Source organism: Passer domesticus, chromosome 1, assembly GCF_036417665.1.
Source record: "Passer domesticus isolate bPasDom1 chromosome 1, bPasDom1.hap1, whole genome shotgun sequence".
Taxonomy (NCBI): Eukaryota; Metazoa; Chordata; class Aves; order Passeriformes; family Passeridae; genus Passer; species Passer domesticus.
Window position 1 is genome coordinate 148,247,553 of NC_087474.1, and position 1,153,433 is coordinate 149,400,985.

At 40.5% G+C, this 1,153,433-nt stretch overlaps 12 protein-coding genes and 15 long non-coding RNA genes across 53 annotated transcripts; 14 read left to right on the plus strand and 13 right to left on the minus strand.

The window, feature by feature from the left end:
* Window positions 1–11,522: 11,522 nt before the first annotated feature.
* COLEC10 (collectin subfamily member 10) lies at window positions 11,523–34,180 on the plus strand. 2 transcript variants are annotated; one of them, XM_064395338.1, is made up of 6 exons: window positions 11,523–11,958; window positions 24,556–24,627; window positions 25,992–26,063; window positions 28,150–28,203; window positions 29,170–29,265; window positions 30,728–34,180. In XM_064395338.1, the coding sequence occupies exons 1-6, from the start codon at window positions 11,811–11,813 to the stop codon at window positions 31,117–31,119; spliced, it is 834 nt and encodes a 277-aa protein (XP_064251408.1). In that variant the 5' UTR covers window positions 11,523–11,810; the 3' UTR covers window positions 31,120–34,180. The 2 variants fall into 2 exon arrangements, with proteins under 2 accessions (XP_064251408.1, XP_064251417.1); XM_064395347.1 differs by lacking the exon at window positions 24,556–24,627 and having other exon boundaries at window positions 11,633–11,958.
* LOC135284106 (uncharacterized) lies at window positions 18,187–46,968 on the minus strand. 3 transcript variants are annotated; one of them, XR_010349613.1, is made up of 8 exons: window positions 46,627–46,966; window positions 39,796–39,924; window positions 38,893–39,091; window positions 36,459–36,605; window positions 35,868–36,136; window positions 35,554–35,747; window positions 18,992–19,092; window positions 18,187–18,361 (listed from the first exon to the last, which is right to left on the minus strand). It is a non-coding gene; the product is annotated as an uncharacterized LOC135284106 (long non-coding RNA). The 3 variants fall into 3 exon arrangements; XR_010349615.1 differs by having other exon boundaries at window positions 35,554–36,136; window positions 46,700–46,968; XR_010349612.1 differs by having other exon boundaries at window positions 35,554–36,136; window positions 46,627–46,968.
* On the minus strand, window positions 44,120–46,375 carry LOC135284144 (uncharacterized). Its single transcript, XR_010349630.1, has 2 exons — window positions 46,228–46,375; window positions 44,120–45,926 (listed from the first exon to the last, which is right to left on the minus strand). It is a non-coding gene; the product is annotated as an uncharacterized LOC135284144 (long non-coding RNA).
* Window positions 46,416–57,117, plus strand: MAL2 (mal, T cell differentiation protein 2). The gene is made up of 4 exons (XM_064395361.1): window positions 46,416–46,657; window positions 48,652–48,822; window positions 52,786–52,944; window positions 55,273–57,117. Exons 1-4 carry the CDS (start codon window positions 46,523–46,525, stop codon window positions 55,351–55,353), a joined length of 546 nt encoding a protein of 181 aa, XP_064251431.1. The 5' UTR covers window positions 46,416–46,522; the 3' UTR covers window positions 55,354–57,117.
* A 46,646-nt stretch (window positions 57,118–103,763) lies between these two features.
* CCN3 (cellular communication network factor 3) lies at window positions 103,764–109,840 on the plus strand. The gene is made up of 4 exons (XM_064395505.1): window positions 103,764–104,195; window positions 104,396–104,647; window positions 106,470–106,675; window positions 108,659–109,840. The coding sequence occupies exons 1-4, from the start codon at window positions 103,820–103,822 to the stop codon at window positions 108,953–108,955; spliced, it is 1,131 nt and encodes a 376-aa protein (XP_064251575.1). The 5' UTR covers window positions 103,764–103,819; the 3' UTR covers window positions 108,956–109,840.
* Window positions 109,841–146,649: 36,809 nt separating this feature from the next.
* ENPP2 (ectonucleotide pyrophosphatase/phosphodiesterase 2) lies at window positions 146,650–218,439 on the minus strand. 8 transcript variants are annotated; one of them, XM_064395551.1, is made up of 25 exons: window positions 218,155–218,439; window positions 202,613–202,715; window positions 196,895–197,050; window positions 194,769–194,894; window positions 192,669–192,729; window positions 191,350–191,447; window positions 190,265–190,344; window positions 188,916–189,035; window positions 180,383–180,438; window positions 178,167–178,232; window positions 177,329–177,401; window positions 169,237–169,348; window positions 167,769–167,894; window positions 164,164–164,195; window positions 163,244–163,371; window positions 161,193–161,280; window positions 160,991–161,078; window positions 159,885–160,057; window positions 159,561–159,609; window positions 157,025–157,161; window positions 156,399–156,534; window positions 155,538–155,615; window positions 152,756–152,888; window positions 152,049–152,205; window positions 146,650–147,262 (listed from the first exon to the last, which is right to left on the minus strand). In XM_064395551.1, the coding sequence occupies exons 1-25, from the start codon at window positions 218,422–218,424 to the stop codon at window positions 147,092–147,094; spliced, it is 2,817 nt and encodes a 938-aa protein (XP_064251621.1). In that variant the 5' UTR covers window positions 218,425–218,439; the 3' UTR covers window positions 146,650–147,091. The 8 variants fall into 8 exon arrangements, with proteins under 8 accessions (XP_064251621.1, XP_064251613.1, XP_064251669.1 ...); XM_064395543.1 differs by having other exon boundaries at window positions 159,561–159,612; XM_064395599.1 differs by having other exon boundaries at window positions 159,561–159,612; window positions 218,160–218,312.
* LOC135284210 (uncharacterized) lies at window positions 203,795–215,298 on the minus strand. 2 transcript variants are annotated; one of them, XR_010349655.1, is made up of 4 exons: window positions 215,179–215,298; window positions 214,481–214,575; window positions 213,039–213,172; window positions 203,795–204,434 (listed from the first exon to the last, which is right to left on the minus strand). It is a non-coding gene; the product is annotated as an uncharacterized LOC135284210 (long non-coding RNA). The 2 variants fall into 2 exon arrangements; XR_010349654.1 differs by lacking the exon at window positions 203,795–204,434 and adding an exon at window positions 204,441–204,918.
* Window positions 214,748–238,605, plus strand: LOC135284220 (uncharacterized). Of its 2 annotated transcripts, none has more exons than XR_010349671.1 (4): window positions 214,748–215,067; window positions 227,178–227,262; window positions 229,991–236,323; window positions 238,223–238,605. It is a non-coding gene; the product is annotated as an uncharacterized LOC135284220 (long non-coding RNA). The 2 variants fall into 2 exon arrangements; XR_010349666.1 differs by lacking the exon at window positions 238,223–238,605 and having other exon boundaries at window positions 229,991–232,264; window positions 234,795–237,548.
* A 1,347-nt stretch (window positions 238,606–239,952) lies between these two features.
* On the plus strand, window positions 239,953–250,918 carry LOC135284236 (uncharacterized). Its single transcript, XR_010349679.1, has 3 exons — window positions 239,953–240,336; window positions 245,810–245,928; window positions 247,851–250,918. It is a non-coding gene; the product is annotated as an uncharacterized LOC135284236 (long non-coding RNA).
* On the minus strand, window positions 240,455–300,324 carry TAF2 (TATA-box binding protein associated factor 2). 3 transcript variants are annotated; one of them, XM_064395526.1, is made up of 26 exons: window positions 299,618–300,324; window positions 298,117–298,170; window positions 297,196–297,356; window positions 288,160–288,275; window positions 286,677–286,818; window positions 286,055–286,286; window positions 285,498–285,682; window positions 284,818–284,931; window positions 283,439–283,538; window positions 281,724–281,809; window positions 278,029–278,164; window positions 276,855–277,009; window positions 274,551–274,665; window positions 274,341–274,450; window positions 273,618–273,683; window positions 271,457–271,709; window positions 267,958–268,098; window positions 266,503–266,613; window positions 265,047–265,240; window positions 264,355–264,494; window positions 259,637–259,706; window positions 258,044–258,153; window positions 255,579–255,808; window positions 252,829–252,981; window positions 252,308–252,413; window positions 240,455–242,341 (listed from the first exon to the last, which is right to left on the minus strand). In XM_064395526.1, exons 1-26 carry the CDS (start codon window positions 299,669–299,671, stop codon window positions 242,076–242,078), a joined length of 3,600 nt encoding a protein of 1,199 aa, XP_064251596.1. In that variant the 5' UTR covers window positions 299,672–300,324; the 3' UTR covers window positions 240,455–242,075. The 3 variants fall into 3 exon arrangements, with proteins under 3 accessions (XP_064251596.1, XP_064251589.1, XP_064251605.1); XM_064395519.1 differs by having other exon boundaries at window positions 288,160–288,278; window positions 299,618–300,323; XM_064395535.1 differs by lacking the exon at window positions 252,829–252,981 and having other exon boundaries at window positions 288,160–288,278; window positions 299,618–300,321.
* LOC135284230 (uncharacterized) lies at window positions 269,932–275,968 on the plus strand. The gene is made up of 3 exons (XR_010349673.1): window positions 269,932–270,041; window positions 272,479–272,643; window positions 275,893–275,968. It is a non-coding gene; the product is annotated as an uncharacterized LOC135284230 (long non-coding RNA).
* Window positions 289,192–290,795, plus strand: LOC135284242 (uncharacterized). The gene is made up of 3 exons (XR_010349684.1): window positions 289,192–289,453; window positions 289,874–289,983; window positions 290,346–290,795. It is a non-coding gene; the product is annotated as an uncharacterized LOC135284242 (long non-coding RNA).
* Window positions 300,325–301,017: 693 nt separating the features above from the next.
* On the minus strand, window positions 301,018–325,397 carry DSCC1 (DNA replication and sister chromatid cohesion 1). Of its 2 annotated transcripts, XM_064395650.1 has the most exons (11): window positions 325,256–325,397; window positions 324,443–324,568; window positions 318,225–318,377; window positions 312,051–312,216; window positions 309,703–309,837; window positions 306,806–306,896; window positions 305,728–305,866; window positions 304,985–305,037; window positions 303,792–303,946; window positions 303,096–303,244; window positions 301,018–302,307 (listed from the first exon to the last, which is right to left on the minus strand). In XM_064395650.1, the coding sequence occupies exons 3-11, from the start codon at window positions 318,242–318,244 to the stop codon at window positions 302,199–302,201; spliced, it is 1,017 nt and encodes a 338-aa protein (XP_064251720.1). In that variant the 5' UTR covers window positions 318,245–318,377; window positions 324,443–324,568; window positions 325,256–325,397; the 3' UTR covers window positions 301,018–302,198. The 2 variants fall into 2 exon arrangements, with proteins under 2 accessions (XP_064251720.1, XP_064251713.1); XM_064395643.1 differs by lacking the exons at window positions 318,225–318,377; window positions 324,443–324,568; window positions 325,256–325,397 and adding an exon at window positions 313,757–313,998.
* Window positions 325,398–327,274: 1,877 nt separating this feature from the next.
* DEPTOR (DEP domain containing MTOR interacting protein) lies at window positions 327,275–403,043 on the plus strand. Its single transcript, XM_064395664.1, has 9 exons — window positions 327,275–328,031; window positions 353,170–353,348; window positions 355,382–355,505; window positions 361,084–361,262; window positions 375,945–376,130; window positions 376,871–377,005; window positions 380,120–380,190; window positions 380,820–380,924; window positions 401,872–403,043. The coding sequence occupies exons 1-9, from the start codon at window positions 327,946–327,948 to the stop codon at window positions 401,998–402,000; spliced, it is 1,194 nt and encodes a 397-aa protein (XP_064251734.1). The 5' UTR covers window positions 327,275–327,945; the 3' UTR covers window positions 402,001–403,043.
* Window positions 383,752–401,876, minus strand: LOC135284268 (uncharacterized). 5 transcript variants are annotated; one of them, XR_010349704.1, is made up of 5 exons: window positions 395,089–399,989; window positions 392,426–392,642; window positions 391,376–391,568; window positions 387,345–387,495; window positions 383,752–384,684 (listed from the first exon to the last, which is right to left on the minus strand). It is a non-coding gene; the product is annotated as an uncharacterized LOC135284268 (long non-coding RNA). The 5 variants fall into 5 exon arrangements; XR_010349706.1 differs by adding an exon at window positions 401,395–401,876 and having other exon boundaries at window positions 383,778–384,684; window positions 391,376–392,642; window positions 395,089–395,199; XR_010349702.1 differs by adding an exon at window positions 401,395–401,876 and having other exon boundaries at window positions 383,778–384,684; window positions 391,376–392,642; window positions 395,089–399,039.
* Window positions 403,044–407,742: 4,699 nt separating the features above from the next.
* On the minus strand, window positions 407,743–411,349 carry LOC135284283 (uncharacterized). Its single transcript, XR_010349719.1, has 2 exons — window positions 410,933–411,349; window positions 407,743–409,747 (listed from the first exon to the last, which is right to left on the minus strand). It is a non-coding gene; the product is annotated as an uncharacterized LOC135284283 (long non-coding RNA).
* Window positions 411,350–411,613: 264 nt separating this feature from the next.
* On the plus strand, window positions 411,614–415,854 carry LOC135289932 (uncharacterized). Of its 2 annotated transcripts, XR_010352665.1 has the most exons (3): window positions 411,614–411,821; window positions 412,985–413,092; window positions 414,672–415,854. It is a non-coding gene; the product is annotated as an uncharacterized LOC135289932 (long non-coding RNA). The 2 variants fall into 2 exon arrangements; XR_010352664.1 differs by lacking the exon at window positions 414,672–415,854 and having other exon boundaries at window positions 412,985–413,134.
* Window positions 415,855–420,370: 4,516 nt separating this feature from the next.
* COL14A1 (collagen type XIV alpha 1 chain) lies at window positions 420,371–535,429 on the plus strand. Of its 6 annotated transcripts, XM_064395700.1 has the most exons (49): window positions 422,718–422,875; window positions 426,078–426,199; window positions 431,754–431,870; window positions 432,968–433,111; window positions 436,174–436,260; window positions 456,571–456,726; window positions 457,416–457,535; window positions 458,873–459,037; window positions 459,439–459,600; window positions 460,972–461,120; window positions 462,074–462,203; window positions 466,461–466,606; window positions 467,926–468,055; window positions 471,223–471,362; window positions 472,969–473,095; window positions 474,089–474,228; window positions 477,215–477,347; window positions 478,499–478,570; window positions 479,259–479,410; window positions 483,190–483,319; window positions 484,380–484,502; window positions 485,857–486,006; window positions 486,642–486,758; window positions 488,543–488,689; window positions 490,886–490,960; window positions 492,294–492,433; window positions 493,638–493,761; window positions 495,012–495,155; window positions 497,102–497,266; window positions 498,775–498,813; window positions 499,014–499,152; window positions 501,424–501,566; window positions 502,406–502,515; window positions 503,659–503,817; window positions 507,817–507,894; window positions 508,152–508,238; window positions 512,932–512,985; window positions 513,383–513,478; window positions 514,327–514,380; window positions 514,830–514,883; window positions 520,597–520,650; window positions 521,529–521,600; window positions 523,586–523,621; window positions 524,054–524,120; window positions 524,639–524,827; window positions 531,975–532,052; window positions 532,985–533,140; window positions 534,510–534,602; window positions 534,693–535,429. In XM_064395700.1, the coding sequence occupies exons 2-49, from the start codon at window positions 426,112–426,114 to the stop codon at window positions 534,830–534,832; spliced, it is 5,571 nt and encodes a 1,856-aa protein (XP_064251770.1). In that variant the 5' UTR covers window positions 422,718–422,875; window positions 426,078–426,111; the 3' UTR covers window positions 534,833–535,429. The 6 variants fall into 6 exon arrangements, 5 of the variants coding, with proteins under 5 accessions (XP_064251792.1, XP_064251770.1, XP_064251763.1 ...); XM_064395722.1 differs by lacking the exon at window positions 422,718–422,875 and adding an exon at window positions 420,371–420,539 and having other exon boundaries at window positions 534,510–535,429; XM_064395693.1 differs by having other exon boundaries at window positions 534,510–535,429.
* A 2,875-nt stretch (window positions 535,430–538,304) lies between these two features.
* Window positions 538,305–566,965, minus strand: MRPL13 (mitochondrial ribosomal protein L13). Its single transcript, XM_064395763.1, has 7 exons — window positions 566,815–566,965; window positions 566,139–566,262; window positions 563,298–563,391; window positions 561,672–561,732; window positions 553,309–553,395; window positions 552,865–552,986; window positions 538,305–538,608 (listed from the first exon to the last, which is right to left on the minus strand). The coding sequence occupies exons 1-7, from the start codon at window positions 566,839–566,841 to the stop codon at window positions 538,584–538,586; spliced, it is 540 nt and encodes a 179-aa protein (XP_064251833.1). The 5' UTR covers window positions 566,842–566,965; the 3' UTR covers window positions 538,305–538,583.
* On the plus strand, window positions 566,852–595,507 carry MTBP (MDM2 binding protein). 2 transcript variants are annotated; one of them, XM_064395742.1, is made up of 22 exons: window positions 566,852–567,069; window positions 567,472–567,552; window positions 568,503–568,576; window positions 568,693–568,835; window positions 569,307–569,365; window positions 570,223–570,367; window positions 571,892–572,006; window positions 572,559–572,693; window positions 573,406–573,500; window positions 574,285–574,357; window positions 575,946–576,063; window positions 578,661–578,834; window positions 579,937–580,050; window positions 581,241–581,405; window positions 581,772–581,865; window positions 583,502–583,657; window positions 585,792–585,887; window positions 589,008–589,274; window positions 590,473–590,704; window positions 591,811–591,924; window positions 593,591–593,656; window positions 595,125–595,507. In XM_064395742.1, the coding sequence occupies exons 1-22, from the start codon at window positions 566,988–566,990 to the stop codon at window positions 595,158–595,160; spliced, it is 2,634 nt and encodes an 877-aa protein (XP_064251812.1). In that variant the 5' UTR covers window positions 566,852–566,987; the 3' UTR covers window positions 595,161–595,507. The 2 variants fall into 2 exon arrangements, with proteins under 2 accessions (XP_064251812.1, XP_064251805.1); XM_064395735.1 differs by having other exon boundaries at window positions 566,891–567,069; window positions 571,889–572,006.
* A 3,284-nt stretch (window positions 595,508–598,791) lies between these two features.
* On the minus strand, window positions 598,792–710,697 carry SNTB1 (syntrophin beta 1). The gene is made up of 7 exons (XM_064395753.1): window positions 710,062–710,697; window positions 656,368–656,584; window positions 640,617–640,824; window positions 613,260–613,399; window positions 606,476–606,672; window positions 604,764–604,954; window positions 598,792–602,227 (listed from the first exon to the last, which is right to left on the minus strand). The coding sequence occupies exons 1-7, from the start codon at window positions 710,582–710,584 to the stop codon at window positions 602,135–602,137; spliced, it is 1,569 nt and encodes a 522-aa protein (XP_064251823.1). The 5' UTR covers window positions 710,585–710,697; the 3' UTR covers window positions 598,792–602,134.
* Window positions 710,698–747,189: 36,492 nt separating this feature from the next.
* On the minus strand, window positions 747,190–749,730 carry LOC135284343 (uncharacterized). Its single transcript, XR_010349765.1, has 2 exons — window positions 749,181–749,730; window positions 747,190–747,411 (listed from the first exon to the last, which is right to left on the minus strand). It is a non-coding gene; the product is annotated as an uncharacterized LOC135284343 (long non-coding RNA).
* LOC135284351 (uncharacterized) lies at window positions 748,861–768,498 on the plus strand. The gene is made up of 4 exons (XR_010349770.1): window positions 748,861–749,914; window positions 751,778–751,898; window positions 756,759–756,813; window positions 757,160–768,498. It is a non-coding gene; the product is annotated as an uncharacterized LOC135284351 (long non-coding RNA).
* Window positions 768,499–867,682: 99,184 nt separating this feature from the next.
* Window positions 867,683–871,007, plus strand: LOC135289933 (uncharacterized). Its single transcript, XR_010352666.1, has 3 exons — window positions 867,683–867,735; window positions 868,725–868,862; window positions 869,313–871,007. It is a non-coding gene; the product is annotated as an uncharacterized LOC135289933 (long non-coding RNA).
* Window positions 871,008–898,349: 27,342 nt separating this feature from the next.
* On the plus strand, window positions 898,350–995,703 carry LOC135284366 (uncharacterized). Its single transcript, XR_010349775.1, has 7 exons — window positions 898,350–898,627; window positions 898,757–898,836; window positions 969,095–969,176; window positions 969,956–970,123; window positions 979,698–987,125; window positions 990,661–990,750; window positions 994,628–995,703. It is a non-coding gene; the product is annotated as an uncharacterized LOC135284366 (long non-coding RNA).
* Window positions 979,840–997,365, minus strand: HAS2 (hyaluronan synthase 2). The gene is made up of 4 exons (XM_064395786.1): window positions 996,749–997,365; window positions 987,367–987,993; window positions 982,756–982,857; window positions 979,840–980,772 (listed from the first exon to the last, which is right to left on the minus strand). The coding sequence occupies exons 2-4, from the start codon at window positions 987,991–987,993 to the stop codon at window positions 979,840–979,842; spliced, it is 1,662 nt and encodes a 553-aa protein (XP_064251856.1). The 5' UTR covers window positions 996,749–997,365.
* A 68,851-nt stretch (window positions 997,366–1,066,216) lies between these two features.
* LOC135284371 (uncharacterized) lies at window positions 1,066,217–1,073,992 on the minus strand. Its single transcript, XR_010349777.1, has 2 exons — window positions 1,073,770–1,073,992; window positions 1,066,217–1,068,028 (listed from the first exon to the last, which is right to left on the minus strand). It is a non-coding gene; the product is annotated as an uncharacterized LOC135284371 (long non-coding RNA).
* Window positions 1,073,993–1,153,433: the final 79,441 nt, after the last annotated feature.

Genomic DNA, 1,153,433 nt, shown 5'->3' on the forward strand with positions numbered 1-1,153,433 from the left:
AAAGCAAGTGCAAACCAGTCACTTTTAATGGAAGCACCTTTGATATGTCCATTCTTACGTTCTTCTACATATACCCGTTCCCAGTGTGAATTTACATCATTCTACTGAAATGAACTGGTGAAGAGGTGAAATGGGCTCTTCATATTTAAACACTTCTTTTTCCATTCTGCATTTACGAAGGATTTGGTACAAAACTCGGGGAAGTTGATGGAAGTTTTTCATTCATTTGCATTGAAAGACGTGCTGGAGAATCTCATTCCAGTTCTGTAGCTTCCCTTTATTTTTTCTATTTACCCTATTTCTTCTTTCCACACCAAAAAAAAAAACAAAAGAAAAAAAAAAAAAGGAATTGTCTTGGTTGCTCCCATGTCTTTTCCATTTGCATCATGCATCCTTCCCAACCCTCATCACACACCTAGCAGGTGTAACAAGGTGTGTCTGAAAAAGCTACCTGGCTTTCTTATTCTCATTCATAGTGAAATTTGTTTCTCCCAAAAGCAAGACAAAGACGAATGATTTGTGGAAATCTAATAGAATCAACTCTCCACTCTGGAGTTATGAGATACAGCCAAAGGAAAAATACAGTCACAACTTCTGGAGCTGAACTGTTCTTGGGAACAACTGCATAAGCAATACTGTGGCACTGTGCCAAAACTTCTTAGCTTTGCTGGATGTAGGCTGACTCACAGGATCATCTTAGCCCTCTCTGTAACCACTGCACTGGCTGATCTGCAAACCAAATTGCCTTCCCCTGCGTAATGGGTGATCACTCTTCCTTTTATCAAGCAAATTTTCTGTGTCATCTAAAAGGTCATTTAGGCAAAATGTTGAAGCTTTAACCTCAGATAAAGATACTTGCAAATATCTTAACTCTGTCCTGGTTTGAGACTCTCTTTTTTTCAAGAGATATAAAACAGAGCGTCATGTGAGAACAACCAAAGTCACTGGGAAAGCAAGACACCCCCCAGTTTCCTCACCACTGTGGCAATATGAAAATCAGAAAAAGCCTTGGCTCTGTGCAAGCTGTGCTCATCAAAAATGAAAACATCTCTGTATTATCAACCCTATGTTGATAAGAACATCTCAGCCACCTGTCTAAATGAAAGACAGAGGTAGGACAAGGCTCTAACTTAAATAGCTGTGGAGCTGTCAAGAAGGCTATACGCTGCAGAAAGTTAAGGCAGTGGGTCTTGGGACTATTATCCAATGGAAACAGACCCAGCACTGCTGTAGGCTGTAGGCTGGAAAACTTCACTGCTAAGTGTTACACTTCAGGAAGAAAGCTGCTCTCTAACTGTAATATATCATGAGATAAATCTGTATTTAGGAAAATGGATGCGGAACTAGTTGGCATTTGGGCCTAAAATTGATAGAAGGTTATAAATTAGTCAAATACAATTGTTTATTTAAACAGGTAAATATATTAAATATACTCTATTAAATATGCATTTCGGAAGATCCAGTAGGTTACAAAACAATGGTAACCAGGCATTAGAAGAGGGTACTTGTATTTTAATTCACTTTAATAATATAGAGGTGACATATCTTCTAATCACCACCAGCAGCTTTGAGCAGGAATCATGTGGATTCCCAGGATTATGTTAGGTACATGTGCTGGTTTTGGCTGGGGTTGAGATAATTTTCTTAACAGTGGCTGCTGTGGAGCTCTGTTTTGGATTTGTGAGAGCACAAAAGTTCTCATAATATAGAGATGTTTTTGTTATTGCTGAGCAGAGCTTGCACAGAGCCAGGGCCTTTTCTGCTTCTCATACGGTCACGGTGGTGAGGAAATTGGGGGTGCCTGGGAGGCTGGGAGGAGACACAGCCAGCACAGGTGACCCAAACTGGCCTGAGGGAAATTCCAGACCAAATGACATCATGCTCAGGATACAAAGCTGCAAGAAGCAGGAGAGGGGGGGACTCTGATGGTGTTTGTTGTCCCACGTCACCATTGCACATGAGGGAGCCCTGCTCTCCTGGAGAAGCCTTAACACCTCCCTGCCCAGAGGAAGCAGTGAATTGATCCTTGTTTTGCTTCACATTTGCACAAAGCTTTGTCTTTCCCTATTAAACTGTCTTTATCTCAACCCATGAGTGTTCTGGCCTTTACTCTGCTGATTCTCTCCCCACTCCTGCTGGTGGGAGAGTGAGTTAGGAGCTGCCTGAAGCTTAGTTGCTGGCTGGGGTGAGCCACAATAATAGGTGTGCTGGTTTTGACTGAGATAGAGGTAATTTTCTTCGCAGTAGCTGATATGAGGTTGTGTTTTGGATTTGTGGTGGAAACAATGTTGATAAAACAGAGATGTTTTAGTTATTGCTAGGCAGTGCTTACACAATATCAAGGCGTTCTCTGCCTCTCACATCACCCCCACCACAACAGTAGGAAGCCAGCCTGTATCACCGTAATGATCCCTTCTGTTTTAAAAGCTCTGAATACTGTACATAATCCCTGTAATTAATCTAGCTCCATAGGCTTCTGTTTACGTGTCAGTTATTTTGGCTGTGTGTATCAGAAGAAATAACTGGTTGCACCCAGTCAGGGTTTATTGAAAGCAGGGAATTACTATTTGGAGCAAAGTCTGTTTCTAAAAAGCCTGCTGTGCAGCCTATGCTCATTGGAAACACCGAAGTTGATCTTGGTGACACATCCTATTTGCTGAAAGTTTACGGTAGATTGACTCATGCAGTTTTATGTTGTGCTCAGTTCAAAACACTTTTTTTTTTTTTGGTTGAGTGGTAGCTGTTTCAGTGGTTACCTTTTGGTTTGATGGTTTGTTTTTAGAGGGCAGAGAAAGTTTACCCAAATTACGAGCAGTTGCCAGTATTGCCTGAAGAAAAATGTCATCCTGACATTGATTTCTTTGGGGAATGAATCATGCAGCTATATAACTTTTAGCAGAGCTGTCTGTCTAGATTTGTGATCTTTTTCTTTCTTTTAGTACAAAGTTTGTCACTTGAAACAATGTGTGATGTCTCGTCTTAAGCATATTTATAGTTTTCCCCCTGTTTACCAACAGTTCTGTTCTGTGTGTCATTCGTGTCTGGCATATGCATCATCGCTAGTTCCATTTCAGTATAGAAACCCATAATTTCACTTTATATTTTGTGCATATGCATCATTTTTGTGGCTATGTTTTATCCATGATGGGGAATTACAAGGAGGCCTTCTTAATGATAGAAACCATAACATGTCCCGAATATAGCACAGGATGGATAATTGCAGACAGGAGTTATGGGGTATTTTTGGTTTTGACAATTAATGACTGCCTACATGGAAGTTTTATTGAATTGCATCACATGAAAAACCACAAAGAGAAAACCAATGACACATTCCTTTGGAGAGCTCCCTTGAGCTCATCTAATCCAAAGAAAATCAAAATGGCCAAATCTTTAAATCAGCACAAAGAGAAAACCTAAGTAATGAATACAGCTTGATGGATTTCTTCAGGCCAGATCCTATTCACTTGAAATCTTCACAAGGAAAGGACTGAGGAATTCCAGGAGCAGCAAAATCAAAGCAGCAGATGTTTCTAGTCTGGTTCTAATCTCATGTAATTAGAAAAACAGATAAATCATAACTTCTCACTGTCTCATCCCTGCTTTATTTTTGAGATCAATAACTCCCCTCTTTCCTTGTTCTATTATTGTGGGTCCCTGCTACTTACTATTTATTAAGTGCTGATTGATGCAAATCTTCAGAGGTAAAAAGCCATAATGTTTGCTCTGATGTTCAGGGGCTCTAGTCAACAAATCTCATCTCTTGCCCTTTGTTTCCTTGAAAAAGGGCAGCTCAGCATTCATCTTCTGACTCCACTGCCTGCCTGCCCCTCCATGGAGCAGCACTCACTGGACATGTGCCTGTCTGCATGGCAGAGCATGGCAGCAGGTACACTCATCACATCTGAGGAAGTTGTCACTAAGCATTCATTCCCCACCACAAATTCTTCTTAAAGTAAAGCATGTGAATATCTTCCTAGTGCTAATTGGCAGTAATTCACTTTCAGATTGATTAAGCCTAGAAATAATTTTTTTTAGAAAGTTTCAATTGAAAATTAGCCAGTTCCAGCTGGGGAACTGGCAGAGGCAGCACTGAGCAGAATGCAAGTCAAAATCTATTTCCAGTGCTCATCTGTACCCTTGTGAAATTGGCTTCCCACCTCTGTGAGCAGGAGCTGTGCCATCCTGCTGCATGGGTACAAGGGTGGGCAGCCAAGCCATGGCATGCACACACTGACTGTGGGCAGGAAGGGCAGCAATCCAAGCCCAGGAATGTGGATGCAACACCATGGCTGGAGCATAAGCACAGATTCAACAGTAAATGGACCGTGTCAACAGCATGAAGCTGGAATCACCTCTGATATCAGCCAAACAGCCTCCTTCTCTGAGTGAAATAATTTTCATTGCCAAGGGATCAAGATATATACTGCACCAGAAGAGAAAAGAGGTGAAGAAGGAGAAGGGCAGTCAGATCTTTGTGATGTGCTGTACATTCATGCTCTCCCTGCCTTTTGCACAAACTTTTTGCTTTTAAGTTGTTTTATTTTTAAGTCTTTGCAAAAAGAGCAACTGATCTGTGATGCAGCACTGTGGATACTTTGCATGGCAAACTTCTTCTGTGCTGTAAAGCCAAGGTCCTGTTAATGAGAGGTAATCTCTTACCATTAACCCAGCTGCTCATAAGTTCAGGTTTATTCTTAACTAGCTCTGGTAAGAACTTAAGGATGTGCTTTTGACTGCCCGAGGAGTAAGACCTCTTTACCACAGAACAGTACAAAAACCTGCCAGGATCTACTCTTTGCTCCCAACTCGTGCTGCTCTGACCAAATTGCAAGCACCTAGCAGATTGTGGCAATTTCCTGTCCCTTAGACTGAAAGTGACCTTGAAACTCATAAGAATAAAGCTGGAATCTCCAAAACACTTGGAAAAATGACAGTGCTACATAATGTTTTACTGATACTGTTGGACGCAGTCCGACACTGTCTTTGGAACTGATTTAATCTTACTTGTAAACTCATAAATTCTTTTGAATGCTGTCATAAAATTCTATACATTAAACAAAACCATGCCCCAGTTTTTGGTGATGAGAATTACTGTGCTGATTTATGAATCTTTCTTCTATATCTGTACTTATATTGCTGAAGCCAGGAGCAGGTAGATTAAAAAGCGAAGCATCCAAGTAGGCATCACTTCCCATGTGGGGTTGAGGCAAACAAAAATGTGAAGTCTAGGAGAATCCTGCCTCAGGGAAAAATGCAGAAAGCTCTGTGGTTGTCAACAGTTTCCATCAATGACAAAGTCATTGCTACTCAGAAATCTTCTTATAAGCCCTGTAACTGTTTGTTTTTTCCTTGCCCTAGGTGGCTCAGCAGTTATTCCAAGTGATGTGAATTACTCCAAATTGGTAGGAGTCACAGCAGGCCTTGTATCCACTCTGTGCTAGTACTGTAAACGTTAAAGCACTATTAAACTAAAACCCATCCATAATGACATCACATTGTATACCTAAGCAAGTGTCCACAATTCAGAGCCTGCATATGAATTGGGGAGTGGAATCCAGCCTTCCAGTTTTCAAATCATGTCAAAATCCCCAGAGGTACCAGCAGTAATCATCACCGAGTAGGAAAACCTTACAATTTTAAAATCTTTCTTCGTTACACAAATCTTGAACTTGTAAAAAGACTTATTTCATTAGCAGGTTAAAAACAACAACAACAAACCAAAACAATAAAAGACCCAAAACAAAACAAAGGGCTTTCTGAATATGAACTGAGTGAAGGAGTTTTTTTTTCCTTTAGTTTTGTTCTGCTTCAAGTGGAAAATAAACCACCACCATCACCCTTCCTCCTTTACACCAGCAAACAGAAAATAACTAGGAAGATGGGAGAATGAGGCTCAAAACTTTCTTTTTCTTGCCAGAAAGACACCCACACAGACATAAAACCAGTGTTACAACACATTACACAACACTGTGAGTCCCCAAACAGCAGGGAAACAACTTAGGACATAAGATAGAGTTCACTGGGCAGGACAGACATCTTGAGACACATTTGGTAGCAGAGTTCAGGCAATGACCAAGGCCAGAAGCCTCTGGGCTTTCTCTGTTTTCTTTTTCCTCTCATCCTTGCCCTCCCTTTTAGCTGGATCTTGCTGGGCAGGTAACTGCGTCCTGGTTTGTTGGAGTTTATTTTGCAAGCTGCCAAAGGAAGACCTAAAAGCTATTTGGCTCTAGCTCTCTTCAGAAGGTATGCAGCAGAGTTTGAGCTGAAAAGGAAGAAAAAAAAGAGAAATTAAATAATTATAAATCTAGATGATCTGTACAATAAGAACCTATAAGGTTAACCTATAACATGGGTAATGCAAGACACATCAGCTGAATTCTAGGACCAGGAGAATACAATCAGGACTGGTAGAGTTTGAGGTTTGAAGTTTTGTTGTTGCTCTGCATGATAAACAGGTTTCATATAAAATCCACAGATCAGCACATCACCTATGTACCACTTAGTCATTTTAGGGTTTTCTCCTGGACACAAGCCTGACATCTCCATCTCCTGTGACTGTGTCTGTCCCATCACATCGCTTCTTCCAGAGCACTCCACACTGTTCATCACTTCATGGAAGGCTTTCAGAGCATGCTGGAAAGCAAAGCTCAGCTTTGCCCTAATCCAAGGCTTTGTACAAGCTTCTGCCAGTTTGTGTTGCAATGCCAGCCACTTTTCTGTTCTCTTAAGTGTTAAAGAGAGCAGAATCAACCTTTTTCAGTTTGTCATGCTGGGGAGTATATCTATTCTCTTGGGGCAACTTGTGCACTACTTTGCCACTAATCCACACTATAAACTTAGAAAGCAAACACAAAAGACTGCACACCAGTGCTATTCCAATTCACAGCTGTGTGTCCAGGTCTGTTTCTAAATAGAAATACTTTTATTAGCCATGCAATCCTCTGTTTAATTGCTTGCATAAATTTTATTTATTGAAGAAAGGAGCCTCAAACGAGGACGGGAAGGTTATAACTAAGCAGCAAAGAAGTGTGATTCCAGGCAGAACATTGTATTTGGTTGCTATTTCTGCAGCCCAAAATAACAACTCTCCAAAGAGCATCAGGGATGTTCAAATTCCAGAGCCAGAAATGAGCTCCATAGCTCAAGACGTGATGTGATCTCTAGGAGGAGAGCAAAGAACTCTAAAAGACAGAAATGCCTGAGATAAGAATGTAAAAATCTGAGGCTGGGTACATGCCCATAATCTCTCATGTGTAAACAAACAGTTAAATTTATGTCAGGGAGCAGCATGTTTAGTTTTCTGAAGAAGACATATTTCCCAGAAGGAATTACATAAATATTTATGAAAATGAAGCAGGAAATATTTTCCCAGGGTAGGACACTGTTCAGCACTGCATCAGGTCAGTAGAAGCTGGGGTTTATTTTGTCAGTCTTCCCCTGGAACTGAATCATTGCCCTCTTGTTTGCAAAAATCTGTTCTGACACAGGAAGAGGCTGCACTTAGATAAACACTGTTACAAGCCACACTGAGTATTTCATTTCTATCACATCTCTGACTACATATATGAATGCCTTACATTTTTGCATAGCTTCTCTGAGTTGATTGTATGAAAACAATAGCATTGAGTGTCTCTTAGGCCTCTCTGAAACCCTGGTGCCATTATGTCAAAGGTGTCTTCAGTAGAACTGAAAGCCTGCAGGCTAACAGAGAGAGAAGCATTCTCAATCCAAGTGTTCACAATAAAAGTGCTTATATATAAAACATTCACTGTGAGCAAGGATATTCTTGCCAAGTGCAATAATTAGAAGCAAAAGGTTGTAATGCAGTGCTACCTGAGTGAGCAGAAGTTACACACAATTGAGGTCTCTTTACCAGATGAGGTACAGGGGTCAGTACTGCACCTCCTAAAGCATCCAGCAGCTCTCTGAATCTGTGGTCTGCAAGCTGAGCTCCTTGTGAGAGTTCAGTGCTGACCAGCTGTTCTGTTCTCCTGCCTCACAGCAGATACACACAGCTGGAACCTCTGTCAGCTTTTCTGTTTAGAGCTAAAAGCTGAAGGGAACAGGAGTGAGAAAGGGGAGGTAGGAGCATCCCAAGAAGGGGTTGTAAGCTCTAGTGCAGACCTGAGGTTCTCCAAGAGTGCCATCCCTGTGTCAGACCAGAAAAGCTCACACCCATCCCTCAGGGTACCCAACTCAACAGAGAGCCAAACTCATCAGCAGGAAACCAGAGATCATAGCTGATTGTGGAGCAGAAATTTCCACACAGCTGAAGCTGATGAAGCCTCTCAAACATCCAACAAGATGTTGGATGATATCTGTAATAATTAGAGTCTTACAAGCTCTGTTTAGTAATCATATAAGCCATAAGATTTTGGACAATTTTGTCCTTAGGTTGGTTGCTTTTGTTGATTGTATTTTCAGGCATATCAGAATCTAGTCATTGCTTATATCTTAATCAGAATAAAAACAAGTGGTGGAGACTGTGTTTACAGGCTCAAGTAGCCATTGCATGGTGTCTAAACCAGAAATGGAACTTTACAAAATAGCCCTAGGATTACTTTCCTCCCTACACATGGCAAACCAAATACTCTGCCCGTCCTTTTCCACTTTCTCTAAGCTTTGCCACCTTGATTGGTGTATCCAGCATGACAGAATGAAACACCCCAAATCATCGTGACCCCTGACACGAGAAGAGAAACCATCTAGGATCCCAAAACAAAGAAATAGTCCACCTTTCTTTTTTTTTTCCTTCAGGTGCTCCCAAGTTTATTCAGTACAGTAAGGTACAGAAGGGGAATGTTCTCCTTAATGCTGAATTTGGGTCAGAAAGGATGCCAGCAGACTCTCAACACTTATGGCTGAATCAGCCCATGGTTACAAGCAGGATGCATTAACCTGCAGTCCAGCCACAGGATCTGTGACTCTGCAAATGATGAAAATTGGCTGTAGACCTGGCCACCTTTTGATGAACAATATTTCAGCATGTTGTCTGTGCTCCTTACAGTCTGTTTACATATAACCACTAACATCTGAGGAGCAAGCAAATGAAGGTTATGCAAATCTCCAAGGAAGTTACTTGGACTCCAAATAGACAATGCACCTGAGTAGTGCTCATCTCAAAGAACAGAATCTTTCTGGATTTTTTTTTTTTGTGGCTTTTCAGGGTTTCCTTGTAAAACATTCATGCCCTTGGAAGCATTTGTTTTGTGACTTTTATGTCTGGATGATGTGGCCTACCTTGCCTTCAGTAATTTCTTTAAGCCTGATTCAATGAGAATTAACATGCACAATAGGCACTCTGCTTCATTAAATCTCCATCAGCAATGGAGCTGCTTGAAGATTTGTCAGTGAAACTGGTTTGATAAATATTGATTTGCCAAAACCCAAGCTTTTTGTGGTAGTACATCAGTTTTGATGGACTGCCTGTTAAGGCAGGTTTTCTAGCTCCAGGACAGCATTCCTGGTCCAACACATAGGAAGACATAACTGATTAGCACACACCCTTGTAATAAAGCAATATAACCTTAAGGCTCTACTGCAAGCACTGGTTTGAACTAGGCAGAGAAATAATTAAAATCTGGATCTACTACATTTTGAGTAAGTGTATTTATTTTCCAAGTTTTCACATCCATTAAATCTAATTTCTCACAGTATTTTCAGGGGGCTTGTGACTGTCAGGGAAGGTGGGAAGGGCGTGGGAGGTGGGGGTAGGGGAAGAGTCTTGATTTATTTTCTAAAGGGGACTGAAAACATTTGTAAATGATCACACCACTGTCAGAAAAATGTTCTCTGCTTAGTCCCGGATAGTAACTGAAGTAGTTAAACAAATTATTTCCTCTCTCACTTACACTTTACCCTTCTTTATTCCTGATAAATAACAAACAAGTCACTGTAAGTCTCTCAGTACCATGGAACAGATAGCATCATTCATGTCAGTTTGGCAACATTTCCCAAAATGCCTCCTCCAACCCTAAGTACACTAGCTTCCCACTCCTACGCTCTCTATTCTTGCTCTTACATTGACCTTCTGCTCACAAAATGGAAAGTGAAGAAAAAGTTAAATAAAACAGATTAGCAGTGTACAAGTCAGAGGCACAGTGCCCAATGCAAATCACAGAGGAACAAGTTTATTTCTGGTATGACTCTGCTCAGCTATGATCCTGGCTTTGTCTTTCCTCCCCCTCTAGCTGTGTGCACCCGTTATCAAGGCCACATTTGAGGGGGGATGTTAGATGGCATTCTTTAGGACAGAGACCACTATTTATTTCTGAAGAGCACTGTTTAACAAGAAAAAAAAAGTGTTTTGGAAAGGAGGACAGTCTGTGAGCAGGCTAGAAAGAAAAAGGGAGAGGAGTATCTTGACCCTTCTTGGGACTTTGGCCAACATTTTATCACAGATGAAAGCCTGAAGTCAGAGCCTTCCTTCAGACTTTAAGTAAAGGTGTTCGCTGTTACATCAGTACTGCTGCTTATTCTGTATGCCCAAAGGCAGAAACATATGACTAGGGAAACAAATACTTTCTTGAATAATGAGGAAAGCCTTTCAAAAGCTATTAACATAGGAAACATGTTTTTTCCTAAGATGGAAAGCAAACACCCTCTCACACACTACATAGCTCAAAAGCCTAGTTCAGCTTTTTTAGTAGCTGTCTCATTGTGTGAGAAACCAGAACTCAACAAAATTCCTGGAAATCTCCCTTTTCTTTTCTGCTGGGATACCTTGAACATTCTCGTATCCCTGGTTAGTGTACTCTCCTTAAGAGAAAGCTAGAGTTTTTTTCTAGAAGGGATTGCACACAGGTAGGTACTTCCAAAAGGAAGGATGTGTGCAGCTGTTCCTCCACCCAAGAGGCCTCCTACACTGCTTTCAGGGTCCCAGCACCCAGCTGAACACCTGAAGGTTACCTCAGGATTGGAACCAGCTGGAGTTTCCTCTGGACAAGCCACAGATAACATTCTGTTGGGATCTATGCTACGCCACTGTCCCGACATATGGCCTCTCCCGGTGCATGGGTAGAGTGATATGGGAGAAGGTGATGCAGTTATCCAAGCTCATCTTGTTCTGTATCTTCTGTCCTGAAGTTTGTCACTTCTGTTCTGTCTACCAACATGATCTGGGCTTGGGGCTAGCACTGTGGAGCTATCTGTAAGCATAAACCCATCATTTGTGGGTTTCAGGCTAAAACACCCATGGATAATGTCAACTTTTCATTTGCCACTCTGGGGGCTGGGGGTACCTGGCACCCCAAAGGTGAGATGTAGCACGGGGATTTCCACCCACAGTGGACTGGCAGCTCGTCTGCTGTCACTAACAGTCTCCTTGGTAGAAAGCTTTTATGGAAAAGTATCTCCACATGTTATATTCAGTCTGCATTACTCTTCCCACACAACCAGCCAAATGTATCCTATAACTAATTAGTACACACTAGGATACAATACCAAAGTCTTTTGTCCCTTGAGTAAGCGAAATGCTGGGCATGAAGAATCAGTGCTGAGAGGCAAAAAAGTTGCAAGACAGATATTCCCACATGTTGGAGAAATTTTCCATGGCAAAAGCAGCTAAATGTCTCATTCAGATAAGAGATAAATTGGAATAAACAGCTGTCAGTGTTAAATAAATATCCTGGATAATGTGCAGGACAGAAATAACTACAGCATTGTCAAACTCCTTTCTTCACTTTATTTAGCTGCTCTTGCATGTAGCTCCCAAGCTTTCCACTGCTCCAGTTAGTGAAGCATTTATTTTTGAGTCAGCTGCATTTCTTAAGACTCTAACAACGAAAGGCATTTCCTGAGAAACTGCAAGGATGAGCAGCAAGAAAGAACAACAGCTAACGAAATATGGGACCCTTGTAGTGTTTTTTATCTTGCAAGTTCAGATTTTTGGTTTTGATGTTGATAATCGACCTACAACAGATGTCTGCTCAACACACACAATTTTACCTGGACCAAAAGGTGAGGAATTATCAGGTTGCTAATGCTGAGACCAGTACTGATAAAGGCTGGTTTTTTATCGATAGAGACTTGGAGGGCTTGTGGCATGGGCTGGGCAAGATGCGGAATATTGCAGACTGTACAAACATCTAGTAAACTGTAACTGTAATGGGGGAAAATGAAGAAGCAAGGAGATTTAAATTTTCATTTCTTTAGTTTCTGGAACAGTGTCACATATTTTCATATAAGTTAGAGGTGTCTTTTTGCATCTTCCTTCAGCTGCACAAATCTTCTGTTATTTCTTGTGCTCAGCACACAATGAAAACAGCTAACAGATACAAGCTGAGGGACTTGTTTAAAAGTGGGCATGTATTGTGAACTGTTAATGGTCTGCTTTGCATCTACAGATAGGGAGGGATATGCAACATTTAAAATGACCAAACTGTCATTATTTCCAAATGTTTATCTGTAAATACATCTCTGCGACATTCATCAGACCTGATCCAGCAGCTCTTGTTGAATTAAACAGGACCTTTGCTAGAGATTTAACAATAGCTAGATCAACTCTGACATGTACAGGTCTTCTATCTTCAAAACACTTTGCAAATATCTGAAACCAAATTTTCTGCATTAACTTACTTTTTCTGTAAGACAACTAATGTCAGTGGAATTGCCTGAAGGGTATCTTTTTAGGTCCATGACATACAAATCTATCTTTCAGTAACAGATCTAAAATATATATATTCCACACCATGGCTATTGCAGTTTCAAACTATTGCTTTCTTTTTAGTAATTCATTGTATTTTTCTATAGGCTACAGACTGAGAAGGAAAAAATGCAGCTGATTTAAATTTAAAACAGAAAAATATTATCAAGTCAAGAGCATTGCTACAGACTCATTTGTTTTTATGATGGATTATTCAAATGCATGTTGCTTAAAGGACCATTTTTAATCAGGAAATTAATTTCTTTATGATTACAATCCAAGCTTAATTTTTTGCTGCCACAGCATATATGCAGAGAGATGTAATGATCCCCAAGGGAGCTAGTGGGTGTTGGTTTAGTTAGTATCTAAGTAATGGCAGGCTGGAGAACAAAGTTTGACAGAATTGTGTTTAACGAGTCACAAGGCTAATGAGGGGGTCTCATGACAACACAGAGTAGCTGGGACTCCAGCTGGCTTCTGTGGCCTACCTTCTATAGGGAGCATTTGAAGGGTAGATATTATTATTCTTTGTAAGTGCAGTACTGAGAAAATCAGGATTTAGTCATTACCAGTCCTATTTTTCCTGGCTGACATCAAGACACAAGATGAGACCAGCAGTTTATTGGCACAGCTCAATCTGCTGCTTTAGATCACCATCCCCTAGATCCATGATTGGTAGAAGGAGTATTGAGTACAAATCACCTCAAAATTACTATCTTATATCCACTGCAAGTCATCAAATACATTTTGGAGACTATGTGATATGATCCTATAAGATTAATTTCAGCTCCTACCAGAGCTGAGCTCATCCAGGACAGTTACAAGTAGTCCTTAATAGCACTAGTTGTTTTAACTTCCAGTCATGTGGGCAAAGAAAGACCAAGCAGGCTGAGTGTATGAACTGCCCTGTTACTACTCAGGCATCCCTTGCAGCCAAGGATGAAGCATGCTTACCTAATATGCCAGAAGAAATGTCCTGCTGTCAGTTTTCCTTCATCCATCTTATGTCTGTGACTCAGAGCACATGATCCCAAGTTTATGACCACAGCCACAGGCAGAACTTTGCTGTTTAAACTCAAAGCTTGATAATGGACAAGCCTCTGACTTTTGCTGCTGTAGTTTTTTCTCCCTGTGCTACACCTCTTGTGTCCCTTTGCCCTCTCTTCTCTTAAAAATGGTTTTTGACTCATCCTAAACAAGTTTTACCCCCTCACCTCCACCTGCTCAGCACCTCAGCTGTGCTAAAACATGGTGGTGCTCCCAGAAGACAGAGGTGCTGATCTCACACACTATTTGACCAGCTGTTTCTACCACCACAGGTTACATTCCTGTTGTGGCAACTTCCTCCTTCCATGAGAACGTGGAAGTGTCCAATGGGCCAAAGCAACCAGAAATGCAAGGAATGAAAAGGTATTCAATAGCTGTAAGGCTTCCCACTCTGTCCCACCTGGCCCATCCCAGTGCAAGGCATAAATTGTCTACAGGCTAGATCCAGTCTGTGTGCTCCAGGTGGGATGGACCCCGGTGCTGTGCAGCAGAGATAGATGCTGCTGTTTCCATCCCACAGTACAGTGGAGAGGAGAGCACTGAGGGAGAAATGGGGGGTTTGGAGAATTCAGAATTTATAACTCTTTGTTGCCTGCACTATTGGAGGCTTCATGACTTAATCCTCTAGGCATTCACAGTTGCTACAGGGACAAGCTCTCAACCTCTTCACATGCTCACCCTGAAAATCACCTGTTCAAGAAGGGTTGTGAAGATAGGCCACTTACACAATCCACATGTAACTTGTCCAAGTTACTTTGTGTGTGCCATATTCTTCCTCTTCAAAAACATCTCTATGTTGTGCTCACACCTGAGATGTCACAAGAGCAGTATGACATGAGCAGTGGGATAAAAAAAGGAAAGGGTAATTGCAGGCTGATTATCAGAAAAGTCTGCAAATCACCTGTGATAGCCCCACCAACTCCCAGAAAGCATGAAGCAAAACCAGAGGCCATTGTGTACAACAGTAAGAGCTAGAAAATACTCTGGAAGACTGCAGCCTGCCAGGAAGAGAAGGAATGCAGTGGATGTCCTGCCAGGTTTGCAGGTTGTGCTGCAAGGACTGCAGTGTGTCTGAGCTCCAGTGCCCAGTGCAGTGAACCCTGCAGGCTCCAGCCCCACCTCTGGGGCTCACACGGTGCTCTCCAGGTGCTGCTGTCCCCCCCAGCTGCTGGTTCCCCTCACTGGGGCAAGCAAATGAAACCTGAAGCCTGTTTGCCAGGAATTCTGCAAAGAAATTTGCCAAATGGGCACTCCAGAAAAGCGGAAAATTAAAAAGAAGAGAGAGGCAAAAGTTGTCACTCTTCTCCATTTCCTTTTCTAGGCAACACCCAGGTCTCTTCTCAAAAAGAGGGGATTATTTTCAATGAAAAGAATCCACTGCAATGCCTGTCTTGTACTGCCTTCCTGAAAAAAGATTTGAGGTACACAGCCAGCTGGCTTATATGGCAGTAAAGAACAGAAATGTGTGAAGCATTTTCTAGGATTCTTATTGAAATACCCTAGGAACACCCCTGCCCCTCTTATCCCCTGCCCCCCCCCCCCCAAAAAAAAAAAAAAAAAAAAAAAAATAAAGTGGAGATTTTCAGTGTTCATAATTAGCGATTATTGATGTTTGACCCAAGATATTAGGGACAACCTGGGTCTAGCTGGGCAGTTGTGGCACAGAAACTCTGAAAACTTACATCTTACATCAGTTGACACTGATTCACAGCTGAGTAACTGAGGCAATAATGACCATGTTCTGTACTTCATTGACTTCTTGAGTCCAAAGAGAACCAAGAAGTGAAGCATAAATGAAACAATGAATTTTCCAGGGCAGCCTGGAAAAAGTAGTCATGGCCCTATTGCTTACTTTCTACCCTTCCAAGCCTGGAAGCAAAGCAGGCTGGCTGCTGAGAAAGGGTCTGGGAGGCAGCAAAGGCACCAGCTGTGTGGTCCTGGCAGCATCAGGAGGCTCAGGCTCTGCTCCCCTGCACTCTGCCTTTGAGGGGTGTCCCAGCTCAGCCCTTTCTTCCAGCCTGCTCTCCCCTGGAGACTGCAAGCTCTGATCTGCAAAGGAACTTTTAAGTGGGCTGTTGACATAGATGAGACAGGAACTGACCTGCTGTGATCAATAACATGAGGGTAGAAACAAGCAGAGGACAACCCAAAACTCTGACTTCTGAACCTTATTAAATATGTGAGCAGGGGCTGGCCCTGCAGAAGCTGGTTTCACATGGGTTCATGGGCTCTCAGCTCTTCAGAAGACTGGCTCTAGATCTTGCTATCTGTCCCTGATCCCAGGTCATTTTCTTTGAAGTCCAAACACAAGAACTTTAAAAGTCTTGAATCAGATCCAGGCTGAGAAACTGGAATAAGATGAAATCTGAAGAGCACCGGGAGTTTCCCATAGCAGTTTGGATGTAAAATGTTTCTTTATCATTATTTTTGACAAATGATGCTTTTAAACTCTGTGACATTGGCTGGTACCTCAAAATAGCATTTACTGTGGTCACCAGTATAGCTGTCCATCTCTCAGCTTTAATTGTGCTTACGCAGTTCCACTCCTGGAAAATCTCAAACTCTTTCAGAAACCAGATACGCTGCTATGCACGTTGCCTTCCAAAAATATAAAACGCCTTACCACATCCTATAGCTGTTCAAATCTATAAGTAAATTTCCCTCTTAGTGCCTCATTTTTGATCTGAAGAGTCCTTTAATTTCAACACATAATTCTATTTTTCATGGATTCCAGAATTCCTTGTTTTAGCACACAGTAAATTTCTGGAAATTATCAGCCTGAGCTACAAAGCTATGGGGACTTAAACACATAAATTCAAGAGATAGAGGGTCTGTATTTCTCACCAATGGCAGTCTGATTCCTCACTGAAGCCCCCATAATTCATGGGTCTCTGAGATCATGTCAGAATGGCAACGCAAGAGGCTGGGAAAATCAAATCAGGCAGACCAAGTAAAAGGAGAATCAAGAATGATTGAAATTATTTCTGTGTTATTGAAGAAATAATGTAGATTACATTCATGCACAAAGGTCCACACTTTCAAATAATACAAGTCAGCAGAGGTTCACTGAGCCTACTGAAGGCTTGGGTATGCCTCATACAATGAAATATGAGAGGAGGGTATTTCTAATGAAGTCAAATCTATAAGTAGAAAAGCAATCACAGAATACATTTTTTTCCCCTTGAAGATTATTTTTCTTTTACAAGAGAAGGGCTTGTATTGTCTAATTTGAACCTGGGTGAAGAAAGATAATCTGTGTAAGAATGGTGGATATGTAGGAACCCTGCATGTTCCTACAGGGCACCTGGGAAGGGGACCATGGGTACAGTTTCACACTACAGCTGAACATACGACTCAGCTCTCAGGTTTTCTGACAAAAAAGGAGGCCAAATATCTTCTTTTTCTTCTACTCTGACCATGGGGTCCATGCTTTACCTTGTGCTGGCTCAGGTATTTCACAGACTCCCAAAATATTCTGAGTTGGAAGGGATCATTGAATCCAACTCTTATGTGAATGGCCCACCTAGGGACTGAACCCAAAAATCTCAGCATTGTCAGCACCAGGCTCTGGCCAAACCAGGCTCTTCACTGAGCTGCTTCAGCTCGCTCATTAAAAATGTGTATCTGCCTTACTGATATTCCTCTGTTTAAGGAGATTAATTTTTTCGAAATAGAGAGAAAAGAGTGCTCAGCATCAGGCAGGGGGAAGGGAGGCGTGCAGGACAGTGCTGGGAACTGAGGGGAGGAAGGACAAGGAAGGGAACATCACGTCAGATAGGCAGCTGATGTCAAGAAATCCTATCCTCACTAGCCAAATGCAGCATGAAAGCAAGAATGCACACTGTTATGGGAAATTTGTTAAGCATCTAAAAGACACTGAAAGTGAAATCAGAGGAAATTTTGAGCCTTTCCATTGACGTAACTGTGACGCGCTCGTACATTGGAAATACAAACAGGGCTGTTTGCTTATTCCTTAAAGTCTGTGACTCCCTCTAGTGACAAACCCTCTCGGTAGATACTGTGCACGCCCAAGTGCTGCAAAGGTTCTTCCTGCTCAGGTCACTCAGTGTCCCAAGCTACACAGCTGATCCTGTGAGGCTCTTCCAGGAGGGCAGGCATTCAGTTGCTCCTGTAGGGTTCTCAAGGCTTCAGAATTATGTTTACTTCCTTATCCTTCCAGTTTGGATAAGGAGAAACAGAAGTCACCTGTACTCTTCACATTCAGTCTCTGGAAGTAGGGAGGGTCCGTCTGCCACCCACAAATTCCCACCTGGAGGTGGGACTAAGCGCATGAAGCATGGAGCTCAGCAGAACTGTGCCACACTTGTAACAAATTCCATACCAAGCCTTTGTGCCAGGGCACTGGCTGTGCCTAGGAATGATAAATGTGTCTCAGGCAAGCAGTGCAAAGCCGCTCGCCTTGCTTGAGAATATCACCATGTGGTACTCTCGTCAAGATTAAAATAAAGCAAAGCAAATCAGTCATTAGACCTTCCTCAAAGCAAATCAGTCATTAGACCCAGGGCTTTTCAAAGACTCTTTGGCTGGTAGAGGGATTTTTTCAGTTTAGAGTATTTGGTGCAGGAGGACAACTGTGCTGTAGCCCAGCATGAGTGATATTTCCATCATTTGAAAGGGTGGGCATGTCCTGGATTCTGGAGGGAGACATACCTGCAAAAGAGAGGATGAGAGAGCATTAACATTTCTGCAGTATTTAGCTGACCTGAGGCCACAGCACACCTGACAAAGTGATCCCAGGGAATCTCTTAGGACAGCTCCAAATGTGCTGAGAGGTACTCATGCATAAGCCCAGTTCAGAGTCTCCTCTCAGCTTTAGCCTTCAGACAGCCTGCAGAAATGCTCTCAGCCTGATGCAGATAAACGTGGGCTCTGAAACCCCCAGGAACTACACCCCGGTTCTCCAAGAGCCATGGTCAGCCCTTGATTACAAGACTTGGAGAGTCACTAAATATCTGTGAACAAGATCTATGCACTAGAAAACGTCCTAAAGCTCATGAATACAAACCAGATGAATTGCCTACAAAAGATTCAGCAGGGAAATCTAAGTCACTTGAAGGTCAGTAAATTCTCACTAATTAAATTCTTACCAAAGGCAACCTCTCAACATTTAGTTATTTAGTCTTATTTAGTCAAACTCCAAAAAGACAGAGCCCCTTTCAACAGCCTAAAAATCCTGCTGGTAATTGGACCTTCAGCATTTTCCTGAGCTTGTTTACAGAAGATCTGTGGTTCCCTCTCAATTGCAATTAAAATTTTCTAATGGCTGCAAAATTTACTTACTTCCTATGATTTCTGTTCTTCTGCCTTGCAAAGTCCCAAGCTGGAAGAGGCCAGTGACTCACTGCTTCAGGTGTTTCTTCTAGCAATCTGGTATTTCATACCTGTGACACACAAGAAACCAATCAGCTTGAGGAAATACTGACAAGGCTGAGAAATAATCTTACTTCAGTTAATCACTCCAAGTGCTTCTTCACCCATGCTTCAAATGCCGGTGCAGTATAATATCTGACATCTCTGCAACCACAGTTTAAAGTGACAGTCTGCTAATTGGGTTAAAATTTAACCTGACACTGCCCCAAGTGCAAAGCAGCACAAAGGAGAGGTTAGCCTCTAGGTATAGATAACAAGCATTGGAGGTCAGGGATCAGAAAATTTGTGTTGCACAAAGCACACAGTACTACAGAACTCAAAAAACCAGCCCAGAGTACTAGCAGGACAGATATTTTTTTCCTAGAAGATTAAAACAAAACCCAAAATAAAAGGTGGCTAATGCAGTGGGATGGCTTGTCCACATGAAGTCTCAGAGGAAAGGGAGGGATACTTATGGTAAACTAGAAATAAAGCCAACTCAACCTCTGCCCTAAACAGTCAGACAACCTCCCACACTCTTGGCTGCAAATCATAGCAAGACCACAAGAGGGAAGCACAGCCCCAGAGTTCACATTTCGTGCCAGAATTTGAGATCACAGCCCACAGCAGCTCAAGATCACAACACGTACCATATCAGAAGGCACTGGGCTTAATCTAGTCTTAAATTAACAGTAAAAATTAATACTGTTTCTTTCTACCCTTGTTTTGTAATGGTTTACCTATTCTCAGATGACAGATGGGGAGAAAAGCAGGATTACCCTCTTTACAAATTATTGTTCTTCCCATTTGCCTGGATATGAAAAGTAAGACAGAGTGTGGCAGGCTTCTTTACACCAAGGTGAAACAGGTGATGGAACTTATTTCCCTGTCCCTTAGGCTTTTAGAGGTCTTAAGCAAAAATTTGGATCACATAAGGTGATAATAAAAGTTGAGGCACTCCCTGACCTCTGGAAATCTCCAGAACAAACTTGGTCACACTTTTCAATCCTCTCTCCTGTCAGCTCTCAGGCTGATGGTCCATACAGGACAACGTAGCATCAACTCCAGCAGCCCTAGCTGTGAAAATCTTGTTCCAGAGTCCCTCAGGAAAAGTCACTGGATCTTACAGTGGCTCAAAATATTGAAACTGAGACAGGAATAAAACACCTTTAGAAAATAATCACAGCTTCTCCACTTGTATATTGACTTTCTTTCCTGGGTTCTATTTTTAGGATTAACTGTTTCACAAATGAGAAAGGGAGGGAGGGAGGGAGGGAGGGAGGGAGGAAGGGAGGAAGGGAGGAAGGAAGGAAGGAAGGAAGGAAGGAAGGAAGGAAGGAAGGAAGGAAGGAAGGAAGGAAGGAAGGAAGGAAGGAAGGAAGGAAGGAAGGAAGGAAGGAAGGAAGGAAGGAAGGAAGGAAGGAAGGAAGGAAGGAAGGAAGGAAGGAAGGAAGGAAGGAAGGAAGGAAGGAAGGAAGGAAGGAAGGAAGGAAGGAAGGAAGGAAGGAAGGAAGGAAGGAAGGAAGGAAGGAAGGAAGGAAGGAAGGAAGGAAGGAAGGAAGGAAGGAAGGAAGGAAGGAAGGAAGGAAGGAAGGAAGGAAGGAAGGAAGGAAGGAAGGAAGGAAGGAGATTTTTTTCTCCCCCCAGCAGAGGTGGGGAGGAGTCACACAACTGGCCTGCCCCAAGGAGTGATCACAGAACATGGGCAGCCTTCCAGAGCCTCTCCCATTGTTCCCTGCCCGTGCTGGCAGTGAGCCTTGCTCTGCAGTGGGAAGCAGTGCCACAGCCTCTTGGCTCAGCCAGGACCTCACGTGGCAGTGGCAGCCAGTTGTGTCTGTGCCTGCTGCCCAGAAGGGGAGAAGGCTGTCGTTCAGTGTATGGAGGGCCAGGGGAGGGAAGTGTGTCTGGATGTCAGCCAGAGAGGTGAGGACAGAACAGCAGTATGTGACAAGACCAATAGCCTGTCTCACCAAGGGTGCTCCTGCAGCCCCAGCAGAAAGCGTGCAGGGCACTCAGGTGTACTGAGGGTCACTGTGGCCCAGGCAGCCACTTCCTGGGCTCGCATTCCACTCACAGCAATGGTTTCAGTGCTTACCTGAGCCAAGCACTGCCCCCTCCCCTCATGAACAATCACTAGTGATTCTTCCCTCCACCAATTAACCTTGTGCCTTTTAAACCCATTTATACCTTTGGCCCTTATAATAAATATCCTGTAGCAAATAGCTCAATGATTTTTTTAGTGTGCTGGGGAGAAAGTACCTTCCCATGGTTGCTTTAAGACTGATCATTATATTGGTCTTAATTTTTTTCTGAAAAATACTGCCCACTCATTCCTGATTTGCCTTCTACTTCTGTAGTTAGAGTTAGCATGTCATGGGCTGTTCTGCAGAGTGATAGCAGATGAGAAGTGCTGCACATCAATTGCAGCACATAAAATTTAGTTTTAGCTGTTTGGCCCCTTTCCATTCCAGTTACATGGACTGAGCTGAGCCTGTCCCTTTATGCTGAAAAAACCCTTCCATGCTGGGACTCTCTTGTGAAGGGCAGACTCACCCTGCTGGTCAGGATGCCCTGTGGGGACAAGGTCAGTGGGCCAAGCTGAGGAAGATAAAGGGCTGAACTTCAGTTCACATTGAAGGAAGGAAGCAGTTGCTGAAGGGGTGGACAAGGAGGAAACAATTTGGTGTGTGCTGGCTCACTCAGGTTGTTTTTGGTGTTTTTGTTTTGTTGTTTTTTTTGGTTTTTTTTTTTAACACCAGCTTCCAAAGGTAAAGTAGGAAAAGAAAAGTCCAAAAGCAGTCAGCAATATAAATTTTAAACACCTCTCTTTTCACTAGGTCTTAAAAATACTGTAAAAGCTAGTGTATATTTCTAAAAGCCAAGCTCCTTAAATATTCAGCTGAAGCTGTGGGGCTGAGCTGAGAGCTGATCAAAGGATGCCTGCTTTTACTGGGTTCCAGTCCTGCCAAGAAGGACTTGGGGGTGCAGGTGAATGGGAGGCTGGATGTGAGCCAGCAATGCACACTCACAGGCCAGAAAGCCAAACCTGTTCTGGACTCCACCAAAAGCAGAGTGGGCAGCAGGTCAAGGAGGTGATTTTGCCCCTTCACTCTGTTCTGGTGAGACTCCACCTGCATCCACCTCTGGGGTCCTCAACAGAGGAGGGACATGGACCTGTTGGAGCAAGTCCAGAGGAGTTGCTCTGGACTCCACCAAGTTGATCAGAGGGATGGAAAACCTCTCCTATGAGGAGAGGCTGGGAGATTTGTTTTTGTTCAGCCTGGGGAAAAAAAAGGCTTTGGGGTGACCTAAATGCAGCCTTCCAGTACCTGAAGGGAGCCTACAAGAAAGATCGAGAGAGACTTTTTACAAGGACATGTAGTGACAGGACACGAGGGAATGAGTTTAACTGAAGAAGAGTAAATTTAGGTTAGATATTAAAAAGAAATTCCATATTGTGAGGGTGATTAACCCAGGGAAGTTGCAGATGCCCCATGCCTGGAAGTGTTCAAGGCAAGGCAGAATGGGGCTCTGAGCAACCTGGTCTCATGGAAAGGTGTCTCTGTTCATGGTAGGGGGATTGGAACTAGATGATTTTTAAGGTTCTTTCCGACCCAACACATTCTGTGGTTTTATAATTCTACTGACCATCAAACAGCAGAGCTAGAGAATGCATGGTCTAATTTTGCTGTTGACTTCAGCGCTAACAAGAGGAGATTGTTCTTTCCAAATCCATGTATGAAGGTGCAAGGTGAAGGTGTAAAAGTCACTTTTTAGTAGTTCAGAAATTCAGAAAAGTTTCCAGAGGGTCATAAAGGGCTTGTGAAAGGACAGTTTGGGAGCAGGTTAAGAGCTGATCTTATTATTGTCTGCAAACCCATACTGGAGGAAATATGTGTGATAATAGAAAGGAGACAATGCATGATCCAAAAACTAGAAAGGCTGGATAAATCTTGACTAGAAATGCAACATGGCAATATTTCACAAACGGACCATGTTCCATAAGGAAAGGAGATGGGGAAGGTTTTCATGTCCAGGCTTTCCCTGTGCAATAAATTCCCTTGTGTAAAATAGGCTGTAATTCTGGGTCTGGTATAAAAGCTGCTGAGGGAGATTCCTTGGCCTGTGGAAAACAAACCATATTCCTGCTGACCTTCCAGACTAGGGCTTGTCATCCTGGCAGTCCTCCTCACCTTTCTCAGATCAGCCAGTTCCATTCTCTGCAGGCTGCTCTGTAGAGTTAAAGTCTGTGGAAGTACTCTTGTTTGCAGAAGGAAGATCTCTGTGCAAGATCCATCCTTCCTTCCTTCCTTCCTTCCTTCCTTCCTTCCTTCCTTCCTTCCTTCCTTCCTTCCTTCCTTCCTTCCTTCCTTCCTTCCTTCCTTCCTTCCTTCCTTCCTTCCTTCCTTCCTTCCTTCCTTCCTTCCTTCCTTCCTTCCTTCCTTCCTTCCTTCCTTCCTTCCTTCCTTCCTTCCTTCCTTCCTTCCTTCCTTCCTTCCTTCCTTCCTTCCTTCCTTCCTTCCTTCCTTCCTTCCTTCCTTCCTTCCTTCCTTCCTTCCTTCCTTCCTTCCTTCCTTCCTTCCTTCCTTCCTTCCTTCCTTCCTTCCTTCCTTCCTTCCTCCCTCCCTCCCTCCCTCCCTCCCTCCCTTCCTCCCTTCCTCCCTTCCTCCCTTCCTCCCTTCCATGCAAAGCACCATTGTATGCTACTTGTGGAAGGAAATAACATTTCTTCCTGACTACTTGCTGCCTTGTAGCTTTACCCTGTACGCTGCACAGTGAGAGACTGTCTTCCAGCAGTGCTTATACAGAACTATAGAGGAACCTGTGTAAAAGAGTCTCAATCTCATTTAGAGAAATCTCTACCATAATACATGCAATGATTTTGCCTCTTACAGATACTCTGTGTATGACCTTTCAAAATAAAGCTTTGGAGCAATTGCAAAACAAGTTTCTTGTATCAACATACAAATGCCATCTGTCAAAAAATGAAGGCAAGAATTGTGTCATATTAAGTGCCAGGGTCTATGTCAAGATCTATTTCAACATATTTACATTCCTCTCATTCCAAAAGCATCTGCATACCCTGAACACAGTCACTAGGAATGGAATCACTAGGAACAATTAACAAACACCTGTTGCCTCCCTTGGCAGTTTGCCCGTGTGTGCTCAAGTTTCCCAATGCCAAAAGATTGGTTTATTTATCTGCTTTATAGCTAATAATGCTTAAAGTGTAGGAGTAGGAATTGCTGTTGTATAATTTGTATGTTGTAACAGCCTCTCTGAAAGGGAAAGTCTTTAGCTTTTCCTAATGATGGTCAGATTCCTCATCTCTTTTCTGAAAATCTATCCCATGGCTGCTGTTCCTTCAATGTGAAATAAAAAGAAATCAGTCGGGAAAAAAAAACCATGAACTTTTCTTTCTGAATGTGTTTAGTTGTACTTACTGCACTGAGAGAAATGTACCATGATGTTTTAATTTCTGGTTTTTTTGGAAGGGGAAGAAGGTGAAAAGGGAGACAGAGGAGAAATAGGCAAACAAGGAAAGGTTGGACCAAAAGGACCAAAAGGTATTTATCATGGTTTGTTGGCTACTGCTGGCATATGAATATCATTATACACAACTGTACTGATGCATATGATTGGTGTTTAATGCTTTTCATTTCTGTTTCACCAGTGGATTTCACAATCTTGTCAAACATTAATTGGTAAACATAACAATACTTAGCTTGGTTCAATTCCTACTGATACTTAAGACAAATATATATGGCTGCCATGAGTCTGATTCATAAAACCTAGATCATATACATAATCAGAAAGATTACTCTTACTGAAATTAGCCTTTAGTTGAAATTGAATTTTGAGCATTATTGCCTAGCAATATGTCAGGGTGCTCAATAAAATTTGGTTTCTGTTGCCTGTATTCTGCAGACAAAGCAAACAAAGCCACACACACACAAATAAAAAGTTCCTCTGATCAAACAGCATCCAAGATGAGAACAAGGAGTTGCAGATGTTTCAGGACTTGGCTCAATTAAATATGTCCTATATGCCCAGTGTGACCTGGGCATATCATTTGGAGGCACCAGATGTGACCGTGTCAGCCTTGTTTGCATACTCTAATTAGAAAGCTTAGTTTGTCTTTAGAGTTTAATGATAATGCATATCCAAAATCTTCCTTCCTTGACTGAGGCTTAAGAATAGTCAGGAAAGCTTTTACTTTTATAGAAACTTTAAAATCACTCTGTTATTATTTTTATAATAAAAACCTCTTCCATTTTTAAATGCATTCTCATTATTTCACTTCTTACCTTAAAATGAACATTAGGTAAGATACAAGGAATTCAGGGAATCAGCCATTTACAAAGCACCTTATTGATCTTAAAGTCCTTTTGCAAACTGAGATTCCCTAGATTGGCCTGTCATCATTAGACAGCTATTTCAGAACTTACACTATTTATTAATCAATTAAAAAGGACACCTGTTATTTTGGTGTTCTGAAGACTGAGAAAACAAATACAGCAAAATTAGTAGCTCCCTACTTGCAGTCCTCATTTAAGAAGGACTCCCAGCAAAGCCACAAGGACTTAGGAAAGTGTTCTGCCTGGGGTGGAGAAAAATAAAAGGTGTCAGATTGATTTGACTATGAAGTAAATCACTAGCAGTTTTAGTTTCTATTTTCTCTAAGACAATATGGTGTTTGAACAGGCAATTCTATTAAGGTTCCATGCCATGTCCCACTGTCGTACCCTACAGGAGAAGAGATCTGGCTGCACTCTCCCAAATATCCTCAGGGCTGTGCTTACTTCACTTTACCACACAGACAGACTGGCCACACTCAGGAAAAACAGCAGCAGTAGGCACCTAAACAGTACCTCAGAAAAGAAATTACAGCAGCCATCCATACTCATTTCCTCTTCATTTCTTCTCTTAGGAAACAAAGGACCGGTGGGCGATGTTGGTGACCAGGGAATGCTTGGTAAAATTGGTCCAATTGGTGGAAAGGGTAAGCTCTGGTCTGGGAATTTTCTTGGGTTTTTTTCCCTCAAGGTAAATATGTGCTTTATGAGAGCTCCAGATATGGAGCAATATTAGATAATGGTACAACCAATGCTCTCCAAATAAAGTTATGCATAAAGATTGGTATGAGAGTGAACTGAAATACCCTAGTTTTATTTCTTCATGCAATATATCCAACTAACTTGGCTAAAATAATTTCTTTTATGAGTTAACACATCAATTCTCTTTTATGGATCTAGTTGAAGGTGTTTCTGCTCACTGCATGGGGGTTAGACTAGATGACCTTTAAAGGTCACTTCCACCCCAAACTATTCTACAATTCTGTGGTGAAAGAAGAGGAAGAAATCCAGTTCCTGTGAAATAAATCCTCTGAACACTCTAAGAGACAAATTTATGCCTTTGATTTGGATGCTGAAGACCTAAGTTAATGTCCTGCTGCTGCAGAGGATAGCACACCTTGTCACCTGCACTGCTGTGAGTCACATGAGCAAGCAATGCACAGGACATCCCCGCCCTGTTAAGGAATGAATTCAGGAATTTTAAGAAGTCGCTCACCTAAGCAGGGATGGCAACTACTTGCAAATCAAGGTAGACTCCAAATCTGCCTGGACAATAAATTCATTAAATTGTGCTCTATTTATCTCAAGAAGAAGCTCAGACATTCCTTTCTGATATTCCTAAAGAGCTACTTAAGAAGGAATATTACTTCTGCCACAAGGAGACCTGTCTTGAAAGCTGATCAGGGACACCACCAGTGCCAGGAGAACTCTGGGGTCTCAAACCAGCACATCAACTTGATCACTTGATCACAGCACATCAACACATACTGTTGAGTGGGTGGAACAGCCTCTCTGGAGAGCTTCTCAAACCAGTTTTTAATAAACCTTTCATGGCCTCCATCCAGCCTCAGTATCAGGCAAGAAGAAAATATTTTGACCTGAGGGATTAATTTTCAGGAGTAACTAGAAAACTGAAAACTCAGAGAGTTATCTCCTAAAATGTCTTCAATCCCCAAAGGAAAAAAAAATGAACAATCTCACAAGTTGCTTTTCTTTATCTGAAAGTAAATGAATATTCTGAGCCTTTAAATCAAGTTCTTCTTTAATCTGAATGCACAGTTTATTGTTCCCATACAGTTTTTTCTCATTTTCTTTATTTGCGGAAGCAAAGGTCACTGTTTAAATCTATGACTAAACATTGGAGTTCTTAATGAAGCAAGCCTGAAATTCCAGCTTGCAAGTGTGCAGTGTCAAGCACTGCTAATTAAAATGACAGCCCACATCTGAATTCTTTAAAAAAACACAACCATATAAAGTAAAAAGTACATAAAAACATGGTCATCAATGAGGCAGAATAAGTATTAATACATTTTGACCTCTGAAGGTTTTATTCATAAAAGAGCTGACATGAATTCCAGATAAAGTCCAGCTGTTCCTGACCCAACTGAGATTTTTTAAAGAACAGGTCACCTCCAGTTATACAGTTGCAGAGCATTTGGAGAAGTATTTATATAATTTTTATAATTTATAAAAGAGAGGGAAAGAAGTTGGACACAAATAAATCACATTTCCATAAACTGAACTGAAGTTCTGCTCCTCAATGACCTCCCTCCCTGCAGGTGCCAACTGCTGCCTGCACACACAATCCCTTGCATGCATGAATTCAGTGGCTCAGGGCACACCTGCTGCCTCATCTCACCATGGAGCTACTGAACCTGGGGAAGGGCTCTGCCCTGCAGCCCCTGACAGAACCCAGATCTCACCTTTTCAAGATTTCCTAAGTGCTTTGAGCCTCTCAGGATCATTTTGCAGTTTACATTTAAAGTAAGTGGTACCAGGAACCAGCAGCACACAAGATGCCTGTGTTATCAGTGAGTTAGCTATTAAAGGGCTCTCATTTCCATGCACCAGAATTAATCTTGGTTTGTTTAACTTGGCACGTCTTCCAGTACAGTCCATCAGAGCTTCCTAGCAAAACCACATTGTTAATATATTATTAAACGGGTTTTGGGATATGCTTCCCTGACACATGCACTGTCTGAGATCTGAGAATATATTTTCCTCTTTGTTCAGGTGACAAAGGAGCCAAAGGCTTACCAGGGGTTTCAGGAAAAAAAGGAAAAGCAGGTATGCTATGCATCCTTTTGTGCACAATGGTCAAATCTGCTGGAACTTTGATTTCAGGGTTGGTTTGTATGGAATTCCATGAAATTTTGAGGTCCAAGGAAAATAAATTGAAATGCCCAAGGAGAATAGATGAAGTGTAATTGAGGCCCAAGGAGAATAGATGAAATGTAATTCATCATCAAAATGTTTTGTTGAACAAAATAAAGGATAGTGTAGAGACATGATTGATTCCTATGAATACATCAGTATACACAAATATGAAGTCACCCAAATTCATGGGCAATATTGGGTATCATAAAAACTAACACACAGGCCAGCAGCATGCATTTTAACTGGATGCTAGAAGAAAGTTTCTTAGTATCAAAGGAATTAAGGCCTTTAACAGTTTCCTAATAGGAGCATGGGGATGAAAAAGTAAGTGATTTTAAACAGAAACATAATCTGCTGTTAAATTAATGCAATGCATTTGCTTACAGGAGGAGAATTTGACTCTGATGAACAAGAAACCTAGTAACCTAATAACCTTGAATGGTTACCCACCTTGAACATATACCAGTGTTTATTTTTTCAGAGATTGCATATAAAATAACCATTTGGTGCTTAATGGAAAACTATCAGCAACTTATTTTCTTTCTGAGAAAAACAAAAGAACAAACAAAACCTCTAGCAACCCAAATTCCAGTTAAAAAAAAAAAAGAATTAACTGAGACTTCAGTGCTTGAAAGCTATTGATTATTTGGGTTGGTATTAACTTGCTTGAGCCAGTTAGCAGGGGAGTGTACAGAGCCAAAACATTAAACACTTTGATCAACAGAAGTGTAGCCAGTGGGGTAAGGCGAGATTGGCTCTCCATAAGTGGAGTCCAGGTCTTCAGAAGCTTTGGAAGTGGGCTACAGGCAACTCTCCATGCACACACACCCAAATGCTTCTAAATAGGTAAATGCTGTATCCTTTGTATTGCATCAGGCACGGTCTGTGACTGTGGAAGGTACCGCAGATTTGTTGGACAACTGAATATCAATGTTGCTCGTCTTAACACATCCATCAAGTTTGTGAAGAATGGTAAGGATCCTTATGTATTTGAGGGGATTTATTTGACTCCAATGACAGATATCACTGCTATTCTTCTACCATTGTTGCTCTCTGTATGTGTCCACAGATGACCCAGAGAGAGGGTCCTCTGTTTCAGGCACTCTGAAAACCCATAAGGATAAAAGGACCAGATGACTAAAGCAAAAAAAAAAAAAAAAAACAAAAACCAAAAGTTATCAACAGCACAAGAGAATACACCATGAAAAGCACAAGGAATGATTTGCTAACCACCTCTGCACTGTCATTGTCCTCAGGTTTGGTGGCCAGTCAGGCAATACAAGGGAGAAGTTTGTGCCAGTCTGCTCCAGAGGCAGGAAGAGCAATAAGAACCTCTTGATCTTTCTGCTGCCCGGGAAGGCTGCAGACTCAGTACTCCTAATGCTCCCGTCAGTGCACACACAATTTTCCTGTAACAAGGGACCAACACTCAAGGCTATGGGTTATAAGAAGGCACATTTTCAGGCAGTGCTGTTGGGTGGGCAGTGCAAACTTCCCCACTGAAAGGGAGTTTCCTGACATAAAAGTGATTTTTGAGACAGCTTTACCACTGCTTCCAGGACTAGGGTTGTATCAGTAAATCAAATGAATTTGAGACTGTTCTTTGTCACTGTGGGCATCCAGCACAGAACAATACCCATCTATTTTAAAAATTCTACAAAACTGAATGATGTATTATCAACAAGTGTCCCTCTACTAAATTCTAAGCTGTGCCTGGGGTAACTCCTGAATTATTTGGGAGAGTGTTAATTTTCTGAGGCCAAACTCTGATCAGGAGCACTCCAGCAATCCATTAGCAGAGACAATCAATTTCCAGCAACTCAGGCATGCTCCTTGTCACTGCTAAATTCACTAGGCTGTAAACTCACAGGTTGAGAGTCTGCCTTTTAAAGCTGCTGAGCAACCACAGTCTTCTTCCAAGTCAATGCCACAGTGCTACAGCAGCTCTGAGTATCAGGCCGTATCTAAACTGTCTTATCTTAGCAGTCACATTCATTTTCCTCTACATGGAAAGGGCCTGAAAAGCTTTTTATACCACTGTGTTTCTACCCCTGGGCACTGTTTCATAATCTATATTCAAGAACATACAAAGGAACAGGGTGGTCCAGAATTAGACATTGCCATTTGACAATTTAGCATGCCTTAAGTTGATTCCTGGACTAGACATCCAGGAAATAAAACTGAAGTGTCACAGGAGACAATCAGGATTGAGTAGTTCTTGTCCTAATGTGTGCTAAGTGCTTGATAATCCCATTAGTCACATCAATCTCTGATTATGTCCTCATCATTCATCATAAATGAATGGTGGTGGGAATACTTTTCCTCCTTCTCTTTTATCAATTCTAAATGTAAAAATCATCTTATTGTCATATTGGAAAAGAATAATCTTCAGCATCCGTTGACATGTTATTAAGCAATTTTTTTTTCTTCAAAGTTATAGCAGGTATCAGGGAGACAGATGAGAAATTCTATTACATTGTGAAAGAAGAGAAGAATTACAGAGAAGCCTTGATGCACTGCAGGGACAGAGGAGGATCACTGGCCATGCCTAAAGATGAGGCAACCAATGCTCTAATTGCTGACTACATCTCCAGCAGCGGCCTGTTCCGAGCCTTCATTGGGCTGAATGACATGGAAAGAGAAGGACAGTTTGTGTATGCAGACAACAGCCCACTGCAGAACTACAGTAACTGGAAGCAAGGGGAGCCTCATGACCCAGCTGGTCACGAGGACTGTGTGGAAATGCTCAGCACAGGAGAGTGGAACGACTCTGAGTGCCAAGTCACCATCTACTTCGTCTGTGAATTCCTCAAGAAGAGGAAATAAAAGAGCCAGAGAATGTGCCTGGCACCTGCTGTACATACAATAACCCATCCTCATTCATTTACGGTAGGGAGAGTAAATCAGGGGCAGGAAACCAGGGACAGGGCTCAACCCAGCCTTCACATCACTGGGCTAAGCAAGAGTAACTACTGTTTAGTCATCAGTGACTGTAAAGTCAGTACGGGTCTGCAGGGGGCATCCAGCCAGTTGTAAATTTTTATTTCATTTCTACATGCATTTTAGGGTTGGTATTTCTATGGGTAATTTAGGGGTTAATTTAGAGCATGCAGAAGTGAATATAATTTCACCAGTTCCAGAAATAGTAAGATCATTGGTATATGAAGTACGGATGTGGTTTGTGAAGTCCACAGATGGAAAGAGCATGACCTTCATTAATCTCTGATTTGCATAGGGAGTCCCAGTAATTTCCCTTATGACTTCAGAGCTCAAAGTAAAGGTTTAAGTATCTCTTGAAAAAATCCTTCTTTTGTTAGAATCATAATTTGAGGTGGAAGGTATCTCTGGAGGTCATTTGGTTAAATCTTGCATGCAAATTAGGAACAACTTCAAACTTAGAAGTTGTTATACTCTTGTTAATTTGGCTGCGCAATTATATTGCCTAATAGGCATTTATCTCGTCTTCTGTAAAGCCTTTGACATGGTCCCCTACAATAACATTCTCTTTAAATTGGAGAGATATATTCATTAGGTGGATTGTAAGGTGGATTAACAATTAGATGGTCACATCCAAAGGGTGTTGGTCAATGGCTCAGAGTCCCAAAGGACATCAGTGGCAAGGGATGTCCCTCAGAGACCTGTAGTGGGATCAGCACTATTTAATATCTTAATTAATGACATAGACAAAGGCATGAAGTGCACCCTCAGCACACTTGCAGATGGCACCAAGCTGGGTGGTGCAGTTGACACACCTGAAGGATGGGATGCCATTCAGAGGGATCTGGATGCCATGAAGGAAGTGGCCCATGGGAACACTCTGAGGTTTAACAAGACCAAGTACAATGTGCTACACTTGAGTTGGGGCAACCCCTGGAATCAGCCCAGGTGAGGGATGAACAGATTGAGAGCAGCCCTGCCCAGCAGGATTGGGGGTGCTGGTGGATGGGAGGCTGGATGTGAGCCAGCAATGTGCACTCACAGCCAGAAAGCCAAATGGGTCCTGGGCTGCATCCAAAGCCCTGTGATTCTGCCCCTCTGCTTTACTCTGGTGAGGCCCCACCTGCAGGGCTGTGTCAGCTCTGGGTCCCCAGCACAGAAAGGCTATGGACCTGTTGGGGCAAATCCAGAGGAGGCTGCCAAGATGATCAGCAGGACGAAGCAGCTCTCCTGTAAGCAAAAGCTGAGAGATTTGGTTTTGTTCAGCCTGGGAAAAAAAAATCAGGGTGACCTTATTGCAGCCTTCCAGTACTTGAAGGGAGCCTACAAGAAAGATCGAGAGAGACTTTTTACAAGGACATGTAGTGACAGGACAAGAGGGAATGAGTTTAACTGCAAGAGAGTAGATTTAGGTTAGATATTAGAAAGAAATTCGATACTGTGAGGATGGTTAGCCCAGAGAAATTGGGAATGCCCCATCCCTGGAAGTGTTCAAGGCCAGGCGGATGGAGCAGTGAGCAACCTGATCTAGTGAAAAGAGGTCTTGCTCACAGTATGGGGATTGGAACTAGATAACCTTTAAGGTTCTTTCCAACCCAAACCATTCTATGGTTCTACGCAGAAGACATCTCACTTATCTCTGTTTTCAACTCTATCATCCATCAGGCTGGCCTGAAATGTGAGGAATTAATTGTACATAGGCTTGCAAGACTACACAGCTTGTAGGTAACCTAAAAACAGATGGAGTAGTTCTAGTGTCTGAAGTCCCCAAAATCTGTGACCAGCATACAGAAGTCTAGGACAAAGAGAACAGTGTAAAGGAAGCAACACCATTCCTGTAGGCTGTAAACAGCCACATGCAATATAAGCTACACCATGTGCATTGCTGGTTTAACAAGTGATTCTAGGAACATATTAACTCCCTAATCCAGAAGCCAGTGACGTTTGATGTTTAATGTTAAAATCACCCGTGCCTTTGTAACACAGGAAGAAGCTATAGAACTGGTTTTATGCCCCAGGAACCCAGATTCAGGTGTGGTTGAACAAGTTAGTCACGCAGTTCAGAGGGACTCACTAAAAATTATGAGCACTGAACATGAAGGCTCTGCTGTCACTGCCTGGCTACTTAGATCTCCATGTCAGAATGCCCACAAGAATCACATTTTCATATCTTTGAGAAGACTGACAGAGCTTTTTTTCTTCAGACACACCAAGTGCTTAGTCATGGTTTGCCTTTCCTCACAGCAGGAGATGCCAAGAGAAACCTCAGGGTCATTACAATGCAAGTCTGTAGGCTTTCCTTCCTACCTAACACTAAAAATAAAGGAAAGATATCTGGAAGCTAAGGAGAATGCTAGATGGTTGGCACCACACAGCAACATTCCCTGCAGGTCACTGAGCAGCAGGTGCACACAGTCTTCCTCATACAAAGAGCTGGACATGCCATCAGCTGGAAATGCAGAGGGTCAGCTCGAGTCTCCCTTCTCCTGCTGAGTACAGCACTGCAAAGGCAACCAAACAATCATATGTCCTCAACCTCACCCTGAACAGGAAAATTCTCCGAACCATTTGCCTGGTTGTTTGACTGCAAGTTCACCTCTGAGCATTGACCAACACAGGAGCATCCCAGGTGACTTTGTGACTCAGATCCACTCTTGTAATCTGGTTTCTCTGACATTTGTTCCTCCAGAAAACCTCTTGTTGCTACCAGCAGTAAATTATCTGTGTTGCTACACATCCTCCAGGAAACTATTCAGACCTGTGAATAAAGGGGTGGGACCAATTTCTTGTCATTGCTCCCCTTCTATGCTATGAGACTATTTGGGCAAACAAGTTCACTTTGCATGATGTAACTCAGCCTGAATTGTTCCCTCTCTGGGAATTTATATTCCTCAAAACTAGGCAGAATTACACTTTTTAGGATCTATTGTAATAAACTCATTTAGCTAAACACTTTGGTTTTACAAGCATTAATGGATAATGATAAATAATTAATTATTAATTCAAGAAAAAGCTTATTGAGGAAAAATACCTTTTAGAAGTTCAAGTCCAAGGCTGCTGGCCTCGCTCACAGCAAGTCATTTCCTACCAGTCATGCAGAAGTGCCATAGTAATATCCCTGGGGGTAGGCACAACCACTTCTCCACACTTCATCTTAACTTCTGACCCAAGAAGCCACCAAAACATGCTTACCAGACTGGAGGTCCATATTCTGAAACCTTCTGGCCATACTGAAACCACTGGCTGACAAAATTTAGATGTGTCCTTAATGCTACATCCATCACAGATAGACCATTTTCCTGTTCTTTAGGCAAAAACTCAGAGCTGGGAAGAAGTGAAAGTGGGGCAATACTTGGCTGCAGGATCAAGCTCTGCCTGAGATTAGACCAGCTGCTCTCGAAGTCATTCAAAATCAGGAAATACATGTCTAAATTGAAACTTTAGGGGTTTTTTTTTGGTGACTGTGAGTTATGAGTAATCCTGGACCATGCTCCATGTACAGGAAGGAATGACTATCACAGCCTCTGGCTCCATGGCGGAGTGATGAAGTGAGTGAGGAACCTGTGCTGGATTTCTGCAATAGAAAGGCTGGGACTGCCCTGTTCTTCCATCCTCATCCTCTACTACTACACCAACTTCATCCTTTCTTAAATAGAAAAAAAAATAAACAAAGCCAACCCTTTTACCCACTATGTATTATTGGAACATTGGGCAGAGCTATGCCAGCTGAAACAAGCAGATGGCAGTTCCTTTGCTAACTAGAGAAGAGGGACAGCAGAGGAGCACAGGAAGGAGATGTCCAATGTTCCAGCCAGCCAGGCATAAGTGTGAGCAGGTGCTTGTGCAGCTCATTCCTGCAGCACTAGTCCCAGTTAATAAATTCTGCCAATAAGCTGAACTTATAGGCTAGGCCAAATAAAAAAGTCTATACCACAGAGGAAACCTGGCAGGCAGGTGCCTGCCCCATGCCTTGTGGACACAGGCTTGAGACTAAACTAACTGAAATATAGCCACATTTTGCAGAAAAAAATATGCTTGCTATAACTAAGAATTTAGGTTACATCAAAGGTTTCCACTGCTAGCCAATGGAAATTCACTGTGGTGCGTAAAGTATATTTTATACATTAGGTGGATGGAGCCAGGAGCACAGGAAATGGTGCCTGACTATTTATGATTTATGGTCTGTTAATGTGTGGCACCTAAACCATTTTACCCAATCCCAATATTACTTTTTCACATGTTTTTCTTTCCATTATTCCCAGGCCTAATGTTCTTGTTTCAATTTATGCTTGCTGTTTCTTGTCCTTCCACCACTTAACTTACCACTGAGAAGAGCCTGGATTTGTCTTCTTGAAGACACCCTCACAGGTGCTGGCAGCTGCTATTGGGTTCACCTGAAGCCGCCTCTTCTCCAGGCTGCATAAATCCAGTTCCTTTACATCCTCCTCACCTGGCTCTGACTCCAGCCATTCTGGGGAGTCTCAGCTAAACTTGGCTCCAATTTCTCACTGCATTTCCTGGAGGGGCTCAAAAGGACACAGTGCCTGGATGTGGTCTGACAGGTGCTGAGCAGGAGCATAATCCCTTCCCACAAGCTCCTGGCTGTGCTCTCTCCAGCACAGTCAGGAGGCCATTGCCTTCTTTGCTGCCAGGGCACGCTCCTGATGCACAGGCTGTGTGCTGTCTGCCATGACTCTCCAGAGCCCTTGCAGGAAAACCAATCACCCCCAGCATGTATTGGTGCAAGGGCTCAGCATTCCCAGGTGACAGGAACCTTGCACTTGTCCTTGCTGAATTTCATAAGGTTCCTCTTGGCCCATTCCTCCAGCCTGCCTAGGTTCTTCTGTATGATAGCACTGCCCACAGCATATTCACTGTTCCCTCCAATTTGGTATCATCTGCAAATCTGAGGAAAGTGGATTTTATGAACTCTTCAAAGCACCTGGTAAAGATATTAAACAGAACTGTTCCAGTCTCTAGATCCCTGTGGCACTCTACTAGGTAAACAGGGAAATGTTGTCTGGGTAGAGAGCAACTCATTTAACCATTCTCCTCTGGGCCAATTCAATGAATTTTTGGCCATACAGACCATAACATCCAGCTGGGGTATAAGAATGTTGCTGGAGACAATGTCAAAAGCCTTGCTAAATTTGAGGTAGATGATAGCCACTTCTCCCCAAATCCAGTCATGGAACATAAATACAATCAGGCAGTCAGATATGACTTACATTTGGTAGATCCATGCTGATTGTTTTTGATCACTTTCTCCTTCATATGCCCAGACATGTGCTCCAAGGAGATCCAATCCTTTATGTTTCACAGGGACCAAAGCAATGCTGATCAGTTTATAGCTTCTCAGATTGTCTTTGGCCTTCCTGAAGAAATGTGCAACATTTACCTATTACCAGTTATTAAGGAACCTTCCATGATCTCCATAACCCTTCTCAGGTGATAGAGTGGCCCTGCAGAGCCACCTAATCTTGGGTTTTTTGGCACCTTGGATGTGGTCTGTCTGCTCCCATGGTGTTTTGTTGTCAAACTGTCTCAAGTAACCCCCAGCTAAACACTCATCCACTGCTGGTGGTTCTCTTTGGACCCTTTCCCTAAGCACAGATGCATGGGATAGTTTGGTGATAGAGACAGCAAATAAACCCTTAGAATGCCTCCATTTTATCAGGGTCTGCTGTCACTACATCACTTCCTCCATTCGGCAGTGGCTCCACATATTCCCTCCTCAGCCTTTTCATACTAACAAAGCATTGGAAGTTAGTATGAACTCTTGTTGTGCTTCTCACGTAAGTCTCAACTGCATTTAGGCTTTGTATCTCCCAAGGCTACTCCTACTAACTCAGGTAATGTTTCTAAATTATTCCACTGTAGCCAGTCCCTGCTTTCATCTCCTCTATATCACCTTTTCATATTGGAGCTCCACCAATCTCCCTGTTCAGCCACACCAACCTGACAAAGATAGTTGTAGATGTGCAGTGAAAACAAGAACACTGACTAAGATAGCAAGAATACTTCAGTATGCTTCCTGGACAACCTGGAATTTCTCATCTTCTGTATTCTGAGGAATGCCACTCAGTACAAGCATTATCATCCTGTTCTCCCAAGGCTCATAACATAAATAAGGCACAGATATCTATGGTAAATATAATGTTTTAGAAACTAACTCTAATAAAAATGATCACAGAATCAATACATCCCATTAGAATATATTTTCCTCAAGCATTTCAAACAGTCTCACATGGGCATTCAGCTGATCCATTTCTTTCTTTATACTTCTCTCACTGCTTTTAATAACTTTTTTTTTAATAAAAAAGCACCTAGAGTAATAGATTGGCACATTCTTGACCACAGCCACAAGAATATATAGGCATCTCTATGTAGTTTTACATACAGTCTTAAAAAGTACCTTGCAATTGTAGTTCAGCTGGCTGAAATGGTTATTGAGATACAATTTGGCACCATGTGTGATGACAAAAATAGTAAATGTGTCACAGAGAGAGGGATTAACATGGTTATTTGGAAAGCATTGCTCTAGATTGTCTTGATTTAATAGGTTTTCATGGGTATAGAAGCCATAAACTGCTATTTCTTTTTTTTTCCCTCCTTCTTATTTGTTAAAATCATCCATAAACTCCTCAACATGGGGAAAAAATAATGAGCAAGATCAAAGTAGTGGCTTAATCCGTGTTTCTTTTATGCTTTTGTGGCAAGAGAGAACAGCAAATTGTAAAAGAATTTCTGCCTACCTGCTGTGTGGAGTGCACCCAGCTAAAGCTCTGGGCCCTACCCACTCCTGGCCTGGAAAGGTTGCTCCATGCTGATCTTTCAACATAGGGAGGAAAAGTTTCAATTGATTTTGGGGTGGGTGGGACCAGGAAGTCACATCACTGCATTCTGCAGACAGCAGCAGCAGCCTGGCTGAGCACAGATCTGGGTGTGCTGGGCAGGGACGTGAACGTGTGCATTTTGAGTGCCTAAAACCCTTGTGAGTGCTGTACCTCAGCATCCCCAGTGCCAGAGCTGTGCTTAAATCCCACCCAGGTCCTGTGCTTCATCAAGTGCAGACCTGCAGATGCTGGGGGAGTCAAGAACTGTAGCTTCTCATTGGTATGAGGCAGTACATCATGGATGTATCTGCCGAGCCACGACCTCAAATGATGCAATTTCATTACATGTCCTCTTTTTTGTCATATTTTTCTTTACTTATGTGTTTTGCAAAACAAACAGCTTTTAAAAAGTGGCCGGATGTCTATCATTACTTTGGTTTTATTGATATAGTCCATATTGATATGGACTATATCTTTAGCTTTGATATAGTTCAAAGCTAAAGAGTCCTAAAAAGTATAAGTAATATCTTTTTGAAAGCAGATTTCAGCGATGAATCCCCTGTTCATTTTTTTTTTCTCTTACTAGATGCTGCAAGTTTTACTGTCTTCTTAACTTCTGAGCAGTAAATTGTCTAGTAAGAGATGCTAATTTTCCCAACTTCATACAATAGAAGTCTTTGTATCAGTTTCCCACAACATTCATGGAGTGCATGGAACACTCTACTGTGTGGAGTGTGGAAGGAGTCACAATGATGATCGGTCAGTCAGTAGAAGATTAAGTAAAACTTTGTAGAAAAATGTGAATACAGAGTTGGCAGATGCTTACCATGTGAACTGATGGATTTATTTCTCACTAATTTCTAGGTCTTGAAAAGACTTTAAAGTTTGTCAGAGAAAATCTAAAATGTTGTCAGTAAGTCCAACAAGAAACTTCAATAGCTCAGGAATACCAGAGCTTTCTGCAAGTCCATGTTAGCAGGAGAGACACAACTTTCTCAGGACCTGAAGAAGCAGAAATACATTTTCTGCAAAACCAAGGACAAAGCAGACACAAGTGATTCCTATGATCTATATCCAGATACCTACTAAAGTACAAAACAAATTGTTCATCAAATGATGTTATTGCATTATTGTTTGTAGTGGAGGGTCTAGCCAGCTAACTGGAGATACACACAGGCACTTGATCAGCTGAATCCCAGCCTGGTTTCTTTCACTGTGCACCAGAAACCCCAAAAGACTTCACGTGAGGTTAAGCATTTCTTTTTGAGTATAGCTAGATGTAGAGATGTATGAACACATTAGTCCTGTACAAAAAATTACATCTTGAAATACCCCATAAACACTAACTACACAGCAATTACACTATCCTATTAGTAATGCACAGAATACTGACCTATTTATTCTTTTGCTATTATGTAAAAATAATGAGCTGTGCTTTTGACCACTGATTTATCCTTCTTCCAAACACCTGTGGATTAAAATTTAAGCTACTTAAATAGCTCCACAAAACTCCTGGTAGGCAGCAAAAGGCAAGGCTATTCAAGTATTTGAAATGCACTGCTACAGACTGTAAACACTCTGAAGGATATGTGAACATAAGGTCCCATTCCAAATCAAATTGCAGGGTAGAAAAATAATTTTGTTTAAAGGTGTAGGTAGTGTACTGTTTAAAGTTTGTTTGATTTTATTTTTTTAATTACTGCCTTGTAAATCAATTTCCAAAACTTACTTGGTAGACAATTCACCATCCCTTTCTCTCCCTTCATCCAGCACATCTGAGAACTCCTCACTCCACTGTCAGGAGTTATTCACTGTAGTGGATGAAAACACTCTCTACATGTGCACAAATATGTCCATCCTGAAAGATGTCAGGAAACAAAGCACAAAGCCAGACACTAATGAATACAAGAAATCATCAGCAACTGTGAATGAAATAAAATATTATTGTGGTTATCATGTTAAAAATCATGGAGGGAAAGTGACATAGTTTTTAACTTATTTTTTATAGTCTAAACCATATCTTAGCAGAGTTTGACTCAACACGAGGATAGCACAAACCACCTCACCTTCCTTGAGGATGTGTAAGCTAAACCTGCCAGCAGAACCACAGATTGTTTTCTATGCATTCACACTGCATGTAACACTTATTTCTTCATGAAGGACGTCAGGCCAACAGGAATGCAGCTTAACTGGTTTAGGATTTATGAAAGAAAGAAAAGAAAAAAAAAAAACCTGCAAACCTGTATGCTTTCCTGTGAATCAAAACCTACTTGATCAAATACTTATACTTACAAAAACATTGTGAAAGAATCTGAGGTGAGGTTCAATAGGAACCAAATAGCTGAGATAGTCCTGCAGAAATATATTCACAGTAATTCCCTGAAATAAAGGTATTGTTTTCATGTGTCATGTTAATTTCTGATGTAGCTTCAGGACTTGATAGCTCAGAAAGAGTTACTGTGTGGAACTTGGCATCACTATCAGGACTGGCTTTTGGAGGATCTGAGCACATAAGCAGGCAGCATTTCTCAAAAATAAGAAAATCAAGCATTGAAGGAAGGTTCATGTTCTGTAAGGGGCATCCAGCTCCTGAAAATACCTGACTGTCCCTTGAGAGTTTATCATCGCAGAGGACAGGCAAACTCAAAATGTAAAGTTCAGTGTTAGAGAGCATTTATTTCTGCTTACTCAAATTAAAAAAAAAAAAAAAACAAACCAAAAACAAGAGAGAGAAATGCTGATATATCATGAATCATTCATGTCAATTGAGACCCTTAGAGTCCTCCAGGATATAAAATGTTGTAAACTTCACTCAAGAAAATTACACTGCAGGTACCAATATCCCTAAAATCACCTATACATAAGAACAATAAAACAACTCTCTATGAACAATTTCAATTTTATAATTAAATAAACATTCTTTCAGTACAAAAAATAACTGTGATAATTTCATTTTTCCTTTTAATTAATATGGGAACAGAAACAGAGTGTCTAAAGATGAAGAAGTATGGCTCAGACCACCTGAAGGTTTCTAGAAGCTCTATGAGCATTTCTTATCTAAAAGAAAAACCCCAATAATAGCTTTCCATTTATCATTTAAAAGAGTAAAAATGTCCATGTACTGTACATTCCATAAAGAAGCTAGAATGTGGCAGTGTATCTGACTCATAAGTTTTGTGTTTATTTTTAAAATGTTCTGTTAGTACTGAAATTAAATTAATTTGTGAACACCAGAGGCACTTGGATGCCTGGAGACAGTTTTGGAATGATACACAGTCAGTAAAAGGATTATAGGTCTGCCAGTGATTCGTAGCTGAAGAGCTCCCTCTCAGCCTTATAACTCCAGTAGTTACTGTAAGTAACAACAGAAGTCATTAGAATAAGACCCTGCTATTTTAAGGAAACTGAAACTAACTAAAAATACACAAGTTACTTCTGATTCCCATAATGATGCCTATACTTACATACAAAGAGTCTTCACCATCCTACTAACAGTCATTAGGTAAGTCCTAATTATGTAGGACTAAAGTAGTAACATTGTAACACTGATAAATCCTTTTTGTTACAAATAAATAAACTCAGAGTGCTTATAAAATCTATAAACTCAGTCCTTTTGCAGCAGCATTTTTATGCCATTTCACACCACTACAGTGGTTTTTTATACAATCATATTTTAATGTCTCCATGCTTCTGCTTCCTGAATTTAGTCATCACAAAATAAAGCCACCATTGTCTTTTGCCTAATTATCCTTTGCCTTCTATTGGATTTTTAGCCAGGATTTTGCTCAATAAAACAAACAGTCCCCAAAAGGCAAACAAACTGCAACTGAGGGAAAAAGTGACTTCCTGAAAGCACAGATAGTTCATGAAACAATGGATACCTACTGCTGCCCAGTGAGAGATAAGATGAGAGGCCAACACGTTATGAGCAAAGGTTACTGCACCAAGTCCTGAGTGCTGACAGAGTGAGAAGAGGCCTGTGGTACCAGCAGTACCAATGGCACAGGTCTGTGTGCACCCTGCAGTGGCAGCACTTGGCACATCCTTCTCCTGCCCTCTGCAACCAGCTGAGCTGGTCCTCTTCTATGCCATGAAGCTGGAAGGGCACAGGGGAAAAGTATTGTTGTGCAGTTTATTAACTGCTTTCCCTGGGCAATTCTGTCATAAACAACCAGTGATATTTACTCATCCCTCATCTCCAACAATATCATGTTCCTAGTTTGTACCTCTGAGACTTTCACACTCTCTTCTGAGGACAATCCATGCAACCCATTTTTCCTGCTGGTTCACCTATGCCAAGAGCAGAACATTGACTTCTGGAGGCATTTTCCCATTGGGTAACCTGGCTTTGCTCTGCCATGCCTCTCTCTACCCACCTCGCCTCCTGCACCATCTCAGGTAAGGATCTTCCTCTATGCTATGCTGAGATTCTGCATTTTTACCTTTGCTGCACCCTCACACGTCTAAAAGGAATGTCTCAAAGTAAATAAAATGAAAATTGGCCCTTGGCACCTTATACTGTATTGCTAGAGAACAGCAGTGCCACCAAGTCAAAAATGAAGTGCTGGTGAGCTTAGGAACATGGAAACAATGTTAGGAGAACAGGTGAGAAGCCTCAGCCTGACCTCCCTAACATCAGTTTACTCCAGGAAGGTCCCTGGCTCCACGCCTCCAGCTGTGTGGTGCCTGTGTGAAGGGACCCTCAAACACCCCTGAGCAGCCAGCAAAGGATTCCCTGCTTTAAAGGGTACCCTGAGAGCCAAAGCAGACAGGTCAATGCCTTTCATCCCACAGCTCTGGGCACAGAAGACACTTCTGCAGGAAGAGGCCATGTCCAGGGTACCACCACAGCATTATGAGCCAGCCAGAAAACACTGCTGAGAGCAGCTCTGAGCTGCTCCAGGGACTGGTTTGGTAACCAGTCCTAGGTGGAGTAAACAGGTGGCACATTTATCTTCACTTCCTCTCCTCAGCACACATCCCAAGCTCAGTTTAACTGGATGAAGTGAGAAATTTCAATTTGTTTTTCCCTTAGTGTAATGATGCAAGAAGGGGCAGCATGCATTCACAAGCCTGGCCCTGCTTGTTAAAAGAACTACAACTGTTGCACTGCCTCCCAAGAAACCTCAACAATGTGGTGGTATTTGCCCACTAATTCATAATATGCATAGGTCCCTGAAGTTCTGTTACCACTGAGTAAATACACTACACAAATGATGCTAAAGGCTTTCCTTATCGCTCATCTTATGCAAAGCAGTTTTATGCCTATTTAATTTCACTGGTTAAAGGGGAATGACTCCAGAGTTTGTATCAGTATGAGATCAGAATCCTGCATGCAATTTCCAGGAGCATGTTAAATTATTTCATCCATAAACAAAAAGCCTGTGTTGCATGATCAGCTCCAGGCTTTCTATTTTTGATGTGTAACTAACTATAGGATCAGGAGAGTTGTATTCCATCTTAAGAAATAGCAGCTTTGCAAATCTAAAAGAAACACAGATGACTAATGGGGGAAACTTCATCCAGAACAAGAAAGTAACTGGAAGAAAAAAGCAGATCCTGTCCGGAAAACCTTGCTTAGCTCCACTCTGGCTTGGGAAAATCTGCTTGTGCATAAACAGAGCTACAGGAGAATAGGGCTACTATCATTTATTTGGTTTGTATTTTCCATCTCTTTGACCACTTTGGCAGACCACCCTTGTGCACACTGTAACACAGGACATGAGATTCCATCTCTTCCTGAAGTGCTTCTGATAACATACTCAGATAAGGTGTTAAGGACCATGAATTCTGAACTGACATTACTTTCACCTATTATTCTAGTATCCTTACTAATATTCAGCTCTTCCAGAAGTATCATGACATGTCTCACAAAAGGCAGTCTGAACCTTGCTGCATAGGACCACCGTGTAATTTTCATAGCCACTATGATGTATACATTTTTTCAAAATACTGATTTATCTTTTATTAGAGTTGACTGACAGATGAGTGACAGATTTTCATAACTTACTTCATTTTTCTAATGGTTGGTCACCTGGAGAAGAATTACAGCATTTCAGAAAATATATTTTAATTTCTATATATAATATGCAAATCACTATATGTGGAACTAAAACATCAACTATTTTTCATAATCTCAAATTGATAGCAACTGGTTTCGTAGTTCTGTGACAATGCCTCTTTACATTAGACTGCCATAAGCATAAGAACATGAAGGGGAAAGAGCTTTTTACAGCCATTTAAGAGCAGTTTTTAGTCCTTGTGGTTGTATAGACAGACTTTCCTACACACAGTGAATCAATATACTTCTGTCTACTTGTGGACTTTGGTGGACTGGAAGCTGCATCATTAGTTTACCTTGTAACATGCCAAGATGCAATTACTTACACAAAAAATGCTGTTAAAAAGCAGTTCAACACAAACATAAATTCCATGCTTTTGCGTGGAAACTTGAAAATGCAATCCTGACTCTAATCTTTTAAAAAATCCAGTTCTTTAAAGATTCAAACAGTACATGAATGAACAGTACAAAAGCAATCCCGCATGGCACTGGAGCACATCTTGCCTGAACACAGCAAAAATAATTTAAACAGCCATTTTAATTTAAATAATTAGGATTTAGGAAAAGGCACACAAAAAATCTACTCAGTGGATCTATACCCAGTTGTGAAAGCTAAATTTGGATTTTTTTGTCAAAACTGACTAAATTTCAATAAAATGTTATAAGGAATGTGCAGGTGAAAAGAAATGGGATTTACAAGCAAGAAACAGTGACTGCACATGGTATGTAATCATTAGTAAAATCCAGTACTGCTGGAGTTCACACAGATTAACTATGCAGCTGGATAATAACTCCGAAAATGTTTATGACCAAGTATTATTTGTACTTCCTTTCTGTAAGATAAGGACAATCACATTTCTTGTTCTGAATCATAAACCAACCCTGTTTTCCACCCACTCAGACTTCTCCCTCTGCAGGGTAGTCTTAACAGATTTAGGGCCAGACTGTGACATGAATTTGACATATGATCTCCAGCAGGCAACCCCAAGAAGAAAGCCTCTACACTTAGACACAAGTATGAACCCCATTCCTTTCCAAAACACACCCAAACCGGGTCCTGTCGGCAGCACTTCCAGAAATGTCTTTTCCTGAAAATAAAAGGATGGGATACAAGGTTCATTTTTAAAATAGGTCTAGAGGAAACAATATATCATTGGATAAGTGATGGGGTAATGCACTCAGAAGAGAGGGGAGGCTAGGCTTAGTGCCTTCTTCAGCCTAATGGGGATTCAATCCCACATCTCCTACTTAAGAGTTCAAGATGCATCCAGCTACAAGAGGCATAGGGATGAAGACAGAGCACAAGAAAGAATGCAAACTTTTGCTTCTTCTTCCTTTAGAAGCCATGACTTCAAAGCCAAGCAGCTATTAATGCATATTGAAAGCGTCACAAACCTATTTATGTACAGAATGGTATTGCAGAAACACAGATGAGTCCTGTTTTATGGAGCCAACTGCTCTCCACCTAGGGCTTGGATTGGGGTGGGGAAGACATCTCAGGATGTGGCATTTCTTTGTCATCACAAAAGCATATCCCAGAAACTTCATGCATCCAAAAATAAAGGAATATGCCCAAGCTAGTTCAGCTTCCAGAGCAGCTACACACACTTGCACAAAACTTCAAAATGTAATCTCTAAAGTCACAGCTCTGTGTGTAGAGGATAAACACTGCATGGGACAACACTGGGTGAACTCAGTCTTGGTCATTCCGGAGGCAGGACATCTCAGCCTACGTCCCGAAGGGAGAAATAAGTGAAGTGCTGCCGGATGGATGGCATGTCCTTCATCTGGAGAAGATGCTTATACAAAGAAACATAAGAAAAAAAAAAAAACAAAAACAAAAACAAAAACAAAAAAACCCCACAGATTATAAGTGGTCTGGTGAATGTGCACTTTTCTCTACCCTGAAATTGTACAAAGATTTTCTACTACTTTTAAGCAGTGGTGCACAGTTGAGCCAGACTGAACAAAAAGAAGATACAAATGAAATGTTTTCAATATTTTGAATGGGTAACCTAGTAGGCTCCTTTAAAAAACACAAAAAGCGCAACCACGCCATTTCCAAGCCCGAATATCCGTAACCAGAAGGTAAATAACAACCTTTTGCGAACCGGCACTAGGAAATCCCGCCCGAGCGCGGCCGGCCTGATTCAGGGCTCGTGAATGCGGAGCCGCGCTGCCGGGCAAGCCGAGAGGCAGCGGCCGGGCCGGGCCCGGCTCCGCCGCGCTGCCCGGCCCCGGGCGAGGCGCGGCGGCCGCGGGGCGGTGCCGGCCGGGCCGGGCCGGGCCGGGCAGGGGGAGGCGCGGCCCGGCCCGCCCGCACCTGCGCCCGCCCTCGCCGCCGCCTCCTCGCCCACCTGGCCGCGCTCGGCACCGCCGCCGCCGCCGCAGCAACATGTTGCCCAGGGGAGCCTCGTCCATGCCGCCGCCTCCCAACCCCGCTCCCTACTTCCCGCCTCCGCGGGTCACGCTGCCCTCCGGCCTGGAGATCCTGCGCACCTTCTCGGGAGCCGTCATCTTCCTGGAGATCGTGAGTGCGAGGGGCCGGGGCGGGGGCGGCCGCGCTGCTCACCTGCCATTTTGTGAGCGGGGCAGGTGTGGGGCCGGGCTGGGCCGGGCTCGGCGCCTCGGGCCGGGGCCGCGGCCCGCGCACAGGTGGGTTCGCGGGGCTGTTTGGGCTGTCCGGGGCTTGGAGCCACGCTCTCCCCCGCCCCAGAAGGCACCACGGAGAGTTACAGCAGGTTCTGTCTGCGCGCGTGTACGCGTCCTCTGCAGACTCCTACAAGTGTGCTCAAAGTCATGTGTGTGTTAGAGCTCGCTGGTGTACGCAGGGCTGAGGACCTTTGAGCTGAGGTTGGATGTGACTCTGGCTCTGTAGTGTCACTGATTAGTAGGAGATAAAAACCAAAAAAGCTCGGTAGAACTCATCATTCATTAATTTTTTTTTTGTTATGATCAGAGCAGAATACTGCTTGGGTCCCAGCCTGTGAGCTGGATCCCACCTCACAAGCTGTAAAATTGTACCTGAGCAAGGCACAAATCAAAACTCGAAACACAAGTCCGGGCACTAAATCAGGCCCAGAGGCAGCAGGGACAAAAGGTTAATTTGGTTGGCCAACCAATTGTACATCTGACAGCCAAGCTGTAGTGGACAGGTGTAGAGTGAGGGAAATAGCACAACAGCGAATGCTGAGATTAGCAGTCTCTACACTACCGTTCTAAATTTATTTTTAAGGAGCCCTACAAGTTTGCACATTGAAAATACTGAAAACATTTCATGTGTCTCTGTTTTTTGTTTAACAGACACTTTCTGCTATCCCTTTTGCTTCCTCACTGCCCATCACTCTCTGGTCACCAAGTAACAGACTTGCACCTGCAGTCTTGTGAAACTAGAGAAAGTTTGGTTCTTCACAGCTAAAAAAGGAACCCTAGAGAACAACTTGAACAGTAATACATAAACCCATGGGAGCTTTGAACTGAGACTAGCAATGCATCTTTACATATGTGCTGCTGCAGTGTAATGCCAGAGAGGACCAACTAATTTTATAGCAGGCATCTTTTGAAAGGTATCTCTTATCCAACTGTGATACAAAAGAAAGCTCTCTGAATCTGAAAATGTAACCTCTGACTTCCTGGTTTGTAAATCTGTAGAATTTTAACAGGAAAGAAGTAACTTGCACTTTGAAATAGATTTTAGTTGACACTATTCAACAGGTTGGATTATGAAGTTTAATCTTTCTGTAATAAACAAACATACCTGGAGTGAGTAATAATTGTCGTCTATTTATCCTTTTTTATTAAGATGCAGGATTTGCAGGAAGAAATAGTAGTGTTCCTTTGGCCAAGAGGGTTAAACCAGGGAAGCCTTAGAAGTACATAAATTGTCCATCAGGCCATGCCTGGCACAGCATCCCTACCAGTCATTTGCTGTGAGGAGTCTGCTGAAATGAAAATTGGCATTACTGAATTATTCTCCATGTTATGATGATTCTGGAAAGCTCTATATTTTTCTAGTCTTTACAGCATAGTTTACAACTCACTTTATTCTGTATTGTAGTTTTTTTTTTCTTTTTGCTTTAATGCTTTCTGTCCTCTGCAAAGCAAAACAGTTTGAGATTGAATCCAAAGTAGTAGAAATACATCCTTTTCGTGCTAATTTGTGTATATAGAGAGAGATGTGTGTGTGTGGTGTGTGTGAACTGTGTTTTCACATTTCTTATATTTTGCTCAAAATTACAATAAGGGTAAAATTTTCAGCAGCTGCACACAAGTCACCTGGGTTTCTAAATCCAATTTTCAAGACTATTTTAAGAGTTTTTAGGAATTTCGGAGTGGCTTTGTCTTTTCACCACTTACTGCCTATCATTTCTGAGAGGAGGACTTGGGTTCTCTGAGTACTTTTGAAGTGTTTCCTCTTGGTTCCTAAGAGTCATCTGATGATATGTACTGTGTGATATCAGTTCTTAGGCAGAAAGGACTGAGTAAAACTTGTCCAGTTCATTCTCTGTATTCCTTTCCTTGCAGGTGTTTGGAACAATAGTCTGGATTTTGGTCGCCTCTACCCAAATTCCACTGCCGCTGCTGCAGGGATGGGTAATGTTTGTGGCAGTGACAGCGTGGTTCCTCTCCATTGTCTTCCTCTCCGTGTTCCTCTTTGGTTATGCAAATAGAATTGCTGTCAACTGGAACCAGGCGGTAAGATTTTTTCTTTATTTAAGGATTCCCTTTGTTTATAAACTGAAAATTATTTAATGAGAAGTGTTGATCCTAAAATTAACACCTGGCTTTCTGCTTTAGGACAGAGTTTTTCGAACAGGAATTCAAAACCAGAAAAAGAAAGAATAGGGTTACAAAGGTGGCAGAGGAAACTGTTTTATGATGGAGGCTGAAGGAGCTTTTTCAGCTGTTTGAAAAGTACACTTGTGCTCTCTGAGCACATAAAATGTATGAGCAGCAGGAAGAGGAATAATTTACCAAGGTGCAACAAGAAATTGGTTTGAATGCCTGGAATTATTGTGCATTGGAAATCAGAAAATACTTTCTGACTATTAGAGAAGTGGTAGTAACACCTTGTGAATATTATAAAGGAAAGGATGCATTTGTGAACATACTGTATGATGTGGTTGTCTGAGATAGCACAGACTGGACTTCAGCACCCAGAAGGTTCCCTCCAGTTCCTAAGAAAGTCTACTGGTGACTTTTGGGTCAGTTCCTCAAAGCTAAGGCAGCAATGGTGAGTGGCTGTTAGACCTTAGGTGGTAAAAGACATCCTAACCTGCACTGTGATATATCTTAACATCTTATCAGGAGACTTAATGTCTTCATCTTTCTTAGACAGAGCTTGGTGTGACTACAGATATAAGTATTCTTTGCTGAGATTTTAGTTTTGAAGACAGATCCTGAATCTTGCTGTAATTGCTTGTTATGGTTTGTGCCAGTAGTTCTCAAAGACTATAGCTTCCTCTTAAAAAAGGGAAGTTTTTTGTATTAGTTTTTGCCAACCACATGGATGCCTCAGGTTATTGACTGGTAATTTACATGCTCCTTTGTTGTCATTAACTGTTTTTTACTTTGAGTTTTTAGTACTCAAGTAGTTAAGCATGAGATTATATCACACTCTGTTATATTACTGGAAGTGAATAGTAAGAGGCAGTATAACTGTGATCAGAACTTTTAATTTTCAAAAAAAATTCTTCCAAAAGGACTGCAACTTCTAAACCACTGAAGTGTGTCTGCCTGTAAATGCTGATCACTTTCACTTTGCTCCTGGGCAGCTTAGTTTTCCTATTGACACTTTCCTTGATCATAGCTGGAATTGCATCCTTCAGTATCAATAGCTATGGATATTTATCTGCTCAGGCAATTTATGGATAGGCCCTTAAAGCAAAAGTTCTTTAAAGCAAATCATAAAGCTTATGAGTTTGGAGCTCTGATGAATCAAAGCCCATCAGTGCTAACAGACTGGATTCTATTAAAAAGCAAACTTTGGCACTTCGATAGTGAATAAACACACATACAGCATCAGCTTTCCAGCACTATGCAGGCAGTAATTAGGCTAATAATCAGTTACAATCACAGAGACCTTTACAGGGATTTATGCTGCAACATCCTCACAAATTATGATGCAACAAAGCCCTTGAGCATAACTAAAGTAAATTAATAGTGTCCTGGGTTTCATTGAAACTGTTTGCCAGTTTACAATCATGTATCTATTTAAGAGTTGCTGGGTAAGGACAAAGCCTTAGATTGAAAATGCTATACAAATTTCATCTTTTAACAATTGTGTGTGTGTTATGCATTGGCTACTTGATGCTGGCAGTTTGCTGTACAGTTAATTTTGTCCCTTGTATATAACAAATTGCTGGAAAATTTTCTATATCAGGAAATGGACTTGTATAAAAACTGCATCTGTAACTTCAAAAAAAGCTGACAGAACTCAGTCAACCTCTTCAATAAATGCAGAGGGAATCATTTTATCTTTAACTTGTAGCTGAAACCCAGCCCCTCCACCTGTCAACAAAAATAAGAGAAGATATTTCACTACTATTTTCAGGTGCCCAAATGTTTTGTAACTTGTTGACACTCAACTCTTTAGTTTTTTTCTGTGATGAGTAGGGTTTTTTTTTACTTTCTGTTGCAAATAGATAATTAAATACTGGAAACACTAAAACTGTTTTTGTTACTATAAATGCAGTCCTGGATTTAGTAATACCTTACACTGTAAATATATCTGCTCATACTAATAGAGATATTTAAAATATAAGATGATACACACTGGAAAAGATGAACCTTATGGAGCTCCATTGCTCAGTACATCAGTGTATTAAACCAGATGGTATGACAAGTACTGCCCTTTACAGCCTGACTCACAACACACTCATTTACAAAATTAGACATGAGCTAAATTATCGTGCTGCTCTCATAGTGTTTTGCATGCACTTTGTATGAGGTTTCAATGATTATACGTGTGGGAGCAAGGGAGAGTTAGGCACTATGATAAGAATTAATAAAACCCAAAAAAGATCCCTCATAAGGTCTTGGGGATTTTGGTCACAGAAACCATAACCATGTAAATGTGAAACCTTACTGGTGCTACAGAGCTTCACTATAATTGCTGCCAGGAGAAGGAAATTGGAGGGTTAGGCAGGAGAATGAAGGAGATGAAAGAGGATGTCCTGAAAATATCTCTCCTGTATGCAGTCAGTCCTGATCTAAGTGGAATGGGGAACTGTAGTAGCAGCTTATATCATAACTTATCAAAACTGACTAGGGTGTGATTTAGGTGGCTTTAGCTGCAATCAAAGATGGAACAAGTAATGAGTTTGAAAAGAAGATTCTTTCATTTAAAAGAAAATCTCATCTCTATGAAGAACATGCATTTCTCTGGACAGGGTAGTGCAGCACATTCTCACTGCTCTCAGGCAGGCAGCAGGCAGGTAAGGATGTCTCACAGTGATTTCCAGCGCAGGCGAGCGTTGTCTGCTGGACACACACAAAGTATCCTGGGTTCTCACTCTAGGCATGCTGACAGTCCATTGCACTCACTTGAAGTTAAAGTTCATAAAGAGCTCATTAGTACTGGAGTTAGACTGCATATCATAGGTATCATAAAGCATACATATACTTGCATATATTTTAAAAATTGTCTCTGTGGTTTTTGCAGACCTTCACAGGTATATGCGCAAAGTATATGTTGTATGGATCAAAACTTGAGTGCAGTGCAAATGTCAGCTTTTCAGACTGAATAACTGAGGAGAGGTTGGAAGAATGCTTTAGACATTTTAAACTGTACTGGAACATGCCTTAGATCTTGCTGCTGGAACACTGGGCTCTGAACTAGGGCCTGCAAAGGCACCAGACTTTTTAATGTGTGTCAGTAATGGAACCCAGAAATGAAAGTTAGGGTTTAAACCTTACATTCAGTTAGCATTCATCATAGAGGACAGAATTGCCTGGAGAGGGCCAGGAGAGAAGCATATTTGAAGTAAATCCTTAAACCTGTCTGCACAAGTCTTGGACGTTTTATTCCACAATATCATGAAGAGCTGTCAGGTTGCTGACTGTTGGGTAGAGCCAAGTCAGAAAGAGTTGTGGAAATACCTCAATTCTTGAATCTCATTGTTTTGGGACATTGGACATTTCAGTTGTGTCAAAGCTGAGTTGTTTCTGGGCATTTAGAGAAGAAAAATTTAAGCACGGAGGGAAGATTTTTGAAGCTTTGATTATAGCTGAGAAGGGACTTACAGGACTGCAAGGTTGTATTGTACTGCTTGAATGGTGATCAAGTTGTCCTGTATATGTCTTCTTTTTTGTCTGTCTGAAGGGAGATTTCTGTAAATTCCACTAAATTTAAGGTGGTCTAAAAGGTCAGCATGTGTATATAAAGATGAGCATGTGCCTCGTAATTTGAAAGAATATAAGATTTGGGGAGAGGGAAAGCTGCCCTTTATCACTAACCATGTTAATGAGTTGCTTATAATTGCAAGAAGCTGTGAAAACATGTGCAGGTTAAGCTGTCAGATGGATTTAACACTGCTTATCTCAACTTAGTGTTATCAGTTCTTGTTTCATGTTTCAGTGTGGGATTTCATTTGTACTGAGATGAGAAGAATTCAATATGTTTTGGAGCCCAGACTGATTCTGTTATTTGCTTTTTAGGATTTTATTTTCCATGGGGCTACTTTTGTCTTCTATTTTGGAGCATTTCTACTGCAAGCAGCAACTACATCTCTGCATTACTTCCCCCGCAAATTCAACTCCACCACACAAGAGACGATTCTAAATGGTCGTGAATATAACATAAGCATAGCAGCCTCGGTATGTGTTTTCTTTATTTGTAGCAGGGGAACAGAAGTCTGTAGCAAGCACTTGTAGCCAGTCATTCAACTTGGGAATTTGACAGCAAACTGTCATAGAAGAGGAGCTGTGAGAGAAAGAATTGCCTTTGACAGCAGCAAGTAGTGTCTAACCAGAAACATGCAAAAATATTGGTGTAAACTAATGCTTATGGATAGCTACTTACTCTTCAGTATAGTGTAGAGTTCATACTCTTCACTGTAGTGTTTTAAATATATGATCACTACAGCTTATAATTTTTAGACAAGGTGTTTTGTAAAAACAGTTTTGGTTATTAGAATAAAAAGTACAACTGAGCCTTTATCAGAGTATAAGGTATAAAATGTGCTCAAAATTGCTTTTTTATACCATTTAGATAGTCCTGAGCATGCCATAGAGATAAAATTTTGGACTAGATCTTTGTGAAGCTCACATATGTGCTTACTACATCAGGGCCCTGCTGTCTCTTACTGCAGTTATTAGAATGCTTTTCTTGATAGCCTAAGCCCAGAATGCATTTTTCTCACTGTAGTTGCATCATCACTGAATCAATGTGTTTGGTGATGTGGGTGTCCATAGCTGAATCAGAAAATATATCGGGCTTTATTTTTTATCCTGGCTGGACTCTTCAGGGATGAGTAGAGGTATTTCAGTCTTAACTTATAGACCTGAAACCACTGCTCTTAATTTTTTATCCAGAGACTTTCAGGGAACTGTATATATTTATTAAGCTTCTAAACCCTCTGTTCTTATCTGTTGTCCTTAAAACTCTGTGCACCATAACTTTAGCACAGTAAGCACTTTCAGTTCATTGTAAGATAAAAAGAGATGAACTGAAGGTGTAAGGGTCACACTGTCTGCAGGAGCAGCATAGAAAGGAGAAGCCTTTAGCTTTGGCAAGGCAGGCCCTGAAGAGGTGAGGTGGGTGTGTCAGTGTCCCCAGGCCAGAGTTCCTCACATCACTCACCTGCCTGGAACACACTCGAGGGCATCTGATCCCTGGTGGCCATGTGGCACAAGGGCAAAGATGGTGTTCCAGCTGTGCCTAAGCTAAGGGAGCCTCTTTATACTAAGCAAGTATCTTAAATTCTACCCTTAAGTGTACCTCTTCAGTCCTAGTTTAATGTGCTCATGTCCCACTGAATGTATGGTCACTGCAGTCATTTTGTCTGACAACAATACTGGGCACTCCAAGAAACCATTCCCTGTTTCCATGCTAATTTTTTTAAGGGAGAATTCAGTTCTTCAGGCCAATCAAATCCCTGTCAAGATAAGAGAAGGAGAAGATTATTTTGTAACTTGCCTCAGTATCTTAATTAAGAATGGCTGGTAAACAGTAAATTTAGTCTTTGCATTTTTTGTAGAAGTGTATATTTAGGAAGTCAAAACATACAGAAAAAGATTTTGAATCTTTAAAATATTTCATTGAAACAGTCTTGTCAGCCACATGGCAAAAAGAAAAAAGATTACTAACATTCTGTCTTTTAAGGTGACATTTATATACTGTGATTAGAAATACATAAATGTTCATTTTAACAGGTGATGGTTCTATGGTGTAGCATTTATTCAAAACTTTAATTAGTCAAAGTAACACTTGTATGTAAAGGATGATTGAATTGGTATATTAAAAGAGACAGAATTCAGCTGTTATCACTGGACAGTATGAGAAATGTTTTTTTCAGAAATTCAGTTTCTCCTATCTTCTGTCGAGTGTACATTATATACTCACTTTCATTGTGGCGTGACCTTCAGTTCAAATCTGTCCAATTCAGTTCTTGAGCAGGAGCAACTTCCCTGGCATTGCCTGGGAAGTTGTTCTGATGGCTGGGTATCTGGTCAAGGAGGGCAGACGGGAGTTGTTTCTGTGTTTCTTCAAGTAAAAGAGTTCTGCTGTTTAGAGGGTTTTCTGCTTTGATGTTTTCTGGGGTAAAGGCATTTAGTTGGAAACATCTGAGATTGATGTTTGACCAGTCTAGATAAGAGAACTGAAATACACAGTGTACATACACATATTTACTTTCACCATAACTTATACGGAAATTCTATTTCATGTTCTATTTCTAAATGTCTGCTGAAGCAAGCAAGTGAAAAGCAGTAACATGAGGCAGTAGTAAAATTGGGGTTATTGCAAAGAAGTTCCTGAGAAGACTTCAGAAGATCCCAAACCTATCCTACCTTATTAAGCGTTTTGATTGGGGGAGGTACCTTTTGAATCACTTGTGTTCCTGTATTCATTTAGAATAGAAAAATATTGTAGAACAATGTGTGATTCACTTTTTTCTTCCTTGTTTTTCTCTGCTCCTCCTCTAGATTTTTGCCTTTGCAACAGCTATTTGTTATGGTTGCAGCACAGCCCTGGCATTAAGGAGATGGAGGCTAAATAACAGCTGAAGAGAGGTTAATGCCCACGTGTTCCACTTCAGATCAAATTAAGTGCTACTTGTCTGTTTTACTGTAATTTAATTCTAAAAAGACTTTTTTTTTTTCTGCTTAAAATCTGTTTTAAATGCAAGTAACCCCTAATCAGGATTTCTTCAACAGAAAAAAAAATTCCATCTCTTCCCTTTCTCATAATTACTTTTACTGTGTACTCATTGTAAGTTTTTAGAAGTTTAGGGATAAAGAGATGTGTCATTAGCAGACAACAGAACTCCAGCGCTACACCAGAAGAGGAATAAAATGGAAAATAAGCCAAGATGTTGACTGCACAGGCAGCTAAAAAGCTGCCCCTTGTAAAGCCTTGGCTTTAAGCGCTTCGTTACAGTGCACTCCACACAGGTAGAGCCATGGGTGTTCTGTGTGCTGCCCTTTGCATGATCAGAGCCCAAGCTGACTTTGAAATTCCAACTTAGTATATATATATATTATTAACTTTGCTGTACAGAGACAATATTTTAAAAAACCATCCAGTGAAATCTTTTTATACTGTCTTTTAGCCATGTCTGGTTAGGGTCACCTGAGCCTTAAAGCTTACTGTGTTCTATACTAGATGAAAACTGGGACTTTCAATCAGTTGTTTATTAGTTTTAGGAATTTAGCTTAATCAGATCTATTTATACTACAAAACAAAGCAGTGCATTTGTGTTGTGTGTGTATATACATGGTATTTTTTTGTTTAACAGGAATTTTTGCACTGTTTAACTTTGTTGCAGTACAGCTTTGTTCTTGCTACTTCAAGTGCTGCATTTGTTAGGTATTATGTGAGTCAGTATCATTTGAATGGAATGTTACCAAATAGTGAATAATCTCTGACCTCAATTCTTGCAGTGTGTTATTTGTTGCATTCTAAAGCTGCAGTGTTGTAAAGGTGTTCTTATTTGGACAGATGCCTATGCAACATCTTGCTGAAAGCAGTGGGGTGCAAAGCGGTCCGCCCACTATGGAGTTTGCTTTTCACATGAATGACGTTTAATTGAGCCTCTCTTGAATATCCTGGTGTATGATGACATGCATTATTATATACAGAAAATTGATTTAGCAAAACTAAACTATAGCATTGTGCTCTGCTCCCTGACACTCATGTTGTTTTGTACATGGTGAAACTTTTTGTTATTTTGCTAGTAAATAATTATTGCTTTTGTGAATAGTGCCAAAAAAGATAAGCTGGGACAATAAAGGCTCCCTGTCATTTGTAAAACAACTGTTCACTACATCTTGCCAGTGCACCTGATTATTCTGCAGAGACCAGCAGTGGTTGCGTAAGGGAAGACAAGATTTCCTTCATTCCCAGGCCTACTCACTCTCCCTGAGCCAACAAGGGTGTTTGCCTTGGAGGTTACTTTATCAAACTTGTCAGCTACAAGGATCTCTGAGGGGCAGCCACCCTCAGCAGTGCCCTGCTGATCCAGGGCATGTTCTTGTGGGTGGCACAGCAGTGAGTGGCAACCTTCTGACTGTGGAACCACTTGGTCATCCTGAATTACTACAATGGGACGTTGTCATTTATCTATTTCCTAAGATTTTGTACTCTGCCTGATTTTTTCCCTTAATTCTCTCATTGCATTTAAAATTTTTGTGAACATTTTATCTAGAGTCCTATACTTTTAAAAATACTTCATGTTGTACAAAATACATTTACGCTGGAGTATATGGATGAAAATATATAACAAAGACTTATGCTAAGCAGCATTAAAGTTACTTCATATATTTATGGCAGTAGTCTGGTTATTAATTTTGTCTTTAGAAAACTACCTTGGTACTCTGATTCACCTGATGTTAGAGATGCAAAATTCAGGCTAAGATTCCATGAGAAGGCACAGTTGCACTGGGGCTACTTGCACATATGCTTAATTAGTGTCACAGCTACTTTGCCATGTGGCACTGTGTGGATATTGGTGAGAAAAGTCAACGTTTCAACATTACAATGTTTCAAACAGATGCTGACCTTCAGTTTGGTTTCTCCTGTGTCCTGCACCCTCTCTGTGCCCTGCACACCACAGACTGTGCATGCCACAGCTGCAGTCTGCAGCCAGCTGAGATCGTGGAGGGCAGATCTTAATGTTTTGCATATTTAAACCTACAGAGTTTGAATCCTTCACATGGAGTCAATTAAAGAGCTATCCAAGCTTAGTTGGAATTTGTATCTAACCTCCAAGTTCAAACCTGAGGTGTGAAACCCTTGATTGGTGAGTGCTGTTCAAGTCTCTTAATCTACTCGTGGAAGTGCAGATAGCAGAGTGCGGTTAGCGTAGCATGGAAACTGTTTGCATAGTGAGGAAAGACTGAACTTTCCCTCTTAAGTATCAAAGACAAACAAAGGACAGAGAAGAGATAAAGGTAAAAACTACAGTAATGAAGAACAACTTTCACAGCTAAAATGGAGTGAAAGAATAGAATTTTTGTGTTAGTAAGATTGGAGTTTTGCTGTACTTTGAGGAAGATCTGTGGACAGTCAAACTGGAATATGCAGTTACGTTCTTTCAAAAAAAAAAACAAACAGTAGTTAATTTTTTATTGCTTTACACTGGGAACTAAAAAAGTAGGTGTGACCGAAATGGTATGTGCATGCTGGATGTGTGCAAATACTGATATGGGTGTAATATGTAATCCTTGTGATAGGTATTCCAGGGAAAATGTGCAAGCTGATTCTGAAAAATCTTTCTTCCTTGTAAGAAAATTCCTCCAAGCCTATGATCTTCAAGGACACAGGCTTAGACCTCACCAAAGAATGGAAGGCATGGGTGGGAGGGACATAGGGAGATAATTTATCTCAATTCATTTAAGGTGAAAGGAACAAGACCACAGATGCCTAACAGTGTTTTCACCAAATATCTCTTTTTGATGTGAAGCTGCACTGCAGCACTATATAGGGTATCATACAGGTCCCTATTCTTAGAAAACATTTCATGGTGTTTTGGATAGCACTGTGTGGTAGCTGCTGGTAAATAAGGAGAAGGAGCTTCAAAGGAGACTTTTCTTCAAAGGGTGCAGAGACAAGCAACAGTTAATGCAGTTACTGTCTTTCTAAAGAGAAGTGAAAGTGCACATGTTAGAAAGCTAATATTTTGTTAGAATTTTGGCAGAAAATATGCACAGCACGTGCTTCACCGAAGTCCTGACTCTGCTTCTGCCTTGCTAAATGTCTGGAAATAATCCAAAGTGACACAGGTCCTGCAGGATTATTGATCTGCACGGGATCAGTCTGTTCAGAGTCTCATGATTTCTCTGGCTGCATATATTGGTTATAACTCCTGATGTGAGTCAAGTTGTGCTACTGTGAAGTGTTTCCTTAAAACACAGCTATAAAGCACAGCTTTTAAAAGATAGTGGCAGAACCAGTGACTAAACAAACCTGTGCCCTTCATAAATATAAAAGAAAAACCACTGGATAATCACTAAAACTGTGTTGTCTCTCACTTCCAAAACCAGTGCTGACTCCTGCTGCACTTTCTCTAATTGTTGTAGATTTGCATTTGCCTTATAACTTTAAAGAATTTTGACATTTATAATTTCGCTATCTGAGTTTCAAAAAATAAGAGAGCTTAAAACTCTAAAAACTTGTTTGTCCATTTTTATCTAGGCACTGTGAAATTGAACAAAAGCATTCTGATGCATTTCATGCTCCTCTGCCAGGCTGCCCAAGTTGCACAGAAAGGCTTCCCAGGTTTTTGTCCAAAGATAACAGGAACCATTAGTTCTGAGACTGAGATGCAAATAGAATATTGCTCTTTCCAGTCTTACAAAAAGAAAAACCTGAAAGTGAGAGCATGTTGTCTTTCTTTCTGAGCCGTATTTGTACAATTGGTCATGACACAGTATTCTTTGTTGAGACATAAAGAAAACCAGAAAGAAAGAAAGAAAGAAAAACAAAACAGAAGAAAAAGCAAATCTTATGTACTAAAATTAGTAAACAGAAATGGAAAGGATTTATTTTTTTTTACAAAGCTGAATTCAGCATGATTGTTCTCTTTTCTCCCACCTTCTTTTGCTCAGTTTTGGTGTTTGTCTCAACATCCTTATAACCTGACCAGCTCAGAATTTACTGTATTTATCCTCAAGGTGCTCCTGTAAAGAAGAAAAGTGCTGTTCCCATTTCACAGGTGGAAACTTGGATGCAGAGACACTGAAGAGCAACTTGTTTGCCAGGGGCCTCTCTCAGGAGACCTGTGGAGCAGGGAGAGGAAACCTTTCATTCTCAAATGAAAGTTTCTTGATGCCTTGCCCAGCAGCCTCTACTGCTGCCCACTGGGGGCTGGAAGGAAGCACTGTAGTGTGGGTTGTGTGTGACCTGACCTCACTCCTGTCTGTCATGGTGGTGTTACTCTGGCAGTTAGTTACATGGGGTTAAAAGGTACAATGACTGTTAGTGGAGGATTATGAGTCAAAGGGAGGTTTAAAGTGCCAAATCAGCATTCCTAGATCAAACATCATAGTTTCCAGGTGTTCTAACAAATTTTGGTTATCCAATTGTAAGTAGACATGGAGTTCATAGAGTGAAGTGTTGATCTACCCTCTGCATCTTAAGAGAGGATAAAGGTGCTCAGGAATCTGTAGTTTTCTGATGCTTCCTGCTATGTGACACGTTTGAGCCTTAAATTCTTGGTGCTAGCAAAACACTGCCTGCCCTGAGCCTGCCAGGACACAGCACCTTTCAGTTCAGTAACCTGAGCTAAGTTTTGGCAACTAACCTGTCACGTTACCTTTCAAGGGAACACAATGATCAAACTAGGTTATGTCTAGGTGTGGTTTTAACATCTTTCTTGCCATGGGATAATTGCAAATGTTGGTAAAGATTCTGGAGATTGTAGATGTATATTCATACACTTATGTCCAGAGTTACTGTGCTTGCATTCAGAGAGGCTCTTAAGCAAAAACTGAACCCTGTGGATCCATACAGGGTTTGATTATGGTTGCAACATTATTAGTAATCTTAAAAGAATTACTGCAGATTTTAATCTCATACAAACACCATTTCCTGGTCATCTCAGCAAGGTGTGGTTTCTGTCACTGGACCAGTGCTGTGACACAAGAAACAGCAGAGAAAACACCTGAGAAAAGCTCTGCATAGCTTGAAAAGCATCATAGAATAGTTTGGCTTTGGAAGAGATCTTAAAGGTTCTGCACTCCTCCTGCTGCAGAGCTGGGGCCTCCCACAGCTGTGTTGCCCTGTGCAGAGGTGCTGGGATTTGCCAGTGTTCTGATTGCCTCCTTGAGCAATTCTGCTTGCAGTGACCAGCAATGATTGGCTTCTAACATCACTTTGTAACAAGTGGTTTTGGTTCAATAAACTTTACCAAACAAACAATGAGGCAAAAGGTGTTTTATTTGCATATAAAACAGAAGTGTGGAAGATTTTCTGGAAGATTTGCTGACTCATGTTTTGTCCCACACAGAGATCACAGCCATTTTTTTTCATTATTTTGAAAGTGCAAAACACATTTTAGCATAACTTAATAATGTAATTAATGATATCACAGGTCTTACTCCTCACAAGCTTCATGTCCTGGAAGTATTTCCAGACTCCTGGGTCCAGATGAACATCCCAGCTAGGTTGCATCCCTATGCCTCTGTAAGACCTAAAACAGCATCTTCCCTTTTCCCTGCCTCTATCCCATTTTTGGAAAGCAAAAAAAGAGCAGCAGCACAATCTAGACAGGCTGGACAACTCAAAAAATTAATGTGGTGTATTGGAGTATGATTCATTCTTCAGTAACACCCATGGGCATAGACAGTCTTGAGGTGTTTCCACCAAGATAAAATACAAAGCTATGGCAAAAGAGGAAATGGGGAGGCCTATCGGATAGAAAAGGTGCCTAAGAGCTCAGTATTTGGCTACAGTTACTTCCTGTAAAAAGTCTGGCATCAAATCCAGCACTTAGCTCCTGAATATATCTGCTTTTCAAACTGTTAATACCTTGGCCTGGGATCTAAAGCCCTGGGGAACCTGTAGGGCCAGCTTAGAGCTTTGGGTTATTGGAATAAGAAGCAAGGTGAATCATCACCAGATACTTTAACTCAAAATTCAGGAGCAGAGGAGAAAGAGTTGGTGGCAGGTCCCTTTTCCAACTTGCTACCAGCTCTAGGAGCTGGGAGAAAGGCAGGAATAGTTTTCTTCTACCTTCATTCCTTGGCTGCAATCACCATGGACCTACAGTGAGCTGCAGGACTGAAAAGATGAGGACTTGTACAGAATAATCTGAGATACACCTGACATATCCGCAGCAGTGACAGCTGTTCCTGGGCCAAGTCCAAGATCCATCCCCCAACCTAAAATAAAAATCAATCAAATAAACTTATAAAAATAATGACATTTTCAAACAACATGCCTGAGTCTTAGCTGGAGCAAATGTTCTTAGAAAAAGAGTTACCTCAGAGAGAAATTTAATGGTGAACAAGAAGCCAAATTGTTCTTTTAGTTATATAAATGCAACTTCTTCTGAGGTCTAGTTGCATTTATATAACTAAAGAAATTTCACTAATGGAAGTAAGAGCAGAATTTCCCCTCAGCACTAAGTAGAGCTGACCTTTGAAACAAATGGAATTACGAATTCCTTGGCCTTGTGTCATTTGCTGTTTCTACTAGGGATCCTGCTGCTAGGGTGAATTGCTGCTGGGTTATGTTTCTGCTGCCCTTAAGGGACCAATAGCCTTTGTGGCCATGGCAGGCTTAGAAAGTGTGAAGATTTCAAGATAAAAATCCAGCACTTGTAGAATCTCATCATTTTGGAGCCTGTGAATGGTTTAGGGTCAGCAATTCTGGACAGTGTATATGAGGTACAATATCACATAAATCTCCAGAGATGAAAAGCTTCTACCTTATCATCAAGTTACAGGCCGGCTGAAGGGATAGCAGGAGGGGAGATCCATTCGGAGTTTCCAGTATCTCTTTTGCTAAGAGGAGACCCCCGGAGGGCAGGAGCCGCTGCCGGCAGATGGAGCCGCCGCGCCGGGAGCCGCGCAGCGCGGAGCCGGCCGCCCCCATCCCGGGCAAACACCGCTCCCAGCACTGCAGCCAGGTACAGACTCATCTGAAAGAACCAGGCTTGCTTTTTCAGCTTTTATTATAAGGAGACATAGCAACAACTTAGCATTGTTCATGACTTCTGTTGTTATGGTTGCATTACAAACTTCATATTTATCAAGAACAATCCCAGGATACAAATACAATGCAAAGTCCCTTTTTGTTATGGTAAGAAGTAGCTGCAGACACTATTCTTCACTCTTCTCTCTGCAGGACACAATTGGCTTTTCTGCCTTCTATAAATCATTTGCGGTTGAAATCCATGCAGCTCCACTGGGTTAGAGAAATAGAAACTATCCTTCAAGCCTTAAGGAGGTTTTGGAGGGTTTTCTTTTTCCTAGGGAGTTATAGAAGTTAAACAGGTCAACTAATATAAAATGACAACCGAATGAGCTCATACCATGGAGTTGCATTGTTTGGGGCTGATTCTTTTTAGACAGTCAAGTTCTGGGCAGACCATGAAGACATCACCAAACTGAGTTGGCTCAAAGGTGGCAGATGAGCTTTAATATAGATAAATCTGGGGCAATGCATCTAGGAAAAAATTATCCACATTAGACCTGGAACTGAGAGTTATTAGGAAAAAGACCTCTGAGCCATTACTGATGGTTCTCTGAAATCATAAGCTCAGTATGCAATGGCAAACAAATTCCAATAAAATGTTGGAACTCATAAGAAGGTTGTTAGGAACAGGACAGAGGGTGTAATATTACTGCTACATAAAAACCAACCAAACAAAACTCCAAAAGCCCTGTGGTGCATTCTTATAAAAAGCAGCAAAAATAGCTTAGGTGTTGAAGCTGCTGCCTAATGAAGACTGAAAACACTGGACTCCACTCAGGAGTGAAAGAGACTATGGAGTGAGGTAATGATGATTTACCAAATGAAGAACATGTTGGTTAAACCAAACATGTAACTTGTTTACAAGGATCTTGTATGGGATTTAGGGGACACTTGAGGTAACTACCAGAAGATCAGTTTAAAAGAAATAAAAGAAAGTATTCGCTGACACAGTGAGCAGTGAAGCTCTGGAGCTTGCCAACACAGGAGCTTGTGGAGGCAGACAGTGTTAGCATGTTCAAAAAGGGATTAGACAAATAAATCTGTCTTTATGCTAAAGGGATAAGGCAGGAGCATACCCTCTACTATGCCTAATACAACAGTTATGAATGCTGCTTATTAGGGAAAAGGACATAACCAGCTTCACATGGTCTTCCTAAACAGCATTTCTTTTTGCCACCACTGGAAGCAGAGCAGTGGGTGAGGAGCTCATTTTGTGCTCAGCAGACTGTCTCTTATATGCAGTTTGGGACTTCTTCCCCTTGGCAAGGTTCCTCTGTGAGATACAGCCTCTCCTGCACACTCAGTCCTTGCTCCATCACCTTGCTCCATCACCAAAATGCAGAGTTCATTGGCCAGCTGATAGTTGAAAATCAAGAAATCAAGGCAGGTAAATTAAGATTTCTTGGAAAAGATGGGACTTGTATAAGTATATATATATATATATATATATATATATATATATATATAAAAATACTATATATTTATATAGTATAAGTAATAAGTATATTATCCTAGCATAAACAGATCTACTTGATTTGGTACAAATTAACAACAGTTTTGGCTCCTGGTCCTTAACAAGGCAATGGGAGAACAAGAGGTAAAATCAGGTCATGCTCTTACACACAGTTTTGGGAGCAGTAAATAGATACAATAAAGATGCCCAAGTCAGCTGAGAAAATTCTCCCTTAGTCTTCAGTTCTGCTCCTCAGATTCTCTCCAAAAGCATTTTTAAGCAGTGACAAGCTGAAGGCTAATTGTCAAAACTAATTATATGTACAAAGTAACTGAAAAAAGATTAATGAAATTTCCATGTTATCTCCTACATACTTCCTGGCCTCTTTTTTTTCTCCCCAGTTCATTACCTTTTCTTCTATGATTCTGCGAGGGCTGGGCTGTCTTTACATGCATGCTCATGCATGCAAACACACACACTCATGCTTCCTCATCCCACTTGGTTCAGCCATCCCCTCTCCTCCATCTCTTTTTTTTTTTTATTATTTTAATACAGTCTCAGTCTCCTCTGTGTAGTGTTTTGTGTCCCATATGCCTTGCTGATGTTCCAGCCCCACCTCTTCTCACAGTCCTTGTGTCAGGCTTTAACTGACTCATCACTTGTGTTAAGACAAAGACAGGGATTTCATGCTCCAAATGACTTGAGCAGGGCTGTGGGACTGCAGGTAACCAAGGAGTTACACTCTGCTGCTGCCACAGTTCTGTGTGTTGGGTGAGGGGCCTCAGACGTGGTCGGGTACCTGCCTTTCCCTTGTTAACATGCAGCTGCTTGGCAATATGGATACAGGATTATTTTTTCACTATAGGCAAAGCAGTTTTTCCCAGTTATTCTTTTTAAAAGGATTGAAAGACTTTTGATGAAACCTTTCCTGGACAGTGCAGCAGAAAATAAGCAACCAGCATGGAGAATTGATTTAAAATCTGGGAAGTCATAAGCAATTGAAAAAGCCTTTCAAAGGAAAGTGTTGCGTTTCTTTAATGATAGGCAATGCTTGCTACTCTGGCCATAGCATCTTTAAAGCCTTCACACCAAGAAGTCCTCTTGACACTGAAGAAACACTGCCTTTTTTTTGACAAAATTCCAGCTGTATGGTCATCACTGGAAAATGCTTATATTGATATGACCAAATGTTCTCAATTGCAATCTATATGCCATTTTTCTCAAGTGAGACTGAGGTTTGCTTTTCAGACTGAGGGAAGTATTTGCCACTTTAAAGTACCCCCTTTCCCTGAGCATATGTGTCACTTTCCTGGAGGGCTGAAGCTGGGGAACTCTCCTGTTGCTGTGGAGCAGCTGTCTTGGCTTGTTCAGCTGTGCCAGCTCACTTCAGCTGGGCATCCAACCTGGTCTTTAATAAAGTTCTTTTGAACTTTATTATTTATGCTTTGTTTTTCTTTACCTGGCAATCACCAGGATGGTGAGGGAAACTGGCAATAAGACCAATGGCTCTCTCAGAGAGATGTGATCATATAGGGGCAGGTGGAGAGGACAAACTTCAGAGGTTCACAATAACACACTTGCCTCAGAAAGTATTCTTTATTCAAATATCTGTTAAAGGGCAGCAAGTAACCACAGGATGCCATATATCTCTGGGTTATAACTCTCAGCAGAGAGGCTGCACAGCTTCCTGGATTGTCTTTAACAGGAGGCGAGGCAGACCTGGAAAGTTTTCCATTTTCCAGCCTGCTGGCTTCAGCAATAATGTCATGTAAGTCCAAAGGGAGACAAGTGACCTTCAGCTCATGCTATTGTGCTGGTAACACACATAAACAAAGCCTGTAGCTAGAAGGGGAAGAATTTCACCAAAAACCAGGTCTAAGAAGAAGTCCTTTCCTTTGCACCTTTTTATATAACCCTCCTGTGATGAAAGCTCCCCTAAGTGACTGCTCTTTTTATTGTCCATTCACCTTAAGGGTTTAAACTCACCTCTCCCACTGTCAAAAGAGATCCTTAAACACCACACTCTCATCAAACACACACACACACACACGTGCTGAGTTTGTATCAGAGTGAATAAAGGGTGTTGTGTTCACATGGTGACAGCCATCAGTAAACTTCAGGTGACAATCATTTTCCCATCATATCCTTGTCATCCATTACCAAAGGGCTACAGAATATCCCTGACAGGCTACAGGTTAAAATCTTAATAGCTGTAGAAGATGGTCAAATCTTTGTTCTCTCATGTCATTACTAGTACCCATAGCCACTATCAGCCTGGATGGATTTTCCACTCTTCTGACAGCCCACAGTGTGCTGACATCTGTCCCAAATGCAGTCTCACGTGAGCCTGCTTCCAATGGCAACTTTGGACATCCCTGCCCTGCTTGCTGCTGCCAGCCCAGGGATGCTTCTGCATGTCCCATCCTGGGCTGCTGGCCTCGTGAAGAGTACCTGTCCTGAAAGGAGCTGGCAACTCTCTCTCTCCAGACATGGGCAGGGTGTACTGAGCAGCACATCCAGCAGAAAGGGGAAAAAGGATTTAAAGTATTTCCTATCTTTAACATTTGAAAAAATCTAGACTGTTCCAGTGTACCAGTGTGTCCCTTGTGGCTCACTCTACAGCTCAGTCCAGCACTCCCCTTTGATGTTCTGCCCACAGCATAATAAAATTCACCAAAGAATAGAAAAACAGCTCTCTCTGTGAAAGCCACAAGCAAATGAGCTGGAAATATGAACTGAAGCTGCACCATATTTTTTTTTTCAGGAGCAGATTCTTTTCTATTCAGTCACCTAAAATGATATGGAAGAATTCAGCCAAACTGAATGATGGTCAACATTGCTAGAATTTGCTGGGGTAAAAGATGTTGTATTTATAGCAGGTTTGGTAAATTACTAAATTTTGCTAAGTGTAGAAAGGGGAAAAGGCCTTTCTTTAGAGATAAGTGTCTTAGTTTTTTTCTCCTCTTCAGACTTCTGGTTTCATCTTGTTCAGTATCAAAGAAACCAAGCAAAAATATGCAAACTATCACTTCTGGGAAATAATAAGTCATGGGAAAAGCAGAATTCAGGTATGAGAATTTTAATTGGAAAATAATATTTTCTTTAAGATCAAATCCCTAGTGCTCCATAAGTTTAAAAGGAAAATACTCTGTCTAATCTATCCTGAACAGTGGGAGATTTTTTCCTCTCACTGTATTCATTTCTGTTTGTCTCATTCCTGGAAAGGGACCTCTTTTTTAGATATCTCCTAATTTTGTGGTAGGGATTGTGGATTTTGGTGAAAGGCCAAAGTCTAAAGACTTTCAACGCTGAAAGTTTCTAAGAAAGAAATTATGTCAGATAGATTCTCTTACCTCATGTGACGCTTGGCCTGAGATTTTCTGCTGCTTTTTTTTAGGATGCTGGAAGAAAGCTGTGCTGCCACTTGGTGAGCAGACTGTAGTTCAGCTTTCAACTAGTCCTTCACAACTTTTATCCACAGAGAAACAGAAAAGAAAATGTCTTTGACAAGAAGATGTAGTGAATCAACTGTAGCAACACGCCACATGAGATAATTTTTAAAACCATGTATAGGATATGAAAGGCTAAAAATCCCATTGTCTTTTTAAGTCATGAAGGGCCAACTCCATAGAGGCCATAACTGTGACCACTCTTGTCATACATAAATATTGATGGTCAATACCTAAACTGGAGTCTCCTAACTGGATTCAGAATGAGTGAAAAGTCCCAGTGCATGGCCAGGAGACACTGTGGTGTCCATACCTAATTGTCTCTTTGTTTTAAAAGTACCATGTGACAGAATACAGTGGAAAGGGGTTCAAGAGATGAGGAAGCCCCCATCAAATGTCTAAAATGCAGTACCTGCTGCCTGTGCTTCCCTTTCTGTTCCTAATTTGAACAGTCCTGTGCAGAATTTCACTTTAAGGGGAGTTCCCTCAGCACAGGGTGCTGCAGCCACCACAGTGCCTCCCCTCATCACCCCGTGCCTGCAGGCGAGGGCTCTGCATGGATTGCTCTGTACAGGGCACTGCTCCCCTCACCCACACCCAGCAGTGGTGCTGAGGTGCAGCTTAGTAGGAAATACCCTATTTTGCTCTTCCTTTTGGCATCTGGTCTAGCTTTTGAATTTCATGTGGTTTTGTGCTACACTGGAAGACCTGGAGCAGAGGCCAGTGCTAAATAAGGTGAATTATTCCCTCAAGCTGTTGCAGAACTCACTGTCAGAGCATTACATCACCACGTGGGACAATCTGTGGGGTGTGTCTGCACACAGCCATTACTGGGAACAATTCTTCCAAGGCAAACAAGACCACAACTCAGAAGCTGACTGCAGTTGAGTTGGAAGATTTGCCGTGAGAAATCCTGCACTATTAAACAAGGCACAAACTATTAATTCACCTTACTGTATTAGTAAAGACCTATGTCTTATGTTCTACATACTGACCTCACACATGCCTTTTGCTCTGCAGAAGGACTCTATTTGTTGTCTCACTAGGAGTCAGACATGAAATCCCAAAGGATTATCTTGGAGGATGTCTACATGTTCTCTTACAGCTGCAGCCCCTCATGGGGATGAGAAGAAGCTCTCTTCGTAGAATACTGTGCTCTAAACCCTGAAATCTAATTGCTCTTTTGCAGACCCCAGCAGCAATCCTTTTGAGATTTTTATTTGAGCAAAATGCACATTGTACAGTCAGCCTTTAGATATTTCAGGGGAAAATTTTCATTATTAGGGACAGAAATGAGGCATACAAATCATTAATACATTCTGGCTTTTCCAACACATCTCTTCATCTAGCTTAATCAGAAGCCATGAGAAGAAAAGAGGATTAAAAATATATTTCCACAGGGAGTTTCTTAACTTTATTTCTGCTCTAAGGCTTAGCACCTATGTGCTGGTTTGGGCTGGGGTAGTTAATTTTCCTCACAGTTTTTTCCTATGGGGCTGTGTTTTGGATTTGTGCAGAACACTGGGTTGATAATGATGGTTTTGTTATTGCTGAGCAGGGCTCACACACATCCAGGCCCTTTTGTGCTCCTCACTCCACCAGAGGGGAGGCTGGGGGTGCACAAGCACGGCTGGGAGGGGACACAGCCAGGACAGCTGATCCCAACTGAGCCAAGGGCTATTCCATCATTTATGGCACTGTGCTTAACACATAAACCTGAGCAAGAAGAGGAAGGGGGGATTTTCAGGGTGATGGCATTTGTCTTCTCAAGTCACTGTTATGTGGGATGGAGCCCTGCTTCCCTGGGGATGGCTGAACACCTGCCTGCCCATGGGAAGGGGTGAATGAATTCCTTCTTTTGCTTTCCTTGTGTATGTGATTTTTGCTCTCCCTATTATATTTTACTTAGGTCAACCCACGAATGTTCTGGCTTTTACTCTTGCAATGCTTCACCCACTCCTGCTGGTGGGTGAGGAGCAGCTGCCTCGGGCTTGGCTGCTGCCTGGGGTTAAACCACAACATTTGCTACGATGGAAACCCATGCAAAACCACATTGCTGTAAAATACCAAGAAGACATTTTTGGTTATGAATTTGCCTCTGGGATGCTCCAAGGCACTGAGTGTCCCAGAATGAAAAGCAGAACTGGGATGCCAGTGGAAAAGGCTCCAGCACTGGAGTCTCAGGAGGGCTACAGGCACGCCTTTGTGAGTTTTGCCATGAAGTGCCAAGTACAGGTTGGCTTGGCCAGCAGGTGTGAAATTTCACCACAGAAATGTATACAGGCATAAACTGCAAGCCTCTGGCAAGTAATTTTTGTACAATTTCCTTGCCAAATGCTCATGCTGGGGCTTAGACCAACAGCACACAAGTCAGAACAAAACCAACTCCCAGTTCCAGTGTTATTCCATCCCCATCTGGCTTTTGCTGAGATCACCTTGTGTTTCATGGCTCCTTAGCTCGGCTGACAAGACTTAAGACTTACAGAGGCCATATGCTCACACACCAGAGCAGCTTCACAGAAACTGAGCCCATTCTGCAGAGGAGCAGTGACTCTCCCAACAGTGAGGAACAGCATCATCACAGCACACGTGGGTGTCCCCCTTCCTGGCTGAGTCTGACCTGGAACTGGAACAGGGCCAGGATTTGCTGTTTGGTCAAGAGCAATGTTCTAGAGGGAGGGTGAAAAAGGTGCCAGGTGTGTTACACATGGATAATGTGGCAGAGAAGCCACATCAAGTGGCTTCCAAGACAAACGACAGCAGGACACAGTGTCCAATAACCTCAGATGAAGTCCTTGGCATTTCCTAATGCCTTTAGTGGATCCTATGAAGAAAATCATCTAGGAAAATAGATTAATGACAAGAGGTTATAATTTGCAGTTTATTTTTTAGTACGATTTTCATCCTCTATCCTATGCATGTTCCTGAGCAGTTCACACTTTTTTTTTTTAATCTAAGTTCTTAGCCAATATTTGAACCCACCAAGGGTCATTTCCCTTAGAATGAGAAACAGCTAATAAGGTTCAAGTATGCACTCAGAAAAAAAAAAAAAGTATTTATTTGTAATAGGGTTTTTCAAAAAATCTTCCTTTCACTAAACTCACAACCTAAATAAAGAACAGCAGGAAACTATCCCCCATCAAAATTTGCCCTCCAGCAAGCTCTGGTCTCAAAAGCCTTCACCTCCTCCTCCTCTTCTTCCCTTTACTTTCAGTGTCCCAGTGACTGTCCCAGTGGCTGCCTGTCTCCAACACACCAATTATATTTCTACTGCCCTAAAATGAATCACAGTAGGTTTCTCCCTGCAGAGTCCAGGGACTGTTGGATGCACCTTTGGGTGTGGATGGTAATGGAAATCACCCACCCCTAAGTGCTGCTGTCTCCTGTAGAGTGCTTTGCAACTCACCTCATTTTCAACTTATTTTCAACTTCAAATACTTCTTTGAGTAATTTTTGGAGGAGTAGTTCTCAAAGGGTATTTCTCTCAGTTTTTCCAAATCTACACAATTGAGGGATTTTCCTCCATTTTTCTGGTCAAGTTCAGATTGTGTCACTGATAATTAATATTTCTTTCTCCTGAATTTTGGTCAGATGATTTTTTTTCAGGTGTAAGCATTTAATCTCTTGCAGTAACCACAACACTTAGAAGCTTTGTGTTAGATGTCCAATGAAGAACTGAAATTTACCAAAGACAATCACTCAGACATTCTCTATATTGCTGACATCCACTGGGTTAGGGCAACAGAAATGTTTAATCCATTTCTTCAATCATATAGAGCCTGATCCAATTTCCCCCAAGGAACAACACAGTCTTTCCATAGGCCTGGAACTTTCCATGACTTTCATAGGTCTGGAGAACATGCACAATGCATGCAGTGTATCTCCACCACACCAATAACTCATAGAAGGTTCTCCTGACCTTTAAAGAGGATATGGTATTTTCTATGTGTGTTTGTATATATATATATACACACACATATAGAAAAGGAGCATGATTTTATTGCCATGGCTAGGCATAAAAGCAATCATTAGGAAGCCTTACCTTGTACCTTGTGCCCACTCTAATACCAAAGTCTACAGCAAAATCCAAATCTGGAGGAATGACAGGAAGCCATTATTAGTTTTTCTGTGAAAATGGTATTTTTATTAAAAGCAGAAGGTGAGCTGAAGGCACCAATCCTCTTTAAAATATCTTGGGGTTTAGCATCAATAATGGAAATATACATACTGCGGCTGGGATATGTCTAACACCTCTCCCATCTTTTCTGACTGTCCATAAATAAGTGGTTTAAGGCCAATGAATATAATAAAAGAGTGATCTTAATATTTTGCTCTCAAATTGTTTCCATTTCACAGGAAGTTCAAGTTTCCTTCAGTAAATGGCTTATACTTTTCCAAGAACACTTGCATTCTAGTAAAATCTATTGTATATGCATTAAGGCTTACTTTATTTATTGGGGAAGAACAGGAACACCACAGAAAAATCAAGATTATGATATTTTTATGGTTACTTTTCTTTAAAATAGTTAAGAAATAGTTTTCCCTGACATTTTGAATAGGATGTATGAATAGGGTGTACCTGTACCTATGTATGTATAGGTATAAAACTGTTTTCTGTTTCTTTGGAGATAACGCTGATTTCTTAAACAACAGTCTGATACAGGTTTAGATTATGTGAAATGCAAGTCTAAGATCAGAAGTGATGACAAACCTTTACAACCACAGAGTTTCCTACTGCTTTCCAAGGAGTGCTGGAAGGGGCAGCAACTCCCAGTGCAAGGATCAGACCCTTGGACTGGAGCCTCTCAGCTGCTCCAGGCACAGGGACTTTACCCGCTGGTGTCCTTAGCAGTGGAAGTTTGGCACATTTTCCTGCCCTTTGATAGTCAAAACCTGGAGTCTAAAGAACTGAAAAATATGGTGGGAAAAATAGGTAATGTCAACTGCTTCCTATGAATCTGGTTTGCTACATGTAAAGAACATGTTTTTCATAAAACCACATAGTTATTTTCCTGACAACATCTTTATACAAAAAATTCAACACCTTCTTACAAGGAATACAAACCTCTGTTCATTGCACATACAGTATATCCTGCTAAAATACTGAAGGAGATAAAACTAAGCATTCCTGCAGGAGTTAACTCTAAAAAAATTGCAACACTGGAATCTACCACATTAATTTTTTTTAATGTCTTCAGCATCTATAATGAATTCTTTATTACTAATTTCTGTCAAACACTTGCTGGCTTTGTGATACCAGCTCTAGGAAAATCTTCCTCTTGCTCTTGCCCTTTTGTTTCCACTAGTCTAAAGGAAGGTTTGCTAACAGTCCTTCTTTGCCTATGTTTATATTCATTCTCTACATATCACAAATATTTAACACTTTATCCTGGATGCTGGTTAAGCACTAGGTGCACAAGCCCCACACTGTAAGCCAGATGCTTGATGAGGCTGGAAGAGGAAATAAGTTGTGGTGGAGCCCTTGCCAGCTGTCCCTGGGGTCCTGCCCCAGAGGAAGGATCTGCTGAATGGTCAGAGCTGGCTAAAAGCCACTGGGGGAGCTGCCTACAAAAAAGTGCTTAAATTCAGGCATTGAACACATTCCCTGACCATTAACTTGCAGAGGAGACAGGGAAATGGAAGTAGTTATGTGAAGAGCTTTAAAAATGCAGCAGGTGTAGCACTCATATCTATAGCTATAGCTAAATCTGTATAAATCCTCAAGTCTGCAGAAGCCTAGTGCCAACATCTTAAGCAAGTGAATTTCCAGTAACAACCATCTGCTTTTAGCCAGGATGTTTGGGAGACTGGGGAGTCAATTCAGCCTTCCACATCACCTGAAAGCTCTCCCAGTTCTGTCCCAAACAGGGTGATGATTTTACCTGCACAATGCACATCACTTCATGTTTTGTTCCTAGAAAACAGACCATGGATACAGGTAAAGCAAGCCATGCTTGTCTTGCACCCCTGAAACCTGGGGAAGATGAGATTTTGGAGCAAAAGGGAGAGTATTTTGGCATCCACTTATGTGAATTTTCTTTAAAATTTCTCCCATTTCTTGTGACCTGGTCTAGGCCAAGAATAAGAAAGAAATAAATGTGCTCCTTGGGAGCATTTCAGTAATACCTAGCGATAAGTTGTCTCTGGCAGAGATTATTTCAGCAGGATCCAGAGAGGATTTAAAATCCAAACAGAGACAGGAAAGCAGCCCAGCACTCCAATTGAATTGGTGGTAGAATTAAATCAAGTGACACAGCAGCACGTGAGAACTCTCAACAAATATCTCTAAGATGGCATTTTAACAGGGGATTATATCAGGGCTGCTCCCTTTGAAAGTCTGCAGGGACATAAAGGAGCATAAATTACACAGACACTCGCCTGCACTGTGTCTCCAGATTCCAGCAGTACCCAAAGAATGAGAGTGCAGGGGAGGTACAAGCTGTCCTCTCAGCTCCTGTTTTGGTGATAAAGGTCTGTGACAGCAGGTATGGTCTCAATCCTGTTTCCATGGGTTTGGGCCATGAAGGAAGGTCAGCACAGCAGCTGCAAAAGGTTGCTATGTAACCCTAAGAGCTTGAGGAAATGGCTCCTGGTTTGGGATCCTCAGGGAAAGAGAAGGTATGGGCCATGTCACAGCCTGCCTTAAGACAGAACCTGGATTTGCCGAGTTTTCTCTCTTCATCTCAGCAGAATCTGCCTCCCATTTTTGTGTCTGGCCTCTGAAGACAGCAGGTAACGTGTTGGGCAATTCCATCCCGTGTGCAGTGAACAGCAGACGTAGGTGTGGCCGTGCACGGGGGTTTCTGCAGGTGCAGCTGAAGTCATGCTCTCCCCTCTGACGTGACCTCAGCACTGGGAGAGCTCCTCCCAGCTGCAGCTCATCTAATTGGAGGCATGAAAAACTGACTCTGTAATTAAGAAAGCACTGAAAGCACAGGTTTCTAGACTGGATGCTTATCAGCTATACGTCAGACTCCCTCTACCAGCAGAATCATGTTGTGGATCTATTTGTGGAACTTGATTTATGAAGACTAATAGGACAAACAAATTATGTCAACTTATGGCAAAATCCATGTATTTTTCTTTCAGTTCAGATTCCAAAATGCTGTTTTCTTTCTCATAGGGCTATTTTTAATGGCAGAGCCCATGTGTACCCTACCCAGGCCTGTAAGGAATGCCAGGACAGCTAAAAGCAATGCAATTACGTGGCCCACCAGAAGGTCAAGCAAAAAAATATATTGTGCTCACTGATATTTATCAGCCATTTCTAAATCTGGACAGAGCCAGGGTTTCTTTTCCTTCTTAGCACTTTGGGTAGAAATCATTTCCTATTCAATCTGTGTCTTCCTATCTGACCCAGTGTTAGCTGGAAGATCCTGGTGTCATCTGCTAGTAAACCAAATTTTGTTAAAACTCTACAAATATCAGACACCATCTTATCAGTCTACATTCTCACTATTTCTGTACCATTTCCTTAAATATGAAGCACTTAAGGTTGTGAGTAGCCACAGACCCACTGGTTACATCTATTCTGTTGTGCAAAAGAGGCCTTAAGGCCACATTAATTGCCCTCAGGAGTTTTTCAGAGTTCTTTCAGAGATAAGTCATTTGGTTTGGAAAAGTGGAACAGTCCTGGCTGTTTGCTCAGCTTTCAGCCTTTGGTACACTCTTCCTGCATTTGTCCCTGCAGTGATACCACATGGCTGACAGCAAAGTCACCCACAGAAGAGAATAAGTGGGGAAATGTTTCTTAGGAAAACTCCTTGACACTCATTCTACCAGTGGATTACTGGAGGAAGGTTCTTGTGGTCAGTTGCAGTCCTATCTGAGCACCACTTTGCTCCTGTCTTTGCTCTGGGCATTTTTTATTCTATGTTTGGCATAGAGTTGCAGTCCTCTTGCTTTAAACTTCTCCAAGTAGCACAACCTGGCACTGGCTCTACTTTGTGGTTGCTGGTACAATGCAGAACTTCTCTTTCTTCCTTCTGAGGATGGAGATCCCAAGAGTGACCCATTTGCAGAAGCAATGTCTAGATTTGTAGAAGAATGTGATAACAGAAACAAATTAATTTAGCAAAGTTACTACTTTGACTAGCAAAAGCAATGTACATATTCAGATAAAGTAACAAATGCACAGGTGCCATTGCCAGTCTTGTTTCTTTACTTTTGGAGAGTGTTCTGGGATTTTGAACTAGCAGACATTACACAGCTTAGAGTTCCTCCCTTTCCCAATGTCTCCTATAAATGGATTTTCTGGTAACATCTACCTAGGTCCAAAAGGTCAGGTGAGGGTTATTTTGGAACAGTTCTTCTCATGCCTATGTTAACATTATACCTAAGCTGTCCTGTCTTGAAACAAGTCTGTGCTTCCAGGAGCTACAAATGCTTGCATATGTGTATGTACACATACTTACATATGTACATATATTTGCACATATATTTATTTACATTGCTTTTGTTTAGTCTGGATTAATGAGACAGAGAAAACATTAATAGAGTTTATAGATTGCTGAAGCCTCTATATTTCTCCATATTAAAATAGTTTTTCATATTCCTGCTTCCCCTGTTGCCAGAAGTATTGGCTAACAGACTGTGTACACAGAAAAATACAGTAGCTAGCTATAAACCTCCAGGTGTTTATAGTTTTAACATTTAAATATCTCTGTATCATTCAAATTTCAATATGAGTTTTATTTCAATTTCTTTCTTACTTTGATTTTTGATACCTGATCCTACTGAAGTGACTTTGAAAGATATTGCATTGACATTTTTGACTCATTGGCATAATAGAAGAAAGAGAAATGAAAGTCTATTGTTTTGTGCAGGAAGAAGTAAAAATACTGATTTTGGGTTTTTTTATATTGCAGCAAATAGCTAGAGGGGGATAGACACAATTCATCAGCACTTGATTTAAATTGCTGTATCTTCATTTTCTATGTGAACCAGTACATGCTTATTCCTGTAGTATGCAGACTGTGTGCTTATCACCAAAAGCTTCAGAAATATGTGGGTGTAGTCAACATCTGTGATTGCTTTCCTGAATGTTCTGGGCTGTCGCAATCTTCTCATAACAGAGGCAAAGGGAAACACCTTTCACTGTGCATGTAAGGCAAGAAATGCACATTTATAATAAACTCAATTTCTGCCTGTCTCATATTTTCTATTTTTAAAATCCTAAATAAATATTTTTATCCTACCAGGGCTTCCTTGAAGAAAGAAAGTAGATAGCTTTACTTCCACTGCACAATGGGAAGACTGAGGCAGAAATATAATACACATTGCATATAATAAAATAATACAATGCAATTACATATAATATTATTACAGAATATACCTCTAATTCAGCAGTTAGAAACCTGTATCACCTAATCCTAAGTACTCAGCTGAGTGGTCAAAATGGACCAGTATCCATCAGGAATGCCACAGTGACTCTTCACAGAGATATATCTGCATTTTTCATACTCAGAAAATAAAAAGGAACAGCAGTACATCATGGCTTCTTACCAACATGTATTCACATTTCTGAGCATTAAATATATTATATGCTGCTTCTGAAGTCCATACCAGCTCTGGCTTACACAGTCAGTACCCATTTCTAATTGAATCATCCTGCAGTCCAATTTTATTTATTACTTGACATAGAAATATTTTTCCTCCATTTGTGAACTACTTGTGGATTATTATTTCAGCTAGTTTGGCCTAGATGACATATTTTCCACCAAAGAACAAAGCCTTAGAATGAGTTATGCCCAGCCTTGGGCTACTCCTTATCTCTCACTTTTTAGAATTTTTTTGACATTGATACAGAAGTGAGGCACGGATTATCTTGCCCTCTATAGCCCTATTCAATACTGCTCAATATTATTTGAGATGTGGACTTCTAAGAAAGAAGGAATTGGCTGTGTAGGACAGAGGAGTCCCTTCTGCTCTTCACTCATGCCCAAGCTCTTCTGTGGTTTGTGCATCCCTGGCTGGTGATGGCACCACTCTGAACTGAATAATTTATGGGCCGGGAGAGTGCTGCCTGTTCCAGCTGCTCTGCAGCTAGTTTTGAACAGAACTCATGCACAGATGCTCCTCTACCAGCTGCAGAGGTCTTTTTAATGCAGGGAAGCATTTGTGAACTCATAAATTCATAAAGGCCAGAAAGGAGGGTTACAACCTCTGTCTAACCCAGTCTCCTGTATGGTGCAAGGGAAGTTAACCCTTTTCCCCACCATCTTCATTTGGCCAAGATCCACCATCCCCAGAGGACACCACAAACCTCTCAGAGTGAGAGGTGTCCCTGGGCCTCCATGAATCTTTCTGCTCCACTCAGGAATGAGCCAGAGCTGGGCTTTTGCTTGGGTCTCAGGCAAACTGGAGATGCTGTCCCTGCAGTCCCTGTAGCCTGAGTCTGTTCCCAGCCTGATTCAGGAAACCACCATGGTTACACACCCATGAACCACACATGGCAGAGATGCTGCTGGCCAGCAAGCCCTGGCTTTGAAAGACGTGGCCCAGGTCTAGCCTTAAATTCTCATCACCTCTCTCATTGTCTCCTGGCCTCCTTCACCTTCCTTTAACTCTTGTCCATTTCCCTGCTGGCTTCACTGCAGAGTCAGGAACTGGACTGACAAACAATTAATTGATCATTTACTTCTTGCAACACAAGTATTTTTCCTTAGAAATTGAACAGTGTGGGAAGGGAGGCTGATCTACTAAAATTCCTGGATGAAGTTTGATAAGAGTCAAATATGCTGAGACACATCAGATTTCACCCTGGAAAAGAGAAAAATACCTCAAAGGCTTTGAAGTCTAGTGCTACAAATATGGTCAGAGTGGGATTTTGAAATTCTGTCACCTTCATTTCAAGCAATTACATCTACTGTGATTGCAATTTAAAGGTAAACTTCATGGTGAACATCTTTAAATTAGTTTGGATATCAATTTAGACATACAGTTACACACACCTATTTTTAAGGACAAGGATATTGATCTTGGCAAGGCAATAAATTCCAGTAATATCTCTCTGTAGAATAAAGCCAAGACAATTCAAACACGATTATTTTTTGTCTTTGCAACATTTTGCCAAAACTATGATATTGTTGGACAAATAATTCTGATTTATATTCAACAAGAGTAGTAAAAAGATTTTATAGAGGAGACAGCCAGAGTGATATTTTCCTATAAATCACAATGATTTTTACTGCCACAAGATCCCACAGCTCAACTTCAAATACAACTGAGCTGTAAACTACATGGCTGAAGCTGCATTCCTTCTGGATGAGAAGCATGTTTCCCTTTCTCAGTGAGTGACTCCACATTCCTATCAGTGTCTAGCAGATAATAACAAAATCCAAACAAAAGCAGTTTTTAGAGCTGGTAGAGCAGTGATGGGAAAACATGTTCAAAGTGGTGTCACTCCATAGCATATCATTCTTCTGAAAGGGAAAAAAAATGAGATAAGCAAGGTGCATACCAAACGTAAGTTCTTTCTTTCATGTTTCTGTTTGTTCTCTTCTGGGATAAATTTTCCAGCTGATAGAATATGGAAGGATATAACTATAACCAGAGCAGTTTTTAACTGACCTGGAACATAGTACCCCTGATCTTTTATAAATCCCAGAAGGCACTTACCTGAATCAGGTAAAGGGAACTAGGAAATACCTATATTCACTTCTTAACCTAACAAATGGAAATCCATCAAGCACTGTTGAAATACAAATAACACTAACCTCTTATATACTATTAGGCATGTATTTCCCAAGGAATGCTGACATTTCTTCCACAGTTCTTTCATTTTCTCACTTGAAAACCATACTCACCAAAGCCAGGTGCATGAAGCAGGGCCAAGAGTGCAGTTCTGATCTGCCTCTGGATTAGATTTAGGCAAAGTTCCATCTCCTAGGCTCAGGATATGCTCTTGCTCCTCCAATGCCTCACTGAGAGCTGAGATGAGCACACGCCCAAAACAGAACCTGAAAATTATTTTACTGCAGACCATCACATACCCTTTATTTCCTAACTCTGGACATCAAGTCAGGTCAGGTGGCAAGGGTTCCTGCTCACAGATTCTCAGGACTCCAACTCACATGTGAGGCCTGATGTCCAAGCTGGCCATGACTGTTCTGAGCCAGGATGAGGCCTGGGTACATGTTCTTACCTCCACCTCATCATAGGATGTGGAACCAAAGGTGCCCACGCTCTCCCTGCACACCAGGAGTGCAGGGCAGCCTCACCCCAGAGCTGCAGGCAAACACAGTTTTGTCACTGAGCTCCCTCTCTTGCTTCTTTTCTTCAAGCCACAACTTTGGGGACAGCTGGGTTCATGGATCATTTGTTAAGTGGCATGGTCAAGTGAAAATGTGAATATGAAAACCACAAGTATAAGAATAAGAAGGCACAGAATCATCATATTTTCTAGTGAGGATACAAAAGCCACTTACATGGTTGATGGTGTGTGGATTGTGATTATTCATAATTTAAATGCAGGAATGGCAGTCCTGAATCTCCTCTTCACAGCACACATTTCATCTCAGCCTCTCTCCAGAGCAGTGGCAGATAAAAATGGGATTTGTGTGGGAGTGCAAGACCAGGATCCTCTGAAAACCTATGTGTGAATGGAAGAAAGTTCAGATTTAAATCTCTAGTCACAGACAATCTTGGGGTGGGGAGGAAATGTACTTTTACTAGTATGCTAATAAAAATATATCAGCTGTAAACTTCTGGCATATGCAGAAAGTTGTTCTTCCACAGCTCTTTAAAAGAAATAACCATTTCCCTTGCTCATGCCACAATGATTATTACTAAATTTTAGCAGGGATAAAAGGTTTTTTTTATAATTTGCTCTTCAGTATGAAATAATACTTCCCTTTCTCTTTTAAAAGAATTTATTTTCCACTTCTATGACTATAAATGCATCCCAATCAGGAAAACCTTGCAGATTAAGCTACCCTTTGTGGGGCCCAAGAACAAGAATCTTCTTTACCCTAGAGCTATGGACAGTGGGCTTGCAGCTACCTCAGTCAGCTGTGGGACGTGCACCAAGTTTCCTTGCAGCCATGATATTGCTGGTGTGCTTTGAAAAAAAAGCAAGTTATAAATTATTAATGATGGTGGCCATAGAGGAATGTGAAAAGGTTCAGGTTCAGCTTGCCAGCGAGTGGTGAGCTCTCACCCCTCAGACCAGCACCACACTGTTCTCAGCCAGCTTTCCCTCCACGTGGCTATTTGGGAAATAAGATCAGTAGAAAATAATGGCCCTGTGCAGCTTAAAAAGGCCACAATGAAATCAGTGGACTAGACTATATTGCCTTCATCTCCACTTGCCAAAGCCAACCTTTCCTGAGGGTCTTTGCAATCCAGAGGGGCAAATTTAGATGGTTGCAAATGGCCTGGAGGAGCCAGTGCTGTGACAGAGCCTTGTGGTGTACCCAGCACCTTCCCCCAGAGGTGAAACCGTGGGTTCCCTCAAGTCCCATTGATTTCAGAGATTTCCATTCCCCCAATGCACATCACAATCTGCTTGCCCTTTCCTGATGAGAGGCTGGGATTTTGAAGGCATGTCCTTCTTTCCATGGGCTGTGCAATGCAAGTCTGGGCAGCGTGTGCCCAGCAGCTTCAGCAGGTCAGGGGCAGGCTTGGCCTGGACAGCTGCTGAAACTCAGTGTGCTCTTCAAGGCATGGAGCAGCCAATGCAATTTGCAGCTTTACACTTGTTTTGGGGTTTTTTCAGAGGTAAAGGATGTGCTCTGAAGTCAGCACATTTTGGAGGCACTGCACCTAAGAAGTGAAAAAACTGGAATTGCTCTTATGTTGAAACTGCCATGATTTTGTTACATCTACTGATTTTTTCTTAACATCCTCAAGTGGTTCTGATTAAATACATTTTGATCAAATTAATTTTCTTTCCTTCTACCCTCCACCACCTATAAAGGCAGCAAAAGTCAGGCCAGCATTAGGATACTGAACAGTGAGTTCTGGCAGCAGGATAAAGGTCCTATTAGTCCTCAGATCATCTGGAAGCAAAGCAGTGTGGTTTGGCCATTGCTGTGTTTGCCATTCTCTAGGTTAATTGATGCAGAGCAAGACTTCTATTTGGATCAGCAAACAGAAGTGTGGGTTAAAGAAAAGAAAAATGAAAATGCACATTTGCACTTCTGGTAGATGGCAATCTGAACTGATTTGTCATAAAAATCCAAAGAATGGGAAACAGTGTGAGTATAAAGCTGGAAAAGAAACATCAGTAACAAACAAGAGAAAGTCATTAGACCAAGAATCAAGACCTGTTTTATTCCACCTGGGACTGATTTGCCTTTTGAAAAGTTTCACATTGTCACCTCATGAGCTGCTCTTCTACAGTGGGGAAGATGGAGACAGAAGTAATTTTATGAGTTTGAGATGTATTGTATATTTTGGCAGCCCCAACACGAGAGATTGGCACACTGGAGTGAGTGCAGCTGAAGACAGAGATGGTGAATGCAGGAGCACATCCTTGCAGAGGGGCTGAGGGAGCTGGGCTGGTGCAGCCTGCAGAGGCACAGGGAGCCAGGCTTTGCACTGCTCTGCCTGGTGGGTGGATGAGACTGGGCAGAAGCTGAACGAGAAGAGGTTCAGCCCTCTGGAATTTCCCCCTGAGGGCAGTCAGGCACTGGAGCAGATGACCCAGAGGCTGTGTGACTCCATCCTGGGAATCAGCCCCAGCCAGGCTTACTCAGAGCCTTCAGCAATCTGGCCTGACCCTCCTGCTTGGAGCAGGAGATTAGCACAGAGACATCCTAAATTCCCTTCTAACATCAGTTTTTCTATGATCCAATGATTTATTATATTTTTCCCAAACTGTACATATAAGAAAGCATATAATAATTTTGCCTAATCTTTTTAAACTCTATTTCATCTAATGTGTCCAGCAAATTCCTTCCTCTGACTGTGAAGTTTGCTGATAAGCATGTCATTTACTACGGTGATTTTTTATGATTTGGCACCACTTTCCCAAAAACCCTTCAGAAGTCATTTTATATCGAAGCAGGCAATCATACACAGTCTTTTCAAATGGAAACCACAGGTCATGATGAACTGGACAATTCTCTGATTTTTTGTGAATGAGAAATGAAGATTTAAATAGTCACCACCAAGAATTTTGTCTCCACATTCAATTAATCAGCACTTCTGTTTTTCTCTTTTATTGAGTATAGCTTACTTGTCTGTCTTAAAGAGTCTAACTTTTTTAAGACTAGTGGACAATTTATGACTAGAAATATGGGCAAGGACACTGATGCCAAGAAATGCTCTCAAAGTATTAAGCTGTTCTGAATAATATTTCAGTACAAGTGAAGCTGCTGTTTTCATGTCCCTGAGACAGCAAAACCAGAAATATTTGGAAGCTATTTTGACATTCTTGAACATACCATTAAGCAACAATAAAAGAGGTTGTCATAGCTGCTGTGTCATAATGGAATGAGTTTGTCTCTCTTCAAACTGGTAGTGGCATTTTTCTAGTCAGAACATCAGGAAAAAATGTTAAAATCAGAGCTGGGAAAGAAGTATTCACAGGACAGTATAAATCACTATTATTTTATATTAATTCAAGACTTAGTCCATTTTTCTTTCAATCTTCTGATCCTTCTTTGAAATAAAAAGCAGGGATGTCAAGTCTAAACCAACCAAGATTAGTCACATAGATATAAGAAAATATTTGTAATTATTATTTCTATGCTTTGGACAGCTTGTGAAGAGAAAGTTGGTAAAGCAAAGTTTGGTTTCAGTACTTTGCAATTGAGTTTGCATTCTGTGCATTACCTGCTGTTTCCAGGCCCCACCAGAAGCACCTCTCATGCATTGTCCTTAAATTGCATGTACCATGTCCTGCTCTCTTTACAGATTAAGCATATCTAGATATTAAATACCAGAACTAAAATATAAACATATAGTAGGGAGTGATTTGATTAAATTATAGATGTAATGTTATTTAGCAGTGGGATTTTCATTAGGACTGGCTAAAAATGATAAATTTTAAAATATGAAAAGCTAATGCCAAGAACAAAATTATGTCTGATATTTAAGAAGTCGTTATATGGAAGCAGCTACAAATATGCATCCTTAGCACCTTTGACTAAGTGTAATCTTTGATTACTCTTATCTACAACACTAAGATGTTTATTTCACTGCCATGATTTCTTTGTCATCATCCTATAACCAAAGTGGAATGAAACACTTTTGCAGAAGTTACTGTGCACTGAAAGCTGCACCTTTCCAGAAATGGGTTTTTCAGGAAAACAACATCTGCTACCCATAATATTCATGCCCACCTATAAGTACAGCCGTTACTAGAGAGGTGTCTGACAGACAGGACAGAGATGGGCACAAGATTTATCAGTTAAGACAGGTTTTAATACATTCTATATAAAACAAGTGAGAAAACCCTATCTTAGAGATCAACTTGAGGCATTAGGCTTTTCAAATTCTTAGTAATGTATAATATATAATCTCTGCACTCTCAGAGTTGTACAAACACAGACAAAACAGTCCCTGTCCTGATCACTCCTGCTTGTGGATGGATGATAGGAAGCAGAGAGCAGAAACATCCTTTGGATTCAGTTAGCCTGTTGATGTGGTGAGAATTCTCATAAATATGCCCTCAAATGGGCATTGGCTCTGTCATCTGTCACAATACAGAGTACAGACAAGCCTAGCATGAAATTCTTCAAAAGAATTTGGGGTTTGATCTTTGCTTTCATCCAACACTGAGTAAGATCTACAGCATTTACAGCACTGAGGAGGAAGTTATTCAACAGGCAACAACAAAGTTATTCAATTTTGGCCAAGACTGGGGAGAGAAGCAGAGACTGCAGAAGCTGAGAGCATGGGCTTGAGAGGCAGCCATAGCAACTGCAGGTGTGACAGCTGGAGGCTTTGTGTTGGAGGTAGAGTTATGTCGTCTTGAGAAAAAGCACAAAATTACAATATTTAATAATTTCATCTTATGTTTTCAGGTGTCTCTGCCACAGAGCATATTTGCAGACAAATATCAGTTGTTTACACCTCAGTCCCAATGAAAAAAATCTCTCTCAACTTCTCTTTTCTTGGACTCTCACTGCAGTGATGTAACAGATCCTCTCCACTTTGGACTTTGGGCATTAAAAGTGTTAGAAAAATATGCAACAACCTAATTTTTATCCTCATTTGGTTTCTCTGTATGTCCCCGCTTTGCTTTCTCTTGTATTTCTGCATCTAACCAGCCACAACTGTTACAGAATTTATTGCAGAGAATTTCTTTCTGTAGTTACAACTTTAAAAATATGATCAAGCTGGAAGGCAGGGTTTGTCTGGGCACACAAATGAAAAGAGAAGAAAAATACCTGTTATGACTTGTTTCTAAACACCACCACGACTGCAGTTTCACAGTTTATTCAGGCAATCTGCCCAAATACTTCATAATCATTCCTGTTAAAAAGTTTATATCAATGTTAAGCCAGAGCCTTTCATGCTGATTTAGGTTGATCATTTCTTGCCCTATTCACCACAGATTCTACCTTATCCTTGGAACTAACTCTTACATACTAGGCAGGCTGTTAACCTGCCTCCATGCTCAGCCTTGCCTGTCTCCAGTTAATGAATCCCAAATAAGATTTCCTATCCCCATACATCTTTGTTTGTAGCCCTCTGATAAATCCTTGCTCCTGTAAACTTCTTCCAGTTACCCATCCATTGCTTCAAAGGCCAGCCCAGACACAAAGCCAGTACCAGACACTGTCTGCCCTTGTGAGCAGAGTACTTGGATTATTGTATCTTGGAGGCCACACTCTTATTTGTACGTCTCAGTTGAAGTTGCTTTCTCCCAACACTGTGGGTCATGTTTTTTTAAAATCTCTATTATTTTTTCTTTTTTTTAACACCAGCCACCTATCCAGTTTTTCCTATCCTAGATTCAGACCATTTGTTGTTCCTGGTACTGTTTACAGTACAATTTTGAACAATAACTTGGATGATTACTCCAGTCTTTCACAATTTCTTTGAATCTTTACCTGAAACCAATTTTTTTCTTCCTGAAGTCTCTTCCAGCTGCTTATCTATGGCAAGCTAAATACTACAGTTCTCTGCTTTATCACTGTAATTTATTCTGGTATTAAAGATTTCACTCCACATATTGATACCTTCTCTTTGTTTTCCAATGCTGTTCTATATGTGGGCATAACAGTTTCAGCAAGATTACATCTTCCTAGCTTGCTTGTCACTAATCCAATCCAAACTGTCTCAAAGTTAACCTATGTTATCTTTTGCTTCACTCATCTAGAATGAGTTTTTCATTGTACAAGGAAATTTGATGAGCTTGATATGAACCTTCCTTGGAAAAACACATTGCTCATACTTGTGTTATCTTCCAATGCTTGCAGATGGTTTCTTTAATTATTGCTTTGGTCTAGAACACTTTAGCTTAACTAGAATTTCCCAGCTCTTTACTTTCCAAGGTAAGTGCTGTATTTGCTGTTTTCATACACTCAGTATTAAACTTGATCCCTTCTCAGGGAGTACTTAATTTTTTCTGAGCTTTCTTCATCAAATTCTTTAGGCACTTAGGTATGACTTTTCTCAAGTTCAAATGATTTAAAACACCCAGCTCGCCTAAGGCTTCTCTAATTTATTTCACTTTTGTTCTAGACTACTTACCTAGTATTGGATTAGTGGCCAACTAGTTACTCTTAAATTATTGTGAATGCAGAAAACACCTGTATCTTCTGGATAACATATTTTGCTGGCTCTCCTCCCCAAGGAACAGCCAACTGGAAATTACATTGTGCTTCCTATTAGTTTACTCATATCTAGATTAATATCAATGATTTAATAAAAACATTAATAATTAATAATAAAAGAATAATTTAAAATTTAATAATATTAACTTAGAAGAAATAGAGTATCAGCTAGTTACTCTGCTGTCCCTAGCCAAGTGCTAGTGCTATTGATTTACAATTAATTTACAGCAAATCCAATTTCTATCTGATTTTCTATGTGCTTCCTTCTAGAGTTAAATGCCAGTGTAAAGCTAAACATGTGACCAGAACTCCTTTAAACTTCTTACCCTTTCACTATTCTTGGACTGATTATGCCTGTTCCTTTGGAGTATTTTCTTTCAAGACCTCTTTTATGTCCTTAAGTCTCTTTACTTTGGATTACATATTTATGAAGTCTTACCAACAAATCCTGAGTTTACTGATTCCTGCTCTCAGGAAGCCTCTCCTTTTCCCAAGGACAGGGAAGGCACCAGCTCCTTGACATGCTTGGTACCTTTCTCCTTCACATTCATTACCAGCTTCTCCCTTTTTGTTTAGAATCAAAACCAGAACAGCATCTCCTATTAAATAACTAATTTATTTTATTGAATTCAGTATTTAAGCAAACACTTAAATTCATTCTGTCATGAAAACCTATTTTTTGAAACAGTTGTTAACTCTGGATATCATAATGTTAAAGTTCCTTTTAACTTTTTTTATAGGACTGTTAGAGGGAATGTCTAGTCTGGTTATCTATGCACTCCACATTATGTACTAAAATGTCAGATTTTTGCTATGGTTCTATTTTAAAGATTTCCATTAAAATTGTATAATCTAGTAATAATAATAGTTCTTCAGGCATGAGAAAGGGTTTTATTTCTGCAGTGTTTGACTTTCAGAGGCCTTTTAAACATTTTGGCAATTGGAACAATCATTACAGATTGGAAGTCTGTTGAAAAGATACCTTGGAGACTTTTGGCTTTACTTTGCATTCTTACAGAAAGAAATCATTCGGAAGGAAAAAAGGAAAGAAAAAAGGAACTTTACTGTCCTGCTGAGAGTCACTTCACCTATTTTCCCCTGACCAGGCCTCCTGTTGGAAGAGCATTGCAATGGATACCTGGACTTCAATGTCATCTCTAGCACAAAATGGATTTTGACATTTCTTGTCAAACTCTTGCTTTTTTTCTTTTGCCACCTTCTGATAATATCACGATAGAAAGATCCCTTGCTCAGAACAGTTGGACACACAAAGGTCTATGAAGGGCTTTCTCATTTCATTGAGCTCATTCTGCTAGGGAAAACATGGAATTGGTGCTAGGTTAATATGGAAGTCCCAGCAGATTGAAATGATCCAGAGCTCAAATCCTTGAAGCTCCAGAGGTACCTTGGAGAGGCACAGGTCTGTGCAGCCCTGTGATCTGTGGTGTCACACCTCTGTACCACCATCCCCTCCACAGGGAAAAGAGTAACTGCTTGATTTCTTACCTGAAGTTACTGAGTAACTTCTCCACGAGCAACCACTGTCTCCATGTTTTGCTTAATTTGCTATTTCATATTACCCTGGGATCTCTGCCAGCTTTACCCCTCTCTCCCTTTCCTTCACTGACACCAGACACCTTTGGAAGGCCACCAACTTGGACTAACAATTGCATAATGACTAATCTGAAAAGCAATGGGGAGCAGCAAACTTCCAGTTTCCTGTGCCATGCTATGGGACTGTCCTCAGGAGGAGTAATATTGTCCACAAGTGTTATACCTTTTTATCTGTAAGATCTTAATTGTTTTCTTTTGGTAAGTATCATCATTAGTATGAGAATTGTAGGACCTCAGAATGCCAAGTTTTTAAGTGATTTGCTTAAAAAGAAATCTGGAAAAGTATTAGAACAGGATTTTTCCCTGTTCTAATAGTTGTGCTTCATACACGTGCCTCCTACCTGCTGTTATTTAATACCCTAGAGAACAAGCCTGCCTCAAATCTGCTGATTTTGATGGAATTTTTCTCTATTAACATCACTGGGTATTGGATAAGACTCAGAGTGGGTGTGGAGACAGGACTGCTAAAGCAGAAAAAGTAAAGCTAAAGAATTTGAGAATGCATTGTTTTTGAATGAAATATGAAATGTATAAAATGCCAGTTAAGAAAGAGAAAGAAAAAGCAAAGAGAGAAGGAAACATGAAGAGATGTCCTGAAGTTTATCAAAGAATTACAAAATTACTGAATTCTGAGAAGTAAAAACTAATGAAGAGATTTATAGTCCTAATTGCCTTAAATTATTTAATTAAGAAATATAGCTACAGACTATGAACTCTCCATTGTTGCTGGGAGGAGAGGCTGATTTTCCCCAGATGAACAGATGAACAAGGCTTGCCATCAGGTAAGAATGAGCATCAAAGCCCAATCCAGTCATTATTTGAAAATGTTTTGGGATGTTTTTGCTTTAATTCTATGACCTTCCTACGGAAAATGGATTGAGTTTTGCAAAATATGTAGGTCTCTATTTTGCTGACTTTTATATGGAAAACTCAGAGAGCTGCATCCCAGTATTTGGCATCTCCATCTCTTTCCCTCATCTACACTTCAGTGGTTTGGCTCACATGGAAGCAAGTCAGCCAAGGATATGCTCGATGGAGCCCTGAGCTGGAGTTAGTTTTCATGCTGACTCTAAGAAAGGATTTCCCAACTGCACCCACAAGTAAAACAACTGATGAACTAGGTTAATTCCCCTCACTCCCTTCTTTTTTGTCCTCCCTTATTTTTAAGCTCCTTACTTTCCTGCTTTGCCTTCCTCTAGGCGCGAGTATTTAATTCTTTTATTTTCAAAAAGGCTTTTCTCTCCCCCAAGTGCAGAGATGTCCTTGCTACTGTGGGTGATCAGGATGTTAAGTTCCACAGGTCAGGGTAATTCTGGATCTATTGGCTGAGGCACTCACACTGAGGCTGGGAACAGGACCAGTACTGACTTCACTGGGAGAAGCATTAAATCCTAGGGACAGCTATAGAGGATTTCCATATCTAACATTTTCCGGTTACTTTGAAACTTAAAATGAGGTTTGGATAACCAAAACATTCACAGTAAGATATAAAAATACTTTATCCTTTCCACCCTCCCCCCCCCCCAAAATTACTTGAGTAGAAGTGCTCTGAAAAAAAAGTCAGCTGGGGTAAAGTTAAAATCTGAAAAGGACAAAGAACAAAATAGTTTGTGAAAAACTTTTCTTGAGAACCTTGCAACCTGAGCAGCTTAAAACCACTGTCTTTAAAGCAGATTCTTCTGGGTTTTGGAAATCATATGGGAAAAAATTGGAAATTAATATTATTAAAAATATAATATTTTTCCCAATCACTGCATATTACTGAAACAATGTTAATCATGGTTTTGATATTGGAACTGTTAAAAATTAGCAGCTGTTATAAAATGGGATACTTTAAAGTTAATTCCATTTTAAGTCATAAAATAATATTGTAGAATCACATAATGGTTTGGGTTGGAAGGGATCTTAAAAATCATCTATTTCCAATCCTACTACAACAGCTTCATCAAGGTCATGCTACTTGAAATGCAGGTTCTTTAATTTCACAGAAAAAATTTCTCTTGTATGAAATCAAGCACTGGCATTTTAAAAAGCTACCAAATATTCAAGCCATCACATATTTTGTGTGAGAAAAAAGCATATTTTTGCTTGGAGAAAAAAACCCAAACCACAATGGTTTTGGGCTCTGCTCAATGCAGAATCAAAACTGAGCTGAGAGAATAGAGCCAAGCCAATGATCAAAGTGCACAACAATATAATAAAAAAAAATCCCTTCAATAAAAGAATATTTATGGGAAATCATTTCTCTTGTTCCTGGGATTCCTAGGTAGCTGAGCAGCCAGGGCACTATCCCCTCTGGGGCAGTGGAAATGCTCAGGAGGATCTTGTTCTGGATCATTGTGTATGTGTAAACAATTCCACACAACATTGGTGTCTTAACCCATTCTCCCAGATTTGGGGAGATACAGACAGGTTACCAGTGTTTCTGCCCTAAAACCTAGCCCACATTTACCACTCTGGGCCTCATCTTTCATCGTATTATAACAAAGACAAGCAAAATATGATGTGGGTTTTTTTATATTACATTTAAATGCAGAGAAATTATCTAAAGTCCAAGAGATATGAGTACATTTTGAAGTAGAATTATGACACCTATCTCAAGTAGGGAGGGCTTTTATTCAATAAATTTAAATAAACCTTACATACAAACCTCATATTATTACATTGAGTGTATGTCCTAGGATTAGAAATGTATATTCTCAAGTGTCTTCTCTTTGTCTCCAAGGGCAAGTTTGTCTTGTTCCAGTGACGAAACATGGTGTGTTTACTAAACAAAAGGCATCTTTCCAGTATAGTGAACTGTTGAAATCTGGACAGGTATTTCAGGCTTTGCCTGCACTGCTTCCTTCCCTGACAGTTTTGTCTCCTCTGATTGTTTCTTTGACACATTCAAAGCTTCCTTTGTAGGTACTACAGACCAAGATGAACCAAGAAGGGCTATAATTGGCAAAATCTGACAGTAAGAAAAATCTACCTAAGTTGATCAAGAGGTGTTATAGCAGATTAACACTCCTGCTAGTGGTTGCTCAATTAAGCTGTGGACCTTTGAAGCCTGTGAACCTTGTCAACTTTTCACCCACACCACAGTACAGAAATATCTGGATGAAATGGCATTGAGCTTACTCACTATGAAAATACACAGTTGAACACTCATATACCTTCTTAACCTCTCAGGGAAACTGTTTTTCATTCCTTCTGCTAGACAGATTCCTTACTGATTGATGGTATGTTTCTCCATCCATATTTAACACGTTCATAAATATTTTGACACCTTGTTTCCAAAGATATTATTTCAATAAAAAGAATATGCAGAGAAGTCATGAGATGAGCTTCTCCACCTTCCTTAAGTATAAATCATAACTGGAATGTTCCCGAAAAATCCCTGTATCAAAGCAGCACAGGACTTCCCCTGCTGCTCAGCCTGTGTGCTCAGCTTTGAGCTGCCCCCCACTCCTCTGATCCCTGCTCTGGCACTGCTGGTCATGACACCATTTATTGCAACAGCAGCTGTGATATCCTGACTTGTTCCATGGATGATGAACTGAAGATTTTTCTATTTCATAAAATAATGTATTTCCTTGTAATTATTATTATTATCAACTAAGATAGATCACCAAACAACCAAAGTTTAATTTTGATTTACATTTGCTAACCGTACATAAAAAGTTAAATCATATATTTTTTCTCACACATTAAGAACATAAAAATGACTACACACTTTCCTTATAAATTGTTGCTCCATTAAGACTTTTTAGAAGTTATCCATTTAATTACCAATAGAATCCTTATTTACTAAAGAAGACATTTTAGTTATTAATTTGCTTGTTACTTTTTAAATGTAAAATTTACATAATTGAGGCTACCAATTTTTAAACAACCTAGCATTTTCCCACTTATTTACTGGAATTAGTGCTATCTCTGTGGTAAAAGTTTTAGAGTCTAGTTGACCATTTTTGACCAATTTGGATGTTTTAAGAAAAATAATTGTCTTATAATGCTACCAGTTTCTTCTGTTCACAAGAAAGGTTTTGTAGGTTTAATTGGATTTGCCTTTAAAACTGTCACTCTTACATGTATGCTAAATGTCCTGAATTATTCTAACAGGAAATGTAATTAAATTACTCAAATGAAAACATTTTAATTTATAGAAATTGAATCAGAGTAGAAAAGCAGGAAAACATGTTATACAGGAAAGAGGGAATATTTTCTCAAAAAAATGAAAAGAAAATAGATAATCTACTCAGTAAAGAACTCACATTTGTTTATAAGGTGATATTGCTGAGACAATCTTTGGATGAACAGTATTTGGATGATGAAGTAAACACATTTGTTAATCTTATGCTGTGAAACCCAGAGTGATGAACAGAACAGTTTAAAAATGCTTTGCCAAAAGTATTTAGCATTAGGAACTTCTGGTTTCATCTCCCACTAATGTGATGAAATAAGCTTCTTAATTTTATTTGGATCAAAGCTATCAGGATCAGGGATTGGATCTTCTTCTGTATCTGTATTGTGCCTACCACAAAGTATTCTAGGAAGCTACAATATTATCTATTATAAAACTATAATTATTAGTTAATAATTTTGATATATACCATATCACTGAATTACTTCTGCCAAGGACTAAGATTTAAAATCAGATTTATTGAAATTATTAAGATCCCTGCATTAACCTCCAGTTTCATCATTGCTGGTTTGGGAGATAGGGTTAGAATTCCATAGCAACTAATTAAAAAGTTGCATTATTAATATAATACATGTCTCTTTTTCTGCTTGTATTTCTCTAGCTTTTCTTTTCCTTTCTCTGGTTTGTTCCTGACCTCCTTTCATTTCTTTTTCCAGCTTATAAATTTTTCCTCTCTTGGCAAGAGGAACAAACTTGTGGCCTGGAGACTTTAAAACATAGTCCTGTAGCCATGGATTTCACATACCTACCCTCTGTCTGCACTGCATTTCAACTGAAAAACTACACTGAAGGAAATATTTCTGGAAATTTTTATGAACTAAAAGAACTTTACAGCCATTTCTAATTGCCTGGCACTGGTACTGAAGGATGAATGGGTGTCAGCAGGCAGGACACACCAACAAGCCTTTGCCAGCCCTGTTAACACCTGTATGAGCCACTGCAGAGGTTCAGGAGCAGAGCAATCAGACAAAAAGAAACAGATCAGAGCACAGCTCTGCTTTGCTTTACTATCCACCCTTTTTTTATAAGACTGTGGAACAGAGGGAAGGCAGCTTGAAAGAAAGTGCTTTCCCTTTCATTAAACAAACCAGTGAATGGCCATTTGTTGACCAAAAGTTGCAGTCTTTCTCACCAGACACAGCTAGCTTCCTTCCTTCCTTCCTTCCTTCCTTCCTTCCTTCCTTCCTTCCTTCCTTCCTTCCTTCCTTCCTTCCTTCCTTCCTTCCTTCCTTCCTTCCTTCCTTCCTTCCTTCCTTCCTTCCTTCCTTCCTTCCTTCCTTCCTTCCTTCCTTCCTTCCTTCCTTCCTTCCTTCCTTCCTTCCCTTCCCTTCCCTTCCCTTCCCTTCCCTTCCCTTCCCTTCCCTTCCCTTCCCTTCCCTTCCCTTCCCTTCCCTTCCCTTCCCTTCCCTTCCCTTCCCTTCCCTTCCCTTCCCTTCCCTTCCCTTCCCTTCCCTTCCCTTCCCTTCCCTTCCCTTCCCTTCCCTTCCCTTCCCTTCCCTTCCCTTCCCTTCCCTTCCCTTCCCTTCCCTTCCCTTCCCTTCCCTTCCCTTCCCTTCCCTTCCCTTCCCTTCCCTTCCCTTCCCTTCCCTTCCCTTCCCTTCCCTTCCCTTCCCTTCCCTTCCCTTCCCTTCCCTTCCCTTCCCTTCCCTTCCCTTCCCTTCCCTTCCCTTCCCTTCCCTTCCCTTCCCTTCCCTTCCCTTCCCTTCCCTTCCCTGCCCTTCCCTGCCCTTCCCTGCCCTGCCCTGCCCTGCCCTGCCCTGCCCTGCCCTGCCCTTCCCTTCCCCTGCCCTTCCCAACATGCTGCTGCTGCAGCACAGGAGCACTCAGCAGTAGGATCTGCAGTTGCTCCACATCATCCATTAGTGGATCTGAAGTTCCACATTTCTCTAAAAGAAATCTAGTCTCAGGTGGATGGCTACATCCCTATGGATTGAGTAATTAATTACTATTTCATTGTGGCAGTGCAGTGGTAAGAAAAGCAGTCCTTGACAATTTGATTTGATATATAGGGTATGATTTTCCATTTTTAGATTTTATGACTCCCATCTACACTTTAGAATTCCTAATTTCTTCCAGCAAAACTGCCACAGGATGTCCAGTACAGTTGTCATGGACCAAAGATCTTCAACCCAATCCTGTCTATTAGAGATGTATGAAGACATCAAATTACTGTCTTGCTAATATTTATTTGAACATTTCCTCCTTTCTTTGGCTTTCATATTAGATTTCATTAAAATCTAGGCACTAAACAGCCAGTCACTGAAATTCACAGTGAGACCCCTGTTCTGCAGATTTTGAAGCATTGTTCACACATCACCACAGAAGTTGCAAATTTTTGTATTTTGCAGGAGTAGTCAAGACACCTGTACAATGTGGCGGAAGGATACAATTATATTGCAAGTGTCCATGAGTACAGATGTATATGAATACTAATGCAGGGTGCTCCAGAAGCAGGAGGTAATGTTAATGTCTGTAATCAAGTCATTTACTACACAATCAGGGATACTTTTCAATCTACTTCCTCAGCTGTGTGGACTCAGAAGACAAAGGCTGATCACACTTCCTGCACGTTACAAAATTTACCTCTATATCCACTAATAATCTAGAAAATTTAACATTGATATTTGCTTTAATTTACAGCTTTGTGCTAACTAACTCATTAAACAAATGGGATGATGCCTAAATTCAGAAGAATCTTACTGCTTGTTCCTTTGCAAAAATGTAGAGGTTGTGTTGTTCCAAGTGAGATTGTCAGTCTGTTGGGATATCAGTTTCTTTCAAGGCTAGAAGAAGTAGTTTAATTTCACAGGCCCAGCATAATGCACCAGATCAGGGGGCTACCACCTCTCCAGTCCTTTCACCTTGGTAAATTCCTCCAGTGCTCTCTCCAGCTTTGTCAGAAGCAGCAATCTGAGGTCAGAAACATTGCCCTGGAGTTTCTCGTCACACCACCTCTACAACTGAACTAATAAAACAAGCAGCTGGGTTGAATTTTTTCCCTGGTAGCCACGCCATCCTCTTTGCATCTGCTCCCCAGCTGAGCAAGCTGCAGTGGTGTAGGGTACACACTGTCAGGCTGAGCCCTGCCCAGGAACAGTTCCCTTCCCAATGGGGCAGGACCACTTTTATTCCGGGACATCCTGCAACCCTCCTAAATATCTTCTTTGAAAGAAGGCTAAAAACTCATCTCAAATTTTACCCACAGGTTTCTCTACCTTCTTTCCATTCCTGGTAACTTCCACAGAGCAAGTGACTGCCATGCTACCTTCAGTGAATAGTTGCACTTAGTCTATTTTCAACTTAGAAGTACATGTATCATAAGTTATCAAGGAAAAGGTATGACAGGGGAAAAAACATTAGTAGAATTCATATTTATGTTCCATTTCCACAGAAGAGAAAACAGGAGTCTGCCCTGGAAGCCTTTTAGAAGGACCAAAACCGAAACATGGGAAGAGGGCATGAACTGTGTTAAAGCACTCTCCATAAACAAGACCCTGAATTTGATTTAGAAAAAATGGTATGCTAATCTAAATAGACTTTTTCTTCTATAGGAATGTCAGCAGGAAAACCTGGATAGAATTTAGAGAAACACAGAAAAAGGCCTGAAGATAATTTACAAGGAATATTGAAAGTATTAAATTATTCGAGTTTGGCTAAAGAACGACACAATAATATTTTCAGTTCACAAGCATATTTAAACTTTATTTTTAAATGCTGCTTTCACAATGAAGTGAAGCTAATATGTGGACCACTCCTTTTAATACAGTATCTCCCTGGCAACCAGAGCAGCAAAAACAGAAAAGATATTAAATGACCAATCATTCCTTCCATCTCTCATGTCTTCGATTTCTTTGCTGGATGGCTGATAAAGTGCTCGGACTCTGTGGCTCCTGTGGGTGAAGCCCAATGCAGTGTTTCCTTTGGCAAGGCTCGGTGGGTGCAGTTAGATGTTGTGCTGTGCTGGTATCACATGGCTGTCTGAAGGAGAAAAACCTCTCTGGAAAGCCAGCAATAAAGGCTTGGCTATCACAGGGCCAACATTGCAGTATTTCCCTACAAGTATTTTTAAGCCCTAACTTACAGAAACATCAAGGAGATTTTGGGAAGATCAGACAACTGGTCCAGAAACTATTGAAGGGAACAGTTCCCTGGAAGGGCATCTAGCTTGCCAGCCCAAAATTAGTTACTCACAGCGATGCAGGAACTCAGAACAGATGATGGAGAATATGCAAATGTGTTACTGACTGAGAAAAATTATAGCTCCTCAAAATCATAAATCTGAACAGAAATGTATAGTCTTCATTATTCCAGCTAAAAGAAGGAACACCTTCTGCCAGACACGTCCCTGATGCAACCCTCTGTGTGTTTACTCAGAGTCCCTTCTCAGTCTGAGACAGGGGGGCTGTCATACACTCCCCAGATCCCTCACAGTGTAAAGCTGCCTCTGCAGGGAATGTGTTGCTCTTGCTCTTCTCTGTCTTTTCTGACTACTCACTTGCCCTATGGGCAGAAGCTAGTTTTAACCTTAAAAACTGAAATTATAGGAATTACTTCTGAGACTGCCTTCATACCCATGGTGTAAAGGAACAACAGAGACTATAAAAACTGCTCAGTCTAAAAGGGTCCAGTTTATTTGTATCTCATTTGTTTCCCTCAACTCACGTTCTCAGAAGTTTAGTGTTTTTAATTCAGAGCTCTCCTAGTTCAAAAGCCTCTGGAGCTGCTAGTTCCCAGGACAAGTTCTTTCTTATTCAGTTATGACCAAAAAACAAATAACTAAAGCGTGCTGGAAAATGAAATGAAAACTATAAAATATGTTCTCAGTACTTATGGTTGGATTATTCAGCACCTGCAGAGACCAATGAGGATATGGGAAATAGGCACAAAGAACACCCCTAAATCTGGTAACAATACTTACTTGAAAATGTTTGGAACTCTGAGTTAGCTGAATTAGGATCTCATCAGCCATATCCCTTTATGTCACACATGCTCTGCAAAATGGCTATTCTTTAGTGAAGGAAAAAAAGATAGGGAAATCCCACTCAGTTGAACTCATTTTCTGATTGCAGAACACCCATTTTAGTACCATTAGGTTCTTCAGTCTGTCAGCATTTTTTTTCTGCCTCTGCTCACACAGATAAGTCTTATTCTCAAAAGCAATCCGTGAGGGAACTCTTTAACAGCTGTTTCATCCAGGAAACCCCACATGTTCCACATGTATCTCTTACTGAAGCTCTTGAAGGGGAAATTAGGTGACACATTCCTCAAGGACCTTGTTGGCCCTCTGAAATTGGTTTCACACAGTGAATAAAGAAAGGAAAACTTCCGTGATTCTGTTTATCCATTAGTATCTCACCTGGTAAAATGGGCCCATCTTTAATGTTAATCTGGTAATTTCAGATCAAAACATATTTAGGGTTAATAAATTTTAAAATAAAAAGAAATAAATAAACAAATAAAAACTATTAAATTTCTTTTGCAAACAACTATTAATGACCTTTTTCTGGCATAAATGTCATCCCCTTGGTTCCCAACAGAGTAGAAACTGTCACTACAGAAAGGGAGTACCTGTTTCTGAATATAAACACCTACTGCCATGCTGAACAGGAGCAGGCATTCATACCAAAGCAGCACCTACCCTCAGGCTCCTTGTACAAAAACACCATTTTGGAGGGCTGTACCATAGCCCTTAAGTGACTTCAAGCATTTTGTTCAGTCATCCCATTCTTACCCAAATAAAAATGGTTTATGGCCATAAGGAGACAGAGAATCCAGGAGCTAAAAATCAAAAGCTGGTTAGTGTGTACAGAGTATCTGCTCTAGAGAAGGACACCTCTAACCACTGGGGACACGAGCCATTCCTACCCTGCTGTTCACACTATTTGTGCTGTCTCTAACAGGACAGATGCCATGTTTCTGCTTCTTGTCTTTCTTCTAAAAATCTCAGCCTGCACAAAATAACAGCACCTGCCATCTTCTGATCAAAAAGGGGAAAATTTCTTGCCATGCACCATAACATTTTGATGTTAGAACCAATTATAAATGAGCAAATAATAATAGCTTTTTAAAAACATCTATGTCTCCTCCTATATCCCTCAAAATAACAAAGCCATAGCAAAGCCATGTGTAAGAATATCACCTGCTGATTGTGCTGTAAATATTCCCAGCAGGCTTTACAAATGAAAGAGGTGTGGAGGAAAGAAACTTTTTTGGTGGAACATGCATTTAAGAAGAGACTGGAACTTTTCTACTGAATTTATTTTGAGCACATAGATCTCTCTGACTCAGTGATGCAACTCCCCATCCCCACATAAATAACTCTGACATTTTCAAAACAATGTTTTGATTTTTAATATTATTTCATTCCAAAATTTTCTTAATTTGTATGTAAGATATTTAAAAATAATTCTCTAAAGTGTTTTACTTTCAACATTTTCCCTCAAATTTTTTATTTGTTAAAGCCATTCTTTTTTATATAGATGACACAGAAGACATATCTCAAAAAAGTAAACTCCAAATCACTATCATTTGCACAACTCTTACTATTGCAAAACTCACAGTATCATAGCATAACTTCAGTGGAATTCTAGACTACCACAGAAAATACTGCAAAAAATAAAAAGTAGTAGAATTCTTCCATTGGCAAAAGGATAATACATTTTTAATCTCATCTCAAAAGCACAACCATGACTAAGTCTGTGGGAATAATTATGATAATGACATTAAAAATAATTAGAACTTAAATCCTACTTTAAATAATGTTAGGGTTAGCAGAGGTAGTCACTGAATAAACCAGTTGCTTTCCTGGAATATCTGTCTCTCAGGTGAAGCAGGATGTCATTTGGAGAGGGCAGACACTGGGTCTGGTGCATGCACCACGGGGAAAATTCACAGGCCTGGTTTATTGGGTGAGGACACCCATGTCCGCGTTGATCCCAGTGCCTGCAGTGCCCTTGGTGTCCCTGTCACAGCACACACGACAGGATCAGCCACAGGATCACCTGTGCCTTTCTCAGAGCCGTGTCCGGGCCCATCGCCGCTGTCCTTCAGCACCAGGAGCTGCGGGCGCGGCCGCGGGGAGCGGGGCAGGGAGCGGGGCAGGGAGCGGGGCTGGGAGCAGGGAACGGGGCTGGGAGCGGGGCTGGGAGCGGGGCTGGGAGCAGGGAACGGGGCTGGGAGCGGGGCTGGGAGCGGGGCTGGGAGCGGGGCTGGGAGCGGGGAACGGGGCTGGGAGCGGGGCTGGGAGCGGGGCTGGGAGCGGGGCAGGGAGCAGGGAGCAGGGAGCGGGGCTGGGAGCGGGGCTGGGAGCGGGGCTGGGAGCGGGGCAGGGAGCGGGGAGCGGGGCAGGGAGCAGGGAGCGGGGCTGGGAGCGGGGCAGGGAGCGGGGCTGGGAGCGGGGCAGGGAGCAGGGAGCGGGGCTGGGAGCAGGGAGCAGGGAGCGGAGCTGGGAGCGGGGCAGGGAGCGGGGCTGGGAGCGGGGCAGGGAGCAGGGAGCGGGGCAGGGAGCGGGGCAGGGAGCGGGGCTGGGAGCGGGGCAGGGAGCGGGGCAGGGAGCAGGGAGCGGGGCAGGGAGCAGGGAGCGGGGCTGGGAGCAGGGAGCAGGGAGCGGAGCTGGGAGCGGGGCAGGGAGCGGGGCTGGGAGCGGGGCAGGGAGCAGGGAGCGGGGCAGGGAGCGGGGCAGGGAGCGGGGCTGGGAGCGGGGCAGGGAGCGGGGCAGGGAGCAGGGAGCGGGGCAGGGAGCAGGGAGCGGGGATGGGAGCGGGGCAGAGAGCGGGGCTGGGAGCGGGGCAGGGAGCGGAGCTGGGAGCGGGGCAGGGAGCGGGGCTGGGAGCGGGGCAGGGAGCAGGGAGCGGGGCAGGGAGCGGGGCTGGGAGCGGGGCTGGGAGCGGGGCTGGGAGCAGGGAGCAGGGCAGGGAGCAGGGAGCGGGGCTGGGAGCGGGGCTGGGAGGGGGGCTGGGAGCGGGGCTGGGAGCGGGGCAGGGAGCGGGGCTGGGAGCGGGGCTGGGAGCGGGGCTGGGAGCAGGGAGCGGGGCAGGGAGCGGGGCTGGGAGCGGGGCAGGGAGCGGGGCAGGGAGCGGGGCAGGGAGCAGGGAGCGGGGCAGGGAGCGGGGCTGGGAGCGGGGCAGGGAGCGGGGCAGGGAGCGGGAGCAGGGAGCGGGGCAGGGAGCGGGGCTGGGAGCGGGGCTGGGAGCGGGGCTGGGAGCGGGGAGCAGGGAGCGGGGCAGGGAGCGGGGCAGGGAGCGGGGCAGGGAGCGGGGCTGGGAGCTGAGCAGGGAGCGGGGCTGGGAGCGGGGCAGGGAGCGGGGCTGGGAGAGGGGCAGGGAGCAGGGAGCGGGGCTGGGAGCGGGGCTGGGAGCGGGGCAGGGAGCAGGGAGCAGGGAGCAGGGAGCAGGGAGCAGGGAGCAGGGAGCGGGAGCAGGGAGCGGGGCTGGGAGCGGGGCAGGGAGCGGGGCTGGGAGCAGGGAGCGGGGCTGGGAGCGGGGCAGGGAGCGGGGAGCGGGGATGGGAGCGGGGCTGGGAGCGGGGCAGGGAGCGGGGCTGGGAGCAGGGAGCGGGGCAGGGAGCAGGGAGCGGGGCAGGGAGCAGGGAGCGGGGCTGGGAGCAGGGAGCGGGGCTGGGAGCAGGGAGCGGGGCAGGGAGCGGGGCTGGGAGCGGGGCAGGGAGCAGGGAGCAGGGAGCAGGGAGCAGGGAGCGGGGCTGGGAGCGGGGCTGAGCCCGACCCCTTCCCGCAGGAGCCAGGCCGGGCAGAGCAATTCCCGTTCTAGCCTTGGCTTCTCCTGCCAAAACCACACCATCACCACGACGGGGTGCTGCGGAATAAAGAACTTAGTCACGTCCACACTGTGATAAGACTCCCTTTCTCAGTGGCAGTTCCACGTGTAGCTCCTGTGCAATATTAATAACGCCAAGAGATGTCAGGAATTTGCAGATGTCAACTGTGGCTGAAAAGGGATTGCTAAAAATCAAAACCTGCAACATTTTCTAGAAGAATACTGCCATTTATGAGGTAGGCTACCAGAGAGGGCATAATTTATGAAACAAGTGCTGAATTATCCATCTTATATTTGTGTCAGTAAAACACGGTAGGACAAAAGAGCAGAAGGAGAAAGAGAAGGATATGATGTTTATGACAATTTTACTCTAAAAACAGCATTGCTTGCCATACACAAAGAATGGAAGATAATTTTGTGGATCTACATGTTGTGAAGCAGTGACTTTCACAGGCAGCTGGCTTTAAAAAGAGGGATAGCACTATGAATGCTTGAATTTTTGTAATGCTTGATATTTTTTATGACATTTCCTGACACCATGGAAAATTATAGGATCAACCATGGAAACCCTCTAATATTTGAACCAGTTTTATTTGTAACTCTGTTTCCAGTCTTTTAGATACAGCTTTTTCCAGCGTTTTGCCAGTGCAGAAAAACCTTTAAGTATATTCTTAATCCTGAGATTCTGCTGCTGGGCTCTGTTCCTGAACTTACACCTCTCAACAGTGTTCTCCAACTGTGTTTCCCTGCAGAGTGAAGAACAGAAGTTAATTTCTCTACATCTGAGGAGGGATTACTCTTTGCAACAGCTACAGCCAAGGTGGCAACCCAAATATTAACTCACTTAAGTACAGGTCTTTTAAAAAAGCAAACACACAGAAACTAAAATATTTATTTGAACTTACTAATTTTGTATCATGAATAAATGCTATTCATTGCCATCTGGGCCACATGAAACCCCTCCACTGATCATTATTTTGCTCTGTGAGAAGCAACAAAGGCTACTTTCATATGATAAGAGCTGTATGGCACACTTTAAAAAGTTGTAAGAGAAGTACAAACAAAAAGATTCACAGTTAGGAAAATAAATTAGCATCTGAGAAGTGGTAGTTCAATGGGCTCCAAATTATGCATGGAGGAAGTGAAATACCCAGAAAAATATATTTCGTCCTATTGTACTAAAATGTAGCATAATCTCATTTTCATACCTGATATTTAATAAACAAATAGACTGTTATAAACAAATCCAGCTTTAATAAATCTATTAAACACATGTAAAAGAGGAGGGTTTTTTCCAAATTAAGTGTGCTGGCAAATAATTTTTTTCATTTATTTGACTTTTTCTGCAGTCTTATGTGGTGAAACGTTTTTTTAGACACCAGAAGATATTTAAGAGTGGTGTGAAGTAATTTCATTGAAAGCTGAGGAAACTTTCAGTGACTGTCAGTGATTACAGACACTGAAAACCTCTGCAGATTCACAAACAGAAATGGGCAAAACCAAGTTCTGTATGTGCCCTCTGGCTTACTGGCTTGCTTCTGGGAAAACTACAGAAACAGCCTTGCTTCTTTTCAGCAAATCTTCATGCCTGGCCAAGAGCACTGGTTATTCTGTTCACAAGCAAGGTGCTGTAAAAAGTGGCTGCACTGACTGCCTAAAAGTCAGAGATGAAGAAAAGAACCAATGGGGGAAAAAATGAGACAAGGAAGGCAAAATGACCAGTTAGGCAGTGGATGACTTAAATAACCTCCAACTCACACCCAAGCTGCTAATAATGTTTGAACAATCCAATTTTCCCCTTGGCTGGTCATGCTGTTTGTGCCTGAGAAAATGAAGGGCCAGTACATGTCCGGAGATTACATGTTCCTGCACCAGTGAAGTCTGCTTTCCCCAGAATGCCAGGCTTTCCCAGAAACCCTGCTCAGCATGGAGAAAGCAATGGCCACTTTCATCCAAACCAAAACTTCTGCCTTGCCATTTCTGGTGTTGTGTTTTGCTTTGGTATAGAGCCACAGTAGCCTTGTAAATTCATGAGTATTGCTTGTGTCATGTCTTAAACTTAAAAGACATCTTGTTTTCACTAGAGTGTCGACAAGTTTTGTTTACCTTTCAAATATTTTCTCTTTAACAAGCCATAACAGAATCTAGTGTATATTATCTGTCTCAGACAACTAAGGATAAAGAATATCTGTATTCCCAACAAGACCCAAGAAGGCCTGCCTCAGGCCGAAGGCAATTCCTGGTGAGTAAAACGCGTTAACAGATTTAGTCTCCCTGACACTTGGCCTTAAATCTGTCCTGCACATGCTAAAATAACAGCACAGAGCACTGGAGTTACTTCTACAAAGCATTCCTGAGGCCAGGCCTGTTGGCTCTGCATCCCTGCGGTTGCACACACCATGTAGGCACTGAACAGTCTGTGACCACTCCAACGCACCGAGCTGCACACAGCGGGGAGGACTCCCTGGGCAACATCTGCTTCCCATCAGCTGCTACACCTGCACCTCTCGAGTACAGAACAGCGCCCGCGGCTTGAAACTGAAGAGTTCAGTGCCCACCAAGCTCAAAACACTCCAGTGCCGGGGCCAGGAGCAGGATGGCCCCGAGAGGCGTTTGGCCTTGGGGCGGCTGGTCCCCAGCGCCAAGCGCTGCCCAGCCAGGCTGGCGGTGCCAGGGACCGCGGGGCAGCCGCTCCGAGGCATCACCGAGCCCCCGCGGCCCGGGATGGGCACACGGGACGGGAAGGGGCCCGTAGGGACCGGCTGAGGGCGGCAGCCCCCGAGGGCAGCACTGGGCCAGCCCTACCGCGGGCTCTGCCCCCGGGCTCTGTCCCCGCTCCGAGCGCGGCCCCGGCAGAGGGGTGGCCCGGCGCCGGGCAGGGCAGGGCAGGGCAGCGGCTCGGCTCGGCTCGGCTCGGCTCGGCTCGGCGCCGCCGGGGCAGGTGGCGGAGCGAGCGGGGGGAGCGGGGGCTCGGCCGGGCTCCAGCTCCCCGCTCCAGCTCCCCGCCTCCGGGCCGCGGTGCCCGCCGTGCGGGGGCGGCGGCGGAGGGGGGTCCCCGAGCCCTCTATAAAAGCGGCCGCAATGGCTCTGCCGGCAGAGCCGGGCCGAACGGGCAGGCGGCGGCGGGACCATGGCGACGGGCGGCGGGCACCCCCTGCCCGCCCCGCTGCTGCTGCTGCTGCTGCTGCTGCTCCGGCCCTGCGAGGCGAGTGCGGGGCGCCCGGCGGGGCCGGCGGCCGCGGGGATCCCGGCCCCCGGGGCCGCTGTGTCCCCGCAGGCGAGCGGCCCGGAGCCGGCGTGTCCCCGTCCGTGCGGCGGGCGCTGCCCGGCCGAGCCGCCGCGCTGCGCCCCGGGCGTGCCCGCCGTGCTGGACGGCTGCTCCTGCTGCCTGGTGTGCGCCCGGCAGCGCGGCGAGCGCTGCTCCGCGCTGCTGCCCTGCGACGAGAGCAGCGGCCTCTACTGCGACCGCGGGCCCGGGGACGGCGCGGCCGCCGGCATCTGCATGGGTAGGTGGCGGCGGGACGGCCCCGGGGGCGGCGGGGAGACCCTGCCCGGGCCGGCCCGCCGCGGGTGTCGCTGCCCCGCGGGTGTCGCTGCCCCCGATGCTGCGGGAGGTGCCGGTGCGGCCGCCGCGGGGCTGCGAGGGCCGGGGAGTGCCCGAGCGCCCTCCTCTGCCTCTGCGAAATGCCTCCCCTTTTCCCACCAGTGCTGGAGGGGGACAACTGCGTGTTCGATGGGATGATTTACCGCAATGGGGAGAGCTTCCAGCCCAGCTGCAAGTACCAGTGCACCTGCCGCGACGGCCAGATCGGCTGCCTGCCCCGCTGCAACCTGGACCTGCTGCTCCCCGGCCCCGACTGCCCCTTCCCCAGAAAAGTCGAAGTCCCTGGAGAGTGCTGTGAGAAGTGGGTCTGCGACCCGGACGATGAAGTGATTTTGGGAGGTTTTGCCATGGCTGGTGAGGAAACTAAAATTGGTTATTATAGTCATTGTGAGCAGGAGGTGATATCATCGTGAAAATATCCATAGGATTGCAAGGTCTAAGGCACATTGCTTGTATGGTCGGGGTTTTTTCTGACATAGAGTGATCAGTGGTTATGAATAAAGGCAGAGCTCATCAGGTAAAAGAAAGATTCAGAGGATGAATATGCATGGCAGTTTTAAAAGTCAATTAGTGTAGTTGCCATTTTTAAATTTCTGTTTATCTGGTACACATTAGTTCTGTGACCAGAAGAAAACAAGGACAAGATCCTAGTACTCCAAACATTCCCACACCAAGGGGAAAAAAAAAAAAATCTGCAGTCGTGCTAGTTGCTCTGCAAGAATATGTTGCAACTTATATTGTTACAGCTTATATCAGGTTGACTATGACAGTTTAGTCTACCAGAGACTTTCTCCCCATTGAATTCTGTGGCTCTTACAAGTGATCAGCATGGTAGCTAAAATGCCAGTGAATTCCTCATGTTTATTGATGGCATTAAAAACATTACAGAGTACTTGTACAGGCAGTGGTTATAAACACAGTGAATGGATTTGTAAGAAAACCCAATCCATTCCAAAGTGCATAACTCAGACTTTTAAAAAAGCTAGATAATATTTTCCCCTTTTTCAGTTTTTTCCCTATTTTCATTTTTTTTCTACTGAATTATGTCTCCATCCCCTTTAAATTAAACTATTAGTTCAACATGAATTTTCGTAACTTTCTTCTGAGAGTGGAGGGCACTGCATTCTCTTCCAGTCACTGCTCTTTGTGATCTTGGGCAGCTAGTTATGCCAAAACTCAGCTAATCCATTTTAAAAACAAGTGAGAAAGGATTGAGGAAGAAAGGCTTTTCAGTGTGCTCTGAAGTGTTAGTTGTAAAGCACATAAGGTATAAACAAAAAGTTCGACACTTTTCGATTACCTTTCCTTTTCTTTGATTTGTCTGATGGTGACAGGCTAATCCATAAGATACCTGCAGATGAATTGTCTGCATTCTTTCAGCAATGGCCATCCCTCTTGGGAGGGCACCTTTTTTGGACCTTTGCCATTCAAAAGGCAGGAAGGCTGTTGTAGAGGAGCTTAACAGCAAGAGCTGTGACTGACAGCTCAGTTGTATTGCCTGCTCCTCTTTGCTCCTCTGCTAATCAGTGAATCAAAGTGTTCAGCAATATTTGCACAGTGCCAGGAGGGCAGGATGGTGGTCAGGCTGACCATGGCTTTGAGTACCATGACAGCTCCTGGAAATGCCTCCCCTCTGCCTCCTCACCATCACCCTGGCTGTAGGCTGTCAATAATTGACAAGATGAGGTGACTTTATGACTCTAAGGAGTAAAAGGACTTTCATTACATGCTGTTTATTAGCTTAGATTAAAAAAATCAGCATCTCTCAAGTCATACCTAATATAAATATTTTTATGACGTAGCTTCAGAACAGATTTGTGACATATTTCCATTAGAAAGAATGAAGAATAAAAATTTGTTAGGGTTCTAAACTGGTTTAAAAGTTGGCAGTAATTCTTCCAGCTGTGGACTGGAGTGAACAGAATCTAAATGCTTTGTTGATTACACTGATATGCATCTTTCTGGTTTGGGGCTTTTTTTTTTTTTTAGATATAGGAAGTTGCTACTCGGGATTCCTAAAACGACAGCTTTTAAAATTTCTAAATCCTGTCAAAAGCATGGATTTTGAACCTTGTTTTGTCTCACATGTTCCTTCCCAGATATGACAGAGCTCAATTAGATAGTGAGGTTTCATGTGAGTTTCTTGTAATAAACCTCTGTGGGGTTTTGTCTCCAGCCTACAGGCAAGAGGCCACACTTGGGATCGTGTCAGATTCAAGTGCCAACTGTATTGAGCAGACAACAGAATGGAGTGCTTGTTCCACGAGCTGTGGAATGGGCTTTTCCACCCGTGTTACCAACAGGAATCAACAGTGTGAGATGGTGAAGCAGACACGGCTTTGCATGATAAGGCCCTGTGAAAATGAAGAACCATCTGACAAGGTATGCTGCAGAGAGTGAGCCAGGGCAGCTCTTCAGCTCTAATTCCAGGGTTGCAATATTGGGGTCTGCAATGATCCAGATGCAGCTGTACATAAGTACACCTTTTAGCACAAGTGCAGCAAGCTGAGTGGTTTTGGTAAAGCATTGGACTTGTGTTTGCTCAGTATCTTTGTGCTGCTCCTCCAATGGGTCAAGGGAGGTGATTCTGCCCCTCTGCTCCACTCTGGTGACACCTTCCAGAGCACTGTGTCCAGCTCTGGAGCCCTCAGGAAGACATGGACTTACTGGAGTTAATCCAGAGGAGGGCCACCAAGGACTTTACCCATGTGGTAAAGCTGAGAGAGTTGGAGGTGTTTAGTTTGGAGGAGAGGAGGCTTTGGGAAGACCCCACAGCCCCTTGCAGTACTTAAAGGGGGCCTATGAGAAAGGTAGGAACAGACTTCTAGTAGGGCCTGTTATGGTAGGACAAGGGCTAATGGTTTTAAACTAAAACAGGTAGAATCAGACTAGATATGAGGAAGAAATTGTGTACGGTGAGGGTGGAGAGGCACTGCAACAGGTTGTCCAGGGAGCTGGTCAGTGCTGCATTCCCAAAAATGTTCAAGGCCAGATTGGGCAGTGCTCTCAACAACCTGATCTAGTGGAAGCTATCCCTGCTCATTGCAGAGGGGTTGGATGGGAAAACCTTTAAAGGTCCTTTTCAACCCAAACTGGTCTATGATTCTATGATAATTTAAGTCATCCCAAACAGATCACATGTATTGCATGTGCAGCTTGGCAGTTCACACAGTCTAACTTCTCCCACAAAGGCAACTGTACTACCTGTGCCTGTACATCAGAGTTGCTTCAGTGATACAGAATAGATATATCAGATTTCTAGTCTGTGAGCATCTGGAACAGTAGAGAAATGAGTGAAATGTCTGCTTGATAAATTAAACATTATCTTAATCCTTATGATGTTTTTTTCCCCCCCAAAGCAGACCCAATACTGACATTTCTGATGTAAAAAAAAAAATTGTATCTAGGAGAGAAGACTTATACTTCTGCACATTATGCAAGTGTTTCTATCAGGGAGAATAACATGTAGCTAGGTAAGAGGCCCAATTTATGTAATGTTGTGAGTGTTGGAAAGCATTTCTAATGCTTTCTATGCTTTCCTATTTGCTGAACAGTCTCTGCAGTTTTAAATACCATGTTTTGCAAAAGAAGATTAAACATGTGGGAGGAGTTGAGAAGATTAACAAGAATGGTCAGAGGTCTAGAAAACATATTCATCTAGGGAAAAACAGATAGAACTGAACTTCTGAATGCAAGGGAAGAGAGATATGTTCTCATAACTGTATTCAGATATTACAGCCTGTTTTGAGTACATGGAGGATATAACAAGAAATTGAGAGTTTAGACTGCATAAAATTAAGACATGAGTGAAAAAGTACTAGGCAGTAAGAATAGTAAACTCTCGGGGTTGTCTGGGGCAGATGTGGAGTCTCTGTCATTGAAGACTTCCAAGGACAAGTTAGTCAATCATTTGTTAAAAATAACATATCTAGAGCTGGTTGTGCCTTGAGTCACAGGAATGGGTGATGACTTTTGCAGTTCATTTCACCCCTTTTTTTCCCCCTGAATCTAATTCTGTAACTTGGTCATTTCACTTGCTGATTCTCTGATGAAGCTACACTAGCCTGAGAAGCTTTTCAATATAGTTTTTTAATGAATGTAGACTGGGCATTTCCTGGATGACAGGAGTGGGTTTTAATTATTTGTCTTTCATTACTGCTCCAGTAAAATGCTGGTGTCAAAGAGCAGATCTTGCAGGTGTCACCTGTAGGTAACCACTGAAGCAGTTTCAGAGTCATCTTGCTGTTTAATGACTTAAGACAACAAATTTAAATTTTCACAGTCGGCCTGTATCTTCGCATGTCACTTGTTAAATGCTGTCTGTGCTGTGCAATGATACATCTGCTGTCCCCTCATCTCTCTTAGAAAGGGAAGAAGTGTGTCCGAACGAGGAGGGCGGCGAGAGCCGTTCGCTACGAGTACCAGAACTGCACGAGCGTGCAGGCGTACCGGCCGCGCTTCTGCGGGCTCTGCGGCGACGGCCGCTGCTGCACCCCGCACGGCACCAAAACCATCCAGGTGCAGTTCCGCTGCCCCCAGGGCAAGGCCCTGAGAAAGCCAGTGATGCTCATCAACACCTGTGTCTGCCACAACAACTGTCCTCAGAGCAACGTGGTTTTCTTCCAGCCGTTGGACCCCACGTCTGGTGAAGCAAAATTATGAAAAGCATGAATTAGATAGAGCAGAAAGTATAAGCAGTTTATACAAAAGTTGACCCACAATCAGGTGAATGTAACAATTGCATATATGAGACTTCTAAAATATTTTTCAGAATGGTCTTTCAAACTAGGTGCTTTTTTTCCCCCATAGTTTATTAAATACCTCATTTTCCATTTGCCCCCTCCAAATGTCTTTTATTCACTTGAAGGAAATTTTGTACCTTGGACAGAGCCCTCTTTTTTCCTTGATGGTGGCATAAAGATTACAAAGCCAACAGCCAGACTTTCCCCTTGAGTTAAGGGAATCATGCAGCAAGTTTCAGTGGGTGTAAGACTGGGCTTCTTGAGAGTAAATGTATTCCTTGAGGAATACATGATATTGCATCATATAAGCTTCCAGGCTCTTAACTTCACTTTCCATACCGCAGTGTTCTTTTTTCCTTTTAATGAAACTCTGGTTTTTGATGACAGTAAAAATCTTACTGATACAAGTGTTACATTCTTGTGGCTTATAAAGTACCTTCTGTCAATACCTCTGACTCTGAGGATTAAGATTGCACGTAGCCCTGGAAATGACATAGGGTAAGATCTCTTATCCTGAAGCACAGCAGGTTGATAGCTGACAGCAATTAAATTTCTGTTTGGTACCTTCACTAGCAGTCTAATCCAAAACCAACTGAAGTCAGTGTTGTATAAGAATTTACTCTAATCCACATGTGTCTGTAGATATAACTATTTGGATGCAAAAATAATATATCTGTAAATTCCTCTAAAATACTAACTGTATCATTTGGTGCTTCATTTCTTAGAAAGATGTATATGTAAATAGAAACTGTACATACTGTAATATAACTTTACAAAGTAAATAAACTTTATGTGATTCAAAATATTTTTTCCTAAAGTTGCCTTTCTTAAACTACCAGCCCTTAACAGCTAAAAGCAATGGAAAGAAAAAAGGGTCTGCAGACTCCTAAAAGCAAAAGATGATTTATTGTGTTCATGTACCTCATCCTAATCACTGCCTTAAAAGTCATGCAGTGCCTTGCTACAGGGAAGGATGAATAATTTGTGGAGTACATACTAGAAAGGAGGTTTTTTTCAGAGTAAGTTAGCCTGGGACAGGATGGTGTAACTAAGGTTTGTGTGCCTTGGAATATAGTGGTGGTGGTGAGGAATAATGACATGCATGATTCAGGAGTTCACATTTGGGTCTGAACAACTAACAGATTATTTTATTGGGTCGTGCAACCCTTCAGCCTCACAAAATCAGCCTGTGACCACGTTTGTGTTAGGTACTCTATAGCAATACCCTCAAGAAATAAGAGCCTGAGGGTGGCAGTCTCATGTGTATTAAACCATGTGTGTAGCAGGATTGTGCCAATCAGGCATAAGTACAATTGTGGAGACATTCAGCTGCTTCAGCTGTGAGACCCGGTTTAGCCCAGTGTGTGTCTGCCAGCGACAGCAGAGTGTACTTGTGCCACAACTGCTCTATAACCTTGTGGTAGGAAACAACTCTGTCTTGAGAAAAAAAGGCAGAAAGCCAAATCTTAGCATATTTGGCCTAGTGTTGTACTCCCCTAAAGGAGCTATCACCTCTGGTTTGGCAATTCCTGAGACACAGGGTGGAATTCAGTTGAAGGTTAAGACTCCTCATTTTAGCCAGTGAAGCTAAGGTAAAGATAACTATAGGCAAGCATCAACAGCTGATAGGTTTTTAGTAACTTTTAGGTTATCCTTGAAATTATGAGACCGTGGTGCTGATTCAGTTAAGCTTTAGATACATCAGGTCCTCACCTGGGCTCTTGCATGTCTTTCTCCACTAACTGCACCAATGATAAATTTTTCTGTAGTCATTGCTATTGTTATCAACACATTCCTGCCTGCCTTATGTATTTCAAGAAGCTGGAACCAGACTGTGTTTGTGCACACATACAACACTCCCTGCCCTTGCACAATTTGATTACTAATCAGTTTGGGTTGGAGGGAACCTTTAAGGGTCATCTGGTCCAACCCCTCTCAAAGTGAGCAGGGACATCTTCCAGTGCTTCAGGTTGCTCAGAGTCCTGTAAACTGACATTGAATGTTTCTAGGGACAGGGATCTCCACTTCCCTGGGCAACCTGTTCCACTGTCTCAGTACCCTCATTAAACAACATTTCTTCCTTATATCTAGTTTGAATCTATCTCTTTTAGCTTAAAATTCCTCTCTCTCAGCCTTTCCTCAGAGGACAAAGACTCCATCCTTCTGCCCAGTTTTGTGGCTGTCCTCTGGACCTGGTCCAAAAGGTCCATATCTTCTAATGTAAGAATCTTCTAATGTAATGTTCTTCATTTCTGTGCTAGGAAATGCCAGGACCCAGGCAGGACATGGCTAGGACTCCTCAAAGCAGCTGAGAAGTCATTAAGGAGTAGATCAGAATCCAGGAGAAATGGAAAAAGGGTTTTTTAAAACCACTTTCAACCCACATCTCCTCCCACTTCCCCCCTCCACCCCAAAAATTAGGCTGGTTTGTGCAGTGCTTCTCTAATATAATGCAAGCTATCAAGTATTTCTCAGGGTCATCGTGCAAATTACAGGCACCTTGGTTTGCAAGAGATGCATCAACTACTGAGCAATGTAGCAATAATGTCTGGACAAATTTAAACAAATTTTGGATTAATAAAACCTAGCTAATCCTGAGCCAGATATAATTAGAGAGGAATGCAGTCAACTACTGACTTCCTATGAAGTAAAATTGTTCACTCACTTCATTTTGACAGTTCCTCTATTCCATCCACACCCAAAGTTATTTATACTTGTGCATCAGCTGATCACTGCTGCATTGCTTCTCCTCTATCCTTCTGTTTTCTTTTAATGTTATCCAGATTTTAATGTCATTCCTTAAGTTTTACTTTTATTAGATCATAAAAACAAAGCACAGGCATCAGGGAGAAGCAGTTCAATAAGCAGCTTCCACTTTGTAGACAAGTTAAAAAGCTTGTCAGGGATATGAACCCACCACCCTTTGTACATTAAGGTCATCCACTACTCTTAAGTTTGTGCGTTTTTTTCCCACTACAAAGACAGGAGTTTTATTTCTGATATTTTTGAAGAGACATAAATGCAGCTTCCTGCTGGGGCTCCTCTTGTGGATGGTCCATCACTTCCCTTGGAAAGGGAATGTGTGCACTATGGTGTATGAGTTCAAGAGCAACTTGGGTAACTCCTTTTGCCCATATTGTTTTCCCAGCACTTTAAACTGCAGTCTGCACTTCAGTAAACCAGTGCCAAAATGCCCTCACAACCTTTCTTTAAACTTTCTATGTCTTTAACACATTTTGTGAAAAGGCAATTTGATTGTTACGAGCACTGCAACCTCCACAAAAGAGAAGTGCTATGGTGTTCAAATCCTTGTTAGTCATCTTTACAAACACCAGAACAACAGCAGTCTCAATGTCTTCTTATGTTACTATAGGAGTTCAGCATGAAAAATTATCTTTTGAAAGGAACCACAAATGTTTCCTTTGGACAAAATGAGACAAAGATCTGATCCAGTTTTAGTCTCTTTTAGACCATATACAAATATCAATTCAGTGGCTATTTTTACCTCAGCTCAATTGATACAGTTTTCATCTGCTCTCAGTTTGGTTATATGCATTCAGATTTGTTTTACTTTAATATGGACAGTTACTACTTCAATCTTTGGGCTAATTTCAGCCTGTTTCTGAAAAAGGTTTTAACACTGAATTAATTAAAACACAACAGTGGTGTGTGAAACCTGTGAAATTGATATAAGGAAAGTACAATGATAAAATCCTGAACCCTTCCGGTCTGGAACTGTCAATTTCCTAGAGAAGCAAAATTAAATTACTCAGATTGAGAAAAATCAAAGCAGTTCATTTTCATATCTCCAAGGATTTCTATCTGAGCATTTCAGAGAACATCACACAGAGTTCTGAGGATGGGCCCATACAGCAGTATGTACTGAGTATGTGTTGGTGAAACAAACACAAAATATGCTGGTCAACTCATTCATCACAAGTTCTCTGAACAGTGAAGGACTGCCCCAAAAATAAGTCACTTAACAGTTTTTGCTGTTAACAACTGGTAGGCTTCAACAACAAATGCTGATGACACCCAGTGTTACACCCCACAGCACAGGTACCCTGAGATGTTTGTAGCCACTGCCAGGACTCTTTCATCTCTAGGACTTCATCAAAGCAGCATAATTCTTGCATTTAATCGGCTTTGAGTTTCGCTAGGGCAGCAATCAAAGACATTGAGAATTTTTTTTTTTTTTTGCCTTCACTGACTATGTAAGGAGACCAGCTGCTCACTGACATTACAGTGAAAACCTCAAAATTAGTAGAATTCTACAACTGATTTCACTAAGATCATGGCCTTTCTGTTTTCCAGTATAACTCCAGGAGTAGGATAATATATAAGAAAATCTTTTGGAAAAATAGAATATAGCTATTTTTTTTATTTCTAGTCCAAGCTATACTTTTCCTTCACCCTGTTTTCAATAATTTCTCAGTGGATGGGAAGATGGATGGAAAAATATGTATTTACTGTTTCTAGTCCTACTATTTACATATTATGACAAATGTGAACTTCATGAAATAACTTTTTATTTCCTCTGAGAACTTACTACATTGGAATTTATTTTCCTTTTTTTAAAAATAATAAAATAATTCTTTTGTACCAAAGTTTATTGTATTGACCCTTATTTCAATAAATCATTCTAGTTATATCCACCATGCTATATTTTGTAATATGAGCTGTCTATTGAAGGCACACGCAATTTAGTGTAACTTGAGGGAAAATTGTGCTCTGGTTTTTCCTTTATCAATCCAAGTTTGTGCATTACACCCATTCTATGACCAGAGATACTACACTGATATCAGTCAAGAGACTTACCATGCAACTGCAACAGGAAGAGTTGAGTTGCAACTATCTCGTAAATATTTTAATAGTAGTTTAAATCCCTGATGTTAACATTTTTATTTCTGTAAATATGTAAGTTAGAGCTAAGTCTGTTTCTTTAGCATTAAACAAGTGTTTAAAATCTCGTATTCTCCATGGACTGTGGAGGGAGCCCAGCAGATTGCCCCAGTGAGCTTGAGTAATTAATCTCACACTAAATTTCTCCACTCAGAGAAACAGTACTGAGTAGCCATTGCTGGTCAATTGACTTAATTGAATGATTTAGCAAGCAGGCAAAAAACTCCCCTATTTATATCCCAAGATATAGATTTATTCTGCTTTGGACATGCAAATCGTCACACTAAAATAATGAAGAAAAGTACCCCACTGACCTAAAACTCCTCCATGTCCATGGATGTTAATTTGTTTGTTGTTATTCTCAGTGTCAGAATAAAGTATTTTCCCCAAAGTACTGCATTTCAGTCCATACAGGGACTCCTGGATCTCTGGTCTTGTGTTGTTTCTTCTCTTCTGTAGCCTCTCATGCTATCACCACCTGCTGAGACTGTTCTCCACCTTTTTCCATATTTTTTCTTTGCTTTCCTTACCCTGCTCCTTATTATTCCCTTCCACTGTGCCCTCAAGTGGTAAATTAAGCATGTACATGCATATCCATTGCCAGGGCCTTCCCTATGCACCCCATGCACCCACCCATCCTGCCTTCTCTCTTTCTCCATGAGACTTGCAGCCTTCAGGACACACACTGTGTCCATTGCAGCCCATTTGTTGGAGCTGATTAGAGCTTAAGCAAGTCAACTTTTTTTTTTTTTTTTTTTTCTGCTGGTAAAGATAAAGGATATTTAGAAGGATATAAGAAATTGTTTTTAAAAAGATAATAAAATGTGTTAACTGAGGGAGATTTGCTCTTCTATGCCTCTGGGTCTGGCTCAGTTAAGACCCAGCTCGGCACTTCATGTTGCTTGATTCATAGAAATTCAGAAAGAATCCATCCATTAGGCCAAACAGAGGCTTGAGGCTACACACACCCGGGATTGTGCTCTGATCATCAGGACAGAAGAGTAAGAATGTTAGGCCCTATGGGAGGATTGCTAGTTTGGGTTGTTTTGGCTTTTTTTCCTTCTCTGTTTTTAATTAAAGAATTGCACTTTAATATAAAGTTGGAAGTTTGTGCAAAGAGGCAAAACCCAGAAATCCTTACATAGATTGAGGCAGAATTAAATTCTTTGAACTGCCTTTGTATACAAGTATGATCATTGAAATGCTTGAAAAGTTGCACTGCTCCACCTGGAACATCAGGGACATCTCTGCCCAAGAAGACCCAGCGCCGACGCTGCAGCATCCTCAACAGGAACGCTCCTGCTTGGCCCATGGGCCCCCTTGCTTTAGGCCTTTCCTTTTACTGGAATAAATGCTGAAATCACTTTTAGTACCAGCAGTCTAGTCCTGTTTTAACACTTACCACTTTGGAAAAACTGTGTTTTCAGCCTGTAACATGTTAGACTGCCTACCTCAGAAAGAAAATGCACCTCTTTGGGGAAAAGAATACAAATTTTAATATAATGAAAGTATTCTGCATAAAGTATTTTGCTTTCTACAGCTTATGTTCTCACTCCATGGCTGTGAGTTTGCATTGTACATGAAACACTGTCATTCTTATAACAGGACCATGTTAAAGGCTGCCTTGGACACCGCTACATTGCTTAGAGGAAAGGTAGAAGAGCCCATCACTTGGGGCCAGGATTACAAGCAGTATTTCACTTCAAATGTGCAATGAAAGATGTGTTTCAGCGGCCTGGCTCGGTTCTGCAAACCCTGGAGAAGGGGGACACCTGGTGGCTACGGGTCTCTTGGATTTGTCAAGGAAAACCCTCGGGTCTGCTGCTGAAAGCAGGGATGCATCCCCAAAGGATGAGGCCAGCTGGTGCTGCCAATGAAAACTGCCGCTGCTTAGGGAGTCAACAACAGCGAAGGAGGCCAGAAGCCCAATTTTGAAATGTATCTGGATTTTTATTAGCATATGGCAGGGCCTAGCCTCCTCCAGGACCTTGTCTGCTTTGTGTAGATTTGAAAGTTTCTCATCCCAGACTTGCCAGTGAAGTGGGAAAGACACAAAGGATGAAGGGGGGGCCCTTTTCTCTAGTCAGCACACAAGGCACTAAAAGCTCAGACTGTATGAGCAGCTTCATCCCCACCACACACAATTAGTGGTAAGCCCAGGAAATGAGCCATTTCTTTTAAGTCACCCTCTGCAACCTTAACCACAAAGGCTCTCCTCCTGCTCCTCCTCCTGCTCCTCTCAGCTTTACCCTTTGAAGTCCGATCACTTCAGAACATCATGTTGGGAGGAAATGGAGCAAAATGCTTTTCAGAGAATGGGAGGGGTCTCAGGCTCCACAAAAGAGAGGCCTTTAGAGAACAAAAGGACAATGAGTCCAGGGAAAATGACGGTCTCAGAATGGTGATTTTTTGCTCCACAGAGAAGAATTTGCTCTCTGTGTATGATGCAGATGTACTTAGGACAGCCCTGCTTCACCTGATACAAACCACCTTGGTTTGGGTTACGGAGTGCCTGGTGGAATATGGCTTTGCATCTCATCCTTCACCTGCATTAACCATTATTCAGTGTTGCTGTCAGATCTTTCCTCTTCCAAGCTGTAGTGAACATTTTATTTTCCATATCAGAGTGAAAAAAACCATAAAGGGCTCAGTGTTTGCAGCCCATGCAAAGTGACAGAATTCCAACTCCATCAAGAGACAAGGAAGACCAGGAGCCCCAGGGCTTGGCAGGGAGTCTATGCCCTGCCTCCCAGGCACTTGGCACAGGCACACATACACAAAAAAAAAGAAAAAAATAAAAAGAGAGAGAAGTTTCTGCTGCAACCTTCAGAAGTGGAAAGGTGGGGAGAAAGGGAGAGGGAAGGGCAAGTGAATTGTTTTGAGAAATAGGAAAAGCCTCAAGGCAGCTGTGCAGCTGTTACATAAAGTTCTTTGAGGTTATCTGTTTTCTTCTATTAAAGTTTATTTGGACTTTTGGTTCATGGAAAGAACTGATATGTTCTTGCTTTAATTCACATTTATTCAGCATTTTAAACCCTTTTCCCAACTAAAAAAGAGAAAAATCTCTTGAAATGCAAGTGCTGAACTTTACCCAGCTTTTCACCATTTCTATGAAAAGAGCTTTTCCAGAGGTTTCCAGATTTACCACGAGGGGGAGGCAGCTGAAAAATTACGAGTCATCTGTTCTTAGAACTCATTTTTAATGAAAAAACATAGGGACATCCACAAAGAGTGCAAGCAAATCTGTTTTCAGCCTTAAGGAAAACATTAACTTTTTAATGTCTATTATCAATTCATATACTACTAAGTAATGTGGGGGTTTTTTAAATCTTATTAGCTGCAGTTAGGATAAAATTCAGCATTTTCCAGAGGAACAATATGTGCTAATGGAAATTATGCTTTTGCTTTTATATAGAAAGTGAAATAATAGAAATTACTTCTCCAGAACTTAAATGATCCCACAAACACATGATTGGTGGTTCATATGATGCAGATACAAAATTCTTTCTAAATTTCACATCTTACACTTCACATTGAATTCATACTTGTGCTGAAAAAGCAGCTGTTTTCTCTTTCTAATAGAATATTCTACACACTTCAAATCCTTTCCTCAAACTAATTAATTTCCTGTGTTTTTTAAACAGGATTTTAAAGGACATATTTATCAAAACCTAAGAACATGAAAAGTTTTAAAGTGATAACTAAGGTCATCAAAAGGCTTCCACTGCCCACAGCATGACCAGACAAGGCAGAGAAGAAAGCCAGATGAGGCAAAGATCAGGTCTCCAGCAGATCAGTGGCAAATCCAAATACAAGGAACTAGTAATGTGTCTCTTGGATGACTTTTCTTGTTGAAGTGTTGAAAATAAAAGGAGGTGTCTCTCAGTTGCTCTGATGACTGTACTTCAACAGCCGTGAAGAATTTGAAGTCCAAGGTCAATGTGAGCAAAGAGCTATGAAAAGCAGCTGGGGAACCCTTTGGGAACACTAATTATGAGCCTGTGAGAAATGGGTCTTTTCCCCAGTGTGAGTCATGAATCCATCAATGATTGGTATTTAATAGCAAGCCTTCAGAATAGGCCACCTTTGAAAGCTATAATGAGTAACCTCGAAAGAAGCCCTTATAAAATCTTAAACATGCACAAGATACTAGCCAAGGGCTTAATAAAATACACAAGCCCCACATGCAAAAAAACAGGCAAAACAAACAGAAAGCTATGGCAACTCCAAACATAACAAGATGGACCTCATAAGGAGGAATTAACAGCAAATCTCTCAATAACTTGCCTTTTGTGGCCAGAGGTCTGCTATCTCCCCAGGGTACAGAGCACAGAGAAACCAAATTAAACTGTGGTTATCTGATGTCTCTGGTGAGATTCACTCCGTCGCACGTCAGAGCTCAGTGGGTAGCTGAAGTCCAGGACTGGGAGTCAGAAAGTCTGTGTTTGGTTCCCAGCTCTGCCACAGGCTTGCTGTGTAGCACTGCTCGACTTACTCAGCCTTTGTTTGCCTCAGTTTCCATGGCAGAAAGAGCCAGGGATTGCAACAGGGCTGCTGCACAGGGCAGTGCTGCAAAGCCCAGAGCAGGGCTGCTTGCATACCACCAGCCAAGGGGGGTAACCACTGTCAAAATGATAGTTTCTACATCTTCAGCATCACATATTTTTGAGTTGCTAGGATTCCTGGCAAGGAAGGATGACTTTCAGACCAGCCTCACTCTATGGACAGTGGATTAAGTGATTGCTGGAAGATGTGGCATTTCTTAATTGCAGGAGGTTAGTGTGCCCAGATGCCGAGCAGTGTGGTGAGGGGAGACCACACAGCAGCACCAAGTCCCAGGAGCCCGAGGCCACATTGCTCAGCACAGCACTAGCAGGGCTGCAGAGGGGCTGTGGTCCCTCAGAGCCCTGCTGAGCTGCTGGACTCTGTTTTTCCAGCTATTAGTGACCATGAGTTGCTCAAGATGCAGCTGTAGGAGCAGTCTGCTGAGCCACAGAGACCTGGGACCACAGCACATGGCAGTGATGATAGAGAACAACTGTGCAACCTTTGTGGAATGCCAGCACTGAAAAGGTGTCCTTGTCCCCACGGTCACAGGCAGAGCCAACTGCAGCAGAGCCACCCTCAGACAATGCACATTTTTGGCCTCCTGTGATCCTGCAGTTTACACATGGTGTCTTATGGCCTGGGGCAAACTCAGTTTCATAGAAAACAAACCTTGGAAGAAATTCTGAGACCCTGGTGCAGATCTACAGTGCCATTTGTGAGGGCTCATCCCATCATGAACAATCATCTCCCATACTCCCATGAAACAAGCCTTCTGCATCTACCTTGGGTTCTTGTCACCCTGTTTTTCTAAGTTTTTTTAAGCTTTTTGATGTTTACATTTCCGTAACAGACTTTCTTATGCACTTTATGTAAATAATTAATTATTTTCCATTCTTCTCTGGAAGAGGAGAAACTTCATAGACTGTTAGTTTGTCTAGTGTCATTGGAGAGGTGGCACTGTCATCCTCCAATCCACTGTCACTTTTGGAAATCTGTAAATGTTGGAGTCAAAAATTAAACTTCCCTTCTTTTTACCTTGGAGATTCCAGTGTCACGTAGTTTTATTTTGTGTCCTATAATGACAGGTTCTGATGGAGGTGTACCTAACCACAGAGAGAGGAATTTGCAGGAAGCCTGTGGGAAAAGAGGGCTGCAGCCAAAGGCAATGGGAGTGCACTTGGAAAGCACAGTGAGTTAGATCCTAGCACAACACTGGGATTTAGCCCAATGCATATTCACTACACATGGAAGAAAGTCAACAGAGCCTCTCCAATGCCAGCCTGCAAAAATAACTGCCACAAAAGGAAATATCTGAGTTAAAAACTAAATCCATTTAAAAGAGAAAAATTAACATTATTGCAAATTCAATCCTTCCCAGCCTAGAAATGTCAGCAGAAAGCTGCCTGTGTGAGGTGTGATTCAAACATGTTCCCTTATCAGACTCACTCTTTATCTGCTTAAGAATTGAATCATTATCATCATAAAAAAGGTTTGTGTTAAGATCAGCAGCCTTCCATTAGAAGGTGTCTTGATGTCATGAAATATGAATTATATTATTAATCTCGTTGTTCCAATCTCCACAGAAGTAACCAGGACATCCCATCTTACCTGGGATCAGTGGTCAAAGCAAGGACTGTGTAACCCAAGAGCCCACTCTGGAGAGGCTGGGTGCACTGGGTACAGCAGCTGGAGGAGTCTCCATGGCAAACCAAAAGGAGAGGGGCCAAGGCAGTGGGAGCTGATTTTCTCTTGCAGACAGACAGGGAGATGAAATGTATGAGCCAAACAATCTGTGTTTACTCTGAAATAAGATGAAATCAGCCAGGCAGGAGTGGAATGGCTGCAGTGGAGATGTGCTTCTTGACTTCAGACCAAATATGGAAAGGTCAGTGGATGCTACAGCTGCCTTGGAGCATCACAGGAACACCAACCTCTAGGCATTTCTCTCTGCCAGATCCACAGTTTGCACCTCCAACATCTTGACTAACCCTTGAAGGAAGGGTTAAAGGAAGCCAGTGAGTAACTAACTCATTTACAAAGTTAATTTCTGATAATTCTTTCCATCATCCTCAACACAACATCCTTGAACAGAGACCTTACCTGGTTCAAAGCACTTCCAGTTTCTACAGCTTTGTGTCTTGTGTTCTCTTGTGGGAGTATAAATTAAGGTTTGAATTTGTTCCTTTGGGAAAAAAATGAATGAGTGAAGTAACTTCAGGCAGTCTTCTTAGATTTAAATAGCCAAAATTACTTTCAATGATTAATAATCATTAAAATAGGCAGTGGTTATATGGACTGTAATCCACCAACTTGTGTCACAGTAACTGCTTTCTTTTTACTTGTAACATCAGCCATGTATTAGCTTCTATGGTCCCTCAGACCCTCTTTTTACCCTCTTGTGTTTTGACATGAGCTGTCACAGAAGCTGCCTGGGGCCTTTGCTTTCACAAGTCGTTTTTACCTGTTTCTATATTTCAGATGAAAATGTCATTTGCGTTTCACTTCTAGGAATAAAATAAGTATTGGAGTACAATAAAACAAGACAATACAATAAGACAATAGAAATACAATAATACTAGATAAGGAGACTGGGAAGCCAGAAGTGACAGAAATTTATTAATAAGTTATCTGTGTCATGACACAGCAGAAAAGATCCCAAAGATCACGGAAATCTTCATAAATTGTTCTGTATGCATAATGGAGCTCTGCACAAGGGACAATTCTCATAAATTACTTTGGCAGCTGAGATACAGGCAGTGAGGACCAGTCCTCCAGCCTCCAGGGTTTTCTCTGTTGTGTGCCATTTGCAGGTCTCTGTTCTGCTGTTTGAAGGTTTTGAAGTTGTTTCAAATTTGCATCCAGAATGTCATTACAAGAGAATTGTATCAAGATGTGTTTTAATAGACTTTATTTTTCCAGGCAGCCCTTCTACCCACCTCCCAAGTCCCAGAATTGTACTGAATACACAAATAGGAAACAGGATTGTGAAATCACCTCCACTGTGATGCAGCCCAGGCCAAGGCTAAGAAGCCTGTGCTGTTCAGCCTGACCTACATCAGAAGGAAATGTAAAACCTGGTTCCTGATGCCCTCACTGTGCTGTGGCAATGAGCCAGTCTGAGCACAATCCTGTGCTTACAATCTTACATCTCTGTGCACCTTACACTCTCTCTGCAGAGTGGTACTGCTTTTGATCTGTTTCCTCTGGGTCTTGAGAGCTCTGAATAAAAGCCAATTTAGGTCTTGAGAGCTCTGAATAAAAGCCAATTTTACAAAAGAAAAAAAAAAATCATGTGAAAATCTCAGTATTTTAATTGTGGTAAAGATAAAGACAACATGAAAAAAAAACTCTATGTTCTCTTAAATTATACCTGTAATACATAGCTAAAAAAGTTGCACAGCATCTCACAGCTGCAATGACATTGCCACCAGAAGAAAATTGCCCCTAACAAGACCATGTTGCAGACACTTCTGAAGTTTGAACAATTTTGGCTCTGAGTTCTTCAGTTTCAGTTCTGAATTTTACTGTTTCAGATAGAGAGTTAAGGAGTATCAGATGGCACACACAAAGCAGGTGCTTACCTAAAACAGAAATTGCAAGACTTAAAGCAAATTGTTTCTGACTCAGAGAAAGGTTAAAATCTCAGCATGAACTTTTTCCAGGTGTTTATAAAATCCTTATATCACCACTTGGAAAGCAACCTAATTCCATGTGCGTAGCATGATGGTGCTTGTACTTACAGCTCTGATACAATATAGACCATGATGAAATATAATAATAATAATAATAGATCCAATGTGGAATTAGCCTCCACACAAACACCTAGCTCTCTTGTAATTGGAACAGCGCTCATGCCTAGCAAACAGCAGCTGACACTGTCCAGTGTCTGGGAGTTTGAAAGTTGCAAAGCCATTCAGATCCAGCAAGAAAACCACTGTGTTTGGGCCAACCAAAGAGCATTCTGTTTCGGGGCAAATTAAAACAAGATCTTGGTCAACATGGGGAGTCCATTCAAAGTGGTTTTCATACAGCCTTGCTTCACTGTCCCTAAATGCTAGGACATGCCACTGTTTTTCTTGCAGGAAGGTGCAGATGCTCAGTGAGCCTGGCCCTGGCTTACATAGCACAGGGAAAGCCTCAGACATAGATCATAGATCTTCTGGTTTTAATCAGTACAGGTAAAGGATTTTTGTTTGGAGGAACAGTATTTTATATGCATTTTTTTCTTACATATCTACTTTCATTAAGGTTGATTTTACAGCTAGAGGAGCTAAGAAGGAAACAGGCAGCAGGAATGCCCGCCTTACAAGACAATATTAGAAGCATCTGTCCTAGCCTGGAGCAAACATTCATGGAGAAAAAGCTGTGATTACTCTCTATAAACACAAAGTAGAAAAGCTCGTTCAAGAGCATGTGGGCACAGGCTGGCAATGAAGTTTAGGCTGAAAGTTTACAAAAGGGCTCCTAATGGAGAAAGCAGTATATTCCAGTAGGAAGGGAAAAAGTGCCAAACCAAACTTATTTCTAGGACAGTGCTTGTTAAGGACCTCTGAACCTTCTGTTTTACTGCAGTAGCAAAGGACTTGAATTTAAAGTTGGGTTACTTTACAGACCTAGCCTTTGGAGAGTCCTGGCTGTGCACAGTCTTATCAAAGGAAGCAGGTGGAGACTGCACTGACACTTAAAATCAACTAGGATGCCAAAATTGGGATTTGCACGTGCTAAACTGTTTCAGAGGTGCCAGTTTTGGTGTGGGACCACCAGACAGCAGATTCTGGCACCTCTACACACACAGTAACAATTCTGCTTTCCTTCAGGTGGCAAGGGTAGGGGTGCTGCTCTCTCATGTGTTTTATCTTAGCAAGGGAACATTTGTCTGGGGAGCACAACATCAGCACCTGTTGGGAACTCACCCTGTTCCATGTTCAGTGGGGAATAAGTAAAGCAAGAGGAGCTCAGAAGTCTCTGGACAGATGGGAGCATCCCTTCTGCTCCTGCTCCTGTCCCTGCTCTGTCATGTTAGCAGGCATTGGATAAAATAAGAGGACAGCTCTGGAAGAAGAGAGGAGAGTCCAGGCCACTTTCTTGCCAGCTAGATGCCCTCTGCCCTGAGCTGAAAGGTCGTGTTTGTGTTCTTTCTCTCCTGCAGAGAATGCTGCAGTTTTCCTGCAGTTTTCCAAAGAACAATGCAGTTTGCACAGTCCAGAGCAGTGTAGAGCTGGTCCCTAAAAATCTGCCGTCTGAGGGGAGCCATGGTTTTGAAATTCAGATGCTGTTGTAATGGTATAGGAGGTATGGGAGGAGAGCCAGCCCTGTACCAGCATCTGCCCAACTCCCATTTAACCCAACAAAACGTGAAAAACATCCCTCTTCCTCTCCTCCCAAAATACTACAGGGTTTTGGACAAATATATCTGATATGTGAACACAGTAGTGCATATGAAATGATGAGCTAAATAAATCATAAACTGGGAAGACAAGACCACGAAAAAACATTTGTAATACTTCATAATGCATTTGTAATACTTCATAATTCTTATTTTTAAAACTGGCGAGCAGAGCAGGCAACACAGCCCCCAGCACATGAAAGGAAGGGACATGCTGTAACATTTAACTTCAAACAACATAACACAAATGGACTGTTGATCTTCATAATTGTTTAAGCCAGTGTTTCCAAACTTTTAGAGTAATGGGACCACCATTAATGCTAAGACCCTCTTGTGGACCACCATGTACCCTGCATCATCAAACTTTTAATTGAAAACACAACTGAAAGCTGTTCAGCTTGGTTCTGCAGCCCATCTGTGGATTACTTACCATAAGATTGTGGACCACCAGTGGTCTGCAAACCACAATTTTGTAATTGTCAGTCCAACTGACTCAAGACCAGGCATGTGCCAGAAAAAGCAATGGAGGGGTACTAATGTCATTACAAAGATATTATGCATGACTAACCATATGGATACAGAGCTCTTTATACCACCCGCAGCTTTCCATGTGGGAACACTATTCCAGTTCCTGATTGTCTTCTTGCTAATGTCTCCCATACAGTGTATTTTTTGCAGCATATCCTGGGATTTGTTTATGTGTATGAGCTTTGTGCCACAGCCAGTAGCTACAATTAAGGAATAATTATAAGTGGTAGGGAAGGGAGGAGAACTTGGCTACCAGTAAATTTCACAATCAATGGTTCTCCTGCTACTCATAAAAAAGTTTAATTGCTCCTCTTCTTGTTTGCTTCATTATTTAACTAGTTATGGGCCAGGCTGGTTTTTTAAAGTCTCTGAGTCTTGTGAGTCTGTATTTAAAGTCCTGGTTCTCCTCTTCACTTACAGGAGGTGGAGCAGTGCAAACCAGAGATCTCTAGCCACAAATGACTACTCCGAGTCTTGCCCAAATACAGTTTTCTTATATGTTTTGGGCATCCTTGAATTCTTGGTTTATGTTTTCAGGTTCATCCAAGCTCTAATTACACACTGAATAGCAGATACTTGTTTAACCTGCTGTAATACATGTACACACACGTACTCACATACACAGAGGGTTTATCTACAGGACAGTGAGGTGCTGTGCAGAAATGCCTTAACTATCTATAGATGACCTTGCTGAGGACTACACAGCACTGCACAGAGCCATGCTCAGAAGCCCAGTGCACCTTTGAAAGCTAACATTTTTGTTAGATGGATACCACAAGGTAGAGAAGCCCAAGTTGTCTCTAAACAAGTTTACTCAGTTAGTACAAATAGTGTAGCCATGACCCCATGAAGCAGTGTTGGCATATTGTAAGGGACATATTCTTTAGTACTAACACACTCGAGGTTTCCATGGTGCCCTTGCAAAGGAAAACTCTCATTCTGTCCTTACTCTCTAGTGGACGGGTAAATAAATGCCAGGAAAGTCCCTGAGGCGGCAACAGGCTTAGATCATGCAAAGACCAAAGCAGCAAGAAAGCAGGATTCTAGCTGCCAGAAGGAGTAAGTGGGCTCCTTTGGGGCTTCTTGACCATCCCTAAGGCAAACCCTTGCAAATACATTTAAAAGCTCAGAAGAAATTGCTTGTGAAATTAATCTTTGGCACTTTCCAATTTGGACTAGGTAAGGCCCTTTGGACAGCATTTGTAGCTGCTTGGGAAGCAAACAGCATGTTGTTGTTTGGATACAGAAAGGTTGGGTCAGTTGCTCTAAATTGCACAGAAAATCAGTGGCAGGGCCAAAAACCAAGGCAAGGAGTGATGATTACATGTTCTGTTCTCTTGACCCTACGCCTCCATCCCAGTGCTGCAAAAGGCAGCACACTTAGGCAAATGCTGAGAGGGAGGGAGCAAGGAAGAGTAAGATTAAAAACTCTGGAAAAGAGATTGCAGAGAGGAAGATGTTGCATACCACCCCTAAAAACTGACACATGGAAGCAGCAGCAGTACTCCCAGGCCAAGCCTGTGGAGAAAAATGTATCTCTTGTGCAACATTGGGAAAAGATTAAGTTATTTCAAAAATGGATTTGAGCCAATAAACCAACGCAAATTTGCTGTGTTGTAGCAGAAAATTTTCTTATTCTTATCTTTGACCTTTTATTGGGAAAAAAAATAGAGCTGAGCAAAGCTGTACTCTGGTAAGAAAAATATATCAGTAGCGCGTGGCTTCATGAAATAGAAGAGCCATGGATGTGTTTTATTCAAGGAAGATCATGTAGATATACTTGGTTTACACAAACACTAAGCTGATGCTAATGCTTGCCTGTGGTACCCCCCACAATGTGCTGTTCCAACACTGCTCAGTCTCCTGCCTGAGAAATCAGTGTGACATCTGATTAAACAGTCCTAAGTCCCTCCAGGGGAAAAGAAAAAAAACTCTTCTTTTGTTTCCAGCGTTTCAAAGCTTGTGTGAGCCCAGCGATGCCCAGAGGTTTCACAGCAGCCCCCGTGCTGGGGCCAGCCTGCAGGCAGAGGCTGGGCAGACCCTGAGCTGCCTTCCACACGTGGCAGGCACAGGAGAGTGCTCCTCACCACCAGCAGGGCTGGCACATCTCCACCGGGCTGCTGAAGGCAAGGCAGCTCAGCTTCCAGGGGGCAATGGCTCCCTGTCCTTCTGCAGCTCCCTGAGAGGAGAGAGCCAGCTCTTGTGCTCTCGACAGGGTTGTGTGTGTGAACAAGCATTTATACAGTTTTCAAAAATCTTTTCCACAGATTGGTTTTGGAATCTGGGAGCTTATGGGTCTGAAATAACACAAAGTCTGTTTTACTCATGATACTTCAGGTCCTGCTTGGAGAACGTGCAGAAAGAAGACCAGACCTAATCTCATTTTATTTCATCTTGGAAGCTCCTTGAGGAATTCAGAAAGCCTGTGGAAACCCAAAAGCAGAGAAAGAAATGAGAAAAACCTGGAAACAAAGAAATCCAGCTTTATTTGGGTTGCCCCTAAACACATTTGTTAACTACACAAAACTGTTTACTGATGATATTTCCTCAGACACCTTATGACTCACTGAGTTACATAAATCAGTCTCCAGGACCATAAGTGGCTCATACTTAGTTCGCCTCTATCCCATTTCATTCTTCTCCTTATTTACTCTTCCCAACTTTCTTCCATCTCTGGCTATGCCCATCGTGACCCCTCAGATAAGCAGACTTACAAACTAGTTTTTGTGCTGTTCCAGGGCAGGTTTTGGGTGCATGTTTCTTCCAACTTGTCCCAGCAGCTGATTTGGTGTATGGTGGGATCTCCCCACACTTTCTCTCCCACAAGCAGTTCCTCTGAGGCCTGCCACAAATTTTCACAGTAGAAGCAATGGAATGAACTCCCAAGCTCCATTTAGTTTTCACTCCACCAGAGATCTTAAAAGGAGTTCTTATTTTAAAATCCCTCTGAGGGACTTGCTGTCCACATCAATGTAGGCAGGATCTGCAGGAACATCTCCTGTCCCTAACACTAGAAGGTTAAAATTTTGCTGATGTATTGCCATGCTTACACTGAAACCCTCCTGTGTCTTAAATTGCATAAATAACCTTGAACCCCAAGAGGTGCTGCAGCTGAAGGGCCACCTCAGGGAGCCAACATCTCTTGGACTGAGCCCACCAGGCCCCCCCATCCCTTTGTGCTTGTCCTCCCCGTGAGTGTGTGGCAGTCCAAGGCAGCAGGGAGGACCCTGACCCAGCATTCCATGTCTTTCCCAGAAATGGCAATGGTGGCCTGCCTCTCCATGCCAGGCAGCCCCTGATACTGCCAAGGTGGCTTGGTCAGCAGTCAGGGACTCAAGAGCCACAATCCAACCCCTGCAGCTGCTGTGGTTAAACCATCTTCTTAATTACACAAGAAAATGTGCATGAAATCATGGGTTTCACTGGCTCAGCTCACCCTGCTGAAACCAGAGTAAATGGGCAAAAGAAAATCATAGTTCAGAGCCAATTTTGCCTATCTGCACCAGCCCTATCAGGATGTGGGGATTTTGGAGACTGGGAACCAAGGGTTTTTCCTGAAATGGAGAGAGTCATAACCAAGATATTTCTTAAACCACACAGATTTTTTTTCACAGTTTGTTGTGGTTCATTTTAGTTGTTTATTTGGTTTTTTACCCCACTCTCTAAGAAGCTACTGCCATTTATACCAGCATTTAGCAAGCACTGAAGACTTCTCTATCATATGCACAAACAATTTTTATTAAATTTGTCATAGGTAGCTATGTCCAGAAATTTGGAGCCAAGAACAAACTCCGAGAGAGATCAGCTTGAAACTATAACAATTGCCCTTGCAGTGCAATGATGTTTAAACCATACAAAATAAACTTTGCAAATGTAGGATACATTGTTTCAGCAGCTGTGCTTTTGAAGATATTGTAGACTTCTTACTGCAAGAAGACTGAAAATTACTTTCATCATACTGGAAAAAGTAGAAAAACCTCAGGGATTACTAATAATGTGTAAATAAACCAAAGTGAGCATTCTATGGAAGAAGTAAACAGGAGCAGAGATCCAAAATTGTGACAAAGGTGATGATACTGATCAATGCCTTCCCAGAGGAGGAAAAATTAGAGAGTGTAGAACTAGAGGCACCACACAGTTTAAAATTAGTAGAGCCTTAAGCTAAACAGAAGGAAAAAACCTCATGAGGTTGTAAAGGGGCTTTTTGCTCACCCTGTGCCATGCCCCCTTTCATTGTGCAAGGCTGCAATGAACTTTCATTAGTAACTCTTTTGGAATAACATTTTTCTGCCATGAAACACGAAGATTTTTATGGACCAAATTAAGGTTATTAAATTAAAATCTTGGATGCTTGGCAGTGAAATATGGCTGAGGAAAAAAGTCTGAAAGCACACAAGAAACAATTAAGTCCCTTGGAAAAAGAATAAGCAAATACATACTTTGTAGCTGGATAAATGTTATGTTGTGCTAGCTTTTGGGAATATCAGGGGCATAAGCTCAAAACAGACAGAGGAGAGCAAATTTCAATTCTGTTCTAACTCAGAGGTAACCACATGGAGCTCTAGACTGGGGTCTCTTCTTTAAAAACATGTCAATTTATTTTACTGAAGCATTCACTACATCTGGAACCCAAGACATAGCCACAATTACTAAGCTGTGGAATGCTTATTGCTTCCTCTCCCTGCAGGAATCCTGGAGGATTCCTGCAGAGGGTACCAGCATCATCAGGAGCACAGGAGATGTGCCAGACTGGTCTGCTCATACCATGAGAGCAGTTGTACGTGCCTGGAGAGAGGCACAGAGGAGTAAGAGACCTCCCCAAATGGAAGAGTGAACTGCATGTGGGTCTTCTCGACGTCTGCAGTTGTCTCCACCACCAGTTCACAGGGAAAAGCTCCCATCCTGACCCTTTCCTGCCTCCTGTTGGGTCTGTCCTTCCAGACCACATATCCTGTGTTCTTCTCGATGATAGATGATCATGAAGGGGTAGGAAGAAAATCAAAATCAAACCAGGTTAATGCACTAAAGCACAATGACCACCTTGGTGAGTCTCAAGGCAGGCTCTGCTCTCCTGCACCAAGAGGCTGTGCAAAGCTGGAGCTCTCTTATGAAAAGCCACAAGTCACTGTTTCACAATTTTTCTTCTACTTGTCCACAATTAGGCAAGGAGAAACATTGACTTTATGATGCTTGTATCTGCTCTGTTTATGCTGGATGTTAAATTCTGCACCTTTAAGACTGGTTCTGAGAGCAAAGAGGGGAGAAGAAGTGCAGAGTTTTGGTTTTTCTTTTCAGAAACTGCACTGACTCCCCTGCATCCTCCTCCCAGAGTGTGTTTTCTGCAGCATGGACAGACAGCAGCAGAGAGCTCTCCTCTGCTTTTTAGATAGTTTGTTTTTTAGCTAGCTGAGGCAGAGAGGTTCCCCAGACTGTAGCTTTTCTTTTTCTTGGAGCTGATTGGCCCTGCTGTGGACTGAAAACCCAGAAAACCACCAGGATCTCACAGCTATGGCCCACTGGGACCTGGGCCAAGGCATTTCCAGCACAGGAGGGATTGGTAAGAAACTGAGTGAGACAAGCTACACCCGATGAAAAGGACTTTCTGAGTTTGCCATCTCTTCAAAACAGCAAGAGGTTTTATTGATTAATATTATTCTTTCTTTTTATGCTTGTGAATACTTTGCTTCTTAAATAAACAGTTTGTTCCCACTTTTCTGCAAGGAAATCTTTTCCCACACCAGTAGGGGGAGGAACCACTGGAATCTGCTTTCTGGAGGGACCCCTTTGGAAATTTGTCCCCAAATTTGCCCTAAACCAGGATAAATATTAATTTTAACACAAATCTTCCACTATTCTCTCAGTACTCTTTACTAATAATGGAAAAAAGGCAGGCCACTTTATCATGGTAGAGAGCATCAAGAAACACCTTCAGCTGAGAAGCAAGAAAGGGAATCCCCACAGAGAAGAAGGAAAATACAACATGGAGAAATAGAGAGAACATAATTCCTACAGGAACAGACATGTAACAACACCTGCAGAATCTCTCACATAAGAAGTGCAGACCCACTGGAGGCAGTGCCAGCACTGGGTTTGTCTTGACAGTTACAAAGGAAGGAATTGGAGAAGCTTTTTTGCTTTAATTGCATGCAGACAGAATGAAATCCACACCAGCAATTCTATGTACTTAGTGCTTTCAAGAAGTCAAATTACACAAAGCTGAAAACAATTATGAGCCAAATTATTGTAGGGAAAGAATTTAAACAGGAAAAATGTGAGTGATAATTGGGAACTATTTAAACACAATTTACTAAGTGCCCCAAAAGGAACATTCTCACATTGCACAAAAGAGGTCAAGTGGAGTTAAAAACAAAAGCAAAACACAACAAAACAAAAACATAAGCTGGCTTTGAGAGGAAATTAAATCAGCTTTTGTGAAAAATTTAACAAACAATCCCCCTTCACAATTCACCCAGCAACAAATTATTAAACAAACAAACCCCACATATATCATCATTAGTAAGGAAGGAACTGCTGATAAAAACTGTGTATCAGATACCAGCAAAGGCAGATGAAAGGAAACAATGGAATACAAAGAGGGTGGGGGATGTTGGTCATTGAAATGATAGCAGGGAGGATAATTTTTTTTTCTAGGCATATCAGAAGAAAAATGCCTCCTAAGAGTTGTAATTATTCACTGTCAGATGGAGAATCATAGAACCATAGTTCTAGGAAGTTTTGGTTTTGATAAAAGTAATAATATTTTCACTGTGTTCTTAAATTTCCATAAGGAGATTTTGACTTAGAATTGGAGAATGGGGAGAAAGTAATGCAACAACAGAAATTCAATTTGTTGTATGTTAAACCTATTTAGAAATGCTGACCCAAAGGAACACTGCAGTGCCTCTGAGGCAGGCAGCAGAGTCCAGGGGACAGTGCAGGTCAGGGAAGGCCTTAAACTGGACTTTTCCTGGCTGCCACAGACCCCAAGTCTGGGATAGAGTGCTCCCAGGGTCTCAGAGCATGAATGTGAGGAGGAAAAGGCCACATTGTCAGCTGTGCAAGGTGATGGAGATGCTCTGTAGGAGATCCTTCTCCCATGTCACAGGTTTGCCAGCCTCTATGCACCATAGACACAGCAGCACAGAATTAGTTATAAAGCCCCTCTGGGCACCTCAGGAGCCCAAAAATCAACCCAAATATGACCTAACCAAGGCCATATGTGCTGAACAATGAGCCCAGGCCTCTGGACTGCAGTGGATCAGACAGAGATGGACAGCATACATGGGGCCAGCACGGAGTGGCTTTCACCCTTCATGTCTGTCTCCCCAGCTTGGCAGGACCTGGGACCTTACACAGGCACCCTTGGGTTTTGTAGGCTTTCTGACAGCTCATTTCACCTCTAGTGCAGCCTGATACCCCACCCTTGAAAGACTATTGCCAACAGTGCTGGTGCCCTAGGAGAGGCATCTTTAAAATGACTCGAAGCCCAGACTCCTGTGGTAACCTGATCAGTGGCATTTGTGATGATTTCCAAGAAGTCAGGCCATGAGAACAGTGGTTTTCAATTGCTGAGACAGATGCTATGAGCTTGGCTCACAGCTGGTTGAATGTGAATATGTTACATCCAATTGAAAGGACCTGGCTGAACAACAGAGAGCAATGCTACCAGTTAGCCTTGTCCTGCCAAACATCTCTGCTGTGCTGTCATTTGTGGGGAAGGCAGATGGCAGGTGACATTTTCTCTGAAAATCCTGGGAAGGGGAAAAAACTCTAGGCAGATATGTGGTGAGCAAAGGGAACATCCTCTGGCAAAGCAGGAACCCTTCAAGAGAGCACAAGGTGGAAGATGCAGCCAGGAAGATGCCAAGAGGGGACTGGCAAGGCTGGATGCACCTGAATAAGCTGGTATAACATGGCAGGACTAAACCTAGGCTTGAAGAAAAGGATCTATCCATAAGGACACAATGAGCAGAAGTGAGATTAGTTTACAGACTTTGTAAATTTAATCCAAAATTTCCTTGAAACTTTCTTGTCATGATTTATCTTCCAGTAAAGCTTGGCCATGGAGTTCACAAGCTCCTCTGGCCTCTGGATGCACTTATTTTCAGAAAAAATCACAGATCTTCCAAGAGCACTGCATGTCACCCACTCTTCTGACAGCCAACATCACCTCAAGACAAGGCTCAAAACCAGACCAAGGCCTTTTCACTCATTCCTGCAATTCCACCCTCTCCAGACAAGTTTTTTTTTTTGCATTGAATATTACTCATAGATAAAGAAAAAAGAAATTCCATCTGCGAGAAGCCTTAAAATAATATTTTCCTGGCACATCCTCCTCAGGATCAAAAAAACCCCCCAAAATTAACGACCGAAGGACATTAAGATAATTGCTGGCTAGAAAAGGAAGAAATGCAACCGTAGAAGCATTTCTGCAAAACAGAGTTGTGCTGCCTGCTTCTGCCACACTTAAAGGACAGCCCAGAGGGAAAATAGGGGAAATGACCATTATGTTCAACACACTGATCTTAAAGGTCTTTTCCAAGCTAAATAATTCTATGGTTGCATGACCCCACAGCCTAAATAATTCTCTGACTGTATGACCCCACAAAGCAAAACTGAGGCTGTGGTTGAGGCTGTATCTGGCTGAAGTTCTTCCTTCATTGCCCTTGGCCAATAGTGGCCTGGAACTGTGGATTTCCTACAGGCTGGGTGCAAGGTCCGTTTTTCCCTTTATGTTTTCCAAATTTTGGTAGAGTATCTGTAGAGACAATTGGCAAACATGTACCCAAGCTTGGCTTGATCCAGCTCCTCGCTGCCTTTCTGCCCCCCTGGCCCAGGAGCTGCTCCTGCTGCTGCCTCCCCAGCAGCTCCCAGGGGGACCCTTGGAAGGCAGTCGGGCAAACTTCCCAGAGGGGTGTGCAAGCCCTGCAAACAAGAGGGTCTGGGTATATGGCCCTATTTTTATACATTTCTACACAGAAATGGAGACTGGAGAGCAAGCTCACTGAGCTTTTATCTGCAGCCACTGTGTGGCCCAAGGAGAGATGCTTCTGGTGGGCTCCACAGCAGGGGCTTCCCTGGCCTCGTGGGATTTTCTTCCCTTCTTATGCCTGGTCTCTTCTGTGAGCTCTTTCATCTCAGCCCTGTAGTCTGCCAAGGTGGCTGCAACAACATTTTCCAGAGAAAGACAGAGATATGCGGGAGCAAAATAGTTGGACACCTCTTTGGAAACTGCTCAGACTTGCTTCCAGGTTTAAATTCTATCTAGGCCTACAGTTATTTCTCACTCTAAGAATTATTTCAAGGAACATTTAGTAATGAAAACTTATTACTTTAAAATATACCTTGTATTGCTTAATAAAATTTTAGCTGTAAGACTTTTTCTACTAAAATTTTTAGAAAAAAAATAAAGATTTTAATGTCCTCAATTAATTTTCTAAAGTGAGGAACAAAAGGGACTTGATTTGAGCCTCTGCACTAAGAAAAAAAATCCCATGAGCTGCCGCTTGACTTTTCATATTGTGAGGTCTTCTTGTTTTCCCAGCACATTATGTTTACTGGTACATTTCAACACAACAGGTCAAAAACAGGCTGAGCTGTATATGTAAAACAGATTAACAGGTATATGACAAGATGTCAGCTTAATATTTATATTTTTGGCCGAGATGCTACTTAACATTTTACAACTTTAATACCTCTTACACATATATTTTAACTTTTGTCTCATTGAAAAGAGAGATTTTAACTCAACTTTTAAAGATTATTTAAGAACTGTTTTAAGTGTTAAGTGCTTAAAAATCTTCCAAGGTTCAACACGTAAAGTTTCATTTATACTAAGAAATCCATTGAGATGAGGGTGCCACTTAAAATACAGGGTAAAACCATATTTTATAAAGCACTTGCCAGTTAAGTGTGTGGGTTTAGAAGAGATAAAGTGGTTCTCTAACAAGCTTTGAAACTGGTGAGTTAAACCAGCACCAGCAAAAATACTACAGGGCAGTCAATGTCCCATATGAAGATAGGAATTAAAATTCCAAAATCTATTTTGCCCTTTCCCCCTCCCTCCTTACTTTGCAGAAACATTTTTTCAACCTCTTTGGTCTGAGACCTCAGATCAAAGCACTTTATCTAACCAAAATAAAAGTCAATTTTTATATTGTTCAATAATTTGTAACACCAAAGATCCCACCAAGAGACAAAGATTGCTTGCTTTGTTTGTTTTTTACTGAAAGCTTACTACCTAGTAGGTCACGAACTACCAAGTTCACGGGACATTAATCACTACTACTTTGCTGGCACCCCCAGAGATCTATCTTTGTGTTCTCACTTCCTTTTATATGCTGTTTTGGATCATCAGTGAATATAAGAACTTGTTGCAGGTGAGCATACTTAAAGAACAAAATAAACAAACAAGAAACCCCCTAAACTCATGCATTTTGAAATAAACTTAGAGTTAATGGAGCAAAGAATTACTATTCCAGCAAGCAGAAGTTGTACAGAAATGCAATGAGCAAGTACCTTTATACATATAATTAATAGATGACAGACATAATACTGAAGTACAGAGATCAAGGTTATATCCAACTATGCATTACCATTCCTGGAAAATCAATCTACATTATTTTTAGCACAGGTTAGGAACTGGAGTAGTGATTAAGTGATTTGCCAAGGACATGGTTAGACAGGCTTGGAAAATGGGAAACAGTGATTTCTTTCCAAAGGGAACATGTAGTTTATAGTCACAGCTGGTGTCGCTCTGCAGAAGAGCTCAGTCTTATAATCCATGGTGTAAGAGATCAAACAGATTTTAATACAAAGCCTCCTATTACCAGAGTAACAGGAATTATCTTAGACTTCAGTCAGGTCTGGGACCTACTCTAAGGCTGCAGTAGGACAGAGCAGGAACCCAAAAGATATGAAAGGATTCACAGTGTGTAAATAGTTTTTCCAACACCCCAGTGTACTTCTCCCCAAAGGAAAACCCAATGTTGAAAAATACTTTGCAGCTTTAAACACGTGATCAAGTGCCCTCAAAAATCAAAGGGATTTAAGTATAGAGATGTGAGCTAAACACATATTTAAGTATCCTGTTGGATTACACACACACACAAATTTGATATGACTGATTGAACCCACATTCCAATTACTGGAATATGTTTAAAGCCAAGGGTGTTGGTACAACATATCCATTGTGCAATACCCCAGTATTTTGCCAAGGAGTATACGTGTCTATAAAAAAAATTTAGGAAAGAGCAGAAATTATGAGAACTGTTTTCTCCTTTTCTCGTGTCCGGCTTATCTAGAAAAACAATTTTTAATTTCACTATAATTAGAGCTATTTAAGGTCATGTTTCCTCCTCTATTTTCAGCAGAGAAATTTGTCCAGGCAGCTTTCGTACTACAGACTAGTTCTCTGCTGCCCCTCAGTTCTGGCTTTTAGAGGCTCTGGGGGCAGCTCAGGTCCCAGCAGATGGCAGATGTGCCGAGCTCATCCCGTGGCCTGGGATGTACCAGGAGCTGTGCTCATCCCGTGGCCTGGGATGTACCAGGAGCTGTGCTCATTCCATGGCCGGGGATGTACCAGGAACTGTGCTCATCCCTATGACCTGGGATGTACCAGGAGCTGTGCTCATTCCATGGCCAGGGATGTACCAGGAGCTGTGCTCATCCTGTGGCCTGGGATGTACCAGGAGCTGTGCTCATCCCGTGGCCTGGGATGTACCAGGAGCTGTGCTCATCCCTATGACCTGGGATGTACCAGGAGCTGTGCTCATTCCATGGCCGGGGATGTACCAGGAGCTGTGCTCATCCCTCACCTGGGGATGTACCAGGAGCTGTGCTCATCCAATGGCCTGGGATGTACCGGGAGCTGTGCTCATCCCGTGACCTGGAATCTACCAGGTGCTGCACGTTCCGAGCATCCGAGAGTCACTGGTGTGCCACAGCCAGTCTATCCCTCACTGCACCCGTTTTCTCAAATGCCAGGCTAATTCCAGGAGATTTTCCTGAAAATCAGAAGTATCAGATGAATAACATTACTGGTTCTTCCTCTTGACTCAACCAGCCTTGGAGGCTCTAGAGTTTGAATAACTGGCCAGGCCAGAAAGAACAAACTGTTATTTAATATGATTCAATTTGTTTTGCTGTCGCAGTCAGAGATCATCTATCCTTGCAAAAAAAGTATACTGTGTGACATTAAATACTCATCTTTCCTAGAAAGGTCTGGAGCACTGCAATTCCTTTTGGTTTGAAAAAAACTTCTTGGGACTGTTTTACACTTATAAATGTATTAATTTGTACAGCTTGGATAACCAGGACAATGCCAAGTTTAAACCACAAGTAGGACACAATGTAAAACTAATCTTTTCCCCTCAATCAATTTGTTCATAAATGGTTTGATAATATTCTACCTAGACAGGAAGGACAAAAAACAATTCACAGTGGAAAGTCATGATCTAAAGATGATTCAGCATAAGACCAGGATGAAAGGCAGGAAGAGATTAAGCACCATTCAGAGGGAAATACTGTGTTTTACATTGCAAATAGAGGGCATCAAAGAAAACACAGATGAATCAGATAATACCAAGAGCTTTTTCATTCAAATGTTGAAAACATTTTGAAGAAGATATCCTACATACACTGACACTTGCTATGAAGTGCTGCAAAAATGGCTTCTGTTCTTTCAGCCTTTAAAATATACCCACTGAAAAAGCAAAACAAGTAAACAGAAAAAATGGCATTGACTAAAATGGCCTTATGAGGATTCAGTGAGAGACTCTTCAGTTGGAAGCGAGGTGTGAAGCAGCAAAGAAAATGTTTGATGCAGAAACAAAAGCTCCAAGAAGGAGGCCTTTGGGAAAGGGGAGCAAACTGCCAGTGAAGTGGTTAAACCAGCTCTTGGCTCACTTAAAGTGAAGTGAGAACAGGGGACATTTGCAGAGGCAAGAATAAGATCTAACAATGATTTTCCATTAATAGTGTGTGGTGTGATGGGAGACACAGAAACTGCGTTTCTATCAGGCCCACGTCTCCTCCAGGCTGGTTGTTTCCTTTCACAAAAGTGGCATATACAGGACTTACAAAAGTAGAGATGTCAAAACATACATCCACCATTTGCATCTTCTGCTTTCTCCTGACTGGCAGGTCTATTGATGCATCTGTGCAGGTTACTGCAAAAGAGAACACTCCTTTTTATTTATTTATTTAAAAGACCATCACTTCTATTTATTGCACCTGTTGGGCCCAGATTTTTACCCAATGATCACACGAGTTGAAATAAGTCCATGGAGACAAAGGTTGTTGAAGGTAGGAGATAGCACAAATGATGCAATCACATCATTGGGTCAGAGATATGTGTCATTCCTGAGAAGAGTGTATTTTTCACACACAGAGCACTCCCAGCAGTTGCATTAAACAAATATCTGGATTTAAGAAGCTGCTGAAATGCTTTGCTGAACAGAGATGTGCCGTGTCAGGATGTTATTTTCAGGCCTACGAGCCAGTAAGGAATCTTACTGGAGTCCAGAGAAACAGTCAGCACCATTAAAATCAAGTCATGTGGCTAAGTGAGCAATTAGGTATTTAGACCACTGCCTTAAAATGATTATTAAAAAAGTCCTCATGCTTTGGACTGAAGCTTTCTTAAGCAAGAGAGAGTTAGAATCATAGAAACATAGAATGGTTTGGGTTGGAAGGGAACTTTCCAGATCATCCCCCAGCAATGAGCAGGAACAGAGCTAGTTAGAAGAAAGCACAGCAAAACCAGAAAGTTTCTTAGCTCTGGTCCACTGCAACTGGTAACATATCTGTAAATAAATCCTCTACAGACACCCTCGTTTCTACTTTTCATGATCATCAGCAGCAGTTCACTTTGTTAACACCTCAGCTGAGCCCCCTCACCGCTCCTGGGAGCAGCCCCAGGATGAAGTGCCAGGGGATGGGCTGAACTGAGAAGCCACACGTGCCTAAGTGGTAAAGATGCACTTTTGGGTGGCAATGCATTGCTTAACAGACCCAGCTGCCTCACAGCACCACAGGGCAAGCCTGCACCAATATGGGTAACTTTGAAGCATTAGTAAAGGTGATCTAAACCAATCAGGCTTCTTTGTGACTTAAACAGATAAGGGTTGTGAAGGATCACCTCAGCTAATTCCATCTGTCTTAAATGAAAATATCTTTAGTCCCCTCTAGATCATCTCAGTCACTCTATCATTAATTGCCACTATTTTTTGTTTTCTAACTAGGCATATTCTGTGTTACTTCCTAGCCCATTTCCATGCAAAATGAGCCACAGGAGTAGAACTCTAGCTTTTTAACCCTTTAATGAAATAAACTGTTCCTCCTCTTCCTGGAGTGGATTAGAGGGAAGCAATTCTGCAGGCACTGAGGAAACAATAATCCTTGCCAGGAGAGGAGACAATGCCTTCTACAGCCAGTTCAGTGCAGCTGAGAGTCTGTGTCCAAAGCCCAGGAATATCACATCATCTGCCTCTGCCACACCAAGAAATTTAACCTTGGGCTGGAAATGGTGGCTTGTTAAACCACCCTAGGAAGTCCCACAAGACTGTATCCTTAGGGAAAAACTAACACTAAATTATGTGGGGGGATGGACTGAGTAGCTGCTGAAGAATTATTATCTTTGTGCACACTTTATTTGCTAGTGTGCATTTAATTATGAGAGTTGAAAATACAGTCCTTTCTATGGCATCCAAGTTATGAAACTAGAATTAAGCAAGGGTACCCGGGACATAAACGTAACTCACATAAATCTAAATCCGTAAGATAAATACAAATATTAATTGAGCCTCTTTTTCAGGAATCAATTACAACAGCTTATTTTCTTATTCAGAGGAGATGCGCTTGCAGGTTAAAGAAAAAAACCGAAACAATCCAAAAATAAAAAAAAAAACCCTCCAACCAACTAAAAAAATATTTTGGAAAGGAGTGGGTGGATTATTTAAGTACCAGTGAGGAAGGCGAGCTTGTTAGGATAAGAATGATGTTGACACAAAAGGGATAAGAAGGATAAGAAGATATAATCTGACCATGAATACATTTAAGACTTGCCATTTTTTATCATTACAGTTCTGGATTTAGCTTTCACTTAGAGCAGAGAGGCCAACAGCTTAACCCCAATCGCTTGCTGCAATTCTTACTAGAGTTTTCCCAGACCTGCTGTGATCTCAAAATCTCACTACTGAAAGTATTTGTACACTCTTTTGAGTGAAATTCAGAAACTCCTCTAAGACTATGGAGTTCTCTTTCTGTCAGGTAAAAAGAAAGCTCAAAAAGCCCCATCCTTTGGGAGAATGACACAGTGCACACTTGATGCTGAAATTTGGGGTGGAATTTTCCATGAACCTCTGTATCTTCAAATGTTGTAACAGTAGTGCAGCCTAAAAACTTCAAATCCTTTTCAAGCCCTTGTGGTATGTGCTATCTTACAAATGACAAGCCTTGAAGTATTTACCCTCATGAATATCCAAGTGCCTTTACAAATTCCTGGCCAGAGAGGGAAGAGCTGAGGCTGTCAGTCACTCTGGGTAGCAAATCCAGCGTCTGCAATGGAGCACGCTGGGATCTTCAATGCAGGTGAATGAGGGTGAGATAGCACAGCTGGGGGTGCTCTGCCCTTTAGTCATACAGCAGGAAAGAAACACTCAGCATTTGCCCCATTACAGGCAAAAGCAAAGGGACTACTTCTCCTCCTCCCCTTCCTTATTCTTTCCTCACCCTTTCCTGCTCCCTCATAAACCTGCTCAAGATTGCTGACACCTCTGCTTCTCATGCACAATGAAACCTGTTGAAAAAGAAGCAATTGCCCTTGTGGCAACAGAATTTTCCTGAGGGGCTCTACAAGGGCCACCAAATGAAGGAAATGTGAAACCTTTTCTACAACTTCAGCACAATGTTAAAAATGGGCACACCAAAGCCCTCAGAATCACATTCTCCTCCAGCAAGGAAGACAGTAAACTTGGAATTTGTGTTGATGACATTATTTAATGCACAGCTGGAGGGTTCTGAGGCAGACTGATGATGAGAGCCTGACTAGATCAGAGCAGAAATGGATAAGCCCACAAAGGACAGCAAACAGGGAGAAGGAATGTGGAGGCAAGAAAGATTAAGTAATGGGGAGATTGTCAGGCAATACCCCAGCCTTGGAAAAGAGATGTGGACAGCATCAGATAATGGCCAAGAGGAGAGAGATATAATGAGACTGACCCATGCAAAAGCTCACTAAAAACTATCTAAACTTTTTTCTTCCTTAACTGATTGAGGCTTTCTTAATGAATATGCCAAAGATAAAGTTTAAAATGGAATTGACTGCATCAGATTTTGGGTTACAACTGAAAGAATAGCTCAGATTTTGACCACAGGAGGGCTCCAAGGTTTCATGAATGCATATGGAAACCTTTTGAGAAAGGCTAGAATTAGATGATGAGGGACAGAAACTGAAAGCCATGGAGGTGCACTCTTAGTTCAACCAGAGATCTACAAGCCCAGCTGAGCATGCTGCATATAATGGCTTTTTTCTTAAACAAAGAAGAGAAAAAACAAGAACAATTTTTCTGCAAACATCTTTTTTCTCTACTGTCTTAAAAGGATCATAAAAATGTCAGTAGTTAGGTCATCAAACATTAGTGTTTATTCTGGTGTTACCAATAAGGAGAATATTAGAAAATTTTTCTTCTTTTTTTTTTTTTTTTTTTTTTTTTTTCTCCTAACAAAGAATGTTTGGGGATTCAATGTTGATCACATGGGAAAAGACTGATCACATCTGCCCCAGCTGTAGCTCACATGGGTTAGATACATCCCAGGAGAAGATAACACATCATCTGTCACCTGCTTCCTACTGTCTTTTTCTCTAGACTCTGCAGAGGTGTTCAGTAAGTGCACTACAATCCTGAGTACAGCAAGGGGCCTGTGGCCATGGGACAACTGTTCATGTGGCACTACCATGGAGAAGGAAGAGGATGTAGTTACTGTCAGTCAACCCAAAACACCATGTCCATGCACCCAAAACACATCCCAAAAGCCAACTAGAAACATGGAAAAGACTACAAGTACAAATGACAACGTGCATCCAGCAGAGAGCAGGTGAAACTACAGCCATCAACAGTGTCCTAGAGATGGTGTTGGGTGGAAATGGGCCAATGAGCAGAGGTGATCTGTCACAGTCAGTGCTGAGATAGAACCTGAACTCTGGATTGGCTCTGAACTTTCTAGTCCCAGAAATGCAATATGACATCAGGGATAGCTAATTTTCTCTGTTGTTAGCAATGGTCTAGCTGGTCATGGCATGCATGGAGATTCGTCAGAGTTTTGGCATTCTACCTTCAGGGACATTAAATGCTTTAGACAAAGACATGTACCTGGGTAAAGGCCACCAAATTAAATACTCTGAAGAGGCTTTTTATCTGCAAAACTGGCCCTGGGTTTTAACTGCACTGGAAAAGAAAACGGGGATATATCAGGATCTTCCGCATCCTCTTCAGATTAAGTGTGTAAGACTTAACAGAGCTAAGAGCTGGTAGGCTAACACTAAAGCTATTTGCAGATGATTAACAGATCAAAGCTGAAATAAAACAGGGAGGTCAGCAGAAAAAAAAATTGCTGTGTAAGAAGATAAGAGAAGTTTCCCATTTCAGGAGACAGAAGAGGTTGAACAGGTTGAAGGTCCAGGAGATGCTGCCAGAAAGGGGCTGGAGCTAGAGATTTATCTGGGGGTGTGCAAAGTTCCTGTTCCCTCTTCATCCAGCCTCTTCTGATATATCAGTCCTCCCTGTAGAAAAGAAGAAATAATTCCCTACTTGCTGCACACAGACAGGAAAAAAATATATCTCCTGGAAAGGATTTAATCCTTTTCTGTTGATGGTTTATGATGTCAAATAATCCCACCTCTTTTCTAGTAAATTCCAGTTTTAAGGTCAATCAGTTACAGCTGTGTTAATCCACAGTTATTAACTTGATGATGTCTCCATGGTGAAACCTGCAGATGAAACCTGGGTGACCTCCCTCTGCCTGTCCCTACCATGTTTAGAAAATGCCAGACAAGGTAAGGCAGTAAGGTAAGGCTCCACAACAACTGCACACATACCATGGATGCTGTAAGCAGGGCAGGGATTTTCCTTTGTGAGGGCAGGTCTGGATAAGTTACGTCCCAAACTTTTATAAAGGGAAAGAAACCTGTGGGTTTTTTTACTGCAGCTGACTGCTAAAGCAATGCTGCTTTTTATGTCAACACACATTTTAGTAAATGTTAGTTTGTACTCTGTAGTGACAGGCTGTTTGCAGTAACCTTGGGAATACTGCTCTTATCTTGTATTTACACAACAAGTGCAAAGAAACGAGATTAGATATTTTTCCACAATGTTTAAAAAAACCTTTTTTCTCCTCTCTTGAACAAGGGCTGAACTTTAAACATTTCAAACACATTTCCCTCATTTGGAAGACGTACAGTTAACGGGGTATTAATCATTTACTGGCAGGTCTGTCCTGGTCAGGTTATACTTATATTTTCATGACTATACCATGTCTCTTAGGTCAAGTGCAACAGTGGTCTGAGACTGCAGTAAGGGAAATTGAAACTAGTCAAAAACCGACCTTGACTAGGACCACATACAGGATAGACAGACAAGTACTGTGGCATTTCTCTGGGATACAGAAGGACTCTGGTAAGGAACCAGGCCTCCAAAAGCATTTTGATGCATGGGATTTGATAAAAAAACCAATTCAGCATTATGTACTGCCTCCAAAGGAAGGAAATTTTGCTTCCCTTGCCCTCCATTCAAATTTTATTTCAGCCACATGATTCTGAAGCTTTTGCTTTACAGAACTTACCTTGTGCTCTCCTGTCAGTGATAGCACTACCAGAAATTATTTCAAAATGTCACATACTAAGCCTGGCACAGGAGTGCCGTGACCAGCTTTACAGGCCATACTATATGCATGCCCTTAAACAGAATATCCAACCTCTCCAGTTTCATCCATGCCTGTGGTAACAGCAGCCTCCCAGATGTGTTGTGAAGTTTCATTTGTCTCTCTGTGCCAAACCAGCTGCATAAACCCAGTTGCCCTAAGTGCCAAATTCTTTGGAAGAGCACTGTACTGGAGCAGAGAGGAAGTGGCAGCTCTGCAACACCCACACCCTCCCCTGCTCTGGGAAAGCCCAACTGTATCCCTCTCTCACAAGGGAGAACAAGTGAATTTGCCCCTCTGTTGGTAGAGGTTTGCATGTTTTCTAAAAAAAATATATAAAGGGGGAATTTTCTCAATTGCACTGCAAACAGTATCTCTTCTGTCTCCTGCAGAAAAGAGCCAAGGTGATCTGCACAGAAGTGTCATACAAATTTAGAGGTAGTTAAAAATGTTTGATGGGGATGCGAGACTGAAGGGAAGGATTGCTGCAACATCAGTTCCTGCCGCTACAATTTTTTTTTCTTTCAGTCAGGTCCTGCACTCTGTCCTCACTGTCCAAGATGGAAACTGCCCAAATTCCTTTTCTCTCCTGCAGCTAGAAACACCTTCACAGGGAACCCCCTTCAGCTTTCCTGAAAAGGTTTTTGCTTCCTGGCTGTGTGCAGGAATTAGAGAGCTATTTCACCTGTTGTACCTGACAGACAGATGTACAGGAAGAAACCAAATGCAAGGGAAACAGGGACTTCATAAACCTGCCATGCGTGTGTATTTTCATTTGTAAAGTCTAAAAATCTTCACACGTTCAGCTGACCAACTGTTTACATGTAAAGCACTGAGAGATAAGGGATCATGCTGTGGAGCAGCCTCCAGGGACACAGCAAGATTGGCCTAATTACACATGGTTATTACTCACACTAAATCCATGTGAATTCTGGAGAAACCTTCACAAGATGGTACAGACCTGACAATTAAATATTTTCATTTTCTAGTTCATCTAGACATGAAATTGCTTTATAACACAATGCAAACTGATCCGCTGTTACCAAACCAGAACCAACATTCAAAAAAGTGCAGAAACTGTTGAATATTGTACCTAACTCCATAATGAGGCTAAAGGCTGGACATGGAAAAGAGGGAAACAGCAAGTAGAAAGTCTCTAACCAAGCTGTTAGCTGACCAGGACAGAACATGATCATAAGTCATTAAGTACCCTGGTACTGTCAGAACAGGATGGGGACTTTTGCTGTAATTTCACCATCATGACCATTGATGCTGGTCAGGATACTTGACCTGCTTTCAGTGCTTATCTGTTAAGGATATGTGACTGTGGAAAAGGGGTTAAAAAAAGCAACAGTTTCCTGTAGCAGGGTTATTCTAGTTGCATAACTACATCTGAAGGATTCTTCCCAGAGCAAAAGGACTTTGCCAGGTGTGCAGGACACCACAGCTTTTGTCATTGTGGCAGTTGCTCAACTGAACTGCCTCTAATCCACTGAACATGCCTCAAATTTACATCACCAAGTGCAAACAGTAATTACCCAAATCCTCAAAAATAGTGTTTGCTTGACAGAAAAATTCAGCACTTGTTCTCCTCAATGTACCTCTTGCTGAAGCCAGAGAAATAGCAAGAAAAGGCAACATGTAACAGAAACAAGTGGTATTTCATCTTTTCAAAATGGTCTAACAGCACTGGAAGGCAGAAGGCTTCCTTCTCTCTGGCCTAAGCTAATATTCACCCTGAAAACTACCAGAGGCAAATTACAAGTTTCCTTTAACATACCTGTTGTTCCTGCAGAGCTCATGTTCCTCAGAGAGATTTACAAGGCTTTAGCTTTTGTGTTGATAAGGCATCTTTCAATGGGAAAAGAACCCATGTCACGCGCAGAAGTCACCACAAATATTTCTCAGCACAATTATTTCTGATAATGCAGTAAATAAAACAGCAACACCATGCAAGAACATGGAACCAAAGGCTGAAGAGAAGTAAATTATTAGTATTTACTGTCACAGTAAGAAACTCAGTCAAAAAATTGATGTTTCCCTATACACTAATCACCACTGTGTAATGAAACCAAGAGTTAAATTGTCCCTCCCAGCCATTTTCAATCACTAATTACATTTCAGAAGCAAACTTCTCTGAACACAGTATTATTTTTCAGAGCTTAAATGTTCCTTTGGTATAAATTTAATGTTATTTTGGGAGAAAATAAAGTAATTACATAATTTGCTCAATTTGATTAAAAACCCAAACAAACAGAGCAACAGATTAATGTCAAAGCAAAACAGCAGTGGTGGTCTTTAGTTTATTTTATGAACCACCACATTAAATCACCACTAAAGTTCATGTTGAAGGAATTAGGTCTTAAGAGAAAGTTCTTCTAAATCCAAAGGAAATACCCTTTGTAGTACATGTAAGAACATAAAGTTTATCATGGCAAAAAGCCCTGCTGAAAGCTTACAGGAAAATATTTCTGTGCTACCAGACAACCACAAGAGACAATTTTTAAGTTGCAAGAATAGGATGTTTCCCGTAGCTTTGTGCAGTTATTAGAATTTCCATCCTAATATTTTGGAGGTATTACAAAGTATTCAAGTTTTGTGCTTTATTAAATTAAACAGAATTAGGCAGACAGAATAATAAATTTTTGTCTGATTACAAGAACTTCATTATCTATGTCAACATGATTAATTCCAGTTTACTGCTTTCTCTTAGATGGATGCTACTGGGATGCAAGTTGCTGTTGCACTAGATTAATTTTATTTAGGAGATCCTGGGTACTCATCTGTGTACATGGCTGAGATGCTTTCCAGCCCTTCCCTCTTCCCTTCAGCAGCTGCAGTCCTCAAGGAGAAAAATGACACAACTTCATAGAGAGAGGGAAATGTGTAAGCCCAAATGAAGGCTTTACAATAATGTCATTAGTGGGTTCAGCCTCAAAGGCATTCTAAACAATAATTTCTCTTTTACATCATCTAGGTACACTAACTAATGCTCCATAACATATGTATTCTATAAAAAATCCTTTCCACAGTTCGGAAGCAGAGCCAAGTGATGTCAGGCATGGGGTACCCCTGCTAGCTCATGACAGCAAGCATCCTCCCATTCCAGCTCTCCCCCTATAGCAAAGCCTAACCAGTAATGACTGCTGTGGGTGTCTATTTTTTGGTGTCATTGCAGAGTACTAGGGCAGGGCACCTGGGCCCCTGGCACTCCTCTTACCAGCAAACCTAAGCTCTTGAGAAGGGCTCTACCCAGTAAGAGATCTGTCAGCACTCAGCTGCCCGCAAGCCCCTCTGAACATCCCTGTGAAAGGAAATCAAAACACATTAAAAAAACTGAATGTGTGGTTTATTATATTTAAGATGCTATTTGCCTATAGTGTTTAAATATCTCTGTCACACAGTTATCAGTAAATGAGTGTAATTTTACATGTTCAGTATTTTGATACACAGTACAGGACTACAAGTGTGATAAAGGAGCATGAGAAATTAATATTTCCTTGATGCACTCATCAAACCTTGCAGCACCACTTAAAAGCTCAGAGTAAGGACTCAAAATGCAGTATTACAAGCACTACTAAATCAACCAAGAGACATACCTATATTAAACATTAAGAGAAACAAAACAAATGACACAAAGGTTTAACATTTAAGATTTGATACAGGATTAAAATACTAATATTTTTAATGTCCTGGCTTCAAATTAATAAATATAAAAACAATATAAAAATATACACCAGTTGATAAAAGGATGCACTGAGTAAGGTTAGAAAGCTAAATTTCACTTTCAAACGTATGCAGGTATGTCTTTAGGGAGAGGATTTCTGTGTAGCTGCGGCTGGTCTTTCGGAAGAAGTCCAAGCTAGTGAGCTGTTCAATGTCACGGACACGCGCAGTGTGCATCTTAAGGAGATCTTCAACCCACTTTGACTCATCCTCTGAGCTCTGGAGAAAAAAAAACCACAAACATTTATCACAAGTCTTGTCAAAAATCATCTCCAAAAGCAAATGCAACTTGTCTACACATTTGTTCCAGATCTGAAGAATCTCTGTGCCTTATTCAAAAATTAATAAGGTAAATTAATTCCAAGAAAATAAATTTGACACCGTAACATGTAAGATGAATCCTGCAGTTTTATTTCATTACCCATTTTAGGATGGGGTTGACACAGACCATAATCATCTGGAAAAAGCTAGCCTCAAGCTGCAGGTGTTTCAGAAGAACAGCTATAGGTTTTTAGATGATCCACTGGTCGCTCCATGTTTTTCTATCTCACAGAAGGAACTCCATATTAATCACTTTTGATTTACCAAAGCCCAAACTCTAGGCTGTTTGACTTTGAATTCTACGCCTACACATTATTCTCAATTGACCATCACAATATCTAACACAGTAATATTTTAGTATTTCCATTTTACTTTTAGGGGACCTTTACAACTCATTACACAGCTGAGACAATGGTTTATGTAGGTACCTAAAAACTCCTGTGATTGGAACATACATATTATTCACTGATAGGAAAATGAATTTCACCAAGCGCTTCCTGATACAAAGAAAAAAAAAATCAGGAAGGTCATGCTGCCAGAGTGTTTGGGGTCAGGTTGTGTTCTCTTAGGGGACAGCTGCTGCCTCATGCCTTGTGCCAGTACCAGCACATGTTGGAGTCATCCACAAACTAAAGCAACTTGCAAACACACCAGAAAATCAGCCCTGCAAAACACTGCAGTGACTGGCTGTTTGTGTGCCTTAACCAACATGTGCCACGAGCATTGCACCCAGGCCTGGGGAAGGCACAACAGGGCCCAGACATGGGAAAAGGACAAAGCAAACAGGACTTTTCCCCCTTTGACCCCTCTGGCTGGTACCTGTACACCACTGCTGGGGAAGAAAGGAATGGTGGGCTGTATCTCAGGTATTTAGACTTCATGTGTGTGACTATTCCTGAAATGAACCCTTTTCCTGACTGTCTCAGCAATGTCCCCCTACCAAATGGTCCTCTCATAGATCAAGACTAAACTCCAGCAATGCCAGAACCTATCCAGTGCAGTAGCTGAGCCACAGAGCAAGAAGTGGGTCACTGACAAAAGGCAGGGGGATGAGGTGATCGTTTGCACAGAGAGGACACGAAGTCCCAGACAGATCACAGCTGGCTGCTCTAAAGCAAACGTCCGTGACCTAGTCAGAACCTGTTTGGTTCAAAGCTCTCAGCCCCAAACCAGCTTTCCTGTCCTACCACTAACAACCTGAGCACCAAAACCAGGTCTGGAACAAGAAAAGAGAGATGCAAATTAAGAGAGAAGAGGAGGGAGTGCGTCCGGCTCACTCCCTTTTGCCTGCAGTGCCGTGCTCTGGGGATGCCACCTGGCAGCCTGCAGCCACAGGAAGCCCCTGCTCAGCCTCCAGCCTGGCAACCAGGAGTTTGCAAACAGGCCTCAGCAGGGCTGCCAGCCCAAATGCAGCCACTGTGACATTTCTGCTTTCTTCAGGCCTTTCTTCTGAGCAGGAAATCTGCAGAGCTCAAAAGAAAGTTATGAGCGAGCTACAAAGTTCACTTGAATACAAGCATTTTGCAAAAGATCTGCAAAATGAATAAATCACAGGATGGGGAGGCTTGTTTAACCTAGTTCAGCAAGATAGCACTTGCATGACTCCAGAAAATCAATCAACTGATCTATTTTATTTTTTCCAACACACAACCTGCCCATGAAGCCTCATGCCCGCCTACAAGGATTTTAAATATAGTGATCAACTAACATAGTTGATCACAAGTTGAACATTGTTATATTACCATATAACAATGAATGAAGTGTATACATTTTAAATGACAGCTTTCTCCAGCTTTAGTGCTTAGTCTCACCTCAAAAATAAGGAGAGTTTTAGAAGGAAAAGCAACAATTAAAAACATGGAGATAAATAGGAAGAGGTGATCAATTATGAGGCTAACACAAAATCCAGTGGAAAAAATACCACATATTCTGCACAAGAATCTCTCTGAATATCAACTGGAAAGCTGAACATGATGCGTGTAGACAGGTGGGAACTGACTAAGGAACTGACTTATGCAAAGAAACTTAAATGTTTTGCTGAAAGACAAACAGTGGCCTGGAGGAATTTTCTGGTAGTTTCTAGGGTTCCTTCAACTTTGGTCTTCGTTGACTTAGATTTTTTGTAATGTTTTCACACTTGCTTCTTGTGCCAAGGTCATTAGTTGCTAGCAAAACCCCCTACAGCTGGGAACTCCTGTCAGTGCAGAGGAAGACAGGAATAGCACAGTGGAGCGTGCAGATGCAGGAGCTCTCAGGACAGAATGGAATTGGGTTATCCAAATTGACAGGCAGAAGAGAAGGACCTGAGTGTACCAGTTGTGCATGAATGTGGGCCACTATTATAACACAGCTATGGAAAAAGCAAATTATAGGTAGTATCAGAGGAGTTGTGTCCAGTGGAAAGAAAACCATTTTCATTTTGAGATCTACGCTGCAGTACTTATCATTCATGAAAAAAAAGATTAGACTGGATGAAATGAGTAGGAATCTCTTCTACCAACAGTCTCATCCTCTCTTACAAGAGCAAAAAAGATCCTGGGTCTTCTATGAATAGAGGGAAGTTATTTGCCTTGAGATTCATCATAAATCATCTCTAGGGTAAATCCCAGAGAAGGGCTATTTAAGACACAGAAAAATGTTGACATAAGAATAAACGGGCATAACCTCACCATGAATAAACACCGCTTAGAAAAGGAACAAATTCAGATGAGAAGAGTGGTGGTGTTCTTCAACAGCTGTGTGAAGAGAATGTGTGTACAGCTAGAGCAGAGCACAGGGAAAGCTAATATTTCTTCAAATCTTAAAAGAAAACGGTGGAAAGGGTAAGGTAAAATCCCTATATTATCCCACACATTTCATCCATGAAGTATGGTGAGGTTTTACACAATCACTTCTTTGAACAAATAAGATGGAACACCATGTGCAAAAGCAAGGCTGATGATGGATTTCATTAGCAGAAATTTGCCTAACTGTATTTTCATTCAAGAGCAACATTTAAATATTTTGGAGTGGTTCTTTGCTATATAGAGGCATGGGCCAATATCTGCTAATGACATTGCAGAAGCACTGAAGATTCTCTCAAACTGTAAATACATACACTATATGTATTTGCAAGTAAGCATGACTTACAGAGAAAGGTGGTTTGAAATGAAAGAAATCAAATGGCTGGTTTGAAATATAAGAAATCAAAGACTAAAAGAGACCATTATTGTAAAGACATCATAAAAAATATTGCAGCTTTTTAAGAGAACTATGACACACAATATAAGGAGGAAAAAATAGATTACTTTGTCATAAAATTACATATGGGCAGAGTTGCAGCACAGAGACACTAATAACTACCAAAATAGTAATTTCCACATCACTAACTGGATCTTGATTCAGAGAAAAGCAGTCCAGGAAAAAGCCGCAATGCAATATATGTAGGACTTCCGAAGACTTCTGGTGAAAGACATCTCTGCCCAAAACAGTTGAGATCCAAACAGGGCCAGACCTGCTCAAGAGAGAGGGATACTTCTCTAAAAGCATGGGCCCTGAAAGCAAGCAATGTTTGATGAATGAAAAAGAATCAGTGTTCAAGGTCAATTGTGCTGGTTGGAATAGTTGGAATAACTATTTCTGCTTGTAGCTGGAACAGGAGTTTTAACTTTTTTTTGCCAATACAAAATTTATAACATTAATGCATTCATTCAGGAAACGGTTATTTGATGAGTGAGAAAGAAACAGTGTTCCAGGTGAATTGTGTACAGAGTTGAAATGACTATTTCTGCCTGTAGCTGGAATAGGAGTCTTAACTTTTTTGCCAATACAAAATTCATAACATTAATGTGTTCATTCAGGAAACAGTCTCCTGGCAGCCCATAGTGAAGTGTCTGTGTGCAGGAATCCACACAGCTGTGTAATGGGAGAACAAGTTCAGGCGGAAGGACAAGTCTAAATACAGCTGCCTGGGAGCTCTGCTGTCCTTGCAGAGTGCCAGAGCCCACGGGGGACCCAACACCCTCCTGCCACACCATCAGCTGCCAAGTGTGCACTTTCTGCAGTGCTGGCCAGACCAAAGCCTTCATTAAGATTCCTACAGTAGAGGATCTTGCATCCTAATGGAAGATAGAAAAGACCCCAGGAGGGTATTTGGCCATCTCTGTAATAAGAAGACAAACGTTTCCCTTGAATCAAGGTGTTCTGGAAGCAGCAAGAACTGGAACTCTACCCTTGACAGGTTATAGCATATACTTTCAATACTGTGTGGGTTGGATGTAATCATGCTGACTGATGCACCCAGACTGCTGTAGCAGACAGATTGCACTGTATCTGCAAATGGAAACTGACCTCCATAAAAGACATCAGGCTGGGTGCCAGCCCAGTATGTTTATACATTCAGCCTCCCCCCAGTCTGCTCTGAAGTTACACTGACAAAATGTAGAATCCTACAGGCAAAAAACAATACTGCCACCCTACTGTATGTCAGTTCTTCCAGACAATTTTAGGTGCAGTAATAATTCCATACTTTTGCTGCTATCATGGAGGACTGCTTTTGTCTAATGAGCTACTGCCACTTCAACAGAGGCACAACCCTGTGCTTCCCATTCCACACATTAGTGAATGCTTGCTCCTAATTGTAACGGGCTTCCACATGTCTCAGGGACATGTTTACCATGGGCTGCAGCAGTGCAGCTGAACTTACATTGCAGCTCTCATCGTTGTCAGGCCGGTGGGGAAGGATGTATGAGAGAACAGAGAGTGGTCCATCACACTTGTCAGCTGGCTGAGTGAAATCTAAGCAGCTGGTTATGATGGCATAGTAATGCGTCGGAACAGGGATTGCACTGCCTTCCACAAACCTGGGGGAATAAAGCAAATATTTATCCACAAGGGATGAACTTGTTTGGAAGAAGGTTACACAAATGACATGGTCTTTCCTCTCCTACGTGTGAGGACGCACATACATTGTTGAAATGTGTTTGATTCCTGAACATTACTGAAAGTGAGCATCCAATCAGCTCACACTGTTCTACTGAAATACCTCATGCAGTGCTGAAAGGCTTCTTCAGTTCAGAGACATAGAGAGAATGCATTACTGAATTAACAAAAGACTTGAGCATATAACTCAACAGCACAGCTCCTCCTCCTTCTTAAATTCTCCATTAGTAAGGAGAATTTTAGGGACAATAGACTATGTGGAACCAAATTCAACTTTGTCTTGAGGATGAAAACAATTTCAAAGTCAAGGTGAACAGTTAACTGTTGAATTGTCAAATCCTTATTTTAACCACTGTCCAGAAAATTATGTCTCCTCACAAAAAATTAAATAATGTGCAGGTAATTAATTGTTTAAGATAAAGTCATCACTAAGAGAAGCAACAGCAAAGCAATTTAAAGACAAATTCTTACTGTTTTATTTTGTCAGGTGTGTCATGTAAGCCATCATAGTCATAGTCAAAGATTGGTCCACTTATAACATTGACTCCATTTCGTTCAGTGGCATATCTCTTCACCAAAACCCTTTGGAAATAGTTCCATACCTCTGTGGGGGGAAAAAAAACAAAACCAAAAACAAACAAACCAACCAATCAACCAAAAGTAATAAAAAAAACCCCAAACCCAAAACAAACAAAAAATACCCAACCAAACAAAAACTCCACAATACACCAACATTTGGATAAGTCAAAACATGTCAAGATTATAAAGTTTTTTCTTCCTCAAGATAAAAATCCAGAGGATAGTATTCATATGACAGTAGGGGAAATGAAAGACTAAGCATTACAGAGTTACTGCAGCTTCATTCCGTTTTGTCAATAAAGCCTATTCAGACTTTGTTCTCTGTTGATTTTTTCCCCCAACCAGTGATAAAGGAAATACATGCTACTACTCCCAGGACAGCATTGCCATAGGCCTTGCACAGAGATTCTGCTGCTCCTTCTCAAGCTGTAAAAGCAGCTATTCACAGGTTTTTGATATCTCTTTAAACACTGCCTTTGTTTTTGTTTGCTTACAGGGAACTGTGCTGAGGTGGTGTGTTTAGGGGGTTTTTATTAATCTTAAAAAGCATACAGTACAGTAATTTAAGTCTAAACCCAAACATTTTAAAAGAAAGAGAAATACAAATTCATTCAGTTAAATTCTCCTTTGATATAAAATGTTTAACTTCTAAACTAGGTGCCATCAAGGATGACCACAGTCATGTCATTGCAGCAACCTTTGGGAAGAGCATGATAGACTCTCTCCCACCATGTCCTCATGAAAAAGTTAAGATTCTTGCAGAGATGGGAAACACACTAGAACCTCCAGTGCTATTCTTTTCCTTTCTATTTTAACTAACAGAAGTGTGGGTTAACCACCCTTCCTTTTCTTCTTTTCCTTTCTATTTTAACTAACAGAAGTGTGGGTTAACCACCCTTCTCAGACTTTCAAGAGTTCAACTCTTGTCTTGCCAGCTCAGACCATTAAGTCCATGGCTCCCTGCAGCTGGTGGCAGTGACAGCCTTAGAAAGCCCCCTTGAACTCCTTGTTCTAACACTGCTCAGTGGCACACGCAGTCCCAACTGGGGCTGATGCCCAGAGCCCCACCAGCAGTGGTTTAACAAGAACCCCAGCCTAATCACTCGGCAATCCCACTCCTCCAGCTGCTCACTCCTCCTTTGCACGTGCTTTATCAATAAACACAGTCCAAAAAAGAAAAACACCCTCCTGTCCCACTGACTCAAGTTTTGTATCTAAATCAGACTGCAGCTCCACTTCCCACTGCAACCACCTAGAGAGCAACACCAGGGCAATGAGGGGCCAGCCCAAGGATATAATTTTTGGAACTCCAGCAAAGCAGGAGCTGCTTAAGCCAGTCTCACTATAGAAAAAATGGACACAGAACTACTGCCAGCGGGGACAGAATGGGACAGTGAATTATAAACACAAAGCAGAGCAGGGGAGCTCTGCAGCCAGCACTGCCACCAGAGCATAGCACTGCCACCTCCTATTTTACCTGTCATGGAAAAAGATCCATATAATAAGCTTATACTTGGCTCTCGGCACTGCAACCTGTACACATGGAGTGGTTTGTAATTCCCCAGGAATGACATTAGTACCAGAATTTTTTGTAAGGAATCTTTCACCCACATGTGATGAAGAAGGCCACTAGACAAAATGAGCTGCTAGAGGTGGGTTGTTCTCCTGTGATTAGCATTTCAGCCAAATACTATGATTAACATTAACATTAAGAGCATTTTTATGAAGTGATTCAGGAGTGGGAAATTCCCAATAATTTTTCACTCTTTAATCAGTCAAGTGCTTTTGCTCAAATTTCCAGCAAACATCACCACTTGGTCCTACACAGAGGTTTTCCAGTTAAAAACACTCTTTTCTGGTTAAAAAGGAAAAGGCTCCCATAGGCTTTGATGTTTATCCAAACCTCTCTGGCCTAAAATCTGAATTGGAAATCTCACAACAGGCTCTTGAGATTCTTCCAAGTCTTGTCAATCCCTGCCAAGCCAAAAATGCCACCAGAATAGCCTGATGGTTTTCCTACCTCTTGGCAAGACCAGAGAGAAAAGGGATGTGCAGACAAAAGAAATGTTAGTAATATAACCCTGCAGCACTGAAAGTTTCAGTCAGGTTTAAATCATCCCTCATTTTCCATAAATTGGTTTTCTTGTCTTCTTCTTTTTTTTTTCTTTTTTTTTCTTTTTTTTTTTTTAATAGGTAATAAATATGTTCAGTCTCCCTTTAAGGGCATGGATAGAAAGATAAAATATAATCACTTGTCCCTGAACTACAAAATACCAAGGGCACACTCCCAGGCTTATGCACACTCCCAGGCTCCAGTTGTTGTCTAAGTATGTTCTGCACTAGCTTGGGCTACAGAGAAGAGAATCTGAATGGTCTTACAGAAAGTGAATTACTGTGGCATAAAGCACAACTGCAGACCCACAGCACAGCTGTGCCCTTACATTAACCCAGCACCAAGGAAAATAAATCTTTCTTAAAACTTAAGCCTCTCTTGTGCTAATCTGCCTGCCCATACCAAGGACTATACAAGTGCCCACAGGTACTAGCTGCCAGCTACAGGTAACAGAATTTAATGTTCTAAATTTCTCCTATCAATTCGTTCCATAATCCAACACAAAGTTAAAAAAGAGAGCTTCCTGGTAAAGAGAAGCATAGTCATGGAAAGAGCACTTACTTTTGAAGGCAGGATACATTGGAATGATATTTGTTATTAGAAAAGCATCATATTTTGCTTCTGCAGAGGAACTTAATTCTGAAAACAGAGAAACAGAAAAATATTAATAATATGAAAGAGGAGAATTTCAGAGAATACAAAAATGTTTTGAAAATGGCTTCAGAGATTAACCAAAGGGAATATTGTAATCTAAACAACAATCTGATTGTTATATTCAGAAGTGCACACTACATACACAAAATATGTCTTTAATGTCACAGCTGAAGATGGAAAGGAAGAATTTTATCTTTGCTTCAACTGTCAATCAGTTCAAAATATTTTCATATAGCTTATCTATTTTTGCTGTCTTAAAAGGCAGAAAGTTTTGCAGAGTTTTATAAAAGATGCCAACAATTTCTTGGGAGAGAATTCTTGGGATTATCTTCTAGCTCTGAGCGAGCCTCTGCACCAGTAAGTCCATTTCAGAAATCCACCATAAAACATTTCAGCCACTGAGTGAGGAAGACAGAGCAATGAAGTTCAAAACTGCGAGTCAGTTGTGCCCCTTCAACATTTACTAATCTCAGAAGATCACAGATATAATACTGAAGAAAAGCAAGTGAATGAGGAGAATTGAGGATGCCTTTTTTACACAGGTTTTCTACTATCACTATTCTATAGGGTCGTAGAAACTTTTACAGTATGCAAGAGTCTAATTTGGATTTATAAATTAAAAATATGTTTATCTTACTGGTGTTTGACATCAAAATTAGTCTGTTTATATCTGATGGGGTTTGCCTGAAATATGTTCACACCAAAGTTTTCCCTAACAACACAAGAAAATTACAAAATCCCTAGGTACAAAAAGCTATCTAAACTTACGAGGAGGAAAAAGGAATCCATAGGAGAGCTGCTTGTCGCCTCTGTAGGCAGCACAGCTCTGGCTGTTTCCTGGAGAAATGCGGAGGTCGGGCCTCACACAGCTGGCCAGGTGCTCCGGGACACCCGATACCTCTGCCTGCATTGAGGAACATGACACAACAAAAAATGTACTTTCAGCTTTGACAGATAAAAGGAAAGTAGGTCATACTGTGGACAGGCTACACAGAAGGCCTTGCATGCAGTAAAATAAACCACTTGGCTGTACCACCAAATCCTGCTCCTGCATTGCTGCACAGCTCCTTCTTCAGGGAGCAGAAATCCCCATGGGAGAAAATTCAAACCAACTCATCACTCACAATAAAACAAACCCCCATAGAAAAAAACTTAAAAATAACACAGGAGAAGACATACGCAACCCTTCCCCTTAAAACTATTCTCTCATGAAGGAAGTAACAGAATTTGGGCATGATTTACAATGTACTTTGACATAATTTCTCGTGGGAAGATTTCTCACCAGAAAAATTTCCTGGGGAAAGGAAATTTTAGGACTTCAAGAACACATATACAAAAGAAATTTTCCCAAAATTTTTTCCCAAGTGCATTTCAAGAGTAGAGAGAACACTAACCTGCTTGGAAATAGTGTAGGATGTCCACAGAGGCATCAGGAATGTTTCACTATAGCCACTTTCAAAGTCGTGGTGATGCAAGATATTGTATTTTGTGCGGTACAGTACTGCAGGGCGTCCATATAAAAGATGCTTGTCTAAAAATCAAAAGAAATTACATTTACATTTATTACTGAAAATCTTATAGATAAAAAAAAAAAAAAAGGGAGACTGGCTTTCCATCAGATGTTGATTTTTTCAGTGATAATTAATGGGATACTGACCCCGAATAACTACTAAGGAAATCTTTGGACAGAGAGAGAACAAGAAGTCTTCAACTGTTCTGGCTGTGATCCCTGTTCCAGGTTCACAAGCACCTTTAAGGATTAAAAGTCCCTTCTACACTTGAAAGCTTGTTTGTGTCACAGGATGGAAAGAGGGTGTTTTTTCAAAAAACTGCAGACTCTTCAACGACCTTTGTGTCCACATGTCATTCACACAAGAAGTGATAAGCACTTTCTTTTCATAGCTTTAAATCAGTCCCCAGTCTATCATTCCTGCCACTCTTCAGTGGACTTTCTCTCCTTTCTATGTTTTCTGTAATGACTGTCTCAGAAGGGAGTCAAAAGTGGTCACTCACTCAGAGTAGTTTTTTCCCACTTAACTGATATAGATTTGTTCTGAAGATTGATGTGCTATTTTTTGTCTGTAATATCAAAGAAACAAACTAATTAAAAAACCTTTTCCTAACTTTGACTACAAAATGACACCTCCAGCTCTGTAAAAACAGCCCTTCTGTCCTGTTGATAAGTTATGGTTAAATGTCCTTAGATAACTCTGACAAGCTTGCTTACAAAAAGACAAAAACATTGAAAGGGATAGAAGAAAAATAAATTTCCTGGATAATCTTGCATTGTCCCGTACAGTCCATTGAATTTGATAACCTTTTGGCAAACACACTTGGCTTGCTTTTGGAAATTAAAACATAGAAACAAGGAAAGTGGCCTAACACAGTTCCCAGGCAGGCATTTAACCTGAAAGAAAGGGCATGTTTTATTAGTGCTTGGGTACAAACAGAGGATGTTTTTATAGGGCGCAAGGAAAAAAGTAGGAAATGCCTAGTCTGAGGATAAAGATGATAAACTTGCTTATTCAAGAGAAGCTGAAGTAATCTTTTTCTTCTCCCTATGAATATCAACATGGTGCACCATGTTGTAAAGTGCACCATGAAGGAAAACAAAACTTGCATGAAGCACAACTGCTTGTTTAAATAAGGACATATCATGCTATTTAGCAGAGAACTGATAAATGAGCAAATGCAACTGGTTTAAATGCTTACATCTTAACATACACCAAAAATACTATTTTTATATTACTGCAGTGAAGAAGAATGAAAACCAGAAACCAAAATAAGTATGTTGAGATTTGAACTACAACAGTGAGGGTGTTTTTTCCTGATGCCATGAAGTGCCACAGTGAAGAGTAGCTCTTCATTAATTGGGAAAATCAGTATAACAAGATGAAAGCTGCACAAAGGCAATTTAACTCACAAAGAAGAGGACTGTGGTCACCTTTAGAAACTAAAGGATAGGCTGCATTGCCTGTTCACAACAGAGAAATTGAAAATACTTTCATAAGAGAATTAAAACAAATCTCCTTAATCATCTGAACAACGCAATTTGAGGCATCTCAAAAAAATCTATGCCTAAACTGAAAGCTTCAGAATTTGCTAATTTGGACGATTGTTATGGTAAGGGAAATGCTGTGAATTGTTATGCTGTACTCGATCACCACTGTGAGAAGGAAAACTCTGCTTTGGTGAGCGTTTCAGTCAGTAGTGCTGCTCAGAAAAGCAGCTCCCATCCCTTCTCCTCTGTTCTTATTGCCCCACTTAAACCTGGACCACGGCCCTGATGCAGCTGAGAGTGCAGCCACACAGAAGTCAGTGCTGGCACACTGCAGGAACTAGTGGCCAGGAGAGCTGGGAATGCTTTCTCCTGGGAGAGGAACAGAATTGCACTGAGCAGCCTGAACTAGCAGAGCAATTGTTTCACTGTGTAACCTGCACCCCAAGAGCCAAGCATTAAGACTCACTCATGGATTGTTAAAGCAGCTGTAGCATCCTTTCTAGGTGAAACCTAAGCCTGGATAACTATGGTAAAACCCAGCCTGCAAATGCAGTCTGGTTTCTTCCCCATTTACAGCCCGTAGCTGAACAGAGTACTGCCTCATGCACCCTCTCCTTTCCTCTTGTCTCTGCCTTCACATCTGTGCTTAAAACTTCTAGAAGTGATGGAATGGAAGAGCTAAAACTCAAATTACTTTGAACAATACTTTAGTCCTGGTTCAGCAAAAGGTACTGTGTACTTTCTCAAGGGAGCAGCACTTGCCCATGAATCTCATGTGTGTCTGTGGGCTACCTTGACAGATACTCAAAAAGACAGTTTACTACACATTAATTAAACCACACCACAAGTTGCCCTGGTATTAATGATGAAAAGTAATTTACAAAAGAAAATTAAATCAGCTTTCATTAACTGAGGCACCAGGCTCTTACCTTCTGTTCCTTTTACATGAAAGCGCTTGTTGAGTTCATCCAGCTTGTTCTTCTCAAGAACAGAAAAAAAGGAATGAGATTAGGACCACTGGATCTTGTTTTACTAGCATCTAACAAAACAAAACTAGTGCTATAAGACAGTGAGCATTTTCCTGTCTCCTCTTTCACAAAAACATGTAATTTTTTCCAAGGGGGCACAAAGACTTCACAGGAGGGACCTGGGAAATTCTTACAGATCAAACCCTCTCAAAACAAATAAAATGGCTACAAGTTTACCAAAAATACCACTAATAGTGGAGGCTTCCACAGATCCTACACACCTACCTTATCATCACATGTACATCCTATATCAAAGTCTGATGCAGAAGGTAGAGCTACAGGATACAGTGGTTTAGCAACTTCATCTGGCACAGTTGGTTTGTAAACATTGGCTCTCAGCAGGTGATTTAAACTTCCATGGGTGCCATTATTGGGAGCAGGCTTTAATCCAAGCAGATCTATGAAAGCACCAAGGAAAAATGAATGGTGGCTCCAAGCATATATTCAAGTGCAACTCTCTTGAGCCAACATGTTTCTTAGTAATACTGTTTACACTCAGCATGTTAGTAAAAGCTTTTAATGTAATAAAAACACTATTTTTTTTGTCCTAATCATAAAACTGTACATGTTGCATGAATACTGTCTTTGGCTTTATGACAAAACATTAATTTACATCAAGACAGTGGAAAAGTTTAAAACTGGACAAAGTTTTATTATAACTACTCCTTCAGCTTCCAGTGCAAACCTATGGTTCATGTGCTGACCTCACACCAAGCATCTGCAACACAGTGATTTCTAAATAAGGGCTAACTACTCTTTAGGTATTACATGTCTGGGGAAAAAAAAAGTCAATTACATCTTTGAAACACCTTAAAGTTTTATTGTGAATTACACCTTGAAAGTTTTATTGTTCTAGAAAATCAGTACTAAAGAAAGGACCCTAATGAATATCTGTATACATCATCAGATTCTTCTTCACAGCTTCACTACAAATTCAGGAAACAAAAGCAAGCAAGGAAATGCCATAGAAAACTAAGTGATCAACCTGAACTGTTGCATGAGAGCTGCAGATACAGAAGCAGTCTCTGAACAGAAATCTCCTTCCTAAACAACTGAGATGTGGACACCACACATTGTAGAGATATCCATTTGATCTCTGTCAAGCTGCAAACACCAAAACTATAGTAACCCCCTTCACTGGTCAGCTCCAGAGCAAGCTGAGACCCCTGAGAAGTGCCTTCAGCCTTCCTGGCAAGTGCTTGGGAAAGGGGGACTAGGGAAAAAAAAACACTGAGAGGAAGTCAGGGCATAAGCTCATGCTTAAATGTGCCTAAATGTAGCCCTGTTAAAATAAGTGGCTGCTTTTACAACTTCTTAAGCAGGCAGCTTACCACACATGACGTTGTAAAGTTCAATGTTTTCAAAAGGAGGCACTTTGGTCTTGTACTTGAAGGTAGGGCCATAACCTATAAAGACAGTCTTTAAAAAAAGAAAAAAAAAGAATATGAAAGAAGAGCATTAAAATTTAGGGGGTTTTCACTGAATATTTACATTTCAGAGACCTTCAATGACCCTCCCAGACATTGTTCATACCTGCATGCTGTTTATCTTGTTGTCATAGCCATGGTCTCCATGAAAGAAACATTTTCCTGTTGGTTTCTTGTAAACATCCATGGCTTTCCTAAATTGAAAAAGCATTAGAAATTCTCCTCAAAGGTGGCTGACCTGACAATATCCTTCTGGGCAGGGAGGATAAGGATACAGGGCAATGCATTGTAATAATTTATCTTTCATAAGGAGCAGTAGTAGGGACTTGCAGGCTTATTCAGCATCCTCAGGGTTTCTCCCTCTACTCCCACTCTAAGAAACAACTCTTATTATTGATAAAAACTTCAGTATCTATTATTTTCTCAGATTTTCTCATATTACAATCTCCTGCAGACTGGAGGTGTTGGACCTCCAGTCCAACAGAGGCTGCTCAGAAAGCACTTTTGTGATGTTACAATGATGCAAATGTCATACAATGCTATAAAGTGCTTTCACCTGTTTGCCTTCAGCCCAATAAACAAAAATGGATAGCAGAAAAAAAGCTGAAAAAAGAAAGATCTTCACGAAGACAAATAGCTGGGAAAATAAGTGCTGCACCATAGGAATGCTAATTATCAGCTTGTCATTGAGATGGGGTTTTTTACAAAATACGTGGAAAAATAAGTATTGTGTAATTGGAATTATAATCACCAGCTTATTTCAGAGTACTTCTATACAGTTTTATATGGCCATGTGCAGGGAATACATGCAGAGGACCAGATTATCCTACAAATTAATTTCTTCATCTGCAATAAAATAATGATCAGTCAAAGTTTGATTTTGGCCTTATAAATTACTAGAGTTACAGCAGCTAGAGCTGTAGCTACCATTTTCCTGTAACTACCAATTACATTTACACTACATTTAATGAATGAATTAGCGGTGAATAAAATCTGTGAAAATTAATAAATAAGCCAAAGAAAGACTGATGCAATTAATAAGAAATTACTAAATGTAAATCAACCTGGGCAATCCCATCCATTTCAGTACAATTCTTAACACTAAAGCTTTTATAGACCTAAAATTCAGAGTGTGATTCTTTGAAATATACATAACCCAACCACGGGGCAGCCTGCCAGCAGCCAGTGGAGTTATGCAAGAAAGCAAACGGGGTTTCTCATTCACTGCTTCGGCAGAGTGATCCTTGCATAATTCATGGAAAGATAAGCACAGATGTCAAAAGGGACTTACAACACACTGTGTGTTTGCCTGGCAGCTATATGGGCAAAAAATCCTACCATAATTTAAAGCCCATAACAGTCTACCATGAGCCAAAAGCTGTGTCATCTTCCAAGAAGCACTGAGCCAGATTCATGGAAAAAGAGCCCACCATTCTCATACTGTAACACACAGCATGTGTCAAAGTATATTCAAATAGAAAGCTGTGCATCATCCATAAACAAAGGCTACTCCTCTCCTGTTCACTCTATACATGTATGTGCCAACTGGCTTTTCCTCACTCAATTTTTAGCTAACTAATATACACTGCCCATATTCTATAACCAAAAATTTGGAGTCACATGGCTAAGAGCAACCAAAACCGGAGTTTTTACCGGAGCTAAACCACCCTAGCTTTCTGTGGATTTGTTTTGAAATGCAATACACTGCCAGCACAGCACTTTGATGGTCACCCTGTGACATCCTTCCACATGCTCTCAGACATTCATCCACTCTGGCAATATCTCCGTTTTCTTTCCATTTACCTACTGCATCCACTCAAACTCTTGTTTCCTAACATCCCCTCATCATATAAGCCTGCCCCTTCCTCCCATATTCCCTGCTCCCCTATTGGACTAAGCTTGTACCTCGTTAGAAAAATGTATCTACATTTGAGCTAATCAGTCAAAGCCACCAAGCTGCTTGAGCAAATCAATCTGCATTTCTACCTTTTATCTATCAACTGATTTTCCCACACTTGAAATTATTTTGTGTTCTCAAAACTCCTCTTTCTCACAGGACAGAAGAGCAGGATGTTATCAGACAGGGCAATCCTAATCATCCCATTTTCTCAGAAGAAAAGACTGGAAATCAGGATGGAAGCAAACACAAGGGTTTACCTTGCCACGTGCCATTTGCGATCCACCAGCAAATGGACATCCTCAATTCTTCGGTTGTTAGCATAGTGCAAGCGTTTAGGCAGGTGCTGTTTCAGGTAAGGCTTGAAGTGCTGGTCAGGCTTTCTACACTGAAAAATAAATGGTTACAAATAGCATGCTGTCAGTTAGCTTAAGATGCACACAAAACCTTTGGCTACAGACAAAGTTGTTAAGACAATCACTGATGATGTCTGGAAAACAAAGTGTACACCTACAGTATTTAGTCCAGTCATTTCTGTGCAGTATTTGCATACAGCCAAGGCCCAGGGAGCCATTCAAAGATATATTTGGAAAGTTTCATTTTCCTGACAGTCTTTATGAAACCATCAAACAAAATATTACATGTACTTACAGATGAATAATTTTATTCTAACTGGACCAAAGTTTAAGTTCCAGTGGAAACCTGAATGCTCAAAAATACAACTCATCTGCAGATATATTTAAAGCCATCTGGTTACAAAACTTGGGGAGTTTTGTTTTAATTTTAAACACTTTTCTTCCATTAATGGCAAGGTTAGAGTTGAAGGCTATCAAAAGCACTTTTTCAGCATCTTCAAAGTGCTAGTAAAATGTTTACCCTAAAAGATTACTTTCCAATTCTGAAGCAATGAATAAATAGACCCAATTCAGGCAGTAAAGTCCAGGAGATTCTGCCTCTGTACTGCCCAAAAAGGTTATAAAAGCTACTAGAGCAGCAAATAGCGGAAAACATGACTAACATTAATCTGTGCTCATGAAGGGCAGCATTTAACATTCTTTATTTATAATAATGGTTGGTTGATTTTCCTGTCTAAAGAGTGAGAAAAGAAAATGAATAATATCACAAATTAAGAAGTGAACAGTGAAGTATAGACAGATACCTCCCAGTCCTAAATACTTACTGTAAGGTTGGCAACAATCATTTTAGGGTCATCTGTTAAACAAAGGTAAAAGAAATAGAAAATATTAAAAATTTTCAAAAGAAAACACAAGGTTTACTTAAGCATACTTCCTAATACTTCCCTGACCTTTACTAAAAGTGCTTTGTATTTATCATAGAATCACAGAATCACTTAGGTTGGAAGAGACTTTTAAGATCAAGTCCAACCCTTAATCTAGCACTGCCAAGTCTATCACTAAGCCATGTCCACAAGTGCCCCATCTTTTAAATACCTCCAGGGATGGGGACTCCACCACTTCCCTGGGTGGCCTATTCCAGTGCTTTTTTATAAAGAAATTTTTCTTAATATCCAATCTGAACCTCCCCTGGTGCAACTGGAGGACTTCTCCTCTTGTCTTTTGTTACCTGGCAGAAGAGACTGACCCCACCTGACTACAGCCTCATTTCAGGGAGTTGGAGAGAGTGACAAGGTCTCCCCTGAACCTCCTTTTCTCCAGGATAAACACCCCCAGCTCCCTCAGCTGCTCCTCTCAGACTTGTGCTCCAGACCCTTCCCCAGCTCTGTTGCCCTTCTCTGGACAAACCCCACCCCCTCAATGTCCTTTTTTGAGTGAGGGGCCCAAACATGAACCCAAGATTTGAGGTGCGGCCTCACCAGTACCAAATACAGACAATTACAGGACCATGACAATCCCTGCCCTGGTCCTGCTGGCCACACTGTATCTGATCCAGGCCAGGATGCCTTTGGCCTTCTTGGCCACCTGGGCACACACTGGCTCATGTTCAGTCCCTGTTATCAGCATCCCCAGGTCCTTTCCCAAGGGCAGCTTTCCAGCCACTGTTCCCCAGCCTGTAGCACTGCCTGGGGTTGTTGTGACCCAAGTGCAGGACCCAGCACTTAGCCTTGTTGAACCTCACACCACGGGCCTTGGGCCATCACTCCGGACTGTCCAGATCCCTCTGCAGAATTCTCCTACCCTCCAGCAGATCAACACTCATGCCCAGCTTGGTGTTGTCTGCAAAGTGATTCAGGGTGTCCTTGATCCTCTCATTCAGATCATCAATAAAGATATTAAACAGAACTGGCCCTGATACTGAGCCTGGGGAACGCTCTGGGCCCAGCCATCCAGACAGTTTTTACCCACTGAAGGGTGTACCTGTCCAAGCCACAGGCTTTCAGTTTCTCCAAGAGAATGATGCAGGAGACAATATCAAAGACTTTACAAAAGTCCAGGTAAACATTATCCACAGAAGCAGATCACTTTGCCATAGGAGACCATGTTGGTCAAGGAGGATTTGACTTTCCCAGATCCATGCTGGATGGGCCTGATCCCCTGGCTGTCCTGCACGTGCCACGTGATGGCTTGGTGACATCTAGTTGCTTAGGTAGTGTTCTCACTGTTTTATAATCTGGGCCTTAGCTTAATACTTATTTTGTTTTCTGCAAACACATACTTTCAAAACTTTTGTCTGTTTTACTCTAAAATAAAAAATTATCCCCAAACACAATGACTTTCCTTCAAAAAATTTTGAAAGCATGCCTGAATGCAACAATGCACTCTGTTAGAAGGAGTAGCACTTTTTGGTGCAATAGATAGATAATAGATAGATAAATATCCAGCACTTTTTTGTCACTTTTAACATTTGACTGCTTCCCTAGGCTACTGGTCAGTAAGTGAAAAGCCACAGTAAAATATTCTGAATTTGTTTTTGAGTTATTAAAGGGACATGCAAGATGTAGAAAGCCTAAACCCAGTAACAGTCCATACTAACTGTGTTCTTCTGGGGGGGTGGGGGAAACATTTTTCAGCCATGAGAAGAAAAATAGGCTAAAAGAACATTTTGGGAAGTGAAAATCTCTTGTTCAAATACTATTGTTTTGGTTGTTTAAGGCATGATCTTGCTGAGCTTGAAATGGGCTCTATTGCATCTCAAAACACAAGCTGTAGGCTTTCGCATTGCAAGGGTATGTTTGCAGTATTGAGACAGTATTGTGGAACAATAAAGAATAAAGAATTTGGTAATTTGCCATTTAAGGAGGTAAACCCCAGTTCTAAAGGTAACAAACACGCTTCTTTCAAGTTCTACGTTCAAACTGCTGATTTATAAGCAATTGCAAATATTCAAACTAGGAAGCTGCACACAGAGGCCAAAAGAGGAAAACATTATTGTGGGAAACCAGTGGTATGACTCAGAGGTCACACAGGCAAGATGATCTTCTTGAAACATATTGCCATTCATTCTCTAAGGAAAACTTCTTTTTCTCAGCAATTTGGAAAGACAAAGATTGAAAGATTAAAAAAAAAAAAAACAAACAAAAAACTTCTCAGAACTGAAATTTGTTCTCAGTAGACTGTCTAGTGTAAGAATTCAGTCTCATGTTAGTCTACAAAATTTGACTAACATGTGCACTATTTTCAACAAATCTTTACAGACTCATCATATATTCCTTAAGCATAAATACCCAAATACTGATTTGTGTATGCATTTCTTTTACTACAAACATTTTTTACCAGGCAAAAAAAGTTTCTAGTAAAAAAATGCATACACAAATCAGTATTAAGGATGTTTTATTATATTCTTAAGATTTTTGCTATTATTCTGGAAGTACTTAATCTTCAAAGATGGATCTTTCTACGAAATTTGCCCTCACCCAGAGCATATCTGAAGTGTTGTGAGGGAATACTTGGCTATCCCAGCTGTCAGATCTTCCCCTCTATCAAAAGTTGTCACTCTTGGAAGCATATGGTGCAAAAAACACAGGTACCTATAGGTTATTTATGAGTTACACAGTTTGCATGGTAGCTTAATTGCTGGCAAAGCCAGGTTTGCCCTTGTACGCTGAACCAGAGCAGTCAGGGTGCTGGCACAAAGCCCTGTCCTGGTACTGCTGCCCTGGAGGCAAAGGAGGGCAGCTGGTCTGAAATTACAGTTAGTTTCACTAGAGGACTCCTGCCTGAACCCTGAGACCTGTTGTCAAAGATCAGTTAATCTCAAACACTAAGTCAGGGTAAATTTCTAAAAGCATGGTTGAAAACAGCAACAAGTTTTACTGACAACACTGGCCCTGGATGCATGTGCTAATCTTCCTTATATCCTTCAACATCTCCAGTCTGTTGTTATTTAGCAACCCACATGACTTCTCACCTGAGCCAAAAGTATGATAAAACTACTGAATTCAAAGTTAACAAGTCACTGGTTTCCTGTTAGGTCATAAAATGTACCACATAAGGGTTTCTTTACATCCAAGTTGTGCAGTGCTGAGACTGTCCAAATACAGTTTTTGTTGACAGAGGAGAAAAGTGCATGAATAAATTTACAATGAAACATAAGCTGGCATGTGAAACTGGCTTGGAGATTCCATTCCTCCATGATATAAAAAAGTGGTGTTTAATCCAGAACATTTAAGCCCTCCCCTAAACAGTTCTACCACTATGGGGTCTGTGAAGCACAAACTGGAAAGGGAGCAAGCAGCTGTCTTCAGTGGGATTCCCTCTGAAATTCCTGCCAACACCCTGCAAATTTACACTCTTTGGACAGCATAATTTCAAGGAAGGGATAGAGTCTAGATCTCTGGATATAAAAGGTACAATTAAATTAACTTACACTTTAGGTTATTGCTAGACCTAGGGCGAATTCGCCCTAAAGATCCAGGCAGCAAAATTATATCATCCACATTAGTCAGATAGTTGCTTAAAAATTCAGTTCTTTCACAAGTCGTGTCTTCCATCCCTGCAGAAAGAAAATTCAAAATTAATCCACCCTAAAAATAAACACATTTTCCAGAACAGCAAAAAAGGAGATCCCAAACACCCTATGTATTATTTCTTTTGGATGACTCATTTTGCCCTTTACAGCCATCTAATTCCAACATAATACACTGGTAGGATTCAAACTAGGAGTGTCTATGCAAGAGAAATAACAGTCTAGGCATCACAGAACAGTCACCACTATGTGACATATAACATGTGTGCACTGACTCAACTCCAAATTAAACTCATAGAAAAATCAAAGTCTGTTTCTAGTTTCATGTACTACTTTGGGGATTATTTCTTTTCAAACAAATGATTTTAAGAGGAATAGCACACAAAATGTGCTATTGTCTGTTGGTGGTCTGTTCTAAGGCAGCCGCAGATAAACAATTTTCTCTCATAGATATTTGTGGTGGGGAGGAATGTACTGCCAGCCACAGGAGGCTCTCAGCACAAAACTGCCAGCCCTGGAAATCCTTCCTGACCCTTACCCTCCTCTACCCACATCCAGAAACAAGGCATATGCCATATTATTGTTAAGGCAGCAGTTCATGTGAGACTGTCAGGAATAAAGACCTAAAAAGAAGAGGACCTTTGGTGGCATTGCTAAAAAATTATGCAAACCCAGATTTTTGTTCAATAAAACTTTCTTTTTATCTTTGCTAATATTTACTATTTCCTATATTGCAAAGTTTATTCGAATGTTTGAAGGAATAAGACCTACCAAATAATATCTGTGCTTCTAGGTGACTACATCTGACCACAAAATATCTTTTACCTCCTTCCTCCATTATTTTGATTACTTTTCCATCTAAGTGGGCACAGTCTTATATTCCATAGATATAAGAAAGATATTCCAGTCTTTCTTCTAATAGGATGACGTACTAATTGCCATGGAAATGCCTGAATCTAAAGTCCTATTCTTCTCATGTACAGGAAGATAAGGCTATTAAATTTTTTATTTAATGAAAACTGACAGGAAGGTTATTCTAGGCAAATTATAGCACTCCGATATAGGCAAGAAGAGCTACATTGGATGTGGCATCAAAAACACCAAGATTTGAAAAGCTCTGAGTAAAGAAGTAAACATCCAGATCACTATGAAAGAGTTATGAAAGAGAAATATCCCTCCATGACAATTAACAGGTGAGCTGAGTGGTCAGTCCACACCAAATGGCTTTTTTTGGAAGAGTTAAACTACCAGAAAAAAAAATCAGCTCAAAAATATCTTAAATGGAACTTTGATTTAGGTTACCTATTATATTTACAGCTACATTGCTTAAGCATTTATCTTCTGATAAATATTGTGGTATAAAATTTACCATGATCACCAACAAATATAACATTGACACATCGATGTAGTTTCAACTGTTTCAGTCCATCCATTAGTTGTCCTACTGTCTTGTCAATCTCTCTCAGGGGATTCACCATCATCTGTATAAATATTCAGAAGAAAAAAAATTCTGTCATTGCAATGTTTCTACTTCTACAAATGGGGGTCCTTTAGCAAAACTCTGATGGGAAAATCATCCAGGTCAAGATGCAAAGCCTTGGCTGAGCTGTTACTCCTACAATTATTATACCATTTCCTTTTCCATATCCACACCATGATTTCATTGTGAGACAGCCTTGCTGAGATGCTGACACAAGACAGCAAAAGGTCTTTATGGCTGGTCCCAGACCTCCCATGAACATGTGTACAGTTGGTAAAACAATGTGTAGAGAGTAGAAAAAGACATGTGACTTTGAGGTTCATTTTGTTTCTTATAGATAGAAAACAGTGCTTTTAAAAGAAAACAGTATTTCATGTGAATGGTTTAGTCAAAAAATGAGTGTGAAATGAAGCTTTAGACTTGGAATTCACATGTCAAAGCAGTTAATGAAATTGACTTCAAAGGACATCTGACACCAGGATGACAAGATGCACGTCACTTGAGTAGCACATGAGGCTCAGAGTGAGTGTTCTTCAGCTTCAAAGCCAAGAGTTTCCTACAGCTCAAATGACAGTTCTGGCAAAACTGCCAGCAGGCCCCAGAGGATACAGATACTGTACTGTGATTTCTTCATTAAAGTTTCTTTTTCATTAAAAAAAAAATAAACAAACCAAAACAGAACGCAAAAAAACCAAAAACTGAAAAAAAGCAAGACACAGGACTATGTTTTCAGCCTTAAGAAATGAAACACATTTTATCAGATGGCACAGAGAGAAGAAAAGTAAGATTTTATGCAGAAGACGGTTTTGAGAAGAAAACATTTGTTGTCACTATATGGCAACTTCCTCACTTGTCTGTTTAATTGGCTGATTCAAGTAGCCACAATAAAAAACCCTTCCAATGACAAAAAGAATGATAAATTCTGGATGAGAAAAAAATAGATTTCGGTAGAATTTTCTAAAATAAACACTATGTTAGTGTGACCCAGAAAGAGATGGTTCAGAAATTCTCCCTCTGCCTGAGTCATTAAGGGATAGATGTTAAATGAGTCTGCTAGGTTATGAGACAGGAAATGTCAACTCCCATGTGGCACCATAAATAAGAGAGAAGAGACTTACAGGAGAAGGAATCATGGTGGGGAAGAGGAGGAACAATTTCTGCAAATTACGGAAGTGGTTCAGACAAAGGGTGAAATTTTGACATAATTTAATTAAGGAAAGCCTAAGTAGTCATTTAAGTCAAAACTTTGAAACCTGCAAGTTCAGAAAAAAAAAAATAATTATCCATTTCAGCATTCTTTCACTCTCCAATACAAAGAGCTTCTTCTACAAATGGGAATTCCATTTTTATGAAGTCCACTTATGTTGTCCATATAAGTCCATATTATATATATGTCAATCATATAAAGAAATACAGCTTTTACCCAGAATCCAAAACATATTCAAGGAAGTTGGAAATACAGAGAAATTTCCTTTTAATGTTTACTTTTGTCAGCAAGGTTGAGTCTTCTTTTTAGAAATAATAGTGATGATAAAGAGCAACAATTCAAGGATTTAAAGAGATAGTTCTGTTTAGCTGCCCTCTTCAGCAATCTGACCTCCTCTTACAGTTCCTCCCAGATGTAACTTTCAAAAATTTACTGACAAACAAATAAATCTATTGCATAAACCTTTCTTCACCTATTATCAAGACTTTGAAAGACTGTACAGAACCACTTTAGCTTTCAAGATACATGGATTTCTAGGATGGTGCTACAATAAGGAGTTTTGTAGCATTGTGAAAGTGCTGGGTGTGGTACCTGAAAAAAAAACCAGCTGGATTCTCTCACAAGTTTTCTCACAGAGGAAGTCTTATTAGAAGGAAGGAAGAAAGAATCTTACTTTTAATTTTTATTAATAATTGGTAGAATCCATCTTGTACTGCATTTCATTGCTGTCAAACAGCATCAAAAGATTAACTTGCAGATATGATGGCAACTATGACATAATAGTAACAGTAATAGCAGGGGTTTTTTTCTGAAATAATGGTGTCAAATTTTCACAGCTGACTTACAAGGAAACGTTCTTTTGGGGTAAGTTTGGGTGACCTTTTCATTCAGTGAAAGAAAGGCAAAAAAAAAAGCAGCGTATGTTCACATCACCAGGAATATTATTTCTACTCTATTTCATGTCAGAAGGGTATCGCTTGGAATGGCAAATTAGTGAGTAATAGCAATATAATCCATAGTAGTTATTATTGTTCCTCTCAAATAAGTTTTAAAATGTTAAAAGTTCTCTGGAAAATTCCTGGGGTTCTATACGTGATTTTTTTTGCATGTCCCTGTCTGCCATGTTTTCATGCTGAAATTGTGTCTCAAAATAACTCTTTAAAGTTGAATTGTGCAACAAGTCAAAAAACATTCCCACAAAAAATCTCTTGAGAAGAATGCTTACATCCTCCATAGGATACTGTGGAGTGTAAAGGCTTTTGTTTATAGCTTAAAGGAGAAATACATAGATTGTTAATGCCAGGTGGACAGAGAGTACACTGAGGAATACTCCTTTCATCCACTTGCACTTTTTCCTAATAAAGCAATTTCTATTTGATGTTTTTCTTGTGAAAACAGACTTACACACCACCTCTTGCAAATACACCATTCAGAAATCCTGCAAGAAAATTTCCTTATCCTCCAAAGTCACAAAATGACTTTAAAATATGTATTTTAAAAACAAATGTTATTTTCCTTTTAGATTAGTCACATTTTCAGGGTATTTCCACAACCATGATGACTAGACACAAAACCTCAAATAATCACCATGCTCCCATGAGCTGGGAGTTACAGAGACTGCAACATATTGCAGAACTTGTAATAGTTCAGAAGGTTTACCAGCAGTGGTAGAGTCTTCCCAGAGATTTTTCTGACATTACCTCCAGCTGATGGCTGGATTTTAAAAAACAAAGATATTATAAAGATAACTTTCCCTAATGCAAACAGTCTGAAACAAGAAAAAGCCAGCCCCTAGAAGGCTTGGTCTGGTTTGGCTGCTCTCCTTTGGGTCCTTCAGCAAAATTTATAAAAGTTTTGGCTGCAAAATCCCAACCTGAAGCATGGAGTGAACTCCCAAATTGAAAAAAATAAAGACAGTGTAGCGCCTAAAAAGTGGCACTTCCATCATAAATTTTTGGAACTTACTTTCTTCCGACGAGTTTCCGTAGAATATTGATCCACTCTATGTACTTTTCTTCTTTTCTTTGGAGCTGCAACTGGTCTTTCCTGTCTCCTCTTAGGAGGAAGCTTTCTCTTAGGTCTCTTAGGCGGAGTAAGAGGGAAGCCATAACTACTCTCCTGTACTGGCAGGGAGAGATGTCTGGACTCAGAAAAAAAGCCTGTCTCAACTCACATCAGATAGTAAAGCTACCTATGCCAGATAATCCTGAAGCATAAATGCTATGGCCTTATCAAATATTTAGGCTTTTGGACAATTTAGGATCTACCCCTTTTTAAGGAGGAATTCACCAAATTGTACTGAAAGCGGAACAGCAGTTACAAGAGCAGACAGCATAAAAGCAAATTAAACTGGTGCTTCTAAAGATAGGTGGGGCTTCTGTGTTTGAAAAGACATAGTTATATAGGGGGTATTAGTTATCAAATATTAATCCATTAATATTACTGAGATTTAAGTTAATTTCAATTACAGCAGAATTCACTCATACAACTTAATGAGTGTCCAGGGTAGAGTACTGGTGGAAATGCAACATCTCACTTGAACAACAGTTCAGGTGTGAGTATTAGAGGCTGTCCAGTCTCAGTGACTTCTGCAAGGTTTCCCACATTAATGTTTTGGCTGAATTAGTGAAATCAAATACCCTCATCCATAGCACTAGCAGGTACCACTGTTGTGTGCCACACCCTGCACCTCACTGAAATCACCAGAACCCCATTTGCCACTATTTGGGGTCTGCAGATCAGTTACGCAGGTGAGACTCAGTTAACACGGAGCTTCAAATTAGCTGGGTGGGGGACATTAGTGGCACTGCATGAGAGATCTGTGCTGCTACCTGCCTTATTACCACCTTTATAGCAATTTTGAGAATTTAGCTTCCTAACAGCTTCAGAGTGGCATCTCATTGGGTAATGGTATTGTTCCTAAACGCACAACGACCTAGGATAGACTAATGGAAGGAAAAATAAAAAATGTAGAAGGAAAAAAACCCTAAGATCTCGCTAAAATAAACTACTCTCCCATTAATCAGCTTGCTTGTAATTTCAAACTGTCCCACTCCTGCTGACTGTCACACAACTCACAAGCTCCTGGCACTGTTCGAGATGACATGAGAAGAGCTGACAGGTGACACCTACCAGGAGATAAACCACAATCTGCAATGGAGCACACTGAGTGGGCTGGGGGAGAGTTGGAGATTTATGATGGTAATTAAGTTCTATGTACTTAGGCAGCTTCTCCCAGTTGTTGAGTTACAGAGCTCCATAAACAAGGAAGGGGAAGAAGGGGATGTTACCATCTGCCATGCTGTTTCATTGCTTCCAACGCAAGCAGCTGGAAAGGAGATTCTAGTCCAGTCTCATTCGTCTTTCTCCAGAAAGGCATTTTAATAAAAGCAGCACCAGAGTTTTCTGTTTCTAAACGCTTCAAGCTTTGTGCAGTCCTGATGAGAGGAGCGGCAGGGAAAGGAGGACTCTCATTTCACTGTCTGTGAATCGCTCAGACAGAGCTCCACAATGCCAGAAACGCGCGAGCGCGGGAGACCGCGGTCTGAACACTGAGGTGACTGTCTCAAGGCAGTGTGTTAGAGGAGCAGCAGAAATGGCTTAGCACTGCCAGATTTTGATGTATTTCAGAGCTCTTATGGTAGTATATTTCTAGAATATTTTATGTAAAAAAAAAAAAGTTAGGTAGGAAAAAAATGAAAAAAGCCAAGTTCTTATTAACCAGCCAATTCTTAGTCTTGCTTGAGAAGAGTCAGAACAGAGTTATGGAGGAGGGAACCGAATCCCTCCCCGCTTACAGAAGGAAACTGTAACATCACAAGGGTAACCAGCCAGCCAAAGCTTTGCTTCTTGACCTGGATGGACCAACCTACCAGAGTTCAACTGCAGAAGCACAGAGGGAAAGAAAAAAAAAAGGCAGAAGTAAATCAAAAGCAAGCATATTTTATAACTCCCACAACTGCTCCTGGAAACATAATATAACCCACTGAAATACCTCCTAAAACGTTTTTAAAGAAAAAAAACCAAACCATAAAACACCCCCACCCCAAAGCAAAAAAACCCACCAGACCCCAAAACCTAGACAACCAACCCATTTACACTGAAATTCATGTTAGTGGATATGCAAAGTTACACTTGTGGAGACTAGCTACAATATAAAAAACACTGGCAATTCACCAATAAATTTTAAGTCTGTCTAAGTCCCTTTGTTTCTTGCTTCAAGACACTGCACATAGGCTGCTGTGCATGTCCTGAGAAGATCTAAGAGCCACCTGGATGCCATTAAACCTCTAAGTGATACATTTAAAATAAATTTAGAACATTATTTGGTATAATAAGCTTACATAAAAATTCCCTTCATTCTAATAAAGATTTGGAGGTTTTCAAGGCAAATAACTATTCCTCAAACTACTAACTGCAGTAAGAAAAATCAGCATGAAATATTCACTCTTCAAAAGAAGAAATAAGAAGCCCATTGCAAATATAACACAGAGTTGTTACAAGCTTGTTTTCAAACTTTATTGTTTGGTTGATCTGCCTTTGCACGAAGAAAAATGGTCAGTAATACTCCAAATGTCTAACTGCTGCCAGAAATATACAAGAAAAAATTATTTCACAGGGAAGTCATGCTCTTGATATCATGGAATTAGCTAGAGGGAATCCTTTTGAGGACTTTCTTCCAGATGATGTAAATTTCATAGCTTCTAAATACTGAAACCAGTGTTAAGAGAAACAATATAAAATACTTCCTCTAGCTCTTCTATCCCGAAACCAGGCCCCTAGCAAACCTCAGCATCTGTGTACTTACACAGCTGTACTCATTTACTTAAGTTTCCATTCACAAAGTCTGGTCCACTGTTTGAACTGCAAACCCATACATGCTCTTCTGCTAACTCATCTGTTCTCAATTTGCTGAAATCAATTTCATGGTCTTCTTGTGTTTAATACAAATGATATGAAACTATCTATTTGCAAAACTCTCATAAGCTATTAATTCACACTTACTAAGAGCTGAAGTTTTGCTTTGCAATTAGAGATCAACCTTAAGATAATGATCCACAAGAACCCCCCTACAGGAAGAGCCTTTGGCGGCTTTTTGCTTTTATAATGACTTTTCCTCTCATGAACACTTTGCTTCACTTTTTACACTCCTATAATTAACCTGAAACTAGACTGCCACATTGGATGCTAGGCAGATTTGTTAAACACCACAATTGAAAGAACTTTTTCAATGCCATCATCTTAATATTCCCCATTTAAGTCCATGGAAAAAGCTCCATAATTCTGTTCAGGTATCCAGATAAATAAAATTAAAGTCTTCAATCATAAGGCACGTATAGTAATCGTAACATTTTACTAAGAGGAGCTATAAAGCACTATTAAGAACTACATCATCAAATCAGAGACCTCTCATTACCAGCACCTTGCCTGACTGAATCAGACAACTCCTGAGCCAAATGACAACATGGACATATATCCATATCTGTCAATTTAGCAAGCGTTGGCAGATCTTAACCTCTGCTTATCGAGAAAAAGGGCTGCTTCTCTCCATCCAACATGGTGCTTCAGTGCTGATTTGGAATAATTCCTCACACCCACTGCTCCAGGACCATGGCTCAAACTGCTCCAACAGGGCTGCTACCCACAGCAACTTCATAACCTCTGCAAACTGTTTAAACAGCTCAAATAACTCAACTATACTACAAAATATTAATGCTGCTTCTCTTTGCTCTCTTCTACTGTCAAGAACAGCCACCAGATGTACACCAAACAAATAAGAAGCTACTGCTGGGTACCTGGCTGCTCAAGGAAATTGGCATTGCCTTCTGGGAGTAGGCATCTGATACACTCCTCACTTTTTGAAGATTGCACACATTTGTTTACCCTTTGACAATCTTACATACAAACTCCTGCAGTCTTGTGATGGGAATCTGCAGGCAAGCATTTGCACTGAAACTAGGGGACCTTTGCAAGATGTCAGACATCACTGGAAATGCCAGATCCCAGCCACTCAAAGCAGGATATTTGGGTAGAGCATTCACCTTCCCCACATATCCCAGACAAGCGCATTACCTCTAAGTTCTTGCCACCTGGACAGTGTTGTCAGGGGAAACAATACCCATAAGTTTCAGCCGGCTACACAAAGTCAAACAAGGGGTTAAACAACTGCAGCATGTTGCACATAATTTTTCATTAAAATGCCTTATAGTGCTTTAAAAGTTTTTCCAAGCTCAACAGTATGGTCCTGAGGGAACATTATTGGAAAAGCTTTCTGAACCCCTGTGGGGCCTATATGAAACTGGAACTAGCAGCTTTTTACATTTCCTGACAGACTGGAATTATTACTTTGGCTACTGCTGGCTCTCAGCTTTAAAGAAAGCTTTTTTCTTCTCTACATTTTATCTCAATATTTTCTGTATTATACTTTAGTTACTTTTCAGAAGCATAAACTGTTAGAGGAAGGTTAAATTATGTTGTTGCACACAAATATACTCTTGTCTTCACCAAATAAATATTTCCATTTGCATTATCATATCACACCAAGAAATATCCTCCTGAAAGGCACAGGCAGTTCCTTCTCCCAGAAGTGAATTTCACATGATAAATCCTTTAGAAGACAACTTTGTTTTCTCTAGCAGAGGGGAAGCATACTGCAGAAACAGGTGAAAACAAAGTTGCTAAAAATGTTACTCCTGAGCAGCATCAATATTTTGGGGAAAAAAACCAAGTATTAGAGACACCTGCTTTTTCTGTAGAAAAAAAATCTGTGCTAACCTCTGAGTTGAAAGGACCATATCTGTGGCCAGCAGCATCTGGTTGCTCAGAGTAGAAGGCATAAACATATGGCCTGAAAGAAAGAAAGGTCTTGTTCAGGTTAGCTTTCCTTTGACAACACCACAAAAACACAGGCTAGCCAGATCAAGTCAAATCCAGTCAGCTTTCCAATGAGACTTAGCTCTATGGAAAAACAACTGTTTCTCAGTCATAGAATCCTATAATTATTTAGCAGTTCTCTGTTTCCATGGCATGATTAGTTGTTTTGCAGCTCTATTAAACCCAAGAACACATGCAAGGGGGCGCATGGGCTACCATCTGAGGACACAAGCTCATTCTAAATCTCGTAGGAGGAATCCCAACAGGAGCTTGCCTGAGCCTTGCAGCAGCATGTGGGGACTTGTGTAGTAAAACCCACTCATAATTAAAATCTGGACATTTTCCTAGAGCTCAGTGTCCAGTTCTACAACTGCCATTGCCTGTAAGGTTGTTAAACCATATTAGGCTCAGTAGGATAAGAACAATGCAAGTTAATCCATGTAATTACATGCTTCTTGATAAGAAATAAATTCATATAATACATTTATTTGGAAGAATCTGATGCTGACGGTTAAAAGCTGATATGAAAAAAACCCCAAAAACCCAAACCAACAAACCAAAAAAACCCCAATTCCCAAAGAACTCACACTAAACACAAAACCAAACAAATCCTTAAATCAGTGATGGCTTGCAGCAGACAAAAATAAATTTCAGAAATTAATTTTTGCTTGCTCTTCCAGCTACTTATAAAGAGAAGACAAACTAGCAGTTATCCAACAGCAGATAACAAGTGAATTACCTTTCATTGTCTGGAAGGGTTAACCACTGAAGTATTGTTAATATTCTGCGCTCATGGGGGATGACACTGGACCACAAAATACAAAGACATACCACGTTATCATAGAATACAAAAAAGCATCAACAAAATGCTTGCTATGAACTGAATTTAATATTAATACAATTTATCATAATAGCATAATTTGCTTTTAGCATGCTGTATGTTCTTTATTTGGAAACAGAATCACATCAGACCTCCTGAATGTCTACATACTCCAAATGAATGATTAAAAGTTCACAAATATAGTCAGAACTCAAAGCAATAAATCTACCTCTTCTAAGGAGGAGTGAATAAAAGAGCCATTCTGGTGGCTTTAACCCAGATGAACCTTTTTGTATGCTACCATTGGATAGCTGGCATGGGTAAAATCAGTATTGTATTGCTCACATCAATACAAGTTTAAAAAACATCCTGCTCTGGTAATACTCCTTTTCCCTGTTTCCAGGCACTGGAAAGATTTCATTGCCTTAGCAGTAGCCACTGAGGGCTGGGCTGATGTGAATCAGAAGAGAGCCATCTGAAACACCAGGCCAGCAGCACAGGACTTGAACCCTGACAGCTTCTCACTCTGCAGAACAGGCCCATTTGACTTTCCTGCTTGTACAGTGGTTGCCATTCTCAACTGGCTGCTGAGGTCAAGGCCATGCTATGAGAATTACTAACCCCAGAAACTGTTTAAGTTCCAAATATCTCATCTGAGGAAAGCTCTGCAGGCCAGTGACCACACAGTCATTTTAATACAATGGCACAGTCAGTCCAGAATCCACTAGCTCAATAGCAGAATCCCAAGGCAGGAATCAGACACCACCATCAGTCACCATAATGAACTGAATTCAGCACTCTTTGGAGACCTCTGGCAGAGAAATAGAAATGGCAGCAGCCAATTTGCAATATTTGCAAATACTTTTGTTTTTAATGCCTTGTAGACAAACAGTAGTCCTCAGTCTCCAACTACACAGAGAACTTTGAGTTGTAAAAAACCATAAAAATGAGAATTTATACTAAAATTTGCAAATAAGACAAAATTTTAAACTGGAAAAATAATTTTGGATACTGTCCAACTTTTATTATTTTATTACTTGTGCAATATAAAAAAAAAGAAAATCCACTAGTTCAATTAACTCATTTCTGACTAAAATATTTTGAAAATTCTGTTTTCCTAATAAAGTCTGCCTGAAAATTCTCCCAAAAATATCCTGTGTACCAGATGAAGTAATACAGGTATAAGACATATACATTTCATTCATACCTAACTGGCTGCCTCATTCCCTTAGTAGTACCATTCATAAAACCTTTCCTTTTTACATTTTGTATCCCCAAGCATGCATTGGCCAGGGTGTTTATGTAGACTATGTAGCTATAGTTTAGTCTGTAGAGCAGCAGAGTGGAGCTCTGTCAGATTTCATCTTGCAAGCCTAAACCTGTCATCAACTCGTGGTGTGTTTTATGATTCCCTCCATGTGCTTTATTATATTTAGAACAGTAAACCGTATTAGTTCTAAAGAAATCACAAAAGAAAAATAGTAAAATCCCCTTATTACTTCAGTCTTGTAGCTTAAACATTTTCTTTGCTCCTGCAATCCTGCCAGAAGCTGTAACAGAAAGACTGATCTACATGAATTCCTCAAAAATTATCAAAAATCATTAATTTTTGGTTGTAAAGATACATTTTAGTGGGAACAAGGGAAAATAAGTTGAAATAATTAAACAAGAGAACAAACAGCAGAGATCCTCAAGGCTGTCTCTTAGGAAAGGGAAATTGGGTATCTTGCTCAAAGGACAGACTGTATGGTAAAATTAATGAATCAGACCTTTAAGGAAATTAGACTGGTGATGTCAATTAACATAAGAGGACAATAAAAGGACACTCAGAGGACTAAGAAACATTGCTAGCAATACTAAGGAAGCAAAAAACCACACTTTGAAATGACAGTAATTTTTCACATAGGCACACATCTTCAGGCAACTGAAGATAAAGTCAGTGCATGAATCTAAAGCAGGAAACTGTAGCATCAGCTTTAGTTATCAGAAACATTGCACAAATGAAACAATAGAGAGTTACAGGTAGTTTCCAACCTACCGAATGATTGGAGAAAGGAAAACAACTTAATAAAAACTTATATTGAATTAATTCTGAATCATTACTTAAAAACCTCCAGAAAGCAGAAGGTACTTACATAGACCAGAAGAACGTGCCAGCTTTCACCCCTTGCTTAGCTGCAGTAATCCAAATCTAATGAGGAAAATATAAGAGGATTAGAATGTGTTCAGATCTCTAATGACTCTCTGAAATCAAAAGAAAATGTTTTCAGGACACATTCTTCTACCCTGAGCCTAGAATGAAAATTGCAGTTTTCAGCCTCGGCCCTAATTTGAAAACGAGGAGCGACAAGCCTATGTAAACTCTGTAGCAGTGGGTCAGCTGCTGGGCTGTAGACTTTCACCCCTAAATCTCTACGTTATTTTAATTAAAAGCACTAAGTTTCATGGCCAGGAATTCCTCCAGTATTTAATTTCATTTTCAAAACCCAGCCACTACTCACCTGACCCTTTTAGCGTTCAGGTTTTGGAGGATACTCAGTTAGAAAGGAGCATACCTCAACACTAATCAGTGACTGCATAAATGTCCCTCTTTTCAGTATCCTACAATCAGTAGCCATCAGTAGAAGATGTGTTAGGAGAGAGCACAGAAAAAAGGCCACAGAGAGAGACACAGAGGTGCTAAGACTGCAGGGAGGGACACCTGCCTACACAGATGTTTAAGAACTTCTTGAGCTCACCCGATGGAGTGATCGATGGGAATGACTGAAAAATCTCCATGAAATTTTCAAACCCTCTTTTTCAATCCTTCAAGTCCCTTGTATTTTTTCTATCTATAAAACACTTTGCAGCAGAAAGTTTGCAATGTAGTCACACACTCTGTATTTTTAATACTGCTTGGTTTGAAACCTGCTGTTTTTCAGTGGGGTTAGGATACCATTGTCATACTTCAAAACAGGTTATTAATACTTCTTCCTCCCACTTCTATACAACATTCATGATATTCCCCTCTATTCACTCCTTTTCAAGAACAGGTTTGTTTGATCTTTGTCTAATGAAAGCTACACCATACTTCTGGTTGTCCTTACCACCCTCTTTCTCTCTTCTATCCTATGACTACACAAGGCAAGGGAATGAGAATGTTGGAAAATCGGAAAGGTTCAAAATCAAGGAAAGTAAACAATGTTTGCAGCTCCACAGAACTAAATTTCTCTTGCAAGGAACTGTCCAAATTATCTTGAAACTCTTCAGAAGTGTCACTGTGTATAGAGCTAAATTATTTCCTCCCATTATTTATGCATAGTGCAATGTATACACATAATGAAATATTAGGACAAAATGTAGCTCACTTACGTAATAATTGCAGGTTTTTGTTTACTTTAAATCAACTCTTTAAAAATACAAAGTCCCAGTACCTTGCTCAAACAGGCACTTATAAACTGCCATCTGGACATGCATCATTCAAATGTCGTGGCTGAATTATTCACACATCAGTCTTAATTGAAATTGATTTGGCACAGGAATGAAAGATTGTTTGTACAATGAGGTTATAGTTAACAGCAATTAGATTTGAATATTGTAATGTTATTTATGGGAAAATTGGTCATATTGCATTTCCATTGCCCTGGACACAACCTTTACTTCTCACCTTCTACTCCACCAAATTTGACTGGAGTCAGTGCAATTAAATTAAAATTACAGCTATAAAAGCTCATTTGTTTTCATTTTATTCTAACTTTTTAATAATGCTAGAAACTGCTTTCCCAGTGAAAATCACATCCAGAGTAACGCTATAGAATGGATGTTTTACTAAATATATGCAGCAAGATCAGGAGTAGAATAGCCATGGGTTTGGAGCCCACTCTTTGTTTTCAGGTGCTTCTCCTGAAGAATCTGATTTCAGGTTTGGTTTACATTTACAAACACTCAAGCTGTCACCAAACAGGGAGTCCTCCAGACATCTCCCCCAGCCTCTGCAGCCCCAGCCTCCCACCAGCACATGTTGCATGGTGACAATGAGCATAAAATGATGTGGCTGCACAGTAACTGCCAAAAAAGAGGGGGAAAAAAAGCTTTAAATTTATATTGGAATTTGGGGGTTATAGTGAATAACAGCAATATTGTTTTCAGTATCTCAGGATAGTGAAATTTGAATATCACATTATACTAGCCCTGATGGGATGGGACAGAAGGCTGCAAGTGAACAGGAAAGGAAGCGCACCTACAACGCAGTGACCCTGTCACACTGCAGTCTGATTGCAATGCAAGGATGCTTGTTTGTGCCATACAAGTCAGCACAGTCAGGGTGTATAACCAGCCGAGATACTGTCTAATTAAGGCAGTTATTCATTACATATTCATTAGTGCCATCGTGGTATTCACAGGTGAAAACAGGGCCCACACTTAAAGCAATTTCCTTTGCATTGCAGATTTATTCATAGAGAAAAGCCCAGTTCTGGCAGAGAAAGGTGGTCAAAGACACATTCAGCATGAAATGTGTGTCAGCTTCCACTGTTATGCTCTGTCTTGCTCTACTTGGAGAACCATTTTCCCCACAGCAGATTTTTCTTTGAAAATATTTGTATTCCTGCAAATTCTAAATAATTTTGCAGATAATTTGTTGGCACCTTCCCAAAGATAAGTCCAGGGAATTCTGTGTTTGGATTTTACCATCTGCAAACTCTAGTTTGACTTCCTAGTACTTTGGTCCACACAGGCCCAAACTGTCCAGTCTGCCTGGCTGTCTAAATGAGACCAGCCAATTTCTACCCTCAGCAGCTGAAGACATCCCGTACTGCCCTGTACACAGCTGAATTCACCTCTGACCCTGCATATTTTAGGTGGTGATTTTAAACACGTGCCAAAAGACACTCCCTCCAGCCAGGCAGGTAAAACACTTGTCATCCTGACAGATGAATAACTGGATCATTGGTACATTGCCAAGTAGCCAGCACATCTGTGAGAAAGTGGTCACTATGTTTTCATTCTTGTTGAGCATAGAGTGTGCTTCATGAATGTCACCTGAAAACACCGACCGCTGGGGTAATGCACATAAGTGGAGATCATCCCCAGTTGTGCAGTCCTAAGAGCAGGAAGTGCAGCCTAAAGGCATTCAGCCTAAAGGCTTCAGAGAGGGAAAAGCTGCACCTGCCAGTATTCCACCTCAGGAATGCAGCCATTTACATTGGCATTAGCAGTTTAGATGAGTACATGTGTCTGCTGCACTTGAAATAAGATGAATAGCTAAGACAAGGATCTGTTGAAGTCAAAAATCAGCAAATCAAAGGACCCCTATCTGTCTACCAACATCTGAGTGAGTCTCAATGACTCCATCCTGACTTTGGCTGGCAGAGCCTGATTCAACTCAAGCTTACAACACATCACTACTGGACCTCTGCTCTCCTTTTCTAAGGGGAAGGAAAAAAAAAACAAAACCAAAAACAAAGCAGCCAGCCCTTTGATTTATTTAAATCCAAATTAAGAAAATTCAACACTATCACCATGGTACCTAAAACTGCTACTCAGCAATACATGTGTGGATGTCTTTCAGGTGCAGAGAAGCAGCCATATCGAGGTGGAAGAATTTCTATTTGCATTGATCAAGCTCTAAATAAAATACTCAGCATGTTTTAGAGTTGAGACACTGCTGATAAATTTAGCGGTAGCGGTTTCTACTTGGGATACCCTTTGTTACCCAGACCCCTTGGTGGATAGACAAAATTAGACAGCAGACTGGAGCAACTGATGGCAGCACACAAGTTTATTTAGTATTTTGGCTACAAGGATAGTAACTTCAGTAGAAATACTGGCAGCAAACTCTTACTGTGGTCTTATCACCAGTGACTGCCTCTCACTGTCTAAGTTAAATTCATTGTCTTTCAAGGCAGTCTACAAGCTGTGCAGGAGGGACAGAAAGAAGTTACCAGATGCCTTCCCAACCTTGTCCATTCAAACCAGTTGAGATTAAGAAGCAAATAAGGGTAATTGTTCTGCAAGGTCAGTACCATTTGTGAGCTTATGCAATCTATTTGTCATGCATAATTTTGTTGGGTTTAACTGTTAATATGTTAGAATTTTATAGTCAGCTGTTTAACCATGTCAAATGTCCACTCCTGGCTTGCATAGGGGACGAGACTAACTGTATTGCAAACTATATAAAGGACATATTTCTGAATTAATTTGCTTAAGCAGAGAGAAAGGGAATAAATACTTGAAAAATAATGAGAGATCAACCACTCTATCTTCCTACTATGCTATAGGAAACCAACAATATCTAGCTTTTCCAACACAGAAAGACCTATTAAATTATGCAATCACAGATTCACACCTAGTACACTGGCATGTGTCCTGAAAAATAGTATGAAAATAGTATGCATGCTTTCCCAGATATGTATTAAACATATCCTGCAAGTTAAATTACTTTTATTTTTATATACTCTGTGTTGAATACTACAATTCTCCTCCATTACTTATAGATAAAAGTAGACAAGGCTAAACAACAAGTTAGGTGTCAATGCCATATGGAACATGGAAGTCCCAGGTTCTCCCTTCTTACTGCTAGACAGGTGTGCAAGTACTTAATCCAGAGTTATTCAAGATAGCTGTGGAATTTTCTTTGAAAATCTGCACAGAAAGTGGGACACCGCCCTGGTTTTAATCTTCCATGAATAAACAAGAGCCCACAACTTCACAAAGGCTGACACATATTTAACATGCCACATGAATCAAAGGCTGCATCAAAGGCTCATGTAGCAACACGAGAAATCCCTTCCACATCTAGGCAAAGGTGGGAAAGAGGAAATCACAGCATTTCCTAGTAAAGAAAGGTGTACAATACTGGTGCAAGCACGTAGAATTAATACTACTCCTGCACCATTTGCAATTTGTTCTGCCAACAAGGTAAAATGTGGAGTAGCCCCTTCCACACTTCTTACAAAACAGAAATGCTCTCCCAGACTTGGAAACTAAACATTGCCTTCTTGCCCAGACAGAAGATTTGTGGTACAAGAAGTCTATTAAATAAATAGACAAAGTCCTGTTGCTTGTTCATGGCTCAAGCTGGATAAAAAGAAGTACTTTTAAAACAGAATCACAGACATCTCTCCTTCTGCTTCCCCTACCAATCAACAAAGTGATTGCAAGACCTGTTCAGGATGGAAAGGCAGACAACAGTGTTCTGAAGCTTCTTCTGTAATTATCAGACAGAGAAAATCAAAAAAATTCCAATAATGGTTTTAATCTAAATACTGATATATAAATTTGGATGAATCGGGAACATCATGTTAAGATGCAGGGTGATGATAGCTAATGTCCACAGGCATACCTTGAAAACTACAAAGACAGTTTCACAACATGCTGTCTGATACCTAGGAATGTCATGGCCATGTTTAAGGATTAGCACCTCAAGATAGTCCTTTTCTGAGGGTTGTAGTCTTTAAAAGGTTGATAGTGAATTTAAAGCTACATATAAGGCACCCTAAACATCCATAAATACTTTTATAATTATGATATTTCCAAAGTGAAAGATATCTTTGGTCCCAAACTCAGATGCAAGCCAGGTTACCTTGTGAAGGAGCCTCTCTGTGCCCCTTAACCAGCAGTTGTATACCTTGCCTCTTCTGACCTTGGAGAGGCCAATGGGTTATTTCTAAAGATCATGAAAGATCACTTAAAAAAAGCCCAATATATGTAGTGTAAGCTTAAACTCACTACATCAAACCAAGACATGGAAAGCTATGCTTAACAGAAGCCAAAGAAAGACAGCTGGGGCCTAAATTTAGTGCCTAAAGTTACTTGGGATGAAAACAAGAACGTCAATGTCATGAAAAATGAACAGTAAACTTAGTTTCCCCCATGGGCCCTGATGCTCACCATTTCTCTGAGACGCTGTTTCAGTATGAGGAGTGGTTTTATGGCTGTTTCCTATGAAACACTTTTGTTTTGAAAACAAGGCTGTTTTAAGCTTATATAATAAATCAACATTGTACACTAAATCAGGAAGTCCCATAACCAGTTACAGCACCCTGAAACACTTCCAAGCTACTTTCTCCCCTCTTCTCCCTTTCCTAATGCTATTAATTTCTCATAATTCGTGGAGTAAAAGCACTCAGATATTCTTCTGCCAAATCCCACTGATGTCTGGGGTAATCTGGCTGGTTTTCAGCAAAAGACTGAGTATTAGAACAACTAAAGAAAGAAAGAAGGAAGGAAAGACCACCAAACACCCCTACATTTTCGTAGAACCATATACAGTAGGCCAGCTTCCAGGAGCAGAAAGTATTTCAGAAATTATCAACATTAAATTACATTCTCTTCTAGGCGTTTTAGCCATAATACAAAGCTGGGAGTTTCAGACACTTTCTGCCTTCTTGCACAGAAAAACACTAATTTCCAATCCTGTGCAAACCATATCCCACTCTGCAGGTTTTGAGTACTTCAGTTTGAGACCCAGGACCTAAAAAGAGCCAGCTGAATATGTGATATGACAGACAGGATTCCTGTGATACACAGACTAGGTATCCCTTTCTACCCCCTTAATTGAACTGTCTCATCTTTCAAAACCCAGGTATTTTGGGCAGTCTATGTCAATGTCATATTTAAAGAAAATTATAAAAAGGTGTTAGAAACTGACTGCATCTAACCAATACATAGACAGAAATAACTTCTCTACTAAAAAACTGCAGCGCTCTTATTAAATGTGCAATTCTTGCACATGCAGAGAGAGTACAATTTATATCATATTTCTGCAAGAGATCTATCACCTCCTTATCCAGCTACTCTCTCAGGCCACTCTATCAGGTCTGCCCAATTTATGTGTTTCCCTCATATTATAGTGTACTGGAATTGAATTATAGTCCTTACTCTGTGCATTTGCTTCCAATTTTCCAAAGACATGTCCAATTTATTACATGATTTGTGTGTTTCCTTTTCAACAGTTCTTCAGAACAACTGGTTTATTTTATCATCCCTACTTGGATATGCAATCCCCCCCCCCCACACCCCATCCTTTGAGGATTTCATCCAGCACAAGGTCACCCACTATTGCATAACTTTCTCAAACTCTTCTCAGATGACATTTTTCATCCAGAAAATCTTTTATTCCCTGGCTTAGCATAGGTGTGGGAATTAACAATGTTCCCCACACAACATAGCAGGTGATGAAGCATTCATAGACTTATATTGTACTTCTAAAATGTCATAGTTTAAAAGTAGAGACATTTGTACAAGCCCCAACAATTAGTTCTCCACTAACTCCTAGCTAACCATGGTTAAGGTAAGATGCAGAATTAAATTTGCAATGCATAATTAAATTCCAGCTGCTTAATGAGTTGTCACACAGCAGCTGAGCCACAGAATTATCTGTAAGCTTGACTCGAGACTGGAGCAGGTTTTAACTGTGTGGTTCTGGCTGCAGCTGAGATAAAGAGATTCCACACTGCTGCTCTTTTGCTGCTCCTAGTTTTGATCCTGATTCCATCTGGAAAGGTAATAGCTATATTCCTCACCCTGTCTTCTCCTCACCACCCAGGCCAAAAGCTAACCCAGGGCACAGCTAGCCAAGTGAGTGCCTCACTGACACTTTTCAAAAGCACAAATACCTCATTCTGTCTCAGCTTCAGCCAGACACATCTGCCTGTTACACATCTGCCTGCACCTCTAAATTGTCTTGTCTCACATTTGTTGTGGACTAAAGGACTTGCAGAAAACACACACTTGCTAAGCCTACAATTGTCAGAGTAACTCCTTTAGCCTTTTGGGATATTTGTCTCAGGAGATTTGGGGAGTGATACAGATCAATTTAGCAAACAAATTACAGATTATGTTGTTCCCAAACCCCTTCTGATTTCCTCACCTCTACCATATCTCACTCTTTTGTGAGGTTGATTCATCACAGAGCATTTAAACCATAGTTCCCTAAGCAATCAGTGCAACAAAACGTGCAAGCACCTTGGCTTCCTGCACTTCAACCTTGCTGGTTTTACTTTTGTTGTCAAAGAAAGCCACTACAGCATGCACCAACAGGGAAAGTGCAGCAGAAGCAAAGGGACTGTCTTTGCTGTAGTAACACAGAATACTTGGAAGGACTCCATCTCCTTGCCTAGAATAAGGGTTCAGACCTAGTCCAACACTAATCCAAGAGACTGGACCAGCCTCTGCTGCTGTGCTCAAGGCAGAAATTAATTCTCAAGTTTCCACAGCCTCTGCAGTAAATCAGGTAACAGTGATTACTTGTGGACTTTAGTAATAATTATGAAATTATGCTGTGCTATGCTGACAAAATATTTATACTAGAACTTCTCAAGAACATTACTAGGACAAAAAACTAATAAACCCATAATGAAAAGGAAACATTATGCCATAGTAACAAAATCACTGTGTTACACTGCTGCCTCAAGTGAGGCTTTTATCCTAGCTGTGTCTAATTTATACTTATCAGTGCAAACACCTTTCCATAGTCAATGGATTTATTATTCTGAAAAGCAAAAGCCAGCTCAAAACATTACATTAAACTGATAGACGGAGGGGCAGCCAGGGGGAGGAGGGGGTAGGGATTAGGTACAAATTGTTAACATATGGTTTTTTTAATTATTATTATTGGCTATGTTCCACAGCACAGGGGGAGGGGAGAAGAGGGAGGAAGAAAAAAGTAGGAGGGAATTTGAAACTTACTGGTTGACCTCCCCACCATCTGTGATTGAATTTCTCTCGCCCTCGAAGACTGAAGCTGGCATCAAACACTGGGTCATACATCGAATTGCCAACAATCCCATGTGATTCAGGATAGAGTCCCTTTGTGCAGAAGTAGATTAATTAGTAAAACCCTAATGAACACAAATGCAGTGCTTCCTAGCTATCTGAAAGTACCACTAAATTATTTTAAAATAAGTATCTTTGTAACTACATACCAGAAAAGATTTTTACTTTCAGATAAGCACATTTAAATGTGGCTGTAGTAACGAAAGCAGTAAGAGATTATTGAATTATGCTAAAAAGAATAAAAAACTCCTGTTACTCAATACTTTCAAGTTTTTCACACTGTTTAAAAGTTAGTTTGAGGTCATCAAAGAAAAAGTATAAATGTATAAAAACAAGATCTGTTTGTGCTTACAGTTCTTATTTATGAATGCCCTTTCTGGACACAGTAATTCATTCTCTGGTTGCAAGAGTAACACTTAGCATTTCCATTTTATACTATTTTTATCTCCATGACAGCTTCTGTTAGATAAATTATTTCCAAGGGGGAAAAAAAATGAGGCAGGTCACTCAAAGCCATGGCTTAATACCACAATTTGTCCTGCCGTAAAAGCAATTCAGGGAGAAGACCAGAAAATTCCTTTCTCTGGGCCCTCTCTCCTCCCATCCTATTCTTTCTCCATATGCTCCACTCTCATCCATTTAAACATTTGTGCAGTAGCTGCACGAAAGAAAAAGAAGGGGAAAAAATTGCAGCTGCAGGTGGAGAGTCCCTCGTGGCAGCTTTGGGAGCACTATCAGTGTCACACAGGTGTGGGGACAGCCTGGCTGCCAGCCCTGCCACCGCAGCACAGCGCTGGCTCCTCTCTCTGCAGGGCCAGCACTCAGCAGCTGCTCACTGCCCCACTGACTCCGGCTGCTCCAGCAGAGAAACAACTGCTGGTTGTATTCAGGGCAGCATTTCAGGGGTGGTTTTTTTTCCCCTAGGAAAACTTTGACCTGTAATTATGCAGCAGTACAAATAACTGCAGAAGTAGGCATAAGAAAGCTTTGACAGTGTGTAATGGTGAGATACAATCCATTTCACCGTTTCAAAATAAAAGAAAATACTTAAATACTTTTTCTTCAAAATGAAGAAAATACTTAGCATAAATAAATACCAAAAAGGATGGACAATGAAGCAGTTATACATATATATATTGGGGGGGGGGGGTGTTTTTTTTGTTGTTTTTTTTTTTTTTAAACCTTGCTTCCCATAACACACACTTTACTCCAGTGCAACATTTTATCATTAAATCATTAAAAAATCCTTCCCAGGGACTTACGGTAGCAAGGGTGTACAAGTTGGGGAATGTTTTTGTAGGGTAAACAGGTCGCATGTAAGGAGAATGTGTTCCACAAGATCCTGAAAAATCAAATGCAAACGTGAGGAAGCAAAGCTCTTAGACATGGAAAACAAAACCAGAGAAAGCAATTTTTGTGACTCAAAATGATGCAGAAACTAGGTAAATTTTAACTAATTTAAATGAACTTTCTGCTGCTTAACAGCAGTCAGCAGTAAGGTCAGTAGTAAATCTACTAATGCACTCTTTGCATTTCACAACTGACAACTCAGATAATGCCTCCAGATGACTACAGAACCAGCTATATTCCCATAGACTGGTTTTTTTTTCCTGAGCTAGTCTCCATCTGGAGTCATTGGAAGTGTCTTGTTAAGTAAAACAACATGAGAAAACACAGGTTTATTTTAAGTAATAAATACACCAAAGCTGCAGTTTCACACTGGGCTTTGTGGCCTCAGCCCCCCATAATACAATCATTCAGGCTGGAAAAGACTTTCAAGATCATTGAACCCAACCATAGCTGGCTACACAAATATGAGGGCCAGCACACACCGGGGAAAAAACCCCAACACATTTCAAGGGTACAGGCAGACACAGACTACCATGCAATACAGAGAGGCTCAAGTATTCAGTGCACCCAGCCCTCCACAAGCCCAAGGGGATGCCCATTCCCAGGAGGGTCAGTGCAGGACATGTTTTCAGCCAGTTACCAGGCACCCAAGTACAGCTTCTGCAGCCACTTATCCATACCTCTGACATTTCTGAACCAAGTGGAAAATTTTGTGGGCACCTACCAACTAGCCTGTAAGCATGCATGATACATATAATGTACTAAAGACAAATTTCTTTGCTGACAAAAAAACAAGAAGGTCACTGATTCTGAGCAGCATTTCCCAAAGCAGCAGCTGTGTAATGCATTATTCAGGGTGCTTTGATATCACCTAATTTAACGGGGACTTCTGCCATTTCACCTCCATGCTGACCCTTCTGTTGCCCAACAAACAATGAAAGCAATTGAGCTGCAGGAGACTGTCTTTCATTTATTGACAGAAAATAGATGTACTCACTCAGTTTTTCAATATTGGGCATGACCTTGTTTCCTTTCTTCATATATGATGCACGGAAACCATCAACAGAAAAGATGATCAGAGGAGGACGAACAAAGCTGAAGGCAAAAGTGGCAGGAATATAATGCAGCACTTCAAAATTTTAGGGTTTTTTTATTTCCACTTGCTCACTGAGTCTCTAGGAAATCCAGAAGTTCAGTTACTGTATAAACTATGTACCTATAGTCTTTTACATACTTAACAGACCATGAGAAACTGATAATCCTCACACTTAGTAACAGCCAGTGCTCACTCACAGTCAGTGAAAGGGCTGATATCCAACATAAAGGACATCTTCCCTGAGCTAAAAAGATATAACCCATAAAGGCAAATGCTTGTAGAAGGCGATGGAGAAGGAGATTTACCATGCACAAGCACCCACTCCACCGCACAACCTCTAGTTAAAAACCACATGTCTCACAACCATTGGTCTTTCTCAGACAGAAGCGCATGGGGCATTTGGAGCATGCTCTGTGAGGCACAGTTCATTCTAACATACTAAAGATGACAGGATTTCCTGTTACTTTATTACTTTTTGAATTTAGTACTGCTACTGAAAGTCAAGTCCAAGCAGGCAAATACACGCCCCATGGATGGACACACCTGGGCTTTTAAGGTCATCTGCTGCAGGGGTTAGAGCTGTCACTGTCACCAGGAGAAGCATCTCCAAGCTATCCTACTAACAGCACAGGCTGAGCTGCAACCCACCACAGCACCTGAGCAGATGTTTTCCTTTAGGGATGATAATGAAACAAATGCTTTCAGAAGTTACTTTCTCCATGTTACTCATATGCTCAAATTCCTCACTAAGTAAGTCTGTACCCCACTTAGTTTAGAAATCCTTTCATTTAAGAGCATAATGCTGAAAGTACAAAATTCCATTAAAAAAACCCAAAAAACAGCCCGAACTGTGTTCATGTATGGCTTATCCTGAATTTTACTGAAAGCAGAACAACCTAGGCCTTCCCACTGACTTCAGAGGAGTCTGGCTACCTCCCCTATGCATGTAAGTGAAGCAGGCAAACCCAGCAGCAGGTGATTGAAGACCAAGAGTTCAAACCCAAATATTATACACCACTACTCATCCAGCAGCACAAATGCATGACAATATTATGAGCCTAACTTTAGAAATGGGGAAGCCCAGGAAAGAATCTAACCCACAGTTATTCAGCCTGCATGACAGAGCCAGTGCAGAAACGTGAGGGGCAGAGATCCAAGGCAGAGCTGGGGACCACTGGCTTTGCTGTATTTGCCTTTCCAGATGCAACCAAAGCACTTACCCTGCTGGACATTCAGGAGCCTTTATCTCCTCACAGTCATCATCCACCCAGTGGGTTTCTCCTACCAGAAAAGTCACATTGGAGTTTAAAAAACCAAAAAATACAAAATCTGTGGATACAGCTACAGGTTTCACAGAAAATATACATTAAAAAAAATAAAGTCTAGTTCCAGTTAATGGACTGAATTGTCATATTTCCCATGAATAATGAGAATGTGTTTCCACAAAGCTGAACAAGTGATCTGGTTATATTCTATTCAACAAAAACAGCCAAACTAGCACTTCTACAATAGCTCTTAAAACTGGAGTTAAAAGTGTCCTTTTGACCACAGGAGACAGTGGTAATACTTTAGACACAGTGGTCATCTATTTTAATTTTTTTTATTTTTGATCTGTCAAAAACAGGTAGCACTGCTTCTGGCTGTGAATTCCCACCCTCCTACCATCAGTGCTGATGGCTCCATGAGCTGATTCAGCTGGCTATGTGCACAAAACAAAATTCAGTCTGGGGAAGAAAAACAACTCTAAATAGTTTCCAGCTGGCTTAGAGAGGTGATCAGCTCATGGATCAGGTGAGACTCAAGCTAAAAAAAGGCATTAAATACTCTTTCAGAGCTACATTAGTTAAAATTATTTTGTGCAATCCACTGTTTTCTTAAGGTTTTCACTGCTGAATGCTGTCTATAGAGTGGCTCATGACTTGCATTTTTACAGATCAATTGAAAAAACCAAATTATTAACTAACAACCCTACTTTCTGAACCTGGCACTATTAAAGGAACTGCAATTCAATTAAAAGAACAAAACAAAAAACATCATAGAAAAGACCTGCAGGAAAAGTGTGCTGCAGCAATTCCAGCTGACCATGAGAGGAGGTGGATGGACAATTTCCAAGGCAAAAAAGAAACACAATGCACTATCCTCAGATAGGCAAAGGCACGAATAAAGAGGAGACACTGTTCTCACATAAAGGTTAGTCATGTCAGAGTTCCAGCGTTGTTGAGATAGCTTGTTATTATTCAATTAAATTAAGATTATATATATTGAAGCTAGAGACATACGAATTCCTCTGTCTTGACCGTTGTGAGAGGAAGCTCACAAAAAAGGCAGGAACTGAAAACTATACCATTATTTAAGTGGTCTCAGCTTCTGGTTTCTTTGGGAAGGGTAAGGACAATCTACAGGGATTTGTTGAAAAATACACACTCCATTTGGATTCCCAACAGCAAAACCCAAGTAAAAAAAAAAAAAGGCTCATTTTCAGTGTATGGATGTGTCTAGACTATTGTAATTTTGTGAACACATGCATTTGTCCAAAATGGTGAAACAATTTCAAACTGTAACCCTTGCCCCTGCAAAGTTAATGAATTAAAAAACCTAAGAACTAGGTGAGATACAAAAGCAGAAACCTGTAGAGCTCATTACCAAGGACCAGAAGACCTACTGTCAATGGCAGACACACTAGACAGGCATCCACGCTCTGAAAGAGCGGAGCAGTGGATGAAAATGAAGTCCTCAAAGCCCATGCACCCACCAGGCAGTAGGGGCTGTTCTGCAGCCAAGGTGTGTCACGGTCATCTGAAGCCCACGGCCACCCACCTGCCAGTAATAGCCCTGGAGTAATAGCCCTCGCATTCTTGCAACTCCTCTTCCACAAGAAACAAAGCTTACAGATGTTAGACCAAGTAGTTTGAGCAGGATCTTTTGTGGTGGGGGTGGAGAGAGGTCTTTAGGACAGAGATAACATATCTAGGAATGCTCCAGTCCTTCTGGGATCATTAGATAACCCTGCACTCACTGTGATGCAGAAAAACGCATCTGAACACTTTAGAGCTTTGCTTTAAACTCTTCTTCATCCACCTCCACCTCTTCTTCTTCCTACCATTACTTCTACAGGCAAAGATAACATCCTTCAACATATTATTTCCCTCTGCCCAGAAATTTACAAATGCAATTCCCCACTTCCCCCACCTCCTAAAAAAAATTAAAAAGAAAAAAAAAATCAAAGCAAAACAAGGAGAGGTCCTCTTTTAGATGAAAACTTTTTACCCTGTCTTCTATTGGGTTTGGAAAGATAAGAGGCAGAAAGACCAAAGACCTACCTTTGCAAACGACTTGGTAATTAGTACAACAATCTCCTCTACTTAAGCAGTCTTCAGAGCAGTGACAAGCATTGTCATCATTCCTGGTTTCTCCACAGCGATCTTTGGTACACTCCCAGCCCCGAGCTAAAATATTCACAATGTAAGCAAGAATGAGAGATTGCAATCAAAACAAAAACTATTCATTCACGCTATAATGAAAACACTCTAGTCGTTAAAGTAGGTATGTCAACCAGAAGAAAAAAGGACCCTTGTCACTTGCAAGTGCATAAGGGCACCTCCACAAACAGGTGTGTCAGTATTTCTGATACTCTCAGGTGTTGGTATTCCAGGCTTTATACAATCTCAATGCCAGAAAAAGTGTGGAAAGGAAAAGACAAAAAAGGATTTTCACAGATAAATGGTGGAACCTAAAGCACAAACTAAGATTTCCCGTGTTTCTTGGGTAATCTTTGTTTTTCCTCACAATTACTACAGTCCCCTGTTCAAAGTAAGAAAGTAGAAAAGAGACTACATCGATGCAAAGAGATGCCTTACTCCCCACCATCAGTTCCTCCCCTACAGGGCAGATCCATCACCAGCCTCAAAGATATGAAAATACAAGAGCTGTTCTTCAGAAAAAAGCATGGCATGGTCACTGTGAGAACTCCATCTTCTCTCATCTTGCAAGTAAATTTAAGATCTGGCCTGTCTAAATTAGGGGCTCGCTCAAGGGTAGTACAGTGCTTTGGAACAGGGCCAATGATTTTAAACATATGGTTTTCCACAATAAGGCCCACACAAGAAACTATAAAAATCACTTTAGACAACATGCACTCAGTAAAAAACCACACATCAGAGCAGTGTCTTTTATCCCCTTTTCTGCTTCATTTGGGGCTTTTTTCTGTAAGTGTGTAATATTTACAGATCACACATGTGGTAATTGCCTGAATAAATGCCTGTGGGAGTATATGACCACTCGCACAACAGCCCCAGGGGCTATAGAGGTATCCATATGCATATGTGAACATATGTGTCTGCTGTGGACAAGAGGGTGAGGAACTGAAATTCTGCCCTTTGGTAGCAGACATCATGCTGAAAGTCCTCAAAAAGAGCCTCTCATTCCGCAGCCATTTACAGCCAGGGCAGATTCAGAATTCAGCAATTTTTGGCCTGGAACCAAACTTGTTTTTCATACTAGATTAGCTCACTCTTTCTTGGTACCAATCTATGAAAACTACATAATCATAAACAGAACTGAGGAAGTCAGGACTTTCAAGCATGGCATATCCATGGGCACTGAAATTTTTAATCATTACACTTTTCTTCTGGCTGCTTATTAAGTATAATACTTCAATAAAGCAAGAACAAGTTCAATGGCAAAAATAAAAGGCACCTGTGTCAACTCTGACCACTGTGCAAACACTGAAGCAGATGAGTACAACTAATAATTTAAATGCACTATGCTAAGAAGTAAAACATAACTCATGTCTCTCTTTGAAGTTTTCCTTGCCTATGACTCATGGAAAAAAAAAAGCCAAAACCAGAAAGTGAACCTATTGCTATATTTCCATCCCCCAGGGTCCAACGAACTGAAGTCAAATATTTCTACCAGTGCATCCTAAAACCTGGAAATCAGGGTCGGGGGCATGGGTAGCAGGCCCTAGCTGTCCTCTGCTCCAAGAGGACCCATACCCCTTCAGTATCCCAGCTTCCAAGGCACCCTCTCAAGTGAGCTTGAATTGCTCCAACATTAAGTTAGCAGTTGTGATGAAGAAGGATGGCTGACAGAAAATGACTAATGTCCAGTTTTTACCACAGGTCTTGATTGTAAACTAGAGGTCAGGTGGGTGCCTGAACACTGATAATTGCTTTTAGTGTCAGAAGATCTGCTTTTCAATGTGGTATGAAGAGTACCCTGCTTTTTCTGCTTCCCACAGTAAGGAGCAATAGGTGTACATTCCTGCTGCTCCTTGCAAGGAAACATGGGCTGCATTTTGGGCTGAGCTCAGCCTGCCCAGCCAAGGAAAGGTGAAGAAGAGACGCAGGTTATGCCAAGGAGTGCTGGCTTATCAAGCAGGTCCTGACCACTGGCAGAACCCAGGTGTCAGCAGGGCCTGGCAGTGCAGGACAGGGACCCATCATACCTGTCTTTAAGCACAGCTCATCAAAGTCGAAGCAGCAGCTGTTGTAGCTCTTGCACAGGTTGTCACAGCGGCAGCCAGGAGGCTCTGCCTCTTGAAGTTCAAAGCATCTGTTTTTGCAGGAGCCAGAGGTATTGATCCAGGGGGAATCTGACAGGACTGTGTGGAACAAGAAACAGGGCAACATCTGTGAGGCTGGCAAGCAACGGGACAGGCAGCTCAGCCCTGAGCCACTCGAATGAGCAAGACCTTGGATGCTCACTCTGGGAAGGGGAAAGGAGAGCAGAAGAACTGCTTGAAGAAAGAGAACAAAAAAAAGAACAAATTCAAAAAAAATTGTTCTTTTGGGAAAAATAAAAGGAAGCTGCATGCTGTGATAACATCCTGCAAAGAAACAGCCTTGGCTCCACCTCTGCAACAATCAAGAGATCATTAGCAGAAATGTATTGAAGTCTCCAAGGCCCCATTCCAGGAGCTGCAGCTATTCCACAGAAGCAAGCCTTTGTTTTCAGAAACCAAGTGACATTTTCATGGCTGGCTGGACAGTTTACATAGGAAAGGACTCCAATTAATCTACATGCAGACAGCAGGACTTGGTCTGCTACACTGGAAGGTGTCAAATCAATGTGAAGTGTGAAAGAAAACTTTAAAATGCTCTATAAATTAATGGAGAAATAAAGCAAGGCTTTTTGAAGGGCTTCTGCAAAGCACTAAATTACAAAAACTTTTAAAAATATGGAAGTATTTAAGAAATCAATAATTATTATGTATATCATTAAAGTCTGTCAGTCTGCAAACCATGAATAATGTATTAGACTTCAATAATCTATTTATTAGTAAGTGACCTTAATATCAAAACTGATATATGTTTGCTCTTTTCTCAAAACTTACTATTTACACTTTGTATATTTTAAGTTTTTCTTGTAGGAGAATCCTACATATCAGCTTATATGAAGCGGGAAAACTGTGTGCTGTTCTCTAAGCTTAATTGTATTTTATTGAATAAACTAAGGAATGTATGTTATCCTGTAAATATAGAGGTGTTCCAAGGAAAATTTCACAATGCCTTCAGTTCCTTGAGAGACCTATTAAAATTAAGTATTTGAAATTGTCTTGTGTTTTGTTTTCTTTTAGGCCATGGTTTGGTTTGGGTTTGGCAAACCTCAACATGATTACCAGTATGACTTTTAGAGGACTGACGCAATGGCACTTTTGGGAAATAGTTGCTCTGATATTTTCTTATGTATTTTTCCCCCTACACTTCTACATAGCTGAGAGTTTAGTTTCCACATAAACTGAAGGGAAATCTCTTCCCAAATAAGATGTCATTAACTGAACACTGTGAGAATGGATGGCAAAGATGATGAAGGGGGAGTTTGGAGGTGACATTGTAGCAGCTGATGTCTCACCACCTCTCATCTCATGCACTACTGCTCCACCACTTCCCTTGGAGCGGCACTGACTGGACACCAGCACAAACCCCTTCAGGGAGTAAACCTGTCAGAAAAGCAGTGCTACAGCCAGATCATAGGGATGAAACCCAAGTGTACCATGGCTGCAGTTGTGCCTCATAGCAGGTTCAAAGCACACTCCTATAACTGCTGGAAAAGGTAGTAGCAGACAACTCCATCTTTCTGGCTTTGGGGGGTTTTATTTTGATCAAGTCAGCAGCGCTCAGGGTGAGTAACATCATACACACAGTGAAATTTCACTCTATAGGTGCGTACCCTGCAAGCATGCTCTTAGTGAGCCATTAGTATTTTGGCCATCTGAAATGATGGCAGCTCTTGATAGCAGCTCTTTCCTATCAAACGCTTCTGAAAATCTACTACCAAAAAATAATTTCGTGTTATTGAATCTCTTCCACTACTTTCTTTTTTGTAAGGTAGGTAATATATAACCACAGATCCAGTAAGCTGCAAATCAAAGGTATTAGAAACTCGAAGGTATTACATACCAGCATATAAACCTTATCCTGGACATTACCCTTTTCATTTCAAAGGGCTGAGAGGGAGACCTTTTCAGAAGGCCCGAAAGAACCCAAAACCAACACATCAACAGGTGTTTAGGAAAGAAGGTGTAAATCTGACTGCAGATTAGTAAGAGTCCGTTAACTGCAGCTCTAGGAATGCCTAGAGCTTCACCTGTTGTAAAGAGCAGCTCATTTGTACCAGGAAACCACCCACACAGAAGCTGTGCAATCTCAGAGCTTGAAGATTTTGAAGAAGGGCTAGGGATTTATAAGATGTCAGAAGTACTTCTGTAACAACTGACCAGGTCGTGGGATATGAAGGTCTACATGGCTGTTCAAAATCCCTTCTAGCTCCATCTTCTATAACTGCAAGTAGTGTTTCCATTTCATGTAAGAAAGGTTTAGCCCACCTACCTTGTCTAATATTTTCACATCTCTTGACAACCTCATTAGTGATGTACCAAATTATCCCAAATCACTTAGCAAATTCAAGTCACACATCCTGAGACAATGCAGGACACTTTCCATATCGCAGCACAAAAGAGAACTTGCTGAATTTCTCCAGTTACATTAAGATCACTCCTTTGTTTCTCATGCTTGACCTTGCCTTTGCAGCCAGACCATGATTTTCAGGTCATGCACAATGCCATGGCACAGGTACTGGTGCATGCAAAATAGTTTGAAAACTTGTCATCAGGAGCTCTCTCTCTGGTGAGCACTTTCAAATTAAAAGAAAGCCCTGTATAGAACAAACTCAGACAGTTTAAAATTCTTTTCAAAATTCCTGCATTCCTCCACAGCTCCTGCAGTCAGATGGCACAGCAGGCACAGGGACCTCAGCCTGAAGTATTTCACACTGTTTTCCATACATTCCTTTTATTGCCACTGAGTTCAAAACAGCCATCTAATTGTCTTCTATGTCATAGGTTAGAGAGCGAAGCTAAATAGGGCAATAGCGCCTTTGTGATTCAATTCAAGGAAGCTGTTACATTTCCATTTTAAAGGTGTTCTATTTATCTTAGAAAGTGCCACCTTGAACTATTTCTTTTGATTCTGTTTGATTAAAAGGTTTAAAAATAATGAAATCAATTTATTTACAGTAGTGTTTAAAACAGGACTACACAATATAGACATGCTTACAGAGTCATTGTAAGAAAGAGACTACCTAGTAAAAATTTGTCATTTTGGCTCCCATATGGAACAACCAAATACTTAAACAAAACATCTGGAGTGCTAGTTCTGCTAGATGATACTCCTATTATGAACTTGCTTTTCAGCTTTGCAATGAGTTAAATCCAAATGGAAAGTCAGAGAAGGGAAAAAATACAAGTGTTCCAACAGAAGAAAAGCATTACTCCATTTTTAATTGCATGCTTAAAACTGCAGTGAGAAATGAGAAAAACTACAATACTTCTCCTTCCAAATCATGACATTATCCTACTGTGATCAAGAACCATGCTTCAAGAGATTACTAAGGCCATTTTCTCTTGAAAGTGCTTTAAAAGATGGCTATGAAAATTCATAAAGTAAGTAATTTCCAAAGGCGAAGTTAAGGAAAAATGTAAGCTTTGGTTCTCTACTGTATCTTAAAATTTTGAGTAAAAAATTTATTTCAATTAAATAATTTGTTGGGTACAAATATTCAACATCTTACGTGTATAAAGACATACATCTGTACACTGCAAAAAGAGAACAAGAAGGGGTGTTTTAGCCACTGTGGTGGTACTTTGGAGTGTATTTGCAAGGGACTAGGAAAAAAACATTATATTTTTGGCTCACAGCAGAGTTCCATGCCTAGATGAAAATGAAAATTTGCTTACAATCATGGCATACCTCTGGAGAAATAACAAACTGGTTTCTACAATAATGCTTCGTAAAGAAAGTGTTTCGCCAATATAAAATAATTAATTCTCAATGTCAAGATGCTTGAGAGCAAAGAAGCTAAAGAATAGTGAAGCTGATAAAAAATTATACCAATCTTTTTTTTCTGGATATTTCATTGGACTTCTCTTCTAATGTAGTATAATTGGAAGTCATGCAATTAAGAGTGACTAAGGTTCTTTGATCATAGTGCTTTCAGTTTGCTAGAACCCCATACATCTCCAGTGTAATTTTTTACTGTCTAGACTTTACTGTGACTATACTCCTTTGTTTTGCTATCTTTTTTTTTTGCTGCAATAAAAGTAACCAAGCTGCATAAACACAGAACGGACAAAATTCTCCATTATCTTGTCTCTCCTTGACTGGATTACTTCAATGCCAGGTGTTGGGTCAGTTCCACCTGTAAACAAATTTTCAATAGATTTCCAAAAGTACCCCATCTCCTGCCCTGTTCAAGATATCCTGTGTTTCTTCCTACTTTTGTGAAATGCTGAGCTAATCGTCCTGCTGTTGGAAGGAGCACACAGGTACTGTTCCCAGCCTGGAGGTGGTGAACAGTGCTGGCTGGCTCAGCAGAGTTGGCACCGATCAGCTGCCATGGAACCCCAATATCAGACCTCTGGGTCTTCACTAAAAACCAGCTGAGCCCTGCCCTAGACAGTTACCAGTGAAAGCAAAGCAACTGGCTCTCAGGTATTGAACATTTGAAATGCAAATCCTTCCCATCCCTATTATACACACTACATACACATCTGTTCCACAGTTAACATCACAGAAGATTTTCAAAAGTTATTTTTCAAGCAATTTTTCTTTTACTGCTATAAAGACCAAAAGCAACAGCCAATATCTTCCTCATTACCAAAAATGCCTCTACTCAGTGACCAGCATTTCAGATAGTGGCTGTGATTAGACACCAATTCCTCAATGAGGGAGGACAGAAGAACACAGATACATAACCAGAAACACAAGAAACTCTGGCCATGGCAAACAATTTTATAATTAAACCTCACAGGCTATCATTACAGACAGGCACTGCAAATGAAACCCTTTCACTTCAGTTACGTTAACCAGCTCTAAGTCAATGACCACAAGTTTCCTTTCTCCTGCCAATGGAACAGAGACACAACTCAAGCCTGCCTTTTCTTGAATAAAAAAAGACTAGTCTGGTTTACACATTTTTCCATTTGGACTATGCTTGAGCTCACAGAACCCCTATACTGCCCCACAACACAAATAACAGTTCCTCCTGTGGCATGTTCTTGCTCTCTTCCAAAGAATAAAAGTAGTAGGTGTAAGAAAAGCAGAGGACTCGGTGACAGCACATCTGCACGGACACCTGCTCTCCTCTCCCAGCCCTCTCCGCCGTCAGATGTCTGCCGTCTACTGTTCACAAACCAGCATGACCTCAGGAGCCACAGAAATCCCAAAAGCTTTTCTCACCAGTGCCTCTTGAAAGCATTAATCAAGTTTCTAGAAACCGCTTCAATGCTACCAAAATAAATCCACCACCCTTAAAGCCATCAGGGAGTTTCCCTTAGTGCTAGAAGGAAGCCATGCAGAGTACAAAACACAGCAAACACTTCAAGAGCTGAGGAGACCAGTCTCTGTGAGACTGGCAGTGCTCAGTCCTAAAATAAGCTAGATTTTCCACAGTCACATGCACACAGAGCAAAAGTTTAAGTAAATAGAAGACCTATAGGTGAGTCCCAAAGGTCAACTGACTCGAGCTCAGCGAGTTATTTATTCTTTTCTATATCCTAGAGGGAAAAAGAACAAGCAAAGTACTGTTACAGAGTAGGAATGGTTTCTAACCGCAGTCTATAACATAAGGGTATATGGTGATGTAAAATTTATGTCTATTACTGTACCTGACATCGGGCCCTCATCCCATTCTTCAGATCTCCTAAACCGATTTGCTGTAAATCCCATGCAGACATTTACTCCAAAGGCAAAAGCAAATAAGGATATAACCTGCAAAAGTAAAACAGCAAAATAAGAAAACTGTGCAAGAAGCAGGACTTTTGCACTAAGAGCATAATGCATAAAGGGCAGAGATGGTCCTCAGTACATTGGAGCTCCCTAGCACAGCAGTTCCCATCACTGGAGCAGCAGCTGACAGCGTCACCGTTGGAGAGTAACACAAACCAGAAGGGGTTTATGAATAAAACATCTCTTTCTGGAGCTGAAACGCTCCTTTTTGTAGGAACTTATTCAGGAGAGACGGGCTACTCCTCCTCTAAAAGCAAACACACTCCTCTCCTCTCCTACCTGGTGCGAGTGGACGCAGCCCTGCTTAGCCATACCAGGGAATTCTTGAAAAGCCTGCGCCCCACTGTCGCCTTTTTTTATAGTGAGCGCAGAGCTCTGTTTGCTCGGGGAGTTCAGGCTATTAGCTACGAGTAATCCCACCTGGTGAGGTTGACAGGCTCGTGTGATTTGTCCAGGGGGTGATTTCATCATGTTTCACTCACAAATCGCAGCTCCGAGTGCAAGAAGCTCCAGGCATCATCGCTCGCTGCGCCCTCCCCCCAGACGCGCACCCGCGCGCTTTTATGTGGTTTCCTCTGGCAGAGCCGGGCTCGCTTGTGCCGCTGCGGCCAAGAGCTGTTCCTGCTCGTTTTATTCTCCTCACAAAAGTAACATGCTCAAAAGAGAAACCAAATGCGGCTCCATCTGGCCCCGGGAAGAAGCGGGGGGAAGCTCGCTGGGGGTGCGCAGTGCAGCTCTCCCGCTGCCGCCCCCGAAAGCCGCTGTCAGGTGTGGCGGCCCCGGGGGCTCGGCCCGGGCGGAGCGCCCGGCTCCTTCTCCGCCGGCTCCCCGAGCTCCTCACCGAGCAGGGGCCTCTCGAAACTGGAGACCCCTCCGAGCGGGGGGCAGGGGGACATTTTTCAGCCGTGTTCTCCCGTGCTGCTGTGGCAGGCAAAGCTCGTATCGATGGAAACACAAGCAGTTTCATCTGAATAGCTGGAAACCCCAGACTTCCAGAAAGGAAGGGAAATGACACGTCCCCTCTGCCCCACATTTCCCCATTTTCATCAACAACAAAAAACTTGGCTGTTTGGATAAGCACTTTTATTTACAAAGCAAATGATAATGCTGAACAGAATTACGGTTCAAATCAGTGACTTAAATGTTATTTGCCAAGGCAAATTATTTACCACTGTAGTTTGCCACTTTTTTTTCTCTGATGAAAGCTTCTTTCATGAAAGTGTTTACTAACAATTACATTTAAAGGGACAGAGTCAAGGTTTGTAAGCCCTCGGGTGGACTGAGCTTCCCTTGGGACCTGTCCCATATTCTATACTGGCATTGACAGACACAGTACAGTTTTCTTTAAAATATTTTGCAGTGTTAAACACATACAATTTTGAACTTTGTTTACAGGTAACTTTTACCTGCTGAAATAGCTCCCCCACCGTGTAGCTATATAGGACAGAGTCTCTAAAAATCCCTTTTCTTTGCAGCCCAAGTGTCAGCCTGCCAGCCTTTGGTAGGACCTGATCCTTTTTTATGCAGTTTCTTAACCGAAAGTGGCTCCATTGTGCAGCTGCAACTTTGCATTGCAAGGCTCAAGGCAATGTAATTAGCTTGAAAATTCCTACACGAGGACATTGTATTCGTTTTCCTTGCACAAACTGGGACTATGTATTCAAGACCCATCTTCTAACGTTCACTTTATCACTAGCTGGGCTGAAAAAAAAAAAAAGGTTGCAATAGCAAAAAGCTGTGTGTAAAGGTCTAAAGAAAAGTAATCATCAAAGGTTTTACCAGCTGTTCCTATAAAATTCTTTGCCCTTAGCCTCTTGTATATCCTGTGGTTAAACAACTTCATCCCCAAACACTAGGTAAGTACAGCAGCGTGTGACTGCAGAAGAAGGGAAACCTAAAGTGTCCCAAATGAAACTGCTCAACGGTGTTGCCTATGTATCTTAACTAATGGAGCTCATGGTTTCAGAGCAAAATATGGGAATCAGCAGCTCCAAGCTCTCCTACAGGCTAGGACCTTCAGATGACCAAGGGACTCAGGCAAAACACAGCGGACTTTTCAAATCAGGCGGCTAATTTTGTGTAGTCAAACCAATACATGAAGTCTCTGAGATGCTGTCAGTTTCAGAGTCTTTGATGTTCCTGCGTATCTTCCTAACACACAGGTCCTCAGTTTTTTTGAAAGTTCCTACAAATGTTAAAAATGGCTATTCAGAAAAAAAACCCTTAACAAAGAAAACAAAAAAATGTAGCATTATGAATGACTTCTACCAATTTAAACATACATACTTCATTCTTCCATTCATTTAATATCTCTAAAGCTTGTAAACTTCACAATTTCACATAAATGGAAGGACTTATTTTGTTTCCTAGTTCATGTTACAAGTATATTAAATTAATTAGGCTCATTTATAATGTCCTTTAGAACTATAGATGATGACTCTGAAATGGCTAATCTTTTTCATCTGTGTTATGTAAGACATTTTCTAGTAGCTCTGAACTGAACACAGTCAGATGCACAATGTTCTTTTTGTCTCAAGGATTGTGCCTGAAGCTATCCGACAGATTCAAAAGGAACTTATTAACATAAACAAGGTCTAATGATTTTGTTCAGGAAAAAATTCACTGTTGATCACAGGCAACTAATTTTTCAGCAACTAATTGCCATTTTACTAATCAGAAAAGAAAGGACTAAAGCTGAAATAATGTACTCCTGGCCCAAGAATTCAGCAATTCAGTGGAAGTTTTAAGGCTTAAATGAAACACGTTAAAAAGGAATTTTAACAAGATCATCAGAATATGAAATGCCTCTTCCTCAGTTTTGGTGAGTAAAAATTGTCCTTTGGCACTTCAGGCTTGTATGATTACAGTGATTGTTTAAATACGGGATGCAAAGCTTACAAGGAGGCACCAGATGGCGCCTCACGGGAGACGCTCGTGCTGTGCCATTTCCAGTAACAAACATTCACTGAGTCGCAGAATCGTTTAGGTTGGAAAAAAGCATTAAGATGACTGAGTCCAAATCCATGTCCACCACTAAACCACGTCCCTAAGTGCCACACCTAAACGTCTTTTAAATACCTCCAGGGATAGTGACTCCACCAGCTTCCCTGGGCAGTTTGACAACACTTTCTGTGAAGAAATTTTTCCTAATATGCAGTCTAAACCTCCCTTGGTACAACCTGAGGCCATTCTGTCTCATCCTGTTACGTGCTACTTGGAAGAAGAGAAAAAACTCCACCTGGCTGCAGCCTCCTTTCAGCCAGTTGTAAATAGTGATAAGGTCTTCTCTGAGCCTCCTTTTCTCCAGCCTAAACAGCCCCAGCTCCTTCAGTTTCTCCTCATCTGTGCTCCAGACCCTCCTCTATCTCTGTTTCCCTCCTCTGGACATGCTCCAGCTCCTCAATGTCCTTTTTGAAGTGAGGGGCTCAGAAGTGAACTCAGGATTCAAGGTGCAGCCTGCCCAGTGCCAGGTCACTGTCCTGGTCCTGCTGGCCACACTGTTTCTGATCCAGGCCAGGATGCCACTGGCTGCCTTGGCTACCTGGGCACACACTGGCTCATGTTCAGCCACTGCTGGTCAGCTCTCCCAGGTCCTTTTCTGCTGGGCAACAAACTGACTGGGGGTGCCCTCAACCCCCTTGTCCAGGTCATCATTAAAGGTATTAAACATAACTGACCCCACTACTGAGCCTTGGAGACTGGGTACCAGCTGGATTTAACTCTATCACCACTCTCTGGGCCCAGGCATCCAGACAGTTTTTTAATCCAGTGAAGAGGGCACCCATCCAGCTCGTGAATAACTAATTTCTCCAGAAGAATGCTATGGGAAGTGGTATCAAAGGCTATTCCATAGAGTCAGTATAAGCAAGGCAGTACTTACAGTCTTACATAAACTCGTTTTTCTTGAGCAGTTTTTCTAATGAGAAAAGGAATGCAGAGAAATCAAGTATACTGCTTGAGTTGAGGATGGAGTGGACTCCAATAAAATGAACCTTTTTAGCTACTCCTGTCAACTTTGCACTGGATGCTGAATGCATGGGATGACTGGGGAACCAGGGTGAAAGCCTCCAGTAGGGTTGACAGCAACATGAAAGACAGAAAGGTGAAGGACTTCTCTATAGTGCCTCAGAGCTCTCCTCCTCCCAAACACAGCATCCATGTATGGCTGTGGCCAAGAAAAAGAGTCAGTTGAGTGTACAAAATAGTAATTTCAAGGAACAAAACCTTTGGACAAAACATAGAAATTCAAGTTGTATCCACATCAATCATGCTCAGGTACAAGCACTGGGAAACCAAATGAACTTCCAACAGCCAGAGTGAGCATGGGAAGAGTTGAGTACCTTACTGAAGACACCCTGAGTCTTAACAAAGTCAAAGAGGCACAACTTATCAAGTAGAGCTGATTCTTGTGTATAAAGGACTTTAAACCACTCTTTTATTACAGACTGAGACTGGTTAAAGTTGGAAGGGACCCCTGGAGGTCATTTAGTCCAACATCCCTAATCAAACAGGATTCCCTAGAGCACATTTCTAAGGATGGTGAATATACCCAGAGAAGGAGACTCCACAGCCTCTCTGGGCAGCTTGTTCCAGCTTGCTCCAGTCACTCCCACAGTAAGTTCTTCCTCACATTCAGGTGGAACTTCAGAAGGCACAGGACTGACTGCCGAGGAGCTATGCCCTCTGCTACCCCATGAGCCTGGGGAGACCCACAAACCAGGCTGTGCTGACATGAAAGTACACCCTCCTCACCGCAGTTTCTCAAAACACCACCAGTCTTCAATTATCTGTCTGCTCATCACTGCCCTGAGGGGAATGGTATGCAAATCATAGTGCCTGGTGCCCTGGAGGGCTGTGCTGAGGATGACTTTCTTGGCCAGAAAGACCCATAAAGCAGTGCCAGACCCTCAGGGACAATCATGGACAAATTAAAGTCTTCAAAATTGCAGTTTGCTGCAGCCCAGCCCCTGAAGCACAAGTGCCTTAAGCACATATAGGCCCATCAACATTTCTGAGCATCCTATATAATGCTTGCAGGGTTCACAGGGCTGGAGGGAGAACACCCAGATACAGCCAAAACTCACTGAATACCACCAGCACAGCACGTTGCACCCCTCCTCACCTCACCTGACCTCACCCTCATGTATGTGTCCTGCTCAGAACACAGGGACACTGGGTTCACACCTGGCTGAACCTGAGTTCTGCCTACCCAGAGACAGAAGAGGAACCACTGGCCAGGGGGGAACCCAAGTCCCTGTCCCTGCTTTACTTATGTAAAACGTTTGTATACTCACTGGAATAACGACTAAAATGCTGGTGAGCAGCCTGGTGAGAAAAAGGAGGACATAATGCAGTAGAGAAATAAATTTTCTCACACCCAACAGCTTGAGCAGTTCAGTGAGGGGTGTGGATTTGGTGCTAGCACTGCAGCTCCAGAAGCTGCCTATGATGCCTGTGGGGGAGTCTTAGCCCGAGTGCACCCTCCACACACAATCACCATTTGTGGTGGTACAAGCAGAACAAGGTTTATAAGTGAGGTTATGTCTTTTAGCATGAGAGCTAGGTCAGCTGGAAAGAGGAGTTTTCAGTGACTGGAGAAAGCTGTGGGTGCCTGAATGCTAGTCTCTCACAGCTAATACACCACCCACTCCAACACACCACCCACTCACGCTGGCTCGCAGTGAGAGGTGAAATCTTTCACTGGGAGCCATACACCACAGCAGCAGCGTTCACAGCAGTTCCATAGCTATGCCTTCCTCATCTTCAAAGAAACTAACATATACCCAATTCCGTTTCTGGACAATATTACTATTATGAAGCAGCTGAAGCACTTCAATAAAATGCACTGAGAATTCTATTTCTTGAGATAGTCATATATAAAAATTCTAGCAACTGCAGAATATAAACTGTTTTGTGATGAAAAATCTTCAGGGAGAATATGAAGGAGTGAAACATGGAGCCACAGGGCCCGTATGTGTTTTTAGCACAGCCCATAAAAGCTGTGTATTCAAGTCCTCACTCTTGTTTTCCAGTGCTTGATACGGGTGCCACAGGTGCCCATTAACAGCTTTACATCGGTCTTTTTCAAAGAGCTGTAGATTTCAGTGGTGTGAAATCCACCCGCCTACCCCCCAGACAGCAGTCTGGAGGTTTCAAGGGCCTTGCATGGTACCTTGCATATGCCACACACAATCACTGTTAATTTATTTGAATTTTACAAGTGATATAACCTAATACATGCCACAAAAACCATAGCCTCTTTAAAATAATGAATTAAAGCTAAATGAGGGGAAAAAAACAACCAAAACAAAAACTAACAAACAACTGTGAAAAAAGCTAACCCCCCCCCCCGCCAAAAAAAAAAAAAAACAAACCCCCACAAGGATGGGAAAGCTACTTAAAGATGTAAAAAGCACGTTTTCTAGGCTTCAAATAATCTTTCCAGTTTCTTTTTCTAATTTCTATGTACATCCTTTCCCAGGTTCAAACCTTTCTCATTAGAATATTAGCTGTGAATCTCCTGGGTATATAAAACTTCTTGTGGGGACTTCTACAATAACCCTGTAACATATCTCTCTGACTTGATTACATTTACCCTCAGCTCAAACTCTGTTTTGGCACATTTTCAAGGTCAAGGTTTGGATATGATTAAAAAATTTCCAAGTGCTAGTCTCTCCCCTACAAGTAAAATGTGGATATAATTAATACTGTTTACTTTGTTTTCTTTGCAAACAAGAGTTTCTGTTTGTTTGAAATACTTTTTTTCATGTTTTCAGCACTTGGATCAAAAAAGAAATATTTTAATTAATATGTTTCTGCTAGCTAATCTAAAAAAAAAAAACCTTACTGGTATTTTCAAAACAGCAAAATCCTATTTGATTCCAGTTTAAAGAGATATGTCACTAGGAATATTGTTCTTAACTTGCCTGCAGCTGAGGCATTTTTTGCAGCATCAGTACTTCTGCAGAAAGACCAAAGTGGGGTCAGGCTGGAAACAGGATTCCCACACAAGTGGGGACATGCCTTCAGGTGGGCACATTTTCCTCCTGGTTCTATGTATAAGAGGCATCTAAGGATGAAGAATTGGCTGCTGTTGTAGTGATGTGTGTTTCTACCTAAGGCTTTTTTTTTTTTTTTTAATGGTAAATAAATGCGTGAACATAGAACAGACCTTGACAGTGTTGCAGTTAAGACAATTAAAAAAAAAAAAAAAAAAGCTGAGGGCCTTCTAGGGCTTGAACCCACTTCACATGAGCATGAGCCTGACTCAAGCAAATCTATTTTATTTGCATAAAACTACAGGTCTACACCACTAAATGCAATCAGTCCAACACAAAGAGAAAGAAAATCCTGAAGAAATTAGGACAGCCGATGAAGAAGAGATGTCCTCTTAAAGAGAAAAACAACAATTATTAAACACTGCCTAAACTGCCTGATCTGATTCACTGGCCACATGACCATTTATGTGGAAGAAGATACAACAGGAACTGTCCAGGTTTTTGTTCATAGAAAATTGCATAAAATGGGGACACAGATAACATGTTAATAAACTTAATCCCATCTGCATCCCTTTTTTGGGTGTACTGATTTATCTCATAGTTGAAAGACACATCTTTTTAAGTTATCCCTAGCTGTTGAGAGGGGTGAGATATTTCAATACCTTAGAAATAACTGGCTTTTCTGGCCTTTTCCTTCAGAACAGAAATAAACCCAGCAGGCAGAATCCAGATACCTAATGTATTTGCAGACTGGCAAATCCTTGCTATCTCTTCCATCCTCTCACCCCAACTATTTCTAGAGATACACTACAAATCAAAACAGATTAAAAACTTCCCTTCCTTTGACAGGTTTTACAGTTGGATGAGATTCCTGCCCAGGTCCTCAGCCCTGGCAGCAGTGAGACACAGTGAGCTGCAAACTGCTGCTGCTTCGGAGCCCCAAGCCACCCGGTAACTGAGAAGCATCCGCGGGCAGGGGAGTGGGGAGGGGGCAGGGACAAGCTCTGCTGTCCCCCCACTCCCTCTGCTCCCAGGGGAGTGCTGTCACCTCAGCAGTCACTGAACACCCTGCATTTTTAATAGGCATCTGCTGCTGCCTGTTGTAATGGCAAAGCACAAAAGCGTAAAACAATCACATCTTGCTTTTTGGGTCATTTCGGACAGATGGGCCACTTTCCAAGCATCACAAATTTTCCTAAGTTGAAACATGTCACCACGAGTTCAGTTGAAGGTCACTTTTTTTTCTGATTTCAGCCCAGTGCAAAGATGACAAATGTAAGTACAAAGGGAAAAACATCCTGTTGGAACAGTACTCCCTGTTTTCTACGGGTGAAAAAAGTATAGGCAACATTTCAACAACTAAACAACGTGATCCATTGCTGAATGATTGTTTTAAAAACCCATATCATAATGTGTAATTGAATAAATTTAAAAGTCTGGAGGAATGCAATATAATGAAGAAAAATGCTAGTAATCAAAAATATGCAACTCTGCATTGGTTTGCATAAGGATTATCAGGGGGTTTTAGGCAAATACTTTTTCACTTTCTCAGCATAAAACTTTGGAAAGGAATAAACTATGTTTTCTAATGGATTAAACAAGTGAACTGCAGGGAAACTAAGGTCACTTAAATATTAATAGATTGCTTCATTATTTTAAAGCAAATAATCTTACTGAGTTAAGCTTTGTTTAACTCATATTTTGTTTTTCTGTTTAGCAAAACAAGACTTTGAAAGAAACAATTCGTTGGTTTAGTGATTGCTGACTGCTGTAGACCAACAGCAGCTCTGCTCTGCTCTGCTCAGCCTTCAGAGAAGGCTCCCCACCCTGGTAAATGTCCTTTTCACAGCAGACAGGACTGAAACCAGCCTAAAATTATACTTGTCAAAGATTTCCATGGCAGAGACAGATGTTCCCGGGCATCCACAGAGAGCCTGCAAAACAATTTAATTTATTATCTTTTCACTGTCCATGGCTAACCCTTTTCCAAGACACTGAAACCAAACAACTTTGATGGCAACACATGATCTAACCCATGTAAAAAAGACTTGAGTAAACTACTGCTGTGGTGAAGAGAGCAGGGACATCTCCTTCACCAGCTGCAGGGAGGGCCTCCAGTGCCTGCTGTCCCTGCTTAGATGTGCAAGCTCAACATTTCAGTCTTTTGGGAGAGAAGGAACACTGTAATTAAATCACCTTCAAAACAACAACAACAACGAAAAACAACACACTCTGGGCAAAGAAGCCAGGATGGATGATGGAAAGAGGCAAGCAGCAGCAATATGTTCAGGTGCCAGCTGAGGTCATCAGAGAAAGAAGACCCCTACCCTGGTGTGAACTGAATTCCCTTTGCACAGAGACAGAGCAGGAGCACAAACTGCCTCTGTGCTAGCTTAAGCTGTGAAAACTGGTTTGAAAATGAGTATGGGACTATAACCTCATGTTCATACCCCTGCTTGCTGGGAGTCTAAGCCTGCTGAAGCATCTGCTCGATTCTGCAGATAATTCCAGCATGGTTTTGGAAGGTACTGAAGTAAAAAAATAACAACACTAGGAAAACTTTTGTTGCTTCCTACTCTGATGCATTATGAATAAAACAAATAAGCCAAACTCCAAAGCCCATTGTATAAGTGCAGGTAAAAGAACAGTCAGACTGCAGGACAGAAGGCACAGGGGAGAGGCAAGGGAAACTTTTGGAGAAGTGACAGATTCAACACACAAACCAGGCTTGATGCTGCCAACAACAACCGCCAGGACAGCCCAGTAAATGAAGGGTACCAATATCCCATGGTTGTCACAGCCATCTCCTGCCATCTGTGGGGCACACTGGCCTGGCTTGGTAGAGCAGTGGGAGGGCAGAAAAAGACATTTTAGTGTTGAGGGTGAAAAGAGACAAAATATAGTAGGAGAACAGAGCTTTGGAGACTCCAAAAGGGAATCTCCTTCTTGTTCCTGCTGTTGTGGGGATTGGAAGGATAAAAACATGCTTGTGATCTCTGCCCTATTGCTAATGCTCTTTCAGTTGTACTCTACTGCACAATTATACATTAGAGAATGTCAAAACAGTGGAGCATCTTTAGGTGCCCTGAATTTCTGTAGTCACCCACAAATGGCCTGGGTCAGTGCTTTTGGACTTGGCAGCCAGCTGAGACTGGGACCCTTCAGGTTGTTTGCTGTAAGCAAGGACTCAGATTCTCTGGTACAATCCTGTCATTTACAAGCAATATACAAAGAAATGCTGTTCCCCTGAGCGAGGAAAGGGATCCTGTTATTCTGGATATCCCAAAGGCACCTAAGGGCTTCTTACATTTCTCCCAGATGAAGGGTCATCAGCTCAAAGGGAATTTCAGCCCATCTTACAGCATTCACTCTGTCCAGGCTGGAGGGGTGACCTTTTCTGGGGTTTGCCTATTGTCTTCACTGCCATTTTAGCTGCTCAGCCTCAACATGGAAAGAAATAAAAACAGGCAGCTTAATTATTTACAAAATATTGTTTCATCAGTACCTTTTCTCCCAACCTCATAATGACCATATTTTCATCCACTGGATATCCAGTTTATGGACATGTTTATGCTCATATTCGTGTTTATGGATGTTTATGGTTGTCCCTGCCAAAATTCATTGTGGGTGTGCAAAGAGCCTTTGAGGAATGCCTGAAATGACTGAGGAAGCTGTTCCTCTCTTCTAGTGTCACCTGGTGCAGGTACCAGATTGCAGCCACAAACTCATATTCTTATTTTTCCAAAGATGGCTGAACCAAGCCATATTTTCTCTTTATACAGCCTCTGAAGTCTTTAAGTATTGCACTGCCCATCCTTCACTGGTCCTAATACAGATGAGTGCCAATTCCCACTATCCCACTCACATCTGAGACCAATGCTGACACACCAAACCATGGGCTGGTGCAGCTGGAGGGGCACTGATTTGTAACAGTCCTTGCAGCTGCAATCACAGTTTCCCTGTCTCCTTTGGTAGCTCCAGCATTGAATTGGGTGCAGGGCTGGTCCCCGTTTGCTGCTGCCATAACACAGGTTCCTCACGACCATCCTGTCGCAACTCCAAAAACCCTTGTCCCATTCCCCCTTTGTCCTGTCACTGGCCAGAAAAGGTTTTCAAGCTGTCACATGCATCAACAGCACAGGAACATACAGCTAATGCTACATAAAATATTTTTCAGCAGGGCAAGATACACAGCAATAGGCTCAAATCCACAAATGTCCTGTGGGTAGTAACTCCTACCTTGGAATTCACTTCAGTGTCTTTGCCCTTTTTACTGCTATTTGTCATGACTGCTGGTGCATCCTGCTGCACCAAAATCTCTTGCCTCAAGGACTAAATTAGGCAGTCTGGGGCAATTCTGCCTAATTCTGCAGAGCCCAATTCTGCAGTTGCTGTAGTCAACTAATTGAAAATTCAGGGTGTGGGATGAGGTGTCCCTGGCCTGTATTCCTCCCCTCTGCTTTGTGATGCTGTTTGCAAAACAGCTGAGGGAAGTGTTCCAATCCTATCCCAGGTTTGCACAGGGCTCTCTATGAAACCTGGAGTGATTTCCTGGATGGATGTGTCTGGGAACTAGTGGGTTGGTGCTGGCTGAGTGCATGTGTAGCCTGGCAGCCTCAGCAGCTCCTGAGGCAGCCTCAGCAGCATCCTGCCATGTCCCGGCAGCCACTGCCACATGTGGCAATGTAGAGCCAGAAGCTTGAAACTTGGTGTAGATCAAGAAGCCTGCATGAAACAAAGCATTATTACCCAGGACAATCCATATATCCCAAGTTCTTTGAGCACCACAGGTATGAGAGGCAGGACCTCAGCTGAAGATGCCATTTACAGCAGGGAACAGAAATCTGTGAAGGGAATAAAATGTGACATTTCAGTGAGAGGGATGAGAGGTGGGTGCTGCGGGAGGGAGGACTTCAGGAACAGCCCTGGCCATGTCCCAACAGTGGTGTTTCTGCAGGTTTCTACATCAGATGACATGGGAAGAAAAAAAAAAAAGGTTATGAACAACGATGGGTTTCCAAGTATTCTTTAAAATAAAAAAAGGAAGATAAAACTGGTGAAGAGCCATGTAACAGCAAAGCCAGAGCGGCCTTCAAAACTAGAATGCTTTCAGGTTAAAATCTTTAACTAACCAAAAAATACATGGAAACAGAAGAACAGAGGGTGAGAATGCAGAAACACGTGCATTATGTGGAGAGGCTGGGGCTGCCATGGACCAGACCCAGCCGGTCCCACCACAGGCCGGGCTCAGGCCCTCACGGGCCCCTCACGGGGCCAAGATGGCAGCACTCGGGTAGAACGAAACAGAAGAGGGTAAAAGCGCTGTGCAGGTTGTGGTGAGTGAGGGGGAAAGTAAGAGAAACAGCTCTGAAGGCACCAAGGTCACCGAGGAAGGAGGGGAGGAGGTGCTCCAGGCACCAGAGCAGGGATTCCCTTGCAGAAAATACCTCAGAGAAGCTGGTTTGTCCTGAAAGACCCTGGCCCACGGAAAGGCCCCAGAGCGGGGCAGGGAGGTGTGTGAGCAGGGGGGAGCAGCAGAGAGGGCTCTTATGGACCGGCCATCCCCTCCGTGCTGCCTGGGATGGTGGGGAGAGGTGGGGGAACCGGGAATGAAGGACTGGGAAAAGGGGAAAGGAAGGTGCTGTTTCAATTTTTTCATTTGTGTCCCACTAGCAACAAATTGAATTCATTTTTACGAAGTTGAGTCTGTTTTGCCCATTACACTAATTGGGTAAGTGATCTCCCTGTCTTTATCTCAGTCCATGAGCTTTTCCATCCTATTTTCTCCCCCTGCCCTGCTGAGGAAGGGGAATGAGAGAGGGCATCTGAGGGCCAGACAAAGCCAACCCAACACAGCTTCCTAGTAAAAAACTCTACAAGAAAATATGAAGTTAGATAAACAAAGGGGAAAACTTTGGGACTAGACTTCTGAGTTACTTCACAAGAAAATCAGCATGGAAGGAGGACATGAAGCACCACAAAGAAATAAAAATGTCTGGCTAAGAACTGGGTTAGAAGAGCAGGTATCTGAGGACACAGTCTCCCAGCCATGGATGGAATCCAGCTGCAACAGGAGAACAGTTCTGTCTGGCTTAGGGCAAGACGACAGGAGCTGAGCATACCTGCTATTATATTGTATTTTTAATCTCTTATCCAATTTTTCACATTCAGCACTATCAACTAGAACTTCTAAACAATTAATTACATCAGTGTTTTGAAACATGAAGCCTCCTAGGACAAAAGACCATTTACCATGAATCTCATGGAATTTAAATAACTGTACACAATAGGAAAATAGTTGCCTAAAAGTGAGAGAACCAATATGTATTTATTTCTATATTTATGGGGTTTTTTGTGTAACAAAGCAACAGTGACCCTGTTCTCTTTTATTCTAACTGTGTGGAGCACACAGAGTTTCCTGGGTTTTGAGACAAAGAAAGCCTGTGAGATCATTTGGTCTGGCTCCCTACAAACACAGTTGTCATCTCACCCGGTGATGAGCACGGGGGAGGGTGCATCCCAGCTGGGCTGTGTGGGTGGCATGGGGAGACCTGTGCTGGGGGGCTCAAAACCCCTCCTCCAGCAATGTGTGGCATGGGTCAGGCATGCTGTCAGATTTGTAAGCACCTGAAAATCAGTTTGTGTTGCTGGTGTGTCAGTAATATGAGGTTTGATGTGTTTCCATAAGTGCTCCATTAATCTGGGGAAGTGCCATAAATGAGCACTTCCAATAGCACACGGGCATTTGGACAAGCTGCTGCTAGCCTCAGCACTGCCAGGAGCAGTCTCATGCACCACTTCATCCATCTCTCACAAAAATATTCATTACCTCCACTTCCAGTTCAGCTAATGTCAAAGGATCCATTTGGCATCCTTTGGTAAAGGCTGCAGTGCAGGCACTGCTATGAACAGCTCCAGCTTTCAAGAATGATGCTAACATATCTTCAGCTGTCTGGCGTTCAAACTCAGCTGGCATATTTGATGAATAATTGGAAACCTCCTTGCTGCAGTGACATTAAACTTATAGTTTGACCTTCATATTACAACCTCTGAAATAAGCTAAGATTTTGTAGAATAAATATTACTACACAAATGGAGCACTATTTTGTTTTCTTAACATCTTAGACACGCCAGCCTCCAAGGAGGAAACATTTCCCCAGCCTTGCACTTCATGAGAAGCTCTTCATCTACAAATGTCTCTATCTGACCCTGAACAGGTACAGCAGGTCCTCTGTGGGCAGCCAATCTTAGGGCCACAGTCACCTTTGCTTGTTTTAGGTACAGGCAACCCCCCAGTATCTCTCCCCATCCACCAGGCACAGCCACGGCTCTCTGGCAGCCCCTGCCCACCTCTCCACAGGTCCAGTGGGGAGGGCTAGAGCACTCGTGTAAACCTCACCCTGAAATGCCCCAATTCCCTGTTTTGTTTTTCATGGACAAGTCAGTGTCCCAATTCCATTTGCAGAGCTCAGAGTTTCCATCACAGATGTGGTGGCAATAAGGAACAGTGTGCACAGCACTGACACATGCTGACAGGAAGCTTGCATAGATCAACAGAAATTAGAAGCAAATCACAATCAAAATCTAAGCAAATCAGAAGCAAAAGAAACTTGAAAAAAGGACCCAAGACTAATACTTAAAGATCAGAATAAGCAAAATCATCATGAGTCCATTATGAGTAGAGGAACAATGAGGCATGCAGTGTTTCATTGCTCCTTATACAACTTGTCTCTCAAATCAGCACTTTACAATTGTGGCATAGAGAGTTATGGGGAAAAATACAGATACTTGAAGTGCTACTACCCTGATTAAAGAGATTCGTATAGTTCCCCTGGAAAAAAAGGCTTAGGGAGAGGTACCTGTAACAGGAACTTTATTGACACAGATTGCCTTCAAGCCCAGAACTTTACCTGTGAAGCTCCAGACACTGGAAATTTGAATATAAATCAAAAGGCAAGTGATGTAGGAGGTCTAAACTCATATTTATGTACTTGCATAATATTAGTACTGTAGGAGGTAAATATAAACAAAACACAGGATACTTTGCTCATGTCTGTGCTGGATGCCAATTTTGATATTGCTGTAAGGTAAGAATATATATGAAAAGCAGTTTATATTAAATAGGTTAAGAGAGGAGATCTCTTCAGGAGGCAAAACAAGCTGTGCAAGAACTACTATGTTTTCTAAAATATATTTTCTTCCCTGTGCATTAAATAATATTTTCTCTTTTATTATGAATCAAGGGACTTTCAACATCACCCCTGAATGCATTTTGGAAGGACTTCCTACTTGCCAAATCCCAATCCGAGTTGCATTCTGCAAAACCACATTCATGCTACTCCATTAGCTGACTTTGCTTGTAATGATATTTATTTAAGGCTACTTTGGCAAGCAGGGCAGAAGGGGAGCGCAGATGCTCCTACCGTACCAGCGGGTCTTTTTTCCCCATGTCTGAAGCTCGGCGTGGAAGCTGCGCTGGCGCTGGAGCGGCTCGGGCGGCTGCGCAGGGCCGGGATGTCCCGGGAGGTCGCGGGCTGCCCCGGGCCCGGCCCGGCTCGGGGCTGCCCCGGCCCCGGCCCCGCGGCGGCGCGGCTGAAGTCAGGGTGCCAGCTGCCCGGCAGGACAATGGCTCCTTTGGGAGATCGCTGCGGGACAAAGGCGCTGCTTTCAGGAATGATTTTATATGCGTACATGTGACCTTTGCCTGAAATGGTTCTTTGGAAAGTGTCCCTGTCCTGAAGTTCTGCTTTCAAATGCAGAACTCCCCGGCCCTTGTTTAATCTGTCCTTCTTTTTTTCCTAATTTATTTTGTGCCACACATGCCTCAGGAGAGGTCATGTGCAGATAACAAGGTGGTGCTGAGCTTTTTCTCATCATTTAATAGAGCTGTTCAGTAATGGATAAGATTACATTCTTCACTTTGCAAAGCAAAGACCCTTCACCAGGATCTGCTATCTGGAGTGCTTTTTCTGCTTTTAGGATCTTAACTACAGAGTACCCCAAAAGCAGAGCACCCCGATTTCCAATCCCATGCCTTAAGCCAGCCTCTACTGACTAGCACTTCCAAACACATCCAAGCTTGGGCCACCTTTGCTAGAGTGCATATAGTTTTAAATTTGTGCATCCGGATAACAACAGCAGGGCCTTTGGATTTTTAATGTATTGGAGTGGCTTTTATTAAATTAAATTTATTAAATAAATTTATTATAAACAAATTTATTTTAAAATTGTTTATTTTAGCTGTGATTTTAAGTATTTTGAAAGCTTCTTACTTGAATGGGTATAAAATAGTGGCTGTCAATACACAGCATGCATGACATCCAAATATCGTGCTAGTTGGGCTGGAGGTGGAGGGGTGACAACAGAATTTATCACCTTTGCCTTGGGATATGGCAGTGAATGCTGCAGGTGAAGTGATGGGCCCTCAGAGTGATTATTTATTAGGTTACAGGGAAAGTTTAAAGCAGTGTGACTCTCAGGTTAGCAAATTTTCCTTTATAAGACCTTGATTTTTGCTATTTATTGCTCTGACAAACTTATATTTGCACTGACATTTTTGTGCTGAAAAGAGTTGGGAATTTTTAATCTATTTTTAGTTTGCAGCAAATTGCACTGAACATTTTTGAGATTAAAACAAAGAATGTGTTCCTTTCTATACAAATGTTAACTAAAATTATCTGTCCTTTCCATAAATACATCTCAGGCTTACATAGCCTGGAGCAACAGACCAGATTTTGGGGACCAGAGAAGAATGGTCTTTGTCAAATGAATACATTCATTCATTGCTACCAAATTCGATACAAATTTTCTCAAGTTATAAATCTTTAAGAGATCTATGTGTATGCTGAGCACTGTGTGCAATTTGCTCACACTTAATGCCTGAGCTCTCTGGAGAGCATCTTCTCTGGGTGTCTTTGAGGCCCTCTCTGACCATGGGTCACACTGCAGGTTTATTTCAAAGGAAAGGAGTTTTAAAAGGTGCTCACAGTCCTAGCCAGGTCCAGGAGTGTGGTCATGGCTGTCTGTCGTGCACCACTCCCTCAGCACAGTTGCACACACAGCCTGCATCTCTCCCATAAAAAGTGTGGTGTTGAGCATGCTGGGAAAGCACATTTCTTGTGCTGAAATAAATCTCAGCCCACCCCGCAAAAAACCCCAAACTCCATTGTGAAATCTCCCCAACCATCCTCCCTGTTCCCTCCAGCCCCTTCCTTCAACATCAGTCTTTCAAGAGAGGGAACATTGAAAAGGAGAATAAAATCAAAGCTTTGAGGAGCTATTGCATAGGTCCTGTCAGAAATGAAACAGGGCTTCTGTTGGAAAGACAGCACAGAGCACCTGATAATGCACAGAGAACAGAGAAGCAGAGAGATTTTAAGTGTTTGAGGAATATTAACATTTCAAAGAATTAGATACAAATCCAGTTAGAGTGCTACAAGTAGTGAATGCAAGGAAATTAAAATATACATATATTCTGCAATATCTAAACACAAAATATCTGAACAAAAGGAGCAAAAAAGTATCAGAGAAGAAGAAACAAACTAGCAAACGCACAGATCTCCACTATCAAGCTGTTCCCAGCATCGTGCTCCCTAATACTTGCTTGAATTCCATGTGAAAAAAGATGCATCTCACTTGCTTTAGAAGATAATGTGCAGCCTGCCATGCCACTGACAACATTTTAGCCCCATCTCACTTAAATATAATTTTTCTTTTTTTTTCTTCTTTGATTTTAACCTATCACTTTTAATTATTTGTTACACCATGAAAAAGAATCTATTCTACAACAGAGGTGTTCAAACTTACTGTTACAAGTGCTCTGCTGAATAAAGACATGTCTACATTATAAGTTAAATGATTTCTCCACATTTACAGAGTTAATATATACCTGTGTTTGGGGACAAGCACAAGCTTCCCTACTTAGTCTCACTTCAGCATGGTTTGCAGGAACTGGCAAGATTTAGCATTTCCCAATATATTCATTGCACTCTAAAAATATTTTGGTCAATCTTTACATCAGTTTAACACCACAACATTCTTGGTCATACAGCTACTCATTTTTGAGTCATACTCAATTAAAATAAATCTTAGGCAACTCTCACTCTGTATAAACACATTCAGGCTATTTAGCAAAACAGATGCTGCTGTCCCTAGGTGTCATGGGGAGCAGTGGGATTGCTTTAGGTAATGCTTCCTCAGAATTAACTACCTCAGTTCAAGCAGGAGCAGTGACCTGGGGCAGAGGGATACACAGTGATGGAAGTGGAAGCCAGTGCCACTCCTGAAGGGCTTTGGGAATGGATTTCTACCCAAACCCACATAGTTTTGAAACGTGTATGTATGTATAAGGAGTTTTTTAGGATCCCTAAAAGGTGATCTGTGCAGTGCCACCACCACTCTTTTACAGGCTGTGGCCATCACTGCTTTTTTACAGAATCATAGAATGGTTTAGGCCAGAAGGGACTTTAAAACTCATCTAGTGAGAAATTCCTTCCTAATATCCAATCTGCACCTGCCCTCTTTCAGTCTGAAGCCATTTCTCCTTGCCCTATCACTACATGCCCTTGTGAAAATATCAAAGAGCCTCTCCCTGCAGCATATCCTCAGTGAGCTGTGATCAGAGATGTTGGATCTGCTTTCTGGACTTGGCTTTAGGCAGCAGCAAGGCACAAATTGCTCAGATCAGGGCAGGGCTGCACTTACACAGGTATAGCTGCAAGTAAGATGTTTCAGGCACCAAGGTCCTATTTTGATCATGCAAAACATCAAAGTAATGAAAACAAAAGTGGTAACTTCCCCGGTACACTGGGTTCGGATATCAGTATTCAGGAATTTGGTTTTACAACAAATGCACTGAGGACAGTACTCACTGTAAGGGGCATAGGCTCATGCTTTCATGTGTAGCTAAAGTTTAATGAAAAGGATAAAAAATGTTGTTTCTTTTTCAATATTCAGAAGACATAGGAGAAAAGATTGTACAAGCTCGGCTTTAAAGCAGTTGTTCTCATCAGAATCAGAAATCTGAACATCTCTTGATCTCGTGCAATCAGAGGGAGTAGCTATTTAATTATACAATTAAATCAGACCACACATTGAGCAACTATATATGGATTTCTGGAGCTAACATTAATATCCTATTTTTAAAAGCTGTGTTTACAGATAAGCCAGACAGTTAGAAAGAAAGAAAGACCTTTTAAACACAACTACTTTTAATCCCTGCACTTACTGCACTCAGTTTAAACAGTATTGATGCAAATAAATTCATCAGAAAATTATACTGGCAGCTTGATATGCCATGGGTATTACAGCACTAAATCATAAAAACCAGTGCTTCAAAAAAATTGTGCTGCAGATAGTCGTGAATAAAAGAAGATTGTGATTTACAAGAAATATACAACCCCTCCTCCTGTTAATCTGTTCCATATTTGATCACTGAGCTTGCAGTTGAAAAATATCCCGGGGGACTACTTAGTGTGCTGCCTAATCCAGCCATCCACCCCCTGCAAAGCACAACCTCATGTGATTTAGTTTCATTATGAGTTTCTCTGCAGCTCCAGTGACCCAGCTCAATTTCACCTCCAGCAAACAGGTCTGAGCATGAAGAAATAGCTTCTGTGGCCAGAACTGCGCAGAAATTTGTAATTCTGTACCAGCATAATTGTGCGAGCTGAGCTAATGGAAAAAACATACTTTGTCCAGTTACCTTCTAGGCATGGCTGGAGTTACTCCGTCTGCAATCTGAATGGATTATGTGCTCTTGTATCTCTGACTCTGCTTTGGCATATTTTCTTGTTCTTAACCCTTCATTGGCAGTATTACACCTACGTAAAAGCTTTGTTCAAACTCCAAAGGTTTACCACTTCTGTTAAACAATGTTTTTCCATTAAATGTTTTTTATTTCCACTAGACTTTGCCCACCAGTGGGGATGTTACAGTATCCTTTATCCTCAGCTAAAACAAAAACATGTCTTCCCTCTGAAAAGTCATCAGACCCAGAGCTTCTAAAAATCATCTGACAAAATATTAATCCTCTTTTCCTGGGCTCTGTTAACCACAGTATACCAGGCTAGAAGCAGTTATAAAATATCACAGCTTTACAAACGTGCACCAGCAGGATCCACCTCTGTGAGGGTGTCTGCCATGGGGAGTTTAGGATGGCAAAGAAATGGCCATAAACTGTAGCCAGGGGTAAATGTGTGTGAGGAGATGAAGTTCAGATGTGTGAAAAATCATAAAGATTGTAAACTAAGGCTTAGCTCTCCCTGACCAACATGAGAAGACCCTGCATGGGCTGCAGCTTTCCTCTGAGAGAGCGAGCTAGAACTAGCTGAGATAGCTCACAGCTTTATCACTTGGGCCATCATGCAGAGCACTCCGAGCCCTGGCTAAGGCCAGCAAAGAGACACAGGGAAGAAGAGAGCATTACCAGCACCAGCCAAGTTCCTGTTCTGTAGCTTGAGGGCTGACACCATGGCTCCTTATCTACCTGCCTTATCACTAGGACATTGCTCTTTACATCTTCAGTCTTTCTCTTCTACTGGTTTTCTTGTCCCAAAGACAATCTCTTATGCCCTATCCCAAACAATATCTCTTTAATCTAACACAATTACAGCTCCACCTAATTTTGAAGTTCCTAGTCTTGCATCATATGTACAAGTGAAGTCAAAGTCTACATCCTGAACAAGATGTACAAATTTCTTAAATCAAACAGTAACTTACAAATTGTAACTAGGGACCAAGTTAGTAAAATCCCTAAAGAAGGTAACGCAATAAATTTGAAGGCTGCTCTTACCTGCTACAGAACATCCAGTTTTGAAACATGATTATGAAGGCCTGCATTAGGAATGAGGATTATGAAGGTTAAATAAAAAATAATATGTTGAGTACACACTCCCAGATGCTAACACCAATCCATAGGTGACAGTAGCCAACAAACACAAGCAACAAATACAGTCAACATACCCTAAAGAGCAGAGAAGTAAAGAAGCTCCAGACAAGGCTTACAGAGGAAGGACTGACGACTTCCACGGGTCCCACTACAGGGCAGGGGTAGAAAACACACGTGGATTTGCAGGTGATACACCAAGAGCAGCCTTTGAAGCACAGTCAGGAATTTTGACCACCCACCATCTACTGTGCCAGCAAGAAGTTGTTGGTCCAAGCTGTGACATGACCTGGGTTGTAGATGCAGCATTTGTAATTCAAGATCAGTGGGTTGGCCACCATTACTATGGTGCTTGGGTTTTCATGTTCCTAAAAAGAAAGTTGAATCTCCAGAGAACATAAACATCTCAGTCTTTTTAGGGCAGGGGAAATTGGATAAATTTTTAAGAAGAAAAAATAATAAAAATAAAAATAAAGTTTTCTTATTTCTTATCATCTCCAGTTGGGTTGTAAAATCTGTTTCAAATGATTGAACAACTCATCCTTGTTGTGTGAAAATCTATTGTGAGAGGAAGCTACAAGCCCAACTGCAACATGGATTAGGGCCTTACAAGTGCTAGTCTGAGCAGGTATCAATCACAGTGACAGCTGCTCCTGCACTGAAATGTACTCGATTCTGGGAAAAAAAAACAACAAACCCAAGAGTGAACTGGTTTATTTAGCATTGGATGCTGCAGAGAGGAATGACTGTGCAGTGAAGGTTTTGCGCTGCACAAATCAATTTTGCATACAACTACTTAAAAATTCTAAAAGGACTTGTTTGTTCACAAAGCTTAGTTTATATTTCTGCTTACAATTTATACTTCTGTTTTTGATTTCTCACAACATTTGTGTCCTTTTTCCAGACCCCCCTGCAAGTCTTTATTCACTAAAGCTTTCAGAGTTTTGTTTTTGTTCTAATGTTTTTGCCTTCTAAGTTGTTTTTATTATGATGTACCACACTGAGTGCTATAACAGCCTGTGAGGGATAGTTTCTAAGAAGAATAAATTATGGGCATTAATACAACAAAGCACAGAGCTTTTGAACATTTGGTTTCAACGTGGAAAGATTCTCTTTCATATGAGAATCATGTTGAGGATTTATTTGTAGGGGACGTTTTTCTGCTTTTAAGATCTAACGAAGGAGTATTCTGCTGAAGGCTTGATTTTTTCCTTGCACATTCAGTCATGGTTATTGCAGAGCTCTTCTGCTGTTTCTCATTTCACTGCAAGGTACCTATGTGCATATGAAAGGTACACTGTGCAGGGTTTGCTTTCAAGTTTTCCATTAAGTGGGGGAAGGAGGGTATGGGGGTTTTGTTTGAGCTTCTTTTGTGGAGAGAGATTAAGGGAAGTATACGGAAACCAGGGGCAAAGTAGTTCTTTAAATAAATCCAGATCTCCCCTCTGTAAACACATGCCAACCAAATATACAAATTACAGCAAATTGGTTGTCTGTGTTCACAACTGGGCTCATGCTAAAAACTAAGAACACTGTAAGCATGAGTTAGAACATTTATTTGGACCTCCTTGAAAAGTCTTCCTTTCAGTAAATTCAATCCTGCAACATAAGTAATTTAGCTCTCATGAGTAGTCCCATTGACTAAAAGCCGGGCCTGGATTTACAGGGTCACCTAAACCAACAGAGGAGTTTTGAATGCAACATTTTCCCATAAGTCACTTCCCATTATACACTTTTGCCACCTGGACTCCATCTCCTTAAATCTGCTTTATTGGTCCCATATGCCTTTATTCCATGAAGTGCTTGAGCTTTGATGGAATGGAAGGGACACAAGCGAGCACCAAGCAGCTTTCCTGAGCTGGTGCTGCAGCCGTGCTCTCAATTAATGCCTCCATTCATAGAGCTGTGTCCCCACACTGCACACAGGGAACAGCCTCCCACTTGTAGTGGCCAAACATGCTGGCTTTCCCTTCCAAATCTGCTCACAAAATCCACTGCATCATGGCTGCCTCCAGCTTGCAGCTCTGTGCCCGTGTCCTTTACACAATGGAATTGCCTTTTGCTGAGTTCTGCCAGCACTCCACACCAAGTGCTTCAACTGCCATGGGGTTTGTTCCCTCCTGGTGCCCAAGAGCAGGGTCTCACTTGCTGCCCTGCATGTGTGGAAGCTGGCAGCCCCCAGCTGGCACCACTACCTCCTTCTTGTACCATCTATGGCTCCCACTTGGCTCCCAGGGGATTTAATTTAGTTTTTAAAAAGGCACAAAATACTTATTTCCCCCTGATTTTGGTTGGATCTGGTTTCTGGCTGTTTAGCAAACTGACTCACCAGATCCAGCTGATCCTCTGGGCTGATTCTCAGGAATCCCCAGTAGGGGAATGGGAGGAGGACAGGACCACCACATTCAGAAGTCCTGTATTAACTAATTGTAGAATCATACGTGAATTAGGGAAGAGAAATACATGGCTCCATCTATCCTTCTGGCTGCATATCTTCATACACCTTCTCCTTTTTGTCTGCCTTTTACAATACAAAAGTGTAAGAATATATTTTAGTGCAGATTTCTTGAAAACAATGGCAGCTTTTGGACCTGGATAGATTTTTAGCAGCACCTAAATGCATTTCAAAGATGGCATTTTATCTATACACCTACTTTTAAGGTAAAGATGCCAACAGTTTGCTTATATCATTCTCCAGGTCAAAAAGTGGGGGGTGGGAACCACAAACTTCGCAATGTTTGACTAGAACTCAAGTGAAAACATCTGAATGCTTTTGTAGGTGTTTGAAGTTTTCAGTGACAGGAATCAAGGTAAAAGCAACTTGATTGTTTCTTTTTATCACTTTCCAGCCTTGGTAAAAAGCCAGAAATTCATTAATTACTTCGGACACCAGTGGCATTGGATTGGCAGCAGCAAGGAGCTCTGAGCTTTTTCCTTGTAACTGCTGTGCTGAAAAACTCCCATGTATTTCGTTCCTCACAATATGTCTCACAAAGAGATTTACAGCTGTGTTTTAACCACGTGTCAGCGAGCCAATGCATCAAGATTTACAGCAGAAAATTTGGAGACTCATCTTCCGCTGAGTTTCCCCAGCGATAGCAATTATAATTTATAAGCATATTTAATTAGCTGTATGGTGAGATTAAATACTGAGAAAAGTGGCCTAGATGAAGGAAGCTAGTCAATGGCACTGTATCCCTTCCCATCCCTGCAAAGGGTAAGCAGGACCTGAATAATGAGCTCAGATTTTTTATCTGCACCACGCTGCTCACAAGCAGCAGCAAGTCAGGGTATAGGAATACCAAGAAAAGGATATTTATTTGTGTGTCCTGAGGTTTTGCTTTAGTTCTTCCAGGATCTTTTACCATCAATGCTGCTAATTTGTTTTCAACTGGACTCCCAAACATCCCAGCAGAGACAAGGACAGTAAATTTAAGGACAGTAAATTTAAGGTGGTGAGCACTTGCTTAACCACCTTTCACTAAACAAAGAATTTAAAAGCCATTTCTCCAGAGTTGATTTGTTTTAGTTTAATTTTGATCCCTTTTTTGATTTTGGCAGTCCACATGCACGGGGCAGGGGTCTGTGAGACTGGAACAGAGAGAGGCAATGCACTTGTGAGGGGATGCCAAGGAAGAGGCCAGGGGTAGATGAGAGATGAACACCTCTATTTTCTTTACATCTCCTAGCACTGTATTTCTTGACAGCTCTCAGCTGCTTTCATGACATGGATGCCAGGGAATGAACAGCACAGCAAGGAGTCCCTGTAGGTGGCCTAAGCAACACAATTTGCTGTTATAGAGATGTACTTTTTTCTCAGACCTTTTTTCAGCCAACAAAAGCTCAAATCTAGCTAAGGTGATGTCAGCTACTCCCTCTCATTTTTTTGGCTCATGCTCAGAGCATAATCTTGCTCCACATTTCAAATATGAAACCTTTCATTAGGGCTTTGAGCATTTCCAGTTTAAGTTGTTGCAACCTCTTCCATGTAGCCTGAAGAGCATATAAAAGTCAGACACCTCAGCAACTTGCCAAGTTGTGTTCAGCTGAGTTTCTTGCTTCCATTTGGAGTTAGCTGTTATGGATCACAGTATTGAAATAAACATATGTCAGACTGCATTAATGAAGAGCTGTTGAGCATAGAAAACTCAAAAAAGCTCTTCATCACAGCCTAATTTCAGGTTTCAGATTTTTTTTGCTTCATCTCAAAGTCCCAGATCCATTATTCTCAGTACCACTGCTGATTCTTATCACCACTTTTGGCTTGAAAGGTGAAAACACCTCCAGAATCAGCCTGCTATGCCTCTTGCTATCACCCTACCCCTACATCCATTATCTCAGAGAAAGACATTTAATAGAACAGACCTAGAGAAGACTGGCAAAAATTAACAGGTGACAGTACCCGTCCTTCTTCCACTTTCTCTTCTTGCCTCACTGTCAGTAATTTCCGCATAATTTTTAGCGTATAAATGTCTTTCTGCAAAAAACATATTTTACCTTTTACAAGGTAGCACCTCCAGAAAACACATAATTACTACTGAAGTGGAATTTTGCTGTTTGAACTGTCAGTCTTCACACATCTTGCAGAGGACCAATAAGAATTTCAAAAGTAAAATTAAGCCCAAGTATACTTTTAGAGATTACTTTTTAAGGTATCTTCCTCCATTTTAAAGGATTTGTAGAGCACAATCCCATCTTGTTTCCTTCCCAAGTTACCTGCAAGACATGCAGGAAATCTTGATGCACAACAAAAAGCCAATTTAGGTACAAGTGCATAGTAGAAATAAAACAAGTAATCATTTTAAACATTTAATTATTGGAGCATGCACTCTCCAGCAGAGTTTCACCCATCTATTAATTCAGCTCATACTTTACCAGTAGGTAAAACCAGCAGGATTAATGTGGAACTATGCAAATAAATAACAGCAATAATACAACTTCAAGAGGGTTCCAAGAGTGCTGCCTCTCTCTTGCAAAGCAACAGTCTACTCTCTCTGATCCCTTATGCTTTTGCCATTCATCTCAGGTTGGATGTAAGATGAAATTGTTAAATCAGAGGCTGGGGAGGATGCCAGACTCCCAAACCCAGGCTGTGAAAGGCCCCCTCTGTCCATTGCAGAGTTTCACAGGCACTGCAGACAGCAGATCTAAGACAGCCTTTCAGGCCTGTCTTTATCAGTCAAATCTGCTCTTGTGCTCTGGAGGAACCCCTGGAGAGACTTCAGCCCCAGGTTGTGCTGGCGCAAGGGGGCTTGGCTGTGTGCACCCCCAGCCAGCCAGACCCCAGGCTGCCAAACTTTCCCTTTACACAGGCCAGCTCTCAAGCAGCACCAGCCTACCTCTGCTTGCAGGACTTCTGATTCTTGAAAAACTTTTTGATATACAGAAAAATAAGATACTTGTCAGGAGGAGAAATTAAGCCTCTTTCAGTTTTATTGCATTCCTTCTTTTTTGGGGTAGGCTTTTTCTTTTTTGTTTGCTTTGCAAAAGATATTAAAATATAATAATAATCAACCACCGGAAGGATTTTGCTTTTGATTGCTTTGGATGAACAGCCTTAGATAGACTGTGTCTGAAGCAGAAAAGATAAGTCTTGTATTTACTAACATGCCACAGGCTCAGGAAGAAAAGGAGGGAGTAATCCCTCAAAAAGGGCTGTTTGTTATAAAACCCACCACAAGTAATCAATATACCCCAAAAGAGCAAAGGCAGGGATGGAGCAAACCCTTAATGTGAACCAGACCGAGTAACACGCAACAATCAGCTTGATGGGTGAAGTAGTGATTTGGCAAATGTTCTGACATTTCTTGCCATGGGATTTCCGGACAGTCATGGTGAAAGTAAGTAAACATGCCTCATCAGAAATAACATTAGCAACAGGCCCAACAGTAACACACAGCTGGGCTGTGTTCATTCAGAGCAGGGATTCCTTCCTTTACCTGATACTAAACCTTACCCTCTACATGGGGCCACAAAGCAGCTTGGATATGAACTTTATATCAAAAATTCACTTCCGTCAAAATACTTCTGAGCTGGAGGTGCAACAACATGATTGCCAAATTCACCCTTCATGACAGAACCGAGAGGTTCCCTGAATTAATCCATATCCATTGCAAATGTTTGAGAAACAATCCAGGAGCTGGCACTTTCTGTCTCCCCAGCTCATGCACTTTCCATTACACAAAGAAATTGTATATTTCAGCAACAGGATTACCCAGACCTTTCTGAGGAATTTTAAGCCAAAACAATTTCCTCGCCTAGAAAACAAGAATGAGACGGTTAAAACATATTAAAAGTTTAAAACATTGAAAATACTAATTGCTATTCCCATGTAGCAACTGAATCTTGACTTTTTTGTTTGTATTTCATTGAAGGAACTCCTCCCATCCCTAGGGAGCATGAACTGTGCAGAATGGAGAGAAGCAGAAGAAGGATGTCTCATTTTGTCAAGAGCTGCATTCAGTCACTCGAAAAGGAATATAATATATAAAATCACTTAATAAATCTTCAGCTCAAGAGCTGCTAATCAACGGTTCTTTCAGTGTCTACAAACTCAGATGATCTCCTAATGCCCAGCCCTTCTTTCCGATTACCTGCAAAGAGATGTGAGCTTTTTTGGTGACCCCAAACTTAGGTGGGAATTTGAGACAGTCCCCTAGACTGGAAATCAACAGCAGCAATTGTATACAAAGTTTGGGACTCTTGGATAAAACATCAGGGCCCTGGGGAATATTCCTCCATTAAAATCAGTGTTTGATTCCAAAATTTGATATCTCCAAGATGGTAAGAGAGATTTAAAGAAAACAAGACCATCACTCAAAGTGTGACAGAGGCTATTACAACATCATCTCCAATAGGCATTAACAGTGAGTTTTAAACACTGAGTTGTGGGGTTGATGCAGCTCCAGGAAAGTGCTATGCTAAACTTTGGAGAAGATGTGCTAAATTTGGAATGTTGTCCAAAAAGAAAACCAATTATATTCACCAAAAGTCCATCTAATGTTTTACAATGACCCTAAAACAGGCAGGTTTAACGAGGGATGGCAAGTAGCCACTGTCTTGACTCGAAGGTCATCCGTCAAATACAAACAGTGATAAAGTACTGAGAAGCCACACAGTGTTCAACAAGCAGCACGAGGCTGAAGGGAACTTGAAGTGTGGCTGAGGGAAAACTTCCTGCCTAATACAGAAGGAGCTCCCAGCTGGTTTTGTGCTTCTCTGCTACCAAGGACATGATCAAGATGGTAGCCAATTCTGTGTTGTAGAAGACACCCAATGTAGGGCCAAAAATTCTCCTGCACTTTTTAGTATATTTATATCTCTGCAACAACCAGCTTTAACTTGCTCTTAGGGTATCAGCATTATCACCTATATTTGAAATACGTCACCCAAACTATACTCCAGGTCACTCAGAGTAGGACAGATTTCCACTGCCACTCAGTCTGTCCTATGGTCAGACACTGATCCATGACTGTTGCTCTGGCTCATATATGTCCTGTTCAGGTGTTTCTGTTCAGATCTTGGTGCTGTAGACCCTTGCTTAAAGCAACATCAACCACAGCAACAAACAGATGTTCTTACACCCTTGCTTCATCTGCTTCCCACGTGAACACCACTCAGCAAATCCAGGCAGAGAGCTGTTCCAGATCACAAATATTGAACCAGCTTGCTCTCAGACACATCCATTTAGCAATGCTAAATGCTGCAGAGAAGAAAGAGGCACAGAACCCACCCTTGCTGTTCAAATGCTACAGAGCTGCACATCAAGGCTGTAGGACCAGCTGAATCTTCCCAGTGCTGCCAGTGCTACTGACAGCAGCACAGCAGCTCAGCACAGTCACTGCATACAAATTCCTGACTTCTTTATTGTGAAGCACCATTCAAAGCTTCTCTGTAGACAAGATGATCAAGAAATGTCCTTGCAGTGTCCAAGCAGCTACCAAAATATCTTGACAGCACTCTTTTGAGGTAAAAGCAGCATCACTTGCAGATGAGAGACAGGGACATTAACAAACTATTTCTACATAGGCTACATTTAAGAGCCTATCTTAAGACTTCAAGAATGGCAGTTTCAAGAATGCACAGCTTTATAAAGCACTACTACCACAGTTTGCAATAGGCACTACCAGAGACTGGCCATACTGGATGTGTGCAGCACAGACTTGTTACTTTCACACAAACCCATCAAGACTCAGCAGTTCTCCCAGTCAGAGCTGGGCTCTGCTGTGTGCTGAACAGAGAAATTAAAAACCAACCTTTTCTAAAAATTATAGCTGAAAAGACCTGGCAGCATCTCATAATAATTCTGTCTGTGGAGACAGAAATAGGATCCAGCTCTCCAGAAAAAGATTGAGCTGATCTGAGCATGACCAGATTTCTCCTGCAGGTCCATTCCCCACTCCAGACACTATGTTGAGATTGTCTCATTGTACTTGAATGCCAAGGTACTGCGTAAAGTTGCCCAGATGGTCTTATGCCCATTCAAATGGACCTTATTCATATTCTCCAAAGAGAGTGCCTTGTGGCTTGTTTTTTTTAAATTATTTTAAAAGACTGAATTCAAAGAAGAGCAATTCCTAGTGTGCTGATGATGTGCTGCCTCCTTCATGGTTCAAGAGCAGTATTGGAACATGTCTGGCTCACATGAGGTAAGAGATTGGCAACCACAGCTGTTGGAGGCTGTCATCCTTTTGGTAACTCATACCTGCAGAGGAACAAAACATATGTTTTAAGCAAATGGATATGAAACTTGTTGGCCAGGAGCAGTGAGACTACTGAACCTCTGGCTACAACCCAGTGGATCGTGGCTCTAAATTATTCTGTCTAGTCATCTTTGCCCATTGTTCCTTGATGCCCAGCTTTTCTTCCTTGTTGCTATTGCCTCTCAGATTTTCCTTTGATTTTATGCCCTGTCACTGGTTCCCTTTCACAGTTCTTGATCCATTCACTTAACTCCCTCACTTCTGCTGCCTCTGCCCTTGTGGCAGTGATTATATGAACTGCTCCAGCCTTGTATCAAGGTGCTAACTCACAGAAATTCACAGGGCTTTGGTTTCACCATGCTGGAGTCTCTTCTGGAAATCAGGCAAGGACTTCTAAATCACGTGAACGGTTTGGCCAGTTTTACCTCTCACGTCCACTGAAAAATGTGAGTCTTTCAGTATTTCAGGCAGATGTTAGTGGATGATTCAGGGAGCAGATACACATGGTTGCCAGCCACTGAGTTGAAGAAGCCCCAGAGAGAATCAAGAGATTATAAAGTTGACCAAAACTGAGAGTTAATCCAAAGCTTGTAACTTGCTCTCAGCTCCCCTGGGAACACACAACACACACTGAGCAATGGATTCCAAAATATTAAGAAATAAGCTAGCATGTAAGAAAAATAAGGATCTCCTGTTGAATTAAAAAGTTAGGTCATTAATGCTTGTTCATATTACATTACTCACACTTGAGAGACAAATAACTATCTGTTGCCTCACTAACCCACATATTTATTTGAACAAATATTTCCCAAGAAGTAGGGAGAGAGAACCATTTCAACAGAAAAGTTCTATATTATGGTCTTATCATAACAAGCCACTTCACAGTACGCTGATGTGTACCGTATACAAGCATCCATTGTGAAAAGCTATTAAGTGTATCTCATTTTACAGTGCTGACATGTTGGTTCCTTCACAGAGGTCATTAGCTCACAATGGGGCCTCTCATTTCCCTATGCCTTTCTAAGGTTTGGCTATATTTCAGAAGGAAACCTTAGTATGAGCATTATTAACCCAGAGGGACATGATCGGTGCCATATAAAGTCAATTTATATAGAAATCCTGCAATTATTCAGAATAAATTTTATTTATTTACATATATAGAAGGAAATCTACAGTTTCTGAATGGAAAGGACATAGTACATGATTAGGTCAATTTCATATGCTTAAGATGTTTAACAGAGTAGCCTTCCAAAAAGGAAAAAATACCCAATCCTAAACAAAACTACCTATTTTCCTCTAGGCTGAAAATGCTGCTCAGTCACCTGTTCCCAGGCCAGCCTGTAAACAGTGCTGGACATGAGCAATGTGTGGAGGTGAATTGCTGCCTGTATTTTGATCAAACAGATCTCTGATTGCTGCTGGAGCACCAGCATGACCTCCAGTCCAGAAAGCAGAGACATGCCAGGCACTGGTGCTGCTCCCTGTCCCCAGGCACTCCAGCACCCCAGAGCTGTGCCCAGGGCAGAACACTGCATCCATCTGGGCTGTAGAAAACACTAGAGACAGTCAAAACTTCTGTAAAAGCAAAACAACACATCTGGGGAGTAGGCAGAGGCAAATGAGCAGAGTGCCCCCACCTGCACACTGCATACGCAGCTTTCACCACCTCTGTAAGGGCCTCAAGGCCACGAGGAACCATTTGGTGGCAGGTACTGATGGCCTATGCACAAACATACCTCCATCTTCTGGTTCAGCTCGTCATCTCAATGAGGTTTGAAATCATGTCTGAGCTGGGGATTTGTGAAACAACAGTAGAAGAAAAGAAGATTGAGTGAAGGAAGATGGGAGACAGAAGAGCAGGGGGATGGAGCTGGGGAGAAGAGGAGCTTGAGAGCTGATGAGATGTGAGGTGGCCTTGACTGTGCAGTGTATTCAGCCCATGAGAGGTACACAGTGGCTCACCTTCCAGCCCATCCCCTCCTCTGCCTGGCAAGGTGCTGGTACAGCACCTGCTGCCACACGAAATGTCCAAAACAGCTCATTTGTGTGGTTGATGAACATTTCAGTCACAATACCGAAGATGGGCTGGAGAAAAGTCCTGGCACTTGTGACTGCAGCTCGGGGGCCTGCAAATGCTTTTTTGCCCCCTGGAAGGGCAGAGAGGTAATTAGTATGTAGAGGACTTGAGCAGTAATTTGAAGGAAGAGGGAGACACTGCCTTCGCAGAGATGAATTCTGCAGATACAAAAAGAAAGAAAAAAATTCTGAATTATACTAGGATCCAAAAAGCTGGGATGATCATGTCCCTCCAATGAATGTGAAAGGCCTGAGAATATTAAGTATTACACATACCACCTGGACCTTCTTTTAACAGTAATAGCATTGTGGATTGGATGCCTTATACTAATTCATCTTTACATTAAATATCAGGTACCAAAAAACACTCTAGGATTTACAGCTTCCCTCTTTTCTGTAGCACAGAAGAACTGCCAGGAGTTGCTTCAGGAACCCAGCACACGGAGAAAGATCACCTCAGCCTGAAAATCTGCCCAGACTGAATCCTCCCATCATCCTTGGGTGAAACCTCCATCATATTCAAGTACAAGAAAGGCAGACGAATGAGAAAAACTGGCACTCAAACTGAAGAAGCTGGAAGGGGCTTTCAATGGCATTGTAATATCTGCTTTAAATGGTGGCACCGATTACCCAAAATCATCTCAGACTCTAGGGAAAGGTACAAGTCATTGCCTCAACTCACAGCCACAACCAGAAACACATACTGATAAAAATACAGCTCAAAGGCCAATTCCCAGCTGTGTTTCTGTGCAGCCCAAGTATACATTACATACATTACATACATTATTGCAGAACAGGTAAATCAGGTTCAAAGTATTTTTGATTTTTGTAAAACAGTTGTAAATTACATATTTAGAAGCTTTCTCTATTCCTGATAGCACAAATCACTAAAGGGAAATGAAAAGTGAACCTCCAAGCTGTTTGTTTCTGTTGGATGACAGATACTCAGTCATGATATGCTGCTCAACTCTGAAAAAGAAATGGGGCTCTTGCTAGGTTCTCAGTTAAGGAATACAGCACTCAAGGACAATGGTCAAAAATTAAGCAGCTGTTGTACATTATATACATTACCACTTTCTTGTTTTCATTTCACAAATGATTTTAACTCCAATTACATTTTAAAACTTTTTTTGCAAGAAGAGTACTGTTATCAGCTGCCCTCTCCACATTGTTTTACTCTGAGATTTTCATATCCCTTCCTCATAGCAGTAGTCAACAACCAATTCCTTGAAGTCCTTTTTTAGTTCTTCTACAGTGTAATTGTATTTCTCTTCTATGAAGAGAAGAGAAATTTTTGAAGCTTTTGTTCTCTCTCCTCCTTTGTGTCTTAATCCTGCTTAATCCTTACGTGCTGAGTGTTTCAGAGAGCACCTGGAAGATTTTCAGTTCTATAAAAAATATATCTCTGTAAAAATCTGACTCTCAAAATAAAAGCAACAGAAAGTGTTCAGTATTTTGAAATTAGTCAACTACTCAGTAACACACAAGAATTCCAACATTATAAAATGACATTTGAGATGGAAAAGCATTTTTATACATACTGCTCCAAACACAAGCAAGATGCTTGCACAGACTCTGGAATTGTAAAATGTCCACAAGGGACAAGGAATGTCTGTGTTCGGTTCTCAGGGAGGAGAAATAAGTTGTAGCAGCCTGCTGGCCACAGAGCTGGGAAGAGACCATGAAAAGCCATGACAAGACTCAAATCCCCAAGTGCAGGGTATCAACCTGCTCCTAAGCAGCTTAAACCCTCTGCTTTAGTGAATGTCTTTGAGTGATTTGTCTTTCTGGAAGCCTGGACATCCCTCTGACATCTATTACGTCTATGAACTGGAAGAAGACTTGAAGGCAAAGAAATAGTAGAGGAGAACATGTGATGACAGCAGCAGCTCTGTGATACCTAAAAGCAGCAGCAGCTGCCTTAGGAGGGTGAGTGACAGAGCTGATTGGAGACCTTTACACTCTCCAAGCCTCTCTTCCCTGAGGTAACAGACCATCCCAGACCCTTCTCTTCCTCCCTATCTCAAGTTTTTCACTCTACAGAAAAACTAGGAATTAAGTGACTAAAACTAGCAAGACAATAATGCATTGTGAAAAACGTCCATGACCTCCGCATCAGCTTGAAAAGTTGTAGTCAAATAATTTCAAAACTTCGAAGAAACCTTCTTCCCTCATATGCTATGATTCAGCTCCTGGGTGGGGAATGAGCTACAAAACATGCAAGTTTCAAAAGAGACCTTTTTTTCTCCAGAAATATGGTTTTGAAAAGGGGAAGAATCAATCAGGTCTTGCAATATACTTTCATTTGTACTCTGCTTTCAAACTCTGCCTTTTTAAAGGGAATTTTTAAATTTAGAGATTTAACCAGTTACTTACACTTTACAGTGTGCTTTATTTACAATATAGGAATATTTAGAAAATGAAAAGTGCATTTTCAGAGTGAATTGCTTCAGATTAACTCTTGTAAAATTCAATTCCGTGGATAAAAGAAAAATACATTATTATTATTATTATTATTAATAATAATAATAATCACCATCATCATAACAAAAGTAATTAATAAAATTCTATTTGACCTGAAATGACTTTTGGAGTAATTTCTGAAGTGAGTTTCCTTTCCACTCTATAGCTGAGACCAATTTTTTTTTTTTTTAACACAGCAAATGAAAAAAAGTAACTGAAAAAAATTAATAAGCTCATCTCACTCCAACCTTCCAAATTGTCCAAAATGAATCTGATTCAAAACAATCACTCAACCAATTCCCAACAAAATTAAGACTCCCAAAGAGGCGCAGATGTGAAAACTTGAATTCTCCCTATTGTATGATTTTCTCGGAGCAAAGTCCCAAGAAGCAGTGGAGCCAGATGAACTGGCTGCTGCTGCCAAAGAGGGTTTTGTTCCTGCTCACGCCTCCCTCCCTCCCTCCCTCTTCCCACTCCACCCTTGACTTCACAAGCCAGGCATGAGCCTTGCTGCCTACTCAGCCTGTGCCCAAAGGTTTCAGCTCACTAACAGTGCAAGAATAACCCCAATTTTATTCACTGGTTAGAGTTGTATCAGGCCACAGAAGAGCCTAGTTAACAAAAAAATCCTACATGCAACTGTGGGGTCAGGAGCTGTGGGGGAGAGAGCTGCTTGCTGCAGCAGGGACAAGCTGTTAAACCAGCCCAAAGCATGCCCACAGAGATTCGCTTTCATTCAGAGATTAAGGAAATCCAGCTAAATATGCTTTCATTAGCTCTGTCACTTTATGGTGGTTACCATGACCTAAGCACCACACTAACTGAAGGATTTTTCAGTAAAATGCAAAGTCTTTCAAATGAAATCCTGACTCTTCGACACATACATTGTAGATTTATCAGGACAAAAATAACAGTAAAACAAAGCCTTAGAAATGTGTTTAGAATATCTGTATTTATGGTATCAGATAACTATGGAATAATGTAAACTTTAAATATTAGCTGCTGTGACTTAATTCATATGCAAACACTCATATATGATTGTCATTTAAAATTATAACATCAGAAAGTAAATATATATTTTAGAATATGTATTTTAATGAATATATAAAAACTGAAACACACAAAAGTATTTAAATTTAATCTAAAACATTTTTACTTGCCTTGTCTATTTTAAGGCCTGCTGTTTAGTAACAATGCTCCATTAAAATCTGGGTTCTTAAGTTCTGAGAATAATCATAAAGAACTGAAAATAAGGACTCAAAATTTCTTGTATTAGAATTTGTAAAAATTTTCTTTCTATGAATATGAAATCAACTAAAACTAACCAAAAGGTGAACAGTGTAAGACACTAATTTTCATTGACAGGAGCCCTCGTGTCAGCCTGAGCACCTTATGGACAGCAGAGCTTATTGATACAGAGATCTACAGGCTCACCCAAGGACTCCACGAAGGTGCATCCTGCTGTCCCTCCCTCCACAGCACTGGGACACTCCTGAAACTCCTGCTTACTGGGACACCTAAGGGCAGGAGCTATGTCCTCATTGGATGCTTCAGCATGCCTACAAATTTAAGAGATGCAGTATTTACTTTGTGAACATTTTATTCTGTAATACTACTGAGAGATAAAGAAAAAAACCCATGAAAAGTCTGCATTAGAAACACATACAGGTATTTTAGCATTACATATTTGCCCTACACTTATGTGTATTCTAATGTTTATATTGAACAAAATAAAGGAATTAATGTTAAAAGCTGATATACTGAAATAAATTCTCCAGACTTTGACTGCTTTGCTTATTTTCAACACATTAATTTCTATTTATATGTGTAGTGTGCATTCTTGCAGCATTTGGTTAACACCCCACTCAAAACATTTTTTTTTGTTTTAAGAAGAGTGCACTATAAAGCAGGAGTTTTAACCAAAACTGAGAACCCAGATCAAAAGCAACTGCACAGGTTACAGGCAACCTATGAGGTCTGAAGGTGGAGAGAACAGAGAGATTAATCCACCGTCCAAATATCAAATATTAACTTGAATCAATGTCAGTTTATAACTTTGAAATAGTCACCAGTTTTTCAGCAGAAGAAAAACTCAAGCTAAACCACAACTGGTGAGATCTTTGGCAGGCAAAGACCTCAGTTCCCTAAACCTTCTGCAAGTGCTGCTCACATCCCGGGAGGCACCACAAGAACTTCACTGACAAAAACAGAAGATTAAAGAAACCACGAGAGCAGCCATAGCAGTGAGGTCCCTGCACTGTGGGAGGGTGAAGCATCCCATAAACATCCCCTCCAGATGTGTGCCAATCTGCTGCTTAAAAGCCTAAAAGAAATGAGTTTTCACATCATCATTGTGTGCCTGTTGGAATGCTTTTCATCTTAATATTCAACAAAAATATTTTTTCTTGTGGATAAAGCTAATACCTCCCTTCCCAAAGGAAATATAACAACTGATAAACATTTTTTGTTGTAGCAATATTTTAGGTATGTGAAGGGCAAGTTCCTCCCTCAGACTTCATTTATTCTAGACCAGGAACACTCAGTTCCATTTATATATTTTCTTATATGCAATGTTACCGCATTTCCATCTGCTCACTTATTTCTTAAAAATATTTTGCCCCAAATCACTGTCACTCAATAGAATAATTACTTTCACAACTTATATTGAAAAATTCCTGTTAATCCTTAAGTGACTTTTACTTTGCAATAGTATCAAACTGCTCACCTCTGTGCAAGCAGATGCTTTTTTCACTGCACCATACTAGATGGTGAGAATGGTTTGCTTTCATGCACTTCCTTTTCCCTGGAGCTCAGCATTTCACATTCATTCCTTCTGAATTTGTTTGCTTTTTTTGCATCACCTGTGCCATCTGCTGAATTATTCTGATTTCTGAGCACACTCACCAGTTTGTGAACATAGCCTGTCCATGTTGCACCACCTGCAGACCTCAAACTTTGTATTCCATCAAATACACTAATGGATATTCTGAACCAGGAACATGATGTAACCTCAGAAACTGCATTAGAGAAAGTTTTTTCAGATTCTCCCCCTCCCTCTCCTACCTTCCAATTTTCTGTTGGCAGTGTCTTCACCATATTGTCTCAGCATGTATTTAATAGTTCACTTAGTCATACAGCAAAACCTCTGATGGCAGAATTCCTGTGCTACAGCTCTGCCTCAGTCCTGTGCCTGTATCACTGAACAATACATTTTCTCTCAGCCTAAGAGTGTAAATCCACATCTCTGAAAGTAGAAACTACACCAGTCTAAATTATACATGACCTCATTTTTAAAACATAAATGCATCTGCCTTCAATCTCCCAAACAATGCCAGCTTTCATTGCTTATTAGCCCAGATCTCCCACAAACACCCCTGGCACTGTTACATCACTGCTTAGCCAAGGGAAAAACACCTCAGAGTATTTCCACTGAGCTATGACTGCTGTCTCAAGGAGTGCTGAGCTGAGCTGCACCCATGGTGAGTACCCAAAACATGCTCAGCACCTCATCCAGCCCATGCTTAGGTGTTTCTCTTGCACCTTTAGCTCACTTAAGTTCCAAGAGCTCCCAGTTACTGCTAAAAGGAAACCCAGGTGTTTGGTTTTTTTTTTTTTTTTTTTTTTTTTCCAAAGCAGCAGATCAGGAGAGGCTGCAGGGTTGCCCAGGGCTGTTGTGTCTGAATCCAGCCCAAACGGGTTCCAAGGGCAACGATTAGCACAACTATCCATGCAGTATTAAAAGGATGTGCTGTTTGAATAACCAAGTAAGAATATGCATATTACAAAACACCTGAGCCTATCATCTTTCTAGTCTGCAGATAACTTTTTATTCCAAGAACTACAGGATTCACCAGCAGGTATAGAATATAAAAGTATTTATTAACTTTCATGAAACAGAATATGGCTTAAAAAAAGTCTTATGAGGTCCCTCTTGAACTTTCTCCCTTTGCTCTAAGAAGGAGAATCACTCTCATGAAAATTTGTGAAAATTGATTAAAAAAATATTTAACTCAAATACAACTATCTTACAGAACGCTATGTGAACTCTGGGCAACAGAAGCTAACTAGTATATGGAAATAAAATACTGCCCCTACACATATAAAGAAAAGACATAAAAAGTGGCAGAGATTACTTATCTCTATTATTAAAACTTTTTAAAAATTATGTTTTTAAATAAAACACTTCCTAAGTGTAAATAGTACACTGCATAAAACACAGCTAAAGAAATTTAAATGCATCCATCATTTCAAGTCCCAGACCTAGTTTAATCCACTGATATATTTCTCCTGTGGACATGAGCTGATCTTGGTTTCAAACAAACCACCCGTCAGGAGGAAGAAATACGTATTTTTCAATATTTTAATTTTTAAACTTTTCAGAATTTTTTTAAATTTTAGCAAGCATCTTTCAAAAGCATATTCCAATGTAAGCTTGAAGAAAAAATTCTGCCTCTGTCAAAATAATTCGCAAACTTTATTGGATTTTTAAAAGCCTGATTACAGGACAAAACATGCATTACGCATTTTGCTAAAACTCCAAAAACAATTGCAGAATTTATTCATATTAAAAGGTTCATATCCATAATAAATACCACCAGCTTAAAAGCAGCCTGGAATTTTTCAAGAGTTTTAGTATCTGAAAAATGCAAATGCTCTACATACTGTTGTTCTTTTAGATGTCTGACATTATGTTGCAATGGTTAAAGCAAGAAACAGGTCAGCTGAAGGCTAAAGAAAATCCCTGTCTTTTGAGGAGCTCACACTTAGTTATACAATACTGCTCTGGAAACAGTCTGTCACCAAAGGCTTGGCAATTGGCTTCTGCTTAAAACATACTCTGCCTCTAATGTTCTTCAAAGGATTAAACCATAATTGATTCTGGCAATACACATGGTAAGCGTGATGTGCAGGGGGTTGCCAGTGGACATGGGGCCCTTACATAAAGGGCTGTTTTCTTTGTTTAAAATGGAAAAAAAGAGTGGGAGGTGTGGAGAACAGTGAAATACAAAATGAGTCAGAATCATAAACCATATTTTTTGAATCAGATTTCAACAACCACACATGCAAAAAGAAGGCTTCAAAGGTGGCAGAGCTTCTGAATTGCTAAGACAATTCACATATTCTTAGTTCCATAAAAAAAGATAGAAGCTATAGTTATGTACATCCTTCTAAGCACTCCAAGAGTAGTCCAAGTTGAACTCCAGAGAAGTCATCAGTATCAGTCTGAAAGTGATGGGGAACGGATTGATCGTGCACTGGCTGGACTGTTAGAGAAAACAAAGGGATCCTTTTCCTTTTCTTTAGTATCATGTTTATGTTTATGCTTATGCTTATGCTTGTGTTTCTTCTTCTTTTTCTTGTGCTCATGGTGGTGATGGTGATGGTGATCGCTGTGTTTTGAGGAGTTTGATTCTTTGCTAAACACAGAGAGTGGAGCTGCTGAGACAGGGTGCATGTTTATCTCTCCTGAAGATTGCTCCTTACCTGAAAGAAGGGATACAGTGGGATTAGCAAATGTTTAACTTGCATTGTTTCCAACATAAGGAATTCTGAAATATTAAATAAAACCTACATTATCATTTAAATGTAAAACCACGGAACCTGTTACAATGCTGTCACATTTAGCTTCAGAGAAGGCTTTGAACATGCCAATAAAGTTCCCACACTACTGACAATTTTTACAGATGGTCCTTCCTTCCTCAACAGCATAAAAGTGTCCCAGACAATCAGGAACTGTAAAGAGCCCTGAGAAACTTTAAGTCATACCAGCTTCATGAAATTCATTTTTAAATAGAGTAGAAAGGCCACTGTACCCTGAATAATGCAAATATAACTGCTTGTGAAAATTCTGATATAAAGTGCAAGACTGGCATAGTAAGGTGCATTTCTGGGATGTGAACTCTTTTGAGTTGGGAGGTAAAGCTCCCCACAAGAACATACAAACCTTTTGATAGTGGAAAACTAAACTGATTTTTTTTAAAAATTGCCTCTTGCAACCAATTTAGCCTATTTGAAAGATTATACAAGGGTTTTTTTTCCTTAAACAAAACCAAATCCCAATAAAGACAATTATACCATCTTTATCAGTATGCATTTCACAAGTACAATAGAACTGGTTACATACTGAGCAAGCAAGGTATCTGAACCTGAGGAAGGAGATATGATCCATGACATCAGAATTCAGGAATGACTTTCTCATTCTCTCTTTGGCTAATTTAATATTTCATTATTTCAGACAGACTGCAATAGCTTCAATAGTAGAGATTCTAGGGATATCTTTGTTGAAGAGTGGAAACACTTGGAAGGTAGGAACACTCAGATTCTTTTAGGCAGAAATTGAATCAAATCACTCACACTGCAAGGATGCTTTAACAACTACATAAATGTAGAAAACCACCAGGAGATTTTTGAAGGCAACAAATCTTCTAAGTATTATGTAAAATGGAGTTTCTTCATTGCTACTTTAAATATGGATGTTTCTCCCATTCAGTTTTTGGTGAAAATATCCTAATTTATTAACAAGAAATGATGTTATTTGATGTTCCTGTGCAATTATCTTTTTCTGTATATTTGAAAACACATTTATTTCCCAGTGCATCTTTTTGTTGGTTGCTTGTGTAAGTCTAAAGGCAAGAATGATTTGTCTATGGTAATGATCCTGGAAGTCTAAAGAGACAGCTCCCTGTACTATGACTATGACAAGCAAGTACTGAGGACAATTTCCATGCAATCTTTCCAGCCTCACCTGAAAGACTGAGGACTGATTTAATCATGCATATATATATATAGGAAAATTTCTAGATTTTCCTATATACATGCACACGTATACGAACAGCTGTTCTGGATTTGTTTGTTTACAAACTACAAAAATCTAGTTACTAAAATCTACATCTATGTGAAGTGTTCAGAAGTCATAATAGACACAGATTTTTTTTTTAGTGAGGATAGTCAATAACTTACTATGGCACATGGTGGAATTTCTACTGCTTGAAGTCTTAAGCAGCAAAATGATGTCTTTCTAGAAATATGTTTGGTCTTAACCACAAGACAGGAATATGGTGCAATATAAAATTCTGTTCAGGTTATAAAGGAGACTAGTCTGAAGTACAATAGCTTCCTATAAACTTGAAATATATATCTCTGATATAAAACTATTTTAAAAGGCTTTAATTTTTATTTAATCAGAACCAAGCAGCAGTAAGCTCATGTTACCAATGCAAAAATTAATTGTTAGAACTCAAAACTTTACTTTTTTATGAATCTTATGGCAGGTAGGAGATGCACACCAATTCCAATTTCCACCAATTCCATTTCAATGTGTACCTACTACCATTTTTTTACATTGTTGTCTGGAGCTATTCTCAACAATGAAGACAGTGTGCAAGTATATTGCATTTGATGCAAAAAGGTACAAGACTGCTTCACTATGTAACTATTTCCAATTATATTTTTAAAAGTAATTCTTACCATATCTAAATCTATCCCCATAACCTGAGCTCCTCCTCTAAAGCATTCACTGTTTGACAACTTTATTTAGCAGCTGCAAGGATACAAAACCAGCCATTAAACAGATGACACAATGGTGAAAAAGGAGCATATCTGGCTCAGGCCATTAGAAAAGGAAAGGGTGGAGGCTGTATCTCAAAAAACCAAAGCAGGCAGTATTTGATGCTGTTAAAATAGGCTGCAGTAGTTACAGGTGAACTGTGGCAGTGACACAAACAGCTCCTAGAAATACAGAAATAAAGGTCTTGGCAAAAAGCCTTAAGATCACTGGCTGGTTGTACAGAAACTGCACAAAAGATGACCTAAAGTACTGAAGACATTCTCATGTGTTCTCAAGCTACAGACACATGATACATTAAAATACATATGGCAAACTCAAGTCAACTTAAAATAGAAGAAAAAACCCACACAAAGATGACACAAACTCTTAAAACTTCTAAGCTCCATTAATCCCAAATTGTGGAGTTATTTTTATATGGAAACTAAACCTGTAAGTCTAGACACTACATCTGTAACAACCTCAAACTGAAACTAAGCCTCTGAACTTAAAAAAAATTAACCAGAACTGGTAAAAAACACTGGTTAAAGTCTGCAGGGATGATGTAGCAGTAGTGTCAAGTGAAGATGGAGGATGCAACCAAACAGACTCTGCTGACTCTGTTACATGACCTGCCACTTGTGCTGATTTCCTGCAGTTTACTGGACTACCAGCTCTGCTAAGGCAACAGTCTGTATTATCACCTCATTACTTATTTCAGGTGTGTTATTGAAAAAATCTGTTTGTTAAAGCACTTAAACACCATCGACTGGTGTAAGTTAGGGAGCAAATACAATAGTAGTTGAAACCAACAGGACCAAAGGGGTGGTGGTGACCACCTAGAAAGGCAGAAAGATCTTCAGGAAAGGGAGAAATGGGATCCAACTACAACTCAAGGGTTACTGACGCTCAAGGAGGCAGTAAACATTGGTAATATGGAGAAGACTTCAGTAAGAAATGAAATTACAATGAAAGAAATGAAATTACAAAAATCTGCTTCTACTGAGCCAGCAATAGCAGTACACACACCATTTCTTCATAGAGTCCCAACAGTGACTCTAGTCTCTTGGGTTTTTGAATGCAAAAATAAAAGCTATCCAGAAAATTTCCTCCTAAAGAGTGTTTTGAAATCAAGAATCAAATATATTGATCCTGGATGATGACTCCGAAAGATTGATCACAAACTCCTGAACTCAGTTGTGTGCCAAAATGGACAGGCCTACAAAAGCTCGATCAAAAATGTTACAGATGCATAAAATTCAGTGTTGAACTGACAGAACCTTTTTCTTCTTCCTTTTAATTAGTATCTACTTAAAGCCTATGCCAGGAACATGGCAAGTGTAGTTAAGGAAAATAAGGCCAAAAAGAAATTGCCTCACAGGGCAGTAAAATCATCCTTTTATTAACAGGGGAAGCAGGACTGATGCAAAGAGGCACAGAGCACTCCCTCTTCCTGCAGGGAACCCACTTCTTCCTGGCACAGAGAGCAGCACTGGAACCCGGGTTTCACAAAACACAGAAACACACAGTAAGTGGAGGTCCAGCCCAGGAGCTGCTTCTGAAGTGGTTTATAGCATTCCTTAGAAGAAAATGTGCATACATGTGTCTATCCACATGGATCTCCTCCTGTTTAGGATGTGGAGATTCCAATGTAATTGTTGGCTTTGTGGTGCTCCAGCTAGCTGGGTAGGTGCTTAAAATTAGACAGAATGGTCCCACAGGGGAAAGATCAGAATATGTGTGTACTGTTTGCCCAGGGATAAATAAAAATGCTGTAGGTGTCAGGAGAGAGAAGAAAATATGAAAACATAGATCTTGTAGCTTAGTTTTTAAATTAAAGGGATTTGGATCCTGATAAGCTTTAAATTAACATTTGCTGTCATAACAGAAATTGCTGTCAGATAATGCTAACACTCTGTTCACTTAAGTTTTAATGCTCATTGGTGCATTAATATTGAACTATATTGTTGGGTAGTGTTTCACCTATTTTTCTCATGTTTTGCTTTTGAACTTTTACAGTTTGAAAACCTGTACCATGAGACTTTAACATGCCAACAGGCTTTTGTGAGACCTTTCATATTGTCCCTCCTATGCTTCTGATTTTGTGTGAAAAGAGTGGGATGCCACAAACTTACAGGCTCTATTTCTTCACATGGCCAATGAATGCAAAACAGCCGGCTGATACAGGATTTTTACAAACTGACACTTCTTTGAAACTGCTCCATTTGCACCCAAATTCACTGACACATCAGAGAGGGAGAAGACAAGTTCACAAATCATAGCAAAGTCTGAAGGCCATGGGTCCTGAGGACAGGCTGGTGCTGCAGCACCTGACAGGAACAGGCTCTGGGAAGAGGGGATGAAGATAAAGTGCACAAGCACTTCACGTGTCTCTCCCAGAACCCAAAGAAAGCTCGCCAGTCAGAAAGTTAATGCACTCTCTTTGCAGAGCAGTTGACCTGCATCTCTGCCTAGCATTTTCTCTAAAGAGAAAACATCTAGAAAATGGAAAATACCATAAAAACAGTTTTTAAATTACCCTGTTTTGCCTTATTTTTTTCTTTTCTTTTTAGTGTTACTCTGGAAACGTCCAAGACACGCTATTTTTTAATTTAATGCTGTGTTTATGCATCTGTTGAACCACCAACAAAGTACACAGAAAAAGTTACCAAGCATAAATGATTTCAGGTTTCCAGAATGCAATGTCCTGTAATTAGTCTAAAGAACCAGAATTTTCAAATTATATATCTCTGAAAAAGGTTATCAATTTTCTCTCTAGAAGAGTGCTCTTTTAAGGTCCATGGGACAAAAATTAAAGTTTGAGGGTGAAAAACAAAGGTCTAGTTAAAAAAAATAAAACCAGCCAAAAGTTTTCTGAAGATATGCTAAGCAAATCAGTCAATTTGGAACCAACATAAACATTTGAATTAGTTCCAATTTACAGATTCATTTGACTTCAAGTTTTTACTGGGATTTAAAACCAGACAGACAATTTCTTATACCTATACCAAAGGTAAAACTAAAGTATTGTACAGACAAGTTGGTGTTTTAACTGAAATACAGTTTTTACTGGTAAAAAGTTTTATTTCCTCATCTAACTTTCATTTAACAACTATATTGCCTTATACTTACACTAAAATAATAACTGTAGTGTTATTTGTACTATATTTATTTTAGTATTCTGGAACATTCTAGTCAAATCCCTGTTTTTGTAAGAAAGAACATCTAAATCAGGAAGCCAATTCAGAATACTTTGTGTGCCTTCATCAGTTTCAGATAGTCCACTTGAAAACTTGCTAGCCTTATTCATCCCCTAGATTTGAATGTGATTAGTTGTTTTCTGAGAGACAGTCACAGCTACAATATTATGGTGTTTTTATTAAATCATGGAGTTGACATACTGCAGCCATACACTGATGCAATTCTCATTTCTGTTATCACTATCTGCAGGGTTTGTGTTTTTACTGAAGCTGCTTTCTTTACTTTAAAGAACTGGAAAACACCATTCCTTGTGAAGTGTACTATTAACCACATACTATTTCAGTGAGGAAAATTCATCTACCAACCTCAAAGCCTATGAGCTACCACTTTGGAAACAGTTGTATCTTCAGTAATAAAATATAACAGATACTAATATTATATGTAATTAAAAGGCATTCTATCAGAATAGTTGTAACAACTTTTACCTCCTTAGAAAGTAAAGCAAAAAGCCATCATTGTCAGTGGTGTCCTCAAATCCAAGAAATGTTCATTCACATATTTGTCTGTGTGCTGCTGTTTTCATAGCACTTTTTGGCAGAGAGCCACTAAAGAGTGGACTTTGAGGTACTGGTGAACTTTCAGCTAACTGCAGAGAACTGGGCTTCTCACACAGTTTGGACTGAAATTCCTCTTTACTTCTGCATCCAAACTCCATGATGCAATGACTTGCACCTCAGGATCTGCTGCTCTAAATGTACTGTTTAAACATAACAACTACAGTAGTTTACCTCTACACTTTACTGCAGCGCATGCACTATGTCCAGTTTCAAAATGTTTCAGAAAAAAGTCAATCCAGACAAACCATAATTTCCTGAAAGTGCAGTAACTGTGATAAACAAGACCACAATCTGATCAACATTATGACTGTGGTCTAGACCTCCAAAGTTTCATCTACACAGTAAACAGAGCAACCACAAAGTCAGCAGCGGCAATTTTTAATTTGACTGTCCTGGAAAACTGCAAAAGAATTAACAGAATGGCCAAGGAATCTGTTTGATCTGAGTCTGAGTGCTCAGGATGTCCTCAAAGCCCACTGACCCTGAATGCCATCAGAAAAATAACTGCCAGTGCACTAAGACAACATCACTGTATTTTATTTTAATTTCCTTTGCAGAAATAAAGACAGAATTGGATGCTGCTTTTTATCAACTTTCAAACCATCAAAACTACTCGGAAAAAGTTCAATTAAGTGTTCATCAGTGATGAGCTACAATGACATGTAACTTCACTGGCAGATCATCCAGCCTACAGCAGGCATTTATTTTGGAAGCAGAAAAGACCAGGCCAATCAATAACCACTGACAGATACAGCAGAACCTTTTAATGGTTACTTCTGACTTACTGTACTTTCAGCTGAGTGAAATATTACAGAAGTGTACCTTTATCTGATTTCACTGAAGTCTACAAAGCAAGACAAGTCACCTTACAGCCTGAGAGATCAAATCTGTTGCTTACAGAAAACCTCATCTTGAAAGTCTTTTATCTTAAGATTTAAGTGAAGGGAGCGTTCCTTATATCCTTGATGATTAATAGCAAATAAAATCTGTTCTCACATTAGAAATGTAACCTTGCACAGCCTTGGAGGTTCAAAGGAGGCTACCAAGATTCTAGCCCTAAGGGCAGATGAGTAATCATCACAACAGCACTCTTTAGACAATTCACAACTAATGTTTTGTAATTTCTTGATAAAATTATTAGATTCCCCTACAACTGCCAGAGTCCACAGTTTCACTATCATAGTCAGGATGCTTTTAATTAAACAAATAATTAAACAAATAATTTTGTGTATGAACTGGGACAGGTGCTGTAGTTATAACACTGAAAGCTGTAATCCAGCACGTGTAGCATTAGAAAGCTTTTTGTTATTGTCTCAGCCATAACTTTTCACATTCATGGGTAGAACCATGCAAAAACATTCTCACCCTCACTCCCCCACCCCCAACTTCTAAAGGAAAATAATATTTTCCTGGTGTTAGGGGGGTTACATCAACTTGACCAAATCTAAATGATCATTTGGGGTGGTCTGGGAAATGGAAAAAAAACAACAACCCAACAATCCAGAAAAAACCACAGATACTACAGGACCCAACGTGAACTTATTCCTGGCAGCTGCTTTTCACATGCTGCGTTCAGCTGATGACCTAACACTTCATGTGACACACGGGGACAGAGCCCACAGCTGGGAGAGGAAAACTGCGGGTGGACTAAGAGCTCACTCCTTCCAAGTAGGAGCCAGAACTGAGGCAGATTTACTAACAAGACACTGAGGCCATTTCAGAACCTCCAGTCAATCTATTTCACAATAATCACTCCCTGAAATGCACTCATCCTCCATCACTGTTGTAAAACCTCACAGGCCCTGGGATTCCTTTGTAAAACAGAGTGTGAACAATTTTATTTATGTATGCTTTTATCTTTCCTTGTCTGTTTCTTCTCAGCAGTATATACAATTTCCTAAAGATTGAACTATCTTTATTTACTTAGTCTGTAATTCATATATCTCTACTTCTAAGAAAAATGCCATGAATAAGAAACAGGTGAAATTTTAGAAGCCAAAAATATGTGAAGTGGAACTGTTTCTAACCACACAAATAAAAAACAAAGAATAAAATAATCTGAAGTGTTTCAAAATAATGCTTTTCAAAGGCTTACTATTTAAAATGAATTCTGGTGCAAAACCTGGCATTTGTCTCATTTATTACCTCGGAAAGAAAATGTATTACAGTGTGCTGAATGTCTAAACAACAGAGGTGAGAAGGTCATTCAGGACACAAGTGAGACTTGAAGCAGCTTGTGTCTGCTGTGGGTCTATAAAAGCAGCAGTTAAGTGGCCACTGCTCCACTCTTGGTCAGACTTTACCCTTCCTGACCCCCAGCACAAACTTCATCCGCAACAGTCCCGGAGCACAGAGCTGGCGCACACAGGGTCCCCACAGTCCGATCTGTGACGTACTTGGCAGGCTTTTGTTTATGACTTTATATTCCATAGAGTGTGTAAATCTAGTGAAAAAGTGTTGCAAAATATTATGTAAGAGTTATAAATACTAATCCTCAGCAGATCAGCTTTGCACTTGCATGCCCTGGATGCATCATTCTTTGCCATACAGAAAATGTGATGGTCGACCATAACATTGAGAACAAAATTCAAAGCAGCTCTGAGAAGTTTAAACTAAAGCTTTGCAGATATAGGCTCCTAAGTTCATGAGAGTAACCTATATGCAGCCTGCTCCTTTACCCTGTTGAAGTAAGTCAAAAAGCTGTGGGTTTTGCTACTCTAGATGCCTATCAGCAAAGCTGTCCTGGTGGAGTTGGCTGTAGACACACGTCATTAACTGAAGGCCATCTGGAATCCAGAAACTAGACCTCCCTGTGTTTTAATGTCCCCATACGACCTTAATTTCTTAGCTGACAAGAGACAGCAGTTACCTTTCATTAAAAAAAAATAAATCAAAAGAATAAACTGCCTTAGTGGATAGAGCATCTGGCAAGGAAGGAAAAATGTTACGTCCAAGGCTCATAATGGGGCATGAGCCTCCAGCTTCAGCACCACTGGCACAAGGCACCAGCCTCAGCAGGATCCTCAAGCAGCAGCATCCACCAGCCCTTCTCTTAAATGGGGCCACTAAACTGCCTGGTCACAGAGAAAGCAGATAAGGTCACCTGTCAGCATAGCTCAGGACCTAGGGCAACTCAAGATGGAACCAATATTCCAGGTTGGGCTGCTAAGGTCTATTTCTGTTTTACACTAGGCAGTCAATTGATAAAAACAGAAAAACAAGAAAGAAGGTAATTATCCTGAAATCTAAAGCAAAAAACGTCACTTTTACACAACACAGTACTGCAACCTTAAAATCTTGTTCTGAATCTGTATGGCAGATCCCTCAAAATGCTTGGTACATTGTCACATGACCTCAGCTTTGCTCCACTGGCACATTCTGGAAATGAACTTCAGACACGTTGTTAAAACATTTTGAGAAAACGAGATAAACTGCCAAATTTCTTGGCTAGTGACAGAGAAACAAAGAAGGTGGAAGTTCAACCTGTTTTAAAGTTTCTAAGAAACACTATGCCTTGAGTATAATTTTGTCCAGTATTATATAAAAAAAGATGCTAAGAGAAGTAGTAAAAGAAAGGAAGTGCATGAAATGAAACAATTTCACTCACAGATGCAATTCTTTCAACTTTAGAAAGCCCTTCTAACTATCTTTGAGGCTTTAACATTTGCTAATGTTAAGTTACAAATCATTAATATTTGAGGGTTTTTTTTAAACCTGAGGAGTCTTGCTATTTTTTTTAACCTTCAAAACTGTAATTTTTAAATGACACCAATGGCAAAACAAGTTTTACCTAATTACTTATGGGATTCTATTTAAACTTTGTGCTCTTCTATTCATTCCTCAGCTTTTCACTTTCATAAGCAGGATTTTACTTGTCTTATTTAGATATGTGTAAAAATACACATATCTATGCATCTACTGAAATCTAAAGAAATGTTCTTATGCACCCCTTCTGCAGCTCCTGGAATTCCAATAACATTTAACACTTACCAACACTGTATATATGGAAATAAGCAGTAGCAAAAACACACCTCACAGCTAAAGTAGTTAAAAAAAATACAACCACCTTGCCTGTAAAATTACTCATACCTGGTGTGGATGGTCTCTCCAGCATATTCAAATGATGGTAAATGAAGGCTTGGCTGTCATGAACTGTGTCCATATCAATTTCCTCTTCCTCTTGAGAGTTTGAGAACTAAGATATCGGGAAAAAAAAAAAAAAGCAGATGCTAATAACTCAAAAAACATTACTAAACAGAATTTAAAATATTTTCTTTTTGAGGTAGACTGGGGGTGAGAGGGAAAGGAAGTGATATCTACCACTGCAAATGAATAAAAATTCACTAAAATTAAAAAGGGTCAGTGTCTTTCCTTCTTTCTAATTTACTGTGAAGCTGTGTGAACAAGAGCATTATCTGTCAACTTTAGCCCTTGCCAGCCAATAAAGAATCTAATAGGAAATGATTTTGCCAAAGTAAGCATAACAACTGCTGTACATATATACACAGCATGCCTTTTGTTTCAACACAGCTTCAAGGGAAGCCAGCAGACGCCACTGCTGTTATTCCGAACACCCTACACATTGTGCAAGTTGAATTTCCATTTCTTACTCTGATTTTGAGTTTGACTTTACTGTCTTCATTCTTCTCTAGTATTTGCCCTGGCTCCAATGGAGACCCGAGTGGCATATCAGCCTTCCTCTTCACCCCCTGCTGATGACCAGAAATGCTGGATGCTGTTTCCTTAATAAGATGATCATCCTCCTGAAGCAGCATTAAAAGACCAAAATTAGAAGATAGCAAGATCCATGTTTCAGAGAAAGCGACCTGATACCTGAAAAATCTTCTGAGTAAAGTGGATGATTTGAACAAAGTTTTCTCTGTAGTTCTGGCAAGAAGCATTTTCTAAAACCCTGTATGGATTTGTGCCAACCACTCCTACAAACATAGTTTCTCTTTACTTCTATCCCTGCTCCCTCTGCATATCTAGCATTGGCATCTTTTCTGTCACTTCTCACAATCATGGTACTGTTGGTGTGCAACAACATTTGCTGCCTCTGAATAGCCTGTCTATAAATCTGTGCCTTGCAGACTCTCCTCAGGACAAATCTCAGTTGAAAAACTGTGATAGCCTCTGATCTACACATGGGATTTAGCTAAATCTTCTTTAGTTTGTTTTAAAAGCTAAAGCTTACTTAGTACAAATCATAATGAGTACTTATAATTTTTTTCTTTATTTTACAACAATATTTATTAAAAAAGAATAAAACTGTTTTGTAAATTACTGCTTAGATTATAAAAAGAACAAGGTCAAATAAATAGAAAAACAGGAGAGTCTCCTAAGTTACACATACAGTAATAAAAACAGGAGGTAGGTGTTTCAAAAAGTCCAACAGACAAAAATTAGAAGGGAAAATAAAGCATCCAGAGAAGCAAACATAATTAAAAGCTCACTAAAAACTATAAAAGGCATATATACAATATACTCTCAAGGGCATATACTGTTCCCCTGAAGTGCTCTTCTTCTATCCTACAAAGGGCACTTCAGCCCCACAAACTCTTGCCCTGAACAATTCAAGATACATTTCATGAAGTAATTTAATCATCCTCAGCAGCTTCAGTGGCACTACTCTATCAGTACTAATTTTAACATGTTTATGCTCTCAGTATATGTCTACTTTAAAGAATCTAGTTAATCTGATAAATTCTATCACCTGTTTACTCTTTTTTTCCCCTCATATATGCAGTACCCTTTTTCATCTCTATTATTTTGTCCAAGGCACTGCTATTGTGAAACACTTCTGGATTAAGTTTGTCTGACATAAGAGGCAGTCTTTGTTTTATACTACTAGAAAATCAGTTCCCCAAATTTTGGGGAAGTTACAGTGAAAATGGTAACCATAAGGTAAGGGGTAGGAGAATGAAGATGAGGAATAGGAGAAGATACAAGGGATGAAGTACAAACTGAGGCTTATACCAGTGCTGTATTTCCACACCAGTGCAAGCCAGTATGCTGCTAAAGGAAGCAGCCTCACCCACACATGGTTCTGTCTTGGGGTGCCACAAGCATTTTTACAACTATGTGACAAACTGGCTCAGGAAACTGAAATATCTGTTCAGAAAAAGGCACTGTTCAACCAGATCCTCCCTGATTCAGCTCACTATTGCAGCAACCACTACTGTGCTAGCACAAGGGAGAGGAAAGTTTAGAAAAAGAAGAGTTAAGAGGAAATCTTTTGGTAGTCTGCCTGCAAAAAATGTTTGGGTGTTCACTGAACTGCAGCCTAAAAATTTGCCAACAAAATGCCCCCTGCTATTTAATTCTAATGATTAGGTGCAGCAAATTAGGACTTACTACATGCTCTGTAAATATGCAGGACAGGTCTAACAATATCTGACTCTACCAGCATTTTCTCCCCCTGCTGGAAAGGGCCTGCAGGGTAGTTTTAATTAGTACTCTCAGCATACTTTTCAATACAAACTATTTAGACATTGACTATGGGACTGATAAAGTAAGAGTAAACCCTCCTATTCAAAAGGGTGGAAAGAGTTTCAAACATGCTAATCACACACTGGTTTTGAAACTGTTAAGAAAAAATCACTTCTTATTTCCATGTCTGTTGACTTATTTCCCCCTCTCACAATTAAATTTGTCCAACAAAAATACTTGGTCTTGCAGCAGTGGCAGTTATTCTTGAGGAAAGTATGACCTTAATAGTTTATAAAATTTTTTTTTCTAACTATGCAATGGAATGTGTGTTAGGACTGAAGCCTCCAAATCCAGAAAGATACCAAATGGAATGTATGCCATTCTTCAGAAGTTGTTACAAATCCTTCAGAGCACAATACCAAAATGTTAGATTCAAATGTTCAATGCAGATGTGTTAAAATTTCAACTTTCACATCACTTTAAGTTGTTTAAAATGAGGAGTATCTATGTATTTTAAGATGCAATAGGTTTACTGATAAAAGGTTTTGTTTTGGAAAATTGGATAACTTGCCGACAAGAAACAGTGTCATGAAAAAAGCTTTCACCACAGCATCAAACATTTCTGTGAATCACTTCATATCTCATAAGCAATATATAATGTTTCATAAAGAACAGAAATGATGAGACTAGAAAAAAAAAAAAACAAACAAACAAGTAACAAGCCTGCATATGCAATGCAAAACAGTTAAAAAATGTCCAGGAAGTCATGGTATAGGCCAGCTTTTCAAGTGGACAGAATAAAGAGCAATGAGGTCAGAAGGTAGCTTAGGTAAAGCATGAGAGGCTTGAACACAATACAAAATTAAATCAGCAACCCATGCAAGAACTGTGAGCCAGCTGAACAGGATGGATGCAGATGGTTTGTGCTTACGGTGTTCTGAAATCCCACTGGCTGCCCATGATTGTTAGAACTGTTCACAGGTTCCTGAATGTTTGCAACTGATTCAGGGATAATCGTTGGATTGAGTACAGCCTTCTTTTCTTTCAGGTTAAGAACAAGTCCAAGCTCTGGTAATGGTAAACAGGAAGGTCTGCTGAGGCCAAAGAGTGTGAAATAGAGGTCCACAGCACCACATCGTAATCTCCAGTCATGTGATGTTCCTAAAATACAAGAGAGATTGTTAATACAGAGATAAAATCTCCTACCAAAAATGTAACAGTTTAAGTAATCCAGGCCCACCAGAGTATGACATTTTCTGTGCTTAAGATACACTTCCTTCAATATTCCTGCCTCTTATTAGCTCTTACTCACTTGCTTTCTTTTTAAACTTTCCTGTTTAAAAGGAAGGCTTTAAGTTTCGTGGGTTGTAAGTTAGACATCTTTAGTAGAACAGGACTGGAAAAGTAAATGCTATAATAACATAATGAAAAATAGAAGAAAAATAACCACACCCATGTGCCTTTCTTTTTCAAGTTTTTCTACTGGACAAGTAAATAGAAGACTTTGTTACCAAACTGGCTTCCTGTATCAATCGATTTGTTGCATTTGCCTATGTATTCCACAAAATATTGTAAGAGCTTTAAGCATGACTAAGATTTTTACCCTCTGGAAAGTGCACTGATAAGAGAAAAGGCACAAGCATGCTTTTAACATCATTACTACATCATGAACTTCCCTGAATACTCAATACTTTAATTGGTATTTATACTCAAAATATGTATTCTTACTGCACAAAGCAATGCTTTATTTTTTTTATTATTTTTCACTACAAACTGTGCACTGCTTTACTATCTTTATACACAAATGGTCTAAGCACATTTGGCACCAATCACAACAGAAAGACATTTAACATCTGGTGCAATGCTGCAAATACAGCAGTTCTGGTGTTAACTCAGCCCAGCTCTTGACTGATTGCAAGTTTATTGAACATATTGTCCCCCAGCAGGAATTGAACTATATCTGGTAAACAAGACACAGATGTGCCAACTGCCATATTAATGTGGCTGTGCAAGACTTAGCACAAAATAAAATTTCAAGATCTATCCCTGTAAATAGTAGTTTTATGGGGCCAAAATAGTGTTTGGAGTAAGCTTAGCTTGCCCTTACCAGTTACAAATTACCAGCCACACATACCCAATTACAAATGAAAGCAACATGAATATTAATCTGGACATTTCTAACATTAAAATACTCCTCAGATAATGACAGATTCAAAAATACTAATTTTAGAACTATTATGATATTATCAATTTAATTCAGATGTACAAAGAAAAAACCCCATTACATATACCAATCAGAGTCTGTTCTCCATTACATGTGTTTATGTTAAATGAAAGTAAATAATGATTCTAGAATCATGCACCTTTAAACCTGGCTACTAGCTTGTCACACATCAACAATTTTTTTCAAGGCACCCTGGAATGCCATAGTTATCCCTTACAGAAAATTAAGTGAAACATTATGTCATCTTGAAGCATAGAAATTTAGGTGCTTAAAGACCCATGAACCTTAATAAGCATGTATACCCTATTTGTTACTTGCAAAAAGAAGTAATGCTTGTAACACTACACACACTCTTCTCTCATGAAAAAGCAAAAACAAATTCTCTGATGGGAACATCAAAATTGTTTATTTTCTGTGTCTGACCCTTGGCAATTCCTATGAAACTGAACTACTAGTAGTCTCCCCACTTCAACCCCTGGAGTGTAGCTGTAAACTTTTAAACACTGAATATAATGACACACAGAGAACAGAAAGCCTGCAATGACCTAAAAAAGCTATATAAATGTTTATTTGTAATCTATGTGGTAATGTGCCAGATGTTAAAGGGCACTTTGTCAGGACTGGATAAAACTGCTTCAGCAATGAAGAACAGGTCAATGGCAAAGATGCAAGCCCTTCTCTCACTAGGATCTTTCCTAATCTCACAAGGCAAACTGAGTTTTAGGTCTATAATGCACCTCTAAAAATCTCATTTAAATTATCTATATCAATGCTGTCTTCTCATAGTCCCTGAGAGTCTAGAAAAGGAGGACAAAAAGGGATCATCTAATGTAAAGCAAACTCCAAGTGTAACACAGACACCATTATTTGAGGAAACACTTGCTTTGAACAATTTTGAACATTCAAAGTATGATTCTGTGCAGGAGAACATCAAAGCACACTACATCAGTAACCAGAAGAATTAGAACCAAGGTTTGGTAGCCTATGTCACTAAGAGTGTTTTGGAAGCACAGAGATGATATTCAGCTTCTGAGACTGGATTTTCAATTTCTAACTACTGAAATTAAGAGAGCTCTTGGCATATTCTGAAGCAAGTTTTTAATACTTATTTCAAAAAACCTCACAATAAAACTCTAACACAACAAAACAACAAACAAATCAAAAAACTTAACCTGAATTCATCAGTTTCCAAAGCTGATCTACCAAAGCTTCATTACATAAGGGGGACTCCATATTCTTGGTGAAAGGTGGATTCTTAGTCAGCATATCCAAAATCTTGTGCCTGAAATAAACACAAAAATAATCTTTATTAAATGCAAAAGAAAAACCCTAAGGATACAAAGTCTGTTCAGTTTGCAATATTCTTACAAACTTATTAAACTTACAGGATTATGTCCCAATTTTTAACCAATGTTTTATGCCTTCTTTCTTCTTTCCACAACATGCATTAGACACACATTTACCATCAGCAGTATAACTTAGAGATAAAAAGTAAGGTGCAAAGCAGTAGGATGTTTTTAGACACAACTGTTGACAGTTGCAGGCTACATTAAGTTCTTCTGTTTAGTCATTATCTTTTTTTGCACACTGACTTGGAAATTTACTAAGATGTAATACTGGCAAATAAACTCCTTACATACTGATACCAAAGAATTTTTAAATAACTGTAAATGTTTATGACTGATACAAAATGGCAGGCCCAAAACCAGTGACTTGTACATTTTCCTGGAAGCAAACACTGCCACCTCTTATGTTACATTGGTTTCTGAAGATCCTGCACTTACCATGCTGCTTACAGTATTTACAGACAGAGCTGAGATACATTTTTGCTTCTTCAAACATGGCCTTGAAAACACTTAATGAATTCTTTGTTTTATTACTTATTATTTTAACAATTTTTCTCTGTACAGCCAGCTTTCACCTTGCTGTCTTACACATATGGGACAAAAAGACTCTTGCAGATACTTCTTTTTTTTTATTCTTCTTTTATAAGAGGCTAACATATCGCATTCAAAATTCAAACTCCTCTTTAAAAGGATACATATAAAATTAAATCTCCTTCTTAAATTGAAGCTAAACCTGTATTTATTTCCATTAACAAGAATGAGAGAAATGAAACAGAACAACCTTGGTATTTGTAAGAAATCATCTATATAGAGAGTAAAAGTAGTATTATTTAACTTTGAAACTCAGTACTTCAATGGTGGTCATAACAATAAAGTGTTGGGAAAAAACAATTATTATGAACCTTGGTGTTCACAGGTTTGTAATGAACATTCTAAAACACCCAACCATTCATGTGAAAATGAAGTTGAAACAAGAAATACTAGAAATTTCACCATATTTTCACATGATCCTTTCACCCCATCTACAGTCTGACAATTGCTTTACACCCTTTGGTGTCCAAATACTGTGTGTGCTGTCTCAGCCTCTGTCTTTTCTAAATATCACGAAGTCTTTTTTTGCCATATGCAACATCATATTTATACAATTTATTTATGGAAATAATGTCTAACTTCAGACTTCTGCCACAAGGTAGAACATAAAAGACAAAAATAACAATGCAGAGTAAAAACAGAATATACTAATTTTTGAGATGTGAACTGTTGAAACATCTAAACATGTTTCAATTAATGTAAAATAACAGGAAGGAAACAGTTTTGTGAAGAAGCAGTTAAGGAACTGATCTATTCTAGCGATCCCAGGTGAAGAATTTACTTAATAGCCTCAGCATTAGTAAAAAACCTGTCTCTTTATTAACTCACCTTATGTAGGGTACAGGATCACTTTGAACCATAGAGAGTAGCCACTGTAGTTCTTCATAACTCCTATCAACTGCAAAATAAAACAAAATGCCTACTAATATATAAACTGAAGGATTTTGATGAAGACAATCGTGAGTTCTTGAATAAGCACACAAAGAGCATGAAGCACTGCAACTAAAGAGGAATTCCACTAACTATGGAGCAAGTTCAAAGTAAGAAGTGTCTTGCTTTACATGGAAATAGAAACATTTACAAAACTCTTCCATGCTTCAATTGTTCAATAACAACCCATCTGACTATATGCATGAGCATTGATTGGGAAAATCAGAGTAAAGGCTCATCTTGATATTGTGTGCTTCCTAAAATGAACACATTCAAATATCCTTTCAACAATCAGAAGCATAACATCTTCTGTAGAGAAGATAAAATTCTCATACACAGGAATCTGTGAAAGATTACTATCTTTACATAGGACAGAAAGAGGACTACTACAGGGCTTATATAAAACTGCAGTCATGCTCCCCTCATTAGCCTTCATAGTTTTACAGATCATTATACTTTGCAGCTAAAATGGATTTTGAAACCTGTCAGCACATGCTTGCAGAAAACTGGAAACAAAGTCAGCTTGTTAGTTTGAAATATAACTTACATTACAAAATTCCTTTGATTATCAGAGTAATATTGCAATATAGGAAACTACATGGGAAATCATCACTCATTACACAAAACATGAAAGAATTTTTATTGTGATCTTTTTCTCAGGTGCATAACTGTAAGATTTTTACAGTAGTATTCTCTTCTAATGTCTTCAAAACAATGAAGACAGTGTATTAATCATTACTGAATAGAGAGGTCAAAAAACATTTATATTGCTTTCCATCTTGTGGTCCTAGCAATGGATTTCTTTGTTCCCCTAGCCAATTGTATTTTTAGCTCTAAATACCTCAATTCAACTTTTCTTCCTTATTTTGATTTGTTTTCAGTCAACAATTTTAAAATATAACTTCTTCAGTCCAATCAATTCTAATACCTATTTTTTTTTTGTTATTTCACTAGAGTAAGTTGCTTTTAACAGAAGAGGCATTTATTTATAATATAAGAACCAGCACTTCATTCTATTACAAGTTTTAAAAATGCTTTGGGTAACTGGAACATAAGACCCTTTCTGAGCTAGGAGAAGGCAATTACATTAAAATCCTGCTTAGAGGATGGCTGGGCAGCCCTGCTCTTCCCAAATCCAGTCAAAGCAAAGCTGGTTACACTGTGAGGCTTCACTAAGCCCTGTTTAGAGGCAGAATGTATTAGCTCCCACAGAGCACGGCTGAGACCATGGCTACACAGTTCTGGATGATGCCAGAGCAAACTTGTATCCATACAGATCAGAATTACAATCTCAGATTTGCCTTAAAAACCAGAAATCTTTGAAAAACTATGCAGGAACATACTTTTAAGGGATTAGTGACTTCCTGTGCTCAGCTCAATGCACAGCTGCTCTTCCTGGCTTGTGACAGAAGGCAGCTAGAACACTGCAAACAAAAGTTGTTTTGCATGTAACAAAAATAGTACTTTATTACCACACAGCAAAGAATTGCAACACTGCAGACAAGAAGTCACAATCATTAACAAATTGTAATTATTTTAACTAACAAAAGGGATTTTAAAGTGCTTTTAAATTTAAAAATGAAAAGTCTGGGAGATTAATCCTTTAGGATGATTGTACTGGAAAATAAAACCATGTAAAGGGTGTGCTGTCCCAGGTGCAGGACCTTGCACTTGTTTATCTTCATCCAGCTCTTGCTCTGCGGCTCTCCCAGGTTCTCTGTGAGATGTCTCTCCCTTCTGACACGTCCACCTTGCCACCAGCACTCTCACCAATAAACCTGGTGAGGCTGCTTTCAATGCTGCTCTCCACGTAACTTCTGAAGATGTTCCCTGGGGGACCCTTTTGTGACAGACTGCCAGCCTGAGTAAAAACCACTGATCACCACCCTCTGAGTGTGGCCCAGGACCTGAATTCTTACCCACTGCACTGACCACCCATCCTCTCTGCAGCTTGCCAGTTTGTCTATGAGAAGGCTGTGGGAAAAGCAACGTGCAGATTTTCATACTTCTGGTAGATATAAAGACATGTGATTGCTTTCTGAAACAAAATCCCCTTGCAATTTTGTTTCAAATTTCAAGGAGTGTTGTCTCAGTTCTCAATTGCAGCAGAGCATCTTTGACACTGAACATTAACATTCATCAAATTTGATAATGGTTATTTATTTAGAATAGTTTGTTACCTCTTCTATGTATGCAACTGCCTTGTTCCATACAAGTAACTATTAACAGTAATACAGCTCTCACAAGTTAACTTTAACAAGTTAATAAACTCTGTTCACTTCAATCCACTTTAGATAAACTGTCCAAGCCCTTGTATGCTGCCTCAAGCATTTTAAAAAGTTACCATTTCTCAAAAAACTCCTTGCTATTAATGGCAAAGAAAACAAGTTACTCAGTTCCATGGAGAAATTATTTCTTTTCAAGTAACTCAAAAAAAGGTAGTGTTATTCCTACTCTGAAAGTTCCACCCAGAAAACACAGACTTTCCTTTTTATGGAAATTGCAAAATCTGTCAGCTTCCTTTACAAGAAGTGTTAAAAGCCAGCTTTGGCACAAGCAACAGGCACTTGATAGCTGCTGGTTTGCATCCAGTGTGAACTGGAAACCAGGTAACTGGGAACACCGAGAATCAGATCTCTTGGCAACAGATGGCCAATCATTTCTCCTTCCAAAGCCAGGTTTAGGGCTCTGCAAGACAAGCACTGCTAACTTCTCTATGGCTAGAGGAAGAAGTCAGCTGGCACATTGAGTTTCTTGATCATCCCTCCACCAAAAACCCACCAGTCTTACAGCAGGAGCAGGAGCTCCTGTGCTCAGAGCTGGAAGCTTCTATTTGAGAAATGACTGATGACCAGCTAGATAGCAAGCTGTGTGGTGAATTGTAGTGACTTTATAGAAGATGGATATTTGCATCTGCTACCTCTGCATCAGAGAAAAAGCTGTTAGCAAGGGGCAAGGCAGTTAGGTACAGCAGTATTCTAGTCTGTCATTACCAGATCTCACAGTGAGCTCAGCCAAAAACTGTTAAGCTCAACCACTGATTTCAAGTAATCTACTACTTCTCACCATTCAAGTTTTAGCTTCCTGTAGGTTTCAAGCAACTTACTCTATTATCTTGCTTATACAACAGCCCGTTTGATCAGCTGTTTTAAAGATGTATTTTATTACTTTGTAATACAAACACTTTCTTATTTGAGCCAGATATTAACTATAAATACCATCCATAAAAGGTCAAGAATTTAATGAGAAAACATTATTTCTACCAGTTTTTCTTTCCACAGGGTGGGATGAATTAGTGAGGAGATTGTTCTAAAGGAAAAGAGCTGATGAGTAAGCTTTCTATTCTCCAGCAAATATTTCCACTAACATTCTATGAAGAGTGGAAAAAAGCAATTAGCCCACCAGAAAGAGATATACACAGCACTAGCACAGTTCTGAATTCCAGCAGTGTATCCCTCACAGGATCACCACGTGTTCTGTGTGCAGTGGATTAAGGATACAGAGTGTCTGGTAGATTACAGGAAGGAGCCCGCTGGGTGCACAGCCTCCCTCACAGTTATCAGCTGTTTGGAACGACAGCCTGCTTTCAGTCTGTGACTGGATGTCTGAGTTTCACCCAAGGTATCCACTCAAAGATTCCAACTGCCTTAAATCCTCCCACTGCTCATCTAGTTTGAGAAGTCTCTGGATACAGAGACAGAAGTAATGTTGAAGTAATACAGCCCTTAAAAAAATGGAGAAAACAATTATTTGTGTTATAAGCAAAGGAAACTCTCCTCTACCCTGAAAACAAAACAAACCCATGATATCTGAGACAGAATGATTAGAAATTCAGATCTACCCATCTTCCTACAGAGGAAGAACTGAAGGATTTGACCACTTTGAAAGGTATAAACAAAAGTACTACAAATCTAATGAACAAAGAAAGACTAACCCAAATAAATGAATAGGACAATATAATACTAAATTAACTTTATGTAATGCAAATCACTGATCCTGTAATTTTTAACTGCCATTAGTAATCTGTCAGGATTGAGTATCAACTACAGAGCATTTAAGAAACTGTCCAGGGATTTTTTTTTTCATGGACCTGCAATAGTCAACTAGAATAAAGGTAATATTAAAAGAAACTAAACATCTCACAAACATAAGCTATGCATAAGGAATGGCAAAACAGAATCAGCCAAAATATCTCCAGAATAACCTAAGTTTCTAAAATTTATAACCACAAGATACAAGCAAAAAGCACAATTAAGATATCAGGAGAAAAGTAAAGCAAAATCAATGACTTTGACTAGCAATTATGGCTGAAATCAACTAAATCCAAGTCACTGAAGTGTTAAAGACAAATTACCAAATCCCCTTACTGCCACTCTATTTCAAAACATTGGTATCTGATTCAATTTGCAAAGCACTGAGAAACAATTCTCAACAGATCTTCATAACACTTGTACTTGCTGGGACAAAACAATAATAGAAATCTCCGTTTCTTATTAATACACCTGTCACCATACAAGCTCTTCTGGTGGACACTATTTCAACCTAATACTAATGAGGTAAGCGTTACATTTGTATGAGAATTGTTACAAAATGTCAAAATACTTGGGAAAAAGTACCTTTGGTATAATCAACAACAGCCTCCAGCGCTGCTATCCGGACGTCTACGAAGTGCCCGTACTCTGCGTAGGACTTGAAGAGAGCAGGATCACTGGGGACATGACCATTCTTCTGAAGCACTCGAATAGCTTTTAAACAGCTAGAAATTATAGAAGAATAAAATACACATCAGCTTTATGGAATACCAGCCAAGAAAAATAAAATTACTTTCTTCCAAATCAAGTACTGCAAATCTTCTGAATTATGTTATCCGCATTAACATGTCTAATATGTTACAATTTCTTTCACAGCATTAACATACAGCTCTTATTATCTCTGAATTAGGCAGAAACACAAACAAAATTTTCCACCCTGTCAAATCCATTGCTTGGTGTCAGTACAGCCATAATAACTTAGAGAAATCACAGCTCAGATAATGTTGCATGCCCTACAGTTACTGTTACAAGGCAAAACTTTCATAAATGCTCCTCTTAAAGAGGCATGGGATGATCAAATTATGACTGCTACTAAAGGTCTACATTGACAAAAATTAAAGCTGAAAAGTAAAGCAATCAAGACAAACTTGCATTATCAGCTTTGGAAACTTGAAAGGAATTTGACATTTAAGATTAAGACATACAAGCTAAAATCTCAAAAGCTAACTATAGAAAGGTACATAAAACCCAAGAAAAGCAGTGTCATTAAACCACACCTGACTGTGATAGTATGTCTGTAACTGGGAAGAAGCTTCTCCATATTCAGAAAACGGGTAATTTCCTCAAGAATAAGTCGTACATCAGGATTTAAGTTATCCAGTGTTCGAACTTCATTGTTCACACTGACTGCAGGAGTCACAGAGTTGGCTAGGGCATCAATCAGCTCAGCACGGTAGTAGTTGTCTGAAAACTACATAAAACCAGTATTTAACACAAGAAAATACGACAATATACACCCTTTCAAAGCTAAGAAATGCTTAAGCCCTGTTACAGAATAGATCTTAAAACTAAGACCATGGGAAAAACTGCATAAGAAAGGAAAACAGGAAAAAAAAGTTTCTGAAAATCATACCATTAACCCAGCCAGCAACTTCATGAGCTTCTGAAGAGAATTAATAAGCTCACTGCTGCTTAGTGAAAAAAAATCTAACTTCTTCATCCACCCCTCTTACCTGGGCTCATAGTTTCACCCCTTCCATTATGCTGTCTTTTGCATCTGTTGGTTGTGTTAGTAAGCAGCAAAACATATAAAAAGAAAATTTACAAAGAGCAGGAAGAAGTACTGGATTTGATTATTAGTTACTCAAGAAGGGACACATGGAAAGGTGAGGCTGAGATGTCAGCACATGTCACCTCTTTCTGTGACTACTGATACTTGCATGCATGTGTCCAACTCTCTACCTCTCCCCCTCCATCATCCTTATTTCAGTAACAAGCAGCAGCTGTCTTGTTACTGTATGTGCTCTACACACAAGAAAAAATTAAGTTTAAGACACATTAGACTGGTTCCACTTCACTGTGGATACTTAATTGGGAAGATTATGCTAGGCTCCTAGCTATAGAGATGGAATTCTGTATCATCTCAGGATCTTAAAGGTCATTTAATCATCCTTCAAAAGTGGTCTGTTTGGGAAGGAACTTGGGGTGATGACATTTCCAACTCAGATGGTTCAGTTTAGTGATGGAACAACATAAACCCGTGGTTCACCTGTTATTTAACCAGATGAAGACAATCCAGTTCTGTGAGCTAGAACTCAGAACACAGAATAGAGTCCTGTATAGTGTTAAAAAAGATTATTTCCTTTCCTTGCTCTTTCAAATACTCCTCTCAAGGTGAAATAAACAGCAATAAAACAGTGCTGAACTTCTCATGCTACATTTTCTCCAAACATTCGGGTCTTTTGAAAGAAAAAGAGTAAAGCAAGGAAAGTATGTGCGCAAATGAAGACAAGATTAACAACAAGCACACAGAGCTTTGAAACATCCAAGAAGTGCTGCCATAGAAATGTCAGCTACAGAATATTCTCTAACATTTACCACATCGCCTTTTTATCAACTCTGAGCTAGGTATTTGAAGTAGTGGCATCAAACATCATGCAGTGTACTAACTAAAACTTTTTTCACCAAAAAAAAAAAAAATCAGTAAGAGATTAAAATAAACACTGTCTTTACCTTATTCTTCCTGTTATCGTTATACTTGATCAAATCCAAAATGAACATTAAAACCTCCTTAGGACAAAGGTTGTGAACATCTCTCAGAAGGGCCATAGCAACAGGCATAGTCTGTGTAATAAAATTAATTAATATCACTCTTTATATTATTGAAATGATAGTTACATCCTGAAAAGAGGTACATCCTGAAAATCAGCAATCAACAAATTTACAATAGCAGGTGTCTGAAAATATGTATTTACATAATTTTTGAAAGTCAGACCATGTACTGTATAATTTTGAGATCAAATAAAATATGTAGTTATTGCTCAGTAATTAGACACAATACAGACGTTTAAAAAAAAGTATATCCAAAAAACAGATTCTCAAGTCAAGACACTATCAAAAAGGTACCAAATGAAAAACAGTGAGACACAAAAAATGACGATGGAACTTATTTTGAGACAGACACCGAATTTGAGTGTTTTCATGTGAACACAATGTCTAAACTTCCATTTTCACTGAGACACACAGACCCAACAGCGTCAGTGAAGCCTGAAGAATTATTAGCCAGACAGCTGTTATTCTGATAAGGTATTTATTTCAGAATGAGCTAAAAGCAGATCTCTAGGCTCCACTCAACATAGATTTAAGAATCTTATTCTAGACCTACAAACTTGGCACACAAGATTAAAAAGGGAGAAAAATGTAAGATATAGTGGCAAAGAATGAACAATGACAAAAAAGCAGAAAAATAAAAAAGAAGGTCCAAGAATGACATGAAGAACGAAACAGTTTTGGACAGAGTGAAAAAAAACAAATATGAGTTTTCTATAAAATCAATAATATGAAATCTATGAAATAAGAACTCAATCACCCAGTCAAGTGAATCTTGAGAGAAAAACACTGTTATTAATCTTGTTATCCAATGAACAACCATAGGTTACAGTAAATAAACCTGTGCTAACACCAAAATAAACAGTGGCAGGCAATATGTGATGCTGACAATAGAAAGAAGAGGATAAGAAGGATTATGCAATGTCTTGAACCAAAAATGTCCACCAATTTAAGAGTTGTAAGATTTCACTTGCAGTACGGTGTAAGAGCTATTAAAGAATAAAGGCAGTTGCTGAATTCACCTAAAAGATAAAATTAGTATCCTCCTTACAGCACTGTTTAAGAAGGAGCTCACAAATAATTGCAAGTAATTATATAATAATATATAAGTCTCCATTCTTCTGAAGAAACTGCTAATTTAACTTCAGCTAATCAGAAAAAAATAGCTAAGAATTTGTTAATTGATTTTAATAAGATTGAACAAACTGAAGCCATATGAGAAAGAATCAGTTACTTTGATTTTTATTAAAGAGGAGATCAGGTTTGTGCTACCCACATTCCTGTAACTGCCAATTGTAGGAACATTTTTGTATTTTTGACAATTCTTTTAAAACATTCATTGAGAAAAATAAATTTTACCTTTTGAAGAAAGTAGCTCTGAAAGTTCATGAAGTTGTTGGTCTTCACAATGTTTGGACAAGTCTTACAACAAAACATTCGGGTAAAGAGTGACTTCATGGCTGGTGGTCCTGTCCACGTACTTACCATGGAATTTGCAATCTGAATAAGTAGGGGGAAGGGAAATCATATTAACATGACCACTGCAAGTTTAGTTTGGCTGTAGAAAAATACACATTTCCCATAATCAAAAAGGGCAATTGCCAAGAACATTCTCTCCTTTAAATAGATACTTACTTTCATGAGTGTATTATCTTATATTAGCTAAGTTTTCACTGTCATTCCCAATATATCTTATCTACATTAAAGGTAAGTTTTATGGAAATTGTTCCATTTGGAAGACATCTGCAACTAACTATCCTTCCATGATAAACTTCTGTTCTTAATTATTTTCTCTTTTATATATTTTAGATGAATATTCTTTGTTTACTAAGCCAAGTTCTCTGACTCTATGGAAGCCAGTGATGGAAGGGGATTTTGCAATATCAACTTCCCAAATTTACCCTGCCAGTAACCTCATCCCAGACTATACACAGGCCTCAGCCACCCTAAGAATAAAAGACCACCCCTAAAGTTAAAGACAAGGCAGCTCCCTCTAATTGTCATTTATTGAAGACTGTGCACTGAGAAAAATTTACTGCTATAGTCTGCTTTGGTGTAAGACAGTTAAGGTTCAACAAAGACAAAACTGCTTTTTGTGCCTTCCCAGTATCCTGGGTTTCATCTATTTGCTGTAAGAAGCACTGAAAGCCTGCAGACAAGAACACCTGTGCCTGCTGATGGTTAATCTGCCTGATGTGTGTGTATACAAACAAACGGGACCAATGCACCCTACAATGTAGCAGGAATTCCCATTGTTACAGACCCACCACAAACTAAGAAAAAATCTGTTCTTACAAAGAAAAACCTGAATTTGATGAATTCCTTCTAAATTAGGTAGCTTGTTTCAAAGGCTATTACATATGCAGTAAGTGAAGAAAAAGCAAGAGGCAATCTGAACATGTACAGTAATCCACCTGACCACTGCTTTTGGAGAAGTGTGGTGCTTTATTACTATAAACCATGTTTCCACCTAAGTAAGGCTTCAAAGGAAAGTTAGAGAGGGAAAATACTGCAAGTGATCTTCCCCTTGCAATAAGTGAAGTGTTTAAACTAAAGATGCAGGTACAGCTTTTTCTGAAAGCTACAGTAACTCTTCCTGCAGAGGAAGATTAATCCCAAAGACTGCTTAGAAACTATGATAAAGAACTTAAAACTATAAATTCAAATTTATGTAGCAGTCTCCAGTAAAACTCAATCCCCAAAATATCAAAGTGTACTATGTTTACAAGATATTCACTGTTCTATTAATAAGAGGGTGTACATTTTTAAATATTAACTTCATATTGTAAGCATTTAGTTTCACAAAGTCTGTAGATAAACAACTATTTTCAATTAAAATCAATAGTATTATTGATTATTATCTTTTCAGTATTTTTTTGGTCTTATCATGTGTTGTGACCCATTTCATTTTCTCTTTACTGACAGAATCTGATTTTTCTACTTAGTCTACTGAGACATTACACATTCTGAACTAAATGTGTAATGTGAACTAAATAACTGCACATTCCCCATACAGTAGCACAAATTACCTTGTTGCATTATTTCTACTTAAAAAGGCAAGAGGCACACTCCATTTCTACACCACTCAATTCAGTACAGCATAAAAATGTAGACTAAGTTTAACTGTCATGCACATCTATGAAACTCCTCAATGAAGTTTGTGAGAGTTTGTGAGAGTAGTGTTCCTACTGCAAAGTTTATAACACATCACCTACACTGCAATGGATCTGAACTGGGAAGTCAGCCTGTGTACCCTCAGGAATTAAGATTGTGACATCATCTGCTCCTGTCTCTGTATTTGTTATTTGTCCTGAAGGACTCAGGAGTGAGACTCACAGTGTGTGTGCACACATGTTGACACACATCCTTCATTTATCAATGGGGATTTAATATGTCACCTGGATACTTCACTGCTGAGAGACTGAAGTCCTTTTATCAATGAGGTATATACCAAGAAAGCACAGCAAATTCAGTTTGACAATTGCATTGTTACATATCATTTCTCTGTATCAACATGAGTACACTGAGAATATTTGGCAAAAGTAACTGCAACCCAGCTAGAAATTGTAAATCAACAAAAAAGAACCCTCCTCCTGAATAATCAAGAGGGACTTCACTTTTTTCAAAAAAGAATACAAATCCTGAATATTTACAACCTGAGAAAATTAAACTCAACAACAACAGGAAGTTATTCTTATTAATGTCCTGTTGAAATCAGTAATAGAATGTATTACACTTTCCTCCCAGGTAACTTACATAAACATATCTATAACTTTGTTCTGCCATGCTCCTTCACCTTGATTTAATGTCACAGCCACACTTTTCTTTCCATACAATTACAACTGAACAAAACCAGCCATGATTGTCTGCAGCCCAACTGCCTAAGAAGTTAAAGTAAAGATAGAAAAAACTATGGTATTTAAATGTTGCAACAACTGCTCTTTTACTATTTATCTGTGGAATATATACTATTAAATATTCCAAGTGAATTTGTTATAAAAAATGCATATTTTAAGTCAGATACTGGCAGCACCAATCCTAGAACTTACACTGGCAGTTTTACATCAATGTTTCATAATATTAAAATTCTTTGTCAAAAATACTGTGATTTTGATTTTCAAAATATGGTTGAAGGCTTTATTTCTGTACAGAAACTAAAATATTCCCAACAGGTACACAGCAGAAAACAAGCTATATGTTAATAATCTGAACTCTATAAATTGTCAATCAATATGTCTTCATGTGCATAAAAGTCACCAATATGCCACTTTAAAAATTTTTGTTCTTCTGTGTTTCCACCTACTTGTTGTAAAATTAGGGGTTTACTAATTTTCATTCTTAATGCTAATTTTATGTGTAAGAAAAAAAAAGATCTTCCCTTTTCAAGGCAATTATTTGACTTTTTAATATTTAACTGTATACCAACTTGATGTTTATTTTTTGACCCTATTCAATCTGAAGTTCAATTAGGAAAAGACGAATTTCAGCACTTCAGAGTTCTCAATAGACTGGCCAAGGAACTTCCCACTAAAATAATAAAAAATATACTTTGGTTCTGAAAAAAAAAGAAACAAAAGTCTTTTATTTCTGCTACTTAATGAAATCTGGAAAAATCCCTTGTGGTTTTCTTGTCTGACATCTCAATTTTGACAATTATGAAAGCCTTCTGCAGTCTCCATTTACAGACTAAAATAATACAACTTTCCTTTCAAATCAGTCATGTTAAAAATACTTGGCAAATACATTTAAGAAGCTAAATCTCAAGCCAGTTTAGGAACTGTGATGCATTTTGAGCGATTTTCAGCCATTTACAAAGTCTAGTGGATTTCCTCCCTTACTGCCATGCACACAACCTCACCTTGGCGAGGCAGAAGCAGGCCAGCATCCTGACCCGGTAGAAGCATTGCTCCTGCTCCAGGATGTCAGTCAGCGCAAGCCGGGATGCCGGGGTAGGGAACTTTTCCAGTGCCAGAATGGCTTCTTCTTGCGCCACCACATCTCTCTCATATCTCAGCTGATACTGCCACATGAAATCAGACTGTTCAAATTCCACCTTCCTCAGTACTGACATATCAGGATCTATTCTTATCCAGAGCAAGGGGGAATCAGCACTAAGACAGACATAAAAAACATTACCAGCTTACAAAACTTCAAGACTATAGAAATTCTAAAGATATTCTAACTTGTTGTGAGTTATTTGTAAAGTATTTAAATTCAAAGAACCATAACAAAATACAGATGGGAGAGAACTTTTGAAAGTCTCCTGCTCCAATCTCCTGCTTCTAGGATGACAATTCGACAGCCTCCCAGAGCAATGTGTCCAAACCTCTAATATATCAAAATGAATACAGAGGTTTAGTATTTTGTATATGGTAAACTACTGTATGATCCCAGTATATTTAATTCTATTTGCTTGGATGCTACAATTTTCCTATCTGATAAGCACTTTATTACCTTCTAAAGGTTAAGACTACCAAAACCAAATAATCCAAGAAAGAATATCTGGTGGTAAACACGCTTTTAAAAAATCAATAGATGTGAAACTCCTTTACAACCCCTCACACACTATGATGTTGAAAGCTGACAAGGGCAACCATGAAAATTATTATAAAAATCGGGATTAAAGTTATCCCCCAGATAAAATGACTGAGTTGGTATTCCATCCAAACACACATTTCATACTTGATTATTCACATGGCACCATGACTGCAGAAGTGATTTATAGGAGCAACAAGCACAAATTATGCAATACATTTTCTTACTCATTTTTCCATATAAAAATCACAAAACCAAAATACCAACAAGGCATTAGGAGAGAGTTTGGACTGATGAAAAGAGCATCATTATAAATATGATGTATATTTCTGTATATGTTTGTAGAAAATCCAGAATTCCTTCCAAGTTAGTAGCTAGAGAAGAAACAACAGTGAAAGAGTGTATACACAAGATTTAGAAAATAGAATGTGTATTATCCATCATACATGCTTGGAGCAGAGGAGCCCAAACTGGACAGCAGAATGACCACAGCACAGATCAGGTTCACAGGTAAAATGAAAGTGTCTCGTATAAAATCCTATCCCAATTCAAAGGTCATTCTAAGATCACTGAAGTCTCAGCTGAGGGTAACGCAGCAGGGACCTGATCATAACTGATCAAAAATAGTAACAAATATTTAGGGTAATTATCCTCCAATACAATTAAACTATTCATATGTCAACTCTCATATGGAAATTACAGCAATGACTTGCTCAATGTAAATATGTCTTACAAATTTTTTTCTCATCATGTATTAGATGAGGTTAAATTCATGAGAATCTGCAACACTTCTAAGATGACAAGCAAACTACCCTTCCTCAGAGAGACACCAGTGACTTTCAATTGCAGATTATTTACTTCCCTCAGCCAGAAAACCAGGTGCCAACACCTCCCCTGTCTCTGAGGGTACTGCTGGCTCCAAGTCAGGGAGGGTAAAGTAGGTATTTACATTGAGCAATACTTTGCTTCCAAAGAGCTTAACAGTTCCAACTGAAATTAATGTTAGTGTGGATTTCAGTATGAAGCACTTCATCATTACTTTAATCTGGAGGAATTTTTTTGTAATTACATATTTCAGGAACCTGTCTGTATTAGTGGCAGTTAAATGGTCTTCATCAAGATCCAATAAAAATTGCTCTCACTTTGTTTCAAACAAATTCTTGTTTACGTTTTACCTATGAAGTCAGCTGAAATGCATCATCAGAAACGTGTTAGAGTCAAGTAATTTATTATCACCATATCATGCCCAAGATTTTTTATAAAATCTGATTATATTGGTTAACACATCCTTTTTACACTTCACCAGCATTTCCCCAGGTACAGCAGAAAAGTTTCAGTAAAGACAGAGAAATGTGGGATAGTCTTGAAAGTTGTCAGTCATATAATAAAATACAACTTTATTATCCAATCTTCAAAACAGCATGCTTTAGACATGGGGAAGATGGCTCAGACTCACACTGAGAAACTCCAACAAGCCAACTTACTCCATAGCAGAAAGGTCCATGTCCACCTCTTCTCCATTCATCAGTGGAATCTTTTTCTTCTTATTTCTATAAAAAAAGGGGAAAAAAAGTGTTATTTACCAGACTAGCAAATATATGTTTATAAACAAAGTTTAAAACTGCAAAAGTATTCTGTGCATTTCACCACACAAAAGCATAATGCTCTCTCCAGCAAAAAATAATCACAAATTTGAGCTATGTATCCATTTCTATAATTTGTACTCCCACTATTTTTACAATTACACATAAACATAGACGTTTGAGAAGTAGAATTCAAAGTAACCATTAAATGCATTAGAAGATGGAGAGACTCTGTGTGGGAAGTATGTCACTCTTCTTATTCCTTAGGTTTACCTAACAGTCCCAGCACTCTCTTCACCTGAGGCACTCCTCTGGCTTACATTTGTCTTCCCTCTAATTTGTGATTCCCATTCAAAAGCATTTTGAATAATTTGATTAATTAGAGTCTTCATTCAACTTAATTCTACACAAATTAGGTCTTCATAAAACTTCTACAAAATTACATACAATTAAGAGCTGTGTAAGGCTTCTTGTTGTCCTTAAATAGTATGAAATTCTCCACTTACATCACAGGTAAATCTTATTTAGTAAGATTAAGAAGAAGCATATATTTATCATCAAATGCCCTGCATGTTTTCATAAATCCATAGTAAAAATACCTGCAGTTAGTATTTTAGCTCTTACCTTCTGCTTTTAGAATGGCAAGGTATATCATGCTTAAGACTGTTTTCTTCAATCTGCAATGTATGGTTGAATGAGCCATCAAGTTCTTGCACTGTCACTTTAAGAGGACCCTTCAAGTTCATAAGATTTTGTTATTAGCATTAAACTTATGCTTATTAATGTATACACCACACTTCTACAAGTAGGTAAAATATGGAAAATGGACCTTACCACGTATTTCTGAGTCCCAGGAGATGTGTAATCTTGTTTTATTTCCAATTCCAATACATTCCGTTTTCTATTAAATGCAAAGCTACCATAAAATTTTACCACTCCACTCTGATCCCTAATAAGCAGTATAGGAATTCTAGTGCACAATGCAATAGTTATAAAAAGCCATAATTCTCAATTCTTAACACTTGCTTTATGCTTCTTTATTCCTAGAATTTCCCATTCCAAGAAAATTTGGAAATGAAATCACTCATGTTCATTCACAAAATTCTTTAAATTTTTTTTTCTTTAAATAGCTCTTTCATGTCCAGTCATGTCTCTTATGGAGAAAAACCAAAATGAAATTAAAACTACCTAGTACAAAGAAATTAATTTGAAATGAAAAACTATTCTGGACTCCACCACATCCAATGTCCTTGGCATGCTCTCAGAAAAAGTAATTGTGTAAGACTTCAGTAGTTTCAATACGGTTTTACTATGTATTTTAGTTAAATAAAACTAAGGGGAAAATGTAGACATTAGTTTCTGTTTTCTACCCACACTACATTTAACTTCATTATTTTATTGCAGTTTTCCAAACTGGGTCGCGTGAGCATTCACATGTGTGTGTATATGAGTCCACATACACATCAAAGTATACAATATGAATGATAAAAAGTAACAATCTCACTGTAAATTTTTGCCTAGGCAATGATTTCTTCAAGACAACTTTTCCTGTGAATAATTTCATCATTCATTTCTGTATCACAGCCATTACTACACTTGACTGGTAGTAAACTAAAACACTAAACTGAAGCACTTTAGTTTAATGCACACTCTCACAAGTCTCTGACAATATGAGACAAAAGTAAAGGAGGAAAATCTGTTCTTTCATGTCCCAGCATTTAAGGGAAGAGCTTGCATATTCAAAAACACTTCTCATACAGGGGTTATTAACTTTCCTCCCAAAATTTGACTATTTGGCTAAGTACCTCAGACTGGTTCATGGATGCTACCTTCATGAAGCTCTGGGGCTTTGTCATCAGGCACAGTTTAAGACATTTTTAGTGTTTTTTCAGCACAAGGTTTACACTCAGCATCAACACAGCCCTTGCTAATGGCATAAGACAGCACTAGTTAACAGCAGTAAGATTTCCTCCCAAACAACATAAAGACCTTCTGTGATCCTACAAGGTGAGAAATCCATTGTCACAAGAACAGCAGTGTTTGAAGCAGGGTAGGGAGGTTGCAATCATAGGATTAAATACAAGTTATAGCTACCAGGATCAACCCTGGGGCCAAAGTATGGAGAAGATTAAAATAATCCCCAAATATGTGAAGTACAATTCTTTCTTCCTTACAGAACAGATGCAGTTAAGATTCACCCAGCTCAGACAGTAATGCTGACATTTAGGTGTCCCTGCACTGTGAATACAGAACTCCTATTTTTCTTAAGTGCTTGGCACAGCAAGGTATGTAAATTAGAATAATGTATATTTATACTTTATGAACACTTCTGATGTAAATAAAATACTAATCTCTCAAATTACTCTAAAAATACTATTTATACAGTGCTTTTTAGTTAAGATATTGAGATGCATGAACATTGTTAAGTCAACTCAAATAAATACCTTCTTTTGTTGTCTGTTACAACAGTAAGGTATCTTTTTGCTGCAGTCACGTACAATTCTAGCCTGGAGTCACATTAAATAAAACTAACAATGAAACATGTTAAATGGAGCCACTTCAAATTTCCCTCCATATCAATTTAAAACAAGAAACCCTATTTCTTGACTAATATCACTCAAATTTGAAAAATCAGCATACAGAGGTTTATTTTATCTGAAACTGTGCTATTAACACAAGCTACCAAGCTATTAAAGTATATTGTAAATGAATAGTCTGTGCTTTAGGTTACTTATTTCATGGTGATTTACTGGAAATCACATATTAAAATGCACCAGACTATAGCATTTTCCATGTCCCAGTTCAGCATATTTCTATGGGCAGTGTCCTCTGGAATCCTTTTAGTATAATTTGGCCTTAAATTGCAGCATAGTTCCTGTGCTTCTTTCAAAGGAAAACTTAAAATAATGAAATCCCTTTTAGCAAAGAACATGCTTAAAAAAGCCAGTATAGTTCAAAGGACTATGAAAAGATTGTGAACTTGTGGCTCACTTATCTAACTAATTCACAGAATAATGTACTTAACTGTTTTATGCAAAGATATTTCATACCCTTCTTCATGTTCTTTTGATAGTACCAATTAAAAAAACCAAATTAATTTTCCATATTAATAATCCAGACCAAGAATATAAAGGATACACCCACTGCTTTATTAAAGGTTGGATGTCTTTGCCTGAGACATTTGAGATAGATTTCAAAAACCCAGATGTGGAAACCAACATCTGACTCCACATGTGTGACTGGAACTTCTGAGATGAAGCAGTACTGGCCAGACTCAACAACTTGTTGAAAACCTAAAATGATAAAAAGTTATTATTTTCCCTAAATACTTATATATTAAATAAGCTTTTCTATTTATTAGTTGAATTGCAACTAAAGGCCAATAAACTCACTTTCTGATAACTGGCTTTAAAAAAAGGTTTTCAAAATAAAGATTTTATGGGAAATTATTTGCTTGACCATATCAGAAATTTTCAGTCCAAATGTATCTTCCTCCAAGTTACACATACATATGCACATACAAAATCCATTAAAAGATAATCAACTTTCAAAAATTATCTACTAGAAGAGACCACTGACTATATCTTCTTTTTCAGAAATTAAACATTCATGAGATTCTCTGCATTATTTTCAACCTGGCCACCACCTAAAATTGCTCTAGCACAAGAACATATGTTTTCCTTAAAAATAACCTCAAACCAAGGCAAAAAACCCCCATCCCCCCAAAACCTGAAGCTGATATGAAAATATCACTCATTTTTTAACTGTTTATTTGTAGCAACCTATTCTTTCTAAGAGGTATGTCACAAAAGAGAATTAGTGAAGAAGAGAAACTGCAGTTCTGCAGAATTTCAGTATTTCAGAATAAAATTACAATCTTCTATTCAAATGCTTCTTCTAATATAAGCATCTAAGTTTCATCTAGCACTGAAAGCTTTATATAATGAGAGAGCTGGAGCTGGATCCTCATTATTTATAATTTCATTAGATTAGCTCACAGCAACACCAGTCAGGGACAGGAAAACAGGCTCTCAGTGTTAACAACAAATCAGAGGAACCCAAACCAATTAAACACTTTAAGATTAAAGAGAATATGCAGCACATAAAAAGTATTCTAACTTATGCATAAGAATAATAGTTAACCTTATCCTAACACAAATGACCAAATGTTTGTGCAGTCCTGCTAAAACTGAAACTACAAATGGAATCCTATGATCACCTGTTCTCTTCTTCTCTGAGCTCTATTTCATGAACAGAAATGCAACTGAAGACAAGGAGTTTTTATATTCCACATAATCATCTAAATACCTACCTGTAACATGAACTCCATGCTAATTCTGTTCTCAATCAGTCTCATAACAAGATGTGCTTTGCACTGGAACATAGTGTAATATTCCCAGGACAGTGTATGAGGGTGCTTGATAGAAAAATGTAAATGTGAAGCAGGGCTGAAAAAAAATCAAAAAAACCATCTATTTAGCATTTTATTGAAAGAAACTTAAAATGTACCCCAGCAACCAAGCTCAGAGCTGCACCAACAATTACTTAGGTTTTCTTGTACTGCCTTAATTACAAACCAACACAAACCATCACATCACACACTTAAAATGACCACTCACTTGTCCAGAGAGGTGACAAGGGTCTATGCACCTGGCATACAGCAAGTACAGTACAGGGATTAATGGCACATGATAGCTGCTGTGTAGTGCTGTAGAGACAGTGGAAGCACCAGCACACTGAGCAAGGAACCTGTGACTGAGTCTGGAAATTACTCATCAATCAGCAATCTTCCTGTTCCACTTCCATTTAAGAATGACTGTATATAGTAAATATTTTGTATTTAAAGAAATAATTGTTGCAATTCAAGAAAAGTAGGAGTTTTACAATACACAGAACACTTTCATGTGATGGGCCTAAGGAATTTCTTTCCTTTTATTTTAGTTAGCAACTTTATCTTTCAACATTTTGGCAAACTTGGCATCTTCTAAATCAGATAACATGTCAAAGAAGACTCAGCAGGTAATATTTAATCCTTGAGAAGAATAAGACTTTTTTGCCTCCTTTTAAGGAGACTCTTACTTGAGAAGAAGAAATCATTAATAGTCTGGCTTCATTTTCTTGATGAACCAAGTCTGTGGCAACTGTATGTTGCTTTGCTATGTTTCTTCTTTTAGTATTTTTCACAGGACATCTGAGTTTTTCATGACTGAGTAACACACATGTGAAGAAACCAGGTTTGTTGAGGTTCACTAAAAAGTGCTCTACAAACACAGTACCAGCACTTAGCTCCTTGTCTGCAGCCCTTAATATTTCAGATGGCAAGAACCAAGGTAGCTGCAATACCTTAATAAATTTTCCATCCTTCTATTTACTGGGAGAACCCCTTGACTTTGCTCTTGGGTATCTGTTCAAACATCTTAAGAAGATATAAAAAGAGAAGTGTTTCTAAATTTAAGCAAGTATCACCCTTCTTAGGTACAGTAATTTTGTGAAAAAGAAGCATGCAGGTTAACTCCTTGTTTGTAGTTGATAAGCAGTTGCTGAAGCTCCCCCTATCACAATTCTCTTGTTATTCTGGATATTTCTCTGTTCTGAGGTAGGGAAGGATTAGCAACCATGAAAGAATTGAAATTCAAGGAGGAAAATGAGGTTGTGGCTCAGACATTATATAATAATTTGGTCTCAGAATAAGAACTATTTATCCAGCTTCAAATTATACAGTTGATTGATTTTTGTAAAATTCTTTTCTTGCAAATTACAACCAAGCCAGTACCCACAATCCCAAGATCCCTTTTTAAATTTACTAAGTGTTGATTGATTTTGGTACTGGTTACATTATTTAACTGCAAAACAAACTTAGACAAGTTTGCATTTGACAGTTACATCTTGTAGTTCACTCAATATTAATACATTTCTTCAGATTATATTTTCCTTCGATCACTATAATTCCACAGATTTTATTGAACTGCCACCAAAACAGTGTTAAAATTACCAGTATAGACCTAAAGCCTTTGTCGAAGTAGAAGTGAAGCAGCTTTTCCACAGAATTTTATAATGCTCATGCTCCTGAACACAGTCCAGCCATTCATTATAACCTCGTTAGTAAGTTTCTTCCCTACCAAATATAACTCTATATATTTCTACAAGTTTTACATTTTTACAGTAGGGTGGTACCAGCACAATCAAAGGCTGAAGAGAACCACAGTCTGAGAGAGGAGGACATGAAATGAAAAGGTTACACACAAAGCTTTGTTCTGAAGCTTTCATCCACATGGCAGTTAATCTGCAGTCTTCTTTCCTTCATTTTCCCAGGCTCCGGGATTTTGTCTTAAAATAAGCACTCTGGAGTGCAGTGTTTGTGCTACACCAGACATAAACAGGAAGAATCTGAGACCTCTGTTTTGCACACAAATTAATTTGTGTGAATGAAGTTGGGTTTTTGGGTTTTTTTTCCCTTTATGACTTATTATGACATTTTACTTCTAATTTAGCTGAAAAATGAGATTATTACTTAACACAAATTTTCTTCATATTATTAATTGGAACTGCTGTGCTGCAAATACATTTGCCAGGAAACTGTATCATAACAAGCAGAACAAAGGAATTAAATGCATAGAATATACTGGAGAACAATGTTCTAGGCCCCTTCATGAAAATACTTTCCTTCAATACAAATTATCTCTCAGAGTCAAGAACACATCCATAATTTACATACCAGGGAACTCTGCAATCTACAAAGAACAGCAAATTGCAATTCATACTTAAGTGATGTTGTGGTTATTATTAACAAGCTGTAATATAATGAAGTAGTAAAATAACTGTAGAAACAGTTTCCACCAATATATCACAGCAAGGAAACACACCTTTCAGAGCATTAGGACACAATTTTGTCAATTATTTGTGTTAAATTCTAGAATAAATATAGTGAAATTAGTAAAATTATCAGTTAGAAAGAGATTTTATTTTAGTGCATTTCTTTCTTTAAAAATGTGTTTATCTCCAGTTTCATCTGATCTTATTACTGTGAATTTAGTGATTTTCATAATTCATTCAGTTCTACATCCCGAGTTTTAACTTTAAATGAACAAAATCTGGATTTACACACAATCAAATGCAAAAGAACCACTGTTATAGGCAATTTTGGTTGTATTTTCATAAGACAGGGGCTTCTGCTGCAGTAAAGAACAGGAGTTGATGTAGTAGTCTACCTGCACAAGCTCAACCTTGCAGTTGTGCACATGCTGCTTGTGTTTCCAAAAAGCAACTCCTTGTGAGGCTGTGTTATATGGAGATTAATTTATGCAAGAAAAGAAAAACCCAGCAAAAGCTTGTCACTGAAACCCATATCAACCTACTGATCTGACATGCAGCAGTACTTTTCCACCTCCAGTGTTTATTACTTCTCAGTGGGTAGTACTGGAGTATTACAAGAGAGGGAAGGGGAACAATTCTAAGCTAGACACACTGAAGCTGCAATTATCGGGAAAATAAAAACCCAGCCAGTTCACACCAGTAACTAACAGTATTTCTCAGATGACTTATCTAATAATTTTCTACCCCCACTATACTAAGAAATCTCAGTCTAAGACTACAAGGTGGTATCTGAGAGCAGAAAGAAAAAAGAGCCAAGAAACAGAAAGCTGATGATACAATTAAAAAGACTGAGAATCACTAACCACTCCAGAAACAGCTCACATCAAAATTCTGGCTCTATGTTCTCTCCTATCCTCTTACTAAAAAGTAGTTTCGTAACAGCATTAAAAAACATTCATTCAAAAAACTTCAAAACTTCAAAACTTCATTTCCTTTGAGATTCAAATTGAAAGAAAGAAAAAACAACAGGTATTACAATATACTCAAGATGTACTTCATGAGACTGGTAATACATGCCTTGGGCAGCTTGAGATCTTCAGACTTTGGCCTTGTGCTACACAACACACCCAAGGCATATATTAATGGCCCCACAAAAACATACCCTGCAATGACTTGCAGCTTAAATAAACATACTTGTCTTTCTCTTTTCCTCCTCCAAATATTGGATGCAGTAAAACTCCTCCAGTCTTCAGTTCGTATGCCACAATTTGATCTAACTCCTAAGAACAAAATATGTAAGTAAGCATAATTTTGAAGAGCAGAGAAATTATTTAAAGAAGACAGAAAAGCTTTTAATATTGTTCAAGCCATACCTCCTAATAAGCTTGTTTACAAAGGGAGAAATATTTTAAAATCAGGGATGTTTCTCAAATGACAAACAATAATAAAACAGTAGAAATTAGTTGTTCATACTTGTTCAGAGGCTGAACATGGGGCTAATGCCCAATAGTGCTGAACTACGTTATAACCAGAGAATTATTATGCAATAAGTTATCTTTGACCAAAAGAAATAAATGTGATCAGCATTTAATGGAATGGAAAACAACTAATGCACACACACACATGCAAATAAATATAATATATTAAATATAGATATAAATAAATATTTATGCCTAGCCCAAGCTCTGCACTGGGTCTGAACTTGTGTGATGCCAGGTTAACAAGCACTTTTTAAGGCAGGATGTTTGTAAGGGCTCACTGTCACCCAGAAGTCAACATGAATCAAATTGTGTCAGCTTAAGGACAGGAAATGGAAACTGATGCCTGTCTGCAACGCATTGTTACAGAATTTTCAAATGTTTACATGTATTGAGATTTATTGATACATATCAACTTGCACACTTTCATATATTGGTAATACAATAGAAAAAGGACAGAACTGGAGCCTGTGACAGTAGCACCTCTCAATTCTATGTGGACACCTTTAGTGTGGACAGATGGGGAACAACATGAGCAACTTCTGCTGCAGACAGCAGTGAACTCTTCCAACACAGCTCCACCCAGTTCTGCTGCTCTCTGCAGCACCCACACCTTTAGCACAGACAACACCAGACTGGTGAACTGAATGAGCTTTAGGCAGAGTAGGAAGTGGTACTGGGTCCCCAGGTGAGTGAGGGATGTAAATGGAGCAAATGGGGTTAGGATTTACTTTTTGGAATAGGGGGAGTAAGAGAACATGATGAGAGAAATATATGTATGAGAAGATACATATCTTTTTGTGAATAAATGTTACTTGCAAAGAATGAGGAGTCATTGCTGCTACCACTAGAAAGTACCTGTCTCAAAGATTACATTTGGAAACATAAGCTATAGACAGAAATTTGTTTTCCATGAAAAGAAATCACTTCAAACAGGGATTTTTTTACTGTTTCATAATTTCATTTAGTACTTCAATGATACTAAAAGATACCTGAATCACCACTGATCCAAGCTAATACTGGAGCATTTCTGAGATATATGAATAGCCATCACAGCATAAGAAATTCACCAAATACAAATTCTTAAGAATCCTATATTCTATTCTAAGTATTCCAAAAGCAGTATCTTTTTTTTGATTCTTTTTTTGGTTCAGGAGTCCAAACAAAAAAAGAAAAACTAATTGCAAGGAAAGACAACAACAATTATTATTCATTATTCATATGGCAGTCACAAAAATCTATTTTGGTTTATATGCTTGGTGTTCTGCCTTGCAGCAAGTGGCAAAAATATTTTAGCTCTGAGGTTTGTCACTACTGAAAAGGTCTGTAGGTTGCAATACAAAGGTATATTATATTCAGGTTTTATATTGTATTTTCTTTGATGCAAAGGAATACATTTGATGAAATGTATAGAAAATGCTATGATGTTACCTGTTTAATCCAGTGGCGATACTCATTAACACCAAAGGTCTTTTTCATCCAAAGGCCATAAATGTAACCAGAGATTCCCTTTAGCACCCATTCATCTGACCTATTATAAGAAAGAAACATGAATTATATCACTTCAGAGGAAATTTTGTAAGGGATGGTATTTTTGACCAGCTCAAAAATAGCCACAAATTTCAAGAGGTTGTATAACTTCTCTAAGTCAACAGAAGTCTGATGAGCTGTGAACCAATTTATGGAACTTGGCACCTGGACAGAACCAATGAAACTGAAAAGTCAGTGAAAACTGAACTTTCACCACAGAAATCCAGATTAAAATATAAAACCTATTTTAGCTGAAACAATAATAATAAACAGGTGAAAATGGACATTAAAGTTAAACAACTGCTAATTGATATGATCTTAATTTCTTGATACACAAGTCAATGAAGTGCAAAAGACCTGGACAGCAAGTAGAGGAAATACCCATCTGACAATTTGGTGGACACCCTTTTAAACACACCTTCTGTGAGTTATGTTCTAAGAGAGAAAAAACAGACAAAAACTAAAACATGATCATGAACTAGAACCTTAAACAGAAAAATGACATTGTACACAGAATATGATGAAGTAAATATCAAGAACATATGAACATGGAGTCATCATGAAGAGTGCAAAAAATTGCCTTCATCACAGAAGTAGGCTAGAAATAAAGAAGAAAGCCACAGAAATTACAACAGTATAAACATCAATTTAAGAACATGTTGATTTCCCTTGTTTTTAAGACAAGTATGCTCTGGGACATAGACTTTTGCCATTAAAAAAAGTAATGGGTAACTTGTCCCCAATGAATAAAGTTTATGAAAAAGAATTTAAGAAAAATATTGATCAGAACTGCAGGAGCCATTTGGGGAGGTTTTCTGAGACATGGAGTTATAGCCACCTCAGCAGGAATTTTCGTACTTGACACTAATTTCTGCATTCTCCTCCCTGAAAAACTTAATTTATTAGTTCTGTGCTCTACAAATACTTTGCAGGTAGGCTATACTTCATCATCCAAAATATCAATCAGAAATTGACTGATAATGCAAAGAATTAGCTTTCTAAAATTTACAGATGCCAAAGCACACTATGGCATTCAGGAAGATATATTCAATCTATACAATCTTTGGAACTTTTATCTCTCACATTCTCCTTTCAAAACAACAAAAAATATGAATGGATTTTAATTTATTGAGCTTATTATTCTTACATTTCTCCCATTTTTGCTTTCTTCTACAATTACTGTTTTACTTATTTTTTCGATAAAAAGCAATTTGCAAATTAAAATTTGAGCTTCCAAGATCCTCCCAATTTTCTAGAGAATACTATGGTAAAATACTTACCAGGACATTCTGGATATGAAACATCCAAAGAATTGCTGGGCCAGAGCCTGTGCCAAGCATCTCCTTGTCAGTGGAGTTTCATCTATAATCATTGCACTGTGCAAGAGATTTGTGCTGGAACCCCAAAGAAAGAAAATAACACAACATGAGCACTGGCTCCAAAGAAACAAAAGAGACCCTGCCTTGAAATCCAAAACAAGTAAAATAATTTCTTCACTGTTTTTTCAGTGAGGTAGTAACATCTTTTTAAATTTTTAATAATCTTAATGCAGGTAGATCTCCTGCTATGATAATCTATACACAACTCTCTGTACAGAGTCTAAGTAGTTTAACTGGTGACACTCTCCTGCATTCCTATACCTTATTCCAGCTGGAGAAAAATAAAATACAATTAAACTTATGCACTTAATTTGAGATTAAATATTTCATGCACGGCATTTCTAACTCATAAGAAAAATCACTGCCATTTTTTTCTTAAAGTAAATCCAACATCTTTATAATAGATAAAAATGGAAATGGTGTTAAAAGCCCGTAATGTCAATAAAAACAAGCCTTTTCAAATAGAAAGCCCAACACTCAGGCTACAAAAATCACTAGGGTTTCACACATTTCTTAACAGTCTTGGATCTAGAGCTTCTAGGCCTGTGGATTTAGAAGGAGCAATTTTCTCAAATACTAACCTGAAAATACTCATGGATGCATAAGCAGCCACTTCAACATAAGCTTCATCTATAAAAACAGTTTTGAAGCAGGAGTAAGGATAGCGGCAGGTAAGAATCTCCTCATAAAATTCAAACACCTCATGAAGGTATGACGTGGTATGTTTCAGCAGTGGGAGAAGTTGTGGTAAGCAAAAGTGAGTGACCTACAAACAAAGGAAAATTTATTTTTATTATTTTAAAATTTTGATTATTATTCTTTTACTTAAAACAAGACCTACATATATATTTAAATACATAAATATCAAGTATATTATATATCTCAGGGAAGAAACCCAATTTCAACTAAATTTGCCCCATAAATTAAGACATAAATGGAATTGCTGCTTATTTAAAGGCATTTGTTTTTGGAGATAAATTTAAATACAGGCATTACTAGACAAGCTTTATCATATGACTGTACTGATGAAGATTGATCCAGAAATAACCATTATTGGACTAATATATACTGACTGCAACATGAAACACCAGTAATTCTTTAGGAAAAAAAAGGAGGCTTCTATGATGAAGATTATTACCTCATGCATGTATGGATCAACAAGAATTTCAAAAGGTCCAATTGCCAAGGAGATGTTAGAAGCTGCAGTTGGAATAGTCAACATGTAATGAAAAGTCTTCTTTCTCATATCATGGGTGTATACAGTTTCCACCAAATCTCCATTTGAAACAGCCACCATTGCAGCATCTACAGTATACTCAAGTTTCCAGGTACACAGCTCAGAATATGAATCCACACAAGGAAACCAAAACCTAGAAAAGTTAGGATTAGGGGGAAAATGGTTAACAATTATACTTAATAATTATACTCTTTTTCACAGGTGATTTTTCTTTCAAGTTCCAAACTATATCCCTAAGTACTTTAAGAATATATGAATGCTGACATACTGACTTCTACAATACATTAACTTTACAATGCTTTATAAGCTTTTTTTTTGTCTTTACCTCCTGCTGAGCTATAAAAACTAGACATTCTAATTACTAGTCATTAGATGCTACTTTACATTGATAAGCTCCTTTCAAGCACAAATTAAGTTTTAGAATTTTTTAAACTTGAAATAATTCAAAGAAATTATTTGTATGTCCTACACTTTGAAAATAAATAGGAAACACAAATCTAACATTCAAAGACAGTTTTCTTACCTTGTAGAATTTTGATAACCACATGAAAAGACATGAGCCCCTCTTTCTGCCATGTTGCCCTCCATGTTAGGCACCACAAAATGAAGGCCTCCTTTTGGCTGGTCCAGAGAAAAGTTTATATGCACCTTCAGGACTTTTAACTCTGCAGCACAAACACCAAAACTGGAATAAATATATACAACTTACATAAAACTTACTGTAGAATAATAACTCAGTTTTGGACTCTAGGTCTTTGAAGACTATGTGGTAACTTCATTCTCATGGACTTCCCAGTCCACTTACAAAGTACAGCTCAAAGCTTACAAAACTGAGGCCTCCCTAAGCACAACTTACAGCAGATGAATTTACAAGAACTTTTATTAATTAATAAAAACTGCAATTGGAGTCACATTTCATCTTCTAATTCCCCAACAGTAAAGCATATTTAGATAAACTGTATTCTAAACATGATCTCCTTGGCACCTTGCCAAAATACTTTTCTCCAAAAACTCTACGAAGCAGGCACATTCTTAAAAGACATATTATTGTTATTTGCAGTTGCTTAAAATCTCTTATTATAGTTAATACTTTTCCTGTAACTTAAGTGTCTTCATTTTGGTTTAGTTTCACAGAAATCTCACCTATTAATAGATTGGCAAGAAAAGAAATTCAAGCATATGCTGAAATTTATTCCTCAAGTATCACCACACTTTGGCACTCAAACTTTGAAAAGTGAAATTATACATGTTATTTTCCCTTCAGGACTTGCATGTAAGGCAACAGGAACTTACACAAAAATTAAAATAAACAAAAGCATCTTTCCCATTAAGGTGCATCTGACACTACTGCATGATTCAGCTTCATGATACAGTTGTTATTATTCTCTCAGAGGTCTCATAAATGCATGGGAAAAACCAATAAAACCATGAAAGATATAATACAAGAAACTAGTAAGATCCCTGTAAGAAAATAATCAACACTGGAAAGTAACTTATTAAAACAGTTACTTATTCCAGGATGCCAGCTTATAAAGGAGTCTACTTTCACTACCAAATCAGTTTTAAAATGACCATTCCTCAAAGTGAGGAATAAAATCAGTAGAGCTTTGTAAAAAGATGTATATAACTGTAAAAAGATGTATATAACTATATCCTTGTAAATTATTTTTTTGTTGGATCATATATATTGTAAACAGCTTCAAAATTACAATTTATCCCCCAGTATGCTTTATTATTCCCACTTCCCCAAGTATTCTCCTGGGGTCACAACCACCCAAGAGTATGTTTGTATATAGTGTCAAGAAACCTTGCAACACTCCTCCCTCTTACCAAAAAGTGCAAGTATTTTTCAGAATTCAAGTGGAGAGGAAAAAGGAAACAGTAATCATAAATTCATAAAACAACGCAACACTACTTCTATTTCTTCAAAGTTACTATCTTCCTAAGCAAACTGATAGCTGACAACTCTGGCATCTTAGATTAATTTTTCAGTCTGGTCTCTTTACCATCAACATGTTTCCACAGCTCCGAGGGAACCTTAATGCAGAGCTCTCCATTTCCAGCATCTGGGTCCACAGCACTGACAGCGGCAGCATAGGCATTGGAGAAATAGTTGAGATTCCTCCTGTCAGAAATAGCCAGTTAATTCTTAAAGTACAGTTGTGCTGAGCCACAAAAAACAATTTTGGAAGTTAAGATAATTTCTAAATTGAATTTCAAGGTGCATGCACAACCAATTGTTCTGTTTTGTTTTCAAAGGAGTGGAAGAGAAAAGGAGTACAGATTAGATTTCAACAACCAGAACTTAAAACATGGCTCTTGCAGAAGTGATCTATGATCAAAAAGACTTAAACAGTAGTAACTCCCAATAAATTGAGAAATGCTCAATGCTCTTTTCTTGCCAGTAAGAGTAATAACTACATTTATTGGACTAGAAATTAAAAATTCTGGGTTTTATTTTGGATGAAGTTTGTATCTTTATTCTGAAGTTCTGTCTTGAAGACCTGCTTCCTCATATACTGCAGTTTTACTCTTATTTTCCTTTTCTAAATGTAAAATTTTAGCTTGGCAATGGTATTTTCCCCTTTAGCTTGATGGATAGAAATAGGGGTTTTTCAATGCACTTGTACATAACACATAAAATATTACATGTTAAGAGTTTTGGTCTTAATACACAAACACAGAAACATGTACTATACTTTTTAGTTTCTAGTTATATTTGAAACCTTCTTCTTTTTTAAAGTGTACCATTATTTATTTAAGATGCAGAGTTTTTGTAATCATGTTTGAGCTACTATGTATCAGCATGGATTCCTTTGAACCCCTCAGGGAAATCCCCAGGGCCTCATCCTGGAAGAATTCACCTTAGAGTCTCCACCTAGGCTGAAAGAGAAGACTTCCCCAGGGAGCCCCACAGCACTGATCCACCCCAACTCTCATTCCCCATGTGTTCCTAATTTTTGTGGTTTCTCCTTTCCCTATTTCCTCATTGGTTGTGGTATCCCTGGTGGCCAGCCCTGCCTTCCCTGTAGGGCAATACTCTTTGTCCTACCACCCCTGTGTCCTCAGACCATTGGCCACTGACCCCTACTTAACCTTGGGCACATTACATGGCTTGGTCATTTTTTTTCCCTGATTTCCCCTCTGGTGTGCTGGAATAAACCTTGGCTGTAATTTAGCATACAAAAGACCTTTCTGCCTCTCTGCACTGAGCTAGTTGTGGTGAGTGTGGTGTGTGACTGCTTTGCCTGAATGCTTACCCAAGCTGCTTTTCCACAGGAGTTGCTTATTGGGAAATAGGTAGCAGCATCCACCATCTAAACCCCACACTACCTATCAGCTTGCTCATTAACTGCTCACTTCATTACAAAGTCAGATCATTACTTCAGTTATGACTTAGATTAATTGTTTTCTACTGAAATGAGCAGGAACAAGCATATGTCTTCTGTCAAAGAACTTATGAGCAGGATGTTACCTTATCACTCCATGTGATTATATTTAACTACTGGAGTATGACCAGTCAAGTTCAAAAATAACCCTGAATTTACAGCTTTATGCAATAGCTTTTATACTTTTTCTAAAAGGATTTCTAAACTGTTTAAAGCATGGGAGCAAAATCTTTCTTAATTCTAGCTCTCCAGTATACACAGTTTTCCAAAAGCTTGCACAACTCTGTACCTGAAGAGAAAGTGTGTGACTAACTTATCACCTTTTCCACAGAATTTAGGTACTGCTGATAAATCCAAGCACAAGCAGGACACAATCAAGCATACAGCAGTCATGGAATCACAGAGCCACAGAACACTCTGGGTTGGAAGGGACCTCCCAAGGTATCTTGTCCAACTTTTCTGGGGGAGGACAGGGACATCTTGAGGACTAGATAAGGTGGCTCAGAGTCCTGTCCAACCAGACCTTCAATGTTTCCAGGGATGGGGCATGTACCACCTCCCTGGTAAACCAGTTCCAGGGTTTCACTGCCCTCACAATAAGAGTTCTTCCTTGCTAGGTCTAAACCTACCTTCTTTTAGTTTAAAACCATTACCCTTTGTCCTGTAACAAGCCCTACTAAAAAGTCTGCCCCCTCCTTTTTATAAAGCCCCCTCTAAGTAGTGAAAGGCTGCAGTAAGATCTCCATGGAGCTGTTATCTTCTCCAGGCTGAACAACCCCAACTCTCTCAACCTTTCCCCACAGCCTGGTGCTCCATCCCTCTTACCATCCTGGTGGCCTCCTCTGGATCTGCTCCAACAGCTCCATGATCTTCTGTGCTGAGGAGCTCAGAGCTGGGTGCTGCACAGGTCTCACCAGAGTGGAGCAGAGGGGCAGAATCCCCTCCCTTGCCCAGCTGGTGATGTAGCCCAGGACACTGCTGGCTTTTTGGGGTGCAAATGCACATTGCCAGCTCATGCTGAGCCTCTCATCCATCAGCACCCTGAAGTCTTTCTCTGCAGGGCTGCCTGCAATCCCTCCATCCCCCAGCCTGTACTGATACTGGGGGATGTCCTGACCCAGGTGCAGGATTACTGCACCACAATGGAGTAAATTAACTTTTGGCTGGGGACTCCATCTTCCATGGAATCTGAAGTCTACACAAAGCAGACATGATCTCATTTCAGGATTTTGCTTTCATCTAACCATTCTCTATTCACCATCCCCTGAGAAAACAACCCAAATCACAGTACCTTACTTGGAAGAACAAAGTGTAATTAACCATGCCACCAGCAGCATTCTGTGCAGCATTCTGTAAGTCTAGGTATGTCAAACACCCTGCTTAATATTCCAAGTCCCCCACAACTATAAAAAATTTTGTTAAAACACTGAAATACATTTGAGAACATATTTTTATGTAGTTGTTCATCTTTGGCAATAATACACATTCCCTGGCACCACTACCAAGGCTGAGAATGTCAGGAGCAGTAAACCTTTCTGCTTTGCTTGAAAGCTTCTGAATAGTAAATGGGACCATTTCAGTAGAGAAACTCACAAACCCCAAGTTTAAACATATTTCTTTTCCTTTTTCACACTTAACTGTACCTAAAGGTAGGATATAATGCCAACAAGCTTTAAAAGGAAAAGGTTGAGTTTGTACCCTGGAATACAGTATAACTTCAGGTATGGCTCCAGAACAATTCCAAGCCACTTAAACTCCAGCTGAAGTGCTGTCTCCTAGTCTCACTCATGCATCACTTCTAGCTCACCCACTAAGGAGATTCCTGTTCATCTGATCCTGTAGGGACACAGCTAAAAGTGTCAAATGGGAAAGTAAGTCCATTTTTTATTAATCAGGCAGCTTTTAGTTGGCTTACTTCCTTGATCTGTCATATTGAGGGATCAAAGACCCTCCCCAAGCAAAGTTGCTTTAAGCTGTCCTTCAAATGCCACCCTAGAAAGGCAAACAAATACCAGTGGGAAAACACAATTTAAAAAGAGTCTGCATGACTAAGAACTATTAGTAATAAATAAAAAAAAAAGCTAGCAAAAGAAAACCACGGTAACATTCTGTTAGACTGCTTTTAATTTTACTCCAAACTGTTTTTGAAAATTGACTATTATTGATAGGGATCCCTTTCCTACACAATGAGATTTTGTTCAAACTTTGAGGCTTGTGATGAGCTTGTGGCTACGCTTTAAACGTCACTGGGTTCACAGACAGGAAAAGGTTATGATTTTACAGCAAAGTAGGGAGACTCCAGAGCTTAACATTTTATGAGAAACACATCTATTCCTTATATTTCTATTTTTGTGAAGTGTTCCAGTTCAAATGGGTGATTCATTGTTAAAGGAACCCATTAAAGGCGTAGTACCACAGATCAATCTTTTCATAGATTGAACTATTCTCAATAAACTGCATATGGCCATTTTAAGAAAAACAGAGCACATGCCAGAAGTTACAGTCCAAGGAACAATGATAAATTTTCCTAATGCTAAGTACAGATTGACAATGAGAAACATTCATGGTCTTTTCCCAGCAGAGATACATTCTGTTATCAGCATTCACCCCAAACACTGTTAATTACAGCCCAAGCACATGCAGCTTGAGTGACTGTAAAGAAGCAATACTACAGAGATTTATTTTTTAATATTACTATTTCAAACTTTCCACGGCATTTCACATTAGTAGCTGCACCAGTGCTATAAATGCATGTGCCAAACATCTAGTCTATAAACCACTGTTTTCCTACAGTACTTAACATCAACTTGGCAAAGTAAGTTATTTGCTCTGCCTGTAATTCATAACTCTTCATAACCAGCAATTCAATTACTATTTTACTTTGCTTTCCATATAGAATAAGCACTTGATATTGGAGTACATACATAATATACCATTTAAAAGATACAATACATGCACATATAGGTGATTGATTAATAGGGCAATGATTTGAACCTCTGTCAAGCTGAAAAACCTAATTTTTATTCCTGGTCAAATTTAAGGTCTTTGTCATCTCTTTTCAAAAGTGCTCTGAACCTTTGTGTCGTGGTCTAGGAATTCTCCTACTTAGTGTTTCCACTGAAACTACTCCAAACTACATACCACTCTGCTCTCCACCCTGCCCCTGTGGTGGGCTGCAGAGGAGAACTGGGGCCACAAAAGGTAAAAGATTATGGATTGACATAAGAATAATTTACCAGACAGCAATGAAACAAGACAACAAACAGTAACAGCAACAACACCAACAACAATGTGTATGAGAAAAGAGGTGAATGATGCATGTGGTATTGCTCACCCCAGGTAACTCATGAAAATACCTGACCCCTCTGCCATGCTATGGGATCTGGAAGCAAGCCTTTTTCCCATCCCTGGAAAATGAGATAAGGTGGTATAGAATAATCTCCAGCCTTTCCCTGCTCCTGACTACTGCAAAAATGAACCCTGTCCTGGCCAGGACATTTTCTTTATTTCTAACATCTATAATGAATTTTCAATTAGACAAGCATTGCATCAGTGTAAATAAAGGCTATTTATTGCAGCAAGGCAACACATGCTCAGTCCACCAGAAATTTTTCTATTTTGTACAAAGTCTAAAGGCTTGATCTTTGACTTCCCAGAACAAAAAATACTGCAAGACAGAGAAGCCCTGAAAGCTACCACATTGCTCTCACAGCTTACTGCTGCTTGTAACTAAAGCAACAGTGAAGTCAGAGGCTATCAGAACATCTCCATATCTGTAATGTTTAAATACTACAGGCTTCAAGGTAAAAAAAAAGACAAATGGAGCAGCACTGCACAGGAAAGCATTACGTTCACATTAGCTAGCTATACAAAAACATAGCTTCCTTTACACAATAGTAACAGTAAAATGCAGCAACTTCTCAGCCTGGCATCCTAATTATACCAAAAATGTGAAGCACGACAGGATCACTACAAACTTCACTTATCACAGATCAAACCCCTGCACCCAAAATTTTGCTGCACCTGTTTAACAGTTTACAATCTCAACCATAAGATTAAGGAAAAAAAAAATCTGCTTTGCCTGTTTTAAATAAATAGGGCTGAGATACAAGCAGTTTCCTCTGTATTCAGAATATGCACTGAGATCTCTACAGAGAATACAGATGTATAGCCCAGAAAAAGCAATCTCTGACAGAACTGAAAAACAAGAATTTACAAGAAAAGGAAAGATGAGGAGCATAGACAACTCTAACACTCAAAAACAGCAGCCCAAAAACATGACCCAAAATAGATACTCTCTCCAACACTATATGCAGTCTCCACAAGGTTTGAAACTCTTCTCAAAAACATGAGCAAAATGGGATTCTCTGCCACCTTGTGTACACAGAGTAAAGCACTGTGAATTATTTCATACCTTACACCCCTGCTCAGGTGTTTGCTCAGTCAGGAAGGGACTGCTTTATCTATGTTCATCCATCTGTTCTGATATGAAAATGGCATCAAAGCTAAAAATATGCTAATTAATGGATTCTAACTTTTCCTACAATTTCATTAATTTTTAATTACTTTTTTAGTAAGAGTTATTCTGATATTCAGGGGAACTGAAAAAATACATGACTGAAAAAAATGTTTCACCTTCTTGAACACTGAAAATGTGAAATGACAGAGACCACGTGTCAATGATATTTTTCCTCTAAGATGCTAAAATAGTACTATCTCAACTGAAAACAAGTTGAATATTTAAATTCGGAATACAAAGAGATGATCTCACAGATCTCACCAAGAAGTAGCAAAGAACATCATAGTGAAGCAGACAGAATTGTGTCATACATAAAGCTGAATTTCTCAACCCTCTTTTAACTGTTTTCTTGCATGCCAAAATTTGTACAACATAACAGTGAACCACTGCTCTTACTCTCCTATCAGCAAACACAACCTTTCAAGTCAGAGATGCTGTAGCAAGTTTTCTAATCTTTACTCCATAGAGAGTTTTCTATTTTAAACAGAAATCTGTTGCTAACAAGAGAGTAAGGAGTCTCAGATTACTTTAACTTTGATAAAAGGAAGGAAAGTGTCCATTAAATTAACAACATTTCTAACTTACACCCAAGATAACCTACTTGGAAAAAATTTCTTCACAGAAAAGACTGTAAAGGTTGGAACAGACTGCTCAGGGAAGTGGTGGAGTCACCATTCCTGAAAGTGTTCAAAAAACTTGTGGACATGGCACCTGAAGACATGATTTAATGGTCATGGTGGTGCTGGGTTGACTTATGATGGTGACTTGGACTTATGATGATGATCTTATGGGTCTTACCCAATTTCAATGCTTCTATGATTTTAAGTCTTCTTTTAGTAAACAACATCTAGGAAACTAAAAGCATTACCAAAACAAAAGAAAATGTTTGTATATACAATCTTACAACCTGAACTTATACTTGTTACACACCACAGAGAAAACTAAAGATTGAGAACAAAATATTTATATAGGTTGCCAAGAACCATCTTAATTTCCCACTTACTAGTTCAACAGACTACTTAAGAAAACTGCAAAGGTAATGATCCCTGTAAGATCAGAAATAAACCATCATGTCTCATCTGTGTCCCACTCAAAATAATTGCTGCAGCTAGTTCAGCTGCAAGGGTACAAAGGACATCATCACTAAATTTGCCATAACAAATGAGAACTTGGAAGAGATGACCAGATGATGAGATACAGACTACTACAAACCACTACTTTTAGAAGCAGTTCTTTGTAAAGAAGGGCAGAGAAAACACACTGATGATTTTTTTGAGGTACTAATTTTAGAGTTTTTAGACTTCTAGTAATTCTGCTTGCAATCCTGCCTAAAGAGCACAGATGCTGTATTTAACTACCCAACTGTGACCAGGTATTTCAATGGAAAAATACACCTAACTTCATCTAACATTTTGTAACTGTCATTGCCTTTAATTTCTGAGATACAGAAAGAGGCATACTAGGTTTTGGTTATGAATATTTAGTGACCTCTGTCTTTCAAAACTATGAATAACATAGGAGTTATGAAATAGAGAGATTTTCCATTAAGTTTGAATAGTTTGAACAAAAAACCCCTCACCTTCTCCACAAAATGATAGAGTGCTCTCTCCTCACCCCCTTTTTAACATAATGGGAGTGCTCACTCTGATCATTTGAAATGCTGTCCCTTTCTCACATCTTCCAGGAGTTACACAGGATTCCAGTTATTACACAATCACAGAATGGCTGAGGTTGGAAACAATTTCTGAAAGTCCTCTAGTCCAACCCCTCAGCTCCAACAGGGTCACCTACAACCACTTGCTCAGGAGTGTGTCCAGATAACTCGAATATTTCCAAGGATAGAGACTCCACAGTCTCTCTGAATAAACTGTCCCAGTGTTCAGTCACCCTCACAGTAAAAACTGTTTCTTGATGTTCAGAGGGAACCCCCTATGTCTGTTTGTGCCCACTGCTCCTGCCAGTGGACATAAGTTAAAATACATGAAATTCTATCAGAATATGAGAAAATACTTTTTACTGTGAGGATCATCAACACTGGAGAAGGTTGCCTGGAGAGACTGCAGAGCTTCCAGCCCCAAAGATACTCAAAACCCAAAGGGACACAGCCCTGTGCAACCTACTCAACCTGTCCCCATGTGAGGGGACCTGGACTAGATGATTTCAGCCACTCTTTTGCAGCCTAAAGGACTGATTTTTTATCAGCTGCTGTTGAACAACACTTTCACTAGAAGTTTTTTAACAATTCAGCAAATTGTAAATTCAACCAAGCCAGCCAAAAGAAGGTGTGAGAATATGAATGTTCCAGCAAATCAAAAGAGAATACCTAGGGAAAACATTTGCCCATGATGCTCTTACCAAAAATGAAATGACTACAAGATCTTTTGGTAAAGCCCCATCCCATGTCAGTTCCCTAGAACACACAGGATGCCACATGATTTTAAACATATTCTTCAATATGAGACACTGAAGAAATTTGAAACTTTTTCTTTCAAATTTGGAAGTGAGTTCAGGTTCTAGAACTTATACTGTTATGTATAAAAATAAATAATGAACGTTTGATTCCTTAGGAAAGGCCAAAAGCTGTACTTTCTAGCTCTTCACAATGATCTAGAATCCCTGCAATAAGGATTCTGAATTTTTGACATAATGAGCAATAGTGTCAACAACAAAAACATCAAAGCAAAACAGAATTACAGAATTAATATACTCAAACAGTTCAGTATCAAGAATCAAAGAAAATTCCATACCTCTGATAATAAAACCTGTGTCCTATAAAAATGAACACCATATTTGCAAACTGAATTATTGACGCTCTTGCGTAACTGATGAATAAAGGAATAGTGTCTATCTTGAGCACACAGACCAAATCCAAGGCCTTTTTTCCCCATGAAGTACTTCAGAAAATGTTTTGATACTTCCACAAAACAATACAAAGATATAATAGCACAAGAAATTCCAAAGAAGACCAGTGTAAGAGTCAAAATTATTGCCAAAATACTTCCCCAAAATTAGACCAGACCAAAAGTTACATTATGAAATTACCAGGTAAAACTTGACAGTAAAAAAGAATAGAGTGTACTTAAGAGCAACAGAAAACAACACTACATCTGCAGAGTCATAAACACACCACTTACTGCTTTGACTCATGGTGACAGACCTCCAGTGTGGGATCATTATAGATGAAAGCTGCTTCTAAATCATTGACTCTCACTCTGTAAATCCGGCACTGTTTACTGTTCAGCTTGATTCTGTTCAGGTTTGCAACTGTGGGAAATATTGTGAGTTCCACATAACCCTACAAAAACACAAATCAAAATCTTCTGTAAAATCTTTATCAACTCAAAAACTAGAAGATATAAAAAATTATTACTAATACAATTTAAAAAATCACTAGTATAAAGATGATATTTTCATATTTAAAAAGGAAAATTAATTGCCCTTTACATTTTCTTTCATACCATTTAACAGGTGCATTTTTGCAGCTGTAAATGAAACAGACAAAACAAAAAATTCAATGTGACTGACAATCATGCCTGTTTGACTGGAAAAAATCTGCCTCTATTGACTAGATTTCAAGTTATTAGCAGCATTGTGTTGTATGTTTTGGTACTTGAACTTGAGACAAGAATTCTTAAAACCTAAGCAGAATCTTTTTAAACAGATATGTAAATTTACAAAGATCCTTGAAGGCTTTAGGCCTGAAATGACAAAAGTCTCTTCAAAGCCCAAGTGAACTCACATACAAGGCAGAAACCTCTGTAAGTCTATCCCAAACATCAGCTAACTCTATGTGAGCATGAATTTTGAACTGCAAATTGCTCTGTAATATTTACAATGCAGCAGCCTTAATTCAGAAATCTTTTTTGAGAAGTGCTCACAATTAGAAGGAATTTTATCTCAAGCAATGACAGACTTATGAGAAGCATGAGATTAGAAAGTAACCTATGAAGTAGCTGAACAGCATAATTAGCTTGTGAGAGCAGTTTTTTCCTCTAAAAGCATGAGGAAAACCCAGACACTTAATTTCTACTTCACACTTTATTAGAAATACTTACTACAACAGACTTTCTCTGAAAATTTATGTTGTTGATACAAACTACCTGATGAGTTGTGCTGAAAGAAAAAAAAAATAAGGTAAGGTTTTGCACAAATGCCAGCATTTAAAATAATACTTTAACCCAGTTTAACACAGAGCCACGCAGCATATATGTACATAAAGATAAATATTGCAAATAGAATATACTTTTATAAAAATCATTAATGATTTGTTTCAATCTTTTATGTGGTCTAAACCAAATAATGAATAGAAGTTACCCGCAATGTCAGGAAAGTCCCCCAAGAAATCAAACACATTATCATACCAAGATGAACACTGCTGGTAATACAGGAAGATAACATGATGTTTGAACAACACTTATTTGTATGTAAAAATAAAGAATTACAGATGGCAGTGTCCAGGTCTAACACTGCAGTGATGAGCAGTATCAGCAGTGGCATAACCCATAACACCTGCAATCAGAGAGCTGTGGAAAGTTTACCAGGAGAGCTGACACTCATATATAATTTAGGTAAGCAGGCATTACACATTAAAAGACACAGTATGTGCTTTTACAATTAGCATGCCTTAAGAATTTGTAATTTAAAATAATGCTAATCCATTAAACAAGATAGGTATTTTATACTAGTCAAATGCATTTGCTTAAATTTTGAGTGACATATTAGAACTCCTGATAAATAAAACTGATTTAAAAGGTAGGAGATAATAAAATTACAACTTTTTAAAAACCCTGTAAGTTATTTCTATGTCATTTTCTGTAGTGGGTGTCATTTTTACAGCAGTGGATTTCATGACTCAAGACAAAACCTTGAAAGAATTCAACTTCTACGGCACATCATGCTTTATCTGCACATATCCTGTGGATTGAGAAGTGACATTGCTTCAGGTGAAAAAATAAAAAATTCTTACAAGAGAATTACATCTAAAAATGGATTCAGATGTTACTTACATTAAGTGTATATGAGAAGACTGATTCTACTTAGAAATACATTCATGTAAAAGATTTATAAAGGAATCAAAGAGGTATAACAAGAAATCTATTAAAATGCACTGAAATCCACCCTCACTGCTTTGTAGCTTGATTACAACCCAAACAGTTAATGTGTGAAAATGACAATTTGCTTAACAAAGCAGCTTGCTGCAAAGGCAAACATTTTTTAATACATAAAAAGCCCTTAAGTCAAAAGGGCTTTTGTTTTTGACACAGCAGTACATATGGAACAGTACGGTGTTTAGTACGGACACTGTGTGAAGAGATGTTCAAAGCTTGAAAAGTATAATGTAAATATCTTCGTGAGACTGCAAGGTTGACAGACCTGCTGCCCATGAGTAAGTCCATTTACACATTCAAACATACATCTGCAACACACATTTTCTGAATGCAGGCTACACCACAAGCAACAGCTCCTTCTTAAATAAATCACTATTAATCAGCCTTTGGCCTGATTCAGTGTGCATTGGTTTCAAGTATAGCAATTAAAAAAAAAAATGGATACTTATAATTTATAGGGCCTTGGGCTTTCAAATCCTTTGTCTCCTTTCTTCCTGTTCATCCTGAACCGTAGCACTGAGCACACTCTGCTGACCGTCAGACTGGCATCAACACCATCCTCACTCAGCGCCTCCTTCGGTTTTCCCCCGTGTCACGCCGCGCTCGATCTCTCATCTCCCCAGCGGCTGCGTGACCCCCGCAGTCAGGAATCCTCGGCCGGAGCGAGCGCCATCGCTACAGCAGCACCCAGCAGCGTTTGTACAAACCCTCCTGTGCTGCACACGCAGCCCCTCTCTCTGCTGGGCTTACGGAACCACTCCAGAGGCGCTTCCTCCCCACGGGAACTACGGAAAACAACCGGCTCAGCGGGCAGCCAAGGAATCAGGAGGGCCGCGCCAGGACGGCGGGGCAGGCACGGGGCTCGGCCGGCCGGGAAAGGCGCGGAGGGTCGCGCGGGCCGGGCGGTGGCCGCGGGTCTCCCTCAGCAGCGCGCCCGCCGCGGCGCTCCCGCAGCCGCCGCCATCTTGGCAGTCACCTCCGACCCCGCGGGTGAGAGGTCACGGCCCGGCTGACTGAGCGCTGTCACTCCAGCGGGAACGGCTGCTGGAGCTTTGCTTTTTACAGAAAGACAGACCGGAGAGAATAGGAAAATTTAAAAAAAAATTTAAAAAACGAAGAATAAAATAACCCGGCAGAACAACCCAAAAGCCGAGGGGCCGCGCCGTGTCCCCGTGCGCAGGCGCCGCAGATCGCGCAGGCGCGGGCGTGCGGAAGGCGGGAAGGGGCGGCGGGAGCAGCGCGCGCCGGGAGGGGCGCTGCCGTCCCACAGGGATCGCCAGCCTCCTGTGGGAGCAGGGCACGGGATACAGCTCCTCCATAACCGAGATTGTTATACGTGACTTCAGATTAGTGTATCCTAGGTTAAAATAAGTGGTTGCATCAAAGAAACTGATGGGGAGTTTGAAAACGTCATTTCAATGTGTGACAAAACCAACCAGGAGCACTGCACACATGGAATGATAACACACACAAAATTAATTTAAACAAACTCTTCCAATGGCTGCGATAAAGCTCTATTCATTAAATACTTAATTTTTTATTTGTTTTACAAAGAAACACCTATGTAAATACAAATTTGGAGCACAAATATAAAAGTATCAATTGTGCTGTGTATTTCAACTGAGGGGCCTTCTGTGATGCAATGGAAGGAATTTCCAAGGAATTTCCAAGGCTTTTCCATTCATATAACCATTGATCTCCAGCAGTGAACCTTCTGGTGCTGTTGGGGGAGCGGAGCTGTTGGAACCAGACAGCAAACAAGGCAGTCCCACCAGCAGAGCCATTCTGCATCTGCACACAGCTGGTCAAACACAGCAATGTGCAGCACTGGGCAGCAACAAACACAGCTCAGGAAGTAGCTTTTATTCAGCTTTTTTTTTTTTTCCAAGTACGCACACAGTGTGCATCTAAAGAGTTACATTTGATTTAAGAGGAGCTTCTCTACTCCCTCCATTCACTCTACAGCTGGAATGCTGGCAGTTCCAAGGTATTTCCCACCTCCCATCTGAGTGTGATAGAAAAAATTGTTTTTGTATCAAATAACCAAAAACTGTTAAGCTTAAAATATAAACCTGAAAACGATCTAATATTAAACTCTGGTTTACTGACATGCAAACAATCCTTTTTAATGATTACAAAATTACCATCTCAGGCACACCACTTCATGACAGTATCACAAAACCACTGTTTCATTGCTCTCCATAGAATAATATTATCATTACAAAACTGTAAGGTTTCAAGGCACAATTTCTATATGCTGTAATTTGCCCTAAAGAAGTTTTATAAAAATAATTGTACTACAAAGTTTTGTAGGTTATTTTTAAAAAAGCACAAGTAGTCTTCTGTAAAGCATTAGTTTTACCTCAGCTATATTTTAATGTCAGTGTATAGGAAATTTGTAACACAATGTCCAACTACTCTCTCTAATATTCACACTTCACTGCAATTAGGTTTTTTTGTATCATATATAAGGCCATTCTGCCAAGTATTAAAGTGTCAGGTGCTTGTACTGATGGTGTTAATAGACATGACCTTAAAAAGAACCACTTTTCAAAATCAAGACTGATGTAGTCTCAGTGGGGAATGATTTGTTCATGAGCTGATGAGCTCTGTGCTATTCAAAATGTGAACACTGCATTGAAACTTTAAGAATGTCCACTAATAGGGAGAAGACTAAAATTTCCATTTTGCTATTCAATTCAATGGCTTCAATTATTATCAAGGAGGTTTGAAATTTTCACTTCAGACTTAAACAGATAAACAGATTACATGTATTCAAGAAGTAGAAGTTGGGCAAAGGAAAGTTGGCAAAGAAGGCTGGCAAAGGAAGGTGAGCTGACTATCATTCCTTAGAGGCCACAAGTGTCCTCACACTCTCCTTAGCTTGGCAGAAGACAAGTTCAAGTAGCCTAGCTTAAACTCAAGTACACTGTATAATGATGGTTGGCCACTCTTTTCTCCAGAAGGCAGCAGCAAGTAACATTCACTGCTACTAGATTCAGTATCCTCAGTTCTTCAAACAATACTTGTTATGAGATGGGTCTTCTGGAATTATAAACTTTTACACCATTCAGCATTGAGGAGCGAGCATATTTTGTCAGAAGAGCACCAACAGTCTGCTTCTCTGCACACAAGTCTCTACAGAGGAAATAAAGCACAGGACATTGCCATGAAGAGATGCTCTCCCACAAAATGAATCTGTAAAATATTAGCAATTACAGCAATAAAATGGATTTGGATGTTACGAAAAAAACCCAGAACTACTGTAACTGTACATAATGCTTTCAATTACCTAAAGTTTAGAACTTACCTTGACATTTACACACTAGGCAAAACTACACTATTTACTTCAGAAAAAAGAATTTTGGGTTTTAGGCAGAGTTTTATTATTACTGTTCTCTAACAGTTTTCAATCTAGGAAAACAGCTAGCTCTGAACTATTCAGTTATATTACAGTAAATTTAGAGCCACTCATAAAAGGTTGATGCAGTTACTTCTTGGTTAGCATCAACATCTGCTCACATATCTCACAGCTGGACATTCCAGATAATGCAGTAGTGTAAGTCTTAAGTACCAAAGGAACAAAGTGTGCAGTACAGGAAGCACTACTTCTTTATAGTTCTAGTGTTGCAATATACAGACTCATTAAATGTCAGCAAGTTTAGCCTTTGAATTGTCTGCCTTAATCAAATGAGAGTTATCACCCATTTAAACCCAGTAGGATCAGCTTTTTACACATATTTAAATCCAAAAAAGAGAGATACAGATCCCAGAGGTGGGTATTCTATTCATATAGAATCCATTTAACTTAAAATGCAAAGTATAGTAGTATCACTAAGGCAGTGATAGCTCATCAGAAGCCAGCTATACAAATAAGGAAGAATATAGTACTAATTATGTTTTAATAAAAATAAATACATCCTTACTGTATATAAGGGGTAATATCCACTTCTGTCCACTTTTCCCGTATGCCAAATAAGCTGTTGAATCTTTCCTGATTGTCTTCAGGTAAGTCTTCCACTTTTAGCAGAAAGATGGTCTCTGGTCTGGAACTTTTATCCACAAGAGCCAAGCCCTGCAGAACAGCATCAGAAAGGAAATGTTAAGAACCAACAGAACAATTAAACTTCTTTCTTTCTGACAATGTAAGTTGCTCTTTGCAGATCCAAAGCCTTCCAGAAGTGCCCTACCAGAGGCAAAGTGAAGAGGCACTGCTTTACAGGCAGTATTTATCATTTCCTTTATGATAAGAAGGAAGTGAGAATCCATTGGGTTCCAACATCTCTCTGCCTGCTTTGAGCAAAAGGATTCCAGTAGTGTTTGCTACTCTACTGCCTGTCACTACCATCTGTTCAACAACAGCTTCAGCTTCTGTTCCACTCACATTTACAAGTAGTAAATTACAGCTGCAACCTTTCTTCTCAGTGAAACGTGCCTGAGTTACAGAAACCTGAATTATCATGATTTCAGACTACTGGTGCTCATGGAGGACATCATAAAGCATGCTTGAACTCAAAAGCTGACAGAAACAACACAATACCCAATAATGGATAAAATCTATATATGACACAAGTCGGTTACAGCCTACTCACAAAATAATCCACATTTCTTTACGTGTTTACCTGAAGCTGATCAAGCCTTGTTGTCATCCCCTCAGGGACACTCTGTTGCCAGACTTCTTCAAACTCTGACAGGTTGAATTTAACTGCATTCTGCAAAAGCATTTGTGCTATAGCTCTGCATATTTTATCTTCATGCATTGCAAAGAAAACCTCCCCTGCCGAGAAGCAAAAACTAGGTTATCTTGGGTTCATGCCTTATGATAAAACAACAGCCTTGTATTTCCATTCTGTTCTACAGTCTTCTATACACCAAGCATCCTTTCTTTTCTTTTCCTTGGAAAGTTATTTGACTTGGTATTAATTTGGATAAATTATGGTATCTTCTCATTCTCAAGAACAAATGATGCAGAATACAGCAGCACTGTCCCAACTACAGCTCTCATTCCTATTTCTGAATGGCTTGTAAACAAAACTTTCACTTCTTTAATCACTCTTATGAGATTATGAAGGGATGAGACTTCATATTCTCTCACACCAACTTGGCTAAAATTTTCTGAACCAAATCAGGTATAAACACTTCCTTCTATTGGTTCAGCCACCTGTCTGTAATTCAGACTTGTTCCTTGTGCAAATTGCCTAAATATATTAAGACAAGAGTCTGTTGTCACTCCAATGATTTTCTTATGTTCTTTAAGGTTGAGTGCAACTCCTACTTCAGCCAAAGTTGAGATGAAAGCCACTGTGGGGAAGAATTCAGACTGAATTAGGGCAGTGCAGTATTGTATCTGTGTATGAGATGAACAATGGAAATCTAATTCCTACAACCAGTGGATCTTGTGGTGCTTTTCAAGAGATGAAATGCAGAGACCTACTTCAGGCAAGCTGAATTCATGCCACTGAGTACTCATAATAGCACAATTAATTACTTAAATATCTGAGATTTGGCTATCCAAAGAGAGATGTCATCTAAATTTTACTAGTAAGCTCTCTTTAGTTATGAAATTATGGCTTGTACACACCTAAAAAAATCAGTTCCAGTACCTCTGTTTACAACTGTCTTGTACAGTTTAATAGCCTTTTTTTCCTATGAAACTTCCTTTAACAATTGTACTGATTTTTAGCCCAGTTTGCTCCCTCCTTACGCTGGCAGTGTAGCACAGTCATTTGGGCCATTCTTCACAAAACCTACATTTTCTCACTAATAACTATCTCTTTTATACAAAGTTAAACCATGCAAACTTTCCTAAACTTACCATCATCAACATATTTCCTGCCATAGCTTAAAAGAATGTGTTCTATCATCTCTCTGCAAAAAAAAAATCAGAAAACATGTTCTAACACTGTTTACTAGGACACTACTGAAACAGTTACCAAGAAGATTAAGAAATAGGTATGGAGAAAAAAATAAACTGAAGAGAATAGCTGATGAGACACATTTTTGTGGGTAAAATGCAGAAGCTGGTAAAAAAGTAAAAGAAGTAAAAGAGAGAAGGATCTCCCCCAAAGGTCTCTTCCACTTTCTAGTTATAACTAGCAAAGACTCAAATGCATAAGGGAAATAAGGAATAGACTCTTGCAATATCACTTTTTTTCCAATGAGAAAGAATTGTATCAGCAACAGTGTGGCCAGCAGGACCAGGGCAGGGATTGCCCCTCTCAACACTGGTGAGGCTGCACCTCAAATCCTGTGTCCAGTTCTGGGCCCCTCACTACAAGAAGGACATTGAGGGGCTGGAGTGTGTTCAAAGGAGGGCAACAGAGCTGGGGAAGGGTCTGGAGCAAAAATCAGATAAGGAGCAGCTGAGGGAGCTGGGGCTGTTTATCCTGGAGAAAAGGAGGCTCAGGGGAGATCTTATCACTCCCTACAACTCCCTGAAAGGAGGCTGTAGCCAGATTTGCAAGACTGTAATTTTAATAGACAGTTAACAAGTACTGTAATTACTCATAGTTAATAATGAAGGTAGGCAATTGTAAGTACTAAAAAATAATTGTTTACCTGGGTTCTAGAGATCCAAGTTCTTCAAGGCAGGCACAGAGAGGAACCTTACTCAAAGGCCAGGACTCTGAGTCTATTAGCTGAGTCACATGATTCAGGAGTTTCATCTCATAATCAAAGTCTAGAATTCTCCAATATCCTGCCAAACAGAGCACCACAAAACACTGTTAGAAGGAAAACACTAACACCTTAATTCTATTGCCACTAAGATACATTACTGCAGTCTGGACATCCAGGTCACACCTTTACAATATGCAGCAGCATCATGTTGTTTTCAGGATTAAAAGCTGAGAATAGGAGCTAAATAATGAGAGCATATGTAAAGAAGAATGAAACTTAATTATCTCAATTGTTTGGAATTCTTTAGTATTATTTAACTGCCATAAAACACTAAAAATATCACTCCAAGATGAATCAGATGTGGAAGAACTAATGCTCAGTTCAGGAACAGAACTGCATGAACAGAGCTGGCTGCATTGGCCCTATAAAGCAACAGCTCAGGTCCAGAGAAGTGCACAAAAATCCAGAAACCCAGATGACTCCAGGGCTGCCATCACCTTGTGTCCCAGTGAGGGTTTGGGCATGGCCAAGTAAAGGATGAACAGGACCTGTCCAAGGTGAGGCATTGCTCAAGCCTTTCCTCACATGGCACAAAGACACTGAGATAAACCAGGTCCAGGAGGAAGAAAGGACCATGAAAAGGATGGGGTTACCCAAGAATCAGCTATTTTTGCCTCTAGGACTACAGAAAGCAGCACCCACTCATTCATGAAGAGTGTGACCTGCTAAAATATATTCATGCTGTGGGTGGCATACTCTGACACCAGTGTTGGTAGCAGCAAAGAAGGAGTTATCCTGGAAAGAGAGAGACTGGCAGTGCCTGCTCAGCTTCATCTTTCTGATCAGATTTGTAGCAGCAGAGGACATGGATCTATGGAAACAAGTCTTAGAACTTTGAAGTAACTTGCACCTTGAAAGACGAGGATGTGGAACAGGCCTTAGAAAAAGGAAACATACATTTTGGGGAAAATAGAGAGTTATTTCCTCATAGGTAATAATATTTTTTAGATACAAATACCTTCGATTTTGCAGGCATCTATAACCTGCAATTGGTGGAGTATTTCTTCTTCACTTGCTTGAATGAGACTTAACAAATCTTCTGTTGTATACTGCAACAAGGGAAAAAAAAGGAAATAAAAGAGGTTATTCTTACTCCTTCTTTGCTTCAGCGACCATACTAAATGTATTATAAGCTATAATGAAGGAAAGACTGAAGATAGATGTTTTCCTTGAGACTGAATTTTCTAAGGTTTGCCACACTCTCTGAAACTCTTCTTGTAACTTAAAATGTTTTCTCAAAGGGTCATTCAATATAAAAGTCAGTCTAACTACAGCAAAGTCTGTACCAGATATAAGCAAAATACCCATATTCCCAGATTGCCAAACTAGCACAAGCAAACCTTGTAAGTGAAGTATCCCAGCAAGAATAAAAAGTCAATGTATTCTGGCTTTTCTGAAATCACATAGTATAGTCTGTGAGATTCAAAGAAAAGGCAAAGCAAAAATCACTTATCACTTTTGGATAGAAGTCAGAACCTGCACTTAGTACCTCCACTGAGGGAAAGCCTCCTCCACCATCACCTCAACAGTTACAGGTTGTGTTTTGGTGTCTGCTAATCAGTTGGCACACACACAGCACAGACCCAGCCAGAACAAACACCTCCCTGCAGAACAGTTACGTGGTGAGATGGGAAGGTGCTGTGGTGATGGGTCTATGAAGGTGTTGGTGGATCAGAAGTTACCATGAGGAGTGAAGTGAATGGAAGAAATACCAGACTTCAATGCACTGGAAATAGGACACCAATTCCTTTATTCACAGTAGAGCCTTTTTAATCAACTCCAATATTAAAGTTCTGCTGATTATAGCTCAAAAATATTTCCTATCAGAAAGAAAAACATTGGATTCAGTGTTGGATTGAGATCTATCAGACTATGAGAACACAAATGGAGCATACCAACACTAAGTTTGGAACATCCACATGTTAAAAAACATTTAATAAATACAGAAAGGCCTGCACTTCCTGCTATGCTATTTCTATCATGAGGTCAAGCTCCCATCAGTATGTCAACGAGGGATGACCCTATCATACAGTACTTAAAAAACACTGCTAGCAATTGAGAGTAAAAATATCCCCAAATCAGTATGTGTGTTTGAAGTTTATTGCTGCCATTCAGATGCCTTGCACAGAACTCCTTGGGATATGTTTCTGCTTTGAGGCCAGCCCAGCAATCCCAACAGCTTCTTTGAATACATCACTGCTCTCAGCTCTGATGCTTTTATCAGCTGCATTGTCCTTGCAAACATAAAATGGGTTGGCTTGCACCATGTCCACACCAGCAACTTCCAGATAATGTATTTAATATGTTTCTTACCCTTTTTCTTATCAGATGTCTATGATCATCTGAGTATGCCCTGTCATTTCACATAAAATTCAGTACTAGCCTACATATTTATAAGCTTTCCTCTCATTTGCTAAATCACAACACTATGCAACAGGTTCCCTACAGTGCCATGGATCTTTATGGCTCTTTTGCTAGGGTTCTCTGTGTATGATACAGTCCTGAAAATCATGAGACTCAGCTTACAGTAAACAACCAAAAGAGTAATTTGTTTTCAAATAGATTAAATGTGGCCCATTAATTCCCAGCACACAATAAATGTTAAGTGTAAGCAAACAAAACAGTGGAAATCAGGACTACATACACTGTTTGGGATTTCAGTGAAAATTAGTCCCATAGGAAAGAGTTTTCCCTTGGAGAGCTTTTAAATTCATTTAGGAGTTCCACCAGAGACAAGGTTAAGACTTGTCTACATTTATCAAATATATCTAGTTGTTACCCAGTGAGCTCATAGAGGAAATGCATTCTCCTTCAAAAATAAATGGTGATCAATCCTCAAACCAGTCATTAATGTTTGGGAGACACTGACATCTTTTTAATAATACCCAATACTATGAATAAACACTATTTCATATGACTTTTTCATGTTGCTAGCCTTTGGCAATGCTTACAATTTTCAGACAATTTAAGCCCTTTAACCTTTGCCATCCCTTATTTTGCTCTATGTCCTTCCATGCCTAGATCAGTACAGGTAGGCAATTCTGGGGGCAAGATTCTGTAACTAATCAGAAATCAGCCTGTTAATCATCCAAGAAGAGAGAAGCATCATGTCTCTCCAGAGAAAAGTAACATCTGTGTTTGCATATCCAAGCACATGCAGATGGTTTGGTAGTGTCAGCTTCAATCAAGCCTCAGCATAAAATATGTGGGAGCAACTACTTTTTGGTTTTAAAGTCAACAGGAAAACCAACCAAGCTAACAAAACCCCAGAATATTTATTCAGCCTTTTGGCTGAGACCATATGCTGCACAGTCCAGGTCTCCCTATTACTCTTTAGGTCCCAAATTCAATTTCCTGGAAACACCATAAAACAGCAGGACAGGATTTAATTTGTGTTTTCCCTTCTTTTTAGCATGTCCTATTCCATGCCTTATATAATCCCTGTTATTCTCTTCAACTCCCTACTTCTCCTTGTCATCACCAATTACTGACTGGCTCTAACCTCATGGCAGACCCGAAGAAGAAGGAAAGGCTGCATTATACCTTAGTCAACATGTAACTCTCAAGGAATTTAGAAAAAGATTCTGAAGGTTGTACTCCAAGAAACTTCCCATAGGAAAAGAGAAATGCCCAGTCTCCTTCCATGTCCTTCATTTTCCTCTTTTAACTAATAAAAGGTTGCTTACCTGTACTCACTGGAAGTGCTACCAACAATCAACTTGTTTAGAATAGAAGGGTTAAAAAGTTAACTCTAAGAAGCATTGTGAGGAAAGGGATTTTTCTACTTCAGGATGTTTCTTCACTTTAATTTGCTCATTACCAATTATAAGAAAGCAATTTACACAGCTGATTTACCTTTGAAAATGTTGAAGCCTGATCTTTCTGACTATCAGGCCCTTCATATGGATCTTCCATTAAAAGCTTCCTCAGTTTCTTCAGTTTTGGTCGACATCTCCTTAATTCCCAATAGTTCTTGGAGAAACCAGCAATCTACAAGAGAAAACAATGACTCTTTAAACATTTTAATGTAGCATCTGGATTCAAAGCTGCTTACCAAAAATTATCAGCAAGCAGTGTTAACCCTGTCACTGAAAACATGTAACCATTAATAGGGTAATTACTTTAAAGATAAAACAATCATTGCAACGTTTTCAATTTAAAAAATTTACTACAGACAATGAAGAATAAAAATCCAGTGTTGATTGATAAAAATATGTTTGTAGTGCATAAGACAAAGGTAACAACTCAACTCTGCATGCAAATAATTGGAAATCACCACGGGATATATTTCTGCACAGTTCACCTCAAAACTGCTTTTTGTCTTTACAATAAATTGTATTACTGCCATGAAAGCCCTCCTGTACTAACCTGTCTATCTTCCCCACTTCTTCCCACGCTTGGGATCTACTTCATGGTCTTTTTAATGAATCATCATAGTCCTAAGCTCAAGCAAAGCAGACGTTAAAAAGGACAGAAAGCTACACTTGCACACAACTGACAAGACATCTCTGTTCCTTGCTCTGAGCCAACACACAAATGAAGAGTGTGCAACAGGAACTCTGGCTGTTCTTGATTCAACAACACTGACTTACCAAAGCTTTACCTTCAGAGTAATCCTGAGGTGTTTCACGGGGTACAGCTTTGACTTACTGCAAGAGTCTTTGAAGAGGCCAGACTACTGGAGGCCTTTCAGCACCATTTCTATTATTTACCAAACTGACAGGAATAGGAACAGAATCACAGAGGAGAACAGGCTCCAGCTTAGTGACTCCTGACCCAATCACTAGTTCCATGTTAAAACAGCTTCCACAAAAAAGCCTCTAGGCAGTGCTTTAAAATACCCTAACTGCTTTACTGGAGTACTTGAGGTATTTTAGAAGCCCTTGATTAAAAAAAAACAAAACCAAAAAACCAAAAAAAAATCAACAAAAAAACCCCTAAAACTTTAAAATAATATTACATTTAAATCAACTATAAGCAAAATAAGCAAAACCACCCATATATAGAAGAAACTGTATGCAAATTCTAATACACAGAAATCCCTCAATTTTAATCTATTACATAATTGGCTTGGCAAAAAATTCAGCTAAACACCTATTTCCTGACAAACTTCCAAGCTTCATGTCAATTAGTATTCACTTAAGGGCTAGCCTTTTTTCCTGCCAAGCTGTTTTCTGATCATTTTGATAATAAGAAGATGCTCTGCATAGAAAAGAAAATAAATAATTCTAATTAATATTCCAAAGCTCATGAACTGAGATAAGCTGTATGAGGTGAATAAAACGGCAGATGCTTTGGCTGGATCATCCATGCAAGTGATACAAAGATCAGAAAGTGAAGGGCAAGACTGCAAGTGAAGGGCAATGAAGCCCCAAAGTACTGAGTACATATAGTACCTTTTGCTATGTTTCACAATTTGCAGTCTTAATGAACCATCTTACATTTTTTATATCATTTTGAAAGCTCTTAGAAATAAAACTTGTTAAATAGTTCCTAAGCAAATCACATTTCCATGATGTGTAATGTCACAGGAATAGTGAAATTATTAAATGTAGCAAAACAAAAGTATATGGAAGACTATTACTTTCTCATTAATTTACTTCAGCTTGAATTAACCTTTTACATTAGCTCATTAGACGTTATGGAAGAACTGATGTTGAAGTAGGATTATTCCTCAATGACTCCATTATGTCCATTACAGCAAATAATTAACTAATAGTATTTGCCCAGCTATTTTAAATAGAATTTTATTAACTATGCTTCAGGAGGGCAGAGAACAATGAATTCTTACACTGAGAACTCTATAATCATTCCCTTTGACAAATGCTGTGATATGCTAATTGAAAGAGCCACCTTTGAATACACCTCTGTATTTAAAAAATAGTATTCAGATGGTAAAATCTCCCTTTTGGGGAAAGCACTCCTAAAAATCAAGCTGTAAATAGCTTACTTTAAAAATAGTTGTTAACACTGAGAAATTATATTTTCTTTGCAAGCTTTTAATACCTTCCACAAGTAATTACTATGCAATGAAAATAAACCACAGTTTTAACTTCTCTGAAACAATAATAATCATACATTACAGAGAAAGTTCAGCTGCCTGAAGAAAAGCTCTAAAGCCATTTTGGACAAAATACCAGAAATTACAGAGAAAAAGAAAGCAGAGAATTAAAGCAAACATATAAAAACCCTGAAAGGCATACCTGTGAATGAATAATATTACATGTCTGATCTGCATTCAGCTCCTCTGGGGTTTTGCAGCCAGGAACAAACAGCAGCATATTTGAGGTATCTGCTATTTTCATGTCATAAGTTTTATCTTTGCTGCACAACACTGCGTGTTCATCCTTCTCACCACGAATTATTAGGCTGGGAAAAAAAAAAACAACATGGAAATAATGATGTATTTTTACCTCTGATTCAGATAATATTTTCTCACATTCATACATTTGTAAAGAATTACAAACTGCAGTTCTGTTTGGTAGCAACAGTCACAGTTCAACAGAATATAAAGATGCAAATGTCAATTAATCAAATTGACTATGTTTTTCCCTCTCCTTTTAGTAGGAAAACTCAAAAGACAAGCATTCCAAGTTTTCACGCAGAACACAGTTGAATGCCTATAGTCATACAACAATACTCTCAACCCCCCTAAAACAGGGATGAAGTGATGCTTAATGTGTGAACTAGTTCTCTAATCTTAGAAATTAGATTACAAACTAGAGTTGTTCTTTAATGAAGACTGAAGCTGGCCCACTGTGAAACAAGAAAGCAAACAGAAATTGTGTTTATTGTGCAGAGCCCTTCAGATAATTAATACCTACTTTCTTGCAAGTAATTCCAAGCAGGAAAAAAATAATCTTCTGGAACAACACTGGACAAAGAGACAATGCAAAGCACCCTCTTCAGCTCACATACTTGATGAAGTAAAGATTCTGCATTAGGATGTGATAACAGCAAAGCAGGACCACAACAGGAGAACATTGAGTTCCTCCCAGGCTACACTAACCTAAGTGCTCAGATTCAATTCAAATAAATGCTCCTCTCGTTTCCCAAAACCTGCGTGCATGAACAAAGCTCAGCTGTGCCCGAAGGTAACAACATGATGCAGGCCTCTAATTGATAATACTTCATCAGTATTGCACTAAATAGGAATGGGCTTACTAACATGCATCTCACAGAACCACCTTCTTTAGAGAGACTTCTCATTTTGCATCAAAGGTTTTCGTTATGTCACTGGCATTGCAGTAAAGGAAGAAATTTAAAACAGTATCAAAACCTTATCTAGAACCTGCTCTTGGTTCAGAGTTTGGTGTCACATAACCATCCAAAATCTTATGCCCATGCTAATGCTGCACATCATTCCCTGCTGATCTGTCTAATTTGTAGGCAACCTGCCATGAATCAGGCATCGAGAGTTGTAACAGGAACATCTCAAAGTCAGCAGGATTCTTTCAGAGACACAATCTCTTTTCTGAACCTGTACTTCTGATCACAGAATCACAGACAATCCCGAGCTGGATGTGACCCACAAGGATCGCCGAGTCCAGCTCCGGGGCTGGCACAGGACTGCCCGAAGAATCACACCCGAGAGCGCTGTGCCAGGCTTGGTGCTGTGACCACTTTTCGGGGAGCCTATTCCAGCATCTTCTGAGTTCTGTTTAGAAGTCTCCACAGCAGGAAGTTTTCCATTAAAAAAAACACAAAAACAACAATAACAAAAAACCCTAAAAAACTACACACACACAGAAAATAAACCAACAAAACCAAACCAAACACGCTTCTTATAAGTGCAAACAGTTTTCAGTTTCCAGTGTAACTGAGACAGGTTTGAGGGATTTGAGGGACAGTTATTCCATCAGAACACAAGCCCCGCGCCCCGCACAGCCCGGCCCCGCGCCCGCCGTACCTGCGCCCCGCCTCCAGCTCGGCGCACAGCCCCGGCTCCAGCTGCAGCAGGCAGCACTCGCCGCCGCCGGCCTGCGGGCCGAAGCTGAGGCAGTGCACGGCCGGCAGCAGCTCCGCCGGGTTCAGCTTGGCCGTCTGCAGCGTGGCGTCCACCTCGGCGCGGCTCCGCATGGCGGCCCCGGCCCGCTCCGAACTGCGCGCCGCGGCCTCCATGTCCCGCCCGCCCAGGCGGGGCCGGGCCTGCGGGGAGCGGGCGGCGCGCGCAGCCTGCCGTGCTTCCGCGGTTGGCGGGCGGACGGACGGACGGACAGCGGGGCGGGTGGGAACGGCTGGCAGTGGTACCGAGGGGAAGGAATCGCTTCCCTCTGCTCCTCCGCCGGGTCTAATCTGGGACAAACCTCCCGATTTCTGTCTGGCTGCACAGGAGCTGGGCTGTGCTGCAGTAAAATCTCTCGTTATGCCAAAAATGCAATAAAAATATACAAAGTGCGCTAAACTAAGTAAAATGACAAAACACTGCAAAAACAGGCTCAGTATGGTAGTCACTGCCCAGCTCTGAGGCAACATAAAATCATAGACGTGTTTAGGATGGAAAAGGCTTCCAAGAGCTAAAATCCAGCTCTTTATCCAGCACTGGCAAGTCCAGCACTAAGCCATGTCCCTGAGTGCCACACCTGCCTGTCTTTAAAGCACCTCCAGGGATGGTGACTCCACCACTTCCCTGGGCGAGCTTGCTCCACTGCCTGACCACCTTTCCTGTGAAGACATTTTTCCCACTGTCCAACCTAAAACTGCTGGTGCAACCTGAGCTCACTTCCCCTCATCCTGTTACTTCTTAGCTGGGAGAATTCCTGCTTGGCTACACCACATCCTTTCAGGGAATGGTCGTGAGCAATAAGGTCTCAACTGAAACTCCTTTTCCCCAGGCTAAACACCCCCAGCTCCCTCAGCTGCTCCTCACCTGAGCTGTGCTCCAGACCCTTCCCCAGCTCTGTTGCCCTTCCCTGGACACACTCCAGCCCCTCAATGTCCTTCTTGTAGTGAGGGGCCCAGAACTGGACACAGCTCTCGAGGTGTGGCCTCACCAGTGCTGAGAACAGGGGACAATCCCTGTCCTGGTCCTGCTGGCCACACTGTATCTGATCCAGGCCAGGATGCCATTGGCCTTCTTGGCCACCTGGGCACACACTGGCTCCTGTTCAGTCCCTGTTGACCAGCATCCCTTTTCCTCCTGACAGCTTTCCAGCCTCGCTGTCCCAAGCCTGGAGGTGTGCCAGTTTCAAAGTTTTTCCTTGACACCAAAGCATGACAGCAAGTGTGGAGAGAGGGAGATTGAGTGTGCAAGCCACCACAGTGGGTGGGAAAGCACTGCTGAGGTGGCTGCCACGCACTGGTGTCACTCACCCCAGCTCCTTCTGTCCCTCTGGGGACAGTCTGACCGAGGGTAGCTACACACAGGCTCTCATCCACGCATGACCCTTAGGAAAGGGCTTGCACAGCCTTCACACAGAGGTTTGTCTCCCCGTGACTCAGGGCTCAGCTCAGGCTCTTGCTGTGGCCTGATGTGGCTACGTCTGTCAGAGGAAGCCATGAGGAAGTTCTCGAGCTAAAGCCATGACACAAATGAGTGGAAGCCACAGGCATGCGCAATTATTGCAATGGAAATAGTCTGCAGCTCAGACATTCAGGGGGAAGTCTATCGACGTCCTTAAACTGTAAGAAGAGAACAGAAGCAGAGGCTCAGAGCTGCTCAGCTAAGCAGCAGTGAGAGTCAGACTTCTGCAAGGAGCAGCACAGGATGCCTCTTCTCTGTCTTGTCCAGGACAACTGGCTCCTCACTGATTTTTGCTGTAGGGCATATTTACACCCAGCCTGGTAGTGTGTTAGTCCTAGTTCCCTGCTGCGTGCATCAGCTAGCAAATAGTTACTCAGTGCTCCTGAGTTTTGTCTATCCACTTGCAGAGTACCTCTGTCTTGGTAAGAGTCTGAACCAAATGACCCAGATGAGGAGGTTGTAACCCCTGTTACGTGGGAACCAGAAGCAGGAGCTGGTGGGATGGAGCTGGCTTGGTTCAGTCCCAGCCTGGCAGAGATCAGCTGTTGTTGTTGTGACTGAGTCAGGCATCTTCTGTCTTCAGACGGTGATGCCTGAGTGGTGCCAGTGGGGCAATTGGCCTTGGAGAAAACTTTGGCTGAAGTTATTAAGCAGTTTCCTCTGTAACACACTTGTGCTGTGGCTTGTTCAAGAATTAGACATTAGTCATGTTTTCATGTTTTATTTCAGTTTTTGGCAGGTGGAAATACCGTCATTGTACACACAGGAAACCAGAGACACTCCAACTTGGGCTAGTTTCTACTAATGCGTAGGTGCAAACTGATATGTGTATAGCCTTGTTTGAGACTTACATTTTGATTTAATGTAAATTTCTTCATGCACACCTCAGGTAAACTAGAAAATCACTTTTTACCAAGTAAATGTTGAAATAGTTAATAAGCTCATTTGTGATGGCTTTAATTTATACCTTAATTTGTGCAATTTTCCAATGACCTTGCATACCTGCTTCTTCTTCTTTCTACTTTTCATTCTGTGAAATAAAAACAAGTTCTGGTACAGCCAAGAAACTGAATCCAAGGCATGGGTTCATGGAGTTTGTTCCTTAAGAGATCTTCTATGCAACAGAAACTCAACTGGAATTAAATCACTGGATGTTATTCAGCAGTTGGCGTTGATCTGTGGTCAGAACATGTGTAGTAGTTATTAACTTTTCTAATCAGTTTTGTTTATCCTGGTCGTTCTGGTTGAAGATGATTTTTATATATTATATAATACATATTATATATATTATATATGTATTTAAAATTATATATGTGTTGGAACTGACATGTATGTGCTTGTGCTGTCTGACATCTTTCTCTGTCTGTCCTTCATTTACCCCTGAAAGATGCTGTTCAAGGTCAAAGCAAATTTGGCACGTAAATTTCCTGGAATTTTGGTAGAAATCGGTGGCTGGGTGATATATTGAAACCCCTGCTTGGGGGAATGCAGCTCTGATCCATTCTAAGAGGCAGAGGCCAACTGGCCTATCACCAAACACATGGACATAAATCTATAGAGATGTCTCATTTCTCAGGAAACAGCTGGTATTATGCATCTGTTTTCACTGAGATTGCTTTAGAGCAGTGACCTGACAAAAACAGGTTTGTCTAGGAACTCATGAAGTTGGTTTCTTGAAACATGGATGAACCATTTAATGAATTTGAATTGCAGAGAAAATGAGATGATGAACTATCAATGTTGCTGTCAATTTATAAGCATGGCATGCTTATAAATGCATGCTATGGCAAAAGAGCTTGGTAAGATCCTGAAATTTTATACTGATGCTGCAGGGTTATTTATTTGCTTTGGAGTTACTATAGCATAAATTAGTTCTGTTTTCAGTTTGATCTGGTCTGGTGGACTGAAACTGTCAGGGGGCAGGAACGTGTAACATCATGGTACAAGCAGGGGTGAAACTCACCTGGAGGAGAATGGAAGCAAGAGTTGAGGAAGCAGTAAATTCAGCCATCCTGACTTAACTAATCACCAGCTGCTGTCAGTCCACCCAGGTGCCCGTTGGAGCCTTAAATGGACACTTAGACTGAACTGCCAAATAGCCTCTGCATCCTTATCTGGGCTGGGGACAGGGCAGGAATGAAGTCAAGCCTCAAGCAAGATGAGCTTTGACATAGTTTTTCAACTGACAAGTGTTAATGGAAATTACTGTTAATGTAATGAATGTGGTTGAGTGAAGTTAGCGAACAAAAAAAGGATCTTTGAAGGTTGTTATAGTCTTGCCTTTGAAGTCCTTGGCCCTGTTTAATCTTTCCCAGAACTCAAACATCAGGGATGCGAGCCATTAAATGAATGAAGGGCATCTGTGACAAATCAAATCAAAGAAATAACTCCAAAGCTCTACACTGAAACATGGAATGATGAAGCAGGAGATAACAGTGCACAGTACCACTGGCAGGCTCTAGTCATTAGGTAGCATGTTAGGGGGATGACTTCCCAGTGTGATTGCAATCCAAGTGCTTGGAGCTCTACAGTAAAATGTAGTGAGAAAATAGGGCTACATGAAATGGGGTGTTCAAATGACAAAGACATACACACTGGAAATTTACAGATGTCCTTCGAAGTACAACAGAGGTAGCTGAGGAAAAAAACAAAAAGATAAAGCCAGCACTGGAAAAACTGACACGGTGCCAAAGTTGAATATAGCAACACATTATCAGCTCAGTGATAATTACACAATTCACAGTTACTGTTCTTGGAAATTATTCCACAAGAGAGGCTCATTTTGATTAAAGCCTCATAAACCCTAGTTCAAGGATTTCTTTTTTCAGCTGGAATGCCATCTGCAACATGTAAAATTAGCATGTGTGTTATATTTTCACTCATTAAATGACAGTTTCTCGTTGTCTAGAAATACCTGCCATAGGATGTGCTCATTGTGTGTGAAGGTGACCACTGAAGCTCTAGGTGTGACTGGGGTTAGAGCTCTGAATGCTCTTTCAGCACATCACAGACTCCTGTGAGACACTGGGAGAATGACTGTCTACAATGACTGCGTTACATTTCCTTCCTAGGAAAACAAGAAAGAGAAAAGTCCAAACAGAAAATATCATTATGCCATTGAATAAATCCATGGTGCACATATCCCGAATAATGATTGTCTAGTCTGTCTTAAATATAAGAACTGGGGATTACTGATGAAAAGAACAGAAAGTAATGGATAACAGGAGAGAATAAATTTCTATGCAACACATTGAGAAACTTGGGAGATGTGGTAAAAGTCAAAATTACTTTGATTCACAGAAGACTTAAACAAGTTCATAAAGATGTGCTTGACTCTGTACAATCACAATATTCAGGTTTTAGTCATAACTCAGGATCCTAAATAAATTCAGACCCCCTAAGTTACTAGAGCACACACTCTTCTGCTCTCCATTGGAGTTGGTTATTGAGACATACTTTGATTTTTTTAAACTTTTTTTGTAGTGAAATGTAAAATAGCAGAGCAGTGGCTTGCTATGTTGCAGACCTTGGTTCATTTGTACTACTGTACCCCAATAAAACCATCATACCTGGTGATGTCAGCCAGAAAAGCACCACAAAGCAGGAGCTATTGAGTCCAAGACTCAAACAGAGAAAATTTCAGCCAGTTAGTAGAATAACCAGATAGCTCATTGCTACCTCAGCCAAGGCAGTCTTGTCAGTCTTAACAGGCCACCAGTGAGATGCAAAACACATATATTCAAATTAGGAGAAAATAAACAGCTGTAACCAAGCCTAAATATTCATGTAAACCATACAATAGCTTGGAGTGTTTTGGTGACATTTAATTTGTTCTGGCCTGGAAATACTGGAGAAGAAAACTCAACCACAAAGCTGGAAAGCATACACCAAATAGCTGGAGCTCAAACGTGGTCAAGACAATTTGGAAATGACTTTGAGAATGTCACTGCACACTGTTGTGACAAGCAAGAACCCAAATGCTCAATGCTTATGAGACAACCAGCAATTAGAGACCTGTTTCTTTGCTATGTTATTTCTTTGCAATGACTGCATGTGTAATTGCAAACAAAGGCAGAGGATCAGTCATGCAACACTGATTTGAAGATAAGGTGGGGTAAACCTGAGCAAGCTGGTACCCAGCCTACATTCAGAGCTTCTCCCAGTCTCAGCCAGTCAGCCAGGACATTCATTGCTGCACAGCATGTCCTCACAGTGTCAAAATGGTGCAATGGGGGGGAAGGTGCTGTGATCTTTGTTCACATTGACATGAAAGAGCAAACTGTTTTTTTTCCAATAATGTAGTAATTACAGAGACCCTTTTAAATTTAGAATATATGTCAGGCAGCCATGTTAGTTCATGCATGAGTACATCATTAAAATCTTTTACTCCCTGCACATAATTTTCTGGATAGATCTCCAGAGTGCTTCTACCACAGCAAAGCCTGTGATTCAGACTCAGATGATTTTGCTAGTTGGGAAAATTAGCAGCTATACTTTACTGCAGGCCCTAAAATTTAATCTCACAAACCACCTCCTGCTAGAGATGTTTAAAATGGTGTTATTATTAATATTGGGGAGTTACATGAGATAAATGAAAACAAATGTAGGGGTTTTTTTATGCTGTGTAGAGGATTTTGTTGCTATTTTCAGTCTGCAGACCTTATTAATACTGACAACCTAAATACCAGTATGTGTCATCTGGCAAGTTATCCCATCATCTCACTTCTTGACTAGATGCTATCTGCATAGCAGTAACCTCAGAAATTGGGTGGTTTTTAGTTTATTTTTAATTTTTAAGGCATTGCTGGGGATATATACTACAAATGTATCCCAGCAAACTACATACTTACACTTTCTGTATAAATCTAAAATAAAAAAATAGATTAATCAAATTAATGTGAAAACCATGGCAATTTTATGCAAAATATTTTATAAAACCCAAGCAGGAAAAGGCATCAAGTATTTTATTTGTAGGGAGAATACAATGGAGGAATAGAGTGGCACAAGAAAATGACAGTGAAAAATGGCAAGATGAAAACTTAAATGAGAAGAAGCCAATATGGGAAAAGCTCATGTAACAAAGGGAGCAGAACTCTTACATGGGAAAGAATAAAATGCAGCACAAATGAACATATCACAAAAATTATGTCCAACAAATCTAATGCTGGAATGAGCTGCAGAACAAATATCTGATTCTGTTACATTCTAGGTGTTTCTCATGCTTCTGCTTATAGGGCCTTCTAGTTTCACCCTCAGTCATGATGAATAATGCAGTCTTGGACTGTAACTGTTGAAGAATTACCATTTCACTCAATTTTGTCATTCTCAACTTTCTTCCCGATGCTGAAATGTTAGATGAGCAGGCTATACCCTTCCCATCCTGCTCCCCAATATACTTAGAAGCCCTTCTAATCCCATGCCCTTTTTAGCCCCAAACCATCAACCTGACATGAACATGGAAAAACTCTGAGACATCTCTGCAGGAAACATTTTATTCTGAAGATTTCCATCTACCCCCCTCCTCAGGTACTAGGGTCTATGCCTAAAGCATCCCATGTCTATTATATTTTTTTGATATTTTTCTGTGAAGATGCTAACCGTCTTTATTTTTTTTTCTCCTGCTGCCAAATACTGGATTTTGTTAAGGGGACAAACATTTTTCCATTGTAATCACTTTCTAAATGAGTATCTCATTTTTTTTTTACAACTCTGTGAGTAATGAATAGTAGTGAGTATATCAAAAGGGCTGTCAATGTCTTGAGATGTTGAAGAATTTGCCATAACATGGTAGGCTATAACCAGGATAGCACAAATAATTTTCCTGGATGTTTTGGCCTCTCAGATCCCCAGTCACTGTTGACTCAGAAAAGTTCACTGCCTGTACACTTAGAAGAGATTCTTGTCCTTTCACCTTCTCCTGCCTGCGTATTGGAGACTGGGTCATCAGTTCTAACCTAACAGAATTGCCTCAACCTGGGAAATTGCTTGGTAAGTGGATGGTGAGACTGCTGTCATCATGAACTGCTTCAGAAGAGATCCTGTGTGAGGCATGAGGCAAAATACTTCCCTTTGAGCCTGTCTTCAGAGAGCTAAATGAGCTTTCCTCCAAAATTTTATGGTTTGAATGAGAGGAACATCAAAGGCAATTAAAAAACTTCAAATGCTTTAATTAACAATTCTATGCAGGTTCCATTCCTGGGGGAGTGCACACTGGAGTCTGCCAAATTGTGTTACAGAAAAAAGACAGGTGTAGCTGATCCTGTTCCACAGTGGGGATGTGCAGTGGGCCTCCTGAGATGCTTCTGGGTGACTTTTCTGTATTGACATCTTTACCAGTGGCAATTCGGAGGGCTCCTCTCCAGAGAGAGCAGTCAGTGCAGATAGGGACAGAAGGTCTTGTCTCTCTGACAGTTGCTGTGAAGTGACTGTAATACAGGGAGAAAACTCCGAGGGACTTAACAAAGAAAATTTATTCTGTCCATCTCAACCCAGCAAGTCCCAGACAAATACTTGTAAAGTGCCTTCCTGAAAAAGAATATTGAATTATCCAGTGTTTTACTGACTTTTTCATTTTTACTAGATTGGGCATTCGTTCGATTTTTGGTGTTCATTGGGGAGGGAAATTAATGATGGAGTCAAATATGTTTGTGTTTTTAGTTCTGTGCAAAGAGTGTCTTGTCTAAAGATTATTCCTTTATAAAATTAGCTTAACAGTCTTTTTCTTTTGTGGAGTATCGATTCACTACAATTTTCTAATTGGCATTTTCATATTTAAATTCTTGAAAAGGCCACAGGGTGGCAGAGCGATTAAACAGTGACAACAGCTCTTTCTGCGGCCATGGACCCGAGCCAGGCGGGCTGTGCTGATTATCCATCCCAGTGGAGCGAGCCGTGCTTTGGAGTGTGGCGTTGCCGCTGTCCCACAGCAGCGGTGGCACTCTGTCACGGTGCCGTGCCGCTGCCCTGCCCCAGCGAGCTCTGCGAGCACAGAGCGGCTCCGCAGGCGGAGTTCCTCGGGATGATGTCTCTGTGTGCCCCGCAGCCTCACCTGAGGAGTTACAGGCTGGGATGTGGTGAGGGACAGAGAGGGCGCTGAAGCCTCAGCAGCCCGTGAGGAGGCCTGTGATTCTGTGCCTCACAGACGCAGCTGTTGGGGCTCTGTCAGTCCGTTTGCCCCCGTGGCTGCCATCAGAGCCACATGTCCCCTGAGACGCGCCCTGCACGCTCGCACCAGCGCCCAGCACCCACCCCAAGCCCTGCCGGTGATGCTCACCCCAGGAAACAAGGAGCCAGGTGCCCTAAGGCAGTGTGCTCCATCGTGTGGAAAGAGAAATGGTCAACAGAAACTCGTGCTGAGAAGCAGAAATAGACAGCAAAGGATACGAAGGTGTCTTAGACTGAATCTCTACTCTGAGGTGTTGTCTCCCAGCGAAGAAGAAAAGAAACCCATGCCTGAGTGTTCAGGGCTGATCACAACTCAGTGTCAAACCGCCAGTTCGAGCCACAGTGCTTTAAGTAAACATCTTAAATCTTGTGGCCAGACATCAGAGTGTTTAACGCAGAGGCAGCTGGGGCATGGCATAAGAAGCTGGCTTTTACCACAGAGCTAGAAGGTGGGAAGTGGTTTAGAAAGCAGCTCCTTTTCACCCCTTAGTCACACTTCCCAGCTGACTCACACCTCCCAGTCCATGCATTAGGCTGGATATTACACAAGTCTAGGACTATGATCTGGACTAAACATGATATAGATGCAACTCGAGTTGTACAAGTACATAATTGCCATTGGTCAAAATGCAGAATAAAATAAAGAGCAAACAAACAAACAAAATGAACTACTGGAAATACATATGAACTTCTTCAAAGATAAACCTGAGGTTTATAGATGCTTTTAGGCTAGTCATTGTTTTTAGGCATGATCATCACATCATTTTTGTGATAATCAAAATTTGAAATAATTGGAAAATGAATATACAAAATAAGAGGAATTAGAAAATATTCCAGGTATAATGAAATAGGGCTCTGCATACATTGGGTAGTGCAAAATGCTGGTTTAACAGAGCATACTGTCAGCTGGAATTATTTGGGTTACTGGTCTGATGCGAATTTCTGATCTTTTTATCTTATTGAAGCTGCTTGTTTCTATAAAATATTTACCTGCTCACTAGAGCAAGCACTAAAGCAGGTACCCATCTCTTGGTCATGTCTTAGCTGTTAGCCTGCACAGAAATCTCACTACCTCTATCTGGCCTAGTGAGTGTTTGAATATTTAATGCAAAATGGAAAAGCTGTGTAGGGACAGGCTTAGAAAACTCCTTTCAGATTGTCTCTGTATATCTCAGGATCAAAATGCCTTTTTCTCTGCACTTCAGCTCACTATTACAACAGCTACTAGGTCAGTAACACATGAAATATAAGAATATAAACAGATATGATTTTCACTCTAGTGCTGAAAAGTTGGACAGACTATGAAAAATTCCTTCTGTTATCTCACCATGGAGGCTCTTGAAGGAACTTGGATGCAATAATAGAAAAAGAGAAATTTAAATAATATTCTTGTTTTTTGGGTTTTTTGTTTGTTTGTTTGTGGGGTTTTTTTTGAAAACTTACTACTTACTAACTTTCCTGTGGTTTATCACAGGACTAAAATTAGCTTGGCCAGATGTATTCTTTGAATCACACAAGCACTGATTCTTACTTCCAGTTCCTAGCAGACAACTTGCATGGTTCAAACTTAGAGCAGCAATGAATGCAATCTGTGCACTTCCATGTGTGGGAAACACTATTGTACATAGCTTGAAAAGAGGAGGGGAGATTGGACAATACCTGGTAGTTCCTATGGTGCCCCTTCTAGTGCTAAGGAAGTCAACCAGTTGAAACACAAAGACAAGGGCGCTCTCTTTGCAAATAAGCATGGGAATATAGGAAAAAACCTTCACACTCATTTTCCATGAGTGTTGCAAGAGCTACTTAGATAAAAGGTCAACTTAAAAGCCAAAAAGCATTTTGTACTTGTCTTTCTCAGCAAAGAGAGTGACCTTTATAAAGGAATTTTTAAATTTTTTGTTTACATAATGATGTCTCTTATACAAAAGATGTTAGGGAAAAAGAACCCCAAACCATCCAGCAGCTTACCTGCTAATGCCTTTTGTCCCTGAAGTGCTTCACCATCTTTTTCATCCATGTCATTTTCCTGTTTAAAAATCTTATCATCCCAGCAAGGGAAAGCCAAACAGCTTTATATGGGACTCAAGAACAATGCTATAGAGAAATGAGAAGTATAGACATGAATACTTGTAATTATTTCATGAGGATGTCTTGTGTTAAAATAAGTTTGCAGAAAATTGACTAGTGAGACTAAAGGATTAATTTATCAAACTATCAGATTAATTTTTCGAGTCAAAATGAAGGCCACAGTCTTCAAGGCACTAAAAGAAATATTCATGTTTCATTATGTAAACATCTAGTGTTTCACCACTTGGGCATTTACTAAATGAGATAAGAAAGTTTATACAACTTACTAACATGTTTTCTAAACCCAGCACTCTAATACAATGTGCCTATTCATGCATGAGCTTCCACAGAGCGTTGTGACCTTGGTGGTTCAAGTGTTACCACCTTATACCTCCCTGCATGCCAGAGAGCCTCTAATGTCATCAAAAGTCACTTGAACTGCTCCTCACACCTGTGATACCAACCGTCTAGCAGACCTATGCAGCTTTTGTTACTCTCTTGATGTCATGGAGGATGAGTTTTGAAGTGTCCCTGGGCTCCAGCTCAAAGATCTGTCCTGCTTTTGGCTGAGGAGTGCCTGACTGGTGGCTAGCTATCTCCATCTCATTTAACTTCAGCCATGCTAAAGTAAAACTCGGGTATTCATATCTAAAATAGGCACCAACTTCTAAAACTGATCCTATATCTGAAAAAAATAATTTTTTTACTACTTACCAGAGGTTGTCTCAGAGGGATGCTTCTCTCTCTCGTGCTGTTAGGATTTCAAACTCTACGCATGCTGTTCCACCTCTTGGAGTGGCATTTTAGTCTTCATGACCTCTCCCTTGGGAGGAAGGGTCAACACAGCCTACTTTTTTGTTAGAAACCTTATGTTCTATAGCAGTCTGTAGATTAAAAACAAACATCCCACTAGGTTATTTTGTGTAGCTTTTTACTAGCTCTTGCCCACAACGTGACACTTCAAGGTTATGTCATTACCCTTTTCTGGGGGACAGCAGGCTTGGAGTGACTGATAGCCCATTCCCTCCTCTGAAGATAACTGTAACTGTAAGAAATTTCAGTGTGAACATGTGGAACAAATTACAAATGGGATATCAGTGTGCAAAGGCCAACATGAAATTCTATAATCATTAAATAATCCACTACAGGAATTTGTACTGGCTTGCATTTTGCAAGTTGCAAAACTGCACAGGGAAGGATATGGATTTCAGGCTGCAGTTTCCACCAGCACCCTCTCACGACACTTTGTCACTGCATGAGGACAGCTTCTTGTCCCTCTTCCTCTGCTTTTCTTCCTGTTTCCAGCTGCCAAGGCCCATTCTACCTTGCTGTCAGCTGGCACTCATTGCACCCTGCAGACATCTGCACAGCCCTGCTTACTAGCTCAGAAGAAAGCTTCCCACTTTCTGTTACTCTTTTGTCTGTTTAGTGAATTGAATTGCAACAAGCAGAGGACCTAGAAGTGGGATAACATAAGACACATTGTAGATTGTGTTGCCAGGGCCTGGAGGAACAGTGTATCTCCTTTTAGCAGCAGTGAATGGATGAAATCAGCCAAACCCAGGTGATAAGAGCCAAGGATTTACCCAGAAATGGTCTGCAATGTACATTCTCTTGAAATTGTCTTTCCTTCAGTCATGTGATAAAGCGCTTGATAAAAATTGCTTGTACATTCTTTGTCTTTAAAGATAAGGTCAGATGAGATGGTTGTTTCAATTCTCTTTTTGTTTCCAGCTCTGTGAATCTGTACTTTGTATGTTTTCAGTATGAGTGGAATTAGAGGCTGTTTGCAAGTATTAAGATTAAATGTGTGTCTTCCAAATTTACAGAAAATAATCTCAAACTGTAGTGCTTATAGTCTTAAGGTGTCCCTCTCTCTGGCCCGAATGAAACAAAGGCAGATTGTGTTTTTCTCCCTTTTTCTCCCTTTGCTATTCATGAACATCTCGTGCTCTTTGAGACCCACAAAGGTGCTCATTAAAAGGACTCTACTGGGTTGAACCAAAGGTCCATCTAGTCCTGTGTTCATCTCAGTGGCTATAAACAGATGCATAGGGAGCAGCAGGGAGAGCACATATGAAATGTCACACAAGTGCTTGCCTTGTGAGACCATTATTTTTAGAACAGAGAATTTCCTGAGCTGGATGTGGCTTCTGTCTGCTTAGTAACCCCATGTAGATTTCTTTTCCAAGTGTTTTTCTCTTTAGTTACAAGTCCATTCTTTTACATCCAGAGCCACCTTTGGTAATAAATGCCACAGTTCTACTATGGACAATGCAAACAACACCTTCTTCCCATTGTCTGCAGTCTCGTTACTACTAGGTTCACTTGATTCCTTCTTAGTTTTTCTTGTGGTTCTATCATTTTGGTTCTGAATCGATGACAGTATTGCAAGTACTTTAGCAGACACAATTTCCATGCACACAGAGTATGTGCAGACAGATATAAAGGCAATGAGTAGGCAATCAAGGTATTGCATGTGTTTGCAAATGAAAACCATGGTTGGACCACTGCAGATGATGCCTTCTCCTGGACTTTTTTTGAAGAAAAGGGCGATTTTTTCCCCCATAAAAATGTTGACAGTGTTCATGACCTTGCAATTTATTTCCCGTTTCCAAGACAAAATATTCCTCTGCCCTCAAGAATTCTGCATCCTCTGTCGCTTGGAGACAGAGTTGATGTAAGCAGGGGACCAGGGTTTGAAAATAACCCCTGTGTGGCAGATAAGCGGAAATGTGGAGAGCAGGAGGGCAGTAACAGTTTTTGAGGTTGAAACCCCAGATCAGCAGCTTCCTTTCTGCTAACCCGCCCCGCGCTGCATCTCCAAGGATCGCTTCCAAGGCGCAGCCCGCTCTACCTGAGCGGGCAGCAGTCGCGTCTCCTCCCGCGCAGTCGGATCGGCTTCTCCCGAGCTCAGCGCTCCTCCCGGCAGCGCTGAGGGGAGGGCGCGGGACTTCGCCCCCGCGGGAAGCGCTGCGCTCCCCCGTGCGCGGCCGCTTTCCGCCTCCCGGGCCGGGGCAGGCGGGGAGCGCAGAGCAGCGGGCGCTGGGCTCGCAGCCCCCGCCGGGGAGCGGCCCCTTCCCGCGGGGGCAGCGCCGACCCTGCCGTGCGACAGCCGGGGGGGGCCGCTGCTGCCTCGGCGAGCCCGGCTGCGGCGCGGCGGCTGCAGCCATGTGTTTCTCCGCCTGCCAGTGACACAATAACACGGGAAGCGGCGGGAGGGATCCGAGCCTGCCGAGGGGAAAAGTGACCTGAGGCGCTCAGGTGAGCCGGAGCGGCAGCAGGCGGCTGTCGCTGCCCGCCTCCCCGGCGCGGAGCTCCGGAGCTCGGGAGGCGCCCGGAGCCGCCGGGCGGCGAGTCCCGGTGCCCCTCACCGGAGGTGCTGAGCCCGCAGGCCGGCGGCGATGGAGGAGGGCATGAGCAGCATGCAGCAGAAAGCGGCGGAGCTGGAGCACATGGCCGAGGTCCTGCTCACCGGCGAGCAGCTCCGGTAAGCGCTGCCTTCCCCCCGCTTTGCCGGGGACGCGTACCCGCGGTCAGCAGCAGCCCCGCTGGCGGCGGGAGGGGGAGGCTTGGGGGGCGGAGGGCGAGGGTCTGTCCCCGCGGACTTTCTTTGCACCGGAGCACCTGCCCTGCTTCCATCGCGGGCCCGCGCTCCGGCTTTCAGCAGCGGTGAGGACGAGGGGCCTCAGGAGCGCTGCGAGCCCCGGAGGTGAAGCACAGCACGGGGCTTGTGCCGCGGCACCTCCGCTCCCCCGCGGGCTGCGGAGAGGCGGCTGCGGCACCAAAGGCATCCAACGCTGCAGGAGAGCCGCGTCTTTAAAGATAAAAACCCCCAAGAAACCAGAGATAAAGTGTCTCAGCACCCCACGGAGGGCAGCGCTCCGCGCAGCCCGGCCGGCACTGGGCACTGACCCCGCAGCGCTGCGCCTCGCTCCAAGGGACTGTTTTTATTCTGCATCAGCTGGTCCCAGCAGATGGAAGGGGATCCCTACTGTCAGTGCCAGCAGCAATTAACAGTGCTGTGTGACTGGAGTTGTGAGCAGCACAGGAGCCTTGAACAAAAATGCTTGACTCAGTTAATTTTTAATTCTGTGGTGTATGCTGGCTATATGTGCCAGCTGTACCTATAGAGCAGAGGAGAAAAAGTAATTTTAATAATGTCGATTTGGTGATGGATCATCTTGTGATTCAGGAAGAAAATCTCACTATAATGTGTTACATAAGTAACTAGAAGGGGATAGTAAAAATATTTTTTCAGTAGTTTTTCTTTAATTTTTTGAAACTTTTTTCTCAGATGCCAGACAAACACTAAAAAGTGTATCCTTGCTTTGGCAGATACCATCATTGCTGCTAGTACAGACACTGTTACTGTTTGCAGCCACGAAGTAAGGAGAAGTGCCACTTTGTGATGCACACCAGTGTTACTCCTGTTTGTCAAGTAAATGTTATTTTGGTGATCTGGCTGCAGTACACACCAGTGCCTCCTCCAAGTTGAGATTTTGCTTCACAGTAGCCTTTAGGGTGACAGAGTACACTGGCACAGGTCCTGCATAGTGGATTTGGTGCAGAGTTGAGCACCCAAGTGTCGGATAAGAATTCTGTTGTTCCTAATTTATTTTACTAGAAGTTGAAGATTTCAGGCTAATACAAAATGTCTATAAGGATCACATTAATCTTTCTGTATACCTCATAGTTAAATGTAAAAGCAAAAGCTTTGCAATCTTTCTCAAAGGTGAAACTGAGGAAATGTTGTCAAATCAGGCTCCTAGAATCAGCTCATCTGTGTTGTTATCAATAATTACATTTGTCATTTTATTTATTAAGGTATTGAAACACAGTCATCTTTTTGGGCAAGATGATTTGCAGATACAAAATAATTATTGCCCATCCTGTGAAGTCACCTGTGGGCATTCCTTTATGAATCTATAAGAAGTGACTTATATCTGCTTGGACTGGGAGTTCTTGAGCAAGTCAGTGTGCATAATGTCTGGCTGCTGCTGAGCAGGGAGATCTGCTCTTCTTCTGGCCCTTTTCCTGCTGCCCAGCAGTGTAGTCCCACCTCCTCTTTGTGCCTGCTCAGTAACTTCTTGGACTTCTTGAAAACACATCTAGTGTGGTGATTTGGTGTGTAGGTTGATTTTCTGATCTGCTGACTTCCATTGCTATTGGGTCAGCTGGAACTGTGTTGTGAAACTGCATCCAAAATTGTCTGCTTCCCCCAGTTTTTTCTTAACTTCTATTTCTGTGTTGGGATATTCTGTGCAAAGGATTTGTATTCTTCAGTTTTCCGGGCAGTAAAAACCACAAATAAGTGATAGAAGACTGGCTGGCAGACAAGTTGTAGCCAACCCTGCATTTAAAGTTTCCCTTTTCCTGTCCAAGATAAGCATATAATTGTTAATGTGAAATGAAAACGTGGAGTGTTTTCAGGATCAAAGACAGTTTATATCAGCAGCCTTTGGGGCAGGCAAACAGATGATAGAAAACCAGCACACACGTGCACTCAAGGCAGCAAACTGTACTCTATTCTTAGTGATGCTTACAACTGCAAGATTCCCCAGTGGGATTGATGTAGCCAGACAGGTGATTATGTGTGTATTTGGGTGAAAGTGCATGCAAGATGAGCACATAACTGAGGAGTAAAAGTGTAAAATGAAACTGTGAGCACGGTGTTACTTACACAAACCCAACCAAGTGGAGGTATTTAAAGCACTCTTGTACTAGACCAAACAGCACGTGTGTCTAAACTCAAATACTTACCAGAGCTGCTTGATTTAAATTCCTTGCAAAGTTCCTAGTGCCTGCCTCGCTCTGGCCTCATGCATTGCCTCACAGCTCTCATTCCCATCGGCTGTTGCATGTCCGTCCTTCTCTGGCAGGGATCTGAGGCCGTGAGGGTCAAAGTTGTCTGAGCAGCACCTTGGCAAGCCTGGCTTTGCACACTGGCAGTGCCTGTGGTGGCAATGGAAGCCCTGTGTCCTCTTCCACTCCCTAGACAAGTGCACAGTGGCGGGGGAGGGAAAGGAGTAGGACAAAGAGTTTTTTCCTTCTCCTTGTTCCTGTCTCTTGGCTGCCTGTGGTGTGTGTTTTGCCTTTGCAAGGTCAGGAGCCTCTGCCCTGATGTGTGCAATGTCAGCTGGCACCCAGCAACTTGGCTGCTGGCACAGGTTGTGATGTAAATCCTGGCCCATGGGTGGGGTGATTTATGGGAAAAGAAATGAGAGCTGTATGTTGAGCTATATGTTAGACAACATGGTAAATTTTTACATCCAGTTGTGTCCTTTGCCTCTATACCCAGTCTGAGCAAATACCTAACTCTTACTTTTGGTTAATAGAAACGTATCTTTTAAAGTGAGGACTTTGAAGTTTGGCTCTTGGCGAACCTTTAAATTATTAAGCTGACAGCTGTGAAGGAAAGCTGAAGATTTCAGCAGTGTGACACACCAGCACAGACCTTTGGCAGCTTCTGTTGCTATGCAAGAGATTCACAAGAGAGAAAGCTGGGCTGGGCATGACCCGGCTGTGAGCTTTGGCACCGATGGTCCTGCAGGGACAAACTGCAGGCTCTGGCTGCCTGACAACTCCAGCCACCCAAAATCTCAGCTTTTCCCTTTGTTCTGCTGCAGAGACCCTACAGCTGTTCAGTGGTGAGCTCTCTCTTCTCAGGAGGTTGGAACAGCACTGCCCTTAAAATGTTTGAGAGGATCATGGGGCCTTCGGATTCCTCAGGACTGGGAAAGCCCTTGGAGCCTCACCCTGCTACATCCCTGCCTGCAAATCCATGCCTGGTACAGGCCCAGGGAAGTGAATGTCCCTGAGCTTCCTTGGCCTTGCTGGGAGTGCCTGAAGGAAGGTGTCACATCCACAGTCACTGATGGAAGCTTAATAACAGCACTACTGAAGTAGTTAAGAATTTTTTCAGAAGCAGAGCAATTCCAAGCTCATTTCTCTCGTGGCTGAAGGCAACAGGTTGTGCCCATTTCAGCACTGTTTGGCAGAAGGATTAAAGTGTTATGTCTGGGTTTGAGCACTGACTTGGATAGAGCTGATCTTGCCCTCTGGCAACCAGTTTCAATGGGCATGTTTTGATATCCATTCTGGTTGCCTGTCTTCCAAGGTAAGGGTGTCTGAAATCTCCTCATCTGCTAATTGTTTCTTGATGCCAGATTGTCACCAAAATATTGTGTATCTCCCAAGAGTCCCTAATTTCTTGCAGAAAATGTGCCTAATAATTCAGGAATCCTCAGACTTCAGTCGACTGAGCAGCAATATTTAAACACCTCTTATTGCCTTTGGATATGGTGTGCAGTTCTCTGTAGTAGGTGTAACTTTAATGACACTTAATGTCTCTGCAGACTTTTGGATCCTTCTTTATCACCAGCTTTCACAAGAAACTACATCTTTCCCTATCCACATTTCTGTTAAAGAGTTGGGTAAATAAATATGTTTTATTTATACACACTTCTCTAGATGAGGCAGTGATTTTGATAGAATAGTTTTTATAATCAGCATCGTCTTTCTTTCTACTTAGAGAAATATGAAACATGTTTCTTAGAGATTTTTCTTTCTTTTGGAAGAGACAAAAGTTTCAACAGAAATTTATTTCTCTTTTTGTCAGAGTTGGTGTATGAATTTTGATTCACAGAGTTAAAGGTTTTACCTGAAACAGCTATACATTTTGAAGCTGTAAGAAAAAAACAGTTTCACTCATCTTCCAGAAGTTTTCCTTCAGGAGCCTTATCACTTTCAGAAGCCACATTTGAGTGCATAACTTTCAGAGTCATTAACTTGTGAAGGATAGCAGCACCTACAGGTCCATAACTGTTTTCTTATTCTAAGCAATAAACAGTCAACATTTTTTTCATGGTTGTAGGATTGAAATGTTCATTAGCACTCTAAGGTGCAGAAATCCCATGGCACAAAACAGTGATAGTTTCTAGAGCAATGGTGTCAAAAGACCCTTAGTATTAATGTATTGCTGTGATACAGGATTGTATAAACTGTAGAGTTACAGAACTGATTAAATGCTATCACTGGGTTTGAAAGCGTGTTAAGACGCTGGTGTAAGCTTAGACTGTAAAAGGATTTGAGATTCATAATTGCCTAGAGGTCAGTTATTCGCAAGTCACATCCCTACATGTTAAACTAACGTATATGCCATTTGAAGAACTGACAGATTTTCTTAAAATGAGATTTTGCAATCTGCCTAAGACAATCCAATTTTGTACTTCCTCCTCAGGGAATGATTGTTTTTCTACCCCCTGAACACTTTTCTTGCAACTTCCTTAGTTTTTCACCAGTGGTTGCATTTCCCAAGTGCTGATTGGGTTCAAAACTAACCTTGAAAAAAGTAGTTTTCAGTTGTCTCACTTGAGAAGACCCTTGTATGCTTACTTCCTCAGTGTGGATAGAACACAGAGATTATATAATGAAATCTCTATGGAACAGACTCCTCCAGAACTCTCTGTACAAATAATTTCACTTCCATCAATTTGTTTTCCAGAATCAAGCAACCAAAAAATTATCATTTTTCTCTGTGAGGTTTCACTAGAGTGATACATTGAAAGAAAAGATGTCAAAGTGAAGGCTGGTAAAGCTGCAAAATGAAGTGTTCTGAAATCGGGTTTCCCACTAACTCTTATCACAACAATTTCAATTACCTATTTTTTTTACTATAAATTATTTAATTTTTTTAAAAAAGTGTTTCTCAAATTTATATGTTCATTTTTCCTAGAGTCTTTTATTCTTCATAGTTTCATGTGTTTCATTCTTGCGTATTGGTACTAATTCTAATGACAAATTCCATCTTTATAAATATATATCTGTATGTGGGATTCCTAGGCCAGTAATTTCAATTTCTCAATTTCTCATGTCCTTCAGTAAAATCTGGGCTATTCAACATTTCTAGAAATGAAGATGTAAGGCATTGTTTCCTTATTTCTTTCCTCGTAGCTATGCCTTTTAATAATTCAGTTGTTGCCCTCAGTAACTTTCCTGAAGTGCAGCTCAGAGATCAAGTATTTAACAATGCATGTGCAAATAGTGATCGTTCTTTCACTGTGTACATAAGAAGGCAAATGTTGTATGAGTGGTTTGTGCTGTATATTTTATGTATTCCATTCCAGATGGAGTCAATCATTAACTTTTGTCTCAGGTTAGCAGAGATTGGCAGGCGACTTGATGTGTATAGCATGTGCAAGAATATTTTTTATTTATTTTATGTTAGAGGAGCTGCCTATGAAAAAGTGAAAGAAACTTGTTTCAATGTTTATGGTCATGCAGGGAAGGCAGAATGAATGTGCCAAAATCAGTCTAGGTTTGCATTTATTACATGAACCCTGCTTCTGTGGGAGCAGTGGCCGTAGGTTGGCACCATGACAGAGAAGTCCTCCTATCACTTGTCATTATAATTTACTGTTTGTGCAGTGGTAGTGCCCAGGAATTTGAGCTGTTTATCAGGTCCCAACAGGGGTAGCTGCTGTATGCTCTGAGGAAAAATAAAGCCCTTGCAACACAAATCTTGGCTGCAGTTGGTTGTAGTGTTTTGCAGCAGTGGTGGGTTCTGGACGGGGTGGGATAGTCTGTGTGAAGCCACCAAGGTGGGGTTCTGTCAGGAGTGGGATTTCTGGTTTGGGAGGTCAGACCTTGAGCTCCAGAGTGGCATCCTGAAAGCACAGAGAAAAATAACTCCCAAGTGTGGAGATGCAGAGAGTGTATACCAAAATAGGTAGGGGTTTCTGGGTACTCTCTTCAGGAAAGAATCTGCTCTTTTCACCCCCTAGAGTCACATCAGTGAAGAGACCAGACTGGAGCCAGGAGGGAGGTTAGAAAGCTTTTACTATTGGATAGATGAAAAAGGACAAGGGAGGAGTTAGTGCATCTCATTTTAATTGAGGTATCTGTAAACTCCAGTACTTTTTGAAGTGTAAAACTCACAGAATTTCAGTGCTTTCTATGATGTAGAGCTTAAGAGAGTGAAGGATAGTGTCACAGCAGAATATGTCAGCCTCTCTGTAGTCCAGCTAAGTTTCTGACATAGACTTCTTTGTCCCTGTCATTGTGTCCACATACTGTGTGACAGCTTGGTGGTAGCTCTGGGCTTGGGGTCTGCTCTCAGAAGCAGACATCACCTTCCAAGGCTCAGGGCCCTTCTAACTCTCATGCTATTTATTCTGCTTTTTATTTTCATAACCCTGGTATTGTTATTCTGTTAATTCTCTTGCTTCTACCATCCTGGCAGAGCAGACTTGTGTAAGTCTTACTTGTAAGTAAGACTTTTGCTAACTCAGAGATACTTTTTTCCTGTGTTCAAGGCCAGTCATCTCCTCAGAATAAATTTAAGTGAGAAGAGGTTAAACTGATAAAGAGCTGGCAAAGGGGATCAAAGGCTGGGGAAGAAGCAAGAGCTAATCAGGTTTGGTTTATGTATCTGGTCTTTGAAGAAGAGCTGTGTTGAGGCTCTGAAGGTTAATAAAGACAGAAAGTGTAAAGCTTGAAGTCTCAGCAGAACTGCTGGCATTTGTTGAGGGAAGGATGCATTTCATGTGTTTATCATGGATTGTTGGTTTTATTCTTAAACAAGATCAGGACATGTAACCATATATTTTAAACAATTTTAATACATAAACTGCTGGAGTTAAATGGGTGTTCTTGCCTTCTGGTTCACTCCTCTGTGTTTCCTCTCTTTCGGACTGGCTTAAGCACCTCTGGACCATCACCATATGGTGACCTGCACTGGGGGAGTGATCAGCAGAGCTTTTGGAAGGTTGGTATTTCAGTTGGGTCAGTTTTACAAACCAGTTTACCACATGACCACAAAAAAGCCTTCTCTGAAGAAGTTCAGGGGCAGAAACGGGTGCTGGCTTCCCCCATGTCACTGGAATACGCACGGTTTGAGGCTGTGGTTTACTGATAGAGCTGATCCAGCTTCAGGCTGCTGCTGCCCCGCTCTTATCACTTCCCTTGCACTTCGTACTGGTGTTTCTCTGGGATCAGAAGTTCGGGGAACTGAAGCAGCTGAAGCCAAATAAGAAAAATTTAACTTTCTAAACAGGTTCAGCATGAAGTCAGACCAGTGCCAACACTGGAGCAAAGGAGATAATGGAAACAAGTGGTCAAGTACAGGGAGAGGGAACTGTGGCAGCAGCCACTGCTGGGTTTGCTTGACCACCCCCTCAGGGTTTAATTTGCTGGATTCCCATTAAAAAAATTCAGACTCTGGTAGAAGACATTGTAAAAATGGTGTTGAGTTTAAAATGCCCAGTGTACATGCTGTTATTGGACAGAAACAGAGACTAAGTTTGACAATGTTTTTTTTCTTTCAAGGCTTTTACCTTTACTTCTATATTCAGTATTGTGCCTGAATGGACATTCAAATACTGACATTTCATGTGTTTTGGAATTCGTGCTGTGCAATTTGCATGACCAGGCTATCACCAGTGTGACAGCACTACTTCAGAAGGCAACCCTGACCTTCATTATCAGCCTTTTACAGTTTTCATTGTTTTCATCTTAGCAGTGCCTCAATCCAGTAAATGCGTTCAGACCTCGAAGGTGCAGTTGAGTATAATTAAAAATTGTTTCTGATTGCACTTGCTAATTCAGAGTGAATATAGAAGCATGTTTTCACATCACAAGGCTGTAATTCTCCATTTCCTTGCAATTGTGTGGTTGGGTCATGGGCTACCACAGCAGTGTCACAGGGATTTGCAGGCAGAGGAGAGTTTTCTGGTTTCTGTGAGGAACCAGGGCAAAGTCACACTGTGGGTTTTACAGGACTGTTGATTCAATGTGTCTGGCTACCGCTGCAGAAAGGAGCAGCCCAATTTCCTTGGACTGGGGCTTCTGCTGCATGGCTGGGGTACTGCATTAGTGTGTGTCTGAGCCCATGGTGAACAGTCTTGGGGGCTCAGCCAGGGTGTCATTTTGTCAAACTAGCGCCGATGATGGTGTAAGGGATAAGATCAGCTGGCCTGAGGTCAGCGCAGGGGACCCTACAGTGAGATTGTCTTCTCAGGGAATCAGTTCTTGAAGTTAAAAGTACAGCCCTGCCAGTCCAGGAGCCCCTTCTCACCCCGTTCTTGACCTTCTCAGCCCTTGTTTACACATCAGGTTTTTGGCAGAGGTCATAGCAATGCTAGACAAGATTTGGGTGACTCTATCCTAATGGGTTTGTAGCTGTTTGGATGGGGTTTCTGTATTAAGGCAGCAAGTACAGAGATGCTCACTTAAAGGTAAAAAATCAAATGACAAACTGGTACTAAATGGCTGATCAGAGCAAAAGCCAACACATCAAAGAGATGGTGCTAGCAAAAATGGGAGCTTGAAAGCCAAGTATTGTAATACTGTGTTTGGTGTGACAGAAGAGGAGAAGGCAGTGGAAGGAATCTGGGAGATGGACACTGTTATTCTTCTCAAGGGCTGTGGCAGCTATATTTCCAAGCTGTAATGCTAGATAATTTCAAACAAGATGATGTTTGTGGAGTACAGTGCACAGAAGACTTGAGGTAGACAATAATAGGGAAGGAGAGCTTGAAACAGAGCTTAAACTTTTTGGGGGAGTGGCGTAGCTGTCCTGAAAGGGACACAAGAAATCTGCACAAGGAATCTGCAGAGACCAAAGTTCTGCTGATGCAGCACTATGATATTTATCCTGTATGAATCTTATGTGCTGTAGCTGGTTTGGGAAGATTCTCCCACCCCCAGTAGTGCAGTGGCCATCCAGCACAGTAGCCTTTGACTTTGTGTTACAGGGGTTTGTGTGGGTTTGCTTCCTTGCTTCTCACATTAAGTACTGTGGGGTGTTTTTCTGTAGTGTTTCTGTTAGTGTCCAGCTGAACAGCTGTACAACCCACTGGCTCTGTGTCTGCACGCCTCACCTCCATATTGGGCCAAATGGGTTTGCTGGCACTTAAAAAGAAGTGTTTGTATGTTGTGTCTGTTGCTCTGTTGCATTGTGACTTGTGTCTTCAAGGCATTGTGGCTGCTTAAAGCAGGCCTGCCTGTGCCTTTGTGTTTGTATAAGCCAGTCTTGGCCCTGATTTAAGAGGCAAAACAAATGCAAGAAATAATTACAATATGGTTAGTAAAAACAATGATTTTTGATTTAATTCCAATGAGTATTGCAAAATATTCACAGGAAGCTGAATTTTTGAGGGTTTATCTGAGGAATCAGTCCAACATTTATGCTCATCCTCTCTGGAAGGAGAATCTGACAACACACAGCCAACACATCACTCAAAGTTAGGATTGCAAATAATGTAAATTACTTCTGAAATGATATTAGCTAGGCATTATTTATAGCACTGATTGTCAGCAGTGGAACAATTTCCTTTCATTTTTTTCTGAAAAGATCCTTGTCTTGATAATCATACATCCTTTTCTGCAGCAGCATATAATTGTATAGCTTAGAAATTAGGGCGATATAATAGAAAGCTGTTAATTGTTTCCTGATGCTCAGGATATAATTAACTTACACTTTCCTCTAGTTGAAATTAATTTATTTTTACTAAGATGTAGAAAAAGTAACTCAGCTTAAACTGCTATTTTGCTGGTTGTTCAGTGCAAACAGGGAAACTGTCACAGGAAGAAGCTCAAAGTAGCATTATCATGTATAAATCCCAAAAAAGATTGTACAAATGCCATTTTGAGAATGTCTAGAAGCTTAAAGACTTGCCTTGGACAGTTATTTTCAAAACTCTTAGCATGTTAGACAAACGCACACCTTTCAAGTCTTTTGGGAAATGGTAGAAATAGATGAGATTAAATGAAGTTAGTAAGTAGATCTCTGTGGCAAGAAAAATAGGTCCATAATAGGAGCCATTGGTATGATGTTACTACATGTCTAATTAGACAGGGGATGAAAATGGGCTCTTAAAAACACACTGAACAGAAGAAATAAAACAAAGTTTATGAAAAGCTTTATTTTATTTTAATAAAATTTATTTATTTAACTTTAATTTATGCAAAATTATGCAACTCTTAAATAGACTGCAAAATGTTTTCTTTCTACAAGACTCAAGCCCCAAGGAGAGCTGGTTCTCAGGTTGGGGTTTGGCCAGGGCATGTGATATACAAGGAGGTGCTGAGGGCTGTGTCTGCTCAGCCTAGAGAAGAAAGGGCCTGGGGAATTCTTCTGGTTGCAACTGCTAAAATGGGACAATGTAGGGAAAGGGGAAGAGAATTTTCCAAAGTGCACAGGGATGGTACGAGAGGCAGTAGTCAAAATTTGCAAGGGACTTTCTAATCAGATATTTAGAAAGAATTATTGTCTCTGAGCCTAAGTAAAAAACTGGAATAGGAGTCCAGAGAAGCTCTGAAATATTAAAATCTTGCCTGGACATGACCCTGAGCAACTTGTACTAACTGGTTATGCTTTCAGTATAGGTTGGACCAGATGACCTCCAGAGATCCCTTCCAACTGAATATTTTATGAAGGCATAATGTGTTGTCTTCTTTAAGCTGTGGTGGCTGATATCATCAGCTTTTTGTTATTGGCTGATAACCAGAGATAATTATCTGCTCAGTGACACTGGTGGGAAGGCTCCTAGGAATGCCTCTTAACCTAGTCCAGTGCAAAATCATCTGCGTTAGTTTGTACCACTGCTCTCACATTGTCCAGCTTTTCAAGCAAATTTAAGATGAGAAATGTATCCATTTCCAAATGAAACCCAAGAACTTTTGAAATCTCTCTGTTTCAAGGATTTTTAGGAAGATGTGAAGGTGACAGCCTGACTCCCTTGACCTCAATACCTTAGGTTAGGCTAGGATTTTACCTCAGATCACATGAGATTCATCAAACGCCAACATCACAACTCTTCCTGCCACCAAGATTTCTTTCCAATATGTTTGTGATCTGTAGATTCATGTCTCAAGAACTAGGGGTACAGAAACCAAAACCCACATATTTGGTACATGCTGGTTTTATAGCAACCCTTGAAGTGTGAGAATAGGAAAAAGGCTGGAGACAATGTGGAGAGTAATATGTGCTGTAAGGCCAGTAGGTCACGGTGCCAGAAATGCTGCTGGCTGTGCCATGTTGGCATTGCAGGAGGAACAGAAATCTCAGGGCCAGCCACCTGCTCCTCTTCTCACTGCCTGCATGATGCTCTCAGATCCCCTCATGCTGTGCACAAAGGAGGGACCAGTTTGGGAGCTCATTTGTGTGCACAGGATCCTGAGCATAGTCCTGCAGCTCCAGCTTTGCTTGTGGAAAGAGGATTTTCATTCACAAATTGAGGTAGGAAGGTATTTGAACTATTAAAATTTTCTTCCCTTGGAGGAGCACATCTCATCTGGTAGTCTGTCCTGCAATCAAAGACATGCTTATATCAAGCATGTGTCCTATCATTATCCCACCTATTTAAAAATAATAATATTTCTTTCAACACACACAAAACAATGAGATTTTTGCTTTCTCTATATGCCATTATGCTTTATCACATTGTTGCAAGGCCTAGGTTCTTTAAAAATATTTCCTCATGGGGGAAAATCCAATCTCCTTAGTTTTCTATAAAGTGGTGGTTTTTCCAAGTGCTATGCTTTGGGCCTCCTGTAATGAATCAGACACCAGTGGTTAAAAGATAATTGCTTGCATTCACTTTGTTGGGCTACAGAGGGGCTAGAGCTGCTCCAAACTAATGTATTAATAACTTCATATTACTTTTTTCATTGAATCTGTAGATCAACACCAGCTGAAACAGTATTTCCTACATAATTTCACACAAAATATGTTTGTACCCTGTGTTGCTTGCTTTTCTGATAAATATGGAACATCTGAGTTTAGATGGGGCCAGTAACAGTACTCTTGGGAAAGATATTTTAAGGCCAAAGGAGAAAGAAAGAAAGGATTGCATTAACTGTTCAGGAGAAGCACAATAAAAATGGAAAGAAGAATTTATTTAAACACATAGTGGCTAAGGAAAATTTCCAGTGGAGTGGAAATTGTGAAGTTGTGCTTGCAGACTGAAAATTACACAGCACATCTTTTTACATGAATATCAGTATTCCCTCTCAGAAAAAGAAAAATCTGAAGGAAAAGGCAAAGAAAGGCGTTGGCCACTTGATCAATGGTTTCATGTCTTCAGTGGCCACAAACCTTTTACAATTTCAGCAGTTCATATCTGCACAGCCTACTTACATGTGGACTGAAATGTTGTATATCTTTATCTACAATCTGGATGAGGGTATCAAGGGCACCCTCAGCAGCTTTGCAGATGACACCAAGTTGTGTGGGAGTGTTGATCTGCTGGAGGGCGGGAGGGCTTTACAAAGGTGCTTGGACTGGATGGATCAGTGGGCTGAGGCCAATTTAATGAGATACAGCAAGGCCAAGTGTCAGGTCCTGCATTCTGTTCATAACCCCATACAGTGCTCCAGCTGGAGTTGAGTGGCTGGAAAGGTGCCCCTTGGAAAAGGACCTGGGGATGCTGGTCAACAGCTGCTGAACATGAGCCAGTGTGTGTGTCTGAGAGGAGCAGCTGAGGGAGCTGGGGGTGTTTAGCCTGGAGAAAAGTAGGCTCTGGGGAGACCTTATCAATCCTTCCAACTCCCTGAAAGGAGGCTGTAGCTGGGGTCAGTTGGTCTCTTCTCCCAGATAACAAGCAATGAGACAAGTAATGGCCTCAGGTTGAGCCAGAGGAGGTTTAGAATGAACATTATGCAAAATTTCTTCACTGAAGTGATTGTCAAGCACTCCAACAGGCTGCTCAGGGAAGTGCTGGAGTTATCATCCCTGGAGGAGTTTAAAAGATATGGCACTTAGGGACCTGGTTTAGTGGTGGACTTGCCAGGCTTAAGGGTTGGACTTGATGATCTTAAAAGTATTTTCCAACATAAACATTTATATGATTCTGTGATTCTGTCATTCAACTGGTTTTGGTTACGTTCAAATTAAGACCTAATGAACACTGTAGTGGGCTTTGATAGCCAGCAGCAATAAGGGACTAAGCCTTGGCACATGCTCTAGCCATGCTCCATGTGCCTGGGTAGCTGCAACAAGAAGTGTCTTTGGTCTGTCTGCCCAAATGTGCTTGTTCAAACCATCTGAGGAGCAACCATAGCCAAGCTCCAACAGATCTTCCTTTCTTCAGACACGTGATGTCAGGGCTGGTCTCGAGGTGATGAATTGGATCAACACAGAGTGTTGAGCCATTTATACTGATGATAGGTGAATATCTGAGTTTGTGTAAAGGCAGTGTGCAGGCTCCGCTCGGCTCCTCTTGTCCTGTTGCCCATCTAAAGTCTATCTCTAACCATCTGTGAAACATGTGTTTTGGATTCTAGTTGAGGTCCAAGACTAAGTTTGGAGTATGCTGTAAACATAACCATGTTGTTATAATCTAAATCCAGCAGCATTCTACTGGGGCTGATGAGTGTGTAAAGCTGATGCTGTTACTTGGTGAATAAGGGTCAGGATGCATGGTCTGAGTTATTAAAGCAGTAAGAAGTCGATTTTGAATTTATTGTCAGATCACATAAATACCTGTTCACTGAGCTTTCTGCATGTGTGAAGAGAGAATATTGCTTACAAGGAGAAATGGCAAACACATGGCTCAGCAATGGAAGCAATCTGTTCAGTAGAGCAGCAGAACTTCTCTGGACTCCTTAGGGATTTATTTATTACTTTAAAGGAAAACTTCCATTTAATCTTAAGAGGAGAGAAAGAATGCCTCTGTAATATTACTCTTTTCAAAGCTTATATACTTGTGAGCTTTTGACAAGGCCTAATCAAACAAGACAACATCCTTGATAGCGTCCTGACAGAAGGAACTATTCATGAAGAGTGGTTGTGCCACAGCTGTGTATCTGTTCATATCATGATGTATGAGAGGTAGAAAAATGCTGAGCTAATCAAACAAAACAATCCCCTGGCTAGATTTTTACAAAAGGAAAATAGATAGATTCAGTATATAAGTATGATTTTTAATAATAGATTTTCCCTAATGATGAAGTTTTTCATTAGCCTACCAGAATTTAGGCAGTGAGCAACTTCATCCCATTAAATAATCCCCTTAAATTCACATACCATAATTCTTGCTGTTACGTGTTTGCCTGACCTAGATAGAGATTTAAAGCAGATAGGATGGTTTTTTGCCATTAAAACATTTGTGTCAGAGAGCAATCCTTTCTGTGTTTAAAAAATAAATGCAGTAGTGTTATGTTGCAAAATTGTTGATTAAGTCATTGTTACCATTGGCATGCATTCATTTAGAACTCAGTGTAGTCTGGGGCAGTCAGTAGATTTCTGAGACATTTTTCATTTTTTCATCTGCACATGGTGGTTTATTTTTTCTTTTTCTTTTGACAGTGAGATCTTATTGAATGTTACAGGATTTTCGGTAAGAAGAAAATGTATAAATGAGCAGAATGTTAATTAGGATTATGCTGCTTTGTTGCCTCCAGCTGACTGGAAAGGTCATACTGGCTTATATTTTACTCTCAAAGACAAGAAAATTAAAGGAACTCTAAAAGGCTGTAACACCATTTGATTTAGACTTCTAGCCTATTTTGATTTATCCACTTTAATAATTACATACTCTATATTATTTCAATAAATAAAATAAATATGTGCCACTATATAAAATTAGACAAATTCCAGGCTGAGAAGATGAAGCTGACTAGACCAAGCTGACTATGATTATATAGACGTGCTCTTTGCAGTAACTTTACAAGATCCCTGGTGAGAGGCTGGAGGTCCCTGCAGACCTGGTGCTCTGGATCTCAAGAGGATGAGTGAATGCATCTTCTATGCCTGCTGCTCCCCAGCTGATGGGTTTCCTCACAGCCGATCCCCAGCTCTGTCCTGACACAGTTGGATGCCACAAAGGTTGGATGGTGGTGGATGCCACTGTCTCCTTCAGATGCTGGAGGAGAACATGCCACTAATTTGGTGTTGGCTGGCCAGTTAAATCCCCACCCTTCCAATCAGCCAGATAAGGACTATTGGATGCTTGCACAGTAAAAAAGAAAACCAGGGAACACTGTGGCAAAAACAAGGAAGCATCTTCACAAAATGGGGACATCTCTCATACTTACAGCTCCTGAGCTTTGGCAGACACACCAAGAATGTCTGTATATCTGCATATACACTTGTAATAAAAGCTTTGATATAACCAGCAAGTGTCTGAATATAGGCAGCATTTGAACTTTCCTTTTTTGCTGCTGACATGAACCAGACTTTAAAAAGGCTGAATCCTGGTATAGTGCATTCTAAGGTCAGCCTCTGATATTCTTCCACCTTACACTATTCCCAAGGTTGTTTGGAGATAGCAGTGTAAATCATGCAATTATAAACCACACGACTGGAAGGTCATCTGAAGACTATTACAATACATAATCCTTTGATATATTTATTATTATTATTATTGCCTTAAGTAAGAATTAGAAATCTTTTCTCAAAAACTTTGTCTAATTCTTATGTTAGGATCTCTCAGCATTACTTAAATTGCTTTTCTTGCTCTCTGCTTTCAACACACCTGAAAGATTGCAATTCTGCTCTTCTCACTTTTTGTCTAGGTAAGGCCAGACTCCCAATCCAGTATCTTTTTCTCTCTGCTCATGAGACTGGTTCATCATTTCTCTTACCAGAGTAGAGCTACATTACATCTCTTTGAGCTGATCCTTCTTGAACGAGATGTCACGAATGAGATGTTCTGTAGTAACAGATACAATGACATAGGCAACTGGATTCCCCATAATTTCTGGAAACATCTCTGTTAGTAGGATATGAGGTTGCCCTTGGTTTTTGCATGGTCTCAGCCTGTACCCAGTAAAATCACTACCACATATTCAGCTATTTCTTACTCTGTTGCTTTTAGCCTCCGAGTTCCCAGTTTTCAGCAGAGCATTTTGTTGTTAGTGCACAGCCTTACATTTTATAGTTTTACCTGTTCCTCCATGTCTATTTATGAACTGTGAAGGTCATCCTCTAACAATTTAATTGCCTCTAGGCAATCCAGTCAAATGGATCATTACCTTCACTGTTTAAAAATCTGCATCAGTTTTCCAGCTTTGTTTTACAGTTTAGTGCTCAACCACTGACTTTCAATAGACTTCTGGAAGACAGGGAGAAGAACTCCCCTGGAATCATGTCTTTGGTCAGTGTAGCATCCTGCATATTGGGGTGTTGTGAGCTAGAGGAGGTAAAAAAGCATGTATCTGTCAAAACATGGCAGATTTTTCTTTTTAAATTTAAATAAATTCAATGCAAATTGCCCTTTTTAGTGAGTACTGTTGCACTTACTGCTATCACAGCTTCCTTTAAAATAAAAATAAATCCTAGAAATGCAGTTATAATAAACATGAAAGAAAGGAAGCTATTCATCTAGAATATGAACAGATAAACAAAGTTTGATTATTTTAATGCAACATATTGTATATTGAAATAATATTGCATCTTTATTAATTTTTAAGATGGACCTACATATTTGTTGGAAGTGCATTAAAAATTTTGAGTCATAGCCCCAGTACAAAATTAAGTGTTAACAATTGTACGTAACACAAAGAATTGTATTACTCACTATCTTACCTTTTAATTACTGGATATTTATGCTTAATGACAGTCATGATTCAGCACAGTATTTGGATAAGAGTTTTGTGTGGAGATGGAAAAACGACTGTGGAAAGCAATTGAGATATTACTGCAGTATGATACTTTATTAATGATGAAGGCAGGTTTTTTATTTGTGTGTTCAGCAGGGTTGCCAAGGACCACTGAAAGAAGTCCAAACAGTTGGTGCTCCTCTGAGAAGTGCAGAATACCAGGGAGAAAATCTCCTGCAGGTCTGTGGTTCTCAGGCTGAGAGCAGCCATTCCTGGAAAGACTTTGAGCTCAGAGTTACCCATATAATGTCCCAGCAAAACTATTTGTCACTTACTGACAGGGTGGGAGAAATACCAAACTGCGCTCAAGATTAGGCACTTGACTGATTTCAGTTCTCTCATGGATTTCTTGGGTTATCTCTGGCACATAGCAACCCCTTTTACTGTTTGCACTCCAGGCTGGTTCAGTACTGTGCTGCATTCTGGGCGTTACAGATTTGCTCTTCCCCAGATGTGCTGAGGGATGGGTGGTTCTTGTTTCTCAGGTGGTCTGAAACTTGCTGCAACACGGTGCAAGTACCAAGGCTAAAGTCAGCTTTGCCCTCTGGGTAAAATAGGTGTCAGCCTTGCTGCATAAGGGACCTCAGCCTGTAACTTTTTGGTTCCCCTGCCCCCATGGCATGTCAGGTGCATCCAGGAGAGGAGTTCTCACACAGCAGGGCTTTCTGGTACCCACAGCTGTTTGTGTCCTTGGAGCAGGCCCTCTTCTTGACTCCAGGGAGGCAGGCCTGTAGCTGAGCATCCTCTTTCCCAGCTACTGCTCTGTCTCTCCAGGTTCCTGAATGGCAGTGCTAGAAGGAATATCTGTTGCAGTAGGATTTGGGCCCTCTGACCTGTATTTTCCCTGTTTAGACCATTTAGCATTTCAAAGGAATATTCTCTTTTTCCAGCCGTGTTACTGAGATAACAGGCCTGCATTCCCTGACACAAATTTAATTGATTTTCACTGGCCTCCCTTGAGACCTCACTGCATCTACCTGAGTTTGCTATCCATAAAATAATTCATTTTTTGAGAGGTATTTCTGCATAAGTCAACGAGCTGGTGAGCTTATTATCATGTTAATCCAGTCATAGGATGTCTGAAATAACAGTTCTGCTATGGTTTCTGGTCTGTACTTCAAAATTTTGGTGGTCTTCAGTTTAGATTTGGGAAAATATCCTTGCAAAAATTAATCCTCACAGTACACATTGATTTAATAAGCCTAAGAATATCTCTGAAACGGAGACACAGAAAATCAATGTGGATATAAAACCTAGTTGGTGGATATTAGCAAAGATGGCTTGTTTTTGAGTGAGAAGTACATCAGTTCTTTTGGGTACCCACACAGTTGTATCCCATAGACTTTGACCTGCATACATTTGTCCTGTGGTGCATCCCAGCTCATCCATAACTGAGTGAGAAGCCCAATTATGTCTGACTTCCATTTAGAGAGGGAGGGCTGGGATTTGCTGAGTTCTGACAGCTTCAGCCCCAAAAGTGAGCAGCCTGACTGAGACAGGCAGTCTTCTGCTTTCCTTATAAGACTAAGGGCAAGTAAAATAAAAACTTGCCTGTATTCTGTGTTTTCCTATTTATAAACCCCAGTTTTATGCTTTCCAGCAAGACAGAATCTCTCAAGGTTCAAGTGCACAGGCAGTTCGATATATTATTCATGTTTGAACACATTTTACTTTAAAGTGAAATGCAATGAAATGGCTTGGCAGGCAGGGAGATTAGTCACTTCACAGCTTCTGCAGGTTTTACAAGGGATCTCTAGTTTTATGACAGATCAATACAAACACACAGATTTAATTTCTTCTGCAGTCTGGGGTACTCTGGAGGCTGTGGCTCTGAATTTCTGGCCTGAATTTGTGGGCTGAAAGAGAGTTTCTAAGAGACATCATGTTGATTTCATCCCAGACCCTGAGCAATGCCTGTGTCTGTTCCCCAGAGTTTGCTTTAGTCCCTGACAGTGTTATTATGAGTATTGGGGATGTCCTTGTGCACCTTTGGTTGCAAGCTTAGTGGCCTTAGTACTTTCTGAATGTATTAAAAAAGACTTCATAAAGAGGCAGCCACAACATTTTATTTAAAGCCACAAGGACACTGGTAAGCTGTTATTTCTTTGGAAGCTTTAGGATTTTCTCTGCAGTGCATCAAGAGATGGTTGATGGCTCTGTGTTCTGGCATCTCCTCACTTTGACTACATACATGGCTGTCGGCAAAAAAGGGGAGATTGTCACAGTGATGAGAACTGCTATTAGGAGCTGCTTTGAAAACACTCTTTCTAAATGTATTTAAAATGGCAGAATTCCTGCTCTGCTACAGCTACCAAAACAAAAATATCTTCATCCTATTTCCAGCATGACCCCATGTTTTAAAGGGTAATTTAGCTCCTGTGAATATCAAGTAACAGAAGTAAGTGATTGCGGAGCTGAAGCATAAATAGAAAGAGGAACAGGCAGCAGTGAAACGCTGACACTTCAGCTGAGACTTGGCAAGCCCAGCTGGAAATGCTTGTCCCAGCAACACACACTGCATTCACAGAGTACCTTCACGATTGCTTCTGTGTACAAAGTTCATATCCTCACTGACCTATTTTATTTTTTTGCTGACAGTGCAAAGACAAAAGTTTAGGATTAAGGACATTTTAAGTAGTTTTATCCTGGATATGTATATATACACAAATACGACCTTATACTAATTTATTTTGTAATGAATCAGGTGTGTAACTGACTTGTAAGTTTTAAATTTCAGTGGGACTTCTGTTTCAAAGTCGCTGAGATGCTTTGGAAAATGTGGTCTTTTAGTAAGATGCCCGTCTATCATCCTGTAGACAGGTAATATGTTTATGTTAGAAACACCAAATTTTGTGACCTCTGGGAGGATACCAAACTGTTCTATTTCAAACAGAAAGAGGCAATTCTACCTACCAGTGGAGGATGTAGGATGTCACTTGAGAAGAGGCGAAAAATCTGTGCTCTTTGGCCACCATGAATTGTCCTTATCTTTGGCAAGATGCTTCTTTTGTCCATGTATATTTCTCACAAAGGACATCATTACTAGTTTTCCTTGGAAATAAGTAAATCCTTCACTTATAGAGGTTCTGTAAATACAAGAAACTCGTGAAAGAATTTTAAGATGGTAGAAACCACCTGCAGGGCTTTGCCTCTGTGCATATAGCTACTAATTTTCAAGGGATCTAATACAGTTTTGTTCAGTTTACCCAAATTTGATAAAATTGTAGTAGTTTAATGAATGCTACCTGGCAGTGCTCAGTCTGGGATAGTCCCTGCCACCAAGGGTGTTATGCAAGGTGTAGCACATGAGCAGTAACCCAGGAGCATGCCAGAACTCCTCAGCAGCAGTTGAGCATGCTGAGGCAGGACGTGCATTGTGCTGTGACTAATTACATCATCAGTGTGTATTGTTCAATAATTAGCAAATTCTGATAGGGATTTCTATTTTAAGTGATCTCACTGGTATTTTGTTCTTCCATTGAAAACCACATTGTTTCATCCAAAGCATTGTGGTCAGCAGTTTGAGGGATTTGGTTCTGCCTCTCTTCTCCACTCTGGTGGGACCCCACCTGCAGTGCTGTGTCCAGCTGTGGAGTCCTCAGCACAGGAAGGACATGGGCCTGTTGGAGCAGGTCCAGAGAAGAGCCCTGAAGATGATTAGAGAGATAGAGCACCCCTTGTGAAAACAGAAACACAGACTGAGAGTGTTGGGGCTGTGCAGCCTGAGGAAGAGACCTCATTGTGGCCTTTCAATACTTAAAAGGGGCTTAAAAAAATCATGGGAACCAACTTTTTAGCAAGACCTGTTGCAATAGGACAGGGGTAATGGTTTAAATTAGAAGAGGTAAATTCAGACTAGATATAAGGAAGAAGTTTTGCACAGTAAGGGTTCCTGAAATACTGGAACAGGTTGCCCAGAGAGGTGATAGGTGCCCCAATCCCTGGAAACATTCAAGGTCAGCATGAAGGGACTCTGAGCAACTTGATATAATGGAAGATGTTCCTGCTCATGTTGGACTAGATGACCTTGAAAGGTCCTTTTGAACCCAAACTGTTTGTGTGTCTGCGATTCTATGGTTCTATTACATGTACATTTCATGTGTGTGTGATAGTCTCAGGAAGGCTAAAAGAGGTAAAAGGGTGGAGCACATTATGAAAGTCTTCATACCATGTTGTTTATTTAGTGTCAGGGACCAACCTGTTCCTTGCCCATTTTTTTGAGCCTTGCTAAGATAAGCATAGGGACTATATAGGATGAATGAATTGGCAGATTAATTATTCAGAAAATTACCAGGAAGAGCATGAAGTTTTTTTGTGTTTTTTTTTTTTTTTTTTTTGTTGTTTGTTTTGTTTTGTTTTTGTTTTTGGGTTTTTTTTTCGTTCATAGAACTCAAGATTGGATAATGCTTTGTAAGATCTATGTTAGCCAAGCATAAACTACTCGACTTAATAGAGGAAGGTAGCTGGGTGAGATATTTGGACTGTAGTTCAGTTAATGACATGTATTCATCCAGCATGCTGGCCTTTTCTGGGGTTGGAAAGGAAAGCTATTGTGCAGGCACTGTCTCATAAATCCTTACCCACTGGTTCAGAAAAGAGGCAAGGAACTTCAGAATGCATAATGTCCCTGGTGGAAATAAAAATGCCCCCATCCATGAAAACCAAAATGCAAGTTTCATGTAGCTGCAAGAACAATTTCATCCCAAGTTAGTGCCTGTTTCTTCATTTCTGGGCAAAAATTTAGATGTTTCCATTATCATAAAAGTGCCTAATGGCATCTCAACAAATAACATTGTTCCAGAAAGGTCTGAACACATTTGCTGCAAAGCAGGAGCAGTGTGTTCCAAGTTATCTTGTTCCATGCTATGTAGGAGGAAGACATTTCTGTTTGGAGCAAGAGTCCCTACATATTGTCAATTAGGAACAACTCCTGTTTAGACAAACCCCCAAGAAAACGATTCTACCATGCATGCTTGCAAATACAGCCTTTATTTGTTGTAAGCATGAGTAAGGGTCATGGATATAAATTTGTAAATATTAAAGGCTTGCATATGCCTGTTAACCTTCACAGGCAATTGCTCAAATGCTCTGGATCTCACTCACAATGTTTTCCTGAGGTAGGGCAGACTATGGCCTCACATGCAAAATCTGGCAGGTGATCTTGAAAAATATATGGAATTATATATGGGTGAGATAGTGGTACACACAAAATTGTTTTCTGGTGTTAAGCTATTAAGTTGAAGAAAGTGGGTCAGTATTTCAAAGGCTTGTTGAATCAAGGTGTCCCCCTATGACCCCTTGTTGTTTGCCTATCTTCTCCCCTTTCTCCTCTCAAACTGGTCAGGGTTTGTCAGTCAGCTAATTCCCTTGAACAGCTCTTGAGAAAAACTTCTTCTAGTGAGAAGAATGTGTTTGATGCTAAATTAGGTGTTTTCCAGTCATCATGCAGATTAGCAGACATAAAGTGATTAACATTACTTAAAGGGAAAACATCAAGGACTTTGGGTGAGAAACCTACTTCTCAAGCCAAGGGATAAAGAATTTACCACTTGAGTATTGGTTCCAGTGTATAATTGTATTCACTGGTATATTTTGTTCCTTTTTATTCCATTTGACCTGGCTTCTGATAAACACTTCTGAGCACAGACACATTTTTGAATTCCTGCCTGAACCTTTGATTAGCACACTGCAATATATACTCAATAACTTTACCTGAGGCTTCTACAATTGTAATGTAACCTACGTACAGTGTCAATTTATTGAGCTACTTCTCCTCCATAGTTTGATTTTTAGCAGATTGAGGGAGCCTTTACAAAGACAACAGTGTACACCACCAAAGAGAAGATCTGAATTCCTTTTGTGTTATTCCAAATAAATAAGCCTGGACATAATTCAGTGTGGACATAATTGGTGTAGACTGCAGGAGAAATTCACACATTCATGTGGAAATTCAGGTTTGTTAAGGGTTATGTTGTCATGTTTTCTTTGACTTAATGATTTTGTATCCTCTTAGCAAATTTGTATCCACTTTAGCAAGTGAGTGGAAATAATTCAGATTATGAATACCTATGAGTTTTCTAAATGTAGACAGAAAGATGTACAGAGGGACCCTTTTTCTGAGTAAGGCAAAAGATTGTAGTGGGAACTTGTGTCTTTTGACATGTCAGAGGAAAGCCTGCAGTTGGAATTTAAGTTAGAATGAGCATAAATACTCATTTCTGGGGCTCTTGACTACTGGCTTGTTTGTGAAATGTCAGACCAGTCCTGGTATGCTCCTGTGCAACATGTGGACAAAGAATTTTGTAGAAGGGGTTTTTCCTCTTGTGTCAGATGAACTCCATCCATTTAGACTCACACTGCTGACTGAAAGCTGGATTGAGTTGTCTGCCTTTGTGTGATACACTCCTTTTCTAGCTTTGTTCTTGCAGGTTATGTGTGACATAAGACCAGATAAACATTAACAGAACCTGGAATGTATTTTAATTTGTAAAGCTCCATCAGACATACTGATAATTGCATGCTTTATAATTAAAACTATGAATGCTTTTCTTTCTAAGCATAGCCACAGCTGTTAGAGCACATCTGGAAAAAATGCTTTAAGCAAAAGTATTTTAGCTCAGAGAATTTCACAATCTGTGGGATATTTATCAGCATTTCTTTCCAGAATACTAATCTGATTTATCAGTATTTTTAAAAAGTCTTGCTTGTTTTTTTATGATGTCTGCAATTCTGGTTTGAATTCACATCCCAGATTGGCAATTCCAGTGTACTTCAAGGCTAAATGCTGCAGAACAAAGCACTGCTTTATTAGTATTTTTAGGTAGAAGCCTACATAAGTCTTGTCTGATGCCCTGATAAATTTCCTTCATTGATTTCAGCAAAATATTTTCCCTTTTTTTGATTTTAAAGAGAAATTATTGTTTCATACTGGAATTTTGTTGAGAGGAAAATTTCTCATACTCCTTCTCTGTACTTCTTCAGGCTCATGTTAACACCCTTCTGTGCTATTACCCTTGTACTACCTACAATTATTATAGCATTACTCAGGGCTCTTTGCAGTCAGTGAGAGTGTTTTCAATGTAGGACCCTGGCCACTTGGAAATGAGCAGCAATGTTTCTGTTTTTGATAGGAGCCCAAGCATTGTTGTTTTTGCACTTTCCTCAGAACTGTCATATAGACATTACAAACCCAGCTTTTCTGATATGATTCATTAAAATGGAACAAAAAAGCATAAAACTTCAAACAACTTGAAAACCTTTATCTACCAATTTATTGCTAATGTTTCTTATTTTGTTTATTTGGAAAAAAATGAGTGAACATAAAGATGCAGAGCCTTAGAACCTCAAGGTATTACTTTAATCAGGATCTTGCATTCTGACCCAAACATCTCAACCAATTTGTTTTCAGAATGACGAGGGAGATTTTGCAGAGAGAATTTGTCAACAGACGCCTAAGCGAGAAATCAGTTTCCTTTATTTGGAGTAGGAGGCAACTTTTTAATGATAGATTACGCTGTGCTGGAGCAGCTTCACACCTGAATTTTAAATCATAAGTGCTATCCTTGTTGTGTAGTTGGAGGCAAAATGCAGTTACGCAACCAAGAGAGAAACTACAGCTGCAAAAACTAATGAGATTAAAAAAAATCTACAGCAGTGATACTATAAAATAATATGGAATGCATTAGTGGTAATGTGGGAAAATTAATTCCAAATTATTGACAGTTTAATTGACCTACGGGAAGTATTTTAATGGACTTTATATGCTGTGCTGTTCTTCAGTTTTTTAAACTTTTCCACTGAGCAGAAAACAAGTTTTTCCAATTATGGGATTTAAAGTTGTAACAGATGGTTGCTGTGGGTTCCTTGGTTGTGAGATGCCAGCTCTGGATGTGTGACTTTTCTGCCCCACACCTGCAAAGCCCATCCTGTGAGCAAGGCGTGGGTGCCACTGCTCTGCTGTCACCCCAATTTGCTGTCACAGGGGCTCTTTGCAAATGATGCTTACACAGTGATTTGACACCCAGGCTCCGACTGCACGAAGAAAAGGTCATTAAGGATCGGCGACACCACCTCAAAACATACCCGAACTGCTTCGTTGCCAAAGAGCTGATTGACTGGCTGATCGACCACAAAGAGGCCTCGGACAGGGAGACAGCCATTAAACTGGTGCAGAAATTACTGGATCACAGCATTATCCACCATGGTAAGTGCAGTATCACCTGCTAAAGTGTTCTAAGCTAAATTTATTAACTGCTGTGAGACAAAGGGAAATCTCACTCCTGCTCTTCAGCCAAGTATAGGACAGGTAGGATCCTTTCCCTGCCAGATATGGAGCATCTCTTGAGCTGTGCTGCTATGCAAGGTCACCTGTGTCCTGAAGGAGATGAGAGCCTGAGGAGGTGTGGACTGATGTTCCTCATGGCAGGGGGAAAACTTACTGGAGACTGTGGCGCTGCTTCTCTGTCTCCAGAGCAGCCCCAGCTGGATTGTGTCTCCCCTCTCCCTGCTGCCCTCATTTCCCTGCTCCTAAGAGCACAGTTCTCCAGCTGAAAAACCCATCTGAAAAATCAGCCAGAAAAAATAAATAAATAAATAAATAATTTTTCTCACGTGGATTAGTTCCCTGGCTCTGGCCCTCACAGCAGCTGCACAAACATTAGTGCTGGTACAGCTGCAAGAAAGTTAGTGGTCTGGCTGTGCCCTGATTAATTTTCTCCTAAACTTGTTGTCTATTTGAGATCTGTTCCTTTCAGCTTCTTGAATAACAATTCATGCTGATGAAAAGACTGCCAGTTCACTGGTAGCATTTAGTTGCCTTTTGGGGCACAAAGAGACTGGGAAGCACATGAGCAAAGAAGATCCTAGGCCTCAATTTCAAGCCTTTAGTATTACCCATTTCAAAATGGCAAATGTGCTATTTGTTTCTTTTTAAAGAGAAAACTGAGTGACTCTGAACAGTCGAATGTTGACTTTATGCAGAGGTCATTGTACGTGCAGCAATGCTGCTGCTGTCTGCAGTACATTAACAACACCTTAATTAAAGTCAGAAATACACATATTGAATGAGTGCCACTTCTACAGCTTCTGCTTGGCTATTAAATGAAAATTCTGGGTTGTTATGGAAACTGGGACTCACGGTAGATAGTTAAAGAATAAAGTAATTATAGGGTATTCAAATCTGTCTACTTAATCCTCTATTGAGAAAATGTCAGTGAAGAGTTGCGTGGATGCCTGAGCGACTTAATTTAATTGAGCAATAGATATTTTATTGCTGAATGCTTGTTGAAGCTCTAACAGCCTTCAAGCATTTTCTACCCTACGATCCAGTTGAAAACTGTAAAATAAATTTTATATATATATGTGTAGATATTAGAAATCGAACAGGTGTTTCTTGAAAATGTTCATGTGTTGCACTCTAATAAAATACTTTGTGAAGTGAGCTTGGGCAGGTAAATTCAGAGAGGTCCTGTCAAGTTCTGCAGGATGCTTAGAATATTCTTTCAAGTGCCATGTCAAGTGAAAGGAACACCAGTTCCTGTTTCTGTGGTGCAGAAGATCCCCCATGTACGTGGGTTGACAGCTGTGCTAGGAGCAGCTTGCTTGGGATATCTTTCCTATCCGTTTATGCCCTTGATGGGGCTCTGTTCTGCATTTACAGGAGCCCTGTTGCTGTTGCCCAGCTGCTGTTCTACAAACCTAATCTGCCATTTCTTGGTGTGCTCATTTTTGTACCTACCATTTGCTAGCTGGCATGGCAGAGCAATTGAGGCAGTTTTAAGAAGGCAGAAGGCTTTGGTTTTAACTGTTTCTTTAGGAGCTCTCAGGTTTCCTACAACACTGCTAACCAATATGAATAACTTTAGGAAGTTTGGCAAACCTTAAATTATTGGGCATTCTACTCTGATGTCCTTTTAAACAAACAAGCCAACAGGCTTTTTATCAAAAAGTTTTCTGGGTATGTAGTAGATGGATGGTTTTTTGGTCTTTATGTTTGCAGTAATACTCACAAAACTGATGGACACTTCTCCATCTCACCAAGAAATTTGGTTACCTCTCAATGTTTTCTCCAGCCTTTCATTAGAATGGAGTAAAGCTGTGTGCTGAGAAATTCACAGGGTTAGACTCTACACGTGCTTGCTTTGAAGCTCAGCAGTGCTACCTGCTAAATGTGTCCTCAGCCACTTAACATGTATGTGAAGATTTTTTTTTTGTTTGTTTAATTATTTTATGTTTCAGTCTGTGATGAGCATAAAGAATTCAAGGATGTCAAACTGTTCTACCGCTTCAGAAAAGATGACGGGACGTTTCCACTGGACAATGAGGTGAAGGTGTTCATGAGAGGACAAAGACTCTATGAAAAGTATGTTGCATTCAGTATTCGTAATATGTTAATAATAGTGCTATGTGAGGCAGATGATACCTGTTAATCTATTTTTGAATCATCAGAGGCTTTAAATTTTTGCAGGAATGGGTCTGGTCAATTCCATTACTTCAGCTGGGAGTCCTTCCCTCTCCTATTTTTCTTTTGCTTTTCTACCAATTCACTAGAGGCATTTTCTTTAAAATCTGATGCCCCAGATTGTAAATACATCCTATATGAGAATTCAGTGTGAATAGAAGCCCTTGAAATCTATTCTGTAAAAATAATTACAGAATTATTTGTCTAAATAATTCAAATAATTACAGAATTACTTTATATGTAAAAGCATAATTATAATTCCTAAAACATTATTGAACAAGCAGCTACATGTCTGTGGAGATTCCACATCTACAGCTTCAGAGGGAGGTACAATTTTAAATCATAGGTGAGATGCATCTTCAGTATCTGCAAAGTTTCAACATCAGAAGAGTTATGTTAAAAACAATTTCAAAAAAATCACCAACCCAACCAAGAGTATCTGATTATCTACTTTAAACAGAGAAATCATCTGTTTAAATTAGATAATACTGAGATACTAAATATCCTACTGGATTACTTCCATCAAGTAACTATCTTAATGATACCTCCTAATATTAAATTAAAGACATTTTTACTCAGGATATAGAGATTTTGACATGGTACTTTCAAGCAGAGAGAAGAAAATGCATATTGGCATATGATACAAATTAATGCAAAAGTTGTGATGTGTTATTTACCAAAAAGCTTGAAGTATTGCTCTAGACTGAATACCACCCACCCTCCTGCTTGTTTGGAGCAGAAGCGTGCAGCAGCCAGGAGAGATGCTGTGTTTTCTCCATGAAGGAAATTTGTTTCCTTCTGAGAAGAAAGAACTCAGGAAACTCACAAGTTTAAAAGCTGATAATAAATATTATTATCAAGGTTAGCTAGCTCTGAAGATCAGTTTGGTAAAAGAGCAGTTAATCCAAAATATAAACAAATCATTGTAAATGCCACTCCTTTTGTTACACCCATCATATAAAATTTCCCAAGACAAAGTGACTGTGACTATTTATTATAGTAAATTGTATAAGAAATAAGAAAATGCATCACTGGAGAAAATCCTCCATTCTATGCACTGGGGCAGGTGAAATGAATCAGTTACCTTCAAACTCTTCTAAGCACAGCATTTGCTCTTTAGACTCAGTAAACATGCAGTGTCTACAAGCCTGACCCATACTCTGAAAAGCAGATTAGTGTATCTACAGTGTTTTTTTAAGTCTATATTTCTATTTCAATTATGCATAAGAAAAATAAAATTTTGTTGGCAAAGCTGATGTCAGTCTCTGCATGAAAGGAGCCATAGTAGAAAGAACTCTGTTCTAATAGTGTCTGCTCCATCACCATTTCTCTGAATGGAGAAATCCCCAAACCAATGTCTGTGATCCAGTTTGTCTAACTCTGTAGTAGCAGAAAAACATTCCATAGCTGTAGAGAATGTTCCTGTATTGGCACAGGAGTTAATGCCAAAAGCAGCACCTGTATCTGAACATAACTGCATCCTTGAGAGGTACTTGCTCCTAGGCAACATATTTGAAGGGTTCAGAAATTTTTAAAAACAGCCCTGAGTGCTAAATATAGTATAAATTAAAAATATGTGTCATTTCAAAATCAGTATGTGACAGCCAAAGGTAGTCAAAATTCTCCATGGATCATCGGAAGTATTTTATATTCATGGGAGATAAGAAGGCATACCTGGGCTTCACTTTGTTTATTTTAGCAAATCCCCTGTGCAGAGATTTCAGATTTTGTTAGTTCCCTTGCCTATGCACCTTTATTAGCAACACCTTCACAATTTCATTGGATGCACTTTAAACTCAAAATCTAATGCTGAAAGTCAGGAAGAGCTCTACAGTGAGATGTGTGATTGTGTAATCTATCTGTTGTATCAGTTTGCTGATAGTCTTGAGAAAGAAAATATTAATTCAGTGCTATTAAAATAATTACTAAATGGCAGCAACCAGAGAAAAGTATTCATGTACAAACATTAAGTCATTTACCAGCATATTCAACTTGTTTATCAAAATGCCTGTGGGCCTGATTGCAAGAGAAATGCAGCTATGCCAAAGGAAATCTATCCAAATCCAACACATTTTGAAAATCTGTGTCTAATTTTGTAGAATTTGCTGATCTTCACTAGGCTTTGCTAATTTAAGATAGACATTATAATTATTTCCTGCTCTTTTCCACTCTCTGATTGGGGCTGGAGTACTACTAGGTTGAGAAGCCAAGGTAGTTTGTGCTTGCCAAAGTTGCAGACATTACCCAACACCAGTCCATGCAAATTTGTACCCTCAGTGGGTAAAATGAACAAAATGCTTTAGGAAGATGCAGAGATTGTTGCATGGATGTCTTAGGCGTGTTCCTTACATTCAGACAGCTGTTTTGGGTAAATGCCTTGTTCTCTGCCCTGGGACATGGGAACATCAGGACTGTCCCTCTGCTGAGAAGCTCCCTTTCTCATCTCTCTTCTGCATGACCACAAAGCTCCTCATAACCTGAACACTCCTTTCTTGTGCATTACCCCCTTCACCCACTGTGGGCATCTTCAGTGGCTGTACCTGTGGGATTAGGAGATTTAAAATCAGTCTCTGATTGTATTCTCCCTTCATTTGCACTGAAAATCATGAACCAGTTCAGATTCCCTGCACATCATTGCAAACTTTGGTAATCCTGTCTGTGAATATGCTTTGAGGTTCAGGTTTATAACTAGAGATGAAAACTACTGGATTTCCTACAGTCTTGTCTGAAATTGTTGAATAGTTTATAAAATCTAAGGTTGGTATCAGCTTTCAAGCTCTACTGGACTGTCCAGAGAGGTTGAATGAGATAAACATGTTTCCTGTTCAACAAAACTCTCCCTGCAAATCTTTTATAAATCCAGCACAGACCTTTTGTACCTTAAAAAAAAAATCAAGTTGTTGCAGGCATCTTATTTTTATGATGTTTGTAATTCTCAGTAGGGTTTGGTCAGACACACAAGACCGTTGTTTCTCGTGCAGTCATGTATAGGAGCTATAAGTCATTTCATGATGCTGACATCAACTGAGATTTTTGAACCAGATTTCACAGTGAAAGAAGTGCAGATTTATGGTTTTAATTTCAGGAAATCTTTCAGATAATTTTGAGACTGCATTCTTGGAATCACTTTCAGTTTAACTCATCAGTGGTTGAGTTGCTTTTATCCTCTGGTGCAGTTATTTTGATAAAAACAAGGCTAAAGATTTCTTTTGAAAAGGAGTTTGAATTTCAGTGTTTGGATAAATACATTCCTTTAATGCAGGACAACACCAGTTTTAGCAAATAATACATTTTGGCATTAACAGCCTCCTGCTTTTTTGGAACAAGGAAAAAATGGATGAGTAAAAGGAAGTTTCCAGTTCTGCCTAATGAAAGGCCAGGTTTTTGATTGATGTAAATTGGTACAGTTTTGTTGACAGCCATGGAATTACAGTGATTTACTTCAGTGAGTGACGTAAGTCCATGGATTGCTGTGTCTGGGCTTCTTAAACTGGCAATTTGTCGTGTCTGTTTGTTCACAAGTCCAAATCCTTTGCAGTGCTATTCTGGGCTTATGCAGAAGGGTGTGAAATGTCAAACTGAGTGTTTTTCCACTTGATATTTTTCCAGATTCCTTTTGTGTCTCTGTAAAAATCTAACCATTAGCACTGCCTTTTCAAGGACCTTTCTATCTGTGATTTCAATGAGGAGGTCAACTAATTATAGACTCATCAAAGAACAATTAACGTAATCCTAAGGATTTTTTATTTGGTGCCTGCAGAGCCTGGGTAACCAGTTCTGGGTAGCCATGCAGCAGATGGTACAAAAAGACACAAGCTTTGGGTTTGCATTTTTTTTCTGGGGTGGAAAAGTCTGGTGAATGAGACACATTTAAAGATAGCCCCTTGGAGCATAGTAGGTCTGTATTAGGGGTGGTGAGCGTGGGACAAAATGCAGTGGAACAAGATGCCTGTAAATTAAAATATTAAAAAATAATGAAGTCTGCAAGTATTCTGGAGTCGATACGTTGTCTTCAGCTAATTTGGCTTTCTCAGCTCTTACTCAGCTCAGAGGTGCTGGCAATGACACACCATCTAAACCAGCAGTTCTCTGTGCTACCACTGGCACACAGCTGTGGCTGAGCAGCCTTGGCCTGGTTTGATGATCTCCTACCTGGTGGTCAGATCCTGGAGGTTCAGGCCTCAGGTTAGTGCTCATTAAAGTCAAGAGAAGAGTCTTTTAGATGAAATAACAGAGGTTGGACCATGTCAAACCTCTTCACTGTAATTTCAAATGAAACTTCTCTCTGTGTTCCTATGGCACAGATGTTTCTGATGCTTCCCAAAGGAGATGAAGTTGTATTCTGTAATCTCTGGACATGCTGTCAGTTTAAGAAGTAGATGACTCCTGTATGGATTTACTTGAATTTCAATTCCTTTATCAGAAGGGCAAAGATTCAATACTTGCAGAATATGACTGTTGTAGTTCAGATGTGCCCTTATTTCAATATAGTTGGTGGAGGGAGGGGACTTGTTACTCTTACATGGGAAAAACAGTTCTTGAACTATTATTCTGAAAGTCTTATGCTAGTCCTATTATTAGCCTATAATAAATAAAATAGTTATGAAAAAAAAAATAGGTTAATAGGGATGCTCTGGGGCTCAGTCTCCCCCTAAAAAGCTGAATTCTGTATTACAAAGAAATGATTCTCATTTATTTTTTAAAACTGTCTTTTGCATTAACAAAATATTGAGACTATTTTTTTTAAGACTGTGTCATTTGCATAGGTATCTTGAATAGCAGAGTTTTATTAGTATCCTTCAGCTACTCACATGCCAGTTGCTAGGAGATTTTGGGACATCTCATGATGTTCATCTGACTGGTGTTACAGAGAGCCAGCTGAGGCACAGAGAATGTGAGCCTCAGATGTTAAAATGTGCTCAGGTTAATGTGCAACTCACTGACTGCAGCTGCATCATCAAATGTTGGATACACAATATTTATCCGCCCCCAAACCACAGAACTACCTTTTTTCCTTCTCTTGAATTTTTCTGCAACTGTTTTAGAGCTTATGGAGAGAATTTTCAAAATTACTTTGGGGCATTGTCCTGTTAACTGTTAATATTAATTAGGAATCTTTGAACACATTAGTCACATTCTGGTGCTTTTAGGCTAATTTTTTTTCAAAGCTGATTATACAGTAACTTTTAGAGAATGTTAAACACTAAATAGGGGAAATGCAAAACCTAAAAATCTGATTTTCTTTTAGGGGAAAAAACAAGAAAGCATTAACTTCACACAGGGATATAAAGCCTAAATTTTTTTACTAAGCAGTTTTCATTCACTTCCTAAGTAGATTGATAGCCTGAGGAAAGATTTAGTAAGTCAGTGAAAGCTCCATATGCATTTGCTTGATATAAATGAGATTTGCCAGAATAGATCTGGAACCGCTTTTCTGAAGAACCATTTTCCCTACCAATTTTCCCCCCCACCACACCAGGCTGATGAGTTCTGAGAACAGCCTTCTGCAAGCCAGGGAAGAGGAAGGCGTGAAGTACGAGCGGACCTTTGTCGCGTCGGAGTTCGTGGAGTGGCTGGTCCAGGAGGGAGAGGCCGCGACGCGCAGCGAAGCGGAGCAGCTCGGCCGCAGGCTTTTGGAGCACGGCATTATCCAGCACGGTGAGAAACCTTCTGCCAAGCAGTGAGAGCCACACCTACTGTAGCACTTTCTTCCACTCAAATCACGTGGAGGGGCCCTTGTCTTTCTGATCACAATATGGTTAGGTTCTAAATCATTTCAGATGGGAGTCTAAGTAACTTTATTTAGTAGAAGGGTGGCTTTTCCAAAAGTGCATTGTATTAGTTCTGAAAATGCTTCCTTAAATGCAGAATATGGCTGGAATTTGAAACTGTGTAATAACGACTTAAGGATGTGGATGAAAATCAGTACTCCTACACTCGTAGTAATTAACTTGTAGAACTTGCTATCTGCAATGTATATAATTGAGATAAATAGATTTGTAAGGATCAAATAGGGATTAGGACCATAAATAAGCTAAATTCTGTATGCAGGATAAAAATTTCAGGATCTGTGTATCTCTCTACTTGTAGGCAGAGCAGAGCATAGTCTGATGCTAGAAAAGCAGCTTTCTCTCTTGGGCATGTAGCAGAGTTGTTCTAGTATGTTTGGGCAGGAAGGAGGATGTCACTTTTGGTTGAAGTGTTATTGTATTTGTCCTGGTGGTATAAGTTCTTTGAGGCAGGAAACAAATATTTCTTCATGGTCCAGTATAATGTGTCTGGCAAATACACCTTCACTAAGAAGCTCCTTCTGTTAAGGGTGGAGGAGACAGTTCTGACATGAAGATGAAGAAATGAACACCCCTGGCCCCATTTTACATGTTGTCATTATCTGTTCTCAGGGCATGTTGCCCTTCTATGACCAGGCTTTGCCCACCATAGAAGTGGCAGTAGCTCTGGAGCAATGAAGGGGTGCCAGGAGATGACAACAGAATGGCAGAAGTTGTTACCTACATTATTTAGTGCACATTGGGAAAATAATCATATCCTGGTGGTCCAAGTGTTGTTGCACCAAACCTAATTCTGACAGAGAGTAAACAGATGATATCAGCAGGCTGTTAGTACACAAGGTGCTAGATTGACTCGGTTGCTTGTTACTTAATGAGAAAACCTAATTTTAATGAATAGAGAAAAATGGGCATGTAAGTGGCCTGCACAGTTCTGTCATGGTTCTAATCATGTGCACGTTAACTTGCAATTACTGGGAGCTACTTCTGAATGTTTACAGTGATCAGCTTCCAGTTCTATAATTACTTCTGTGCTTCCTATGATTTATAGGGTGCCAACTGCTCAGAGCTTGATGGACAGGAAAGGTATGCCACCCCTCCTCTTTACAGCAGCAATGATTTCATTCCTATTTTTACCTGAACATTTTCTGTGTGTTACATATGTGGTAGACTTTCCTTACTGTCCTGAGGTCCCAAACCAGGACACTAACAAAAAAACAATTTAAAAATATAAGTGGGATTTATGCTGATACAGATGTTTTTTGCAGAGAAAATAAAGTCAGGACTTAACATTTGGTGCAAAGCTGGTTTTCTTAGATGCTGAGATCTTTGCAGAGCTAAGAAAGCCAGGATGTGGCTTTTCTTGCAGATCAACCATTGTTTCATTAACTAAGACAAATGCTCAGCAGGGCACATTTGCAGGAAAATAATTTTGCCCCTGTCAAGCCAGGTTTCAGGGGTCATTCCTGAGTGGCACTGGCCCTGCTCCTCTAGGGACAGCCCTGGCCATTCTGCAGGTTTATCCCCTGTCCATCATTTTCTTGTAGTCAAGAGCGTGTGCAAAGCACCCTCTTAGAAAGAGATTTGAAACTCATGAAGTAAAGACAGGGTTCTGGGAATTAGTTGATTGCTAGGAAAGTGGTCTTCTCACTTGTCCACACCACGTCATTGCTGCAAGGTACTGTCATCTTCCTCACCCAGTTTTTAATAAAACAAACATAACTGAGTGGGGATTTCACAAGGATTTGATGGGGATGCTGGGAGTAAAGTAAAACTGAGTGGTGTCCTTGAGATTTGTCTTCTATGAGTGAACATGCTTTGTTCACACTTTCTCCTTTGTGAAAGGAGATTTCATTCATTTCACTACAACAATTTGTTCAGGTAGTGTTACGAATACTGATGAAAATACTGACAGAATTAACATGGAGCTGGTTTGGGGTTCATCTTAGCAACTGGATATGATCTGTGCACATTGAAGATTCTTGTAACGCTGGCTTCCTCTGAAAAGGGAGCTCGAAATGAGAACTTCCAGTACAGAATTAGGGATGTAAACTGTAAAACAGCAGGAAAGGCATTCTCTTCCCAACACTCTCCCACCCATCTTACAGAGTTCTAGATCCAATTAAAAAACAAAAGAAAACTATTTTTCTGTGTCTTAGTACTATAAATTCATTTCACCATTCTGTGCTTCCTTGTTTTGTCTCTCATGAGCAACACCAAAATGTTACTGGACACTAATTGGCATCCTTGTTGGCAGAACCAGCAGAAAGACTCTTGACTGAACAGCAGTGGAGAATAAAACATTTCCTGTCCTAAAGGCAATCTTTTTCTAGCAGTATTGTTTGATATCCACAATATGGAATAAAATAAAACTTGCTGTATTTTTCTTATGAAGTATTTCTTACCCCACCTAAAGTAATAGAAATAGTTGCATCAAGTTGCCAATCTCAGTAGTAATTTTCCAGCCACAACTGAGTTACGCAATGTCTTTTTGCTAATACTGACTTTCATTTCAATTACTCAGAGAAGCTGTATTCTGCAGCTGAGGCACTGTGTTCAAAATGGCTTCCTGACACATTTTTCTTCACTTTAATTGGTCAGCACCAACCAGGTTTCACACAGGAAACAAACACCCATGCTAATTTTAAAAAGGAAAACAGTGGTTTAAGAGGAATTGTATAAACACTGCAAGATCATCAAATTCTCATTTTTAAAATAATCTTCCTGATCTCTTTGGACACATGTAACTATACATATTTCCCCTGCCGTGCATGAAAATGATGAAATGTACTTAAGTGCTGGATTGCTTCCTGCCAATGGTTGGAGTGTGGTGCTAAAAATGCAAAGTTGTGGGTTTGATCCCCATATGGGCCATTCACTTAACAGTTGGACTCAGTGACTCTTGTGGGTCCCTTCCAACTCAGAATATTCTGTGATTCTGTGAAATCATAACCCACAAAACACCATTATCACAAATAGGACCCAGATTTCCTTTGCTGTGTATTGGTACCCCATGTAATATGGAATAAAGCCCCCATAAGTAGAAGGGAATTGTGCATTTTGCATTTCTTGAAGGCTGGTGTGGGGATTGTAGTTGCCAGTAGTTACTTGGCATTTGTGAACACTGATGGCCTTCATCCAGAATATAGAAATAAAGACTGTGGGAAGAGTTGTAAGTTTGGTGATGCACATAAAATAAAGGCAGGGACAAAAGGTGCACAGAACACATTTCTCAGCTGTAGAAAAGCCCATCCGGTGAGGTATGTAGAGCTTGATAATGTTAATAGATAAAACTTTCCTCCAGGAGGCTGGGTCTTTCTTAGTTCTTCTTCATATGGGCATGGAGGGGCAGATTAGATACCGTGGTCAGCAGGAGAAGAAGTTCTCTGCCAGCTGCCAGCTCCCAGGTAGATCAGGCCAAAGCAAGGATGGTCTGGGGCAGGCGGAGAACAGTGTGAGCATCCACACATAGTCACAGCCCTTTCTCAGTTTGGCAAACAGAGATACTGAGATGTCCAAGGACAAAAGAGGATATTCACAGAGCTCTTTATGGAGTAATTTTTGACTCATACTTGCTTATAGCCCTTTCTGAAGAACTTACCCTGCACCTGCAGCCACAACAGCAGAGCACTGCTGACATGACAGGCAGAGTCTTCCCGTCCTCCTCCAAGGACTCATTGGGTATGAAAGCTTGAGGGATGGAGAAACATCTGCCTGCCTTGCAGAAACTTTTAAAGTCTGGACTCTCCAGTGATAAATAAGTTAAATTTAAATTTGGTTAATTTGGTTGATACTGTTAAGAGAAACCAGTGCTGTCTTAGGATAGCACCTACAACTTGCAAGATGCATTTCTTCCGTGGCAGGAACCAAACCATAGCTCATTTATGAATACTTTTTAATATATTGTGGGATGTAAACACAGAGAAATTGCCTTGTGGTACTGTGTGTGCTGCCAGTTGAGCCTGTGAGAAATGGGGGCCTGAGCAGCCAAACTCATCTTCACATGCCACATCACATCCTGTCTCTTTTGTGGTTGTGGTTTCTCAAGCTGTTTCTGACCTTCAAGTCCATGTGCTTGGTGTGATTTCTTCCCTGACATGCCCCCAGCATCTTCCCTGAGCAGTGATCAGAGCATGGTTCAGCATGAAGCACTTTGCAATGACTGTCCACTCTGCTCCAGGGGGTTGGGATGTGGACTCCCAGACTCAGACCAGCAGCAGAAGAGGTCTGGTGAGGCTTTGCTCTGCTGAATGATTGAGGGGTGTATGAGTGCCTTTGGAGATGGCAGCCTAGCAGCTGTCTTTGGAACACGTGGTCTGCCTGGACTTCAGTAAGTCCTTTGATACTGTTTCCTGTGACATTCAGCAGAAACTGGATTCCCATGGTGTGGATGGGTGCAGTCTTCAGAGGGCAAAACATTGGCTGGATGGCCAGGCCTGGAGTATTCCCCAGGGCTCGGTATTGGGGCCAGGACTCATTATTGGGGCCAGCCCTCTTAATTATCTTTATTAAGAAGCCTTTATCAAGGGATCAGGGGAAGTAAAGGTGACTTTGTGCATGACAACAAGTTGGTTGGGAGTATTGATCTTCTGGAAGGTAGGAGAGCTCTACAGAGGGATCTGGGCAGTCTGGAGAGATGGCCTAAAGCCAGTGGTGTGAGGTTCAACAAGGCCAAGTGCTGGATTCTGCACTTGGGTCACAAGAACCCCAGGCAAGGAACCCCATCCAACACTCCAGGCTTGGAGATGAGTGGCTGGAAAGGTGCCCATTGGAAAAGAAGATGAGACCAGAGGGCCAAGAAGGCCAATGGCATCCTGGCCTGGATCAGATGCAGTGTGGCCAGCAGGACCAGGGCAGGGATTGTCCCCTGTACTCAGCACTGGTGAGGCCACACCTCGAGAGCTGTGTCCAGTTCTGGGCCCCTCACTACAAGAAGGACACTGAGGGGCTGGAGTGTGTCCAGGGAAGGGCAACAGAGCTGGGGAAGGGTCTGGAGCACAGCTCAGGTGAGGAGCAGCTGAGGGAGCTGGGGGTGTTTAGCCTGGGGAAAAGGAGGCCCAGGGGAGACCTTGTCACTCTCTACAACTCCCTGAGAGGAGGCTGCAGCCTGGTGGGGGTCAGTCTCTTCTCCCAGATAACAGTGACAGGGCAAGAAGAAAAGACCTCAGGTTGCACCAGGGCAAGTTTAGGTTGGGTGTTAGGAAAAATTTCTTCTCTGAAAGAGTTGTCTTGAATTGGAACTGCCCAGGGAAGGGATGGAGTCACCATCCCTACAGGAATTTAAAGATGTGTAGATGTGACACTTAAGGACATGGGTTAGTGGTGAACTTGGCAGTGTCAGGTTAATGGTTGAGCTTCATATCTTAGAGGTCTTTTTCAACCTAAATGATTATATGATTTTGTCAGTGCTAGGATTTTTAGATGGTAAGATGTCTTAGACATGATATCAGTATCTTTGGCCTCCACCCTCCTTTAAAATACCTTTCAATTTAAAAAAGTTTTATTGAGATAATTGCAGTAGATCAGACCTGTTGTGTTCAAGGTAGATGTGTTCTGCTGGCTTAGCACAGAAGCAGGTGCTTATTTCCTTCCAAGAGTTAATCTTTTATCTGCAAACTCCACTCTGCAAATTACTTTCTGAGATGAAAACCAACACTTTGTAGTGACTTAGTGAGAACAGTAAATGTTGACATGTGCTATATCCCTGTCTTTCCAGCAAAGTCTTACATCTATATTTAATTGTCCCTATTCTTTGCAAGGACTCTGTACCTTTATACAGCAGAGTTTCCTTTCTGAAGATGATCAGTGCATTTAATTTTAAGTATCAAGACACATGGTGCAACTGAAAGTTTGTTATAATTGTGGAAGTGGATTAAATATCTAACAAAGTATTATTTCTCTTGCTTTTGTTGAAAAGCTTTCCTTCTCTTCTAAAATTGCTGTGAATAATGAAGTATGTGCTTCTATATTTAGATGTCCAACTGCTTATGATTAGTTGATTATGATTCACTTGCAAAGTGAAAACTTGCCATGTATGTGAAATATACTCTTCCTTAATTCAAGATTTCTCTTTGGAACCCCTTTCTTGGAAATATCAACTGCAGATAGAAGTTTACAAGTATCATTGAACCATACCATAAATCCTTGACTTAATTTATCATAGGCTTTATTCTCCAAAATCATCACATATATTTTTAAAACAAATTTTCTAATTGATCTAAAACCTGAATCACATCAGCCCTTGGATATATCCAAGCTTTCATTATGCTAAAAATTATAAAACATTACATTTTTACGGATGATGCCTTGATTTATCTCAGTAAAACACAAGCCTTCAATTAGTCTATGATGTCCTGGAACACAACTTTGTGTTTTTAAGTCCTGTTGCCCCCATGCTGATGCCAGGGAGAAGCACTTACTTATTTGTGTAGCAGTTCCCATGTGTAGGGACAGTAACCTCATCCACAGTAATTTAGCTGCTTATGCTAAATCTGGAAACCACTTTGCATATTTTTCATGACTTTGCCCCTCTAACAAGTCAAAGAATAAGAACTTTTTTAATGTAATTGTATAAACCCCCAGCTCCTTAGTATGTCAGCTTCTCATTGTGCTCTTCTTGCAGTTTTCTTTATCTACAGCAAGAATGGATTTGGTTTTTGAAAGAGCCACGTGCTTTATGTAAATAACATATGAAAAATTCTTTTCATATTAACTATTGTATTTTATTTTTCTGACAGAGAATGGGTTTCAGTTTTTAACAGCTGCAACAAAAGAAAAAAAGATACCCAGATGGGCCTTTTCATCTTCTGCTTCCCTTGCCACAGACTGTACTTTCCATACTTTATTTGGAAGCAAAGAAAAGCAGTTGGCTATGTTCTGTAAACTTACTAAATTAAAGATGATAAATCCTCATATACAAACCAAAAAGACTGCTGAAATGTGTGTGATTCAACACTGGCTTTTCATGCTAGAGTAGGTAATGTGTATTTGAAAATATACTGCAAATAGATGTCAACTGGCTGGAAAGACAAAATGTATTTAGAAACATGTATCTGCATACTTAAGGCAACAGAAATAACATGTTAATGCACTGATCAGAACATACCACCTTAATAAGAACAGGATACTCTAAATTTCAGTTCCCAAGGAACTTTTTGGCAGTTTACTGTAATCCTGATTCTTTAAAGACAGTATAAAAGTTGCCTAGACTTTTTTTGGACTACATGAATATACTACAGTTAATTGAAAACCCTCCCTAGTTATAGCTCAGAGAGCTGCAGTTATAACACAGCTTTTTTTTCTGGACCTACTTACAGTTCCAGGACCTATTTATTTCTGGACATGCTTACTGACTTCACCCTTAGGATGAGCTGGAACAGCTCTCCAGATTTTGTATTGCAGTGCCAGAATCTGCCTTGTAGTTTTATACAAGGGGATCAGTGGAAACAAGAGCAGTTCAAGCTTAGCTCCATTGTCTGTTCAAAGTGAATTCCTTGTAATCCAAATAAGAAAAAAATACAATTTAGTACAGCTGCACTGCCAAGACTTTAATGTGATGGTTAAAAACATGCACAGGTGGGCTTATCTATGGTCTGTGTAGCATATAAACATTCATAAAAGGTGGAAATGCAAGTGTTGTGTTTATGCAGTGCAGGGAATCCAAGACCCAAGATCCAGGGCCCTGTGCTCACTGAACATCTGTAGTCTCTCTCCCAGGATTTGTGGGAGATCCAAGCAGGTGGAATTCATCAATGTGTAAAAGGAAACTAATCTGAATAGGTGCCATGATTAAAATGCATTTGCAGTGCCAGATTTGCAGAAAAACAGGAAGGCTTTGAGAGGAGTGGGAAAAGCATTGTCCAATGCTGAATAAAGTGCCAGTTACTCTCCTCCAGCCCCACGTGTGTCGGTGCAGGGCAGTGGGAGAGGGGCAGCGCGGGAGTGGCTGGGTGCTGTGGCAGAGGTGGGCATGGTGGGCTGCCTGAACTGAGGGCTGGGGTGGCACTGTGTGCTGGGGTCTGGCTGAACTGTGGGCAGGGGTGGCACTGTGTGCTGGGGTCTGGCTGAACTGTGGGCAGGGGTGGCACTGTGTGCTGGGGTCTGGCCGAACTGTGGGCTGCGGTGGCACTGTGGGCTGGGGCCTGGCTGAACACTGCGCAGCCACTCTGCAGCTCTCAGCAGCCTCACTCTTTGCCAAGCCCACGGACTCACCACTGCTTTGTGAAAGCCAAAGTGGACACACACTTCCACTGTTTCTCTGGCAAGGTACCAAAATTATGCTGGCCAAAGGCCTGAGGCACAGAGGAGGCTGGCTCAGCAAGCTCTGTGCTATCCATAGAGAGAGACATTTTTTTAAGGAACTTGTATTTTATGTGGTGATTTGTTTCCTTCCCTTTTAAACACTGGTTCTGCTTTGGAGAGGGGAGGGAGAAAACAAAATGACATGGAGTGAGGGCCAGACCCTTCCCTGGGCACACTTTGGGTGCAGGTGGAAGCAGCTGCAGCTGTGCTCTCCTTCAGATAACCCCGAGCCCCTGCTGGCCCCCGCAGCCTGTCAGGGTATGTCTCATCATCCTGCATTTGTTCTTGGCATGATGTTGCTCTTTTGGGGTAATATCCTGCCACTCTCGAGGTCAAAACTGATATGGTCATCTGTGACTGGCTGTATGAAGGCACAGATTATTGAAACCAGTAATAGTGAAAGTCTAGAATGATCTGCAACTTCAAACTGCATTTCACATCATTTTAATAGAGGAACTACCTCATTAAAAAGATAAAGTGTACTTTGAGTAGACTGGGGTTGCTGCCTTGTGCAAAGACTTGGAAATATGTTGTGCATTGCTGGAAAGAAATCAGTGCTGCTTTTGTGTTTAAGTGGAGAAAGATATGACATATCCACACTGAAAAATCCTTACACTCTGCTCATGTTTATAGCCTCTTCCTCTTAACCCTAGCACAGGCACACTCTCACACAAACAAGCACACACTTAAATGTGTCCTCTGCTCTCTTGAGAAAAGCTGCTCATCTGGCTCCTTGTAACTTTGATCTCCTTCCCACTGCTCCCTCAACATGGAGCAGCCGTTCCCTGGCTCCAGCCAGGAGCTCGCCTGGTGACAGTGTTGTTTGTGGGGACGTGCAGAGCAGCTGGAGTCCCTCACTGGATGTGTCCTACTGGGGACTGCAGCTTTCAGCTGGGAGAAAGCATTAATCACCACGGTGGAGATGCACACAGATTATCAGCGCTAAAAATCATGGGGAATTGAAGTGGTGGGAGGGATTTGGGGGAAAAGCCAGTTATGAAAATGGCCTGATTTCTCAGGCATGAGTCATACCATTTATTAAAATAGGCTTTTGTGCTTTCTAAAGCTTCCTTGGTCCCATGTAATCAGTGTAAAGCTAATATTTCTATCTCTGCTGTGCATCAGCCTCCTTGAAAAAGTGGAAAAGAAAAGGTTGTGAGTTCCATGCAGATCCTGGGATTTTATGTCAGAATCAGAAGCTGAAAGAAGATTTGCATGGATGTTGCTATTTATATTTTATGTATCTGAACAGAAACTGTGAAGCAGCCAGGAACAAGAAGCACCAAAGCTGAAACATTAAGTGCTCCCAAACAGAGAAAATCCAAAATAAATGTTCTGATTTTTCTCATCTTAACAGTAACATACATGGTGAATGAACAGCTAAAACCCTTGCCAATGAAATTTGCAAACTCTAGGGATAGATGAGACAGTAAACAAATAATTGAACTCAATTAAATGGTTATTACCCCAAAAGAAATGTGGGTTTTTTGAGAGCTAATGGTATAAATACAAAGCAATGCATCTAGGAAATGAGAATACAGGCTCCACTCCTTGCTGTGGAGCTGTGCTGTGCAGGGAAAGGAGGATGTGCAGGGCACAAATTATTCCCATTTTATGCTATTTGTGCAGTACAGTTCAGCAATAATGGTGGGTCTGGGATGTACAAAAAGAACAACACCCAGTAAGAAAAGGGGAGTGAGGCTGTAATTGTGGGCATGCAGTTCTGGTAAGTGGACTTTTTAGGAAAGATAGAGAAGTTCTGAAGAGGACTCCAGGAGGGCTAAAAAAGGTCAGAATTTAGGGGGTAGTATTTATTCAGTTGATAAAAGATGCATTTGAGATTGGCTTCATCTCTTCACAAATTTCTTTGCAAAGATTTTTGACCAGATCGTGTGTAACTTTCTAATGAAGGTGTGACAAAATCCAGGGATTAGTAGATAAAGTTAAGCAAAATCATCTTTGAGTTGAATCTTTATTTTCTGTTAGGGCAAGTGACTGAAGGCTTGAATAGCTTGTAAAAGGAAGAGTAAAGTGGTCAATAAGTGCTTTAAAGTATGAGTAAACTAAATTTTTTGTAAGATTAAAAGATAATTGTTAAATTCTGTTTCTGGGAGAAATTTTGTGGCCGTGTGTGTGTGTGAGATTAGACTAGTGGGTTATGACTCTACCTCCAAAGTTTGACATTGGTGAGTATGTGTTAGTGTTGGTGCCTTTCCTTCCAGGACAGTAAATGTTCTTGTATACTTTGATGGTTTTGGAGGTTTCCAGTTGCCATATTTTTACTTTACTCTCTTTGGTGCATTTCTTTCTGTTGCATAAGGTGCACATTGTAACATGAACATGTTGCCACCTGAACAGCCCTGAATTAAATTGGAGCAGGAAACATGAAGCCACCCCACCTTGCTCTTTGCATCACCCTCATAATGTACAAATGCAGGTCCTGACACTCATCAGCCATGGCTTGGCTGTTAAAGACAAAGTGAAATGGGTGCCAGTTTGCTCTTCTGTGCTGCACTATGAAGGGCAGTGAACTAAATCAGAAGCAGTAATGTTAATCCCTTTCTAGAATAGCAACTTTCAAGAGAGGTACCTGGAGCAAGAGCCTTGTCAGCTGCCACAAGCTTATCTGCTACTGCCTCTGAGTCAACACCCAGAGGTAACAACCTCTAAATTACGCTTAAAGAAACTGCTCCTGGGCAAGTCTGTGCAACCCTCTCAGCATTCTGCCATTGGTTTGGAAAAGCTTTTCACTCCCACTTTTCTCTGCTGCTCGCAGCAAAGTGTGGGCTGCTAAGTGGCTGGGCAGAGCACCCGTGACTGCACCTGTACCTCTCACCAGCAGCTGCCAGTGTAACAAACCCACCCTTCTGTGTGTGCTCTGCATCCAGCATTCCCAGAGCTGTGATTTACCAAGGACAGGGGCATGTGTCACTTCTGGCTCTTGCTTAAAGCCAGCCATGCACCTGGGAAGTGCTGTCAGAGGCAGTCATACATCTGCTTCCCCCTCCTCAACTTCTTCCTTCTGATCCGTGGTGCGCAAATTCCTTTTTCCACACATTTTCAGATACATTCATCCTTAGGCAGAGTCACAGCCTGGACATTTAATCACAAATCATAAATAACTCAGATGATTAAAAAAAAAAAAAAAAGAGGCACAGTAGTAATTTTGGTAAGAGACTTTATTTGATGATGTATGCACAAGGAGACAGTCTGAGCTATATTGCTCCTATTTAAATGTTTCATTTATTTTTAAATATGTAAAAAGTTACATGATGTTACAAGCACGTGTTATATGAACTGTCCTTAGAAATGAGGAGGTTAAAATATGAAAGTCAAGGAGCATGCCAAATTTTTTACTGGTGGTAGATGTCCTAAGCATTTTGGCTGCAAATCCTTTGTTGTGTAAATCATATACAAATATTCTCCAACACACAGTTATTGGACTTAGCTTTTCCACTTGCACTCATCTATTGTGTAAAAATTTACCCTTCTATGGACTGAAATAATTACAGCAGAGATTAATGACTTCAGTGGAAAACCTAAGCCTTGCTAGTTTAAGTGCATAAATATTACTATATTTAATTCAAAACAAGTATTGTTATTCTGAAATGTGTTCAGTATCATGGCATAAAAATGTTTATATTATCTAGTTTCATGGTCAGTAATTCTTGACTTTCAGAGTGCTTACAATGTCTGCAGCATGAGTGTGTGTTTATGTCTGATTATCATAATTTCTGAGTACTGTCAGAGCACTTCAGTTAATGACACAAACAACAGAATAATTTTCATTAAAAATGGTGGCATCATAATATTTAACTTGACTCAGAAATCCTTCTGATATTTCTTGCATTGCGGATGGTTGGCCACAGCAGCTCTATTTCCAAGGAAGCATTTGTGGAATCCTCTTTCGATTAAGATTATGAATTGCAATAGTGCCGAATAAGTAGAGCTTGCCTTTTTAAGACTGAGTTTGAGATGGCCTCAAAATTTTTTTTTGTTTTTAAATTAAGTTATTCTAATAATGTGGTAAGATATTGATAGATATTGCTACTTTTACTTATTATGTCAGTGATCTTAAAATGAAACTGGTAGCTGCAAGCACCTACGCACTAACTCTGCCTCTGATAGCAAATCCTTTGGGGGATGTAGGCAGATTGCCAAATCTCTCCTCCTCTACTTCCGTTCTTCAAAAATAGTGATTGTTAGTAGGTGCTGTTTAATAGTATTGCATATGATATGTATCCAAAATGGGAAGCACAGCAGCAGTGTGTGCCTGCAGTAATTAATGTGTCAGAACACAGTAACGAGATACTTGTGATGCTGAATTTGACTTAACAAAGCCATATTGCATCCCTGAGGACTCAACAGATTCAGCATCAAAAGGAAGCAGACAAAAGCCAAGTGGCACTGGCTCTTCCAGAGGTCTTTGACAGAGCCAGGCAATCTAAGGGATGCTTTACAGCCTATGCCATGTGGCTGGGGCAGATGGCCTCTGTGGCAGCTTGGGCACCAGCACGTGCACTTCAGAAAGTTCTTGTGTGCTGATTATTTCTTGTGTCCCAAAGGTAGAAGTCCACTTGTACAAGCAGTGGTCTCTCTGACAGTGATCCAGGCGGGCAAGGGGCGTGCTTCTTTGCAAGATGGTCTGACTTCATAAGGCAGTTTCTGCATCCTCTTAGAAGATGGTGCCCTGAGGATCATATCTAGGTCTGGCATCTTCCTTAGTGTCTGGGTGACTTGACCTCCCTGGAGGTGACTGGACTGGACTCTTTCTTCTTTGAGGTTATTTCTTCAGCTCACAAACATCAAATGACTTACTGGCAGTTTATGTGTAAATACAGCCTGTTTTGCAAGGTTGTCATGTGTGGTGTAGTCATGTTCTGTAGTTCCGTGAAGAGTAACCTGAGACACAGGGAGTGTTCAGAAGGGATGAGAGCAAGGAAGACTGTGTTAGGGATGAAAATGAAAAGAAAGCAGACAGCAGGGCTCCAGGCTCCTTGGACTCTACTGGTTTTTGGACCCCATGTACTGGGCAGAGCAAAGAGCAAGGCAAAAATTTTGTGTCTGCAGTAGGAGTCCAAGTGACTGAGACATGTAACCATAGACTTGATAGATCTCAGTGCATACCTGTGTTGTTCTTTACACTTTACACATAAATATCTATAGCCTACCAATTCTTACAATTCAGAATTGCAAGATATGCAATTTCTAAACTAGAAAAATCCAGAATTTGGATTCTTCATTGAAAAGGTCAACTGTGGGAAATTATTTCTGCAGAATGTGATCACAGAAGCTGGGTAAAAATGGCAAAAAATGCTGCCAAACACCTACTGCAGCTATTTTACATTCAGAGTACTCCAGAGAGATTTCCTGCAATCAAGACCTGCAGGAGTCAAAGCACTTTCAGGACCTGGCACAGTGCTCCATCCAACTACTGCATTTTTCATCACAGCTTTGGTGGCAGTGAAGAATGTAGATATTACAGTGATGCTGCACTCTGGGGGTAGGCTTGGTGCTCCTGCTCTGACACGAGCAGCCTAGGGTTTGCTCTCAGTGTCAATACAGGTTGCAATTAAGATTTTTCCTCATTATGTAAGAAATGATTTTTGGCCAGGTGCCTGTTCCCAAACCTTGTGTATCCGTGCGAAGCAGGGAAGTGGCCTGCAGGAAATGTCTGGGACACAGTGTCTGTGGTGAACAAGACAGAGGAAATACACAGGTCTTGATTCTTTGCTGCCCTGTAGCTCTGGATGAGGTAGTTGGACAGAGCTCCAGGGGCTGCCCTAGACTGATGAATTTACACAAAACTTGACGTAAATAAATTTACTGATAAATTTACACAAAACTTGTTGTAAGGAGCTAAGTCTGGTCCGTGGGGCCAGCAGCAGCAAGGCTTACAGAGGAATCGTGCATGGAGATGGACCATTGTGCAACCTGTCACAGAGAGGTAAAGTACTTCTATTTCCACTGGGCACTAACAAGTGCATATCATTAATCAAAATAATGTAAAAGATTCTTCTCAGCATTTGCCACTACAATTCCTGGTTTGCTATTTCTGCTATAAAGGGTGTATATTGAAGCCACCTGTGTGAAGCTGGCCACCTTCCTCCTCTTTCTGAGGCTTCACAGGGGAAGAGGAGATGCTCTGAGCATCCTTACAGCAAGGTCTGTAGTGCACAAGTTGCACATGGGTAGGCTTGGATTTCTTTCTATGCCTACCAGGCATAGATTTTGTATCCATCTCTTTTCCTAGTGTCCAACAAGCACCATTTTATGGACAGCAACTTGCTCTACCAGTGCAGAATGAATTTCCGCCGGCGGCGGCGATTAATGGAGCTCCTGACTGAGAAGTCTCGCTTGATGCCAGAAAGCCATGACAGCCCGTTTTGCCTGCGCAAGCAGAACCATGACAACAGGAAGCACACCAGTTTTCTCTCAGGTGACTCATTAATTATACTGCTGCCTGTAGAGTGACTCCATGGAGTATTAAAAAATTGGTTATGGACAAAGTGTTTCAGTGTTAGAAAAAAAAAAATGCAGGGCTGAGTATTATATGTCCCTGTTCATAGGGATTGTCCATTCATTCATTTTACCAAACCTGCAGCTCCCTTGGGGTGTATCTTATCAACAGCATTTCAGATGCTGATCAAAATTTGGGGTCCATGTTCAAACTGAACTGGTTAAAGTCCCCCAAACTCCAAGTAATTTGTCATACATTCTGTGGGGAGTTTTCAAGAAGATTAAAAGTGAGGGGAAGGGGCCCTGCAGCATTTGTGAACAGTAATATTTAGTAAGAACTGAAAGAAGGAGAGGAAAACTGGAAAAATATAGTTCCCTATATTGGAGTGCCTCTTAGAAGACACTGCAATGGGAACAGTTCAGCCATACTGTTAATTGCAGCATTACTCTCATGCAGTGACTCTTCTAACAATGTAGGACACACTAACCCATTCCCAGTGTTGTTAGTGAAAGCATGGCTTGTTGCTGTTTTTTTTTGTTTTGTTTTTATTTTATTTTATTTTATTTTATTTTATTTTATTTTATTTTATTTTATTTTATTTTATTTTATTTTATTTTATTTTATTTTATTTTATTTTATTTTATTTTATTTAAGGAAACAGGGAAATGGCCTAATAACCATACCATCTCCCTTTCTCTGTGTTTTCTCTCTGCTTGCAGTGAGTCCCACCAAGGAGATAAAGATCGTGTCGGCAGTGCGGAGGAGCAGCATGAGCAGCTGTGGCAGCAGTGGGTACTTCAGCAGTAGCCCCACTCTCAGCAGCAGTCCCCCCGTGCTCTGCAACCCCAAATCTGGTGAGCACCAGCATGGCTTGTGACGCACAGCAGCCAGGGTGCAGACATCTCTGTGGGAGAAGGCGACGTGAAAAATGCCTATTGTCACGCCTAAGCCTCTGTTTCCAAGAATACATTAAAAATTCACAGTGTCACCAGTTTTGTAGGCCAGAGGGAACTATTATCATCTTCTAGCCTGAAGTCCTGTTGAACACAAGCCAGATGTCTGCCTCCAGCAATCTCTGCATCAAGTCCATAATTGTGGTTTGAGCTGCAGTTTATCTCTTAGGACTACGTGCAGTCAGAGGCCTAGATTTGCCTTTCCACTGCCAGGCTCTGAACCAATTCAAATCTCCTCCTAGAGACATTCCTTTGGTGCAAGTCAGAGGAGAGTTTAACTATCCAGTGACTGCTTGAGCTGCAATGGAATAACACCCCTCAGAAAACAGCAGGCTCTAAAAAAAACGGAGGCAGCATTGTTTCAGCCTGTCAGAGACCATTTGAACATTTTAATTTGTTTTAAGTCTTACACTGGTCTGTTTCAGAAGGTGGAAGTAGTATTGAAACTTATTTTCCTTTTGAAAGGATTTCCTATCCCATGCCGGAAGGTTAAACACACCCATTCTTCCACAGTTCACTTAAAATTGTTTCTTACTGTACATCTGGGAAGGGGAAAACAGACCAAGATAGATATTGTTTCAGCCTCTCTGTTTCCCTCAGAAATAGCCCTGAATATCAAACAGGGCCCCTGCTGCCGTTCGAGTTCCTCATTATTTCAAATTCACCAAGTCCCTGCCAGTGGTGTGGGGAGTACTGTATAATGGGGTAAGGCTTCAGTGGATATGTGTAATCTTTGTTTTCAGAGGGATGCTGGCATTTGAAGTGATTACAGGAGAGTGCCTCAAGCACTAGGTGAATGCTGTTCAAACCATTGACCATTTACTCTGGAGATGAGTGAACTAAAGTGCGTTTCATCCCTGGTGTGCAGAGTGGCCATCAGAAAGGGAAGGATATTTTCCCTCTCTCTCCTTTTAGCACTTTTCCTTCCCTTTGCTTTAGCTCTGCTGGGAATTCAGTATGAAGCCCAGAACTCAAATAATTAGAAGGACTCAGTAGGATTACATGCTCAGAAGGCATAACCCCTCCAGCAGACCTGCTGCCCAGCAGAGGGAATGCTGTCAGTTCTAGTGGCCACTGCATCCTCGGAGTGTGTTACTGTTGGGTGCTCAGCACCACCTTCCACTGTGCTCACCCCTTCATGCAAGGGGCTTGCCCCTAGATAAAGGGTGCTACAGTGTCATGTTTTGGCAGAATATCTCTCAGGTATACTTTCTAGAAATGCTCTGGTAGCTTTTGTATGGGGAGCTCTTTGTCCCCAGTACATTAATTACATCCTGGAAAATTTTCTGGGACAGATAAAACAGCATTCATGTGCTATCCACAAATGTGTATGTTATCTAAAGTATGCCAACTATTCTGTTCATTTATGGTTCTGATTTTATATGAAGTGTCAGCCCATGAGTAGTGAGAACAAGTTTATTTTAATGCAGCTGATTACACAATAGTGGAAGAAAAAAAAAATAGGCTGACATTGCTCTTGCATAAATTTTTTAGAAGAAACTTTCCCTTAGGACTAGTTTTCAAACTGTGAATAGCTTTAACAGACTCATATTTGAAAGAAGACAGCAGTGGTCTTATAAACAGACTGGTTTTTAAGAATTATACAAGTACTGGCAATATAGGGTTATTTCTCCCAGAGCACAAGTACAGATCCACACGTCAGCTTGCATAGGTTAACACAAGGCTGTCAGATGTAAGTGTTACAAGGAATTCTTAATCCTCTGCTCACTATAAAGAGACTTTGCTCACAAATAGCTTCCTGCTATCCAGACCCAGAGCATGTTGCTGAACTACATGCTGATAAACACAAGACAGAGGTGTATTTGTTGTCAGACAAGCTTGCTTGCAGGCAAGCACTTAAAAAACACCCAGGTCATGACTTGACCAATCATGTACAAAAACAATCATCAAACAAAAAAAAAAAAATCTGGAGGTATAATGAAGAGAGGCACATAAGAGAACCCTGCATGGATGATTTACCTGATTCTGGCTTGTCAAATGAGCACAATGATTCAGTTTTTTCACATTGACCAGACATGCTCTGCAAAGTGCAACACTGGCTAAATGACAGTTCATCAAAATGCATGGAAAAGTTAAAAAAAAAAAAGGTATTGGTTTGTCTGCTAGAATTCTCCCTGCTCCCATGAATGTCATTAAGGAACTCAAGAACATCTTCAAATACCATCTGTGAGAAATTTTGTCTCCCACTTGTGACTGAAAAGACAGACACCGTCAAAATTATTTATCACTAAAAGAAAGCAGCCATAATATTAAGAGTGAAGCAGGCAAATGGGGTCAACAGCATATATCTTTATGTTGTCCTTTGTGTTTGAAAAATTTATGGACAGATAAAAAGTTGTACACAGGATGGTATTGATTTGATCTGGCAGAACTTCAAATTTAATTTGTTCAGAGGAAAATTATGCCATTACATGGGAAGGCAGTGGGGACCTGCAGAAACTTACTGTTATTTCTTTTCATTTAAAATCCCAGACACCTGTAGGTTGCCTCATCTGTCCCTGGATAAGATGGGAGTTGTAGGTCTACAGTTGCAGAAGTCTCTTGAGATAATTCCTCACCCAAGCAGGATTTTATTGCTATTCAGTTCTGTGATTAAAACCCAGCTCAGATGAAATAGCAGAGAGCACACAGTGAGCTGTGAAGGAGCTGTGAAGGAAAGCTGACTTGTGCCAGGAAGGTTGGTCACTTGTTTCAACACTGGACACAGGAAAAGCCTCTTCTGAGTTTTGTGATAGTGTTTAGGGGATCTTGATTGCAGACAGCAAAGTCTGTTGGCTAAATGACCCAGTTTTCCAAAGATCTCAGCATTTGTACTCAGTGTTATTCTGCAGGCTTTTCCTTGGTTCTCTTACTGCTCTTAAGCAAGCCTGCAAGAACTGAAAGCATGCATGAGAAGTGGGGCCAAAAAGATGTATCCCAACACTGAATCTTATGTATTAGGAGAAACTCAAGTAGAATGTTTTTTATTAAATATTTACTTCTGTACCTCCACAGTATTAAAGAGACCTGTGACTGCTGATGAGCTTTTGATGCCTGGAGCCCCATATGTTAGAAAAACTTTTACGGTATGTCTCCAGTGTTTTTCTTTATTTTCTGCATGTTATATGCATAGAGCAATCTAAATAGACATTTTCTGGTGGAATAATTAGAGCTTATTTGTATTTGCTGAGGTTTGTACTTCAAAATCCCAAACTCCATTATCAGTACTTCCACAAATTTCAGGTCTGATTCAGCACTTGTTTATTCTGTCTTTATGCCAGTGTGATACTTAAAAGGGTTATAAAATTACATAAAGCCAATGACATTTGCATTATACAAACTTATCTGGACTTGGTGCTCCTGCTCTGCAGGAGTGGATCACCCACCCAAACCGAAGTTTTCTAGCAGGTCTTTCTACATGATGAGACATAAAATTTGACTCACATACATTATTAGAGCCTTTCTTTAAAAGTATTTCCTGAGCCTAATCATTGAAAGCATTGCTTTTACAGCCTCCTAGTTCAACAAAGAAACTTAATTAAAAGCAAGAGGAATCACTTGGATAGAGCCTTTCCTTTGAGTGACGTAGCAGCCTGTACTCTACTATGTGTTGGAAGTACAGAGATGTTGAAATTATGTCTTGGACCACTTAGAAATTGCCTCCTTGAATTTCATGGAGCTGCTTGAAAGTGACCATGTCCTTTCTTCTTTCCAGATTGTTGGTGATGCTGTGGGCTGGGGCTTTGTGGTGAGAGGGAGCAAACCCTGCCACATCCAGGCTGTGGACCCCAGTGGGCCAGCGGCCGCGGCTGGGATGAAGGTGGGTTCTCAAAATTGGATGGTTTCCCAGGGAAATTTGTGCTGCTCAGTGAAGGTCTCAGTCTTGGGCTGCCTGTATTTGGGGAGGGAGAGGTGTTTTTGTTTCCAGTGTTGAGTGCCTTTGTCTCAGTTTCAGGCATTTGTGCATGGTGAGTTCTGTTGTCTTTAAACCCCCTCCTGTTTATTTTCTTCTGTCCTTTGAGATTTGTGGAGTGTCTTTCACATGAGACTCAATTGTGCTTTCCAAGTTGCTCTCTTGACCTTTTCCCTTTTTGAAGGATGGGTTTTTATTCGCATGGTTGGCTGGTTTTGGTGGTGGTGTTCTTAATTTTTGATGGATTTTTTTGTTTTAATTGAAATGTGGTTTTTTTCAACTCTGCACAATTTTAGCATCCCTCTTTACTTTCCAATTTCTGTGACTGCTGGTATGCACCTTCTGGACTTTGCCTTTATGGGAACAGGCAAAGTCAGACATACCTAGTGGGAGTGAAGCTAGCATAGCCCATTGTTCAGTGTAAAGCAGTTAAGATTCAAGATAATTTGGAAAGAACAACAGATGATACTTTCATAAAGAGCTGAAATAGCTTCATAAGTGATTTAAGAATCAATAAATATACATTCCTCTTTTAGCTTTTGCATTGCAATGCAGAGCCCATTGACTTACCTGTGGGCTTGGAACACATCCTGCATATGTCTGTGAATTAATCTCTGCCTTGTACAAAGAGAAAAATAATGACAAAGTATTATGTTCAGTACAGATAAAAACAAGAAAATTAAGTTGGCTACTATACCTGCTCCAATGGCCAGAAAAATTAAACTACCCATTTATGCCATGCTTTATTTTATAGCAGATGAAGGGTTCAGCTGTGTTCCACACGTACCCCAGTTTGCCATGAATTTTGTCCAGCCTTCTGATCAATCTCCCATTCCCATCACACTCACCCCAGTTGCCTCTCACCTGTCTATTCACACACACCAAGCTGGAGGCTCCAGGGATGCACATCCTGCCCACTGCACAATGCCAGACCTGCCATGGGACCCTCCTTAGCAAGTGTAGGACAGGGGTTTCTGCTCTCTGGCTGCTGATTCTTTTCTCAATGGAACTTTCAAGAACATACTGTCTTTGAAAGTTTTTATTTTTTTTTTAGAACAGGTAGGCAAAACCCCGGGGACAGGGAATGGCAGCTGCAGAGCTTGTTGGTGCATGCAGCACCCAGACACATCCTTCTGGCAAAGAAGCTTGAGTTCTGAGGGAGCTGGTAGTTTTTTAATATGTTTTATACAACACCTAAGTATAAAATACAGTTACAAATTTTATATGAAGAGTGTAATTTTCAAATCATGATTCTGCCTAAAATGTAAAGGGCCTAAATTTTAAAATAATTTATTAATTCATGTGTATATTCTAGATCCTGAACTTGGGAGTTTAGTATTTTACAGCAGCTTTTATTCTCTGAATATAGAAGCTAACAGTACAGTGGAGCAATTCTGAAACCTGACTTGTAAAAACAACACTGTGGTGTCATATGTGTAATATGTGTAATCCCATGGGGTTGCAGAGGTCTGCCTGAACCATTCAAGACTGAAGAATGCAAAATAGTTCACTGTCCTGAGACCAACAAGCAGTGTTGTAAAACTGGTATATATTGCCTTGATTTTACACAAGGACAGATCTGATTATTTTCAAAGCTGTTATCTTTACATGAAATGGTTTTTCAGAGCAGAATTGCACATAAAAATTTGTAGCTGTATATGAGATGAGCTCCTCTTTAGACACAAAAATTGTTGCCCCATTTTTGGAAATTCTGAATACCTTTAGCCTAGTGAAGAGATGGTGTTTTTCTTTGAAAATAAGGGCTTTTGTTAGATGTTCCCATGGCAATAAGTATGTAAATCATAGTGCAGTATCTGAAATTTTGAAAAAATCTATGTCACTTAATCCATCTGTTTACAGAGCTCCTCAATCTGTCAAATTTAAAGAAATCAAATGACAGGCTTTAGATGACAGCTCTTTGAAATGAAACATTCCCCTGTGTGGAAGCTGCGGGAAGGGCACTTTGAAAGCAGGCTGGGCATGGTAACTTCTGGTGGGCTGGTGCAAGAGGCTTTTGTCTGCAAAAGAGTTCTACACCAAAGAAGCACTAACAAGGAAAGTTGGCTATGATGAAAAGGGCAAGAATTTGAAGAAGAGCCAAGCCTTGGCTTTGCAGTTTGTAGAAAAGTTCTTGGCAGTAGCAGCAGGGATTTTCCTCCTAAGGAGATGCATCCACTGTAATTGTTTTTAGAATGTCTTCATTTCTAAAGCTTGTGATTTCGCACTTGCCTGCTTTCGAGAGCACTATTTTCCTGTCTTTGCATTACTGGACATACTGTTGAGAAAGGACTGCTGGCTACAATGCCGTTGTAGGACCTTGGTTTGTGCATTTAAAATTCTACCACGTATCACAGAAACCAGTAAACCTTCCAGGCTCAACCTACCTGCCGGACTTAGTGGTGGCTTGTTTCAGTTTGAGCTTGCCTGGGCTCTTGACCTGCTCTGAAGCGCTGTGAGTGGGGAGTCTGAGTAGAAAACTCAATGAGCTGGGACAGAGCTCTGGCTGCCTGCAGTGGCTGTGCCCGGGCACGGCGCGAGCGGCTGGGACACGTGGGCTCTGCCACACACGGGCACCTCAGCGTGGCAGCACTTGCCATCTCCTTGTGTGTGACATCCTCATCGGGGGGAATTTTTAGACAATTTATTTCTGACAAAATCCATACTAGCATGATCTGCTGGAGATGTGTGAGAGGCTATAAGCTTTAGGATTTGATACCTCTTCTGGGGCTGGTAAATAGGATTACCACTCACAGTCTGAAGTTTCAGGTGTGAAGCTGAGAAAATAATTCAGTAAATATCTAGTCAATTAGCTTTATTAAAGTATTTTTGGACCTGGTTTGCTGAAGGGTATTTGCCTGTGACAGTGTTGTGAGAAGAGTGGTTGCTGCAAGTGCATTAACAAGTGGGAGCTGGGGGCAACACGAGGCTGTGAAAGGAGTCAGTGTTGTGATGCCTTCTAAGTTATTTGCAGCTCTGTTTAGCTGTCTGCTGTCATCACCAGTGCAGGCAGCAACAGCAGGATTTTGAAGTTCCCAGGTTGCTTTAATATTCGTTATTGACTGGCTGAAAAATCTAGTTCTCTGCAGATGACACTGCTGAATATTTCCAGCTGTTGTCAGTAAAACTATTTTCCTCTTTTTTCAGTGATTTATTCTGTAAGTTTATTTCTGCTTTTAAGGTGCAAGTATTTTTTGAGAAGTTACAACTTGACTTCAAACTAGTGACTTAAATTATGCATCAGATTGTTATTTAATGTGACATAACTGCAACAGAGTGTGATGGAACAAGAAGACCTGGCTAAGTATGAGGCTTGTGAGAGAGACAAATTAATCACTCATTTTCCTGATCATCTGTTCTTCCCACTGGCTGGAGAGATCAGTGTCCTACTCAAACTGCTAAAAGAAAGCTATCTGATTCCTTAAACTGATTCTCACCAAATTAGTATTTATTGTTGTTATACCTTAGATCCTCAAATCATACAAATTGCCAGTGGCTGTTTAAGCTTTTCAAGCCTAGTTCTTCTTCATTTCAGAAGCAAGAGTCAGCAGCAGGGAGTTTGAAGGACCATGGGTTGTCACTGGTACCAACACCTTCTGTTTGGAGTTTGGGAACTGTAATTTCAGCCAGGACCCTTTCAGCATGGTTCTGCTCTCCTGATCTCTAAAAGCTGGAAGAGATCAGCTTTGTAAATTTTCTGCCTGTGCATTTGTCTTCTGCATTCACAAATGATTATTTCAAGTCCAGTTTCTCAAATGATTTCACTAGCAGAATAAGAACCAACTCTCAAGTGTAATTGAGATGCCACTGTGTCAAGAAGACAATGGATGTCACTTCATCGAGGTCATCAAGCCCATTTCATGCAGTCAAAGGAACATCTGTACTATCTGATTACTCCAGAGGATTCAAATACTGCCACAATCACATATTATGTATTACAGACTTGTAACATGGAAGACTAAAATGCACACATTATAAGAGTCCAGCAGGGTGAAAACCAACCCAAAACCATGTGATGTCAGAGGAATTGCCAATGCCTTATATTCCTGCAACTGGAAGAAATTTGAACTGTGAGATTCTTGTGAAGTTGAATGTACCTCAAGCTACAGAGAAACACAAAACCTATTTGATGGTCCTTGCCAATCTGACCTCAAATATGTGGATTGCATAACTGTTTGTCAAGCAATATAAATCAGTCTAAAAAAAATCCTTAAACAAAACCCTTCCCCCAGGAAAAACTATCCCAAGTCCAATTTCCAGTCTTTTACAGGATAGTGGGAAAGGTAGAGAAGCATTGAAATTGTAGGTGAGAAACTTCTTTGTAACTCCTAAAGGCACCCTAGTGGGAGCTTGAAAACTGGGATTTGTATTTTATCAATAAGGCACAAGGTACATGCCTCTATTTAACCCTCTCTGAGAAGATTAGGAAAGAGAAGATACCTCAGTGTTTGGTGCTGGGCCTCTAGCCCTTCAAAGCACTCCAAGGATGCCTCAGTGCTAATTGAAGCTATCTGAAGGATACTTTCATTTTTTCAAGGAATTGAGCTTTAAATGAGAAGATGGAGTAGGCTTGGATAAATATTTATGCTGTGCACTAGCATATGGTGTTGTTGAAGCAGATGCAATTCAGTCTTAGAATTCTTATCTTATGCCAACATGTTACTGATTGTAGAAGAGCATAAATTACATGAGTTGCCATCTGTTTTCAATTACAGCATGAAAACACTGAGGCAGGTTGGGATTTTCCTTTAGCTGTGTTATCAGCTCGCTGCCGAATTCGATAATTACATTAGAGTGAGTTGAGAATGGATGTATTTGGTAATGTGAACACTCAGAAAAAGTTGCTGACAAACTGCTTTCATAGCTTGTCCATAAATAGAGAAGCAGCAGAGCTAAACATGCACTAGCACTACCCACAATGAATGCCACTGCTGTAGGGCTTGAACATAAATGTATATATAAGTTTCAAACACGTCTCTGTAAGTGCTTCATTTTCTGATAGTATTTATATATAAACTATAATATAAAGGTCCATTCTCCTCTACAGAAATGTGGAAACTGTATTTAAGCATCTATGACTTTAGAAAAATCTAATTTTAAGAAAATCTAATTTTTTTACCACAAAATCAGTCTGGTTTTGCAAAACCAAAGAAAATTCAAAGATGTTCTGACTCTGTCTTTCACTTAATGCAGCAGTAACCAGGACCTCGGATTTGGTTATGTTTGATCAATATCTGCTATTGTCTATCATGGAGATTGGAGAATGAATCGAGTAGGGTAGCATTAGCCTCAAACATCATTGAGATCATGCTTGAGAAGAGTGGTTTTTACATTACAGGGTCAAAGAATAGGTCGTGTTGGAAGGGACCACAGAGGGTCATCTGGTGCAACCTCCCAGCTCAAGCAGGGTCATTCTGGAGCACATTGCACAGGACTGGGCCCGTTCAGTAGGGGGGATTCCACAGCCTCTGTGGTCAATCTGCTCCCGTGCATGATCACTACACAGTAAGGAAATCCTTCCTTGTGTTCAAGTGGACCTTCCTGTTCTTCAGTTTTTGCCTCTTGTCCTATTGCTTGGAACCACTGCTAAGAGCCTGGCCCATCTCTTGGTACCCTCCATTTAGCCAGACATTAATTAGGTTCTCTTTCAGTCATCTCTTCTTGAGGCTTAACAGGCCCAGCTCCTTCAACCTTTCATTGTAAGAGACATTCTCCAGACCTTTGACTAACTTTGTAGCCCTCCACGAGACCCACTCCATTTTTTTCCATGTCTCTTTTGTACTGAGGAGCCCAGAACTGGACACAGCACTCCAGATGTGCCTCACTGGGGCAGAGGAGAGAGGCAGAATCACCTCCCTTGACCTGCTGCCAATGCTTTTCCTAATGCACCCCGGGATACCACTGGCCTTCTTGGCCACAAGGACATGCTGCTGGCTCATGGACAGTTTGTTGTCCATGAGGACCCCCAGGTCCTTCCCTGCAGAGCTGCTTTCCAGCAGGTTGGCCCCCACCCTGTACTGCATGGGGTTGTTCCTCCCCAGGTGCAGGACCAGGACATTTAAGAGCATAGCCATGGTGAACATAATGTTGAACAATTTGATGAACAGTTTGGATGGCTTTTTCATTATTATTTATTTAATCCTTAGTGGAAATCTTTCTAAAAGACTCTAAAGAAAAAATAAGTAAGGCTGTGCTAGTCAGTAGCATAATGGTTCAACAGAAGTTGGAAGAGATCAAATATTTGTGAATGTGAAAATTCTCAGCTCTGCCATCAAAAATGAGTTCTTGATTGGTTGTGCTTAACAACTTTTTAACATGTGAAGCACTCACCATGCTTTCCTGATCAATGAATGAATCTGTGCCTAGGCGTTCCTGTTCTGTGTCTGCCTTCTCTTCTTGGTCTGTGGTCATCCTTTGTTCAAGTAGTTTGCTGGTGAGCTGTGGTGATGCCTCCCTAACTGTCCCAAGGTTTCCACTTTCCCTGTGTGTATTTAATTAAACTCAATGAGTAATTCCCAAATTTTTAGATTGAATCTTTTTACCACTTCTACATTGGTTGGACCTACCCTAAAACCACATTACTCTTACTATACTGGGATTAATGCCATGAAAATTATCACAGTAACATGGTTCTGTGAGGATTTGGTAGCAAACTGCATTGCACCCTTCTCCTCTTTTCTGGGAGTTCTGTGAATTCAGCCCTCTCACCAAACTAGAGGCTTCTCTAACTGAAGAAGAACACAGTTTTGAAAGCTGCATTGTGTGTCACTGCCAGAACTTTGTTTAGTTGCCAGAAGGAGACAAGGTTTGGCAAATTTCTCCTTTGCTTTCATTGGAGGCTACTACAAGTGCAACAACAGAGTCTTTATGTCCTTGACAGCACAGTGTCTTTAGGTTGATTGAAATAATGGAAATTTTTTCCTCAGTATTGGGAATCCCAGTGCAAAATTGGATATATGTCTTTTGCCCTTTCACTGCACCATCTACTCTGTCCATTTTATTCCTCCTCTGTGCTGGAAGCCCTGTCATTGTGGAACCTCTATGTCGGGAGACTTGGAGACTGTTCCACTGGGCTACTGTGAACCTGCCCCATGGTGGCCACAAGGAAGTCACAGTTTAGATTTGGATTCTCCTCTTTTTTCCTATCACAAACCCTCTGTGCAATACTGACCATTTCCCACCAGAATTCTTGTATAGTGGTTTGGGTTTAAATAGAGATGGAAAATTTCAGAAAATCTGACATATTCTCAAACATGACCAAAACATTTGATGAGTAGATCTGTTTTGGCACCTGTACAGATACGTTTGCTAAAGTTTCTTTGTTTCTTTGTGGGAGGTGTGGCTCACATTATAAGATCCAGGTTTTCCAGTCACAGAGCAGAGATTTTGCAGACTGGGCCCAGTGGCTCCCATGCAGAAATGTTACAGCTCCCCAGGTTTCAAACGTCAGTTTGTACAGCTCTGCTCTTCCTAAGCCACCCTTCTCCCCCTCATGAAATATGTGTTTGTATTAACTCCAGATACTTTCTTTGTGATATCGCACTCTGCCACCCCTGCCCAGGTTGTAACCACCCTGCAGACAGACACTTTCTATTTCCAGTGTTACCATATTCCAGTCTCTGCTGATCTTTACGAAAATTCTCCTGTTATGCTCCATTTTTCATTAATAAATAATTAGACTCTTAATTGTGAAATTTTAGTTCTTTTAAAGCCACAATAAAGCTCCTGTTATCTTCTGACATGCCAGAATTTCATCCTACATTTCTACATTTTTGATGGATCTCAATTTTTTTTCTGCTTGTTTTCTTGGTTTGCCTTGCTTCTTTGTCCCACAGACTTGTATAAGGAAAAGTTTGTCTTGAAGAAATCTCTTCCGAGGCTGCAGAACTTCTGAAACTGTTTTGTAAGGTTAAGTGAACCCACCCTTGTGCATGAGCCTCAGAGTGCACAGCCACCACCAGGTAGTTGGGTCTGGGACTGTGCTTGCTTCAGTGGATAGTGAGCCTCTCTTCTTATGAGACAGTGGACATAAAACAGACTGAAAAATCAGCCATCTTTATCTTGTACTAGAGACCAGGTGCTTGCTGTGACTATCTGGAACTGCTCTATGATGAAGAAATCAAAACTTGGCATGTAAAAATTCACACACTGAGATATGAGGGGAAAGACCCCCCACCATGCAGTCGGGAACATTGACGTAAATGTCACACCAGCAGGATGTGAGCTGCAAACTGCACACACACAAAAAAAAAACAGAGAAAAATTCTTTTCATGATTGTCAGACCTGGTTTTGAACAACAGGATCCATGTTGCTCTCTATAGAGAAAGGAATTAAGACAGTGTGAATTCCCAGGTGAAATATAAAAATAGTGAGTTCAACTTTTTGAGTCTAAATTTCTCCTTTAACATCTTTCCCCCTGCCAAACAGGACACCAGTTTAACAAGGTTTTCTTGCTTATCCCAGATCCAAATTTTGGCCTGCAGAGAAGTATTAGGTTTCCAATGCCTCTGTGTGATTTTTCCTAAAGACTCTTTTAACAGACAGAGTTTTACTGGGCAATAAAATAACTTTTTTTCTCTTTACAACAACTGAAACCTTATGTGAGTACAGCAAGTTTCATAATATCTCAGAGCTCCTTTTTCCGCATCACAGTGGTGTGGTTGACTTTAGAATTGAACTTGTTTGTAGGCCTGTCACCTAAAATCCTGTTGGGCAACAAGTGACCCACTGTATTTTTGTCCGTATGTTGGCTCCTTCTCATCAATAGGAAATACAAATACAAAAAAAAAAAAAACCCTGCAGCTTCATTATTGGAGATCAGTGGATTTTCTAAATTTAGCCACATTATTTTAATAAATTATAATTTAAAAAATTCTTTCCAAGTAAGCGGTGTTTTATGACAGGATAATCCAGATATCTGAACATCCTGCCTTTATGAAAGTGTTTTCTTGATTTTTTCTGGAGTCTTACAGCTGTAATCATTCAGAAAGAGAGACAGCAGCACCATAGAACGGGGCTGTGCTTGTGTTTTGATACAACTTCCAAGTTCCTGTGTGGTGTGTAGGCCATTGGATGGCGAGATGCAGTGCCTGATGGAGCAGCTGGGCTCTCCCCCATGCTGGAGCTCTCATAGGCTATTGCAGGTCACTCCCAGGTAGCCCAGGCTCTCTACAGAGACTGCTGTCAGCTGAAAAACTGATCTGCAGAATGCCTGATATCTTGAAAAGGTTATCCTAAGTGTCTGTAAAAAATACATAGAATTAGTGGCCAGCTCAGCAAAAAGCTATCATTTTGAACTACTTTTGTTCTCAGCTGAGGATGAAAACCATTTTGTAGTACTTGGTTTAGTTGCAATACTCATTTCACTTGATTCCTTGGAGAGTTCCTAGATGCTGTTGGTTTTACAAGTCCGTGGCTATCTCAGCTCTCTGCCCTGAGCCCTTCAAGGATGCTGCTGCTCCCCAGCTGCTGCTCTATACACTCTTGCCTGCACTTCTCCCTCCTTCTCTTTTCTTGTTGCTGCTCAAGACACAAAGTGGCTTCCTTTCATGGTATAAGCAAATGATTCGGGAAGCATGTTGCATTAAAGCCAAGGCTCTGTTTAGCTAGCCAAACACATGGAAAAACAATTGCACTTTTGTCTGTGCAAACAGAGAGCAGCTGTTTGTCTCAAACAGCGCAGGCTGTTCCTGCTCATGACACGCTGGATACCAGAGGGTGCAGAGGGTGCCTTTCATGAATCTGTCTGCCCCTGTAATTCCCTTGCTTGCACTTCATGACTGTTTTTAACCAATGTGGGACTTAAATGAACTGCAGTTCAGCATAATTATATTTGACCGTGTAAGTAAACTGATACATGTTTTTAAAGTTCTTTATTCATTTTGTGCAATTTTGTTTTAGCAAATATGGTTTAGCTACAGATATACCAGGGGAAAAAAAAGACCCCAAAAGGTCAATCCAAGCACTAAAAGACATTATTTCTAAGATTAGACTCTGTTCTTCTGACACTGATGCAGTATTTTACCCAGAGCCATCTTTAGCCTTTCGAGTTATTTAACATTTTCAGGACTGTTCTGTGGTGGGTATCAAATTGCACTATACAATAAAAATGCTTATAAAGTTAGACATGCAGTCACTGGTTTGCTTTCCTGATGTGGTCCAGCCTGGTCCAGCTTTACCTGTGGGTATTTCTCACTGGGACTGACATTAAGTCAGTGATTTTACACACCAATTCCCAATTAGGGCCGTGGAAAGCAGTGACCTATATTCCCCTACTCCATATTTATGGATGGCTTGTGTTTCAGGGTATTATGTTCTTATGTTATTACTCTCCAGATATGTACAGATAGCATTAATTTACCTTTGTGAATAATTCCTGCTCAGCTGATCTGTCAGCAAAACTCCACCACTTGCAGAGCTGGGACTTGTGCAGCCCAAGAGACTCGTCCTCCAAAGCAAGAGCTGTTCTCATAGGCTCTTAGGTCAGCTCTTTTTCTTCTCTAATTTGTCCACTCTGTTTGTGGAGTTTACTCAGCAATGGTTTAATTCTCTTCCTGGTAAAGAAAAAAGACTTGAATTCCCACAGATTCCCATCATTTGGAAGGCAGGAAGGGAGGGAGAGACTATCTGAACCAATGATGAAGCCCTTGAGAATCTATGACTTTTTATGCTATGTGACATACTGTACTATGTTATAAAATAGATATTACTTTATTAGATGGGGGGTTTTTTTGTATTATGCAGTTTATAGATTATGTTGTTTAATTCACATTGAGGTTTTTTTTCAGTTGGAGACAAATTTGTTTGGAATACTATAAAAAATTCAGCCTCTTTTTAAAAATGGAAAGAAATATGTAATATATATGTAATGAAAATGTGTAATGAAGCCTTGCTCAGGCAAACCATCCACACCACTCTGCAGTTACAGGCCAAGATGGAGCACAAGAATGATGAACTTATATTTTAAATCTGTAAATGGAGTTAATTTTCTCTGCTATGGGTTGTAGCGTGCTCTGCAGGTACCTAGTTTCTAGCCCCCCTGATGGAACAGTGGGTCAGCTTCACACTGCTGTAAAGAATTAACAAGAAACTCATCTCTCAAGAGACAAAATCTTTTTTATGCAAAGCCTGGATACTTGCCTACTCCCACACCACCCGCTGTACAGCCAATTACACTTTCACTAGAGATATTTACAGAACTGAACACACATCTGCAATTTATTCTGTTCCATCCAGTAACCTCAGTTGTGGAGGAAAGGCCATGGTATGATTTTTTTAACCTTCCAGCAACATGCGGTTGGTTGTGAATTGTGAGGTTCCAGCTTTACTTTACTAATCCTATCAAGACTGCATGAACTCTTAAAAAAAAACGACCAACAACCAAAGATAAAAATCTAACTGGAAACATAACTTTTAGGGCCTCTGATTTTTATCTCTTTTCCTCATTCCATTGTGACAGTGTAAAGCTTAGCAGAATGAGAGCAAAAACTTCAGTGCTGCCTGTGTGTGCTTTTAAGTAGAAGTTAGTCTTAGATCTTAGGCTCTTCTGTGGTACCACATCCAGCACCTCTGCAGCCTGGCTTGTCTGCTGAACATGGGGATTCCTTTGCTTTATGGCTATGGGTGACCTATTAAAACAGAAGAAATCCTGTATCAGCATAAATGCAGGCTGTGTGTGTAAGTGTGTAAAAGAAGCTGAGCTCTGTGCTCTCTCTCCTCCACTGTTGTTCTCCTGCCTCAGATTTTTCTGCACTTGTTCTTACATAACATCCATCTTGCCATTGATTTCACTGGGACTTTAAGTTATCTGAAAACTTAAGGCTGCAGTTTACTGGTCTGTGTATGGTCTGCCAGGAAGGTTGTTCCTATCTTCACCTCCTTTTCATCTCCCTCTTTCTCTTTGCCTTCAGCCAGATATGTGTCTATTGCCTCCTTCCTCCATCCGTGTCAGGCACATCAAGGAACTTACTTTGCCTGGAGACAAGCCCTTTGATTTATTTATTTTTGCTGGCACGGGATGAAAAGGATGAAAAGGGAGTGGTGCCTGGCTTTGGTGTGCTGCTCCCAGAGCCAGCACAAAGGGACAGGAGCATCTCTTGGGACTGCAGGCACCAAGTCCTGCTATGAACCTTCCTCCCCCTTGAAAGGGGTTTGACATCTGAATCCACAGACTCCTTGGCAACTCAGGTTGAGTGTATCCCTTTCTGTGAGTAGAAAGAGTCATGAGGTCCCAAATCAGATTACTGATCCAGCTTTAAATAAGCAAACTTTTTTTTTCCACATTTCTTTTAGAAGTAAAATTATGTTTTGCACTCTAAAGAGAGGGAAACCTCACTGTCACTAAGAGTGCTGTCACCAAGGGTTTTGTATACAAACCCATGATGTGGTATGTGAGGCAGAAGGTGATGATGTGGTAATTGGCTGGGAAGATTTATTCAAGAAATCGAACAACTGGCAAGGCAAACCTGTGTGGTTTTCCACTTGTAAATAACTCCTTTCTAGTTGGCAACAGCAATGAAAAGTACAAATAGTGTATTTTTTTTTCCTTTGTGACAAAATAATGGCCTTAAATGGAAGTTTTTACTTTCACTCATTTCTCAATTCCTTCACATTTCATATTTAAATTAGATTTAAAAAAATGACACCTTGATTTCCATCTGTTTGCTTGGAGGGCAGTGGTGCTTGGGAGGCAGGAGTGGGAGGAATGTTTCCCAGTATCTGCAGAGGAGCAAGGGACATGCAAGGGGAAAAGGATCCCATTGGAAAGATACCACTTCTTTTAAAATGTTGGAGGCTTGGATGTCCCCTTCCTCCTTGCAGAAAGCTGGAAAGCTGTGTTTCAGATGTTATGTTCTTGTAGCACCTAAGCCTTGCCCAAATTTTGCTGAAATCTGTCAGCAAGACAGGAAAAGCCAAAGCAGCTGTATTGACTCTTGAAACAAGCAATGGTAAAGGCTGTATTTTCTTTTTTTTTCTTTTCTTTGTGTTTTCCTTCTCAATTTCAGGAGTTTAGTAACCTTCCCAGGTGAGAGCTGTGGCCTTACCACAGGAATCAATCAGTATGTTTTCAATTTTAGAACTGGCTCAGAGCTTTCAAAAGTATCTGAAGTGTGAAGTTTGATTTGTTGTGTATCCTGCTGATGACATCTCCAGGTCACTGACAATTGCAAGATGTTAACCTTTCAGCCCTGATTTCATGGGTACCCATAAGGAAGGGTTCTTACTGAGAGCATGGCCTGATATTTAATAAAAATCAGGATCTTGTGGGTCTCTCATGCACACAGAAAACAGATGGGTTTGCTAACCACATATGGAGGACTTTGCTCTGGAAGATCACAGTGAATTTCAGAATACCGTAATGAAACAATTATGAGTTTGAGCTATTCAAACCTCCCAGCTGATCCTTGTCCCTGCTGGATTAGTAGGACATGAAAAAAGCATTTAATTATAATTATTGAGGGTATCTGTATAACAGAAATATAAGCAGGCTGTCTCTTAATGGATTTAATTTTAATTTTCATTACCAAAAAGAAAAGCAAAATTATTACCATTAGGATATAATTTTCTTTTTGAAATAGTTATATTGTCAATTATGGTATGAATTCTACTCTATAAAATAGTCAAAATACACTTTTGTTTGAACAGCTCTGAAAGAAGTTATACCTAGAACCTTTTATTTTTGTTCTTAGGAAAATTACTAAACAACTTTTCAAGGTTGAAAATAACTCCTACATTTGCCTAACTCATAATTTTTACTTGATGCTAATAAGTTGGGTTTTTTTTTAAAGTGACTAAAAAGAAAACAATACATTTTTTCATGCATCTTGGGAATGCTTTGTCTTTAAGTAAAAATTATCTGTGTGACTTGGCTTCACATCAGATGATAAGAAATAGGACTCAAGGAAGCATGTCCCAAAGAATCCAAGTGTATGTAAATCACTGGGGATAGAAATGATGAACAGAGCAAGGGGTTAAATCCAGTCTGTCTCATGCTGGATGACTGAGCCTGCCTCGTTCAGACACAGCTTTCCCAACCAGGATGGCTTGTTTCTGTGCTAATAACTTCTGAGCTACCTTGGTCTCAAAGGGATGTGCTTTGCTGCAGAACATGGGCCTGCTTTGTGCTGTCAGCTGCTAGAAATCTGTTCTGGATCCATACAGAGTCCAGGAGGGGAATCCTGGCTGCTGCGGAGTGAAAAGATTAGTGCAAGACTGGATTTCACACTCTTTCTAGCATTTTTAAATATTTTCCTTCATACAGTTGCCACATGTACAGCAATATTCACATTTTCAGTGGAAATTAATTGGTGGCAGTGTTTTCAACATCTCTTTATGCTGTTAATTGCTGATGCCAGAGCTGCTATCAGTACCAAACAGCCCATCAAACCTTTTTGTTTGGTTGACCTTGTTGCTGCTGAAGGAGAAAACTCGAGTGTACTGGCACAGACTTTGTGCTTTGCAGTTTTAGACCCTGAATATTCCCATTGCTGCCTAGATAATGGGGTGAAGTATCAGTACTGCTGAAAACCAGTATTTTTTACCACTATCTTTACTGTGTCACCGCATAATCTAGCCTTGAATTTGAGAACTTCAAGCCTGCATTATTTGGTAACATTGATTGCTTTGCTACCTATTGGATCTGCAATTTTAGTACCGTTTGTACTTTCCTAAAGAGTAGTTAATAAACTAAACACCAAAAAACCACTAAAACCCCACAGTCAATCAAACAAACAAACAATCAAAAAAAGCAGAGTGGATTCCAGGCACTGATACTGGTACTGAAATGTAAATGATAAATCCTTTGAGAATGAGCACCTCACCCCCAGCAGCTGCTGGAGTAAAGGACAGTCCCCCGCCATGCCCAGCCACGCTGCCTCCTGGCAGTTGTATTCCTCTTAATCTGGGTGGGTTTTTAAAAATTTATCTCAAATTAAGGTGGCCATGTAATCATGGTCTTATCCTACTGTTTTGAGATATATTATCTGCTGACTGTGCATGGCTGTTACTTGCTTTATACCAGAGATGAACAGTTGGACTCACTGCATCTATAAATTTAAATGTCATTTTAGGGCAGTTGCAAACAATGATCACTTAAGTCACAGTTTGCAGTAGGAATTTCCAGTTTATAAACTTTCACAACACACTTCTAAAAAGCGTGCCTAGAAAAAGAAAGAACATTTTAAAAGGATTTTAAAGTATATTGCATTCAAAAAAGTCCAACAAGCAAGGCTTGGCTCTGTAGAGAAAGCTAACTAAAACTCACAGTGCAAACAGCATCTGAATATCCAAGGGTCTAGGCTAGCTGCCTATCATGTAAGAACATTCCTGTAGCATTTATTTAAGGTCATCCTGAGGCAGAACTAACAAAGAACTACTGACAGGTATGCAATGTTTTTATTTCATGATTGGCTTTAAGGCAGCTGGGCAGTTCCACACCCATGCCTGCAGCCAGTCTCTGCCATCCCTTGGAAGGAACCCACTGTCATCCTGAGCCAGCTCAGCTCCTGATCAGTGCCAGCTCAGCTGTCCAGCCCTGCTGCAGCAGCCCCTGCGAGGGCAGGGGCCGTGGTTTGGCCAGCAGGCAGTTGTCCCAGCAGGAAAATCAGGGGGTGTGGATGTACATCTGCAGGGCAGCTTGGCAGGACCGAGGAGGGGCAGGCAGCCAAAGATTGCCGTGGAGGAAAGAGCAATTACCAGTGAGGGGGAGGAAGGGTTGGACGGCTCCAAGTACAGCACAATCTTGATTTTGGCCAGTAAATGTTACGAAAATGAATTATTCTCGCCTCTTCTTGCCATCTTCAGTCCAATGATAAATGACATGATGATTCTCTGCTAACTTCTTTAAACTACAGGCTCCCAGATCCTTTTTGTTCAAATGTAAGCCTGAACTTGAAGTTTATCTTTTTATGGGGACACCTGGATTTGGTTAAACCTTCTGTATGTATAATGGAAAACCCACAGAAAGAGAGAGGTGCTTTTTCTGCTATCCCTGCTTGTATGAGCTGCTGTTTCCAATGGCGGGAAATTGAAATTCTCAACAATAAATGCTTATTGCTCCTATACTTAAAGATTTGAAATCAGTTAGGGGAGGGTTTTTTTTTTTTTTTCATTTGAGTGTTGCTTTATTTAACTATTATTAGTTCTGTGGTTTTTAGATCACCACATCCTGACCAACAAAATGGTCGGAATTTATTCTGGGCTGTGTCATTTCTTGAAGTCTGAGGGATGAAAAGGGATGGTTATCTCTTGTCAAGCTCCTTGGAGAGCAATGAGGAAATGAACAATAAAAGGTTCTTTGAGGCTCTTTTAACTGTAGTTTATCATCTATTATAGTTACTGATGTGTGGAAACCAACAGAAATATTTTACATGTTTGTAGTTACAAAGCCCTTAACAGCTGCAGCTATGAGCTGAGCACTTACAGCTTTTTGAAATGTGTTTTTATAAATGTAATGTTAAATCATTGTGTTTTTGTAAACCAGTCTCCTGAAGAAAATTCCTGAGAAAATAATATGGATTGACTCACCAGTCAGGGCTGGTGAGTGGCTGCTCACTTGCTCTTGCTTGTTTTTTAACTTCAGTAGAACAATACACAATATGAGCATTTTTGGGGCAGGACTGATGGTGACTAACATGCACAAAGCAGCACTGCATTTCATTTCCCCTAGTTGGATGCAGTGCTGAATGGGAAATCAGGGTGGGGAGAGGAAAACTGAGTGAGTTGAGGGCAGTCAGCACAATAAGGGCTTGGGACTGTGCAAACCTCTTTCTCATCACCAGGACTGGGGGACACAGCAAAGGGCTCCACATTTCTTCATCCCTGAGAGAGCCAGGTCTGGAATTTGCAGAGACTGCCCTCAGGAGCACTGGTCAAGTAATTGCTATGGAGAGAGCTTTCTACCCCCAGGGTAGTTGCTCTTTATTACCATCTCCTGTTCCTCATGGGTCTTTTCCTGCACTTTTAGGATGGGACTGTGCTCTTCTGTGCATTGCCCTCCCCCCTGCATTTGTCTTCTCATCTGTCCTGGGTGGACTTCTTGCATCTAATCCTCTCCACTGGGAATGATTTAGCTAATAAGCCATGTGGATCTGCTGCAAAGGAGGGCACGAAGGGGGCTGTTCTCAGCTACGCATTGCTGGTTAATTGTACTGCTAAAGGCATGTGATAACACAAACACTGAGAATGCAGACGTGTCAGCTCTTGTCTTCCACAAGAAAGTCACTCTTTGGCATCCAGACTGCTGTTCATGTTGTGCCTGTACCATCTGCCTTTACACCATTGCAGCCCTGGTGTGGGTCACTGGCTGGTCTGAGTCTATTCCTCTGGCAGGGACATTCCCCAAAGGGCCCTGAATGCCCCTGCCATGATCCAGCATGCAGATTTATCCACTGAACCTGGCCAAGCATGAGTCCCATGCATTGGGATTCCAGTAAGTCAAGAAGTCTGAGAATATGCAACAGTAAAACAAAGATCAGCCATTCAACTTCCAAAAACTGCTTTAAGCCTGAAGAGACAATGTTGTTTCTGCTGGTCTGTTTTAAATCAACCCAAATATTGTTTTAGAGCCAGAGCTATAATTCAGTAAAACTTGATACAATCTTGGAAAGGCATAGAAAGTATTAGGAAATACCACTGGAAGTTGAAACCTACAGATACTGCAATAATCTGCATTTTAAACTAAATAGACATGCCAGTTAAATACTAATAATTGGACACACTACACAGGATGACGGGTTACCTTTTTAACAAAAATCCTTAAAATTTAGAAGGCTTTGTCTGCATGCAAAACCAGAACCATTTTCCCAATGCTACTTGCAGATGAAATATTTATATATAGGAAAGGTTACTGCCATGAGAATTTACTCAGTTGTGTCACTGATTGCCATACTTTGGGGATCATTCAGTCTACTGGTAAGGCTACTTCCAGGATCTTCAGCTCTGCAGAGGAGTTCTGAGGGTAAGGAGTAGGGTGCAAGGGTCTACCATCCCTTCAGGAGCTGCTGCCACTCTTCCTCTGCAGAGGCTCTAAGAAGCAGAGATTAAAGTAATTGGTGACATTTTTAATGAAATGTTACATTTTTGGATTGGGTTTGCTTCCTCTATAATTTTTCTTAAATTGATAGCTACATTCTGTCCATTTTGCAGAAATACAAATTGAGTTTCACCACACATTTTACTTGAGAGGGAAGTTACTGGCACACAAAAGTTAAGTGACTTGGCATGTGAGAAAGTCTGCTTTGGAGGACACCAGAGCTGCTTCCCACCTCTCCCACACCGTTTCTGTCTTGTGCTTCTGCCTAAATAGGAAAAGTGAAAAATCACAGACTGATAGAATTATTACTGCTGGGAAAGACTGGTTGCTCTAATAGCATCAAGTCCAGCCATTAACCTGACACTGACGTGTTCACCACTAAACCTTGTTCCCTGGTGCCTTGTCCGCAAGGGGTTTTTGGCACTTGCAAGGATGGTGGTTTTATCCCTTCCCTGGGCAGCCTGAAGCAATGTCTGACCACCTGTTCTGTGAAGAAATTTGTTCTCATATCACAGAATAAAATAGGTTGGAAAAGACCACTGAGATTGTGTCAAAGCTATGACCAAACACCATCCTGTAAACCAGACCTGGCACTAACCCTCCCCTGGTGCAGCCTGAGGTTGTTTGCTTTTGCCCTGTCATTGTTACCTGGGAGAAGAGACTGATCCCACCTGGCTACAGCCTCCTTTCAGGGAGCTGGAGAGAGTGACAAGGTCTCCCCTGAGCCTCCTTTTCTCCAGGCTAAACACCCCCAGCTCCCTCAGCTGCTCCTCACCTGAGCTGTGCTCCAGACCCTTCCCCAGCTCTGTTGCCCTTCCCTGGACACACTCCAGCCCCTCAATGTCCTTCTTGTAGTGAGGGGCCCAGAACTGGACACAGCTCTCGAGGTGTGGCCTCACCAGTGCTGAGTACAGGGGACAATCCCTGCCCTGGTCCTGCTGGCCACACTGTATCTGATCCAGGCCAGGGTGCCTTTGGCCTTCTTGGCCACCTGGGCACACACTGGCTCATGTTCAGTCCCTGTTATCAGCATCCCCAGGTCCTTTCCCAAGGGCAGCTTTCCAGCCACTGTTCCCCACCCAGCCTGTAGGACTGCCTGGGGTTGTTGTGACCCACACAACCCCCTGGTGTGCAGGACCTAGGACCTGGCCCTGTTGAACCTCATAAAACTGAGCCCACAACTGATCTGGAGTGTCCATATAAAATAAAGCATGAAAATTTCTGGTGATACTGTTTTGCAGCTTCTTTCTTACAGATTCAAGGTGACTTATGGGTAAGATAGCCTCCTAATGAATGTATTGTTTCCATCAAAACATCAGGATGATATTATTATTCAATTAGGCTCCATATTTTTATAATTAAAATTACAGATCTAGACACTGCACACACTTTTTACCAAACACTGTAATGTTATGATTATATACAGAGAAGTCTTAATGTTTTTGAGGAATCAGTATTATCTTTCTTTTCCTGCATTTTTTACCATGTTGATGTGATTTTCTCTATGTGTTTTAAGATGTACAGTGATGTTGGTCAGTATATTTCTATCAAGAATATTTTGCTTGAAAATATCCTATGATCAAAAAAAACCTCCAATGTTTGTATTTGTTATAGCTTTTACAACCAAAATACTAGCATATTTGAAATTAATTAATAAGCCATACTTGGTGAAGGAAATTAAAACCAATCACATGGCAGTGACATTTTAATCTGTCCTAGTACTGACTTCGTCTTCCATGATATTATTTCTTAAAATTTGGATCCATTTGGTTCATGTTACACCGTTGGAGGTTTTGGCACTGCATCTAATGAAGTCATCATCCAGACCTTGCCCTGAGCCTGGAAACATGATGCATGTTTTTACTGTGATTACCAAGAGCTGACTAAAGTGATTTCTAAGAAACGTTTAAGACAAACTAAAGGTAACAGACTGTAATAGCCAGAGCTGTCTTCATAGAAACATAAAATGGTTTGGGATGGAAGGGAACTTAAAGATCATCTTGTTCCAACCACCTGCTGTCAACAGAGACAGCTTTCACAAGGCCAGATTGCTCAAAGCTCCATCCAACCTGTCCTTAAACAGTTCCAAGGATGGGGCATCCACAGCTTCTCTGAGCAGCCTGTGCCAGTGCCCACCACACTCATAGCAGGGCATTTCTTCCTGGTATCTAATCCAAACCAAATCTATTTCAGCTTAAAGCCTTTCCCCCTTGACCTGTTATTCCTGGCCCTTGTGAAAATAGTCCCTCTCCATCTTCCTTGTTGGCTCCTTTTAGGTACTGGAAGGCCACAATAAGGTCACCCAGAAATCTCATCTTTTCCAGCCTGAACAAACCTAATTCCCTTACCTCAGTTCCTTACAGAAGAAGTGCTGCATCCTTCTAATCACCTTTGTAGCCTCCTTTGGACTTGCTCCAACAGTTGTCTTTCCTGTGCTGGGGACCCCTTATCTAGATGTCACATGGTTTGCAAAGCATCATTGATACCGTAAAATATCACTGATACAAGAAAAAATAACATTGCTGTGAGAAAAAAATTATTGACATTGATAAATGATTGATGCACTTCAAAAGTTCAAAGATGGGAAAGTTGAATTCCACTGATTTGAAAGTTGAATTGATGTTTCTAAAAAAAAGTAAAAGAAAAGAAAATTAACTTGCCTGATTAATTTTAAGAAACGTGAGGGCTTTCAAGAGTACCAAATGAGATGATGTCAAGAGTTCTGGAGGTATTACTTGCCCAGGAGTTGATAGTACATCTGTGTAATTGACCTAACAAAATAAAGTCTAATGCATAACTCATTTTGCTGCTTGCTTTCTCCTCAGGTTTGCCAATTTGTCGTGTCTGTCAATGGCCTCAATGTTCTCCATGTGGATTACAGGACAGTAAGCAACCTCATCCTGACCGGCCCTCGAACAATTGTGATGGAAGTGATGGAAGAAGTGGAGGCCTGAGAAGGCACAAAACACCTCTTGCTGCACATTTTTGTGAGACAAATAGCAACAGCCATGGAGTGTCATGACACAAGGCAGCAGAATGTTGCTGTGTCTAAAGAGATGATTTTGCTTTTAGGGGAGGGGGCTCTCTTTCCTTTAACAATAATAGCACTGGTGATTATGCTAAGATGTGAACAATAGATACCAGCTTATTTTCACTATGGACTTCTCTGTGCCCAACAGAGACAAGATCAGGGCCTTCAGGTGGCCTGTCCAGCCATGGCTGCATCGGTCAGAACGGTTTCCAGCCTAAGAGGCCGTGCATATTTCCTCACAGGCCACTGCTGGAGCAAAGCACTTCAGGAGGTGAAAGAGCCAGGCACTGTGGGGTCAGGGTGTCACAGATGGTTTCCATGAGACGCTGACATGGATAAACATTGTCCTGGTCTCCAGCTTTGTCCCTGGAGCACGTGCAGTCACAGCTGCTCTTTCCTTGGGCTGAGGGACAGCTGATGGAATTCTGGCTTGATTGCAGTGAAACACGAATGAACTGCAAATGCATGAGAAAAGGTGTCTGTGCTCTGTAGAGGATAGTCTGGTATGAATGCTTGGGCCTTACTGATTAAGTGGGTTAGTCTAGAAAGAAAATGGAAAAGCGTGTGGTCTTTTACAAAAACCGCCTTTGAAAATTGGTCTTTTGGTTTCAATGCTTGTGTGCTGGATTAGGTGCTTGAGCATAAAATATTGATTTTGAGGTTTTTTCCATACCTGTAAAGAAAAGGTGCCTCAGTCTTACTATCCATCATTTTGGAGAAATTTTGGACACCTTAATTCCCAGAGGAGGAATATTTGGCAGGTTGTAGTGGGAAATTCAGTGTTAGCATAAGGAATGATACATCCAGATTCTCCAGTAGCAAAAGCACACTTCAAATGGAAGCAATGTACTTGAATGTACATGAAGCTTATCAGCACTTTCCAATCATCTGATGTTTTGCAAAGAACCACCTTCCCTCATGAGCTGCATTTGACACTGTTACAAATAAAACATTGTATTTAAATGACTTGTATTGTTTCTCAAACAGTAGGATTTTTCATTGATGAATTAATGAAAGAAATATTTTTTAAAAACATATATAAAAATTCCGTATTCTGCAGTTAAGTGACTCTTCAACTCAATGTTAAGGGGACTGCATGGGTTTTCTTTGATCTTTGAACTGAATGAATACATCCCGCTCCACAAAATTATATATACATTTTGCAGACTTTCTCTGCTGTCTAAATTTTACAATTAAAGCTTGACTTTCTATATGCACATATCACAAATCATCCAATTCTGGGGTGGGGGAAGTATTTTTCCTCAAATAATTTTGAAACATGTTTTGTATTAAAAATTGTTCTCACTAAATAAATTGCTCCTTCAGTATGTTTTTCATTCACTCAAACACTTTTACTTCAGAGATACAGCAAGTCTTCAAACCATGTATTCCTGCATCTTTGTAGGAAGAAGTCCTTGTGTTCTTTGTTTATGGTTTGTATATCTGTGGTTGTATTTTCATCAAGAAAACTTTTCATATTCCACTAAAATGCAGCGCTGCAGGGAGGTACAAAACTGCAGCTGCTTACTTGATACTAACCAGGCGCCAGAGTGTTTGGAGGGTTTGTTCAAACTGTCATCAATGGCACTTCTGAATCCCAATTGTACTCCCCAAAATTTTGGTATTGTGGTATATATGCCACAGTGGGTTACATTTTACAGGTCATCCAAAATACATAGCTGGGCACACAGTGTTATATTAGATTGTAATAACTGTCCATGGTATCCACACAGAACAGTTGGAAACAATCTTGATGTTCCAGAAATGTTTCAGTATACTATAAGTATTTTGAGTTTGGGAATCTAGGAATCTTTCTCCAAATATTTCTCTTTATTTTTTTTTAAATTTTCTCTTTTTTTTTTTTAATTTTATTTTTTTCCCCCTGGGTTGTTTTGGCGGCTTAGCCCCTTCAAAATATAAATTCTGCATGTTAGGTTGTTTTGGTGGCTTAGCCCCTTTAAAATATAAATTCTGCATGTTAGGTTAAGTTAAATATTACAATTGAAGGATTTTCTTACCAAAATGCTAATGATTATCTTTAATGCCATCATGGGTTCATCTGTATTACATCTCTTGCCTTAGTTAATATTCTGCTAGAAGTTCTCTGTAGCTTACAGATAATTAAGAAACTGGGTCAGAATTTGGCTTAATAATGCATTACAGAGTGCACTTCAGACTGGAGCAAAAAGAGTGGGAATGGGGGCAGGGAAAAATCTGTGCATTTCATTATGTTACAGATTGGAGATGGCATCTTGATTCACAAGATACATTAGTCTCTATCACAATTTGAGCACAGCTACTTGCCTTCTGTTTAACAGGGATTTCCATATTGTGTTCTCAGCTTGACTGACAACCCGGGATTTAATGAATTCTTTCCCTCTTCAGAGTGACAAAGGTATTCAAATTGCGTCTGCAATGACATTGTATTTTGGAGGAAAGGATGGAAAGTAAACAATTAAGCTATGAAATGTATAATTTCCAGTTAAATTGCAGTTTGTCTGCACATAGTGCTGCATATGCTCCCAGACATCCACAGCAGTCAGAGTCAGACTCTCACGCACTTCAGAGGGCACAGGATTTCAAATATAACAGAGCACCTTGCTTCCTGCAAAGTGCCAGGGGAAATGTAAGATTATTCACAGAAGGGAGGCATTTCAAGAGATATCTTGAATGAATAGTGTGAATATCACAGTGTAGAATGAAGCAAGAAACCAGAAATTAAAAAATGAACCCTGGCATCAGCAGTAACAGCTTCATTTAAAAGACACGTGTTTTTGTAAGACTTACTCTCTTCTGTGATCTCATTTTGGTTACTGTAGATCTTGCAAGATCCTCTAATAAATCTTTAAGCCTTAATCACTCAAATTAGTGCCATTCCTCTGTACATGTACATTTGCAAATCATTCATGGACATCTTCAAGCAATGTAATATTTAATTAAATTCAAGTAGCAGTTAAGCTAATTGGAGCATTAAATCAGTGCAATATTTATCATATTTTTTCCTGTTATATTTCCCTCAAGATAAATGATTTTCATTATCTTTTTCAAGATGAAATACCATGTGTATGGTATTGAACACAGCTGGTTCCACAACTAGTCCCATGGAAGGCATTTAATTCACACAATGATGCAATAATCCACTTCAGGTGTATCAGAACTTAATTGTCTGTATTTTAGGTCCACATACAAACTGAAAATAAAACTTTCAGAATTAGAAAGATATTGTGTTATAGCAGCATCTGAAATATGAGTGGGTGTGGCCTGCTGTACGTTCTGTGAGATTACATTCAAGAAGAGGTTTGGAATGAAAAGGCCATGCAGTAGGACTGGTTTTCAAAGTGTTTTCCTAGGTATATGTCAAATGCTGTCTCAGAATTACTGGTTTAATGGTCAGCTTGTTCCCTTGGCATGGTCTGGATCTCTGAGAAAATTGCCCCAGGGTAGTTCAGAAAATAACATGAGACCTGAATTTGGTTCCTCTTGGCCTTCAGACCAGAGACAGTCTCTGCACTGATTAGATGTACTAACATAGACATAAACAAATGAGAATAGTCTGAGGTTTAGGAAGGTAAGCAATTGACTCCTTTCTTCTTCTGTGCTGGTATCTATAATGTATGTAATTTTCTTATCAAATTATAGAGTAATGCTTTAATAATTTCAGATAATTCTGGGAATCAAATACTAAATTTTAATGTTATTTTTTAAAATATTATTTTAGTTTTAAAGACAGGAGAAACTGAAACAATATGTCTTGCAAAAGTGTTTGTCTAATGCAAGACAGACTGAGAAATCAACTGTTGCAATTATGAGTATTTTCTTCCCAGTGTGTAATTGGAGCTAGACCGCTTGTGTAAGTGAAAAATCACATGTATGTCACATACATAAATACAGTTAGGCCACACCACTCTTCAAATAAAGTGAACTACTAACCTTTTACATTAAAATTGTCATTAAGGTTTTCATAGATCACCCTTTTTAAATGTCTTTATCTGGTGAGTGATGTGGCTTTCATTTTTCACTTATGTTACTCACAAAATTAGAGATAGTACCTATCAATTCAGAATTCCCTTTGTATATTCACAGTGCAGATAAAAATATCATTAATGTTCCAGAGAGGCTGAGTGATTTTAAACCATAGATTTCTCTACAAACTTGTACATAAGTAAATCTTTATACCTTAATTTTTAAAAGGAGCCATGCAAGAGACAATTTAAGAATGTCAAAGGATGTCACAGGAATCAATGATACAATTAATTTATACTATAAAGATGGTGTTTCATGTATAGCTACCTAAACTTTGTGCTTGCAATTCCTCAGGAAAATTCTGAAATATTCAGAAGGGAGGAGCTATAACTGTCAAACTGAATGTCCTCTAGGAAAATGCCTGTTGTTTTGCACTTAGGTATTCTCTCTTATATTGGCCATGGGAACTGTGAATTTCCAGTACTGTTGAAACTTGAGTTGTATCCACACACACCCAAAATGCAATGCTTAGCTTTAAGAGCAGGGGCTGAAGCAGACACTGTACTTCAGGTAGCACAAATTGTTGTAATGCCTCTTCTACAAAGATGCTGCCATGTATCCATAGGTTTCCCATCCTGTGTCACTGACACTCTCCTTGAACTTAGAGTACAACAGTCTCCTACTACCTTTTGTATGGCCTTGTCAAATAATAATCATAATTTCTTTCCAGAATTTCCAGGTGATTTGCAGAGGAAAACTCTCTTTTTATGTGCGACCTCTTGCTTCTCTTCCTAAGGTGCTTCTACATAGAGATGTCTACAAACTGCTCTCTAGATTCCAGTACACAGACAGCTAGTGGTATTCTGACCACTTCAAATAGTCATTTCCATCACACCTGAGCAGCTGAACTCCTCCTCTCCAGGGAAATGCTCCCATGCAGCAGCTCCTGCTGCTGCTGCATGCACCCGAGCAGGCCAGGCTGGGGCACACTGGTCAACAGGACAGCCCACACCCACCAGGCTGTTTTGCCAGTGGTTTATGGATACATTTCATTTTCTTCCCTATTCTACTTATTTTACTGCATAGTTGACATTGGTCCTACTTTATTCTTCAAGCTCAAAAATAATTTCTGGAAGATCTTGATGGTCCTGCTTCTTTGTATTTTTACCAGTCTGTTTCTGAGAGCCTCTTTACCATGATCACCATCACTAGCTTTTCATAAATTAGCAGTGATTATTTAGCAAGCCTAATATTTCAGGGAAATGGGTGAATTGGGTGCTACTTTACAATTAAATGTTATTTCACTATAAACAATGCTTCAAGACAAGAGAACAAAGTAAGAAAAATTACCATAAATTAAGGAATAAAATTAATTTTAATGTAAAATGACACCACATATACTCTTAACAAAGTTATGTATGATTCTTAACACAGATGGGCCACAACTTTCATGCATTTTCTCAGGTTATGGAGACAAAAGAGGAGACTTCCACAGAGTGGTGTTTCCTTTGGGCCTCTGGGTGAGCTACCCATGACTTCCCTCCCTCCTGTACCAGATGGAGCACAGCCTCCCAACCACAGCTGGGCTTGGAACCACAGAAACTCTCATCTTCCCTGCTAGCTGTAAATGGCTGCAGATTTTTGTAATTACATTTTATTCTCCACTTCAGGTTTTAGAGTTTCTCTTCTTAAACAGAAAAACAATTAATTTCTCCATCTACCTGATAAAGAAGTTCTGCATTTTCCCCCCTTATGTTTGCAGTGGGAATTGTGATGAACAGAAATACTTTTCAGTTTGTACTCAAGCCTGACTCAGGGAAGACTTGTTCTTACCTGCCCTTCTCAAGGCAAACGTCCTCTGGGAAAATCTCATGAAAATTTCATGAAAACCCTAGCAAAACCTGCAATATGATGCCTATTAGTAGATCATACCTGGAAAATACATAGTATGTTCAAATAATTATAAAAAAAGGAGAAAAATGAAGATAAGTTAATATGTTTTAAAATTCTTTTTGATGATTTTAAAATATAAGAAAAATGAATGTAGACCACAGAAAAGAATCTATCAGACAGGTGCAGTGAAAGGATGTAGTATGGAAAGGTTGTGTGATAGAATGATGGAATGGTTTGGGTGGGAAGGGACCTTAAAGATGATCTAGTTCCATTCCCCTGCCATGGGCAGGAACACCTTCCACTAGACCAGGTTGCTCAGAGCCCCATCAAACCCAGCCTTGAGCACTGCCAGGGATGAGTCCTATAATGTCCTATTAAGTGTCTTAATAACATCACAGAGAGAAAAAAATGTTGTTCCTCTATGGCTACAGTTACAATTTATATTCTTAACCCTGCCTTTTCATTAAGAACAAAGTTGTCATTAATGGTTTAAATTTATGAACATTCAACCCTAAAATACAGTACATAAGAATATAGTAAAGATACAGCTTTTTGGGAAATATCCCTCTTTCAAATATAACAAACTACCCAAACAAAACATATCCTTTAACAAAATAAGTTCCATTTACATTATAAAGTAATTTAAACTTTTTTCATATCTTCTATTTATAAAGTAGAATGCAAACACTGCGTGCATCAACTAAAAATAAAGACACATGCAGGCTTGACTGAACAACTGTTTTGTCAATGGAGCTATGGGGCTAAACTGAGTGCTTCAGGTTTATTAGCAAAAGTTTAATTAAGCATGATGTTGAGCAAAGCCTGGGAAATATTAAGTGATTACACTCAGAAGTGCTCAATAGTTTGCAGGATCAGGAACCCATTTAATTTCTCGAAGTGCCCTAACAGCCTTGCTTTGCCTGCAAAATATTTCCAGAACCATGATAAGATTTTCTTAAAGCTCATTTAAAAATTGTAGATGGGATGTACTGGCTTTTATGCCTTACCTTGGAAAGGAAGAAACATGAAAGTATTTAAGATCTTATTGTTACATTTTCTCAATGTCTGTTTTGTTTTATAAGCATTTTCAGCTCAAGTGCTTTCTGAAGATAATGTTATGCACCCTTTGTTTGTTACTGCAGCTGGGAAGTGCATGTGTTTAGTTTGTTTTGCCAGAATAAACAAAATCCTGTTGAATATTAAAATATTCAATATTTCATTTTCTATTACACTCCATCAGGCAAATTGTTTATTAAATGCTTAAAAGATGCATTTACAAAAGACTGCTGAGTTACCCTCCTAATATTTGACTTTCGTGATAAAACGTGTGTTATTGTGTGTTACAGTTTTGTTTCATTTCCCACTGTAAATGATTGTATCATTGTTCATTCTCCTAAGAAATTATTTTCCTGGGGGTTATTGATTTACATTCCTTATAATATTCAGCATTCCATTTAAATATAAATCCCCTGGACTACATCTACTTTCGTTAGAGAAAGAAAAATATCTCTTCTGGTTCAGAAATTTTAATTTGAAAGGTGAAGGCAAAAAAAACCATTTACCTTAACTCTTGATGATTACTGCTTCTTTCTCAGAAAACAGACAATGCTGTCTTAATGTGCAGAGCTCCAGGAAGTCATGTAATACAGGAATAAAAACTTCATGATTAGGATCAAATTGTCCACTTTTTAAAGGCTCTTTGATGATACCCTTTTCCAGTAGTTATCATGATTAACTCCTAACAATGGGCTTGTGATTGCAAAGATGACCTTTGGCAGGCAGGTTAATGCAGTGATCTTTTCCCAGCAGATAGTCTGAAAAACATCACAGCAGGGTGATGGCATCGACTTCTACTTACCTAATTGGAATCGGAGCTCAGAAATGAGGGGCTTAGTTTTGTTGCATACACATACATGTCAAGTGCCATTGAAGATGCTTTTAGGGTATTTGAGATATTCTTCTGTAGCAGAGAGCAGCTTCAAGGAAGGCTGTGACCCCTCAAAATCACATCTAGAGATTAAGTCCCAGAGGACGTCTTAAATACTGTAGGATATTTCAAAATGCATTAGACACCTATGTGTGAACAACTGAATGACATCCCTAATAACCACCACTTAACATCTGCTGATTCAATTGTCTCACTGCTGGTAATTTTTTTGGAGTTACCCAGCTGTATATTCAATTAGCACTGTTGATGGAAAAGAACATCCTGGCCATCCAGCCAATTCTCAGAGAAGCTGCTGCACACTTGTGTCATGCAGAACTGACTGTGATGATGTGATGTTATTAAATATCTCAAGAAACATGACTCCTTTTCTTTTCCTCATGCTTTTCAAGATACAAAGTGGCTTCTCACCCAAAGATCCCTTTGCTTCTGAATTGTCTATTGACAATCAAGGGAACCAGAGCCATTTGTCAGCTGAGCTGTAATCTGTGTATATAAATGATCATGTATTATTACTTCCTGCATGTTTCAACAGATACTTCTGCTTTTTGAGTGTTACTGTTTTTAAGTTGTCATGAAAAGTACTAATTTCACCCCAGGAGTCACAGCCATTAGAGAAATGGGATCATAAGAAGGAGTAGCAGCTACTGCAGACCCAGCAGATGAGAACACATGCAGCTGCAGCTGAGTGTTTCCACATAAACTCGAGTTTTATTGCACTGCTTACAATATGGCAGGTATTGTAGCTCCTGGGAGCCTCGAGGTATTTATATTCTACCCTGCACTTCAGTGATGGCTCTCTCTCTGCTATGTCCCTTGCACCACAGTCAGTCACATCTCAGTGTTTGACCTCTCAGCCTTCGCTACAAGAGGAATTTCTGCTCACCCCTGTAGCAGAAGGGACACAGGCAGCATCCAAACAAACGTGAGGAAATCAAAGTGAAATTTATAGACAACTTAGGTGCTGACATATTAAAAAATCAATTAAAAATGCCTATTAACTCACACAGGTGTTTAGAAGGCTACTGGGACTGAAGATTTCACCACTAGTTACCTAACATGCTGTGAGTGTTGCATTACTAGCTGGCTTTTACCTCTTCATCATGTTCATGTTCTTCATGGTTTTACAGGGCATCCTCAGAGTACCCCACTCCCACATCCACCACTCTCCAAGTGTTACCACATGAGCTCCTAGATCCAACATACGCGATGTAAAATCCATGTCCTGGATACCTAAGCCCACCAATGAAGCCTGCAGAGGAGCAGAGCTGAAATTCATTAAAACCTTGGCCAGTGTGCAGCCTGCAGGATGGCGTTCAGTGAGCAAGCAAGGCATGCAGTGCTGCAAAGACAGCAGTGCCCCATATTGACTGCACCCCACAGGCTCCATGGCTGTGGAAAAATATTTCCCTTTATGTATTTTGAACCTTTTGTAGCCATAAATGTGTTATTTGCAACTTTGTGTTTCGGTTTTGGCAGACTCTTGTCACCAGCGTGCCAGGTACCCGCCACGTGCCCTCAACCTACAACCTCCTCAGCTCCACAGCCGCCTTCCAGCTGCTCTCCAGGCTCCTGTTCCAGGCAGGCTGTCCCGGGGAGAGGCTCTGTGTGCAGCCAGCCCAGTGGCAGCCCCGCTGGCTGAGCTGCTGAGGGCTGGCCCAGGCCCTGCTGCGGCGCGTGGGAGGCCGAGCGTCCCTTGCGCGACCAAGGCCGCGCTCGCGCGGGCACGGCACAAGGACACACACGGGCTGCAGGAGCTGGGCCGAGCACAGAACACTCAGCAGCGTGTGCAGATCACGATTTGCCCAGCACATTCCTGCCTGTTGCCAAAAGCAAGCGTTGGGAAGCCCTCAGGATTTCCAAAGGAATAACTTCACAGCCAAATAATGAGCATTGCTATGCTTTGCACAGTATTTTCAGTAGAACAGCATAAGTGGGAATTTGTAAGTAAATATGACAGCTTGACATCTTTTGAACTATGGCAGCTGTAAAAGGTGGGTCTCATTCTTGCAAAAAGAGGGAGAATTGCGAAGAGTTCAGGTGTTTAATTTACCTCCATTAATAATTCTGATTTTGTTACTGACAATAATCACTCACTGAAAGCCCTATAAATCTTACACACTCACTAAGCAAGTGAAGAAAATTAATGCTAGTTAAACAAATAGTATTGAGAATTCTTCAAGAATGCAGCTAGGCAAATGACAATAGTGATTAAAAATATTTATGGTGACCTTCTGTTTTATTTACCTACTGGAAAATCAGAAATAATTCCATTAAGTGTATAAAAATGCCACCTGACTATAAGATTAGAAGAAAAATCACAGTCTGACTTCTTAATGACAGGCTGATTTTAACAGCAGAAAGATAAGACAGCTCATTTTAGGAAGTTATTTTTTTAAATTTGCACTGGACTTGACCACCAAATGCAGCCTTGGTTTAAAAACAAATGCTACTCAACATGAGAAGCACAGATTTCTCTAAACTAACATCTTAAAAAAAAAAAAAAGGCCAACAAAAAGGAGACTGGATGCTCCTTGTGCCAGTAAGGAATTGACCTGTTCCACTGATGTTCAGGGTATTGATTCAGCCTCACTAAAGCACTGGCTGTCATTCAGGTCTTGTTTTAATGGGTCACTGCCAGTGTGGCACACTGAACTCTCACCTAATCCTGTGAACACACAAACAAGACACAGCACTGCATTCCTACTGTGTTCCTCTGCTGAGGAAACTTCACATGCTCTAAGTTTTATGACTGAAAGTTTGGAATATTAACAGAATATACACAGCAATCTGAACTTGTCTTATAATTATACTTTCTGGACATGGCAAATGGCCATGTGGAAGTTTTTACAAAAAAATAACATAGTAAAAATGTACTACACTGGAGAAACAAAGCTGTTCTTCAATTCTTTCCAATTATTTCTTTTTTCATTAGTGTGCAGGCAATAAATACCCAAGTTTTAAAAATATCAGTAGATGTAATGCAACAAAAATGAAGTTCAGACTGTAGAGAAGGGCAGAAACATGACTTTCTTTATGCACTGACAGTAGATGTCAGTAACAAAATGCCTCATTACTGCCTGTTCCTTTCTCTGATACCATACAGAAGCAGCTAAAGGACAGACATTGGGATGGTTCTGCATCACCTGGAGGAGAACTGCTCAAGGAGGGCTTCTGGGTGTGAGCTGAGCCTGAAGATTACACAATTTCAAAGGTGGTTACAGCTTGCTTTGAAATAAACTGATCCTATCCTCCTTCTTCCCCTTCCAGTGAGTTTTGCTCTTCATTGTAATGGAACACAGTCAAACACCAACCAAGCTGCTTTTATCAGTGCACATATTCAAATCCCTACAGTTTGCATATTTTAGGTCCAGTGCATAATTATTTTACTGAGGTCTCATTGTCCAAATCCACATTCTCATGTTCAGCTTCCCAGACTTTCTAGGCTGGCAGCGTAAACAGTGACAGGGCACAGGGAGGACAAGAGGGGGAGTCCTCTAAGAGTCAATATCAGTCAGGTCACAATATGATTCCTCCCTGGAGAGCAACCTCTGCTCCATGGGAGACAGGAAGGTAAGTTATTCCTTTGGCTGGGTTTGGGAAAAAATAACTGATCAGGATGAAAGAGGATTGTGGTGCATCTCGATGTAGCTGAACTGCTGTCTAATTGCCTGTGTACTCAGTCCCTTACACAGGCTAATATTAGCTGCATCAAGGCAGCATATGCAAAAGCAATGTGAATATAGAGTCTGTTACTACAAGGACTCACACACTCACTTCTCAGTGCAAAAGCATTCAGAGTTTTCAGATTTTAAGGACTAATTTGTCAGGTTAAACCTTGCTATCTGAAGAGACAAGTTGGCTGATGGGTCGAACAGCAGTAACTCCTTTCCATGCGCTGGACAATAATAATAATAGATATATGATTAACTGCTATTTTTATTACTACAAAAAACAACATTGTGAAATTCCCAGTGGCCTAAAGTAGGTGTTTTGACTGTTCTGCCAAGACTGCAAACCTCAGGACAGAGATTTTGATTGTGTAAGACAGTGAAGAACATTTACTAACCCACCATTATCTCTGAAGATTATGGTGTAAGAAACACTGTGTAAGAAACAAGACATCATTTTGATTGTTATTTTGTAACCTGTCTGACTTCAAACACTGTGTTAAACAGGCCACATTCAAACTTTTTTCTGTGTATTGTAAGACAAAGTACCTTACTGTGGCTAGTGCCAATATTACAACACTTGAACTATCATTTATGAAACATGCTACCAATGAATTAAAGCTTACAAAAGGGTCTAAACAGTGATAATGAAAATGAAACAGGAAAAAAATGACTTGGTCCAAGAAGGCTGAGATGAGAAGTCAGTCACTACAGTTTAACAAACAAATACTAGAAAATTATATAGAGTCAAGGATGGAGTGCTGTCAAATATCTTACTTTTACCTATTTTTGTGGAGAATATGGATTGAGGTTACGTTCAAGGCAAGAACCATATACTCAAAAAAGTTTTTACAACAGCATAAAATACAGTCTCTAAGGGTTGAGAGTTAAGGAAAAAAAAAGGCTAACCCAAAAGCTTTTGAGATGCTATCTGCTTTTTGTGGTTGTAGACTATTACCTCTCCTTTTTTCTGCTTTCTCATTCTTTGTCACAATACCCTATAATTCTTTAAATTGTCAGGTCACTTTGAAGCCCAGTTTCTGCTGGCTCTTTGTTTAAGGCTAGAGTACACACTTGCTTTCCTCCTGTGTAATTTCCTGTTATTTTTTACTTTATATTTAGGTGCTTAATCATGTTCAGTGGGAAGCGTGTGCACTTCCTGGGTGCACACACAACACACAGCTGATTCTGCAACAGATGCAGAGCAGAAACAAAACAGCCTCCTCTTTATCACAGCAGTTCTTGGTAAACCAAATGCTCACCTCAGTCTCAGGGAGAGCTGAAAGACCACAGGCACAGGAACTCCTGCAGTGCAGGTGCACTGACCTCAGCCATCACCCCGCGCAGCTCCTCCTGCACCAGGAGCTCCAGCGGGCTGGCTTTGCCTCACTGGAACCTTCCTGCACAGCAGGGGAGTAATCCAGATCTCTACAACTGATAATCTCTTGACTGCTATAATACAGATCAAAGAGTAGCGTTCTAACAGACACAGTACTTGAATTTGGATCTGCAGAAGCACAAAAGACAGAGGTTTGTGAACACACAGAAGAGATGTTTATCCAAGACTGCCCCCCTCTGTTGTTGCTTCACAGCTAAAAAAAGAAAAATGTTTTAAACTGCTATGAATTCTTCTCACACTTGATAAAATGAGATTTGCAGTATACTGATTTTTAGTATCAGTATTTAATGGAAAAATAAAATCAAATAAAATAAAACATAAATAAAAACTTAAATACTCCTGGAATATAAACATGCAAATCATACTGAATTTCTTCAGAGAGTGTTTGAGTAGGGGTGATTTTATTGAGCTGTTTGCAGCAAAAAAAAATTAATATTTCTCTTAGTTTTTCTCTGTTCATATTTTTCTATAAAATCACTCTAAAATACAGGCTGCGATTTTAAAAAAAAAAAAATTACAAATTTTTTTTTGCCTTTTTTTTGGCAAAGACAAATCTCAGAACTATTTCTCTTTCATAAAGTTTCTGCTAAGGTCAATTCAGTATTTTATTAATGGAAAGATAACTTTGTATGTTTAACATATGCTTAAATAAATATTGGAAAACTAAGTCTATTCCTGAAAAATTCCAACTGTAATGCTTAAAAATGAGAAGGGGAACAAAGTACCCACATCTGATTCTCATAATCCACTGCACACCCCTTAAAACAAAAGCAGCAAAGAGAACAAGGCTGTTGAAAACTGTACAAATGAAACAATTTAATGAATAAAAATTTGAGAAATATAAAATACTATTTTAAAGGAGAGTTTGGCTTGTGTGTTTATTTAGTGGCATTAAAAATGCTATGTGATATTATTCTAGGAGACAACTATAATTATTTTTAGAGTCTAATGAACAGATAAAATTGCAAATTGGAAAAACTGAAAATTCAGTTTTTCAGTAATCTACAAAATGCAAAACCAGACCATCATGTGTACAACATTTAATAAATCTCGTTCCTCATGTAAAACTTGTCCTAGAAAAGTGCTTAGAGTGAGGCAGAGCAGAGGTGCATATTGTCAGTGTTCAAGGGTGTTCAGTGTAGGAACTCAGTGCAGAAGCTCAGTAGGAGAAAGACAAGAAGCTCTGTTTCTTTTAGTTCATAGCTTAAGATATGTGTTATTTGGAAAGGAATTATTTCTTGTTCCATACATCCTTTGCATTCATTACTTATGGTATTTATTACAGAGACCCCACAGTCTTGCTTCCAGCTCTTACTGGTTTAAATATACATTTCAGCCAGGATTTCATTCCAAAGAAAATTATTTCTTGCACAGACAGCCAGAATCTGAAACTCTTATGCTTTTTCAGTAAAATATGGGGGAATCCTTCCCTCACTGTGTTGAGCTGTATCATTGATGGGCTGTGAATTAATCCACACTGCAGCTTAATCCAGTGAAACATTTTGCCAGGCTAATGTATTTGTACCTACCCCTTTCTAGCTGCTGGTAGATCCAACTCCATGAAGTCTGGTTGTTCCTCTTTACTCAGGGCAGCCTTGCTCCATGCTGGCAGTGTCCCAGGACCTACCCACCAGATGCAGAGCTCTCTTGGAAGGGTTGATAAAGTCTCAGCATGTAGCCTGGGAGCAAATGGGAGCAGTGCTCACATGATGACTGCAGTGTATTTATCTTAACTTTAGTAATGCTTTCTCCCATAACTTCCTCATAGACACACTGATGAGGCATGGACCAGATGAGTGGACAGTGAGATGAATTGAAAATTGGCTGAATTTCTAGGCTCAGGGGTTCTGATTAGGAGTGTGAAGTCCAGTCACCAGAGATGTACCACAAGGTTTGGTACCAGAGCCAATACTGTTTTGACTCTTCATTACTGGACTGGTCAATGGTGGAAAGTGCACCTTGAACAAGTTCACAGCTAGCAAAAAAGCTGGGAGTAGTGACCATAAGATGGTTCTGCTACCATCTATAGCACCCTCACTAGGCTGGAGAAATGCAAAATAGGAACATTATAAAGTTCAGCAAAAGGATGTGCAAACCCCTGCCTTTCAGGAGGAATAACCCCAGACACCAGTACACACTCGTGGCTGGCTTTGCAGAAAAGGCCCTGGAGTGGTGGGCACTAATTTGATTCCATCTGAACATAAGAAAACATTTGTGTTATGGCAAGATTTTTTCCTTCATTGTGAAGGTGGTCAAACACTGGAGTAGGTCAGCCAGGCAGGATGTGGAGTCTCCATGTCTTGGAGACACTCATAACTCAGCTTGGCCCAGGGAATCCACTCTAGGTGCCCCTCATTTAACAGGGTGGAGTTGGACTTGATGTTCTCCACAGAGGCCTTCCAAAGCCTCTGTGATCCTGTATAATGCTGCTGAGTCCAGAACATTGCCACAACAGACAAGGAAACCCCTCCTTGTTGCAGCCTGAGGGAGAAAGAGCCCTCCCTGTCCAGTGAGGTTGTCAGATAGGACAACATCACTTCTCTGATGCTCTGCCCTTCACTGCAGCTGTGAGGAGACTGTGGGTGTAGGAATTTGCACCTTCAGGATCTCAGCAAGCTGAACTCAGCCTCCCTGCTGCTTGTGGACTTTAATAAGTGGTTGAGCTCCCTCTCTAAATCAATCTGACAAGCTGCACTTGTCAGAGGCTCAGAAGGATGAAAGTAGCTCCTGACCATGTTACCAGGCTCATACAGCTATATTTATTCCTCAGAGCTGGCCAGAGAAAGGCTCAGAAACTGGCTGAGATGTGGAAGTGTAAACACACAGCAGTTAACCTCGCCTCTGAAATATAAAGAGATCTAATTTGACTGCAGAATGAAAAGCCAACTTTACGAAACACTAATCTTGTCATTCTTGCCATTACCTTCTTCATACTGAGAAGAGAACAGAAAAATACATGATTGAATAATATTTGGAGTCTTTTTTTTTCCATCTCCCTATGGTCCTTTTGCCCAGTTTTGCTTTCCTTCCTGTGTGTTTGGAGGAGCAGGACCAACTCCAAACATGAACTTTTACACTTCCATGGCCATGGCGTCAGTTTGGTTTCCTCTGAATCCCTTTCACTTACCTCATTATGTGTAATAAACTTCAGATTAATAGAACTAGCAGCTCAATAAAGTGCTGACAGCACTGCAAGTATCAAGGAAAAAAAACTATCAAGGAAATGAAAACGACTCATCAGACATGTCAACAAATAAAGAAGGAAAGCTGGACTACTTTTACTGTTCCTGGCTAAAAACAGAGATGCGGAAAGCCACATTTGTGGTGTTGATATCAGAGAAATAGTTGTAACACAAAGAAAGCCACTAAAAAAAAAAATACTTCACAAAAGATAGCTGCCCTTCTCAAAAGTTATTTCACTGTACATTCATATCTCAAAACAATTGTCATAACTAATGAAGAGAAAAAATTAAAAGTAAGCATGCATGGCAAATATGTTAAAGAAGGTGCATCACAAATAAATTTTTTTTCTCTGTTTTAATTTGGGCAGAATACAGTCCTAAATCCTTCTCTACTCTCTCAGTGCATGGCTTAATTCATAGATCACCTAATTACTGCAAGTGTTGACAGACTGATCTTGGCAAACCATTTTTCAAAGAGTAGTGCATGTTCCATTATATTTAACAAAACGTAAAGCAAAAGTCAGTTATACTTCACCTCAAGTATCATCTTTGTCTCTGTGTTATGGAGTTCTTTTAATAGCAAAAAAAAAAGAAAAATTGATGAATTGCTGTTAGGCCTAGGGAATAGTTTGAGTCATTCAAATAGATGTGTCATAGTCAGGATCTTTGAATGCAACAGGAACTTTTGGATGCTGGAGGAGAAAAGGCATTTGAAATTGTAAATTTTTAAATATTGTAAATTGTAAAAAGGAAAGGAAAGGAAAGGAAAGGAAAGGAAAGGAAAGGAAAGGAAAGGAAAGGAAAGGAAAGGAAAGGAAAGGAAAGGAAAGGAAAGGAAAGGAAAGGAAAGGAAAGGAAAGGAAAGGAAAGGAAAGGAAAGGAAAGGAAAGGAAAGGAAAGGAAAGGATATTTTAGTTTAGGAGTTAAAAATGCTAGTCAGCTTAAAAAACATTTTAATAAAAGCATACAAAACCTAATTAGTTTTTGATTATTTGCCATTTGAAAATATGACTTGATATGCTCTTTTCTAAAATCTTGTGAAAAATTGTATACATTGCATTCATTAGTATATGAAAAAGGAGAAATACTCTAAGTATATCCTAAAAACCAGGAGATATGGGGGGAAAAAAAGAAAAGGATTGATAATTACAGTGCAATTCTGCCCTACAATGACCAAAACCATCCATTATTTTGGTTTCTGTTCAGTTTGCACAAGTACTGCTGCTCGTGATCCATTGCTTGGTTCAATCAGACCCTGAGATATTCAGCCAGCTCACTCTGAGGTCGTGAGCTTGCACTAATTCTGTTCTTGTGATGGATTAATTGTTTCCAGCTGTATTTCCAACATCATTGCCATGTAATCCTATTTATAGAAATTTTGTGTAATCTATACTAGCCAAGCAAAAGATGGTCCATATCTTGCTGATGTGAATACTTTTAAAATGTGGTGGCTTTAAATAGTTGTTCTTTTGAAATCACCGAGGCTTGGCCAATTCAAAATAGTGGAAAGAAAATTTATGGGGCAAATTCACAATCATTAAATTAATTCTTAAAATTCAAAGGTTTTTTGTTTGTTTGCTTGCTTGCTTTTAATGGAAGACAAGAAGGAAACATTGATAAATCATTTGTACATTAATACTAAGCTTAGTGTGTTACTCTATTTCCAAATGTGCACATTATACAAACTCTTTCAAGGAAACTTACCTTTTAATTTTTACCTTGAACTTGTCAGCAATAGTTCTTCCTTGGAATAGTGCAAAGAGATCTATTGTGCCTTCCAGAGAAAGCTGAGTAAACTCAATCATAATAAGCATTATTAGCTCTGAAAATGGTCAAATTATGTTAAAATAGAGTTATAAATGAGGAAAATAATATGATAATAATAAAATCAACAGAGTTACACTTGAAAGCACGCACTTTGCATAATCTTAAAATATTAATTTCAATTCTGATGCAAACAGACAAAAAATTAAATACAAGGACATTTGAAAGCTACAAGGAGCTACAGAATCTATTTACCCATCAGTGGGGCCCTCAAGATCTGTCTTGTTTGAATCAAAATACTCCAACAAGCTGCAGCCACAGGATGGTGCTCATGGGCTTTGGATACTACATTACAAATCTGAGAGGAGGGAAAAAAAAAAAGAGAAAGAGAGGGAGCCAGACTCTCCTCTTGGCAGGCCCTCCCTTGAACTACCCTGAAATATGTGAGCCAGCAAGCAATCCTGGATTGGGTTGATTTACCCCTCTACATTTACTGAATCTTCAGAGGCACTGCAAATACACTGATCCATCAAGGGAAGTCACTAAATGCAATCTTTTTGGACTTCATCAAAGCTTTGATACTGTCTCTCACAGAGTCCTTCTGGATTGCCCAGCCCACAGCTGGATAACTGAGTTATGTGATAGGTAAGTTACTGCCTCACAGGTCAGGCAAAAAGAGTTCTAGTGAGTGGGGTGACATCAGACTGGTGACTGCCACTGGTGGGATTCCAGGGCGTTCCATCCTTGACCCAGTTCTCTTCAACATCTTCATTAATGACCTGGATGCAGGACTCGAGGGAATACTAAATAAGTTTGCTGAAGACACTGAATTGGGAGGAGCTGTCAACTCCCTAGAGAGCAGAGAGGCCCTGCAGAGAGCCCTCCACAAATTAAAGGGTTGGGCAATCTCCAACAGTGTGAAGTTTAACAAGGGCAAGTGCCAGATTCTGCACCTGGGATGGGCAGCCCTGGCTGTGTATAGACTGGGGAATGAGAGGCTGGAGAGCAGAGCCATGGAAAGGGACCTGGGGATCCTGGTTGATGGCAAGTTGGACATGAGCCAGCAGTGCCCTGACAGCCAGGAGGGCCAACCCTGTCCTGGGGGGCATCAGGGGCAGCACTGCCAGCCAGGCAAGGCAGGGGATTGTCCTGCTCTGCACTCCACTGGGGCAGCCTTACCTCGAGTGCTGGGGGTGGTTTTGGTTGCCAAACATAAAAAAGATATTAAGCCATTAAAGTCCAATAAAGGAGGGCCATGAGGATGGTGAAGGGTCTGGAGGGGAAGCCATATGAGGAACAGCTGTCACTTGGTTTGTTCTGTCTGGAGAAAAGGAGACTAAGCGGGGACCTCATTGCATTTACAGCTTCCTTGTGAGGATAAGTACAAGATGCAGTAATGATGTTTTCATTCTTGTGACCCATGACAGGACCCAAGGGAATGGCCTGGAGTTGAGTTAGGAGAAGTTTAAGTTGAATATCAGGAAAAGGTTTTTTTTTTACCTGGAGGATGTTTGGGCACTGGAACAGGTCCCCCAGGGAAGTCATCACAGCATCCAGTCTGATAGAATTCAAGAAGTGTTTGGACAATGCTTTTGGGCACATGGTGTGAGACTTGAGGAGTCCTGCACAGGGCCAGGAGATGAACTTGATGATCCTATGGGCCCCTTCCAACTCAGCATATTCTATAATTCTATGATTCTATGAGCAGTTTTTTGTTATTCTGGGTATTACTGTTTAGCTAAATACACAGATTAGGGACTGAAAGAGGTACAAACGACATCATATTTAACATCAATGACCTGAACATCTTTTTCCTTCAGAGGAATTATCTTGCAAACTGCTCTTCTTGACTGGTACGTGTGTTTGCTGTTGCACACAGGTGGCAATGCAGTAGAATAACTGCAGGTGACAAGATCTAGGAATCTGGTAGAAGCTTTTTAGATCTAGGAATGCTTTTGAACTTTTGCTATAGAAAACAACTAAACTTAAAGAGTTCCTTTAAAACCCAAACATTTCTGCAGTTTAACTGGAAAGAAATCCATGGACTAGGAATTTGGACAAGAATCTGCAGTACTGGGAATCCTACTCAGCAACAGAAGGTCCTGCTTTACACTTAGTCACAGTCATCTCCCTGTGACTCATTGCCTTCTGCTTCCCTAGAACGGGCCCCAACTTACACTAAGAAAGTATGCACATCTCTGTATCACCTGTGACTGATTCTTAACTTCTTCAGTGATTTCATTTGTAATTTTATACAGATGACCAGGCATGTTGTAATGAATATTTTCATTCACCTCTTAAATTGTCGGGACTTACAGACTTTGTGAATAGTAGCCTTAATTGTAAATTCAGTAGGATATACCACAAGGCAACTCATATTTCTATGGAAATATAGAATATAGATTCTGCAATTCCACATACCACTGCCGTGTCTATCCATATGGCAAAAAATGTAGGTACGTACTACAACACTTCTAATCAAGATTTATACTAAGCCAGAAAAGTTGGAACACTTTTATATAAATATTTCCCCAATGAGTCACTAATCCACACATCTCAATAGCTGGCGTGGGGAACACTTGCATTCCAAGCCGTACTGCGGAGTAGGCAGCTTCGAAATAATTTATAAACGAAGTGAATAAGGAACTTTGGAGAGGGGAAAATGAGTTGACAGATAGCAAACCCAGAATACCGAGGACACTGGCAAGCCCAGCACCTGCCCGCGGAACGCTGCCTGCGCACCTGGCCGCGCCCCCGCCGCGGGGGTCGGGGGCGGAGGGTGGGATCTCAGGCATCGCTGATGCCTCTTCCCTCCCCCGCTTCTTTCCACCTTCTGCTCTATAATTGCCCGCCTCCTTTCTCTACCCCTTCGCCTTATCAGATGCGGAGCGGCCAGCGGGGAGGGAAGCGGCTCTCCCGCAGCCACGCGTGAAAAGCAGCGGCCGCTGCCCGCCGGCCGCTCCCGGCCGATGCCCGCACAGGTCGGTGTGCGCTGCGCTTCGTCCCCATCGAGGGCGGGGGCCAGGCGGGCGGGGGGTCCAGGCAGGACCGGAGAGCTTCCCATCAACCTGCCCGGCCATCCTCCCCGGCGGCAGGGCGGGAGCGCCGGAGGGAGAACGGGCGAGGGAGGAGGAGATGGAGCGAGCTCAGGCTAGGATGGGGAAACCCCTTTAGGAAACCCCCTGCCAAGGCCTTACTTTGATAGCTGATAGTAATTAAAACCCAGTCAGTCTCACTGTTGCTGTGGCGGAGGCTCTGGCTCCCTCGCTCCCTCCCTGGCCCCTCTCCGCTCTGTCGGGGCGGTCGCTCCGCCCCGGCCCCGCACGGCGCTTTCTCCGCGGAGCTCCCGGGCTGGCGAGGCGTCCCCGCCTCGTCCCCGCTCGCTGCCGGCAGCCCCCGGCTCTCTCGGGCTCCGCTCCCCGCCTCAGCTCGGCGGAGCCCCCGAGCTCCCCGCGGTTCCTCCCTTCACCCGCGGCGGGGGCACTCGCTTTCGCACGGGTGGGTGCGGGTGGTGGGGAGCTCCCTCAGAGGAGTCGGGGCTCAGGAGCGGAGCCTGGAGCCCCTGGCCAGGCTGCGGGGCTGTGGAAGGCGAGCGGGAGAGCGCGGTCCCGGCCCCCTCCGCCGCCTCCCTCTGCGGGGCCGGGGCGGCTCCGGCTTGGCCTGGCGGGCCGCGAACGTGAGCGAGTGCCCGGGCAGCGAGACGGGAAAACCCCGAGTGCCCTGCCCGAGTGACAGCGAGGGGAAACCCCGAGTGCCCTGCCCGCCCGGGGACTGTGCTCAGCCTCCTCCCCGGGCAGGTGCCCGGAGCCGGGGCAGGGCGGAGCGCGGAGCTGCGTGCCGCGTTTGTCCCGCTGCGGGCTCTCGGGGTGCGCCCTTCCCTCAGGAGAAGGCGCCCTGCGGCCAGGTCCGTGCCAGGAGTCCTGGAGCCCAACGGGGAGAGATGCTCCGGGGAGCGGGGCTCACCTCATGGCAGGGTTCTTGCCTTGCTTGGTGTCTGCTCCTAGCGCTAGTTTGGCAGATAACTCATTTACCACATACTTACTAAAAGGTGAAATATATGAAGAGCAGAAGGAATAGGATATTTGTTTTTAGTCCCACACAATGTGAGCCACAAGGTGGCTGCAGATGGAGGTTTCCTTTCCTGGTTAAGTGAACCTGACGTGCGGATCATTGCAGAGATGAACTCATGTGTAGTTGATCCAGCACCAGTTATGTCTATTCCAATAAACCTCATTTCTCTGGCTTTTCTATAAAAGCAGCAGTAGAGAATGTTTCTAACACAGGATTATCAGTCAGTTAGTATTTGTAGCTCTTGCTTTGGAGGAGGGTTTATATTAAGTATAGCAGATGGGGGATTCAGCCACCACTGTGAGTGAATATTTTAATGTCTGGGTTGTTATGGGAGGCAATCCACACATCATCAGTGGTAACTGCCTGGAAGAATGAGTTGCTTGGAGAGTCTGTATTTACTTGATCCAGGTTGTATTCCTGAGTGATGGGAGAAGCATCAGTACCCAACATGAGATGCACAAGAGGTGGATTTCAGCCTGTTTTGAGATGCTCTCAGTTCTTCGTATTGCCTGTCACTAGGCAGCTGTCTGCTGACTGTGGTTCTTGGGTGTTTGACACTTTGGTCCATGTAGTAGGAAACCTGGGAACTTTGCATGAGTTTCTGAATTCCATCTGGAGGATGGGTCTAAGAACTCTGCATAGCAATATATGAGTTCCTGGGGCAGAACTTTGATTTGGAATCTAGGTACTTTCTTCTGTCTTGAGAGATTTATACTATGAGAGATAGATTCAAAGTATATGTTTAAGTAATGTGAAGTTTGTTGATAATATGGTTAAAACGTTGATAACCTCCTTTGGAGATGGAATTTACAATGTATATATTTCTCCTAAATATTTCTAGGAGTTGTATCAAGCATTCATGACTGGTATTGGTGACAGCAGACCTACCAACTATAGAACTATAGTTGTCCCACTGGGACAGATATAGCAGGATGCAAATACTGAGAGAGAGAAGAGGATGTAGGACTTATCCTCTTCTGTTTAATAACGATTGAGGTACTTCAGTCTGCTTTTTATATTAGCTAGTGGATGAACCACTTTCCATGTGCCTTCAAGACAAGGAAAACATGGAAGGTAAATACAGTGATGGTATGTCAGGACTATTAGAGAAAATGACAGAGAAGGTAAATGTGAGAAACCTACAAAACAGAAATACATAAACCAAAATTTGCCCAAGTAAACCTTCAAATCCTCTTTGCTGCCTGCAAGAAATTTACTATTAATTATTTTGTTTCTCCTGTAGAATTTTAACAGGTGAGAACAGCAAAAAATCATCTTCTTGGCCCAGAAAATTGACTAAAACTAGTGCAGTAAAGTTGAGTGAAAGAGAAATCTTTATAAGTATGGTGCTAGGCATGTGTTGATGTGTCTTGAGATTGGTACTGTTTTTAAGCTGACTTCTGTGGTCAGGTAAATTGCTCATTCTGAAACTTGATCTTTGGAACCAGAATTGTTTCCTGTAACCCAGCTAGTTCACCTAGGACTACCTTAGGTGTTTATATACTGCTGCATTCTGAAGTGTTGATTTCTCCTAACTGGTTAAGTTAGTGTAAATGGTTTTGACCATGATACTACCTACTGTAGGTACAGACAGTACAACAGAGAGCACAGGATAAGTTGAATAAAGTAGAAAAAGGAAAATGGACAATGGGAAGAGGATGTGAGTTCCTTCAGAACAAAGTTCTGCCTTTTTTAAAAAGCTTCAGAGTTCTTTGCCACAGATATCTTGATAAGGCTCTTACAAAACTGGGTTGTATAGAAAGACATGTTGTACTTTGTTATTAACTGTAGCTTACTCTATTTCCAATGCTTGTGTATGTTTAGCAAAGAATATACAGTTCCTTTTTATGTGGGCCGAGTTTTCAAAACTGTTGAGAGGCCCAAGTGGAGTTCTTTGTCCTTTTCAGGTAAAATGTGCTTTGGTCATAAAACTGCTGCCAGGAAAATTTGTCTCCACTGATGTTTGTAGTAAATTCCTTGTTGTTTGTTTGTTTTGTTTGCTTGGGTTTTTTGTTTGATTTAGTCAAACCCAGATTTCTCCCACAATTTTCATTAAAGTGGATGCCTTCTCTTTGCCTTTGTAGTAAGTCTTTTTGTTCCATGTGTTTTCAGACCTGCTGACACTGTGTGTATTGAGGGGAGGAAGATGCTGTGTCGATACGAGATACAGAGCTGTTTTCTCTTGGCTTTCCTAGCTGTCACACCTTTTTTCATCAGTGATGTCCAGGGTCAAGGTAAGTCACAAATGAGAAGATGGAGTTTTTCACTCTGATGTGCAGAAATAGACTTTTTATTCCAAATGCAAGTGTTACTTCCTCCTTAGTAGGATGTGTGTCCAATAATACTGAAATGAAGCAGGAATTTTGCTGCTGAGCTCTGGGAGCAGGTGGGAGTAGAATTACATCTTCATGTGTGCTCTTTGAACCTAGTATCTCAAGTAGCATAAATATTTGTGCAAATTCATGTGTCTCAAAATGAATTCTATACAACATGCTTTTACTCCTTTTTACATGAAAGTACTTATCAGAAATTGCTCTTATTGTCCTCTACGTAATGAAGCAAGTTTGAAGGATCAGCTATGATGTGAAACTTGTATGGAATATGTATGGTTTTTGTCTTTTGGAACAGTGGCTTTTGTAGTGCTTGTATCATTCCATATTGCACAGATCTGTTAAATGTCACAGACTACTTCTGCAGCTTTTAAAATGAAAATCTCCTTTGTGAATATTAAAGGATACTGCTGGGATTGTTAGGCTTACATACTTGTTGGATTGTATTGACAGTGGCTTGATTGCTAGAGAAAATTTATCCTATTGCTTGGGGATGGAGGGAGGAAGAATACCAATGAGTTGTTATGATTTCTGAAGAAAGGCATTTCTCTCAACTTTAGATTTATGTAATCCCTTTGATATGAGATTGCATGGGCATGACCAGGAGCAGAATTGGATCCTGGGGTCTTTTAAAGAGATTTGTATAATGCATTATTCATGAGGACATTTGGAAACTATTGGCAACATGAGGCTTTCAAAATCCTGATAATGCAAGTAGCAGTGTTGTCCAGTCTGCGTGGCACTTGTGTGCTGGGGAAGCATACATTCTTGGATGTTTGGAAATCTGTGAGCATTTTACAAGCCTCTCCTAGAACTTTGGGACACGTGTAAGCTGTAATATATGACGTCGGCGATGTGAGGTGAATAAAGAAATGTATGTTCTCAATGTTCAGTCCATCATTCTGGTCAGAAATTAGGTCCAGAATGTTTGTGACTTAATGAGCCAATAAAGCAAAGCATATGGTTAGTCTTTTCTTTGTATTTCAGTCCTAATACATGTGGTTAAGATTTGCAAAACAGGTGTGGGGGTTGAGGTCCACCTCCAGAAATTTTGCAAAATTCCTTGATCTTGGAAAACTATTCTTCTCCACTTTTTTAAAACTTTGATTCCATCAGTTATAGTTGGAGAGTGTTCTCCCTTTAATACAAGTACAATGAAATGAAGGTCAGAGAGGTTTTTTTTCCACAGCAGTCACCCTAGCAGAAGCTAGGGTTGGTGTATTTGATGAATAAAGAACAATACTTCCCTTGTTCTTAGGCTCTTTCAGCAAGCATCAGCTATGGAATGCTGTCAGCAGTGTGATATTAAATTAAGTGGACCATTGCCTTAGCTCAACATGACTGTTATTCCATTAAATTAGGTGATATGAAGTCTCTCTTCCATGTTCACAGAAAAATAATCTCTTGGTACACTAAAAGTAATAAGATGTTTCTCAAATTCTTTTTGTCAAGGTTGCCACCTCTTGAAGTAAACTCTTCATGCAGCTGGCAAACTATTTACAATTTAATACCAATTGTCTGTGTGTTTTAATCAACTGTACACTCTGCCAACATGTAGGAAGAGCTGGCATTAGTTCCAGCTCGTGTTTCCTTCCTTTGGCAAAGATGCTCAGGTAAAGGTGTGTAATGTGACTTCTTGGAAAGGAGAATATGTTTGTGAGACTGAAGCCAGTATGCCTGAAGCTACAAATTATCCCTTCAGAGGAGCCATGTGGTTGTTTCTCTCTGTGCCACATAGCACAGTTTGGTTTTGAATCAACAACAATTATTTTTTCAGCACTGCTTTTTCTTCCCCATTCAATATAATGTATAAATAGCATATTTTGTCTACGTATGTTCTTATATAGTACATTAATAGTGCTGGGCAAGGAAAACAGTTGAGAATTTTTCACTTATTCTTAAAGTAACTTGCTTTGAGAGTTTTTCTGTATGGAAAGTTGGATTTTCTTTGTGTAGCAATAATTTTCATGCGTTACTACTGCAATTACTAAGTAACTGCAGTGCATATTAACTTATTCAATTCTTATGACAACAGTAAATTGAAAGCCACAATATTTAGTTAGTATCCAAACTTAGACTATTGGAAGTCTTGGAGAATTGTCTATAAGCAATTTATTGTATTTTTCCTTTCCAGTAAGAGTTGAAAGCATTCTTTCCCTAGTTGTCTGTAAGAGTTATGTGTTTGGAGTGCTGATTTACCTGGTGGTATAAACCAAAGCCTTGAATTTGTCCGTTTGCTTTTGGGTGACTTCTGTAATGTTGCTGACAGCCATTCTCTTTTGCATTCCTGTAAAACCACTTAATGAGATCTAGCTACTGATTTTTATCAGTTAACTGACTCAGCTTGGATTGATTTTTTTCCCTTTCTGCAAGAAGTGAGATTTTGTTCCACAGACAATAAAGGCCCAAAGAAATACAGATATCCTCTTCAGGTTGGTGAATGCGTAGTAATTCCCATCAGTATTTTGTTGTCTGTTTGAGTGCTAGATTTTTAACTTCCTTAGCTATATGTACTTTTCTATGCCAGAACATTAGTCTTTGCACAACTAAGACACAGTTGACTATTTGCCTAGTGAATAATTACTTTCTTTCTTATGGTTTTTTGCTGTGTGGGAATGTTTCTTCCACTGACCTGCTGCCTTTGGTACAAAAACAACCCAGTGAAAATTGACCAGTTATGTAAAGACTATTCTGGCACCACTTTTCTAGTCTTTCACATTGTAACTCTGTAGTATACGGAAAAACTGGTGATTGTGTCCTTCTTTGCTTGTAAGGTCTATGATTGTTTTATATGGGCTTGTATATTTGTGTTTTGGTGACGGCTAATAGCAGTTAGGCCAGAAATATGCTTCTTTGTTAGAAGGTGCTTTCATAAACTCTCAAGTTGAAAGTAGGATGGAAAGAAATGATGGGAAAGGAAGATGGCAGACAAAGTGAGCTCTGAAATTCTAAGACATGGTTGGGGTTTTTTTGGGTCAATCTTTGATGTTACTTTGTTGCTCTCTGCTCTGCTTCTTAATCCCCATACAAAATTACCACTTAATCCCAGTAAAATCTGCAGCATTTTCACACTTGCATGCAGCTATTATAAAAAAAAAATATTTTCTATTCCTGAGGCAAAATAATAAAAGGAATTGTATTTTTGCAAATATCTAGGTATGATTTGTCACTCTTGTTCATTTAGCCCCAATTTCTTGTGATTTATGTATAGCTCAAAGACACAATGAATCTTGAGAATGAATTAAAAGCTGTAATCCATAATTGCAGTCTGCTTGGCTTTAAAAGCTTTTTGCCATAGTCTCTGTCATGTTTTTACAATTATAGCATGCTGAATGTTCTTGCAGAAACCTGCCTAGCAAAACATTTTGCAGTATAAGGGCCAAATTTTCAAAGAACTGATGTTGTATTTGCAGTGATTTCTGCACACGATTTTGCTTGCAGCCTCTTTCTTTCTAAACTTCAGGGAGGGGACAGGCAGACTGAAGATGAGGTCTGACAAGACTGTGCCCAGCAGCTAAGGAAATGCTTGGGTTGGGTGTGAGCCCAGCGCTGCCAATCAGAAGAGCTTTGAGTGTGTGGAGCTCATGTGCTGCCTGCTGCTTCTGTCCCCTTGCCTCTCTTCTTGAGCTTGTTCTCTGAGGTCTTTGAGAATGCACAGGTGTTGATAAGCTGTTCTCGGTACTGATGCACTCCCTTTTCTGTGTTCTGGTGTTAAGTTCCTCAAGGAAGAGAACTGCAGAACCTGCCCTTGGTCTGACAAAACTTCCACTTGGTGAATGGAAGACTGGATACAAGGGAATATATCTCTTGTATTAAACCTCCAAATTCTTACTTATAAGATCCAAAATGTATTTAATAGTAGATGACATGAAAAAAACATGCACCCCTGAATCTCAAAAAACTACAACATGCCTTTTTCTTTCTTCCCCCAATCTCCTGGAAAAAGTAGCATGTAGGAAAAAGTTATTGGTTCAGAACAGGTCTTTGGCTGCTGCTGGTGCCAGAGCTGCATTGGCTGTAGCAGGTCAAATGGAGAGGCCAGAAATTGTTGGCCAGCACATTCTGCCTGTTGACTCAGACACTCCATGTACTGTAATCCCTGAATCTCAGAAATATCATGAGACTCTTGGTTTATTATATCAAAAGGACCAACAAACTGTGGGCATGAGCCTAGTCAATAAAAAGCAATCTTAGCCCTGGGAAAAGAAATTGCCACTTGCCTGCTTCAGATTAATTTTCCCGATTTCTTAGACTTATAACAGAAACCTTAAGATGTAGTGGCAAAGGAACCAAGGGTTTGGAAAATGAAGGAGACTGTTCAGGGGGCTGTGGAGACAATGGGAAAAGGAGGAGTAAGGTTGGAGGTGTTAAAGGTTTTCTAGCCCTTCTGTCGTTCAGCCTTTAAGTAGCTTCCCTGGCTGCCTTTCCCTGTAGATCAGTTTGTTCTCTGTGAGCCATATTCTATCCACATATATGAAGATTTCCCATTGCTGCACTGCCAGGTGCTCTGCTGCAGTTCTTCAGTGAAAAAGGGTTGTATACCTCCCCAAAGCAGGGTAGAAAGATTTTGTAGTGTGGTCCAGCATCAGTGGAGTTTGACTGAGCAATGGGATGTAAAACTGTAAAAAACTTGTTTATGTGCAGAGACACAAAGTTGCTGATAGTATGGCAACAGCATGGGGCAGTTTCTCCATTTGTTCCTGTGCTCATTGCTTCATTGATATATTGCCTCTTCTTCAATCATTTCATGCTTTTATTCATTTCACCTGCTGCTTCAGTTTGAAACCTGGGTGACGTCACAATATAAATAGAAGCAAAATTTTACTTACCATCCAGATTTCCCCTAAGTCTTGACTAGCCTGTGCATGCCTGCTAGTCTTGATTAGACTGCTTCAGTGTTTGCAGCTGCAAAGCTTTGTGCTGCTTTAGCCAGGTTTGCAAATTGGGCAGCTGATGTTCCCTTTGCCTTGTGCACACCTGTCTTTTCTCTTCGTTATTCTCTCCTCACAAGGATTTGAAAATTTGGCCCTGGGTGACATTAAATGTGGGGAAATGCCCACAGTAATGAGAGGTAAAAGAGTGTAGGTTATGCATATTGTCAGTGTAAGCAAGAAAGCAATTTTAATTCCCATATATTAACAAAGAGCATTTTTATTGCCAGCTTTGCCTGCCAAACTAGTGTCTTAACATCTAACATTGTTTGTCCTTCTGTCCACTGCTGTTAGGTTGTTTAGTTTGTTTTGTAAAGAGATAAATAAAAGGTCTGTCTGAGGGAAGTAGTGCACTTGGGGTTGTCATTTTACAAACTAATAAACTGATGTGTGTGACATTTTAAATAACTTGCATCCTTTACTATTAAAATTTTGTGTTGTCTTCCTATATGTGTTTATTTTTGTTTGTTTAAAATTGGTTGGTCTTTATTTGACTTTAAAATGTTGTTTTCTTTCTGAACTTGCAGTGTCCCCACCAACAAGACTAAGATATAATGTAGTGAGTCCTGACAGTGTACAGATCTCTTGGAAAGCCCCCAAAGGGCAATTCACTGGATATAAACTTCTTGTCACTCCAAGTTCAGGTAAAAGTCTGTATGTTCTCTTTAAGGTGAAAGAACTGTCTTCCTAAGTCATACAAAGTTTTTAGAGTTTAGTGTCATCCTCCACAATGAAGAAATTGTGAGCAAGCTTTGGGTAATGAAGTACTGGCTGGTCAACAGAAGAGAGATTGATTTCACTAGAGGGTGGTCAGGCTCAGAAAATGGGAGTCAAATGCCTGAGGTAGCAGAGGTGGGTCAATGCTAGCTATGCCTCATATGTAGTCTTTGGGAATTGTCACTGATCATCTGTCTTACCTTTCTTCCAGTGGGGTGTAAGGAATTCTAGGAATTGTTCAAGGGAAAGCATTGCAAACCTAATTCAGTCAACCTTCAAGGTGGATCTCCTTGTCTCTTCTCCCTTAGTGAGCTGTCCAGAAAAGAATTAAGAAAACAAGTAATCTTTAAAAGTCTTTTGACTGAAAACTTGAAAAGTTAGATAACAAAGTGGCTGTATAGAGCTGTATAAAGGTTCCTACTTCTGTGCAATTAAAATTAAATTTAGATACAGAAACAGTTTTAACATACAGCTAAAATACATCTTTGTATATATTGGCATGCGATCTTTATACGTAAATGGACATATTTGTATTTATTTGTTCAATAACAAGTATTTATTTGTATTTATTTGTTCAATATTTGTATTTATATATGAGAATTTCCTAGCCCAAAGAAAGTTGGCAAAGCGAGTATTCAGAGGTGATGTGGGTATGACAGGGTCTGAACTGGCAGCCAATCACAGAGGGAAAGCCTGTTGGTATGATGGTACCAAACTTGACAGATTTTGTCAATTGTTTCTCTTAATGATTTTGCTGGACACCATCTCTGTTTCGTGAGGCCCAGATATAAATGCTGATCTTAAGAGTGTTTCTGTTTAAGAAAACTGGTTGAACTGTCTATCTTGTTGCTTTCCTGGGATGTTCTGTGGCCTGGCTGTATGGATAGTCCCACAAGTGGGTAAAGTGGGAGTGCTTAGGTCATGGTAGAGCTTGAGGTATTTTTGAGTCATTACGTTTACTGTGCTATAAGAAAAGCAAACAATGTTATATATTTGTTGGATTTTTTTTTTCCTTTTCTCCTAGGTGGAAAAACAAATCAATTAATTCTTCAAAATACTGCAACAAAAGCAATTATTCAAGGTCTCATTCCAGATCAAAATTATGCCCTTCAGATCATTGCATTCAGTGAAGACAAGGAGAGTAAGCCAGCACAAGGCCAGTTCAGAAGTAAGTGTCTCTTTATGGCTGACATACAGAATGTATCAGATATTTAATGTAACTTCTGAAATGGTAACAAGCCTTACACAAAGGGGAATGATGGAAAGACAGTTTTTTCTGAGGTGGAAGGAAAATCAGAGTAATGTATTTTAACTGGTGTAAGTATAGGTGCAGGCCTGAATTAATTGCATTGTATATTCTTGCATTGGCCTCTGTTTCTATTGGATTTGCATCCCTTTCTTCCTCATTTCATTAGGAAATTAGCTGGTATTTCATGGAAAAAAATCTTCAGTGGGTAGAAATAAAGTGCTATATTCTGATACTTTAAAAATTTCCTTTTTATCTAAACAGTGTTATAGCTGTGCCAACTGGCAACTAGATGCTAGTTTAGTAGTATGAAAGGCTGATTTCTTAATGGTCTTCAGCGGTCAAATATGTTTACAAATTTAATTTTTATATGATCAAGACATGCTCTTAATGTCTATATCATAGTGGTATATACACTGATTTACCTGATTTATCTTGATCGTTATGTTAAATATGTTAAATATGATTAGTGGAGATTTGGTTAATAATGTGGCAGTGTAGGAGTACAGTTGGAAACCTAATGAATTCTCTGATGCTAAATTTTCCTCACTGTCTTTGCTAAGCTACCTTTCTCTTAAAACCAGCACAAGATAAAATATGCTGAGTACTTGATGTGGTGTGTATCCAAGTCCTTTTAGCTTTTCACCACTACAACTGTGTATTTACTACCTTAAGTTCTGCCCTGGTTAGGAAACCCACAAAACCACAGATTACTTTAGCATTAAAAAGAAGCCCACAGAAGGCAACAGCAAATTCTCTAATATTAGGTGTAGCTGTTTTTGAAATGGAATTTAGGAAAAGTAGAGCAGGCAACTCAATTTAAGAATATGGTGATTCTATTCTCTTTAGTATACTCTCTTTGCTGCACTTAAGGCTGGAGTTTCATTTAAAAGCATGATGCCTTTCATGAGTAAAGAATGCAGATGCAGCATATATACAAATCCTTTTTTTGCTCTCCTGTATTATAGACTTTTTTCCCCTTTGACATGTGGCCACTAATTCTTGAGGTGAAAAAAGGTCAAATATATAAAGAGATTTGGGAATATCATCAAGTTTAGTGCATTGGAAGTATGGGTTTAATGCTCTGGAGTTGTAACTGATGTACTAAGAATTCTCAAGCTTACAATAAAATTTTATTGTCAAAAGAGTATTTCTCTTTTTATAGTGAGGTATACATTCTTATTCTAATACACAGTGTTTAATGAAGTAAGATCAATGGGGATTTTTTTTCCTTTGAAAATGTAGATGTAAAATCATGTGCTAGATAAAATCTTTGTCTATGTAAATATTGGAGTAAAACTGCTGTCTTGCCTCTTTTTTTGTGGTTAGAATTTTGACAGTTCCCAAATCCAGAAATCTGTCAGGATGTGACCGACTTGTTTCCTTTGAACATTTTCAGACTTTTGTACCATTTTCTCTGGAGACTTGGCCTTCAATAGCACTAGCATTAAAGGAGGCCAGCTAGTTGGCCTTGCTCTTGGGCTTTTTTCAAAGGAATGCTCCTAGAAGGATAAGCAGCAGCATCCTTTATGGCCAATATTATTCTGGCATTTCACCTCTCGTTTTACTCAGAGCCTTGTTCAGTTAAGGATGAAGCACAGACTTCTGACTAAGACCTGGTGTTGTTGTAGCCTTCTGTAACCCAGCGAATAACCAAGATCTGCCTTGGTAAAAGCTGGCACCTCAGCAAGCTCGTGGACTTGAATTTGCTCCCAAACCAGTTACACAACTGTTTGCTGAAGGCAGAGGTGATACACAGTCACACGTGCTGTCTTAGTAAGGAGTCAGAATTTCAAGTTTTTTTTTGTTCTCACCTCTGTAGCTGGAGTGTGAGCATTGTAGGTTCTGGAAAGTGTTGTCATACTAAGACAATCACATTCAGATGTTTGTCAGCTCGTTGTCTTCCTTAGAACTTGGTCTTGTGATTATATTTTGGATTGGAACTTGGAACACTCCTGGTTGATTCAGATATTCCGCATACTATTGGGTAGATTAGTGAAGTCCATTTGACTTTGGTTCCACAAATGTACAAGAATATTTGCACTGTCTCTCTTACGTGGTCAAGAGACAGATAACCTCCTTTCATGCCCTCAGTGTTTTTTTGAATGATGTAGCACAGAGAGACTTTGATCCTGGCTGAGGAACAGTGCCTGCTTGAGTGAATGTCAGTCATAATCCATTTTTGCATAAACTAAGTGTAATTGGAGTAGAATTTTATTTTTCTGTGGAAGATATTCTCAGCTTCATTGTTTTAAGCTTTTCCTGGCTGTTGCAGACATCTGGAGTGTGGATACCAATGAGCATTCCAAGAAAATTCTGGAAGGAGTTTTTTTCCCCAATACGTGACTTTAGCTATGGCTTTGTCAGAACCTTTCAGACTACTAGTAGAGCACTACTGGCTACAAATGTAATATTAGGAATTGCTAATCATATTGGGTTCTGCTTGGCTGTTGAGAGAGATTTGAGATATAGTAAGGGAGATATCCCACCCACTTGTGGAATGGGAAACTATCCAAGTCTCCTTGCACTCCTGGAAGTATTTGGTGCCCTGACTGCAGATTTGGGCATGGGATCTAAGCTGATTCTGTAAAGAGGACAGTGTAACAGCTGGCTTATGTATTTTTGTGTTGACTGACTTGGAGGGGAACTTTGCAATGCTGGACTTTCCCCAGCTAACTTTGCCAATTTTCTGGACTATCTTTCCAGTGTGGGATCTTGTCTGCATGGGCTTAGGTGCTGATGTCACTTTTTGGACTCTCCTGTGTGAAGAGAGTCAGTTTTGAGAGCTTTAATGATGATAGAATGGGGAAAGAGCCATAAGAATAATAAATGCAAAAGGAGGGAGGGAAAACACAGACACAGTAACTCATTACCTAAACATATCTTCAGATGCACTGTGGACCTACTTTACCGGGAAGAAGAAAATTACATGCTTTTAACTGCCTTGTTTCTAGATTAATTGATTTTTCCCCCTTACTTTACAGTTAAAGACATAGAGAGAAGAAAAGACACAAGTAAATCCAAGGTGAAGGATCCAGAAAAAACAAATGCGAGTAAACCAGCTCCAGAAGGTCAGATCATAACACATGTGACTTATGTGATATTCTGAATATAATCAGCTTTTTTATTTAACTTGGCCACTGTAGAGATTTTCTGTAAGCCAGTTCATTAAATCTGGTTCCCAGGCTTAAATTAAATAGAGGGGGAAAACCTCAGTATTTTCAGAAATATTGGAGAGTTGCTACAGAAGTATTGCTTTTATTTCTGTGTTCGCTTTGCTTTTTTATAAAGTCCTAAATGCCATCATGAATAGATAAAAATTATTAAAAAAATTGTTTTTGATAATATTAAAATTATTAAAAGCTGCTTGAATTTCCCCACTGGGTGCATTTTGAGTAGTGGAAGAATCATGCAGGTGTGTGTGCATGTAATAACAACTTCTTGTCTTGGCTGTAAGACAGACTAGCAGTATTAATTCCCACCTAAACTCCAGTTAATACTATTGTGTAAATAGCCACATAATAACTTGATAAGTCTGTCCTAGTGTAGGTTGTGTATATGAAAATATTTGAAACATTTTGAGGGAAGGGAAAAAAAAGGAGTTAATTTTGTCCTGTTGCAAGGAGCAATCTTCTGGTGAAATGTGATACTGCTTGCCATGAGAAGTTTGTCTAGTATGGATGAAAATTTATTTCAAGCTTAATATGCATCTCTGTTTCCTGTTATTTTAAAATTCAAATAACATCTTCTTTATGGAGTAACCCCAACAGTAATTATTCCCTTCAGTGGTTATTTATGATATACAGAACAAGAAGAGCTTGGTATGACCTTAAATAGTCTCTCTGTGAATAAACTGGACAGTTTCAAGTATCCCATTTTCCCCTTCCATATAAATCTGTCTCCAGTAATGAAAGTGTCAAAGACCTCACCCAAAGCTCCTTGAAGCCCACGCAAATTTTTCTTTGGTGGGTTTTTATTCTTACCACACATTTTTATGTCATGTTTTATTTATTAACACTATGCAAGTTTTTTTCCATACAGCATTTCTCAAACCAAAGCACCCTTGAATTCCATTGGGTGCATTGCAAGAATTTTAGCTAGTGTTTGGAACACTGAAGACACAAGTTGTACCTGCTAGAGCATGACAGGGTAGTGGATAGGTGATCTTTCCTGCATCATGTCTACAGGAAGGCTGAGCTGGAAGAAATGACAGAACTGAGAAGGAAAATGTGATTTGCTTTCTTAATGAAGGACAATTGATAAAAGTTGAAGGAGGGAAAACTGGGCCTGTACTTGGAAAATGTTGATTAAATACAGACAGAGGAAAGTGTCTGCCAGACTGCAGGAGAGAATTTGTGCTTTTTTCATGGAGTAAGGGCAAAACTACAATTGGTGAGAGGAGCTTTGACCTGCAGTCTCTCCCTTTTTAGGATTCATGTTTACTTTTGAAGTCTTTAGTTTAGTCACCTTCCTCGTCCCTACACCACTTTTTACTCATCTGAATGTCTTCAGTTGTATCAGGGGAGTTTGTAACATGACAAAATACATCTCCATCCAGCACTTTTGGAAAGTTATTGCCTTATACTTACTGTAGCAGGTTTTACTAGAAAACTGGGGTGTGCATTTAAAACTAAAGCACAACTTAGAAACTTCTCAATCAGCAAACCTGATCATAAAGAAAAAAATATGCTAATTTTTATGAATTCTTGAATTTGTTTAGCCGTATGTCCAATTCAGCTATATATTATTGTAAAGTAACAGAACTTTTTCCTCTAGTCTAACTATTGCATATTTCTCTGCTTTGCACAGTATAATGATTATTCAAAATGATGAAGATTACAACTGAATTACTTCAGTGGGAGTAGGGTGAGATTCCAAGTGAAAACATTGGGCAAAAATAACAGCATCAGCAAAAAATGTGTAGCTGGGGTAGAAATGAATTCAGAACGGAAACACAGAAAGTAATGGTATCAAAACTTTCCTAGTTTAATATATAAAGACTGTTCCACGTCAAATTGAAATAAAATCAAAGAAATAAGGAAAAGTCTGAAAGAAATGGATTAAAGAAATAAGTGCAAAATTTTACAGCAAACCCATGAATAAACTTGATCCTCTGCAGATGTTTGACAGGAAATTATTTGAGTACAACCAAATGAATTCAAGCCAGAAGTTAATTGGTTTCATAACCGTTTAGTGTATGGCTAAATTTGATGGATTTAATACCAACCCTGATACATTCTCTGTGTGTGTTTGTATCTTTGGTCAAGTTGGCTAGACCTTGGGAGTTAACACTACAGAAGAAATTATTAGAATCATAATAAAATCAAGATTGGAAAAAATGTGCATCATCGACGTGACCTAATACCACCATGTCCACAAAAACATCTCATCAAGTGCCACATCCATTCAGTTGTTGAACGCTTCCATGGATGCTGATGGCACCAATTCCCTGGGCAGCTTGTTCCAATGTTTAACCTCTCTCACTGTGATGAAATTTTTTTATAATATCCAATCTGAATCTCCCCGGGTTCAACCTGAGGCTGTTTGCTCTTGCCCTGTCATTGTTACCTGGCAGAAGAGACTGATCCCACCTGGCTACAGCCTCCTCTCAGGGAGCTGGAGAGAGCGACAAGGTCTTCCCTGGGCCTCCTTTTCCCCAGGCTAAACACCCCCAGCTCCCTCAGCTGCTCCTCACCTGAGCTGTGCTCCAGACCCTTCCCCAGCTCTGTTGCCCTTCCCTGGACACACTCCAGCCCCTCAATGTCCTTCTTGTAGTGAGGGGCCCAGAATTGGACACAGCTCTCGAGGTGTGGCCTCGCCAGTGCTGAGTACAGGGGACAATCCCTGTCCTGGTCCTGCTGGCCACACTGTATCTGATCCAGGCCAGGATGCCTTTGGCCTTCTTGGCCACCTGGGCACACACTGGCTCATGTTCAGTCCCTGTTATCAGCATCCCCAGGTCCCTTCCCAAGGGCAGCTTTCCAGCCACTGTTCCCCAGCCTGTAGGACTGCCTGGGGTTGTTGTGACCCAAGTGCAGGACCCAGCACTTGGCCTTTTGAACCTCACACCACGGGTCTTGGGTCACTGACCCAGCCTGTCCAGATCCCTCTGCAGAATTCTCCTACCCTCCAGCAGATCAACATTCATGCCCAGCTTGGTGTTGTCTGTGAACTTATTGAAGGTGTTATTAATCTGTTTATACAAACTTCTAAAAGTCTTTTATCATGACAGCTAGGTTGATTTAGGTAGAATAATATCTTGCCTGAGAACAAGATCAATCTTTGCCCTTAACACAAATTGAAAACAACCATTGTCCAAGCTACTATTGTCACTGGTTGTGATTTCTGCTGTTCTCTTGAGTGAAGGAGGAGCATATTTCCCCAGCTATTAGTGTCAAGTTTTGATATAAAGAGGTGTCTCCTGTGACATCTGCACCGCTTGTTACAGAATGATGCTTACTGGTATTAGTAAACCAGAAAATCTAAAATTATTGTTTTGGGGCAAAACTAATAAAGCACATCAATGTACTTGTCAGTGAGTATGAAAAATTACTAAGAACTCTTTCAGTATTACAAGCTCCAGTTTGTGCATTATGATAAGTCATATATCCTGTAGAATTTTCTGAAAGGCACTACATAATCATATAAACTTCTTTGTAAATACTTAGCTAACATACCTTCATCAGGGTTGCACAATGAACCCCAGAAGTTTCTCTTTCCATTTCAATGGGTCAAAGATTTCACTATAACCCTTCTGCTCCTAGAAGCCAGCTCTTTGCTAAGAAATGCAACATGTAAATACCTGTACTCATGATTCTAGGTAGTTCCAGAGCATTTCACTCTTATTTTCATCTGTGGTTTGGAGGACTGTTTATGTAGTACTGTCCACTCTTTAATTACCAACTGTCTAAGCGCTGAGCAGTTCTGAGCAGTGCTGGGAGGTCTAAATGCCTTTTCTGAACTCCCAAATCTGCTTTCTTCTTCTGTCCTTAAATTAAATTCTTGTGAGGGTTTTCCTCTGTCTTTATGGAAGTCTGTCAACAGTTTGTATGTCTTGCCAGTAAAGCAGCTTCAGCAACCTAGATTAAAATGTTCCATCTATTCTGTCCTGTTCATTCAAGTAGTTTAGAAAGATTACTCCTTTTCTGCTCTAAGTACTGTGCTCTTATCACAAGCAAACCTCCAGTGTATATCCAGTAATGTCATGTGCCAAATTAATTCAGGCTTAATGTCTAGCAGTCCTCCATCAAATGTTCATTTTATATTTGATTTCCAGAAACTTTCTGTAATTATTCTGCATGACCACTTTCAAGTTTTGAATCTCCTTTCTATATTTTTGAGAACCTGTCATTTTTCAGCTTAGTGATTTATCACTGCTGTGCACACTCATAATAATAATGTCAGAAGCCTTTTCTCTTTCTGTCTGTTGAGAAAAAGCTCACAGATGCAGCTTCTTTCAGCACGCACTGATATTTGAGTGCTTGTACCCTGGCTCCTCTCCAGCTCCCTCATGTACAAAGCTCTTTTCTGTGCAGTGACAGGGGTTAATACATTCTGTGCCTTCTCAGATGTTTTACAGTTTCTCAGAGAGCTTTTATGACTGATTCTCTAATCAAATCCCTTTGGGGAGGGGAGAATCAGTGCTTTGACTATATCCTCTGGCAAATATATGACTATATCTTTTTCTGCAGAATATTTCTCCTTATATCTGAACTGGGTTTAACTACCCATTTCAATATAAACAACAAAACACTGAGGCCAGTTTTATCTGCATTCCTGTTGATTTGATTGGGGATTTTTAGTTGAGAGGTGTGGTGCCTCAGTGTAGGCTTGCAGCCAAACTCCCACCTAGCTGGTTTCTCATTCCTCTCCCCCGCAGGATGGGAGAGAAAAAAGGAAGAACAGGAATGAAAGAGTTCATAGGCTGAGATAAAGACAGGGAGACTGCTTACCAGTTACCATGGTAGGCAAACAGAGTCAAGTGGGGGATGATTTACTTAATTTATTGCCAGTTTTAAAATTTGCTAATGTGGGTAGTGGGAAACAAAAGAGACAAACATTAAAACAACAGCTCTCCTTTCCATTTTCCCAGGCTCAGCTTGACCTTCTCTCAGACTCCTCTCCTCCTCCCTTGTTATCACTGCAAGTTACACTCAGTCCAAGTCCCTTCAGAGAGGAAGCAAGTGGTGCAAAAGGGGTGTTGAGAGATTGTGATCAGGGTGTAGTGGTCTCCCTTTTCCATTCCTTTCTTTTCATAGCTTTCTTCTCCATGTACGTCATCCGCAGGCTGCAGAGAATATCTGCTCTGCCATGGAGCACACTCTCCTCTGACCTTGGGGTTCTCTCTGTTTCTCACTCTTTCTAACTTTCCTTCACTCTTTGCTGGGCATTTTTTTTCCTTTCTTAAATATGTTTTCCCAGAAGTGCCACCATCTGTCCATGGACACTTGGTCTCTTTTCAAAACGGCCACCCCTGCAGCCTCCTTGCTGCCAAACCTGGCCACAAACATCCAATACCAAAGGTGCTCCATTAGTGCTTTACTAGAGTAAAGAATGTGCACAGTCTTTAACCTGTCCTGTTTGGAAATTCCCTTATGCAGGTCTCACATCAAGATGATTTAGCTAGAGCATGTATGGGTCAGATTTCTCTTCCGAATCAGGTATCTTAGGATAAGCCTTACACAGTCTGTAGACACTCAAACAATGAGAAATAAGCTCCCATACAAGGCTGTGATTTGTGTATCACAATATTAGTTACTTTCTCATTGCAAAGTGCATGTAATGGAGTCATACAGTAAGTATGACTAGTTAAGGAGGTCAAGGATCTTCACTGCACAGCACAGAACACAGAGGTTTGTTCAGCCTTCCAGAATCAAAATTGTGTTTCACCCCAGAGCAAGTCCACTAGGGGCAGGAGTGGTTTTTCAATGATTTCTATGAAAATCCAGTGATGTGGTGCTGAGTTAAAATACCTGCGGGAACTGCAGCTTTTTCCATCCCTGAAGTGCCTCTTTCTGATGGGAGTCACCTTTACCCTACGCTAGGAGTGAAACTGGAACTGGAACATTAGCTGAGCTCTCTGGGCTGGCAGGGAGCCAACTGAAAGCTCTGAGAAAATCAGTGATGCCACCCAGTTCCCTGCCCCAATGAAAAACAGGGGAAGCTGTAGGAGAAATTGGTTGACAATAAAAGCTAGATCTGAGTTCCACATTGTGGAAGACTGGGACAAGCAGGTAGAAATTTAGGACAGAGAACTTATAACTAATCTATTGTCAATGATGTAGAGAATGGACAACTTGGAATGGAAGATTTAGGTAGTGGGTGAGTGAAAAACAGCATAGAAATCATAGTGGGCTCTAGAGATAGAAAAGCAGAAGCTCTGTATAATAAGCAGTGTAATGCCATACCTTGGCATTAGGTGCAGATGTCAGGTTACATTATCTGTATGTAAGTAATATAACCTGAACTGATGTTAAAACCAGCAAATAGTGACTTCATGTGTCTTGATCAATAGTCCTGCAATGTATATTAATTTAAATTAAAAAGTTTTTGAGGAAGAGGTAAAAATTACCTGTAGGGAGAAACAAAGGTGTCTTTTGAAAGACTTTAATATTATTAGTGATCTTTCATTAATTTAACTTTGTTACTGATACTATTATTATGATTGTGATTATTTATACAGGTATATACATATACAAGTTACAAATACAATGAAGAATAGCTGCTCATTTAGTCACAGCTACCTCTGACACATGCTGTTTCCACTCTCCCTTTCTTTTTTCCCCTTCACTACTCAGTGATGCACAGAGATGTTAGTTATATTGTACTAAATTTTGAGTTTTTAGTACTTTCAGGGTTTAGTATCATAAAGTGTTCTGGAAAGAGGCCTGAAGCCATCTGACATGTGATACCTACCTGCTAAGTAGTAATAAGTATGCCTGCAGTTTCTTTTGGGTGAATGTGAACTGCCAGTGCTCAGTTGTCTGTAAAAACTGTGTAGACATATCCAAAGTTATTATGTTTTGTGGTGAGATAGTTTTTGATAATTTTTTTAACTTCCTAATGTGTTGTACATTATTAGTGATATTATTATTTACATTACTTCTACAATCTTTCAGTGTAAAGGTGTCTGAATGATTTTTTTTTTAAATAATGTGTTTTTTATTCTATCAGACAATGCAAAAGGCATATCCTTCCTCAAAATGCTATGGTATACTTGTCTGAGGTTTCTATTTTAATAGCTCTTGGAGTGAGGTGGAATCAGTCTTCCGACAGTGATAGAAATGAGAGGTTTGGTAAGCTTAGAAAATATACTGATTTGCATTCTTCTTTCAACATTCCTATACATTTGATGCAAATGAGCTTTGACACATGTAGTTTATAGCTGTTGAATGGCACTATTTAAGTAGAGTAGGAAAAATCCACAGGAGGCATATTAAGGTACTATTCAGAAGACACTAATTATCTAATTTATTAACTTGTCTGTTTAGTTAATGTCAGATGCTTCAGTAAGTATTACTAGACAGTGTGAAATGAGTGCTGTGAGGTATTTGACTAAGCCACAGGAATGAATACCTTCTGAACTTCTCCTTCATTGGCAGAATTTCATAGTTTTACTCACTTCATCCTGGCTAATGTAACTGCAAATGTTGGTTTTAGTCATGACTTTTTTTATTACTTACTGAACTCCTGGGCTATGGAACTCATTAACTATGTCTTTACACAAACGATAATTTGATTTACTGGCAGGGTTTCCTTGAGCTTTCTGGAGGACACTTTAGGTTTGATTATGAGCAGCAGAAGAAAGAAATTATAACTGTGCTGTGTGGGCATTTCCCCCCAGTGCCATTATGTTCTTCCTAAGCAATCTTTGTCTCTTCTCAGCTCTTGCAGATTTTTCTGCTTCTGCAATCTGAGGGTAAAAGCAAAGTTTTTTGGAAAGTACTTGGCTTTTCCACTTTAAATACTATTTTTTGTCTTGCTTTGGGGACAACTGAACCCTTTAGCCCAGTGCCCCAGCTCCAGCCAGTATCAGAACTGAGCATGTAGTCCCAGTAGGTCTGGGGTGATCGAGCACAGGGCTTGGCCAAGCGAGGAGTAATCAGCCATTTGTGCAGATGCAACAGGTCCCCTTGATGCCTTCATTGTTCTATTTTCCCATATATGTTCTTTCCCAAACTACCTTTCAATGTTTTTGTTCCTCTCCTAAACTTATCCTGTTAGATTTTGCACAGTCCCCAGGTACTCATTCCTGCATCCCCTGTCTCATTGCCCCCTAAGCTGTGACCCACCAGTCTGAGCCACGCAGACCATGCTATGAAGTAAGAACAAGTTATCCAGAGGTGTTGCTGATCTCAGAAGATGCAAGCAGGATGAAACCTCTGTACTTATTGTTTAGTTTCCAAGTCTGTGCTGGAATTACACGAGAGGCAAATACAAAGTTTCTGCACACCTTCTGTTTTCTTTGTTCCAGTGCAGTGCAATATAATATTGAAGGATTGCTTGAACTAGATGCAACCAATTTCACTCCAAAACTAATAGCAAAGCAGCAATCCTATTCAGTACAGCACACTCCCTGGTGAATGCACTTCCCTGCTCAGAGCTAACCAGCTCAATATCTTCTACCTTATCCTCCATTCCAAAGTGTAGAGATAACCCTGGCCATTAGTCTTAAGCATCAGTTTCTTGATGCTGCAAAAGGGGAACATTGCCTACTTCAGAGATACGTTAGGTTATTTAAACATTGTGGAGTACTTCTATATAATAAGTTTCATTTTTGGACATTTGTAAATGAAAGTCTTAATCAGAAAATATAGTGAAGTTCAGAACTATTGATTGCATTTGTCTAAATTCCAGGCTACTATTTACATGTCTGTAAAAGATGTCTGTGCATAATACTGAGGCTAATATTCCACCTTTGCAGTGTCTGTAGGGAGTATGGGGATGCATTACCTTGTCGTGGATGCAAGGGGATGCACATTTTCTGTCATTAGCTGCCTCCCTGAGGACATGTGCTCTGTGTAGACTGTTTCTTCAGGATTTTTTTTTGTTTACCTTTCAGTTCTGTGCTTGCCATCTTGACAAATATGTTTGTAGTCTTTAGCAAAAGCTGCCTTTTGGCACTGAGTGGCATGCAGTGACATTTGCAGTGACATGCAGTCCTTTGACCTGATTATCAATAACTCCTGCATGTGTGGTGTATACCTGCTTGTTCTAGCATTTACTAATCAACTAAAAATAATATGAACATAGAAATGAATCTATTTTCTATGCTTCTTCAAGGGGAGTGGCCCCAGATCACTACACCTCCCTTAAGTAGTCTGGGTAATGCTTGGACCATGCTTCAGCATTACAACATTTTGTACCACCAAAAAGCATTTATTATTATGTTGCCCTCACCATGCTCTTCTGATCACTCTGAGGTTGCTTAGCTCAGACATTATTTTGTAGACCTGATTTTGGTTTCTGACTCAGCCACCTTGGCTTTGGACTCAGTTGGCTCTGTTCTGCCCAACCTTAGCCCAAACAGAGAATCCATGAGGTCTCCTATCTCAGCTTTCTCTGGTGAAAGCAGCACCTGACCATCTGAACTTTGCCAATAGGGCTCTGATTAAAATGTCTACAGCCAGTGGTCTCAGTGGTTTCAGTGTGGTTAGATCACCATCCTGATGTGTGCTAAAAGATGTCTGCACTGGACCCCACGTAGAACCTGCCCAGTGATCCTGTGCCCATCCGTGTAAGGTCATCAGAGCATGGCTTTTTCTGACAGTGATTGTTTTTTAACTTGTGCCAAATGTCATGGCCTTCCATTCTTCTCTGGAACTCCTCATTTTCTCTCTCAACTTTAGGTGATGAAAATATTTGTTATAATAATGAGATGAAGTAGACTTGTCAGAATATACCATTGCTCTCTTTGATATGTGAACTTTGGATGCTGCACCCAGGCCATCTTGGTTTCTGTACTTTTCAGAGGGTAGAATTTGATGAGAGGCATCCATTAGGTTTCCAAGCTAGACTATAAACCTGTGAGCTGCCATGCAGATCTTTGTATATTAGAAAGTCCTTGTTAAACACTGGAGGACTTACAGGAGGACTCCTCTGATGCAAGGAAACTCTTGGGTAAACTTCTCTTTACTGTCCAGAAAGTTAACTCACTGTGCTGTGGATGATCAATGCTTATTCCAGGAATTCATCCTAAGGATTTCTCTGGAGGAAATAACTTTTGCATCCTTTGAGTACTACTTGCAGCTTGGATTTAATTCTGCAATGGCAGTACTGCTATGGACCTGGCTAGGGTAATTTGAAAGACTCCTTCCTAGCTTTCATGACTGAAAAACATGATGGGAAGTATCAGCGATGACATGGACAGAATTCTTAAGTGCTTTTCCTTTGCAATGATTTGGTAGTTGCTTTGGAGAAAACAAAGCAAGCTACATTTAGAGCTTGGAGCATTTACATTTGCTATCTGGCCAAATTAAATAGTACACAAGTGTGTTCACATAATCTGAATATGAGAAAAATATACTTTTGAGAGACAGCAAGCTTGAAATTGAACACCTGGAAATTACTGTGAAGCCTGGAACTGGGAAAGAGTTCATTTTGAGTTGTACACTTTGATCCTGACAGAAGCAATCCCAGGGAAGAGAGAGAAAGAGAGATTGGGAGCAAGAGGTTGACTTAGCCTATCTTGGACCTAAATGGAAGTTTCATTTTTTTTCATAAAGTGATCCAGCTCCTGATATTAGAACTGCTCAGACTGACAATCTGGGTTAAAAGATGTTTATCCTCATATCCATAACCCTTGAGTTATGTTTCTCTTCATATCTCTGCACAGTAAATATGTATAAGGCTTCATAAATCTGAACTATTACCAACTGAAAACTTGTCTGGCCCCTTTTTTTCTTTGGTAGCTTTCCCCTAAGGCGTTGACCTTTTTTTGTACAATTTATTCTTAGTTGAAGTGGGATTCTGCTATTCACATTCTTGAATGATGGATTAATAGAAGCTCAGCTGAATGAATGGTCTTTCATTATTTTCAGACTGATTTTCATCTCTTCAAGTCATTAGCTCTTGAATATCCATCCAATCAACAGTGCACTGGCATGGCTGGATTCTGCTGGCAGCAAGAGATGTTCCCATAAATCAGATTCAGGGTCCGTGTAACATGTTTCATAATTGAAACACTTTCATTACTACCCTGCTGAGACATTCCTTAACGGTTCTTCATCCTCTGGCAGCATGAATTCACACAGTCTGAAGTCTCTGGGCTCACTCAGGACTATGTGTATTCTAGGTAAACATCTTGGTATGTCATGAGTGATGCTTGTCTTTGGTATAACATGGAAGCCACATAGTAACTAGCTGAATCTCGGGGCCACTTTTTTAAACTTGTGTGGCAACCTTGAAAGAAGAATCAGAAAAATCTTTGTGGAGTTGGTAGCAGACAGATATATCATTAAAGATTGGATGCAAGACCAAGAACCTCTTGTAGGAATGTGTAATCATAAAGGATTGATGCATTCATCAGCAAGCTCATCATAGATTTGCATACCCTGATGAAGAATCTTCTTTGCTTTGTGCTATGATCAGCAAAATGAGAGAGAAAGGTTAAAGTTTTGGTATCCATTTCAGGGACTGTGAGATGGCCTTGTCTTGAATACAGCTATAAGATACCCAGTTTTTGGGCTTTGTCTGCCATACAAGTTCTCTTTCAAGGCTCCTCTTTACTGTTCCCCATCTGAAGAGAGTCTTGTTTCATAGCTTGTCTTATTCATCTGTTGTTAAAATGCAAGCATGAGCTTGTACTGAGGAGAGATGATTTCAGGGTAATTTCCACCCTCTCTGTGTGATCTGAGGTCTTCATGTCCATTCTGGATCTGTTGGTGCAGGACTCTGGTTCTGGCCTCTCATGGTCAGCACCCTTTTCCTGGTGCCCTGTGCTGACCAAGCCTTGCTCTTACAGCTGAGATATGTCCCTTGGTTAAAAGGTGCCAGGTTGTAGCTCAAATTGAACTTACCTGGCTGTTGGGACCACATTTTCTGCCTCAAAAGTGTTCTCCCCTGTCTGGCTGGCTGTACTGATAATACTACGCATGGAATGAGGGAGTCCTGTTTCCTTATCTGACTGCTGAGTTTGGTGTGTGTGTCTTTGGCTCATTATTCTCCAGAGCTGTGGTATTCTTGTACTCTGCCCTTCTGGAATACTCAAAGGAACTTCTGTGGAACACCAGCACCAGCTTGAGTATATTTAGTTTCCTGAGTATATTTAGTTTCCATTTATGTAGGAAAGTTAGCAGAATTAGGGCTGCGTAGTGGTGCAGACAACTATTTCAGAAATAAAATTCATGTCAGCAGGGTCCTGCCTTGGTTTTGATTTATTTATGTGGTTAGAAATGTGGGCTAAAATTTCTGGTCTTTTGCGTTGATCTTTCTAGTATGATAAAGGAAGGGAAAATTGTAAATGATGAGCACAGGGATGGTGGCTCCTGTGGCCTGTGAAACACCTCTCATATCTCATCTTTTCTCTGTACCCTCAAGACCTTTCAAATTCAACATCCAGATTTCACAGTGCCTAGGCAGGGTGGTGGTGTCAAACAGTGCCAGATCAGCAAGTGGCAGCAGAGTCCTGCCTCAGACAGGAATAACCCCAGGCAGCAGCACGTGCTGGTGGCCAACCGTGCTGGTGGAGCTTGGCAGAAAAACCCTGGGAATTGGGTGACCCTGGGCCAGCACAGACACGTCACAAAGGAGGCAAACACAGACACATGTCACAAACCAGGCAAACACAGACACATGTCTCAAATGAGGCAAGCACCGAGACACGTCACAAAGGAGGCAAGCACACACGTCACAAACAAGGCAAGCACAGACACACATCACAAAGGAGGCAAGCACAGACATATGTCACAAACCAGGCAAACACAGACACACGTCACAAAGGAGGCAAGCACAGATACATGTCACAAACCAGGCAAACACAGACACATGTCACAAAGGAGGCAAGCACAGACACACGTCACAAAGGAGCCTCATGGACTATGCTGGGAAGGAAGCTGTTAGCAGATTGATGGAGGTGATTTTCCCCCTCAGCCCAGCTTTGGTGAAGCCACATGTGAATTTTTGTGTCTGTTGCTGGGCTGCCTCTCCAGCAGAAGACATGGACTTACTGAAAAAGTCCATGGAAAGTCCATGGAGATGATTGAAGGTTTGGAGCATCTTTCATAAATGGAGAGGCTGAGACAGTTGGAATGCTCAGCTTGGAGGACAGCAGGTTTGAGAGATGTCTTTCCACTGTGTAAAAATACACTCTGGAATGAGTAAAGGTGGCAGGCATTCTTCTCAGTGGTGTCCAGACAAAGGACAAATGGCCCTGGACACAAACTAAAGTAACTGTAAATTATGTTTAATCAAAGAAAACAATTATTTTGCTATGAGGATGGTAAAACACTGGAGGAGGTTACTTAGGTTGTGGAGTCTTGGAGACTCTTTAACCTGACTGGACACGGCCCAGAGAAATCTTCTGTTGTTGCCCCTGCTTTGATTAGGGCAGTTTGACTAAACCCAAGAGGTCCATTCCCACTTCCAGTACTCTGTGATTCTGGGAGTTGAGATTTTTCAGAGTTCGCTATTTAATTCTAAAGATCTTTTCTTCTAAAGATCACTGCATATTTGTATTTATACAAGCATATACACTGGTTGCATCATAAAAATATTATTTCAGGAACTGCATGAAGTTAATAAAGCTCCTTGAATTTGGAAGCCTTTTGCACTGTAATTGTGTTGCACCATCCTTTTTGTTTCTAGACACAATGTCCATAATATCATATGTACTTAGATCTGTAATGCTGAGCTGTAATTTAACTGTGCTATAGCAGTTTGTTTCAACTAGTTTTTAATGGTTTCTGTGTTAACTACTTTCATAAGTATGCAGAGTGCTCTCTCAGCAGGCTCTTCTCCATTACTTTACCTGTTGTGTTACGAGCTCAGGCACAGACCTGTTCTCTATCCTGGTTTAGAGGGATTTATACATACACCTTAATTAATGTTGAGGATTTCTGAGTACCACTTTTGTCTGAAGTGCCCTGATTAACTCTCTTTTAGACAGCCAAAGAAAACTGTCAGGGTTTTCATACCCTACTAAAGAAATAGGAGAAATAAGCCTTTTAAATCCTGGCATATTTGTTACATAGGAATGGTAGATAAGTATGACCATATTAATAAAATATACAGTTTTCTGTCTTGCAAAGTAATTTAGACCTTGAGACAGCTGTTTCATTTAAAACATTCATGCACTCAGATGCAGAACTGAGAGGAAAGAGAAGTAGAGAGTTATCACTATAATCTGCAGAAGAGTTTCTTAGGTTTCATGTACTTTACAGGAGGATTACAGATCATCTTCAGTGTAAATTGTGGCTAAATGGACACAGTGTATTGTCAGGCTGGGCTTCAGGTTCAGGAAAGACTTCAGCAGCATGCTTTGTTCTGTGTTGACATGGTGTCCATTGGAAGAGAAATTATGACAAGTGTTTTAAACTCTCAATTTAAATTCAGGGGGATTTAAAACCATATTTTTCTGTCTAGGTACACAGACCAGGAGTGTTTAGTATTGCTGTTTGGTAAGCTGCTGCAGATATTGTGTTCTTCAGTGCTGTCAATCAACAATGGTCTGTAAGGAAACATCAGCACTTCTCTCACAGTTACTTTTTTTGTCTTTCAAAATAAAAAGTTCAGAAGTTTTTATAGACTAGTGACTACTTACTGCAGAAGTACAACTGTCATTGAGTATGTATGGAACAGTGCATAGAAAATGGCTCTATGCTTCCTTTTCTCACACTTGAGAATTATCACCAGTGTATATAGGCAATTAATGTGTTATCATCAAGTGCTATGATTAGTTTTGTGGCCTTAAATTCAGAAGGTATGCTCTATGTAGTATTTAGTAACTGCTGTGTTTTGGAAGCAGAAAATTTTGAAACTACAGTATTCACAGTCAAATGTGATGTGATTAGACACAACACATTCAGTAAATCTTAATATTCCAACTCCACCAAATAACAAATTTGTAGGCTTGCCAGTTGGGCTATATTAGTTTCCTAATATAGAGGAATATATTAGGAATGGAGAGGAATAAGGCACATGGAAAAGGGCTGGCTGCTTTTTCTTTTTTTTTCCTAGGGACCAGGGACAAACTTCTAACCTTGTTGGGCTGCTTGCTAAACCTAATGTTCCAACATTTGAGTTCTTCAAATTCAAGCTGTGGTTGGACCTAGTTTAAAGAACAGGCAAATGTTATATGCATTTGTCTGGTCCATAGGCCTGACATATGGGATGTGTTAAACTGAGATCCAAGTGCAAGGATGATATCACCAGCACAGAAGAATAATATCAATGTCAGAAGCATGGACTAGTGAGTTGCTGAATTTTGGAGCTGGACATTGCCTCACGTCCCTTATTTTTTTTAACCCTTTAAAATAAAAGATGTGACATTTTGCTAATGTAGATTTACACTGCCCTTGTCCTCAGTGGTGCTTCTGCCCAGCATGGTGCTGTCAGTCGCTGTGGAGGACTTGCTGTTCTCTGTCATTCATGCCTTATTCACAAGGTATTTTTCACTCACTGCTGGCACCAAGCTTCTTGCTTTTTGTGCTTTGTTACCCCATGAACGAGTCTTCTGTTCATACTGTATTATTATTATTATTCACCTCTACTTGAACTGTCTTCCTCTCCTTCCACATATATTATTTGACTTTCCACTGTGACAGGGAGTAAGAAAGGAAACGACATATTGCAGACTCAGGAAGAATTATAGTCTTAACTTCTAGCAGAAGAAGTGTGTGTTTTGGCTCTTGGAAATGAGAACAGAGTTTCATACTAAGGGGAGGCAAAATATCAAATGTGTTTCTGTAAAACATATCATAACTGCATGCAAATTGCACTGGTTTGTCTAAAGCATGGAGTCCTCCCATGTGAAGTGCCTGTATTTGCAGCTTCTCCCTTTGCCTTTCAAGGAACTTTCAAAGAGTAGTAGTATTAACTCCAGGAGTCAAAATTCCCTTCTCTAGATTAAAAATTATAGTTTTGTATTTCTGTGTGGGTAAGGCTTGCAGGTTTTTTGGTCGAACTTCTGTTTTTACCATTGCTCACTTGCTCACAACGTGTGTGTGGAAGAGTAGCCACAGCAGGGAATGCAGCCCTGGAGGGGTGGTCAGTGTTTCCAGGAGCTGTCAAGGCTGCTGTGCTCTGTGCAGCCCCCACACTGTCAGAGCTTCTCTCAGGTCTCTCTCTGGCCTCCATTCCCTTCAGCGGGATGACTCAAGGGTCCTGTCTTGCAGGCTCCAATAACACTCCCTCTATCCCAGAAAAATCTATCTGGATCTTTCTTTCAGCGTTGCCATCACTGGCTTCACTCTCAGACAGTTTTGGCATGGTTTTGAGAGTGGTGTAACACTTGCATATTGGAAGTGCCAGCAAACCACCTTCTGTGTCTAGGGGCTTGAGGAATCAAAATCAGAAAAATTCATTTGGCAGATACAAAGCTCTTTCAATGCTGGCTCTTTGAAAAATTTCCCTGAAACCAAGGAACCAAAATTCTTCATGGTGATTTGATTTGTAGTGATAATGAAGCAGTTTTGTGCAAATATCTTACCCTAAAACATGGTTGGTGGTCCTTTACTGTATATTGGTGCCTTTGAAAGCGAAATTTTGAGGCTGTGCCTTCTCTGAAAAGCAGAAATAAGAAGACAGGGTCCCTTCCTCCTCAGCTTTCTGGCAGAGTGGCAAGTTCCTTCTGCCAAGTAGTGCTCGGAATATTGTAAATTTGTTACAGAAAGTGCATTAATATTTTACTTTCTCCCCCATAAAAATTCTCCTCCAACTGTAAGTGAAGCAACTGAAGACAGTTGCTGGTACAAAATATACAGGTTGTTATTCTGACTTTACAATTTGTGCAATTCTGTTATTTTTGCTTACCTAAAGATCACAGGCTCTGTTATTGTTTGTTGTGGAATGCAGCACTTGAATCAGAATTATGGATTCTATATAACATTAGGAAACATGATATAAAATTTGGTAACAAGTCTCTACTGTCCTACGTTTGAAATTGGTGAGTATTGTATAATTCAGAGGGAAGTGGGAACTTCTCTCTCACTACTCTTTTCTTGATGACCAAATGAAAGGCAAATAAGCACACTATTGAACCTTGTAGTAGACTAAAACACTGAGTGTTTAAAGCTTTATTCTATGGAATGACATGCTGTCATCCTCCTTTAAGAAAAGTTGTTGGGAAAATTGCCTATTAAAGTTGTGTATGTACTTGACATGTTCAAAATTACCCTCAAACCATACAGGAATTCATGACCATGTATGACTGTATGGAAAGATTATTGAAAAAGACATTTGCAAGAACTGGCAATGGAAACTGGCTAAGCACAGTGGGGTGCAGAAATTATTTGCTACACACAGTGTCTTTCAGACTAAATTTATTAACTAGGATGTCATGGTGTTTGTATTCCTATCAGGTTTTAAAGATTCTATCACCGTATTGTTCTGTTTAATATCTCACTGTTGTTTATTCCCTTTTAGGGAACTTTCTACAATTCTATTAAGTACAACAAGGAGAAAGCATAAGCAAAATAGTGGGTGTACAGAAGTAACAAAACCTAAATGTTTTATGCAGAAAAGATGCAACAAGTATCTGCTACCTACGAAGAATGAAACAAATTTTCACACTGTGACCTTGCAGTACAATCTTGGATCAAACCACACAAGTTTCTTTAACAAAAAATAATTGGATTATACTATTTGCATTGATCTGATGATGTGGAAATAAAACATTGAAAGGAATGTTGTTATTGTTTTCTTTATTCTTTGGATTTTGCTTCACTGAATGGATTTACTAAAACTGATAAAATCTTTCACTACAAAGTCATCACTACAGGATTAAAGAAGCCTTATAGGCAAAAGTTGTTGACATGAAATGATATGAAATATTACCAAGGATAATAACTGGGTTTCATACTCAGCAAAAGATTTTAGAAGTAGAGAAGGAAAATAGAACCACACAAATCCTGTTATCCTCATTGGGCTGTATGACTGAACTGCTGGGATAGCACTGAAAGGTACATCTGTGCTATTGTACAGCTGCTTGGATGTGAATCAGGGGTCCTGGGCTTTCATTCTTACTGGTGTCAAGTAGCATTTTACTTTGCCAGTAGTTCTTTTGAAGCTTGCAGTGCTAGTCATGGCCAGGGTGAGAATGGCACAATTGAACTTGTTAATGGAAGACAGATACTGCAAGCGATGCAGACTGATGAACAGGAAGTTTATTTGGCAAAGATATTTGAAACATTAATTTTGCCATGACTAGTAGATTCCTATTAAATCACAAAACAGATTCCAGTCCAACTGAAATCAAGGGAAGTTTTTCTGTTGACTTCAGTGACATAAAGATTTGGACCTCTTTTGGAATTGTGTTCCAATTTAAGATCATTTTTCTGATGCTTACTAAACGTCCCTCAGTGTCAATACATTAAAACCTGTTGCCAATTCAAATAGTGTTGTCTTGTACTGTAAAAGCTAAAATAAAATATTTGCTTTGGCATCGTTGTAAGTGGAATTTTTGTCATGTGCTTAGAACTTATTTTGCACTGCTAGCTGCACGTAGGAAATGTTCCCTGTTCTTCTAAAAATATTTGTAGTACACGTTTAAGACATTAACTGTAACTTTATGGATTGGGTTTAATGCTCAGTGGATTTACACTACAGTATGAATCTAACCCTTAATTATTACCAATGGAATTCCTTCTGCACATCAGATTGGTTTTGCCTGTGAGATTATAGTTTTGTATTTAATGAAAAGAGTGTCATTAATAATATATTGTGAAAGTTTAAAGTTGCTAACCATGTGTTTTATTTTCTCTGTGTATCAGGAGAATTTCTTGGGAGCTAATGCAAACACCTTTTGGATAATTTCTCACTGACTTACTTCTTTTATTTGCTGAACATCTCTGCTCAAATCAGTTTATTTCTGGCAGTGTACTTGGTGATTCCTGTTAGCACCATGTTGAACTGTTGGTATTCTTTGTGAAATAACTTGTACAGTGAATCCTGACAAAAATGATGATAAAAACTGGGCTGCAGTTTAATTCACTAATCTGTATTTGTTTTTTACTGTATTGAGGGTCATGATTTTCATCCCTAAATAGTTTGTGATGCATCACATCTGTTCTACTAAACCTGCTTTGCTTTGTCTTTCCTACTTCTCTCCTTATTCTATAGCCAGTCTGGTAGGGAGTTTGTACTTTGAACAGAAGCTCTCATTTCTTATACCTGTGTAACATCATTCCTTTGTTTCCCTCCCTACAATATGAGCCCGCTGTTTCAGCAACTTTAATTTTACAGTCACACATCCACTTCTGTGGACTATGGCAGTTCTGTCTGAGGTTCTGAAAATCTTTTCCATTCCCTTTCTTCTCTTCTTGGCATTTTCTGAAACTGACTGTGGCACTTCTGTTTAGGCTTCTCAGTAGCTCATAGTGCAATTTGTGTCAAATCTCTACTTCCCTTCCTTTGACTTTCCCACTGGTTAGTTCAGCCTTAGAGATCACTAATATGTACTTCTGCTAATTCTCATCAGATCTTTTCTGTTGTTTAGTTTGGTTTTCTTTTAACGGTCTCATATTTTTCTGTATATCTGTATGACTAAAGCTTCATTCTCATGCCTGTCTCATAGAGACTGAATCTAAGGTCTTTGCAATTTACCTCTGCTGTATTGAGTGTCTCCTACTTAGGTTTAATACAGCATATTCAATTGGCCTTCAGTTTTCCTCAGCTCCCAGGAGCAGGAGTGAGATTCACTTCTGCATTTACAAGTCTACAGTGGTGCCTAGTGGTTTTCTATGGGGCTTTTGAGATGTATAGAAACACCTGGTTTTTTCCACTGACTGTGAAAAGAGCCTTGATAATTGTTTTATATGTCTGCATCTCTAGGTAGCTCTCTCTGCACTGTCTGTGCCTAAGGCTACATGTCATGCACTTTGTATGGGAACTGAAATTGTATATGTGCATTGGGAATGAAAACCAACTCTTGGTTTGGTTGTGCTATATGACAGCTAATTTTTTCTTTCTCAAGTATTTTTAGAAGAAAGGTTTCTTTTCATAGGCCTCCAAAAAGTAATTTTGAACACTTTAATGAGAGAACTGAAGTAGATAATGGCCAGACTATTCTATAACTGAAGTTAGAACAGGCATGTTTAGTCATTTTGCTTTTTCTATGGAAGAAAGCTTTAATTACCAAGCTTGGTGTGAGGAGGAAGGCATATATTTATTGGATTACAATTTTATTGTTGAATTAATAATATTGATTTAATTTTAATGATTTACAGGAAGCCTGTTTACCTGTAAAACTCCAGCCATTGCAGATATTGTGATCCTAGTAGATGGTTCTTGGAGTATTGGCAGATTCAATTTCAGGCTCGTTCGACTGTTCCTGGAAAACCTGGTTTCTGCTTTCAATGTGGGATCTGAGAAAACAAGAGTAGGTAAGATGCCACACTTTTACACAATATTTCTCCAGCAACATAAAGATGTTATCATTTCAGGCTAGTTAACAGCTTAATGCTACTCTTTTTTGCAAGACTCATCCTCATCTAGCACTAGCACTTCTATCATCACAGTAATGCTGCTGGAATGTTTATAGTATTAATTCTTCAGGGTTTACTGTGATCCTCAACTTAGTTAACTCTAATGCAATGTCAGTGAAAAAATAAAAACTGTGGAAATAGTCTCACTGAATTCAGTCAGCATTAGCCTCAAACACTTGCAGTTTAATTTTTGCAGGCAGAATGTGCCAATGGATGGCTTTTCTTGTGCTTTAAACTGGCTGAAATGTTATATTTTTGATCTGATACTGTTCAACAGTACATTAAGTAAAATTGTTCTTCTAAATAATTTTTGCAATGTTAATAACTCTGAAAAAAATTTGTATTTCTTTGCTTTTCATTTAATTAGCACTTGAGTAAAAGGCTTTGAAAGTTAATTGAAGAGTTATCACCCAGAACAACTTCATGCTACTTTTTGTTGTCAACCAATGCAGTTTTTCTAGTCTGGTAGTAAAGCAACTTGCAGTAAGCTAATTGGTAAGGTACTGGAAACCAAGTACATAAAGTCTATGTACTTGAAAAAAACCCCACTTTATTGTCTGATGGTTTGCCTTCATTTGTTTCTTTAGGTCTTGCACAGTACAGTGGGGATCCCCGAATTGAGTGGCACTTGAATGCCTACGGCACAAAGGATGCTGTTTTGGATGCGGTCCGTAACCTGCCGTACAAGGGAGGGAATACATTGACAGGTACTGTCTCTGCTTTGGCTTTTGCCTTGTATTAAAAAGCATATTCTGCTGCACAGCCCAAGAAGTGTCAGTGCTTCATAGGGAGGGTGGAAAGGATAGGGGTTCTGCAGCTTGCCAAGGGCTTTATCCAGTGTCAGTCAAGCCTTTTCTGAAGTGCTTGTCCATTGGATTCAGGGGGAATCAGGACAGGGTCTCATAAAACAAAGTTACCTCTGTGCTGGAAGTAAAACCTTTTACCTGCCGGGAAGAAAATGCAAAATCCATTTATAATGTTCATGCACAGAGCTTTATTCTGGAGAAGGAAAGAATGTTGTTTCAATATTTGACAACTGGTAATACTAACTTTACAAATGACCACCCAGGGCTTTTAGATTTTCATTGACCTTTTAGCAGTCAGAGCACTGAAGCCCCAGAGACACTTAGTGATGGATAAAGGGGGGATGCCTGACAATCTGGGAAAAATATAGTCTCTGAATACAATTCCAGTGTAATCACAGCAGCAGTTAGTAATGTTGGAATGATATACCCAAAGACCCAGACATGGCTTTAAGTAAATTACTGCCTTTTTTATTTTTTTTTTCTGGCGGGTAAGGAATAGGAAAAACAATAAGCAACAGTCTTTATTTTGGTAGAAGGAGTGATTGCAGTGGGACTAAGGACAGAAAACTCTAGTATGATTCTAGGAGTGGGAGTACTGGGTGGTAGGAAGCAGTAAATTATCCTGATTATTTTATAGAAATGTTACATGAAAATGAGTTAGAAATGTTAGTTGTGGGAGATTTAAAAGAGTTTTCAGATACAATCTCATTGTGATGTGTAAGTTTGTCCTGGAGCTGTTGTTCTAATTTCCTTTTAAATAATTAACATTTATTAAAATCAGATTTCCCCTTAGAGTAAATGAAGCTTTTTTTGGCTTGTAAGTTGGAAAAAAAAAAAAAAGACAAACAAAAGTAAGATTATCTGTAGCATGAGGATTTACTAACCTAGCCAGAGCATGTGTGTTCATATAAGCAATATAGGGAGAGGGAACTTCCTGTTCTAACTTGGTAGAGCTTGGTAGACCAGGAAAAAAAAGATGCCATATTTGCAGAAATATCAATTTAGGTTTTCATAGCCAGCTTAGAATACACTGATTGATCAAAGGCTGCTAAAAATAATTTTCAGCTTTGTGTACTTTAGGCCGCTGTTGGAATTTAATTTTTCGGTAAATAAATTCTTCTTTTATGCTTATTCTTCATCAGAATTTTTACACTGAGTAGAAAAACAAACACTGTGTTATTGCCAAAACGAATTGATGTTTTCATCTGTAAAGTCTTTTAAAATGTTTTCTTTTTTAGGTCTCGCCTTAACTTACATTTTGGAAAACAGCTTTAAGCCTGAAGCAGGTGCAAGACCTGGGGTATCTAAAATTGGGATATTGATTACTGATGGGAAGTCCCAAGATGATGTTATCCCTCCTGCTAAAAACCTACGAGATGCTGGCATTGAGCTGTTTGCTATTGGTGTGTATTCTGCCATATCCATGTACATGTCCCATTGTACTCTGGTCTATTTGTGTCTGTTGCTGGCTGTACTAAGGAAGTGTTCTTTTCTGCCTGTATTCATCATTAATCATATAATCACTAATTTGTATATTTTACAAGAATTGCTTATAGCATTGCTGTTATAACTGGAATTTAGCAGTATACATGGATGCTACATTTTCATGAGACAGCTGAAAGGATGCCACTTACACTGGCAGAAATTAATATCTTGCATTGACATCTTAAAAGCAGAGCAATTTGTAGTTGGTCATTGAAAAAAATAGAATTTTATGTTAGTAATTTTTTATCAATCCCTGTGTATGCAAGATTTTTTTCTTTTTCATTGCAAATATTGTCTTTATTTTCCTTTCCAATAAAAGGTGTAAAGAATGCAGATATAAATGAACTCAAAGAGATTGCCTCTGAGCCTGACAGCACCCATGTCTACAATGTGGCTGACTTTAACTTCATGCATACCATTGTGGAAGGTCTTACCAGAACAGTGTGCTCACGAGTAGAGGAGCAGGAAAAGGAAATCAAAGGTAATCAGAAATAAAATTTAATGTAATTTATGATGAACTTAGAGCTGCAAATCAAATACCTGCAGTTCTAGGCTGGCTTCTGGCACTAGACTCACGCTATATATTCTTTTGCTTCAGCTCTCAGGGAAGTTATCTTCCTAGCTATGTTTTATTCTTGTTAGATATCTCTGATCTTTTGCTCTCTGTTTATAGTAGAGGTAAATATTATGGTATTCGGTAGTACAAAAAAAAAAAAAAGTACATTCATTCTGCTGTAAGTATTTCCAAGTGGCGGGTAAGGAAATATTTTCGTAATACAGTTTTGGGGATGAATTAGTTTAACAGCTGCACATGGAATTGTTATTATCGTGCTGTGCTTTCCATCTCCTAACTTAATGTTTTTACTGTCTCATCAGTACTCAGGAGTTTCAACTATTTAGATTACTTTGTCCCTCCTCTTGATGGATTTTTTTCTCATTTTTAATTTAATACACAAAAAAATATATTTTGGTTTGCAAGAAAAGATGGCAGCAAAGAAAATTGTTCTTATATGAAAAAACCTCCTCTGACTACAATTATTTATATTTTAGCTTTTCTGAAGAAAATGGCTATGAAAAAGTGTTGCAATTTGCCAGAAATACAGTTCTACCTGAGGCCTTTCTTTCTGAAAGTTTTCAGTGGATTTTCTTTCTATTTATTGGTTTGTGATTCCTTAATAGCACAGAAATGCTGAGTTATTCTCTCTCTCTCTCTCATAATATATATGGATATATGGAATATAATATATATGTATACATTGAATATAATATATATTCAATATGATATATATATTTTCAATATATATATATAACATAGATATATTATCTATATATCAATAAGGAAGGCTCTCTTGAGCAGAAGACAATGGAAAAACCATGGATAGATGAGACATCTTTGTGGAAAATGATTGCCAGATAAGATCACTGTTCACTGTGTCTCTCCAGCAGGCTGACAGGCAGTATCAGTTTCCAACCTGCTGAGGAGCACAGGAGATCACAGCTGTATATGTACTTGTAGGTTTTTCATGACTGGCGGGAAAGCCACCTGAAAAAACCTCCAGGAGAATGGTCTGGAAATAGTGATGGGAAGAAGGTCAGGAAGGCTTAGTGTTGTATTTTTGTATTTTTCATATAAAGGTCTATTAAAGACCAGGGAGGTTTGGTCCCAGAGAAACTCCTTGTGCACTACTCATTATTATTCCTTTTTTTCCATTGAAAATAACCTAAATAAGTGTGCAATAGCCAATTATTTGATTTTCTGATGAGGAACAATATTTAGAGCTTCAGGATATATAACAAACCAAGCAATTATAATGCAAGAAGGGAATAAAAATGTGTGTTGTCTCCAACCTAGGAACAATTGCTTCTCTTGGGACTCCTTCGGATTTGGTCACATCGGAGGTGACAGCGAGAGGCTTCCGGGTCAGCTGGAGCCATGCACCAGGCAAAGTGGAAAAGTACAGGGTGGTGTACTACCCCACTCGAGGAGGACAGCCAGAAGAGGTAATAGGAGGAAAAGGTGCCCAGAAGTTTTTAAAGCAGCAGGGGCAACTAACCAGACAGGAAATCTGTGGTCCTCTTTTAAATGGACCCTGAAATTCCCCCTGAGGGCTCCAGAAAGGAGGTTGGTCACACTGGACGGTGACAAAGGTTAGGCAGTAGCCAGGCTACATGTCTCTTACACAATTTAAAGTAAATTAAGTGCTATGATAATAATCATCACTTTCAGGGGATGGGGTGAAATGCATGCATTTTTTCTTACACATATGTTTACTTTATGGAACAATTCTACTGACATCCTCTGCACCACTCTGTTTGCAAGAGCAGAAGAGGTAGGAGGTCATGGTAAGCCACATTTTCAGTTCTAAGAAAAAAGATATTCATAAAGGGAAGATTGCACATTTTGGGACATCTACAATTGGTCATTGAAAATTTGGAGGGAATTGTTTATTTGAATGGGACTTCAACATTTTGGAGATGGAAAAAATGCAGTGGAACAAGCTTTTGACTCCAGCTGACAACTTATCAAATTGAATGGAAATGTAGAAGAGCAAAAGGATTTAAGGTTATATTTTGTTTCCTTTTGCACTAGAAACCAGCTTAGGATGGATATGTATTGTTGGAATTTTGAAGTACTCTCTGTGTGTGTATATATGTAGTACTAAAGGAATATTTATGATGATAATATATCAAAAAGTGCCACGTACACTTCTTTAAACTGTATCCCATACACTTTATTCAGCTAAGCTTTACCTTTGTTCTGAATTGCTATTTATAGCAGATAAACATTTTGACTATGTATATGGTTACTGTTCCTTTCAGACACTTTACTGTGAATAAATGCAGCATGAACCGAACTTCAGTACAGTGCAAAAATTGCCTGAAAGAGAGATTGATTTGATGGTAATATAGTTTGTTTGCTTTATGCATATTTAGTTAAATTTTCTTTTAAACAGGTTGTGGTAGATGGAAGTGAATCAACAGCAGTTCTGAAAAACCTGATGTCTTTGACTGAGTACCAGGTAGCTGTGTTTGCCATCTACTCCAACGCTGCCAGTGAGGGCCTCCGTGGGACGGAAACCACACGTGAGTATCCATGGTGTGCTTGCTGCAGATTTGACTCTCTGCATTTAGTCAGACTGTGGAGGCATTAGTCTTTGTGAGAAATAAACACAGAAGGGAGAGGGAGTCTTTTTCAATTTACCTTATTGTAGAGTGTTTGCCTTAAATTAAATTTTGTTTTAATAATTCTGGGCTAAGCTCCTAAGTCCGAATGCTCTGTGGGTATTTAAATACTGAGAAAGGTTTTATCTCTGGGCTGAACTTGGAAGTCAGTTGTATTGAACCCTAAATTAGAACATTCCTATGTTTTGGGTGTGGAACCAAGTTTTACAAACTAGATTTGTAGCTGGAGATGATCTAATGAGTGGAAATTTAGGTGGGACCTGAAATACCTCCATGTGATTCCTGCCAGTGCCAAAGATTGCAAGGTAAGTTTCTTTCTCAATGATTTAATTATTTTCTGTCTGTAAAATGATGCCTTGGGATATTGTAAGACTTAATACATTTGCCGTTTAATGTATTTGTATACAAAGTGCAGGGATTTTTTTTTTTGTAAATATGAAAATATTAGGAATGGAAGTAAAGAGTAACTTCATAGTTCAGATTAGGAGACAAGAAGTCCATTTGTGGTATGTCAGTAACTGATATCTGCTGAAAGAACAGAGCAGCAGGGAACAAGGAATCTATAGGATTTCTATAGTGCTTTGCCACCTTCCTGACCCAAGTGATCAAGGAGTCAGCAAGAGAAGGTGCTTTGCTGCAGCTCATACATAGAAACAAAGAACTGATGGTGGAGAGGAAATCACATCCTACAAGCTCAGGAAAGGTCCCTGTGGCCAGTTGGTGACCAGCTGGCTGGAGGCTCGTGTGGATAATCAAGAAGTTGTAACAGAACTCAGACATCAAAAAGAAGTGTATAAGTGATGTATAAGAAGAGGCAAATGACCCAGGAGAAGTATTAAAGCTGCTGTCTGATCTTGCAGGGGTAAGTTTAGAAAAGCCAAGACCAGCCTGGAGCTGAATCTGGCAAGCAATGTGAAGAGGAAAACAAGTTTAACCTTATGCATTTCAAAAAAGGGAAGTGCAAAGTCCTGACCCTCATGAGTGACAGCCCCATGTGTCACTGCACCCTGAGGGGTGTCCAGCTGGAAGGGAGCTCTGCAGAGAAGGACCTGGGGGTCCTGGGAAACAACAAACTGACTGTGAACCAGCAGAGCACCCTGGTCACAAAGGAGGCCAAGAGCCTTCTGGATCGCATTAGAAAATGATTGCCAGCAGATTTAGGGATCTGATGATTCTTGCCCTGTGCTCTGCACTGATGAGGCCACACCTGGATGCCTGGGCTGGGTTCTCCCAACACAAGAGAGATGTGAACCTACTATAGTGACTTCAGTGAAGGGATGTAAAGATGATTAAGGGCTTGGCACATCTTTCATAAGAGTCTGGGACATCTGGACTGCCCAGCCTGGGGAAAAGAAGGCTCAGGTGATCTTGTCAATGTGTCAAAATCCCTGATGTGAGGAAGTGAAGAAGAGGAGTGAGCCACTTTTCTCAGTGGTGCTTATTATCAGAACAAGAGCCAATAGGCACAAATTAAAAGACCATGAAATGAAATTAAAACAGAAGAAAAGACAGTTTTATTGTAATGGTGGTAAAACACTAGAGTAAGTTGTCCAGAGAGGTTGTGAAGTCTGCATCTCTGGAGATATTTCAAGCCCAGCTGGACAAGGTTCTGAGCAACCTGCTTTATCTGAACCTGACTGAACAGGGAAGTTCATTAGACCAGATGACCTCAAGAGGTGCCTTTTATCTTTTGTGGTTCTTTGATTCTATGTCAGTGCTAATCTCCTCAATCTGAAAACAAAATAGAATCATATAAAATTATTTTAGACTTTTCTTTTAGTCTTAGTCCCCCAAAAAGTCATCTCCTGCCATGTTATACCCCATGAGGCAGTGTTAGGACCTGTTTGATTTATTGAAGCTTAGAGAACAGTCACAAACTGAGCCAACAGGATTGTTTTGTATTGCACCTGGTATTCCTTTGAAGTCACCCAGTCAAGTTCTGACAGAGCCCAGCCCTGCTGGCTTTCAGAGATTTGATCAGATCACACCCCAAGGTCATGCAGCATCAAGTATTTTATACAGCTGTCTTTGATAGTGTGTTGGAAGCAATAGTGTCAATCACTCCACATGCTAAAAATACCTGCAGTTTTAAAGTGGTTTTTTACTATTCTTATGGAGAATTATGGAAAATTGTAGTTTACATTCCTGCCTGTGTGAGAGATACTTACAGATTAAAATAGTCACTAATTGCATTTGTTTATAAAGAACATTGGAAATAGTTTACAGGTATGTGAAATCTAAACAGATGCATAATGTACAGATAAGTAAAAAGTTTTGTGATTTCATAGTCACTTCTAAATTGAAATAAATATGAAATTCATTCACATATTAATTTGCCAAAAAGATGTTTTTACCTGGTTTAGTCTATTCCAGCTGGTTTAGTTTATTTCAGCTGGTTTTAGTTGGTTTAATTTATCCCTATGTTACCTGAGTATTAGGATAGTCTGGTAACTGTCCAAGATTCAAACCAGCATTATCTACTCAATATTTATATTTGAGATTCTGAGCTCTTTGGCTGAAAATTCCACTAGAAAACACCATTTTATTTCCAGTCTTCTCTTTGTCAGGTTTTATATGTATTGTCAGAGTATCTGCAGGTTCCTGTTGAGAGTGAAAATACAAGCCATAAGTTATAGTCGGAGGACACTTTTCCTATAGGTTTTTTAGAATCAAAATAAGGGGAAGAACAGGTGATGGGTACTCTCACTGTGACTCTGGGCAGTTGGAATAGGAATGAGACAATGTGGTGCAAGGTGACTTCAGGATATCTCAACATGTAATTCCTTGCTGTGGGTATCAGAAGTGTCAGTGGAGCTCTGAGTAAGGAGAATGAAGTACATTTGAACATGTTCATGGGTAGTTTCTCCCTGTAATTAGAGAAATTGTGAGAATTCATGGGAATGAAAATCAATACAAGAACAAGGGTTTAAATTGGATGGAGGTAGATTGAAAAAGGTTTGGAGGGTAGGGGGGTAACCTGGAAGTGGAAACCTCAAGAGAAGCCTGGGTTGAAGTTTTGGCACTGTTTACAGACATGAATGACAAACTGAGTGAACAGCCTCAATGAATGAGAAAGGATGAGGCTGCCTGGGTTCTGTTAGAGCTCTGTTAGATCTTGCTGAACATAATGTAGAGATGTACTTGGAGATTACCAGCTTGACAAGGTGCAGCTTCTGCTTGGACCAGGAGTCCAGACAAGCTCTGTGACTGAAATTAGAATTCGTGCCTGAAAATTTGTGTGCAGGTCAGATTCTTCAGAATTTCAAATAGGAAAGATTTTGTATCAGTTAGCAATTGCCTTCTCTTTTTTTCAGGCCATTCCAGTAATTTTGGGGATTATTGTCAATGTATAAATTTCAAAGGAGAAGTTCCTTCATATCTCTCTATATTCATGCCTGAATATTTCTCCATATTAATGCCTGAATATTTTGGTGGGATTTTTCAGTGGTGTACCAGCAGTGGAGAGGCCATGAGATATTATTCTGTGAGAGGAATAAAGTGAGGACAACCAGGAAAGTGCAAAATACTACTCTAAAGAGTTACAGAAATGGAAATAAACATTTGGAAACGCAGACTGGTACTGTGTTCTGGTATCAGAGCTTTAAATTTCCAAATAAATTTCCTAATATTGTTTGAATTTTACTCAACCTACTCTCACTCTCCAGGGTAGCATTTGCCATGGTTTGCAATGGATGACCTTACCCATATTTGCATAATCCCACTGATACAGGCCTTGGTGCCAGTTTGGAGAGTCCAGGCTTTAAACAGGCAATTGTTTACAGCCAAAATATTTTGATCTGTGCAGTGTGCTCACCAAGGGTTTTCTAGGGCCTGTCACAGCCACATTCTGGTTTGGGAACTACTCCCTGAAAGAGCCACCCCTTAAAACTGCTACTGGTTCCTAATAGCAGCCATGCTGAAATGCTTTGTGAGGCATAAATCTACCCTGGCATTGAAATTGGTTTGGGTTAACATTTCCTTGTTTCTCTGATTTTGAGTTCTTTTATGTATCAATTAGATCCTATTTGTAGGATACAGACAGCACTTCCATGGCTGGAGACAGCTATATTCCTGTGTGTTTCCTGGGGTAACCAAACTGAAGAATAGCTGGTTGTTCAAGTGAGGGAACCGAAGTGTCTGTCTCTTGTTGCACTGCAGTTGCCTTGCCCATGGCCTCGGACCTGCAGCTGTACGACGTGTCCCAGAGCAGCATGAGGGTGAGGTGGAACGGGGTGCAGGGTGCCACAGGCTACATGATCCTCTACGCTCCCCTCACAGAAGGATTGGCAGCGGATGAGAAGGAGGTGATGTATTGTGCTTTCATTTGAATAGCAGTTAATAAAAAAAAATCAGTCTTTTAAAGAACAAACTAGTACATATTTTTTAACATCCAGTATGATCAGCAAATACTGGGGTTTTTTTCCCATGATTTAAGTATTGTATGTGTCACAGGCTATGAAAAAAGTGCAAGTGCCAGATGGTTATTTCTATGTCATTGACATAAAAATACAACAAATTTAACTGAATGTGACTGTTTTGAAATTTTATATAAAGTGATATTGTATCGTCATATAGAACTAACACTCAAAGGAAAAAAATCTAGTATAACTAAGATATCTCCTAAGTGTGCCAGCAGGAAAATATGAAGTTTAGTCTTTGTTCTTATCGGGACCTTTAAATGTAAGTAAAATTTGTTGGTCTGAAACAAAAGTGTCATTGGTTTTCTTTTCATTCTCTTCAACCTTTTCTTTAAATGTCTTTAAAATCACTTTTTATCAAAAGTGATTTTAGAAGGCATTCTTTCAAAGGAAAAGAAGTGGGGAAAAGGTAAAGATCAGTGTTCTGTCACTAACATAATAAAACCAATGGAACTTCTGGTCTAGGATTTAAAAATTTCTACACTGAAGTTTATATATGTATAATTAAGGTTATGTACAATATCTGTGTTCAAGCAAGAGCACTATAAAGCATGCAGGGGCATGTGAGATTGTGGAGGGGGCATGAAGCTGCTGAAAGCCAGCACAGACTTGTGCTCACTGCCAAAGCAGTGCCTGTGAGCACGTAATTCTGTTAAAAGTGGGGCCTCCCTGGGAAGTGGCTGCTGCAGGAGGACTGAGCTTTACCCCAAAGAAATAAGTTCAGTCCATGCTAATGTGAGTATATTATTCCATAAAGAGGTGGAAAAGGAAAATTATACAAATAGCAACAAATCTGAGCCTCAGTGTACACAGAAATCAATTCCTCCAATGAGTTCATGTGATTTTCAGATTTGCGACTGAAGATGAACCAAAGTGTAGATGGGAGCGGGAATAAGAAAAGGTAGATAGAAAAAGGCCTTAGTAGCTGCTCATTCTGGAGAGGCATATTTTATAATTGCTAATGTGATTAGTCACTTTTCAAGTCCTTTTAAATGTGTGTTGGCTTACGGCTTTTGAAAGTTTTAACCTTTTAATTATTGTGCAAAATCCCAAAACCTTGGGCAAAGCACTGCAGGCACAGTGTCAGACAAATGCTCAGCAGAAAATTTGATAATATATCTAATTTCAAGTATTTAACTGGTATTATTCCTCATTATAAGCTAATTCAGAAATAATGTATCTTTTTTGATTCATGGTGTTTTTAGATAAAAATTGGGGAGACGTCAACAGATCTTGAACTGGACGGACTATTGCCAAATACAGAATATACAGTCACAGTTTATGCCATGTTTGGAGAAGAAGCTAGTGATCCCCTCACAGGACAAGAAACTACATGTAGGTATCTTGAATCCATATTCACTTCAGTGTCAACAAAACTTCAGAATGGTCTTTGCACATATTAGAGGAAACAGCTGATTATCTGATTTGAACAATTGGGCAAGGTCTTTACATAAGTTTCTCGCTGTGGATACTCAATTTACAACGACTGAGGATTTGTACAAAGCAGCTTGGTTTTGCAACAGGATTGTGAACTTGTCTCTCTCGTTGGTAGTGGCGCTATGGATGCCCCCACTGATCTTGGTTAAATTCCTGACAGTTTTCTGAACTTGCTGAAAGCGAATGAAGGTCACCACGTAGACCTTCATGGTGAAAACAGAAACATGCTCTGTTTAGGCTCCTCTAGCTAGAAAACCAGGTGTGTGTGTGAGCCTGCTCATACAGAGAAAGTAATTCCTCTGGCTCAGTAGTAGTACAGACAGAAAAGAAGCAAAGAGAAGATTTCTGTCCAACCCTGCTGCCTAACGTCTGGTAAACGGAGGGTTGGAAAGTGCCTGTGCACTCATGATAGATGGTGTGTTTTTAATAAGCAGCAAGAGTTTTGCCAGTTAAATTCTGTCCTCTGCAAACTACACAGACTGTATGTCAGCTCTCTAAATAGCTCCAGCCTTTGGAAGACAAAAGAATTGAAAATAAGTAATTGTGCTTCTGGGACATTTCTGGGACTGCATTCAGTGACATCTCTATTGCTCCCAGCAGGGGAGTGAGTGAATCCTCTTATTTTGTGCTCCTGGCATGAGTAACCCGGTCAGGGTGAAAGTGACTTGCATTTAATAAGTGAGAGGAGTTCAGGCATGTGAGTGCTAGGGAAAATAAACCCCAGAGCAATTCCTTGTAAGGTCAGCAAGCAATTGTGGAAGAAGCTCTAGGAATGGTGTTTGCTGGGTCTCCTCTAGGAGGACAGTGGTGAACAGACAAGTTCCAATAGCAAACTACTGCAACTTGGGCATGTTTGTCAATTTGAAATGAGCGTAGAAGATTCCCAACAAAGAGAATCAAATCTTTGGCTCCTTATCCCTCCCTACCTTTCTCTGTCTATGTCTCACTCCTCATCTTGCACAGCCCCCCTGCCTGTATCTCCCACCCTGGCCTTTGGCCAATATCTACCCAGTATCAGATTTTCATTTCTCCTAAACAGGAGTTTATGTAGTTTTGGACTATGCCAGCTTCTATTCACTTCATACCATATGGAGAATCTTGGAGAATACAGAGCTCTAAACCTGGCTAACACATTGGATGGAAGATCACATACAAATTCCAGACACATTGGTACAAGCTGAGCTTTCATGACCACTGTCTGATCACAGAACCTTGCAACATGTGTCAGTCAGCCCATCATCACTACTGCTGCTACTAGACCAGTAAAAAAAAACAACAACTCACTTCTCTGAAACCTTCATTTCTTTTTAGGATGACACAATGCAGCCATCTCTGGTCTATAGGACTGAAAGAAGATGGATTCTGTCATGCAGCTATTCAAATAAGCCCCTCTGCTAGCAGGCTTAGATGAATCAGGTAGTGGGGCAATCTGGGAGGGAGAAAGCTCCTGGTGATCATGCCTGTCCCACATTTTTGGTGTTTAACAGTAATGCCTTACCTGTCCAGAATCTGATTTAAGCTTCTTTTTTCTTTTTTTTTTCCCCCTCTTTTTTCTTTCAGTGTGATTATTTCTGGCTTACAATTAAGGAATAGGCTATCTGGTATTTTGTTTCAGGAGCACATATCTGCCTGAAGAGTCATCTGCCAAATATGCTGTAGTATTAAGTGTATTATCTAATAATCTGTGTTTAGTAAATAATATTCTATTCATTGTATCATCTTGGTTACTGTAGCAAAACCTTCCCTATGCCAAACAGAGACATGCTCAGCAAGCTCATTCTAGGGTGTAGTTTCATTTTGGGGCCAGGATTCATCCAAGACTGGCTGTAAATATCACGGAAGTCTGGCACCAGGACTGTGGTGGAGAGCAATGCTGTCAGGAGGTGGCTCCAAGAGGAAGGAGCTGAGACTGACGTGTTCTCTTGTATGACCTGGATGATGGAATGGAGTGAATTTCATGACTGACAGAAAGTAGAAAGGAAAGCCAGCACGTGATACTCCCTTCACCAGACTCAGAGGAATATGTTGAATGCCAGAATGTGTGGCAAACCCATCTGCTACAGTTCCAGTGTGTTCCCGTCCTCTCTTTTCTCAGAGCCAAGCTGACTTCACTGTTCCTAAGCTGGTTGCAGATTCTGGATTGATAAATGTCCTGGCTAGAGATCTCACAGAAAATATGAGGCCTTCAAAATCTTTGCTTTTTCCCAGGTGCTATTGTGTGAGGGAAGCAGCTTCTGAAGTGCTGATATTTATCTGTCCACGTGGACTGGTGAGGAGTGTGTGTGTGAAGGCAGGATGGATGGAGAAAGGTTTTATAATTCAGAGGAAAGTAGCAGATGTTGGACTAATACAGAACCTACTGCTGAGAGTAACAGACAGCACAAATTGCTTTCTGTGGTGTGACAGAGAAGTGGGTGTAATCTGAGACTGTCTCTTGCATGACCTCATTTTCCTTCAGCTCGTGACAGTCAAGGAATATATAGAATAAAAGTAAGGCTTTAACTGGGATTGTTGTTGAGAAACAGCTAAGGTTTCCTAACAGAAAGAGTGGGCAGAAGTAAAAAGTAGCATCTGTGGAGATCTCAGCTGGTTATACTTTTTGGACAGACTTACCCTTATATCAAGATCTTTTAGGATTCAGAAAAGTTTTTGCCCAAATTCTGCTGTCATGAAGTATTTTTGCTGGAATACACATAACAACTGAATGTGTATAGGCTAAAGATCTAGCTGGATTAAGCTAATTCACAAATACAACCCCAAATCTATTGCAAGTGTTCTGTAGGCTAAATCTTGCTGTGATATCTGCAGTGAACAACATAACTGAATTTATTTATCAGTATCAGTTGAGATACATTTAGGAAATCTGGAGGTTCTGTTTCAGTAAAGAGCTAAGTCCTTTTACCTGCCTTTAAGTACTTTTGTAGCTTCATTAATGTAGGCCTTTGAATAGAAATACTGGTGATATAAATTTTTGAATGGAAAACATACTATTTATTATTGTCATGAAAAATTTCATAGCTAAAACCTGGGATCACTTTCATGGTTTTACTTCCTTTCTTTTCAAGTGCCTCTAAGTCCACCAGCAAACTTGAAATTTTCTGATGTTGGACACAATAGTGCCAAGCTATCCTGGGATCCTGCTTCCAAAAACATAAATGGCTATCGCATCATGTATGTCAAAACAGACGGGACAGAAACCAATGAGGTAAATTTTAGCAACACTTTTCCCTTAACCAGTCTCAAACCTTCCCAAACTTCTGTAATTATTAGTGATAATGTTTATAAACAAAAGCTACCATGCAAGCTCTAAAAAAAGATTTCAAGAGAATTCTGAAACTTGGTGTAAATTAGATTTTACTTGAAGTTGGATGTACGTATGCTGGGGAGAGTGCTCTGAGCAGTCGGGGGCACATAAACTGAGGGAGACATGGGGACAGTGGTTTGCTAGGAGCAGGGTCTTGACTAAATGTATAGCATGGAAATATTTACTCATGATTCACTTCAGACAATAAGACTTTTGATGTATCACATATCATGGGCTCAAGCTCATTCAAAAAGACCATCTGAAGGCTTTGCCACATTTTCTCAATATTTATTGCTTTAATTATAAGTTGAGAATCTCTAGAAACAGGATTTGGCTTGAACAGAGTGCTAAGGCAATACCAAGATGTTCTAACTTAGACTCTTATATTTAATAATTTGCAGTATTTATTTCTGCCTTGTTACCAAGGGTGCTTTATAATAGCAGCATGAATTCTGTGATAGAATGCATAATGGGATGGAATGATTCATACTGAAATATTAATACATTTTAAAAAAAATACAGATTAAAAAAAATACAGTAAGTGTGTTTGATTATTAAAACAGTCCAGGTCCCTTAGGAAATAAGTTGTCACAGATAACTTGGCCCTCAAGAAAAAGAAGTCTTCAATGGTAGTTTTCTGTAGTTATGTTTCTTCTGGGACATATCTGGCATTTCATATGTATAAAATGGAATATTTGTATTGAACCTGAAGAAATGGCTCTCAGCTTTAGAAAGGAGCATACCTATGCAATGTTTTGTTTCTTTTCTTTCTGCTAGATCCCTTAAAATTTAAATTAGAAATCATTTGACCTTTTGCTATTGATTACCCTTAATATCGATAGTATGCCTGAGTGTCCTGGGCACAGTGGTATTTGAATATGTCAGGCTCATTGTCGTATACTTCGTAATGTGAGTGAATGTTCAGTTCACTTATCCTTTGTTCAAAGAACAGGTGGCATGTTCTTGTTTGCTCTGCACTGGTAGCATTTTCCCTGTGGTGCTGAGCTGATGTGGCACTGAATAGCTGCACTGATAAACTGTTTATACAGCTTTGAGTTTTATGTCCCTGGCAAAGTCACTTAACTGCAGCCTGGAGAGAGACCAGACAAAACTCTCATCTGTCTCTTGACAAACGTTAAAGATAAGGGTTTTATGCAGTGATTGGCCATGATAAGAGGTTAGATCTAGTAGCCCAAAAAGCTCCTTCCCCTTCTGGATTCCTGAACATGCAGTGCTGATGTTAGCTGAACAGCTGGGCTTACCAAGGCTGAATTCTCCTTTTCCATGGTTTGCCATAAATGCAAAATTCTCATTTTTTTGTAATTTTTCTGTTATAACTGGTTTTGTCAGCTTTGATGGACCTGCGTTTATACTTGTTCATAGTTTCACTGAATTTCTCTACTAATTGCATGATATACTCCTTCTGTATCATTATTACCCAGAAGAATGTCACACACTGATAATGTATTGTATAGTCAATATCTACTGAAAATTATGCTTTCTCTAGGTGGAAGTTGGTCGTGTTTCAACCCATACCCTGAAAAGTTTGGCACCCCTTACAGAGTATACTGTTGCTCTTTTCTCCCAGTACGATGAGGGACAATCTGAACCACTTACTGGCAGCTTTACCACAAGTGAGTATTGCTGAACTTCTGAGGGCTTTCCAAGAAGAAATTTTATACTTTCTTATGTTACTGGAAAGTAAGATTAGTTACAGCAAAGGTCTCTGGCTGTGAACTCAAATATATGGAATGCTTTCTGTTATTTTCATTGCTGCTCTTGGCGTCTTTGCTCCCTTACTATGGGGCCAGTTGCCTCTTTACTCACATGAGTAATCTCTTGACATCATGAAAACATCTCCACAGCTTTCTGAGGCATTATTCAGTGTGATGGCATTTGTATCTCCAGATGAAGTGTGATGAGTTTTGAATCATACATTTAACCACTGAACTGTCCAGGCACTAGGGGGTAGAACCTTACATACATACGGAGGAACTACATCAAAAGGAGAAAATATAAGAGATTCAAAGTTCCTGCAGTTTGTTTAACACAGTTGTAGTCTCTGTAACTGTAGTTCTGCATTAAACAAATGGCTGATGACACATATCAATGCTTTCCAACAACAATGGGAAGAGAAAGGAGGAAAGAGAGGAAAGAGAAAGATGGGGTGGAAGAGGAAGGGAGAACTTGCATGTATGGAGCAAGGTGTTGACACATGCAAAGTGCAAATGGAAATGTACACAGAGTCTGGAAAGGGCAGAGACTGGGACTTGGCTTTGAGTACAAGAAAAGAGCCTTGTGCACAGAGCTCTGAGCAAAGGAGATGGACTTAGGGCTGCATGCAGTTCCTTCAATGGAGAGAGGGCAAGGAGTCCTGTCCTTGAGTCATAAATAAAGAGTCTATTGACTCTTGAGAATAAAGAGTCTATTCCCTTCCTTGAACTACAGAATTACTTCTCTAAGAACAAATAAGTGGGCAAAGAGTTCTGTGGTGCCTTTGGTGTCTGCTTCCCATGTTATACTCTTTTAAGAAACTCCAAGTAAAATGGTGTGTGCCTGATGTTGCCATCTGTGGAAGTGTCAAAGCATAATTCACTCTCAATTTTCTTGTGTGTAATATTTTCCAGAAAGAGTTCCAGCTCCCCAGCATTTGGAAATTGATGAAGTATCAACAGATAGCTTCAGGGTCAGCTGGAAGCCCACCTCATCAGATATTGCCTTTTACAGATTGGCATGGATTCCTTTGGATGGAGGGGAGGCTGAGGAGGTAAGTTGCCCTGACATCCGGAGGGGTGAAATGAAGGGAGAATTCTATTCTGTGGACAATTCTGCAGCAACGTTTGCTAATTAAATATGGCCAATTAACTTACAGAAAAATCTACCCCATTGCAAAACTCTCTAAACAAAAATCAAACCAATATTCCAGATTTTTTCTGAAGAGGAAATAGGGAAAAAAGGGATATTTTGTGAATAGTCAAAATCTAATCTGTAATGTCTCAACAGCCTTAGAACTAGCATTGTTGTTTGGGTCCACTTCAGTTTTTAGTGGTTCATGTTCTCTTTGATGTGAAGATGGTGATGGTAGCTGAGTCAGAGTAGTGATATCCTCACATAAAGCTCCAAGTTTGTCTAATGTGCTGGCCACAGTAAAATTGCCTCTGAAGCCTTATTAAGTGACATTACAAAGGGAAAAGTGTACACATATTTAATTTATTAAATTGTTCATCTATTCCTCTTTATGTTTTCTCTTTTTCCCCTCTCATGCTGTATCTTTTGCATTAAGCCCTTGTACACCTTTTCCATAGTACCCTTTCCATCAGTCTCAATTTTTTAATTATTTTCATTTCTTTAGCTTATCCTTTTTAATTTTCTTTTTTGAAGTAGAAAGACAGAGACTTTCTCTGCTTTCCCAAATTTTCATGGAGTGTCTTATTTCCTCTTTTTCTTTATTTATTAACTCATTATTTGGCTTCTTTTGTAATTCTCAGTCTTTAGTGACTCTCAAGCATCTTCCTCTCTTGGCATCAGCAGTGTGTGGAGAGGCCACATCTGCAAACTGTTTATCTGGGTACAGAACTCAGGAGGAAAAATGACATTTCCCACCTGGCCCTCGGTTTCATGCATTATTTTGTCATCCATTAGGGCAGAAAGCAGTCATTATAGCTTAGGTTATGTGTCATTTTTTTCTGTAAATTTAGCTTAGCCTAATTCTTTTCCTCTCACCTAGTGAGAGGTAGTCATGCAAGAAAGAGAGAAATTAGAGGAGTGAGCAGGGAAAGAAGGAGTTGGCAGATGGGTGAGTGGACATAGGTCATCCACTAGCAGTTTCTTCTGCAGTAGATGAACTCATTTGTTTCTATTTCAGTTCCAGTGAGTAGCTGCCAGTGAAAGCCCTCCAGTCACATTTTTAAGTGAGATTTGAGGTATCTGTATTCTCTCAGTGTGAGAATGAATTATTAAGAAATATTTGAACTGCTAAGGTTCTACTTGTTCACTGTATTCACAGAGAACTGCTGGAGGCTCCAATATTTTAGAATGCTGAAACATTAAAGATGCCTGAGGTGCTTTCTCCTTCTCCTTGCATGACCTCTCTAATGGGGTCAGGCCCAGGATAGCACAATTCCTCCAGGCTGCTGCCTCTTTAAGCTTCTTTACCCGCTAAGTGATCAGTCATGCAGACAAAGGACATGCACTCCCTCCTTCTTTCTCCCAAGACCCAACTTGCCAGAGAGCTGAGAGGGGTCAGGGGACAGTGGTTAATCACACAGCTCTCATCCCACCCTGCTGAAGGGCGAGGAGCCTGCAGTCAGGTGTTAGCACTAAAAAGCCAGAATAAATTTAAGGGGGACCTTTTATTTCTAGTTTACAGTAGAGAATGTTGTACTTGTGTGCTTGTTGCTGCTATTTGTCCTGCCCACTTGAAAGTTCAGCACTTTGTGTTGTTTTTTCTAGCTAAGAGGGGAGGGTGAAGGAAGTGATGCTTCAGAAAGTATGCCAAAGTTACTTGTGAGAGAGTAATTATGTATAAATATTTTATAATTATTTGATACACAACCAGAGGCACTGGGGAGTTGAAAAGAAAGGCATTACATGCACCTACTTAGTATACAGCTAGATTCACTCAAAGTTTATTCCTGAAATTTTTCCAAGGATATCTGTGCCAAAAGTGTGCAGCATGGGATGCCTGATTCATTACTTGGTAGTTGTAGAAGGCATGGCCCCAATCAATTTTTTTCTGTTTTTCTTTTTGTATTTGAGTTCAGAAGATCTGCAATTGTGTTATGGGTCCTTTTTCTCCAGGACCAGCTCAGGAAATCTCCTGTGGTAGTTAAATAGGGAAGTGTGATTCACTGTTTCTGCAAACCTCAGTGGCAGATTTTACACAGGACATGTCTATTGTTTGATTTCCATTATAAGTCTAAGTTTGATGTTGAGTAAACTGTAACCACCTTTAAAAACTTGTCAGTGTTAACCCAGAGAAAGGTTGTTTTGTTGTACTGTCTGTGTAACCTGAAAACTGTTCCCAAAACTGGCCAGCCCATTTCACCAGAATTACTGCTCAGGTTCCTGTATCTTCTGTTGCGTAGTCCCTTTTGTTCCAGCTCCTCCCCTTCTGGTGATCCCTTCCAATAAAATAAATGAAACACACGAAAATCTGAAATGAAACCTGCTTACAGTTTACATTGCTCACCAATCTTCTGCTGCTGTCATAGCTAGAAACAAGGAAAATTACTATTTAAAACTTCACACCATATATCAAACTAATCATCAGCACATCTCTCCTAGCCCTCAAATCTGAAGCACAATGTTCTTTCAAGTTCCATTCAGAAGTGTGGAACCATAACTGAGATTACAGTTCTGCTATTGAAACAGCCTTTTTTAAGGCAGGGCAGATACTGAATGCATTTGTCGTAACAATGGTTGAATAGAAGAAATATGAATTGAAGTTAATCCATCCTGCTATGTTGTTTTTATTGATAAATGTTTTGAATTGTAGTGATTAAAAAAAAAAAAGCATATAGTCAACTTGAGCAATTAAATAGCGGTTGGTGAAAGCATAATACTATACATTTTAAATATTCTTAAGTGTTTTTTCCAGATGTACTCTGTGGTAGTAGTAAATTTTTGGGCAGATCTGAGTGTAGATTTCATTTATTTTAAAGGAAAATCTATTTTCATTCTTCATTTCAGTCAATTAATGTAAAATAATCAGATGCTGAACTGATACTCTTCAATCTTGCTGTGTAACTTAGGTGGTCATAAATGGAGATGCAGACAGTCATGTTATAGAGGGTCTGTTGCCTGACACAGAATATGAAGTTTCTCTGCTGGCAGTTTTTGATGACAAAAGTGAAAGCGAAGTTGTTGCTATTCTTGGAGCTACATGTAAGACAAACTCTTGATTGCAATTAAAAAAATATTTTAGCTATTTAAATTTGTGGTATATATCTTATATATAGAACATATTTCTCGTCTTGGGTAGCTTTAATATTGAAGAATGTAGTGGTTTAGCATCAGGGTTTTGCTGACTAGTTTTTGCTTTTCCTATTTAATATTATGTGAAAGGTGGCATTGAATCAAAATAGTGGTTTGGCTCTTTTTCTGAGCTGTGGTATTAATAACCTTTGGATGTGGGTAGATATTCTTCCATCCTACGTTTTAATACTTAGTCTTTGAACGGGGTTCCTTGTGAGAAGGTACATCAGATTTTGGAAGGGATGTGTGTTAAATGTTTTAAAGTAAATAATTTACAGGAATTTCATTTAAGATGTTTGGCATTTTCAGTATACTCTTTTCCTATTTATGTAATTTATAGTCACTAGAGGTGAATTCACTCTTGGCTGAAAAAATGGTCCAAAAAGCTTACACGGGCCTCCTGTGGCATTGACATGAAATAACAAAGATAAAACTTGAGAATCATGTCCAGCTTATTTTATACTTTATTATCAGAACGGTGGCCTGTATTTCAGGAAGAATCCTCTATTCTCTTTTTATTGATAATTACTTGGATAAGTAAATGACTTTATTTCTTAGGTGTAAATTCTAAAATTTATTTGTTTTTAGTAATTTAACTGCAGGCTTAATTCTAAATCTTCTGTTAAAACAAGCCTACACCCATCTAAATGATGCTGCTACTTCCCAGTGTTGCTGAGTGTACTTTCTGTTTTTTACTTGGACAGAAGTAAAACACCCTTAAAAAACTTTCCGTTTAATTAATTTGACAACCTTAACAAATGGTCAGAGTGGAAGTGTATTGTGCATAGTTCAGCCAGAAATTTGTAAAAATATATGCATTCTTATTTGATTATACAGTTTATGGTTATGTCTTATCTTCAGATCTAAATGCTAATTCTGCAAATATATGTGCCTAAAGTAAATTAAATGAATAATTCTCTTGTAGTCTCTGAAATGTCTGAAGTGTGTGGGGTACTTGTAGGTGTGAGCACACAGTTCCATTGTCACAGTCAGACATACGAGAAGAATGCTGTGACTTCCATGTTTTGTTGAGCTGTTAGTGACAGAATCCTGTTTTTCAGCTGCAAGTGCTACCACAGTGCCCAGCAGGGTGACCACCACCAGCGCCCCGAGCCCTGAGCCCAGCACAGCAGGTGAGCACAGCAAATGCCAGCAGTTCAAAAGCTGAGTGCAAAGCTCTGAGGCTGCCCACAGGCACCCCCAGGGCTGTGTAGAGAGCTGGGATACTCCTGAGGATGCTCCTGAAGGGAAGGCAGGTCACTGTGCTGCTCTGCACCCCCTTCTGCATGGCCAACCTCCTGCCCAGGCCGTGTTTGGACAAGGAGTGAACCCCCTACTCAGAGTGGGGATTCTGAGTACAGAGACTGGTTTGGAAAATTCACCTGGAATTTCTCTTTCCCTTTATAAATATGAGCTTGGGAACTCTTCAGAATTTTGTTTCGTTTTGGGTGTTCTCTTTCTTTTCCCTGTAATTAGACAACTGATTTTAAGGAACAACATTTCTGGGTTATTTCTCTTCTGCAGCATTCTAGCTTGGATTATTTTAAAGCTCTGTGAACTGAGTAAGATAAACAAAGCAGATGGGATATTATATGTTAATAGAAGTATAGGATAGCTATTAGTTTAGTAATTGCCTACTGTTTCTATGTTATTAAGCCCAAATATGACTGAGGTATAAGGTTTTGCCCCACTGTGGATCTTCAGAGCCACGTGACTTCAGGAGAGCTTGCAGCTACTTGGTGATAATCACCACAATATAAAAATGGTATTAAATATAAAAATATAATTGAAAAAATAATAATTAAATATTTCTGGATTTAGTTTTTCGAACAGGAGTCAGAAACCTTGTTATAGATGATGAAACAACCTCAAGCCTGAGGGTGACATGGGACATTTCTGACTACAGCGTTCAGCAGTTCAGAGTGACCTACCTCACTGCAGAAGGGGACCGTGCTGAGGAAGCAGTAAGAATGGTCTGTATGAGTTTTGCTGTTGGCTTCACAAGCTTCTTTAATAATTGCTAAGAAATGATATCTTCTTATATGACACTTTTGTTGCCATTAATAAAGGACCTGTGTTTGATATTACTGTGGGCTTGAACCTCAAAGTTCTAATTGTGCAGCACATGCTGCACTGCAGGCAGCAGCAGTCGAGTGTCAGATCAAGGCTCAGTCACACAAAAGTTTAATGAGCTCACAGTTAAAAAAGGAGCTGGCTGTCTTTTTTTTTTCCTGTATTTTTTTAATTCATCCAAGTTGATTTTTTTGTTTTTAATTTTGTTTTTACTCCTAGGCATTCTTCTATCCTGAGATTGTGTTTTAATGACACTTAAATGTTTGTACAGTCTGAGAGCAATTTTTGTTTTCTTTCAGCAATTTTACTTCTCTCTTCTCTTCTCTTCTCTTCTCTTCTCTTCTCTTCTCTTCTCTTCTCTTCTCTTCTCTTCTCTTCTCTTCTCTTCTCTCTGTTATGCTAAAGCAATGAAATTAAAGTTCAAATGCAGAGTTTTCATATTTCTCATTAACCCAAACATGTCACAATAAGGACAGCACTTTTTAATCTAAGTTCCTGAGAATATTTGGTTTTTTTCCAATGCCATGTGTTGATCAAGATTAAACTTATCCTATACTGAAAAATTTCAGGTTAAGATTTGGAAAATATTTGAGAGAATGAAGAGCACTGCATGTACTCTTTTGACCATATAGCAAACAAACCAAAACTCACCCTCCCCAACAAAAAAAGAAGCCTGAGCTCCATTATTTTAACATTGCACAATTTTTGAGATACCTTCAGAATTCAGCTAGGCAAAGTGCCTTTTTAGAAAATAATTTTTAATTTGGGGAAAATGTAGTATTGTAGTGCAGTATCATTAGTGTTCCACAAAATCTGTTTAAAATTTTGGGATGGCTCCAAGTAAGTAAATTTAAAAGGTTAAGTTGTGTATTTCAAGGTTATTTCCTTAGCTTAGAATGCAAAAAATATTCCTTATAATTCTTCCTCTGTGTCACTTCTTTTCATAGGGCAGTTAAAAAATGTGGGTTATTCTTTTTGATATTTAGCAGCTGACATTTGTAGCCCTATATCAGGATATTTCAATAAAAATATTAAAAGGCGCAGAATATATTTTTTTTCTAGGAAAATATGAATCTGTCTTTTTCCATTTCAGTTTTATTCATTTATTCATCTTTTGTGAGATCCTACTGCAAATGTACTTTTTAACCACCTATTTCAACTATGACCTGAAAATTAATTTTCAGTGTAGTGACATCCTTTTGGACTAGGAAACATGCTCTATGATCTTACCTCAACTAAATGTTAGTATACTATATAATAAAGTGAAGGACTTGCACAGTATAATGACACAAATTGTACTGTTCTGAGAATAACCCAGATTTTCTGAAATTCAGATCCCAGATTTACTGTTTCACCTTTCTAGTTCAGTTGGATAGTATAAATGTCATTCTGCTTTAGTATTCAATATGAAAATGAAATTAAAACTGTAGGAAAGGTATTAAAATTGTGGCTATCAAAATGACATTATAGCAGAATTAAAAGTTCATTAAATAAAATTATAAAACTGTATGATTAGTTAGGTATCTTGATTCTATTCTCACAATTTTTTAAATTTTAAGTACACTCTCAAGCCTTATCTTTGGTCACAATTCAGCAAACAGATTAACCACATTTTGTCTTTGAAATGAATCACGTGCATAAATACTTCACTGAAAAAGGATTTATGTAATATTATACTTAGAATTAGGCACATTTTAATTGAAGGAGAATATTTTACCATGTGACTTCAAGCACCTGAGAGGTGCACAACAGATGTCAATAAAACACCACAGATGTTCAATTTTAGAGGAGTGTTTATATGCTTAGTACATTTTTTAGGCAGAAACCAACCAAAAGTTTTGTGGAATTTGGGCTTACATGTACTATAGCGTGACAGTTCTGTGCTGAGTACTTAAGATTTTTGGCTCTGATTTCAGTGATATAAGTTTCAGTTACTCCTCCCTTTCCATAAAATTATTAATAAGCTTTATAATTCTTGATGCAATTGGCTGAAAATCAGGGACTAGGAAATGTAATAGAATGCAGTGAGGTCAAGCTATAAATTGCATGTGTGTTCTTGGGTGTGCTGTACACACTGGAGAGATCAAATTTTTTCTCTTCTTTAAAGCCAACAATGTTTCTCACTGCTGAAAGCTATATTGATCTGTGGAAGATTATGCACATGTGGAGAGGAGAGTTCTCAATGCTTGCATCCACTGTTCTAAAAACTCAAAAAATTCATTGGGTTGGATTTTTTCAGAAACTTATTTTGTGTGTTTTGAATGGATGTGTATGGAAGAGGAATGTGGAAATCTTTCAAGAACATTTATTAATGATTGAAGTTCAGTTTTGATCAAAGAATGGAGCACTTTGACAAGTCTCAACACCTGGGTGCACTAGATAAATTTCCTTCTTTGTATCACTTGCCAAAACTAGAAGTAGTTTGAATGTATCCTGGAGTGTTAAATGGGTGAGACCTTTCTTGAGCATATGCTTCAAACCTTTGCCATCATCACATGCATCAGTCTTCTTTGAAACAACAAAAAGCTTTTATAGACGTGCTTTCTGCTTTTCTCCCATGAGTTTAAAGGGCTTATGCTTCTCTCAACTTCTTGCCAAACCCGTGTAGTTGCTGGCTCAGGTGACAGATTCACACAATGGACATGGGCCAGGGAATGTCCAAAATGTGACGTTGGACTCTGGGGTTTGCTTCCAACAGCATCACTTCAGAGCACAGATCTCTGCCCAGGAAAAAGCAATAGTTTCTCTTTTTTACTGTGCCCATACCATGTGGTGGAAGTGGCTCCCATACAGGCTTTGGAGGTTCTCTGAGATTGAATTTTACTGGCAACTTAAGAAATTGCAAGGTTTTTCTTGGCACTCCTGCCACCACTATTGTGATACTGCTTTTTGAGGCTCTGGCTAAAATACAATAATCTATTGAAGAGTTTTAGAACTAGCTGCTTGTAGGGAAACCTTTCACTGTGCTTAGTTCAGCAGGCTGAAACATGTACTCTAGAACCAAAAACTGCCCAGAGGAATTTCTACAGCTGCTCTACTGCCAGGTTGCCTGGTTGGATTCTTCTGGCAGATCTTCTATGTTTCATGGCAATTTGGGATCCTGTGGTATTTGTGGGTTGCCATCCTACTTCCTCTCCCAAATTGCAACCTTCATTTGCTTGTCTCCAGACTAGATGCAGACAAGAAAAACATCTTTTATTCGTGTCTGCTCAGTTCAATGCTTCCAGATCTCATAACCTGATTTTCCTTCCTCCCAGGGAAGGAGGATTTTTTGTCTCCAGAGAACAAAACAATCAGCCTTTATTGCTGAGCTTCAGAAAATCTAAATATGTCCAGAGTAAATACATCAAGAGGATGTATTTTGTCTACACAGTAAAATAGTTTAAGTATTTATGATCCAAACAGCACCAGTGGGTTATGGACCTGTAGTGGCTCATAGGTTTAGTATAAAACTGTTATCTCATAGGAACATTTCCTTTGTTTTGTTTTGGTATAACAGTAGATCTGTTAAAAGGGTGGGTAGAGCAGTGATTTTATTTTACTGTAGAGCATCAATAATATATGAAAATGCAAGCTATATAGCAATGCTAGTGGAATGTGGTGTCAGAAACTATGTAAGATAAAGTGGTTTGGCTATAGTCATGAAGCTTGATTGTTTCTGCATTTTCTGACCCTCCAGGTGATGGTGCCCGGCAGACAAAACACTCTTCTGCTTCACCCTCTGCTGTCTGATACAGAATACAAAATTACTGTAACCCCTGTCTATTCTGATGGGGAGGGAGTCAGTGTCTCAGCTCCTGGCAAAACTTGTGAGTACAAACTTTCCGCCTGTCTTTGGCCAGGATGTGCATGAATAATTACTCTTCATGTTTTACTCTTTGGCCAGGATGTGCATTACTCTTTGTAGCCTTTTTTCTTTGGCTGTAGGAATGTATTTTAGTATAAATGTGGGCTTATTTTGCATGATTTACATGACTTGAACTTTAAATTAATCTCAGTTGATTGATTTATAAACAATAGGTTTCTTCTAAAAGACAAGCTCTATTTTATATTCAAATACTCTGAGTTTGCAGAAACTTGTTCAGTAATAGAACTGGTAAATCCTTGATAACCAGCCCACCAAGGGCAAGCCAACTAATACAGAAAAAAAAGTAAACAAAGCCTGCTGAGATGGTATCAAACCAACCATTGTACTGTTAGGTTTTCTTTTGTGTGAGATCATTGCTTTCTAAGGGTCATTAGAAATGCTGCTGAACTTTTTATAAAAAGTGATTGCGTTATCTCCAGAGTTCTGACCAAGCACCAAAAGATTACTCAGCTGTAGCTTAAACTTCCTCTCTACTGTATATTGTAAAAAATCCTTTCATTGTGCACTTGTAGTCATGATAGTATAATTTTATTGAAGTGTTCTCCTAATTTACATAATTTGTCTTAATTGAAGTGCTATTTATGCAGAGACTTAAATCACTTGTAAATAAGTCCTTTGATTCCATTCTACAGAATTAATTGTTCAAAAGAGCATGATTTATACATTACTGCACTTGGATTGGAAGAAACTATACAATGTATAATTATCTCTAAATTACCTTACATTTTTAGGAAACAAAAGTAAGAATTTTTTTAAAAGAAATGTAGGGACAAATTTTGGAACTAATTCAAAAATTCAACAAAATTGTTTGTTGATCAAAGTTTGTGGTTAATCCAGTGAGTAATACAAAGGATGAATTTGATTAAGAGTTTCATCCTGATAATTTTACATGTAAATCTGAGAGTAATGGGTATCACACTCTTTTTATTTGCATATCTTGGTTTTGCTGTATAAGCTCATATGAGATAAACTTGTAAAATCCCAGTTTGGTTTCTTTTCAGTGCCCCTGTCTGCTCCTAGGAATTTACGTGTCTCGGATGAGTGGTACAACAGATTACGTATCAGCTGGGATGCCCCACCTTCAACAACAATGGGTTACAGAGTTGTCTACAAACCTGTCAACAGTGAGTTTTTAAACTGATTTTTTTGGGGTTATTTCTGACTGAACATCATCTTTCTCTCAATTTTGTTCTTAGATCTATCAGTTGCAGCTACAGCCTTGAAAGTGTTATTAACTTTGGTGCCTCATATTTTTGAATATGAAAGTTTAATAGTCACAGAATGATGCAGGTTGGAGAGGATCTCTGGAGATCATTTGGTCTTCCTCCCTGAACAAAACAGGGCCAGCTTGGAAAAGGTTTCAGTGGACCCTGGCCAGCTGAATTTATAATATCTCCAAGGATGGAGATTTTGAAACTACTCTAAGCATCTCTCCCAGTTTTTGACTACTGCCACTGGCAGTGTCTTTGCTAAGACATGGTAAAAATCTCCCATGCTGCAAAATTTGTCTTTTTTCTCCTACATTTTCCTGTTTGCCTCTGAAGACATTCTCTCTGTATCTTCTCTACCACCTTGCATAAGGTAGGTGTTGGCAGCAGTAGATTTCCTCTTAGACTTCCCATCCTAAGGCTGATTAATCCCAGCTCTTTCAGTCTGTGCTTTTTGATTTTATCATGACTCTGTTTCAGATACTATGTTTGCTTTTTCCTGTTTCTCCCTTCTGTATTCTCCTGTTCTTCAACTTCCCTCCCTTCACAATAAAAGGTTTTAATTTCTTCTCAGACACTTAACATTTTATTCATTGTTCATTTTGCGTGTGCTGCATCCTTTGCCCTCCTGTACCTTGCAGCTTGACAAGACTTCCAAAATCCTTCAGATTTCTTTAGAAAAACAGGGAGCTCTATTGACAGCAAATCACAGATGTGTGACCATTAAGGGACTAAAATGATGTCCAGAGACAATACTGCTGCCTGGTTTCTGAAATGTACCCAGAACAACTAGGGGAGGTGGTGAAGGAGCTGTTTGTGATTCTGATTTGGAAAGTTTCATTCTTTTCTACTTTCATTATCATTTTTGCACAGTATTAAATGATGCTGTTGTATAAGAAGCCCTGAGTGACTGTAGTGCTGGCTGGCATCTGCTGTCCCCCCTGTTGGTCCTGGCTCAAAATCAAACTGGGGAGATATTTGGCTGCCTCTTTAGAGCAGTAGTAAGTCCCTGAAGCAGAACAAAAGAGTTTTAACAGATGCCAGTGTCTAGCTCTGCCTTAATGAATCCCACTGCTGAATTTCCCAAGTGTGTTTGTTGTGTCTTCTTTCCATGCAAGGATTGAGGAGAATGCCTTTGTGTATGCCTTGAATGTATTTGTGTATGGTTTAAAAAAAAAAGGCAAAAACCAGTAACTTTATGAACACTAGTAATTTTTTCTAATTTAGTGGATGAGCAAATTATTTTCTAATTTATTTCATTTTTTTGCAGCTCCTGGTCCTGCACTGGAGACCTTTGTAGGGGATGATATTAATACTATTCTCATTCTAAATCTCTTCAGTGGAACGGAGTACAGTGTTAAAGTATTTGCTTCATACTCAACAGGCTTCAGTGATGCCCTAACAGGCGTGGCCAAAACCTGTAAGAATGATTTCATGCTGCTCAGATCTCTACAATCTGGTTTTCCTTACAACTATGGCTTTCTGTAATTCCCTGAATAAATTTTCACGTGGAAGACTTTACTTTGTTTTCCTGAAAAGAAAATATCTCTTTCTATGAGATTATACCAGGTTTTTAAGTGCTCTGTTGGATGTAAGCAAGACAGGAATCATAAAGCAGATATCATTTATCATCCAAAAATATATTTTCCTAGTAGTAGATATAAATTTCCTGAATGAAAACTCTATTTAGTGTATTTTTTCTAGATCCATATATAAGATTATTGGCTTTTTATATAGCTAAAGCTCAATTTAAAATCAGATTTTGACAGAAATTTTGCTGTTAATTATGATACTTTTATACTTATTTGAAATAATGAAACTTTTTAGCAGTGCTCATTATTTAGTTTAAAGTAAATTGCCTTAAGTTCTAAACTTTTGTTTTTAAGATTCACTGCTTTTTAAAATTATTCTCTTAGATTTTCTTGATTTTTTTAAAGCAACTATGGACATTATTTGTTAAAAAATAATTGGCACTTGTTTCACTAATAATTTTGTCTTTTTTTCTTGTATGTCTTATTACAGGTATAAACCTGTTTTTTTATGTTTAATTTTCAGTGCATTTGGGTGTGACGAATTTGGATTCCTACCAAGTCCGCATGACAAGTCTGTGTGCTCAGTGGCAGCTCCACAGACATGCCACTGCTTACAGGGTTGTTATAGAGTCACTGGAGGGTAAGTTACAAATAATTTGATATGCAGCCACAGCCCAATCCAGAGAATTGTAGTGCATAGAAATTGCATGCAGGTGGACCTGTAGGCTGGCTCCTGGAATACTGGAAATGATGGACAGAAGAGAGGTGTGTACACACTGCCAGTTTCAGAGTGGAATAGCATCCCTATGTCAAACACATTGATAGCTTGTGCATTTTATGTCAGGGACTTGGATCTCTCAGCAGAAGAAAGGTGATTACCTGAGATTTTTACTGCTGTGGGAACAGAAGATGGATAAGGATGAACTGAATACATCAAAGTTTGTAAATATACCACAGGCAGTAGCTCTGTATGATTAGGATAGACAGGAGAAGAGGGCAGAAAGGTAGAAAAGCTCTGAATGAATCCAGACCATGCCCACAGAATCAGATCAATGTCCACTTTTGTTTGTTCTCGTTCTATTGATGCTTCTTTTTAGCTTATAGTAGTAATGTTACTCATATGGATAAATATGACACAGTTCTATGCAGTCACACAAGGAGCCTTGATGCTTTTAGCAGAGCATATATAGAAGGTAATTTACAGCCTCTCCAGGCTCACTGATTCTCAGGTGTGGCCAGAAAACATTTTGTCACTGTTTGTGCAGACCAACTCTCTTATCCCAAGCAGACATCTGTAGTCTTCTGAGTGGCAGCAAATTAAAACCTTGGATAACTTGAGAGAAGTGCAGTTAATGGGCTGTGTTAAAGGTGTCATGGACAGTAACACTGATCATGTGACAAAAAAGTCGTGACCTTTCTGTGGAATGGCAAGTGATGGTGATAAGGTTTGTTTGAAGCCCTGAAATACAGACAAGCTATTCAGATAGCAGAGATCTTGGCTCACATGAGACTGCACAGACATCTCTCTCATCTGGGAACTAGCCAACATCGTACTTTCTTCATATAGAACTGCCAGAATTGTTTTAGCTGAGCTGAAAGCACCTAAATGTGAGCAGAACAACCCAGAGTGTGAAAAAATGTTTCTTATTAATATTTATCCTGAAGGGACTTGATTGTCAAATTGGGCATATGTCTGGTTCAGGCAGTGATCAAATATTTTTAGACTAGTGTAACACTTGATAAGCATTGAGTGACTGTTTGTAATTTTTTATGCACTCTGTAAAATGTGAGATCAGTTGCTTGTATTTCACTTCTTCCTGATGCAGATTTTAAATGGTGATAAGGTTTTTCTTGTTATTAAAACATGCCTTATGCTATTCCTGCCTTTTTCTATTGTCAGTGTATCTTCCAATTCAGAATTTAGCAGAATCAGTAAATGCTATTCTTTAATGATCTTGCAAAGTGGCTGCTAGTGAAAGCTGGAATATGATATCTAGTTCAGTCTGTTTTGTTGTGACCAGGCACATTACGTATACTGAGAACCAGAGGCATAGACAAAGGATGCCATAGAATTACATAATGCAACAATTCCCAGTTAGACTCTGATAATTTAGGGCTAGATCCAAAGCCCATTCATGACAGTGCTAGCGATTTTTATTGCCCTCAGTGCATGGGAAAAATGAATCTTTTTTTCCTAAAGATATTTGACACATTCCTCACCCCCTACTTAGTATGAATAATGAAATGTTACAGAGACCTCTGCACAGGGGTCAGTTTTCAAAAGTAAGGGAGCATGTAGTTTATTAACTTACGCCAACCTCTTACCCTTCATGTGCTGTCATGTACTCTTCTTATTTATGATCTAAATCACATTATTCAATAAAACAGTAAAAAAACTTCTCATGATTTCTTTTGTAATTCCAGATGGGAAAAAGCAAGAAGTAAATCTTGGTGGAGGGACACCTAGGCATTGTTTCTTTGAGCTGGTGCCTGGAACCAAATATAAAATCAGTGTTCATACACAGCTTCAGGAGCTGGAGGGTCCTGCTGTGAGCATCGTGGAGACAACGTGTGAGTAAAACAGAGGAGACAGAGTTCAGCCAGCAGCAATAATACTCAGCTGCTTCTTGTGTTCTGCCCTTTGCCCACACATGTCCTATTTCTACACAGTTTCCTTTAGCTGAGCTATTGATTTTTCAAGTACATTGTGACTCCTCCACAAATGTGCAGGATTCTTACACCACTGCTGTGAAGGAATTGTTAAGTCATGTTCAACAGCTCTATTGGACTTCTAATGAGAAAGACACAGGGATGATGGTTTAGTTTTCTTCATACAAAGTCCCACTATGGGATACTCTGAATATCTATGAATTTTGGGGAAAAATGCAGCAAAATGAACAAAATTTTGTTCCTGCAGCTCTTGTTATTTAGTAAGATTAACTAGTGTTTGAATAATGTACAGTTGAATGGGACCTCAAAACGCAATTTGTTTAAGTATTTTGAAACAAACCAACCAACTGGACTTTTTAATTATTATTAGTAGTAATACAAGACAAAAAAAACCCCAAAAATAATCTCACAACTGTTTATGAAGTCAAGGTCCTGTTGTCATGAATTCAAAATACTGCAAAATTAAACATGAGACTACTAGAATGAATATTTTATCTTTCTTTGAGTCCATTTCCAATCTCAGCATTACCTGTGTTCTCATAGTATATTGCTATACACCACAATACTGTTCCCTTTTTCTCAGGGTAGAAAGTGTTTCTAATTTTCTATTTTTCCTCCCACATTTATGGTTTCACATAGGAAAAACAGGTGCATGACTCCAATTCTTCCTAGTCCAGGGCTCATTTTCTGAGCGGTTGGCATAAAGCCAAAGTTCTTCTGCTTTTTGGGGAATTGTGTTTAGTGTGCTCTGCAGGTCAGGGAGCTAGGAGCCATGAGGAAAGCACACCTTGGCCTGTATGTCCATTTGAGAACGATGGTTTGTGATAATTTGTCTAAACTATTGTCTACCTTGAAGGGAAACAGTCTCCAGGGTGAGCTGCATCTCTTTGGTGCTGAGAGCAGCCTTTCAAGTCACCTTACAGCAGCTGTGATCCCTTCTTAAGGGGTCTGGTCCTGGGTTGCTGTGGCCATGGAGGTCCTGGGCACTACTTCTCTGTAGGGTTTCAGAATCCTCACCCTTTCAGTTGCTGAATCCACTGTGAAAACCCCCATCAGCTAGAGTGGGATGTGGACGTGTAATGAATCCTGTTTGCACTGATCTTTCCCAAATGTAGGCTCCTTTTCTCAGGTTGCCATATCTAACACTCTCCATTGCCTATAAATATAACTGGGGCATTACAGAAAATAAGTTTAGTCTTACTTGGAGGACTGATGTTCTGTCACCTGTGGCTTCTTATGCTAAATGCATTCAATAAAAATGGGGGAAAAATCCCTTGAACAAATGTGGAAGCTTTTCCTCCCATAGAGTTGTGGAAGTCAATGCATGTGCATTTTATCTCTGAGAGGTCAGCTGGGCTGTATTGAAAGGTGCTAAATAAAGCTGTTGCATTCAGAAAAGCTGTCAATCAGTAATTGGATATTCACCTAGGTCTCTGCAAGATTGAAATACCAATATCAATTTTCAGGAGAAGAGTGAGAGACTTTCAGAAACTGTGAAGCAACTTTAGTAGAAGTTGCTGCAGGCAGCAGAGCCACAGTCCTGTTGGAGCTGGGGTCAGAGCTGTGTTTCTGTCTGGAAGCATAGCAAGGTCTTTGGCCAAGTTCAGAAAAGTCTTCATCAGGACAGACTGTGATCTGCTTTGAGTGCAGGCACTGGCTTGCTTTTCCTCTCTGTCTTTGCATTTTGGACTAAGATATTCTTCCTTCCAGGTTGAATAAAGACCTACATTCTGTTACTGAGGTCTTTTATTGAGAAAAGAAAAGGACACAGACCTTTTTTAAAATGAATTCTTGGTCAAGAATAGTGCTGGCACATGGTCTGCTACTCTGGAGGGTCTCAAAAAGAGGCAGTTCCAGTAGTAGTTCAGTTGTATTCTTGTATCATTCATACTGCATATGCAGCCATTAATTGTTTTGCATTAGTAATATTCTCTTTCAGGTGACATTTCTTGCGTGCACTCACCTACATTTATCTCCAATTGCATAACTAGATTAGGGATAATGAATTTTTTTCATGTGGAGATGAGTAAAAAATGCTGTTTATTAAAAATACTGGGCTTTTAAGCATGTTTGAATATTCCTTCTTTTATTCTCCAGTGCCATTTCCTACTCAACCACCAACAACACCTTCAACACCACCTCCACCACCTACAATCCCACCTGCAAAAGAGGGTAAGTGCTCCATCTCTGAGTTTCTAGTAATTTTAAAGTGTTGGTGCAATGTTTTTTTGCTTCTGATGGTATTTTAGACCTGTGGGGAGCAGATCTCACAAGGCATTTGCTGTAGAAACACTGTTAAGGCAGCTGGCTTAAATTTAATGAGCCAAAAATCTGACCTCATTGTTGTACTATTAAAATTTGCTGAAAGGGTGGTTAATATATGTAACACTTCCATTTTCCACAACTCCTAAACCATACACATTTTGCAACTGAAGCAGACATCCTAGAATAATTAAACTTCAAAAGCAGCATTATTTTTAAATATGTCTACTTTAGGTAATGTGAAAAGTATGGGCCATATTCAGACTCTTTAAATGCAGACTTCCCTTTATAATTATTTGAACGTGTCATTTTTTGTACAGAGGCTTATAATATTTCTGTGAGAGGAGTATTATTGGTGGAGACTGAGGATCAAATACATCAGCTTGAAGTCTGTGGACCAAACTGACATGTATAAATTGAGAATTTAACCCACAAGCACAGGGAAAAAAGACCTTATATGTGGGTGTGTTTAGAACTGCATAGGAGCAGATAATGAGGGGTTTCTGTTATCCAAGGAGTAATCAAGAGAAAATGAGAAATGCAGGTTGTTATCTTCTTGTCCTATTCTCTGGGTTTAGATGAAGTATGAAGATGAAATATATTGAAAAACATGACTTTGGTTTGAGACAGTTTGCTTCTGACCCCAAGCAATAGACTTGGATTTCTGTGAATTGTTGACGGTTCCTATGAAAGAGTGAGCAACCTGTGTGAGCAAATGTACAGCTCTTGCAGTACATTTTGCACAAGAATGTGCTGTAATCAGATGGGCTGGGTGAAACCTGCATTGCTCCTGCACAATGCGATTGAAGTGCATTACACACTGCAGTCCTTAGGGTAACTTTATGAGTGGAATATTTTCCAGTGGGAACCTCCACAGTTGAAATTCTGTCATCTTGCTTACTGTGTCATGCTAGGGGTCTGGCATTGTATTAGTTCATGTGTGACTTTACTTAAAAACCTAAATAAAAATAGAAATGATAGGCCAGACTTTAAAGAACCATTGAAGTGTGCTCTGTGATTGGATTTGTTGGTGCAGACAATTCTCCCTTGCAGAGCTCAGCTGGTTCTGCACCTGCAGTGAGGTCAATGCCAGCAGGTCTGTTGACTGAAGCTAACATTCAGCTAACATGCATTAGCTAACATTAAACTTTTCATGATGGTTGCATTTTCTTAAGTAATTTTTGAGGTTTCATGAGGAGTTGAAGCATTGCTCTAATTCCCAAATTCTTGCTTTCTTCCTCAGTGTGCAAAGCAGCCAAAGCTGATCTGGCATTCCTGGTGGATGGGTCATGGAGTATTGGAGATGACAATTTCAATAAGATAATTAACTTCCTTTATAGCACTGTTGGAGCTTTGGATAAGATTGGTCCTGAGGGAACACAGGTAATCAACATGTACAGAGATGGAGGGTGCATGGACTTGACAGGGTATTTTAGACTAGACCAGAAGTGCATTGAATCAAGAAGTAACTGACATCATTTCACAGTTCAGTGAAAATATAAACTGCTCTAGGTCAGTATATTTTTTCAATATCTTTTTATGCACACCATATGTTAAAATTCACAATATAAATTTTGGTAGCATGAGGGCTCAGTATAATTTCAGTCTCCTCTAATTATAATGACATTTAAGTTTGTTAATGCTTTTGGTATTCACTGTAGTGTTTATTTATAAATAAGATAAAAATGGCATTGATAAGGAAAATCAAAGGTTCTGTTATTTTGAATCACACTCTACAGAATCTACAGTGCTTGAAATAAAATTTGCAATGATTATTCAATTTATGTATTTGTTTAGAGAGGTGCTCCAGAACATATTAGTGGCAAATATGTTACTGGTTTAAGTGTTACCTGTATAATATGTGGTTTCGGATCTCATTGGGAATTAATTTTGACTAGTCCAAGCCCTGAAGAATACTTAGCTTTTTCTGTTTCTTGCTATACAGCTATTTTTCCAGAATATAGTTTATGGTGCTTCAGAAACTTTGTCACAAGTTTAAACACAATAGCTCCTTTTGAATCAGGGGCACCACTTATGGAATATGAAGATCAATATATGCTTTGTGGGTTGTAGGGGCTTAGTGTACAGTATTGTAATACAGGGTCTTAACTCAGTAGTGTCATATTTGACAGAGACAATATTTCAAAATATATTCCCGAATCTTTCTATTTCTTGCTTCTTTCTTGCTCCCTAGCTTAAGTTACTTATGTGCAGTTATTAATTCATGGAGACTGAATTAAGTCCCAGCAGCCCCGAGTATGAATAACTGTACACATGTGAGCAGCTGTGGCCAGGATTTTGCTTTTGGGCTCGACTGAGAGTGCTTCTGCCAAAGTGGGTATTACTGCTCTCATCCTGTTTGCTGCAAAATGAAACCAGAAAGTGTTAGATGGTTGCCAAGGTTGCACAGAGTAAAATTGATCTTTATTTACTGAAAGCTGTCTTAAAGAGAAAAAAGTCTGGCTTCAATTTAAAGATGAAGCAAAGTTACAAGATAAATTCTTGTTTCAAGTGGTCAGATTTACTTTTTACTTCCACAGTGGGTGGTGCTTTTGTAATTAATATTTGTAATCTTCTATGTGCACAGGTGGCAATAATTCAGTTTAGCGATGATCCCAGGACAGAATTTAAATTGAATGCATACAAAACAAAAGAGACTCTTCTTGAAGCTATTCAGCAAATAGCCTACAAAGGAGGAAATACAAAAACAGGTGAGAAAGGGTGAGATTGTAATGCAGATTTTTTCCCTGCTTCTCTAAGCAGTATTTCTTTCCCATTTGCTAAATGGTTTAATTAATCACTGCAAAACCAGTAATAACATGCTGTCTCCACACAGGAGATGAAGGGTTGGGCTCTGAAATTAGAAAGTCTTTGTAGTTTACACACTTCAGCCCCTACTGCTGCATATTCACCCCACTGACCAACAGTGATAACGAGGATCAGGGAGAGGGGCAGGAGGGCTAAAGCAAATTAATTTGGGGGTAGTGGAAGGTGGAATGGAGACTGATATGAAATCAGTTTGGCAAGTGAGCAGAAAGCTGATAAAGGGGAGAGGGTGGGAGGGAGCTTGCAGAGCATGTAGAAAACTGGAGAGAGTGGATTGTCTGTTTAGGTATAAGCCAGGACAGTTAAGCCTCTGTGGGATGTTTAAGATTGGGATGGGGGAAGATGTTTGTTAAGGTTGCATTTCAATTAATCCCTTAAAATAGCTGTCTGATCTAAAGAAATTATAGATGAGGGTTGAAAGGGTTAAAATCTGTTTTAGTTGGAAACTGTATGTTTTATTATTTGCAGACTTCACAGAAATTTCTTGCAGCTGTTGCATTGCATCCAGTTTCAGCATTATCAAAATAATTTTCCATTTGCTACAATGACATTCTCAGTTGTTAGTGTAGACAGTGCCCTACAATCCAGAAAGGAAAGTTTTGTTATCTTTAACCCAGCCAGCATCTAAATACCACATGCTCCTCACTGCTCACCCCTAGCCCTGGTGGGATGGGGAGGAGAACCAGAAAAGGGTAAAGCCTGTGAGCTCAGACAACAGTTTCATGATTGAAATAAAGTAAAATACAATGAAAAGTCCTTGACTCAGGGTAAGCACAGCTTAGCAACAACCAAAACATCATCATCAACATTAGCTTCATATGGAGTCCCAAACTCAGCACTGTACCAGCAATAAAGAGGGAAATTAATTGTCCCAGCTGAACCCAGGACACCCACACAAATCATGTTCGTGATCTTCCCCTTCTGGATTGAAAAATGGAGGGCTGAAGCCATCAGAACTTGAAACATTACAGTAAAAACTTTTCTAAATCTTGATTGTAACAAATACAGAATGAACAAATTGACAGACTGCTCAGGACACAACAGATTTCTCTTTTTATATATGTGTAACATGTTATATGAGAAGCCAATAGAAATCGGATTTATATCACAGTAATTGTCAATTTTTGTGTTACAGGCAAAGCCATTAAACATGCACGAGAAGCCTTATTTACAGGAGAGGCAGGCATGAGAAGGGGCATCCCAAAGGTTTTGGTTGTCATCACTGATGGGCGATCACAGGATGATGTGAACAAAGTCTCCAGAGAAATGCAACTAGATGGTAAATTGTGTGGCTTTAAAAAAAAAAAACCTCACATGTCCTTTTTCTCATTAATTGCATCTAAGTAAGTGTGGGCATGAAGTAAGGATAGCCTTTGCTCCAGATTTTCAGTTTTAAAGAAAACAGCAATTGCTGAGAAACACAGGCTATCACTAGGATATGATTAGATATTTCTGGATATTTTTGGTGATTAATGAAATTATTTTTTATTTTGGCAGCAGTGCTAAAATACTATAGTAGTTAATGGAATTGTTCCCAGAATGAAGAAGTTGGGGAATATGATCCTGAGAATCTGGATTATCATCTATAAAGTGTAGTCTTGTGGTTGTGAGCAAATTGAGCTATTTTGTTTTCTACACAAAAGGTCCATTGAAAATTCTTATACTGTTTCTGACCTGCTCTCATGATGCACTAATTACCTCTAGGAATTTTTTTAAAGCTTCAGTTTTAGAGCTTTAAGCAGCCAAACCATGTTGTGAGTCTGAGCGTAAGAAGTGGATTAATTGTTGTAGAAATTTGTACCAAAACTGAAAGGGCACAATGTGCTGCCAAAGGATGGAAGAAAAAAACTATCTTCCTTTTAATGTGACCTGAAGAGAAATTACATGTGTGCCTTTTATTTGCTTTTAGCTTTGACAGCTATGAAGTCCCCAGTGTAGATCACTGATTTCTGAAACCAAATGTAATTGTCCAGCTTGGCTGCTTCCTTGTTTTGTTGCTAGATGCTGAGTGTAGGAACTTCATCAATAAAGCATATGACAAAATAGTGGGCTTGCATGACCTGTTTTAAGTAGCAGTTAAGAAAACTGCGTGTTTGTGAATAAATTGGAGTTCGTGTCTAAGCTGAGCAGAAAATATGAATCTCTCAGGTAAGTTTTGCAGCTGCATTATGAGCTCCTGGCCTGGGAAGTGCCTCCACAGAGGACGGCACTCTGTGAGGGTTCAGCTGCTGGGACGTGGCACACGACCTCCCCTCTCCCATTTCCCCTGGAGTGTGCTGCACAGTGAGGGGCAGATAGGCTGGAGCAGGCACTGATGGGCATCTGTGGTGGAGGCTGGCACAAAGAAGTGCTGAGCTTGGATGAGACAAGAAGATATTGGTATCATGTATTAAGTCAAAGTTTGGTTATGCTTACAGCTCCGCAGAAGGTGATGAATGCCCCCAGTCCTCATTTAAACTTAAAGATAATATTGCTTGACTGGAATAAATTTGTGACTGAGCCATGCTAGAACAGTATATCCATTAACTATATTCAGCCTGATGTAGAGAGGTTTTTTCCTTCATCTCTTATGAAACGGAAAATGTTGAAAAACTTATGGCTCTTTTGTTACTCCTGAAACATGTAGGGTACAGTTTCCATTTGATTTAAATTTGAGTCCTTTAAGTCAGGCTCATATTTTGAAAAATATTCATGCTAAATATATAGAACAGATGCAGCCAGTGCAGTTAAATTGCTGATGAAATGAGGATGCATTTATTTCAGTGTTCACTCATGAGGCAGCAGTGCCTTGAAATAATATATGTACTAACACATGGCACAGAAAAAATCTGTAAAGAACCTGCAGGAAATTAATTTCTCTACTTTGTATTTATTCTGTACTTGATACATGGATATTTTTGTGTAATACAGTATAGCATTAAATTTAAAAAGTATTTAAACATATGCTAAAACTTTAAACTACTGAGTAGTCATATATCTTCAAGAAAACGCTTAAGGTTTAACTTCAACTAATTAAGCATAAATAGCTGGAAGAAATATTTCACAGAGAATATTTTACTTTTATTTTAGATTACATAAGTTAATTTTCTCATGCTATAGGGTAATAAATAACTATCCGAGTTGGTGTTTAATCAGGAAAGGAGTCAGTGCAAATACAGTTGTGTTCATATTGTATTTCCACTCTCAAAATGAATGACTCACAGGAGTGTTGTTTTTGTTTTACAGGTTTTACCTTTTTTGCTATTGGAGTGGCTGATGCTGACTATTCAGAGTTAGTTAATATTGGCAGCAAACCCAGTGAAAGACATGTCTTCTTTGTGGATGACTTTGATGCCTTTACAAAGATTGAAGATGAGCTGATCACTTTTGTTTGTGAAACTGCATCAGCAAGTTAGTAATTTTGATTTATGTTTGTTTCTAAAATAACTGCTGAATATTGGGGAGATTGTAACTGTTAATTTTCTATTAAGACAAATTCTTGATCTTTTTAATATAATTTACTGTTGGCTTTATAATTCTAATGTTATTTCTACAGAAGATTATGGAAATGAAGTTTTTGTGACTTCAAAATAATTAATGATTGTTTCTATAAAGCCAAAATACAGCCACAGGTTGTCAAAAACTAATTTCAGATGTTGTTGACATTTTAGAATCATAAAAGATAATTATATTTTATTTTCTAGGCTACTTTAACCCTCTGTAAGAGTACTGCTAGCTACATTCATTATTATTCAAGTCACATGGTTAATGTATTAATAGAGATCCAATCATTGATGCTTTTGTTATGAAAGTAAACGAGTTGTAGCCTAAGCAAAAGCATAAAACATACTCAAATTCTGAAATCTGTGAGAAAGCCACACTTCTCTTTATGAAAATTAAGGAATAGACATTCCGAGCAACACTTAATGATTATTGATCAATAATTCACATGCTTTTAGGTGTGTGCCCATAATATATTTCCTTGTGTATAAGCCAGGAAGCAGGCACTGTGTAGCTGATGAGATCTGTTTGTGATTGGAAGGAGTCCTTGTGCACAGGGCTGTGAGTTATCAGGAGACTGAATTGTCAGAGCTGGTAAGCTGAAATTATATTGCTTGTGAGCCACCAGTTCTGAGATTGTGCCCATGAGCTCTACTTTCAATGGTAGAGAGAATGTTAAACGTTGACAATTCTCAACAGTACCATTTATTGGTCACTTGTGCTTGTTTTCTAAAAGTGGCCTTCAAATGTGAGTATCCTGGGGTGCCATTTTTGGTTGATATGCTGCTTTAGGCTTGTTGGTTTCCCAGGGCCCCTTTCCTGAAATAGATCAGTGACCTTTCTTCTCTGCCTAAAGAAATGTATCAAGGAGATTTGCAGTTATTTAAAACGTGAGCACACATCTCAAGGTTTATTTTGGTCTCTCTTGCTCATGGAAATGATTGTGGAATTTGAAAAGGTACAGAGAATGTCAGCTGCAGTACTTGAACTTGAATGGGTTAGGCTGGAGAAGCTAACAAAGAATTAGGGAACACTTGGTTAAATCCCAATATGAGACACGCTTTATTTTATGCAACAGGCAATGAATTTGTTGCTGTTTTTCAACAAATTTGAAATTGCTGAAGAGGTAGTGAAGGCAGGTTTATAGGGAGGATTAGACAAATTAATGGACAAGAAATCCATAAAAATATATTATATGGAGCACACAGGGAGCAACCCTTAATATCTTTGCTACAATCCTTGGGGATCCTGAGAAGCATTGACAGAATGGAGCAGAAAGTGCCCACGTTTGCCTGTCCTTCCTACCCAACCTCTCCTTTTGCTGCTTTTGGGGGTAGAGTGCTAAGTTTAAGTGCATGATTGTTCTGACTCAGTGGGACATCTCTTGTATTCTTAAATATATCTTTTTTCCTTTACAGCCTGCCCACTGGTAGTTAAAGATGGCAATAATTTTGCAGGTACAGTATTTTTGTGTTCATTTTTGTTTCCAATTTATGGAATATTTTCATTACATTATTTTCACAGTACTAGGCAATATATTTCCCTTCATGTTAACAGGCAATGAAACTCTTAAGATACAATTGGCATTTTCTTTTTATGTATCCTCTGATGCAGTATTAATTTAAATTAATAAAATATGCCTTTTGATATCTTCCAGGATTTAAAATGATGGAAATGTTTGGTTTGGTTGAAAAGGAGTTTTCAGCTGTGGAAGGGGTTTCCATGGAACCTGGTACATTTAATGTTTTCCCATGTTACAGACTGCACAAGGATGCTCTGGTTTCCCAGCCTACCAAGTATGTATTCACATATAAATACTCAAAAAACACATGAAAATAATTTCTAGTGCAGGCAATTATTCATTTCAGGAACTAGTATTTTTAAGTCAGAAAAGCAGAGGTGCTAGTGTATATCTGATATATATACTGATGAGTAAGAAAACTGTTTGGTGCTCTGACCCTTCAGTCAGTTTAATTCAAAAATAATAATTGTAGGTAAAAGTAGGTAAGCCCACTGGCTATTTTGGTTTTCCCACAAGCTTGTTTCAGGTTTGTGCCTGTGTAACACCTGGCAATTTCATGCAGGCCCATGTCTGGGCAGATTCCAGTCTGCAGCACTTTGTGAAGGGTGCATCTGGAATGCAGGTTGAAGTCTCAGAGTTCAGCATGTCCTTGAAGCAAGGGTCAGAATGAGAACCTGCTCCAGCAGTCCTGTCACTTCTACGGCAGTCTGTGTCCAGGCATTGGTTACAAAGGAAGATTAAAACCTTGTGTTGAAGTGACTTTGTGTGAACCCCATCCAGTGCCTTCCTGGGAGGCAGGGCATCTTCCAGTCACAAGGACTGTGTCTTGGGAGGGCTATGAGGAGGCTATGGAGAATCCCCTGACTGAACTTTACAGTCATTCCTCAGAGAGGAAGTGATGGAAACCCTGTTTCTTGTATAAGCAGTGTCTGTGTTGTCTTGGGTTCCTCTCAGTCCTGACCCCCACTCCATTTTAAGTAGCACCAGAGAGAAGCAGTGGCTCTGATGGATTACACGTGGGAAGGTTAATGAAAAATATTCTTTAGCTAAGATAAATAAGAAAAAAAAAAAACAGTGGGAAATGGAAGGTTTATATTAGGTATCATCAGAGTGTGTGATTGTCCTGTTGTGTCCCAGTTGGAGCTGTGCTTCTTGGTGCTGCTTCACATTCTCCTTGTTTTGTTTCTTCTTGGGCTGTGATGAACTGAAATGTTGAGGCATTAACATTTCTCACTTTTTTCCTTTTCTGCTTCTTTCTAATTTGATCTGCTGCCTTTATATGCTGTCCTCTAGCTACCACCCCAGCCCAGTCTTACTGCTTCATTAGACTTTTACTCCTTTTCATGGTTCAGAGAGCATCTTTCTCTTGATGATCCACAGGTATGTCTGAAAAATACCACTTGGCTTTGTCACTTCATCTGTGCACTGAATGCCATTAATTTTATTCTCCTTTTTGAGTTCTGAATCCCCAAATCTTGCATTTAACCCACCCTGCTTATTGAATTGGCTTTCATTCTGTGCAATGGACACACTGTAAAGGCTTTTTTCTTTTATCTCTTGAGTTCCCCCTCTTTCTCTATGGGAAATGGGCAGTGTAACATCACATCTGATAATCTACTGACACTGTGCAGAATATATTGATGATATATTGTGTTAAATCTCTTTTCAGCATGATTCATACTATGTGCCAGAAACACTTAAAAAGGAATGGTTCATATTTGGGAAAAATAAATTGTTTGAATAACTGAATAACTCTTGAGACTTCTTTCAGATCCTATTACTATGGTTTTAAAGAATCAGACTAATTAACATTTAACATACAGTCAGTTGTCTCAAACACTTTTGTCCAAAAGCTTCACCTTGGGATTTGACAACAAAACATTAAATTCAACTTGAAGTAAGAAATAAGGAATTTTTGGGAATTATATAACATAAAGTACTTCTTTTATATCATAAACTTCCTCTCTCTTTTGCATAAATTCTAGGAAGCCAGTTTGTTTTTCAGTATGTGACCTGTTCTGACTTCACTTTGTTTTATATTGGCTTTAAAATGTATAAACTTTATTCCCTATATTTTATTAAGCTTCCTATAACAGTCTGCCACTCCTAATTTTAATCAATTTCTAATGGTTTAATGACAAAAGACATATCTATTGAGACTGGTCTTCCAAGCAATTTCCATTGTCTCCTAAATCAGACAATTTCTAAGGTCTTGAGACTGGCTATTGTTTTTTAAAAACTTTTAATAGAATTAATTTCAGCTTTACTTCCTGACCTCTGATTTGATCTTCAAATAAATAAAAAGAAAAAGTTAAATTTTAAGGTCAATTTTGTAAATTTCAAGGGAGACAATAACTTCTACTTTCTTCACAAGCATACTTTCAGAGTTATCAAGTTGAGTAGATTTTATAGACTCATATCGCTTCTCAGTCTTGATTTATCAGTAAATATACAGAGTAACAGAAAGCATGTTGAGTGAAATTCTGATGAGTAAATCAGCAGATTTAATGTTGTTTCAGTTTCAAAGACGTTATTTCTCGTACAGGTATTTGCATCCTGAAGGTCTCCCTTCTGATTACACCATCACGTTTCTCTTTCGGATACTGCCGGACACTCCGCAGGAGCCCTTTGCTCTGTGGGAGATTTTAAACGAAGCATATGAACCACTGGTTGGAGTTATTTTAGACAGTATGTGCTTTGTGTTTTATCAGTGATTTTAACTGTACAAATGATTAATTCTGTGTCTGGTTTTATTATTGCCAGTGCTTCAATCTGCTACCAGAACAACCACCTGAATCTGGCAGGGAGTAATCTCTAATGCATGGTTTTTAGATTGAGTTTAACTGAGTTTAATTTGGAGTTAGAGTCAAATTTTGAGTCAACTGCTTTAAACTGGATTCCAAGAAGCTATACTAGATGCAATTTAATGTGATGTGAGGTACTCATCTGCTTTTAAGATTTCCAGTGCTTTGAATCTGATGCTGATCAAATCTGTCTTGATATAAGCCAGTGGTTCTGGGAGCACGTGTAGAGGAAATGCAGTCTGGTGAAAAGCAGAGTTAGAACCACAGACATGAGCTCTTGATGGCTTTTCATTTCTGCTTGGTTTTACTTTCACAGTTGTGAAACAGGGATTATAATTTATGAGGTTTTACTGTTGAGAAGATGAAGCTACTGTGATACCTGTTCTTGATAGCTGCCAAATTGTCACCTTGAAGTAGGTGGGAATTAGGTATTTAGCCAGCTTGAGGAAGGGTTTTTCTTGTCCAGCTCTCACAGAGAGCAAATGAAACAGTAGAACCAGGTAGGCATGGGTGAGGTAGAGCTGCTGGTCCATCTTTCCTGTCAATCTGATATATATATTTCTCTGATATAACTTGCTACTTCCAGGTCAGTGTGTTGTTTATGAATGTGTTTTACTAACATTTGAGGTGTCATCTTTGGTCTGCTTTGTTAAATGCAAACTGACTCTTTCAAATATTGTATCAGGACTTTAACACAGAGCCCTTAATTTTGATCTCACACAGATGGTGGAAAAACTCTGACTTTCTTTAACTATGACTACAAAGGAGATTTTCAAACTGTAACTTTTGAAGGTCCTGAAATAAGGAAGATATTTTATGGGAGTTTTCATAAGGTTAGTAATGACAATAGGGAAAAAAAAGCACTCTGAATAAAACTTGTGAGTTTTTTGTGTTTCAAAATCATGTTTCATGAGGTCAACTACTGACAAAAAAAGTGTATTTTGCATCACCTACCTTACTGTCATACATCTCTTTGCAGTATTAGATTAACATTAAACAAATCATATTTTTTATCATGAAGCTGACGTGTTAAATTTTCATCTCGTACTTTTTGCCTGTGTTTTACAGTTCATTAAAAAATACATATCTTGAAAAGTAATTTAGAAATAAAATGTCCAGAAAAAAAATTGTTTTTTCATCAGTTGTAATTTTAAAATATATTTTAAGAGCTATGCCACGTTGAACTTTCTTTTGTTATTTGAGAACTTTTAACATTCTTTCTGAAAGCAGGTGAAGCAGTGCTGGGATTGTAGCACCTATTTGTTGCAGAGGGTAATTTTGTCATTGAGTTTTTCCTGATGTTTGGATCTTTCCTAAACAAAACAAACAAGCCTTGAGATTTTGCACATGACAGGACACTTGTCCTCCCTACTGGGAGTGGCTCTGCTGCATCAGTGAGGGACAACAGTGTGATCAAGGCAGGAGGAAAGAATTTAGTTGTTGTGCTCTGCTTTCTGTGCTGCATTTGATGTGATTTGATTTTTTCAGTGTAAAAACTTCACTATGACAGCTTTTGCTGTCAATGTATAATTTACAAACTAAATGTTACTGCTTAGTTTTGGCTTTTGCAAGTGGCTGGCTATAATGGTGAAATCCAATGCTCTGTACAAGGAATAACCACATAGATCAAAAGTTCTGTGGGATCTAAGTGGTAAATGAACATTGTGCAGATCTTCTGTTGGGACAAATTATTTATTTATTGAATAAGTTATGTAAGTTGCCAATTTCTTTGCAGATGTTCCAGAAGTAGAAAAATAAACCAAATTCATTAAACAGATTACAATCATAGAATAATTCAGGTTGGAAGGGACCTCTAGAGGTCATCTGGATTATTTGCTTTGGAGTGTTCTTTGCGTTTCATTAGCAAACATGGAGTTAGGAGCACATGTCAAAAAATGCCCCCCTTTTTCCCAATGACAGAGCACATTTATCTCATATGCTCCTTTGTATGTTAACGCATCTTCTCTTTTGCTCAGTTGCATGTTGTTATCAGCAAGACCACGGCCAAGATAATTATTGACTGCAAGGAAGTGGGTGAGAAGACCATTAATGCAGCAGGGAATATTAGTTCTGATGGCATAGAAGTGCTGGGGAGGATGGTGAGATCCAGGGGACCAAGAGACAATTCTGCTCCGGTGAGTGGAACAGGAACAACTCTTTCTAACACTTAAAATATCCTAAAAGTCAAATTTTTGGGAACTTTGCAGTTAGTTTTAACTTGAAGCCAAGTGAATTCATATTTTAGATAGTAAAGACCCAGCATTTTAGAAATTCTGCAAAAGCCTCTAGTAGTTGTCAACTTGGGCAAAATCTGTTTTTTATTATTTTAATAAATGAAATAATAAGATCATTATTGTTGAAATTTTATTCCCAAAACATATGTAAACACAGTTGATACATTCAGATATTACTTGTGTTCCAGAAATAATTACATAGAGTAATATCATGTATAACTCATGTGACAGGAATTATTTAAATTTTTGTTTCTAAAATTTTTCATAATTATTCCCCATGTCTGTTATTCTCTCTGATTCTTTGTCTGCCCCTTAATTCACTGTCTGTTCACTAAAAAATTTAACTGGTTTGGCACAGGCTGTCCCCAAAAGCTCCCATCTTAGTATACCCAGCTCTTTTATAATATAAGACATTTTAGGTGAGAAAGGTCTCCCCTCTCCCCCAGTTTAAGTGCTCATTCATTCCTCTGAAATGATTCTCCTAGAAGCAGTGATTTATTATTCTTTCTGCTTGACAACCAATGAGTGTCTTTCAGTTTTGTTTTGTTTTGTTTGGGGGGTTTTGACTTTTTTTGTGCGTAGTAGTGTTTGCTAATTTTCCTTGAACTTTCTTGACCCTAGAATGAGTTTAGCAGAGAATGTGAACCTTGAACCAAGGATTGACTTGAATAGGAATGAGGTTTCAAATATGTATTTACTTGTTAATGTATGAAAATACTCTTGTTTAGTAAAAAATAAGCCCTCAGAATATGTCTCTGTATGAAAAGAAAGAGCTTTTAGGGCCCAAATTGATGGATAATAATTATATGAAGCCTGGAAAGACAATTACACAGAGAAACCTTTGTAGTCACATTCCAATAGAAACAGAAAAAGGCAGACTTAGGAAATCTTGGAATTAGAGAAGCCTTTGTGGAAAAAAATGTGTCTTTTGTTAGAACCTAGGAATCTATTAAAAAAAAAATTCAGACTGCCCACTCACTGAAAAATTTGATTTTGTTCAAATGAACTGTAAAGCTGATGTAAGATTAGCAATGTGTAGATGAAGATGAAAATTCTTTAGTAGGATTAAGCTGTCTTCTAGTATTACCATATATACCAAATTAGAAACAAATCAAGAAAGCACCCAAATACCATCCTCTGAATCTCCATTCTGCACAATTTATTTATATTGAGCAGCACTTCTTTAAATAGTCACATGTAAGACACAAATGAGTTGGTTTCCTACTCCAAAATTTGGAGGACATCAAAGGAATCTAGTAGGAGGCAGGATAGAAGTTTTCAGAACAGCTACTAAATTAGTAGATGTCTTAGTTTTAGACATGCTTATTATATAAAATAAAAGTAAGCAGGCAGTTACTTTGGAACAAAATTGTGGATGTTTTGTTCTAATTGTATTCACATGGAACAGTTCAACATTCTTGGAATGTTTTTAGTGTATTTTAAAAATAAATCAATACAGAGCAGTCATTTGAGTTTTGCCAGACATTTCAATTTTGAGGAAATATAATTGTACCAGAGTTTTCTTTCCCATCAATATATACAGTGTGCAATGGTAAAATGAACAGGCAGAGATGGATAGATAGATAGATAGATAGATAGATAGATAGATAGATAGATAGATAGATAGATAGATGGATGGGTCAAAAAGGAGATTAGGCTCAAGGTGCCTAACCCTTTTAACACTCCTGAATGAGCCATCTCAGGATTGTATTGTCACCAGAGCAATGAAACCTGACTGGGACCTGCAGCAGCAAGTAATGTTTTCTATTCCTTCAGTGGGATTTGATGAAAAGTCCAATTTTAAAATGTTATCTGCAATTCACAGACCTTGTTTTTATTGATGTTTCCTCCTCTTTGAACCTCGTTTCCTTGTGTGTATAGGTACTGTTAATGGTATTGTCTAACATGGTCTGTTGAGAAATTTGCAGAGCTGTAGCCTGGTTAGATGAGGACTTTTCCACCTTACTGATTCTGCTTGTGGGGCTGAATATTTAGAAAGCAAAATCGCTATGAATGCATAGACTTATGAATAAATGTTTAAGAGTAGCAAAGAAAGCTTTGTTTTGGATTTTAGCTTGAGTCAGAGCAACCCACATGACGTTTTTACAAAAGGCTACTGAGTCATCCAGCATTTGGTTGGTGAATACAGCATTTCAGAAAATGTCTGTTTGCACTTTAATTTACACCAACATACTTTATTCCTATGGATGTCCACATTTCCTAGTCCAGACAAATACATGTACACACCTTTATGTATAAATGTTTTCATCCTGCCATTGAGCAGGATAACAGAGTAGCTGGGGATGGACTGGGTGATGGAACAAAATAGCAATGCAACTTAACTTCTGAACCTAAGGTGCTCTCTACAGAACTGGCTCTGGTGTTGCTGCACCCCATTTTTGTGGTGTCTGATTTGCTTAACAGCAGTCATTCAAATGCCCAGATTCCTGTGTCCCAGAGCAGTGTGTGCCTGCACTTTTGTCTGCTGCTGCACTAGTGGGGCCTCTTGGAATTAAGAGCTTAGGGGTGTGCAGCAAAGAGGGAGACTTAAGTGGCTCCACGTGGAGCCAGTTTCCATTTGACACAGGCATGGACAGAGACCTGCTGGACTCAGGGTGGGTCTCCATGGAGCCAAACTGAGAGTGCAGATGCTGCCTTCATGCTGTACTGCAGCTGTCTGAGGTGGTTTGCATGGTGCCAGCTCATTGTGTCTGCATCTGTACTATAGCAAATCTACAAACCTGCTAATGTGCTGGCAGATGAGGAAAATGTCTATTTATATGAAAGTATGCCTTTATTTAAAATATAATATTTTACTTTTATAAGAAAAAAACGAGGCAAAACCAAAGGTGCACATATGTAGTTAATTTTAACAGCTTTAGAAGCAATGCAGTCATAAGAAAATTTTAAAATTCATTCCTCTGTTCTGATCTTAAAATAATGCCACTGAAAATAATGGGAACAAACCCAGCATTCTGTCTCTAGCAGTTCCTCGAATTTTTTAACATGTGGGGTTAATTTAATGGGATGTTCTGTTCCATACCATTCTCTATTCAGCATGCACATAAACAAGGCATGGACAAAGAATAGAAATAGTAACAGAAGAAAGCATCTCTCTAGACCCCTTTGTTCAGCGAGGGCTGTAAAGGAGATAATTGGTTTTACCATTGAGTCCTTTTTATTATATTGTTTCTGAGTATCTAGCAGCCACTATTTTTAGCATATGTCTGTGTTCTTGCAGATTAAATTCTTGTCCAAACCATGTTCCCAGACCCGCGAAGGGAATTTTCTTTTCTGCCCAATGTTGTCACATGGTGGGCAAGATTTTCCCCATTCTTAAGCTATCATTGCCTGGGGATAATATGGATAAGAGAGGGGATATTCTAAAGTAAAATTAAACTGGAAAAATGAGAAATATTATTTGTGGCTCAGCTCCAGTATAAGTAATAGCCTACAGAAGACCTTGTCCCAGATAAAATCTGAACAGCAGACCAGAGGGTCAAGAGGAATTATTCAGAGAAGCTAAACTCTCTTTTGCCTGACTCTTGATGTCTTTTTTGCTATAAAAAGATACTCAAAGACACCATTGGACAAAATAAGGAATTTAAGCAAGGAGTGGGGGAAAATTCAACAAATGCATGCAGTATTTAACCTTGAACAGCTTTACTCAATTCATGCAATGTCTGATAGCTCAGATGAGTTGGTTGGACACACATTTGGTAGAAGCAGTGGATTTACCATTTCAGTGTGGTATTTGTGGCTTGCTGCTCAAAGTCAAAAATTAGTCAGATTGTCTAATCTGAGTGCTTGAATCAAGTTGGGTTTGCTTGCTGATGGCTCCATTTTGCACTGATCTTACCTCTAACAGTCATATTGTACATCACCCTTGTTTTGAAACAGCTGCAGTTACAGATGTTTGACATCATTTGTGCTACCTCATGGGCCAATCGAGACAAATGCTGTGAACTTCCTGGCTTGGTAAGAAACCTCTTTCAATAACTGCAGAATTTACCTTTTATTTTCTACTTTGTTGAGACAAATGTTTTATTGGAAATGGATGCTTAAAAGTTTTCAAAAAAGCTCATCTCTGCTTGGATTACTTACTTACTGTTGAAAGTCAATTGGACATATTTTTCTAAATCAAGTGGGTGCTTTTGAGTACTGTGTCTTAGATTGATAAAATACCTAGCATTTGAAGTTCTGTACATCATTCTTCTATCTTAACCTTTTCATAGAGAGATGAGGAAAACTGCCCTGCCCTTCCTCATGCTTGTTCCTGTTCAGAAGCCAATAAGGGTCCCCTGGGACCTCCTGGACCACCGGTAAGGTTTTATTCAGCTTTGTACTGAACTGTACACAATAGTCCACCTTTATTTAAATACTGTGAATATACTGCCATTGTATAACTAATAAGGTTAAATTACACTTTCAAGTGTTGGTAAAGAGATAAAATTCTATTCAGTTTTTGATGAAGATGCTATGAATTATGTAAGGAAGGATTATGCTGAAGCAGTTGGGGTATTCCTTAGACCTGGAACCCTTTTACATGTCTGTAGCATTAGATACTTCATAGGTAGTGCCATTTATTTTCAAATTTTTAATCACCTCTGCCTGTCTACTCTAGCAGGTGTGTATTAAATATGGAGTTTAGATTTCGGAAATGCTCAGTTTACAGAATTCTTATCAATTAAAAATATGGAACATGACAATGCCACTTGTGTAGTATGTGATGAAAGAAGACTTTTCTGTCTTAAAATGCCTACCTAAGTAAAATATTTGCTGGAAAGTAGAACTGGAAGTACAGGTTCTTCTGAGAGTTCTTAAAGGTAGATAGGCATCTAATAGCCATGAAGGGAAGAAATAATGAAATAATCTGCCTTTGTGGAATGTTGAATTTAATTTTTTTTTTTTTAATTTTCCAGTGAATGATGAAATATACACTTTTACATATGCTTGGTGGTGTCATTTTGATGGCACTCATTAAGAGTTTGCTGTGCAGGTGTTAAGTAAGTGTGTGTCTAAGTTCCTTGTCTGGAACTAGATAGTCTCTTGTAGAAGACAATTATTTAACTTTCCCTCTGTGTCAGTATAGTATCTTAGATGGAATAAATCTCCTTTCTCTTTACTGACTTGTGGAAACTCAGACAATGTATTAGCCCAAACATTGGAGATTCAAGCCCACTAAATTTTGGGAACTCAATCTTGCATCCTAAGGCTGATTTTTATCAGTTTAGAAAGGCTCTGTGATTGTCCATTATTGATTTGGTTTGATGAGAATCCTGACTGAGACATTTGCTGAATGGTCATGGTTTTTTTCTGTTACAACTAGATAAATATAATTGGTGTCTTAGAGCTGCTTGCTGAGTGAGTTTGAGATGAGGCTCTCTTGTGAAAAGTTTGAACTGCATATTTCTTGGCTCATACTGTGTCCTGGATGCTCCAAGAGCATCTTGTTAAGTGAAAGAAAGGGAAGAAGCGAAGGGAAATGTTTTTGGTGTTAAAGTACACAAATTACATGAGATGCATGTTTAACAACAAAATTGACTTGCACAGAAGGCCTTCAGATAGTAGTTCCTAGCAGACATTAATCCTCCTGACAGCTCAGAGGGTGTTCTTTCTGCAAGAACTGTTCTTCAAGCTCTGGTACAAAAAGCTGGAAAGAAATTCAAGAGGAAGTTCACTTAAGAGCTGCATCTTGAACAAGGAAAAATTATTCTGTTCTCCTATTCGAATATAAGTTATTAAATGAGTATGGATTAAAGTTTTAATTCCCACATTTTAGCATCCAGTTTCTGTTCTGTAAAAAATGGGATAATTCACAAAAAATGGCACTTAAATTGAGTAGTTTGACCACATTTCACAGTAAAATGAAAAATGTTTGAAAATTATTTGGCTGGAAGGATGTCTATTACTATATTTCAAAAGATATATGGATAAGGAATTGCTAAGGCTTAACCCAGTAGTAAAATAATGTACTTCTATATATTACATTTTGGATTAACTATGTTTTGAACAGCATAGTGCCAGACAAAAGGAAGCTTAAAAATCAAGCAGAAAAATCATCACTGCCAAGGCAGGGAAATATGTGATTCTGGAACTCAGCCTGTTGTAAGTGATGCTTTTTTGTCAGACAGTTAGATGGTAGAGCTCTGGAAAAAAAAAAAAAAAAAAAAGAGCAAAAAGAATAAAGTCAGTGTTCATCTGTGCGCCAACCAAAAGTCAGAAAGTCATATGTGCTATGTCTGGTCAGGAGAGGTCCAAGTCATTAAAAAAATGTCATGTGACTTTTCTCCAAGCCAAGGATTCTTCTGTTTAAGAGATCAGGATCCTACCATGTAGCCAGTTTTAGACATTAGGCTAAAACCACTCCAAATAAAATGCTTCCCTTTGTTTGGGACAGTAACTCTAGAAAGAATTTTTAACTTTTTAGAAAATGCATCACTTCAGGGAAGACAAAGTGTTGTTTAGAGTTAAGATGATCTGACAATTTTCATCATGGGATGCTATTTTTTACGGCTTCATTTTTGGCAGAATTTAATCCTGCTGTCTGAAGTTCCCTACACAAAGTAAAAATGAGATAACATAGAAAACTAATGCCTGCATTTGAAAGCAGTGTCACAGAACTGAAAAAAGGGAAGGAGACAAAATTGTTGAAGGATTGGAGAAGTTTAATTGCCAAAAATAAAAAAGCTTTCAATGCTTCATAGGTTTTGATTACTAAAAGAAATGAGAAGGTGTCTTGATAACAGTAGATTAAGACCTGTTTCTGGGGGAAAGAACTGGCTGCTAGGAAGTTATTCAAAATAAGGGAAGGCATAATATGAATTTTGGGCCACAAAAAGAAGAAGCGCAAAACGAAAAAATTGAAATTAATCACACAGGCTTAGTAGTGCTGGGGAATAACCACCAAAACAAGTTTATGAAAAAAGTGAGGGGGCCTCTTCTGATGTTTTATCTTAAATAAATGTTCTTCTGGAAGTTGTGCTTTTCCCAAGCAAGATTACTGGGTTCACAATGTGGACAAGTGTACCAACTTCAGCGTGAATCTGAAAGCACATCATTTAATGGCTCAGCATCAGGCTATTTCTAAGCATATATTCTTAGTAAAAATGCAATGCATTTATGAGAACAAAATGGGGAAAAATGTGATTGTGTTTATGTCAAAAAGTTGCAGTTATTGTGCTGAAGAATTTTTTGATCTCAGAGTTAGGAGTAAGGCAGAGGAAGGAGAAAGAACAGCAGACTGGAATGCAGAAATATGAGTATCTGGAATTTTGCAACTGGCAATTGGAACTTGGTTCCATGGAGAGCATGGGATGAGATTTTAGGGCTAGAGCTGGCCGTGGTTCAATGAGTCGTGGCCACAGAGATGTGGGACAGAAGAGAGAAGCCTGAGGCAGCTGGGAGAGGTAGTGGAAAATTGTTCTGTGTTCACACTTATGAAGATCATGTCGTGACACCTTCATTGAAGAGCAACAGTACTCTGGGATTTCCAGACATTTCTGTTATTTCTCCTATTTAAAGTCTCATGGATACTGCATATAAGCACATTTTCTATTCTATTCATGTTTAATTTAACTGCTGTTATTTTTGTAAGCACATATTTGTAGCCCCTAAGAGTTCTATTCAGCTATGGTGTCTAGTTGTACAAGGTCCTTTCTGAGTACAATGATAGGCAGAATACCTGTAAAGCTCATGTTCCAAGAGATTAGGCAATATACTCAGATGGGGGAAGAGGGAAATTTATGTTAAAAAAAGTTATTTATGCTGTCCTAGAACAGAAAGCACATGTAGATGTTGTTGCAAAACACATTTATGGCAGCCATCCATGGATATATGGTACTCCAGTGTCTCAGATGATACTAATAAAAAAAGGAAAAGTTGATTAATAAATGATGAGCAGATGTAGGAATTCATGAAGAAAGCAAAAGAGAGAAAAATGTCCAAAAGAGCATTTTACGTAAGAACAGCTCCAAATTAAACCATGTTGTATGTGTAGTAGGCTCTGGAGTTGTCCTTGCTGAAAACTATCCCTAAGTCATTAGAATCACAGAATTATAGATCTGTTTATGTTGGAAAAGACCTTCAAGATGATTGAGTCCAGCCATTAACCCAGTACTGCCAAGTCTGTCACTAAACCATGTCCCCAAGTGCCACATCCACATGCTTTTTAAACACCTGGGGCTGGTGACTCCACCATGTCCCTGGGCAGCCTGTTCTAAAGCTTGACAACCCTTTCTGTGAAGAAACTTTTCATAATATCCAATGGAAACCTCCCACAGTTCAACTTGAGGCCACTTCCTCTCATCCTGTCACTGTTACCTGGGGGAAGAGACTGACCCCCACCAGGCTGCAGCCTCCTCTCAGGGAGTTGTAGAGAGTGACAAGGTCTCCCCTGGGCCTCCTTTTCCCCAGGCTAAACACCCCCAGCTCCCTCAGCTGCTCCTCACCTGAGCTGTGCTCCAGACCCTTCCCCAGCTCTGTGGCCCTTCCCTGGACACACTCCAGCCCCTCAATGTCCTTCTTGTAGTGAGGGGCCCAGAACTGGACACAGCTCTCGAGGTGTGGCCTCACCAGTGCTGAGTACAGGGGACAATCCCTGTCCTGGTCCTGCTGGCCACACTGTATCTGATCCAGGCCAGGATGCTCTTGGCCTTTCTGGGAACTCAGCCTTTAACAATGTGATTTTGGTGAGAACAGACAGATGTGCAGGAGGTTTCAGCAGCTGGAAGGGAACCATGACCACATTTCCATCCATATCATAGCTTTCAGTGTTATTTTGATTCTTACGTAGTGCGCATTCTTGGCTCTAAGAAGTAGTCACATCTGTGTTTAAATCTGTTCCTGTGTATGGCCACACTTCAGTATGTTCCAGTTTAATTGCTCCAGTGGAAGGATATTTACTGATTCTTGAGCACTGATTCAGGAAAAGGAAGAATCTGTTTGGGCTTCTCTGGATTTCATTTCTGTTGGAGAGTTTTGGTTTTCAGTGAGTCCCGTGCTTGTGCTTTACAGGGTGGTCCAGGTGTCAGAGGTGCCAAAGGTCATCGTGGTGATCCAGGTCCAAAGGTACTTTTTAAAGCACTCTAATTTGACAGATGCATGGGTTCTTGGTTTATCTCTGCATGGAAACCTTGAAATGAATTCCAGATTGTCTCTGGTGTTTTTGAGGAAAAGCCTAGTGAAATGTCACTGGCATTTACTGTGGCTCTTTTCAAAACAATTACTTGTCCTATTTGTTCCTTGATGAAAGACATCAAATTCAGAATGCTGCTTTCACAGAATAAATAATCCTCTTTTTTTAGTGTTTGTAAAGAAACCAGACAGTTTTAAATTGAACCCTAACTGCTCAATCATGTTAACTCATATTTCAGATGTTTTTGAATCTATTGGTATTTAATTCTTCAAACAGAAGCTGCCTTTGTCCATATGATAAGAGTTTAACTTATGTCCTGTGCTACTTTAGGGACCAGATGGACCTCGAGGTGAAATTGGTGTTCCTGGGCCGCAGGGACCTCCCGGACCACAAGGACCCAGTGGACTTTCTATTCAAGGGCTTCCAGTGAGACTTAAAAAATCAATAGGCATTTTTCTGTGATCTTTTAAACAGCAAATGGCTTAGACTAGACTGAAATAGCTTTTGCTGTTGTGATCAGAATCTGAATTTCAGTATTTGAGGTGAAATCACAGATGTGGGTTTGACCTCTAGCAAATGTGGGTTTGATGCCAGAATTTCTGGTTTTTTATATTGAACTGAATTTTTAGTCAGCTGAAAGTATTTGATTACAGGTTGACTATGACCTGGGTATTAGTATCCAAGCCTGGAGTCAAGTGAAAATAAATTGCAGTGGGGGTTGTGACATGGCACTAGACCAAATTGTTCATATTTTCTCTTCTTCTGGCTGTACTGCTCATTGCAGATCAGTTCTGACTTGAAAGGTGTACCCAAGAAAGAACACCATATTCTCTGCCAAAATTAAGCAATAATATTAATTACATAATAAAATCTATCATCAGAGGAAGTGATTAGACCTGGATTTGTAAGGCTGTTGTGAAATAATTCAGAGAATTTCATCATAGATAAACATTATTAGAATAATGAACCAGTAGCACTTATCTTGTTTTGTACATGTCTCCAGGAGATGGGTACAGACAAGCCTAGAAAAGTAGTAATACATATATTACTTTCTGCTAGTTTATTTTTTTTTAATTTACTATATTATAATAAAATTTCATCCTTTTCCCAGCCTATATAGTACTAATGAAAAATATAATGGCTTACCAGAGCTGTATATTCTTGATTATGTTGTCATAGAGAATAATAAGAATACTTTAATTATAAGAGCAGTTATTTAAAAATAGAAAAGTAACCGTATATTTGGTTTACTATGTGTGATTGTTTATTTGCAGGGGCCACCAGGTGAAAAGGGAGAGAAGGGAGATCTTGGTTTTCCTGGCCTGCAGGTATTCCCTTTGTATACCCTATCACTTACTAGGTTTGAATGTTCAATTGTGATTTTAGGGCACATTTTACAAACTGCTGAGAAATGTATTGTTGGGGTGAGTTTGAACTGGAATTTAGAAAGAGGAGGAATCCAGGGTATGCTGGTGTGCAGCAGCTGATTCACTTGGGCCTGAAGAGTTGGTTACTTTCTTGTTTAATGCTGAAATTGTGTCTCTGTAGACTCAACCCCTCTGCATTTTAATGATGTGTGTTTGCCCATCTCTCATTTCACAGAAATATCTTCTTTACTGAATCTCTTTTATGAGATTCATTACCACCCATTATTGAGCCACCCATTACTGAGCTTCCTAGTTCCATTTATCCAAAACATGTCATATGGTTTCACTCGAAAATTAGTTGGATTCTGTTAATTTGAGCTCATTATTTTCTCTCCTTTTATAATGCTTAGGGTGTCCCAGGAGCTTCAGGTTCACCAGGAAGAGATGGAGCTCAAGGTCAAAGGGTAAGCTAAAAATGAGTATGTTTTACATGTGTTTTACTCCCATTATGTAAGAGAAATGTTTCCTAATATGGTGGATTTTACAATTTATGCCACCTCTGTCCTTTCTGGAGATCATCTCTCTGTGCCAATGGGCACAGGAGGGTGGACATCCTTCTGTCTGCTGCTGAGGGTTGAGATGTGTGATGGGAGCCCTGCCTGTGCTTTATGCATTTGGTAGAAGTAGATGCCACTTGTGTTCAGCATTGCCAATTAATCTCTTGGCTTATATATTTAAAACTAAATGGTTGTTAAATGGTGTATAATTAGTATGCAATCCAAGACAATGATCTAAATTTGCTTTCTAGCTATGTAATGAAAAAGAGACAAGGGAATTTAGCATTGAATGTAGAATGATACCTGCAGAAACAGTTGACATGAAGAAAAGGTAAAAAAAAAATCAACATTTAGTCAATCTTATTCTGCTCCTGCTAAAACAGCTGTAGATACTTACAGTCTGTCTAGGAGTCAGTAAAAGAAGATTAATATTCATTTGTGCAGTTAAGCCTATAAGTCCTCTTCTTTGTCTCCCTGGGGAGACTTCTGTTTCATTATTAGTCAGACTCTGGAAAGTTGTTGTTAGCATAGTACTAGATTTCTGTCTACAGCAGAAGTTCATTATGAAATATAACTTTCCAGTTTCATTTGAGCAAGATTTACATATTCATGATCCCTTTTTTGGAAATGTTAATGTAAATTGAACTTCAGAGAAATCTGGGAATTCTTTGATTTTCTGACCTTGTTATAAAAAAACCCAAACCCTGTATTAAAACATGTATTTGAACTCACTATTATGAATTTAAACATTGGCATATCTTTATGTCTAGAAGTAATTCCACTGAAGTTACTGTAGAATTTGGGCAATAAAAAAATGGGTTTTTTTTTTCCTCTACAAATCAAGAAAAGAAAGGCATTTTATTAATACAAAGATTTATGCGATAGTATCATCAGATGAATAATCTAATTGGAGAAATAGCCTTCTAATTTTCAATTAAATTGTATTGAAATATGCACGTAAATGCATTTTTCCCCCCTAGTTTATAATACTGTGATGTATTACAGTTTTACATGTTTTTGTGTCTTCTTTTTGGCTGCATTGGAATATTTCCCTCTAAATTACCCAACTTTCATGCCACCTGTTCATCTCCAGGTTAATAGAGACCTGAACCCTGATGAACATTTGGGGTTTTGCCCTGTTCTCTCTGGTCTTGGTCCTGGACAAGTTGAGATGGTGCAAAACATTGTACAAGGGAGTGCTCCTCCCCTTACATTCCTGAACATGAGGGACATCGAGGAGCTGCAGTTCAAGGAGAAAGGAGCTCTGTGCTTTGATGTTATTCTGTAGCTGAATTCATATTTAGCAGAGGGTGCCCTCAGCCATGCCTTGATGGCAGCCAGCAGTTCAGGAGTGATTCTCCCACACGTGGAAGTTTCCAGGTTGTTGCCAAGATGGTATTCCAGAGAAAAGCCGAGGAAGATGAGTGCAGCAAAGGTTTTTGATGCAGCCTGGAAAAGTCATATGGTGTTTATTCTGTAGAATACCCCACTGTTGTCTATAAAAAGGTAGGGCAATTACATAAATTGCCTGTTTTTATAGATACAGTAATAATGCTTTGTTTGTGTGTTCTCTTTCCTCTGTGCTGCTAATCATGGGAGCTGGATAAAGAGCCCAGAGCTCATAAAATTAGTTCTGTTAGCCCAGTATTGTCTCTGTACAACCCTTATACAATGTTGTCCAGCTGTAATTATTTCTATGGCAACAAATAATTATGCTACACTGATTTTATGGTGTTGTAACTCATTTGATTCCTGTGAAGTTATGACAACATGAAATTGCTTTTAATGGGCAAAGATCCAAACCAATTATTTCACCGCAGTCTCTTTGAAGACCCAGCACTTAAAAAAGAGATAATTCTGAAGGGCATAACTGCAGCAGCAAAGGGAAACTGGAAAATTCCTGAGGAGTAAATTGCCTTTTTTAATGTTCCTTTTGTTGGGTTTCCTCCTGTTAGTCAAGATGCCAAACTGTTTTGCAAGTATTATATACTAGAACTGGGATTTTCTGTGTTTTTCTTAGCTTACTTATCCCTTCCTCTTTAGTATTTATTGATCTTTAAATATTTTAATTATAGTGGTACTAGTGCTGTAGAGTGCTTAGACAGGTTGCTAAATCACACTGATTTTAATGGGTGGTAAGCATAGGGCTGATATTTATTGGGAGATCTCTGAGAACTTTGAACTGGGTACAGTGTGTTATTAGACTCATGAAGTGCTGGAATTGAGATTCTTTTTCCTTCAGTTCCAGATAATTGGAATCACTTCACTTTTACAGTTTGTTTTCTCTTCTTTTTGTTTTGCTTTCTAGTGTTCATACTTTCTGATTTTCTTTTTGAAATCAATTGAGGAAGGGGTTTGATTTTCCTTTCTTAATGTTGTAATTCAACACTTAATCTGTAAAATTTCTTTTTTTGTATTTCTGAACTTGGTTTTTAGTTCCTGACTTATTTGCTTTTTCTTGGTTTTAGAAAGAAATAGAGCATCTTCCCTGTCAGTTATGTGAATTCATAAAAAGGTCATTTCAGAATGACATACCCTCCCTATGAAGAAGAATGGGATGTAATAAAATACTTTGGGAAGGTTGAATCAGAATAAAAATAAAAGGTTTTTTTCTGGTAAAAAAGCAAATATTCTGAATATGCATGACAATATTTTATACCTGTCTGGTAATCTGTTTAAATCTATATCTCAGACTCCACATGAGGAACAGTCCCTTGCTCTCTCATCAGCTTCCAGAGTGTCAGGAAAGATGTTATAGATGTAAAACAGCTTATTTTTATTGTGTGGCTTGAGCTGTGGTTGTTTGGTGTCCTTTCTTGCTGCCCCATATTTGCAGCTAGCAGTATAGGGGAGTTTTACTGAAGAGAACAGATCTTGTTTCTCCACCAGCAGTCCCAAGCATTTCATGTTGAAACACAGATCTTGAATTGGCAGTCATGTGTCCCAGGCTGCAGGGTTTTTTAAAAGGCTCTACATTAAAGTCTTTCAAACCTGGCTCAGTAGCTTCAGTTAAGTTTTTTCTGATATCTAGTCCTACTTGAAAAGTTACCTCTCCGCAAGTTGCCCCAAACAAATTCCAGGCTACAGAAAGCTCAAGAGTTTATAAAGAGGTCAGCAGCAGTACTGATTTCAGCACCCTTGAGATTTTACTTGTGATGCCATTTGTATTTTGGCAAATAAAATCCCTTCTAAAATTTCTGTCAGAGCTACACTCTTTCTCTAGAACTTCTTTTCATGCCATTAGCAAAATATGTCTTCATTTAATCTTCCTTTCCAAAATGATATAAGATTCTATTTATATAAGATGATATTTGATTCTAAGACCTACATCCTGGGTCACACATCAAAATCTGTCCTCTCCTGTTCTTGGACATGCAGTTCCATGGAAGAGAATCAGTGGCTTTGTGCAGAGTCACTTCTATCCTGGATGTGACAGAAATATGTAATTCCTCCAGTGTGCTATGTAATTCCTCCAGTCATTTCCCTTGGATTAGAGGTGGTTAAGCAAAGAGGAGAATTCAATAAATGGGAGATTAAATAGCATCTACCAGGCTTCAGTACTCAGAACACAACTTTGTGAATTCTCACTATGCTCTATTTTCTTCTACATTACACACACCAAAAATTATGGGAGAAAGAGCCAGAAGAAATAAATTCCCACTCTTCCTGCCAATTTCCTGGTACTTACTAATCTCTGCTCTCAGCTCAAAAGTTCAGAATGAGTGTCAGATCCATTCTGGCTATCAGGTGGTCTGAGTAACATCATCCTCAAATGCTGCTGGCAGCATAAACAAATACTTTTAGTCTTTTACCAGCATAAGAGAATAGGTATTGCCATATTCTTTCTTGAACCAGGCTTGTATTTGATTTATTTTATTTACATATATAGCAATTTTCACATCTAGAAAGTGAAGGAGAGGTGATCTTTTGTGGGCGATACAGACACAATGCCAAGAGAAATAAACCCTAGGAGAATAGACAGGAGGTGATTACTGAGCAGTCAGGAGTAAGAGCACTGCTCAGAAGAAAGGAATTGTGAAATATATTCCAAGAAAATATATTGCTGATCATACTGTTAATTCTACTCTTTGACTGGGGTAGGAGAAGAGAAAAACGTACAGTTTTCTTTTTCTTTAGAAACTTGTGTGAATCTACACTACATCCTAGAAGTCAGTGGAAAGCACTATTTTCCCTCCCCCTAGTTAAATTAAGCCCTTAAAAGGGTCAAATGAGTTTTCATCCTGCTTTGGAACTGAGCAAAAATAAACAGAGGTTTTACATATTTGCTTTAAAAAGTGAAACATGAAGGTGTCAGCTTCATCTGGCTACACTGTGGAATATGAAGGTATTTCCTGTCAAGTCTAAGGATACCAAGATAATGTAATGTGAGTGGATTATGTGGTTTATTTTATCATCAAAACACCTGTCCACCAGAGATTTTTAAAAACCTTTCCAGGTATATGGAAGATAATATCTCCCACCAGCCATTTTTTATTCCATATGATTGCAGATTTGAATAATAGTTTCCAAATTGTGCAAAGCATAAAACTAGTAGTATATGTTATATTCATTACTAAAACTATGTCAGAAACAAAGATTTGGAAAAAAGTACAAACAAAAAAAGTTGTAAATTTTTCTTCTGAAGCTCCATGAGATACTGAAGCCTGGAATGTTCTTTACTGTGTGTGTCACCATAAACATTTTCAAACATTTCAGCAATAAACCAAACACTTTCTAGCATAAACCACCTTTCAAACTGGTCTTGAGCCAGAGGTAAAACCATATATCTCCTGTTCAGGCTGCATAGTAATTAAACAATTGTCTAATCACCAGGCTGGTCAGAAACCCAAGCTTTATAGCACGTGTATACAAAGTGCACATATTGGTTAATTTGTATTAACCAAATTATCTTACGTCAAGTAAAGAACACTTTATTAATAGTGTATTGTCTTCTACATCTGGTCAGTGTTTTTTTCTGTGATGTACTGGCTTTCCAGTTTCCAAGTTATCTTTAGTTTTTGGCTCTCACTTCTGGAAGCTCTGAGGCACGTTCCTAATGGGAACCACATGAGCATTCCCGCTGCTCCCTGAGCAGGACCGCAGCGACAGCGGGAGCGCAGGAGCAGCACTGCTGGGCAGAGAATCCACTCTGCTGCCTTCCTTCAGCACCTCATCAGTGGCATGCTTGCAGCCAGGGAGAACAGATGCAGAAACATGACCTTGTGGTAGAGAGGTTTGACAGCAAACCCTCTCATTTATTTCCCTACAGAAGTGTTCTAAGTGAGAATTGCCAGTATGAAGAATTTGGTATTGTCTTTTCTTCAAAAAAATTATGTGACTAGCTGCCTTTTTTTTGTTTTGGTTTGGTTTGGTTTTTTTTTTTTAATCTTGGTAGCACTATAGCTTCTTTTTCAGAAATAAACCCTCCCCAGTGCAAAGAAGGAAATTTTTTTGGTAAGAGACCACTACCAACAGGTATTAATTTAGAAAACAAACAAACAACAACAAAGCAAAACAAAACCAAAGAACAAAAGTAAAAAAATTCTTCTAGATTAAACAGAACAGATTTGTGAAGTACATATAAAAAGCTGATGAAATTGCATTTATTTATCTTTTACAGGGCTTTCCTGGCAAGGATGGACCCACAGGCCCACAAGGACCTCCTGGCCCAATGGTGAGTATTTCCCATGGAATTTCTTAGTGCAAAAGTCAGCAGGATTTGGGGGGATTACAGGTCACACTGTTATCTGTGCTGCAGTGGATAGAGCAAGCCAAGGGAAGTCAGAATTCTCTTGATACACAGAGCTGGCAGAGAGCTGCTTGTCCAGTGTAATTTCTTTCCACTCTTACTTAGCTCAAGAGGAAAATGCCTCCCATGGGAAGGGGAGAGAGTTGTTCTGTCAATAGATTGATATCTTGTTCTTAGTCAAGCAACTGCACTATAAAGAGGGAATTACTGCTTTTAACATTTGAAACAAGACTTTCTTTTTGTCAAAAATTCCAATTAGGACTGTTAGCTGAAGTAAACCACCAAGTTTTACTTGGTTTGGAGGCTGGAGGTGAGCACAGGTGCCCTCACAGAGTAATCAAGGAAGACAGCAGAGGCTGTCTCTAGAGCAGGGTATATGTTGCCTTCAGAATCAGCCTCAGTCTTCTCATTTAGGGCAGCTAGGAAAAGTTAACGCCTCCTTAATAGATTTGAAAGATAAGATGAAGCTGCTGGTTGTACTGAGTATTCTCCAAGCCATCTTCTTGTTTTCCACAAAGAACATTCTGAGTCATCCCCCCTGAACACAGTACTGACATCACAGGATTTAGTCCAGTGATTCAGCAATTTCTGCCTGTTCCAGAAAGCAACCCAAATTATTTTTATCAAGTGTTTTTCTCAGAGCTGTGCTTATGGTGCTCTTTTTCCTGCAAATTGTATTTCTTAGTTTTCTCCCTGGGAATCTTCAGTCTTTGACTGACAGAAATGTTTGTGCACTTCTTCTCATCAGGACTCATGGATGTTGATTGTCATCACCACTATTTTCCTCTTCTTTTTCCACACAGGGCATACCTGGTGCTCCAGGTGTTCCAGGTGTTACTGGAAGTCAGGGGCCACAAGGTGATGTTGGAGCTCCTGTAAGTAAAACTAACTGGTATTTCCCTGTCTGCTGTTGTGCATTGGTTGGTTTCTGAGCCTGGCTTCACTGTTTGACAGAACTCCTCAATATTTATTGCCTGTGATCTGTTTGCAGTTAGTGGCTAAGTTAAACATCATATTGACCTTTCTTTGTTCATTCTTTGTAATTAAATATATTTGTTGATCTTACATACAATGTTTGGAATATAGGGATTAGAGTCAAAACACAAGATTAAAACACAGAAGTTAAAAACACAACTATGTGAATTTGTAGTCTTTGTGTAATTACATTCTTCTTTTTTTTTTCCCTTTGCCCTTCCAGCGACTCTCTGGAAATTCAAGTATTTGTTAACCTGAATATTTCCAAAATATTATTCTGATTTCCAAACTGTGAAAATAATATATGAATAAAAACTTGGCTTTTGAGTTTACTCTGTGTTTAAACCAGAACAAATTACTAATTGCTAGGGCTTTTTATATAATTTATCTAATTTTTGGAAAATTATGTCCTCTATATCTAAAATTAGTATTACGAACCTCCATTATTAAGTTTATATCTCAGATGTTATTTTTTATGAATTATTTTAAAAACCCCATAACAAGACATTTTGACAGGAAGAAACGAATACAGTTATGAAATCAATGTGTATTTTATGTAAAACAGAATATTTATTGTGGACTTTTTTGTCTCTGTAAGAATTCAGACAATATTATGTATTCATATTTTAACATTTGACTGCTTGTTTAATTATAAAGCCTGCTCAGCTTTTCCCCATCTGTTACAGTAAACATCCTATTTAATTTTTAAAGACATCAGAATAGGACAGTATGTATTTCTGACTCTTTGTAGAATATAATTTTTTTTTTCCAAAATCCAGTTTGGTTTGGAGATTTAGGCCAATGCAAGCATTTTCATTCGGTTAAGTGGAATTGAAATTAAATTGACTGATAATATATAACCAAAGATAATAATCTAAATGCCCAGTTCTGCATAGTTTCTAAATGTAAACATGGAATCTATAAAGGAGATTTGATGAGCTATGGAACCTTTACTATCAATATATAATATGTTGACTATGCAGTTCCTGTCCAAACACATGTTCCAGATACTGAACAAAATTTTCTAGAATGTAGGTATTCCTGTGAGTCATGCAAGAGCTCTGCTGTGCATGGTTAGACTCTAGTAGTGCAGAAAAAAACAGGTGGCTGAAAAATTACTGAGTTTTCTATTCCAAAACGTAGAGTTATAGAATAGAGTCCTTAGAAATAGTCTTTTAGTCTTTGTAGGAGTTTCCTCTCTCCAAGAATAGAATAAGCTGTGCTTAACCATGTATCTGTCAGCAACCACAAGGATCAAGCCCAGCTCTCAAGTGGATGGCCCATACAGGCTTCGAGCCCATGGCCTTGGTGTTATTAGCTCTGACCAACAGACCTCTCCTTGCTTCAGGAGTTCCTGAGAAATGTGCAGCCTACCCCAAAAACTGACATTGGTGAAGTTGCAACTGCCCTAGACAACTTGTTTCAATCCATAATCCTCCTCACAATCATTATGGTTTCACATTATCCTTAATGTCAAACACAATTTTCTGTGCAGTTTAATCCCATTGCTCGCTCTGGTCATAGTGGATGCAGAGAATCAGTACAGCAAATTTCAGGCTGTTACTTTGAAAAAATTAGACCTGTTTCAGCCATATGAAATGCATCATGTGGAAGCCTGACCTTGCTATCATTTTTAATAAGTGAATTCAGTGTGTAGCAAACACTTGTGAAAGTCATTGTTCCCATGTAATTGCCAAAGGTGAACATTTATTGAGTACTTAAATGATAGAAGTGTATTTGTCACTGTCACATAACCTCCTGAAAAGTTGTTTATTGTTTATTTCTTCTCCCTTTACTATGAATCTGCAAGGTAGACGAAGTTCAGGCATCAAAAATTTTGAATAGAACAAAATGAGAATTAATTTTGCATTAAATCTTTTCATAGGGTCCTCCTGGAGCTAAGGGGGAAAGGGGTGAAAGGGTAAGTCTATATTCATCTTTGCTGCGGGGTTTTTTTCCTGCCTGGCCTTCTGTCTCATAAAGAGCTTTTCCAAAAAAAATTATGTTTCTCTGTGTTTACAGGCAGAGTAGTTTTCTCTTTGCAATTACACAAACTTTCATTCTTTTCCAGACATGTTCTTTTACATAGCTACATTAATGTTTTGAAGGTGGGAAGTATGTGGCAGTAAGCATGCCTCCAAATCTCTCATTAGAGTTATCTTCTCAGATCTCTGATTGCTGGCCAAATAGAGAAATGGGAACCAGTGAAATCACAAAATTTCTTTGGCTTTCCTTTCTCATCTGTGAGGATATAATGTCTCAGCAATAATAAATATCCTTCTCTGCTCAAAGTGCTGTCAGCACAGAACTGACTCAGGAAACTGTTTCCTGATCTGCTGCTGTTGTTGTGCAGGGTGATCTCCAGTCCCAAGCAATGGTCCGGGCTGTTGCTCGTCAAGTGTGTGAGCAGCTCATCCAAGGCAAGTGCACGGACAGTCCACATGCTTCTCTCTCTGGAATGGATCTTTTCCTGCCACAGCTACTTACAAATGTGACACTTTGCAAAATATCCAAGGGGATCTGTTTGTTTTAGACTAGACAGTTGAGATTTATGTGTCAACTAGATTTATGTTCAACTGGATTTATGTCCAACTAGAGCTGATTAGCATCAGCTTTCTGAAAAAAAAAAGATGGAACTGTCTCCAAGCTATTACAGTTTACAGAAGCTTCTGCTGCACCAGTTTAAAATTTTTATAGACATAAAATACAAAAGTCTCCCAAAGCCTTGCCAAAGTAAGAAAATAAAATCCTGCACAATAGTTCTTCCATTTTCTGTGCACTCCCTAACCTACTATTTCTCCCCCAACAAGTGCACAACTTCATAATACCAAACCATGACAGACCACAGCCTTGAGAACCTGCCAGTACTCTGCTGAAACTGTGCTGAACCAGATTTTCCTCTGCTACTTGAGAATTATAAAATTTTTTTTTCTGACAGGTCATATGGCAAGATATAACTCGATTCTGAACCAGATTCCAAGCCAGTCTGTCTCAACACGAACCATTGCTGGACCTCCTGGTGAGCCAGGTCGGCCAGGGGCTCCAGGGCCACAGGGTGAGCAAGGATCCCCAGGCATGCAAGGGTTTCCAGGAAGCCCTGGACAGCCAGGAAGACCAGGAGAAAGAGGTAGGCTTCATACTTCACAAATACAAAATTATACCTCCCTTTCCTGATACATTCTAACAGTTTTTGTCTAAAAGTGAAAGCAATATTTTCTCTTTAATTAATTGGTGAGCTTTACACAGACCATAATGGAGGCTCAGGAGACTCTGTCATGAAAGTCATGCAGGCTTTGCCAAGTGTGTTTTGGCAGGATCAGACAGAGGTTTAGTGTTTAAACTGCTGAAGATTGGTGGAATTTAATTGTGCACATCCCAACACATCATGTTTCTTCTTAGTAAGACTCTAAAGTGAGCAGAATCCCTAAATGTATAAGCAAAATAGCAATTGAAGAAAGTTAGAAGCAAAACTGATGTGTATGTTAGGGAAATGCTGAGCTTTTCTGATAACTTCAAATGTGTCAGTCTAGGAATTTCTGTGTCATGACCACCTGAAAGACTGTTAAAAAGAGAAAAATTCCTAGTTTGAGGGGTTGAGAGAATCAAGAAGAGGAAATGGTGAGGTCAGAGAGAAGTAATACACTTAACATTTACAAGAATTCTCTTCTGTATTCTCATATGAAGGCTAGATCCCGTTCTCCTTTCCTCCACGAGCATTGTCTAATAATGAAACATGCTCCATGTTTGATTTACTCTCTTTCTGTGCAGCCCTGGCTATCTTTTGCCCAGAGTAGCACTAACCTCAGAAGATAATACTGAGTAGATCTATAATTGTGAAAGTGCCTTGAAGAACAGCATATGAGGAGGTGACCAAAAAGCCAAGAGACAAATGTGATATTCAGAAGCAGCGAATTGGTGTTGCTGTTACAAAATCTGCTAACTGGGATTTTAAAAATTAATTGCTGTGTAGACTGTTCAGGAACTTAATAGTTCCAGTTCACAGTAGCCATTATGACCATAGTTAAAACATTGTTTTTAATAGAAAGTCTTTGAGTGAAACTGTGAGTCTTGCCCTCAAGAGTGTAAATTCCATTACCATTTTGAAAAAAGAGGCAGGTACTGACCCTTCAGTCCTGCTGTTGCCTGCTCCAGCTGAACAAAAACCAGGCAGTGTCCAGAGAGGAGGAATGAAGGTGTGTGAGACAAGTAGAAAAGAAGACTGGAAGAGGCAGCATTTGAGGAACTGACTTAAAAAAGGGTGATCTGGAGACACTGAATGCAGATTTCAGAATATTTGATTCCACACTAGTATATTTTAAATATTTTCCTTTTTTTGGGAAGAGGTTTTTCAAGCTAGGACTTCAGAAAAGGGAGAACCAAAACGCCAGGCTACAAAAAAGGAACATGTCCAACATGTTCTGTACTTCCCATTGTGTTTGCTGTGCTGATGTCCAGACACACACTGTGGGATCACAGAGTGATTAGATACAGTCATTTAAATGAAACATGATGTGGGTCAGCCCACTGCAGACAATATTAATGTCTGGGAAGCAGCATTGGCAGCAGAGTACAGAAAGGGTAAAAAAAGTTTAAAAAGAATATTGCCCCTTCCCTCTCTATTACCCTTTACTCTCTATATGGATAACTGATGTTAAAAGGGACAGATTTTGGCAGGCAGTGCTTGTGGGGAGTTTTACACTTGGTAGAGAGAAAGCTCTAATCAAGCATCCTTCAGAACTGCAGTCAGATTTTCATAAAATGTGATACCAAATGTTGGGAGTGTTCTACAATATTTTCAGCTTAAAATTAGGTTGTTTCAAGAATCCATGTGTAAACTTTTAGACAAAATAATTGGTTGGTTTATTTGGAGTTGAAATGGATTTTAGGACATTTGTATAACTGGAGCCTTGAACAGAATCTGGAAGAAAGAGGAAGGAGCTTCTTCAGAATCTAGGCAAAAAATATATAATAATTTATTGTTCCTTGAGGATTTAATTTCTTCAGAAACAACTAAACTTTCAGACTGATATGTGTTTGTTGCAGTAGCACTTTACTGAGCAGGAAGATACTTTTGCTACAGCCTCTTGGGATATTTCTGAATCAATTTCTAAGGAAGTGCTTTAAGCTAACCCCAAAATGCAAAAATGAAAATTAAAAATTATTTAACCAGCTTCATGCTTGTGGAGAATGATTGGAGGTTTATCATGGATTCCCACTTCTCACTTGATTCCTAATGACATATTATACATGAAAACAGCAGACTAAAATTGCTCAGCTTCTGGCTGGAAGTGTTTTTAGGTTTCCAGTGACTACAGGGAGGAGGGTAAATGGAGTCAGACTCCCTCCCTCGCTATGTTTTGAAATATTGTTTGCATTTAAGTTGTCAGCAAACACAATGTATTATCCTGTCCTGAAGATGTCCAGGCAGCCACCTGGAAGTCTTTATGTAAAATGTGTTTCTTTTCACTAATGTCATCAGTATTTTGGTTGTATATGAAGCCAATTAAACGTTCAAGCCCATTGCCAGATTAGCAACTCTGAAAGTCCAGCTCCACATCTAAGTTCAGAAAATGCCCTGCAACATAGTGTGCTAAGAAGTAATAGTTATTAGAAAGAAAAAACACCTCTTTGGTTATCTAGTAGTGTTGCTTTTTCCCTCTCAAGCTGTTGGAATTGCTGCAGGAGCAATTCCTGTTACAAAACCTGTTACTGGCTCTGAGCTGAGTGGCAAGGTTTTGGGAGAGGGGGAATATAAAAAGGTGGGGAGGCCAGATGTTTCTTTCAGCTCACCTCTCCTGCCCACCTCCTCTTCAATCCCAGCCTGTAAGAAGGGGTATTTCAGAAAGCAGCAAGTGGAACTGGTTAGAAATGGTGCACCAAAGAGAGCTTTACTGGAAATGTCAGCAGTGAGAGACATCAGTGAACTTCCCTGCTCACTTGCCTGGCCAACAGCTCCTTTTCCTTTGTTTACCTTGTCACTCTGCCAAGCATTAATCAGAGGCTTTGGAAAGAGACATGGATTGAGTGTATGGAGTTGTGTTAGAAACCTCCACTTGAACTTCTGGGTCCATGATGTCCCATTCCTGGATGGGCTTCCTCTCACCAGTAACACCCTGAGCTGGTCCTTCCAGCCATTCTCTTGACAGATTCAGCTCTCAGTGTCTGCTGGCAGATGAGAGGCCACGTTGTATTTCCAGCCCCCTACAGTACATAGTCCCCGATAAATTACTAGAATTTTTCATTTTGCTTATTTGCATAAGTATAGGGGTTTGGAAAAAAACCAAACACTGATTATTCACAGCCCTCATCTCTATTTTAATTTTAACTAGCTCACAGCATTGGTTTCTATTTTCCTTTCAGTTAGTTTGAACATATTTTGTTTTGGTTTTGTTTATGATCTGGGACTTAAATAACTAGTGTCTGGCTTCTGATTGCCCAGGAAGTAGTTGCATCTCTGCAAAATGGTATAGAAACCAAAAGAATCAACACATTCTTTTCTTCTTTTTGGTTTCCAGTTATTTTTATAATACATGGGTTGTTTTCTCAACTTTGTGGAAAAATGGAAAAGCCATAGTAAAAATTATTCTGAGGCACTGCTAACTTTCAGATGCTGAGAAAGTGCAGTTCTACTACTGAATGAACTTCAGCTCTTATGTGGTCTGAAGTGCTGAATAAAACTTAGAGCTACTCAGACTATCCCACTATGATTAAAGTACAATAAATACCTAAGCTGTCACTGGGAAAGTTACTGTTCTCAAGCACAGCTTCATCCTTATTTGCTTCCTGGCTTCATATGAAAGAGCCAGTTAAACATGTGTTATCAAAAGACACATTTACAGCTGTGATGGCAAAATTTCAGTGGAATTAAATGGAATTTCTGCCAGTTTTGTCAATTAAATATTTTTATTTCCAGTTTTAGCTTCATCTGGATTAAAAAAATAAAAAAAATCACAACCATGTGTTGTTTTACACTTTGCTCACAGCTGAACATCTTGAAAAGAGAACATTTTTGGTAGTAGTTTAATTTTCCTTAAGTGTAATACATAGTTCTCCTCACAGGACAGTACTCTCTTAAAGACAAAATTAGATAAAGAACACCTGAGATTTCCATTTGTGCAGATATCATGGAAATCTATTTTTCTTTGCTAGAGAATGTGTTCATGAGCTTGGTGTTGTTTTCAATAACTGGTGCTATCAGAGTTATCTTTAGTGAAGAGTTGGAAATAATTGATTTCAGTTGTTTGTGGTCTCCATGGGTCTTAAATGAAGACATTGCTTATTTTGGATGGGGACAAGACATAAACCCACAGTTAGAATGAAGGGGAGAGACAGTTTGATGGTGTTGCTGAAGCATGTCCAGAGCACAAACATGAAAGCAGTTCCTGGGACCTGAAGGCATCCTTAACTCAAATGGCAAGTTTTGATACACACACACACTTTCATTCTGAGGGCAATTAACTATTGCAGTAACCCACAAGAGTGATGGCTTCTCTGGCTGGTTTTCTGTCAGCCATCTTCTGCTGGCACCAAAGATGACTTGGGCGAATTTTGAATATTCTGCCATTTATTAGGAGTGAGCTAAGAGGTCTGTGAGTCTCTTAAGTCCTTAGGGAAGCCTGTGGCTTTAACTCATGAGCATTTTGCCTTAGGATATTTTTGCATCAGTGTTTATGTTCTCTTTAACTTGGATAAACTTTACTGGAAATCAAACTAAAAGAAAGCTGATGCAGACTTTTATCTTGGCCTTCAGTGTTTGCTTTCAAAGGTTTGCCTTGCACAAGAGATTCATAATTTATTCTAGAATGGATGTTTTCTTCTTAGCCTGAGTACATTTGTTCCATGTTTAGCATTTCTTATTGACATTTTATCCTGTGAATATCACATAAGAGTGTGTAGTTCTGTGTGTGTTAATAATTATAACTGAGTGCATGGCAGACTGTGATTTCAAAACATTGTGGGTGCTGCCTTTGAAGTCACCAAGTAATGTTACGTGCAGTAGGATAAGCAATGGTCCTTGTACTGAACAGCTGTATAGATTGCAGATGGTTGTAATGGGTCATTCTCAGGAAAAAAGCAATTCACACAAACCGACTTTGACTTTTGCAAAGGGCAAACCTTTCCCTGCAGGTCCTGTGGGGTAAGAGACAATTTGGACACACTTACCTTGTTACCAGGCCTGCAGTACAGAGAATTGCAATAGATGAGTGTCTGCATATGTTTGAAGCAAGCCAGGGCTGAGAAATTTCAAGCATGTGAAAAAGAATCACCACCACCACCACCCTTCCCTCAAAGTTATGCAACTGGCGGAAATAAAAGGCAAAAAAGGGAAACAGGCAATGCCTTAACTATGCCAGGACAGTGGCAAAGAACCTTGTAGAGGTAAGGTAAAGAGGTGATCCATGCTTTAGTTAAAAATTATGTGCTCACTCTGGATTTACTGGTTGCAGTGGTGTGGCCTGTGTTTTTCAGGTGGTTGGGTCAGACAATATGTTGCCCTAGAAGCCTCTAGCTCCTGCAGAAGTCCTCCACAGATACTGAATCTACTTCACTTCAGCAGACTCATATTTGATAAACTTGATGTGAGCAATTCTTTGCCATCAATGGGTTTTAATTTCAATTTTCCCCACACTTAGACTTTTTATCTATTTATTTGCTTCCATTACAAATTAGCTTAAGAAGGTAAAAAAGTTCTGTGACTCCCTGAGGGGAAACCTGATGAGGAGGGGCTGAGGCCACTTGGTTTGTTCAGTAAGGAGACTGAGGAGGGACCTCATTGCAGTTACAACTTCCTCGTGAGGAGAAGAGGAGGCGCAGGCACTGATCTCCTCTCTGTGGTGACAGTGACAGAACCCAAGGGAACGGCCTGAAGTTGTGTCAGGGGAGACATAGGTTGGATATCAGGAAAATTTTCTTTACCCAGAGGGTGGCTGGGCACTGAAGAGGCTCCCCAGGGCAGTGGTTACAGCACCAGCCTGACAGAGCTCAAGAAGTGTTTGGACAATGCTCTCAGGCACCTGGTGTGATTCTTGGGGATGGTGCTGTGCAGGGCTGGGAACCAGACTCAGTGATCTTTGTGGTGTCTTCCAACTCAGCATATTCTGTCCTTCTATGATTCCTTGCAAAAATGAGGTGTTCTCCAGCTGTTTTGCCCTAAGAGGCAGCAGTTACCTGAGCAGAGAGGAGGGAAGGAGCCCAGTCAATTGGAACTGCAGGCATTGTCCCATCCAGGGCAGCAGCTGTTTTCTTTCTGCTCTGTGTTGATGAAGGTGCCATGTATAGACTTTGATTTGAAAGCAGGGAAGCTGTGAAGCCAGGAGAGCAATTACCAGTGCTGGGAGGGAGGTCTGGAAAATGGGGGGGGAAGTCCCACAAACCAGCCAGGATTTGGTGTCTTTGAACCATCCAAATCAAACACAGACTTTATGAGAATTTCCAAGTCACCAGTGGAAACTCAGGGTCTGGAATTTATAGTTTTGACACCTACTATAGTTCAACTCTGCTTATTGTGATGGCTGCATATAGAAAGTGTTTTTATAGGATGCCATAGTGGCAGTGCAGAAGGAGATGGAAAGCTGGAAGTAAGCAGTGCTTTCTCTGAATTACCAGATTTGTGATCCCCACAGATCAGACACAAGGAGAGAAATTTAGTGCCAGGAGTGAGTGGAGGAGCACAACTCACTGGGTCTGCCTGTTGGGATATTAGAGTTTCAAGACTGGGAAACGTCTGGATTAGACTTTACTTGGGGGTCAGATTTTGACTGCGATGAAACTCCTTTCTCATGTTTTAGCAAGAAACTGCCACAACTGGTAACAACTCTCTCCATGAACAATCTTGTGCTGTACCACTCTTTGGTGGGTGAATGTTTGAAGGAAAATTTTCTGTAGCACCAACATTTTACTGTTTTGGGCCACACAGTAATTTATAGCCACAAGGCTTGGAAGACTCTTTTGACTTACAATAGTTGCACGTTGGTGTAGTCCAGAGGCAGCTTTCCACAGGAAGTGCAGCCTGGAAACTGGCTGATGCCTCTGCATACCATCCTGATGAAACCACCATGGCAGCAGGAATGTTTAAGACCCCAAGAATGACATTTCCCCTCAAAGGCTGTCAGGGGAGAGATGGAAAAAGAACCGAATAATTTTTAATTTTCACCTTCTTCCTTCTCTGCCATCTGTTTTTAGATGAAAAATAGCATATAGAACTATACTCCTGGCTAAATAATAAATACTACTCACACTTTGAATAAAAATGTGACTGAATACTATTTCCTTAGGTTTACCAGGTGAGAAAGGAGAGAAAGGCAATCCAGGTGTTGGAACACAAGGACCCCGAGGCCCACCAGGATCCACAGGTAAACTTACATTTGAGGCATCTGGATTAGACCATTCTGACCCACGTGTGAAGAAGCTTAGACCAGCTCTGTCTTTCTCCTTAAGGAGAGTAGCACAAGAGCAGCAGTTCAGGCATTTTAACTGTCATGATGTTCTTAATATGTAATATCATGTTGGGATGTGCCACATGATGGTGTCACCTATCACACAAGTATTTTCATTTTCCCTATGATAAACTGCTTCCCCAAGCCCAACTTTTAAAAATGTTTCATGTATTTTTTTTTCAGACATGGGTTCTAGAAGGGGAAAAAATTAGTCTGGACTAATTACATTTGTTTTCTCATTGACTTAATGTCATACCTAAACATGAGTTGACAGAGAAACGTATAGTAATTAAGCACATGATATCACATGGATTTATATTTAGGTCCTGAAAAAGCAGAGTGATAACCAGGTCCTGTTGAAACAGGAGTAAAATTGCACTGACCTCAGGAGGATATCCTGGCTGTTGGACACTGGTATCAAGTCACAGCATTACAGAGAAACTGTATTGAAAGGGAGTGGGAGGAATCAAGAGCTGTGCAGGCATCCAGGGCTATATTTCCCCTGAAAATCCCTTTCCAGAAGTCTGATGTTTGGTGAAACATTTGCTCCAGTTCTGCCTAGAAGCTCTCTCTGGCAAGGAAAATGAAGCAGTAGCCAGAGAGGAAGCTCATTGGAAGTGGGTCTCCTCTCAGGCTGCTGCTCTGTCCTCCTTGCCAGAGGCTGAAGTCTTTCTCTCAGCTTGCCCAGGGGAGTCAGAGCCAGGATGCCTTGCTCCTCTCTTAAGCTGTCTCCTGGAAGTATTTATAACACAGTCAGTGCCATGTTTTCCAGGCCAGGAAAGATGGCCTCATATCCCTGCTTTCATGCAAGACACTGCACAGATGTTTCATCTCCCTGTTCTACGCAGGACCTCCAGGAGAAAGTCGAACTGGCAGCCCGGGACCACCAGGATCCCCAGGCCCACGAGGTCCTGCTGGTCACTCGGGGTCCCCGGGCTCACCGGGTCCTGCTGGGCCCCCAGGGTACTGTGACCCGTCCTCCTGCGCTGGCTACGGCATGGGAGGTGAGTAGCGAGGAGTCGGTGAAGCTGCCGTTCGCAGAGGTGTGGGGGGCATTTTCTAACAGCCCAAGTGAGATGGAGGCTACCAGTGAAACTTGCACTAAAATGTGGTGGCTCCCTAAAAACCTGCGTGTCCAGTGTGGCTCTGCTTTGTGGGACTGCAGCATGAAGAGAAGGTGACCCAGCGTAGTGACCAAAGGAAAGTGACCACCGTCTGATCCCAGCCTGTAAAACCGATCCTGCCTAGTGGGTTTTGTCCTGTACATGTTTGTGTAGCTGTATGAGCCTGCTCCATCTCAGTATTCTGTGTTGAAGCCCTACCAACTCATGTTTGTGACAGCAGAGTTTTTACACTTGTAGTTTCTCAAACGTGTTGCTCAACCTCCCCTTCCATGTGCCTCTGAGTGGCATGAGAGCATGACCCTTACTAAACCTGTAGTAGTGTAACATGGCACAAGGATGCACGTGTCCATCATTAACCAGTGAAGCCATCTGGAGAAAATGATTCCTTCTATATCTTCTCTGTATCCTAGTATCCTACTTCCCCATCTCATTACAGCACGGAGAGGCCATGGGAAGAAGTTAACACAATTGCCAAAAATTAAATCACCCAACCTAAAATCAAAATTAATTAGTAAAGCACTAAACTACAAATGTTATGCATAAGGCATATTTGTTTGATGTTTACAGTTTAATCTGCCCCTGAGCTGATTTGTATGTTTTACTTACCTGAATGTTTTTGTTGTCGTCTCTTCCTGTCCTTTTCTTCTCACTTCCCCTCCCCGTTGTTCCTTTCCTGTTTTAAGGCCCAATCCCTTACAATGGCTACCAATCCAGAAGGTGAAAGGCTCATTCTGGTTCAGGTCTCATTGGGCTGAAGGTCAGAGATGGATGCTGAACTGCTCTGTGCTTTCCAGCAACGATAATGACTACCACTAATGAACTTACAGCTGCTGTACATGCACTTGGCTTCCTGGCACTGCTAAAAATTATTGCCTGACCCATTTTTGCCTGCTACTCATGTATTCTAGCGCATAATTGGAATAAGCTATAGCAGGCAGAGTGTGCAGCGTATAATGAGCACAGTGTTACAACCGGACATTTGACAAATTGTGGTGGTGGTTTCCAACTAACTTGGCTGTCTGTTGGTGGGTTTCCAATTGCTCCAGCTTATTAATTTTGTTAAATGTTTTCATTGTTCCTTTATGTGAATAAAAGATTTGTATTTAAAGATTATATATATATATACTCACACACACGATATAGAAATATATCTATATATAAAATGTCAATTTCCTAATGAATGCTTTAATTTTCTACTCCCCTTCTCCTGTGTTAACCGTATGAATACTCTTGGTGGTGGTGGGTTAAGGTGGATACGGTGAGCCAACTGATCAAGACATCCCAGTAGTGCAGTTGCCACATAACTCCTACCAAATCTATGACCCTGACGACCTTTATGATGGTGAGCAACAGCCGTACGTAGTTCACGGGTCCTACCCCTTACCATCCCCATACTCCCAGTCCTATCCATCACCTCATCTTGCTCAAGCAGAGTTTACTCCTGTTCAAGAGGAGATGGAAGCCGCTGAGCTGAGATCCCCAGGAATCAGTCGCTTCGCCAGGAGGATAGCCAAAAGGAGTGCCAAGACCCCAGTGCGCACAAAGGCCAACGGAAAAAGCCCCCCTCAATGAACTGTTTAAAAAAGGGAAACATTTTATGCACACCTGCGTTTGGCCTTTTGCCCCAGTGCCTCACCTGTCACTGAAGATGTTTACAGGCTCTTATGTTAAAGGAGAGAAAAGTGTACATGGCCAGTTGACACAACAAATAATGGTAATTATCTTGCATGTCAGAAGTGTAGTATGTTAGTGGGTTGGTGCTAGCTGATGATGAAAGGTCACTTGTAGATCTTTCTCTGGAGTACTGTTCACTCTTCAAACTGTATCTGAGAAATGCATCTGGCTAGGTGGTGCACATAGAACCATTCATGAAAGTTAATGTTTTGTTATCCATTTTTTCCCAGCTCAGTACTTTCTCTTTGTTTTGGATTAATTGCTTTACTAGCAGAGTAACCTGACTAAATCCACTGGAGAACAAAGCATCAGGTGTCCTTGCACCCCAGTTATTATCTTTTTGTAAAGATTTCTTACATTAGAGACCACTGTTTTCTTAACTCACCTAAAATAAATACACAAGAATGTTCCGTGGGAGCACACTGATAATTTATTGTGAACCTCTTTCATTTCTGTTTTGTATGCAAATAAAAGTGGCAAGCTTTTGTATGGTAATTCTGTATTAATTTGATTTTTAACTCAAAACAATTGCATTTGATCTTCAGGGGACAGAATGTAATGAGAAGGAAATACATTTCCTATTTTCAACACTTTGGGGCAACAATTTTATTTTAAAGGCTGTAGTATAAACATTATTTAGTCTTATTTTTTAAATTGTATATGGACAAATGCAGAGAGTAACTGAGCTGAGGTAGTTGTACCAACTCCAGGTGTGAGATTCCTCATGTCAACATGCCCAAGTCAAAAGACTGGCAGGTGTAGTTGGGATGGCAACTTGGGATCAGCTAACGAGGAGAGGAAGGCAAAACACCAACCCATCTTGAGCACAGAGCAATTAATCATCTACAAACAAGGTAAGTTAAAAAGAGACTCAATAAACAGCTTTGAAGAGCACTGGAGACTGAGCAAGATTTAGCTCAAGAATGGCCATTTAAGTTGAAAGCATAGGTCTGGAACACTTTTTCTTCAGCTCTATACAGACATGGAGAGGCTGTCCTGCACATCTCAGGACCATCCTCCTGCTCACCCCGATTGGGAGGTGGTCTAGTAATATTCTACAGTAAAGAAAAGCCTGTCAGGTTTGGCCTCTGGCTACTGCCAGCAGCTCCCTTAGCTCACCAGGAAGAAGATGAATAGGTACCTTTAGTGTGTAATCTCCAATTATCTCACCTAGAATTCAGCTTCATTAGTGGCACACATGATCTGCAAATGTGACTAGCAGGCTCTGGCTGGGGGCTGGATACCTTCCTAGGTTCTTTCTCTTTTCCAATAACTCCTTTAACCTCTGACTCCACCAATTTTCTTGGGGAAAGGCAATAAAAGTTGATAGAATGTGAGTCGATTGTCATTTCATTACCTGCACTTACATTTAAAATAGAAGGTAGAAAAGTATAATGCAGTTATGGGCTTTATTTTTTGGCAGCTTAACCCCACTTGACAGAACACTGAGGCCCCAAGTGAGCATGGCTCTCTTGGCCACAAGCAGGTACCACAGCCTGGCACATGCAACTGATACTCAGAGGTATTATTAAAACTAAATACAATAATGCCTGGGGTCACAGGGTTAATTTCCCTTCTGGCACTGGCTGTCAACACCCACATTAATTTACCCCAACTGCAAACTCTCTCTGCCCCTCCCTGGTCAGCCCACTCCCATCCACGTTCTACTGACACAGCTCAGAGTTCTGCTTGAGATATGCTGACCTGTGGAAGTGACTGAGAAGATCACTGATGGAAAAAAATCAGCTTTCAAGCAATTCTGCCTGTTTTGTCTTTGGAAGACTTGGGAGTTTCCTGCTAACAGTGCACAATATATTAGTCATGACTGGATGGCCTGCAACACTATATCCAAATCTCAGGTTCTTTTGGGACCACAGAGAGTGATGAGACCACAGGGCAACACCAGGGACGTAGGGATACAGCATAATCAAACTGATCAAAATAAGGAAATTGGTGTTATTTACTCCATGGAACAGCCTTACCAAATCCCTGAGGGTGCCTGTGGTATGCAGTGGATGGCACCTGTGCTGTGCCAGTCCCACAGCTCCCACACCCCACAGTCTCCTGGGCTGGGGGAGCAGCTGGAAGCAGCACAGCCCCCCTGAACACAGGGAATTTGGGTGCTCTGGGCCTGAGGGATCCCCCGTGCAGGACACCTCCACAACCGGCTGCCACTGCCACCTCCTCCTCACACCACATGATGTACATGGAGTGACTTAAATTACTTGGGGAAAATAAAGTGGCCATACTCATTCAAATTTTGTAACTATTTACATACTAAAGCACAAGCTTCAATTGCAGTAGTTAATTTATTTTAACTTTCTATTTACTGTGCCATTTACTGGCACCAGGCTGACCAGAATGCTTCTGGTATCATTAATCATAGTCACTTGCTGGACCTATCTTGGTAATAAAGAGTAACTAACTAGTTACTCTCTGCTCTACCCAGTTATAAAAATACTATTCAGGAATTGTATGTTTCCCAAAAGAAGTAAGACACAGTCAGTCAAGATTTTCTCCAAAATCTAGTCTCTAAATAATCAACAGTGTCTCGTATTTTTTCCAGACCACCTAAGAAACTGAAGCTGTTGACTGAAGGATTCAGCACATGATGAACAGCTGATGTCACACACATCTTACCAATAAACTGTGTACTGTGTCCTTACACAGAAAAGAGCATTTACTGCAACCTAGGCCTGTCAAAAATACTTTCACTAGTTAATGCAGTGTACTAACTAACTTGGAAATGAAGGCTGCACATTCACTAGATAGGAATCTTTCCTGGGATAAGCCCATCTGAATGTCAAAGAAAGGCCCAATACCAAACCATTATTTCACTTAATGAAATATGTTTATAAATAAACAACTGGTTTTCTTCCTGTATGATGCTTGTATGAAGCAGATGTAGAACACTCAAATTCTCCTCACCAGACATTGTAATATTTGGTAAATAACGTACCAGCATTTCCTACAACACAGAAAGTAACAGGTGCTTTGCTTATCTACAGAACAGCTTTGGCTTGAGGGTTTTCAGAGCAGGAAAGCAGACAGGAATTTCAGACAGTGAGGTGAATTTTGTGACTTTTTTTGCATCATTCAACACTGAAGTTTGATCTTCTCATTTAGTTTTCATAATGAAAATGTTTCTCTGTTCTGCAATATGTTCCTTAAAGCAGGTAAGGCATGTTCCTGTGACTTGAATGAAAATCAGACTGAGGCTGAAGTGGAGAAAAAAGGAGAAGTATCTCTCTGTTGATCTGCCTTTAATGCCTGTTATTTCAACAAGTTCTTTAAGGAACACTGGTTTGTCAGCAGTGAGCTACTTCATTGTAGTAGTCAATGTACTGTTTCTATGAGATGCAAATACTCATTACAAAGGTATTAATTCTTTAATAACAGTATCAAATCAAATGTCAATAAAAAACATCAGATCATACAATGCACAGTACAGATGGCATTCACAAGATAATACCTAATCTTAGCTGTTTCAAATACAGGAATTTCTGTAATCTTACCAAGTCAAATTTGCTAACACCTGTCAGAAACATTCAGCATAGAAGGGCTGACTGAGCTGCACAGATGCTTCCACATTAGAAGAATTTTCTTTGAGGGAGGAGGGACACTCCTGATGGCACTTCTTTCATTCTTATTACTTTCTTCGATAATCTTTAGGTCTGTGGGGGAAAAAAGAAGTATTTTAAGAAATGCATGTGCACTACAGTGGCTTTGCTTTAAGGCTGCAGTAGCAGCCTCATCTAGTTTTATTTCCTTACTTGGGTGAAGTTTTTTTTGAAGAACATTTTCTGGATTACACAAATAAGACAGAACAAAACAAATACATTTACTAAGACCTCTAAGAATTTACAGACATCAGGACTAGTTGGTCATTCCTATTTTCCTAAGCAAAACAAAAAACCATCTTGAACCGAATGCATTCTCACAGGGCTTTAAACACAGGCACTGATTTGTCTCCACCTTCAAAAACTGAATAATCCATGCATAAGGTGGTAAGTTTTAGTTAACAGCACAGTCCAATACAACACTACTAAAATAGTTAAAACTGATGATTTAAAAAAACTCCTAATTTGAACCTTGAAAGTTCTACAATCCCCTTTGCTTGGATGACAGATGTGGAAAACATTCAGATAGAAGCAGTCTGCTGTTTGCAACCCTCTGTGATCTCCTATTCAGGCACATCTCTCTCCCTGCCTGCCTGCCACACATCCACTGGCTGCAGGAACTACATTCTTCCCGAAACTACACAGCTCAGACCAGCTTCTGGCTTTTAGAATGTTGAGTTTGCAGACTAGATGCACATCGACATCCCTACCATGCCCTGCAGAGAAGCTGCACATCTGGACTCTGCCCAGTCACTCCCAAACCCCCCGTGCAGGTCAGGGTCTCTGGGGTGCCCAGTGTTTGTCCAGCATTTCAAACATCCCACCCACAGCCACAGCCTGCGGGAACACAACACCCCACTGCCCCTCTCATGTGGGCATCAAAGCAGCCCAGGGAACTCACAGGACTCAACAAGACAGGTATTAACAAAGGTTTTAGAGACATCTAAAGGAATACAGGGCCAGATTTGCCGTGAAGTTGAACGAAAAGTTCTGGCACACAGGAAAACCTGCAAACAGGTACAGTAACCAAGTTAAATTTCCAAAGGTGGTACATATTATCTGTATTTCAGCTCAATAATGGAAATGAAAAGCAGACAGAAACAGAAGCAGACAGCTTACTTTAAAGACTGAGAGTTTAGATGGCTACAGAGATGCCACACAGAAATCAAAATCCAATTTAGTCCTGTGTTGCAGTTTCAGAATTTGCCAAGCAACAGCTCTGCAAAGCGCAATCAGCCACACAACTCTTGTACGAGCCCATAGGTTCTCACATGAAAGCAAGTCTGGAATTCAGTTTGTGTTATTTCAAGAGTAGCATATAAAATTGTGTGAATTTTACTGAACAACTATAAAGAAGACTAGTGTTCATGCTGTGATGAATCACAAAGCTGCTCTGTTCCCCATTTAAACAGCATATTCTGTATTAGCATTTGGACTTGTGTCTTTTGTGCATGACAGAACTGCTGCAAGCACCATATATATTGTTGACATACTTGCTTAATGTTGAACTTGAATGTACTCAATGTTTGATGGCTGGTGTGCACTGGGAAGCCAAGTCACATTTCCTAGAATCCCAGATTTCAGTACTTGGGGATATTCATAGAATCAGAGAATGGTTTGGGTCAGAAGGGACCTTAAACATCCTCTGGCTCCAGCCTCTCTGCCACTGCACATTTTGTTACTCACATCTCACCCTGCATGCCAGAATAGGTATTTCATTATATCAAACTGTTTGTAGAGTAGTGAGAGTATTGGATTTTGAAAAATTCTCAGCAGTGACTTAGAAGTTTTACCACTACATCTATCCTAGACAGGTGGACATTGCTGTAAGATTTTAGGCAATGCAGCATGGCAAAAGCATCATTGTCTTGCAGCTTATAGTTATTACTCTTTCTTTTTAGAAACCAATCCTTTCTCTTATATATTGCTCAATGGATTTTCATTTTTCTATGAATGGCTCCCTTAAAACTTCCATCTAGGGTTATGCTGGAGTGTTGCAGAGCTGTAGGTCTCACAGCACTTTGTTCTGGAGTGAAAATATTTTTTTTCTTGCTTGCTTGTAACCTGCATTTCAACTTGAATGCTCATTGTCTTAAAATTTAAATGCATAAAAATGCATCAAACACTGGACTCTTAGTTTGCAGTCTTATAAAGTTAATGAAGCTTAAAGACAGGATTTTCCACACTGAAACACTTGTATGAACAAATACAAAAGTTTTTAAAGCCTTTTCTATTGCCACAGTAGGCTTTTTATACCCACTAGTACTTGGCTTTTGGACTGCTTTTGAAGAATTCTTGGCACCAGGAAAGCTAAGCCTTGGAAAACACTGCCTTTGGCAAAAGTGTTATAGGCATTTTGTCAGGCGAAGAATATGAACCCACAAAAATGCTGTCTACTCAGAGAGAATTATGAACCACTTGTGAGCATCAATGGGTAACTGCTCATTGATAAGTGACACAAATCCATGTGAGAGTCTTCTCCTTTGATGGTAGTGCTTTTGCCTGTCCTCAGCAAAGGCCTGAGTTTATGCTCTTGGAACAAAGGAAATGCTATCTCCTAGAACAGACAGTTCAGAAATTCACCCAAAGGCAAGACTTCACACAGCTGCTTCTCCTCTTCTTTTTACTTTTAAAGTAACATTCTTGGGGGAAAAAAGCTTTGTTGTTGTATAGTGACAGGAGACTCCAAGACAAAGACAAATGGGGAATGTGGGAACCAATGTCTCTGCAATCTATGCTGAAATGCAAACTATTATGGGTTCACTGAAAATATGCAACATTAGTCTGTGCAGCAGACGTCTGCCACCAAAATATGTAAAAAATATTTGTCTCACTAACATTTTTATACTCCACATAAGAAGTATTAAGACAGTTCTGTGAGGTCTAGGCAAAATACTCAGCAAATCAGTAACTCATTTGTTACAGGAGGCTTCTCAGTGCTTCTCTCTTAAAAAGTACTTCACCACTGAGTAAAAGGCACTGAAGAGCTGGTGCTAAATTCTGATTACAGCTTTTAGATCTGTTAAAGCTGCCCAGGGAGGTCATGGATTCTCTCTGAAGACACTCAAAATCTGGCTGGATGCATTCCTTTCTAACTTGCTTCAGGGGATCCTTTCTTTGCAGGGGGGTTTGACTGGATGATCTCCTTAGGTCCCTCCCAAACCCTTACAATTCTGTGATCCTATAAATTCTCCCAATTTTTATCCATACTCACAGCTATCAGAAGAGAAATACAGCTGATGTAAAATGCTGACAAACCACAGCCACTGAAACTTACAGAACAGATAAACCTGCACATATGCCCAGCTCCTAGCATCAGCTTTTGTGATGGAAAACAAAAGGGTCTTAGTGGTCCCCACTGTAACTGGTAGAGAGCTTCCCAAAACTCTGCAGAATTAATGTATTTCATATAAATGTTGTCTTTTGATACAGATGCCAGCTCTACACTCTGCAATGTTGAAAAAAACCAATGGACTGTGAGAGTTTTCTTATTTACAGGAAAACAGTAACTTTTTTGCTCTGTACTCCACTTCATGAAATAAAGACTGAGGTCACACTAAACCCTAGAACATGAAGGAGTCCTGCCTTTCTTTATGGACATCAAAGATGACTTGAAGAGGCTTGTGTCCTTGGGCTAAAGCTTACCATTGTAAATTCTCTCTCCAGTATCTCTGCAGATTTTGGAGCTACAGTTATGTTTTGAAAAGCACTGCAGAGTGTAGTGCTGGCATCTGTATCATTTAATTAATACTGAAATTTGGTGAGCATACATGTGCTTCCCTAGCAACTCCAACCAACTCCAGCATACACACCCCCCTCTGTGCAGCTGCATAAAACAAGGCTGTCTGTAACCTAGGTCAGTTCTCTGATTCTCCATTCTGTTGCCACACAAGCAGAATGGAGAGGCAAAATTGATGGATGATTCTTAAAACTGAGCCTTATTGCCAGAAAAAATGCTCATGAAGCTATGACCTCAGCCTCTGAGCATCTCAGATGGCAAACACAAACTAACAGCACAAAAAGATCTACTTGCATATCTGCAACAATGATGGGACCCCCCACCTCACAGAATATTCAATATTCTTTTTCAGTGTGATGTGAAATATCCTCTTTCAAGGGTATTTTTCCTGTGAGGGAGGACAGGATACAGACCTTCTGCAATACTTAAATGTGTTCAACTCTCAACTCCTGGAGTGAATATTTATTTCAATCAATTCTGAATAGACTCGCTGCACAGCTCCATCTTTATTAAAATCTTGTCAGCACATTCCACCTATGACGTTTCCCTTTGCCTAGCAATGCTTTGTGGAGGTAGAACAGCCTCAGAAAAAATAAAATAAGAGGGGTGTGTGTTACTCCATGAAGATCAAATCTAACTAATCACTAGTCTGTTATAGTGCAACTAACTTGATTTCAAAACAACTTCACCATCTTATTTCTAGGCAAACAAGCTAAAACCTTGTAGCATCTTACAGCAGACAGGTTAGCATTACTAACCTCAAAGAAATAATAAAGGTAAGGCTGTAGAGCAATATATGACACTGTCTATTCTATATATACAGCAGTTATTTTACAATCCAGACAATAATTTATAAAATATTTTCATTTTTAATGACTTAGAATACCTCTTCAAAACTATGTATTTTAATCCAAATGACTTTGTTTCTTAGAACTTCAAAATGCATTGGGATTAGCTATAACAATGTAATTTGTAGTCAAACATTGCCCTTCCTTCTTCCAAAAGAAGTGACACACCTCCCTAGCTTCTTCTACTGCATGCTGCTGATAAACAGCATTTGATAACATGACCTTATCTTCTTTCAAGCCTAAAAACCCTGGATAGCCATTTCTCCACAAACAATCCCTACTCACACAGCTTTGCTGTTACACTGCATTGTCTGAGACTTTTCAAAACAAGTTTTATGAAGTCAAATCTCATGGAACTGTTACAGTCATTTGTGTGCTTGCAAGCCTGTGTTGATGACTGCTAATGCTTTCAAACCTGCCTCTGCTGAGGAGTCAGTGCTGCACAGTGAGTGACCTGTCAATACCTGCTCTTGACTCAGCAAGGCACACCTGCTGTGGAAGCTCTGTCTCAAATTGCAATTTTCTCTTCACCTGCGGGCAAACATCTCACCACTGGAGCACATGACCAGAGAGCCAGAGTTCCCTGGAATTTCTGCACTCTCAGCAGCAGTAACAGGAGTGTTCAGAAAGGATTTACTTCTGTATCAGCACTGCAAAAGGTCAGTGCCTTAAGGCTAACTAATGCCACAGGCTAATACAGTGACTGAGATGAGAGACGTGGTACAAGAGTAAAATTTGAAGAGTTTGAATTAGAAGGTTTAGAATTCTGTTAAGATTTTACTGCTTCCAGGAATGAGAGAAAACACTCCAGATGCATGAAAACCCCCTTAAAATTAATAACCATCCTGTAGGAAAGGCACACCCGTCTATTTCATTCACAGTCTGTACAACACTTGGTATTACCTGAAAAATTTTACATCTAGTAGGATTCCCATTTGCACAGGTTATTCATCAAAAACAAAACCAAAATGCACTGGTCTTAACTCACAGTTATCAATATGCTTTAAGAGTAACTCACCCCAGAGGGTTTTACATCTGTGGCTGCTATATAGCTTTTTATCCAGCAGCCTTTTTTCCCCTTTCCCCCATCCTGTTCCTGAACAGTGTAGTGTTCCCCAAAAGGCTGAAGGAGACTTCAGCATGACTGTGTAGTTCTATAGAAGCTCTCCTTGACTTTCAGATACAAGTTTCAAGAATTTTAAGAAACAACAAGGATAAAATCTCTCCAAACTTAGCTGAAAAACTAGAACAAAGAAATAATTGGTATTCAAGTACTTCTAACTTACCCCTAATTTTTAAAGTACTTAACAAGTGATATCCACTAGATCATAAAGGTCTCATTTAGGCAAGTTTATAAACAACACTGTTTTGAATAGATGACAGATTGGGGAAGGCAAATTAGTGAAAAGATTTTGTGGGCTGATGATGCCACTTGGTTACTAGCCCTCAGTCACTGTGATCCTGTTACTTTGTGCTGGCAGGCACATTTGATCTGTATTACTGTGATGCTCTTCTCCACAATTCTGGAAATCAACATCACAGGAATGTGGAATTATTGCTAACTGATGACAGTTGTCTGCTTACACAGAATGGTTCTATGGCTCACCTTTCATATCTGTTTATTAAGGGCAATAGATGGCTTTTAGCCTTTTCTTATAACAAAAGGTTCCAAATAATTTGGTTTGGTCTAAAATTAGCATACAATACACACAACATGAAATCTGTTGTCTATCTGGCACACATTTTAGGATTATTTTATGAATAAACTCTGAAATTTAGAGTATTTAAGATTGTTTTTATAGAAACACTTCAATACACAGACAAAATTTACTGTAAATTCCAAAACAAGAGGAATATATGTATTTTTCAGGAAAACTTTGCAAGTTGTGCCAAAGTCAACAGCTATTAGCTATTAGGTAAGTGGGCTATAGCTAAAGGGGATTTCTGAACACATTTAATCTTTTTCACTAACAACACTAGTAAATCAAAACCCAAGGATTAGACATTGCTACCATTCCCTGGAAAACCAAATTATGTGGTTACACTCAAACATCAACAGTTTAGTGCTGGGGTGGAGTGGGGAGAAGAATCATTCTTCTGCTCAAGGTGTACCTATTATTCCATGACAGCTCTATGCCTCTGGTAAAATAATCAGTGAAATAGCTCACGATATTTCAAATATCACTGAATTTCCAGTTCACACTGTGGTCTATTCTAAATCCTCAGTTCCTCTGCTTGGAGCACAACAACCGTTTCCATGTTGGTGGTGCTCTCATGCAGACTGTTGTTTTGCCTAAAAAGAACATCTACAAGTATAACTTATTTTGCTTGGAGAACAAGCCACAGTAACAGAAGCTGCATTCTGTAACAAGAGTTAGAAAAGGTGACACTGCTATGACAGTACAGCTGTAGTGACTAATCCTTTTATGCAGAAACAAAACTTAAGATGTGTATTTTGTGGCTCTCAGCTGCAACTTGTTTGCTTTTTTCTCCATAAAACTAGCACTTGTAATTTTTAAAAATGGTCCTTAAATCAAGTTATCTGATATGCATTTAGGTAGTCTTAGTGAAATGAAGAATGGCTTATTAAAATTTAAAATAAAGTGGTTACAACCTCAGTTTCTGTAAAACAAATTAAGCAAAATTGATCAAAGCTCTTTTTAAACTTACTGTAATTCCCTGATTTTAACCTTGTTTATATGAATTCTGTTTGGAAAAATATTTAAGATAAATCAATGGAATATACTTGTAAGCTTCATCTTGTTAAGATTATGCTTTTTGAAAATAGAAGGTTACTTTTTTAGTAAAGTAGATATACTTTTTTAGTAGATATATTCTGCTAAAAACTATAGGACTGCACGCAGAGCAGCACTGTGCACTTGTATTTGGACAAAGAATTACATTATTCTCCAAATAAACAGAGAAGTGGGTGAAGGAATGGTGAAATATTTTCCAGACCTACTGTCAGCCACAGAAGTGAAAAAAGGAAATCTAGACATTTATAAAAGAGTGATTAAAAATTAATCTAACTCTAATTTCATCTGGGCAAGTAGTTCAACACTATCATATACAACCATTCTCCTATTCCTGGTCAAATTTCCATTCATTTAGTCTCAATGCTCACATATGAGATGAACAGGTTTTAAGGGAAGGGGAAAGTAGCTTTGGAATTTTTTTTGGGAACCTCTTCAGAAAGTTAAAATAGAAGGACCCAGTCACCCATTAATTATCTCTCACCTTCAACTCTTGCTTTAGAAACAGCCCAAGATGCCCCCAGGTAAAGGGTATGAGAATCAGCAGCACTGATCAGTTTTAGGCATGCCAGAGAAAAGCCAGTAATTGAATTCAACAGGCTAAACAATCTGAACATGGATGTGTTGGATTTTTAAGATGACTGAGTTACTGACCCTTCATGATTAGTGTCCAGTTGCTGCCTGAGGCTAAAACCAAATGTAGAGGAGAGCAATTTTCTTCTTAAATATGTGGCTTTTTGCACAGGAATTTAGATCCAGCTCTGGTAGCTTGAAATGTGGGACTTGGTTACCTCCAAATTTCCTCTTAAATGAACACTGCTACACAAAATTCTGAGACATTTTATGCCCTTACTAATAAAAAAAACCCAAAAGTTACAGTGACAGTTCCTAGATTTGATTGGGGATTAATGATCTCCAGTTAGTTCATGTAATTTCTACCAAGAGGCAAAAAGGCCACAGAAAATGAACTGCCAGAGGGATTCCTCTAAGACTACATTGGAACAGAACTGGCTGGATTGGCAGGACAGCTTTTTCCTGGTTTATACAGTTTGTTTTTTAGGAAAAAGTAAGACTGGCTGCAGTCTTTTACAGAAGTTTGTGTTGGCCAAGTCTTCTCTCAACACTGCTACATGCTAGCCCTGCTTTGTGAGAGAAGATGAGCACTCAAGTTGAAGGGGCAATATATAGACCAAGATAAAAACCAAATATTACCTAGGGAGGCATAACATAAAACAAAACACAAATCCTAAGACACACTCTACAACTGAAAAGGAATTAAGAAAAAAACCTGGGGAAATTTAATTTGGCATTAAATTTTTAAAGGCTAATAAATAAACTTGAGATGGTCCTTACCAAAAATGGCTCAAGACCTCACCATCTTTAGAGATGGGTTTATGGCTTTCCCTCTGCTCTTCTCAAGGCAACTAGAGTGACCACTCCAAAACTTTTTCCTTTATTTTATCTCATATTTCATTGCAGGGAGTAAAAACTGCAAGTTATAATTGGTAACACAGCAAATCACTGGAAATACTCCAAATGTAATTTCTCTATGAAATAGAATGTCAAGGGTCTTTTGGTGTTGGGTCCTCATGAAGTTATCTGGAGAAATTAGCAGACAAAAAAAAACCTAACAAAACCTGTGAGCATCTTGCACATATAAAAGTACTGTTTAGAACATCCTTTCAGGCACATAATCAGGATATCTCTGGCTTCTTCTTCTGTTCAATTACTACATTCCAGAAATAATCTGTGTAACTAAAACCAGAAACCTGCACTGGAAATTGCAGAATTGTGCAAGATACGTACTGCTGCAGTTCTAAGAAAACAGAAAAGGAAGCCATGGCTGAAAGGATTTTTTAACCCAAAAGCTTTTCTGTTTACCAGTGCTCAAAAATTTATTTGCTGGGAACACAACAGGTGGCTTCTGGTTGCCGAGTCTGGCAAGGCTGGCTTTAAGGACACAAAACTGGGTAGGAACTGGAGTGACAGGATATATAAGAGGATTATCAGAGCCATCTGCAGTCCACAGGCATCCAATATGCTTGTGTTTCATCACCTACTAACTTCTGTCTGAGAACATTGTGATTTTCTGCTTTCAAAGCCACAGAGTGCTGCTGACGAACTTCCAGGAATCTGTGTGCCATGGCATGGAGATGACAAGCAGTCAGTACTGGGACCCTGCCTAACCCATGCTGCTCAGCTGGAACAAAATCATGGCTTCAGACCAGGCTCTGCAACCCCCTGCCTCAAAGCAGGATGTACAGTTGGGGGCAGAAATCAGGACAGTTACACAGAAATACAAACATTAAGAAGGTGTTTGGTTTTCAAAAAGCAAATTGCAGAGTTTACAATATATCAAGTTTTGAAAACTTCAAAAGTGTAGAAGAACTTGTTCCCCCAAGGACAAGCAAGCAGCTGTCTGGCCCGAGGGGAGCTCCTAGGAGGGCTGGCAGTGGACCAGGCACTCAGTCTGCACACCAGCACCAGCCCAAGCACACTCCATGCAATCAGACAGCTCTGCTTTCTTAAGGGAAACTCCCAGGAATGCATCCATCTCACTGCAACAACACAGGGCTGCTGTATCTGGTAACATTCTTATTTAAATACTTCTTGAAATACAATTTCCTGCCTTTAAAATTGTCTCAAAACACATATATACCCAGACAGTTAAACAACTTTCCAATGGTATATAACAGGAAAATTTGCCCATGAATCTGAAGTACCCGTGCTTTCATGGAACAGAACTGTTTGCCTAGTCATATGTAACTGGTGAATTCTGTGATGATTTCTGTTTAAAACTCATTTAAAAGACATACAATCTGAAATTTCAAACACGCTTGAAATAAAGGTTTCATTCACAGTACAAGATCAAACTCTGTCAAAGGAACTTGTTTTTCATCTTTTTCATCTTGAAATATGTCTGGAACAGACATAATTTACTTTCCTGTATCTACATGGTTTTCCATTCCACTTCAGACCTTACTTAGATCCATGGAGGATCTAAGTCAGAACCTTTGCACAAGTTGGAAGGTCAGTTGGCTCCAATTAGGGATAAAAGGAAAGAATGCTCAAGGAAAGCTTCTCTGACTAGGAATATTCTGACTTTTAATTTTCCACTTTCATGGAGCAGGATCCCTCTTGATGTTGTGTCATGGCGAGGTGATGGGAGAAGGAGAGGTGATGGGAAGGGTCACCACTCTGAAAACCAAACGCTTTGCTGGGTTTCCACATCTGTGCTTTCCTTAAAAACTGTTTCTCTATTTTAGTGTCCCACTTGCATACTGTGTCTTTCTCTGTGGTGTATCCAGTATCCAACTACCAGCAAAACAGCCTTCAAAGAACCCTCTACAGCAAGACATTTTAACACAAAATATAGCCAAAATGTCAAATAACCTGAGCAGCACTGAGCAAGTTCTTAACATTCCAAATGAAAATTTACATTATTATTTCCAATGAAAGAGAAAAAGGGTATTTTCCTCCTGATATTAGTAATTTCTCATATAAATTCAGCTACTTACATTCATTCCCTATTATCTATCTTATGTCTGGTTTATACACAGTAAGGTACATTTCTTGAATATAAGCTTTAATATAAAACCTCAAAGACTAATTTTCTACTCATAATTGTGTTTACTAGTATTTATAGACTTTAATCAAGCTCTGCTTTTCACTTGGTCTTTTCCCTTAAAGCATACAGGTATCTTAAAGGGCTAATATCAACTATTTTCTTTTTCTCTAGAAAGAAGCTGAACCACTAACACCTCTAACTCCCCCCTTTTCTAATCACCATCAGATATATTTCATTCCATTTTGAACATCTACTCTTCGCTAAACAGGTTGGTCACCAGGCTCCAAACTTCATGGAAGATAAATAATAATTAAAACCAAAGTCACATAAAGCAGGAAGAATTACTGAAACCATCTGAAGAAGAAAAAAAAGACTTTAAAGCTTTTCTGTGTCCTTCATTTTCTGCTTCATTGTAAGGACTGCTCATACTGCATGGAAGCTGTGTATGGGCTCTGCAGGAGCTCACAGATCCAAGTCCACAATAAGGCTTTTTCCATCCCATGCAGAATGCAGGGGACAAGAACAGGTTACTCGTTTTAGCACTGCATGTTCTCACCCTGATTTCTAACATCCTAGTACAGAGTAACAAACAACAGCCCAAGGAAAAGCCAAACAGGACTAATAAGATTAGCAACCCAAGCACTGGGGTTTTTAAACACAGTTTATTAAACTATTCATCTATTTTACTGTGTTTGTTTACTTTCCCTATATATAAAGAACCATAGAAGAATTTGCATCTGAAAGGGCTCCACTCAAAGAGGAACTAACTTCACCATTACATCAGCTTGCTCAGGAACTATGCAGTGAGTTCTGAGCATCTCCAGGGCTCAGGAGATTCCACAGCCTCCCTGGGCAGCCTGTCAGCTGACAAGAATAAAATGACAAGGAACCCAAAGAGAAAGTCAGTTTGGCATTCTGAGACACAAGTGTATCTCTGCAATATTTGGATTTCTACAAAACAACTCATGTTCCCCTTACGTTTTCTCTTCTGAAGTAATTTTCATGTCACGCAGTTGTTTTCTCAGTACACCTCAAATTATCAGATTTATACAACAATATTTTAACCTAACTTCTCTTTGGTTTTTTGAGCAAAGCTATCCATTTTCTGACTTGTTTTTAAAAGAATATTTGTGCTATATGCCTCTAAAAAGAAGACTATGTATGTACTTATATTTTTGTTCCCTCTCCAGTCTTTTGCAGGAATACTGTAATAATGCCAACACTACTTCTTCCATGGCTTCACACACTGAAAAATCTCAGAACAGAGATTCTGTTACCTCTGCATATTCATACACCCTTTCTTTTAATGTGTTTGATGCAAAGCTGTCTATTTTCAGACACTCCAGCTGGTATTTTAATCAGAACAGTGTGGGCACATGGCTGTGGTTCATTGTAAGTTCCCTTTTACAGACCTCTGTATTTTACTTACCACATCAGAAAGTTATTTTACCAAATTTGCTCAATTCTTCATCTTTTATTTGCCAACTAAGCCCTCCTCCCCCCCAGCCCTAAAATCTGAATGCCAGAGAATCAAAATACACTTTCTCATTCAGACAGGAAAAACATTACTATTTTTCCCATTACTTCATATTGGAAACTCTTCCCAAGATCAAAACTGGTAAAGAAGTGAGCTGAAGGTTAAATTATTTATCTGACACCAACAATGGTCTGGTTGCAGACCAGGACAAGAAGCCAAAACTACAACAGTGATGAGCCCTGCAGTTAGCAGAGAGAGGGAAGATAACCATCTTTATTCTTCTCCCTCTTCGAGATCTTACCAGCTCCTGAGAGCATAAAAGCAGGTGGGACAAAAGTCTGACACAGCAAGGGTTAAGTGCATCTCCAAGCCCTTAAATGTGGCTCAAAATGAAATGGCTGGTTGAAGGGAAACTTCTGCCCCAGTCTCTACACAGAGAGAATTAACATTCTCCCAAACTCCCATTTGTTTTTCCCTACCCCACTTCTCTCCAACATTCTCTCACTCATTTTACACCCAGTATTCTGTTCCTCTCAGGCCCACCTATTCTCTGTTTTTTCTCACCATAATACCCACTTGAGCTCCCTAGCTCTCCCACAGGAGAAGCACTGGGCTGAAAGCCTCCAAATTTGCTGTATGATTTCTAAGGCAGCTGCACTCCCCAGCCCTCATAACTGGCAAGGAGTAAGACTGTATACAGAGTGCAGTTACCAGCAATCAATAGAGATGAGACTGCAGAGGAGAGAAATATAAAAAAAAGGGGATGCTTGTTTTCTCTGTGCTTGGATTCCTCCAGAGGGAATGTTTCAAGAAATTATGGGAGGGGAATTCTAACTACAGTAGTCTCCCTACCTGCAGATTTTTCCTAAAGTTAATACGCTGACACGAAAATATTACAAAACTTAGTTTGACAGCAATGACTAAATTAGATGGCATCAAGTTTATTTGTCCTCTGCCACACACACCTGCAAGTCAACATAATTAAGGTGGCCCAGTCCTAAGGAGATGAACTATGGTAGTGTGTGAGGACAAAGAAATGCATTTTAAAAGCTCTGTCAGCATATTTCTTCGACAATAGAGATACTCCCAATTAGTGAGCTAAATCTAAGTGCCAGCTCACCATTCAAGCTAAATTATTGTGGAGAACTTCTCTAAGTTTTAATACCAAACACAGTTACAGAAGACTACAGCACACCATCGGACAGGACAGGTTTATCAGCTTTACTGTAATGTACTGCAGAATTCTGGTCAATGGTGCAGAATCTAAACTTCTTCAGGGCTAATCTACTGAAATCTCACAGAAACCAGGAGGTCTCAGGAATTTCAGCTCCATTCAATATTGAGGATAAAAGCAAATATACCAAATTTCATCACTGACATAGGTTAGAAGTCAAAACCAATCCCCCTGTTTCAGCTCAGAAGAGGCAGTAATTTATTTGCTGGATTCTGTTTCCTTTAACAGACACTGTAACACAGAGGTGCTTCCATTACACAGAACGGATGTGCAGACTATTTTAGTATTATCTAAAGTGAGAAGCCTAAGTACAAGTGATTTTTGATAAGCTTTTGAAAGTTTACAGACCTGAGTGGCATTTCCTTTGTCTATGGCTAACAGTTATGCATTATAGATCACATCCAACTCAAACCAGATAATGAAGGTTTTTACTTTATTTATTTTGATGAAGCAGGGAGTTGAAAACGTAAAATTTTAAGTAAAGCTTTTCTTATTTAAAAAAACCAAACCAGAAATAGAAAATTTTAGCAACCATTGTTCTTTAATGACCTTGTCCCTCCAAAAAAAATTACCTAAAGAGAAGAATGACTACTTTTTTCTTACTAATAATGTGGGAGCCTACATAATACCTATCCAGTCAATGTGATCTCTTAAAAAAATCTAAGATAAAAAAAAAATTTAAGATACTTACGGCGTCCAAACCTTCGGAAAGGCAGCAATTTCTTCTGGTGTATATTCATCTAACCTCTTGGGGACTGCACGTGGCTGAGGAATCTCCTGTAGAAGGTTCTTCTCTATATCTTCTGGAATAACCTGAGACAGGTGAGAATAGTCTTAATTACATGACTGTTTAACAAACAACACCCCTGGCCACAAAGACAGACCAAAATTTGTCATTAGGACTGCATACTTCATGCTAAGTGTTTGACCTAAATACACCCATTCATCTCCTACGTCTTGGATCTCTGTGAAATAATATGGAAAACACCTCAACTACATATAAATACACATATTTAAAAAAAGCAGTGTGATTTTTGTTCTCATTTACTTACTTATGACATGGGTGCTATTGCTAACACTCCCTCTTCACCTCCATATAACACAAGGATGAAAATGTAACTGCATGGCTACTCACATCTTCAGGGAACAGGTGTAGCCTCTGCATCAGAGTTCTTCTCAGAAGGTTTTTTGGAAGCATTCTATAAACAGCCAGTTTAACAATCTGAGGAAAGGTAACATAGTAACAAATTATCAGGGAGGTTACACATAACATGAAATAGGTTAACTGTTTTTCCATCTGTCCACTCTTTCATTATTGAAGCTTAGTCATCTTTCAGGCTGAGGAATTCTGGAACCACATCCAGAAGGAGCTCTAGACTTAAATTTTAAAAAAATAAATACTTACTCCTCAACATAGAAACACTTATTTTAAGACCCATGTAGAAAATTTCAGCTTAGAAAATTAAGAACTATATTTAGCATTTTTTATGGATGACTCTGTATGATCTTCAAAGAATTGAGAAGCTTATGGTAACTATATTTTATTGCACATTTACATACACCCATTGTTTAGGGGAAAAAAAGTGTTTAAAAAAATTTCCCAAGTGCTCCCAGCAACTAGTTTAACCGTGTAATGTCTTTAAAACACTTTTATAATTAATGCTTTGTACCTTAAGCAAAGCTGACATACCAAAACGCTGCATTACAAACTTACTATTTATATTTATAACCCTTGCTATTGGTTCCAGATGAACAACCTCACTTCTAAACATCAGCAATGAGTAGCATTTGTATATCTGCTCTATATGATGCTCATTGTAAAGTAAACAAATTTCAACAGGATTTTCTCTTGGGACTCTAGTAAAGATGCCTCTTCATTAAACACAAAACACATTGTTATGGACTTCATCCAGAAGGGGAACATTTGTAAATGTAAAACAATGCACACAACTGAAGGGAAAAAAAACGTTTCATAAAGGACAGCAAAGCACTTAGAGCTAAGACCTACATGCAACTTTGTAAGTAAAATGTTTGCTGCAGGACACCCAGATATAAACTAGCTCCAAATCAGAAACTACCCAGGCGTGCCTAGTGCAGCATGAAGCTCAAGCCAATAAACCACACTGAAATACAGGCCACTAACCACAAACAGATTTCACAGGCACCTGGATATCTTCCGAAGTGTACTGAGCAAAATTACTTCCTTTTATAAAATTAACTAAAGGAATTAAATTGAAATTTTAGAGACAATCACCAAGTTCCCAGGTGGAACTACATTAAGATAGGATTTTCAGGTGTTATGCAGCCAGTACCATAAATCTGTGGACAAATGCAATAAATCAAGATGATAGGAGAAATATAGCAGGCCATGCAGATTAATATACAGCTTTGATACCTTCTCTAATAAAAATTAATAAGCATGTATTAAAAACCAAAGATGAAAACTAATGCTTTTTACGGATAAAAATTATTTATGCTTGTGTATTTTATTTAGGTCAGTATACTCTGTGTCCTGTCACTACAGGTCTTGATAAAAGGTCTGTCCCCATCCTTTTTGTAAGCCCCCTTTATATACTTGAAAGACCCATAATAAGCTCTCCCCAGAGTCTTTTCCTCTCTAAGTTGCATGACTCCAACTTTTTCAATCTCTCCTCATAGGAGGAGTGTTCCATCCCTCCCATCATTTCTGTGGTCCTCCTCTGGACCTGCTCCAACATGTCCAAGCCTTTCCTGTGCTGGAGGCCCCAGAGCTGGACATGGTGTTCCAGGTGGGGCCTCAGCAGAGTGGAGCAGAGGGGGAGAATCTCCTCCCTCACCCTGCTGGCCATGCTGCTGTGAAAGCAGCCCAGCATTCTGATTTACTGCAAGGTCATTAGTCCAACTGCAGAACAGAAGGCTAAACAGGGAGCCAGGACACAGAAGGTAGTGCTGGAAAAATCCCTTCATTGTAACTTCTGCCTCAAAGACTCTTCTACAAGCCAAAATAAATCCAAAGCCAGCTACTGGAAAGACCATGTTTGCATCCAACTTCTTGCCCAAAATTCTGCCTACAGCCACAACTCCACTCTCACTGCTGTGGTGTCAAGTCAAAAAATCAGTAAAGCACAGGCTTAAGTGAAGTTGTACAGATTGCTTTTGCACCTTGAGAAAGGTTGTGTCACAGAAAAGGCAGATTCAATCAACAATACTTGCAAGGTGTTAAGTAAGTAAGGGCTCTTCTGTTACCTGAACATGCTCAAGTCTAAAAATAGACTAACCCTAAATAAAAAAAATATGGAATTGCAAATCTGCTACTGAACTCACACAAAATCCAAACTCAGATTCAATGTTCCCTGAAAACACACTTCAGAACATATTGTTTTTTTAGGAATTAACAATAAAAACCCTTTTTACATGCTTGTAATACACTTCTAATAAAAGACAAACCTTACTGCTTTCTATGTCATTATGCTTACTTTGAGCTATTAAAAAAGAAGAGTTTAATTTTATATGGAAGTTTAAAAAGCTAGTGATTTCTGTGGAATCTCAGACTGGCAGAGAGGTCTACCCACCCACAGGTCTCACTGCAACCTTGATCTCATTTTGAACCTGGTTAGCACAGCTGAACAGTTTATTCAGTTATTCATGGACTCTCACTGCCTCCTCCCCCACTACTTTATCTTTAGTACTGGCAACATGTAAAATTCCATATCCTCATAAATACTTACTCCTAAAGACCATGACACTTTCTCCATCAGGTAAAGACATCCACCATCAGAAGTACACAGCCACCCCAGTGTTAGTATTTGGGGATTTTTACACTACTGGGATGCTGTTTGCCCCAGTCTTTTTTTTTTTTGTAATTACAAAGTTCCCATTGGCTCTAATTGCAATTGTCATCTTGAATCTTGCAATATCTTTACTTCAACTTAACTAATTTATACACTTACAGCATAGATATGCTCTTAATAACCCAGTTATATGACATTATTCTTTTAGTTTCCAATTTAAAGGGCTAATTAGAAGGAAAGGAATCTAGGCAGCTCTATTAAAACTCTTGCACTTTCAGTGCCTTACAACACTTTAATACATTTTATGAGTACAAAGAAATTAAAATACATTTATTTGAAACACTGTGAGTCCTAAACATTTCAATTTTTGTGACAAGCTTTGGCTCATGTGCAACTTGTAGACTATGTCTGATGGAGACAAGTTCTGAGAAAGATTCTTTGCCAGATAAAACATACTTTAAAGATGGAAATCAACAGAGCAATACCACTCCTAGCACAAAATAATTGGCTGGATTTCCAGAAGAAAGTCTCCTCTAACAGCTGAATTAAGTCCAATAATCAACAGGAAGCAACTCTAGAACATGGGAAGGACACAGTGCTCCAGAGAAAACAAAGTGATTAATTACAAGGCATACCAAAATAACCCCAGAAGAATTTCAAGAGATACAGCAGTTACTTGGAGGTACAGTTTGATATCACATCTTCCTTCTACTGCTATTCAGTTCTGTATACAATATTGCTCTTTTCACCCACACATTATAAAATACAACACAAAAAGCTTTCTACCTCTGACAGTGGTACAAATAGTACAACTTTTATAAGTAAGAGTGAATGTACTCAATACTGCCATAAGAATCATATGGTCACAGACAAATTAAACTTCCACGCACATGCATGTCATTTGGCTTTCTACTGCTGCTTTCCACTTAACAAAAATGTGTTAGTTAAATGTTTTCTTTAAATGATTAACTTGACTCAAAAATAAGGAATGGATTAAGACTTTTTGATACAAGCATTTATTTTTGCATACTACGAAGAGAATGACCAAGTCAGCTCCAAGACTTACTCAGGTCACCTAGAGGTTTCAGAATAGTATGTTTCAAGATAGCATGTTCTCCTCCCCATGCAAAACTTACTTGTGTGCCCACTAATCCAGTCTTTGAAGTTTTGTTCTACCTAATTAAAAAACATTACTCCCTTGTAAAAGAAGAAAATGCTACAACTTCTAGTGTTTCAGCAACTGACTTCTAGCATGTACATATTATTCTATCAACTATCCCTTACTAATGCAAAGAAAACAGGTTCTCAAATAGCAACAGCAAGATTTAACTGTGCTTTCTGTCTGAGCTTTTCTTCAAAAGACCCTTATTAGGCAGATATAATGGCAAGTCTATACGTGCAAGCAGTTGCTAAAGGGCATTCAAAAGGAGAATTAGAACATTTTAAACCCCTTCACATCAGTGCCAGCAGCTGAACAAACCAAAACCTGGACACCCCTGGAGGCTCCCTCCCAGCACACTTCCACTGAGCTGCCCTGCTTCACTTAATAATCTTCCCTAGCAGGTAACATTCATTCTGAAAAATTATTGCCCATTATTCCTGTCACAGGCAATACAACCTCTGAATGCTGCAAAGGTCAATCCTCTCACTGAGCATTTGGTCTTAACCAAATGTAATTTCTTCTTTTTCTTTTCTGGGGTCAAGCTTCTGATGCAGCCAGAAAAAAAAATTAAGCTGAGTTTTGCCTACCTTTCAAATCACAAATAAAAGAAAAATTGATTGAAAACTTTGTCCTCACAGGATTCCTATCTACTTCTGCAGATTAGGTCTGACAACATTATTTTGCAGGCATTTAAATGAAAAGTCGTAAGATTTTTCCAGGAATTTTTTTCAAGCAATCTTTGCTCCCTCTCAAATCCAAGACTTAAAACTACATCTTTTAGTCTTTCTGTATCAAGTACCTAGAAGTATAATTATGAAAGTGCTGGTCTCATGCCAATCAGCAGTTTTCCAGCTAAATAAAACTTCTGCAAGTATTATTAAAAAAAGTCAAGAAAATCCCAAACATCTATGCATTCCAAACACCTACACCTCAAATCCAAAGTTTTACCCGTTTCCTTTATTTTCAAAAGACTGTCCTGGCAAAGAAAACACACCAAACTGTTCAATCAGATTTTCTTTTTAGCAACCTCCAATGGAAACTAATGCTGCCTGCCCACTTACATCCTAAGAGATTATTGCTGCCATACAGAATATTAGTATTATATTAACCTGAAGAACAGAGTGGCTGTTTTGAACTACAGCAACAGTTTCATGGTGCACCTAAAGAACACATTTAATAGTTTTGCTTATGGGTGGTCCAAGAATTTACATGTAATCTAAGTCAGGGAAATGTGAACAAGCTGTTTTTTTTTCTTCAATAGCACTTCTTAAAGTGGCCTAGCCAACTTCATTAGATGAGTTCTATTCTCTGCTATTTTGAAGAAGAGCAGACAACTGAAAACACTAGAAATTTTAGGCAGATTCACAGACACTCCCCTCCTCAAGTCTCCCAAGTGAAGACACCACTATTTAAAGTAAAAATGTGCTGGACTATGTACTTTTACTATCTTTGTTAACACACTAATTTTCACTCTTGCATAAACTCAAATTTTTCTGAAGCTGAAAACCTTGGCAAAATGAACAAGGAATGTTAAGCCCTACATGAAACATCAACTATGCAGATTTCTTTCTGCATTCACTACCCCATATTAACATGAAAGATACTTAGCAACGGGAAAAAAAAGTAGTGTTTTTCTAATCTCAGGTAGAAAATCATACAGCAGAGATCAGACACATACGATTGGACAGGTGAGGTTTTTTATTCCTTTCAACAAAGAAGAGAAGCCATGGACTTCTCTTGTTGTTGTTCTCTCAACAAAGAGCTGTCATACAAGTTTTCAAGACCTGTCAGGATAAATCCCCAGCAGCTTTATCTGACCTAATAGTTGACACTACTTTGAGTAGGAAGTTGGACTAGAGATTTCCTCAGGATCTCTTCAATCTGAATCATCCTATGGCCCTTAGAAAAAAGGCACAAGTAAATTCAAATGCAGCACAAAGCCTCTGAAGCACTAACAACCACCTGCAAGGAACGTAAAGCTCCAGAATTAGTAACACAGATAAAATGGGGTCAGCCCCCATGACGTGAGAATATCACTTAACCTTGGTGGCACCTTAGGAAGGAGCTGCAGATGATCAGGGATGACACTACAGTAACATTGTCTAAATTTTGGCAACTATACTTAATGGCTCTCAGCCTCCTATGTAAGCATAAACTATAGCATTTTGCATCAAATTACTCATTACAATCTTTTTAACTAGCCATTAGCTGTGAAGCAGGCTCTCCTAAAACACTCTGCATACTAGAAACAAAACTAACAGAAAAATATTTATCTTGGGGATTTGCATGTTTGAATTGAGATATAAGTAAATAACGACAGTGCTAAGCATTCCTGCAGTCCTACTATATACACACACACTCAGGAAGTCTTACACAAACTGAAAATAGTCAAATCCATTGCAAAGTCTCCATGTAGCACCATGGAAGTTTACAACATCCTTTTCCTTGGAAGCAGTCTCTTCCATTAATTTACTGCCTTAATTTCTGTAACAGCACTATTTCCAACAGCAATGATGACTCATCCTCATGAATACTACCAGGATGCATTAGCAGGAGGCAGTAAGTCCAAGGGCAGAGAAAGAGCAGCAGCCTCCAGGATGACAGTAACACTTTACGGAATGGAGATTCGGATGCCACAGGAAGACACAGCCTGCTTCCTACAATCTTCCTAATTCCACTGGCTTCACAGGAACTGAATGTGAAGTCACTTAATGTTTTAATCACTTATGTGATTAAAAGAGAAAGGAAGTGAAATAAAGTGGTTAAAAAAGGCTCCATAATACCTATGTGTCATTTAGATGATGATTTGAAGATGTGTATGTTACTTAGGCTGATACTGTTCTCTTTACAGCACTACTTTTTCAGGTTTTAAAAGCTAGTTCTAAAAATAAAACCTGCCAATAAAGCATCATCATAATTTCCATTTTTGTTGTATCCCGATGCATTTCACACCAATACAATTCTACTAGTAAACAAATGTTTCTAGCCATCAAAACCCATTACAGCTACACATACAGAATGTATCTTGCCAAATTACCACCCACCACTACTAATTATGACAAAAACACGTCTGAGATATTTTTATGAGAGGCAACTGAATGCTTCTTCTTCAATAGAATGACAGAGTTAATTGCTGAAGATTTTCCACCATTGTGTTAAAAAAATAGTGTCTGCTGCTAAATTAGACCAAGACTTGAGCCACATCACCATTTGCTGAGCCTTTGTCCAACATGCTTTGGTTTTTGGCAATGTATTTAATCCTCTTCTGTTTGCAGAGAAATTCATCTATGAGTCTGGCAATAAAAGAGGTATTTCAGAACTAATGCCAGAAGGTAATTTAGAGATCATCCAAGTCTCATGCCCTAACAAGTTGTGTTACACTGCCTCCCAGTGCTCAGCATCTGCCTGAAGATCAAATGAAATAAACTGAAGAACCATTTTAGACATGGAACTAGCAGTAATTCCCAAAGGAATTGCAGCTATCTTAGAAGCTGTTTGCAAAAGCATTTGTTTTGAAAATTTCTAGACAGAACATTATATGGAAATGTAGGATTTAGTTTAATTCTATTTAAAGATGTTGTGACAGTAAAAACAGAAACCAAGCAAATTCACATGGTGGACTACTTTTTCACTGAGTACTTGCACTTGTATTAGGCAGATTTGGGACAAACCAGGAATTTCAAATAATTGATAAAACCCACGAATTTTACAGCAGACAAGATTTCTCTAGGTAAAGGGAAAACCACTTTAATAATGTTTATATAAAGTGACCCAAACAAAAGCATGTCAAAGTCAAAACCAAACATAAATGTCTATTAATCTCTGTGGGTCTTATATCATGCTCTGAAACATTAGCAGAGAATTCAGTCCTTCAATGCTGTCCATTCAAACCTCTAGTAGAAGTTACTTCAAAAATGTGTAAGTCAAAATGTTCATATCTGGCTCCCTATTTTTTAAATCAGTACAAATACATGAACACTGCATTTCAGAATACACAATAATCTAACACAGACAGTAAATAGGCTTATGTTCAACATAATCAACATTTCCATTTCTTTCACAGACCATGAACACACAGTATTTCAGAAAAGATTAAAAAACTATCATCACTTAAAACCTACCATTGAATTGCACTGGGAAAAAGAGGCATATGTGCTTCCTAACTTTTTTAAGATTAGCATTATTCTTGCTGACTCTTAAAAAAGCAGAAGGGTCATAAAGCTCAAATACAGCTTAGCTCACTCAAACTGGAGGCAGCTCACTCATGAGAAAGGTCAGACCCCTGAAACTAAAAGGAAGTAAATAAGTGAAAAATTAGTGAAGCAAACAAGTTTGATTTGCTCCTTTGCACAGCATGGAAGTGTAACAAAAATACACAACTTACAATCTAACCCTGAAAACATTTTTATAAATGGCGTCACAAGCCAAGCTTCTACGAACCACTAATAGAATATTTTTAATTTAACTTTAGATATGCAGGTAACTGATCCTATTTGTTTAGGGGAACTAATGAACTGGAAACTCACTAGATTCACAAATGAAAGTGAGGAAGGGAAAAACACTTACAGCAGTTGGATCCTTTAAATGGAGCTGAGTTGCTGTCACTTGCTTGAAACCACCAGGATAACTAGAAAAACAAAACATACAAGCTTAATTCTGAGTGCTCAAGCATGATGCTAACAAATGTATCACTACATCTTGAACAATGGTGTAATGGTATTAGAGGCCCTTAAAAAAGGAAGTCGTTCTCAGGAGTCCAAAACCTGTATTTTATTTATCTTGTCAACTATCTAATTTCAACACCTGTTGTGCTTCCTTATTTATTCACTTGACTATGACAAACCTTGTACTTCACAAGCAGATGTTTTTAAAACTGCTTATTAAATATATCATAACAGCTACAGAATACAACAGAAATAAGATATGCAGAACTCTGAAATATTTCCAGATGATCAAGACTCACAACCAGTCTGGGGCTGACATAAGAGAAATCCATTTTGAACTGTATTTATTATTTTCTTGCTACTCTAAATAAATCTTAGCAAGACTTGGCATATCTATAGCAATAAAATTTTAATTTTACTGCAATGGTTCCATCTTTCTAAAGGCTATATGACATGTTGAAGCTGCACTAAATCAGATCTCTACATAAGCTTTAAATGAATGATAGCATGGAGTAAGAAATTACATGGAAGTCAGGTAATGCTGCATTTCATTTTGACTGAATTACATTATTAGGAATCAGCCTAAGTGAAATGAAACAAGCCCAGCATCATGAAGACATATCCACTGAGCTTCATGGACTTAAGTATTAGTTTTAAATGTACAGTTCTTTTTACTTATTCAAAACCAACTTAGGTACATACATGTTAAATTTTTAGATAAAATTTTAGGTCATAGGGGAGATGGAGACAAAAACAGCACACAATAATTTCCATCACCTCTGAACAAGAATTTCTCAGCAATTCAGCAATTTCAGGATTGCACCATCAGCACTACAAAATTAGCTTTCTCAGTGTGATTTATTCATCTCTCAATTGGATACACTGTGACACTCAGAGATTATTATGAATCAGTATCACTGCATAAAATAGGAGCACTGAACTGATCATGGACACCCTGTCTGTAGTTGATTATTGCACTCTCCATTGTAAACAAGTTATGTCTGCCAAAATAATATATTTTAGACTACTGTGTATAACAATGCACATCATCAGTACATCTTGAGAGTGGCAGACATAGTTGGTGACTATATATATATATATACACACACATATATATATATATGATGTGGAGTGCCAATAGAAATATCTTCTATTACACAGTAAACAGAACAGTCCAGATCACTGGGTCCAGAGGTTAACACAAGACACAACCTCACTCACCTGTTAACTTATTCAATTGTTCTGACTACTTCTGAGTTAAATTATTTTTCTAGCAACATACAATGGGTATACAAAAAAAAAACAAACAAGAAGAAAGAAAAGAAAAAGGAAGAAGGAAAAAGGTTTACACTATTTTAAACATCATAACACATGCAAACAAACAAAAAAAACCCAAATCCTAAAAGTTAAAGGAGGAATTCCCTTCTAAAGCAATATGCTGAAAAGGTCTTCAATTATTAAGAAAATATTTAAGAAAAAAATTTACCACAAGCTCATTACCACAAGCTTTATTTACTTTAAAGCTTACCCAGTATGTGAAGAATATACTTTCTGTTCCCATTTGTTACCAGAGAAGGCAATATGTCTTGTATTTATGATGACAACATGATCTCCACAGTCATCTGCAAGGTAGAAGTAAGTGGAAGATATTAAAGAAAACCATTGAGGGAATCAATCCAAGTAACAACTATCATCTGTGCAATACATACATAGTAGCATATAAATACACCTACCATAAACCCAAAATTTAAATATCTCAGCTTTCTGAGTCACACCATCCCAATAAGCACTTAAATACTAACCTTAATTACTATTTCTAGTACTACCAGGTTAGAAGGCAGGTAAGCAGGTAAAATACCATCAGGCCAGATGACTAAACCAGTGCAAATATTCAGCTAAGATTTGGAAATCTGGCTTACAGGCAGAACACATTGTGCTGCATATTAAAAACAAACAAACAAAAAAAAACCCCAAAAAAACCCACGAAAAAAAGGTTAGTTCCAAATGATCCTAAATATATTTTAATTTACTTTCTCATAAAAACAGTACCTGCGTTTACTGAAGGACTGAACATTTTGGGTAAGTAAAATACTTCTATTAAGTAGTTACACTCTCAGGCTAAGTATGTAAAACAAAAATATTGCACTGAGAGAAATGGCAGGGGGAAAAAGCCCTAAAAACACCACCCCCAACAGCTCTGTTGGGAAAAACTGCACATTTTCATCTACCCAACAGAAGCAAATGTTACAGCATATACTTGTTTTGAGTTATACCAGCAACTTTAACATCAAAAGTTCTTTAAGTGCAAGCTTTACTATTACCAACACCCTGCCAGAAAGAGGGTTGGTTTAATAAGGCTTCTGTAGTAATAAAGTGCTAACAGAACCTCTATTAACTCAAAAATATCACATAAATAGGAGAAAAGATGTAGTTTTTAATTTCAGAAGTAATGATCTTGATCAGCTGTATAAGCTGTAATCACCCATTCAACTAAAGTGAAAATGATTTCTCCAAAGTTCAGCCTCATTTGCATCACCATATTAGAACACAAGTATTTGAGGAGGCTCACTTGATTAAAACATTTTTGAGCAGGCAACAAAGCAAGGCTTAAATTGACCATGCATTTTTATAGGAGCACGGAATTAATCAAAGCAACTTTCACACCTTAAGTTTTTTATTAATTTTTAATCTTGTATTCTTTTAATGCACCAGTTTCAATTACAGCTGAAGTGAAAATGCAATTTACACATCTTTGTTGCTGCAGCCTTTTACTGCTGACAGTACAGTTCTAAAATCACTGTATGTCTTCATAAATATCAGGAAACTGGACTGTCACTTTGCGACTTTTTGGTGTTTTGGTTGGGAAGATGACACAATAAGCTCATCTTAAAGAAATTTATGCCAACAGTTTTCCACTTGCATGAACACTGAATCAACAAATATCAAATTAAAAAACAAAACAATAAAAAAAATCTTCCTGATGTTATTCTGTCCAGGGACCTGTTACCTCGCAGACACTAAAATATTTGTTAGTTCAAACAAAGAAGCAAAAGAAGCATTAAGTACATAAACCACAAGTTCCTGCATACTTTGCTCTCCCAAATGTCTCAGTAGCAGCAACCAACCAATTGGTGTCAACATATGTAAAGCAATTAGCACTGATTTAGAGAACATTTTAAATAAAATTAAGTTATCCTTGAAATGCTTCCCAAGACCTTATAACTTCACAGACATAAAAGTATCAAAGTTCTTTCACACAGGGTAACGAAAGCATTTTCCTCTCAGCACTGCTTTATTTCTCAAGACAGCCTTAAGTCTCCAGTGACATCTTGTGGATACAACAAAATTTGCAACAGCAGAACTCTGACATTTAAAGATGTTGACAACACTGCAAATCCTACCTCCTATTGTGAAATAGATCGAGTATAATTTTACTATGTATACTTCAACGTGTATGAGCCAACTCCAAGGCTTCCATTATGTTACAGTAATGTCTGTGGAAAGTTTTGCATGGGTACTACAGGAAACACTGTACCAGTGGTGTGAAAGATCGACTTTTTATTATTTATAAAATGCTTATCCCCATGAGACAGGCACTACAGCATTACAGGTAATGAACAGGATTACAGATGCATTTTTATAGCTGAATCTCTAATTTGCAGAAAAACAAAATTATGGTTTTGTTTAAACAAGATACCTTTCAACAGTGACTGTCACCCATTCAAGGACAGGTCCCAGCCTTATCACAGAACGTGTGAGGCAGGAAGGGGCCTTTGAAGGTCATGTCATCTAAACCCAGTGCTCAAAGCAGGACCAGCTTCTGAAAATCTCCACAGATGGAGACTTCACCACCTCTTGGGCAATAACTTCCCATTACTCTCACAGTAAAAAAGATCTTATCTGATATTAAGATTATCCTGTGTTTCAGTTTGTGCCCACTGCCTCATGAAAACAAGACTGCTTGGCACCTTATTCAGAATGAAGAACACCAAGACTGTGGCCCTGGGCACCTACTGAAAGGAAGCACTCACATGTCTCTTTATGTGCACTGTGAACTAAATCTTTACATTTAAGATCAACAAAACATGTTCTGAGATTTTTTAAAAAATTAAAGAAGAACCTAGTGTAATTCAGTTACTCAAAATGAGTTACAAATTCATAACATACTTCATATGCACTGGTAAAGAAACAACATTAGGTTGTGGAAGGGTATAATTGAAAAATATGAAAATGAAAACCAACTAATTTGTAATTTATAAACAATTGAGAAATATAATCTTTTATATCAGGCTTGATGTTAAAACTGAAATTAGAAGAAACATGCATGTTGAAGAAAAGCAAATTTGCTTTCACCCACTGCAATACTCACTTAGTGCATGATAAATAGGTTTATGTTTGCCTTCGAGTCTGATTACAGTGGCAGCTGCTATTTTTCCTGGGGGCTGCATCTTCGCATCGAGGAGGTACCAGGCTCTACCAAAAGTAGCCCATTGCTGAAAAGAAAGAGGGTCAGTACTTATCACAGGGAAAGCTCATACTACTGCAATCTATCTTCCTCAATTGAATCAACACTTCTTTTACATTCCAAAAATACTGGAAGGAATATTGATATGCAGCGCCACCCCCTTCAAATAACCTTTAATCGGAGGGAGCACGGCGATACACCCACCGCAGTGCCATGTACAAGGGTAACACCTCTGACAGGTTACCGGCCCTGAGGGCTTTGCTCAAAAATGTGGGAATCCTGCGGCAAGCTTCCATTATGGCTACATGAGATATTTAACGCCCAAGGTCTCCGTCCCTCCGCTGAAGGGCACAGCTCCCCCTCACGCAGCTTTCAGAGGGCACACAGCCTGAGCCGCGGGTCCCTGTCCCCAGCCGTGTCCCACACGGCGCTTCCCGGCAGCGGCACCTCAGGCCGGACACCGGGGGCAGCCCCGGGGCGCTCACTGCGGGCCTGCGGATCCTCGGTGCCCGCCGCCCCCTTCAGGGCCCCGGGCGCTGTCCCGGAGGCAGCGAAGGCCCCGCGGGGGAGCCGCGCTCACCTGGGCGGCGCGGCTGTAACTCGCCATGCCGCGGGGAGCGCGGGGAGCGCCGCGCCGGGGCCGCGGGAGGCGGGACGGGGGCCGCGGGAAGCGGAAGCGCTGCCCTGCGAGGGCGGGGCCCGGGCGGCTGCGCGGGACCTTCGGAGCGGCGCCCGCCGCCGGCCCGGCCGGCCATGGAGCGCTACGTGCTGCTGCTGAGCTGGGGCGAGCGCAGCGCCGCGCCCGGGCCCGGGCCTGCCGCAGGCACCGCCGCAGGTACCGCGGGGACGGCGCTGGGCCCGCGGGCGCTGCTCTGGTGTCCGCGGGGCTCCCCTGGCTCCTGCCTCCCTCCCTCCCTCCCTCAACGCCCCTTTGCTTTCAGGCTGAGAGTGTTTAGTGCCTCTAACCTGCAGAAACTTTGGGGGGGGGGTTCCTGTTTTATTGTGCTGATGCCATGTAACTCCGTAATGCGTTCCTGAGCGTGACTTAAAGGAGAATTTAGGAAAATTTTTAAACTGCATATCTGCAGGTGATAGTTCTGTAAAAAAACCCAACCACCCCCCTTCTCCCCTAAATTCACTTTCTAATATCACACTGAACTTTATACTGCATTTGCAAGAAATTAAGGTTTAACTTCCATAATTCAGTTGTTTTAAGATTTTTTTTTTCTTTTTCCAGCTGGGACTGCTGCAGACGTGTATCAGTTCCTGAAAGAATCTTGTAATGCATCTATAAATGCAGATGTGAGCACTTTCCCAGGTAAATATGGCAATGCACAGTGAGGTAGGGCAAATGCTATTGAGGAATTGGCCTTTGCATGTTCTGTTAGGGGAAACTAGTCAGAAATTTAATTAAACCCACTTGCTGTGGTGTGGGCCTGTTTCTGTGGAGAACCTGACATCATTTCAGCAGCTAAGGTATCAGGAGATGATTAGACTGATTGGTTATGAGAAATGAAGGGAAAGGGTTTTGAAGAATTAACAAACTTCAGTCCAGTTGAGCAAGGAAGAGTAGGAAATGGCTTGATTCTCAAGTCAGTGGGAAGCGTGATGTTTTTATTACCTTAATCCATAAATATTAAATCATTTTTTCACCTTCGAATAGATGCCTTAAGGTCTGATTTAGTACTTTTAGGGGCTGTGTGTTTGTGTTTTGTTGTTTTGGGGTTTTTAATTAAAAAATGCTTCCCTAGTTCTTTACTTGGTTAGGTTATCTACTGTTATAAGCTCATCTTGTATATATATCTTGTCATCATATAATTGGGATTTATGTGAGTAAACCACAATAAGCTCTTAAAATTCATGGAGATGGGAATGTTAAGCTCTTTTCAACTTCTCTGCTTTTTATTACATAGATGTGTTGATAGAGCATCTCATTTTGTGAACTCTAAATCATATTTATGAAGGGTGTTGTTTAGTTCAGGTCTGATACAGATCATGCAAAGAGAAAGCAATATTACCCAGAACAGAGAAGAGGTCAAATATTTCTTGCTTACTAACAGTCAGAGGGTCAGTAGTAGACACTTGCCAAGACACTTACCTACACTTTAATATGTTTAGAGCTTAATTATGGTGCCAAAGGAAAGTAGAACTCAAGTAATTGTTGCACATTAAATGATTTACAGACTTTTAACAGAGATGTTCATGATAATAGGAAGATTAGATTACAGTGAATTTATTAATTTAAATAATTGTTTTATCTCTTTGCAGCTTGCTCAGTGGCTGGTATTCCAGGTGCCAAGAAATGGTATTTTGCAAGTCATGTCATTTGTGGTTATTATCAGGTAAGACAAAGTCTTTTAGAGTATAAGTTCCTCAACCATCTGCCTGACTATAGAACAAGATAAAAATGTGATGTTCAAAACTGTTTTTGTTTATTTAAGTCTTTTTGTTTGATTAGTTCTGCAGTTCTGACTGGGAGGAAATCAATGCTGACACACAAAAAAATGAAGACTCTTACCAAGCAAGCATTGATGAGAACTTGGGAACCACACAAAGTTTTGAGGAAGATGACAATAGTCAGGAATCAGTGTCTCTGACTGAGTATGTGTATTATTTTTATTTAAAGAACAGTGATCTGACATCTATCAGTGATGACCCAAAGGGATCAAGAAAGTTTAACAAGTGAGAGTTAATACCAAAGCAAGAGTTAACTATGAACAATCCCCTACTAGTACTAAAAATACTTTTATTTAGTTTAGCATGGCATTAATTGCTAACAGATTGTTTTTATAGGCTAACTGAACAGTTTCCTAACAGCCAGCATTATATATACAAAAATGTCTTGCTAATTCTTTTTGAATCCTACTTCCAGTTTTACTTCAGATTATTTTGATGTCATTAGGCCTACTTCTGTCTTAGTAAAAGAGGAGATGATTTCTCATAGCCTAAGTATGTTTGTGCAGAGTTTTAAAGATGTAAGATACATCAGGTACCATTCATTAATTGTAACTTTTTGTTTCTAAATGACTGTGTTTATATTTTGGTTCCAAACATGTTGTTCTTCATTTTTAGTATCTATGATGAAGCTGCTGAAAGTCTGCATCAATTAGCTGATAAATTGCCTGCCCCAGGTAATGTGTCTTTAAAAACCAATCTCGTTTATCTTGTTAGTTACTGATCTAAAAACTCATTTGGTAAAAGCATAGTGAGTGGAGAAGTTCAGAGAATGTTAGATTGGTAGCTGTACTAATTTAATGTAGCTCTTGGAGGTAGTTTAGGAACTTGAGCATGTTTGGCATTGCAGATCAGCTTGAGGAATAGTTTGCTGCTTGTTTCTTTGGCAGGCTGTAGTTCAGTAGAGTTTAAAATAGCTATTTATATAATAAATTTATCCATCTGAAATGGCACCAAAGTGATCATAGACAGTAAGCAATACAAAACTCAGCACAGGAAATTCCTTACAAAAAAGGGGAAGATGTTGATATCAAGTTTGCATCTGATTTGACAGCTGCTTGCTTGTGAGCCAAGAAGATGAGGAGGAAAATATATCACAGCTGTTGGATTGGGATTTTTTGAACTGGAGATACATACCACTTTGCATGTTAGGATTGTATAATGTTGTAGAAGTTGATTTGGGATAACAAAGGGACTCAAGAAGAATGAAAAATAGCAGCTCAGAGTGTTAAAAGTAGGAAAAGGACATAGCTTAGTTATACAGGAGACAAATGTCATCTGTCAGTGCTGAGTGAGAGAGGAGAAAGGGACAGAACCTTTCACTGTCACTGAGGGAATGGTGAAATATGCTGAGTTCCTCTAAGAGGAGCAGTAAGTGATAAGCTAAAATGTGGGAAAAGTGTTTTAAATCCTGAAATTACTTGATCTTTTTGCTGGTTTAGTGCAGTCAATGATAACCAATACTATTCTGTCATTAAACGGCTGAAAAATCTGCTGAATCAGGATATTTGAGTCATACACAACTGTTTTACAGGCAGAGCAATGGTTGATGTAATCCTGCAGGCTGGTGAATGTGATGGACCCAAGTTAAAGAACTGCTTGCCTGCTATTGGTGCCCTGAAACACCTGAGGGAGTGGCACTCTGCCCAGATCACTATTGCTGCAAGTGATGCTAAAGGGTATGGCATTGATTTCAGGGCCAAAACAAGGTCACTTCTGCTTTGTGTTAGCATAGATCAGTGGGTTGAAATAAAACCAGCTTGTTGGGTACTTTACATGTGTACTTTGAAAATACATAAATTAGTAGTCTGTTTTGTATGAGAGGAGGAATCAGTCATCCTGATTTATTGTAAATGCATGTCCTAACCAGAGAAGCAGGCAAAAAGTCAGTCCTTTACACTTCTTGTTTTCTGTGGGAGCAAAGAGTAAAATATTTTCTCTCCCCTTTCCATGGGTTCAGTGTGCATACAATGTTTTCATGTTGTATTATGCTATGAGGTAACTTGTATATTGATTGTAGTATTCCAGGTTTTTTTTTTAAGTGAATCCATAGTACTGTTGGTTTTACTTTAAATTTTGTATTACCCTTTGTATTACTTTTCAGGGAGGAAAAGTAGAGTGTCTCATTTTCCCTTTGGAAAAAGAAGTATAAACACACTATTACTTCCTGTATGTTGCTCAAGATTCTTTTAGTATGAAGAGTTACTGTGACTATTAATTCAAGTTGAAATTAATTGCAGTAATTTACTTACTGTCCTCCTCTAATTGACATGTAAAGGCCATGATATATGTCACCATATAAACCACAGTGATTTGGGGATTTTATCCTGTTAAGTAAATGATTGTATGGATACTGAACAATTTGGCAAAGTCTCCACCTTCCTTCCCCTCCATGCCCAAAAGATTGAAATTTGCTTCATAGAATACATTTTTAAACTTAATCCTAAATTCATAAAACTGTTTAAAAAGGTGAATGTTCAGTCCTTGAATAGAATAAGCAATATACCTACTATACAGTAATTCCTGAGGTATGTGAAGGACAAGAAAGTTACTCAGTGACTTCCATGAGCACTTGATCTCAGTGCTCATTGATATGATCCTGTGGAACCAGCTTTTGACAGCATAAATTTTTCTGCTGCCTTTTATGTAAAGTAAGATTATTTGGGTTTAGATGATCTCTGATGAAAGTTATTTCACTTATTCTTCCTGTTCTGTTGATGGTGCTGATTTCCCTTGGAAGACAGAGTGCCAGCAGAACCCACAGCTCCTGGCTGTTCTCTCTTGTTGAATTTGGATTATGCTTGTGCTGCAGTCATATCTCCATTTAGAGGGTTAGCTACAAACCATCTGGACAGAGCAGTGGTAGCCCCACTGAAGGCTGCCAGGCTTTGCTGCAGCTCCTAGCCCCCAACATTACTATGCTGTGCTTGCAGCTTGCCTTTGCCAGTCTTATTGGATGTCCCAGTTCTTTGCTGTCACTTTTATGGAGCATATGAACAACTTCCTGTACAGGCCCTGAACGAGCAATTCTATATGTTTTACTTTGTGGAATGTAGAGCTTTTATAAAGCTTTATTGTCTGTCTTGACATACTCAAGATTGTTCCATACTAAGAGGTCATAGATAAATTCAGTCAAACTGCACTGCATGTTTATTTGTAATGCTAAATTCACTAAGATTAATTCTTTGATATTTTTACAGCAGCTGGCAAAAGATTGCAGACTATCTGTCAGCAGACTTTGTATCTTCAGATGATATAATGAATATTATTGATTTAAATGAACTCTGGAGAGGAAAGATTCAGATATGGGAAAGAAAGGTAAAATAACTTTTATTTTATTATTGTCATGATTATTTTTTAAGCATTTATACACCTCATTTAAAGCATTTATTATGCACTGCATTTTATGCTTTAAGCCAAATTTGGGTTTAACTATGTAATTCAAAGGTGATGTGCAGTGTGTCTGGGTGGGTGGTAGGGTGAAATAATAAATGAGACCAGTGCATCAAGGTCTGAACTTCAGAAATTCAGATGCTCCCCCCTGAAATTTTTTTTAAAACTTACTGTTAAAAATTAGATTGTTTTGTATCTATCACAAATTATTGTCATGTAAGTCATTGTTGCAAGCATATGTCTAATGTTTCTACAAAACCTTTGATATTTGATATAAACCTTTCACCTTTGTGACATTGTTTACATTTTCAGTATTATGGTTTTGTATTTAATAGTTGGTTATCTAAGTATAGTCTTTTTCTTAGATCTGATAAAAATAATATTAATTGTTAAAAATAACACATCTAACTGGCTGAAGAGAAATAATTTTTATCTCTTTTTGACACATTTATCATCATCTTCTATTTTTTTCTCCAGTTTGCATCAGGAGTCGATTTTCCAGAATTTTGCATAAAGAGCACTTCAGGCAAGACCTTCAGGACTGCAAATTTAAATTCCTGCCTTGCTGCTAAAAAAGAATGCCAGTTGAGGAATACTGATACTTTGCCAGAAGCAAGTATTATTCGTGATCTTTGAGTTTTAGAATTCATCTGTTTTACTTTCCAGGGAAAATTAGTAATTGGGGAAATATTAGTCAGAACTGAAAGTTAAGTAGAAAAGTAATTATTGGATAAAATTGAGGCATACTTCTTTTGTAAACCTGTATACCAGATTTTTTTCAAGTAGAAATTGAGACTTTGTTCAGTTTAATACTCAAAAGAGTTAAATTATGAATTCTGTGTTTATCTAACCCTACTTAATTTTAAAAGTTTGGGTTTGTTTTTTTTTTTTTTTACATTCTTGATGTTTCATGTTTCTAACTGGAAGTAGATAATTGATGGGAGCTCCAGAATCATGTGTGTTGATGAAAACAAAAATGAGCGTTATGAAAATTGGTATCGGTTTGAAGTTTGTTATTTTCATGGTTAAAACATGTGCATTTTTTCTCTTCCTGGTAGATCATATTTTATTTTGGGTAAGAGTTAGAACTCATTTGATGCACATTGTTGACATTCTACAAAGTCAGATTTATTTTAAAAAATTAAATACCTTCCTTTTTTATATAATTTAGTATGATGTTGCAAAATGTTTTTGTATTCCCTTATACCTCTTTCAGATGTTATCTGCAAGGCTAATACCTCCAGCAACACACTTGAGGAACTTGTGGTGATACAACATCATATATAGTGTTATTTATATAGGTTTTTCTTTGATCTCTTTTCAGGTTTTTCATTACTATGGTCCTGCACTGGAATTTTTACAGATGGTGGTGCTCTCTGATCTACCTTCCATTTTTATATCAGATCTGGAGTTTGAGCTGTATCCTTTTTTTAAGGATCTAAACTACTACTGATAATTATCTATAGCAGAGAGAAAAAGATCAACATCTACCCATGCAAGCAACAGATGAGGACAGGCAAGGGCTCATCCCATTCTAGCCTGCCAAAATAGTCATAGTGATTCTTCACAACTGGATTTTTTAATTTTGAAATTTAAGTTACATTAGCAGTAAGCATGTGTTGTTGATACTATTGTACATATAATTTGTCTGTTGATGTGCATTCTCTTTGTGGGGAAAAAATAGAGAAATGTTTATTCTTTGTAAGTTTAAAAAAAGGCTCAAGCCTTTCTAGTGAATCAATGTAGCATGCTTCACAATATAGGAACATTTGTTTACAAACCATGTTCTTATTGTGCAGCAGCAAAATCTGTGGCAAGCTTTAGCAGAGTTCTGTCTTGAGTGTGTGTGCTGCAGAGATCTCAATATATATTACTACTGGTTTTTAAAAGTGTGTGCTTATGGTTCTAGTCTTGGTGTATATACCAATAATACTTTAGGATGTATAAGCCTGCTATGATTTTGAATATATAAATATCTGTTTCTGTCAGCCTATAATAGAGATGTCAGTGGAATATTTTGTCATATAGCATTTTCAAGTGTATCACTTTACCTATAAAGGTGAGTTTTTAATGTTTTGTGATACTGTAGTATCAAAAGTTAGATGCCTGCAGTGCTTCTTTCAAATATGATGGTAACCTGATTTCTAAAATAGAGGTGCATAGTTCTTTGTGGAGATGAGGTTCCTTAAACTGTTCTGTTCAGGAGCCTGTCAAGAAAGAATACCAAGGAGACATCTACACTGCTTTTGGACCAGATTTCTTTTCTCTCTGGGAAGGTAAAACCTTTTTATTTAGTTATAGCAGAAAAATGAAGGCATGTAAATTGCCTATAAAAGATATGGTAATAATATTTTTAAGCCTGGTCTTTGTCTAAGCTTCTTCAATATTTAGTTCTAAAGCAAACATGGATTTCAAAGGTCCATGCTATACATACCCACTGAACAGTTTTCTCTTTATCTCAGCTAAATTTCAATCTCCTAAAACATTTAATAATCCTATCCTGACAGATAATTTCTGTGCTATTGTAGATGAGCTATTGATTTTTTTAGCAAAAGGTAGGCATGTGTGCAGCCTGCAAAGTGTATCTAGCTACTGTGAAATGCTAAGCTTTTTTATTTTATGTGCATATTCTGATTTTGGATAAAAAGAGTTCATGAAACATTTACAGTCCTACTTTTTCCCTCCTTCATCTGCTTGGAATGATAGTGAGATTATTCGTAGCCAGAGTATTAGTTTGAAGGTGTTTTTCCTGAACATTCTATCACCTTTACATACAAGGTAATACATCTTGTTTAGGAAAGTTTTTTAGTGTTTATGAAATAAATCTATGCCATTCAAAACATAACCTGCACTTTGAAAATGGTGATACACTTACTATGAATAGCATATGGTTTTTGTTTACTGTGGAGATGGTGTCCCATTATCAGACTGTATGTTTCTTTTTCAGTTTGTTATTTGGGTTTTTAGTAACTTTTTTTCTCTCCTGCTACTCCATTCTCCATTAGCTTAGCCAGAAAAGAAAAGGTCCTTTTTCTAATGCTGTACTAAAAGTATCTTTTAAAATGCATTTATACTGGTAAATATCCCAGGTAATCTTCATTTTACTAAGAGCACTGAACACTGGGTCATACACCTTTTACAATCAAAGGGCTTCTTCTTTAGTGTTTCTAAAGAAGGAGCCCAAACAATGAAAACCCATTCTCAGGTTGCTTTTTAGAGTCTGCACATGTTGAATGGAATGTGTTTTGAGAATAACAGTTTCTCATAGGGATTTCTTTCAATCTGCTACTGGAAATATTGCATGTTTGTAGGATTTTCTAATACCTGTAATAGCATTGCAATATTGCTTGAATATTCAAATATATCTGCAATTTTTCTGTTAGTGCTTAATGGCCTGAAGTCTATGTACAAACATGGACAATAGTGCAGTATCTGGTTAAGAGACAAGGGTACTATGTAGGAAGGAAAATTTTAAAAAAGAATTTTTTTTTTCATAGGAATGCGGAGTCACTGATGGCAACTATTATCCTTGAATTCTCTTTTCATTCTGGATACTGCTCTACAAAAACATTTGCAGCCAGGCTATGGAGACACTTGCAATACATAATAAATACCTTTTTATGTATGAAATGGAAATTCAGAAGTTAATGATCTCTCAATTGGACCAAAAAGTAAACACAATTTTTGCAGCTTTTGTGTCAAATGCAGTTCCATTTTGGTTGATGTGAATGACAGATATGTTAATGGAAATGTTTTTCTTCAGTTCAACTAGACTTGAAATAATGCCAGATCAGTAGCTCAAGAATGAAAGGTAAAACAGGTTTCACTAATATTACATGTCTTATATTTGCTCCCTTTATTTAGGTGGGAGCTTTATTTACATTGCCATGTAATGTAAGCAGTGTAGTGATCCCATCTCCTGCCCAGCTGAGCACCAAGAAATGGAAGGAATATATGGCTAAGAAACCCAAGGTCATTTCTGGTATGTGTATTTTGTTTGGTTATATGTCTCTGTGTGTGTATATATATATATATATATGCATATATATATGGTGAGTTTTTCTGTACATTTGGGATTCTTTTTCGAACTTCAATGAAATTAAATCAGTGATTGTAAAATCTTCATTGACACAAGGAGATTTGGTGAATGCAAGTACAGCTATGCAAACTTGTAGGAAGAAAAATGGTACTATCATGGCAAGCTTTGGGGAAACAGGGCATCTCCTTTAAACCATTTTTGTGTCCTGTCTGTCAGTTAAGATCCAATTTCCACACATCTTTTGAAGGTGATTGTAAAATCCATGGCAGAGAGGTTTACTTCTGCAGATGGAATTCAGCCAGTAAATGTACCCTGCAAGTGGAGGCACTGTACAAGCAGTGGCTGGGGTTTGTAGGCACCTGAAAAGATCAGGCTAAAAGGAATTTGGTGGTAACCCAGTGCTTAAAGTACATACCTAGGAAACAATGAAATGCTGGATTCTGCCTTCTTTCATAATCTCGTTGTTTATACATGGTCTAATGTATAATTAAATGTAGATTCCAAGGAACAGCGACTGTTTCTTTTGCCAACTTAAGACAAATGTTTTAAACCAGTATGCAGATCAGGATATCTCATATTTGTGACTGATACTTTTTCAGGTTTAGGGACAGGAAAAAATTGAGAGGAATTATGTAGAGTTGTATAACAGGACAGAAGCTTAATTATAGAATAGGTGCTGGCAGTGTTGCCTTTTTCCCAAACTGGAAATGAAACTTGAGATAATTTTAGTGAGGAGGATCCTGTAAAGATCCTGTCAAAGAGGATCTTTAATGAAGGCCTTCAGAGACAATTATGGAAGGATGTCCACAAAAGCCCACCCTCCCAGGTGTGAGTGCATTTATAGGTTTTAGGAAATAAGCATAATTGATAAAAAGCACTTTAGGAGGACAAGTGGTAATGTAATTTCCCCCAGGTCAAGCCCCTTCTCTGGAGCCCCCCCTCCAGCACTAGTTGGACTTTGTCCATGAAAATGTATCTTGAAGAGTTTTTTTGGGCCTTGGTTCCCAGGAAGAGCCAAGATAGCACAGAGCCTTGTATCTCCTGGGGCTTGGAGCTCTGGAATTTTTGTCTTTCTGGTTAGGGAAAGGCTGTGGAAAAGTATTGGGAAAACTAGCTACTAATACAATAGTGACAGAGTTGCAAATATATGTGTGAAGAATGCAGAGATCATACGAAAGCAAAAAGGCAAAACCTAAACAGTATCAGCACTATAAAGATTTAAAGTTATCTCTGCATGATTGGAAGTGGTAGAGTGTGGAGGGTGTGGAGCTGGTCATGGCAGCAGCATTTGTATTTGTTGGAGAGATAGTGCTGATGCAGGCAAATGAGCACAAGATCCCCAGTGTCTGCAGGATATTTGTGCTGTGCTCCAGGAAAGATTTTGTACAAGTATTAATTATTGTGTGATCAGTAATACACAATAGGTTCTTATTAAGCCTCTTGAGTAAAATTTACAATAGGAGGAGAAACACTGCTTTTTTAATGTATTTTTTGTTTAGTTGAAAACTGTTGATTTTTTAATGGCTACCACTAATCTGAGTGTACTAAGGAGGTGTGAATCCTTAATCTCTTCCATCTGTGGGAAGGTATATTCTTGGTATTGGTAGTTCTTAAATGCTAAGATTAAAATGTGAAGTTAAAGTTTACCCATCAGGAATCAGCATTGAGATGCCAAGATAAACTGGAAAAAGAATATATTTGAAATGACATGGGAAACAGGATGATATGACAATGTTTCTGGAATATTTTTTCTTTATTGTTCTTTTTTCTTTCTCTTAATTTATGTATTGAGGTAATGATGTTGCCCCTCTTTTCCCATATCCAGTTATAAATTTTCAACAAACACAGGAATATATTATTTGTTGCTAACAAAAAGTTATGATGCTAATAAATGTTAAGTTCCCATAGAGTTAATAATTGAGACAGTACTGCAAATATCTTATGAAATGAAAATATTTGACTTTTGAAACGTAGTGCATCAAGAAGTATTCATTATCTTGATTGCTATGTCTTCCAAGGTGCTAGAAAATGTTTTCTGTGTGAAAAGATAGCAAACCCATCCTTTCACTGTTACTGTCAGGTCCCATATTAATTTACTTTCAAAACTGCATACTATATGCCAGTGTTCAAAAATAGAATGTCTTTATCTTTCATCCAGGTACAAGGGTAAAGCAGGGAGTGAAGCTTTTATTAATGAATAATGCAGTGTCCTTGGGAAGAATGTGTACAATACTTCCTTTTCTTCTAGGGTTGTGTGTTTGTCCATTGAACACTTACATTATTTTGATGCACATATGCAGAAAGGCCTGTTTTTCCCCAGCAGAACAGAAATTTCTCTTTGTTGTTTCATGGTAAAAATGTAACTTTGCCAGTTAAAGCCTTGCTTGTTACTTAGCCCAGTTAAAGAACTCTTGGTTGGTGATTAGTAAGATTTCTCACAGAACAGAAGAAAGCAAATGAAAGCATTTTTATGGTGGATTATAGTTTGTTTTAAAGATGTTTTCCTGAGGGTGTTTCACAGTTATGTGTTGATGTTTAAGTTCCAGAAATTGAACTGAAGGGAGAATCTTGCCGATATTATTTCTTGCTCCAAGGCAATGGCTCTGGAGGATGTAAAGCAACCTTGATTCATTCAGCTGGCCAGATCAATGGGATGGCCACTCTTGCTGCAGTAAACGGAAAGCTAAAGGCAAAAGCAGAAGAAACAGAGTCAGGTAAGAGTAATCACTTATTTATTAATGAGTATCTGAATCCAGGCAAATGGTAAGTTCTAAATTTCGTAAGTTCCTTTTATTCACTCCAGTCAGTATTAAAAGAGGGAAAACGAGGAATATTACATCTTTTATAAAAGTGTCTTTTAAGAATATTTTTCCAGATCCATAAGAAAATATAGTAAGAGCTTATTTATTTACAGAATTTACTGCTACTATATTTTTAAAATTGACTATGCAAAGTTATTGTCAGTTATTTCTCATAATCGAGATAAATTGAAAATCTTTTATTGTAAGGGGATGTACAGGTAATATTATTGCAAAACAAATTTTTGAAAGCGTGCGTTGTTGGTGTAAAGACTGACCAGCCCACGCCAAAAATCTGTGTAAATATCTCTTGAAAGTCCTGTTTCACTGATGATTTAAAATAAAAGCTGCAAGACCAGTAGACAAGTTGAGTTTTGTTATAACCTTCAGTCCCTTTGCTGATGTCCATGTTACTGCAGAGTGTTTAGGGTGTGAGCTGGCACTCCTATCCTGACTGCTGCACTAGGGAAGAGCAGGTGTGCAGCCATTTATCATGGAGTAGTTGTCATGTTACAACTACACCTACCAGATAACTCTGCTAACTCCTGTATTTGCTTCAATAACACTGGCAGAGAAAAGGAGCACAGTGACCTGCATCTTATCTACTTAATTCCTTATTATTGAAATAAATCTGTGTGTGATATGACTGACTACTCAGCCATTTATCCTAATTAAAATCCCATTAGTACAGTGTCAGAAGACTGAAAGTCCTTGACCGTATGTTAGGAGAAAACTTTTCTTCCCTGGTATCAAACTTACAATCTTTTTACCTTCTTTAAATGTTAGTCATGTTGTGTTGTCATTATACAGGTTTTGTACAGAAATTCTAAAATAGGCATCTCTTTGACATGATCCTCCTGATGTCCAGTTAGAATTAATTAGTTTGGTTTTTCAATGATTAGCCATATTTGAAAGTCTGGTTGTTTCTTTTGAATATGAGATTTTTATGTTTATATCTTCTATTAAGTAATGACTCCAAAGACAGATTTGTAATAAAAATTTGTCCTAATCTGTACAGGATTTCATATTTCTGACTTTATCAAGTCTCTGCCATGCTATTGTGGAGAGGATATTGTACAGAGAGAAACAAAACTGTCTCATCTTCAAGTGTTTGCCTTGAAGGAGTATCTCAGTAAGTAATGGGAAAGCTCTGGTAATTTTCAAACTAGTATTTAAAAGGTTTCTATTTCAAATTGGATGGGATGGCTGACCTTACAAAAGTGAAATTGTTTGACAGCCAAAGTGTGTTGATCACTTTGTGAAGAAATAGCAGAAGTTTAAAAAGAAACTTTGAAGTGCATCCATGATTATCTGTCAGATAATGGAAAAGAGAACACTGAGTTAGTGTTGGTAGTTGTTACATGAATACTCTGAATTTTTGAGCGTAGCGTTGAAATAATTCTATGCAATTCTGTTATGATTTCCCCAAAATCCTTTACTGCTGGATATACCTTCTACAAAAATAAGAATTCTGGTTGGGTTTTTCAGCTTTTTAAAATTTTATTCTTTCTTTGAAAATTCTTAAGCAGCAGAGGAAAACCATGCATTGGAAATTTGTTAGATTTTTATGACTTTGCAGAGAGGTACATTTGAGTATCCTGATGTTTTTCTATCTTAATTCCATTGCTTAAAGAAACTCAAAAGAAAAAATGCTTCAGAGAGATTGTCTGACTTATTGAAAATGGTATGCTGTGGAGGTAGTTTAAGTGCATTATCATTAACAGAATAACATTTAAAGAAAATAAGATCTCTGTAAGTAGTCTTGTCCCCCACCCTACAGCCCCTGGTAACTTAGTCATTCTCAGATTCCTGTCTGCTCCAACCCTAAGGCTGGGCCTGCTTTAGAGCTTGTGATTTAGCTTCTTTTGAATGGGTCACCCATTTCCATGAGGCTGAGTACAAGCAGTTAGGATTTGCTGGTTGTCCTAAATCATACCAGAATTATCTGACCCTTGATTTTATGACCAAAGAGACCAGAACAGGCTGTCAGTTATACTGGAGCCCTTCACATTTAGTCTCAGCAAGTCCAGGTGTTTGTCTCTGGGGGATTCCAACTTGGATATACTCAGAAATGCGTATATCCAGAAGTGAAAGGACTGTAAAAACATGAATCACATGTGACTTCAGCTATTCTCACTGCTGTTTTTTCACTTGTCTTTGGAATAAACCACCTATGCCTTACTGGTACAATAGTAAGTGTCAAGTTAGTTTACTTTGTTATTGGTTTTGGGTGGGGATTTTCTTGTTTAATTGTTTTTTAGCAGGCTCTCATTGTTCTTTGATACTTAGCAGATGGAGTACCTTTTATTTTTTCTTTTATAGAGAGAAAGGAATTGACCAAGCAGCCTGCAGTTATTTCTACCAATGAGTTTAAAAGCTTATTAAAACTCACAAGAGAATGTTTCTTGGACCTGTGCAGCACTAGTCTTCCTAAACCTGTTCTACAGAAGGTCTGCAATAAAACCAGGTCATGCACTGAGACTTGTGGTAAGTATTTTTATTTACAAAATACACTGCTTATTTTCCTTGCATGTTTTCTCATATTGGTTGTCAATATTTTACTAAAAGGAGTAAAGTCTTTTTACCAAGAGAGAAAAACATGGAAAGAAAAGCAAAGCTGCTTTCTACGCTTATTTTGCAAACTGAAATTACCCTTGCATTTCCTTTTTCTTTCTTGGGGTAAAAGGAAAAAAAATGTCCAGAAACTTTTCTGGTTGCATCACCAGATAGATTTTTATTTACATACTTTTAGAGAGATGCATTGAGGAATATCTATATATGAAGTACTGTATATCTATTTCTTTAAGGAATGAGATTCTTTATTTAGGGTTGTCCAACATGTATTTCTTGCAGAGCCTGATTTAATAGAGCCAAATCCATTGGAGTGGCCAGAAAGACACGTTCTTCAGAATTTGGAAAACTTTGAAAAAAACAAACAAAAAATGAGGTAATAATGAAATACTGGTGGTTTTGGTTTTTTTTTGGAGTAGCCATTAAACTTTACTATAGAGGAACTTGATATGTTGATAACCATACTGTAAACTGATTACATATATTGATAATCTTTCAAAGAAAATATGCTTAAGGCTAAAACTATTTTCCTGTCAGTTTCTAAAGGTGTAATTTATTGGTATTTAAAGAAGTATTGTTTTGATTTTTATTGACTAAATGCAGCTGGAAACTAGCTAAAAGTATAATAGTTCCAAAACTAAATTACCAAAATGGCAATTCTAAAAAATAGTAGCCGTGGTAGGAAAAATACAAAAGTTTTTCTTTCTCCGAACATACTCTGCATAATAGAGATAATTTAGCTGGTTTTTGTCAACATGTGCAATGTGTTCTGATCTCCTCATATTTCCTGAGCAGTCAGCATTTAATATCATATATCAAGTAATTTTGAAGTCAAAGAGCCTATTGGTTTTATGTTTAAAATGTATATTTAGTTATCTTTTGCCTTCAGTGCTGTTCAAATGAAACCCATAGGTCTTTGTGTCACTTAAGACAGCCTGTTGATTTCAGCTGAGCTCTCACTTTATGTAAGACTTGTCGAGGAATGTTTAGGTTGGATATGAGGAAAAGGTTCTTTACCCAGAGGGTGGCTGGGCACTGAACAGGCTCCCCAGGGCAGTGGTCACAGCACCAGCCTGGCAGAGCTCAGGAGGAGTTTGGACAATGCTCTCAGACACAGGGTGTGACTCTTGGGGGTGTTGCTGTGCAGGGCAGGAGTTGGACTCAGTGATCCTTTTGGTCCCTTCCAGCTCAGCTTATGCTGTGATTCTGTGGCTTAATGGTCTTTGGTGGTGTTCATGCTCTTGCTGACAGACCTGTCAGCAAGAAAACTGTCCTTTTCTGAGTCACTTCCATCCCATTTCTCTCTTTCAAGTACCATAGCTTAGACTGCATGTGATAAATTCTCACATCAGCTTTCTCATGGTGGTATTATTACCATCCTCATTATTGCTATTATTATTATTATTGTTGACTTTTGTTTCTCAAAGAGACAAAGTTCTTCCTTTTAATTAGCTATCCAAAAGCTTCCTGAAGGACCTTTCTGTTACATAGTCAGTGTTTATTTTATTGTTCATAATCTGAATTGAGTATCTTATCCTGTGTCAGGATACAACGTGTTGCTTGCAGAGGGAGAAAAGTGAGAATTTTGATATACTTGATTGAAGACACTAAAAAAGAGTGGAGGGTTGCTTGCAGTAGTGGCTTTATTGTTCCTTTCCTGTATATTGTATATTTTTTGGGTTTTTTTAATGGGAACCAATTTTTGGTCAAAAAATAGAAAAAAAGGGTGAATAATCTTCTTCCCATGTTGTATTTCATAACCAAGCTCTAAAGTCTTGAAGAAGCTACTTTTTCAGTCGAATGTTAGAGAATTTGCACCAGTTACCATGTTCTTTGTCATGAACATCTGTGTTAATGTTCTCAAGGAGCAACTTTGAAGCAATTAAACTAGTGCCAAAGTAAAATGAACAGAGTAGCAATGATTTAATTTTTTTAAAAAATATTAAATGAGTTTATGAATTTATTTTAAAAAAAAATCTTAGATTAGTCTTTGATCGCTGCCTTTTTTCCAGAGTTCCTCTGTTTGCACATTCACCCGAGCAGTTGCTGGGACACAAAGACAGCCAGAGGGAGTCCCTGACCTTGCTGGATGCTAAAGAGCTGCTGAAGTATTTCACCCCAGAAGGGCTGCCCGTGGGGGATCTCCAGCCACTGCAAGTTCCCAAGCGGTAGGATCAGCATGTTAAAGCCACTGAGGACCAAACTCAGAGCTGATGTAGGGGGTGTAAATAAGGGTGGAATGGGAGTCACAGAATGGCCTAACTGAATCTGAGTTTATAACATCCTTACATCACATGCCTGCCAGTGAAATCAACTGTTCTGTTCTCCAGTCAGTATTGCTATTTACTTCTTTCAGAAGCTGAAATGGCTGGAGGTGATGATCTTGGTCCTAGGTGTTTAAATAACAAAATCATCACATGAAGCACAAACATGTTACTGGTAGAGCCCTGCCGAGCTGCTGCTGCCCTATGTGTCCATTTCCAAAAGAGTATTTCTACTAAAGCAGAAGCTGCTGTGGTAGACCTTTAATTTTTTTGTGTGATTTCTTTCAGTGGAGGGGAGTCTAGGTGGAAAGATAAAATAAGAAAATATCTGAGCCTATTAACTGTGTTTGTCTCCTGTCATGCTTTTTATTGATACATGGAGTTACTGGAATACTTTTCAGGATCTGTACATCTGTTAGAGTTAAGGCCAGACTCTATAAGAGTCAGATAGTGTTTGTAGAAGCAGAACCTGTACAATTTGTGCAGTGTGTCACAGAGTGCTAGGTAGGCAAGATAGTCTTTGCAGTCACTACAATTATGTTTGTTGACCTTTTTACTACTGAGTAATAGAAACTATGATGCAATTATTTGATACAGCCTTGATCCTTTTTCAGACTTCATTGTATGTAATAAGAGTGCTTGTGTGAGAGAGAGATTCTGTAGTATTTTGGATTTTCTGTAGGATTTTTGAGACTTCCGTAAAATAGTTACTGAAGTTTTGAAACTAAACGGAGTATGTTCTGAGCAGACAATTCAAGCAAATTAGAAAATATGAAGTAAAGACTTAGAATCTCCTACTGGGTTGTTAATGACTGGAGAAGATTTAGAATTTTGGCTAAAATATTTTTCTTCCAACTAGTCGTGTGGGAAAGAAGTGAATAATTTTTCACTAAAAAAATCTATTTTTTTAGTCTTTGATTTTTTTTAAAGCCTCCAGAGAAGCACTATAGCATAGAATACCTTGAGAGTCTTGAATGATTTGCTTTGAGCTACAGATGAGTGAGATCTGAGTTTGAATTGAGTCCAGCAGAACACTGTACTCCAAGCTGCTCACTCCGCTAGCAGATGCTTTGACTAAATTCTCTAGTTATGAGGAGTTTGGCACAGTAGGTGATCAAGAACAGTGAATATGGACCTAAGGATCTTCCTGGCCAACAGAAGGATTGAAGAGATTTTGAGAGAGATTGGTGAATTAAAGGCATATTCACTTGTTTTCTGTGTTTGAGCTTAGATAGAAGTTTGATAGATTACAGTTTTGGCTGACAGTCTTTCCAAATTATCATTTTGCTAGATTCAGTATCACATCTTTCCTGGAATGTTTTTCTCAGATTATTCCAGTGGAAATGGTATAGAGGCAGTCTATGTTAATTAAATTTGAAGCAATGTATAAGTTTCAGATTCTGTTACATCTTGCCTTTGTGTCTTCCCTTCTTTAGAGATGAATGCCAGGGTATGTTGAGATCTGGCAGCAAGATCTTTCTATGTGCCTTGCTATGGCTTATTCCCTTGATACACCCTCAAACAAATACACTCTTAGGATTTAGCTGTAGAGAGTTACTAGCTGGAATTGAAGTATCCCAGGAAACAAGCCATTAGTTCTGAAGTCTGGGAAAGATGAGTGTTAGGTGAGGCAACAATTTGAAGCTGAAGGGGAGGAATTCACTACTTAGAGTGTGTGATTGAGAAATTGGAGGTCACTTCCCAGTTTCTCTCAGTTCATTCTACTACTCAGGTGTCCCATTGTGACATTGTGATATTTGCCTAGTTTTATTGGTAACTTGTTTGGAACAGTGACCTTAACTATCTAAAAAATGTCTAAGAGCTTCTGTAACAATAATAGCTCAGTAGGAATCAGTTGAACTTAAATTCTCACTTCAATACAGATTTAATTGTCCATTGATACTTTATCCTAGGGGCTTAGCTGCAAGACCTACTGTTCTGTTCTTAATATGTGAAGGCATTTTGTTTCTGATTTTTGGAAATATAATTTATCCTTATGGTAATTGGTTAAAATAGATCTTTATTTTTCTCCTTTCAGTGAAAATGCATTTCTTTTGACACCAGAGCTTACTCCTCGAAAACTCAGAGGTTTGCCTTTTGAAAAAGCAGCTGGATGCCATTATCACGGACTTGAGTAAGTTTCCTGGCTTCTTTTCTTAGATTTATTTTTTAGTTTCCAGTCTAAGTGTAATTAGAAATGTTTCAAGCAACATGTTAAGGGTATGTTAATTATGGATGAAATGTCACTGTTTTCAATTGCAACATTGCTGCCTTGATGGTAATGTAGAACATTGAAGGTCTTTTTTTTTCTCAGTTGTACTGCTGTGTCTCTTTTCAGTATCTCTGAAAATTTAAATTCAGAGCTAAAAGTGGCAAGGGAATTAGTACGTATCAAGTTCCTAGTGAAGCATATGCTTTAAGTACATACATAGTTTCTGCTTTGATATCTAATTGTAGACACTTTAAGACTGATAGTCAAAAGGTTTAATGAAACCTGCTGTGATGCTGCTACCTGTGAGTTCAGGGAGCCTGAAAACACCAGCAGGCAAGTGTTAGTGGTAACAATGTTCAAAAGGATCCATATGGCTAGGACTGTTAGTTAGTCTCAGCCAGCCAGTAATAGTTATTTGTCAAAGCAATGAATGGGCAAACTGTCACATAATGTAGCTGTATAAAAATAGTTTAGAAAAATACAAATATTGAGATTGAGGAGAAAAGGAAAAAGGCTATAGAAATGCTGGAGTAGATAATTAAGCATAACTCTTCCATACAGATAGTCTTATTGCAGTATATATTAAGAAATGTAGTAGATACCAAACATAGTTCAGTATTTGTGCAAGCTTCTGCTGCCTCCTAAAATCACATGTTCAGATTATCATAATTGACTAACAATGCTGCTGGTATTTTTCCCTATTGATTTTATAAATAGTTTGATTAAGTCCGTATTTAATATCTGGTAATTTTAGCCAAGTTCTCTAGGGCGATGGAGCACTCCTATCTCTTTAGTTTAGTCTCTTTTTCTAAACAGTAACTCATGAGCCTATTAGCCTTTTTGGATTTGTAATAAGTGGCACAGAGAGGCAACTGGGTAGGAAAGAGAAATGCATGTGGTAGGTGTGGGAAGAAACCACTCGTCTGTTGTCTGCTGCTGTGTGGTATCTTGCTGCCCTGCCTGACCTCAGCAAGGAGTGTGCCTGAGATTTCAAATTAGGCACAGCACAGCTTGTGCTGCCTCTTCTCCTAGCAAAATGTGACAGATATAGACCACAGAGAGGCCTGGATATTGTGGAGAGGAGGAAGATCCTGGCATATTAATATTGCAGGGGCAATGTGCTTAGCAGAACGGGAGGGAAGCAGCAGAGTGGGAGGTAGTGTATGACCAGAACATATTGTAACAAGAGTATTGTGGTTTTGGGGCAAATGTGTTTGGTACTATGCAATTTTCATCTGCCCAGCTGCTGTATTTATATTTGGAGGTAAAGTCTTGTCAAAAAAACAAGGAGTAGCAGCTATCATAGAATGGTTTGAGTTGGAAGGGACCTTAAAGATCATCTAGTTGCAGCCTCCATGCCATGGGCAGGGACACCAACATCCCACATCTTTTTCCCCAGACCTGCTCTTAATTAATTTTTCACTCAGCCTGTACTTGTGCTGGCACTGCCCTTACCCAGGTGCAGGACCTTGCACTTGTCCTTGTTGGACCTCATCAGGTTTGCACAGGGCCACTCTCAAGCCTCTGGATGGGATCCCTTCCCTCCAGTGTTGACCATGCACAGAGCTTGGTGCCAATGGCAACCTGCTTTCCTGAAGACCAGGGGTGAGCTTGCTGTGTGCTCTCCTTGCTGCCCTGAGTATCCCAAACTCCACTATTTAAAGGTCAGTGCAGCCAAGGCTGCCCTTGAGCTTCACATTGCCCACCACCCCTCCTTCTTGGTGGGCTCAAGGTCCAGCACAGCACCTCACCTCACTCAGAGAAGGAAATTACCAGTGCATGCCAGGAGCCTCCTGGTTTGCTTCTGTCCTATGGGTTGTAACAGATTGTTAGGATGGCTGAAGTCCCCCATGCAGACCAGGACTTGTAAATGTGAGGCTTTTCCTATTTATGATTAAATCAAATTTTTGGTGTAATGAACATGTGCCAGACACTGGAATGCTGTTTTGCAAAGAGAAAGCAATTGCCATTAAAGCAGTGAGTAAAATGGCAATTTAACTTCTCAAATTAAATGGATTTTTTTATCTTTGTAGGGTATGTGACTACTCAGGGGACTGAGAATATAAACAGGAAAAATTAAATACCTTGAAATTTTTAAGTCCAGACAACTTACTCTCTTATCAGATAATGAATTTATTTCTAGTGGAAGGTCTTCCTCAACTGTAAAAATTGATTCATCAGCCAATTATTAGAAAAATTAATTTCTCCCTGAATATGGAAATACTCTGAAGAAAATGGAAACATTGGAACTAGCAATTTTACATGACTCCATGTTAAGAGATAAAAGTAAAAATATTTGTCTTGCATTCCTGAGAGTAGGAGACATTGCTGAGCAATTTGAAGGGTGGGCTGAGCAGGAGCTCACACTGCTCAAAACAATTTGTAACAAAGAGGCTGGAATAATACAGGATTTACTGTTACCTTTCCCTGCACTACAGTAAGTTACTGGGTGATGAGACACTGTTCTCTTGCAAGGAATCCTGGAAATCATTAATACCAGAGAAAAGTTAGTTAAGGTGCATTTTGTGTTACTTCATGTGTATGTTTCACTGAGTTAGCACTTGTTCATTTGTTGTCTTTCAAGCCCCACTGTTGTTAATACAGTTTGTTCTGTTGATTTGGTTGATGAAACTACTTATTTATTACAGTCAATAGGAAGCTTGTGCTTGTTCAGTGATACTTTTTTGTGTTTTTAGTACTTAAAAATTGTGAATCTCTCATACATCAGTGTTTATCTCAGACAAAGCTAAAAGTTGCATTTCAAAGAGTTTGTTCAAGGTAAAAGTTCTGCTCCATGGAAATCTTAGGGTAAAGAGTTACAAATAATATATAATTCAGCTTCTTTGTTGGAGTTGGACTTAAGTATAGCAAAATCCATCAGGCAAATATTAATTTACTGGGCTGTTAAAAGTTGTCTTTCAGAACAGTATACCAGTTCAAACGAAAAAAAAGGTTTTGGAGTTCACATGAATGTCAAAAGTAAGTTTTTCTGATTGTAATAAAACAGACTTTCACAGGTTTCTCACCAAATTTCAATTTTAGATATTGTCTTGATAATCGAAGAGCCTTGGAGAGAGATGTGGGATATGCTGAACTTCAAACTCGTCTTATTCGCTATGAAACTCAGACTACTTGCACCAAAGAGTGCTGCCCTGTGCCACTTGTCCTGAGCCCTCTCCCATCCCCTGCAGTCTTGTCAGAGCCTGGAAGTGTCCCTGATGGAGAGACTTTGCAAAGCGAGCTCAAAACAGAGACATCAAGGCTAAAATGCAGATCAAAAGACCTGGATTACTTTTATCCCAAGAAAAGGTAATGCACTGAATAAAATGAATCTTTAGCATGAAATGTTTCAGTATCTGCATATTTTCTTTAATTTCAAAGTGTTTTAGTGAGGCTATCTAGACAAATGTTCTAATTGTTTAATCCTCTTCTGTAGATTCATTTTTTTTTTCTCAACTGTGATCTCTCGTCGATGGCATTAGATTAATCAAAACCATGCAGCACAGGCACACTTTATTTAACAGATTTGGGGTTATATCTTGCAATCTCAAGTGCCTTTGAAAAGATGACAGCCACATCTAGGACTGCAACAGTCAGTGCTCCTGTACTACGAATAAACAACTAAAAGTTTAGAAAGCCAAGGATTGTACAAACAGAATAATTGAATTTCTAATCCAAAGGACTGCTGGCATAAGATGACTTACCAAAATTCAATCTTATTGTCAGCCTTGTTTATTAATGTCTTTTTTGGAAGTTGAAGTTTTTAAGATTTCCCTTTGTACCTTGTCCTCACTCTGAAGATGCAAACTGTCACTGAATAATAGCTGCTAGGTAACACTATTTCCAAATTCACTTTTTTACTGTAATACTTCACTTCTTCCTTATTTCCAGGTTGATACCCTTTGCATTCTGATCACAGTAAGCCTTTAACAGAGGTCTGGTTTTAGAAATACGTGTATCTTCTGCAGCTTACTGAGTAGTTAGAAAAGAAGATGTGATTATTATACTTAACATTTTGTAAATTGGAGTTTGGAATTACTAATGCTCTTACAGTTGAAGGATCAAGAATTACAATGTTCCCACAGAATTCTAATGCCCAACTTCTTGTAGTTAAATATGAGTTGTGACATTCCTATAGGGCCAAAAGAAATTAGATAGTTTGAAGAAGTTTTGTCTCATCTGAAGACTCGAGGCCAATTCTCTTCCCAAGAGTTTTATTTTCTTAGTTACCTGATTTATTTTCAGTTGTTTCTAGACCTTTTTAATCAGAGGTGCAATGGGTCTATGTGTCAGAGCCCACTTTAGTCAGCAGAGTGTTCATCTAATAGAAAAAATTCTACAGAATAGAATCCTGTCTTCCTGTCTGCTGTTTTCAGATGCTGTTTGCAGGAATGCTCAGTACTTGCTGCTCTAAAGCACCAGCCTCTCTAGCAGAAACAATGGCACTAAAAGAGTCGGTACAAAACCTGAAAGTTACTCTTATTGGGTTTTTTCCTGTTGTTTGCAGGCTAACCAAATCCGAGAGCACGGACTCGCTGCTGTCGCAGGCAGGCGGAGGCAGCAGGAGCCGCTGCGCGGGCGCTGTGCCGAGGCAGCGCTCGCAGAGATCCGTCTGTGAGGCTGCAGTGCCCTGGAGAGTGCCCAGCCAAGGCCACAGAGCTGCCACCAGGGCTGCCTCAGCTGCAGAGCCCGAGGCTGCAAAGCCAGAGAAGGAATCGAGATCCCAGAAACACACAAGAGTAAAAATCTACCTTGTTCTCTTAGTGAATAAAAGCTGTTTAACTTCTTTCCATGGGAGTTGATTTGTAAAGATTTTTTAACTCAAGGTGAACTAGCTTCATCTGTATTTGTTACTGAATTTCATTGTGTTCACTTGTTTAAGTGAATCCTGAAGGCACTGAGGAGAGTGCTGCAGAAGCAAAGAATGAAAAAGTGTGCAAATAAAATTTTATCATGCCCAGAAAATTAAAGGCTGAGGGAGATAACAATGAGGATAAAAAAGGTGGAAATGAGTAGCAATTAATAGGAGTTATGAAATAGAGATGATTAATATAAAACCTAAAGGCACCAAAGAGATATATGTTCTGGAAGGGTCAAAGGCATTGTGGAGGAACAGACTACTCTGAGAATAAAGAGATTCCTTAGTTTTATAAATCCATTTATTGAGATAACAGTTAAATAATTTGGTGGAGTAATGTTTAATTATTAGGTGTATATGTTAGGAAAGCCTCTTCTAAAATACAATACACAAAACTGTTTCTGACTCAGTGATACAAATTTTAAATTAATCCCAGAGTGGAAAGAGAACACTGCAAGAATGTTAAGGTACTGTCAAAGGCAAGTTGGAATGGGCCAAGGAAGCATAAATTGGTGTGACTCATTCAGACCTACAGCAGAGTTTAAACATCTCTGATGTAAAGAATGTCAGAGGAAATTATCTAATGAGATTTTAGTGTCAGACTTTTAATTTTTTTTTAATAAGTATGCATCAAAGAAGGGAATATCAGTACAGCAAAAAGTGATAATTTTATATATATCATTTTGGAGAAGAAAAAACCCCAAGATAATATTGACTTATTTTTTATCTTCCAAGCTCATGTGACTGTTCACTGATCCTTGACGTGTAAGCATTTTCTTAATACTTTAAAATGAAGGAAATGGAAATAGATTGTTAAATAACTGCTCAAATTCAGGCAGTGAGCTGATCACGTTTGGCAGTAGACTAAAGGCAGGCAAGATCACAAAAGATCAGGTTTTCTGTGTTGGGCTATTTTGCTTCCCATTGACAAGTTTTCGTGTCAGTAGTTGGGATGAACTTCTGAGTGTCTTTTCTTCTGCTTCCAAGATGCTGAAGGAGGTGGTTGCTAAGACTCTTCAAAAACATGGAATTGCAGAAGATCATAAGTGCTTTGCATCCTGCAGCCAGCGTCTATTTGAGATATCAAAATTCTACCTAAAGGTAACTAGAAGACACACTCTTACAGTTCTTTATTCTTAGTTAAGAGAAGTCACTCCTAAATAAAACTTGAGCTAGCATGTGGGATATTGATTAAGTTGATTAAGCTAATATTTCCCAGTGGTGTGTTAGTAATGTGTAGATTGTGTGGAGAGACCTTTGGACTTGTTGTCAAATGGAGAAGGTAGTTTTACAATATAGTATGGTGAGGTTTTGCTTATTTTAAAACCTTCTAAAGCAGTAGCTTTTTGTACATAATGAAATAATATGCTAAAACATTGGCCTGTTAGGCTAGGTCACTCTTAAGAGTTGCAACAGCTAAGGAGGCAATAGAGTATCTCCCAGCTGTGGCTGTCAAAGCTCAGCTTTCTCCCTTGTTCTAAGGTTGTTGGCTCAATAAGTAGCTTACAGAACTGACTCAGAAACTGCAGTTCCTTGACATGATGTTCTCTATTATCCAACACATACTGGCTCAGCAGCATCCTGTAGAATTGCATCAACCTCATGTTTAGGGGGAGATGAGCATTCTTTCCACAATACCTATGAGACTGTGAGTCAGTGCTGAAGCCCATGTTACTTGGTCTGAGCACAAAATCAAATTAATTACAGTATGGAGTGATTAAAAGCTATTCCTCACAAGCTGAGCTGCTGTTCTGTTCATTTGCATGGTTTAACCTACCACTATGGGTGAAGCAGCTCAGTTTAGTCAACTTCAGTAATGGTGCTTTAAGCTAAAAGGAAGTTGAACAGGGCTGGATGCTTTCACAATCAGAACATCTTGCTGATAAGCACCAGTTTCTTAAATAGTGGGAACACAGTTGTGCAGTCATTCTGTAAGTGCTCCCAAAATCTCTCTGAAATATGCCCTGAAGGAAGATCTCCTAATCCAAAATCAGAAGGGGCTGCAGGTAGGGATGTGTAAGTAGAGCAAATCAGGGTTTGTGGTTTCACTTCAAGTAGAAAAGGAAGAATGTGACAGTGATCCTGTCCTTTTTAGAGAGAGGTGTCACAGGATTCTGTTCTCCTGAAATGTCTTGCAGCTCCAAATCTGGGAGTCCTTTGAATCCTTTTGTGTGCTGCATAATTCAAAAGCATGGTAACATAGGTATCATTTTGCTCTGGAGACAAGTAGTAAACGCATTTTCTTTCTCTCCGGGCAAGGTTTTGTTTTTGCTTTGTTTAAAAGTGTAAATGAGGTTGGACTCATTAAATGGACTGCAAACCAGAAAAGCCATTCTGGATTTTTGCCTCTTCTGCACCGTTTTTCTTTTCTGATGTCTGCTTCTCTGTTCTTTACCAGAACTCTGTATTACAGGGTAAGCTCACAGCTGATTTCCATGTTTATACAGAAACAGGATTTCAGTCAAGACTGTAAGAACTTCAAATATCATTGAAGAAAAAAATTCTGGAAATTGTGCAGAAATATGCAGAAGTTTAGGAAGGCTCAATCATAATTGAGTACTTGGTTTGGACTGCTGTAAGAAAAACTGCAACTCATTGGAATAGATTTAAATTACTTTTATTTTTTAATTAAAAAAACAAAGGCAAATAATTCTTTTGGTGTGAACAAAGTGATAAAAGTGTAACACTGCCCTGGTTATCAGGGCTCATATAACCCAAATTAGAATGACTGTATGCTGACTTTTGTGGTTTTTTGGTTCATATTTAGGACCTAAAAACTTCTAGAGGACTTCTTGATGAAATGAAGAAAACAGCAAATAGCAATGCTAAACAGGTAAGACCATGTGTTTATTTGTTCCTGTACATAGCCACAGGATGGCTTAGTCCACAGCTTTAACAGATGAAGAGGTGCATGTGGGTCTTGTTTCACTCTGATCTCACACAAACTCTCTCAGTCAGTAGTTGCAAGGCAAAATTTCCAGATTTTGGGTGGTATTTTAGTTACAGCTGCCAAGATGATGTGCCACAGTGAGAAATGGAAATTAAGACAATAATGTTTCTACATCACTGAAAAAAACAAACAGAAAAAAAAAAAGAGAGAGATGAGATTTTTCTTTAATCAGGATCTTTAGGGAGTTCTTTTCTTGTGTTGAAGGAAACAATGTTTCAAAGGTTAGGAAGTAATAAGCAGGTCTATGAAAGGAAATAATTTTTTTTAAAGCAGCAATGAAAATGAGTAATTTTAGGCTTGTGAGTAACTGTAAGCACAAGGGATATCAGGTGGGGTTATCTGTGCATAATGTGGGACTTGCATGCACAGCAGCACAGAGCAAATGACAGAAGTAAATATTCCTCCAGAAATTCAGTAACTCTGGTACTGTGTTCTGAGACATGCTGAAGTGACTCCATGACTTGGGGGGAAAAAAAAAGAAAAAAGTGTCATGCAGAATTACAGTGTAGTTTTCATAATTATAAATTAAATGGAAGAATTTGAACTGAGGTAGGTAAGTAATAGAACACACTCTCAAGAAAGCTGCTAGATCTCCAGATAACTTATTCTATGAGAGCAGTTTCTGCTGTGTCCTGTGCTGTATTCCTTTGTGATTGCTTTGTATGGATGATAAGGTTTCAAAAACCATATGGGTTGTGATGTTTGGTGTTGAACTGAACTCACCTCCAGAGAGAAGCAGTTTATCAGCACAATAGTTCAGTCTTTGTCTGGCCAGAAAATTGGTCATTTTTTGTATGTTTGCTGTTGGCAAAAGGCATTAAAATTGGTGTTCTCCTAAACTGCTTATGTTTCTGTATTCGAGAGTATTTTGAAATTACTTTACAAAAATACAATTGCCAAGGACTACTGAATGGTCTGAACAGCTGCCCTGTTTGGAAGGCAGCAGTGATAATGGTGGTGGATACAGCAGTGCACAAATTATCCTTCATTCTTTCTTCTCTGGCATTAGGAACTGTTACTGCTGGAAGCGTGAGCTGTTTGGCATTATGTGCACCTTCTTGCTGGTGTATGGAGAGAATGAAGTATTTCAATTCAGGGGTTCTAAAAATGCCTTTTCCTAAAGACAAAGCATTTTGCAAGACTAAATACAATTCTAGGGTAATGCTGTTCCTCTCAGATTAATGATGCTTTCTTCTCCTGACTAGTTTGCTTTTAAATCCTGTTTAGTAAATATTACACAGGTGGTGACAAAGGGCTAAAGAAAGAATTGATGATGTCTGTGAGATGTTCTTAATTTGCTTCCAAAACCAGGAGGTATGTAAATTGTTTGCTTTCTCATTTATTTGCCCAGGTGATTGAATGGGTTTTGGAGAAGACTAGCAAGTAGAGGCACTGTGTGGATTCTATTGACACCTTCCCAGGAGCTGTGGAGACAGAGCACTTCTGACTTGAGAAGCATTATGCTGCCCAATGCACACACAGATCTGCACACTGGGAGGACTTTGGTCAGTGTAGTTATAAAGACTCATTCTTCAAGCAAAGGAGTGAGGTTGGAAACTTTTTATACTGAAAGTTTTAATTTTTTTTTAAATTCAAACGAAAAGAAGTTGTATTTTATATGTGTATTTATTATGTTTTTAAAAGGACTATAGCTTGACTTGATTTATAAAGCTTTGTATATTTTCCAAGCAGTGTATTTGGTTTTTATATGAATAAAAACCCCCACATATTTAATTTTGGTAACTGCTACTTTGTTTTACCTTTTTGTGTGAAGATCTCTATTCTACTTCAGCTTGCTCTTGTATAAACAGCTATTTACAGCATCAGCCATTAACAGTTTATACACTAATCAAGAACAGTTCCTATTCTGTAGGTGAAAACAAACACAATCAGAATTTGAACCTTAGTTATCTCTGTGTTGTACTATAAGGAAGAAAAAAAGCATGGCTTGAAACTTGGTGCAAGGTCCCATTAAAGGAAGTTTCTTTGTTTTACAAGCTGAATGTTCGGTATTATTTCCTGCATGCTCTTTGTAACACTCCTTAGAAAAATATCTAAGGAGAGGTCTGAGATTTCTTTTCCTGGAAGGGGAGAAAATCAAAGCAATAGTGGTAATGAGGATGGTGAGAGCTTGTGCTATGCTGAAGTGTAAGGAAAAAAATAGTTTCTAGCTGTGTTGCAAACACAGTAAAATACTAAATTTGGCCTCAGTTAGTTTAAGTCCCTGGCATGTACCTGGCTGGGACTCATGTAATTATTCAAGTTAGTATTTTGTTGAGATGAGGAATTCCTACTAAGCTTTCTGTATTAAGGATTTCCTATTTATCATATAAATTAACAGGATTAAAACTGATAGAGATGCATGGCTATTGTTTGCTATATTACCCTGGTAGGAAAATAGATTAAACAATACAAATATAAATGAAACGCAATGTTGTGAAAAAATAATCGAACTAAACCATGTGGAGCTTGGACTTAATACTGTAAAATCTATGCTTTCTCTCAAGAGCCTTCCTGATTTTGTGACATTATTCTTTGCTTAATTCTATTTGGTGTAAAGCTGAGCCCTAAGGAGGTTTTTCATGTCTAACAGGATCTTGAGTTCAGCTCTTCTGTTCCTTTGTTCCCAAGTTCACCAGTCCTGAACTCTACAAGGCCTTTCCTGGGGGGGTGTGTGCTTGGTTTAACTGAGCTGCAGTAGGAGAGCTCTGCAGTTGTTCTGCTGTGACAGTGGGCTCTAGTGAGTACTGTGTGCATCTAAGCCCAGGAGAAACATAACTGCTTGTAAGATGGATTACATTTGTCTGCAGAATGCCACACATGCACAGCATCCCAGCTTTAGTGATTTGGTGGAAGAAATGGAATGAAATGAAGAGAGTTATTTAAATAATCATTTAATAAGTGCATGCACAAAATTGCTCCAATGTAATGATTACTGTGTATGGCTCACATTTCTTTGCATTCAATATAAAAACAAGAAAGTAATCAAGACATTAACCTTTCTTAACATCCTATAGTGAATCAGGAAAGTCTCTACTTCCAGAGAGAAAAGCTGTAAGCTGTAGCCTTATCTCTTCAGTGTGAATGCTGATACTTCTGTCTGAATACTAAGCAAGCCACTGAAAGTTGTATTTTCTACTTAATTTTGGGAAGTTTATATATTTGTAATTAGAAAAACTTTGTAGTTAATAATAATACATAAGTTGATAAGTAAAAGTACAGAAGCTCTACATCTCATAAATCCTTGAGGCTAGCTGCCATGAGCAAAGAAAATACCTTCAGGAAAGTAATTAATACTTTGAACTGCTTTTCTTGTACTTCAAGTAGAACCCAATGGTAATTGGTTAAATTAATTCTGTAGACTGAAAGACTGGCCTGAAATAATCAGCAGGAAAGCAGTTAGGGAAGCATAAGAATTTTGATGTAGTGGTTTTCTGCACAATTCCCAGTGCAGAACTAATACACTGCTACCCATGTCTCATTTGCTCTTTGTGTTGGTGGCTTTTTAGGACAAGTGGTAGCTGGTTTATTATTGTGGCTTAATAACACTGTGCCCCATTTGAGCTGTGATAACTGTCCCTGTCATGCTCTTAACCTACAAAAAAGTAGGCACAATAATTTGATCTGGCCCACTGTAAGAGCACTAAACCAAATTATTTTACATCTGTTGTAGTTCCAAAACCCCGCACTGAGAGGTCCTGCAGCTTGGCTGATACCCTGTAACTTAAGTGATGCAGAATGTAGATCACCCTTTGCCTCTGAACTTCAAATTATTTCTTGTTTGTGGCTGCTGAACCCCAAATCCAGTCTGCCTTACGTGTATTTTGGGTGCTTGCTTTCATGTTTCTGCAAATCAGGATATAAATCCTATTCACCAGTGCACATTTCTGGTTTACCCATAATCCATCCATCCTATATAATAAGCACATAACATAACACAGCATAAAACCATTATGTATTATATGTAGAAGCACGTTCTCCATCCACATTATGTGCTTATGTTCCCCCCAGGACTGGGGTAAGACAGCACTGATGGGATTGCAATTGCTTGGTGATATGATTGCCTGTAATATTACAGAAATTACATGGTGAGTATCACTGGGCTACCACAGACCTTAGCTTGGGTACTAATGCTTCTCCAAATCCACAAACTTCTTTGTTCCAATTCACAGTTCTCCCTTGGAACTTGTTTTCTAAATTTGTTTCCTAATGTCCCTAATTATTTACATATGTATGGAAATTCTGATGAAGGAATAAAAAATGAATAGCTAATCCCATGTGGGAAAAGCAGGTGATTATGTTCAACGGGAGGTTATCATCTCTGTTAAATATTTAAAATGTTTTTCCCCTCATTCTTTTAAATCAAAAAAATTGCCCTGGTTAGTCTGGGGGTTCACTTTAAGCAAGCAGGCTGTTTCTCAAAATTTTGCAAGCATATTATTAATATCTGCTCTTTAAAATTGAAGTCACCACTGAATTCAAGTGTCCATAATATACACAGTGTGTCTATATATATAAATATATATATGTATATATATAAATATACTGTATTAATGGTCTCTCTGTATAGTAAATAGATTCAGCAGACAGCTAGTTATCAATCTGCCTGTTTGAAATTATGGAAAATAACATAAATTTAGAAATCAATGGTAGTGTAATGATCTGGAGCACATAATTTCTTTAGACTCTAATTCTGCTTCCACTGAAACCAAAGCTCGAATTAACTTTAAGCACGGGTAAGGACACTGAATGCTCTCAGGTGGAAATCAGATCAATCTCCCCTTCAAATCAGCTGAGCTTCCCAATGCAAAGAGCTGGATGGAGCGTGCTGCTGTGACCTGTGGGAGGAAGAGATTCTAACATTCTGCAGAAAGAAAATACTTGTTTTGTTATTTGCAAAGGATCAATTCTAATGGTGTTTGTGGTGGTGATTTGCTTAGTAGCATGTCAAGAGTCTTGTTCTGATTTCTAAAGTACCTTAAGAGAGGTGCTGGTTCCATTTAGAAACACCAGTATGATTCCCTGAACACAATCAGATCAGCTTTATTTTTTTTAACAAACACTTTACATCACATTTTTCCAATAACATTTTTGCTTCAATATGTATCCCAATCTTTCTCATGGTGAAGCTGCTATACACACTTTCTGATAAGACCATTCCATTTATAATAACTATTTTGTGAAAAGAGTGAAACTCTGGGATATCCCTTTTTAGGCTTTCCATGAGGCTGTTCGGTCATAACTTGGGTCAGACTGAAGGAAAAGGCTTAAATTCCCACAGTTAGCTTTTCTGTTTGGGCCACCAAGTTAAGAATTAAATCAAAGAAGAAAAAAAAATTGTTTCCCCATAACCATCCATAAGAGAAAAAAGGCACATGTTGGCCTCAGTCCTTGAATGCAGAAGCTTGAGCAGAAATTTCTGCTTTTTCTTAATTTTTTTTTGTAAGTCTTCTGTTACCACCTAGTCCAGTATAAATGACAGAGGAAGCATTGCAACTTCAGCAGAGATGTCTGAATGACCTGCCCTGAAACACACCTGTGGGATTTCAGTTGTTTTTGTTTTTTTTAAGTTTTGAAGTAATTTTGAACTGTTAACCACCAATGCAGTTAACAGTTCCCTCCAATAAAAGAATTCTTAACAGAAGCACTGAAGTTTAAATGTATTTCTCCCAGCCCAAAACCAAAGGACAGCCTTCTAGATAGTTTGTCTGGATATAAAGTAAGCTCACATCACAAAAATCCAATAAATGACTTTATTAAATATATTCTTTTCCTCTAAAATATAAATATTCACTATACTCTTATAAATGTGGAGTAGGTTCATATTTCATTTGTCTATCCCATCCAAATATGAATCAGTCCAAAATCTGAAAATGAAGAAATAGCATCTGTAATCATCATTATTTTTTTCTATAAATATATATAATATGAATTTGCTTTGCAAACTGTTTAGTTATTCACTTAGACTTCATATAGTACTGAGCACCTTAGATTACATTTTGTGTAATTTAATTGTTGGCACTAATATAGGAATTTGTAATATTTACAATGCACATACATGTTAGGTATAACATTCCAGTGATTTGTAAGTGTTAAAAGGAATAAGGAAATAGTGCAGTACAGTTTACATATGTATTTAACCTACTCCCCCAGCACTTTTATAGAGCCTATCTCCAAATTTTTAAGTTGTACTTTGGAACAGCAATAAAAATGTCCTGAACTGGTTTTTAAAGACTTGACAGAAGAGTTTCCTTGGTAAGGGGACATGAGCTCCTCCTCAGAGTCCTGTCCCCCTGCGTACCGACTGCTCTCAGCTTCTCAGATCTCTCCCAGAAGCTTCCAAGCCCAAGGAGTCCCAAGGAACTGCCACAGAAAATTGTGTCAATGGCAGTGGTCAATAAATGAGAAATGTCCACCTGGAAATTACTGGTAAGTTAGGTAACATGTTACCTCCTTGTTAATTGACATGAGGAATTAGTTTTTAAGTGCAAGTACCATGACAATAAAATGAAAGTGCAGAGCTGGGTGGATCTCTCCCTGCCTTTGACTGGTGAGAGGTCCTGGGAGTGGGGCTGCTCCTCCAATGGGGCACTGAGCTGTTCTTCAGTGATTATTTTCTGTATTTATGAATTCAGCTCATCATCCCAATATTTTAATTTGTTTTGATGATTAAGATAACTATGGAAATCACCATGTTTTTATGCTTTGAATAGACAGGATGACTTATGCTTAACTCAAACTTAGCTTAAAAACAATATGAAACCAAAATGTGTTTTTAATTTTCCCCTTTGCCAGTCAATTGATGCTAAGTTGAAATCTATATGCTTTGTCAGGAATAAAAGAAATGTTGTAATATGAAAACTGAACATCCACAACACTGAATATATTGCTTCATGTCCTTCAAAGTGTGAATTTAGGGCAAAACTCTAAAAACAGACAAAACCCACACCTGTTTGAAGCTGTTCTTTTTAAAAAGGAAGAACAACATAAGTGGCATCTCTGTTTTGCTTCTTCCTATTGCCACCAGATTGTGTGATGCCAGCTTCTTATTTTTCAGCACCAGAGCTGTGTGTGTCATCTCTGGTGCTGAAAATCAGTTTCCTGCCTGCTTTTTGTTGCTCAAGTAGCTGTGGACAAGGCTGAAACTCAGTGAATCACGTTTTGAGTCACAACAGTAAGCTGTGGTGCAAAACAGTCACCAGTAAGGTGTGGGCATGGAGATGAACATCTTGTATTTCCCCAGCAAGAAACCTGGTCTTGCCAAGTCATGCCCATAGGAGCAGTTCCATGTCAAGGAGTGCAGCTCATGTTCCTGGCCTGGTGTATGTTTCTCACTGTTGTGGAGCTGCTTCAATAAATTTTTCACAAACTTATAAAATCAAGTCAAGTCTTCCCCCTTCCCTGTGTTTGTTCTTCTGAAGACCACACAACCATCCTTGTCTGAGCAAAGGGGGTGACTCAGTAGGGGTAGGAGGACAGAATCTTAGTATGGCTTTCTACTGGAAAACTGCCGTGGAGATAAACTGGCAGAAGCATCATCATGCCTCAGAATGGATTCAGGTAGCTTTTACCTCAGCTGGAGCTCCCAGATAGCTGAAACTCATTAAGATACTGTAGGAAGTCACTATAAAAATGCATCCTGTGTTCATTAACAAAGGACCCTCCTGCCTGTGCCCCCCTGAGAGCTGGCTCTCAGTACCATCCCTGTGGCTGGTCCTGCTTTGGCTCCATCACTAGGAATGTGGGTGACACGTGGTTACTGCTTAATGTGAAACTGCCCCTGGGGAGACTCTCCAGCTGTTACCTGCCCACAGCTGGATTGCTTCAGAGTGTCCAACTCAAAGGTGGGTATTTGCAGGCTTTGCTGGGTATTCATGCAACACGTTCTGGCAGTGCTCCAAAAGAAAAATCTGTAAGAGGTGCACAGATTATAACTGAAAGAACATTTTACTTTCAGGTGATGGGACAATCTTTAGAGGATTTCTCCCCAACCAACCTTGGCTTGCATCACAACGAGTGCTTGTCTGCATAGCCCTTTACTTTATATAGACAAGTACATTGAAATAGGCACAATTTATGATTCTGAAACGTTTACATGTATGGTACTACACGCTTTTACGGTCTTGTATAGGATTTTAAAATCCCATTATTTACAATGAAATCCCCCATCTTCCTTGTCAAGCCATCTTTTTAGCTGGTCAAAATGAAACCTAGGCCTTGGAGGACTGCAGAAATGACCAATGCCCAGTCCTGAGTCCCATGCTGGTGTCTGCTGCCAGCCAGGACAGGTTGCTGCTGTTGACTGTACTTCAGGTTAGTGCGGTTACCCCGTCTCTCTTTGAAGAAACAGATGGATCCCACTTATGCCACCAAGCCCAGTCTCGTGATCTTTGCTGACAGGAAGGAATGAATGATGAAAACAATTGGTTTTGGACAGGAATGAAGGTCCAGTTGCTGAAAGTACAGAAAAAAAAAGTCAGGCTGAGAATTATAGCTCAAACAAGAAATCATTTACTGAGTACTCAAACTGCTGTCTGGTATTTTGAACAGGCTTCTATTAATAACAACTCTATACCATATTGTTTTTCCTTTGCATTCAGCTGCAAATATCTAGGTTACTAAAACTAATAAGCATCTTGGAAACAGGTGAGATCCTGGTGCCTCTGGCCTTGTATCACCTGGGTGAGCAGCAGAAAACTTAGTTTGTTTCTGCAAGCACGTTTTCAAGAGGCTCAACCCCATCTTTTTTGGCCATTTCTGCCTGGGATGGTGGTGGGACTGCCCTGGCATGCCCAGTGCATCTGCTCTTGGTGCAGCTGAAGTACCTTCAGCCAGTGCTGCACAGCTGCTTCTCTGTTCTCCCAGCCAGCAGTGAGACTGAACTCAGACTTTGTTTTCCATAGTCATGGTTCAGATGATCTCACCACGCACTTGCTAAGCATGAGTCTTGTCAGTGTGTAGAGGACCAATAACAGGGTCACATCAAAACAAACCATGTTTATCTTTTGTGGTGGTGCATTCTGCCCTGCTTCCTCCTTTTTCAGGCTGCACTGCAATCTGAGAAATGCTCATTAGGCCTTGGCCTTGAAAAGCAGCACCTGGGCTCATCTCTTCTTGAGCTTATCAGAAACACTGTCTGCTCCCAGGAGATACTGCTGTCTAGGGAGTTCTTGTTTTCCTTATGAACAACTTTGGAAACTGTTATCCTTGCCTGGACAGCACAACATTCCTGTTCTCACACTTTCAGAGAAAGTGCCGACCCAAACTGTGGCCAGGATGAAACACTGTTAGGACTAAAGCTGACTCTTTAGGGACCCTATAAACAGCTGTCCAAAATGAGACCCTTTGAGCTCTCCTGAACTGCAGCAGGCTGTGACCAGCACCTCCCTCTGAGTGGGGCCTCTCAGAGACAGCGAACTCAGGTTTGCTGTACTTGGAGGAACACCAAACAAATCCTGGGCTGGTACCCTCACTCACTGGGGCCTGACCCTTTTCCCATTGGGAGATGCAAAAGCATCCAAAGTGAGTGTTTCCCTGACCTCTGAGGGGAATTTTTCACAGGTACTTGCTTGCACTGACTCTTTCTGTCTGTGTGCATGCACCTGTGTATGTGCTTTAGCAAATCTGGGAGACATGCTGTTTTCTTAGATGTTTAAGAACCTTAGATATCTCAGTGGTTAGGCCTGTAAGTAAGGTTAAGTCATAAGCTGTAAGCTAAGTTAAGGGCTGCTGAACGTTGTTCTATTGAGTTGCTAAGTTCAACTTTGAATTCATAAGTTGGGTTAAATGCTGCTATTCCTCTGTTAAACTGTTAAGTTAGATACAAATTAAGTTGTATAGATATAAATTAGGTATTTAAATTGTTAGGTTTGAGGTATAATAAGTTAAAGTACTGTAAAGTTTGAGTGCTCTTAAGTTTTTAGACCATGCTCCTTTTTATCCTTTCCTTCACTATCCTTTTGTTACGCACACCTTAACACACACACAAGCCCCATAGACAGTTCTCAGTTCATTTCTGTTTTGATTGCCTGGATTTTGATTGCCTGAATTTTGATTGCCTGGTTTTGTTGCTGCTTTGTTTCCTTGGTGTGCCTTAATTGTCCTGTAGGCAGTAAAGTGAATCTTGCCAACAAACTCTGTCATGCTGTTGCTAAATATTAAATCTGGTTTTTGCTGATACCCTTGCTGTTGATTTTTTAAGCAATCTCAAACACTCATTTGTAACACCTTTCCAGCAGTCATGAATCAACTTTATTGACAGCTAGTAAGAAATTCCCTTCAAAGCCTGACAATAAGCAGTTTGCAGAGTACACGTTAACAAAGATGATGTTTAGAATTAAGTACCCACCATGTTTAGGAACCGCTGAAAAAATCTGTGAGGGAAAACTATGTTTACATTCATAATTAATGGATTTAAACTGCTCATTGGAATATGAGCTTTATTTTTAGGCATTGTGACAGCTTAGAGGCCTATGCAGACAGTTTGCACAACATCTGTAGCTTTTTTTTTTCAGCAACTACATGCTCAAAACCACCTAAAACATAGCTTGTTGTCATAACATGAAGTCCCTATGTGTACACTGGAATTAATAAGGTCTCATTCCTAAATTCTTTCACCCTCAATAATTTAAAAAAGTGAAATGGATACATACAAAAATTTTAACATCTGTCTATTTAGAGGTATGGTTTGTTCTAAAATATGACAAAACTTTAATCTTTGTATGGTTTTACAATTTTAACCATCTTCTTAGTTTATCTCCTTCTAAAGCCTGATCATCGTGCTGTGCTAGAAAACATAGTGTCTATATACTGGTACTGGAACCTGGCACTGGCCAACTGTTAGAATGGAACAGAATGGAATAAAATATTTCAGTCAGAAGGGGCCTACAGTGCCCATCTAGTCCAACCTCCATTAGTGCTTCTCCACCCCCACAGCCTGTAGGACTAAAGGGATGGTAACATGCATCCCTTTGCTAAACACAGGACTTACAATTTCTCCATCTTTTTCTCCGAAGTCTAAATAAAGCATCCTGATCCCATCATCTGAGGACATTTTCAGTTTTTCGTAGGGATATTGTGCAATTGTCTTGGAGAAGGCACCATCTTGTGGTTCAGTTGTAAGAGAGAATCCATGTTCATAATGGATGGTCAAGCGGCACTCCTGGCTTTTGTATGTGCAAGCTGGATAAAAAAAAAAAAACAAAATTCAGTCTCTCACATTCTTAAAAGCAGCTCTTCATGTTCCATCATACATCTGACAAAAACCAGTGTACTTAAGTTTAAGAAGGCTCAGACTGGTGTTTCCTCCTTCCAAACCTTGACAAAGTCACAATTGCTCTTCTTGCATCTGACAGACACAGCCAGAATCAATAAACACAGCACACAATGCATGAGAAAATTAGGACCTGTAAAGGGTTTCCCTAAAGTATTTTGACAAAGATGAAGACACTCCTGAGTCCTCATTAGTGTCATGGTAATTGAAAAAGGGCCCAGATAATTGTATATAATAGCTACTGCAGCAGAAAGTCTGCATCTTCCCCTCAGCTCTGAAACAGAGGCCATGATCCAAATTAAAGAATGAAGAGTTTTGGAGTTCACATCCCAAATTCACTATTCCATCACCTTCTTGGAGCAATTCTACCAAGAAGGATCCTTGGCAGTGGGATAAAAGCACTGTGATAAAAGAAGGGGTTGATGCCCTTCTTCTTTTGGAAAGAATGGCATCTATGTCACGGTGCTGAGGAGATGGACTCGTTCTGGAGCTGCTTCCCCTGAGCTCTCTGGCTGGTTTGCACATCAGAGACCCTCACAGAGCATCCTGAGCTCCCTGCTGGGGCTGGGGCCCAGCAGCTGACAAGCAGCCACGTGGCTCTACCTGAGCTTTGAGAAAAAAGAACTGCCCTTTGGCACGGCTGGATTTGTGCTTTGGCTCCTGCTCTCACATTTTCAGCAAATGAGTGGAGATAAAATGCAACATTAACAGCCCTGCTAATTGTAGGATGAGCAGGGGAAGGACTGCAACGCCTGGGGGCACTCAGGAGAAAGGCCCAGCCTCAAACCCCAGAGCCAAGCCAGGCTTGCAGCTACCTGGCCAAACAGGGCATCACTCCAGAGCATCTGCAGCCAAGTACTTCTATTCCAATTGATTTTGCATGTACAGAAGTGCTGAGAAGTGACACCCTGATGGTTCAGGGAAGGAAATTACTACCTATCAAAATGTGTTTATTAGCCTGGTTTGTGTTTTTTTACTCTCCTCTATTGTGTAGGGCTGGGTCAATAAAGGACCAATTCATTCTTGTGAATGTGCCAGTCCTCTTCTGCCTCCTCCCTCTGCAGGAGAAACTCCTGCTAGGCTCACAGGAGTTTCCTGAATCTCAGAAAAATGCTCTTTTTTGTGGCTTTCTGGACAAACCTCTGACAATTATTCCTCTGTGACATGCAGGCTTACATGGCTCACTACAGACTTGTTTCTCAAATAACGTGCTGAAAACAAACCCAAAAGTCAGCATGACAGTGAGTGTGTCACTGGACACAGGTACCACAGCAGCTGGGACTGGCTCAGAACCTGACAGTATTTTAAACAAGCAGAATCCTAAACATGCACATTTTTTAAGCAAATCACCTCTAGCAGAAGGAACCTGAACCGCCACGAGTGTCACGGGAAGGGTGTGGAGGTGTGGAAATGCTGCAGGTGTTACTCACATGTGGTGATTTCTGTGATGAGCTCTGCAGAATTGTGGCAGCCCTGCACTACACTCCTCGTCCACAATGAGAGGTCTCGACTGGTCTCAGTCCTGAACAGATGAGTTTCAATCCCTTGTCTTGTACCGGTACGGGTTGCAAAAGACAAATCCACCCCTGACTTCGGTGAGCCTTTTCCTGGGCCAGAATGAACCAACCTGCAATTGGATTTGAAAACACATCAGGAAATTCTAACAACAAAATCCCCACCTGAGCACAGCTCTGCACATTCCTAATACACATGGTTGGGAGCACGAGAACTCACATCTCCTCTACATTCTCTCTCAGAAGAGTGAAGGTCCAAGGCAGTGAGCACAGAAGCAGCTGGACACACAGGTAATGACATGGATATCCCAAAATTGCTTAATGAATTGTACAACACATCCCTTTGGATGAGGAACTGAGAGAAATTCCTGACTGGTCTGTGGTGATGGAATCTGGTCCACAGATACAAATGCTGGCTCAGATGAGACAGCTGAATCCAACTTCCATAGTGAAGCAGCATTTGTTCTACAGCTTAAACATCTGCTGTCAAATTCAATGATAAATGCTGTTGAATAAAGTATGAAGCTCTGTAAAATATGTAGATGCCAAAGTACTGTCTTGTACTTACTTTTCCCATAAGGAACCTGTAAAATGCAAAATGTTGCAGCTACTTGTAATCTGAAATTCTCTCACATTTGTCTGCAATTAACATTTTTTTGCCCAGCATCAACAGCTGATCTCCTGTGGCCAGGAAAGGTTTGTTCATCTGGGCAAACAAAAATAGCAGGGAATATTTTTGAGTGAGAAAATCAATACCTCATAAAAATTAATTCTTCCTTAAATCTGCCCTTTTATGCTGTTTTTCTCCCTCTAAAAGTATGGACAGTCAACACAGAAATCACGCAGGGACACAACACTGATACATCTGAAAAGAGTGATCCAGAGGAGCTCATCACTCTTTGAGATTCAGAGACGAACCCTCAGAGGCAATCACGAAATGGAATTTGTCTGAAAAGCCTATTTCTGCCTTGTGCCTTGTGTTTTTCTTTCTACAGGCAAACAATATACTTCATAGTAGTCTATAAAGCATGCGGCATGGCAGTAGAACACTTGTGCTAAAGGAGAAAACATGAGATTAAACTAATCTACCGAATACTAATTTACCCTCAAATTATTGTTTGGCATCAGCAAGCACAGTTACCTGTTAGCTGACATTGTATGGGTATGCCACCAAACAGGGATGTTTTAGCAGAAAAGAAAAAAGCAGAAAGGAAAGAAAAAGCACAACTTTAGCATTTCAATTATTGAAACAGCAGCCACAGGGCAGCTGAAATTTTCCCCAATTCTCTGACAGTCCATGCTGACATTTGGGATGCACATTGAGGCAAACAGATGCACCTCTCTTTCATACACCACAAGAAGGTTTGCAGGATTTGTTCATGCTAAAGTTAATGGAAACTTTATTTTTGAGCATACCCCTTGGACTTTATGCTCCCGAGAACTCCTGGGAAGCAGGACACAGAATATCCTGGTCAGAGATGCCCTGCCCTGTGTCTGGGCAGGATAAGAAGGGCTTTTTCCCCTCTGGAAAAGCTGAGTTAATGCCCCACTCACCTTTGATTCTCAGGGCCTCTTATCTGTTCTATAGGCAGATTTTGCAGCTGGGGACTGAGTGGCAAACAAACAGCCCAAAAACTTTAATGCCCTTTAATTTGGTGTGAGAGGGTGCAAACTCTGAGGGAAGCTAGATCTTGATAATGAAGGCAGGAATCAGGGAACTGAAATCTCCAGTGGCATCTGCTGCTGTCTGTCCCTGGGCGGTCACCCAGGCACAGGCATGGGCATGGCTCTCATGCTGCCTTTGGCTACTGGGCTGTGGAAAAGCAGCCTGGAAAATCACATCAAGTTTGTCATTAGGAATAAAACTATTCCACCTTTTTCCTGGATCATCTCCTTTATGCAGTGCTCATCAGCTGTACTAAAAGTCATTTTCTACTGCTTATGTTACTGAATACATAACAAACAGATGGTTCCAATGTTTGATTTCCTTCCAGAACACACAGCACCACCCCCCACTCCCCCACACCTTCATGTATCCATAGTACTGTATTGTAGGTTTTTCAGCATATGGATGGAATGAAGATGTACTTTACAAATTAAAGTATGTGAACACATCCAACACGAACACTGATTCTTGCCTGCCTTTTCTTATTATCTCATTATTAAAAATCCAGTCTCACTATTTAAAAATGCTTTTCCATCAAGCAACTCCAGATCATGCTTTGGAAAGTCATGCATTTGAACTAGGCAAACATGCAGGAGGGCATTTGATAGTATTTATGTACCAGCTGTATTCAGGTACAGGCCAAAGGATGCTCTAATAAAGTAGCATTAATGTGGGCCATTTCATTCACATAGAAGGTACCTTATCCTAAAGACCACAGAGATACCTTAAAAGGCAAAAAATAGCCTTAGAAACCTCAGAGAAGGCTTCCCCTCTCTCCTGCCTCCCATCACCGTGACCGCAGGGGAGGCTCTGTGTGTGTGTGTGTGTGTGTGTGTGTGTGTGTGTGTGTGTGTGTGTGTGTGTGTGTGTGTGTGGTATGTGCTGCACCCAGAGCCGAAGAAGCACCCCAGGCCCGGCTCTGGTAATATTCACCCAAGCCCTCGATGGTTCCTGGGCTCTGTGGAGGTTTCTAAGCAAATCTGCGAGCACCCGAGGCCGGGAAGCGAGCCCCGAGGCCGAAGGCTCCTCCCGGCCGAGGCGGCGCCGCGAGAGGGCAGGAGAAGGCCGGGCACGGCCCGGCCCTCACGGAGCGCGGCGGCTGGAAAGGAGCCCCGGGCGCGCTCCCGGAGCCAGGGAAACACTCCTGATCGTCTCTCATTTCTCCCTTGTCTCTTATTTCGGGGGCCTTATGCTTTGCAAACTTGTGATAGCAAGATGGATGTGTTCTAACGTGGAGTGCTGGTGCAGGGTGAGAAGCTCTGGGAGCTGCATCTCATCCTCATGCTATGGGAAAAGTTTCAACAATTTACTGCAGCAGCCAGATCTAATGGTCTCTGCAGAAAGGACCGTGAAACCAGCACTGGTTTCAAAGGCAGCGTTCAGCTGCCCACTTGAGATTTAGCTCAGAAGAGACCACGTACAAGTGCATCAGCACTGTGGTGAGAACACCACTGCCATCTGACCTTTGCTGTGCACCCTGGCTTAGCAATTGAAACCTGCCCTGGAATGGCTGCGCTCCTTGGAAACCTGCGCACATTGTCTCAATTCATCTGCACGGAGGCACCCACAGCCCGCCTCACTGCCTTGGGAAGACAGGCAGAGAACTTGCCTGGCTCCCCGTACCCCTTCTCGGGGCTCTCAGGGCACCCAGTGCTCTCTGCCTGTCCCGCTGCCCACCTGCCCAGATGACTAATCAGTGCCCAAACTCCTTCCCCATTTCTTCTATGCCATTAGCTATCAAACTGCTTTAATACTTTCTGGTTACAGACCTCAGCTGTACACAAAAGCTTCTTACCTGATCTTTAATCAAAGCCCAACATGGGCTGCTTTTTTTTTTTCCCCTTTCCTTTCATATCTGGCTATGATAGATAATGGAATTTGATTGCAAACATATAAGATGTAATTACTTAAGCACCATTCCCATGCTAGAGGGAGGCACTGTTATTCAGGCATAAGGAAACACTGAAACAGAGATTATGACAAAAAGGTCCTTGGAGTCAGGGCTGTGCGCCAGCTGCTGTGCCTCCCCATGCAGAGATTTAAAGGAACAACTTAAATCTGATCTCAATTTTTATTTGAGCTATTATTTATATTCTATGCAAAGTTAGAAAAGACTGACTGGAAAATATTTTTAGGTCTTAATGGCATCAATAGGTTGTAGGCAAACTTATCAGCAAACAAGAAGGGCATGTAGAAATGTTGTTGTTAAAGGACTGTGAGAAGATTGTAATCCTTCTACCATTTTCCAATTTTCTCTGCTCATTATGTCTTGGGTAGATTAAGCATGACTCTGTACAGTATGTGGCACTGAAGTTTTCCAGTTTCAGCAGCTTTTCAAATATGCATTAGCTAAGCAAAAATGTTTTCCCAAGGACTCATAAAAATCTGAAAGATGGGAGCAACTAAGATTACAACATGTGCTCTGCAAACTTTCCAGGTGAAAAGTTCTAAATTGCACTGATCAATGCACAGAGGGGATTAAAAAACTCATCACGAGGAGGGGAATCACTGACCAAGAATGAACACAGCAGTCAATACCAAGAGAAAACCTGCTCTACTTTTTTGTTATAACTGTACTCAGTGAGGCAGATCATAAAAGCAGAACCCTGCAGAGTTTTAATCAAAATCATCCAAAAGAGGAGGTGTAATGATTTAGGGAACCTGTCCATTTATGGAATATGTATATGTGTATTTATCACATTGTGACTCCATCCTGAACTCCAAATTCTGTATAGCTGCTGTCTTTTTATCTGGGTGTTACACAGTGACAGTAGTAAGAAATCACATAAATAGGGCTGGAGTGGTTGTCAGGAGGTCACCCAGCACATCTCCCTTCACAGAGCAGGGCTAACTGTGCTGTGTGTCACCCATCCCTCATGTCCCTGTGATGAGGATCACACACCTTTCCCAGGGAATCTAAACCAGTACCTCACCAATTCCCTGCCACAGGTGCAGTCAACTATGTCCTGTTGTGCTCAGGAGGGATCTGGAAAAGATACCCTGTCCTCCTTGTGTCTTATCTTCATATCTGAAAACTATTGACATGTTTTCCATGGAATTCTCTAGGTTAAACTACTAAGGTTTCTTAAGTATTCCCCTCCTGATAGTGTTTCTGTGTTATATATTTGCATTGCTTTCTTCTAGACCTTCCACAGTTTACTGGCATCTTTTTGGAAGTGCAATGCCTCTCATGAACACGGAGTATCACCCGAGGCTTTACTCCCTCTCTGTAGTTAGATATGATTACTACATCTGCCCAAAATGCAACACTTCTGCTATAACCCGAGATTATTGTCTTCATGTTCCCCTCTCAAGATTACAACACCTTAGACTGAAGCAACTTTATCACAGTGCTTGGGTGCTTCCTGGCAGAGCAACTACTTTGTTGCTCATACTCCACCCCAAAACAGCAGAGGTGATTATTCCCCAGCACTGAACTTGGCACCTGTCCTTTCTGAACTGCACCCTGGCTTTCTTACAGACCATCCTGGCTTGCTTTCTTCCCAGTCTGAAATCCTTCAGCAGCCTGACCCATGTACTGTGCAACTTCTCATTCCCCTCCAGCATGAAGGCCAATGTTTTTCAGGAAAATACCCCATCAGGTATTTTTCAGGACCATCCCCACCCAAGGCAAGGCTGTCTGCTATCCAATGTGGCCTCTTGAGAAAAAATAACTGAGTAATAGGGCCCAAGATGTGGATTTCATTATTTGATGCAGTAAATTGGTCTCACTGATGATAGGAGCTAGTGACACTCAGCAAGGGGTTGTCTTTACACATGACAGCGTGTGGCCAGGAAGGAGCAGGGTGCACTACAAGACACCCAGTCACTTTAGGGAGGATTTGAGCTCATGCAAAAATGAAACCCTGAAAAAAGGGAGGAAATGCATCACCTTCTGCTGGGGTGCTATTGCTTCTCAAACTCTAAACTCTAACACAACTGGACACAGGCTGCAATACTTTACCCACCTTTCACTGGGACTTGTCACCTAGAATTGTCAATTGCATCCAGCACCACCCCATGCAGCAGGCTGCAAGCTGCAAAGCTGGTGTCTCTCACCCATGTTAGAGTAACAAAGGGGGAGTCAGAAGGTGCCTTCCCACTGATGGAACACACCATCAATGTAAATTAGTGGGTTCAATTTTTATTTTCTTAACATAATGACTTAGCAGCGAAGCGTCAGTTCATTTGGGGAGACACAGAGAACAAAAATTAACTAATGAGAGTGCAGTAAGAGCCCCACTGCTTCTGGCCAGGGCAACCAGCCCTTCTGAATGAGAACTCATTGAAAATGGTATAATAGAGGCCTGTAGCAAGGCTGAAACAAGGAACAACAGATCTTTCTCAAGCCCTTTGACCATACTGGCAGAGAAACATGATTAAGATTCACATCAAGAAGCACAGACAGTTTCCACGGCATAAAGGCAACCATGGAAAAGCTCTCTTTGAATTAGTGTTAGTGGACACCTTCAAAATAATGCAAATGCTTATTGCTAACCTAGATTCAAGAATTAGAATTCCAAGCTTACCATTTTAAGCTAAAAAAAGCCAGGAATTAATTTGCTAGAGCACTAACAGAAGCTGTGCTGAAAGTGTCTCCATCACATTGGAACCCTCCAAAAGGTGCAGAACTGTCACACCAGAATGTTCAACTCAGGGCAACAAGTTCATTTTTTTCAGCCTGGAGGAGCAGCTGGAAGTCAGGGTGTTTCTGCCTAGCCCACAGGTTTGCACATTGAGATAGTAATCTCAGGAGTCTGAGCTCTCAGCTTTTTCATCACTCCTGCCTCTGTATCCAAGCTAGGCTGCCACATCCAAAATCCCAGTGAGTTTCTGGTTGTCAGCTTCAGCCAGAACTTGAAATGGAGAAGAGAGGAGTTAAGCTCAGCACATCAGCCCACTGAAGAAGAACCTGCTTCTCCAACCACAACATTTCAAGTGTGACTACAGCTGTGTATCAGCTACACCTGCTCCTGGCTGACTCAGTAATTCCCACTGCTCCTGAGAGCTGTCGTGATTGAAAAGCAAAGGTACCTGGTGGCGAGCAGGGGGTAGGTGTGCACAGGGCTGAACCAGGCTTCCTTTATCCGTGGCATGCTCTCATATATTAAGAGATCCTTCTCTGTCAAAACCACTAACACTGGCTTCCAATGCTTCTCGTTGTCTCCTGGCACCTGGAAAAGAGCAAATTCCCAGTGAAACAACAAGAGACAAAGCTACCAGAATGCAAAGCTAGATGAGACAAACACGTCGAGTTCTGGGTGAGAAAATGAACACAAGAGACATTTACTTCTCTGGCTTTTTGACATCTTCCACCTGAATTTATAATCAGATGCAGCAGACATGGAATAACATGCAAAGTCATCTGCTGCTACCATTAGCACTGCTATTTCCAGCCTTCCTTTACTACAGGCTACTCCATAAATGCAGTATTGGAAGAACACTGAGGTGGAGCTGGCTGTGAGTTAGCTGTGGTATGCATGGAAAGACCTTAAATGTATATTTACAATGTGCACCATTCATGTGTAGCTGGCACATTAACCTGAGTCCTGGACACTGCTGCTGCTGTTTCTGTTTAAAAAAGCTGCAACATCATCACTATTAAAGAAGAGTGACAGATAGAAAAAATGAGTCGTTTCGGAGTAGACGCTTTTTTTCCTCAGCAGTTCACTTTTTTTTTTTTTTTTTTTTTTGCTTCTCCTTCCTTCATACTATTCTTCCAGTTTTATAAATGCCTTTATAAAGAGATCCAACCTAAATGTGGGGTTCGTCTCAAGCACTGACTTGGTAATGGGTCTGCCTTCACATTTCAAGCCTTTCTGTCAAAGATGTCCAAAGACCAGAGCATCAGAGCCTTTTACTGGCTGCAGAATCCAGATGTGGAGTTATTTTGCAGGTTAGATGTATGATGTTCACACGGCAAAACAATTATTGTTATGGAAACCAAGTATGAATCCTGGTTTTTACTTCTTCTACTCTGGCAGCATAGAAGTCTTAAAATAGTTGGGAATATGAAAGGACTTTTATTTCAAGTAAGAATGAAGCTCTTTCATGGACGAACTAATCATTTTCCTTTTGGTGCACATAAAGAAAAAGAAACACTGGTCCACAGTAATACTCACAGCCATGCTTTCAAACACAAACATCTTGGCTGGGTACTAAAAGGACTGAAACAAATTCTGAAATTCACCAGAGAATCTGCTTGTCTTTATGACTCCTCCACTAAAACCTCTTCTGGGATAAAGAAGCAGCTGTCTGTGCTGTTCTGTGGTTGATGCCAGCTACTTGCCATGGGCATGTGTCACTGGGCACATTGTTGGGTGGAGAAACATACAAAAGGGATCAAAGTTTGGCCAGGCTGGGAAAGACACACTCAGGTATGATAATTCAGAACCACATTTGAAACACTTGTATTTTATACAAAGATAGGCTCCCACAAATTTCTAAACTTTTAAGGGCTTTCAAGAGCAATGTAACACACCTTTACATCAGAACACAATGTCCAAAACCAGATCTTAAACTAACATTTTTAAGATGTATTTCTCCCTCTGAACTAAGCTTTTCCAATAATCATATTCCTGTTTACAGCATTACTTGTTTATTGGTTTTTCATGTCTCTTGAAGTCATAAACAGTTCATCCTTTCAATTTCTACAGAAGCATTAATACTTATTTAAAATTTTCTTGTGGCGACAGTTTCTTGAAACGCAATCGTTCATTTTTGAATAGGGCTGAATAGAGAAGCCACAGAATTAACACACCCATTACTACACTCAGGAAAGAGTGCAAAATCCAGAGTTCTCACAGTCCATGTACCATGAAAATATTCACATGAGCAAAAAGCAGCCTCAGCTTCTTAATACCACAGCTATTGACTACAGTTCACACCCCAGTTCCTAGCGTGGCAGTACAGAAATGAGTGTCACAGGTAATGTTAACATTCAGTAAATGTTAGTGTTAATGTTAACATTTAATTCTGGACCCCCACACCTGTGTTCTTTAACTAGAAAGACTTTAGTACATACTTTTGAAGATTTCCAGAAAAGAAAAAGGAAGATAAATATGAAATATCTGTGACCACAAGCAATCTAAAGACTATGGGAAGCTGTTCACAGCTTTTCTGCAGAACCATCCTGCCTGTGTAGCATTTTCAATCACATGTTTTGCTTTCAGGTGGCTGGTCAGTCAACAGTGACTTCAGAAACTTTGGGAAACACTGTTCCCTGTAAAGGAATTACAAGAAAGAGAATAAAACTGATTTTGCCAGCTGGTCCCACAAATCTCTGCTGGACAGCTGGAAATATTCGGGGACAGAACCTCCAGCATGAGTCCTGAAGCTCATGACCTGCACTGTGAAGCCCACAGCTTTGCCTCAGTCCTTCCCAACAGCAGGGTGACTGTGGAGAAGGTGTCATAAGGTATGGTCATAAGGTAGTGAAGACTTTTCTCAAGAACAAGTGACCTTACACTACCTCTCCTTGTAGGATGCATCCCTGGTTTGTAGGTGTGTACTGGGAAGAGGTGAGGAGGTGAATGATGTCTGCCTGTGTTCTGCTCTGAAGCCCTCCCCAGTGAGCAGGACCATGCAGTGCACACACTTTTAAACACAGTTTTTAAACCTTACTGGGACCATAGCTGCCTCACTGATGAGGAATGCTGGTGTAAGCAACACTGCTGCTATTTCAGACCTGAAGAAGGATTTGTGTGCCTGAAAGCCTGCCTGTTTTTTGCCAAGTGTAACAGCTGATCTAATGAAAGATACTGCCTTTCCTTAAAAACCTTGAATTGCATCACTGTTCCTGATTTTGTAGGGTATGGATCAGGCTGTAACAGCTGATGCCATGCTGTTCAACAGGCAGTTGGCACTTCTGGAAGGTGTCAAAGAGAACATGCTGTCCTGTAAATGGTAATAAGAGAATTTTACAAAGGAGGAAGAGAGGCTGAAAAGATACCATTAGCCTACAGGGCACATTCATGAGAAATCAGCATGGGAAATTAATCCAGATCTACAAGTGTCATACCAAGCATTGGCATAATAGCAAATTACAAAGCAAAGGCAAAAAACATGCTGCTTATGAGCAGCTAAGTGAAGAATTTATTCAAGTTTTAAAGGTTTTAATATCTGACATACCATAAAGATAACATTAAATGCCTATGTAAGAGTAGATTTAAATATCATTTGAGATACATTTTAGAGGCACGGTTTTAGATAATGATTAGGGCTAGCTCCTTAGCCAGAATTTTGCAGAATTCTGGCACTTGCACTGCAGTTTCTTCGCTCCAGTTCCCACTCGCACATGTACAATTCAAAGTGCATCGATCCGTGTTGCAGACAAATAAAATCACCATCCACTCTAAAAAACTTTTCAAACTAAACCCTTTTTCAAAGTCAAAATTGTTAGATCAACTCTAGATGAACTACAGAAAAGTACTTACTTACTCCACAACAAAAATGAATCAGCAAATATTTTGCTGGTGTTCTGGGCACTGCTCAAGTACCTCCAAGCAACAGGTACCAGTGTTCCCTCTGTGTGTCACTGGGGTCACTGCTTATATTCCCAGGTGAAATTCCACTTAAAGTCAATGCAGCTGTAAATGTTTATACCAGAAGCAAACTTGATTTTTTTTTTTTGTTTCCTAGACATACTGTGCCCCTTGATCAAAGTCTTAAAGCACAGACTTGAAAAGGGAGAACATTTTCTAGGAAAATAAGTGCAGTGAAGAATAGTTTTTGCTATTCCAAACCTCTTTGCTCCTCATTTACTCACCTACCCCATTATGTGGAAATACTGCTTTTTTCCCATATGCACTTCTTTGCTTTACCTTTCCAAATTCAGAAAACATTTAATGTGCTGCAGGGATGAAATCTAATTTTTTTAATGTATGATAACATGATGGCTGGGCTTGGGATGACACCAGAGGAGACCTGTGTTCAGGACTTGCTCAGACACAGACTTCCCCTGCAGAGTCAGGTTAAGAGTTCTGTTCCCACATGGACACTGCAGTCTTTGCTGGGGTGCCAAGTGCTCCTGTGGCACACACAGTGGGAACAGACAGGAATGTGGGGGAGACAAAAGGTGTGCAAGAACAGCTGCTGAATTCCAGTAGCTACAGCAGCAGCTAGCCTTGGCCATCAGCCCTTCCCGACACAGCCACGCTCCAGAGCAGGGCTCAGGGGGCACACGTGGGGCTGGGACACACCAGACCCCATGCACCCAGCACATACCTGAGCTCCAGCTGCCTTTGGGTGTCTTTGCAGTGCCAGACTCTGCTTTGGGACCAGATCTGTGGTGTCAAGGACTGACTGCCAGTGGTGACACAAGCTCAACACTACCTGTATGGCTGCTCTGCCCCTGCTGCTTCTCTGGCCACTGCTCACAATGTACCCTTAAGGAGTAACTCCCCTGGGACACAGCAGTGTTTCAAAGGAGTCAGCTTGTTGTGCCTGAAGTGATGGGGACCCCTGTCACCTCCAATGCATGCCACAGCTTCCACACCTTTAACAGTTTTCACATATAATTAGTTGCCATAAAGATAGTGAGGATCTCAGTGGAGATAAATTGTTCTACAAACTGTTTGGACCTTTGCTCTTTCATCTGCCAGGTCTCCTTCTCAAAAGGTTTTTCTTTGAATTTTTGTTATTTATCCACTTCAGATTGTTATGAATTAATGAAAATGTACTTTTAATTGGTGAGACTTACAGATAATTAAATTGGAGGCCTTGGTCTACTCTGAGAAGCTGTTTTATATTTTTGTTACATCAAAAGCGAGATTTAAATTACCTTCCCTGTTTAGAAAACAAATTATAAACAGCAAGCAGATTCCACTGCAGCAAGTATCCAAAATGTGTCTTTTCAGAGACCACTGTGAAGTTAGCAAGTTTATATTTACACCAAGTGGTTTTTTTAACCCCCTTTTCCAACACCTCCTCCCAAATCCCAGACCTACACTATCCTCTTACACTGAGCACAGGAGGAGCACTCAAGAAAGAATCTTCTTGCTATTTTATCTCTTCCTTAAAATCCCTCTGTGCTGACAAGCCAGATTTGACACAGGCTGGGATATGTTCTGCTGCGCATTTCTTGCCTTTTCATTCTCTTTTGATGAAGGGTTACATCCATGTTCAGAATAAATCTGATTAATTTACAGAAACCCACTCGTCAGTTCCTGAAAATAACAGCTGGGACTGAAAGGGTTTTTGCAAGATGAACAGCAGGGATGCAGAAATACATCCTGCAAACCCCAGCATATGCAACAACGCTGATCTCTGCGCGAGCTCATTTGATGGGAGGCAAATTGCGACGCAGGAGTGGGTGTAAGTGACAGCCGTAGGCAGGGGACATCAACACCTCCCGTACCACATGCGGATGAGATGTGTTTTGCTGCTGAACTCTGTAGTTTTAAACAGGAAATAATGCACACGTTGTTTAGGATTTTTTAAAAAGCTAATGAAAACGTGTCTGGTTTTGTTTTTCTCTTTTTTTGAGCTCAGCGGTGGCTCAAAGGTGGCTTGTGCCGTTATCAGATCTGGATTGAAGTCAGTGCACAGATGAAAATCCCCCAGAGGGCACAGCACTGCTCCTGTGAGCAGAGAGCGATGCATGTGGCTGGCACCAGTGCAGAGCAGCCAGAGCCACGTGGGTCAGGGGGAGCCACAGCAGGGACCTCCCTGATCCAACCCCAGCACTGACCCAGCCCAGAGCCAGGAATACACTGACAGCCTCTGTTACAGGCACTGCTGAGCATGGACAAGACACTCATTCTCAAGACAGGTCTGTTCAAGTCTGAACTCCTTCTCATTATCATTTAAAATGAAAGGACACAAGCCAACTTTTGCCAAAATGAACACAAGTACCTCAACACAGCAATATTTCAAACAATGTCCTTAGTCTCTAGACTAATGGGATTTTCAAACAGCTCTGGCTCATATCCAAAGACCTCTAAATGCAAGAAAAGTACCTAAGTGCTGTGAACTCACCCAGGCAAGAATGGCAGGTGATCTGAGACCTTTCCTACAGCCAAACAGGAATGCCTGATCCCAGTTTTGCAGCAGAAGTTTGTTCTAGAGTTTCATGAAGTCAGCTAGAATTTTCCTAATAACTCTTTAGACCATGCCCTCAGGAAACAAGCCTGGAGGGCTCCATGTCTTCCACACTACAGAGAAGATGGAGTCAAATGCTTCCTGGAGGTGCACTGGAAGAGGATGGCATGCAATATACACAAATTGAAGCAAGGGGAACCACCTTGATTTGATACTCAGGAAAACCTCTTTGTGTGTCATGGTGGTCAAATACTGGGAGAGACCATGAATGGCCACCCCTCATATTACAGCATGACTAGGCAAGAGCCTGAGCAAGCTGGTCTAGCTGGGTCTACTTAGAGCAGGGGGGTTGAAATCCTTCCAACCTGTATGAAATACCAGAAAAAACTGAAGAAGTTTTTTCCTCTATGAGTGAGTCTATGAAATACCACAAAAAAAACCCCTGAAGAAGTCCAGATTTGGATCAGAAAGTCATCATATAGATTTCCCCTGAGTTCAAGTTGCTTGTATAATTATTCTGTTCACATATAGTTTTTCATGCATGTGTTCCATGAATATTGCACCAATGTGAATGCAGCAGTAATACAAAATAGTTATCACTCCTAAAGGGTTTTCAGGATGATTTGCCTTGAGCCTTAAATCCTCTAGAGCTGTATAAGAAGTGCATCCTTGATCCTTCTATCTTGACGGAGCCTAACACGCTGCATTTCCATTGCAGCAGATTAAAGATAAGAAACATAAGGGAGTGAAAAACCCAGCATCACATAAACTTTATTCACTTTACCTTAAGTAAAAATATATTACACAACAACATGAGAAAAGTTTAAAATCCTCATGTGTTGTCTTGACATCCACAGAAACTGATTAAATACACAGAAATCCAAGTCCACGGGACTCAAAAAAGGAAAAAATGGTAATTAATCTATTTTTGAAATCTCAACCATGACCCACAATCTTCCTGCTATGCATGAAGTTGGGATTTGAAGGTCCATAAGTAAGAGCTATTCTTCAGTGAGACAGGAGATTCTAACTTCCTGATAATGTCAGGAATCTTTCCAAGGAAAACCGAACAGGCAGTATGCACAGGAGATGGCAAATCCCCACACCATTTGTTAGGACACTGATTGCTTTTCATCTTAGTTAAGCTGACCATTGTGGTTTAAGAAGTATGCTGGTGCTTCCTGGGTAAAACACATTTTCTTCTATTGCAATGACTTCAGACCATGACAGCACTGTGTGAAATTAGAATAGCAGTAATTTATGATAGCAAAGCTTTGCAAATAGCAAAGGTCCACTCCTGAAATGATAGTGTTGAACCAAATTACTTCTGCAGAAAAATCTACACTTTGCTATCTTTTCTTGTTTTCATTTTTATTGCTTCTCAGAAATTGCTAGGGGAGAGCAGGGAAGGTAAGAAGACATTTCATTGCTCAAGGGCAGTGGCCAACCTGTAAGTCACAAGGACAGAGAGAGATGCAAGTCAGACTGGCCACTGAGGCTCATCAGGAGATAGTGGGCAGCTAAAGTTCAACAGCCCTTCAAAGACAACTTGGCTGGGAACAAGCCTGGACTGGAAGAGGTCACATTTTTAGTACTGCTTGTTGAAGAGGCACAGAGGAGGTAGGACTAAAGGGAGAGAAAGACCATTAACCCCAGGCTTTTCTAATCAGTTATACTGATTGAACAAATGAATGGAAAGCCTGAAGAGTAGGGGTGAGCACAAACCTGCTATTTATAAGCAAAAAACTCTGTAAAAGTGGAGGCAATCACAAGTACTTACCTCCATGACCTGTCAGCAACTGTTTGATCTGCCAGCACCAGTGTTTCACACAGCAACCTGTCTCTCTTCCAGCATGCTCACAACCACACATTCAGGATAGAAGTGAAGATGCTGTTAGCAGACACCTTTGGATCTTTTGTGTGTGCATACATAACTTATATGTGACGTGTCTGGGCTCTTCAGACTGCATGTGAGAGTGGCTGTAAACTTGCTTTCTGAAACATGTCTCATGAACATATCACCAAAAAGCTGCTCAAGCAGTTATTTGAAGTTTAATAAATATTTGAATAAAAAAATCACAGAATTAAAATATGGTAGAAACTGTACTTCTAAGATGCAGCTTAGTTTTGGGAGAGGTGAGCAGCTGTATTGCCTCCAAAATAATCACTGGACCCCAAAGCACTAAAAACCTAGTGCTAGGAGAAAAGCCTGTACTTCTCTTTAAAATGGAGCAGTCTCCTTCCTCCAGTAAGCCAGGCTTGCCCTGTGAAAAACCAAGAAGGAGCACAGCACAGTTGGGTGTCTTCTGCTTCAGTCCATGGAACTATTTTGCACGTCAGGGTCAGCCACAGAAGGAAAGGGATTCTACTTTGTGTTGGAGGCTTTGGAAGCTCTACCACCTCTGCTGTGCAAGTCCTCAAGAGCAGATATTGTTACTTAGTGGTGGGGGAAACAGGTATGCTCCAGGATACCAGGAACAGCCACTGATCCCTGCCATGCCCTGCAGGTTCCTGTGTGCTGGAGCTGTGCTGTGAGCAGAGTGCTCTGTTCAAGCCAAGGTGAAGCACTTTTTGAGGGAGTACATCATCATCAGTGGGGCATAATGGTAATTGTACAAGAGCAGAATCCATGTGCAGACAGGATCGTTTCCACTCACTGTCCCTGAAGGGTCTATAATTTGCAATTGAATATAACCTCTGCTGATCAAACGGGTTCCACATTAAGATAAATGAGTAATAATACCCGTTGCCTCAAAAGATACAAGCATGTCATCTTTCAATCCTGTAAAAGTGTGTGGATTTCTAAATATCAGCTCAAGAACACTTTTCAACAGCATCCAATCAAATGTGATGCTGGAGGTGGACTTTTGATTTGAAAGCAGCCTGCAGATTTCAACGATGGCTGAAACATGAAAAATGGAATTTGAAATTATTACAGTGTCTATATGGTGAAGGACAGGTAATCATCAATGTCTACATTAAAACTATAGTGACTGAAATCTGTCCCAGGAGATGTTCTGTGCCTTTGTCTACCACACTGTCTTCCCTAATATTCACTCTCAGAAATAATGGCCCATCATGATTGGTACCTTTTGAAGACTGACAGATTTGACTACTTTACTCAAGGGTCATAATAAATCACAAGTGCTGGAAGAAAAAACAGTAGGGAAGCAACAGAGAGAACAACATGTTTGGTTCTCATTGTTATTATGTTGTCTGAAGGACGATCCAGAATACTGTGTCATGTCAGTCTGTGTGTCACTGATCAATAGTCAGCAATACTGATAGGCTGCAATGCAACTAACAACCTCGAGCAAATGAGTGAATTCAAAAAACAATTAAAATCTGTATGCTATGCTTCATCAACTGGAATTTTGAGCATGGTGAGAAATATTTGGAAGCCTTATTAAAAAAGCAGAAATTCAATTAGAATTCTTTAAAAAATCACTTAATTTTGAAATAATGTGGAGCAGCTGCAGATCTCCAAAAAATTTGGTGAAAATTAATCACAATTTGGAATCCAAATTTACTTATTAAAACTTATCACAAAAAAGCCCTTATACTTCTCTTTTTATTTTCCTGATTTGTTTATTTACCTGGTTGTCAGCTTCAAAGCCATTCAATTATTTGAAACCTTTTTTTAGAATGCTTACAAAGTCTGTACTTCCATCATCATGACAGACCTCCATAAGCTATCTAAGAATCTCAAGAAACATGCCTGTATCAGTTTGTTTGTTTTTTTTGGGGGGGGGGGTAAGGAAGACAGGGGAGACTCTTAAACATGCACTTTTCATTTTGATTTATCATATCCAACATTTTCTGATGGGCAGGACTATTTTTTTCCCAAGAAAGCCAGCTGAGCTGGCTCTGAGAGACCTCTGTTCACCAGAGGTATTCAGTTTGCTGCACCTTGGCAGACAGTATGGACAGCTGGGAGAACATCCAGCAGGTCTTCCTGGTGGATCTTGGCATGAGTGGATCCCAGGGTGCCAGTAAAGGTAAGAAATGAACAGCTATTCCATTTAATAACCAATTCACTTTCTTTCACTACTTAATGAAGACAAAACTAAATTTAAATTCTTTGCCCTTTCGGAGAGTTCTGTTTGATTTGCGATTTGTTAGTTTTCTAAAGAATCTGTACAGAAGACAAATGGTATCTAACCAAAAGTGCCACTTTCCCCACTGAAAAACTGAGCATGTAATTTTTGTGTCTTCCAGAAGGAAGGCAGAAATCAATCCAAGCCAGTCACTGGTTCAGAAATATGAATGCTTAGGTTCATAGAAAGAGGGCTGAAGACAGAATCATAGAACCATATAAACACAGAATGTTTTAGCTGGAAAAGACCTCTAAGAGCATCAATTCCAACCATTAACCCAGTTCAGAGGGCTTGGTACTCAAATAACAACTGGTCTTACCATTAAAGACTGAGACAAAGAAGGCTTTAAATACCTCAGCTGTTTCCTCATCCTTTGTTACAGTGTGTCCCCCCACCTCCAATAAGGGCTCTCCTTAGTCTTCCTTTTTTTGCTGATGAATTTATAGGAACATTTTTTATTGTCTTTTACGACAGCAGCCAGGTTAGGTTCTACATGGGCTTTCACCCTTGTAGTTTTCTCTCTGCATAACCTCACAACATCCTTTATTCCTCCTGAGTTCCCCATCCCATCTTCCAAATGTCATAAACTCTCCTTTTTGTCCTGAGTTCCAGTCAAAGCTCCCCATTCAGCCAGGCTCATCTTCATCCCCACCAGCTCATCTTTCAGCACGCAGGGAGGGTCTGCTCCTGTGCCTTTAGGATTTCCTTCCTGAACACTGTCCAGCCTTCCTGGACTCCTCTGCCCTTCAGGGCTGCTTCCCAAGAGATTCTCTGAACCAGTCTCCCAAGTGGATGAAAGTCTGCTCTCCAAAAGCCCACACTTTTGGTTTTGCTGACGCCCCTCCTTATTTCTCCAAAAACTGAAAACTCATTTTGTGATCGCTGTGCCCAAGACAGCCTCCAGCCATCAGATCACATCATCCCATGACATGACATGATCACACCACATCCCACCAATCCTTCTCCATTCCCAAACAACAGGTCCAGTCAGGTGCCTTCTTGAGCTGGCTCCCCCACCAGCTGTGTCACTCCAGGAACCTCCTAGATGACTTGAAAGATGAACACTGCTCAGGGGAGGACAGCCTTTGTTCTCAAGATTTGTCTAGCCTGCTCTTTAAAAACTTTCCTGACAGAAATCCTCAGCTACTCTATTGTAGTCCTAGGCCAGTCTCACCATTAGGAAATCTTTGCCCATACTGGAGCACGTGCCACTGTGGTCCTGGGGTTACTGTGGGTTCAGGCATCTTGGGAGACTAGCAGAAAACCTGAATTTGCTTTTTTAGCTAAAAGTAGTTTTAAGATGGTCTTTACTGTAACCCTGCCAAAGTAATTCCAGGAGAGCAATGGTCACAGAGGAAATGGGAAAGAGGGAAGAATGCAGGAGAGGAAGTTCAGAGCTAGAGGATGACTGCAGTTTGTCACTGCTCTCTGATTTGCTGGCCAGCTGTCACCACTAGCTGTGTGGCACATGAACAAACACACACATCCCTAATGATGCAAAAATAGCTGGCAAGGCAGCTTTAATAGGAAAGCACTGTTACCAACTGCAGTCAGCCAAATTTCCCTTGGGGATGTCAACTGGAGCTCGAAAATCAGTCTGAGGTTTGCCTGGTATTTAAAATACATTTTTAATTCTTGCTGATACATCAAGCCTTTTTGCTTTGCTGACATTCCATAGTTTCAAGCTTTTCTCTGTGGCTAGGAACATACAATAAAAATGAGAGCTCAGCTTTCATAAACCCTATTTATTTCAGAAGATGCAGTCAAAGAAATGTCCCTAAAGTAAAAGTATTTAAGCTATGAGGTTGCCACCTATAGCCAGGATGTGAGCTGCCACTTCCCAAGAGGCATGACTTTCCCAGATCTGATACTGTTTATATTACAAGACCAGGCAAGATGACAGCCCAGGCCTTTACAGCAACAACTCTTTTAATTAATCTACTATCTAAAAAAAAAAAAAACAAAACAAAAAAAACCCCACCCAAATATTGAAGGCCATGTGTTAATAGAAATTATGAATATTCAACTGAAGGAAGACAAATAAAGAATACTGCACTTGGCAGTTACCTATGCTGAGATTTAAATTAGCCACACAGGACAAATGGCTTTAGTGCTGTGCCATGTTATTTCATGTAGATTCCTTTAAAATACACAATTGAGGCCATCAATCTACAGAACTAAATCCCACAAATATCAGCAAATTACATACTGTAAACTATGCAATTTTTAAAGCTAATGCTCTCTATCTGTTCTAATTGTCAGTATTTCATATTTTTAAAATAATTACAGCATTAAACTACTTTCAGAAAATTGTACTGAGAACTGAACATCCTTGTAGAAGAAAAACTTGGGATGAATGAAGTTAATCTCCAAAGTTAGTATAACCAGATTGCATGCTACAGGTTATCTACCTGTGGAGCCAGGATGAGAAATTAAGGTTTCAGATTTAAGAAATAACCCTGAGATACATAATTTAATAAAATAAAGAATTTCCTGGTAACAGCAGTAGACTTTCAGATCTCTTTACAAACCTATCATCTATCCAAAGAGAAATTATTTTTGGCACAAGAGACATACGATCTCACAAACCAACTGATTTGATCAATGGAAGTTTCTTTCCTGCTGTGGGCTAATAAATCACCCCAGCCAGCAAGTGCCAGCCATTTACAGCACGAGCTGGCTGAGGATAACTTGAACATCACAGAGCTGCTATAACTTCTGCAACTACAAGAAAGTGGAAACTCCAAGAAGATAAATATGTGTGGATATTACCATGTGACTAAATCTAATTCCACCCTTGGTGTTAGAAATATACTTGCCCTAAAGGAAAATTTCACTAGGACATTTGAGAAATTATTTCTCTTGTTTTTATTCCTAAAACAGAGATAAATATTTGCCTATTTGTTGAGATTTCTTTTGTAGTCTGTACTGGCCTAAGCATCTCATATATTGGTAAAAAAAATCTTAAGTAATTTAGTTGAGTAACACTGCAAAAAGAAAATTGGGAACTATGTATTTCTTTACCTAGTTACATGCTACTATTCACATCACCAATTTTAGAAGTAAAGCAAATGGGATTGCACTGGCTATCATATCAGCAGTTTCATACCAAAATTTCTGGATTTTTAAATACACTGTCCTCTTTGTTGTTTTTTTTTTCTTTCCTTAGCCATATGGAAAACAGGCACAATTAACTATTTGTCAGAAAACAATCTATTAATTAACACGATTCTGTGTGAATGGGCTGAAAATCAGGGTCTTTGCTTGCCAAAAAGCTTCCATTTCTGCCTCATGTTTATGCTCTGAACTAAACATAGCTATAGATACACAGCTTGACACAACTGACCAAGGCAGGAAAGAACAACTGCTGCCACGGTTTTTCAGAACCAGCAGCCATTGAGATTTTCTAAAGATAGGCAGGGGGTCAGGAGAGCTTCACCTCTGCATCTCCTAAAATTCTTTACTGACAGATCCTTGATTGAACTGGGCAGAAACAGATGAAATCCTAATTAAGACATTTAAATTTGTGACAGAGCTTGAAAGAGAAAAGATTTGAGGGGGGAGGAGAGAGAGTAAGTTGCAGTGTTTTTTAGGCTTAACCTTAAAAATATAGGGTCTGACTTCAATTATATTTATATCCTTTCAGTTCTACTGACGTCAATGGATTTACTCCCAAATTATGCCAGATGGAAATCAGGCTAGCTATTACAACATTTTCATGCGTATAACTAGTACCCCTTTAAATGCACCATTTATTCAAAAGTACATTCTGAGACAGCAGGCATGCTCAGAGAGCCCAGCCACCATCAGAGGCAGGGGCAGCCAGTGATGGGGATGGTGAGGCTGAGCTGCAGAGTGATAGAAGGGGAAGAGAAAGAGGAGATCTGGAGCAAACTTCACATGCACGTAACCTTTGGTGCTGCTGCTGAATCCTGGGCACTAAGCTGATGATGTCTGGGGCTGACACAAGGCAACATGGTGGCTATTTACTTCCCTACAAGAAAAACAGTCTGTGATCTCTGTTACCTCTGAGACTGGTATTCTTATAATTCATTTTTTAGCACAACAGCCTGTAATGCTATTGTTTCCAAAACTGCGAACCACTTTGCAGGTCCACACAGGTGTGTAACCATTATCAGTTAGTGGTTGTCTCCTTGTCAATGTTTTTCAGAATTGTTCACTCACTTGAATGTCATCCTGTAACCACAACCCATTCCATCTGCTTGCACTTGCAAATATCCAAGCAGCTGTTTCAAGTTATTTGAAAAGGGTAGAGACTGAAGTTTTACTTGATGTATCCGGGCTAACGAACATGATTATTTCCATGACCTTTGTTGAGTGCAAACTGAGTCCAATCTGAAGAAAAATAAGAGAGAGGCTAAAATTCCTCTCTTTGAAGTCTTCTTGCAGCTGTGAAGAGTTAATCTTATATGACTATGAAAGGTTCACAGAAGGCTGGTCTTATTCTTGCCAGTACAGAAGATTTCAATATCTTCCAACCCACTCAACATTTTGTACACCTGTCTATACCCAGAGCTCTCTGCAGTTCATCTATTCATCATCTGCTCTTTCCACTGTCATCTTCCTCCAGGCTCCCCTAGCTCAGAATCTTCCAAGCTCTTCCAGTGCTGTCCCACTCTTCCCTTTCCCCCAGCTCTAATTGTCTTTCTGCATGCATCCATTTGGCTTATGTCCCAGAGGAGCAATATCAGATGTTTTGTCCCATGTTTCCTTCTTCCTCTTCTTGCCTACTCACATGGTTAGAGTTTGGAGCAGTGTCTGCTGCTATTGGTACTACTTCTGCTGCAATCTCACACCATGGCACTCCAGCTTTGGCAATACCCTGGGCACTTTCATACTAACATAATTATTAGTATTATGTTATTAGCCACAACAAACACCCCCAGAACCCGTGCTACTCTCTTTCTCATTTCAAACTCTTGCAACATAAAGGAAGAATCCAACAGCAAGTCAGCTCATCCTCAATAGCCAGCCTTCCCAAAACCCACAAAACCAGACAAAAACATCTCATAAACGGTTCTCACACGGCCCCATTTAAGCTGTGCAACCCCTTTCCAATCTGCTCCTCTTTGCAACACTTCCAGCTTCTTCTATTCTTCCAGTTGCCTTTGCCTTGTTAACACATGCCTACAGTTTTGGGCAAGCAGATTTAAACCTCTGTTTTGAAAATTTATGTAGGAGAGTATTACTGTATGCTGTAGCTCTGTGATTCAGCAATCCAAAGAACACAGCAATAATAAGCATTTCTTATGTGGAATGAATACATGTATATGTTTAAACGTGAAGTTTTAACATATTCCCCAACCTGAAGAGGGAATGCACTAAATTTCCCAGGGTGACAGAAGCCAGAGACAACACCATAAACTATTTATTCCATAATAATGCACAAGCTTTTCATTCCACAAACAAATAGGTAAGCTTCTATTCCCGTAGCACGCTTCTCCTCAAAGTGAACCTTTTAGAGCCATTTCCATAAACATCACTGGCATTTCCAGCATGAAGTACAAAAGAGCAGCTATAGCCACACTATGCTTCGGCAGCTACTCTGGCCAATGTCTGCAACTATTTTCAGCACAAGATCAACAAATGAATGTTTGTACAGCAGCATTTGCTCAGCAGAAATGTATAAACAAAAAAAGCTCCAAGAATAACACAATGTGTTCACACAGTTTCAGGAATCTTCACTGCAGCTAATAGTCACTAGTAATTAAAACCCAGGTGCTTCCTTCCAGCAGGGCTACTGGTACTGCAGGAACACCTGAAACTCAGGGGATCCAGAAACATCTGAGAAAACCTTTGACAAGTCCATTTGTCTTCAATGTGACACATTGAGAGCAGAAGGTCCAAACCCCCAGACATATGTCCTTCAGACATACATGCACTTTGGCTCCAGATCCCCTCTTTGCACCCTGACTACTGAACAGGCTCACTGCACAGGCCAGCAATGCCACAGCAATGCACCATGGGGCAGCTTCTCACACCTGCAGAGAACTTCGCTCTTCTAGCAGGTCCTGGTTTGGATACTTCTACCCCCTTCTCACCCTGCTCCTCTCAGCTGTGTCCTATCTTGCTTCCAAAGTCTAACATGAAACCAAAGATCTCTATGGATTTGGGGTTTTTTCCATTTGATTTCCCTGGATTCTCTATTTGAAGCAGTAATGGTCTTTCAGCCTTATTAATCAGTTTTCATTGCACACAGAGGACACAAAACTGTGTGTGATCTGCAGAAATCAAATTTTTTCTGTCTCTATTTCTCTGTCCCTTGCATGTGGTTGGTTGGAGCTTACATTAAAATTAAAATTGAAAATGTTGCTTTTGTACTAGTCATTGAGTAATTCTTCCTTCCTTTCCTAACCCTTCAAGTGAGGAAAGCAGTCAGTACAAGGATATTGTGCATGTTGGGATTTTTGTCTGTCTCTCCATAAGGATGTAATACTGTCTCTCCCTAGATTTACAATTGTAAAATGAGGTCAAAATTTTGTCCTTTGAGGGAAGTGTTGCTTTTGGAAATGATCAGAAACACCTTCCTTCTAAACAGGGGATGATGCGGTAATTCAACAATCAGTCTTAAGAATTTTACTTATGAATAAAGGAGAACTTTGCTAAAGTATTGCTAAATAAAGTATCTACTACTAATTAAAAAAAAAAAAAACCAAAACAAAACAACCCTCAATGCTCCCAAATTCCTTGCAATGCCATTATAGTCATTGGATTGTAATCTCTGACAAGGTTAAATCTAATGTTATTCAAAGGCTGCTCCCCGAAGCAGATTCCCTTTTGGTAGTAGAATCATTGTCTTACTGTTTAAACATTCAGGCTTTCCTCTCTATTTCACACTTCATAAAGCACCTTTATGGTACTGAGGTGATTTTTTTTCCCAAACAGAACAGAAGGCAGTTTGTTTTTCCAGCTTTGATTAAATCCTACATCCCACAAGCAGTGAACCTGTGATACTGCCCCAGTGTTTTTATTGTCTCCCTCTATTAAGATGCCAGCACGGAATGTCTTTGCCGCGTTCTGCTCCGAGCCTGCCGAAGGCGCTCCGGGCCCGAGGTTAATGTGTACACAGCACAACTCATTAGCCCTGCATTACTATCTGAGCCAAAAATCAACGTGATTGATCCAACAATATGTTTGGGCTGGGGACTCAGACTCAAATGAGGTCTCACCAAAAGCAAAGGTCAGCAACTTGGCACAAATTTCGCTGTGCACGGAGAAAGCTTTTCTTCCAAACTATTCATCAGGGAAGGTACAAATGACAACTAATATGGGCCTCATTAAAAATGAGTGGAGGAAACCCCTTGGAGAGGACAAGGCTCCCTTGCTATCAAATTTCTTTTCAGTCCTTTTCTAAAGCTTTTATTTACGTTACAGTAAAGACAATGTGGAGCTTAAAGATAGCTGTGGGGCTTGGGGTTCACGAGACTCGTTAGACTAATTATCATGATGTGCACTATCAATTACAGTCCACTTAAGAAGAGAGGGTAATTCTGCAGGCTGAAGTAAATCTTTGGAACTGAAGAATCTGGAGTAAAGGGAATAAAAGGTTGTTTTGGTTTTTTTATCAGCAATATTTTTTTAATGTTAAAACCCTGCTGTCAAAACATTTCCCATCTTAAAATAACTAAAATAAAACAATCATTAATTGAAGAGTGGGAGAGAGAAGAGGAATGATACATGAAATTGAAATTGAAACCTTTTCAATTGTGGATTTGTTTCAAGTACAGTTCTTACAAGGATTTCACCAACACTCAAGCACTTTTGCCACAGTCAAGCCCTGAAATCAGAACTTCAAAATATGCTATTTTACATATGGTATCAGCATGTTCCTTCTTCCTCAGTAATGAAGGGTGTTGAAAGTATTATTGATACAACAATTAGACTGTATGAGAAATACTTCCCTGCAGTCTACAGAGTTGCTGTGTTGCAATATAATTGCCTAATGGCACACTTTTTTAAGGGTTCTCATGGTATTATGGAATACAACTTTATTTTTACAGGATTTGATAATGAGGTAAAAGGCTGGTACTAATAGTCTTAAGAATTCGTTACATAACCAGAGTTTGAGCATTAAAACTGAACAGGATTTGAAGAGTAGGCACTGAGTGAATGTCTTGCCACACTGAAAATTGTAATGCATGTAATTTTTCCTTCTTCACTGTTCTTTTGAAACTCTCTTATTCTTCTAAAGGTCAATCCCTCTTCCCAAGAGAGAACACAACTTCTCCTCAAAATATAGTTAGAAAATCTGTTTATTTCCCTCTGTTAACAGTTTGGCAAAACAGCTTTCAAGGCATATTGCTCCTGCTTGGACCAGCAGTGCCACTCTGCTCTTCCCCAACAGCCCTCCAACATCAACCAGCTCATCTGTCCTAGTAGCACTTATGGGTGGAGATAGCACTCCTCTGACTGTGAGCTGAGTGGTGAGCATGATGGGGCAATAATATGCAAAAAGAGAGCAAAAAATCCAAATGTTTCCTTCTAAATTAGGGTATTTTTATTAAGAATAGCTCTACTTTTGCCAGTTTTCTCTGGGGATCAGCTGAGGGGCCTGGGGGGAGAAGAAGGGCTGCAGTGCAAAGAAGCTTTTTTTATGGCCAGTTCTGCTGCTTTCTGATCTATTTATTCATGCCATTAATCAAGAAGCTGAAACAGGAGTATTGTTATGCTAGAAAAAAAAACCCAAAGAAATGATGACTGGGGTGAGAGGAATTCACACTGGGCAAAGCCTGAAGGTCAACACTCCCCTAACAGGCCCCTCCATTCCCTTGAAGGTGATTTTTAACTTCAGGAGACAAAACCAGCAAATGAGAACCAGGTAACTTTGAACAGAGAAAATGCAGCTTGATGGGAACTTAATGCCTGAAAAATCCAGGATTCTCTAAGACAGACAATCCCTTTCTTTTTACGCTTCTAACATGCAGCCTGTAAGCAGAAAAATGCAGAGAAATGAGCAGAGTGCAAGGGCACAGCTCTTGCAAAACAGTGTTTGCCAGCACCCCCACACTGCAGGGCTGTGTACTCAGGGTGGATCAGCCCTGGGGATGTAAGCATGTCTGCTTGTCCCATGGAAGTGAAGGGGGATCCAGGGGCTGAGGGTGTCCCCAGCTCTGCTCGGGACTGCGGTCAGTGGGGTCAGTGCTCAGGGCTTTCCTGTTGCTCAGACTGCATTTGCCTTGCTCTTTGTTTCAGCTGAGTTTGCCCCAAACTATTGCCTTAATGGCAGCTTCCTCCCCCTGAACAACCACTGCGCAGCATCCCCAAATGCCCAGGATGAGCTCTACACCTTCCTCAACCGCTGTGCTGGTCTGGTTTCTCCCACCCTGCATCCCACAGCTGGGCAAGAACAGGTGCTCCCCTTTCCTAACCCACCACTGCTGGCACCCTACTTGCACAGTGGCAGGAGGCCGAAACACACTGGGGCAGAAGCAGATCATTTGTTTTAGCACTTAAGCACTTAAAACAATTAGGAGGGCCACCCTCCACTCCCCACTGACAGCAGTACTGGATATGGGTTCAGTAGAGGTCTCTGCTCCCTATGCAACATGTTTTATAAAGAAGGTTCATGTTGCATTTAAATCACATTTGAATACCAAAGAGCATCACTGCCTGCAATTCCTTCACTATCTTTCTTGCAATATTTTCTGTCAGAGGCTGAGAGAAAAAAGGAACCTTTTCTCCAGCTTCTGAATGAAGGGGATCAAAGTCTTCCTTCACATCACACCTGTATCTTCGCTGGTTTTTTTTTTTCAAATGAACTGTACTGCAAATATGTTCAAACAGAGGATTTCAAACCTGTGCAGCCCCAAAAGGTGAGATGACCCAGCACATGCACAAGGGGAGCTGGACCCTTTTGGACAGATCAACTGCAACTGCCAAGGCAAAAGATGGAAATGCCCAACACCCTGAAAATTTAGCAAAATCCAGGAAGAATACCTCAACTACCAAAATCTAGAAAGCTCCTTGTCCAGCAAAATCCAACCTAGCGAAACAGCAGTTCCAGTTTGGGTTAACTAGAACTAAGTGTTAAGTTATTACACTGGGGCAGACACACTGAGCAAAGAAGCCAGTGCTCAGAACCACATCAGGATGTGCTCCAGACCACACCAGGATGTGGTTCCACAGCTACCACCCTGTTCTATTGGAGAAACCAAGAGAAACAGCTCCCACATGTCAGGAAGGCACTGAACTCCTCATTTCCTTCCAGCATCCTCTCCCTCCTTTCAAGCTACAGTCCAGCATTTCCCCTCTGAAACCCTACCAGGTTTGCCAGACACCTGCAGAGCTCCCTGTCACAGCAGAGCTGTGTGGATCCTGCCTGGGGCTGGTGTCCCCTGCCTGTGCAGGCATAGCTGACAGATCAGCAGCCACACCTCAGGCTCAGAATTCTTCCTGATGCAGGGAGGGAGAAGTTAATTAAATTCTATGGAGAGGAATGATTATAAAAAGAACTTTCTCATCATTCTAGGGTTCATAGGAACACCGACAGACATATGCTGTATGTTATGGAGAAAGCTAAGTCATCTGCAAGGACAGTCAGATCAAAGCTGAGGCAGAGGGAGAGCAGGAAGGATGTGATTACCTCTGCTGGGATCTGACCAGAACTAATCCAGCCCTCATGGGAAGGGCAAGGGGATATGCAGGGCCCAGTTCACACTGCAGCTCAACTTCTGGAAGAATAATTTAATACCTGAAGGCTACCACAGGAACAACAGTGCTCACTCACTATTTAACTGTGTTCTGTAATTATCTGATAGAGGGGTTTTCCTTCACTACAACAACCAACTGCACTGCAGAAATACAGACTTTCAATTTCAAGTCCTTCATGCATTTACCACCATATTCCTGTAATTTTTCATTATTTACTTAAACCTGTCCTTCTTTCCATTCCTCTTGCAATGAGCACTTCACCTAATTTTATTATTTGCTCGTCTCTCATTGGCATGGGAAGAAATAGCATGTGTGTTAAAGGCAAAGCCTTTAAAACAGTACAGTGAATGAAAAGGCTGTTTTCAGCCTGAGTTTTCCTTAATACAGCCATTTACTGAAGGCACTGAAAACAAGGAGAGAACGATGTCACTGCTGGTAAAAATGGCCTGTGGAGGAGCCTCACTGAAGCTTGGAGAGGAAATTACTCTTCATGCTATTTCAGGTTTACGTCTTTCCCAAGAACAGGCTGATCGTTACCCCAGATAATGAAGACTGTTAATGTAATTAAGAACTCTGTTCTGGTGTTTTACAAAGCAAACAAATAAGATCCGGAATTAATAAGCTGCAAGGTTAAGTGACACAGGGCAAAACCAGGATTTTTCATTTGGATATAAGTGCTCCACAGCAAGTCATTAGCTGGCACTTAAAAGTGCAATTTCTAATTTAGGACACAGAGAAGGTTTTCCATTTGAGGTATGTGTAAACTCTAAAAAGTAAGATCAATTTTAAGATTATGACCAGATGTATATTATCGATATGAGAAACTGCATCCTTCTTTAGCCACAAAAAACAGGAGAGCAGGACCAAATTGCCTTGCTCTTCTTCCTGGATATTACAGGTGAGTAGTATTTCCAAACTTTTCTGTAAATCCCTTCCAAATAAATTAGTAATAGTATTTTTAGCAAACACCAATTTTTCTAGCAGTTTATTAATCTGGTTAAATCATATATTGATTTGTACAGGGTTAACACACAGTACAACTCAAAGCTTGCTGTACGTTCAGCCTAAACATACACAGGTACTTTCCAGGCACAGAAGAGAGATCTGGGGATTAGTATAATGTGGATTTTATTCCTGAAATTGCTGCTGGTTCAGACTGTGCAGCCTGAATAAGGCAGCCACCCCAGAGAAACAGTGACACGCTGCCTAATGAAGCAGCAGCTTCCCAATCCCCTCCTCCTTGCCACAGGTTCTCATTACTTGTCTTGCACTGGGATTTGCCTCTGTCACAAGACCTGCAGAAAATTAATGGTGTCCCTCCAAAAGTAATGACTTTTCTACCAGAACTGCCACCACCATGATGGAAGAGCTGGGGGTGCTAAGGGGAACACTGGCAGCTGCAACCACAGACACAGCCATGCCACATTTTTTAAAATGCTGCCTAGCAGATGCTGTGCTTCATAAGAAGGTGGTTAAAGTCAGATACAAATAAAGAAAATCAGGTAACATTGGACACATAATGTTAAATAATGGCAAAATGTTTTAACTACGTGATGGGCTGGTGAATTTCTCATGCAAAGACATCCTAAGCTCACTTTTACAATTTGGAAACTATATAAATTTTTTTAACTAAAGATCTAAATTTCTTTGAAAACTCATTTGTCTCTGATGAGAATAACAACATGGCTCTGTTGGTGTCTACTTATTTTGCTAACCTGTGAACATGCTTCCTAAGGAAATGGTAAAATTTTCATTTTATCTGGGGAAAGAAAAATAACCTCAACACTCTCATGTCATTTGCCTAAATCTTGTTTGGACAGCTTGCACGTCACACAATTTTGCTGTTATCACTAGCTCCTCTGAATTAGAGTGAGAGCAGGGAGATAAATGTAATACTGCAATATACAGCTCGATACTGAGGATCACTCTGCTGTGACATGCCTTGCACTTCAGCACTAACACGATGATATGCTTATCTAAGGTTTGAGGAGACTGAACAGCCTTTAATATATTAACACACTTCATTTCAGAGATAGTGTCAGGAGCTGAAAAACAACTCTGGTTCACCATGCTGCTTTGGCTGTTTCCCCTCAGGTCTTTTCTCCCCTCTGAAACCCACACCAGATTTGTGGAAGCAGCAACACCCTCACCCTGCACAGGCAGAGCAACATGAACAGGAACCAAGTGCTGGGGTTAAGATCTAGTGAGAAAAGCCCATAAGGTCACTTTTTTCTGCAGCTACAAAAATTAACATTCTGAAAGACAACTTGCAGGAATTCCTATTTTTAAGTTTCTCAAAGGAGCTTTCAGATAATTTTAAGAAGTCCACTGCCTGTAAGACATTTGACATCCGGAAAGGAGAACAGTCTCTGGCTGCAGAACTGCTTTTCCTTTCTTCCAAGCCTACATGAAAAGTATCACTGGCACAGCAAGGACAGAGAGAGATGCACAGCTCAGGGTTTTATTCAGTTTTGGGTTTTTTTCTTAACTGACCCAGCTTGATGCTGGCGCCTGGCTGCAGTTTCAGCGGTCCCTGAAGCCAGTCATGCTTTTGCTTGTGTGGCTGACTGCTGAATTGGCAAAAGCTACCTTCACAAAATCCCTTTTGCCAGAACACCTTTTTGTGTTTGCATTAAAGAAGAAAAAAATTTAGATAAAGCTTTTGCCAATAATATTTTGGTCTATTGCAGCAAATGTTACAGTGTGATAAAATAAACCACCATTTCCTCAGTGTTTTAGCTCTTCAGAGCAGAATTTGCTCTTCATAAAGGAACTCAGCAGTAGATGGGTAAGTGTAAGGAGAAGAGCAACTGTGCCTCTTTCAGCTCCTCTTTAAGTCATATAGAAGTATTAAAAAGTGTGGGGGGGAGAAAGCTAGGGAAGACATTTTTACAAGGATTGAAAGTGTTTCTGGAAGAGCAGAAAAAAAACACATTTGGAAAAGCTCCTCAATTTAGATGACATTACCAACTTTTTTTTTTCCTATTTGGTTGCTAAAAGTATCTTTACAAGGAGCATTATAAAAATACAAGACTTGGAAAGATTAAACCCACATGTAACTATTCCCTCATGCTTTGCACAGCTGTTAAATGCACAGGTCTGGCTGAAGTGAAAAGACAAATACAGGAAACACAAAATGATGAGGAGTGCACACACCTCATTACAAACCAGCACTTGGTATTTCTCTTAGTTACAGAGAAGTTTTAGGACGCTGGTGACAAATACAACTCCCTAATCCTTGGTCAGCTTTAGAAACCTTCCTCATAAGGCCAAGGTCAGGACAAGGCTACTTCCTTAATAAGAGAGGGAAGATGGCATCTCTAATGACTGCTTCTGGCTGTTTTTCTCCTTGCCTGTAAGAATGCCACAGAGAACATTTGCTTTCTTAAAGTGTTGCAGAGCTCTGCATTTACCTGCAGACAGAACCTCACTGCCCACCAGGAACCTGAAGGTGGAATTGCAAAATTGAAGTTTCAGGTTGAAGACCACAAGTTTAGTGCTTTCTTCACAGGGAAGTTCAGTTAAGGTGGTAGAATCCTGTTAGCATGCAATGGCTCAGTATCTTAGATAACCTGCTATTTATTTTAATGTTACCCACCTGAGGGAGGCTTCCCTAATGAATTTATTTTTGTAGTGTCATGTAAGTTGAAGTTTAGAGCTAAGTTTAGAGCAGAGTCACATAAAAAAATATCAAACCAGGAAATAGCTTAATTGAAGCACAGAGTAATCACAGCAAATTACAGTGAAATTTCTATGGGATTACATTTTGCATTCCCCAAACAAGCAGAGGAATTCAGTTCACAATCTTCCCATTTTGCTGAGAATTCACTTTAAGGATATGCTATGTAAGTAACATAGTAAGATGCCATAAAAGCTGTGTCAAAACTTACAGTCTAAGATGTTTTTGTGACCCTGTGGGAAGCCCATGCTGGAGCTGGCTCCTGGCAGGACTGGTGGCCCTGTGGACAGAGGTGCCCACCCTGGAGCAGGCAGGACCTGGGATGCTGCTGGGGACCCAGGCTGCAGCAGTTTGTGAGGAACTGCTGCCCATGGGAAGGACTCATGTTGGAGAAGCTCCTGGAGGACTGGCTCCAGTGGGAGGGACCCCACTCTGGAATGAGAGCAGTGTGAGGAGTCCTCCCCTGAGGAGGAAGGAGCAGCAGAGACAGGATGTGATGAACTGACCACATCCCCATTCGGGTCCACTTGTGCCACAGGGAGGGGAGAAAGGCAGAGAAAATCACAGGGGAAGAAGGGAGGGGAAAGGTTTTTTTTAAGATTTGGTTTTATTTTCTCATTATCCTACTCTGGTTAGTTTGGTAATAAATTTAATTGATTTTCCCCAAGTTGAGTCTGTTTAGCCCAAGATGGTATTTGGTGAATTACATTTCCCTACCCTTAGATCAGCTCATAAGCCTTTTGCTTTGTCTCTCCTGTCCAGCTGAAGAGGGGGAGTGATACAGCAGCTTTGGTGGGCACCTGGCATCCAGGCAGAGCCAAAGAACCACACTGGTGTTCACAGGCACTTCCACAAATCACTGCAGAACTTGATCTTTTCCCACTAACAAACCCATGTTTCTTCACAAGGGGTACCTCTGGTCTGCAGGTCCCTCAGCTGCCTTGAACACCTCCTCTGAAACAATATACAAACAGCTGGCATATACACAGGATATGCAGGTTATCTCTTTCATCCAGGCTGTACAGCCCACAGCCCAGTAAGAAAATAAAGATAATTTCCCATCACATTTTGCTACACGTGGGGATTTTCTCTGCTTTTCAACAGGTCTTCAACATGAGAGAAAGGTGGGAACTTTTGACATCTCTCTGTTACTACTGCACAGTTCTGGATAGTTTTTAGTGAAAAAAACAAGTTGCCTTTTCAGTAACAATGTCACTGCAAATCTCTCAAGACTAATTTTTGGTAACAGCCACCATAAATACACTGGAACATGCACAGAGCCACAGCATGACCCTAACAAAGGCAAAACAAGTTTCATCACTAAATTTAGAAAAACCTCAAAGCAGTTCATACTGAGTAATACAAAGTAAGATTTCAGCCCATAAGGGGAAAAAGAAAAGAAGGAGAAAGAGAGAAGCATTTCAGTGGGATACTGTGTATTAACTGTGAGAAAAGGAAATTCATAAACCAGGAGCCTGTGTCCACTTAAGATGATCTGTGAATATTATACTTACAAGATCTCTATGATCTACTACAGGACACCCTGTCACATGAAAGCATTTTGCAACAGGAAAACCCCTTGTGTTCAGCTTTTTATTAGTTTATAGAAATACAAAAAGGAAAATAAGATTAAAAATCCCATGGCTGTATAGTTTAATACTGCTAAAATTTACTTACCAATCCTTTGGTGTTTTAATCCCAAATTATTCCCCCAAACTTTTACATTTTCTACAGCACTAAGCCAAGGAGTTTTCTTGTTGTCCCCACCCTGCGAGCTTGGAGGAAAAGATACAAAATCTGCCTGAAAGGCTTTGCAATCTTTGTGTCACTTCAAGTGGTGTAGAGTGATCCATGTTTTGCTAAAAATTAATGGTGTGCCTGTTTAAAGGACAGTAGATAGAAATATGGCACCCATGCCTGCGGATTCCATATTTTCATCTATAAAATCCCAAAAAGAGATCAAACATACAGTATTTTTTTTCAGGGCAGTTACAGTCGGTTTTGCACATCTGTGCTGGATGCACAGGTTGAAGGGGCAGTGTGTACACAGTGGCCATTTTTCCACACCCCCCAGCTGGAGGGGCAGAGATGCTCTGAATGGCTGCCCAGGGAGCAGATGGATGTGAATTATTCCTAGGCACAATTCTAACACTGCTACCATAGCAAATCCACAGTTATCAGTTATCAGTGCCTAAAATGAAATCTGAGACTACTGAGTTAAAATCAGATCATCTAATACTGATACCACCCCTGTGCATTCATGGATTGTCTTTCCACAGGTCAACAGATCCCAAGCTACTCTCAAACAGAACACCAGCTTTTCTCTGTGCATTAAGCATTTTAAGACTCAAACTTTGAAAGACGGCCAAGAGTTTCAATCGCAAGCTCAGCCTGACAGGATGCTCAGCTCAAATGCAGGGTTACAATTAAAGAACAACCTCTCAGCCTTTATAGGAAGCTCCAGACCATGCCCAGCTCCAGAGGCCAGGCACAGCAGAGGGGTGGCCCATGGACCAAGCAGGTACTTGCCAAGCTGGGAGTAGGAAGGTGACATGACAATTCATATACACGATGGGAGTTGTAACAGCAGGTGAACTCAAGGGCTGGTGTCAGTTTTTGTGACTCATGTCCCATCCTTGAACTTGATATGAGACTTTTTGATCTCCCAGGAAAGTCTTTGTTAATTGGCATTTGTAGAAGCAAAGACTATGGGGACATAATAGTTTTCTGCTTGATTTTTTAAAGCACAAAAATTGGCATGTTAAGAAAAGAAAGGTCTTCAAGGAAAGGTAAATCAAACCCCAGAATCTCATTTAGTCTCTCTACTTCCAGACAAGGCTGAATTCAGGAACAGAGAGTAAGAGATAGAGAGCTTAGAAATGAAAATAAGAGTGTTTTCATTACCTTTTCTGCAAGCCAGCCTAGATGCCTAATCTCTCGACTTCCAGCAATCCCTGTTTTACCCAGCTGGTCTCTGACCTCTGCAATCACCCTGGGGATGAGCTCATTGACACTGGAGTGGATGGCATTGAACCAGGCCTGGGCTGTAGCTGAATCCTTACTCCTGAGCACCACGGTGTGCTTGGCATCAGGTGAATGAACTTCAATAATTCTAGAAAAATGGGGGGAAAAACATTATGTTCATTCATATACTAATAGGCAGCTAAATTTATTACCTTGTTTAGTGAATGCAATGAGTTAAAAAGGATACTAATATTGAGACCTTGCACTAAAAACTTACCTTTAAAACACCTGAACAGAGTAGGATCATCCTAACTGAAGCCAGGTTTCTACTGGCAGTATGACAACATCCTTGAGAAGGGGACTTGCCAGTGCTGATGCAACCCCACATACAGCATGTCAGTAGGAGCTCAGAATATAAAGGCAAGAGGAACATGCACTGACATGGACACTGCCCAGAACTACAGACTGCATGGAAGATGACTCTGTAGAAGTCAGGGATAAGCTGCTGATTTCCTTAGCTGGTTATCATGGCACTACCAGAGTTTTCCAGTGTGTTTTTATCGATGCAGAGATAAATGAAAATCCTCATCCCAAACAGAGGAGTTTTCCTAGGATTGTTCTGTGGTTTCAGTGATCCACTACTCATTAACACAGGCCTAGCACAACTGGCCTTCTCCAGGAGTTACCAGCATCCTCAATGCTCCATTTAGATCCTGCTAACAGTGGCAACAAGAAAGTGCTAACAACAATCATATGATTGCTGCTGGCAGGCACCTTTTACAGATTTTCAAACTCCTGTAGAAGGAAATGAGTTTTGTTTCAAAGAAAACATTCCTGGTGGACTATCCTGTGGGTTTCCACTGTGGTTTGAGAACTACAACTGAACAGAGTTTTCAGGAAAATGAATCCTGTTCATTGTGGTAATGGGACCTGTGCCAACACCTTCGCTAACAACAACAACAAAAGTGCTTTGACAGGCAGCTGCAGCTATTTCAGTTCTGTTCTTAGTGAAGTTATTAGTTATTAGTGGGGCTTTGCATGCTCTTTATGGCTTTGTGGGCCATTTTACTTGAACATCTGGTAAATAACCCACAAAGTAATAGCCTGTTTTATCTTTATGTGGCAATTATAAAACAAAGCCCTGGTCATTGCCCATCACTCAACTCTGTATCACATTTGTGCTTTTTTATTATAAAAGTACAGTGACAGACCCAATGCTACCCTCCCAAATTCAACCTGGGATCTGAGCCTAAGCATGTACTTCTGTCCTATGTATGGCTGCCCAGTCTCTGAGACACACAATGACTCCTTTCTGAAGCAGAAAATTAATTAGTTCAGTGGAATTTATTCAGGTTGAAGTTCAAAACAGGACTGTAATGCAAATATTTGTTATGCAATTACAAAATCCAGCAATTTGGAGCTTAACTAACAATTAAGAGGTTTTAATTATTTGGTTAAACCAGAGCAGAATCCAGAACAGAGGGTGACTCAATCTGCACAGCTCTCTGGGGCTCAGAGAGAAAGGATCCCTGGTTTCATGTTTGTCCATTTTGAGAAGGGGAGGTTTCCATGTAGACACTGTTCTAAATATAGAAAAGGTCATGATTTTCCAAACTCAGCAGCTGAACTGTTCAGGGTCTTAAATCACTGGATAGCTTAAGAAGTGGCCTGATTTTTCAGGAAGCACTGAGCCAACACAGTAATGCATGCTTCCTCAGTAAAGCTGCTGCAGTTCAGCACTATCTGAAAATTAATGTTCTTATTTAGCCACTCCAGGATGAACCAAATTTTCAGTTTCAAGTATCAAAGTAAAATTCCTTGATACATGATGGCAGTCTTGTGAAGTAGAAAACTGTATTTATAGATAGGCACGTTCCAAATCCCACTCCTATCTTTTTTTGAACTGCTAGAAAAAGACATCTCCTTCGTGGTTAGGATTCAGCCATTTGTGTCCACAGATCATTACAACCATGTACAGCTACCACAATCCAGTTTGTCTTTCCATCACAAACACAGCTCTCCCACTGCTGAGTCCCACTGTGACTCTGAACTGCAGTTGGAGTGTGCTCTTGTAGGCAGCCACCACCAAAAACAAGCTAGACAGGCTTGGATTTTCAAAATACATTGTGGTAATCAGTGAAATGTTGCTCATTACTTACAGAACAGTTTTTGGCAGGAGATCTTACAGCATTTCACAAATGAGGTCAGTAACAGCATCCTCATTTCACCAACAAAAAAAACGGAAAAGTGAAGAACCCAGACAAGGCAGAGAACAACCCAGGAGCAGCAATCAGGATTTTCAGTCCTCTGTCTCCCATTTTAATACTTCTTTTAAAAAGAGAAATTATTTGGACAACAGAGCAGTACCGTGCTGCATTTGAAAAATGTTAACACACCATATAGATTGTGTGAAACAATGCTCTTTACAAAGCCTGTGGTTTCTACATGGGGACTTCCACCTACAAACTCTCTGCACATCATGCAGTAAACAAAGTGCTGAACACAGACTCTAAAGGCTCAGAAGAAAGTGCTGCTTTTTCAGTTGCAAAGGAGCAGCAGCAAACTTGTGCGATTGCTTTATAAATTAGAGTTGTAGCAGGTTTTGACTTGAAAATAAATTATTGAGAGCTGAAAGAGCTTCCCAATGGCAACTTGTTTACCTCCAGTTTGTAAATTCTCCCTTCAAACAAGTGGATTAACAGACAAACAGGTATTTTAGTACTCGGGCCTTCATCAAAGTGTATTTTCCTCGATAGAGACTATTTAAGTATTTCTACAAGAGTTCTATCCCCTAAAATAATGAACATTTTAAGACAGCTGTCAACAGTTCTTTTTAAGGGGTTCTACACCATGCATATTCTTTCTAATATCTACATATTCAAATGTGATATCAAAGTCTAAATTCTAGTACACATACGCATACACACATAATGAGCTATGCTTGCAAAAATACTCATCCCTCGGTGACTTGTAATAGAGCTAGTTTGGGAATGCCTGTCAGTCACCAAAGTGTGATGATGATGCACTAACAATTGCAGAAAGTCTTCCTTGTTCCATGAGCTGACTAACAAGATGACTGGACAATACTACACTTCTCAAAACTTAGTTCAAAACAGGATGCTGCTTTGACTGCGCTGAAAATTATTCTTCTTATCCATAGCACCTGTCCACTCCCAGAAATACATCTGCAAGCATCATTCCTTAGCAAGCTGCTACCTAGGCCAATTTTCGTTTACACACCCTAAAGTCTAAATCCTCAACTGCCTAAATTCTGCTAGTGGCGATTGCTGTAAGATCTGGAGTAGAAAACCTTGGGAAACTGAGCTTGCAGATTTCCACCAGAAACCCAGGACTCCTGTCTCCACAGTCAGCTGGGATGGAGATACTAAAATAACTTTAAATCTTCCCGGAAACCCATGGGCTCTGCCTGCAATCAGATGCTGAAAGTGCTGCATCCCTATAAACTCTTTCCTTTTCTGCCTTTCAGCCCACGCTGCTTTGATTCACCAGTCCAACTGGATGATGCTTTCTGTATAGCAGCTGACTGATGGCATTTCCATACATTCTGAAAAGAAGAAAATACCAGTGACCTTAGTAAACTCGAAGACTAAGGCACTTAAATGTTTCCAGCAGTCTAGCCATTATAGTTTTGATTTGTTCCTTGGCTAAAGTGACCACCTCTTACTGACTTCTGTTTATCTGCAGTTCAGTGATAAAGTTCCCTTAATTCCCCACTGAATTGAAATATTTAGGGCAATGCCACAGCTGTGTTTATTCTCACACTCCACCACAGTTATGTAAATACTGCATATGGAGCTGTTTCTGATAAAGCCCATACCAACCCAAAGGAATTATATGTTAGCTCTAGATGACTGCCAAGATGTGCGGCATCTCTCCAGCTTGGCAATGCATATGAATGATATCACATTTTCTCAGAGATCATTTGGCAAACCTTATAATAAAAGAGTAATTTTCTCTCTCCTTCTCAAAGACCCTCAGTGAGCTGTTTCCAGCATCCCTTTCTCCACCCGCAGAACATGGGGGTGACACAAAACCCAGTGCTTCCAAATGCTGTAACCTGGCTTGTTAAGAGGAAAACTCCCTTCCTCTCTTCATCAGATTTTCTACTTCACAGAGGATCAGAAGAAGCTGAAAGCAAATGTTTGGTAGACCAAACTCATTCTGCATTTGATAAAGCTTCTTTCTGTGGGAGTGTTCATTATCTAAGAAATACCTTTTATCAAAACTCTTGAAAGTACTTCTGCCACCAGCATTGGCTCAGAACCAAATCAGGAACTGAGTTACACTTCATGACTCTTCCTGGGTCAGATTATGTATTCAGTGACTGATTAAAGTGTGGAGTAAATCCCTTGAAGTTAATGATAAGCTGGAGCCAGAGTTATTCAAGTCCATCACACTACTTTGATTTTGCACTGGCACAGAGAGGAACAAAACAGTCTGTCACTGACTTTGCAAACTTAAAGATGAATCAAAGGCCAAACTGTTCACTCTGTCTCCTCCATCACTGTCTGCACATGAAACCACAGTAAATAATTTTGGTTTTTTCTGAGTGTACAAACATAGGAGCCTTCCCAAGAAAAGGGGGGATTTAGAAGAACACAACTTATTTATATTTTAAAAGTTGTGGGTTTTGCTATAAAATAAACTTTAAAAACCTGTTAAGGTTCTTTTGAATTCTACATGCAGCATCAGGAGATGAACCAGGAACAGAACACATTAAAATTAAACAATGGAAACTTTGGGCTTAGTCTGCAAGGAAAATATTCCAGAGAGAGACTGTTAGGTTTGCAATGAATTCCCCAGCATATTCTCTGAAGAAGCATCTTCATTTGATGAACCTAAATGGAGGTGAAAGCAATTTTACCAAGCAAGCACTACTTGGTAATCAAGTGGAATTTTTCTATGTGAAAGGCTCTTGGCCCCCTTGCTGTCAGAAGGGTATTTGCTGTATTAACAGTTACTTGGTGACTTTCAGCTTACAGTGCTAAAAACGATGTAAAAACTTTCCTGGGAGCTGGACTAGACTGATGTCCAACCAGAGGGTGTATATATCACTAATGAGCTGTCACAGTTGATTTCATTTCTATTTGCCACCAGCTGGGCTTTAATACAAGGCATATCAGAGGAGTTGTGCCATATGCAAGTAAAGAAAGGATTTGCTTCTGCAATGGACTCATACCACTGCATGCAGATGCTGCCCAATCTGCAGAGACATCACACACTGCCTTCTCCACCCAGAGCAACCACAAAAGTAATTGAATAGTTTTAAAATGTATATGGATATTAAGGAGCAGGACTCTTACACCACAGTGCCCAAAAGACCTCTTATATTTTACTCTATTGTTTTTTTCTTTTATATTCTGGTTGTAATTGTACTGAATATTGGCAATCCAGGAATATAGAGTTCAGCCAACCTCACAGCAGATTCAACATGAAACAATGGCAAAAGTGCTGTTTCAAGGAGGAGTTGGGGTCAATTATTTGGAAAAAAGCCCCCACAAACAGCATTATTTGATAGAGATGTCAGGAATTTGATTTAACTTTAGAAGATGTTGAAATTTTAAGAACAGAAGATGTGATTGGTACATTCAATACACTGACCAGCGCTCCCTGAAGCAGCTGTTTTCCCTGAAGCCAAACTCAAAGCAGCAGCAGCAAAGCAAACCTTCTGCAGCTGGAATTGCATCTGGGCTTGGCAAAGAGCATGGAACTGCAGCTGGCAACAGTGGTAAATGACCCCTTCAAACTGAGAAAGGGTGGAGGGTGTCATGCTGCTGCATAAGTAAGAGATCATGGGTTTGGAGATGAATTAGATGTCTTCTGAGAAGGAACGCCATTCTTGCTGTTAGGAAGTGCTGTAATAGGACCCAGGGGAAAGAAGAGGATGTGGTCCACAAACATGGGTGAAAACTGATATGGAAACAGGGAAAATTAGCAGGGCTGCTGACAGATCAACTCTGTTTTGTGGATGGGCTGTCACAGAAGAAAGCCTTGCTGGAAGAGAGAAATGGCAGGTCCACCTTATCTAGCAGGGTATGTCTCAATGTCTCATTATGTTACAGATCTACTTTCTGACTTCCATGATCAAGAATCCCAGGGATCACTGATTACTTGCCAAGTGAAGCACAAGCAAAGCCAGACAAGCATGACTAAAGAGGCACAAAATTCCTTCTGGATCAATTACTGGCCTCTGAGGGCTGCAGGAAGAGGCCCCACCTGGGAGCCAGTGTCCCAGAGATACTGCCAGCTTCTTTGGGGACAGTGTGCATGGGTCACCTCCTGACACTTTCACAACTGGCAGTAGACCCATCTTCCCACTGAACAGACACAGAGACTGATGGAAAAGCTGTATGTAAGTGATGAGAAGTAGAAACTTCAGCAAAACTCTTACTACAGTAAAACAGGAATTTCCATCAGCAGAAACACAGGAGAGAGCAAGCTAGAAGTGAACAGAGGGTATGGAAATAGCAAAGTATTCACACACAGCCTAAGCACTAAGGACCAGCCTCAGCATCTACCAACACTGAGCTGGGGCACCTCTGATGGCAGCCCACCACCAGGGCTCCACTGTGATTGTCATTTGCTGCCATTCCTGTGAGTACACGAGGTGCAAGAGAGAGCAGCTTTAATCCACCAGCTGGAAATGCTGCTCCTTAATTAATGGCAGATCGGGCCAGATCAGAGCTGTGAGACTGAAATCCAGTTTGCAGATGGGCTGGTAGGCCAGGGAAAGCCCAGCACTGAGCACAGGACAACAGCCAGGCAGGAAAAAGAGCTTTGAATTTGTCACTTTTTCTAAGCCATAACACAAAGACTGTGGGAACTGGGACCATAGCAGGAAACAAACCCTTGCACATCAACTTTCTTTCTTTGGGACATCTCAGGGGTCCTTAAGCTGCTCATCAACATTATTTAGAAGCAGCTTGGGTGTCAGCACTTACATACCTTTACATATAGATGCACATAAAAACATGATTACCTATTTGTTCTCCTCTTCCCTGCTGCACTCCCATTGCTCTTCCTTTCCCTTTATTCTGTGACACATTTATTGGAGCATCTCTCTTTCTCCATCTTATCAGAGCTTTGTTATTTTTTTTTTCCTTTTTTACAAAAGTGTTTGTTAAGTTAAGTCTGCTGCAGTCTTCACTCTCTGGGTTTGTTACTCTTCCTTGCTGGTTGGCTTCTTCTTTAATCACTCTTTCTTAATTTGTGCTCCTCTCTTCCCTCCATCCATTTCTCAAGGCAGTTGCTTTTTTTCTGTTTCCCTTCACCTGATTACTTTCCAGTTCCTTTGTTCTTTTTTCCATTTCTCATCTCAACCCTCTACAGCTGAAGGCGATTGGAAAAATCAAAATTCTTTGACTTTTTCAAAATTCCCCTAACTGAAGCAATGACTGAAAAAAAAAACCAAAAAGCAACACAAAAACCCAGCAGCATATGGTTTTTTTTCCATTATTTAAACATTTTCACAGGAAATAGACTTTGATTAAAAGTCTTGTTAATCAAATATCCAGCTGAAAGGTTTCTTCCAGCCTTAGTTACTGCCACCTCCTCATCACTCACATCCTTCCTCACCTCCCAACTCACAGTGACACATTTTATCCCTGTCGGGTCATCTTCAGCCCAGCTCACACATACACACAGATATCCATAAAGTTTTATTTATAGTCACATATATGCACACATGCACAGACACTGCTTCTGAGTTACACATGCAAGAGGTTTACCCATTGCTATTTGATTTATACTGGAGATGGGAAGGACACCAGCAGCTCACCTGCATGGCCCAGAAGGATGGGAAAGGAGAAAGCCCCATGCCATTACACCAGGAGAAAAGATTCATCTTTTGTTTTTCCCAAAGAAAATGAGACATGCCTAGTGCCAAATTCATCAGGACTTGCAGAGATTGAAGTTCAGTCACAACCTGCTGTAACAATCCAGCTCTACACTGGTATCTCAAGCATCCTGCAGGAAAATTCAGGGGTTTCCACTGTGTCCCCAGATCCTGGTGCATCTCCCAGTAAAGCAGCTCTCAAACCATTGTCCAGAGCAGTCTTTAGGACATTAGAAACCTATTTTAAGACGATTTAACAGAACAATAATTAAATCATGAAAAAAAGAAAAAGTAATGAGGTTCACCTCAGTTTTGTGATTTGTCTCAAAAAGGCAAAACTGCTCATCTTTGTGGGAGGGATAGTCCTACAGAAGTGTCTGATCTCAGTGGCATTTCAAGAAAGAGGAGAAAAAACTGAGGCTAACAAAAAAATTGGTATGACCCAGACTAAAACTGTTTGCCTTGTGGGGAGTTTACAAATGATAGAAAACAACATAATGAAAAACACATTTAAAATCACTGTTTCTGCCCAGAGGCTTCAGAGCTGCAGCCCTACAGGTTTAGAAAACTGCTCCTTATCAAGATAGATGACTGCAGCTTACAAAATGCATCAGCAATTACAGAGCTGCCCAAAAAGCAGATGATGTAGATGACAGAAAACTGTCAGACAACAAATTTTAGAACCATTAATTATGAAATCAGTTAATGAATTATTAATTGTAGCAGTTAATGACTTGCGCCCAAAACACTGTTATGAGAGAAAAAATGCAACGTTACAGGTTCCTCCTGTGACAACCCTAGCCCTGAATGCACTGACCCTGGCTACTGAGAAGGTTCCCCAGCCATGCAATGTATCGAGGAGGAAGAGGAGGCCTTGCCCATGACCCATCCCACAACTCCACTCTGTTGCCCATACCCCAAATTCTTCCCTCTCCTACCCTCAGAGTACTGAAGGGGATTCAGCCAATGCTTTTTTAGCTAAATTACCTAAGTTCTCTCAGCTTGAAAGAGGCAACAGTAGATAAACCTCAGGTGCTGCCTACTTGTTCATCCCTTCCCATAAAGAGCAGATTTATTTTGTAAGCAGATTAGCAGTTACAGAACAGGAACACAAGAGACACCCAGCTTCACACAAAAGCTGGATTTGGATTCATTACAGTAAAATAGTTGGAAGCTGAGGTTAAAAACACATTTTCATCATGACTTTAAATTCACAGCCTTTTGTAGGCAAGGCTGTAACAGACCAAGCACACTGTGATAGCACAACAGAGTGATTTAAGGATGAGGGGAGAGTCAACCAGAGTTTCACCCTGATTATTGTCACTTTTGTTCTTTTCTGGATTTGAATTATACTCTTTCAAGTTGCTTTACTTTAATGTTGGATTGTTGATATAGTAATCTAAGGAGATAACAAACACAGCCCACCAGGGAAAAAACCAAATGCTAACAAAAATTCTTTATATAAATCAGACTGACTCAACCATGCTCAATGACTTCTTCAAAGGACTTATTGATATTCATACAGTACAACATGTCTGTACCAATAATGATAATTAACTGCTATGTGCCTTTCATCCAAGGATCTCAAGCTGTAGCTCACAACAACACTATGAATTAAGTATGGTCTCTGCATTTCACAGAGGTTCTACAGCCAGAGAGCAGCTCAATAACAACACAAAGGAGCAAAGCACAAATTCCTTGAGATGTGGAGGGTGACTTTTAATACTGGTAATGCACCCACTCAATATCTTTATCTATGCTCTATCCCCATGCAGATGTAACTTCTTTGTCTTTCCTTGCGTACCTACAACACAAAGTTAACAGAAAAAAGGCTCCAGTTTCCTAAACCAGAGCCCAATCCAGATAAATCTGTACTGTGCACTGGGGAAAAAAAAAATCCCACCTCCCCAGGAAGCCCCACAGAGCTGCAGATGTCCATCCAGGAGTGACACAGCTGCACTGTGCCAGCAGTGCCAGCACAGTGGTGGGAATGGGCCACCACCTCCTTACTCCTTGGTGCAGGGCTCAGCCTTTGCCCAGTGCCTAACCCCATCTGGGCTTGCTGCTGCCAGTGTCATTGATAGGCTCAGTGCTGTCAAACCACCTCCTAAGAGGCAGAAAACATGAAAAGTGTGACCTGTGCTCTCCAAGAGTGGCTGTAACTCATCCTGGTTCTCTGGTCACTCTGTGGCAGAGCCTGCCCTCTGTGAGCCCCAGACACAAGTGACTCAGGGAAACCATTCCCCCAAGAGCAGAGAAAAACCCCAGGCTGCAAAGGTGCACCCCTAGGCCACACTGCTCTTGGAGGAGAATCAGCATCTGCTCTGCACACCGGGGCCTGCTGCTACCTGGCAGAAAGGCATGGTCCTGTTCTCTAAACAGGAGAGAGGGGGCATGAGCCAGACCATGTTTTCATCAACGAGATACCCAGAACCTTCTCTACTGCCTCCCTATCCCCTCAGTTCCCCTCATGTTATATAAGCAGGAACTTGAAGAGGTACAGGAGCTGCTTGGTCTTTCATTCCCTCACCTACTTCAAGATGTTTGTCTTTTTATTGCATTTTTACAATCTGCTTACGCCTTATATTTGTTGTGAGCATTCATGACTCAAGTTTTTTGATGGAAGGACTTGTTTCTACTATGTCATATTAAATCTGTTTGAAATTCAGTTTTTTTCTTAAAAAAGCTTCAACTTTTGTTTTCATGTCTTACTGTACCAAAAGTAAATACATGCAAATTCACTAGAGTTTGTTTTTATATTTAAGATTTTGTAATGCCATTTTAGAATCACACTGCTATTTCATGCTGCATAAGTTACTTATACACCAACTACAGTTCAAAATGTTAAACCTCACTAACACTATTACTGTGCATTACTGACATTGCTGTTATTAAATAATGTAAGAAGAAATTATTATTTAAAAATGTGTGCAAAATAAAGTTTGGGGAGCAATGGCTTTGCAACAGATTTTGTGAATACTTCATTCAGTGAATTGGTATTTCCCAATGCAGAAAAAAAGAAATCAAACAAACAAAAACACCTCAAAGTAATGAAGCTGATTTAATCTATTGCTGCCTTTTGAGTAAATAGGTCTCAGTCTGTCCTGTTCTGCACCTCCTTGATGTCTTGGGAAGCTCAGGTCACTGTGCAGAGTCCAGAATGAATGGATACCAGGCAGTTCTTCCGCCACCTTGTAGTGGGTTGACCCTGAATTCCAGGCACCCACCAAAGTTACTCCATCACTGCCCTCCACTAGTGGACAGGGGACAGAAAATATAACAGGTTCCTAAACTGAGATAAGGACCAGGAGCAATCACTCACCAAATACCATCACAGACAAAACAGGCTCCAGCTTCAGGAAATTAATTGAATGCCTTACTTACAAAATCAGAGCAGGATACTGAGAAGTAAAATAAATTTTAAAAACACCCCCTACCCCCTTCCTTCCCAGGCTCTACCTACTCCCCTCCAATGGCACAGGCAGACAGGGAGTGAGGGTTACAAAGTTCATCACAGGTTGTTTCTGTTGTTGCTGCTTAAGGAGAAGAGTCCTTCCCCTGCTCCAGTGTGGGGTTCCTCTCATGCAGTTCTTCATGAACTTCTCCAATGTGAGTCCATCCCGTGGGCTGTAGATCTTCATGAACTGCTCCAGTGTGCCTCCCTTTCCAGAGGATGCAGTCCTTCAGAAACATCCTGCATGGATCTCCCATGGAGTCACAAGTCCTGCCACCAAACCTGCTCCAGCCTGGGCTCATTTCTGCACAGGTCCCTGCCAGGAACTTGCTTCAGCACAGATTTCCCACACAATCACAGACTATTTTGGGCATCCACCTCCTCCAGCATGGGCTCCTCCATGGGCTGCAGGTGGATCTCTGCATCCCTGTGATCCCCCATGGGCTTCAGGTGGATCTTTGCATCCCTGTGATCCCCCATGGGCTGCAGGTGGATCTCTGCATCCCTGTGATCCTCCATGGGCTGCAGGTGGATCTCTGCATCCCTGTGATCCCCCATGGGCTGCAGGTGGATCTCTGCATCCCTGTGATCCCCCGTGGGCTGCAGGTGGATCTCTGCATCCCTGTGATCCCCCGTGGGCTGCAGGTGGATCTCTGCATCCCTGTGATCCCCCATGGGCTGCAGGGGCACAGCTGCCTCACCATGGGCTGCACCAGGGGCTGCAGGGGAATCTCTGCTGCAGAACCTGCAGCACCTCCTGTCCTCCTTCCTCACTGACCTTGGGGACTGCAGGGCTTTCCTCTCACATATTCTCACTCCAATCTCATCTGGCCACAATTACATCTGCAAAGTAACTTGCTTATTTTCCTTTTTAAATATGTTATCACAGAGGTGTTACTACGATTCCCGACTGGCTCAGCTTTGACCAGCAGTGGGTCCATCTTGGAGCTGGCTGGCATTGGCACTGTAGGACACAGAGGAAGTTTCTGACAGCTTCTCACAGAAGCCACCTCTGTAGTTCCTCTCTGCTACCAGAACCTAGCCATGCAAACCCAGCACACACCTGTAGAATGTAAGTGCTCAATTTTATCTTCTGATTGTAACTAGTCCAATCCTGAAACTGACAGTGATAGGGGAAGTTCACTGCTGGGAATCTCAGTCCATTTTTCCTAGCTTCCAGACCAAAGCAAACCCTTCCCATCAGAGGTCCAAGTTCTGCCAATGAACAACTCAGTCATTAAGGCTGGACCCTACTGAAGTTCCTGGAGAAGACCACATTGCTCTGGACTCCTGACACTGGAAGAACATGAAGTGTACACACCAAGTGCTGACAGGATCAGACCCACACCTCCTGGGTTTGGCTGAAAGATGTGCAAGCAGGATTTTAGGGTGACTTCAAGAGCAGATGAGAAATTCTTTTCCATCCACATGGCATTATCTCATTTCTCCAGGGAATGTCGAGGCTCCTCTGTTGTGTACAGAAGTATCTTTGTATTATATCCCAAGATTTTAAAAGCACCAGCAGAAAAAAATTCACCTGAGAGACCTTTTTTTTTCTCCTGTTCCTTAATATCATCACCAGAAATTGATGAAAAGCTTTCTACACTGCAGCAAGATTTTCTGCTTATTGGCATTATTAGCCATGGTTATTTCCTCATGTTCCTTTATTGGGAGGGGATGCTCCTCAGTGAGGCCTGACATTAACCTTTACTGCTACCACCAAAAAGGTCACTTATCAGTGAAAACACAGCAAACAACTGATTTAAGTAGCAATTATTTTAACCAGCTTCTTCCAGCCTAAAATATAACAAGCCCTGCACCTAGAGAAGAATGCCATAGATGCTCTCGACATCTTTTCTCCTGTTGCCATGTTTTTATTATTAAAAAAATCCCACACACTAATTTTGGTATTGGTTTGTATTAAGGATCTTCTCCTTAGTATCTTACAGCTTTTTTTATCAGGTAACAGAAAATATCTCCTCCAGAATGAACCCACAGGCAGATTAGGTGAAGGAGACATCTGAAAACTGCTGGCTCTAAAAGCATCAGACATCACTTCTGCCCCAAAATAACAAGTTCACCAAACCATCTGAGAGTAGACACAGACTTTAGAATCTCTGAACTGGGGTCAGTCTTCCACAAGAAGAAAAAAGTCCTATGCAGGGCTACCAGCTCTAATGGGAAAAGCAATACTCCTCCATGCCCATTAAATCCACATTTCACTGCAGCTTTCAAAGAGCTGGAGATAATTCAGTGCCAACAAGCAAGTATTTCCTTTTGGGTCCCTTAACATAGGTATCTTCTCATGCTGGACGTCAAGTCAGTTCATCCTGGTCTCAGAAGGCTGCTGACATTATCCCCAGCCTGGCACTGAAGAAATCAGTGCAGTGGAAAACTCAGGCTTTCCATGCTCACACTTGCTCTTAAATGAAAATTAGCCCAGTTATATTCCAAAGGAGCCCTTTAATGGCCAACACATGCTCTGGCATCCTGCCAGCAGAGCTCTCTTAAAGCCATCCAGCAAAGTGACACCATCAGTTGCAAAATCTATCTGTGTCAGGTCACTGGGTTATGAAACAGAAGTGTTGTAAGCATGTAAGGACATGGCTTAGGCTCTGCTGTGAGTGAAGACAAAATTATTTTTCTGGAATCAGATTACTATCTTGGAAGGCATTCCAGTCAGAAAGGGTCACTGCATTGTAACAGCATTAATACTGGGAAATATGAGTTCCAGTGTTCAGAACTGTTAAAAACCACTGCAACCAGTAAAGATGCTAATCCATGGGGTGCTACTACGACACAGCAGCTAGCACGATGGTGAGGTACTGCATGCTTGGATGGAAAAATCCATCTTAGACTGCACTGTGCTGGACTACAGTAAAAATCAGAAGTCACTCTTTCCACAGGAAATGACAGCAACACAAAATGAAAACCATGATAACAAGCAATATGACTCTCCCACACATTACTTCCTAGTAACACTGAAGAAAACACACACATGTAGCATACTTCAAAAAAGTCAGCTCCATTGCAGAGGTATCATGGGCAAAGAGTGTGTGTCCCTCTGAGCCAGTCCTGGCTCTCAAACCAACTGAGGGCCAGGAGAGTGACAGAAGGTGAAAACTACAATAAAATCAAAAAAGAAAGGGGGAAAAAATATGAGGAAATACAGTCAATGCAGGGAAAGTATCATTACATTGTACTGATTCAAAAAATGCAAGCTGTATGAGTATTTTAAAAATACACACCATGGCAGAGAGAAAGACAAACTCTCAGACATGTGATACAGCTGTCAAACCTTAAGCTATAGAGACATAGATGGAAAAAAAAAGTGGCCAGTATCAATAAACATCTTGATCTTAACTGAGAAGGACTGCTAGGGTTATTTCTGGTTTACAACTGCACTCCTGCAGCAGTTACACTGACTATGGCGGCAACCGCTACGTGAGATGGAGAGCCAAGGCAAAGTAAAGCTATACTGAGCAATAAAGCATGGAGGGGAAAATTAAAAGGTCAGACAAATATAAAAAGGAAAGACGGAAAACTATACAGATACTAATAAAGTTTCTGAATTGCAGTGCAAGAGATTACAGAGAAACCCATCTCTCCAAAGCCACTTTCTTCTCTCCCCACTTCTCCTTATCCTTCTCTGCAAATGAGAATGTAACTTTTGTTTATGCCTGTATGTAAATGCTGAGAATCAAAGGCATTACACCAGCTTCTGAGCACTGCAGCAAAATGAAAAGGCCATTATTTGGATGGAGAATTAGTCTGTATCACTGACTTGACTGCTCCCTTTTTTATTAGCAGCTGTTAGAGAAGGGATCAGGGAGTGTGCTGGTGCAGTGCAGCTGTTCTACATATGTTATAAATAAGAGTTGGTAAAACCTCATCCTATTTTTAACATTAAGGAAAAAAACAAGTCACAAAAACTCTCCATTAATGCCTTTTAAGTGGAACTTTTCTCCTCTTCTTGACTTTAATGTCCAGAACTGAATACTCAAACCAGACCATTCTTAAAACAATATTCATTTAAAAAAGGAAAGAAAATGCAATTTAGTGGAATCAGATTTAGCCAGCCTGGAGGATGCAACCAATTAATGTGTACAGTGTCTTTTCCTTCAAAAGCAGACACTTAATCATGATGAAAACAACCCCCTGAGATTTGGCATCGAAGTTGCTCTAGCATAACCCAAAAGCTGAGCCACACCTCATGTGGCTCAGACAGCAGCACCCACCCTTCCCACACAGTGCTGGCTCCCCTTACTGGGTCGCTGCGTGTGGCCAGAGCCCCGCTCCTGCCCACCAACCCCACTGTGAAAAACAACAACAACCATTCAACGTGAAAGTGAAATCCCAACGCCAGGCAAATCCCCACTCACCTGTTCTCGGGGTCTGACACCGTCAGGTTGCGTGTCACGTAGCACATCTTGAGGGGAATTGTCTTCCTGTCCCTGTGGATGGAGAGCGAAAGCTGCGACGTCGGGTCGGCGGGGGCGCAGCCCAGGCGCGGCGATTCGGGCGGAGGCGTCTCCCACCCGATCTCCGACACGGGGGAGCCCTTCTTCACATAGGGGGTTGCTTCTCTCATGTATTTCACTATGGAAGAGAGAAAAAGAGATGGAAAACAATAAATAAATAAATGAATATTCTGGAGTTGCATGCCCATGTGAGTTCTCTAGACTGGTGTTAACCCTCAATGCTGTCCATTAATTCTGCCCACCAAGCACCCCACCAAGCATCCCATCATGAGAAGCTGTGCAAATACAGAAGATGAAGTTGTGCCTGCTGCCAGTGTCAGTATGGTGCTATGAGTAAAATGAGGGAGAAGAACAGAACAGGCAAAATAAGAACATACAGCGAAGTGTAGCGCCAAGAGAGCCATCCCACCTTTCTGTGACAGTGGGTATGCAACAGTTGCTTCACACAGAAGCCATGAGCTGTCTGAAGTACAGGGATGTTTAAAGAAAGACATTCAACCAAGTGACAGTGAACCTATTATTCCCCTATCTAAAATGTTCCAGCAATACTTCCAGTGATTCCAACTCACATCTTGCTTCTGGTTCACACTCGACAGTGTCCCACCACTAATCTCAACAACTATTTCTGCTTGCTGGGAAGCATTTTTGTCTAATCCACTTGTACATATATATATGGAGCAAACAAAAAACAATTCACTTCTTAGCCTTCTCTTGGGGAAATAAAATTGAATTTGAGCCTTTCGTGAGAGTGAAGGTGTCAGATTAGATCTCAACCTCTTCTGGGCTTTTTTCCAGAATGGATAAGAAAAGTGAATGTGGGATTCAGAAATTATCTTACTATATTAAAACCCAATACTTCTTTACATATATGCTTCATATTCCCCTCTTTACGCAGGCAAATACTGCAACATTTTTCTCTTGTTTTTTAATTATTTTGGTAGTTTAAGCTGACTTTTGCTTTTGCAATTGATGTGCTTGGCAAATCTGCCAGTCACAGCCTCCTTCCCCTTCACAAACCCAATGGAGCTCAGACAAGACATCCCATTTAAGTGCCCTGGTTAAGCCAATATTCCCCCAGCACAGAGCTTGTGGCTGCACCCCTGGCTGCTGCCACTCAATTGTACCCACAACACAGCAGTGACACGACCTAAAAGGGCCCAGGCATTGTGAACTTGCTTGGGGGAGTTATTAAAATGCTGTGGGAGAACACTTAAAAGAAATGGTGCAGATCATCGTGTCAGCTCAGGTGAAGAAGCTGGGAATGACTGAACAACAAAAAGGTGGGTAAATTACAAAAGGGCATTGTGGTGACGGATGTTAAATTAGGGAAAGCAGCTGAAGTTTTTGAGTTCAAAATGAAAGCAAGAGAAGTATTCAGAAGAGTGGAGAAGAACAACGGTGCTCCTACTATCAAAATTACAGATCAGGTGATTAGCTTCAGCAGCATAATTTCAAGGCACTTCATAAAAATTTTACCGAGAGAAACCAGTACAAATCTAGAGTCGAGCTCTGTGAGTAGCTATTGCTCTTTTTCTCTGAAACACCTTAATGCCCATCTTGACATTGTTCATTTTATCCTTTCTAAAAAAATCTGTTAACTTCAATCACAAGGACTTCTCTGTTTGGGTATGTTATGGGATATTCCTTTTTGGGAAGGACCACTTGTGATTTATTAGAAAGGCTGTCCACTGAACTGTTTTTAGTTCCTTGTCCAATCCTGTTCTGAGTATTTTCTTAAATTAATTTGTTCTCTTCTCAGGAAAGAGTTGGCACAGAATTCCATCAGGCTTCCAGAAACTATTTCAGGCAAAAAGAGTTGAGACTGATTTTTTTAAAACTTTTTTAGATATCTACCTGAAGTCCATTATTTAAAAACCTGTGTCACCTAACTCCCCAAACCAGTGCTCATCTTTGCATACTTCAAAACCTGTATGATTTTCAGAGGTGCTGAAAATAAGCAGTTGTTGCCAGTGTCATAGAGATATTGGTTTCAGCAGCTGCCATCTCAGTTTGGATATACTTATAGCCTCAGGGAAGCCAAGAACAGAACAGATACAGATGTGGTGAATCTATTCCTGTTAACACTGAACGAACACGACCTTGTCATTGATTTCCATGGGCGGAACAGCTGAAGCTGTGAAAATCACGTTCAACTTCAAACAAAATTTTGTTCCCTTTAAAATTAGAGATTAATGATTGCTCTGTTGAAAAAAGTAATCCAGTCAGGTTTTGAACACTGGTACAGTGACATGCCAGCAAATGTGATTCCAAATAAAGGTCCAGGTCTCAACAGTGTAGCTATTTCATCTGTGCTATTTTTGTCCTTTTCCAGTTGCAGTTATATCCATTCAACCCCAGCACATTTTAATTAAGAGGAGGAGAGATGGGCAGGGGGAGGAAGGAAGCTGAAGTAAAAACTTTGGCTGGAAACCTAAGTAGGAACTAAAAATGTGAATTTAATTCCCCGGAGACAGGACAGAAGAAAAGAGGCAGCCTTTCCTTGTCCCAAAAGCCAAGTTTCCATACGATGCACTGGTGAATTCATGGCAGACAGCTGCAGTATTTCACAAAATCCCATGAAAAAGGAAGCAGGAGTAGGGGGAGAGCAGAAACACAATCCTCTTTCCAGAAACTGAGTCTCAAACACAGCAAAAGCCAAGAAAACTACCTTGAGGAAGTACATCCTATGAAAATTCCTTCCAACTTCTGAACTCACAGACATCTATTTTCTACTACATCTCAACAGAAGATGGTTGCTCAGCCCCAGGGATATGAATAAAGAGCTATTAAACTGCTAACACCATCTTCATATGAAATTCCACAGTAGAATGAAAAAATAAAGTAAATATATGCTTTCTATAAAAAAAGAAAGAAAGAAAAAAAATCATTCTTCCAGCTTCTACTAATAGCATCCTACTTCCTACTAAATACAAGAACAGGTCTCTGGATTCATGGCTGAATTTTGCTGGATTTTACAGCCCAGACTTTATGGCTGTAGCATATTCAGGTATGTTTCATATTTTAAAAGCTCCCAAATGGATACATATAAAAGCACAAATAAAATATGGGAGTGGAACAGGTGGCAGAACTTGATCTATTTATATATTTTTTGTTTTTTAAACTTCAGAGCCACTGCTTTCCATTTACTTCACCAGCATCTGTAATTACATGTCCATAACCAAAGCCCAGTTTATGAATTTAGCTGAAATCAGGCACACATTGTTCAGATGACTCATAAGTTTTATCAGCAATTATTTCCTATTTACCTCTAAATTCTGGGTTCAAATACTGCAGAACATGCTGTTTTATAATAATGCACCAGCAACCCTAGTACATACATAGCAATTTAGGATGACCCCACACTTTTACATTCTGCAGCCTGTTCACTAACCACTTCTTAATCCACATAGCAGGAAACAAGTTGATACCAGTATCTATTATAGGCATATTCCTATTCCACACTGCACTACCTGAGAATCATGGATACAGCAAAGTTAAACTGCAGTTATACAATTCACTTCCATCATCAAGTTTTAAAACCAGGAAAAAGATGATACAGTCTATTGGACATTAAAGTAATAAAGTGGATAATACTCTGCGTTCGGAGCATTACACTCAAGAGCTGGATTTTCTTTTCAATACAGTGGCACACATTCAAGTACTGACTGAAAAAGAAAGTGACTATCAAAAACACTGGGTTTATATATTGCCAATGAAACTACCTAATGAATTAAAACCTCAAACATTTAATAAGAATAAAGCATGCCTTTGTATAACAGCTTTGAATTATGAATAACTATTTTATAGGCAAGTATACACATATATATCTTCAGAGTATATACGTGTGCCTAACATATGTACAAATATTAAATATGTATTTATATAAAAATGCCCCAATCTTTAAGACCACCAGAACACTGCAAACACAGAAAACAACATGCAGGGACTCAGGAAAAAATCTAATAGTTTCATTATTTTAACTCAATTTACCTATAAACTGTAAGTTTAGTCAGGAATTTCTAAACTCATTTGTTTGATGCTATTGCTCAATTTCAGAGACCCTTATATTCAGTACTAATTAATGATCCATACCCTTTTGCTGCACCACTAATAAGAAACTGTGGTCAAGCAATTAAAATTCCAATCTCCAGAGTGCCCCTCCCCACAAAGAGAAGAGGAAGGGAAGTGGCAATCAAATGAATTAATCCTCTGATAGACATTGAAATAGTTTGGATTTATTTTTTGATCTGCAAGACAGGCAACATAGCTTCCAAAAAACCACTTCATTTATTTGTGCTTCTGCCAAGTCCCAAGACTCCACAATGAATGCTTTGTTACTGTTCATAGATGACTTTTCTGGGGGGAAGAAACAGGCTTTTAATGAGAGAAATACTACAGACCAACTTGGTCAGGTTCTTGGCCAGTCGCCTTTCTGAGGAACTGGGACTCTTCTGACACATTCAAACTGTTTCCTAGGAGGGAAGACAAAGACCATGGAGGGAAAGCCAGCAAGGCTGAGGAAAGCTCTTTTGTTACTGCAGGAATGAGGACAGGATGTGTAGGTTTACAATACGAAAGCAAAAGGAACAACACACCCGAATCTGACTGAAGACACTTGATCAAGGAATTCCCCTTTGCAGGAGAAGAGCACAGAGTGTCCTCTACCATAATATCAGAATTTGCCTGCTAGGCTTTATGTGGGAGATCAAATTTCCTCTAAACTCAAGCCAAGTGCATGCCTTACAGTGAAGCACTGTATAAAAATGAGATGAGCTGCTGGTGCCATCATCAAAACTAAACCCAAAGAAAAGGATCTAGGAATCAGACTAATCTGATGTAATTTTCTAATTTTCTAATCTTAGAAAAGATTAGGAATCTATGAAGATATGTCACATGATCCTTTCAGCAGCTTTAATGTGGGAATAGACCAAAAAACAGTCAACAATCCTGCTTGTCAGTGTTTCCACTACATTTCCTACAGAAACATCTGTTACCACGCACGGACAAGTATTATCCATTAACATCATCTCTGTTTCCCCCATGCTGAAATGGATTTGAAATGGTAAACCTCCTGTTCTGCCAAAAGCATCAGATCTCCACCTCTGGGAGAGAATAGAAATTAGTTAAAATAAACACCTTGTGAGAATAAAAAATCCCCTTTATGCTTTGGCCATTTCTCACACTGTAGTGAGACTATGCTCAGCTTCCCATTTTCTGCTGTTTTAAAGTAATTCCACTGAAGTCAGTGAACTGTCTATTCATCTCATAAAGAGACAGGCTTGGATTTAAATCATAAGGGGCTGGTTTTAAATCCTTTTTAAAATATACTGCACTTATTATACTTTTTATGTGGACCACAAGAAGGAATATTTCAAAAGAATAACTTCAGAAAGATCCCGAAGACAAATATATCTTTTTAAAATAAAGTTTACCTGAAAGGAGCACCTTAGCAATTGGCCCCAAAATGTAGCTAGTAAGCAATCAGGCTTGAAATTTGAGTTTTCAGTAGGGTACAAATAGGCTGGATTAAAAAGATCAACAGCTGCCTTTTAAAAATATAAAGAATACTTCACAGTGCGCTTTTAAATTTGCAGCTGCTTTTATAGGAAAGGTGAAGCTATGTTAAGAAGGGCTATAAGCACCATCACACACTTGCACTCAACAAATGAAGGCAGTACCTTCAAAGTACCTTGCAATAAGCAATTTTATGTAGTTAAGTGAATTTTTTTGTCAACAAGGCAAGAGATTTGCGGTCCTGGCCCCATCAAACAGGAGAAAATGGGACTAAATAGGCTCTTCTCAGGAAGCCATGCAAGCGTGCAGTTTGTGAAACCTCATGGTTTTGACAGCTTGAATAGGTCACAGTGATTAGCCACACTGTGTTATCGACATCAGACTTCAAAAAACGTAACTCACCACTAAAAACGTCTTAGAAGTCAAGAAATGGCAGGGGGAAACCCAGCAGAGGTCTTGGCTGGAGCAATGGGCAGCCCCTGTGGATGCTTCCTCCTTCCCAACTGCACCAGGGGCCTCCACTCTGATTCCAGCACTTGGGAAGCTTACACACATAATGGAGATTACACTGCCAGGCCATTCCCTGCTTCGTGTAACACCAAACATTCTTCCCTTGCTTATCCTCAGTTTCTTTTCTTGAGACTTTGCCTGTGGCGTGGGCTGACTCAGCCACCGATTCCCTAGGCCTGATGTCTCCCTTTAGCAAACACTTCAACAGTTTCTGAGTTTCCTCAGCATAAATGTCTCCTAGGGAGGGAAGGCTTTATATGCCTTCTTATCTTATGCAGTGTGATTTTGTCAGCTGTAAAGCCTCTAAAGATAAATTCATTTTCATGTCTCCACAAAGCCATGGTTTTGTACTGCACATAAGGCAGCAGGAGCAGCGCACACAACTCGGGCCCCACCAGGCTGCGGCAGCAGCCTGAGAGCTTCACCTGCAGCCAGCACTGCCACCCCTTCTCTCCGAGGTCACTGCTAACATCCCCCCTCTGTGGGCTGCATTTCCATGGTCTAATAATAAAGTTCATGTTTAAAGTTAACAGCATGCATGCTCGAGGAAGTAGGATGAATTTCAGTGCTGGGGTGAGATTTTCTCTATTTCTGTTCAAAACAGATTAACAGAAACTACTTAGACACAAACTTGTGTCACACAGAAACACAATGGAACTGGAGGATGAATACATGACACCAGCACTTAAAATGATAAAGTGATTAAAAGCAATCACAGGTTGTCAGTAACCTGGTACACAAAATTTTCAAACTGGTAAAATAATAATAAACTAAAGGCAGACTGTTTCCATTGGGTGTTTCTCAACATTTCCCATTATAATGTCCATTACTCACACCTACTACGCTGAATGTCTTAAAGTTTCCTTCAAGTAATTTAGTTTATTTTAAATTTCAAAGTTTCTGTTTCAATCAAATGGATGTATTCAGTTCAGAGTTTTGATATGTCACTAACAATAATTGCATGAATTCTAGAGTCAAGGTCCCATAAGCTATTTAACTGTCTTTCAAAATTTACGTACTGCAGCAAAATAAATGCATATACATCTCTCTTTTCATAATCTGCAAAACACATCCCAGAAGCACAATGTTTGGTTTAAAAGAAGTTGCTTATAGCTTCATCTAGGAGACACTGATGCTATCTTGAAGAGCTTGTACTCAAAAGAAGCAGGACTCAGTGGAGAACAGGGAGCAGCTACATTGCACAAGTGTCTCTTATAAAATAAACTACAAATTGAAAAAACTACTGCCAAAACCTGACGACTGTCGCTATCTAACCTATTACATTTTTAAGTAAAATGTGACACAGCTCATTTGCTACACTGTTATGTGACACTGAACTCTGCAATTAGAACTAGGCAGATCTTTCATAATGGAAGTGGAAAACATCTGAAACTGGCAATTTGGGAGCTGAACATGGAAATTAGCAGTCACATTTTGAGAAAAAGCATTGTGGGACCTGTGAGTCACTCACTGATAACCAAACTGGAGCTTCTGCTTGTCCCCAAGGCCGAATGTTTCCCAAGTTTAACAAAAAAAAGGAAAAAAAAGGAAAGGAAAAATTTAAAAATGAAAAAAATACATAGTTTAGTCAAATGAAGCAGGTAATCCTAGTCAAAAGTATAACAGAAAAATGTAACTTCATGTAAAGCAGAGAAATGGAGCAAAATACATTTCTTCAATGGAACAGTAGCACTCAGATTTCTAAGGGCCTTCTACCCAAAACTGACACTGTATTTTAAAATCTTTTACCTATATGTCAGGAATAAGTTGATTCATAATTTCTTGTGCACTGCTCATGCTTGTTTCCCTGCCTCTGTCAGTATTTATAGATCCCTCTCCCATCACCCACACACTCAGATGGAATTCAAGGTGTCTGGCATTGCCAGCATGCTATAATTTTTCTATTTACATGAGTAATCTCAAGTGTCAGAACAAATATTTCAGCCGCTAGTGATTATGTGAAAAATACATAAGGGTATTACAGTTTTAGAGGATGCTGTTATTTCAGCAGGCACACAAATCATTAAGCAGTACAGGGTAGACTGAAAATGGCACTCACTGAGAGGGAAATTATTATGCTGTGTATGATTGTACCTCTTTTACAGATGGCTAAACTGACACAGGCAAGTTAAACTGCCTTCCTCAAAGTCATGCAGTAAGTCACAGACAGTTCTCAGCATTACACTCAATTTCTACCTACATTACTATTCCTCTTTAAACAACTCAAAGAGATCCTAGCGCTCATGAAAAGTGGATTTGCAATGCCTACTGTAAGAAGACCTTTGAGGACCTTCTAAGATCTCCAGGATTTATTTTGAAAAGCAGAGCTGCAATCTGTTGCAAAGTTTCAGTTCACCATTTTCATTCTTCACTGGACTATACCAAGAGCTTTCAAAATGAACAAACTCAGGGCATGCATTCAGCTAAGAACTTGCTGTAACTCCTGTGGCTGGGCTGTGCACCTAAAGGCATCAGATCACCATAGAAGTCTTTGTTTTGGGGAATCCTTTCGTTTGCAGCCTTACCAACAGGACAGGCCAGGGGCCATATCCAGAATTCCTGGTTCTGAAGCCCAAGCACAGCCTCACACTGCCCCCACTCTACCTAATGTCATTTGCAAGACTACCCAGCAGGAGAGTGGCAGACCTGGAAAGAGGCTTGGCTGTACACCTATTTCCTGGCTCATCTACAGGCTAGAAGAAAACTACCTGAAGCAGACAGATTGCCCTCTGAGGCACTGGAAGGGAGAGAAGGGCTCACATGACACCACTCCTGGTATTTCAAGGGGTCAAGGAAACAGGACTGTGTATGCAGGAAGGGTGATGAAAAGAGTTGGACAATGAAACATTAAACCACATCCTTGTGCCTCAGTTCTTTGGCTCCCAATTGAATGGAGCTCTTTTCTACCAGGGATTATGGTTTTCTCTAGGAATAAGCCACTGAAATCCTATCAACAAACTACAACAATCAACAATTAAAGCATAAGCACACCAGTCATTAGCATTGGCTGAAAGGTTTTCGGAAACCACCTGCACTTGGAGCAGGCACGGGCAATTCTCAGAACCGACACACAAAGACTGAGACTGAAACCCAAGTGTGCTGCCATAGGACTGTGGATGGCATCGTGTGCTGCTCTTTGCATCTCAAAGTCTCTTACCAAGGTGACAGCTCTTCTGTTCTCATCCCTGAGGAGCTGTAGTTACTGTATCTTAGAAAATGCCAATGATCTGTGATGGAATATGGTCCTCCTGGAACTTCAGTGCGTAATGCAATTTGGGGTGAGAAATACTTGGGAGGAGGGGCAGGTTTATTACTTTTAAATAGCCTCATCCAAAACTATTCTACAGACAGGATCTCAAAAACTAATTAGTGAACACAGTGAACAAGGGAAGCAATGAAAATCCTCGCAAAAAAACTGATTTCAGAAAGTGGTTTTTTTCCATGAAATGGTTTTGTGAAGTGCTTTAAAAATACGTCTTCATTCAAATTCTTTTCTTTCTCTACAAACAAAACAGAACTGTGAATTGACATTTTGATTTAAAATGTCTTTTTAAGATCAAACTCCTTTTCTAATAAATATTGCATAGAGTTTCCCAGCATCCATTCTGTCAGCTGGAAAATTTATACAGTTATGATTCTATTAGGTTTCTTGCAGTGGACTGGGCATTTAATCAATGAGAGCAAAGAGTATCTAAATAGGGTTAGGCTGCAAATTCCTTTCAGTGAGAAGTTAAATCCCCATTAGCTTTGAGCCATAAGCCCCCCTGGGTTTAGCACGCAGCTTAAAAGATAACTCTGTGAGGGGTCACGGCTCTTTACTGAGGCACAGAAAGCCTATTTCACAGATCTTCCTGCAATAATAATGTAAATATAATCCCGTTTCAGTGGGCACTTTATCCTTACAGAAAACAAGCAGTGTTTTCTGTCCCAGAAAAAAAAAAAATCACATTAATCTTCGATTTAAGGGTAAAGTAATTCCCTGCTTCATTCAAGCCCTACTGTAGAGAACTGCCCTGGCCCTGTGCTGATGCCGGGGCCACCAAAGTCCCCCCATCTCTCTGCAGGGCAAGAGAGGCTGCTCTCAGCAGCTGCTTTCAGCAAGTGAAGCCCACTCGGCACATCAAAACACATTTGCTAAATACCGGTTCTGACTGTTTCAGGTTAGGTCAAAGCCAGGTTAAAATAGTACAACCTATTGTTTTTCAAAGTCTGCAAACTGCCTGCCAAGTACTTTTCGGTCAACTAGTACAAGAGGCTGATAACAGAGGCTGGAAAAGAAACTGAGCTTCAAAGGGCTGTAATAAAATGCAACCCCGGTTCAAATAATCACAGAGAAAACCATTTGTTTAATCAGTGAGAAGAATGCTAATTTGTTTGTATCTCAAATTTATTTGCCATTTGTACTACTGGACCACTTACGCGGATTAGTGAGGAACCAGGGCATGACAGCCTCAGATGCTGTGCAAACACAGAACAAAAAGCTGGTCCCCTCCCAAAGATCTTAGAAATCAAGAACAAGTTAAGGGACAATAGGGACATGACAAGGAAATAAGCAGGCAGAAGAGCCCACAGTAAAAATCATGCATGTATCTCCCCGTGTTGTTACAGATGCATTGCATTCCCTGTAAGAGAGATGGGAGTAGCAGGTGCCGTTTGTAAAAACACTGAAAAAACCTGAGTGGGGTGATACAGTTGCTAGGATGCTTTTACAATTAGTAGTGGCAAGAATTTTCCCTTGTTCTCACTGCTACTTCCTAAGAAGGGATTCCGTCAAGACATAAACTTTCAGCACCACCTCAGGCATAAAAAAGGTTTTCACACTGGAGCAGTAGCCTGAATTCTGCTACTAGGTATAAATACAGATCTAAAAGCATTTATTTGTCTGAAGCAAGGACAGCTGAAGTGACTGGGAGCAGACAGGCAGATGAGGATGCCCAGCAGAGCCTGTATGGGCAGGCAGACTGGCCTCGAGAACAGAATGAAAAGTCCTCAATACCTGGGCAGACTACCAGCAGCTCTGCTGAACCTCACAGTCTCTGTCTTGGCCTCGCACGTTCAGGCCAATGCACACAAAAGGGAACAAATACCCTGCTTGTGTGTTTGTCCTGTGAGACCTGGGGATAATCCTGTTGCAAAAGTAAATAAGTTTGCCAGGCTTGCAGACTGAAAGCAAAGGATAGTACATGTGTATGTTTCATTAGTGTAACCGGTTTTCTTTAAGCTCCGGTGTGGGAGCACCTTTGAAATGAGGAGACGAAAGCACAGCCTTCTCAGCCACATCATCTGTGCTTTTACAGAGGCTTGGGGATACACAACAGGGATAACTATCTGTTTGAGGCTTGTTTGCTTTATTTAGCTCAAGGGCAGGTCTCTCCGCTACTTGCAGAGAGCACAATCAGATTATATCAGTGCTGCTGCTTTTTTTTTTTCCTTTTTTTTTTAACAGCAGCAGCACTGATGGGCACAGAGGGGGAAAGAATGTATCAAGAATAATTTCTGCCTCAAAGAGCTTCTGATCTCAAGGTCACTTACAATTTCTGCCAAAGTCACTGGGTTCATTATCAGTGGGAATTAGCTCAGGTCAAATGGTCAAAGCTGAAGATATGAATAGTCTATAAAGAAGCAAAGAATGGGAAGTGGGAGGAAAACTAACACTGGCAGGTTATATAGCAGCATGAGTAGCTGTTGAACTCCAGTTCAACAAGAGATATCCCAAATGGAAGCACTGAAAAAGAGCTTTGAGGTCAGCTTTAGTGCTGACACCATACCTCAGTGCAGATTGCAAACACCAGTCTGTCTGCATCCTACAGTCAGAGTGACTCTTCTCTCATCTTGCACACCAAAGACCATGAGAATCATATCAACATATATTTCTAAAGAGATCACTCACATAAATAAGCTGACCTTTGGACTTATTGCTATTGTAAGTTTGTGCTCCAGTTTTTAAAGGACAAGTTTGAAAATCTAGATTTCAGCAAATATCAGAAACTGATAATTCAATATTTATCTATAATTCAATACTCATCTACAACTCTTTAAAGACCAATTCTGCAACTGCCTCCCTTTTAGAGACTGTAAGAGGCTGAAGTAAAGTTGGTGGCAGAGAGAGACCCTAAAGCAAAACCTTTGAGGAATCTGCCTGATTGGTTACTGATTTTAAGACAAAAAATATGAGGATCTGGGAGAGGATTTTAAGCTAGCTGGTGGCAGAGGTATGTCTGTGACATTTACATCTCTTCCAGCACAGAGAGAAACTTATTCTGGTGGGTAAATAATGGCCCACTAGTTATCCTAAGTTAAGAGCTGAGAATACTGGAGTGCTGTATACACTCTGTTTAACTAAGGGTTACTCTGTAGTTCTTTCATTAAATGCATGATGGATTAAAAAATGTACAAGCCTATCAATTGCAAAGAGGGTAGACCAGTTCTGAAGTATGTGGCGGTAAATAGAGTACTAGGTCACTTCAGCTTCCTCCAGACTGTTTTTCACACTATTTATATTGCACTGCCTTGTCTTAGCCCACTGAAGGGACAAACCATCATCACCTTCAGAGGCAGGACTAGGAGACTTGAAGGGTTCTTGCAGATTGACAGCACAATCCCTGGATCTCAGTTTAGCTTACAAACACTAGACCTGGCTCACACTCTGAGGTTTATAGGATTTGTACTTAGCATGCAGTGACACTAATGATCAATGACCAGAAAGCACTCTTCAACAAAAGTGTTAATGAGATAATTCAGTAGCAACAGATATACAACAGAGCAACTATATAGACACAAGCCAATACAATAATACATGAACATTTATAAATGCACACAGGTGTACATGCATCTTTTCAGCACATGCCATGTCCTAGGGTACTGTTAGAGATTTCTGGCTCCCCATTCCTCCAGCAGCTGTTACCTGATCACAGTGGTTCTACCCCTCAACCCCTGGGACCAATCCTGCATTTGTTCCTCTGTCAGGAACTGAGCACCAGCAGCAGTCTCCCCCTGAGCCAGCATGTGCCCCAGCCCCTCTGCCTCTCCCTCCCATGGGCACACACTGCACACCCCTCTCACCCACCCCACTGAGTGCCAATCTCTTCCCTCACTGCCCAGAACACCTCACCTTCCATTTTACCCTTTCCTTGCCACAGCAGCAGCCTCTGAACTCTTCTGCCAAGGAAAGGAAGGAGGAAAGAGGGAGCACAGAGATCACCATGCCACTGACCCAGGTTGCCCTTGCTTCCCCCTTTGCTCCGTGCAGAAGCTGCCCACTGCTGATGAGCCCAGCACCTCTCCCACCCTGGCAGTGTCCTGTGCTGGGACAGGTGCTGCAGGAAGCTCCCAGGCTGTGCTGTGCACCTTGCAGAGCTGACTGTCCCCATGGGAAAGCACAGCAGCAAGGACAGAGGCATCCCATGAGCTACATGCTGTATTCTGGTGAATGATGACATGTTCATGTCAGGAATTCTATCTACCCTTACACAGAAATATTGTTTCCCTGACAAAATATCTTTATAACACTTATAGCACTCTCTAACCAGTATTTTGATGTCACTTCACAGCAGCTCAGCACCCACCAGTCAGATCAATTTGTGGCAGTACGGTTTTAGTGCTCTCTGCAAATGGATGCCTTGGATAAATAAGGAACAAGGTATCCATGCTGGACCACGACATGGCCACCGCCACGTTCTGGCAGGCATGGGGAGTTAAAAGAAACTAAAAGACAAAATATATTTAATAATATAAAGTCAAATTAATTTTTGAGAAAGGGATTGTGATTTTAAGGAAAAGAAAACTTTATCAAATCAAGGACACTGTATCCTAAAAACAAAACAAAACAAAACAAAAACCAACAAAACCAAACACCCCAAACCATGCAAACACAAAACAAACAGACTGTTAATTGGGGCTGTTAAAGAGATGTTACCTAACAGGATGAGCAAACTCATTACTGCCTGTCTATCTCCTCAAAATTCTTCACTTTCCTATAGTCTAGAGTGCATTTCCAGAGCATTAGCTGCAATGGTGAATTCCAGCTACATTCAATACAGGCAGTAATTAAATGGTTATAAAAACGTGGAGCTGGAATGCTGACAAGCTCTATGAGCAGCATTATCAGCAGTGATGGCCAGGGAGTCAATCTGCTGCACTTCTCCAATGGTTTAAATAATGTTTGTCAGGATCCCACAGTCAACACTTTCTCCCCCCTTCTCTTTGCATCATGCCGCAGTAATTGTGCAGATGCCTGCTGTGCTCAGGAGATGGAAAGCTCAAAAAATTCTTCAGGAGAAGTAAAACACCAATAGAAACCCTCAGTCAACCAAATCATATTCCACCTTCCAGCAAGACTAATAACCCAATGGGCCACCAACAGCTCCTGTCCCAGACGTGCAACCAGTCCCATTGTACCCCAGATCTTCCTCTTTCTTACTTGTGAACAGAAATAATTATATTTTTAAATACACACTCAGGAGTGAATGGGTGACATGTACCCATGAGGCTCAAGAAGGAGGCGCATATATTTACCTCAGAATTTGTGACCAGGGTTTTTGTAGTAGATGAGAATTCCTTGAACATAGCTGTGGAAAAGATGACGGGCTATGCTATTGCCTTGGTCCAACACTTACTAAAAACCATTTCCCAAATCTCTTACAGTGTACATGTAGCAGCAGGGTCTCTTTGTTCCCCAGGGAAGAGGTGAGGAAAGCAGGTCCAAGCACACAGGGACCAGGTGGCCCCTTCTGCTGTGTCCATTGCCCCTCACCCCTGTGCTGGAGCAGAGCTCTGCTGTAACTACAGCTGTCTGAAATCCAGCCTCTGACTCGTCCTGTGATGAAAAGCAGGCTCCTTTGTAAAGGGCTATCACTTTTAGAAAAACCATTGTTTTTCGTTAAACTCAACAGTTGCTCCTGCAGCGGGAGGAAAGGAAGTGTGCACAGGCAGCCCTGCTGCCAGCCGGGCCGTCCCGCATGGATAAAACCCCAGCTGCTCACACAGCCCTGCCTGCTCCTGGCACCCATCAGACAGAATATCAGCAGAAGCAAAGGCACACACACTGATTTTTCCCCTACATATTCTCTTACACTTTCTCTGTTTCTTACATATTTTTAACAGATTCTCTGTTTACTACTCTACAGTCCTTCTGCAGCCTGATTCAATTTAAATTACCTTTTCCTCCCATCCTCTGCTTTCGATATCCTCACTACATTCCTTTTTATGGATACCTCTTTGTGCTTGTGCTCTGTTTCTGACAAAAAACCTACAGGGCTTTCCCAACTGGTAACCACTAAGGGGAAGAAAAGAAATCAGCTCTATTTTACCATCTGATTTGTTTCATACAATCAATCATTTAGGTAGGTCAGGCCTGAGTAATTCTACAAAACTAAGAATATGTAGTAGCTCATCATCTTTCACTATTATTCTCACCTTTCATGCCTATTTTAGTCTCATCAGCAGTTACACACACTTGTCACACCTTATCCTTAAATGTTGATCTCTTCAATCAATTCACTGTCTCCTCTGCCTTCCTTCTGCACTGCCCAGCACTGCAGTGATATGATCCTGACATTCACCAGGATGAAAAAGCATTTGTCTTCCTTTTGGGCTGCTACCACTACAGACATCCAGCAGTCCCGCCAAAAGCTGGAGAGGCAGGAGGAAGGAAAACACACCTCAAACCTTAGACAATATACTGTACCTCCTTGGAAATACTGATCAAACAGCAGAGTAGAGACTTTATCAGCAGCCTGCTAAAGGAAGTAACCAGAGGCAAACCCTTCTTAAACACCAGAAGATCTACAGAAGGAAAGTGGTATGAAATATTTTCTTCTCTTGCAGTTTCTTTGGTAAAGAGATACAAATGCTCAGTAAAATGTTTTCTGCATTAGGACATTACAACTCACTCTTGACACGGGACTCTGATGTTTACAAGACATCAGTTCTCACCACAGTCTTATAATATTTCTAGTTGATTAATTAGATTAAGAAATAAATCAACCGTGAAACAGGATTCACCGAAAACCAGGCTGTATTAATTCTGGGGCTGTCAGACTTCATGTTTTTTTGCAAATAACCAAGAAGTCCAATTACATGCATAGCAAAACACCCAGAACATTGGATTCCTCAAAGAATTTACAGAGAGAGCCCAAGCCCAAAATAACCCTCTGTCTGAGCAGAAACCTGTAGCCTTGCAATGGGAAGAGCCTGAATTACACAAGACACGCAGCTGCCTTCAGCTTGCGTCAAGTCCTTGCCAAAAGTACCCATAAGCAAAGAGTCATCCCCACTTAGCAATGCTCCATACTGAGCCAGATGGAATCCTTGATGGAAGCTGAGTGGAGAACTGAGGCCTGAAGAGCCATAAACCCTCTCCTTCCTACAGATGCTCTTCAGCAGCTGAGAGGCACGGCACTAGCTGGGCACCACCAGCATCCAGCGCAGCAGCCTGGCCCTACTGAGGATTCCAGTCACCAAAGCCACCAATCCCCCTGCTTAACCAAGCATGGTGACATTGGTCTTTTAAGATTAAAAAGACCAGGAAATCTTGTAGAACAGAAAATAGGCCTGGCTGAGCTCCCAAGACTTCAGGAGATGATTTAATTGTCTCTGCTGCTTTGGCACAGTTAGCTTTTGGTAGGCACATGCTGCTGCTATTCCCTTGGTGATCAAGTTAGCAAAATCAAATGACTAAAAATGAGAAGTCTGTGAAGAGAAGGAGGCCTTTAATGTGACCTAACACAACTTAAAATCTAAAATGAAGACAGCCAACATTGTGGCATAATGGGAGGAATTCACTGAGTTAAAATTACTATGTTAGAAACTGGCAATCTCTATAATTCACGGAGATAAATAGTCCTCTCGAGAGGGCAATTCACGCAGCAGTTACTGTAAAGTGGGAAGAAATCAGCTTTTGGAGCTGCCAGGTTTTCTCCTTTTCTTTGTTAACAAGCGTAAAGAGTCAGTATCTCATTTCAGCTAGCTGTCAAGCACTTAGCTAAGGTTCAGAGGGATGAACTTCCCCCAGAAGACCAAGAGACTCCACTTGATCAACCTGTATTTGATCTTGCATCAAATCCAGTATTTTAAATCCAAGGTCATATCATCCAATTATAATTTGTGAATGCTGAAGCAGTACTGCAAAGACTTAGGAGACAGGAAAATAAGAGTAAATTAAATGCTCTGGAGTTTCCATAAGGTTTTTTTGATTACATTACCATACCCAAATCACATGCATATACATTATTCTTTTAACTGCACACCATAATCAGACATGGCAAGGCAATTCATTAAATTTTGCAAGTCCCAACTAATGGATCTTGAAAAAAAGGAAGCTCAAACCCACCCATCCATCCCTCCTTTTCCCATTCCTTCCAAAACCTATTCTAAATCAACGGCATGGATTATCCTGTTGCCAATACAAAGCTTGGATAGGGAGATATACAACAGACATTCAGGAATTCCTCTGGGCAGGTTTATTTGGATGGTATCTTGCACAGACAGTGAGGAATGAATGATAAAAAAAGACTTTTCTCAGCAGGTGTGAAACTGAATAATCTTTTAAAGTAACTCTCTGTGTGAGGCAAAACTAAGTAGAAATATAAATTTAAAAGATCATGACTATCAAAGAATAAATAAATAAATAAATAAATGCATTGTCTTTTTTCATATAGTTACACAACCACACATCCCTGTCACCAAGAAATCCATTATACAACTCAATGTTCATCCTGACAGTTCTGGAATCACTTGTCACATACAATCCCTGCAGCGCTGCTCGCTTCTGCTTGGAAATCTCTCATGGAAGCCTGAGGGTTCTCAAATGTTCTGCTTTTTGTCTTCATAAATCCAAGATCATAAGTGAGGTACCAGAAATGTACTATTTGCACCTAATAGTATCTGAGCTGAACAGGCAAAACTCAGGTGCCAAGCATCCTCCCCAGCCCCTGGGGCGATGCCAGACTTTCAGCCTCTGACTGCCTTCACTCCACCGCTGCTCAGTGATGGCTACCAATGACATTAACAAGAATTAAAACTAAAGGCCAAGCTGTCAAAACATAATGCAGTTACACACAGTCCTGCAAATTTGACTGTTAATTTCTCTTACTATTACCACCAGTATTTTTTGTGAAGATTTTTACTTTGAAACCAACGAACTCATGCATTTGCATTGAACAGTGAGGACTGTCTGTAGGGAAGAATTAAGATCAAAATCTAGTGCTACCAAAGGGAAAAAAAGGTTGCAAGAATTAGACAACATATTGCCTAAGTTTTAATTGATGTTTTCTTCCTCTAAGAGAATAAAGACATTTTATTTATACAACTAAAATCTGAACTGCACTCTAAACCCTCTTCCATCACTGAATCAACTACTACCTTATTCAATTTTTTATGGTAAAATTACAATAATTAGTCTTAACTGGACAGAGAAAACAAACCACGTTATTCCATATTCAAAAATATTTCCGCAATCATAAATTAGTTTTCTCTAATGCAAGTAGTAATCTGGAACACAATTATTTAGGAACTTAGACTGCATTTATATTCAAGCATAATGACTAGTACCCTCAAATCATGGTCAACTCACTCACCCTCTGAAAAACTAGTGTCCACATGGGAACCTTGTTTGGAACAACCACTTTAAACAACTGGCCCCTATGCCCAAGGTTTTCATGACATAAATTCTCCAGGCTCACATTACTGCATGCTTTCCAATCTCATATGCACAATTTCAAGGTGTAAGTTAAAAGTAAAGCTATATATGGAGGTTTTTCAAGACTTGTTTTCTGCTTGGAAGGCACATTAATATGTATTGTTCACCAATAGTTATTTTGGGGATCCTTATTTCCAAATGCTAGAAAGGGTACATAGAGGGGGAGAATACAGGACTTAACTTTTTGAAATGTCAGAGTTACATGGGTATGTAACAAGTAAGAAATTCAAAGCTACAGGTAAAAAAATACATCAGAAATCAACCTCAAATGAGGCAAGGTAGAAATAAAACCAAAAGAAAATCCAAAGTTTTCCAAGTCCATGCCCAAAAACATATAGAGGTCTAAGCTGACTACAGCATGGAGAAACATATTTCAGTTTGCATAGAAAATCTTCTTTATTTCCTGGCAGTAAAAACAGGACACTGATCTCTCTGCCACAATCTCAGTCAAGGATGGGTGGTAAAAATAATGGTCAGAAACAGAGCTCCAAGAAATTGATCTGGTAGCTGTATTTGGAGACATTCAGGGGCCAAAAGTTATTTCAACAACGAAGTAAATCCTCTCTGTGGCCAGACAGCCCTTCTATTGAGACAGTCCATGGTTACAATAGAAACAGATCACAGTTAATCTCTGGCAGAGAGCTGCATGCCTTGGCAGGGCCACAACGTGCAGCCCTTCCTGGCGCTCCCTCCAAAAGTCCTGCCGACAACACCAGAGCTGACCAAGCACCAGCTAGGAGGACCCAGTATGGCTGCTGGTTTTAATCAAAACTAATTCATCCTCCCTGGACTTTTCCACCCTTTTGCTCATGGATGAAAATCAGATGGAATAATTAAGGTTGGAAAAGACCTTTCAAGATCATCAAGTCCAAGCTTTGATCAAACACAATCCCGTTACCTAATCCATTCTACCTAAACTCACTAAGAGCCATCTCCAGTCATTTCCTGAACACGTCTAGGGAAGTGATGGAGTCACCATCCCTGGACAACCTTTTCTAGTGCTTAACCAACCTTTCAGTGAAGAAATTCTTCCTGATTTTCAACCTGAACCTCCCTGGCACAGTCTGAGGCTATTTTCTCTCATCCTATTGCTTGTTACCTGGGAGAAGGGACCTTTTATCACTGAAAGCAGGGTCAGGCATTGGAATGTTGTCGAGGGAGGTGGTGGAGTAACCATCTCTGGAATTGTTCAAGAGGCATTTGGATGTGGCACTTGGAGAGTCACAGGTTTAGGGGTGATGGGTTGATGGCTGGAGCAGACAAACTTTGAAAGTCTCTGCCAACCCTGATGATTCTGTAATTCTGAAAGGCAATATCATGAAACTGGTGTACACAGAGGAAAAAAATAAAAAACCAAACAAAAACCACTAATCCCAGAGAAGGTCACAAAATACCCATATACATTTCTAATATGAAGAACTTTGTCACAGCCAGAGCTGAAAGGAGAACTCAGCTTAGCTGCCACCAACAAACAAGCCTGCAGGAAAACGCTGCTGTTGCATGCAGGAACTCTTGGGCATACATTTATAAGCTACTTCTTTACAAGATTAAAGACTTTGAATATCCTCTTGATACAGGCTTTGCTAACATATACTGTGGGTAGGCTGCCAGGCATGGGTTTGCTTACCAAAATCAGAGACACAAAGAACACTCTGGACATACACAACCTATTTACAGAAATGCTTCTAATTGCAAGGAAAGGCTGAATGAAGCCAGCAAATACAATTTCTGCTAGGAAGACAGAGTACTCTTTTTCCCTTTTAAATATTTGCACTTATATTCTGTGGTTACCAGCAACAAAAAACTTTGCCTTCTACCAGTTTCTTCCCTTTTCATGTTTCATGCATATTTCTTTGAAAACATCTTCTCTGACTGGAAGTCAGATGCTCAAGTTTTGATGAAAGTAATGATAAATGAATCCAAAGAATCTGCATTTACCTTCCTTACCTGGGACTCATTTTGAAAGCCTTCAGAAGAATTTAATTAACCACTGAACAAAAGCTAGAGAGCTGCAGAGGTTGGAAGGGACCTCTGGAGGTTGCCCTGTCCAGCCCCTGCTCAGAGCAGCACCAATCTCCAGCCAAGAGCCAGCTGCTCAGGGCCTTGCCCAGGCAAGCTCTGAATTCCTCTGGGGACGGTGATTACACAGACTTTCAGGGCAACTTGTCCCAGTGTTTGACCTCACATTCTGAAGAATTTCTGCTTTATATTGAACTGGAATTTCCCTTGTTTCAACCTGCACGATTAAAAAAATATCAGCTTTGGCTATTTGAAGCCTTAAGAACTGCAGGTGTTGGAAAATCCGAACTCCTCAGTAACAGGACAGGAAAGCAGAAGGAAAAAAGTCTACATCAACTAAGTTTAGTAGAGACACACACAGTCAATTTTCTCCCTTCCCAGAGCTCATCCAGGTACTTTGGCCAAGGGCCCAAGGTGCTTTTGATCGTGGCTCCAACCTGGACCCTGGGTCAGTGCCATGAGGAGCGTCTGTTTTGTTTGTATTTGTATCCAGTTCTACCACCAATCAACTCTTAGGAAATTTTTAAGTTTCACACAATGTGGATTTTGAAAATGAAAGGCCCAAAATATGCCACCTGGATACAGTTGGTTAGATAAGATTTCTGAAGAGAAGATTGTGCAAAGAATTACCAGACGCAGTGAAATAGCTCAGGAAATGCTTCTGAATTGCTGGCAGCATTAAATTTGTCCCTGATGTTTCTCTTTCCAACTGCAGAACTATTTCTTTTTTTTTTTTTAAGTCAGACTTAAAAAGAAAGCAAATAAACTCTGGTCAAGAGTACAACAGACGGAACAAATGTTTGAGTTGGTCTGAACATGTTCAAAAGTTTTGTTGAATTATGCAGACTGCAAACGTGTATATCAGAAAGTACAGCTTGATGGTAATTTCTGATTTAATACTGACCCAAGTAAAAATGTCAGTATATTTTCATCTCAAGACAGTGCCAGTTGACAATACTACTTCTAACAAAAAAAAAGGAAGATTTTGTCTTCATTGCAATAAGCACAAATCCAAGCAAGAAAACAATATTAAGAGACAATATTAGAAGCTATATCCCAAAGCAGGAAAGATATATTTTAGATATATTTGTCAGATATACAAATTGTATATACCAATTTGTATAAATCAGATGTAGACAGTTAGTCCTTTTCCTTATTTTCATCAGGAAGTTCTAGCACCAAGCTGTGTATCACATATTTAGGTTGCACATGACAGGATCTTATTTTTCTCTTTCAGTTGTCTCTGTTAGAGGTCAGTCAGACCAAACAGTCATTTTTAGAATAACCTTTAAATTGATCAGTCACCTCTGTCATCCCATTTGCCTACTGAAACAAAAATGACAACTCCATTCACCTACAAAACAGAAAATTCAAAGCCAGAAGCTGCCTATCCAGTTCTTACTCAGCTCAGTGGTAGCCACAGTCTCCTTTCCATTACAGCAAAGGGATGCTCCTCTTCCACAGGAAAGTCACCTGCTGGTTTATGCACATCCTGCCACTTGTTTCATCAGGAGACTCCAACAATTCTAGCACAACACTACCAAGCTGGTTTTGGCCTGCAAAGGTATCACTCTCTTAGTCTAGATTCTTCTTCTGGTTAAGATGTGCCTTTAAAAAAAATGTAATTTTAAATGCGAACAAGTCAACAAGTTCACCCTTAAGGTGAAACTGAAGCACAGAAGAATGTGCAAAATAAATTGACACACTAAAGAAACTTTCTTGAAACTTTTACAACAAAGACATGAAAGTGCCATGAAAGTCTTCTAGAAAACTTCTTCGGTTTTTTATATAAGGCAAATATGAACAGCAAAACAAATTCTTTAGAATGAAAAGCATGCAAAATGTTGGCTTTTGGTGGTCTAATTCCTGACATCTACTGAATTGTTTTTCCTGATATCAACTTAATTACACTCATCTTGATGAATTTACCTCAAGACAAATTCACGAAGTGGATTACAAGGAGGACAACTGAATAGTTTGGGGTCAAGACTGCTAGGGGGCAAGAACCACGGACTTGGGACTTGTTGTTCTAATCCTATGAGAAATAAACCTTGGGATATCAGATTATTGAGGTACTCAAGATACAAAAAAGTTACGGTAGGTCTAGAACAACCATTAGGTGGTAGTATGACAAAAGTACTAAACTGAATCAGGATTAAATTGCCAGAACATGTGGTGAATCTATTCAGATAAGGTTCTTCTGGGAACCCACATTTCATTAGCATGACGGGAAAAACAGGAAAGTGGGAGAAGTAAGCATGCCCAAGTGATACAGGCAAAACATGACCTCCATGTGACATTTATTTGTTTCTCGGTCACATTAACAACTGCATTTTGTCATCCACTGAGATCTACAAATTTGCAGGGCACAGATTGGAATTTGAAAACCTATGGCCACCACAGACACTTTGATTTTGTGATTACTGTTCATCATGCCCTTCTGGCCCCACACTGCTAACAAAACAATGCCTGCAATGTAGCTTGAAGGAATTAGACCAGATAGCCTGATGCTCTCTTAATATTAACAGTTTATGAAAAACCCTAATAAAGACCCCAAAATCCAACACAGTTTTATCTGCAGCCAAAGCATGAGCAGAATTGTCTGGTACTTGAGACAGGAAGACAGTACATAAAAAATGAATAAAACATTAATACACAGCAGGTAATCAAATGACTAAAGCAGTTTTGAAGGGCCTTTTTATTATTATTATTATTTTTAGCAGGTGGTACCAAAGTACTCTGTCTGCTCCCAAACTTGTGTCTCTCAGTTGGAAATACAATGTGCAGCTCTTGTGCCGCAAGGCTGAATTAAACTACATTTTAAATTCTATACTCTAAATTTTATTCAGGTAAAAACTTCCTACAAAACTTCACAGGCAAAAGGAAAGGATACTTAGTTCTTATTAATTTTCATATTTCCAGTTCTGTCTTCATAAAGGAAATGCTAAAAAGCCTACAGTCTGTCAACCTACCCCAATTCTAAGTGGTTCACCTGGTCTCTGTTTTTTATATATAAAGTCACTGATGAATGCAGCAGAAAGAGCATGGCCACTTATCTTTTGGGATAGCAGAACAAAATGTTAGCAAGGATCCTACCTTCACACGTACAAAAGGCAGGGGCAGAAAACGCAGCAAGCCTGTATTTTTTTTTTTTTTCTAAGACACTTGAAAGACTTTAAGTGCTAGAGGGTATGCTTTCCAATGCTTATGTAACCTGGTACACTTTGACAACAAGGCTTTTTTCTGCTCTAAATGGTCCAGCAAGCAGTCTAGGAGCTGGTACAAGCAGTAGACAGGCTGCAAACAGGACTGGAAGAAGAACTCAGTGTCTGGCTGCCTCCTGAATTCAAAAGATGGGAAAAAAAGCTGCACATCTGCAACTGGCAGGGAAAAAGGCATGAGATTCAAATCCACAATGCAGTCCTCTCCAAAAAAGCCCAAGAAACAAAAAAACCCCAATGTGTGACACAGTCCACAACTGCCTCTAAGCCAGCACAGCAAACTTCACCATAACTTTAAGTACTCCTTAGTCTAAGACTTGAGTTTTGGTACAGTCCCACATCCCTTCTGTGCTCAGCAGAATGATATCTTTGCATTAGCTTTCACATCCTTAATAAATACCCACTTCTCTCTACTAATGTAATCAGCACTTCAGCAAGCCCTCGCTATGGCTCAGCACACTCAGAGAAGCCATTCCTAAAACTGGATTCAATCATCATTTCTCTCCAGAAGTGCAAAAGAGAAGAAATCCTTCAGGGAGAAGAAAGAAAACCCCAAACCCCAAGACAAATCAGAAAGGTATCATCAATGAGCATGTCCTGTAACATAAGTATTTATCTACTGAGAACTACAGGGAGAGCAAACAAGCTATTAATTTGCAAAGGTCACTGAACAACCATCAGATTCAATCACTACTGACATGAACTGAATTTCAAACAGCAGTGGAAGGCCTTAGTTTTGTGTTCTCAATTTCGTGAACAAACCACCAAATGCTGTCAAGGCTGCTGGTGCACCAGGAACTGAACAGGGATACATCTCAGGTTAAGGAACAAGAAATCTGCAGTACTAAAGGGCAAAATCTGAAGACTGTACCATATCAGTCCAGGGTGAATGTTTTTGGGGTGAAAGTCTTCATCAGCACTGTTTGCCAGCACAGACACGCAAGAACCTTTTAGTCCAAGTCCTCTGCATAGCCAGGCTTTGCATGCATCCTCAAAAGTCTTCTGGGAATGAGGCTGAGGAAATGCACGATCCTCAGAACACCCAAATACCTTTATTTTGACAGGTCCTCCCAAAACATCTGTGATCAGCCATGATCCCAAAACAGCACAGCAGAACTCCCAAGAAGAAAAAACTGACAGCTGTGAGTAAAAGCAAGATTACATGGATTAGTATAGACAGAAATGTAAGTGGAATGGAACTCTGAGTTTTACCTTACACAGTGCCTAAGATGCATCTAAAGAGTGTTTTTAGCTGCTGCAATTGCAGAAAGTCTGGGAGCAAGGATTTGAGTGCTTATTTTCAAGTTTTTCTCTATAGCATTGCTACAAGGAAAAGGGGTGTTTTAAGGAGATGCAATTTTCAAACCATTACTTTGAAATCACTAGAAAGGGAAAAGGGGGGAGAAAAAAATAAACCAGAGATAATTCCATCACTGGCATTCAGTCTGCCCAGTAATAAACTCACATGCCTTGAACAGAAAAGGAAGTATCTGGTTCTCCTGCAAGCAGAGGCACTGCAAGCAGAGATGTGCTGCATGCATCAGCCTAAAGAGAAGGGTGGCTGCCTCACAGCCTGCAGGCACTGCACCATCTGTGGCCTTACCTGCTGCAGGAAAAGCTGCAGCTGGAGCACTGGCTGCTACGTGGGCTCCCCATGTCTGTTACTTCAAGGGCAAAGCCATAAAATGAGGATTAAAAAATAAAAAATAAAAATTGTGGAGCTAACACACAGCATGTTAGCACATAGTGGTTCAGCTCCCCTTCCCCCTCTGCCTCACTGGTATTGTTTATTTACACCACGGGCACCCTGAAGAGGGGACACTTCTCCCTACATGTGGATGCTGACACCTCAAATTTCACCATGCACCTTAACCCAACCAGGGCAGGCTGTGCTGTTAAACAGGGTCAGGATTTGTCAATGGATAAGCTAGTGAGACTCTCCAAAGGGTTTACTCATTAATTAAGAGATATTACAAAACAAACCAGTACAAGCCAGTGAGAACTTGCAAATAAATAAGAAGTACAGTTTGTTCACAAACTTAGAGATTATTATGCTCAACTGGCTGAAAAGATGGGAAGAGGTTGGCTGTTGCAATGAAGGTAGTGGGAAGCCTTGATTTAAATAAACATAACATTTTTTATCCTAATTTGCATTCTTTTATAAAATTAAATCTTAAATTTATAACTTTCTTTCTTAAAAGAAAGTTATCTAACTGAGCACTGAATTATCAAAATATATTGACATGCAGCTATATACTGTGACATTTGGTGCATTCCTCTTTGTCAGCAGTTAAAAAGATACAGCATAAATATTCTAATTACTAAAATTAATTATTTGTAATATTACTCTTGGCTTGGATGACACTGAGGATCCAGAGACAAGGAAAAACTTCTATTCCAATTAAACAGCACTTTTACCTGGGCCTCCATAGAGGCTGTCCTGCTTCTCCCCTTCAACTCCCTCCAGTTAGATTAATTGATTAATTAAAAAACTTAAGTTATTGGAGGTTTGAAGCAAACACTCTTAAAGGCACCAGACTTGGGGTTGCAGCTGGAAATGAGCTGCAAGGTTAAAGCACACAGCAGCTCCCACAACCTGGCCTCCAGCTCAGAGGGTTTCCATTTGTCTGCTGAAGGACTTCACCTCATTTCAGATCTAAAGCCACCCTTGTTCCCAAAGAAATTCTGACCCGGAAGGTGAAATTGTGCCATGCAACTCAACAAATCCAAGAGCATTTCCTTCTTGGTGTAATTTAGCTGTTCAAATACAGCTGAAGGACAAATGTGTTGCCACATCACCCGGGAAAGGGTCCATGTCCTGGTTTAAGGATCTGGTCAGAGGCAAAAGGGCTGAGTTGGGCAATCAGTGACACTTGAAGTACATCAGGGAGTCACAGAGAACTCATAAAACCTCCCCATGTGCCTTATACATGCCCACTGAAGCTATCCAGGGTTGAAGTGAAAAAATGTACTTTTTGTAGCCTGTCTATCAAACAGAGCTGGCAGCAATTCTTCACAGGACAGTGAAGTTCACTCATCAGCCTTAATCCCTCTGCTTTCACTCTGCTGGGGACTCTGGGGTTTCAGTTCTTTGTGGAGATTCTATCTGTCTCCCAGTGCCAGACAAGAAGTGTTCCAAGGTTACTTCAAGCCAATCTGGACAGTCATCAGGATACTCCCATGAGGCAGTACTGATGAGATTAACATTAGCTATTACAAATCAATGAATAAATCTAAAGGTGACAGTGGAAAAGGCTCAGGAAACATCAGAACAAGAGACTGCAAGAAAGAGAAATACATTGACAATATACTCACATCTTCAACACAGCCTTCTCTGCTGGACACCCCATCTCCAAAAGGATTTAGAAAAACAAGAAAAGGCAGTGAGGATTAAAAGGATGGCTGTAAGTGCCAGCTTCCAGACATATCAGTAGACTGAGGATATCAGAACATGTTCAAAAAATGTGTTTGATGATAGAAATTATGGCAAAAACAACAACTAATTCATCATTTTCTCCCGCCAGAGAACTAATGATCATGCTGTGAAATTATCAGCTAGACAGCTTAAAAGAAAAGTATTTCTTCTTCTACATTTGCTTGCTGCAAGATACTGCAGGCATAGCTTCGGGTATTCCAGAACTTAAAAAAACTTAAATTCATGGGGGTGAGGCCAGTGGTGGCTATGACGTGCAGGGGCTGGAGCACAATGCCTGGATCCAGCAGTCCAGAGCAGAAGAGGATATGAAGGGAAGGAACAGCTCACCTCAAGCTGAGGCAGATTTTTATATATTCCCCACCATGGTGGTTTTGTCTGGATTAGAGTCAATTTTCTCCAGAGCTGTGAGGGCTGTGTTTTAGGTTTTTGCTGAAAACTGTGTTGATGACACAGAGATGGTTTTGTCATTGCTGAGCAGTGCTTACACAGAGCCAAGACCTTTTCTGCCCCTCACACCTCCCCACCAGCGAGGAGGCTGGGGGTGCACAAGGAGTTGGGAGGGGACACAGCCAGGACAGCTGACCCCAAGCAACCCAAGGGACATTCTGCCCCATGGAGCAACACACCCAGCACATACAGCTGGGAGGAGGAGGAACAGGGAGACATTCAGAGTGATGGCATTTGTCTTCCCAAGCCACCACACTGCATGATGGAGACTTGCTTTCCTTGGGATGGAGGAACACCTGTCCGTGAGAAGTGGTGAATTAATTCCTTGTTTTGTTTTGCTTTGTTTGCACGTGTGGCTTTTGCTTTACCTATTCAACTGTCCTTATCTCAACCCATGAGTTTACTCAGTTTTATTCTTCTGTTTCTCTCTCCCATCCCATAGGGATAAGTGAGTGAGCACTGTGTGGGGATGAGTTGCTGGCTGGGATTAAACCATGACACCCCCAAATACCAGGTTACTGGCCAGTATAAGAGAGAATCCTGGGGTGGCAGCCATCCAGCCCTATCTGTATGGGTGTTTTTGTACTTGCACAGGATCAAAGCTACATCTAAGGGTGGTCCCAGCCCAGAGTGAGCTGTGGGATGAGGATGTCTTCACCACAGCTTTGGACAGCACCTTGCTGGTGAGCAGCAGCCCTGTGTGCTTCCTACACATTGCCAATACAAACCCCTGAGAGAGCATTCCAGCAGCTGGAGGTGTGCTCACCACCCCATCCCAGGCCAGGGGTGAAGCCTTCACTCAGAGGCACTCCAGGGATGCTCACCAGCTCTATCCCTATAGAAAGATGTGATTCCATCAGCCAGCAAAGTTGCAGATCTCTGTTCTCCCAAAGACCCACACTTCGGTAGTGGCCTCACCCAGCCACCATTTTCTGGATTCACACCAGGAAAGTTCCTCAACCTCCATCATCCAGCTCCACAAAGAACAGTGGCAAAAACATCCTTGCACACACAGCAGTCAAGTCCCCCTCCTTCCCAGCAAAGGCAGGAAGAAAAAGAGTTAAAGATGGGAGGGCAGAGTGAGAGGAGGGACTCATGAAGCCTGGCTGGAAAAAGAGTAAAGACTTGCTGTGATAACTTGGGGAAACAGGATGTCGCAAGGAGTCAAATGCCCACGCTGTTCCCACACCCTGATCAAATGCTGTCCAGACTCCCCACCCCCCTGAGGTTTGTCTTTATTTTTAACAAGTGCAAAAAATCCCCAAGGCAACACTGTACTGACAAATATAAATTACTCTGAGTAAGCCCCAAGACTAATTTTCTCTCTAGCTCTCCTCCTCTCCGAGGTAATCTCATACCTTCACAATAACAAGATCAAGACAAAATACATCTCTGGTCTGTCTGCTGGGGGGGTCAACAAAACACTTTGAATCTCCCAGAAGCATTGGAAACTATTGCAAGGCAGAACATTTTTCTCTTAGTTCCCCTACAGCTCTAAATAAGCCTCAGTTACTTCAAGTAGTAAAAAAGTACTGACAAAATCAATCAAATTTGCCCTGCTAGTAGTATTCTCCAGGCCACCATAATAGTGATTGAAATACCAATACCCTTGTAGTCCCACATAAAGATAGGCTACTTTCAAACAACATTCTCTTGAGTAAAGAAGTTTGCAACTGTTCAAAAACTTGCTTCAGTTTAAGAGCTGCACAAATAAGGGAACAGTCTCACTAGGTCTTTCAGTTAAAGTTCAGAGTTCTGCCAAGGAAATGGGGTGTTCCATTCCAACATCTATTAGGCAGCCACAAAAATAAATGTACCAAATCCTCTTCACCAGCAAAGGTACCTACCTGATGAACACACATGTTTTACACATGTCAAATTTTATTCGTCTCCTAATCATCCAAACAACAACCAAATTTTTTAAAAACGTGTAGGCACAAATCTAACTTCATATAGCACTTATGTTTGCATATTTGTAACAAGAATGAAATTGTCCAGATGAATTTTTCTTCTGAAGACTTGTCCAAAGAAACCTAAAGTCAATGAAAGATTCCTTTCTACTTAGCAACTTAAGAAGGCCTTGGATTAGGTTCCAATGTGTGATTGAGACTCAAGAAAACACATATGGTCTCTTTCATTTTTAATCTCCTACAGACATAGCGCATTCAAAGGAATCTAATTGATCTTCTGCTAATGATGCAATAAAAAAATCATTCTTACAGCAAATAAAGTACATTAACACTAACCATATTTAAAGATCATGCTGAAATGAACCATAATATTTGTTCCCTTACCATTTAAAAAAGAATAGTTTCATTATTAAAAACACAGTGGATGCAAGGCTTTGCCATAACAACTTCTGCAGACTTGTTTTCTTGCTTTCATTTTTCATTATTTGTTCTCCCAATGCGCTTTAGTTCCATTAAATTGGACATTCTGAAAAGTGACTGCTGATTTTAAAAGTGGGAAAATTTCTGTTGCTCAGCTTCCAAAACATTAAACTATGCACAGAAATGCACAAATACCTGTATGCACAATTTCAGCCTTCAATTAATACTGACTTTGTCATATGCTGCTTTGATGGAAGCATTCTCCCCCTTTTTTTCAGCAGCTGAGACACTTGGGGGAAGAAAAATATAATTGCTTTGCATATGAGGACAGTTTCCTTAGCCAGCCTGTAAAAGACCCAATCCTTAAACACAGAGTGGAAATTGCACTTTCTGTAGGTTTGTGAAAGGCAGAGGTAAGTAGGTATTTACTGGGAAGCAAACATAGAACAGAAATAGCAAGAAGATTCATAACTTAAATTGCAGGGCCTTAAATTGAATAACAAGAAGATTCATAACTTAAATTGAGTAAGAAATCCAAAGCCAAGAGCTCCAGTGCCTTTGTGCAAGCAGCTTCCCCAGGCTCCAGAGGCTGTGGAATCCCATCTGAGCGCGGAAGAGGCAGGAGCGGGAACCAGGAAAAAATATACAAGGAATGGTGACCCAGAAGACACCAAAGTAGAGAGAAAAGGCAAACAGAGATTGTTGGGCTCCTTGTCGACATGGATGAAGGCTCATTTCACAGGACATGTCTATGTGTTCTATACTTCAGGGGCAGACAGACCACATGAAGACAGCAGTGTGCTAAGCTGACCACACGTCCTCACTGCCAAATTGTCCAGGCATCAGCCTCGAGCATTCTGCAAAGATTTGCAAATGCTTTGGTTCCTCTTTGTTTTCTACACTATTTCCTCTTCACTCTCTCTACTACTTTGGTTTGTGAAGCCAAAACCTCTGATCAAGCACCAGATTAAAAAAAAAAAAGGCACATTACAAAAGCATTCTTTATTCCTGCTTCCGAACAAAGCTGACATTTCATACATTCATAATTCCCATCAGCTAAAAGGGTTTACAGGACAGACACACTCCCCCTGGGCTGTCATTTCTGTAATGGATTCTTTACTAAATCTACATGCCAGTAAAGGATGGATTGTAGATATTCAAACAGCAAAGCTAATTAACTAAACATAACTACTTCCTTTGAAGCTTTAATAGATGGTAAAAATTTCCATTTATCTATTTTTATGTGTGAATTGGAAACATATGTGAAACTCAGTAGTCTTTTGTCATGGAAATTAAGGATGGCATTTTCAAGGTACATCATCAGGAATCCTGAAGTGAAGTGAGGGCTGTTAGCTTCACTGCTGTGGCAGGTCCTTGGGATTAGATGACAGATTACTTTTCATCTCTAATTTTTATTGGATTTGGAGATGTGCTTTTTACTTTCACATAAATGCTTCTTTATATGAAGGATGCATTTACCAGCTCTCTTCTTTGCACCTCCATTTCAGGAAATTTGTAGCCTTATCAGCAGAAGTAAACATCAGTACTTACAAAGACTTCAATATTGAGCATGTTTATTATAATTTCTTAGCATTTCTTAGCTAAGTTTGCTCACCCCATATTTAAAATGTTCAAATTGTTACGGCACAGGAAACCATACTTTCTAATGTCCATCCTACTCCTCAAGGACCATTACTGGTGTAAAGACAGCTCACACTTTTGCCAAAATAACCTAAGGCAGACTAATATTGTAGTCCCTTTCCAGATTCAGCATGCTTGATTTCAATATAAAGGAAAAAACTTGGGGTCAACCTCACATCTTGCACCTCCTGCTGCCTTTGTTGTTGCAAGAAAGATACCAAATCCTCCTACCTCCTCTGTCCTGTGCAAAACTGACAGCCTCTGAACCACTGAACTTTCAATAGCTTTATTCTCTCCACGCAGGTGAGAAATGTGCAGCTAGGCCTGGGTTTACCTCCACTAAAGCTGAGACCTGTGTTTATCCCCTCCAGGAAAGGGCAAGGACCTCCATCAACCCAAGCCACAGGAAGGCTGCAACTTCAGGAAAGCAAAGATCCAAATATTTCTATTGAAAATTGCTGCTTAGACACCTTGGTAGTAGCGTAAAGGGAAAAATAAAAGAAAGAAAATGGTAAAGGGAGAAGGAGAGATGAGAGAGAGACCTTGTGAGGTCAAGAAAAATTAACCTGCAGAGCCATGTAAAAGAGCTTGAAAGAGCAAGAACAGCTACAGGAATACATGCAGAGATGTACTGTGTAAAATTTGATGTTCATATACAGCAGAAAAGGAAAGAAAAGCATCGTGGGTGCATCAAGCAGAGCTATACAGTCTGGTCCTCCACCTTCACCCTGTGCCACTGCCACCACCCCACAGCATCTCTGAACAAAAGGGACACTGGCAGCTCACAACAGCGACCCAGGAGGGGAGAAGACAAGAAAGGAGGGGAAAACCAGGTGATTCTACCACATCAATTGTTAAGATAAACTGACACAGTGCCACTATTCATCTGCTCTACAGCCACAAGTCCCTGAAGGTTTTCTGACTGCCTCCACTGTGTACTTCCTTGTGGGCACTGGACCTAACACTGCTTAGGGATATTTGAAAGGTAATCTGAACCCAGGAACTCTTGTAGCTGCATTGATCTCCAGCCTTCACTGCTGACATGTCTTCACACAAACCTCAGTAAAAGGCTGATGTAGTTCACTCCTCTTCCCAAGGGTAAACTTTGTGCATATTTCTCAAAACTCAATGTAAAACAGCTTGAAGAGGGACATGTGAGGTATTGCAGTCTGTATGCCCAAGCTGTGAGTTTGGAGAGATGTCATCTGGGCTATTCACAGCAAGGGGTTTCCATGGCCTACCCATTCTAGTGCTTTTTAGTCAGATTAATTCAAATAACCCTCCAAAAAGGAGATAATCACTGTTTCAGACACAATGGTTCCTATCCTCATACTTTCACAGAATTTGAAACTTTCAGATAAACTGATATTATGCTAAAACATATCAGTTAAGAGGAAATAAAACCCCCACCAAATAAGAACAATGTATAAGCACGTAAAGAAGGCTGCTGCCTCCCAAAGCACTGCATTTAGCAACTGCTCAAAAAACACACTCTCCTGAAAACTGAAACCAGTCAGCATGTAATAGTGATTTCTGCAGCAGCTTCAAGAAGTGCCATGCCAAATTCTTGGTCCTATCCATGAACTGCTGTTTGCCACCCCCTCTACTGGGCTGAATACAATACCCTGGGTGAAAAACTACAGCAGGGCCAAAGACAGTGAAGGAATCAGAAAAGATATTCAGGTAGGGAACCATTTCACCCTGTTGATGAAACAACACAAACACTCCCCACGTTCAGCTGTGTGAAACAACTCCCTTGTCCAACTGCAAAACCACCACATAAGGGACAGTTCAGGTCTGCATGGCCAGGGCAACAGCCCCAAACTATTGCTGGCTTAACTCTGAGCCAGGCCCCCAGAAACTCAGATAAAGGCCTGAACCAGGTGGAGAGGCAGGAACACACAGCTGGGGGTGGAAGGAGATCAGTGCCACAGTGATAACCATTTGAGAAGTTTCAAGTGCAATACAACCAACACCCTACGTTCTCACATGTGTGTTAACTCACGCCAGATCAATACACTAAGGTTGTTGGATCATGCAAAATTGTATTTCCACATAGCAGCACTCAATCTTCTGGAACAGCCATGCCAAGGACCTGGAAAGAAGCCTTGTGCTAAGAAATAAGTTGTAACACAAAGAAATAAGAAAAGTTATAAGTTGTTGTCTGAATAAGGAAATGTAAAGCCATCCTGCAGGCATGAGGCAGTCAGTCTTGCAACCAAACCTAAGGATCACCAGCTTTTGCACAGTCCAAGAAGTGAGTCAAGTTCTCAAGATCATTTCAGAGCTTTCCAACCCTACTAATTTCATTTTTTTTCTGGTTTTTTTTTTGTTTGCTTGTGGGGTTTTTTGTTTTGTTTGGTTTTTTCTGTTTTTTTCTTTTGTTTGTTTGTTGTTTTTCATTGTTGTTGCTCTTTTGTTTTGGCGTTTTTTGTGTTTTGTGGGGGTTTCTTTGCAGATCTTTGGCACCTTTACAATTTTCTAATTTAGGTACTAAAGAAAAGCTTCTTACAAATCTGGGGGTGTTTCCTGATTTTTTTAATTTAAAAAAAATTTTTTTCAAGAAAGGAAGCCTTTAAAAATTCAAACACCTGGTATTCTGGATAGTGTTGCCAGATTAATTTACTATGAAGAGCATGCAGTGGAACAAACTACTAGTAAAGGTTCAAAGAACCAGAACATTTCAGGCTGGAGTCACCAAAACTCAGAGATAAGAAGTCAGACACAACAGAAGTGACAAGCAACAAGTTTTAAAAATCAATTTTTTTACTAATACAACAGGGATGGAATACAGAAGGAAATAGTGTTGTTAAAAAACCTTACATAAATAAACTAGAGGATTTGGAAAGTCTGCAGACCTCAAAAAACAACTCAAACAGCTATGAAATGGGTAGAAAAGCCAATGTATTTAAATGGCCTCTAGGCACAGTAAATACAGCTCGGCTGGATATAGCACAGGACAAGTGATCCAGAACTGAGATCCATGAAAACACTAAAAAAACAAAAAATCACAGGATTCCCACACTTAAAAAGTAGCTGCAAAGTGTGGACCAAATTTAGCACGCCCAGGAACACAGTGAATTTGAAGTTTTTCAGATGTCTCTATGTATGGCTAGCAAGAATATGAAACTAGGGCACTACTGGCACAGAAACCCATTCATGAATAAGAGGGATTTTTTCTCTAAGCAAGGTGCATACAAGCAAAGCTGCTGCACTTCAGTCTCCCTCCCTGTGTTGATGCAAATCAACACTTTAACATGCCCAGCTCCAGAGGCTCAGTTGAGTCTGCTTTGCTCCTTGGCACAAGGCTCAGTTCTCTCCTTGCCCACTGAAGGTCCTGCGGAGTGTCTAATTTTCTAGATCTTGCTCCTCATTTCAACTGTAAGGCCATTGCTCTTGCTGCCAAATCAACCCAGCCTTTGTTCAGGACAGGTACTTTTAAATTCTGCAGAATTTCCCACTCCCCCACACAATCCAGGAGACATTCTGTATAAAAGATTTATATCCATCCTTTGTACAGCAACACAAGGTTATATAAAAGCTGGGATGTACAGAATACAAAGCAGGTGAGAAGCACACTTTAACTTGTAGGTGATACAATTAACACTGAAAATTCAAGATTATCACTCAGAAGTCTAGCACTTCAAAAAAAAAAAGGGAGAGAAAGAGAGAGAGAGAAAAGGTGTATTTTGTATTTTTTCTCAACTGTGGCACAATTTGCAACAGTAAGAGAAATCCTGGCCCTGCTCCATCAATGAGTGTTTGAAGTTGGTTTCACCAGGGCCAGATTTCATCCACTGCATGTTGACAGTAACAAGACAAGCCTCAGCATGATGGGTGCAGTTTCACAATGGCTTTACATGCATCTTAAATATGAGCTGTCCCACAAAAGGGACCTCCAGTGACTCAAGCTTCTCGTGGCCTTGCTGCCACCCAGAGAGCCGAGCTGGGGACCTGGAACACACAGCATAGCCACAGGGAAGCAGCTGGCAGAGCTCAGGTGGAGGAGCAGGAATGAGCTGCCAAGGCCAGCAGGACAGCAGGAAAGTTCTGATCAGCTCAGCTGCAGTTTCTCAACACACTGGCTTCAGTGACAAAACCATCTTGCTGGGTTCTTCCTCCAGCCTCAGCACTTCTGCCCTGTGCTGGAGTCCACGACTCCCTTCTGCAGACACAACTGCTCTCCAGTCTGCTCTGTAAGCCCCATCATGGAGAAAGGGAGCATTTGAGATGACATCTTTTCTGGAGCACCCATTTAACACATGTAAGTTTAAATAATCTGCTTCTGGCATGGCATCTCACAGTTCACTGCAACCCCAAAGAGATGCAGTGCAGCACAGGGATGGGCTTTGCTCATGCAAGTCTCTTGCCAAGCCAACACACAACACAATTACATGCTAATATTCTCAAACAGCAGGTATGGTTTTTTCATATTATTATTGTAACAAAGATATATAGCACTTTCTGCTCTTTGGACTATATCCTGCATGACGCCAAATTCCAGTTCTGGAGAACCATTTAACTAAATGAGAACAGAGATACAGAACTGTCCTTGGGTTGCAAAGGAAAAACTTGAAAAGCTCTGTAAGGGAGGGAATATATGTCAGATGGCTTTAATCACCTAAAATGTGTAGCTGGATGCTAAGCTAGTATCCCCACAGTAATGAAGGACAGTGGCACCTCCCAAAAATCACTCAGTCTGTTTCTCTCTGCTGCTGACCCTGAGAGAAGAGATGCCCAGCATAGCCTAAATGCCTACAGTAAGAAGAATCCTCTCTGAAGGTCTGAACACACCTGAGAAAAGGGAAAACAAAACCAAAATCACAACCACTTTTCTCTGCCCATTACCTCTAATGCTCAGAATTAGAAATTAAGACTTTGGGGGTCACAAAGGTCACTATACAATGAATAAAAATTTACAGCATAAAGGCAACACTCAAAGATACAAACAATTTATTTACAAAATATTTTATAAATAAAAGGGATAATAAAAAAGAGGAAAAAGGGAGAATGATTAATCCTTTCAACCAAAAGCCTAAAGGAACAACTTAACATTCCTTTAAGAGCAAAGGCTGTATTCCAGACATTACCCCTCAAATTAAAGTCTACCCAGAAGCCTGGGCTGCAGTCTGGCTGCCCAACAAGGACAGAAGCTACCCAGCAGACAGACTTCTTGGCCAGATGTGATACAGGGACAGTAGCAGTGGGGCATTTTCCCTCCTGCCCCACAGGATATAAAAAAATCAGCGCATGAGGGTAGCATCCCAGCCACAATGCAGCCTCATACTGAGCTGGCTCAGTGATCCTCTGCCCCACAGGGAAGACCATGGCAGGACCCCACAATCAAGGCATCAAGATCTGTTGTTACCCCTACAGCATGAACAATACAAACCATGACCCAAAAGCAAACATGCCACACCAGGCCTAAAAAGACAGGTTTCACTTGGCTTTATTTGCTGAAGCCCAGCCCAGCCCAAAACCACACAGAAGCAGAGAAGGATCAGCTTAAGGGAGCTAGAGGAACAAAGAATGGACTTTGGCTCCAGCACAAAGCTTTTTCAGCACTCAGTCTTTAATTAGTGTTACTGGACATAAATAATACTGCCTACCCTGGGAGCCAAGTGCTTGGGCCCACCTCTCACAGCCCATCACTACTGCTGCAAATAGAGACAGGCATTTAGAGGTGATGCACACATTTTCTGTAGGATCCAGCCTCATGGCTGCCCACATCCCAGGCTGGCTTCACATCATTAACTGTGTTAGAAGGAACTGGAGCACAAATAGTGTGCACAGAAATCAGAGCACACTCCCTGCATGACAGGTAGGGTGTGAAAAGCATTCGCCCTGGTGATGGGAGCACTCCACACTTGGCTGCAGAGACTCAGCCCCATCCACCTCAGCAGCTCACAAAGTGCCAGGCTCAGTGGCAAGGACAGGCAGTGGGGATCCCAACCTGAGCAGTGCTACGGCTAGCCATGGCTTTTAAGCACTTTCCCCTTCCTACTCTTCCTCTGATGTATTATTGAGATAAAGGAGCCATGCAAACGACACTGGCAAAGCTGGAACTACAGTCCCAGACATCCCACTTCTCTGCTGCTGATGGCAAAATGTGCTGCAAGCTACACCACACTCAGGAAGAATGGTGAATAAGTCTTGGGCCAGGGGAAGTAACTCAAGTCTGAGTTTACTTAAGTATAGTAAAAATACCAAGCACTTGAATAGTATCCGTGTAAGGCATCATATAAATGAAAAGACTAAATAAAATTAGACTTTTTACATCATTCCAGATCTCCTCCGAAATTTCACAAGGGCACACCTTCTGAAGTAACAAGGGTAGGTGTTGTTACTGGCTTTTCTAAGTTTTAAGCTGTTCCCACAACAGGCATTCCCACTAAACACTTGAAGATTTAAGTTGCCAAGGAATGAAATGACCAGTAGCAGCTTTGCTGGGCACTAATGCACCTCTGCACCACTCAGGGCAGTGAAACAGCTCCAAAACTCCAACCAGAGCAGAAAACTTGTGCAGAGCAAGCTGGGGAGTCTTGTGACACAGCTGAGTTCCTCACAGCCGATATTAAACTTTGTAAAGACTTAAGCTGTTTCACTGCCTGCTCGCTCTGTAGCAGCATTGGGACACAGAGGAGCCACTTGTCTCTCTTCTGCTGCCCAACAAGCTGCAAACAGCTGGTTGTGCTGGTCAGAACCCATTTTGCCCGTTCCCTCAGAAAGAAGAGGGATGTTTGTGCTGGGGACACAAAGGCAGATCTGTTCAGAGCTGGCTGCAGCCCTGGCTGACACAGGCTGGCGTCAAAGGGGGAAGGGTACAAACACAGGGCTTGTCCCATTTCCCCCAAGACTGTTCCTAGCAAATGGCATTATTTCAAACACTGCACTTTGAGAACACTTGTGTGAAGTGCTCATGGAAATCTCAACTGTGTAAACTGGATTTTAATTTGTATATTCAACATTTCCACTCTTTAAAAAGAAGTTAAACATGGCTGTGTGTTTCGTAGCAGAAGAAGCTATGATCTGCAAAACGCTGCTTCTCTCCTTGGCTATTGCTAGCATTTGCTTGTTTGTTTTGGTGCAGCATAGGGAGGGGGGAGGAATGATAATAAAAACATGAACCCTTTTTCTCCTCACCTTGAACGGGGACAGGCTCAACAGCAAGCAGCTTTATATAGTACAATCAGCACTCGCATGCACACAGGAGAAAGAAAACAAAGTCATGGCTCTTCCTCTTGCATATCCTTACCCAAACTTAGCCTTAATGAAATCAACATGAAAGACATTATATATGCAAAGGTCATCCTCATCTATGTAGTTACAGGATCAGGACGTGGACAGAGGAACGTGTACACACTAAACCTCAGCCCACACACACACTGCAGAGCAGGTTGGGGCATTCTGCCTGGCCTTGCTGCCTGCCTACCCTGCTTCAGCCTACAGAGGAGAGTATTTCTGTTTGCAGGGCCTCCCTTACTTTCAAGAAGTACCTGTGCATAGAAACCACGGATCCAGGCACAGCACAAGGCAGCTGGAAGGAAAGCTGGTCTGAGGGGGCTGACAGTGCCTCCCAGGCTCCATCCCCTTCACCACCTATGATACTGAACAGGGACATGGTGGAAAGTGGTTCTGGGACAGAAGCATGAACAAAGAAAGGCAAAGGAGCTGGGAAAGGATCTGGAGGAGGAGTCTTATGACTGACAGAGCTGGGGGTACTCAGCCTGGAGAAAAGAAGATTCAAGGGAGATCTTATTTCTCTGTACAAGTCTTTAAAATTAGTTTGTAGCAAGATGGGGGCCAATCTCTTATCCCAAGTAACAGGACAAGAAGAGATGGCTTGAGGTAGTGCCAGAAGAAGTTCAGATTGGATAGTATGGAAAATTTCTTCACAGAAAAGGAGTTATCAAGCACTGGAACAGGCTGCCCAGGCAAGTAGTGGAGTCACCATCTCTGAATATATTTGAAGATGTGTGGATGTGAATTGTAGGGATGGCTTAGTGGTGAATTTGGCATCACTGGGTTAACAGTTGGACTCAATTAGAGTCTTTTCTAACCTAAACAGTTCTATCACTCTGTATACCTCTCTCATCTGCAGAGCAAGCAGACCAACAGGCCCTCTTTTCTCCAGCCTCCTTGGCCACTGTGGCTCACACACAGATGTCCTCCAGCAGCGCTGTTCACAGGGCTCAAGCTGTACCACAGGGAACTTCCATCAGAACTGATCCCCAGAGGAGTCAATGCCAGGGACATTGCAGCTGAAGTGCAGTTGAATCAGATTTACTTTTTGTTATTCTATCATTTATAAAGGAAATAACATTCAAAATACATGGCATTATTATTGCAGAGCTGTGTCTCATTTGACTTTTCAGAATCAGTTACTATATTTTAACTGGGTATTCTTCATGTAATGCTGTAAGAGATTTCTTTGCAGCACCCTCCAAAGCTATGATTACAGCTTTAACTTTATGGCTTAGCTTCAAATCTCCATGTTTTCTAATGATGCCTGTATTTAAAATAAAAAGCTCCACAAGGTAATTGTGTTTCTTTCCAGGCCTGGAGACCTCAGGGCTTCTGAGCTAACCCAAATTCCCCTGAGACCTCAGGCACAAAATACAGACTTGCAGCTTCAACTTTCTTGAGATGATACCAATTCTGTCACTCTTCAATCACTCTTAAACTGTGGTCACAAATTTGCACCTCTTCAGGGACAAGGAAGCCCATCAGGTCTGGCTGTTAGCCAGGCAGCCATCAGCAGCTGATGGAGCCTGCCCGGAAGCGCTGCTAATCCCCAGCAGGACTCTGCCAGCGCTCAGACACAAAGCACAGCCTGGACAAAGTCAGCAAGCCAAGATTTTGATTATGCAATTACTTGTTCAGCTACAACTGCAGGTTTTCCTGCATAATCAGGCCGATAAATATCAAATTTTTTCTGCTGTTGCCTCGCATCCTAAATGATGCAGTCAGAAGGCAAATGATATCCACAGTGGGGAGAGGGACGTTGTGTTGTTGGGTTAGGGGCAAGCCATGCAGAGACTTTGGGCTTGGTGTACTCTGCAAACCCAGAACACCTCTGATGACTGTCACAGTCTGGCACGATATACTGAGATGGCACCAAGGCAATTGCAAACTCAAACTTCTCCTGGAAAATCATCTATGCATGGACAGTTCTACAGACATGGCATGAGGGCACTTACAAACCTTGTGTTCAAATGAAAGGGGTCAAATCTCTGCTGGGTGCAGCTTTTTAGAAAAAAACAAAAACACAAAAAACTTAATAAACCAGCCTCCACCAGTTTTGTTGTCTCCACAAACAGTGACTGCTTTCTGCTCCAGTGAAACATTATTTTTAGTGCATTTCTGCTCTTGAAGAGGTCAGGGCTTAGCTCTGAATGAGAAAGAAGACCTGAAACATCCTTTGAAAAGCTGTTGATCTGTCACCCTGGAATTTAAGGGAAAGCAAGGAGGTTTGTAGAAGAAAAATTTTGATACTTTCTAATTTGATATAAGTACTCACAACTTAAAGCACGTATGCAACTGCAGAGCTATTCAACCTCTGTGATTAGCACAGAACTGTAAATAAAGAAACAACAATTGTTTAATCAATTACTATTGCACGAAATGGCTGAACTTGGAGACTGAACTGCTGCCACATGTATTTTACAAAGCTTTTGCTCATCAGTGTTTGAAGGAGCAGGAAGGGAGAAGGGAGAGCCTGATGAGTTGGGGAGGCAGAGTATGGAGCCAGGTTTGCTGGGCACAGTAAAGCACCAGGGTAACAGAGACTCCATGGACAGCTCAGAGCAGAAAGCCAGCCAGGTGAGCCACCCAGCCAGGACCAAAAAGCTGGCCATACTGTTTTAAAGGGAACTAATACAGTAGGTACTGGGGAAAAGATATAGCTGTATCAGCATCTTTCTTCCCCCATCACTGATTTATGTCATTATTGCTTGCTAAAAAATATCCCAATTCCATGGAAATTAATGGGAAAGTTCATGCCAGCTTGAAGACAAGGTGGCTTTCATTCTCCCACCTCCTGCTCCACGCTGATTCCCCTTCCTGGCACTCTTTAGCAGAGGGCAGGTTGTCCCCACCAGGCTGGCCATCACTGTCTCACCACCAGAGGCTCGCCACAAACAACTGGACAGGGACAGCAGGGTCTGGGTGGGGAACACAGACCCTGAGAAAAACCACAATTGCAGGTGCATTTCAGCAATGAATCAGCCCCGAGACTCCTCCAGTGCAGGTATAATCAAGGCTCTATTTCTGTTTCCAAAGAACAATTAACTTAATCTACATTGCCTTGAGAACAAACAAATTCTGTCTTGGATATGAGCAAATGCATGTACAACATGCATGCAAGCTGTGTGTGCCCACCTGCACCTTGTGCCTATGACATTTGCTGACAGACATTTACAGCTGTGCCCACACCAGGGCTAGGTCAGCTCTGGAATTTAACAGCTACACTTTAAGGCATTCCTAAACCAACATCAGCCAATGCAATAGTGAACAGAAAGAAAGCAAAAAGAAACAAAATAATATACGGCATATTCCCCCATAGAAAAAATTTCCCAGCCTTTATGGCTTCATTAACTTGATTCCTTCACATACAGAGTTCTACATGAAGTCTTTAATACAGAAAAAGGTAAAAAGGTAGTGAGACCAACTTAATTTACAGCTGCATTGAGAAGATATTAAAATCACACCTAAAAGAGCTATTTTATGCAAGTTTTAGAGACCTCAGAAGTCTCTTCCTCATTTCCTCCTGTATTCAAGGTTTCCACTGTGAGTTTTAGACAAACAAGGAAGCATTCCCCCAAAAGTATGACTAACTGAAAAGATCAAATGTAAATGTCTTATGGGAATTCATATAATGTATCACTTGTGACTTCTCTACTGGAAGCATATTTGTCTTGGCTCATACCAAATATACATCCTTATCCACTTCATACAGTGTGCATATTGATAGAAAAGTAACAAAACAAAGTGATTAAGGAGAACAGCATATCTAAATTTTCCAAGAACTGAATAAATACCTGCACTTATTGAAACTACCTGTATTTTAACAAAATGGGAACAAATTACTACATTGAGTTGGTCAAAACTTTTTGGCTATGAGAATTTCCTGTGATAAACATGACGTGACTGCAAAAATTTTCTGTGAGGAGATGGAACATTGGGTAATTCTCTGCTCTTCTACACAGAAAATTCTATTTATAAAAGGTTTTAAATGCAAGTTCAAATCAGCATTTTCAAAGAAAATTGATTAACTTTTAGATATAAAATGCTATCTCAAATTGAAACATCATAAAAATTCCCACAGAAACCTGTGTGTTTTCAAGTTAGCCCTTCCTTTCCTCCCTCAAAAACCAAAAGGTATTTGTTCCCCAGTCTTTTGTAAAGAGAGTGAACTCTGAAACTTCTCTAAGGTCTCAATACTATTTATGCACATAGACAAAAAGCTCTGGCAGTACTTGAACGAAAACTCAAGCATTAAATACTAACATTTCATGGTATGCCTAGCAGAAAAGTTCAATACATATATAAAACAAGATCAACAGAATGATTCTAGCAATGCAGTCTGAACACAGGCAAAGCCCAGAATCAATTTCAGTTTATTTTTATTTGGTGTAATTTATAAAATGCCCACACTCACTATTTATTTCCTCAAGACTTCAAAAAAAAGTGCTGCTCTTTTGATAATCTATCCCACATGCTTATTAAAATAGATATAACAGAGTGAAAGGGAAACATAAAACTGTCAGACGATCATTTTTAGTTTCAGGGATATTTTATATTCCATCTCTTAGAACTTCAATTTATGACTCTTCTTAATGGAAACTTTCAGGGTTGATTTTAACATGCTAAGTGGAAATTCCTCTGGTTTGTTACTTCAATGCTTTCTTTATGACCTGTTCCCACACATCACCTAGGTCTGGCTTATTTACACAGACAGCCGTTCACTGAACAACAGGGAGCTTCTTAAAACGAGTTGCTTTCATTTGCATTCTTCCCATATTGAAATGTTATTTGCTTTTACGGCTGCTTTTGGCCTGACACTTCTCCAGCATTTCACAAACATGAAGAGTGAAGTTACCATGAAGTTACCATGAGGTTTTTTACCTCTTTCAAGACAGGAATAGAGATTTTGTCCCCAGAGCTAGATGAGAGCTCTGTCTTACAAACATCCCAAGAGCATCAGCCTGTAACCCAACCACTATTCCTGCAAAGTAAAGGTAACAAAAGCCATGAGAGCAACAGTGGTTTCAAGCTTATTATCTGAGACATCTGCAGCACCTTTAGCTCTTTCATCTGGTTTAAGCATGGCTTGCGTCAGTCCTCACCATTGTGCTCAGGACTTCAAAAATTTGGGGTATGTTAACTGTTTGGCCATTTACCTAAACTTCTAAATCTAGAAGAGTTTAATTTGGGCAAAACACAGTAATAACACCTGGAGCTCTTAATGAAGAGCCTGTTGTCAACATCTAAGTCATTCCAGCTTGAAGCTTGCTTCTCTTCTCTTGCATAAGCACATCTTTCTGACTCTAATATGACAGAGATCACAAACAGCCACATCCCCAGCTCTGGAAAAGTCTTTCCAGAGTTGAGATACAGAGTAAGAATCACAGAATCACAAAACAGTTAAGGTTGGTAGGGACCATGGGTGGGGTATGTGGTCCAACCTTCCTCCTTAAGCAGGACCTCCCTAGAGCACATTGCACAGGGTTACATCCAGACTGCTCCTGAATATCTCCAGTGAGGGAGACTCCACAACCTCTGCAGTGTTGAGCTAGAACAGCCCACAACAGCCTAAAAGCAGAGAGACCCAATGGGTAACAGGCATCAGCTCAGCCTCTCCAGACCTGGCAAAGCCCCAGCAGCCTAAAGCTGCCACGCTGGCCCTGAGCACGTATGAAGGTCAAGCACCAAACAAGGAATACCTGTCGATGGGACTGTTCATTACAGAAGTATGTGTGATGTAAACACATCTGTGTCTCTCTGCTCAAGTATATATTTATGTGGTAGGAATCCTGCTGGGTCTCTGCAGGCACTTCTTCATCCCAGCCACCTATCACAGATGGAGGAGGAGACCGGGCACCAGGAAAATCTATCACTGAATGAGACAGGACAAGTAGGTTAAAAGGGACAGGTAGTTACCAAGAATAATGTATTCTTTGGAAAACAATTGTAATTTGGAGACTTTTTTTCTGTTCACAGCATCCTCCACAAAAAAGCCCCAACCAAATAAAACAAAAACCCCACACAAACAAACAAAAAACCCAAATAAGTATCCCCCAAAACAGAAAAATCAATCAAACAAAAAACCTCACAAAGCAATCAAGCCACAAGTACTGAAGACAAATCCTGCTCACCTAATTCCTGGAAAATACTTCTGAACATCCACTACTTAAATACCTCCTTTGGCTTCACATCAGCAAGAGAAGGATCCTTCTGGCTTCTACCTGGGAAGAGTAAGACCAAAGGGAAGCTGCCTGCTAAAAGGGAAATCACATCTGCCACAACAATCCTGCTAGTCCCTCTGCTAGCTTTGTCTCTCCAGGCTGTTTAATGGGGACTAAAGCCCAAAACCCAGGATAAACAGATTAAACTTTCACTGTCTGAGTTAAAACTATTAGCTCAAAGCAGCCTCATAAGACACATGCAGGATAACTCTAAACCTCTCCAGCACCTTCACACAGTTGTCTCTTGCTCCTCTTGCAGAATCAGAGCCAATGGCAGTTTAAATACATGTCAGTATAGCAAATCATCCTGGAAATTGCTATTCTTGAAATAATTCTGACTAAAGTATCTACGTTATTTCCACGGTGCAGCTTTTCCATGCGCTCTCATAACTTCTTGATTATGTTAAAAGCCAAAATAGGTACTGCACCAGCTGTATGTGCCTATGGCAAATGGAAGAAAGTTTAACTAATGGTCCCATTTCCCTGAAAGGGCACGTGAGGCTGACAAGTATTTCCAACAGATCATGTTACCTGTTGAAACAAATCAGGTAAGTTGTGTCTCCTTTGCCAGAAAATAATTTATCTTCTGATACTGACTTTTTACATTTTATTTTTTATGTCATTATCTATTTCTAGGTTTCTAATACTTGGAAAAAAAATTCTGTTTTTCAGGTGTTTACACCATATCAGGAATTTACCAATTTCCGGTCTGCCTTTAAAGTGAACAGAAGCTGTTCACATAGATGCACACACACACGTTACTCACCTGTGTGCTGCCTTGAAGCTGCCTCACTGCTCAAATATTTGTCATCTTCAGAAGGAAATATCCCAAAGCAGAGAGGAATAAACAGCCACAGCTTTAGTTCTGCTGACTTTTAGAGCTGTGCCAACAAGCACAACTTCCAACAGTTCAGCAAAAACCTGTGTATCATTTTTAAAAGGAATGTGCTGTATGTTAATCATTTCTAATCAGAGACAGTTTTTCCACATCTACTTTTCTGGCTCATTTCCTTACAATTAAAAACTCCATTTTACCCAACAGCACAGTACAGATGTGCCTCTTTGGCAGTGACCTACTTTGTTGTGCGCTTAGCATATGTGCAACAGAGCTGTAACCAGTTCAGTAGTTCAAGTTCTAGACAGACAAAATTAAAGCCAGACTGTTACAGAAGTGCACAGAAGCAGCAGTCAGAAATCCGTATCTGGCAAAGAGTTATGTGGAAATTCTGTCCCTTAATTGAATTTATGTTAAGGAACAAACTTAACCTAACTGCGAGGCAGTATCTAGTGTTGAAGCAATCTGATTCACTAGTCACAGCTGATTAAACCTTTTTTAAACAAGTTTATTAACTTATGTTCTGGAAAAAATTATGTTTTGATTGCTAATGAGATGATGAACAAACCAATTCTGTCTTTTCCCAACTTCCCCCACATGCAAACTTTTGTGTTCCTGTTCATTATACAGTGTTGCTGGACTCTGAGATGTTGCAAGATGCTGGATGCCATAATTTCAATTAATCCTCTCTCCCAGAAGTGCAAGGTAAAGAAGGCTGAGCTATTAACCATCTTTTAAAGCACAGAGATATGGTCTCATAGAGCAGCCTTCCCAGTCCTGCAGAACAGCAGCTGACACACTTATGAAGGAGGCTCACAACACACCTTCCAACAGGCAGCATCAATGACAAGTAGCACTCCATGCTTTCTACATCCTTTGTAGTTTCTCACAGACTTCTCTAGCCCAAATCAGCCTCATCTTGAACATCTTCAAACTGCCTTGCTTGCATTGACATTCCTCAAGGCATGTACCAAATGCTGCCACTCCCCTATGTTCCTTCTCATCTTTACAACAATGTGCCTCTGCCAAAACAAGTCAATTTATTCCTACTGTTCCAAGTCTTAACTCTTTCCCAATCTGCCGTAACAGTACAGTGCTGTCCCTGATTGCTCTATGAGCAGATGTCCTGCTAAAGAGCACAGGCACACCTGATGCTGGCAGAAGTATTTTTCTCTGCTCGACAGTTCAAGGTTTGGAGAGAGGATATAGCTGAGCCAAGTGAAGCCCACTTCCCACCAGCTACAGCTGCTGTGACACCAATGTGGGGCTGGGAGGGGCGAAAAGAAGAACCTGGCTCATCTCCATGTCAAGGCCAGCAGAGCTATGTTCCATGGGCTACTCAAAACTCTGTATGATAAGTAGCTAAAGGATTTTCTGCGCATTCTAGAAATACTGCTACCATCCCTTCTTCACCAATTATTTTTCTGAGAGGCTTCAGGAATTGTTTCAGGCTTGGAAAGCTAGAGTCTTCCACGCTGTATTGGGACAGCTTTGTTCTCATCACATTTTGTTCACTTATGCTATTGCTCTCTTGAACTACTGTTTCCTCCAATTTCCCTTCTACTGAAGTAGCTGTACCAATTCTAACAAGTAGCCATGGCAACATAATCTTGCAGAATAAAGAACAAAATAATCCTATGATCAGAAATCTAAATTAGAAAAATGGAATGGAAATAATGTGTTTTTAAAGCCTGGAAGCAGACTGACTACTGGTACAGGTTACAAATAGAGCAAACTCTCCAATACCTATGAGCTCTGAATGAACACAAACAGATGCTATACTACAGCCAAATTTACAGATACATTACTAGGAGGGCAAGTTCCACACCATGTATTATAGACACAGTGAGATTAAGAGAATAAAAGAAAGTTAAAACTCATTCCCAGTTTACACCTGAAACCATCAATCTATTGGTATCAGCACCTAAGCTGGGCGGTCCCAAATCCAAACTGGTTTGAATTCTGGACACTCCACATCAGCTCCCTGATGACAGACATGCAGTGAGCATCTCTGACCCAAACCCAGTGGGCAGCAGGGCTGGGAAGAGGCCAGTGCCCCTGGCATCACCTGTGTAAAAATGCTGTCCTGAGAGGGTGGAAATGGCCTTCAGAGAAAAGGCACCTGCCCTAGCAAAATTAAGATACAAACATTGTTTTATTAACCATAGCAGAAGCCTTCACCTTTCAGTTTTACTCTCATGGTTTAAAGATTCTTTAAAGAGTTATACCAGGATTTAAATTTCATTTTCCCAAAGAAATTACGACTGGGATTTTAAAACATGTTTTTTTCTTTTCTAATGATACTTAATATGTTTAATCTGTATGTACAACTGAATCCCAGGTCTCTAGACATATTTAATCTTCTAAGCACCCTCAAGGAGGTGGTAGTAAGTTGCTTCTATAGGGCTTAGTATGTGATTCTCAGGGTGGGTTGACAGGACACCCTGCACTTGGTCCAAATAAATCCAGGAACGTGTTGCCCACAAGTGCCTTATTTTCTTCAGAGTAACTGAGACAGAGGACTCATACAAGAATTACTGCAAAGAGGATGTACTGATTTTTATCTGTGAAAGGTGATACAGGCTGTCGGGACTGCTAAATTAGCCTGTAATCTAATCTAATCAATGAAAAACACATCAAGTGTTGTCACTCAACCTTCCCCATCAGCTGCAGGCAGCTGAAACAATCAAAACTGAGATTCTAAGGAACTGTGTAGACCTGGGACTCTTAGAATAAGATTACCTGCTCCTTCCCCTTTCAATTTCACTTTCAAAGTGATATGTGCCAAGGACAGCTACCTGAGTAATGAAATATACAGCTTCTAAATATACAGCATTTCCCTAACTGCGTATTTGCTGGTACAAACAACCCCCCCCCCAAAAAAAAAAAAAAAAAAGTGTTTTGTCCATACTTATACTAGAAGTATAAAAAATAACTATTCATACAATTTGCAATCACTGATACTTACAGCCCCGACTGTAGCAACTAGTTATGTCACTTATGCATTTATTAAGTGCCCTCTGCCTCATTTTTCCTCTGTACTTGCAGGAGACTCACGTTCTGGATAAATAATAAATACTGCATTTTGTTATCCCTCAGAAATCTCCTGTTCTCACTACTTTACTGAGAGAAACACAAAATCAGATAAGACTGAAAACTAGAGCAAACAAGAAGCCCATACCTATTTTACACTATTTCAACATGTAATTCACACAGATACAATTGCTTTGCTTCACCCAGAGAAAATTAAAAACAGCTAGGAAGAGAAGAATCCTTACAATTCTTACAGAAATATTGTTTGGAAAATAATACATGTTACTACAGTACAAACTGCACCATGCTTATTCTTACTTTGTTTCAAAGCTGTGCCTTAGTCCCAAGAATGCCACAGGAGATGACTACAGGCTACTATCCATATGCTAAAATTCACTGTGCAGGGGTATGCCTCTCTGTGGGAAATTGATGCAAACCCAGGGAGGCTGCCAAAAACCACTTCTCCACCAACCTTGCAATTGAGTTAACTGGGAATCATTCAGAACCACTAAAATTCTAACAACACTAAGAAGATGCTCCTTTTCCCAGTACGTACCTTCCACCACCATCACTACTAGCTCACCCACACACATCAAACAAGTCAGGGAAAAATACCCTGCAGAAAGATAGCAAAATTCACTAATGCAGGTTTTCTTCTTCTTTCTTTTTCTTTCTGCAGCATCATGCAGAGGGGTCCTGTTTGACATTAGCATAGGCTACTTCAAGTTTTCATTTTTTTCACTGAACACATAGACAATACAAGTAAAGCACAACCAGCTTGGTTACAGAGCACCAAGGGTCTGTTCTTACCCAGGATGCTTTGATAAAAACAAACACCTTTGGTGTCTTGAGACTCACTTGAATGCAATGTGCTTCACACAGCATGAGAGGGGCTGCTTGATTTTCCAAAGTGCTTATTTAAGAAGCCCAAATTTAACAGAACCACAAGGAAATTATATGTACAAACAATAGCTGTCAGGATAATTTTAACTTCCTTCCACACCTGTAAATATGTATTGTACAAGGAGGGTGTGCCTTGTCTCTCACATCGGGAAATTCCCTCTGCCCCTGAATGCTGGTGAGAAGCTCCATCCTGCTGATCTGAATACCTGGGAAGCCACCCAGGGCTGACAAGCCCAACATCAGGGCTACCCCCACCCCTGCTCCCTCTGCCTGCTCTGCTCCCCACACCCAGGCTGTGATGAAAAACTCACAGGAAATTAAATCCTGCAGGCAGAAGCGGTCTATCCCTGCAGATGAGGAGACAGAATGATTTCTAAGGGCTCAAGTCCTTCCTCCTCATCACCCCCCTCTCCTCTTCAACCTTCTGCCTTACAGCTCCTCTTAAGGCAGTATCACCTGTTGCCTTATTTTCCATCCATTTACCAAATTCTACTGGATTTAAGGCACCCTAGCCAACTACACAGACCACACCTGTACGAAGGAACTCAGCTTAGTAGGTGAATTACACAAGGGATGGAAAATGAGAAGACAGAACAACCCAGCATGGATATTAATTTGTTGGAGTAGGGTCTCTCCTACAGCTGTGGCCCCCCCATCAGCACAGCTGCTGCAGCTACACCACCCCTGACCCTGCAGCAAATCTCTCTTTCCACCAGCTCAGAGACAGTGATCAGTGCAGGAAAAGGGGCAAGTGTTAAAATTAGGCACTGCCTGATTCCTTCTCTTCACAGACCTTCCTCCTCCTGCCACCCACCCGGGTGCCAGCCCTGCCTCCCACACAGGGTGCAGAGGCCTGGGGAGGGATTTTCCACTCCCTTCCTCCCTGCACAGGAATGCAGGAGAGACTACAGTTTAGTGCTGAGCTGGTAAATGCCTCATTCCACTGAGCAAGCAGTTTTAGGCAGGACACTATATAACAGGCAGGCTCCAGCACTCTGATATTGGGTGCACTGAGACACATCCTCCCTGCCATAACCTCTAGGAAACACACAACAGTAAGACCCTTTCCAGGAATGCACAATGCAGAGTCCTGCTGCACCATGAAATGTGTTTCTTGTGCTTTACACCTTGCCATGCCTTTGCAAATTTGGCTTTCCTGGGCTGGAAGTCACAAACAAATCTCAGAATCTCCCTAAAATGTGAATCTTGCATTTTGACCCTGGAAACACATGCTGGCTTTGCTCTGTGAATTGGAGAAAGAGTCTAGAGAGGAGCTGCAAAAGGGTCTTGCCCTGCCCCATCACTTTTTGCCATATATAACTCTCTAACAAGTCAGGAAATGGAAAAATCCTATTGTCTGTAAGGAAAGGAAAATCAAGTGTTGCCCTTGTATACTTTAAAGAGTAAAAAGAACTTTAGCATTTTCCTTCCTTTAGTAATAAAAATACCATTTTAGATACTGCTGCTGAAGAATGAGCTTCGAAGTGGGCAATAGAATCGCAGAGAATTGTTCTAAGCTGCCTGTTTTCATAAGCCATTCATGTGGAGTGGTCCCTAATGAAGGGAGAAGCCCTCCCAGGCCATGCTGGGGCCAGCCTTTGGTTTGGTTCCTCTGCTGAAATAGCAAGAGAAAGGCAGGACAAAATACCAGTACAGTGTCAGAATATTTTCACTCTACATAGAGATCACTACTGAAATACACTCTCATTTCGCAAATTACAAATTCAACTGCAGAAACAACTACTGAGGCACCTCAGCATGGAGCAAAGAAATGCAAGATAGCTGTGGTGTCAAAAGGAGTGAAGAAGGCTGCTTAGAGTCCCCACTGAAACACCTCCATCTCCACTCCTAGCCCAGAAGAAAACGGAGGGGATTTTAAGGCTCGCCCAGCAGCACAGTGCTCAGGTGCTGCTGCTGCAGGCACCACACAGAGGGAGCGAGACTTGCAAGCACTATATACATTATATAGACTATATACATTACTCATTAGGCCACAGCAAAGCTCATCCACTACCTGGCTGCACCCCAGAAAGCCCTTACACTGCATAAACAAGTCAGTGATAAAATATAGATGCAACAGCCCCACTTCAGAGCGCCCGGTGAAGTTGATATGAATACTTCAGAGGTAAATCTGTAATCAATTCAGCTGCAGCGAGGCAAGACAAGATGCACTTTGGTCCTGCAGGTATTGCAGGGCTCAGAGGGAAAGGAGACACAATTGTCCTCAGCTTTTTTAATCCTCATGGAGCACTAACTCCTCCAGTTTTCACTGTCACAGGACAACAAGAGTTTCTCAGCACACACTACTATGGAATACACTTCTCACCTTCTCTCCCTTTCAAACTTTTCCTGTAACTTTATGCCACAGTTGGCTGCTCATGGCTGATCCTCAGCTGTACCTCCCAGCCAGCAGCAGCTCCTTTGCTCCTCAAAATAACCACCAAAAAAAACCACACGTGAAGAAATATGCGGTACCGAAAGGGCTACAGGTACAGCGAGGCGGGAGAGCCCGCAGGAAAGCGATGGCACAGGGAAGGCAGCGCTGCAGCATGCCTCACATGCCATTGACCTCCGGGTAAATGAACTTGTGGGCAAATATGTAATCACTTTATCACACACACGCCAAGGGCAGTTCTGAAGCTGATCATTCTCGCAGGTGGAGCAAATGAATTAGTCCTTGTGAAAAGACAGGGATTAGACGTTTGTGCACGCCTCTCTCCTCAGGAACTCGTGCTCTGAGGGAACCTGGCTCTGCTTTTGTACTTGCTCCCCGCCAACATCCGTCCCGTTCTGGGGGACACCTCCCTCCACGTGTCCTCCTCGCACACCAGCGTCTGCTCCCTCCTCCGAGGTTCATTTCTAAGGCTACTTTTACAAAACTGTTTCTGTCACCCTTGAGAAAGGAAAAGGCGCCGCTTTGCAGGGATGGCTGGTGAGTCCGTGAGGCACGGCCAGCTCCATTTCAGCCGCTTTGCCCCCACCCCCCATCCCTGATCGGGAATAGGGTGGTGGAAGGAGGAACTGGAGACGGGGTGGTGTCGGGCGTTTCGAGATGACTAGGGCAAAGTCACCCAAGCCATTCCCTTAAGGGCAAGGGAGGAGGGGGGTTCCTTCACTTCTTTAAGCTCTCCCCTCACAGTACCCAACTCTCCCCATCTTTCTTGGGCTGAAAATATGTGAAAACGTCCCGACGGCAGATCCAGAAGATCCCTCACCCTGCAGGAGGCTCGGTCAGGCTCCCACCGGGAGCTTCAGACCCGTCGCCGCGACCGCACGGGGCTGCGGAGCCTGCACCGGCCGCGCACGGACGGGGCTGCGGGGCTGCGCCGGCGGACAGGAGCGCGGAAAGTTGAAGCCCGGCGCCCCGGCATCCCGCTCGTCCCTGTGTCCATAACACACGCCGTCGAGGGTACAGGGTGCGAACTCTCCGCGCTGGAAAGGCGCCCGGAGGAGCAGCAGGAGATGCCAGCCCCTCGCCCCTCGGGCAGCCGAGCCGCCCCGCCCCGCCCCACAGCCCCGCTGCCGGCCCGCCCCGCTGCCTACCTTCCAGCAGCACCTCCTTGCCGGCCCGCTTGAGCGCCTGCACCGCCTCGTCGTGAGTGGCATCCCGCAGGTCGGTGCCGTTCACGGCCAGGATGGCATCGCCCACGTAGAGAGCCTGGGTCTGGTCGGCCGCCAGCCCCTTGAAGATCTTGCTGATGAGGATGGGCATCTTGTTCTCCTTACCCCCCTTGATGCTGATGCCCAGTCCGCCCATCTCCTGCTTCAGCACCTTCACGCACCGCTTCTTGTTGGAGATGGCCTCGGGCACCTGCTCGGGGGGGTCGGTGAAGGCGGTGCGCACCGCCGCCGGCCCCGCGCCGCCCTCGGCCCCACGGCACGCCGTCCCATCGCCGCCCAGCCCGTTGTGGGCCGCGCCGTCGGGGCGCTCCTCGCCGCTCAGCACCAGCGCCTCGCCGCCCAAGTTGGCCAGCACTTTGTGCCAGCGGTCCCGCACCAAAACTTCCAGCCAGCCGCTGCGCTGCGCCCGGCCGCCCCCGCCGCCGCCCGCCGCCGCTACCGCCATCTTAGGAGCATGCTGGAAGCGCCGAGTGACGGCACCCCCGGCACGGCGCGGCGCGGCTCAGCGCGGCGGCACCGGACTTCAGCCGGGGGGCGGCAGCTCCCGGCGCGGCGGGGTGGGGCGAGGAGCCGCGGCCGCCCCCCCGGGGCCGCGCCGGGGCGGGCGCACCTGGCGGCACCGCCCGCGGGCGGAGTGGGACGGGGACGGTCCGCCCCTCCCGCGGGACGCGGCGTGGGACAGGGACACCGCTGGCTGAGCCGCGGCTCCCTCCGAGCCCGGGCGGTGATGGCATCTGGCCGTGCCAGCCCCGGCAGCTGCCGTCTGCAGTGGGGTGTAGCGGGGAGCTGAAGGAAACCAACGGCAGGGAAGAGCTAAGGAAAACCCAACTCTGTTTTATTCCCGGGGATTTTTGTATAAAGTGAATTAAAGCTAACGGCTGGCCCCCAAGGTACTTAAATTTCAGCTCTATGGAAGCAGAATGCGAGTTATTTCACGGCTTTGTAGGATGGAGGTATTAAGTCCCTGTGACGGATACTTTTGCACATTTAGTTGTTGTTTATATGTCCTTTGATTACAAACGTTAAAAAACTCCTGGGGCTACGTGTCCCGTTTTGCAGGTTTTCCCATACTCCCTTCCCTCCTAGGAAACAATAGGCCCCCAACAAGGGGCTTGAAGCTCCGGCTCAGGCTTCAGAGAAAGCATCGCTTTCACGACGCCTTTCGGAAATGTCCCCCGCAGCCTGGAGGTGCTCCCCCACAGCAGCTGCAGACAGGATGCACCCCCAGGACTGCCTTTGTTTCTGCTCCTTGCAGAGCAGCTCTGCCTTCTTCCTAAGCTGGAATGAAAACTCCAGTGGTTCTGGACTGTTTGGTGTGTATGGACAATACTTTGTGCAGGTTAGGATAGCCAGAGAAGTTACCAGTCCCAATCATTTCAGCCATGTGAGTCATGTGGGTCCCTAAATGCTGCATCTTGCCCTTTTTTCAAGGGATGCCATTCATTTCTGACACTGGGGGTTTGCTTCCAGGTACACACACGTGCCCCAGGGTAATGTGGGCTGGGCAACTTGGGACTCACCTCCTCAGCGTGCGGTGGGACCTACACATGGGATCATCCTCAGACAAGCTTGTCTTGGTTTAGGGGGGGTCTCTCAAACCATGCTGCTTGCTCTAAGCTACACAAAACACTTTCCCTTCCCTCCAAAAGGAGACCTCTACCCTAGTTCATCTGCAGCCTCATCCGGGTTACGCTCGGGTCTCTCCTCCCCAGCAGGAATGCAACCCTGCACCTATGAAGAGTGAGAATCCACAGGCAATGTGTTATTCAAGGATAATGAGTGGGTGGAGAAAAAGCAGACTGAAGAGAGGTCTCTTCATTTCTCATGTTAATCAATGCAAGGTGAAAAGCTATAATTAAGTTTTCAGGGCTGTGAATCCAGAGTGAAAAGAAGCATGTCCCACTAAACCTGAACAAGGCACCTAATCCCTGTGCAGGAGGAGGCTGCAACACACCCTTTTCTCCAGCTGATTCCTCCCTTGCTCGTTTAGGTAGCTCACGTACAATACCCTGAATGTTTGGGTTGGTGGGTTTTTGTAGATCCCATTCCCAGGTGCAAAGCATAGTTAATGAATGTCCTCCTTTGGTTCCAGCAGCTTTAGGTAGGTAAAAGAGGGAGGGAAAGGACAGGCTTGCAAAAATCAGGTGTTCCAGTGCCAGTTGTCATAGCACTTATATTCCTGTGTAGGTTCAAGCCCAAGTGTCCAGGCCAAGTTATAAAATCAGACATCTGTTTCCAAGTGATCAGCTCTTACCAATTATTTTATGTTTCTTCATTAGTTAATAAATAATCAGTGCTGCTGCTAATGGAAAAGTATATTTTTAAGTAGTTTCAGAAAATTTACAATGAAGATATATTTAGATGGTTTCTGTCCTGTTGTGCAAAGGTAATAGAGAAAGTAAATGTTTAATGCCTCATGCACACTGTGTGTTTGGGCTCTGTCTGCTGAGTGTGCCTGGTGCTCCAGTGGGATTCCCATGGAACTCGCTCCTACAGAGAATTGCACTGCGTGTATCCGAGAGCTGTGCTTATTCCAGCTACTTCCCTTCCCCATTCCAACAGAGGTAAATAATAAAGTTTCCCAGGGCCATAATCTGAGATATGGATCCCCGGTACAAAAAAGACTTTATAGCAGCCTTCACTGCTTCCTCCTTCCCGTTTCTGCCCACCTTGGAGCTGTAAAGAAAACAGAGATAATGTTTTAGTCTTGAAAATAAAGATAGTGTAAGAGATGCTAAGGCACAGGCTTGAGGCAAACAGTGTCCCAGATCGTCTTTCCTCCTGGAGACACTGCAGTTGATGCCTGTGTGTGTTCCCTGCCCTGGGAGTGCAGGCTCGTAATTGTGTTTGTGTACCCTGAGTCTTTGTGTACCCCAAAGCAGCTTTGGGCTGCTGAACTGAGGGTGAGAAAGAAAAGGTGTCTTGAACGTCTCTGCTGGTACCCCTGCCAAGATTACTGACCTCAGTCCTGCCTCAGGTCTGCAAGTCACACCTGCATGGGATTTCTGGTTTATGCAGCAAGAGCAGAAACAGAAGATAAAACCAGGTGTTTAATTGGGTGTTCAGCTATTGGATGCCCAGGTTTGCCACACATAAAATTGTTATAAAATTCCAAAGTCAGCTCCTGGTCCCTAATGTTTTCCAGGGCATAGCAGAAAGCAAATTCCTAATTTCAATTACAAACTTTTCCTGACAGTGTTGTTTCTGGCAGCATCTGTAATTACTCACACTGCAATTGCAGTGTTCTGTGTGACTCTCTGCAAGGAAGCCAGGATGTGTGGTGGGATGGGCAAAGCACTCAATACTTCCAAATTTCCATCTCTAATCACTAGAAAGCTGTTCAGCACAGACAAGGCTTAGCAAAACTCTCCATCAGTTTTCCTTCTGAAAGGGCTTGCTGTGAAGAATGGAGTCTTTCAAACAAGCCAAATAATTTTTTATTTTTGTATTTTAGCAGTGCCTAAATGCTTGAACTAGATTAGTGTCCCTTTCACTCCTGCTGTATAAACAAATTGTTAGGCTAGATAATGCTAATGGCTGCTGTTGACCTGCAGGGGCCTGTGGGCTCAGCTAAAGTCAAGGGCCTAAATGGAAGAAGCAGTTCAGTGAACTGGAAGAAGTCAGGGCATTGAAAAACACAGAAGCTGCTTCCCAGGACAGGGAGCACCGGAGCATGTCCAGGTCATAAAGTGCAGCAGTGATGTCTGAGGAGCTGCCTGGGTGTCCAAGCAGGATCAAGGGATTTGGGGTCTGTGCGTGCGTGCAAGAACAACAACACAAGGAAAACTGTGCAGAAAGGGTTGTGGGTATGGCACTCAGCTTTACTATAGAGGCTACAGGAGACAGAATGAGGACACTGCCTGTTAATGGGGGCTTTTCCCTCTCTCTTTAGGCAGAGAGGTCAGTGTTTACGTCTTGTGTACATAAACTGTCTTCCTGATAGCAGAATCATTGCAAGGCCACAAATGCAAGCTCACCACTCAGTGGTGCAGGGAACAGCTCCCATTTCCCTCACACGCAGAGAGGGTAAAGACACAAGAGAGCCTTTCTATAGCTGTGGTTTCTTTATGACTATCTGTGCTGTTCTGTAGCAGAGGTGTAATTTTTGAAGGACTTCTGGGACATGCTCAAACCCTTCTTGTATCTTATTTTTCTTCCTTTCTGCATTATCAGTGTTACAACAGCCCAAAGATAGCTCAGCCAAAACTGCTTTAAACTGGAAAAAACAGGGTTGTGATCCCTGAACATGTTTCAGATGACGGAGGTTGGACAAAATCAGGTCTGGATAATGACGTTCCCATCTTGTTACCCTGACACCGACCAGCTCAGCAGATGGATCTGGATAGGAAGGAAGTCCGGTGTCGGAAGGCCAATGCTGGAAAAACGACAAGTAATGAGAAAGCTGGAAGGGAGTTCAGCTCCTTCAGTGATCCCAAACACTGCAGCAGCCAAGTTTGAGTTCCTTTCTGAGGAACATGCCTGAACTATTCGCTCCCCCATGGCAGCTCCTCCTGTGTCTATGCCTGATGGGATGCAGCAGGGCAAGCTCCAGTGCTGATGCAGATGTCCCTGTTGCACCATGGGGGGATGTCACACGTGTCCTGGTCATGCCTTCCAACAGGCATTGCTGGTGCAGGCAGGCAGCCCACTAATCCCCAGGAGTAATCCTCCCCTCCTCAGTGCTGAAGGAGCCTGTTGGCTTTAAAGTCAGCATTCAGTAATCATTGCTCATTGGTGCTCGTGGGGTTTATGAAGATGTCAAGAATGCCCGGAGGTCTTCATAACCTGAAGGTTGCATTATGGGTTGTTTTCCAAATTACAAAAGCATTTGTTTTTCTTTTCCTAATTTGAAGCCATCCAGGTTTTTCCACACATCATGGCATTTGAAAATAAAATGAATGCATAACTGCTTGCCAGCAGATGCTTTATGCATTCAGTTTTTCAAAGCAGGAACCTACTTGTGTGTACATGAAAGAAGTATGTGTGTGAAATCCACATGTGCACCTACCTGAGTCACATGTTAACTAGGCAAACTGAGCAAATATTCCCACAGCCATGGAGTTATGGGCCAGGATGCAAATGAACATCTCCCTGCTGCAAATACAACTCTGGCACAAGTTAATGCAAAAGCAGGTGCCAGAAGTGTTCAGGTTTCTTGTGCACACAGATCTGAGTCTAGTTCTTTCTACTATTAACATTACTTTAAAATAGACAGGATCAAGCTCAGGACTCTAGAAATTTTATGAAAGAACCAAATTCAAAAGACTCTGAAAATAAAGTTTCATAGCTACACTGTTTACACTATAGTAGAGTTTTCCTGGTTTTGTGTCCTTCACTTGCTTTGCAGGTCTCTCTCAGTGCATTAGCTTCTTAACTTTTTCATTCCAAGTTACTTTGATCCTGCAGTTTCTTGAATTAGTTTTTTATCTCTTGCATACCAATCTCCCTCCACTCTGTAAGCTAAGCCCAGCATGTTTTAAATGCCAAGATCAGAGGTTTGCATTGCAGTAATTCTTGAACATATAATAAATAATGAAAAAGGTAGTGAGACTCCAGATATCATCCAACATGTTTCAGCTCTCGTTTTAATTTTCATCAGAAACACGTTAATCTGGTTGGCTGTCAAAACAACAAAAACATGTTTTACCATCTTTTTCTCTCCTCTTGGTCTTAACCTTGGTCTAAGCCTTTTTTTTTTTAATGTTGTAGAGGTGAGATGTGTTGTGTGTTACAGCGCATTAACCATGTCATCTACCTGGCAATTCCTTTACATTCCAGTACATCTCACTTGGAGGTGTCCCACCTTCCACTTCTCTCCTGCCATGGCGTAAAACACACTGTGTCTGTAAAACACACAGTCCACAAGGTCTTTGGACTTTTCCTGCCCTGGAACCCCCTGTGGTGTTCACTTCTCCTGTGGTATTCACCAGACATCTGTGCCAGCAGCCTGCTGCCCACAGGAGAGGAGCTGGCTGCTGTGCAGGTGCCAGAATGTTTGTTTTCTTTGTGCAGAGTAGTTCAGCTAGAAAAGCTAGTTTTCTCTGGCTGTACCCTCTCACAGGTGAAATAAGGTCATTGTCCCTCTTTCCATGCAACATCCAAGGCTGTAAATCAACCTATTACAGTGGTGAGAAACAGAGATTGTTTGTTTGGACAGAAGGGAAATGAAGAGAGGAGTCTGCAATCTGGAGACAGGCTGTTCTCCAAGACTGGTCCTGCAGAGATGATCCTGAGCTCATACTGTGGCTTCAGCACAAGTTTGTCTCCTAGAAGCATCCCCAAGACCAAGAGAGGAAAGTGCCATGTCCCTCCTGGTTGCCAAAGAAGAACTCCCTGGAGTCTCCAGGACCTGAGCAAGGCTCCCCTACCTGTCCTGTCCTTGCTTGGAGTAGCAGCTTGATACTCCAAGTAGGAGAGGTTCTCAGTGCTTCAGAAGCACCTTACTTTCTCACTGCCATCACCAGAGAGGTAAGGAGCTCAGGCAGCCCCTTTGAGCTCTGCAGTGAATGCCAGCTGCAAACCAGAAACAGGGATTTGCTCCCTCCCCCGGTAAGGCAAGCCCTGTTCAGAGGGGAAGTAGTGGATTTCCTGAGAAACTCCTTCTGCTGCACAGAAAGCCTGCTCCACCAAGGGATGAGAGAGTGTGGAACTGTCACTGGAGCGCTCACCTCCAGGTCTTCCATAACACTATTATGTTATTTTGCATGTGCGTGTGGCATTGCCTTTGTTTGTTTTTGAGCTCTGCAACACCCGAGTTGCATCTCTTGCTTCAGGTGATATCTGTGCTGGTTGTCTGTTGACAGCTTTGTAAATCAGGTGTAAGTCTAGGGAGGGCAAAGGAACACTGATCTCAGAGAAATGAGAATCAGCCTTGCTATATTTTTTATTCTTAGGTGGTTCTCTTGTGGTCTAGAAATAAGACACAAAGAGTCTACAATTAATTCAGATGAGAACTATCACATTTGGGGGACTAATGACAGACCAAATTATGAGGCAGGTCTGGGAGGGAAGTGTTGAAAGTGTGTTCTTATTTTAGTGTAATCTCTCTGAGTTAGTTTTCCATTGTCAGTAATCACCTGAAAGAAATGCAGGGGCAGACTCAAGTAAGGCAGGGCAGGAGCAGATCCTTTACACACAGTAGATCCATTCAGTGCTATGATTGTCAAACGGGCCACAGTTCTTTGTTAAACCAGACACTTCTGTTGGAGGTAAACCCACCATATATACAAATCACAGACAAAGTTGCTTCAAATTCCTTTAAGAATTTTAAGAAACTCATTAATTCATTAAGAAATTAATTCATTAATTAATGAAGGATTTCTTTATTTTAAGAAACTGTGAAGGTATTTGACACTGAAATCTAAGTGGCACTGGTTATGTGACATTTAAGCATTCTTTGTTAATCCCACCTGTTGCACAATGGACAGATGTTTAAGCCCTTTTCCCATCTGTCTGACAGGTTCATCAAGCTGAGTTTTTGGTTGTTTGGCTGTGGATTGCCTTTATGTCAGTATTTTTTTGTGCATAAGCCCTGGCCTGCAAGCTCTGACAGCCACTGTTGATGGACAAACCATTGTTTTTTGTCCTAGTTCTCTATCTATTAAGGGATACAATAATACCTCATTTCTTTTTAAAGTACCTTAAATTTATTCAATGGAAATTTTCATGTGAGCTACGCAATTTCTCAATATTCAAGATGAAATTAAAAGGTGAAAAAGTCACAGAGGATGCAGGAACCTCTAGATGTAATCTCTTCTTCACCACCCAGTACTGCCAAACCACATCCCCTTTAGCTCTTCCACACTGTGCACACTCTTGGTTGTGTGATAAGTGAACAGGCTGCCCTACCCTGCCCTGCCCTGCCCTACCCTGCCCTGCCCTACCCTACCCATTCTATGTTCCTGTCCCTGTGGCCACTGCCACTGCTTCTGCCCAAAGAGTCTACCTAGATGGAAAGCTCTTGGTGGTTGGAGCTTTTTGGTGTGTGACTAATAGATGTGACATTAACCAGATTTATTTTTGTATATTTAACCCAGAAATAATCTCTATTCCAGAATTAAAAAACCATGTTTAGTTTGAAACATACTGACTAATTTTCTGGCAGGATGGAATAGACTGAATCCTTTTTTTAAAACTGGTGTTATAGTGAAAGTGAATTTTTTGCATGTTTTTATAAGAAGTTTGGTCTTTTGGTAGGTAATTTGAGTTACACTGTGCTGAAACACACTTAATGGAAAACATAATTTCAAAGATTGGGTGGTTTCTGAAATATTGGGGGTTTATTTATTATTTATATAGTATCAATTAAAAATAGGTTGTTGAAGGTAGTAATAGAAATTGCACAATGGATTTAACAATTGGTTAGACAGCACAGTTATTTAGCCAAGTGTACTCTTCCCAAATATTCCTCTGGGAATCTGGTTCTACCACATATAATTAGACAAAAAAAACAGTGGGGAGAAGGAGGTGATTTTAGCAAAATATGCTTTTTTATGCTAATTCAAATACAGAATAACTTTCTCACTAGATTTGAACTGAGACAAATAAGCATGAGCCTCTGAAATCCGGCACCAAGAACACACAGGAGGGTAACTCTGGACTGCTTCCCAGTTGCCTACAGCAACTCTGATTTTTTCTGGGTGGCAATCCATTATTAAAACCTAACAATAAAAGCAAGATTATTGTACATTTACTATAAAAGTAAAAATGCATTCATGATAACAGTGATAAGCTTGTATAATTGTAGTGTATACTTGGCCAGAGAACACAAAATTCTTAAAGATAGTGCTGTTTTGAGCCTTTGGGAATGAATTTATTTTTTTAATCCAGACTCTTTAATGTTGTTTTAAGGCTGGGTTCAAATTAATGTAGGGAAGTGCAACCAGCAGAGCTGGGAGCAGTGTGGAAAAACAACTCCAGCCTCATGGAAGAGCCCATGTGGTGATCAGCAGCACCAATCCAAGGCAGTGGAGGCTGAGCCCTGAAGTACGGTGTAGAGGCCAGGAGAAGGGACGTGCAGCACATGCTGCAGAATGAAGATCCACTTGTTGGTCAGCAGCCAAATGTCTGAGTCCTGCTGGTCTTTCACAGCTCTCCCCTGCCCTATCTGAGGGTAGCAGCTGCAGCTTACTGGAAACCAACATTATTTGGTGGCAGAAATAATTTTTCCTTTTTAACATTTTGTTCATATAGTACTGCATTCCAGTTCCATTGACTACCTGAAAACTCTCTGGGCCCACTGTTGTGGCAGCAGTTGTGAAATCAGTGTGAACATTTATAGATGCAAACAGCTGTCAATGTTCTCTCACAAACCAGACACCTCCAGCCCCAAAAGACCCGAGACTCACAGAATTCTGTGTGCCCTTCTGCAGACAGGCCAGCAGCTCTGAGTGTTCATGCCTCACTGACATTTGCAGGGCTCCCACGATTCCTGGGGCAGAGATGGACCAGAAAGTCTAGATGGGGATAACTGTAGAGCTCTAAGGCTTCAAGCTTTGCACATCTGCACAACAAATGTGAAACATCTGCTGTCTGATGGAGAATGTTTGTTTCCTTAAGAAAATCCCTAACTCATTGGGGTCTTGGCTTAGGGTAATGCTCGCGTGGGAAATCACGTCTCTTGGATGGGATGTTTGGCTCGCTATCCACATGGCAAATGAAGTGGCTGTTGTGAGGATCCCTGAAACAGTGTCTTCTGCTGGATCAGGTGACACTTCCTGAACCACCATCCTGCTCAGTTCCTGTAGTCCAGCTGTGTTGCAGTCCTACATGATCTAGTGTAGATTTTCTTAAACCATGAGCAAAACATCCCCTATTTATCTTTACTGTGTGCAGAAAGCTGTTCTGCATGACCATTTCTGCTACTGCAGGAACAATTTCTACTGAGTAGGTAGAAGTAGCTCATCAATGTGTAAGTTTGTCAGTTCTGCAGAAGGTATGGCTTGGGGCTGCCCCCAGCACAGCCAGATTTGCCATCCCGTATACAAGCACATTGACACATACAATACTGTCTATAAAATGATCTAGGTACAGCAGGAACTGCTTGGGAGAATCTCTGGGTCTGTTCCTGCCTAATCCCTCCTGAGGGAATTAGACAAAGACTTTGCTGTGAAGGTGTTTGTGAGCTCAGGCAATCACCTTGTCTGAGAGCAGTCCCTTGTGTCACCCCTGCAGGGACCAGCTGAGATCTCTGGGACCACCCAGGGAACCAATGTCTAAATTGCAGGGTGTGCACCCAGGGGCAGCCCTGACACCAGCAACACTGTGGATGCAACTACAGGACACACCTGAATGTCTGTAACTTAATTCCATTGTTCACAAGCACATAAAGCTTCTGGCTCAACAGCAGGAGGTCTGGAAATCTTGGCATTTTAAACTGCTTCTAAGTCCCAAATGAAACCCTGGGACAAGAACCAAGATTTTGGAAGGGGACTCTGTGTCTGCACTCCCTTTTACATCAGTTTTAGTGGCAAACTCAAGACAAAATTTTTTGTTTCCATCATGTTGCTGCAAGAGTTTCTTGGGAATTGTTTTCAAGACAACCAATTTAGTGTGTTTAAGAATGGGTGAGGAAAAGCAGGGAGACTATAAATGTATCTGTCATGGTCATTGGAGCACTCTTCAATTGTGTTTGAAATCCAGCTTTGGTTGTGGTGAACTACCATTGCATCTGGGCCCAGTGCATTGAAACATTAGATATATAGATAGGATAAGAAATATGTCAGCTTTTGTTGAAACTCACTTATTGAGAAACATGGAGGATTTATGCTTCTCTTCTGATCCTTGGAATTATTCTCAGAAGATTTTCCCCAGCAGAAAAAGAAAATTCAAGGTTCATATTAATTTTCTTGAAACACTACTTTGACTTCTGAGGGGCTTTGAAGGGAACACTGCTGTTCAACAGATGAGTGTTGCAGAAGGGAGTATAAAATCATAAATAAAGCAAATTCTCTTTCTGTGCTTTCCTGGCCTGCAACACTCATATTTTAGTGATCCATGACCTGGAATAACTGTCAGCCAGTTACTAGTGGTGTATCTCAGGGATGGGTGTTGGAGCCAATGTTGTTTAATGTCTTTATCAATGGCACATGGTGATAAAGTGCACTCTCAGTGAGTTTGTGGACAAGCAATCAATAACTGGAGGGCAGGGCTGCTATTCATGGGGCCCTGGACAGGCTGGAGAGGTGAGCTGACAGGTACTTGTGCAGTTCAGAAAATGTCAATGCACTTTCCTGCACCTGGACCAGAATAATCCATTGCGCCAGCTCAGGCTGGGTGCTGACTGACATGGAAGCAGCTTTGCAGAAAGGACCAGGGAGTCTAGTTGGAGTGTGGAATGTGTCCTTGTAACAATGTCATCATGGGCTGTGTTACCAAAACAGTAGCTAGCAGGACGGAAGTGATTTCCAGCCCCTTTAATTAACATCTTTAAGACTGCATCTAGAGCAGTGTGACCAGTTTTGGGCTCCCTGGGGCAAGCAAAACATTAACAAACCAGAGTAAGTCCCATAGAGATTCAGGGGCTGAAGGATATGGTATAAAGGACAGAATGAGAGAGTTGGGCTTGCTCAGCCTGGAGGAGGCTCAGGGAGTTCTTCCTGCCATTTACAGCCCCCTGATAGGAGGGTGGGGAGCAGACACACACAGACTGTTCTTGGGGTGCCCAGGGAAGTGATGGGCACAGCTTGAAATGTGGGAAATTTATATAAGGACTCCTAAGGGGAAGGGTGGAAACCCAGCAAGGATGGTCAAATATTTAAGCAGTGACCCAGAAAGATTTTGAATCTCCATCCTAGTAGATATTGCAGATATCAACTGGACAGAGCCCTGAGTGAGCTGCACTGGCCCTAACCCTGCTCTGAACAGAAGGCTGGACCAGACACCTCCAGCAGTTCTGTCATTTTGTGACTGAGTGAGCTGAAGGGAAGATAGAGCCAGGAAAGACCTGTGCTTTCCTAGCCATGTCAGCTTGCTCTCTGCAGACTGCAGGACAGCAGAGCACACTCCACTGCACATCAGCTGTGTCTCTCCTATTTTTAGCAAATGCTGGAAAATGAGTAAGGGATAGATATAACCACACTGACTGTCCATCAACACTGTTTAGTGATGTGACTCTAATGGACCTCCCACTGAAGTGCATTGTAAAATTGCCACCCATATAATGGGATTTGACAAAGGTCCCATAAAAACAGTAGGATTTAAAAGAGCTGCAGCTCTTTTAGAGACAGAAGTCATACAGAACTTTCCCCTGGCCTTTCCCTGTGCCCCTTGAGATACACACACACACACACACACTCATTTCCACACTCATCCAACCTACTCTGTGGTATCTGCAGTTCTGTATTGTAAATCCTACAGCGCTAAAATTAATTAAAAGAGAGATGCATATCTACTCTCAAAAAGAGAATGAGACTGTTCATTACACATAAAAATGTTTTAAATCTTCAAGAACACTATAGGAAAACTGGAAGGTTGAGGCTATAAAAGATATGAAGTGAGCAGAGTATTTGTTTCATCAACCTGTGTTTTTTCATGATAGTCCTAATTCAGAACAGAGTGTAGTTAGTCAGGTGTGATTAACTGCTTCTGGGATCTGACATGTTACTTTCTTTTGTAGCAAGAACCAAGTAACCAATCAGCTGAAATGTGCCATTACCTGAAAGTATATGATCTTTTGATTCTCTTCTGCTGTGGATGAACAATTGCCTTTTGTTCCTTGAGTAGAAGAGTAATATAAAGGGCTTTGCACAGAATAACATAAAGAAGAATTAGGCCTTACATAACATTCTCGGCAGGAAAAGGACAATTTGGGGAGTGGTTTCATTAATGCCCCGATCTCTGCAGGAAACCCAGCGGGGAGGAAGCGAAGAGCAGCGAATACAATCAGACGTTTGTTAGGTGAAATGGGACCTGTGAGAGCTGCACGTTCATTCAGACAATGCAGTAAAATAAACAGAGTGTGACAGCAGGAGATGAATGGGACGTTAATTCTATTCACATTTACAAGATTTCAATGGCAATATTTTCTGAACAATGGTCCCTATTGATGCTACAAGTGCTTACACATCGTGCCTGCTACTTGCTGAACAGACATGACACTATTCGAGCAGCTGTATTCTCTAATTGGGAAGAGAAGTTTCCAAAAATGATGAAAGGCTTTATCTCATCCATGATGGAACTGTTTGGAATCTAACTCATTTTGGTGCCTGATTTTTTTCCCTCATAATTGGCATCTCTTAGATTTGCTCTCTCAAGTGGCAGAGCAACTAGAGGCCAAACTTTATTACCTTGAAGTTTAATACTCCAGTATTTTATCACTAGTGCTTATCAGAATAACAAAATAAACAGTGGTTTTGTCTACATTAAAAGGAGTTTGCCATTTTGAGCAGGCCATTTAGATATACATCTCCTTTGCCTTTATAAACTGTGTCTCCTCTAAGAGGATTTGCATGTCTACGTGGTTCAACTGATTGGCAAACTTCCCCTGGTGCATACAAGATCCCTCAACACTTTCTTATTCTAAGAAAGTAATAGGCCATAATGAACTACTTGGGAAATAAGGGAGGGGAGTGAGGGGGAAAAGAAAAAAAAAAAAGTCCAGTCTCCTGTGAAATGACTTATTTCTTGTGTTAATAAAGGACTTTTATACAAATATGTGCTGTTTAGGGGTATGAATTGTTCATGCTTTTAAACAACATAGTTCTTGCCAGCAAAAACTTCAGCCATAAACATGACAAAACTCTGTCTTGAACTCTGAGCCAAGTTTAACACCACCTGAGTGTCCTAAAGGCCAATTTTTACACCATTTGGCTAGAAAAGCAAATTCACATTACTTCTGTGGATCCTGTGTGTTTGCTTATTTGCTGTCTGTACTCCAAGCTGCCTGATTTTCTGCACATTTTGTGCTAAAAATTGGCCCCTCCCTGGCCATGGGGACAGCACGCTGCTGTAAGCAGGTCCAGGTGCTGGCTGACATCTGGAGAAACTCTCTGTCATTTCTAGTCTGGGATCTAAAAATTAACAGCCAGAGCTCCGGTCTCTTCTCTCACCCCTTCATTTTGGTACAGCCCAGCCCTCCTTGGTTTGAAACCATTGCCTCTAATATTTTGGGTCCCCAGGGTTTTACACAAGCTCCCTGGAATTTGGTCCTGCTGGCAGAGCTGTTCTGGTGTTTAACCTTTGAAGGACTCAGCAGGGAAAAATAAGGAAAGTTTAGAATGGATTTTCTTGATTATGGAAACACTCTTCTTGAATTACTTCAAATCAATGGAAACTTACAACCATCTCTTCCATGTGCTGACATGCATTCCTTCTGTCTGTATCTTAAAAATTTACCTCATTGTGATGGTCCACTTCTGTTTTGAATGACACTTTGTTTTTCAATGTCCTCTCCTTGAGCAGTGTCCACCTGTTCAGTTCCTGTGGAAAAGCATTATATCAATAACAATGGACAGCAAGACTCCAGGAGGCATGTCATGTTGCTGCAGTGAAAAGCTAAAAATTAAGAGGAATAACTCTCATTTTCCACCTTCACTGTGACTTTAATCAGTAATATATCTTTAATCAGTAATATATTTTATACTGCTTTGCATTTTCAACACAATGAACAGGGGATTCTCACAACAACCATAAGGATTAGTTACAGAGATATTATTATCTCTGAACTAGATGGAAAGAAATTATCTTGTAGGGAGAGGACACCTCTACAAACCAAAAAGATATTGCTTTGATTCAGAGAGGTCTGAGACCGTGGAGTAGTAATTTAATTTCCATGCTTCAATTTCTCCATCTTATTGAAACAGGAACACAGGATATTCATCTGCCATGGAGGGGCATTCTGATGAGGATGAGCAGGGTAGTGCAGGGCTTTTGCAGTGGGAAGGATGGGCACAAAATAAAATTATAATTTAAGAGATGAAGAAAAATGGCAGGTGCAGAAAGGCTGAGCATCTTGCTAAGGTCTGTGCAGTGAAGCATCTGTGGAGGCAGGATCAAGAAGTAGGAGCTGCCAGCTGCTGTTTATGTAGCAAGCAGCTTCTGCCTTGAACCATGGACTCCAGAGAAAAAGAGTAGAGAGCTTTTTTCCCCTGGTTTATTATTTTCTGGTTATTCTTACAGATCGTGCTGTACCTAGCAGCTCAGCCCTGGGCAGTGGCTGGTGACATTTTGCAGTGGAGGATGCCTTGGTTAGTGAAATACCTTTTAGTGAAGTGAAAGGAATATCACTCCTTGACCTTTTGCTGAGACATCTATCCCAGAGTACTGTGTATGTTAGTCAAAGAATAGTCACATGCTTCTTTTCCCCTTTTTCATACTTTTACAGGCCAGAAAATCCTGCAACCTCCAAGTGATTAAAAACAATTAAATGCTTTGGAGTGTTTTTTCTTCCATTAAACCAGGAGACCTCTAACTTTCACAAGGAATTGAAGAGACAGACAAAGATGGGACAGGGAAGGTTACTGATGGTCCTACACAATCAAATGTCCTGAGGGAATATGGAGGTGCTGGGCTGGTGTTGGTGCTGTGCCCCCCAAACTCCACCCAGAGCCCCAGCTCTGAGCCTTGGTTTGCAGCTGGTGCACTGTGTTCAGGGTTAAGTCTGGTCAAGGCTAACCCCATCTCCTGATGCTGAAGGCAGTAGCTCTGCTTCTGCTGCTTGCAATAGAGGAAACTTTTTGCTGAAACTTCCCCTTGCTTTGTTTTAAAACCCTTCTTTTTTTCTCTTCCATTTCACATCAGCATTCATTGCTTAGTTCGGTGATATTCCCTTCTCTTTCTCTTTAGAGAAAAAGGCATTGGGCATAATGACTTCAGGGGGTTAAGGATATTGGCTCAGTTGAAGTTTTGTACAGAGTTTTGTATTGCAGTTTATGCTGCAACAGCCCTAAACTGCTCCAGTGTCTGTGCTGAATACATTCTCAGTTTTTTCTCAGAAATTCCCGTCTGCACTGAGTGAATTCCTCCGTGTAAGTGCCATCCTGATTTCCCATACGAGGGATACAAGTTTAATCACTGGCATTTCTGTGATTTCTCAGTAGGCCTTTGGAAGCCTGTCTTTGGCCAGGATTAGTGGGAGGCTCCCGGTGGCTGTTATCACTCAGACCATGTGCTTCTCATGGCCATTTCTGTGAGAGGCTTTTGTGTGGAGGGGTGCATGAGAAGCCCTGCAGCCTGAGCTCGCAGACAGGACTTGTTTAATCATGGTACTTATTCACTCTGCTGACGAAAATCAAATCTATTTTGACTAGAAATAGTAAGAGTTCATGGATTTTACGTTTTCCAGTCAGGAAAGGAATCAATATCATGTATCTTAGGTGACCAAGGACAGAGCTTGAATACCAGAAACAAATGTTCAGTCTGCAAGCAGTTCACAGGCTTGAATGTCTCAAACATATTTTCTTAGACAAGCCATTTAAATAGCCTTTTCTAGACAACAAATATAAACACTGCTGCCTGTTTGCAGAAAAGAAATGTGTCTAAACTTTCCTGCTTAGCTTTTTATTGTGAGGTGGTCACCAGGAGACACTTTTCCTTCATTTTCAGATTTTCTTTATGAAAAATGTGTATTTTATTGGTTACTTCAAATGTACATCAGACTGGAGATCATCCAAATGACCTTTTAAGACTTCTAGAAGATAGTCTGAAGATATGACAGCTAAGGAAACTCAGTGTTCTCTGAAAACTGGGAGAAAAATTAGTTTTTCTCCCAAAGCCTTATACACAGCTGATACTGATTTTTCAAAGGTTTGCTCTGAATTTGTTTGAACCATATTTTTTCAGACTGAAGAGCAGAAAGACAGTAATAGGAATGAAACAACACCAGTAATTTAATGTTAGTTTGGGGTTTTTTTCTTTCACCCCATTATGCAAAGTCTGATAATTGCAGAAATATATTTAGTAGTCAATGGGTAGCTGTGCAAGACCTAGGATGTGGAGTGGCTGCATATTGACAGTGGCTGTGAATTTTCCAAACTTTTTATGTCTCAGAGTTCTCACTTCCAAAGGGAAGACAAGTTATTCATTGCTCCACAAGTGTTTCAATAAATCACTTCATTGATGAGAGGATTTGCAATTAAGCTCATGCTAAAGCACTCATTAACCATATCACCTTTATCTCTTTAATTACAGGAATGGGAGATGACTATCAACTGTATTAACTGTGTGAGTTAATCATTGAAAAGTGCCTGTCATTAATTCCTCTCTGTTTGTGAGCTAAAACTTAGAGGGAGTTTTTACTCAGCTGAAACCCTCAGTAAGGACAACATGGACTTTGCCAGATAGGGTCAAGTGGAAGCAGGTGGGTGTTTTGCCTGAGTTAAGTGCATTTTGTCATGGTTCAGAGTTTTCACTTCCCCTCAACTCTATGAAATCCCATTGGTCAGACCTTGCTGCTGCTGCAGGGAGACTTTGCAGCATGGCCATTGAAATTGTCCAAAAGAGCACTGGATTATAACCACACAGGGAAATTTCCATGGGCAAAATGTCCCTTCTCTCATGCAGTTAGCAACAACCTTCCTGCCTTTTCACCCTCTTCAGTAAAGATCCCTCTTCATAGCAGAGTCCAGCTTGGAAAAGGGGTTTGACTTTCAGCTCCCCTATTCTGTTTATTACCCACCACGGGTTGTCCAGCTTGGCAGTGATGAAGGTGATGAGAGAAATAGCAGGATAGCCAAAAAGAACTTGCAGGCACTAGGTTGCCTTCTTGGACAGTTGGGAGCACATGTGGTATTCTTCTTGATGCCTTTGGTAACCAGGGATGAATGCCAAAAGGAACTGGAAAACCTGAGTGGTGCCATTGTGGAATTTTGGGGTTTTCAGTCATGGGGTGGTTTATATGGCATCAGGCATGCTGCAGAGAGATGAGGGTCACCTGTCTAATTGGGGCAAAATGATTCTAGCACCATCGCTTGACATGGCTGGTTGAGAAGTTTTAAATTAGGTTTGAAGGGTGGAGGGGATGAGACAGGCTACTAGAGATGATCCTAGAGCAGAGGGCAGGAACAAAAGCAAGGCTAGGGGTGCTCAGGCTCACAGAGGGATAAATCCTGAACAGGCACATTGCTATGGTCAGGGACTGTGCCCAGAAAGCCTCCATGCAGCTAGTTCTTGATCATACTTCTCCTTTGTGACTTTGGTGACAATGTGATTGTCACCAGCTGAGGGGGTGAAGAGTTGTGGAGGAGAGATGTGGCTGCTTCCACAGTTCAACCACTTGGAAGAGACTACCCTGAAGAAAGTACTGAAATAGTAGAGGGGGGGTTATAGCTTCAGTAGACTCAGATTATTTGTTTTGAGCTCCTTAGGAGTCAGGGAAGCTGCTGAGAAACGTTGCATGGGACACATGGCAGCACTGTTGCAGGGCAAGGATAGTGTGATTATTCATTCCTTTCTCACCAACGCAAGACAAGGCCGTAATTTTCTATTTTAAGGCAAATGGCAGATGCTGTTATTATCACATCAGCAGATCATTCAGTTATTACTGTTTGCACTGCAGAAGCATCCTGAGGCCCAAACTGTGTCAAAACTCCTATTTGCTGTGTACAGGACATACTTTTAGGGAGACTGTCCCTGCCTGGAAGAGCTTCTGAACAGACAAAGCTGATCATACTTCACTGCAACAATGACAAAAAGCGTAGTTTACCCAAAGTTGTAACTCAGGAAGTCCTTGATGGAGCTGTCATTTTTTTTAAGGACAGACTCATTACTCAAGCAAGGTGGAGACACTCAGATCTAATCAAATGTTTTGGTTTTTGAGTCTGGGAAGAAAATATGACACATGCTCAAAATAATCTACATTAAATGGGGCAGTTGAAGCATCAATTCCACTTACAGAGAAAGCAGACTGCTCATGAGAGGCTTAAGGATTTTTGTACACTTCTTGCTAATGATCCCTTTAATTACTTGCTGTAAGCGATCTGGAATGAAAACACCATGATACTCTTGTAAAGAAGAAGGGCTTTGTAATGCTGTGTAATATGTATGGATTTAGAGCCCTGTGGATTAAATTTGGCAATTTCAAGCATGCAAAGTTACTAATCCACGCTTTGTCTATAAAAAATAAAAAGCAGCAGTGAAGCAGGCTAATGCCCTGAGGATGGTCTGGGAATTCCACACATGCCTGTCTTCTGCAACTCCCATCCAGGGAGCAAACTTTATCTTCCATGTTGCAATAGGTGTAGGAAGACCAGAGGTCTTGCAGCAAAGCAAAGGCAGTTTTATCAGGTCCTTCTCTATGTTTTCTTTTCATGGTTATTTTTCTTGACATTTGTGTTCTTCCTGTTTCCTACTGTTTTAAAGTATGTGTTTGTCACATATAATTTTATTTTCCTGTAATAGCTTCATCCACAGTGAATTCTCTTGGAGAACAGCCCAGATATTTTTCTCTTTCTTCTTCTGCCTTTATTTTCACTGCATCTGTTATTACATCATTTATATGGATTACATCCACATCATTTTAGCTTTTATGTCAAACTTATAATGCCATAGTCAGGCTGTCACAATGGCTAAATCCTGAGGATTTTATTCCAGAAGAATGTGCACTGTATTTTCTGTGATTGCGTCAGTAAGTTGAATGTTGTAGTATTTCTAGTAGGGGGTGGGGGGGACAAAATAATATATATATATAGGAATGAGGCATGAGTAAAAAATTATTTTAGAGGCTGGTAAATTGAATAATATTTTTCAATTTTCACAGGGTCAATGATGAACTGTTAGAAATAAAAGAATATTGAATTTGGGTTATAAACCCAATATTGAATTTGGGTCATAAACCCTTGACCGCACTTTTTGTTCCAAAATCATAATGGTTATTATTAAATTTGTTTTAGTACCGAATTTGATAAATTCTTATTTTCCCCCTGCATCTCAATGATAGATCCTTGATATTTGATATTTGTATCAAATACCTTGCTGTCAAAGATTTTGCTAAAATTTCCTGTTTGTACTTCATTTGCCTTTTAAAGATCACTGGACTCCACTTTTCTGTACATGTTCTGTCTCGCTCTCCGCCTCTGCCTCCCCCACATCTATCACTGGAGCTTGCTTAGCCCTAAATCCTACACAGTGTCAGTGCTTAGGGTTTGGTAAATTTGGGCACCAAAACACAAGAAAGAGGTAGGAAGATTAATACTAGATTTACAGAATCATTGGAAGTTTTTGAAAACTGATTTTTTTTTTCCTCCCTTCCTCCGTCTTTCTCTCCCTTCTTCATCATTCACTGTACTTCTCTGAGTGGCTATTCATTGTTTAACTTAATTCAGCAAATTGAGACCAAATTAAGGATATTTATTGCTCTGCACACCAAAAGTGATTAAATGGAATAAAGACAATTACAGATTTGATTTTTCTTGCTCAATATCCACCTATCTCCCTGTTTTCATGTGTGATTAATTTATCAAACATTTAAATTTCTTTCTCAGACCTCTCCCCTCAGACCAAGCTGGAATTATTGGTAGCAGTGGGTGAAGTTTTTCAGAGGATGAATTACACTCATGTTGGTGCCAGACTCTTCACAGCACCTTTATTCAAATCTCACAATTAATGAAATAATTGAAGTCTCATGTTGGGGTTTATCTGAAAACCAAGATGCAGATAGGTTTCATGGGTGACATGACCACTGTGTGACATCCTATTTTTCTGGTGAGCCCTCTGCCCTCCTGGCTGCTGTGAGTTACAGGGGACACAATCTCCTCCAGTGTCCAGCTGTCAGAAGGGTGCAGTGACCACCAGCTTTGTATGCATTCAGACTGAGAAATGGCAGAACAACACCACTGGTGCCTTCTAGGAGAAATTCCTGGTTGATGGTGAGAGCAGGCTGGTCAGGACGGTGAAATCCCATCCACCTGCAGACTGAAGAGGAGGTATCAGCTGGGCCTTTGGGACTAGTGCTCTGGATCCCATCTCTGAATTTCTCCTCACATCTCACTCCAGTTATTGAACTTGGTCCTAGCAGATTCTTGGGAAGATGGATAATTAGTAAAAGCAATAACAAATTACTTTGTTAAGAAGATTTTGTGAACATTTATGGGAAAGTGCATCACATCAGTGGTGTTTGAACAGATGAGAAAATGAACATCAGCATTCTGGGTTGATTTACTGTCCATACACAAGTAGGTTTTAGTGACAACATTAAAAGACCCTGGCTGGGTAAAGATTTGGTGGAGTAGCAAATCCTTTAAGACTTAGGACCAAATGCAGCTCAGATTGGCACACCAGGTGATCCCACTCCGTGTCAAGGATATGAAATAGCTGGATTTTTAATGTATCTCAGCATTGCTAGGAGATATGTGCTGTCAGATAACTTCTGGGAGGCACTCATACTCTCAGAGAAAGGACCTGAGGAAAGCTCCAAATTTCAGATTTGCCTATCAGAAATAATATTTTCCTAAACATCTGTCCCACAGTAAGCAAATCTCCCACTGCTGAGGTGGTGCCTTTCTAGTGGCTCCTAGGATAAAATAAAGAAACAGAACAGAAAGAAAAATAAAGGAGAGTTAAATCTTTTCCTCTCCTTTTTGGAGAGGAATGGTGAAATGATAGGTAAGGATTGAAAGGGAGACTTGTTCACAGCTCATTGCTCTTGGGACACAGGCTTGTGATCCCTTGCAGCTCGACACCACTTCCCTGCTGGGCAGGGGACAAGTTGCAGAACAGGACTTGGTGCTGCCAAGAGCTTTCCTGTCTGGCATTGCAATTAGTTGTGTAATTTGTGGCTGTTTGCAAAAGTATGCTCTACCCACTGACCTCTGCACACTCATTTGTTGATGGGGGTCATTGGATGTGACTATTTCCCATCACATCTCATCTTTGCTGTCCCTCTGACTCATATTTCTTTGGCTGTGTCTGCATCCACCATGTGACTCTGCTGCACCAAGAGTGGTCATTTCCTTTGGTATCAGAGGAATCTACTCCAGTGAGCAGCCAGGCTGAATTATTGGCCTGCAGAGCTTCAAATGGATTACAAGCAAGCTTCAAAATCCAGGGGCCTCATTTCTCTCACAGTTAGACTATACTTAGACTTGTTAGACTTGTTCAGATGATCACTTCAGGGTGACATCTCTGACTACTTGAATGACAACAAGACTGTTATGTCCACATTACACCAATAAGTAAAATCTTCCATCAGTAGGTGAGTGAGTTACAGAAGCAGATGATTAAAAGCACGAAATTCCTACCCATACAGAAAATCTAGACTTCGGTGCTTAAAGTCATGACCCATTTAAAACTTTGGTAATTTGCAGTCTAGAGTTTTGGAAAAATGTGGGCCATGGTACCATACGCACAGATAGATCCCATCAGGATCTTAGGTTCAAATGCTGTCTCACATTAACATATACCAACTCCCTTTTTCTATCTCTTAAAGGTTTGTGTTTATGATTCCTGCCATAATTGTTGGTGATAAATTATGACAAAAATAGCCTGTGAGTTTATATTTAGATGCTTCCACAAGGGTCTGTTAGGCTAAATTTGTCTCTGGCAGGTTACTTTATTTGGCCAGACGCATGTCCCTCATGCTTTCCCAGCAACTCTATGTTTTAGTTCTTACAGGAAAGGAAAGAGTTAAAATCCTCTCAGTATAGAAGAGGATATAAGGAGAAGTAATTTGCATATTTGACTCACTCTTCCTGGAAAGGAACAGGAAAGAGTGATAAGTTCTCAGTAACAGTCCAGGAGCTTTAGGATATCATATAACCTGAGGAACAGAACATACCATCAGTGGATGCTTAAGGATTTTGCTCCCACTTAATAGGGAGGCAAACTGAAGCCAAGCTGGGGTGAAACACAACCAGTACCAAGTTTTTCAATCCTTGTGTGCTATCACTATATTAGTGTTTTTTCTCTGAGTAATTAATATATTCTCCACTTGAGGCATTTAATGGGAATATAAAATACTCTATAGTTGTAAAAGGTCATCTAGGTGAAAAATTAAGGCATGCTTAAATATGCAGATTGATATTAAGTAATACTGGGAAAAAAAATCTATAGAAATTCTTGCTTGTTTTGAAGATTTGGTATCCTTGGGCACATTACTGTGATGTTCACAAAAAGCAAGCTTGAAATTAGTGGGCACAAGATTCTTGAAAAATTGTCCTACTCCTAAAATTTAAAAAAGCTATCCAGCAATATCCCTGTAGAGTGTTGCCTGCTGCATGGCTTAGGAAAGATTGCTGCTGACAGCACAGAAATTGCAGCACATGGGTACCTGCTCCAGATGCTCTTCTTTCATTGTTCAACACCCAGGGCCTTTGTACACTGTCATATTCATTGGAGTGGTCTTAAACTGAAGCAAACATTACCAGCTGGTTAAGCCCAGTAAAGACAATGGTGGGCTTCAAGTTAAATTAGCCATAATTAGGCTGAATATCAGCCTTAGACCTGTGTGTTTCCAATAGGTTGAACTCCTCTTCCTTCTGCTGAGGTTTGTCTTGGAGTGGCTCTTGAAGGACTGGGTTTATGGCATGGAGCCTTCCCAAGGTGCTTAGGGAAGGTCAGCTCTCAGGGTCTGCATGTGCTGGGCTAATTTTTTATCACCATAAATAATTGGCTTGGCACTACTGTGGTTTTAGAGAAGGGACTTTGGATCCTCATTTGGTTTCTTATGCTGAAAGAGCCTTTTTGTGGCTGCCTCAGCAAATGCCTGTGATACAGACAAGGGTGCTGCTTCCCTGTCTCTGAGATCACCAAGTTTCAAATGGCTGATTGCCCCTAGCACTATAGTTTTCATCCAGATCATTTGGTCCTGAAAGAGGTTTAATTTATTGGAATTAATTTCATACAGCTGCTGGAATACATCAAAGTGCAGCAAGAGGGAGTTGAGCAAACTCAGCCCCCACGGTGCCTGTTGGGAGGGAAGCTGCCATCTGTCTCCCTGATGAGCTGCATTAAGGTTTTTTCTCACTAAGAAATCTGTGCTTTTTGTTTCAGTCCCAGACACTGTTCCTCAAAGATGCTCTCTTTAGGCAGCCAATTTCTGATGACAGTGGCTCCTGGTATAATCACCACTGGTAAAAATACAATAAAGCTTTAGCTTGGATTTAAAGTTCACCTCTGCAGTAAGCAGGGAGGAAACCTGCTGCTGGGAGATAGCAGGTGGGATTAAGTGGCTTTATTAAAAGCTCCAGGAACACTCTGCTAGGCCATAGCATTGTGGGTTCAGATCTCCACTCACGCAGACATTTTCTTCAGAGCAAAGCTCTGTGCCTGACACTGCCTGATGGGAAACAGGCAGTCTTCACCTGACACTCAGCAAGGTACAAGGTGACAGAGAATCTCACTTCCAGCAGTACCTTTACACTGTTCTCTCAGCATTTGTACGTGTTGATTCTCTGTTCTGATCTAACCAGAAATTAAAGTTGTGCTAGTTCAGCTCTAATTAATGCAAACATATAAATGCACAGGTGGGAGCCCTGTGCATGCACTGAGCTCTCAGGTACCTGGTGTCTTAGTTCAGGAAGGCCCCAGCTCCAGTGGGGAGGTCAGATGAATAGTTTGGAAACGTGATGGTCCTGCGTGAGAGCTGTGCTCTGCTGAGAGGCAACATGATACTACAAAGCCACTGCAGAATAAAGTGTCTTTGCTGGAGGCTTTGCTGGGAGCAGCAGCTCCAAAGACAGAAAATCCAAGAGTTGTTCAGCACTGTACTCTCTGAGCAGAAGTGACTGCTTGGCCATACCACAGTGAAACACATTAGATTAAGGTCCCTTCCAACTCCAGTCTGTAAAATAGTACCAACCCCAGTCTGTTCTGTAAAATAGAAATAGATATATTTCTGTTTTCACAGATGCAGAGCTGGTTGCAAGGGTTGAGTTTTAACTGCTACAATGTTAGGAATGGGAAATCCTAGAGGCTTTAGACATTTGTGGGGAGAGGGCAAATTGTTACTTGTGTTTATATAGAGCTCAGTACAGGGAATTCTGACATAATGGGGATATTTAGATACCACTGCAATATAAATGGTAAGTAATAGAAGTGCAATGTCCTACCAAGATTAATAGTATTGAAGGAAAATGACTGCTTCAATGATATGATAATAGCCCCTTGTGAAATACAGGCATTGTAGTTTAATAAATAGGTAGTCACTTGTACAACAGAGTAGTCAGGAATCAGAGTGCTCATTCTATTGCATTTTTACAGTGGTCTTGGACCACTACAAAGTGCATTTGGGATGCAACCAGCAAGAGGAGAAGGTTCAGCACATCCTTAGACTGTGACAGCACTCTTCTGTGTTTCTCTGCTTTCCTTGTTGAGATGCAAGTCCTGTCTGTGCATTTCAGGGCATATCCATGGCACTGAGATTAGAAAGTTAGGAGTGTATGTTTTTCCCTGAAAAATAAAATCAAGAGCATCATGGCATAGAAAGCACGCCCTTGTGTGCTTCTGGGTCAAGTCCTTTTCAGGATTTCATTTTAAGTAATCCACTCATTAATGGATCAAATACTGTCTTGGGATTTTCATCTTGGTCTTCCCTTTTCAGGGTTGTTTCGAGTCCCTATTTCCTTGATCAGTGGAATCCTTAATCTAATTTCCAGCCTAAATCTACTCACATTCATAACCTTTTCCTCTCCTCCCAACATATTCTTTTCATTAAATAGGTTTTCCCCTCCACTGGCAATTAACTTGCTTATGTATTTATACAGCACAATCATGTAATATCTGTCTCTATTTGGCCAAGTTTTTCTAGGTCCCTTGGTACTGTTAAATTTGGGTTACCAAATACATAAAATAGTTGAAGATCTTGCAGGAGAAGACATCACTCAGTGCTCTTATAGCCATACCATGGGAACACCTGATGAGCTGGGACATGGAAAGGAGGATACAGCTCACCCACCCATCTAATGACCCTCCATGGGTACTCAAAAATATGCCACAACCTTGGGATGTGGTTTTGGAGACAAAAATCCTATAACAGTGACTGCAAAGAAACTTCCACCACTGAAGAAATGAGGACTTTTAAAGAGGTCTCCCAGAGAGGATAGATTTCCTACACCATGTTCCCTTCCTGGTAATGTAGTTTACCTCATATCTGCAGATTTGTATTTGTCACTGTGGAGCCTGTCTGAAGGGAGATACTCTTGTGCTGCATCCTGCCTTCCCAGGTCTGCATGTAAGATGCCAAGGCTTATTAAATGGGTATTTCTTGGATGGTGGCTTTCCTGTATTGTGTGGCTGGCTGGTATGTACAGATAAGGTAATCACCACTGCCACTGCAAGGAAAAACAAAACTGCTGCAAAGCAGGAAGGCTGGAAATCTACTTTCTATTCTTAGTAATTTTTGTTGGTATAGTGGCTGATTCACTTGATGTTGGCTGCCTTTGGAAGAAAGGTCAGTGCTGGAACTTCTCACTCAAAATCGCCCAGTTACCAGAGGTAACTCTGATTGGCCCAAATGCTGGAGCTAAAGTAAACCCTGTCAAAAAAAAAAAAAGAAAAAAAAAAGGAAGAAAAAAAGACCAAAAATAATACCCATCTGAGCAGCTTTTGTACAAGTAAATCCATCTACTTTTCATTTTCTCATAATCCTTTCCCTGTGTGTAATCCATTATTCCTCAGAAATGAAACTTGTTGTTTGCCTGCTGAGGACAATACTTTGCTGAGGAAGGTCAACTGAGCTGAAAAGGTGATGCTGTGTACTGAATTTTGCTCTCAGAAGTGTGCAGAATACATCCCACTCTCCTGAAACACAGGCACAAAATCTTCCTGATATCACAGAGAGTTCAGGTTCCCAGTTGCACAGATGGGATAGGAATGAGCATTGTAGGACAGTGAAGCAACAAGAAGGTACCTTTATTCTGAAGTTTCATTTATCATTAAGGCTGTAGCTTTAAACAAATCAGCATATTTTAATCATGTTTGTCTCTGTTGCTCTGCTGAGCCACACCAACCCTTCAGTTTCCCTCCCAAAGCCTCCCATATAAAAGTTTTTCTGTACCTCACCCACAAGGCATGACTTTTTCTGGCTAAGATGAGCTATTGCTTTCCTATACCAAATGCTTTCTGCAGTCATCCGTGAGAAGAAATGCTGAAAACTCTCTGACCCTCAGGAGCTCCCATCTGTAGCTGGCTCATCTTTAAAACATTCCTCTTCTGTTTCACCACTGCACATGAAGCATCTGAGAAAATAGTGGAAGCACTGAACAGATGTTCATCAGCCTTGATTCCAGTATCCAGCGCTTGTGGCTGTGGAGGAGGAGGCAGGTGGTTTGCACGTGGTGTTTACATCATTCTTTGGATGGATGCATCCACTGCCACTCCAGAGGATGTGTTTTGGGGTGCTCTGTGAGGCAGCAAGGCATGGCACTGAACAATCAAAATTCAGGCCATAACTCCATATGAACAGGTATCCCCACATCGGGCTGAATTATACTTTGAAATACCTTGATTGGGTCCTGCAGCGGTGGCACCCAGGACCAGTTCAAAGCAAAGCAAGCCCTGCTGAGGGAAATGGTGGCAGGCATGAGAAAAGGAATGTGGGAAAGCACAGTTGTCCCACCACCACCTCTACAGAGCAGGCAAAGAGGGCCAGCTTTGGGGGGAGGCATGTGGGGCAGTGGGGGCTGGCTCCAGATGGAGGGGCTGGATCAGGAACAGTTTACTGGGGAGCAGGGAAGGATGGAAGCCCTAAAACACTCCAGCTCTGCAATACCCTTCTCCTTAGTCTCCCTTTCCCTTCACAGCCTGGGAATTAGAGGGCTTTCTTGAGGATACAGACTATATATATTTATTATTATGGCTGGGAAAAAATCATCTATTGATACAGGCTGGAAAGCCTTTAGACAGCTCTGATTGTCCCTGTGCAGCCAGAAGAAGGATTTATTATGGTGTCTTCTTTGAGAAAGGGTGGGAACCTTTAAAAAAGAAGGCAAAATGACATTTTTGCAGCAAGCATGACATGGTTTTTTTGTTTCTTATGCTTTTGTCAGCCCAGTCATCCAAATATCAGCATTTGTACGGCCAAATTGCCCCAAGACCAGCAGAACTAATGGCAAAACATTTTCTAAGGGTTTGTCTTCTGAGGCTGAACTTCTTTGGGAATTACCCAGCTTCTGAAAGCAGCTGAGGTCACAGTATTGTCTTTGTCTTGGTGGGGGTATTAATGAGGTCTCTCCCCTCTATCTGCTTACTCAGTACTTTTACAGAACTCATCAGAAGTTTAGCAATGTTGAGACCTTTATCCCTCTACTAAATTGGACTGCTGTGAGCCAAAAGATTCAGAAAGTATTTGGGAGGAGCTGACTGTTCAACAAACACAAATTAATGACATAATTCAGCTGGATATTGGCCCAAAAATGCACTGAGGAATGCTGAAACATTTAGCCAACTCACTAATGATGTTCATAATCGTGGTTGGTCTCAGGTGGGAAAACAAAGGTGGGAACTTTTGCATGAAAATTGCCTCAGAAAGGCAGAAAATACTTGAAAACTCTGTCCCTAAATGTAAAAATAATGTTTACTGTTCAGTCACCATTCCAGGCTTTGCTGCAAAACAAACTTCTTTCCACTCCTGTGTCAATTCACCCCTGTGTCAATTTGCCTTTCCCAGCACATGCCAGTTTTTTCTGGTCAGATCAGGAACTCTCTGAGCAGGAGCTGTCTGTTGCTGTGTGCTTGTACAATACCTCTTATAATGAGAATTCCTTCTTGGTTCAAGCTGTTAAGTGTTCCTATATCCCAGTAATATACACTAATAAATAATGAAGGTGCAGCAGAGAAACCATCAAGAGAGCTGAAGCCTGTTTAGCTGGATAAATGGCATTTGACTTCACTTCTAAGCACGTCTTGAAAGCAAACTAAAATTTTTGTTAGTTGCCAAGGTCTCTGTCATGCCCATCACTAACACTTAAAACAGTGCAGGACTCTCTTCCAGAGCCTGTGGAGCTACTTCAGACACTAACAAAGATATTATGTTCTATGATAGATAGCCTTGGGTCCATTCTCTGATCATAACAGATAAGCAAAGGGAAAAGTGATCTGAAATAAGTTATTTTTAATATAATATATTTATTCCTTCTGGGGTTTGCTAGTCTCTGCATGCCATGTAGGATCAGAGAAGTTAGCCTGACTTCTCCTTCCTTGCAAAGATGACTTCACCAATTTTGCTTCACCTGTTTTTGATTACTTTATTACCTCAGGTTTCAAATAGTCTCATCACTCCTTTGTGGAAAATATTTTTCCATGCCATAATCTGCTCATCCCTTTCTTGTGTATATGTGTTTGCTATTGTAAGTTTTCTCTTTTTTATTTTTCTGTAGGCTCCTGCTGTTAATGGAAGCTCTGTAGTGCAAGAGGAATGAGGACTCTATGTGTGTATCTGGGGCTTGCATGGTGGGGGAGATAAATGGCAAAGTGCAGGGCAGGTTCTGGGCTGGAGTACAGAAATGCCGTGGGAAGGACAGGAGTGTTTGTGCTACACTGAGCTTTCTATCCCTGATCAGAGCAATAGAAGCTTGAACTGCCTCACATCTCAGCTGGTTTGTGCCACAAACATTCTCAGCTGGTTTGTGCCCCCTTACATGGGCTGTCTCTGGCAAATAGGCTTTAGAATATAGGTGCTGCAAAGAAGAATTATAAAAAATGTTTGGAAAAAAACTGTCTCATCTAAGGAGGGGTCCATCTTCCAACAATGGGAACACTATGTCAGCAGTTCTCTTGAGCTGGGAGCAGTTCTGAGGCTTGAACAATTACAACAAAAATCAGGGAGCTTCAAGATGTCTTTTACCCCTCTACAGATTGTCAGCATATCTGGTGACATCCAATGTCTTGTGCTTTTTCATGGCTAGTTAAAATAACTGTTTAATAATCAACCTTTAAATATATCATATAACCAAGTAAAATATCTTTATTTTATTTTCCTGAGTAGATTTAAGCATTTTCATGCAGCTATAAAATTGCCTATTTTTAAATTGCTGCAACTTGGCAAATCTTTTTCTCATGTGAAGATTCTATTTTATTGTATGTATTTTAGTAGGGTTTTCTACTTTCATTTAATATCCTGTTGATCTATTTTAAAACATTTCCTAAGCCTGAACACCAAGGCTAATACTTTACAATGCTCCTACACTGTTCCCAGTGAATGAACATCTTGCCAGGCAAGCAAGGCAATGCTCAGTATCACCAGATCCTCTGCCTCGCTGTCAGAGGCTGCCTGGAACCAGTGTGTGTTTGCTGAGGCCTCAGATGCCATGCTGGCACTTTCTGCCCACCTTCTGGGGATGCCTTCACCCTCAGCTTCATCTCACCCTGCAGCATTTTGAGCAGGAGCAGCTGAAGCCATGGCAGGTCAGTCTGGAGAGGATCAGCATCAGGAAATATTGGTTTGTTATCAGTTTATGTTCCTCCCATGAGGCTGACTCTGCACTGGGCTGTTCCCAACATGACCCCATGACACTTCATATAAAGTGGAGTTATTAATACATTTAATTTGCATCTGGATGTCCAAATAAAGATTCGTTTTTCTCCATAGTTTTAGACCAGTATTCTCATACGGACTATGTTGTTTAGCAGCACTGCCTTAATAATGGGATAGTATTTTCTGCTCTCTCTACACAACGTTCACTCTCTATGCATGCAACTACAGCTAGATAATGGCTGAATTTGTAGGGAAAAGGGTCCCAGAAGTTTTGTTCACACAGCTTACCAAATAATTTTAAAGCTTGCCAGTTGATTTCAAAACTCCCTTTGCAGCATTCATTGAAACAGAGAAAGTGTGAAAACTCAGGATGAGGAGATCCCTCTCAGCACCACCAGGGGTTCTCAGCACTGGGCACCTCCATCCTGTGGGGTGTGTCACAGAAGAGGGACCTGATGTGCAGGGGTGAGTCTTTTGTTTCATGGAAAATGCTGCCTTTTCTGTTTCTTGGTTCTGTTTCTCTGACTGCTGCTTGCCCATCAATACAGTGGGCAATGTGGCACCCATTTATATCTCTCAGCAATGCCAGGACACTGGATAAACATTTGTACAAAGGCTTTTTGGATCTCTAGTTCATGTGTCCTCTCTAAGGGCTGAAGTGTTTGGTGGCTGTGAGGGCAGGGTACGGATCTGGTGAGGTTCCAGAAGGGCAGGGAGGCCCATTCATCCTCCTTGAGCACCAAGCTCCATGCCAGAACAGAGCTGCTTTGTCTTCTCTTTCCCAGCTTCTCCTATGAATGTTGATTTTACACTTTTTCTTATATCTATGTATCTATGCATATCTATACCTATATATCTTTAAAATGTTCATCACATAGGCTTGTGTTCAGAAGTTAGATTCTCTTGGTTCAACATATTCCATTGAGTTGTCTGATAATCAGAACAGGAATATAATTGGCACATTTCTGCTTCAGGTGGGGCAATTAAGAAAATTTGGTGTTGAGAGCAGACACTGTTTTGACAAAGAAGAGTTGCTAAGACTCTGCCAGTCTGGAGGAAACAAAAAAAGAAGAGAGACAGTGTTGCTAAATTATGTAACTTCTGAAGAAGAAAGAGAAGTCTTTTGTTCGCTTAGTTGGTGCTCTAGTCTTAAAGTGAAAAGAGCTGAAGCACAGTAATGAAAAAGATCCTGTTGAAAACACCTTGTCTCATTCAATTCTCTTGCCTTGTCTTTTCAACCCGCGCTGAATAAAAATGTTTTTTAGCTTCTGGACAGATTATCAAATTTAAAGTGTGTTAGCAGGCACCAGCTGTGTGGTGTAATTATTTGGCTGAATCTTCTGACATTGGAAGAGAAAATCTGAGTTAATGGCTCAGATGCTCTGCTGCCTGGTTCTCTAATATCCCCCACCTTGCACCAGGCACATCTGCACAGAGCAGGGATAAAGCAGCAGGAGGGCAGAGTGGGACTGTTGGGAACATACAGCGCAGAGGGACAGATGACTCTTCATGCTGTAAGAGCTTTGTAGCAAAATATTAACCACTCTTTTAATAGTCCCAAGTGAGGAAGAAAGAACTCAGTTATATTTCTTTCCAGGTGGCTGTAATGTCACAGTAGTCAGGTCGGGCTGGACTTAGCTAACTAAAGACAGATGTCTAAAGTAGCTGGAGGTTCCAAGTAATGAATTTGTGTTTCTTGGATAATTTTCTGAGAGTGCCCTAGTGCTGCCCTTGCCAGGCTGCTGACCCCAGGGCTAAAGAAGTTGGGCAAGGGAGCAAGCTTGACTGGGATCAGCATAGTTCTGTGGGTTTATTGGTTAGCTTATTTGCCTTGCTTGAGTTAAATGGTCAGTGGAAAAATATGATGGATTTTAAATCAGTAATTCTTAGTGGTGGAGAATAATTGAGAGCAGTGAGAGAGGTTCAGTGTATAAACCAGTGGATGCTGAGGGTTTTCATCTGCACTTCCTGTAGTTCTGGGCTTTTGTTTGGAACTGGGCTCACTCTTGTGGTCTGGCCTGACTGGAGAGCAGAGCTGGTCTGTCTGCAGAGCTGGTCACACCTCCCACCTCCATGAGGGGCTGGAGAACTCTGGTGCATATGTGGTTTAATCTGTCCTCAAGGAATCTAATTCATGTGCACCAAAACAACTGAGCCAACAGGAAGTAAATAGGAGTGACTGAAAAGTTTGCTTTACAATTACATGATAGACATGAACCAAAATCCTAAATTGTGAAGGGTCATTTGAAGGTAGCTCCTTACCTATCTCCAGTAACTTGAATGCCCTTCAAATTTTGACTGAAGTTATATGGTATTTTAGATAATCTGTTTATCTCCCCATAAATGTAGAGATAGATGTTCTTTGGTGAAAAGAGAATATGGACACCTCTGGACTTGTTCACATTTTGAGGCGCACTCTCTGACTGACAGATGCCAAGTGGGCTCTGCAGATGAACATGAGCAAACCCAGCCTGGCAGAATCACACAATTATTTTATAATAGCATATTCGGAATTCTTTAGTTTAGTTGCCAATCTCTCCCCATTCTTTGGTGGCTCTTCTTTCTCCAATGAAAAGTTTTTTCTCTAGTCATGTGGGACAGAAATTTACCTTAGAAATGAAAATTGAAGCCTTAGGGAAGATCTCTGTTTTACCACTGGGGCCTTTGGGCAGGAAATTATAGAAATATGATGAGACTGGATATAGAATTGCAAAAGTTGGCAACCTTTGCTTGTATATATTACAGGGATACCAGAGCAGTGTTTACAAGTGTTGAAAAAGCCAAAAGGTTTTGACATACCAGCTCCTGACCTTCAAATATGAGCCTTTAGGAGCAGGGTACAGCATGTACACAGGCAGAGCTATTTTAATAATAATTTCTCTTTTTGTGCTCTTGCCCACCTTTGCCTCACTTCTTTTGGTGAGAAAGGCTTTCTGTAGCAATAATTAGGGAAGTAATAGCTCCTCTGGTACTCTGAACACTGAGAAAATACCCAAAGCCATACAGAGTACTGTGTGGATCAAGTTATTTCATGTGAAATCTTACACAAGTGCTACTTGCAGTCTTTTATTCCTGGAAAAAATATTTTGACAGTTAATAATGTAAAGAGTGGGCAAACCATAAATATGTTATGAAATTTATTTGTTCTGCTGCACCATTTGGAAAAGGGCCAGTGTGTTAAATTGGAAATGCTGGTATGAAGTTACCATGATACATCCATTTTGACGATGGTTGTAAACACCTACTGCTTGGTAAGAAGAACCGAGCTCTCAGCAGAGCACCTGCAGCTTTCTGTCACAAAACAGAGGGCATCTGGAAATTCCAGGGTAAATTACAAATGAAGAAAGCCAAAGGAAATTCTGTAAATAGTTCATTGATGTCAAATTGAAAAGAATCCAATAAGAAATGCACAGTCTGATTTACTTCTTGTTCCACATGTTCTGCACCAAGAGAATGCCAAATATCCTTGTTCAGCAAATGCAGAATTCCTATTATAAGCTTGGTACATTGAACACATGTAAGAACACATTTCTGACCAGGTTAAGAGAGAGATTAATCAGAACCCTTCGTGCACCAAGATTAGAATCAGAGCTGCTAGTCCATTTATTAATTCTCAGCGAGTCTCCCATTTTGTCCCAGACGTTTCAGGTTAGGTACATATCTTCTTTTGTCTGGGACAAAAAAAAGCTCATACCTTGTCTCAGTCAAAAAGCAATTTTACTGAAAGTATTAACCATATGTCAGGTTATCACTGGAGGTAAACTTTGGTCAGCCTAACTAAAAAGTGTTAGGTATTAGGAAAGAAAGCAATTCCTAGATAGGGGCTTTTTTCATTAAGACTGTCTTGTGCACAAGACATTAAAGTAGTTGGGGGGTTTTTTGTGTAGTTAGCATGACCACAGCCATGAATAGAAGGAAGGGTTCATAAGACGTTGTTTTGTAAAACAGGGATGCATTTAAAGGCTTTCTATTTTTTTTTTCAATCTTTCCGCATAATAAATTGTGAAAGTAAATGCAGCCTAATGTCTAGGGCAAGGTCCTGAGTGATGGGATGTCTATTCCTGGCTTTGACACTGACTCTTGTGCTCTTGCATGAGTCATTGTTTTACCTTTGAATGAGATTGCAATGAGAAAACCCAATTTTATCTACATAAAAATTTGAAGTGATTTCACAAGGTTTAATTCTGCTTTTAAAATATGTTCTGAAATATTCTGGTAAAATATTGTGAGGAGATATTGTTGTGCTTCAAAAAAACCCCAAACTCTACATGAGTCATACTTGTACTCTAATACACAAAATAACTCAGATCTTGTGAAAAATCAACATTTCAGCCTTTTTAATGTAACTTACTACAGAATTTTAGGTATATTTTACTGTGTTTTGAAAATGCATTTCTTGAGGTCAGATGTCTGTGTAAGCTGAAGATGCGTAAAGACAAATTAAAGGAGGATTAAACACTGTTCTTAAACGCTAGTCTGCAGTTACTAAAAAGAATGGTTTGTATTTCACCCTTTTGAAAGCTTTAAAGCTGTAATGCAGAGCAGGCAATAACCACTTTATAATGCAGAGCAGGGAATAACCACTTTATATCATCCTGTTTTCCAATGTGCTTTCTGCTTTGATCACTGCTGGCTGCTGAACCAGCTGGGTCTGCTGTCTGGGTGCAGGGGTGTCCCACTACTGTGTATTTGTACCTGTGTGCTGGACAAACTCCAGTTGAATGCAGTTCATCTGCTGCTTTCTTTGCACTGTATTTTCTTTACAGACAAGGTAACAACTTGGTTACAAGAAGCTAGATAATTGAAAAGCCATGTTTCTGCTGTGCCTGTTCAAAGACACAATGTGCTAGAATACACACATCTCAGTATTCTGACTACCACTTCAGGAGGTTCAATTCTGGACATTTCAATCCATTTACTCTAACTGGGAGCCAGTGCTGAAACCAAGGAACAGTTTCTATCTTTTTCCCCCCTACTTCTTCTCTGTTAATGTTCAAGGACTGGGTTAGAAAAGACAAAATGGGCCTAAATTAAATTTTTAAAAATCTACAAGAAAAAAGACTATGGTACTGTTATGGTGGTTCTTTTCAAAAGCTATTAGTTTGGAACACCTTTCTGGAGACAGCCAGGGAGCGACCTCCTCAAAGCTCCATTGCACAATACTTTATACATATATGATGTATATGACTCTGGAATGGGAAGGACTCATAAATCTTTAACGAATTGAATCCTGCACAGAATTCAGAGGATGCTTAAGATAAGCATGAAATGAGAGTAGCTAAAGACCTAAATAACCAACAGTGAACCTTAAAGCAGACAGAAAGTGTCTAGGGATAACAAAGTAGGCAGAAATGCTTGCAAACTTATTCTAAATACCAATCAATTCTACCTCTTCTAATAACCTTCTGAATCTATCAGCATGGCTGATAGGGAAATCTCTCTTTACAGCACATTTATTCCAGTAGAATTCTGAATCTTAGTCAAAGTAGTAGGAGCTGAAGACAAAATTGGAAGTGGAAGAAAATTCTGAAGTAAAATTGTGGCCTCAAAACTGACCTGTTATATGTTCAGTTAGGTACTGGCAAATGTAGTATCATTTGTACCATGTTATTTCTATGAAAAGCTAACGAAGGAGAGCTGGAGGGGCTGTGGCAGGCACTGCCTATGTGGGAATGACCCCATGCCCAAATTCCAGAGGACACTAAGAGTGGCATAACTTGGCATAACAATCACTTTGACATTTTCACTGAACAAGCTGCTACTTCTGCTCTTCTTCTACTGTGGCTGCTCTGGTTTTTAAGAGGAGAGTCTTGAGCAGAATATAGCCATGTGCAGGCATTGGGCAGAGACATGTGCCACTGCATAACCCCACACTGCAGACAGCTGCTGGGAGAGGGGACAGCCTTGGCTTGCCTGTCTCCCGGGGATATGCAGGGACACCCAGGGAGCCCTCAGCCTGCCTGGTGCAGGTGGGTCAGATGAGTGGTCAATGGAGCTGTTTAATGTCTCTGCCCTCATGGATGAGGAAATCTCTAATTTAAAGTCAATATTATATTTTAAATGGCCAAATCCCTCCATAGCCACACAGACAATCCACTTCAGTGCACAAAAATATGTTACATTTTTCTTTCACTGGGACATCAACAAGCATTTAAAATCAAATGCTGTCTTAAATTCATTGCTGGCTAGAGGTAGTTCAGACATGGATTCCTAAATTTGGACTACAATGCGAAGAGGAAACTGCAACTTTTTTTTCATTTGCCTTTGGCAAAGTGAGGGTAGCTGATGTAAAAGGAACTATATAGAAAAACAGGAACCTGAGTCTGAAATAAACGGTGCATTAAAATAATTTCATTATGAGCTGTCGTTAACCTACTTCTTTCCAGAGTGTGTCTCCACAATAACATTTCAGTGATTGATAAACAAAAAAATATTTAGGATCAAAATAAATACTTGATATGCAGCAGTGCAGCAGAAGATGGTTGGCAAATGCACTGCACAAATAGTCTGGCAACAATATTACTTCTGCTAGCTTTGAACAAGCTGATAATTGGAACCATTTTCAACCATGCCTAGGTAAGGCCTTGGTTGTTTTTGAGGTCAGTTAATGTTCATCCTTGCACCTGGAAGTGAACCCAAGAAAAATATGTTTGGAATTAGTCAATAATCGAAACACTTGATGAAAAAACTCTCACTGACCATGCTGGTTGTGCAGCTTTGTACAAACATTTATTTTTCCAGGGACTGATGTGTATTGAACGTGGCTGACTGTTCTGCTCTCTTGCTTGTTTTACTCCTCAAGAGTCTCTTGTTCATCTGTTGTGCAAACACTCTTAAGTATCTGTTCTGATCTGTGCTCCTAAGAGTTGCTGCAACTCCCCAAAGCTCTCCATTGCACAGTTGTTGTTCCCTTTATATCTTCTTTGTAACTGTTAGGCAACAAGAGAAATTAATTAGCGTGATTGAGGCTGTGCCATCCCACTGGGTTTCTGAAAAGGAGTAACTGAGGTTCAAGAGGGCTCAGGGACTTTGTGGTGTGACTGTGTTTGGTGGTCTATGTCAGGTAATTGCATATGACTCCAAATGTGGGAGTCATCCTTAAAATTATTTTAATGGTTTACTGAAGCTAAAGGAGAAAAAAAAAGTAAGAATGTAGATGAAGAATCTGACATAAAAAGTACAAAATATGTTTTTGACACATTTTCTGTAAAAAAATTATTTCCTTCCAGCAGAGAAAAAAGTAGTTGTAGGAGAATCACTTGGTTGGTATTAAAAGTAGTACAAATAGTGCATTTGGGGAGCAAAAAAAAATAAGTGCATTTACATGGTTTGGAGCTTATTTTTGAAGTTTGAGCCTGCTTCCTTTTAGATAGACCAAGACCAGAACACACCAATGAGAAGTATCAGGGTGAAAATACGTCACGCTGGTTTTCATTTGCAGCTCCCTGTGGGAAGGCCTGGACCCAACTCTTGGATTAAAGAAACACTTGGGGAAATGGAAAGCTTTTACCAGCATTACACTGCTTAAGACATTGCTCCTATGTGGCTCCCTAGGATGTGCACAGCAGCCAGGATTTGTCTGTAACATGCAAGGACCTGGGACTGACTTTTCCTAGGGAGCTGCTGTCTTATAGGTGTCTCACCCTGCCTGGCTGCTCTTCTCTGTTAACCTTGTCAGGAATCCCCACAGCCCAGGTCTCCTTGTGAGAAGATGGGAGCCCTGTGAGGCTGAGGGACCAGCGAGTCTGAGCTTCTTCCAGTCGCTTTTCATTCACTGCTGGCTGAGGAAAGTTGCCCCATGAGCCCGGCTGCCACCATCTGCTCCACATGGCTGACATTTCTGGTTCTCATCCCACAGTGGATGCATTTCTGCAACACACCTTGCTGAAATTAATGCTGCTCATACTGTGTGTTTTATCTCCCGCTTGTGTTTGCTTGTGTTTGTAACTCAACAAAAGAAGACGGGACAGGTCCCTTTCACACCTGGGTGCTGTGTAATTGCACTCTTCAACTCTAATGGGGGTCCCTGAAAACAATTCTGGATCTTTACTCAAGGCTTACTTTCTGATGTGGCTTAAACACTGCTCCTATGTCTTAGAAGGAGGCACAGAGGTGACCTACACGTTCCTAGCAGGCAGGACTGGTTTCGTGCAGAGTATATGGCAATCCACAGCCCGCGGTGGCCTCTTACAGGAAGAGTGGGACTAGTTACGCACCAGCCTTCGACATCCCAGATTCCTTAGTCCGGAACGTGAGGCTGTAGGGCCCTCTGGTGGGAAGAGAGGAGCAGTCCTGCTCCTGTTGTGGGACACCTCTGTCCTGTGCCTGCCGCCCTTGCAGAGCGGTGCTGGGACCGCCTTCGCCAGTGCTGCCATGGGCCTGCTCCTGCGAGCCCGGGACGAGCTAAGGCCGTATTTATCCACTTCAGCCCGCGGCTGCTTCAGCTCTGCCCCTGATTTTTCAGAGTATATTTTCTTTACTCTAGCCAAGGATGCCAACTCCTAAACCCAACCTCCCTTCTCCGTTCAGCCGGGCCTTGTGGGGTGGCACTTTACCCACATGTTGAGTCTATGACATGGTCATGCCGTGATCTGGGGACCTGCCACATCCCCTTCTCTCTTCCAGCTTCTGCTCACAGTTCCTCAGCCCCTGGCCCAGCAGTGCTCCCCCCAAGGACAAGTGTGGCTCTGTGCCTCACCTACTTGCAATGCCCTCTCCTCCCTGCCACTTAGGTCATGGCTCAGAAAGACTCTGGTGTGGCTTCCTGGAGACTTTAAACACTTTTTGAATCTTTGTGCTTGCTTCGAGGGAAGGGAGGCCTCACCATGGCACGGAGTGTTATCTGTTGTTTAGAGGAGCCGCGTGCTGGCTGTGAGCAGCGAAGGATGCTGCAGCTGGGGCCCACAGGGAGGCAGAATTAGGCAGGCACCTGCTTTCTGTCAGATCTGGGGACAGGAGATGACAGGTTTTAGCTCCTGAGCGTGCCTGAAGAGTCAGTGAGAGGAGCTGGGCCTGGTTTTACTCTGGGCAGGCAGTGGCAGGAGGTGGATGTTGGATCCTTTGTACGGAACCACATGAAGGCGGCCGATAGAGTGGGGACAGGCAAGGAGTGACAGCAATTCCAAAATCTTTGGCCCAAACCTTGTGGAGCTCCCCAGCACAAAACTTTCACGCTGATCATCCCAAGAGTATTTGAGTATCTTACACTGACTCGCTTAGTCACATCCAGAAGTTCTGGACCTTTTCCTACAAACCAAGATCCATTTCTGATATCAAACAGTCTTTGAGGAAGGATGATGCCTGTTTGCTATTCATTCAGCACTCTGACAGCTGAATGGTACAAGAACAAAGCAAAACAACAACTAACCCATCTAAAGCTCAAGTTAGGAGAAGGATAATTGTCATTGTTATGTCATCTTTATTGCTAAATTGGTAGGTGTTTGCATATTTTCAGCTTCTTTTCTCATCTCAGTCTGTATCTGCCTCTCCTGTCACAGCTTGATGACCTCAGGCATCCCATCTATTTAGCAGTAGCAAACTCCAAAATTACATTCCAATAGCACACTTTCTTTAATACATGCAATCAAAATTTTATGCTACAGTTATCTCAAGTATGTAACTTAATAATACATAAACCAATGAAGAAAATTCTTGGAATTAGTTACATTACTGCAAAATCTAAGAATCAGTAATATTAGAAGTGAGATACTGTGAGTATACTTGGAAAATATAGCATATAATTAAACCCCAGTTTCAGAATCACTGATATGAGGTTTTATCCTCCTAAAATTACTTTCTGGGCTTCCATTTAAATTTTTTTCTGATGTCAAAATGAATGATTTGAATTAATTTTTCATGCATAAATAGTCAAAAATGAATGTGGACCAGTGTTGTAGTTAGATCTTTTTTAGGTTTATTAAAAATGTTATTAATGTGTTCTAAAACCTACTTCACCCTAACACAGACAGTTTGCTGCTTTTTCTAGATGAAGGATTGTCTGAATATTCCATCCTTGCCACTGTTTTGTGAAGATGTAAAAGCTAAACAGATGTGTCTTAGAAGATTTGATGAAAATTGGCTAGCCATTGATAATTTAGAGAGGAGTGGTTCAAGAGAGAATGTTATTTTTTATAAGAAAATTTGGTAGCTTTGTATGGATTTGCAAGGCTTTTAGGAGAAAACCCTTTGTTTTGGCAGAATATATTATCCATGGAATCCATGAAAACAGAAACTGTGAACACATAGTTTTATAGTTTAAATTTAGCTGGGTAGGAGTAGGCTGAGAGTTTTGGGGGGGAAATATTGCTGCTTTTGGAACAAAAGGTATTGATGATCTCTTGATGAAGCCTATTGAACCTAGAGCACTGAGCTGCACTGTGTGTGCTGCTGATGTGGACCCTGAACTTCACAAACTGGAATAAGAGACCAAAAGAGAGCAAAGGCTTCATCACCTCCAGCAACAAAGAAATACCGATCACAAGATCTGGAGCTAGCACAGGACGTCAGTAAAAACTTAGTAATATTACACCAAAACCTGTTGCCGCCTGGCTGCCTCTCTGAATTGTCTTGTTTGTGAGACTACCATGAACTAAATCTAAAAAAAAAATCTTTAGTGTCTTATGTGGTCTGCTAAACATAAAATCTTGGTTTCTAAAAAAAACCCAAAATTAGTGCTTAGGAGACTAGTGCTATTTGAATTAGCAGAAAACTGTAGGAAGAAGGATTAGGCATCTTATTTCTCTGGGGGCAATAATTTACAATACTGCAAAATCCCAAATCTGTATAGTTTTCATAGAGTCTTGAACTTATTTTGTGCGGTGTGTAAGGTATTAGAAGAAAAAAAACCAGTTCACCTTAATTCCATTCTCTCAATTCTGGACAAAGGGTTCTTTGAATTCACATAACATTTTAGTCAAAGCACATTTACAGAATGTAATTTTTGAAGCATCTTTGAACTGTTCACTGGGGTCCTGTGTTAGCTCCATGTCTTGTGATCTGTATCTCTCTTGCTGAAGGAAGTGCACTTACAGAGCTGACAAATACTTTGTTGTTTCTTTCTGCAATTAGTTCTTTGCTAGGCCTGTTTTACACCTAAAAGGCAAAGCTTTAAGAGTACTGTTGATCTTCTTCCACCTTGTGCCTTGCTGGCAAATCCCCAGTTTTCCAGGCTGCTGGTGGTCATTCACTTGGTGTGCCCTTTTCAGCCATCCCAAGTGCTTAGAGTTGCATTCCAAATCCATGGTTGTAACTAAGATACAAGTTATGGAGCTGTTCCATATGTTTTTATATATTTAGAACCAGCACAACAAAGATCTAGAAGCGTGTCTAAATCAAAATATGGCAAGGCAGCACCACCCAGAGGTTCTGGAGCTGTGTTGGAACAAGTGAATGCTGTGCTGGAAGCAGGACAGCCATGGTAGGTACAGTGTCTCCTGGGGACTTCTTAGCTCTACTGGGAACATGTATGTTACCCTTCTTACAATGTTTTGGGAATTTGGCACATTCCCTGATCATTGCCACTGATCTGTTCAGAGCTAGTCTAGGTAGTGTTATATGGCCTTGTAGGTATGATTTCTATTCTCCTTCCTACACCCCAAATCTAAACCATGTATTAGTGGGCTATGGTGGGATATTTCTGTCTGATTTTCAGCATTTCATCTTAGAACATGCAATCCTTCACTGTTGAAATTAGCTTGTGTTTCAGTGTCAAGGATCTCAGCATTGTCACTGCAAGATTACTTTAAGATAGTGGTAGGTAGCTGCAGGCAGTGTGATTTGGAAGAACAAATTGGAGCAGACAGGGGTTAGATCAATATCTGAAGCATGATTATCTTGGTCAGCACAGTATTTTCCATAGCCTAATGCAACCTAAACAATCTCTAAATATATCACAGACTGTGAAATTTCAATTCCTCTCCTGTCAGCCCATTCATGTGAAGATGGATGACATGCCTGATTGAAGACAAGAGCCTGATCCTGCTGCTGTTGAAGTAACTAATAAATCACCTATTAACTTCAGAGAATCCCCAAAAGAACCAAATTGATAATTTAAACAGAGGTAGCAAATCCTTTACAGATGTGATGGGTTCACAGCAGCTGCATGTGCACAGGCCTCCTCCCCAAAGAACAGGAACATCTCTGCAAACTTTTGGAAATTAAAAAACAAGTCAAAAAGAAATGAAGATGATTCTCAGAATGGGAGGCTGCTATTTTAGGCAGCCCTTGACTAGGACAGACAGCACAGGAGCTCTGTGAAAGCTGTTTACTGCAACACTTTTTTGTGGGGATGTGAGCTCTCAGATGTGTGTGCTGCACCTTCTCGCCTATGGCCAGGTGTGTGCTCAGAGGAGGGAGGCACTGCTGGACAGCAAAATATTCCTCTGGGAGAGATAAAGAATGAGAATAATGGACAAAATTTGACTTTCACACTGAGAAGTTTCCCTGAGATTCAGTTGTGTTTTTGCGGGAAAGGTGGCCATCAGGTCTGAGGGCTCAGACACCTGGGTGTCCAAGGAGAGTGCAAACTGGGACCAGGATTTGGGATGGTGTCTGTGGGTTGTCTCTACCTCTGGGAAGAAATATTTCTCTTGATACAGGTGAAATCACCCAGGCAGAATTATAATAAGCTTCCACCACAAACTCACTGCAGATGTGCCCAGCAGGTTATAGGCTGGAACTGTAATTCCAACTCCAGGCAGCTTAGCTTTGCCCTCAATGTAATCACATACATATACATGTGAACTTCTGTTTATTGCAGTGAATAATGTTTTTCCAAAGTGAAAAAAAATAACAACATCAATATGATAGAGGTTAAATTTTCAAGTATAAATAAATCTTTTAAAATGCATCTTTTGAATAAAAGCTTTAAGCCTCTTTTGCATTGCTCACAATTTATTGGGGGAATTTATTCTGACTGTTGCTAAACCCTTGGTGCCCTAATTCTATTAATAATTTAAATCTCTACTTTAACTGTGGCCTGTTATTTAAAACTTAAAAGAGCTACAAACAACTTTGGATACCTATAAGTCTTCAAGTGATATTTTCCTTATCACAACAATACAGTCTTTTTTATTTCTCAATTCCAAAATGCTATGAAATATTGCCAAATTATACAAAATTTAAAAAGAAGAAAGTTAAGCTGAAATCTCAACTGGAAAATACCAGTTTCACTATTCACCTATTTGCTATATAAGTGACTAAATAATGGATTTAAGAAAAGCGCACCAGACAGGTTGGTCAACTCCTTAATTAAAACAGGAAAAATAGAAGCATTTGAAAAAAAATGGGGTAATAGCTACCTTGTTCCTTTGTAATTCACAGCACAGAATTTCCTCAGGCCAGATCTTGCACTCATGAATTCAGTGGCAACTTTGCCATTTGTTCAGAGTAAATAGCATGAAACCTGCTCAGGCTCCTCTGAAAGCCTCAGATAAGGCTAATGTCAAATAAAAATATTTTCATTTCAATTAGGATTTAGAAATAGATGAAGCATTTTCCAGTACTGTTTGTTCAGAGAGATAGACTTGCAGCATGGCTAACTCTCTTATGCATCCAGGGCTCAGCCCCTATGGTGGGCTCAGCTTGGCCTTCTGAAATGTTGATGCTTCCAATGATTACTAGATGGGCAAAAATTATGCACAGGAACTTGAGGTTGGTTGTTGAGGAAATCAAGGTGGCCCCATGACTTCTAAATAATAACATTTTCCTTTGCTCCTAGTCAGGAGGGTGAAGTGGTGCTGTCTGGGGGCAATTGGGTGGCTAGTTCACTAAAGCATGTGTGACCTGCTCTGGGCAAGGTCAGCATTCTGGCTTGGGATAAACTGGTATTATTTGGGAAATTGAAACTCACTTTTAAGAGAAGAAATTTTGATTTTAAACATTCTGCCATTGTTTTAGGATGGATTGGTGCACTGGCTAATGAGTTGTCTATTTAGCTACACAGTTTACATTAGTTTTACTTTGGTTTTGCAAAAAGATTAAAACAAATTGTCCCTATCTCCCTATGTTTTGGATTATGTTCCATGCATGCTGTTATTTCTACAATGACAATTAGGTGATGTCATGTCTGCTTTGTTCATTGGGCATTCTTCCTCACATCTGGTATTTTGGGAAGAACTTAGCATTCACTGAACCAGCAATAGATTACTCTAACATCTAATTCTTCTTGTACAACTTAAGGCTCTGATCCTATGAAGATTTATTCATATGCTTTCTTCCATGTACAATGGATTATCTCACAGAACTTCAAAATGAATAAAGTTATGCTTATGCAGAAGTGCTAGAAGGATTTGTGCCTAAATAATGAAACTAAATGCTGGCAGTATACAATTATCCATAAGATTCAGCTATAAACACGGCAGAATTAATCTCCAAAATAAATGCAGGAAATTGAATAAAATTGGAAAGTCTGTGAGAGTATTTTTACTTTGCCTCATTTACAGCAATTTTGCACTGTTAGTAATAACCAAACTGGTAATCTAAATAGCCTGCTTCTTGTGCTGTAGATGAACTCTGGCACATAATTTGGTTTCTGCTTCCATTTAGACACTTAATATTGTGAATAGATGCTAAAAGTGAAAGAGGGGTGGAAAAAAGGCATCTAAATAATTTCAGAGCCCTTCGAAGATTCCAGTTTATTGTTACCATCCATCCATTGGATGGTAACCATCCAATGGTTACCATACACTATCCGTTGTTTTAAGAAAATTAGTAGCCATGATTGTCTGATCGTGGCCCCATCCATTGCCTTCACGATGACTCCACCATTGCCAGTCTAGATATATTTTGGCACTTACATATCCTCAGTCATGGGGTATTTGGATTTATTCAGAGTTGGACAAATTGCAGAATTTCAAGTTGGCAGAAAATAATAATCATTGCTTGAAAGTATCAAATGAGCTGGAACTTTGAAACCAAAAATTGCTCACAGAGGTCCTGTGGTGTGAAAGTGCTGTTTCTGCTTCTTTTCCAACTGCCAGCAGAGGAGTGTTGGTTGAATGCACAGGCTCCAGAGGTCTTCAGATTGACTGTCCTCCAAATTCCCTGACCAGGATAAAAAACTCCTTGGTTCCTGGAGCACCATCCTCTCCATCTTCTGATTTTAGGGCTGGTATGATAGGCTGTGAAGCTTTAAAGATCAATAAATTGTTTTTCTTTCCTGGAATGAACCAGCAGAGCTTGTTCAGCTGCTTCCAGTTCTGGCACCCTGGTTCCCCAATCTGAACGTGAGACCTGTGGCTGGAGCCTGGTCCTCAGGCAGCCAAATTCCCAGCCCTGCCCTGTCTCATCCTGGGGGCACCACTCCAAGGGGCTCCTACCTGTCCTGGAGGCCCAAGGAGGCCCCAGGGTCGCCAAGGACAAACAGTCCCATGCCTTGGCTCTGGAGGGCAGGGCTGGGAATTCACCTGCCTGAGTCTCTCCAGCTTCCTGCAGAAGCCTTGAGTCCTTGCCACTCCTTTCTGAAGCCATGTGAGTTCCTGTGGGAGAGGTGCCTGAGGCCTGCCAAGAGCGTAAGAAACTTGAGGCGTTTCAGTTGAAGGATTTCAGTCAAACCTGGGCTTTTTTAAGGAATTTCAACAAAACCTTTCTGACCTGTTCTAGCAAGGGCATGTGATAGAAGGCTAGTGCAGACTCAGAAAATACATTCTAGAAAAAAGAAAAGAATATGATTTTTTAAAAACCCCACTGTATTAAGTTAGCATGGGTGAAGCATTTGTTTTGCAGGTTTCTTTTTTTTTGTAGGAACTTGTTACAGGAAACAAAGTGCTTCCAGTGTAAAGACAACATTCACAAGGACCAAGCATTTCTGAACAATAAACAATACTGAAATTGATAGTTCACACAAATGTCTTGAAGACAGCTTTTCTAGAATGTATATGATGGTATAAATAGTTTATTAGCTTTCTAGAAATTAAGGATACTTAGAGGAATTTTGTATTTCTAAGCACTACTTGACTTTGAATTTTTGAACCAAGGTAAAACTAACCAGAAGAATCAAAACTAACATACTTTTCCTCTTGGGTATTTGATGAGAAGAAGCAGGAGAGTTGGTGTGTTTCTCAGGTTAGCTCTCTGAAGTTTTGGGCTCACAGCTCAACCTGACCAACCCATGGAGTCTCTGAGGCTGCAGGTTCTCTGTCATGGGTCAGCTCCAAGCACAGATCAGGCGTGTGTGTTCCTCCCTAATCATTCATAACTTATGTGAACATAATTCATTTAGGTAATCTTCAGTTATCTGAGTTCTCTCTGTTTTGCTCTTTCTTTAATCTGTCACCAGGTGAGTTGCAGTGGTTTACCATGGGTTTGCAGTCTGCTGAGAGCCAGCTGTGCAGGTCAGGTCATACAGATATTGTTTCTTGATGCTTTCTGTTTCTGGCTTTTCCTTTTTACTGAGGGTAGAAATACTATTTCCATTACCTTCCTCAGACTATCCAATAGATGCATATTTCTTCTTACCCTAGTTGCATCTGTGTTTATTTTCATGCCTTTGTGTGCTTGTGCTTTGTCCTTGTCTTTAGCTGTTTGAGCTGTGCTTTGCTGTTTGGTTCCTCTTTATACTTCAAGTTATTGAGAACTGATTCAGTTGAGTGTCTTCTGTTTCCTTTGCTTTTTCTGCTTTTGTTTTTGCTTCAGGATACTTTATTACAATGCTTCTGGTTTTTTTTCTTTCCTTTACAGGTATTCCTCTAGAATGTTAACTGCCAGCTTCCTGAATTTATTCTGCTGATTTTTCTTGAAGGATTTTATCTTATATATCTTCTACATGAGACCCCCTAACCCTTCCTAGTCACTCTAACCCCCTGCCTACAACTTTCATGAACTTCCCTGCTGGTGAAAAGCAGATATAAAAGAGCCTGTTTTCCAGATGTATTTTCTAAAATTTACCCAAAACAACTGCTGGAAAATCTGGGGGAGATTCTTTAAACCCAACAGAGAGGTATGTGAGTATGTGAGATGAATGTAAGTACAGATCACGGTCTGATTTTCTTTATGTATTTATGTATTAAAGGCAGTGTTAAATAGGAATTGTAGTAAGAAGCACTTATAAATAGTAATTTTTTTTTTTTTGCATCTCATCCTAAACTGGCATCTGAATCAATGAATGATGCATTAAAATGCCTGTTTCTCACCAGAAAGTACAAGGCAAGCCATGGGTTGCTAGTTCATTATATTATTTCCTTATTTTAGAAGATAAGGGACTAATATATCAATTTCCATGCCAAGTATATAATTTACTAATAAAACTTTGAAAGCTTCTAGGAATCTTAGGAATTCCACCTTAAGAATGGGAATGACACATGTATGTCTGGGGGACTGTCCTGTTAGCACCAAGCCTTTTGTTTTGCATGTAGAGAAAGAAAAAAACATCATCCATCCAGTTCCAGGTTTGAGAAGAGGTCCCCTGATCTCCCTGTGAGTTGTTTCAGTGGTTACACTCCATTTCTCATGGGTCAGGTACTGGTCTCAAAGGTCTCCTTGACCTTTTCATGACCATGTTGCTATGTAAAATGATGTAGAAAACAAAGCATGGTGGTTACCTGCAGTTATCACCTTCTCATTATCGCTGTCCATCTGGAAGAGAAGGTCAAGGCTTCACCAGATTACTTGTTCTATACTACTCTGATTTCTTAATTTAAATCTGATTAATTTCCAGGGCTGCTGAAGGTACTGATTGTCTTGTGTTCAACAGGACCTTTGAGCTTACACGAGTCACGTTCAAGGGAAGGGAGTGCCAAAAGCCATTACAGAGTTGATCCCACGGCTGTTGTCAGTGTTGGAACAAGTCCCATTTGAATGTAATTTCTTCTTAGCACAAGGACTCACATCTTGGGACAGACCCAAGTCCTGTCAGACTGCAAGACAATTGACTTTTCTGCTTACACTGTAATTAATGCTATTGAAATCTCAGAAAAGAAAGCAGAGAAAGCACAAAACATTCAAGTTTAGGGCTATCCACCTTTCTTTCACTGCTTATCTCAAGGGATGTGAATCCATTAGAAATAAGGTTCTAGATGCCAAAACCAATAAAAATGCAGACTTTAAGGTCTAGCCAAATTGTGGTTAAAGTTATTTCTCTGTGGATCACACTCCGTCATTAATTTTAAGGCTGGACATTCTCCAAACTCTGTGGTTTCTTTGCAACAAGGAGTAAGATCCCAGTGATTAGATGGCTTACATTTCACTATTTTTTTTTAACATATCCAGTTGAATGAAAATTAGAATTTAATAATTCTGTTTCTTTCTGATGGAAAAACAAAAGAGCTGTAAACCTGTTGAAAATGGATGTAAGCATTCAAAACAGAGCAAAGCAGTTTAGATGATATAAATTAGTATAGCTTAATGGTTTACATCATGTGTATGTGATGTCTTCGAGGGTTTTCATCTTTATTGGTAGAAAAGTGCTGTGGCTAATTGCTTTCAGCATAATTAAATTCACAGGAAATAATTTTATTTCAGTATGGATTGCCAGGAAAAGATGGGTCTTTTGGAGAGCATAGGTCAAGCAGCACATTACAAGCCTGTACTTTTGTATGAAACATTGTGTGAAGTGCTATATTCTTCAGTGGCATTTGCATAAAGAACTCATTAAAAAAAAAAGACAAAAACCCAGCAGAACTGTGTGCTCCCACAGCACAAGTAATCCTTTGTGAAAAACTTTCCACAAAATTAAAGTCATATTAGATGCTACTGAAATAATAAGAAAGGCTCATAGTTACTTTAATTTTATTTTTTTAGTACACTGAGCCAGTAGAAGTAATTTACTTTGTAAACTTCAAAAAAGGATATTGAAGATCTCTGTTGGGAAGTGTAGCAATTTAATGGCAAAATTACTTTACAGATTATTTTAGTATAGGCTTTGTTTGGAAAGACCAAAGTTATGTTAAACTTATGTTAAAAAGCCTGAGATACCTTGCTCAGGATTTTTTAAAAAAATATTCCTTGACTTGTTCTTGCAATCCTTATATTCTATGAGAAAATGGCTTTTAAGGTAATCTGGAGATATTCAGTCACATTAAATATTACAACTTTAAGATAAAATGTCTTCAAGAATACTAAGGTTTTACTCAGAAAATGGATCACTGCAATATATGAAGTATATTTCTGAGTACCCTTATACTCCTAAACTCCTAAATCCATAAACATTTCTTAATATTTGGTGATGGCCACTATTCTAGAAAGGATATTACATGGAACAGATCTTGATCTGACCACTGTGGATTTCTGCACAAGAGGTCAGTGTTTACATTCCCACCCAATTCAGATGAACCCTCAGAAAATCCTGGGGTGGCATTCAGGACACACTGAGTGCCACAGGCACCACAAGCAAGGAGCAGCATAACCTGTGTTGTCCTGGACAAATTTGTAGGACTGCCCTGTCCTCTCCCATTTTAAAGAAAATTCAGGGATGTATCCTTTCCTTGAAAAGTGATACCTGAGCTCACTGCACAGCTTGCTGTAAATCCCCCAGATGTCACTGGGCCAAAACTGGTATGACTCCACCACCAGCCTCTCCTGACCCCATATCTGCCTGGGCTGTCCTCAGCTTCCCCTGGGCTGCCTGGTCAGCAGCTCCACAGCCTTTCCCTGTCACAGATATTCCACAGCTGCGCCACTCACTCCAATGGAGGTTGGCCCAGAGCCTTTCCCATGCCCACATCCCTTCTGTTTCTGAAAAATGACCTTAACTCAAACTGGTTGAGTAGAATTTGAATTCTCATGCCAGCTTTGAACAGCCAGACTTCAGCTGGATTAAGGAAGACCTTTTATAATACTTCCCTGTATCTCTGGTGGTATTATTTTCTTCATTTTTTAGCCCCATAGTGATTTAAAAACTGGAAAAAAAGTCATAGCTATTATTGCACATTATATAATATGCAAAGTATCTGGTACAAAGAAGTTTAAATACTTCTGTATATGTGTGTCAATTGCTTTACTGATTTTTAGAACTGTTACACCCTGGGAAATAATGGCTGGATATTTTTAAATATTTTATTCACTTGATAGTCTAGGAAGTAATTTTAATGTAAAATTACTGTATAAAGTTATTTTACTGTTGATATAGACTATAAAATACATTGAAATTAAATTTGACTAAATTATTTTGGGCACAAAAATAGGAAGTAGACTTTTATTTTCAAAGGGGACCATTACAAACTCCAGCTTGATCCCGTCAGTGTACTGGTTTTGAACTTAAAGGACCATATGGAACTCCCTATAAGGTGAGGCTACAGGTCATTTTGCTAATTTTTTTTTTTTTCCAGGTGGATAAACGACAGGGGTTTCATGAAATAGGAAAATCTTGAACAGCTAATTAGACCAAGGCTTTCTAAAGGAACCAATCATTTAGCTAATTTGGGAAATACTAAGCTCACCTAGACTTCAAGAGCTTCAGGTTTTGAGTTCCCCTCTTGCAGGAGCTCCCTTGTAGATACATATGAATACCATAAAACTGGTATCAACCTTTTTGGTTTTGCTTTTAAATTTGTATATCTCTATTACTGAGCAGATTGTAATAAGCAGTTGATGCTGAGCCATTTTTCCAGCACTTATTTTGTGAGTTGGAACAGTATGACTAGAGGATGGAAAGTTGAACAACTCTGTAATACAGACTCACACTGGATGATTTATGAGCGATGTGTGGGGTAAGATTTTAGAAAAATATAAATTATACCTGTTCATCATGTTAACTTCTTTTAATGTTTCCCACATGTTACTATGACAACATCCATGGGATATATATTTTAATTTCTGTTGCACAGAGGAAGTGTGTCAGGTCTGCACATTTCTCTTGTTTTTATGGCTGAGTGCTGTGTCTAATGCAGGTTGTAAATCTTCTTGGAAAAATATATAAGAGGGTTTTCATCACAGTGGCTCTCCTGGCAATTCTGAAGCATTTAATAAGCATAATTTAAATCTAAAAAGAACATTTACACCCCCTGTGATGTGGAGACTTCTAAAGTGGGGGTAGCAAATGCTCTGCAAAAAAGCAGGAGCTTCATGCTAACAATTGCTGAACGTGTTACATAGTTAAACACATTGTTAAAACTCTTACTTCAATAAAACTGCAAAAAATGTCTTGAGGCCAATATTTAATTTCCTGTTTTCCATATAGTGGGTACAGGATGCTTTTCAATTTTTTTTTATTTCTTATGTAAAAAATGGGTTAAAAAATTCTTTATAGTTTTCTAAACACATTTTCCATACAACTTGAATGGTTTTCATGACAGTGAGATTTTCCTTTAAAAATTACATGTAAAAACTATGTGTAATTTCTGAATTGGGTTAGACAGTCTCAGTTGCTGCACCACATGCTGTTGTTCTACATGGCAATTAGTTTGCATATGCATTTGAAAACAGTGAGAAAAGTGACAGAGAATTGTGCTGATAAGTGGTTTAATGGAATTATTCAGCAGGCCAAAGCTCATTAATCACAGGGAACAGTCTCCCTGTGATACTTCAGTGTATACTTAAACAAGACTCCACTTATTTATTTACTTTCCAATGTAATTTTTTTTAAATCAGAGTGGGAACATTAACCACAGAGTTTCCAGTGAAAAGTAAAATCTACTCCAAATCACTAAGTTAGAACTTAAACATAATTACCTATAAAGAATGAAAACTTTTAGTAATTTCCTGTAATTTCCCCACCAAATTAAATTTTGCCTTGCAGTACTGCTATAAAAAACATCACTCCCATCTCACATACACTAAGTGGGACTTTGTGTATGAAGGTGCCATTCTCAAAGAAAAGGGTAAAATCCACATCCTGATAGTCTTCTTCTTCCAGCCTATGTTTTTATATCAATCTCATCTTATCCTTGTATCTGTTACAGCTTTTCCACTTGAACAGCTAATAATTCAGTAGAAGATCCATTTGTTTAGGACAAATGGCTGCAGCTGTTAATTTATATTCATTTATACTATTGACTACACTGCTATAATGGTGCAAGTATTGTGCTTGTGTTTGGTGCCTGCAGCCCACGCTGTTCTACATCTCTGGGCATGCTGTTGCAGCTGGATTCTGTTTGATGATAACTTTATCACTTCTTGTAAAGTTGTGGCATTTTTAAAAAGTGTGTCTCAGGGGAAATTTACACCCTAGAAATTCCTGACACATGTAGTTAGCAAATGGCTTTCTGAATTCCCCAAAACAGTCCCCACCTGACCTTCCATCAGTGGGAAGTGCCATAGCTTGAAGATTATCTGATGCTTCACCACTGCACCACAAAGAGCTCAGAGGACCACCTGGGAAGCATGAGTGAGCTCCCACAGGCTGCCCACTGCTGCTTGGAGAACGGCTGCTATCAGCAGGAAAAACAAATTCCGAGTCCAGGCAGCTCACTGCCAGGCTGGGGCAGAGCTTTTATAAAAAGCTGGGTTTTCATTGTGATTCCTGGTAGTGCAGGCCTGCTGCTAAGCTTTCATTTCAGGCTCTGTGACCTGCCTGGGATCTCCTGTTTGACACGGACTGCTAGCAAAGTTCCCTCCTGGAGTCCATCAGAATGCCAGCAGAAATCTGTGACCTCCTATCTCCACAATGCCACCTGCTGGGACATGCTTTCTTTGTCCTCTATGACATTTACAATGTGACATTGTAAATCATTCCCTGGCCTTCCTTTCAGCTTATGTCTGGCCTGTTTGGATTGTTGCAGATGTTACAAATTCATCCTGGACTTTGAGATCCCCCCCCGCCCCCCCCGCCTCATTTGGAAAGTTATACAAGCTTCTTTATGCAGTTGTTGTTCAGTTGATTATACCAGATAAACTAACAAGACAGGAAGGGAGAAAAATTTTGCCCAGAATTTCACAATTTCTTCATAAGAATATAGGCATTAATTTCCCAAAATTTCCCATTTTCCTTTTGTGTCTGGGCATACCAGGCTCACATAAAGGGCCAGAATATGTACAATCTCTTTGTCTGACAAACCCAGACCCAAATTATAAGTGTATGTCAAAGCACAAAGGGCAGATTTAAGTGGAAGAACTTTAATCAGTTCTGTTAAACCTGCCTGTAGAGAACTTTTATAGGCATAGCTGGAAAGGGAACAAAGTTTTGTTATGGCTGTTTCACCACTTGTGGGGAAGCACTGGGGATAAATTTATACATACAGAGTTTGTACATGGAGTTGCTGCAAAAAACAGTGGTGCTTTTAACTGTGTTAAATGGTTTAGGAATAAAAAAAGTTAAATTAATGAACATACTGATGTGTATTTTCCCCACAGAATATGCTCATGAAATGGTAAAGGACTACATTATAGCATATATTTCAGTTTTTTCCTAAGAGATCATGCAAACATATGATAATACTGCTAAGCATTTCTCAGATGTCCTTAATGTATATCACAGAGCTTACATTTGGCAGAGAAATAGGAACAGGGAGAAGTAAACTTCAGTCAACTTGTCATGTTGTCCATGGTGGAAAGAAAATTTCTAAAGCTTGTAAGATTTTGGTAAAACAATTAATTGGAAATCTGTTATAATAATTCCATGTCCCTCATTTACCATGGGGGTACAAGGAGAGACCTAGAAACTTTCCTTGTTGATATTTCAGAAGGTTCATGTTCCTTTACAGTATGGTGGTAGGGAAACAAAGGCACAGTTTTAGCAAAGATAATTGCCTTCAGGAGGTTCCATGTGTTAGTGTCACGTGTAGTGGCAGCTGACTTAAACAGCTTGTTTAGCCCTCCTGATTAGCACTGTAGCCACACCAGGCTAAATGCATGTTGCCCTTTCTTAGGTCTGCAGCCCCAGCAGCCCTTGGTGCCACTGAAATTTGTAGAGGAAGCCAGCTGTAAATGGCAGGTACAAAACTTTCTAAGGCACAGTACGAGTATTTTTATTCAGAACATGCTTAAATTCAAAGAAACAGAAAAAGCACTGTATGCCTTTGTTTCTGATGCTGAAACTTGGGTAAAATGTGGGAAAATGAGCAGGACCTAGTCTATGACCAAGAGCAAATTTAGGCACTGTGAAGAAATACAACGTAATAAAAAGCAGAGAGTTCCTTGCTTTTGTAGACAGGGTATGGATTACAGTAGAAGATGATAGGTAAGTACCTCACAGAGACAGAAAGAAAATACAAAATAATGAGTTTACTGCAGTGACATTATCTGCCACAGCCCCACTGCTGGTGGACTGTGACCAGGTTTGCAGTTGTGAACAAAAAATGGCACAAAAGTCTGAAGGCTGAGTTTGTGACAAATAATTAGCATCTTACTGAAGTGCCATGTAAGATGCAAAATGTGCTTACCATTGCTTGAAATAATTTTGTGGCTAAGAACATTGTAAAAGTGCACAGGAGATTTATGTGCCTCTCAAGGATGTGTTTGACAGTAGTGGTTTTATACTTGATGCTATAATTTTTCAACTCCAAGTGAAGCAAATTGATTTGTAATGTGATACAGTCACCAGAACCATCAACACATTTACACCATACGACTTTTCCCCAGCTGATAACACTGTAACTTATGGTGGATTTTGGCTGAACTCAATGCAGAAAAGAAGACAAAGGTTAGAAAGCAAATGGAAAGGAGTCCAACATAATGAAAACACATCTGTATCCAAGTTTGGATGATGAGCAGAAGTATAGGGGAATTAAAAAGCCCACATATATCTTGACACTAAGTTTGAGAGATGTGTTCCAGGAGCCTAAGTGTGACTTCTGGTTGAAGGAACCTTAGCATTAAGATCTGCATAGTAGCCAAGCAGCTTTCATTTTTCTTCTACTAATGTTTTTGGCTTAACTAAGATCTTCCTGAATTGTATCTGTCCCACTTTCACAGCAGAATTTTCCAGTGCCAAGCATCTATGTTGATATCATAGCTGGGAAATTAATTGTCTAAAACAGTCTCAGCAGATTCTGTTGGTGGGCAGATATCTTAACTGACCAAGAGACAGGAAAGAGATTGTCCATCTGTCCCCTGGATTATGGATTAGGTGTCTCAATGAGACTGTCCCTGCTAAGTCCAATGCATTTCCTGCACTGTGAGATCTAAATCAGGGGTTTGGATTTAGATGAATGACTCACTGTTTTTAAAATGCTGGGTTGTGCCTCACACTGATACACTGACCTAGTGGTGCACACCCCAGAGGAGGAAGACTTGTCTTCTATTCTTTGTTCAACCTTTAGAAGTTTAAATATGCAGATATCATCTAAATTCAAATGAGCATCTTAGATATTCAGTCCTGCTTAAGTCATGCTGAAATACTGCCAACAGCATCGGGTTCATACCAAGGAGACCTTCATTCGAATCCTTTCTCCTCAGACTGTTTTGTTCACTTACCATTAAAAACAAGATAGAAGCTACTAAATGTCCAAGTAGAGGTTGTGGCAAGTGCTATTCTCAGCAACTGGTATTGGGACTGGCACTGTTCAGCCTCTTTGTGGGTGGCATGGACAGTGGGACCCAGTGCATCTGCAGCAAGTTTCCCTTTGACATCAAGCCACCACCAGCCGAGAGACTGTGCCAACTTCATGAAGCTGAAAAAGACCAAGAGCAGGGTCCTGCACCTGGGTTGGGGCAGCCCCAAGTACAAATGCAGGCAGGGTGGAGCATGGATTGAAAGCAACTCTGAGGAGAGGGACTTGGAGTGCTGGCAGATTAGAAGCACAACATGAGCTGGCAGTGTGCTCCTGCAGTCCTGGCAGCCAAACCTGTCCTGGGCTGCATCAAAGCAGCATGAGCAGCAGGTCAAGGGAGGGGATTCTGCCCCTCTGCTCTGCCCCTGTGAGACCCCACCTGCAGTGCTGGGTCCAGCTGTGGGATCCCCAACACAGGAAGGACACAGACCTGTTGGAGTGACTCCAGAGGGAGTCCTGAAGATGATCAGAACGCTGGAGAGCCTCCCCTATGAGGACAGGTGGACAGGCTGAGAAACTTGGGACTGTTCAGCCTGGAGATGAGAAGGCTCCAGGGACTCCTTTGAGCACTGTCCAGTACCCAAAGAGGCCAACAAGGAAGATGGAGAGTGACTTCCTTAAGGGACAGGTAGTGTTAAGGAATAATGCCTTCACACTGAAAGAAAGTAGGTTTTACAAAAGATATCAGAAATTCTTTATGTTGAGGGTGACGAGTCTCTGGAACAAGGTACCCAGTGAAGTTGTGAATTTCCCATCTCTGTCACTGTTCAAGACCAGATTGGATGGGCCTTTGAGCAACCAGGTCTAGTGGGAGGTGTCCCTGCTCATAGCAGGGGAGTTGGAGCTAGGTGCTCCTTAAGGCCCTTTCCAATCCAAACAATTCCCTGAAAAATAAAATTTCTAAACCAAGTGCTCTAAAGCTTCTTGACATCAATCTTATCTGAGTATTCTTGTGCTCCCAGATTTGTGTTCATCTGAAAAATAAATTGAAAGTCTTTGATATATTTTTTATAATTTTGTAAATAGGATTATTTAACAGGTTTTTGGAGTGGTCAGAACTCCTAATATCCTGTGGACATCATTCTTTCTATAACAGATAGAGGGATTAAGTCTTTCATGGTGTGGGTATTAATACCAGTGCCTCCTTTAAAGAAAACTCCTAAAATACACCCAGATTGGACTCATAATGTGATGTAAATTCACCTTATTGAATTATTGTATTATCAGGTTGGGGTTTTTTTTGTTTGTTTGGTTTGGTTTTTTGTTTTGGTTTGGTTTGGTTGGGGTTTTTTTTTGTTTGTTTGTTTGTTTTTTTGGTTTTTTAAAAATTTTTATTTTATTTTATTTGAAAAACTCCAGATAGCAGGATGGAGAGTTTGCAATGTTTCTGGTAAATCAGACTGTTCTGGTGATAATATTAAATGTCTGACATGTCTGATGGTGCTGGTATTGCCAATGTGAAGGCATTAGTTGTCAGTTTGTGAAATTATTTTAGTTTAGTTCATTCCTATGTCATAATTCTTAAATTATGCTGACACTCCATGGTGAGAGACACCTTAGAAACTCTCGTGAAATATTCATTTCATGCAGTTCAAACTTTGAGAAAACAAGAAATTGTTTTTCTGTCCTGTACACTACAGAATTTTGTTGACACTGTGTATTAAAATTGCCAAATAACTGCAAAGATGTATTACTACAAGTCATAATTTCTATTCAAAGGTATCCTGTTTCCTGTCCAAAGCAGTGAAGCAGAAACGTGACTGTGAATGTCAACTAAATTAGATATGACACACATTACTGTCTAGGCAAGTGAGTCAGGCAGCTGTGATACTGTGAACTGATAGGTCCTGCCTCAGGCAGAGGGGAAATGTTGACACACCTGGATAGTCACATTTTATCAAGGACTCAAACTTGCAGTTTCATGCTCAGTTAGAAAGTGGCATTTCTCATCTCAAAACTATTTGATTCTTCAGAAGATTAGGACCTGGGCTAGAGCTACACTACATCTGAGATTTAGTATGTCCTTCTTTATATTCAATATCCTTGCAAAAGACAAGCTACCAGGAGTTCAAGGTTATTTTTTTAGTTTCGTGTCGACAGAGGCAAGCATGGGAAAGTAAGCAATAAAATTGTTATTAGCAAGTACCAACATTTTTGAAACCTAAACCCTCCAAATAACTCCATCTCTGCCTCTGGTGGCTATCAGTAGAGAAGATGTAATTGCATTTTGTCATACAGTTCAGATATGATTACTAACAGACAGTTTATCCAGGCTTCAGCTCAATTTTCTGCAGATGAGAAAACATAAATTGGCTTTGTGCAGGGTCAGGTGTGGTCTGCAGGAGGTGTGTGCTCAGGTGCCATGTCATGAAGTGCAGGTGAGCTGCCCAGTAATCCTTTGTATCCTGGCACACAGCCAGAGCAGAAAAGGACCACAAGGAGACTTCCAGATGGTCCTGTACAAGCAACTTGGGCCCAGCTTGATTTATTTGCTTTGGCTGTGTGTGGATATAGCATTCAACTGAACTAGAACACAGTCAAAAGCCTGGAGCACTGGGGAGCACAGTATAGAAACAAACACAGCTCTGCAATATGATTCTCCCTGTATGTTTTTGTAACTGCTGTATGCTTGGTAATTCCATGACTTGGTCATCTTGGAACCTTTTATGTATAACATAGAGATAAATACATATGGTAACATGTCAAAGATATAAATAAATATATTCTTATTTTCTACTCCTTGTGATATACTGAGTATTGTCTGGCATTTTTTTGTGTATCAAATTCAAGGTTGTAGTAATTTCTCTTTTTCTTTCTATCACATTTGTTCCTCTATATTTCCTCACATGGTTTTATTTAGATTTTGTCAAGGGTTTTTAGAAACTCCTGCTCCAGGGGGATGTTAAGTTATAAAAAATAACTAAGACTTTTCAACTCCAGAAATAAGGTCTTGATACATTGTGCCTGAAATTCAAGATTGCCTTGGCACAGTAGCTGGGGAAATGTGAGCCCACATCTGGGCTGTTGCATGAGAATGGCTCTGCAGCTTTGAAATAGCTCATTGATTGTGATACTGGAGAGGCATTACAGAGAACCACTGACTGACACACAGCTATGGACACTGTTCTTCACTGTCCCCTGAGAGCATTTTAAAAGTAGAAGACTGTTATTTCAGTTTCTCTTAGTTTGCAATGAATAGGAGTAGTTCACATCTACCAGAAAACCTGTCAAATTCTCAGTTTGTGCCTGGCGAGACCAGGATTTGGGCAGTATTCCTTCATGGTGTCCCTTGTTCTTTATCCTTTGTATCTAACACCAAGCAAAGAAGAGCCATTAGAAATTAAGTGCTCCCTGGAAAGCAGATTTCACTCCAATGAGGCAGGATTAAAGAAGATGGTGCAGAGATCCACCCAGAGATAGGAACACTTCAGTGATGGGTCTGTAGCTGCATGACTGAACATGCACTTTATCAACTCAGAGTGACATCAGCGCTGATGGGATTTTGCTGGGCCTAGAGGGAAAGTGCTAGGTCTCAAGAAATACTTTCCCACAAATATTTCCTTAGTTAAGCAATAGGTTCAAAAGTAGATTTGAAAGCAATTTTCTCTTTTTATGAAATGTGATATGCCATTTTTTCCCATGAAATTAAATTAATGAGCCAAACCTTGAGAACAAGCTGTCTCCAAGAATCAGTTTGGTTATAGTGAACACAATTTCAAAATTAGTGGGTGAACCAGTTCAAAAAAGTGCATTTACTGTGACTGGTAAAATATTTCAGGCTACTTCTCATGGCAACTCTGTAGTTCTTAGAATGGTTTCAATTATGCATAATGAGTCACGGCTTGCCTATGGGGAGGATGAGGCTGGCTTCAGACTCCTGAGTTTAACAAGGGTGAAGGGCCAGCCTCTCCTGCCAGGGAGACAGGAGTGTCCAACAGCATTGCTGCTCCTGCTGCTGCTGGGTGGGTGACAGGAATTCCAGCAGTGCCTCTGGAGTGTCACCTGCCTGTAGGTGCAAACCCTGCACCACCCTGTTCAGCCCATGGCTCTTAGTGGGCCTGCTCTTGTCCTGCTCTGCCAGACCTAGTGACAGATGGCTCCAAGTGACATACAATGAGTGTTCATAAGAGCTAGTGGGAGCTCAAAACTCTGAGTTTAAAGGTAATTAGCACTCTACCTGCTCTCCAAGAGGACACTAGGATAACAAGGTTACATGGGAAATGGATTAAAATACAAAAGCATTGAGAATGCCTGACCTGGTACTTGGTGCTGCACCTGGTGAGCTGAGCTGCACACAGCAAAGTCAGCCCAGTGTGCAGACCTGAGTGAAAGACTGGGGTCACAGCAACACAGAGAGATTAATGTATTTCCTTGCAGAAAAATGTTATGAGGCCATTACTCTTCATAGGTCGTTTTCAGAGAACTGAACTTCTATCACATCTGGCTGAGATCTGACAGCACTTTGACGAAAGAGATCTGCTTCTTCTTTCCATTCTGTGCAATAACAAATATTGTTCATGATCACCAAAAGCAACAGTTCCTTTGCTATTGAGGACTGAAATCTTCAGAAACATGAGTTTTTATTGTATGTTCCCAGAAAGAAGAAACTGAATTGACTAGTCAGAATCAGGATCATAATTATAGAATATGCTGAGTTGGAAAGGACCTATCAGGAAAATGTTGCAGTTCAGTATAATGGCTTTATTAAAATCACAGACATACTATCTCATAGACTACATGATGTTTAAAAATATCCTGTCACTCATAAAGTCTTGAAACCTAAAGATTGTTCCATTTACAGGCCTGTTAAGAATTACAAGCCAATATGGCCAATGCATTAATTCAATATGAGGCTTTGCTACAATAATCCATCATTATCAGGCAGAGAAATGGAAAGCCAGAATGACATTTAATGGCACATAGGGAATGAATCTGGAAACTGCTGCAACTTTTTTACAAGCAAAATAGAATAAATCACTAATCAAAAAGATCATAAAATGCAAATGATAAATGGTTATGCAAGAAAGCAAACCACAGGCATCACTACAGTATCCTTCTATTCTTCTAGCAAAAGAACCCCAAACTGAAAATTACTTCAGTTAGCAAAACTGCTGTTAGGACTGTTACTATTAAAAAGATCTAAAAGGACTGAAGTCCTAGGGAGAGGGATAGGGAATGGGACCTTTATTTTTCTTTGTTGACTGATAAATAACAGCAGCAAGAAAGGTCCAGGAAGATTTGTGCAACCAGTACTAGGAATGGGGACCTCTATTTCAGGAGAAAAATGAGCACTGCAGAGCTATGAATATTGGCTTTGGGAAGGGTTAGAGGTATGCTAAAGTGGAAATCAAGAAGTTCTGGTAGTGGGTAGTGCCATCTCTTTCTTTTTTTTTTTTTTTTTTGCCTCTGCCCAAAAAGAGCTGTCCCTCACTGTCTGTCTGTATCACAGAATTGTAGAATGTGCTGAAATTGAAAGGGCCCATAAGGATCATCAAGTTCTACTCCTGGCCTTGTACAGGACCATCTCCAAGAGACATACCACATGTCCAAGAATATTGTCCAAACACTTGAACTTTGTCAGGCTTGGTGCTGTGACCTCTTCCCTGGGGAAACTGTTCCAATATTCCATACTGTGACTGATTCTTAAAAAGATTGTTTCATTTGTGTTCCCCAGCATAGCACAGTTTTGCATAGAAGGCTGTAAAAAATGGGATTTTCATGAGTCTGAGTCACAACCAGGCAGCAGGTTCTGGCCACAGTCCCTTGCTTGAGTGCATCAACTTCGGTGTATGCAGGAGCAAAATTTTCAAGGATGCTGATAAGGTAGGGTTATATCCTGACAACACACAGCTATAACTTGCAGAGGCTGCAGGACACCACCTTGAGATCAGTCTCTCACAAATTGCCTTGATGCTGTCATGTCATTTTGTAGCAAGAGATACTAGAAAAGCATCTTCTGCAGCTAATACATGTGTGACTTTTTAATCAGTCTTTTGACAAGTGTCGGTGTGTGCCAAGATCAAAGCATAGTGGGTGACTAAACTGGAGAGATTTGAGCCCCAAGTAGACAACTGATATCCAATGCACTGACCCCAAAATGTATCTTGGAAACACATTGAAAAGCATTGTAATAAATCAAGGCTGTGAAACCTGTTTGGAAGTTTGGTGATGAAAAGAGAATTACAAAGCTATCTTGAGAGTGCACATGAATTTGAAAGCCCTTAGAAAAATAAGCTGTTACTTAATAAATGACTCTCACTCTAATATTCTGAATTTACTGCACACAATTTAATCTACACTCCAGATTCACTTGAGTCAGATGAGTGGTATGAATACCACTGCATTAGTCTTACTGTGCTTTTATCTAATCATTGAATTTAGGGAATATAAATAAACATTATTATAAACCTAAACATCAAAGAAAGTGCAATAACTTGCTGTCTGCAGCCATTTTGTGTGCTTTTGTTTCTGGACTGACAGCAAAAGCTGAGATTTTTCACACTATTATTTAGGTGCTTAACCAAATGTCTTAGAGCAGGGGGAGGATTCCCAGGCTACAGTCGTAGTGAGGATGAGGTGGTGTCAGTGGAGGATGGTGGTGCACTTCAGGGAAACAAGCTGGTACATAGGTAGGCTGATGTGCCTCTGTGTTTCCCATGAATTTTGAGGGTCCTTAAAGTGCAGTAACTTCATTCTGTTAAACCCTGATGGGAGGGATCTGGGTACAAGTCCTTGGTATTCACAATCAATCAGCAATGACTCTGAATTCATTGTTCACATGTCTTGGCCTGCTCATTTTTTGCATTGTAAATCTCTGGAAATTCTGCAGGAATTGCCAGATGCATCAGAATAACTTCTCATGTTTTCTTCTTAGTTGACCCCAGGCCCAATATTAATGTTTGCCTCATGTTCTGCTGTAATGCTGGCCATAAGACAAGGTAATTCAGGCATGGACCTAGTGTTTCTTTCCTAGGATTCATATGGGATTCTAAAACCCATTTACCTTTTCTTTGTGGACACACTGTTATTTTCCCCTTGCTATCAAATACACAGTACTCTGAAATCCATTTAAAATAAAATAAAATATGGAACCAGGAGAACTCCTCTTATCTGCTATATAACTATATTGCACATAGTTGTAACTTCTTTTCGTGTGTTATCAAGTATAGACTGAGTAGCAAATTCACGGTTCGTCCAGGAGATGTCTCCCTCTTCCCAAAATACACCGAAACCGTTTGTGTTTCCAGGGATGGATGCTGCATCACAGATGTTGGCTTCCGCAGCCCGCAGTTGTGCAAAGGGCAGCGCGCAGCGCGGCCGCTGCGTGCGCTGCGCTCCGCTCCGGGCTTTGGCTGCTGCCCCCAGCGCAAACGCCTCGTTTTTAGGTCAATGTTTTTGAAAACCATGGGAGCTGAACAAACATTTGTGCTGCAGTCTTGTTTTTTTCTCAGGCACTTCAAACTTACACGAAAGGCTATCTTGCTTCATTTCTGCAACCAAGAAATTTATTCACCAAAGAACACACAGGGATATCAGTGGAGTTTAGGGATGCATGTAGCTCACGGGAGCCTGAATGTGTGCCATTATTCTGCCAACAATATAAAGAATATAGTACAAACACTAAATGTTTTTATATTCTTGTTGAAATACTTTACAAGGAATATAATCTACATACATTTATTTTTGACTATTTTCAGTTTTATTGCACAGAACATGCAGAATAGCAGATACTCTTATGACAGTCAATGAATATTCGTTTTGATAATGACGCCATAAAAGAACTGACACTTTCAGAAATTCCTTTGTTTTTAGCAATACACAGGGCAATCAAAATACTTGCAGTGATAAGTCCTTTGGATTGAATGTTTTTTATTCTCATCACTGTAGTGTCTTTACCTTGTGTTTTGTGTTAGCAGATGAACTGAACTTCTTTTGTGAGAAGACAGACACAGAAATCTCTTTTTATCTGAGCAGAAAGAGCTGAAAATCTGGTCATAAAAATGATTTTATTAATTAGGTAATTTTTTCTAAGTTTCATTGTCTTGCTGATGATTTTCACTGGGAATTAAAGGAATCGTGACAGCAATTTTTTTTCTCATGGAAGAAATAATGAAATATATATGAAATTTTATTCTGATGAATAAGTCTTGAGACTATCAGATGCTTTAGAATAAAAATAATTAGATTTATTTGAGTATTTACTGACTACTGTCATTGGAGAGTGAAATACTGGCTGGCACAGTGGTCCCAGGTGAATCTGTGTACTTGGTGATTGGCAGTCTGGCCAGGCTAGTGAAGATGAGAAAAGAGGAAGAAAATGGGGGTGCCTTAGGGGAGTTACTCTGCTTCTGGAAAGAAATAAACAGCTGAGCATACACATTTCTCCCAAAATTCCTCAAGAAGAGAAAAGGGAAGCAAGATGACAAGCAAAAAAAAAAAAAAAAAGAGGACAAAGACAAAGAAGCAAGATTGACCTTTGTCAAAAAAAATCAGTTTATTCACACGTCAGTATGGATTTAGTTTGGAGGAACTTCTAGGTGTCATTTGATGTCTCTGGAGGCAGGAGCTGTCCTGTGGCAAGTAACGCTTCTGCTGGCAAGAGTGGCAGGGCTCAGGGGGAAGAAAGAAGAAGTCTTACATCAGCTTCCTAAGCTCAAGGCATCAGGCCCAAATGCTGCTCAGTAGTGCTCTTCATCACATTATTCCCCTCAGAGACTGAGACTTTCCTTAAAGACTTATCAAGGTATCTGAGTTAACTAAAAAAGGAGCTGTGTGTAACTTTCAGAGGTTGGCTTTCAGGGTCTTAACATGCTAAAGAAAAAGATACCATTTCCCCCATACTTTTAAGGAACTCTTTAAGTCTAACAGCTGAAACTTTCTACTTTCTCCTTCTACTTATGTCTTTAAAATGGCATCAAGCAGCAAAAATACTACATGTTAATTACGGAAACCTGCTGAAATTGTGTTTCTTGGACACGGTGAATAAGAGCAGAGTGTCCCGTGTGCTATGGAAACGTTCCTATTACTCAGCTGGCTGACATGGAAGCTCGCATTTGTTGGTGTTTTTGTTTTTGTGTTCTGCTTTGCAGCTGCATTCCCCCCAGGAAGACATGTGGGTGCTTCTGCTGACTCAGTCCTAGCCAGAGTCCCCTGAATGTGCTCAGGCCACCTGATTCTTGGGGAGCCTGGAAGTAATTTTCAGCCTACTATGTTTCATTTTGAAGTGTAGTCAAAAGGCACAGCCAGATGGAGTGGACTGTTGTCCTGGAGAAAAGAAAATCTCAAAATTGCACTTTTAATAAAAAAAAATATAAAAAAAAGAGAGTGAAAACTAGGAAAGGAGAGGAGAAGGTTAACTTCATAACATCCCTAGAAAAGAAAAAGCTATATCTCAAATGCCAGAGTGATGTGAGTTGCTGGAAGGACTGGATTAACGACTTGAACTTTTGTGTGGAGTTTTGGGGGGTCAAAAAAATATTTCTTCATGCCACTCCCCCTGTCAGCCTGAACCCACCAGCCTTTCTACAGGGAGTGCCTTGAAAACTCCACGTTGTCCTTTCCTAAGCTGCTCTCCGTCTCCTCTGTACCACGCTCAAGCCACAGTCTTGAAGCTTCTGCTTGTACTATGCTAATCAGCATCTTGGATTTGATGGCCAGGACACCCCCACTAGGACCAGGAAGGACAGCAGGGTCCAGGCTGTTCTGAATGAATCCTTCTTTGAATTTTTCTCTGCCTTCACCAAAACCTAGATTTAAAATGATTACACATGTGGTGTAATTACACATTACACCAGCAGCCTTGTTATGTTTTAGCAGGTGTTAGTTCTCCCTGCTGTTAAAATACATCCATTCTATTTGAAAACTTGGAATTGCTTGGAATTGTAAGTGGTTTCCAACCTGCCACAAGTACATACTTTCATTTTTGGTTCAAAGCTGAAGAAAAGACTAAACTGAAAAGGTAGCCACTTTTCCTGCATCCATGTCAGCTTTTCTGCTGGGACATTACCAGTTTCATTTAGCCTTGCTCAGGAAAAGAGCTCTTTAGAGATGGGGATGAACCTGCACCCAGAGGCATGTTGTGACCCCTGAGTGCAATATCACACATAAATACCCCGGACAATTCTGATTTACTGACCAATCTATTTACCAGGAGTGATATTATTCTGCTAACACAGTGCTGCTTCACCTAAGCCTCCTGCCCAGAGTTTCCTCTGGGTAAGCTGATCTTAGAGCCCACTGTCCCCTGGGCAGGGAGCTGTGAAGGGTACCTGGGGTGCTGCACACAAGACAGAGAGCAGAGAGTGGGTGTTGCCTTGGAGTCTGCCAGGGAGCAAAGAGGGAGCAGTCAGGAGAACATCTGGAAAGCAGGAGGAGCTGAGGAGCAATAGGATCTGTTCTAGGACACAGACACTTCTTACACTCCTTACACTGACAGCATTCAGATAGTCTCCAAAATGGACATCTTTTCAGTACTGCAAATCCTGCCTTAGTGAATAGTGTGTGTGTGGGGAGGCCTTAATTTTTTTCCTCTTGTGTGAGAAATGAATGAATTTTGAACTCATTGTAAATATATGTTTACTAAAGCTTGTCTTCTAAAAGAATAATTTATGTGTATTAAACTTCCTCCAGTGCTTAGCCAACGGGTCTAATTTGGCTACATATATTTGCAGACACTCTTAATGTTTATTTTACAGAGCTATATGTTTGCAGATCTTATTTTACTGTCTAATAGCACTGGATCTCATCCATCTCTCTCGTCATCTCATTTTTACCCTGAAAACTTACTGTATGAATTCCAAATTCCTAATTTCATCCTGATGTAGTCATTGCAATGCTTCTGCTTGGAGAACAATGGGAGAGTGAGTAAAATTTCAGTATGTCTCCTGAATGTTTGTATTAGTGACTTCTGTAGTTTTTCCTCACATTTTTATCAAGCCTCTACATTCTTCTTATGCTGTGTAGAAACCTAGACACATGATCAAGTTACCAGGTCTAAACAAGTTACTTCAAGTCAGCTGAGGAGTCATAATTCTGGCATATGTAGCACAAATTACTACGAAGTTACGTGATTTAGATAAAAACTTTTATCAAATAATTTTGTGTACAACAAGCCTGGACATGCACTTCTAAGTGGTTTCCATTGTTAACCTCTAAATCACTGCAAATGGGCAACATACCTGAACTTCATCTTTGTATAAAATGTTAGATTGTCTCAGTTTCTGGACCTGACTCAGGAAAGTGGGTCCACTGAAGTATTTGGCTGTAGTCTAAATTATATGAAGGAGCCATTAGACAGAACGTTTGCTGTTTTGTGCTGTTTTAAGGTTTTATGTGTTGTTTTGCAGCCTGCTGTGCAGGTACCCTGTTCTGGATGCTCTAATAAAGATTCATTGTTGGGGTTTTTTTTTACCTGTTTGCTTAGACAGCCTAGAGCAGTGGAAACCCTTCAGGAAAAGGGCCCAGAACCTTCTGAGGCAAATGGATTGTGAGGAGGAAATTTTCTTATGGACACAGAGAGGATTGTGCAACTCTTACCCCAACTAAAATAACATCAAAAAATGATGGGGTGCAGAGCAAAATGAGTAAAGGCTCTATCATGCAGGGACACAATAAGCATTAAAGATTGTCTTTCATATTCTTTATTTAACAAATTATCTAGAACTTCTGAGCCTTACCAATTTAAATTTTCTTTGTACTAGCAATACCTCATACTGGAGACTGGGAATGTTTGAATCTTCAGTGAGTTAATCTAACACACTTTCTTCAGCAACATTCATTAATAGTGCAGATATCCCTCTGTGTTCCCTCTTACTTAAATGAGATTGCACTGCAAAGGCAGCTTTTGGCACAGGACCTTGACCTGTACTGGAAAGAAGCTAAGAGTTGGTGGAGTGTCTGATGAGCTCCTCAAAGTTTACTCTTTGGCTCCTGAGAGCTGTTTGTTTTGTACTTCCCAGGCAGTGAAGGAATGTGATGGCTGAGAAATGGACTCCAAGGACACACACTCAGGCACGTCTGACTGAGCACTTCCCAGACCGACACTTCAGAACCTTCACTGGCCAAAAACAGTGGTGGAGCATGAAGGTGTGGAAAGCACCTTTAAAGAGGAGATGCAGACCTCTGGTCTGGAGAAACAGAAAGATGAGGACCATGCAGGGGCATCTGGCCACTAGGGCCTGAGTGAGGCTTGGAATTGCACCATAAGCAGGGTTGCTGTGCTTCAAGCTCATTACTGTGCTGTCATCCTCTGTTACAATGAGCAGAGTGACAACACCAACACTTCAGCCTGGAAGTGATCCTCAGTGACAAGAACACTTTGTACGCTGGTGGACAAAGTGAAAGAAGTCCTCATTTCCCTCCTTTGCCCTCTATATGAGTAATAAAATTGACTGCAGTAAATAATCATGTGATTTCTGGTTGGAAACTAATTATGGGGTGAAGGTAGAGCCCCCATCAGCTCGCTTACCTATCACATATCACTGTTTGTTTTGCTGATTTTATTATCAGAAATATAATTTCTCCTGTATTTAGTGTTGACCTTTCCATCAAGCCATTCCTTGTCTGGGCACACCAGTTTTATACCACTGTCAGCTAGCTAACATAAACTGTTAGGCCAATATGAAACTGTTGTAAAGTCACAGAGATCACGCAATGTGTCTTACATGTAGAAAAAAAGTCCATTTTCCTTATTTCTCTAGTAATACAAAATACTATTTCTTCAGAGCAACAGCTAGTTTCTATGACCAGCTGTAAACAATTACTGAGCTGCCTGCCTTGATGATTTATAGCTTTGTTATAAAAGGGTGTACTTCTGCCAGACTGCTTGCTAAGCCCAGAGGAAGACCCTGAGTTAATGATGATGACGCTATTTTATCACCTGCTGTGAACTAATTCTAGGAACTAGTCAGATTTTTCTGAGGAAATTGCTTTGCAATGTGAAATCAATAAAGTCAATACTCTTTTCCTTTTTTCTCCTCTGTGTGTGGGAACAGACCAATATGTAGATGTGATTTTGGGAGAAAAGGTGCTTGTTTTCAGGATGACATTTCTGGTCCAAACCAGAGATGACTGTAAAAGAAGGACAATAGGACAGAGCATGGTCCAGTGAAGATAGGACCCTTGGGGAAAATATGAGAAGCTGAAGAAAGTTCATGTTTTGAATTTGTTGCTAATTTAAATCCAGTGTGAATTTCTTTGTAACCTGCTATTGAAGCACATATTTATGTTCTCATTAATCATTGTGGAAAATGCCAGTTTTATCACATTAAAGAATGTATACATTTTTTATTAAAAATGTCACTAGTTTTTCAAAGTTTTTAAATTACTTCCTACAGAAATGTAATAAGAAAAATCAGATGACTCCTAGATTTTATTTTGCTGGGTATCTCTTAAGGGTTAAAGATTCAATAGTAAACTGTGACATGTCAGTACTAATTCTAAAGCTTCTTTTTCAAGCTACATGTATCAAGCACCCTGGAGTTTTTGTTTGTTTGTGATAGCTGTTTTGTGTGATCATCTGTTATTAATTACAGTATTGTTGGTCAACTGGCTGTTCCAGTGATTAGTGGTATTGTTACAAAAATATGTACACTCCCTTAGTACGTGGGTGGTGGTGGCAGTTGTGCTGATATCAATCCTGTCTTTTTCACAGGACAGAGCTTAAGGTCTTGTTTGGTTCCTGCTTTTCTACCAGATCCCTGTTCTTTTTACTTTCATTTTGGAATAGACTGCAACTTTACACTGGCATAGGAGTGGGTCTTCTGCAAGCATATGGATTTTCACCTCCTATAATAAATGCACAGTGCTCAGAATGATGGGATACATAGCCTGCACAGAGATATCAGGAAAAGTTTATGTTACATCTTATTAATTGACAGGTATTTTTGAGTGAATACCCTCTAAAATGTAAAATAACATAGCAGCAAATTAGATGTCTTCCAAAAGAAAAATTAAGCCTGTCATTTTTATATCAGATGGTAAATAAAGGTTTTGTGAAACTCATTTCAGAAGGAATTCAGCCATTGCTGTGGAATTTCTGTGCTTCTTGTATCATATTTGTATTCTGTGTTTTCAAATACCTGTGCTTTAAGACTTAATATTAGAGAAACTTGTGATTTTTTTTTTGTTTGTTTTGTTTTGTTTTGTTTTTTGTTTTGTTTTTAATGACACTGGCATTTAAAACTGGTGATTTCTCATGCTGGACAGTGTAACATGAAACCAGAACCTCTTCTACTGGTGAGAGCTGCCAGGACAAGGGACATACAGCTATTAACTGTGAAACTGTTACTGTGATACTACTGCTGTAATTAACAAGGGTGACAGCAAAAAGACATTTCTAGAAAGCTTCTGTTCTTCAGACCCTGAGGGCTGATAGGAGCTTTGGAAAGGGATAGATTTTTGTACAGTGAGCCTTTACTTTGTGGTGGAGATGGACGCAGTGAACATAATCCTCCCATACAACTTCACAAAAGAATTCCTTTTACCCTATTTCTTTACAGCAAACTCCACAGGCAAACTGGCTCTTACTGCATCATTTTAGCTAAAATACTGCTTTGGACAATCATATTCTATAAAGTAGATTCAATTAATTAATCTGTGTCTAATGTGAGTAACAATCCTTAGTGATTCTAATGTTTATAACACCTTTGTTATGTTCTGGATAAAACTGCCAAAGAAAGTAAGGATTACTCATTAATTTTTAAACTCGATCCATTATCCTTTGTCAATTATAATAATGCAGTGATGTAAACCAGCATAATGTTAATTAGACTTTGGCCAAGAAATTCTCTATTGGATTTTTCATTGAATTTGTGTGATGGAACTGGGTGAAACTTGCTTAGTGGTCCTGTATCTGTTCATTCAGCATGACAACCTAAAGTAAATAAACACCTTCATCAAATACCAGTAAGAGCAATAATTATCTTTGTCCAAAACACAGAACTAGAGCTAAAAGTTCAGTTGCAGGCTATGTATGTCTTTCTGTGGTTATCAATGTGAATTTAGGGTCAGCACACTTTGTGTACATACAAAAGAATTAAAGTTCCTCTGGGTATCTGGGCATCAAAGGAAAGATATCTGATATTTTTGCCATGTTCCAGAGATGTCTTGTAGAACCTGTCTGTGTAAAGTTGAAGGCCAGGGAAAGCAATCCTTCCTGTGAATCACTGGAGCTGCCAGGATGAGAGGGGTTGCAGCCAGAGAGTCTGCGTTGCTACACAAAGACCCATGGGCAAAGCATTTGCTGAAATAGTTTACTGGGATCTTTGTACAGGGTAACATTCACCTAAAAAGTAAAATCTGTTGAACAGGGAGGCCAGTCTCTGCCAAGATGATGATGGAAGTCTCTGCTGGGAGGATCTTTGGAAAGGTATCTTCAGCTAGACAGGGTGAGATTCTTTGCCCCTCTTTTGCTCCCCTCATGTGACCATGCTGGACTACAGAGGAACACAGAATATCCTGAGTGGGAAGGACCCACAAGGATAATTGAAGCCCAAATCTCAGCTTCACACAGGAGAAGAATCCCACCATGTGTCTGAGAGCACTGCCCAAACTTTTCTTAAGCTCTGTCAGGCTTGGTGCTGTGACCACTTCCCTGCACCTACAGAAATGGTTTCTATTGACTATTTACAAATATCAGTGTATGCTTTCCTTAATTCTGCAGCAGGATTTACCTGGAGAAGTCCCTCAGCCTGGTGAGATTCTCCATCCTGGATACTAACATATTGCAGCTCATGAGTAGTACATGTCAAATGGCTAAAAACAACAGGGACTCTCTGGTGAAATCTGTGTGAGTGTTCAAGATTTCCACCTGGACACCTCCTGCAAAAATCAGGCAAAGGCTTTCCTTTGAGGCTGGCAGAGAGATCAGTCATTGTGTCTCAGTTCAGGCCCTTATGTCACCTCTGCAGAAACTAATTTTGGGATCATCCAGGGAACTAATGCCTAAGTGTGCATCCTGACAACAGCTGCAGCACAACTGTCACTACAGGACAAACTTGAATTTCATCCTTAACTCATAAATTAAATTCAATAGTTCTTGCCACAAAGTGCTAATCAAAAACCAAAGCAATAAACCCAATTTGATAAAGCTGATGATAGTTTTCTGCAGATGTAAAAGATAGACCATATATATTGTCTGGATTCAAAATGGGGAGTGATGTGACTTCCTTTTGGCAGCTGTCTGGCCAGCTGAAAAATGTTTCCTGTGCTGAATGTGCATAGTATAATATGGTTCTTCATTGATGTGCACTGAAAATAAGGAATACTCTACCAAGTGAAGTGCTTTACACTTACAGTCCTGATTCTTGTTTGTACTAAAACCCTTTTGTGTGAGTCTTGAAGGATACTGAGCACTTGAAGCAAGTGCTCATTTTGCTGAAGGTCTCCTCAGCTGAATAGCTGTGAGTTTAAAGGGGGCTCAGTCACCAGAAGAACCCCAAGCTAGCTCAGTGTATTCGGAGTTCTTGTTTTCCTTTGCCCATAGTTCAGGACATGTTCCTGTTCTGGGCAGGAGAAGACAGCTCCCCAGTGTCCTCACTAATGTGTGCTGTGTTGAAAGCAGGAAGAGTAAATGGAACAGCTGGTACTTTAAATTCATGCCTTCTAAATCACTTCACTGTGGTGATAACAGCACTATCAATATCCTCTTTCACTTGTCTGCTACATAGTCTTTTTTGTTTTAGTACTCACAGGTCCCTTTTTTGTCACAAGATTTCTCCAGCTGAAAGCACCACTGTCCAAGTATTTCAAGTGAAAAGGGAAATTTCTATTTTTATTTTAAGATTATGTTTCCGCTGTTGACATGGAATATATGTGGTAATGGAAGTGTTAAAGGGGATGTTTCCATCTCTGAAGTGATTCTGGATAGAAGAAAGAATTATTATCACGTGCTGAAGGTTGGTGCCTTAGTTCAGGTCATGCAGAACTTGGATAGCATATTGGGTACAGTGTTGGCATTTTTTTAGCTTTGGACCATTCATATCCATGTGGACTAGTGCTGTAAAACACATTTTTCTAAAGCATAGCTTTGACCCCTCTTTCTGTCCTCTCTGTTGCAACTTCTCTGTCACATCAAATGCAATTTTTTTCTTTGTTCTCAGAGTTTTTCTTGTCCTAATCTCCATCACTCATCTGATTTTCAGTGCTAAGAAAGTGTCTTCTTTCTCTGATCAGCCCAGTTTGACTCACTTTCTTGCAATGTCACTTCACAGTCACTGGTCTATCCATCTCCATCTAATCCCATGTCCTGTATTTAGCTTATTAGGAGCTCTCCAGGGAGAAGCTCTTGTTTCTCTGTTGGCAGTCAATGCAGTTATGTACTGGATTCCACTGGGGATCTCAAGCTCTTTGAAAATATAAATTAATAAAATATGAATTAGGAAATAAAGTCTTATGCAGAAGGATGAGGAAGTGAGAGGAATTAAGGCAGTACCCTGGGGCTTTCCACATTAACTGTTAGTGATACCTAGCAGGAGCTGATAAGCAGGGAATTGGTGCTGTGGATCTGCTGCATGAGGTGTGTACCAGCTGGGGGGCCAGTTCCAGATAGCTCCAGTCTGGCCCCACTGTCTGGAGGCTCATTAGCAGCTGGAGCTCACCATCTGGTCTTGTTTCATTTGGGGAACACTGTGTGTGCTCTGAGACTGCTCTGTGGGGTGAAACACAAGTGGTGTTGAGGGGGCATTGATATGTTAACATCAGAGATGTCCCCCTGAGCTAAACCAAAGTGCTTGTGTAGGCACACCCTCATTGTCAGAGTATCTTTAGCTCATTTTTTTTTCATTATGACATCAAATTATCAAAATGTATAAATATTACTCCAAGGTAATACTTTTTTTCTGATTGAGATGTAAATTATGATAAATTTATGTTTATCAGTTTAGAGAGATTTGTTGGAAGAGACAAATTATTTCCTTCTGTATACCCTACTGACAGGGGGTAGCTTTGTACAGACCAGTGAATGGAGCATTATGGAAAACTGATAGAACAACACTCAGGTCAGATGTTTAGTTTAAACCTGGAGTAGAAGACATTAAAGTGTGCCAACCAAGAACACCTTGAATGCAACAGATTTCAAAGGTATTCCTAGTCTTCTTGAATCATAGGGTATTTTGTAGCAATCTGGAACTACAACATCTAATTCTCTCAAAATTTCACCATAGTTTCCATCTAGCTAACTTCTGATACTTATATAGGCAGCCATGAATGGCAATACTAGGGAGAACAAAAAGGGAAAAAAAGAGGTACTTATATAGGTGTCACCAAGAACTGTTACATATTTCTTATTTTGTTATTTGACTTGTGCTGGCATATGGATTAATAGCTATTCACACTGCCATTAACTTTTTTATTATGATATGGAAATTGAAGGAAAATGCTACATTTGCCTTTGTACTACCAGACTAGTAAATTGGTAGAACACAATGGAGTGATGAAATAAGATACAGAAACATTACTTTCCAATGTCTGTAATGCTGTATTGAGCTGCAGATTTAGTTTGGTATCTATATAGTCTTAAACTTGGCTAAAATGAAAACGTCTAAAATAGTTTACTTTTCAGAATATTACGCTCATTCCTTGGTTTTGGTTTGGTTTTTTTTTTCCATGTGACATGATTTCTTTGTTATATTAAGTTTAGTAAGATCTGCAAAGTAACTTAAGATTTAAATATCTGTTTTGTATCTTTCTTCTTCTAGTTAAAACATCAATTTCCATTTCTTACAAATACTAATTGCACAGAAGGTTGTGGGGCTACACATGTGCATGTGTGTGTATATAATATCTCACTTCCTCTTTTCAAAGCATTGTCCAAACACCAGCTAATTGATTTGACATGCTAAAAGAGAAACCCAGTGCAACCAAGACATTTTGGTATGAAAGACATTTCCAGTCATCTCCGCTCAATAATTGCAACCACAACTTCAAAGATGATACAGATGCAAATTGAAATGTGTGATCTTGTTCTATCTGGATTTGATTTCTTTCCCCTTTTGCTCTGAAGTACTCATCCTCCCCTTCCTGCTGGGATCAGTGATGGCTGGGATTGCTATGTGCAATGTAGCTATATAAGCCCAGGGTGACTGAATTTTACTCCAGGGATATTATTCCAATTCCCTCTTCCTCTCCTCAATGACACTGGCCCTAATTTCACGCTTTTTCTGTGAGTTATGTACAAAATGCAGGTCTAAATGAAATCTCTCAGGAGAACAATAGCAAATCATTATCCTTATTTTCTAATAGGCCCCATTCTGAGATCATCCTTCTCTTTTCTCTTTCCAAATTTTATTTTTCCATATGGGAGTACAATAAATTGTTGTTGACTAGTGAATACCCCTACAACTTTTGCAGAGCATAAATCACACCTTGAAATTCCAAAGTGTATCCCACTAGTGAAAGATAGCGAGCATCAAGTTCATACAGATGGAAGTTTTTTCACTACCTTAGAAAATCAAAACATTTTACAGCTATGGGAAGTCCACTAGGAACACGAAGTTACTGCCAATTTAACCCAAAAGGCTCTCAGATGCCATTGAAAAGTCAGAAGATGCTTGCAATCCTGTCTCCTCATATATGTATACACACGTATCATGCTAGAGGGTTTCACCAATATTTTCTCCTGTGCTTGTGGAACACAATGTTGTGGCAGTGAGCCATCTCCTGCACAGATGTTGACCCTGGAGCAGCTGTGAGCATCGTTTTGTCTACCTGCCTCATCCATTTTCAGTCCATATAGCTGACTCAGGAGCAGGGAGCAGACTGCTCTGAGGGTGACTGTGCACGGCAGTGTGAGACACCACAGCTCTGCCGCAGTGCATGGTCCCAGGATGGAAAGGGCTCATCAGCACATGGGTGCTGCAGGAGGGGTAAGAGCACAGTGTGAGGATAGAGTGAGTCTTTGCAAGCAGAGGTGAGATGTAACCACATTATACAAGAAAATAACTCGTAAATGTGCTCACGATTTCTGTCATTCCCCCAGAGCTCTCAGGACTAAGGAACACAAGCTTCCTTGGTGCAGATTTTCTGGTAGTTCTTTCTTATTGATACATCTTTTTTTTTTTTTTTTTTAATGCCCTTAAAATGTAAATTTTTTGCATTTTTTTCTGGTGCTTCTAAGTCACAACAAATCAAATTTTAGCATCTCATGTCGAAGTTTGAAATCCATTTGAACCTCTACAAGCAAAGGTGCAAAAGCTCTGTGGGAGGAAATAGCGCTGTTCTGCCTGAGGGAGCTACCCAGCTGACTTGGCTGCCTCAGCTTCTTTGGAGTGTGTCCAGGGAAGGGCAACAGAGCTGGGGAAGGGTCTGGAGCACAGCTCAGGTGAGGAGCAGCTGAGGGAGCTGGGGGTGTTTAGCCTGGAGAAAAGGAGGTTCAGGGGAGACCTTGTCACTCTCTACAGCTCCCTGAAAGGAGGCTGTAGCCAGGTGGGGGTCAGTCTCTTCTCCCAGGTAACAAGTGATAGAATCAGAGGAAATGTCCTGAAGTTGCACCAGGGGAGGTTTAGATTGGATATTAGGGAAAATTTCTTCACGAAAAGCATTGTCAAGCACTGGGAACAGGCTGCTCAGGCAAGTAGTGGAATCACATCTCTGGTGTTTAAAAAGCGTGCAGATGTGGCACTTGTGTACGTGGTTTAGTGGTGGATTTGGCAGTGCTGGGTTAACAGTTATACTTGATGAGATTCAGGGTTTTTTCCAACTTAAATGATTCTATGTTCTGTAAGAACACTGAAGTCATAGTCATGTTTTTCTAGTAAGACATATTTGTACAGTGGCCGCAACCAGGCAAGAGCAGAAAAGTCATTAATTCCATGATTCTGTCATTTTTCCATAGATGCATGTTATTTTTTATTGCTTCACTTCTTCAATCAGATTAAGTTCTCAGTAGGAAACAGCCATTGAATAACCTCCCATACATTTCTAAATGCAGGGTTGGTTTTTTGTTGTTTTTTTTTTTCTAAAAACAAAAACCCCAAAACCCAAAAAGCACTGGAAACTACAAATTTGTTTTTAATTCCAAGGCATAAGTTAACTTTGTCATGATCTTCGATGGTGAAGTCATCTTGGGCTCTCCTGGAGCAGTTGGAGATGTCACAGCCAGACCTACCTCAAGCCTAACTGAGCTCTGCTGATTTTGGGTGTGAGCATTTGGACTGGAAGAAATCAGTGTGGTTCTGTGGCCCAAGAATTTTGAGGGGATGGAAGCAGTCTGAGTTCTGTCATGCAAAATTTATTTTACTTTATTTTATTTTATTTTATTTTATTTTATTTTATTTTATTTTATTTTATTTTATTTTATTTTATTTTATTTTATTTTATTTTATTTTGTTTTATTTTTTATTTTGTCCATTTTTTTTCATTCTATTTTAGAAACAAAAAGATACCTTATGTTTTGGCCAGTATAGTAGCACTAAAAGGCTAAAGGAAAGAGGACTTGCTTCTGTCTGCTCAGATTGGTATAAAGTTGCAAGAGGGTGAAATGAATCCCCTTGACGAAACAAACATCTGAATTGTGTTTAGAGGGTGGAAGGGCTGTGAGTTCATAGGCACCACCTCACCCACTCACAATTGCCCTGATGATAGTCATGGCATTTAGAATTTTGGCAAACTGCATCACATGGCCTGTTTAAAAGCCAGCTCCACACTGCAGAGAGAGCCCTGTCAGGCAACTTGATGAAAATAGAGTAACAGTAACCTCAACGAGGTTGCACGAAACAAAAGCTTTCAGGCATTGGTGGCAAATTCTTATTCTTCTTTCTTCTCTTTTCTGTTTTAAATTGAGTTAGTCTACATTTAATTTTGTTTAAATGTTTAAAGTCTTTAAAGAACTCCTTACCCAAGCCCTGTGGCTGACTACCAGTTAGTACTGTGAGAAAAATTGTTTTCCAGAAAGAAACCAGGTTCATGCATGAATATATAGTGAAATAGTATCCAGCACTGCATATGGCAGGCTATTCCACATTAAGTTCATCACTTTTAACAGGTATGTGGGGTACAATTAGCAATGAAATCTATTTCTGACATTTCCATGTCTTCCAAAACTATTTTGAAATCAGAAGATTTGGGAGAAATTTTGTAAGAGGCAAAATGAAATTCCTTAAGCTGGCATTGCTGCTGAATCCATTCAGCAATAAAACCTTGTGAGGAGTCTTCTCTTTTTAAATTATTCTGAGGATTCACTGAAAATATTGTCAAGCTATAAATATCAGACATGAATCTTCAGGTTTTTTTGAACATCACTGATGAGTGTAATCTTTTGTTTTATTTGTGTTCAGTATTTCAGGATAAATATTATACATTCTCACCAAGGTGGGGGAACTTCCTAGTAATAAAAGCCCTGCAAGCTGAAAATCATAGCACAAAAATGCAGCAGAAGAGAGGCAGCAGGCTTCTCTTTGCTTCTCTCTGCTTGTGGCAGAAGTATTTTTGCCATAGCTAAAAGTGCTATTCAATTGTAATAGGTCCAGGGAAACAAACCCATTTTTTCTCCCTGGAGGTTTTTGGGTTTGTCAAACCCAAAATATGGTATATGAAGAGCTATGTTTCCAAATGGAGGTTCCCCCAAGGGTCTGATTTCTACCAGCTTCTTTTCTGGTCTCATCAGTGCCTGAATTTCTGGATCTGTTTCCATCCTTTGGGGCTTGTGGCTTTCAGGGATTCCTGGACCTCCCACCAGGCTGCAACAATGAGCCAGAGAGGTGTCAGACCCTGAGCAACTGCATATTAAAGTTGGTGCTGCTCTGCTTGGTTTCACCACTGCCTATGTCTAATAAACTCTAAATGGCCTGTATAGGATCTTGCAAAGACATTAACAGTTCTTTTCTGATAAAAACAAAGAGAAATTAAGTAGCTGAAAAGAAAAGAATATTTAACTTGAGAAAATATTTTTCTTCCCCTTTGCATACAATCTTGTCTGTGATGCTGACGTAGCAGTTTGAAATAATCTGGTTTAGTTATATTTTTAAGATTTTTTAGCTTTAGTCCAGTGTTCACAGTAATTAGTACTGCTAATAAGAAAATAATCAAAATTTAGCTGATTTGAAGAAATAGAATAAAATTTTCCACCCTTGTGAACTTAGAGGGGCCAGTATGCATTGGCTGTGACCTGGCATGGGTCCATGCAGCCTCACCCAGCTTTGCTGTAGTGTTACAATGAGCTGAATGATGCTTTCAGTTTGTTAACTGACTGGAGCAGATCGTGTATCCATCCAAGGAACATGATGTGCAGAAGTTGCAGCTTGGCTCTGGATGAATATTAGTGCTCTGAATCATTGCTGAATCCCATGTACTTGTAAGCCAAGTGGGCCTGGGAAAAGCCAGGTCAGTTTTGCTTAGTCCAGGTTTCTAAGGTGTTTTTGGAATGTGTCTCTAAAACCCTAAGGCCAGGGATTTGTTCCTTATCTCCTGGTTCTTGATCAGCAGTGGTTGTGTGCCAGATATATGAGGCAGACAATACTACCAGAATAGTTACTGAAACATTTACTTTCATTAATATTTTTTTAAAAGGGCTAGAAAAGTTGCAGACCCCTTTCCTAGACTCTGCACACCCTGCTCCAATTCTGACCTCATTTTCCTGTGAGTCTTTCCTTGGAGAGTGTCCTAGGCTTGGCAGGTTTGCTTCTCTTTTTTCTTCCTCCAGGTTGGTCCTCTGGCATGTGGCCTGGTTGCTCTCCTTTATCAGGCAGATTCCCTTATTGAATCTAACTCTGTTTTGCTGATCTTTTTCTGGAACTTTCAAACAGCTGAATTTCAGCCACCAGATGGACCCATCCCAACAAATCACTGTCCTCAGAAGTGGCCTGGTTTCAAGGTGGCCCTGACAGGACTCATGTTGTGAACCACTATCAGCTGTGCCCCTCTTTGCCCCTGTAGGGAATAGGAAAAATTGTTATTACTGAGATCAAGCAATTGCCACAGAAAATGGGGTTCACAATGCAAGCAGGCAGGTACAATTTTGTGCTGAGTTGCTGCATTCTGCCTCATGCTCTGTTTAATGGCAAATTCATGTATAGAATGGGGGATCCCTGTTCTTTTAAACTTAGACGTCTTGTCAAAGCATATGAGCTTAAGTGTAGAGAATATTGAAGTGGAACAACTAACTCATATTCCCTAGCATAGCACAGAGCTGTCCCTACTGCATGAAGTTATTCACAACACAAAAACATTTTATTTTCAGAAAAAGGTAAAGGAATGTCTAAATGATGTCCTCATAGCAAAATTTTATCAAAAAGCAAAATATACTAGTTCAGATTTATCTATACATATGAAGAATCAAAATGAACTTACTATAAACAATAAAGTAGGACAGTTTAGTCCTACTTTAGACAATTTAGAGTATGATGCATTAAGTGTTGCTTTATTAATTTATGATGCCATCTTGCTTTCTCTTTTAATTGAATAGAAAAAACTCTTACAGATTCTGGTGATTGTAACTTCATCTGGTAATGAACAAAATGTAATCTTTCAGTGTTCCACACTTCATTCAGGAATAGCAAAGCTCTAGTGTAACATTTGTTCTATCACCTTCCATAATAGGTGGAGATGTGTTTTGGCACAGGGTGCCTCTAGCCACTAAATACCTGGCCCTTAGCCCAGAGAAGTAAAATTTCTGGCCCAACATGTTATACACTCTTGTCTGTGGCTCGGTCATGAGAATAATTGCTTGAAACTGCTTCTGCCTGTGCTCAGGAAGCTTGGAACTACAGGACAAAGCTTAATTATATCTAGGGATCCCAAATGCTGGAAAATTGGCAGAACCATTGAAAATATTCCCTCTTGCTTCGCGAGGCTTTGGATCATTCATTGGGTTACCGTGGTGAAGTCTCACAGCATATCTTGTGTCAGAAAGGGGAGAGCATGCCAGGGGTGCTACTGAGGCACGTGGTTGTTCAGTGTCCCCAGCAGCCTGGACAGCAGCACAGCCACAGCAAACCTTCACCCGCCCAGCAGCCTGGTTGTCCCCAGCAGCCTGGTTGTCCCCAGCAGCCTGGGCAGCAGCACAGCCACAGCAAACCTCCATGGGCACTCAGCTGAGGGCTGATGGACACGGCCCCTCGGCCCAGGCACCTCCGTAGAGTTGTCTGCAGCAGCAAAGCCCCTGTGAGGCTCAGCACAGAGGAGTAACCCCTGCTCAGCTGTAGTGCTGGCTCAGCTGTAGCTCTGGCTCAATGACAGACTGAGGAGGCAGGTGCCAGGTTGAACATGAGCCATGGCTGCACTGTCATTGCAAACAGAGCAAACTTCATATTGAGATAGAAGATGAGGATCTTGGTTGACAGATCAAGGGGAGCTACTGTCCTCTTCTGCTGTGTGGGTAGAGCAGAGGTGGAACGGGATACCCAGGGAGGTTGTGAAGCCTGTGCTAGGAGTGCTTCAATGCTGTGTTAGGCAAAGCTACATACGACCTCATCAGACTGGTGATTCTCCTGCTGCAAGTGGAAAGTCGGACCATTTCAGACTTCAGACATTTCTTCTAAACAACACTCCTATGATTATGTGATGTGATAACTACAGATACTGTAGCACTGGACAATAGAACACTGGATAATAAGACCAAACTAACAACATATTAAAACCCAGAAACAATCAGACCAAATACACAGCAGTACAGAGACAGATAAATCTAACACTGGAATTTCATTCATACTGCAAATATACCCTCTGGCTGCTGATGAGAAATCTTGAGAAACCCAGATAAAAGAAGATAAAACACAAGGCAGAGGAAGAATTTACATTCCAATAAATCAGTTAATTAAGACCATCAGTATCTTTGCAGGAAATGTTTCTCTTGTGAAGGTCCACATGTTAGCTTGCACAGCAGCCCTGGGAGTGAAAGTTGAACACCTGCACTTTCATGCCTTTGTATATGAAACTGTGTGTTAATTTGGCATTTAATATATTTCTCTTCACATAAATCTGAGTAACAGAGTGGAAGACTTACTGCTTTTTAGTCTTAATGTCTAAACCTCACATCTGTCTGAAATAAGCAGGAAACTGCCTGTGGGGTATCTTTCTTGGTAAGATAATGGTGTCAGCAAGCAGAGGTTTCTTGCTGAAGCCAGCCAGGTATGGCAATCTTTATGCACTTTAAGTCACTTGTGTAGACTAGAGCACCTTTTTACTGCACACAATGCTTGAAAATTGGTCCACAGGATGAAAAATTGCATGGGTAACATGTTCCAAAATGCTCCTTAGCCAGATCCTGAAAGAATCTGAGTGAAAATGCAAAGCAAGAAGTCCAAATGACTGCCTAGTCAGGTTTCCAAAAAGAGTTAAGGAGATTAAGCCCCATTTCCCAATTCTAAACTGCAGCTGTGTAGACAGGAACATCCTTTTCAAAATACAATAATGCACTGGAGTGGAGGCCTAGATCCATGAAAGGGGACAGACTTTGGAGAACCTAGCTCCCAGGCACTTCTTGCCCTGCTAAAGTCAGAGTACTGTCTTATAACTGCACAGTTTTAATTTAGGGAAAACCATGAAATATGTGTTGGGACAGAAGAAACGCACAAGTGTGACAAGTGGTCCAGAACCTTGTGGCCATCAGGCATAAAGGCAGGGAGCTGTGTTTGTGTCTTGTCAAGAAAGGCTGAGGCCAGCCAGTGGGAGAATTCTCTATGCAGTTACTTGGAAAGTTTGTGACTTCTGTGGGGTTAGGGATTCCCGTTGCTCCACTGAGTCACAGCCTGCGTGGCTGGGGTGGCTGCTTGGCCAGGGCAGCGTCACCTTTTACAGAGGCTGTTGTGCTGTGCTGGGTGGTGCTGCAACACTGGGGGGTTTTGTGCAGAGTAGGAGAAACCACAGCTCCTGTAGTTTCCTGAGAAATCTTCCCCTGTCTTAGCTGAGTGACCTGACTGCTGGGGTCAAGCAGAGGAAGGGATGGAGAACCTTCCTACCTGGCTGCGCTGTGTTAGGCCCTGTCTGGCAGCGTGTACCCAGAAAATGCAGTGCTCTGCTGCCAGACATGGGGGATTAACTTAGACTACAAATTCTGAGAAAATTCAGGCATGAATTCAGTGCCTGGCTTCTCAGTACTGTCAAGAATTAAGCAATTCTGGGTGTGACTGGCAAGAGACAGTTTAGTATCTGGGGAATTTTACTGGGAGAATCATCTGAAATTTTAGGCAATTCCAGAATTGAGGAGCTGTTGAGGAAGGAAAGTGGGAGGCTGAAGATCTGAATGTTGCACAACTGTGTGTTAAATAATAGAACACAGAGGTCCTTTTGTGAGGTGAATATACCTCTTCAGAGACTTGAAAAGTCGTGAGGAGGTCATGAGTTCTTCAGTTAGAAAATGTTCCTCTTCTGTGGTCAGATGTGTCCTGCCAAAAGACCAAGAAGCTGTCCCAAGGAGGGGCCAGGAGTGGAAGGTGGCTGGGGACAGTGTGGGGACAAGGCAGGGCTGGGGTTCCACAATGACCTGACCCCTGGCAAGCTTGGAGAGCAATGGCCAACAGAGAGCAAGGTGGGGACAGGTGAGGAAGTGTGCAAGGAGCTTTTCTTTGAGCTGAACCCAGCAGTGCAGCTCCTTGGAGAGACGGCAGAGAGCTCCAGACAACCACCCTGCTTTTCAACAACTGGCTCACCAATCGTGTTGACTTCATCAACCAGTTTTTCATAAGCTTGTCTTCCTCACAGTTGACTAAAATATGGAGATGGCACAGCTGAGGCTCTGAGTCAGCCAGCTGGTGTTCCTTGTGGGTCCTGAACTTTAAAAAAAAATCAGTTGTGTTTTGTAAATGCTGAATGATTTGGACATGTATATCTTTTTTTTCCCCCGAAATGAATGTTTTCAAATGTGCTTTTTCTGGCAGCTTTTCTGTGTGCTGAACCATTGTGCACAAATGATAGTCTTTTGCTTAGAAGTGAATTAGTGTTCCAGCCAGCATTATACACAGCGAATTAAACTTATATATTTTCCCTGTCAACTTGCTGTACCTGATTCTGTTATTTTTTAAAAAGGAAGTTTGATTAAAGCCCATTTGTTCACCACAAATCATCTAAAACTGCCAGCCTTAAATAGGTGGTAACTGAGAAATATCACCAAAACAAATTACATCACCTCCTCTGAGTTGTTAACTGAGCTTTGAAATTCTTCCTTTCTCCAAGTGGGGTTCAAGAAAAGTGCATGCCAGTCCATGTTCATTGTGAAGCATACTCTGTGTGCTGGATATCCCTATCCTGTAGGGATACAATTTGTCTGCAGATCTGCACAGGAAAAAAAATTCAGCCTATTTTGGATCCTTCAGCACTGAAGAGAGTGACTGCTAGTGAACAAGTAAAGAAAAGGTTGGTAGTCTGGCAAATGTCTCCAATCTTGCAGAAATTAAGCACAACAGATTATACCAGCTTCACCAATTGAATCTGAACCTGCAGTTCTCAGAAATTCTTCATCACTGGACTAAACTGAAGCTGCAATGCAGGGAGACAAAGATCACCTTCATCATGGATAGAAGATTCCCATAGTTTGCTTGTTACATCTGTTCCTTAGAATGAGAAAAACGTGCAAATGGACAAATTTCAAGAGAATCTCTGATGCTTTATCACAGAGATAGTTTGTGTTATTATAGCCATTGTTTTTCTGAGCTTCTTTGTAGGAGAAATTCTGAGTCTATCTGATCACCAAATTATGGTGACAATATTTTACATACTGTACTTATCCGTGCAATTTGGCAGTGGATATCCACTGAATTGTGTTTATGTGAAAATACTCTCAGGAGAATATAATGCTCCATGTGCATAAACACCATCTGACTGAAACATTGGGCTGTATAGGTACAGTTACGATCTGCTACATCTGAGGAGAATATAATACTTTTGTTTTGTTTCCTTAAATGTAAACTTCCTTTCCATTGCTTGTATACACTACTATTCCTGAAGAACAGCTACAATTAAATCTTTAATAGAAAATTATATTCATAATGGCATAACACCTGTTAAGCATTCAATATAACAAAAAGCAGTCAAAAGTAATTATGTGAAAGAAAAAGGAAGAACAACTATATAAAATAAACAAATTAAGAAACATCAGGTATAGCAAAATAGATTTAAATAATAGCTATTATGTAGCAATTTAAGCTGATGTTTTGGCTTTTGGGTGACTTTTATGTCTCAGTTGTGCTCATTCTCTGTGAATTCTGAGACCTTCTTATCTCGAGCAGTATGGCAGGTCATGCCACTAATTTTGAGTTTCATGATTACACAAACACTTTAGGAAGTGGGTTTGGACAGTCAAAGCAAAGTGTCAAAAGATGCAGAATAATCTTACAATTATAAATGTCTGCAAGCAGAGGATATGTCAAAACAAAGTAAGGCACATTTAGAAAAACACCACTGATATTCAAATATGAGATCATCAAATATTGCTTGGCAAAGAACTTAAAAAGGGAATGTTCATCATTTTCTGAAAGCATAAGCAATTATAAAGACAAATAGGCTTCAAAAGCATTTAAGATTGGATGGCAAAAAAAACCTGAAATTGTTTTCAAGTCTAAAATAGATCAGAATTTGGGATTCAGAGACTGGTTGTAATTAGTCTGTCCCCAGGAAAGACTTAGATATTGAAAAGGTACTAAGAAAAGTAGCAACAGATATTCAGATGCACAGACTGTTTTCCACACTGGGAGAATTGAAACAGGAACCAGTTGAAATCTTCAGCTTAGAAAAGTGATAGTGGCTGTAGTTCTCAAAAAAGTCTTTAAAAGTTCAGAATTTTAGTGAAAAATTGAGTAAGGCAAAATATTCACTGTCTTTGTATTATAGCTTTGTATTATAGCTTTGTATTATAGTTAGTGAATAGCTTATTCACTAACTTGGTGATGAACACTTTAATGGTTTCTCATTGAAACCATCACAGCATTTATTACATGAGAAAAAAAGAGAAAAAACATATACAGTTAGTTTAAATGGCTTAGAGTTTCATCTCTCTTCAATACCTGAAAAAAACCATTCCAGGTTAATAAAAGGAAGATGACATTAAAATTATATATAAAGCACATTATTAAAAAAAAAACAAACACCCAAATCCAAAAAGCTTAGGTTTGAAACAGGTGTAGAAGAAGTAAGACTTTCTGGTAACTTGGAGGATTCACTCTAAAATCAGGGGTAAGACAGCTAGAGAAGATCAAGTGAGTCTTGAAACTGATCTCCTGAAATGCAAACACATAGTGAAAAACAATAGTTTCCGGGGGACTCCCTCTGTCGGGATGCTGAAAAGTGGGAAGCCAGTACCAGAGGAAGTGCTGATGATTCAATTGATGTACCTGAACTGTCTCTGAACTGGTGAAATGGAACAATTATAAAATCCCAGAATGTGGTGGCAAAAAAAGCCTGAAAAATTGAGATCAACACTGAAGAAAGCACCCAGGTAAAATAGCAATACAATTCTGAGTAAAATTTTCATTATCTTCCTTCAGAGATCTAAATGACAGACTGGGTTTCTATTTGTGGAGCAAGCTAATTTGTGGAAAGACAGAGGTGGTGCAGAAGATTAGTAGATTCTGCAGCTGTGACCAAGTCTCAGAAGTTGAGGAAAACTTTTACACTTTGTTGTTAGCTTCAGAGAGGGATTAATTTCCTACTGAAACATTTGGTGTTTTATTGTAAAATGTTGAAACCCCTATGCAAATACTTTAAATATAGATTTATTTTTACTGATAAAATTTCTTGTCTCTGGTTGTTTGATATCAGTAGGAATTTCCTTATTAAGGCAAGCATTGAACAAGAACTGTACACATCTAAATATCCATACCTACTTATTTTGGAGTGCACTTTTCACTTTTTTTTTTGAGTACTCTGAAGTCCCTTATCTCCTGAGTGCTTGAGAGTCAGTTCATTTCCTTCTCTGGAGCTGACCTTGCAAGTCCTCCTTCAAGATCAAGATCTCTGCCAGTGTTTGCAACCCTTTGTTGTCAAGTAGGATGTCCTTCAGTGAAGTGTTCCCAGGAAGGATGTCTCTTCCAGACACATTCCTTGTGCTGCCCAGCAAACAGGAAAGCTCTCGTGTGTACATGGAAACACCCACAGGCTGCAGTGGCAGAAGGGGGGGACGTTAATGCCACTGATGTCCCTTTTTGGGCTGGAGACCTGGCTGATGAATACTGATGGTAAAAGGACTCACTGCAGCGGGGTGTTCAGCCATATCTGCAGGGACTCAGGTTCACTCTCTCTGGCTGCCTGTCCGCTTGTTCTTGCAAGGCTGTCCTGTGTTAGGGGAAAAAAACCTAAATAACTGAGACAAAAAGCAGTGCCACCAAGAGCACAGTTAGAGTTCCCATGCCCTGCCATGCTGTGGCAGCTTTACCAACAGCAGCAGAGCAGTGATGGTCCCCAGCTCATGTGTGTGTGGGGCTGGCCTGGCTCAGTGCTGTGCCCCATGGCTCCCATGTCAGAGCTCACACTCACCTACAGAGCAAATTGCCATTGGATATATCCTAAACCTGCTCATAGAAACATCACTCTGCCTTACACGAGTCAGGTAATGGAATGAGAAGCAGCATGATGTCTGCTTTCATGCAGTTACTGCCCTCTGGCAGAGCACACCTTGGCAGGAACCTCTGCAGCTCCACTGGGTAATTGTGAAGCTGAAAGTTCAGACCCTGCCCATGGGCAGGTACAGTTTGGCTCCTCAGATCCCTCCCTGCAGAGTGTTGCTGGCTGGGGCAGTCTGGGGAGCTTGGGGAGTGCAGGTGGGAATGTCCCACATCCTCTGCAGAGGGGCCAGAGCTGGTTTGGCCCCTGCCTTGTGGCTTTCTCAGTGCTGCACTGTGAAAGGTAACCAACGTGGCTTTGTTCCTGCTCTGCTCACAGCAGGAGCTGCAGCTGGGTATTTGGAACTAGCTATGACACTTTCATTTGCACTTAATTACCTGCTGGCAGATTTCCTTCCATTTGGCATCCATCCTGCTGTACCACTTTGGGATGAACAACATAAGTTCATTACAGTTGGGACTGGGCAAGGGGGTAACCAATGGCACTAAAGATAGCAGACCTAATTCTATAATCTCTGATGAGGAAGGACTTTTTATTCCAACTGACTTATTTTTCCTAAAGTAATTTAATATAATTTGAGGGGACAGACCTTATAGTCCTATTCTAAATAAAGAAAACTCCATTCAAGAAAATCCCAGCTTGTGCTGTATCTCAATGAGGTCTCCTACCTGGAATTCAGGACAAAGGTTTCTTGCTAAACACATGAATGTTGCATTACTTATCCAAAAAGATTTTGTTTAAATAAACACAAAATTTGAATTTAACAGACCACTCCTATGCTCACTGACACATGTAAGAGTCAAAATATTATTTCCTTTCAAGCTCTAAACTATTCTTGTTTGTTCATGGTCATGTGTAGTTTATTTTTTTAAATCAAGCAATTAGATAGTGTATTCTTTTCTGATTTAGGATATTATCAAGTCAAATCTTAATTTTAATCCAGTTCCTTTAGTGTCTGTATCAGGAAAAATAATAAAAAAGGCTGTCTTAATCTCCTTCTATTTAAATTTTTTACAAATGTTAACTTTTATCTATTTAACTGATATTTTTGCTAGTAGCAACCTTTGTTTGACAAGCATGACTTATCAGCCCTTTCAAAGTTGCTTTGGAGGAAAGACAGTTCTGAGCTTAAAGATGTTCTCCAAAGGAGCACATGAGACTGGCTATGTGTGATGCTAACTATTGTTTCTTCTCTTTACTTTTCTCCTTTCCTTTATCAATAATCCTGGTAACAAGCATGGGAACCTGGAACTAGGGTGGACCTCTGGGTTGTCACATCCCCTCCATACAAACACTGTGAGAGAAACATATTTTGTATCACAGATGGATGAAATTTGAAACAACACTTTTTGCTGGCAGCTGGCCTGGTTCTGGCTCGTCCTGGTACAATTTGGTAATGATTTCATGGAGTCAGGTGGCATTACTCCAGTATGACACCAGTTAAAGTGAGAAAAGCAAATTCTGAAAGAGGTGTCTGTTTCCCTCTTCGTCCACAGACTTACATGTTTTAACCATCAGTTGATGGCTAATGGCAAAAGAGAGGAAAGTCCCTCTGTCACAATCAGTGTGCACTCCAAATTGAAACAAACCTGTCAGAGCCAGATACCATGAGAGAAGACAGCCACGAGTCCAGCAGGACACTTCCCTCTTGCTCCCACAGCCTGCCTCCATCTGAGCTGCTCCCTGGGCTCAGTCACGTTTGGTGGCTTTTGTGTTTATTTGAGTCAGTTGTTTTTTCACTTTTTCCCAAACTCCCTAAAAAGGGCTGTGGGAGGAGTCTGGTGAGCAGGAGGGGAGCTCTCCTGCTGCTCTCAGTACCCACTGGAGAGCACCCAAAGGTGATGTGTAAGACATCTAGTGAGCACTTTCCATGTGCATTCTCATCTTTCTGATTCCTATAATGCCTGTGTATAAATAGCAGCTCTCCCTTTTTATATCCTTCTGCCTGATTCACTCCATGATGCAGTGTCAGTGACATTTGACTCACTGCCATGGCAATGTTTCACAAACATTGGATTGTGACATCTGAATGAATCAGGCTGGGGGAGGAGGAAGGGCAAGCCCTGTGAGAGAGCTGCACCTGAGCCAGCCTTGGCCCCAGTCCACACATGAAAGAAATGAGCACAGGGATGTTATGACATTCATAAGGAGAAAGAAAAGAGCAAACCCATCAGGAATAATAAAACAGTGCTATGTGTGCAGGGCAAGGCTGCTAGGAAAAGCTTTTCTATCAGGGATGTGAGTCAAAGACAGCACTGGGAGGTCTGCTAATAAACATTGAGAGAACACTGAACATGATTTTACTTTCTGTTATGGAGGAAAAATGAGATGGATGCTGCAGCAGATCTGAGAGACAGGTTAACTATAAATAAAAGTTTATTTCAAGACAGAAACAGAGGGAACCAGAGAAGTCAAAATGAAAAGGAAATGTGAAATGCTGACTTCCAGGCTGAAAGCTTTTTTTGGTGTTGTGTTGTGAACATGCTTCTTCTCTGTGTCTGATTACACCAACTTTTAACCATCTAGTTGTAATAGGAAAATCTGGAACTATGTCTGCATACAGTGTGTGTGGGGTGTCTCTGAGTGTGACCCACAAAACATGGTGCAGCCCACACAAAAACCTGCTGGTTACAGGAAGAAAAAGGGCAAGGACAAGGACCCAATTCCTCCTTCTTGCTAGGTTTGAAGCCCACTGAATAGCTCATGCCTCTCCCTGTCTGTGCATCCTAGCCTACATTTTTTTTGTTCAGAATTACTAATGGATAGATGGGGAGACCTCACCTTTAATAAAGGACAAAAAAATGTGTGGTGTAGCACACTTGAAATCACAGCCATCCTACTGTAGGGTATGGGGAAGCATTTTGCATTATGTGTCATGCTCTAACAGCAATCACAAAATACTACCCAAGAAACCTTCTCCTGATGAACTATAAGAGGGTTTCTTTCTGTTATGTTCTGTCTGCTGAGTGTCAGGCTAATTTCCTAAAAATATGGCAGCATTTCCTTCAAGACAGTGTTTTTTCAGTGTAGCCCATGGAAATTACCTCAGAAACTCACCACTTTAAGGGATAACAGCTGATCAAAAGCTATGACTTAATTTTTCTGAATGAGTTACTACCACTAGTTACTACCACTAGTGTTGGGAATCCCTATCAATTTCTTATTATCTCCCATAAACACATATTAATTTTTTCCCTTAGTTTAAACAAAACTAAGCATTGTGGCCACCATATGCTCTCCTTCCACATGAGATTAAAGGATTTTATCATGAAGGTTCTGACACTTTTTTTACTCAGTTAAGATTGATACAGTCCATAGACATTTATATGTCTTGCTTCCCTACAGGGACTGCTGAGATTAATTCATCATTAGCAGGGTCATCTGGGCCCAAAGTTGGGAAATGAGTAAATAGACAAATTGGAAACACAGCTCTCAACAAGAAGTGCTTCACATTATAGCATGTGTCACTATGGCAAATGATAACAGAAGTAAACACTCTCAGGAGTGGATGCAGGAACAGCAAACAAATGCTTTATCAGCCAGAGTTTACTGAGGGTGCCCTCAATCCCCACTTTGCTGTGGTGATCTAAGAATTCAAATTAAAGTTCATACAAAGAGCAAGGATCTTTTATTACCACATTGGACATAACTCAAAAATATTTTTTCTGTATGTGGGCCCTTCTTAAGATATAAAATACAAGCCAGGTAGAGGATATAAATCTTCTGCATTATCTGGTCATATGGAAGAGTAATGTGAACCTTATCAATTAGAGCTATGAGCTCAGACTTGGTTTTAACTCATAAAACTTTTTCTTGAAGAAAACATTCTGCTTTCCTGAGATAAGTAGTCAGAACTATGTATCTGCAGCTACTATTTGAGACTGGAAGATTCAATTTTTGAATTAATCAGGAGAGATGGGGAAAAAACAACTTTTGAATGGGCAATTACTGTAAAGACTCTTGCATAGGATAGTATGCAGCAATTTGGCTTGGAAGCATTTCACAAATGTGGAGAAAGCTTCACTGTACTTTGTAGACTGGATTTTGTTATTTTGATAAATTTATTATGTGATACAGCTTGATTCCAGTGCTTTCAGAAGGCCAGTCATCCTTGGGGAAAATGTGGTGATCAGTTTTTCAAATCAGCTCTGATTTCTTGTAAGGGAAATGAAGACCCACCCAAGGTGCACAGCACCATGCTGTTTCTGATCACCCCATCTCACCAGTTGAACTTCAGCATGATCAATACATTCCTGCCAGGTTTGTCACCCCTTTTAAGATTGTCCTTCCCCCAGCTGGAGACTCGTGCCCTTCTTTGAGCACATCTGGGTTACAACAACTGGATAATAACCAGGAAGATTCAGTCTCCAGATTATTTCTGGGTGCCAGCCAAACCTTCAAAAGACATAGGTATTTGGCCAGATTCTCGCTTGCATTCACATCCTTTTATTCCATTGTTATTTCACTTTATACTGTCGGGTGATGCAAATGGGAATCAGGCCCTTGGCCATTATAAATCTACAGAATACATCAAAACATGGGGAATGGTAACCGGAGGCCTTAGCAATTAGTGTTGTGGCTCTGTAATCTGTTTCTTTGTTCATACATCACAGCCTGTGATTCTTCAGATCCTGTCCAAACAACACCTCAAACAAACATTTCTCTCGACACAAGTTTGTATTTCTGATCTAAAATTTATAAGGAGGCTGTTGAGTTTCAATGTGACTCTTCTGCATACACTCTTTAATCTCAATTTTCTTCTTTGTGCTTCCAAAATATCTAAACCTGGAGTATATCCACATAAGGGATTCCATTTATATGTGTTGTGCTTAACTCCCTATTTCTCTCAAACACAGGTGTTACTGAACACCTGGCACGATTTAAAATTCTTTTTTTAATTAACTTAATCTTGTGGATATTCAATGTGGCATCTTTCCACTCATTTTTAATATGATGTCTATCTTTTAATACTTTCAAAGACAATAGTGTCCATGAAATAGTACCAGAAATCCTCTTACCTCTGTTGGAAAATGCCATGCTTTCCCCAAGTTAGAGAAAAATATCTTTGGGACACAATGATACAGAATCTAAAGGGATTAAAATACACAATCACATATTGGATAAAGTTGGAAGGGACCACAGTGGGTAATCATGGAATGGAATGGGTTGGAAGGGACCTTAAAGACCACCTAGTTCCAAGCCCTAGGCCATAGACAAGGACACCTTCCACTACACTGGGTTGCTCAGAGCCCCATCCTGGCCTTGAACACCTCCAGGAAAGTAACACCCACAACCTCTCTGGGCAGCCTGTTCCTGTGCCTCACCACCCTTATAGTAAAGATTTTCTTCCTAATATCTAATTAAACTCACTCTTTTTCAGTTTAAACCCATCCACCCTTTTCCAGTCACTACAAACCCTTGTAAAAATCCTCTTTCCATCTTTCTTGCAAGCTGCCTTTGGGTACTGGAAAGCCACAATTAAATCATCCCAGTGCCTTCTTTTTTCCAGTTGGAACAATCCCAATTCTCTCAACCTTTACTCATAGGAGAGGTGCTCCATCTGTGTGGCCTCCTCTGGACTGACTCCAACAGAGCCATGTCCTGTGCTGGGGGCCCCAGAGCTGGACACAGGACTTCAGATGTGGTCTCATCAGAATGAGGTAGAAGGGCAGAATCACCTCCCTCTACCTTCTGGCCACTGGGTTGGTCAGGCAGGACTTGTTCTTGTGAAGCCATTCTGGCTGTCCTGAATCACCTCCCTGTTCTCCACGTGCTTTAGCACAGCCTCTAGAAAGATCTGCTCCATCGTGTTCCCAGGTACAGAGGTGAGACTGACAGGTTGGTAGCTCCCAGGGTCCTCCTTTCCACCATTTTTTAAGGTGGTTACAATGTTTCCCCTTTTCCAGCCATACGGGACTTCACCTGACTGCCATGACTTTTTGAATATCATGGAGAGTGCCTTGGCAACTACATCATCTAATTCCCTCAGGACTCTGGCAGGCATCTTGTTGGGTCCCATAGACTTATGTGCATTCAGGTTCCTCAGGTGGTGACAAAACTGATTTTTTTCTTACAGTGGGAAGCGCTTTTCTCCCCTAGTGACCATCCTGCTGTCCATCCACTCAAGAGATGTGGGAAGAGAGGTTGCCATTGAAGACTGAGACAAAAAGGTCGCTGAGTACCTCAGCCTTCTCCTCATGGGTTACCACAGTTTTCCAGCATTTTTTTGTCAGAAGGGATACACCTTCTTTGACCTTCCTTTTCTGGTTAACATACCTGTAAAGGCCTTCTTCAGCATCCCTTGCCAAGTTCAGTTCCAGCTTTGCCTTCACCTTCCTGACTGTATCCCTATACAATGGAATTTCATCCCTGTACACTTCCCAGGTTACCTGTCCATGTTGGTACTGCCTGTGCATTTGCTTCTTTCCCTTTAGTCTGACCAGCAGTTCCCTATTCAGACATTCCATCTCTTGCCTTTCTTGCCTGATTTCGTGCTTCAAGGAATTGCCAGCTCTTGGGATGGAAAGCTTTCTTAAAGATCTTCTGGCTCTGTTCCACTCCCTTGTCTCTGAGGGCAGTCTCCCAGGGGATCCCGTAGACTATGTTCTTGAAGAGCTGGACGTTTCCTTTCCTAAGGTTAAGTGGCTTAACCTTACTCCTTACCTGACCCATATCCCTCAGGATGCAAACCCCATGAATGCATGGTCACTGCAGCCCTGCAGATGAGCAAGAAGGATTTGTCAGGTGGCTCCCCTTGATCAGGTGGCCTGCAGCAGACACCAGCCACTAGATTCCCTTTGCTGCTTTGGTTTCTGATTCTTACCCACAGGCTTTTGACTTTTGGCTGTTCTTCAGAGACAACTCTTCACACTCAGTCCATGTAGTTGCTCCCTCCCCCCACTTCTTCTGTCTTTCCTGAACAGCCTGCAGGCATCCATAGCCACACTTCAGTGATGGTCACAGCTCATGAATACCTCCAGTGAGAGAGAGACTGAAGCCTCTCTGGGCAATCTGTTCCAGTGCGTGGTGACTGGCACAATGGAGAATTCTTCCACATGTTCTGGTGGAACCTTCTGTGCTTCAGTTTCTGCCTGTTCCTCTTGTCCTATTGCTCGACACCACCAGGTAGAGCCTGGCTCTGTCCCCTTCGTACCTTCTCTTCAGACACTGATAAAGTCCTCTTTTGGTTGTTTCTTCTCGAGGTTGAACAGGCTCACCTCCCCCAGCCTACTCCTGTAAAAGAGATGCTCCTTTCTCTTAATAATCTCCATAGCCTCTGCTGGACCTGCCCCGGGAGCTCCATGTCTCTCTTGTACTGAAGAGCCCACAAGTGGATGCTTCACTCCAGATGTGCCTCACATCTGGAGGCAGAGGAGAGGGGCAGCTCGATCTGCTGGCAGTGTTTTTCCTGATGCACCCCAGGATACCCTTGGCCTTTTTGGCCTTCTTGAGCACAATGCTAGCTCATGCACACCTTACCATCCACCAGGACTCCAGGGTCCTTTTCCATAAAGATGCATTCCAACACACTTTAAATGAAAACTGTCTTGGCCTGTTGACCATACACCAGGAAAACAGCTGACATGTCTTAGCATTGTATTTCAGGGTAGTATCACCTTGACATTGTGCTTGTTCATATCTTACATACTATTAAGTAATGCTATGAATTAAAAGTCATTTTCTTTCCCATCTTTAACACCTCTCTAAGGTCAGCAAAGGAGATTACCCCTTTTTTTTTCTAGTGATATTTGTACCTAAATACAATTCAGACCAGCTGGCAGGCTGTTCCAGATGTTCTCATATAGTCTGTGGGTGATTTGCTGGTGCTTGCAAGGCTCTAACAGCACACCTTGCCATGTTCTTTACCACTGAAATAAACATAGGACAATCAAGGAAAAACAATATAAGGATGAGGTAAGACAATTTTTTTATTTATTGAAGTTTTTTCACAATGAGGAATATAATAATTGTCTTTCTCTACACCTTGAAAAGGGTAGGAGATCTTCAAGAGCAGGAAGGTTTTGGCTCTTCAGACTTGAGACCACAGGTAAGCAGCCATCTGCAGGCCCCTCTGTAATGTGTCCCAGTGCTGCAGTGTTCAGGTCACCTCGTTGTACTGTTTTTTTCTCTTCTTTCTGTAACTGGCACTTCTGGAATCATAACTGTGGATTCATCCCTACCCAAATGGGAGGACTGCACAGTGCTGATCATGACCAGGACACTGTGCCTTCTGATGCTGAAACCCCCATATTCTCGTATGGACAGTGTCCTGACAGCTGAGAGCAGTTTCACTTCATGCCCATTCCAGCTGTGAATCTAATGCTGCTCTTGAGCAGGTCAAAGCACAATTCAGATGGCATGGGACAGCATTCATCCTTCTGGACCTCTCTAACACACTTTTCCCAGCATGCAGATCTCCCTGTATCAGTAGGAGTTTCGGTCTTGGAAGGTTTTGTAACTGGTGCTGGGGAATATCTCTGATTACCAAGTAACCTGCTACAGCTCCTGGAGGCAGGCTGGTGTGCCCCCAGGAGGCAGGAGCACACCACAAAGAGGAGAGAGCAGTGGTGGGAATTGACCTTCAGAGCATTCACAGAACATGTGAATGGAGCCCTTGCTGGGGTTTGGGTGGGAGCTCCCAACCCCAGGTTAGCAGACTTCAATAGCATTAGGGATCTGAACTAAACCCCATTGGACTAAATGGTATCTTTGCTGTATTTTGAGGTTTTTTAAGCATTTGGTTCACTTCTCCACGTCAACACTTATCCAGGAGCAACCTTCCTATCCCCTCACAGAAGAAAGAATTTCTTTTTTTCAGCTCCTCTTTGTTGCCAGATAAAAACAAAGTGGATTCATGTCTGTCACTAAGAGCCACAGAGATGCCAAATTATTTGAAAGGGAAAAGCAAAATAACTTGCACAAAAAATGTTTTTAATTAAAAATGGGTTTTGAAGTATTGGATAAAGAATCATTAATTGTTGCCCCAGCAATTACATTATATTATATCCATATAGAAGTTATTTGCTGTCATTTCAAGTCTATGGTAGGCTATTTGCTCTGGGCTCTTCTTTTTTTGCCCCCTCTTCTTTTAGAAGAAGTAAATTAAACTACCTCAAGAAGATGAATTTTTCTATTTCCTGTTAATTTTCTTCTTCCCTTTTTCTTTCCTTTTTTTTTCCTTTTAGGACAGAGAATTATAATGATCACATTTGACCCTGTACATCCTCCCACCTGCTCCCTTACAGAGCTCCTGCCAAAAAATCTGTTTTGTAACTTGAAGTAGTAACTCATCATGAATTAAATCAGAACAGAAGTTATGGTGTCTCTGCCTCCCCTGATTTGGACTGTATTTCTCTATGAATAACACTTTTTCTTCCAGAGGACACAGCAGAAGCTGACACTGCCCAAGGAAGAGGGGACTGCTCCAGATTGCAGCTGCAAGGAAGTGAAAAATGGTGACATGGCAAAATCTTATTGATTCTTTCTCTCTGCCCAGGCACAGATAAATATCACATTTCTATATTCCCTGCAGGTCTCAGGACAAAATTTCTAAGATAATTTAGGCCGTAAAATGCTCTCTATTGTACGTGCAGGGATAATGGCATGGGAGTTTCATCCCAACCAGCCAAGAAATGCAACTTTCAAAGGTCAGAATCACAGGAGCAGTATCACCCAGTGGAAGAAATAGATGGGTTTCCTAGATGGATCTTTAAATTTTGAAGTGTCCTCTAAGCCACTTGCATTTATTTTTGACCTGCAGGTGTATGCATGTAGCCATAAAGGGATACTTGAGAAAAATGTCAAGTTGAATTTAAACACTTTTGAAACTGAAAATTGACCAAATGTCCCCAAGCATTTAAGAAATCAGCCAGCTGGGCTCTTTTCTCTTTCTTTCTCCACCTGGTTCAATGTAAGTAGTACTGGTTTAATTTTTCACTGGGAACTTCTACTCCCTGTAAGACACAAATACCTGCACAGGGCAGTTTGGGGCATAAACTGACTGATGTCTCCAGCTACTTATTTATATTTGCTCCTGTCTAAGGACCTGAATAACTCCTAAGGGTTCTTCTATGTAGCCTCAGAGTGAAGATGTCTAAAGCGTCCCTGGCAGGGCCCTTTCAAAGGTGGCAACCTTATGAGACCACTTCCTCTTTTGATCTGTCTCAAAGCAAGTACCCCAAAGAAGAAGGAATAATTATTTTGTTAGTTTTATCCAATTCAAATATTCCTACACTTCTGCACTGAAGCTCTCTGGGCTCTAATTTACTGGGAAATTTGTCATCCATTTTATTCATTGTCTAGGTCAAAAATTTATCTCAAGTGCAAAGGTGATTTTTGTTCCCAAAAACCTTCCTTGGTTCTAAGAGCTGAGCCATTATCAAGGTGAAGGTGAGTGTAAGGCACCCATCAGAAAACAGCCCCACCAGGGCCTAAACCACAGCAATTTCAGCAGTGGTTTATAGCACAAATAATTCTGAGTACTATGTAAGCATCTGCTCCAAGCTGTCTAAAACACAGTACTTATCTGAAAGGAGAAGGGAAGGGATACTTTATTTCCATACAGATTTGTCAAACTGTTCCACATGAATTAAGATTGGTTTGATATCAGGCTTGATGGGAAAAAACCAAAAAATTAATATTAAGCATTTTGTTTTTTAAAGACAGCTCCCCTGTATTTTATACTGCCAAGCAAGCTGCAGAAACTTAGTCTGGGCAAAACCATAGTATATCTTTAGATAAAAATCTGTGCTCAGAAAATTATTGGCAACAGCTTGCTGTCAATGTGCATCAGTGAGGCTCCAGACTTGTGTCTGTTGTGGATCTGGGACTATTCAGCATTTTCATAGACCATTGTACTCTGTTTGAAATCCATCTACTGATTTTGTAGTTAATTAATAATAACAACCATATTGTTGCACAGACAGCTGTTAACCAGAAAGCAGCTGCATTGCTGGCTGGGAGGCAATTCTGCTGTGGGGGGTTGTGCTGTGTCCCTCCATGTGCTGCCATGAACTCAGAGATACAAACTCTCTCCAGGGGAGTGTGGAAGTGACAAAGTTTATGAAAATGGGTTACAAATTCATTGGCAATGGAACCTTCTCAATCCTGCACTCTGTTACTGCTCCCATTTTATTTATCTCTTCCAAGGATGCTTTACACTGTTGGCAGGAATTACAGTGGTTGCCCAGTAATCCAATGCCATCCTGGAAAATTCTGAATTCTGCAAATTCTTTGCATCCTGGAAAATTCTGCCCTCCCAAAGACAGCCTCCTTTGTCCCTTTGGTCCCATCATGTATTATTCTCTTGTTTTCTATATTTTGTCACTCCTTGTCTAAAATAATATCTAAATTACATAGATATTTTGGCTTGGTTTTTCTTTTTGTTTTTCTTCTTTTTAAAAACTTTGTACATTATGTGTTGATTTTTATTTAGGCTGCTGAAATAGTTGACAAAAACCTTCTCCCTGAAGGCTTTTCATGCTGTCAAAAGGCTGAAAAATCGACGGAGTACCAGCCTTCCTTAAGAGGTGCAGTTTTGTGTCTTCGTTATTTGGGAGTACAGGTTTCAAAGAGATAGGGCTGGACTCTAAATAGGATTTAAGCACTGCGACTCAATAGCAACAAATTTTAGGTACCCCAATATATTTAAGGTGAGCAACATACAGTAAAAGCAATTTCAGAGATTTCTACATATGCATGGGAAAATTCCAAGACCAAAACTGAGAGTAGAGAAGCCCAATTGATTTTGGAGAATGTTAGAATACATGCTAGCATGTAACACATTGAGCTGATTGACATAATTCAACCTTGCTTGCTCCCCCTGCCTTCTCAGTCAAGCGCTGGGGCCTCTTACACACAGGAAGTGAAAAATGAGCCAAGTCCTGCCATAAACCATCAGCTCAAATAATCCTTTCTTCCAGGAATGAAAACACTGATATCCCTTCATGTCTGAAGTAGACCACCTGACTTATTAAGGTAATCTCTGCTTCTGTAAGCATGCAGACAACTGGGAAGAGGATCCGGTTTCTTAAATAATTATTAGATGTAGAAATGTCTGCTTCCCCCTTCTTTTGTACAACCAGCTTACTCCTGTCTTTCTGAAATACTCCATAAATATGAGATTACAGACACTCATATAATCCTGGTAAAACTGTTCCAGCCTTGTATGGATTACTTAGCTATTTTGGATACCAGAAGGTGAGGTTTTGTGATTTTGTATTTTTCCTAAAAGTTCTGCTTATTTTTTCTTGACTAGTCATCTGGAAGGTGACTGTTCATGCACAAATCTTGCAATTTTATACCCAGTCACTGGAGCACGGACTAAGCTATTCCCACAGCACCTGATAAATGGGCCAAATGCAACACTACATGAACTTACTCCTAGATGCATATTTAGTCCTCAGCAAATGACTGTTTGGACTGTTTTTGGCCAGAGGAAAGCCCTACATGAAGCTCCTACAGCCATTTACATGAAATTTATTTTTTTCATCAGAGCACATATTTTTGCTTTCCTGACTCCTATGTTCTGGATAAGGGCATGAACTGCTGAATACATGGATCATGGATCTGATTTGTCTCCACTCTAAGCCTGGTAAAAGAATTATTATTCTTCTGATGTTCTTCAGGCTTATGTATGAGATAAATGCCAAGTAGGTTGTAGCAACAACAAAGTATAACGTCATAGGTCAGCAAGTACTGAGAGAATGTAGACCTCAACAGGGCTCTGCTGGGATGTCTCACATATCAGTAACCTCCAGGTTCTGACAGTCACCTATCAGTCTTCCATGCATAAATTATGTTCTATATTAAATAAATTTTTTTTAATCTGATTCTGAGATAATTAACACTTATTCACCATTATTTTCCTCAAATTAATTCCTTGGGGTACATTAAAATTATGGAAAAGGAGATATTTGCCATACATACATGGGGATAAATAAGGAAAGAAAGCTGAAAACAGTGCAACATTTGCTTCAGTAGGGGTGTGAGGTGTTACTGGCCATTGGTATTCTTCAGGGAGATCAGCTTTTTGGTCCTGTTAGAAAGTATGTAAAGTGTTCATTAAAGAACTCTACTTTCTGTCATGGGGGAGGGAGGACGTGGAAAAGACCTTTTTTCCATCATTGCTGTGTGATGACAAATATTTTACAATAAAATTGTAAAGACAGCCATTCTCAAGGATGTACTCTCAAAGGGGTGATCTCTGTGTCCTGTTCTTGATTGCTTTGTGTTAGAGTTCAACCAATGTTTCACTGCTACAGGATGAAAGCTGGACGTGTCACCCAGGGATGTTTCCTTTCCATGTTGGGAAATGAGGTATAAGCCAAGAGGGACAACTCTCACCCCATCTCCCTGCCTGGATGCCTTTTCCTTCCTCCCTGTAACCCAAGGAATTAGGGCTGCTCTTGACACTCCAACTTCTCACTACTTTTCCCTTCTCTGAGCTCAGATTTGCAACTTTTCTCACTGTATTCAATTGAAGGAAAAGTGGAATCTAGGATAGTGGTAAAGCTCACCACAATTTTTATATAAATTTCATTGTTTCTTTTACTCTAGTCTTCAGTTCAACCTGGAGGAACTTAGATATCTTTAAAACTTCTTTTGTTTCTATTAAATTTATTTGAAGTTGGCAATAGGTTCAAAACTGAGGAGAGAGATAAGGAGTATTACAATATCAGCCTTTTTCTCTCAGGAAACTGCACTTAGTAAAACATAATCAGTGGAACAAAAAAGAAGTAATCTAATTTGTTTTCTTCCTAGTACTTGTTATGTTGCAAACAGATGGCAATTGCTGCATATTGTTTGAAAAGTCTCTTATTTAATGAAGTACATATAATTTATATGGTAAACAAAATTATATGCTAACATATTTCTGTGACATTTTCTGTCCCCTTCTTTAAAATCAAAAAAATAGCATGTATTTAAAATTCCTCAATTAAAAATATGAGAGCACAGATTAAAAAAAAAACTCAAAGAAACCTTGAAGAATTTTTAAAAATAATTTTCATATGATTTTATAATAATTAAGAAGGCAGGAAATTAGTTGAGATAGAACTTTCTCCTTGTGTGCCTGACTCCTCCCAGGATTTGAATCCCTCATAACATCTCTGGAGCTCACCCATATGAGAAACAGCTGCAGTTTAACTTTGCAAATACTGCACTCTCACTTGCTGGGAAATGTCTTTTGGTTAACTGCCTGGGGAAAAGGAAAGTGAAAATTCACCATTTTAGCTATTGTTTTTAAAAGGCAGTATGGGAGTAGTTTAACTCATGAAAATACAAGGAAGAATGTCAAATTTCATATCGTACTCAATATGGACATGGCAAGAGTTTTTAAAATGTTCAGTATACAGAGTATTCACAGGCAAATATGAGCAGGCTGGGCATTGATTAAGACACAAATGCAGAAGACTGCAATGAAAACCTAACTCACAAATTCTATGGTTTCACACAGAATTTGAATAAAGTAAGAGGCACTCTAAAGATGCCTGACAAGAAAGGTGTAAATTATCGAGGAAAGACAGTTCTAGGACATTGCTGGTAATAAATTTGGTAACAATTTTAGCAACACAAAGGTAGGGGTTTTAAGGACTTGATGTTTAGATAGGATTAGCAGAGCTCCTACAACAGGTTTAAAAGCATATTCCTATAATAATTCGTCTTACAGAAATTGTCCGTGAGAAGATATTGAAATACTGAAAACTCCCCCTGAAGTCTTTGATGGACTGACAAATGTATAACTGCTATCAATGAGCTCATTTGTTATGACTATACCAATAAGAATTTTTGTAGGAGAGTCCTGAAACAGGCAGTTCAAGACTGTGGGAATTGGTCACTCTTCAAAATCTGTGGAAGCAAAGAAAGGAGAACATGACTGGACATTTTATGTGCTTGGTGCCCTTTCTGAGGACATAAGGGTCCAATATTATTCTCAAATCCAAATTAAATGTACTGTCAATTCCACTGGTATGGCCTAAATAATAAAATGTTGAGATTGTTGTATTTATTTCTATATTTACAGTTTTAGTAAAACCTGTTTTTAATCTACAGCTAGAAATACACCTACAAATTCATGAGCCTTGTCTGTTTTCTCTTTTATAAATAGTGTGTTTGTGTTTCACAGAATTTGCAAATTTTATATCCTCATGTCTTTTAGATGGTTTTTCTCCATACTTTCTAGGTTCTTGATCTTGCACCCAGATCTGTGCCCATTTCAAGACTCAGCTTGTCACAGGAAAGAGGCTCCATGTCTATCTCTTAGGAAAGCAGGGCAATGTTCTATTCCTGAGAAGTTCAGAAGACCCATGTGGAGAAGGGTGATACTAATTTTGGGTTTCAGTGACCTAATAGTGATGGTGTGGCTCTTCCGCTGCGTGTGTCGCCCAAAGTTTTTGGATCTGGGGCCCTTGGATCATGGGAAACCAAATTATGAGCAAGTCTGTCACAGTGAACCAGAGTCATACCCTGTAAACATCTAAAAATGTCCCTGTGGTTTGTGCCTGCCTTGCTGAGTGTTCAAAGATAACACCAGATACCAGCAGGATGCATTTCTGTATCTTGAAACCAACTTTTCAGAGGGAGGAGGGACACTGGGTATTTAACTTCTTGATTAAAAAAGACACAATTGAAATGTTTCCTCAAGAAATTAAAGGAAAAATGGGAAAGGGGAAATCAACAGGCTGACAGTTCCCTAGTTAACCAGCCCTTGCAGAAATACATGTATGGAAAGGGATACATTAGAAGAATAAAACTAATTGGATCTGCCATAATGAAGGCTCAGGAGGAGAGGCTGCAATTGTAAGAGAAACTGGATCAAACATGAAAGTTAAAAAGAAGCGAGACCATTAATCTTCTCCAATTATTGACAGTAATCCCCCAAGTGAAGAACACAAACAGAAACCCTCCTAAATTTATGGGAGGACCAAAAGCATCTTATGTCACCAGTTTTGCTAACTCATGAGCGCTTTATTGACCTCAGTTACAAAACAGAAGTATATAAAACCTAAAAATTTTATCAGGTAAAAGATACAAAATAAAAAATAAAAGGAAAAGGAGGGACAAAACCAGAAAGGCAAAAACTGAGATTTAACTAGCACGGGCATGAGGAATCGTTTTACACTCCCTTTGGGAGCAGAGGAAAGAAAAGCAAAGTTAATTCCTCTACAGTGGGAGGTATAGACATGGTCACCACTGAGAGGAGAGCTGAAACAGAGAACAGCAAAAAATTGCAAATGTTGGAGTCTATAGCAAAGCAGGAGGAAAGAAAATTCTACGCCTGGAGATGATTGGAAATTGCACCACTATGGTTAGGAAAACACAGAAAAAATCCCAAACCCAAACCATGTAGCTAAATATAGAACTTATCTTTAAAACAGAAAAGCAAATAGACCAAGAAATTGTTGACCATTCAACTGAAGTTGATGTCTTAGAAAAATTCTGGGGAAAAATGATCCAATACTTTGTAAAAACTTAGAAATATTAAATAAGAATGATAGACAACTATACAAATTCAATGGGAACTAGAGATTTTAAACACAGTATTTCACTTTTATTTCCTCAACAGTCAGGCCTAGCTGGCTTCAGTAAAGTTTTGACTATTTCAAAAGCCACATAAAAATGTATTCTTTCTGAAGCAGCTACAGAGTGGATGGCAAACTGGTTAAAAATGGCACCATACAAAATATTGCAAATTGTTCACTTTTAGGATACAAGGCTGCTATGAAATGGTACCTGCAGGAGTCTGTTCTGTGTCTTTTTCAATTTGATATTTTCATTAATGACAGAGGTGACGAAACAAAGATTAAACTTAATAAATCTGCAGAAGACATGATGCTTCAATGATCAAAAAAACTCCAAATAGTGAAAAAATGAGGGGCAATTTCCACGTGGTTTATTTCTGATGAAATGGTCTCTTGCATATAAAAAGCTGATGGGAATGACCCATTAGCTCGTGGCTCTTAGGAAAAGGATCTGAAGCTATAGAAGGTCCCATACCTTCTACAATCAAAAAATGTCATGTTACTACAAAGCACATTAAACACTGCCTTGGGCTGTATAAAGAGCATGAACAGCCTGTTGACTCATGAAATAATCCTGCTGTACTCAGCACTGGTAAGACCTCATCTAGAATGTTGTACTCAGTTTGAAGCTCCTCACTTTAGTAATTTCAGAGATATTAATGTTCTAAAATATATAATATATGAGAGAAATGGGGGAGAATACTATTAAGCATGACGAAAAAAAATTAAAGAGGAACAAGGAAAGGAAATCTTCAGTTTCTGAGATTCACACTGAGATTACTTGCCAAAAGAGATAGTGGAGTTTCCATCATGAGAGGATTTTAAGTATTCTTAGACAGATGTGACAGGAAAGTCAAAGAAACCACTGATGTATTTATTCCAGTGAGGAATGAGCACAGTGACCTCTTGGGTCCCTTCCACAATAAAGCTGCAGGTAAACTTGGAAATTCACTGATGATGTCCTTTTGTTTTATAGATCTGGAAACTGGCTGAGCATTGAGAACAAGGCAAAAATCATTACCAATTTAGTCATGAAGAAAAATTATCCTGATTTTTTCGGATGAGTTAATGGCTTACGATTGATCATCGTGTCAAATGGAACTTGTTCAAATAGCTGGAAAATCACCATTCTGCAACCACTCTCTACTGCACTGGTGACTGCCAGCAAATCAGAAGTGAGCTGGTGGAGGAGATAATGCAAGGGTTTGTTACTCTTAATATTTTAATCTTTAATGTTCTCCAGTTCTTTAGGACTTTGACTTCTCTTTTTTTTTTTTTTTTTTCCCAAAATTTTTGAGCAACTCTTTTTTAAAATCTTGAATGAAAAACACTGTTTAAAAATCTTGAATGGATAACACTGGGTTGCAAAAGTTACCCAGCTAGGTTACTTTTACTGCTGGAGCAGTAATTCCTTTATGTCTTTTCATGCACTTAAAAATATAATTTAGAACATGAATACAGAAAGATCACAGTTATATTGGCCAAATTATCCTGTTTCTATTCCCTCTCTTGTGAAACTTCCTGGCCAGTTCAGCCTCATTTGGGAGCCTGGAAACATGGCAGATGCAAGACTCCAGCAGTGCTCTGCTCAGTAATCCCAGCCCCTTGCCCTAACACCTTCCACATTGGTGCAAGGATGCACTACAGAGTCTCTGCAAACTCATCCATCCCTTTGGTCTGCAGAAAACAAACACAGGGCATGTGTGATCTTATTCCTAGGCTTCCCAGTTGTATTATTTTGTGAAAAGGTGTAAATTCAGAACTAGTTACTTCTCAGATAAATTAAGTGAATTTCTGGTTTTACTGAAAGACAAAGAACTTTTTGTCTTGACAGCTATGGAATCAGAATAAAATATTTTTTCTCGTTTATAATTTCAATGCCCTTTTAAATATCCTTTCTACAGAGGGAACAGGGGTTTTATATTTAATTTGGTGGGATTATTCAATACATTACTCTAACATAGCCCAGAGTTTTCAGTCAAAATGTGGAGGAAGATGGCTTCTGTCCCAAAGGCTTTTCAGTCAAAATGACAGAAATACACAAGTGGGAAAAGAATATGTGCAAGAAAAAAAAGTTTCTCACAAGTAAAAGAACTGGAGTAGAGATAGGTGAATATCTCACTGACTGTATCCTGATAATTACTATAGTCATTAATTTTTAATTAATTCTCTAATTGCATTTAACATTCTTAATGTTCTTATTTCATTTTGCCTAATTGACTGCTAGAATGAGATTCATTGAATTTGTCCATTTAATTCCAGAAATCCTAATTCTCCCTTAGATTTTGTCAGATCCACCTTGCCATTTCTATTTCATGTTTTGCCCCTTTCTTTTTAACAGCTTTTTTTCCTCACATACCGCTTAAGGGGATTTTTTTCCTGACTAGCTGTGAGGAATTTCCATTATCCCAACTTCCCTATTACTATAAAATCACACTTAACCCAAGGCAACGTAAAGTAAAATAAAATAGGGAAAGTATTTACAAAATGAAATTGAAATTACATTGTTGTGAACGTCTTGGGAGGAGTGAAAGTGAATGAAGAGAAAACTATGTATCCTGCACACCCTGACACCTCGCGTAGCTTAGAAGTCTCTTTGCAGCTGAAAAGCATTTACATGGAGTTACCTCTCAGCTGACTCCTTCATCTTTGCTTTCTTAGAAGATGATGTCACCTTGGAATCTTGCTTTCCTGTAAGTATCATATTTGCGCGTTTCTTCAGAATCAGAATTTATTTCCTCCTCCTTATTCAGCATCTATTTATTACCAGCTGATACTAACAATGGCCTGAAGCACTGTGTCTCCCACCTTCAGCACTGGAAATGCAATGTCCTTTTGGCTAAGCTTTGCTCCTTTGGCTACCATCTAAATTGCTTGTCGATTAGTTGTGAGGTCAACCTCTCTTAGGTGGGGCAATTTAAAAGTCTCAAGGTAGCATTTTTTTTCAGTCAGAGCAAAGTGTAGATTGCATATGAAAGCAGAATTTGCTAATAATGCTTTGTGAAATGGTATAATTGTGATGACAGTATGCAGAATTTATTGCCTCTTGTTTCAGACCAGCTGTCATGTCCAGAAGACCAGTTTGAGTCAATGATAATTTAGGCATAATTGCTCTTTAGCCCTGTCTGGCACAGGTTTGCTCTTGGTCCTATTTCTTCAACTACTACTTTCAATGGCAGAACTTCCTCAAATAATCCTTCCTCCTTTCTGTCTGCACTGTTCCACAATAAATGCCTGTGGCCCTGAGACACACGGTGTCCTCTGTGCCTGGCATGGCTTTACAGGCTGCCTACAGGGTCACATGTATTTGGAAATCCCTCAGGCAGACAGGAAAACATATCAAAGATTAATTTATAGAAATGGAGCTATCTAGGTAAAATTCCTTCTGACAAGATCCACAAACATCAGTATGTGCCATGGAGAGTTTTTCCAAAGTATTTTCACTAAGCATTGTGAGCACAGAGAAGATACAGGAAACCAGATGTAGTCTCCATAATTCACCCAACACCCACTGTCATTACTTCAAAGTCTGTTAAATAATGTTTAATGACTGTGGCTTTTTCAGGCTTTATCAGGAAAATATAACTTAAATTTTCCATCTGTCAGTGAAGTGCAATATTTTAAACTATTAATTAAAAAAATAATTCTATTCCTGGGCAAAGGACCCAGTCTCTTTTTTGGACAGGCACAGCTTCAAGGGAAGGGATGAGGTTCACCTTTCTCCAGGCTTGCATTCAGCCCAGGTGTTACTGCACCTTTACTGGGAGACAGAAGCAGTGAATTCTGAAACCCAAAATAATATATTGCTGAGATGTCGTGGTGCCTGAGTGAGACTGCTACCCAGAGAGGCCAGCAAAATCTGTATTCGTGACAGAAAGAGTTGTCTGTGGCTGTGCTCAATGTGTGTGGACAGAGTGGGAGCTTCATACAAAAGTTGTTAGAGAAACTCTCCTCTTGAGTCACAAGGTGCAGAAAGGACCCCCTTGCTTTCTGCTCCTTCTCAGAGGGAGCCTGGGTGCAGCTGGATCCAGTGTTAGCCCCAGATTTGTCAGTGGTTTATGTGTAAAGGATTATACAGGTGTAATTGAACCTTTATACAATTTTGTCCACAGGTCTAAGGATGTCAAACCTAATCTATTTATATAAATATATTATTTCTTTTAATTGACAACAGTAATTATAAAGATTAAGGGAAAAAAGAGCTTAATCAGAATTATTTGCTATACAGCTGTAACTACTAGTACAATGCACTATTTTTGAAGCAATATTGAAGCAATTATATTAAAGCTAGCAAGAAAATTATTAATGAGAGCTTGATGTTACTCACCCCCATACCAACACCATGGGCAAACACCTTTTGCTCAGCCTTGAGGAGAAATTTTGGGAGGTGTTCCCACTCAGGTGACTCATAGCACTACTTGGGGTGGTATTTTTGAAGTCCCCCCTTTGCAAAAGTAGGACTGGCCTTTTGAAGTATAAAGTGATTGATGGTCAGTCAGATGCTTTTTTTAGATTATGTGATATCAGACTTAATAAGAAAAACATGCTTTATGCTGAAAAAGGTGTTGGGGGCTCTTTAGCTTATTTTGCTCAACACTCCTGGCTCTCAGTGCTGTGTCAGGGCCAGCACACCCTTGCTGCTCCCAGCCTCAGGGAGGGTGCCTTGCATTCCTCATGGCAGGCTCTGGCACTTGGGGCAAGCTGGTCTCAGCACTCTTCAACACTAAGAAGAGCAGACCCTCCTTGCTCAATCTTATCACTAATCAGCAGACACTCCTTGCTCAGACCATCACTAATAAACTTCCAAGAGAAATTTCAAGCTGCTGTATCCATGGTTAGGCACAGACTTTTCTTACAACATGCTGAATTACTAATTGCAATTTTTGAGGCAAAATTTCAGATGCATTTTCCTTTTGAAATTACCTATAAGTGAGGTCTTTGTGCATTATGCTTGTAGGTGTTGGTGTCCAGATCCTCTTTACAACACACTTCATGTTCTTCAGGAGGTAGATTTTCCTTTGGCTGTGATAATATCCCAAGGTGCCCCATGATAACTCAGCATGCTGCAAAAATTTGGTCTGTGTGTTCATTATTTACTTGCCTCCTCAGTTTTCCCGACAAAAATTGTTTTAATAACATTAAGAGCAGGGAATTTGATGTGTTTGTTTCAAAGTATTGAGAGGAAAATATTTCAGCTAACCAATTAGTTATGGCTAACCAAAATTATGACTAGCCCTAAATGGCATTTAATGAACTGGCCCTTGATTAATAATTTCAGAAGGCAAAAAACTAACAACATGTTTAAGCTACTGTATATACACATTCATTTCTATTAAACTTTATTCTTCCATTATTTGGGTGTTGGCTGGTTGACAAAAGTACTTTTCTCAGAAAGTGCACAGCTTTTAATATTTCCTTGCATATTATATATATGAGTTTAACCACACACATTACATGCTTTTGCAATAGCTCTTTAACACAAAAGATTTCCAAGTTTGTAAGACTGGTTTAAAATTACTTTACTTTTAACTGATTTATTTCTTTGTTTTGCCTTTAATAGTGGAAAAATAAGCACCAGAAAAAAATGTAAGAAAAAAGGTAAGAGCAGCTTTTCCCAAAATTTTGTTTAAGTGAGGAGTTTTTACAGCTTTTTTCATTGAAAGAAGAAAAATCAAGGAAAGAGGAGAAAAGTTATCTCTGGTCATGAATAAAGGTTGTGTTCTTGGTGCTCCTTCAGGCCTGCTTGATCCTGACTCAGATTGATGCTCTCAAAGTTCTGATACAATTGTGGTTCTGTGGTTGCACATTCATGAATTGTGTCTGTTGACTCTTTTGTGAAAAGGCCTCTGAGGAATTAGCTTGGGATAATAAAGAAACTTAAGTGACCACAGTTGTTTGCATCCCTATTTCAAATGAGTCTTTATTGTGTTTTTGGTTGTTTTATTTGGTTTTGGTGTGTTGTTTTTTTGTTTGTTTGGTTTTTTGTTTTGTTTTGTTTTTTGTTTGTTTGTTTGGGTTTTTTTCCAGAAAAACATTTGAAAGGGTGAATTTCATTGAAAACACAGCATGGAGTGCAATTATCACTGGCATGTTTCATAGCACAGTGCAATTCACTGCTTCACTCTATGTCAAGACTAGTTAATTGCACAGTATTCCAGAAAAAATAATTCAAGAGAACCTACATTTAGACTCCAAATACAGGAAAAATATCTATCAATGAATACTTGACAAATCTCCCCTGCCCCAATCAAATCCCCAGATCTAAGGGAAAATAAGTGATTGTTTAGAAAATTTTCTGGTTTCTAGTTTAGCTTTAAGTCTGAATAAGAGATTTCATACCCTTTAATTGTAGTAATTATATCATGGGCTGCTGAATCTACAGGAAGTCTTTCTTAGTATTAATGGGCTTTTCCAAAGTGATTTCATGCTGACAGAAATAATCATCACTGAGCTGTTTATTCTAATACAGAGCTAAACACCAGTGTTAGCAATGTTAGGTTATTTCTGCACCAGGACTGCTGCTGGGGTAGAAACTCTCCCAAGAGAAAACGTAGAGGTCAAACCCAGAAAGTAAAGAATATTTTACAGGCAAGGGGAGGGGAAAAGGATAGCAATATTCAACACAGGCAGTAGCTGAAAATCATACCTACAGCTTTTAAATTTGAAAACAGAGACAGGCAGGGAGTTAAGTGAGTCCAGCCAAAAGTCAAGGAGCCTGGAGGACTGGAAGTTGAGCAGGTTGTAGAGGAAAGAAAATTCAAGGGTAAAGGAAATTCCCTTTTTTGTGGAGATTTCTGAAACTTGATATGTGCACGTAGTCCAATTAGGATCTCAGCTAGATTTGGGGCATGCGAAACCCCCTGTGCATAAATGAATCCTGTAGTAATGAACCTCATTAGTATGACCCACTAAAACTTTCCTTAGGAAATAAGGGCGAACATATCCTTATGGCTCTGTTCAAATATTACCCAAAACCTAAATCCCAGTACATCTTTATTTCCTCATTAGTAATTTTATTCAAAATTGTCCCCTGCATATGATACAATGAACATCAAGAAGAACAAGGAAAGTTATGGAGTTAAAATGCCATTTGCAAAGTGCCATGCATATATATTCTATTCTGTGAATCTTTTACTATAGTCATGCTTTCATTATTGCATATTAAAATAATTATAAAAATGGATCCTCTGTGAAAGAGATACTCCCATGTGGTAACTTAGACATATTTCACTTTCCATTATAAATTGATAATTGTAGTTTAAAATTATAAGTGGTAACCAGTGAATTGATCTAATGTAGTAAATGACTATTTTTTCTTAATTATGAGCCACATATGGTTTTCTTCTTTGGATGCTGAAATATTTTGGTCATTGACACCAGATTGCCTGAAAAAGTTGCCCTTTTTGTGAGGACTAGAGCATAATTTGCATCGAGTAAGGTGAAACCTCAGACTTCTCAGCCTTTCACAGAGGACTATCCTGTTTTATAGTTTATGGACAATTCTTAGGCACAAAAATACAGATTCATAAAGGGATTTACACATGACAGCCTCAGCACTGCTACATGACTGTTGCTTTGGCAATGGACTTTACAGTCCTGCACCAAAAGCATAAGTTTTCTTTCCAGATTTCAAAAGTGTTACCCTCTTTTGGCTCATGTATCTTCATACAATTTTCCCCACATCTGCATGTTTAAATTAAAAAACAGCTCAGGTCAAGTATAATTACTGGAAGACCTTGGCTCCTCCAGGGTAGCAGAGCAGGTAATCAGCTACAATGATTAACTCTTAATGTAAATTTTGGTGACACCCCAGCCTTTAATTGCTGCTGGCAATTAAAGCTAATTAGTCATTCCCTGGCAGCATGAACACTTGCAGGCAATAATTGTTGATTTTCACACTCTTATGGTGAAAGAACTGCTGCTGTCTCATGAGAATAGGAGCACGGATCTATGGGGCAATGTGGTAAAACATTGTGTAGGATCTCCTGACACCTCTAGTGTGCAAAGATGGGCAGGATGCAAAGTCTGAAAAATGCAGGAATTTGGGAGTCTGGTGAGTTTGTGTAACCTCTTCACCAAGATAATGGCATCTCTGGGAATGTGCCACAGTATAACTTTCAGCACAGTAAATCTTTCCAGGGAAGGTTTAAGGTTCTAGCTGTTGGACAGGAATTCTATGAAATGGTCCTTGCAGTTCAGTTGTGACTCAGCTCCATCATGGGCAGCAAAGCACCTTGCATCTTGTACAGGTTTGCTGAACTTAGGTTATGGAAGAAACTGATATTCCAGTACTAAGCACGCTGTTTTCCTGAGCAATCTTTTCCCATTCTTTAAAGTCCCAGCTTCAGCAGAGAAGTGCTTCTGCTTACAATATGTTATCATGTCCTCAAGCATGTGCCAGGAAGCACTGCTGCTGAAAGGAAATCTGTCTTTGCCCTCTCTTTCACCATTTGTGGTCACTTAACCATCCAAGGAGAGGTTTCTAAGGGAATCACCAGCAGCTCTTGCCAGAGATTCCAGGCAATCAAGTGATGCTGCAGATGACTTTTGTGTGATCACACTGAAGAGTGCCAAATCTGTATGGTGACAACTTTCAGTGCTGGAAGGGAGACGTTTATAGCAGGATGAGTGAGCCAATTCATGGGGATGTGCTCCACGCAGTGACTCAGGAGTTTGCACTTTGGAAATATTGCACTACCCACATATGCTGCATTGCACTACATGTAGCTTTAGAAGGATGAAAACATTTATCCTGTCTACAGTAAAATATTTTGTCATTGAAAGGACACCACTGACATATTTTCCACAGTAAAAAATCTCTATACCATTTGAAATCTATTTGGAATTATCTTGTGATCCCTTAGTGCCCAGCTAGCCTGATTACTAGGATGCTAGTGTATGAGCATACTGAATTATTGAATAAATGGTTCAGTGCTAGACCTGTTAATGTGGGAATTAGTCATCTCAGAAATCTCATAGAGCATAAAGATTTGTGAAAACATTGGAAAATCTTTGTTTTTGTGGGGTTTGGGTTTTTTTGTTTGCTTGGGTTTTTTGTTGGTTGTTGAAATTTTCTTGGGTTTTTTTGTTTTTGTTTTGTTTGGTTGTTTTTCTTTTTGTTTGTTTGTTTTTTAATTAAGAAAAAAATGTTTTAGAAGCTACCTGAGGTGTAGGAAAAGCCAGTCTAAGCTTTCAGAGTTATACAGGATAATTGGAGGAGCTAGGACTGCTCTGGTCGTGAAAAGTGATATTACACAGGTAAGTCAGGTGTGTGCATTTATTGCACAGAATTATTGATATCTTCCATGGGGCCTTTTATTTGACAATAATTTACATGAGCTATATAGTTGAGACTATGTCTGGTAAAGTGCTTGGATTATACTGAAATCCTGAAGTTTCAAATCCTGCAAGGGTTGGAACCCACTCTGCACAAGAGAGATTTATCAGCAGAGATTTATCATTTTGCATATCTCTCAGTGAAGAAAAATGTCAGGCACTCTAGAAAACACTTATGCTAGGTGGGACAGATGGTTTGTTTATCTCTCTTTCACCTGCATAATCTACTTATCTCTAGAAAAGCTGTCATATTTGCAAAAGGCTCCACTGATTCCCTTCCCTCTTCATCCCCTTTTTCATCCTATCCCCTTGAGGGGAAGATTTATTTTCTCCTTAAAACAGCTAGTCTAGGGCTTATACCTGCTACATAAGCAAGAGATAAAGTCCTTGATAAAGTCCTTTGTGTCCCATATTTTACAAAGTAGTGTAAGGATGGTTGATTTTACATTGGTTATACCAATAAAACATTAACATATTTTTCAGTTTTTACACCTGTACATCATCATCTCTTATACAGCACTTCTTTTCCTCTAATGGGTCATGAAAATGTAGTTTCATTATGAGTAACATTATGTTTGTTTTCTATAGAAAACAAATGTTTTAGAAACACTGAACTCCAGAGAGATGAGGTGGCTTTCCCAAAGTTCCAGCCTGTCTGGGATGACACAAGGGGTCCCTGTGCCATGTCCTACCTACTGGTGTGGACCTGATGCTTTTATCTTGTTCTTTGTTTTCTATTCTTTCTCTTACTCCAGGGAATACTTAGCTTTCCACTGAGTGAGGTCCATGCTATTCACTAAAACACAAATTTTAAAAACAGCACAAAGAAATAACAGCACTACATGAAATCACAGCTCTGGTGACCCAAGTGTAATGAAAAGGCAGTAGCACTAATAAGAACAAGAAACAAGATTTGGAGAAATTGGCTGGAAACATTGATTCTGAGACCAAAATCAGTCTTTGTAAAGATGGCAATTCTTTTCATGTCATAAAATATCTGTTTAGAGGGCTGAGCTATGCAAGGAGAGGCTGAAACTTCTGAGAAATATCTACAGAATTATATGTGCAGTACAGAGTGTGTAAAACCATGGTCTGTGCAAACCCTCCCTTGCTGTTGGATCTGCAGTCAGTCCTTGGACAGTCAGGTTATTTCTCAAGGCAGGACACAGCAGAACCATTGATCTCCCCCAGATTTTTTTCCACCATAATTTTTATTTTTTCATGTCTTTTTTTTTTCAGTACCCACCATGTACAATGTTTTTTGGGGGATAAAATAGACCACTTGGTTCAGAATAATCTCGGAACTCTTGTAACACTGTACACAGCTTAGTGCATGTATAAAAGAAGCTCTCTAAACTTGTGTTACACTAGAAAACAGAACTCCACTTATACAAATAATCAAAATAATTACAATCCAAACTTGAAGTATAACCATATCACTCTTTCTAGCAGGATTACCATTTATAATCTGCCAGAAGTGTTTATCAAGAGATGAGGGATAAAATACCTTTTGTGATTCTATATCAAATATCCCTCAAATTTTCATTTTCAGAGACTGAAACAAGAAAACAGTAAACATTAAATCGAGCATTCATGTAAAATGAACTAGTTAATGCTCAAGTAAGGTCCTGATTCTCTGAAGTTAGTGGAGGTGTCCCACTCCAATGATTCCCATTCCCTGTGTTATGGAAGGATGCATGAAAATCCAAACCTGCTTATTCTGGGAGTGTCTTTGGAGAAAAAAAATTTGCAGTCTTGGGAAAGAAGAATTTATTCCTAAAGAAAAGATAGGTTTTAGAAGTAGAAGAAACCTTCAATCTTCAGGACCTGAAGCCTTTAAAAAGTCCTCCCTCCTCCCAGAAAAAAAAAAAACCAGCCTTTTGGAGGACCTAGATCACCTAAAACAGATTGGAAGTGTTGAATGGGCGAGTAATTCTTCAGGGAAGTCTGAGCTTGGTCTGAGAATTGCTGAAGGGGGAAAAAACCTCAGCCAGAATACAGATCTCAGGGGAAGAACTGAGAGGCTCCTTCTCATTGGTGAAGGGGTTAAAGGGTGGTGAGGTTGAAGTTGGAAACCTCCCACCTGGTTCAGCCAGGGTGGGAGGACTATGAGGATCTCAAGGTGGACAAGTTGGAATGGTAATTGCATAGCTTGAGGAAAGAGCTATAAAAATACTGAAAGGAAGCCAGTGATAATTTAAGGGTTGGATATGATTTGGAGATAAAAAAGATAGTGAAACATTTCCTGAAAGACAAAAGAAGCTGAAACATAGTCTGGGGTGGGATCCTCTGGGTTCTCTTCTTTGGGCCCCGTCATCTTAATTCCATTTGATAAATGCAACAAATTCTATCTTAAAAGCAGATGATGTATATATCATAACTTTTAATTTTTATTTTTACCATGACCTAATTACTTGCTGGAAATTCCTTTTTCTTACAGTTGGGAATCTTCTAACTTTTATTTCTTCTGATTTCTAGTTTCTGGCTGACAGTTCTCCACTAGTCTTTATGCCATTGTTCTTAAAATTACACTGACTTTAATACAATGGGTCTTTTCAGACTGTGTATGTGTGTGTGTGTGGTGTGTGTTAATTGGGTTATTTTGTTAATTTGGCTTCTCATTTACAAGGGCAAACTTCTTAAACTCTTTAGCTGCCATTTGCTGTCCAAGCTGTATATTCCTTATATCCCTAAATTTCCTGCTTCCTTTTGTTTTACACTAAATCTCTCTCTAAATAGGTGGATGACAGTTTAGGACACTGAAGTGCTGGAGCATGTCCAGCAAAGGGTAACAAGGCTTATGAGAGGTTTAGAAAATAAGTACTAGGGCTGAGGGAGCTGGGCTTGAGAAATCTTGAGAAGAGGAGGCTCAGGGGAAACCTCTGCAACCTTCTGAAAGGAGACTGTAGTGAGATGGGAGCTGGTCACTTCTGCCAAGCCTGCAGTGAGAGGAAATGGCCTTAAAGCAAGACAGGGGAGATTCAGATCAGATATTGTGAAGGAAATGTTCATTGTTAGGGTGGTCAGGCACTGGAACAGGCTGCCCAGGGACATGGTGATCATCTCTGGAGGTGTTTAAGAGGAATCTGGATCTGGTTCTGGGTGATGTGGTTTAGTAGTTAGGGGTTTGAGTGGTGGTGCTGGGCTGATGGTTGGACTGGGTGATTTCAAAGGTCTCTTCCAATCTTGAGGATTCTATACCTCTAGTTTCCCAATGGTGAGGTCTTCAGCAGTTTAGTTTTGTTAATATTCCGTTATGTGTGGCTAAAATAGTTTCTCCATTTGTTCTAGGGCTGCATCTCCTTTCCACAGCAGTGGCCCACCACGTCACTGTCATTCACTGATAAAAAATTGTACATATTTCGTCATCTTCAACTCTTTCTAAGTGATGCACTGTGTGCTTCTTAATTTGATTTCAGTCCTCATCTGTGATTCTTACTCTCAACCAGCTTTCTTTGTGATGTTTTTTATGACTGTGTTTATACAAAATTTTGAGATCACACCAGAAGATTTTATAAAAAATTCTTAATTGGCGTTTTTAAAAAAATATTAATTCATTCTGTGATTAAGCAAACCTGTAGCTGAATTCAAAATATGCTTATTTCAGATTATATTTCCTAGTTTTTAAAATTGTTTCTTATATTCTCTCAGCCCTTTCCTCTACAATCCCCAGTTACTATGGCCACTAGTAATTTCTCATTAAAAGCATCTTACTGGCATCCATGTAGATGAGAAATGTCCAGTGTTGTGCCAGTATGTGTCGGCTTCTTGACTGAAAAACTGTGAAATTTCTCTTTTCTTTTTTTCTTTTTTTTTCTGAAAAGAACTGTTTAGCCATGTTCCTGAAAACATTTCTTATCAAGACAATGGTCGAGTAGCTGAAAACGTGACAGGACACAGCCTCTTTCAGGAGAGCTCACACAAAGAGGGACTGTGATCAGGACTTGCTGTACACACAGAAAAGGTTAATAACAAAGCCAAGAATTGAACTCTCAAATCCCTGCTGTTGAGTTGAACTCTCAAATCTTTCTTCTCAAGTTTGTTGTGCATCAGGGGAAATATTAGTCACACCTGTACAGAGACACTGAGACATCTGGCCCAAACGAGGCATCTCTGATTCCAAGTTCTTTTACCACTCTACCCCTAAACTGACTTCTTCAATAGGACTTGGGGATTTTTGACATTTGATCCTCCCTTCTTCTTTCTCTTGGCATTGCTTCAGTCACAGTCCCTTGTAAATTAGTTCAGTGCTGGATTTACCAAGCTTTTAAGCTGTGCAGGGAAACATTCCCTATAGACTTCTTATTCTTCAGCTACACTCTTTCCCATTATTTTATATCTCTTCTTCCATCAATATCTCCCTGAAAACATTTTTTGAAAAGGGTCTTTGTTTTGTCTGCTAAATCCCATCATATAAATTTAACTCTACAATGCAACTAATTCAAAACCAACAGACATCTTGCGAAAGTACACAGAAAGAAATAATCCAACGCTGACTGCACTGAGCATTGCCGAGCCAAGAAGCATATGTTTCTTCTCCAATTAATTTTATGTCTAAACTTTTTTCAAAGGAATTAGAGCAATAAAACATATGAACTTAAACTCATAAGCAGTCTCCTTTCCTGACTGTGTTTTAAGAAAAAGTAGGATGTGTTTCTGTTGTTGTTAAAAACTTCTGATTAAAAAAATTAGAAAGGAAAATGTGCACTGAACATCTGGCTTTCAGTGAGGTCTTGCTGTCTCCTATTTTTTCCAGCTGTGTTGGCTCTCTACTTTGATGGGTCCTCACTCAAGCATCCCTGAAGATCATTTTCCTACTGATTGGATGTCCCTTGGCTGTCTTCCCATTTTGAGAAGAGAAAGTAGGAGCGGATACCACACATGAACTTGGCTTAAATGGGACTAAACTGTCCCCTCCACTTTCAGGCACATCTGGAATGAAGAACTTGAAAGTATAAATAAAACCCACAAAAATCAAACAAGAAATCCCACTCAGGCAGCTATGTCTACTTATTCTGGAGAAACAGAGCTGTCTGAGTACCCTCACCTATTCTGAGCTCTGCGCTCTCCTGACCAGGACCAGCTGGGAGGAAATGGAACCAGGTTAAAGATTCATCAATAAGCAGATTAGGAGAAATGTAGTCTGCTAAGCAAGGGACTGGAAAAGAAGGTGGCTCCATTTGTTTGGTTCTTTTAATTGTTGAGTGCTATCTTACTTCTCAGGTTTATACTTATATAAATGACATCATGCTGTCCTCAAAATTTCTACTTCCTTCACAGAGTACTTCTTTTTAGTCCCTTAGCTATGGCTGACAGCACTTTCTGAATTCTCAGGGAAGTTCCTCTTAAAAGGATAGGACTGAATTAAAAAATTTCAGTTACCCAAGGGTGGAATAGCTATTATGATAAGCATTCCCATAATTTTAGCTGGGATTTCCTAGGCAGAAATATGCATTCTACAGTACATGTAAATATGACACATCTGGGAAGGGCTGTATAAAACCAGTATTGCTGACCTGGGGCTGTGTAGCCAGACTTCAATGGGGTCTTTTGGGTTTATGTTACATCCTTAAGTAATCAGTCTTCTACATGTGCAGCAGGGTAGAAAAAAGGCACAGATTCCTTCATTACAAATATGATTTAACTTAAATTACAGGTGGAAAATAGCACATATTTGGAAAATGTAAACATGTGACATTTGTATTAATCTCCTTTAATCTGGCTTTCGCAACAAAGATCAACAAAATTCAGTTTCCTACATTATAATTTTGGTTTGACCTACAGTGTGTCTTCTAAGAATAGCAGCTTGTCTTGATATGAACAGATGGATAATGCACAACCAGTTTGTAATCTGTTCCAATGGTTATTCTTGTTAAAAATATTCTTATACTTCAAAAACTGCATCTGTTGCATTAAATCTCATGGTAATTGTCTTTTGTTCCTGCTAGCTGAGCTTATGCTGGAGACCAAGTGACAGAAAATGCTTTCTGATTGTTTTAGAGGATGTCAGCAATGTTCTTAACTTGAGAAGTGCCCTGGGAAGAGTATGTGGAATACAATATACTCCTGAATTTAGGTGTTCTTGTAGGGATGGCCTTATGGTCTGCAAAATAGCCTGGATAGCAGTGGCTGTCAAGGCAGAAGGGCTTGTAGATGTGACAGGTGAATGGGACAGCCACAGCTGTCCAAGCTGATGTGGTGGATTGACCCTGGCTGGATGCCCAGTGCCCACTGAAGCTCCTGTATCTCCCCTGTCCTCCACTGCACAGGGGACAGGAAATATAACAAAGGGCTCATGAGTTGACATAAGAGCAGGGACAGATCATTCAGCACTTACCATCATGGGCAAAACAGACTTGACTTGGGGAATTTAACTGAATTTTTGCCAAGCAAATCAGAGTAGGGTATTGAGAAAATAAAAACAAATCTTTAAAACCCCTGCTCCCCACCTCCCTTCTTCCCAGGCTCCAGTTTGCTGATGATTTTCTCCATCTTCTCTCCAGGGTGCAGAGGGATGGGCAATGGAAACAATGGTCAATTCAACACATGTTGTCTCTTCAGCTCTTTCCTCCTCAGTGGAAGGACTTGTCATTTCTTTCCTTGTTCCAGTCTGGAGTCTACCCCATGGGAGCTCTCCACAAACTTCTCCAGTGTGAGTCCTTCCCATGGGCAGCAGCTCTCCACAAACTGCTGTAGCATGACTGACTCCCACAGGGTCACAAGTCCTGCCAGCAAACCTGCTCCAACATGACTCCTCTCTCCACCACCACAGCTCAGAGCCTCCTTTGGGCATCCACCTGCAGTGTGGGTTCTCCATGGGGTGCAGGTGGATCTCTGCTCCCGTGTGGACCTTTGTGGGCTGCAGGGATACAGCTGCATCACCACGGGCTGCACCATGGGCTGCAGGGGAATGTCTTCTCTGGCACCTAGAGCACCTCCTCCTGCTCCCTCCTCACTGACCTTGGTGTCTGTAGAATTGTTCCTCACATTCTCCACTCTTTGGCTGCAACTGTGCAGGGAGTTTTCCCCCACCCCTTAAATATCTTATCCCAGAGGTGCTACCACTGCTGCTGATGGACTTGGCCTTGGCCAGTGGCAGATCCATCTTGGAGCCAGCTGGCATGTGCTCCATGGGACACATGTGAAGCTTCTAGCAGCTCCTCATGTGAGTCTCCCCTGTAGCCTCCTGTTACCAAAACCTTAACTTGCAAACCCAATAGTGCTCAAGAGGATGCCAATTGTCTGGTGTACAAAATATTAATCAGGAAAATGCAAAAAAGATTTTTAGGTTTTTTTTTTTTTAACAAAGGAAAAATCGGTACAAAAAGAAATAAGGATGATTTTTTTTTTCTTTTTTTTTTTTATGGAGAGTGTCCTTTTGAAGGAAACAGCAGCAGCACTTGGTTTGGTGCTGCCATGGGTACCAGTGTCACTGCCCTGCCGAGACACAGCACCCTCCTGTGAGACACTGCCAGGGGTATGTGCACCCAGCTGATGGGATGGTGGCACGGGGCTGCACGTGGGGACGTGTGCAGGACCTCTTGGGGCTCTCCTGCCAGGTTGTGGGGTTGGTGTGGGCACACAGAGCAGGAGCACCCATTCCTGCTGCTCCATGGCCAGAGGGGCTGTGTGCAGGGGTGGGTGTGTGTCCGTGCTATCGATTGCTGCTCATGCTTAGCAGTGTGCAAGTCATTAACAGCCAGGGTGAGCCATGCATGAGGTGAGCCATGATTTCTCTCTTCAGTCTTAATCTATATTTCTCTCAAATGATTGCTGCTTTCTGTCATTAATACATCAATAGTTTATTTTGATCTTGAGCTGTTTTTAAAACCCTTCCACCAAGTAACAAGCGACAGGACCAGAGGAAATTGCCTCAAGTTGCATCAGGGGAAGTTTAAGTTGGATATTAGGAAAAAATTCTTTGCTGAATGGGTGGTGAGGCATTAGAATAGGCTGCCCAGGGAAGTGGTGGAGTCACCAGCCCTGAAAGCATTTAAAACATATATAGATGTGGCACTTAGGGGCATAGTTTAGTGGAGCAGCACTAGGTTTATGTCTGGACTTGGTGATCTTAGAATTCTTTTCTAATATAAATGATTCTATGATTCTGTGATTCTGTGAATTAAAAATGAAGATTGATAAGGCTGACTTACTTGAATAAAGGTGGATATCAAACAGATGATGGACATCAGATGACTAAATAAATTTGGAGACTCTGAAGTGTTCAGCAATGATAACAAACTTGTCATTCCCCTCTGATGTCGGCTATTTGAGTTGAATACATCATGTAGGAAGGAAAGCATTCACCCAGCACTGTTGCCTTATTTTTCTGCAATTTTATATTTTAATAATTTGATTGAATGAATGTGAAGAAAGGAACAGAATAAAGAAAAAAAAGTAAGGTAAGCAGAACTGCGATCAAGCAAAGACTCTTTCCCTTCTGTGACAGCCTGTATGAATGAAGTGCACACTCAATGTGAGCAATACTTTGCTGTTTCTATCAGCTCCACCCCGCCCCCCTTCCCCTGCCAGACTGTAAATGAAAGCTGTGACATGGCCAGAGGGATGTGGATTGTGTTTTTAAAGCCCACAAGTGTTTCCTGGGGTGGATGACAGGCTGGAGTCCCGCAGCGGTGGCGGAAGCCGGGGCAGGCTCCTCGGCCAGCAGGGACTCTGAACATTTCTTGTCATTTACTATAGGAAAGGGAAAGATGATAAAGGGCAAATTTGAAACAGAGGAAGTAAAGATATTTCAAAACCTATGCACAGCTTGTCTAAAGCAGGCCAGTGAATTTTGTTTTCTAGTAGATAGCCTTTGTGGGGGCTGATAAACATCTGCAGGCTGCCTAGGGAAGGTCTCTTCAGAAATACACCATCAGAGAGTCTGTGATGGCTTTTACATACAAATATAGCTGAGAAATGAACTCTAACATGTTAGTGTCCAATTAAAAGAATGAATTAAAAAACCCAAATCAGCTGAAAGCAGAGTTCAGCCCAGTTATGGACCAAGAACAAAACAGAATTATTTCAAACATGATGAAAAAAAAAAAGAGGGATAAAGGCTCTTTATTCCACAGGAATCAGCTGTATATTTTATTTTCATGTTTGTTTCATCATTTGTGATGCAAATTAGTGATGGTAAAACTTCATCATATTTGACATTTACTGTGTCATAATCATGACAAAATTTGGGTGCAAGTCCACATCCCATTATTTTGGTTTTGCACTGGATAACACTTTTCTGGTTTTGCAATTTTGGCTTTAGATTAACTGGAAAATTGTATAGAGATATCCTTAAAAATGTGATCAAGGAAATCTGATTTCTTGTTTCTTCCACGAAGAAACTGTGTTAAGTCAACATTTCTTCTTCCAAGAGAGCAATTTTCTTGGCAATTATCCTAACATTATTCTAATGTTACCTATTTGTCTTCAAAAGTTGCCAGTCTGTTACAGGTGCCTGTTAAAAAGTCACTTCTAAAATTCACAATTTTAGATATAGAAAGAAACTCAGTAACTCAACAAGCTTAGCTCTACCATTACCTCCTTTCCATCCTCCCCAAAGATGTGAAGGAAGTAGTTATGAATTTTGCCTGAAACTGGTGTAGATATTTTTCTACCTCACTTGGCTTCACGAGTTTTTGGTAGCTCTGGAAGATGATGTGCCCTCTCAAAGTACCAGTTGCACATCAAAGATTTGGATAACAGCCTGGAAAGTGAAAAACTTGGAGATATGGATATGCTGACTTTACTTGGGTGCAAATGTTGAATGATGTCACAGGCTCCTTTTGAGAATATGGGCAAGAATCTCCCCTTCGCAGCTAAAAGGTGATGAAATGAAAGAACAAGAAGGCAGATCCCTGCTTTGTAGGCACTGCACGGTTTGTGCACCACCTCATCCTGCTGTTACTGGTTTTGGTTTCCTGTCTGTAGGTAACACTGTGCATCAAACTGTGTCCTGCTCTCCATAACAGATGGTCAGGTCCCACTGAGGGATTTGGGCTTGTAACCAATAATGACATTTCAGAGCAGCAGCAGCACTGTGTGTGGTGTATTGTTAGATGCAGTGTAATATGGAGGAGTTGTTTATTATAAATTGAGGTCCCTGGTGCCTTTTTTCAGTGGTTGTCCAGGAGGGAAGGTTAAAGATCTCATGTGTGCCCTGTCTATCCTGTGTCTCCACAGATTGATCTAGGGAGTGCTTCTTTTCTCCAGAGGAGCCCTGCTGGCCAGTGCTATCTATTGTTCTGTGAAATGACCTGTTTGGTTGAGCTTTTGTTTGTAAAGTACACAGAGCAAGCTAGTTAGCAAATACAAGTCTTGATTTTTCCCTCCTGAAAATTACCTGAACCAGCTTTGCATGATGTGAGTTTAATTACACTGTTTCTTCATTTGGCTTCCAGACTTATGGGTGAGACTTGGGTGAGACAATACGCCCTGAGGAGTCAAATCTGGCCAAAGGGTGGGTGGCAGAAGTTTAGGTACTCATGTTTTAGTTCACCAGCCAGTGCCCTGGGGTCAGTGCAAAGGCTTTGGATAATGCTCTGAGGTGGTGTATGCATGGACTGGATGTGACCTCAAATGTTTCTGCACTACCAGCTGCTTAGTGAGTTGTACACACAATATTACATCTTGGATGTTTCCTTGCAGAGGGTGCTCCACCCTCTCTCTAGCTCTGCCAGGACAAAAACTTGGTGAGAACATGGGAAAGCATTATGTACAATGAAGGGAAGGAAAAGAGGAGCCAGTGAAAAGGAAAGTCACTAATTGATATTTTGGCATGTAACGAAGATTTTCATAGATTTCACATCTGTATGAAACAATAACTTCATTAATCCCTCTGAACTGTGTCCTCTATTGTTCTCTTCCGTTACTAAAACTTTTGCCTTTAGGAATTAGGCCAAAAGATCACAAGATTATTGTTCCATTATGGACTACAGATTGTATGTGTAGATTTATATGTTAAAATTGCCAAATTAATTGATGTCTTATTATTTTTTAAATCTCAAATTGGGTGTTTAGTCTGTGGCTTGGGATAACATCATGAGGTCTCTAAACACAAAAGGGAGTGCTTTGGAATGCAAAGTGCCTGAATACTGACGTCAGACCATCATGTTTCAGGTTGCAAATCAATATATCTTTTTGAAGTGATCTGCATTTGAAAAAGATGTGTTGCAAACTTTAATTTGCTTTAAATTAGTAACTGTAACTGAAAGAAAATGGCAATTTCATGACCGAATTTTTACCAAGTCCATAATGTTGGAACTGAAATGGTAAATTTCAGCAAAGGTAAACTTTTTAATGTCTACGTAACATTAGATAGATTAATGTACTGAAAGCAAATAATGACATTGTTATTTCTTATCGTGTCTTTTTAGGGTACCTGGGAGAAAGACCTCAATCATTTTGTTCTTCTCCTTGTAAACATAGTGACTGCTTAGATAACAGTCCCGGTTCTGACATTCCTTAGCAACAAAGTGTGAAAACACAAACATGCTGCTTCATCAGTTCACCTCAACTGTGTTCCAAGGGCGTTCAGAGGATGTGTTCTCAGACAATCATGGACATACAAAAAGGGACATGAAGAAGCCCACATCTAGCCATGAGGCACATACAGCTGGGATCTGCCCTGTTGGCATCATGATTGCAAATTTTGATAGAGTTTGGGCAGCCTGGGAGCTGCTCACCCAAAAGACTGGGCTCATTGTGTGTCATGCGACAAGGAAGTGATATTTCTGATGGAAAGGTGAGCAAAATTCAGTTTTAGTTTCATGAATAACTCCATCCCACTTCTTGCAAGATGCAGTCCTGATGGTGTTGAAAAGTTGTTTTGTTGTAAGTTGAAGGGGAATGACTGTCCTGTGAATGCAAGAAGCTAAAATTGAGGGATTAGAGACATGGTACACGTTACACTTGATTCATTTATGGAACAGAAGTCAAGGAATGAAAAGTCTGCTGGAATTCAGATGGAAATCTTTACATTTTCTAATGATGGCCTATTTTCCTCTAATTTTTAAATGGGAAAAATTACATCCACTCAAGGCAATATGTAACGGGGTTTTTTTTCTTCTAGAAAAGTAGAAATTATGTAATTCACACCAAGTAGGCATGCTCATAATTCTTTTTAGAATAAAAATCTTAAATAGTACACAAATATGTTTAAAATGCATTGATTTAGACATAACTTTCATTGCAAAAACAGGGTAAATACTTGGCATGCATTGAGATCTACATTATTTCAGCTGTATTGGTAGCAATAATTATTCCTGTGGCATATTGGCAAAATTCCTAATCTTTAATCTACTTTTCTAAATCCTACCAGTTCCTTTCGGCTTCTGAGATGTAATGAGTCTATGACTACAATAACAAAACCACTAAGATACATTTCTTTGTTTCATTTGTCTTTATTTGACATGTTGCAATAGGGTATTATTTTGACTTTTAATAAGTCAGCTTTTATTCTTTTTTTAAAAATATTTTCCTCTTATCTGGTGTCAGCATTGATTAGTCTTTGCAGTGTTCAAGAATACTTTTTCTTATCACCTCCTTCAGGTCTAAACGATGAATATGAAAAATCATCATCTTAAGTAGTATCTAATGCATTAAGCAGGGAACCAAGGCAATATTTCTCTCTCTCTTATTGACTAATTCATTACTTTGGACTGGGATTGTTTTTTATTAAGGCTGAAAGGCATAATTAGTGTTTGCAAAGTAACTCATGATACTTTGATGAAAAGTACTGCAAAGTGTTTTAAACTGAAGGAACATGAGCTGGCAAGTTCAGTGGGGCAGGACAAAGCCATGCAGCACCAAAATGCATCAGTAAAGTTATGTTAGTCTGCTGTGCTTTTTAGCTCATTTTGTTTTAAATCGGGATTTTGCAGTGGAAGAGGACATGCCCATGAAGTACCAGTTGTCTTCACCCTTCCCAGAGGGGCAAGCTGTCCCCCTTAGGACTCTCCTATGCTATGGTCCCTTTCCTGGGACAGGAGCAACCACCTCTGTGGTCTCTTCCTTGAGAGAACAAAAATTAATTTTGCCTGTGCTCATGACAGTATTTCTGTATCCAAGGGCCAATTTCTGTTTGCTGGCATGAGTAAAAAATGGATAATGGAGAATGTAGCTGTAGAAAGTCCTTTTCCCTGCTAAGACAAATGGTCTCTGGTCTTTGGCCTCCCTGTTGCAGGAAAATTGTATCACTGCCACAATTGCTGATTTTGCTCCTCAATCAGAACTGTAAACTGCAAAAGATCTACTTCTAAATAAGTATATAAGCATTTACCTTATTTTTCAGTCTCAACCATATTCACACAGTTTTTAATTCTGTCTCAGTCCTTCGTGCTGATCTTTACCAGCACATCAGTCTGGTGCTACTGTGAATTTCTGCACATGGATACAGGTAGGGAACAGGTAGTAATAAAAATATTGCCACATTTTGAGTCGTCCTCTGGGTCACTTCCTGAAAAACCTTGAGCAAAGAACATGTCCAGGTTTAACAAAGCTTATTGTCCCTTCTGGTGGTTTTTTTTTGTGCACAAGAGATTAAGACCCCGTTGTAGTGTTTATAGGAGGAACTGGCTGTACTAAACCCTTGATAACTTAAATAGTGTCTGGTAATACTGGCTGGATTTCTCAGGAGCACACAGACTGGATTTTCTAGAAGCTATACTCATCCAAAACTTTAATTTTACAGTTCTGTTAATGCACATCTTGATTTGAGATGCACTACATTGAGCAGTACAGAATTAATCTCACTTAATTTTGGTTACCCACAAAGCACCTTTCCACATTTGGCTTGTCACTGGTGGAATCTGTGCTGTCCATATAGGGACTGTGGTCCTAGGGAAATGTTCTCCTAGGGAACATTTCTTCTGACCTACTGTGGTGTCTGCTTTAGAATTATGGACTCAAATAAGAGTTTGGGTTGAAAAGAACCTTTAAAGTTCACATAGTACAACACTCTGCAAGGGAAATTTTGCAAGGGCAGGGAAATCTTCAACAAGATTAGATTGCTCAGAGCCCTGTCCTGCCTGACCATGATTGATTCCAGGGCTGGGCCATCTACCACCTCTCTGGAAAACCTGTTGTAGTGTTTCATGATTCTCACAGTAAAAAAATCATCCTTATACCTAGCCTTAATCAACTCTCTTTAAGTTTAAAACCACTATCCCTTACTTAGGATTGGATATTATTGGTATTAAATAAAATCAATCTGTCTGGAAGAGTAATGCATATGTAACCATCAACTTTTGATCAGACAAATCCCACTGTTAATGTTTAGCAATTGTTCTTTTACTTGATGGCAATTGTTCATATTGCAGGGAAAGCTGCATAGCATGGAAATATACTAATCTATCCAGCATCTATAAATGCACACTTTATGGGCATTTCCTGTACACACAACAGATTGTAAATGTCAAAGAGAACATGAATATGTTGGAGGACTAACAAGAAAATTAATTGCTGTATACAAATAATCAGATAAAGGACATGGTATTAATCTAACCCAAGATCTGCAGAGGTTGTTTTAGCTGCTTATGTTGCTTGGTAGTGTTTCATTGTTTCCCATAGCATTTTCCTGGAGAAACTGGCTGCTCACAGCTTGGATGGGTGCATTGTTTTCTGGGTAAAATCCTGTCTGGATGGCCCAGCCCAGAGAATGGTGGTGAGTGGAGTTAAATCCAGTTGGCAACTGGTCACAAGTGGTGTCTCCCAGGCCTCAGTATTGGGGATAGTCTTAAACAATATCTTTATCAACAATCCGCACAAGGAGATGAAGGGCACCCTCAGTGAATTTGCAGCCAGCACCAAGCTGATCAGCTGAAAGGCTCCATGGAGGAATCTGGACATTCTGGATTAATGGGCTGAGGTCAATTTTATGGGGCTAATTACAGGTCCTGAAATTGGGTCATAATAACCCCATAGAGTCATAGAATGGTTTGGATTGAAAGGGACCTTGAAGATCATCTATTTTCAACACCCCTGCCATAGGCAGGGGCATCTTCCACTATATCAGGTTATTCAAAGACCCATCCTACCTGACCTTGAACACTTCCAGGGGTGGGGCATTCACAACCTCCCTGGGGAACTTGTTCCAGGGCTTCATCACCCTTGGAGTAAAGAATTTCTTTCTAACACTTAACCTAAACCTGCTCTCTTTCAGTTTAAAACCATTGCCCCTTGTCACAATTTGCCTATATAACATGCAAATGTACTCAACTATGCAGTATCCACAAATGCACAGTTTCCCAGTGGCAGGAAAGCATCCTGGCAGAAAAGGACCTGAGAACAAGCTGTTTGTGTGCCCAGGTGGCCAAGAAGGCCAATGGCATCTGGCCTGTACCAGCAACAGCGTGGCCAGCTGGACCAGGGCAGTGACCACCCCCTGTTCTCTGCACTGGTGAGGCCACACCTCAAATCCTGTGTTCAGCTCTGGGCCCCTCACTAAAAGGAAGGTGCTGGAGTGAATTCAGAGAAAGGCGATGGGGCTGGTGAAGAATCTGGAGCACAAGTCAGATGAGGAGCAGATGAGGGAGCTGGGGTGTTTAGCCTGGAGAAAAGGAGGCTCAGAGGGACACTTTTCCTATCTACAACTCCCTAAAAGGAGTTGGAATTGGTCTCTTCTCCCAGGTAACGACTGATGGGACAAGAGGAAATGGTTTCCAATTATGCCAGGGATGGTTTACTTTCAGCATTAGGGAAAATTATTTCACTGTTAGGGTGGTTCCAGGCACCCAAACCCTGGAACAGGCCATCCTAGGAAGTGGTAGAGTCATCATCCCTTCAAATGCTCAAAAGACATGTAGATGTGGCATTTAGGGACATGGTTTAGTGGTGGGTTTGGCAGTGATGGGCCAAGGATTGGACTGGATAATTTTACAGGTGTTTTCTAATATGAATGTTTCCATGCACCCAGTGTCCTATCCACAGTGACTGAGTTCATCATTCTTAGTGTAAAACTGTAAAAACATTTCCTTTAAGAAGTGCTGCAAAGTTACTTTTTGTAGGACTGCTCCTTGCTTTAGTTTTAATACAGATACTTTTTTTTTCAGTACAAAGGTGAGTAGAGCTTGTACCTACTTGTAAGGCAAAAATAAGAAAAGTTGAATGTAACAGAGCTCATAACCTGAGCTATCATATGTTTTTTTAACCCACTATATGACTATGAGCTTATTTACAAATCATATATTTTTTTCACACTCGTCTCAAATTTAACTATTGTAGAGAAGGAGAGTGTCTATTTGATAAATTTTTAATGTGTTTTGGTCTTCTTTTCCCTAACAAAATACCTCCAGATCCTGCAGTTGAACATAACCGATGTAGATATGATTTCAACTTCATTCATGCCAATTTGAAAATGGAAAACAGACTACTTGGAATACAAAATATAGTTTTGCTCCTTATAAGCAAGAAACTGATTTTTCTGTGTTCTAAGGAGATTGGTTTTAATTGACTTCAAACATGTTCATTTAGTAGGGCCTGTGAAGGGGAGAAATAGCTGATGCTGATGAATTATCTGCAATGTGTTAAGTAATAAACGTGAAAAACCCAGATTCTAGAAGATGTGCCAAGAAAACCAACCACAGAGAGTGGTCACATTTACAGGTCTAGTTATCATTCCACATTCTTGCAGCCTCTATACTTGTTGTCATTCTCACTTCAAATGGGTCTTTATGTGCCTGTCTATGTTCTTCTAATACCCTTTAGTCATTATTGCATGGCCCATGAAGTTGGATTTGGAACAATCTTCATGTTTTCTTTAGACTACTCTATATCATTTTCTGAAGATGTTTCAGACAATGTATTAGAAAATGCCATCACTTCCATTTTCTGGACAAGGTGCATGGATTGCCTCAAGGATACTGCCCCACCTTGGTCAAAAAGAGCCACGATGTTTCAGCAAGGGCTAGTCTTCATTATCTACTAGTCACAAATCAGAAGCTGGAAAACATTTTCTAGGCTTGTGGTTTACCTGAAAACCTGTTTCTGTAACCTGACCAAAGCTTCAGGATCTCCACAAATCCACCACTCATGATAGTCAGGAGCTAGAGACTTATGTGCAGATACTGAATTATTGTCTGCATGGGGAAATTGACAAATGCAGAGCATCATCACAATAAATAAACAAATCAAAGCATCCCCTGTGTTCTCCACATCTTCTCCTAGGCAAGTGACCTCTTCTGGCAGGCAACTAGCAACAGGTCAAGAGGAAATGGCCTCAAAGCTGTGACAGGGGATGTTCAGGTTGAGCATCAGGAAGAATTTCTTCACTGAAGGGGTTATGAAGCATTCAAACAGCTGTGTGGGGAGAAGCCACCATCCCTGGAAGTGTTCTAGACATGACTGGGCATGGCACTTCGGTTTAGTTGGCATGGTGATGTTCAAAGGTTGGATTGATGATCCTGCAGGTCTTTTTCAAAGATAATGATTCTATAATTCTATGATTAATACATTGGATAAAAGTTATGTGCTGTGATTTGTACCTCTCAAAGATTGAAGCTTTGCTTTTCCCCACAACCGTGGAAAATTACAGAACAGGTATTTTTTCATCACACATGTGATCCTTTTCTACCTTTATTATCTGATTTTATCCTTCACTTTTCACAAACAGGAAAGACGAATTAGCAGCAAAGCAGCTGCAGACTGTCCCAAGAGAAATGTCTCCAAATAAATTATTGCTTCAGAAACTACAGGAAAAGCACTTCTTTCCAGTCACTGATGTGTATCTGTAATTATGGAACGTTGTTTTGGCTTATTTAATAACTCCACATATTTATAAGATCTCTGCAACAACTTCCATCTAAATTTCAACAACCTCTAAGCATATTAGGTGTTACCTGCAGACATTTTAACAAATCCTTCAATAATTGCTCAAACCAGTGACTTTATCATGCACATGCATTCCTGTGTTTAACTCCATGTTTACTCTAAGCAAAGAATCATCAAAACAGTTCTTGAAACTCTTCAATATCAGCTTCAGTTCTTCATCTGTCATTCCTAATCTATGTTTTAAATATGGTTTATAATACATTTATGGTATTTTTAGTAATTTCTGTCTAATAATTAAATTATTAAAATAATTATTTTGATCCTCGGTTTCACAAAAACTTGGGGAAAAGCAGAATTTATATTTCATTCTGGATTTGGAATTGAAAATTATTGTGAAAATCGACCTTAAGCATAAAAGTTTCAAAGCCTGACAAATATGAAATTAATAAAGCAATATTAACCAAACTAACTTGTAAATAAAAGACTGTACTGAATTCTTTATTTCCCAATCAAAATAAATGTTACCTCTAATTTGAGATTTGTGACTATAAATGATACTTTTATACTTTTATAGTTATAGAAAAGATTCACAAACTGAGCTGATAACCTTCATTTTCAGCAAATAAGGTAAAAAAATTAATGTTTTCTTTTCTCAAGATTTATCCTCCCAAATCTGTATGCTGCAATTCATGTTGGGCTTATCTTCATCCCTTTCAGAGTAAGATCTGGGAAAGACTTTAAATACCATGAAGGACATTCATGTGCAGCAGATTAATTTCCTTTTGTATCTTTGTTCCACTGATCAGAGAAACCAATTTGAAAGGGAAAAAGGAGGCAGATACATAACATATGTGGTTTGTGTCAACATAAAATATTCAACAAGGACAGAAAGGTCTGAGCTCAAATGTTCAAGTGTGACTCCAGAACGGCTGCATGGTTTGGACAGTGTTCAGATCCCATACAGTCTTTCCTGTAAGGAAATGGAAATTTCATGTGAGCTTAATGTTTTGATGACTGTATTTTCTCTTTGTTGGAGTGAAAGTCCATGGCTTCTACATAACAGGGTGGTTAAAAGAGATCTCAGATATGTCATGGATTGAGGAGACTGCAGTACACTGACTGTGGGTGGGTGTAGGGGTTTTCTCAAATGCTTCCCTGACTTTAACACGGTTTGGGGGGAAAGCTGAGCTTATGTCCTGGGGCAATAACAGACTTTTTTGCTGCTTTGTCTTGCCAGCTGGTTAAGATGAGACCTGCCTTCCCATATTGAATGTTACACATTTGTTGGGTTTCCTGACAAGTAAAGAGCATTGTGCAATGCTCTCAGTATTCAGCTGCCTCAGCATGCTTGGAAAGTTTTCTCATGGACACTCTTAGCTGTTCAATACCAATACTTGTGTAAAACAAGCAAGACTTAACATGTTCTGCTACTTTTCCTGCAATTCTCAGAACCATTACGGTTTTAAGGCACCTGGTTTTGTGGTTTTTTTGTATTAATATGGCTCAAAAATAAGACTTTTACTGCTTCTGTGCCTGAAGACCCAGGAAAGGACAAAACCCTGAACTGATCCACTGAAAGAAGAGTAAAAAGTTTTATGTCAATGTAGTTCACCAGCTGAACATGTGGAAAAAAGGACTGAATAGTGGGAGGAATTATCAAAGCTGAAAAAAAACTGGAGCAGGGATGTTGCATCTTGTTTGAAAAAGAAAGTGCATAGTGGTGACTATTATCAGAGTGCTCAAAACCTTCAAAAAGCAGTGGTTACCTGACAGTAACCAGGCTAACTCTGAGTCTGTTAAAGTGGCTGCTACTGTGGCTGTGGTGGGCATTTTTTAAATTAAAATTTATGGTTTTTATTAGAAGATTTCTAAAATCTATACTAATTTTGCAAATGTTCAGTTTCTCTGAACTGCAGGACAGTTCCCACAGCGCAGCTGGGTGAAGGCATTTCTTTTCTGAGTGCTATCAAATATGGGGATGTCTTGGGCCTTGTAAAGGCTCCCTAAGTTATAGCTACAACCAGAAGGAACAATAATCAGTGCCTACAGAGCAGCTTACAGTGTTTAAAGTTAGGTGGTGTCCATTTCCTCAAGTCCAGCACCAATTCTGGACAAATTCATGCAGAATTGAATAATTCATGAAATTAAGACTTAGCTTTGCTTTGGCCCTGGTTCAAAATCCATCTCCAAACATTTTTTTGGCTGTATCTGCATGGCACAATGCAAACTGTAGAGCTGAAACACCTGAGCTCAAGTTGATTTACCTTGGCTATGCCTGCTAGAGGAAATTGTGGTTCTTAAGCACTTAAAGCAGTTCAAACCAAGGTTTTAATACTTGTATTTGGTCCTTGTAAAGGTCCCCTGTGCTGTACTTTCTCCACACACTTTGGATTGTCAAGATTTCCTCTTCAGTGACCTGAGGAGATCCCCACTGCTTCCATTTTGTCATCTCCATCATCTCCACTTCCTTACAGTGGTGTTCCAAGATCTCCTTAGCACCTAAAACAGGTAGGAATAAATCCTAGTGGCTAAGGGGGATGAAAACACACTTTAATTACTCCAGATAATGGAGTTATAATAGGCAGCTTGGAAGGAGAAGGGAAAAGGTCAACCGAGAGACATCATCTGTAGTAAGAAATTATTATCTAGTTATTTTCAGGTGATGCAGAGAGTCCACAGTATATTAAATCAGATAAATATCACTTCCATCTGGTCTGACAAAATATATTTTTTCTCTCCCCATGTTATCAGCCACAGGTTGCAACACACTGCTTGAAAACAGGAATAGCATAGGTATAAAAGAAAAATAAGTTTTTCTCCAAAATTTTTCAGGGTGTGACCCTTAGAATGTGTGGGCAATCCTTTCTGTGGATAATTATTTCTGTAAAACCCCAAATCACTGGGTTTCTTTTCATGCAAGAATCTGATGAGAGTTTACACCATGGTATAAAATTGAAACAAAATTAGAATTTTAACACAGACAAGTGCAACAGAAGCAGAACAACATAGAAGATTTCCTTCTTGACAAATCTTACCAGGTGACACACTTCCTTTGCAAAAATATCTTCACAGACTCTACCCAGGTAAATGTCACAGTTCAATTAAAAGTGGAAAAGAATTGTTCTGCTGTGGTGCAGTTTATTGCCTTTTTGAGAGCAGGGACAAGGGGAACTCCCTGGACTTTTTTCTCTGAGCATAAATTCAAATATTAGCAAGTACAGACTATAAGTGTGTTTCTGTTTTTACACCACAAAGATTTGAGCGTGATTCATAGTTAATATTAGATGACTGTTTTTCCAAGTGGTTAAATTGACAGTAACCAGGCTAACTGTGAGTCTGTTAAAGTGGCTGTTACTGTGGCTGTGGCAAGCATTTTTAAATTTAAATTTATGGGTTTTATTAGAAGATTTCTAAAACCTATACTAATTTTGCAAAGTACTGAAGAAGAGGAGCTGAAAACCAACAATTTCCTTAGCTTTTCATTGAAATTATCATTAAAATACAGAGGATGAATAACCCCCTGCCTTCAGGCTAAAGAGTCTGGATTTTTGTCTGCCTGCATTTTCTTTAAATCTGAAAGTAATTAATCTTCTTGAATTTCTATTTGATTTGATTAGTTACAGGGTTGAGAGTTGTGGTTTTCTGGTTTTTATTTTTTGGTGGTTTGTTTTTTTTTTTTTTTTTTTTTTTGGTTGGTTTTTTTTTGGTTTTTTTTAATTCTGTTTTAGTAAACTGCTGTACAATTTTTTAAGTGTGCTTGAGAGAGGCTTAGGACCAAATTCAGATTCAGATTCATTCTAAGTGAATGCTTTGCTCTGTGTCTGACCCTTGACTGGGCAGCCGCACCACAAATCTCTGTCAGGCACTGAAATCTGCTCATGTACCTATTTGGAGATGTTTCTTCTCAAACTGTCTAGGGCACTCAAATGCAGAGACCAATGTCCTCAGTGCATCACCATCATTGACTTAAACTTCAGTTTTGATATTGAAGATTTCTTATGAACTGGTCTTATTATTTAAGATGTCAGTAATTTCTATAGTACTGAAATTCTTAATAATGTTATATCTTTATATTTAGGATCTCAGAATTTGTTGTAGGTGTCCTTCTGACTGGAGGAGAAGAAGCCCTTCTGGAGGCAGCAGGGTCTGTGTTGGTGAAGGTTTGGAACAGCACTTCCTGAGAACATGCCTGGTTCCTGCTCCTCTTGTTCAGGCATGAGCTTCTTAAGGTATAAATGCTGACAGAAATCTTACTTGTTTGGGCTGGAAATACTGTCATCTGGGATCATAAATGTAATGAATAATTTTATAGTTTAGAAATATCATGTTGAATCAGTAACTTCATGTAACAGAGAGTTAGGAGATGTTAATACAGCATGGTTTTGACTCACCTCATAAAGATAATTTCTAGGGAAAGGGTCAAGAATTAAAACATACGGTTTCTGGTCCATGTCACACACACAATATTCTTGGAAATATTCAGGTGATTGCCCTAAAATTATACACATTTTAAAAGGGGGCTTCAGCTTGGTGGATCTTTCAGAAGGTAGCTGTTTGTTCTGCAGTTTCCCCCACAGGGAATGAAGATTGCCTTTTTCACCTCTCTGGATGTAAAACTACTTTAGGAGGTGCTCACATAACATTGTGATAGAAACTGAGGGATTATAAAATTGTAATTTCAGAAGTCATCCTGGTTTATCAGTTGCATACGTGCACAGATTCACCCAGATTATTTTGGCTTCTGATGCTCCTGCAAACACTGTCAGGGGAAATCCAGAATTTCTTTTGCTACTCTGTCTTAAGTTATGGAGAAAAACTTTAAAATTTAAATTGCTTCCTATACTTTATGCTACTGATTTCATCTTACATTCTGCTTAAAAGAATCCAGAGAAAAAAGTTGGTCAAGCATCAATGACAAACCCTACTCTATGAGGAGGACTTTACAGCCCCTGCAGCATACCCTGTCATTCTATGGATTATATAACATGATCAGGGATAATATAACATGATCAGGCACTAGAACAGGTTGCCCAAGGAGGTGGTTGAGGTGCCATCCCTGGAAATGCTTAAAAGGTGTCTGGATCTAGGCTGGATGATGGTTTAGTGTTTTAGGGGTTACAGAGGTAGTGCTGAGTGAATGGTGGGATTGGATGGTCTTGTAGGTCTCTTCCAACTTTGATGGATCTATGATTTAATGATTATTAACTTATTTTTGCAGGGAAATTGAACATTAATCTTAATTAATGTGGAAAGTTTTATCTGCAACATTCATTTTCTATTTCCTTTTTTTTGTTGGTTTGTTTTTTGGTTTTTTTTTTTTTTTTTTTTAATAACATACTGTGGCCTGTAAGGACAATAAATGTCTATTTCAGCTGATAAAGAATTCAGATCCTAATCTGGCAAAGACAAAAAAATTGCTGCATTGAGTGTAGAAGAAAAACCAGGAAAACAATCCTTTTAAATGTCTTCCAAAGGTTAGTTTTAGTATTACAGGGCTATGTAGAAGTGATAAGAAGCATGAGCTGCCTGGGGCTGGTGGCTTGGGTCCTGCCTCCTGTGTTCTTCTGATACCTGGCAGAGGCAGCATTTTCCTCTTTTGGCAGGAAACACATCAGCAGTACTTGGATTATTAACATGTGTTACAATCACAGAAATTTTAAATCAGCTTGAAACAGAGATAAGCCAGACACTGACACTGCCAGAACCCAACTCTGTGTTGAAGAGCTTTTATTTCTTCTGAAACCTCACAGTTTATCCACAGCAACTCCTGGATTCCCATGAACAACACTCTTGGCATCTTTGTATTGTCCATTGCCATTAACAGAGCTCAGAGTGTAGTTGGAAAAAATACAGACCACAAATGAAATTATTTGATCTCATTTAACCAGTAAATAATATTATTTATTATTCCAATGATACTGTGCAAATACTGTGAAAAAATGTGGTTGATTTTTTTACAAGTTTATGATTTTGGATTTCCCTAGAACTTATTCAAAATTTGTTGCAATTTTCTTGTTTACTCATTATTTCTTCTTAATATATAGGAAACAAATATTTTACCAAAAAAGTTAAGCCATGAAATAGAAAATGGCTTTATTTCATAACACATTTTCATGGCTTACCTTAGATAAAATCTTTTTATTCTGATTTAGAAAACATATTTTATTGAATAAGGCCATTGTCTCATCCTGTGACACTTACCAAGTAATCAGTAGTGGTAAATGTAAATGAAGAAACATTATCTTGTGGTAAAGCTGCTCTCTCAGCAATCATTTAGTTTGGGACAAAAGTCTTTGCCAGGCTTGGAGCTTAAACAACTCCATCTGAAGCTACTGGAAGTATTTTCAATTAATTAAAAGATTGTTTTAGTAAGCCACTTAATTTAAGCCCTAAAGCAGAAGGTTTGTTAAGCCTTGTAATGATCATTATGGTTATCAAAACTGCAGGTACTGGACCCAATACATAAATGTTTTATCTTTGCTTGGATCTCAACAAATAATCTCTCATACAAAACACATGTCAGAACATTTGTAGATTTTCATTAGCCTGGGGGGAGGAAAAAATGTTTCTCAAGGAAGTTCATGTGTGGATATTATCTTGGTTCTTCTAAAGCAGGCACAAAACCTTAACAAATGAACACATGCCACACGCTTGCCATGCTACCAGGGCTTATATATGTAACCCAATTACTTTCTGAAAAGGGCTATCTAAAATAATGAAACACATGAAGAGGACCCTTATGATATTTACAAGTGACTGGGTAAAGAGAGCCACTTTTTAAATATTAACTATTACATGAAAGTCCAAACAATCCAGTTGGAAATTTGCTCACTGCTTTTATGCATATGCAACACTGAATCCTCCCCTGACTCTGTGATAACAGAAATTGTGTCAGCACTTCTCTGATAACAGACTGTGCATGGAAACTACATTTGGAAAGGGGAAATTGCACACCATGACTGTTTAGTCAAAGCAAGTAAATGTGTCCAAGAGTAATTCAATTCCTAATGAAACTCTTTTCAGGTACAAAGGCCTGGCTTGGCTGCCCCTTTGGCTGCAGCTCCCAGTGCACAGAGGCGTCTCCAATTCAATTGCTGGCACAGCACTTACTAATAATGGTTGGAGACTTTTGTATTTGGAAGGTGAATAGTATCTAAAAGCTGAGTCTCAGCCCTGACGAGCACCAGCACTTTACAGACAGTGCTTTTGATCAGGACACTTGTAAAGGATTTGGAGTGCTTTGCTACTCACTGCACTATATCGCAGGTGAGAGAATTCCCACTTTTCCTGGCCAAATGCAGAATACTGCCTTGATTGCAGAAATTCCTACTTACTGCTTTTTCTGCCTCTCTGCAGTCTTCACTTGAAGAGGGACTAAACCTGTATGATGGCTGGTTTGGAGGAAGATGGTTTTTAAATGCTTATCCCTCTGCCTCAGAGAGGGCTCTGAGGAGGAGGAGGTGCAGAGCAGCACAGAGCTGATGCTCTCAGGTCAACCAAGGGCAGTAGCTACCACAGAAACAACTGGGAAGGGCATTTTTAAACAGTTTGGCCTTTTGCACCTAAAAAGTCTACCCAGCTTCTGCTTTAGACACCCTAATCTCACTTCAGGCCTTCTCCTAATTTTCTTTTAAGTTTGGAAGCAAAATTCAGTGTCTAAGTGAAACCCATGTTGCTGGCTCAGGTAACAATTTCTTTAAACGTTTGGTTACATCGTGTCTGCCCTTAAAGAAATCTGATTTGTACTCTGGTATTTTTCAGTCTGCCATAGGCATTAAAAGTAAAAGGTTGCCTAAACCTCAGAATGTAACCTAGAACCTTTTGGAAAAGGAAATTTGGATTTATTCCACTGAAATTAGGACAAAAGATATTGAGATCAGCTGGACTGCAAAATCAGCCAAATTTAGGGTGTGTTGAAAACAGTAGTTTGGGTTCAGACATGTTTTTTATAATGAATTATTCATGGGACTGGACTATTAAGATGATTCTGATTCTTTTCTGTAAGACATGCAACTTTAGGGATAAAGTTACAGAGACTTTCAGTGCTTATAATTTCTCGGTGTGCCTCAGACAAGCTTTTTTTTTTTCTTTTAAAGCTTAAGTTCATTATGTTTTTTGAGAATCTGGTGGCTTTTATTGCTGTATAATAAAAAGACCATTCATTAATGGTCTTTTAGAGCAAGGTAAAATACATAGGTCATGAAACAAAAAAAAGGATAAGTTCTGATTTCAATTGTATCCTAAAAATATATGAACTCTTGGGGCTGGGCTAGAATCAAACTGGAAATCTAGGGTGGGATCTGGCCTTAATCAATAAGTTTGGCATATGCCCCAGATGGAGGCATATGTCCTCCATCTGGGGACTGGCAGGCCATTCCTCCTCTGCTGGCTGTGAAGGGCACACAGGCACTAACTTCAGCCTTAACTTTCAAATATCTGAGAGAAGCAGATTTCTGGTTAATTTACAGCAATAGATCTTGAAACCTTTCAGGCAGTGTCTTTATGACTTCCCAGTTATGTTTTGTTCTGCAAACAAAGAAAAGTATATAGAAATATCCATGGAACAAAACATATTCTGTCTAAAGGCACATTTCCTATAACAGGCAATTCCAACTCTACAAAAGAGCATTTGCAGGTTAATATGTCAATGGTAAAAACCTTAACTGGGGATTTGTATTCCTGGCCTCATAGGTAACCAGGTATTGAAAACATCATTCTAAAGCTGAGGAAGAAGAATAAAGTTGTGGTTTTGTTTAGGTTTTTGTTTGGTTGTTTGAGTGATTGATTTTTATTGGCTCTTTTTAACAAAAAAAATAACAAAAAGAAGACCTGAACATGACATAAAGACTTCTGTAATGTTTTCTATTGACACTGAACACTTACAAAATTTTGTCCTATAATTGATAGAGACCTGTGCTGAATGTGGTGCCTGATCCTCATGCATGCAAGCTCTATTCCAGTCTTTTTCTAAGTGAATAGCCTGCTTTGTGAAAAGCAGTCCATTGGTGGTTAATGTTCTTATTTTCTTTGAAAAAAAGCAGATCTGCCAAATTAAACTGAGACCTGCTGAGATAATCACATTGAACTGCAAGGGGACTGTACCCTTAAAACCCCTCCTGCAGCTAAAGGAGCTGCTCTTGGGTGAGGTGGTGGCTGGCAACCAAAGTGGGGGAGCCCTTAGGAGACCAGGAGGGCCATTAATTTTAGAGCAATTGTGTGATGCTTAGAGGGCCTGTAACTCACTCCTGCAGCATGAAACACATGTGCACAATGTTCCTTCATAACCTGCTGTGCTGTGGGCTTCTCACTCAAGCACAGCATCACATCATATTGTAGCTATCTGAAATCAATGAGCAGATCCAATCACTAATTTTGAGACTGCTCATCCACCCTGTTTTATCATCAAGCATTGGTTCTGCATTGCCTCCTGGGGAAAGCTTTCATTTCTTTGTGGTTTAGACCTTCAACTCCAATACCTGCATTTAGCACCATTTCACCAGAGGAAATTGTTTCTTTGTAAGGTTTCTTTATAAGCTATTAGGAATTGGCTTTATTTCTGTGAGAGGAATATGGAGAGTACGGGTTGTGGACACTGTCTGCAATGATTCCCTTGTGGTGTTGAAGGGGTGATAAGAACAGATAAAAATGGTCCAGAAACAATGAGCAATAAACTGGGAGGTGCCTTCAGAACTGGAGAGTAAACAGCTGCTCATTTGATTCACTGCACTTATATTTTTGTATCTTTTTCCTGTACAGAAGAAAAACAAGTCAACAGCATAGGTCTGAAATTATCAAAAGGACCTGGAATAGACTTTTCTGCATGTTCCAGGTGAATTACCTTTGCAGAGAATGATGTGGGGATCAAATGGCCTCCTCTTCTCCTCCTGTAGTTGTGAAGGGTCAAGGAACAATTGTGATAGTAGGAATATGCTATTACATAGTTGGCAGAAATAGGGCACAAGATGTGAAAAAAGAAACACCTAACCCAGCTCAAAACTGGTCTGATGTGTCTGTGTTGGTGTTCAGTTCTTCAGATGTTCCTCTGAAAAAGTCATGTAAGACTCTTAAAAACCAACAGGACTGACAGATGAAACCCAAGTTCTCTCCATTCCTGCCATTTCCTGAATGCCCAAGGGAGGAGGCACCTCTGGCACAGTCGGGCACTGCCTGGCAGAGCTCTCCATCCATGGGCTGAGGGACAGCCTGCACCCCTCACTCCGCAGGGCTTCTCTCCCGAGGTGCCCTCGGGCATCCCCAGGGCTGCTGCAGCACAGAAGCCACCCAGCACTCCATGGTAATCTCTGGAAAGTGCAAATTCTCTTGAAGGTTTGTGCTTGGCAGGGCGTCACTCAACACCTCGGGTTCAGCACATGGTTCTCTGCTCTTTCTTTACAGCACAAGCAAACCCTGCCAGCATTTGGAGCTTTGCAGTCTTTCTGTACCTTCCCTTTTGATCATCCTGATCATTAGTTTGTACTTGTTGAGATTTTCAACTTTTGTCACTAATTGCAGTGTTATAATGATATAATTGTTTGCCAGATCTTTTTTCTTTTAACTGAAATTTATATTCATTTAACCACAGTTTCTCTGAATTTCTTTTCAGCAAAATCCCTTTGTTTAGACTTAGGCCCAAACTATTTTTTTCTGGAAAGCATTGAAAGAAATGGTCCTGCCTCCTTTCGACAAAGGATAATTGGAAAATATAAGATTTCTTACTTTACTGAAAGGTATCCAGCTCTTGGTAAGAACTCCTTTTGATTTTGATGAACATTGAAGCGACAATTTTTATTCAACTTTGTTCATATCCAGTCATTGCTCTTGTTTGTATGAGACACCCACTTGCTTGCAGAGCTCCAAAAGTGATCATTGTGAGGAAAAGCATTTTTGAAACATAAATTAACTTAATTCTGTTACTTATAAGAGAATGTTTAAAACATATTGGAGTTTTCAAGGGTTTTTCTTTTTCCTTCCTTTTTCCTCTCCCAGTTTTTCCTTTTTGGGAAAATAAAGATATTTTTAATTTTTTCAATTTTCTCAATTTTGCTACACTAGAAGAAAACTTAAAGAGGGTTATGAATTTTTACTTCATACAGAAAGATTTTTTTCTTGACAAATCAAATTTTAATTTGACTTCAGCACCTGTGAAAACCTTGACTAAATTCCTATATAAAGTGTCTGGATCAGATTTTTAAATTTCCCTCAAAAATATATCTTTAATTCATCAATACTCAGGTTTCAAGAAACATATCATCACTTTGCCTACCTTACTTCAAATCAGAAAGTTGTGTGCAGACACATGGAAAATATTATTTCCAAAATGGCACAGAACTGGAAATACTTATTATTCTTTACTCAGAGAATTTCTTTTTTTGTCTTTAGTGGACAACCAATTTTGTTCCCATTAGCATTCATTTATACCTGTGTGAGGAAGAAACATAAACGTTCCAAAATAAAGCAGAATAAAAGGGAGGATTTGAGCAATAGCTAAAAAGACAGCTGAAACCATATAAAACAAGTCCAGTTTTTATCTCCTGTAAATCTCTCTCATTCATGCCATACATCATTGGCTATGATCACCCCTTACCACCCTGTGTCCCTTTTGGATTGCAAGGTGTGTAGAACTGGAGCCTGTCTTTAAAATTTTGCAGGCTGGTGTGGATATATATCAGTAATTCTGCACAAATATGGCCATATGATTATGGCTGCCTCTACGTTCACAGTTGTGATGAGTGGTGGTCTCTGGCTTCTGTGTCTACCTGTGACTTCAAAAACAGCATCCAACAAACACCAGCAGTCAAGGAAAACATTTCTCCTTCACCTGTCAGGAGTGACCTTGCCACCTGGACAAATCCAGTTCCACCCAGCAGAGATGTTTGTAGACCCAGAGCAGCTATGAAAATATTATACAATCAGAAAGTATCCTTATAAACTGTAATTAATATGTATGTATCATAGCAAGTCCTTAGAGTGAAAATGCAAAATGGGCAATTTCAGGTCATGAAGGAGAAAGTCAGTGGTGCTAAATGCTTGACACTGAACTGTGAGGCCTGGGAATGTGACCTAAGAAACGAATCATAAACCAGACAGACAGATAAGAAGGGCTTTTTTCTCAGAGCTCTGCAAATCACACAACTTAATCTTTGTGAGAGAGGGAAGTGTTGCAAATGCTGCCTAATATTTTTCTGAAGCTCATGTCCTCTGCAAAAAGCCCTAGTTTCCATGCTGAAATGATTAGAGTGATTGTACCATGAAATGGCTTGGATTTGCTCATCTGGCTCCAAGTTCAGAGGAATGACCAACAAGCTGACTTATGTTCTTAGCAGTGTAGACCCAGAAGGGTTCAAGCAGATGTTGCAGGCTTACTTCAGGCAAATACATGAAGTTTTGTGGTTTGTCTTAAGTGTTTGCTAATATCTACCACATTGCAAAGTCAAATGTCCTTTCTCAACAGAGCTGACTGTTCATAATACAATACAGATGATTTAATCTGTGGTTAGGACTTTCCATTTCTACTAGAGCTGTGTAAAGTCTGGACTGCTCAAACTTATATTATACTGACATACAAACTAAAAAAAAAAAAAAAAAAAAAAAGGTCAAAAATCCCTGTCAGTCCCAAACTCTGAACCCATGCCAGTTCACATATCTACAGCTGGGTTATGTAGGGGTGTTGTGACCCTGTGTATGTCCATCTGCTACTGTGACATTGCTCCTTCAAGTCCATAACTGAATGAAATGGGAGATTTTTTATGGAAGTTTTTGATGCAATTAAAAATAAGTACATTTTCTGAGCTAGAAGCACCAGGATCTCAAAGGTACTTGATTCTGCTGTTTGCATCAAATGTTCACCCACTCTCATCTCTTATTTGGGACTCATATGAAAAATAAATGCTAACTTTTAACATTGAAAATAATACTTGCAATTAATTATCAGGTAAGTAGTTTTAGTATGATCATTTTTCAAAGTTGATTTAAATTCTCTTTGCAGACCTGACCATGTTGTAAACACAAAGAGATTTTTTTTTGTTTTGTTTTATTCTGGTTTGTTCCCAGAAAAGGGGTTTATTCAAAAAATGTGCCATTCCTGAAGAACTCAAAGGAGTCTCTTTTGATATTAGTGAGTGGTTTTGGACAAAAGCATTGGGTGATAAAAGATTTAGAAAATCCTGAAAAAATTGTTTTGACATCTTTAAACAAAGACATTTATTTGGTTTTGCTTGAAAAACTGTTCTTGATAATAAATGAAGACAGAAGACTGAGAGATTTGAGTTGCACAAACAATACATTTTGTGTTTGAAGAAATACCTCTGCTGACAAAAAATGTATTCTAAGTTTCTGTTGGTTTAGCAAAATAAACAATGGGTTTTGCTTGACTGAAGATTATTTTCTTTTTATTTTTTGCAGTTTGGGCAGAGCATCAAAATAAAAATCATTAATTTCCTACATAACACTGCTCCTGAGTAATTCCCGGAACGAGGCAGAACAAAACAAAGTTTATATCTTGGTTGAAACACTGGCCACTTTGAAATAAATGGCAGAATTCCCATTAATTTCATTGGGGTCAGGCTTTTACCTTCATCTTTAACTAACAGCTCAGTTTTCCTTCATTATAGATTGCAGAAGTGGAGATTTCTTTCTGTTCAAATCACTGCTGGTGAATCTGTCCCAAGAGAAACATGCAATACACACTTCTCATTTCTGTCCTAAAAGAACACTGGAAAAAGCACATTTCACCAACTTTTTGTAACGTATATGGGCATTTTCAAATGTGTCTTAATGTCTTTGTCTATAGTAAACCCTGTTTAAGATGTTAATAATTTTTGACAAGCACTTCCCTTGTGTCTGGATTTTGAAAGGAAAACCTAGAGCACAAAATGGCCTTGTTCTAGTCATGCAGTGGATTGAAACCAGCAGAAGCTGATAGCAAAGAGTTTTTCTCAAATATAATTTTGGTTTGCTTTCCCATGGATCTCTACTTTGCCTTCTGCAGTGAGCTGGCAGCACTATTTAAGACAGGAAAACAATCAAACACAGAATCTCCTTTAAATACTAATTTCTTTTTATAAGCTGTACTTTCTCTCTGATATCCAAAAGCATGGGGGAAAAAAATTGTCTTTAAAAAAGCCTTCAGAGACCTTTCTTTAGAGCATGGAGCGAAAGGGCCCCAAAGTGGGAGTCTGCACCCTGGAGGGCCAGAGTAGCTTTTCCTGCTCCAGGGCAGCCCAGCATCCTGTACCTCTAGTTCCTTCTGTTTATTGAGTCAGTGGCAAGTCTTAGGAAAAATGCACCTTTCAACATGAGAATAAAGCAGTATTAATTGGATCATGGGTTTATTTTTGTGTAGCTCTATGGCCGAGGCCAATCTGATGGTTTTTGAAAATTCAGCTCTTTTTATGACAGAGCTGGGGATGCAATGACTTTTCTAGGTCTAAAAAGTCATCATATACATCACGCCACAGCAGCTGAGCGTGTGATCTTTGCTATTGAAACTTGACTGTGTAGTGAGACCTTGGGTGCCAGTGTTGTGTGTCTTCCTACCTTACAAAATACAGCTTTGTGAGAAAGCTGAAGTTAATGTGGTTAGGGGATGTAGTGGGATTCATTTCATCCTAACCTGAACACCTGCTGAAGGCATGGCATCCCACCTCAGTCTGCAGTGACATTTCTGAGATCTTCACTGATGCTCATGAAGGCTGAGGCTCCTTGCACTCATCTGCACATTTACTGCTGGGTACTCTCTGAACTTGGAGAAAATTGTTTCACCTTCCTTTTGTCTGCTGTCATTCTCAAAATTAAAATTTAAATTAGGTGTACGTATTTATTTAGTTTCCAATGTTACCTATATAACTGTGGTTTTTACCAATTTTCTACTGCAGTCATAGGTCTATTATTCAGGTCTTGTCTGTACTGAGCTTGGTTTTCACTTGCTCATGGTAATATGTGTTTATGTTTTTAACTAAAATCTCTTGCTGCTTGTGATTGGAGATTCCCCAGGGAGGCAAAATTGATAACAGCTTTCACCTTAAACCAAATTAGGAACATAAGCTTCTAACACAGTATTAAAAAACAAAACAAACAAAAAAAACAAACAAAAGAAAAACAAACAAATAAAAAAGCCAAAACAAAACAACAACAACAAAAAAACCCCAACAAAACAAAAACAAAACAAAAAAATACAACCAACCAAACAAACAAGAAAAAAAACCCCCACCAAAACCCAAAAAAACCCAAAGAAGCAAACAAAGAAGTACAAAGAGGAAGTGAAATTCTAACTTCACACTGAGTGACAAAGATCCTGAATTTATGAAAACACAAGCATCATCTTCAGGCATCAATCTATAAATGCTAAGGCATAAGACATCCCATAATTGGAGAGAAAACAGTTACAGGAGTGAGCAGAACATTTCTTTAACATGGCAAATTAAAGTAAGAATTTTAGCTTTGTGAGGAATCATTTGTAAATACATATGTACATTCTCTACCACATTTCCTCCTCCCTTCCTGCTGGACCAGCCTATCCCTTCTTCCCATTTTGTGCTGTAACAGCAGCCAGGCTCTTCCTTTCACTTGCTCTGGCAGCTGCAGTCCCACCCTCCTCCCAGCACCAAGAGCACACAGTGATGACACACATCTATTGCAAATGATCATTTTCCCTTCTGCCTCCCAGCTACAAATTCCCATCATGGTATACCCCATTTTAAATCTCTTCTTTATTGAGTTTCATCAGCATAAGGGCATTGTTAATACATCTGTTTGAAATAAAAAATAATTTCCCTGTGTCTGCCACCCTCTCTCCACTACAGAGTTACACCCCATCCCAGGTTCCAGCCATGATTAAGCAGCACACATGTGTTTCAAATAAAAGCTATCTTCTCTTCACACACCCCCCTCCCTCTCACAGCTGTAGATTTCCCTACTGCATTATTCTCATTTGTAACTTTTCTGCCTTGCTTTCAGCCATGCTCCCTCATCAGTGTTTTCACTGTTACTTAGATTTTCTTATGCATGTGTTTAGCACCTTTCTTTCAAAGAAGAGGCTCAAAAAGTTATATCACTATCACAGTCTTCATTTTATGCCAGGAAACTCTGCAGAGTTGGAGAAATTTGCTGCTTGCTCCAGAGTGGGTACAGAAGAATTAGGAATGGCATCTTGGATTCTCTACTGGTGTAAAATAGAGATATCAGTGCAGATCTTTGGGCTAATGGGCATATGACCTTGTGCTGGATTGCTCTCTCTTCCTTCTCACTTTTTGGAGACAGGTGTCTTTGGGAAGCATAACTTACTTGTGCTTTATACGTAAGATTTATTGTGGGTTATGAAAGCAGTGGGTTTCAGACCTACAGGCACATAATTTCATTTATTTTTCAATGACCAGAGATAGTCTTAAATTTGTGGAAGATCAGGACATGGGCCCATCCTTGCTCCCATCTGCACAGCAGATGGTTTGTGCATGTCCCTGGTTTAACCCAGCAGGGCTCTGGGTTATTACCCTGGCTGCTCGTGCCTCCAACTGCAATTATTCACACCCAAACTGTGTTTCAGTCTACAATGCAAAAACTCAACACTGAAATACTTTCCCCTTCCTTTCCCTATGCTGCTATGAACATAACCAGAACATGATGGTGCAGGCAGCCCTTACACTTGCTGTACTTATATTGTATCCCAAAAGTGGTATTGTCAGCCCCAGCTACTTAAAAATTATGAGTTTGTTCTTCAACACATTGCCAACACAAAAGAACTAATTAGCAAGCAGTTGTGCTTGTCTGGCTTCTTGCCTTGAGCCAAGATTTCAGCTTTCTTCTGTGATTGTAGTATCTAGATATGTAAATATATTTAATTTCTTTTGTAAATGAATGCTGGAATTCCAGTTTAATCTCCTGTTTTGGGAAGGTGATGTTTTAGGAAGGAATCACACCCTTTGTTGTTGGTCTCACTAAATACTTAGAAATGCTGGGAACATGTTGCAAAACTTGCCTCCAAAGGAAAATTTGCATATATACCAGATAAGTTTCCACCAAAGGTAAAAGATTCTGGTAATCTGTGTCACCTGTTAAATGTCAGTACCTAAATAACAGCAAAAACACTGAAGGAAACCATTCAGAGCATTGTGCAGTTTTGTTTCTAAAACACTGTTTTGAATAAAAATGTCTACAGGATTGAACAGTGGTTCATGTCTTAAATAATTTCTCTATTGTGAAAAAGTATATTTAATTTTAAAATAATTTTCCTCAGAAGAAAAAGAATTGTGGAGAGGACAGTTATCTTGAAGTAGATAGCTAGAACCACAGTATCAGAAACATATTTTCAGACTATACTGGTAGAAATGCCTGTGGTTTTCCTGATTTTGCTTTTATTTTATGACCTTCATGGCTGGCAAACTCACTAGAATTGAAATATTTAAATATCAAAGAGCTGAATCTAGAGACAATTAATCTGATATAATAAAAAATCTCAGAAATCTCAGTTGCTCAGAAAACCTGTCCAAAAAAGTTGCAGTAGTATTTCTGCAAAATACTGTCTTGGTCCCTTGTGAAAATGTTTAACAATGAAGTTATAGAAAAAAAAAATCTGAGGGAATTCTTGAACGAGAATATGTCATATTCTGACTACGACTCCAAACTGAAAGGCCACCAAAGGAGTTACATTCAGCGTTGAAGCCTGTGTGTGTTTCCATAGACAGCTTCTGTATCTATTTGATTTCTGTAAACATGATAGGCCACAAAGTGAAAGAATATATAGAGAGAGTTTGGATACAACAAAATCCCTTTCTTGGAGAAGTTAAAACTAGATAATTAGGTCAACTTTCATATAAAGCAGCCATCTCCAGCCTGTGACATGCTGGCCGTTTGTTTCCTGGAAGACATTTTGACATTATGTGCTCACCAAAGGAGTAGAAAAGTCAGAGCAAGGCTGCAGGGAGAGTAGGGTGAGCTGCACCTCAGCCCAGTCCTCTCCCAGCCATTGCACAGATGTCTGTGTGAGTCTGTCCCAGGCAGCTGTGGTCAATGTCTGGCACCATCAGCACACCTGGACTGGGGTGGATTGCTGGCCTGGAGAAATGGGAACAGATGTTGTGTTTGTGGCATTGACTTGTAAAACAGCAACAACAAACAAAACTCCAAACTAACCAACCAAGTAACAAACAACAGAGCAGCCGTAAGTTCCATCCTTCTTTAAAAGAAAAGAAAAAGAAAAAGGGAGAAGGTGCTGTTGACAAAGTGGAATGTTGCTTCCATATACAATCACAATCATCGTTATTATTATCATTTAAAAAGGAGTACCTTAAATGTGGGACCTAAGTTAAACATTCTTCAGCTGGATTTGTCTCCATGGCCTCAGTCAAACTGGGTACTGAATTTTTCTGAAGCAGCAGACCTTGATTTACCTCTCTCATTTCTTCATGCTCTCCTGTTCAATTCACCTAGAATGCTAAAGGTGTCTCTGAGGGAATGTTATGATGTAAAAGAGACCAAACTAAAACCTGAGATTTTTATTTTATTGTTGTTCTTACTTCTATTGAAAGCTGTTAGACAAAAACAAATGATAGGTGATTTCTACACTGAGGAGTTTACAACAGCAAATTCACTCCTGGAGAATTTGTAATTTTCTGAGTGTTGGCCAAGATGAACAGTTAGTCTTAGGTGTAAAATAGGAAATAAGGCAAAGTTAATAATGACTTTTCCCTTTGCTGCTGTAAAGTAGGGAAAACTGTAGTTTTCCTGTTCAGCCTTGCTTTCTGCAGATACTTTAAGTTCTTTGTGGACATAATGGAGTTTAAAGGAAAATGTGGCTTGAAATGTTACCCTTTCGTGTAAAATGTGTGTTCCTCTGCATATGCATTTCCTCAGCTCTGCTTCTGAGATCAGTACTCATGAGTGAACTCCTCATAGCTCTCTTTATAACACTATAGAAAAGAAAATTGTGGGTTTGGCTCATTTGTTGTTCAAAGAATTGTTAAGTGAGTTGTAGATGCAAGGCCAAATGCTTTTCTGACTTGGCCCCCTGCAAGGACAGAAATTTTCTTGGGATTGGATCAAAACACAAGTAAGCAAAGCAAGACTTGCAGAAGTTAGAAATTGTCTCCAACCATCTTTTATTTTTCACTGCTGGAAGTGGTACATCAGCAGGAACCTGGGATAATACAAGTATACACTCTGACTTCCAAACCCCAATGAAATTTTCAGGCCTAGTGGTAGAAGTGCTTTATCTCAAATGACCACTCATGTTATTCCACTCATATCATATTCATTGCAGCAGAGTTGTGAGAAGCCACTATGTGCAGGCAAGCACGTGTGTGCATCATGTAGGATGTGTGCAGCAGGCTCTGCATGATCAGCAAGCATTTGGCAGCTATCAACCTGAACTGCTTCCTCTTCACAGGTCAAATGAAAGCCTTTTCTTTTGTACTGCCACCATGTAGTAAAGAGTTATCTATTATGTATGCCTTCAAGCTTCAAGGCATGAATATTTTCTTACTGAGCCCTATATTCCTATCCAGCTCATCCACATACATGCAACAGGTTTCATGCCTGGTTTATTCTGTTGCTCCAGTGAAGTGGAAATATTTTACAGATTTTTCTTCCACAGTTGAGCTGTTCACGTGCGCTACAAAATGTGTGCTTTCTCTTTGGATCTGCTGATCACTGACAAGGGCTGAGGTGCTGCTGAAGCCTTTCTGCACCTAGAATTACCCTCCAACCTGTCTATCTTCTTTGAACTAGTACTCTGCTGCCATGTTTTCTTAAAATTGGCCAGACATTCAAAAATTAGCTGTGGGACAGACTCACACACAGAGTATGATCAAATAAGACTTGTTCCCTTGGAACATCTCAGTATGCTACACACTCATCCTTCTTCCTGCATGGAGTCAGCTGTCCTGAGCCAGGACCATTCAAGATATGTGAACCCAGCCATTAGCAAGAAAACCACATGGAGGGAACATTTTTATGCAATACAATGTAGAATTTCCCCATAATGTTTGGTCTTGTTGCAGTTTGTCTGTGCAATAGATCCATTCTACCAGTTTCAAGTCTCTGTGGTCAAAAGCTAGGCAATTCTCACTCAAGCTTGTTGCCAGGTGTCTCCAGGCCATTTCACACCCAGAAGATTTAATGAGTCTTAGAAGTCACATCACCTTTTTCAATTCTGTTTAAAAGTTAGGCTTCTAATCAAAGGCAACCATTGTTCATTCTATAGTAAACAAATACTTCCAGGAGAATCACTCATCCTGAGAGAAAGAAGTAGTGCTAAGAGCAGGCAGTGGTACATTTTCAGACCAGTCAGACTCATCTGTGTCTCTCCAATGGCTGGAGATAGGCAGATATGTGTTGAGATGAAATCTGGACCCGCTGGCTTCACTGGGAATTGCTGACAGGCTCTGGAGGTGAAGAGCTGTCCTCAGGTAACAAAGTCCACATGTTGAACTCCTTGCTGATTGTGTAATGCAGATACATGGCCAGTAGGGACCATGTAATGGCCATGAAAAATTCCTTTGTTTGTGAGACAAATGGGGTTTAAAAGAAATAGAAACCGAGTATGGTTTTTTCATGTGGTCTAGTAATTTTTCACCTAGTAGGAAAATTAGGAGGTCTATGGTATTGCCTCGGTGCTGCTTCATTTCTTCTCTCCAAACCACCACCAGAGGTAGGACAACATCATCTTAAAAGCAGGAATTAGTGTGTCAAAACTGATCTTGCCATAACTCTCCGTATGTTGCTATGCACTGGTGAGTGACAAACTGCACAGAAAACATGGTCTCCACATTCTCTGAAAAGGACTGCTGAAATATTTGACAAGCTTCAGTCAAACCAAGCTGTTTTCTTCATCTTGAAGCCAACTTGACAAACAATCTTTTGACATTTTGTGATATTTTATGTTGGATTCTTCAGTGTAAGAAGGTGTAAAAAAAGGTCAGTGTTAAGTTACACCAGATCTCTCTGCTATATTGCTATAACAGCACCCCATTTTGGAGTTCTCGGTTTTTCAGCTGCTTATCAGAGTAATTCTCTGTCATAGCTGTGTAGTGTCTTAAAGATACGCCAGATATTAGATATGTTTGATACAAGGCAGCACCAGCATAGTGTCTTTTGAATGTATTTACCATGCACATTTTAATACCTCAGCTCTGGTCCAATGGTTCATTTGTTCCAAATACTTTCAAACTACTGTAATGGTTTAGATTTTTTTTCTTATTTTTCTGAAGAGTCTGTTTCTTTTCCCTCAAGCTTCAACTGGATCTGTTATATACAGTTTTGTGATCTGATATCTGTTGTGTTCTGAAACACTGTGAGAAATTTCCAAACACTCCCAGAAGCACAGACTAAAGGTCCCAGCTCCTGTCAGTGGGATAATGTATTACTGTGTTCGGTTTATCAAAATTAGGATTCATGTCTCTGCGTTCCCCACACTCTCTCATTTCCCTTCCCTCCCTTATCTACCCTCTTTTTGTTCCATGTGGTACCCCAGTAGCTCTCTGCCACAACCTCAGAGGTCTCTCGATGCCACTTGCCTGCCTTTTCCAAAGGTTGCTGACCTTTTCCAGAGGACATAATTCATAACATTTTATAGGGAACAGCTGTTCTGCAAGAGTAAACCAGCTGTCTATCTAGACAGCTCAAATAAACACAGAATAAACCAATTGTCTAGAATAAACCAATGGTTTGTACCTTTGCAAATCACTTTTCTACCACCCAGGACTAGACAAAAGAGAGCTTGGGCTTTCTAGCACATCGCTTCATCTCTGCTCTCACAGGACATTTTTACTTCTATTTATTCATTGCATAAGTGAAAACAAACATCTTTCACTGCCCACCTCTAATGTTATAGTTTTCTCTCTCTCATAATTTTGTGGTTTTTCTCCAAAATAAGGTGAAAAGAATTTCCAGCAAAGCTGTTGAAATCTAAGTTTCTAAAATTACTTAATATTGCTCCTGTTTCCAAAAAAATCCCCATACTATGTTTGATTGGCTTGAATTTATAAATTGCAGACAGCTTGGTCACAATCTCATCTCTTGCAAATCAGGCAGCCCTTCTGTAAACCCAAACCAGCAAACTGCCTAAATCTTGAGTGTCGTTGCACAGACAGGAGAAGGTGGCTGTGTCACATTCAGCAGAGTGGTGTGAAGTGCTTGTTGTCATTGCAATTTGCCTGTACCCAGGTGTCTCTCTTGCCCTTTTTTCAGGCTTGCTTTGGGAAGGGTAGTGGTGGCTCTGGTTAGGGACTGTCCTTTTCAATCCAATTTTACAGTGTCTGTCATCACTTGGCCCACAGCTGTGTCTGAAGGGCAACTCCATTGTGTGGCTTAGCAGAAATTGGATTAGAAATGCAGAAATCCAAGTTCCTTTTGACCTCTTTTCTGTACAGTAAGTTCTCACCAGATAGTTATTTTTGGTTCTTTTTTTGGCATGAATTCAGGTGGAGCAGGACAAAGAGATGGGTGATGTTGAGACAAAGCCTGTAACTGCTTAGCAGGAAAAAGAAGGACCTCCTTTTTGTGACCCTGGTTATTACAGCTACTTTTGGCTTCCAAGAGCTCAATGGAGATGTCTGGTTTTTAAATAAGAAAAGTTGTATCGACTTTCATTGATATCATAGGAAGTGTCCTCCAAAGTGTCCCAAATATCTCTTTGTTGTAGAAACAGGAACATTTATTTTGTCCAGCCTTGTCCCAGCTGCTGCTTCATGGTAAAAACATCTTATCTCTGCTCTGTCAGACTTCCCAACAAATGCAAAGTGAATTTCCACTCCAGGCAGGATTTCCTACGAAGCTGTTGACAAGATCTGCCCACTGTGATTTCTGGGGGAGCTGAAGGGTTTCTCTGAGCTCTCTGTGTCTGTGTGGCCTGGATGCCAGCTAGAATCAGTACAGTTTGAGGCTTCACATGGTAATTCTTCATTGCAGCTGCTATTCCTGTGTTGTCTCCTCCTGTGCTCTCGGATTCTTACATGCCACAGATTTTGCTCATATTCACTCAGGGCCTGTCTCCTTCCCCTCCTCCTCTAGTGCAGAAGACCAAGAGGAGGAAAAACTGGACCATGTGGATAAATGTTTGTCTAGTGCATGATACAGTAGCCACACTTCAATGTCTTGAATAAATATCCTGTTGGTTCACACGGGGAATTAGAGAGAAGCTGCAAATACAGAAGATAATCCTGACCTGCATTATCACTAATGTGAGCACTTTCTCCATCACCATTCATCACTCTGCTGCTAATTCATCAATGAATGGCCATGAAGTTCACCTTAAATGTTATTTCATGGCTTCTTGTCATAGGGGTCTCTAATGTGAGGACCAGGACTGGAGGATCTGTTTTAGGAGACCTTAACTCCAAGAGTTTCAAAGATGATTAAACGCATTCTCCTATTTGTATGACTGACTTCTTTCAGTTTCCACAAATATTTGAGGAGCTATACAGGAGCATCTTGGGTTCAGCCATGACTTCTTGCGATTAAGGAATAATCTGAGCTCTGTTCTATCTTCCCTTCAATAATTTTTATTACATAGACCACCTCCTGACAGCCCAGAACTCTCCTAAACCTACTATTTTAGTTTTTTCATTGAACATTTGAGGAAGAGATGTGATCAACTCTCCATGAAAATCACGACTATGTTCATTGAATCAAGTCACTCACAACTTCTTTCAAAATTATTCCATGTTTAAGTAAGTGCACTTATTATGCTTCATGACAGAATAAATAGGGTGTGAACAGTGAGTTTTGGGATAACTTTTGTTGACTCTACTGATATATTTCTGAAATTTTGGTCTTCAGTTTTAAAAACATGGCCCTGAATTTGCAGAAATGTCCACAAGCTTAAAGAAAGTGTGTATATATATATTTGATACCCAAGGAGAAAAGAACCTCATGTGGGATAAAATTATAGTGAATTTACTGCAACTTCCCTCCAATTTCCTAAGCAGCTGTGGACTTTTGCATCATCTTTGGGATTTTTCAAGAAACATCTTGCTTTTTAACAAGTTATTTGTAAAGAAATACAGTCAGACAATTTTTTCATCTCTCTTCCATTCTACTGTTGTGTCAAAGTTTGAGGAATAAGCAGAAAGGAAGAAAATAAAGAAGAAAAAAACGTGCCAGTGAGTTATTAATCTGTCTATTGCATGTTGCCAGTGAATGGGGAGTGTAATTTATTTTTTTTTTTAATTTGATCACCAGCACTTCCTTTTTGCAGAAAGCAGAACTGGAAAGGAAACCCCTGTGAACCTTGTCAACATCCTAGGGTTCCTCCAGACTCTGGATGAGGATCTGAAGGGCTCTGCTGCACTTCTGCCAAGCTGCCGAAGTGCAAAGGTCACTCTGCTCTCCCGTGGGACTCATCTGTTTCCATCACATATACAGACAAGGCAGAGGAGTCTTTCAGCCTCAGACAAATGGCAGGAGGCCTAAAAAACTTGAGGCCCTCTTCAGAAACAGGTGCTCTGGTCTGGAGGCACACAGACAGATAGCCCACATTATCAAAGTGCATCTGGATCATATGGGCCACAATGCTGGATGTGCTGTCTGGCTTATTTGTCTTGGTCTCTTTCTGCTTTGTTCATTGAGGAAACACCTTTTCCCTAGGGAATTCTACCTTTAAATACTCCTGGCAGCCTGTTCTCAGTGCCCTGGCCTGTGATTCCAGCAGTATCTAAACAGAGGTAGGTTTAGCCCCAGTCATGGGCAGTGCAAGTCTTACATGGGTCAGAAATAGCTTGGCTAGATATTTCCTGTCTGGAAAAGTGGCAGAAAATGCTGAGGTTCTTCTCTGTTCTCCTGAACATGAGAGCCAAAAGACTTTTTGGACTATCCTGTTGTGTCTATCTGTCTTTTCTTCCCAATGTAAATTTTCACAGCATATGCATGACAATTGTGGAGGTTATCCTGTCCCAAAACTAAGATTTACTGACCATCTTGAAAATATAGAATCACAGCATTGTTTACAGTTCAAAAGACCTTTAAGATCATTCATTCCAACTCTAACCCAGCACTGCCAAGTCCACCACTAAACCATGTCCACTAGTTCCACATCTACGTGTCTTTTAAACAGCTCCAGGGACGTTGATTCTGCCACTACCCTGGGCAGCCTGTCCCAGTGCCTGGCCATCATAACAGTGAAGACATGATTCGCCATATCTAATCTAAAACTCCCCTGCCACAACTTGAAACCATTTTCTTTTGTCCTGTCACTTGCTATCTGGCAGAAGAGACTGACTCCCACCTGGCCACAGCCTCCTTTCAGGCAGTTGTAGAGAGTGATAAATCTCCCTCGAGCCTCCCTTTCTGCAGGACAAACACTGCAGGCTTCCTCAACCACTCCTTGTAGGACTTGTGCTCCAGACTCTTCACCAGTTTTGGACTTGCCCCAGCCCCTCAATGTCCTTCTTCTCGTGAGGGACCCAGAACTGGACAATGGGATTTAAGGTATGGCTTCACCAGTGCTCAGTACAGGGGGACAACCACTGCCTCAGTCCTGCATTGTTTTTTTTTTCTGAAATTGTATTGCTTTTTCCATCAATCTCTCTTTGAGCTCTGGAGGTAGGATTGATGTTTTATGAAATTCAAGTGTTTTCCCTCATCCCTGTCTAGAAGACCTAAATATAGATCTCTAATACCACACCAGAACATGCATAAAAGGACACACAGCAAGTCAATAAGCTTCATGTGTGATACCAGCACAGGCATCAGATATAACTGCAGAAGCAAAATGGGATCATGATTTGGTAAAAGTTTGTGTGGTCCTCAGGATGTCTACATTCATGTGTGACCATATAAATCACAGAGTTATGAATACCATGTGCTTTTTTTCCTCAATCCTTAGAAAAAGACACTGGATTAACTAATAAAACTTATTTTTAGCATCAATAAACTTTACTCCCTCCTTTATCATGTCCTGCAGCAAAATTTCTTGCTATTTGAGAAAAAAAGAAAACTGATTTATTCAAAGGAAGGTCAAAGGTTTTATAAGCAAATTGAATCTCTTATGGTTTAAATATAGGCATAATAAATGACTGCTGGCACTTCTAAGTTGTGCGAGACCTCTGGCTAATAAAGGACTCTGGATCTATTCACAACAATCAAATATACCTCTATTAGATCCCCACTTGAAAAATAATAGTGAAAAATACCCTGTTCCTCATACCCTTACACTATATCCCTCCACTAAAATACGTGCTGACAAGATGTTGATTTGAAATCCATGTGAAACCAGAGAACAAGGCTCTTGAAGAGTACTTTTTTTATGTTCGCAGCAGAGAGTACCTTCTAAAACAAAACATTTCTTAAACATGCTCCAAACCTAGATTACCCTCTACTCAAGAAGGCCCTCAACAAGTGCCTGGTTCATCACTGGAGGAGGTGCCCTGGGAGTGCCACCATTAGAGTTTGCAGATGTGGTCTGGATGTCATGTCCTGGACAATGTGACAGAGCCTGGAAGTTAGCTCTGCTTTGGCGAGGGCACTGGCCTAGATGATCTCCTGAGGTCTCCTCCAACTAAATTTTGCTAAGAATTTATAATAACAAAGTTGTAAAATTAGCTTAATTAGTAATTTAAAAATTACTGATGCTAAAAAGTTCTGAAAATTGCAATTCCTATTTTGAGGGGATGTTTTTTCTTTGTTTCAGAGTCCTTTCTCTAACATCTCTATTAAGTTTAACTTCTAAGTCATAGGAACCACATGTTATCCTTTATGATGCTGCAGTAAAATACCTGATGGGATGTAGACACATAATGGGGGAGCAGCTGCCATGCTCTGGTGGTCTTGACTAGCTGCTGTGTTTGTCCTCAGACAGGTGGAAATTCCCTGGAGTTTATCAAATATTCAGGCCAAAGGCTGATGACAGATCTAACAGTCAGGAAACAGTTTTTTCTTTAATTTGGCTGACTGGAGTGTCTTTGTTTAAAACAATTCAAGAGATAGACACTACAGAATGAGTTGCCTCCTTTTACAGTTTTAACCAATCCTTTTCCACCAACAAGGAGAAATTAAATATGTGTAGATATAAGGGGAAAAAAACCCCTCTTTACTAATGAGTGAAACAGCCACAGATGAAAAATAACAGTAAATAATCACTGTGTACAACATTGCTAAATCTCACAGAAACCCCCCAGGGAAAAAGAGAAACCCTTGAGAGGTGGGCCTGTGGGAACCCCATGAAGTTCAAAGAGGCCAAGTGCAAGGTGCTGCACCTGGGTCAGGGCAATCCCAAGTAGGAATACAGGCAGGGCAGAGAACAGACTGAGAGCAGCCCTGAGGAGAAGGACTTGGGGGTGCTGGTGGATGAAGCTCAACATGACCTGGCAACGGGCTCTTGGAAGCCCAGAAAGACAACTGTGTCCCAGGCTGCATCAAAAGCCTTGTGGCAGCAGGCTGGGAGAGGGGATTTCTATCCCTCTGCTCTCTCTTGTGAGACCCAGCTGGGGTACCACATCCAGCTCTGGGGCTCCCAACATAAGGAATGCAAGGACCTGCTGGAGTGAGTGCAGAGGAGGACTACAAATATGGTCAGGGTTTTGGAACATGGCTCCAGGGAGGTATGGCACTGGTACCAAGTACCATGGGCATGTGGTAATAGGACAAATGGTATTGACTTTAAACTGAAAGAGGATAAGTTTAGATTAGATAATATGAAGAAATTCTTGACTCACAGGGTGATGATACAGGTTGCTGGAGAAATTGTGGATGTACCATCCCTGGAAGTGTTCATGGTCAGGAGGGACAGAGATATGAACAGAGATATGAACAGCCTGGTCTAGTGGAATATGTCTTTTCCTGTGGCAGGGGAGATTGGAACTGGATGACCTTTGAAGGTGCCTTCCAACCCAAACCATTCCATGATTCTGTGACTTGATGGTGCAAAACAAACCCCCTCACTGTCTGCCAGCACTCGGAGCAAACTCCCTTGACCCCTTTGCTCAGGTGTATCCTCAGTGCCCGGCACGGCGTGGCATCATTCGGGGCCTGGCTGAGGAGTGCGGGGGTGCAGAGGGAGGAGGGAGCGCAGTGCGGGGATGGGGGAATGGTGTGTGGGGATGCGGGAATGGGGGGTGCGGGGCACAGGGATGGGGAACGGGGGTGGGTGTGCGGGGATGGGGAACGGGGGTGCGGGGATGGGGAATGGGGGTGCGGGGATGGGGAACGGGGGTGCGGGGATGGGGAACGGGGGTGCGGCCGCGCTCCGTGCGGAGCCACGGCGGGGCGCGGTTGCCCGCAGAACGGAGGCTCGTCCCTCCCCCGCCCGCCCCCTCCGAGAGGGACGCATGTGATCTTTTTTTGTTCATTGCTATAGAAACAGAGCAAAGCAAAGGGTAAATATACGGACAATGGCTAAAGACAATTTTAATTTTCATCCCCGCTTAAATGTCACAGGTTTTTAACGCGCCGCTGCTGTAACCGGAGCCGGCATCTGCAGCCCGGCGGGCGAGCTGGTCCCCGAAGCCGGAGGAATACAAGCCCTTCATTATTGCCAAGTGGGATCAGAGCACGTAGGTCTGTTTAGACACTGCGAAGCATTGTAAGAGGGCTCTCTTCAGGGACAGCCATAAAAGCCTCCTTCTTCCTCCCGTTAGAAAAGAGCAGCTGTATTCTTCTTACGTGGACCCCGACGAAAGTTGCCTGTCTGTACCCTGCAAGAGTTTCGGGTCAGCGCAGAAAAGCAAACTTCATTTCAGTCTGAAATGAAGTCAAGTCTGAACAGAGTTTCCCAGTGCAGGGCTGTGCCTTGGGTGGGAGCTGCTCTCACCTCTGTGCATGTGGCTCATGGCTCGGGGAGCTGGTGGGGAAGGTTTCTCAGGTTCTGTATTGCTATCTGACAGATATTTTGGCAGCTCTAAACTAACTTTAAAGTATAATCCTGAGCAATCTTAAAGATTAGGTTATTTTGGGCTATAAATTACCTGTTAATGGCCACTCCCAGCACCTTTGACATTAAATTAAAACCATAACCACTGCTTGTTAAACAGGAGAGACAGGCCACTTTACAGTGCCAGCACTCCCCAGTTTTATATCTGGGGCTCAGTCTAGTTTTCCCTCTTCAAAACCAGTGACAAAGTGCTCAATCAGTGATATAAATAAGCAGGACTGAATTGGTTATTTTATAGGTACATGAGTGCCTCATTAATTGCTGAGTGCTACAGATGTGAACAGGGTGCTCTAAACTGTTTACCAGCTGGTTCTTGGAAATGAGACTTCCTGGATGACTTTCCTGTTGAGATATGCTGCCCCTCCTTGTAATTCCCATGGTGGTTCCTGCTTCCCGGCAAGACCAAACTCCCCATTCACACACAGGATCATTGCTGGCGTTGCCACTGGAGTTGCTAGAAGAGCTCTGCTCAGGCGCCTGGAAGATATTGATTGCTCTGTGCAACTTCCCAGCGTGAGCCTGCCCATGACACACTCAGCATCCAGAAATGTGAGCCACGCTGTCAGTGACAGGGCAAACCCCAGGAGCACGAGGACTGCTCGGCTGCATCTGGAGCTGGGGTGACCTTTCCTGAAAGGACAGATTGGCTTTGAGTCAGGCTGGGAGTCAGCGTTCTGCTGGATTTCTGTTAATTGTATTAATTGCAGCGGTCTCTGCTTGGCACTACTTTACTTGGAAACCTGTGTGTGCTCTCAGACAGAAATCTTGGCATGGGAAGGCTGAATCTTCTGGTTGGATTTGAGAAGGGGGAGGAAGAGGACAGGAGGGACTGACCAGCTGGGCTCCTTTCAGCACAGTCAGGAAATTCAGAGTTGCTTCTGCTGCATTCCAGTACCATGGTGCTGTGTTACACAGGCTTCTTGCTGCTAATTAAATATTTAACATACGTGTGAAATAAGACAAAAGGAGGGAGGGAAAAACCAACGACCCACATGTGAGTGTATATCGAAAAGCAATCCTGTATCGGCGTGGAGAGAAACTAGAATGTTTAAGAAGTCTCTTTGTCTTCATAACCTTATGGTTCTGCATTCGTTTGCGAGGGCCCATTTTAGATACACAGAGAGAAAATCTGATGCTTTGTGTCAACATCCCTGATACACCGTATTTATATGAATGTGAGGCACATTCTGACTATTAACTATCATAATATGCAACAGTCTGGCCAAGTGCCTTCTTCATTTATGGTTTCCTGGTATGAAAAGCATACAGTTACCATCAGATGTTCCCAGAAGGAAAAATCATATGGAAAATTACTGCAAAAAATACTATGTGGATTAAACAACCTGATCAGTTCTCCAGTTCTGTGTCATGAGATGGCATTTTTTCCTACTCAGACTTACTTATGAATTACAAGAAAAAAATAAAAGGATATTATGCTATCAAGGCATAAAAATTTCTCTCCAGGTTCACAAAGATTTTAGGAGAACATCCAGGAGCTATGTTTGCAATTAATATTAATATTAATTGATTTTAAAACCTCAAAATAGAACCAGAAATCTGTATTGTCTTCTGCTGTATGGGCTTTTGTTCGTGTTGAGTTTGTTTTCCAAGAAAATTGTAAAACAGTATTTTAAAGGATAAAAAAAATAAAAAAACCAAAAAATATAGCATTGCTCTCCTGGTTCTATACAAGGTTGAATGCCTGGTGAAGTACCATATGAGCCCAGCTGTTTCAAAGCACTTTAATTCACTTTTGACCAAGATACTCACATCTTCATTGCATATACTGAATGAATGCAAAAGTTGAATTTAACAGGGTCAGACTGATGTTCCCTGATCCCTCAGGGAATCTTTGTCTAATTGTGTATGGACCATGACAGCAGGCTCTTAAGATATTTGTTTAGATCTCTTGTATGAAATGTCCCTCTTCTCTCAAACAAGTAAATCTCTGATTTTAGGGCATAAAAATACGTCTGTAGATTAAACCCTGGTTTCCTGGTAAAACAAACCATGCATAAACCTCAGAAGGGTTTTGGCAAGTAATTGAAATCTTTCAAACAAGCAACTGAATTGAAGAAAATCCCTTGGTAATGTAAACTGAGCTCTCTGGAGGTCAATAGAACAGGGGCTTCCTGTAGGAGAGGGCTTGAGCAGTGCTCCCAAGACCTCTGCAAATTCATTCAGGCAAAGGCAAAAAGGTCTTTCCTTGAAAGTGCTCCTCACTCTTCAGCTCCTTACTTTTATCAGGAACTGTGGCAACAGGGAAACTTAAAACTGCTGAAAAAAGAGCACATGTGCCTGAATGGAAAAGAAAAAGAAAAGAAGGCATATCCCTCCATTTGACTCTGCTTGGGCTTCTGGAAGACATTTGGCCATCGTGGGCACATTCATTGTGCAGCATTTCTCTTAGCTCAGTCATTGCCATACCAGCATGGCATTGTGTCTTTTGCAAAGCCGTGTTGCAGTGCCTAATGGCTTTCACTTACTTCAAGATATTTTTCAACACCCTTAATTCTTCTAGGCTCTTCTGAAGTGGCCATTTGAATGATTACTCAAGACAGGCATATAGAGCTACCAGTTTACCTTAATGAACTTCACTCCATTCCATATTTCTCAATGTTTCTCACTGAAATCACTACATCCTAATGAATTACCATGCATTTTCAGTATGGCACTGCAGTGCTGATCTGGAGTTTGCCCCTTCATCTTTAGGAATGCAAGGCTACAAGGGTGCTGTTTCTTTCCTTTTCTCTGGCTCCTCTCAAGCAATTAGATTTGTAAAGAGCTTTTCATTTTTAATTTATTCATTTTGTTTGCATTGACATTTATTTTGGACTATGTTGCCATGGCAAGTTAAAATGGATGATTTCTCCAGTAGCCTGTCAGTTTGTTTCCAGAAATTTGTCTCTATCTCTACAAAGTAATTATTTTTGCTGGCATCCATCTCCCTTCACTAGTTTTCAGATGGACTTGATGTCTCTTTCTCTCAGCATGAGGGCTTTTGAATGCCTGCCATTGCAAAATTTTTGTTGTTGTTGTTGTTGTTGTTGCTACTTTTGCCTTTCATCTGGTGCAGCATCCTCACAAACCTCCAAAATCTCGCACTCCCCAAATCCTAACACTCTTGTATTTCCTGCTTTTGCAAATCATGGCTCTATAAATGGCAGTTTCCAAGATGGTTTTTGTCACTTTTGATATTTTATTGTCTACAGGAATATATCAACGACCAAGGAATGTTTATGACAAATTGAAATCAGCATTCTCTCAGAACTTGTTTGGATATTGGCCCTTGGCATTGGTGTCTTTGTCTGCTCCAAAAAGCTTTAGTCTGCATGTACCATAACAAAGCACCCAACTTTTTGAGAACCAAACTAGTATCAGTTGCCATCAGCTCTAGTTTTCAGTTATTAAAAACATGCTACTAGAAATATATACCTTAACAGATAAATCATATATAGATAAAAAGTCAGTATTTCCTCTCTCTTGCAGCATTGATCTTTTCCCATTTAGCAAAAGTCTCCCTTATCATTCGCAAACTTTGCTGACTGCAGAGGGGTGAGAACCCTCACTTTGGGGTATTTGGAAAGGCTTTTTATGCACAGCTCTGTTAGATTCATTCTTCTGCTCATTGAAATCCTAAGCTTCTCAGTGTCTGTAATTTTGAAGTACCAGCAGGCTCAGCCATGTATGATGACACACAGACTGAATATTAATCAGCATTTTGCTCAGGCCACGGTGATTTATGGCTGCTTTGCCATGTGCATCTGCCACACTGCACTGGAGGCAGTTTGCTTTTAAGCTCATTGATAAAATGGCTCACGACAATGACAATGGCAATTGGCTCTTAAGAGCTACATTTATATTTAAAAAACAAGTCATGCCAGTGTAAACTCCCAGGCACTGGAGGTTGACAGTCTCTAAAACTAAATTCAACATTTAATTCACCAAGAGGAATACAGTGGCTCTGACAGCCCATCCCCATCAGGTCCTGCCACCTCTGACTTAACCTCTGCTGTTCCTCCCTCAGCCCCTTCCTCTCCGTGGCTGCTCTTCCTCAGCACCCAGCTGTCGGCTCAGCCCATCTCCCGACACCTCCCTGCAGCTAGCCCAGCTTTTGTTAACCAGACAAGAAAAAATTTAACACCCATCCTGCTGAAAGTAGCCCGCTGGTTTCAGAGGGAGCAGGATGTTGCCAAAGTAGTTTGATTATTCACTTCAAGTAATATTTTTATTTTTTAACAAAGGTGTTTACTTTTTAAACAAAGACAATTGGCTAAACCATAGCAACAAGAGTGTCTGTGTAGCCAGCAAACACTTATTATGTGGGTGGGTGGTTTGGATGGTCTTGAATACATAATTAAATTTGTTTTTCCTTTCAGCTCCCTGTGGTGTGTTATTTTTTTATATTTAAAAGTTATCCCATCTTGAAGACAACTGTTTTTTATTATTAAAAGGACAGCTTAAATACACTTAGTAAAACCAAGTCTCTTTCCTTTTATGTCTCAATCTTTTTCCAACTAAAGTCCTTTAGTGCCTATGATCAGCTTCTGCAGTCAAAATGTTTCTCTAAATATTTTCTAAAGGTCTAGAAGATTTGTACACTTAATGCAATAAAGTCCTCATTTTCTGATCCTTAAAATATTCAGCATCAGCTTGTATGTGTTATACTGGATCAGCAAAATTGAGGCTATGGAGTTTCTCCTGCTGGAGAAGAAAGAAGCTCCCCCATATTCCTCCCGGTAAAAGAGAACTGCACATAAATAAGTGACCAATACTGCAACAAGCTGAACTTCTGCAGTCCCAGTGGGATGCACCGGTGACTTTGAACCATGGTTTGTCAGCATGAGTGGACCCCTTTGTGGGAATACAAAATCTGTAAAATTGGGTTGGCGACTCAAAAGAGATGGGTGGAAATTCTCCAAGAACAAGTGTGATAGGAACAATTAGAGGTGAAGATCAAATCCACAAATGCAGGGCTGGAGTAACTAGCAGTGAAAGCAGTACAGCAAAGTGAATTTGCAGATTATGACAGAGCTAAAATAAAATAAGAAGATAAAATGTCATTTGCTTGTGAACCAACATCATTCTTTTCTAGATATTTCTTTCTGTTTGATGCCTAGTTTTCATTAGAATCATAGGATGTTTTGAGCTGGAAGGGACTTTCAAAGGTGTACCTCCACCCTGCCTTGGCCAGGGACATCTTGCACTAGACCAGGTTACTCAGAGCCCCATGCAGCCTGTTCTAGAACACTTCCAAGGACAAGGTATCCACAACTTCCCTGAACTACCTCTTTCAGTGCCTCACCAACCTCACAGCAAAGAATTTCTTAATGTCCAACCTAAACCTACCCCCTTTCAGTTTAAAACCATTACCCTTTGTGCTGTCTAAACAGGCCTTGGTAAATGCTGCTCTCTGCATTTAAATCTTCCCCTTTATATATTGAAAGTTTGCAATAAGGTGTCCCCAGAGCCCTCTCTTCTCCAGGCTGAGCAACCCACATCCCTCAGCATTTCTTCATCAGGGAGGTTTTTCAGGAGTGTTAGGAGGGTCAAAGCAAGGTTCAGATAATGTAGCTAAGCTGGTGAAGGTCAAGCCTGGTGCCTTAGTGATAAGGGATGAAAAGCACATATATGGAAAGTCTGAAGGAACTGGGTACCTTAAAAAAGAAGATTGAGGAGAAATGACATGCTTGTTTTATGTTAATATTGTTACAGGGAGGACAGGAATTCATTGTGTCCCATGTTCACTAGGGGAGAGAATAAGTCTGTTCATAGTCAAAGGCTTTATATTGGAAAAGAAAAAAACCTTTACTTATATAAGAGCTCTGAAACACTTCAAGCTATGTGTGAAAAACCTTTTGCTGAATGTTTTCAAGAACAGGCAGATGACCCTCTACTGAGGAGGATTTAGTGTGCTTGATCCTGCCTCAGTGCAGGTTATTGGGCTGCAGTTTTTGGTGAGTGTTTCTTTTTAGCTACAAAGTTCTGTAATGTACACTCTCCTTGGACAATCTGGGAGAAATTAGAGTTGAGTCCAAACAACCAGGCTGGGACTGATACTCATGTCTAGATGAAACAACTCAAATATGAAGGCGGAAATTCAACTAAGTAGCTACTATTAAAAAAGGACTATAAATAAATTGCCTAGAGTTTGAGACAGTTGCATTACTGTGGGAAACCATGAAAGAAGGGTTATTTTTAACTTTCCTGTTGGCTTTTCTATGGCAGTTGATCTAGTGATTTATTGAAAAACATTTGTAATGATTTCACTAATATACACGACATGATGAAAAATACTGTATTTAATGAATTTTATGTGATTCATAACAAACTGCAGACAGTAAAAGCCTGATGACATTTTTAAATTCTACAGGACAAGAAAAAATTTAATTTCAAAAGCAGGAAACTAAATTCTGAGAAGCGTTCCCTCTTTAATTTCCCCTTAAATCCAGGGAGAAGTGGTAATTTTAAAAGATTCACTAATTAAATACTAGTCTATTAAGTCAATACTACAAGGAACTGAAAGTCAGTTGAGATAAAACAAAACCATGCAACTCTCTGGAATCTGTTGTTCACTGTCTTTTGGTCTTTGCCAAACAGGCTTTTGCTTAAAATTAGTTCTCAGATAACCAAATAATATTATAACAGAAAGGAATAAAGTCAGCAAATATAATGTTCTCTTTCTGGAATGTCATATTATGTAAGAGGCATTTGATTTAAATTCTATGAGCTTGTTACAGTTATTCAATAAACAGAATTAATTTTTCCTTTGCACTCAGATTCTTTCCTCATTTTGGTAGAAGCTATAAGTTTACACAACTAACTCAGCTAATTGCCCAGCCATTTGCTCATCTCCACTAAAATGGCTCAATACTTAGATAAAAATAGATAACAAATGGGCAACCCTTTTAAGGTTTGGAGTTTTTTTTCTTTACATGCTTAAGAGTGGGCTTTTGAACTTTTCCGAGTAAGAAGAAAAGAAGCTTGAATCTCTAGTGACTAGCTGACTATAGCTTTAATTCAAATCTGAATCTCCCATTAAGGTCATCTCTGTATGGTTTGAAGTTTTCCTTTTCAGTTAACCTCTGCATTGAACTGAATATTCCTCAGATTCCCTAATTAGTTACAGTTGGAGCTTTAGAGACTTTCAAGACTTTCCTCTTTGAGCAAGGAAGAAAAAGGTTCAAACAATGGTCAGGAAGCCCTAAAACCTCTTATCTCTCAGCAGTTCGATTAGACAAGAAGAGTACTGTCTTGATGGATTGAAAGTGCTCTGTACCAGATAAGAACAGGAAAGATAAGAACATTAGGATTTTTTTTTTTACAGAAGAAAGGACTGCTTTCCTTTTAAGCACTATCTTTTCTTCATTCATTTACACACTGCAGGAAAAATAGAATGTGTTTGCAATTAATATTTATGTTTACATACGCATAGAGCCTCAATTCTTTAACAGATACGACACATGATATAAGATTAAATAATTGTCAAAACAGTCAAAGCTTACTAAGTGCCTTATTATACGTTGTGCAGCTTTAGTGATGCTGGAAAAGAAGGTAGAAAAGGTGATGGCCTAGAAATATGCAAAAAAATTACATTTGTTCAATGTATTCACATTTAGATAGCAATAAAAAGTAAATATAGGTGTGAGAAAGACATTGGCTGCCCTGGAAGATGGTTGTGTAAATGTTCTGTTTATTTTTCTCCAGTCAGTGAGTTGGTTGCTGCTTTTCTGCCAGTTGCTTCCCATTAATGACTTTAGTTCTGAAAGGCCTTAGAAGGAAATTGTTTACAGATATTTTCCTTTGCTCTGACAGAAATATGAAGCCATTTTCAATCAGCTTCCTCCTGTTCTGCATTTGTGGCCCAGCCATTTCCCCATTTAAGTCAATCAGGACCTAGCCATCTACTTAAACTGGAGCAGATGAAGTTCTTTACCTAGCAGTGGCTAAAGAGCCAGGGAGGTGAATGTTTTCTATAAGCAAAATGATATTTTAATAGCTCAGCTTTTTTCTAGTTGATTTAACTGTGTCTTCCAGTGCCAATACAGAGAAAGAGACCTTACAGTACTCATTTTAAGGACCCTCAGGGCTTCATTTGTTCTCAGGTGGACTTTAGACACTTTGCACTAAACAGTTCCACTCACAATTTTCCTAAGACCTCACAGTTATAATCCAATGTATATAATTTAAAAGGCAAAACCATCCTGATACAGCATGGAAAGCTTTTAGCTGTATGTGGTATATTTTTTCTGGTCATTGTTTAAGAGCTACTCTCTAGAGACTTCTTGTAGTTTTTATGGGAATCTATTTATCATTACATGATGTTATTTCAAATGTTTTCATTGAACCAACATACTTCTTGCCTCTACATTTATAATTGCACAGATTTATGATGCTGTGAAGTTCAGAAACTTGGGCAATCTGGTGCAGATTATGTTTGGGCCAAAGCAGCAGATTGCAGCCCTCCTTTCTAGAACTTCCTAGAACTTCACACAAACTAACTGAAACAGCTGAGGTTGTCTGGGATCCATATCAAACTATTTACACATGAACAAAGTTAACTTGAGAACTCAGAAAGATTTAGAGGAAATGGACTAAATTGTAAGTTTCATTCTATAATCACATCTTAATAACATTTCACTTATCAGGTCCTGCTGGCTTTTGATGAATCCTATGGAGCAGCTGGTTTAAATGCATGCTTTTCTTGCTTGCAGAAAAGTAAAGAAATCACCAAAACTTCAGGAGAAATCTGGCTGTACTGGGAGAGTCAGCAGTCAGTGGCAGAACTCCTACATGCTTCAGCAGAGTGAAGTCTTTGTGCTGTGATGCTGCCCACAGCAGTTACAACAAAACAGAAAAATGCTGTGGCTATTGACACATGGGGTGGAAGGAGCTGGAGAAGATTTCTGTAGGGTGGTGGAAGACAAGTGACAGCAATGAAGATGAGGAGGCAAAAGAGCTAAAGAAAGGGAGGAGGCAGAGCATGGAGTGGAGGCAACAGGACAGTTGTGGGAAGAGGCAGGGTTGTGAAAATTGAGAGTGAACTGAAATAAGTGGAGTTGCTTTAAAGATCAAAGAAGGGAGTATATTTTAAATTGGTTCCTTCAAAGAAATGATGTGGTGTGATGGGTGAACTGAGAGGGTTAAAAGCCTTCAGACAGACAACAGGCATAAAAGACCTTACATTGTATTTAGGTCCAAATCAGCCCTGCCAGAACAGTTCATCCCACTTCTGGTTTGTTCACAAGGAGCTTTTTCCTTCATAACTCTCACAGATGGCCTGGGGTTGTACCATGAGGCAATTGGACAGGAAAGTACAATCCATAGGACAGTGCCTCTTTCCTTAGGACACCACAGCCCATCACATGGTCCATTACAACCTGCACAAAAATGTTGGTTTCTCATACGAAGAGGTGAGAGAAGAGTGGAACTGAGGGCCCAAATGTCTGTAAAAAGAACACCTGCCTGCAGTGTGTGGAATAGATGATTTTTGGCCATATGAGAGAAGATGTGGCTCTCTGCATGCTGCTGTGAAACTTCCTGCATCAGCAGCCAATACCACAGCACTGCGCTGGTCTTTGAAGTCAGACATTTAGGTTGTGACTGTCCCATTGAGCAGCACATACTTGGGACTCTCCTTGGGCATTGAGGCCAGCTGGTGTGCAATGACTTGCACATGTACTTTTCTGTCTTTCAAACCTACAGATAAGCTTGCAAAAGACAGACAAAGAGATTCTCCTGACTCCCAAAGCAAAGACAAATCTGCACCCAGACTTGGTCAGCAGTGCTCCCAGACATGAATTAGTTCCTCTGTTTCCAAGTTCTCATCTTGGAAAAAGCTAATTAGGTTAAAATCTTGACAGCAACTAGTCTACTGGCTGAACAGCGCAGGGTGGGGATCACTAAGACTGAGAACACTGTTTGGTGTATTTAACTCAGCATTATAGAATAATGCTGTTTTTCTGTGCATTACTCATATTGATTACTCTGAGAAGGATCATTCACAGGTTATTTTAAATATTTGTAACTTCAGTAGCAATAGGAGTCTGGGCATCCTTTTGGACCTCAGGATGCAGTGATCCCACACCACAGGATAAAAACCAAGTGTATTTCCAAATACCATTGAGGGAATTTGATGAGTCCAGTTCTCCAAACCTGGACCACTTTGCAGCAGCCAAGGCTGTAGAGCCCACAGACATTCTCTTTATTGAAGCCACCAGGAGGCACATGCTCCTGGATCTGTGTGTGGTAGCCTAGACCTGCACAGTCACCAGGATCAGCAATCAGCTTAGAAGGTGGTTTCAGGAACACAGAGATTCCTCATCGTTTCTCTCGGGTGCCAGAGAAATCCCTGGTTTAGCATGTCCCCGTTCTCACAGCTGGAGAGCTGGCAATTGCCTTCCTTCCTTGGCTGCTAGCCAACACTGAGTCAGAGGGGGACTAAGAAATACCACTTCACATGCACTCCTGTTGCTGCCTTTCCATTCACAAATGTAAAAACATCCTTGATTTTTTCTGACAAAAATGTAAACAAGGAGACTGGCTGGCCCAGGGGATGTGTAATAGGATATAGAGCCTTTCACCTCTGTCTTATGAACAGAACATCATACCCCTCTGATGCACATTCTGTGGCTTGTGAGAAGAGAGCTGGTGGTCTGAGCCTCAGTGTCATGTGTCTGCTCCAGGAAGCCACACGATTTGGGACTGATTAGCCTCTTTGTCAGCAGCCCCCACAGAGGGGCTGGTGATGAACTCGTACCTCCTGTGCAGAGATAAAACACACTGATTGTACAAGAGAAACTGGTCTCCCTGGTGCTGATCTCACTTTTGTCCCCTGATTAGTAGCCAGTCTTTAGCCATCTGTAGGAAAGCTAATCATGAGCATGAATTTACTTACAAGACTGTAATGAAAACACTGTAAATCGTACATCTTCATTTTTAGTCACTCAGATATGCAATGCTGTATCTAGCAAGGTTGTTTTGACATGTAAAGGAGGAGCTTTAATGAAATGGATGCCAAAATATGGTATTGCATCACCTGGCTCTGAAGAGTCCAATGCCTCTGACTGCAGCACCTGCAGACCTGCTGCTGTCCCTGCACCCAGGTGAGGGAACCCAGCCTGCCTTGGGCTCACGCCTCTGCAGCAGGAGGAGTGTGTGTCTAACCTTTGCAAACAGCAGGGACAGCCCCTTCCACAATGCCCAGAAGGAATACCTCCAGTCTCAGCATTTCTGGGTCAGGGCTCTGGGGCTTAATCCATCAGCTAAGGCTGTATCCACCATCTGTGAAGGGAAATTCCCAAACTCAGTGATATTAGTAGGTTTCATGGGAGCTTTTTGCTTACAGCTGTTGAGTACGTGAATAATATCTGCAAATGCTTCTCTTTGTGTTATTCTTTTTAAATACAATCCTCCTATTTCTGTTGATGCACCAGTGTCTGGGAATACTCCTGAGTTCTGCCCTGTCTTCAGAATGCTTCCAGCTTGGGTGCAACTGAGCTGAATTTGGTTTGATTCTGGGATGTTGTACAACTAAATATCTACATTTAAACTGGATGTGTGACTGACTATTTATAGCTGGCCTTATCCACACTGGGCTCTTAGTGCCTCTTGACATAGGCAAATGCACTAAATTAGGGCCAGGTGTATTTCTGCAGGCAATTTTCACTAATAATAGAGGTCTCCTTACCTCCAAACTATCAAGTAGAAAAGAATTGTAAGAGAAAATATTTGGACACAAATTTTCCATTAGCTTCCATTAGCTGTGGTGGTGGCTCAGGCTATTGCGGCTCCTTTTTGCTCAGCTCTGCTCTCCTGTCAGATGCTGCTGCCTTGAGGAGAGTCCTCAGCTAGTTCAGCAGAGGATCTGACAGCTTAGTTCCAAACCACCTCCTGCAGAAGTTCAAACTGAGCTCTCAGGGTTGAATGAGCTCTGGGGGAGAGTGAAACAATATCTTGAGCTACATCATCTGTTCACTAAATTAATTTATCTAGACCCTGAATTCAGAAGAAATAAAAAAAAAATCATTGTACTAAGAAGGAAAGAAAAATAAGCTGACTATTCTAAGTCTAGGACTGCAGCTCTTCTGTGAATCCAATTCCAACATTCTCCCATTATTCCTGTCCCTTTTTCCCTGTTCACAGCACTAATTTTCCCTCATTTATCCACAAGTCAGGTCCTCTGTTGCATTAAATGCAAGAAAATGGCAAAGACGACACAGTGTAGGGCACAGTAGTGAGACTTTTCATCAAGCCTAGAAAGAAGCGGGTAATAAAAATGTCTGACATAGGAGTATTTAGATTGTGGGTCTTTAGACACAGCACACAGCTGTTTTCTGATCTTACTGGTGGGAGTGAGCACTGGGTGGATGTGTTCCATGATTACTGGAGGACCAAATGTACTGATAAACATCAGCTACCATCCCCTCATACAATCTGATTGAACCAAATTAGTCTGAAACCTTGAAACAGTGCAGCCAAAGGACCTGCAAAGACATCAACTTTCTTTCTGTAGGATCCACAAGTATTGGTTTTCCCAGTCAGATGGAAGAAGACAATCCAGAACATTGTGAGAAAAGCACCCACCGGGCTGTCAGATGCCTGACTGAGAACATGGAATGTCAAAACTCCCTAAAAAACCCAGTTCTATAGATATTTCTATTTCTTTTTAAAATTTATTTATTTTTAGATAAGTAATTCAAATAAATTCAATTCCTTACCATCTGCTTCTCTTAATAACCCTGATATTCATTGCCTTCACATTTATTTAGTATAAGCCTTCTTGCTAATATTCTGCCCACACTGTAGATTTCAGGAACTTGATTTAAGCAAATTAAATATTTGTTGATAATTTAATTACAGTAAGAAAACCCAGGGTTCTTGATAATTTTTGGGAAAGCAAAAAGGTCAGAAGGATTAGATCTGAGAAAGTTGTTAAGAAGCCAAATATAAGATTGTACATTTCAGTGGTCACTTAATGCATGGCAATGCTCAAGACTCACCTAGGACTTCCCTGTTCAGTTTGAATGTGGAATATTTAATCCCAAGCACTCTGGGAAAGAACTTCCTCTCTTTGTAGACCCCCAAGTTCTGTGTTTTTGTTTGCATCAGGGCACAGATCCCACTGAAAAGCATAGGGGACCTGACCTAGCCAGATGTGTTGGGTACTTTCTTATAGGCAAAGCCATGAATTTGAGTCCCTTCAACCTAAACTATTAATGTGTCAGTGGCCTGTTGACACAACTGTGATACAAAAAGTAGATGTAATGCCAAGGTTGGAAATTTCCTTGTCACAACCCTTCAGACTTGGCGAGAGAACCACCTTGAGCTGGTTCAGAGGACAGCCTTGACTTCCAGAAAGGGTTGAGAACTGAATCCTGCTTTTTGCAGAGTGTTTCATACTCGATACATGTAGATGCTGGTTGAACCTCACTCTGCTGAAGTGTCTCTGTACTGAAGGGCACTGAAGGTGTGCTCAAGAGAAATGGTTTAAGATGTCATGGTTCTCTGTTGCTACTGCTCCTCCTCTAAGGTGCTGCTTAATGAACAAAGCAAAGCTGGAAAAACAGAGTCTTCTCAGGCCTCAGCCATTTCAGTGAGAACTGCTTTATTTCTTTGAATATACCTTTCTGTCACAGGAATGGGTTGTTAATTCCAGGAATGGAGTAGAGTGGACTCAAATTGCAGTAGACAGATTTGTTAACCTGTTCCTTACCTCTTCCATGGTCTCTTCAAGTTTAGTCTCTGACCACCTTATGCCTAAATTTAATATTGTAGTTTCTACTTTGCTACTGCTTACAGCAAGATCAGATAACCCCAAATGTACTCCTTGATATTTCATCACCAAAATTTTCCACTAACACAGAAAACAAGATAAGCACTATCTCTAAATTACTTGAAATACTAGGAGAGGACATAAAAATATTTATTCTCCTTCCCAAAAAAGCCCTGGAATTCTGTCTCATATTAGCTTTGTTTAGTTCCAGTTAGAAAGTTTCCCCTCTGTCACTTTACTTGCCTCAGTGGATGCTGTCAATAAGTCCAAGTAAAGACTGAAATCCCTTCACTGCAACCAACAAAGATCAGTGTCTGGCAAACCAGCCACAAATGGCTGAGTTTGGGGCCCATAGCCAATAGGCCCATAGGCAGAATATCCTGCAAAACCCAGAGAGACTGGACACACAAATATATGCCCTGCAATACAGATTTTCTCTTGTACAGCTTGGTGTGTCTTGATAGTCATGATCTCCTTCTGCTCTTAGGGAGATGTTAAAGTTCACTTAATTTAAGCATTCATAAGTTTTGAGGTGTTAATTGATAGCCTGCAGTGCTTTGAGCCCTCTATGTTTTTGCCACCCATCTGTTTTGCCTCCTGTTTGTTAACACAGCTGGTGAAACTCATATGCAGGAACCCAGGGTTCTTTAAAATCATCCTAGGGTTCTTTAAAATCACAACATTTGAATGTCCAATTAAACCAATCAAAAACAATTAGGGAGTGTGCAGTTAAAACAATCAACACTGCAAAGCAGCTTTTAGAAAGGCAATGCTAACTGGTGTGGTTTTGTGCACACACTGATTTATTAGGTTATACAGTGATGATAAGATAAAATTGCAGTGAGCCTGGTGGGAAACCCAGAGGTCATGATCTCTACATTATCACTGGGTTTATCTGATCTATATCATGAGGACTTAATGGTAACTGTTGTTTTTTAAAACAGTACCTTTTGTTCTCTGTTAATGTACTTCTTGTTGTCTTTGGACAGCAATCTAAACAGTCACAGCCACCTGATGATAAGTGTTGGCAAGGTGATAATCAGTTTGCTTGCCTTATAATCCCTACAGGAACAGATGGATTAAAAAAATTAAAGGGTGTTATAAATTACAGTAGAGTAATAATGACAGGTCAATTGTTTGTGATGAGAGATAAGGTTAGTAAGGAGAAACATTTTTTTTTACCAGATTAACTGGTACACTTGCAAACAACAGAGAAGTTTTCTGTCTCACACCTTTGTACCATATCTTGTCCCTTTCCCTTCTGCTGGAAGCACAGAATATTTCCTTTTTTTCCCTCTAAAATCTCAAATAGGGACATGAAATCATCAGGAAATAGACTGAAGTGCTTGTAGGACCCTGTGTGCATCCCAGAATTGGGTGTGTTTCCAATGCTTCTGTGTGTGGGAGGTTTGGTGGGAAGTAGCTGGGGACAGGGACCCTGTGAGCCACAGAGGGGCTAAGGAAATCAGCCATGGACAATCTGTGGACAAAGGCTGGAAACAGAAGGAATTTTTCCCCTGCCTATGATGAGTGCTTTGAACCTCCTGGCAATCAGCCAATCCCTCCTAGGTTGCAAAATCTGCTGTAGCACCAGTTGGGTTTTCTCCAGGGGTATTTGTTACCCTCACTATTTCACATGACCATAGAAATGAAACCTAAGGAAACCTATTGTTTACAGGTACAGTTCTGTATGTGAACATGACTGAGTTTCCTGTGACTACACTTTGAATGCCTGACTTCACAGGACCACACTCAGCCCCAGCACATCCCGCCAGTATAATCAGGAGATGCAGAGAGTTACTTGACACATCCTAAAGAAGATGCTTCACTGTGGCTATGAAGGCTGACACCCTAAATCACCTCTTTCACAGGTCAAGCTTTTTACTGTACATCACCTTTCCTCACACAAGGTCAAATCACATCCTTAATTGTGTTTCTTGACCTCAATCTATCCTTTAAATTTTTTCCAGACTACTCCTGGATACTGGGTTTCAGTGACTTTTATTACTACCTCACTTCAAAAGACATTATTATGTCTGCCTCTCATGTCTCCCCTCTTCTTTTTTTTTTAGATCAATATATTGGTGTGAACAATACATACATGATGTGGTCAATACATTGAAGGTGTACAATAACTCCTATTGGTTGTATTGGACAGAAGTGTTTGATATGTAAATTCATCAACACGAGCTGAAGACTCCTTACATGAAATTTTCTGAAGATCTCTGGTCTCCTAACAACATGGTGGTGTCACTCACAGTTTAGGGTGTTGCTATGTAAGACCTGCATGTTTTCATAGTCTTGACAGAATATTAGTTGTACAATGAGGTTTGCAGTTACACAGAACTCCTTCAATAGAAGGAAGAGCATAATTTTAATGTTTCTAGACAGAAAAATGGCTTTTGTAAGGTAAACTAGACCAAAGCACTGGAATCCTTTAGAAAATGGAAATTTAGGTGACTCAGGAAGAAAGTAATTCCCTAGGCTGCCTTCCATTATTTCTTATAAATTCTCAGTTCAAATTCAGCCCTGGAGCAGAAGGATGGATTAAATGGCTTCCTGAGATGCCTTTACATTTATTTCCTGTTATGACTTTTCAGAGCTTATGAGAGATGAAGGTAGAATCAAAGGAACGCCTCCCCCATAGTTGTGGTTCTTCCAGACAGTCCCTGAAATGTGTTTTTCCATTAAAATATTAGTTTCCAGGTGAAGAACTAGTCAAGTGGGTACATGTGATGATTTAATAACAATAAAAACCTCTATTCAATAACAAAATCACAAAGAAAGCCTGAATTGCAAAACCAATTAATTTTTTATCAGAACTGTTCATGTGAAATATGAATAACCATCTTGAGTGATGTTTCTGGTACAGACATAATGGCAGTGTACCTACTAAAGAAATGAACTAAAGAAATTATATTTTTTTTCCAGAAACATGCAAGCTGACAGGAAGCAATGAAACCAAACATTCAACTTGACAGCAGCAGTGGTTTTCTAGCAGTGAGGATAATGCAGAACTGGAAGAGAATGCTTGGGGAAAAAAGGAGGGGATCACTACCAGAGAAGAGGAATATGTGTGAGAAAGTGCATCTTTGAAGTTACATTTGCATAGAAGAGTGGGCTAGATGAACTCTTTGAGACTTGTTGAAAGCATTTCCTGTGATGGCAGCTCAGCCTCCCACTCTTCTTTCCTTATCTCCAAACTATGATATCTGTGAGGCTTCTTCATCTGGAAAACTTAGCTGCAAAAGTTGCAGGAAAATTTGTTTTGATGAAGTCTGCTGTTGGATGTTAGACCATCAGCACAGAGGATGTGGTCTCAGACTCCCATGGAACCTCCAGCAGCTCCTCATGTGGGTGAACATCATCAGCCAAGGGAAGATGAAGTGGGTGCATGTGCAGTCTATGTGCTTATTAACCATCCTTGATTTATTGTCAAGGGGTGTTCAGTGTTTGTGCTGACTCTGGCAGGCACAGGAGGGACCTAGCCCCTGATGATGATGATGATGATGATGATGATGATGATGATGATGATGATGATGATGATGATGATGATGGTGCTGGCTGTCTGCAGTGGAGCCCATTCCTGTCAGTGAGAAGTTGTCTCTTCTGAGAAGAGCTTGCTATGACCCCTTATAGAGGTGATTACATTTGTAGGTGTCTCTATCATAAAGGAACAGATGTCCTAAGATTGGCATCTGCCTCCTAACTTCAGAAGGCCTGGTCACTTTGAAGGCCAAGAGGAGCAGAAAGATAAACCATTAATGGCAGCAGAAATGGCATTACCTGTATCATATTCCAGGCTGGGAGAGAGGCAAACCATTAGAGACACACACCCTAAGGTGAGGAGCAGACTTTTCTATTGAAAAGGGAAGCTTTAGGCTGAAACTCTAACTTCAAAGTATGAGAGTAGACCAATGCAGACAGCAGATCAGGAACACTGAGAAAAACCGCTAATATTACAGGACAATAGACAGCAACACAAAATATCCTGTTTTATTTACATTACTGAAAGAATCTATCTGGAAAATTCCTTAAAAAGTTATGTGAAATAATATAAATGGCATTTGGCCACCATGTCCAGAGCAAACACAAGGGTCCCATGTGGCTTCACAGAGCAGAATTTTCTCTCCACCAACCAAAAGAAAAACACTTAATTCATGAGGTGCAAGGGAAGGAAATAAAATATCTACAGGGTTGTGTTTAAAACAGGCAGTACATCTCAGAGGGAAAAAAGCACAGCTGAACTCAGCTGAGGACTGTAGTGTCAGAAACCAGGGAACGGCTGAGTAAGAGCTGTTGCTGTCGGGATATATGTATAATCTATTCCAGTTTTGGGCCTCCACCTGAGTACTGGGGAAATCCACAGGCAATGGATTTCACAGTCTGTCTGTGGTTTAAACCTTGACCTGTATTCTCTGAGATGCTCTTTCTTTAGTAGCAGTAGTAATTCTTTTGAAGGTTAGTCTAGTCAAGTTTTTCAGAACAGCTGTAAAGGGTGTCAGTGCAGAAAGGCAGCAGAAATGGAAAACGGGATAGTTCATGTGGGACATCCAGCCCTTACATTCTGCAGAATCTGATTTTACAAGAGAGCCAGGAACTGCTCTGCAGGAGGGATCATTGGGATGGAGGAGACCCAGACTGATGATCCAAAGTCTTTGTACCCTCCTCAGTAGCACACACAGACCAGTGTCAGGGAAGGTGTAGATGGAGCTTGCTTCTCCTTGCAACCCTCTACCAGAAGCATGCCATTAGGTAAGGGAAATAAGATTATTGTAATTCACAGTGGGAGTGAATCTGGGCCCACAACTTGAACATTACAGGAGTTCAAAGGTGAGGAGTTCAGCTTGTCCAGACCCAAAAGTTTAACCATGGCATGCCAGTTGATGAGGACAGAAAGCGCAGTGGCCAACATTTCCTGAGCAATTCTTGTTATGTTCCCTCAGGGTCTGCAAAGCACACGTGCTTCCTGTGGCTGTGATGGGGAGGAGGGAGCAGGGAGGCCCCTCTGCCCACGCACCTTCCTGGGGAAGGTGGATCTCGTGCTGCACTGGAGCTGAACCCGGTGTTTGCCTGGAAGCCCTGAGTGGCTCCAGATGCGGCACCGTGGGATGCAGTGGGGCCAGAACAGGCAGCTGTCTCTGCCATTTGGCAAAACCTAGGAGGGCAGAGCTGCCCTAGCTGCATGTAAATGCTTTCTCATGAGGTAGTAAACCCTGCTAATGAGCAACCTGGCTTTTCTTGGCTTTCACCAGGCTAGTTCTCTGATACGAATTTTCAGTCATGCTTGATTCTTAATCCAGGTATTGTGAGTACCAGTGAGTTGTGCCTTATCTCTGTTAGCACTGAAGATCCTCACTGCTCTCTAGAGGGCCAGCCATCACAGTGGTCACTAGTGTCAACATTCTGCTGTGTGCCTTGATCCTAGCCAGCTTTCAGCCATTTCAGGCATTGACTTGAGCCCTGGAAAGAGAACTGCCTTTCTGAAGGTGATCTTGCTTTAGTGACCTCTAAGTGGTCAATTATGAGAGCAAGTGAGTCAGTGACTCATTTCCAACAGAGGTATTTACAGACTGCAAATAATGAAGTGCCTAATTGGTGTCAGAAGTGTTTCCAGTTTTACCTGTGAATGTCTGGGCTGCTGCCTTCTTGTACCACATCTCTGTCTCCCACCAGCTCGAGACGAGGCTTTCAGAGAAGCTGCTCTGGCAGAAACCAGTCCCTGCAGTGCACTGGAACCCATCGCAGAGGCTGCACAGAGCCACACGGGGGAATGTGCTGCCTCAGACAGAGATCAATACTCACATCTGACCTGCTCCTCCTGCCTGAGATTTTAGCTGGTTCAAGTGGCTCCAGTGTGTAAAAGAGCTTAACAAGCAGGATGCTGTTTGCACTTGTGCCATTTACTGTGTATGCATAATCTGGGCTTCTAAGCTTTCCGTACAATATTTTTCCTGAAACACTAACTGTCTGGAAGATCACTTTAACTCTGCTGAAATCCCCTCAAGCTCATGTCAGGTATGGCTGTAAGTGGTAGCTGCAGAATTTATAAACAGGGCCAATTCATCACCCTGTGTAATGAGCCAGGCCTTGAAAATGAAGGACACCAGTTTCTTTCTTCAGCATCCTGTCTGCTCCGCGTCTGACATGCTCAAGCCAAATAGGCACCATCAGGAGCATTCGTGCTCTGGGCAACAGTGGGAAAAAGCAACAAAGTGGCATTTCACAGCCTGAGCCACTGCTATTGTCCTATGCCATATCTATAAATTAAATAAGGGCTCAAAGCTTCCCAGTAAATAAGGACTTCTAAATAAATGCCATTAAAAGACAGTCTTGGAAATGAGCAAATATTTTTTTTCTGTGAGAGTCTTACTGTATGCTGACCATGAAAAATATCTTTGTCTCAGTCTTTGCTGGTTTACAGTTCAATCTCTATGTGGAAACAAGTGACAAAGAGTATTTGAGATGTTCTATTTTGGGAAATTTATAGGGGAGGTTAATTTAGGTAAATTGGGAATCCTCTTGAGATTTCAGAGAAAGAAAATCTGGAGAGGCTTACAGATTTAGATTAGTGGCCTGTGCTATTTTCCTGAAACACCTTCAGCTGTGGCGAGACTTGAGGAAGTTTAAATGAGGTCTGTAGCTGGGATGGGTCCAGAAGGATGTTTTGTCTCCTCCAGCTCAGTGCAGCAGGAAGAGGTGGGAAAGGTGTTGATAAGCAGAAATGAAAAGGCTGCCACATTTAAAATGGCTGGCATTTAAAATCTGTGAGGCACATGCTTTTTCCTTAACTCTGCATGATGAGGAATTTTAAGGACCAGATGCTCATGTTGCCCATACCAAACAATATGAGTATCACCCTTGTTTACACAAGGAGTCACGTGTGAATCTGGATCTAAGAGGAAGGCCAGACAGGACATCATGCTGAGTAGTGATGCAATATATCAGAGCTGGAAACCAGGCCACGGGCATTACAGCAAGGACTAGAGGCACCCTGCTCTCACATGTACTCCCTGCACGTGCTTGGGCTCTCCCAATTTCTCTACATGACCTAAGATATTTTACATTTAGTCCCTTCAGCTTTACCCTTATAAAAATTGCTTTGCTTCTGTGGGGACACCTGGCCATGGACATTTCATGTTTAGTGATTAGAGAGAGGGATGCCTACAAGACCTCTGGTTTGAACACCTTGAGTCTGTATAAAGGGAAGATGAAGCCAAAAGGGTGTAGCACAGTAGTTCTTGAATTGTAGCTCTGGGAACATTTCCTCTTGGATTCATGAACAGGGGCACCAATCTCCTGATTTCTTCCAGGGATAACTATGGCCTCATCTGGGCTTGTTTCCTTGTCTGTTGAGGAAATCCTCTTCCCTTGCCCCTTTTCCCCCTGGCACTAGGCTGGGCTGTGCACCCCCTGCCTCTCGTGTGCTGAGCTGCCTGAGCAGCCTCCGTGTGTGGGAACAGATTTGTGAACTGTCAGGAAATAACAGCCAAGCTATGCTGCCCACACAGACCAATCTGACACTATATGCCCAACATTGCATTCCTTTGGGCTGGAAGTCCTCATTTATGCCTTTGTAATTTTATTTCGTGTATATTTTTAACTAAAGCAGTCTATTGCTTCTCCCCATAGAACGATTAGATATGTGACATTTCCACCAAAACAATAGTGTTTTCGAATGCTGACAATAAAATACTGAAGGTTTCATTTATAGTGAGAAAATAGATGTAAGCAACTAATTTTTTTTTTCCTCTGGTCCCACAAAACTGAACCTCTCAAGGCCAAAACTTGAACTACTTCTACGTTAACACACGTATATTCCTTGCTATATTTTATTAAGTGCTGTGCTCTGCTTCACACTGAAAATAAAAACCTGACACATTAGTCTAAGAGAAATCAACTAACAGACCTTTTTCTCTGCATGTGTAAGAATGTGTAACACAAGTAGAAATATTGTTTCTGTGAATTGTTCATTTTCCTAGGGCTTGTTCTCACAGAACAACAAAAACCCCAAAACCACAAAAAACCAACAAAACAAAAACAAAAACAAAACAAAACAAAAAAAAGCACCAAAAAAAATACCTAAAAACTCCCCAAAACAAAGCAAAAAAACCCCTTTTGTATCCTAGTGGCTGTCTTTGTGATATTGTGGACTTAAGGGGAAAAGCCCAGACCAAATAACTGCTGTGTGTGAGCTATAGCCAAATGGTCAAAGCAATACAAAACAGAACAGTGTAAGTTGCAGGTTTGCCAGAAGTAGGGGGTAAACTCACAGTGTAGCTTATTTCCTAAGTGTGATTATTGTGGCAACAGCCAAAATCTTGAGCAGTCCTGGAGCGATCTCTTCACAGCTCCTGTGCTGAGCAGAAATAAGACAGTGTCCATTGCAAATGAGGAACACCACTGAGGTCTTCCAGCCTGTCTTTTGAGCCAGGAAGGCATAAGTTTCTCTGAGCACCACTTAGACCCCTGATTTGGTTGACAGGCTGTAGATCTCTGGGGTCATATGAAGCACTCTGTTTTTCAGAGCTGGAGAGCAGCAGCTACAGCACTTTTAATTACCCTGGAACAGCTGATGGTGCCAGCAGTTCACCCTGGGGCATCTCGGGTTCAGGCAGATAAACCCCGCGGATTCCCCCATTCCCCTGCAGGTGGTCTGATGAAATCAGCCTTAGCATTTGTATGGACATTTAGTTCATGATGATGATACCAAGTAGAACATTCTCTAGTCAGCAGAAGTTAAAAAAATAACATTTTCAATCAGATATTTACAGTTTTCCTTAAGTTCCAGAATTCCCTCATTCAAAGTTCATTATATGACCACAGAGGTCCAAGACAATTGTACGAGGTCCCTAAATTTGTGCTTAGCTAAGAGATGTCCCCCAGTCAATCACCAGACACCATCTGAAGGCTGGAAGAGACACCACTACCTTTGCTAATTTTCTCCTGTAATTAAGCCTGCTTACTGTTGGGGGGAAGCTCATTTGAATCTCATTTTCTGCTGTCTAAGATAAGGTCATGCCTCTGGCTTGTCTAGTGAAGATGCTGAAAATTGCTTCAATTATCCCTGCTTAACTGAGTGTAATCACTAAAATATCAGATAATTGGAGCTGCAAGGTAGTGCTGTTGGCACTAAGCCTGCAAAATGAATGATTGTTTTCCCCAGTCCAGTGTAGACTCTTTCCTGCTCAATTTACTGTTAAGTCAGCAGTATTTGGTTTCATTCCTTCACCTTGATATGGAAGGAGATGTGATGGAAATAGAGAAAATGTGTCATTAGACAAGGGAGGCAGAAGTGACAGGGATACCGTGCATTCATTAAAATTTATAGGTATATAACTGAGATGGTTTGATTTACTGTCTCTGAAAAATTATGCTGTATAGAAATATTTCGTGCAGCCTAGGGGTGTGTGTGATTTCAAAACTGTTATGTGTAAATGTGTCCTGGATTAATGCCATGTTAAAAAAAAAAAAAGAAAGAAAAAAAAAAGGCATCTTTATATATTGGTTGGGATTCAGATGTGAACCCTGGAATAGCTATATTGATGTCATTTCTCTCTGCCTTGGAGCTCATTCAGCAGATACACATCGTTAACAAAGATTTGCTCAGAATGCCCCATTCTAACCAGGAAGGAAACTTCTCACTGCTCTCAGCAGTGGTGTTGAGCCCCTTCAAGGGCTTTTATCCTCACCACTCTTTGAGGTTGGCAAATAAAGTTATCTCAATTCAGCTAAAGGCAGACTGGGGGCATGGAAGGGTTGGAGGGTCAGTCCTCCCACCCTCGGGAGTCTTGAACAGGAACACAAGCAGGGACCACACGTAGCACACGTGGAATTGATGCATCTGCTGCCCTCTCCTGCCCTTTGCTGCAGCTCCTGCAGCCAGCCCCTTGCAAGGGACACTGGGCATATTGCAGGATCCACTGTGCTTTTCTTTATTAAAGCATGAACGACTAAGGTAGTTTGCTGAACCTGGAGTCTCCCGGATTCCTCTTGAACCTTATAATTCATAGCTGCCCCCAAAAAAGGATGCATTTTTATTTGATATTTAGCTATTTTTTCGGTAATTTTACATTAATAAACCCATGTTGAAAACCCAAATCTTCAGCCCTAAAGACAAATAAACGAACAACAAAACAGCCTACCATTTGTCCAGTAAAACATCTATTTTGCTTTTGTTGTGGAGTTTAATTACTTTCCCGCAACTTGGATGAGCACATTCACCATGCAGGACTGGACCTACTCATTAGCATCAGCCAAGAAGGCTGTACAAAACTTTGTTCAGATAGAAGATTTCCTTTCTTCCCCAGCCATCCTGCTCCCAGAAAAAAAAAAAAAAATCTCAAAGGTGACAGAGGGCAAACAAAATCCCTGCTGTAGCCAGCGGAGTGGCTGCAGAGCTCTGCGTGCTGAGAGGGAGGGCTGACACCTCGGGAGATTTTCCATCAGCATCCTGCTGAGTACCAGCTTCCTACACAGGCAAACTCCACACAAAAGAGTTAATCACAAACTCATCATCCTGAAAAAGATCAACACAAACGACTCTTGCTTATACATTGCTGGGGTTGTGCTAACATACATATCCAGGCTGGGCTTCCCAGGGCTGGATCCAGCTGCGTTAATCTGCTTCTATCCTGTGCAGCCAGAAGCAACTTAATCTTTTCTGTCAGTCTTGCTTTTAAAGGCAATGTGAAGGAAAAGCAAGAAAAGCTCTGAGACAAGAGCTAAAAAGCTTTTAAAAGAACTAAAAGGAGCCTGTTTTGTCTGACTGATAATTTGAATTGCCCACTTTTAAAGCTCAGCTGGTAGTGCTCAAAGTGAGGGAAGCAGAAGGCAGCGCTGTCATGCAAGGCTCCGGGTCCTGGGGACAGACCAGGAGAAAGGCAGCAATTGAGTCGGCAGAAAGAAATAGTGTAAATATTTTGCCTGCTACAGTAAAGGCCATTTAATAGAAGCTAAGGGCAACAAAAGGAATGTGGGTGGCTCAGGTGACTGTGAGATGTTTACACAGACTCTTGGAGAAAGGAAGACAGGATGTATTTGTCCCACCTATTGGAAGTAGCCATGCATGTGTGGGAAAATGCATTTAGATCCCCTGTTTTCATGCAGAAAAAGAGCACTCTTCCCCCTTTTCAGAATAAATAAAGAAAGAAGGTGGGCTCAAGGTGGTGGGGGAAGGGGATGGAGTGAGATGCCACTGAAGCTCCCCTTCCAGTGAGATCTGGTTCAGGGCCCTTCTGGGCCTCATTCGGTGTCACAATGCATCATAATTTAAACTGATGATGTGATGTGATCACAGTACATAATCCAAGGAAGATGTAAAAAGCAGTTCTGCAAAAGAAAACATCTCAAAGGCAAGCAGATTCAAAACTCTTCTAAAGCTGGGAGAGCCTGGGCTGCATGCTCTGCCTGTATGCTCTCTGTCCCAATGCACTGTGATAAAACCTTTATTTGCACACCAACATGTGGTTGTTTCCACAAACTATTCCAAAATGAAGTTAAAAAAAAAAAAAAGAAGAAGAAGAAGAAGAGAGTAATTGTTATCAAAAAATACTAATTGAAAAAATCTTTTCCTTTTTTCCACATTGAAAATTTCTCTCTGTGTATTCCTCTACCATCTGGTGTACTCTGTTAAGAACAGGGACAGCTGCATGAAGCTGGAAACTATTTCTGTGCCATACTCCATAAGTGATCCATGCTTGCATACTGCTTGCATCTGACACAATGGCACAAAATAGAAATCAGCTTGTTCAGAGAATTGTTTAGAAAGATTCTCATCCTTCCTTCTCCCACTAACAGTTTGAATAAGGCAAGGATTCTCTAAAGAGTGCAGGAAAGGCCATTTTAAGAAACACCTTCTATGTTTCTTCTTCCAGTCAGGGAAGAGAAGATGTATTTCAAATCAATCCATGTCAGTCCTGACCCTTTGGTGATGTTGTGCACCAGAAAAGCCCTACTTGGAAGCATTTTCTCTGGGGGACAGCCTTGCTTTCCCGGCCTCAAAAGTGCTCTGAGAAGCTGCAGAATCTTTATAACTTTGCTTGCTCCTAACACAGCTCTGTGTTTGGTGCCTCGCAGACAATGCTCAGGTAAATATCAGCCCGGTGAGACATGCAATGAGTCAATCCTTGAATGCCTGAATTCTGCCTGGATCTCTGGAAATGACTCAGCCCAAAAAGGCAGCTGTCTGTGAGGTTGGTGTGTGAAGGGACTGCTGAGCACCAGGAGCTGCTCCTGGGGCAGAGCTGGGCCCTGGCTGGGCAGCAGCTGGGGCTGAAGGCAAGCAGGGCTCAGCTCAGCCCACACACAGCTGAGGATGCTGCAGGCTGGGCAGCAGGAATTGTTGGCTTTCTCGTGGATTGTGGAGTTTGGCAGGTGAAGGACTTGAGAAAATACAAGCACCTCAGTATTGGAGGATGTGTGTTTAAGAGAGCAGGTAATGAGTAGCATAATTTTGACTCTGACTCCGTGACATGGGAAAATATGTATAAGAAACACATTTGGCAAGAACATGCAGGCTAAATCCCACTGTAAGCAGAGGCAAAGAGTGACAAAGGGCGTGTTAGATCATAAAGAGCAGCTTTGAGGCTTTTAAGAAATATAAACAAATGGGAAGCAAGAAGTACTGGGAGATCTACAGAAAACAAGACAAAGAAAGGTGGAGGAGATTTTATATTCAGAGCAACAGAAAGCAACACTGAACATTCAATTTTAGTAAACATTTCAACCAGCCACAATAGAGTCTTCAAAAAATATTTGCATTTTGCAAATGAGGTAAGATTAAAGAGAAGGCAATTGAGGACTGAGCAATGGGAAAATGAAAGGAAATATATTAAATAATTCATTTGAATTCTTTATTTACTTACAAAACTGGAAAGCTGCTGAAGGCATTGGTTGACATTGGCAAGCAGTGGTAGAGGAAGTAGAAATTATGCTCACCAGGCAAGACTGTCTATCCAGATGCACATTTCTTATTAATTAAAGGCTTATTACATGACCACTTCAGTTCCCAGTTTAAGCTACCAGGATCCCTGGCTGTGCACATCTATACCTGCATTACATTACTGTCTCTGCTGTCTACTGATATGAAGCAACACCCTGAAGGGTATTTTCAAACCTCTGGAGGTTGGGAAAGAGCTGAATGAGATAGCTACAACACTGATCTATAAACTAGGTAGTGAAACAAGAAAGATAAACAGAATATACAGCTGTTCTTTGCTTCTTCCAGTATGAAAATCAAAGAGCACAAAATTAAACTACTGGGTACTACTCCCAGGGTAAACAACAAGAGGCACTTCATTGACTGCATGGAATACAGTTCTACTATATTCCAGTCAATATGGGTTGCAAACATTTTCTTTGATTAAAAACAAACAAAAAAAAAACAACAAAAAACCAAACCTAAAACAATTGGAAACATAAATGAAATAAAAATTCATCAATACAAATAACATTAAATAACAATATAAATAACATAAATACAAAAACATTAACTTCCACTCAAGACATCCCTAAGTCACAACTTACAGGAGGCTGGGAGAGCATTCCTGGATGTTTGCCCTGCCCTAACATCCTTCCTTGGATAACATCTGCTCTGTCTGCTCTGCTGCTGGGGCAGGACACCAGACCAAGTGGCCCAGTGCTCTGATCCAGCACAGATGCTCTGGTGTTGTGTGCTGTGCTGTGAACTCACTGGGCAATTGATCTGGGTAAGAAACAAGCCAGCAAGTTTTGTATTTTTTGGTTTTTTAACCCCAATCAGTTCCCTGATCTTGTTCCCTGAGTGGCCAAGTAAATGACTGAATGGGCTCTGCTAAGGGAGCCATGGGAAGAAGGATGAGCAGTCAGGCTTTGGCAATGGGATGAAGGAGCAGCAGGAAACAGAGCTGACTAAGCCATTTTTGTCACTCAAAGAAATTCATGTGAGGCCAAAAATATTGATGGAGAGCTGGTGTGAGTGAGGAACTGAATCTTTTCTGTGTGGATGATACAATGTCAATAAAGAGTGCATAAAGCTGCATGTACCCAGTGTTATTTTAATGGGTGCATGGAAAGCACTGGGAAGAGTAGCCCAGTGAGAAGCCCTGGGCTGAGCCCTCCCTGCTCCCCTCAGCAGCAGCACCCAGTTGTTGCCAGCACAGGGCAAGTGGAGCACATCTGTGCCCTTCCCTGAGCTGTGGGCTGGGAGAGGCACAGTTTAACTTCTGAGCATGGCATTCCTGACTGTGATGGAGCAAAAGTTAGTATTATCAGTTTCACAGAGCTAAATTTCTATTTTATTTTCTATGTAGACTATTAAGGATGACTTGACTTTTCAGTTAAATGAAATTCTTTGGTTTGGCTTTTTGTTTGTATGTTTAAAAAAAAAAAAGGCTATTGAAAAGTGTCATGTATAAGAACTGTAGCATTTCTGTTCATATCATAATACACATGCTTGAAGCTGTATCCAGGGCAAAAAATGAAAGGAAAGGAGTGAATCAGAACTGGCCAGAGCTTTGGAACTCATTCTTGAGGTAATTTTTCCATTCTCCCTTCAATGATATTTCATGGGAACACTAAAAAGAGAAACAGGCCCAGTCTTACCTTAACAGTCACTGATTGCAAAAAGGCAGTTTCACAAATTTCTTTTTATTTCAGATTTCTTAATAAATAAGCCTTACACAGCAGGTAGTGAGATCTGGATGCTGCTATATTTTTAACAGCCTCTGTCCCAAAATCTTACAGACAATCTGCAGAATATGAAAAAGCTGTCTCCCACTGACAGTTTTTGCAGCAACATGAATCATCACCACTCCACCTAAATTCCCTTTGCTTGTATTCATGTGACAGTTTAGGTTTATTCCTCACACCACCTTGCACAGCTCTTAGAGGAGCTTCAAAAGTGGGTGCAATGCAATTCTTCCCTCCAGTTTCATTGACAGTACATCACTTGCTCTTCCTTCTGCATGATGATGGTTTTAGATCTGCCTTTGAGCCCTTCAAGCTACCAAATTTGTGTGGCCAGACAGATTTTGTAGACAGCTGATTGAGCATACCTTCTAAAAGTAGGTAAATAACTGTTTAGTAAAAGTTATTGTCCTCTCTCTCTTTTTCTTTTTCTTTTTCTTTTTTTTTTCCCCATAAAGGCTAAGGTTCTTTGAAGTCCAAATTGTTCTAGGTTGTTTTGTACCTGCACAGATCACACAGAGACTTTGCTCCTTCTTCAAGCCTCCTGTGGAGATTGCTAAAAAATGAAGACTGACTCTCGATACTTCCAGGTAAGATCACATAGCATATATTTGAATTATGTTGCAACATCTCAAGCAGCCAAAAATTTATTGTCAGTCCATTGATCCTTAGCTTTGCTTAGCAGAAGGTAGATGTGGATGGAGAAATGGGCTGGTGAGGAGAGCGCTGGGTGGGGATCCAGTGGGTCTTTAATGGGTTCCTCACTCTGCTGTAGATTACCTGTGGGACCCTGTTCAGGATGATTAATCTTTCATAATTTCTGTGTAATTAGATATTCAAGTTCTCACAGGAGAGCTCTCAGGAATTAGCTCTCCCTGTAGGTGTATGCACTGCATCTCACACGACTGTCCCTTCAGGTGAAATAAAATCCAAGCAATGAGTGTTGTTGCTAATTGCTGACAGTTTTAGTCAATAACTGTAACTGGAAACGAAGCATAGCAATTTGGAAAGAGCTGAGCATATGAAGAAAAAAAAAACAAAAAAACAAACCACAACAGAGAAAATAATTTAGAAAGTGATTTTATTATTGAAAAATCTTTTCACTTTAACCCTACCCTTCCTTGGTGTGCCACAGATTTGCCACATGAAATGTGGTTATGATCTCTTCCTCTTCCTGTCCTCTAGCCTTCCATCATTAAAATAGGATTATTGATACTTAGAGGGGAACTAAGAGTGCTCTCGTAGATCCTGGGAGAGGAAAGGAAGCCAATTCCTGACCTGCTCAGAAAGAGGAGACTAAAGAATCAGATGATAGCTTCACTTGTATGAAACTTTGTGCAATTCTATAAATGGCCTAAATTCTGAGCATTTGCCCTAAATGTCTGTGCATTTCTTAGAATTACCCTATTTTTTAAGGTGTTTGATGTGAGCTGGGTATAATGTGAACAATACTTAATCCTTAAGATCTGAAACATTAATTTCCTTTAGAGATTTTTCTTTTCCTGAGTGGGTTCCGAGTACAGTGGGTTCTTCTTTCAGATTGGCTGGCAACTCTGTCACTCTTTTCACCTTTGTGAGGCCTCACTTGCTCCTGTGAGCAGCAATCACCGCAATATTTGCAGCAGAATATCTAGGGAGGACATGGTGCTTCTTGTTCCATGCTCTGAAGCACAAATTCTTACCAAACAAGTTCCAAGGCAGAGCAGGTATTTCAGTATCTTTGCACTTCTGATTTAATTGAGAAAAATCATTTTGAAATCATGTCTTTGCATCAGTCTGCATCATGCCACTGTGTAAGGCAGAGTGCTTTAGAAGGTGTCCATCTACCTGGTATGTGCAACCAAGTTATCCCAACTAACACACTGAGAATCTGAGCAGTTAAAATATCATCACGAAAAAAATCAAAACTATTAAATCTTTGAAGAACCCAGTGTTCTTTCAGGTGAACCACTTATAAGGCTGATGGCTAAATGTGTCCTTGGCTTGTATGACTTTTCTAATGAGATTTTTGTGAGTGCTCTTTTTTATTACCTTAAGCTCTGTCAGGGTGTTCACTGTTCCAGGTTTAAGAAACCTGTGTAATTGAAATACTATCAAGAGGGAAGAAAGGTGCCCAATAGCTATTTCAATGGTGCTAAGAAGCACAAAGTTCTATCAAAAAGTCAATTTCAGTCTCAGGAGAGAGATAGAAGTACTTTTACCAAATTCAGCAGAAACTTCTATCAAGATTAATATGGAATTGGAAAGTAGGACTGGAACAGACTTTGGTTGATCTTGTAGTTCATAACCCTCCTCCAGGCAGATGCAGCCAGCCCTGAATCACTCATGGGAAATGTTTGTGTAATCCCTTCCTACAATCCTCCAGTAAATGAGATTCCACAGCTTCCAGAAGAACCTGCTCCATGCCCCACCATCACTACTATTGAAAATATTTTTTCTAACATCTAACCTAAACTTCCATTGCATTATTTTAGTTCATGACTTTGAGTCTGTCCCCAGTAGGCATGGAGGAAAATTCCTCCCTTTTCACAGACATCTTCTATATTGCAAAATATCACAGTTACAACAAATTTCTCATTAATGGAAGAGGTCCTGCCTGAGGAGCCACAATTTGCTGTGTTTAGCAATATCATGTGTTTACAGAGTAGTGGTGTTTAAGTGTGCTGGAGTGCTTAATCCCCCAAAAGAGAAGTGAAATGCTTTGGCTTCACCCAGCCATGAAGCTGCAGCTGACGCACAGAAACTCCTCTAAAGACAGCAGACTGTGCATCTGTATCCTCAGCCTCCAGCTCAGAAAAAAGCCCACTTTTCTTTTCTGAGATTTTCCTAAAACTGCTCAACCTGGACTTTACTGGATTAGTGCCACAGAAAATTTAAATTAACGAAAGGTTTAAGTTTGACAGGGTCTTAATCAAAATGTAGAATCTTGTAAGGCAATGTTAACAAAGATGCCATTACTTCTGCTTGATTTATGTTGCTCTTTGACAATGTGTATCCAGGCAAATGCAGGGATACTAGTCTCTGCAGTTCAGTAATTCCCTTCACCTTCTCCTTTTTCTTTAAATATTCTTGAAATGTTCATATCAGATAAACAAAAAACCAGCAAAATGCACTTTTGTTTTTGAGCTTTGGCCTTGAATCTCTGATAGCATGACTATGAGTCACACAAATGTAGAATACATGCTTTTGTGAATAATGAGTCAGTAAAATATTTTCTGTTGGTGTTACAGACATCTTAGGGAGCTTTATTGGCTGTAATTTAACCTTTAAATTATTTTTAACATAAATTAGATTCTGCTATTGTTCTATAACATTTAGGATATAACAGTTGTATTACATAAATTATGAAAGCTATAATCTTTATGCTTTTCTATAGCTTTGGAAGAATAACAAAAAGGCTTAATTGGAACAAAGTTTCCTAAGCTGTAGGTTTTGTTTTCTCCTGGCTTTGGATCTTTTATCACTTTCCTCTCATTCTTGATGATTCTTGCTTGCACAACTACAAAGCTTTTAGCATTCACAGCAAATACCTTTGATTGGAACTCTTAAAATGTACTAATAAAAAGGAAATTACTTGATTTTATATATTTTTATATATATATATATGTATGTATATATATGTCTGTAAGAGGACACAATCACCAAAGATTAATTTACATGCAGTGCTTAAGAAATTTGTTTAAAGTGATGCAGGACTATTTTCACTTAAGACAGGAGCTTTCTAACTAGAGTCTCAATTAATGTCTACAGCACTTATTTCCTCAGTGTGGAAGTCAGCATCTACCTACATCTCTGAGCTCCAGGAGTCAGTGAGGGTTGCAGGTGGATGAACCCAGGTCCTATTTCTCCCATTCTGAGTATGCACACAGATATAACAGAATAAAACCTCTACATGTTTTAAACACAACAACATTTTGTTATATTGGAAGCTCTTCGTAAAGGCAGAGTAAAAATAGCTATACTAATATCCTATCCATGTACAGACTGGGCTATTTACCTCTTCTTTAAACTCCCTTCCTTCCTTCCTTCCTTCCTTCCTTCCTTCCTTCCTTCCTTCCTTCCTTCCTTCCTTCCTTCCTTCCTTCCTTCCTTCCTTCCTTCCTTCCTTCCTTCCTTCCTTCCTTCCTTCCTTCCTTCCTTCCTTCCTTCCTTCCTTCCTTCCTTCCTTCCTTCCTTCCTTCCTTCCTTCCTTCCTTCCTTCCTTCCTTCCTTCCTTCCTTCCTTCCTTCCTTCCTTCCTTCCTTCCTTCCTTCCTTCCTTCCTTCCTTCCTTCCTTCCTTCCTTCCTTCCTTCCTTCCTTCCTTCCTTCCTTCCTTCCTTCCGCCTGTTACAGATGTGCATAATCACATCCTTTTCAACCAATCACTCCTTTTTCCTTTTCTTTCCTCTCTTTTTAATGGATGCAAGAAAACAATTATCCTGAGCACCAATACAAATGTAAACTGCAGAATATCTGCCATTATAAGAAAACTAACAGGAAAGTAAACTTATTTGCTGTTAAACCACAAATTACTAGGATATTTATCATAATATATATTTTTAGTCATTAAATTAACCTGCTTCTAAATACTAATTCTCCAAGTAAAATGAAGAGCTTTATCAGATAATTATTGTCTGGTGCAACTGTTGTGGGTTTGACAATGTCTGATGTGCAGTAAATTCAGAAACATGTAATGTACCTGCTTTCTAATGTGTGGATTTTGGTTTTTTGGGTTTTGTTTTCCTAAATACGGTATGTTTTAAGCATTTTAAGCAGGGTTGACTGGTTTATCAATCCTAGTGGAGAGGCCCAGAGAAGCTAACTTTAGTCTCAGGATGGATTTTGGTGGTGCACTCCCCCACCCTCCCCAGGCTGCACTACAATCTGAGAACCATTCATAGGGCAGATCCCCTATGAACTCAGGTATGAACTCAGGTCAGCAGGAGATTCCTCTTACCACCACCAACCTTCCAAGATCTAGTGGGAAAGTATATGCTTACCCATTGTTTGCTGCTTTTTTCTGGGGGTTTTGGGGTAATGTGTGCGTAATACCACTATACATGCAGAGATCTAGAAATCGGTTTAAAATGTTTTGTTGTTATTCTACTTTCCAGACTAAGGCTGCAGTGTCATGAGCATTTTAATTCACTATAACTCAGCCATGCTGCTCTCCCAGCCTCGTCCTGTTCCTGCCCCAACCCCACAGGAAGCTGACCCAGGTTAACATTAAACTGGCAAATAAAGAATGAGTTTATAACAGGGATTATTCCTCTGATCTTCCTCATGCTGCTAGCTCAGTGTTTGTGCTGGGACATGGAGGGAGCAGCACAGGGAGCTGCAGGATGTCAGGAGAGGGAATTTGGATGGCAGTGTCTGCCTCCATGGGTTTGCACTGCCTGTGCTCCCATGGTGCTCAGGAAGAATTTTAAGGGGACAGTTCCTCAGCTAGAGTGGAGTGCTGCTTCCTTTCCTAAAACTGGCTGATTGTTCTGCAGAACAGCCCTGGGTGTTGCATAGGCTCATGGCTCCTGCAGGTGTCTTTTCCACAGATCTATGGCGATGACAGAAAGGCATAACTTAATCACCGAGCTTAGAAAAAAAATCCCAAATTAACTTTTGCCTAAGAAAATGGGGTTTGCACTCTACTTATTAAATAAAAGTAGGGCTTATAAAAAGCATTCTTAGCATAAGAACATAAAAATACATTATACAATTCAGCACCTTGTTTTTATAATTTCCATAAAGTCCATGATATAAAAATGTTTCCCTACTAAATTAATTTTCATCAGGCTTCATTGCACAGTCTGTTCTCCCGATGTTTCCCAGGGACAGCTGCTTGAAGTTTTTGATTTAAATCATTAAATGCTTGATTTATAGTGCATGCTTCCGGAGCCTTAGCACTTTTCCAACTCATATTGCAGTGTATTCTTATCCTAATCATTTTACTGTTTAAATACATTTGGATGGCAGGGGATTAAAGTTAACCAGCCTGTTCATTTTCTTACAAAGGAGCAAGATTATTTATCTGACAGTTGCTAAGGCACAGAGCATAACTCAGAACAGCCTTGTTAGCAAGTTGGAGGCAGACTTAGCTGCTTCATTGTTGTTTGAATATCATCAGCTGGTGTAGCCTTGCTTCTGAAATGTATTCCCTTTGGATAAAATCCATATCTGCACTAGAAATAGTTGATTATTTGGCTGTTGCAAAACATTTAACTTCCTTTTATCTTTCATGAAACAAGACAGAAAGAGCTTGATGTGTCCAAGATAGGAAAATATGTTGCAGAGGGTTAAAGGACATGCTTTATCTAAGCACATTCAATAACTTCTAGCTCCTGCTCTGAGTAACTGCTCGCCTTTGATTTTTGTTTAAAACTGTAGAGAAATTTGTGTCTTCTTTTGTCGTTGCAAAGAAAGATATCCAAAGCTTTGATACCAAAATCCATACTGGACTCACGGCGTATTAGAAGGACCTTTACATCATATATAAAATTATAAGAAACTTTATATATGAGAAAGGAAGAAGCAAGAGAAGACAGTATTTTTAATGTTATTTCTATCATGACAGACTGAATCCAGACCTATAGACTGAATCCAGCCCCCACTGCAGCTGAGAGCAACTGATGTTTCGTCAAGTAACTTAGATCAAGAAAAGTTTTTCTGACTACTGACTTTGAGTTCTCAAAGCAATAAACCACCTGGTTTTGCCAGATTTTTTTGGTTAGAGTTTTGTATTTTCAACAATCTTCTTACAAGCAGGAGAACAGTGGGCATAACCACATATAAAAATCACACATAAAACCCCACTTTTCAGTCCAAGTGCATTTGTGATATTTTGTACTCAGTTCTGTGAATATTTCAACACTACAGCATTGCAGTGACAAGCAGGCAAAAGGGAATACTGGTGCAAAGTCTATTTAAAACTGGAATGCTTAGAAATTTGCCGAAAGCAAGTATCAAATTGTTCACAGATGGAAGCTGGTGGTGTTCCTGCAAGTCTCTTCTCATTGTTTTCCATTTTCAGAAAACAGGATTTAATACAGTGGTGCAACTTTAAAGAGAACATTCGAAGAGCAGGATAAATCATGCTGACTCTCTCCCCCCAGCAAACATCACTTCTTTAGCCAGCTGAGAGACTCCAATATTCTGTTTATGTTTGACATCGATCATTTATTTTGATTTACAAAGAACAAGGGAATTATGGGTGCTGACAAGAAAACTGTGGGAATTGTGCTGGAGTGATTTTGGATGTTATGAGTCAGGGTTACTGCCCCATCGCTTTGCCAGATGTTGCCGGCCCCTTTGGCTAAGCAGCAGCAGTTAACTCTGTGCTTCAGCTGAACTGCTGTGCTTCACAGCCTGGTGTGTCAACCTCCCTTTGATTTCCTTCTTTTTCACTGATTTATATGATTCAGTTGCACCCCATTTACAGGATGAATAGGATTCAGTTCCATCCAAAAGGGGTTCAGGTCATCCAGACTGCTCCACTGTGAACCAAAGCACAGAAAATGGGAACTGTTGGGTAATTTGCTTTGAGGGCACCTATAACCCTGACTACAACTGTGATGGAGACACACTCCCAGCAGGTAACAATAAATAATGTGCAGCAACATTGAAGACAAATGGATGAAATACACGAGCTACCAGAGATAGCATAACAAAACTGGATATTTTTCTTTACACAACAGAAAGAATAAACATTTTTTTTAATTGTCCTTGTAGGCCTTTTCTGCAAGATACTACTTCCAGTTTCCAGTGGTTGTTATCATAGCAACAGCCCAGGTTGGAAGGGACTTTGAAGGACAATCTGGTCCAAGCTGTTGTGAGAAAGGGAGCCTAGAGGAGATTATGTAGCAGCCTGCACACCCATAACTTGAAAAGCTCAAGGAGTGAGCACTTCACCACATCCCTGGGGAAGCTGAATGCAGTTTGTCACCTGTATTTTCAGATTAATCTGGGGAGCAAGCATCCAACACTGCAAGACATATGGTAAACCAGAAATGCTGAAAAATGGTGATAAGCAAAGATAAAGATGAGCATGGAGAGAAATTAGGTCTTGATAGTATGGCCAGGCCATACTGCTGTACTCATAAAACTAACAAACAAATCAGCTTTTAGCTGAATGTGTTTAGAGTTTCCAGCTGGAAGTCTCTTTAATTCTCTAAAATCATTATTGTATTTCTATTTATTAATCTACTATGAGGAAGAAGTGGGAAACAGCTGAATGATACCATCTGGCTTTCCTTAGAAGTATGTCACTATGACAGGGAGATGGCCTTTACTATGGGTTAGCAAAAAATCTGGGACTGATTCTTTTTTTATTCAATGGAAATTTATAGCAATATTTTATATTTTACTTTTGCCTGCTTGTAACAGCATCTGAGCTGTGCATGAGGGACCCTGTCTACTGGCTCAGGTACTTCACAGATTCCATCTTCAGTGAGCAAGGTTTGGTCTCTGATTGAAGGCTGGAAATCTCGCTCTGCTCTAAAAATGTTCTGGGTTTTATAGTTTACTTAGATAATGTTGTGTTTACTACATACTTTCTTTTCTGCTGGAACTCCCAGGTAATTCTACTGGGAGGTTTGAATTATTTTTAGAATGCCAATTTCCCTTTTGAGTCCTTTCTTGTCACTCAAAAATTCACATGAAATTTCTCAGCCATTCCCTTTTCTGAAGCCATGGTAACCAAGTTCCCTTTATTCTTTCCCACTTCTTTTTCTTCTTTAAAATAAAGACAAAATCCCCCAAACCAACAACAAAAAAAAAAATCTCCAGATCTTTTGTGATATCATTTCCTATTAACTTCAGAAAGATCTTTCCTGCTGCAAAAATCAGATTCAGTAATCTATGGCTTCCTGACTCCACCTCACTTCCCTTCCTACAATACTTCCAGGAATGCGCAGATATCTGGTTTGGCATCAAATCTGGATTTCAGATTGATCTTCAGATTGAAGAATCCATAATTTTCAAATATATCTACTTATCAAACTTTTTATTGTTATCATTTTCTGAAACAGAGAACCTAATTTCCATTCCAGGCAGCCATATGAATTAGGTAGCCATTTAATAAGTCATCAATCAAATAATTTCCCCTGACATTAAATTTAAAATGTTCAGAGGTCTTCTGCTGATTGCCTGGAGAAGGTGACAGTCCTTGTTGGCATTTTTAATTAACTTTACAGTGGGTACCAAGAACAATGGCACTTCTTTTTCTTCTCATGCTTCAGATTCACAGCTGGGAAAATCACTCTGACTGAGAAATATCTGTTGGCTGAAGCCAGCTCTTGGAGCTCTAACTGCATATGGTGAGTTTGGTCTGCAGGATGGAGCTCTCTGATCGTGTCTTTCAAAGGGGTCAGGAGCAGGACAAAGTGGTTTCATTGTCTTTTTTCACAGGCTACCTGCCAGGAGGAGAATTTAATTCCTACAAATCATAATAGTAGCAGCAACAACAACAATAAGAAAATCTTTGCATTATGTCAATGTCATATGCTACTGCTGTTCCCAAATATCTCAGAACAGCTGCTTTTCAACTGTTTCCTCTAGTCCTCTTTAGTCAACTTCACCCCTTCTGCTTTTTCTGACAGAACTTGAGAGTTTACCAAACTTTTGCAAGCTGGCTGCATTTGGGGTTTCTGCTCTGGAAATACCCATTTGGTCGTCACTCCTAAGATGTCTTCATGTCTTTTTTATGCTGCAGTCACTTGGAGCCAGGGTTCCCATGTAAGAGGGGAGTTCCAGAGAGAAGTGCCTCTGAGGATGTGTTTTAGCCATAACTGTAGATCCACACCTGTGCATTTACTCATGAGTGTGAGTCTCAGACACGGTTCACAAGCCAAACAGAGAAATTCACTTATTCATGGACTTTGAAAAAGCCAGGTTCCCCTTTCCCGTAAAAAAAAAAAAAAAAAAAAAAAAAAATCACTTCTGGTTTGCATAGAGGGCCTTACTGGATTAAAGGCTTCACTTCTGCTTCCTTCAGTTCCTTTCAGAGTGAAGTTGCTGCTGATCATCACTTTTCAGCAGTGTTCTCTAATTGCAGTGTAGTAAACTGGGAATAGAGGAAACAACCCTGGTATTATTGCTGCCATCTCCAGGGTCAGCAGAGGGAAGGGATGTAGCTCAGAAAGTTTTCTTAAAGGATGTGCCCATCTTGGTAAGTTTGCCACCCCTTTGCTCTGCTACAAGGAAATACTACACTCTTTTGTCTTGCCAGAACCACAATTTTCTCAGTGTTTCAAGCAAAACCAGTTGCTAGAGTTGATTCTGGCAAAATGATGAAATCCATAAAACTGTCAGCTCTCCCCGTGTCAGAGGTGGGATCGTGTGCCAGCTCTGCTGGCACGGTGCCCTCCTGCCTCTGCCCCTTCCCCTGGCAGGCTCTCTGCACATCTCCAGCTTCCCCAGCACCCGCCAGGAAATGTGCTCATTCCAGTGTCTGGGTTCTGCAGCACTGACTTGTCCTGCTGGCATCTCCCTTCTGCACCAAAATGTTGCAACGAGATGGCAAAATAACCCCACACCTTTTTAGAAGTTATATTGTCCCAGCCTCTCCCTTTGAAACTGATTACACTGCTCACAAAGTTAATTTTACTTCTTTGGGGTTGTTCTGAAGGACTTTTCTAGATGCCTATTTTGGGGAAATTTTTTTTTTTAGGAAAGAACTAGATACATATAAACAGAAAGTTAGCAGATCATAACATAAATATCTCTCCCTCCCTCCTACCAAGCCATTTGCTTTCCTAACTGAAACCGGTGGTTTGTGATTCTTCACATTATTCTTTTAATGTCATGACCTGTGTGTCAAAGTGAGAGGTTGCTTGTGGATTTTTCTTGTCTTTGAAAGCAATACTTTCTCCAGAGACAAAGAAGCTCTTTTACAACACTCTCAGTAATTGCCATGAGGTGGGAGCTACAAATTGGGCAAGCCTGGGCAGTTGCATGCTGACTTTTTTCATTCCTCATGTCCCACAAGTATTTCTCTTTCAACAAGGCTTCTGTGTAACTGAAAAGGAACTTTTTTGTTTCCTTGATTTAGTTATATTATGTTTTAAAATTTCTCCTTTGGCTCCATTTCCCTCTGGAAGCTGCCCTGGCCATAAAATTATCAAATAATCCTTTTAATTTTTAAAATTGCAAATTTATATTGTTCCTCTACCCTTATCAACAAAAAAAGGCACAGATTTACTCTATTTCATTTGCATTTTCAAAGCCTTTGCAAGCTGTTTTCCACAATAGACCAGTCACAGCTTTGCACCTCAGAAATGAAAAAGTGGGCAGATCTGACCCTTGAAAAGAAGCCTTTTCCAGCTTTTTGTAAACATTAATGACCTATTCATAAAGAAAAGGGCAAAAGTTTTGCACAAAGAGATATTAAAACATTGAGACACTTGTAAAGTCTGTTGGAGAAATAAATGATGGCTTTGAGCAGACACTTAGGCAAACAGAAAAGAGGGCTACAAAAATGCCAAATATAATCTTTTGATGAGATTAGGAAGTTTCCATCAATGTTTCTGGTGGTTTTCATATGTATGCATGTACATATTATGAGAAAGAATAGCTGTACCACATCAAGCAGCAAAATTATCCATGTACCTAAATATTCTGCCTCCAACAGAAGTGGTCACTTTTGGAAGAGTGTCTGAACAGAGCAGGAATGCAGTGATACATCCCTGGCACGGAGTCCCATTGCCAGTGGCTGGCAACAGCAAGACTGCCTGGGCCACCAGCATCTTTTCAATTCTTCCAGGCGTATGTCCAGCTGTGTTTTGACCTTGCATAGACCACAGGCTCTCTCCTGTGGCAGGAGGTTTCACAGTTTAACAGCTAGCTGTGGAAAAAAAAAAACAAAAACAAAACAAAAACAAAAACAAAAAAAAAAAAACCAAAAAAACCCAAAGAAAACAAACCAACTAGTACCTGCTCATGTTTGTTTTGAATTTATGACCTATTATAAGCAGCTAATGTCCTTCTTCTCCATCTTCTACTAGGGGGAACAGTGATAAGTAATTCTTTATTTCCTATTCACCTTTTCCATTCTATTTATAATTGATTTTTCGGTCTTCTGTCACAACAATTTTTAGTAGGTTTTCCAAGACTGAGGATTCATTAAGTCTACAGCCACTCATTCTATCAAAAATGTTTGGTGTCTTTAATCCTTCTTTTTAGAACCAGTATCATTTAGGTCTGAAAGACCCTGAAAACCATAAAAACCAATAGTTTTTGCTGCTCTCTCTATAATTCTGATTCTTCCATATGGTTGCATAGAAGAAATGGGCTTATAGCCATTCACCTTAAAAATGTACTGGCTACAACCAGTGGAAACCTGGCGAAGAGAAATCTCTGACAATTACTGCTATTTTAGGCCAACATTCAGAAAAGTGCTGTGTGCTGTTGCCTTCTGTGGAGGACAGATGTTAATCATGTTACTAAATGTAATACTGGAAGGTTCTTGGCTCAGATCCAGGCAAGCATTCAGGTTTCCAGCTCCTGTTTGGGCTTCTAACACCTGATTTAATGGAAAGCTGAATTCTTGGTTAGATGTGGTTACCATATGAACCTCAACAGAACTAACCCTTCGGTGTGTGCTGATGGGGTTTGAGCTTGTGGGATCAAGGCATCAGCTGTTCAGAGGTGTTATGAAAGAGAGGGCCTCTGGAAACTGAGACTGCCAGGGACGATGGGAAACACTTTTATCCTGGATGGCTCACACAGGTATTCACTCAGGATGGCTTTGCTCTTTCTGTAGTAAATTGTTTGAATTGTCACTTTCCTGGGCACAGAGATGTTACCAGAAGAATGGATTCTGTGAGAGCATTAGGCAATCTGTACAAATATTCCATTGTGCTATCCAACATGGTACTCTGAAGTATAGAAAAATGGAATACATGGGATTTATGTCTTTATGCAAACAAAAAGAAAAAAGCCTAGATTCATTATTACACTTTCAGGGAAGAAGCCAGGCTTAGTGACTACATTTTCCTGTAAGAGCAAAGGAGCAGCAGAGGACACCTATCATTCCCAGCAGCTGACTTCTGGTTAGCATTCAGTGCTCCACAAACAAACCCCCTGTGGTTACTATGTATTTTAAGTCACCTGACAGGTACAGTGCCTTGTGCAACCAAGGCATGATTTTTGTCTGATTCAACATTTCTCTTTAGTGGGAATTCTTGTATGGGCAAAGTCTGTGTGATCCATCCCTCTGGCAATTCACTCTCTAAAATAATCATTGCACATAAAGGTCTTGTGTTCATTTCTGCTGCAAAAAGAAATGAAACAGAAACAACAAATGCACCACTTCTTTTTCTCTAGGTTCCAGCTTTCCATTTGGAACCTCGCCTTGCTCCATTCATCTGCTTCTACCAGTACATACTGGATGAGTGTCTCTTTACACAGTGTGTAATTCAAATTTATGAATGCAGTATGTGTAAATTGGACATTGCTGAATTTCCAGATACGATGATTCAGCCATAGAGAATTTGCTTTCTCTTTCCCATAATTTGAAATGCCATGCCCTATAAGTAGTCTGCTTAAACACTACTGCTGGAAACCATGAAGCAGAGCAAACAGGCACTCACAGTTCAAAGTGGTTTTGTCAGCATGGGGAATTCCATTATCACCTTCCCTTCCTTTAATTAGCCGTGTTCCTAGAGTTTCAATGGAATAACTAAAGGACTAGGGGGCCATAGCTAGACCTAAGTTAGATATGGAATACAGTACCCAAAGGCACATGGGTTACAATTGCTATTGTGCTGTCCAGAAAAATGGGTCAAACGTTTTATTACCTGAGGTAAGGTTGTATATGCAAGATCAGAAGAGTTATCTAGACTGATTATTCACTGATGACAGAAATCTTAAACTGACAGTGAATACGCCCTTCCTGTGAATGACTCTAGGCAGAGAATTTCTTCATAAACCATGAAAGCCAAAGATTGAAAACTAACTTCACATCTTGCCAAATGACTTGCTGCTCTCTGGGAGAGGTAGGGAAGGACTGAAGAGAGAAATGGAGGGCAGAATGAAAAAAGAAAAATCCCTGATGTGGCATGTTTCATGTATTGCAACACAGCTTGATGCAACCAATTGTTGGAAGTGCAAATAGCTCCATGACCTCAGGTCTAAAGCATACAGCTTTGCTGCAGAGGGGAATGGCAGTCTTTCTGACACACTATAATAAATGCTCTAGTAAACAAAGAGGTGCTCTGGCTTTCTTAAAAAACTGCAGACAAAAAAGGTAAGCTGTGAAGTAATGCCAACATGTTGTAAGAATCATGTAAAGAGAGCATGTGGATGGAGGCCATCACAACATTTATAACCACAAAGTCATGTTTGTAGAAACAGCTGAGGTGGAAAGAGTTTACAAGGCAGATTTGCCTAAGGCAGTGAGTAATCCTGTCCTCTGTGAGGGGCCGGAGTTGGCCCAGCCTCAGCAGCTGGTGGCAGCCAGCTGGAAATGAGCAGCATCCAGCACTCATCCATCGCTGCCTGGGATGGTGCAGCCCTCACCCAGCAGCACCTGGCACTCAGTGGAGCTCCCCCATATGCCCAGCACATGGAGCTGTGCACACCCCACAGGGTCACCTTGGTTTGCAGTGCAGCCATAGCCAAAGAGCTGATGCTGCAGGCAGACTGGACTTGAATGCTGCTCAAAAGATGACGACAAACCAACCCCTAGATGCATGTGCACTTTTCCCTACCTCCATTTGAATTCCTAATCAAAGGGTAAATTAGTTTCTGTAGGTTTCTCAATTAGTTTCTATTAAAATATAAGAAAGACATTATAAAGGATAACTCTCCAGCAATTTTATCCTCTCCATGAAGTTATATCATCTACCACTTGATTAAGTGTGATAGTACTGAGCTCATTCCTCATGTTGATCTGACTCCATTTCTCATGTTAATCTAGAATTGAATCATGAGGTCCTAAATACACTAGAATTTAACTTTATATATATTTGCATACTATATTTGTATACTTATGCACTGGGTACATTGAACATTTTAGAAAATAGAAGATCGGAATGGAACTTGTAGAACAGTTTTCTTGCTCTTAATATTTTAGGTAATATGTTTAGTTAATTTTATATAAATCTTGGTATTCATAGCTATCCTAACACCTTTAAAAATCCTGACATCTGAGGTTTGGGTAACATGTGGCATGAATCAGTATTTCTGTACTTTTTTCTCGTTTAGCTTACCTCCTTTCTGGGTTGTTTTTTGGGTTTTGTTGTTGGGGTTTTTTTATATTTTGGGTTTTTAAAATTTTTTTGTTGTTGTTGTTTTTTGTATTTTCAACATAGGCTCTTTGAAGATGACAGACCAGTCAAGAAATTTTATGCCCCACTTAAAACAGGCAATGATAATAAAGATTTGACATTTAGGATAGGCATTAGATTTCAGAAAATGTGTAGACTCACAGATTTTTATCCTCACTACAAAAAGAAACCATAATATGCATAGATATATTTCCTCTATATGTTTACATGTGTAAAAGATGTGCTTTGCATACACAGAGGAGGTACAGTGACATTCTTTCAGGAGACCAGCACTGGGTGCCAGTTAAGATATGGAAACTTGCCATGGTCTCTGCAGCCCAGGGCTTGGCTTCTGTTTTCCCATTGTTTGCTCTGCTCGTGTCAAGGCTTATTTTAAGAAAGGCGAGGGCAAAGCTCCCACTGACTGTAAGGAAGGTGAGGTTTGGCCCTTGGTGAGCAATCAAAGCTCTGGGAAGGCTGGGGGTGGGAGTTCACTGGGGCTCCTGTGGGGCTGACCTGCACTGCCAAGGCTCACTCACGCCCAGCCCTGCACACCCCTTCCAGCTCCCAGATTCACAGGCTCTTTGGAAAAGCCCTCACATCACACTGCATGGTACACTCAGCCACAAATGAACTTTGAATCAGTCTAGTTCATGGATTCAAAAAGAGCAGTCTTGCTGCCATTGCATAAAACAAAGAAAATGTTGGTTTATTTTGCCTTGTTTTTGGTACAAAATAGCTATTTACCTGACTATTGGGAAAGCTTCACAAATGTTCTTTTGTTGGTGGAGTCATCTGCAGAAGGACAAATGAGCCCTCCTTTATGCACAGTGCTCCAGAATTAGGCATCTCTGTCCCTTTCAGGCTGTGGGAGCACTGAAGGAAAGATCTCCCTTGTCCTCACTCTGGTGCTCCCCTCTGTGAGGGTGACACTGCCCTCCTGGAACCTGTTTCCATTGACTCACTGGGCGTGGAGCAGAGGAGAGATGGAGAGCTGAAGCACAGTTGTCCAGGTATAGACAGGCCTGCCTGACTCTGGAAGTACTGTTTGGTCAGAAATTGAAATGGGGTCTGAGAGAAAGGAGAGTCTTGTTTCTGTACCCCGCATCTCTCCACTGCACAGAGATTTTTTTTCCCATGAATCAGTGTCTGCCATTGCCATTGCCATGAAACTCCCCCCATTTGTTTTCCAGCTGGTTCTTTAATGCTCCTAATATTTCACTAGTAGGGAATGTTAATATTTCAGTCTTGTACCTAATAAGTTCTGAAATACACAGGGGACATATATATGGTTTTATTTAAATTAATTTGTAATGTTTGAAATTCAGTTTAAGTCACCAGGAGAAATAAATGTCATGGCACAGACAAAAGATATACAAACATCATCATAGTATGATACTTTCCACTGGTGTTGATTTGTCTTAGCCTGCAAGGTGAAGAGTAGATAAATCAATCAACACTTGATTTAAACCTACTGTGGGGACAATACTGCAGAGACTGATGTTTGATGAAATTACATGATGGCTTTCACTGCTTTCCACACTTGCTTTCGTTGTTTCCTTCTGAAGGACAATATGAATGAAACACTTTTAACACAAGAAAAGAGGGCCTCTGCCTCTCCAGCTTGTTTGAAAATAACATTTTATATTATAAATATTTTGTAAATGTTTAAGTGAGGTAGGCAATACCAAATAACAATACTTTCTTTTAACCTGATAAGTGTGGAGCAGCTGGTATGAGGGTAGAATAACTATTTTTTTGCTAGTTATGTGATTGATCTTGGTCCCCTCAATGTAACTCGTCTGTCATTTTGGTTGATGCATAAAATTTTGGTTGATGCTGGCAAAGCTACCCCAGAAAAAAGCCATTGCTTCCATCACTGGGGATTCTGCAAGCTTGGGATCAGAACAGCAGTTTACTTTACTTGTTGTGTAAACCCTTGGCTGCTACACTGAGGCAGAAGAAGTCAGTCTAGATTCCAGACATTTGGAAATGTGACAGCATAAAGGAAAATGTCTTCCAATTTTATTAAGGGTCAAGTCTTTTCAGCAACTTAAGAATATGGAATGAAAACAAATTTCCTGATGACAGTCGTCAGATGCATTTTAAATGTCTTCTTTAAACATTTCTCCAAAGACTACAAGAAACACCCCAAAAATAAATGCTTTCTGTGCTATGGAGTCTCTTGATAATCTCCTTCTTTTACTTAATGAAGTATGTTTCTTTCAGTTCTGCACACCCTGAGGGAGGGTGTGTTTTCTAGGTGATTCAGGTATTTCCTTTCACTCTAAATGGTGGCCCTGATCCGAGCAGTACTTCTATGCTGATTTGAACACATAGAAAGAACTCCTGACTGAAGAATAGTTTTGGATGTGGAACAAATTTCCCCAGGAAATTGAATAGAGCATACTGAATTATTTATCCCTGCCTTCAGTCAAGCACATGAAAAAGGTTAAAGACATCAGGTGCTTTGGATCAGTAATATTTTCAGTGCTGCATGCAGTATTGAGAGAAAGCTGGTAGAACTGCCACTCCTTCATGGGCATCATTGTACTGCACATTTCTGAGACATGACTGCTGTCTTTGGGCTTGGGGCTGGCACTCCTCAGGAAGCTGTGGATCAGGTACTTGCTGGCTGCCATGGGTTCCTGCTGCCGTGGGTTTGAACACATCATCACAACCCTACCATCATCTCAAACTCAGAGTAGCTTTTTGAGTTAAGTATTGAAGCAACATTCCCTTCTGCATTTGTGGCTAACAAACATCAGACAGCTGTAGCTGCTTGAACATTCAAACATTTCAAGTGTTACAAAAACTGTAACTGTTTTGAAAAGCTCCTTATTCAACCACATCAGAACCGACTACAGAATATCAGAATCTAACTAACTCCGACTCTGATGACCCATTTGGGAAACATCATTTGTGAAAAACTTTAGGTTTATAGGTAATGTATAAGTATTAGATACTATTGCAACATTTATCATTATCATTTATCATTGTTATAATTGAAAATTTAAATAATATTAAAAATTGACAAATACCCAGTTTTAGATGTCCAACATGGGATATGTTAAAGGATTTGGCTTTAGGGAAGTTGCTTAGTGCTTCAAAATCTTGGCCCCAGTTTACTCCTAACACTAAATTTCAGTCATATGAACAATATATGGTAACTGCTGCAGCAGCTTCAGAGAGAAAGCCTTGGATGAAAGGAATTTGTGATGGTGAATCATAGTAAATAATTTGTGACATTGAAAGATTAATCCATATCCTTCATCAGTTATAATCACGTTCTTCATTATTGAGCTTGCTCTGATGCCAAAAAAAGGATGTGTTTCTCTCCAGACAAAGGGAAAGGCAGTGATTTGCCCAGAAAGTGTACAGCATACACAGAGAAAGACAAATGTGAGGTGGAGCAAAAAGACGGCACAGAAAGTGTGGACAAGTAGAGACTCGGACAAGTATAGACTCATGACATAACAGCTGTCGACTTTGTTGTGAAAAGAAAGTAAATTCCCCTTCTCTGTCCTTATGTTTTAGTCATTCCCATGTTTTCCAAGAAATTCCCTGCTATCATGCTATTGCTTTCACACCTTTCCTCCCAATACACAGATTGCACCCAAGTTCAAAAGAGATGAACAGAATAAAGAAATGAAGACTAAAAGCATGCTTTGTTTTTCTCTTGGAGAAGTGCCAGTGCAGTTCATCATCAGAAATGCTTTAAGACCCTGATTCAACAAAGTTTTAAAACCTATCACCTGGTACTATGGATGTCTTTTAAAACTCTAAGTCATTTGGGATGGACTTAGAGGTTACATGGAAGGATACTCCATGTATCCTTCCATGGCTGAGGTTTGAAATTCCGATTTCGGAATTCACTTTTTGTGATTTCTTTTGTTATTCATGTAACACTCACTGTATTTTCTGATGCTTCTCTTCAGTAAATCCATTAGGTTGGCATTATGAAGCAAACAGAAAGAAATGTGGAGTTAGCTTTAATGCCACCTAAGATTTTAAGGAGTACTTTAGAATATTTTTCAATAAATAATTCATAGGTTAACATTTGAATTTCAGCTCATGAAATTCACAGTCACGATGAAGAAGTAAAAATGTGTAGTTCCCAAGTGTAGGAGTCATAAAAGCTTTTTTGTTGTGAATTAATATCTGTCCTATGGGGACACTCACAGAGTTGTTTATACTCATTGAAGTCAGAGTTTATGGATGATGTATATTCAAAGGCTTTGAATCAAATTAGCAATGTTATCTACTTATTTGTTTTGTGATGTTAATGAGTCATTTTGAGCAAGCAGTATTTCAATAATTTATACATTCAAGTTTCATTTTACAAGATTCACTGCAACAATAAATAATTATCTTGATCATTCCAGACACTGGCAATTCAGATAACAAAAAGAATGGAAGAATGGTTTTGCAGACTTGAAAGTCTATGGTTGTTTCTTCTGACTGCTCTTATAGTCTTCAGATGGATGAGTTTTATTCCTGACCTGTGGTTTGCTTTGGCTCACATATTCCCTTTTTTTTCTCAACTACAGCTTTTTTTCTCAACTACAGCTCTCCACAACTTTTTTAATCCTTCTCTGAGGAATTTAGTTTACCCTGATTATGAACTCATTTGCTTCCCCCCCCTTTATGAATGTAACAGCTTCCAGTCCTCAAAACCCAGCTAGTAACTGTTCCTGTTCTCCTAGACATGTCCAAGATCAAATTCTGCAGTAAAACATTTAACTTCCCATATCTGCTGTCTGAATCACCTTCTTTCCTTCATTTACCATGGAGTGGTGTCCATCTGTCTTTCTACCATTCTTCCAGCCTCACTTGTTCCATTCCACTGTACCAGTGTGTCAGCTTAATTCTGGATGCTTATTTCCCTTTATTCCCCTCACCTCATTCCCTACACTCACTGAATAATTCAGTTCTCTACTGATCACTTACCTCCTTTGATGTCCTTTCCAATCTGCTGCTACACAATGCTCCAATTCTTGCTGTTGCCCTTGTCTTTACAGAACAGTGTTCCTTTATGGCTCTGAAGCTGGCCCCATCTCAGCAGTGCTTCTTTCCCTTGCCTGTCTGCACTCACTCCTTCCCTCACTACCCTCGGGACTTTCTTCTGGCTGCTTCTCACCCATCCATACCATCATCACTCTTCTCTCTGATTCACCTATGGAACCCCCACACAGCTATGACTACCTCTCTGATCTTGGCAGCATTTGCATTTATTTTTTTTATTCATCTGTATTTTTCACTGGTGTTTGTCCCCCTGGATTTAAATGCTTGGACAGTAAAACTCACAGATATTAGGTTGTGTGTAGTTCTCCTTCAGCTGGTTTATTCCCCTAATGAATAAGGGAATACTGACCAAAGGAAAATGTCATTCAACTCCATGTCCTTGACTTCAAGTTTTCCTTATTCTTTAACTTTTTTCCTCAGCATTACATCTGGGATCTGGTAGCAATATTGATCTGTCTCAGCTATATCTTTTATGTTTCTCATGGAACCCTCTTTTCTCACTTCTTGCTGTTCAGTTATCCCATCAGTTGTTTCAAACCAGACTGTCAGACTGTCTTTTTTATTACTGTTGCCACTCATGAATACATTATTTTCCTCTACCTTCAACACTTCCTTCCTTTCAGTTTCCTCCTTGATTATCTCCAAGATGTCTTAGTTTTCTCCCAGGGCTAGGGATATGTGACCTCTGGATAAAAACTGGCTCAAAATATCATATTTTAAGGATAAAAATGCTCATGTTCTCTTGGTTTTTCATGCTGTAGATTACTCTTCACTGAGTCTTCAGTTCTATCTTCTTTTTTTATCACCATTATTTAGTAATGTCTTGTCCTGTTGCCCTGCTGTCAGGCCTTTAAATCTGTTTTACCACCTCTTTCCTTTGGCCTCAGCCTTTGGCCTCAGTTAGGCTTTCCCATCTGGTCTACCTCACCTGAGAAAAGTTCCTGTGGGTTTCCTGTTTTCTCTTTCAGTTTCCTCTTAAAAAAAAAAAAAAATCTGTCATGGCATCTTTGTCTTCTCTCTTTCTGCCTTCATCCAATTTGCTCACAATTTCTTTCAGCTTTGATGTTGCTCAAGACAATATTGCAAAAGCAACGAATCTTAGGACCACTCAGGTTATGAAGTGTAGTCTACACATATACAGTGCTACATGCACTGAAGATTTTATTTTGAACATAGGGTGGCATGGAAACAAATATTTGTCACATATATTAATATGAAGAATAATAGTACATTAGTTCTGAAACATGAATTACTGAAAATGTGATATGGCCACTGAGTTGTACAGGACCCAAATTCCTGGAGATTGTGCAAGGCCACAGAGTTCAGCTGGACAAAACAGAACAAATCACTCCTAGTGAATATGTCCCAATCACCTGAGTCCTGCTGAGCTGTGTGGCCTTGGGGAAACCAGATGGTTCTGTTATGCAAACATCACTTGGAGTTGAACATGATCCTGACTCAAATAATGGCATTCTGGTAAGAAGGATTGTAGGATTAAGCAGAGAACAGGATGTTCATAATATAAAAGCAATGTAAGACACAAACCAAGACAATTTATAATCTGAGTTTTTTCTACATTTTTTCAGCAATAAATCCAATTATACAGCTGTTTTAATTACACCTCTTGATCAAATTGCAATAGAATAAACATTTGATCCTTTTTCCTATAACCATAACTTGAATTTGTTTTCATCCACACATGTGCAGAGGCACAATTATACCACATAAAAGCCTCTACAGTAATTTAGCATTCTATCTATTTTTTTCCTTCACTAGTACTTCCCATATTCTCTCAACAAGGATTGTAACCTCAAGAGAAGTCTCAAGGTTTCTTTTGGTTCCATGTTAGTACAGTCTGATGAGTGATAATTTCTAAACATTTTCTTCATAGTGTTGGTTTGGTTTTTTGGTTTGGGGGTTTTTTTTGGTTTTTTTTTGTTTGTTTGTTTGGTTTTTTGTTGTTGTTTTTGTTTTGTTTTTTGGGGGTTTTTTTTGTTTTTTTTTCAAAAAAAGGAAGACTTCATGAAGGATGATTATTTTGACTTCAGTCTAAACACGAGTTCTGTTATCTTCACTGTCCCAGATTTTCAACGACCTGCAAAAGTCACATTTCTGAATCTGCAAAATGAGGAAATGAGTGATGTCCCATTTAGAAGGGTTTGTAAATCCAAAATCAGTGGGACACAGGGTTTCCTTGGTGAAAGGACTGTGCAAGTATCTCATATGACAGTGTATTAGGAGGCCATAAAGGAGTTTCAAGTCAGTGTACTTAGATTTCAGTATCAGGAATTTCTCTTTCCCAAGGAGTTTTTATTACATATATATATAATTGCTTAATGTAAATGAAGGATCTTTTATACAGAACCTTCTCTAAGTACTGTGCTCAGTATTCTAATTGTATTATTTGCTTTATTCTCATTATTGGCCAAAACTGTGCAAATAAAAGGAAATAGTACCTCTTCAACAATTTGTTCCAGTTGTATCTTTATATATTTTAAGGTCTTTGCTGAGACTCTGTAAAGGTGTGATATTTCTATCTTATTAATAAGAAATGAAAGGCAAAGTCCATTCTTCCTGTTTGTATTCAAGAATTACACAGGAATAATACACTTGTGTAATTTGGGATATGCTTTCAGGGTCAACATGCAGCAGCATTGCTAAAGGCAATGTCTGGATTTTCTTTTACAAAGGCACAAGAGAAAGAAATTACATGAAGCATCCATTATCTGGTCTACACCTGGAGGGTCACTGCTCTACAGAGCTGAGAGAGCATCATCTTTTCACAGTAAATACGAATACGGTGAATATTGGGTTTTGGTCTGGTTTAGTTTTTTTCTCACAGGAATGCAGCTCAGGAAAAGAAATAGAATTGTCTAAAGCCCAAGGACAACATAAACCCTTTTCCTAACCAAAGACACTTAATTACTTACCGTCTATCAGACAAGCTGCTATTCTGCACTCAGCATCATGCTTCATTGTCTGGCAGCACAGCTGGCTGAAGGCTGAAATGAAAATCATTTTCCTTTGCCCAATTTCCTTGTAAACAGCAAAAGAATGGTGTTGATATGCCAGACTTCACTGGGAAAGTGCATTGTGAACATGCAAAATCTGTCTCCAGTTGGCCTTAAAAAGAGGAATGTGATTTGACTCCTACAGAGATAAATCAGGACACCTTCAACTTAGGCTTCATTTAGTCTTTGCTGTGATAGACTTCCATTGTTCTATGCCACACCAACCATGAATAACTAAGAACACAAAGGCAAGAGAAAGAAAAAATGGTCTTCTGTTGTGAAACCACTTAGCAGAGCTAAGTGAGCTATTGTAAATAGGCAATTTGTGAAGCATTCCGTCCAACAAAGCAATCTTGACCTATTTCCAATTCAATTGATATTAATGTCAATTTTACAGAATCTCTAAATGCATGTATGGCTCTGTATTGTACAAGAACATTAAAACTTAGAACTCAGTATGCAGTCTTTTATTTTATTGGGAAGCATATTGGCGAATTTGGTTTTCACCAATTTGCAAATGAACAATCAAGTTAATTCGATTACTATTTATTGTAAATATATTTAGTAGTATTATTTCTGGTAGATTCTTTAACTCTCAGTACTCAGGTGTGACCTCGGTGACCAATCGTATTTCATTTTCATTAGTATTAATCTGAACAAATAGTATAAAAGAAAGCATAGAGCACAATTCACACTGCTTTACTAAGTATTATGTTTTACTAGTATTTATTACACTGTTTAAAGTTTTAGCGTACAAATTTTCTTCCTTTGAAGTCAAATGCGAAACTCCTTTTGCTTTCAGTGCAAGCTGTATTGGACCAGTAAATCAGTGTATTTTCTCCATATAGCCTTGAATTTATTAAGATCGTTTACTTAATGAAAAAAAGAGTCATCTATTAACTGGTATAAGTCTGTTCAGCAGCTGATTTAGCACAGGTTTGGTAGCTGAGAACACATCTGTAAAGGTCTAAAAACAGCCTCCTGATAGCTCTCCTCGACTAAAGCACAATGCTCCCTGAATTTCTTCAGGTGGTGACTCAATCTGCTGCACTGCAGCTGTGCCGATTAAAGGCTTATATACATTCTATAGGATGTGCTTTACAATGCTGTGCTCAGACTTCCTAGTCCCTCAGGGGCACTTGTGTGGAAGAGCTAACAAAGTTTTCACAAAATGCAAATATTTCCAGAGAAATTGGTGACAGTCACAGACTCCATTTAGTACACAAGTAACTGCCTTCATAAATATTCATAAGTATTCCAGAAATGCCAAGAACAATTCAAGAAGGAAAGGGAATGTCTAGAGAAATGCCTTTAATAATGGTACAGCTCAAATGTACTGCAAGTTTTCTCTATATCAAGCAGCCCAGTGTTTGCATGGATCTTTTACTGGGTCAGAGAGCTGTAAATAAAATGTCACATCTTAGCATTTAATAAAAACCACAGCATGGCCACTTTACCACTGCAGCCTTGATGTAGCATGAACTCACAGGTATTCCTGAAACAAAGCTTTGAAGTACTTATGGGAAATGGACTTAGGAAAAATCCTGTCCATAGGTTTTGCAAGATCAGGACTTAATCAAAATGACTGGACTGTTAGGATGCAGTTTCCTGCACGTATGTTAGATCAGGACTCTGATTTCACTGCAAAGCACATGAGTTCCTGTGTTCAGAGACTGTTTTGCCTTATACCTGTGGACATTACTTACTTTCAAAGACAGAAAGTCTGCAGAGCTGTGAGGGACAACTGAATTGTGATCTGCATGTTTAAAAGCTACCTGATTATTTGTGGTAGATCGTCACAAAATCTGAAATAAAACATTTTCAGTACAAGAACCCAAATGTATGTCAGTGTAAGAACATAATCATTTCAAAGCAAATGCATGTTCTAAAGAAGCTCTCTGATCTGTAGCTATTTTCAGTGGCATGAGACTGAAACGGAAACATCTGCTTGAATTTACCAGCTATAAAACTGCTATTGAGAAGAGTAAATGAATATTGAATAATAACAAAACTATTGATGTTTAGAGAATGGAATTAAAAGCTTATGTGAATTTTACCTGAAGAGAGATTTAACTGCTTTTATTGAAGCATTTTCAAATCTAGCTTAAAATTAAACCATCCTTTATATATTAAGAACTTGTCTTTGCTGCAGAAATAACCAACATATCACCCTTGATTTGAATTTCATCTACAAGCCCTTCCATTCAATGTGGTAATATTCTTGCACTCAAGTTAACTGGCCCATTGGGAGGTGTAGGCTACAGCTCAAGCAGGGATGCTGCTAATCCATTCACAATTTATGGTGTCTCTTCACAGCTATGGCTTCTTTTGCTTCTGCTAAACTAACTCAAGAAGCATTAAACTCAAAAATAACACTCTGGGATTACTAGGGGTAGAGGTGGACAGAGGAGATGAGGCTTCTGGGATGATACTTGCTCTGGTCAGAGGAGCTGCTGTCACTGAGGTGTGTCCCATCTCCTCCTGGTGTCATAGCTTTGTCAATAAATCCACTTAATTCTTCCCATCTGCTCTCCAGGCTCTCTGGTGTATTGGCTGGGGTTCATTCAGCCACCCACATGCAAGTATCAGGCAATTGAGATGCCAGAAAAAACCACAGGGTCACGGACACAACTGAGAGACTGGCAGATGTAACCCAGGGCCTATAGCCCTCATGCTCTTCAGGGCGGCAGCCAGAGGTGAGGTGGGCACACCTGGGACTTCTCAAATGGCATCTGGTGCTTGTGCCGAAGCAACTGAACTAAGCCCTCCATGTCTGTTGATGACAATGGGAGCATAGATGCTTTGATTTAGATATCCAGATGTTCTGATCCCTGGCTGACTCCTACCCTGACAGAGGTATGTATTGCTTCCAACTGCCTCAGCAAGATCTGCTGGAGCTCATGTGTCAAATCTCTCAGATGTCTCAACAGATGATTAGATGTTGTAAACACAGACTATGGTAAGAATTACAGGAATAATATTATTCTATTTTTTATTAATATTAGAGAATTTTTATTATTTCAAGTATTTAATAAGTAAGAAATTCCAAGGATTGCTGAGGTTGCCCAGACAGGTCACATGAATAATGCAGGCAGTGGAGTAGCTGCTGCTGCCTCAGCTCATTGCTATGGGACGGTGACCACTGCTGTGATCAGGTCTGAAGGCTCACAAGCCCTTATAAGATATGTCAAGAAGTTTTCTTCTACACAGAGTATTTCCCACATTATCCACAAACACAATTAGTTTTTCCTGTTGCTTTCCACAAAACTTCACAGCTCATTGCAGGGGCAAGGTGTCTTCTGCAATGCTGGCGGCCAAATCCTGCTGGGGTGGTTTCAGTCTGGGATGCCTGCTGGGTGGATATCCCTGTACCTGCAGAGCAGAATCTATGCTTCGATCTCACTCCAGGTCACACTTTGGTATGTCAAGTCAGCTTTAACATGGTTCCAAAACTGCTTTTGCTTTGAAGTAGCTTTGCAATGTCAGACACTTGTGTACACAGACCCCAGGAGGCTGGGACATAACCCACATCTGGGTACTGCTTAAGCTGTCAGGAAAGGAAACACATTAAAGTTTCACGGGGAATCACGAAGGTTTGCATGAGGTTTTTCTCTTCCAGCACAATGCACAGGTGTCTGAAAACCACAAGACTGTGAATGGCCTCTTAAGACGTGCACCACATTTTCCCTGGAAAGGCCCCAGAACAACAGTCGTGGAAGTCCCCGAGGACAAGAGCCAGCAACACCTGCACAGTGACAGCAGACACAGCCTCGCAGACAGCCCAGCAGACACGAGTTTAACGATTCGCTGACAATTTGCAAATGTAGGATGAATTCACAGCAAGTCTGCTTCCAGGCTTTTGTAGTTCAAATGAAAGATTTCACACATTTCTAGGAACTGCCCCGCTGATGGAAAAAGGGTGAGGCATTTGGAAGGCAATATAAAGAACGTGATAAACTTCAATTAAAATAAAATGACAGGAAAGATAAAACCAGTTTGGTTGTTTTTTGTGGGTTTTTTTTTTTTTTTTTTTTTTTTTTGCCTTGAGAGGAATTTGGAAATCATATTCCACTGGGCTGTAAATAGATTTTCTGAGATAATTTATTTGTGGCTGTGTAATTTCATGGTAATTATTTCTGTTGTGGACTGGTTGCAGAGTGTGACATAAGACAGAAAAGGACAAGAAAATTAAATGTTTTAGCTTTTTTGTTGTTGGTGGTGTTTTTTTTTTTTTTTTGGTTAAGTGTTTGGGGCTTTTGGGGTTGGGTGTTTTTTTGTTGGTGGTGGTTTTGGCTGTGGTGGGTTTTTTTTCTTTTTTTCTTTTTTTTTTTGGTTGATTGTTTGTTTTCTTTTTCCCCAGAAGGAAGATACTTAGGTGGTCGTGTGGTAGATCTAATGGAGGAAAGGCATTCCTAGAAAACAATGCACAACAGAAAACTGCATTTGCTCACTCACTTTTGTTTTCTGAACTTGTACCAAAAAACCCATAGAGAGCAAAGTGCAACTTAAAGATGCAGAGGGAAATGACAATGATACTTTTTGAATTGTGCAAACTGAAGCAGTTTCTTTTCTTCAAGGAGAGGCTTAGAAATAAAGGCATGTATTGACATATCTAGTTACCATCTCATGTCTGATTATGAACTAAAAAAAGCTTAGAAGCTCCACAGCAGTTCTAACAGTAGAAAATTCTCATTGAGCTCAAGTAGTAGAGATCTCTCAATCTCTAACTGAATATCCTGGGCTCTATTCCCATTTTTAATTTGCTGACAATGTCTCATTTATGAAAAAGGAGCCATTTTAAATTCTTTCAAGAACTGAGTGATACTGAATTGCTCAGAAGAATCTTTCTTCAGCATTTCTTGTTTAGAAAGGCAATGATCAGCGCTCTGTAGATTCTCAATACGCACTAAAAAGGAAAGAATATGTGGGATTCTTTTGGACAAAATAGTGTAGATGTGACACATAAAAAAATTAGTTATCAACTAATTATTTATAAAATGTTTAAGTATTAATTATTTAGGTGATAGACAGCAGCAGAACTATGCAGTCCAGAGCCAATTGTGACATCCCAGAAGATAAATAAGCTACAATATTTAGATTAAACAAAAGAGAACCATTATAATAATATACACAATGAGCAAAGTACCGCATTTTCTAGTTAATGCCAAAACTGACTTTCACAATGAAGTGTTTGTGGAACATTAAAAGTATAATTTAGCATATCTGAATAAATTATTTTCTACTATGTAGTAAAAACAGAGAAACACATGGCATGGATTACAGCCCCAAATGCTTTTAAATTCTTGGAGTGGAGGCTGCCTGGCAACTTTTGTACCAGCTGGAAGAGCGAGATCCCAGCTGGCTTGGCAGCAGCCACCATACTGTGCCTCGCCTGGCAGGCGGCCACCTGCCACCCTCCGAGGGCCCGTGTCCCTGCGAGCGTGTCGGGGCACTGCCAGCACCGCGCGGGCAGCGCAGCGGGCACAGCGTCCCCGCAGTGTCACCACAGTGTCACCATAGTGTCACCGCAGCGTCCCCACAGCATCCCCACAGCGTCCCCGCAGTGTCACCACAGCATCCCCACAGCGTCCCCGCAGTGTCACCACAGTGTCACCACAGTGTTCCTGCTCTGTCCCTGCAGTGTCACCGCAGTGTCCCTGCTCTGTCCCTGCAGTGTCACAACCGTGTCACTGCACTGTGCCTGTGGTGTCACCCCAGTGTCCCCGCAGTGTCCCCACAGTGTCACCACAATGTCCCTGCAGTGTCACTGCAGTGTCCCCGCTCTGTCACCGCATTATCACCACAGTGTCCTCACAGCGTCCCCGCAGTGTCCCCACTCTGTCCCTGCAGTGTCCCTGCAGTGTCACCACCGTGTCACTGCACTGTGCCTGTGGTGTCACCGCAGTGTCCCCGCAGTGTCCCCACAGTGTCACCACAGTGTCCCTGCAGTGTCACCACGGTGTCCCCGCTCTGTCCCTTCAGCGTCACCTCAGTGCCACCACAGTGTTCCCACAGTGTCACGGCAGTGTCCCCGCAATAACCCCACAGTATCCCTGCAGTGTTCCTGCAGTGTCACTACACTGTCTCTGCACTGTCACCACAGTGTCCCCGCAGTGTCGGTCACAGCGTGCAGGCAGCCGGCTGTGACAGACCTGTGGCACCAGCTGCTACAGTCCTGTGGCACCGGCTGTGACAGAGCTGTGGCACCAGTGCTCCTGAAAAAGGCTCAGTGACAGTGCTGGGGGACACAGGACTGCAGGTTTTGGGGTTCTTCAGCATTGAAATCTCTGTCTTGAGATTGTGAAGGGATTATGAGAATTCAAGGAGTGGTGCCACTGTGAGAGAATGGGGAAATGCAAAAATTCATGCAATTGTTTCAACTGCTCACATGAATGTAGGATTCAAACAAAGGGAAAGTAATTTGTGGTTTTTATAGCCTTTAATCTAAGCATTACCGGACTGTTAACACATTGGAAGTAAGCTCCACACGGTCACAAACTGATGTTGCCAAGTTAAAGAAATAAATGTTGTGACATCTAATCAGAACAAACTCCAGTTTGAGAGGGGTAAAGGCTGTACGCAGCTTTAGGTCAAATAGTGAAAGCAGGACACCAATAAACAGCCACATTGTCTGCTTTGATCTCTTCTAGTAGAGGAAGGGAAAGTCCCAAATTAGGGAAATTGGCACCTTCATGACTTCTGGGTCCTTCAGAGGCTTAGGTGTAAATAGAAGAATAACCCAAAATGGGTCACCCTTTGTTATACAGTGAGAGAGATCCCCAACAAGACAGAAATGTTTATCAAATGAAGCATTATTTGTTCTATGTCTCAAAAAGTCCCTGCTTTTTTTGTTCTTTGTGTTCCTTTGACAAGCACAGTAGTTGTCCATCCTCCCCAGTGCCTCCCTAAGGCTGAACAGTGTCTTTCCAGGAAATGAAAACAAATGCAGTCACAGTGATCTAAGCCTGGGTTCAATCCTCCCGGCTCATTTCCCGGCACACCTGCTCTGATGCTGCCCTGGTAGCAGCTCCCTCCAGCTCCTCCCAGTGCCGCACAGCCAGCCCTGCCTGAGAGGTGGGTGGCTTTTCATGGCTATGGGTAGCAGCTGGCAGAGAAATGAACAACCTTGTAGTCATTGGGGATTCAATTCCACCCGGGGGGATGGTGGCAGCAGGTTACTACGTGTCCCTTCTCACGCAGGATATGCAGTTGAGGTGTTAGGGCATGGGTTGGACTTGATGATCTCAAAGATCTCTTCCAACCTAGTGGTTCTGTGTGATGGTCTCTTCCACAGAGCCCCATCTGAAGGCTGTGCTGATTCAGTGGAAACCACAGACACGAGAAGGCAGAGCCCTTCAGCACAGCTCTGCTTGAGAAAGTTTTTTGTGGTTTGATTGCTTTTGTGCTGTGGGTGCTTTGATCTTCAGGGGGAGTGTCATCAGACCTCCTCCTCCTCCCACAAACCCTGAACTGATGGCAGAGGTTGGACCTTGTACAGCGACAGTGCCAGACCTCACCCACTCCATACTGCAGAGGAACTCTCCCTGTTCTTGTGAGGGAAAGACCTGTGCAATAGCTTCAGCCCAGGATGAAACACTGTGTTATCTGTCTGAATACCTGCATAGTCTGAAACATACCATGGCACCACTAATTCCCATGGGAGGGAGAATTTGCTCTCTTTTTTTTTTTTTTTTTTTTGTATGTGAACATGTTCAGACCAAAATCCAGAGGCTGGATTCATTACATTGACAATAAAATATGTTCTCAAGGATGAGTATGTAATGCTTTCACACAGACTGAAATGCTATTTTTGAATTGGACTCACAAATTTATTTTCATTTGACTTTCAATGATATTTAAGCACCTGTCTCTTTGAAAACAGATCTTTGACTTTTAAATAATTTTGTCTGTGCTGAAAATTATATCCCATTTGCTGGAGAATCTGACTTATGAAGTCTTGGTTTACAGATGTTCAAATTAACCATATATTTCTCATATTTCTGACTTTCTTTGCTGAATAAAAAAAAATAAAATATATAAAATATAATCAAATTTGTAATTCAGAATGAACAAATACATCGTGTCCTTTGCATACTCAAAAAGATTAATATGGGCTTGGCTCTTATCAGGATACTATGAGACCCTGGAAAGTTCCAGGCTAACCATAAGGGATAGTTTTGGAGCACTGAAACCATGTGCCCTTGCTATTCCGGGACTTGGCCTCTGGCAGCAAGGCCACCAAGAGTCAGCATTTAGTGCAGGTGTAGGTGCAGTGTAGCTGTTGATGCCAATGGATTTTAGACCCCAGTGGGTTTGTGCTGTGCCATTAGGCGTGGGGGTGTGTGTTTTGCAGCAAATTAATCTGCTTAGTGGCCCAAAGTTATGATTAATTAATGTAAAATAATGGTGACCAACTCCCTTTTTAAAGGAATACATAGAGTTGCACTGACATTTTCCCAGTGAAGTATCCCTGACTGAACTGGAAGCTGCCCTCCTTTACCTCTGTGTGATCACAGTGTTAGGTTTTATCTTTGTGGAAGTGCTATATTATGATATCCACCAGTCACAGATCTTTTGCACTTTCCCATGTTATCTGAGGCATAGCACACTGTGCTCATAATGAAGTCGATGGGGGCGGCTTTCCTTGGAACTGAAAAAGAAAAGGACTGAGCATCATGCAAAATAAACAGTAATGTTAGCTTCTTTATTACCCACTACATTGCATAATAATTAAAATATTTTCTTTTAAAATAGCAATTAATATCCAACTTTCATCTTAGCTTCAGAGGTAAAATTCTCCTCTCATGTTACTTCTGAATTACAGAAAATGAAAGAAATTAAATAAGAATTAGGCCTTGATATTTTAATTCACTACTAAGCCCAAGATGCAAAAATCTGATATTTTCTGGATGATGTTGAAGTGTAGGGTGACTGCTGTGCTACTTCTCCATTTCTATAGTTAAATCGCTCTGTATATATCACTTATATGTGATATAGTAATTTTTTTTTCAGTTGTGGATTATGACCCTCACTGAGATCCCACAAGGGCTCATCAGGAGTTATGGGGAGTAGTCAGGAGCATTCCCATCCTTTTGAAGTTGACAGTGAGAAAAGGCTGTAATTACAGGTCTGCAAAGGACAGGGAGTGGTTGTCTGCATTAATTGTTCATTTCACCCATTCTTTCAACAATGAAAGTACACGTGAACATTTTCAGCCAGGGACTATTGCCTTTTCTCACTTTTCCACTAAAACAGACCAGTTCCACTGCTGATCCAGGAGCAGAAAAAAGTAGACAGATAAGCCAGAGAAGATTCAAATACACATCTAGAAGACATTTGGAATCATAGGATCACACAATCATTTAGGTTTTTGGAAAACACCTTAAGAGCAGCAAATCTCACCACTAACCCAGCACTGCCAAGTCCACCACTAAACCATGTCCCCAAGTGCCACATCTACATGTCTTTCAAACACCTCCTGGAACAGCGACTTCACCACTTCCCCACGCAACCTATCCCAAAGATTGACAACCCTTCACATTATGAAACTTTTCTTAGTATCCAACTTAAACCTTTCCTGGCACAACATGAGACTCTTTCTTCTTTTTCCCTGGAAGAAGAGACTGACTCTCACCTGGCTACAGCGTCCTTTCAGGAAGTTGTGGAAACCAATAAGGACCCCCCCCGAGACTCCTTTTCTCCAGGCTAAACACTCCCAGCTCCCTCAGCTGCTCTTCATCAGACTTGTGCTCCAGACCCTTCACCAGCTCTGTTGCCCTTCCCTGGACACACTCCAGCCCCTCAATGTCCTCTTTGTAGGGGCCCTGAACTGAACCCAAGGTTTGAGGAATGGCCTCACCAGTGCCAAGGACAGGGGGACAATCTCTGCCCTGCTCCTGCTGGCCGTATTCCTTCTATATAGCAAAACAAACTAGGCCCGAAAGCCAAGAGATTTCTGAGAGCTTTTAGCTGGTTGTGCCCCAGACAGCAGTCAGGTGCATTTTCAGTCATCTAAATGTCCTTGACCCATGGTGGCAGGCCCAGCTCAAGGGGGTGCTGCTTGAGTAAGCAGCTGGCAGAGAGGGGAGACCACGCTGCTCTGAACACAGTCTGAGGACAGCCTGAGTCACAACTGCTTCAGAAGCAGGGGTTGAAGTCTTTCAGCTAAGAACAGGTCTGGTCCTTCTGCTGACAGAATTCCATCAGTAAAACAGTAGATTTCTTTATGTGAATTGATTATTTAGAACTTTATACTCCCTCAGCTCCCAATGTATGACAGATTGGATGAATCCTACTACAAGATGCTTATCTGGTATTATCTGCCTGACAGATAAAGGCCTTGGTTAAGGTGATATTAAATCCAATTATTTTTCCATAGGCAGCTGATCATTGGCTGTCCATGGCCTTTTTTTTTTTTCCAGGCCCTGGAGCCATGTCATTTATGGTTTCTTTCTTCTATACTGCTCACAGGCCAGGCTAATTGCTTCTCCAGACAGCAGGCTCTGCTTCCACTTCTTGCAGGGTTTTTAAAACAGCAAAAGAAAGTTAAGAGATGCCAAAATACTCAGTGATAGTAACGTTTGAGCAAGTTCTTACTCATGTCAAAACTTATGAAAATTCATCTGATTCATAAGCTTGTCTTATGCATGCTTGTGGGGTGTCATACTTGCAGGTAAATCTAATGCCTTGTTCATACCATAACAAAACAGCTAGGATGCTTTTCTCATTGCATGACAATCTGAGAATAATTTACACGTCTGCTGAGGGACTGCTTTCCCTATATGGATAGGAGCTCCTAATATAGCTAATGTGGCATTAATACATAAATATACTACAATAACAAGATCAAAAGAATTTGCACCATAATCTGGACATCACTGCTTGAAATACAATCCCCTGATTTAACCATATTTGCAATATAAGCAGTTCCTTGAAAGGGGCATCTCTGTGCTTGAGACATCCTTGTTACAAAAAACAATAGCAAATGATCAGGTTTTTTCAAAGTTTGCTGAGAAAAAATTATTTGGATGTGCTGAGCAAAATTTTAATGGCTCATTTCTCTTCACACAGTCACAGGAAAACTGGTACTCTCTTAAAAAAAATACGCTTTCTTTCTACTTTTTATGCCCCACTCAAATTAAGGGTATGCATACCTATAAATGAGGTAGCAAAGCATCCTTGAGACAGATTTCTTCCTCCACCTAATCTATTGCAGGGTTTTATGAGATTGATGCCAGAATGTTTGTCAAACAACAGTTCTGTCTTAGAATGACGGAATGTTCAGGGTTGGAATGGAACTCATAGGTCATCCAGACCCAAGCCCCTACCATGGGCAGGGACAGCTCCCACTAGACCAGGCTGCTCAGAGCCCCATCCAACCTGGCTTTGAACACTGATGGGGCTGGGACATCCACAGCATCTCTGGGCAACCTGTTCCAGTGCCTCACCAGCCTCACAGTAAAAAATTTCTTCCCAATATCCAACCTAAATTTTCTCTCTTTCATTTTGTACCCCTTACTCCTTGTCCTGTCACTGTGGTTCCTAATGGAACACAAAAGAGACTGCCAGGAGAGGGTAAGCTTTGACTGACATGGTCTCTGCTCAGGTGCAGTTGGGTAGGCTGGAAGCATCTCATTCCAGTCCTAGCTCTAAATATGTGTTTCAGATTTGAGTGGAGAACAAGGAACTTTGGTGAGCCATGCAGACCTAGAGCTGCCCTGTAGCACTGTTGCTCTAAAATCCTCTGATAAAAAGCAATCACTGAAATTACTGATGCCTTCTGAAATAAATTCAGAGAGTGGGGCACTGATTTAATTCTGGCACCTGAAAAAGGTATCTTGTGGGAATGCACTGAAATCTTTATTATGACGTGTCATCAAAACTTATAGAGTCAGCACAAGAAAATACAGGAATATTAGATTTTAAGCAGTCCCTTGTTCTTCCATAGCTTAAGCATAAACATCATACTTCTTAGTTCCCCTAAAGATTCAAACAATTAAGAGGACAAGGAGGATGGTGAAACAATAGATGATCTGCCTATCCCTGTCCTCTCACTGTTTGTGTTGGCTGGATGCATTCAGCAGTGGGCATGTCACCAGCTTAAGGACAGGTTAGTCACATTTTTTCCACTTGCCAAAGAGTTCTGGGAGCAGCTGTGACTTAGCCGTCATTACTACAAGACTATTGCTGAATAAGCATTAAAACACTCTTATGCTCTCTCAGAAATGAGTAAAGTGGATGGTCTCTGAGATCCTTGAGCTTATCTGTCACTTTTACAGGTGGCTGAGAAACAATCTAGGGAAAGAGGGGCTGTACCAGAGGTTTGTGGTACTTCTTGGTTACATCTACATATCCACATCTACACCTGCGTCTACACAATGGTTGGACTTGATGTCTAAAAGGTCTATTCCAGCCTAAACCATTCTGTGATTCTGTATACATGTACACGTGTATTTGTAAACAAAAACTTATGTGTGTGTGTATGTCCTGTCTATATAAGTTAAAGAGAATAATCAATGTAGGCAGGGAGGGAAAAGAAAAAAAAAAAAAGGAAAGAAAGGCAAGATTGTCATCAAGGTGTTTGATAATATGAACGAGAGTTTCATGATAACTTCACGATAGATGGTATCTGATGAAAACTATTTAAGAATTACTTTGCTGGAAAGCCATTAAGGGAAGCCAGCCAGATATTAGGTAACTTAAGACTGCTCGGGAAATCAAAACAAAGTTACAGGGCCATTAGCTCAGTGTTATGCTTTTGGCGGGAGAATGGACTGTGGAGAAAGGGCCTCCAAGTCTCCCAAGTGGATTTTTTTCCTCCCTCATCAGTTCCACTGGGAATATATATTGTTTGGAGAGGACGCTCTAACACACTCTCTGCCAGAGGAGGGAGTGGAGGCATTTCACCTGCCGTGCCATCTTTGCTCCCCACTGTGAGTCCCGTGGGGCCTCTCCTGCAGAGGACAGGCAGGGCTGTGCCTGCCTGTGCCAGCCCTGTGCTGATGCAGGTGGCACAGGAGTGACCTCCTCTGTCTCCACTCCTTTGTTTGCCACCAGAGGGCACAGAAGCTCAGGGCTTGGGCTTGCCTCATCCTCCTCAGGAAACCCCCAAAGGAGCCATCCAGGCACAGCCAGGCTTTTCTCTCCAGCTGCACATCCAGGTTTTGGTTGTCCCAGCTTCTCCTTCCATCTTTGGCTTCCCCCTGAGACGTGCTTGCTCCGCTGTGCCCACGTAACTGCTGCACACAAGAAGCTAATAAACCACGGTGAGGGACAGGCTGGCTCTTGGGAGCAGGACGTTGGCCACTTGGCTCTCAGTGGGAGCGCTTTGCCAGCTGAACTGAAATTCCAGCTGCGCTGGCTTTCGGCATGCTGAGTCTGTAAACATCCCCACATTCTTTTGAGGTTGAAAGTAGGCTAGAGATACAGCAGGGAGTTTGTCTTCAAACCAGCTCATGGATTACCTCTGCTGTTCCAGGGTTTTGCTACCTGGTGTTTGTGCAGTGCCTGTCTGCTTGCAATCCCAGTGCCTCGCACAGTCTAAGTGTCCCACTGAGTGTGAAAGATGGAAAAGAGCTGAACAATTATTACAAACAGTCATCATAAAAAGTGTATTTTCTTGTTTCAGGGTGGTTACTCAGAATAACTGTACTTGTTAGTGCTAAGGTAGTGCTGCCAGGCTTTCATGATGTTATTAGAGCATTCTGTTGAATTATACTGAATGAAGAGAAACCTTTTCCAGCCCAAATCTGAGCATTCAGGAGTTTTGCAGAAATTGCAGGTCTAGTTCTATTATGTGGAGGAAACCTATTTAAATGGAGCAGTTTAATGCTGCTGAGACTTCCAGAACCAGCAAAATACTGATACACAAAGCTCTGGCTTTGTTTGAGCAACTCCAGTTCCGCTTTTCTCACTGAAACATTAAAGGCCTGTCTGCATGGGCAGTTTATAATTCTACAAACTGTTGTTTTGCTATAAAAATATGACTAGTGAACTGTTGGATACTTATGATACAGTATAGTACAGTAATATTTATGTTGTCACATCTCCATTCCCATGTATTTTGGTGGTCCCCTTCCTGACTTTCTCTCACTTTTTACCCTGCCCCAAATCAGTTGCTTTGATTAAGAGTGCCTTACTCCCTCCTGAAATACTGATGCCTGTCTTTGAGCTCCAAAGCTCCCCTAATTCACCCTCCTCATTGCTCCTGAGGTGCCAGCATACATGCATACAAGGAGTGTCAGGGGGATATCCTGGCATGGGCTCCAGGGTGGGGCAGTGCAGATGAGAAAGACTGGCTGTAGGATTTGTATTGCCTGAGTAAAAGAACAGTATGTTCCTAGTATTTCCTCATGGACAATCTGATTTAACTATTCAAAGTGAAATGCAGGGACTTTCACCTGTTTTCTGCTGCATATTTTTTGGCACAGCACAGGGAGGATGACAACATGCATGGTGCAGAGGAGAGGATCACCTGCCCTTGGGCCTGAAGCTGCTGGAAATCCATACCACATGGAAGCAGGGGCTTGCTCTGAAGGAACAGCCAACCGTGCTTCTGGACACAGGCAAAGCATCCAGCGTAAAGCAATCACAACTGCAGAAGGTCATTTAGGTATAAATCTTGCACAGCAACCCTGCTGTCCTTGACTCACAGACACACAAATGCTTTTGGAGATTGAAGTTTACATGATCATTTGTGGCATGTATCTTGTCAGGTGCCAGGATTTCAAATTTACTCTGCATAAGACCTTTTGGTCAATCACTCAGCAGGGGTATCAATCCCAAGAGGCTCATTTTGATAATAAATGTGAGGAATCACTGGGAAAGGCAATAGGCCAAAAGCTAGTAAATAATCCTCTGGGCTGGCTCTACCACTGCTTTAAATTTGGATTATTTTTACCTAATTAAATTGTTGTGACAGTAATCTAGCTCAGGCAAGGAGCCAGATGAGGTACCCAGTGACCCTGGTGGGACAATTTGTCTTCTGCTGGTTAGTGACTGCCAGACATACCAGGAAGCCTTTCCTGGTTATTACCTGTCCTGTTTAAAGGACACTCTTAAGGTGGCAGGGAAAAACAAGGCAGTGAACATATTCTACATACCAGAGACTGAAATTTCTATTCTGAATGAAGAGCCCTGTAGCAAGTGCAATTTTGTAGCCACTCATCCTCCTGGGGAACAGGCACACGGACCTTATGCTGGGGACTGTGGGAGGATCTTCACAGGGGAGCAGGAGGCTATAGGGAGGTGCACTGCTACGGCTTGAGCAGGACATTTGTACAATGCAGTGCTCTCAGCCATCTCAGGACTCGCTGTGTAAGACTCTTCCAAACTAGCTAACACAACTGGAGGGTCCTGCTTTGAAACACAGCAATTGCAATGATTTATAGCTTTGGGAAAACTAAGTGAAATCATTTGAAATGGTTGAGAACTTTGTCTTTAAACAACACTTTATTCTTTATGTTTTTCTTTTTTTTTTTTTTTCTCGGGCTTTTTGGAAACCACTGATTTGTTGAAATCAAAATGTTTTGTGACATGGGTGGGTCTTGGCAAATAGACAGGACCCATGCAGGGTTCTGAGGAAACCCTTCCTGCCAGGAAATCAGCTGCCATCAGAAAATTATTTGGTTTCTTGACAACTCACTTGGCTCACGGTCAGGCTGCATGACTCCAGTGCAACTTTATGCACAGACTGGGCTTCCTCAAAATACAGGCCTGGGCTAGTACTACAGCATGGGATTTCAGCCTTCAGTTTGGGGACATTGTGGCTTTCAGGCTTCCTGGCCCTGGGTTTAGGAAGTTGCAAGCTCAGGGAACTTCTTTTCTCACAGTATGCAAATCTCAGTGATGGTTCCACAGCTTCTTTTTGAAATATATGAACACAATGACTGTCATTGTAAAAACCATGTGGACCAAGCTGCTGCTGACAAATCATCACTGCTTCATACAGAAAATGTCTTTGCTGTCTATTGGTAGAATAAACAAATTAAATAAGGATATACAAACTGAAGTGTCTTCTCCTAAATCCTCTTCTATGGTTACTGTAGGGCTCTGAAGTGGAAGTGTCATTGCAAGAATGATCTGTTCAGTTGGCCACAACAATGAGATCACTATATCCTGGGCAGAGATAGCCTTATGAAAAAGTTTTCTAAGGCTTGGAGGTGGAATAAAGAGCCCATTTACAGCCCTCCATGGGAAGAAGAACAAGGTTAAACAGCACAGGGTATTAAATTTCTTCTGGGACAACAGACTACTCTTTTGGGCTTAGATGGGACTGAAATGGTACATTACAATCACGGGGTTTTTTTGAAGGTTAGCATCACCCCTCAGGTCTTCTCGGAGATGCATTATAAAGGCTTTGTCTGTACAGCAGAATCACCCTATGATTTTATCAAGGTCTGGCAACCCTGCACTGGCAAGCCAAGTTGGCAAGAGCAGTAAAAATGACACCATACAAGCTTTAGAAGAAGCATTTCAGTAAAGTGTATTGCCAGTGTTTCTAAAACATGTGAACCCTCTTACTAGCAGATGATAACATTCAGATGCTGCATTTTCCTGGCCATTGTCCTCACTGGCAGGCAGATTACAGCAATTCAGACTCCTTTGTTTTGCTGAGCAGAACTGCTTCTATTGAGAGCTTTACCCAATCTCGGGCACTCATCAAAAAAAAGGAATGAATTTGGACTCAAGCTAATTGAGGTTATCTTGGGGAAAATATATCGACACAAAGAGATAAATCCGTGCAAGGGATGCTCAGATCTCTTTGTCATGCCTTCTCTGTTATTGAAAAAGAATTAGTGCCTTCAGCTATGCTAAATCATTTGTTGCCTAATTCTTGCTGAAATTGCTTTATTTTTCTTTGGGGTTGAAGTGGCCTCTGATGAGACTCTACACAAAAAACTGAAAAATTTTCTGCTAAGTAGATGATCAGCCATATTTGCTACCGATTTTTCCTTGCTCCAGTTCTTCATGCAACATTCTGCCATTTGGTGATAATCTTTTTCCAGGTGACCTATCGACAGCATAGCATATTTAGTTTGATGACAGTATTTATGACATAATATAAAAGTTGTGTGTAGGAGCCAGGAATGGGGAAACACTTGGAATGAAGTCAAATACAATCAAACTAAACATCTGAATGTCCAGCTCAGTCTTGCAGTTCTCATTCAAGTGCATTCTTTGCATGAGAATTGGGGCTGAGTAAACTGTAAAACAAGAAGCTTTAATCAGATTTCTGTAGATTGGAATTGATCTCTAACAAGTATTCTGTGTAAATGGAAAACCTTCACTATTGTAGGTGTAGCCTTTCTGAAGTCTGACATTTGCAGACAAATTTGTTTTGATGTTACCTTAGTATGCAAAACGGTTTGTATTTTTCCCCTCTATTTTTTTGGAATGGTGCAATAATCCAAAATGACATTATTAAGTACAGCTAGATTGACCAAACAGAGGCATTTTTCCAGAAGTAACTGACTGATTCACAAGTAATTGCATTGGCAGGAGTGCTTAAAATCAGAGAAATCAGAGAAACGGAAAAATTCCTTAAATCAGGATATTCCAACCTGTAAAGAGGTACCTGGCATTAATTCACAGACTTGAACCAAGTGTTTTCTTGGCAATGCAAGAACTTGTTCCATGATCAGTGAAACTAATGAAGCTTCACATCCACTGAATTTGTGTCATATGACTACTGTTTTTACCTGTTTTATAATGCCTGAAGGTCTGGAGTATTCATAAGTATTCATCATGTAAATTCTCTGATATCAAACAGCCACTGCATTATTGATAATCTCTCTCTCCTATGCAGATACCAGGGTTTTTTAGTCCACAAGAGCTCAGAAAACTTTAATCCTTTATCCTGATGAAGATAAGAGTGAATTGGTCTGTAAGTGGAACACATATTTGGAAGATCACACAGATAATCATCACTCTCCCCAGGCCATAAACACACTGCATAATTATCCAGATTGTGTTCCTTTATGACATCCTGCTACAAATAGCTCCAACTACAGACCATTAATGTGACTTCCAAACTGATCAAGCCAGTAGAAACTATGCTAAGGATTTGCCAATTACAATCTGAGGTAGATACCCCTGAAAAAAAAATCCATCTTTAAATTTAAATTCCTAAAAGCAATTATAGTATAATACAAATGTTAAGTGAAGGATTGCTGTCTGAGACAACAATATAGTACAGTATAACTAGCACTGAAGGAAGAAAACTCAACCAGGATTTGTGTGCAGAGGACACTGCATGCATATATGTTCCATTTGATTAGGAGTTGCTGGTCATAACACCAACCTGCCACTGTGGTTTCTACTCAGTATAAGTATATAGTATTAACCATATTATATTAACCTTTTACACACCATCCAGAGTGTTGTTATTGAAAAACCAGTTTGCACACTTTAGTAGAAAGTGAGCAACACTGATGGTTAAATGAATGGAGTTAAACAACAATTTGTACACTACAGGTGGTTGATGGCAGTATAAATTTCCCCACTAGCATTTGTTGATAAGAAAAATCATAGTAAATTTGCAAGACCTTTGGAAAGATCTGTCACATCAAAGTTCTCCATTTTACAATAAGAAGCATCTAAATGTCTAACTTGTGCATAATTAAAAAATCTTCAGGTCTGAATGTCGCCATCTTTACAGCAGTTCTTTTAGCCAGTTTTATATGGTAGTTGAATTTGAGATTGTTTAACTTAAATGCCATGCTTTATTAATTAAGTGCAACAATATTTATCTTAACTATGTGTGAAATGGGTTGGGAAGCTGAGACATAATTGAGTAGAACATACATAGACTTGAGCCAGAGCAGAAAGGAAATGTTAGTTTAATGAAGACATTTGCATAATAACACTTCATCATCTGCTGACGTGTAGTTGTCTGCAGTGCTACTGTGTCTGCTGGGCACAGACACAGATCCTGTCTTTGCTTCTGCTCAGGAGACAGTTGGATAGAGCCTGTGAAGGATGAGCTTATGCCCTCATGTGCCCAGATTTGAAAGAGAAGTGCACTTGAGACTATGATATATGGAACAGATGCATTTTGTGGGGAAAATTCTCACGTATCAGCCCTGAGAAGGCAAGGAAGATGTTCTTTTGTGATGATATATGAGTACTGAGGGCTTACCTGGTTACTGTAGCACATTCACAATAAATTTCTTGTCACAGTCTCATAGAAGCTAAAAAAGGGACAAAAGACATATAGGGGAGAAAACTGAATAGCTGACAGCAGACTGCTTCTTTGCAAAGCTTCTGGGAACTTTAAAAGACATTGGCAAGACAGGAAAAAGCCTACGCCTAGCAGAGATCAAAAGAAGTGCAGCAGCTTAAAGAGGGAACTCCTACAAGAGCAGCTGTAAAGTTGTTTGTGGGAAGAACGCTCCTTTTGGTCATATAACTGGTGTCTGAGAGGGCTGGGACAGCCACAAAGGGATGTAGAATGCATGCTGGGGTTTTAACATGCTTTTTTCCTCTACATAATTTAATCTTGTGGTTAAGTTAAACAATATTTTGGTCTGCTTAGTCCCTAGTTTTCACACAGATTTTTAGAAAGGAGATACAGCTGGTGTCTGAGCTTGGTCAGAGCTACCCTATTCAAAAATTCTAACCTAAAAGCAGGAAATATGCTAGATTTCACCTCTACCAGAACTGTACTTACAGAAGAGGGGTAAAAGAAGTCCTTTTGGGACACCATGGATATACTGGCACCTTGGTGGCTAATGTCACTGATAATGTATTGTTTACTCACTTATCAGTCCATACTACCAGTTAAAATTTCAGTGCTGGTGAGCTTTTCATTATAAGGAAAAATAATTGACATGCACTTGAAATGTAGAAAATGTTATTTTTAAAAGATGGACCCTTTGTATAAACCTGCATTAACTAATAGATTACCTCTCCATGTACTTCTTCTCTTACTTTTTCCTGTCATAACAAAACAAACCACAACAATAACAACTCTCCAAACAAGGTCTGGCAGATCACTCAAGGTCTCTCCTCTCATAGTTACTCAACCCAGTTGACTCTGGGTGCTAACTTTCATCAGATATTTCATGTATTTACTTTCTCTAGGCCATGATAAACCTGGGCAAATAATCAGCTGTTTCCACCACCCCAGCAAGGGATGGTAACTACAGGTGAAACCTCCTTAGAACTTTAGGCAAATGTCTGACTTCAGAGAAGAGTATGAGGCTGAGTGCTGCTCCCATGGCACTATGCAAACTGCCTCTGCATACATTGAATTTCTCCTACCTTGCTCAAAGAGGTTTCCCCTCAGCTTGCTGGCTTCTACAGACCACCTTTCCCCATGAGAGGGAGTCAAGGTCCCTCTCTCATGATTGAGAGTCACAGTGCATGACCTGGCTCTAGGCCCATCCGAACTAATTTTACTTCTTTGGCAGTGGCATTTACAATAAGAAACTAATGACTGCACAGTTCAGCGGGGCTACTGGGGTCATCCACATGTAAGGTCTTCGTCATCTCTGAAGGTGTGTGGCCTCTTTCCATTAACTGCAGAGAGAATTTGCAGCAAATGGCCTTGAAATCTACACGGTTCAGTTACATTCCCAAAGTTGGGTAGAATAAATCCTCAAAGGGGTGCCTAAATTTGAAGTGTTGCTATGATCAGTATTACAATTCCTAAATATTTTTTTTTTCCCTTCAGGAATTTGTTATTTCAATGCTGAATTTCTGAGTTTCTGTAGAACCTGGTCTAATATCTAAGCACAACTTCCTATGCCTAAACATCTAGTGCCATGTGAGATGTTGTAGTGTGTCCGGTATAAAGATGACAGACCCAGTGCAAGATGTGTCTTTATGGAGCAGCAGCAGAAGGCCATAAAAAATACCCTGCGGCACTTTTCTTTTTGCAACTGAATGAAGCCCTGTTAACATACAGTGAATTTAAATATGTAAGAAAGTAGGGAGTTAGTTACCTTAAAGTCCAGCTCTTTGAAATTCTTTGTGAGTCCAGCTCTTGAAATTCTGATATCATAGCTCACCTGTTATCCTTAACATTGGATAATAAATACAGTAGGCACATCTCACTGAGGACTCCCAGCCCCTGCTGGTGCACAGTGGTCTGTGTTAGCCCATCTCCACAGACTAAATGGTATGTTTGAACAGATGCAGGTCCTGGAAAGCTGCTGTCTATTAAAAATATGTATTAACAGTTTCCTTGAACTCCCTCTGTGATACCATAGGTCATCAAAATATTTCTTTAGAACAAAAAATACTCATCCTTTTTGCAAATAACATATTGACAGAAACACAACCCCATCAAACTATCCTGCTTCTCCTGCTATGAGCACTATCACATGTAGACCAGATGTTGTGAATCCAGATAATCTACCAAGTCTGAAAAAGTCACACACTATAAAACAACTGTTCTGTATTTATAGCTAGAGATAGCTGACATGGATAGAAAGATCAGTTGAGTAGCAGTAAAAGGGAAAGCCAAAGTGAATTACCAAGTTTTAGCATTCCCTCTTTTTCTCAGTAGCCGTAGTTGAGTAACCTTTTGTTAAGGGCAAACTTTTAAAACTCTTTTATACATGGACTGGGCAGGACAAGCAGTATAGACTAGATCAAAGCCTTAACAGATGAAGACAGGACGAATCAAACACTCATAGGTGAATCAGATCAATGAAACATCCAGACAAAATAAACAGAGCCAATATTCAGGACTTCAAATTATTTACTGCAGTCTTCACACTGCTGTACTGCATCAGCACACCTTCCTTGTGTAGATGCAAGTTCTAACAGCTCCCCAGATAAATAAACCAACTTGTAAACAAAATTTTTAATTAACTGCTCTCATCCACGTCATGGATGCAAAAGCATGAGAGCAGCCACTCTCAGGGCCAGCTTGAGTTCAGTGGGACTTTTTGGTGCAGCTTCTGCACCACAAGGACAGGGCTGTGCAGAGAGCTGGCAGCGGCTGGCCCTGGTTGCAGGATAGGTGCAGTTTGACTCCCAGTAGGTAGAACTTGCCAGAAGCAAAGCTGTGGGGCCATGCAATGTATGTCCAGCCAGAGGAGGGTGCAGGGACAGAGATCCCTTGTATGGGGAGCTATTTCCAGCCTCCCATTAGTCTGGATAACAGAGAGCTGACAGTATTGGCAAAGATACTTTAATGCTGATACAGTTCGTGCTTGTGCTAGGGTTTCTGCTGGTATATGTAGGACACAGAAAAAATGGCAATTTTAACTAAATCTCTATGCTAGTCAAAGTATACGCATGATCAAATAAAGAGAGAAATATATGAAATAATATTTAAATCAGTTAAAATAAATGTACAGGTGGAAGTGGCCAATTTCTTCTGTAGCTAATTTCATGCTCGTACTATGACCTCAAGACTGGCAAAAGATATGGAAGTTTACAAAAAAAGGAAATTTTTTTCTATTTCTTCCTTTCCCCTCATAATTTACAAACTTCAAAGACTTCACTGAATTAATAATTTAAATTTTTTTTATAGTTTATTTGTGTGTACTGAGTAAGGTAGATTCATATCACTAAAAGAGCTGATACATGCCAGTTACCCATTTTGACTTACAGGCTTGGACTCTGCACAAAAATTACATAAGATTAATTTTCTTTTTTTCTCTTTTTGGCTACATGGTCAAAAAGTTCATGTGAACTCTGAAGTAGTTAAAAATCATAATCACTGGTCTTACGTTATCTGTCATGGCAATAAAAATGTATGAAAATGATTCATATGGTGCAGGTGAGATCACCATAGTGCTTTTGAAATATGGACCTGTGTGTGTTTTATTCAGTATATGCTGGAGATTGCCTGATGCAAATTAATTTTATGGAAAATTAAGCAGATCACCACAGCTGTGCTTCACAACTGCCAGAGATTTCTGTATCTGGCAATTTTCCAGCAAGCCTGCTAAGAAAGAACTGAAAAGTTTACCACAAGCAGCTATGCTGAGGCAGACTCCAGGACTGAAACAAACTGGCTGTCATTTTACCATGTGGTTACTCATAAATGTATTGAATATTGGATTTTGAAAGTCAGATTGTTTATCACACCGAAGAGACATGTTAGAAATCATTGTATCAAAATTCATTACTGGAATTAATTTTAGGCTATTCCGTTGCCTAGAAGATTTGACATCTTTTGACTTTCATAATATTTATTCTAACTCCCAAAAGACAATATCTTATGAATTACCTCATAGGTTTAAGGAAAGAGCAATTTTGAAGTATTACTTTGGCTAAATATTTAAGCAATTTATGACTATAAGTTAAACTTTTAATTTCAATGATAAAAAGCTAATTCAGCAAACTATAATAATAGCCTTATTATTTATTGTTCTTATCACATTACTGGCAGAAAAAATGAGGTGAGCAAACTCAGAGGATAGACTTGTCAGGATACCAGAGGGAAGCTCTATAGAGACAGTCTCAGCTGAAGGTCCACCTCTAAAACCTCAATTTAAAGCGAAGACTCCCCTGGATTATTGAGACCACAGGTCTTGGCTCTTTGGCAGGGGGATTTTTGCACTGCCTTAAATCAGGATGGCAGAGGTGAGGAGTATGGGCAGTGACGGAGAATGAAGTTTGCTAAATGTGGTTTTAATAGTTAATTGAACATTTCAGAATGGTTTTACATGCAGCAACAGAGAGCACAAGCAGACCCTACATTTCCTTCCTGTTCATTTGATGACCTATTTAAACTAACCTTTGAAAAATGTTTCTCTCTACAGATTTTTTTTCTTTTTCTTTTTCTTTTTCTTTTTTTTTTTTAATCCAGAAAGCTCTGGAATAAACGAGGAGAATATCTGAGAAAGGAACACGAATAAATTGTAAATTGTTTTGGTAACAGCTTGAGGTGATGTTTATTTTTTTGTTTGATTCTACATTTTGTGGGGAGCACTGCCTACAGTTATAAGCAAACTACTTTTTGAACAGGCAGAGGAAAAATGTGTGCATGCTTTGCTGGATACTAGACTTGCTTGTCCTAATCAATGTGATCAGATCATTTCCAGCTGCAAAGTACCATCTCCCGCCTAGTTAATTTCTTGTTTTGTAGCTGCAAAGATAGGAGGAGCATGTCAAATTAAAAATTGCCTACCATTTCTTCTTATTTTACTGGAAGGGAAAAAACCAAAAGCAGGCAAATGTGGTTAGTCCAGAAAACCACTCTGTCATTTCTTAATTTTCAACAGCTTAAATCAAGAATTTGTTGTAACTTTATGCTCAACTGGTTTCCAAGTATGGGAGCCAAAAAAGTTGGAAGTTGGAAGCTGATGAGCACTGTATTGGCATGGCCAGTTTTCGTCCCTTGGGCCTGCAGGTATTTGGACAAGTCAGTGATGTGACACATTGTTATGGGTGCCCTGTGCCCTGCTTGAGGAATATTGACATCCTGCCCTGTCCAACCCATCCCAGTGGCCTAGAGACACCAGAGCCAACCAGATCTGAATCATGCAGCCCACAAACATTTGGTGGCCACAAAACTGAGTTGGATGCCTGCTCTATAACATTAGCTTTGGACATTCTACTTTTGTGTCTCTGAGTATTACTCCTATTGGGGCCTAAACCTCCACTATTGGAGGTTTAGGCCCCAGTAGGAGTAATACTCAGCTTAGGTAACTTCCTAAGACTGTATTTTGCTTTGAAGATCTGTGAAGAACCTTAGAGGAATGATGCAAAATGCTCTGCTCATTGGTGAGAAAATGCCTGGATGAGAGGACTGGCTACATCCCAGGCAGAAAATGAGGCTGGTTCATCAGGGACAGTTCTGCTGACACCAGTTATATTCAGCTGGCCATGAATTTAGATCTTGAACTTAAAATAGCGCAGACATCACTGAGTGAGTCTTGCTTTATCTGAGCAGGTTTGTGTATTTCTTCTGTAAGGCAAATACTTGCTCAGTGTTCATTCATATGAAGCATTTATGTGACTTGAAGCAGGTCACATACATGAAAAACTGATCCTGGGTAAGGCTGACTGGGATTTGTCTATGGAATAATTCTTATCTCAGAAATAAGAACTTCTGGAAACTGCAGGAAGTGCTGGTATTTGTGGGTGAGACAGTGGACAAAAATGGATGAGAAAGGGAGAACAAGCAGTCAGCTCACAAGCAGCTCTGAGGGCAAAGGGAGGATAACTCTAAAACAAGCCTAAGCTTCAGGGCCTCTCTTTTGAGGTGAAAAAGCAGATGGGACACAGGAAGGTTTTTTCAACATTTTTAAATGCCCATAGGACACTGCTGCTCTAGGCAGGAGTTACATCATAATATCCACATGAGGACTTTTCTGACAGAGCTGGGAGCTATTCTGGGGGCCTGTCTGAACTCTTGTGCTTTCCACATCTCAATTCCTTCATAATACAAAATGAAACCAAGTCTTTATACTTTTAAATCAAATAAGTATTATTGTTTTCATCTGGTCCTTCCACCATCTAGAAATACTTTCTGTATATTCACTGGACACACCACTCTAACAAAGGCAGGGATCAGGACCTAGCACAGTATCTATGGCTGGCTCAGGCAGCCCCGACCAAGTCTTGCTCTCCTCTCCCTGGGGCTTGTCAGGGACAGGAGAGCAAATCAGAGCTGCAGCTCTCGAGGCCAAGAGATGTTACCTGAGTAGCTGTATTGAACAGAGGGCAACAATAACAGAAGAGATCAGATCTTCCATCTTCTCCTTGCTATATAAAAATTGTAGAGAGGGTGGTTTTAGCAAAAGCAAAGAGACCATAACCTTTGTAAATACAGTGGCTAACTACATTGCAGCATCCAGCGGTCTCAGGCACCACGACCTTGAGGTAAATGCTAAAAAGCTTATTCCAAAAAATCTAGAATACAGATCACAAGTTACTCATACCAGGAGAACAGATGTTCTACAAACCTTATTGATTTACAAAGCATATCTCAAAGCTGCTAGTATTGCTGTACAAATCCTCATTGCTCATGCAAAGGTGGGCAGGGCAACCTGCAGTAGTATTGAGAAGAGGAATACCCAGACTGGCACCTTTATTTAAGCCATTTCCAATCACAGATAAAGGAGTGGCACTGAATGAAAGAGATAGGTTTCTTTTCATAGGGATGAGTTCACAGGCTAGGAGCAGGGCAGAGGAGCAGTCAGAAAACTTGTGAGTGAGAAAGCAGCTTTCACTCTCCTTCTGTTAACAAGACATCCTAGCCAAGCTTACAGGATTTAGGGCTAAAGATCACAAGGCTGCAGTTCATTTTGCAATGCTATTTCCAGATTAGGGTATCATCTATTATTTTTTTGTCAAATTAAGCACTCAATTCTTAGCAGGCATTATCCTAAAGTTAAGGCAAGCATCTCTCCAAGCACTATTTTCTATGTAAAAAAAACAGTGATGCAAGTTATCATAGGGAGGCTTGCTGCTGAACCCAATTAGACAAAGAATCATGGAAAAAGCAGTCATAAAAAGGGCAAAGTTTACTAGTCCTGGATGTCTTGAGTATGTTTATTTGTCTGGCAGAGCTCTTGGTGATTCGACGATTAATATCTTGATTAATGAAAACATGCTCTGGCCACCAGTTCACATTGACAATGTTTTTTGTTTGAAATCTGTGAGTGAGGGAGACATTTCCATGAACAGTCAGAAAATCCTCAGTGATGGATTGTCATGCAGGCAGGGTTTTTAGTGTGACACTGCAGAACAGGCTGTTCCCAGCCAGCAGACCTGGGGCGTTATGCCCTGGCTCTGCTCTTTCTGGAGGCAGCTCTGACAACAGCAGGAAGGGGCACCAGGGTGGCTGCCTCACACTCTGGCTGACTGATTCCTTGGGTTTTTCATGTACACTTGTAACTTTGGCATCACCCCTTCCATGGCCTGTGCTATCCATGAGGTGAAAAAGACCCATCTCTCATCTTGTATACAAAATGCTAAATAATTACATTTGGACATCTTTTCCTTTTGCACCTCACTTTTCTGCAAAGTCAGAACAAGATTATATGTATCTGTGCAGGCTTTTATTTCTGGCAGTGTGCTTGTTGCTGTTTATCTCCTCCACATACCCTTGGGTTTAATGACTTTACAGGCTTATATTATAACATGGATCTTTGTGAAATGGACTGAAGCTGAAGTTGTAAGTTTATGAGTTTATGACTCAGAACCAGACTTGAACTGAGAAGGAAAAAGAGGTTTTCCTATAAAGACCTAATTTTATCTGTAGCAGTAATACAGTCTCTTAAGGACAGTAAAGGTAAGGGTCAGGAAAGCTGATCTCATACTTACTTTCCTATCCTTTCTCTGCTTTGGGACAGGCTGTGCTCATATTATTACTATTGTTCCTGGGAACAACTCCCAGCTTGCATGCAGGAGCTTTCTACATCCCTTCTTTTCCCCGTTGTCTTTTGCTCTGGCTGTAGCACCATGAAATTTCTGCCATGGACTCAGAGTTTCCTGGACTTTCTTTCTGAAACTTGGTATTTTCTATTTTTGTCCTCATTTTTTAAGAGTTGTGAACTCTCTCTTTTCAGAGATTCATCCTCTATTTCCTCTGTGCCTATTAGACCAAGGTGAATTTTTACTCCGATTGTGTACTCCCATTGTGTTTTACTCCCATTGCAGCCCCTTATCCAAATTTGCACACAGCCTAAGATCTACTTCCTTTCCTGCTCAGCAATTAAAATCTTCACCCCCTCCCCCCGACTCTAAATACTGTCTTTAGTATTAACATCCTCTTTGCTCATAAAAAGTATCATCAACCTGATATTCCTGCCCAGGTGGGTTTTAAGACTTCTCTGTGAAATCACAGAAAATTTTCCTCTCATCCTCAACCACTCAGCTGCCCAGCTTTATCCAACACAGGCAGTCACATACATCAGAGAAGATGCTGACATCTCATTTCTTTTCTTACTGCATTGTGGTAGATGGGTTCTCATGTCACCCTTAGATGAAAATTGCCAACCACCTTCATATCTCAGTGGCCCTGGGGAGAAATGTCAGAGTTGCAGAGCAGGGATAGTCCTTGGCTTTTCTTACTCTGACACTTAAGCCTGATGCTTCCTTGCTGTCAGGACACAGTATCCATTCTTCAGCTCCACAGGTCTCCAGTGTGGGTGAGAAGATGTCTGGAGCAAGTCCTGCCTCCATAAACTCCTCCACAACTGCTCCTACCACAAGTCTCTTTTCCTTTTTGGCATGTCTCTGTTCTGCTAAATCATAGGGTTTCTCAGTTTGGAAAAATTATAATGGAGGCAGAAGAGAGCACAGTTCCATAAACCCTAGCTGGTACAGGGAAAACAAACAGGGACTGATTGCTCACAATCTCTCAAAATATAAAATCTTTGGGGGCATCAAATAAAACTGTCAGGCACAACTACAAATAGGCAAAAAAAGAAAACGTTTTGTGTGGCCTGTAGTTACATTGTGGCAGAATACATTAACTAAATAAATGCCAAAAGGGATTGACACATTGATGGAGGATGACTGCTTTGTTGACTATTAGATACTGTGCTCTGGATGTAATTTCAGTCTCAGGAAATCTCTACACAGTTGATTTTTAGAGGCTGGAAGGCAGTAAAGGGACTCTATATACCCTAATTCTCATACTTTTGTTTCAGTATCTGCTAATAATCACTGTCAGAGACAGGATACTTGGCTAGACAAGCTTTTGATTTGACTGGCTATGGTACTTCTTACATTTTTTTAACATACTGGAGCAGCTTTGCCCAGAACTTGGAGTACAGAGTTTACTCTGCTCTACATGCCGCACTTCTGTTCTTTTGCTGATAGCCAAGAATGACAAATTTAAAATAAGGCTTATGACAGCAGCAGCATGCATGGCACAGGCTGCATGGTAATGAGTTGGTTTTCCAAGTTAAGGAAATGACTTGGAATGACTTCAGTTACTGCCCACAAATGGGATCTGAATATCCAATCCCTTGGTGGTGGAGAGGGCCTGCAGTTGGGGTGGATCGCAGCTTACTGAGCCCAGAAGCTCTCAGCCCTGCCTGATGCAGTGATTTCAATCCATAGTTTGAAATTCAAGCTCCTCTGTCATAACCTCAAAGCCTGCCACAGACTGGGAAAAACAATTTCACATGATTCTCTTGTCAGACTCAGTAGATAAGAATAAGAAATGCTTGCAGCAGTAATGATCAGTAAGCTATGTTGCACACCATGTTCACAGAGAGAATGGAAACATCCTGCTAAATTCACCTGATCCTTAGGATCTAGGCAGTATTATGTTGATGGTCGGACTCAACAATCCTAGAGAATTTTTCCAACCTAAATAATTCAGTCTGATAAAAACTCAAATCTCAGAGTAAGTAAGTGAAATATTCCCCAGGCAAGTCCTTTTCAAACCCTTCTCTGAAATGTAGGATGTGAGGAATGATGATGTGTATACAGTAAAGCCAAAGTAAATATTCACTAATATTTGGAGAAATAAAGCTTTTTTTTCTTTTTTTTCTTTTTTTTTTTTTTTTTGCATTTGCACAGCAGGACATGCAGGAAATTTCAGGGGCACGCTAACAGAATCAGTGCAAATGTTGGTCAGAATTTTCAGCAAATGCTGGTCTTTTTTGCTTGTTGTCTTTTGTATTGTTTTGTTTTCTTTATTGGCTCTTTTCAATGCCCCAGGGGTCTGCTGGAAAGGACAGAAATATAAAAATCAGTCCTGCAAAATGCTGAGAGCCCTGGTTGGCCTGGCTGTTGTGGAGTTGAAGATGTTCTGCACTCATGGGCAAGGTCCCTGCTGCTGAGCAGGATGAGTCCTGTTAACAGGTGTGTGATTCTCTAAGCTACTGAGACATAGATTCAACTGTCATAGGTCCCATAAAGTAGTAGCATTTGGCAGATCCTATTATTAATGATACTATGTTTGCCAACAATGTAAAACAATAACACTTGTGAGTTAACCAAATTCAAATCATATGAAGATTTTCCTGTATTCTGTCCAAAAAGTTCTTGTAACAGGCTGATTCATCCAATACCATTTCTATCCCAAGAGCAAGGGAAGATCATTTTCCCAGTCTTTCACTGTGGGAAACAGAATCCAAATCAGCCCAGATTTAGTCCTCCTGGTGGTTGCAGACAGACACTACCTTTTTTCTCAGAGACCGAATCTAAGTTTTGCTTGTAGCTGATGTTCTAAAGAAGTCCCTGTTCTTTTCCTGTAAGGTTGCTCATAGCGTGGAAATCCACCTAATCAAATAGAGTTGAAAACCAGCAGGAACTATTTTCCTTACTGCCTCAGAGCCATCTGTCTGGGTTGGAGGTCTCTGTGGATTAATGTGTGAAATTCAAGACCTGGCACTGTGGTCTTTATTTATGGAGTTGCAAATACATGCAGAGCAAGTGTTCTGAGCTTCCCTCTGTACATTAGGGCAAGATCTCAAAACATTTAAAAATTAATCCATTAACTCTTACAGACCCTCTCAGAGCCTTTTCACCCCTTGTGCCATGAAAGTGTTACAAGAACTTTCAGGAACTTTCAGGGCTATTTTAGGTTTTTTCCTCTTTAGGAGGAAACTTTGGTATCATGAACGAGGCATCATCTTTTCTGTCATCTAGTTTACTTCCAAAGAACAGGCAGAAGCAAATCTCTGCCTATCCTGTTGGCCAGACTACCTCTTGCAGCTGCTTCTCATGGCTCTGAAAAACCCACAATCATACTCTGCTGCTTTCCTGTAGGGAAGCACAGTTAATACACTGTTCACGATGACTGGCCCACTTGCCTTGGGCAGTGACTTTAGTTGTGTCCAAGTTTTGACTCTACAAAAGTTGCTTAATTACCCCTTTTTTGAAAACAAAAAGACTGCTCAGGCCACCCAAAATTTGATATAAATATTACAGTGGCTTAGTGGTGCACAAAGGTGCAGGAAGAGGATAGTGTTCTGCTACAAAAGGTTCTTGCTGCAGATCAAAGATAAAGGACATCAGAAGGGTAAAGCAAATTCAGGAGAGGGAAGGTCAAAGACAAAAGCATTATTTCAGGTCAGTGTTGTGATCAGCCTCCATATGTCAAATGCACTCCCTCATTTGAAACTAAAATGAGGAACAAGGAGGTTCCTGGGGTGGGGGGTTGTGCCAGTACTAAGTCCCATAGTTTTGTCCTTCTCCCCATGAATTGGACCAAAGCAGGAGGAATTGCAGGACTTTCTTTACAGGCCTCCTCCAGCTCATCTCTAGATGTGCTAACCAGGCCCAGGACTCTCACACTGGGGTGACAAAGTTCATTCTGTCTACAGCACCCTATAGACTTATGATGTTTTTGTGGAATATAATTTAAAGACATTTTTATTTTTTCTTGACAGATCTAGAGGTGAAGGCAGGGGTGCACACATGCAATTTGACAAGGTTATTTAAATCCTCACACAGTTCTTTTTATCACGGTTTGTGCACCCTGCAGACAATTCTGTCAAGTCTGCTCTTTCCCATATCATCACCCATTTCAGTGACAGCATCACTGTGCCTTCTGCCATTTTTGTTGTTCCTTGAGCAACTTCTGTGAGCTGTCCTGCAAAGCAGATACCTCCTCTTCATGGATACTTCTATAACCTTTCAGTGAAGGCATTGTTTCTCTGCCCAGATTGGGAATGGGCTCCACCTCTCTACTGGGAAAATGGAGAAAACTGGGAATAAGAGATGGCCATCACTTAGTTATCACATTAGCACTACAAAGACCACATTTCAAAAGTAGCCAACAATGCTGTATAAGCTGAGTGCAACTAACAAGGAGTCAGAACACCTCCCAGTTAAGAACTGTGCCTCTGAAGGCCCATGAACTGTAAGAAATTTATTTTCATGCTGTATCGTGTTCATCTACCTTGCCATTTTCCCAGAGACCATGTGTATTCCTGCAGTCCCTCCCCTCCTCTTCCCTTTCCTTCCCTTTCCTCTTCCCTTTCCTCTTCCCTTTCCTCTTTGCTTCTCTCACACTTTTCCTTTTTCTCTTCTCTTTCTTTTCCCACAATGTACACAAGCACTCAAAGTGTCAACATATTAGAAGTAAAAAAAAAAACCGCACTGAAATGACTAATGTGGTAATGGACGTCACACCCAGACTGACCTCCATATGCTTCTTTTCCCTCTGTCTCCCTCTCTGGAAAATATGATTTAAGTTTTTATCAAATGCATAGTTAACATCTTCTAGTTTCTAGGAAAAGTTTCATTCGAAATTGGATCTGCTACAACATTACTCAGTTTCTGAATATTGCTATTTTTTCCACAGATTACCTGTGATGTTCATGTAGAAATTATATTTTAGAGATGAAAATCCAGATTATACACTTTCTAAGTATTTAATTTAAAAACAGTGTTTCAGGCTGATTGTTGTAGGACTAAGTATTAGAATACTCAATGTAAGTTTTACATACTTGCTAATTAAATCCACATATATTAGATGTATTATAAACATATAATATGGCAGTATGATTCATGAACTTCCTTCTTCAAAGAATTCCAACATGCAATAAGGTCTTAGGTATTTTGGAGTAATTTTTTACCTCACAAAGCTCATAAGCACAAACTTATTTCCCTGTGAAGTAAAAAATTACTTTTTTGCACAGAAAAACATTGCTCTAACTGCTTCTGGATACAGAATGAGATATCGTAGAAAAGGTACTTTTAGGGAAGTACTATTTACTGAAACAGATGGGTAGAAAATAGAAACAGATTTCTGAAATTGCAAATGTATCCACAAAGGAGAGCAACAGAGCTGGTGATGGGTCTGCAGCACAAGTCCTGTGAAGAGCAGCTGAGGGAGCTGGGGGAGCTCAGCCTGGACAAAAGGAGGCTCCAGGAGCATCTTGCCTCTGTCTAAGCACTCCCTCAAAGGAGGTTGTGGCTGAGTGGGGGTCTGGCTCTTCCGCCAGGTCACAGTGATAAGACAGGAAGGAAAAGCCTCAAGTTGCACCACAGGAGGTTTAGATTGGATCTTAGGAAAAGATTTTTCATGGAAAGGGTTATCAAACTCTGGAACAGACTGCCCAGGGAAGAGATGGAGTCACATCCTTGGAGGTATTTAAAAGATGTGTAGTTGTGGCACTTAGGGACAGGGTTTAGTGCTGGGATTAGTCAGTGCTGGGTTAAGGGTTGGACTTGATGATATTAAGGGACTTTTCCAATTTAAACAATTCTATGATTTTACAAAATTAACTTTCAAAATTAGCTGAACTGACAAAAATGCTTGATAGTCTTCATAGAAATGTATTTTAGTTATTTTTATAGGTCTAATTGGCTTTTACATAATTCTTCCATTGATTAAAAAGAGATGTAGATCAGAAACATCAGCTTTTATAGAATCTTCCCTAGTGCCTATCACTGTTCCCTTAGCTTCATAACCCTACAGATATTTTAATGCCTTTCTCAGTCTATTAGAGAAATGGGCAGGTTGAAACATTCTTCCAACTCTACATACAACATCAAAAGTATATTCAATTTACTTTAGAAAGCACCACAGACATAATTTATATTAATACGCCAAATTTTAATAACTAATCTTTTTCCATTGTAGTGGAAGGAAATTAATTTGCAAGTACAATTAGTGATTTAGAAGCCATCAGTGAAGTCCTTATGATGAAAAACAATTTGTGGTTACACATTTTTTGCTTTCTGTTGTATATAAAAATAATTAATTTCTGTCTCTCATATGGAAGAATGGAATTAAGTCACTGCACTCTTAAGATGTTCCAGTGTACCTGATGTTTTAATACATTTTGAATAAATAAGGAAAGAATTAATACATGTCTGAATTTAACAAGAAAATGTAGGTTATATGGTTCTGCTTTAAAGATGAGAAAATGTTCGGTTACATTGCTCTGTTATTTCACTTTTGGTCTTAGAGCTCATGAGGAAATTTATTCCCAAGAATTTGTTTTTAATTTTTTAACTGAAATTCTAGCAAGTGTCCTGCAAACTGAGAAGTGTTTACTTGAAGACTCCCATCTAAAATGAAGGGTGTTGATGAGCAGCTGAGACAGCAGCACAGTAGTTATGTGTTGGGGGCAACTTCCCTCACCAGGGTTCTAGCCTAAAAATATTAACATTCTTTGAGATCTTTACTGTGCTGTGCAGCCTGAAGTCTGTGCTTCCTAGACACAAGGACCACATCCCCCGTTTGTGGCTTACTCTATTCCTGCCCCTTTGACTCGGTGGTTTTTAGCCACAGCAGTTCTGGCATACTTAGAGGAGGATGTTCCCTCCCAGTGCTCCTGAGGGACCTTGCAGATCTGAGCTGGAACTGCCTTCTGCTGAGGAGGAGTAAAGCCTTGAGCTTCAGCTTCCTGGGTAAATGCTTTAAACCTCTAAATCGTCAGATAAAAGCCACAGTTCTGCTTCCCTTCCAGATGCAGGATTCATCCAAGGTTGGCTGTGCTTTGTGCAGAAGTGAGTGCTGTTGATACACATCCAACTTTTCCAGGAAACACTGGCTGGACCGGACCTCTGGGGGTATGAGTGTGGGGCTGGCCAGTTTGCAAGTCTCAAAGGACTGCAGCCATAAGAAAGGTACCAAAATGTTCACCTCTGGAGGGATAGCAGCAAAACAGGCTGTCAAGCACAGGAAGTACCTAGTGAACTTCACAGGGGAAATGATCACTTGTGGCTCTTTTTATCTTCTGCAAGGCTAGGCAAGTTTTTGTGGATTGTAGTTTCAGACTTAGACGTTTCAATTCTGCCTCCTGCTCCCTGGAAGCATCTGTTGGTGTGGTCCCTTACATCTAAGCATACAGGCACATGCATGCAGGCACTGACTTTACATGAGGCTTCCCAAAACTGAAGCAAAAGAGTTTGGATCTATTGGAAAAATTATTTCAATGCATCGGTTATTCCGTGGGAATTTTCTAAGCAAGCCATGTGTAAATGTAAACATATTATTGGCCAGTTATTGGAGTCAAATGTTTTAGCAGCCCTATGAAAACCATCGTGTGGCTAAGTCTTTGGCAATTAGCAAGCTGGCTTCTGCCAGAATCTGCACAGAAAGAGAACTCTGTAAAACAGGATGAGGCAGGACAGAGATTTATGCAAAAGTGGGGCTATTTCCAAAATGACTTATTAAAAATACGGCTATTTTTTTTGTTCCAAAACAATACTAACTAAAAAGTCCTCTCTATCTGTATGTCATACTGAAAAGAATTCACTAACACAAACAATTTAAATGGAGATTTGTATTTTATTTTAAAAGCTCCAAATTTTTTATGGGAGGTGATAAACGCTTCCTTTCTCCTGTAGATCACATGAGGAAAAAATCCATGTTGATTCCAGTGTGATCTGACTTTTCCCTTATAAGTAACATCAAAATCAGCAGTTCCATTCAAAGCAATGTGTTTGTTTCCTATCTTTCAAAGCAGTTTCTTTTGTGGGAAGGAAAGGTAATGAGTTACACTGCATTCTTCTGAAGCAATACTCCAACTATGCATATATTTATTAGCATCTGTGCACTTTGGCATGCTGCTGTTTTAGTGTGGATTTAGGGTCTTGACTAATGGAATCACCTTTTTTTCATTTGCAAAAGCACACTGACTGCTAATGTGGACTGGATGCCTCAGGGAATGACTGAAACCAAGAGAATGGCCCAGTGATTAGGGAACATGCTTGTGGAAAGGTTCATTCTCTTGCACAAGGGCGAAGCAGTTCCAGAGAAGGACAAAAATCTCAGGCAGTTGCTCTTGTCCCACACGGTTTTATTCTTCAGGGATATAGTTGGTGTTTTCTTTACAAAAGCAAATCCAAGTGGTTAAACAGTATAAATAGAAAAACTCTTTAGCTTAGGATATGATGCAGGCCTTTGATCATAAGGACATCGTTCCTTCAAAGCCTGTTGTTCCTTTTAATTATATAATATTTATTCTTCTAATTCACTGTAGTTCCACAGAGAACAGGAGAAAAGCTTTTGCCCCCAAATTTCTGTTACCCTCCTTTCTTTGTATTTCTGGGAAAGAAACCTAATGTAAGAAAGCTACAGAACTGTGATACATGGAATGTCTCCAGTGTGACTTTGATCTTTGATCCTATGTCTAACTTAGACCCTGCAATTCTAGACACCGAGATAATTTCAGGATACCTTAGCTCTTGGAACAGTGTAGTAGAAAACAAACTCACACGGATGGTGTTACTCAGATTTAAGAAAAGGAGATCAGATGGCTTAGATTCTCCTGGTATTGTAAATTCCCTAAAGCATGGAAAACCTGGATTACTGCCTATAGTTTGGAAAGGTGAACTAAGAAGAATTAGTTGGAAATTCAGCATATCAAGAGAATAAAAGGGAAAGAATAACAAGGCTCCCAGCACCTTTCTGAAAATCAAGTACATCTACACCATTAACAATTTTGAGCAGCTCCACTGGTTTAGCTGTAGTAACCTGGGCTTCTCTCATGTAGCTGAGAACAGAGTATGACTGTTAGTTTTAGATGAAAAATTCTCCATGCAGATGGCATTCAGCTTGATCTTTCTATGAACTGCCAATCTTATTCTTAGCTATCTGTGTTTCTTCTGGAAAACTTCATCTGTGTCTGACATGAACAGAAAATGCCTCAAGAACATCATAATGTTACCAGTTCTCTCATGTTATCAATACCATGAACACTGAGGCCTAAGGACAAAACTGATTTGACAAAACATTTGCTTGAATCCTGGTTCATTATATGGCTTTTTGAGTTTGATTCCTGGACTCTGCTCAAGAATGGAGATTTTCAGGTTTTACATCCATGGCCCTTTCTACTGTCTTGGAGATAAAAGGGCAAAAGGAAATGCTATAAAGGGAGTATAGCAGACTATTGAATGGGGGAGCAGAGCAAGGAAAATATAAATTTATTGTATAATCTCTAAAAATTGTTTATGGAAGTCAAAAGTCACATTGCTTGTGACTAATTCACATCCTTGGCCCTATATTGGCCTAAGAGCATTGCTGATGAATCAGCCCGATCTCTGCAAATCTTTGATGAATGCTTCTGGAGAAAAGGACATGCTCTCTATCTCTGACCATATGTTAAACCTTCCTCTTCTCTCCTTATATATCGACAAAGAAAAGGAAGGAGGTTTTGGAATAATCCCAGCAATGTACAGAGACAAATGATTAATGTTTCCTCTCCTGGAAGCTTGATAATTAATGTAACCTCAGACATCCTGAAGGAAGATATTGCATGTGTGGACCATACTTCTCATAACCTTCTAAATCTGAAACCTTGAAATTAGTCAAATACAGTCAGCTCTACAGTTAGAAATTCTGTAAGGTAATGTCTTCATAACAGGAATCTGAAGTTTGGATTAAATGGGTGCCAACTGCATCTTGAAAATTAAGAGTAACTAAGAGAAGGTAAGATGAAGCAAGAAACAAACAGAATTTATCGATCTCACAAGGAAAGCATACAAACATCATAAAGCTGATTTATAGTCTCTTATTTTGTATATTTAAACTAAATCTTCTCTAGAAACTACCAACATTAGACTGATAATGCCAGAGACAAGTAAATTTATCCAGAATGTTCTTCAGTGTATTCACTTCATGAGACACCCTGTTTCCGTATAGAACATCCCACAAAATGCCTTAGACTATCCTCACATTATAAGGTTTGCACATGTAAAATAAGGTTCCTACAGCCCATGGTTGGGTATTCCCACCACTTCTTTATGGCCTGTGGCCATGTTTTGCATGGATGTGACATTGTGCTGAATGTTAGGGTGGGCATCCAAGATTGTCCTTTCAGGGGATGCTGGTTCTTACTATGTGGGGAGAGGAGTTTTCTTCTTGTTGAAGGCTGCATGGTCCTTTTGAGCAAAGAATAAAGCAACAGCATGAGTTTCCACAGCAACTATGCCTGGACAACACTTCAACCTTGTTAACACTTCATGAGAGAGTATTGCCATTTCTCTGGCACTCTGAAACTCATCCCAGAATTTGGGTTAATAAAGAAATCAACATTTTGTCACAATTTTTTTTTTCTAGTATGCAGTGATCCAAGAAAAAAGCAGCAGGTTCCTCATATCGTGTGAAATTGCTCACTGCATGGGCATTTTGTTGGATACTGGAGAAAGTGAATGGCTTGCATCTGACTCAGTGTTTTGCTGCATAGCACAAAAGTCTCTCAATTCATTTATCCTTATTCACGTTGCCTATGAACTTGGTTGCCACACATTTTTATGAAAATTATGCTCTTTCTAAACACTCAAGGAACTAATATTCAAAGAACTTGCATCTCTATCCAAAGTTAAACTAGTGTTTAATGACTCTCTATTTAGAGAATAATTATATTATCAGAGATGTAGGCCACATCCAGATCATCCACATAAATGCTGTCATCCTTCAAAAGTTAAAAGACCATTTCAGACTGTGGAGTTTTCCAGTCTGTCTGACCCTGGTTCCTTCAGCAGTAAAGTAGGAGCAACAGGTGATTCAGTGCCAGCTGCAGTAATGTGGTCTGGATGTGTAAATTGAAGTACAGATGAGTCTAATTCTGTCTAAGTGGACAGGAATTAGTCTTAATTAATCTTCATTTCTCAATCTGCCATGGTCATAAAGTCCTACCTAGAAGAGGACAACAAAAAAGCACCTTATGTCTTAAAAATTCATCTTACCATGAATTAATGATGCAGAAATGTGAAACAAGCAAGGATAAATAATTTTCTTCCTGACTGCAAAACTAATAGAATCTTAAATTTAACTCTGGTGGAATCAAGACATAAATGTATACTGGGAAACTAAAGACCCAAAAATATGTCTAAGATTAGAAAATCTCCACATTCACTTCTAAAAAGGCAACAACACATTTTTCAAAGCATGTTTTCCACATGTAGCTAAATTGCAGAGCAATTTCTCACCATTTATCACCCTGATCCATCTGGATGGCTGTAATACTGAAGGAAGTAGGACTACTCTGCAAGTTAGAAGAAACCAAAACAATACAAGGAACAGCTTTTGACACCCTGCCACAAATCCCCAGCTCTGATGCAGTCCTGAAAATTATCATGTTCTATCTTAATGTTTCACAAATAAAATTTTCTAAGAAGGTGTCCTTCTCCCCATGGCTGCCCCTCAGTTCTACAAGTTATTTAAGTACAAACTCAGGCACATGGTTTCCACAGAAAAGGCTGCATTGCAGATTGCTGGGAACCAAAGGAGAAATCAGATTTTAGATTAAGTTGAAGACATTGGCACTACTGAAACAGCAGTTTCCAGACAGACTTCCTGGCTATTTTAGTGATGCTACTCCCTCCCTTGTCCCAGCTTCCCCTCCCCACATCACCCACAGTTTTTGTGCTTTAGTTCTCACTCAGGACCTTTCCCAGCATGAAGCAATTGGCTTCTCAGCTACAGAGGGTTTGCTCCAGGCTCTGCTTCCCACTGACAGTAGGAGTCAGTACTTTCCTCACTGCCAGACGTCCCCCAGACCTGTATCAGACAGCTTTTGCAGTCTGAAATCCCTCAGCACCATCCACAAACACATTCCACCCATCCCAGTGCTGCAACCCAAACCCCTGGGGTTGTGCAGAAGGGCTGCTCTGGGAATTATGATGCAAATCACCGGGTACAATTCTTGCTGTAAAATGCACATATGCATAAATGTGTTTTACTGCCTACAGTGAAAACAATGGCTTACATAATTAGGTCTTGCCCTGGAGCACACCAGGCTCCTAGTGGAAAAAAGTCCTATCTGTGTCCATGTGAAAGCAGGTATCTATTTTTGAATAGATGAGCAGATCCCAGAAGATACATAACTCTATCTTCTGACTACTGAACAAGGATAGAGTGAAACTTAATTTTAACTAATTTCGGTAAGCTGAGAAAACACCTACACCCAAGATTTATTCTTTGAATTACTTGTTAAGCAAAGACTGAGGTAGAAGTAACATTTTTCTACATGAAAGGTGATATTAAAATAATATTAGCTAACCATGCAGTGATCTAATATTTTATGTATGTTTGTAATTGAAAAAAAGTTTAAAATACCTGTAATTTGCAGATGTAGTGGTCTCAGTGCAAAAATATCTTGACCTGAGAGTTTGTTTACTCTTTCATCTCTCTCAAATGTCTTGGTATAAAATAAGTAGAAGATAAAATACTAGCTAGTGCCATAGTCCTATGCCTAGCTCCTAAACAAATGTAGTGGTGTTACTGACAGGGAAGGAATTAAAATTGTCTGTGTGGTGGGGTTTTTTGAGGTTTGCTTTGGGATATATTCGTAAGCAACATGGCAAGCTTGAATGCCAGCTGGCAGAATGGATCCAATGCGTTCAGCTTCACCTCAGGAGGGGTGGTTTGCTCTCCATGATTTCAACCCCTTACTTCCAGAGGTGTTAAAAAAAAAAAAGGGTTCAAAAACGCCTTAAGAGATGAGGGGACTGAAATGGGAAAGGCAATTCTCAGTTTCTCAGCACAGCAGGATAAATAATCTGATGACATCATAAAAACCGTGACAAAATCCATTTACAGTGGTGTGCCCACAAATTTTCATTCAGTCTTCCTGTAAGTTCAGGTAGGCAAACATCGACATGTTATTTTAGGAGAGAAGGTTTAAAAATACTGACAGGCGGCTGTTAGAAAAGGCTGTTGCTTTCCTGGGCCAGGAGACACACTCATTTGAGCCAAGGGCTCGGACAGCACAAGAGCTTTATTGTATCTGTGCATCATACCACACTGCTTATAAACAGTCAGATTATTCACGAGCAAAAACTTTTATTTAATTTTAAGAGTGAAGACTTACATATATTTAGCTGGAAATGCAGTTGGTAGCAGTTTAAATTTCTTTTTCTTAACTAAGTGTTAAAACTGTTGGTGTTCTGGAGAGGAGCAAGATGACAGAACAGCCTGTTTGTCTCTGGTGTTTACTCACTCAGGACAGGGAAGGGTCTAAAGAAACATCTGGTGTCAGCTTTTTTTTCCACTAAGGAAAAGAAAAACAAAGCCAGTAAGTTTTTTAGATAGAAAAGTAAGTTCATGAGTCATGGAACTTCAGTTAGAAATCACAGAAAGTTAGAGACGGTGAAAACCAGCTCTATTTGTTTTTACATAATCCATAAAGGAGAATGGGGATTTCTTACTCAGGTTTGTTTCATTTTTGGTTTTTGGTTTTTGGTTTTTTGTTTTGTTTGTTTTAAAATTCTGAATGTGTCTTGATTTACATTTCCAGCTGGGAAGAAGGTTGTGAGAAATTTAGGTGTAGAGGCCAGAGGGGAGAGAAGGGCAGGAGCTAGGCTGGCCACAGCTGGGAGTTTATAGTGAGTGGAGAGTAATGAGGTAGCAGGAAAATTTCTTCCCCTATGGCCTCCCTCTCCACCTTCTCTCTTTTTTTTTTTTTTTATTTTTCCACTTTGAAATGGGACAACGATTTCAGAAAGGAAAAAGGGTGCTTTCTTTCCCCACTTTCTGCCACCTTTCCTCTCTATTCTCACTCAGTCTTCCCACAGGTGTCCCCAGGTTTCCTGTGTCCCAGTGGGAACTGCAAGAAAGCAGCACTGAAATCCCAGGGCAAAGCCCCCTTGTAACTTGCAGCTGGACACGAAAAGCAAGGGAGAACTACCTCAAAACTGTCACTGCACCCTGTTCTTGGGACACCCATGCCCATCCATTAAGGCCTCAAGCTGGTGTGGTGTAAAACTCCTTGAAACAATTTCCCCATGCAAATTTTTACTGGGGGAATGGAGGGGTTGATATGAAAAATCACCTTGTGTTAAAATTTCCTCCCCCTCAATAGCGAAATGGCCTTGCTAGGAAATCCTGTAATCTAAGTACAAGCTTAGCACCATCCATCAAAGAGAGGATGTGAGCAGCACTTGTAAAAAGTTAATAACCTCCATGGTGGGACAGGGCAGTGCGAAAGGAAAGTGCTGAGCAATGGCCAGGAGGATCCTTTCATCTCCCAGTGAGCTCAGTGACTGGAAATGTGAAGTTCACTTCAGTTAATAGCAGTTTTTAAAACGTCTTTTAAAATTAGTCTGGAGAAACAAACAGAAAGACTCAAATTCGGTTTTTCTGACTTGTAGGTTTTGGGCAGATTCATAGGTCTCAAATTCATATGAGAAAAATGAAGTGCAATTTTTAAGCAAACAGTAACCAACCAGGGTAAATGCCCATCTTTTCTTGACATGAACAATTGCCCAAAAATACAGTGTTAGCACACATCTCAGTAACCGGGGAGGAAAAACATAAGCCCTACATATTTTTTTTCTGTGTATTTAATCCTCTTCATTGCAGACAAAACCCTCTAAGTCCTTACATGCAGTTCAGGTCTTCTTAATTCTTGATAACTGCATCCCTTTTAAAAACTGAGTAGAAATGCCTACGTGCACAATTGCACCTCACCATGCACAAATGGACCTAATTTATTTTGGTGCCAAAACAATGCTGTGGAATACTTTGACTTAATTTTAAAGAAAAGCAAACAATGACCAGTGCTTGTGATGACACAAGCTGTGTCATAAAATGCACCCAACAAACCATTTACATTGCAAAAAGTTGCCCCAATTGTTGTTTATATTGGAAGTAAGATTAGCACATTCATATCCTCTGGCAAGCAGATAACTATCAGAAAAAATCACTTGCTACCCAGCAGCAGCAGTCAAGAAGAGAACATTCTCAAAGTTGAGACATGCAGAAGTATTTATATTGTTTTAAAAGGACAGCTTAAGCCCATTTCAGTTTGCTGGAAAAGTGTTAGTAAAAATGTAGCAAGATATCCTAATTTATGTGAGTACTGTGTAGAATGCAATCCAAAACTCATTATGAGTTTAACTGGTGTAAATCAGCATAAATCTGCCAATTAAGCCAGATTTATTCCAAGTGAGAAAGTAGATTTTGATATGTTGTATTTAATGTTTCTTTACACTTCTTGAAGAAAAAATGTCTTAAGTTGGTGAATTAGTCCCAGTATACCTAGGCTGTTCCCAAAGGCTCTCCAAAATATTTCTACTCTCAGGTCTTTTGCTCTACTTCGTCTGCTCAAGATAAGACTTGTTACTGAGTCCAGGCTAGAAGGAGCATGTCCCAGGCCATGCTGGCAAATAAGGAAATATTTTGGTTTTATGTACTGGTGCTCAAATTTTAAAGAACACCTTGTGCTTTTAACCAAACTAACACACAACACCGGTGATGTCCTTTTATTCTCCTTTTCTTTCTAGAGGAACTATTTAAGGCTGGGGTGAGTTGATTGATCTGTCAAGTCACCTGCACTATACAGACTTACCTATGATTATGGGCTACAAATAATAATCCAAGTGGGTTTCTTCAGTTGTATGTTTCCTAGTACAATACAGCAGAACAAAAAAATAAAAGGTGCTTTACCTAAAACCCTAAATCATAGAATGGCCCAGCCCTAAATCACATATTACAAATGTTCTTTTGAATGTGTTACAGTGTTGTCCATGTGTACGTTTGCAGCTGGGACAGAATGTGAGTGGATTTAGCATGTCAATTAAAAGAAAAAAAAATTAAATTCTCGTTATGCAGTTTGATTTTTTATTCTCCAGGACAAAAATATAGGTATTAAAAGAAGTTTTTTATAAAGAATTATGGCCGCTGTTTCTTTACACTTTTCTTTCTGCAATTTTTTTTTGACAGAGTCTGCTAATGAAGAAAAATAATTTCATAAATTCTTATTTATTTAAAGTGAAAGGTGGAGGATACGCGCAGGGGAAGGATGGCACAAAAGAGGAAATAAAGGGAGTCACAAACCAATGACCCATGGCGGCTTCCTGTTGAAGTTACACACTGAACTGATCTTAATGCCCATTTAGAAACCGGGGAAATTTGCAAATGTCTCCAGATTTCACAATTGGCTTCTGTTTTGTCCCGGGACCAGCTGAGTCCCCACATCGAAACACTTTCGATCTTTCAGGCTCCCGCTCAGGCCCTCAGGCCCGAGGTCGTCTCTCACAAAATGGAAACATTCATTGCCCGCTCCAGGCCGGGCCGTGCATTGAAGGCTGCCGGCCGGGCGGGTTCCCAGAGCAGGACAGAGCCCTCGGGGCGGTGTCGCTGTCGCAGTCGGGTGTCGGGACAATGCACGGCCCCGGGGAGCGCTCCGGCTCCGGCAGCTCCGCCACATCTCAGCCCGGCGGGCCGCGGCCTCCCGGCTGAGCCCGCAGCTTTCCCTTCTCCGGGAAGGCCGGGGAGTGTCGGGGATGAGTTTGAAGATGTGGGGAAAATCTGGGATCATTCAAGCTGGAGCTGAGGAGCAAAGGAGAAGGGCTCTGACTTAGTGAGGCTCGGTGTAGATTTTGCTCAAATGGGTTAGAAATAAGAATATGTGGGACATTACCGCTTCACTTTGCTTATGCACTGGCAAATACACTTCAACTTCATTTCCACAGGGCAGTAGAGAAGGAAGAGTAGATCCATCTCCTCAGTGCAAAAAAAGCTATTTCAGGAGTCCAGGCCTTGTCCGTCAGGGTGTGTGTTTTTTTCTAAGAGCATCTCTTTCCTACTCCTTGAATTCAAAGAATTTGGGAGTGAAAACAACTTCCTGAGCTTCCCCCCCCCCCCCCCCCTTCTGTTTTTAAAACCTAAGCAGAAGCTTGCCAGGTGTGTAGAAAAACCACGAGTTTTACTTAAAGCATCTGTGTGGTGAGAGAGGGAAAGAACAGACCTGGAGCTTTCAGGGAAGGGAGAGCACAGATGGGAAAAACTGGAAACCACTGGGATGGATGAGAGAGGGCATGACCAAAAAAAAAAGAAATTTGTGGATTTTAGTGCATTTCAAGTATTGAAAGCTATTCATGTTCATTATTGAATTATGTCTGGAAAAGTAATATCTCTTCTTCATCTTCAATTCAAATTTATATACAAACTCTATACAAAATATATTTATCTATATATATATATATATATACATCTATCTGTCTATCTATCTATCTATCTATCTATCTATCTATCTATCTATCTATCTATCTCACCAGGGAAGGAGATACATGAAAGTCTACTGAGTGAGTAAACAACCAAAGATGTCCCTGTGTCTAGGAGACTGCTATGGCAAGGTGTGAAAAGAGTAAAAAGTGAAGAAGAAATGGGAAAGAATAAAAAAAAAAAAGGAAATACAGTTCAGAGCATTAAAATGGATTTTGCATTTGATTTACATGGCAGTCATGAGTCATTTTAAGCGATGTTGTTGTACAGTCTTTGGAATATATTTGTCAGCCCATTATGTCTGTAAGCAGTTTTATAAGACCAGCTACAGCATTGAATAGGCTGTAAATATAACCTGCTTCTCCTGCACAGCTGGGTGCAGCCCTTGGGGAGATGAACGCTCAGCTGGGTCATGTCATAGGAAAACTGTGACATGCACTGCTGGATGTTCCTGCCTGTATTCCTCTCTGCTGGAGTTCCCTAGGATTCCCCATCTCTCCTGTTCTTCACCTTTGCCATGCTTTTTGAGTGCTCCCAAGTCAACCTGAAAAAAATTCCTCTGGGACAGCTGACTTAAGATGGGTTTGCCTGGCTCTGCAGTGGCTAAAATGTACCCAGGACATAATTGCTCTGTAAGCAGGCAACACAAGAAGGGTACATGTGCTCAGTCCAGGTTTTTGATCTGGAACATACTGTAAAAAGGACATAGTGTGATGACATTTATCAGCACTGGCCATCTAGTTAACAACCCTTTGAAATGAACAGGCAAATAACACCTCAAGCCTATTGTTTTAAGTGAAGTTGAAACAAACCTATAACCTGTCCCACTTGCTCTGCGTCTTTGCTTCAAGATAACCCTAGATGGGAGATTTTTGCTAAAATCTGATTATCTAACTGACAAGTTAGCCCCCCACATTACTTGTGGATGGCTAACATGGCACTGTCTGATTGTGAAAAGGTCTTGCTCATTTTTCCAGCTGTGAAAGCACAGTGGATTAAATTGCATAAAGTTCCACAGTGAATTAAATTGCATAAGGAACCAAGTGGTATTTACATCTTCTTCTTAAGTTCTGATATCAAAAAGCCACCTGTGGATATCATCGCTGAAAGACAACAGGGAGTACTCCAATTCAATGTCCATGAGAGCAAAATTGATCAACAAGGCTTTCTGAGTAGGCCAAGGGGTAAGGAAAGTGGTGGTATGGTATGCATATGTTAGGCAAGTTGGGATTTCTGGCTGTACCTGTTGTTGCTGTTAATCTGTGGGACTGTCATTCCCACAAATTTCACACATATTAAGCTTGATTAAAAACAACCAAAAGAGTATTTAATACTCAAAGAATCCTTTCATTATGGAGAACACTGAGATACTTGTTACATTTACACTTAATGAAGTGCATAAAAGACAGTTGCTAAAATATGCTGCACTCTGGCATGTAGCTCAGCTAACAGAATTTGTGGGGGGGGTGGGTTTGAAACCTGGTCTCAACACCAAATCTAAAAAAAAGCAACATTTCTGAAGGTACCAATTGTACCTTGACAAAAGTATGAGAGGACCAAGTGGGCTACAAATAGCCAAGTAGGTAGAAAAAGCCTGTGTAGAAATTCTGTGTACCTTGGCAAAAATTCTGTCAACTGTCTGATCTCTTCCAGCAGAGAAGTGGAAGTTTCCACCCTGAACTCAAATGTTGTTACAAGGAGGTAAAAGAGCAAATGAAGGAATGAATTGCTCATAGTAAGCCACTCACTAGAAAATAGTAAACAGATAAGACAGAAATATCACAGAGAAGTACATGCTGCATATACCAACAAGTGGCAGCAGAAGGATAATTAGCACTTCAAAGAATTTTTATTAAGACAAGTAAAATAAAATATAATAGTCTTTCCTCAGGCAAAAAGCACACTGAATTTAGACCTGTAGATGCAGGCAGAGATCACTGCCTCCTCCACTATATGTATGGGCTTAGTACCTCACAAGACTAGACCCGTAGCTGTGCAACACTGGACCAGAAAGGTGTAGCAGTTTTACATGGAGCTACACTGGGAAAAGCCTGCTTCTGAATTGAATGCTAGTAAATTTGAGACTGGATTTTATGAAGTGTGTGGGTGGTGGTATGTGTCAATTAGGTAATTCCCATTATCCTAGTGTCCCTACTGACTTAGAATATACACATCTTGAATTCATTAAGACCTGTGTTGGTCTAGGAAAGAAAATGAAGGGAATCCTCTTCTAGCTCACAGATAGAACTGATTAAAGGTTTGAGAACAACACAGACTCAAATTTTCATCATTGCACAGTACATTTAGATAGAGGATGTAAAGTGCTCTGAACCACTCCAAAACATGTTGTAGCAACCACCTGCTTTCAGTTCTGGTAGCTCAAGCAAGTGAAGTAAAATAGACTTGTCAGGGAGAAGAAGTGAAATTAGAGATTTGATTGCCACAATAAATGAGGAAGGGAAGATTAAGTTTGGTTGGAGTTTCAGAGAACAGATGGAGAAAGCCTCAAACTCATTATTCACCTCCATATTTTTTGACGTGGTTATGGTGCTTGTGTTAGCCTGAATATTGGTGGTGACTGGACTATAGATTGGGAACTACCTCAGGGCAAGAAGCAGAGGGCACAGTTGAGAGGACTGCAGGTAGTCCAACCTCATGTGCCTTCTGTTGACTCCTACTCAATACCTACAGTCTGGTCTAAAAGGAAAGACTGTGCTGAAAAAGCTATTTATGCAAGTGAGTATGGCCTTGAGCATTCACTGAATTAACACAAAACCTTTTATGGACCAGCAGGAGCTCTCTGGGACATGGTAGTGGATTAGAGGCTGACATCATGAAAAGGAAGGCAGGAGAAAAGCAAGAAGGACAGAAAACAGTAAGTAATAAAGTTAGCTAACATGTCTTTTTTTTTGGGAACAAATACAGTCAACTGCAACAGCAGAGAGAGCATAACAGAGGGAAGCTGTACACATCAATTTCTCATTTTGATGAAGCTTTCAAGACATTTCACAGGACCATGTCTTGAGCAAAGACCTATGATCCAAAGGAACCACTGTAAGTTACATGGTTGATGAAAATATATAGATAACCGAGATATGACACCTGGTTGGAAAAAGAGGTTGCATTTCAAAGAGGCTGTTTCAGCAGGGATACAATCAAGATCTGCCTAGAATCCATTTTATATTTGTGGCATTTGGGGATCAGTCAAATGGTGATTGAAATTTTATTCAAATTCCAGGAAGTGGTAATGGTGCCACAACCTAACCTATCTAACTGGCCATTATTCAGCATTGCATGATGCTAGATGATGCATCCTTCAAACATTTCACACAGTTTTATAAAATGGTCTAGAAATATTAAAATTCCATTGGAGGAAATCTGGTTTAATGGAGCAGAATGTACAGCATCTGTGTAGAATTAACAAACATACTCAGAACTTTAAGTGGAAAACAATTTCTGAAGACTTAAATTTTTAATAGAGTTATGTTAAATGGGAATGCATTTCACTGGGCTTCGGAGTTCCTTAAATGGAGAATTTCTTACCTTTTTGCTAAATACTAAAGCAAAATTAGTGTTGAATTTAACACGAATAAATTCAACAGTGACCTTATAGCCGTTAGAGTTGGGAAAAAAACTCTCTTCAGTTCTCTTCAGTTTGCAGTTAACTCATGGGTGGCAGTTACAAACAAAACTGCAGAAGTTACAAGCTTGGCTCTGCTGCTGGGCTCTTCTTTTAACTCATCTCCTCTGAAAACAACCAGTTTTTGAGGACTATCAGAGTTGTGGATTGAAACATACTTTTCCAGAGTATTCTCTTCCTATGTAAGTAACATAAGACTGTTCCTTCTAGCCTTTCAGCATTTGTATGTTCCTGTTTGCAATGAGTTGTGGCTTGTCTGAATTTTACTGTCTGAATTTTACTGCATGAATATAATAATAGGACAATCCTTGGAAGAGGCCTCTTCTCCTCTTGAACAGACTTACTGTGGTGTAAGAATGGCTTTTTTGGCTTTGATTCCAAATAACATAGGCTTAAAAGAAAAAAAACAAAACAGGTGTGCCTGAATAAACTCTCAAGAGTTTCATTGATCTATTTGATTAAAATAAATGACTTAACATATACTAAATAAACTGACATGTGCAGACAAGGTTTTTAAAATATGCAGCCCCTCCCTCTCAGAAGTTTGGCAGCAGCAGCACAGGATGATGCCAGCTGGATTACAGTCTACTTGTATCAGGGCAAAGACAGACAGTGCTTTCTGATGGAGCTGTAACTCTTGAAGAAGTAAATAACCCTGGCTGTTGGCTGCTGCTGTTACTTCCACAGCTGGAATCATAAAAGGGACCGAGATTGATATTTGCATGGATAATGCTATTCAAGTATTTTACCTGAATAAGCATTGATGAGCCTGGTTTGCATTAACCTGGCTGACCTGGTGCTGAAGTAGGTGAGAAAGCAAAGCATATAATTTCTATGGCAACAGGTATAAAGGTGGGAGCATCTTGCAATGCCTCACCTATTTCTAAATCAATATGAACTATTTATCATCAGTCTAGAAGCAAGTCTTCTAAAGCACAATATTCCTGGGCAAGCTGTTTTAGTAGTTTTCCTCATACAAACAGGTAAAAGCTGCTCTGCTAGCATACAGTCCTACAGCATAGCATGCTTTTTAACCTAAATGGATCTAAGGAATGATCCATTAGCTCCTTTTCTGTTTTTCTTAGAAATATATGTGTCCCTGATATGTGATGACTTGTTCTGCCTGTGGTCAAGATGACAAATCAAGATCAAATTATTTAATATGCATTAAACTTGAGCCAATTGCATGATCTTTTTAAACTTCTGCTAATGCCAAGGGATTCAATGTAGGTGAATCAAACCAAAGGTTTTTTCCAACTATTTTAGATGCAAAAGTACATGACAAATGTACAAAATAGAGACATCACTTAACCAATACTGGAAATGTGGCCTTATCTCCCTTGGAAAACATCTGTTTGTTGTTATGCAGCTGTGTTTTGGGTAAAGCAACCTTCAGAGCAGAGAAATACCAGTTCCATTCAAGTTTCAGGAGCAATTCAATTAAAAACAAGTGTTAACTACTGGAATTTATGAAGTGTTTCCTGCCTAATCTTATGAAACATATGTAATTGTTACAGGTGGTTAAGACTCTAGCTTTATACCTGCCTGGCTATGCTGATTGAAATAGAGAAGTAACAGATTTGAGGAAGTGGCTGGAAAACAAAAGGATACAGGTGTCCCATGCAATGATGCTGAGTTTCCCGGGGCTTTGCTTGTTAATGCATAGAGTATCACCCAAAATTCACAGGAAGAAACCCACAAGGATAATAAGCTTTTTCTTGTATTTCAGCACTGGGTTGATCAGAAAGCTTTCCACAGTTCATGAAGTCAATGCCAGATATATTTCCAAATTACTTTTTCACTGGTTAGTTGTTTAAAAAAACCAAACAAACAAAGGGTATGGAGTGATCTATCACGTGTGCAGAACACACTTGCAGAGACCAGCACTCTCCCCAACATTTACCAACATGCTACAGCAATGTATTACTGAGGAGTGCATTTCTGCTGACAGATTCTTTCCACCACAATTACAGAGAGAATAATGGCTGAGAAAAAACACCCATATGTGCCCATTAACTTTGCAATCTGTCTCTGTACTTACAAAGCCCTCATCACATCTCAGATATTATAGTGAGAACGGGAGAGATTAGACAGAGTTCAAAGCTGCAAGAGAAATATGAGCGCTGATTCCCAGCCATGATTAATTTGGCCAGAACCTCACACTCCTTTAATTTAATTAAGAACATAAGTGGCAATCAAAGCAGTGATAAAGCAAGAGAGGGACCAAGCTGGCAGCTGAGGACAACACAGGCTCCCCAGCAGGTAAAGACACCCATGTGAGATCTGTCAGGCTGCTGGGGGAGTACACCCTGCTGGGGGTGGGCAGGTGATTCATTCTCTGTGGGATGAATCCAGTTGATTACAGCATGTGTTTTAGAACTGGAATTGTTTTAAGCCAAATGACCATCAAGTAATTAATTACTAGAATTAAAGACTAATAATAATAAAAATTGAAATGAATGGATCTGGCAGCTGCCTGTGATCATGCTGTCATCTTGCAGTATGTATAAAACAGTCTGTCAGGAAAAGAGTAAACTGCTTCCAGTGGGCCAAGAGGACCATGCACTGTGACAGCTGCACCCAGCACAAGGCACTGCAGGCTCACACTCTTTTCCCCCTGTGGTTACAGAACTATATGCCAATGCCAGAATACTGGCAGAGCAGCCACAGTAATGCTCATCTGGCCACAAAGGGATGTGCTGTGCAGTGAGTTATCTTATTTACAGCTTTTTTAGGCTTCTTTCCATGATGAAATCTCTCTTCTCTCTCCTCTGCTGCCAGGACCCTCTGTTGTCTTACTTGCACACCCGACTTCTGTGATTCCTGGCTAAGATGGGTTTGCTGCATGTACAGCATGTTCTGTTCTACCACGGGTACAACATACATGCAGCCTGTGCATCTGTCATGCTGGAGGTGCTCAGAGGGGCATAATGCAGCCAACAGCCTGCTGCTTGCTCAGCCTGAGCTAAGTGGGTGCTGGCAGTGGGAGGCAGGGATTTTGGTTCTGGCCTGTGCAGAGACAGTGCATGTCCAGAGGCACACCTGCCACTACCTCAGCTTCATTTACTTTGCAGCAGGTGGTATCTTCAGCACCCTCTCCAGTGCCTGCAGAGGGCAATCCCATATCCTACTGCTGTGATCATGTGAGCACATTTTGGTCGCACTTCCAGTGTGCAAGACGTAAACTGTCTTAAAGTCCTACCTGAACAAAAATATGAAGGAGGTGTTACTAAATCAAATTGGAATCACCCTTATTCTGAAAACACATTCTTAATGGAGTTTTCCAACAGTTTAAAAAATCAGGCTGACATTTTGGTCATTCACTTCACAGTTCACTTCACAAGTCCAGGGTGTCTTTGTGTGGACATAACACAGGCCCCTGGCTTACCTAGAAAGCAGTCCTGGGCACTTTATATATACATCTAAAAGCTTTGAATACCTAGGACATGAGTTTACACTTAATTATCTTACATTATCTGTCCAGTTTCCTCTCATGCCCTGTGGCCAATGCAGTATAACTAATGACTCTGACACTGCAGGCTTAAGCTACCTCATGCTTACTGCAAAGCAAGGATTTGCCCAGGGCAGACCTCATGGAAAAAAAGTGCTGTAAATTCACTTGACTTATCTTATGGTAAATCATGTGAGACTGATCTGGCATAGGCCAACATAAAAGTGTCATGTTTTTCTCTCCCTGTTTGATTAAATCAATTTATTACCACAATTTAAGTAAAATTTTCTTTGTACAGGCTAGTAAACAGAAGTTTCAGCTTTACGGTTGTGAGTAAAATTTCCCAAGAAACATAAATCAAATCAAACAAAATAGAATAATACTTAGACTACAATAAGTAAAATCACAAAGATTTTGGTTACATCACACTGTCTTGTGTAGACAAGGCTTTCAGAGTGCATGTTTTTACACATTTGACCAAATCTGATAATCTACAAAAGTCAGGAAAGGCTGTGCTAATTGTGGGATAAACTCTTCTGTTGGGTTGCTTTTGTTTCAGAATTGTCCCTACTTTGAGCAAAATGTTGGACTAGATGGCCTCCTGAGACCCCTCCAACCTGAATTAAACTATGAACCATGATCTGAGATGGCCACTGAGCCTCCCTCCATAGGCAGTGAACAGCAACAGTCATTTATAGGGAAAAAGGTCTATTTCTGTACAGTATAAGCATGAAATAAGCGTTTTGTGTACTGTGCAATTCTTTTATATTTCTGTTAGCAAATGTTTTCTTTCCTGAAGGAGAAGCCCTCTCCTATGATCTTCACAGACTTTCTCTTTCAATGCTGAGCAATCTCCTAATACATCTCACAGTGCTGTCATGATTATCCAGGTATTATAGATGGTGGCAGAATCCAGGTCAGGACCAGCTCTTAGGAAGGCAGTGAAGACTGAGCACAGACAGAATTCACTGGTATCTTCAGCATCAACTCTGGATAAGTTCAGCCTATAAGCTGCATTCATTAGCAAGAATCAGCATGGAAAACTTAAGAGCAATTTTGGGGAGCAGATACAGGCCACAAGCTCATACTTAATTTAGAGCAAGCTGCCCACTTGTTCTATTTTTAGCCACATTCATCTCAGTTCTTCATGACTAAGTGTTCCATATAGCAGTATGTCCCCAAAGTGTTGTAGGGTCAAGACATAGAAAGAAGTGCTACTTTTACTCATAAAGACTATGAAATAAATAATTATATGGGCAGAGGAACTTACAAAATATAATTTCTTGTGATTCACTTGCTAGCTGTCACTCTTTCACATGCTCTTTCTGTGCATTTTGTAATTTCTAATAATGTGTCTGATAATGTCAGATTCCAGACTTTACTCCCTTGGGTTATATAAAGCAGCACTGATCATGAGCAAGCTTTTAATGCTTCCTGTTCTCACTGATATTTGTGAGAAGCAGCCAAAAGAAGGTCCTCTCGTAACCATATAATTTCTACAGAGTGTGTCCAAACTGAAGACAGTCAGCCCAGCAGGAATGCTGTAGAAGAAGCAATGGAAGTATTAATCATATGGGTCCCAAACCCCAGTTAGCATTTTTTCTTGCTTCCTGCACATGACTAAAGGACTTAGAAAATGTGTGGAAGAAAAAAGAAAGGTGTGAAAACTGCAGAACTGAATGACATCTAAGGATCTCTTGAGAGAATAAGATCCCACATGATGTCAGGTAAACAAGTAAGCTGACTTGCCTTTTGCTTCTCAGCGGGGTAGTGATAGCTTGTATTTAATCTATTAAAAAAATCCAGGACTCTTCAATCTGACTATCTTCTGATGATGGGGATCACACCTAAACTCTGCAATCCCCCAGACCAGGCTAGTTCCTGTTCCATATATCTATGGCACCTGTGTTCAGCATCTTCTGGGGCAGGACTCTCTGGCCTATGACAAAAACATGCCACAGGCTGTATTTACACTTAAACCATAGAGTATTGTCATGTACCAAAGCTCAGAAATATGGCCTGCATCTCTCCTTCATTTAGTGACAATGTAACTACAAGGTTATTTTCCTCTAGGCAGTTTGATAAATTATAGAAATCTTAGTGCTATTTTAGGGGAATAAGTTGGATTTATTTGGCCAAGACAAATATTATAGAAAGTATGATATTTATTCTAGAAAGCATAACATGATTCTTCCATAGCTGAAAGAAGCAGAAACAATTTGTGGCACACTATCCATCCATCCATCCATCCATCCATCCATCCATCCATCCATCCATCCATCCATCCCATCCATCCATCCAAAACAAAGCTGAAGCAGCAAATTTAGGCTAAATAAAAGTTGGGGGGGGGAAATGTACTTTATTTAAAATAATTGTGTTCACTCCAGAGAAAAGTGGCATTTGCAACAAAGCCCCAGTAATACCATATTTCATCAACAACTTTCAGTAGCTTTGTTTCCTCTTCACCATCCTAACTCTTGATAAGAAACAAATTCAGACCTATTTTTTAAATAGACAGATTCACAACAGCTTGTGCATCAGGACATGTTTGGCAGCATGTGTCTGACAAGAATTTTCTGCCTCCTAGAAAAGTTCTGCTAAATATTCATGTATTTCCCACTGAAAGAAACCTGATTCTTGGCCAAAATGAAGCTTATTAGCAGACAGAAGAGGAGGGGTCCTTCCTCCCTGCTGCACCTCTGATTATTGTAGGTTTTGCATCACATTTGATCTCTGCAAACAGATGCTCTAAAACCCAAATTAGTCTGCTATGGAAATGATTTATAACTTGAAATATTGCCAATATAAGCCAATTCATGGCATTTTTAAAATGCTTTTTAAAACTTTTATTTAGAATTCATAATTTGTAGGACTTTTTTCAGGACCATCTGTCTATCAGAGGTGACTAAAAAAATCTGTGTTTTTAAAAATGTTCAAAACAGACCAAGAATATTTCTTTTAACATGTTTTCTTCTTTTGACAGAGATCTCAAAATATATATTTACTATTAATGAAAAGCAAGAAATGTTATTAGAAATATTAATTTGTTTGAGAAGACTTTCAATACGAACTGTTTCATACTCTGTTTTTCTGCTGAAACCTTTTTCTAAGCGGCCACAAACACGTTAAGGAGAGTGACCCAGTCACCGGAAGGGCTCTGATGTTTTGGGTACTCAGTACCAGCTGCTGCTGAGCTATTTGTGCCTGGCGTCAGGATGGATGTGTTTGGTTCACAGACAGAATGAGCCTCCACGCAGTGCAGGTGGAGCTGTCAGCACCTGCTTCAGAAAGGATGACAGGAGAGTTCATATCTCTACCCCAACCCCTTGCTTAAAGTAGGGGCAGCTCCAAGGTCAGGCCAGGCATCTCAGGACTTTGCCTAGTTTAGTCTTGAAACTCCCTCAGGATGGAGGGAGGATGCACTGTCCTGGCAACCTGCTTAGATGTCTTCATGGAGAAGTCCCTATTCATATCCAGGCCAAACCCTGAACCTTGAACCTCTCCCCTTTCAACTTGGAGTCTTTCGTCATCAAACCAAGCAGCACTGTGAAGAGCCTGGAACCATTTTCTTGGAAACCTCTCTACAGGTATTGGGTGTGACCTTAGGTCCTCCTGCCAAAGCCGTCCCTTGTCTGCCCACCCAGCCCAGGTGTCTCAGACACCACTCCAGCCCAAACCAACCTGCACTGAACTTACTGCAGTTTATCAATGATGTCCCTGTCCTGGGGAGCTCAGTACTGGGCACAGTACAGACACAGGGTAACAAGCACTGAGGGCTCAGAAAGCTGTCTCCTAAGTCACTGACCTGTGGCAAGCCTGTGTGACATTTCACCTTGCCCCCTGTGTCCCTGCAGCAGTGGCTGCTACCCATAACTTCCAGTGACACAAAACATACAGCTGCACTTCAGCTGTGCCAGGGCACAGGGGGCTTGACAAAGAGCACTGATGAGGAGCAGGAGAAGGCCATGGACCTATCCTCCTCTGCTTCCCAAGCTGTGCAGGGTGATAATTTCCAGTGGACAGGAGGGCTGGAAAACATCAGCTCCTGTGTAATGTACTAAAGTACTTTGGCCAAAAACTTCAAAGTGCTTCCCAAAAGGAAGTTGGATTGCTATTCCTGTTTTGTAAATCAGGAAGCTGAGGAAAAAGGGAAGGAAGTGCTTTGACTGAATTGATCTAGCAGCTGCTGGCAGAAACTCTGAGTGCTGCCTGTGCCCTGTGCTGCCTCTCAGAGCAGAGACCAGCCCCAGCCACCTCAGGTACACACTGCACTCCACACGTGCTCCATGGCAAATTCCCTCTTGGAAATCAGGCTGGTGACATTAGAACAACAGCCTTCAAAATGTGCAGATTTATGGCTTCAAAGTAAAAGTGCTGGTGAGAAATACCATGAATTAGTCATAATCTTATCAAAAATATTTTATTTATGAAAGTAACAATTATACTATACAACCTATATTGGAAATACATTGAATAATTGCTAGAATAAATACAGGCAATTAATTCAATCTTTTTATAGAATGAGAAGATTTATTTGACATTTGAATGTTAACCCAAGCTTTAACTTACATCATAAATAGTTAAAAGGCATAGTCAAGTTTTTTTGATTTTTACTGTTTCTCTTGCTTTTTTTTTTAATACTGTTCTATTTTGTAATCAACATGAATCAACTCTCCAATCATTAACATAACATTAGTATGACTTTCAAGCAATCATGTACCTCAAGATAATCAGACAATAAGGTAGTGTGTGTGCAGTTCATTCTACAGCAGAATCTATTAATGTCTGCATAAAAAAGAGAAGCTGAAAATGCTTCTAAGTTCTTTAAGCATCATATGCCGATTTCTGCTTTACCACAGTGCTTTTAATACCAGAATCTAAGAAGGGCAGCTGGTCTTTCTGTTGCTCTTTATAAAGTATATTAGGGCTTAATGCCACATTCCTTTGGCTGGTGAAGGACTGCAGAATTTAGTCCTGAATATTATTTCTCAAAATTATGGTCCAAAATAAATGTCCAGGACTGATTATTAGGCACCAAGGAAGTGATGCATTTTCTAAGGCTTGATGTTTTCTGATAAAAAATTGGCTTCTTTTCTGGTAGATATGCTGTAGTCAAAAACAAATTACTGGGCTCAGTACTGGGGTCTGTATTACACTGGATGTCAGAGAAGGGGATGCATTTGTTTTCTGAAAACAGAAGGACTCTGAGGAAGTTTTATAGTACAACACACACATTTTGAAAGTGTTGATAAGTTTTTCCTTTCTTGTTTTGTTTGTTTGTTTTCTAAAAACCTGAGCTTCTAGCAGATTATGAACAACTAGGACCATCAGTGAATTCAATAGCAGTTTCATGTGCCCAAGATTTTCCAAGTCTAAAGTTTTTGACCGCTCAGGTCCCATAAAAAATCAGTGGGATGCTTTCCATAGCAATGTCTTCTCCAGTGGCATGGAGAAGACATTGCTGTGGAAAGCTTAATGGTTTATTTTGGATGCCAGGGATATTAAGTTCTCAGCAGAGAAGCAAATTTCCCTTTTACAATGTTATCAAAATAAAAACCCCAAATTGCACATATCTACCCCTTTGGCCTTTTTTTATTCACAAATGTGTTTGTATGCAAAACCTGAAAATGTCGGGCCTTTCCTAATAAATGTCTTAAAAGAGCGCATTTAAATGCTTTTTCACAGAAATAACCATTCATTAGTTGCAAAATGCAGAGAGACTTTTTATTCTTTCTGTTGTGAACAATATCATTTCAGCAGAAATTTGGGGGGAGAATGTATGATTTTTTTGTCCCCAAATATATTTCAAAAGGCTAAAGAACAAAGTGTTGGGGAGGCAGCTTTTTTTGGCAGATAGTAAAATATAAAATATGTGATTTAAAAAAATGTTGACTTAAAAATACACACACACAAATAATACAATAATATAAAAATACAGCTCAGCCAATGGCCTCTTAAAATTTACCTTTGGCATTACATTTGGCAGCCTAAAACAAAAGACCCTTCCTATAAACAGAACTATAAAAAAGAGAAGTTCATAAATTAGGTTGCAAGGGGCTGTACAGTCCTTTTCTTGATTCTCCAAACTCCCTTTCTTTCTGTCCACACACATAAGCATGACCAGTGAGGTATATAGAACGTAACACTGTCAGGCATATGCACAATAAAAAAAAGTGCATAAACACAGAAGTTCTCCCCTTTTCTTGTGAACAGGTCGTAACTGTGTGGTTTGCGTCCTTTCCCCCTTGGAAACAAAAAAACTTTTTTTTTTCTTTTTTTTTCTTTTTTTTTCCTTACTTTGGCAGGATGAAAATGAACCCAGAGGAATATAAGTGTCCTATTCCCAGCAGCAGTGATCCATTTCCCTTGGCAACATATGTCTGATGCCACAGATACTACAAGGTCGTTGGGTTGCTTTACAACTCTGGGTAACTTCCCACGGCAACATCATACGTCTAGCACCATGTCGTAGTGTTGTTGCTCTTTCTTCCGCCTGCCACATTTGTTGATAAGAACCATGTACAAAGTCAAAAGCAAAACCCAGTAACATGCATAGAGTATTGTGCCAATGATGAGAACTGTCTGTTTTGACTCAGAAAATGGCTTTTTTGATTCCTTGTAAATAGTGAAAATTACGCCACCTAGGAGGATTGTAAACCAAATGGAGACTGGAATGAGTCCTATAAAATTAACTACAATGGTTTTCCTTCCTGACGTGCCCCACCCTGCTTTGTTTATCGTGGCAATTGCAAACATCTTTGCTGGCAGTAAACTTGACATGTACAACACTGAGTAGAGTGACATGAAAACCATGACAATGTTGCCCCTAAGGAAGCTGGCAAAGGAAGACTTTATCAGGCCAACTAACTGAACTGTCAACAGGAAGAGGAGAATGTTCCAGATTTTTCCCCTGTAGAAGAGCTGAATGACTGTGGCAATAAGGAAGAAAGGAAAGAATCCAGTGATTACAGCTTCATAGGTCATCCACAAATGGTGCTTGTGGAACCACATGGCATTATAAAGCCACTCTCTAAAGTAGGATTTACTCCAGCGGGTCTGCTGATTCAGCCACCTGAGATACTCTATCGGTGTTTCCGTAAGGCACTTGGATCTAGCTGTGTATTTTGTTGCATAGCCCAGACTTAGCACTCTGTTAGTTAGATGCCTGTCATCTCCAAAGCTGCACTGGGAGCCCATAAACTCTTGATTGTACCAATCTTCCACAAATTCATGGAGTAAAGAGTTTCTGTACATTCCCAGAGGTCCACTGATGCACTGCACACAGCCAAAGTAGGATTGACAGGCTCTTTCGATGTTAAATGCCATCCAGTATCTCACGCTGCTCAGAAAGGAGATCCAGGAATCATATTTGTTCAAAATCTGCAAAATAAAAAAAAAAAGTTTTCCTTTTAGATGAGCTTTTAAAACAGAAAATGTGCACATTGGTTCAATAAGGGATTTGCTGAGACTAGAGCACCATTAGATGAATTGTGGTGGGAACCTCACTCCTGTGTTCAACTCATGGCAAACCCATGAGGGAGCTACACAAACATTTCCGCCAGGACACTGACAGGAAGGGTGAGATGAAACCTTCAAATGTCTGTTTCACCTAGAGGTTATTTTTTTCCTTGCAACCTTTCAAATTCTCCACAATGAAATTTCCTTATTTTCTATCTCATTTTTCCTTCCCTTTTGCCCCCAGTTAGACCTGCTGGATTTAGATTTTACCAAGAGGAGCTGGTGAGTTCATGGCCTCCTGCTGCTTTCCTGCCTGTACACACCTTCAGGGCTCACAGGACTCCTTCCAGGCCTCCCAAAATGATGCTGGAGCATGAGAAAAGCGGAGTACATGGTTTTTGCCCTCCATTTTTAGTATCACAAGTCTGGCCTTAGAGGTTTAACCTTGAACTGTGTCCCCATATCTAGCATTCCTCTGAGGAGCAACCTGTTCTGTCTTTGCAGTACCAGCCTGTTACCTTGTCCCAAGACATATGGTGACACTCCAGTAGAGCCTTCCTCAGGCCCACATAAATGTCTCAGTCTTTCTCTTCTGTCCATCCAGTCTGAACACTCAGTGGATGCATGAGCACATGCAGATGCACAAGTCTGTGGCTACACATCCAGGTTCTCAACACACACCTTGTGCCAGAGGATGTGACAAGGAAGTGTGCAGATCTTTCGCCTTCTACAACTATAAAGCACTGCCCTGCAACTAGGAAAATATAGTCTTTTGCTCTGATGATCCTAATTTCTGTCAGTTTTAATTCCAGAACATATTAGAAGAAGCAGGGCTTAGGGATAGGCTCAAGCCTGGCTCAAATGTGTTTGGTGTATGCTGGAAAATGAACTGAAAAGCCCAAAGCCTTCATTCTGTCACCTTTCCTCACAGAGGATACACATCCTTCCCAATGCAGATGCTTATGAACCTTCACTGTCACAGCTGAACCTGTACTGCCTCCCTTCACTTGTACTCACACATGCCTGGAATTTCACATGCATGGGCTGTGTCGCCTGGTTTGTGGTCAGTCTAGAGCTCCAAAGCTATTCAGATTTCTGTGGGAATCCTAATTTCTGGAGTTATGAGCCACATGCCTGAAATACTTCTGACTACTTGGGCGTTCATTAGCAAGTTCTTGCTCATTTACATAGCTCTTTCTCCTCTGTCTCACAAAAAAAGCCCAACTGAGTACGGGGGACTGATCTTAAGGCTAACTGACATATTCATACACATTTCTCTTTATAAATTGCAGCAGGAGTTTTGTCAAAAGGTACCAACAGCCTTTTGCTGTAGTAATCAGCCAAACTCAGTAATGCTGAAAATCCTAACACACATGGAACTGGTCTGACTTGGAAGTTTTCTACTGCCCTGCCTGACAGAGATGGGAGACCCAATAACACATAGAGTGCACAGTGCAGAGTGTTTCAAAATTACTTTTTATTTCTAACAATCTTGCCTGCCAGTAGTAATATAATTGAAGTGCTTGAGGTTGCTGGACATGGCTATGGGACACCTGCTGTCAATTTCCTGGCCCCCTATAGCTTTTCTTCAGTACCTTGAGCAAGCAGCTATACCCAGAGACTGAAAGATGCCACAACAATCCTGACAATACCTGTGCCCCCCTTTTCACATATAGGGGCAGAATATTATTTGTTTGCTTGCTTTGGATGTTAAAACTATACAGTGCTCACATCCAAGAAGAGTTTCCATTCAATGGACAAAAAAGTTAAGGTATATGCATATTATATATATGCATATAGTATATACACATAAATTATATTTAATGCTATTTCAGTCAGAGAAATCTGTTGCAATGCAAATAGTTGCTGAAACACCTCTGTTAATCTGAAAATTGTTGTACTCACCTGCACATCACCTCCAACTCCTCCGACCATTGGATCTTCTTCTAAAACTTTTACCATCTCCACTGATGAGGCTGGATCAAGCATTGTATCTGAATCACAGACCTACAAGTAAGAAAAAACAAGAACAAAAATGGGTTAAGGAGTAGATTACAGAAGAAAATAAAAATCATGCAAGTAATTATAATTACTCTAAATGCATATTCTCCTGAATGCAATTAAATCTGACTTTGAAGTCTGCACTGATATTTCTGTTAAAGGTCACTTGTACCAGGCAGCAAGGCATAGTGCTGCACAAAACACAGAGCTTGTTAAGGCTGTGCACACAAACAATCCTCTGTATCAGCTCCATTTGTTTTACTGGCACACTGGACTGGCTTCTTCGAATAAGATATGGGGCACTGCAGAATAAGATGGTGTTTGTGGGTGTGCAGCAGATTCCTGTTGTGCTCCGACACAGAGTTTCTCTGCATCAGCTGCACAGTTGGAGCACCCTGGTCAAATGTTTCCCATTGCCATATGAGGGAAAGAGTGAGGAGTTAAATCCCAGGCACTTGTTATTAAAAGGAAAAAAGTCAAGTAGGAGTCTGGGAAGAAACCTAATCGTTCTTTCACTCACAGAAGGGTTTAGCAATTCATGTAAAATATGTGTCTTATATTTCAGAACAAACTCATTTTTAATTTTAGATTCATGATGTGTTATTAGTAGTGCAGGGATTTGACATTTGATGTGGAGAAATTATTTGCTGTTTTTCTCTGGCATTCCTATAAAAAGATATGTAAGGCCAAAGGCGTGAGTCCCAAAGTTCGGTACTCCAAAAGAGCACTGCAGAAGTAAATGACACACAAGGCATTTCAGCTACACAAACACTCCTAGTCAACTAAACACTGTGTACATTAGGAAATTGGCTTTCCCCTGGAGAGTAGGAGGAGGGCTCAGACAGGCTGGCTGGTCTGTGAGACAGCTGGCATTGCTTTCGTTCGCTCTGAGGAGAATGACTTGGGCTGCAGCCTGTTTAAAACAAGAGGGTGTCTCCTTGTTGCAGTTACTGCAGCTGAAAGAACTGGCCACATCGTGTGTGAACTCATTTCACAGACACCCAGGAACTGGAGCAGAGACTGTCCCAGAAACACCCCTCTGACTGGCTGAATCCCACCCTACAAATTCTCATACTGCCTCCAGTTTGTCCCTACATTGCATTCCTGTGACTTCAGACAGGGTCAGTAGGAGCAAGTCAGCAGCTCCGCCTAAACAGCATATTAAGACAGATTCTGCTGAGGCTTTGTAATGGGTATCCTAATTTTGGTGTCCTTTCATGCAACCTTTCAATTCAACCTAAGCCCTCTCACTCCAGGGGAGAGGTAACCTTTACATCTACCCTATGAAGTGGGAGGAGAGCACTGGGGCTTTGCTCTGGACCAGACTCAAGAGGAGAGGTTATCCAGGATAGTTGGACTGCATAGTTTCGGATGCAGCTGGGACTCTGCCAGCATGCTCCCCTCCATGCTCACTCAGAGGGGGCCAAAAGGAGAAAGGTGATGAAAGCTCTCATATCTCTGTCAGGAGAAAAGCCACAAGCATCTCCAGCTCCCACTAACTTGATGCATCCATCTCCCCTCCTCAATGGCCTCATCCCACAGCATCTTTGTAACCTGGCCAAGGCCTGACTCCACCTTTAGTGGAAAGCTGTCATCAGTGGCAGCACTGGGAGATAGAAAGGGAACAAAATAGTTCTACTGAAGAGGGAAAACAATGCCTATACTTTTACTTGGGTCTTCCTGGACAAACTTGTTGCTGAGTGCTTTGCACAAGCAATCTGTAGTTTGCTGAATTTCCAGGGTGTTCAGGCAGTAACAGGCATGTCATTTCTTGTGACCATGAGTGGTGGGCTGGTATCACCTGCCTCCTAGTCCCTCTGCTTTCCCTCCAGCACCTGCCACTTGAGCAGCTCCCACCCCATTAGATGTATTTACCTTTGGCAGAAAGGCCTGCCCATGAGCCACATTACTAATATATTAGAGATGAGGAATCCTGAAAACACTGGATTTTTTTAACAAAACACCATCGCATGTCCTGCGCATGTCAGCACAGTGGGTATGTCTGGGTTTCTGAGACAAATCTAACAAGCCATCATTTTCCATCTGGATGAGGTTTTTGCAGGTGAATAGAAAATACACCCAGAGAAACACAGACACTTAGAAGCCCAAATAAACACTGACACCTGCCTAGCCAGGGTGTGCCCAGGAGACAATTTGCCATCTTTCCACATAAGAGCTGAGTGACCCAAACATCACTACTTTGGGTCACAGAGTTACATGAAGGGGACAACTGACCTTAAGGGAGCTGTTCTTTTACTTGCTATAGGCAATGATGGTTTGGCCAAGCTGCTCTGAGTTCAGACTGCACTGGACTGTCCACACGGGCACCTCCATCAAGCCAAGATGAATTGCACTCTGGTTAGCTCACAACTCTGCACTGATAATACCTGCCAGTTTAACTCCTCCACCTGATTACTTCCACAGTCATAAACCCTTCTAGGATGGAAACAAGCCTTCATAGCAGTTTTCAGTTTCAGTTTTTAATGAGACACCACTACTGAGGAACAGCTCGTTATCTGCACTGGTCTGACTGTTTATGATTGCCTGTTCATAATTCCAGGATGTCTTCTGAGAACTGTAAGGCCTACAATTTTGAGAGTGGGCAGTGGTGCTGACTGGCCACTTTTAAAAGTGCTTAATCATTGATACAGACTGCTTAACCCTTGAAATATAGGGCTTGTTTAAAGTAATTTACCCTGGGTCTCCCCAAAGGACCATTTGAAATATCTCAACCTTTATTCATTCATAAAACAGAGCCACATTTTAGCTGCCTTTTCTTATGACTCTGCGGTAGCCAGGGCCACTAAGGGGCTGCATTTCTACTACAGATGTGACTGTAGATGTGACTGTGGCATCAGTCACTACTGCAGACTGTGCTCACAGCAGCACTACAGTCTCTGACAAATTCATTAGACCTTCTGAGCCAGGTCTGGAATGTTAACTGAATAGAAATATCTCTTCTATTTTCTGAATTTATGCTATGACTGTTGAAGTAGAAATACTTTTTCCAGGTTCCCTGAAAAACACAAGAGCTGAACTGAGGGAGGAAACTTGCAATGAATCTGCTCCCTCTCTGCCTTCTTTCTCTGCAATCTGGAATGTCTGTGTGATTATAAACCCATGCTAATAAAGAAAATCAGCATTTTTATCCCATCATAGTTCCTCACAGCACAAAACCAAGGCGCAGACAATGGAGAGCTTAAGCTCATTGTTTTGAAAGAATAAATCAGTTTCAGTTTGGGAAGTGGTGGAGGATGGGGTTTAAATCTTGGCTTTACTCTCCTTGCTCCAATAACAGAGCAGTTCCTGGCACTCTTCCGTTTCTGCCCCTCCTGTGCACTGAGGACTCGCTGCTCTCAGCCCAGCTACTGGCAGCCCCTCCAGGTCCCTGGGACACTGCACGTGGATGCTGTGCTGTGCAGAGCGTGCACACACACCCACACAAGGCTGGGCACAGGCCCCAGGAACACATGTGGCTCACCCTGCAGCTGCCCTGAGCCAGCAGAGAGCACCTCACGGGGAGCTGCTGCTCCACTGCAGGAGACTGCTGGATGCTCTGAGTGTGGGAGAAGCTTGGAAGCACTGAGGGTGGTTCATTGGGAAAATAATGTCCTATTCAGTGGGATTAGTCAAATAAGCCTTCTTGGCCTAGATTTCTAAGGAAGGGTCCTCAGTGTCCAGCCAGAGTATCTGATCCCACCCGCCTTCCTCCACACATGAACCTTTCCCCTTCCCACAGTCAGCAGGGCTGTTTGCAGGAGCGAGGAACGCTTCCATGTAAGTAAGGCAAAAACATAGACAATCTTTCAGGGGATCCAAGGCAGCTGGAAAGAAATGTGCCTCTGCTGCTTTGGAAACAGGGAGAGAGGACCCAGCCTAATTCATTTTTAAGTGAGTAGTGTGTCATAAGGGCCTTAAAGGCCAAGTTGCAGTGAGTGAGGTAATGCAGCTGTGATGAAGGAAAAGCTCCTTCAGCCTTTAGCTGAAGAAATTTTCTTTCAAATCTACACATTGACCCTTTTATTGAACACTCCACATGGCCTTCAAAGCCTTTAAAATATATCTCCATCTTTTTTACAGACTTCACCACTTCTCCAAGATATTCCCTAGTGAGACCAAATACCTGTCTGTCTGCTCGTATATGAGGCTGCTAACAAACTCACAAAATAAAGCCTTACCTGAGACCTTCACCTACAGGAGCGGAGATGGGGCTTTCGGGAGGTCATTGGCTTTGTCTGAAGCAAAACCATTTAGATGAGGGGGCAGTACTGAAGGTAGGGGAAAGATTTCAGATTTCTCCAGTAGCTGGTGCACAAATTTAAAACAGATAGACTGGCCATTTTAAAAGGTAGCAAAATACCCTTTTAACGGTCAAGCTGTTTCCAAACAGACTGAAAGGAGCACTGTGTTCATCAGGGACTAGGATGGCCTCTAACATGCTGCACAAAATATACAAAAGCTGCTTTCTTTCAAAGTGTGTTTGAATTGGCACTGACCTGGTGCTCTAATACCTACCTGTACATAATCCACACTTCTCCCCAGTGCTTTGAATGCTGTGTACATTACTTCTCTTTTTCCACCCCATTTCTGCATGATGCAAACACTTTTGTTGGACAGGACCAGCTGAGATACATGTTGCATGCTCTCTCTGTGAGACTCCTCTGTCTCACCCGGACCTTTGTCGTGGAAGTTATTACTCCAGATATAAGTGGCACAACTGTCCCTACCCATGATTTCAGTGAAAATGTCCATCATGTAAACGTCGTCTTCTGAGTTCCCATCAATGACCATAACAACTTTAATTCCAGGGTAGGTCAATCTTTTTACAGAAAGTAAACATTTTCTTAAGTAGTCAGGATCTTCTTGATAGGCAGCAATACAAAGGGCAACTGTTTTGTTCAGTTTGATTGGAGTCTCTAGCGACCGTTTCATTTTCCTGTGCTCTAGGTAGGCAAACAGGCTTTGGATGATGAGATGTGATGCCAGGATAGCACCATAGAGTCCAAAGGAGAAGTAGTAGTTGTCTGTTTGGATGAACTGGTAGCCCACAATGTAAGCAGCGGTGATTCCCAGCAGGAGGGACACCCCGAAGAGTGTGGTTCCAAGTATTCTCAGGATACATATAAACCTCTCACAATACATCTGCAAAGAAGTAGGGAAACCATTAGCAGAGCCACCACTTGCTGATATAAGATATCATAAGGGGTGCACGTGGCTGCAACACAGATCTCAGCATCAACAGATACACCCTGAGCTTCTAGTTCAGGGAGTCACTGTATCCCCTTGCTCAACTGTACATCTCTTTGCAGGACTTCCCCCATGTAAAATACAATCCAAATAGCCTTAATGTAGCAGAGATGCTTTCTGCTATTCACAGTGCCCTCACAGAACGTGATATCTGAGTCAGGATCTTATTTTGACAGCCTGTCATATTATCCTGAGGAGGTTGGAGAAGGGGCTTTTGGGCCACCACTTGCTTTGTATGGTCAGAGGAGAGCAGAACAGCTGAATGTCTGGGCAGCCCCTCCTCATCCCCCATCCATGTCACAACTGTATCCCACCCTGAATTGTTTCTGTCGCTTAGTTATGTTTGCAAAAATACTGGAAAGACATTCTTAAAACAGATGCCTGAATGTATTTATAATTTTTTAAACAGATGTCTGACTATATTTATAATTTATATTTATATAGCCAGACATCTGCTTTAAAAGGTCTTCTTGATACCATTGCAAAAATGTATTATTCATATAGTTGTGTACATAGATACATGCACACGTAAGCATGTGTGTATAGGGGCTAAAGCTTAACTGAGATTAAGTCTGTGGCAAAATATGCATAAATTTAACAGAGCCAGCACTCCACCCTGGACTCAGAAACTCTCTAGGACATCAGCTGATTCTACAGTTCTACAGCTGATTCTACCACTTCTACATATTTAGCTTACCTGGCTGTAAAATCTTCTAACCTAAACTCTGGGCTACGGAGCAACTGGCTGGCATGGAGGGTGCTCTGGCATTCTTTAAACAAATAAACAGTATGGACAGGCAGGCAGGTGGACTCTATTGGTACCTAAATACCTTTTCTGACAATCACATTACCCATTTTATGCAACAGCTTTCTCAGAATTGTAAGAAGTTAATGACAACATTTTCTGTCAGTAGATGCATTTTATGTGAAGGACATGAAACGGATGATATCTGTTTAAGGCTACTCCAGCAAGTGTGTGGCAAGTCAATAAAGCTCATGCTTGAATATTTTGCTGAATTAGGTCCTCTCAGAGTAATAGATTTAATATTTGTGTTTTCTTCCTATTATTCATACTTTCCCTGCTATTATCTCACTCATCTGCTGCTCATGTTTGTTTCACCATCTGTTGATCAAAGCTGAAGTTGGAACAGGACTTCCTTACATCATATATGTTTTTAACTCTTCCTTGAAAAATTACTACCAAGACACAGCAGCATAGCTGTCATCAACTATATATATGTCTGAAAAGTTACAGGCTTGGAACAAAAAAGTCAACACAAAATCACTTACAACATAAAAATAAACTAGGCAAGCATGAAGTTTGAGGTTACAAAGACTTTGTCTTTTTCCACTGGCTATTTAGGGTCTTAAATTTCAAGACAGGAGGAAGCCTCTTAAATGTATATTTGGAGGCACTGTTAAAGAAATCAGACCCTCACTCTAGGACTTCCTTGAATACTTAAGGCTGGGCTCTGACAGGTGTTGTAATCAACCACCAGCAAAAGGGACCCTCCCTGTTCTGGCCTGTCTGAAAAACTTTCACAGCAGGGGTCAGAAAGATGCCTAATAAAAGACAGCTTATGCTTACCACCACTATAGGTGAATTGAAACTCAGTGCCCAAAATAGACTTGCTTTAGAAAACAGATTAAGTAATGGATCCCCTCTAGATTACCTCGAAGTAAAATAGCCCGTGTGCTTACTAATCCCTCAAGAATGCAAAATGTTACAAACATCAAGGTAAATGTCTCATTAATGGTGCACTTGTACTCTGCTTTCCAATTTGGGGTCCTAAAGTCTGCTTACATTAAGAATTATATGGCTGAAATAAACAGGATTTACATTAAGACCTGGAGTGGTTACATTTGAATGACTATATACTGTAGCAGGCATCTTTTACATTAATTTGCTGTTGTTTTGCTCTACCTATGAAGTGCTTCTGCACTAAAGAAAAATAAAAAAAACCAAAACCAAATTCTCTGACTTTGTCACTACAGCACAGATCCCCTCCATTGAAAAAAAAAAATCTAGCATTTTAAGGTCAAGAAATTAATTTCTGGTGTTAATAAAACAACACTTCTTTTTCCCTTTCTCTGTCAACCTTAGGAAAATACACAGTGTTTTGATCTAAATTCCTGGCTTTCATCAAAGAAACTTTCCCCTTTGTATGTGCAATTGAGGGTTTTATGTATAGTCTTTTAACTGACTGAATCTCAGGGGAACTGGAAAAGTTGCTCAATAGTCTCAAGATTTAACACGAGGTATTGATAGCTTGCCCAGCAGAAATGATCTTTATCAAATTTAACATGCCCAAACAATGGCAAAGAAGCCAAAAACTCTCCACCCATCTCCAAGAATTAAGCCAAGAAGTTAAAAGGAAATGATGCTTGTACAAGTCTGGGACCAAAAATGAACTGCTGAATCAAATACTAATACTGAGGCTAGGCAGCAGCTGCTTCAGAGACTTTCAGATCAGACAGTGCTGTTACGAGTATCTAGCCTGGCCTGACACAGTCAAATATACTAATTCTATCCTGCAATTTGGGCACCTAAATCCCTTACAGGCACCTTCACCTAACCCAGTGGAGCTGAACCCAGTATGAGTTTTACACAGCCTCCAGCAAGCAGACCCAAGTAAGGTTTGCATGCACAAGGTGAGTGTATGTAGAGAGCCTTCAAAGTCCACTACTGAGCAGTTTGTCACCGTGATGTTTCAGCGTTTTGCTTTCAGGGATGAGCTGAGCAGCCCATCTCATAGAGCTGAAATGTGAAAGCCATATGCTAAATCCTGATGCTGTGTAGGCTGTTGCTGATTCAGTCACACATTTTGATTCACAAAGCAGTGCCAAGTATACACGTGCCTTGTAGTGACTGTACAGTAGCAGGAGTGCCTTTCTTTGGAGGCTCCTATGGAAAAGCATGACCAAGAAGTGAACCCTTGCATGTACTTGACATCAGAGTCCACCTGGTGAACACCTGGTTTGGCATTGTGTCTCTTGGCATGCTGATAAAGCCCAATATATATACAAAAAGAGTATTTCTCCTTTATGATGAAGGTGAATTTACATTAATAACTGGCATAACTAAAAGTTGTAGTATTCTAACAATGCTTTCATGAAAAACATCAGGTTAACAAATGACTGATACTTACACAGTACATCTAATGATTGGGGTATTAACTGTGGCACTAGAGATCACACTCCTTTCTCAGACTGAATAATGCCTTGGATCTCAAATGAGAAGAACATTGCAAAATATGCTTCAGTTTTCTCTATTCGGAAAAATATTTAGGCTAGCATTTACTGTAGTTATGGTACCTAGATCTAACTTTTATAAGATATAGACACTTGACTGAAATTCAGCGGGTTCTTCTGTTTTGTTTTGAACTGAGTCTTTACTCAGCAATGAACACTGGGGACCTCCATGGTAAAGTACCAATTTTTCTTCCTCCAAAATCCTGTGGCAAAGTTCATCCACTTGGCTATTAATGAGCTTTCATACATGTCTGAGAGTAACAGGGCCTGAAGATAGTTCATCCCTTTCTGAAGTCAGGAGGCAAAGAGAAAGAAAAAGCTTATTTTTTACTAATACTGAATAGAGGCAGTATAGATATCCAGAAAACCAACATGCACTGGTGCCAGAAGATATCAATATTATCTGCAGCCTGTTCAATTCTGCACCCTCTGTTGTGTGGCTGCTATGAGGACAAAGGAAGCAATCAGGTGGTGCCTGGCATCTATTGATACAGGACATGGAACCAGTGATGGGGGTCAGACTGATGGAGGTCAAACTGAAGTCAAGTTTGCTTATAACACATGGGATGCATCTCACTACATCATCTCTCTCAGAAATCCCTTCTCATACAACACTCAAACACTGGCACATAGTAACTCTGGGTAGCTTTTCCTGAGAAGATTAAAAAGCAACAGAGTGAGACAGAAAGTTTGCACCTAACATGTAAGGATTTAGAAGGTTGTTTGACAGAATTAGCACTCAATAATTCCAAACATCTGAAGACATTTAGAAAAACCCTAACCCTAAGTTGCAAACACCAATATCTATCCAGGAGACAGTAATAAAGGTTTGATCACAAATGTGCTCATTGTGTCCCTGTACTGGGCTTGGCTGAGATGGAATTATTTTTTCCCACAGCCCTCCAAGTGCTCTGCTTTGTATCTGGGAAGGTGTTGCTAATGCAGCAGCATTTTGGCCACTGCTGAGCAGTGCTCCCACAGCATCCAGGATGTCTCTCCAACATTTTCTCCCACTCCAATATGCTATGGGTGGACAATGTCCTGGAAGGGAACATAACTAGGATAGCTGATCCAAACTGGCCAAAGGGATATTCCATACCATGTGACATCTGCTCAGATAAAAAAGCTAAAAGGAGTAGGGGGAAGCATTTGTTATGACATTTGTTTTTCAGTACTGAAGCCCTACTTCCTGGGAAGTGGCTGAACATCATCTGCTGATGAGAAATAGAAGATAAATCTTTTGTTTTTCTTTGCTTCATGCACAGCCTTTGCTTTATTAAGTTGCTTTTATCTCAGCGTAGCAGGTGGTTTGCCCTCTTATTTTCTGCATCTACATCCTGCTGAGGAGGACAGTGATAGAGTAGTGGGGAGGGCACCATGCAGCCAGCCAGGGTCAACCCACCACAGTCCCCTTCACTTTTAAAGGTTACAAAGAGCTGTGCCTCTCTCTAGACATCAAGGGCTGTGGTCACATCAGCAAACAGTGCAATACCACATGAACAGATCTTCAAAGAGGAGCACCTGGTGCTGAGGGCCTAACTCCACCCTCCACACATTTTTGTGCTTTACTCTGAACTAAGTATAGTCAGACCCAATGGACTAAAAACCTGAAAAGTGTACCTCCTCCAGAGGTACACCTTGCAATTAGTTTCATTCATGAGAAATCCCGTTTGGGTGTCCAGTTATTGCCATGCAGTAGAAACTCAAGCAATTTCATTGGAGGGGGGATACTTGTAGCAGCAGCTTCGATAGCACCTCCTCATTGAAAACAAATTGATAATACAAATCAACCTCACATATGAGATCAGATTTGTCTGGAACCTTTGTGGAAACCAGAAGTGCTGAGCACAGAAAACCTTTGAAAAGATCTCATTTTTATATGCCTGAATGGAAGCTGCATTCTTAAATATCTATTCAGCCTTTGTGCTGAGGCTTTGAATTCAGCAAAGCATGTAAGTGTGTCATTAAAGATAAGTGTGCACTTAGATATTTTGCTGAAGAGGGAAATCAGTGGATAATTTATCTTACAATTCTGTAGTAAAGGCATAAAAAAATCTTTATCTGAAAAGATGCTATTTCTGGGATACTTCAGGTAAAAAATGCAAGTATATTTTTGACAAATTTATTGTGGAGATTAACCTCCCTTATGAAGGTTGTTTGATATGTCAATGCTTAACCACTGCATCTCTTACATTAGGGAATCTAAGAGTGGATCGGGGCCTTGACAATTTGAATTTGATTCCTAGTGTTGTTATTCACCTGCTGGGTGACCTCAGATAAGTGAATTCACCTCTCTCTGTCACAGCTTCCTCACCTGTAAAATGTGAATTATGATCATGCAAGAGATTTTTGAAGGTCTATAAAACCCTTCATAAGGCTCAGGTTACTCTTTTTAGTGCTATATGAGATCCACTTGTTCTCTAGTTCCATATAACTGGTTTTAGTCAAAAACTCCAACAAAAAAACCAACACACCCCTTGCTATTTTCCTTGCCTATGTTCACCTGAAGGTATAGTCTGTGGGGATTTGTCTGTAACAAACATGCAACTCTAACTCAGCAGGATGCCTGAGATCAGTGAGGTGGGCACCATAAAAGCCAGCACACACAGCTTTAAGTGCATACAGCCACCAAGGGCTGTTTTGCACATAACCAAAGGAAGAATGAAATCTTTATAAGCCTTAATACCCACTTCCTTACTAATGAGAATCATAGCACTGGCTGCCACAGAGCAGCTGCTTCTATGACATGAGTGTGTCAGAGTGCACGTGTGAGTGCCTGCACACTCTGGGCCTGCGCCTGTATACACTCTCTGGGGGTACATGGTGTTTGAGGCTTACAATTTCTCAGACAATATTTAGATTCATTATTAGCCTTATTTTGGTGGCAAATTAAATCATATATCATTGGAGTACAAATGATTCTAGGTAGATATTAATCACAAGCATGAGAGCTGTCCAGACTTCCTCTTCTATGGTACAGCTTGCAGAGAGGAAAGTGAAAAGTTATGCTCCATCTGTACGCCTTTATTACAACACAATTACCATATCTGGAGCTTTTGGTTATTTATAACTTCCAGATTTTGTTATGCTATTGTCTTCTGGAAAGGGCTCACATTAAGACTACAGTTAACTCTGAGGTTAAATTAAAAGTAAAGAACAGGATTACAGGTGATGGCAAACTCTATCTGTATGCACAGGCTTTGATCAGCAAATCAAGAATCTCCTATTTGTTCAGTGTATGTTTCCCACTAAACTGCTCCAATTTAATCTCTTACAGGTTTGAGTAACCAATGTGGAAAGAATTCTATGGCTTTAGGTTGGATCTGACCCTCATGTACACAATAATACACTAGTTGTTAAATGAAAAGAAAAGAAAAGAAAAGAAAAGAAAAGAAAAGAAAAGAAAAGAAAAGAAAAGAAAAGAAAAGAAAAGAAAAGAAAAGAAAAGAAAAGAAAAACCAACCCAAAAAAATCCCCAGACAAATGGTCCAAGAAACAAAACAGAAAGTAAATCATATTTCTACTCAGATATTTTACATTGTGGTTAAACAAAAATCTAGCATAGGAATGTTTTCTGGTTGCTGATTAGGAATACTTTGCTGCTCTATACACTAATCTTGAATAGCAAAAAAATGGAGCAAATATGCTTTCATGTCACAAATATGAAGACTTGAGTTTTTCCTAGTGAACTTGCCTGAAAAACTCCACTGAATCCTGTAGAGCAGCTCTTCCTACTGGGAAAACCTTGACCCAGGTTTTTCTATGCTTGGATGCAGGGTAAGAAAGATTTATTACCCTTATCTAGTCCTCAAAAGAACCCTCAAGGCACCCATGTTACACACAATGTGTGCTTTCAAAAAACTGTATGGGTGCCAATGGAAAAAGGCGGAAGATTATGAAGCAGAGTGAAACATGGAGAAGCAGCTGTGCCCTAAGAGATGTAGGGTCACTGCAGCCCTGCAGAATCACAGAACCCTTAGGGTTAGAAGGGACCTGTGAAGATCGTGGAGTCCAAGACTCCAGGTATGGTCACTAGAGCAGGTGACACAAGAACGTGGCCAGGTGGGTTTGGAGTGTCTCCAGAGGGGAACACCCCACAACCTCCCTGAGAAACCTGTTTGGTGCCCTGCCATCCTCAACGTGAAGCTCTTCCTCCTGTTGATGTGGAACTTTTGGCCTTAGTTTAAGGCCATTGCTCCTCATCCTGTCGCTGGGCACCACGGAAAAGAGTCCGGCACTGATCCTCTTGGCACCCGCCTTTGAGATATGTATGTGTACTAATGAGATCCCCTCTCCGTCTTCTCTAGACTAAGACACCGCCCATCAGGAGCGCTGCACTACAATGGGATCCTCTCAAGAAATGGGGTGAATTCTCTCCCAAGGGCCAATGCCCCCTTCTGCCAGCATCGCTGTGGAGGGTGGCGGGGCTGTGACCGGCTGGCTCCCGGCCGTGTCCGAGAGCCACGAGCCGCGGCTCCAGGAGGTGCCGAGCCGGGCTGCCGGGGACGGAGGGCTCCGCAGCCGGGCCGGAGGCGCCGGGCCCCGCGCTGGCCGCGGCAGCGCTCGGAGCGGGGGAAGCCCGGCCCGGCGGCCAGCGGGGCGGAGCGGCGGCGTCACCGGGCGGGGCCGGGGGATCCCCGCGCAGCCACGTCACGGGCCCGCCCGCGGGAGCGACCCGGGCCCGGCCGCGCTGCCGCTGCCATCGCCCCGCGGCCCAGCCCGGCCCTCCCTCGGCCGGGGCGGGCCCGGCGCGGGGAGCTCCGGGCAGCCCCCGCCCCGCAGCCCTCGGCCCCGGCCCTCCCTCGCTCCGTCCCCTCCCTGCCCGCGCCGCGCGGCGCCCGGGCGGCTCGGCAGCGCTGAGGGACGTCAGCCCCACGCCCGCCGCCTCGCCTGCCTTCCTTCCCTCAGCGCCGGCCCTCCCTCCGCTCCCGTCGCGTCCCCGCCCGGCCCTGGATGCAAAGGCGAGGGGCGGCCGGAGGGAAGCCGGGTCGGGCTCTGAGCAGGTCTCGCCTTCCCCGCTGCGATCAGCGCAGCGGCTGCCCAGCCTGTGCTCGATTTTATTCTAATTTCAGAGGGTTTACGGGGCGGTTGGCTTTTTTTTTTTTTTTTTTTTTTTGGCTTTTTGAATTTGGAGGGTTTTTTCCCTCCCAGATCTTGAAGCTCAGCAATGTCTTAAACGGATTACACGGAGGAGGGGTTGGAGCTGAAAACCTCATTCATCCTCACGGCGGTTCTATTCATTGCTGAAATAGGTGTAGCGTAGGAGCCGGTAAGATCCTCCCCCAGCCCCACTCGTATTTTGGGGATCTGTTCCAGCTTTCCTCCCTGGAATAGTGGGGATGGGAGGAGGGGGTCTTCTGCTCTTGAGCTGACAGAAGCATAATCATAAATCACCTACCTTGTTTGTCCTTCTGTCCTTTGGTCATAGAGGGGCTCCAGCCAACTGTGTGGTCTCACGTACCGTTGCTCCCGCTGAATAGTTTCCAAGTTTGAGGTAAAAGAACAAATCGCACTTTTCAGGGACTTAATAAGACGCTCAGAAATAAAAAAATAATTAAAAATGAAAATAATAAAAAAAATCGTGTAAGGCTATTCAGTCCTACTCATTTTCTCCCACGTGTTTTCACAATTATCGTGTATTTGTCTTTCTCTGCTTCAGTTTCTAGCTCAAAGTTGTGGGATTTTTTCCCCAAATAATAGTAATAATAATAATAATAATAATTAAAAAAAATTAGAAATAATAAATTAAGAGTTAGTTTCTCGTGGTCGAAGCTGAAGATCTTATTTCAAACCCGGCTAGCCAGGAGCCTGGAGAAGTTGCAAGGCAGCGTCTGAAAGTTTGAGAGATCAGCATCAGATAAAGTCTCTTTGGTGATACCTTGCCCGAGTAACTGTTTCAATGAGGTTTCTCAGCAGCAGCAGCAGCAAAAGGGTAATATTTTCCAGACGTCTTTTTCTTTCCTGCTGCTGCTGCTGCTTTTCTGCCTCTTCCACGTTATGGGGTCTTTTAACAAGGGAGACTTGACTTGTTTTAATAGGCGGAGGATGGGAAGAAGGAGGGAACTCCTGTAAGGAGGAAAAAAAAAAAAACCCAACCCTCCCAATTGCCATGATCTCAGCCAAGGACCAGTTCAGCGCCAGGAATTTAATTAGCCAAGTTGCAAATTTTTTCAGAGAAATACAATACACATATGTTGCCACCAACTGGTTTCCTCTTCATGCCCCGCAGTTGGGGAAACCCCCCCCCCCCCACCTTCCCCACTCCCTGCATCCTTGGGCTTGGGGTGCGGGATTCCTCCCTCCCACAGCCACTATTCGGCTGGGACAGTTTTTGCTGCTGCTGTTTTTTATTAATAAAGGAATTGCGTCTATGAATGGATGAGCTTCGCAGCTTTGAATCCCGCTTTACCCGTTCACTCTCGGGAAGATTTGTTGTAGTAAATACCCAGGGGAGCTCCCGCTGATGTTCATACCTATGCCTCTTGTGTTAAAACAAGCCAGGAAACACGTTAGGCCATTTAAAAACTGGAAAACTGTGGTGCGGGCTTTGCTGTTTTGGATTGGCTTGCTTTTGGTTTTTGGGGGGTGATTTTTTGGTCTCGTTCCGTTATAAATCAGAAGTGCTGATTGTGCCGATGGCTCCCGGTCAGCCCGGGGCGGCAGCGCCCAGCGCAGCCCGCTGCCGGCCGCTCTCCCGCTCCGCTCCGCTCCGCTCCGCTCCGCTCCGGCTGCGCCGCGCTCAGCGGGCGCTGGGCGGCGCTCTTGGGGCGGCGGAGCCCGCGGCGCTCGGGCCGTGCCCGGCGGGGAGCGGCTCCCCCTGCCCCCGAGCTGCTGCCTCCGGCACCGCAGAGCTCGGCGCTTCGGGGCGGCGAGCCCGCAAAGGGAGCCGTATCCAGACGCCGTTGGGAAATCCGGAGATGACTCTTGGCCGAGTTATCGCCCCTCGTTACCTTCTGGTGTGGGAAAACTCCGGAGCGCTCTGGGGGCTTCTCGTGTGCCATAAATGGTTTAAAGCCGGTGGTTACCTAGGCTGGAGATTTTTTGAGTACCTACTTCGGGGAAGTGGTTACATTTACAGGTGTGTTCAGTCACTGCCACGGGGGAGTGGCTTTAGGATGTTCATTGAAGCCGAGCTCCTTGGACGATCAATCTGTCTCAAATAACAAATCTGATGACAGTTTAAGCCAGAGGTTTGTGGACAGTTTTAACCTGACATTGCCAGGGAAAGCAACTGTTTCACCCTCCTCCTCACTGTCCCTTTTCCTGTGTCAGGAGAACTGTCCTAGATTAGAAATTAGTTGTTTGGCGAGAGGGAGCAGCAATAAAGTAAGAAATAATTTGGGCTGGATGAAGACAAAACAACTCCTTTGGTAACAATCTGGCTTTTGATGGTTTAGAGTGTCCTTGAAAGTACAGCATGGCTTAACAAGCCTAGAGTCTATCGGGGCTTTTCAGGTATTCCTTCCTCTCAGACCTTCCTCCCGTGGCAGCTCCATTCCCGTACTGCAACCACCTCTAAATCTGTGTCACAAAACCAGATACAGAGCCCTGCACACCTCTGTCATCAGGCGAGGGACATATGGCACTGTCTGCTGCAAACGGGGGCAGAGGGCAGAAAGGTGTCAAGAGGGCTACTTGATCCCTCTCTCCACAGGAGCCACCCCAATAGCCAAGTATCTGGTGTAAGCCAGGCTTATAACATGATCAAAGAATCACAGAATGTTCAGGGTTGGAATGGACATAAAAAATCCTTTAGTCCCAACCTGCCCTACCATGGGTAGGGACACCTACCACTAGACCAGGTTGCTCAGAGCCCCATCCAACATGGCTTTGACACAATTGTGGCATCCACAGTTTCTCTGAGCAACCTGTTCCAGTGCCTCACTACCCTCACAGTGAAAAATTTCTTCCTAATAGGTAACCTAAATTTCCCCTCTTTCAATTTATACCCGTTGCTCCCTGTCCTATCACTCCATTTCCTGATGAATGATGAATGTTTGTCATTTAGCCAGGCAAGGGGCTACCTCAGCAAGCTCTGCTACTGTTGTACACATAAGCAAGTCCTTGATGTCTGTGTGAGTCCTAAGGTGTGATTTCCTGGCGTCAGACTTTCTCTGGCACTGTCAGAGGTAAGAGGGGATTAGCACAGGTGTCCCTAGTCCATCCATCCGTGGCAACTCTCAACACTGCCTTGGGGAAGTGTTGCTGCCAGCCTCGTTTTGTGTTCCTTGGGCACTTGGTGGCCTTGTCGTGATTCAGGGATAGGTATGTCCTGAACAGGGATGTCATATCTAGGATAATTTCTGAAATGAGGTTTCAGTGGGAGGATGGGTTTGTTTGGTTTGGTTAATAACTAAATGTTACAGATTAATTTTTTTCAGGTGAGCATTTGTTATAAATAAAATAGCTTTTTTGTTTGTTTATTTTTTGGGGTTTTTTTTGTATTTCACCTTTTAATAGTTACATTTGAAGACTGCATGTCTCCTCTACTGATCAGTGTACATTACTCTGGAAATACACAGTTTCCCACTGGCTTAATCCCATGCTCCTCTAGGTTTGAACAGGGATCAAGAGACAGTAGATGAAGCACAAACCTTTGTGCGGCAATAGCAGCACTTAAATCACACCAAAACTTTGCTTTAGAAAATGACATAATGGGAATGGTGAGTCTCTCATGTCTATAGCTGTTTCCTTCTCAGCCATAGCTCATGTTGTATGATCACACTGCCAGGGCAAGCGGGATAACGTAGGTCGGGAAGTTAGGTTTGCTACCAGGAAGGAATTAAAAGTAGGAGGATATGATTAATGCCAATCCACAGTGCTATAGAAACCAGATGTAGATGTGTTTCATTAGAAGTATATCACATCTATGTATATATGTTATGTTATGTCTACATGGTTACCATTATCAAACAATCCTGGCTCCTAATTGTGATTTACAGTCACAAGTAGAGAGGAGAAGGGAGTTCTTGGCTATCACTGTCCACAGGCATAAATTGTCAACAGCCATAAAGAATAATCGTAATGAACTAACCTCACTTAATGTTCTAATGAGGCAATTGGTTTGTTTGAGAGAGGACAAAATATGTTTTGGGGGAGAATAACATAGACTACGGTTAAATAAATTGGTTACTGCAGAGTAAATTTTTGGATGAATTAATGGCATGTAAGCCACTCTTCAGCAACTACTGAGTACTCACTTTTATCCTGAGAGAATGGCTCCGTGTGCATTTTCCCTCTCTCTTCTTTCCTGTCACCCTTAGATAGGTGAATGGTCACCCCCAGCACACACACATGCTTGGGCCGGCAGAGTGTGCAGCGCTTCACTCACCCCTTCAGTGACCTGTGCTGAGGCAGCTGCAGAGCGCCATGGCCATTTCCTACGTGCCTGTGTGAGCTGTGCAGGGCGAGGGAACGGGGCTGCTCTCCAGGGGAACGAGCAGGCAGTGCTAGCAGACAGCAGGACTGCCCCGAGCAGCCTCTGCCCTGGCATTGCTGCCAGGAAGACAGGGACAGGTCTGGTCCCCCAGCAGTGGCTGCTGAGGTGGCTGAGCCCACTGGCGCTGAAGGCTCTTATCTTGCATTGTCTCTAAGGTAAGGATTTACACACACCCTTTTACTGCAGATCAGCTATTGTGTAGGGCTTATCAAAAAGAAAAGCAAGAAGCAGACTCTTTGCAATGCATAGTTGTCTTCAAGTAAGAAAATGAGAGAAAATAAGGATCTTTGTCATGTAACAATGAAAAGCTAAAACTGGAAGGTAGATGTATTCATGCTAGACAGAAGGCACATTTTATAGCAAGCTTTCTTTAAACAGTTATCTGAACAATGAAGGGGAGTGGTGGATTCCTGTGTTTTGAAGTCCTCTGGATGCTTTTTTGGAAGCTACATTTTAGTTCAGTGAAATTTATTGGGCCCAGTACAAGAATAACTGGATGGATTGCCATAACAGGCGGCTCAGACAAAGAGAGCTAGCAGTTCCTTCCATCTCTAAACTCCATGGAGCTATCGACAGCCAGACTGACATGTCAGGTGTGTTCCACACCTCTTCTCGCACGTAGCAAATTCTGCTGGAAGTGGGAGAGTTACAGAAACCCACTTCCTAAATGGGTGTAAGTGAAAGCAGAATCATGCCCTAAATTATGATTTTATGGTAACTGAGAATCCACTTGCAGATTTTAATATAAATATCATGGGCACTTTAAGGCTTATGAAGACTGGGTGTAGACAGACCTAACACTCTGTGGTTGTTTTCACCATATATAGAGCCATTTTAGAGGCTTTCAGTGTTCTGGGAATTTAAATCCAAGGTTATTTATATGCAAAGATTTACAGGGTCCAGTGAAAGCCATTAGTCTTTAAAATTAAATAACTCTTGCAAAATTGAAACTTTCCAACAATTTCTTTTAATATAACAGGGAAAGCCATGGCTTGAAGCAAGTTGGAAGTTAATAGCAGGCAGGTTCAGACTAGAAACAAGTCATGCACATTTGGATGTGTCCAGAACTCTTGGCTGGAATGGACTGTGACTGTTAGCAAAAATGCCTGTCAGAATGGTTTGAAGTAATGGGTTTTAATGTGCAACCAGCATGGAGCAGAAGGAAAAGCAGGTCAGTTAGAGGTTTCTTTTGTGAAGTCTAATTTAAGAGAAATTACTTAATCACATGCCTGTAGTCTAATGTGACAGTAGTGAGAGTCTAGTTTAGAACGTCTCAATGCTAAAGTAGAAATATTATATTCTGTAGGATGCACAGATAACACCACATGAAACAAAGAGCTCATGCAGTTAAAGGTAGATCTATACACAATGACTCTGCTAGTGAATTAGACTGACCAGAGCCAGGCAGCTCAAGGTTGGCACATGTTCATCCACACAATTTCACTGCTGCCAAGCTCCTGGCAGAGCTGACCTTGACCGGTCTGGAGAGTCTGACTGTCCCTGAAGGGTACCAGGTTCCCCCTGGAAGAATGCCTGTGCTCTCCTCTCCAGTGGACTGCTCACAGGGTAGGGAAATACTCCTCTACATTCCCAGACATCTTCAGATGGAGAAACTGGAATGAGTAATGGATTTTACACATGCCAGCATAGTGGTTTTTAGAAGCTTCCATGACTGGTTGGAGGTAGTTGCCTTTATTAATCTCCCTTCTTCCTGGGCAGAGCACTGAAGAGGTGCAGCCAGTCACAGCCTGCTGGCAGCATTGCCCTGGTCTCTGACAGCCTGGTGGTTGCAGTTGTCCTCCCAGCAGTGATGCCAATAGAGGCAGTGCAATTCCCAGCCACCACATGGGAACAAAGACACAAAATAAGCCCTTCTAAGGGGCTTATTTTTTATAATGACAACAACAATAATAAAATTTAAAAATAATTGACATTAAATACAAATTTTCATTGACTTTACATTTCCTTTGGAATGAAATTTTCATTAACTGAAATAAAAAAAGAGAAAGTGAGGCTTTCCTAGAGTCTCTGAAATATAGGCAGGGGCATAGGATGCCCCTTTTATTCATTTTTAGGATGCTCTTTTATCTGTTGCTGGTGCTTACCAAACAGTTCAATCAAAGTTGCCACTTACACTAAATAATTATGTGGTCTCTTGGTTACTTCCCATGAACACATATTGCAGATCAATGTTGGGAAGGTGAATATGACTAAATTGATAGGGCCTCCCTACCGGCTCCATGAGAGATGGGTCACATCCTGCAGGCATCTGAGCACAACTGCCCCAGGAGACCTCAAGGAATGCAGCTGCTCTCACACAAGTTAGAGGCCCATTTTCTGTCCATGTTGTAAGAGAATTCACCAGAAGTCTGAGGACACATGTATCTCTTATTCCTTTCTTTGGAAATCTCACATCAGAGCATCAACTCTCAGTTAATGACATATTTTTCATCAAAAGTAAAAAAATCAAGAGTGAAACTAACACTTGTGTGGTGCTGTGCACCTCCAAGCTGGCTGCTGAGCAGTGTGGCTGTGTGGAAATTTGGCTGTGACATTCACACTTTACCAAGGATCTCAAGATGGGAGCCAGCGATTTTTATGACAACACTAGCAATCAATTCCTGCCCCAGGAATCTGGAGTTTTTTTCCAGTCCAAATTCTTTCTTGCCTGGTATATGCACTTAGGCTTTAGGAAGGGTGCAGGTTCCATTTTGTGGAGCTCTCTGTCCTTCATGGATTTTCTTGGCGTGAGTTCTGGGTTGAATACTGGCTTGCAGCATACAGCAGCTGAGCTGTTTGGGTTGTTGGATGGTCAGGCAGTCAGTAGCTGAAGATTCTTGCCACATCTTACCCAAAGCATCCAGAATGTGTGAAAATGTCTGGCAGTGTTGCTTTGTGGAGCAGGAAATAAACCTGAAAAGAGCAGGGCTGCTTACAAATAACAAGTATCAGAGAGTACTAATGATCTCCAGCAGCTTGCACACAAAGCAGGTGAGATCTCGTCACAGGCAAACACTTTTCTTGCTTTCTGCTACGATTTGATTTGCACAGGCAACTGTGCCACAGCCCTTTGACAAAGGTGCTTTTGAATGCATGTGCTGATAACAAAGCAAACATGTGAACAGTGACAGTCTGCAGACCCGGCTGATTCCTGGCTCTTCTGATCTTTCACTGAAAATGTTTTCTGTTCTGATTATGAGGGCAGATTTCAAAGGCACAGCTGTATGCCTGTTGTCAGACTGAAGCCTTGATGATGAGGTCTTTCCCTGACCAAAGCCACAGGACTAGGTGACACATCAGAGCTACCAGTGAATTGACAGACATCTATCTGGGAGTATTAATGTGCCCTGATGTAGAGTTCAGCTTTTCCTGCTGCTGCTTGCTGTGCTCTGAAGTGACATCAGCTCTCTGGCCTTTGTGGGGGGAAGTCTTTCTGCTGCTGGGAAGTGGAAATTGTCCGGGCAGATACCAGGGTGGACACAATGCCACGAGAAGACAAGGTGAACTTCCATGTGCATGTGTCAGGGAGAGCTGTGACCCTTGCTACCCACTGTCCCCACTGCAGCCTACAGGCAGCCACGGCGCCTCTGACCCCCAGGCACGGAAAAGCACCCTGGCAGGAAGGGAGTGGTGTAAAGACTGGATGGTTTTTCCAAGACCTTTCTAGAAAGTTGGCATCTTCCTGAAGTAATTAAGAGCTGTTGTGTTATGATGTGGACTGACTCTTAAAGGAGTTGAGAGGCTAAAGAGACGTTCTCCTATTGCATCTTCCTGTGTTCCAGTGAGTGGATTTTCCTCACTGTGGCTGGCAGACACAAAGTGATCTGGCTATTAAAGTAACTCTGGTGCTCCTCAGGTCATGTGCCTGTTTCTAGATGTTAAACATAGCTTACACTACTGATTTTTTTTACACAATGGATTGTGCAGATAAACACACAATTTAGCATAATAAATAAATAGAATAATTTAGGTTGGAAAAGGTCTCTAAGCCCACCTGTTAACCCAGCATTGCCAAGTCCACCATTAAATCATTATTTAAACAGTGATTTTGCAAACCCTCATATTCTGTGACCAGTGGTGAAACATGCCATCATCTATCAGCTATCTGTCTGAAACTCTGGGTCCTTCTGGACTTGATACTTAAAAAGTCTCTTGACTCAGAGTACCTTCTGGAGAGGCCTGTGTCCTGTAACATTTAATGTCACCTGCAGAGGTTTTAGCTTTCTGAGGTCAAGAAACATTTTTTTTGTTGTTGTTTTGGTTTGGTTTGTTTTTTGTTTTTTGTTTTTTTCTTCTTTTAATATGCTCATCTGACAGCAGGTCAGGCTGTCCCTACTGTCCCAAACCAGGGAGAATGAGCTTCAGGCTCCAGTCTGGTCATGAGAACACAAACCTTATCATGACCCTTCAGAACAAGTGGGTAGACTCTAATTCATTTCATTTACTAGAATAAACACATACATGATAACATATTAAGCATATGATTGCTGGGAATTATGTTACAGCAGCTTAAGTTCTTACAACCTATCACTTGACCCAATCAAACACACTAATTCAGGCCATGCTAATCTATTTTTGTGCAAATGCCTTGGCAATTTTAGTGGGTTTTTTTGTTTTTTTTTTTAAAGTGGCTTTGAGCTTATCATATTCTGTGACTCAGATGGATATGCACCATAAATTCCTGCATGCACAATCCTGCATGCATGAAGCAGATTACAGCAGACACAAGCCCCTTTAACACAGATGCATTAAGGGTCTCAGTCCCTCTGCTAGTCCTGCAGGAGTCACCAAGCCTTAACAGGCTCATTTCTCTCACTCTCTGCTCTCTAACCCACAGTACTGATGGATTTGTCCTGCATTTTGCAAGAAATATTCAGTACACCCATGGCTTCAAGACCAAAATCAAGGGTATAGATGTATGAAGAAGGACAGATAAAATCTCTTCACAAAATCTCTGAATTTTGTAGATTGCTCAATTCTTCAAGTTACTTTGTTCTGCTGATTGCCTTTCATTAAAGCACCTTGGCAGCAAAGTGCCACTGAAAAGATCTATGCCATTTCATATCAAGCTATCATTGAATGGGCAGTTACATTGGAAAATGAAAGCAGACCATGATCCCTTGATGGGCTCACCTAGCGGTATTCTCAAAGGATTTTCCTTCCCACATTTTCTGAAGATTAGTATTAACTGGTATCAATTATTATTAATGATGAACTTAATGAACACATTTTTTGAAAGAAAAACATGAGATGTTTAGCTACAGCAATGACACTAGGCACAGATTTCACACCATTGGTCTGCAGATGGCTGGGTTAGCCTGCAATGCTGGGGAGCCGCGTCTTGATTTGATTTCTGCAACAACAGCAGCATAAATCTCCAACTGCTGTCTAAGACCCCAAGTCCATTCACTCTAGCAGGCCCATTTCATTGCCTGGCTTTTGGCCAAATCTGTCATGGGGAAGAATCATGTTGTAATGCAATAGCATCCTGACTCTGCAGGATGCTGTTTGATCTTGCCTGTATAGATGGGGCTATGTCCTTGCTATGACAGCATTATGGCAATGTGCTGCAGCCCTTTGAAGATCAGGGGTTTTCTTCATTGTTGTAAGTTGTACTCCTTGCTGGAAGGAGACCCATCCTGAGTGGAGACAGAGAAATCTTAGGAAAAGCAGAACTAAATTAGGGAACACCTTCTCATAAATCTCTGTCCTCTAAAGAACAAGAGAAAATTTTGCCAGTGCCCTTTGCATTCTGGTCTAATGGCGGTGGCAGCTAACAAACACTTCCAGACACATCTGCTGGATCCTTTGAACCTTCAGCCTACCTCCTCCTAGTGCTCTGGATCAGCAGCTGGTGGCTTTTCCCTAGATTCACCCTCTGGTCTCCCCATCTGATGGATGTACCAAGGCTTTCTTTCTCCTGGTACCCAGGACAGCAGGAATTTGTATCTATCCTTTAGTTACAGTTCCTCATAACCAAGGAAAATATGGGCATGTTAATAGTTTCTTTTATTCAAGGAATGTGGGTGAAAGTATTGAGGTGATTTGTGAAGGCAGGTGAACTCCAGTCATTGAAGAGACTTGTAACATTTTTGCTGTTTCCTCAAAACTACAAAGCCATTCCCAGGGCACTCGAGCTCAAGTCCAGGCCTCAGCTAGGGATACTTCCATAGCATCTGTGCACCAACACTCATAGTCCATAAAAACAGGGTACCTACCACCTCACCCCTTCCTGAGGTTTGATTGTTATTTTTAGAATGGAGCAATGGAAAACCAAAACCTCAACTCCTTCTCAAAGCTGCCTTTATCTTGCATCCTGCCTTTGAATTTGCTGGGCTGCTGTAGTCTTTCTCTTCCAGAGGAAGTACAGGGCCATGTGTTTCAATGAACTGTCACTGTTTGCCTTGTAAGAGGTGAATTTATGCCCCTTTACTACATTTCAGACCAACAGTGCAAGCCTAAGGACACTTGAAGATTCAGGAGGCAGAATCACATGTTCCCTATGGGAGCTATCAAAGACATCAGAAATCCCACCTGCATGTTCTCAGGGATTTTACAGGTGCACATGACAACTGAGGAGGCTCAGAGTGATGGTAACTCATGTCTGTGGCCTTGGAAGGAGGTTTCAGCCCTTTGCCCCTCTCAGCTTTTTGTCCATTGCCAATCCAACAAAGAGTTGCAAATGGTTTTCCATGTGCCAGTGCCTTGTCAGCTGTCTACAGCTCCAGTGCCAGTTCTGCCCTCAAAAGCAGAGTGGTCTTTCAGCTGAGATCTATTGGAATACCTGAGTTTGGAATATGGGGTGTGTTAGCAACCTGGTAGTGCCTATTGTGGTATCATCCCTCTTAGGCAAAAAACTTGTCTATATGTTTTTCATTTATAGCTGAAAGGTGGGAAACCTGAATGCCAGACTTCCTTTGCACAAATATTTCAGTCTCATTCAAAAGATGGTGTTCTGTGCAAAGCAATGAAAGACAAAGATGCGACATTAGATTTACCCGTGAAGAAGATCCTGAAGATAAAAGGTCACAAAAATTGAAAAAGGTAATTCTGTAAATGCAAATTTGTATCAAAGCAAATGATGCTGTGACCATCCAGACTTGCTTCCTGTCAAGTTTTGCTTCTGCGATGTCTACTAAGGGTTGTGGCTCTGCTGATCTCAGTTAGGAAACTCATTTTAGTCATCTTTTGGACACTGTTTTAGCCAGTGCTTGAAATACCTTGATATTTTGGAAATTTCTCTATCACTCTTATTAATTTCACAGAAACTGGCATGGGAGTTAAAAGACGCTGACAAATTAGACAAAAAAAAGTTAAAATAGAGGAGGTAAAAACAATTTGCCAGAAGTTAAACAGACAAGGTAAAAAACACTTTTGAAAAAACAATTAAAAAAAATTAATTAGAAGTGCCCATTGCAGTTAAACCCCCTTTCATATCCCAATATCTTAGCAGTTTTCTGCCTGTGTAATGGAATATCTACATTTTTAAATGCCAATGAAGTTTAACAGCTCTTAGTCACAGGGAGTTGCAGGCGATTAATAATGATTCTGGCATAGTGAAAGCTTCCTCTTACAAGTATTTTCACTTTTTTCCATCATTAATCTTGGATGATCTGTCTCTTTCTTTATCTTCTCTCTTCCAGGAGCTGGTCTTCCCCAGAGCAGCTCAGCAGTTGTGTGGGCTGCTTGAGCTGGCTGCAGCAGGGAGGGCAGGGCTGCATAGTGCTCTGAATCCTTATCATGTGTCTGCTGCAGGGAACCCCCATCTCATCTGGCGTAATTTGTTTTGTCATCTTCTGGGTGGCTGATCAAACTCCTCAGCAGCTGGGCATTGTTTCGGTAAATTAAGTCAGGAACCAAATTCCCCAAGGTGAGGAGGTACGTAGAGCTTGTTCATGGTGACATGTTACACTTGCTCATCTCTAGCTCTTTCTCAGAAACAAAGAGGAACAGCTCATTGAAGCAAAATCTAAAAGGGTTTTTAAATTATTTTTCTTACTTTCTGTCTTCCTCTGTTCCTACAGAAACCAGGAGCCCCACTGATATTTATTTCCCCATTTCCCTCTTGCCTTCTTGATGGGGGATAATCCCCCAAGCAGCACCTTGTGTGGTGCAGGGTTAGTGTACATGCCATGAAAGGGGCTCACAGGATATAAATCTCTACAGGGTATAAATAGCCCTGAGGCCATGCTTAAGTGTCAGTTCTCTTTCTGCTCATATTTCTTGACTATATGAGCACCTGTGGGGCTGCCTCTGACTTGGCCCATGCAGGTCTCCAGGTAAGTCCTGGAGGTTCGGGGCAGCACTTCCCCACAGGGTGGATGGCTCCAGCACTTTATGCCTGGCCAAAACCTTCTGTGCCCATAGGCTGAGTCTTCACATGACCTCTGCTCAGCAGGCCAAGCTGCTGGAGCACTTTTCTAGGAAAGCCCATTGCTGTTCAGCACAGGGGAAGACGGAATGTGAAAACCTGAGCTCAGACCAAGGTCCTGAGAGTGGTTTTCACACTCTAGGCTGAATCTATTTGTAACTCAGACATCAGGCATGGGATGATCCTTTCTTCCTGGTCCTAGGTATCCTTGGGACACCTTTGGGTTGGGTGGACCCAGCCAAGTGCACTCTTTACTGCCTGCTCTGCTTTTTTTCACCTCCACCCAAGACAGGCTGGAGGAGAGAGAGCAAGAGAAGCCTTTCCCCTGTGGTGGGGTGTCCCATCAACACCTGGCATGGGCAGGGACAGTTAGTCAGAAACCACTGGAAACGGCATCCTGGGAGGAATCTGCTCCCTCACACAGCTGCTATTGCCTAAGTGAGCTTTGCACAACACAGCAATTGCTTCCAAGTGACTCACAGCAGAGCTGCCGAGGGAAAGTTCACGTCAGGAAGGGCGTGCGGCTCCTGCGTCGGGGACACGGCATCGCAGAGGTGCTCAGATGGCAAAGGGGCTGGGCAGAGAACAGCAAGAGGTGATTCTCCACCGAGTGTCACAGGGAGAGCCCTGAGTAACAAACACAGCCAGACCCTTACTGTTCTGGGTAGGGAAACACAGCAGATCCCTTTCTGTGCATTGTGTGTGGAGGGCTCACTCCTCTGGCCAGAGAGGGCACTCTGATTGCAGATATTTTAAGAGATCTGCAGAGGCAAGTGATAGCATGGCTGATTGTAAACTATTACTAGTATTAACTAAGAGTGTTTCTTACCTTTGATCTAAGCTGTGAATATTATATGAGCTCAAATTAACTGTATTTGAGAATATTTGAAATCTGTTAAAAACAGACGCACGCTTGTCTCTTTGTCTGGTGCTACTGTCCAATAACATTATCAGTGCTTAACATTGTATCCATTAAAAAGGGGATAAGTGACAACATAAAGGCAAGAACAACATGAATTCAGTCTTCAGGCAAACATTAGGGTTTAGTCATTCTTGGTCTGCATTTGTTGTAGCCCTACTTAAGCTGACAGCCGAAGTGAAACCACGTTTCAGATACATCGTGGTTGCCTTACAGCTATAATGTAATACTTCTGAGTGAGATGAGTTTTGAGATACAGGATTTTTTTGCACTGGAGTTGTGATTTCTGACACTGCCCTTTCCAGAGATTTGTAATATCAGTGGGATGGTGCTTGCTTTCTTTTCTTTTACTTTTTTTTTTTTTTTTTTTTTTTTTTTTTTTTTTTTTTTTTTTTTTTGTTAAACTGATTTATATATGAATGAGGCAGTGCCCTTTTATTTTCTGTTCTTTTTGCTACAGCTCACTGGCTGCTTCCCTTTTTTCCCAGCCTTGTAGTATTTCCACCCTCCTCTCCCTTCCCCCAGTCTGCCACAGTGTCAGTGAGAAACAAAACTGCTGAAACCTGAGCTTTCTGGCTAGAGAAGATGAAGAATGAGAGGAGGTGGTAATTAAACCCTCCCCCATATTATTCATGCAAAGGAATTGTCTTTGAACACCACTTCATCCTGGGAGCCTCTCTGAGTTCAAAGAGAAAGTTGAGTTGTTGTCATTCTGGGGCCATAATCTAATCACGGTGTCCCCCTTTGATTTAAAAATCTTCTTAGGAGGTGGCAAATATCTCTCCCTGTCTACCCTTTTATATTTTATTTTTAATTTTTAGTCTTAAGAATGTGGTTCTTATTGTTTTGGCATTTTTCTTATAGTGCAGAGTTTTATCACCCAAGTTAGACTAGTTCCTGTCACTGGCTATGGTTTTAAGAGATCTAAGCCTTTAGCAGTACCAAGAACAGAAACATTTTCCTCTCTGTAACTGCAGACAATTTTCTGTATGCAGGATAAGACCAAAAGGCTCCCCGAGAGCCTCCGTCTTCCAAGGTATTTCCAGATTCATGCTTTCAGAAGCCGCTCTGGTGTAAGTGGTGCTTCTTGGGACAGGCATCTACCATCTACTGGGACAGATCTACCATTTTTAATCACTTGGCAGCTAAAGAGCACTGAATGTGTTTCTTTATCCTCTTCTTGCCTTCTTTGCTCTGAAGAAGCCCAGCAAATCATCTCTAAAACATCTGTCCATTTCCACACAGACCATAAATGCTTCCATTGACACACAGGTATATGCCCAGACATGGAAAGTAGGACACGATGATCTTAGCTGTCTTTTCCTCTTCAAGGTTACTTGTGGTATGATTCTCTGATACACACATTTAACATGTTTTGTGTTCTTCCCTGTGAGAGCTGTTCTGCATCAGTGACTTGAAGCAGATATAGATCATCCTTTATAGTTTCTGAGATTTTCAAGTGAAAGGTCCAGTATTACTCAAGGGGTTGGTGAGATAGAGCCTATTCCCGTTTCCACCAGTAGTGTTCCTCCAGGTAATGTTCACCCTTGCTGTCAGAATTTATTAGGTCAATTCAGGGCACACATACTTGTTCAAGATGCTCCTGAAGAGTTTTGCAGAGTTCAGAGTCTACAAATAAATAAAGGCAAAATTAAGTTATCGTCACTGCAGGCTGGAGTGTTTCTGAGCACATACAAGTGTTTGCATGGTGACTTTTGGCTCCTTGACAGTATAATGATGCTGAGGAATTGCCTGTCCAATTGTAAGTGTGAAGACCTGGGCTGTTTGTCTCATCTGAGGTAAGATTTCAGGACATCTGAACACTGCCCTTTAATTTTATTATAAAAAATGAAAAAAAGAAACCCAACAAAAATTTTGTTGTGGATAATAAAAAACCTTCAGAAAAAAAATCAATAATAAGAAAAGTAATGACATAAAGTAGATTTCCCTGTCAGTTTAAAGCTTTCAACACACGGCATCATTTCAAAAACACCAAATGCTAATAGCTCCCCTTAAGCCCATATGGCTCTGCTCAGTAGACACACTTGAAAAATCCTTACCCTTTCTTTAGATATCTAAATATACACCTGTCACACTTATTTTTAACATCTTGTCTTAGATTTTTGGTTCTAACAATTTTTAGATACAAATTTACAGAAGAGTGGTAATTTATTTCAATCTATATTTGGTCAAATCTCTTTTGTGCTGTTTATATAATAATTTTTTAAAGTGGCTAAGTAGTTTTTGCATATACTTCTCATGTTTGAGTTCATCTCTACTAACTTTGTGTATCTAAGTATTAGATATTGAGCTCAAGGTGGTCACTTGGGTTCTCTCACTTTTCAACAGAGAAACATAGGCACTGACAATGGCTGTTCATCCCTTCCTGAGGTTGCTTGGATAACTATTTCATGAGGAATCTGGAGCGATCATTTTTAAAGTGCCTAATTCTTAAGCAGCTAAATGAGACAAAGCTTATCCTTCATACCCTCAGCATTGGCTTTCACAGCAACCAAATCTGCTTCATTAAGAACAGACATTTCGCTAAAATGCTGCATAATTACCTGATATTCCCAAATTCCAGTGGGGCACAGCTGATAAATCTCTGCCTTGTTTCCTGCTTCCCACGTGAAAATGGCCAGGCTGAACTCTGGCTGCTTTTGAATTAGAGCAGCAAGAAGGGAAGAGATCACCTGAGATGCCTCCCTCTGTGTAAATGTGTATTCAAATACACAGGAAGATAATATGAAGGACAGCAGATTTTGCAGCAGTCTAGTTAGGGATTAGTGTTTGTATTTTTTAGATAAGCCCCTTCATATAGCTGAATAGCTCTTTTTTTCTGGCAAATGTATAAAGCTTGTCTTTTGGTGTGAAATACCATAACTTGCACAATGGGGGGAAAGTCTCATAAACAGACAGTTGAAAGAAAGTAGCTGTCTTTTGTTAAACAAATGTGGGTTCAACTTCAGATGTCAGCAATAAAAAAATAAAATGCTTGACAACAGGAAAATAAATAACTGAACAGTAACATGGAAATTAATAATTTTCTGTAAATTAAGCCAGGCTGTTAAAATCACAGATTCTGTATTTAGTAACAGATATTGCAATTCTGTGGAAGCTGGTTCCTTCTCTTAGATGATGTTTAGCTGCACAAAATACACATGGAAGGATACCAAAGTGTGGTTCTTGAAAATCTCTGTAATTTTATGTTCATCAGTTTACAGACAAATTCAAAATGCCCTGACCTAATCTGAATGAACTTAGGCTATATAAAATCACATAAACACCCACAGTAGAAAAAGCAGTATTCTGTTTAGAATAAAACCAAACCACAACCAAACCACCCCACTATAACCCCTACCCCAGATTTCTGGTTTCCTTTCATAAAAGCCAAATGAATGAACAGGCCAGGTTATTGAGGTGGCTTCCTGAGCCACACTTCCAGCATAACATGACAAAGTCTGAATTTGTGCTTAGAATTGTCAGATTCAGTGACTCCTAATCAAAGTTATGGGTCTGGTTCCTTAAAATGACCAACACAACTATGATCAGCAATTGCATCAACATTAGACAATTTTGCAATGTGTAATGTGGCTTACATCTGTGGCTAGAAGGCAGGAAAAACTAATTTAATAGTCACTGGGGTTTTTTTAAAGATAAAAAGTAATGTAACAGCCTTAAACAAACAAAAAAACAAACAAACAAACAAACAAACAAAAAAAAGACCCCAAACCACTTATCTTTACAATTGTGTTTGTTTCAATAACAGCTACAAAATGGCTAGATCTTACCATTATTTTTGCTGACATATATTGAGTGTATTTCCTCTGTGCTCCACTGTTTGTGATTAACACGGCCACAAAGAAAGCAAAGCCATGATTATTACTACTGAAACTGGAGAAGAAAATATCTTCTGATTGAAATAAGGAGAAAGTTTCACAACACACCATGGCAATTCATTGTGTAACTTGGTGCAAGTAGCTTTAAATTTGAGTGGAGGCTTATGGGGCTCTTAATTGAGTTATTCGTTAATATTTGTCATCTACAAAATGAGTTTACTGTCTTTGAAGTCTTTAGACTTGTGGATTTTTGTGGTAAAAATCATCTTTATGGTATTGGTCATTTAATTAGTCAATGATGTATTGGGAAGCCAATGTTATGTCACATCACCATCTGCTTTCATTACTGGCATCTGTGATGATCTTTCCTTTCATGGTCTGAGGTCAGCCTTGGTGACTTGCCTCGTGGATGCCCACCCTTCCTCTGACATTCCCTGAACCCTACTGTCACCTTCCTTCTGATGCTTTTAATTTCCATTTGCATCTTTCTGCCCACTGACCTTTAGTGATAGGTGTCCTTCACTGGACCCTGTCTGTGCTGATAACGGAGGGCTGTGGGTATTTTAAGGTGTGTCCTGATTTACACAAACAGCTGTATTTTGCATCTCTTTCGGCAGAAAACAAACCACCCCAAATTCCAGCATTTAATGGCAGCGCATGGAGACTCACTTTGATGCTTTGGCCATCCTGAGTGTCCATATTATCTCAGTGACAAGAATTCCTTACTTATCTCCAAGGATTCATAGACTCCTAGGAAAGATGTTCAAATTTTAGCCATTTGACTTGAGCAGTTTTGGTTCTCATGCAGTCAAAGCCCAAGGGTATTGCTTTGAATGCTTAACTAGAAGCAAGAGCCAGATAAACAGAGAGCACAAGGCCAATGAGATCCTATTGTAAATCTATCAAACAAACACAAACCCCTCCCTGACCATCAGCCTGATTCCAAAAATGTGCTTAATGGAAGATTCATGTGCCAAAGGACTCCTGTTACTGGACAGTGCAGAACTGAGGTATTATTGAATCCCGTGTACTCCTCTGCATTTCCAGCTATGTGACTGGAGCTCATGTCCTCCCCTGCACTGTCCCAGTAGCTGTAGAAACCAATGGAAATATAATTGAGCATGTGAGATTCAATTAATTCAGTTATTCAAAGCATGTGGCTGCACTATCTTCCAAAACACCCTCCAGCCATGCAACCCTTAACTTGGCCATGGCTAAAAAATGTTCTAAAATGCTCTTCTGAGGTCGGCAGCTCTGATAGGGCTGGGGAGTGCAGTAGCTGCACGCCTGGGTGAGCGCATTTCCTGCAAGGCTCAGAAACGCCGCTGCCGAGGGTGCTGCTGGCTGCTGCTGCTGCTTGGAGGAGCCCTTACAGGCTCCTTCTGAAAAAGTCACAGATATGCACTGGAAAATCCTTCATATTTATTTTTGGATACAGAGCTAAACCCTGGCTTTGTAGAGGTGAGGAGAGTTTCCATTGATTAGATTAGAGTCCAGACTTCTTTTTCCAGCTTGATTTCTAGCTGAGCCCTGTCTCAATCTGTTTCCTGAAGGAGTGGCAAGGAGAGTTTTGCTTTTTATGTTCACCAAGGGCAGGGTCTGAGGCTGGGAATCAGTCTTAGCTACCACCATTGCACTGACTGAGTGATTAACAGGAATTTGATAGTGGCACACTCTGAATGCAGACAGTATAGAATTGAGTTCTGGGTAGCTGCAGTTTTCTAATCTCTGCAGCTGCTGCTGAGAAATCTTCTGGTGAGCTTCCTCACCAAAAGGAAACACATTTACTCAAATGGATTAGGTTTCTGATCTTTTATTTTTAATTTCTTCTCTTATTACTATGTGCGAAATAAGAATACCCAGCTCATCTCACCTTTTCTGCCTGTAGATTTCCATCCTTCTCCCAGGAAGGTCAGGTTTACCCCCTTTGCTGATGGGGAAACTGAGTCATAGGGAGAGGTGTCTGAGGTCATTAAGAAGCAAATGGAAAAAACTGTTGTGCAAACTGGTCAATGGGTCTCTGGAGTCCCTGCCCAGTTGCTTGCTCCCTTAAATGTCAGTCCCACAGGGTTTAAGCTAGAACTAATAGTAATAAATAGGAAACTCCCCACTGATTTAGATGATCTTTGAAATCAACATACATCTCTGTCTCTCTCTCTCTCCCTCTCTCTACATGTATATATATATAAATAAATAAATAAATATATGTATATCCTTCCACAACCTCAAGTGATTTTAATATCTTTTCATAATATCTTGATCTTATCTACAAAGTGTTAGATTGACACAGCAATTACTGTTCCTGTGGTGAGTCAACAATAACATTATCATCACTGCTGCAGGATGACTGAGGGGCTGATTAAACACGCCTAGAGGTGAATTTGCCTGGTGAAAGATGCAGAGTCCATTGCCATGGATCTGGATGTCAAGCAGTCTGGCCAGACCTAGAAGTCTGCTGCACTGGAACATTGGAAGGTTCCCCCTGTCTGGATGGGGCTGATGAGATGGGTTCATGAACCACACACCACGCCACCAGAGACAAGAGGAGACAGCCCTACCTCTCTCTGGTGCAGAGGCAACATTTTCCAGGAGGATGTGGAGCCCCCAAAGTTACCTTCCAAGCCCGGTACTATTTCTTCTCTTCTTCCTCACACCTCCCAGATTTCTGCAGTCCCAGATTACAAGGATTCCTCTGCTTGACTGTGGGAAATCTATGAAGTTTAGGATGAGGTCAGGGCTGGGCAGCATGCAGGCAGCTCTCCCTCCAAGGAGGGCCCACTCTCCCTGGCATCAATATGGCACTCCATCCTACTCCCAGCTCCCACACGCCGACTAAAATGCACTGTGCAAGTGTTCAGTGTACCCCAGGTGGATCTAACCAGCTGGATGGGACACAGAAGCTCCCAGAAAGGACACAGTGCTATAAATGAGGCAGTACCACTTGGAGTTTGAGCAGGCTTTTTGTCTAGTTTTCCCTTCTTCTGAGTGAAGTATCACCTAAAACCTTGAACTGCCCAGGTGTCTGGGTGCCTGGGTTTCTGTGGGTGCTGTTCTTTATCTGGGTGTTCACTATGGGAGTGATCATTGTCACACTGAGCTTCCCAGCTCTGACATCCAGGATGGTGCCTGGGGTCCCAGTGAGGCTCCAAGAGCAAGGCAAGCATGGTGTATTTTCCAAGGTCTGGGTGGGAACCAGAGCTGGCAATGCTTTGGGCTGCTGCTCCCTGGGTCTGCTCACTCCTCCTCCTCTGCCCATTCTCACTCAGTGCTCCTCTAAGTACTTCCTGTAAGAAAAGGGAGCAAAAACAGCTCCAGTGAGCCCCACACCTTTGTTAAACTATTTTAAAAATTTTTATTTCCCTAATGTAAGGACTCAAACCTTCCAAGTCACATGAGTGCTACTAATCAACATTTTCCTGCCCTGCCTGCTTAAACTTCCACTAACTCATCCTGAGCCCCCCATTAAAGATATGATAACATTTTGAATCCAGTTTCCTCTATAATTAGATTGCACAAACACTATTAGTTTTGCTGAGAATGAGACTATCAGTAGCAAAACACTCCATCAACTTCCAGCACTTTGCAAGATCCCCCTTTTTCATTTTATCAGTCTGATGTGAATCCCTCTGATCAGGTGTTAACAAGCCAGGCTATTTTCCGTCGATAATCCTCTAGCACTATAAATATATATTCACTCCTCAGACATCAAATCATGTGGACTGTAAGGGGTTTTAGGTTTCCCACTCCTACCACATTTTTATAAATCTTTGTTTTTCAAATCTCTCATGTTAATTGTCCATAATAGCAGCATCAGTATCACGTCCAGGAAGTAAAAAATAGTTGGCTGTAAGGAAAGTTTGTTTTTGTTGCTACATGTTGTAAGGAATTTATTTGATTTATGTTATATTATCCATATACCTAAATTTTTATGGATTTTATCAGTGGTTTACAGCTGTCTGTCCAGTAGATCTCATTTTTTGCTTGATGGGTAAAGTATCTTCGGTGATCACAACCATACAACAGACAGGAGCTGAATTCTGTTTTGCCTTTGGAAAAGACACCTCACTTATTGCTCACCTGGAATGGCTGTGGTCTTCTTGAATATACCAGCATCTCTTTTTGCCCTTCTGGGAGATTCCAAAACAGAAATGGGAACTGGACAGAAGATATCCAGTAGCTGAAAAGCCCTGAGGGAAAAAAAAAACCAAACAGAAAATGTTGCCTCCCTCCCAAAATGGTATAAGGAGGCAACATATTTATTTTCTAAATTTGGATAAGAACACAACTCCTGCTTCATTATGCAGTTTCTAATTTGGTTTCAAGCCTTTTCTTTGTTTCCTGGGAAAAAAAGGCAAATAATGGTATGGGCAGGAATTATGATCTGAACTGTCCAAATTTTCAGTCAAAATCTCTTGGGATTGTATGTAACAGTTTCTAATATTGTGTCTACCACTCTTTTTTCTATACTTTGTAAAAAGCTGTAAATAATTTTAATGCTGATTTTTCCCATAGAAGTCAATAAGTCCAGGCCATAATACTTGAAATCCAGAGCAACTATTTAATTACTTAATTTAAATATTTAATATTCAAGCCAAATATTGAAATTTAATAGAATTAAATATTGAAAGTTGTACAGGAAAATGTCTACATCAATATTTGCACCTTTCTGGCTTGGTATTGCATCAAACTCCTTAGAAACTGTTCCCAGAGGAACACCACCACATCCCAGGAGCTCAGTGTGGGAGGGATGGAGTACCTGTCCTACAAAGATAGGCTGAGGGGGCTGGGATTTTTCAGTCTGAAGAAAAGAAGGCTTTGGGGACACTCACTGCAGGACCTAAGGGGGCTTAGAAAAAGAAGGGAGAGGTTTGTTTTGGGGTTTTTTTGTTTTTTTTTTTTTTTTTTTTTTTTGTTTTTTTGTTTTTTTTTTTTTTTTTTTTTTGTTTTTTTTTTTTTTTTTTGTTTTTTTTTTTTTTTTTTTTGTAGGAAGACAGTGACAGGACAAGGAGCAATTATTTTAAACTTAAAGAGAGCAGTGTTAAATTAAGTATTCGGAAGAAATTCTTTACTTGGAGGGTAATGAAGCACTGGAACAGGTTTCCCACAGAAGCTGGGATTGTCCCATATCTGGAAGTGTTCAAGAGAAGTTTGAATGGGGTTCTGAGCAACCTGACCTAGCAGCTGGCATCTCTGCCCATGGCAGAGGGGATGGAATCTGCAGGTCTGTAAGGTTTCTTTCAACCCAGAACACTCAATGGTTCTGTGATAAATAAACTCTTTTCATACCCTCAGGGTCACACAATTAATGCTCAATCAGTGCTAAAGATGTTTGCTTTACATATGAAAAAATTTACCTTTTTGGACAGGTTAAAAATCATCTTAATCTACATCTAAAAATCTGAATCATTAAAAAAAAGGTTCCGTTTATATATAAAAAAATGCCCCCAGATAACGAATGATGGAACTGTCTTCAGCAAAACAGTAACACAACTTTTCTGATGACACATGATTGTCCTGCCCTTTCTGTGGAAACAATTGCCCTCTGACTGCAGTATTACTTCATTTTCTTATTGTTAAGCCATCTTGAACAAAGAGTGGTGTTGGTACTGAGCATCCTCTGTAAAGACTAATATACACATTCTGCCAATGCTATTTTTCTCCTCTGTTGTTTTTAATAGAGTTTGTTTTTTTCTGGTGTTTCGGTTTGAAATTTAACCCAGGAAATTTCTGCTGCCAAGCAAAACAAAAATAAAGCAGAAACAGGACCAATAAGTAAAGCATTATGGAGTACACTGAACCCAATCAACATGTGTAATGCTTTTGCATGGCCGGGTTTGATAGCTGGGTCTGTATGGGTTGGCTTTTCTAAGAAGCTTCCAGAAGCTTCCCCAGTGTCCAGCAGAGCTGATCCCAGCCAGCTCCAGGGTGGATCTCCTGCTGGCCAAGGCTGAGCCCATCAGCTGTGGTAGCAATGCCTCTGTGATAATATATTTTAGAAGGCAAATTATAAGTTATTGCACAGAAGTAATTGCAACCAAAGACTGGAATGAGAATATGTGAGAGGAAAGCCCTGCAGTCCCCAAGGTCAGTGAGGAAGGAGGGGCAGGAGGTGCTGCAGGTTCTGCAGCAGAGATTCCCCTGCAGCCCCTGGTGCAGCCCATGGTGAGGCAGCTGTGCCCCTGCAGCCCACGGGGGATCACAGGGATGCAGAGATCCACCTGCAGCCCACGGGGGATCACAGGGATGCAGAGATCCACCTGCAGCCCACGGGGGATCACAGGGATGCAGAGATCCACCTGCAGCCCACGGGGGATCACAGGGATGCAGAGATCCACCTGCAGCCCATGGGGATCACAGGGATGCAGAGATCCACCTGCAGCCCATGGGGGATCCATCCACACCAGAAGAGGTGGATGCATGAAAGAAGGTTTTGAACCTGTGGGAAAAAGGCTCCTGACAGGAACCCTTGGAGAGAAGGGTCCACGCTGGAGCAGGTTTGTTGGCAGGATTTGTGACCCCATGGGGGATCCATGCAGGAGCAGCCTGTTCCTGAAGGACTGCATCCTGTAGAAAGGGAGCCACACTGGAGCAGTTAATGAAGATCAACAGCCCATGGGATGGACTCACACTGGAGAAGTTAACGAAGAACTGTTTCCCATGGGAGGAACCCCTTGCTGTAGCAGGGGAAGGACTCCTGTCCCTGAGCAGCAGCAGAAACAACTTGTGAAACAGCAGAAACAACCTTTGTTACCCTCATTCCCTGTCTCCCTGCACCTCTGAGGGGGAGGAAGTAGAGCTGAGAAGGAGGGAGGGATGGGGGGAAGATTTTTTTCAAGATTTGTTTTATTTTTCTTTATTCTGCTTTGAGTTTGATTAGCAATAATCTTCAACTTTTTTTCCCCCATTCAAGTCTGTTTTGTCTGTGATGGTATTTGGTGTGTGATCTCTCCTGGGCCTTATCTCAGAGACTCAATAACGTTTGTTATATTTTCTCCTATTGACTGTTGTGATAAAGCAGCTTTGGTGGGCGTGTGGCATCCAGTCTGGATCAACACACTGTAAATAATTTTGTGGAAAAATGATTTCCTACTATTTTGGTTTTTCAGGGAATGACATATAGGTTAGTAAACATAATAATTCAGATTTAGCCTAGGTATATTCCTGCAAAAGTCACTTGGTTTAGCACCATGGCAGTTAATGTGAGTATAGCACACACTAAATGGATTAAGAGCTGGCCAGCTGGCAGATTTCAAAAAGTATTTGTTGATGGGGAATTGTTACCAAATGGATGTGTTTCTCATGGAAATTCCCCAGTGAGCTGTTCTGTGTCTAACACTGTTCAACACTTTTATCAGCTCCTTATTTGCACACGTTGTAATAAGCTTTGATTTTCCTTGATATGCCTGACAGATTAATTAGTGTTTAGTGATGTACATGTTTTGTGCAAACTGTTAGCCTCTTACCAGAGTTTTTCTGTAATTCATTCTGTTGCCTCTTGTGGTCTGGACATAAAGTTTAGCTTTTTAAGACCTATTGTGAAATTCCGTGTAGAATTCTGCCCATTTTCCTCTTTCTCTCACAGATAAAAGAAGACACTCCCATTACAAATTTTGGTACTCAGCTGAAGTAGTTGGAGAGTCCACTCTCTAGTAACTTCTATTTTGGGAAAAAAGTTGAAAATTTTGAAGGAAAGAAAGGTTTAGTTACACATTGGAAGCCTCTGGTTTTGGATCTGCAAAAGAAATTTAGCTCCCACTTAGAAGTCTTCAATTGTTATCTGAATGAGAGCTGTATCATTCTGGTAATGTTTTGCACACATATAATGGTCTTTATTTAAGGATGTTGCAGTGCTGAAAAATATTACATCATTAAGAGAAGAGCATATCAATATAAAGATACTGATCAAAGCTAAGTCACCAAAAGTAATGCTAGCAATGATGCTGTCAGTATAAGTCTGCTGATTTGATTGTAGGGGAGAACCCTGATTACCTGGAGAGAGGTACCCTTGGCTGGTATGTGTGCAAAAGTTAAAGGCATGAGTCTGGAAGATGCTAATGGAGCAGGATGAAGTGAGATTTTTTTTTTTTTTTGTATTAGGGACCATTTCTTTTTGGTCCCTATCAGATTTTAGAGATTGAAAACATGGTACTATTTTCACACTGGGGAAAGAAGGTGCTGGTCAGAGGATGAAAGCCTGAAGGATTTTCCTCTGGTTTTGAAGTGAGAAGTCCCTGGTTTTGAAGTGTTGCATCACTGCAGGGGTTGTTGTGAGAGCCTTTCTGCAAACCAGGGCAGCAGCCAGGAAATCAACAAGGAAAGCAGCAAACAGGTGGTGGGAAAGATTACTTGGGAACAAACCTTGTTGGAACAACTAGCTAAGAGCAATTAGCAGGGCAGCCAGCACCAGCCCTGGCCAGTGGGAAGAGCCAGCCACAAACACTGCCAGCAGCAAGCGCCTCCAGGAGTGACAGTGAGGGAAGGGCTGTTTGCACATGGGGCTGTGCCTGGCTGCGAGCTCTGCGAGCAGGAGCACTGCTGCCAATGCCCAGGGCTGCCTCTGAGGGCAGGGGTAGAGCTCAGGCATGATTCTGCTGCTGAGAATGACCATCCTACTCCTGAAATCTGCCTGAGTCTGGATCAAAACCAGAGTGAGACAAGAAGAGGATATCTGTGGCTGACACCAATGCACTGATCTTTCAGAGGTCTTTTAGCCTCTCTGGAGTGAGCAGGTACCTCAAGGGGGAATGGGATCATGTTTCCTTCTCTTGCTTGGATTTTCTAGGTGGAAAGGAATGCCTGGAGCTCAAGTGTCTGCTGTAGAAGCACTACTAGGCTCATGGTTTATACTTTAACAGCAAACTACCACTGGAAATTTGTTTACTGTTAATAGCTTCCAATCCCTTTATTTGCATGTGGTTTGCCTAGAGCTGGTAGTTCCCAAACTCTGGCTTCTCTTTCTCCGTTATGAGGAATCCTCAGCCATTCAAGAGTCAGATGACTCTGATGCCATCTTAAATGGGAAATAAGCCCAAAACTCAAAAAATGCTTTCACTCATGAGAGTGGGGAATATTCTTCTACCAAGTATATTACTTGTAAAAGTGCAAATGTTTTTGATGATCTTGAAGAATGAAAGACTGTGAAGTGATATGATGGGCCAGAAGGCAGTGCCCTGCTGAGAGGTCAGATCCACCATTTCTGCTGAAGCCAAGAGGCATCAAAGGGGTTTTTCAAGGGAAGTGTTTCTTCAGCCATAGGCCTAGTCTCCTGGTCTGCTCACAGACCAGCAGCAGGTTTCCTTTCTAGCACTGGCTCTCTATATTTCCATAAAGGGACTTCAAACAAACCTCCTTGGTTTTGGAATCTTTGTGTCTTGAAGGCCTGTGTGGCATTCTTCCTTCTGGCAATGTTTCCTTGCTTTTACTTAAGAGTGAACAAGCCCAGGAGCCAGGCAAGCAGTACTACTGAGCAATGGCAAACAGCTTTCTTTAGACTGCTAATATTGGCAAATTCAATGCTGAGCTGCAGACTGCTATTTGTTCTCTTTAAGCATACAGGGAAACTGCTGTGAAGCACAAGCTGTCACGATTATTTTGTGTAAGCAATTATGTTCTATCTTGACTGGACTGATGTGGGCTGGACACACAGTTTTCCTTTGTAATCATGTAATTGCTAAATGAAATCACAAACAGGTGGGAAAAATGCAGAAAAGGTGTTATTAATATTTCAATGTGACTGCTACTGAATGTCACAGCATCTGCCATATTGACCTCCACTCTCTAGGAAAGAGAATTCATTGATCATTAAATACTGTGCCAGTGTTTTCAGGTCTTAGGGCTTCATGGGCTCCACTGTGAAGCAAGTGGATTGATTGCAAACATTAAAAAAGTTTAAAATTAGTAAAAGCAAATTAGGAAATAACAGTAAGAGAACTGAATTCTAAACTCCCAATTTAGGCATGCAAAAATTATGAAATCAAACAATAATAAACAAAGCTGAGATCTTTGGGGTCTGTTGCTGGTAGAGTACGTGCAAAGAGGAGAGAAGGGCACACAAAGCATCACCACCTCCCATAGCACTGCTGTTTGAGAAGGATCACAGCTAAAATAAAATAATAAAATAAAATGCAGCCACCCAGGAGGAGAGGAGTACATGCTATTTCTTTTAATTATTTTCTTTCTGGTGGGAAGTTATGTATATGTTGAAATATTTCTCTCCTTCAGCCAAAGCAATCTATCCCAGATAGAGTTTTATTTTAGTTCAGTGAAACAAGATAATCTATGTTAGTACAAAATGTCTCACATAGGTAGAACAGCTGAAAAAGTAGATTTAGCCGTGGCAGGAAGGAGCTCTGGGTTTACAGAATGCATAGTTTAAAAGTTGAAGCGCAGACTAGGCCTTGGGGTATCCCATAATTCTGGGATGAAAGTACAAAGCATCTTTATTAATATTATAAAAAATCTTCCCCATAGATGAAGTAAATCTGAAGTAAGCCGTTCTTCTGAGGCTTCCTCTGTCTGTCAGACTTCTGTTTGTTTGTGAGGTTTACATGCTTCCCGTGCCTGACCAAAACCAGGGCTACTGAAATTACTTGAGAAATGTTATCACTCTGATGTTTCTGAGACAGCTAGGATTAGAAATGACTGGAAATGTTATGGAAGAGTCTGTTTTCATGAGATTTCCATCCAGATATGTAGACCAAAGGGGTTTCTTGCTCTGTGAACTTACAGAACACCTTTCAGTGCTCTTTGATGTAAACTCCTTGTTTCCTGTAGCATAAAGAAAAGTCTCCTCTGCATTGTGTCTATGCAAATTGCAGCAAATAGAACAGTATAAACTCACCTTTTAAGGTCTGACTTTTGTTTGAACTGTTAACACCTGAAAGATGGAGGTTTTTCGGTTTTCAAAGCTGGGTATTACATTTGTTCATCAAACTAGGAAAAGATTGTGTTATAACCCATCCTTTTAGGGCCCTGCAATAGGCACAGGAAACACTGCATTTTTGTAAGCCAACAGAAACCAGACGACAAAGAGTTAAAGTCTGACTCCATCCTGAGAGTACCTTGTTTTCTTTACACAATTACCTGTGGTCTCAGTTTGTTAGATGATCTCAGCTGGCATTCCAAGTAATACTGAAACCATTGATATAGGGATGAAGTTTCCAGCTTCAGCTTGAAAGACCCCTTGTGTTTGTGGATTCAGGTCAGACATTTAGTGTTACCTGAACTTAATTGCAGTTTGTTTTTGCTTTGCATTGTCTTCTAAAAAAGCAGTCCAGAGAAAGAGGGAGGCCTGGGAAAAACAAACTCCTTGACCAAAATGACTAAAAGCAGCATTAGGACCACCTCCAAGTCGAAACACATTTCTGTCAGAAAGGTTATGTCCTTGCTTCCCAAACCTTGCCACTTCCTGCAGGAGCCCTTCTTCTTTGATTTTGGGCCATGACAAAACCCAGGACTGCTTTACCTTACCTGTCTCCCATCTCAAGCTCAGACTGCTTGTGCAGGCAAAGCAGCCCTACTCCGACTCCCTCTTCCCAGTTTTGCCTCAGAATTTTCCTTTTCTGTCCCATACAAGAAGGTTGGGTGCCTTGGCTGTTAGTGACTATCATTAAGGTCGCAGTTATCTCTAGTGTCGACCTATGGTTGTCATCTTTGATTAGCAAATTCAGTCCTACTTATCCTTTCTTGAGTTAGGGCAGGCAGTCTCCTTGGTTTTGGGCCTACTTTAAAAGTTGGCTCAGTCTGGGAAGCATTTCTAAATGTTTCAGACACCACTGGTAAAATATGGCCCTTGAGATTTGTGTGCATGCTCACATCACAGCATTTCCTTTTAATGTTTTAATGTAGATATAAAAAGTGTTGGATATATGTTGTGTGCTCAAATTGCAAACTCCATTTACTCAAAACTTTATTTGACTCGAGAGCTAGTAAAGAACTCTTCTGAGCTCCATTTATATGCTGATGATCTCTGCAATGCATTTGAATACTTACAAATGATGATATTTACTTCTGAGACTTATCTCAAGATTGATATGTCACATCAGAGCAGGCAGATGAGCCTGAGACATCTTGTTATATCAGTTTAATGGATTCCTGCAGATGAGCTTATTGGCAGTAAATGTTTGTGCACATACTTGTAGCTAAGACGTAGTGTGCTGACAGCAATGTGCTAATGTTATTCATTCCCATGAACAAATGATAATTCGTTCCTAATTCAACTTTTTTTTTGCTGTAACTCAATCCACACACAGGCTGTTTCCATTGCTCTCATGGTGCACACAATCTCTTAAACTGTCAGGGCTGGATCAAAAATCCTTCCAGTTAATCTACCTTCTGCTATTAAGATATTATACTTTTTTCTTCTTTCATAGAGATGAACAAAATGGATTTGAAATGAGACTTTGGTTGCTAAACTCTCTCACCAATTCATATAATAATGACCATCATAATAAAACAATATGTCTGGAAAAAAAATGACAGTTCTACAGTCATTCTTGAAGAAAAATCTAAATCAATAGAGCGTGACTGTCTGAAGGTGCTAAATGAAACTAGGTACTTTCAAGAAATGAATTGGACAGACTTTATTAATATGAACTCAATTTATATTTAAAACAAGTGAATAAAGTATATCTGGAGAGTTTAGTAAATCTTTTAGGAGTGAATTCTACATGCAAACTGCTGTTATGGCAATAAACAGACTATTCTGCCAAAGCAGTACAGCAAATGAAAATGGATCTCAGGCTTTGTTCAGGAACTCAAGGTAAAAGTTAACACTATGACAGTAATGACCATGAGCCTCACATGCAAACAGACTTTTGTGCTGAAAGCAAAGACTGAAGAAACAAGCTATGCTAAAAAAAATGCAGCAGAACAGAAACAGGTAGGGCAGCAAAGCACCCATGAGAAGACAGACTGCATTTTAGAACAAACGCAGCAAGTAGATGAGGAATATAGCATAAGGCATTAGAAGTCAGAGAGAATTAGAATCGAAGTCATAAGAATGGCAGGAGGCTGGCAAAACTACCCACACTGTTTCTTTAAAAAAATAAATTGCCCAAAGTTGCCTGTTAACAGTAAATAGTTTGGTAAAATGCAAGAAAACAAGTCATATTCATGTGACTAAAGAGACAAACCACATCATGCCCATAATATAATACTTCAGGGTATGGAGAAGGTGCCTCTCTCTGCTTGTTGGGTCATGTCTGTCCAAACTACTTTCACTCTGCATCAAGAGACTCTGCAAGCAGCATCTACACAGTTCAGGAGTACAAAGTATTGTGCAATCCCTGACAGGTAAGTAACAGTAGCAAACACCCATAAATGTGCTCATTGCCACCTGATGGTGCCACCCAGGGCTACAGCAGGCTCAGTGATGCTGTTGAGTTGCCATCTTTCACCTTTCAGTTTTTTTCCTTGGGGGCAGATACCTCACATGACAGTATTTTTTCTCTTGAAGCTTCCTCCCAAGGCATTAAAAAAAGAATAGGAAGTATTGAATTGCAAAATAAATCTACCTTTATACAGAGCTTTGTTTCATCAGTCTTAACACTATATTGATAACTGAAAATGAATGAAATGGAATTTATTAATCCTTATTAATATTTAATTCCAGCACTTTTTTTTTGGGGGGGGGGGGGGAAGAAAGGGGAAACAAATACATAAATCAGTAATTACAGACTTATGGATTAGTGTTGAAAATAAATAGGTGTCACATCTCTACAAATATAATTTTAAACTACTGATAGCAAACAACAAAGTACCCGAAAACCATAATTTTGGGACCTGGCATCATTTTTGCAATAACAGCATCCATAGAGTGTCTTACTGACCCTGAGTTCTGGTGCCCAGAGGTTTTATTAATTGCAGTATCTAAGCTTAATGATGGGTGAAAATTTATGACCTGCTCAAACTGCTTATAAATGGTTAAACCTTTCCTTCATATTTGCTTTTCTTTTTGAGCTATAAAATTACCTGTGGTCTTGTTTGTCAACTCTTTCTAGTGTTGAGGGATGTGTTTAACCAATTTTCTATGAGACTTCTAAACTCTTTCAATTATAAATTCCTATGCTGTCATTGCTGACTGTTATTGCTCTTAAAACATCTGATTCCAACAAGATATGGCCACACAAGAAAGTAGCATTTAAATCCATTTGATTAGTGAATAACTTAACCAAATAAAAAAGAGCAGTCAAGCAGTCCATTTTTGTCAGTGAGTTAACTATGTGAGTTATATTAAAACAGAAATAAAAAAGAGAAAGGCCTTTATTCTGTGGAGTTTGTTAATAAATAATTATCACGTTGTCTTGAGTCAATCTGTCTAAATGCAAACATCAAGACAGATCATCTTGTAGCCTGTCGTGTGTAAAACAACTTGCCCTCAGTAGGTGGGCTGTTCTGTATTGTTGCTGTTTTCATACACCACTCTTTTACTCCAAAGAAGCACAGCTTACCACTTTGCAGTGATTAGCTTATGGAAATATTTATTGTAGGAACAGTGATTAAGTTTGGGTTCCAAGACAGGTATAAGCACCCTCTAATCTACACCATTTTCCTTCAAGCTAAACTGTTTCCAAGTTCAATCATAATATTCATTATTCTCTTTCATTATTAAACCCCAAAAGTATTTCAACCCTAAACTGCTTACGTATTAGCAGCACTTAATTAGTCCATCTCTTTCAAGCATTTTTCCAGTTCTGGGAATGTGAATTCTTTATGCTGCTGAAGTTATAGCAAAAAGGTATTCACCAGTATGGACCTAGTTTACAGTGAGACAGTCTTCACTACAGCCTTACAATGTCTGCCATGAAAATCCTCAAACTACATTTATATGTTTCAAAATCATGACCAAAACATTTAATAGGTTTATATTGGGGGCTTAATGGATAAACAAAGCAATATTTTCTTCTCCTTCACTCTGAATGGGTGGGGTGGAACATCGTCTTTGGGAATGAGCAGCTACACAGACTACAGGAGAGTCACTCTTTGTCTGCCCCATGGTGAGAAGTATGGATCTGTCTATACTCGGATGGATTAATTCTGTTTGAGTACCAGGATGAATGAAAATGGAATTTGGCCCTGCAACTGTAAAAAACTCAATGTATACAGGTGTCACCTGAGCCTCATTCTCAGAAACATATAAACTTCCAGTGGCAGTCGAGGAGTTTAGATCAGATCCTTTATTCTCTTTGCTATTGCATGCTATATTGTCTCTCCTTCCCAGACTCCAGTTTATATGTGACAACTCTTGACTTCTGGATAGTGAGAGCCCCATTGTTTTCTACCTCTCACAGTCTTTTCTCAACACAATCCATTTCCCTTGCAGAATTAATTCCAGCTTTGTTCTATAAATGCTAGTCCCTTTCCTTAGTCACTCTAGGCATTGAGCCAATGAATTCAGACTAAACAGAGGATATTAATTTTACTTTAGCATGTATATATTGCACAAAAGCTGTGATGCACAAGGGTTTACTTCCAAGAGCTAGAGGGAGACAGTTGTGTAATTTTTCAAATTTGAACGTCAGAGATAACTTGCTGAGGGAATTGGAGACACTTAAGAGGAAATCCTCTAAGATTTTCTGCTTTTAATGACCAAATACCACAAGAAAGTGGGCTGTGAAGTATGAGTCCTTCACCTGAAGAACTGAATGAGGTCAAATAAACTCTGGGCTACCACCTTTTGATATTCTGCAGGCTGGTGGTTTCCAGGAGTGGATTGCGGGAAGGTGTTGAACTCTGTCCTGAGAGCTTCAGACATTTTGTAAGAGAGAGGGAGAAGAGAGCAGCTGCTAGGATCTGAACACTCCCGAGACTTTTGTTTAAATATGATTATGATATTGGGAAAAGTGAAGCTCACCATTCTCAGGCCATGGAAATAGCCTTGTAACCAGTGCAACCAGCCAGTCTGTGCTGCCTGAGGAACCTGGGTGCTGGCTAAAGCTTGCAAGGAGCTGGCAGTCCAGTCAGTAGATCTAATTCAGCAAATTATGTTATGAACTCCCCTTTGCATTAGGGAAGAATAGTAGGGACGTTACTCAGGCATAACTTCAGTAGCTCAACTAATAAAATTTTTCTTGAGGCAGACAGCTTCACCACTGGATTCTCTTGAATATAGGCATGACACACTTACCAGATCCCTGGACAAAAGGAGGTCTTGCACATTATATTTGTGGGACAGATTTGATTTCCTTAATTGCTCGGGGGCTTTATTGTTCTGCCTCAGCAGAGCTGTGCAAACTTGATCTCTCACAAACACATGAGAAATGCAGTCCTTGGCACCCACAACTCCTTGCCACTGTTATCAGCTAACTAACAGCACAAAGAAATAACAAACATTAGCCCAAAAGGCATCACAGAAGTGAATGAGTTAACTGCTTACAGAGCTGATGATGAGGTTGACTGCTAGAGAAAATACAATTTAGTCCAGTTTAAAGTCGTTTTTAGCCAACGTAAAACTGTTAAAAGAAGATTTACTTCCTTGAAGACAAAACAATAATGTCCAAGATGTTATGAGTAAGCCTGCAAGGACACATCTGTTGATACATTTGGGAAACTGTTCTGGCTTAACTGACCAGCTGTGCAGGAAATATATGTGGGATCTTCCTCGAGACAGTTTGTGCCATGTGTAGGGCTGATTAGTAGTGAGGAAAAACCCAAAGTTTTTCAGCCCCAAGCTGTCATCACTAATTCAGTGTTCATGGCAGCCCATCTGCTGGAAGTGGGGTGAGTCTGAACTTGGAGGTGAGAGGGGAAAATTAGTGAGTGTGTCCAGTTGTCCACATGTGCTTTATAGAACCACAAAAGAAAGAGATACATTTTCTCCAACCAGGTACAGCTGGGATGAAGCAAGATCCCTACTGTTCCTGAACCTTGCACGTTTCACCTTGCCAGGCACACTCAGCTGAGCTGCCAAGCAGCAGCTTTTATAGCCCCCTTCTACTTGGAAGTGTTGATGATGCTGGCAGAGGCTCTGGGGCTTGCCATCAGGAACTAAAATGTTACCTTCTAAAAGTGTAGACATAACCCTTTGGTGACAAGTCACGGAGATCTGCGAGTTAACTGGATCGATTTTCCTGTCAAAATGTCAGCTGATATTTCAGTGCTAAATGTCAGAAATGTAGGAAGCATGATGGAGAGGCAAGACCCTTTCCTCTTTGCCCTTTTTGATCCAGCTCATTGGTTGTGCCCTCTTCACAGCCTCTCCCCCTCTCAAGGGCCCTGCTCCTTCTCTTGTGTTTCTGCAACAGAAGCACATCTCCACATCTCTCATCTCCTGCCGTGCCACTGAGACATTTCTCCTCTACCCACCTTCTCCTGTCCCTTCACCCCTGGTTTGTTGCTGATCTCCACCCATATCCAGTGTCCTCAGGAAGCCAGGACCACGTAGGCATGTCCCACTAATTTCAGGAATTGCTTGATTAGTTCATGTCTGAACATTTTGCCCTCTCTGAAGAGGCATTAACACCATGTGAGTCAGTCTTGTGGAAATAAGTCTTACTCGTCAGATCTTTGCTTAGGTCCTTTGGTGGATTTATTAAAAATATATCATTAGAACATGGAGAATCTTGCTTCTCTGTGGATACTGATGTAATGTATGCAGCTGTCTTGCTTAATCCAGGGCAAAGCTAAGGAAGAGTTGCTATGGACAGTACTACCCATGTTCTAGAAATGGAAAGTCAGAGTGAATTAAGGGTTTTTATTTGTCTCAATGTGACACAGCTGATTTCCTCTTCATGCTACCATGCAGACAAAAACAGCGTTCATTAACCTGCTGTGGCCTCATTTCATCTCTGTCCTTGTCATGGACCTCTGGATGCTTTCATCTTTTGATGAGCTCCATTTAATCCACAGAGATCAGAGACAAGAGTTGTAGGGTTCAACCACCAATTGTGGACCTGTGCTGAGGAGCCTGCAGGATGGCACAAGCTGCTTCTGCCATCTTTCCTCATGGGCTCTTTCTGTTTCAGTGAAATGAATGAACTCAGTGGAATTAATATCTTCCCCATCATGGTATACTCCCATCTGTTTTTGTAGGACCAGCCTGGAAAGTATTTCCCATAGCTTCAGTAAGTGACTAGTCATATATTCATCACTGTTCATAGTGCTCTCCAGAGTCTTTGAGAGAGCAGCCTGATGCTGCACCTGTGCCAGCTTTTCCCCACCTCAGGCTTCCCATCCCTTCCAGTGGCATGCAATCAAGCAGACCACTGCTCACCTGGCCCAGGTAAATCTTGACAACACAGTGGTAGAATTGCAGTGGCTGCCACTGGTGGCCTACCCTGTTTTCCCTCACGTTAGTTCTGAGGCAAGGTTCTGGGTGCTGTATTCAAGGTGCCTGGTTCACTGGGGCATTGCTGCAGTACCTGTGCTGTGCTAGGAAACAGTAAGAGCAGTGTTACACTGCCCTGGCAGAGCTGAAGGCAGAGCAGCTTCTACATTTGAAGCTCCTCTTAGTAGTTACAAAAGTATGTACAAAGCTGAATGATGAGACTTCTTTCTCATATTCTCTGTTAACCATAGTGATAGTTTTAGGACAGACTCCTACATCCATAGAGAGTCCTGCCAGATTATGTGAAAATCTGTGAAATCAGAAGTTTGTGGGCAGCCAGTCCAGGTACTGTCCAGGTGTCACGAGGGAATGTCACAGTGCTAAGGTTGTCCAAAAACGTGCAGACATCACCCAGGCATGTGGTTCCTGGACCTGACTGATAAAGCAAAGCGCTGCTGATGGGGAAGAACAACCAAAGAAAGATCTGGCATCCTCTTATGGAACTACTTGGAGGTTGTGGAAGACGGTTTCAGAATTCAGGTTTGGGCTAACTGGTACTAACTGGCTGCTAAACCCCACCAAACTCAGTGGGTTTTTTTTTTTTTCAGTGAAAGCCAAATGTGTCCAGAATCAGTTCAGCCCACTAGAGTGGGGGGAATATCAGAGGTAGAAAGTGTATGAATGTTTATACAAAGAACACCCTGATGGTAGTTAAGTAGGTGGAAGCTGATGCAATGAGCTGATGCAATAATGGTGTGTCTTAATTTGCTGAGATATTTAACCAAAATGAAGGGACTTTTCAGACAAATAGGAAAATGTCCATTATTTAGGAGTACAGTTAGAAAAAAAGAAAGGATATAGAAAAGTGCAAAAGTATCTGCTGTCAGCAATGACGTTTCTGGCCATTTCTCTTAGCCAAACTCAATTTGCTGGCACACTGATTTGATACTAATATTTTGAACAGTTTTTATTCTTATTCCTTGAGCAAACACGAAGGATACCAGTCCTAATTTGAGTTCAGCTCCATTATATTTTTCAGTTGTGTCAAAATAAAACAGTTGTAGAGCAACTGGCATTATTTTGTGACCTGCAGTCTTTATACTCTGCCTCTGGCAGAAGTTCGGAGTTTTTCTTTCTCAGTCTCAGCTAGGCCTATCAGTAACATGTTGGTGTTTTTTCTTCTACTGACACTATATTGATGTTGCCCAAATGTTCTGCAAAGATAAGTGGATGCATATTACCTTGAAACTGGTGTTGGAAAACATATGTCATTCAGTTTATTTCCTGACTGGTAGCATTGATGCAGGCCAGGAATAAAAGCTTTACTCAGCAAAGGATGTATTAATATACAGCAATAGTGTTGTGCATTCAGTTAGGTCCTTCTCATGTCAACTTCAAAGCCCTTTGCATTGATGAAAATGTGATCTGTCTACAAATACAGTCATTATTTTACATAAGTTAATTGTTACAACCACTTTTCCTTTGAGGAAGGAGACAAAGGTGAAGGGAAAAGTTCTCTCAGGATTTGTAACACAAATGTGGTAGATTCACATGTTTACCCTGTACAAACAAGCAGCAAAAATACCCAGATGCAAAAACCTCATGGCCGTGTCAAGCTCCTTAGAGCCACTTCTGTCTCTAGGCTGAAAATAAATCCCATGGCTGCTTCAGGCAGAGAAAAGAGATGCCCTTCTCATCAGATCATAAAATCATAACCTATGAGACGCTGAAGTGCAAAAGGAAGTAGCCTCTATTCTTCTAGTAGTGTGACCATTGCTATGCATGGAGTAGGACCAGGCCATTTAATACAGTCTGGAAAAAATGAAAATATGTATTTTCTTAGCAAATAGCTTATAGGAAAGAGATGCTAAATGTATCTGCTCTGATGAGAATGGTGGGAAAGTTGTAAATGCCTATGAAGAAGATGCTCAATGCAAGTATAACGTGTTTTGCCCTGACAAGATCTTGATGATCTGGATGATCTGATCAGAGGAGCCAATTGTGTTGGATCATCTGTAAGGCAGAGGATCCCTCAGTGCCGGTCTGCAGTGAAAATGATACAAAGGCCTGACTCATCTGATAAAAATGTGTCAAAACTTTCCAGAAAGGATCAGTGATTTAAATGATGTAATTTTTGAGAGAGGATAATGAAAAGGAAAGGGAGTAGGTAGGTAGAGAATCTGATAATGGACAGAAGACATTACATTGGCTTTTGTAATATCATAAGACAGCTTTTCTGCAGGTTGCATTTCACAGAAAACAGGGCTTTTCTACAGAGAGAAAATGTTCAATTCACAATGTCTTAGAAACTCCTTCAATAATCATGGGTATGATCTTGGCTCTAAAACAATCCTGAAAGGCATACCCTTATTTAACAACTGAGATAAAGAAGCAAGAGCATTTGCAGGGGTCTGGACTCTTGCAAATGCTGTGACACATCTGTGCCAGCAACAGGCCAGTGTGAGTGAGCTTGACTCTGGTCTGTTGTTTACTCTGGACTTCATTTCTGGATTTCAAGTTTCTGGTGGCCTTTGTTCAGATTCCCAAGCACAGAATTATTGTAAAATAAAGAGGAGGCCAGACTTGGACTTGGAAGAGGAATCTCTGGCACTGTTTGAAACATATAAAAGCATGAGGTTTGGCTAACCTTGCCGAGATGCTGTTGCACAATCGTGTATGTCAGAGATCAGTAATTAGCCCTCATGCAGATCCTGCTGTCTTGGTGGTCTTGAGAAAAACATATATTTTTAAGTCACAGTGAGTTTTAATGCCAAAGAATAAGTATTTGATTTTTTAGATAATGCTACTGCAGCTCACTTTCAACTTGAATGAATGTTGGCAGGCACAGTCAAGTTTCTTGCAGATCTTTATTATGTCTGTCAGCTATGGAGTCATAATATCACAATCACAATGCAAGGAGTGATTCCTTGACTGCCCTTTCTCCTTAGGAATGGAACTACTTAAAACACCCTTCTGATGTAGAGAAGCATTGTTACTTACACTTTATACAAGAGTAATTGAGGCATCATAGGTTTGAGTCAAAGCCTTCAGTAATGGTCAGTTATCTGTGTGTTTCAAAGATTGAATGTATTAAGCACAGATGGTCACACAAGCTTTTCTGGTAGACTGGGGAACAGAGCCCTGGAACACCAGGCTTTGGCCTCCTGGATGAAAGCACTTTTCCATTAGTATCATGGTGTTTCCAGAAGACTATATCTTTTTAGTAGGTGCTTTCCCATTCTGTCATGAAGAATATTCCCAAAGGTGCAGCATTGACTTCTGTTTAGAAGTAATCAATGTAAAAAAAATCATTGAGAAATCCCTGGAAATTCCTGAAAGAAAAGAACCTCAAACTTTTAAAGCTAATCCAAATACTTGTTTTGATAATATGCTTTCTCAAACCTGAAGTAAACAGAATACATATAGGACAAAATTACTTTGTTGTCCTCACTACTATAAAAAAAGAGAAGAATGTTGTATCAAAAAAGAAAACTATTTAATTTCTTGTTGGTGCAGGTCTATCATGTCAGTGCTTATTTCCAAGTGGACAGGCTGTTGTAGGCAGCAGAGTGCTCCACTAAGAAGTACGAGTATCTCCAGTGGGTGGTTTAAATGGCCAAAGTGCTGCCTGGAGACATGGGTTCCTTTTCTCCATAGAATTCTCAAATTCCTAATTTAATTGCCAAAGAGTAAATAGGGTGAAATCTCCACTTAGAATTATGTTTTGAAAGGTCTTATGTATTCCTGAGTATAGTCTAAAATTTGTCACTGGCATGTCTGAGGGCAATATTCTCTGTCACACATAGATAAACCCATGTTCTCCCTCACCCAATTAAAATGTGGGACATCAAATATTTCAGATATGTGGGATGCAGAAGTGTTCTAATATAGCCCCAAATCTTTAAAGAAAAGTCATTTGAGTTCCCTGAGTATCTCCATTTCCAATATAACTGATGTCCTTAACTGATTAATACTGCAAACTATTTAAAACCAGATGTGCAATTATGTTATTACAAGACTTGGAGTTATTCAGACACAAATATGTGCCTAAAAAGTATAGTGAAAAGATGAAAATACAATAATTTGAAAAATATATTTTAAAGCAAAGCAAAATATTAAAAAATAGCATCAAAAATCCACAGAGAAAATGTTGGGTAATTATCACCCCACAAAGTTTGCTTAAATCAAATCTGTTTGATGGGTTTTTAAAGGAATGAAGGTTAAAGAGAGTCTGACAAAGAGAAATGGAAATAGTGGAAAAAGGAGGAGAGACACAGTGGAGCCCCAGTAGAGCAATGTCTATATTAGCATGGAGTAGAGTCCTCTTGGAACAGAAAAGAGTGAAACAGGGTGAAATAGTTGGTGTTGGGGCTCTGATATCTACACTTGGTTGCATTTAGGAGAGTTTTTAACATTGGCTATAGTTTGTCCCTACAGCACACAGATCGTGCAGAACAGATCATTCCAGAACAATCTCTTCCAGCCCAGCCCTAAGTGAACAGAAGTTGGGTCACTCCACCTGAGGTTGCTGTACAAAGTAATGGTGAGATTTGCATCAAATGTATAAATCTGTTACAACATGAGATATTAATGTGACTAATGTGACATGCAGGCCTGCAACATAGAATGATTTTATGGAAAGGTAATTTCTGTGTTTTACCTCAAGAACCTGATGCCAGTTTTATGAGGAGATTGTAGCAGAAGAATGAGTCTGTTCTATTTCAGAGCTATGCAGCAATAGTAAAGCTGCACTCTTGATAATCCATTACCACAAAGAACACTTAAATCAGTGTACTTCCAAAACCTCCCAGCGGATCTTCAGTAATACCAAATCCATTACTGAAGAGAGGATGGGATTTTCCTCAGACCACTGAATTTTCTGGGGAATTTACAAACAAAAAAACATCAGATGAGGATAAAAATGAGAACATCTTTTCAGAACCATCTTAGTCTGCATCCCCTTCCTCAAGAAAATGCATGATGTAATAGATGAGAACGCATTGCCCTTGGGATCCACCTCTCCAGTGAGAAAACCTCTTTAAAAAAGCAATAAGCCTCAAGTCAAGGTTTTGTTTTAAATGTTTAGAGCTTACTGTGACCTCTAATGCTGGGATACAGCTGGGACATGAGAACCACAGCACTGCTGTCAGTACTACATGAGCTGTTACAGAGAAGGGAACAAGGTTGTTCAAACTCTGCCAGCAAATACAGCACAAGGTTTGCTCTTGTGTGTGCCAGCATTTACTTCTCACAGTGGAGAATCCTTGAGCAGGATTGGAAGGGACCCTGAGAGGATACCTAGTCCATACACCTCTCTTTCTTTCCCACACAGAACTTAATGCTTTATTGCTTCATTCACTTCAGCTGTTTCAAGCATCAGGATATGCCATTCTGCACAACCTTTGTCACAGGAAAGCAAGCTGCAGCTCTGTGTTAATTTCAGCCTGGCTCCTAATCCTGCTGATGAAAGATCATTATGTTTTACTCAGCCCTTCCCAACCTGCAGATGCAGCACACAGCTGAGGTGGTGGCACAGATTCTGTGTCCTGACAAGAACTCCAAGGCTGCCTCCTCAGAGTTGCCTTGCAGGCAGTTCAGTGTGGAACAGAGGAACTCATGCAAGGACTGGAGATGGGAGCAGAAGGTGGGAGCTGGACAGGACAGTCTCCAGTGTATGCCTGTGACCTGATCCAAGTTCTCTGGCTTGGTACAGCCCTTCCATTGATATCCAAGCATTTTTGTTAATGGGAAATTTTAAATGGATGAGTAATTTTAAATTGAGAGAAATTTTAAATGGAAAGGAATTTTAAATTGATAACCTCAGATACTTTCAAAGGATGTTTGCATTTTACTCCAGAATACTTTCAGTTGTGAGGATTAGGTGGGTAAATTGCTTTTACCAGAGCATTAGCATAGTCTGTTGTTGAAATTCACGCTCTAAGGGCAGGGGTACAAAGGTAGACAGGAGTGTAACAACACACACTTGGGAAAGCTGGTGACACTTTGCCTCCTGCACTGCTTAGCCAGTTTTGCAGACTCCACTTGCTGCACCTCCTTATTTGAGCCCCTGACTGCCCCTGCACAGCTGCCCACACTGGCTGGCAGTCTATGAACTAATATCATTGACGTTTATTGACTGGAAGCCTTTGAATATTTTGTTTGTGTGGAGTTTATTTGAGCAATACAAATCCTTATTTGGCAGGCAGTTTGAGTTCCCTCTAAAAAGGCTTGTCTGTCTTTGATAATTTTGCCACTTTAACTACAGTGGTATAATTGAAACAGCAACACAGAAAATACTCAAGGGAACAGGCAATTATACTGGTGGCAAATTGTTTATATTGGCCTAGCATATTACAGAACAAAATGAACTATACCAAAATGATGAAGTTTTCTATCAGTTTCTGTCAACATATTACTCTAAGCAAGGATTTTATTCATGTATATTGCCTGGCCTCAAGTCCTCTTTCTAACAGATTTAGACATGCTGGTATAATATAAATGTTTTCAAATTTAACGGAGTTCCAAAGTAAATAATATTTTCTCCTCCTCCCCCAAAATCTCCATGCCTGGCAATTCTAAACTCTCTGTTGGTACCTGCTTGGGGTAGAGATCTTTTTTCATATATCCCTGTAGTCCACAGACTGTAAGCAATGCTGTGAGCTCAATGTGATGTGTGTGAAGGTAAGGAGTGGCTCTTCCTTCTTATCGCAGTTGCTTTGATGGCATTGGGAAGATAAAGAACATGCTGTTGCTTTTGATGAGGGGAAAATAAAGAATTAGCAACAGCAACTGTATTACACAAACCTATGCCTGCAAACTACTTTGAACAGGTCTTTGGATTGCTTTGATTATTTTTTGTTTGTTTTCATCTGCTTGACTGGTCAAATGTCTGGAACAGCTAGAAGATGTCAAAGAAAGAAACAGAAATAACAGGCATCTTAAGCATAAGATTTTGATTGCCTGGATTTCTGACATGCAGTGAAGGAGCCTGTCTCAGTGTTCCTGTCACCTCCTGAAGACCTGACATATTCTGAGGGGTTGGAGGAGACAAGCTGGCAGCAAAAGGAGGGATGACAGTGGCATACACAGGTTTGTAGGCATCAGGCTACAAAAGAACCCAGGGCTGACTGCTGCAGCTCCCACCCTGGCTGCACAGCAGTGCTTTGGGCTGGGTGTAAAGTGAAGCCCTTGGCTCACCATGTTTAGCTTGTGGAGAGTTCAGTAGCTCCCACCACAGCTGGCCAGGCCCCAACAGATCCCTCTGCAGGTATTTAATTCTCCCCACGCGCTCCCCAGAGAGTCAGATAGAGTGGAGCCAGGGTGCATAGAACTGGGAATTCCCCTAGGCATTGGCTCATCAGGTTCATACATTGTTGAGTTCTACCAGGTGATATCTAAATCTGTTAAAATTTCAGTCTTGCCATCTTCTGGATGCCTAGATCCTTTCTTTAAAAGGGTTGTTGGCTCCTGAGCCACTTACGGTCTTCAGTGCTTCTCATCCATCACCCTTTGCTGTGCTGAAGATTCCACATCTGTTTACAAAGTGTTCAAAGAAGGAGGAATTTGGGAGCTGGCCTGAAAGGCCTCCTGTATGCTTTTAGCCAGCATTTCTTTCTGTAGATTGCAAAAGGTTTTATAGCTCCTTTTTTCCTTTTTTCTCCACTTCCATTCGTTCTTTCTACAGCTCCTTGTTCTTTCGCCTCAGATAACTGTGGTCACATACCAGATTAAACCTAAATCAGCAAGTTTGGGGCTTTTCTTGTCTTTACCTTCTGTGCACCACACAAGTGCACCAAGCAATAAATTATTCTTAAAATTTTAAAATCTCTGCCCGTAGCATGAGATGGTTTTCATTCCACCAGTGGTATTTTACCTTCAGAAAAGATATTGTTAATTTCAAAGAAAACAAAAGCTGTATTAATTGTGAAGTTATTCGGTAGGAGAGGAGAAATGCTTCTAAATGTTTTCCAAACATAATGTTTTAAACATTTTGTAATGTAGGGGAAGTCTGAAAAACAATGTCTCCCAAACTGAATTGGATAGTAGAGCATGATCAGACTAAGATTTTGTGAAATATCAGCAAGGGAGGATTAGATTGGAATTGTATTGGACAACATGGGAAAAACTGTGTAGACAAATGCGCAAATTAGCAAAAAGTAAATCTGTTCTCTAATAGTATCCAAAAGGAGGTTAAGATCTGCCCTTTACAGAGCACTGGGAAGGTGTTTTGCCACTGACAGTGAGGCCAGAGCTATAACATCATTCTGAATCACAAAAGAAAATTTTTATCAAGAGATCCTTGTTTGTTTGTTTGTTTGTTTGTTTGTTTTTTTACTGCCAGGGATGTTGACTCTCTTACTACATTGCAGTACAACTGTTGCAGTACCAAAGAAAAGCTGCTGCTGCTGCTGCTATGAAATTTTAGGGTTCCCCACTTTAAATTGAAGAATTTGTATTGCTTCTTTCTTGATGTTGAGAGAAACTCATTCTGCACAATGGACTCAAAGAAATCATGGTTTCTCATTGTTCCTTCCACTGCTTTTACCTCAGTGACCCGTGTGTGTGATCTCAGCACGCACAGCTAATTCTGCAGCCACTAAATAAATTTTTTGCAAATGTCCAAAATGGTATATCACCGTGAGAGCAAGATGTGGAGCCTGCCTCTGGAGTTGCCATAATTTTATGGCTCACCACTGATGGAGCTTTGTGGTGGCCTGGAGCCAACTCTCTGTGTTGCTGTGTGGAGGAGTCAGAGACAGAATCTGCCCTCATTATTTCACCAGTAAGTAAAATAACCTGTGGACTTTTGAGAACCCTTTTCATGTCAGAAGGTAAGAGCAGAGGGTCTGTTCCTTTTCTAGGAGGTGCTCTAAAGCTGAGACCTGGCCCTTAATGGAGCCTGGACGATGGCAAACTCCTCTGCTGTCCTGGTAATGAGCTCTCCTTTCTTCCTGCCACCCTGACTCTCTCCCATGACCAGTTCCTACCTCTGCACTTGAATCCTCCTCATACTCCTCCCTGATTACCCTTCTCATCCCATTCCCAGCCTCTTCCCTGTTGCCCTCCTCTCCCCTTTCCCCGGGGTTCCTGGCTCTTCCTGCCACCCCACTCCCATCTCCACAGTGGCTGATGTCCTCGACACCGAGTGCAGAGGGACAGACACTACTTGATATCCTCGTTGCCACATAACTACATTTCCATGTTGTGAGGAAGCCTGCCAAAGTCCTGTTCCTCACATAGCAAACTGAGAGCTATCACCAGCTGGTAACAGCTTGCAGACACAGCTTGCTGACTTGGAAATATTCTTGACAGAAGCAAGAAAGCTCAGATTATCAATCCTTGCTATCATGAAGACTTTAAATCAAATGTATTGCAGCATCTGGTTAATGATCAAAGCAAATCCTTTAAAAAAACCAAACCACACACAAAAAAGAAACCAAAAAACATTATTTCCTGATAGGTTTAATAACCTGGAATTATGGAGACCATTTATACCAAGTTAGGAGAGTGACTTGTGACCACCAATGAAGTGTGAATCAAAGATTCTTCTTAAATCCACAGTGCTTACTCTATAAAGGATCTCACCAAGCCATACACAGCATACCAGCATTTACTGTACAATCCCCAGCAAGCAGAAGGTCCCTGAGTTCATCATTCTCTGGTTTAGCAGAGAGGAAGAGACCAGCACTCAAGGTTTGTGAGTAACTTCCTACCCTGCTGATGATCTTTTATTTTCCCCCCATTCATGATGACACAGAAGAAGCTTGGGCTGTTTCTGACTGGTTGTCTAAAAGAAGACAGGGCAGTGGGTGAACTCAGATTATTCAGATAGCAAAAGGAAAAATCATTTTGAGCATCACATGGCTATCTTAAAATTTTATTTAGGAACCTTGCCAGAGACTGCCATTCTGTTTTTCCAGGTAGATACAAGAAGATATCTATATATACTGCGAAATTTACCATCTAAGAGAATATATCTGAGGTAGATCCTCAGCAAGTGATATCAGGTCTGTCTCTAGTGTCTACAAGAAATTCTTGACTGAACCCAGTAGAAAAAAATTTTTTCTGAATAAATGCCAATATTTCTTCCAAGCAAAAATAATCCTTCCAAAATTTCCTTGATGATCCTGATTAATGCAGAGCTCAGGTTATTCTCTGCCCTTGGAACTGAGTCCATTCATCAGAGTTCAAGTATCCAAAGGAAAAAAAAGATCCTAGGAAGGAATAATTGTAGTGAGTAGCTGCTCAGTTTTGCCCTTCAGGAGCTGACAGTGCGACCAGTATCTGCTCATAGCAGTCAGTGACCATTTTCTTATGCTCAGTGCATTTGAATCCCCCTTCCTCAGTCTCTTCCAACATCACCTTCCCTCTCCACTTACTCCTGTATTCTAGTCACCAAGGCCTCAAACCTTCTCCCTTTTCCATGATCCCAGGCCTATAAGTATTCACATGTGAAGTTTGTTTTCCTTTTGGAAGTTGTGATTGTTTTCCAACTTTCAGGCTGTTTTCAAATTACTTCCCGACTCCAATTAAAAGTGTTGTGACAGAGGCAGACTTTAGCAAGATGCTTTGCTCCCTTCCTGTCTGTCCTAATTGGATCTGAAAGGATGTTGGCTGAATATTGGATATCCTCAGAAACGCTCCAATTACAGTGAAAGCTGCCAATCTACAGACCCTCGTGCATTCTCACTGTTCACACACAATATGACTTTTTGGGTTGTGAATCAGGTTCACAGCTACTTACATTTGCCAGCTCTTTGTTTTATTGTTAATACTGTGCTTCCTTTCCTTCCCTGCAAAGCAGTGGAAGCCATGAGTAGCCTGGGACAAATGGCTGGTCAACTGTGAGGAAAATCTGAGAGAGAGAGAGATAGAGAGACAGAGAGATAAATTCCCAGCTCTGGCAAGTGATAAAGATGGAGGGGAAAGAGGAGATAAAAGAAACTGTGTCACATGATTCCTATGTTCAGTTGACTCCAGGTAGGCTAGTGTTGCTCTCTGTTAATGAAATTGAATGTAGTTTCTAGGAAATGAGAAGACAGTGAATTTTAGAGCATTTTAAAAAATTTGCCTTAAATTGAAAGGGATTTTCCTTTACCTATTGCAGGGTTCCTGGTCTGTGATAGTATTGTCAAAAACACAGTTGAATTGCTGATGTTTCATAGAATCATTAAGGTTGGAAGAGGTCTTTAAGATCAGTCAGTCCAACCATCAGCCCAGCATTACCACTGTAACCTCTCATCCATTAAACCACATCACCCAGCACCAAATCCTGACACCTCTTAAACACCTCCAGGGATGGTGTTTCTGCCAAAAATAGAACTGATTATAATTTAGTCATAAGTAATAAAATGGCCACTGCTTTTAAGAAAAAAAAGCATAGCAGGAGTACCTAGCTGACAGCACTCATAAGAAAAAACATTACCTTCAGTTTTCATGTTAGAACTTTTCATGCAACAGCTCAGCCTCGTCCCTGCTGAATCTTCAGTTCTGGCCATATACAGGGCTTAAATGGAATTATCCTCATGCTGGATACCTTGTCAAACCAAACATGTATGTGCAACACTCATGTGTAATAAGACTGCCTTTTTTTTGCAGCACTCTTTTGAATGTAAGACTAGTGTAATCATGAAATAAGCATGGTACAATTATGATGAAGCTAAACTACAGTTAAATAAATAAACATGGGCAGGAAAGGAAAAATGTACCTGCAAATGACTTTTACTGACCTTCTTTGCTTTCAGGCTTGAAAAACTTCATGTTTAGTGAGATACTCTGCTTGTCTCCACAGAGTGGTTTCTGTCTCCTTAATGCCCTGAGCCATCTGATATTCCCTCTCCTTCCTAGATATGGTATATGGAGATGGGCTCAGGATTACCCTCAAGTCTTTAGAATGAGCTGCAGAATATTAGTTTAAGCTGTCAATTAATTGATTGACTAATCATTGACCATTATGATCCTGAAGTTATTAAGCTGTACTCATCCTTTGGGTATCATTTTGATGGGCAAGACTCATAAGAGTGGTTTGGCACATTGGTCTCCACGATGGAGAACACAATGGCCGCAGGTCTTTTCCTCTCAAGGAATGCAATGAAAATGTTGTATGTGCAAATCAAGCAGATAAAATAAAAAGTAAGTTCCATGTATGTTCACTGAGTATCTGGGGAGCAAGGGTATGGCCAGTCAGCACTGGCAGCTGGGGTCATTGCTCCTTCTCCCAGCTTCAGCAGCCCTCTTGTGCTAGGTACCTGCTGCAAGACACCAAAGAAATGAAGAGCTATTGGCCACATGAGTAAATTTCCCCATGGAAAAGTTTTTCGTAAATGATAGTCTGCCTCTTATCTGTCTTCAGATAACAGAGAAGCGCAGTGGAAAATCCTATATTGCAACAGCTTCTCAGTCCTGACATTTCTTTGTTAAGTCACACCACTAATGACTAATGCCTAGACAATGAATCAAAGCAGTTGCCTGCACAAGGTGTTGGATGAACTCAAATAGTAAATAAGTATGTAAAAAACATGGGGTTTTTTCTGAATCATTAAGGGAAAAAATAGCTAATATTGCCAGGTAGTTCATTTATAATGAACAACTTGATTAGCTCCACATCTGGGTTTCCTGGCCTTTTTTTCAGGATAAGAAAGACAGCTGGCTTGTCTTGAAAGAGTGTTTTAATGCAGTTCTTTATTAATATTATGCTTCTTTTAGGTGTTTTTTGTTAATACTTCAAACATGCATTGCGGGCAATATGAGCATGGCCTAGTTTTTAAATGCAAAATATAATGTTTCCAAGTATTTTCTAAAAGCCTGAATCACCACAGTTTCTGTTGGGAAAAAAGAAAGGAGGAGGGAATTAAATAAACAAAAGCACCTGGCAACCTCAATTGTTGGTGTAGAACAGGCAAGTCTTGCAAAAGCACTTAAACTGAGTGGGTTTTTTCCAAAGTTAATAAGTAGAGTTGCAAAATACCAACAGTAACTCTCCTGATAAAAAGACAGAATCAGCAAGACTCTAAATGCCTACAAACTGGAGGAAACAAAATGGAGAGTAAATACATTGGTCTGAAATCTACACATTATTTAAAGATATTTGAAATGGATACTTTATACATAATACAATGCTACAGACTACAGGAATATATTTTTATTTGCCAAGGTTGGTCTGAGAAAGCAATGGTGTGCTTGGAGCAAAGTGGCCACTGGAAAAATGTATGGAACACACCAACACTAGAGAAGTAAATCACAAATAGCCTACAAAAGGAGAATAAAATAAAGATAAGGAGAATCAGAAAAAATTTACAAAGTTGCAATGAGGTGGTAGTCCCAGAATCTGGGAAGGTCTGGGACATTTTGCCTGGTGAATTACCAAGTATATATCTCCTCAGTGCTTCTGGCTAAAAATGGCACAGTATTGCTGTGCTTTGAGGAAGAATGTGTTATTTTTTGTGGGGTAATCACAAAGTCTGGTAGGTGAATGAAGCCAGGTGCTCCAGCAGCACAGGTCAAAGTACAGGACAGCAGTTCAAGGAGAGCACAGAGGTCAGAGGTGAAGTGCAGAGGGGCCAGGAGCTTCAGGTGTAGCCACAGCACAGGAAGGGCTCGGTGGGCACGGGAGGAAACACCGCGGGGTTCGTCTCCTGAGTGCTGCCAGGAGGGAAGTCTGATCTCAGTGGCAAACAGCAGGGGCCAACAATTTATTCAGGCAGTCTCGAGCAGTTCAAATAGATTGCTGATAGAAAGGCATGAATAAACCACCATTTGGCTCAGTGCCACAAATTTCACTTTGTTGAAGGTTTGATTTGAATAACTCCTCCAAAATAGGCTGCTGGATTTAGACAGTGTTTCCTTGTATATAAGGTACTTAGTTGAAAGGGAGTTGAAATGGTAGGGCAAAATATGCCAGAGATGGACTGAAAACACAAGCTTTGATTTTCATCCAACTTTAGAGTTTTCTAAACCAGACAATGGCCTTCTATAGATAGAGAAAGTGGTTTTTCTATCTGCCATCTCTCACAAACACAGGTTATTCAAACTGTGATGTGAACACCAACACTTCAGTTAACGCATCATTCAAGAAAACAGCTATCACTCACTGGCATCAATTTTTTAATCTGAGTTTGGAATATGAAAATGTGATTTGCCTATTGACACATGCTCATGAATCATCAGAGTTTTGAATGAACTCTTGCTCTACAGCCACAGAAATTTTGCCATTGGTTTCACTAAGTCAGAATTTTATCCTCTAAAACCAAAAATCATGGATAGTAAGTGTTGCTGACCAGTAGCATTTCACATTCTCGACCTTCTTTTGGTTGTGACTTTATTTCTAACTCTTCCCTCTTTTTACAGGTAAAAGAGCATAACTGGCTTTATTTTGGTTCCTATTCTGCTTGCTCATTAAAACTTTTGTCCATTCAGACTATTAAAAAGTCCAAGCTATCCTTTTTTTCTTCCAGTTATGGAAGATGGTGTTCTTTATTTCCTCCAGTTACCTATGATTTTATAGCATGTTATCTGAAAGAATAATGGTAAGAAATCTGTGAAGGAAGAAACCAGGCGATATTTCTGTGGGATATTGTCACTAAGGTCACCACTACATGTCATTTTGCCTGTAATGAATTTTGTTCTGTGTGCATGGAAAGGAACCGAGGAATGCAAAAATCAAGGGTTTATTCTGGCTCCAGTAAAGATAGACCTCATCTCTGTGCAGTTGTTGATACACTAATGTTTTTGTGACTTGAGCTAATGATATTCATCCTAACGCCAGAAAGTGTTTCTTGAGAATTTTTGTGCTCAAGCCTTGGAATGAATTTTCCAGTTCCTTTTACTTTTCAAGATGTCCTTACACAAAATGTGAGTATTTTAGTACATTTATTTTCCTAAAATTGTGTGAGCTGAGAAAGGTTTTGCAGAGGATGTTCTTTCCATTTAGACAATGCTTTAATTATAAAGCTCATGATGGTGGATCCTGTGGATTCTGATGTTAGTTGTCAGTGTAATCCTCTCCATTATTTTGAACACAGAAAAATAATTGCCTCAATTTTGTCTCTGTGCAAATGTGGCCCATGTTGACAGAGTATCCAGAGTGCTTGTTTCCAGAAACACCCAGAAAAATACCAGAAATAGCTGTTAACCTTCCCTAAAATAGCTACTGTAGGGTTATATAGCTTAAAAAATTGAAGTTTGAAATTAACAGCAGTTTACAATGCTCTTCACTTGTAGAATTTTTTATCTTTTTTACTTTTGCCATTTACAAAAACCCCACAGAATTTCTGAGACTTACTGACCTAAAGCTTTGAGGGGCAAACTCTATTTTTCTGTTCCATACCATGAAAAAATAGGCAGAGTTTGGGGGGTGTAACTTTTGAAAGCAATTTTTTTTTTGCTATGGGCAACTGCAGGCAAAATTTTGGAGGTAAGCTGCCTTCATAAGTATTTGTATCTACTAAGACAGTTTCTGATTTTCATGGGTCTTAACTTTTAGCATAGAAATACCAAAGAGTGTTTTGTCTTTTCAAAGGACAGGAGGATTTAAAGAGTGAAAGTCTTCCAGAGAATCAGTACAACTACAACAAGCTCTGGCCTGTAGCGACAATCCTGGATACTCTTTGTCTATCTTCATTTTTATTCAAGGACATCCATTAAAGCTATGAGGTGTTAGCTTTGCTAGAAGTCTCACAATAACTGAATAAAATAAACAAAAATAAGGATTCTTGGGCTTCGTTTCTGTTGAAGCATGTTCTCAACATATTATTTGATTTCTAAACCATATCCAAAGAGACAGAGTGCCAGAAAAATAAAACATTCTTCCTTGCTTGCAGAACAAATCGCCTCTCATGGCAAAATGTTGGATGCAGTTGAAGCCTATCCTCAGCATGTTGTGGGGATCTGTGGAGAAGAAAATACTCAAAAATAGAAACATGTCTGAGCAGAAGAACACTACTAAGGCAGGGAAAGTTGGTAAGGAGGAGAAACTAAATCATTGGTCCTGATTGTAGTTCCCCTCAAGTCAGTAGGAAGACTTGCGAACTTCACTCCGTAGAAGTGAATTGCTATGTTCAAAAGTATTACTTAAGGCAGAGAAACTGTGAAAGTCCTCTAAATACAGTAAAAATAAAACTAAGTGGAAGAGAACATCCCTTCATTGTACTATTCTTTTTTCCATTCTTCAATTTCGTCTGGCTGACATTTAATACTGTTTATTATTAGCAAAAAATTCTGCTGTAGCTCTCACAGTTTTAGGTCATGAGCAGGCCTAATGCAGAGCATAGACATTTGTCACTAGACCACAGCTGTTGAAATTCAATTAAAAATATGACATTTGACCTGAGTCAACAACAGAAATTCACTGACATTTCACAGTATTCTGTCTGCAGAATACTGTCCCAGACACAGCAAAATGTTAGAGACCACAACAGCTCCAGTGTGACGTTACCTGCAGCCTCAGCTGCAAACTAGGAGGGAATAATTTAAGTAAATAAGACTCATATCTGGTGCCAGGCAAAGATTTTTCTGCACATTTTTTACTCCAAGATCACAGTAAATAGCATCTGGAGAAACTCGTGAATAAGTACTGTAAGAATGAAAAGTTAGACCACAGGTCCAGCTGGGTAAGTACCCCAGCTCCAATGGTGGCTCTTAGCAGTTGTTTGGACTAGAGGGTAAATAAACCCTTTTACATTGCAAAACACATTGGAGTTTAAACCATCCAGGTTCCAGGAGCTGCCTTTCTGTTTCAGTGTACCCTGCACTGGGATGACTGGTGCACAGATACCCTTTGCTACATCATATATAGGCAAGAACTGTGAGATTCCCAAAACTACTGCAGTTGGCTTTGGGGTTCTCATCTTTGGCTGGGTTTTTTTGAGAAACAGAAACATGGATGGGAGGAACAATAAAGATAAATGACTTTAGACATGGATAGGAAGTTTACTGTTTACATGGATAGGAAGCATGACTGGAACTCAGGAAATGGCTAATCATTCCAGACTTCTTTGAGAGGCTGTAGAAAACTGGAACACTGACAGCAGCAGGAATCTAGACAAATGGTAGAAGGTTCAATGAAAATGTCTCTAACATCCTTACATGTGGGTTGTGGTTTCTTTTTTTATTCCTCTGTAGATTTTTAATATGTTTTGGAAGAACAGGATATTTTCCGGTGTATACTTTTTTGTTTGGTTTGGTTGATCTGTAGGTGTGAAAAAAAAACAACTGAGTATACCTTCACAATTGCTGGTGAAGACCCCCAAAAGTTTCATGTAATTAAAGACTGTATGATCTGAGGTTTGTTTCTAGAGACCATCCAACATTTAAGACAGTGGGACAGACTATGCATGAAGGACCTCACAGAAGTTGATCAGGTCCAGACATATTTTTAATGTAATATTGTCAGCATGTGTTGTACTATGAAAGTAAAACATTATTTAAAGGATTATGTAAAACATTATGTTAAAGTTACTGACTCACAATGATGCTTCTATTTAGAAGTCTTCTACGTATTATATGCAGAAAAAAAGGTAATCATGGTAATTTGTAATCATGTTTTCAATCAAAAGCCAGTTATACCAACCGATTCTACTCCACAGAACAACCAAGAAGCTTAGTTTTCCTTCCAATCTAGAACAAGTTTTTAGCCCTGCAAGCTATAGCACAATTGTCCTTGCATGGTTACTCCTTGACTGCTGTCAAATGTAAAATCAAACACCTGTGGCAGATACTTAAGACTATGTGTGTGCCCCTGTTGATCCATCTGCAATATATTACATCCTAATTTATTACTATGGGTGGTTTTCAAAGGGGATTCATTAGACAGACAAAGTCCATTGCACAGTTAAAAAACTGTTTTTCTTCCCACTGTTCTAATTTTCTTTTCTTCTCAGGTTTCTGTTTCCTTTTATGCCATGCCAGGGATATTAAGTGCTTGTGAGACACTATTTGGTCCAAAACCAGTCAGTCTGTCCTGGGCAATTAATGTGGGTGGCGAGCAATATCTGACCCAAATTTTGTGGGTTGGATAAACTGTAAGAAGTGGTTAATTGTCTTCTACAGACCATGTCTGTTTAATGAGGGGTGGAATTTCTCATTTATACAGAATAAATCCATGAGTCCTGGCATTGTCCTGAAAGAACAGGGACAAGTCTCTTAAAGGAACAAGATTTTTCACAGAGCTGTCTGAGGCTTAGGTCATGAATTAGTGTGGAAGGCCATATGATGGCTCTGATAAGAGTTGCTAATGCAGATTACTGTGTACTAGGGATACACGCAGGGGAAGACATACCTTGCTAAGATACAGCTCCTGATCCAGGTTTGCCTTTGGGTTATTTTCAACTCCTTTCAAGACAACATGTAAAAACACATCTACAGTTTTCCATGATAGGAGTTTTTAGTTTTGTGGGTTTATTGATTCCTGTAATATATAAAACTTCATAAAGAAAGTAAGGAGAATTACACTTGCTTCTTCTAAGTCTCTCCTCTGCTCAAAGTAAAGCCACCTCATCTGGTCCATCCTGTCTGAGATATAAAACAAAGGATGTGTTTTTACCTGGGCTGCAATTGCTGAAAATTTCCTTCCTGAATAATATCTGAATTGAGTCGCATGTTCATTATTAACTGTTACAGTATAATATGTGAGGCACTTCTGCTTTTCTCTAAGGAAAGCCACAAATGTTGCTTCTTCATACCACAGATTGGCAGTTTATGGAGAAATACAACGGCTAAATCATCAAGTTGAGAGTACTTAGAGTCTGTTGTGACATGGTTATTGAAATACTTTCTTTTCTCTTTCCATCTGCCACCCTGGGCACTGCTACACCAAATACAATTTTCTGTCATTTAAAATACGATCCCAAAGCTCATGATACTTAGCCCCAAGCTGTCACCTGAGGTTTTGATTATGAAAATTTTTTGACATTTTGTTAGAAGTTTTAGCTTCTGTCTGAAGAAGCCCCTCTGATGCTAAAGGCCAATGATATCAAAAATGAGACTGTCTGGTTTATTATACGACTGTTTGGTTTAGATGAAACTCTTTGGTGTAAGTGAAGCTGCCTCATCTGGGGAAGGAAATGACTTAAAAGTGATGTAACAGTTCTGAAAGGGAGTCAGACAGTGGGAGACGCAAATAACTGGTTTGTCTTATGCTGCATTTAATTGGGCTCCCTATTAACTCATCAGATGGTGAAAGGAAAAACAGCATTTCATAACAGCTTTTATTTGCTAGAGATGAGGAAATGAAGTGCAATGATGCAAACAGAGGAATTTTCACCTCACTATTACAGCCTGCACTTTCTCTGACAGCAGATCTTCCTGACTCAGACGTGTGCTAGGGAAACTAGGACAAACACCAATGAGCTGTGAGTCCCCACCCTGCTCATGACACAGGGAACATCTCTCTCCTTCCCCTGTCTGGGAGGAGGCTCATTTCTGAAGAAAATGGCCCAACATCTAAGGGATGACTGATTTCTCCAGACGCAAAAATTTTCGAGTTTCTTGCGTTAAAAAAGACACTCCCAAACTGCTCCCCCTTTCACTCCTCCTGCAGCCAGATGTGTGCTCCCACATGATGTCTCCATTGGGGAGCCCTGCTGATGGACCTTAGGATAACCAGTGCAATTTTCTGGCCCATGTGTCTCCTGAACACAGCTTTCATCAATGGAGTGTGCCAGGGAGCCCCGAGAGGCATTGCTGCAGGTACTGCCTGTGCCTACTGAAAGGCAACACAGTCCCCTGCTGCTGCTGAGCCCCCAGGCATCCTGCTGCCCACAGGGCCTCACTGCTTGGCCCAGCTCCACACTGCCTCCAGCACTTGTGACTAAATTGCTTGGTGAGTCTTGAATCATAGAGGATGTACCTGAAGCTTTGATATAGTTTAAGAAAGGTCTTTTCCCTTCATCTTCAAAATTTATGGTATGTCTTGATAACCCCATAATGTAAAGATGGAAGTCATCTAATGGTTCCAGACAAATGTCTTTGTCTGGAATAACCTTTACTTGGCATTTGGAGCCTGGCTCAATGGCCTGAATATAGGCACCAGTTACCATTTTAGTGAATTCTTGTCTTTTTCCCAACAAGATGCTGTCCTGTGAGGATGCAAGTTTCCCACAGGTTTTTGTCACATTTGCTTTGATATGCCAAGCCCTTGGATGACACTGTATGTATCTTTAGCCAACTGAATTCCTCCATTCTAGGTTTAAAACCGCCTAAGCAAACATCTGCTTGGAAGTAAAAATATTCTGGAATGATTCCTCCTCTTCCTTGAGGCCCAAGGCACCACAGACATGCACATGCAGTAGGTCACAGGTGACTACAGGCAGCCTAGGAGACAAAGAAGTGATCAGTGAAACTGGAGACTGCACAATGAAATGGATGCATGTTCTGTTCCTGTTTTCTGACTATCTGTGGTGGGACAGAGATGAACAAAGGGAGGAAAACTTAGAAGCAGAAATATTTAGATACTTCAGTCCCATTGAAATCAGTAGGGAACTTGTTTCAGTTTTTTAGTGACTTGGATCTCCTGGTTTTTATTACAGATCTCACTCTCAGCCATGACCTGTATATGTATGGCAAGCATCTGAATTTTAACTGCACTTAACCAATCTGAACCAGCTGTGTGATGTAGTTGAATTTGGCTTGGAACCAGAGCCCATGATGTTGATGTCCATCCATCAAATTTACAGGGCCTGCTGGACAGTAAGGATGCTGTCTCTCTAGAACTTGCCTGTCCCTGTCAGATATCAATGCAATGTAAAAAAGTAGTAAGGATGTGATTGGCTAAAAAAGATGAAATGTGGGAGACTTAAGTGCTAAAAAATATCCTACTGTAATTATGAATAAATTATACCTTCTTTCTCAAGAGAGATGCTTTCTGTAAGTAGCTGGGGAAATTCTGGTCAGGTACTCCAGTCATCTCCTGCTCCAGCTGCTCTCTTGTCTTTCTGCTAGATGCATGTTAGGGAGAATATGATGTTACACACTTTACATTATTGACATAAACCAAGGGCAATATGTGATTTTTTTAACTCTGAACCACTTGCCAGAGAGGGATCTACAGGGCTCAAGGGGCTGGCACAATCTCCTTAATTAATATTCCTGTTCACTCTGGGCCTAATTGCTCATTTGTATCTCTCTCTTCCCAGCACAGTAAAGGAACCACCACATGGAACATTTGTCATAATGCATCTAAAGCTCATCCCCATATTTCTTGAATATGTTAATGGCAAATCACACATTAAGGATTTTAGGTAATTTCTTTGCAAGCTCCTGCACTGCTTTCTCATCCCTGCTGCACACTGAGAGTGCCACTTACCAGCAGCCTCAACTCACTGGTGGTGGCACATGTGGTAGTTCCATGTCCCTAGTTTGTGTTCTTCACTGTGACCATAGCTACCTACAGGCAGAAAGTCGTGTTCTCTGTGATTTCTGTGTGCTCTGAGGAGCAGTTCTGTGTCACGCGGGCCCCTCTGGCAGAACAGCCCACACCAAGTATTCTTTCAATGCTGCAAAGAAACCATAAAATTCTCCTGCAGGAAATCCCATGCTCCTTTGGCTTGAATGTTTAGCAGCTATTCAGGGTTTTTCTGTGTCATGTTTCTTTTGGGAGGAGGAGCTGATAGAGTCATGCAGAGTCTTTGTGCAATCTGATTTATTTGCCAGAAATGTGAGCCGGGTCTCCTTGCTTCACAAAATAAATAAAAAATACAAGCAAGCAGGAGGTGGTTTCCTCACTGAGAAATCCAAATGTGCTAGAAGCTTTTTGCCTGATTTTTTCAAAATTCAGTATTTTGCATCTCTGGCTTTTTTCTGGCCTTCTCTCTCACAGCTCTCTGCTTCCAGAGTTGTGGTTGGTCCAACAGAAATCCTTTCATCCCATGTAGCCTAGCTGCTCTCAGCCACTGCTGTAATGATTGGTACCTTTGGCAGGGACTTCAGTTGTCTCAGTTACCTCTGCTCCGAGGAACATTTTGTGCTCCTTCCATTAAGTCTCAGAGCTTTTTCCAGAAGATACACCTTTGTCACTACAGAAGTGATTGATGGGTAGTCTTATGGCATACGTTAGAAAGAAACCAAATTTGATCATTACACTTTCTTTAGGTCCTGGAATATATGGATATGTCCCTCAGGTTATCAATTTGATGGGAGCTTTAAAATCTTGCAGGCAACCAGTGAAGTCAAATTCAGTTTCCAGGAGATTGGATCAAGCTTCAGAGGCTTCTTTTGGTTTGGTTTTGTTTTGTTTTTTTAAACTAAAAAATAATCTCCTGTATTGTGAACCATGGTTTGTCTGGGCTTATCTGTAAGTATCCAGAATCACCACTGGTCACACAGGCCATGCTATGATGCTTAAGAATATGACTGGATACATGATTTCCATAGGTCATTCTTTTCTCTCTCAGTGCTCCTGACTTTCACTATTTCTTTGTGTCTGGTGTGACACCTGTATCTGGTGTTGCAGTACCTGCACAGAATCAGACAAAACTTCAGACTGAAAGAAATATTTGGAGCTCCAGCCTCTGACTGACTGACTGACTGACTGACTGACTGACTGACTGACTGACTGACTGTGTTAAGAGCATGGCCAGCTCAGGCAGCTTCCTCAGGGCCCTGTCCAGCTTACTTTTCAACACCTCCATAGAAGGATACAGGGTCTTGCAGGAAAGCTATGGTTGAGCTGTCCTCTGCATCCCTTTCTTTCAGATAAATGGTTCCCTTTCCCAGCAAACCAATCATAGTGCTCACCCGGCTGCAGCTGGACCTGTGAACTGGGTGAGACTATCAGTCCCTGTGGAGAGTTCCTGTCTCCTTTGGGTGAGCAAATGGTCACTGTAGTTCTTAAAATTCTCACCTCTATTGCTGCACTAGTACACCTTTGGTAAAAAGGGGATTGAATCTGCCTCTTCTGCCTATGCAAACTCAAAAGTCTGAATGTGAAATCTCTTTATTTGAGGAAATCAAAAGAGACCCCAATCTTCTTGTGAAATCCTCAGCCATTAACATGGGTGTCTTGGTTCCTGCTGAAACAGAATTCATTTTTGCACACTGAACTGGTGGAGTGCTGTGTTTTGGATTCAGCAGGATAATGTTGATAATGCATTAATGTTTTGGTTGTTGCTAAGTGCTTACCCTGGGTCAAGGGATTTTCAATGTCTCATGCTCTGCCTTTGAGGAAGTGCACAAGAAAATGGGAAGGAGCATGACTGGGACTGCTGACCTGAGCTAGCCAAAGGGATATTCCATGGAGCATCACACCTGGTACATGAACTGAGGAGAGTTGGCCAAGGGGCTGACCACTGATGGGGGACAGTGATGAGCTCTTGTACTGTGCATCACTTATTTCTCTTACATTTTAATCCCCTTCTCTCTTCTTTTCCTTATAATACTAGCAGTAGTAGTAGTAGTAGTAGTAGTAGTAGTAGTAGTAGTAGTAGTAGTAGTATATTTCAATTCTTACACTGTTCTTATCTGAACTCAGATAAGAGGTCAGATCTGAAGTCAGATAACCCAGAAAAAAAGGGGTTTTTTTCTGATTTCCTCATCCCAGCAGGGTGAAGCAGAGGTGAGTGAGTGAGTGAGTGAGTGAGTGAGTGAGTGAGTGAGTGAGTGAGTGAGTGAGTGAGTGAATGTGTGTGTGCGTGCTGTGTAGTACATAGTGACTGGATGGGGTTAAATCACAGCAGTGGAGAACATAATCTTGCAGATGGACAAGCAGAACAGCCTTGCTCATGGTTTAATAACGCCGAGTGCCTGGTGCTGCATTGAGTTACAACTATTACAACAAACCCATGCAGCTCTGCAGGCCTGGGGAGGACTGGTTCAAGAGCTGTTTGGCAGAAGGGGACTGGGAGGTGCTGGTTGATAGCAGCTGGACATGAGCCAGCATGTGTCCAGGTGGACAAGAAAGCCAAAGAATCTTGGCCTGTACCAGGAATAGTGTGACCAGCAGAACCAGGGCAATGTTTGTCCCCCTTTACTTGGCACTGGGGAGGCTGTACCTGGAGTGCTGCGTTCAGTTCTGGACCCCTCACTTCAAAAAGGGTTTTGAGGTGCTGAAGCACCTCCGAAGTCTCACAAAAGGACTAGAAAACAAGAGAAACAACTGAAGGAGCTATGTTTGTTCAGTCTTGAGAAGAGGAGGTTTGAAGAGGGCCCCATGACCCTCCACAGCTGCCTGAAGGGAGGGTGTAGTGAACTGGGGGCCGTCTCTTCTGCCGTGCCTGCAGGGAGAGCACAAGAGGAGACGGCCTTAAGCTGAGATAGGGCAGATACAGGTTAGATATTAGAAAAAGTATTTTTGTTGTTAGGGTGGCCAGGCTCTGGAGGAGGTTGCCCAAGGAGGTGGTGGAATGACACCATGGAGGTGTTTAGGAGGCATCTGGAGCTCGGTGACTTGATTTAGTTATTTAGGGGTTCCAGTGGCAGTGCTGGGTGGACAGTTGGATTGGGTGATCTTGAAGATCTCTTCCAACCTTGACTTTCTATGATTCTGTGTCCTGCTCTGGGCAGTCTGCACAGAGCTGTCCCCCGGGGAGCTGGAGAGGAGCAGGAGCAGCCTGGCAGCGCTGGTGAGACTCTTGAAAAGCAGGAACGAATGTCACTAACATGAGCTGCAGAGCCCCACCAATAACTCTGAATTGAGGCACAGCACTAAAACACAGGACACAGTGGTAAGGAGCCAGGGGCAGTGAACACTCCAAGGCCTCTCCAGGAGACCATGTCCCTGAGGGAGTTAAGGTGAGCCACTTGGGCTGGCTGGTGACACTTCTTGTAGGTTTAGTCCCTGGCACTGGTCAGAGCTGCAGCCTGGCAGCCTTATTCCCCTCTACAGCAGTTACTAAGCTGTGCTCCTGCAGCTCTCACCAAGCTGGGGTCCTTCCCCACATGGGTGTGGCTTTTTTGGGTCTTGTGGTGCAGAGTCAGGGAGAGAAGCACACCCTGTGCCAATGGAATGTGGAAGTCAGAGGAAGGGATGGGATTTGCAAGTCTTGGGGGGAAGATTTGGGCAGGTGGGGTCAATGGCTCCGTCTCAGAAAAATTTGTGAGATTTTTGACTTTTATTTCTCATCCTGTGTCATAATGCAAAGACATTCTGACTACTTCTTTGTTACAAAGGGATAAGCAAAATAGAAGTTTGTGACAATCCCTATGCTTTGTTTTGATGCCTTTGGGATATGTTGATTTTATCTGACTGCTATTTTCTAATTATCTTCCATTATAAGTTTTGCAAAAATCATTTGTAGCTGGAAACTCGGCTTAAAATTTCACTGTGGAAAATAAAATCAGGGGTTTTTTTAAAATAAATTTTAAAAATCAAGTAATTAAAAAAAAAAACTTAATAGCCTCCTCCCCAAAAGGTTTTAACAATTTATCAATTTTCATTGCAAAAATGTTTTATATAAGAGGTTCCAAGTGGACTGGATAGTCTTTTATTTTACCTTAGTCCCCTTAGGACCTCCCCCATGATTCAGAAATGATTGTGCCCATTTTCCTGCAGATCTTAAAACACCTGTGGAGGTTCTTCAGAAAAGGGAAATGAACTCTCTACACTTTATGAGCTGGAAAATATAACTGATAACAAGTAATAGAAAATCACCTCTTAGAAAACACAAATGCCATAAAAACACTTGTTCCGCTTAAGGACAAAAAATTATTTCCTCTTTCAGAATTAGAGGAACACAAATAAAAGGCAAGCAAAATATAAACATTTGCAACACTTTCTGCCTCTCTTAATGTATTTATTTTAAAATCAAAACCTAGCCAAGGTGTTTTTGAGATACTACAAACAAGAACACCTCAACAAACCAAGATTTAGTGAAATCAAAAAAACCTCATTTTTTCAGGATCTTTTCTGACTAATGTCCTATGGAATAAATCTAATCTCAAATTTAATTAAATAGATAATTTATTTAACAGACAACTGCGCACGTTTATGTTCAGTAGGCTCAACACCACTTCTGGCCAGCTTATGTGCTCAGGGCTCCAACTGCAGGATGCGGTGTAAAAACTCAACCCTTTAGTGTTCTGCTACCACAGAAAATAGACAATGCTGCCTGGGTGCTGGGGCAGAGCTGGCAAAATTCAGAGTACTCACAGCCAGGACAAGATCTCTGAAGGAATTCAGCTACCTGAAGCTCTCATTTGCAGAATGTGGCCATAAATACAGACAAAAAAAAAAAAAACAAGCTGGGTAAGTCCAGATTCTCAGAAATTTATTGAACTTCCTAAATGCAGGTGAAGTGCTCTGTCAGGCAGCTGCCAGTGGGTGAGCAAAGCTCAGCTCCTGTAAGGCTGTGCTTGCTCCTGGTTGTGCTGGAGAACCACAGAGCTGGCTGCCAGCCTGTCTGCTCCTGTCTCGTGATCACCAGGGGAAGTGTGAGGCTGCAGGGAGTCTCTCTTTTGCCCAGGGAATCACCTGAAGAGAGCCTGGGTATTCCAGTCATTTGTGATCATTTCTTGATTCCCAGGGAAATTGTTTTGGAAAACTCACTCATGATCCTAAAAGTTGAGGTATGCTGAAAATCCTGGCCACAGGAAAAAAGAAAGCCTATGTTTCTATTCACTGCTTGTTTTGAAAGGACTCAGTCCAAAACACAGAGAAAACCAGAGTGATTCCCATTGACTTAGCAGGCTTTGAGTGAAACCCAAAGTGCTTAGTACTACACTCCTCAGAAGCATGAGCTAGTTCTTAGCATGATGAAAAGTTCTTAGCAAATAGGCTCCTTTTTCCAAAGCTACCCATGTCCAGCTGTCTCTTTGCTGCTTCAATTCTTCTGCTCTTCCTCTGCATTCTGCACGGCTTGGGCAGGTGAGAGTCAGACCATTCCATTCTGGATTCTTGCAGATCAATCTATTCCTTTCCTGCTCCACTTTCCACACTGAAAGATTCCCAGACTGAGATTTAAATACTCCTCTTGGAAGCCTTCCTGAGAGACCTGATACTGTTTTTTAGCAGGACCCTTCTCTGATACTCTTTTCCAGACCCATCCTCTCTCCATAGCAACTCTGTGTAACAACTGAGATGCATTACATTATTTTTTCCATTCTTCTGGCACTTGAATGCAAATGTAGCTGCCAGCAGGTAAATTTAAAATGTATAATAATCAGGCCTTCACACAGCTGGTAGCCAGCCTGCATAGTTTGCTACCACAGGAGGCCGCAGATTTGAAGAAATAAAGTCTGAAAAGGATTGAAATTGGAGTTGCTTGTGGGAACCTCATCTTGCTTTTCACATGGGGCTTCGTGGGCAGAGGAAGAAGTCCAAAGACTTCAGCTCTCACTCTGCAAGGAACTCAGCTGTGGTGTTGTTACATGCTTCCTAACAAGAATTTTGTTCAAAATTATTCTTAGCTTCAAAGATTGGATTTGTGCAAATTATTCCTATCAGATGAGGGGGTTTATCTGCCTTAAGCCTTTGAATGGGGCAGAATTTTGAATACAAAAAGTTGGTGGCAGCTTTGTATTAAAAAATATTGTTGTGTATGTTCCTTATTTCTTTTAAAGAGTGCCTGGGAATCCAAAGAGGCAATATTCTCCCTCACCTTGGTGATCTCCAAGTGCTGGTCCATGATTTTGTGATGCTCCAGGCAACTGGACTCTCAAAGCTTCTGCTCTGAACAAAGGGGCACTAGCTGATGCCAATGAAAATATTCATTTGATCCCTCTTGCCATTTCAAAGCTTCATGAAGAGCTTTTTTCTTCCTATTCATTCAAGTCCCTCAGCACAGGGGTGTATGATCATTTGAGATGAGTGGTTTACTGCCAGAAGGGAAACCAACACGGGCATGAAAATCCAGCCTGAAACAGATGTCTGTGCAGGGAAAACCCTCCTTTCAGCTCCTCCCTGTAGAAGTGGTGTCTTCTTGTTGTCCGAGCAAAACCGCAAAAAGGAGGTCAGATCATTTTTACATATATTTTCCTTGGAAAACTTTTTCTTCCCAGGCACCTATTTATGCCTGACACTACTAATAATTTTCAAAATTTCAGAAAGCTCTTGAAATCAAGCAGGAGTGCAAAGAAACTTTCCCTGGGAATGTTTTACTGCCTTCTCACAAGTGGCTGAACTTGCACTTACTGCAAGTGATAATTTGGTATAAGGTTTCTTTTCTCAGCTTGAAATACAATAGGAGCTCCTCCCACTCCCACAGAAATACATGTACCAGCACTTAACAGACTGTCCTCAAAGACCTGGATTCCCTCACCCACCACATGTTCTCTGCCTCCTTCCTTCTGTTTCCACCCACATCTGGTCAGACAGTCTTGCTGTGAGAAATGATGGTGCCATATACAAGAATATTATCACATTACTACTTACAACTCTGTCTATCTGTCCCTTTCTGTGTGGTTTTTTTCCCTGCCTCTCTCTTTCTGTATATTTCTACTGTATCAGACAATCCTTGAAAAGAACCAGAACTCCCTGCAACACTCCCAAATATATTTTAAAACAAAAGAAATTTTATCAAGAAATGTTTCTTGAAAAATAATCCTGGATTTTTTCCTGTCATAGGTTGTCATGACAAACCCATTGATTTCACTGAGAGCTGTTCCCTTCCTGGTGCTACAGACCAATTCTAGTCAGCATTTGCTACCAGTTGTAACATGGAGATACAAAACACGAACCCTAACCCCTTCCAGAGGAGCAAATAACTCTGACTTGGATGGTGATGGATTGCTGGAAGCTAGATCTGCTTTCAGGGCCTGTCTCTCTTAGTCTCAGACTTCAGAGGGATTTTTTGACAAGGTGGTAAGCCTGTGGGTGCTAAGCAGGCTGAATGTCTGTGCAAGTCAGCACATCTTGGCATCACAATGACTTTGCAAGGACAGTGTGCAGACACTTTCTTTTCAACCTCTCCATGCCCATGAGGCCAGGCCCAAATTCATTGCACCTACCGTGAATTGTTAGGTCTTGTCCTTTAAATGATGACCTTCACCATCCTTCTTCAGTACCTAGTGAGGTGGCCTGACTGGGAAATTAAGAACTCACTCAGGGTGACTTTGACTCCAAAAATGGTTGTGTTTCACTGGCCAGGGGAGGACCCTAAGGTGGCTGGATTTACCTGTGAGGTATTTACAGGTAGGAAGAGCTACATAGGTCTTGGGCACAATAACATTTCCCTACCTGTCAAGGTGCTGTGAAGTTAAATATATCAGCAGATTTAAAACATTCAGCTGTTGCTTTGTTAGGGGTCTTACAAGACATATTGGACATGATCTGTATGTACCACAACAGAGGAAAGCTAATCAATATATACACAAGGTATGATATTTTATTACTTATCAAAATTACCATAACTGGTCCTCTCCTTTAATACCTATCATTATATCTGAATTTTAAAAGGAGTTACTTTTTCATAGCCAAAAGAGAAGTATTGAAATTCTGCAGAGAAATATCTATTCAGTAGAAGATTCTGTCACATTAATGACCTACATTTTGAAATTAGTAATGATTTTTGCAGAGTTGAGTAGCCCACCAGGGACATTTTTATAAAGGCTATCTCATAAGGAAACAGGGTGTGTCGCATTTAGAGATGTTTCCTCATGAAAATTTAAGTTAGAGATAGATTTTTCCTTTGAGACAGAGCTGGAATTGGACACAGATTATTTATCTAGACCACAAAACTCCAGAACACTTCCATCTTTTGATGTCCAGGATAGATTACTGACAAACAGGAAAAGATTGGGACACACACTTTTATTCTCACTCCTTATTTTCTGCTTTGTGCAGTGGTTCCTTTGCCATATCTGGGCAATCAGGGGACAAATGCCAGAGCTCCAACAGAAACAAAGAAACGTGATCATAGCCTGAATAGCGAGCTGAAAGACTTAGCCTGTTTGCTAAAGGGTTTGCTAAAATACCCTCAGCCATCAGCAATTTCATTGAGAGATGCAGTTTTAGGGTTCCTGAAATTATTCAAGAATTCAGCAAGACAACATAGGGAAAAATGTAGTTTTCTAATAGTATTTTCTGAGTGAAATGCTGCAACTTTCTGCTCTTTTATAGTGATCCTGGAAAGCTCGAAGAAAAATTTTTGTGTTTCAATACCTACATTACAACTCAAAAAAAAAAAAAAACCCACAAAAAAGGCGAGCAAGGAAGAGCACTACCTAAGGCTCTTGGAAGGAGCCTGTTTGAATTAATAGAATCACAGAATGCTTTGGGTAGGGAGGGACCTCAGAGATCATCTAGTTCCAAACCCCCTGCTGTGGTCAGGGACACCTTCCACTAGACTGGGTTGTTCAGAGCCCCATCCAGCCTGGCCTTGAACCTCTCCAGGGGTGTTGCAGCTCAAGACATTTAATGCTTGTGGTTGCAAATGTGTGACCCCAGATTCACTCAGAGCTTTGCATTTTGCACAAGTCCTTTCCCATAACATGTCATATACCAAGGACTCCAGAAGGCATGAAATGTAGAAAACAATAAATTCCCATTGTTGACACAATTCCCTTTCATAAATTAAACAGACATTTGTTGACAAGCCTGCCACAAACAATATTCAACAACTGCAACTCCTACTATTAAAGTTAGGAATATGTCTAGCTAACAACTATTGCATACACTAAGATGAGAAAACCTATATAGCTGACATAAATTGATTTTATTTAGACAAGGAAACCTGTCTAGCTAACAGGTCCTCAGGCAACAAACCAGGAAATGTGTTATTTCATAAAGTTTTTTTAAATGCCTCCCCACTGCTGATCAGCTATTTATGACTAAAAGTATGAGGATATCACCTCTCTAATTAATTTTACTTGGACAAATTACTTGTTTAAGTGATACTGCTTGCAAGTTCACAGCATCATCACTGATCCTCCAAGAGAAACTATAAAAGAGGCATTGATAACTTTTGCCATGTAAGGGTGAAATGCATATGTGATACTGGACTGGTTTCCATTTTTTATATTAGCAAGAAGGTCAGGATCCCTTTGCCTTGGCCAAAACTCTCACTCAGGCATCCACATTCTCCCAACTAGATGATGCACATGGTCCCACTGATAGCTCATTGGAGGAGGTGGTAGAAGGTCTTTTTCTCTGCCCTTTTGCATCTTTTGGTCTATGGTGGGACACACGTGCAATGACAATGGCTGATACTACTTGCCTTTGCTCCTCTCTTAACCCTTATATAGCTGCAATCAGGGCAGGGAGTTTCCCTTCACTTTTTGAAGCAAATGAAGTCATTGTTCTTCTCCTTGGCCCCTTTAATGAAAAAAAGCATCTTCTATGTCCTCTGGAGTCTGTATTTTTATTAAAATAATAACAATAAAAGCTTCAGAAGTATGCTACAGCCATCTCAGACCTTGGGAACCAGTGATTGTAGTGGTCATACCTTGCTTTATTGACTGCAGAATATCCAACTTTTATGAGTATAGGAATCATAAGTAATCCTAATTTTGTGCCTAGGAAAATAAGATGGTGTTGTATCAATGTGGTGTTATCCTTTCTTGTCTCCAGTATTTATACCTTCTTCCTTTTACTGAAGTACTCTTTGTTGAGGATAGCCTCTGGTTTGATTTGTTTGATTCTTCCAATTAACTTGTTGTGGAACAGTGCTCTCATGTTTTTTGCCCCTCAGTTCTCATGTCTGTTGCAAAATGCTTGTAAAATAAGATTAGTAAAGGAAGAGAAACTGTGAATTCCAGATGTTATACTACATTTTGTGTTTGTTCTCAGCCCCTTCAATTCCCTGCAGGTCTTCTTTACTTTTGGGTGAAAACCAGAAATGGCACACCCAAGACATTTGTACCATCAAACACATCTCTCAGGCTGGCCTGTGCAACAAACAGTACCAAAGCCCAAGTACCTGGGATACATGGAAGGAGAGGTCAGTGAATCTTTCCACAAGTCTTTCCTCTGTGATAGAGACATGATATATTTAATTCCTTCAGCAAGTTTCAGAGACTCTGCGGTATGCTCTCCATTACCAGTGCTAGACCTCTTCTGTTCCTATCATCCCTATAACACTGCACTTTGCAAGTGGTGATTTTGGCAAAGTGTCTGGCTGAGAGAATTATCAGGAATATCTGAAAAAACATATATTAGAAATAAAAAAGAGTAAGAAAGAAAGGCAGAAAAATTAGGGATAGAATAATAGCAGAAAACACAAGGTTTAGGGGCTATTGGACGTTCGTGTTTCTGGCTACAGACTGTTAAAACCAGAGAAGCCTGGCCCTAACTTCTATCCTACAAATGAACAAGAAAGAAAAAGGCACAACAGAACCCACCATTTTCTATGGGTCAGACATTCCCACTTCAGCTCTCAGGAGAGAAACCAGGGAAGAGTCCCTGCAGCCTGTGTCACTCAGAACTGCCCCTCCTCCACAATGCTCCTCTGCCCGTCTGATTCCTCAGAGATGAGTCCTTATTTAAATCCATCAGCTGGTACTGACTCTTGGGCTGATTCCCAGCTCCTGTGCTGTTGTCACATAGCAGGCCAGCTGCTTCCCAAGCCTTTTTGGGACCATGTGTGGTTGTATTCAGCAGGGAGGGTACTGGAATTCCAGTCAGGCTTGCAGAGACCTCAGTGGGAATCAGTCTCAACTCCTAGTGCATAGGAAAACCAAGCAACTAAAAGGTTGCTTCAAGGTCACTGGGCTGGTTTTCAAAAAGAAACAAGGTCAGGAGTGAAAAAGGAGGAGAGACAGCAATAAATATTTTTGCCTGGTGTTGATGTCGGGCTCACCATCCTATTCTTGTCTCACCCCTCCCTTTTTTCCATGCAGACACAATATTAGCTGTCTTCCCTGGTATTTCCCTGGTATTCCAAAATGTGTTATAAATGAACATTTGCATGCAGAGACCACTTTAGTCAGTTCTCTTGGAACCCTGGGGTGATTCTTATTTGAGCTTCTGCTTTAAAATATTTATCTCTAGAAAATGCTGCCTAATGTGTCTTCAGCTACTAATGGCCTGGAAAATCTGTCATCTTTTTCCTCATCTTGTGCTTTCTAGGTACAGCAGAGATATTTACTGAGCACAGCTTGTCTGCAGCAGTATTGATAAAGGTACCAGCTTTGTGTGGTAATAGGCTTATGTTGTCTTAGGGATTTGTTTTATTACCAACATGCTAAACATACTAATCCTACCAAGCATAGATTTCTCTATAATAGCTTTTTAGGAGTCTCTTTACAAGTATCTTAATTATAATTTCCATTTCACTTGCTTTAAATTTCTTTATAACCTCTACGGCCATTTCCCTACAGATTTTAATTAATTTTTGACTGGCTACATTTTCCTTCCCCATCCACTCTTCTCAGTTTCATCTCTTTAGCTTTTATAAATCTATCTCGTATATTGTGACTATTTTGTGACTGTTTTTCGGACTTGTTACACTCTCCTTGGTAAATGCTGGTCCCACAGCAAACACCAGCTCTTGATCCATGGTAAGTCTTTATCTATTATCATAAGAAATAGTTCTGAGAGTTTGTTGCAAATAATTAACAACAAAATATTAATTGAACATGTAAACCACCATCTGTACTTTTGTTTATTTACTTTAGAAGACATTATTGCCTACAAAGGAATAAATTTGCCTTCGGGTATATGGAGCGAAGAGCCAGAGTTAATCCATCTAATCAGTTATTCACAAGTGAATTTTAAAGATGCCACTGAGAATCACAGCTGACAGAGACAGAGGCCCTTTCCTTCAGTGCTTTTGCTGAGCTCTTGGTACTCAAGCAATTATAAGTTGGGCTCCTAGCCCAGACCTACATGTATGGGAACTGCAGACAGCCCAAGTGACCTTACTGTGAGCCGAAGAGTTGCAGGACTGTTGAATATTTAATGTGGAAATACAGCTGAAATGGTTTTGCAACAACCAGCCCAGCTACTGATTGGGAATTACCCCTCTGTACAAGTGTGGTGTTTTATTTCCTACCATGTTTGTAGCTTTAAGATGCTTTTGCCATTAAGCCTTCTGCTTTCAAGATTACAGTAGCAATGATAGATAGATGCAGTTTCAGGCCTGCAAAAAGACTGCTAAGCCTGCTTCAGGATGCAGATAAATGGCATCCTTTCTGGGCAGACTTTATGGTCAAAAACCAGACACACAGGACATTCCCAGGTCACTCACATTTTATTGCTTCAGCTGAGATAATTCACATGATCTGTCTCTTTTATTCATCCTCCCATCCTAGAAACCACCTGTGTTCTCCATCTTCTGTTTCAAAGGCATTTACAATACAGCTAGGAGTAAGGTTAATTGAGAAAGAAGCCAGATAAGGCGCAGATGTATATTTAATTGAAAATAAAAAGGCTGCCTGTTTCTAAGTTATCAATCAGTGAATACACAGCCTTAAGCACATAACTCTAGTCCACCTACTCAGTGGTTGTAACAATAACTTAGCATTTCCATAGCCCTTCTGATTGCTTCATTTTTGTGCTGAGTAAATTCCTCAAGTTGTTTCATAAACAGAGGTGTGAGATACACAATATTTAATTGCCCAAGCCCAAGGAGGCAGCATTGTCCACAATAAATCTGCTTTGCACTTAGTCACTAGGCTTCATCCAGCACACAATATAGTTGGCTGTCACCAGGAGCCAGTTAAAGCTCATTCCCTTGCTCTGACTTGTTCTGAGGGTCCCTGTAGGGGCAGGTCTGCCAGTGTTGCTGCCTCTCACATCCAGGCTTTTGGTGCTGGATGGCTCCAGGTGAAGCTGTTGGGCTGGATGCCTGTGAGATATCTCAAGAGGTGACAAAAAGCAACTGAGAGGAACATGGGCTTGAGGCTGGAGGTGGGAGTGGCCAACATAAAATTCAGGGGATATTGGATTTGAGAGGTAGGTTTTGCAGGAGACAGAAGCCTGAAAGAGGAAAAGGGTATTGCAAGAGAAGGGAATATAAGATTGAAGTACTGGGTATGGGAGGAGATTGGGATTATGGTGGATGTCCTGTGATGGAAGGCAAGTAGGAGTTATAAGGTGTGAGAAGTGTAAGGGTGTCAGTCCAAGTAAGATTATCTGCTCCTCATACATCTGAACTCAATTAAGTATGTGGTCTGACCACATTTTCACAGTGGCTGCAACATCAACCCAGCAGCTGCCGAGACAAAGCTGCTGCCTGTGGCTGCACTGGACATGAAGTTCTCATGCCTCCCACCATTAGCAGAACAGCTCCCATGCACACACACATCTGTGGCAAGTGCTTTAATTCCTCACTGCCCTCAATATCCTGCCTGTAACACCTTTTCAGAGGTGCTTATGAGACAAGGGTCACAGGGCTGCAGAAACACAGCTATAGAGTATAGGGTAGGAGAGGTAAGTATGGGAACTTTATAGCCAAGGAAGATTTTTTTTTTTTTTTTTTTTTTTTTTTTTTTTTTTTTTTTTTTTTTTTTTTTTGTAGCAGAGCAGTATATTCATCCCAATAACTTGGAGAGAATCCAAATGTCATTTTCAGACATTCTGGTATGACTGTGGACAAACAATGTAGCATTTCTGGTCCAAGTTTAGAAAAGAACATAAACCAGGATTGTTATTAAACATATAGCAATGGGAAAAACATAAAATATTATACATGTACTTCCAGACATATAAAGAAAAGTATTTTTAGGAGAAGTTGTCATAACTATTTTCTGTGGATGCAGAACATCTAGAAAAGACTCTATATCTGGACTTTCTGTGATTGGCACAAGCTGAGGTCCAAGGCAGAAACTTTCATTGAGTCTTTTCAGTTTAATGTCAAAATGTCCTGTTGATATCAGCTTTTTCAGCATATCTTGGCTCTGCTTTTGCCGCTTGACAAAAAGAGGGCTCCTTGATCACGGAGTGGCTCCTGTTCTTCAGAAAGATTATGTCCTTCCAAACTTGGATTCTATGAAACTCAGCCCAGGAAGAGTGATGAGCGTGATGAGCAAAGAACTGGCAAAGCTGGCAGAAATTAACAAGTAAGTTGTTAGTAAGATAAATATTAAATTAAATATTTGTGTTTAATGTAAAAAAGCAAACAAAACCAATGAAAACCAAACAACCCCCAGAAATCCCTAAACCCCAACAAAAAAAAACAAAAACTCACAAGAAAAATTTTAAAAATTAACCAAAAAAACCCATATTTTTTTTTCCTGACAAGACATTTTGCTGAAACAATCTTTGTTAAAACCTGATGAACTGCCTCATCCTCTCACTTCAAACCACCTCCAAAGCAAGCTTTTCCTTGAGTGCTTATATTTCTGCCTCCTGGTAATGACTTGGCAAGCAGTGAAATGTGGCCACTGCTACCAGCTCACTGATGTCTTGTTTGGGAAACAAAAGAGGCATCTCCATTGCTGGTAAAGTGGCACCTGTTTTCTGTGAATAGGCAGGGGCTCTTAGCCAGCTTATACCAGTATAATTAAGGCAGTGCAAGCCCTTATCTCTGGCTTTGCATAGATAGAAGAGTAATTCCAACTTAATTTATCATTGTAAATTCAGATGAGCAAGCTTTACAAGAAAAAGGTTTCTCTTATATGTTTATTTGCTTCTATTTTGGTTGTTTTTTTATTTTTATTTAACCATTTTGACTAAAAAAAAAAGGTACCTTCACCTTCATCTTCAAATTGCAGTATTTTTATTAAAAATTGCAAACAATGGTGTGCAAAAGCCTTTCCAATCTCTTCTCATAACCCGCTTTTATTTTGATAAAATTTTGTCTTGGAGTCCAGGCCCTGTATTATATATTATTACAGCAACTAGCACAGCATATCAAACACGGATTTCAAACCTTGCAATAATACATAATTTAAGTTAAAGTAATGGGATCCGTGGCTTACACTCAGTCACTGCTTTCTACCGTGGAGATTATGATTGTTTCACCTTTGCTGTTCTGCCTGGGCACTTGAGGCTTCACATAACCCTGCTTTGAAGTGCTTCTTCCAAGTTCAGAATTTACTGTTTGAAATGTCTGATGTAATGCTATTTAATCCTTCCCATGGATTCAGGGAAGACAAGCTTTCAGTCTGGTGAAAAATGTATTTCTGTAAGGTTATTCGAATAAAATGAAATAAAAACCAGTTGTGGAGTGATCATCACAAGGCAGCTTGATATGGGTTTCTTTTTGAATGAAGCAGAGGCCGGCTCCTGCCCTGCTCAAAGCAATAGCAGGGTTGCTGTCAGCCTCCATAAGCTCCAGATCAAACTACAGCTTCCATTCAGGACGGTTTTTTATTCGTTTTTAATAAGGTTGATATTCAGGAAAAGGTCAAATGTAAAACATAGGACCTGTTTTATAGGATACTTGAATCCCTCTTTTTTTTAAGTGGCCATATAGGTTAGAAGCCACACGTGGAAGACCTGAATAATCTTACACATGGTAGCAATCACTACTCTGCATTATGCACTCCCTTCCTAATATCATATATGAGCAGATGGGGTCTTTCCTCCAAGGGTGCTCTTTATTCATGTTCTTGAATTGAAGTTATCAGTATGATCTTAAACCACTTTTATTAGAGAGTCTGTTTTTAATCAAGAGGGAAGGGGGATTTGCAGTGAAGAAAAAAACACTGGTGGGTAAAATGAACCACCACAGAGACAAAAATAAACAGAGGAATTTCCTCAATGCCCTATTTCATCTTCCCTTTTCCTTTTTATTAAATAAAACATACTAAATAATTTAACATAATATTATTTTTATAAGCACTGTCATTAAAGTAGTTGCTTGTTTTGAACTGAAAGACAGTGTCCTTTTCTCTTTCTTTCTTTCTTTCTTTCTTTCTTTCTTTCTTTCTTTCTTTCTTTCTTTCTTTCTTTCTTTCTTTCTTTTTGCATATATTCAATACATAATCAGAAAGGAAATAAGAGGAGAAAATTTAGTCTCAGGACTGCAACTGTCCTAAAAAGTTAAGGCAAGAGGTGTTTTGCTGCTCCATTTTCCTGGTCCTCCTGTACATGACTTCAAAATGGTGCCAGTAAATCTTTCGAGTGCCCAGTCTTTGAAAAACAAAGGTCAATGCAATTATCAAGCAACAGCAATGGTAATAACATTGTCTGACAGTGGTAGGTCATGGGGGATCCAGCTGAGAGCTGGACATAAAAATGCACAGCTCAGGTTTTGCCTAGTTTAGGGGAGTACCTGAAGATTGATTACAAGTGCTTTGTAAATTCAGTGGGGTGCTAGGAGGTATTTTGCCATTGCAGCCACCTTCTCTGTTGTTCTGCCCACGGTCACCAGGCAGAAGGACAGGAAGGGTGTTTCCTTTCACCCACCCCGGAGCTGGAGCTCTAATATATGCTCAAGGGACAATTATGCCAATGTGCCCAGCTGTGGTGACACACTGGCTGTGCTGTTGGCTCAGCTGCAGGACCTTGCTCTTGCAAAACCCTGAAATCTGCCCATCAGGATTCATTAGGAGTAGCTAGGCAGAGCTGGAAATTTAGGCTGGGCTGCACCACCTCGAGCTGGCTGAGCCCAGATCAGGTTTCAGGTGTTGACATGCAGGCACAGCAGATGAAACACCAGTAGTAGAGGTGGTTTAGTCTCCAGCAGCCTCCCTGAGTGCCTCTCTCTTGTCTGTTGCCATCTTCTGTGGCAAGAGCAGGCAAATCACAGGTAGAAATAGATGCCTGTAGTTCACTGAATTAGAAAGTCAAACAGAATTTCAAGTGGGCTGGGCCAGCACACCGTGCTCACATCATTGAGGAGCAGCTTGATGGAGTTCAGGCTTGCAGGCTGCTGTGGCAGTGGGAGAGGGGGGAAGCTACCACAGCTGGGAGTGAAAGCTGCTCTGCAGGATGGGCTGTATCCTACTGTGCTTGTAAGTCACTATCCTGAAACACTTTTGTTAGGGTAAATGTGCTGTGAACACAGAAGTTGTATTTTTAGGAATCTAAGTTAAAGCACAGGCAGAATATAACAGCCATTTTTCCAAGCTCACCCCACACCAGCTTGACTTGATCCCAACACTTAAATTCTTAAAGTCTTGACGGATCTTACAGCCGGATGCAAACATATTCTATTGAGTCCTAATGGAATGTTGGAGCCAGCTGGAGAGGACCAAATCAATAAAATCTTTTTTAAAACGGCCTAAATAACATAACATCCTTTCCAGAGACAGTGCACAAACATGGTAGCAGCAATAATTAAAAAAAATGCTGAAAAACTCTTTGCTAGTACTCTGGGAACCACAGAGGTGGTGAACTCCCGGGAGATTTGGGTGGCCTGTCTGCAGTACATATATCTTATGCTTCAAAGAGCCATTTCCCCTACACTTAAATTACAGCCTTTCCTACTTGCATGAGCTCAAAGGGCCAGAGAAACTGGTTCTGAATTAGCTCAGCTTTTCCAGGGAAAAAAGTCACCCCATTACAGTAAATCCACCTCTTCCATCTTCATGCTGGGAAGCTGCAGATTTTGGGAATGGGGATAGAAAGCTGTTTAAATAATTTCATCATCCACAATGGAAAGGAGAGTGAAAAAGACTGAACTCTTCCAAAAAAATGGTATTAAATTTTTTGGGTTTTGAAGTTATTTTGATTGCTTGCAAGTACTTTTAAAATGCTTTATTAAAATTTTGACTGCAAACATCAACCTCTTGTCCACTAACTTACAGACTGACTTTCCAATAATTTAAATCCTTTTGCAAAAACCAGAAATCTTTGATTAAAACTTCTTTTATATAATTAACAAGAGTAGTTCAATAAAAGGCTGAATGTCCCACTTGCATGGACCACATCTCATAAGGCCGAGTCTATAATGTTGAATATCCTTCTAGATAAACAGACTTTAACTTTTTATTTTTTCCAAAGAAACATAGTATCTCATAGTTTTTGTTTGAATAGTTGGAATGAAATTTTAAAAAAAACCTTGAATTTTCATCCCCCACAATGCAGCAACATTTCTGAATCACATTTAAAAATAATTTGTGTGCTTCTTTTAACATCCGTATTTCAGCTGAAAGCCAAAGAAAGTCAAAGATAGAAGCAGAAACACTGTGAGAAAAAAAGTAAATCCGTAGTATTCTAGTAGAGGAGGTAAGGGAACTGACTGAGATTAACAGCCAGGCCTCTGTGCCAAAATCTTAAAGGTCTCCCATCCTTATCTTGCAGTCTCCCTTACACAGATCCCTGGACCAGATCCTCAGATGATATCAGCTGCTGGGTGCAGTCACATTCATGCAAGTAGCATTACAGTGATTAAAGCTAGATGATAATCAGCCTCACTGGTTTCAATGAGTTTTATTATTCATTTGATTGAAAGGTATTTTCCAGTTGTTGTGAAGCAGGGAAATGTGTTTCGAATTCATCATTTTTTAAGCCCCACACACATTGTTTGGCAAACAAGGATTGTTTTGGTTGTCTGGGACTCCTTCATTGCATCTTCCCAAATGTGAGATTTCCCTCTGTTCTCCAATGGACCATTCTGGTGCTGTTAAACACACAGTGGCCAGCTTTGCAAAGAAATAAGCCTTCTTTAGAATGAGGTCTTTTGGTTTCATCTGTAATCTTTATGGAAAAACTGGACATTACAGTAGAAGGATTATGCTAAATTGCTTTCTGCCACTGAAGAGATGGACAAAGCAGTAGCTCAAGGCATGGAATGAACATTCTGAAATAAGCACTTAGTCACTGAATTCAGTACCAAGAAATTAACCTAAACTATTTCAATTTACATATGTTTGTAATTTGCATCCCAGCTTTACACCTTACAGAGACTCACTTGTTAGCTGCTACTGTAGTAAATGTTTGTTCACAGGCTGCTTAAAATCAAGCAGGGAGGTCAAGCTGGGACCAAATCCAAGGCTGCCTAACCCTGCCTGCCTGCCTTGTGTGAATATACTCTAAGGGCTTTACTCTGTTCTGTGCTGGAGTGGTGTAAAACTGATTGCAAAGCCTGATACTGCAGTACAGGGGTTCCCCAGTTATGCTGGAATCTATGAATTAACCAGAGACTTTCATATGAATGCTTGCTCCTGCTACCGCTCCTTTTCTGTGCTGAATTGCTCTCTGGAGGAGACTCTGGCCTGCTTTCTCACTATTACTCCATAAATAAAGAAATTTGGGGGTCTGTAAGTAGGAAGAGGTCATATGCATGGCTTTTGGACAGATATTCAGAATTTGGTGCAACTTGAGGCTGTTTCTTCTTGTTCCATTGTTTTTTACCTCAGAGGAGAATCAATCCCCACCAGGCTTACAGCCTCCTTTGAGGGAATTGCAGAGTGATAAAATCTCCCCTGAACCTCCTTTTCCCCAGACTAAACACACCCAGCTCCCTCAGCTGCTCCTCAACAGACTTGTGCTCCAGACCCTCCACCAGCTCTGTTGCTCTTCCCTGAATCACCACCTCAGGGTCTTTTTTGCAGTGAGGGCCCAGAACTGGACCCAGCACTCAAGGTGCCAAGTACAGGGGGACAATCCCTGTGCTGGTCCTGCTGGCCACACTGCATCTGATCCAGGCCAGGATGCCATTGGCCTTCTTGGCCACCTGGGCACACACTGGCTCATGTTCAGTCCCTGCTGACCAGCATCCCCAGGTCCTTTCCCAAGGGCAGCTTTCCAGCCACTGTTGCCCAGCCTGTAGGACTGCCTGGGGTTGTTGTGACCCAAGTTCAGGACCCAGCACTTGGCCTTGTTGAACCTCACACCACGGGCCTTGGGCCATCACTCCAGACTGTCCAGATTCCTCTTTAGAGCCCTCCTACCTTCCAGCAGATCAACACTCCCAACCAACTTGGTGTCATCTACAGCTTTAGTGAGGGTACTCTCAATCCGCTGATCCAGATCATTGACAGAGATATTAAACATCACAATTAAAACTCCTGCTGTTGCTCCTGGAACCACCAAGGCCCACTGTGTGCAGGTGTCAGTAGGGCCCAGGGGCCTGGCTGTAGCTTTGCAGCTGACATGAGATGATGTTTTCTGTGCACTTGCCTGTCTTGCTCTGTGGCCACAGCACATGACTCTCCTCCATTCCCCTTTCAGCCTGGGGCTGCCTCTGCCCTTTGGACAGGCAGGATGTTGCACAGCACCAGCGATGAGCAGCTACAGAGATAGCACAGGATGTTCTCCGGGGCGCCAGGGTCATGCAAGACTGTCCCCAGTGTCTGACAGTTGCAGGGGCCCATTGCAAGCTGTTCGTGCACTTGGGAACACAGGAATATTTACCCATGAAAAAATAGAAATGTTTTATAGAAATGGCCCAATGCTTCTCAGTGAGGGTCATGAACCCTTTGAAGGCACAAGAGCATTCAAAAGGGTCGTGAAATTTTAGACAGCAGAAATCAGCAGCAGCTCAGCTCCTCCAGAGAGGGGCAAAGTGAGAATCAGCTGTAAGTACTGACTGTCAGTGCTTGCCATAGCAAGGGAATTGCTAATTACACAACTTTAATTGCTATCAGCACTTAGTCCTGGCAGGAACAGGGAGGAGAGGACAATCATTTAACCCCCACTCTTGCTCTTTCATCCTGAAAGAATGGAGCAGCAGTGGATTTGGGAAAGATGCACTTACTAGAAGATGAACCAAAAGGGAAATGTTCTTTGTAAATGTTTGGGAAACCCTAGTAGAGTATAGTGTTTCAGCATTAGAGGAGGATAAGGGGAACAGGGTCTCTCCTGCAGGGCAGAGTCTGCCCCAGGGCTTGGTGTTTGGTAACACCACCTTGTCCATAGTCTTCAACAACCTCTGCCATTTTGTTTATTGCTTTTCTGCTTCCTGCAGGGTTTCATTTCATCAGCTTAAGGGTCACTGCAGACTTTTCACTTAATCACTGTACAAATGATTTAGCTGGCTGACTTATTTCCTTTTTTTCTTTTTTCACATACTTCTTGGATCCTGCAGAGCAAAATTCCGGTGTGAAAGGTTTAAGACTCCAGACAGTTGTGAAACTACTTTGGCAATTTAGCATCTTTGGTTGAGATTAGTCTTAAAGTTGTTATGTGACATCTGAAGACAAAACTCTGTAAATCTTTCTAAAATGCTAGGCCAATAGCTTTGATATGTAATAAATACTGAAATTCTGTAAAACATTGCAATCCATTTTATCATCTTTTCTAAACAGAAAGAGCAAAGTCAGGAAATTCATTGCTGAGGAGTTATACTTTTCTTTGAACCTACTTGATATTAAACATTTGGGGAGTTAAAGCAGCCAGTTTCAATGTAAACAGGCAAATGACTGAATTAAATTACAAAGTGAACTATTTATTTTTCCTTATATGTTGAGTGAGCTCTTAGGATGAGATAATAATACTTTGTAATCATTTACTGCTTTCCAGCTAGAGAATTACAATAAAGCCTTAATCATTTTAGTGCCACTACTTAAATGTTTTCTGTCTTACCTGGTTACCCTCCTGCAGGACATAAATGTTATATCCCTACCTGTCTGTCTTCTCTTAGGTCATAAACCCATGCTCTCTAGGTGTATAATGAAAAGGTTTACAAGCTCCAGATACTCACAACTACCTCATCATCAAAAAGTAACTCTTTCTCTTAAATAAGTGGCTCTTTTTTCATGCTCTTTTCCATTTTATGAAAATAAAGACAGCCTATTTACAGTAGGTTTTAAATAACAGGCATTTACTCTGCAAAATTGCTTTGACTAGAATAACAGAAGGAGATGCTCCAAGAGCTATTCAGCCCCTATGTCAGAGGAGGCAATGCCCCTGATTAGGTGGGAAGTGAGAAGCAGAGGGCATGCTTGGGGATGTATCTGCTTCACCCATTACATCTGGAACTTGGAAAGTATATAAGCCAATGACATTATTAGCATGCTGCTGTTAATTCCCTTGCCTGCTTTTCCATTTTTTATCACCTGTTACCATAATTTTCTATTAAAAACTTTGGGTGGTATCCCCTGCTTCATCCCACACACAGGAAGGGCTCCCCAGTCCCCAAGTCTGTAATGCTGTCTCTTCAAAACTCACCTGTACTGTAACACTGGGTAGGAGCTGGTGATCTGTCTTCTCTGCTGGCTCATTTGGTCCAAGGTAATGTCTCTGTCCTTCTGCTCTGCCTCATATGTCCACCACTTCTCCTTCCTTCTCACCCAGACTGAGCAATCATTTCACATGCTCTCCTGCTGCCCATGGCTGCAATCAGGTGGGCACGCTTAGATACATTGCAAAATAGCAGCAACATCAGCAGAGGATAGAAGTGGCTCCCCCTAAGTCATGCAAGAGGAAAGAGCTTGGACCTTTTGTCTTGGTTATTGCTGTAACCGCATACTCCTCCTTCCTAGCATCCCTCTCCAAAACATACTGACATCAATTAACCTTTTCATTGCATTGAACCTCTGCTTTTGTCTTTATGGCAATGGAAACCTCTGTAATTCCAACACTCCTCAGGGAATGCCTAAAAGACAGTAAAGCTGTTTATTTTAAGGGTTCAGATTTGGGAAGGCCAAATGAAATAAGTAGTAAGGACAAATTCATGTGTCAGAAGCTGTACCTTGTATGTGCAGAGTGGAAGGATGTTACTGAGTGTGTGCAGCTGAGGACAGGGACCCTCCAAGGGTCTGGTACCTGGGCTGAGATGTGCAGGCAGGCATGTGCAGTAACTGACTCACCTGGAAGAAGAGATTTGCCCCAAGGAGCTGTTGCCAAGGCAAACACCACCATGTATCTATCACCTGGACACTTTGTCTGGGTTTTGTCCTGGTTCAGCCCAATGCATTCAGGGCTCAGACAACCACATGAGCCATTTTGAGGGTGTTTCTGGCCAGACTGGTGACAAAGCGTGACAAATACCTAGATTAAGCCATGGAATAATTAAAGCCAGCATTTCCCACAGCAGAGAGGAAGCTGCAGCTTGTTCTTGCAGACAAAGGTGTGTGGGAGATGTTGGTGTGGACTCCAAGGACAGCAGTAGCAAGGCTGCCAATGTCACCTGTAAGAGAGCTCCCTGTCACCCCCCTCCCTTGCTGCTGCCACACACCCTTCTGCCATCCTCCACAAAGTGCTTTTCTGGAGGAGGCCAAGATCCATTTCAACAATTACATCAGCTCCCCTCAGTGAGCACATGAGCTTCCACTTCAGAGCCTTGTTCCATTTGTTTCTCATCTCAGGAAAAAGGGCTTTCCTTGAAAACCATTCTTCCAAGTGTGCTGCCTACGTTTTTCTCATTACAAATAATATTTTCCTATTCTTTCTCACAGGAATGTTTTCATTGTTCCCTGTTGTTCTCTGTCTGTACCATTAAGTAATAAAATAATGGGTAGCTATTCTTAGTAGCTCAACTGTGCAGAATTTCTCCCTCTTACGTTCTTGCCTTTTCTCCTCCCCTCTCACATAAGTGGGATCTCATTCCCTCCAAAATAAGATTTAAAGTTGACAGCTGTGTTCTGTTGGATGTCAATTGATATAAAGAAGAGAAATATGGACTAATTTCTTTTACTTGATCCTGTACATACTCATAATTGCAGTAATTCAAACATACCCTACTTGTTGAATAGGGAAATATTAGAGGGATTTCTAATGTTACAAAAAGTTATTTGCCTGGATACAGGTTTGTTGGATCAAGCTCTTAATAGGGTCTGCACAAAATCTTTGTTTATTTTGCTCAGCTGATATTTTTCAAATGTCTTCTCATTATCATTGGGTGGGACTGAAGAGAAACACTGATGTCAGTTGTGTGACATGTCCTGTTATTTAAGTAATTCACAATTTAGGCTGGGACACATTTGACCTTCTTAAATAATTGGCTTTTTTCCCCCTTTTTTTCCTTGGCATCAATAAATGAAGAAAGAACAAACTAACTACCTTTGGCAAGGAAAGAACTTCTAGTAAACAAAAATTTCTTATTAGTTTTTTGTAAATATCTCTCTGGTTTGGTCCCTTCTAAATAATATAACACCCTATATCAAACCTATTTACAGAGTTGTTGAAAATCTGCCCTGGGAAGGAACTTTCTAGATTCAAAATACTTCAGACTCTGTTAAAGATCTGTACTTCAAGGCTTTCAAAAAATCCCAGTCCTCAGCAGAGCTTCACCTCTGTGAAAAGCCACACTGAAGTTAATGGGTTTGCTCCTGAAGTGAAGAGTTAAGCGCATGTTTGAGCTCATGGTGAGAGAGCCTGGATGTTGACCTTGTGCTTTGCAAGAACGGAGCCATCCCATGCCATCATCCCTCTGTGACAGCTGCTCCCAGGGCCCTCAAAGATAAGTAAGGCAGTCATGGTCTCATTGGGGGGTTTTGAAGAAGTCAGCCATGAGTGAGCATTCATCCTTCCCTCGCAATTGTGCTGCCCTGGTGACTTTGGTGCTCAGGTTGTAGCCAGGGAAATTTCAGTCTCCCAGTGCTCACATCAACATGGGGGTGATTTTCCTACCCACACATTGGTTTAATACACTATTCACATTAGTGTGTCTGCTCATGGAGCTAGACCAGAGTGGTGGATTTGGCTTGCACTCTGTGAAAGAGGTTTTTAAAGGGTTGCTGCTGCGTCCAAACATGTTTCACAGCTGACATTTGACAATGAAAAAGAAGAGCTCAATGAAAAGGCTAAATGTTCACAAGGAAACTCTTTACTGTGGGGTTAATGAGGACTTGAAAGGACTTGCACTCTGGCATTAGCTGTGTATGTTTGTCTTTTCTTTTACTTTCATCTCTCCTCCCTGAGCCCTGGTCTCTTTTCACTCTTTTTCCCCCTGCTTTTAATTTGTGTCCTTGTATTAAGTCAACCAGCCTGCCTTCCTTCTTTCCCTTCTTCCTTCCTTTCTCTCTTTCTGTCTCTTTCTATTTCTTCCTTTACACTGCTTTGGGAACCTGACTTTGACAGATTGTTAACAGCAAAAACCACAAAACTGTCTATTGCTTGAACCAATCCAGGGCCTCTCTTGCTAGCATGCAATCTTTATTAGTGATATTATTACATAGCAAAAGATGTAATAGCCTCAGAAGGAAAATTTAATTTTTTTCTTTGAAGATGTAAAGATTTAACTTTGTGGGGTTTAACTCAGTTTGGGTTTTTTTAATCTGCAATACATGGCCAGATGAAATTCAGTATTTGCCTGATTTAGTGCTTTTTCCTTTTGCCTTTAAATATAGTAAGCTCATAAAGAATTTTAACATCTCATAGTAAAGAGAACAAGGTGCATATTGTCATGCAAAGGGTATCCTGATGGAACAAATTATTTCATGCCATTGCACATGCACTGCCTACTATGCCAAATAAAGCATAGTTTAAATAAAAATATGAACCTGTCAGAATACTAATTATTGTGTATCTTCATCCACAAAGAGCAGTTAAAAAACTTATACAGACAAACTGAGGCTGCTATAAAGAAGTTTATTTAAAGACTTTCAATGAAAAACAAAACTTTTAAACATAGTGCAGACACCTAAATGAAAGAAAGTCTCAGCTCATTGATCCTAACCCTTTTAATTGCATCTAGCTTCTGTGAAGCTAATCCCTGGTCCCAGTGATCTGATATATTCCTGTGTTACCTGCCAATCCCTGGTTTATAAGCACTGCATTTCTTCTCCTTAAGTCTGATGAATTTGTATTTTAAAATTAACAATGGAACAATAAGAAATAAGAAATTAACACTTCATCATATAAAATGTTTTCTAGGGCAACGTAGACATAGACTTAATGCAGGGTTGCAGACAATTGAGTGGATTGAGTCACTGTATCGAGTGGTCCATATTTTCTGAAACCCTATTTTCAATAGGTTCTTAGGCTGCCCTAATCTCTACAGGCTACACTTACACTATAAATTTAGAAGAGTGCAGGAATATTCCCAGGCTCTGCAAGTCAATTTTCTACAGTTTTAAATTATCAGAGAAGTTTCTGGCATATTTTTGGCCTGCTTCAGCAGTTTCTCAAATTGTTCCCAGGCATGGTTCTGAGACTAGTGCATGGCAGGAGACATTCCCAACAGGCAGTTGCTCTGTTTTGCAGAGCAAGAGATTTTAATGTACTCATGTAGTGTTTAATAGCATTTAGCAGTATTGATTTGGCAGTGTTCCATACCAGGTGTCCTCAGTGCTAGACAAGAGTCCTGGCTGCACTAAATTTTTATTAGAGAGGTAGCCTTAGCATCTAAGCACCCAATAGTTGCATGTTAAGTGGCACAATTTATATTCTGATCTACAGCTGCCTGAATTCTTCAGGAGAACAGTAGCCTTTGCCTTCAGCAGACCTGGCAGACTTGCCCTTCCACATGTATTGTTCCCTTCCAGAGTGCAGATTGAGGAAATGCAGGGAGCGCTATGAAGACCTTTCTTTCTTTGAGGGGCTCATTCCTGGCTCTTAGACAAAAGTTTGGCTTAGGCCAAAGTGTAAGGCATTGTACTGCAGAGAGAAAGACCCTTTGTGTTGAAGGAAAAGGGTCATCAACCATGTGCCTTTGAAATTTTTATACATTTTTAGGGTATGCTGATATGTAATTTAGACACTTCTTTCATTAAAGTCTACATTCACACAGAGATGGCCTCCAATAGTCAAGTCTTGCAGAATTTGCCTACCTCCTATCACCTTAATTTTCAGCTATTCTAGGTGCAATAATACATGTAGGCCAGACAGCAAAGGCTTGTATGAGTTCAGTCACTTCTTTGTGCACCAGAATTAGACAGACCCTGAAGCTGCTGTGCAGCATGGCATTAACAACATCAAGAAATTAATGAGAATTCTTAAATTAATCCCTAAATTAAGGAATTTTGTTTCCATATCTAATCTAAATGCATTTTGTACTAAACCTGCAGAATCTTTGAAAGCATTGTTGCTTGCCTAGCTGCCTACCCACTGCATTGCTTGAGTTAAATCTTGGTAAATTCCGTTTGACCGAATACTGATTTATCCAAGATCTGGACAACACCAGTGGAGGAGTTGCACACGTGAGGAAGGTAATGTGCCCTCTGCACATTGATGGTGTTCAAACACTTGTCTATCAGTGCTCCTTTTGCCAGCTCTGGGGATGTCTCAGCAACCACATCTTCTAAACATAATAACTTAAGGAGTCACCTCCAGGACCTTAATTTCACTGCTGCAGGCCTATTAGATGACTCTATTTTTTCTATGTTTCTGCAGCAGTAAAGAGGTGGATTCCCTAAAATTCTGTACTGAAAGACTATAATATTAAAGGCAAATCAAACACTTTTAGATTTTTTTTCTGACAATATATGACTCTGAGTCTTGGAAATAACACTTAAAATGTATATTTGAAGTTTTTATCTAGATATTATTTCTGAAAAATATATCTGCATATTTGGGGTTATTTTAGCTCATTTGGTTGGGGTTTTTTTTGCTAGATTGAGGCTTGCTTCACAGAGAACCACAAAGCAAAATGAAGCCATTGTTTGTTGATTTCATACCTATGCAGTCCTGCTTGCAAGTCCTGCCACCAACGATGTGTGCCATATGAACAAAATCTGGGATTAATTAAGTGAGAGTGAACTCCTAACCCATTTGAACTGTCATGCTGAAGGTCTGGCACAAAGGATCCAGGAGCATACAAAGACTAATCACCATTGCAGGGTCCTGTGGGCTACTCTTCACACAAGTGCCCTTGTAGTAAAATGAGTCTTCAAAGTGATTGTCGCACACTGAGAACAAAGACAGCCACAAGGAGATGCTCATTGGACACTGACTTGCTTTTATTCAAAGATAATTCTTTGCTCTCTTTAGAAAACAAGAAATTATCACAGCCTTAAAGTCATCTATCTAATCATAGCTCCATATGCCCTGACATCCAGCAAAAATATTAGGGAAAGGACAGGTATACTTCACTACATATTGGGCAAAAGTTTGTTATTTTGCCCATGCAGCATATTTGTTGCATTCTGATTATGATAACAGCAGAATTAACAAAAGTTTCTCTGTTTAATCTACTGGAGATCTCTGCAGTAGAGTTAGCTAAATGCAAGAGCCAAGAAAGAATTTCCTGTAATTTCCAAGAACAAGCAGCTGAATCAAGAATTTAGGCATAGATACCAAATAATGAAGCAGGATCCATACTGCAATGTCACCTGGAGGTTACAGGGTCTTTTCACGGTCTGTTACTGGTATCAGGTTTTTGTGCGTCATTTTTGTCTAGGATCTAACAATTCCAACCTTTTATGTACCCTGTCCATATGACACATAATGTCAAAAATACAGTTTTCATGTTGTTTAGTTTGGTATTGTGACAGCTCAAAAATCTTGGGTAGTTATGCAGGTCAAAATAAAAGAAAGTAATATTGATAATAACATTACTGAGCTGGTGAAATCAAACACTTCACTCTGAAAATTACAATTAAGCAATGTTCAAAATGGTGAGATAATTACAGCATCCTAGAAGGATTAAATTGAAAAATTTCTGAATTTTTCTGCCTCAGTTTAAATCTCTGTAAGTTCTGAACAAATCCATCCCACTTTAATCCCCTACTTCCACACAGGTTGTTGCTTTATTGATTGGGTTGCTTTTAGACACAGTGAGTGCAGGTTTGATAGACCCTGGGTGGCTAGAACAGTGTTTATGTTCCTGTGTCATAGCAAATAAAGATCTCAGATCCATACTGAAAATTTTTCAGCAGTCCAGAATGTTGAAAAACAAATTAAAATTATGGGAGTGAAGTTTCAGTTCTACAGAATTCATACAGAGAAAAAAGTAAGTACAAATAAATCTCTAATTTTTAAACCAGTTCATCCTGTTTTCAAAAATGCAAGCAAACCCAAATGACTAGAAGACAGCAGAGCTGGAAAGATCAAAAAGAAAACAAAAACAGGGGTAAAAAAAAAAAAAAAAAGTGGACTTTAACATTCTACATTTGGGTCTGAAAAATATGGCTGTGGCTAGACAGGCCTGGCCAGCCTTGGCCAGCTGAGGACACTGCCATTGCCAGCCCACTCCTGACATCTTGTTAGCCCTTGAGGGAGGCTGCTGTCTCCTCAGATCCTCTGAATGAGACAGACAACAGGCTAAAACCAGACTTTTTTGTCAAAATAAGCTGTGTAAGAATGGGATTAGTGTCTATATACCTTAGATGTGTCTGGCTACGTGACCACACTGGATGAGGAAACACCATGTTGAATTCTGGGACCAAGACACTGGAGATACAATGACTACTTGTGGCAGGGAAGAGACAAAACACCAGTGGCCAGGGCAGGAAAAGGGGCTGGGTCTCCCCATGCCACAGAGGTGCATTAACAGCTTGTCAACTTTTCAGACCTGCCTGGCCAAGGAAATGTGAAACAACTTGGAAGATACAAACAACCCCCATGCTCCAGGAAGAACACAGTCCTCAGCAGGACAGAAAAGTCAGAGGAGGTCGCTTCCTCACCTGGCAAAGGTGTGAAGGATGAAGTGAAGGATGGATGCCTAGGCACAGCTTCAGGCTGACAACAGTTTGCTAGGAGGTAAAGTTCACACTGGCTGCAAAGATGTGCTTTCTGCCCCACATACACACAGGCTTCTGCTTTGCCTTTTAGTAAGCCATTAACTGATAATTCCCATTAATTGTGGGGTTTATCAGAAGCAATAAGGATTATGGGGGGTTTGGCTCTCTCCTGTCTTGTGTGGTGTGTGTGTTTACTTGTAAATTCATCATTTTCTAGGACCCTTAGGTTCACAGAGTAAAAGCTGGAAACAGAAAAGCCTGGGTGAGGTGGCTGTGAAGCCTGAGGCAGGAGCACGGCTCTGTGCAGAGGCTGACAGCACTATTTATTTTCATTTGAGAAGCAGCGAGAGCCCGGCCTGCCCCAGACATCTCTCACTCCATTCAGAAAGTGATGTTTACAGACAGCTGCAGGGAGTTACTCACAAGAGGCTTAAACAGGGAGGGGAAAGAAGGGCCATTCCTCCGGCCCACCCAGCCACTGGGTTTTTCAGCTGAAGGGCAGGCTCAGATTCATCACAACCGGCTGGTGGAAACTAAGCCCAAACAACTGTCAGGATCACAAAAGCCTGAGAGATGGAAAAGTCTGGTGATAAATGTGGTGGCGAGTCGTTCTCCTGGAGCCACCCGACGTGCCTCTTGTTTGGGCACCCTCTTGGGGTTAACAGTGGTTTGTGGGGTAACGCGAGGGAACAAGAAAGGGTCATTCACAGACATCAGAAAGATGTTTGGAAAAATGTTTTAAGTGCTTATTAGTTCAGAGACCCTTTCAACACCAACAGCTCCATGTGTTTCTCCGGAGATGCAGGTGAGTTACACCAGTAATTCTGCATTCAGTTGAAGCATCATAAATCCATTTTGGGCAGCATTTTGTAGGTCCCATGGTGTAACCTGTCTGTGTAAATCACTGCCTATTCATCTCTCCAAGGTGTTTCTCACTGTTACCCATCACTATGTCATGTGAATATCTTCCACATAAAACTTCAGGCTGTGCTCTTATTGTGCATCATGGTGTCTGTAACATTCTCCCTGTCTTGGTGTAGCTCTAGGTGTGAAAACTCCTCTTAGCAGGGGCACTTCTGCCTTTTAAGATTGAATGACATTTAATACCTTACTGGTACACAGTTTTTGTATTTCTTAGATGTATTTTAAATTTTTCACTGTTGTAGGTGTGCTAGTAGGATCTGGAGAGGTTAAAAGAAAAGGAGGGAGTTTTCTCATGACGTGGCTGAAATGGTGCCAAATCCCACTTCTTTCTCATCCTTCTGCAGGCAAAAACTACCACCTCTGCTGGTACAGAAACAGGGCAACACCTCCTCCCTCTATTTCAATTACTCTGGTCTCTGCTGAGATGATGACATGGAGCCAGAATATTGAAGGAACTCTCTATGACTTGGCGTTTATCTAAGATTCTTAGCAGAGATTCTGTTTTTTTATGCCACCTTTTTGTACAGTTATATGCTATAAATCTTCTGTGACTTAGTAAAAACATGTGATATGTAGTACAAAAGAGTTTCTTGCAGTCTAGGCAAATCCAGATATCTTGTCCATAAGTTACAAGACCATGTAGTGCCAGGACAAGGGGGTTTCAAACTGAAAGAGAGTAGAGACTTAGTTTAGATATTAGGAAAAAAGTCTTTATTGTGAATGTGGCGAGACACTGGCACAGGCTGCCCAGAGAAGCTGTGGGTGTCCCACCCCTGGAAGTGTCCAAGGCTGGGCTGGGTGGGTCTTTGATCAGTCTGGTCTAGAAGAAGGTGTCCCTGCCCATGGCAGGAGGATTGAAAACATTGGAAGATCTTTAAGGACCCTTCCAACCCATGTCATTCTATGATTCTAAGTACCTTGAAATTGAAGGCAAGATTAAATCTGTGTTGCTTTCACCTGGGCTTTGGTTATGGCTTCATATTAAATGCAGGTAGTCATCTACTTGACCAGAATTTTAGTTATATTTTCATCTTGATGAAGGCTACTAAACAATCCAGGAAAAGCTTAATGTTTCACATTTAATTCTTTGAGAATTAAAATATATCTTTCAACTTTGTAAAATATTAGTGGTTTCTGCTCTTCCACATGGGGTGTCCCCATGCATACATATAATAGGATTCTCAAGTATAGTTAGCAGTTGTCTGACTGAAATGTTTGCATCTCAGTGCAAAACCAGCTACTATTAATTTGTCTCAGAAAAAAACCCATAATATTGGTAATTGCACATAACACATTTCACCACAGGAGTCTAGTCAAGTCTAGTGGGTCTGCCCAAAGCAGAGGGAGGGTAAAAACATGTAAAACATGTTTATAGCCATGCATTAGTATGAAAACAGCATTTCATGTCCACCTTGCCACTGCTGGCCCAACACCACACACTGCCAAGGAAGGTAATGAGTACTAAGGGTAAATGTGTTCTTACACCCATATTTGGTGATCACTTTGACCCAAATCAAGGGACAGCACCCAGTAATGACACATCTCAAAGGGAAGTCTCTGTAGTGTTTCTGCTACTGATTTACCCCAGCTGGTACTCTGTTTCCAGGGATGTCTCAAGACTTCACAAGACTTGAAACACAAACAAGAAAATCATTGCTGAGAACAGAGGATCACCATTTTCTTCTCTAGGAGCCAAAGGGAACAAAAATGACAGAAACAAACTCACAGGACACAACATAGAAAAAGACTGAACCAAACAAAAAAACCCTGCATGTGATTTTTTTCTTACAGTAGCTTCTTTATAAGCCATGTTAATATCAACCTATTGGTGACAATAAACCACTGAGATTGTCACTCTGCAGTCAAGCCTGGCCAACAAGACTGAGCTTCAGTCAGGTCCTAAAATTTGTTAGCATTAAGCATGTCTGTATATGTTTTATCAAGGTAGATCAAAAAGAAATACATGGCAGCACCATTTTGGCATCACTCTACCCTTCTGTCAGGGGTATTACCACTTCTCATCCAATGATTCAAGTGGAAAAATAACCAAAACCTTCCAAAACTGTGAAAAAACAATCTTTGAGTAGATCCAAGAACAAGTTCCTGAAGCAACCCAGAATTCTAACATCTTATCTAAATCTTCCCCTGGCATTTAAGGTTGCACTTTTCTTACTTTTAAGACTTTATGTTTTCAATGTGCTCTTGTATGACTTTTTAAGTAAGTCTCCTAGAGGTATAGCTGTTTTGGAGAAGAGTAGTGCCATCTTCCCTATCTCTCTAACACAACATTTTCCAGTAAATATATGAACCTTACAGGGAAGCACAGAAAAATTGGAAACGGGCTTTCCCCTGAGGATCCATATGCTACAGCAAGTCCAGAGTGCTTGGCCTGCTGAAATGAGAGTGGCTCTAAAACGTGGAGTTGGACTCAGCTGCAAGTTATATAGAACAGGGAAGACAGCTTGCAGGTTTCCTGACACACTGTCCTGTAAGTGAGTTTTTTTTGGTTTTTAAGGAAGGATTGCCTGGAAGGACAGACTTCCCCTCCTTACCTGATCTGTCCTCCTGTTTTGCCTATAATTTCCTGGTTTGTCACCCAAAGTGGTGGTGAGCATAGTGTGGATTGTCTCCATCTGCCTTCAGTACTCTTGGCTGATTATTGACACCCCTCTGGAAGGTGTTGGGCAATCTCTGGGCACAAATTTGGCTCTAAACATCCAGATGTGCTTGGCTTCATGGCTCTGGGTACTCTGGACATGCTTCAGCTGCAGGACTTGCCACAGACTCCCCGTGGAAGGGCAGGCTGGCCCTGAGGCAGGGTGGCCAAGCCCATTCCAAATGCCATGGAGCCATTAAGGGTGAGCCCTGGTAAACAGAAGGTCCACGTTAGATGATGGACCTTGGCTGTGTGCCTCCACCATCCTGGGAGCCCTGCAGGGAAATGACCTAAGTGTGTCCCAGCCCTCCACCCTTTTGGAGTGGTTTCACAAGGAGCAAGAGCTCAGGCAAGAAGGAAACAAGTGGACACTGGCCAAGGCCTTACTAAGATAGCCAGGGGCAAGAGGCTGGAGACAGCTTCATGTCAGTAGAGCTAGAGCCAGCTCTTACCCATTTCTGATGTGGAGAAAGGCCAGTTTTTCGTTTCTTATTGCCCAGAACATCAAAAAGTTAGGTCTCTTGAAATGTCCTCTTTCTTCACCAACAGCCATCTGCACTGTGAAGAAATGTGTGGCTACTTGTACCCAAGGCAGCTTTCATCCCACAAATTCAAGCAACTGAACCACCATGGCAATGGCAGCTCCAGAATTGGTGTGGGTTGTACAAACATTGATGGGGCTGTGGACACCTTTACAGCAGCTCCTCAAAAACAGACACATTAGGCAGAGCACTTTAGGAATGGTCTGTGTCTCACAGACCACACACACCTGGTTTTACAACCTTTCTGATGCAACCAAAATTCTCACACTAAACTAATTCATGCTTAAAGTAGCCAAATGTACTCTGCATTTGGTACATCCACACTGTGAATTCCTGCAGCTCAGCCAGATCAGGCACATCCTTTTATTGCTAACTTTACCAGGAACATGGACAGTTTACCTCCAATAAGTACTCAGCAGATTTCCTGGGATAATTCAAACTGTATGAGCTTCTGCTTGTGTGAAACAAGGTAGGATATTACCCTGATCTCCCTGCAATGTGAGAAAAGTGCTCAGATGAACTGAGTAACTATGTCAATCATGCAGAACTCAGAGGAGAGGAAAAAGAGGGGAAAGGATGATCTCTTAGTCAGCACACGAGACTCTCAGGATATGATGGAAAAATAGGGTCTTTTAATATCTGTGAGTTTTGTGTGTTTGTCTTACACGTTCTGACTGAGATTTCCAAAGTTGTGCAATGATGTTGGACCATTGTCCATGTTAAATCTTAGGAACTTAATAACCAAATCTCCTAGGCAGATGTGAAAACTTCAGCCAAAGCATATCATTTGTAATTCAGCTTGTTTTACTTCATTTTCCAATAAGTGGATGAAAACTCAAAATTAAACTTCCTGTGCTGTTTTTTTTTTTTTTTTGCCTGCAGGGCAGAGCAAAGCATCTGTTTGTCCTCCCATTGTTGTGGGCTCACATGTGTTTTCCAGTTTAGATGTTGGCATATGCATTATGACCAAAAAGGCAAATACTCGCTCCAAACTCCATTTGTTTGACTCTGATCTCACAATGGCCTGTTTTCTTTCAAAATATACCCTTTGAGAATGTTATTATGCTTGTTATGGAGCAAATGAACTTCACTTCCTCAGCAGCAGAGCCATTGGGCTGACAAGGACAGCAGGCCAAGAAAATCAGCAGGTGCAGTCAACAACAGACAGAAGCAAAACCAACTTTATTTTCAATAACCCTTTACTAGTGACAGGGAGAATAAACCAGCACCTTAAATACTAATTTCCAGTTCAGTACAAGAAAAAACATATCTAAAATATAGCCAAGAATATCTTCTGTACTTGACACACCATCTATGACTGTTGCTGTTGCAGAAAATGAAAAAAGAACCACAATATTTTTCCAAGATAGACAATCACATCTCAATTTTCCTAATTTTCATAGGAGACTAGAATTTAAGAGATTATGGGGAAGAAGACCATGATAAATATTGATTGTCCCCAGCTTCTTTAAAAATAATTTTCCTTTTAATATATTTTTTAAAACTACATTCACAAAAATTTTGCACCAGGAAAAAAGTTTAAAACTTCTGAATATGAATAATTTAATTTTTTTTCAGGCTCTCAGGAGGCCAAGTCTCAAAATTATGCCACTTACTTGAAAGTTATGTAGCAATCTAAAATCTTTGACAAAATTTGAATAAGTCGCTTCATATGTAGGATAATAAAAGCCCTTGAATACTTGCCTGTGAAGTCTCATGAACATATTGGGGTATTTGCCATGCTGTGGTCCTTCTGAAGTATCTTTGCGGTTGAATGTGGAAACCAAAAATCTCAGTTATTTTTATTGAACACACTCACCTGTCTTTCATGGAGTAATTTTGTTGAGGTTTTCCAGAGTAGTAGATCTTGGAGTTTAAAAATTTGATCACATGTAGGTTGCACATGCCTTTTAAAGCAATTTTTACACCTTTTTTCTTTGATGCCTAGAAATACTCATTAAAACTTCAGAACACAATCAAAAGACAGGGAGCTGATATCTCTTTTAGAAATGTAATTGCTACTGTAATAGGATTTACTGCATACAATGACACTTAGTAATGCCTCCTTCAGATCTGAAACTTGTGTTTGAGGTTAGGATGACTGTCAGGAAAGCCCAGCCTCTTAGCTCTAGAAGTCCACAAAGAGCAGAGAAGGTTTATTAGCTCCAGGACACAACACCAAAGTGAAAGCTTGGAGCAGTCTCTGCCATAGAAATTATGTTCAGCACTTAAGGTAATACTGGGAAGCCCAGTCTTAGAAGCTTAAGTATTGTGAGCCAGATACAGGTGGTCAAATAGCAGTAAAGTCAATGAAAGTGTTCAAACATAAAAGGGCTAAAAATATACCCTGAAATTTATCTTGTGAGCTTTTTCTCTTTATTTTTGACCAACTGTTCCCAAAGGCACTGTTCTGGATCGTAACCAGCTAAGGCTGATTTAAAGGGGAAAAGAAAAATCTCCAAGCTAGATTTTAGAGTTGCCTTAGAGCAAAAGACACAGTTGTTTGATTTACACACTCTGAAAAACACTGAATTAACCTAATTAATTAATTAGGAGTGGGTTTTCAGCTGAATTAAAAAACCCCAACACTGTATTTGTTTTCATTAACTCAAATCCCACGGAAAAGTTTTGCCTTCCTCTCTATTGAAGTTAATAGCTTGCATGTTTGAAGCAGAGGGCCCTCACTGACATAATGTATGACTTAATGAGCTTTCGTCATGTGTTGACCTGGCCAATGCATTTTATCCCTCAGGCAAGATGGTTGAGTTTTTCCCCAGTAAACTTTCAAAAATTATTGTGTTTTCTCAGACACACTCTAGTGTGCTTCAAGACACTTTTTCATGCCAGATTACTTCTGGGGTGTAATATCTTTGCCTTTAGTAAAGGAACACTTCCCAAATGAATTGGTCCTGTCCCTGAGTTTTAAAATCAGATTGTTTGTAATATGTTTACATTTTCATTAATTTCCGAACTCCGACTGCCTCAGAACATCTGCAGTGTTTGGGAGTGCCCTGAATGCATCAAAAAAATGTCAACACCAGCCCTCCAAAGCTCTAGACTGAAGATTTCCACATGGACTGGGAAGAAATATAGTCAACAATTTAATAGTTAAATCAAAGCTTGGGAGGTTACCAAATTGTCCAGATGTATTTGTCTTGCTGCTGGAATCCCTTGTTGCTTTACTTGAACACAGGGTTTCCTTCTAGAAGTGATTATGATTGTTTGTGCTCAGAAATGTCAGGAGGAAAAAGGAAAATTATGATAGGAAATCTCATGGCAGTCAGCCCCTCATTCCAACCTCCTAACACACGGTGTAAGGAGGTACTTCTTCATGACTGCATCAAGTGTCTTACATGACAGCAGCTGCACATAATTTCAACACTAGCAATAGCTAAAAAATGTATTCTCACCTTCCTTAGGTTGCTTGTTTTGTGAACAACATAAATGTCCACGGATAACAAATGTAAGTAAATAAAAGGATTTCACCATGAATAAGGTAGCTTTCTTCTCTGCCTTTTGTTAAGTCTGTCCTACACTGTTCTTTACTATACCCTTGTCTGAAGCATTATTCTTAATTAAATTTAGAATTGTTTATTATTTGGATTGCAGAAGGTGAGACAGCCATGGACTAGAATCTTAGTGTGCTGCATGATCAAAAAGAACAAAATCCTTGCTGCAAAATGCTGCACTCTGTAACCTGGGAAACAATAGATAAAGACACGGGCAAACACAGAGGATCAGTGAGCCTAATATGACAGTATTTGCAGGGGTTAAATATAGATGCCCAGGAGCAGTCAGTGGGTCTAAGAGCACCAGGCAAACATTGGACACAAGGAATCTGTACTGCCTCCACCAAAAGGAAATGTCCTTAGCCTGCTCTAATCTCTAAGCACTGCCTGGGGATTTTATGGGAATTGAACCCAAGAGAGTGCCATGGACCACCCGAAGAACCTGTGAGCAGAGACCACTGAGCTCCCATTTTTGCTGCTGCTTTAGTGTTCTGGTGGAGCTGGAGTCACTGACCATCCTGATGGGGCTGGATCCAAGCAAACAAACTGCCTTTCCAACAATGTAAAATAGAAGTCAATATATATGATTTGTCCAGACCATTTTAACAATATAATCTCAGCAAATAAGCTCACTATTAGGGTAAACCACATCAACAAAACTGATTTTTCTTTTTTTTTTTCTTTTTTTTTTTCTTTTTTTTTTTCCATGAGAAAAAACATATCCAAGACTTTTGGAAAGGTTAGAAACCCTCAGGCTTTTGTGCACAAACCAGCCTCTAATGAATACTGGGTCAGCAGGTGATTTTCTTCTAGGGCAAGTTATTTCTCTGGAAAACTTCTTTTGTTATTTCCAGAACAGATGGTAGTGTTCAATATTTAACATAGATTACTGAAAAAGAGGGACAACTTATGTTTCATTTGTGCATGCATTATTTTTCTGTTAGACAAATCTGTTTTATTGAAACATACACACACATTTAGCTTACAACACCCAGGGTTTGTGCACATGTGATGTATATAAAACAAAGCCACAAAAAAATCAAATACACCTTTAAACCATCTATTAGTGTGCTACAGTGTAAAACATTTATGCCTTTGTCTAAAGGAAAATGTTTTCCCATTCCTACAAATACTGTATCTCAAGGCAGTGCATCATAACACTCTCTGTCCTGCAGTGGTGGTGATGGACTGTATGGCAAGGTTGCCATTGTAGCCCTACAAACAGAAAGTGAAGGGGAAAAAAGGGTTTTAGGAAAAAAAAATTCTTCACACAAGGATGGGCATTAGGTTGAACAATTGTACAGAGTGAAAAAATATAGTCTGTATGTGCCTTGATGTGGAACCCTTCATGTTGATAGCTGGGTCTTAATAATCCAAGTGGCTCATTAGCTGTACCAGCACTGTCATACTACCCTGGGAATATTCAGGAAGATGCAATGAAGCCACTCTCCCGTTGAGCTATTCGTTGAGCCTTCTCCCTCTCATTCAAGTCTCCACAGCTGTTTTTCTTATTCATAATATTTGGAGTTGGCTTTTGATTTGGTTTTATATTGTGGGGTTTTTTTCTTTGGTTGGTTGGGTTTTTGTTTGTTTGGGGGTGTTTTTTGTTGCTGTTGTTGTTTTGTTTTTTTTTTCTTTTTTAAAAAAATTTTAAAGTGTTTTAAAATATTTTCTGCTTTTAGTTTAGAGAAGGAAATGATCCGTCTGGTTTTGCAGTAGCAAGGTAAGAAATGGAATTTCTGGTTTTATAGATGCAGTAGTAATAATATTTCTTAGCAAGTGATATTTGTGTTCTTTGTGTGTTCTGATGGTGGTTATTTTAAAGTAGGTCCAAAGCCTTAGGCCTTAGAATATTTACTGTACCTTTGTATCACTTCAGTTGGATGCAATGATAGTGCCTAATCATGTTCAGAGAAAAGAATGTGCTGCATGCAGTAGAAAAGACTGGCAGATCATTTCTGGTCTTTGTGGACCATTAGGGTCCTGCATCTCCTCAAGACAAGATTTTTTAATTAGGCCAGCCAGAAACACAACAATGATATTTGAACACTGCAAGAGTGCCCTGCAGCTGAAAGTTCTGTGATTTAGCATCAAACTAAGAAATTTATATTTTAAGGACCCAGTGCACTTCAGATTACTTCATTTACCTCAGATGACATCATTTACTCTGTTAACAAAGAAACATTTTCCCTGAAGACCTGGTGACCAGAGGTGCTGCAGGAAGGTGTGCTCAAATTGTGCAATGGCAAAGCCACGCTCTGGCTCCTTGTCCCCAGGCACTGAACCCCACTCCTCCACCCCCAGTCCCACCTCCTTGTCATCTTCTGTTGGAACAAAACACGTAGTGGAAACTATTTCATTTAAATTATTCAGACTTAATTGAAAAAAAAAAAAACCCACAATAATTTTACCCAGAACTTTTCATTAATCCAAAGCCCAGCCTGGGCCCAGAGGCAGTGAGACCAACACTCAGAAGGGGAGGGCAAAGGGGGAAGGGAGGGCAAAACAAGGACCCAGCCATAGTGGTGGGTTGATACTGCATCATCATCATCATCATCATCATCATCATCATCATCAGAAAATCTGACTCTCTTTATTTTTAAATATAGAAAATTAATCACCTTCATATTAGACTTTCTACACTTCTTATTTGTAGTTTACTGGAAAGATTTGCCAAGAAATGTTTTGGGATATTACCTAGTAGTTTCTGAATACAAATTTAGTACTAACCTAGTCTTTCTGATATTTATGACATAAAAGAAGAACTTGAGGAGAATCAGAGACATCCTTGAACAAGAAGCAAATATTGTTTCTCTTAGAATTATTGGGGGGTGTACATTCCACTGTAACAAAGTCTTTTGTATATTCATTGATGAGACAATAAAGGCTTTGATACTATGATCATGTATGGTTCTGCCAGAACACATTGGTATGGGTTTTTTTTCAGGTAATTTCTTATTTTTCCAAAGCCAACAGGATGATGATGGGCAGAACTTCTAATTATCCATCTGAAATTAAATCATGTTCACCAAAGAGTCATAAATTGTTCAGGAAAAAAAAGTGAGGTTTGCCAACTCCCCTGCCCTGTGCCACAAGTTAAATTAAATCTCAGAACGTGTTGGTGAGCTTTGTAAAGATATAGATGTATGATAAAGATCATACTTAGATGCTAAAAAAATTAGGATGGCCTTTAGAACTGATCCGAGACACTAGGATCCTAGAAGTGATCCTAGTGAAAGGACCTGCGTGGGAGCAGAGCCTGGAAAAGTAGGTATGAATGATGATAGCTGTCCTCCTTCACAGCCAGAGCATCTAGGGAGACTATTTGTGTGGTGTAGCCCTCCTCAAATGACTTAATTTAATCCTTTAGCTATGATATCCTTCTTATCATTCCCTTTTGCCTTCACCTCGTATACCACAGAAGTGTTATTCATTCATCTTTAGAGCTGGGCAGTGACAAGTATGTTTTAATAGCATTTATTCCTTTCAAACGCTGTTTATTAAGTTAGTATTTCTAGGCCTCTTTATAATTAACCATAAAGTGTCCAAGACATGCATTTTCATTTTCTCTCTGGATATTTGATTGGATGAAAGCCCAGGAATCTTGAAACCTAAAATGAGTGCACTGGCACAACTGTGTGTGTGTTTGATATCATGTAATTTCTTTGTTGCAAGAACAGTAACCAATATGGCAACTGTGCTGATTTGTTGATGTGACCAAGTCAAAATGTATCTTTCCACTTCCTAGAGGAAAAAAAATGTTCAAGTTAAAACACGATTGAATAAAAAAAAAGGTTTTAATGTGTTTGTCTAAGAACTAAGATACAGAGTGTTGAACAATCTTAGCATTGATAGCATTTTTACTGGAAGGAAGGGCTTTTCTGGTGTAAGCTGCATGTTTTTGATGAATCTGAGAGAGTGAGACCTAAAATTTTTTTCCAGTATTACATTATGGCTGCAGTTTGAGGCTAATCAGGATATCTTCAGTTGAAAGTTTTCCCAGGAAAAAAAAGATGATTCACCCAAATCTGACTTTTCCCACATATGGACCTGTTATGATCACATTTCCATTGGGAAAAAACCCTCTCCCAATGGACTAGCCAGTAGACCAGTGGCCACATTGTCAGTAACACTGACCTGGATATGGGATAATAGCTGTACTTCTCCTTCTTGTCTTGATTAAGGAATTGTATTTTGTGAAAGAAATGCAAAAGGAAAAAATAAGAGACCTGCTACTTTTCAGATGTAATTTTGTGACAGTATAAATTATTAGGTCTGCAAACACAATAGCAGATGTTAGAGGGAAAGTAAAAAGTACACAAAAATGGCAAATTATCAGTGGTTTTAAAATTAACCCCTTTTCTGCAAATATGTGTTCCTAGAGATGCTGAAGCTGTGCAAATTCCAATTGAGATCACTGCTGCAGCACATGAATCTGGGCAAGTGTCTTGAGGCAGAGGCTGTGGGTTGGGGGCCTGTGTCTGTTACATGAGTTTTTTTAGCAAAGCAGTGCACAAAGCCTTTTAAAACAGGCATTGCTCAGTTTCTTTTCCATAATGTAACATTATTTGCATTCGTTTGGTGAAAAATGCTCAATCAAATGTCATGTTCAGGACCACTGCACAGCTTTTAGGAGCAGCAATTCTCACCTATCAACAATTCAGAGACTTGGATTCAGGTCAGAATTCCTTCTTTCTGATGTGTCAAAGCAGTTCCTACAGTTGTAAAAATGGATAATAGCCCAAATAATTAACACATAATTTATGTGCAATATATTTTTGAGAATTTCTAGATTAGCTTTTACAGGAAATATAAAATAACAAATGAACCCTCTTGGCATCCTTAATTTTTGAAATGCAGAAATCTTTTCACAAATTGTCAGTGAATATATTTCACAATGTTTCTGCAGAAATCTCTGAACAAATCTTTCATCTGATTATGATTAAACAGAACAAAGCCACTGAGCATGACAAATTACTTTTTAGTTTGCACTGAAAAGTCTAACAAGAATTAAAGGTTCTTTTTCCCACTCAACATTGTATTTGCATGCAAAATCCAGGAAGAAAGATGAGATAGGCAATATGAACACGTTGGGGTTTTCTCCTCTTTTAAAGTTCCAGAAACAAACTCCTTCTGTGTCACCCTTACAGAAAGAGCTGAATTAGAAGTTGTTTGGGATCTTTTGTTAGTCAGACACTTCCCTTTGCCCCACAATTTTATGAACTCGCACAGGCTGACTTTCCAGCCCTTCATGTGGAGCCAGGAAAACCTTAGGGAAGGGAAATGCACAGGGGAGCAGGTAAATGGTTACTGAAGAAACATTTGTGTCATAACCTACAGCCACCCAGAAGTAGCTGTCAAAGAACCAGTGAGCCATAAAATGGCAGGGGTCAGCTACCCACCCAGACTAGTTTTCCAAAATGGATATAGTGATAAATCCAGACCTATGCTCAGAAAGAATTTGGATTCCTTATTTGCTGGATAGAAATACTGTTTAGACTTCCATAACCTGATTTTTAAAGTCTATTTTTGTAAAAGATGTAAAATTCTTGTAAAATAAATTTTAAAATCTTGCAAAACCAAATATTCAGCGATCTTTCCTTTCTTAACCATGCTCTATCTGGGATATATTTATGTTCATTGTCAGGAATTAAATACACCTGACAAATCTGGGATATGAGAGAGCTCTAGTGGACACAGGGATATTAGTAGTCCCTCACTTTCTTAAAATAGTGAAGATTTGTTTTGTTTACCTTTCCTCACCACAATCTTTCTCTCCAATCTCTTTCTGGAGAAAATTAAAATGCAAAATAACATAATTTGGTGCTCTGGGTTTTTTTTTGGTTTGTTTGTTGTTTTTTTTTTTTTTGTTTTTTTTTTTGTGGTTTTGTTGGGTTTTTGGTTTGGTTTGGTTTGGTTTGGTTTGGTTTGGTTTTTTGGGGTTTTTTTGTTTGTTTGTTTGTTTGGTTTGTTTTGTTTGTTTTTGTTTGTTCTTAAATTAAATTATACCGCTGGTTTCATTAATGATTGTATATTTGTCTCTGTCATATGCTGGTCAAAATTCTTACTCACTTTGCTTGAAAATCCCTTACCCATCTTTGCCCACAAGTTTTTGTCCCCCTATTTTTCAGAAATGGTCCAGCCAAGACCAGTGCAGTTATTTTTAACTTCTTATTGAGTAGGGAAGACCACCATTCTCACTTCAGACCTGAGAACAATGAAAGCTTGTCTGCTATTTTGCAGCTACACTTACTGGTTTAATACCAGTCTATGACCTCTGCCTATACATCTTGCCTCTCTGACTGCAGCCATCTGATCCTCAAAGAAACCATCTCAACATCTTCCTACTTTGGCCAAAGGGATTTGAGTTCCTCGTAATGAAAAGTGAAAAAAAAAAAAGTTTGAGGTTGTTTCTTATGAGCTTGGAAAATGTTAAACTTTTACTTCGATTTTCTGATAATAATAATTATTTTCTATTAATTGAAGTTGGAAATGTCCATATTATATCACACACTTGCAAAGAGGTCAGTCCATTCCAACACCAGATGCTCAAGGGCTGAAAACAAGTTATAAAGATGGAGGACACTGGAGGCACAGGAGTGAAGCTGGGGAGAGGAGACAAGTGTGGGCAGACTGAGGACAGCACTGATTGTGAACAGCAAATGTGGGATAAATAAATGAAAATGTATAGAAATTAACTGGGAGCTGAAGTGGGTGTGAATAGATAGCATTCCTGTTTCTCCTTTTTCCAAACCAACCTTCTCTAGATCATCCGCCACACCAATATCTGTGCTTTCAGGGGCCTTCATTATCTTCAGCTGGTTTGTTTATCATCTCTTGCTCAGTGTAGGAAGATCCATTTTCTACTCTGAACAACCCATATTTTATGTGTGAAATTTCAAGTAAAACCTTCAGCATTTTTCTCCCAAACTTCCTTCTAGTCTCAGGAAGATCTCCTGTTAACTCCTGCAAGTAAAACTCATCAGTCTCTGTTCCACTACGAATGGTGCTAGATTGTTAAAGTCATGGATATTGTGCCTTTCTCTCTGATCAGTGTTGTCTCACTCTTTCTTTCTGGTTGTTTATATCTATTTATTATCCCAGTCTTATATTTATTTTGCAATTGCTTGGGGAGGGATTGCTGCCTGGTCATTGCTTGTCCAAGTCTCAGATCAGTGTTCTCAGCTGAGACACTCAGGCATAAAATTACTGCCAGCAATAGATGAGGATGGCATTGGAGGGGATGGGCAGCTGATGCCAACTGATGCTAACATTTTTATCTGCATAAGGGCTGAAAATTGCTTCAACACACAGAAAGTAGTTCAGATTGATACAAGCTTTGAGAACCAAAGGGATGTTGGTAAGCTCAACTTTACAGTGGCATGCTCAGGAGAAAGCTGAAAGAATTCCTTCCTTTGCTTGCTGGTAAGTAGTACAGAATGGAAAAGAAAGGACCAAACTTGCACATAATTCGGATGAGACAATCAGAGAATAGTTTGAATCGGAAGGTATCTTATTAGGTGTTGTAGATCAACTAAATAAACTCAAACTTTTTGGAGAAAAAACATCTATACTTTAGAATTTTTTTTTTTTTTTGGTGAAGAGAAGAAGTTGCTCTATGATACTTGAACTTTTGAACTTTGGCAAGAGGACAGTGGCAGGACCACAGAGACAGGTTCTGACAGTCCATTTGGTAGCTGTACACGTACATGGAACTTAATTGGGTAAGCAGGCACAAATATCCTACATAATGCCAAGATTTTCAAATTTATGCATTTGAATTCCTCCTGGTTTTTGATGCAAGTTATAAATGCATCTCATTTTCTGAAAGCATTGAACATTTGGACTTTGAAAATCAGGCATTGGAGAACTGATGCAAGTCATGCACCAAAACTGTGTTTTCAGAACCACTGACTATTTCCCAAAATTTTGCTGTGTTTATATTCTTGATAACCATTAAAATATGGTAATTGTTATCAGGCCTCTGCTAAATTTCCAAGGAAAATCAAGGATACTTTAAAGTAACAGAAATGTTGCTTACTTTCTGTTTTACAAAACAAGCCCATCCCTATCTACTGATCCTTCTTAATGAAGCATGTCTTGCATCTCCAGCTGCCAGGCAAACAGGGAGATAAGCTGTCCAAATTGCTGTGCAGCCAGATATTGCTCACTCCAGGAGAGCTGCCAGACCACTTTCATTTGGAAACAGCCTCCTTCAGCATGGAAGTGACTTTTGTTTCCTCTAGCTGTAGTGGAGGATTTAGCATTGTGCACCTTTCAGTAGGGTGTCAGTAGGGCTTTGTGTGTGTGAGGCTGTTACATACTGAGGCAGATTGCTGTTGCTCACTCTCTCCTTATCATAATTCTGTTTTAATATTGAAGATGCATTTTCTAATTGACCCACAACTGAGCAAAAAGAATTGATTTCCCCGTTTTGAGGTGCTGCTTCACATGAGATGCTTCCAAAATGGATGTAACTATTTTGTGATAGTATCTGGAAGTCACTTTACTAATTGAGGTAGGGGTCTTCCCCCTTGAATGGGATGGGGAAATGTCTGCCTGACTGCAAAAATTTGGTATGGAAAAATAGTTTGAAAAGTACTTTTCTTATTAGATAGAGGCTTACAGGTCACAGCAACAAAGAAAATGTCATAGTGATGGTTCATCTAGCTGTGCTTCCTGCCTCTAGAGTCACAATCAGCTTAGATGCTTCATCTCAGACATCTCAGTCTGATCTCACAAACTTCCAGTCTGGTCAGAGGTGTGAGTTAGACAGTGACAGCAACTTGAGTGAAAGGACATCCTCCCCATTGCACCATTATTGTGTGCTATGACTCAGTCATACAGCAGAGCTTCCAAGGAGTCTGATTTGCCACCCAGGTGGAAATGTGCACATAGCTTGGCAAGGGCGTGTTGAAGAAAAGTGATATCCTTGGACACATAGAAAAGTGCTACAGATTAAATAGGGAGATATTATAGAAATACAGGTGAGATGCATGAGATAGGGCTGTGGGTCATTTTAAAACAGGAAATAATCTCTTTTTACCAAGAGAAAATAAAAAAGACAGTTAATTGCTACATGGCAGGAGCATTTCTTCATCTTTACTTGGGAACGATCTATATAAAAAGCATCATTATCACAATATGCATTTTCCATACTCATTAAAGAAATTGCCACTCAGGCAAGAAAAGGCTAGAATAGTTTGTGAAAAGCCTGTTCTTGCCTGAGTGGACACTAGGGCTGCAACTCTGTCTGTACACTTCATGCAGATGTGAAAAACATCTCTGTGCTTCAAAAAACATCCCTGTGCTTCAAATCCAACAGTTGTTGCCTTTTGCTGACAGATGGTCATGGACAGTTGGCAGCTCTGGGCTCCCACATCACACCTCTGTCACAGCCCAGGAGAGGGTTATCACACAGGCAGAGATTTTAACACTTGTCAGTGTAGGGTCCTAAAAAATAAATAACAATTGAAGTAACCTCTTAATTCTTCTAAAACAAAATCCTTTAGGGATATTATAACCTCCTTCTGTTTATCTTCATATTAAAAAGAAAATTAAACCAGCAGAACAACAGTGCCTGTTATTAACCCTGTTTGTTTCCCATAATCTCTATCACTCACAGGATTACTGGCTGGTTCAATAGATAAGGATCTGCAGACAATTGATCATTTTCTTTGTAACACTCTAGTCATTAAACATGTATTTATGAACTGTATGCTTGTTGCTAAACACGAATAAGCCAGAGTGTCCATTCACGTCATCAACCCCAGTTGCCACGGAGATGAGTCACAACATCTCCCTCTCACAGGACACTTCCTGCTTGGAGAGCTCTTTGAGGGTTTTTCCTGCTGTTCTTACACAATAAAAAGCAGCTTTGTGAAGCAAAATTGATTACTTAGTTCTGCTGTGTAATTTCTCCAGTGGTGTTAAAACTGCTATGAAATCAAATTCTGTGGCCATTCAAAATCTCCCAAACATATCTTTGCATGAAAACAATTTAGATTTTAATCCTAAACATTCTCATCCTCTGAGAAGAGCTCCAAGTTTATAATGAACTTCCCACCCTTTTTCTATGCACTGTGCAAAGTGGTGGTGGTGGTGTTGGGTCATAGGTTGGACTTCATGATCTTGAAGGACCTTTCCAAGTTATTTGATTCTTGTGATCCTGTGAAAGCAGGGCTTGGTAAGGTCTGTGTGGAAAGATGCCCTTGTGCGTCAGAGAGTTGCTAAAAATGAAGTCAAAAGGAGAACTTAGTTAAAAAATGTACTGGCATTTGTAACTTCCCCATCATTACCACAGGATCTGCACAGTACAGTACTCCCCACTTCCATGAATCCAGATCAGTCTTAGCACGTGAGCACTTCCCAAATTTTTTGCTGAATTTCATGCCTACAGTAGGAGAAGAGGTCAATATTAGAATCATAGAATTGTTTGGTTTGGAAAGGTCCTTTAAATATCATCCAGTTCCAACCCTCCTGCCATGGTCAGGGATATCTTCCGCTAGATCAGATTGCTCAGGACTCCAGTCTGGCCTTAAACACTTCCAAGGACGGGGCATCCAGAGCTTCTCTGGGTAACCTGTGCCAGTGCCTCACCATCCTCACAGTCCAGAATCTCTTTCTAATATCCATTCTGAAACTACCTTCTTTCAATGTAAAGCTCTTACCCCTTCTTCTGCCACTATATGCTCCTATAACACGTCTTTCTCCCGCTGTCTTGTGGGTACCCATCAGGTGCCTCAAGATATCTTAAGGTCTCCTTCCCTTCTCCAGGTTGAACAATCACAGCATCCTCACAGGAGCGATGCCCTCTGATCATTTTTGTGGACAACTCATTTTCCATGTCCTTCCTGTGCTGAGGACCCCAGAGATGCATGCAGAACTCAGGGTGGGGTCTCATGAGTGGAGTAGAGGGGGAGAACTCCCTCCCTTGACCTGCTGCTGTGGGGCTTTTGATGCAGCCCAGGCTTTCTGGACTGCAAGTGCACGTTACCAGTTTATGTCTGGTTGTATCTTGACCTGAATAAAATAACAGCAATAAGAAGAGAAAATAAATCTGGAAAATGTAATGTTGTTGATAAATTGTACTTTCAGTGACATAGTTTCCCCCTTTCTAGCAGAGTTCAAGGCATGAATCCTCCAAGGAAAGTAACATCATCTAGTGGGGAAAGTAACTATCCACTGCTACTGTGGAGTGGAGAGGGACTTAAGAAATCCCCTTGATCTCTGATGTTTCTAGTGGATTTATTTCCTCAAAGCACTGCATTTGGCCAGCATTCTGCTCCTTTGTTCACACATATCAGTTCCAGCCTCCTCACTGAGGGCACAAACATCTCTCCTAGGATTGTGGATACATGGTCCAGGCCTGAAAATTCAGTGATGTAATGCTGAGAGTTGCAAAGCACTAAATCCTGGACATCAGCATTGATGGGGAAGGGATGTAAAGTAAATACTGCAGGTTGTGTGTTACAAATTCCTGTGTTGGTCAGATAATTACAGCCACAGGCAGACAATCACAGGTGATTTTCAACAAGCAGAACTTTAAAAATTAGGCATTGCACAAGCACTTTCCTCACACAGTCATATGGTCATAATATATATTTTTTATCTCTGTACTAGAACTCTTTTGCAATTCAGAACAAAACCATCAAGTTTTGAAACTGTTTAAAAGAAATTGGATATGAATATTGTTGGACTGGACAAAGTGTTTCATTTTGATTTGGGACATTTTGGTAGAGGCATACAACATATGAAACAGAAAAATGTCATAAACTCAAGGTTATTTTGAATGGAATACTCAAGAGACTCATTATAAAAAATGCCAAAATGGGAAAGAGACTCATCACAAAAAATGCTAAAGTGAGACAGAGATTTCAGCTGAGTCAGACCATTTAGTCCTAGTTCACTTTCAAAAGGAGATTCAAACATAACTGCAATGATTTCACAAATGGCATTTTAATTTAAAAAGAACTGTGCTTTCCAACTGAAAAAAACTGAAACAAGTAATATCAAAGATTTTCTAATCTCAGTAAATGAGAAAGGTTCATCAGTTCAATACAACAAGCAAAGCCTGGGAAGGAGAATTAAAAATTCCTGAAATGTAAATGCAGAGGATTTTTTTAATTTTTATTTTTAAATTGGAAAGGGGAAAATAAAAGAGCTTTGACCTCATGCAATGTAGGAGTGTGAGAGAACCCACCCTGCATCTGGTATCTGGGGAGGTAATCGAAATCTGCCAAGGTCTCCTGCAGGCCACCTCATCACAGGTGGAAAGCCCAGAGCAGAGGAGCAGGATTTCTGGGCAAAAGCAGCCTGGAACACCCTGGGGAGCCCCATGAAAATGACTGACTCACAAGGGGTGGGGGCGTTTTTTGGAAGGAGCTTAGTGGGGAGCTGGCTGCTCAATCTCTCCTTGGGGACTGGGGCTGTGAAAAGACTGGGAATTTTTATAGCTTGAGCAGGCTGCTGCCTCTCTTTTAACGTAGGAGGGAATGGGTGGAGAATGGAGGAGGGATTTGTTTTGGTTTTTGTTTGGGTAACAAAATCAGGAGAGACCATTAGGTAGAGTTATCTAGGATGACTTTTCTTTTGCTTGCGTGTTTTGCTGACAAAAACGACAGGCACTTTGCCGTAAGCAAGGCTTGCACTAAGAGATTTTTTAAGTGCTTCATACACAGACAGCTTAACAAAAGCTCACATATTTCTCTGGGAAGAATTGTGCTCTTATTTCTCTCAGTCAAAGTGAATGTTAGGGGAGAAGGATTATCCTAAGAATGCTGCTAAAAGATGAGTGGACCTGGTAGTGTTAGGTTCACAGTTGGACTCAATAATCTTAAAGGCATTTTCCAAACTAAGCCAATCAAATTCTGGGATTCTGCCACAGCTACTCACACCAGAACACTTTCCTGATTTTAGAAACCCTTCCACAGTCTGGATAATTGTCTCAAGCCCTATATTTATGTGACAGTGACTTTTTTTTTTGTCTTTTGCATTATGGGTGTAAGTTGTGCATTAAGGTTTTTTAATGTGTTGGAAAAGTATTTCAGTACATTTTTCTTGAGAAATGAGGGGAAATCAAATACTTAACTTGGTGTTCTATTTTTCATTCCACTATTTTTTTAGAATTCACTTTAGAAATGGACTAGAGCTGAAGCAAATATTAAAGAGACAACATTCAGTCTCTACTGAACTGTTTTCATTATTTCTAAGTCAATCTCTTTCAGTGACCAAAAATGTATAATTGATATTTTTAAAATATTCCAGCTTCAGTTGAAAATTATTTGTCTTCTTATTTCAGACAAAGTGATATCAAATAGCAATATTGCTTGTGGAATGGAAATTTTCTCCTTTCTTTGCTCTGTTTTTGTTACTTTTGTTTTTCATGACTGAATTTTACTAAGGCAACACTAAATGGTATTAGATCAGTAAAAATACAAAAAAGGTTTGCATGGATGCCCTAGGACTGGAACCACTATCACATATTACATAAATTTGAATATTACACTTTGATAATTTTTTTTTGCAAAGACATGGCAATTTTTACTTTACAGATTTTTTTTCACCTTTTTGAAGGAATTACTTGAGGTCAGGTATGGAAAAAACCTAACAAAATAATAATAATTTCAAAAAACCAAACTACATGTCCTTTGTTGTATGCTTTGGACTTAATGCCTCAAAGAGAATGTACAAGTATGTGGCAGGTGACAGGTAGCAGGTTAGGATTCAAAAAATCATGCAGCAAAGATCCATCTTTCATTTTGGATATGTCCACATGCTCCATTTTGTTACGTTGCAGAGTGATGTGGCATGCTAACATTAGACTGGCAGATCCAGATGTTGACAGCTGTGTCTCCATAGTGGTTCAGAGCTGAGCATTCACTATGCTGCTTTGGTGATTTTGTAACCAGCTCCATTTTCCATGGGTTTGGGGATGCTGACGGTACCTTTAAAGTTAGCTTGAGCATATCTCTGCTGTACTGTGTTCACTGTCAGGGCACTGATTTGCTGCTGGAAATGTCAAACCTCCTGAGGAAATTTGGTAGCTGCTAATGTCTGCAATTTCCTTCTTTTCTGTCCTTCTCCCTTTCCTGCTTCCCATTCCCGCCCCCTGTCATGCTTTGCTGCAGCCTACAGCAATATGTGGAGGACATAATATTATGGAACACCAAACACAAAATGAGACGTGGCAAATTGTAATGACAAGGTCAATCAGCACCTGTGTGTGGAAGGAGTGTTTGCAGCACACGACTCAGAGAGCAGAGTTGGGTTAACAGGGTGGATGCATTTAAACCATGGTATCTGAAGGACCCCAGCAAAATATCTCACTGTCTTCTACCCTAAATGAGTACTTTTTAGTACTCAACTCCATAAATATGGAAAGCTGAGTTCAATACATGTGGGTGTTTGCCATTTTGGAACTGGTTTAACTTTCTGATGACAAGCAAAACAATGTGTTACACTTGTGGGTGTTTTTTAGCCTGTGCCCCAAAGCTGGTGTTCATGGGCACTGCCAGGCACTCTGCCTGTTCTGGTCCCTGAGGTCTATGGGTTTACTTCTGGCTGGACATGGGTTGGTGGCTGGCTATGAAAGAAGACATTTGCAGTTGCACATGTCTAGGTCCTCCCACTTCACAATCTTGTGTCTTTGTCCCAGCACTGTCTGATTTCATGATCCTTCCATCTGCTTCCTACATTTCTAGCTGACTGTGGGGCTAGCTCAGGTCTCCTGTGAAGCAACATGGCTTCTCTCCTGCTTTCCCTCACTGTGTTGCACATATTGAGTATCCCTGCCCTGTGCTGGCCACTCCGAACTGCCCAGGATACCAGAGCAGCCATGGAGCTGTGCAGGCAGCTGAATGTTTGGTGCCCCAGATGCAGCATCCTGCCACAGCCTCTCTCCTTTGTCAGAGCCAGGGAGAACCACATCATCCCACATGTGGAGCCCTAAGCTCTGAGCAATTGCAGATTGAGGTTTCTCATTTCCAAATTGCTGTGCCTGGGGGAGCACAGACCCCACAGATAAGATAATGCCAAGCTGAAAAATCACTTTCCGTTTTGTGATTCCAGTGTTTGGGCTGAACTTTAGTTACATATTGAAACTTAATTCCTTCAGCCAACACATGAATACTTGTAGACAAGACTGAATTTCAGACACACACTTCCTACCTTATGTTCACTTTAAGTGCCAGCATCACAGAAATGTTCCTGAATGATGAACTCTTTGCCAAAGGCTTTACTGGCAAGTAACTTTCTTGCTTTTGCAAGCTTCAAGAAATGCAGGAGATAAGTCTTTATCTGTGTAGTTGGTATTTGTTGCAACAGGATGAATAGGTAGGTCTGTATCATAGAAATCATGACTCAAAAAATGAAAGACATCTTTAGAGATAGAAATGAAAATATGTTTTCAGTAAATGTCATCTGATTAGACTACTCATTTTTTGCATGTTTTTTTAATTCTTCTAGGACCAGACAGATAAGATAGATAGTAATAAGATAATATATTTAATACCTTTTATTTTCTGGTTTGCTCTACTAAATATAATTATTGAAATTACAAATATACACAGAAACTCTGCTGCCATAGTTATAATGCCATGTACCTTCTACATATGGAAGTACATCCCATGATTTCAGAGTGCTCCAAGCTTTTCTGTGTCAGAAGGTACCAGGTTTTGTAATGCAGTCCTTGCTCAGAAGGCTCATGTTTCACCAAGCTATGTATGAAACAGACATTTATAGCTGGTCTCGGTGTGCTGCAGCACTACAGTTCCCTTCCCATCAAAGGACTGAGCAGGAGGTAATCAGCCTACAGAGTGCCTGTTGGTTGGGAGTAACATGACAGCATTTTCTCTCAGTGCCCAGAGACATCCACAGACAGGTCTGTAAGAGACTGGAAAATGGTTTTAATTCCCACTAGAGTGAATTACCTCTGTTTTTTGTGAATATTCTCTCCCCTATGATAGTCCATAAACTTTTTCCTTTCATCTGACAGAATTAGTGTTCCAATAGAAAGAACTTCGTGAGATGTTTGTGGCCACGGCTGGGCTCAATGACCTTAAAGGTCCTTTCAAACCAAAAGGATTCTATGATTCCATGATTCAGGTCCCTTACCTTCTTCGTAGAGTGTCTCAGAAGAAATAATCTCTGCTCCAGCAGGTCAGATTTGTAATATACCTCCTCGATGAGTCCTTGAAGAGTGATGGTGCTCTTACCCCCTTGGAAAGCGAGTGAGAATCAGAGATCCCATTCCCAGGATGCACTCAGCTCCAGAAGGTTTCAGCAAGCCTTGGCCTTGTTGTTGCTGACCACCTGGACATGTTTCACATCAGGGAGAAAGTGGGGGCAGTAATGATTATACAATACACACAGGAGAGTCAATAATACTGCCAAAAAGCAACAAACAAAGGAGTATTGAGACAGGGTTTGTTTTTGTAAGATTATACTCAATTCAGTCATTCTGTGACTACATGTATTCTTCTGTTTATTTGTGTAATAAGCTGCCCTTGTAAGGCTCTAGCAGATAAAAAAATGGAGTCTTTCCAGATGTGTGAAAAAGGCAGTTATTTGGAGAGGTTTTCATACACTGTCTTGCTACAAGAACTATTAACTCACCAATCATCATCAAGAATATTTGGATTTTCCTTGGTAAACCACAAAAACCTTAATGGGGAAAATCATTAAACATATAAAGTTATAGAAATATAAATATTTGACTAAAACCATTATTGAGAAGGCTCTTGGGAACCTGTGTTTCTGTAAACTTTAGGGCCTATAATGAATATACACATACCCTTCTTCCTCTCTGTTTTCTTTCCTCCTGTGAAAGGTCAAAATCGCTTCAAGTTACAGCTGTGAATCTGAGTAGTTTATGAAGTTTTACTTCATTGGCTTGTCCTAGGAACACAAATTTATTCACAGTGCATGGCAGAGCAAAAGGTATGTTAATGTCTCAGGAACAAATGTAAATGTTTAAAGAGGAGTAAGCTATAGAATAGCAGAGCCAGGGAGGCCACCTTGTAGTGCTTGTGTTATATGATCTGTGCTTTTAACAGCACAAGTGTGAGTATATTATAATTCTTATTTGAAAGGAGAATAAAATTTTCTGCATGTCTTTCCTAGAATGTGTAATCACAGCAGACCTCTGCAAGTTAACCTCTGTGAAGCCAACCATGTGAAGGATGTCATTATAAAGAAAAGTCGTAAGGCCACAGTTGTAAGGTGAGCATCACTGACCTTTTGTTTTGGAGCACATTTTTTTTACTGCTGGCATCACAGCAATGTTCCAGTCACTATATTGATTGTGGGTTTTTGACTTTTGTTCCTGGAGAAGGAGAAAGAGCTCAGTATTTGAAACCCACCTATCCTCTAAATAGACAGGAAAGCTCTCAAGAAAAGACCTTAAATTGAATTCTATTTTTCATTGTGTTATAAAAACTGAAATAAGTTTAAAATAAGGACCTGAGCCTACATTTCAGTGAGTACCCTCTGAGAATTAAAGCCTGACTCTGAAGGAATGAGGAAATAAGAAGTAATGGTGGGCTGTTTCTTGGATCCAGAATATCTCTCTGGTTCCTCCAGGAGTCAAATGACTGAGACACCTCTCTGGATAGTCTTTGAGGAGTTTGTGTCTCGTAGCTATTCTCTATTCTGACCCCCTTTCAGCTTTGAAACAGATCATAATAATCTCCAGAAATGATCCTCATAGCTCGTTCAGCACTACTTTACATTTACTTGGTTAAGCCAGAGTAGCCTTTAACACAGTGTATATATGTACCAGGATATTGTGGATTTAGTGAAAACTTGCATCAAATCAAAGTACGAAGCTCTATGTTTTAGGTCTTTATTAACAAGTTTAATAAAATTTTAAATTTAATTGCTTGTATAATCAAACAAAGGCTGCATAGTCTCTCAGTATATTGTGCAGCTTTTGGGCCCTCAAATACTGCAGAAGTGGCATACCTTTTCCATAAACCTTTAGAGGATTTTGTTACAATCATGATTCAAAAGTAATGTCAACTGGAAATGTAACTGGAAGCCATCAAAGGAGTTTGCCTTAAGATATAGTACCTGGCTCTGATGTACTTGTGTGGTAACAATGAAGGATAAATCCCCTGCCCACCCAGCACACAGTCTGTGCTGCCTTCCTGACAGTGTATCCTAAGAACAGCACGCAACAGAGCCCAGCTCCAGGCTGAGCACAGCAGGGCATTACAGCATCCAGTGCTTCCCCCATAACCTGCACCTCTGTACACGTAACAGCCTTAAGATGTGCAGTCCTTTTCCTGCTCTTTTTGCAGTCTCCTCCATGTGCAGGTACTGTCTTAACTGAGAACTTCTGTGTTTTCTTCTGAAGACATCCTCCCAATAGTAGTGTGTCCTGTGGCACATACATGTTCAATGTATAACTTGACCCCATTTGGGTTGTGATGTATGGAAAAGTACAGCTCTTCCCACTGCAACTTAATACTTGCCTGTAGTTGCACCATAACTTCTTTGTAAGGGATTCATAAGTAGAAATGGTTAAAATATATTAAAATAATGCCATTTCTAAGCAAAACTGTAAAGATGGGAAGCAGTATCAGTAATGACACTTTAGACTGGAGCTGGAAAGGTCTTCTTAATACTGGTCTATAAGAACAATTGAATAATTTATTTGCACAGTAGTCAATAAGAATGTAAATCAAAGGCTTGGGACATCCTTGTCATGCAGTTTCAACTGCTGGCAGACCACGTGTCCAACCCAATAAATAAACTTCCTAAGAGATTTTGTCTTTGTCCTATCGGTGTGGTAAGTATGGAGGGATTCAGCAGGGACATGGCCAACAGCCCAAGCAGTGACAACCTCTCATAGATTAAATGAGATGTTCACAGAGCTGCTACATGTGCAAATGGGACTGGCTGGTCACATTAACTTACCCCTCACCTCTCCTGGCCCCCGCTGCCCATTCTCGAAGGCTGTACTGGGCTCATGCGTATCAATATCAAAAACTGGACTTGAACTAACAGAAAAATCAATTTCTCTATAATAAAGAATTATTCTCTGTATGAATGTTTTCACTTGCTTAGTTGGAAAAACAATCTGGGAAGTAATATAATGCATCAATGTGAAAAACTTAATTACATTGAATCAGAGAGTCATTTCAGAACATCTGCATGTTTCCTGACCACAGGCTGAAACAGTAGAGTTATTTTGTCCATGCATGTCCCTGAAATAAAAAGATCAGAAGAGAGTTAAAGTACTAAAAGTCCTTTCTCACAAAGGAAGAAACAAAGCAGTTATTCCAAGGATGTTCATTGCAAGCACAAGTTCAAAAAAGATAAGATGAAGGGTGGGGCCCTTATGTTCTAGACTTTTTTGGTTTATAATTTTACTTGTTTTTAGAAGCTTTAATTCTAAAATTTTCTTGTGGGCTTTTCCCTCAAGGCTTTGTTGACTCCTTCAGTCAGTGCTTACCATGATGGGATTAAGTCCAAGGCTTAGTCTAGTTTTTTAAGGAAATCACAAGAAATTGAGACAACTGTCCCATCTGAGCTATGATGGTTGCTGAGCAGGGGAAATTAACTTGGGGAATCCACAAGACTTAAAGACTCTGGATACCCTGCAAATGGGGAGGGAACAGGGTCATAATTTCTCTTCTTTTTTTAAGTCAAAGGAGATGGAAGCAGAGCACAAGCACTGTAAAGCAAGTGTAATAAACAAACTTGTCTTTGGCTTTATGAAATCCACTGCAAAAGACCAGTTTATGTAGTCAGAGGTCAGTGCTCTCACTGTCCATGCTAGACTTTCTGTCATCAAATGAAGAGGTGATGGAAGCTGAGAGATGAAACTTCCCCTGTGAAATTCAGCCCAGCAGCTCAGCCCAGCACCAGCACACTGCGTTTAGAGGTACTCCGTGAACTTTCCAGACAAAGCTGGAGGCACAGCCAGCCAAAGAAGTCCTTCAGCTGAGGCTCCCTGGGTAACAGGCGGCTTGCATCACTGTCTTGAGCCAGAGCAGTTAAATGTTGCCTTAACTGGCTTTGTTTTCAAGGTAGGTGGTCTGAGGGGGAGCTGCTGCTCCCGAGGACAAGTACAGGTGGCTGACGGCTGAGCTCAGTCTGCAGCCCTGCAAGCAGCACTGGGGCACAGACTTGCTGGGGGCCTCAGAAACTCTTTCTTCCCTCTGAGCACACGTTTCCACTGCTCCCTGTCCCCCAGTATACTGTGCACCCATAAATCCTGCCCCCCAAGGTCCCTTGCTCCGCTCAGCTGTTAACTTTCACACATGATTTTTTTTCCTTTTTTGGATTTTGCAGCGGTGAAATTTCATCAAGACTGCACTAATTTCAAATTTTGGCCCATTTATCATCAGGACAACTGCCCAAGTCCATTTATTACAAACATATGTTATGAATTCAGTTAAAAGAAAACAAACAGTCTGTTATTTTATCCAGTCACAATAATCACACTCAGACTTACTTAAAGCAAACATAATTTAAAAGCAGTATTTTTTTACTAGCAAATCTGTTCAAGTAGTGAGTCTGAGATCAAATGGTAGACAAAGCCATAATGTAGGCTAAATGAAACAATACCTACCATAAAAGGTGAAATCACAGTGTTTGCAAGATTGTCTCAGTCTGTCTTCACCCTCCCACTTTTTTTATTAGTTTTTGCATTTTAGACAAAGTACAACAAAACACAAATAAGTAAAGGATAGCTTAATTATGCAATGCCCAGAAGACAGGATGTGTCCCACAGTCAGCTTGGAGCTTTTTGGCATCCTTCCTAGGCTTGGTCCATGGGGATGGTGGCTGGAACCACTGTCTTTATGCAGACACAGTTAGCATTTGCTGCTCTGCCCTTGATTTGTTTCAGAAGTCATCCCACAGCCCTAGAGTGGTGTAGAGACAAGGATGGGTGTTCTGAAGCAAATGCCTTGGGGTGAGTGATGCCACACGTCTGGTTTGCGAGTGCCGCATCTGAATGCGATCCCTGCGGCGAGATTCCAGCAGCACAACAGCTGAGCTCCTTGTGAGGAGACAGGGCATTGCAATTCACTGTCAGTCTTTGAGAGAGCCCAAGCTGAAGCCTGGCTCACGTTTATCAGGGGGATTAGTTGTTGTAGCAGAAAGTTTTTGTATCTCTTACTTCAAGTAGAGTAATAAGCTTAGTAAGCTTGGGCATTTGAGAGATGCCTTGTCAAAATGAAGGAGAGAGGTTTTTGCAATAGTCCCACCTTGGGTCAGCACAAGACAACACCCTCAGTAAGGTCTAGCACAGCTTTTAGACTATGGTCTTTGCTGACCTGTGCCTTTACTGATCAAACCAAGCTCAGAAAACCAAGCACCAGTGGTGGCACCAGCGGTATTCCCCTGCTGAATGGAGGAGTTCTCTTGGTATCAGTGGGTAGGGAGGGTATTATATGATATGATATTTAATGATAGCACCATTAAAATTTGTTTGGAGGTGTAAATTAATTACTTATGAAGTGCTTTCATGCAGTACAAAGTCAGATAGATATTCACAGGCACCTGCCTCAGAGTCCAGTGCCCTCACAGGCTGGATGATTGACCAAGGAGAAAGTCCTGTTCAAGAGACACACCTCATTTCAGCTATTCACCAGGAAAGGTGGAGCAGAAAATTCAAACATTTTCCTTGATTGCTCTGGCGTTCTCTACCTTTTGCTACAGATTTCTGTAAGAATCTCTATATGGTATCAAGGTTTCCTCACATCTTTCTTTTCCCAATGTCAGTTCCTCCTGTGGCCACCACCATGACCCAGGTGTGAAGGTCCTTGAGCACAACACACCAAAACCTGTGACCCAGGCACAGCAGAGCTGCAGACTTCCACCTCCTATCTTACATTTTGTCTGTAGAACTCATGCTGGGGAGCTCTTGCTCTTGGTGGTGGGGGAAAGGGAAGGATAAACAGACCAGTTGTGATGACAATCCATGAGGTCATTGACAAAGCGTCTGACTGGCCTGGTCTCCCATGTTTTCCATGACTCAGTCACCTCCTTTTGTGCATAGTTCCTTCTTTCTTTTGTGACAGCACCTGAAGTGTCAAAGAAGGTCTCCCTGCATGCCGAGATCTTGACAGCTTTAATCAGGATTTTCCCTTTCACAAGGTCCCAGTGCAAGGCCATAACAGAGGAGTTATTGAACATTTCTACATCTCCACAGCTCTTCATGCAGGGGGCAGGTTTCCACTGGGTGTTAATCAGGGCTGTTCACCAAAGCCTGTAGCAGGATTGTCATTCTACCCAGGCTGTGCATCTAATCCCAATTTGGCATTACTCTAGACTGTTGTGTGAAATATCAAATAAAGATGATGCTACTTAGTATTTTGAAAGGCATCTTCTACACAGATTGGAAGGCAGCTCCCTGTAATTCCCCACTTGACAGTTATTTAATACATTTCAGCTCTGGTTTCAGTGCTACATTTAGATTTACAAAAAAAGGATTCCTGACATTTTGTCAGTTTTTTCTGACATGTCTGTATTCCCACTTCATCTCACATTTCCTCAGTTCATTACAGCAACCCCTGCTATGACAGAATAAAGCCACACACAAAAAGTCCTTTCATGGCTACTTCACATTGATATCTATTTTTGAGAGAGAAGCTGAACTGAAGCAGCATGACTCTCTAATTCACTTTTTCTCCTTGTCAGCAACTGGATTGACAGGGCTGGGGTACAGACAGACACACTGTCACCTCCAGTTTAAATGCCCCACTGGGATGCAAATTCAGAATGAAGGGAGAGAAAAAATTCCAGCCCAGCCAGATTCTAAAACATATTTAATATATATAGCTGATGAGGACAGCTATCTCTGTTGTGAAGAGAAGTTTGATGCTTGCAAGACAGCCTCTGTACTGCAGAAAAAGGGAGTTGTGGGATGCTTAGACCTGTAAAGGCTTCACTTGCAGTTGTTACCTACATGCCAGATTTTCTTTGGGCTTTTACCTAGCACCTGTCTTTCTTCCAGCACAGCTTGCTAGTGACCATTCTCATGTTTGTTTGTTTGTTGCAAGTTTAGAAGATGGTGACTTTCTTCTCCTACACCTCATTTACCCAAAGGGGAGAAGGTCAGAGGGCTTTTCTGTTTGCTTTGTTAATTATTCTGTCCTGTAGCATAAGAAGGAGGAGACAATAAATGAAATTCAAAGATAGCAGGTCCAAAATGGAAACAAGAAAATATTTTTTTCACATTTTGGCACCTATAGTGATACAGACCTTGATACAGCATCAAGAAAACAAAGATTAAGGAAAGATTTAAAACAGGATTAGACTTGGCAATATATTTGGAAGAAGACATGAATATGCAGATGTTGAAAGTTAATACCAGGAATATTTTGGGAAGGACAGAACCTCTGTGCCTCAAGATTTTGTCTAATTTCTCTTCAGGATTAGGAGATTTTGTAGGTTTTAGATGATACCTAAAGGGGACTGTTGATAACTTGTCAGATATAACTGTTCTTGATCATTCTCAGAGAGAATCATTGACTACTCAGACTTTCAGGAACTTTATATTGCTATTAAGTTCACCTCCTATCATCCTTTCTGAAAGAGGTTTGTGTTAACCTAGATCCCAGGCACACAAAAAATTAAACTTGTCCTATTCCATTCCATTTCTGACAATTCCAGAAGTTGCCAGCATCAAGCCTGGAAATATCCCCACACTCCAAAGGGTGCTGCCCAATGGATGGCTGCCTCTTTGGTTTTCCTGTTGTGTACAAGCTCTCCCATTCGGAACACACTGATGCTGTAGGATCAAAACCAGTGCTACAAGCTACATGGTAACCAAGGCATTTACTCTGTTGGGTGTTTAATTACCAGAATTATTTTATTAGTAATTGAAGTAACACTGTCTCAAAACATTGGACAGAAGTGAATTTTGTGCCTACTGAAGTGCATGTAAAGATAGCTACACCAAAGAAAGGGGCAGTCCTCTTCCATGGATCCATTCCTTTCTCCCCTGTGAACTCTCTGCATCACCAGAAAGAGTCCCCATTAGTCTACCAGGACATTCAAGTCACTGCACCTGTTGAAAGAGATAAATTCCTTCCTTACATCAAGGAGAAATCATCATCTTCAGGAAAGTGTGAGAATGGGTACATAGGAAATCACAGAAGCAGTCCATGCCCTCAAATTAATAGAAAACCTCAATCTATTCATGCTAAGCAGCTTGATCAGCTTTCCAATGAGCTGAGGGTGTAAAATGTGTCCTTGCACAATCACACCTCAGACATGCATCCACCAGCATCAGTGGCTCTGTACAGTAATATCAAACTTGTTCCACAGCCAGTGCCAAATCCTGCATCCAGCTACTCCCATAAGGCCAGGATATAAATTTCAGACAACATATTTTTTGACAGCTCAGCCTGGCACACCCACTGACCTCATGGGGAGGTCTGCACATACTTCAAGGGTAGAATATGACTTTTAAGTATTAAATTGATGTTTATCTGCTTAATGCCTTTTTACGGTCAGTGTTGCTGAGTAAGATGTGCTCCCCTTCCAGGTCTTTGTGCTCTGTCCCTCATCTCCTCCATCTCTTCTCTTCTCTTCTCTTCTCTTCTCTTCTCTTCTCTTCTCTTCTCTTCTCTTCTCTTCTCTTCTCTTCTCTTCTCTTCTCTTCTCTTCTCTTCTCTTCTCTTCTCTTCTCTTCTCTTCTCTTCTCTCTTCTCTTCTCCTTTCCCCACCCATTTCTTCTTCTTTCTGTATTTCATTCTGTGTAATAGCTACCAGTTCTCACCATGAACCAAAGAAATACTTCATTACTCCATCCTTGAGATAAGAGCTGTTATTAAAGCTATTCATCCAGGATTAACCAGTAAACTGGATTTCAACTCGACATAGTTTCCACACATGCAGAGTTCACCCTCCACTAACCCTTTGGTTCAACTAGGCTGGTATTTTACCATTCTACTTTAAGTCCCATAATTTTAGAGGGTGTTCTGGTGTTAAAATTGATGTCTAATTAAGTTAAATTAATCCCAAACTAGCCTTTCAGGCTGTCTGTAGGCTCAGGAAAGCAATCCTGTGACAGTTATATTAACAAATGGTTTTGTAAAAGCTCTCTTGCAGCTGACACTGTTGCAGAAATTATACTGACATTTAATTTCTTTGTATTTCCAAGCCTTCTGGTGATACAATGTCTGTGTTTTCAGATTATTCTTTTCAGTAAAAATGTTGCTCTAATTGCCTGTTTTTAAAGTAGCTGTGATTTATTTCTCTTGTTCAAAGTTGTTAAATAACAATAGTTATTTTATCCACTCTTTACTTTGTTGGGCAATCAGGAGAGTGGGAAGCCCCAGTTAAATGAAGGATTTTGACCCTGGAGGAGTGTGGGAGAGGAAATGGAAGGAGACTAGTAGAGATATTTTTTGGCAGAAAATGCCAAAAGACTCTGGGCATTTTAACAAAATAGAAAGCATAACAGGAACAGTAAGGTAAGGTCCTGTAATATTTTACCAGAAGAGGAACCAAAGAGGAAAATAACACAGGCTTTGCCCCTTCCTCTGCAGTCCCACCCATTGTAAAACAGAGCCTGAGGGAGCATTAGATCAACCACACACAGTGCAAACGTCCACTGCGAAATCAGGGGTGATTCAAGTGGAAGATTTTGAGACAGAGTGAAGAGGTTGATAGTCAGCAAACACTCAGACCCTCTCTTTAGCTGATGTATCTCTGAAATTAGCTTACCAGGGTTAGACCCCTCAGTTCTGATTTTCACATGGTGTCCTGCAGTAAACAGTAACCTGCAGTCCAGTAACCTGCTCCACCAGGAGAACTTCAGCTCACCCCTTTCCTCCAACAAAAGCAGTCCCAGGACTCAGCCCACCTCCATGGAGGACAAAGTATTGGGCTTGGTAGTTGGAAATTCGTGTTTTGTCAGTCTGGACAGCCTATCACTGAAAAAAACTAAAAAAAACCAAACCCAAAACTGACCAAAAAAACAAACCAAACAAAAAAAAAAAAAAACAACCAAAAAAACCCACCCAAAACAAAAACAAAAAAACCAACCAACCAACCAACCAACCAAACAAAAAAAAAAAAAACAAAAAACAAAAAAAAACCACCAAAAAACCCCCAAACAACAACAAAAAAACCTCCTAAAAAACAAACAAACAAACAAAAAAAACAACTAACCAAACAAACACAAAAAGCAAGGTCAATATGTGTCCAGTCCAGGCAGCTGCCATGACGTTGCTCCCTGAGAAGGGAGGTGGCAGGGTCAGGGCTCCCTGTGTCCCACATACTGGCCACAGGACTAGGTGAGAACAGTGGCTCACCTGCACCCATCTTTTCTGAAAAGGGCTCTTGCATGTCACCCCCAATCCCCACCTCTGAGAGCCCCAGAGGACAGGGCATATTCACCTCCCTACGTTCACGTGTGACCCACTTTCCTTATTAAGGAGCTGCTTAAAAAAGCACAGACAGTTCTAAATTAAGAAGAGAAATCTCAATGCAGTGTAAATAATAAACACAGACAGAGGGATAATGGGTGGGGAGGCCTGGGATAGACTCGACATGCTCTTGGCAAGCTTTAGCAGATTCGGTAAAAACCAGAAAATATGTGTAGTGAAGAAGGTGACGTGTATCATCCTCCTGGCTGCTGATCTGCTGTGGAGTGACCCACAATCCACTCCACTGAGTTCAGAGAGCTGCCACAAGAGAGCTAAATGGAGGATCTGGGCCTAATTTACGCAAGAAAATAATAACTTTATGAAAAACAGACTTACTGATTCTTACTTTAAATGTGTTTGTTTCCATAGCAGCAGGTGAATAATGTCAGAGCAGGAACTTTAATCGCAACCAGAGCAAGTACACTACTATGGCTTTAATTGAGGAATAATTAATTTGCAACTAGCATCTTCTCAGGTTGCTCATTATATGGCATTTGTATGTAATCACTCACATACACAGAGCATATCATGGGACACATTAAGCATTTTATTTTCCTGTATTTAAAAAGGAGCTTCTTGCTGTTAAATTGCTCACAGCCCCTCCAGAATCCACCAGTATTTATATAACTCTTGCCAATATTTATATTAACTGCAGAGGTGCTAACAGATCAGTATGATGATTTTCCCTCAGGTCTGCACAGGAATCTTCTGTATATTCCCGAAAGAACCTAGGAGATAATCCGCAATATTTAACAAAAATGGATTCATTGTCAAAAAAGTAACTTTTGTGCCAATCCTGCGGCTTCTTGGGTTATGATTGTTATGGTGGTTGTGTCTTTCTCTCTCATACACCAGGGTGTGCTCGTGCATGAGCACGCAGAGCACATCCAGATATTCTTAGGATATAATTACTTTTTAGGATGATAATTAGTCCAGATTGTGCTAGCTCAATAAAGCTCCTAAAATAAAAAGCCTTAAAGGTGTTTTCTTTCCAACCTGCAGCTTGCCTGGATGAAGGCTTTAGGTGCCCTGCCACGAAAGGGTTATTGCTTTCTTCCATGGGCAAATGCAAAATCCATCAGGCATCCTGCCTGCATGGACAGCTGGCAGACCTGGTGCTCTCCTTACAGAGGACACTGCACAAAGCCACCAGCTAGTCCAGCTTGCAGCTTCTAGGTAGCTGCCAAAAGTGCAAGAAGTGAGAAACCCCTGGCTGACAGGCTGAAGGGGCACTCAGTGCAGGCAGTCTCCATCAGACACAGGTACAATACAGCCCCGACATCTCCACCCAGCATTCCTCTCTTTAAGGAGTGTCTTCCCTGGGACCCAAGAACAGGACCTACCATCTTGCCCAGGGTGTATCTCTCAGAATCCCTCTGGGTTTTAGCCAGGAGAAAGAGTCACAAGAGCACAAATAGACGAGTAATGGGTACCAAAGCAAGTCTGCATCTCAAGCTACACCCAGGCTAATCTGTGGTGAGAATTACACATATTGGCTAAAATTGAGCAAGCAATAAACATATGACTATTGGATTCAGAAAACGTAAGGGCAATCAGAAAAGTGGTAAGTTTCCAAATGTTTGTCAGGGACACACAGCACTGACAGTGTAATTATACCAATTTGAGAACCAAGAGAATGTTTTTAAGAATATCTGTCAAACTAATGGATGCAGAGATTCTGAATATTGCATTTTTATGACTTCCAAATCACTGTTCAGCAGCAATCGTTCTTCTGTCATATGGGTAAAATTTGCACTTCTGTATGTTTTCTTCAGGAGAAAGAAAAGAAAAACCTAAACAGGCATGTTATTAGCCTGTACTGACTTAAATTACTGAAGAAAAATGTCAGGTGCTGTGATTATAGATGCAGCAAAAGGGTTTATTATATTACACTTACTATTAGAAGAAGAGAAGTTTCTTAGAATTTGAGTTATTGGCAAAGGTTGCTGCCAAAACTTGGTTATGTCCATTAATTATTTGGTTTCTGAGGCAGCATGTCAGATATCAGAAAAGGAAAAAATGAAGTCTGGAATCCAGACAGGATTTGTATCTGCTTTAGATTCTTTCATCTAGTTTTACAAAGGCTAGATACTTCAGTGGCTCTCAAAGCCACTCACAAAGATACAGAGATTAAATCAGTGTGCTGGAGGACATGTGGTTAAGCAAATCACTTGAAAGATGACCTTCTTTACCTGGCTGCTCTGGCCAGACATTTTCAGGTTCAATATAGTTCTCACCAGCTGGCAAACAAGATATGATCTTTTTGCATCTTCACCTATTTTTAAAAGCCAAATATTCACACAAAGATGTCTGGTGAAAGGCAAATCCTGAAAATGGAGCATGTTTGATATCATAATACTTTTTTAATACCTGAAAATACGAAGTTTCCCATATCAACTTGACTAATTTTTTCCTTTTACACCTTCTCAATTTTTGAGAATTCCTAACCAATTTACAGTCCTAATAACATGCTTTGCTGTCATCTTAGAAACTCTAATTATTCTATCCACCACATTCATCTTCTCATGTGTCCTTGTGAGCCACAAGCTTGGTATTTTTGAGGAACAGACTTGTTTCCTTACAAGAAGTGTGTTTTGTATAAAAAACCTCCACTTTGGTTTTCTTGATCATATATCTCTAAAGGTACTTCTGGTTTGCTCTCTCCATTTTTTCTTGTTTCTCTTAAAATTTGCACTTTATATGTGCAACAATCTCACCCATAGTAGCTTCACTATTTACTTTGAAATGTATGTACTCGCTCTAGTCATCCCTTCAAAAATGTTGGCTGCCGTCACTTTATTTCCTCTCCTGTGCTCAAGAGGAAATACCATGCATGATTTGTACTTTTGATGCCTCCTCCTGCAGAAAGCTATCTGAAAATTCCAGCTTGCAAACAGACTGGTGAGATTGTGAGGGTGTTTCTGAACACACAGATTATTGCAGTGAAATCCTCCGTCATGGGCCTGAAACAGAGAGCTGCTTTGTCTACCTACCCGGGTGCTGTTCTTAGCATGTCTGTGCTAGTGGTCTTCTTATTCCCAGCCTTGTCTTTCCACTATTGCTGCTGGCATCCTCCTGCCAGTTAAGGAATCTCTTTGCCAACTGCTTTTGGTCTTCATTGAAAATGAAAGACAACGCCAACATTCAGTGGATGTATTTTACTTCTGGGAAAAAACTAAGCAATGCGAACTCTCTAAGCAGGTTAAGCAGTCTCAGGACCTAAGACAAAAGCTTGCAAAGTGTCCAATCTAACTTGCACATGGCCTTAAACAACCCATGTCTTCCAGCCCTTTGTTCATAGAAATTTCCCATGTAGCAATTTTGGGGCAGGGAAAAGCTGTCCAATATTTTGAAAAGCTGTCCAATATTTTGTATACATAGAAGCTGTGAAGCTCTCTGTTCAGACAGAAACATTTGAGGAACAAGTGACCCTTGTAACAGGATATGTGTGATCCCAAAAGGCAGTGCATCTACTTAACCAGATGACATTGCAGTCCTGCATATATTATCATAAAGATTGGTACAGGAAGGGATTTAACTGAGAATACAAGTTATCCTGCAGAACAAAGGTGAGCTGAAGGTAATGGCACTCGAGCTATTGCTCCAGCATTCTAATGACAGGACATCAAAGTGAACCTGGAGTCTGATGAACACAGGAGAAGCCTGGACTGGATTTGATGTTCAGCTGCTGTGCTTCATACATTGGGCATGCTAAATTTGCTGCTGAAACAAGTCAGCAGAGACACAACAGAACAATTTTAACCTCTTAGGTTAGAGATAAATTTCTCTTTTCTGAAGCCTTAAGTACCTTAATTCTACACATTAGATAGTGCTGAATAAACAATGTTCATACTAGTAAAATAAATCCCAAATAATTACAAATCTTACAAGGCATTTCTATCAAAGTTTAACCAGTGTTTGTAGCTGTATTCTGAGCCATTCTAGTGTTCTTGTCTTGGGGAGAGGTGAAAAGTAACTCTCACAAAAATGAAATGGTTGTTGCAATGACCCCTAGGAGACTGGGTAAGGATAGTTCTGCCTCCAGCTGCTGCACTTTGAGCAAAGGGTGAAGAAAAGGTTTCCCTTTCTACCTTGGATTTGCTACACAATGTCAGCACCATTAGAAACTTCTGGTACTTGCCCTGCTACACCAAGCTCAGATTGAGAAGTGCAGGCATGCGTGGGAAGCTTCAATGTAGCCACTTTTATATAACTGGCAGATGAAGTTAACATGGTTACACACTGATGCTTCCTGCTGCTCTTCATTAGACACCTTCAGACTCTGAAACGTGTTCTGATGAGATTTTTAAATACAGTTTGAAGAGGTGTCTGTAACTTTTTGAAACAGCCCACCATGGGACAGGGTAGAGCACATGCCTTCTGCAAATTGGACATTGGGCAAAATTATTTCAGTTCGTACTACTGAAAATTAGCAGCTGCCTGTGAACAGCTTGACCACTCTCCTTAACTGCTAAAACTAAGGTGTCCATTTTAGAAGGGTTTATTTTTGTCTCACATGGCAGAATAAAAACATCCTATAACTAGATTAATTCCCCACGGATAGTTTAGGCAAAAAATGCCAGTATGTTAATTGTGATTGCTGTCTCTACATACATTGTAAATGGGTAAAAAAGGAAAGTTTCTCCACGACTCTATAAAGAGTCTTGCCAGATGTCAAAAATAAAAGATGTTTTGATGTTAGGGCTCAGTACTGCACTGACAAATGTGAATGTCGGTTCCATGGTGACGGGATAGAATAAAAAGTACAGAGCAAAAGACCCTTTACAGATTGTACTCATTTCATTCATTTATCTAACCAGAGCTCAGAACAAAGAGAAAACAAAACCATTCTTGTTCCACTAATGAAGCACATCACTGATTTTCCCTAATGCTAGAGATCATGCTAATCAGGAGGTCTTGCTATTCCTATTATCTTTTTACTTATATGAAAAGGACATTTTCTGCAGCAAGGTGAACTTCCTGAAAGCTATTTCTTTACTCAGCCATAGCAATCCTCAAATTAATTAATTATTTCCTTTAGAGTGGGAGAAAATACCTTATAATAAAAGTAATTTGCAACTTCCTCAGTTGCTTTGGTAATTTCAGATGCCTTGTCACCCTCAGCAACATATGTAGACTCTGATTCATGTGAGTTCACGAGAGCCATGTGGTCGCAGGGATGAACTAGCCAGCAGACATGCCTTATGACATTTAGTTTCTGGGAACTCCAAAAAAACCTCCCACCCATATCTTGATTCAGTAGCAATGTAATTTAAACTCTTTCTATTTAACACAGATGTAATCATGCTCACAAGAACATTTTAACTATTTTCCAATTGTATTTTTAATGAGAAATTACTGGTTAGGTGGACTCAGATTGCAGGCGTAACTGTGCTGTTTCTGTTTAAAGATAAAAAGAAAGCACATACATACATTTCTATTACTGGTGAGTTCATTGCTCCTTGGGCTTCCTTGTACAGGAAACAGATGTAAACCAAGACATTCCAGCTATCAGAGAAACATGACAGGCTGCTTTTCTTTCTTTTGGAAAACTTAAGTTTTCAGATTCCCTCTAGAAAGTGCAAATTTGGGGAGAAGGATGAGAATGGGGTAATAAAGGGGGAGAAGGAAGGAAGGAAGGAAGGAAGGAAGGAAGGAAGGAAGGAAGGAAGGAAGGAAGGAAGGAAGGAAGGAAGGAAGGAAGGAAGGAAGGAAGGAAGGAAGGAAGGAAGGAAGGAAGGAAGGAAGGAAGGAAGGAAGGAAGGAAGGAAGGAAGGAAGGAAGGAAGGAAGGAAGGAAGGAAGGAAGGAAGGAAGGAAGGAAGGAAGGAAGGAAGGAAGGAAGGAAGGAAGGAAGGAAGGAAGGAAGGAAGGAAGGAAGGAAGGAAGGAAGGAAGGAAGGAAGGAAGGAAGGAAGGAAGGAAGGAAGGAAGGAAGGAAGGAAGGAAGGAAGGAAGGAAGGAAGGAAGGAAGGAAGGAAGGAAGGAAGGAAGGAAGGAAGGAAGGAAGGAAGGAAGGAAGGAAGGAAGGAAGGAAGGAAGGAAGGAAGGAACACAAGGTGCTGGGTTCAGAGGATCTGCTTGCATGCTACTTTTGCCATGGTCCTGTGGACAGCTGTCCTAGTGTTTGGCATTGTACAGCGAAGATGGTCTGCTGAGAGCATTGGGCAGGCTCAGGAGTGTAAAGTGATGCTGGTGGGGGTTTACATGTTTGAACCTTCAGTCTGAAAGAACAAACTCCAGGAAAATCTCAGAAATAGCTAACAAATCAGCCAGGGTAGTTATAGCTAGGGTGCATCACATCAGTGTTCTGTTCATGTTTTCTGTTTATGTTTTGGTATTGCCTAAAGGTCCCAGTTTGGACTGAGTCTCAAAAACAGTACCAGATGCACTTGGGTGTGCATCCTACACAGAAGGGCCTCCCTGCTCTACTGCTGACATGAGAACTTACTGCAGCTGCCTCCTGCCCCAGTCACTGTAGCTACCAAAACCCAAGCTGTGAGGAGAAATAGTGTGTCACACCCCCACAGAGCAGGACCCCAGAGGCAAAGTACTCCTGGCCCCATGTTAGATGTAGAGAGTGGCTAGCATTGTGTGAGCACAGAAACTAGAATGTTTAGAGCCCAAGAAGCTTCTGGTCAAAAAGACAAGTGGAATAACTACGTATAACCACAAAAGCCACTTTATGAAAGCTGAATTTGATACAGGATCTGTTCATGTTTTCCCAGTTTCCTAATCCTAAATAATTCATTTTCCTTAACATCACCCACAGCACCTGTTTGTCAGTGAAAAGCCTTCATAATCCCCACACTGTTAATTACCCTGTTTCCCTTTTGTCATATCAATCACAGGCGAGCTGTGGCTATCTTTTGAAGGCATATCCTTTTGATACCATGTGACTCGTATAATATTGGCTAAGTTTGCCTTAACAGTGTGCCAGAAAACTGAGTGAAATATCCTTTGCCTGGAAGGTTCCCACAGGCTGAAGTCTCAGCACTCAGAAGATGCAAACCTGCAAAGTGGGATCAGAACATGACTGAAAACATCTTCATCTTGACATGGACTAAACATAAGGTTTAACTTATGCTAAAGTTAAACCCATCTCCTTCACGCTGGACACTGGGGCATGTCACTGCTTTTGTGATAGAGCTGCTGCCCAGCCCTCAAGGAAAACTGGACCTGTGCCCTTCTTGCTTCTACTATGCCCTGCTGCTAAGGATTTTCTGTTCTCCTGAAATGGAGACATGAGGCCAGACCTCTGCTGCTGTAACTCCTGCAGCTGACAGGACCTGTGCTGTATTGTCTCAGCACTGGAGAGGCTCTGAGCAGATTCCCAAGCAACTGTTGGAAATCCTGACAGCTCACCTTATGCACAATAATTTGGAAAGATACATTTAGGCCTTCATAGGAGTCCTGTGATTTCCATCCAAAACAATTATAACAGTTGACTCTAGGATAAAAATTTTATCCTCCCATATACAAGAATGGAGTTGCCAGTACTAAGAGACACATTTTGCAAACTACAAATGTGGGGAAGCAACTCCAACTGTGATTGCCTGAATATGAGCCAAGGAGATTTGACACCAGCTAGCTGGCTTGGTGGAAAGGTCTTGTTATCAGCCTCTGCAAGCTTCAGTTCACACAGGTTCTGCATGATTGTGTTTCCTGCCTTGTGCCTTAATGATAAAAATCATTCCATACCAGGTCTCCATTCAAAATGTCAAAGTCTGAAAAAAAGTCTTTCTTAAAATATTGTACCGAGACTCTTGAGGGAACTTGAAAATGTTTGTTCGTTTGTTCATTTCAGTTGTTACAGGCAGGAAAACTGGTACAAATTGTTGAAGTGTGACTTGCATAACCATTGAAATGTGAATCCATGGGTCACAATGGTTTTTTTGCATTGGAACATATTCTTTATAGATGTGAGAAAATTTTTTAATTTTGGAGGTTCGGGGGCTGATACAGTTCCTGGATAATTGCACTTCTAACTCTTCTTAACTCCTTTAAGTGTACTTCTTCTCAAATCAAAATATATGACCCTCATTGTGAGGGTGATGGAGCACTGGAGCACATTGCCCAGAGAATTTCAGGTGTTTCCATCCTTGGAGACACTCAAAGGCTGTATAGACATGATGCTGAATGGCTCTTCTGGAACAGGGGTGTTGAACCAGAGGTGCCTTCCAACCTCAATCATTCTGTGATTGTGTGATTCTAGCTACTGATAGCATTTCAGGCTGCAATATTGCTTGATATTTGCCATTGTTATGAAAGAAAGATATTTTATTCCTATGTTAACCAGAAGTCCCTTAATACCTTTCCTGTACCTCAGAAAGGGAGAATAGTTAACCAGAAAGAAAGAGGAAGGAAATGAATGTACTGTAAGAATAATCTTAAATATTCATTTCTGAACTGCCAATTTTTGCTTTTATTATTTGAACCACATTGCTCTTCTATCACCATGATTGTGAATTTTCAACCTTTACTGACTTACAGCAACTTCTGCAAATTTCCTAAACCTTCCAAATCACCTTAAGGATGTCTTTGGATTGGGTTGCAGCTCAAATCACAGACAGGAAGTTTGTTGACACAGTGACACATCTCTGAGTCAGATTTCCTTATTTTTTTTATTAGTCTTGTGGGTGGGATGCAAATTATTTCTAGCCTATACTGTGTCAGACGTTACAGTAGGGTGGATCAAGAGATGTCTCTCTCTACTCCATAACTCTATCCAAGGGACTAAGCAAGGTTACTAATTTTATTTCTTCTTTAATATTGAATTCTGGTAACCTGTAGAAAATTGTCTAAGTTATCGCAACTCAGCGTAACACTCCTTCCAGACTTGGTGTCTGTTTGCAGCTCATCTGCAATTAGAATTATGCCTCCTTTATCTGTCTGGCACAGATTTAAGGTAGTAGTTGAATACATGAAACACAAATAATTTCAAATAATTTGGCAACTCTATGAGTCTGAAACTTGTTTTGTATTAAATGTGACATTTCCTGTGTGGGGAACCATATCTTGCCTTAACACTACTGAGACCAATAACTTCTGTTGCTTTCCCATTTTGTACTTTAACAGCCATTTAATGCCAAAGGGGGTAGGGGAAAGCAATACCTCATGCTCAATGTTTGGAGTATTTAAATCACTCCATTGATAAGGAGGAAGGGGTGCTTGGTGTTCTCTGTCAATAAATGGGGTTTAAACAAAGAGCTTCATTGAGCTGGATGCCAGACTCTCATCCATGATCAAGCACTGACTAGCTCCATCTCAGGAAATGCCTGAACATATGGAGAGAGTTAGCTTCCCAGTCACGGGAGAGTCAGGATCTGAGAGCAAGGCTGCCACTCAAATCTAACTGCTGCAAACCTGGGAGAGGTGAAAACTGCTGAATCTCTGGAAGGAGCATCCACAAGGACTCTACCACATCCCAGTCTTGCTGCACTTATTTTCTCAGGTGCATGTGTGATATTTGCATATCACAAAGGTCAGGAGAAAAACAACAGATACAGAAATAAGAAGAAGCAAGGATCAAAGAAATACCATGCACACACAGTTTGCACCTATTCTAATGCTCTCAAAACAAAGGAACAATATACACCCTGACATTTGTAAAGTAAATTGAAAGGTTCATGAAGAAGTCAAGAAGTGTCCAATTTGAAGCTTTATCCCAAGATACTGAGCCTCAAAGGAATGTTTGACATCTCTAGATCATCCCCAAGCTGCAAGACAGGATAGACTGTACCAGGCACAGGTAAAATAAAATATATATTGCAGTTTGTACAGCAATTTCTACAAGCATTTCTACAAGGATTGCAAGATATTTAAGAGGAGGTCAGAAAAGTTCAGGGGCAGGTTTTGTGTCAAGATTAATTGCTCCCCAAAGTTCATATGTACATTTTCCTTGTTTCTGAAATTGGTACCAGCTGCAGTTTATTTCATGTTTTTAATTGCTTTCTTTAATATTTTCTTCATTTGGATATTCTAATCAAAACCAATACAGCTCCTTCTGAGTATGCAGGAACAAGAGAACAGGCTCTCATCTAGCATTTCTATACTGATAATATGGAGTTAAAACTGATTCCCTTCTCCAGCTATAATGATGTTTGATGATTTGACAACTTTGTAACAAGTGCTTGAGAAATTAGTAGAATAAAGCTGCTCTTCTCATTTCTTAACCAAGATCTGTAACACTTAAGACAGAGCTGATACAGTAACATGATCTAAAAATCTCATTATTCACCCATTCATACTGGTTTTCTCAAAACCAAAAGGTAGTCATTGTCCAGTAAGAATTTTACCCTGTACCTGCTTTTACACATATGCATGACCTTTATGTGCATGTGTGAGTCAGTCTCATGGTGGAGCTGATCCCGTGCCTGAAGTCCAAAATAAAAGCACAGCTCCTCAGACATGCATAGAACAGTACAGCAAGTGCATCACATTTAATTATGCTGATCTCAATGGTAAGTAAGCTTCTAGGCAAGAATTAGAAATGGGAACCATGTTGCTCAATTTTGGGTGTCTGCTCATGAGCTAGTTGTCATGACTCACTCTCCAGACAATGTAGGTCCACCCAGTAAGATCACAGAGTCACGGAAGCATGGAAGCATTTAGGTAGGAAAAGGCATCCAAGACTGAAGCCAACATTTGACCAATCACCAACTTGCCAACTAGATCAGACCACTAAATGCCCCGTCCAGTCATTTTGTGAACATCTCACACCTCCAGGGATGGTGACTCCATCACCTCCCTCGGCAGTCCATTCCAATGCTTGATAATCCTTTCAGAGATGAAATTCCTCCTGATGTCCAAAATTAACCTCCCGTGGCCCATCCTGAGGCCACTTCCTCCTGTCCCAGCACTGGTAGCCTGAGAGAACTGATCCCCACCTGGCTACAACCTCCTTTTGGAGAGATGTAGACAGCAATAATGTCACCCTTGAGCTTCCTTTTTCCCAAGTTAAACACCCCCAGCTCCCTCAGCTGCTCCTTATCTGAGCTGTGCTCCAGACCCTTCCCCAGCTCTGTTGCCCTTCCCTGGACACACTCCAGCCCCTCAATGTCCTTCTTGTAGTGAGGGGCCCAGAACTGGACACAGCTCTCGAGGTGTGGCCTCGCCAGTGCTGAGAACAGGGGACAATCCCTGCCCTGGTCCTGCTGGCCACACTGTATCTGACCCAGGCCAGGATGCCACTGGCCTTCCTGGCCACCTGGGCACACACTGGTTCATGTTCAACTGCTGTTGACTGAACAGGAAAATGACCCCCAGGTCCTTTGCCAGTGGGCAGCTTTCCCCCCAGCCCATAGCGCTGCAGGGGATTGTTGTGGCTCAAGTGCAGGACCTGACACTTGACCTTGTTGAATCTTGTTTTGTTGGCTGTGGCCCATCAATCCAGCCTGAAGTACTTTGCAAAGGCTGATGGTCATTTCAGGACCAGATGAACCTCCTGAGCACAAATTATGGTGACTGTATGGATGATTTTCACTGGATACAAATTGAATCTGAGGTCATTAAATCAGAAATAATTACCTTCACTAACAGCATCCACAATTTAGATTAATTTCCCCCTCTCTTTTCTCCTCAGAAAACAAGGTCCTCTGGAAGGAACTGGCCAATGTGTGGAAAACTCATTACTTTCCATGGATACATGGTTGATGCTTGTTGCAAACAAATGCTTTCCTATAAGATATGGATCAAGATATTGTAAATATTTCCATACACTAGTGGTTTATAACATAAATGGAAAGCTACAAATCTACAGAAGAGTGATGCCCAGTTAATGGTAGAGTGCTGGTTTTGCTTGACCCAGCAGACCAAGAATACAAAGTCAGTGAAACGTAGTTTTGACGACATATTTTAAAATCAGATAGGCAAGATACCAGTAAGAAAGAGCTGCCGGTTATCATCTGCACAGGTATCAGCTGAGTACCCCATCTAAAATTGCTCCTGATAGTTTTTGCAGTGTGCCTGCGAGTCTGAGCTCACTGAGATACTTGTGTGGAAGACTGGCATTTAATGTCACTCATTCTGTAAATGAGATAAGTATAAGCCACTTCACAGGGCAGATCCTGCCCAGGAGATCAAGGAGATAGACTGTGAGCTAGAGAGCACCACGGAGCACTCTGTTTCGAAGCAGAAAACCTCTCCATCTCCCTTACCCTGAGCACCATGCACAAATTGGTTGCAGGAGGCTGAAAAAACAGGAGTGACGAAAGGCTGCTGGTGACGGGGACGCGAGCGCGTGAGGCAGACGCAGGCAGTGGTTTGTGCAGGGCGGCTGTCCCACCCTCTGCTGCTGCCGTGGAGCATCCCGGGAACACCCCACCATCCCAGGGGATGCCAGAGGAAGTGGAGTCACGGCCTGTTCGCCCACCAGCTGCCCAGTGCTGGCTGACAGAGTGGCTGCAGGCACAGTAGGAAGTGATTATGAACACAGAAAGCGCCCAAGACATGCCTCAGAGGGGCCCCTACTATGCCCATCACACACTTGCTTCCAAGCATTTTGTAAATTTCCTGATTTCTTCCTTCATTTTTTTTTCTACAAAACCAAAGTAAAAAAGCTGTGAGGTACCCAAGATGCTTACGGTGTTAACATAATAATAGGCAGGTTAAAATGATGCCTCTACATGATACACAGCTTAGATAAAGAGAGGTTTCAACCCTGCTTCATGGATATTAACAAAGGCTTAGGACCATTTTTCAGAAAATTCTGATTGTGAAAATTAAATGCTTACCTGAAGAGGGGAGATCAGTTGTAGAAATAATTATGTATGTTAAAATGCTGCCACATCTTCTTTTAATTAAGTATTACCAAGCTGCCCTGGCACAGTCCTTTCTGCATCCTGTAAGTCAGCTACAGTGTAAGGATTTGTCAGATCTCTACTTGCTCTGTAGTGGCAAGGGGCTAAGAGAGTCCAGTAAGATAGGAAGAACTCTAAAATTTCAAACAACTTTTTGTTCAATCTGTATCCAAATCTCCATCAATTTCCGGGATGATTATGGCAGTTTCCATTATCATTCCAGCTTGAATAGAAACTGACAGACCCCTGGACCTCTAATGAAATCGTTGTTCTCTCAGTCACACATTTTTCAGTAAGAATTCAGAGTCAACTGCAGAAACTTTGTTCATTTGTTACAGAGTTGCAGATCAGCAGGGATATGAACTTTCAGCTTTGGATGTGAACAACCATTTCTAGGTAGCCAAAAGTATATCTTCCCCCAAAACAGGTACATAATGATCTCTTCTGTAGGGAGTGTTATTGTTATTATTATTATTATTGAGGGAACCAACACTGCAATACTTAGTAACAGAAGAAAATAGAAATCTAATACTAATATAATTGAAGAAACGTGTGCGATGTAACCATATTATTCAATATAAAAGTCCTGTGAAATAGCTCCCCAAAAATATTGCTTTATCTGCTTGTGGGTGGTCTAGAGGCACCTTGGATTATATTACAAACATAGATGAATTGGCTCAAAACCTCCTGCAGGACCCTCTCCTTCTCTCTCTGCCATCACCTACTATCATTTGGAACTGACCCAAAAATATAAGATTTGGCCTTTCTGTTAAAAGGAAACTAATGTGATTAGTTAGGTCAATAAGTAATGGGTGTTTTAGAGACAAAAGAAATTTGGTTTTGGACAAACAAAAACTAAATTTGTCCAAGGTTTTTAAGGAAATGAACAAAGTGAAAAAATATGTTTTGGCTCAAGCTTTAATGTTTCTTGTAATCTGGAATGTTAGGTTTTCTCTCATTGTCAGATTGTTTAACTCTTTTGCTTAATTTTGGTTGAGGTTTTTTGTATGTTTGTTTTTGTGGGCTTTTTTTAAGATTGGTTTAATGTTGCTTAGATGAAGCATCAAATTGAGTTAGTTTTGCTGAGATGAAGTGTCAAATGCAAAAATTCAGCACTTCTGACACAGAGGGGTTTGTGATTGCTTGGTCCTTTCCTCTTTGCTTCTCCTCTTTCTTTTCAAGTGAGACGCATTTGACAACTAGAGGCTGAATTTTCCAGTGAAAAGAGTCTTTTCAAACAACATGCTGTAATGAGTTTGCTAGTGGCAAATTCTTCAGCTGTAGGAAATTGCAGCAATTCCTTGCATGAGTGAGAGGTTCAATCCTATGCTGATGTCAGAGTGAGTTCCCCCATTTTCCTTATCAAAGGGCTTGTTATTCTAGTGTATAGCAGAATATCAGATTCAGGCCCCCCAAAAATATTACTTTGATAATTGTGTCCGTTTCACTTTTCTCCATTCCTATTGCTGTTTCAGTGTTTTTATTCAATGAAGGATGCCAACAACTCCTTCAGGTGGAGCTGGCATCTTAGTGGTATCTCAGGGGTGTCTTGGCCTAAGAAGCAGAGGAAAAGGAAGTAGGTTATGATACTTCACACTGTGGTGAAGGATTTAACCCCAATGGAATTGAAAGAAGAAATAGGCACAGACAACTTAGTTCTCCATCTTAAAGAGAGGGAAAGGCATCCATAGCAAACAACTGGAGACCCATTGTCAAATTCACCTACTTACTAGAATGGGGAATATTACTGTAATTTGCCCTAAAGCATATATCTAACAGCACTGATGGTGCCAGCTTCCTGCATGTGCTCCAGCAATGACTCTGTTTTCTGATGTTTCCCAGACTTTGACCAACACAGTGTCCTGAAGAAGATAATTCCCACATACTAGAAATGCAGAAGCCTTGTCAAAAACTTGTATCAATTAGCACATTCAGTGTGTGGTTTTCAGCTCATTCTGGATGTTGATGTCTGTTTTATTTGCTCTCATGTTTTGTTTCATGGAGTTCTGTTACAGCAATAGTGGGGACATACACTGTATTTTCAGGGCTTTTCCTGATGGACACTAGAGATTGATACACAGTCCCTTTTATTCAGAGCACCATGTGCACTCACTGTCAGAAAGCACAAGCCTTTGACAGTGTGCCAGGCAGGACTGCAAAAAATCCTGTCTGCTTTTCAAGAACAAGCCCATGCCTCTGTGTTTGAAGGAGAGAGTTGCCTGTTTCCTTGTTAATCAGGTGCTATAAATGGAAAACTTTACTCTTTACTACAGTCTTCCTTGAAGCTTGTTTTAATCACTTCAGGGAAGCAGTGAAATTAAATGAAAGGAGGATGTTAGGAACCACAGAGGAAAAAAAATTGCCTCAATTTTGAGGTATAGAGTTTGCTGTACAATGATTTTCAGATGTTCAAACAAGCCACAGATTTTAAAAACATGACCACAGGTGAGGACATGATGGATAATAGTGTGCGGATGGCTCTGTACACAGAAAACACCCATGTTCAGCATCTGCTCCTCCCAAAAACATTTGCCATTTTGGTTAGTCAATCATAGCAAGATCTCAGCTGGCCATCCTTTCTACCTCACTAATCCCAGCAGGAGGGGATTTCCAGGGCAGCACAGCCAGGGGTTGGGACTTGCACATCAATGAAAGTGGGGACAGGTAGGAGCAAGGTTGTGACATGAGAAGCTCAGTTTCCCTGTACTTACAAAATCTCACGAAATCAGATTTTGTGTGCAGTGATTCACAGTATCTTTGGCCTAAGCAAGATTTTCGGCATCATAACAACTTCCTCAGGATGTTTGATTCTGAACACAAAAACTATGGTTCATGCCTAAGTTGAAAGCCAGATGTCCAGATATGAACATGACTATGACTGTGAGGGTACCCAGAACATTTGCTTGGAAGTTGTCCACTCTGACACAGCATCTCCAGGGACTTTGGGACTAGTACCCAGAGGCTGGGTGAGATATACAAGACCCTCTGAAATCCCACTAGAAATCCTACTACCACTGAGTGCTGGATTTGCTTGCCTAGTGTCTATGTCCTGTGTTGCAACTCAGCATGTTGAAAAGTAGAGGAGGGTGAGACCAATCAAACTTCTCTAGTGAGTCTTTTCTTGCCTTACTGGGGAAAAAGCAATCTTTACCACTCCAGCAGTCAGCCCTTTTCTCTTTCCTCATTTCCTTGTCTTTTTGTGGTATAGCTGATTTCGTGTCTGTTTACTGAAATGTTTTATCAGCAGGAAGAGAGGCACAAATGTACAACTTTCTGATGAAGAAAATTATTTTGATACGTGTATTTTCATATGGAAGGGAAAAGAGAAAGGATTTTATCACCTGTCTCTGCCCCTGATATATGCCAGGGGTGTGTCTGCCTTACAGGTAGGTGACAGTCAATACCATGTGCTCTACATGTCCTGTCTAATGCTGTCTTCCAGAATTCAAAATTAGGAATCCACAGGAAACTAATTTTGTCCTGCCACCCACTTTGATGTCCAGCAATGTTTCACTTTGGTAATAAAGCCACTTCAGATACCACAGACCTATCCCCTCCTGGCAGCCAACAGGGGCTGACACAGGGTGGAGGTGACCGAGAAGCCACACAATGTTGGATGCATCATCTGACCAGGAGCCAGTGTGTGGTGCCCAGTGAAGATGCTGAAGATAGAGGACAGCCTCTAGGTGAATTCAGTGAAATACCTCCTTACCCTTCTTGTTTGAAGGTGTAATATGGTTAGGGTTTTTCTGCCAAGCAAATGCACCGTGTTTTTATGTGGCTATATCCACATAAAAAACATGGTGCATTTCCTAAGACCCATCTTATTTTTTTTCCCCTTACCCCAAGGATTCATTTCCTTTATGACTAAATGCCTCTCTTAGCAGTTTTCTTTCCAAGTTAAACTCAATCACCCCTTATGCTTGCCTGGTGTTTGGGAGTTACAGCCCTACACAGAAGCTGCAGCTGGACTATGGGGTAGAGGTTGTATCTGTGTTCACACACCCCATTACCAGGTGTTCAACTACTGCTGTGGGAAAGGTAATTGCTTCATCTGGTCCTGTTCATTTGTCCACAAAAATGTAGGCTTCTACTTTCATGATTAAAAGGAATTTTTCCTTTTTAGTCTTTGCATTTGGGTGGTCATAAATTATGAGATACATTAACTTAAATTTTACATTAAATTGCAAGGCAGATGTGCACATACATAGCCACTCAAAGATGGTCCTTTTTCACCACACATTAACTTTTATTTTTCTTTAAATGTAACCTACCAGCACGAGTTCATACACAAAGACAAAGAATACATAAAATGGGTTAGCATGTTCCTTTACTCTGTCAGGAGCACAAAGTGTCACTGTTTCACACCAGTGGAAGGTCCTTTTCGCTGAGTGCTGAACGCAGAGACGCTGCTGTTCCCGCAGGCTGCCAGCAGAGAGCAAAAGGGGCCCAGACCGAAACCCTCAGCTCTCCTCGTGCCCTGGACACACACAGTTCAAGAAGGGATAAAGGGTTTCTTATACTCTGTAAGGAACACAGGTTTTTCTCACAGATCACAGAGAGCAGATATATCTATCTGTATCTATACCTATATATCTACATCATCTATCAGCTATTTTGCTGCAAAGAATAGGGTTCATTTAACCCTTTTAAAAAGCACTGCAAAGGAACTTGTACATGAGCTGTACCATCGTGGAGAAGCAGCTGCTGTGATTTATCTAGTTGAAGCTCCTGACAGCACTTGGATTTCATCCATCCTGGGCACAACCTCTGTATGAAAGGTGACTATATGATCCCTCACCAGATCAAACTTCAGCCTCTTAGTGAGACCATTAGAAGGGTCTGCCAGCTGGGCTCTGTGCTTGCTTTAGTCTGTAGGCTGGAGCCTTAACTATTGACCCAGTCTTACAAACATATAAAATTGCAGCTACAGTCAATAGCCTGTCACTGTTGGTTGTGGCTGGCCAGGTTCAAGAAGGGGCTTTGCATTTCTCTTTCTGCAGCAATGGCATTGCTCATCCCATCATGCTCAAAAACACTTCCACTTGCTCCCATGTGAAACTTTATAGCACTTCATATTAGTAAAGGACGCAGAGGAAAGGATTAAAGGACACAGAAGAAAGGATTTGGGCTGACAATTGTAGGCAATTGTGTTCAAATAGCAGCCACTGTGTGATGAGGATGTTGCCAGTGCCTCAGATCTCCATTGCCACCAGTCCAAAGCTGACAAATAACACGGGTGGGACAAGTCAGAGTGGGACCATAGAGGGAGGGCAATGACTGAAAAAGGGTTCTGTTTTTTTCCCCATTTCTATTTTGTAACAATGAATAAGAGCAGGCCTGGTATAGATTAGTGTTTATGAACCAGACATTAGTGAACCTTTAGAAAAGGGATTTGTCCTGGCTCCTGCAAAGTGGCTTGTTAGTCTAAACTCTACTCATATAAAGTCAGAAAATGAACCAAGGTCTCTGCTGAGGTTTAGGGCCTGAGCTGCCAACACCTGCTCTCCACAGCAGGCAGAGAGAAGGGCCACCAGAGCTGTGTTGATGGGTGAGGCATGGACCAAAGCAAAAGGTTTCCAATGAACTGACCCTGATCAGGAGCACAGAGAAGAGGTAGTGAGATAAAAACTCCACAGTGAGGACCAGGAGTCAGAAAGTGAAGGCTTTCTCTCCAGAAGCACTTCATAACCACAAGATTATTTTAACTGGGTTCATTATGTGAATTATTTTACAATCCTTCTGACAACACTGGTACACAAAAGGACAGAAGAATGAATGGTTTCCAAGAATAGTTACTTCAAAGACAAACTAAAATATGTAAAATGTGAGTTAACAAGGAAAGGAACAGCCATCTTCAGTTTTTCTGCCTTTGACAGTGAAATGTAAATTGCTGTAGGCAGAATCATTCAACATTAGGGCCAGCACCAAGGGAAAAATATCTTTAAAATGATTCACAATATTCAGTACATGTAAACCCACATAGATGAAAATTTAAGATCAAGATCTTGCTCTCAGTATTTTTAAGGAGGTATTTAGTTCCTGTTTTCCTGCAGACTTTTATTATGACTCCAGTCTACTCCCTCCGTAGATATTTCCATCTGAAATTATTTCTAACATCTCATACTGGTATAAAAACATCAACTCAATTAGTTGAGAATTGGAGAATGAATGAGAAAAAGACAGTGCAGATTGCATTCTGACCAAATTGAATTGGATTGATCTCTCATGAGTTTTGCAATGCTATGTATCTCTGAAAATAATGTAATTTGGAGACCTACGTGTGGAATAAAATAGAAATTCCATGTATCAACTTTTTCTTTAAAAATAAAACAACAGCTTGTATTTGTTTAATTCCTTTTACTTGCAATGTTGGTCTAAATATCATTATGTGTACTATAATATAATAATGGAATTCCTTAGAATTTTAGAAACATTTATCTTCTTTTTGAAAGTGATTTCATTTTGCTTATTTCATCCTCGTTTTTGAATCCATTATGGGACTGGAAACTTCTGACCAAATAGTTTAAAATTTCCTTTCATTTATGGGAGACTCTTTTTGCATGATGTGCAATTGTTCACATTGGATTTATGAAGGTATTTCTACTCTTCAAACTGAAGTTCTCCACTATGAATTCCCATTACAATCCCTCACAGTAAAATTCAAGAAGAGCTTATACCTGTGAATGCCTCCACACTGTCAATGAGAGTAGATGGGTTTGAGTATCAAACAGACCCGTGAAGAGTGGTAAATTTCTGACCTATTTGCAAATCCTTTCTTAAGCCATTTGGCCAGCTTTAACAGGGAAGAAATAAACATTTAAAAATTGGGCAGATGACTTTTGCTGAGGCTTCTGATAATGTTCAAAGGCTGAGGAATGGTGAGAGATGTAACTGCAGTGTTCAATGGTCAGAAATTTATCATCTCTTCTATCTCCTGCTTGTCTCATGCACAGACATGGTGCTCAGCTGCTTTCTGGCATTGCCTTCTTCATTTTTCATTTCATTCTGAGCTGAACTCTGAGGTCCATCTGAACAGGACTCTTCAAGGAAATTTCAACAGCACCACAAACTGAGGTCAGTGGGAGCACAATTACACAAGATTAAAAGTGGCACAAGGTATTGGGGCTCTGCATTCCTGTTAAAGGGTGCTTGAGCCCTTTCTCCACAGTTCTGACTTTACACCTCCCTGTCGCCACTGCTTGGCATTTCTGACCCTTTTGCTGGAGTTTTCTCATGACATATCCATTTTACCCCAGTCATTTCATAAGCCCAATCTGTAATAAAAATGCTAAGGGAAGCAGTGCCTCAGAGCTGTAATGCACATCTGATCAGTAAATGTCTCCAATGACAAGTCCCTCATATCTGCACCAGACATGGTGAAGGAAAGCATTTAGATCCTTGATAGTGGATTTTAAGCTGTAATCCAGGAAAATGTTTTCCAATGAGAAGGCAATCACATAACTCAGGAGAACTCCAGAAAACTCCAGATAACTCTGGAAATTTCTGGAAATCTGGGTTGACACCTGGTAGTGTCACAGGTGTTTAAGCAGAGCTATGAATTTTGAGTTATGAAGACTGCAACTGTCAACAGTTAGGGTTATGAAAATAGTTTTATGATGAAACAGGAAGCTGCCTGAAGTGTCTTGTAGACTGGATAAACACATATATTTATATTTATATGTATATATTCCTCCCTCAGCATGTTCTGACAGCTCTCCTACATTCATCTGTCATTATCAAGTGGTTTACTAGGGGGCTTATTTCTTTGTTCCCACTTCTTTTCTGCTGTAAGTAGCAGGAGAAGACTCCCCTTGTTACTGCTGGAACATTCCTCGTTGTGAGGCTGTGTGAACTTCTACAGTGAGGTCTGACTTCAGAGGAGTCATATAGGGATGTCTGATTTGGAAAAAATAGAAAAAGAATTATAAAAAATAAGGAAATAATATTCTGAAACGCAAAAGATTGTGGAGACAGGAGTCTGCAATTTCCATTTACATGCTTTGAAGTTATTTCATCAGTTATATTGTAAGAAAGAGGTATTGGGCATCAGGAAAAAGTTTTATAGGAAGCCTCAAAGCTCCATTTAAGTCCAAACCTTGTACACAGCAAGAAGTGGTTGTCCATCTGCAGAAGAACGGGTCACCTAGGAGGTCACTTACACCTTTGTCCCCTGATCCAGGAAAGGTAAAATAGTTGGCACAGGATGAAGTACATGGCAGCAAACGAAGAAGAGGGGGATTACCTTTCCCTATAAAGTTTTCTTGAGCTTCTAGCCTCAATTGCAGGGCCTAATGAGGACCCTCATTTATTTCCCATTAGGTGTGGAAATAGAGGTAAAAAACACTGCCTTCACCTGAACCACAAGATGAAAGAGCCCTCCAGGCACTCAGTTACCAAACATGTCTTGTTCCTCGAGGCAAACAAAACAAGGACAAAAAGTAAGATAGGCCAACTTGTTTTTTAATAATTCTCTAATAATTTCAGTTAGCTACACCAGAGCATTTTTTAGTGTTTTCTCATTAAATTGAGAATGGTAACCTTAATGTGAACAAAGACAGAAACTGATTAACTGCGTCAAACACACAGAGAAATATTGTTTGAAGACAAAGGTTAACTCCACACGGGTGTGCGCACAGGGCCTAGAGAATCCTTCTGAACTAATATTTTATGTTTGTCTGCTAAATAAACTATCCAGTTTTCATTAAGGTCATCATTAAGAAAAACTACAGGCAAGGAATTACAATATATATTAACAGCACATATTATTACACTTCAGAGGGAACATTTACGAGCATAAGGAAATGGTGGGGTTTTATTATTTGCAGTGCTTTCTTGGTGCATGAAGCATATCTACTCTGGTCTCAGTGAATTGATAAAAGTAGTGGAAATATGCCGCTAAATGTTTTATCTAATTTTTTTTATGTCACAAGAGTTTTACTTTCTAAAGAGAGCTTTTAATTTTCAGTAATCTTTCAGTTTCTTTTTTTTTCCTTCATATAGTATGATATGCTGAGACAGAGTGAGTACTCAATGGTTATATCTGCAGTCCAAATGAAACAGTATTGAAAAAACTTTGATTCAAGGGATCGTAATGGGCAAGGTAGGGTGCATCTCACAATGTTTTCTCATAAAGAAGAATAATCTCTTTAAAGAAAACTTACTAATCTAGGAAGAGGCAGCTAATTGTCATTAAAGGTTATAGCTTAGTGCTCTGCTTAATCACTGCTGATATTACTGATGATTTGAACTTGCTTCTCCCAAAAAATGTTCCCCAGTTAACACAAAATAGCCATGGTATTATTTTTCTTGTGAGACAGACAGCTGAGAGAAATGGTGGAAGATATGATACTGTTTGCTACAATAAATCATCAGTATTGATTAAATCATCAGTATTAATTTTACTGGCTTTTTAGATGTAGACACTGCACATTTATGTTTCTTAGTATCTGAAAGAATATTTCTGTGATCAACACATGGATGGCATCACATCTGAGTTAGACATAGAGCAAAACAGTGTCCCCAGCCCCCATACATAAGACACAGATAACACTTCTTCCCTGATGTCACAGCTGTTGGAGAAACCCCACTCACTCATGGCATGAAATAATGTGATGCTCAGGCAAAGAGTGAGGGGGGTGGTAGAAATACAGAGCAGGAATTCACCCATGGGAGTGGATGGGTGAGTATGCCATTGCCCTTGTCCATAAAGGATTGCAAACCACTTCTGTGTCTGTAGGCCAGACCAGCTGACAGGACTCCAGGAGAATCTCAAGTGAGATTGTCCATGCATTTGTAAAATACAAAAGTGATTTTCAGCTCAGATTTGTGGTTCTATCAAGCCATCTTCGTGCCCAGAGCACAGAAAAGCTGAGATAATTGCTGAGGTGTTCTCCTGACAGTGGTACAGTGTGTATGCCACACTTGGAATGCCAGACTGCAATGTTAGCTAAATCTGAGCTGGAAACCACAAAAGTGATTTTGTACATAGCCACATGGAAGGCTTAGAGTGCTGGATTTTGTATTAACAGCTCATAGTAGCTCTCTTACTGCCAGACAAATAATACAGAATCTTGCAACATCACTGTGATAATGTAATACTGCCTCCATAACATTTTAAACATTATGGCACACTGCCTCCTGGAAACAGGCAGTAGGCTGCAGCCTCTAGTAGTGCTGCAGCCTTTAATCTACAGTTTTATTAAACACAAAGCCTTTAGATATTCAAGTTTGTTTCAAATTTCTGTGTAGATATGAATGATGAATGCCGGACAAATTGTCAGAACTGTTTAGATAGCTTTGATTTTTACTTCCAGTTGGGCCCACTTCTTATCTGGGATATCAAGCAGTGGGATGCAATATAAAAAATGGCAAATCACAACTTCAAGAAACTTCTACTTCCTTTGAGTATGGACACAACACAGGAGATTCAAAACTAGACATTGTAGTCCTTCAGCATTTGTGTGGAGTCCTTTCCTCCAGTCAGTCACAGATGCTTTTACAGAAGACCCACAACTTAACATTTGCAGACAATTTGGAGAATTGTAAGAAATACTCATTTCTTCGTGTTTTGATTTTTTTTTTTCTCTTCTAATAGTTTGGGGATTTTTAGCAAATGTTATTCCTAAAGCACACAGGTATCAGACTATGATTTGACTTTTGGTTATTGTTAGAGAGAAAGAACAAGCAATGCAACATAGCAGCAACAACGCAGAATATTTGGGTCAGTGTTGTAGAAAAGACTTCTGCATCTACATAAATTCTTACACAATTATTATTGAATAGAAATAGTACTCTGGCACTCCCAGGGTTGGAGGAAATCTTGGAGAACAGAATCAATGTCTATATAAAAAGAGGTTGAAGGATTCATCAGCCCTGTGGTATTTTTTGACTCTCTGCTCTTCAAAGAGCACATCCATGCTGTGGATCAAAAATCCTATTATCAAAACAAAGGAGTGGGCTACATCACTACCATTTTAACAAGACATTAAATCTCGTAACAACTAGGAACTGACCTTTCAGCCTATATATGTGACCAAATACATCACATTATTGCCATCAGCTTACACACATTAATGTTCACAAGTTTTCCAGCAGCTGGAAAACCCTGCAGTGCTGCTCCCTGATTCAAATACAGTGTTTAGAGGTTATTGCCCTGCATGACTCACGAGGGCTGTTGTCCATTTTACCACTTAAGGAATTACAAGTCTGTCCAGCAAGGCTTCAGTGGAATGAGGATATTTCTGAGGCACAAGTCTGTGTCTGATCTGAAACACCACCTGTTCTCATTGAATAAATCTATTGTCTTTTTTATCAGTGTTTTAACAGCAACAAGGTGAATGCGCAGATTGAGTTTATACAAAACAAACATCTCAAGCTGTGTGTTGTGCCTGAGTACCCTGGAAACAAAGAATGAAAAAAAATTATTGTTATAATGACTTAAAATATTGCCTCTGTGAATTTATTCAAAAGAGACATTAATATAAAAAATGTGGGAACATTTTGTTTATATAAGCTTGGATAAGTATAAAACAAAGATCTAACTACAGTTTTGTGGCAGTATTTTCTTTTATTTTAGAATGAAAGATATGGATACACATTCAGGAATCATTTACATTAATTTTTTTTTTCTTTAGCTCCATAATACTGTCTTCTCCTCTTTTCAACTACTTGTTAAGGCGTCTGTTGAGAGGTCCCATATTTATGGTTTGGATCATACAACAGGCCACTTTTTTCCCATCTCATTCATGACCTTTCCCAACCATCTGGTTGTTAATGGGTTTACAAGTAATTTCACATTTTCCAAGGCTGTTTCCAGCCAAATCAACATAGAAATAATAGCAACCATTTGGGATAAACCATATAATTTCAAATTTACCCAATATGACTGATAAAAGCCACAGTATGGAAAGCTGTTTCCTATAATTTTATGGGGATTTTTTTCAATTGTTAAATGATCTACCAGTCCTCTGGTCCACTTTTCTAATTTATTTGGAATAAATTAATATTATTTCCTCATGAAAAATAAGGACAAAATGATCTGTTATCTATGTCATCATAGATATGAAAGACGATCAGAGTATAGAAGATTCAATAGCACTGTTTTTGTCTGCAAACTATTATCAGAACATTCCTGTGGACTGAATATATCATTTTGTTTCAATATGAAAGGATTTTCCCAGGTTGTGGCCACATCAATAGTGGTGAAGGGAATGTTTCTGTCTCTGTGTTTCATTCTTAAAGTAAGAGATCTACTACAACACCTTGATTCTTCCTCATAAGTGAGTGCTGTGGGAACTGGAGGCTGGTACCAAATTGGCCTTTGCTGTGGCAGTCACATATTCTAATGGAATTGTTAGTTTTGCAATCATTCCACAATAGGGAACTTTCAGGCTCAGCATTTTCACTGTGAAGTGTGAGGCAGACTTCCAAGGGGCATGGGGGCACTCCTTACCCTCTTGTGGAGATGCCCATGGCTAACCTTGCCTCACAGAAATTCTTCAGGTATTGCCCTTTCTGTAGCTATACGCTCACAGCAGACACATTCAAATAGTATCAAATAGCAATAGGTTAGGTAATAAATATGTGTGTGATCTATTAATTGCATCAGTGTGGAAGGAACACAACAATAGCATTTCTTTCCTTAAAAGAAAATCATCTTCTAGTCTTGAAAGAAAATATGTTTCTAGGAAAGACATAGCTAAAGGCTAGAAAGGGAGGTATTTCTTCCTTCAGTTTATGAAAGAAAGACTGCAAATCCTCTCCGCCCTTGTGCTGGCTTCTACTGAGAAGCTTAGGCTACTCATTTTGGGGCAAACTTCTTTAAATCTCCTTTTGCTCAAACAGCTCTCATCATGAACTGGGTAGACACAAACACTGTCAGCCACAAGTTGTCACATGTGGCATTGCAAGAGGAACCCTGTGACACTTTTGCGTTCTTCCTGACAGTCCTTCCTCCCTCTGGGTTTTAGAGTGTCTCAGCATCTATGTTGCTAGGCATAGATTCACTACACTGAAGTAATCATACTCACTGGAAAACATCTAGAAGTTGCTGAAAATCCCAGATACAGGATAAGCCCTGGTCAACTTCCTTGGCACGATCATTTAAACTGACCCCTTCAGGGCTGTAAGCTTGAGTAGGATTTGGGGTTTTACTTTAAATTGCGTGCTTTAAGAGCTGAAATGTGCTTCCCCTGCTCTGCTCTGGAAGGCAAATAGGATCTTTGAGTGCTACCGTGTAGAAACATGGTACCCCAGCACCCCACTGCTCAGTCAAGCATCTCCATCCATGTGGAGGCTGCCTCACCTTCCCCCCTCACCCCAGACAAAGTCTATCTTTGCTCCATCCTAGTGATCTGCAACTGCATGCTGCATTCATTGCTGGACAGCAGGTGATTTCTGACAAACAGGAGACACTTCAGAGAAAGAAACAGACAGAAAAAGACACTTAAGAACAATTACAGTTTTAAAGTAAACTGGTTTTTTAACCAGTTAAGAATTAAGTTAACCAGCTAAGTTTTAAGTTAGGTATTTGCAAGGTGTCTAAAAATCAAAAAGCTGGAGCATGACAATGGTCTACAGATATTTGAAGAATGCAAATAGCCAGAGGGAAAATTATTCCCTGGGTACAGAAGTTATGGATCTGAATATTAAATGAAACCTGTAGATCTTAGAGCCAGGAAAATCCCCATCTGAATGGAGCAGACTCCCAAGGGAAAGTGGTAAAGACACCATTTGTGGAAATGAAATGTTTAAAAACAATGTTGAGCTGCTTCCTATTTCTGTACACAAGGGAACAATTTTCGCCGATAAGGACATAGACAACATGACCTGATAGACCTTTTCTACCACTAGACTAGAGGATTGAAATCCAAGATCTATATCCTGAACTATTGAAAACATGACTGAGGATGACAGTGTTATGCTGATTTCTATCACTTGAATATCTGGCCTTACCTCCATTTTTTAAAGAATAGGACTGGAAAACTAACTTCCTGCATCAATAAACCTGAGTGTGATAAGTGTTGTGTGCAAGGAAGTATCACATGTACTGAACCTGTTCTGCAAAAATATTTTTCTGTTTGGAGGTACAGCAACAGTGCCAAAGAAAATCAAGCCTAATCAAACTTGTTGGTGTTTAAAGATTTATAGTTCATTCTTAGCCAAAAGCTGTGATAATTAGCACCACACCAGGGTCTGGACACAATCCAGTTCTTTAAGGCATAACTAGTAAAGAGACACATGGAGTGCTGTTGCTGAGGTCACATATGGGACATTGTTTTCTACTTGAAGAAAGTAAGTGTCTGCCATTCCTTCTGCCCTTTATGGAGACTATTTGATCTGTCACCAAATAGGAAATTGAGTGAAATAGCCAATAGCATAGAGACTGCACTCAGGGCAGCAGGCAACCCACCAGCCAAACCTCCCTGCTACAAGGAACAACCAAAGCTGATGGAAGCTGCATCAGTGCATTTCATAAGTGCAAGAAAATTATTCCCAAACCAGGCAAGGGAATGACATTATTTATGTAGTTTTATTAAAATAAACTTTTGCTCAGGCCTCAAAATGTTGACTTGGCTGGAAACCAGGTTGCCCTGGCCTTGGTATAACCCCACAAAGGATACTACTGCAAAAGGTGAGGAACACATGATCTTTCATGAAAGGCCCTGCAAGTTACAAATAAGAAGCAAAAAACATTACAGGGAAGCTTAATATAGCCATACAATGAAATCCAGTAAGCCAAATGTTAGTTGAAAATATAGGTTTTGAGTTTGTGCCAAAAGCCATCTCTACCCTCCTTCCTCTAAATATATCCCTCACAGGTGGCTTGAATATATTTTTGAGCCTACGATGGGGCTGTAGATTCCACACATGATTTAATGACTGAGTCAGGTCTTTGTGTAACTTACACATCCACAGGTCAGGTAGAAAGTGAGATGCATCACTGTGCTGTCTGCAGCCAGTGTGAAACATGAATCAAGGCAGTTATTTATATCTGAAGTCCAGTACTTTGTGCTGGTATGTAATGTAAGTCTGAAACACAAATCAAGTGTGACTGTGTCCCCACACTTTCTGAAGCTGCTTCCTCACTCCTGTTCCTGTACATAGTGTGGGATGGGAAGCTCTGCTGTCTTGTGGTGGTGGAAGATACCTTATTGACACTCACCCCCTCCTATTCTAGGAGAGAAAATGTTGTGAGCCAGGCAATCAGGGCACAAATTTACCAAGGACTGTGATGTAAGACAGCATATCACCTTCATCAGCAAACTCTCTGGCTGAGCAGGAACACACAAACTCCAAGACTGCATTTCCATCAGCTGTAGATCTTTCATTGACTGGCATTTTTCATGATGCACAACAGATGATGTACATAAAAAGCTTGATGTTCCAGTCTTCTGAAAATTATTCAGGGTTTTGCATAATATTTTTGATAATATGGGTTTATACATATGTTATCAACTTCTTTATGTGTAGTATTTTGGAAGTGACTTTACTTTTACAGTTCCTGTACTTTTCTTATAAAAGCAGGATTTATCATACTAATTTTCCTTTATCATGCAATAGGAGAACTAGCTATAGGAGAACTTATTTTATACAAGGGGATGCCAAGATATTTTCTAGGAAGAGTAATTTGAAATTCTTTGAAAAAACATGAAATAAAGGAAAAATATTTTTTAAATGGAAGAAAGCTTGATTTCTGGCCTCTTTTTCAGTTTAAATTAAGGGGAAAAATGTGCAAGAGACAAGAAAAAGAACACTATCTCCAAGAACTTATCTTCACAGGACAATTTATGAGAAGTCTGTGCCACGTACATTGGACGTATCTCTTACAGTTATGTGCAGATTCTCTGGGGATCAGAACTGGGAGCCTCCCGATGTGCAATACAAAAGCAGTTCCGGTGGTTTGGAGTGACTTCTACTTTCCTGGGTCATTAAAGGATAGACACTGTGATTGCATAAAAAGTTTTGCATGACTCTGCTGCCTTTCTGTGGTTTCCTGGCAGCACTGAGTGGTTTATGATGTGTAAGCAGAGAGGAAGACTCCCACAGAATCCAGAGGAGCCTTCCAGGGAGGGAAGGGAAAATCCCCTCCTTTATTCATCACTTTCTTACACCAGTTTTTTGTGACAGCAACAAGCAATGACTCCTGCATGAGCCAGCATGACAAGAATTTAGTGTGTAAAATGTTCATTTCATAGTTACGTACTTCAGCCAATGACTACCTAGGGTAGTCTAGGATTTAGAATACTACCTAAATCCTATACAGCAGAGCTAATATTAAAATGCTCTCCCAGCTACTGCTGTTTAAATCAGTCAACCCAAACTCATAAAATTTAGCCTGCTATATTTTACATATCAGTGAGTTGACAGCAGTTTGTTCATATTACTCATGGCTAGGGCTGGAGAATCATGAAGTTACTTTAGCTCTTGAAACCTCTCTGTAATAGCACATTCCAAGGCTAAGCTGCTCTCAGCCCGTTTCCCCACCTCCCCACCTGTGAAAGTGGCATCACTTACCTACTCTCTAAAAGTGGTTTGAAGGTGATTTAATATTGATAAAATGCTTTTAAAATAAATAAAGCACTGAATTTGTGCAATTTTTCCCCAGAAGGACAAGGATTTACCTCAACAGTTTCAGAAAACTAGAGACTGTTTAAGCAGATAGAAGAATTTCAAAAGTTGACTGTTACTTTCTAATGTGAGTTAATAGGACTATCCTGAAGCTGAAAAGTCTTCAGAATTTACACACCTCATCCTGAAAGTGTTTCAGGTTGGAAAGACAGATTGTCCTGTTCCAGAGGGAGTCTGAATTGCAGTGCTCCTTCTTTCTTCACCGACCCACGCAGTTCGGCACTGTGCTATGCTGAGCACGATGCAGTCACCAGCCATGGATTTTGTGTAATGGAGGAATGTCACAACTTTTGGGGCTGAAGTTTGCAGCCCTGTCTGGGAATGGGAGAGAGGAAAGTAGCTACTGCTTGAGTGCCCTCTTTTCCTGGAGATTGTCAGTTGCTGCTATAAAGCAGAAGTGCCCAGCACCTTCACAAGCCAGGAAAACCCCACAAGTTTATTGCTTCTGCTGTCCCTGAAAATCACCCAGCCCTTCATTTGGCAGGAGAGAAGTTAAACAAGGAATATTTTTTATTCTGAATGACAGATGAGCTCTTTAGGAGGTTGAAAACTTCAGCTTGTTTTTCACACTTAGCAGGAGGTCTCAGCAGTGGAAGTTCACACAGGTTCAGTGGTGTTGCTGTCTATCTGCACAGTGTTTGACACTGGCATGGGATCTGGTGATTGAAGACCATGAGGTAAGAGCATCGATACACCTTTTTTTTTTTTTTTTTCTTTTCAGAACAGAGCAGTAAGCTGAGCTTCAGCCTGTTGAAACCAGCCCACAGAGGTCACACTGCCAACTCTGGTGTGGAAAATTGTGTCTCTGTCTTCATGAAGTTGAGAGATGGTTCATACTGTATACAGCACATGATACAGTAGGCTTACCACAAAAACTTTTGAAAATTTTGGTTCAATGTGTGTTTCATGAACCAGTCTATTAAGACAGGATGCTACATCAATTTTCTTTGAAGCAATATATATATATGGGCTGAACTCAGGAGGCATATTCCTCAGAAACTCCATGGGTGACATTTTCATATAACCCCAGGGTCATCTGGGGAAGCAAAAAGCTCTATAAAATAACTTCTTTTCAACTTATCAAGATTCACTGTGGAAGCAAAAGAGAAAAAAGCTGCATGAAACATGCTTTTCATTTGGGAGTACAAAAAATGAAGGATCAACTTATTGGCTATCTCTACTAAGGGAGCAAGATATATTTGGAAAGGAAGATAATGCCTTCCATGCCTGATATCTTAATATTTCTCTCCTGCTTTTCTTTTTTATTTCTTAGTCCCTGCCATATCTAGTAGTGTACCTCCTATGCCCCAGTGTCATGTTCAAAGACAAGGTCTGTCTTCAACCTTGGTGTCAAATCTTTTCTTGAAGTTAACTCCTGCTACACATAACATTGGAACTATTAAAACTGGCATTAATTTAACAAGTAACATTCTTCAGCTGCCCCATATGTCTACCCCACCTGTCCTACCAGCAAAATGAATGTGTTAGCTTAAACCAGCACATTTTAACCTTATGTCTAGGTGAGCTAAGAACATATGTGCAGCCAGTTATGGTGGTTGTGCTGCCTTGCCAAATCAGCACATTAAGTTGCAGCTGATGACATCCCCATCCTGTAAAGTGAAAACCAATTTCTTAAATCAGAGTTGGTCCAGAAAAATTTTCTCTTCCTGTACAATCACATAGAAATTACAATTTAGGACCAGTGCTTTACCCACAGAAACAGGTGCAGACTGAGTGGAATTTTGTATTTGAGACTCATACACATCTATCCAGTAAAATTTTAAACTTGTGTCAAATCTTTGTTCAATCATAAGAATGTATCCGATTATTTGCTGTCTAAGATTCTGTGACAACATTTTGGTGAAACTATGGTACTGTATGTGGATGAGGATGGAATGAAATGGGTTGCCCTAAACTATCCAAAAGTCATTCCTATAGTCTTTTATTTTTGTTATGACGGTTTCACTGAGCTCTACTGGTAACACAGTAGGGTGGAAATTTTGCCTGGATTTAAAAAACAGAAAGAAAAGAGATATCATTCAATCTCAAGAAGTAAATCTGAATATACATGAGTCTGCAAATCTTGATATGACATAAAACTTCTCACCAAAAAAAAAGAGAGGAGAATATTTCACACAAGGAAATACTTAAAGCAAATAGCATGCTAGATCACCCCGTGGAGTGACCTGAAGCCTTAAAGAAACTAAGCCAGGCTCCAGCAGCTTTTTACCCTACAGATTCATGCTGACTCTGCTGTCCAGCTCTGTGTTTGGTAATAGCTCAGGTAACACAGAGCTCTGCAGCCTGAATGTGGCCTTTAAGAACTTCACAGAATATTTATAGATCTTCATTTAAACTAATACTTCATTGTAATCCAGCTTCAAAAGACTCTTTTCTTATATATTTCTCAAGAAATCCAGGATGAAAAATAAAATTTCTGGAAAAGGTAAATTCTTCTAATTTAACATTAAGTACTGACTTTTATGAGTACACACCCACCTATTATCAGATAGTCTAAAATTATATATTTTAATTGCCATTAAAGTATATTCTGATAAAGATTTTTGTACATAATCAAGTTGTAAATTACAGTTATAATGGGAAAGTGAAAAATACTGCCCGTTATTTTTACAGAAGTCTCAGTTTGTTTACTTGAGTTTGAACACAGCCTATATTTTAGCTTAGTATCTAAAACTCAGCAAATATTTAAAAGGAATTAACCTATTCCTTCTTCACTAACGTTATCATGATTTCAAATAATACTCTTTCCTATTTCTCATGAAAGCTCCAGTGCTTAATCAAAAAAGTGTTTTAAAGTGCTGCAATCCCACCCAATTCTGGTACGATAAATTCAATTTGTTACTTTTAGCCATCTTTCCTGTTCACCTATTAACATGACTGAAAAGCAATAAACCAGTTTCAGGTTAGGCAGATCAAAAACTAAACTGAGCCTGATGATTAAGCATAAGTGAGCAGTTTTCAGAGCTGCTGCTGGTGATTGACTAAGATTAGATTTGTTTAAATGATGGTAAGATATTTATGAATGATTTTTTTACATCATTTTATAGTTAGGCTGAAAATTTTAATAATTTTAAGTAGGCTTATGTGTTTGCACACGACTTTTCTGGGCATTTCAGTTATCCCAGCTGACATAAGAAATGGTTCCAATAAATGGGGCATTCTGAAAATAATGGGAAGTGGTACAGGATGTAAATTTTAGCTCTACTGTTTGAAACACAAGTCATTCTGTTATATAATTTTTTTAATGACATCAATTTACTGAAAAGAAAATTGCATCTTTTCTAGGCAAATTCCAATAGTGCTTGATATATTATAATTCCCACAAAGTTATATGAAAGATCAAATTCTAGAACAGATGAAAGAGACAAGTTCTTTTTGACTGGTACTTTCATTGTAGTGCATCTTGGATTTGACCTCATTCTGTCACTCCAAAGAACATAAATATTACTGAAGAAAACAGACTAGTGCTGTTCTTCAAAACTATATAAATATATTCCATATTACCTTATGTATATGCAACTCTTGATCTTCCTCTACTGCAGCACTCATGTTATTGTTACCATATGGTTGGCCATGTGCCTTCATTTACCGTGGTTCAGTGGTCCAACAAACATGGGAGAAAAAACTGGAATCACATTCAGTGCATATAACTGATGAAATAAGGATATGTAACAGAAAAAGCAGTAATCCAAAGAAGAAAAACCTTCTCCAAAAAACATTAGAACATGCAAAAAAAAAAAAAAAAAGGAATTTCAATTTTTACGACAATTCTAATTTGTGAGCGAAATCCAGTGGCTATAAGGACAATATGTACTTAATGCCTTAGTCCTTATGTTCAGGTTTTTGGCTTTGCTTTGCAAGAATTGCTTTATAAGGGAACCACTTAAAGTGATGAAATATAGACTATTCCAATGACCATCCATTGATATATAACAAAGCTTGCCTGCATTATATTATTCTTTGGTCTATGGATTAATCCTGGCAGTTGTTTTCTAGCAAATATCAGCCTTTGGTGGTTCATGTTGAATTGTTTACCTTGAAATATGGGTTTCATTGTCATTCAACTAAACAATAATTCTTTGTTTACTTAGCTGGATTCAGGCAATGTAAGTTACCCAGGGTATCTACCAAGTGAATTTTAAAGTATCATTTCTGTGAAACAATTCTGCCAAATGCACGAAACGCACGTCTGTATTCCTTTAAGACTTGGGGTGAAATAAGCACAGTTTACCACATCTAAACATTGTGTTGCAACTATACCCACTTCCTCTCATCATCTCCCTCCAGCTAGCCCTCAAGCCAACCAAAATCCTCATCTGAAGTTAACAGAAGATTCTAATAAAAACTAAGAATGTGCCTGTGCTATACTAGTGCAAGACTGTGCCAGAGGATGTTCACAGTAACGACCTTTATTGCCTGGGTTTAAGAGCTTGAATCTGTTACATGGTTATTCCCAATACATTGGTTTGGCCCTAGGACTTACAGCCATGTATCCCAGAATACTATCCCATGCACAACAGAGCCCCTCTAACCACTGACACACATGCACAGGACAGTTCTGCTGCAGAGCAAATACCTGAAGAAATGCTTTTCCAGGGAGGGGTGAGGGCTGAATGTGGGTGATAGGTACATAGAAGGTACATAGATGCAACTGATGTGACTGTTCTATGGAAAACAAATGGAGATGAGTCAGTCCAAAATGAAAGAGCTGGCACAGGCAAATCAGCTTGAATAACTCTGAAAAGGTCCATGGTCAATTTGGGGTCCATATTTTTTGTGCAAAAGAGTCCCAAAGAAATAAAGAAATGTCAGGATGCCAAAATATAATGCAAGTCCAGTGTTTAACTATGTGGACAGCCTAGTACCTTACCCTTTTCTATTATTATTGTCATTAAAAAGCAATTAATTGCAATTGTCTGATCCTCATTGCATTGCACAAGTGGAGGGGAAGCAGAGGGGAAAATGCTAAATTCTCCCTGGTACCCACTGATAGGAAGCATGGACATGAATCAAACCTGTACCAGAGGAGGCTCAGACTGCATACTTGGAAGGATTTATTTCCCAAGACGATGGTCAAATCTGGAACAGGCTTCCTAGAGAGGCAGTTGGTGTCCCAAGTCTGTCAGTATTTAAGAGACATTTGGACAATGCACTTAATGAAGTGTTTTAACTTGGTCCACCATGAATTGGTCGGGCAGTTGGACTAGATGATAGTTGTAGGTTCCTTCCAACTGAAACAGACTGTTCTATTCCATCTACTTACTCCTACATAGCTCTGAGTCACACCAAGACCACTCTGGCCTTGGAAAACAACTCACAGACATTATAGTTACAAGATTTTATTCCAGTGAACATTTGTTAGGATGAAGACAAGGGGATGTCATGGTGGAAGTCTCTGAAGAACTAAAGGTGAGTACTCTTGGATGAAACTGTGCCAGGATAGCAGGGAGTTTCTGTGTGGGACTGTACAAGCTAGAAATGAACCCACTGGCACAGAAGCAAATTCAAAGAACATAAAAGATGTAATGACAGCTTTGATGTCCTTGCTGAAAGTGATAATGTCTGCAATTAATTGACTGCAAAGGCATTTTTATTGACTAAATAGAATTTTTCCATGGGACCTCTGGGTTTTGTAAGCATTCCACATAGACTGAGAATAATCTCCAAGAGATTAATGTAACACAATACTTTCATGCAATGCTTCTTCCATTTGTACATTTAATTATCTGTTTTTACTTCACAAACAGACACTACTATGGAGAACAATACATGTTTCTAAAGATAATGAGAAATGAGAACTGAAGCAGAATTAAAGGTGGAACAGTTGGGAATGACAGTTTGGGGATGCTAAGTAGGTAATGGCTAGGGCCATAAAATAGATGTGCTCACGTATTAGACTATGCAGATAAAGAATATGGAGGAGCTGCTGGCTTTGGGCTAATGAAGAGCTCAGTTTCATTTTCTGCAGCTGGGTCAAACATGTCAGAATCCCTCACATTGCACTGCGAATACTGAGAAGCAGCAAAGCACAAACTCATTAAAATGAGGCACCACAAGGAAAGGAAAACAAAGAAAGAAGGAAGTCACACAGGAGCTCCATAGTCCTCATGTTGTGCTATATTTTACAGTGAAATACAACAAGTTCAGGTTTTGGGGTTCCTACAGAAAATTGAAGTTACTCCAGCTTGTGCTCTCATTGGGAAATACAGAACAATAAGTTATGCTGTCTGGGTGCATGAGGATAAACAATATTTTCCTGCAGGCAGACACGGTTCCCAAGACTGAAAACAAGCAATATAACTGGGAAAAGAAGCAGTATAAAAAAACTTGGAAGCACTTGGAATCAACAGCAGGGAATACTCTCCCACCCTTAATCACACCACCAGTTTCCCCCCAGTCATGGTCTGCTGCTCCATTTCACCATTTTCACCTGTATACCTTCAGAAAGAGTGAAAAAAACCCCAAATAAATGTGTAAATTACAGTAGATTCCTAAACACCTCTTCTACCCACATCCTCACCTTAGCAGTGTTCTGGATATACTCTTCTCCTCTTCATGGATGTAAACCCGATATTCT

Coding starts and splice junctions, on each gene's coding strand:
- COLEC10 (XM_064395338.1), top strand. CDS start 11,811: ATGAGCAGCAAGAAAGAACAACAGCTAACGAAATATGGGACCCTTGTA. Junction 26,064..28,149: donor TGGTCCAATTGGTGGAAAGG/GTAAGCTCTGGT, acceptor CTCTTTGTTCAG/GTGACAAAGGAGCCAAAGGC. Junction 28,204..29,169: donor AGGAAAAAAAGGAAAAGCAG/GTATGCTATGCA, acceptor GTATTGCATCAG/GCACGGTCTGTGACTGTGGA.
- HAS2 (XM_064395786.1), bottom strand. CDS start 987,993: ATGTATTGTGAGAGGTTTATATGTATCCTGAGAATACTTGGAACCACA. Junction 982,858..987,366: donor GAAGTGTGGATTATGTACAG/GTAGGTATTAGA, acceptor TCTTACTTGTAG/GTCTGTGATTCAGATACAAT. Junction 980,773..982,755: donor GAGTTGGAGGTGATGTGCAG/GTGAGTACAACA, acceptor TTTATTTTGCAG/ATTTTGAACAAATATGATTC.
- MAL2 (XM_064395361.1), top strand. CDS start 46,523: ATGTTGCCCAGGGGAGCCTCGTCCATGCCGCCGCCTCCCAACCCCGCT. Junction 46,658..48,651: donor CCGTCATCTTCCTGGAGATC/GTGAGTGCGAGG, acceptor CTTTCCTTGCAG/GTGTTTGGAACAATAGTCTG. Junction 48,823..52,785: donor CTGTCAACTGGAACCAGGCG/GTAAGATTTTTT, acceptor TTTGCTTTTTAG/GATTTTATTTTCCATGGGGC.
- TAF2 (XM_064395519.1), bottom strand. CDS start 299,671: ATGAACAGGAAGAAAGGAGACAAAGGATTTGAAAGCCCAAGGCCCTAT. Junction 285,683..286,054: donor TTGATCCATACATGCATGAG/GTAATAATCTTC, acceptor CTTTGTTTGTAG/GTCACTCACTTTTGCTTACC. Junction 268,099..271,456: donor CCTGCTTCTGCCTCGCCAAG/GTGAGGTTGTGT, acceptor CTACTTATTCAG/ATTGCAAATTCCATGGTAAG.
- ENPP2 (XM_064395543.1), bottom strand. CDS start 218,424: ATGTACGCATATAAAATCATTCCTGAAAGCAGCGCCTTTGTCCCGCAG. Junction 202,716..218,154: donor AAAAAAGACCCGCTGGTACG/GTAGGAGCATCT, acceptor TTACTTTTGCAG/GTTATATCCTTATTTGCTTT. Junction 147,263..152,048: donor ACAACGATGAGAGCTGCAAT/GTAAGTTCAGCT, acceptor TTTTTTCTCCAG/AGCTCAGAGGATGAGTCAAA.
- MRPL13 (XM_064395763.1), bottom strand. CDS start 566,841: ATGGCGAGTTACAGCCGCGCCGCCCAG. Junction 566,263..566,814: donor GTTACAGCCGCGCCGCCCAG/GTGAGCGCGGCT, acceptor CTTTCTTTTCAG/CAATGGGCTACTTTTGGTAG. Junction 553,396..561,671: donor ATTTAAAGGATCCAACTGCT/GTAAGTGTTTTT, acceptor ACCTTTCCTCAG/ATTGTTAAACTGGCTGTTTA.
- SNTB1 (XM_064395753.1), bottom strand. CDS start 710,584: ATGGCGGTAGCGGCGGCGGGCGGCGGCGGGGGCGGCCGGGCGCAGCGC. Junction 640,825..656,367: donor GTGTCAGACCCCGAGAACAG/GTGAGTGGGGAT, acceptor CCATTTTTCTAG/AATTATTGAAGTTCATTCAC. Junction 604,955..606,475: donor CATCACAGAAATCACCACAT/GTGAGTAACACC, acceptor TTTTTTATCCAG/CTTGCACATACAAAAGCCAG.
- MTBP (XM_064395735.1), top strand. CDS start 566,988: ATGGAGCGCTACGTGCTGCTGCTGAGCTGGGGCGAGCGCAGCGCCGCG. Junction 570,368..571,888: donor GCTGCAAGTGATGCTAAAGG/GTATGGCATTGA, acceptor ATATTTTTACAG/CAGCTGGCAAAAGATTGCAG. Junction 581,406..581,771: donor GTCATGCACTGAGACTTGTG/GTAAGTATTTTT, acceptor TATTTCTTGCAG/AGCCTGATTTAATAGAGCCA.
- CCN3 (XM_064395505.1), top strand. CDS start 103,820: ATGGCGACGGGCGGCGGGCACCCCCTGCCCGCCCCGCTGCTGCTGCTG. Junction 104,196..104,395: donor GGCCGCCGGCATCTGCATGG/GTAGGTGGCGGC, acceptor TTTTCCCACCAG/TGCTGGAGGGGGACAACTGC. Junction 104,648..106,469: donor GGGAGGTTTTGCCATGGCTG/GTGAGGAAACTA, acceptor TTTTGTCTCCAG/CCTACAGGCAAGAGGCCACA.
- DSCC1 (XM_064395643.1), bottom strand. CDS start 313,968: ATGGAGGCCGCGGCGCGCAGTTCGGAGCGGGCCGGGGCCGCCATGCGG. Junction 312,217..313,756: donor GAGCTGGAGGCGGGGCGCAG/GTACGGCGGGCG, acceptor TTTTTTTCCCAG/CCTAATAATTCGTGGTGAGA. Junction 303,947..304,984: donor CAGGAAATATGTTGATGATG/GTAAGTTTAGGA, acceptor GCTTCTCGGCAG/GGGAGGTTTTCTTTGCAATG.
- DEPTOR (XM_064395664.1), top strand. CDS start 327,946: ATGGAGGAGGGCATGAGCAGCATGCAGCAGAAAGCGGCGGAGCTGGAG. Junction 328,032..353,169: donor CTCACCGGCGAGCAGCTCCG/GTAAGCGCTGCC, acceptor TTTGACACCCAG/GCTCCGACTGCACGAAGAAA. Junction 380,191..380,819: donor ATGTTAGAAAAACTTTTACG/GTATGTCTCCAG, acceptor TCTTCTTTCCAG/ATTGTTGGTGATGCTGTGGG.
- COL14A1 (XM_064395722.1), top strand. CDS start 426,112: ATGCTGTGTCGATACGAGATACAGAGCTGTTTTCTCTTGGCTTTCCTA. Junction 488,690..490,885: donor GAGCATCGTGGAGACAACGT/GTGAGTAAAACA, acceptor TTTATTCTCCAG/TGCCATTTCCTACTCAACCA. Junction 495,156..497,101: donor CAGAGAAATGCAACTAGATG/GTAAATTGTGTG, acceptor TTTGTTTTACAG/GTTTTACCTTTTTTGCTATT.